The sequence below is a fragment of the Nipponia nippon genome, unplaced genomic scaffold, assembly GCF_047370975.1.
Source record: "Nipponia nippon isolate SJK-2023a ecotype South Korea unplaced genomic scaffold, ASM4737097v1 scaffold_2, whole genome shotgun sequence".
NCBI lineage: Eukaryota > Metazoa > Chordata > Aves > Pelecaniformes > Threskiornithidae > Nipponia > Nipponia nippon.
In genome coordinates, this window is record NW_028262336.1 from 75,162,501 (window position 1) to 76,155,000 (window position 992,500).

Below are 992,500 nucleotides of genomic sequence, written 5' to 3' on the forward strand. Positions count from 1 at the left end.
CGATCGATGGCAATTTTCTAATTTCTCCTTCCCCGCTCTTGCTCCTTTCCCTTTTTGGATGTGCTGCCTGCTGACTTCAAGAATTTGAGCCGCAGCTTCCCCGGGTTGTCAGTCATGCCTCCCGCTCGCAAAGAAGCGCCGGGGCCGGGGCCGGGAGGGCTGGCTGCTCCGCTCCCCGCAGCTCCTTCATCCCTCTAGGATACCCGTTTCCATTCCCGATACTGGGAAATTTAGGAGAAGTGAAGGTACTAATTGTAAACACCTCGTTGCTTTTTTGAATGCATTTATTATCATATTAGCAAGGGAGTATGAAACATACGGTATATTACTCATCCTATGCCTCCAGGCAGAGAATTCTCCTATTGAAATCAACCAGTATAACCAGATTTCTTATGGGAAATTACAGAGGACATCTTAAAACTCTTCTCACGGAAATATATTGCTGGAATGTCAATTCCAATCCAGCATTTCCCTTTTCTCCACCACCCCCCCAAAAAAAAAAAAAAAGTAATTAGCCATTTAAAGCTGAAGCCTTGAGCTGCTGAAGGCCGCCAGCCGGCCCCCCCCCAGCCTCCCAGCAGCCCCGGGAAGGGCACCGGGGGGCAGAGGCGCAGGGCAGCCCCTCTCCAGCGCCCTCCTCCCGCCGGGCAACGGCCGGGCCCTGGATGCGGCCGCGGCCGCCCGCCGGCGGCGGGGGAGCCCCGTCGGGCAGCGAGGCCGGGCCGAGGCCGGCGGGGCCGGGGGCGGCCTCCCCGCCGACAGCGGGGGTTCCCACCTGCTCGCAGGAGCCTTGGGCGCCCGCGACAACGAGATAACAGGGGCAAAACGGGGCAAAATGGCAGCAGCCTGCTAAACACCGTCAAACAGCTCGGGGAGGGTAAAACAACACCCGCACCCGCGCACCCCTGTCGATGGTATCCGCGCGGAGCAGCAGGGGGAAGAGGGGGGAAAAAAGCCTATTAACGCAGGAAAAGGATCCCTGGAAGAGAAGAATATGTGCTGGGATTGTTCAACTTTTAATAAGTTTTAGGACTAATTCCAAAACCAGCAATGATTCCTGATCAAATTATTCCCCTGGAAATGCTTCTACACGTTCTTTTTATTAAGATTTCTTCGGCTGCCAGAAATGAAATATGAGACGTACCAGATAGAAAGTAAAGGAAGGCCAGAGCAAATTCTTATAAGCCTTCTTTTTTTCTTTTTTCTTTTTTTTTTTTTTTTTTTTTTTTTGGAGGGGAAGGAGGCGGGAGCGGAGGATGGAGCCAGGGAAATGACAAGTTATCTAACCCAGCTCTCATTCAGGTTCCTCACAATATTCATCCTCCTGGCCTTAACAGCGAGACGGCTTTCTAGCACATCCCAGGCTTCGACTCGAGGAATTCGACTCGCCCTCTTTTGCTCAGGGGCTGAAGCCGGGCTGGGTGCACTTGTTGGGAGCTGTTTTCTCATCGGCGGAGTCAGAGAGCAAATTAGTCACCGCTCCTTTGTTTAGATGCTGTTGTGTTTAGATTTCTCCCGTGCGGCGCCGGAGCAGGGCTCCCCTGGGCTCCACGGGACGAGCCACCTTCACTTCCCTAGTTGTAGGGTGGTTTTGACACGCGTGGGCAGTAATTGCTGATCCCGAGTGCGGGAGAGCTTTTCGGCAGAGGCTGCTCATTTATTTCGGACTGAAGAAGAGCTTACCTCCCCGGGAAAAAAGGGTGTCTATTAACTGTTTATTAATGCGTCTTAATAACCCAAATTATCTCTGTAGCATAGAGCTCGGGAGTAAGAACCATTAAATCTGTTCATGTTTTAAGAGGGATCAGCCTGAACAGAAATCAATTAGCACCGCAGACAAAACCAAGCCCTTCTTAAGACAAGTGACACCGCATTTTCAACATACTTCGGGAGTTAATCGGTAGCGCCGGTCCTGTTGCTCCCCGTGTCCAGACCTTTCAGCGTGGCGCGGCGCAGGCACCCCCGGGCTGGCTCGCGTTCGGCACCGTCCCCGTCGCCGGGAAGGGGGTACCGCTCCTCGGCCCCCCGTTTCACACCTGCTGGCGAAACCCCACGCCACAGGTTGGGGCGGGCGGCGGAGTTGGGCAGGGGTACCCACCCCTCCGCATCCCACCCGTGCCCCGGCTGGGCGTCCGGGGGGGGGGGGGGGAGGCGGGCCCACCGCGGCTGCCGGCTACCCGCCCCGCCGGGGCTGGGCAGGGGTTCGGGGACCGGCCGGTCGCTCCTCGCCGCCCTTCCCGGCACCGTTTGCTCGGGAGCAGGTGAAACAGCCCCGCGGCACGGCAGGGCCGGGCGCATCCCTTCCCCGGGCAGCCCGGCGGGGCGGCTGCGGGCCGCTCTCCCGCCCGGACGGGGCCGGCAGCCGGCCCCCCCCCCCGCCTTCTCCGGCTGTGGCAGAGCGGCTGCCCGGGCCGCGGCAGCTGGAGGGCGTCCCCCGGCCCTGCTGCTCGCCCTCGCACCACCCTCCCGGCCTCCCGCAGCGGCCGCAGGTCGCCCCGCCGGCCGTGCATCCCCCCCGACGGGCCCCGATGCTGTGCCAGCGCCCCGGCGCGTTCCCCTGTCCCCTCCGTGTTCCCCCCGTCTCTCCCCGGCGCCTCCGTGCCAGCCCCGGCCCCGCCAAGGGGACCCCGGGGACAGACCGTGCGGACCCGGGAACTGAAGAGGGCGTCGGGGGAAGCCGAGGACAGAGCTCCGTGGGTCTTTGCCTCGCTGTGGGGGCCGTTGGGTGTCTCGGGGGTGCACTCAGCACCGCGGGGTCCCGCCGTCCCGGCGCCGCGCCGTGCCGGGGTGCTGAGCTCCCCCCGCCCCGCCCCGGGGGTGCCGCGCTGGACCCAACGAACCCCCTCTCCTTCGGGGACTGCAGCCAGGATGGGTTTGATTTATTTTCTTAGGAAAAAAAAAACAAAAAACAACCTGGAAGGCAGGACACACACCTGTGGGCTCGCTCCCCCTCGGGACCTGTTGACGATTTTCATAGCTAAAGTCAACGTAGCAGCCTAAAACCGGGGGAGCGGGTCGGGTCAGGAAAACCCCGCTATGGCAGCCTGGCCGCGGCTCCTCGGACCTGCTGGGGCTCCCCGCAGGCCTGCCACCCCCCCACCCCCCCCCAGCCTCTCGGCTGCCTACAGGCACCCGAGACCCCAGATCAGGCAACCCCGAGGCTTACCCCATAGCCCGTGTGCTCCCTGCCTTTGCTCCTGCCTGGCAGAGTACCTCCCGCCCAGGAGCCGGGTCTCTTTTAGGGTGCCTCTTTTAGGGAAGGATTTCCACCTCCCGCTCCCGGTCTGAGCGACCTGGCCATGGGGCAGCCGAGGTGAGGGCTCTGCTCTCGCCGGGGCACTCTGCGGGCTGGAGGGTGAGATCCCGAGAGACTGGGGATGGAAGAGCCTGGAGGGGTTGGAGGGGTGTCCTGGGATTCCGCTCCGTGGGTGCTTTACTTAAATATCTCGTATTAGATACTTACGGGGTAAAAGGCAGCCGTTGTTCAGCATGCAGAGCTCCGGTCGAAGTCTCAGATCTGGGTGACACAAGCGATTTGAGGCTCCGATGCTCAGCTTCAAAAAGATGCCTAGCTACGCCCTAGGGACAGCTACAGGAGAGGGAGGTGAGACACCTCGTTTCCTTGGGAGCCTCCTTTGCAAATCCCGGTGTGGGCATCCCGCGCGGTCTGGGCGAGCGCACGGCCACCCCCGTGGGACCCCATCGCCAGCTTCGGCCCCTGACTTTCCTGTACGGCTGAGCCAATTTCTTGAACGTGTGTTCTCGGGTGTCGCTGGGCAGTGACATTTCATTAAAACCTGCTGTAATTGCCCAGGTCCGGCTGGTGGTTGGGCTACGGTCATTTTTTGACCAGCCTTTCTTGACCTTGTTACTGTCATTACTGAGGAATAAAGGTATGTTTGAAATTTGTTTTTATGGCCTGAGTATTCTGCATACAGGATAAATAATACTTGCTCTTGCATCTCATCAGCTAAATTTAACAATTAGCCAGCCAGCATTCAAACAGTCCAGGAACCAGTATGGCTGGCCAATATTTACCAAAACATTTTGTATAAACAACGTCCATTCACACATATCTGCCCAAATCAAATGATGTTGTCACATCCAGATTATTTTATTAAAAATCAGCAATATTAATATTGATATTTTACCGTATTTTGAATATAATCTCAGCAATTTAAATAGAAAAAGTCCCAAAAGTAAAAGTAATCAGAAAGCAACTGCATCAGGTTTATATTGGTCACAGATAAAAGACACTGGGGAAAATCCAGACCACACTAAAGAGAATGACATCTCTACCAAGGATTTTACTAGGACCAGGCTTTTACCCAACTTTTTTTTTTTTCCTTGATGCTTTGCAATAAATTAATTAGTTTCTGGGCTCCAAACTCTTCAGAGAGTCATAAATCCTGATGAAAACATGCTCCCTCTTGAAGTTGCACCTGGATCACTTACAGGAACATTTTTTTAAATTCATGTAAAAGTTCCTTTCTGCTTAATAAAGTGAAAAGTTGAAGAGGATAGCGGATTACATGAAAATTTAGCCTTTCATTTACATCTCATAAGTATTCTTGAGAAAGCTCTTTTTCTGACATGAGCTAATGACAAACCTAGCTCCTGGATGACGGACTAGGACACATTATTTAAAGATTACTAATCAAAACAATTGCTGAAGATATATTTACAGGGTTTTTTTCTGATTTATTTGCTCTGAAATCCTCAATAGCGATTTTTATTACATCAAATAAGATGCACTCAAGGCAAGCTGCCTCTAAACGAGCAGAACATTTTACCTCTAGTTTGTAGCGAAGAAAAAGATCTCTCACTTTTGAAGGATTCGGGTATAAGATTGTGAGGTTTTGGGGAAAGGGTACTCTTTATGAGGCACTGGTTTTGTAGGTATTGCTTCCACACGACTGGTTAAGTTTTTGTCAATCTCCACAACCCACGCTTACAAGAAAACACTAATTCTCTCTTGTGCTACCTTTCTATAAATTGAAAGGAGGGGAGTTAAGTCACCTACTAAAGTATCTATTTATAATCAGCTGTGGAGAAGTAATGATAACCTCAGAGCAAGTCCGCCTTAGCCAGGTATTATAATGCTTCTGACAAATACGCCTGTCACCTGGGAGCACACCACAAAGCTCCGACAGAGCTGAACATCTAGCAGCAAACTAATACTAGCTGCAGCTGAAAGATGAGCCAATATCCCACCTCGCTAAACACCTCCCGTTGATGGCAGAAGATATTCCAACCAGCCTCCTCCCTTGGACATGCCACCCGTGCTTGCTCGCTCAAGGTTTTCCACCCAGCTCTTGCGAGTTCTGGCCCATGGTTTGTTCTCATCCTCTGCGAACTCTCAGCTGCCTCTGGCACCTGCAGCCACGCTCTTCAGCGTGCATTTCTTTTGGGCTTTTTTTTGAGGCCGTGTTTTCCAGATCTATTTCTTCTAGCTCAGGGTTGTGACAACTCCCTCATGCTGCTCACACTGTCTTTTGGCTAAGTCCCAAAGAGTTTCCTCTTTCACCCTCTCTTTCCCTTACCTCTCCCCTCCCTGGTGACTGTAGAGAAGAAGATGGCTTCGTCTATCGCCTTCGCTGTGCCAGCACAGAATACCCCTCTTCGCTCAGGTTCTGTCTTTATAGTGGTTTTCAAAATGTCCTATCTTTGTGTTTTTTAACACACCAGCATTAATTCCACACAGCTCAGAGTGAGCTCCTAGTTTCTCAGGCTTCAAGTATTTTCTTCCACTCTCCTCCCTTGCTTAATATTCCTATCAACATCTCTAAGCCTTGACGTTCCCTTACAGTCCTTCAAACCGAACCCCGGTCAAGTCTTACATAATTTAGATTAATGTAAATTCCTTTGACAAATATCGTTTGTCCATCTTCCCCCTACCCTTTTATAACAGTGCATGGGTCTCCTTCACCCACGTGACCACCTCCTGCTGCGCTTTCCTCCTCTGCGCTCCTTTTTTCCACACAGCTTCCAACAGGTTCAACACAACGGTTGTGCTAGCATCGACAACTGTGTGTCTTACCCCGTCTTATTCCTTAACTACAGTGTTCCTGTATGTGCTTCTGCCTTTCTTGTGCTTTTGATACCATCTTCATGGTCCATTGATTCAGCTTCCCTCTCAAGCATCTCCAGCTTTGCCCAGTTCTGTGTGTAAGGAGCTCCCTATGAGGTTAGTTGTATAGTGTACTCCTCCTAATCTCTCCTTAAAGTTGACTTCTCCAATTGCACCAGCAAAACACTCAACAAAATCAAGGCAGTTGGCGGGCTGGATGGCTGCTTATTCTGACATGAGTGATGATTTGACCCTTTCCTCATCCTCCTTGCATGTTGGATTATCTCTTGTCTTGTATCACACGCCAGGCTTGTTCACTCTCCAGTCCCAGGAATGTCTCTCAGGCTGCATGCACAGCAGAGCTGGCTGAACAGCACAGTTTTCATTTGTCAAGAGTTGAAATAAACATACACTCACACACGCACACAGTTTATTTTATATATATTTCTATATACCTTTCATTTCAGTAAAAAATGTTTTTCCACAGCCTGGACATTTTTAGAGAAATAAATTCCTGTTAGAACTCCAAAATATAATGTTTCCAAATAAAATACATACTTTGCATCTTGCAGTTGATGAGGTAACCACTGTTCTTTCATGGATCTTCTTCAAGGCACTGTCAGCAGGCATCTGTGGAAGCTCCCAGAACATGTGGCTGTAAGACCTTTCCAGCACCCAAACTGGCCCAGGACTGTGGGCCCCAAGGCATCACCCTAGAGCTTGGGCTCTGAATCCCAGCCCTGCAGCAGGCAATGGGGAAGCTCATGAAGACCATTTATAGGGAGCCTGGGTTGAGGTCAGTGTTTTCAGGGCTGAATTCCAGGGAAGGTCCACCAGAGATATCTTCCAGGATTTCACGCTGGGGACCAGTCTTCTCCAGGACACCACATAAGCTCTGTGGGGCAAACACTCATCTTCTGTATGAAGATACAGGATGAAACATGCTTGTAGCATGTTTGGACAAGTGGACCACAAATGAGGTTCTGAGATGCAGTGTTGGCCACAGACCATGAAAGGCCCATTCCCATTTCCAAGGGTAACAGGTAACAGCTGCTTCCCACCTTAAGCTAAGATTATTTGGAGTGGTTTCAAGGAATTCTGACCATGGACCTAAGTGCCAGCTCAAGTCCAAGGTTATTTTGCATCCGACTGTTTGGATATAAAGGCTGGGATCAAGCACGGCCTTTAGGCAAACTCAGGAAAGCAGTGAGACAGAAAGCTGAGGATGCGCGAGATTCTTCTGATGGACCAATACACAAGAGAAATAGATCCAGCTCTGACCTGAATGGGAGGCCACGTAGTCACACAGCTGTGATCCTGTCACATAGTTTGGGAATATGATGTACAGTGTTGACGGATGCTGGAGGGGAAGGGGAGATAAAGCTCCCTTCGGCCCTTTAAGAAATCCCCACTCACATAAGCAAATATTCCATCACTTTGACATTGTCATTTTACTTGCTCTCCCTGGTTTATCACAACTTACACCTTGGTGGTTCTGCAGGATATATCCACTTTCTACCTGTAGATTTTTAACAAATCCAGACGAAGGCTCTCTCAACAGTAAAGGTCACAGCAGTGAGCTCTCATCCTCACGCTGCTACTCAAAGGAGCAACATTCCCATGGAAGACAGGGACCTTCGAGGAGACACACACGCACCACATATGAAAATGGGTCTTACATATGTTAATAGTTACATATGTAAATGATTTTCATTAATATGTTGGTGCAAATAGCAATATCCAACTAGGATATTAATCTCATGGATATTTCTAGGGTATGTTTGAATATAATACAAAACAAAATACAAGAGTGCAACCATTACTTAAATATCGTATCTGAAGATTGAGTGAATTGTGTTGCTTCTACTTTGTATTCTTTACTCCTATCCACTTATTTGTCATTGCTTCTATCCCCCTTATTTGCACTGCTATTATTTCTAGCAATCACAGTCATCACCGACATGAAGGAGCGGGAAAGGGGTAAGCAGGTGAAATGCAGAGTGCTCCTCTCGGGACCTCATAGAGGTGACGGTGCCCATGTGCTGTAGCTCCCCGAGCAGTTCCAGGCTAAGCAAGCCTACATTTGCATGGAGCTGTGGATTATGGCTGGGTACAGGCCTAATTTTTGGAATTACGTTCAAGATCTGTCTGAAACTTTTCCTTGGGTTGGGACGCTCATCATTTCCATGTCTGATTCATAGGAGTCTGTTGGAGTCTTTGCCTCTGGAATCACTAGACTGGGTTTTCCTCCTATACCCCGCCGCCCATTTCCATAACAAAAGGCTGCGAGACCATCTTCCCTCAGCCAGATTCGCCTGAATTTGGCCGAAGAGATAAGGAGTTTTCAGGAAAGCACCACCAGAGAGCCCTACAGAAGCACACTGCCTGGTAGTGCAACCGTTTCTCCCTTAGGAAACCAGCCTGAAAATCATCGTGTGTGTCCACGGGCTGAAAAATCTGCCAGGGACGGACGAAGAAACACTCAGCAGCGATCTGGTTGAGCCTGAACATTTTTTGTAATGGATTGTTTTAAAGCTGGATCATTTTGACAGAACTGGGCTGGGGATGAGCCGTTCACCAGTTACAGCAGGAAAACGCGTGGGGCTGTTGCCCCAGTGGGACGGCTGGCAGCGTCTGGGCAGGATGGGGGCCAGGCCCCGCAGCCCGCGCTACCAGGCTGTGCCTGCTCGCACCCCGGACCCGGGTGGCCACATGGTTTTGCAGAAACGCCACCGGGGCCGTGCTGGCTTCCTTGGGCAGCCGGTTCTGCGTGGAAGAGCGTGGGCAGGGGCAGCCCCGCGGCTCGGGGACTCGGCCCCAGGGGTGGGGGGCTCGGTCCCACTGCTCAGGGCTCAGTCCCGTGGCTCAGGGGTTCGCGGGGAGGCTGCCGGGGCCGAGCGCCAGCCGGGGCCGGGAGCCCGGCGGGGCAGGGGCCCGGCCAGGAGCCGCCCCGACGGCCGCTGCCCGCCTGCCGCGGGTGCCGCCCGGCTCTGCCCCCGGCCCTGCGTGTCCGTGGCAGGCAGGGAGGCGAGGGCAGGGGCTCTCAGAGAGAGACCCGGGCAGCCTGGCTCTGGGGTTATGCTTCAGCCTTGCGACGGCCCCGCGGTGGGGCAAAATACCGAAAGGTGCATTTCGGGGCGGCTGGCGGCGCGGTTTGAAAAGACGTCCGGCGTGGGCGGACACGTGTGTCTGGGACCAGGTTGCCCTCTCTTTCCCCCCCCCCGAAGAAGCAGGGCAGACCCGGCAAAGGGCTCGCCGACGGAGCCCCCCCCGCTCCCCCTCCCGGCCGTGGGCCGAGGAGGGGCCGGGGCTGCGGCCGCCACCGGCCCTGCCAGGGAGCCACCTCCACGGGCGGAGGGGTTCGCAGCGTAATGAAGAGCCTTATCGTCCCTGGTATCTTTACAACTGCTTAGATGGCTTTTTAATTGTGGCTTAATGCGTTTAATTATGACAACTCTTGCCCATTTTCGAGTATGATGTATTAATATTACAGATCATTAACATTGCTAAATGACTGTAATGACACAGAGTCCTCAGTGTCCCAGTTAGACGGAAAAAAGAGCCGCTCTTCTCATTTGGCTCTTTTGTTATTTGCCTTATAGGAAATTCATGCACGATTCTTGAGTCTTTAAAGCATGTAGGAGAGGCGGCTGCTGCTGCTGCTGCACCCTCCTTATTAAATTATTGATAGAGAAAATCCCCCATGTAAAACTTCCCGAGCCCGAGACGGCACAGGAGCTAATATTGTTTTTCTAATATCCACTTCATCAATGTAAAAGTTAGAAAGCCTCGGCTCTCGAGCGGGTCCCCCCCTCCCCTCGTTCATAATTAGAGCAGACCGTATTTAACATCTGCAAAATAGTCATGCTTATAAGGAATGAGAAATGCGAGATGTTCCATTCTGTTTGCAATGGTTAGACCGTTTTAATCTCTTAACTTCAATATATGTCCTCTAGCAGGCTATACTTCTTGGATTTCATTTTTAGATCCTTAAGGCTGCATATATCTGTCAAACAAGACATAATGAATTTAAAGTGCTAATGCCTAGAAGACCAGAAAAAACATTGAAATATATCCTCGGTTGATTAAATTACCACCTCTAGCTACTTTACCTCCTTATGTCCAAACAGATTTCCCTCTTTACTTACCAAGTACCGGATCTGGGAGATGTGGAAGATGTAATTTCATGGTTAAAAAAAAAAAGAAAAAAAGAAAAACAAACACAAACCCCAAGCCGTGCACGGGTCTTTAGACAAGTACATTTTTTCCGGCCCCCCCCCCCCCCCCCCTTTAAACATCTTTTCAGATATGTGCGTGTACGATGGGACCTGCCACCGGCTGGAGGTGTTTTTCAATGACACCCAACCTCCAGGGTAACCCCCGGGTGGGAGCCGGTGGCTTTGCTGCGCTCTTCTCGGCACCCAACCACCGGGGAAACCGGGGACGGGGGGGGGGGACGGGGACACGGGACGAGCTGAAGGGGCGTCCGACGGCGGCGGGAGCCGGGGAAGGGGGGCTGGGGGGGGTGTGGGTGTGTGCCGGCCCCGGGGGTGCCCCGCGTCTGGCGGGGACCGGGCAGCCCCGGGGAGAGCGGGGAAGGGAGGGAAGGCGAGCGGATTTGTCGCGCTTTGAAATGAAACGTTATAATCCCTCCAACAATCCTGTTGACTGTGAGCTCTAGCTCCGGGAGTACGACACGGCGCGAAAAAAAAAAAAAAAAAAAAAAAAAAAGAAAAAGATACATTGTTGGATAAACAGCTCCTTATAGGTAAAAACTGAATGGGCCAAATAGATGAATAAGGCGACACAATGGGAGGGGGGTGGTGGTGGTGAAAGGAAACGAGTCGGTGGCGGTGGAAGAAAAAGGTAAAAGTGAGCAGAGGAGAGAAAAGGAGAGAAAAGAAAAAAATGTAAATGAGTGAGACAAAAAAGCAAAGAGAAAAAGAAAAGAGAACAAGAGGGGGAAAGAAGTAATATTTTCCTTGATAAAAATGCACAAAAGGGAAGATGAACTTTGTTCTTTTTCTCTTTCTACTCTCCTCTCTCTTTCTGCTTTTCGCCTCGCAGCACGCCAGCCTAAGCTGAGAGCTGTAATGTCATTAAATTGCAAATGCTTTTTCATTTCCGACACACACTGTTTACTTATCTGGCAAAAACATATGTTGGAAGGAATCCGTTAAATTCTGCCCATTGCCTTGGGTAAAAGTGCAATGGAAACGGACCCACTGAGCTTCTTCTTTCTTCTTCTTTTAGCACTTCCCTTATCTACAAGACTGCTTCGCAGAAAACTGGCTAGTTCAATGAAAAATGAAGATACAGCAGGAGATTAGAGAAGAACACTGAGCAAAAAATTCCTGGAGAGAGGGTCACTCCATTGCAAATGATTTCACTCCTCTAGATCTGCATAAATTACTATTTTTAAGGCATCTCCAAAGTCTGTATATTTTTCTCACTCTGTCAAACATTTAATTTCACGCCCCGTGTTCTGAATATGCTAAAATGCATATCTCTGATGCACCTTTAAGCCAGAAAAACGAATGCAAAATTGAAGATAAAATGATGTGATTTGCACTACAAGCCTATTACTTGAGGTATTTACATATAGTTTACCTCTGCAGTTCTGAGAATGATTTATTAAAAAAAAAAAATCTGGATTAAGCTCATATAAATATGTATAAATCTTTGTTTAGAAAATAGATTTTGCAGCTGTTGTGTCAAAAAGTTCTTTAAGATTCTGTGAAGAATTTTCCTTTTAGCCTGCTTTAAAAGAGAGGGGGAAAGGACGGTGTTTGACATCCTGCTTCGGCAGGAAGGAAAACACACACACACGCGCGCGTTTACACGTCCAGGATTTTTCTAAAGGCTTGGTTGTGGCGTGGTTTTTGTTTTGTTGTTTTTTTTTTTTGTTTTTTTTTTTTTTTATTTCACACTTTTCTTCCTAAACTTCTCCGGCTCCCTTTCCTCTCCCTCGCCTCCTCCGCCGGGACTCGGTGTCGGCCGCGCTCTGGGTTTTCCCGAGCGTGTGAACCAGCGGGTCAGGTGCATTAAAACCGCCGTAGGCTGGGTGGGGAGCGGGGAAGGAAATCCCACCAAAACCCCGAAGCAAAGGCAAAGGAGCCCCCAGCGGCTGCTCGCCCAGCCCGGCTCCGCCCGCGTCCCGCCGCCGGCGGGGCTCAGCCCGCTCCGGCCCGGCGAGCGGAGCCGCGGCAGCGCGGGGCGTCGCCCCTCGGCCGGGGGCTCGTCCCCCGCGGCCGGAGGAGCCGCGCCGCGGCGCCGGCCTCTTCGGAGCCTCTGCTTTTCGGCCGGCTAAGCGATGCGGGGGAACGTGCCCACCTCCCCGCCCGCCGCTATCGGCAGGTGGGCGGGAAGGGCGGGAGGGAGCGCCGCGGCAGCGGGACGCGGGCTCTGCCGAGGGGCTGGGCTCACCTCCCCGCCTGCCCTGCCCTGCCCTGCCGCTCCGGGAGCGACCGCTTCGGCAGGCGGGGAGCGGGCAGAGAGGCTGCGGCTGAGGCGGTTTGGGAGCGCGGCCCCCGGCCTGGCGGCCGTTGGGGCCGGGACGCCGCGCAGCCGTTTTCCCGGGGCGGCCCAAGGGCCCCCCCTGGCGGCGCCGTCCCGCCGCGCCCCGGGCGGCCTCCCCGCCGAGGGGGAAGCGGAGCAGCCTCGGCCCCCGAGGTGTCTCGGCGAGGTGCCCCCCTCCTCCTCCTCCTCCTCCTCCTCCTCCTCCTCCTCCTCCTCCTCCTCTTCTCCCTCCCTGAGCCGCCTTCCCCACCGGGGAGACTTCCACCCGCTGGAAGGGGCGCGCTGCCACCGCGGCAAGGGCCGGGCCTGCGGCGCCCAGCGCCAAGCGGGGGCACGGCCCCCCCTCTCTCCTCACGGAGAAGAAACCTGCGGCTGTCACCCCGAAGGCTGAGGAGAGGCGTGGGTCCTCACGAGCCCTACTGCGTGGAATTAACCTGAATAAACTTCTAAACCGCCTCTCAAGGCACTGCTGGCGTTTCCTTTCTCCAGCACACGTACCAGCCACGGCTGGGGGGTGAGGTGTGCCAGCAGCGAGGGCGCCTGCCTGGGATAACCACATACTCGATAGGGAAGAAGAGACTTTTCAGATAACTTCAAGGTTAATTTAAGACTTAGCCGCAAAATCTGGGCTTTGAATAATACATGAATCGCAACGATTCCACTGGGATATGGTGCCCGGCAAGTGATTTCCCCCCGCCCCGGTCCTATCATCCTATTTTCATCTCCAGAACAGAAGCCCCAGGTTTGCTCCTTCCTCCAGCAAAGAAACGTGTTGTCGCACGACGTGACAAAGTCGGTTACAACGGTGCGATCCGCACACACACACCGCGGCACCCTTTTGGTCTCTGGTAACAGACCTCAGCGATAAGAAATCGAAACTCACAGTCTACACACTACAAACTCAGCGGTAGGAAACTCGCCTTTTTTTTTTTTTTTTTTTCTTTGAAGGCGGTCAGCTCTTCTGGTAAGCGCGCGGCAGCTACCCCCTTGCAGAAATACGCCGATGGCAGCTGTCAGCTCCTCTCTCGTCCTGGATAGAGGCTTCGTGCTTTGCCCGTTTGTCAGTCCCGGGGTGACTCGGGCCATCGACAGAGCGTCAGCACAGCTTGCTGCCTTGGAGGGATGGAGACCAGCGTTTGAGCTGGTCCCTTGTCCCCACAAAGGCAGGAAGGAAGGAAAGATCAAACGTATTCAATTCTTCTTGAGGAGAAGCAGCAATGATCCTCATGCGCCAATGACATCAGCGACAACGGCATGGCAGTGGAGACTCCTGAAGGCCATCCCTTCCCATTTAAACAGGAGAAAAGTGAAGGCATGAGGGAAATTAAGACGGTCTTTAGAAGAGCTTTATTTGGGACAGCAAAGGTTCATCTCACTGACTTCTCAGAAACAGGTCTGCCAACTATCAGGTATGTAGTAACGAAAACCAGTTACTTGTAAGAGGCAGCAGGATGAAACCAAGATGTACAGAGGGCAACCAAGAATCATGTTAACTCTTAAAATAGTGGGATAGAAGTAGGGTCTCCCTGCTGTGACAGCAGAACGCTTGCCCCTCCGCAACAAGCGTTGTGTGAGGGACATCTAGGCGGTGACCCCTCTTCGCAGGAGCAGTTTGCTGAAGCTCCACAGGCTCGATAGTCAGGTGAAATACTGTAATCCATCACCTCCATTCCACCCCACTGTTTCAAAAGGCATTTATTCATTTCTAACAACTCACTGGCGTATTCCGCTCTTCATGCGTCAGGACTTTGGGTCCGTACCATCATTACTACACCAAAATTAGTCTTCTGGGAGTCTTAATCCCCACTAAAACCAACTGAAAGAGCTACAGTTTGTCAGGGCAGGGATGGCAGTAAGTAAGGTTTCTGTCATTCGAAGTTGCTGTTCTTTCGATCGAATTCACCACTGCACAAGCTGGCTTTGCGCTGGAGGAAGAGACGCGGATCGTGGCGCGTTGCACTGCAGGGACAGCTGCGCACATGCATGTGGAGAAGCTTTCAAGAACCAAAGTGGCTCTATAGAAAAGCACGGGCGAGTGACCAGATCACGGTACCGAATGTACGTTTGCAAAACTGTTGCATTTGTCAGAGACCTGAAAGCCACAAAGACAGCCCCAGGCACTCCAAGGGAAACTTCATCAGTGACGGAGGGACAGATGCTCCTTCTCCTCCTACTGCTTCGCTAATGAAAATGTATCGATGGAAATAACAGATGACCCCGATGATTCTCAGTTTAAGGCATAGTCCTATCGCATCCCTCGCCACGTGGAGGATCAATGCTAACTTACTCGAGGGAGTTTGTCACCACTTGCTTGCTCTTCCAGGAGTCCGCAGAGTCTTCCTCCCCTTGGCATGAAGGCTAGAGATGAGCAGCTACCAGGGAAGCACTGGAGGCATGACTGCGTGGGAATCAAGGATAACGAGGAAGGCACAGAGAAGATCAAACATCCATAGCTCTAGATGATGAAATATTTTACAAGTATCTGCTCACCTTTATATCTTGCACAATATAGATTCCATATAAATTGTATCCCTTCCCCAAATTCCTCCTAACTTCTTGGCCTGGCACCAGCTCCAAGCAATTTTAGTTCCTTTCTGTGAAAAAGGAGCAATGCAGCCCCATCACTGTGAACTTCCCGTGATTTACGCACCAACCTCGTTACCCTGCATTGCTTCGATACAGCATTATCTGAATGTGTACATCAAAGTCCCTGACCTGGCTGGGTCCCGTGTAGCTAGTGTAGCCTATCGCAGGAATACGTGTTTGAGCTCTGGGTAGCGTTGCCATACGCAGCGTAGGGAACCTTCCATATGGTTTCTGAAAAGTGGTTACAGCACACGTGCACCAGGCACTTTTCAAAGTAAAACAGATCTGTTCATTTTTATTTTCAAAATACCAAAGCAGTAAAATCATGTAATTGAGTAATCACTTGCCAAATTTCCTTTTTTAATCTAATCTATTTTGAGTTACATCAGAGCCAAAATGCAAATTAAACTGGTAAGGTTCCAAGATTTTTTTTTTTCCCTTTTAGAAAACACAATTTAAGGTACTCGTAAGTAAGGAAATTTTAAAAACCATTTGTTTTGTATGCTGTAAACTTTGGAAAACAAGTTTCAGCCTGAAGTAAATTTTCATAGGTAATAGGTTAAATAGAAGTCTTATGTAAATTTTGATCTCTTCTTAACAACTCCAATGTTCAGTTTATAAAATTTGATTTGAAAATAATGCCCTTGTTTTAAAAGAGGCTGAAAGGGTCAGAAACTAGGCAAAAAAAGCGTCCGCTCTAACAAGGCACACGTACAGCCTCTCAGTTCTAACTACTGCATCAAAAAAGAAGAGATTCCTGAGACTGCTCGTTTGCAGTCTCCGTGAATCAGTTTTTTGGGGGGGTTGTTGCTGCAGCAGCATTAAAAGCCAAACTCACTCGCCAGCCCGGGCAAACTCGTCAGCACCTGACCAGGAGGCGAGACAGATCCTCGCCATCCTACCGCAGCCTCACCAGCTCACACGTCTCAGCAGATTAACAAGCCGATAGATAAAAGCGGCCTTCCAGGGCACCCGCTGCTGGAAACCTTTGCTCTTTGGGTTGCAGTTGTTCAGACCGAAGTCTCTCCCTACCCACAGGCAGACCTTGTGGAAGGCCGTGTGACCTCCTGCGCTGCCTTCCACCACCGCCCTGCCATCTGCTGAAAAAACTGGCACCCACTCAGGCCATGGCTGTTTTCATGGCGTTTTGTCTTTTCTCCCCTCAAAACTCCTTCCGCAAACTGGGGGCTGCTCGTGACGCCTCCCGGCCCCTTTTGTGAGGCCGCAAAGGCACAACTGACCCTGTTCATTTTAAAATACTTTAAAGCAGCCAAACAGTTTTTTCTTCTGTTGGGAAAAAAAAGAAAACCTGACACTACTGTTTGAAAGAGGGCTGTTAAGGGAAGGGACAGGCCAATCCTTAGCATGCAGAACGCAGCAGAAGACACACAGGAGAGAGAGAGGAGTTACAAGGCTGATAGTTTGCACAAGACTGACCGACTCTGCAGCTGCCCTTCTGAAGGGGACCTTGCCCTCTTCAATGTGCCTTTCCTACCCCGTCCTCCGCAGTGCCACTGGTACTCATCAAATCCTGACGACCTGGTTTGGTGAGCTAAAACCACTGAGAACTAATTTGTTTTTTCTTCTGCTGCTGCTAAAGGCTGAGTTTTCTACCCGTTTAACTCCTCAACTCCATCTCACGTAAACTGCTAGGTGACAGCCAGTGCCAGTTCAAGGGAGGCAAGAGCAGCGTGCAGCCAGGGAAACATGGACACTCTTTTTTTGGCAGCTAACAGTTAGCCCAAATTAGCTGCGATGTCAAACCACACCCTCAGGTCTCTGATGGCTAGGGAGACTAAAGACATGGTAGAGAGGGCAAAGGAGAGACAGGAAAAGCGTGAAATCAAAACAGACCGAGGATAAAGAGAATACGCATACTAGATGCAAAGCAGGGGCTGGACTGTGAGTGTTGATCGTGGGAACAGATGGAGAGATAGAGAGAGAAGTGACACCCATTACACTCAAAATCGTATGTGTGAGAGAGGGGGAGAGAGGAGGGGAGAGGCACGGCGCGGTGGGAGAGATGGAATTCGCAAGACAGGGAAAAGATTTGCAGAAAATAATGGTTTAAGAAAAACCGGAATCAGAACTTACTGTTCACTGGAAAAATCACAGTCTGGCTGTACCAGTGTGGTTAGAAAAGAGCCGTCCTTTGAAAAACAGCTTAATACTTTCTCTTTTAATGTTTTACATTTGCAAGGATCACCTGCCCTTTGTACGTTGCATAGTCGCACAAAGAGAGGTAAGAGGTACAGCGTAACATCAGCTTTGGCCAGCCCAATAAACGTTTATTGTATCAGCTAGAGGCATAACATTGCACAGAATAAACCAGAGCCAAATCAAATAAAATATTCTTCCCGTTCTGTGGAGGATCAAGATGCAAACAAAAAGACTTTGATACTTCCATGGCCCTCCTTTGGCACAGGAACCAGCAAGGAATATTCACTAGATCTGACTATAAATGTGGGAGGTCTTAGTATAGTAGTATGTATTAGAAACTTGATATTTTTCCAATCAAGCCTTTCCACTCTTATTTACATATATTGAATTGTAAATATCCATTTTCCTACCTGAAGCACTTTAAATAAATGTACAATAAACACATTCTACACAGAAGGGGAGCAAATAGCTTCGGGGACTTGTGTGCCAGCCTCCCTGCCGCTGGTCAGGAGCAACGCAAGGACGATCCCTCCTCACAGCTTGTGGGGGGTCTTGTAGACCGAGTTGGTGATCTCACCCTCGTTTCTCCTGAACCAGGATCCTCCCCCCCAGCCAATAAGTCATAATTGATGCAAACTGCCATCTGTGCCAGTGCAAAAGGCGACGGCTGGCAAAGAGATGCTTTCTCATACACAGAAGTGGATTTCTTCAGAGCACAAGCAACTCCCGTTTGCAGTCGTGTCAATGTACACTTACCTTTCCAAGCACCAAAACGCGCAGCCAACAGAATCAGTATACCCCGTAACCGCAACTTTAATTAAAAGAGAACCGCCTAATGCACAGAAACTCTCAAGTGAGATGTCGCCATTTGACCGCAACTGAACAGCGCTGTTTGCCATGGTCGGCAGCGGCCGCGCTGCCTGCGGGGTGAACAGGCTCCAGCCCCTCGCAGCGGTGAGGGGGCCGGCAGCCGCCGCGGCTCTCCCCCAGAGCTCCCCGGGTACAGGGCAGCTTTCGGCAGGCACAAACCCACGCCACTTACACACCGCGGCCACGGGCGTACCAAAGGAGTGCTTTTGCCCACTGCTGTCACCTAATACCTAGCTGACGTAGGGGGCATCGTGAGTTCCTCAGATGCATGCAAGAGCCTCAGTTCGTGGCAGACAACTTTTTTTTTTTTTTTTGTGATGGAAAGCACGTTTTAGAAAAAGCGAAAGAAAAAGTTTTCCAGTCAGGGTGCACTGATCGAAGACAACTGAAAGAAGGCTGGGAGCTATTCTTTCAAGACGAGGTTATGAAACCAAACTGATAAAAGTGGGCAACTGTGTGAGTAAGCATGAAAAAAGCAAGGTCTTATCAGCTGGTCTCACAGAAGATGCAAGTTAGGATGAAGAGATAGGCTTTCACATACCAAACCACGCTTCGGGCATGATCCAGAGGCAGTAAGCTTCAAGCTAGAGTACAGGTAAGTATGCAGCTTTGTGAATTAGTCACACCTGAAGACTCCCCCCAAAGATATCCTGTACCGAATTAACTGACATCTTGAATATTATTGCAGTCATACTGACCTACTGCTACAGTATGCGTTAATGATTTCACAACATAAAATTGGTGAGCGTTGGTTATGAGAGAATGCTAGTAGACCTGGGCAGAAATGCATGTCCTTTGTACTGCTTACCATGAGAAAGTGACACTTAATTGCTCCAGTTACATCAATAGCAAAATTAAAATTTTATTTTCAAATCGTTGGATTCGATGCCAAACTAAGAGAGGATAATGTTACCTGTTGACTTATGGGGCACTCTGGAAAAGATTAAGAGACAACATCTTATGCTTCATATTTACACTCAGATTACCTATGAATTCATTTTATGAATTGTTGTAGGGTGTATTTACAAGGTGAAATTAAGATACCATTTACCTTAATACCAACAGATTGAAGTCGGAGGAACTACAGGAAGAAAATACTTCTGGAGAATAAAACAAACAAGAGCGCCTCTTCTGAAAGTCACATACTTTTTTCTGCATAGATTAAAACTTTTACCATGACTGATCATAAACTGTAAAGCAGTTCTTGTGTCTATCAGAAAATTCTGTTTTATGCGTGAGTTTCATGTCTTATACATGCGGACAGATAGAACTCTTCTACTGCATTATTGGAGACTTATCAAAAACAGGATGCTTTTTTCTTGAGAAGATGAAAAGTACAGAGATAAGCAGTGAAATAAAGACTGAAGTTTTAACCAATAATATTTTTGTGTGGTTATCAGAGGAATGTAATAATTAATCTTTTAATCATTCTGAAGATTGTGTGAAATCATAATATCTCATCTTTTCCAGCCTCAACCTGCCATTCTTGATCTGAATTACAAACAATAAGAAAGGAGATGATTTAATGAGCAACTTTGTCATGTTGCCATTTTGCCTTAGTCAAAGGCAAATGTCTAGTTTTGCCTCTAAACTAAAATGGAATAGACTTATGTTTCAACTATGCTTGCAACTGAGGCAAACGTGAATGGAAAAGTTAGTGCTATTTTAAAGCTAGAACCCTGGTGTCTTCGCATTTTCATAGAGACATAATTAAATACACACTGTTAAGAAGAAACAAACATTCGTTTACTAGAAAATAAAATCCATGTTGCGGAGAAACACACATGTATGAAAAGAAGTCTAAAATTTGACAAATAATAAACTAAATCCAAAAAGAAAGATTTCAGTCACAATGGCAATAGGTATGGTCTTATTATGAAGGAAAAAAAGCGTCAGCATGATTTAATCATACTCAATAAATAGGCACTTCAATAAAGTATATATTTACACTGGCTTTCTGAATGCTAGGGCATCACAAAGTAGTATGGCTTTATTACAATGGATGGAAGATGGCAACTACTTAGAACCCAGTGCCAACATGGATTATAACAAATCCAGTGAGTATTTTGTTTTTCAATTATTCATAGAAAATTTAATCCTGATTAAGTATCCTTGGGCAGGAATTCATGGGTAGTTGATGACTGAAACCAACATTTATTTGAAATGCTTCTGTTAATTTAATCTGTGTATATGGCTTAATTATGATTGAATCCTCAATGTAACAGAAATGAATTATATCAGGATTAAAATTCTAGTACCACATCACCCATTCCATTTTCTTTGCCTTTTTTTTTTTTTCCCCTTTAAAAGATGCGAGCCTGCTGTTTTAATTACCTTTATATTGCTATGTCTTCTAAGCCTCAAATACTGTTCAGACCTTCATTACTGGATGAAAATTTTAGTTACATTTATTTAAAAAAAAAAAAAAAAAGGGGCAGATATGAACCCTGTTTTCATTCCCATTAAAATTTTAACCAGTATGAACATTAGTTGCAAAAAAGGCTTTTCTTTTACACCAATAATAAAGGAAAGTTTCTCGCAGTCAGTTGTGAACATGTTACATGTGTCTTCTAGAGGACTCTCCCTCTTTGGTTTCACCCTTCTTTTATACTTACACATACAATGCATTTTCTCTAAAGCATGAAAATAAGAGAATTTGTACTCATCGTTACACATCACGCCAATTTCACAACTGGCCTGTTTCAGACTTGTTTGAGCTTGTGGATGTTTTAAGAACTGCATTTTATAAGATCTTCAAACCTAGTATTGATATAAAGTAAGGACATTTTTTGTGGCTGTGAATGGGAGAGAAAAGATTCATTGTACTTTTCTGTGACACAGCTCAGCACCACATGCCACACATAAACAATATATAATTATTCAAATTATGGATTTTTCCACTCCACAATACCTTTAACAGATTAATCTAGGGACTTTGTCAGACCAAAGGTCTGTGAAGTGCCCCGATATTATCACTCACTTTTCCAGTGAAACCAATGTATCACACACCTGTAACAAAAATACTTGTGTATTTAGGTCATTATTGCACATTTATTAAATAATGTATTCTTCCTAAACATCTCAGAAGTGATGTCGATTTTTATGTCCAGAGGATACTGTTAGTGGCAATGTCACTGATGACAGTGAAGATACTTCCCAATATAGGCTATGAGATAGAAAAAGTCTGTAGAGGATAACCATGGAGATGCACTGACAGAGGATAACCCCTATGGTAATAATCTAGAGACAAAAAAGAGAGAAAAGGAAAAAGTAAGTGAAAAAACCCTAACACCAAACAACCCAAAATAAATTTCTATCAGCATACTGTGTCAGTGCTTGAGGTTTAACTTTAAACCTTTTAATACTGCTGCAGTTACAAAAGATTTGAACACGAATCTCAAGTCCAGGATTCAGACTCTCACACCTGGGTGTTTTTAAATCAGTAGATAGCCCTGGGCAAGTCACATAACCCTTCTGGCGGTCTCTGTTCCGGGGAATTTCAGACTAGCAATTCACCACCCATGCAGTTTCACAAGCAGAGGTGATGTTTAGATATTCTATTCTTACAACAAACAGAGCAGGGGAAAAAAAAGCCTGAAAACACTGCACTAGCAGAGTCATAGAGCTGTGAGGATAGTGATTTATCAGTCTCACTTAGCCAGACTGCTTCTCAGTGCAAGGCTTCATCTGTAAAAGATGTGTAAGGCAGTATTTATCAAATGCAAAAAGGTAACTACTGTTTTTGAGAAAGCAAAAGTCTAAGTTTATGAACAAGAAAATCTTAAAATAGATGTTTTTTCTTAAACAAATATGGTATATATTGATCATGCATTGCTTTACTATATTGAAGTGCATTCAAAGAAGGAAACACGGCTAAATTAACATAATGTAGGAACTGCAGCTGCACACAATGGTTAAACTTGCCCAAATGTAAGAGCAGAGCAAAGGTAATCTCCCTTCAGTAAGCTAAAAGTTTCAAAATATTGCAAAAATTTCCTTTACTAATCCTACCTCTAGAGATCGTCCCCCTGCCCTGATGATGTTTTCATCAAGCAACAATGAAAAGTCTCTTCATTAGTTGCTCTAGGGGGGTCTTTTTTTCCTCCCTAGATTTATTTTTTCTCTCTCTCTTTTTTTTTTTTTTTTTTAAAATCAAACGTGGTATTTCATTTACTATATGTTTTTAGTGGAACCTTTTTCTTTCCCTTGCTTATCCTCTACACCAATAAAAGCTCAGTTTCCAAAAATGCACAGATGGTTATAGCCATAAAGAAAAGATGCAAACTCTACCCTGGAATGAGGTAGTCAATCACCTGAGAATAGTGCACTTTATCTGAACATGGCAGGCTCCACACACTAGTTTTCTAGTTCCCTATATGTTTAAGCAACCAAGAAACCCAGTGAGTCCACCTTTGTTTTTAACTGTTTAGAGCTTACAAACCAAACTACATATTTGGACAGATTTCTTAATCTAAAGAATACAGTTCAGCTACAGGTTCCCTGACCTATTTAGCCACATAAAGCTTTTAAAGGATGAAGACTAAAAAGCAAACAACAACAAAAAAAATCCACTGATTTATCTTTCTACTAGCTTTGTTAAAAGAATCCCCAAGGTGTTTTTAATTAAAAAACAAACAAGCAAACAATAAAAAACACCCCCTCCACATTTTCCTTTGACTTAACAATCCCTCCCCGCCCCCCCCGCCCTTAACCTAGGAATGATTACCCTTAGATGATTCAAGCCCTGTATGCCTTTGTAAAATATGACTCACATTAGCATCAATGAGAGCTGTGTGACTAAGACTTTTCAAGTTGCTTTGGGGTCATAAGATTAACAGCCTAAGAGCATGAGTTTGCTAACAAACACTGAACATGAAGAACAACTACTATTCAAATTCCATCTCTTTTATCTTGCCTGTACATACCTTTTCTCTTTGATATTCTCTGAATATTACAGAAATGGTTGCAAGACATGGGTGGCACAAAAACCAGAGAATGCAGGCCTGAAAGAGAAGATGAGTATAAGTTATAAAATGACTACGTGCCAGTTTAGAAGAAAGAGATGACAGTTAGAGGAACTGCATTTACATTTCTGTCTATTTTATGAACCCATTGTTTAATTTTCAATCAACAGAATGAAAACCACACAATGAAAGGTGGGATTTCTGTTTAAAAAAGCTCTATACTCCTTGTCAAATTAAAATGACTACTCAGAGTATGATGACAGGGTGCAATTTAATCAAATCAGACACTTAAACATTAGCTTTCTTAAGGAGGAAAAGAGTTTAGTGCTTCAGTCAACTGCATGCCACAATTATATTTACAGCAGAAGGGATTAGTTTCCCTGATGTAACCCATACTTTGGCAAAGGTGATATAGAACTCCCTTTTCAGCGTGCTTCTCTCTGCTGTGATGATCTGGTGAAGACCAGCAGCCAGTGACAAAGCTAGGCAAACTCTGAGGCCAATAAGCAGTCCGCTTGCTAAGCCATGGTGTGAATGGTAGCTGTGGTGATTCGTATCTTCAAACTGCTCCCAGATTAATAAAAAGCTCTGGAAAGGAACAACAACAGCAGAGTACATTTAGAATAAACAAGGTTACGCTAAACCTCAATTAATCTTCCCATCACAGATTAAATTATCTGCACAACTGGTCATGCTCCGCTCTGCTTGTTGGAGACCGCCATGTTACACAAAAATCCCCTAGCCTGAACTGCTTTTTGGCACCACCTATTACTCCAAGTGCAACTGGCAGGAACAGAGCCTCACTTCTTGCATTCCATAACTTTTAGAAAGTTTGACAAGTTAAAGTTTCCTCTAATTTGGATAGAAGGAATGTGGCACCTTAGCATAAGATCCAAAATAATCATCTAGTTTAAACAGTCGGCCTACTCAGCAGGAAGCCCACTGAAGTGATTCCACAGAGCTACAGGGAGGTGTCTCCTTCCACCTGAGACCCACAACCTGTAAAGCTTGTTTCAAAGGCAGGCGACTACGCCTTTTCTTTCAAAATCCTAACAGGATTCACTTTTCTTTTCAAAGATGGGGAAGTAAGAGGGTGGTGCTGCTGCCCCTTTTACACAATAGCCTAAAGGCTCAAGCATTCACCCAGGTTGAACCTGGATCTCCCACAATTCCCTTCTTTGCCTAAAGGATATCCAGCTCACATCTCCCACCTCCTTGGAGAGGGCCCCAACTGCCAGGCTATAGGCTGTTCTTGGGTGGGCCACTCTCCACCCCCTCCATTGAAGCCGTGCCATTGTGGAGAAAAGAATTCAACATCAGCTAGGTCAGAAACAGCGAGCGAGCCCGACTCTGCAAGCAACTGGCTCGGAAACCTCCTAGGGTCTAGGAAAGGGAGTGTCACAGGTTCCAAATGCCGTTCCAACATCTGGACGAACGCTCTAGCCGACAGACAACTACACGAAAGATCGTAATCCTCCTTAACTCTCAGCACTACATCCACTTGCTGCAGAATCCAATTTTGTAGGAGCACTGTGAGAAAGAATATTGATAGATTCTCTAAGGAAAAACAGACTACGAAGTGCCTAGTTTCTGAATCTTAGTTGGGTAGAAGGCAGGCGCCTACTTGTTGCATAAAAATTGGGTCTTGCTGAAGAATACTTTTTTAAGACTTTGGGAATGTTAAAGTTATAAATTAGAATACCCATAAAGTTTAGACTCTCCCAGCATCATGTAGCAGCTGAATGGCATTTTAAGACTTGCATATGCACTGGAATCCAGTCCACCTACTGCACACATCTAACTTGCACTTAGGTTTCAGGTGTCTAATGAAGCAGGCTTTCTGAAGAAAGGTAGGCAAATTTGATTTATATGAGTGAGGTAGCTCTGAAGGCCTTCAGAAGCAGACATTGTATGCCTCAATTTAGAAATCTAAATTAGTCAGATTCCTTTCTGAACACATTCAAAGGTTCTCTCACTACATTAACTACATAAAGACTAAAAGGTTACTGAAATTAACTTTTTTTTTTTTTAAATGTGTAATCCACCTGTACCTTCCAAAGGTAGGTGTCCTTGAGTCTCATCAGTCAAGACAGGATCATTTTCACTTAGAATATCCTTAGAGAGTACTCTCTCGCTTTTCCCCTCCCCTACCTAGGCCATGACACAGCAAGTATGGCTGCTGTCATTGCAGTCACTCCTCAACTAGCTGGACGGAAAATGGAAGGATGGGAGAGGGACAGACGTGAAGCATGCACGCCTTGAACACCACTGATTACTAGTAAACAATCTGACGAACATGCTTCAAATGTTCCCACCATAACACTCCATTTCTGGGTAACTCCAAGCAACGTCTTCAAATGATCAAATTACTTGACTGAGAATTCTGTCAAGGAGTAAGACTGAAATAAGACAGTGTTTGGTCAAGTTGTATCTACAGCACTAGTTTTGTCATGGAATTAACGAATTTCTATCACAGAAGTTATTTCAGTCCAGGTAGAACATGCCCAGGCAACAAGCAAGGGTTCTACCAGTTACAAAATCACTGCAGTCTGGTACAGAGCGTTTTCCTTTTTGACATTTACGCTTGGGAATAACCAAAGTATTAAACTTCCCTGAACTAGACATACACTGTCTAAGAAAATTTTAAAAACCCTCCACCTATGTATAGAATCTTCCCAACAAATGCATGCATCTGGGGGGGGGGGGGGGGGAAGAAATATAGGCTGATGGGAGATGGAACTGTGATACTGCTTTAAGAAGAAACTTTAGGCAGATTCCAGGGATCGCATAACCTTAAACAGAACTCATGAGGGTTTGAATTCTCCTTAAGCTACACCAATAGCAACAGCAATGAAGGAAGTCACTTTCATGAGATGACGACAAAGAGCTGGAGTAAAGGAATCATGAGAACAAAGCTCAAATCCTCATGAGAAAATAGCGTCTGACGGCATGGTATGCTCTGGACTAGCCCTTTAAAGACTGTAAACCGTGTAAACAACACAGGAATCAGTTGATCAAAGACTGTGTAGTGACAGCAATGTAAGATCACAGAAGTCCAGCTTCCTTCAGCTTCATTAGATTATTCCAAAATAAGCAGAAGGCAGAGGCATTAGAGGCAGAGATGGAACTGTCAGTGCAGCTCACTGGAAAGTTGGACAAGGTAAATATGTGTCATTGCACTTACTATAAGCTGGGACTGTTCCCACCGGAGAAGAGCAGGATCCTATAAAAGAGCAATCTGTGCTATCGAGTGTTTCTAGGTTATACTGGATTAGGCAATCTGTTCTCAATGAAGGAAGAGCTTTCATGGACAATCATGATCTTGAAGTCAAAATCTCTTTGGCTGGCTATGTGTGAGAAATTAAGGTAAATAAGCCCTGAAGTCCCTTACCTTGACCACAGAAAGGCATACATCAGCTCACTTAGCTGCAATATCAGGAACAAGCTGAAAAAGCACCAACACCAACCTGCTGAAGTGGATACCAGAGACTTTTTTTGTTGGCAGTGAGCAGAACTATGTTTGAGCTCTGAGAAGAAATCAGGGGGGAAATCCTAATTTTTATCCAGAAGAACAACTCTGTTTTGGCTGTAGACAAAAGAATTGTATGAGCTAGGTAGCTGAAGAGCTGACTCGCACTAGCTGTGTCCAACATTAAAGTCAGAACTGCTTCTTCATAAAGTAAAGGAGAATGACCATCTCCTTGTTTACATAATACACTGTTCAAAATGCCGGACTTCACCTGCACATAATTTTGACCTATCCTGGTTCACAGTGGACACCAACCACTGTCCAGTACTGGTCTTCCTCTTCAAGTGCTAGAAGAATGTTTGCCACGAACATCATCCTGATGTTCCAGATATACAAGCTGAACCTCCACATCCATACAATGAAGAAGCAGACGCTATTCTTTTTTGTCATGAAGAAACAATTATGGTAGAACCCCTCCTCCCCTTCGCTATGCCAACACTGACTTTATGGCAAACCAAGGTAACATACTAATCTCCAGTAAAGGCAGGTTCTCATGGGACAGATCATCTGAGAGGCAAGGGGAAGGGGGAAGCAAAAGGGAAATTAAAAGCAGCAGCAAGGCAAAGTGGATTAACTAGCTGCTTCTAACCACATCTAGCATTTGGTTATCTGATGTCATGCAATGCCAGTACAGTAAAAAATGGTTTAGATCCAAGGTCAGAGGCAGAGCTCATTCTGAGCACACCTTTGGGGTGTACCCAAGAACCCCTGTGAAGCGTGACATCTAATGCAGTTAAGATTCTACATCATTTTGGTCAGGTTCAAAGTGATCACCTGTCTTTCTAGAATCATTGCCTCCACTCCAATCAGTCCTGAAAGCTGAAACTGCTCAGGTCTATGGGATGAGAAAGGCCTGCCATCAATAAAGTTTTGAACAAAGTTTGTGTCTCAGCAGCAGAGACTGGAATCTTTAATGAATACAGAGAGGCCTGGGAATCTTTTGTTCTGAGGCTGAAATAAAGAACAAGTTAAGGCAAAGGGAGATGCTGAATGACAGACTTGTCCCTCCTTTGAGATGCTACCTCTTTGCAGCCACAAAGACCACAAGAGATTTGCTGACTAGGAGGCTGTGTCCACCCTACACTGATGGTAACCTGTAAACACAGCCTGGAAAATTGCTGGTGTTTCTGAAAGAACAAAAAGAAAGAATCCATAGCATCAGTACAAAGAGGAGAAAAAACCCTGAAAATTTGCTGAGTAATTTGAACTAGTAGCAGGCAAACAGGGTCAGATAGTGTGCCAGTCAAAAGTGCAGTTAAGTTGAAGAATAACATGTTTTCCCAGGCTATCCACTTTCTTGACTTCCCTGAAGATAAGATGAGGCTAGGTAGTGTAGAATGTCCATAAAACTAACATGGTTCCATCTCTATCTGCTGCATTAGGGTAATGCATGTGGTTTCCAGCACCCTCCACAGCAAGTCCTCAGAACATCTCTGATTATCCATGTAAGTCTGTCCAGCCTCTGGCATGGGAGGAAGCTGGCTCTCCCATAAGAATCTCTGGGAAAGAGCAGGACAGAAAGGACGTTATTCTAGGTTTTTACTCATTAAAAGTGATCACCGATTGCCCTGTTACAGCAGGTCCAACACCCATGTCAATCTAGACAGGCCAGTGAACAACAGACTAATCCAGAGAATGAAGTCTTGAGCTCACCACCTTTAATAGAGGCAATGTGGTCTGGATCCTGCTCCCCAAGGCTTAACAGCCACATTCTGTATGAATGAGAAGAAATCTGGCAGAAGGTATATTTTGTAAGTACTGAACCATGAAATGGAGAACATCCTCTCCAGAAAGGGCAAGGATACTCCTGGTGTCCGGGAACTTTTGCTAGAGACAGCAGACACTGAGACAGGGGTGCTGACGCAATTTTGTGCCAATGCTCCAGTGGTGTGCGAAGAGCCAACACAAGTGTAATGGACCAGTACTGGGGGAAGCAGCATATATGCGTGGTACCTGCCCCAATTTTTACCACAAGTAACAACCAAAAAAAGATCAAGCTGATGATACTGAGCGTCCTTTCTATGCATAGTAAAAAGGAAACAACAAGAAAAACTTTCCACTCTCAAGTGACAGAGTACTAACACAGCTATATGTATGTACAAGTGGAGAGAGGCATGAATAAAATTAAATACTTTAGAAGTCGTCTTTACTACCGGCATGTAAAATTTCTGGTGCTACATGGGTGTCAAAGTAAGGTGGAATGAACCTATCTTTAAATTTCAACTGTCCCATTGACCTTAATAGCCTTTGGTTTATATTCTTAATTAGCAAGAAATGTCACCCCCCAGCTACTCTTAATGTTTTCGCAGTCCACTTATTTAGTTTGGAAGCAGCGCTAATTACAGATACTACTCAAATGGCACAAAATCTTCCATATAATCTCTTCCTCATTACTGTCTCCAGTTTCTCCCTGCTCTTCTCTTTCGCAATGGCTTTCAGATTCTCTTGGCTTTATGCTGTGATTTAAAAAATTTGTTTACAAAAGGCACCACCAGGGTTGGATGATCTCCATTACAATTTACTTTTAAGTTACTGGTTTACTTGACTTTGTAATTTATACTAATGGAAAAATATTTGAATGAAATTATGTGTCAGACCATTTGTGTATTTGCAAGACCAATCCTGCACATGAACCTTTCAAGAACTCCCTTATATTGACTGAAAAGACCATTAGACATCCTGTTTGAGTGGTTCTAAGAGGACACTGAGGATTTAAATTTTTTTTTTTTGTGACAGAGAGAATTTCTCACAGCAGCTTTTCTCATCTTTCCTCTCATGCTGCTTGTTGTTAACCCCCCACAACATAGTCACAACCCCGCAGTTGTACTGACTACAACTATTTATAGGACCACATTATAAATTAGATCAGCAAAATGACTGTGCTGAAATCTCTCTTTTTTTCCCCCCCCTCTCCGATCTAAATTATTCCACTGATCTGGTTTACAGTATAATGCTACAAACAATTGGCACAACCAGGAGTTTGGAAATCTGTGGGAACTTCTTAAGTGGTTTTACTGCTGAACAAAAACATACTGTGGAGCTGCACCTTAAATTGTTAAAGTAAAGAGAAGGTGTTGTTACCTATTAGACATACTGGGTGCACATAATGCTGTGGGTTTATTTTTCCAGTCTTGATACTCCCTCCCTCATAAAATATTGAAATTAGTTGGTTCACAGATCTGTCATACTTAACAGCAGCTGTATATTTCAGTATAAGAACGAATATAAAATACAAACCTGTGTCACAACAACTACCACAGCAATGCCAGTAGATGTTGGAGTGGAATCCCACTGAAGAGGTCTGCCATGAGATTTCTTCATTCTGCCTATCGTCCAACCCATACACAGACTCAACAATAAATACAGCATTTGTATCTGTGAGACTATGTCACACACTATTGAAAACAAAAGAAAAACAGAGTGACACAAAAAATAAAGTTTTTTCCAAAGCAAAGAGAAATGTTCTATATACCCACAAATGAAGGATGAACATTTATGCCTCATAATTTTGATGATAGTTTGACTAGCTGATGTTGCTTTGCCACAAAATGTGGATATTTCGAGTATTTTCCAGTGATCAAACAGATCACTATCAGCTTTGCTCTAGTTATGCTGCAATTCTGCAACAACATGGGCACAGCGCCACATCTTTCCAAATCCCACTCTTGTGTCAAAGAAGTCTGGGCTTCTGGGCAGAGTCCATCTGCATAAACAGACTTATAAACGCTAAAGAACTAAAATCATATGTATGTTAATCACACTGCAAATATGAAACATGATGAAATGAACTCCTCCTTCCTTTGCTCTGAAAGACTTTTGTTCAAAAATCAGATAGTTGCATTGTACTTTAATTGCACTTTGTCTGAAGGATGCAGTAGCTTGCAACAGAACGCACAAATATTTAGGACAAATTCCACTCTCACATACTTAAAGGGGAAAATATAATGAATAACCCTAACACAAACTTCATTTGGAGCAACAACTTGCCTGTGTTTCATTTCATTAAATGCAAACTACCTTTGCCTCATTTTGCTATGTCCATTTTTTGCTCTGTTTGGGAACAATTAACACATGCTCCATAAAGGTACATTCTTAATCACTGTCTCAAACCTGTGTTTGAAGCTGTATCTGAAAAAAGAAAACTTGAAGCTAGAACATATTAAAGCCTTTACTTGTTACCCTTGCTAAAGTACTACTGACAGTAGAAAGAACTGAAGATTTCTTTCTGGGTGATTGTTAGATTTAGACCTGATAAGTTTTTGACTGAAACTTATCGAACAATTTTTAAGTTGGTGTTTGGACTTGAGAGTAAACCGGCTCATTGTACTGGCATAGCAGAGATGTACAAGAAAAATTGATCCTTATATTAGGTAAATTGCAAATTTGGTTCAGAAACTAGAGATTGGGCACTACACATAACAATGCTTTCTTTTTCACTTGATTAATATTTTAGTCCAATTAAATTTGTTCCTTATTTGTAATTTTCACTTACACTATTGGATACAAGAAAAATATTTGTCACAAAAGCAAACAGTAATCAAAAGCAAAACAGATCCTTCTGTTTTTATACAACTGGACTGTATTATAAAAGAGAAATGTACTTCCATATTTACTAAAAATATTGGAACAGAAAACGTTGCCAGTGTACAGAGATTAATATGCACACAGGGAAGCGTGTCAAATGAAGATGAGCTACAATATTTCCCTGACACTCAGCAATACAAGCAAAATATGGATATAAAACAGACTTCAACACGTTTTTCCTGGGATATATTTGGTATTCTCAGAGTTTGTATGCTTAAATGCTTCTTAATGTGTTCATACACCTTTGCTGTTTAAGAAGTGTCAAGAGCTTTTAGTAAATACAAACTTGCTCATTGTTTAATAAAATGAGCAGGCACTGATTTTGGGCAAAATGATCTCGGAATTATTTTACATTGCTAGCTATGGATAGTACTCGCTAGAAAAAATTGTTACATTGTTATGTGAGCTCAAGGCGTGCCAAACCAGTGTCACAAATCCAAGCTAGAGAAATGACTGAGCAAATCTGGACGTTCTCGGGAGCATTTTATTTTCTGTCACTCCTTAAGATAACTTGCCCTATAAGTTATAGCCAGACATCATCTCTCAGTCACATCCTGGATATTGATATTGCGCTTGCTTCAGTGTGGCAACAGTTCAAGTAGGTTCCCAGACAAAATGGTTTAAGACAAAAGTTCAGTACCGTCTTTAATCTTTGACATCTCATACACCTTGCCAGAAAGTAAGAAGGTTGAGAGAAATTTGTAAAGTTACAATAATCCCACAATATCCAGGGTCAGTGTAAAGTCACATGCTACTGAGCTGATACCGCATTTGTCTGATTTCATCACAATTAAGCTTTTTTGTCTGTTCAACGGGCATAGTAATATTCTTCGACTTTTCACATTTCGATCTTATCAAAAGTTAAAAGATCACTATTTGTGATGCTTTTGAGTGCCAGCATTATTTGTGTGATTTATATGATTAACTTCATCGATAAATTAGACTGAGGGTGAGGTCTTCATACATGGTAAAGACTAAATGAAGTTAGGAAAAGAATAATTGCTTGGGATAGTGTCTGAACAGGTTTCTAGAAAGAAATTCTGGCCCTGCTGAAGTCAACAGAAATTTTACCATTTACTTTTAACTCAGATTTCTGTTCTGATATAGGAAAAATGGTAGCATCTTCCATCTTCAAACTATACTACTTGCTATCAGCCATTCTTCAGAAGTGTAACTGACACTGAAACCTTCCACATTTCTATTACTTCTGCTCTTTTATTGTTTTGGAAACCACGAATCTTAAAAAGAGTAGGAAAGGAAAACTCTTTAATTTAAGGAATTCAGCTATTGATTAAAAAAAATTATTTTATTCTTAACCTTTAAGCAAATAAAAGTGGGCTCTTCACTATGATACATACACAGAAAATCTAACATGCATCTCAAGTTCTGGCTGTGTAGTTAACACTGGGTTTCTCACTGTGGAGGAGTTATGACTACCTCCATATTCTCTATTTAATTTAATTTCAGGAGATGAGAGGGAAAGTTTAATAATACAGTTGCTGGAGAGGCTGCAAGGAGCTGCTAACTCAAATGGTTAAAACAAGAAAGAGGCAATTACTGTGGTGCCAAGTGCCATCAAGAGGCTGTTAATTCCAACTGCAAGCTTCTCCATGAACTCCAGGAAGGGAAATATTTTTCTATATAGGCTGTTACTCTCCAAGGCTATCTTGTACCACCACAGTACTACTTTCTTGGGATGCTTCAGGCCAATCAAAAGGCAATGTATTTGCTCAGAAACAACCCTCCAATGCTTCAAATGTGAACTACAGGAAAAAACCCAACGATGTTTAACCCTGAAGAATCCAGCAGCAGTAAATTAGAGCATTTTGGGAAGGGATGTTATAGGAATTCAGTTTCAATGAGAACTCAGAATATCTACGCAGAGTGGAGAAAAATGCTTTGTTAACATCAATTCTTTACACAGGCATTTTCTGCATCACTCTAATCATATAACTTGTGCTATAAAATGCTTACTTTTAAATTATAATCAATGTTAAATTTGCTAGTGAAATGACACACTCCATAAAATATGATTAAGTTTCCTCAAAAGCTTCACTACTCTAGACCACGCAAACTCCGCAAAACCCTTCAACGTACTGAAACGTTTACTCACATGATAAGCATATTTTAAGTGGTTGTAGGATGGAATCTTCAGACAAGAAAATATTTTTAAAAATCCTAAACTATATCACACTTGTATAACTTTAAATACAGTTATTGTAAACATCCAGAATAAAGCCTGTTTTTCAGAAGAGCAACTTTTAGTATTTTATATTAAAGATCCAGTGGTATGGTCCAAGATCGTAATACAACAGGATTTGGTAATGTACTATACAGATTAATGTGTAGGAATATGTAAGAAACAGTAGACAAGCATACTCACATTCTGCCAGACTTCCCATAAAAGGTGCTCCCACTCCATCTCTAGAGTAACTGATAGAAGAATAAAAGATGGTATCTTTAAGTGAGAATCTTAAACGTGTGTTCTCTCTTAAAAGTACATTTAGGCAATGACACAGTTCTAAAAAGTCAGTCCTATGTTTTGTCACAATCACCACTGGAAAGATCATGTACTGATCTTTACAACACAATGTTCTTCAAGTCTTAAGACTGAAAGCAAAAATAAGGAAAGATACCTTGAGAAATGCAGGTAGTTGGCAAAAGCTGAACCAGCCTGCAACAGCAATGCAACTGTCAACACCTTTAATACAGTATGCATAGGTCCACGCTTCTTAATTGTTTGCCATAGGGACTGTGCATATATGCAAGCAGTTACGAAGTATGCTAGGACAAGCAGGAAAAAGAATTCATGTAATCCTGTGAAAAAAGAAATACAGCTTAGTTTTTATAAAGAAATGTTGCTACTAGCAGTAAATAACTAAAACAAAATGTTTTTTATATAATCACTGGGAAACACTTAGTAACTGTCACACAAAAGTGGCAGTACAGATAAAATGTGTAAATCAGACCCTATTTTATCCAAGAAAGTCAGTGAAATTTTTCAGAGAGCTGATTATTGTTTGACCTGACAAAGTATTTTTTATTCAACAATACCTTTTCTGGGTGTAGGAGAAATTCTGTTCAAATAAAAATAGCTTTGTAGCAATTACTACAATAGTATAAAGTGGCATACAGTTTATTGATAAACAGAAAATAATTGTAGCCCATTTGATCAGTCAGAAACATATTTATTAAAGGACTCATTTTTAGCTTTTTTTTTTTTGCTTCAATTTTTAAAAGCCCAATTGAGATGAGAGAAACCCAGAACAGACTTCTGTTGAATCTATTTAACCACTGGGTGTCACTCTTACTCCACATAAAGTAGGTAGTCCAAGAAGCACAGCTGACCAAGAAAGAAAACTTTTACATAAAGCAAAATGGAAAGAAAAATAGCACAGAGAACAATAAGTTCATAGAGTGGATTTTTTCGCACCAATCTGAAAAAATGCCCTAAGTTTTTGATATTATTAACAGAACAGAAGTCCTCTAATTTTCAATCTGGCAGTAGTCTGGTAAAATGCTTCCCTGAAGACCTGGATCCTGGAAGTCTTTTCTATTGTCCGGGAGCTTTGGAACCCACCATATGAGCTCCCAAAGGGTCAAAGCCAGTGAGCTATAAGCAAAAAAATGGGTAAACAGAAGTTTCTCACAAAAAAAATTATGTTTTTCTTCTCCAGCCCACAGAATCAGATTCTGAACAATGTTTTTCCTCCAGCAGCAAAACAATTCTGCTAAAAACTTCCAGCAGCTCCACCCAGAGATTAGAAAGAGAGCAATTATACACATTTCAATATCTAAGTCAAAGAACATTAGAACTGGATGAGTTCTGAATAGTTGCTAGTACTGGAACTTCTATGGCTAAAATTAATCAGTTTGGACATACATACAGTGAAACGGGAGAAAAAGAGCATAAGGTAATAAAGACTCATAAAACAAAAATGTCAGGGCCACTCTGCTTCTCTTGTATACCTATACAAAAGTATGATTTATGACTGAAAAATATGCGTTTTAGATCAAATCTCTTATTCTTTCTTTCACTCTTTCTTCTTCAAAAGACGCACACTGAAGTTGGCAAGGATTCTGCAGATAAATTATTTCTTACCATGATGAGGGTACACATGGAAAATTCTTTAGGAAAATCAACTAGCTTTTAATAAACACTAAACCATTTAGGATAGAAAGCTCCTTCCAGCCAAAGATGGTTTGTGGATGATTCGCTCGAGACCAAACGGATTTAAGAGAAAGTTGCACTGAAACACAACTATAAAAAAAACCCAGAAGGGTAATTTTCAACCTGTCTTTTTTAAGTTTCCTGACTTTTAAGTAACCTAGAGTTGACAGAGAAAATAAAACATATGTACCTGAATTTGAAATACCTAACTTCAAAGATGTTCAAAATGCTTTCTACCTGGTCAGCTGCCCTTAGAAATCCTACATTCTGCTGGTACCATGTCTTCCGTAAAAAACCCTACCATATAAAATGATAAAAGATTACTTGCTAGGGATCAGAAGCCAGGCCTCCTCCTCTCTCACAGCAAACATCTTAATCACAAGGTTACAGCCTCAAGTTCTTTCCTATACTTTCCTTACAGTCCATTTAATTTTGAGATCTCCTGTGTCAGGCCACAATTTCAGTAACTAAAGTGAAGGGTGACCTAACTACAGTCATCTGGAACTATGTAGTTTTTAGTTGCCTGTGTGAAAGAACCAAGAAATGAAGCTAGATCTCTTCTTTCATGCCCTAATATTCTATGCTGCACATCTCTATGGAAAAAGGACAAAAATTATTCCCCAAAGACACGTTTTAAGAGAGTGAGAGAGAGAAGAAATGCTTGTCAGTTCTTTGAAAGTAGACACAGGCATGCAACTTCAGGATTCATGGCAGTGTTGCAGGTTTTAATTCTGAATAAACAGAGGTGTTCCTCTGCAACCGTGGAAGACACGGCATGTAGAGCTCATCCTGTTTCCTACTTGTTAAATCTAAATACGTGCATCCAACACATTTATCAGCATGTAAGCTGTTCAGAGTTCTGCTTGCAAGTGCTCAAAGTCTTCCTACAAAATTAACATAGAGCTGAGATGCCTCTCTAGGAGGTCTGTACACAACTTTTAAGGGCCACATCATATCTTATAGCTGCTCTGCCCCTTGATTTAGCAAAAGAATGCTACTACTGCTTTTTGAGAGTAAGTAAATTAACCTAGAATTCACTTCTGGATAGAGAATTCACCAAATAAAAACTGTCAGCTAAGTTTGTAGCACAATTAAGAAGTTAGAGACAGGTAGGTCAACTTATAAGCCTTGAAAAACAGATTAAGAGTGCTGCTTTCTTATCGATTCTGCTAAATGTTTCAGTGAATATTCTCTTCCTTTCAAAAAGGGAGCTGCCTTTGTTCCCTCTATATCCTCTTGAGACCAAGAATGACAGCAGGGCACACGATTCTAAGCATAGCAATTAGGCTTATTCTGGGTATGTAGGTTAAATGTGTATATGAAGGCAGACTAAGCCTATTGGGCTCTTCCCTTACAACAGACTTAGGTTAGTGACATGTCAATGAGGCCTCCCAGAGCAGTGAAGCTAAGCACTGAAGCAAAGCATACATTACGTTGGTCCAATTGTAGGACTTTTCTTTGTAGGACAATTGTAGAAGTTTTTCTTTGCAGGTTTAAAGACTTAAAATTGCATTTCTAAAATAAAATAAAATCAGGACTGACAAATATCTCATCTAATCTGTGGCCGATGACTAAGATACTTAGAAAGACCTAAACATTGAACTGAAATTGCATTGGCGAAGTGTTATATCATGCATGTACTCGTGTTGCACAGAATCAAATTTTACACAGCTAAGGAGTTTCATGAATTAAATAAGCAAATTAAATCAAAACCAGGGATTAAATTCACATTCAAGCTGGAGCTTACAGTTTCAACAGGGGAAAAATACCTATTACCAAAGATGTCAACGCTATCTTTCCTTGTGCATTATACTTCCAGTTAGGCAAGTTTTGGAAAGTCAGTCTAGAGAAAGGGAAGGATTTTTCTGTAATGCCAGAAAATTAAAGTTTATTCTCTGTGAGAAAATAGAATCTGAAATACAAGAGACTCTGATATCCGTTCCCCAGTGTCACACTTTTCCAAGCACAGTAAGTACTGATTTGTTTGGGTGATCACATCCTTAACTTACAAATCTAATTTTAAGAAAAAAAATCTTACCAGATTCCCCTGCGCTAAAGTGATCTAATGGATTCCCTTCTGCATCTGGGTTTAGTAAGACCATTTCAAACTGAATATCCTCGGATTCAGAATAATTCTCCTCGCAGGTAAACTTGTCTACATAAAACACATACCATGTTTCCGGATAAGGAATCTGGGACACTGTCAGATTTTGCTCTGTGTGGTTCACAGTCACTTTGGAAGAAAAAAAACAAACAAACAGCAGTGAATACTCAATTAGTTTGGTTTTAGAAAACTCATCTCTGACTGAAGATAAAATTTAAATCCACAACATCACATACAGGTTATAAGCTACATACAGTACGAAACAGTCTTTGTTTTGAAAGCCAACCGTAACACCAGAGGCCGGACTTCTCTTCCCGCCTTTTGTTTCAAATAGGTGCAAGCAAGGGTTGGTGAGGATATGTACCGCATTGCATCTCTCAGCTTTGGGTTCGCTGGGAGGGTTTCCTTCTGCCAGAAGCCAGTAACTGCAAAATGTGTCTCCCATGCTTAGCACACTTCCACCCTCTAGTACCATATTGATGGGACTCGCTGTTTTCTATCAGCCAACAGATACTTCTGCAGTATGAAAAATACCTTTGTGAAATTTATTCTACTCTATTTTCAAAAACATTTAGAGCACTGGACAGGAAGACCCACATGCAAGATTGATAAACAATAGTGTGCATGCTTTCAAGGTGCAACTTAGCATATTTTATAGCATCTTTCCCAAACCATAATAGACTGAATTTCAATTGACAGCTAAGGGCAGAGACCATTGTCTAATAAAATTGAGTTTTTCAAATCAGTTTGCATTTAAAAACAACTACGTAAGAGACTGAAGTTTCATCTGCTCTCATTGATCTTACCACTATTTTTTCCAAGAGCAACTATTAACGAATGCACAATCTCTCCAAAATAAACACTTGCTGAAAATTAAATCTGTGGCTCTATACGTTTGGGTGAAACTATAAGAATAGTAAATACTGTTACACTGATTACTGAGCTTGAGTGCTAATCAGCTCAACCATAAATGAAAGTCACCTCTGTAGAAGAAATAACAATATAATGACTGGACTGTAGATTAATACACCTTAATGGTTTAAGATGACAATGGCTAAGGATGAAGAAAGAGAAAAATTTCATTAAAATTCTACAGAACAAACTGTTTGGTTTTTATGCAAAGGCCTTTCTATATGAAAAGGGTGCAAACATACATACAAAACAACCCCTGGCAAACTCATTATCCCTAAATATTTCGTAGACAAAATTTAGAACTAATTTCTAACTTGAAGCCTACCTGTGAAAAACATTTATATAATTTAAATAAACTTGTTTCAATTTCAAGAAGTTATTTTCTGTTTTTAGAAGGCATGAACTGATCAACATTCAGATCCAGGAAGAAACATATGATGTGTCTCTTTGCAGCAATTGTCATGAAGTACAAATTGCAGACAACACATGAAAAAAGTGTTCTAACACAGGCAATCTGTCTTGTGTAGCTAATGGTAAGCATGCATTCCACTCTGGAGCTACATATCAATCAAATATATAAAGTGAAACAGCTCCCTTAAAAAAAAACCGGTATTTTTAAAAAACACAGTTTTAGGATTTCATACGGTGCTCAATCCAAAGGCAAACTGCAGCTGAGAGGGGTAGCTTTACTTTCCATCTGTACTTCAGCTGAGTTCTGACACAGTGTTATTTGCATCGAGCCTAAGGATCACACAGAGCGTGTTTAATCAGTTTTCCATCAAATCTGCAAGCTAACTCACAGGAAATGAAGTAAGATAAAATAAAAATATAACTGATTTTTCCCAAGATCAGCAAACAGATCCAACTCACCCTGTGGTCACATGATTCCTAAACACAGTAGAAAACAGCGACTGCATTGCTGGGGCAGACAGGAGTGGTGGACCAACTGCTAGTCATTTCAGCAGCACCTCGTGTTCAGCTCAGATCAAGTGTAAGGGAACTACATCCTTAGAAGTGACATCTGTATAAGATCTCATTATGACAATGTTCCAGGAGATCAATTTGTTACTCTAGGGATTCTGGCCGCACAGAGGAAATGTATTTAAAAAAGAAGCTGTATTCACTTAAGATATATTTCAATTAAGTTTCTAATATTAATTTAATTTCTTAAAGGAAAATTTATGCTTTAAGCAGGTTTTATAATATTATGATCAATAAATGGTGCAAAAATGATTATTTGAATATGTTTGTCTTCCAGTTACATAACCGAATGCTTCAATGTTTTACTGTTCTTTTAAATTTAGATGGATACTCAAGTTAAGCGTTATCCTGATTAGCTCATCTTTGATACTATACTAAAAAAATTTCTAACACATTTTGTACAAAGTGTGACAGGTTTGCGCTGCTATGAAAATATCCTTTTATTTTTGTTTTCTTGTCTTTGAAAAATGCCATTTCCACAGAATTGAAGAACGCGAGCCTCCTGACAAATGAGAAATGTTCCTCCATAAACAAAATACAACAACATAACCTGTATATTCTGTACCAGTATAATTATCAGCTCAAATATTAAAAACTTTTGAATGAGAGGTTCAGCAATGAATACCAAATTACAAAATTAAAGGGTGAAAACATTAAATGATAATGCAGGCAAGTTACAAAGTAAGGCCACATAACCCGGATTAATTTTCACAGATGACCTTACAGACAGGGGCAAAACAAAACAAAACAAACAGCTAATGATTATGAGGTTGGGGGGGCGGGGGGAGAAGAACAGAGAAAAAAGGTTTTCAGGTATAAAATTACCCTTTTACTGTGTACTTGGGCTACATACTCCCACCTTACAAGCATTCACTTCAGAAGTTTAGAGGTAACTGCAGCAGGCTCCATCAGTTTGCCTCTAATTTTTTTCATCCCACTGCAATAAAAGTCACAATTCAAACCGTACATGCGACTGTCCGAAACATTTAGATTCTCAGGTTCTTCAGTTTCATATTACAATGGTATTCTTTGTAAATTCTTTCAAATACTCAACATAATCTTTTCTATGGAAAAGTTTGAGATTAAAACAAACAAACAAAACTTACTCCAAGCGGAGTTAAAGAAAAGAAAATCTCTGTATTGAATGAGTAAATGAAAACTTCAGCCAAACACGTACCCTTTCTGAGTTGTGTACAAGTGAGAGCACGAGACTAGAACTGGTCATAAAGTTTGGCTGTTTACATTGAAGTCATTATTTGTCAAGGATTATTCATCTTCTGGCAGTATACTAAATCATAACTTGCAAACAAAGTCTTCTGAAATGATGCAAACCAAGCAATTTTATTTCCTTGTAATAATTTTTAATTACAGAAGGCCAAAGTCCTGCTTTTACCTAAGTTGACGCAAAGTCCAAATTCACTGAAATAAATACTCTAAACACACAGATAACAGGGTTCTAAATACAGAGATAACTTAATTTGTAAGGGGGGAAAAAAGTAGCAACTCACTTGTCAGCTGAGCTTTAGAGAACTTCTCTGTACAGCTGTGATCTTGGATACTGTTCTGCAGCTTCTGCCATTCCTGTGCTTGAAACAGGTGAAGTCTAGCTGCTTTTGTCACAGCTACTGCTACGTTCTTGATTCTGACACACAGAACAGCATGGTCACCTTGATATTTAAAAAATAAAATCAACTACTCTGCCTTCATGTCAGTTACAAACAAAAAGCTAGCATGGCATAGATTTTTCAGAAGTGGCAGCAGTATATCTTCACTTTATTTCTTAAACTTTTACCACTACTTCCCATAAAAGTCTTTATACTCTTTCAGAAACAATTTCTATACATCTCATTAATACAATACTGCATGCACGATTCTCTGTGATGGTACTTAAACTTTCACCATAACCCAAATTTCATTAACCTTCTCTACTACAAACAGCCTTCCATCTCTTACCTCTTTTTTTTTTTAACAGACTTCCAGATAACCTTTTTTTATTTCCTCCCACCCCAAATTTTATTTTCTGAAGTTCAAGACAGTGTCTCAATCAGTCTCAATAACTGGTTCAAAGTCTAGTATTTTATGACCTTTGTAGCATGATTATGAGCATCATATGGTAGCTCTTGAGTCTAATACCAGAAGAACTTATGTAAATGAACCTTCATGTTATGGACTGACTAGAGCTAAAATACTTATTTATAGATGACAGATGTCAAACTGATACAAAGAAAATCAAACTTCAAAAGTGTTCTCTAATGTGTCAGTCTACCTACAGGCTGCATCTTGACATAGAGAAACATTTTAGCCATTTTAGAACTAGCTCATTTGACACAATTTATCTTGTCTGGTGATTCTACAATCCTCAAACTTATTTTGATAAGTTCTTTCATTATATAGTGCCATAGACTTCTTTAACATAACAGTATCCTAAATTAAAAGGTAGGATTTAATGGAGAAGAAAAATCAATCAGTACTGCAAGAACACCAACACATTCAAATTTAAGGAAGCTTTGTATGGTTTTTAAACTGTCACAGCAATCTTCTTTCTCACCTAACCTAGGCACCAGCTGGATGCGAGTCAACAGGCTACTACCAGCTTCACATAAGGCTCTGCCAGGAAGGTTTGCCTGTTCAGAGCCAGCTGTGAGATAGTGGTCCTGCAATAAAACTTCAAAAAAGGTGATCTCCTAGGATCTGTAAAATGTTATATGTACTACAGTTTACCTAAGTTGCTGATAAAAGATTTTGAAAAATTAACAGAAGGTTCTAAAAAAAGCCCATGTGGCTTCACTAAGACTCAAAATACGTATAGTTGTGGGTATTCATGCAGAAAGAGGAATATTTCTAAGGAAATATGCAACATCAACTTGTAGAATAAATTATATCTGAACACCTAAACCACTCATCTTGAACCTTAACAGTCTTTTCTCAGATTTAAGCAGTGCACTTTTTTTTCTTTAAATCTATTTAGAGCACTTCTACAATTATCTTCTAGGACAGTGATAATTAGCTGCTTTCAAGTCACTCCACAAGCTAACCCCACCCTATCTATCATCTCTCATTCAGCGCTGGAAGGTCACATTCCAACTCTTCTTGGCTTATGTCACACTTTCCTGTGTCCCAGTAGATTTTTTTTTTTCTTGCAAACATTTTTGTTTTCCTCTCACACTACTCCCCCAGTCTGGGAGGAAGCCTGGGTAAATATGTGAAGTATTATCTTCATGGTCGTCTTCCAAAGCATTCTGCAGAACTCCTCTGCCATTAAGCTAACTGAGAAAGAAAATAGTCTAAGCTACAGAAAGGCTGAGCATATAGGAAAAGCATGCTGACCAGCACAGCCTCGTTATATATGGTGCTCACCATGCTTGCATATATCCCTTTTTGCAAAGTAAAACTTCTCTAGCAAGGAGAATCATTTCCAACCTGTATTTCTGCAGCGGCCATTCTAACAGGATTCTAGCCCGTTGCCAGGCCTCTTAACTAAGAATCAGGAATTGCTACTAACCAGGAATTAACAACACAGGAAAGAAAAGCCACTGGGAACAATCAGGTGAGAACGTACATTCTGACGCACGGCGACACTAGAAAGCCCCAGTGATGTGGAAGGGACGCGCAACGTTAAGCGCTGCCCTCGTCCGCTGGAGCTCCAGGAGAGCTGCACGTGGAGGTCACAACGCCTGCGCTCTGCCGGCCGCCCCCGCCACGTCAGGCTGCGGGGCGCCGGGGGCGGCACGGCGCCGACCGCCCGCAGCAGCGCCTTCCCACTCTCGGAGAAACGGCGACGCCGCCGAGGCAGGACGAGGGGCTGCTACCGGCTCCTCTTCCCACTGCCCTGGTGCAGCGCCGCCTGGGGCCGGCGGGGTCCCGCTTCTGGCCGAGCTTCCTTCCCGCCGCCCCACCCGGCGCTGCCGCGGGCTCCTCAGCGCCCGCAGCGCGGAGCGGACCCGCTGCCCGTCCCGGCGGGCTGCCGGGCCGGCCCCGCCGCCGCTCCCCGCACCCCGCCGCCCTAACGGCTCCCCCGCCGCGCCCCGACGGCTCCTCGCCCCCCTCCCCGTGTCAGGACGGCGGACAGGGGCGGGCCGCGGAGCCGCTCGCTCCCCCCCTCCTTCCCCTCCCTCGGACACCCACCGTGGAACTGGAACCCCGCCACGGGCCGCCAGGGCTCCAGCCGGGCGGCGGCGCTGGCGAAGCCGCCCCGCAGCGTCTTGCCCCCGGCGCCCCACCAACCGGCGGCGCACAGCAGCCAGAGCAGCCGCCACCTCATCCTCGGGCCCCGCCGGCGGCGCCCGCCGCTGCCGCCCCCCCCTCCGCCACCCCCCGCCGCAGCTCGCGCCGCCGCGTCACGTGACCCCCCCACCCCTCCGGGTTACAAGCGGGCGCGGGACAGGCGGGAACCAATCAGAGCCGCGCGCGAGGGAGCGCGCCCACCCCCCGGGGGCGGGGCCGAACCAGGCGGCCCCTCCCCTGCCAGCGTGCGCCGCGCCTCCCCCGCTACAACGTGTCCATTGCTGGCTTCGGCCGTAAGTTGAGACCCAGCGTCGTAAAAGGCGACTGTTGAAGGCGGAGGCAAAGCTTTGGCCTCTTCGCACGGCATGCCCGCCCCGCTGCCGCTCGCTTCAGAGCGAGCTCCGTTGTTCGGTACGCGGGGAGGGAGGAAGGCGTTTTTTCACGCAGTCGCCGCGGCCCTGCCCGTGAAACTCCCGGGGAGAACTACGGATTCCGTCCCGCCTTGCGCATGCGCGGGCGTGAGGTCGCGGCCCGGGGCGGGGGGTGAGGGCTGCCGCCGTAAAGCGCGGACGATGTCGGGGCGGCTGGGCCCCGCGGAGCTGCCGGGCTTCGAGAAGCGGCTGCTGGTGACGGGCGGCGCGGGCTTCATGTGGGTGGCGGGAGCGCGGCCTCGCCTCTGGGCCGGGCCGGGTGGGGGCCGCCGGACTCCTTGCTGGGGGCGCGGGGGGGACGCGGCGGGAGGGGTCCGGCGGTGCCGCCTCGCTCCCCCGCCTGCCTTGGGCCTGCTCTGGGCCGGTTCAGTGACGCCGCCGCCTCGGGCGGCGGCGGGCGCAGGAGCGGGTTCGCCTCGGAGACTCCCCGTGGCGAGCTGGGCCGCCGCCCGGCTGTCCTCCGCCCGCGGTGAGGGAGGAGGGGCTCGGTGAAGGGACCCGTCAACGCTGCCGGCGAGAGCGGGTGCTCAGCCTCAGCCGGGCTGGGGCAGGGGGGCGGCTGTGCTCCGAGCCGGCTGCTCTTCCTCCCCTCCCCGGTGCTGTGCGCTCTGCTCGAGGTCCAACTTAAGCTTGAGCCCGTCAGCGTGCTCAGAGCCTGAAGCTGTGAGAGAACGAGGTTTCTGTGTACAACCCCCAGCCTGGGGGGAGGCTGGAGATGTGAATAAGCCCTGCCAAACCTGGGCTCTCGGGGTGAGCTTCTTGTACACAAGACTGTACCAAAGAGAAATGCCCCCTGGCAGTCAGGCTGTCATTTCTTCTTACACCTAGCGACAGTGTCGGAGAGTTGAGTGTTGCGAGTCGGTATTGTGAGTTAGGAGAGTTGGCTCTTTTGTTCTCCCTAATACCTAATGTATAAACTTAAAAGTATAAAAGCATTTTAGAATGGTAATTGAATGTAGTATAGAGCACAAATCTTACGGGGAGCGGCTGGGGGAGCCGGGGTTGTTTAATCTGGAGAAGAGGAGGCTGAGGGGAGACCTTCTGGCTCTCTACAGCTACCTGAAAGGAGGTTGTAGCGAGGTGGGGGTCGGTCTCTTCTCCCAGGTAACAAGCGATAGGACGAGAGGAAACGGCCTCAAGCTGCTCCAGGGGAAGTTTAGGTTGGATATTAGGAAAAACTTCTTCACCGAGAGGGTAGTCAGGTGTGGAACAGGCTGCCCAGGGAAGTGGTTGAGTCTCTATCCCTGGAGGTATTTAAAAGACGGGTAGACGTGGCACTTATGGACATGATTTAGCGGTGGACTTGGCAGTGCTACATTAATGGTTGGACTCGATGATCTTAAGGGTCTTTTCCAATCTAAATGATTCTATGATTCTATATAACAGTTGTGGTTTTTTTTTTTTTAGGTGGTTGTGAATAGTGCTGCTTCTTTTGTTTTAGCATCAACTTTTAATCTGATTTTTAGTTTCTTAACAGTATGCAGTTATGGGCATTATCAATAGAATAATGTTGACACATCTTAAAATATATCTGTGAATTCATCTTTTTCCTGTCTTGAGTACAGCCCCCTTTTCCCCCAAAGCCTTTTGATATTGGTAAACTTGTTTGTAACTTGTCATCTCTTTGTTACCTTTAAGCTAACTATATAATTGTAAAATATGTTTTTCTTCTATCCTACAGTGCTTCACATGTAGTCGTCTCTCTTGTGAAAAACTATCCAAACTATCTGATTATTAATCTGGATAAGGTAAGTAGCTTGTTTTCTTTCTTGATACGGAAAACTGTTTTAAATGATTTTTAATGCAATCTATAGCATAGTGAAATTTATATGGATTATTGTTATTTATTAAATTTTTGCTTGACTATCGATTTGTTCCTATGCAAAAAAAAAAAATTCAGTTGCTGTTCATGCTTGCAGTCCTGTGCCCACCACAAATAATTATTTGCAAAAAAAAAAAAAATGAAGCTTTTGAAGTTCTAAACTTCTGTTTAAGAATTTTTGCAGTTAGGGTGTCTTTCAGAGTTTTGTGTTTTAAATGCTTCATCATGTCTGCTTGCAAAATAGCTTTTCTTTTGAAAGTAGTTTCTACTTTGTTCTCAAACTTTCTAGTAATTAGGTTGGATCTGAGTTAGCTTATTTAGTTTCATGATGCCCACTTAATGATATTGTGTGGGTATTTCTCTTTAGCTTGACTACTGTGCAAGCTTGAAGAATCTTGAAACTGTCTCTGAGAAGGAAAACTACAAGTTTATCCAGGTGAGAAAGCCTTCCCTTCTAGGGAATTTGACTTTTTACTGATTTTTATGCCTTTGTATTAACATAACATGGCCTCCAGAACTCCACAAACTAGAAGCCACTGCTTTAATTTATGGTAAAGTTGAAATTACTTCTGATTCATTGTCAAGAATGAGTCAGTGTATGTAATCTGCCAATGTATGTGACAATCACATGGACATAACAACATTTACTTCATCTGTTTACCTTATTAATAGACTTCATATTTCACCCACAGAAGTCTGTGACAATATGCAGTATGTTCTGTCTCTTACATGAAGTAGTCTTTTGAAAGTTGATATATTTTATTGTACAATAAAGGTACAGAATTGGTAAAAGCCTGATTATGGAGATGAGTGGTTTTAGGGATGATTGTTTCACTTTTGATAGGTGGTATGGACAAGATGGACTCAGATTTGGCTCCTCCATGCTTCTCTGATGCCATCTTAGATTTTGCACCTTCAAACACTGCCACTTGTCATATTCCATGGTGCGCAACACGCTCTTTCTTGTTCTGTTAGCACTAGGCATCAGGCTACCTTCTTGCTATTGCAGCTGTTGATGCTGTGTAGTTCATAGTTGTTTTGGAACAGGGTCTCATGGGAGCATTCAAGGTATGCCTTTTCTTTTTAAAATTTTGCCAGTTAAATTAGTTTACTGTGTCCACAGTTTTATCTTCAGACAGGAGATGGATTTAGATTTATCGTTCAGATAAACTTTCTGCTGGGTTTGTACGCTGAGGTTCTTCCCCTCTATGAAAGTCAGTACTGATGCTGGTCTCTGTCTAGCTGGGCTGCCCGAAGTTGCAGGACATCAGAGAAATGCATATAGTTTAGTTTTCTGAAATAGCAACTTTGTCGGAGGTTGTAGATGTAAGTTAAACATATTTCTTAGATTCAGGCAAGGTTGGGAATTGAACTTGTCCTCACCTGTTTGGTGACCCCCATGGCTGTTTACGTTTTTGTGAACCTGCCTCTCTATTTCAGTAAGTGATTGTCCCCGAGCTGTTGGGATAAAAGTTGCATGAGCGGAAAAGGAATGTCTGCTACGCAAACGTACGCAGTTTAACCATGCCCACACTGGATTTTTTTGTTATTTTTCCTAATGTTTTTGACAGTTTCCTGTATGTGGTATGAAATCTATGAATGCTGTAGAAAAGCCTCATTACCTGGATATATATTAACATTTAATTGCTGGGGATAGCACGGAGTTGTAGAAGGCATTCTGTAAACAGCCAGATCCCTATGTGAAGCAGGAGGGATAGTAAGAAGGAATGATGTAGCTATACTGCTTCTAAACTAGAGTAGGAATATATTCTCACAAAACTTAGAACAGTGTAATTCATTCCAACTTTTCAGTTTGGTGGTTTGGGTTTTTTTGGGTTTTTTTTTTTTTTTTTTTGAAGGAAGGTTGATCAGAGCTCATATGCAGCTGGTATGCAGCCAAGCAGTTCACACTGACAGGAAAAAATGCACTGGTAAAAATATTCTCTAATGGACAAACCCTACAATTAGAACTGTAACACTATTACTGACCTTAGGAGAGAACAGGAAGGGTAAATGGTGTAGTGGTGCTGTAGAAAAGAAGCCTGTTTTGGAAGGCAGAGAAGTAAAAGTTTAGAAAATTTGCATAAGGGGCTGTATGAAAGATAGTTTTATCACAATTTTGTCTGCTTAGCACAGACGTATAGAGTTTGAATTTCAGTTTAAAAAAATCAATAATTGTAACCATTTAGTTCAAAATAATGTATGAGCCTGAAGTATTTACTGGAGTGTTTCAGTTCTGTTCAGGGATGAGAAACAGGAAAATCAGTTCATCTTCCTCCCATTTCTGACATACAGTATGTCTTTGAGGCTGTTGTTCAGAATTGTTGCTTGAGAACTTATTAAAACATAGGTGCGTTTGAACTATTTTTAGTTAATTGCCTTGTTATTGAAAATACAAAAGTCTTCCTCCCCAAGACACCCCTTCCTCTCAGATACTATCTTCTTTAAGTTGAGCCAACAGGTAAATATCGAAAGCTTTTTCTCAGCTTGCATTTACCTTTAAAAGCTGCTGTTGCTTCTGTGTCAAACTAAAGAATGGCTTGTGTATCGATGCGTGACTCTTTTCTAAATATATCAGTTGAAAGAAAAAATTACCAGAACAAACAACAGAAACAAAAATCCTTGCAAGACGTCCAACCATCTATTTTGGTAGAAGTGGAAATCCACTTCACCTTTCATAATGCCGCTAGGTGTCACTGTCCGTTAGCCAGACTCCAGAAACTCTCTTATTTGCTGTGGGAACTTGCCATTTCAACCTCAGCATGCAAGCTACACGCTGTGCTTCTGTTGTGTGTATTTTGGGGGCGATGCTGTTTCTAATGTTAAATAGTTATATAAATCCTGAAATAGGTTTCGTTGAGGCTGTTGCTCAAAATGTGTGAAATTTATGTCTGGTCTTATTTTAGACATGGAAAATTGATAAACTGATAAACTGATAAAATTCAGTCGGTAGTGCTATTTGTATCCTGTGCTTCCTTTGTAATGGGTTGTTGTGTGATCCTTGGTACAAATGAAAGCTTAGCATTTGCTATCAAAACTAGTTTGTTAATGATTTTTTTTTTCCTGTTTAGGGAGATATTTGTGAACCTGATTTTATAAAACAGCTCTTTGAAACTGAGAAAATAGATATAGTCCTTCATTTTGCAGCCCAAACACATGTAGGTGAGCATTGTTGCATATTTTGGTGTTATTTTCCATGAGTATACCTGTTTGAAATATATACTGATATTTTTTGTCTTTTCCCTTCATATAAAACACGGATACAGTTTGACTCTACAAACTACGTGATTCAGTGTCTGGTGGCCTTTTTAACTTAAAGGGGTTCACAGCCTTAATTTAAAAAGTGCTTCATCTGACTGTTGTCTGTTTTCATTGTGCATAAATGGTAATGCCATTTTGTTTGTTTGTTTTTGCATTACATTTTTAAATTCCAGTTAGACGCGCATGTAACTGACAGTGTACTAGTGGAGTCATTAAGACAGTGGAAAAAGAGTTTGTACATAGTCTTAAGTTTTTACTTGATTGGCTCCAACCTTGCAGGAAAAAACACAGTGGAAGCTGAAGGATTAGGCATAGCTCCCTTCAGAATCCTGCCTGGATCCTAAAAAGAGAGAATGAATTACACTTACAAGTGCCTATTTCGGATTACCACTCTTCAATAACACTGTTAGTGAGAACTATCCGTACCATACTCCTTTCATCACGAGAAGAAATTCTTGAAGAATTCTCCAGGAAAATACTCAAAATTGTCAGATTTGATAGGCACAAAGTCATTAGGTCCGTGGGACAATTCTAAGAATTAAAACAGGTCCTAGTTAATTAACAGTAATAGGTATGTATTACTGCGTCTTACAGCTGTCTTTGACACTTTTCTTACTGAGCTTGGCCTTTCCAAGTGGAGGGGGGGAAGTAGTTATGCTGCACTTCAAGTTAGATAATGCTATTTCAAATGGAACTGGCCATAACCAACAAGCCTTTGCTCCTGATTCCAGCCTCTTGTTGAGAGCAAGGGTTTTGTCTTCAAGTAAGTGTAGAAAGTGTCTTCATTTAATAATGACCTTGCTATCTGACAATCAAAGAACTTAGGGATAAAGTCCCAGTCTATATTGCAGCCTCTAATATTATGGTTCAATAGGAAGCCGTGTCTTGCCTAAATTTAATCACAGTTGCCTGATTTTTTTTTTTTATGTAGATCTTTCATTTTGGCGTGCCCTGGAATTCACCTATGTGAATGTTTATGGCACTAATGTGCTGGTTGCTGCTGCACATGAAGCCAATGTGGAGAAGTTTGTCTATGTTAGTACTGATGAAGTATATGGAGGTAGCACTGATGAGGTGAGTTTGAAAGTTCATGAGGGTTTTTCTAGCTTTATTTGCTTTTAATAGTGAAACCGAAATGAGTATAACTTTTCTTGGCCTCTGTAAATGTATGACTTTCGAGCTATTTCTGACAGTACTGGAACTTGTTTACAAGCACTGGTTGTTTCTAGAAAGCTACGTATCAAAATTGTCCTGAATATTTTTTGTAGCGTGTTTTATATTGAATGTGTATTACCTAAAGCAGTGAGACTGGAGTCATTAATGACATGTGAATACTACTCAGGCATAGTATCAAAGGAATATATTATACAAATTTTGCCTTGGAGCATTCATGAGACTTCAGTAATGTGCACAGTATGTTGTTCTTTTTTTTTTCTTTTTTTAATTTTATTTTTTCCTACTCTGCCTTGACTATGAACTTGACAAGGAGGGAACTGTTTTACACTCTAGCTAAAATACTAACAGAACTGTAGGCACTGACAATTCAAACAGGAAGCAGTTCCTGTATTACTGGAAGAAATATGCAGATGTTTCTTGTCATTCTATGGAAATCTTTTTGATTCTTGCCAATTTATGCCTGACCTTAATTCAGGAAATGTAATTTAGCTCAGCAAAAAGACAAATTCTGCATGCTCGTCTTTCTAAAGGCATAATGACCAAGGAGTCTTGTGCCATAATCCATGAAAATACTAATGTATTTCAGAAAAGTCACGTGCACTTTCTTATTGTTCTTATCTGTTCCTTCAACACAACTCCAATCTGCAGACTTTTATGATACCCAAGGATGTTGTTTTACTGCATGTAGACCAGTGGTTTGGCTGAGAACCACTTCAAGTGAACTTCTTCTGCCTCTGGGCCTTCAAAAGAGCACTTTCTTTTAATCTGTTTTTTGTTCTCTTTGTGAATCATAGTAGAAGTTCTTGAAGAGAGGGTTTTTTTGTGGGGGAGAAAGGTCAGGAATGAAATTGGGGCCAATTAATTTCAGAGGCAAAGGTGATTATTATGAATTGCACTTCAGGCAGTGTAGAATCCCTCCTTTCTTTGGTTCATTATTGGTGTGGTTTGGGGTTTTTTTTGTTTGTTTTTTGTTTTTCAAGCAAGAAGATAGAAGTGGCAGGGTAGCCGTGAAGCTACCTATTCTGGAACAGGTCAGAACTGTTGAAGCCTCGCTTTGGAGGACTTTGGGTTGAAATTCTACTTTTCTTGTAGAAATCAAGTTTATAGAAAAGGGAGAATGGACTCCTTTTATTTAGGGCTGAAAGGTCAATTTGCTAGCTGTGGTGCAATGGTACTGTGAAGCAATATGAGCCTGAAAAGGATTGAACCTCCCTGTGGCAACAGTGATTATTTTAAAAGATAAAAATCTAAGGACCTGATAGTGTGAGGTACTCTGCTAGAAGTATAAAAATATTACTGCTGGTATTCTGGCCGCCTCCTGTCTTTGATAAATAGACTGTTTTTTGTTATTGGCCTTCTGGTGTAAGTGACTTTCTCAGACTGGTGTACTTGGATATTTAGGGATTTTTAATTCTGTTGCAACTGCAGCTTTTGTAACTTTAAGACTTATCTGGGCAAAAGAAATTGAGTAGTGCAAATTTTTCTTTCCATTTTAGGAATTTGATGAATCCTCACCAAAACGTCCAACAAATCCCTATGCCTCCTCTAAAGCAGCTGCAGAGTGTTTTGTTCAGTCTTACTGGGAAAGGTACCAAGTAAGTTGATGCACAAGCTTCAAAAACCTTGAAGCCAATACTTAAGTGTCTGTATTATGTATGTAAGAGAAAAATCAGTACTAGTCCACACAGTGCAACCTCTTTCCTGGTTGCTAGTCTTGTAGTTTGGGTGTGTCAGAGGATGTCCACCACTTATTGGTGGAAATACACTGCAAGACAGTGGGAAGAGGTCAAATGTGTTTATTTTTTTTTGAAAAACTGAACTGTAATGTCTAAAAATGTTCTTTGATAAAATGGTCAAAGAGAGCATTAGCAATTCTAAAAAAAACAGTGTTAAGCTTGAAGGAAATCTGTTTATACAGAAGTATAATACGCAAAATTCAAATTGTATTAAGGCTAGGCTTATAGTGAAAGCAAAAAAAAAAAGAAAGAAACTGCCCCCCATTACTCAGATTTGTTTAAGCAAAAATATTTAAAATTTTGAATAGTCTTTTGTTTGTGACGTCCTTCTGCAATGTTGCGTTGGACATAAAGTTGACTTGAATAAGATGTTAATGACTGTGGAACATTTTCTTGGAATAAGAAGTAGTAAGCCAATATTCAGTCAATGAGATAAATGTATGTAATGTCCTGTGGTGGTTCCATAGCAAGACAGAGATTACAAACGTGTCGCTTGTGGTGCTTCTAACAGACTGAGAAGGCTGGAGGCCCTTGCCTATTTGACAGAAGTATGAGTAGCTTAATTCATTAATGTTTGTAAGGGCTTGCAGATTTTTGAATAAGCACTGTGGGTGTGTCAGTTTATAATTTATAATATTATATATTATATTATATAATAATATAAGTAATATAATAATAAAATTATAAAAATTATAATTTATAAATATCAATTTATAACTGATCAGCAAGAAGCCTACAGATATTTACTGCTGTATATTTTCTTATGTAATCACATGCATGTTTAATGCTCTTAAGTTCCCAGTTGTTATCACACGGAGCAGTAATGTTTATGGACCACACCAGTATCCAGAAAAAGTAAGTTAAACCTGTGCTTTACTCTGAGCTTCAGTATACCATAATTTAGGGTTGCAGTGATGCAACATCATCTTTTTTCATAAGACTGGACTGACTTTTGAAAAAAGCAGTGTCTTGCAAATGTATTTGTCCACACTTACCTGTGATTATATATTTTGATCTCACACTAACGCGTCTTACCATCAACACAATGAACACAGGTTTTTTGGTTGTCAGTAAAGCATCAATTAGAGATTTCTAGTTATTTACATGATTTTTACTACAATGACTTTCTTTTGTAATTTTTTTAGTTTTCAAAGGATATTTAGCTGCCCTGTGTCTGGCAGGGTTCCCCTACAAATTACGTTAACTCACATGTCATGTGCTGTAATTAGGAGTGTTTAATAACTAAGGTAATCATTTCAAAAAGTAAACTGTGAGAAAGCAGTACATCTGGGATAGAAAGATATGTTCCAACCTGTACAGAAAATAGGTAAGATGAAGCTGTAGCAATCAGATATGTGGTGAGAAGTAGCCCAAAGCGACTTGTTCTTTGCCTGTGTCCATACGTACCTCGCGGGGTAACTATTTAAAATGGTTATTATTGAGAGGGAGTTGCCTTTGTAGGCAATACCAAGGTCTGCTATGCTAGTGAATGGAAACACACTGATGGAATCATAGTGATAATCATATAAACTCTTTGGAGTTAGGGGCTTGTGTGCGAAATATAGCTATACTTCGCAGTTCCAGTGAGATATTTTTTAATTTGAATTGCTTTTTGTGTTGGGTTTTTTTTGCAAATAAATTTATTTTCCCTGCATTATTGCAGGTGGATAAGCAATGTTTTTTTAAAGTATGTATTCACTGACCTGTGGCTTGGGAAATGTCTGGCTACAGGTTGCATCATTTTGGGAGTATATTCAGGGGAAGGTATCACTATTTACTTGCTTGCAGCTTATATATATTCTTCCTCAAGTATCCACTTTTAGTTACTGCTAAAAACACAATACTAGGCTAGGTGGATCTTTAGTTTTACCTAGTATGTCTGGTCAGATGTTTAGAGTAGTAAGTTAACAAAATTAAAAAACTGGAATAGCTTTCTAATGGCTTCAGTTTAAAAACTTTAAAAACTTCAATAGTGGGACCAACTGTTCTGAAGTTTCTGGGACATGATGAATGGATCTAAGCTTGTAGCTGAACATAACATTGTAAATCTTTGTGCTGCAAGCTAGTGGCTATCACTTAATCCGTGTTTACTTATCTTGAAATTCTCTATTGTTTTTTCTCCAAATTTAACTATTTTAAATGTAAAATGTAATGTGTAAAAGATACTCTGCTTACATCAGAATAAAATAATCATTGCAGTTTCTAGGCTTGATGCATTCTTTGATTAGACTTAAGAAAACTTAAAAGTATTTAAAGGGTCTGATTAAAATACTTAATGATACTTACTGGTGAAGCCTTGTGTTCTTTGGAGAATAATAGCTTCTAAAATAGCAGAGTAATGTTTATTTTTTTGTTCAATTCCTTAGGTTATTCCAAAGTTTATATCTTTGTTGCAACAGAACAGAAAATGGTATGTAATTTGCTTTTTTGTGTGTGGTATTTGTGCTGTAAAACTGTAATTACAGTTATAAATATGTGGTACAGTTTGTAAAATGATAATTTCATAACTGAGTTATGAATTGCTTATTTTAATAATATGATTTCCTTAAAAAACTAAAGGATTGTTTGCATGTCAGCTACTTAAGGTACCTCCAGGTCACTGCCAACAGCAAAACTGCTTAAAACACAGTCTAATAAATTGAATGCTTCTATTTAAGGATTAACAAAAATTTCTTACCTTTTCCTGATTTTAAGCTGCATTCATGGTTCTGGACTTCAAAGAAGGAATTTCCTTTATGCAACTGATGTAGTAGAAGCATTCCTTACGGTCCTGAAGGAGGGGAAGCCAGGAGAAATTTATAATATTGGAACTAACTTTGAGATGTCCATTGCCCAGCTTGCTAAGGAGTTAATCCGTTTAGTGAGTAAACGGTTATGATGCTTTTCTTTTTCTTTGCACATATGAACAATTCTACTATAAACCTTTTGTAGCTCTGAGACAGCTTAGGCTTGTGGTGGGTCTTAGAAAGTTGTAGGAGAACAATGTGCTACGCTTTCTGTGGCAGCTGTAGTATGTAAGTTTGCAGTACAGGCTATCTTGCGTTGCAGTGCTGCATCAGTTATCCCGACTGGGGCATAACTGGCATAATGATTAAATGTCATTTGGTAGGTTTTTTTCATGCTGGCTGCTTCAGTTTTGGTCTGAGAATGTGGCACTCTTAAAATCGAATAATTTGATAATGAATGGTTAGGCAGTGCTTGGATGAAGGAGAAGTATTGGAATTATTCTAGATAGTTTTGATAACTTCAGTAGTTTGAAAACTCGGTTTAGACAAAAGACCATTTCTGTTTTTTTTTTTTTTGTTTGTTTTGTGTTTGTTTTTTTTTTTTTTTAAACAAACTTAAATCTTGTTAAAAAATGTTTTTAAATGTATGTTAACACAGTGCAAGATGTGGGGGTGTGGTTTTTGTTTCTCTTCTTGACAGATAAAGAAGACCAGTTCAGAATCTGAAATGGAGCACTGGATGGATTATGTCAAAGACAGGTAAGAAAATAGCGCAACACATGCAGGATAGCTTTATCCTGAAGGTTTCGGGTCTCTTGCCAAATAGTTTTTTGTGAAAGTGTTTCTGCTCTGCAGGAGGGAAAACTTTTGAGGGAGGGAGAGCTGTTTTGCTTTATTAATTTTTTTTTTTTTTTTTTCGCTAATGGACTTGACATCTATGATCTGTACAGAACACCTCGTAGAAAAACAGGATTTCCACTTATTATTTGGATCTTTAGGTCAGAGTACATGTCTTGAAGGGGAACGTGTAATGCTAATCTGTCTGTCTTCAAACTTTCTTCAGACTTCTCACTACTGAAGTCTGCTCTGGGAAAAGGACAGGTTTTACACAATAGCTACATCTTTTCTTAAGGGTAGTTTAGGTAGTTTATTCAGTACTTTCTATTCAACATCACTTGAGTGAGATGAATCCCATCGTCTCTCATTTAGCTTTAGTATTTTGATGTTAATGTGACTAGTTCAGACTTAGATGTGCTTTATAGGTAAGACCCACTCTCCACAGGCGGAAATATATGCGCCTATGGAGTGTAGTTAATTTCAGATTCCTATCTTAAGCTGAAACGGCTGTCTCAAAAGTAGATGTAAAGCTCTGAGGTGCCAAAGTTAGGGCGGCGGCAAAAATGGATAGCTTTTATAAATATGCTTTTGCTGTGTGTTTCCATCCTTAATTTCAGGCTTGGTTTGGCTCTGTTCTTTTATCTCCCTTTCTTTACTGCAGCAACAATGAGTCTCTGCTTACTTCAGATATCACTCTCTTTCTCCAGAGTGATTAGAAATGACATATCTGCTGATAGCAGTTAAGTATTATTATGGCCTTTAGAATTCTCACTTTCTGTTCACATTTGGATTGTTATCATGGCAACGGAAGGGTCTTTAAATGTACTCATTTTTGTTTTTAAAAGGAAGTGTTCTTCAGAATCCTATCTGAGCGTATCGCAGGACTCTTGAACAAATTGCCTTTGGCTCATGTGATGTGAGTGTTCAGTAGGTCTCAGTGTAATTCAGATGGAGATGTTTCTTCATGTGTATTGGGCCCTGTCCGCTAATGTTTAAACATAAATGGGCTTGGGAAAACTAACCACGTAGGAATACATCGTTTCAAAGAATGTTGAGGCTGTATAAAAGTATCTTAAGATATGTAACTAATTATTTAATTCTATAATGAGCAACTTAAAGGTCATGGGGGTTACTTGCCGTGCAAAAATCAGTTCTGCTGCTGCTTGAGATTAGCATGTTTTAATAATGGTGGTAAGTAACTGGTTTGTGTCTGCACGTGTAGCTTACCTATTCGGTATGCTAGTGCCAGGAATGCAGGAATGCTAGACGAGACCACTTAACTGCCAGATTGTGGAAGTGAGAATTTGTGCCAGGCTTAAATGTAGGGAATCTTTGTGTGTGTTGAATCTTACAGCCTGGGATTCTACATATTCAGTATTACTAAGTTTGTGTAGCTAATGAAGCACTGTAATGACAATGTTTTGGAAGTCTGTGTATTTCAGATCTGAAGTATGTGGAAAATTTGTGAGCTTTCAGGATGAAAAATGTGAATGCTGATATTGGCTTGCATAGTGACTGTCTAAAGAGTTGCAAATGCACTGATTTGCACAATTGCATTGGCAGTGATGCGAGTTTTGCATTCATTTTTGTGCCAATAAGATATTAATTCATATTTATTCTAGTCAATTCCAAGTAGTTGACTGTACAAACTGAATTGTATTGTTGCAGCTGCACTCAACTGCCGTGTATTTTTTGAAGGCAATATCGTCTGTTCATGTTCATTGGAATTTTCAAAATTGAAGCATACCTAATGTTGGTTTGAAGACAATGTGAGGTACTGCATCTCTAACTAATGAAAAAGTCTAATCACATTGTTTTCCATGTGTATTTTATACTTCATCAGACCTACCAATGACCTGAGATACCCGATGAATTCAGAAAAAATGCATAACTTAGGATGGAGACCTAAAGTGCCTTGGAAAGAAGGAATAAAGAAAACAAGTAGGACTGATGCCTTTCACACTTATTGATTTAGAAATGATGGGAGGAGGGAAAGGGAAAGAGGGGAAAATGGGTGTAGAGGTTATTTACTGAGAAGTTAAAGAGAATGAATTTAACACTCAAATTTTACATAAAATTGTCTGCTTTTTAAGTAGTGAATTTACCTGATTTTAAAAAAAAAAGTTTAATCACAAAGTAGCATCAAGTACTAGAATGAATTACTTTTTAATGGTAGGATAAGTTTTGCGTAAAGAATTTATAAAATCTAACCTAGATTTTTTTAATAATAAAGGTTAAAATTTTGCACAATGAATTCTTAGCACGTTGTTAGTCTTATGATATGTGTGGAATATTTGAATTTGCTCATTATCTCTGGTCAACTTGACTCATCAACATTCTCTTCATACTAGTTGAATGGTACAAAGAAAACTTCCACAACTGGAAAAACTCAGAGAAAGCTTTGGAGCCCTTTCCTGTGACAGAGCCATTTGCACAGCTCAGTGGTCCATAGGGTGACGGTGAACCTGAAGGAGTTTATTCTACCTCATACAGTCTTTACTTTGAAGCCTGCAATCAAGTGGCCGTGCTGAACTCTTAATGTATTCAAGATAGATGAACCATGATGAATACAGAACTACAGTACGGCACAACTTTGCAAGGGTTTCAGCACTTTACAAATTGAACCTGTTACTTTCAGCTTTTGGTGCAATAGTATGTTCTCACTAGGTATTGATATTAAAGAACTGTACAGGATGAAGAATATTTATAATGCCATAAATTAGTGTAACTGATGTCAAATCTGCCTTATTAATTTAGAATAATTAATTGCGATTACAGCTTTTGGGACTTTCAGTGAAATTTGTTTTCGTTCTGGAATTGTTCATCTGTATTAGTCTGTTTTTACAGTGTATTATATTATTTTTGTCACTTTAAAGAGTTGTACTTTATTTTTAATCAAGGGGAAAACGGCTATATCTTCCAGAGAGCATAAATCAGTTGATAAAAGCTAGATACAGCACCCACGTGGTTCGGTCCTTTTCTCTGTTGGTGCAGGATTACCTTCTGTAGATGATTGAGTAAACTGCTATCTACTCTATAACTTTAAATGCCCTTTTTTAAGGGGGGGGGGGGGAGGTGTCAAGAAGTAGCAGGTGTTCTCACTGAGATTTCCAGAAGCATTTTCTTAAACTTTGCTCTGTTTTAGATGTCATCTTCTTACTGTATTACTGTCTTTTACATGTTAATTTCCTTTTCCTAACTAATTGTAACAAACTTGAAATACTGTAACACAGTTAACATTCCAGTGATGTTATTTCCTGTGATATGAAGGCTATTTATGGAGAAAAAGTTTGAAGACTTCTTTTCCTGTGAATTATGGGTAGGCAGACCTTATTCAATGCAGTGTTTCACATTTTTTTTTTTTTTATTTTGTGACAAACATTTTAAATATGAAACAATATTTGAGTTTTAATGTAAAATTTGGGAGGAAACTTAAATTCTAGAACTATGTCAATGAATCTTTTTCAAAGTTGATTTAGTAATAAAAGTTATGGTGTGACTGGTTTCTTTTAATTAAGTAAACACATTGAAAAAGTAGAATTTTTTTTTTTTAAGTATTTGTTAATTTTTTCGGGATACAGGAAGAACTATCTTCACTTTTTTGGCTTTGAGGTGGCAGACACAGAAGGAAAAATTCTCCTTGGTCTTATCACTTTAGCTTCTGTGCTTGGCACAGTCCCAGACCCTTCTGTTGCCCCTGGGTAGAGCTGCAGAAGCACAGGGCGTATGGCGTACTCGGGAATCGGGAGTTAAGTCTCAAAACACAAGCGTGTGCAGAAGCCTTTTCCTCATCGCCCTGGCTGCAGGAAGAATGGAGCTTGTGGCCTTTCAGTACTTAAAGGGGGCTTACAAGAAAGATGAGGACAGACTTCTTAGCAGGGCCTGTTGCGATAGGACAAGGGGTGATGGTTTTAAAGTAAAAGAGGGTAGATTCAGACTGGACATAAGGAAGAAATTTTTTACAATGAGGGTGGTGAAACACTGGAAGATGTTGCCCAGAGAGGTGGTGGATGCCCCATCCTTGGAAACCTTTGAGGCCAGGCTGGATGGGGCTCTGAGCAACCTGATCTGGTTGTAGATGTCCCTGCCCATTGCGGGGGGGGGGTGGACTAGATGGCCTCTAAAGGTCCCTTCCATCCCAAAGCAGTCTGTGATGCTATTTGCCTTAGCTTTGCCCCTGCTAGGGTTCCGGTAGTAACAGCACATGAAACTGGATCGTACTGACCCAGGTAGCCTACAGGTAGTGCTGCCTTTGGACCCGCAGTGCTCCCAGCTTCATCACGCCTCTTCTGTGTTGCACGCTGCTGTTGGTGATAAAGTGCCGCTCTTGGCTGGTAAGAGTCATCTTGAAAGAAGGCTAAACAGTAGGCGTCTGGGCTTACCTTAGCACCAGGTACGCGTTCGGCAGTCTGGGAATGTGCTACTGGAGGTGAGTTTTCTGTGACAAAGTGGGGTAATAATACTATACTGGAATTGTGTTGCACTTGTACCTTTTGGGTTTCTGATACTTGGTTTAGTAGTCAAAACCTCCCTTTGGGAAGGACAGGTGTATGTAGGTACTAGTCTATTAGAATACTTGGCTTAGCAGATACTGAAGGTTAAGCTTCGACCAATAAATCGCTTAAATTTCATTGTCAAACATTCTGGTAACACTCAAATATTTTCTTTTATGTTTCCTTGAGATACAGCTTCCTTACAATATGTAGAGAGTTACTTGTCCATCTTACTGTTTTGCATTTTACAAAAGTCAGTACCAGGAACAGCTGAGGTCCTGCAAAGATCTGTTCTAGCTGTATTTGTGCTTACTGTGGCTGCTGCTCTGAGGGAGCTGCGTGAAAGTATGTATCTTTCCCATCTGCTTATGCTGGAATACTGGTTGTGTGATCTGTCTTTAATTTTAGGAATAGAGATCTAGATAACTGAATTATTACTTTAAACCTTACAGATAGGTACACTGTCTTTGGAACATGAAAAATCAACTGACTTGTGATAGTGTTATCAGATCAGAAATACAGAGAAGAAAGCAGTAGTGTGTGGTTGTTTATTGAATAGATCTTTTGAAAGTTGTTTTCAATGTTTAGATACTGAAGGTACAAGTGTTGACATTTATGTGACTGTCCAAAGAAGTGATATTACTGGGAGTGGGTTTTTCAAAAGGGTCTATTAATTTTTATTGGAAACTGTTCTAGTTTTTTTAAATGTTTTTGAAGATTTAATCCTTCCAAGTGTTTGAGATTTTTGGCTCGGGGTTCCTACTTATATTTTTATATGTATTTATATATTTATTTATATATAGTATATATATTATTTATATTTATTTATGTATCTTATATATAAATATATAAAAATATAAAATTATATATTTTATATAAAATATGTTTATATATTTATATAGTTTATATAATATATACTTGCATGTTTATATATTTAATTTTTATATTTATTTTCTAAAAATATAAAAAATATGAATATATATAATAAGTATATGAAAATATAAATATATACACACAATTAAAAATATAAATATATATATATGTATAAAAAAAATAAATCTAGGAGGCTTTTGCTGTGAGCTACTTTGCTGTAGATCAGGTTGCCTTAGCAGGTGAGTGCTCTGGTAGGAGCATTCCTTTCACAGGGAGAAGTCTTTTTACTGTCAAAGAAAACAGCTTATTTTGCCATTAACCTTCTGGCTTCTGTAGGAAGAAAAGGACAAAGGATCAACTAGTGAACTGTTAACGTGGAGAAGTGTAATGCTTTTGGTTTTTATTTCTCACTGTTTAATTGGAAGATACGAAGAAGCATTTCTGCAGAAGGCAAAGGTAGTGGTGTGAAATACTGAGACGCAGCAATCTTTCAGTCCGCTTTTCATAAGGTTTGTGTCACAGAATAAATTGAGGCTACACCAATAAGAAAATAAATGGAGTAAATGTGTATGTCACTTAAATTCCTAAAGCTTTCTAAAGGAGAAGGGCTGGCGTTCGGCGAAGGGTTCCTATCCAGCTTCCATCATGGATGACAGGCTCACACTTGGCAAATTATTTGGGGATAGCTGTCAGTTCTGCGCCTCTTTTTGGGGTTACTGTTGTGGGTTGGATCAGATCTTGAGGAAGCGGCTCCTGAAATCCCTTGTGCGTTGGGGAAAACCACCATTGCTGTCCTGTTGTCTTGGTGTACGAAGCCCACCGCTCAGCACATCCCTTGCAAGCAGCAAGTGAAAGAAGTTGGAAGATGGTGAAGTGGGCGCCTGAGGCAGGGCTGTCCACAGTCCACCTGCCCTGCGAGTCGTGGCCGGCAGGGTCTCTGTGTGTGTATCAGTCCTAGTTTGTGCAGTGGAGATAATCCTTGCTTTCTCCAGGGCTTTCTCAGGTCTGGCCTTGGCACCAGCTTGCTTACATTTGCATGCTGCTTGGCATTAAGGGGTGCCAGCTGTGGCTGAGGCTGGTTTGCATGGTCATAATATGATGGGCTAGAAAATATCTTCTAATATCTTTATCGATGATCTGGATGAGGGGATCGAGTGCACCCTCAGTAAGTTTGCAGATGACACCAAGTTGGGTGGAAGTGTCAATCTGCTGGAGGGTAGGAAGGCTCTACAGAGGGACCTGGACAGGCTGGATCGATGGACCGGGGCCAACTGCATGAGGTTCAACAAGGCCAAGTGCTGGGTCCTGCACTTGGGTCACAACAACCCCATGCAACGCTACAGGCTGGGGGAGGAGTGGCTGGAGAGCTGCCTGGCAGAAAAGGACCTGGGTGTGCTGGTCGACAGCCGCCTGAACATGAGCCAGCAGTGTGCTCAGGTGGCCAAGAGGGCCAATGGCATCCTGGCTTGTATCAGGAATAGTGTGGCCAGCAGGACCAGGGAGGTGATAGTGCCCCTGTACTCGGCACTGGTGAGGCCGCACCTCGAGTCCTGTGTTCAGTGTTGGGCCCCTCACTACAAGAAGGACATCGAGGTGCTGGAGCGTGTCCAGAGGAGGGCAACGAAGTTGGTGAAGGGTCTGGAGCACAAGTCTTGTGAGGAGCAGCTGAGGGAGCTGGGGTTGTTTAGTCTGGAGAAGAGGAGGCTGAGGGGAGACCTTATTGCTCTCTACAGCTACCTGAAAGGAGGTTGTAGCCAGGTGGGGGTCGGTCTCTTCTCCCCAGTAACAAGTGATAGGACGAGAGCAAATGGCCTGAAGCTGCGCCAGGGGAAGTTTAGGTTGGATGTTAGGAAAATTTTGTTTCCATTGCCATTTCCCTTTTACCTGGCAAAACAAAGGTTTCTAAAAAGAATAAAAATTAGAATAACCTGTTGGTTCAAAGTAGCTCTGATTTTTGTGGCAATGTTTGAAAACTCTGAAGTCAATAGTGTTCTGACTTCTGTGCGTGTCATCACACATTTGGAGTTTATCGGCACCAAAGATCACAAGATTATGTTAGCTGTGTCAGTAAGAGACATGCTCATTAAGGGATTACATTCGTCATTTCTCAGCAAAACATTCATTGCCAGTGGCAATGGAAAATCATGAGAATATGAGATTTTGTATCAGTATGTTGTTAGCACACCTCTTTAGTACAATGATGTGGTTTGGTGGTTTTTTTAACCTCTCCCTAACTGAAATTCTTGTTAAAGAGTTTTTGTTTACGGTCACTAAGTAACTGCTGGCCTAGTCCTCAGCATTTTGACTTCTGAAAAAATCTTTGACTTCTGAAAATGTCAGCTCCTGAAGAACAGTGGTTGCTCATAAAAGGCTTTTCAAAAGTGTGACAACTCGAGGAGAAATATACTCTGAAAGTAAAAGGAAATACGGGGGCATATGTCACCAAATATTCACAGGGCTGGTTTGGGGAGAGGTTGCTTCTTCCACACTGGGGAAAAAAGGAGGGATTTGTTAAACTCCCGTGTCACTGTGGAAGAGAGAGAGGTTTGTTTGGCTTTTTTTTGACTAACAGGAGGGAGAAGCAGCGGGCAATCGTGCAAAGCACCATTTCTCCCCACGCAGCACGCAGGGAGCACGAGCAGGGGATGCTCTCACAGGCAGCTTTTTCTAGAGCCAGGGAATGTGCAAATAAACGCAAACTTGAGCCACGAGCGTCCAGCAGCAGTGCCACGCGTGCTAACGTGTGCGCTCGGGTGCGTCCTCTACTTTCCACCTGTAGCCACAGGAGCGTGATAGCAGTCGCCTGTTGAAATAAATACCTAACAGACAGTGTGAGAATAAACTACTTTTTCTTACAACTGCTTGGTCAGGCTTTGTGATTTATGCAGAGACATATTGTTCCCCTGTGGAACGTGCGTCTCTGAGCAAGACCGTGGAAAAATGAGGATGGAGGTGCCCTTTCTATTCATGTCTACTCATGGTACATCAGCTCTGTGCAGAATTTGCCACAGTTCAAAATAAAGTCCCTGAAAAGTGAAGCAAAAATACGGCCAATTTAATGCTCTTGAATCCCACAGAATATTCTAGTTCCTGTTACCCACCAAATAACCCAGGGAGCCACAGCTGAAACGCCTTTATCCTGATACTACATGCACGTAGGTGGTGTATTGTGCATGCACATATCCGTATAGTTTTGTGTTATTGCTGTATTTGTCTTTGCCTTAAGGGATAATTTTATTTGCAAAGACCCGTCATCAATTCTTTTGTGATATTCACGGTATCCGGCAATGTAGGACGAGCAAGAACATGTTTTAATTAAGTAATCAGACAGAAATATCGGCCAGGTGGAAGAACGGGTGAGTGGCGTCGCTCGAAAACCTGCACCACAGCAGCCGAAATAGCTCAGTTGGGAGAGCGTTAGACTGAAGATCTAAAGGTCCCTGGTTCGATCCCGGGTTTCGGCAGAAAGCTTTTTCGCCCCTTTTCCGGGAGGTGGCGGGCGGCCCTGCCTCGTCCTGCCCGCCCCGGCCCCGGCCCTGCCTGTTGCTGGTGCGGGGCGCAAGGCTGCCGGCCGCGGAGCTGCTTGGTGGAGCTGGGAGCCACCGTGTCGCTCCTGGGACAGCGTTTAATCACCGTGCACGTCGCGTCCTACGTGTCGTTCGCGGCCGGTAGCAGCGCTCTCCATTGCCTGCCCCACCGGGTTCCCTCGGCCGGGACTTTCTGCTGCTGGGCCTGGAATTCCCTCTTGCCTTCCTCAGCTTACTCTTTTTTTTTAAAAAAAAAAAGCAGCGGGGACATTCCCAATGGTGAGATTCGGGGAAACGATGCTGTTTTACCTCCGTTAAGTGTGCGCGTTGACGCTTGCCAGGCGATGGCATGCACGCACGGGTACCGCTCTGCAGAGCCTCGTGTGTACAAAACCGATCTATAGTAGCCCACCGAAGCGGCAACCTTTGACGAGCCCATGTTTCATAAGTGTGGCCTGTGCATGAAAAACCCATGCAGAGGCGATTTGCGAAGGAGGTGGGGGGGGGGGGGTGAGCCGTCGAGCCCCCTCGTCCTCTCTACCCGTGCTTCATGCTGCAGAGGAGAGGAGGACACGCTGCAAAGCGAGCCTCGAAATCCCAGAACTGACGCCCAGCTGATGCCTACCCAACGCTACGCGTGCCTGCGTCCTCCCCGGCAGCTGGAAACGCAGCGTCTGGCAGGGTTTGCCGCCCAGTTTCCCTTTTTAGCTCTTCTAAGTTTAAGCTTTTTTATTTATGATGGAAGAACTGAAAGCAAAAAGCTTCATTCCCAGTCCTTTCTCTGCCCTTCACCCGCCTCCCGCTATGGAGGGAGGGATGGGCACCGAAAGAGAAAGCGAAACTGCGTGGAGAGGAGCACAGAGGACGGGGAGAGAGGCAGAAGAATTAGAGATTGCTTCTAGCCAAAGTCTGGACTGGAGGCCAAAATTCCTGCTGTTCCTCTGCTGTCAACGCATAGCTGAAACTGCTTCTGCTCACAGAAAGGCTAAGGAATAGCTTCAAGGCCAGAAACTCTCGTAATTAATGTCATCTACTCTTTACCACTCATGTATTTCCCCCTGATTCTTTCTTTGCTTTTAAGTTGGGAAAAATCCCTTGGATTGTTCCGAAGCATGCTTTTAAGGAGGGCATCTGTTTTTGGTTTGAAGACATGAAGAGGCGGAAAATTCATTAGTTCTCTTGGTAATTTGTTGCAACTGTTCCAAGTATATTCCTTACTTTAATTTGGATCTGTCCTCTGTTAAATTCTAGCTATTATTTCTGTTAAACCTTTTTTTCTGCTAGATCAAAGACCTTCTCAGTACCTGGCATTTGGTCATCATGAAGCAGTCACGTCAACACCCAGCTTTGTTTTGATAAACCAAAGAAATCAAACTCTTTGAGTCTCTCGTTTTAAGACACTTTCTCCTACTTTCAGGTAATTTTTTGTAACCTTCTTAGTATACTGACACTAGAAAAACACACAGAAAAAGGTCTTTCAGTATTGGTGTCACCAGTGCAAAACACAGCAGTAAATCAGCTCCTTACCTCTCTTCAGCAATCTTTCATCTATTCATGAAAAGGTATCACTGGTCCTTTTTTAATTACAGCGTCACATCAAGCATTGCTGTTGAATTACTTGTCCAATACAAGGAACGCTCACTGCTGATGAATATCCTATTAGTACAAACAGGAGAAGTGTTACTTAGACCCCTACCAGTAAGACAGGTAAGGGAGAGTATAACTGCTTATATTACTATTTTAGGATTTTTTAAGCTTTCGAAAGAACATTAAGATTGCACACTCTAGTACTCAGGGCTAGAAGGAAATGTTAAAAAGAAGATTACTTGTGACTTCTCATCTCTACTTTTGTGCATGTGATATCAGAAATAAATACTTTTTTCCAACAAAACTTTTAATTGTTCATCAAAGACTTTAACGGCGCTTTGGGAATGAGTTAGGAAGGTATTAATTTCCTGCAGATGTGTCATCAAAGAGTCAAAAGAAAGACAGACTGTTTACTTTTAGGCCATTACCATGCTGCTGAATAACAGAGAGTCATGGAGAAAGCTTGGATGTTGGACCTCTGACAGTCTGCTCGCCTTGTGCATTAGTGCCCCGACAGCCAACTCTTTCCAGGGTTCGCTCTGGAGGGACCAGCCCCAGGCCGAGCAGCCACCAGCCAGCCAGGGCCTCTCCGCTGGGGGGCCAGGATGTGGCCCCAAGGGTGCTTTTAGGCAGCGACCTGGCCGTACCCTCTCAGTGCTGCGCCGGAGGTTGGGGCCCCTCTGCCACTGAGTTCCCCAAGGGCCAGGAAAGGTGTGGGTCACTCTCACCCTCTCAAAGCGTTTGATTTTCAGTAGGAGTACCTGGGCACACGGGTGAATGACAGTTCTGTGCTGTGGTAGTGTCTGAAATTTCTATTTTTAAGCTAAGGATACTATTACCTGTAATAGGAATTCCCTTCTCAGAGGTTTTGTGATGTTAAACAGAAATTTTGTGGAGCACTGAAATACTAAGGGTGATAGCCATGGGGACACTGAGAAGAAAAATCTCATTTTTGTTCGGTATGGGATTTGGATAGCACACACTGAATAAGGCCTCGGGTCTTATGTGGAAGAAGAGGATAAAATTAAGAGATAACCTTAATTCTGGTATTTTTTTTCTGTCTGATTGATTTTGCAGGCTTGATGCAGGTTTCTAATGTGATTTGGCAGGTTCTGGGAAAATAACCCCGAGTGTTGTTGCTTTATTGCTTCTGTGTCACACAATATTCAGGCATTTTTCATTCAGCTTTATCTTCTTTACACCATCTTTTTGTTAGCATTGCTGCTTTCTAGGTTTCTTCTTGCCAGCAAGCATCTCCATTTCTATTTATTTTTCTATATTAGCTTGTTCCCTCAAGATGAACCCCCTGCTAGGATGCAGATCCAGGCTACTTCCATGTCTGTCTAACTAAGCCTTTACGTTTTAGTCACAAGGCTCCTTCTCTGCAACTGGGAAACTTCTCTGCCACTACAGATGCGGTTACATATGTTTTTTTAAATGACCGTCACATACTAAGGTTGATACCTCACAGGGATGCAGAGGAAAGATCACATTTTACAATGTTGTTTCAGCCTTACTCAAATATTCAAAATCTGGCAGATTTGGTTCACGTGCTTTTTCCATGACCATCCTTGGCTACTGTTTGAAGTGAATGAAAACTGGAGCAGAAGGAGCAGCTCAGCGAGAGGTGTACCACACGTCCTAGCTCTGCTGCAAGCTGCAGCAACTTGCAACCACAGAACATGACAAATAATGAAGGAGCTTAAAGCTTTACTCTGAAATACCTCTATTTGGTATTTCTGACAGTGCTGGGAATAACTTGCTGTGCCTGGCATTTTCCACAGGCTTTCTGAGGGTTTTAACAAGTTCAGGTGCTCCTCGGATGAGATGCTCCTCCTCCTCCTTCATGTCCCCTGAAGTCCCCTCCTTGTCCCTGCAGGCAGTTTCTGCACCCCATGGTTGTTACCATCTTGCCTGCCTCTCAGTGGCGCATAAATGTTGCTCAATCTTACACGTAGTAAAATTTGCTTCTCTTTGGATTGAAAATTTGGTTTGTTGAGAGAAAGGATTTGTTTCTGTCTCTTGACTAAAAGATTTCCGACTTTGTCTCCTGCATATCCAGTAAACCTCATTTAGATATGCAATATGATCAATACAAGGGATTTAGAAAACTTAAAGTCAGAATTCACATTAGTTTTTATGATTTATGTATATTTTTAATAAGTTAGTTATTGTCTGTCTGGTTTCTGGTCCTGTAGAAGAACTAGAATTGTGTTTTTCAACTTTCTGGGAAAGAAATGCATTTAAAAAAGAAAAAACCAAAATTTTCAGCTGATAATGCATTTCTAGAATCTAGCACTCTACATTCAAGTCTTTTTTTTTTTTTTTCCCTGTGAGTGAACAAGTTAGGAGAGCTTTATCCTCTTTGAGTTCAGCACAGGAGCTCCTGTAAGGAGGCTTTTTCTGATCCAGTCTCTTGGGAGTTTGGGGGTTTTTATTGTTTGTTTGTTTTTGTTTTTGTTTTTGTTTTCCCCAGCAATATATCCCAGGGTTCCTGCTTTGTGCTTTTGTAGGGATATAGAACTCATATTCCATAGTAATGTAGAAATATAGAATTTACGGTATAGTTAACAAGACAGATTTGTGGCAGTTAAGTGAAATCTTAACCTTCAGTCCTGCTATGGTTATCAATGCTATCTTTATTCCTCAGTGAACCTCAGAGGAACCTCGGGGGAAACATTATATTTTTGTTTGGATGTATGTACATCTACGTGCTTAAAGCAAGGGAGCATTCATTACTTTGCCCAACAATGTTCTTGGGATTTAGCCCACATGACATGAGGGATGAATATCTTTTGTTCCATTTTATGTTTTCCACTGGGATAAGTCATAGCTTTAGTATTTTGAATAAAAATTGTGAGAGAAGAGTATCTTCTGGAACTGGGTCTTGAAGGACTAATGTAAGGTCAAGGCTTTAGAGATTTCTGATACTATTTCAAATACTGTGTTCGTACCATCTTTCAGATTTTTTTTTCTCTTAATGTGGTACAGAGCCAAATCTGGATTTCCTTCTTTGTATTTCTTTCCCTGTGATTGGGACAATTTGTTGCATTGCTGAATCGTTGAGACAAGAACCTCTGTCCTACCCTTCCATGCTGCACACGAGGTCTTTGGCTCACGCCTTCCTGACCGGGTGCTGAATGATGAGCCACAAAGGCAGCCTGCATGCTGGCTGGGCTGCAGGCTCCTTACAGGTTTTGCACATCTGTAAAGCTCCACATGTGCCAAAACTAGGATATTAAAACAGCGTACATCTCACTTCACTTTTTTGTCAACTAGCATAAATCTACTCTCTGTAAATCAGGTCCTCTCCTACCACAGCCATTTGGAATGAGGTTCATCTCACTTGACTTTAGACATTTAAAAGTTCAGTGTCTGTCTAAGTTTGAACTAGTCACCCTCACCTCCTTTTAAGATCAAGGCAGAGAAATTAGGACAGAGAGAGGTCATCTGACCTTGCCAAGATGCCTGTCTGAGAATGGGATGAGTAGTCCCGTGGAGGTGCTTCTTTCTCTTCATAGACTATTGGGGAACCACAGGATAACTGTGATTTAGCTCTCTTACCTTCCAGATGCTGGGTTCCTTAAAGGAATCATACTTTATATTCTATGACTGCCTTGAGAGTTAGCCCAGGTTAGAAGCTGATGAAATAACTCTGGAGATGAAGTCATCTTTGGACAGCCTTTGGACAGGTGGCCACCACAGCATTGGTGCCGAAGCAGACACAGAGAGGCTCTCGAGTGGTAGATCTCTGACATTATTTACACATCCTTTTCCAGCTGAAGATGCTGAGGTAAGTGGTGTTACTTACTCAGGATGGTTTCAACTGCCAGTCAGCATTGTATTTATCTAAACTATAAGTAGCTTAAGCTTTCAGCTGTGTTCCTACATATGATGGACACTAGAAAAAGTATGCTTGTTTAGATATAAAGTGACACAGCACTGAGTCTTATTAGCTGAATGATGGTGCTGCTTCATGATCTCTGAAGAAGTTTCTCAGACATGTTAAATCAGGGAACAGGACAGAAAAAAGATCTTAAAGGGAATGGAAGTGCTCATTCAGTATCTCAGACAGAAATGAATAAAATTACACTAAGGCAATACCTGACTTAAAAGTGTAAAAATGTGTCAGCAATTTCTAAATAATGTTTATTTAAGGCTGTGGAAAGGTCTTGCAGAGGCGACACAGGTGTCCGCCATACTAAAGCAGCGTATGATTTTAGGACCTTTCTAAGCAAGTTGTATACAGTACATGCTTCAGCTAGCACATGTCCTTGGAGAGATGAGAAGCCAAGTGCCATCAAATTTGGAGGTTTGGAAGTGGATGTCTTTAAGTAATGAGGATTTTCCATTGCAGTCAGCTGCAGACTTGTGGGAGGTAAGTTCAGCTGGATCGCAAGGCCCAGTGAAGAATCAGTGAGGAATCCAGGTGGGATTCATCTGTCTAAATGTAGACCTCGTGTATTGAGTACCACTGAACCCTAGGCTCCCCTTACAATAAATAAATGGGAAGGTTAGGCCTTTGTGTGATGTGATTTATCCCCTCCTAACATGGGTACAGAAAACAGGCTAAGTGAATTGCACCCTAAAATCATCTATTTCTCACCGTTAAGAAAGTATCCTGTAAAGGAAGCCTTGAGTGACCAGTAAAGTGTAGATATCTGTAATCAATAGGTGTCTAACATCAGATGAGATAAATTTAATCCTCTGTCATGAGGAAGCCTGCTTGGAAAGTGATGGAAAGATTGATGAGTGGAATTTGCGACACGAGGAAACCTTGAGTAATCCGGTGTGCAGATTGATGGGATACGAGCACAGCAGCCTTGTGGCTGTTGAGGAAAGGAAACTCACCTAAGACCATGAAACTGTCTTTAACTCAGGTTGAATTCCTGTCTGCAGTCTTGTTGTGTGTTTTCTGTGAGACCTGACTGGACTACTCTTCCCAGAGTTGCTCTTCTGTTCTAACAATGTGAATATGTTGTAGCACATAAATTGGTTTTCAGGAAAAGAAGTCCCCAAATTAGAAAGGAACTGGACAAATAATGTAGATATGAGAAGGCAGGAGCTGATGAGACTGTTCATCTGAAGAGGGATTTTGTGCAAGGACAGGATCATGAGATCTCCAGAGCTGCTCTGCATGCCCAGACTCTGGCCTCATTCTCCCAGCTACAGGACAGTGAGAAAACGGGTAAGCTCGTGAAAGGGCAGTGGTCTGCATTGGAGGAAGGAAGAGAGAGGACATGAATGAATAAAAGCCTGCGTAAGATGGAAAAAGCAGAATGGGATGGGAGGAGAAAGAAGGGAGAAAAGATTTAAGGGTATCTGCTCTTAAGGAGAGTTAGGGAGAACAGAGATGAGCAGGTAAGTAGCAAAGTAAAAGGAAGAAAAATTCCAGCATAGAGATAGGAATCAAAAGACCTAAGTAAAAGCATGCCAAAGTTTGAAAAATTATCATCACGCTTACTAGAAATAGAAAGATAATTTTGCAAGCATAAAGAAACCTACACGAGTAGTGGATGAACAAATGAGGGAACAGAGTGGCAACTACTTTTTTCTTCTTAGGTCACCCTTATTGCAATTTATTGAAAATTTTGAAATATTAGAGAAACTTTTTCTGAGATGCACTGCTTTGAGATGTAAGTAAGAGAACAAAGATTGTTTCTGCAAGTATTGAGTTGTTTTTTTTTCCAGATTTAATAACTTACAAGATTTTGTATAGATCTGGTTGCACTTGGGTAACTTAGAGAGTCAAATAAAAAACAAGATCAACAGATGTAGGGAAGCCTTTCTTCCCATGGATTTCTGTTTGGTGGCTGTTTTTATTATTTAAGAGGAGCTTTTTTTTCAGGTGCAAGCTTTTTCTTTTGTCAAGTCACTTAAAATGCCTCATTGTGGAGCCAAATGGCTTACTTGTGTAGTCTCTGATGTCTAGTAATGCATAATCTCACACTGAAGTCTTTACTTCTACTGGGGCACTTAACAGCTCTCTCTTCTAGTTGCCATCTAGCATATTCTAGGTTTCCTGAGTCTCCTAGGAAATTTATGTCTTTGAGCTCTCTCTCTTCCAGGTGAGTTACTCTTTACGCTCAATTGACGATAACAATTAAGATTTGTTCTAGTCTATTTGTTCATCTATTTGCCATGATGGGAACTTAAAGACATGTAGCTCCTAGATAGAAGCATACATGGTAGATGCATAATGAAGGTATCTTAGTCTTGAATTGAGTTTCACGTTGTGTAATGAATAGGTTTGCTTCACATGTTTTCCAATGTGAGACTTTCATAAATGTTCAAGTAATACATTCCTTGTGGCAGTGTTGGAAATACATGCCTCAGATCATGCTTCTTCCTCTATGAAATCTGGAGCACATAAATTCACAACAATTAAAATCATCAGCCAAAATATTTATCTGTCACTTAAAATAGGAACAAGAAGGTGGATTTGATGTAAGCTTTGGGTAAAGATTAGCATGGTTTCATTTCCATTCAAAACATTATGGCCAGTTTCATGTCATGTGTAAGATAAAGGTATGTTACATGATCTTTGGAGCAATGAAAAATGTACTAAGGTATTATAATGTGAGTTTCTTGCTAAGTCCTTTTTGTCCAGCCTTGAAATTTTGCTTGACAGAAGCAGGATCTGTTCTTTCTCAGGTGAAGTTTATGGCAATGTAAATACCCCTAAGCTAATGTAAAGGTGGTTTGGCAGAACAAGGAATCAGAGGTGTAATATTTTCTTCAAAGGAAAGAAAAAGAAAAATATTCACAATGGCCAAAATTTCCAGAAGAGCTCATGACTTCTGGGTGCTCAGCTTGAGATACCATGGATTCACTTGACTGGGTGAGTTTTGGGGTTGGTTTTGGTTTGTTTTTTTTTTTTTAATTTGAAAATTCTTTTGTCTGTGAAACAAATGCTTGGGTGTTGCTCATCCCGTCTCTTTTCTTTCCACTTTGACCCTGATCTTTTACTTGTCTTCAGTTTTCCTTGTAGAATTATCTATCTTCTTGTTATCTCCAGAGTTATCATCTGTTGTTACGAATTATCATGTGGTTTGTTCTTTCTGTTGCTATATTGATTTTCACATAAATTTTTATGTAGAATGTTGTATTTTGGCCAAAATTCTTTCCAAAATTCCAAAGGTTAAATACTTTTCTGGCTTGATGCTGATCTGTGCTTGAGTACAGTAGAAGGAACCTGAGAAACAATACGGTCATTGAGAAAAAAAAATGTGAACCCATTGCCTACTTACTGCTCAGGAATTCTGTGTTACTCGGGTGAGTTGTGTTTAGTGATTTCTTTGCTTGTACCTTTGAGTATTTTTCTTTATTCCCTCTCTGGCCATAAAAATATGTATTAATCCCCAAAATGCGTTGGACTCTGTATGGGTATATTTGTTTACCGTCCTTTGACGACAGGCTGAAAAGTTTGCTGTTAGGGGTGAACCTGGGCATGAATCCAGACTACAAGGTAGCTGAAATACTGTTTTCCTGTACTTTCAGTGTAAAGCCTAAATATTTAAACTAATAGATTTAACACAGTTTCAGGTGTGGTAGCCTGACCTGGTAGCTCAGAAGTGTGGACAAGGCAGCGCGGTTACAGTTTGGATTAAGGGGGCTTTGGCCACTGCTCATGTACTCAGAGTCGCTGCCTGAAAAGTCCTTCGATAGCTGCATGCAAGCACTTCTGGGCAGTAGTGCCAACACACAGCACTACTAATTTTTCACGAGGTAGTAAAACCCCGTAGTAAATAAAAAGTCATTCAGCATGCTATTTTGTAAACCAGTATAATGCTCGTATTGTGCGGCCCTAACAACGGCTCCTTTATTTAAGCGCAAGAGCTGTGGGGAAGCTGCGGGAACTGCTGAACAGCGAGGCACTAAGGAACGGACAGTGCTTGCCATTTTCTCAATGACTAATTGAAAGACAACTGTCTTGTTGTAATTTTACTCGGTGTCTTCCGCACGGCGTGCAGCTGCTGATGCCGGCAAGCCTGCAACAGGCGCTGACACGGTGATGCCAGGATGTGGGATCTGTCCGTCCTTTTTCTGTCTGTCCAGGTGCTCTCCCCCTTGCCAGGGAGGGCACTCCTAAAATGCTGATGCATTACTGAGGACCAGAGTCTAGTGGTACATCTATACTAGTATTGCATGCCGTAGCATGCTCCCAGTGTTGTAAAATTGTGTAGTTGTGATGGAGGGAGGTACTTATAAGAAAAGCTACGTATATGCCACTCCTACTCACAGTTTTCTTTCCCACGCTAACTAAGTAATATCCATATTATTATCTATCCGCTATTCCTATTCTCCACACTCTAACTTCTCTGAAAATGGCACATTTCTCCTTCCTCATGTATGGTATTAGAAGCACTTTTCCTTGCCTTGCCTGCCTCAGTATCTTGCCGTGCTTACTCTTTCTGTCTCATATAGGCTCTCAAACGGCAGTAGCTACCTTCCTATGGGTGTCTGAACTGAGCCGGCTTTGATTATAATGGTTGCATAGATATTTAACATAACATATTTAACGTATAGACACCTTGGTTCAGGGGTTTAGTCAGCTAGCTGAATCCTGTCCATATTTTTTGATGGTTTTTTTTTTGGTGATGCTGATAAATGTGTGTTTGCTTTAATTGCTCTCAGATGCTATGTTAGTAAGTTTGGTTCAAGACATTGTCTAACCTGGATGCAAAGACTGATCTTTCCCACACCAGAGAGGTGTGTTCAGGTGCTGAGTGCTATAGGGAGGTGTGTTGTTCAGAGTGTTTTTGTGTTAGTACCTCCATTTATAACTCCTGAGCTTCTTCAACATGTTTTTCCAGCAACTAGTCTCACTTTCTGTCTTTTTCACATATTGCACTGGGAGCAGCAGGCAAAAGGCAGTTCCAGGTAAATTGAATCCTAAGGGAGACGAGTTGAAATCCATTTCAGACTACGCAGTATTGCTAATTGGCTTTGTACTTCCAAAAATGAAGTAGGATCATATTTTAGTTTGTCTGGCAAGTAATAAATTTTTTATATAAAGATTGGAGAACCTGAAAGTGCTGATGACAGTGTCTGCAGTGTGGATGAACTCCTTAGCTGCATGATGGCAAGAAGTTTGCTGCATAGATAATAGACTTCTTGTGCCAGAATGGTGTGGTTGAACACCCATGGAAATATTGAATAGTACAAACACAACTACAGCCGCTTTCATTATGCATACTTACCAAAATGGCTAAACAATAGAGGTATGGAGGAGAGAGGTAGAGAAAGCTTTCAGTGAAGCAGAGGGAGTTGACAATTTTTATTGAGTATGGTAGAGCTGAACTAATAGCTATTGCTTCAGACTCCTCTCGTGACTTATCACTACTTTATTTTGATTTATTCATTTTATTCCTCTAGCAGATAGGAGTTGCATTGTGGGCAAGAACTGCTGCATTCTAGCAGCTTTTTAAAGTAATTTTTGTCGATGTCCTGAACAAAACCACTTGTCTGCCTGTCTGGTGAGTGTATTGATCTTACAGACTGTCTCCTGCCAGGTGGGCAATAAATGCTCAGCTGTGACAGTTCTGAAAGTCTGGCAGCCAGACCAGCCCCAAAACAACCTCTGGTGTAATGATGGGGAAAGGATTAGGGAGCAAACAAGGACCACTCACCCTTTAAAAGCAAATAATTTATTTTGCATGCAAAAAGGCTATTAAGAAGGGAACCCTTCTCCACTTGCCACTCAGATATTTAGAGTACAAGCACTGGAGCACTGCGGTCAGCAGGTGGAGTCCCCATCACAAGCTGTTACTACCAGGTTTATTAATTTTCGTTAATGATGCACCTATGTCCTCTGTGCTTCCAGTTCATTTTCGACTTCTGTTGCTTTAGTGGAAAGTATTATCGTGCAGTGAATGACCTGAAAAGAGAAGGGGTTTCTTCTTCTATTTACCATCTGTTTTCAGGGTTTTGATTAAAAGAATAAACCTGTTTCTTCAGCCACCTCAGCTAAAACGAGTCCATCAATTTCTCAAAGCTCATGAAAGGCCTGGAGAAATAAATCCGAGGCATTCAGTCTCTGACAAGCTGCCAGAGCCTGCAGAACTTGCTCTCACACTAGCGTCTTTTCTGCCCTTGATGTCATGTGCAAAACACGAGGATTTGCGCTGTGCTAATCACTCTAATGAGGGCTTCTCCCAGCCTCTATATAAACCCTGCTCAAAGCCGTGGCTGCTGGGCAGGCACCGCAGAGCCAAAGCACCCGTCTTTTGAACCTCATTCAAGGCAATTAGAGACTGGGATTAAACAAACACCCGACACCAGAATCCTCAGCAGTGAGAGGGATTATCCTGGTTGTCCGGGCATGGAGCCACAGCAAGGCTGGGTTGTCCCACGATGGAGATCTCCCTGCTCTGCTCACTCAGGTCCAGCAGAGAGGCAGAGGCTGCACCCAGCTGTAATGGGCGCCCTGAGGTGGCTTTTCTGGGCTGGGCTCTGCTACCTGAGCTGCTGCCGTCTGCCCGGGGTGCAGGCGCAGTTCCCCCGCGCCTGCATGACGGTGGATGCTCTTCGCTTGAAGCGCTGCTGCCCGGCCTTGGGGACGGAGCCAGGCAATGTCTGTGGGTCTCTGCAGGGCAGGGGACAGTGTCAGGGGGTGCAGGTGGACACTCAGCCATGGAGTGGCCCCTACACCCTTCGAAATGTGGATGACCGGGAACGGTGGCCCCTCAAGTTCTTCAACCAGAGCTGTTGGTGCACAGGTGAGAGGGGTGCTGGGGTGAGGGGATGGGGATGGATGGGTCTGCTAACCTTGCTCTGAAGGCCAGGAACATCCCTGGTGGCACAAGGCATCAAGAAGGCTTCAAATATTATCAGTTTCCCAAAAATACTGTGATGTTCATGATACTGTCAGCACTTTTTCAGAGCAATGGAGTCGAAAAAGTGTTTTCTCTCACGCAGACTTTTGGGTTTTCCCAAGTGGATCAGGGAGGAGATGTGCTTGAAGGCTAACCTGGCCAAAGGGATCAGGTTTTAATGAGACCAGTTCACTAGTACCAGCAGGAGGGAGGGAGGGAATAGGAAGGTGAGGTCAGGGCAGGATAAGGCGACAGACCCATTTTCAGCAGCAGCCCTGGTTGAAGGAAGGTTAAAACAAGCAGGAACCGCAGTCTCAGCCCAGGCTGCTTTAAAGGGCTGGCAGGAGATGGTACCCAGCATCGGGAAAAAGGCATCTCAAGCACTAAGACACCTGCTAGTCAGGTTTCAAATGCAGCCTGGGGTTTCTTGTTGGAAACATAAAGTTATTTGAATTTTCTAAAATGAGAAGAATAGCCTGCTTTCGTTCGTCCTGATTCTTAGTACTAGCTGAACTGTTTTGTCTCAAATATACCTTAGCTCTCACTATCAAAAAAGCCCAGATCAATCTGAGAAGGAAGCACTGCAGAAAATCTCAGCCCACGAGGTTAAGTTTTGCAACGCTGTTATCAACTGAAAGCAGAGAGGTAGTGGCAGATGACTTAAATGGATACATGGCATTACTGAAGCTCCTCAAAATAATAACAGACTTCAGAGTATAAATAGGTTTTTAATCTCTTCTTTTGACTTGATTTCAAATGCTTGTGTGGAAGTACTTTTCCAGCCGCTTAGAAAAAAATTGGATGTAGGTTTTTTTCATTTTAAATGTTCTTATATACCCCCAAATCTAAAATCAGGTATCACATATAGGCACAGACCCCGAGTCAGAAGAGCACTGAAGCACGTGGGCATACACCAATATTTACGCAGTCTACGTAATTAGAGCATCAAAACCTGGGAGTAACTTGAAGAGCAGTGTAGGCAGACATGGTCTGCATAGGCAGACATTAATTTCCGTGTCCAGGTAGAGGTAAACACCAGTATTTGATATTTGCAGGGCTGGATCCCAAGTTACGTGACCAGAACGTAGCGTTCTTTCATTCAGCCTTACTTCTGCTGAGCTGTCCGCTCTCCTTGGCTGTTTAAATCTGCTTTCTCTCACTGCATTTTTATTTCACTTGTATTCCTCTTTCTCCTTGCGGTCTTTATTGTCTAAATATACCAGTGATAAAACATTAAGGTGGCAGGCATCCTTAAGGATGATTTTCAGAAAGGTTTCCTGGGCTCTGCTCTGCTGTGGTCAGCTTGATGCTGGATGCAAAGGCATTTCTAGGAGAGCACTAAGAAGTTCACAGCTGCGTGGGATTTGAATTAGACCTGATGCTTTTCCAATGCTGGTGATTGTGTGTCTGTGTCTATTAGTATTTTGTTGTACTTTGTTGTATTTTTTTTACTGTCTTTTATACACTGGTTAACTGCACACCGAAATTTTAAGCGGTGTGAAGTGTGGTCCTTGTTAGGCACCTAGGGCTATGGTACCATAAATTAAATATGCTCATTCAAAGGGACATGGAACAGGGCACATCTCTACTATTAAGGTGTCTTATTTTCCGAATGAATGTTATGTGCAAACTGCCTATTTGAAAAGGTTCCTGGCTTGTGCAAACTCCAACCCATGCCAAGGATCTTTCTAGCCTTTTAACAATACAAAAACGGTTGTGTTCCAGTGCCATTTTGGCACTGTTTAATTTATAGTTTAGGCATGGTGTGAACGATAAGCTATGGGAATTCCAACTGCCATGTAGCTGATTATATTTGGTTAGACAGTGCCATTTAAATGTGTCGTCTAGCTGATGGCTATATGGTAGGAAACCTGGAGGAGCTGTGAGGAACAGGGGCCAGGATTTTCCAAAGCGGGGATTCTGGAGTTCTCGCAATAAATTAATCCATTTGAACTTTCTGCTAAAAACTGAATAGCTAAGGATAAAAGGAACTCTGAAAATTTGGCTGCTTGTTGTAGCTGTTCACTGAGGACAAATGTCTTAAAATCATATCCATCCAGGTCTGGGTGCTGAATATTTCTGGAAAAAAAAAGAAGAAAATTCCAAACATGAACAAATATTGATGGGTGGTTATTGTGGAGTCAGATTATTTTTATATTTTTTTCTCAAATTGATGTAAATTTTCTAAGGAAAATAAAAAAAAACCCCACATTTCTTTTCTATTTCTAGGCTTTAGCAGATAATATACATTAGTCTTTCTTTAACTGGGGACAAATAGAATAAGATCAGTACAACAGAAAGGTCCAGCTTTACTTCCCACTTTTTGTACAAAGAGCCATGGTCAAAAAGACATTTGTAAGTCTGTTGTCAGGATGCTGCTTGCTGCATGTTTCACTCAGTGTTTTGGTGGCAGCAAAAATAGACTCTCTAGAAAACAGATGTGGTTATGGCATGAATGCAGCTGGGAGGTAGCAAAGAGTTTTTAGTTCCTGTCTAATTTCAGTTATGAATTCATTGTATGTGTTCTACAATTGGTTTGGTTGCACCTAATATTAATTCAATTTATATAAATTCATAAACTGAAACGACCTGATGGCAGTTCCTGACAGCGTGCAGTACTATGTGAAGGGGAATACGGTAATTTGTTTTTCAATAAGGTGTATGTGTTGAAGTAGACAAATGTTGGATGCACTAGTCTAAGCCTGAAAATTGACACTTGTAGCTAATTGCACAACAAAGCAGAATTTCAGTGGGATAGTTAATTTAGTTTAGAAGAATACTGGTTTAGAAGACTTATGAACTAAATGCTATTTTGAGTTCTGAAGGGTAAAGTTGTACTAATGGGATGCAGATCTGGTATAGCATTTTAAAAACTCAATACAGAAGATTATTGTGAAAAAACCACTGCAGTCAGTCATGTGGTTGCTAGTACAGATTGTGACGGTGATTAAACAATGATGTAGTTTGAGTTCACTGAGGAGTTAAACATAATTAACATTCATTTTTTTTCCTGCCACTTTCTCAGGTTGACATGTGGACATGTGCTGAACATTACTGTGTGGTTTTTTTTTTTTTATGGAAGTTTTTTGAGAAAAGAAGTGTTTAAATCTTTTCACATTCCTGTGCAATATATAATCACGCCAGGGACAGAAGGTTTAAATTCTATTGCTTATCTGTAAGCAAATTGCCAGTTAAGCCATGTAGCTGATACGATGGCCCTCCTATTAGGTAAAAATGAGCTTTTGAAGTAGTTATAAAATACACTTCATTTACTTATTGTAGGGCAACGTGCCTGTAGGATAATACTAAATTATAACCGTACCTTGATGACGCTGTTAGAGTCTGTGCTAGCTAAAGATCTTCCACATCCTACAGCCTAACTGTATGTCCAAATGAAGAGCTAGGAGAGACAGAAGAGCTAACCATTTGTCTCACACGGTAGCAATCCTGATCCTACCCTTGGGATACGGCAGTATGCTGGTGTTTCAAATCTAATGTAACTCCTGCTTTAATGCAATGGCTAAGGAAGTCTGAAAAGGAGTCCTTTATCCCCATCTGATAAATGATGTGTATTAAGGTGGTCACTGTGGAAGGAAGAGGCATGAAAGCTGCTCAGCTTTCAACTTGGTACAATAAAACAAAGCAGAAGATGGTGAGTGCTGGATGGGTTCATTTTTACTGAAGAAAAGACACTGAGTTGATGGAGTTATTAATCTATCTGTGTTACGCTCAGTGTCTGAAGGCCAACCACATGCTATGACTGCTCAGAGGTAGAAAAATCCCTGTCTGTGATCTCAGGCAATCACTGGGGTTGAGAAGCAGCTACAGTGGCATGTAATAACTGGTGTTAGCATACACCAGTGATGTATATTAACACATACCAAGTATCATGTCATAAGAAGTGTCTTTTTCTCAGTGTCATGCCCATGGACTGACCCACTGGGAGAAGTAGCATGGCCATAGTGCCTACAGAAACAGTCAAATTCACCCAACTTGACTGGGAAAGAGCACCATTAATGATGGTGAGATTAGGCATGGAAGAAGACAGCCCCTGAGGCATGTGATCCCATCTCCAGACAAAAGGGTTAGTGGGGAAGACGCTCCAGATGTTTTTTTTTTTTGCCCAGCGACAGTACAATGGTCATTCCCGAAAGCAGTGGAGCAAGCAGGGAGCATGTGGACCCCATCTGTGACATGATCTCCTGTCTGTGTGCCAGAATGACCTCCCAGACTATATTCTCTAGGAACCACAAGAGGTGAGAATAACCTCAGTTGTCCCTGGCATAGCCTCAGAGAAGTAGTACGCTGAGTTGCTACGTGTTAGTCACTGAAGGCAAAAAAATGCTAAGGCATGAATTCTTGTATGTTCCTACGGTCCCTGTGTTCAAGAGGATCTTGAAAGGGTCTCACTGTCTTACTGAAAATGTCTAGTGTGTGCTATATCCTGGATAATATGAGAGTACTTTTCCTGCTCTCCTAGAGCTGTACCATTGAAGTCCACCATCACCAGCATAGCAGACATTGAAGTTAAGTTGTAAGAGACTGGGACATACATTTCACAGTGCTATCATGTGGGAAGTCCACCAGGCAGTAAATGAACTTTCTGAAAACAGCAATGCATCATTTCCAGACCAGTGGCCTGGTAGAGTGCTTTAGAAACAAATGCTGAAAAAGTGGTTTGGGTGGGACATAGAAAACCTGGGTCTGTCTACTGCGGTCATTCCTGTTTGCAATGTGGGAAATCCCACAGACCTCCATCAACTTCTCACCATTTCAGTTACCGTGTCATGGCAGTCCTGTGATGCATGGAGTCTAGTGAAAGAAAATGACAAACAGCAACTTTTGATTTCATGAAGTGTTGTTATTGTGTGCATTTCTGACAAGAGAACATTGCCAAATAGACCTGAGGATGATACAAAAATGTTTAACACCATCAGCAGAAATACTGCAGTGTGAAATACCACTTTGCCTGGAAATCAGCTCCTCCTGCTTGCCAGTCTCTTCTTCACTGCAGTCCTCCTTACTCAGTAAAAACTCATGCCCCATTGAAAAGTGTCTGGTGAAGTGGTGGAAAGAATGGACCTCTTGGATTACTTCATAGATTAGGCAGTTAAGGGAGAAAATCCTGCAGAGCATCAATCGGATGTAATTAGCACCCGCCCAAGGGAAACAGGTGAGGAGTCATTGGCCCACCTAGCTTCAGATGCCAGGTGGAGAAAAGCTTTTTTCCCGTGAAGATGACTCATCATTTCAGGCTTTTGCAAATATCTTTTAATAGCCTGAGGAGGTGCATAGAGTATACCTAAAATATGGGTATTGTCTGATAAAGTGATCTCGAGCATCATGAGCTGCGTAGATTCAAAGGGCCTCACTGAGAGAGGAATAGGCACGATCAGAGCCTCAGCAAGTGACTGGTGGAGTCTTGTTCTGGTACCAAGACCAGGCAGGACAAACCTGGTCCTGCTCTAACTTTGGTTCTGTTAGTGCTGTATTTCAATGTGATGCTTATCAAATGCTGTGAGTAGATGGGTCATTTGAATTCCTGGAAGCGTGACCGCCAATCTCAAAAAAAAGTTGTTGACAGATCTTTTCATGGTTAATTCCTGCTTTGCCCTCCTTCTCTTAAAAAGGATTAAATTGTACCTTTGGGCATGATGGGACAAGAGCTGCTTTCCAGAAGTTCATGGTCCATGCACCGAACTTTGTGCAATATACATGGTCTAATTAGGCAGTGTTGCAAGATATTCCTGATATTTGTCATCTGGTCAGTACAGGCTGGAGTATGTGATGGGCCCTAATAGCTAGGCTGAATTGTCAAGAATGAGCAAGTATACAGATAGTTGAGTGCACCAAATTCACAGCAGCAATTGTGCTCTTCTGATGGGACTCTCAGGATATCATGATAAAATGAACTTTCCATCTTGCTTCCCCTTTTTTCTTAATCTCTGACCTCATCATAATAACGTATCCATGTAATCTTCTTTCTTTCATAAAACTATAAACTACTTGCTTTTTCTGGCAAAGTCTTCATCCCCCTAAACCAATGCAGACCCCTGGCTTTGGATGCCTTCTGTCCTGGCTGGAACATGGCAGCTGAGCCCAGTTGCTCCTACCTGCATCAGGATGAAATGTAAGCCATTACATACACCTGGAAACTGTCCTCATGGTATGCCATCGGGCTGTGCATGATCCAAAACCTGGTTGACGTCTTCACCCTTGTGGTCCCTAACCTTAGCATTGGTCCTAAGCTTCATGATAGCATGTAAACCTATAGACCTCAGTGCCTCCAAAGTAACCTTAAGCTCTCTAAATCTACAGTTAAAAGTCCTCATGTCCTCTTGGTAGGTCTCACGGGAGTCTGTTGCAAATGTTTAGAGCTCAGCAGCCCTTATCCTAGAGCTAGCCATAAGTTACACAGCCTTCTTGGAAACAGCCCTTGTAACCTTGGGGGTCTTTGAAATTGGTAATAAGCTCTGTAGCCCCTGACAATCTGAAATCTTACTTTAGTGTTAACTAACTGTTGTTCTGCTCATAAACTCAACCCTAGAGCCTAGGGAGGTCTGCCCATCCAGGAACACTTCATAAGCCACTTCGCTATCTCCATGTTAGCCCGAAGCCTGTCCTGTGTCTAGCAGCGCCAGTATGTGTGGGGAGCAGTGAGATTTTGTGGCATTTTGGAAGACGAGTGACATGGTTGTTGTGGAGTGACAGGGTTGGAGGGAGAGTGGAGTTAGGGAGTCTCAATGCAGATTTTGGAGAACTGAGGGGAGATCCCAGAGGAGCCCTGGTTGCCCCTCTGCTCCCTCCTTCCCCTGGCAGCAGTGCCCACTGTCCTACACCGCTGCTACGCCAGCAGGCTGCCTGCGTGCGGGCAGGAGGCCGATGTTCGCTGCAGGAACCATCCTTCCCCATCTGCCCTGGCAAAAGCAAAGCAGGCTGCAGCGGGGCCTTTCTGCTGCTACTGGCAGTCTGCCACGGTGGGTGAGAGGCCATGCCTAAAGCAAGCTCTGCTTTCCTGGCCTCTTCCACCACATTAGAGGGACTGAGCTAATAGCCTAGAGCAGACCTGATTACTTGCCTTAGGAATGATGCCAGCAGGGAATGACAGTATTGTAGTGTTTCTCAGGCTCTTATTGCAGCACCATTTAATAATACTTAAAGCTTGACCTGCAGCACCCCTGGTGCTTGTCCTGGATAGTGTTGGGTCCCAGATACACTCTTAACAGACATTGGTTTTTCCTAAGTTTTGTCCTTAAGAGAACTGTTTTGTTTGGGGATTTATTTTTTGTGCTTAAGGATCCACGTGAGCTGACCCTTTTTTGGGTTTGATCCTGGAAGTCCGAGAGTACTTGAGAGCCAGTCGAGCAAAGCACTTCATGATATGCTTGACCTGAAGTGCTGAGCCCTCTGTTCTGTGAGACTCCTCACGTGCCTGAGGGCTTCGCAGAGCTCCGAGCACCTTGGGGCGTCAAGCCCCTTACCCAGCACTTCACCTCCCCAGCCAGCTGAGTGCCAAGGCCCTGCTGTGGCTCTGGGAAGCGAGCCATCCTTCTGGTTAGGCAATTGGCAAAGCTGTCAGTCTGCTCAGCTGCTGTCCCTTCCAGGAACTGGCATCTCTGGGGAAAAAAAAAACGCTAATTCTTCTGCATTTCACTGTTAGTTTTCTCTGATTCATAATGTCATGACTGCTCTTTCCCTCTTGATTCAGGAAACTTTGCTGGCTATAACTGTGGTGACTGCAAGTTTGGCTGGACTGGCCCTGACTGCAACGTGAGGAAGCCACCAGTTGTCAGGAAGGATGTCCACTCCCTGACGGCAGAGGAGAGGGAGCAGTTCTTCGACGCTCTAGACCGTGCAAAGACAACCATTCACCCAGACTACGTAATTGCAACTCAGCACTGGATAAGTCTGCTTGGCCCCACCGGAGAGGAACCGCAAATTGCCAACTGTAGTATTTATAACTACTTTGTATGGCTTCATTACTACTCAGTCAGAGACACGCTATTAGGTTTGTGCTTTTCTTATCCAAGGGGCTGTGCAGGTAAAGGAGAGGGTGAAAAGTATCATTGCTGAACAAAGGTAAGTATGCTTAACACAGCTGTGTTACTTTAGCGAGCAGTAAGTCCCAGTAGGAGCAGATCTGTGGAGCGCAACAGTTGGTGCTGAGGAGCTGGTGGCCACCCACAGTCGAGGGAGGTCTGCTTCAGACCTGCTGCAGTCTGGTCCCTGCGACTGAACGTCCTGTGGGGGCTGGAGCAGACCAGCCGCGCTCCTGGTGCATCTTCCATCAGACAGGGAGGCAGTTCACAGGCTCCACTGCTGGGTGAACCAAAGTGTGGTCAGGCAGTGATTCGCTTCAAAAAGATGTTCCTAGTCAACAGGACAAGGTAGGTGCAGCAGCAGTGGGAAAGGGGCTCTGCAGTTGTGAAGGCAGAGACTATGCAGAGATGTTGGGGACTGAAGTGCTACTAAGGATGGGATTTGCCTGACTAACCACAGCCAGCTTTTAAAACCAAACCAAGTTAGAGATTTGGGTATCTAACCCCATGCTTTCACCCAGATCAGGATTCCTAGTCCTCATTGCTCTTCTAGACGGAAGTACCTGTGCCAGTCCCACTTTGTAGAGCCCCGCTCTCGCAAGAGGAGGCAGCAGTATGGCTTTTCTGCCTGTCAGTCCTACGTGCAAGCTGAACAGCCCATATCTACCTCCTTGCTAGAGGGTATCTGCTGCCCTGCAGTGTGGTTTTCTTCAGTCTCCCCTTCTGACCTTCTGTTTTGCAGGGCTTCTGACTTCTGTTTTGCAGGGCTGAAGGAAGCAGTCTCTGGCCTAGCGAGAGCAAAGGTCCATCAGGGGACAGGACGGTCATGTGGAAAGGGAAAGAGGCAACTTCCAGTGCTGCTGCAGTGATAAATGAATTCCTATGTGGGTTGAAGCTTGCTGCAGTGATAAACAAATCCATATGTGGTTTGAAGCCCCTAGCCTTTGAGTGTCTTAGTTCTCATGTGTAATAACAAGAGCACAATACAAGAAATAACAAGCACAATTTGAAGAAAATTGGCAAAGGACATGTTGAATTACTGTTGCCAGGTTATGGAAAATGCTGAGGTCCTCTTGATAGGTACATGGTGTAAGTGCTGCCACTGAGCAAAAGAACGAGATAATACGGTGCCTATTAGCAAGGAGCTAAGATTTTTGACAATAAGACTGCTTCTTAAAACCAAAATCCACTAAAGTCATAAGAAATCTTCACAATATTCAACTTTTGGGGGAATGTGAAGTTTTGAGAAGCACTGAAGCAAACATCCACAGAGGAGTTTGTTTCACTTGTCCCGTGTAAGTGCTGTAGCTTCTGAAGTGTGCACTCTTTGCGAAGGTGCAGAGCTGCAGGTTTCTGTTTAACTCCACTCCAGGCAATAGAAGAAGGTGCTCTCTTTCTCTTGAGCCTCATTTGTTGCCTAAGTGCTTATTTGATCTTCCCTTTGTAGGACCTGGCCACCCCTTCACAGGTATCGATTTCTCCCATCAAGGACCTGCCTTCGTTACTTGGCATAGGTACCATTTGCTGTTGCTGGAGAGAGACCTGCAGGTTAGCTGAACAGCCTTTCCCTTTCCTCATGCAGCTTCTCTCTTTTGCTACGTGACTTTGTCGAGCCAGCCAAGGGTAAGCTATTTCCTAGGATAGATTCGTACCCAAACTCCCAGGAACTCATTGATCCTTTTCTGTTTAAAGCGAAATTAGCGCTTTCAAGATATTGAGGACTGAACGATTTCCCGCTGTGAACAATGATGTGAAGGTTATAATGAAGATTTTTTTCTTCATCTCCACAACAGGGGACAGAAGATGTGAATTCACAGTATTTATTAATAAAGTCAAAGCAACGCCTACACATAAAACATAGTAACAGATCTTGTCTGCTGATGCTGAAGATACGCTCCTGATGAAAGCAACTCTAAATATTACCCCCTTCAAATGTGCCATGCTGTCGTGGTTTAACCCCAGCCAGCAACTAAGCACCACACAGCCGCTCGCTCACTCCCCCCCGGTGGGATGGGGGAGAGAATCGGAAGAATAAAAGTGAGAAAACTCATGGGTTGAGATAAAGACAGTTTAATGGGTAAAGCAAAAGCCGCGCGCACAAGCAAAGCAAAGCAAGGAATTCATTCACTACTTCCCATGGGCAGGCAGGTGTTCAGCCATCCTCAGGAAAGCAGGGCTCCATCACGCGTAACGGTTACTTGGGAAGACAAACGCCATCACGCCCAGTGTCCCCCCCTTCCTCCCTCTTCCCCCAGCTTATATACTGAGCATGATGTCATATGGTATGGAATAGCCCTTTGGCCAGTCTGGGTCAGCTGTCCTAGCTATTGTCCCTCCCAGCTTCTTATGCACCTGGCAGAGCACAAGAAGCTGAAAAGTCCTTGACTAGTGTAAACTCTGTTCAGCAAGAACCAAAACATCAGTGTGTTATCAACATTATTCTCATCCTACATCCAAAACACAGCGCTCTACCAGCTACTAAGAAAAAAACTAACTCTATCCCAGCTGAAACCAGGACACATGCTATACATATAATACATGCATATATTTAGCAATACATCTTTTAAAGAAGTATAAGTTAACGTGCCCGACAGTCAGTTGCCGAAGCATTGGCTCATTTCCATTTGCATTACGTCTACATTGGCAATGTTACTGTATTTCAGCCTTGCAGATCTCTAATGAAAATGGTTGGTATGAAAATAACTGCAGGATCTTGCTTGCATGAAATTGTATCTAACAAGCAAGCACAAGCAAATGCACTGTATTCCTCTATTAACAGAAGTTCAGATTCTTCCCCAGGGCTAGCCTCTCTGGAGCGAAAGCAAACCACATGCACAATTTTACCCATTACCCACTTACACCACAGAACGCCTCATAGTTCCTTAAGGCTCACTTCACCTCTGCTCCTGCTCTCCTGCCTGATCTCTGAGTTGGTAGAAAGCCTAACATGGCCAAGAGCGGCATAACTAGTGACAATGTCTTTTCTAGGACTAACTTAATGCCCCAATCTTTTGAAAGGAGTTGGAGCAGCACTGTGAAGTGCGTGTAGTTGAAAGGCAGAATGAAAAGCAGAGTATCTAGTGAAATATCCAATGAATACCCAGTGAAACAACTTGCAAGAGTCCCTTTCTTTCTCTTTCCTTTGAAGGTGATTCCCCGCTAACGCGTTTCTGTCCATTGCAGCGCCTGATAGGCAACGACTCCTTCGCGCTGCCCTACTGGAACTTCGCCACGGGTAGAAACGAGTGCGACATCTGCACGGACCAGCTCTTCGGAGCATCGCGGCTGGACGACCCGGGGCTGATCAGCCTGAGCTCCAGGTTCTCCCAGTGGCAAATAGTTTGTAACAGGTACGAGAATATCTTGGGCAAGCTTATATACCGACCAAACCTTGCTTTCATTCAGTATTGACAGCGCAGGCTGCTCTCTCAGTGATTGAGCGGCAGGAAAAGAGCCAAGGCATCTTTTTTAAAACTAGGAATCAAGGTTGGTTTGTGTGTAGATTGTGCTGTGTAAACTTCCCCCCTGGTATTATGGAAGTATATTTTTAAAGATGATTCTTTTGGTACAGAATTTTAGTCGATTCAGCCAATTTGAGGCTGCCAAAAGCCTGAAGAGTTTGCACATTGGCAAGTATCTTTTTAAAGAAGAAATGCCTGTGCGTCGGTTCTCTGTAACAAACACCCAGCTGATTTTGGCAGCAGAAACAGAAAACTGTTTTGGCATATAGAGGAAGCTAGAGATAGGCTGAAAAATCCGTTCCCTTGTATTGGGTGAAATCATAACCCGATATATTTAGTGCAGTTTGGGTATTGACTTGAAAGTGGCTGAGATTTCACACGGAAGACAACACAGAGACAGCCCCATGCTCGCTGCCAGCTGTCTGTAGGCACGTACTGATTCAGGTGCAGGCAGGGCTTTGGTGTGCAGGACTGGGGCGCTACGACATAAGATGCTGCTGGTTACAACACTCGTAAAACCTTCTTCTGTCAGCTCCGGGGCAGCGTGCAGTCAGTCAGACAGAGGTACCGAGAGCTCAGGGCTTTTCAAAAGAGTCTCTTTCTCTGGGTACCTAAAGAACTACTTGAAATTCTAGCTTTAGGCACCAGTTGGCTTTAAATATTGCCCCTACTTTTTCTCTAAGATAAATAGGGTTTTGTTTTTTCTTGAAAACTGCAGTGACTAAACTTTTGCCTTGCCAATGTCAAACAGAGAAGGGCTTTTGTTTACTTGAGGAGTTTCTGAAAATGCTGTTTCATTTTATACTGAATAGCATGGAATTTTTTCACAAGTGTTACACTGTTTTTCTCCTCCTCCTTCCCAGGACTTGCTCCCCATTAGCTAGCGGGCACTCCCTGCAACAGCAAGATGTCCTCCAGGCCCTGAAAAAGAGGATGCAATGCATTGCAGTTGCTTTTCTTCTGAAGGGGATGAGGGAAGCAAAGTGAAATCCTGTTTACTGTCATTCCTTGCATTTTCTTCGCCCAGCCTGCAGTGGGACTTTCCTGGTTTTTTCCTCTTTGTTAAGAGTTAAAAAACTAGTCCTTAATCAGGACTGACAGTTTTTCAATTCAAAATTCAAATGACTCTTTTAGATTGTCTAAAAGAAGAAGGAGAAGCCCTCAGCAAGGGAGTAGGTGTGAAAGGAGTTGTGTTTGCCTTTTCTAAAGCACCCACTCTCTGTGGAGGATGAGCCCGGCGAGTCTTGGTCCAAACAACTGATGGTCCACAGAGGCCGCAGAGCCACGGAAAGTCATGGCATGGTGGCAGTCCTGCAATAAATTCAGCTCCCAGGCCACGGGAGTTGAACCGAGATGCCCCAGGGTGTGTCAGTCCCTAACCCGTGCTGTATCACACATACAGCCGAGGGTCTCTTTTATACCACGGGAGAAAAAGCCAACAAGCCAGGTGTCATCACCTTCTTCTGACTTGTGCCTCTTTCTGTTTCACGCTCAGCTTGGATGACTACAACCGCCTGGTCACGCTGTGCAATGGGAGTGATGAAGGGCCCCTGTGGCGGAGGCCGCCCCGGGGCTCCAGCGAGCGGCTGCCCACCGCGGAGGACGTCAGGAGGTGCCTTTCCCTGCAGGAGTTCGACAGCCCCCCCTTTTTCCGCAATTCCAATTTCAGTTTCAGGTTTGTCCTTCAGCTCCTCCAGAGCCGGCTGGGTCATGGGTTTTCTTTATGTGCGTGTTTGTGAGCAAAATATGGTTACTTGATGCTGCTCTTACCCATCCACAGGAATGCGCTGGAGGGCTTCGATAAACCAGGTGGAGTCCTTAACTCACCGATGCTGAGCCTTCATAATTTGGCTCACTCTTTCCTGAATGGGACCAGCGCTCTCCCTCACTCAGCTGCCAACGATCCCATCTTCGTGGTATGTCTTTTTCCCCCAGCCTGAGTGGCAGTGGCTGTGGCTCAAAGGCAGCTGTCTCACCAGAGATTTGCAGAACAGAAGTAAAGTGAATTCCCTAAAGATAAGTCCTTTAAATAGAAAGGGAGAAATCTTTTCTCTTTTCTTGAACACTGCCACACCTGCATAATGGTCAAATCAAGAGGGAAGAAATCTCAGGGTGATTTGTGAAATATAAAATAAGTTTTTAGGGAGAAGAGCTACTATTCCAAGTCATGTTGCCCTGATCCTCTGATTAGGTAGTATCTAAATTTAATGGCTTATACCAGACAATTTTACAGCAGCAAGAAAAACTGAAAGTGAGGTTAGTTATTTTAGAGCAGTAGACTGAGTAGTTTGTTTCTTTGTTTAAAACATCACAGGCTAAAAGGAAGCACATCCAATTTCAGGATCTCTTTGGGAATAGAAATAATGTGATTTCACTGGTGCATGGGTAGAGTGCTGCACTGCAAGGAGCAGCACAAACAGCAATGTGCAAATGAAACAGTTGACTTTGCTTACCCATCTTTCTCTCCTTATAAATTCATGCCAATTTCTTTTCTTCCCTGTTAGATTAAACCACGATGATTATATAGAGAAATTCTAATACAATTAATTTCTTTCTTACCATTATTTTAAGATTGCAATCTTTTGTTGGAGAAATTAGCCTAAATACTTAGGTAGTGGTTCTCCAGCTTATTTCCTGAGTAATTCTTGAATTCCTACATTAATTCCTTTCTTACACAATGAAATCTTCATTTCAGCATTTTGTAATTTTGTATGCACGATTATTTTCTGTAAGATATTTTCTAAATTTTTTCCGGAGTGATAATTAAAAAACATGAGTACATCAGAAATTAACTTGAACTGCCCCAGACATTTGTAATAGTTGTCTGAACTCAACTTGGAAAGAACTTTCTTGTATTAGTGCTTTATATACCTATAAACTCACGGGGCAAGACCTGATCGAATTCATGGGTACCTGCAGCTGTGGAGCTGGTGGCATACTCTAAAATGAGCATGAAGGAATAAAATTTCCCATGATTTTCCCTACCTGTTCAGAGACAAGAGAGATTAAAATACGTTTGAGAGGTACATTCACCTGGAAGAGCTCAGTGGGCCCTCACCCAAGGTGATGGACCTGCCCATTCAATGCCAGTTGATATTAAACTGTCTGGAGAAAGAGCTTATTATGAGCAAAGAGCAACAAGGACGTATACAGCAAAATGTCCCACGCAGGAGATCAATTTACTCCATTCTCATAAGCTTTCCTGGTTTCCCATTCTGGAAATCCCACCTAAATTAGACTACCCTCTTCTCTCTCTTTCAAAAGCTACTGCCACCGTCGGCGAGAGTGTTTTAAATGCTGTTGAGTTCTAAAAGAGCTTAATAAATATGCGTGCCCATGCCTGGATTTGCAGGTTCTTCACACCTTTACTGATGCCATCTTTGACGAGTGGATGAAGCGGTTCAGCCCCCCTGACGATGCTTGGCCTGAGGAGCTGGCCCCCATCGGTCACAACAGGCTGTATAACATGGTCCCTTTTTTCCCTCCTGTGACCAACAACGAGCTTTTCCAAACTGCGGAGCAGCTTGGCTACACCTATGCCATTGACCTGCCAGGTACGTCTCAGAGGTGTGGGGGCTGTTCCAGGCCGAGACATGAGACAGTTCACGTTTTCAACGACAGAGGCATTTGGAAAATAAGGCACTTTTCACAAAACACTTGGGTCTACTCACCTGCTCGCTAGCAATCACATATTGTAGCACAGGTAGTTACAACTCACCGAGTAAGCCATGGTAACTACAAGTGCGCACATACGTGGTTTGCTCTGCTGCAAAATGGAGCAACTTGAAGTGCTCTGGCGTTGCCGACGGTGCTCCTTCGGGGCCGAGGAGTCTCTGATTTTGGCTTCTGCTCCCAGCACTGTTTATGCCTCTTACAGGATTCTTTAACCTGTCAGAGGTCAGGCGCTCTGCCAGGGAGCTCGTCTGGCTAACACCGATCATTAGAAAATACTTGATATGCACAGTGCCCTGAATAACACTGTGCTGTGAATCTCATTAGAGATGAACTCCATTAATCTTTGGATACCCTGGGGAGATGTACCTGGGTGTTTTGTGTTATAAAACCCCAATTTTAAAGATTTTCCATGTCCGTGGGTGTGATGTACCCTAGGGTTTGTCTATTCGTTTGAAATTACCATTGACACAAATCAGATAAAGACAAAAAACCAAGAAAGCAAAGTATTTATGCACAAATATTTGTAAAAGGCACAAGAGTAAGAAATGCATGAAACCCATGCTTCAGATGCTTTACCAAAGATTAAATCCGAGCAGTTTCTTTCTCCACCTCGGTATTCCTTTGAGAGGCAGTAGGAGCTTATCTAACCTATGTGGCCAGAAATTTCTTCTAAATGCTTACCACATATCTGTGGTTTTAATCTGTGGAGACTGTTTAAATGTCTATAGACTGCAAAAGATTGAATCCCTTGTCCTCAGGCTGCATTCATGCAGGAGAGCCCTGACTTGTGGAGGCATGCTAGCTGCTTCTGCAGTGCTTTTCTCAGGGGTGTCCCCAGCATTTCCCCTGAAAATTTAAACTTTTGCTCCTATGGAGTTTAAGTTTTCCTCCCTCTGGACCACTGTGCCCTCTCCTGCTTTGGAAATGCTGCTGCCCATTGGGCATGGGGTACCTGGGGAGGAAAAAAGTTAGCTTGTGATTCTGCTGCTTCTCAACTCCCACCTAAATAAATGGTTTGCTCACTGTGAAGCAGCGTGTCTATCCCTGTCTGCACGGTCAGCGTTCAGACAATGGAGTTTTTACATCCAAACCCTTCTCTTTTAGATAAACACATAGCTTGCTAATTCCAGTTCATGTAACCACATTAGAAATCAACCTATGTAATACATTTCTGGCTCTTACTTGAGAGATGGTAAAGTGGTAAACAATTCATTTCGGGACCTTACTGAACTTGGGCACGATTGCCCTCAGCTCTTGTTGACAGAGACTGCGGATTTGGGGCACGCAACTTTTAGTCACTTTTATAGTCAGTGTGACATCTCCTTGAGCCATCTGGGTTTAAGCCCGTAAGTCTAAGTACCTTCTAAATATCTTAAGCCCTTTTGAGAGTTTTTTTCTGAATATTTAGGCAAATGTAGTTAGTGCCATCTTGGTATATGTAGCATTTTTCAGAACAGGACAGCAGACAATTTTTGCTTCTGAAAGCATAAATGAAAACACAAAATAAAGTTATTCAGCCAAGTGGAGCAGGGTTATTATAAGGATGGGCAACATCATCTTAGAAGACAGAAGTGTCTCCCCAGGAGTGGTTCAAAATCAGAGGATGCGATCTGTTGACCAAAATAGCTTGGAAAGAGCTATGCTGAAATGTCATTATAGAAAGAATTGCTTAAATCATTCATAATTTTGGCCAAATTAGATAAGAGAATGAGCTTTTTGTCTTGTCACTGTTGATCTTTCCCATTCTCAACATTTTAATTTGTATGAAAGGTTGAAGTTTAAATTCAGCTGTAGAATTCTCCGGCAGGAAACATCTCTGGCTCTGGTACGTGTGTTGGTTACACGGTGCTTTACCTGCTTCCCCTGTGGCCAGCAGGTCTCTGAGCCACACAAGTAATCATAATTACCAGGCCCTGTGATATGAGAAATGAAATTATGGGCTGTCCTCACTTCAGATGTTTCGTATTTCCAGATTCACTTGAAGAAACCCAAGCGTGGGCTGTCATGGTCGGATCCACAATTGGAGGGGCACTTATAGCTCTGGCTGTGCTCGTTCTGCTGCTTGTACTTTTCCAGCGCCGAAGGCAGAGAAGAGGTTTTGAACCACTGATGAATGTGAGCTTCAGCCCCAAAAAGTACATGGAAGAGGCCTAGTACCCTCGCTTTGTTTCTTTGCTGATTCTTGTAGGAAGTGACCTTGATTGCCTTATTGAGATCTTAGCTGAGAGCTTATCACACACTCCTTTGGCAGCTGACTACATTGTTCTCGTTCAGGTTTTCCCGTTATCTTGTGAACTGTAATATATGGAGTCTCTGGGTATGTATGTGCAAGGCCCAGGGCAGGCCAGACTTTTCTCATTACCAAACGTTATCTGGAGTGTGTGACACTTGTAAGTCATCCTCTATAGATTCAGATCAAGACAGCTAGAATCCGAACAGAAGAAAACCAACTTGAATAACCACAATAATTTTTCACCTCAATGTGTTTTTGATTTCATTTAGCAGCTCAGAGGTGTGCTGAAAGTTACTAACTCTACATATATATTTGACTAACATATTATTTTACAGCTGTCAATAAATATTCTGAATAACATAGTCTTTTTTTAAGGTTCAAAATGTTTCATGCTGTTTGACAGAATACTGTAGGAACCCCCTGGTTACAGTTTATTTCAGAAGCGTGATCAGTTCCATATGTTATTTCCAATCAAGCTGATGTTAGCAGTAGGTAAACCTCCAAACTCAAATTCTCCTAAAATTTAAGAGCAGGAGTTCCCTGACAGCTAGGTATACACTTGTGTTTTACCTCTGTGTTAGGGACCTGTGACAGAAGTTGAAAATGGTGCTCATCCTTCTCTATTTTGGCTCTGCGGCACCGTTTCACGAATCTACACTTAAATTTCCAAAGTCTGGGACCCAGGACTCAAGGTAACAAGACTGAGATAGCTCGCATTATGCAGCTCTGCAGGTGGGGGATCAAGTCCCTAGACCCAGTCTTAAACATTCCTTCATACATTCCATATATATTTCTTTATTTGGACCATGCGGGTGACTCTCCTGTCTTGAGACAGGGTTTTTACACAGCAAATGAAGTCCTGAACAGATTGTGTCAGCTTTGGTGCTTAATGTATTACATTAATGGAGCCTTCAGATTTTGCCTTTTGTAAGGTCCTGAGTCTTAGAAAACCTCTGCTTTTGTAACCTTGAATAAAAAATTCCAGTTAGTAACAATTTCTGATATTTCTTCTAGGCCTGCTCAATACTAGCCATGTGGACTAGAACGAAGATCTCAGGAGGTCTTCATATATACTTAGCTTTGAATATGTGTAACTCACAAAACTTACTTCTAAAACGCAGACTTTTTGGGGCAAAGAAAAATTATGATTTGCGCACCGCATGCTCAGATAGCCCTAGCTGCATCAGGTGGACAATGGTCTGCTGCTGTTTCTGCTGTTTTGTGGTGCCTTTGGGGGGGTCCCAGTGCACTTGTTCCTGGCTCGTGCCCAGGATGTCAATGGTTGGAGCACTTTTTGTACAGCCGCTCAGCCCAGTACCCGAGCTGCCAATTCAGATTTCTTTTTGGGGGTTTTTACCCAAGCCTGATGGTGTAGGGACCAGTGTTACTTGGTGCTGAGGACATCAGCTGAGGTCTCCAGAGACCTGGCTTGGGCATGTGTCAGATCAGTTGGACCCTGATCAGTCTCAGTTTGCGGCCAGGTCTGAGTTCTCCACATGTCCTTCTCAAGGAGGAGCTGTCAGCCACTTTCCAGCACTCCACGACCAGTTCCTGGTCCAGTACCGAGATGCCGTTGGATGGAGATTGACACCTTTTTGTACTTCATGTGATGTGAATGCCGAAGTTTAGGAGACAGGCTAGGCTGCTCCTTCCAAGGGTGAATGAGATTTTTCCTTGGGGTCCCAGGGCATAGTGTGTGCCTAACCAGCTTCACCACCTTGGAGGTTTGGATACTGCTGTCCCAAGTGTTTGCTTTGCAAGCTGCCCTGGTTACGGGCAAGTGGCAGTGGCAGTGGGGTAGAGGAAGGAGAGAGCCAGGGGAGAAATGTAAAAAGTGTAGCATAGCAGCTAACTTGTTAGAACTGCTTCTGCCTAAGAGCGGGTGGGTAAAAGAAGGGAGAGTTGCTCAGTTCTCCTTTGTAAATTGAGTAGAAAGGTGTTTTCCTTTCCAGAAGAAAAGCAATGAGGGCATTAGATTGATACTATGCACATAAAAAAATGCTAGGGTCAAAGATCCATGCGTTACTCTTTCCACTCGCTGAGCCTTAGTTTAATAATTAGGGCTTTAATACTGTGACTGGTCTGAACAGTTGCTTGTAAGAATCTGGCTAAAGCAAGCTGTATAGAGAACACAACCTGCCCTCTCGCGGCGTACTGGGAAATTACCTGGTGACACCAGAAAGCTTTTTCTCCCTTTGTAAAAAATAGTCTTGGTCTAGCAACCATGGAAAGCTGTCTCCTTGGTGACAGGAAGAAGTACAGCTAAACTTTATATGAAATACTTAAAAAGGAAGAAAGTTGAGCACAGACACATCACAAAACGGTTGGAGGAAATCCTGTAGCAAGTCTGATTGTAAAGGTTGGTTTTACAGGTTTTAATGTTCCACTCATCCCAAACTACAGATGCAGGTGTTAGTAAATACCTGCAATCTATTGTTGCATAAATTGTACTGAAGCTATTACTGCCAGGGTGAGCTGAAAAGGGACTCTTCTGTCCCATAACCAGAGGGAAAGAGTCCCACGGACTCCTAAGCTGAGGGAAACAATGCCGAAAACACACCATCCCCAGTCTCCGCAGAGCCCAGGACACCCTGGGATTTTGGTCATACAAATCAGTGCAAAATGTGACCTCAGCTCCTGGAGTCAGTGTGGGCTGGGGGCATGGAGCGGTGCCCGCTGGGGTGCCCTGTCTCCACTGCTGGCAGCGCTGGGCTCAGCACGGGCGCCCAAACGGGGACAGGGAAGGCAGTGCCCGCCTGGGACAGGGGTCACTGGTGCCCATGGACCACCTCTGCCCATCACTTTTTCCTCTCACATTCACTACTGAGCAGTCACCCAGCCCAGGGAGGAAGGATGAGGGACCAGCACATCCATCTCTGGTCGCTTTTTACTCAAGGCACTTTGTTGGCAGATGGGGGGTGCACTCCTGAATGACTTCAAGCTGAGATGGGTGTAATCATCACCATCCTCCCTGCCCCCTTTAAAATAATTCCTGCTGAACTGGTGCTTTCTTATGACAAAAGGCTCTGAATTACACAGGAGCATGTAACATGCAGCTGCAAATGAGCTGTTTAAGCTCAGGAGAGGGAGAAGTACTCTAAAACATCCCTTTCTCAGCCTTTTTATTAGCTAGACCTATGCAGCTTCCAGCTCTGTGTGTAGGGCTTTTGTGTGGATTATCTTTCTGAGGAGTTTAATTCTCTCTAGTCACTAGTTAATTGCTCTCGCAGTTGGCTGTACTGGATCCGTGGGCAGCTAATGACTCTTTCTGAGTCATCCAGCGGGTCAGGTGCCTAATTTTTTGACTATGTAGTAAGCTGGTGGCAGCCACATCATCTCTGTCAGTCGTGACCTGTGTCTTTGTGCAAATGATTATCATGAAAATTCTCTGAAGGAATTAGCGAGAACCTGTTTTCTGAATTAAATTAAATCTCATTGCTGGCTGTTTAGCTGGATGCTTGAAAAGGAATCTGTTCCAATTCTGCCCCTGATTTAGGAAAGAAGCAACATGTAAAGCAACCACATCTCATGGCTATTATTGTAAAACTGGAAGTTGCAATGCCATTACTGACGTTTTGCTTCTATTAACTGCTTTCTTTACACTGCTTTTGGGAGAGACATTGTGTGCCTGTGCTTGTGATGGGAAGAAAAGAGAAAGAAGAGAAGCATATCCAAAGATTATCAGCTAAATTTAGTAGTGAAGATGCATACTTACAGAACCAGGCATGTAGGCTGACGGCAGCCAGTAAGGAAACTTCGTTTCTTAAAGTACCACCTTTGGCCCTTTCTGGAGTGTAAGCAGCCAGTTCAGTGCCCTGCGCACAGCTGCCTGGAGAAAGTCAGGTTACGAACAAGGCTGCATCTATGATCCTGCTCTACTTCAGTGCTCCTGCAGCTAAGACACAGCAGACAGTCATCATCCAGAGCTCTTTGCTAAAATGAGGCTTTTCCTCCTGGGTGGCCAGGAGAAGCGGCACCAGTGCTGGCCATCTTTTTACACACCGGCTCTCTCTTCTTGTGAGGGGGCATGTATCTCCTCATCTAAAGGCTGAAAAACCATGGGTATCAGGAGTTATCTCTGCACTGGGTTTCAGATTAAGCAAATGTATACGCCATTGCATTGTACAGATCCAAAATCATGCTCTGATACGAGCAGGGGGCCCTCCAAGGAAGATACTTGAGAAGAAATATGACCCTCAACCTATCACTTAAGGGGGCTCCAGGAATGCACCTAATTGCAGTGTCTACAGGTCTGGTTCACTTTGCCTGTCCTGATCTTCACCGATCCTGTCTGTGCTCATGGTGATGTTACCATCTCTTACCATCCCTTCAAAGGGTCCTGAGGCCACCCTTGTACCAAGACAGATGGGATTTGCAGATAGCAACTAAGCTAGTAAATGTGTGAGAAACCTGAATGTACCAAGCTATTCAGCAGAGAGGGAATAAGCGGTCAGGTCTCTTCCACAGCAGATGATCCCTCCCTGTTTGTCTCCCCTCCCTTCACCGCCTTGCTGCCTCTGGCCTGTTGACAAACCCATGAACCCTGGAACAACTTTAGCAGGCGGGATGGAAGGAAAGCATGGGCTGACTCCAAGCATTGCCCTTGGCAGCACTTCCAAGTGCCTGAATAAAGGAGGCAGTCACTTGATCTCCAGCTCAGATGAAGTCTTTTCAGCCCTTATCTCTGCAGTCAGGCTTTCTCATGGACTAGGTTACAAAGCTCCTTTTTCAGCACTGTGGTTCTGCCTGTGGTGGGTCTCCTGTGGTTCCTGACTTTCTTTGGTCATGTAGCTGAGAGCTCAGCTGTCAGTTTTGGATGTGGTGAATTGCATTAGGTGGATTGATGCCTGGGAGACAGCTGCTTAAAATTTCAGTGGTGTGGCCACAAAGTCCTCTGTTGCAGCTTCCTTCACTTGGTGATTTCATTGCTGCATCCCGGGCTGCTTCCAGGCCTGTTTCCCTGCCATCCCTCTCTGAGGGTTTGGTCCATCCTGTCTCTTAGCACATTTTCCCATTTCTGCCTTAGAAGAAGGTGTCCTGAGGTTTCACTGTTTTTGGTTTGTTTTTTTTTTTTTTTTTTTGTGGTGCCTTTTGCTTGAAAACATCTTTCAGCGGCTTCATTTTTATGTGGAGGTGTTATTGCTCAAATATCTGTAACAGTTTCACAGTTGCCTCCTCTGCTCGAGTTAACTGGAAAGCTACTAAACTCGTTAAATGCTCAGACGCTGTTATTGTTGGGAATAAGGCTAATGACTGGCTTATTTTGGGCTGGTTGCCACCAATTTCAGATAGAGCCTGAAGTGCTTAATAAGTCGCCTTCGTTGGGTTTCTTTTTCATTTTAACTGGAGACTTTCAAACTCCAGCCTGGCTTTTATGAACAAATTCTTCTGCTTTCTTCCACCCTGCCGTGCCCCACCATCCCGTGGTCAGCAGCTGCTCAGGGTGGGGAGACCTTGCCAAAGAGCTGCTGTTTTCTGTGTTGCTCCAGTTGGCTGTGCACGGTGAGGGCATGGTGAGGAGAGCTGGCGTGCTCAGCCCTTGCAGATGCACATCAAATTTACTTACGGTCCTTAGGACCTACATCAGCAACTGGCTTCGTGGTTAGCAGGTGCACTCTTGCTTGGCATGCTACACTCTCACCGGTCCCCTTGGCCTAGCTGTCCGGCAGAGATGTGAACAAATGGCTTCATTTAGAGAAGCTCTAAGACTGTTCAGATTCGTGTCACCTGCCAAGGCGGCTGCATCTCCTCCCCATGCCCGGAGACGGGAGCTCCGATGAGATGTAGAAAGCCTGCTCCTTCTGCAGATGTGTACACCCACTCGGTGTGCCAAACCCTATGGATTTAGAATTCAGCTCGGGGCTTTGAAAAATACCGCTTGTGAAGGCAAAGCACAATCCTTCCTGAGAAAAGAAAAAGCTGGATTTTTAACAGGAGTAAAGATCATCCTTTCATTCAGGCCAAGTACACTCATTCCTACCTCCTTTTCTTTTCCCTTCAACTCTTTGCACGTGTAAGCTTAGGATAACACTAAGATTTTGCAAAAACAATGGAGGCATGTTTTTAATGTAGAATCTGTTGTTTTTAAATACAACCTTCCAGCTAAAAAAATCTGATCAGGAACATGACATATGGAGAGAGAGATGACAGAGCTCAGTGCTCATTTACACTATGTCTATCTGCTGGTAAGAAAAAAGTATGCCCTGGTGGCTGTGCTAGGACAGCTGAACAGAAAGATAAAAGGTGTTTTTCTACTTAAAACTGAAAAGGGAGGAAAAAAAGTGGTACTTTTCCTTTCAGTCTGGCTGTATCTAAATTTTTTAGCTTGGTCTGGGGATTGCCTAGTCATATTTTTCTGAGGTATACTTAATTGTGTTATTCAGGCAGATGAACTTGTCTCAGCTCATCACAACAGCCTGTCTCGTGCTCATTTTTGCCTTAGTTGCTGTCAGTCATTCAATCTCAGTACAGTTGCTATCCGGAAAACACATCTCTAGTAGCACTGTACAAAATTGATCCCTCTGCTTTTCTCTAATATTCCACGATTTATTTCATTTGGAAGCAAAGTAAGGGCAGGTTTTACAGAGCAAGGTGAATGGGGATGGAAATGTATTGAACAGCAAAATGACTACTTGGAATATTGCCTTTGCCTGACAAGTTCCAGTAAAATCATTTTGCAGCCAGGGAATGTCAGACTTTTTTCCTTCCACATTTCATGGAGTGTGTAGTGGAGCAGCTTTCTCTAGAATAGAAATCCCTTAGTTTTCCGTTGTGGCTGCGGCACGGTTAAGGAACTTTGAAATTGTTTTAGGGAAGGGTCCCCCAAACATTTCAACATTTCAGGGCGCTGTAACTGCCCATACAGCAAGAACCACTGAATTGGGAAAGAAAGTTTTCCAAGCTTCGCAACAGCTGGGAAAAGAAAAAAAACAAACCTATCCGAATTTCTCCTGTGTTTCCATTGCAGTGCAGGACTGTCCCGGCTCCATGTTTTCTGCTGGGAGGTGCCCAGAGATTTCACCTCTGCTGGTTCCTCTGGAGACTTCTCCAGTCTCCCTCCTCTCTTCCACATTGCTTGTCTTGTCCTTTTGGCTCTTTCTGCCTTGCGTTGCAAAAATATCTATTTCACCCTCCTCTAACTTATCTATTAATACTTATAACAGTGGGAGAAGGTAGAATGAGGCTTAAACCTAGCTGTATTTTTAGAAAGCATTATAAAATGTCTAGCACAAATGGTTCTCCCAGGTATTAACCATTTGTACTGTATGTATTCTCAGTTAAGTATAGTCAGGGTTACAGTTAAAAGATGGCAATTTTTAACATCTAATGAAGAGTTTATGAGGAGTTTCTGTATTTACATATTTTTATTGATTGATTTGTATTAATTAATGTCCGTACCAAAACTGAATAAATACATAACTGGAGAAAACCATTAACCAGAAAAAAAAAAGCAAGAAAGAGACACTTCATCCCAAAAAACAAAATTGGAGTCCATACTTGACCTCTTTGTCTGTTTCACTTTAAGGACATTTTTACTGATACTCAGCTCAAAATTTTCCTCTTAATATTATTCTGTGCCTCCTGGACTTCTCCTGTTTTTCTCTCTCCTCCCTCCCATACTCACCATCTCATTGAATAATTTATTTGCAGTCATTACAAGCATCAAAGCTGGCTTGTTGCAGTAGGCTAGTCCCCCCTCCCAGCCCCTCATATTTTTAATGCTCTCTCACTGCCCTGTCCCCAGAGCCCCCGGCTGGGTGGGCTGCCCAGCCCCGCGCTCCCTCCCGTGGGTCGGGCTTCGTCGGGCGAAGCTGATCTCCGACGTGAGCACCATCCATCAGGTGCAGCTGCACAAAACCAGGCTGTTGTCTCTCTGCTTATAAGACAATATCATTCCTCGTGCAGATCCCAATTCCAGGGGAGGTTTTTCTTGCATTTGCATCATATTGCAAATACTTGACACCTGCCCGTTTTTTGTATTAGCTTGGCATCTGTATTTGCTGGCTCTCTGCTATGTCTGAGCTTAGCAATACATCAGAAAACATTTTCTTAGGCCACAGTTTTTCCTGGATTGGCGACACCAGTCGATTTGATTTATTGTTTGCCCTCTATACTACCCAAACATTCAAGTCAATGGATATGCATTTAACAGATGCAAATATGATATTACTTTCAATAGTGTATTAAAACGAGAGTGTGCTAATAAATTCAGCAAAGCCCCAGAATTCAGTATACCAATATCATTTCAGTGCTAAGGCTGGTTTCTAAATATCATCTCTAACAGGTAAAAGAACAGACCAGAACCTTTACTTGCCATTCAAACAAAAGCATCTGTTGTTTTCAAAGTTAGCTAGTTATATTTTTCACCTTTTATTACTTTCTCACATTTCATTCTCCTTGAATTTTATTTGCATTCTGATGAGACAAAAAATCGTAATAGACTTGCAATGTTTCATACAGTCACGAAACAAATATCAGAAATCTGAGAAAATGGTCATCGTTGCATTTCTAGACTAAAGGGACTCAGTGCTGTTTGAATAGGCAGCTAGATTTTGGACAATTCACTGAATGAAATGTCTAGCAAATTCACATTTTCATTCTGTTCCAGCAGGATTTAAAGCAAGGCACCTTTAATTAATAGAACCTCCTGGCAGGTGCTTGAGAAAAGAATAATAATTAAAAGGAGTTATTAATTATCAGATTTTCCATGATTCACAGAAGACTCTATGCACCGTTGCAGGTAATGTCTCTTCAGGCAAGTAGAATTTTAAATTGATGCTTCCATGAAGCTCTTCTATGATAAGCAATTGTGTTTGCCTCCTTGCAGAGCATGAAACACGCACATCAAGGTTTGCCTTGCTTTAAGAAAGTAAAGAATACTGCAAAATTATTAGAACCTGGAAATTATTCTTCAGAGGCTGGAAACTGCAAAATATTATTTTTTTGTTTGAAAACTCATTTTTTTTGGTCTAGAATGGGGAACACAGCAGTGCACTTAATCAAGTGAGCGCATTCCCAACCCTGCTCAAATAATTTGTTCACAAATACTGTTTTAAAATGAGCTGGCCTCTCTCAATTCAGCGACAGACACTACCAGAAGGTAGCAGGCTTCATCTATCTTAGACACTAAGTGTGGGTGCACAGAGGGAGGTAATATAGTGCCCATGGAGATGCTCAGCGGTGCCATGCGTTGGCTGCAGCCCCTGCCCCAGAAAGGCATGGATTTCTTACTGCTCTGCATATTTGCCAGCTACACACGGATATGTTGGATGCAATACAAGCCATGACTCAACGAGCCCCACAAAAGTGTCCAGTGCCATTTGAGGCATCCTAGAAAATCCGAGGTGTAATGAGTGGGACTAGAAGATGGAGGCACAGGATACACAACGGATCCAGTGGGCAGCTGAACCGAACCCTGCTGTACCCAGAATGGCAATGGTGCCTCTATTCAGACAACAAAAAACCTCCTCAGGGTGAGATTCAGTTTGCCCAAATCTAGGTTTGTACCAGGTTAGGGTGGGATTCAGCTCACCCAAATCTGGGAAATTGATTCTCTTGCCTAAACTTAGTCCTTCAGTTTCATTTGAGGTTCTCGAGACCATCCCAACCTGGAGGTCCAGCTGCCAATCTGGAAGGGTGGAGGGCCTCTGCAGGTCCTGTGTCATGTCTGCTGGCTCTGGGCAGATGTCTTGGCTAGCCTAAGCTGTTCCAAGTGACACTAGACAGCAATATGTAGGCAGCTGAACGAACCCCTTAAACTTAAGACCAAATCAAGAAGAATTTTTCGGAGGCTGTATTGACAGTTTAAAAACCTAGTATGAAACCTTAGACTCCACTGCAGGAATTAGAATAAGTCAAAATAAAATGGAGAAAATCTCTAATTTGCCGAATCCCACATTTCTTAAAGACCAAGATTGATTTACATTTTAAGACTCCTGTATCATGGGCAGTCTTACGTAAAAAAAAAAGGTGTTCAACAATTGCAATAAAATGCTACCATTAAATTAGCTCTCAATCTGATTGACTTAGAACTAATGAGTAAGTCAAAATAAAAATTGAGTATAATTTTTTAAACTATCTTAGGTGTAGTCACAGAAAACTCTCACCTTTTGCAAGAGAATAAATAAATAACTCCTGCCTGAAATTTCATCCTTAGGTGTCATGACTTTTTACACTTCCACAATGTTCTTCATTTCTCTGACAGATTTTAGGGGAACATGGCTGGCACATAAATATAGCTGGAAAAAGAGTGCTGTAGAATGAACTCTTCATAAATTATTTTAAAGATTCATTTTACCTCATGATTCTCCAGTAGCTGACAATCATGGGATTAACATTGCTGGCCTGCAGAGAGCACTTTTCCTTATGCAGCCAAGAAACCACAAGACACGAGGCAGGTACTTACTTCAGGTATTTATTGTAGTCCATCAGAGAATATCAAATCCCTGTTTTCAAACCATCAATATACATTGCCTTCAAGGTGTGAGTGAAGGGTGATGAGAGTGAGAAGAACTGATGAACATGACGTAGATTTGTTTAACACATTTTGGATAAAAATGAATTGGACAATTTTAAGTCAGAGCAGTTATAGTTTTATTCTTTATATGGTAAAGCAATCTAACAAACCCAATACCATAAAAATAACTAGAATGAATAAGGCATGTCAAAGTCTTCACTGAGGTGTCAAGTATATATATACATACAGTACTGAATATTAAGCAACAGTGTAAAAGATCGCCCCACACTTTATTACCGTTGTAATTATGAACTAATAAAGCAAGTGTCATCAGTGTTGTCTGAGAGAGAGACACCGAGGATATAAGCGCAAATTTAAATGGTTAGTATCACACTTGTTAGATATGCTTCTTCTGGTACTGGAGCCGATGGCAAACTCTCACTAGCTTCAGTGGAAGGAGGACCAGAGAGGCTGGCGAAGGCGTTTCTGATCCTCCATTGCATAGTCCTCACACAGCATAAATGACATCGTCCAGATTGCTGTAACACTTTTAAACTTTGGATTGAAAGAAGTTACACCGGGGAGTACTTATCCGTACACCTTGGGAATAGTTACCTCACCAAAAATGACTGCTTCTGATCACCTGTCTTTAATACCTGGATTAACGGGCCGTGCGCAAACCACCTATTATGGCACTGTGCATGTCTGCAATGGTTTCTAAGCTGAAGATGGTCACAAATCCTTCACACGGCTTATTATACCATGATGCCAGACCAAGGATCCTCTGTACCGTGAACGGAGAGAAGCAGGAGCAACATATAATATATGCACCTACAGCAGGTGGAGAGAATATGTTTCCCTCTTCCTGTCTGTTGACAGCACAGACAGTTGCGATCTCATGGCATTGGGTGGCAGAGAGTTTGACTCCCTCATTGCTTTCTTGATGGTTCATGCCACAGTAGTTGCTGCAACTGGACACCTACAGCAGATGGTCTGCATATGACTTTGTGTGTTGCATCAGTAAAAGACTTTCCTGACAAGCAATCTGATCTTTTTTTAGCCGAGCTATTGCACTCTCTGCATGGAGAGTTAGTTAATTGTGGATTCTATATTCTAATGCTTTACCAGTCCAATTATGGCAAGATTAATATAAAGGTCAATATCTCTTCTTGTTTAACTGAGAAAAGTATCTTCATTTCTCATTATAAAGACAACTGGAAAAACTGTGTTTTCTAACATTTTTAACACAGTGTTTTTGTGGAGATTCACTGATAAAGAGTTTGCTGTGATTTTGAAAAGAATGCTCTTCAGATCTAATAATCAGAATTAAACTTCCATGTAATGATCAGAATTTTATGTAACGGTGTCTTAACAAAAGCAAAACTTTGGCTAGTAATCAGTGACAATCAATTAGACTTTCCAACAAGCCATTGCAAATTTAAAATATGCACATGAATAAACAGTAGAATAACATTATGAGAGAAATAACTTGCCTTACACTGTCGTCAATGAAAATACGTATTCATTAATATATGTATACTATGAAGCAGGGAAACTAACAAGGTACAATCTGTCTGAAAGCATTATGTGGATAACGTTTGCAGGCAAAAGGCAGGGCAAATAAAACTAGTCTTTAAGAATGCTAGTTATTGTCTCAGTCTGTTACTGAATATTACAATCCTATCCTAAGTCTCAAATGTGTCATAAGCACTAAAAAAGATTTTTCAGTAGGCAGCAAAAGAAAGTATTGATTTAGAAAATAAAATGTACGGCCTTTTTCAAACGCCTTTGTCTAGTAACATAATATTGCACCAGGCAAAATTGCCTTGGCTGAGCAGCAAGGTCTTCTAATACCTATATTTCAGGAAAATGCATTACAAAAAATGAATTTAATAGGAGGTCATTCATTATCTGGTAGTAATTTTAAGGTACAGGAAAGAAGCAGGCGCAGCACTACAAATATATATATATATATATATGTATGTAAATGACTGTTAATACAACCCTTCCAACAAAATATCCCTGCAGTCAAACTTTCCCTACTAATGGACAGGAACACAGCAGTTCATGGTTTAACTGTTCTGTGACTTCCAAATATCATCTTTAACATCCTTGACATGACAAATTGTGAAAGAAACAAGCTTAAGAAACACAGAATTCATTATACGTCTTGAGGGAAGAAATGGTATTTACATTACTGATCACTGCTTTGTGAAAACCACATTAACTGTTGTGCGCTGGACTTAGTAAAGACTCAAGGGGAAATGGAAAAGCAATGGGCTGAACAGTACCGCCTGAGATTGTCTTGAAAATGTCAAACACTTCCCTTCTTTTTATCCACAGGGAAATTTGAATGCATTTCTACTAATCAAAACTTTCTGGAGGAAAGTGTGTGGAAGGGAAGGATGTGATGAAAAAGACCCTGTGGCTGTGGGCGTAATCCATCGGCTATTGTTGTGTCATGTCATTCTTGGGTGATGGACAGTGGCACTATGATCATAAATCTGTAATCCAGTTAAGGGGGGTCAGATGATACCGTTAGAAGTAAGAGCCACTTTTCGTGGATTATGAATTTAATTTTTAAAAACAACACCAAATAGGATGACAGTTTTGATCATCAGTATTTTACCCGATGCATTTTTGAAGAACATATTTTCATAAACATAGAAAAGTTATCATTTAACAATTATTGTAGCCTGAAAGGAAGGAGGTAGGGGTTCTGAAAAGCTCAGCGAGCTTTTACAAGTTTTTTTGTGTTCAAATAAAAAACAAGAAATAATGAAATTCGTAACAGTAAAGCCACAAAATACTACGAACAAGATGCCATCTAGATTACTGTTTTTATCTGGATAGTTGTCTTTTTTTTACATTTTCATTACTAGTACCTTAGATGTTGCCAAATAATATCTGCAGACTCACCCTTTTCCACAGTTATTTCAGAAAATTGCAACAACATTTTTAGAGACACAAGCTACAATCATCTCTAAAGCAGAAGTCCCTGCCTGGGACTCTCCTTGTTAGGTCTGTGTCGAGTATTGTGGTAAATTGAGTCCTTCCAATACATTTTTATAGCATATGCACTTGAAATTTACTTGCTTGTGGCTGTATTTATAGATATATATATGTGTGTATATGTGTAAATAAATGTGTACACAGGGAGAGAGCTGCATGCTCACATGTACTATGAGAGTGTGCCATTCTCAGAAATGTGAAAAGGAAAACAAAGTGGAAGAGCAGGAGACCTAGAAAATCGGACACTGAATGGATGCCTTACAGCTAGGGCTTTTGGTTTCTGCCACATTTCAAGCACCAACCCCCAAAAAATACGTTGGGGAAAGAAGAAGGATTTCCTCATTATGGAGTCCCAAGAGATGGCAGGGGATACAGAGGAAGCTGCACTTAATTATTTTCAGCTTTTAAACAGGTTTTTTCTGTCATAACAATCAGCTATTTTGCAAGAGGTGTGTTAGCAGTTTGTCAGCATTAGCCTGTGTATATTAACCTTGCTTTTTCCACCAACCTCTTAGAAAATGTATATTTTCCTTTCATTGATGCAGTAAGGACTGAGACCGACAAACGACTAAGCGCATTAATGATTAAACCCGAAGGGTATCTTTATCGCAGCTCTCACTCTTGAGGCACTGTATTAATCTGCTTTCTGCTCTTTGGTGATGTACACCTTACTCCTCGCTAACTCTCTGAGCTGGTTTGAGCCCTGCGCACTGTTTTCACCAGCCTTGGAAAGGCATCTGGGATTTCAGGAGAGATCTGTTGAGCTCCATCCCTTGTGCATACGTGCATTGAAGGCAGTTGTGTTGCATGGTCGTAGCTAGGGTAGCTGACAGGTTCAAATGTCTTATAAGGAAGAATATAAACATAACAGCATTGGGCAGCATTCAGAACAACAAATGCACGTTGGTTGTACCTCTAGTTACATGAGGGTTGGTTTGGCCCAGAAAAGAAGTTGTTACACTATGACTTCCCCAAATGGGTTCCCTCTCCAGGCTCCTCGCTCCAGCACTGGCATGAAGAAGAGGTACCGTTGTGCCAACAAGAAGGACAAGAGAGAGTCTGGGCGAAGCCTGGATCCCCCCAGTCTCGCCAGTGGCATCTACCTCCAGGCACTTAAGTGAGGTGCCTAAATGACATGCCTTGTCTTCCCAGGCTGCCTGTGCAGGGAAGAGAGGTAAGGTCCTTCCCAGATAGGGAGGTGCCTGTCTCTTTTGACTGACTGAAGAGACCTAGAAAGACAACCCTGCTGAGCAACGTGCTCCCTGAAGTGCCTAGTGCTAGGTGGGATGACCCAAGGCCCTAAGACACAGCTGGTTTTCATGAAGACAGATGGGGTGAGAGGACAAGGGGCCAGTGGGAAAGGATTTCAAGCCTGAGAGAACGTAGGCATTGGCCATCAGGAAGGTCTCGGTGCTCTTGGCACTGTCACCTCTTCTTGCTTCCAAGCTCTAAGTCTACATGTGGACTGAAAGTGCATTTACAGCTAATAAAGCAGAGCTTTCATAGTCTGTCTACTGTAGTTAGTAATCATAAGGCTGTATATGATTGTAGTGGAAAGAAAAGTCTAGTGTTGCATCCGAAGTTATTATTAATAAAAGGCTATATACAGAAACAAAGTCAATTGCATTAGCCCTACAGAAAGTGATTTAAGGCATTTTACACAAAAAATACTGGGCTCTGTGAAACCTGTTTCACAAACGTATCAAAACAATTGTATATATTTTTCTATTTCTGTCCATGGTACATTACTTCTCTGAAGTTACAAAGTTTCCTTCAAAGTTCAAACTCTGCCTTACTATGCTGCTATATATATATATACACTGCCATATGCTGCTAAATACTGTATATTTGTAAGTAGCGTTTGGAGATAGGAGAACTTGGGATTTTTCTTTAACTTTCATTTTGTTTGGAACGCTCCCAGAATTGAAGCTGTATAATTTAGTTTCAGGTATGATCTATAAGCAGATCTGTAGGGCTTTTTTTTTGTGCCAGATTAGGCTGAAATGTTAAAACCGGATCTGTAGAAAAGCAGGCTTAATGTTTAATGAGATTTTTTCAACCCAACCTTATTTCTGTCTAAAACCAGTTTTATTCTAAACTTGACTTGCATTCAAATACCACCCCTATCAATTCACATTTAACTATGTTAAGTACTAATCTAGAAATACAGCATCAAAACCGGAGCTAACAATTTGCATGCTTTCAAGCGATGTTCATACATCTGGAGTCGTAAAAGTTTAACAAGCAAGTATAAATGTCAATTGATACCCAAATCAAGACATCTGACCTACTTAAACAACACTCTTTCTTTGAATTTGCTGAATGTAACAAAATTGCTAGTGGAAATTAAACGATATTGCTCACCAACAAAACAAAGTAACCTGGGAGGAATTGGTATATAAATGTCCATCATTTTATATAGTTTGACATCTCTGAACATCTGAATGCAAATTCTTCATTTGTAAATTTGTGCTCAGATTAGGCAAAAGTTGAAAAGAAGCTTCAGAATATTTTGGAGATGCAAGCGCTCCCTTCTCCCCCCTCAAGTACATGCACATATTCACAAATTATTTACAAAATATTACTGCAGCCTGAAACTCAACTAATAGCACAAAGCTGAAATCTGAACCCCTCTGACTTCTCTTCGGGCAGATTTTTAAGAGTGATCATCCCTCTGTAGCTCTTACAAGCAGACTACGATTGACCGACTACTTAAAATTAGTCTGTGTTATCTAAAGACTGAAACAGTTAATCTGTGGTTATATTACATGCATATAATGTAATATACACATAGCTAATGTGAAAGTAAATCAAATGAAGCCCAGAAAGTTAAAATAAAATAAAAGGAAAAAAATCCAACCCCAAACCTCAAAACAATCTATTACAGAACTGATATGAATTGTTTCCTGATGTTGTTACCTGTTCAGTTAATCTTGCTATAGACTATCCACAAATTCTTTGCTGTTGGCCTTGCTGGCTCATCAGCACAGCAGATGATAACAAAACACAAACTGTATGCTATGGTTACAAGGAAGAAACAGAATTTTGTCGCAACTGAATGAATGAGCCAAAATGCAGTCTGTAAGCTCTAATAATAGACTAGATTAAAAAGAAGAGTCATCAGGATTTATGTCAGATGATCAAGAACGTACACCTGGCAGAACACATTTAGAATAGAGAATACAAGCTAAAGGTGGAGTCTGATAAAGCCTGAAAAAGCCCAAAAGTAAGTGGACCAAATCTCTTTGTTCCTGCATCCTCTGTCCAAAAAGAGAAGCATTAAGTGCCACCAAAGGCACAGAGATCTGGGGAAGACAGAAAATCCAGTGAACTAAAAATGACTGAAAAGACAGTTCAGCCTGGAGAAGAAAATGGTCATAGGGACACTGGTGACTCAAAACCAGATGGGACATGTGGTACACAGGAGGAGGAGAGCCAGACAGGAAGCTTTAGTTAGAAATGTTTATCATCAGGAAACATGGATTTGACAAAAAGGATTTTTTTTTTTTTTTGGAATGCACTAGCTTTGATGAAACATTCATTTGGAAAGATTTTCCAGGCCCAGGATGATACTTTGATGTGAGGAATGAGGAGAGGAGGGAGGAGAAAGAGCACAGCCCCCCTGTAACCTGGTGTTTGGGGTATTTAGTGGAACATGGGAGACCTCTACAAAACCTTGGCTGAATGACTGGAGTTTGGGCTTTCTCCAAAGCCCCTGTGAGTGACCTTTTCAGGCTTGAGAAGAAAACTCACTAGATGTGTAGTGGAATCGAGCCATTTCTGTGAGACATGTGAAGGACTTTCGTGCCTAAATAATGTATATTTTTAGGAAAAAGGACTACTGACACACAGAGGTCTGTTTTAGGTAGTAAGCTCTTCCTCACACACTGAAAGATACAGAATTAGCCAGCGTACCTGGAAACTAAGAAGAGACAGAGAAACCTTGCAGCAGACTACAGAAACACCACTGACCTGTGAAGCAGTATTTGGGTCTTTGCCATGAACACAAACGTATGGTTATAATCAGATTACACAGAAAATTCACAGACAGTAGGTCGTAAGGAAGAGCTGGACAGCAGTGAGGAGCACCAGCTGTCCCTTGTGTGATTTTATTGTTAATCCCCCACGGTCATACCTATCTGCTGGGTCCCACTGTGAAGTCGCTGCTCCCCTCGCTCATTCCTCAGTGGTCTCTCTAACCACCTCGGAAGAAGATACTCCACCATCGGCAGGGACAACTTGCATGCCCAGGGGGCTCCTTGCTTCAGGTGATCTGCGTGGGGGCTCGGCAGAGCCCTGGAGAGGTATAAAGCAGCTCCAGGAGCTGAGAGCACCAGAACTGTCTAAATGGCTAGCCTCTCAGTTTGAAGAAGGTAAATTTCTTTTCAACTTCCCCAATGCTTGGAGCTGAAAGCCATATACTTCGTATTTTTTTCAAGGAAGAAAATCGTACTGATTTCTGTTTTAGAGGAAGTAGGTCTGTCTTCCCTGGAAATTTGGCTTTAAAAGGTCTTCAGAGGTACTGACAGAAGGTACCCCACTATATCTAAAGAAAACAGTTGCCATTCTGTACCTCTTTTTTGCTAGTGATGAATGGATACTCCCCTTCCCTAATCCTTCTCAAGAAAAAAGACGACTTCTTTTGGTAATGCAGCTGTTCTTAGTTTGATAAACAGACTACACCACTGGATGCTGCCTAGTGCTTAAAGTATTGAGCCTCATGGATTTCCTGGTGCCATAATAAAGGAGGAAAGGCAACAAGAAATTTTTTTTCCAGTGCACCATGAGACAAAAGCCTTTCATGCATGTTACACTGTTAAGTATCAGTGCTACATGATCAAAACTAAAGGTGAAATGAGAGCTGATTGAAATACTGACCCATCTTCTTGAAATGGTTTGATTTAACTGTGTAGACTTTAATCTACAGACAAACCTTTGTGACTTTCTTCAACTTCTGGACAGTCCAGAGACCTTGATTATGGGGAAGCCGGGCAGAAAGACTGCGACTGCTTTGGAGTAAAGTTTGGAAACTTACAGGTGAGGATGCTAATGTCACCTCTTTTATGGACAACGTTGCTGTTTTATTGAGAGTCAGGAAGAAATCAAGTATGAACAGATTCCAGAAGAAAGGACTGACTTTTTTCTCCCTGATTATAGTAAAAATCCTTGTTAATGACAAAGCTTTCATTTGCTTTGTCACGGGGATGGGATTTCACACAGGTGCAATGCACAAGTTTGTTTTACGAACACGTGATGCACGATCAGAATTGTAAACTGTGTAGTCAGTTTAGTAGAAAAAGCAGTGAGTACTGTAAGTGAATGCTTCATGTTACACTGGCAAATTACTCTCAAGTGATTGTATTGGTCAGCAGATCTGAATAGGATAAACTGTTGGAAAATGTTCTGACTGAATTAATCTGAGACTATATCTCTCTTGCCTGGTGCTAGAAGTTTGTTTTAAAAATCAGTTTCAAAGTTCTTGGTTCTCCGTTAGGTCTCCTATGCTTTTTAACACATGAAAAAATGGTTAATATCATATTGTTTATCTTTCATGTCCCCTATTACCATGGTACTCTGGTCTTGATCATTGTTTTATCAAAAAAGGGTCATAATTACACATGTTGATATGATCCTCACAGTCCATGTGAGTAGCTGTAACAGAAGCATTGCCCTTTTCAGTGCATCACCTGCCCTAATTTTCTTGCAAGTATGCATTGCTGTGTCTATTGTGTTTTGACAACATATTCTCAGCCCCACAGCTATGTCTTAGCCTTTGACTGTTGAATTTCCCTTTGAAATTAGGGTTTTTGCAGTTCTATGTGATATTCCACTGCTGTTAACTCTATTCATTCTCACCCAGCAGGTTTGAAAATTTATGGGTTAATACAGTCAATACAGTACATATAACTTTGTAGTCTTTGAAATGTGGATTTCTCCTTAATATCAGAAGTTTGTTTGGGCATTTGTTTCCATAATGAAATCTGCAGAAACATGATTTTCTGAGCAGAATCATTGAAAAATTTTCTGTATTCAGTTTTAATGGATTATCTTTGGAAGTAAATTAAAAACAAAAACCACAACTTGCATCGGTGCTGTAATTTATTTTTCATGTTGAAGTAATAAAAAAGTCTCAGTGAAGAAGTATAGTTACATTTGATAATGCTTCAGGGTTGGTTAGTACACTGAAGGCAACTGCTGCCTGCTGAGACACTGCACGCACAGTCCACCTCCCAAGAACAGCTCTAGCTCACAGCCATTTTGCATGGAAGCTGCTCAAACTGGTTCACACAGCTGTGGGAATTGTCCTTCCTAAAAATCCCGCAGAACTGGGATAATTTGTATGAGTGAGACTCCGATTTTGGGAGCTTTCCATGGACACAGCTCTGTGATGCCTCTTAGGGAATGGGGATAGATCGGCCTTTACCAGAACCCTGAGGCACAGGTTCCTCTGCTTTTCCTCTTTAGCAGGAAATCTTTACCCTCTCTTTCTGATTCTTTCTGATTGTCTTTTTTGAAATGCCTAAGTTTAGCCAGAGTTCAGGTAGTCTGCACTGCAGTTTACAGTAGTGTATACCAAGTCATCAGTAGAAAAATTTGCAGTACAGTGAACGCTAAAAATTTGGGCACAATGTAAAATCAATGTAATTAATATTAAAATGGAAAACCTCACAGGGGTCTACAGCACTGGTTGTGTTATTCATTGCACCTAATTTTTTAAGAGCCTCCACTGTAAAAGGACATAAAATGACAAGAACTTCTGGACTGCAGAGCATAAAGGGTTTACACAATCATAGGATTTTTTCTTAGGACTTAGGTCCTCTTTCTTGACAGGTAATTGTCTTCTTTATCATTTCTTACTTCACTGTCTGCTAACAGAAGAGAAATATTTAAATTGTGGCACACCAAAAATTACCTTAGAAGAATTGCTAATGGATGTAAAGGATGTGCAAATAGATGCATTGGAAATTATGTAGATTCTCGCATTTAAGAACACGAATGCTCTTTCTTTTCTTTCCTTCATTCCCAGTTTCACTTGCTCTGTAGATTTAATAGCTCTCTTAATCTCAGAAAAATGCCATGTATGAAGAGGGTGTTCAACCTTTAGGGACTATTAAAGAAATGTATGCCTAATATCTCACGCAAAGTCATCTCCACCTCCTGACAAGATATCACCATGCATAGTAGGAAAATAAGAGGAGAAATAAGATGGAAGACATAAATTTCTGGCAGAACTCGCAGAAGACAATTGCATTTTGGCAGCGATTAGTCTGGTTTGTTGTTTCACCGGCAGTTTGTAAGATCCAGTCCAAGCAGAGCAGGGCCCCTCCTGCAAGCTCCCCGAGTGAGAACAGCCTTCAGCAAACCCCCTTGTTCTTAGGGATCCCTCTTACTCCTTGCCCATGAGTCCATGGAGGTCTACAAATAGCTGAGAGCACCCTGGACACCCAGTTTGGCTGCACCAGCTGAAAACAGTCATCAGATCACCTAAATGGGGGCCGAGGCTAACACAAAGCCAGCCCCTAAGAGTCCATCACCTCCTTAGCCAGCAGTGTGGAGCAGGTACAACAGAGGACCTGCCTCAGAGGACTTCGTTACCTGTCAATAAGCTTCCAGACCCAGAATAATAAGATGGAAGTAGTATCAGTTACCACTGAATAAACACACAATGGGAAAAATCAAAATGACACTCAACTTCTCCTGAAACAAGGTTGCTGAGGAGGAGAAGCATAGAAAGGGTATGTGGATGGGTAGAAAGAGACGGACCCAGGGAGAGTTTTAAAGGGGTCTCCTTGTAGAAAGCTGCATATGTAAGTTCAGGAAAAAAAAATCAAAGAAAATATCCTCCACTTGGTACCTGCTGTACCAGGGCCAACAAAAAAGCCTGTGAAAATTGGCTTAAACTCTGCTGTTTAACTTCCTGAAGGCATTAAATGCTGAATCACGAGATCCGCTCTAGAGTGAACCATCGGAGCAGCAGGAAGCACTGCTATGGCCAGTGTAAGACATGTGTGATCTGAACACCTAGCCAACGCCTCCTGCACACTAGGCTGGGCCAAGAAGAATAGATCATTATACTCTGAAGTAAACAAACAAATGGGAAAAAAAGAACGGAATACAAGTGGCTCAAAACCTATGCTTTTTGTTATTAGACATACTATATAGATAGTTTGTAAATACTTTTTGGTAAAAGTGCCTAAGTATACTTTATCCTAATGTGCTGTGTGTTTTCTACTTTGATTTCATGCCTAAATCGATAGCTAATTATAATTTGACAAGAAAAAGAGATTGCAATGGATATGATCTACCTGCTCTGCTGTTAAATTGTAATGTGGTTGGCTGGCTTTACAGTGTTTCCATAATTTGTCTACACCATTTCCAGAGTCACCATAAGAATCAGGAAATAAATTTCTGGTGAATCATTTCAACACCACGCAGAATTGTCACAGAAGCCCTTTGTCTGTGGCTGATGGAAGAGGGAAGGTTTTGATGTTTAATTGTTGACACTCATTTGTCCAGGATTTAAACAGCTTCCACCTCCAGTCTTACGACCAGATGCAAATTAGGGAAACTCTCTCCAGGAACATGGTCATTTAGGCAATGATTATTAAAGCAATGTATCCTTGAAGAATATGAGAGTACAGTTGCCATCACAAATAACATCCGTGTCCTTCTCTAGGCCTATCACACAAACTCACATGCTCCCCACGAATACACACATGTGAGAGAGGTTTTCTCCCCCACCCTGCTAACCTGTTAAGAAATGGACAACTGGATATGTAAAAAATTCTCTTCTTTGATTTTCGTGCTCACCAGTCATTAAAGGGTTACTTTTCAGAGCAGCACAAAACAAGAAGAGCTGGTTGACCAAACATTTTTTTTCTTACAAAGAAGTGTCAACCCTGAGCTTGTAATTAAGAAGTTAAAATCTGTGATTTATATATATTTATATATATAAAAATAGATGATCATACTAAGACTAAAAAAGTGAAAGAAATCTCCATGTCAGTACTATATATTTGCTTGTTCTGAAATTTTGCAGAAGAAATCCTTGTGATACTGAAATTAACTGATATGAAAGATGTAGTTAGATGTGGAACACACTACTCATCTGGTCGCTGCTAGTCCATTAGAGAATTGCCGTCTTGGTAGGATAATGAACATTGTAGCAGAAAGTCCTAATCGATGTCAGAACAGTGACAAAAGGAAAGAGATTATATCACAAGAGATTATTTTCTGTCCGAAGCCTTGAGGAGAGATTTGTCAGGAGCGTTGTTTAGCATTACCACGACGGCTGATGGCGAGCTAAGTGGAAATCTGTGCCAATTGTATAACATGGATAAATACTAAAACAAGCTAGGTGAAATCGTGCTACTACTCATTTTTTTTACTGGGCGTTAAGATTTAAATCCTAAACAACTGTAACATGATATTCTGAAGCTAGTGGAGTTACTATCATACTAAAAGATAAACTTATTTTTCAGCTTCTCTACCTTCATACCAATCTGATGTGGCTGGCAGATGGAGTGCAAGACATTCACCGTTGAGACATACTTTTGTGTTGGAAAAAAAAATCCAGACTTCCTCCCTACAGCAATGATCATTCTGATGACCTGAATCATCCTACAGAAGTTCCTAAAGGAAACCTGGCTGTCAGTGAAGAACGGTTGCATTTTTTTTGTTTCTTTCTTGTCTTTTTTTGTTTCGTTGATATTCTGTTGAAATGCAGCAGCCTTGAGTCAGGCCTGATTCAGAAAGAAAACGGTTTTCTTGGTTTCTTCCCCCCTCTTTTTTCTCGGTAGGGAAAAACACACACTGTAGGATCCTTTTTTACTTTTGCAGCATAAAAGGAAATGAAGCTCAGAAAGTCTCCTGTAATAAAGGTTTGAGAAAGAATTCTCTCAAGAGTGGATATTGTCTTCAGAGATATCTGAAAAAAGCAGGAAGCAGTTCAGTCTGGCACCTGGTACTCTTTGGGAAAACAAAAAAGGGAAGCAGGTTGCAGTACTGCTCTCTTCTCATAGAAAACTGCAAGTGTTTGTGGCATGGTCCATTGTCCAAGAGTATAAGAAAAGAAGAAAGTTGGTTGTTTCTGTAGCTAAAACACAGTTTCTCCGACCAGATCCAGGATTATCTCCACTGTCTCTGCAGTATGAGACTGATGAAGACGACGAGCAACGTCTGCAGTGCCTGGCCAGGCTGCGTGGCTGAAGCCTCCACCTCCCTCCTGTCGGAGTCGACCGGTGGTGCTTCGGTGGTGATGAAATCGAACTCAGTGGGACAGATGTCGTCCGTACAGCCGCTTCCGCTGCCCGAGCCGCTTGTTTCGTCACCTGGCACAAAGGAGTGAGGGAAACAACATGAGGGCCACGGGTTACAGCGTTCATCCCTTTTTTCTGCTCCCGTTCCACCCGGCACCCTGGTGGGGATGAACACCTTGGGAATGGGAAAGTGTTGGAACTGCTAACTTTCATTCAGTAAAGCACCCAAATGAAAGCCATTGTGATTTAATTAGGTGCTTAAATGCCCTTCTGACAAAGGAGCAGACTGCTGGCATTATGGAAAGCCCTCAGGGTCTTGATGTATTTGACATGAAGATAAGCAAGAGAAGTGAAAGAAACAAATATATAACTGGAATTTCATGGGACAGAAAAAGACTTTTTTTTATGTTGCCAGCAGCACAGACCACAAAGACCAAAGCAAGCTATTCTAAGGGAAGAGATTTATAAATGTGTTTCAAAAATATACTTATTTAATGGCAGTTAATGGTTTCTTACTTGTATCCTGGAAGTTGACATCATTTCCATTATACGCATTCTTCAGTTTGTTAGTCATGACACGTAAGGCCATGATTTGTTGTCGAATGAAGGTGTCTGGCCTTGTGATGTCCACATCGACTTCTGGATTGTTGATCTGGTTGGTCAAGCCATCATTCATAATCTCAGGCAAGTATCTATATAGTAGGATGAATGATTAGTTTAAAATGCAATAAGTTTCAGAAATAAAAGACTGTATAGTAAATGCTGTGCTAAGCAATTTGACACTGATAAGGATTACAGTTCTTAAACAGCTTCAGTGAAACTATTTTAAAAATATGGTTTTTAATTTTACAGACTCTAAAGGCTCTTTTTAGTAGCTCAGCTGCATGGAGGTCAGAAAGGATTTAAGCTCTCCAGCCTCCTAACTCTCCACATACTCCCCAGCAAGTTCACTGGCTCTGTGAACTATGGAAGAGGTTCACCAGCCAGCAGTAAGTCACTGCATGTTCAGATCCTCTACTGATATGAATGGTTGCACACTAAATTAAGCATCTAACAAACAGTGCATTCTTCTGTTTTTATTTCTTTCTGCTTAAAAATTATGAACTCCTTTGTTATATATAGCATATTTGTTGTTCTTAGATAGTTCAGAAGCCTATCCTGGGGCATTATGGCTCTCTTTGTTTAAAGGAAGCACTTAATTAATTTTCTTCTCCAGTTCTTCCTTGCATCCCTTTTTTGACCACCGTGAGCAGCATCTCCAGCCTATCTGACATCCAGGCCCATAAACGGCGTTGTGAGTTTACCAGATTCCAGTGTTCTCTTTGAAACAGGTTATACTTGCATCTGCTATGTGCTTTGTGCATAATGTATTTAAGGTATGGCATTTCCTATCCATCCACACATCTGAATTTTAATTCAAGCTCTTAGCTTATCATTTCCTGATTACTGCAGCATTCCCTTCTCTGACCTTGGCAAATGCAGTCTTAGGCTGCTCACAGGCAGCAAATATGCTTTTGCAGGTATCTCTCCCCTACAAAAATCAGCCCATGCCTCCAATCATCCTACGGTAAAAGTCTTCATCATCTTTCGTTAAATATGCACACTTTGTCCCCTTCTGCTCTTTATCCTCGGGAAACTCTCCTTACTGACATCTGCAAAGCTATCTTTTTTCCTACTTTGAATCTCTGTTAAAAATTATCTGTGCATGTTACAGCTGGTAGGCTGATAAAGGGCTGACATTATTTCTCTGTGCTGGCATGGTATCCTGAGCAAATAGTCTGTGCCCGCTTCCTTGTTCTCTCTTGTCTGTATTTACCAGCTATCTTTGTCTCCTATATAGACTGCAAGGGATTTGGGGCAGATCTACCCTTTGTTCATGTTCTTTATCAGGATAGGATCTATTCTGTAATTAGTTTGCGTACCAGGCTATCCTACTGATGTTTGTGGGACTCCTCGTGTGGGTATGTGCTCAGCCAGTAATGATAACACAGTCTAGCTTACTAATGGCAAACTTTCATGATGCCTGGTACTGAATACAGTTTAAGTGTATTTTACTTCAGTCTCACTTGTGCCAGCCCAATTCTCTATTAATAATCAAATTTGGTGCTGGTGCCAGTGTTATGTTCATATTGGTCTGGAAAATAAATATATCCCTTAAAAATAAATGTGAAAGTAAGGGAGAAGAAAGGACTTTCTCTGCTGAAGTCATGGTTAAGGTTTTGTATTGCTTCTGGACAAGTTTTGTATTGCTTCTGGAGGTTCACAAAATGATGACTGCTTTGCTGCATCAGGGAAGGGTTTAGTCTCATCATAATAGGTACTCGCTTTGCAAGATGAGACTCATTTGTCATCAGTGGCCTTTGAAAGCTTACATGAGAATAATCTTGGGGGAGTGTGAACATATAGGAACAAAACACGACTGCTAAAAATACCCAGCCTCTAACTGCGTGTCCTGTTGTTTCACTAGTACCATAATGAGAAATAACAATGCTGCAGGAATCCCATCCAGACTCCTGTGGTACAGGCTTAACTACAGTGAGAATACAGAGCCACCTCCCTTAGTACAGAGGACTGGCAGACCGCAGTGTTATGAATCACCAAAGATAGAAATTGGAAATAATTCCGCAGAGCTGCCTGGAGGCAGCAGGATGGAGACCTTGGCAGGCAGGGAAGCTCTGGGCTGCAAAGGAACAGGACCTCCATCTGTCACACGTCTCTACAAATGAAATGGCTGCTGCAGATACATTACTCAGCCTATAAGTAAGTCAGCGATTTCAAGGTGCAGTTGATTAAAAAAAGTAAGAACGTCAGAATTGCCCTACCAGCTCAGAGAGGGTGTCCATCTTGCCTGGTATCTAGTCCGTGACAATGGCCATAGCTGTTAGCAGCCAGAAGTGATTTGAAATTGCTGAGCATTCATGTGGATTGTTTGCCTTGTTTATGAAGGGTTAGCTGCTCTTTATTGCAAGCCATCCATGAGAAGCTATGGCTAGCTCTGAACAGCAGTTCATGGGCTTTCTTTGACTGATTTATGTTTGATTTCATCTTGTCTTATTGTCAATAATAAAAGAAGAATGTACTGACTTCTTAGTAAGCTTTTCATATGCAGAGAATATGAGTTAGTCTGGAGATTTAAAGCAGTTAGAGAGTGCTCTGGTGTGTGCTTTTTCTTGAGGTTCATATTCTGCACTGTGATCAGTGTGGATTTGGTGTCCTCCTGAAGACCATCTAAGTTTAAATGGGCCAGCCTATTCAGTCGCAGGAAGTGATTCAATCAATCTGTCACCTTCTCCCCCCCCCCCCCCCCCCCATATCTGCCTGAGGATCTGGTGATCCCCAAAGCATTCCTGGCATGGAGGGGTTAACCTCTCAGGAGAACGGTCCAGTGCACCTCACCTAGATGTGTAAGGGAGCCATACTGGATGTGGGTGACAAAAAATCCATTACCTTATGATTGCCTAAAGGTTAGGTGGCTACTTAAATTCCCAGGCGAATGAGCCTCTGGGCATTTAGGGCATAAGAGCAAAAGAATTAGAGAGGCTGAGGATTCATCTTTCAGTTTATAAAGATACTAAAACTTGTATGTCTAAATGCAAGTGTCTGTATATGAGCAGAGTCCCACTCTCACCAGATCTAGGCAACGCAAGATCTAGTCAAAACTAGCCAGGAGTTTATTCGTCAGTGGAGAGGGGACAGCTGCTGGAGTCCCCCGTGCCTTTGGCCAGATGACTAGTTCATTAGATTTCATCTGCTGGGATTTAGTTGCACAAACACAGACATCTGGTGCCATTTGAATGCTCTTGGTTATTCCTCCTCTTCTCATTACTAGCCTTGAAAGGTGTGGCTTTCCCATAGGTCCTGCATTATATCTACAGGCTTGAGGGGGGAAGAGCTTGTACATCTGGGGCATCTAAAATTATATTAGGTGTCTTTCTTTAGGCAGCTGAACTGAGTCTTGAGTGACACTTTGGCCACCGGCAGATATGCTGCTTGGTGTCCTGCCGCCACTCCAGGAGGGTCTGAATATCCCAGAGGTCCAGTGTCTTATTTGCCAGCTCCATGGAAGTGTCTTGACTATTCAGACCATCTCATGTATCACTAGATAAGTGTGTTTAGGCAGTTGCAAACTGCCTCATTGACTACACTGACAGGATATTGGGGCTCTCTTCAGGCACCTTAACATTGGTGATTTTTAAAATACTCTAGCAGTTCTTGCCCAGGCTCTGGCCCAGAAGAGAGGTAGTGTCCTGTGTCATACTCATCTCAGTCATGCCGGTGAGTCTCCAATGACACTACTCTCACTTGGGCAACACAAATGACTCCTTATTGTCTCACCCACAGGCATCTATATTTAAATGCATGAATTTACATGTCTGAATATGAAGCTGGATTCTGCCCTCATTACTGACCTAGTTCACCTGTTTCCTCAGGAGAAAAAACAAAAGGCAGAAAAGCCTATATTGAATGTAAATACCTTTGAATTGTTTTCCTTTCTTGAAAGGACTGGTACAGATATGGGAACATGCAGCCCAAGGTGTTTTGTGAGTGACAGCTTCTGAGAGGCAGCCCGGCACATGTTCTGACAAAAGCATTTTGATATGCATAGGGTAGGGTTAAGTCACACTGAATAGGAAGCCATGTCTTGGGACCACTTTTTGACAGAAAATTTGTTGCTGGCTGGGCAAAGTTGTTGAACACAGCTGCTTTTGCTGCAGTTCTGTAAGTGGAGACACCCCTGTGAATTTTAAGCTTTGCTGCTGCCGCTTCTGCTCTCATTAATGATCTCTTTGTACGCCTGGCCATTACAAGAACTGTATGCCCATTATAAATGAAAAGAAGTGCCAGCCTGAATCAGTGTCTGTTCTTTGCATCCTCCTAGCCAAAAAAAAAAATCAGCTTTCTTAGCCCTCTGAGTATAGAGAAGCTGAACAATACTGTTTGTTTTCTGCTGTTTGCTCCTTGCTCAGCTATGTCAGAATTTTAGCATAATTTACATTGTTCTCTAAAATATTAATGCTTTCAGTTCCTTTTAGCCTTTCCCCAGCTCTTGCTTGTCTCAGCAGACACAACAAAGATGTTGTTTGGCACATCATAGCCAAGCAGCACAACGCCTATTTAAAACCACTTTTTTTTTTTTTTTTTTTTTTTTTTTTTTATATCTAGTTAATGTTCCAGGGTGTCTGCTTCTTTTTCAAGTCTAAAAACGACGGCTGAATCTTTCCGGTCATTTATATAAAGGCTGTAGCTATGAAAAAAGAACAAAAAAGGAAGAATCTTCTGGTTTTTAAAAGATGTCTGCCTTAAGGGGCAGCATTCTCCATATTTTGCTGCCGCAGCAGCTGCTTACAGTACAACTGGAGCATCCCACCTAGGCAGTACTGGAGTTTTTCCAAGTGCACAGAATTGTAGGCAATAGAGTACAAAATACAGCACAGGCCTACTCAGGCCGGGCTGGGTGTAGGCAGTCACATCTGGTCCAGAAAGATAAGTGCGGTGGAAAATTGGCTTGTTTGGCTAACTAGATCACCTCATCTGATTCTGTTTGCTCAGGAGGTAATCCCCATAGGATATTTTCAGCTTGTTTTTTTTTTGCTCCATCTTGGAGAAAAGCTCGAGGAGACAGAAGGAGAGGGAGGAAATGGCTCATCTGCCAGTTTTTTGGAAGGAAAAAGCTGAAAAAATAAACTAGAGCCATCAATTAAGAACAGGCAGTTTTTGCACTTACCGAGAAGTGGTTTATTCACACTTTCACTGGTGGTGCTAAATGATTATCTTTGCCTACCTCCAGGTAAAGGACATTCAACTCATTCTTACTGCAAACCTTGCTGGTCAGCAATGAGCAACTTTCCCAGGGCATGCACTGATCTGGTGAGTCTTTCTTCCCACCTGAATTTCACCAGGAATTAAAGGCTCTCTGCTGGGGAAGCAGGAGAAGAAGAAAATTTCAGGCCGGCTGAGACTGTCCTGTGTTCGTTTTGGTGAAATACCTTGTAGTTTTGACCTAGATGTTGAAAATTGCAGTGTTAATTTTTCCTTTTATTCCTTATCTTTCTCTTTTTTTTTTTTTGTTTATAATTATTGTCTATCATCTCATATGTAATTCTATTTCTTCTTTGCTGTACTTGGAGGAGTGATAGGTTCCTCATGGAAAGGAATGCAGGTCTCATCCCTTCCATAGATTACAGCCTTCCAGAGCTAAGACATATTAGTAGGTCTATAGTCCCGGTGGGCATGAGGACCAGGATGATAGTGCGTGAGCACAATGTCTCACATGGGTTGGTTGAAACGAGTCGGCTGAGTTGGCTGGAGCAATTCAAGCTCCTTCTGAACACCAGAGTGGCTGCAGGTTTGGTTACTGTTCTCACTTCAGTAAAAGTCACTTATTCAAGGGCTAATACCTTGGATTTGGTTTAACTCCTAAAACCTGAATGCCATCATTCCTGGGAAAATTTCTTAATTTCTGGAGAACAGTGAGGAGGTTATCAGCTGTTGTTAAGAATTTATCTGCATATAGGGAAGGAGCTAAACTTTTGAAGTTTGGTCTTAATGATGTTTTTTAGATCCTAAATATCTTTAAAAAATCTGTCTCTGTGCAGCTGGCAGAAGACATTAATTCTTTAAACATAAAACTATGTTCTTTTGTGAATACTGATATGATGGGGAAGTCCTGTTGGGCATCTCTCTAAAAGGCACTTTGTCTGAAGTAGCTATTATTATTATTTTTAATATGGATTTTTCAAAAAAAGGGGATTCGTCCACCTAATAAATGTTTTCCCATTTCCACAGCACTTGGTTTCTACCTGATGTGACCTGATTAAAACAATTCTTCGTACAGGATCAGCAACGAGCCAAGTGCACCCTTCCAGAACGCCAAATGGATGACTCTGTTATCCCATGATTATGCGTGAATTGGCGACCTTCATTTAGTGACCTGGTGTCCCTGTAAATTAATCATGGTAGCAAAGCGATATCTGGGGAGTGTAATAACCACAGCGACCTTGGTGTAATTCCTCTCTCAGGAGAAAGCCTAGCTTTCATTTTCTGTGATCTCAGATTTGTAACTTTTTTTCCCTGTAAAAGCCGCATCAAAAGGTGATGTGTAAAATGAAACATGAGGCGTAATGTCTATCTGGCAGTTCAAAGCTTCTAAGTCTTTATACCACCACAGGATCTGATCAAAACCCAGCAATAATCTCCTTTCTCAACAGTAGCCAACACCATGATGTCTTCTTATTTGTAGTATTAATGTCTAGGAAAACAGGAGGTGGCTAAATTTCCTTTTTTTTCTATCATGAGCTGTAATATTCTCTGGAAGTCAAAGTGCAACTCTTCATACAGCACAGGGGTGCTTATGACAGGAGACACAGTGAACGCAAGTAGATACATGCATATTGGTCAGATTTTGCCACCCTTGTTCTTGCAAACTAGTGTTTATATCAGACACTGATCAGTATGATCAAGGAAACATTTATGGTTTTTCTTTGGGCTGCAGTAAATGTCCTTGTTCACCAGTCAAGAGGTGATTTTGCATCTGAAGGTAGTTATTGTCAATAATATTTTCAATATTATTTCATATACAGGGTTCACCAGTCAAGAGGTGATTTTGCCTCTGAAGGTAGTTATTGTCAATAATATTTTCAATATTATTTCATATACAGGCCATGGCATTCTATGGTATCTCTCTGATTTATTACTATTCTCTCCACTTGAAGCATTTATTGAATTCTGTTATTAAGACTATGACTATACATTTCCTTTGTGAATGGATATGAAATAGAAACTGGGCAGAGGAGCAGTGGTTGGGCCTGCTGAGACTGTTTTTTCAGGTGATGCTTTGAAGCTGTGATTCCACATCCAGTGAAATGTCTGTGTTAATTTAATCAAGGAGATTATCAGCAGAGGATAGCTTTTCTCAATGGCTCCAGAACATTAATCTCAGAAGGCATAATGAAAATAACCAAGCTTCTCATAAGATAAATACTGCAAAAGGAGAGTGAAAAACTACATGCATAAAATGCACCTCCGTAACTCCAACACATGTGGAAGCTGTGCCAGACCCTTCAGTGCAGGAGCAGAAAACAGCTGAAAAGTATCAGCTAGACATCGTACAAACACTAGCGTTGGTCATGGAAACCAGGAGGGATATTAGCAGGTTTGTTTGACTGCTCTTTTGTAGAATGAGTAGCACATATCTCTCTATGTATTATTAATGCATTTATCCTGATGTGATGCATGGTATCCAGCTGGGAGGCCTGGAAACTCTGTTTAATTGTTGCAGCACATCAGCCTGGGGTCATATCTTACAAAGCCCACCAACAAGAAAAGATATTATAAAGGAAGATAAAACCACGTTTTTATTTCTCTCTTCACACTGTTCCTTTGTGATGAGTCTTGTAATAGCCAGACGTTCCTCCTAGCAGCCTTTCTTGGAGTCCCCAGGGGCTTTCTCTGGATCTGGGACTTAGGAACTGAGCAGTGACCTGTGCTTTTGGAGAGATTTGTTCCTGTGTGTCCCAAAGTGGGTTCAGTGAGCTAGCAGCATCCCCAACAGCCCTCTGCTCTCATCTGTAAAATGAATTTTGTAGTAAGGCTAGGAGAAAGGGCGTGTGTTCAGTGCAAAACTTCCCCCTGTAAACTCTGTGTGCCTTATAAAAATGGTTAGATGATGGGGTGGGTGTAATCTATCTATGTATCTGTCCATCCATCCGTTGATCCATCCATGCAAAATGACATATAACAGGTTTGTGAGTTTTTTCCCATGTTGTTTTATTTTCACTGAGTTTTTACATTTTATGTGCTTGTCTCACTTTTTTTGTTGTTTTTTTTGGTATGTTTGGGGTGCTTTTTTTTTTTTTTTATTGGCTCATTTTTTGATTCTGGATGGAAAATAAAGATTCCAGTCCCTGAATGCCAGAAAGTATCACTGCTCCCCAGATTCAGCGCTCACCACTCAAACCGCTCCATTCCTCCGGTCTCCCCAAAAGCACAGGCTACTGCTGCAGACCTGAAACCTGACTGCCCCTGGTGTGGCCCTTGAGCCAATTCCTCTCTCTCTCTCTCAGCAGGGATAACCAGATCCTCTCCTCTGTCAGCTGATGAATCCACACTGGGACCTTTGGAGACACCTGCTCATCTGCCAGCTCCAGCCCTACCACAGCCAGAGCCAAGCAAACTTCAAAATTAAAACTCACAGAAAACTCATCACAAACAAGGGCAGATGACGACAGTATCTCTGATGAAGTAACATAAGGTCAAGGCTTCTACACAAGATAAGTAGGAGTGTTACATTTATTCTCTGCTGGCTGTTTTTCAGTGTTTTTTGTTTTTTTTTTTTTCCCAGCAAATAGCCCTAAGCTTTGCCAGCCAATAGCAAATAGAGCTGAAATTCCAATTTCTGTTTCATCCCAGTAGGATATCCTGGGAGTGCAATTGCTTCACAAGCTGTCAGTCCCAACACAGGGATGCTAAATGGAGCTAAAGAGCTCTTTGAAATCTCGATATAAGTTATCCTTCTGGAGCTGAACCAATGAACGCTTTTCGTGTTCACATGCTGACACGCTGTGCACATTTACCCTGACTCACACACTGGCTTTAATGGCACCTTGACAATAAGTAATCTTGGCTACAAGCTGCATGCGGACAATTATGTGTTCTCCCCATTTCTGTTTCACTCTTATAAACAGTGTTGTGAAAAGCTTGTTGTCCGTTTCGTGATTGCTTCAGGCTGGATGGGGATTTGGACCAAGTGTGGTGGAGAGGGGTCCACCTCACCTCGCCTTGGTGTGGCCGTTCCAGCAGTCCTCCTCGATTGACGGACCGGCCGTCACTCGCTCATCCTTGCAGATTGTGTAGGGTAATGTTGACCAGAACTTTTTAGAGAGCTTTAGCTTTTCTTTAATGTCTGTTACCTGATTAAGAGACAACGAGAGGGAAAACAGGTTAAAAACATCAGCCACGCTAACTATAGTGTTAAATAATAGGTTGTTTAATTCCATAATGGTGATGGTGGTGAAGGTTAAAAGGGCTGAAGGTGCTAAAACTTAAATTCCTGTATTTATGAGCAAGGCACTCAGCATTTGGGTTCGAAGAGTACAAATAATCAAAGTCACCTTTTTCCACAGGCAAGACATTAATAAAAAGCGTGTTACATCTTGCTCTTTCTAGTCTCCATTTGTCTCAGGTTTTCTAAACATACATCTTTCTAAGAATTAATATGCCTCACAGTCTGCTGAATGTAAATTCAGTTAAACAGTGTACATCAGATAAAATGCCTCACCCACCAACTTGGTCATGCCTTAGATAAATATTATGTTTAGACCTACATGCACAGGTTTTAAAAAATTATGCAGTGCTGAGCTGATGTTGAACTGATTTAAGATACATAGGCTGAATACATTGCAGTACATTTGGATCTCAGTAACAGCGAGAAGTTTGTGTACATACAGAGACTATATCCATCTTTGCTGTTAGGTGTAGATAAGTATCTGTAGTTGGATACAGACTTCATTTTCATGAAATGTTGGGGCAGTAACGAAACAGTTTCTTTACGTTATAAACTCCTTGAACAATAATTTAATTTGGCATGGTTCAGACAGCGAGCAGGAACAAACTGAATTTCCAGCACCAACTTAATAAATAAATGGCTAAAATGTTATCAGTTCTTGTTTTGCTTTTGGTTTACTAGAGTGGAAAAATCTACAAGAATAGATAGAAAACACAACAAAGGACAGAGTACAAAGGATGGTGCCACTGTTGTTCTTATGGAAACAGATGCATTTCACATTAAGTTGTAATAGGATTTAAGGGAGCTTGTTGAATAGCTTTCAAAGGAGAATGCCGAGCTTTATTCTTTAAAAAAACAAGAAATAAAAGCTCTCCATTCCTCCATTCAGTTTTGAGATTGGCCTTTAGATTGTTGAGGTACAATATTGTATTTGGCTATTTATCTCTTTTATCTTTTGTTCTGAAGACATGATAGCTCTCTGAGCAAATGGCCCACGCTGCTTTCCCGTGCTTGAACTCTGAGGAATGTCACTTTATAAGCCAGGAGATAGAAACAGCCAGGGATGTTATTTCAGAAGCACCGTCTGCATTTTCATCCATAAGAAATAAGTAGGACAGTATTTGGCTGCATGAGCTGTTGACAGTGTTTCTTGCCATGATAGACACCTTATAAATCTCCACACTCCTTGCCAAGCCCTAGTTGCTTTGTTTTCATATGAGATACTAGCAGCATTTGCAAGCCTTTAAAGTCTCACTAGGGGAGCCCTGTCAAGCCAAAAATTAAATTCCAGCGAATAGACCGTGGGCAAGCCTTCAGCAGAAGTGGGGATGGTCTCAGGAAGCCTGCCGTTTCTGATGCCTTTGGTCCATGGGACCATGGGCAGGCAGCAGCCTCACCTGTTCCACTTCTGCCCACGCTGACAGTAAAATCCCCAGGGTCTGTACTGGTACAGCTAACCAGCGCAAGCAACTCAGTTCAACTGCCCAGTGTTCACGGAGAGGTGTGTAAACTCTTGTTAAGACCACCGTGCAGTAAATCAGATAGACAGAGAAATCCTATAGAAAATGTAGGGGGGAGGGTCTATAGGGAGGAGTGTCCATTCATATAAGCTTGAGGAACATGAGAGTCAAAGGAACAGATTTTCTCATTTATTGCTTGTGCCTGGATAACTATTTACACAAGCAATCTGATTGATATCGGTGATGAGTAATTAGTTTTCAGAGCAGTAACTTCATTGCTATCTGGAAGTTATTTTAAGCTATTCAAAACTCAGATGTTGAGAGTTATATTCAGATTTCTACCATAATAAAATTACAGCTGGTGTTCAAGGACTGCAGACTTCTGTTTTGAACCACAAGTGAGTCGACACCCCTTGTAAGGGCTGTAATTTAGAGTACAAACCTTGTGTTTTCATAAAAGTCAGCAAAAGAATGGAGAGAGGTTCTCACAGCTCACATGATGCACAGGCTCTCCAGATACTCCCTGAAAATCGAAATGAGGACTCCCATTCCCTAGTCACTTCTGAAGATATTAAATGATGTTTACATACTCCATATGTGTACTGCATTAGACAACAAATCATTAAATTTCCTAACAATAAAGATTTTTTTTGCATTTTAGAAGTGCACCTGGTAAAATAAGATGGTCTTACTTTACCCAGGATTGTTGGTAAATGACAGCTAATTAAATCTCAGACATCCCCCTGAGGTGTCATCCCCATTTTAGAACCTGGAGGGGAGGGAGACATTTACATGACTCACAAAATGCAGCAATAGCAAAAATGAATACAGCTTAGGGACAGGTTACCATTTGCAGCCCTCTCTAGACGCCTCCTATTCAGGTGCATTTTAACGCTTTTTATCCCTTTCAGATATTTCCCTTCACAGCTATCCTCCCCTCCCCATTGCATTTTTTCACCATCCAGCTTTAAACAACTTGCGGACTCAGCTTTCAAAGTCTTGCTCTTTCCTGCTGTGGGACTGGACCTCTGTTAACCCTCTCAGCTTTTCGCAGTGGAGTTTACACATCTACCTAAACAGGTCCTTGAACCTCAGCCTGAAACTGGTTTTCGGGAAGCGCAGTGTGGTTTCTGATGGCCTTGAAAGAGGAATTACGAACACCGATCGATTCACCTCCTCTTTCAGGGAATAGCCTGATGGCCATGTTCACTTCTGCATGATGAACGTTTGGGCAGGCAATGACTTTGGAGTACTTTTAATGTAACTTTAAATGCAGAATAGAATCAGGTGATGTAATGCCTGCCATGACAGGTAAAACTTTTGCCTGTGGGCTTCAGTAGCTTCAGTTCTGGGATCTCCTCAAGCATGACCACAGAAAGTCTCTTATTAGTCCCCATGGTTATGCATGTTCCTCCGTACATAGTTTTGATCACCGCCAGCAGTTAAAAAATATGTAGCAGATGTGCAGTCCCTTGAAATCAAGATAAAAGCCACTAAGGACTCAGTTAACATTGCTTGCTTGTGATTTACGAAGTCAGACTACTGTATCCCCCTAGTGACCTGTGGCCTTGTAAATGATTCCTTGGTATTTCCAGTCCTTGAATTAAAGATTAACTTTCAAGCTCAGTTAGGCTTCTGTGGAAACACTGAAACACGATATGTATGCAATGTTGATATTTTACATATTTCCTTTCCACTTTCTCTAGCAGAGATTTATTCGGATTAAGACAGATAGATGTCTTTGGCTGTAGTTAGCCTGACTTTCCCTAGCTATCGTTGTGATGTAGCCCTGATATTATAGTGAACTACTACTTTTCAGTTACTTTGAAGGTACTAAATTTCTTTTGAATTGCAATACTTTCTCTCTCATAACAAAAAGGATACAGCAAGAGCCATGCAAAGAGTTACATTTTTCATTTACTGGGGGATATGTAGAAATGGATATTATAATAGCCTGGCCTTCATCTATAATTGCTAACAGAAGAAAGGCGTTACTGTGTAGGTGAGGAAAGTTAAATATTTGCATCATTTCCAGAGAGAAAGTTGTATCCAGAGTTATGGAAATGGTATAGTTACGTGCCCTACATTGAGAAATACAGTTCATTTCTTATTTCTGCCACTGACTTTTTCTATGACTGAGGCAGTCACGTACGTCATGCAGTTCCTCAGCAGAACTTGGAACAGTGCCCAGGAGCTCCGTTCCAGTCCTACCAGCATGGGCTCAGTTATAAGCAGGTAAATAAAGCTGACCAACGTTTCTGTCTTCTTTGCTCACCTTGCACTCCTAAGTAATGAGGTGAGCTAAAAAGCAAGCCCATTATTTTAGCAGGAATCAGACCTTAGCATTCCTTGTTTTAATTCAGGACATCTGGATAAATTGGAAGACTCACCAGGAGAATACAAAAAAGCACTGAAAATACCATGCAGAACTAAAAGTGAGATGACTACGTTTTACAAGGCATGAAAGATCCAAAAAAGACACTTGCTTGTGAAGTGGGTAGCCAGTTGCCCATGGAATCCACTTTGGTTTAATTTCCAATGGAAACGCACTTCTTTGGCAGTGTGATAATGTGCACCCAGCAGCAATGGGGGCCAAAAAGCAAATTTTAAAGGTGGGGGCCTTAAAATAATTTTTAAAAAGTAAATTCGCTTTTTATCTCCTCCTCCCCTGCCAAATCCATCTCATAGTCCTTCCAGATTTATCATCCCCACCAATATAATTCCTACTCTTGCAGATAGAGAAATATCAGAAGATGCTAAAACAGTGTTCAAAGATGGTGGAACGTGGCCAAAACTGCCCCAGGTTCAATGCGATAAATGAAATAAAAAAATATGGAGTCTTGCTTCTGTTAAGAAGAAATCGTTCTGATTAACCTTCTTTTCTTCTTCCTGATGTTTTTGCATTGCTTTTCTTTGTTTTGTTTTGTTTATTCTGCAATTTGGGAAGATTTTCCTTTTGAAATGCAAGCAGAATATTCAGCTTGCCTTTCTGCTGACACCTTCTCCCTGGGGATGCTCAGAAACACCCCATTGCAAAGTCCCATCGAGAGTTAAGCCTTTATGCCCTGGAAAAATGTACAAATGCTTCTGGCTGCTCACTGGATGTTGCTTCTCTGGTGTACGAGGGTGCTGCTCTGGATGACGTGCCGTGGGTTGGCACGTGGCAGCGTAGCCACTTGTTACAAGCGGACGCTTGTGATGAGGCACTGATATTTCAGGGACTTCAGGCCAGGTATGTAAAGTGTATCCTACCAGTGTGCCGCTCTAACAGAACAGCTACAGGCAGCGAATAGAAAGAGGCCTGGGGTCTTGTCTTAGAGAAAAGACATGAAAGTAGCCATCACAAGCCACCTTCCTATCTGTGTAGTTTCTTTAGTCACATGCTCCTTTGCCCTTTAATTCACAAGCAACATTTAACTAATGCCACTTCTTCATGCTACATTATTTCCAGGTGAAAAAACAGACAGTTTTCTACTGCCTGCTGCTTGCTTTCCCCTAGACGCGTCTAACATACCCAGCCACGCACCCGGCGTGGTGCACCCATCTATTAAAAATGAGGTAGGGCTTGTATCATGACGAGCAGCTTGATAACAGATTTATGGATACGGTGCTTGACCACCTGAGCCGCGTGTAGGATCGTGAAGAGCATGCCCTTTGTCACGGGCATGGCCAGGTAGGAAGAACAAACAGATCACCACGATCTGATTTGTGTTATGCCATACCAGCAGAAAACTGCACCGTACATCGATCAGCATTTATGTCCATTAGGGATTTAATCTGAAAGCATTCTAAGACTAATGGCCAACAATTTGTTTCAAAGGACTAGGTCGGCAAGCACACATTATATACTGTTTCTAACTGGCTGTTATGTTTATGCCTCTACTACATGTGGGTGTCACAGCCAGGGCAGGAATCGTATGTCAGAAGCAGGTTAGTATAGGACAGCTGGCTATTTTAATTGACACAGTTTTCCTTGTTAACTCGGATCACTCAGTTTTAGGGGCTGCCCCTCGAGAAAGACGTGTCTCCTGTATGTCCTTTGTTATATCTGCCATCTTCATATCGATGCCTCAGAGGCACTAGGCACTTCTGCGTAAGCAAATGAACTGAGCTTCCTTTATCTCACCCAGGTGTCTGAATTTAGCTAAAGAGGATCTCTCCCTGAGAGGTTTTTTTAAGGCACCTTCATTTCTCCACTGATTAGATGCTTAGGTGCATATTTTTGTTTAGAACAGCTCACTAGGTGCTCAGCATTTCAATGCCCATTAGGCACCTCAGCAAGGGTGACCTGCTTTGATTCGGAACGACCAAAGCCAAAATTTATTTGCTCTATACGGAGATTATTTTTTTCGTACGTTATACATTTCCACACTTGCCCACAACACAAACGCTGAGCAGCTGCTGAGCCACCACGCGCTCGACCACGGACGATTTTTCAGCTGTCGGCAAAAGCGAAGGGCGTGCGGGGCGGATTCGTCGGGGCTGGAGCATCGCGCCCCAGTCCCCGCGCCGGCTGCCGGGGAGCACCCGGGATCGGGGGGTTCCTGGAGGTGGCAGCCTTGCTCAGCCGCCGCGCCGCCGCCAGCCCCCCACCCCACGCACACCCGCCGCCGCGCTTCCCAGAGAACAAGACCGCAGGTCGTTCCGCTGAAGATAAAACTGGCAGCCCTGTTATTTTAAACTCGAAAGTGACAGGCTGTTATTTTAATGAGGTCTGCCAGTGCCAAGGTTAACCAAAGCTTTATTTCCCCTACAAAACGTTAAGGCTGTGGTTCTAAAAAGGGGGCTGTGAAATTTTACGGTTATTGATACTTTCTCAGCGCAGGCAAGTTCTGAGAATTTCACCCGAGCCTTTTGCGCAAGAAATACTTTTTGTTTTGCCGCCTCTTTTTTTTTTTTTTTTTTTTTAAATTTGACTTTGTGACTTTAAATGGTCCGGAGCTCTGCTGATAACTGCCTGCTCATGATTCATGTTTCTGCACAGAAAAGCAGATGACAGCTCTTCTAATCAAGAACTAACGCCGAATCCCAGTTATAAAGCACAAATGGGCGCTTGGGTAATTTGTGCAATAAAACAAATGAGCTAGGCGACTTTCTAAAGCAAGACTTTTCTCACCAGAGTAGTTTAAAGTGAAATGAAAGGATTTTTTGCTCTCATTGTCTCTAAGGGCTATCCACGTCTTTGACAAGAAAAAAGTTAAAGCCTTTAATAACAGTAAAGAATGACTATTAACCCTACTGAATTCTTCGACTAACAGATATATAACTTTAGAGAGTTAGGGTGGATTCAGCTCCCATACTAATACTCGTACACTTATGTATCTACATTCACAGTGCAGTCCACAGCAACCTGTCTGACTGACTTAAGTTTCTAGTGCCATTTGAGATGCCTGCAGCGACCTGGGCAAGTCTCCTATAGGTTGTGAGTTATACATGACCGCCCGGTGTACTGTCTCGGATGACCTAGTTGCATCTTGTTTCATTCAGCTTTGATCTAAAACACACATTTTAAAGCAATGCAGGTTGCCTAGTGCATGTTTTTTAAGGAAAATAATTTACAAGTCTGCATGAATGCTGACACGTGCTTGCAGAAGTCGCCTTGCCATCTGTGCCCTAGCAATGCTTGCGCCACAACATTGCATTTTAGTCGGCTCCAGGGGCAGGTGCCATTGCCCGTGTAAGGGGCTGGACTGTCACTGCTTGGAGCCGACGGCCCCGTGCTCGAAAGTAATACGAGCAAAGCGAGCACGTTTCTTATGGGACTGACATAGAATCACAGAATCGTCAAGGTTGGAAAAGACCCTTAAGATCATCGAGTCCAACTGTTAACCTATCACTGCCAAGTCCATCTATACCATGTCCTCGAGCACCACATCTATCCGTTCTTTAAATACCTCCAGGGATGGAGACTCAACCACTTCCCTGGGCAGCCTGTTCCAACGCTTGACCACCCTTTCGGTGAAGAAGGTTTTCCTAATATCCAACCTAAACTTCCCCTGGCGCAGCTTGAGGCCGTTTCCTCTCATCCTATCGCTTGTTACTAGGGAGAAGAGACTGACCCCCACCTTGCTACAACTTCCTCTCAGGTAGCTGAAGAGAGCAATAAGGTCTCCCCTCAGCCTCCTCTTCTCCAGACTAAACCCCAGCTCCCTCAGCTGCTCCTCATAAGACTTGTGCTCCAGACCCTTCACCAACTTCATTGCCCTATTTTTGTGTCTTAACCTTCACCTGGAGATCCTACCTCCAGCAGTCTCCACAGATCTGCAGAGAGCCTAGTACTGCCTCACATCATCAGGTGGAGACTTTTTTTTATAAAAACACTGACATTGTTGCTTACAGGCAGTAGAGCCTGACACCAAACTCATCCCACATTCAACATTCATTTTAGCTGGGGAGAGAGGAAGGGGAGGAGTCCTTCAAATGGTGCAGCAACCTGGGCTAAACTTCTACTCCTTTTCATGAATGTGCCCGTTTACCCTGGCCCTTGCTCTTGGCTTGATTTGCACAACCAGTCCGCCTCCTTAACTAGGTATGTCAGACCAAATTCACTGCACTTGGCTGCCCAGTAAATAAAAACATTTATTTTGGAGAATGGAAGCTACTGGAAATGTCAGCATCCTGACATGGAAATCTGTAGGAACTTGAAGCAGCTTTTGCTCTTTCCTGTAATACCTGGAAGCAGTGCTAAAATCTGATCTATAAATCTGATTCAAGCAAATCCAAAGCACTTGGAGAAATCAGCTTTTTATTGCAGAGAAGTATAAAAGTAGCACCAGAAATATGCTGGAATCTTAAAGATAAAATGCCAGAGGCTTTTCTGTGGCAAGGCTTAGCTGTTAAGCACTGATTCTTTGTGAACAGTCCTTCATCTCTGCAAGCAAAAATGTTACTGGCTAATGTAAACAACTACTGATAGAGTATTTCAAGCTTATACAGACTTCCATTTATCCTGGAAATGTTCATCTGGTATCACTAGTGAAGTGGCTGTTTATTCTCTTAGAACTCAAGGGTTTACGCAGAACTGCATGTGTTATAACAGACAAGTAGTTCAAGCCTCCCAACAGCTGTGAGGAGCATGATTTCTAAGGGCAGCAAGAGCTGGCATACGTCCTTTCGTAACAGAGCAAGAAGGATAATTGTACTTCATACTTGAAGTAGCCTTACATTTAACTTCATTCCTTCTAGTGGTTACTTCTTGACATAGCTCCATTGCCTTCCAAGCTGAAGCAGCTCTCAGTGGACACTCAATGCCTTGAAATAACTCAAGATTTAGCAATAAGATGACGGCTACCCTGGCAGCAACTTCTGGGCTTCTGACCTTCCCCTCCCTCACCCACGAGTGGCACATCCAGCTGTTTGCCCAGAGTAGATAGAGCCACGGAGAAAAGGCTGTGCTAAGGTGGCTGAAAATACAGAAAGCAAAGAAATATGTAAAGCCAGAGTATGCAAGTGAGAGTTTTGATGAAGGATCCACCTTGAGGTTTTGAAATTACCATACACTGTCATAAAATATTTGAAATGTCTTCCATACAATAGCAAAACTGGTACAGTTTTCCCTATGGACTTCAGGGATATTTTGGCATTGTCCATTTTTCAGCACCCAGCTACCTGTTTTTTTGAGGGAGTTTAGATGTAAAAGCACCTGCTCTTCCATGACCACTGCAAAGTGATTAATTAATTAGTTAATCAGACTATAGCACCTTTCTCGGCCCATTAAACCCTAATTTTAAGATTACTGGAAATATGTTCCCTCCTTTTCCATGTGCGCTCCTCTGAGCGAAAGGTATACAAATCCCCTTCCCACTACAGGACTCCCCGCACCTTGCTGAGTAACTTTCCGCAGCCTCCAAGCACATTTTGTGCAGCCAGGGGTGTCAACCCCTGCCGTCCTGAGCCCGGGGGGGATCCCTGAGGAGCCCCTCGGGGGAGCGGGCAGGACCCCAGCCTTTCCACCCCTCTCCGGCTGCAGGTTTTGTTTTGGTTTTTTTTTTTGAGAGCTGGCAAAATGCGCTTTTCCACGTCATAACCTGTGACGATGTTTTACCAGAACACCCCAAACTTGCAGCCACAGCATGCGCACTCCTGCTTCCTCCAATATTGTGTTTTCATTTCATCCAGAATTAATGCTTGGTACATTTCCCTAGGTTTCCCTTCCCTAGTGCTTCTGGTTGCCAGTCATTCACCTTAACTGAAAACAGAGCTTGATTTCAATGGCCTGGATATGTGCATTCTGGATTATTTTAATCCAAATATACAAATCTGCATTATTACAAATGGTGAATATATACAGTTGGGAAAGAATTAAAAGTCAGCGTAGAAGCTTTGTGGCACTGCATGTACTGATTGTGGTGATGTGGAGTTCCGTATTTATTTTTTGCCAAATTCTCTTTCCAGACTCTCTGAGGAAGATGCACAATTTCATTCTCAGAGTTGCCTCAGAGATGAGATATAATTGGTGTTATATCACATGCAAATATAATGTGTTAAAACATCGAAGTCCAAAACGAAAATCGTGAAAGATTTAGAATGAAACCAATAATATTGTCAGAGAAAGAAAGGTTTATCAAAGGACATTTCTGGCAAGGCAAGTAGGTTCAGCAGGAAAAGTGCTTATCAGGAAAACAATCAGAGTCCAAGAGAGCTTTGTACTGTAAATCTACTTGGTCAATATACTGATGACTTTCATGGCCTTCCTGCTGAGGAGAAGGTGGGTTATCCTCCGCTGATGTGGAGTTGCACTCTCTTGTCCTTTCATGATAGGGTTAAGTACTCCAATTACTGGATCCTAACAGAACAACTGCAGACAGCTTCCTCAGGGCTGCCAGCGACTCAGGCAGACGTAGGCAGCAGACAGAGCGGTTTGGGTATGGGTCCAGCTACCACTAGTGCTTAAGGATCACTCTAAAAGAGGGAGAAAATTTAAGTCCAGTTTGAAGTACAGCAAAGTAATGAGGTGTTCTCATGAGATTTTATCCTAAAGCAGCAAACATCTAATGAGACTAATTGATTTCCTGTTATCTGCCATGGCTGGGTGGAAAGTCATGAATTTAGATATTCTTGAAAGACTGGTGTTCAATCTAGTCCTGAATCAGGAAATGGACCCCTTCTAGTTTTTAGTTCACTTTGAAGCTAGAAGTGCTAGCACACGCGTATACCTGGACTCTCGAGTCTGAGACTCGTGACTCGGTGAGCAGTATGATTTCAAGATGCACTGCTCGCCTCTGCCATAAATTCAATACACTCTGCAAGACCATTTGTGGAATCTAATCTGGGCAATTTAAAGAGCAAACACCGATGGAGAAATTTTGTATGGGTAAGAATGGACACAGTAGCAAGCCCTTGAGGCATACCAAGTGAATCTGAATGAGCAGGTGTCTGTCCCGAAAAGTTTTCATTCCAAATAGAAAAAGGGAAAGGAGAAAGGAATACCCCTATTTTTATATATATATATATATATACATACATATGCAAACTAATTATATGCAGAGAAAGTTACTTGAAATCAGACAGGGAGTCACTGGATAAGCAAAGCATTACTCCTACATCTCTAGCACCTCCTTTATAATGAAAAGTCTGTTTTCCCTCCTTGGGTATTGCTTTAGGTAATAAGCCTCCCTACTCCTCCAAGGACATGTCTAGCTAACAGTCATGACAATATAGCACAGTTCAAGCTATATTTAAATCAAGCAGGTAAACACAGCATGCAGCTAGACTTGGTGTTACTGCTCGAGTATTTATTGTGGCTCTTGGGCAAGCTTTGTAGGTTGCCATCCATCTCCCTGCCACCACAAGCACGCTGCTGGCATCTGGGCACTCTGTGTCACCACATTGCTGAGGGGGACACACCACTTTCTGGATGCTGCCAAGTGAAGAGGCTGAGTCAGGCAGCTGCGTATGTAAAGTTGATTTTGTCTCTTAAGAACGAAGGGCAAGCACCAACCCAGGGCTGGATGGGAAGACAAGCAAGACAGAGCTGGGAAGAACTAGAGGAGGTGAAACTGTGGCTGCTGCTCCTGATGGTCTGGGAAAGGGGAGGCAGCTCTGGCTGCTGCCCCGCATGTGCTGGGCAGTGACAGCAGCAATGTCAAGCTTGCCTTCTGTGACAGGCACAAGCAGCAACAGGCACCAGCCATCTCGCTGTGCCTTTAGTGCTAATGCAAGAGGCCCCTGCATCACAGAGGCTATAGGGGGAGGGCAGGCTGCATGGCTCTGCGGTGACAAGGATGCTGTCACTGGGATATGTGGGGCCCGAATGGGATGTGGGAGGAAGGTGCTCTGCAGCTTCTGCTGTGGGCTGTGAGGGCAGGGTGGGTGGTGAAAACAAAGCTACAGCACCTGAAGCAATCAAGCTGCAATGGATAGCTAGGGAGTCATTTCACAAAGAACAGCAAAATATTCTTGTCTTATTCTTCCCTCAAATCCCGCACAATCCCCTGCCCGCCCTTCACAGCTGTCTGTGAGCACAAACAGGTATAAGTGAGCATTGCCTGCCGCAGAGCTGCCTATGGCTGGCAGGCAGCATCCTGCTGGCTGCCCCTCTTGATGGAAGCGAGTAGCTGGACAGAAGATCGATGTTTGCTCCTTGCGCACAGGCAGCTTAAAAGCAGCCTAGCCTCTGTGCCAGCACCCTCAGGATGGAGGCAGCTGCACACTGGTTATTTATTTGTCTCTTTTTCAAAGTGCCTTCCCCACCTTAGCCTGCTGCTGCATTTCAGCAAGGATTCATGCAAGGCCACGCCAGGCATTTGGTGGTCAAAAGCTGTGTTATGGTCGAGTCTATCGTGAAAATAATGACATTATAAAAGTAACAAGCACTGCAGTTTATTTGCTTCCAAAATCTAGAAGCTTTAGAATTCATGTTTTGGGGGATTTAGTAATAGCCACAAAGGCTGGAAAATTGGATTTGTTTTACCATAATAGTGAAGACCACAGATTTTAAGAAAAGCAGTTTCACAAGAAATGGGGTGAAAAATGTAGAAAATTAGCAGTTTTGTCTATAAAAACTAAACCCAAACTTCTTTACAGGGTAGAAGAACCTCAAAATGGAAAAAATACAGCCTCACAAAGCACAGTGTCACAAATGAGATAAAGATAATAATAGAAACATTAACATTTTCTGTCTGTTTTAGCTATAAAAATGGTGATATTTTCCAGTCAGGAGCTCTTCACCAGCCAGAAGAGATTACCCTCGCTGAGTCAAAGCTACCGCTGATACTGAATGCATAAAATATAGGCCATTGCCTGAAGTATATTTTCAGGAGTGTCCCATAAGGATCCTGAGCTTCACAAACTCTTTCATTTCTTATCCTCTTAATTGGAGTATTTAAAGAATGTCATTTGAAAAGCCTGAGATTTGGTGACATGGAGTAGAAAAGGACCAGGCAGGTACTGGCACAGGGTGGAAGGGTCCTAGCTACTCCCCCATAGGAGTTGATATGAGTATGTGAGGAAAGAGAAAAAACTGCCATCTCAGAACTACCTGTGAGTGGAAAGGCGCAATGCTGACAGGAAAGAAATATGATTTTTGGCAAGGTAGTGGGAAAATGCCCCTTCTAAAATCTTTTCCTCCAAAGGTCTCAGAGCAGTTTGAGAAGTTAAACTATAAGGAAAAATTATGAGGACTCACCTAAAGTGTAAGCTCAGTTAATTGTTTTACCCATCAAATTGTTCAGCAGCAGTGATTATGCTATAATTTATAAATCATTTTTTAGTTAGTGCAAATTTACTTCAGTACTTCCCTGAAAATTCCCTGACAGCAATTTATGCAGGCCAAAGTCATATTCTGTCAAATGTGTCTCAGGCTATCATACTTCATCTGTCCATCAAAGCCAACAGTAGTAGACACAGGGAGTTTTTTTGGGGAAAAAAAAGGTAAAAAAAAAAACCAAAACAAGTAGAGGAACAGAAGTCTTTTATAATGAGTAAGATAACACTTGGGATAAAAAAAAAAGACGAGAATGGTTTTCAGACAGACTGTTCTGCTGCTATCCACTGCTCCTAAATCTTTGCATACAAGAACAGCAGGTTCCTAGAGGCGACCTGTTATTTGTGGAGGAAAGGGAGTAAATGTATGGTTGCTCTCAAATGTACAAATGCTCAGAGAGGGGTGGCTTGAAAAAAATTAAAAGCCCTGTGAAAAGAAACAGCACCATTTTTTCTTTATTCAATTCCTATGTACAATGGAAGAAAGAACCTGAAGCAAATATGGTGTTCAAGGGAAAAAAAAAAGGAAAATTATACTTATTAGCATGCCTTTTATTCTGCACTGTTAACATCTTGCTGTTGTGTAAAAAGATTGCCACAAGGAAGAACAAGAAGCAAGAGAAGTATAGAATCCTAATTGAGATTTCCATCCTAAGCAAAACACCGTGATGATTGCTCATTCATTTGGCATTCCTCCTCTCCCTTAGTCAGCACTCTGACTGGCAATATCACCCTGTGATATTTCTGAGTAACAGCCTGACCTACTGGTTATTTTCCAGCAGAACTAACAGTTGTTGACTACTCTACCCTAAATATCAAGCAAGTAGTTACATTCTCTCTATTTCACACTTTCAGCCACAAATGGGCACATACGAGGAGGAGGAATGGTCATGCAGCATTGGTGATACGAATCCAGCAGCTATGGGGAGGGGTGATGAGGTTCAACTTTTTTTGTCACAGCAGTAATAACTTGCCATGAAATACAATGAAAAATTAATTCCTTCTCATTTCACTGGGTTATTTTCTTTTTTTTTTTTTTTTTTTTTTTCTATTTTATCCCTCTTCCCTTTCCTTCTTCCTTTGTGCAGAACAGAACCTCCCTCTTCAGCTGTCTCAGAGTTGGCTCTGTCTGTCCTGCACGGTTGAGGTACGCTGAGGTTGTGGTCCAGCTTGCCAACCATCTCGCAGGGTTATGGTAGCTCCAGGTTTGGTCTGTAAACACTTGCAGGAGAGGCGGCCCCATGGGGTGAGACCTGACAGCCCCCCACGCTCTGTGAGTCTGGAGGATGAGAGATGGGCAACAGGAACACCTTCCACCACCCCTTCAGCTGGTGGAGGCTGCCTCCCACTGTACCCAGCTGCTGGCGTGTGCTCCCCCTGGCCCCAGGAGATGTTAAAGGGGCTGGCTCGATACCTGACTGACAGTGAACAAGGGAGCAGTGCTCACGCAGTCACACAGAGATGGGAGGCGGTTTAAAAGACTTTTCCTTGGCACCTCCAACCGATGAGCCTGCCAGCGTGAGCACAGCTATGGGGCAGGAGATTTGTTGGGTCAAATCACTGAGTACATATCGGGCTAAGCCAAGTGTGCAGTGTAGACGTGGGCTTTTGTTGGGCTATTCTTTTAGCAAATCCCTTTCTCGGGACCAGCAGGTCATTCTATATATGTACATAGACATATACCCCCCTACACGTTGCTGCTGCATGCCATGGTGTGTCCTGCAACCCCCGGTCACCTAAGTCAGGCACTACTGGAGACCTATGATTCCCATCCAGTCTTTATACCCAGATTTCCTTTCTCAGAAACCAGGAATTACACAGGTTTTGGGTAATGTGTACTTGAGTCTTGACAGTCTGGACTTTGGACTCAAGCCAGAGGAGTTACCCTAGCCTGAACATCCAGAGCAGCTGGAAGCTGTCATCTAGCCTTTGCCAGTGAGGACTAAGTAAAGCAACTCACTTTTAGATATATCAAGTCAGCATGCAAGAAGTTAAAGCATATTAAAAAAACTTTCAAGAAACTTTCCCTAGAAACTAATGTTGCCTGTAGTCATAAAGCAGATGTACTTCTTTGGAGCAGCTATAAATCCTATGAGTACCCTAATAAATACACTACACACTCATTGGAACAATGTGCCCCATGGATTTAAACTGCATCTTATCACTTTTTCCTGAAAATAATTATCACACCTATTAGAGGCTATATTTGGGATTTTTAGACTTATACATACATCTGCTTTCCTCTCTCTAGACAGATATTCTGCCATGCAGGATATGTGCATTGGCAGCCTGGTTTTCTCCCCAAAGAACAGAAATAACCCTGTGACTATACACTGGGGCACTGGTTACAGTTTAAATCAAGGTGCCCTTGAATATGGATTGAAGATACAGGCACTGAAAATCCTACTTTCAAACTGTTCCAGGAGCAGCACAAACCTTTGTGCACAAAATACATGTTTTTAAGTTTCTCTTCTCATATCAGTCCAATGGAAGATCACTCTATATTCATAAAAAATCAGTGGAACAAGAATTTCAGAGCCATGTAATCTTCATGATATTTCTGTTAGCTAGTTTTCCAGAACACCATGGTTGTCACAGTTGCTACTCTGGAATACCTTCATTGCAAAACAAAGCCAAATAAAAACTCTATAATTTAATTTTTTTAAAGACCTGACAAGTTAGATTCAGTAAGGCTGCCTAGTCTGGATTCAGATTCAAGAGACAGTTTGTAGATGATTTCATTTTTCCTTCAAAATCAGGCAACAGGCAGATATCAGTGCTAGGATCTTATTTTTCTCTGAAATTCAAAAGGAATTCAGTAGGTAGAAAGTACTCAAAAAACCCCAGAAAAATAAATGGAACAACCCCCCCTAAGAATAGCATAGATTTATGAAAAATCAACAGAGTATTCTCATCAGAAAGAGCAAGAAAATGTTATAATAATGGGGAGGGGGCAAGCAATGCACAGGGACAAGCCCAACAGGCAAACTGAAAATAAAATTCAATTGTAGAAAGAAGGACAAGCCTGATAACTCTAGGAATAGAACTAAAATTTCTTTTTGACAAATGTACAATGGATACATGTATTCCTATACAATGAATAACAAAATTATTTTGTTCAGACTAAGTTTGCAGCATGCTGAAATGACTCCTTCTCACATTAATTTGTCTCCAAACACCAACAGCTGGTCTTGCTTGAAGACAGTGAGCGGTAGCCTGCGTTACAGCTCTGACCAACCTTATTTTCATCACAAACAGAATATTGCCAATACAGTAGCAGGAGCAGATAGCTCTGGTTGTCATCCTTAGGGACAGCACGCTAACCTACTTTCTCTCAGCAGACAGGTGATTTCGAAGTGTTTACCTCAGCAAAGAAAAAATACTACTGAAAAAAATAATAATCCATACTTGGGGACTAAAGCATCCTAGAAAATCCAGGAGATATTTCCTCATAACATGTGCAAAATACTCACAATGCAGACAGAAGTCCTGCAGACATTTGTGGATGTGATGCTCCACATGCAAAAATAATGATACTGTGAAAGCCACAAATACTCAGGATTGCTGACGGGAGCTTGCAGTACGGTAGTCACAAAATGATCCGTGTGTCCACTTGTAAAAAGAAAAACTTGTTTATGAACAGCAAAGCTATATGAAAGCATGGCTCCTCTACCAGCAGTAATATTCATGAAGTGTATTTTGAGCTGATATGGAAATACATCATATATAAATTACCTATGATTTTGAATGTTTAAAATTTTAAAAATAACAGCAAATATAAGGAGTATTCCCTGCTCCTCCCACCCCGAGAAGTCAAATGAAAAGTGCGAATGTCTTTCTAATGAACCATTGTTTTGTTTATCTAGAATCCAAATAACACCACACACAGGCTGAGAGTCAGCATAACCCACTTTGTTGCAAGAAACTTAAATCAGAACTGATATTAAATCAATGTCCTGATCATTTTCTTCCCCAGAGCCCTCTCACTCCCCGCAACAGGAAAGCTACTGAAACTTAAAGTAGTAGTGCATCGCAGTACTGATTTGGATTAGCTTTATTGTAGCCAGGAGCAGATCTTAACTAGTATTAAGTGCTTAATTCTCATTGACTCTCGTTTTTGGGGGCATGCACATTATCCACAGACCATCTACTCTCTGCGGGATGTAGGCTACATCAAAGAATATACTGATCTCGCACGTCTTAGGCAGGAATGCTACAGAACGTGGTGCTTTGCATGGTGTGCTAAGGGAGCTGGCATGCAAAGTTCCAGGATGATCGAGCAGAATTGTTCATCCAAGTCCTTTTGTCCAAGCTGGACACAGTCATTCTTGCACAAAATAATATCAAATTTTCAAACACACTCTACTTTATATTTCTCCTTCATTTGAAAAGTTATACATGTTAGTATTGTAAAGGAATGCATTTTTAAACCTACCATCAATAGTACTAACCACTAGACACTGAAGGTAGATCTACATTGCTAAATAAAAGTGGGAGAAGGCACAAGCATGGGACCTCGAATGGTTCATGGTGCTAAATAGTTAACTTGTTCCCTGGCGCTGCGTTGGACCGCTCCAAGTGCTTTCTCCATCACAGTGTCCTGGCATGGCTTGGGAAGAATTCATTTCAGGGACTGCTCCCAGCAGGCAACGCACATGAGACTGTGTATTTGTGATACCCTCTGCCCTGTGCAGCTCTCTGATGCCATCCTGGCAGGCTTTGCCTTCTCTTGCACAACCACATACCTGCATGCCGTGTTCAAGGGTGTATGACACATATGCTCAGTTTCATACTACCACACTGATGGACTGCAACACAGCTTTCACATTATTTCAGATTGTTTGAACTGGAAACACACCCACACACACAAAGTATTTTCTAAGACTACAGCAACACAGTGTGAGACCCACAGGAGATCCAAGACCAAGTGGTGTGGTCTCTGGACCAGTTTGCTTCTGTGGAAACTAGTCCTCAGCAAGGTGAACCAGGCACAGCTTACATTGTATAGCCTCAAGATGCCAGTATCATATCCTAGCTCTCTTCCTATTTACTGATATCAATGTACTCTTACAGGCCAGGTTGCTATTTCCACTACCTGTGGAAACTCCTTTGCCTAACTTGATGAACATGGCCTAGTTGCCCAAATGTAGGCTGCCACTGACGTTGGAGATGCCCTGGAGAACCCTTACCTGGCTTTTAGCTGTCATTTCCGAAGGGTGTGTGCCTGCTATCATGCTGAAGCACTGCTGTGACACATATCTTGTGTCACATGTGCTAGCCCCATGCAGATGCCTCACATAATCTACATCATTTCAAATGGCAGTAGGTACCATATCTCGGCAAATACATTGAGCTCTGACAGCTAAAAAATTAGGTGCATACTAAATGCTAGAACATCCCCTTGTAGTTCAAAGAAGAATTGAACCTACATATCTCATGCTTATCTGACATCATTGATGAACATCATCTAGGAAGCGCTTCTTTTCCAGTAACTCAGAAGAGATGGTCTACAGGCTGGATAGAGACTACAGACAGGCACACTTAGGTAAGCTGTATCCCCGGGCAGCCATGGAGTTCACAGAGAGTTGGAAATTGTAAATGGTATAAAAATCATGCTTACTTAAGGCAAAATTGGATGAAAATTTAATGGCTGGTATATTTTAAATTTTATATTTTAAATTGAAATGGCTAGTGGTAGGGAAAGAGAGTATCTGTGAACTGAATGCATTTATTATTTTTGTTTGTGCTTTGGGCGTTCACATTTAGACCGGAACTAGTTCTAACCTGTGACTTTATCTTCTGAACACCTACAGAATCTGCCTTGTGACTCTCACCCAAGATCTCACAAAACGAACAGAAATTTTCCCATTGACTTCACTGGACTTGATATTAGGCTCTAGATTTTCTTTTCTATATAGAGTTTGATTTGTGAACATTATGCCCAGGTTTGTTTTAAGAGAGTATCCGAGTTAGTCTGTTATGTATGTCCACACTTATGCTATTTGGAGGAATGAGCAGATGCTTCCTGCAAAATCACTGGAACAGTCTGGGTGCTGAGACCTGCTGAAAAACAAGGCCGCTTGCTGAAAAAGCTCAGTATGGTGTTATTAGCCTAATTGCGGGCTCTAGTAAAGGAACATGGTGTCTTGTATTAATACTTATTCTGTACCTCCTGTTTAGCTGGGAGAAGACTTCGTTAGTTTGCTCACCGTGATTCCAAACTCAGCTAACATCACTCCAGAACAGACAGTCCAATCTAGCTGAAAAGATTTCAAGTATATAGACAAAAAAAGATGCTTGCTATATCTCTAACCTGAATGTAGTTTCATTGTCTTCATTGAAACTACTGTTCCAAACAACAGGAGAATCGGCAAAGTTACTGCGTCATTAGAGAAAGCCATGAAAGAGACCACACATCTGGTGTCACTGCTATAAAACAGCAGGCTGTCCTTATTACAGAAAGCCATTTATAGTTCAAAGCTCCTCATGGAGGGTTAAATGCTCTAAATACTTATGAGTGATCCCATAATGGCAGAATCAATAATAGTCTAAATGACCTCATCTTAGTGTTCCTCAAAACTGAAAGCATTCCAAAATGACAGGTACCATAAAATCACAATTTGTCAAAAATGGATGATATAATTTTTATGCTACACTTCTGTATCTTTTCTACCTATCATTAGTTTTAATAGAACAGACAGCACTGATGATGCATTCACAATTTAGTAACGTATTTCAGCTTCCCTCCAAGCCCAAACAAATAAGAAACTTTGTAGGCAAGATTTAATATCCTTTAATTACAACACTGAAACAATTGGTGTTCCACTGATAAAAAGTAAAAGACTTCTGTGTTGACAGTCAAAGGAGGACTTGCCATGTGAGACCGAAAGGTTCTTTACCCAGAGATGTGGAAGGAAAAAACAGAAGGAAACCTTCAGTGGAGAAGAGGAAGAATAGCTGCCCAAATACCCCGAGGTGAGTCTCACTAGGAAAGAGGTACTGGTTCAAAGAGAGGAACAATCTCTGTTTCAGGGTTCATGTTGCCTCTGAAACTCTTCAGTGAAACTCAGCATTCAGATTTGTTTCTCTTGATGTACTGTATTTTTCCATACTGCATCTAAAATGGGTGATAGTAAAGTAAGTGTAATCTACTCCTAAGGATTACCTATGTGCTCAAGTCATCAGTTCTTACATTAAGTACAAACAAAGCTGTTGGCACAGAGACCAACAACCAATGTAGAGTGGTAAATTGAAATGAGGGGAAGTCACCTCAGCGACACACTAACAGGTACCGGGAGGGTTGTGAGTTTTCTAATCACTGCACTTCACAGCCAGGCACTTCACAGCCAGGCTCAGTCGTGCTCCCACACTTTGCCCTAAGACATTTCAATGTCTTTCCTGCACGCTACCGAATTCAGCTGGGAGGCTGGAGTCTCTTCAGCCAGGGAAAGAAATTAATCCCAGACTTTCCATGTGCTGGTGAATGCTGTGATAATGAGCTCTGTCACACTTGATCTCCATTTTGGAAGACAACCTCTGCTCAGTGGTTCAAGGTGAATAGCTATGCCAAACATACATAGATATATGATCCAGGCTATATGTGGGGGTGCTTCCTGGTACTGATGAGTAAATTACCGGACATGTCAAGAAAGTCAAGATCTAAAATGTTAGCCTGCCCTAAGCAATGACTGGCTATCTCTAGGCTAGCGGCTCCCAAACCTTTTTGGCCATCAAAATCACTGCTAACTTTTAAACTTTCCCCTGGGTAACTTTGCTTCCTTAGAAACACTTTACTGAAAACACTGTAAATATCACTGTTTTATATGTTTCCAAGACCAAGCCTGCAGACTGTTGGTTTAAGTTCTGAAATTCGTTTTGCATCTCACAACACGGCACAAAACTGTCCCCGGATATGCAAGTAGTGCTAAGTGCCTGACTCAAAGATTTGGATTCAGCTCTGGCCTCTCTCAATGCATCCATTCTTTTTGCATCCAGCCCTAAAAGACCTGATCCAAGATTCAGTGACAGCAGTGGGAAGATTGCTATTGACACTGGGCCATGTCCTAATGAAGAGGTACACACACATAGCCCAAAACTGTCATTCAAATTTGTATCACTGGTGTTTCCATTGAACTGTACTGATGAGCTAAATTACAAAAAGGATAAACATTTACTTTTCATAACAGAAGACTTCAATACCTCATTGTTTGAGAGGAAAAGGAAGAACATAAATTGGGAGAGAGAGGACATAACCTCAGTAAAGGAGGAGTTTCAGCCAAGAGTCAAATAAGAGAGGTGATTTGTTTTTAAGACTTGCTATTTGTATTTGCCCTCTTTTTAGTTAAAAGGAAAGGCATTACTGTGAAGACTTTGTTGTTGTTGTTGTAAAGGAAGACTCAGATAACAAGATATGCTGGGGATTGGCTTAATTTTAAACAAAACCAGCCTCAAATTGTGTTCTCTAACTTTTCGTAAAACCAGGCATCAAACTACACTGGATGATGAGACAGCACTTTTTGATAACAGCAAAGGAAGAAAACCTATGCCAATCACAATCTCGCTGGCAACTATCATAACACCCAAACATTGAGAAGATGCAATACATACATTTAAATACCTGAGTCTAAGTCTTTTTATTGTATCAGCAAAATCTGTATGGGGCCCACAGATTAAAAATCAGTGTAATCATCCATATGCAGACACATCTTTTTCATATAAAGACTATTCTTTGAAAGTCTTAAAAACAGTATTTAACTGTTCAGACATGTACCCTCCCCGCCCTCAAACCCAACACTGTTAGAGACAGATGAAGATGTGATGGTGACAAAGACAGCTAACAGTTTTCTGAATATTTTGTGCCTGATGTTTGTCTCTTTTTGTGAAGAAGCAAGAGACTGAGAAAATAGCTCCTCTGCCACCTTTCATGTCAGTATGAAAAGTGATATCATTGAAGTGAGAGCTAATGGTCAGAATCCTTTAAAAAGCTCTGTCAGGCGTGCTAGAGCTACCTGACTGATTTTTATTTTGGCTTTTTGACTCATTTGTCCATAATGGTTTGCTTTTGCATCCAGGAGGAATGCGATGCTCAATTAGGACTCAATCATGCGGTGTGCTAAGAGGAAAGTTACTTACCTGTTCCGTAATTGGAGGTCTTTGACATGCGTTATCTCTGTATGCATTTTCCTCTGCATGTGGGGGTGTGCATGAACTTACTCACTGGAGACTCTTTCCCAGCAGCGCCTGCTTGGCAGGGGAGAGCAACAGCAGTAGTCATGTACAAACAGCAGTAAGTGAAGTGGGTTTCATGTTCCTCTTGTTTTAAGGAAGAAACAATTGGAATGAGAGCTGGTTCCCCTGCACGTACATTCGGAAGCAGAGAAGGCACATTTTGGGGCCCCACAGGACCCACTGAGGGGTCAGGCTCTTTGTGGGCAAGACAGTTTTGAGTTCCACGCTGCAGGAACTAGTTGTTCTGTCCTATTTGATTTTCCTCAGAGCTCTCAGTAGTGCGGAAACCACTGGGGATGCAGACATTAATTGACCTGACAGTGCATTAGAAAGGCATTCTGGCTCTGATGTCCCTCGAGCAAAATTTGACACATCTTGCTTGTGCTGCCAACTGAGGGGTTCATGGCTAGACACCCCCATTTCTGAAAAACGAACAGAATAATGGAACTTCAGAGCTCCCATTCACGATCCGTGGAGAAAATGCTTGTGAAGATTTCAAGCTGGTATTCTCCATGGGCAGCATGTACACCACTGATAGAGTGCTCTTACAGTGCATACGCCGTTATCAAAGCATTGGCTTTGGTGTAAAATCAAGGAGACTGTTTTTTGCTTTTGCATATGAATATGCTATTTCTTGCTGTCCAGTGTCAAGGTAAGGGCTGATTTTGATGGACGAGGAGGGAAAGCTGCTTGCACCAGGTACTGAAAAGCTGCTGTGGGACAGTGACTCTCAGGGAATTTGTGCTCTCTTTCACGTGTCCAACCAAATGGGTTCTCTATCCTAGTAGTAATCCATTCATTGACTGCTGTTTTCACTGGCATGGGAAGGAAAAAGGGAGCTCCTATACAAACCTCTAACTACTTCTAACTACAAGAGAGTTAAGGGGTTAGAGCACATGGCGTACAAGGAGAGGAGAGCTGCGTTGTTCAGACTAAAGAAGAGAAAGCAAGGAGGGGATCTTATTGCTGCCTTCAGCTGCCTAATGGGAAGTTACAAAGAAGATGCAGCCAGACTCTTGAAGGTCCACAGCCTAAGAATGAGAGACAGTGGACACAAGCAGCAATATGGGAAAACCCGATCAGATGTTAGGCAATGTTTTTGCACAATGAAGGCGGCTAAATATCAGAACCGGCTGTTGAGACATTTTGTGGTATCTCCATCTTTGGAGATATTCAAAACTTGACTGAGGCAAGGCCCTGAGCAACCTGATGTAACCTGAAGATAGACCTGTCTCTGAAGTTGTCCCTGCTTTGAACCAAATGGGGATATGAAGGGGAGGGTGGACCAGATGACCTTCAGAAGTCCCTTCTAGTCTAAATTATTCTATGAGTATGCAGTTCTGCTTTCCATCCACTGAGTTATTTAGATCTTTTAAGGAACACAGACTGGCATCTCTGGGCTGTGTCTGCATGATGTAAATATCCTCAGGCACGCCTGCAAACAATAAAGGTCAATTCTCATGTTGTGTGTGATGTTGTATGACCCAGAACAAACAGAAAAGAGGCTGGTGACATTTAAGGATTTGATCAAAGTCTTTGCAGAGGTTAGTATATGCGTAGCATCCAAGGATTAAGCTTTGCTCCAATGACTTTTAGAGTTTTACACACTTTTCATTTACCATGAGGGAAAGTTTGAAAGAGTCCGTTTATTGATTACTAGTGCTCCTTATATGGACCCTTTTAAATGCTAAAACAATTCCAAGTCTTGTGAAATACAGGTGGGCCACAAGCACCAGCAGACGCAAGTGCAGATGTCTACACAAATAATACCAAAGCATTTATATCTATCTGAAAAAGTGCACCTTTGAGGTCAAGAGCTCCAAACCAAACTCCCTGACCTAGCAGAAGAATTACTCAGTGGCCAATCTAAATCTCAAACAGTGAATCAAAGTACTTAGTGTCTGAAATGTAAAATGGCCTCCACTCCTCTTTCTTCCTGAGGAGAAGGAAGTTGGACAGGATGGGTAATTGGGACAGATGAGAAGGATATAGTTCAGTAACACCCTTTTAGAGAAAAGACCATGCTCTCCATGTGAGAAACCTAAAAAGGGCATAGGAAAATTAAAGGAATAGCTATTACTTGATATTGCTTGCTGAAATTTGATGCAAGAATACATACTATGGAGTGAAAATGCAGGGAATGAAAGTTGTATCTCAGAATTTTTTTGACAAATTTTTCTGACAAAATTCTGGAAGGATTCTGATAAAAAGGAGGTCCAGTACACAAGTTTGCAATGCCAGAAGAGCTGGATAACCATTAAAGACCATCTATCTCTTGCATTTCCTGACTTTTTCACGTAAATGCATGAGAGTCAAAGGGAAATCACGGAGTGAAGAGTTTTCTGTCACCAGCATGTCATACGCTACCTGACTTAATTTTTCTCATAGACATAGAATCCTCCTAAAAATGAAGCATAGTTTTTAACATGTAGCAAGAACTGTCTGACTTCTCTCTGAAAAGATTTGCTGTTGGCAAAGGCGTATCCTCATTGTCACCTACACTTCTGATGATGTCTGAATACGGTAGCCAGGAAGAATCTATCACTGTTATGTAGTCTACGTAGGCGACAAATTAGTGTTGAAGACATTCAAAGCTATTTGGCATGAAGATCTCACCAACAGCTTTCTGTCTGATTGTGATGATTTTGTTCACTGATCTCCTAAGGCTGTTATCACTGAACTCTGCTAATTTGTCATACTTAATGAATTTACATTTGGCCATGGGCAACTGGTAATTTGAAATAGAAACTTGAAAATGCACTAACAAGTCATATTTGTTTCCAAAGCAGTCCAATTACTTGATTTCTTTCTAGAAGATTATCATGTTTGAGTGGTACTTATACTTCCTATATCTATGTAGCCACTGTGATGATAAAAAATATGGTATAGAAGGAGTGTGTAGAGGCTTTATGTCCATGGAGTTATACCATGTCTTAGTTTTCTTTGATGTGGGAATAATACTACTACAATAATCATTTTCTTGTCTTTTGCCCCCCTAGAAATTAAATCTGAAAAGAAAAAAAATAAGCTAACTTATTCTGTATTTTTCAACTAGATCCATGAATGAAATTAATTTCATGTGTGTGGGTAATGCCTTCTGGAGAATTATACCACCCAGGTGCTTTGTAAACACAAAAAGTTGACAATTTTTCTACTCTCTGTGTAAGCTATTTTTTGGAAGCCTTGGAGGAGCGAAGAGGCTGGGTGGCAGCACTTCTTTCAGGGCTGGGAGAGAGCTCTCTGAGAACTGTTAGTGGGTCTGTAGGCTTCTGACTAGACTAGACAGGGTGTGTTAATGCTTTAGTGGCAGCTGAGGTATTCATGGGCAGAAACAGAGCTGCAGCCCATGTGTTTAGAAAAATATTGGCGGCCAAACCAAGCCAAATGCACCTTAATGTCTGCCACATCCTGCATTAATCGGTAGGATGAGAGAGTCATTGTTAGAAGGGTTCAGAGTTTGTAGCTGTTTTTTTTTTTTTTTTTAAGAAGGGCAAAGGAAATTTCTCTCTTGTTGCAAAGCTTGTATGAAAATCCTGTTGCTAATGATCCCGTTCTAAGAGAACTGAAGCCCTGTGGGGGAGTTGCTGGATAGAGGTAGCTCAGCAGGGCGGTGGTTGTGGCCAGCAGATTGTACAGCAAACACAGCTGGTGGCAGCAGCTACAAAAAATAAATCCAGCCCAAATCTGCAATATTTATTCTTCTGTGATGTATCTGAGATTGCCTGGATGTGTAAGAGAGTGTCAGGACAAGGTGGGGTGTAAAGAACTGGAAAAATGTCTGGTAGAAGTCTGTGTGTTGACGCAGAGGCCTCGGTACCATGGGTCCTGAGGAGAAGCTCAGGCAAGAGCCTCCAAAAACTCTCCACTCTCTCTGCATGGGGGCGGTCAGACTGCAGCTGGATAGGAGTCCTCCTGCCTCTTCTGAAATGTGCTGCCAACCGGAGCAGAAAGCAGTAGCTTTGCCCTAGTTACCTGTGCATGTTACCAACGTGATGGATCTTCATATGTTGCCTGGTCTTTTTCACAATATAGTCATTAAGCATTGTGTTTCATTCTGATGATAAATCCTCGAAAATAAGAGCCCAGAGTCTTTCTCAGGTTTACAAGGATAAAGATTTGTAAGCCATTCCCTTTCTCCTAAAGCAGTAATAGTGCAACTTTTTTGTCAGCTGGTGACAAATTTATTTTTAAAAAGCACTGGGGCTCATTACTGCTGGGACCAGCCCAAATACCTGTCAGCAGCAAACGTGGCATAAGTGTCAGTGGTTGCCATCACTACGCTTAACTGTTCAAATGCAGAGCTTACTGAATGCTGTCCTACTACTTGCAGAGGAAATTCTTAATTACGGTCCTTTAGCCCTCATTTTCTTTTCAGAGGGTAGAGTTATGACGACCTTCTCTTCTTGGATGGCCGCTATATAAGCCCTGAGTCTTCATTCATATTTAGGTGAAAGGATTTTCATCTAGTACTGTGCAACAAATCAAAAACCTGCAGCAACCTGCGGATATTTTATAGTCAATCTAGCAAGACTCTGCAGTTTTCATACTGAGTAGTAATATATGACCTAGACAAGACCCAGACAAGGGCTTGTGAGAAAGACCGTGCAGCTTTAAAATGATTGCTTTGAACGTAGGAGAGAAATATGGGCAATCACTGGCATCCTCTGACCCAGGGTAGTCTTCCGAGAGATAAGTATGCAGCAGGAGACAAGGAACATCTGGGAGTTGGCAGGTTTTGCAGCTAGGTCATACCACTCGAAGCTGAGATTTAAGCTGATCTATATATAAATAAAACTTTTGAACGTTGCCCTGAGTGGAGATGAGGGGGATGACTTGTTCTCCCTCCTGGGGCAAGGAATTTTAAGAGTTGCCAGAAGAGAAGTGTCTGGAGACAGTGTCTACCTTTCAGGCTTCAGACTACCTAAATAGGTTCAAAAGTAAAGCTTAAGAATCAAAAGAAGGCTTTGGATGGTTCCAAGGTGTTACAGCATGCTGTAACTGGGAGAAATTCACCTCATTGCCCAGACTGTTTGAGACCTTACACAGAGGAAAGCTGACTTTGCGTGGGGTTTGTGTGATAGGAGGCTACTGATGGCCAAAATAAGCTGTGAGACACAGTACAACTGCTCTGCAGAGCTGCATGTCCTGCACTTACATCCCTTCTGCTGCTAATGGGTGAATGGAAAATGGGTCCTGGGCCTGGAGTTGGGGTGTGAGAGAGAATAACCTTCAGCAAGATACTAATCGATCTTCTATTGTTTAGTACTGCCATTCAGAAATAATTCAAGGTCTGGTGAAAAAGAGGCATAGTCACTCTAGCAGGAACTTTTACAAGCATCTGGATGAGAATCGGTGTGGCTGCCTTGCTGTTTCCAGTGTAACATTACAAACTGTGATAGTTGCCTGGTCCCAGAAGGTGAGTGAGAGAGCTGGACTGAGGTGCTGTGATTGCAGTACACAAACCAGCAAAGAAAGTCAGGTGTGTCTCAAAGGCTACTCTCAAATCCTGTCTGTGGAAGGTGGAGTCACCTAAACCTAGCCAACTAGAAATACAGGCACAGTGGGTATGTCCCCACTCTGCAAGGCAGTGCTCAAACCATTGTTAGCATATTTTTATATACTGAGGTGTGTGGTCGCTGTGGCAAGGTGGCACTTGTACCTGGAGCAGAAACAGCAAGCCCTGATGTATATTTCTGCCCTCACAAGGTAGCTTGGCTCCAAAAGTAAGGTAGGCTTGGATATACTCCACTGCTTAAATTTTCTGTTACCTGTTAATGGACTTTCACCACCTACTCAGCACACATATTTTAAATCATACTTCTGAGCTTCTTTGGCTTCCTATGCCAGTCCATTTGCCTCCATTTTTTGGACTCAACACTGGGATCCAGCTGCTTGTAAGTTTGGTGTTGTGCAACATAACTTGCAGTACCTGAGTCCTTAAGTGGAACAAGCCCTTGGTGACCACAGAGCAGATGACTTTTTCAGATGGCATCTGATTTCCCTGCACTTAATTGGTATTCCTATATGCCCACTACACTGCAGGTGGTTTGTATAAAATTAGGCCATAAACAAAGCATGAACAACATCTCTTTAACAGTGACATCATAAAGTTCTGTGGTTATTGCCTCTCAGTGGTTTCAAAATCAAATTTGCTTTCTATATAAATAAAATGGTGTGAGATTTTTACCTAATTAGCAGCCCTCCCTTGAAATATGCAAGTCAAGCACTTTATTTCTAGCTTGGGGATTATTTCCAGCTCTGAACGAATTGCATTACAGGCACAATAAAGAAACAACTGAGCTAGCTCAAAATGGAACTGGGGGAGTCAGTAGACGGCATGGGGAGGCCTGCACACAGGATGCTGATGAAACTCTCCATATCTGTCCCGTCGGTTCCCGCTGGTGCAATGAGCCAACTAACTGAGTACCCCCGTGAGCGAGGCAGCCGAAGACGATTAGCTGTCTGCTGATGTGTCACGGATCACCTGAGACAACTTGGGTGAACTGGGAAGAGCAGGTGTGAATGCTATCAAATATTATATCAGCATCAAAACTGAAAGAGTGCAACTGCGCCCTGGGAGGTGGCAGGTGGCCACGTCAGTGTGTTATAAGATCTTAAGAGTCTCCTGCACGCCTAGCTTGCAATTATAGCCCCAAATAATATTTCCATCTATTCCTGAAAAGGCAAACATAACCACTTCACACCAATAAAACCCTGCCACATACCTTTGTCGACTCAGGACTGGATTACTGTAATGCACTCTATCTGGAGTGACCTACTGAATTCACTGGGAAAATGGAGTAAGCACGGAATATAGCCACTGCTTCACTGCTTACTAAGCTGTATGCTGTGCCAAGAACACATGACACATTGCTTTAGGATCTGCTGTACTAATATATAGCAGTGAACCTTTTATCAAGATCTATTTCAAGTAAAACTTCCTACTGGAAAGAATATTCCCAGTTAACTCTATCTCCTGAATTAACAGCCCTGGATTTGTTGATGTTGCAGACAGACAGAACACAGTCTTAATCTCTTGCAAAAGGACTTTCACCCATTGCCCCTGAATTTTACACAACCACCGAGTCACTTCTTGATCTTTTCTGATAACCTAAGAGAAGAAGTTTTAAGTCTTTTGTTGTAAGGCATTTTTCTAGCTTTTACGTATGTTTCATACTATTCTGACTTTTCACCATCCTTGTTGAAGTCTCCATTTAAAAAATACATGCCTCTTTCTAGAAATGATCTCAAGAGTTTGGCCCTGGTGCCAAGTGGCAGAAACTCCCTGCATCTGTTCTACACAGCACTTGGCCCAGGGTTTCCCACAGCCCATGTGTTACATGCCCTGAGGTGTGCCAGGTATCTGGGCAAAGTATTCTGAGGGTGATATTGGGATAGCAGATGCTAAGATAGTGTTGGAGGAATATGCTGGATTGAGGAGATCAAAAACAGGTTGACTTGTGCCCCAGCTGCTGGCTTTTGGGAATGGTTCCTGATATCCTTCAAACTGTGTCAATGTCTTGAAGGGTATTTATTGGTGTGTGCCAAACATTTTTTAGGTCTGGCAGGCAGTCATTGTTTCCAGATACATGACCTTGTATCTGGCTCTACCAAAACATGTTTTATCTAAATGGACTAAAATCAGAAGTGACTTAGATCACTCTCTTGGGCTGTCCTATTCTATAAAATATTTATTATGTTACCAATCTGTGCTACCTGCAAAACTCATACTGAATTATACCAATAAAAACACTGAATGCTGTAGGACTTATCACTGGTATGCACAGAGTCCCACAGGAAGATATGGTTACGTAGAGGACCGCAGTTGTGTGGAAACAACATTTGGATGGTGACTCTCTCTATTTGCTGAGATGAGTCAGCCAGCTGGTAATGCCAGATACTTCTGGAAATTAAAGGACAGGAAGTGCCTACATATCTTCAAAAATCTGTCTCCATTCTTTATGTTTTTAATATAGGTTTTCTCCATGTTTTATAGAGGAAGATGTTAAAGCAGAATGTTGAGTATTGTCACTTCAGATAACAGGGATGTGTTACTAAGCTATATTACTAAGCTGACTGATTACCTCTGTGAAAAACAATAGCAAGCAGAGATGTTCTGTGTTGTCACATGCGAACTGTTGCCTTCACAGCACCATTCCTGTGGGCTTTTTTTGTAGTGACCTGCACAAGATTTTTGCATTTTCTACAAGGTTGTCCTTGAACCATAAGTTCTGTATAGGGATTCTGACCGTGGAAGTAACTTCATTGCTTAAATGGCATCACACTGTTGCTGTACTTCTTTTTTAAAATGACTTCTAGTGGTGCAGTAATTTCTAGTGTATGCTTTAATGTCAAATCAGCCTCTGGCAATAACTATTTTGGGTTGCTTCATTTCATATGCTTAATATTGTAATTTTAGTTTCTTGTCCATGTCAATGCTCTTTCGATCACATATTCAGAAATAATTTCATTTTATTTTTGATTTTAGCAGTCAAAACTCTTAGACAACTAAGTGCCTTAGCTTGGGAGAAAATTCTGTAAGATTTTCACAAGCTCCCAGTACATTTACTTTTCTCACTCTATCTGATGACCTATTACATGCTCTGCAGTACTTTGATATAACTGGGCTAAATGTATTTTTTCAAAATCACTGGTATCTGTCCCTCTGCAATTTTATCTTTCTAGTGACCCCTACACTATTCACACTAGAGAGATCATTGCTGCTTTCTCCCCATTTCACTGCATCTGTGGACTAAGATCCCTTGACACTGCCTTCATCTTCAGATGGTTGTTTTGTTGGGTTTTTTTTGCTTGCTTGCTTGTTTTTTTTTTTTTTTTTTTTTTTTTTTTTAAGAAGAAGAAACATGAGACAGATAAAGCATCTCTGAAGCGTGAGGTATCCAACAGCACACTTCTCCACACCTACATTCTGTGGCCAAGCCTATTAGTTTTTTCTTCAATAAGTTAAGAGCACCAGTTAACACTTCTGGACCCACTGGAAATTGTCCATACAGCTAAACTGTGAGATCAGTCCCAGGAACAGTTTTGGCATGGGCCAGCTCCCCAGATCAATTTTCTGGTATGGCTCAGGAATTATTATAGGCCTGGCACCATGCCCAAAAACAGTTTTCACGAGGCCACCAAGCTTGGGAAGCTAAGAGATTTAGCACCACAGTTGCTCCAAGTTCTCAGCTCATTACATTTCTACAGGGCTTTTCCTGAGTCAGCAACTCTGTGATCCTATCTCAGACTATGGAAAGGGCCAGCCTGTTGGTGATGCCCACAACATGGCAAATGGAGGCAGCTGGCTGCAGCATCAGAGAGAAGTCCCAGCTGTCATTAAGACAGCAACATAGCCACAGCCATACCACCTCTAAAGGCACTGTTTAGAGGACTAAGGCATTTATAGAACCGATACATGTTATTGTATGCTACTGCTATTCACTACAAGCAGCATTCATCTCACCTAAGTCTAGTCACTTGAAAAGTAAAAATTTAGGCTAGCCTAGTTGTCTGGACTCCCACTGTAGTAATTTCTAGAGGCCAGTTCAACCTGTCTTGAGAAAGCATATGGACTGGATGGCCGTGGGATTGCCTTTGCTGACTTTACAGGGAGCCTAGATGCCCAGCTTGGGCTCATCTTTATGTTTTAGGCTGCTGAAGTTATATGAGTTCATTTGTAATTTACACATCAAACTGGACACATCAAAACCAGGCCCTGGACAATACAGATTTGAGTGCAGAACTGCCTGCTAACAGACGACATCAACAGCATCAAATACGTCCCTCTATGACAGACAAAAGCTATAAACGAGAGAGAATTGACACAGAAAGCCCTGTGCCATTTGGAGAGGAATGAACGGGGAAGAGAACGGACAAGGGGTGCAGCTACATCACGGCAGTCAGGAATCCTCGAGCTAACCCTAGCCAAGCTCATTACAAACCTGGGGGCTGGATAGCAGTAGCATTTCAATTGAACCAATTAGTCCTGTGGAGAGGCAGGTCAAGAGGTACAGAACGGTGCTAAAATACCTTCATTGCCTCTAGGACCCACACAATGAACTGTGCAAACTCTTGAGGCAGACAACTCTTCTGCTTGTTGTTCTTTGCTCCCTGGCAGTTATAAGCCTCTTGATTATCTGGTGGCCACAGGCACACCACAGTTGCCGGAGGGCAGCTCCCCCAGCCACTATTTGGGAACACACACCTTGAAGGATGATGCCTGCCTTGCTTTCAGAAATCAGGGTCATCGTGGCGTGTTGAGACAAAAGTGCCTGACGCAATTTTTATGAGTGACTATGAATCCTGGGATTCGAGCCCACAAGTGCTGGGTGGTGTGGCTGAATACTGACAATGAGATGATACACAGCTTTGGCCTTAAGTCTAGGCCTCTTCATGATGCAAAGAGTTTATCACTGTCAAAAGAAAGAGAGAAAACAGGCTCTGTCCATTTTAAACAGTTAATTTTAGACGTTGTTCTCTGTTGAATGGAGGTACAGACATGGGATGTTCAAAGTTTTCTTTCCTGGGTGCACAAAACATCTCTGTTTAGACTATGAAGTTTTCAGTCTGCAGGTCCGGAAAACTCAGCTATATGTATATGTGATATACCTACATGATACAAATATACAAATAAAAGTATACTTTTATCATATGAAAACATTCAGATAAAGACATCCCAGATGCTCCAAATGCCTTTGGTTTAATATAACATATTGCATAAAAATAATGCTCCAGCATAGCTGTGGTGCGTCACAAATGAAGAGCTTGTATTAATTTTGTAATTAGTAAATGTAACAGTGATCTCCCAGACAACATATTTCAGTTTTTATTAATATAGGTAGACATTAACTTAACTTTGCAGTGGGGGCACATTAATTATGCTTTTTCTTTGGAAAAAAGTCCAAAAGATAACAGACTTTCTGACCTGCAATGAATGCTATTTATCCACACTAGTTCACTTTTTGCTCAGTTCAAGTATAATTTAATGGGAAAATTCCTCAATTTCTAGATAATGGTTTCGAACGAAAATGCATTTGAGCCAGTTTGAATGTAAATGTTTTGTGTGTGAAAAAATGTACATGTATGGTAAAATGAAGTACTCACAGCTTTCCTATCTGTAGATGAATGAGTACAGATGGATTTAATCTTAGTACTAGTCCTTTCACCTTGACACATCACTTACACCATCTGTATAACAACAACCAGGAAATCTAGGTAAAGTCCTGCTAACAAGGAAACACTAGCATTACTTCTCTTACATTCCATGACAAGTGGCATAGAAAAGACATGCTTTCATTTAAAATATGATTTGCACTGGTTTCCTTTTGCACAAATCAGCTGAGCTCCGTAAGTGAGAAACAACTTGGACTTTATTTTAATCAGATTCAGGATCCTTGAATAAAATACTGCCTTGTAACAGTGTAAGAAATCAATCTAATTCTGTGTCAACCAGCTGCTCATACACAGAGAGCTCCTGTGCAAACACACCCCAGTGAAGTCAAAGGCTACTCACAGCGTGAAATCCAGAAGTGCCATGGGCTGGCAGTTGAGCACCCTCGGGCTTCAAAGAAACAATAATAAGAAAATGTTGAATTTCTCGAGGTGCGTGGTGAGTAACAGCACACAGTACTTCTTTTCTTGGGGGAATATGACAGGATTCAGAGTTGCCTTGCCCCAGCAGAGAGATAATTGCTGTAATTCATTAGAGAGGCTCATTTCCATTTTTCATTACTGGAGCAAAACTTTATAAACTGTGTTGAAGGGAATGGGAGCTTTTATTTCCTGAGGCTGCATATATAATCATTTTAATTCAAACAACCAGTTGAACCAGCCTATACTGGTCATTACATTTCCTGCCTTCTTCCTGTCATTTTGTAGTTTAATTTCTTCATCAACTTGCTCCTAGTTTTACATGCTCTTTCAATTTTTCTGTCTTGAGGCATACAGCAAGTAAACTCATTGGCGGGTGATCAGTTAGTGCAGTTTCTGCAGGCTCCTTTTAGAATAGCCTAGCCAACATCTAACATTGATCCTACATCATTTATGTTTCAGCTGTGCAAAGAGAATACTTTCACACTGGGAATGACTTTAAACTATGTCCTGTTTTAAGATAAGCCTATTTATTTTCCCCATGCCCTTGCCACATTTGCTGATCAAAGGCACTTATATCTAAACAAGTTTTGTTTCTTACAGATGCTTTGCCTGTCTTATTTTATTCTACAGTAAACTGCTCATGAAGCTGAATTTATAACTCAGCTACCGTATGCACAGCTACAGCCTGTGATGGAAAAAGCAAAGGGTTAGAACTCCACTGCAGGTTCAAGAGGAAGGCAAAGCTGTGTCAAAAGAGATGATACAAAAAGAAAAAACATATGAAGGAGCCCACAGGTTATATTATTAAAATCCAGGAGTACTTTACCATTGTGACTATAACTTCTTTAAGATTTGGCTTACAATATGCAAGCAGACAAGCCGAAAGCTGTTCTTCAAACAGCAGAAATACAGAAGAACTGGAAAGGTGAAAAGCACCACAGCAATCAGTAGACTGCTCTCAGCCTGAGCAATCCTTCTGCAAGTTTGTCTCTAACCGGGAGTGACATTCTCCAGGACCCTTGCCTGGACTATGCAGACCTACAGATGTGTTCCAGCTTCTGCAGTGTTATGTATCAAAGCGAGGAGATACCCAGCTATGATGTTTTTTTTTTTTTTTTAAAGCTCCACTTCAGAATGCAGTTCAAAGCCACCCCAGAACTGGAGTACTTCACTTTTCTGAACCTTTGAAATCTGTAAAACAGCTGCAATTCTGCTTCAACCTGAGATAGCAGACTAGGTCAGAAGCTTACTGTACTTCATTTATTTGTTTATTTCTGTTTCTAGTCCTGACCAAAACCAGATAAAGAAGAAACATACAGGAATTATCTGCCTTGTTCATATCTCCTGCCTGCTTTTCAAAGGAAATATGATTTGACAGCCAAGGGCTGGGCTGGTCAGAATCAGAATTAATTTCTGACTCAAGTTCTTGGTGCAAAAGCTGTATGTTTGTACAGTTCTGAGATTAATAGATCCTTCATCTTGTCAGGAGCCCTAAAGAGGACTGTATCCGTAAAAACAAATAAGAAAAAAGTCCCATGATTCTTTCAATGCATGAAACGTTTGAAGGCAATCAGGGGTGGGAGAAAAGGTAGAGTCACTTTTTATTTTATCTGAGCTGGCTTACCCATCCTCCTTTTATGTTGACATGCTTCTTGGGTTCAATTATTTTAAGAAGATAAAACTTGTCTCACATTATCCTGCAGATGGCTTCCAGCCCTTTAAGAAATGTACTATGCGAGCCAAATCTCTGAGATGTTTACACTTCCTTTCAAGGTGGTTTTAGCAATTTTATCTCATTTTATTTTCCTATGTAGGAAAACCTGGCAAAATGTCAAAAGAAAAATGTGCAGATGAGCGCTCTTCATGGAAACTAGATGGATGCTTAGTACGTTCCCAAGCCAGGCTAACCTTGGGCTTCCTGATTAGCTTGTTGAAATTAAAATTAATTTGATGCCTGTGGATCCTTTCAGGATTAGTACTTCTTCTGATAAAGAGCAAAGTTAGCTCAAGCTGTCTTGTATGATGCGCCCCAAAGGCTAAAAGCTGATGACTCTGTTGGCAAAAAGCACCTCTTGGCTTTCCTTCTGTATTCGTAAGTGGGCTACCCAAGGCTCATGATTTTGGCTCCCCTCCCCTGAATTTGCAGTGCAGAGTAGCAGCTTACTCTCATGGTGGCAGCCAGCATGGCATGCTCTGCACCCAAAGCCATAGGACATCTTCACCAGGCTGCAACACCATGCTGTTGTCCTGTATCATATAGGCCAGTAGGCCTGGGGCACTAGCCACCTTCTTGCACTGGCCGTACCATCATGGCCGTTCACACCCAAAGCCTCAGGTAAACTAAAAACTGTACATACAGGAAAAAGTAAAAACTTTACTGCTTGCCCTCTTTGGCTGCCAGGGATAGAAGGAGACAAGAACACACTTTGTGTTCCCAAGGCAAAGACCACAAGAGCTTTGACCATCCCTGAACCTGCATGTAAGCATACAGCCAATTCCCAGAAATGAAATTCCTGGCCACTTGAATCTCCCTGCCTGGGTGTTCACAACATGGGGAAACATGTTCAGGCTGCTCTGTACTGTTCCCCTCCTCCCTGTGCTCCAGGGCACCCTTGGTGGAAAATCCAGCACCTTTCTCTGCATCGCTTTCTTGGTGGCTGTCATACTCCATAAAACAAGTTTTTTTTGCCAGTCTAGCATGGATCCCTGCATTGGCCCATGAAAATTATGTTGCCTTTCTGCTTCACAAATCACCACCCAGCCATAGACAGGTACTGTAAAAGAAAGTGAATGTAGGTTCCTGGAGGTTATAAATGATGGCATATGAAAGAGAATTAGGACAATTTGATTTTCCTATGCTGGGCTGACCCTGAGTAGAGAAGGAAAAACTGCTTTGTCTAAGCAAATATGATATGATAGTCACATAAGGAGTGGAGCAAACTGTATGGAATATCAGAATCTTATTTAAATAAACATACTTTCTAAACCAGAAAAACATTTAAATATTAGCAATAAAAATTTAAAACACTTTCCTTACTCTGCCTCATCTCCCCGTTTTCCTCTGTAATTCCTTTATACCAACATATTACGCCTATGATTTCTGTCTGACAGACCCTTTCCCTATTTACCTCTAGCTGAACTTCAATCTGACTTTTAACAGTGGCCTAAAGATCCATAGTTGGAATTCTCTGCTCTGTCTGGTTTCTGATAACAGGCAAAGCTTGATTAACTTATCCTGATAAGTTACTATGGCAACTTCCACCAGTGCAGCGAGACTGAAGCATTCACAGGTATGTTCTTATCAGTGCACATTTCCCCTGACTATGCAATTTAATCCATTAAGATTAAATTGTGCAATTGTGAATTGTGCAAATGAATGCTGAGCCTTGGACTCCTTGCTGGAAATTTGTCATTAGCCTGGATTATAGCATGAGTATTGCTTTCTTTGTTAGAAAACACTTCAGCAAGCCAACAGCTAGCGGAATAAGGTCTCAAAACCAGATACATTGCATTCAGAAGTGCAATAAATCCTAGAGAGAACCTTAGTGTTGTCAATCCTGTTATTTATCACTATTAATAGTGAAAAACATTCTTGGCTGGTTTAGGGCATGGCTACCCAAAAAAGTGCAAAGCAAATTTGGATTTTCTAAGCGTCAGACACTCTAGTGCTTCAAATGGGGAAAAAATATGCAGGTGTGGGTCTAAACTCAGCTGTGTGGTCAACATGTAGCAGTTGAGCCCTTTCTGAAAGCTCGATAAATTCACTTGCATTTGCTGGAGAGCTTCCAGAGTGCATGTGGGCAGCTGTCAGGGTGGAAAGTTCAGCAACTTGCTCATGTCCTTAGCATCCACTGAGTACCAGCGGAGTACGGATCATATCTCAGAGTGAGAGGGCAGCCTTGGTCATTTGGTCCAGGAGGCCAGAGTTAAATCTTTAGGTGCTTGTAAGACACAGAAATATCTTGGTCACATCTTCTTGCTTACAATGATGCCCTTTTATTCTCTGTTTTCTCTCTGATAAAGCAAATGGCTGGGAGAGGCAAGAGAGTGTTTTAGCATGGGCATGAATGGCCTTGAAGTGATTATGGTGCCTTTGCCACGGGGAGACATTAAGGAACAAACGACATTGAAGAATATGTCCCTATATATCATTAACTATTTTCTAGATTTCTGAAAGAGTGTTTGCCAGCTGTGTTATTTCACATTTTAGCACAGAAATAAATCAGCATTACAACCTGTGGGAAATAGAATTTTTTAAAAGTGCTTCCACAACTAGCTTGAGAATTCCAGGGGTTTTGTCCCAGGGCATTACCAAGTCAATTTGCAGCTGGTCACATTCCTGAGTGAGCTGCTGCACATTTCACAGGCGGTATTTTTTCTCCAATCAATCCCTCTCCTATCTGTCTATATCCAGCTGATTTAATGATAAAAGAGTTTTTAAGGGACTCAGTTTTGCCACACTGATTTTTATCAAGCAAGGGGTGACTTGATGAAAAGTGTGATGAAGCTGGGCCTCTCTCTGCAGGCAGAGAGGTGATGAGTTCCCCATTTTCCATCTAACAACAAAGGTGGACTCTACCTGGTCTGGGATTAAGGAGCTGGGTGGGATTGAGACAGGAGTTGTCCTCTTTTTCTTTCCCAACAATGTGGGCATTATAACCTGGGAGAGATGGGCTGCAGATAAAAACAGCCATGGTTTTCCAGTCCTATCACTACTTGCGAAAGTGGTCTGTACCTCACGAAGAGGAGGGTATTCACAGCCTCGGGGGGTCCTGTACCCTGGACAGCATTGCTTCTCTACTACTCTACACTTGAAGGTGTAATCTGAACTGAATTGCCTGAGCATAAGTGACGAGGGGAAGACTATGTCAACTTTCTCCTTGTTCCTTCGTGGGGCAAACTGAGGTTACCATTTCAGACTTGTTAACTTGGAAGTTATGAAGATCATGCTTTACAGAAACAGCTGGTTAATTTTTCTGGATTGCTCCGTTCCCATAGTGCAAATGGATGGTTAGAAAATTGTACAGAGGCAATAAGCATGGGAACCCTGCATCTTCGACTTCAGAAGAAAAGAACACCTGAAAGGAAGATCTCATTAAGGTGTTCAAGACAGGAACATATTTTTAATACGTGTCCAATGCCTAACACAGGGTGACCCCTTGTTGCCAAAACAAATGAAGCAGAAATACCGTCAAGGTGTATGATAGTAATTTCACACTCTATCTGGGTTTGTAGACCGTGAGCTCTGTAAGACAGAGTCTGAGAATGAAATTCATCTCACAGGACATCAGTGTCCACGTCCGAGCTACAAACTCTTCTTCTGCAGTCAATGGTGAGAAACAGGAACTGAAGGGTGTAAGTGTGTCTTCATCCAATAGAGATTTTTAAAGTAGCTTAGATGAACCGTGCCCTGAAAGTGCCTGTTTCTCTCAGCTGACAGTAAAGGATACATTATTTGGCTAGCTCTTGGGTTAGATACCTCCATTTGGTCAACTGGATTTCATATGAATGAATGAATTAACTGTTGAAAGGATTTTTATGTGCATATTATTTCTAAGATTATAAATGTTCTCTGATTTTTAAGCCCATTAACATTCGTTGTGAGATCATGGAAAAGGAAGTTTCTTTCAGGTTCATTTATTATGCAGTGAATTTTCTTCTATAAGTGATTGCTGCTTTTTTCAGCAGAAGAAATGCATTTCTCAAATTCCTGTTATTTCTGCACATATATCACACTTCTAATATATGAGCACTGTAGGTACATTACATTAAAAAAGGCAATGCACTTCAAACAATTAGCTTTTTACTTTAATCGCTGTAGCAGTTACTTAAATAATACAGTTATGTATAGAAAATTTTTATGGGCTTGAACGCTTAAGGAGAAAAACAACTTTCATTCCTGTCTGTTTTCATTTGAGTTCCTATATAGTATTTGTGCTGTCCAAATATATAACAGGAAAGCAAAATTCCCAGCACTTTAAAGAAAAGGCAACTATCCTAGGGACTGTTAAGAGCTGGTTGTCTATCAGCAATGTGGTTTACTCCCATACAAATGAATAGGAATGTCAGTTGTCCATCAGGTTCGGGCAGTGAGTGAGCCTTGCCTGAATTTAAAAGCTGAAAGACATGGGGAGACCTGGAGTGGGATTCAGTTGCCTGCACACAGGTATTCACTGCCTTTGGAGGCCTTGCCTCTCTTCCATATGCCAGTACAGGTCTCCAGTAGGTCCTGCACCATACCCGAGACCCTCATGTGAAGGCCCTAGATGCCTCTCTCTGGACAGCCTATGACCTCTTAGTCAGTGGAGTCTAGGGAGTTATTCAGGTGGCCAGCTGCCTCATTTTGGTCTAGCTTAGGATCTTATGAGTAGCTCCTAGAACTCTCATTCAATATAGAAATAAATGAATCTAACGCCATTTTGGAGTCCTCTGGAGCCTCCAGAAGACTGATGAACTTCCGTAGGGCCCTTATCACATCTGTTAGCTACTTGCAGATGCCTAGATAGTTCAGGACATCTCACTTAGCATGAGGCACTTGTGTTTCAGCAAGTGAATTCTGCCTGTTATTGACCACCTTGACTAGCTCTCCATTGCTACCATGGGAGATTAATAAACCCAGCTCCACAGAGCACCTGTATTATAGACATTGAATAAGACACAGTGAATTCCATTTCTTATGTACCAGAAATGACATGTACATGACATACATTCAGTGCAGAAGCAGCAAAACCCAAGAAAACTAACAGAGACATGTACACGATGGTCATTTATGATTGCTGTCACCAGATTGCAAAGACACCAGAATATGGTGAACTTGTGAGCATCTACTCAGTCCCCAGTGAGTACACCTAAGACCTAAATTTCAATAGCCTCAGTCACGTTCACTGCGGTAGGGCTATTTGTGGAGATGTCAGGTATTGACTGCTCAGTAGGGGTTAATCTAATTCAGCTCTAGCCCTCTGTCAGCTAAATATCTTGTCAAGCCTAAAGTTCTTCATAAGTGATAGAGAAACATTGCACTTCCAGGGAGATATTCATGTAGTCTCTGGCAGATGTCTACATTAGACTGGGAATTACACTCTGAAAATGCATGTTTTCTTAACCAACTCTGCAGGGAGTCCATACTACTAAGTCCTAATCCTGTAGCTGGAGTTCTCTATTACTGTGTACCTCAGAACATGCCAGTGTCCAGAGTGGGATCTGCTGAAGCATCTTGTAGGCATTCTCCTATCTTCCACAGTGACTTAGTGTCCAGAGTGGTAATATGGGAGCTATGCATTTTGCCCTTATGTGGAGTTGTGATGCTGCTAGGGCCTACACCCAGACCTAGGAACCAAAAAGTGCTGCTGGGTCTGCTAACAGATGCACAACCTTAGACTTGTCCTTAGTTAATTATGGCTAAAATTAGATACGATGAATCCTTTAATCCTTATTAAATGTCTTGGCTTTCCCACCAATGACTATCTGTAACTAGCCACTCAAGCTTTGCTGTTTACAGGCAGCTGCATTATAGAAGCGTTCTCTATTACTATTCCAACAACCTAGACTGATACATTAATATGATTGGGGGATGGGAGATAAAAGCAAGAGGAAAATATAGGAAATCTTTCCTAATGTAAAATATTTGTTTTTTGCCAAAGAAAGTTCACAAAAGGGTCACTATTTGTATGGAGGTAAACCTTTTTAGTCCTTGTATTTTACCTCCCCTCTAACCATTAGTAATACACGTAAAAGTCCATAAAGTGTTGATTTCTGTCTATTCCAACCAAAGAAAAACGTATGAGATGGTTGGCTTGGGAAATCAGTTTTCAGTCTGCTATAACATACTATTTGTTATAAGTGGAGTCCGGCATTGCACGCTCCTGTTATGAGTTCACAATATACCTGTGTGCTGCAGTCTAGCAAAATACAAATAGCTGCAAAAGGCTGGAGGAAACTAATTGCCAGCAAAGTATAACACATATTTTTCTTTGGATAGTGAGAATTACTATTTGCAATTAATTCAGAAATTACCAAAGCAGAAATTACCAGTTTCTCTGTTGGTATCCACATTTGTGCACAACTAACTGTTTCTGAAAAGACATTTTATGGTCTACAGTCAGTTGCACAGAAGGACCCTCTCATTCTCTAGTGGTAAATGTGTGGTGATATATTACAAAATCCGTGTTTTATGGAAACTTAGAACTTGTTGGTTACAGTCATATTAACAATGCAAGAGTTCATCACAGTGTAACACCTTCCAGGCAGGTAGTCAGTCATCGTTGTTACTGTCATGTTATTTGGAAGCATCTAAATGAGCATGGTTTATGCATTGCAAGTGGGGACAGAAGCCCTGCTACCAACTTTTAAACCACGGTTTTTCTTTTAATATCATGTCAAAATGCTAAAGTGCAGAGGATGTTTATATAGTCACTATCTTTCTTTAGCATTAACAAGAACATTAAGAATTCACTTTTCATTCTGCACAGATTCATGCACAGGCACGCGAAATGAAATGTAATCTATCTTTCAGCAGAAAGAGCAATGTTGATGTATTTCCTGCATAGAATTCATCTTCCAGAGGCTGATAATACAAACTTTCTGTATATTGGACACCCCCCCACACCCCCCACACCCCCCAGTCTTTATTGAGCAGAGGCTAAAACATCAAATGAGAGGAAGCGGATTTTAATCCAGATTTACAAGGAGGAATTGCCACTGAATAAAACTTGTGCAGCCTCTGAAAGAACTATTTTTGTTGGAGACTAGCCATCCTTTTAGGTACCTGATGATACCACAATGTTGAGTATGATTAGGAGTATGATTAGAACTATCTATCAATATATTTTGTAGACTAAAATCTCCTTTGTGTGCCTTTGATTCATAGACCCTTACTACAAAGCCCAGCAATACGGTTATATTTAGACAGCTACAAATTGAAGGTCTGAGCTAATCATCCAGGTTCTCTTCATACTCAGCAGGGAGAAATGGGTAATTCAGAGGGTAATTCAGATTCTTGTCATGTCCAAATGAGTATCTTAAGCAAGGTCTGGATGTGCCTAATTCTCTCCATCAGTTAATAAAGGAATGAGGTGATAGGTCAGACTTTGATAGCAACATTAGAAACACAAAAAGCTAGGGCAAATAAATCCCACTTCATCTAGTCTGGTTTGATATGGCACAGATGTGCAAACTTTAGCCTACACATCCTGCTTTTCTTTACCCGAATAGCCAAGCTCAGGAATCACAAAATTTCTCAATGTACAACAACCGAAGAACCATGACTATGCCATTTCTTCATCTTACTGTATGCAGATGAGTCTAGTAATCAGTAGTGGATTCTGCCTACGTGTTTTGTATTCCCCACCTCTGTAACAGGGATACATAATACCATTCATATCCTGGAAATGAGATGACGACCCTCAGTGGGTTTTCACACTCACCAGGTAAAGGAAGTTCTACCAGTACTAACAAGTATATTTTTAGAAGATGTTCAAGCAGGCACTGTGTTCAATGAGACAGGCAAGACATCACTATTCAGGCAAGGCAGACACTGCATCGTAATCAAGACACTGCAATTTTTTGGACAGCTAATTAAGGTAGAGAGCTGTCTTTCCTGTTACTGTTGGAAGAAGGTCTTTCCTTGCTCATACTAAGCAGGATCTGAACAGCAGGCAGACCCATTCCCCCTGAAGACAGAGGCAACCACTGTAATAAAGATCTTTCTTAGTAACCGCCTCACGTGCATTAGGAACGCAATGCATCAGATCCCGCAGCATGCAGAACCATTCAGCTGGGGTATGGAATAATATCGCTGTTTTTAAAAATAGGACTCTGGCAGGTCTCCCAGGAGGGTTCTGACAGCCACCATCATTCATCTGCCTTTGCCACCTGAAACTGGTATTAACCATGAGGGAAAAAGTGATCGCACAGACTTAAAACTTAGATATTGCTGTGACACGGAAACTGAGAATAAACAAAACCTGACACTAAGCAAACACTTATTTTTGGAGAACCAAGCAAATCCTAAATCTGACACCAAATGACCACGACGAATGTCGTAAAACATATTTATTCATTGTGTGTCTTGTACTCAGACAGCTAAGAAGAAACAGGACTCTCTTTAAACACACAAACCCTAGAACTGGAGGAGCTGTACACCTTATGTTTTACAGGAGTTATCTGCTGATTAACATCACACAGGGTGAAATGGCATGTCCGACAGCACAGCATCTAAGGGTTGCAGAGGGAGCAGCCTGTGGGAAGTCAGTGGGCTTCTGAAACACCTGCATGAGCCTGTCATCTTCACTCTTAAGACTGTGGCCAATACCTCCTGAGCTATGAAGTCTTTTACAGGCTCCTTGCTTGCATCTTTCCCTATGGCCCCTGTACGCAGAAGGCGTTTGAAAAATTGATCTCAGTATTTTAAACCCTCTAAGATTTATACCTACTGGATTTTATTCTGGGGCCTCTTGAGAAATAAGATGTTGAAAATAAACATCCTATCTCAGGAGAACTGTGCTATCACTGCATATATTTAACATTTCTAGACTCTGGACTAAATGGATTCTAACAGAACTGAAACATAAACTCCACTTTCAGGAGTGCCCCAGAGGATTCCCTGGGCAATTCAGATCAATGTCTTCATAGTATACTGTCCTGTTAATTTTAGTCTTTTATAGCTAAAATGCAAAGCAGATTCTTTTTTTTTTTTTGAATCATGTTTTCTACTTCATGTAGTTTTGGAGCACTGGGAAGGAATTGTTCACAACAGATTTGTTAGGGTACTATTGCATTTTTTTATTGTAATAAAAATCATTACACAATGTAACAAAAAAAAATTAAAAATATGACTGAATGGACACTTAAAATACATCCCACTTTATTCCTAAAAAAAATGTTTCAGCGTCTTTTGCTCATGGAAATCAAGACTTTATTTACTTTTATTTTAAGGAAAGCAGGAGGAAAGACAAAAGAACATTTTCCTACAAAGTGTGACAGAATATATACCCCTCCCCAGGGTAAAGAGCATGAAAGGTTTGCTTTTTCAGACTGGGTGCATGCTCATCCACTTATCTATGCAGCCTCTATACTGTACTTGAATGTAAATCACTCGCAAAATGCCACGGCCAATTTCTCAGTTGCCTATCTCCATAGTATGCATGTGCATTATGTATTATATGGTTAATAGTGCATCAGCTCCCTTGTGGAAAATCAAAAAAGCTTCCATGTCCTCCTGAAGAAAAATGTGGAATTATTTTATACACGTCCAGCCAGGTCAGGCTGCAGTATGTTCTCGGGAGGAATTCCAGCTGAATTAAGGCAGCACGGTGCTGTACAGTGGTGCGGTGGATACAGAGATACTTGAGGCAGCTCAAACGCAGGAGGTAGTATGGCTATATCAGCACGGTGCTCTCTGTAGACTAATTAGTCCTGCTAAGAAGCAGGATGTAATAGTCCAAGCTAAATGGTTTGAGGTACTTCACAAGTGAGATGATGCATATCTGTGTGGTGCTGTGTTCCTGCCTTTCCCTTGGGCTGTGCCAAACCCTGCCGAGGAGGCCTTCTGTCTGAAACCAGGGACCTCTAACATTCACAAAAACTCACGAAGCTGGAAAGCTTAAGGGAATCTACTTTATCAAGCTCCCACAGAGAAGCTCAGTGGTTTGCCCAAGGTTGGACAGCAAGACAGGGGCAATTCTAGGGAGACAGCCCAGGAAGGCCTGGGAGCTTGTTTCCATTGCTCCAGTGCTATCTCAAGGCACAGGACTCGGAGCTGAATGCCACCATAGTGTCTGCATTGCTGCACGTGCATATATGGGGTCTGAGACCATGGGAACGCTTACGCCAGCTTTTAGCTCACTGAGGGAATACATACGCTTCTTTCTGTGGGTGAGGCATCATCCTTGAAGTGAGAGAAGAATACTGGAAGGAACCAGCAGCTCTGGGCACTGGGCAGAATTACATCAGCCAGAATGTAAAATTACAGAAAGAACTGCTAGCATTTTAGCCTACAAGACACACACAAGGTAAAGATGGTGAAGATGAAACTTAAAGAAGTGTTTTGCCCAGCACTGTACAAAGACAAATGGGAATGAAGGTGAAGAATAAGAATACCAAAGCTTACACCATGTTGCATTGTCCTCCAGATAGTCCTCTGGGAAGCAAGAGGGAAACAGATTCAGGGAACAGAAAAACAAAACAAAACAAAACAAAATAAACCACAGGTTATACCAAACAGGCAACCACAGAGAAGATAACGAGTCTTTATAAGCAGTCTATTTTAAATGAGAAAATGCTCTACAGAAGCAGCTGAGCTCAGTGGTTAAAATTATTTAGTTTCTGACAGTATTTATCTTACTGAACTTCAGGTGTAATTGCTAGATGCATAGCTTAAGGTTGTTACTTTTTGGCACTTTGTAGTAGAGGGATAGGGAATGATTTCTCTGAGCTGTTTAAATGTGTACTTTAGGATGAGATGAATCATGCTTTAGAAATATTTGATCTCAATTCATGTGCCTAAACCTATGTTTAGACAACTGAACAAAGACTTTTACTTCTCTCTGTCAACAGGAAAAACTACAGTCATCTAGATTTAAAATCTAGATAGCTGGTTACAGGTGTCTACACTATGGATCTCTATATTGAATCAGTAAAGTCCTCATTTGTGCTTCTGTTACAGTTAGTAGAGAAATAGGATGGAATCCAGTTACCTAAATATGGGCATAGACAGTGAATTTAGTAGCTCTGAGGTATTCCATCTTATTTCCAGCCAAGTCTACTGTAACTTTGCTTTCACATTTGGACATCTTGAAGACCATAGGCATCTCAAATAGCATTAGGTGACTATGTTTATGTAGCTGAATTCCACCCGGAGGGACCTGCAGAGAAAAGCTGGGGCTCAGTTCTGTTCTCCCACTTGGATGCTACATAGTAGGCATCCTCTAGAGTGTCCTACCCAGCCTTCAACTGCGAGCCCAGGAGGGCATGGCCATCCCAAAGGATTGTCCTATCTGCCAGCTCAATTAGGTGTCTTAGATACTCCAAGGCATCTCAGTGTTGCATACCTACATGTGGATATCTCAGTTGAGCCTTTCATTTCCCAATCTGTGAGAGGTGTCTGTGGCAGATGGGGTGAATCACTCTCCGAAGATGTGTGTCTCTCTCCATTGACTTCAGAAAGAGCCTGACTTTTAGGCCCTGTGCTGTAAAGACGTGATTGAATTGCCTGAGCATAGGTATCTTGAATTGCCTGAGATGCTGCAGCGTATACTACCCGGCTCCCCACCGCTGCTCCAGAATTATATTGGTCTCCTCTAGTCCTGTGCCATATCTGCCAGTCCCATGTTTTAGATACTCTGGGGTGTCTCAGATGGTGCTTTATGTCTATGCTTAGACAACTCTCTCAAGCTCTATGTAACTTCCTAAGTACATCTGATGCATTTTAAACCAGCTATACCACTGCTTTTGGGGGACAGTCAAATTTTTTTTCACATTTCTCACAATTTACTTTGATCTATTTCTTGTTTATTAAGCCTTAGTGGTTATAGCTATGACAATAACACAGGGCAACTGCTCTCCCCCTTGTAATGGAATAGCTGGATTCATCACACAAGTTCAGACAAGGATGAAGGAGCACTTTCTCAGAAGGGTTCAGTACCTGGTGATTTCAGTGTAGGCTTCTTACGAGGGTTACTTTGTGCAACATACCTGATAAAATACGCTCACCTCAATTAAGCTTTTAAATACGAGCAGTTTATGAGGGATATGAGCAGGAGTAAAAAAAATTGGTTCAGATATGCTACATGTCTGTATAAGATTGAGATGCAGAGGAAATATTTTCTAAACTTGGTCTCTTCTGAGGACATGCTGTCAAAGACAGATGAAAGCAGAATTGCTTGTCACTTCTTTTGAGGTTTACATAGCTGCATGTTTGGACTTTGCGATGACAATTTAAAGTTAAGTGGTCTGACAGTGTTTTATGAATACAAACTCCAGAACAGACTTCTAAAAGCACTATGTAAGACTGAACAGTCAGCTGACTCACAAGGAAAGATTTGTTTCTTATATCTATAATAATCAAAAGGGGCTTTAACTGTTTGACACTACTATCAAAATACTAATATTGCTGTACGTTTGTATTAAGCAAGCAATAGAAAATGATCAGAGTGCAGACTGGAAAACTGCTGTGAGTGGGATTCTCCTTACGTCCTTTTGTGTTGCAAGGGTTAGGAGGGTCTAACTGAAGCTGGTCCTGCAGGCTCTGTCTATAGTTAATGAAGAGAGATACGTGATTCAGGGAATGATTCGGCACATTAAACGCTAAGGATCTAATGTAGGCAGGTTGAATGGTGTTCCTGCGAGGCAGGAGTGCAGCATTTATATCCTTCTGGATAAAATTACCCAAGTTGGTGTGAGATGCAGGCAGTGACCTTTCTCAAGCGCTGCTAAGGGATTACAGCTCTGAAACAACGCCTTCTGCTTTATTCCACATAAACAGCCTTTCCTGGCTCCAGCTGAGGTTGGTGGCCATCTCTAACCTGAGGGACTACTGGTCTCAATCCAAAAGGAGATAACACATGCATCACTGCCATTTGGAGATGGATTTGATACCAACACGCATCGTTAACAGGCCATGAATAGTTATTATTTTAAATATCACCAGCAAGAAAAACAAATAGGTATTTGGCCTGAACACTTTTTAAAGTAACAGTAGCAATGCTAAGCTCTTTTTTTTTTCTGAAATAATGTGCGAACAAATCTAGCTACATCATATGGAGACAAGCTCCCTTTTGAAGGTCTACAAGTTATTATGAGTTATAAAGGATTATCTGCATTGGAAATTTACATTAGTTACAGCCTTTAAAGGCCGGCAGCACATGACACACCTCTGCTTTATTCAGGATGCTGCTCAGTATTTCGTAAGCTTGTAGTTTAAAAAAGATATTAATGTGTTTAGAAGTATTCTCCTTATGTGAACATGGAAGATCTCTTAAACCTGTCTTTTTATTGCACAAATGCTTGAACTGTCCTTACAAAATAAGAGTAATCCAAGCTGAACTGTGCTACCAGCCTTCCCTTTTACGCGCTTCCTTCCACTTCCTCTGTTTGCAGCCTTTAGCTTTGTCCGGAGCATGACTGAAACCTCCAGGCTTTGGTGATCTTTCACTTTACCTTGGCCAATTCTAGATCAAGATCCAGGCCTCTGCACTGAGCAATACACAAGGACTGGTTCTTTGAATCTAAAGTGAAAGGGTAAAATTAAGAACCCGTCAAATATGAATTGAATATTACCAGCCAGATTTTTAGGCTGAGATGCTACACTGGGTTATGAATCTGCTGTGGCAGAAAGACCTAAGTCTACAATGGAGGTAAACTTCTTTTCTGCTTCTCCTTTTAGGATAACCAGGCTCCACTATTTCCAGAAGAGCAGAGACCTAACAAACATTTCTCTTTGCTGCAGGGTAACGCCATGTCCTGACTAGAAATGCCATGGTATTTTTTTAGCTGAATTGCAATGACGATTGACAGAATACAGTACACAGATAGAATACAGCATAGATAGAGGTGGTTGGAAAGACTTGGCACTGTGGAAGACTGCTGTGATCGTCCAAGGAATTTGCTGAATGATGGCGTCAAGGAGATACCCAGGTCCTTATCTGAATTAGTATATTTGGGTTCCTGCTCAGCGGATTTAAGCTGCATATTGGAGAAGCCCCTAGACATTTTAGGCTCGTGATCAGAACCATAGCAAGACATTTTGGTGCCCTAGTGGAGCCAGCACCTGCCTGGTACCCAGCGGGAGTCCAGCTCACCGAAACCTCATACCCCCAACTAACGGTGGCTGTTTCCAGCTGAGCACTCCTCTCCCCTCACTCTGGCTACAGCCCTGAGCACGAGTCTCTTCGGCAAGACAGACGAATGCTGTGCAAGTGTCCAGCAATAAGCTCAGCAAGTGGAGGGTATGAGATACAGTCTGTTTTGATTCAGATGCTTTACAACTCTTTAATTTTGCTCATTGGCTTTACCTCGAGATGATTGCTGAGACAGTATAAACAGCTATAATAATTAGCTCACTATAAATCTACAGATGTATGAATAGTAGGAACATCGAAGTCTGAAATGTGAATCCAATGACTGGTAGTAAAGAAAATAATCCTATGTTAAAGCCTTGTTTTCAAAAGGATTGAATAAATAAAGCAAGATTAATGATCACTGAAGTTTTAGCTGATAAAAGTCAATTTTTGAGATGGATGGAAATAAAGCAGTGGTAATTTTATAATTAAGTAAAGAAGTGGAACAAATCAATGTGCCTTTGCAAGTGTATATGCTAAAGAACTAGCTGCTAAAAATTGCTTTAATACATAAAAACATTTTTAATAAAATAAAAAAATATAAAACATTGCTGTCCATCACTTTTCAAAGAGAATTTATACTGCAAAGTACCTGTCATGACTCTGTTTTTTGGCCTGCAGGAAAGAGCTTATTCTCTTCCAACATTTCTAATACATAAAAACTGAGTCTTATTGTTCTCCTACAATGCAGTTCTGTACCATTTCCAATGGAGAAAAAAAGATTTACTGAATGCTGGAACAGCTGGCATAGAAACTATATAGAGTGATTATGAAATTACTAAAAGAAAATGTCAGGAGATTATCACTCTTCTACATTACCAAGCCATCTCTACTAATTTGAAAATGGAATATATTTTGACTTACCAGCCTATCCAAACTTGTGCCAGCAGCAGTTGTAGGTCGCTCCTCTGGGTTATATGGTCTAAACCGGGTATTGAAATTTTCAGGGACAGAACGGGAAGATCTCAGGGCAGGTGCTGGTTTAGGCTGGCCACATCCTTGGAAAACCTGAAAAAGACATGCACGTTATATGACAATCATAGAAGAAGGGAAGCTAGTATTTTACAGCTGCTTTATTCTCTCTTTCATATATTTGAAACCAGCTTTGACCGAAATTTTGATAATAGTGAATTGAGCACTTGCCCTGCATTAAAACTCAGATTAATAATTAAGCATTATTAATTACTCAATGAAGGTATACAAACATACCAGGACCTTAAAAATCTTAATTTAGGAAGGTGATTATTCTAAGAAGTTAACATCTGAAAGCATTTCAAGTGCTATCTTTCCAGGAAGAGAATTGCTATCTTTCCAGGAAGAGAAACGAGCTAAAGGAAGTCCTTTGTGACAGGACTTAGTTGGTAATAGTTTTAGTTTTTGTTATTATGTGGTATTTACCCAGAATCACAGCTCATTCATAATCCCTACACACAGCTCTTCCAACCTGGTAATTTTGTTTGTAGTGTCAGAGAAAAGGTCAATGGTGAAATAGTCTTATAACTGGATTACTTTCTTATTCCCTAGCAAGCCTCTCCCTGAAAGAGGGGTGAGGCATATTGAGTGGGCAAGAGTGAGAATTATTTTCTGCTAGTGTGTTTTCTAGGTATAAAAAATAAAGTTCAGGGTTATGAAATTTTTCATATACTTCCATTTGGAAAACAGTTGCAGTAGCATATATCTTGTGGATACTAAAGGACACGGAGGACACTTTCGAGTATTGGATATCAAGTATATATCCCAGAGGAACTCTCACAGAAGTTGCTCAGCTGAAAGGAGGTAGAATATTCACAGAGTTAAATTTTTCAAGCGCTCTGATGAAGTAGGATCCTACTGTTTGCATTCATACCAACTTTTTCAGTTTTGGAATCATCTTGCTTTTTTGTGACCACTGTATTTTGGCTGTTTCAACATTTTGCCTCCATTCAGAAGCAAAAAAAAAATGTTGGAATTCCTTGTAAGATATATTTTACAAAACCCTGGTGCCAGACACAAACTATCTGTCTGAATGAGCTTTGCGGAGGTAAAAACTCTTATGCAGGTGCTGTGTTTTGTTTGTAAGACCAGATTATTCCTGTTTGTGTGGCAGATAAGATAACAGCTATGTTGTGAGCTAGCGATCAAAAAGACTCATGTTTCACTTTTAGACTTTTACATTTTCCACCTTGAGTGGTTCTCTCTGAAGTAGCCATGGATGTTGTGACTTTTTCTGCTTTCAGGGTACATTACAATTGGCTTTTAGTTAGGTTTCCTGATGTTAATTCAGAGGCCCCAAATGATTCAAAATTTGCTGAAACAAACTGATTCATACTAAATTTATGTCCAATCATCAGGTCTGTTTTGGCTCAAAGTCAGCAAGTCAGCTGTTGTATGGCCATTGGGATTTTTGATTTATGAGTGGAATACTGCTTGGTCTGGTTTGAGAATATCTGTAAGATTTTTTTAATAGTTTCTAGCCTCCCTAGTTATGAAGACTATTGGACAATAAATTCATTTAATCAAACAGGAAAAATGATTTTAGCTTGTAAAGTTCTGAATTTTTCAGCAGGAAAGAATCTTATTTTTCCTCTGTGAAGAAAATTTGACTGAAAGATTAATGTTCAGGATTTATACATGATTGTGTATGATACTGTACATTTTAAAGGGCCAAATACGTATGTTGGGGGCATCAGTTATACTTACAAAATTTTACTTATATTTCTTCTGACTGAAGATAAATTATGTGCAGAAAACTTAACCGTTTATTTAGATATCTATGAAATCCCATTTAGTCCATTAGGCAATCAGGTACTTGCTCACAAAGACGAGTGACGATTATCCAAAACATGCAACTTGACACTCAGGGGAAAGGAAAGTGAGGGTACTGAGTGTTCTCCTTAAATTTCATAGTGTGTGACTGTTAGGCTGCTTGTATGACCATGTGGAGTAACTGCGAGTCTACATAATTTATATTTCGTTTTCCTTATGACATACTGAAAAAAACCCAACATAGACTTCGTGGCATTTAGCTTCATACAAATAGTTGTAGCAAGTAGTTTTATATGAACAAATTTACATACAGCCAGACAATAACAGAGATGGAAATTAGATTATAATTTTTATATGACAGAAGAAGAAATAATTTACTTTTTAAATGACCCGGCAGAAATGCAGTAAGGATCCAATATTCAGTAACTAAACTTTGAGTGCAAGAGGGACATTTTCTAATTTGCATCCAGGTATTAACTGACAGAACAGAAAATGTAAAGCTGATTGATACCTGAAATTAACAAATGCTTCCTAAGAAGCAGCACATGAAATACTTTCTTCACAATGCTACTCAGAGATACTGAACAATTTCTGGAAAAATATTCAGGTGTTTCATTACGCATGCTGTGAATTGGCAGCATAAATCCACTCTCTTCAAAAAATTGCATTTTATATATAATAGGTGCAGTCTGTTTCATCTGAATTTAGAGAAGGGATTCCATTTGAAATTAAGAAACCCGTATTTAGGTGTGTACATGTAGGTGCCTATATTTAAGCTAAACATCTAAACTCCCATTTTAGACAGTGGAGATCAAAAGCTCCCTTCAGTTGCTCTCACATCAGCATGTATAATGGTTTGTGATGGCCTGGGATCTCCGAGGTATCTGTTAAGACTGTCTTAACACAAGACCATTCTCCACTGAACTGCAGCTAAAGCTCAAACGGGATATCTTAGGGTGTCAAAAAGAGCACCAGACCTCTGTGGTTAGGGATATGAACCAAACCATGACATCACGTCAACAGAGCCAGTGAAGAATTATATCTATTGAGCTGACTAAATGGAGGTATTTACTTCAGGTCTAGGAAGTAGATACTGTAAAAAAAGAGTCCTTTTCCCAGGAGAACTCGAGGTTTTGAATCTCAGCAGATAGAGTTTGCTCTCGATGAAGCCTTGAGTCATACTATTATTTAGACATGTGCTAGTGTTCAGTGTTTCCTATTGAGTGTCTCTATATGACTCTGCTCCATTGACTCTTTCATCTTCAGATAGAATAGCATTGATTTTTTCCTGAAATGCCATTATATTTTTCCTGCACAGGGCTATGGAAAGAACACAGATAAATGAAGAGGTTTTGTTCATTTGAAACTCTGGGGCTATTTTAAGAAGAACATTGGATGTAGTTTTATGAAGATTTCCTCCTTATAAATAATGTATAGGTAGTCTGCTATGTCATGGAGCTCATTCATCCTTTTAGCTGAAGTAATTGCTGAAAAGGAACTTATATCTATAGGTTAAAATGGCACATCCGTCAGCTCAGATAAAAGTAGATTTAAGACTTACTAAGGGGAGACTCAGTTATGGGATAGCCTTTACGAAAGTGGAAAAATCTTGGCATGGCAGCCAAATGACACTTACAGCAACCAAACATGTCTGTATAGAACCAAACTTTAAAATGCAGAAAATAGTCCAGCATGTTGTGTTTTTAGTAGCAATGAAGACAAAATTATCCTGATGCAACCAGATTAGAATTTTCTTCATTTTGAAGAAACATGGATGTTAATACACCTTTTCTGCTGGTTTTTGAGTTTTCCTCCACTTCTTGTGAAGGAGCAATCTCTGCAGATGTCAACTACTAAATGTTCATATTGTTAAAATGGAACAGATGTAGGATTTACTCTTTGACTTGAAGCAGGAATCAAAAGTAATGGTACTGAAAGCCTTATGGGAAGATTGTGAAGGCCCTCAAAACACTTTTGTTTTGGCCAGGATTGAAATGAGCATTTGTATGTTACGACTCTCTGAATATAACTCCCTGAATTTCCTCAGAGAGAATGAGAATAAGAATAAGGTAAATGTATGCTATAACTAAGTCTTGGATATGAACTGAGCTATGGGAAACAATATAAAGAATATGAAACTTTTACCTGAGAAATAATCAAGCTGTTGCTGAGCACTGAGTTTGGCACTATAATGTTCAAATACCAGAGAGGCATCACTGGCGAATGACAAAGACATTTTAATAATGAAGATAATGTGTCCCAGACATTATCAGGAGAAACCCAAGCTAAATCTATTGCAACCTGGCGTCTACCAGAGGCAGCCTTCAGGGAACACCACTGAAGTCTGGGTAGACCCATACTACAAAGCATACTTTTTAAAAGTGCTGATGTCTTGGGAGGCATCTCAGACAGCCCAGCCTGATTATTTTTGCACTCTGTGTGGTTTAGTTTGCAAAAGGCACTCTGTCAGAATGGCTGCAGGTGTTAGATGATGAAGCTATGGAAGCTGGTTTTGATGATTTTCAGCCCTTGCATTTTTTTGGAGAAGGGAAACTCGGCTCTGATTCAGAGCGCGTAGATTCCTCTAGCAGAAAGGCCTTGGGGTTTGACTTTCTAGATCATTGCTCCTTTTTGAAAAGCATCTCCAGATATTGCAGCTGTCAGAAATGTGACTTTCCCTGAGGCAAAATAAGGACCTCATGTGGCTGTTGTTCAGGGACATGACAACCACACAAGGTGAGCAGTGTATGAAGCCTCGAGATTTGTGGTCAGACTTTCTAGACAGCCAATGCTGAATATAGACCGCAGAGAAATAGCAAGAAAACAGAGACAGATTCCAGCCTCAGGATGAAGTGGAGGCTCTTAACATAATACTAGTGCCTGGTTAATGTGAACTGTGCTAAAAGAATCAACCGCAATCAGCACACGAACAAGAAAAGTTAATGACCTAGGAACAGAGATGCTCCATTTTATGCAGTGACAGGGATATGGCTGAGTCTGTATGTCCTTGGTCAGAAGTATAAAGACAGAAGAGGTACATGTGGCACCTCTATAATTCTCTGTCTTGATATTGATGTGCACCCATCAAGAGTGGAAGACAGAGGGTTTGTGTCTTCTAAGGAAATGAAAGACAAGGTGTGAACTCAAGCAATAAGCCCTGACTGTGTGCACTGATTAATTGTTAACTCATTGGCTTTTTCTTGGACTGCTCCAACTTGCTCTTGGCAGAATGCAACAGCTCCAGAGAAGGTAGCTCTCAGCAGTACAGAAATGAATCAGGCTGTGACACTTTGGCCTCAAGCTCAGGCACTGGTCTTTGTCCCCCTTTTATTTATTAGTATAAGTGTAATGATGAAGACTATTTCTCAGAAGAATAGTGCTGAACAGGAGATGCATATTTATAGGAAAAATATATTGGACAAAACCTTCAGTACTACATCAGGTGAAGAATGGAGGGACAAACCATAAACACGGAGACTTAGGAAGTTCACAATGTATTTTTCTGCTGATGTCTAAAATCGAAGACTTCATCATTCACATAAGAGCATGCATTCTTATTTTTATATGCTTATTATGTTGGAAAGTGTACATTGTTGCTCACTTAATTTTGCCTCCATGTGCACAGTAATGTACAGCCAACATGTTACATCAAACATACTTCTATTTTTCTCAAATAAATTTCAATATATGATTGCAGCTGGTATAATACAAAATATGATTTTGCGATACAAAGACAAATTGATCATGCAAATTAATGCAAATGACTTTTGTAATAGGGCAATTTTATATAAATATTTGAAACAGGAGAGGGATGGATTTTGGATTAAAGGAACTTTGGGTCTTCTGCCCGCAAAGAGGATGAGATTCGTGAGAGGTCCTTGAGGAAGAAACTGTTCATTTTCATTTGTTCCACTCCTTTTAAGAGAGAAACAGCATTATACAAAATGGCCCCAAGTTCTACTGAACACAGCATAGAGCCTCCTCCCAGATATCAACCAGATTTTTAGGTAGAAAAAGCTGCACGTTAGTGGTGAAGAATAATTTCCATGTGTGTGTGTGTTGCAGGCAGAACATTATTAGTGCATCATCATTTTTGCATTGTAAAAATGCTCTGACTGACTTGTGAAAATAGCTGTGATTCCTAGTGACCACATTTTCAGTGGGTACAGCCAAATGCAAGACACAAGAAAAGAGAAGAGAAGAGTTTGAAGAAAGAGAAAATAGCGTGATTTCGGCACCCTGCGTGAAGCTTTCTGAGCGGCGTCTCAGAATAACTGACAAGCGTGGCTTTTCTCCTACATTAGGTCTGCAATTGCATTCCGTGCACCCCATTACATCCGGCAAGGTATCTGTCATTTTCACTGAAGCTCTAAGTGGTCAGTATGTATAAGCGGGAAAAATTAGACGACAGATGACTGATTCGAAGTCCGCTCATATATCATCTCTACAGATCTGACATGACAGAGGAGAACACAGCACTAAACCCAAAGTCTTTGCTTTCTTGTATTTTTCTCTAAGAATAAAGCATTTCCATGTGTTAGGACCTGAAAAAAGATGGATATAACCTAGGAAAACCAGGAAATGACATTTCAGGGGAATAATGGCCTACACAGAAATATACAAAGGCCCCTCAAGGATAGACAGCTCTGTTATCTATGAAAATATAATAAAATAAATTTCACTGATATGATATGATTTGGTTTCTGTTTCTCAAGATTTTAAAAAATATTGGCTAAGGTTTCTCTTAGAAGAAAAACTTTACATTGCAAATGGAATTGCTGTGATTTATTAATCTTTACAGCAAATAAAATATTTCTGAGGGACAGCAGAAACAGTCTGCTCTGCTACAAGCGAGTAGTGAGATGAGCTTGTGCCAAGGTGATGTCATTGGACTCTGGCAGGGGATGCAGCTTTCCGACTAATGGAAAAACTGTGAGAACCGAGCAAGTAAAAAGGAAAATGAAATACACCTGAGCCTTGGGTGAGTTTTCAGTGAAAATATTTTTTGCTTCTTTTTTTGAGGTAAGGGCTGAATTTGCTGAAGCTAGCCTTTAATTCCCAAAATATTTGAGAGAATTTGGCTGTTAAACATCTTGATCACTGCTGCCAGAACAAAGTCTCATTGCGCAGGATGTAGACTGCTTTTAAAATCTGAGTAACTTCATGTAGATTGAAAGTAAAAAGCATCTTGAAGGAAATCCTTAGCAACCTGCAGCACTGGCGCCATAAAAAGCATCTAATTTTGGGTTGGCAGGAAGAATATTAACCTCAGCCTCCTGCCTTTTGTCCCCACATTTTTCCCAGCTATGGCAGCTTCCTTCCAAGCAATGGAAATTCACTGGCTTGGACAGCAGTCTAGCCAGCACCTAACTGACCACTGGGAGATCAATGGGATGTAGAAACTCCTAATACAGAGAACGTGGCAAACTGTTGACTTTAGATTTTGAGCCGCAGTGCACTGACGAATATTATGGAAAAGGCGTTAATTGTGGGCTATTGGCTCAACAGCACCTGCTACTGAATTTGAAGGATCTTATTAACATGAGGTTCAGAGGTGGTGGCGATCTGCGTATACACACACACTAAAAATGGAAAGGAGGAAGCTGGTATCATTAACTCTGTTTATCTTTGTGTCATAATCCAGACAAAACTCTATCAAACTAAGGTCTGGTAATCAGAGGCTGTCCAATGTAATGATATTTCCCTTGAGTGGCTATTAAAGGAGGTTAAAATGGAACATTTTGTGTATTCACCTCAGACACATTGTACTTCAGTCTGACCTAGACAGATCAAAATGTGTTTGGAAGTTAATATGGAGAATCACAGATGAGACACTAGCAGAAGCTACCAAATGTACTCTGCAGGATATTGCTTACAGAGTTACCACTAATTTTCAGCACTCTGTTTTCCTTAAATCTCTTACGAATATTAATTCGGAGCTTACTAAATGGTAACTTTCTCCTTGCCACTCCCTCTTGAAAACTTCAAGACTGTTTAACTGGATGAAAGATTCATTCAAAGGCAGTCTGGTGAACTGTTGAATGAGCAAAAGCAGTTTCTAGTGGTCTGGACAATCTTTCTTAAAGTCTGAACAGAAAAATGGTGGAGATGTTTTTCCCCCTGCTTGTGACATTCAGCAACGGAGAAGGCGTGACTCACACAGTACCTTTGCCGACACCTGCATGCTGTTTTCTTGCATGTTCATGATGGCTTCAGAAATCTTGACATCAATAGGATCCATGACTGATTCAATGTTGAATGGTCCCTCTAATCTCTCCGCTACCAGAAGCATAGCATCTGTTAAAACACAAAGCAGCCATTCCCTTAAAGAAGGGATACCTTCGGGTGCCTCAGGCAGACCAGCGTCGCCAGCCGGAGGCACGGATACCGAGCGCTCCCGAGCAGGAGCCTGTGGGGACGTGTGGCAGCGGGACTGTGAAGCCTGCAGGGCAGCTTCCCAGCTGTCAAAATTATCTTCCTCTACCACGGCCACCACAGAAAGAGGAATAAAGACTGTAAAAGTTAGATCAATAACAGTTGCCATAGAATCATTGAGCTTGGGGTAAAATTATTTTACACAGCATCGCACCACTCGAAGCAGCTAGTGCTCTGGAGTGTACTTATGTAGTCTCCTTCTCGAGAAAAAGCAGGATGATAGAAATGAATCCCTGGGGTATGTTCTTAGAGTTTGTGTGAGATGATGAAAACTTTGATGTATCAGGGTGTTATAACTAAAGCAGCTGTTCTTTCTGACCTTAATGATCTCATTTTCTTGCAATATGAACAGCAGATGAATATTGGATTTCTGCCATAGCGTACAGGTATAAACCATGTTTGCCTTGCTACATTTTCAAAACATGGTTGAAAGTTTTATGCAGAAAAATATATTCTTTGTATGTTTTGGATTTTAAAAACAATTGTTTGCTTAATTTACATTAAAGCCCCTCTCCAAAATAATTATATCTATTTGAGTTCATTAACAAGTAAAACCCAAGCAACTGAACAGAAATTAAGAACAGTAAAAAAGGTTTTGCCATACGTCACATATGTTTGTCTATGCACAGACAAAGATTCATCACGATTTCTGTGGCAACAGCCATGCAATAAACTGGATTTATACTATACCTTTGAACATCATATTCGATCCTTGTCTCATGTTAGCATTTAAAATTTTCAGCATCTAATTAGCTTTAAACAGATGCCACTTGCAATTTTAACACGATAAACAAAAATCTTCACATGCTGTCTTCTTTATCACTCAGTCTTAGGCTCCAAAAGGTACTGACCAGACTTCCTTCCAAAACAGACCCCACGCGTGCTTTGCTGTCCTAAGCACCCGTCCCACGGCAGCTCTGTGGAGAAGGCACGGAGGACCCCGTGGCCCCGATGGCAATGTTAGCTCTGCACTTGGCTGGGGAGTCCCGGGCTTCTTTCCAGCCTGCGTAGCCACCTTCTCCCTCCCCACAGAAGCATGTGTGCGTGGATGCATGGGAGGAAGAGGCTGGTGTCGTAACCTAGCAGCTGAGACACAGACTCCCATGCGCAGCCAGACCTGAGGGCTACAATACGTTGTTTATATGCAGTCAATGCATGCCTATAAATCCCACTGAAACTGAAATTACTTGGCATGTAGTACCTAAGCACTTTTGCAAATTTGGGTCCAATATTTCACAGTACTTTTAGGCTAGAGAGAGTGTAATGCCAGTTATTTGGAGTGGGGTGTATAACACTTGTTGCTAACTGTGAGAAATGGTGAGAGGATAGGAATTGTTTCAAACAGAGGTGTTATTTTGGCTGTACATTATTTTAAAATTCTTTAATTTAAACCCTTTCCAGTGGGAAACTCAGTAAAAACAGCACGTAGCTCTGATAGAAGAAACAAAACAGTTTTCATACACGCAAAGATACATACACACACATATACACATGCACATGCATATGCTTAAAGATGCCTGCAATAAGTTACCAATTTTTCCACATGCAAAGGGAATTTGTAAGTGTGGACTAGTATAAAGGATTTTCTTCCTCACACGTTCAGAATGACACTTTATGAGCAATGTGATCAGTCTAAATCCTAGCTGCCACAACCAGGACTAGGCACTGTCAGGCCACAGGTCTTGGTGGCTGGATTATGGTGGTTTAGTTCAGGATTAGGATTAAGACTAGGGTTAATGCATAAACAGTCACAAGGTGTTTTTTATTTTTTTTGTAGGAGTAGCTGACAGCTTAAGTTAAGGACAGGTGCTTCTTTGTAGGAGCACACTTTAGTTTGGGAACTAGCAGGTTGGACAAGTCTAGTGCCAAGCTCAAGTACATGTTTTGGATAAGGGACTGTGTTGAAGCAGAGTACAGTAAATAGCTAATTGCTGGAGACCATGAGAACGGGTGGTGGCTTGCGTCTACTTGCTGTTTCTTCTGATGGCATGCTGCACTAGTTCTAAATTAAATCCTGAAGTCAAATCTCAGCTACGTGGCAGAAAAGTGCATCATCCTTAACTGAACGAGAACCAAAGCTTTAATTGTAAGAACAGCCTTTCCTCAAGCAAAGTGCCTTCAACTTCAAAATTAATAGTTCTAGGATATGCAAACTGAAGATCTGTTCCTGGCTTAGCTAGTTTGTATCTTTAGAAAAAACATCCTTTAGTTCATCAGCTTCTATTTTCTGAACTTTAACCCTATCCATTGACTTAGTCTTTCCTCAGTCTTTGTACTGGAAGTGGGCAGACACTGCAAAATGTGGGTAATTCCTGGCTGCCAAAGGTCTCTGTGAGCTTTTTCCTACGTTGAGATTCCTTGTTTGATATAGTATGGTATAGGTCTGATGGTGGGTTCAAGACCTTGGGTTCAAGTTAAGGTTAGAGTCAAGTTTATGTTTCGATCACATGGGCTATAGCTTTATGCTAAAAAAAGGGAAAGAAAAGAAAAAAAAAAAGAATAGAGAGCAAATTCAAGCAGTAGATCTCAGGCTGTCCACATTCTTTAATTGCTATCTCCTTCTCTGGCTTGGAATGACCCTGGACCATTCCAGGCAGCTATTCACAACACAAATCTGCGGAGAAGCTAGCCTGAAGCAGTGAGGCTGTGAGCCAACAGTATTACTTGACATTGGAGCCCTGTCATCTTTTATTTAGTTAGCACTATAGGGATATGGCTAGGGACCAAAGGTTTAAGGGAAAAGTTTAATTTGAAATATCCACACCTTTACTGATGACAGGTACATCTTTATATCAGCAGTCTGCATGTTTGTTTTGGAGCTAGAATGTGGGACAGGACTAGTGTTAAACTAGGGGCCTATACAGGGACATATTTGAAGAGGCAGAGTCTGAGAAATGGATTAAATGTTGGGATGAGAGAGGCTTGAAGAGCTAAGGTAAAACAGGTTCCTCCTGCAACATTATTTCTGAGGCTGAAAGAAGTTGTGTTTCCAGTTAAGGCTCATTTTAGGGCTCAGCTCAGACTAGAAGTCTTGGGCAATTGCACAGTTCAGATGAGCTCTCGCAGAAATGGAAAACTAATGTTGTTTGAGGACTCTTTTTATCTTCTTCAGTTTCAGCAGGTGTGTGGGGCCATGGCTGATTTAGCACTGACTAGACCGCTGGGTTACTCCTGTCTCCTCCTTCTGGTAAGAGTACAAGCTCAGTCAAGCAAAAAAGGATGAGCAAGTGACGCTTCTATGAACTCCAAAATTATTTTCTTAGCCTCTGTCTGACTGAGCTCTTCCTTTTACCCTTTCTCTAACCATCACGTTGTCCCTAATATTGTCAGACCTATCCAGATGATATCTGACAGCCCTAGCCTGAGGGAAGCCTTGAAGAGCAAGGCAGTCATACAATTGCGAGCGTCAGACCCCTTGGGAACATGATCACTACTGTAGATAACTACCTTCTATCTACTGTTTTTTGGAGTTAGTTCTCAGATTAAAATTCAGACTGAATTTCCTATCCTTAACATTGATCTCTAGAAAAAAAAAAACCCAACACAGTGTGTTGTCTTAAGGTGAATTCCTCCCTTGGAAAATATTTCCTCAGCTCATTAGGTTGCATCCTCTTGTTTGCCAACCCTAACCCTCACTGCAGTGCTAAACCTTATTATTCACTTGCACAATTCTATATGAACACATACAATATATACACACCAGGTATCCTATGCAATTGAATGAAATAAAAGCTGTTTGGTTGGATATAGGGAAAATCAGATGAAATTTAGTGATTTGAGATTTATGACAGGACAGTCAAAATGATGTAATGGTCCCTCGCAGACTGTAGCTCTTCAAATCTATAATCATGTAACGACAAATACAACACTGTTGTCCCAAGTCTCTTTCTTCTCCTAAAAAAATGTTATGAATATTATTACAGGAGAAGCTGGCAGGCTTTCAAAATGAAGTTAAGAAAATCTATATGCCTCAGTCTTGAAATCTTAGTTCTCAAGAACAGAGCCTTGAACTCAAAGAAAGCTTAATTCAGTTCAGTGGGACTCTGTGCGGGTTTAATAATTTCTCAATCAGCTCAAATAGTAGATATTGGGAGCTTAATTATTGTTTGTGCTATAAAAATCTGAAAACTGATTGATTCATTGACTACCTGTTTTTTATGTTGTTAAAACACCTGGACTGTATTGTTCAATTACATATGTATGTTCTTTATTTTTACCTCTTCCGCATTTTTCAAAATCTGCTTTGCTTAGGCTAAGTACATATCTTCCCTCTCCATGTACCACAGCACTTGGCAGAAAGCTGGCATCTAGCTGCCAGGTGAGTGGATCAGGAACTCAGTTTAGGTAAGTCATTCTTGCGTTGCGGGTTTGTCAGCGACTCGGAAACAATAAACATGACTAATTGCTCGCTTGAGGACATGGGCTTGCAAAACAGCCCTGAGAAAGTGCAGAGCATATGGCACACTAGATTCACCGTCAGTGCCACTGCTCTCGGCCTCTCCTGCTAGATGCACGTTGCTCAAAACAGGAGTGGGGACCTTCCTGATGCAGTGAAAAAACCAAGTCTACTGGAGTCCCAGGGTGTAGTCCCAGGGGCCCCAAAATGTCTCTGCTGGCTGAGCACAGCAGCTCTGTTTAACTACTTTATATTCTCTTGTTCACACCAAGAAATACCATAGATATCCGACAGTGGCTCTTAGAAGGACATTGTTTCATTTTAAGCAACATATATGAAAGAGATCCTACAGAAATGTTTGGTTTACTTCACGGATTTTTTTTTTTTTTTTACATTTTATAGGTGCCATTTTAATGAGATACAGGACAAAGCTGATCACCATGCTATATGATTTATTGTATAACAAATATTCAGAAGGCCATTTGTGAATTTCAAGACACAATGATATTTTGCAAACCCTGATCATCTCCAGGCAAAATAATGGATAGACTAATGACATCAACAGACAAGAATCCGCCTCTGTTTCCTAGGAACTGCATCAAGCCACTGTCTTTTTGACTTCTCTTGATACCGAAAGTGATCTCTGCCTGTTCATGTTGCATTTCCTTCAGGGCAGGTTTCCAGAAAGCTTCCTAGTAAATCCCAGATTGAAACAAAAGGAGCAGGGACAAGGACAGCGATTTATGAGACATCTGACAAGTAAAAAAACCCCCAAACTAGACTGAAATATGAATGTAAGGAAGATCTGACAGGGAAGACTCGGAGAGCTGATAGGAAAGACTCAGGGAGCTGATAAGGGAATGCATTTTTTGAGTCTGTGTTAGTTTGGCTGTAACATCAGTTTTTCCTTTCACGCACACTTTGTTGTTCTTGTACTTTCAAATTATCAGTGAGATTTCAAAAGTAGCTGAGCTTTCCCTAGGGAATTCAGAAAAGCATCTGTGGATGAAGTCTCTAAAAACGTCGTTTCTTCAGGGAGACAAAGAACGGTAAAATACTAAATTGCACGTCTTTCACAAAATCTTAAGGTATATTCTGTTTTGGGAAAAAAGGGAGGAAGATCTTAAATTTCCTATCACGAGGTTTCTGTTTTTTCTAGTCCCATATATGTGGTCTAACACTTACTTGTGAAGAACTGTTAAGTGCTTGTTCACATAGTTGCTTGTGAAAGAATGCAAGGATAAATTTTTATTTGGGAAGCTTCAAAGGATAAGTCTATGGACAAGTCCATGGATTGCAGAAGAGGAGAGATGAAACAGTTGTAAACAGACTGAGCAACTTATTGTAGTTGACTATGACCTTGAGAGTGGCAACGACTGTTTTGGCAAAGGATATAACTGCTAATATGCTGGGCTGCAAAGCGGTGCTCATTTGGTAGCTTCCCAACCTTCTGACCAAGGGTGAGGGGAGGCGGGAGTTTGGGTTGTATTTACTACGTCATGTAGGCAAAACTCAGTGAGTTTTCCATCATGACACTAAATAGAAATGGCGGTCATAAGATCTTTAGAGTGTTAGATGGTAAATTAATGAAACAAAATAAAAAATAAAAATTGAAAAGTGAAATATGGGTACATATTGACTTTCTAGAAATATAATAACAGTGGAAATACATCCCTGTAATACTTTGCCAAAACTTTTACTGCTAGATTATGATTTACTAAAAAAATTCAAGAGGAGGAAAGTAAAACTCCACCTCATGTTTAATGAGGTGCTAAGAACTCCTTTCTCAGGAAATCACAGCAAGGCATGGCAGTGATGCCAAAACTGCTGTTTTTCTTAGGGTCCACAGTCGCCTTTTCACATTATTATTCATATGAGAACACTGTACGGTTCTGTTCTGATGAGGCTTAACTGACAGATTTCCTCTCTGATATCATTAAGCTCCACATCTATATTGGCATAATAATATTATAATTCTCTACATCCTGCTCTTTTTTTGTGGGGGGAAGGTACTTTTCTTAAAACTCATGTTTGCACCTGTGTAAAGGGGAATCTCAATATTCCTTATCTGAACATTCAGTTATCAATATCCAGTTAAGCTTATCGTTAAGGTATGCAGGCAAATGACTAGTCCTTGCCTGAGGTTTAGGTAAGTGAGCAAAACACGAGAAACTGCTGGACATGGCATGAGACTTTCCTGGAGGTAACAAGTAACAGAGCAGGCAGCTGAACAAAACTCACAGCGCCATAAGAACGTCAGGATTTCACAGACAGTTAGCAAAACAGGGAGCAATGGGGAAAAACTACCTGGGGTGGGTTGTTTACATGGGAGAAAACAAGGGCAAAGAAAAAGATGGATTAAGGTGAGCTAGGGAACAAGCATGGGAAAATGGTGAGGACATTTTGAAAGAGGCCATCCATGTGGAAGTACTGCTTGTCAGCAAATTTGCTGGCTGCCTGATCACTGCAGTCTGCTCTATATTCTTGTTGAACTCTATTCCTAACCATTTTCTGGTTGACAATAACAGTGTGGGTATGCAGCACATTCTCTGTGTGTGAGTGCATAATGTCCTGCTAGCAAACTTCAAGCCGGACTACCTGGCAAGTAGGGGGAGACCAGCAGCTGGAAAGACCCAAGGTCTAAGCTGGACACTTGGGGAAGGGTCTAGGTCTGGGTGCAGACTCTGGATGGTCCTGAGGTCCAGGGAGCTGGTTCAAGATGCGTGTGCGCGTGTGAATAAAGGCATCTGCATGCATTCCCCTAGCAAACTGCCAGATTGTCCAGAATCCCATCCTGATCTCTGTGGCGGAGCTGTTTTCTGAGAAAACATCAGCAATGTGCACGGCAAAAGTCGGACCCTATACAAACTTCAGGTCAGTCTGAAATGCTTTCTAAAGCTTAACTATACTTCACGGCAGTCTGACAGGGATCCGTTCACCCTCTCTGCCCTTCTGAGCCAATCGTTTCTGTAGCTCTTCCTACAGCATGGAGTTCTTCAAAGGAGTAGTGAAGAAGAATGCAGTCCTGAAGGTGCCTACCTTTACACAGTACAACCAAGATGCCGGAGATTCATTTCAGGTTTTTTGCCTGCTGTGAGGAGGCTCAAAATTTCACCTGCTAGAAAAACACCCTAACCACCTCTGCTATTCTTACGTGCCTGACGGCTCTCCTTTCAAAGCTGTTTCTATGGAATACTTAGCTGTTCACCTGCACAGAAAGATTGTCTCTGTCTTAGCGTTTAAGGCACACAGTCATGAAGGGGTGAATCCAGTTTTCTGGCTTATGCTTGTAGGGCTGATGCCCAAAGGCTGATGTAATGAAAAGTACATCATAAGTTCTTGCGGGAGGGACTGGAATCCGCTGGAATCCAGAATTGTCCCTGCCAGGTTAACTACCAATTAAGTAAAAAGGCAAACTTTAAAAATGTGTGTAAATAATCAGATGTAGTTATTTATTACCTATGTTTAGTTTAAGTTATAAGAATTCGCAGATTTAAGAATTATAATGTGTTTTTTGATATTTCTGATCAGCTATGTAGCCATGTTGAGTGATGACAATATCACTTACTCTTCTCTCAAAAAAGGAAAAAAAGAATTGTCAGCAGTATGAATCAGCTAAAGTTTTCCATACCCAATTCTGGAATAATGGAGAATATTTTATCACTCCTGCTGGGTTTGTCTCTATCCGTCGCTTTTATGTAGAGCAGCTCAAGAAATCAGTTTAATATCATGTACAATGTATGTATGAAAAAGTTATTGACATGCAGGTGTCATCTTATTGCAGCTGATAGCAACAAAATGAATTTTCTAGGGTGAAATGCAGGTTCACTAGAGTTTTTTGAGCATTTCACATAGTGTACATTTTTCTTCCATATATTGAAAAAGATGACCATATTAAAATGATTTTGCTGCTTTGTCTTTCTATAACTTTGAGCAATTCTAAATAATTTAGTGCGCTGTTATTAGATTATATCTTATTTTTGTTCACGTATGCAAAAAGAAAGTAGCAAAGACTAAGCAAAATGGTAATCCTTGTCTACTATTATTTTTCTGCTGCCCTATGGGAGCTGAATGCAAGGTGTTCTTCTGAACTGGACTTTTAGCAAATGTTATTGCCAAATGTTGTTGAGGATTCGGTCTGAATGTTTGGCATGCATCAATTAATAAAATGCAATACATTTATAAAATCTTTGTCTTGTTGCTTTTTCCATATGCCAAGAGATGTTTAAAGAGTCTCATCATCAGTCACAGAAAACATTCTTAGTAAATAAAACAACCCTCATTGATGCATGCATGTATGCCACCTGCTATAGTCCGTTCTTTAAATTTTTATTAACACAGACTAGCGTGCATAATTCTTTCAAGGTACGAGGGGTTTGGAACACTGAAAAAAGTCCATCTTTCTGACTCTTCGTTGATGAGATATGCTCAGATGGTTGAAGACAGCAAATCATAGCCTGAAATTTCGTATTTAATGTATCCTTTCCTCAGTAAAAAGCTCCTGAGCATACAGCTTGCATTATCTTGGTACAGTCACAGACGTTAGAACCTCAGACATTTTTTCAGTCATTCCACTGCCCATGCAGAGTTACCACCCACGGTACACATTCCCTAGTGATCTGTCAAGCCAAATTTTAAAATAGCTTAGTTATGTTCTTCCCACTTTTTCAAAGAAAGCTATTTCATTGTCTACTGTACATCACTATTGGAATATTCATCCAGTTATGTGGTGTATTTTTTCTGCTGCTTAATTTCACTCAACTGTTTCTAACAGGCTACCTCATATCATCTTAATCAACCTATTCTTTTCTTGGTTTTTACATCCCTCAGGTATTTGCAGAGATCTATTATACCCTCCTTTAGTTTGTGCTAGGTCACACTTCCCATGCTAATTTTTTTTACTCTGTTTTCATAAGTGATTTCCTCAGATCTTTTGCTGTTTTCTTTATTTACTTTAAAAGAGCTCTCTGGTATTGTGCTGTCTAGAACTAATTAAACTTTTAAAGTTGGCTCTCATTAGTACTGTTTTGGTCCATATGTCTGACTCGGAAAACTGTCTCGATTCCCTTGATGCATCTGATTTCCTTATCCTCTTCATCACAACTGATTTATAATTCATATTTCCCATGTCAATCCTTACATATCTTTTCAAGTGTCTCCTCATATTCAGGATTTGCAGTTATTATATTTTCTGCACTGTTTTTTATTTCATTCCCTACTTATATTTCTAAATTTTGTGCAGTAGAACTTTTTCCAACCTTGACAGAATTTATGATACACTTTTGAAAACATAACTAATGAGCTGTCCATTATCTCTTCTTGAGAAGTGATACATATTTTACTTTCATAAGCAGTTTGTTTCAAGAAACTGTTTGGTTATTTCAAGAATAACTTCACCCTTTAGCAGCATCTAATCTACACATAATCTTTCTATTAATAAGTGTGGTGGCATCTATGACTTTAATGTCTTCTTCTGTAAAAACCCAGTTTAAACCTAACAGACTTGCCATTCTTATTGACAGTTTACTGAGAATTACTTACGGAAGGACATTGGTCCTCGTCCTATTTTTTCTTTTCCTTGAATATTTTTTTTCTGTTCCATAGTCTCTCTGCTGCTGTATGTAGTGCATCTTCAGTGCTGCATTAAGATTATCAATGAATTTTTAGCCACTCTTTGGGCTAGAAGGGTCCAGTGGATGGCCACCTAGATGATGAGAGGGTTGGAGAACTTGACAAGTAAAGAAAGGCTGAATTACCTGGGTTTGTTCAGCTTACAAAAAGCATGCTCAGGGGAGATCTCATCAGTCTTCAGTGCCTACAGGGTAGCTACAGAGAAGATGGGGAAACTGTCTTCACATGGATGTGGAGTGGCAGGACAAGACACAATGAGCACAGGTTTTTGTTTGGCGGTAAGAAAAAAAAATCACCACGTGAACAGTTAAACCCCGGAATAGGTCAGCCAGGGATGTGGTGGAATCTGTCTCGCTGAAAATATTCAGACTTGGCTTGGCAGAGTCCTGAAAAACCCAGTTTAAGGCCCTGCCTTCAACTGAAGGTTAGACACTAGAGGCTCTCCACAGGTCCCTTCCTAACCCAGACTTCTCCTGTGGTTCTGTGCCTGGGCTTTGATTCATTTCACCTATCTAGAAGATAGGCTTACAATCTGAGTTAGTTGTTGAAAGCTTAGGTTGGGATAACTTTTTCTCCAAAGACATTTTTAACAGACTCCACAGGACTCTATGCTTAAGACTTTGCTGTTGTAACCTTTTCATAAATGATCTGGGAATGGGGGTAATCAGTGAGGTGAAAAAGCACACTGGTGTTACTGTTCAGGAGAGTAAAGATGAAGACTATCCAGAAAATCTGAGAAGGACCTCATGATGCTGAATGATTGAGCAGTAAAATGGAATCGAGTGATAAGAAAAAAGAAACAAATTCTAACATTTTTTTAGGCAATGAAGTGCTCTGAGATGACTATTGTGACTCAAAACCAAGCTTTTCAGTTCATACTACCACAACACCAGTTTAGCAAGTGTCAAAAAACCCCACACTGAATATTGGGAATAACTAGGGAAGGAATGGAGCACCAAAGAAAAAATGTTTATGAAAAAATCTATAGTGAAATAACGTCTTGGATACTGCATTGCAGAAGAAGTTATAAATGTAAGCTTTCAAATATGACACAAGTCATACTCTAACATTCTACAACCTTGACTTAGAAGAATTACTGGAGGATGTAATAGAGGCCAGCCAAACTGTGGGTGACATGGGGACCTGTTAAGGTTCATTGTCTATTCCACTACAGGAAGGGGGATGTAGAACATGACACAGGAGGATCACATTTTATTAATTTCTTAATGTTACAGTAATGGTACCTTGCTAACCCCAAGACCATGTGGCAAATTCCTCTAGTGTTGCCATGATTATCAGAGAACATCTGGATGCTCCTCAGTTCCTTTGGTAAATTCAGTCTTTTTTTTCTTCTGAATCAAAGAAACTTTTTGCCCCTGTTTTATGTGGGAAACTACAATTGCTATAAAGATCTGAAATACGTATTTCCCAGGTACCAATGCCAGATTTTTGAACAGACACCCTATGAGTATCATCTTTCCTCCTACTTTGTCACTAAGCTGACTTTATGCCTTTCCCTGCTTCCTTGCGATAAATAAACAACCAACTTATGGCCAGCTTAGCTGGCATGAATCCATCCCAATGGTAAGGCTCTTAGGGAGGTGTCACACACAGTTGCACAGACAAAATTGATTTTTGCCTTTCATCTTATTGATTAATATGGAAATGTACTGCGGATATCTCATTGCATTTAAAAGCCTGACACTATGCAGAGAATTTTGAGATACCTAACAGCATTTTCTCCCAGTAAGCCCCAACGCAGCAAATAATAAAAACGGTGGTTTTTTTCCCCCAGATAAATGTTTGAATCCCAAATGATTGCATACATCAAGGTTGCCACAAATCAATACAGCTGGTATGACTAATCTATTTATTGTTTTGATATTCTTTTTGAAAGGAAAGAGCAATTTCTGTATGTTTGCCTAGCTATACTAACTATATTATGGGGATGAAACAGAATTAATCAATAGCATAGGGGCAACGCTGTAAAATCCTACACTTGAGCTCCTTAATTCTTCTAAATTATCTGTGTCCTGATCTTTTAAACGATTGGGAGATCAAGAGTAAAAATGTTCGTCTAGTCTAGAGAAGGTCAAAGTAATATAAAAAGCTAATGTTCATCACACAAGGCCACTTGCCTGATATATTGTAATCATCATAAATATTAATAACAACACACAGACAGTGCTGGCCAGAAAATAAAAGATCTGTTCCCACTAAAACTTTCACAGCAGGAAAAATTGTTTTAATTGAGGGTGAAAAATTTAAAAACGGAACATTTTTCACAGAAAGACTGGTGGCTGGCTGCACATTGGCGAGGCTTCCAGGCCAGTGGCCAGGGAACCATTGTATTAATTCTCCCTCAAAAATTTTTCATTTTCCAAAATGAGTGTTTTCCAACAGGAAAAAAAATCATCCAATCAGCTCCAGTTTCATCCAAGACAGATTTATGAATATGAATTAACTGTATTTCCCCATAAGACTGCTGAATGTCATAAAAACAGACTAGGGAATCTAGGGAGGTATGGGGATGTTTTGGGATCAATTCTCCGTAACTTTGAGTTTTAACCTGTTCCTACAATTCTAAGCACTTAGTGGAACAGTCCTCCCTGATTCCCTATACACTAAATGAGGAGATGTAGTCAGCTCCGGAGACCTCTGGAGGGAGATCACATCCACCCAGTTTACTTAAGGATTAAGTTTGTTGTGAATTTATTCACACTGGATCCCCTCGTTAGTTGCCACCCCAAGAGCATCAGGTTTACACCTCCGCATTCAAGCCGCCGCACAGCTCTGTCCCACCCTCCTTACCCACCTGAGCTCCTCCTTTGCCAATGACCTGTTCTTGAGGCCAGTTTTCATGCAAATCCTAAACTTTATGCACATCCACTTAATCCAGCTCCTCTGCTTACTAGAATAACAAACATTGGTGAAATTCTGCTATCATTAACCTGGCTGTAGCTCTGGGATACTAACACTGATTTCACTGCAGCTCTTGCAGTTCCATAGAGGCATAAGCAAGAACAGGGTGCAGATCCACTAGCACAGAAAGGAAGAAGAAACGTTAGGCTCTATCCTATGCTGTTGTACCCATGGTTTATTGCTATCAAAAATAACACTGATTTCAGATTTTCTGAATGCAAAAGTGTAAAAACAAAGATATAATCTTTAAACATTATACCTTTTAATGAAGACATTATTACTAATACTTGTATCTGCCAAACAAATAGGAGGTGATCCAAGTACTACTAAAGTCACAAAACATCTTTTCAACAATTTGAGTTGGAGGAGGTTGTTCATTCCTATTCTCAGGTTTTGCAGAAAAGATCCAATTTTGTTTCCCCTTTGCTGAGTGCATGGCAGCAAATGAACAACTATTATTTCCAGTGCTGTACTGATATCTGTGGACAGTGCTATACAGCAATAAACATGTTTTGGCATGATAGGACTAGGTGGTAATCAAGCTGATATTTTTGTTCCTATTAAACAAAATAAGCCATGCCAGTTTTGGCTCCACTCAAAACACAGGGAAGAAAAATCAATGTTTGTCAAATGGAATAGGACAGCATCTATGGGGGAAATTGTTTTTCACATTTTCAAAAGAGAGCAAAAGTGAGGAGGCAGAAAAAGAACAGCAAACACTACTCTAAAAATTGATACAGCAATGTCTACTTTCTGAAAACACTGCTTACAGTTGTCATATATTTTTTCAAGGAAAAAAATAGGAAAAGTAACATCATCTGACACTGATGTGCTGCACTGGATACTGGATCCTGTCTCCTAGGAGGGGAAACCTTTTCACAGGCACTTAACATTGCAGACATTCAGTAACTAAAAAAGGCCTCCAAAGACATGTCAACTGGGTTCCACTTCAGTAAAAGGAAAATTTAAGACACATTTTTTGTCCTCACTGTTTCCCACAAGATCCACACAGAAAGATAACAGTTAATAATATAAATAATGATGATTAACTTGGTAACATTATGTTCCTCTCCCAACCAGGAAAGAATACCAAAAGGCTTTGATAATACTTCTATCAGCCTATCAACATCCTTTCTCCTAAAGCAGATAGATACCATCTATATATTTTCTTTTAGAAAAGCATGCTAGACAACCTGCTCTTTCAAAGGTGAGTTACACAAATGGAACTGGAACAAGTCTGTCCTTTTGGTGATGTTCACTCAAACCACAGAATAGAAATATTTATTTTGATTATTTCAAATATTTCTCTCTCTCTCTGTGGCAACATAACAGCCATTAAATTCAACTCACCCCTTGCACTGACTGTATTGCTTAACTTTGTACATTTGTTTATTTTTCTGCAAATATTTGTGTTCTTGGTGTTAGTTTACACAAATATCTGTAGAGGAGTTTTTATTCACAAACAAATTATTGTGTCTGTGTTTCAGATGAGTTTGTTCAGCCTTGACACACATACCAGCCCACAATTTATTGACAGAAGTACGACACAGAAAAGTTTCACTAAAACATCAGTCACTTAGATGTAAAAAGACAATATGTGAAAAGACAGTTCTTATTTTTCTCTTTCCTTTGATAAGAAGGAATCTCACTAATTTAAAATGAAAGAGGGTCTGGCAAGGAAAGAATACGAAATATATCCATACCTCTATTCCGCCCCTTACTACAAAGCTTTCCCTTCCTTCTTTCCTGTGGGAAGGCTAGAATATCTAATCAAGGACTGGAAATTCATTTGCTGTGAACTGAGTGGCCAGTTACAAAAAAATGCACGCCAGATTGGCTATAATTCATGCTTGTGGTTTCCTTTAGTACAAATGGTTCAGTAGAACTGAAAATCCACTTGTGTTTATAAAATCTGTTCTTTGAAATGTAGTGAATAATGATTGCAGTCATTGCATCGCTTGCTTCTGGACAGCTGCCTGAAGGAACAATGAGGTACACAACAGCATTCATGTGTCTCCTCAGGCACTTTCTCCTGTCCTTCTGCTATCCTGGATGCATGATACAGTCTGGAAATCTACATGGAGTAGTGAAAAAGAGGACTTGGATGTTATACATGGAGGGGATAACTTCCAAGAGACAGTCTGGAAATGAGAAAGCAGTGGCAGAAGACTGGCCAGCTGTGCCTGCTCAGCTCAGGGTGCAGTCACACAACGTGTTTAAGCCAACTGAAAAAGTGACTTCTCCCTCATGCCTCCGAGGACAAAATTTCATCCTGCTCTGTGCCAGCACTGGTGCTCAGGGAGTGCAGAGACAGCTGCAGGGTGGGATGGAGCTGGTTGGAAACAGAATCCCTTTTTCAAGTGGATTCATTTTCAGCAGGGTGTGACCTACTGCAGAGCAGCCAAAAAGATGATGGGAATGGGACAGAGGTTGCCTTTCAAAAGGCAGCTTGCATCAGGATTGTTTTTACAGGTACTCAAACTGTTGCTGCCATCCGCTTCAGTATCTCAAGTGGTGCCCACCATCCCAGGTGTTTGCATGAAGAGGTGACCGCAGGGCTAGGTGATGGGTGCACCCAGAGGCACGCTGTGTGGGTTGGAAGGTTGTGACCATGGAGAGGAGGTACCCTACCTCCTCTGTAGCAGCAAGAGCAGCTCCAGAATGGGATATGCACACTGCAGGGAAAAATATTTCCAGAAGGATGGAGTGGGAACAGCATATCGGAGAGGCTGCTTTGCTGAAGTTGAAATAGGGGACTGCCACGGTGGTGGAAACTGTAGCCAAAGCCAAAACTATTACAGTGTTGTGAATCAGCAGCAAAAGATGGGCCACAGCAACGAGCTGGCAGAATGGCACCAGGGCACTGTGAAAACAGTGCCAAGAGCAAAGTTCTGCCCAATTTCTGCTTCTGAGCTGAACCTCTTTCCTGCATCTGCTGTGGTTCTTAGGCTTTTGTTATTCTACAGTAACCACTGTGTGCTTGGAGAGTGCTTAGGAAGTTTTGAATGCCTCCACAGAATAAATTAAAAGGAAAACATCAACAGTAAAATGACATCTTGATATGCCAAGACAAGATATGCTTTTCAGTGAATGCCTGATATAAAAATTAATTGTTCCTAAAACAAAAAAAAGTGCCCATAAATCAATCTTGTTTTAAACAGTAACCGGTTTTCAGTCCTTTGTATTTTGTGGAGAAGCAGGAAGGTGTAACAGTAAATGCTGATCAGGAAGGGTGTAATGAGTTACGTACCGGCTTGTGTTCATTCCAGCTCCCCAGCAGACTTTGTGTGCTGAGGAAATGGTGAGCAGGTTGTGATAGCAAATTGATGGGTTCTTCTGGCTGATTAGAAAAAAAAATCTGCAATACAGGCGAAGAATGGGGGAATCTCAATCCTTTCCACACTGAAGAACAAAAAAACTATTCAGGGGGACAGAGGCCACTAAAGACATTTGTTCTGAACTTTTGTTTGTTCATTGAAAGATGGATTTTTATTTTTATTGTCATTTATGATAAATCTAAGGGTTTCTGAAGTGTGGTTGCTTTGTAGAACTTCATGTTGTTTGAAAGAATCTCATCTCTCAGATAAATACTGTCATTATGCAGTTATTTATCCCTTTACCATCACGGCATCCTCTTTGATTAGCAGTTTTACAGATCTGCTTACAAAGGAGATTGCACTGTGGTGTGCACGTTCTTGACAATCAGATAAAATACCCTTGTTCACATTCGGCTTAGTTGTTTCACACTTGGCTAGTCAGTGTATACCAATCACTTGCTCACATTCTCCATGAACTCTTAGATGAGTCATCAATAAAAAACCACGGGTCTTTGCATGCTTTGTATTTCTTTCCTTTCTCTCAGAAGTGGACAGTGTTGTATATGGATATCTCCAATTCCATCTTATCCAAAACACCGCTTGATGGCACAGGAAATAAGACGATGACAGCCCAATCTGAAATGTACAGCACCTTGTCTGTTCCTACCGGTTTCCTGCAGCAAGCAGCAGATTGTGCAAGTGTAGTTTAGAAGAAAGAAAAAAAGTCTCTGATGGCACTTGCTTTTTTCCTCTTGGGTCACGCATTGAAAAATCCCTAGATATTACTGGCAAGGTTACAATGCATTTAATTTTGTTAGAAAATTGACTGTAATTTCCTTCACATCCCATTTTCCCCCAAATACCATGCACAAATTGGATGCAGTCACCAGAAAGACATTTTATTTACCAAGTATTTAATGAATTTGAAGCAAGAGAATAAATACACACTTCTTTTATTCCAGATAGTGGAGAAGTATAAAAGACCACATATCCAAGACTACTGAATTTCTAGGTTAATGTATTTGTTTTCATACCAAATTGTCAGAAGACACAGGTGTCTTCCACCCCTTAAGCTTTCTATAAAGGGCCTCTCTACAGTGCACTCCAAGTCATGTGGATGACAAATCTTTCTCTATTGCAGATAAACCAGGAGAAAAGTACCTCCAAGAGAGGGAGGGCCACTCAAAGTGCCTCACATCAGCTTCATCTCCCAGAAAAGAGTAATTCCACTGTTAATATTGCCAGCAGAGGAGCCAGGACTCTGATGGAAAATGGAGCAGACTGCATACATCAGACTAGGAATGAGAACATGGAGTAGGGCTATGTTATGGGCATAAATGTCTTGCAGCTGTTAAGTAAGGCGTCTCTCTAGCCAGAGCTGATGAAAACTGCAGCACAGAGCTGCAGAGCAGAGGACTTCACCCAAGTAACAATCCATCTGTCTTCTTGTAACCGTTTTAAAAAACTTAACACCTTTATTTGAATGCTTTTCTTATTTTGTGTTTCCTGCTGTTCCCAACGCACTATTAAGGGCATGTCATGAGATCCTTCCGCCAGCTGTCATTATTTGTTTAAAAGATGAAAGAATTTTAATTGCAAAGTCTGCTCTGATTCATCTATTGCTTCATGTTAAAATGTGCAGCGAAGGGTGATAAAATAACTCCTTCTTTGTATCGACTTTGGTGAGACCTATTTTTATAGTTTAGATTATTGAGCATTTGGCTATTTATTCTAACTATTTCTACAGAGAAGATAGGAGTTTTAGCCATTTGGATGTAGATGCACCTGTATTTTGTAGGGCTGTGCTTTATGTGTGCATGACCGTACACATACATGTGTGCGCACCCACACATCCATCCACCAGCATGCATACAAATTTCATAACTGAAAGTGCAAGTAAATAAACATTTTAGAGACACAGATGCATATCTGGCTGCAAACACCAGTATCTGTTTGCTAGTTGGTAGTACCAAGTTATGGCAAATAAACTCAAAAGCTACAGTACATTTATGCATTTTAGCAGAAACTTCTAGCCCTGTAAAAATAAAGGCCCAAAAAGCCTCTTGGTGACTTTTTGATGTTGTTCATAGTTTGGCTTGGATCTATTTAACAAAGGAAATCTAATGGAATTTATTCTTCCATTTTTTTGCTAAATTTATAATAGAGACTGGATGGCTTCAGGAATGAAGGACAGGACAAGACAGTTTTATCCACATGAAGTGTTACTGGCATATTCTGTGCATTTGCAGGGCCTGATTATTTATACTGCTTAAAACTGACCAGCACATGAGTCCAGCAAAGAAACTGGACAAAGAGCTGGGCAAAAGACAGCGTTTCCATCTCTGGAAAATTCAAGCATTTTGCAATCCATTTTTTGCTTGTGCATTATTATGATTTACCACTACTACCCACAGAAACGGGAAAACACTACAGAGAATAACAGATAAATTATTTAATGGTTTCAGCGTCATAATTTGTAAAATGGAGCAATTACCTGCTCTAGTTCCTGGGGACTCCACACGTTACAAGATGGGGCAGTGGGAAATCTCTCCAGCTGGGTGGCAGAACATCCCTTGCCTCATGATGGAGAAGCCGTAATATCTTGTCAACCACCTGTTTAGAGCTGGGAGATCCTGAGGTGACGGGTCCTGAGTACGAAGCAGGAGCTGCAGAAGTGCAGGGATCTCCATGCGGGTAGTCTGCATGGCAGGGCTGAGCCAAATAAGCCATACGAGATTTACGTGTAGGCTGGCAAATGTACATGTGTATATGTCTGCATATACGTACGTGTGTATGAACATAGTCTGCAGCCATAAAGCAGAGCCCCACAGAATGAAATACATGTGCATCTACATCCAAACAGGTAAAACTTCAAAATGGAGACGACATTATGTGAAACATCTGATTAAATAGTTTTGTTTTGACAAACTAGTGTTTTCCATAGAAGCCCTTTTTGTCCGCACTTCTGTGACTCAGTCTAGCGGAGAGCTGATCAACACTTTGCTTCCCAATCCATAGCTCTCGAAAGACCATGTCCAAATGTGCATAAAAATTAACCCACCCGTGTAGTCCTTATGGATGTTAATCAGTGAGCACACCAGCAGGGAAACAAGAAGTCCTCACCTAACTTATCCTGCTCACAGAGGCTTTCAGGATGCAGAGTTCTGCATTTTTTCCCCTTCAGTGGGTTTTCAGTGAAAAAAATACTGTAATGTAAGTGGTGAGTTGAGCAATGATAGCCCTTGCAGCTGAGGTCTGGTGAGTACCAGTGTGTGCAGAACCTTGGATGGACGGGCACGCATTTGTCTTCAACCAAGGCTGTAGAGGGAATGCAGGGGTTGTTTTATGTGATAGCAAATATCAGTACCCTAGCTATACAATATGACCTTGATTCAAAACTAGTTACAGATCTGGTATATCAGAATAATTCCAGAAATGACTCCACAATTTTTTTAGAAAACTGGGGGACAAAATGTAATGCATCAGTTCTGCCTATGGCAAGCAATTCAGGGCCCTGAGAGGGCCCATACAGAATAGCTTCAAGCACTGATGGATTGCTTGTACATTATCCCTACTGATTACTGAACACTGCATCTGGATAAGTACTTTCATTCTGATTGAAGATACAAGGTGCAGACTTTGATCAAAATGAATTAAATGACCACTCTGCAACACTTTTCCAACTAGGCACATTAACTGCAGGCAGAAGACAATGTGAGCAGGAGCTGAAATTGCGACCCATTTACAGTGGGAAGGAAGTCAAAAGGAAATCAGTGTCACCAACACAAATGTCAGACTGATCCATTGGCAATGTGAAGTTTCTTCTAGTTGCTCTTTAGTCACTAATATTAAATAAATATGGATTTTCTTCCAGTGCTATGATGGTGTAGGCACAGAGCAAGTAGACTTTCTTTAGTAATGAGGTGAGAATTAGTATCTCGGGCCAGTACAAGCTGCTGCTGGATGTTTCTCTGTGATGCACCACCCTAAGAGCCCAGCTCCAGAGGGGCATCCAAAAAGCCAGGAGCTCTGACTAATGCCACCCATTGACCTGAAAAGCAAGTGGCTTCCTGCTGCCAGTGGGCAATGTGCATAACGTCGGGCATTTCTTCATGCCCTCCTCTCCCTTGCTAGCCTTCCCACATGCGTCAGGGCTGAAAGCATTGCCTGGCTGCCACGGCTCTCCCAGAGGGCTGGGCGCAGTGAGACCCCAACCCTTCCCTGGCGGGTGCATGGGAACCGCTTGGCATTTCTCACACTCAGCTCGTGACCCTCCTGGGCCCCAGCAGCTCAAGCACAGCTCTGCACATCTCCGGAGCAGCCCTTACCCGTGCGAGTCTGTGACTCGGAGCTCGGCAGCACTGCGGCTTCGCAGCGGGCCGGGGGCGATCGCCCACCCACTGCGTGGAGAGACTTGGGGGAGCCTCCGCAAGTCCCATACCGATAGCTGACATGCCGTGCCTCCTCGCAAGTCCCTGCCGAGTCCAAACCCGTCACACCTCTTCCTCCTCCTCCCCGTCTCATCTCTGGCTTTCTGTTCTGATTAATCCTGCTTAAACTTAGGCACCAAACTGAAGTACCCAGGTTTGAAGCTGGACTAAATCAGCACGTGCATTAGAAACTCACTGACACCAATGACTGCACAGAGCTATTTTGTTTTTATTTTAGTGGTCATCATTTAGCACTCATGCTTGACTGTACAGCTAAACCAAGTGCTATGCCTGTTTGAGCTCAGTTAGCTAGAGAGAGGTACAGCAATAGTGCTGTGAGAGCGGGCTGCTCAGCAAGGCAGTGGCAAGCAGAAATTCAGCTGCCTTCTTGATTTCTCCTGTTAAATCACATCTTTACTTATAGCCTAATTCGGTCTGCAAATTGTCAAGCGAGACCCCAGTTTGAAAATAGTATGCGCCCTCCTTCTTTCATCAGGTTAGTTCCCTCTGCAAAAAAACTACAGATTTTTTTTTCAGAAGAAACAGCTGCTTCTGTCATAGAGCTGCAGCCTCTGGGTTTCTGATAATTTCAGATACAACTCTCTTTCCTTCCTTTTTCTCTCCTTCTATGATCTGTTAATTAAACAAAGGCTAGGTAGAGAATAAAGAGAAAAAGTGTTGCAAACTAATTTGTCACATACCACCTTGCTTTTCTGCTGTCGATTCAGCTGCCTCCTGAAACTCGTTGAAAGAGAGAAAGCTTCTGGCTTTTTCTGCTGTTGTCCCCAGCAAGAGGACAAACATTATATATGATTATCTTTAAAAGAGTAAAATTGGCCTTTCTTGGACATGGTATTAGAATGATTGTTTCTTAAGAAGGATATAAGGAGTAGAGGCTTTGACTAGAAGAAATGGAGGGAATGTAAGGACAATATAATACAAGGATTTTTCCTTTCAAAATGGGTGTACTGCAAAGCGTAGGAGATGATGATTTCTAAGAAAATACATAAAACCACTCAGTAGCTCTTTGAAGAGTCTTTGTTAAGTTTACTCTATACTGAAATATAGAGGAGAGAGATAGTCAGGGCTGTAAAGGCTTTATCCAAGGTACCCAAGAAGAAAGCTCTAGAATGTGCATCCGTACAACAGCAAGCTTTGTTACTCATTTACAGTTGCTGTAAAATGGGCATGGAAATTGTTCCATTGCTGACTGAAGGTAATTTTGTTTGATCAGACACTACGTGCAATTTTGATACCCCTTTCCTTAGACAATGAAATAAAGGCATCTGAAAAATTATGCAAAAAGACAGAAGATTATATTCTAGGGAAAAAAAAAGATTAAGGAGAAGACCAATCTCTTCAGCTCTTTTTAAGATTTGAAGTTTCAACCACAACAAGTTTAGTTTTGAATACATAAATGAAATGCCATCCTAAGTTAGGCATCCAGCTTGCATAGGAAGTTTAGCTGTCGAGTGAAACAGTTCAACTACAGTGGGTGCATTTATATCACCATTTTATTTCAGATCAAGATTACTCTTCTAAGTACATTCCTTGCCTGTCCTCCCTTAGTCTGCTGTGGTTCACCTTGCAGCGTGGGCTCAGGGCACCCAAACTGGATCCCTTTGAATGGAAGCTGCATGGGAAGACATACTTCAGGATGATGCCCACTGCGTTCCCAGCATCACTGGGCATCGGTGCTCAGGACCAGGGGAGAGCTCTGAAATGCGTACGCTGCGGATGTCGAGTCCTCAGCACCAACTGGTTGCTTTGTAGATCTTCCCCTATGGGTCCACGCTTCTGGTTAATGTACACATAATTCCTTTAGTCAAGGGGGAGAGATGGCAGTGGAGGCCTCCAGAAGGAGATCCCTGTCTGCCTAAGCAGAGGCACCATAACCAGTCTGGCAAGATTTCTCCTTCACTGTCTGGATAAGGAATATAATTGTTTACGCCAGGAGCTAAATCAATACCTCAAGTTTGGGTGCAAGTTGTAATGAAGTAGAGTTCAGCCTCCTTACTGACTGAGTGCTGGCAGTCCTGCTTTTGAACTCTCTTTAATCAATTAATTATTTTGAGCAGACATGTAGATTGATCATTTTCTTAAAAATATTAATATGTTGATTTGCTCTCTAACTTTTCTTTACGTGTACAACAGATCAATATTACTACCGAGATTCTTCTCCTTTCTAAAGGAAAAAGTCATGAACTAGAACTTGCTTTAGCATGTATCGAAGGTTGTAAAATAAAACCCTTTTCAACGGGTTTCAGATCTGACTTTTGATTTATACGTATGTTTTATCCAAAAAGTTTTAAATATGTTGCATTTTTAAAGTTGTTCTCAGATACTCCCCTTTCTATTTCTGTAGTGTCCTACTTCTCTCTCTCTAGGTCTCTCTCTTTTATATGTACATATAAATATTTTATAGAAAGCAGATGGTCTGGTAAAGTTGCTATCCACTAAAAAGGCAGAAGATGAAACAGAATGGATCATATTATTCCCTAACTTATGCTCGTAAAATAATTCTATTAACATCAAAGTGGGCATTCAAAGCTGTAGGACTTACCACTACGTATTGAAGTGAGTTACCCACACACGGCCCAGAACATAATTATTGTTCTAGGATGATAACTGTACTTAACCAGGGAAGCCTTGCAAGAAGAAAACAGCGTGCAGCCAAATGGTGTTTATACATGATTAAAGAGAATAAATATCCATCAAAAGGGACATTATCTTTCTCTTCCTCAGCCTGTTCATCAAGAGATGGTGACCTTTCATTCTGCACATTGAAAAGTCTTTGAAGTTGATGAATCTTAGGAGTGCAGATCTGTGTTGCTCCTACTTCTATCAGAGAATGATGGGGGCTTGCAAGCCAACTTTTAAGCTCCTGGCATTTCAATAAAAAATGGTCTAAGGTAATAAATGATCAAACACCCGTTTCTTTTCTTTATAAACAGTAAGTGTATCTTTTTGTTGGTTCTAATCGGAGGAGCTACCCCGAGGGTGATTCAGTCCCTCTGTTCCCTGTGCAATACCAACTGGGTCCCCTGAAGACCTGCAGAAGTTTGACAATGCACTGTCAGAGAGGCGTCTCTGAAAGCAGGGCACATAACAAGAAATCATCACTGTACTAAATTAAGTCAGTATTTATTCCATGGTCAACTCAAATGTTACTTGAATTTGAATTTTCCATCAGTTGACTCCGCACAAGTCTGTCAGAAACATGACCTGATTCAGGGAAAGTATGACCATTGTTCTTTTAAACAAAAAAGCTTCTCGCCATATCCTTATTTCAGCACAAACGGAAACAGTCTTTTCAAATGGAGCATTTAGAGTATTTTAATATAACATTAGAAGCTGAACAAACTCTTTTAATTCTTTTAAACTTTTGGGTGAAACAAGTTTTTTTAACTCTTGTAGGCTTTTTATACTGAAATTGGTTTTCTTTTAATGGGGAGAAATGTATGGGACTGTAAATCCTCCTAAAATCAGGGAACTAATGTTATATTTTCTGAGCTATCTATTGAGCTGGCAGAGTGTACATTGCCAATACTCTTTGTTTGTTTGTTCAATATATATCAAGATCCAGTTCAAATTTTGGAAGTATATATGGTAGCTATTTCACATTTTGATTCAGACATGTTGTTCACAACTTACAACAGTACTGACCATACACATATTAAACAGCTGAGACCACAGTTTAATCTTGCTGCAAGTCATCTTTTACAGTCTTAGCCAGAAGCATTTTTCTAACTTAAGATTCTAACCTTTAAAATAGGTGGTTATACGTTATTATGTTCATATGCTATTTCATAATTAAAACAAAGTCTTTCTGATAAAAAAATAACCTGCAGGCGCTTTAAATTTGCTTTTTAAATGCAAAAAAAATTGTAGCATTTGCAGCATTTTGAATCTATGATTCATTTTGTGCTGATTATTTGAATGCATTGCACTAGTGTTCCTCAGACTTTTACAAGCTAGGAGTCCATAAAACTTTTAAAGACAGGGCAATTTCTCTGCAAAATATGGATTTTTGTGTCATTAAAAAATGCTTTACAAGCCCTCTCAGGCCACCACTGCTGGAAAAAAAGTCCTGTTGTTAATCTTAGTGTCAATGCCAACGTGTATAGAGACTCACAACATTGACTTCTGGGAGGGAGATTGTAAATGCAGATATATATTGGATGATGTGATGGGAATTGGTGACGTGTGTGAATGTACAACACTGGGGCCGCAAACTTACTTTAGTTGGAATGCAAGAAAACAAATAGGGAGAAATTCTGCTGCTTCCTGTTATAATTTAAATTGAGGTCTAAACTAAACATTGTCTTAACAAAGAGGTTTTTGAGGGATAAATGGAGTAGTCAGTCCTCTATGAAAAAGAGGCTAATTTGAAAAAAGCTGGTCTATCCAACCAAAGGAATCTGCCTGCACTAGAGATATTTTTCTGTCTTTAAAATGATGCTGTTTGAAGCTCTTCTGCATATGCTTATTTGAACTGCTTGGCTGTCTACTTCCTCTCTGTGTACTCACTCATAAGCAAAAATAGTAATTTGTATAAGCACGCAATCATGTTTTTCTACTGAAATATTTGCATTCAAATGGTTTTGACTTACTTGGAAAAAACACTTTTAAAAGTTCTTTTTAATGAAAAAGAGCTAGCAAGGGCTTCTTATTAGAACCAGCACTTTATGAAAAGGACAGGCCAACTTTACTTGAAGAAGTCATGGTGAATTAATAATAAAAAATAGTGTTGCTTTGTTTGGCATAGAGGATTTCTTATAAACTGTCAAAATGACAAGTAGCATAATGGGAGAAGACCAAGAACACAGGAGAACAGGCAAGTTTTGAACTAATATCAGAAACAAGCTACAAAGGAGGTGAAGCAAAGGGCTGTTCTGCATGGCTAGAAAGGAGGAGAAAGTTCATGTAATAATTTTGGGAAGATTGTATGAAAAGAGATTACTAATATTGGGTATGGAGCAAGCGAGCAGTTAAGATAGCTTGCGTGGGATTTGCTAAGGTCTGGAAACAAGGAAAACAATTCTGAAGAGGGATTTGGTGGGAGTTACTTTTGACTGTGAGAAGCAGTAAAGCAAGAACAGAAGACCAAAGGTTTCGGGGGTGAGTGCTCTAACCTGCTGTACATTTAGATTGCAAAACAGCAGCTGCAACTGCAGACGCACTCCCAGAATGAAATCTGCCTCTGCTGAAACAAATAGCTAAAATATCTGTTGATTTCAAGAAAGCCAGTGTTTCAATTCTGGATAATATATGTGTGTAATAAGACTAATAGATTGTTACCCATATATCACAATTAACCACACAGGACTATTTTTATTTATTTTGTGATCCTGGGTTGGATGCCAGACAATCTAAGATAACTTGTAAAATACGAAAAAAAAAAAAAGAAAGAAGAGTAAACCAACATGTTCTTTATCCTGTAGTCCTTGCTTGTTTTATGAGCTTAAAAACTACTAGTTAAAATAATGAAATCATATATTATTTTATCTTGCAGTTTAATTATCACAAGCCATTTAAAAATCCTTTCACTACAAATGTTAAGTAACCTAACAGTATGCATTTTATAAGAGCAAGATAAGCAAAACCCAAAGATAAATATGACACTGAATACAGCTTTTTAATTACCTTAAGTCTTTTAAGCTGTCCTTTGTTTCTTTTAATAGAAAGTTCATAATAAAAACAAACCAAAGAGTAACATTAAAAAATGTATTGCATCGAATACATCTAAAATGTATCGCTACTATTGTTTCATTCCACAGTATTTTTTCTATGATTTAAAAAACACCCAACAAACATTTTAGGGGAAAGGATGAACACTCTATAGACTCATATATATTAAAATAATCCTTTCATATATTGCTTTCCAGACATAGTCTTAAAAGCTTTTTTGAAAATACTATTTTTTAATGGCAAAACTGAAATAGAGAATTTCTACTTTACTACTATTTAAAATTGTTTTTTGAAAATCTTTTTTCCCTGTCTCTTATCAAGTAAAATATACACATTTTGAAAGTCTCAGTCTACCCACTCAATTCATGTTGAAGCTACCTGCCTAAATGATTAGCTACTTCATATTTGACTGAAAGATAACTGTTATATTCTGAGGAGACTGACGCTAATTATAGGAGAAGACAAGACAACAAATTTTATTTTAATAGTATCTAGGTAATTGAAAGTTAACTGTCCAATAAATGTCATACTAAACTTTTATGTAAGGAAAAGGTATATTTTCTTTGAGGAAATAACTCACATTCTAATGTCAGTGTGCTTGGCTACCTCAGATACCTCCTCTTCCAATTTTTCCTTGCAGATGTCATGTTAAATGGCAGATGAAATATGAGCATCTTAAAAAATGTTCTCAGATTCTTTACTCATTGTTACGCAGCTTGCTTTCCTACAGGAACACTTCAGATAATCTGGACTCGCAAACTCCTCATCAAGTTTTCCTTCTATATAAATGCTTTAACTGTATTATGAAGCCAGTCTTTTTGACCTTGGCAAAGCTTTAAAAACAATACATTGACTTCAGTTGGGGAATGGAGAAAAACATTAATGTTTCCTCCATTGCCTGTAAATAAGATGTGCTTTCCTAGAGCACTTCTTTTTTTTTTTTGGTACAGAAGTAATGTTAACAGTATTAGAAAGAAAACCCAAGTGCTTTATAGTAAAAATGATGAACTAAAATAACAAAGAACAAGATCTGGAGAAGGCACCAACATACGAATTTCATAATGTGGGATTTATAACTCGTTATTTAGTGTTTTCCCTTACTTCTCAGCCCAGATCCTGCCTAAAGTGTTTAAATTTATACTGATAGTCATAGTGTCGTCTTTACATGTGTATAAAGACATTGCCAAATAAGAAAAAAAAAAAATCCTGTTTAACATACATAGGAATATGGAAAAATAAAGTCTTTCATTCCTGGTGCCTATAAAAATGAAGGTCATGTAGTTTTGCTTAGAGGGAGATCTGGGGCACTCTCACAGGTCTGATGTGGGCAGACCCAAGCTCCCTCTGCCAGAGCTAGAAAAGGAAGACAGGATACACCAGCTCCATGCACTGCCACATTAACACAGGCAGGCAGTTGCTGGATGGGTGAGCGCTCCGGTTAGTCTGCACCCATGAGGGTGGGCATGCCTACAGGTGGCCTCTTGTTGCATAGGTTCTGCTCAGCCAAAGCATTTCACAATTTGTTGTGTAGTGCTCCTTCACTGATGTGTGTGCTTGCGTGTCCCGGCTCCTTTCCAGAGACATACCTACCATTTTAAAAATACCTCTAATTCTTATGATTCAAAAGTAAGCCTGGCCTGAAACCAAAATGTTTCTCAGGTTCTGTATCTTGCTTCTGTGATTTTGGGGCTGCACCCATGGCTGTACACCAGGACATACCTCAGGCTTGTATTTGGCCCTCCTCTATTCCTTGGTTTACACGGAAAGGAAATCAAAGATGTGGTCAAATGAGAGCCATGGTGCATTCCCACGGGTCCCCAATCCGGATGACAGAGGATCTGAGACATCTGCTTGCACTGGTATGGTATGGATTTGTTCAAGGGTTAAGCCACAACGTGAAGCTCCTGTGCCCAGTGTGTCTACTTGCCACTGAAACTACCAAGAATGTCTTTAGAGAGAACAAGGTAGAACAGCTATTCTACAAAAGGTATTTCAGCCAAATACCTAGAAAGTAGGACCTGGGAGTCTAATTTATTTCAATCATTGCTAGCAGAAGTATTATGTTGTAATATTAACATGGCTGTCCATTTCATGGCACAAAGACCAGCAAGAAGGAAGAAACAGAAGTATATGAAGTTCTGTATTGCTGACTTCCATTGGTAATTCTCTAGTATATCAACATGGGATGCTGACGAAGTTGACTGTGTTTCACCTCATTTTTGTCACTTTGAGAAGCTCTCAGTTTTCAGACTCGTTTGAGAACCACAGCTAAAATAGAGAGTTTAAAAGCTGTCCTCAGTGCACTGCAGTCTTGACCTGCAGCAGACTTCACCCTTTCCATCAAGGTTGTGTAGTAGTTTTATGATCCACACTAACATTCGCTAGTGCACAGGTTGACACTGCTAAGTCATGTCTGCATGGGACAATCGAAATTTGAACCCAAGTTTCTAGAGGTGAAGAGTTAAAGCACATGCCACAGCTCCATTTGTGACTTCCCTTACCCTCTCCTTCTGCCATAATTTTGAAAAACCAGATAACACTAAGTGAAACCATTAATGCTGAATTCCAGCCAGACTAAATCAATCCGTAATTAATATTTTATAGGTTTACTTCACAGTTTGGTAATGCCATATTGTTCTTCACAATAATAGGCTGTGGGGGCCTATTCTTCTGTACACGTACGGGAGGATTTACATCTTTCCTTCCCACTATTATTAATGGAAGCAGCCACATCTATTCAAATAATATAGAAATAGAAAACAGGATGGGATATAATGGAAGAGAGTTACTAAGTTTCATGCAAGTGAAAGCTGATACAGAAGTATTGTTTATCACTATATACAACACATATACAATTGCTACCCTCATTTATGTAGCATTAAATAAGTAAGTAGGTGGTTTAAGTTTTGTGGATGCTTAAGATAGTTTTAAGAGCTGTAAATGTTTGTATCAGGTCAGAACAAGGTTTACATAATTCACTGATCTCCGACAGTGGCTAGTAGCAGATGCGTAGGAAAGCATGGAAGAGAAGGTCAGGCACATAGTGAAATGCCCCTGAAGTGCCATACTGCCAGAGGAACATCTTTGTATTTGAAAGCCCTTACCTGATTTTTCTTTAATGTGTTCACTTAACCCCTTTTCTAAGCCCCCATAAACCTCTCTGGCAACCACACCACCATCTGGCACTAAGATCTGAGACTTAACCGTGCCATGTGTGGAAAAGCACTTACTTCTGCTGATTTGCAATCTGCTATCTGTTGATTTAATCAGATATTTCTCACCTCTGGTACTATGAGAGACAGGAAATAAATTCTCTGTGCACATTCCTCTTACTTACCGGGGTTTTATAGGTCACTGCAATGTCTCCCTGGAGGTGTCTCTATTCTAAGCTGAAGAGTACTGGTCCACAGAGTCATTCCTAGCATGGAAGAATTTCTGTTTCTTTGTTCATCCTCTTTGCTCTGTTCTGTATCACATTTAGTTTTACTCAAGCTTTTTCAAGATGGAGAAGCCAAAGCTTTACAGAGTATTTAACATCATTAATATTACAGTTTAGATGTAGAGCTGAGTGATAACATATGGGCTTCTGAACAAGTATCTGCTTTAGCATAGAGTGTGTAGAGACATAGTGTAATTTTTTTGTATTTTGGTAGCATCATAGGCCCTACGGCCAATTTATGTGAGTAGCTGCAGTTTGCATCTAAAGCTTTTTGCTGTCTGTGTGCCGAATTATAGGTTTCGTAAAACACATCACACCTTAAGTGTGGTTCCATATTTTATACTGTTGATGTTTTATTTAACTACATATTATCCAAAAGATTTTCTCTGGTGTGAAAGAACTCTTAACACTGGCTATTTATACTCTGAAAAGGTGTTCTGTTATCCAGGTTCATAAGAAGGAGATGACAGACTTGTTCAGGAAATGTATGGCCATTACTCAGATATTTTCAGAAGATCTCTCATGTGACACTGGAAAACAGAAATCTCTTTTTTGGGTCATCCTTGAATGGAAGGGGTATAAGTGTGATAAAAACACATATATTTGATTCTGTCTGATGTTTAAATCTAGAGACAGTTAGCCTGAATGCTCTAAAGGATCAGAGACAGCAAGAATACAGACAATTTGAATAAATAACTTCTCGTGGCATATGACAGCCCTGTTTTCTCCAATGGGATGCTGAGGCATTGTTTTGCAAGTGATATGCTACTTCGTGTTTCACCTTAAGCTTTCTTCTGTCCAGAGAGATTGTCTCATCTCACCTGCAACACTTCAACTTGAGACGGCACTAGAGAAGAACAAAACACAAAATTATCTGGATCTAATAAAAATAGTGTATGCAGGTTCACCTCTTCCACATAAATTTAAATGATCTTCCACTCTATGGAGTGAAATTCACCAAGTTTCAACGCCATGTATGCCCATCAACACCTTGTATGCCCTCTGTCTCCTTGAGACTAGTATAGCTGTGAGAACAGCTAGGCTGTTTAGACGGAAAGAGCCTTGATTTAAGCACCAGGGAGCGGTATCAGTGCTCAGGACACATCCCTGGTTCTTTCAGCTGATCTGAGAGCACTGGAGAGTGCAGGAACAATTAAAGCACTGAAGAGGGTCAGCTTGCTTGCGCGGGAAGAAGGAACTGGGGGGATGCGTGCCACAGCCGAGGTGACTGATGTCCCAGGCTTTGAACTGACTGATCGAAGAAGCAGGTAGCAACTATTTTTATTAACATTTCTATAACTGGTGTTAAGCTAACAATAGCAATGGTGAATAGGTTTGATACTCATACCTGTTTAAAAAAAAAAAAAAGTGAAGGTCTGGATTAGAGGTTCTACTGCAAAATTGTCATGTAATAAAAAAAGTGGCATTGAATTTTTAAAGTACAATTCTTTCAATATGCATATGCATCTTACTATCCTATTTATTATTCATATAAAATTAACCTTAAAATAGCATTAAATGATGCTCAGTGGTATCAGACACAATTATGATTAACTGAGACTGATTTACCGCCCAAGTTCCTCAGATTTAAATGCTTCACATTACCATATTTATTTACTTAAAATGGAGCATTTAGCTACTTGTTCTTAACATACAGCTAGAGGAAAGTCAGACTATAAACTCATGTTCCTCTAGTTTATTTTCCAGTATAATTTAACTCTTATAATAGCTGTTTCTCACTCTCTTTTTAAGAACTAGTCATTGCTTTTATATATGATGTTCCACCCTCCAAGTAGAGGCCACCATGAAGTGCAATATTCAGATGCCAGTCTCAGCTGGACTGTGTTCATGAGTACTAGAATCCTAGGGCTTGATTCCAGCTTATCTCCAAATTATCAAGCTACTCTCCTGAAACTGAGATTCCTGCCTCCATGACAGGATGACTTGTCATTCTGATGATATTTACTAGGATAATTTTACCAATACATTTCTTTGCATGGATGCTCTTATTTCTTGAGTAATATCTGAATTTCTCCCGCTTGGTGAGTTATGCTCTTCCTACAATGGCAGTATAATTATGCTTCTACATTTCACCATAGAAGCAAATGTTAAGCTTCATTACCAGTCTGCAATAAGTAAGTGATATTGTTTTTTCATGAATTTCTAAGAGGCAGTGAGATGTATCTGTATTTATTTAAGAAAAAAGCAAGAACAATAAAACTTTTCAGACTTGGCTCTTTCGTGTAATATAGCCCTCTTTTACCATTCCAGTGACTATGCAGGTTGAACAAGTGGCTTTGAAGAGCTGTCCCAGACTACTGTAGTAGAAGATAACATTGTTATCCCTGTCCCTCCAAAGACCCTACATTAAATAAAAAGTCCTCATCAAGTCAGTCACAGATAAATTTTTCTCTGTCCTATGCCTGCAGAAATCACACAGAATTCGTGAAAAGTCTAGAAGTCTTAAATAGCTCTGGATTGCACTTGGGCTAGAAGTGCAACTAAGACGGTCCAAGGGTGATCTGAGCACAGGTTCAACCTGTGTTCTGGCTCCTCGAAAAAGAAGGAATGGTAAATATGACTGACTGCATGTTATGTTTTGCAAATTTTCAGGACTTTGCATACATGAAAATAATACTTAAGACCAAAATGCTCTCAAAGTAATTTCAGCAGATCCCTACTGGGATGCCTGAAATCTTTCATTCGAATTCAGCATTCAACATCTGTGTGTGATGAACAGACAGTCTAACTAATGAGACTGAAGGATACCTTATAACATCACTGTCAGTGAAGCTCTGCAGATTGATTGAAGACTGGCGCACTCACACCTGGTAAGATGCACGGACTCATGCTGGGATGCAATTGGCACATACATTCTCATTCGTTACTGTCTCTTTAGTCCCCTTATTTTTTTTAAATCAAGTATTAGGAGACTTTCTCAAAGATGAAAATTTTCTCTATGTTTATTTCCCTACAGATGAAAATAAGCCCCCAAAAGTAACCTGTGTTTAAATTCAGGAGAAATACGGCATTTCTAAACCACAAAGAAGCTCTCTGTGGTATTCTGTATCATGGAAACAGTGTCAGTACATAAGCAAAAGAAGAGAAAGCATTCATATTATTCAAGAAGCATCTACCTTCTCCTCCAACTAAGCCTGGACAAATTTGAAGAGACATAAAAGCACCGCACGTTTAGCACTACTTCGGTATTGTTTGTTTATCCCTTTTGCCATTTGAAGGGATCCCATTATAAAAGTTCACTCTAGAGCACCCTAGCAAAAACCTTTCTTACTCTGATTTTTCCTGATATATATATGCATATATAGAATCATAGAATCGTTTAGGTTGGAAAAGACCTTTAAGATCATCAAGTCCAACCATTAACCTAGCACTGCTCAGTCCACCACTAAACCATGTCCCTAAGCACCACATCTACACGTCTACATCTGCCTCCGGGGATGGTGACTCAACCACTTCCCTGGGCAGCCTGTTCCAATGCTCGACAACCCTTTCAGTGAAGAATTTTTTTCCTAATATCCAGTCTAAACCCCCCCTTGTGCAACTTGAGGCCATTTCCTCTTGTCCTATCACTTGTTACCAGGCCTGTTAATCTGGTTGTCCTGTACATGCTGTGTGATGGCATTCAAGATGATCTGCCCCATAATCTTCCCTGGCACTGGTTATGTTACGGTTATAGCTTGTTATGGTTAACAAGTTATAAAGAATGGATGCTAAATAGGCAGAAGAAGATATTTCTATTAGCAAAGTAATAATCCCCAATGAAATACAGCAAGGCACATTTTTTTCCTATAAGCAGTTTAGCAAATTTCCTTGCTTATTCACCTTTGTTCACACAGTGCATGTAGCAACTACTTGACTGAAGCTAAATCAAAACGACACAAGATCAAAACATTTCGGACTTTTCTTTAGCAGCTTGGTAGAACATGAGGAAATCACCTTTTCTGAGCAGCACTTGACACGCACCCTCCATGGAACCACACGCACCCTCCGTGGAACCACACGCACCCTCCGTTAATGTAAAGCAGTACAGAATGAATGTAACAGTTGTGCTGTCTCTCTTTCCACTTTCCAAAAGTTATGCCTTATCACCTAAATGATATCATTGCCCAAGTGTTTCAAGAAGTTTTAATTAAATGTATCACTTCCAATAAATTCCTTGAGCAAACAGACTACCATAGGGGCACATAAAGAATGTGAACATTAATTGCATTTGAGATTAGCCTCGTTGAATTGAATTCTCACACAGATACCCTTTGTATTTAAGCCATAAATATCAGGCATTTATACATCCAGCTATTGGCAGGTTTACTGTAAAGTAATATTCCCACTAGACCACAAGCCTACACAGGAAAAAGTTCCCACTAGCAGAAGTACCCGCTTACAAATGACCAGTGAGACAAACAGAACCTCTCTTTTGATACCCTTTATAAATGAGGAATTTCTGTTCAATATCATTCCATTAACAACCTCTGCATTAGAGAATTGTAGATGAAAAAACCCTATACTTATATAAACCATCAAAATTTCTGGGAAAAAAAAAAGAAAAAACAAAGCAAGGACACCTAATGAAAAATCCAATTTGCTGATAAATTAATTAAATTCCCTACTGACCCAACCCGGACTGAACATGCCCCATGTGGGAGACACTGAAAGATGAATTTGCTAATTAATGTTAATGCAGAGATTGGAACAATTAGAAGAACAGACTCACAGCAGAACATCCCTCTTTTACTCAGTGAGAACAAGCATGGTAACTAAATCTTTACATTTTCAAGAGCTATTGTGAATTAAACAATTCCATTACACACAACACAAGTATTAATATTGCAGTTCCCTTGTGAAGGGAAATGTAAACCAAGTGAGGAATACCTGTTCTTTCTGGGTTTACATTGAATCATGCTTGGGGAGGAGTGGCTGGAGAGCTGCCTGGCAGAAAAGGACCTGGGGGTGTTGGTTGACAGCTGGCTGAACATGAGCCAGCAGTGTGCCCAGGCAGCCAAGAGGGCCAACGGCATCCTGGCTTCTATCAGGAATAGTGTGGCCAGCAGGACCAGGGAGGTGATAGTGCCCCTGTACTCGGCACTGGTGAGGCCGCACCTCGAGTACTGTGTTCAGTGTTGGGCCCGTCACTACAAGAAGGACATCGAGGTGCTGGAGCATGTCCAGAGGAGGGCAACGAAGTTGGTGAAGGGTCTGGAGCACAAGCCTTATGAGGAGAGGCTGAAGGAACTGGGGCTTAGCCTGGAGAAGAGGAGGCTGAGGGGAGACCTTCTTGCTCCGTACAACTACCTGAAAGGAGGTTGTAGCCAGGTGGGGGTCAGTCCTTCTCCCTAGTAACAAGCGATAGGACAAGAGGAAACAGCCTCAAGCTGCGCCAGGGGAAGTTTAGGTTGGATATTAGGAAAAACTTCTTCACCGAAAGGGTAGTCAGGCACTGGAACAGGCTGCCCAGGGAAGTGGTTGAGTCCCCATCCCCTGAGGTATTTAAAAGACGGGTAGACATGGTGCTCGAGGACATGGTTTAGTGGTAGACTTGGCAGTGATAGGTTAACAGTTGGACTCAATGATCTTAAGGGTCTTTTCCAACCTTAACGATTCTATGATTCTATGTCCCAATATCTTGAGTACCATGTGAAAATTGTAAGGGATTAGTACTACTGTGGCACTTCAAATAGTCTAAAAGCTTACTGTGCCTGAACATCTTTTCTAGGCATATTCTAATAGAGACTTTTAACTATTTGTAATTGATTATTAAAATTGTATTTCAGTGAATACAGTTGTAAAACAGAAAAGTGGATAAACTCACCTGTATGGTATTATAGACTAATGAGAGATGGGAAAGCTCCAGATGGCTTAAATTAAAAGTGGCTGAATTCCCTTTACCAATGTTTACTTTCACCACTGATAAAGTTAATTTTACAATGAGTAGATGAAGACTGCATACATGGTGGTGACTTGCCTGACTCCTTCTTAGTTTTAAAAATTAATTCTGGATGAAGTAAGCTTCTCAGCCTACACAAGGGAATCTCATAATATCAGTTATAATTTTGTTGAGTTTATTGGTTTCTACAGGAAAGCAAAAATAGTGCAAAAGACATTTGCCAGTTCCTGATGTTTTTACCATTTCTATAAATTACTTCTTTAAGATTGTTTATGATATATTTCCATTTTGCCACCATGCTATCTCTTAATTACTGATCAATATGACTCTAAATATAGATTTACTGAAATGGTAGACTATAAGGAGCCATAATGGACTACTGGGTAACTAATGTCTGTTTTAACAAGTCCATAACCATGTATTTGCTATAGGAGATACTTTACTATGGCTCCAAAGGAGCTATTACAAGCTATTGACTCCGAGCACATTCCTACCCATCTAATTATGTATTAATGTTACTGCTGTTACTGTCACAACAGAGAGAAAATTGAAGTGAGACAAAAAGTTAAGAAGTAAATGCAAATTTATTTAGCATTGAAAATTCTAAATGAAATGTTTCTTTTCTGCTGTTTACATGTTTCTTGCTAAAAACATAGAATTAGTGAGCAGTTGAAAGGAGGAGGGATGACTATTAAAACTTTCTAACACTCAGTGGATTTAGTTTCCAGTAAGTTAGACAGTTATTTTGTTTCACTCTCTATTCCTGAACAGAGGCATCCCACAAATTTCTCTTTTAATATTGAGCTGAGTGAAAGGAACAAATTTGGTTTCTTTTTGCACCTGTACTATTGCTTTCCACATGGTTTTCAACCGAAATCCTTACTGAGAAGGAAGACTCATTCCTTTTGATTTATCTGGGTTCAATTTTCAGTTACATAAGGAAATGTGAAACGAGGAAAATCTCATTTATTTCTTCAATTTACAATGAAGAATTTGTACAACTTCAGTCCTGGCATCATGGAAAAAGCAGAGAAACAGAAGAGGGACATAATGATATCTTCTAAAAGAGAAGCAAAGCTGAAATGAAGGAACAACTGTCTGCAGATGAACCAAGTATCTAAGTACCTCCCCAAAAGACAGCAAGACCTTGAGCTACACTCCCAGCTTCCCTGCATCCAGGGGTTTGACTGTATTCACATTTACAGAAATAACAACAACTATCTAAGGCTGATAATGGAAAAGACAGTGGATGTATCTGATGGTGCAATCAAAGACAAGCCAGGGACAGTATCATTTTGGAAGACAGCCAGTTTCTAAGCCTTTTATCTGCCACATTAAGAATCTCTAAGGACTCTCGCAACTACATGCATGATGACAAGGCAATCCATACCTGGACATCTTACTTTTCCAACAGATAGCAGACATTACCAATAAAGTGGGTCAAAAGCAGAGTTCGTTCTTAAATTCCTGCTGAAAAGCTTAATCAGAAGCCTGGAATGCAGAGTGCAGAATATTTTACCTTTAAATAAAAAAAATAAGTGTCTCTAACTCTTCTTCTTCAGTAGTGTGTTCAGTCTTCAGCACCTCTAAATAAAGACCTTTTCCTAAAACATGCAACAGTCCTTATGCCCCAGGGGAGAGAATGAGAAATAGAATTTTTCAGCAAAAGTGCTCCTGGACATGATTTGCTACAGCCTCTGACCAAAGACTTCCTCAACTGAAAATTAATCACCCTGGCAGTTACAGAAAACTAAGCAATAGAGGCGTAGGAATATCCACAAAATACATATTTTCCCAAGCCACATGATTCTAAAGCTGAGCTAACCAATTAATCTGGGCAACTTCTGTTGTCATTTAACAGAAACAGATGCTTTGAAAGCACAATTCATTGGACTTATTTTAGCCATCTCTACCAGAATGAGGTGATCTACATTGTAATGTAAATATTAAAAATAAGCCTAAGATGCCCAGCTTAGATATGCAGTAATCCATATTTAGTTTGATTAATTCACTTCCTTAAAACAAAGTTTAAGGAGTGCAAAAGACCACAAGTTACATACCTGAAGGAACTACACAAATGAACAGGTAAGCTCAAGAGCTTTTCAAGTCTTCTGCAGCATCTCACCATAAATTGCACTAAAAGTTACAACCCACAGATCATATTTAAAAAAAAAACATAAAACCAAAACACACCCAAGCACAGTATGTCTAAGAATCATCCTGAATAGCTTGACTTTCCCTCACATTTGAGAGTTTTAGTGAACCAACTAAAGCACAAGCTACATATGTTGGATTAAGACTATCACCTGTTAGTCCTAATGATAATTAGATTTGAAGGGATGTCTGGAGGTCATTAGGGCTAACTTTGAGGGTAGATTCAACTTCAAAGGTAGCTTAGGTTGCTTAGGGCCAAGCCCAGTTGAGTTCTGAATATCTGTCTCCAAGAATGGAGAATCCACAGCCTCTCTGGGCCACCTATTCCAGTGTCTGACCATCCTCTTTATGAAATTTTTTTCCTAAAATGTAAAAAATCCCTTGCATCTGCAAACGTTACAAAATGTGGTGAAAAGGCAATAACACTGCTGTTAGTAACAATATTCGGCAGTCCCTGATTTAATAGGCAGCATTCAACATGAGAAAGAAGCAGAGGAAGCATGTATGTATGCTACCTAGAGACAAACCCAACAACCTGTTAATTATTTCCTTGGCATAGTTCAGTAAATTACTTAGTTTGATTCAACATGATACTATATTTAGTTTTTGCAGTTGTACTCTTTAAAGAAAAACAAGACCAAAAAAAAAAGGTATTTCTTCTTTAAAGAAATCTGAGGACAAGAGAAGCTACAGTCTTTTTTTGATCATTTTGCTAAAATAATCTACTGAGCAATGGGTGTTATGGGTGCTCAATTATGTCTGATTGACGACCAGTAGATAGAGATAGCTAACAGCTCAGGTTATAGACAGATATGCTCTGTGTTCCTGATGTCCCCAGCTCAGTTTTAAACCACCGTGACTACTATAGCTATATTTGATCTTTACTTCACAGAAGACTGCACTGCAAGTGAAAGAACAGTAAAGAATGAGGAATTGTGGCTTAGCTGCGTATCTGAACAGCCTCAAAGAAATTACAGACATTAAGCATAAAATCACTGACTGAATTAATTAACTAATGAAATGTCATTTCTCACTTCCCTCCTTCTGCATTGTAATACTGTGTGCCCTTGAACTTCTGCATGTACTGACTCACAAGTCTTACTGTTGGAAAAAAATGAATGAGACACGAGAGCATGTACTTTCTATTATATATATTATGGACAATTCCAAATTATGCCAAATAGTCAGAATAGGGTTGGAGAAATGCTGCAAAAGCAACATTGATATATATAATTCAGGAGCAGGTAACATTTTTGCAGTATCATCAAAACTATAGCCAAGCTAGTGGGTATAGATATAGTCATATCTTTATTCTGTATGGTAGAATGGTTCATTGCAGCTCTTGCTTTCCACTATATATTCCGAAGTGAAAATTAGGGCAGTTACGCATGGATTTACTAGGGCAGGTAATATCGCCAGCAAACAAATCAAACCAAAAGGATTTGGCCTTCATTAAGACAACTGAACCTTGTAACTGCCCCTTTCAGAAGAGTAAAATAAAGACATCAAATAGCTGTAGATGTCCGTCTGCATCATTTCCCCTCTCTTTTTAGCTCATAAGAAGCAGTTTGAACAATTACAGCTTTATGGAGGTTAGATGCTGTAGGCAGAGCAGAACAGTCCTATGCTAGAGCCGGCAGTTATCAGTGGCTGTCGAGGAGTCGGCAGCGCCGGGACTGGGGAGGAATGCTGCCTTGCTTGCTGGCAAGTGCATGGTGCAGTGCTGGGGAGCATGGGAATCAGGTTTGGAGTACAGGGAGGAAACAGAGGTGGAAGCAGAGGGCAAAAAAAACCCAACGTCTGTTTCCTGGTCTGGCAAAGGTGAGGAAAAATGAAGAAAGTGTGTGGATGTGGGGTCCTGGGTTTAGATGGTGAGAAGGACAAGGGCCATGGAGCTGTGGGCAAACTGTCAAGATGGTGGGGAGGCAGCTAATTATGCTGTGTTTATAAACGATGGGACCCCTCTAAACTTTCCTCTCATCTCCACATTATTTTAGACCATATTTAAGAATATATATTTTTTTCTATCCTGTGAGGATAGGATGTGAGATCAGGCCTCCGTCATGCTGTGAGCTGGAGTAATCAACTGATCCTGGGATGAAATCCCTGTAGAAGGGCTGAGAGATATATTCCTGAACAATGGTCCTGAAGTACAGGCAAATGCAAATACAAAAAAAATGAGAGTTGAAAATTAAACTGAAACAGAAGCTAATTTATAGAGCATGAGAGGATGGTTTAGAACTAAGGAAGAAAATACATTCCCTGTGTGTGTCCTGTCTCCCGTCCCCCGTCCCACATCCCATTTCTACTGCCTTCTATTATAGTTTCTGTTGAAGTTAAGCCAGTATCAAGAATTCACAGAAGATTAAATTAAATCGCTTGCTTTAGAAAATAAATTACAAAGGATGACCTATTAAAAGCAGCGTCTTTAGAAATGGATAGTAAATGGCAAAATTAATATCTAGCCTGAACTGAGGATAATTCAGGTTTCTGTTTGAAGCAGTAGGAATTCAAGAGCCCAAAGGAATTTGGAAAAAATAACAGCAACTGAATTCAATAAGGGTTTAGGAAAACTATTCAAGAAGTAGGTAGTTGTTCTTACAAATCAAATATTAAGGCTGCAACTACAGCTTTCTTTTTCAAATCCTTTCTCCTAATGCAAACCAAAGAGCTCTTTAAAACACTTGCATTACTTCATATGCCTCCTTTCAAGCACTGACATTTTTTCTGATCAAGTAAAACTCCGCACTGGTAAGAATCATGTTGTAAAGTGTCATAATTTAGTAAAGCAACTCGGCAGAACTGAATTTATAGTAATTCAGGGTTGCACCGTGTTCTGTTCTTCCAGATCACCAGGATATCAGTAACAGTATCGCCAGTGAGTGAAAAAGTGCTAAGAGTTGTACATAAATGATATATTTCCCAGCCCTCATGACACCTTTGCTAAAGGAACTGCTAGGTTAAAAAATGGTCCTTTCCTCATTGTCATATTCAAACCAAAAAATAATTGTCCGATGAGTCAAAATGGCTTTTTCCTATTCTCTCTTCATTTAATTTGGTATGTTTTCACAGAAATGTTCCCAAATGTTCGGGAAAGAGAGGAAAATGAGGAAAATGAGTGCCCCATAAATAATCCACAGCAGGAGGTTTAATGCATTCAGAGATATCAAGACAGGTATCTCTAGTTCTGTAGCTATTTCTATGGGTATTTCTAAAATACCTACTTTTTCTTCATAAATATGCTTGTATTATCTGCTGCCAATGAATGAGTCTGACCACTGACTTCACTGGGAATAGAAATACTGGAACAAAAATCAGTAATTTATTTTTAGGTGACCTCTTATGGATTGGATTTACTTTAACATAAGCAATCTGTGTCCTGCACATACTTCTAAAATAAACTTTAGAGGCTGATTTTCAAAGTTATACCGTATGTATTGGCAAAGCTCTACGTAGATTTTTTTTTCCCTTTTATTGGTACCTTCATAGGACACCACCTTACTGGCATAAGAATACACCCAGCTCCTCTCCCCACTGATAGCAGTGGCTTGTTGTTAGAATGGATACTGTCCAGGAACTTAATGCAGTTGAATGCTTGTTGCAACTTTATCACTTCTTCTCAGGACAGACATTTTTAAGCAGCATGGCAAAATGAGAAAAGGAATATATTTGTTTTCTTTAGTTTTCTCCAGAATTTCTTTAGGGCACAAAGGTGTTGCCATTTGGATGCTTTAAAGCATAAATAACATATTTGCTCCTTTTTATGCTGAATAAACAGACCAAGCCCTTATGAAATGTCAGATATATTCTTAGCAACTGAGCTATGTCTCATAAAGGATCAGCAAACATAAGCATTTTTTCTTATTTATAATTAGCAGCTTTGCCTTTCCCGTCAATCCTTTTCCACATCTTAACATCCCAGAAGTTCTCTTCTGTTCCCTTTGAGGTCTGTTGCCTGACACATATAAGATAATGTTTTTATTTCAGTGCCATATCCCCATGGAAACAGGAATTACACTGCCATTTATTGAGTGTTTTTGAGAACAGTTGCCCAGCCACCACCTCTTAAAAATCAGTTGGCTTGTTATGCCACACCAAGTAGGACTTGCCAGTGGGTACTATAAAAAGTATGTTATGTTCCCTGTTCTAAGATGAAAGACATTGTAAAGCACTTAAATACACTGTTGAGAATGAATAGTAAGACCACGGAAGACTGAATGGTTATTTTCATATACATGCAAAAATGACATAACTGAGTGATTGTGTAAAGCAGCTCTGCTGAGCACAGAAGGCTGTTCAATAATAAATTCAAGAATTATTTTCAGAACTTCTGTTGTTAAATGAGTGGCAGCATTTGGCCAGATTATTTTTGGTTTGACAGTTGTGATAAGGAATCCACTTTGTTCCAGTCCCTGTAGTAAGTTTCTTCCACTTATCCCAACCAAAGAAGACACAGAGAAAATGACCGGATATAATTCATACCACAGCCTATGAGAACAGAGGCTTGTTTAATTTCCAAAACCATCCTGCTTCATGTATTATTCCTGCAATGTAATGTAATGACTTTCTTAATGTTTCACTTGGATTCACTGCAGCAAAATGTCCTTTACCCTCCCTCCCTCCCCCCAGTTTCCTGCTTAGAAATTGCAGATTAATGAGAATTTGCATGGATGAAATGAATTCTACCCCGTCAACTCTCAATTATTTGTGGGTGGCTTACAAGTTGTGGGTTAGTTGAACTGCAGATGCAGAGACATTGAGCTGGCTCCTTGCAGAGCCAGGTCTGGTCTGGCAGGGCTTGTGGGCTAACATACATAGTGCTGTGGGGAGGTGATTCTATAGTTTCCAGGGTCCAGTTGGCCCAGAAGCAGTTCAGACACTTTACAGAGCCTAAACTAATACCACTTGGTCTCCCTGCACCATGCAGAGTCAACCAAATGGCTCTGCATGGAGCTAGTCCAAGTCTGGCACGGCTGGCTTGGAGAGGAGGTAAAGAGTTTGACTGGCACAGTGTGATAGCTCATAGAGCTTTCTTTCTCCACGTCTCTGTGCTGTTTTCCAGCAGCCGCTCCTGGTCCAAGGGATTACTGCTAAGAGGCGGAGTGGAACTAATGTACAGAGCCAAGCATGGGTCTGGTGCCATGCCCAAGCTGAGACGCACGGCTAGAGCGAGACTCTGGGACAGAGACAACTGAATGGCTCTGCTAAAGTCAGCTGGGGTCTACCTGCCTTGTTGGCTCTGCCAGCCACGCTGGTCATCAGCTCTCTTTGTCTCATGACTGTTTGATTCGTTCGGATATCTCAGGTATCCCTGTCCTCCTTGCCTGTGGCCAGCTGATGATAAATTCCTTTCTGAAACAAGGCTGGGTTTTAGGGATACTGACCGACTAATGTTTGGGAAAGAAATTATTTTTCTCAGTGAAAAACCTAATTTCTGGTTAAAATATGTATACTTGCTCAATGGAAGTATTCTTCTGGTATGAGAATAACAAAAACATTTGCTTTTTCTTAAAACTGCTTTTAATCGTGTTACAAATTTCTATTCCATCTGATGTAGAATAGAATAGAATTAGAATAGAATTGGAATGGAATGGAATGGAATGGAATGGAATGGAATGGAATAGAATGGAATGGAATGGAATAGGCTAGTTCAGTTGGAAGGACGTACAACGATCATCTAGTCCAACTGTCTAATCACTTCAGGGCTGACCAAAAGTTAAAGCATGTTATTAAGGGCATTGTCCAAATGGTTCTTAAACACTGACAGGCATGTCACATAGGAATGTTTTAGCCCCTCTTCTGGTATCAACTGTGGAAATTTCCTAAAGAAAAAACATTTTGAAAAGAAATTGTTGTGGAGAGACAGGACACACTGATTTTCCTCCTAAATGAATCAGAGTGGGTGCTTGCTTGCAGGCACTGCTCAGACCTATGCCTGTCCCTCTGGAGCTGGGCACTGCAGCAGCCATCCCCACGGGAGATGCTCACCTAAAGGATTAAGGAGGCTGGTACCTTCAGCTAGCACTCCTGACTGTGTAGCAGGTGCCTGCCTGGAAGAACCTAGGGGTCTGATTTTCCCCAAACTCCTGGAGTCCTGACTTAATATGTGGGAGACAGGAGGTACTGAGAATGCCAGATCCTTGCTAAGCGTCCAGGTGTCAGGATGCTGAAACAGCATCTGTATGTAACTGGGCATTGGGACCAGCCAGCACAGTACGGGCTGTATCAAGGCTTTCCTTTGTGGTTGCATGCAAATTGGGAAAAGTTTCTGGAGCTTATCAGCCAAATTGTGCCAGGGAATTGAATGGGAGAATGCTTGTCAGCACATATCAAAGGGATCCAGACTTACTGCTATAGACAGTGACATTTCTTGCCTGGGAGTATTTGCCTAGCATAAAGGTAGCCTGAGAAGGGTTACACAGAATATCTGGCTTCTAGGGGAGCCAGTCATTACTGGTCTGGAGTCTCTACAAAGGGAGCCTCCTGATCCCCAGCTCCATAGCGGGCAGTCTGCATTCCTCCATCCCAAATATGCCATATGGCAAGGCTGCTCAAGAGCCATTAAAACATCTTTAAATTACAGTGTTCTTTTTCGACAATGAGCTTAAAATGGTTTTGAAGAGGAGCATATGACAGGAGGTCCTTACTTTATACTGTTTCTGGAGATGAAAGGGTTGTACCAGCACAGACCCAGAGAAAGTAGAATATAACCTGGTGCTCTCTGACTACCAATGAGCATTACTGCCCATTTAGGAGTACAGGAACCAAAGACAAACTAAATTGTTTACTCCACATACCTGAAAAGAATCTTAAAGATTACATCTCATTGCATGAAACCCTTTCATCAAACTCCACATCAACAGCCATGAGTATGTTAACTCTGAATTTGATTCAGCGTTTAATTGGGCCAGGGATCCGGCTTAGCTCCTGAGTGGACTTCTTGAGCTTTTGTGGTGGAAAACTTGTTCTTGTGCCTCATTTTTCTAATATTGTTTGTTTTCTGATATTCTTCTGGGTACTGAAATGTTGAGAGAGCATTAACGAACATCAGTTTATTCAAAACTAGGTTTCCAAAGGTTCAATCAGTAAATGATGTGTCCTACATAAGTTGTTGAGAAAGCTACATGACACACTTGAAGGGAAGAGTTTACATGAAACAAAGCCTACCCTGAATTTAAATGTTTTTTACTGTAATAGAAGTTGGAGTATCTATCACACTCATACACAGCGGAACATGAATCTTTGGGAATCTTATCCTATAATGATGATTTTTAGGCATTTCTGTGTCCAACACTGATCTCCCTACAGATTTCCTGACAGATCTGAGATCTAAAATGTGCTGTATGACATTATTTCTCTTTGTACCACATATATGTGACCTTAGAAAATATCTCTCTTTAAGAGGATATTGTATTTCTCAATTTTTTTTTGAGAAAAGTTTCTATTGCATTCATTTATGATACGTATAGCAGGCTTTTTCAATTGTTGGGGGTATATCCTAAATTTTCTTTGGATTAAAACCTATACCACTTGAAACTCATGCATCCTAGTGCAAAGGAAAAGCTTCTAGCAGCATTATCCATTCCTGATGATTTCAGGTTTCTGGAATTATCTATTTTAGAGCAAAGGAGATTCAGGGAAAACCCAAAATTAAGAAATGCCTTTGTGACTGATTTTTCAGCCTTGTTCTTCCAGCTGTCAACAAAGGAAAGAGTGATCCCCTCTTAACATGTAATCCTCATGCTGATTGTGAAGAAGTAGCAAAATCAAAGGGAACATCTGCTCAAAGTACTCTCAATGAAGAGAAGGATGGATTGATTCTTTTGTCTGAAGCTTCAGCCAGTCTTTGTGCTCTGCAAAGGGGAGCACCAACATCTCTGGAAGAGTGCCAGCATGCAAATTCCAGTTTCGCTCTTTCTTTCCAGCACAGATCTTCCAAAGCTGTGAAGATATGTAGCACCTCAGAGCAGAGAGAAGTATTAATCCAGGGAAAGCTACTAGGAGAATCTAATTCAGAGAGATTTTATGTAGCTTTTTTTTAACAAATATTTCTTGTGAGTGCTTATCAGGCGGAAGAGAATCAGAGGGCAAAGACTGCTGTATTCTGTTTCAATCAATGACGATCTTATTGTCCTGTTTTTGAATATGGGAAGAATACGTTTTCTCTTGGCATTACAATCGTCTTTTCTAAGGAAGAAGCAGTAAGCTTTTTCTGAGGTATATTAATGAAGTCCTTCCACGAAGCCAGACTTCATAGGAAATTCCCACCTCACTAATTCAACTCACAAAAACAAGGGGATGAAGAGCTACAGAGCCTTTCTTAACTTTGCAAAGTATTTTTTAAAATTTTGCTTTCTAAAAATATAGAAAACATGAAAAATATGGACCCCCGCCCCGGTCTGTGGAGTTAGTTCAGTTTAGCCGTCAGGTTTTGCTCACAAAACAGCCCTAACTGCTTCTCTTCCTCCAAATGTCCTCTTAAAAGCAGTGTGATACCCCGTTAGAACAGCTTATAAATGATATGCTTCAGCACTTCCTTTTGAAAAGATGGGGAGGAGTCACTGAGGAGTGAGGACGCTGTCAGAGAGCTTAAGGAGTAGCTTAGAAGCGTCTCCCTCTGCAGTGAGGAGTAGGTATTCGCACCTTCCACAGAAGAGACTCTAAATTGCTTTCGCCTGTTGCAACTACTGTAAATAGATTGAGTGCACAGAACGAAGTTGTCTAGAACCACTGGAGACAAATTACACACTTCAAAAGATAAAAGAAGCTGTTTTCCATCCCTGCTTTCAGCTGGGAATCAATGAGGAGATGTGACTGGGCGGACTATCTCAAGGACCATCTTGCTCCATGCTATTTATGCATCAGCTGCCTGGAAGTGGACTTTGCTCCCACACTGGCTGAGAAGAAATCTCCTTTGCTCTTTTGCCTTTAGATGAATCTGACCTGCAGTCCTTGCAGATATGCCTAAACACATTTTAAATTATTGGCAAACTGCAGCAGCAGGGAGCCCAGCGCATGCTAACTGGCAGAGTATTTTACTTTTCTTGATGGGTGGCTTTTCCCATGCCATTCTGAGCCTTGCTACCTCAGCTAAGCAACTACCAGCGTCTGAGAAAACAATATAAAGTAGCTTAGTTAATTCCAAATTACCTGGGGACATTGTGCTTCAGATTTACTGTTTATCATTCTTGAAGAGAAGACTAAAAGCAATTTTTGGATGTTAATACATTTATTTTTAAAAAACTTCTCCAAACATCAAACAACTGGAAGAGATATGGGTCATTGAGATTTGGTATTTCAAGACTCTTATGATATAATACTTTTCATAAAATTATCAGGCTGCACCTTAAAAGCAATTAATTTTGTCCTCACTACTTGAATGAAAACAATTCCAGAACCTCAGTGCTCTAATTTTGCAAAGCCTTTCTTTAACTCCCAGAAAGAAAAAAAAAAATTCTTGTGCCATCATCCTTTAACTTAATTTAAATTTCACTTTTCTTTCCTTATGCTTGTTTCTCACATAATGTACTAGGTCTGGCTGGGATGGAGTTAATTTTCTTCACAGCAGCCCGTATGGTGCTGTGTTTTGGATGTGAGACTAAAACAGTGTTGATAACACACCAATGTTTTAGATATTGCTGAAGAGTGTCTGCACAGCATTGAGGCTTTCTCACATTGCCCCCGCAGCGAGTTGGCTAGGGGTGGGCGAGAGGCTGGTAGGGGACACAGCCGGGACAGCTGACCCCAACTGACCAAAGGGATATTCCATACCATATGACATCGTGCTCAGTAATAAAAGCTCAAGGAAAGGAGGAAGAAGGGATTGATGTTCATGGTTATGGTGTTTGTCTTCACAAGTAACCCTTAAACATGCTGAGGCTCTGCTTTCCTGGAAATGGCTAACCATCTGCCTGCAGATGGGAAGTAGTGAATGAATACCTTATTTTGCTTTCCTTCACTCACAGCTTTGATTCACCTATTAAACATTTTTTATCTCCACCCACAGGGTTTCAGCTTTTGCTCTTCCAATTCTCTCCCCCATCCTGCTGGGAGAGAGTGAGTGAGCAACTGGGTGGGTACTTAGCTGCTGGCCAGGGTCAACCCACCACCAATACAGACAACAATGTTTTCTTAGTCTCTTTCATTCTTCATTTTTGTAGCTCTTCTCAGAGCTGCAGCCTACTCACAACCATTCCCTACCAGTTCCATTTTGGACTCAGATTTCTGACTACAAACTGCCTTTTATTGGTTTGATTATTTTTCTTTCCCCTAATGAAAATATTTCTACTGGTGTAGCCCAGGATGTAGTTTTCTTTTTCATTGCGCTAATGGATCACTCTGAGGTACACTGAGTTTCTGATTGTTTCATCCTGTGACTGTGAATAATACTCACTAACCATTTCTTCTCTGACCAGCACAGCTCAAATAAAAGGAAAATGTTGCTTGTCTACGTCATCAGAAGTGTGTTCACAATACTAAAAAAGTCAAATAATAATTTACTATTATTACATATCATAATAGCATACATTATTCAAGGAAAACATTTGCACTTTCTCACATCTTTTTAAAGACCTGTACAGTAAGGTCAGGATTCATATCTACAAAGCATCACTGGTACTTTGGGGAGAGTAAAGTATGAGCTCTTAAACTGTGTGCTTCAGATTTTCAACTATGTCAAATCTTGTGAAAAATGTTAAGGTTAGAGTGGATAATACAAATCTTACAATAAAGGGAAAAGTGTCATGTGGCTGTTATGGATAACAAGATGAAAGACAGTTGCTCAGTCAGCGGGTCTGAACACTTGCCCTGCCCAGAAGAAATTGGCTGGGGTACGTCATCTCACAAAAATTTACAGTTGAGATACCTCTGACAAAACACAGATTTATTTTGTCATCTTTTTCCCCCTTAGTCTATAGAGGGAAACAAGCACTGCTAAGGCAGAGGTCATCTCACCTTAATGTTAGGTGCTCTTAATGTTAGATATGAATACTTGTTTTGGATTCTTTTGTCATCTGGGAAGGGTTTCCTAAATGCCCTCCATTTCCACCTCACTTTTTTCTGATTTTCATTAGATAATTTTATAAGATGAATACAGTTTCTATTCAGCTCTGAAATCTGATTTTTTCGACACATTAACATGAAATGGCAAAAAAAGTGCAAGGACCAAGAGGATGAGGTTCAAAATGGGAACAAACTGAATTCCCTCTCCTTTTTCCTCCAGCTAGAGATTTCTGAATGCTTGCTTCCTGGCACACAAAGTTTTCTTGCCCTGTATTTTAGCTTCTTAATTATTTTTTATCAAGGATGAACAGAATTTCTGTCAAGCCAAGATATTTTCTGACTTGGTTAAAAAAAAAAAAAGGGCCGCATACTTGGGAAAATTACAGAAAGACAGTTTATGGGCTGCAGCAAGTAAGAACTACTGGTGTAAAATGATTATCAATTACTCATTTTCAACCAGCTATCTCACTGGATCCATTCTACCTACTATATTGTAGTGCATTTATCAACTTAATTCAGGCAGTTAGTAATTCGATTTTCTCATTTCGTTATTATGTATAGAGAGCAATTGTTTTTGTAATTATGGTAATAAACTATATTTGGACCTGATTTACCCTCCCACAACTTTAGGCACCTCAGTTAAGTGTGTAAGTTGTGATCCTTTTCAGCCTTCCCGGTACAGACGCTCCCTTTATATTTGGTGGAAGGAGAAAAGTGGGTCTTAGGAAAATTAAGATCTTAAGTGGCCTCACTGAAAAACTTGCATCAGGAAGGCTGGGTTTTGGCCATGCTCATTACCACACAGAGAGGTGACTGATTCACTGTTTTGAACTCCAGTAGGGTTTTGGAAAATCTGGCACTGTTTTCCTTTAAGACACTTGCTTGAAATGTAGTTTAAATTTTTCTAAAGTTTTTCTCAATCTGCTAACTTGAAACTTTGGAAGACTGAGCTTTCATAACTTCTGATATTTGTCAGATTTACGTATACAGCAGGTACACAGTGTATCTCTGAGGACTTGTGCTATTTGTAATTTTCTATTGCTATTTTTCTAAGGAGGTGTTGGATCCAAAATCAGGACAGAAATCAATGATAACAAGAGGTCAATCTCCTAATAATGTACACACTACCTATAAAAGCACCCATAAATTGGCTGTTAAAATGGCTGAATTTACAAGAGGCATTTCGAACTAATTTTAGGATTTTCATATAGTCCCTTGCAGTATGCTAATGAAGTATTGTAAAAAGTAAACATCAGAGCTGCAGTCCTCTTGCACAACAGTTTCTGCTCTGAGTCCAAAATATCTTTGAACAGTTTTTGTTATTTCTTTCAGCATCTTACACTTAATATCCCACTCCCTGCAATTATTTTGGTCTTTATCTTCTTCTGATTATTTCCACATCCAAGAATGTTTTATTTTCTGCCTTGAGAAATGTGTATTTCTTTTTCATGGAAAACATATTCTTGCTGTTTGTTAAATGTACTATTAGCTTCATCTCTGACCTTTTGTTTTTCAGCTGTATTCCTTTTACACAGTCCCTTGGATATCGGTACAGTGTATATTTTCAGGTTTGTGCTTCTTTGTTCATCAACATTAGCCTTCTTTATTTCTGGTGTATTTTTAGCTAGATTACTTGCATAACCCTTGGGCATACATTAATTTATCTTCGAATGTTTTCCATTTCCCTCTGTGTCCTTTATCTCTATTGATTTATCCTACTTGATTTCATCCTGTGCTTTTACATTCTTCTAAAACTCACTCTTTGAAATTTAACATCCTTTTTTTTTCCTTTTGTGGTTTTACCTGTGTCCTAATTACCACCCTAATTAGGTTATGAACACAATTGCAAAGAGCCCTACTCACATCTGCAATCCCATTATATTTACCACACACAGACCTAGCCAAAGATTGATTTTTTTCTCTAAATTCTTCCTTTTTCCCTACTGGATATATAGTATAATGCTGTGCCTTAACCACAGAACTAATACATTTCTTGATTTATTTCTTTTATTTTATGATCCTAAATTTACTAATTCAGAGCTTTAACAATTTGCTTTAGATTACTCATGTCTTCTCATGTAGTTTTGTGTTTACAACTCCTATATGTTGCTATATGTTTTTTCAACTGGAGGCTATCAATTTGTTTATGTGTTTTTTTCTTTTGCTCTAGTCTCATTTCAAAACATGATAAATAACATCTACTGTTACATTTTCAAATATAAAGTACATTTATGCTTTTCTTAAGAAAAAGGTTACAACACTATCTTCCTTTTCAGATTTCTGGGTTATTTTAAAATTTGTCTTAAATTGGTATTCAAAATATGCTCTTTGTTCCAAATGACATTTGCATGAAATTTTTCTCCTCTCCTCCTCCTTTGACTTTCTAATTTATCTCAGGGTTTTATATCAATCCTTTGTAGACTTTCATAGCATTCATCTGATCAATCTTGAGTTAATTGTATCACATGTCTTTTTTATTTGTATGTGCCTGACAGCCTTTGCCATGGTGATGATGTCATCGTAACTGCCACACACAGGACAAAATTAAAATTGTTCAGGAATGTACTAGGCTATTGTACAGCTTTAGGGTAATGAATATTCAAGTTGCAGACACTTGTATACTAGAAGTAGGTAGATCGAAATACTTGATGCTTCTATGAGAACTTATGCATGGCTACAGCAAAAAAAACCCACCACATTGTTTTGTCTTTATATTTGTTTCTGTCTCATTTAAGCAACCTTCCCTTGCTTACAGTAAATGGTTTCCACAAGCATTCTCCCCTTCTTGCTGTTCAGCTCCTTTCTACTGTTATTTCTGGCTAATGGAAGGAGCTGAAGAGCAAGAAGGAGAGTATGCTCCAACTGAGTTGTCATTTCTTCCACCTACAGTATCTTTGAGGACCAGAAACCATTTAAAGGGACTCAAGATTTTATGATTTCATGTCTCCATCATATTTACAACTGTGTGTTCAGAAAATTATTGTTTCTTAAAAAATTATCCTATTGCATTTTTCTTCAAATTGCTTTCTAGCCATCAAGACCCACAGATCCTGAGATAAAAGCTCAAATTGCCTTTATCCCATGGACACCAGCTTTAACCTTACAGGTAATGGTGTAGTAACTTCCAAACTGTTCACCTGACACTTCATTGCAACTTTACTTTTTGACAACATTGTACTGAACTTCAGAAAATACTGGGAATGGTTTGAAATCTTGTAGCCTCTTCATTTCAAAACCCAATCCAATCCTGCAGTGTAAAATATTAATGTTTTTTTCTTTTCAATGACAGCCTTGTTGCTTTTATTTCTCTTCTGTAGCTGCTGGAATAGCACTGTGTGTGTGTGACTATGGCTACTTCTGCAGTGACATCCTACAGGAAGGTAGGGCAGCATTGGGAGCTGGAGAGGGAAGAAAGCAATACGATGCATGTGTGATCTCCTCCTTGAAATCCTGCTCCCAAAATTGGGATATTTCATCTGCCCAGACCACAGCATGTGTCAGCTGACACACCATGTGTCAGCTCCCCCCATGCATGTTCCCAGTGCCTCAGTGCAGCTGTTTCTGCACCATGTTCTAAAACATTTAAATCTCTTATGATTGCATGTTAGAGTAAAAAACATCCACCTCGCATACATTTTTTGCACAACTTCATGATCCACATAATGTTTCTTCTGGTATTCACTTGTGGTTGTTTCTAGAAGGCTTTAATTCTTTACCTCTTCAGGTTTCTCTCCCCACCACCAAATTGACAGGTGGTTGAAAGTTTCTGTGTGTGGCTTGGCATCTATTAAGCTCTTCTTTCCTCAGCGTCTTCCTTCTTTTTCTCTTACTCTGTCCTCTCTTACTAACTCTAAACCCAGGTGCTCTTGATCTTATTCTTGCTGTCCTCGTCTTTTCCAGATATTCTTGCCATGAAATACTTGTTCTAAACACTAGGCAACGTGGTAACTCAGTTCATAAGCTCAAAAAACTATACTGCTGTCAGATACTTCGTTTAATGTTGTAGATAGCATATGTACCCGCATTTCTCCTTAACTGTCTTGCCTCAGAAATCAGCATATCCTGCCCTAGTTGCAAACTTTATCTTTTACTAAGTCTGAAGACATAGAGTCTTTCACATTTTACAACCCACCAGGTCGAAGTAAAAGAGGATGAACACACTATGAAGCAATCAAGGGCCTGTGAAGAGGGCCCTCATCACACCTAGTCAGACCCCTGGTGTAATCCAATTAAATTGAACAGTTCACAGGAAAACCCAGAGGATTAAACACACTTACCCACGCAAACCCACTTCCTACCACTTCAGGGGTATAGCTCTGAAAAGATGCATCTCATTAAGTCATGTTAGACTTTCTAAAATGGCAATTAAGGCTAAAAGGTTAGAGAAAGATAATAAAACATGATAGGGATTCGGCAAACTCCATCTCCCTACACCTCCCTCTTCCCCCCAGCCAGTGCCAGCTGTTTTCTAATTAACCCAATGGTAGCAAGGTGTCCACAAGAGGATATCTGCTGATTAGCCAAAGAACTCTAATTTGTTCAGTGCTATTAGGACTGTGCCTCCAAAGCTCCCTGTTTTGCAGAAGTCTTCAGACATTGTCAAAGTTATGTCTATGCAATATGCAACTACAGTGGCTGTATACAAGCAAAGCCACACAAATTCAGGTAAAGCGATCAACTCACACTAAACATTGATAGTTACACAACTGAGGTGAAGACGATGCAGTGAAATTACCAATATCCTCATTTCCACCTTTTCCTCAGTTTGTATCCTCTCTTCTCACCTCCAAACAGTCTTTTTAATTCCTTTTCAAACACCGGAGTGTCAGTTGGACTCTGTCCTTAGGGGGCAGCATGCTGCTGCAGCCCCAGGATGCCTGGGCACAACTAGGAGCACCTCAGCAGGCTGCTATCACCCACCCGCTCCCCATCCTGACCAGGATGTGTTACCGGGAAATCACTTGTAGATAAAAATTTTTGAAGATGCAAGCACTCATCTGTCTTTCCATCAATTTTGGTAGGCTGTGGTTTAGACCCAGATTCATTTAGGGGAGTAGTCAATGGAGGAAACAGAAGTCATCAGTGCAGAGGAACAGGTACTCTGGAAGACGATTTAGGCAAGCCAAGGTCTGGACTGCCCACTGAAAGTACCTATGGTATGCCTTAAGTGGTTAGGCTCTCCACATAAGGCTCTAAGTTCAGCTGGGAAAAATCAGTTTCAGAATATAGGCATTCAAGCTGATGCCTTTTAATTATTACGCCTTTAAAGACTTAGGTAGAGTAAATCACAATAATCCTTTATGTGAAAGGGAGAGAAACTGATTTGCCTAGCCTTGGTATGTTAAGACACATATTGCTAAGTCTATCAATAAGATTAATTCTGCTTCTCTTAATACTCTTTTTATTTCTGTATGTTTCAGGTCCTAAAAGGTAATTTGCTTATGCTTTAGTAAAGGAGAACACAATCTACAAAAATTTCTTCTTATTATAATATCTAAGAATATGTTAAAACTTCTGTCGAGTTGACATAGACAATTTGTCTACAGTTTAAACAGCTGACTCGAAAGAGCGTTTCTGCACCCTGTCGGTATTTTTATCTTCTAAGATACCTTCTGAAAACCAACCCCACTTTTGCATACCATTCAGCTACAGAATCACAGGCAATCATTTTACAAATAATAATAGAGCTACTTTTCTATTATAAGTTCCATTTTTTTGTGAGCATCCCATTGTAACATCCCCTGAAATTTCATATGCCACTTCTCAAGCAACATTTTTTTCTTCCTCAGAAGAGGTATGACAAATCCTGACCTGATGTTTTTTCAAAACGTGTAATATCAAAGTTGGTGCATATAAGTCATCTAGGGATGACAGTGATAGAGAAGTCATTTTATGATATGCTGAAACTTAGTCCTGCTATGAAACTTTAATTTACTTGACAGTGTTTAGGTGGCTGGATAGTATAGTACCTTCTATCATTTCAGTATACCTACAGGCAGCTCTGGAGTTTAAATGTTTATGTTGCTGTACACCAGATGCTTTAAGTTGAGATTTTGTAACACTAAAATCAAACACCAAAACAGTAGAGCAATCATTATACTGGCTTAAGTGTAAAATTAACTAGGATGTAAGAGAGAGTTGTGGTGTTTTTTTTTTTTCTTGTTCCTTTGTGTGTTTTTGTTTTTCTTTTTTTTTTTTTTTCCATTCTTAATGATATTCATTATCTACTATGCTAGGATAATTTGTTATTTTCTATTTACACACCAGCCAGAACTGAAAACACATGGTTTGTTCTATTTTCAGTGTGAAAATCAAGCTCCCATTACTGCTAATGATAGCTACAAATTAAACATAGATGGAAGTACATATCCCTATGTTTGTTTTTGTTTTTCGTTTGTTTTTTTTTTTTAATTCCTCATGCAGTATATTAATCTCCAGATTTAAAATGCAGGTGCTCCAAGACAAAAGTTCAGTTATGATCTCTGTCCAAGAAAGGAAAAGACAGCACATCATAAATTAGATTATAAAGGTAGAGATAATTTATTTGAAGAGCTGCAACTTTTTAAAAATAAAAGACTTGATGGCAAAGGTAAGTCCAGATGTTTCTTGCAAAACTGTACTTTGTTGGTAATGAATAGGTTTTTTGCACTATTAACAGTCCATATAATTCAACTTCCTCCTGTGCAAAAAAATTATCCCGTGCAGACATAATTTCATTTCTCTACTATAAAGACTTGTTTTAAGATTTTTCAGAGCAGTTACTTTTTTAAAAAGAGCAATTGCTTGTGTACATTTATTTAAGGATCACAATCGATCTGGAAAGTTGTAAAATTTTGCTTTTCCCACTTCTAAGTAGAAAACATTTGTAGTCTTCACAATTGACATTTAATAATCACAGTGTTATGATGTATTTTGCCCAATTTTATAGATACTTTAAATGAAAACTTTATTAATAAATTAAAAACATTTAAACCAAGAATGTAAAATAAGATGATAAAAGGATAATAAAGTAAGAGGGAAAGAAGTAGAGAAGCAGTTCAGTAATTGACAGTTCTATTTAAATTTAAGCAGTTTTTAAGTAAGTTGAAACATATAAAGCAAGCTAGTTTGAGAAATATTTCAGGCAAAATAATGGTGTGGGTGCTACAGACCTAGTATGTAAAAAGCTAAAAGATGGAACTGTAATTGTTCAGTCAGTGCAAGTTTATGGAAATCAAATTTAAATACTTTCTTTATGAGTCATAAGATCAATGGAGACGGTAAAAGTGTTGAATTAAACTTACGGAAGGCATTTGACTTGATGTTACATGGCACTTTAATTAACAAATTAAAATTATTTTAAAGCTCTGCAAGGGATATTTTACACTGATTAAAGATGGCTAACTGATAGGTCTCAAAATGTCATTGTAAATGAAATCATTCTTGTTCATCAAATCCTTTCAGAGAATTCCCTCAGGGACTGATTCTTGGCACTCGGATACATCATGTATTTATCCAGGATCTCCAAAAAGTGGTAAAATTATTACTGTTATTGTGCGAGGAAGACCCAGGGACAGGGTGAGCGATAAAAAGGGAAGATGCTAACTCCCAGATGCAGCAATTTTGGACTTGTCACACAAGCGAGTACCAGCCACAGGGCAGGATGTGCTCTGGCACTTCCCACAGCCTTAGCTCCCCAAGGCCAACGGACCTGCTCTGTCACCCAGAGAGCCTTTTCTTTCACTCAGAGCCAAGCAGCAGAAAGAGAAAATGATTTTTCCTCCTGACCTGCACAACTAGGGTGTAAACCTACAGCTAGTAACAGTAAAAATGTACTAAACCCCCTTGTTTCAATGAAACATATTTGTGTTCCACAACTCTCACTTAGAAAATCCTATACCTGCTCAGGACTTGACGTATCAGTGACCCTGGACCCAAAGCCAAAAAAGTTGGCATCTGCAAGACATATCCACTCTCTAGCTCGTGGGACAGGTATATGAAAAGAATACCGAGGCGTATAGAAGTCATTTGCCTCCACATTTGTTACTGGCATGTATGGTATTGACATACTTAGTCTTTTTTTTTTGTCTGCAATTTAGTAAGAAGGATAAAATGGAAATGTCCTAGAAAGCCACGAGAAAATTTCAATTAGAGTAAAAGCCTCAAGCTCTGTTTATTGAAAAGCAATTTGTTTTAGTTCAAAGATAGTACTTTGAGCTTTTATTTGGGTTCTGAATCACAACCGGCTCTGTACCCATCTGTGGTACATCCTCCAGGGTCCCAGTTCTACCATAATCTTGTCAGACCATAACACAGCTCAAGCCACCTGCTTGTCTTCCTTGTTTGTTAGAAACATGAGGACCGTCCATTTTGCCTGCAAATTTTGCTTGTGACAAAAACATTGTTGTCACCATTCTGCAGAAGGGAAACAGGCTCTGAGAGGTTTGATTCTTGGAAAGATACTGGTATACTCCTCTATGTCTCTTTGGAGGCTGGCATATTTTTTTTTTTTTCCTTTCAGGACTTCTGTCCCCTCCAGAAGAGTAATTAAAATTAACACCTTGTTAGTGCAGTGCTGCCCTGAAGAAGAAAGGATGTATAGCTTTTCTTTATGGGAGCAGCCTGGTCAGTTCTGAATGTAGACATCTTCTAAAGAGTGCAATGGACACACATAAGGGTTTATGACAGAACATTACCTCTCTGTTTCTTGATTTTCTGATATTTGCAATTATGTAATTAACACAGAAATAAGGACTATGACTCTAAATCAGCAAAGCTCAACTTTTGTGAATATCAGCACTTAAGACTAGCATGCTAAGCATGTGGTAGTTTGTTTTCTCAGCTGTATGCATAGCTTCCCAAAATTTAATCTTCTGCCTAAAAAAAAGTCCCAACAACTTTAAAGAGAAAGCATTGCAAAATGCCATTTTTTTCAGATATTGTATTTGCCAGTTTTCCTTTATTCTCAACACAACCAGTGATGTGCTACATCTCATAATACTTTTGCTATTATTTTAAACTAAATCAATAAGTTATTTAAAGACCAAAAGGAGGCCTGATGGAAACTGCAGTTGGAAGTATCGTTGACTGCTCAAAGCCAAAGAGATATCAATTAATGTGTCTGTCATTCTTTTATTTCTGAATTGCTACTGTCGTTATTTCCTTTTCAGTGTTTAGGAACTTGTCAGGGAACATGCTCACCAATAAAAAACCCATTTTGTCAGGAGTGCTGTAAGAAAGACAGCTGTGACTGAAACCGTTGCAGAGAACCACTATTAGAAACATGACTGTTCGTGTAAACACTTTGGTTCAACTTTACAATACAATAAATAGATGTGTTAAACCGTCCTTCATTGCCCATGGGGGCAAAGAAAGATTTTGACCTCTGAAGAGCCAAACTGCGTGGCCCGACCCTGCTGTGCGCCTCCTCCTTCACTCAAGGATATCCAGAAGAAAATCACTCACCCGAAGGAGGCGAGGACACTCCATCCCGGGAGGCTTCCTCAGGCGGCGTCCCAACCCCAGGGGAGAGGTTTCAAACACAGACCCAACGCTCTAAGAAGACGACTCCAAGGGGGCCTCCGGCGGCGCCCATTTATGCCCGGGGTCGGATCTACGCCGTGGCCATCACCGGCCACGATCCAGAAGCTTCTCCGAGCGCAGGCGCCTCACTGGCTGCGGGCACTGCCTGGCGGCCGGGAGGCCCCACCCCGCCGGCTCCCCCTGCCGAGGGTGTGCGGGCCTGGGGGCACGGCGGAGCATGAGAGGCGCGAAAATGCGGCGCGAAAAGCCGGTGATCGCCATGTTACGAGCCCCGATCTTCAGGGTGGGGGGGAGTGTGCCTGTCAGAGTCGGGGAGCACGCACGCACCGTCAGCTAACGCGCGGGGTACATCTGCCTTATGAGAGAGGCGCGTTTTCAATTTCCGTCAAACCCAGACCACAAACCCCGTGCTACTAGCGAACTGATGACATTTGCACATGTGTCAGTCCAGAAGCGTGTATGAAATGAGTATAACTGAGAGAAAGGTATTAACTAATTAACGTATGGGCCACATCTCTTTCTCCTCTTATTACCAGAGCCTCATGAAGGATTTCAGGTCAACTATGAAAACAGCTGGCTTCTTTTCCTTTCATCACTTAGAGACTGATCTTTTTCGGCGGAAAACAGCTCTCGGGTGATGTTTCAGTAGTTCTGAGGACTAGCACAGCGCTGCTGCAGCAACAGCTTCGCAATTGCCAAGGATGAGAGCGCAGTCAGGTTAAAGCTGGCTGAGTACGCCTGAAAATTATGCCTGCAGCAAAGCTGTATTATTTGCAAGAAGTTCATAATTTTATTCTCAGGATTAAAGAAAAAAAAAACCAACAAGAAAACAGCTAACAATTTTCTCTTAGGAAAGACATACACATGCTTTGCTAGAGTGACCGACGTGAAGTGCGAAATTCATCAAGCAAAATTCAGCAGTCACGTATATATGAAACATTACCTCTGGTCTTAGCTTAGTATTTACTTAGAAGCCTGCTTAGCATGTTTAACTTTGGCAGTTTACTTTTAATTTATGACTGTGTTACAGCAGCCTTCCAAACATTGCTTACAATATATTGATACATTTGTGTCAGATATAACCAGATTATAAATAGCTTTCAAAAATATTTAAAATCTGCCCTTTGGATGCCAGACCCTTTTGGTCTAAGAAATTTAATGTTTCATGTCTTTGAGGAGCTTAGAGTATGTACTGCATTAACATGAATTATGACTGAGGTCACCATGTACCTTATTCTTCCTTATAAAAAATGCTCACGCAACAGATGGCTATAAAGGCTCTGCAAAGCTTATTAGCTCCTTTTAAATTTGTTTTCTTAGATGGAAAATGAATTTGTAAAAATCTGGTCTACAAAACAATATCAGAATTGACTTCTTCCAAAAGACAAAATGAAAATCTATAGTATATTAAGGTATTTTGTAATTTAGACACTTTGATCTTGTAAGTGCTTGACCAAGTGAAAAAGTTTGCTGCTGACTTATATTATTAGAATCATTGAGTACTGCAGATGTTTTTTATATGAATAGAATTACTCGTATGCTCAAGTATTCTCAGGGTTAGGTCCATCTTTTGTGAAATGAAGGCCAAGCAGAGATTGCTATGTGAAGACATATTTCAGCTACAAATTTAATTTTTTTTTTTAATTGCTGTTTTTCTTTATAGAAATGAAGTCCCTAAACTCTCAGAAATACCATTAAGGATCAGCGCTTTAAAGCCTGTTTAGAAGGTAAATGAACAGAGGTTCTTTTTACTCTAAAATCAGAGATTTTATGCATTTGAGATGCATTTGAGATGCATTTGAGATGCATTACCCGAGAGATTCGTTTCTATCTTTAGCAGCTGGATATATTTTAAAGTTAGATTAATCTGTTTTTAAGTGTAAATTCACATAGTTCAGGATCAGGATGCCAAAGACAATTACAAAGTGCTGCTTTAATAGATGATCCATAGAAATCCTAGTATCAACAGGCAGGTGTCACATTTGCATGCATTTCTCATACCCTGCTTGGATCTCAAATGGATAGCTGCCAAGTAGAAGAAATTTGCTTTCTTTTTCATCTAAGATCTTATTCTTGTTGGTACATAATATATTTTAATCAGGAAAGCATGAATATGTAAAAGCCCTGAACAACATAAAATATGTATTTGTATAATCACTCATAGCCAGGTCATATAACTGCAATAAATTATACTGTTTGGTGTAATAGTGAGAATAAAATGATGATCATAATAAACAGAGAGGCTATCATTATTACTGTTCTCACTGTTCTGGCACCACAACCGTATTATTCTCATTTTAGCCATATTTTTGTCAAGGCAGATGTTGTAAAAATCATAAACCTGATGATGGATCTTGCGTTCTAGAATGAGCTCCAGAGGAAAACAAGACCCATGTATGGGTTACTAAAAACAGCAGATGACCACTCTGCTTTCCCCTTTGAATGCCAGACCATTGCTAACAAACTGACTTGTAGGTCTCAAGTGCCTTAGTGTTAAAAGCGTTGTTGTAGCGACTGGAGTGGTACCTCCCAATGCCATGGAAGGACTGAGGACACTCCATATTCATAGATGTCTGCATCAGCCCTGAAACCTTATATTCTTCCTTCTTTTGGATCTTTGATTAGGGTACTTCAAAATTTTTTCAGGCTGCGCTAAAGACAACTTTGGTTTTACTCTTACTTTTATTACTTCCTACTCTTATTATTTAAAAAAAAAAAAACAAACACCAAACTGCTAACCAAAAGGAGTGGTAGCATGAAGATTAGTAGTTAACAGCTACAAGAAACATCAAAAAGCCTAGGTGTATCCCACACTGACATTATCTACCTGAAACTGGTCGTGCAGTGAGAGAAAGACAGAGACTTCCAAGAGCAGAATGATGACTCCTAGACTTCCCAAAAGGCTCATTCGTACAGCTGTTCTTGCTGGGTTTGCTTCAATGAGAACCAAGGCAATTATGGTCTTGACTCAGGAGCCTCTAATTAAGTAAGACACATCTGGCCTTCAGTGTATTTGGCAAAAAACCACACTGAGGCTCTAACACTTCCGCCATCTAATTTGGTGAAAACATTTTATATGGTAATTTTAAAGACTGATGAAATCACTGCAATTTTTAAGATACTGTGTTTCTGAAAGCTTCATAATTTTAGCCCCAGTGGTTCTAATCCAGCTATGGATTAGCATAAATTTAGTAAAATATAATCTTACAAGAATGTTCCAGTTTGCAGATTGCCTAATTCCCTAACCATGGGGAGAGGCAAGTGTCTCCAGAGATACTGGTCCAAAGTTTGGTCCAACCAAGCATACAGTGAAGAACTTGAATACAGCCAATTGTGAGAAACAAATGTCAAAGCTAGAAGTGTGGATCAACCTCTGAAAATTTTCAGTGAACAGTACATATTTGACTATCTGCATAAATTATTCCTGATATTGTAGTTGTAGATACTGGTTCAATGTGAGACCGGAGCGCTGCTTTGCTAAGTGATTTATGAGCGTATCATGATAAAACCCCTTTGTCATAAGAACCTAAAAATCTAAATAAAATCTATCTGTGCGGTATTTACAATGCAAGCATCCAAACTTCATACCCCGAGAACACCTGCACATCCTACTGAACTAGTTTTAGATGGGAGGAGCTGTGCGTAAGTATCTATGAAAAATCATTTCAGAAATTTGTTATGCAGATAATAGTGTGCCCCAAAGGTAATGTCAAGGTACTTACCAAGCACACAAAGCCTCATACCCTTCTACTTGCTACATGACTGTAATATAGATCTTGTATTCGTTGAGGCAGGGATTGTATCTTTATCCTCTCAATCTGCCTATCAAATTGCATCAGTAGATGTTACACAGTCTGACTGCAAATATGGTTGCTTTAACACCTCACAAGCAGGGAAAGCAAAAAGGGAGAAAATGTAATAATAATTTACAACATTTATCCTAAGTCTTATCTTGCGAACTGATAGCGTCATGAGAGCACTTCTGACTGCTGTTGGTGTCTATCCTCAGGCATAATTCCATCGCTAATTATTTTTCTTATTATCCATATTTGCAATTAAAATCTTTGTAATTAGAACACCATGTTTTTATAAAATAATTTGCATTTAGTTAATTTCTCATTATTTTATTTATTCTCTCTCCTTTCAGTCCCTCCCATGAATCACAGTGAGATGGTCTCAAAATGTGTTTACAGAAAAGATTAACTGGTCCTTCACTTGAAACCAGTTAAGAACCATTGGCCTACAAACCATCCAGAAAATCTTGGGTATGCCTCTATGTGAATATAACATTAGTGAAAACATACCAAACTCACTCTTCAACAGCGTGACCCCACCGTTGCTTTTCTTGTTGTCAGGATATGACAAAAATTAGCTTTCACAAATGAAAAAACACCTATTGCAGTTAGAGTTAAGGATAACTGCAGATAAACAGGAAGAAATTAAGATCTTGCCAAGAATTCAATAGGAATTGCATGGAAAAAAAAATATTCTACAGCTAGGAATACTGACATACCATTTGTAGTAAGCTGCAAAAAGACAAGGGAACAGCTTGTGAAGATCATCTTAAGCTGTAAATTTGGATCTGGATCCAACTTTCTGAAAGAACAGGGACATTTGTCCTTAAAGGTTTAGATCAAATAAAGGAGGAATGTATACAGAACTCATTTCTGAAAGTCATTCAGCTGGTGCTGAATTGCCGTGACATGTGCTGGCTGTTACTATGGTGGCATGACCGCCAGTAGCTATCTCTGGAAACCTTCCTGTTGTGCTCCAGAGTCCACAAGGACACTGACGATTTTCTTGCATCCTGTTGATGCCATCTGTTGAGTGCAGAGGTCCACTGCATTGTAGCTTCCCGTGCCATCTGCTTTGCACTCCTCACCTGCTTCGTGTGACGCGTTGGGTGGCCGGATGGCAGGCTAGCACACTGAACTGCACTCCATGAGCATTTCTGTGCTTCCTCATTCAACACGCTTTTCCATCTCAGTAATACGAATTGCCTCAGATGGCTGCAGTCAGCGGGTGAATCCCAGCAGTGACCACCAAAAAATTTAGAGTAATTGTTTTAAGACAAGTTATCACTCCTGGGATTTACTATATATGCCATTGGTGTTAACTATTGAAATTGGTGTATTTGAGAGAGGAGACCATGTTCTGACTTAGGCACTGTGCATGTCATGCAGGGTTGGGGCGTGACCTTACTTTGGTTTTGATATGCCAGACTCGCACTGGCTTCACAGGAAATAATTCTTTGGCAAAATGACAGAATACATGCAGATTTTATCTTCTGTGCCTAGTCGGCATCTAAACTCCACTCAGATTTTGCTAAAATTTGTTATACCTCCTAGCTCATGTTGTGTATTTATTCCACTTGAATTCATAAAACCCCACCAAGGTTCAGTGTCCTTATTCTTCATGCATTTCAGGTGGATGTCAATGCTTGCAGCTCTTCCCAGATTGTATACACTTTGGGTACACAGCTGAACTTTTTTTCCAGTACCCTACTACTGCAAAGTAGTTGCTCTTCACAGTTTTTTTACTCAAACAGTTCTCTCGTTTGATGATAGAAATTTATCATCTTCTGCATATACTGTCAGCTTTATTACATTTAGCAATAATGTACCATCTGATGACTTTCAGCAACAACCTACCAGATTTCTGACTGTGCAACGCACTGGGTTTCTGGTCATCCAGGAATGTAAAACAAGTAGTCACTACCTGCACCCAAAGTAACTCCATGTTCTGTGTGCAGCAAGTAAAACGCAACCTGGGCCCTTTGAATTCAGCGTAGATGCGACATAAGCCCACATGGAGACTAGCCTCATTTGGGACTTACAGGCAAAAGCAGATCTGTGCATGTACAGTATAGACCAGATTGGCAGCACATGTACAGATGGTTTTATGGACATTTGGATTCCTACCGTTTCTTCATTAGAATATTGGCAGGTATAAACTCTTCTTATTACAGGAAAATACAGAACATCCTGTCACATAGACCTCCCCTGGCTCCAACTGCAAATGATATTGAGGAAGACTTTTTAGGGCAATCTGATATTGCAATACTAAAAAAAGTATCCTGGTTATAACAACTGCCTGTTTCGTGCTGTGCGTATTAACTGTTTACTCTTTCTGCTAAGGTAAACTTTAATTTTCTAAAAGTTGTGTCTAGTATAAAAGCGTCATTTAAGCTCTCTCTACAGAGAATGAAGAAGCAGAGGAGAGGCACTTGCAGAGGATGATTCATCTCACCAGTCTTACATACCCGTCTATCTCCATTTACTATGAAGGCATCCCAGGTGACCACCTTAGGCTACATATCCAGGTTTTAGATGGCTGAAGATGTTAAAAGGGATGAATCCTTCTCTAGGTAATGCCAGCCTTTGTTCAGGTCTGAGGCAAAGGATGGAAAACGAGAATCTGCCATTCAAACAGTGGGCGAGATAAAGGGCAGAGCTCCTCCTTTTGGGGTATTTATTGTCCCCGTTCCTGGTCTGGAGCAGAAGTCAGACGCTTGGGTGACTATGCAGTTGCTATCAAAAGATGCTATGCACCATCTCAAAGCTAAGGTTCTCTTTCATAAATACTATGCAGCTACAATGCCTGTGCCTGTGTGCTTTTTCACAGAATTAATGAGTCCTTTCTTCTGAGGTTTCTAGGAAATATACTGTGACTCACTTGTGAAGTTAATCAACTTTGCCTGTGACACCTAAAAACTACCAGCTTGTATTAATTTTGTTCTGCAGACGGAACTACATTAGACATTTTCCTCGCTCGTTTGTTTGATTGAAAGAATCCTGCTATGAAATGTAAACTAATACTTGCTTGCCATTGTGAAATAGCTTTCATTTCAGATTTTGCAGTCATTCTCAGCTGTAATAGCAAGTATACCTTTTTATCATCTGGAAGTTAAGTAGACTTTTGCATTTATTTCTGAAATGTCTACAAAAGGCCTATGCCATACTTTCTTGAAGAAAAACCTCATGGGAAAGTTTAAACATTCTATGTGAAGTAAACAAACAGAAGAGATGTGGGTAGGTTTTATTTTTCTCCCTCTAAGACGTTTCAATGGCAGTAGAAATGCCTTCATTTTGATCAAGCTTTTACTTGTCATTCAAGGGCTTTTTGATTGAACAGGTCAAAAACCTGTTGAGAAAAAATGAATTTCAGGCTTTTTATAGAATCCCCCAGCTTCAAATGAAAAGGCTTTCCTTAGTACATAAAACCCCCCAAACAACCAGCCCTCTAAACTATTGGAAAAACTATGCAATTTCCACAGCTAACCCAAGAAGACAGATGGCTGACAATCCTTCAGGAGTCATATACCAGATTATATTAGAGGTTTGTTAGGTGGGGGCTAAGAGATGCTGCCTTTCAAAGGATCCATTCTCTTGGCTTTAACTTATTGTTCTGTTTTTGCTGGATTGGGGAACTTGAAGAGACTCACTGCTTTTCTCTCCCAGGGTTTTGCTTAGGAGGCTGTAGCTCCAAACTCCACCATCCAGAGCCTGCCTGTGCGACCCCCGTGGTGCAAGGTACAAAACAGTGATCTCCACAGTAGGCAGTGGCGGTATGAAATGGGAGGAAATGTCAATCTTTCTGTCTAGAGTTGCTCTTTTTAAATCCAGTTCATTGGGATGCATTGCTCACTCAGATGCGAATAGATGAGCACATTTAAAGCCAGATGCCAGACATCTGTGCCTGTGCAATCCACCTGTCTCTGCTGCAGAAACAAGGATAACGGGAAAAACTACCAGACCTCAAAGCTTTTGCGTTGGAAATGCAACCTCTGATGAAAAGTACTAATTGAGTTGACTGTTTCTCTGGCTCCAACAGATCTACTGGTACACTAAAAAAATCTTACATACTTTAGTCATGAGACAGTAAGGTTGCAAGAGCTTGCAAGGAAGAGAAGCACTCACCGTTGTTCTCTATGTGCTTTCAAGTTCTGCTTTAGGTGAGGACCTAAAAGGTTTAGAGAGCAAAGATCCAGTGCTGGTCCCCCGCTATTGTAAAATGGAAAAGGGCATCATCAGATTTGTAAATCTATTTGCAAATAATTACCAAGAGGGAGACAACCGGCTGAATATGAAATCTTGTAAATCGTACTCTATCAGCTTTCACAGACCTAGTCGTTTCTACACTTACTCAGCAGGAAGGGAATTATGCAGGCGTTAGTGCAGGCTGTCTGCAGCTCAGACAGCAGCACGAGGGAGTCAGGCAGAAAAGATGCTAGTTCTTGCCAGAAACTAGATTATCCTTATTTCACATAAGTAACTCATCTTTTTGTCTTTTTTCTTTCCTCTCCTGGTCAAGGAGTGCAAGTCAGGGGTGTGGTTTGGACCAAATGAATAATGAGAGCTGGGCAGGGAGAGAGGTGAAGGCAGAAGCACTTTCTGTGATAATCCCCTCAGGAAACAAAATAATACTGAAGGGGTGGTAAATAGCTTACAGGAGTGGAGTTATCCTGTGATGGGATACAAATCGAGTGATTTCTCACAGCAGAGAGATGGTGAGGGGGAACTTCACTCTGGGGCAAATACCCTACCATTACACTCCGGGAGCGGTGCAGTGATGTGCTGTGCCTCTCCCTGCAGCTGAACAAATGTCTCTTACTGCCAGACCTGAGTGAGAAAATGCTCACAAATCAGGAAGCACAGAGGTGAACGAGCTGAGACATGACATAGTTTCCAGGTCCAATTCGTCTCAATAAGAAGAGAGAGAGAAAGGAAGGTAAGGAAAGAAAGAAATGCTGCCTGGACGTCTCCTGAGGGAGATGGCAGCAGCTCCCTCTGTTGTGGAGGGAGAGGAGTCAGAGGAAGAGTAGAAACAGGAAAGCTGGTACAAGCTGGAAATTTGTACCGTTTTGTGAGACTCAGAGTGAGACAAAAACAATCAAAACAATTATGCTGCCAGACCCATGGCCATTGGGAGGGTGCACCTCTTCGCCACTGCCTGTAATGAAATAGCAAATGAAATCAGCAGTGTCTATGTGCGTTGCTGTTAATGGGTGAGACTCAAAAACTAAGTCCGCTTACAATTATGGGCTTCCCAGAGTTGTCACTAATCTGTAGTATTTTCGCCCCACTCAGCCCCAAGACACAAGCACTCCTTGCTTTTCTATTTGTCAAGTACCTAAAAAAACACAGCACAGGCAAGCCAAAGCAATCATTTAGTTTATTATATGGCAAAGGTACACTAGTCACTTGGGCCCTCTCTAAGCACCAACCTTGGCAGTATTTATCACATTTTTGAGAAATAAAAGATTGGATGCAAGCTATCAAAAAACTCAGCACCGTAGCTCTTTGGGGAAAACAGATGCATGAAGCCTTAATTTTCTTATGTGCCCAGCTAAACAACCACAGATACCAGAGAAGGCACCGCAGGTAAACATTTTCCTTGGTCAGGGATGACAGTCTTACCGTTCACACTGAACTTAGCAGCCGTTCCTGCCTTTTTGCATCCTTTCACCCGCCGTGGTTCATTAAATGTGTACTCCTCCAAGCACACACTCTTTTCCTCCAGGCAGCACTCTCAGCTGTCCTTAGTCCTCAGTGGAAAAACGTGAGGTGTAAGCCCAGGCTCCAGGATGAGGGCAGTTGACTACTGATCAAAATCAAAACCACAAACTGCCCCTGCATTGCTTTAGCATATACGTATATATCTACCCATCTATTACATGTATGGTAATTATATAAAAATGCACACCTTCTTATTTTTCTTCATTAATGCATAACGTTCTTATTTTATACCACATATTTCATTTTAAAAAAGGGAATTCATAGTGTATTTGAGAGACAGAAATGTGTCTGATATATTACACATGTATGAGGGAGCCCTATAAAGCCCTAATCAATCTGGTGTAACTCAGCAAGGATATTTTATGATTTCTGCTTTTCAAATTTCGTATGTATTAGCATTACTTCTATTTGAATCAATCTTCACAAAGCTGAGATAACAGCATCTCAAGTGAAAATGAACCAAACCGCAATCAGCCAATCAAGTATGTCGTCACTCTTGTCCCAAACAGATAATATTAACCTGGGTGAATAGTTTTGTAAGTAATTTCAGTTTTCACCCAGGAAAATAAGTTTACTTAAGGACCCTTTTGTTATATTTACAAGTATCTCAGTCTGTTCATTGCTATGAGGAAGATGATCAACTCTCCGTGAGCACAGTTCTTAAGTGGAGGTGTTTGAAGCTTTTACAGCTTGGACCTGGATGCACCTCACACAAAGCTAGGTACCTAATTAAGAGCAAAATTGACTTGGGCTGCCTGGAAACCAAAGGGAGAGAGAAGCAGCTCAGACCTTGAGGTAGTAATATGGATGTACTTCTACCCTGACAGAGTGCTGTCAGAACCACCAGCATATATGCTTACCATAAATCTGACCTCTAGATGGGTATTTTTTAATGTAACACACGTTAAGAGTAAGTAGATTTTCTCTTGAGCCACTCAAGTATATTTAGAAACAAATTGTGAGTCCATCATAAAATAACATTGAATTAGTATGTTCATTTCATGGACAGTTAACCTTTATGTCTCTTTAATAATTGATTGCTTTAATACTTTGTTAATATTATTAGTTTCATTAGTTTATGATCTTTTTTCTTACCTTTGGCCTTTTATTACATTAGGTCTATAAACTTTCATAGAATTGATTAGTTACAAGAAAGAAGCTGTTATGCTCTAGTACCGTTCTGCCTTTCGTGGAAGGCAAACACTTCTAATTTTGTTACATATCTCTCTTCACAAGGATAATTGAAATACAGTGATTACTAATTAAATTAGTCTAGCTATGCTAGCTCTGCCAAAATATTATGATTTATAGTTTTTGGTCAAAAAACCTGAGTAAAACAAAGCTATTTTTATAGTTATGTTATTCATTTGTAATGCTGTATCTTAATCTTTCCAGTAATGTGTCATGACCTCCGAGTATCTCAAATTATGTTACTTAATCATGAAGAAACAAAGACAACTTGATGCCATATAACATATAATATTCTAGACAAGAAAAGAGCGAGGGTCAGGTCAAGCGTTTCATACTATATGTTGCATCAGAACTAAAAAGTGAATGAAACCCTGAAATGTCTCTGTAGGAAGCATTAGCTAGTCCATTTAGTTTCCCAAATAAAGTGTGAATTTGTAAGTATTTTGCGATGTGAATGAATTAAAAATTTCACGTGAAAAGAGAGACACACTGAGATCAGCAATCAGATCTATGTTTCAATGGTTTCTTTGCTTGTTTGTTTCTGAAATTTTTCCTATCATCCCAGGGGCCTGACTGGCTTAGTTAAAATTTGTTAACTGCCTTGACTGATTTAACACTGCTACTGCCTAACATTGTTCCCAAATTGCAAATGAGCTTGATCCAACACCCACTAAATTGAATGGAAATGTTTCCAGTGGCTCTGACTGGTACTGGAGCAGTTCCACTGTTTGTATCATTTATTAGGGCATTTTGTTTGGCATGATTTGAGAAGTCCTTTGGTAAGACTCACACCTTTTTATCTGCATTAGGCTTGTTTTCCAAAATTCTGTCATTACTAGAAAGCTTTATTAAAGACCCATAGAAACTTCGCATTACTTGAAGCCTAATAATACAACAGGCTTTAAAAGATATTTGCACTGCCGATCTAAATCTAGAACAATCTGGTAATAAATCAAATTTCAGAGCACGCTCTTTCTTATTGACCTCTTCAGCTTCAGTGGACAACGTTCAAATCATCTTACATTTACAGAGTTATCACTCAACTTGCTGCGACAACTGGGTTCAGCTTGGAATTGTGACTCATCTGCACATTACTAGTCTATTGCTTTATTGGTCATCACAGACTGGTTATCACAGGTATATTAACTAAATCTTATTTCTTTCATATAAAGCAATGTTTTGATGCTGCTTTTTGTACCCTAAATAACCTAGTAAACAAGATGTTTCTTGTGATGGATTTTCCTGGCAAAAAATGTATTATGTAAATATACCCAGTCCAAGGTAATTTGTGCTAATGGCCAGTAACCATATTTGAAATATGACTGGTTTAATTGCCAAAATTAAGCCAATTTCTTCCATATGTCAGTAAAGGTAGCTGCTCCAAGATAGTCAGATTCTGTGTGTATATAATTTAGAGCCTGGTCCATAAAATTTAATTTAGAGTAATTTCTATACCATTACAAGGGAAAAAGCCTTAAATGTAAATGTTAAGATGTTTGGACAGTGGCCAATATAGTGCACAGTAGCTGTCAATATATGTGCCATGGTTGTGGAAAACACTTTCAAGTTCATGCTTGTAGAATAACATGTTTCAATCAGGGAGCTTAAGCAGCAAGTCAGCTCAGCTGAGCTAAACTGCTTTATATGAAGCTTTACTTTTCGATTCAGATTCAAGGAGTCATTAAACATTTCCAGATGTTATTCATGTGAAGCCTCCTTTTCTGAAATTTAAAGTTTTATCTCGTGGAGATTACTGATGCAATTTAGCATGAACTGATTCTAAAGTGAATGTGGAGAACTGGTGAGCAAAACTAAACTGATTTCATCTGCCCTAGGTTTCCTTTTGTGACACTTCACTGACTTCAGTAGGCTCACTTCTTCCTCATAAAAATGGGATCAAAATCAGGCCCAGAAATACAGTATATATTTAATTTGCTAATATTCAGGGAATTGGTTCACAAACTATTAAACTCATTTACTTAATAAGAAAAGTATAAAATATCCAGTCTTAGATGTCTGGATTTCCTTTTTTCTAATCTCTGTAAGCATATAGAATAACGATGTGTTTTTTTAAATAAATTTCATAAATGTCCCAGTTCATCTATGCTACACCTTCTAGCATGAATACCTACACTTAGATCATAGTGTTTGCTAAAAGACCAAGTACGAAAATAAAAACAATGGAATTATTTTTCGAAGAAACAGTATAAAGCTTTTGCTGTTAATTGAGAAAACTCTATATTTACTTTTGTCTGGTTAAAAACGGTTCACTCTTAGGAGCAATTAGGAGATGCTAAACCTAAACTTACTACAGTGACTCGGGAACGAGGCAATTGCTGTCATTGGGAATTGATTGGCAAGGACAGACAAAATGAGAAGATGCTGGAGGAAGCTGGTCTTCTCCGCATTAGAAATACATCCGTTATGGTTGGGGGGTTGGGGAAGGGTGACTGTTTTGTGGATGAAAAATTCCCTTTCAAAACCACATACTGCTTTGTTTGAAGATGCAATTTTCAGTCACTATTTTAATTAGCTGTTGATCCCTAGGGGAAAGGGCTTATAGGTGTCTGCACAGTTGGGCCACTTAACACAGATAGTGAATGGGATTGGAAACCTAGCCAAAAAGTGTTAGGACTGCACAGTTACATAAGCAGGCTTGTAGGTAATCAAACATCCCTGTAATTTTTGGGCCAGATAACCAGATCCAAACGCATTAAGTCTATCTAGGTGCTGCCATGAACACAAAGAGACTGCAAACAGAGCCCTAACACATGAGTGAAGTCTGTAACAGTACAGTTATGTTCATGTTGTTAGCTTTTCCTTAAAAAAAAAAAAGAAAAAAAACCCGAATAAAAATAGATTTAACTCATGACTATTTCTAAACTTTTGTCATCATTGCTTACAACTTAAATTACCTCAGCATTTTTACATACACACACTACATTCCCTGTCTACAAGTGTACCTCAGTACGCTTTGTAACCTCATCTTTAGATCAGGACGTATGGCTCATGTTTACACTGATGGTACCTTTTCCTGGAAGATCATACACACACATCGAAGATCACACATACACATGGAAGATCACAATACAGGCTCTTACTTAATGAGATGGATGCAGTTCCCATTTTGAACTGGTGTTTTTTACGACAATGTCTGTTTCTCATGTGACAGATATCTCAGAAAATAGGTCAGTTAGTTTTAGTTACTAAGTGAAAGTTAGCTCAGCTAAATCTTTCTTACCTTTTACAGACCAAAATGCTGGATTATATGTACTAGCTGCAGCACCTGTTGCTTTGTATCATATAAAATACCGATAGACTGACCTCCCATCACGTTGCAAAGCATTGCTGGTGTCCTAGGCACTTGTAACTGGGGAAGAACCAAAACAGGGTTAGATTTACTTGCTGGTTTGGGGTTCTACTCAATGATAGTTCTGCTTTTCGGTATTTTAGGGTGTCATGATATGGTGAGATGTAAAGATGTACTTAAAAAGTACAGACAGCTGTCCTTTTCGGAGAATGTGTGATGGATTTCCTAATGTGCCTAAATGTGATGAGCCTAATGAGTCTTAAAGACTTCTAGTAGAATTTATAAATCTAAAATAGTGGGCTTTTTGGAAAATATAGAGGTACATGCATAAAACCAAAATAAAAAATATCTGGGTTGACTTTGTATCAAAAGCCTTCTAAATAAGACACTCAATTTAATGATGAAATCAGAAAGGTCAAAGGATATCCTGTAATGACATTTTCAGTCTTCCCTGGTAATTTGAGACATATTGTACAAATCTCCTCTGCTGTGCTCTGCATATACACATATGTTCTGTAACATCTGGAATAAAGCAGCTTTTGCTAGGAACGTATCAGCCAGGGGATTTCTGAGAGATCATAGTTTTGTTTCTGACTAAGTGAATAATTTCTGCTTTCCAGAGGTGAAACCCAAGAATGATATTTAGTGGTCACTAATCATTAAGTCAAATGGTCCATTATTGGAATATCTGAGATAACTATCAAAGCTGGTAGAAAAAAGTCCTGCTATTGGAACTACTATTTGTACCTATTTATGTATGGATATTATTTTATGATTCTGTGTTCTTGTGATTCTATCTGCAGAAGGTGGTCAGAAGCTCTGAGCTGATACTGACATTTGACTGATTTAAGACATCTTTCTACCTTGAGTAACAGGACCTTCCATATGAAAAACTCTTTGAGAGTGTTTGATAAAGCACACTTAAATAAGCATCAGGGTGTTAAGGCAGAAGAGAAACTCTAAGAAGTCTCACATTATTCTGTACATGGAAGTATTTATTATCCTAAGGGACACTACTTGTCATATGAATGTTTTCTTGATCACAACAGGTTTTCCTGATAATAAAGAATAGATTTTTCCATTATATCACTCTATAACAAGCACTGAAGAGCAGCTAAACTGTGGTAACTTAAATTGAGATCCCTGTTGTCCTGGCTGTTTTATTGCTCGTGATAGGCAGTTACCTGACAGAGGTGTGTTCAGCTGGAAAGGCATTTCTTGGGCCACTGAATCCTTTCCTGTTGTCCTATGCCCCCCCCTCCCCCCCGCCCTGATTAAGACAACACTGTAATACATCAACTGCATTTACCTTCCAAACCACAACCTCGCAACCCTTCCAAACACCCTATTATAAATCTATAAATCTATACAGTAGGAGAAAGCAGAAGCCACAAGCTATAATGAACCATAGGGGAACTCAAGGTCATCACCCACATCTGAGAGACCTTCAGTATGAGAGACTGTTAGTTGACAGAAGTGGATTTGGGAGAATGCATCCCCTAGAGAAGGCAAGAAAGGAGATGAGCTCTTATTGTCTGATATAATCTTCTTTCCTCAGTCTGTTAACCTTAAAACTGGAAATAAGGTAAGGTGTTTTCAGAACAGGCTAGCTGTGAAAGGACACAGGGCAGTGGACTGTGAGCAGACACCTGAGCTCCACCAGCTGGAAGCCAGTCAGAAAATTTATTGCTTGATGGATTGCAAATTAATTAAATAGTAATGTTGTGATCCAATTAAACCTTGTCCCTTGCATTCCATCTAGGTACCCATGTGCCTGGGGCAGCAAATTCAAGAAAACCAGAAGAGCTGATTGTCTTAGTAGAAACAAAAAAAAGTATAAATAGAAAATATGTCAGCACTACATTTCAGCTGCAAAAGGAGCAGAAAAGGAGTATGAAGCAAGTTTTACATAATGACTTCTCAAAGGAGCATCAGTAGCAGCCATAAAAGCAGCTGCCGCAGCAGGCTCTTTACCTGGTGTGACTGTCCAAACACTTTAGCCAGCTTTGGAAAGCAGAGGGACAGCTCCAGTGTGCAGCATTCCTTGTATCCATTTTTATGCTAATGCATTCACATTTTCCTTCAGAAATTTTTATTTTATTTTATTTTATTTTATTTTATTTTATTTTATTTTATTTTATTTTATTTTATTTTATTTTATTTTATTATCAGTGCCAGCTTAAAGTTTTAAGAACTTTCCTTTGCTTGAAAAAAAGATGCTTGTGTCAGCTTGGGCAAGGGGGGGTGTGCAGCTTTCCGGAATATCCATTTCAAGCTAGCCTTCAGCTGCTTTCTGGTGCTTTATCTTTACACCATCTACTCTGGAACATAAACACACCAAAAAAAAGCCTCTCAGAGGAGATGTCCTTCTGACTCTGTAATGAAATGCCACTAAAACAGCCTGCAATCAGCACTGGGGAAAAAAGGGATCATTACTGCAGAAAAACAGAGTCATGTTTCAAAGACTGACAGCATGCCTAAATCAGGATGCCACAAAGCAAAGGCCAAGTCCCACTGAAGCTAACAGCAAACCTTCTCTTAATTTCAGTGGGGGAGGAATGTGGAGGTATATCTGAGCTTTCGTGTTCTCTGGGGAAGAAGAGTGCAGAGGGGTAGAAAAGGTGACCAACAAATAAAGTCTACTATTTAGATCCTGGAAAACAATAGCGGCAACTTTACAGAGCATATTAAGGTAGGGCTTCTGGGAGCTCCTTCCTATTTTACCACTTCTTTTGGGGAACAAGTCACTTTCAACCTGATTTTGAAAGTATTAGCCTTATTTTGCCAGCCAGCTGAGGACCCTGGTTCATGCAGTAGTTACACACACCAGCAGAACTACGCCTGTGCAAATATCTGCCTTAACAGAGATCTTAATCCACTGAAGCGGCAGGAATTTAACGTGACTTAAGATCAGGACCCTGTTTGCACAACAGTTAAACAGTTATACCTACTCTGATTCACAAAGGATTGAGAATGAAGCTTATTTTTTTTCAGCACTCTGAATCATAGAATCATAGCATCACAGCATGCTTTGGGATGGAAGGGACCTTTAGAGGCCATCTAGTCCATCCCCCCTGCAATTGGCAGGGACATCTACAACCAGATCAGGTTGCTCAGAGCCCCATCCAGCCTGGCCTCAAAGGTTTCCAAGGATGGGGCATCCGCCACCTCTCTGGGCAACCTCTTCCAGTGTTTCACCACCCTCATTGTAAAAAATTTCTTCCCTATATCTAGTCTGAATCTACCCTCTTTTACTTTAAAACCATCACCCCTTGCCTTATCGCTACTGGCCCTGCTAAGAAGTCCGTCCCCATCTTTCTTATAAGCCCCCTTTAAGTACTGAAAGGCTGCAATAAGGTCTCCCCGCAGCCTTCTCTTCTCCAGGCTGAACAACCCCAGCTCTTTCAGCCTTTCCTCATAGCAGAGGTGCTCCATCCCTCTGATCGTTTTTGTGCCCCTCCTCTGGACCCTCTCCAACAGGTCCATGTCCTTCTTGTACTGAGGACCCCAGAGCTGGACGCAGTACTCCAGGTGGGGTCTCACCAGAGCGGAGCAGAGGGGCAGAATCACCTCCCTCGACCTGCTGGCCACGCTGCTTTTGATGCAGCCCAGGATACGGTTGGCTTTCTGGGATGTGAGAGCACATTGCTGGCTCATGTCCAGCTTTTCATCTTTCAGTACCCCCAAGTACAAATCACTCTGTGATTTTATTTATATAAAATAGTATTTGTTCATCAGAAAACTAACATAGTTCTCTGTACTTGGGATTTATCATAGGGGCTGGAAGGCACAAGCACTCTCATGAAATTCATTTCATTAAAGTCATCCAGACTTTTAGGTGCCAGCAGAATCTCTTATGTGTGACAGCCTCCGAAATGAAGAATAAAGTAAGGGGGAAAGTCAAAGAAAAAAAAAAACAACCAATGCAAATGTTAGAATTGAAGTACAATAAAAAAGCTTTGCAAATCCAGAGCATCAAGATTCCGTAGTTTGTGTAGTTCCAACAAAACCAGCAAAAAACCATTGCTCACAGGAAGGAATTAGATAGTTGAGATAAAGAAGGGACATAACAGTTATAGTCAAAGATACATTGAGTATTGTATCCTAAGGGCCTAAAGATTTATAGTCTCCTAAATATCCTACTACACATTCTGATTTTGATGGGGCACTATTAAAACACTATTGCAGGTGAAGACTTCCATCAATAGATGTGTTAATCTGGCCGTTGGGATATCTGAGGAATTCCTGTGGAGAGAACCACAAAAATGCTCAAACTCACAGAGAACAATTATGAAGTGTTAAACTGGGTGTTAAAGATTTCTGAAGTTGTCTGATATCACATAATAAAGCTGAAAGAGAGAATTGAAATAACACTTTGGCAGAATACTGTCTTTCCTGATCATAGACTCTGGGGGAAAGTTTCCAGCTGGATGCTGAACTGAATTTCAATGATGGCAAAAAGCGGAGAAGACAGACTGCTCCATGGGTGGACAGTGATGTCTTTTTATCTTATTCATGAGTAATGACAAAATAATTCACTCTTAGTTTATACAAAGTTATTTAACTTATAGAAGAAAGAACCCCTGGCTGTCTGCACAAGAATTAAAGTCTTTTCCTCTGAACATTAAGGTGTGCCCATAAATACATATCTAATCTGCATGTATCTATGCTCAATGTCCATACACACATGATATAGCATATAATATAGGCATAGTCTGTTCAATTATCATGAGCTTATCAACAGGTGCACAGTTCCTAAGGGGGAATTCAGGAGCACATTGTAAACTGATCTCAAACAAGTGAGCATAAAAGTTTCTTGCCACTTCAATTCATCACATATTCTTTATCAGATGGTTACTTTACAGAAAAAAAACCTGAATATTTTAGAGATACTTCATGTTTTATCAGAAGTACCTTTTCTCTCTTTTCATTCAGAAGCTAGAGTGCCATTTTCAGTCTAGCAGCATATGAATCAAAGGCAGAAAAGAATACATTATTTAAAAATCCAGCTCTTATCAATACAAACAGAAGTGGTAATTTTCTGAACATACAGCAAATCTAGAACCTAATGGTTTTATAATTTCCAAATATTGCATATTCCTATTTTTCAGTGACCAGAATCCTTCTTGAATGGTTACAAACTGAGCAGATAAGAACAAGGCAGCATGGAACCCAGGCTGGTAACCACGACAGGTATCTTAAAATACTTAATTTCACTGAAACAACTTTAGCATTGAAGATATCTTTCCTTACATTGTTAGTCGGTACCACTGAGGCACACTCTTGGATGCCTTAGGTGGAATTTATATATACGTACATGTCTACAACGTAGCTGTGTTATGTGAAGTAGTGACTGTAACTAAACTCCTGTTGCCTTCAACAGAGATCTCAGGTGGGATTCAGCTCTTCTTCTTTCTAGACCCGTAAGCGTCGAGTATCAGGTGTGAGCTACACAACTCGAATTTCTTTCATGATTGATAACAGAAAGAAATAAATGCTTCCTAAAAGGGATTCACCTGACCTATCTCAGACCTCTAGCTCAAGAAGAATTTAACAACCCTCTGAAGCTATCTGTTTATCTCCATTGACAGGAAAGATAAATGACTGCTTTGAACATAATTATCTGCCTTCGAGACCAATAGGTTATAAAGGATGATTCCTTTCTGTTATAACAATCAGTTGGTACTAAAGACCTCTAGCAGTGCCTGCAGGGCTTCCTTCCATTCTTTGGGACTGGTTCCCAAAACACGCACAAATACAAACTGCTGTGAAGTAGCTAATTAACAATACAGGCATCTGACAACACTACATCTCAATGATCCAAAATTTTGTACTGGATCCCCAGAGAAAGAGCATTGCCCTTACTGACACTCGCAATCATCTTTTTCAAATCTCTTAAAGTAATTTTGCACCTCCTTTTTGAATACGAAGTGGCTGGGTTTGTACAGCATAGTTTATTTTTCTGAGTTGCGTTCTCTCACAGAGAGGCTTCTTGAACTTCATGGCTTAGGTGGTGTGTTGCAGTGAGCACGACAAACGCTGATGGAGCCCAGTCAAAGAGACCCTTTGGCATGCAACTGCCTGCCTGCCCATAAGCGTTATGAGATGGATGGCTTGCAGACTGGGCTGGGGAGTCTCACCCTCTGTTGATGGAAATTCTCCATACAGCCACAGCCTTGATAAATCTACATAGACAGATTATTTTTCTCTCCGGTGATAGCTGTCTTTCTGTGGAGTATGAGCGCTTGCAAGTAATGTCATTCATGTGGAAACGTTCCTTGACCTCCTACTTTTATGCAGAGTTACCAGAGAAAAGAGGAGACTCATACCAGACTATGCAATGGCCCAGGTGGTTAGGGGAACACACTTTTAGAAACTGCAGATTACCAGTGCCTTATATTTCTCTGTTGATTTCAGACAAGAAAATAAAGTCCCATACTGTACATGAGTAAACATGTTACCATAAATTCCCTTTTTTTAAATAACGTCAATGATAATCCTAGAACAGGATTCACTACTTGGAATTTGGCATTGCACTGAAGCGCAAATACAGTTTATTAAACTTGTCAGCAATAGCTATTTTTGGCTTCTCTGTAGTGAATGTTTTAATGTAAAGTTAAATTACTACTCACAGCCATAGAAATAAACTCTTTATTATTTGAATTTTTAAAGCCTTACTATAAATTGCTAGAGGTGAATTGTACACTAACACTATAAAATAAAATGGAAAACCTCTAAAGTGCTGCAATCCAGAAAATATATGCACTGTTATCACAGATCATAAATGCAACTACAGATAATTTTAAACATATGGTAAGCTTCTCCTTAAGTACTTATATTTTAGGGAGCATAACTGTGTTCTAAATCTTATTGTAGTCACAGAATAATTTTGCTTTGAACATTTGTGTAGGTAAACCTAGTGCTGCTCATAATGATATTTATTGAAGCTGGATTGGTTTACAATTTGCAACTCATTAATTCAGTATATAATTTCAAATAAACAAGGAGTTTCTTGTGTAGCTATTTAACTCAACAGCAATACATTACTGTAAAATATTAGCTATCAACAGTTATTTCATGAGTAGCAGAACTAATGAGGTCCAGTGTGTCTCTCAGTTACTTTCTGGCATTTCTCTATACACCAGTGCATCTTGCTGCTGTGTTCCATGTCCTTAGTCTCTCTCTCTCTTCTTTTCCCACCACTACCTGTCTGCTGAATTTAGTTGAAATTGGTCAATGGATTTTCCATCCAAGTACCTCTGAGGGCTGACCCTAATCTGATAATACCACAGTAAGGACCCTCAAGTGAATAAGGCATCACTAAGTTAAGCCAATGTTTGTGCTTTTTTAAAGTTTTAATTATATAAGCAAAAAAATAATGTAGAAAGTCAGAATCAAATCATAGAATGACAGAACCATAGAACAGCCCAGGTTGAAAGGGACCTTGAAAGATCATCTGGTCCAACCTTTCGTAGGAAAGGGAGCCTAGATGAGATTATCTAGCACCATCCCCAAATGCGTCTTGAAAACCGCCAGTGATGGGGACTGTACCACATTCCTGGTGAGGTTGTTCCAATGACTGATTGTTCACAGTGTAAAAAAATTCTTTCTTATATCAAGATAAAGCCTCTCCCATTGCAACTTGTACCCACTGCCCCATGTCGTCTCCATGTGGCTCCTTGTGAAGAGAGAGCCTCCATCCTCTTTGAGGTGAAGACTTTGGTTTAGGGTTTTTTTTTAACATTTAAGTTATTATTAATTATTATTAATTTATTGCATAGCTTTTAATTTATTTGCAACTTGAAGAAAGCTCCCCTTGGATCAGAGTTCTGACTGACATTTATCCAAATGAGTGAGTGAGCTACAGACGCTATATCCTGATTTTCAGTTGTTTCTTTGAGATCTGAGTAAAATGTGCATGGTCACTGAAATACCAGAGCCCTTTAATTCCTTATATGATAAAACTATCTGTTTTTTCCATGCCTGTTACCTCTTGTCTTACACAGGTGTTGATGTATAGGTTGACTATTAGTTCCTCATTTTAATGTCTTTTATTCTGAAGACCGATTTTCTTAGACCACCTCATTATTTTCAAGATCTGCCCAAATATTCCTTAATTTATCCTTTTTCTGAAGTCAGCAGGCCTGTTCTATTTATGCTCAGTGACACAGGACTATGAGCGGGTCCTGTCAGTTTTGAACCTGTTCAAGTATCGCGTTCCTGACCATTCAGTCCTTACACAAACATAATTTGATTTACAAACTGAATAAGAGAAATCAAAACCACAGCTGAATGGAAACAGAAGGAAAAATTTGGGGACTATGAGTATTAAGAAGAAAGAAAAGAGAATTAAATTCTAATGAAAAACTTAAAATGTTTTTTATTATTAATAATAATATTATCATGGCAGTCATTTGAACCCCAGTGGGCTTTGACATTGCACTGTGCAAAGAAAACAGAAAAAAATGACAACCCAGGCTTCTTGGCTACTACTCTCTACAGAGATTTGATAAAGAAAACATTGGTGAAGGCAGGAAGGCATAAATCATACAGTCCGCCGGCAGAATGGAGTATTTTGAAAGGAAAAATGATGTTATTAATTTATTTTAAAAACATTCTTGTGTGAGGAGTGGACACAAGTGGACTTCAGATGCAGAGAGGGTGTGAACCGATAAAAAAAGAAGTTAGAGTCCAATGAGAAGAGTCTGAGGCAGAGTTGAAGAGAAATTGAGGTAAACACATAGTGCAGGAGGCTAGTTAAAAAACACCTCTCAGCAGAAAATATCCAAGGACACATTCATATATTCTGAGTGCCATTTTTCTATGATGTCTAGTATGTGAAATAGGTCCCACTTTCTTTCACTGGTGGTGGGTGCAGCAACACAGCTCTGAGACCAGGCTTCCCTGGTGGTGGTTTGCAGTGTAGCCAGGCCAGACGTACAAGATGCAAACAAGAAAGTATTCCCAGATGCCTTAATATGCTTCCCTGGGTTCAGTGCTCAATCCATTGATAGTCTCATCTTTGCCCCATTAAGTCTTGACTGGAGAGGCAACCAGTTGCCTAACCACTGGAGAGTCAACCTGCATGGTTGAACTAATTAGAGATGTCAAGATTGGTGGCAGCCTGGGCTGCAGTGACCATGCCCTGGTGGAATTCACAATCTCAAGGGATATGGGCCAGGTGAAAAGTAGAGTCAGGACCCTGAATTTCAGGAGAGCGAACTTTCAGTGGTTTAAGGAATTAGTGGATGGGCGCCCCTCAGGAATAAAGGAGCTAAACAGAGCTGTCAGCTTTTTAAGGACATTTTTCTTATAGTGCAAGAGCTCTCAATTCCCACATGTAGGAAATCAGAAAAGGAAGGCACGAGACCAGCGTGGCTGAGTAAGGACCTCCTGGTCCTTAAGGAGTGTAAGAAGGAAATGCACAGGCAGTGGAACCAGGGGCATGTCTCCTGGGCTAGCAGGAGAGTGTGTGTGGCTAGCAGGTCAAGCAAGGTGAATCTCCCCCTCTACTCTGCTCTTGTGAGACTCCACGTGGAGTACTGCATCCAGTTCTGGGGCCCCTAGTATGAGAAAGACATGGACGTGTTAGAGCAGTCCAGAGGAGGGCCGTGGAAATGATCAGAGTTCTGGAACACCTCTCCTATGAAGAAAGGCTGAGACAATTGGGGTTGTTCAGCCTGGAGAAGAGAAGGCTCTGGGGAGACCTTTCAATATATAAAGGAGGCTTATGAGAAAGATGGAGACTTTTTACCAATGCCTGTAGTGATGGGACAAGGTGCAATGGTTTTAAACTGAAAGAAGGTAGGTTTAGATTGGACACAAGAAAGAAATTTTTTACAATGAGGGTAGTGAGACACTGGAACAGGTTGCCCAGAGAAGTTGTGGATGCCCCATCATTGGAAGCATTCAAAGTCAGGTTGGGTGGGGCTTTGAGCAACCTGGTCTAGTGAAAGATGTCCCTGCCCATGGCAAGGGGGTTGGACTAGGTGATCTTTGAAGGTCCCTTCCAACCCAAAACATTCTATGGTTCTGTGATTCCATTATTATTCAGCCAGGACGAATTGGTACAAGGTACGTGAGCTGGAGACTGCAAATGTGATGTGGGGGTCACAACACTGTATTTTTTCCTGCAGTATTGTCAGTCACCCACTGTCTTCACACCATCATGCTCTTTAGTCCTCTTCTTCTACTGTTGAGACGCCTCCCAGTTGTCTTGCCAGCTTTTGTAATAACGATCGCTGCAATGGATGAACTAAACTGACATTGCCACATTTCGCAAAAGTACTATGAATCTATGAAATAGCAGTGGCTTTTGATCCGTATTAATCTGAACTGAATATTGTTTGTTGACTAATTAGTCTACAGCAAATCTTCAGTCATTTAAAATGACAAACTATTTTTTTTTTTACTGTTTTACTTTGTCAGAAAATGTGGCTCCACCAAAAAGATTCCTGGGAAGAATCAGTTTGAGCAAATTCATCCAAGTGATTTCTTAGGTCAAGGGCAAGTTCTTTTTTTTTTTTTCCTCCAATGCCAGAGGAAAAGACAGCTAATGTCCTGATCGTTACAGCACTCTGACAGGCTCTGGCAGGTCCAGGTTTATATCCCTGACCTACCTGGTTATTTTAGGTTCTGCTCCTCTTCCCTCCTCTCTCTGTCACAGCTTCTTCTATTCCTTATTACATCATCCATGGTGTAAAAAAACCCTGAAATTTATTTCAGTGTAAACTGGGAAGCCTTTTAGAACATTTTAGAGTATTTTTTAGAACATTTTAGACTATTTAGTTGCATACAAGAAACATTGTCCACCTAATTCTAATACTGAAAATAGAGGAACGAATCATAAAAAGTCTGAATAATCATGACTTTGTGTCATGATTATTAATCTCTTTAGTTGTACTGACATATCTGGCATTAAACAAAAGTATAAATACAGATTCAATGAGTTTCCATTCTAGGTTAGACAGGTGACTATGAACCATGATGTTAAACTGCAGTGCTTAATGCCATGGCGTGAAGCAATGAAAAGTCAATACAGCTTTTAGATGTATTGTTTTCCAAGCAAATAAAATAGACGTGCTGTTGCTTTGTGTCTTTCTTTTATTTCGAATTTCTTTTCATAAACTACGTCTCATGGATATCAGAGGAAAGGCTAACAGTAGAAACCAACCCAGAAAGTTTTATATGAAGAAAGAACAATAGCTCACATGCCAAGAAAGCTGTGGCGCATGGAAAATAAAAGCATAAAATTGCACAATTAACATGAGGAATAAGTTGTAGATCCTCATTAACAAAGACTTTGGAATGTTCTTGAGTGAAGGTCATTATTTACTGTCAAAGATTCAATCCAATTTCAGCAAAATCACATGGTGCTAACAAAACCTGAGGTCACAGCTGCCTGACAAGAGAATCATTATTATCTTGGTACTTTAATTAAAAGAAAGAATGATAAGGTTGCTAATTCTTAAGTCAGTAATCTGAATTTTCTTTTGGAATCTGACTTAGCCGCTACAATGGAAATCTCGTTTGAAAAGGGGTAATATGCAATATAGAAAATGTAAAGCATGAATCATATTTGAGTAACTGGATATATATAAATTAGTTATTTCATAAACATTTTACAAGCAGAGATAAATTTAAAAGCCAGTATAATTTGAATTAATAAATTAAACGCAGGACAAAACTTAAAGTACATGTTTGAAGTTCAGAGAAGGCTGGGATTAAGTTAAAACAAAAACATCGCGCTTTTGTAATTTTCTGTCTCACAAGTCACTTTTTGGATGAATTTTCACATTGTGATGAATTTTTTTCCTAAATATGTTACTTCAGTTTACATAATTTCCAGGTAAAAACTACAACACAGAACAGAAGTGCCAGCTGTGGCAATTTTGGATGCATGAGTCTGATTTAAGAAAGCTACCCCAAATTTTAATTAAGATATCCCTCCAGACTTGGAGGAGAAGGAATGGAGTATAGATCACAACAGGGGTCAGTCTCCAGGTTTTTGAATTTTAAAGTGGCTTTCTGAAACTCAGAGACTAGCTGGGATTTGCAAACGTAATTCAAGACAGTTGGTCCCAAATTCATTGCAACTAAATTTATGGAGTGTGTTGTAGTCAGTCTGTAGGAACCTAATAAATTTAGGAATACGGTTGCCTTCCATAGTCAGTCTAGAAACACAGCTACCTCTAGAAGTGACTCACATTTTAAAAAGACTCCTGGCTTCTAATTCAGGAGCCTCAACAGATGTTGAATTCTGCAAAAATAAATCTGGATCTTTGAGTTTTTGTCCCATTTCTGCTGGATAGCTTTGGAGACACAGATTTGCTAGGCACAACAGGGGTTTGCAGTGCATTTGTTAATCAAAAGTGCAAAACCGCAAGGTAAGGTAGAACGGTTGAAGATTGATTATCCTCATTTTTTTGCTTCCTAAGGAAGCCTCTGATTAATTGCTATATTTGTTATTCAGCATAATTTGTCCAAATTCAAATGCCAGATCACTGCAACGGTCTACTTATGGTGAGTAAAAATGCAATATATGGAACATCCTTTCTGAGTACAGAGATGGTTAAGCTTCTCCAACTGAATACACAAACTGACAGAAAAAGACCCTTTCAAAACCAAAAGGCAATTGAGCACAGTATATTGGGGCTGGGGGAAGGCAGCTTTTTAAAAGAAAATTGAGAACAGTGATTAATTTCCTAAGTGATTTCACTATTATTTATACTATTTATACAAATACTATACTATTTGTACTAGATTATAGTACTCTCTTAAAAGTATACTTTCCCGGCTGCTGGGGCTTACAGGGGAGAAACCATTGCTTGTTAACTTTGGGTTATTTCTGAGCAGAACTGTTTTTGCTTTGATTAGTCAACATTAATCATAAAAAAAGAAGTTTTCTGTATTCAGTACTGATATTCAGAATCCACAGACCAAACTGAAATATGATTAATCATAAGAAAATAAAACTTATTTGACATACTGTATAAAAAGAATGTATCTTTTTACTTTCCTTTTACAAAGATACATTCTTTTACACAAAAGTAACCTGTGTAAAAGATACTTGTTTTGTTTTATGGCACCTTGAGACCTACTGTCAAATAGCATTCTGTATTTAGACCTACCTAATCAGATGCATAAAGAAATGAGATTACCAGAAGCCAGACTATTTTAACACCTCCACTCCAAACCTAACAAACAAAGCCCCAAACAAAACAAAAAAATGGCCTAAAAACACTGTTGTGAACTTAAAGTCTAGTATTCCACTGACATTTTCTATGATGTCATTGTTATTTATTTCATATTCTTTGACAAAATAGTCAATGCCTCATTTTTTATTGTGGCTGTCTGTGAGTAATGAATCTAACCAATGGCTATGGGAGTACCTGGGCTACAGTCTTGGCTCAGCTGAAGTCAATGGGAAAAATTCCTTTGATTCAGTAGTGCTAGGATTTTACTCATGATTTGTAGGCAAAATGATGTTCAGATTGTTTCATGACACTACCAAATACCTATAAATGCTGCTTTTTTATGTGCTGTTATATGTGATTCTGCCCTGGGGTACAAAGAGCAGCGGGAGCAGCATTTCCTTTGCAGTGAGAAGCAAGGGAATAAATCATGAAGAAGGTAGAAGCAGGAGAGGTGAATGAAGAAGGCTCATATTGTTGGCAAATGAATGAGAGGACCCAACAGCAAAGGTCAAAAAGTGGCCTGGAAAGCCAGGATGAGGTCGCAAAGTAGGTGGATTAAATGCTTCTCCTTTCTCAGTTTGCTCATTATATAAAGAATTTGGCACAAGCCAATTACTTTATAAATAATAAGTGGTTCTCAGAAATAACACTGGATCCTTTGTCTTAATAAATATATCTTTGTAAACAGTGGCATGAACAGGAAAAGAGGGTCATACTCCTACCCTCATACATACCTGGAACAGCACTGAACTATTCATTACTAAAGTAATTTCCCTGTGACATACAAAATCTTGTCAGTGATTTTGTTTCAGAAGATGAGATTACCGTGGTTATGTCAAATCAGAAATATTTCAATAAAATAAAGATTATCGAGAAGTTTTCTGTACATCATTCTGAAAGGACTGCTTTTCATGGGTCTCAGGAGGCCCTGTTCTGCAAACCTTTACCTCAGCGCAATGCCTTTGACACACATACAGCTCTGCTGGTAGCGTGCATGAGCGAAGGTTTCAGCGTCCCATCACTGAGATTTCTATCAGGGAACAGGTAAATCTATAAGGAATATTCGAAAAATCTCTCAAGCGTTTCCAACGCATATAGTTGAGACACAGGAAAGATTTATTTAACAGGCTTGAAAATCTGAAAGCTTTTTTCGTTAGAAAAAGTAGTGATAGCAATTTAAAAATTAAACAACTTTCATACCCTAGAATGTTTCTGAACTATTGCTGAATTTAGGATTTTCCTGGATCCTGCTGTGCCATTTATCTCTCTAAGAAGCAATTTCTTAAAGATTTCACCATTACCTGCTTGCTGTAACAAAAATGCATTTGCTTCTTACAACTTGAAAAATGTATGTATGTGCAGAACATCTACACATGTAGTGTTTTTCTTCTGGGGCAGAGATTTGGAGTAGAAGGAAGGAAACAGAGTATACCATTTCACTGCTCTCTTCCTAGCATGAAATATTTACGGATTGGCTCTGTGAAGAGCAACAGACTCTCTCTGGGAAACAGCAGATCAGCGCTTTCTCGGACCCCATCTGCAGGTCTTGCTCCTTAGTTCAAACCGCTCGACTTGCAGCACCTGGGATATGTGCCCGTATATCCACCACCTCTCTGTCCTTGCTGCTACCTGCTTGTTCTGTCCCCTGACTGAAGCCTGCCGGTAACACAGGAGAGCGGGGAGGCTGGCCGCCTTCCTGCAGAGGACCTGGGTTTGAAGCGGAGCATGCTCCCCGGTGCACCGAATCACAGAGGATGGCTCAGGCAGGCGGGCGCCTCTGGAGACCCCCTCATCCAGCCCCCTGCTCAGAGCAGGGTCAGCTGCAGCAGGCTGACCAGCACCTTGCCCAGTTGGGTTTTGAATGTATCTCCAAGGATGGAGACAGCCTCTCTGGGCAACCTGTACCACTGTTTGACCATTCTCAGAGTAAATTAGTTTTTTCTTATTCTTAAACGACCTTCCTGTAATTGTTTGTATTTGTTTGTGTCTGTTTCCTCTCATTGTCTCACTGAGCACCAGTGAGAAGAGCCTGGCTCCGTCTTCTTTACTCCCCCCACATCAGGTATTTATGTACATTGATGAATTCTCCCTTGAGCCTTCCCTTCTCCAGGCTGAACAGTCCCAGTTCTCTCAGCCTCTCCTCGTAAGAGATGCTCCAGTCCTTTAACCACCTTAGCTGCCCTTTGATGGACTCGTTCCAGTATGTCCATGTCTCTCCTGTCCTCTCCACTGCAGTCCCAGTGCGTGGGAGCACTGAGCGGGGCTGACCCAGATGTGAGCCAGCACAGACCCACCAGGAGCTGCCTTACTCACAGCCCCTCAGGGAGAGGTGTTTGCCCGATCCCTTCTCCTGGCTGGTTTCCCCAGAGCAGCAGCTGGGGCAAGGATCCCCAGCTGATGAGCACAGGCAATCAGTCTGACTGTCCCGCAGTGCCTGCAGTTCTCTCTCATGAAATTTTTTTTAAGCACAAATGGCAGCTCTTTTATATTGCTCCAAACAGCAAAGGATCTGAACTTTTAAAGCTGCCAAATTCTAAGCAGAATCCAAACTACCTATCTTCAGACACTGCTCACTAAGGTCTTTTTTTTGTTTGTTTGACTTGGATCACTGGCACATACTCTTCATTTCAAGTCAAAGACAGTAAACTCTTCTTCAGTGCACTGAAGGCTCATCCTGACCTAAGAAACTCAAATCATGATGATTAATGGTTTACACATATTTAGATTGAATTTTATTAAGCATTTCTTAACACGATACATCTTTGGCTACTCTGCGATACATTCACGCTCTCAGAAGATATGGTAATTTGCCCTTCTGCTCAGGCATCCTTGCTGCAGATGTTGTGAGACTGACAAGTGCTTCTGAGTATATTCCCTCAAGACCCTGTAAGTTTAAACTGAATCTCAAAGATAATTTTCAGTCTCCTACTTCATATATGCTGAGTTCAAGTTCACCGTACATAATTATATTTAGCGCCCTGTCACGAAAGGGAATCAATCTAGCCATACTCTCTTAACTCCACCAGTTTATGCTCAGCACCCAAAATATGTTTTGTGGAATTTTATAGATGCAATGTCTACAAATGGCAGCGGGGAACACTGGAAACGGCCAGTGACCCACAATCTCCTGGAGAACTGAAGTGCAGAGAGCACTTGCATCCTTTTATCTCGGAGAAATACTTTCAGATTTCTTTGCTTTGATGATTTGGGATTCTGCCAATGTACAGTGTATGAGATCTAGTCAACTGTATAAAATTATTGTGAAAAGTCTGTGTTTTTTTATTTCAATCTATGGATGGGGAGTTTTGTCATTTTCTGAAAAGCTCTGTACTGCTCACCAGATTAGGCACAATGAACAGTCATTAACCTTAATGACTACCCTGTCTACACAGGAGGCGGGCTCAGGAGGCCAGTTAAAGGTGGAAAAGCATTTTTTTTCCTCCTTCTTCTCTGTAAAAGGGAGCAAGAGGTAAAAATGCAAACTTTCCATTTGGCACAGCAAGACAGTGACAAAGCAGGAAACTAAAAAAGATCCACAGAAGGAATAAACAGTGGCATAAGGAGGCTTCTGGCAGAAGAGGAGCATGTGTGGCTCATTGTCTACCAGCCACGGCCATGGCAAGCTTCAGGCCTGGGAAGGCTCTGGGAGAGATGCTCTGAGACAGCACGGGGGACACAGACCTGACCCCAGCCAGCAAAACACAAGCGCGGTTTCTTACTTCGTCCAGGCCCTTTTATCACTGACCCTGTCACGTGAATAACAAACAGGTCTGAATGTCCACTGATCTATGTGTGTGCGGCTATATAAAGCGCGTGTGAAAGACTGTGAAGTGATGCACGTTGGATTTCAACCTGTTTTGCCCATGTGTCAAGTGTCAGCCCCAGAAGGAAGGCAGAAAATCGGGCTCTGCATGCTCCTAAATGCAGTCATAAGGGCGGTTCCTGTCCCTTTTCAGTTCAGCCTCCTATTCAAACAAGTCAGCTTCAACCTTGAGTGAAAAGCAGAATATCCCACTCAATTAAGAAATCACTGCCCCAGACAACATGCACTCTGCAAGGCCAGAAACAAAAGGCCGCACCAGACTTTGACAGAACAAACATATTTGAAGAACCCCTTAGTGCTGCTTGCTGCTTCACATAGTTTCCTGCTGTTTTCATACAGATTTTATTACAATGAACATAATTTCATACGGCAGACACTAGAATAATTTCCAATGATTATCTTTTCTTGCTATTTCAACCCTTTTATTTTATAAGGGAACATTATGCATTTATACTTGATGCTATTTTAATTAATATTTCTTCTATTTAATCTCCAGCTCTGGTGAAATTATTCATATTAAAACAGTTATTAATTAAAAACACATGTGAAACTGAAGAAAATGTGAAGCTTTACCCTAAATTTTTTTTCAAACCTAGAATCAGCAAGTTTTTTGTAAATATTAAGCCCTCAGGATTAAGGTAGAGAATATGTGGATAAAGAAAAAAGAAAAGTAGAGCAAGCTAAGAGAGTGTGATTTAATGTGATATGACAGGAAACAAAACAAAATAAAAACACCAGCACAAATGGGGGCTCCAAAACCAAATGTTAGTTCCATACTACCATCAAAGCCAAACTGCAGACGCAAATAGTTTTCATACTGCCATTACTTTACATCTAGCAAAACATGCAGTACAAAACAACAGTCTTGCACTTAGGCCTAAATCCAAAAATGATGCTGAGATGCCTATATCCAATTGAAATTAATGGTCCGTTTAAATCAAAGGGAGGAGGAATCTCAGATCTGATGCAATGTTGGGGCTTGAAGCACTATCCATAAAGAGAGGAATCTCTCTCAAGCAATTCAGACATCTAGCTAATGGCATGCTGGCTGATGAGTAATACATTTCCATGTGTCTTTTTCTATATACTCTGTAAAGGTAGTGGTACCTTGGGAGCCAGACATCTGAAAATCAGATATAATGATACTCGCTGCATTTAAGTTATTTGTGCAGATTAAATTGCACATGCTCAAGAGAAAAGCACCGAGAATCCTAACTTATTGGTGCCTGTGTTCTTTGTTGGGACTCATTGTTATCTTCCCAAAACACTGTGAATATGGTCCTCTGTTACAAAACTTCTGTGAATGAGAAGAACCATTACCAAAGAACTGCAGGAATATGGCAATCTTGATGATGAAAATTAATAAATTAATTAGAAGGGAAATTATCTCGAATGTGCTACTTTGCCGACTGAATACCAAGTTTGTACCAACCCTTCTAGGCACAGACATAAGGAACTCTGGGAAAAAAAAAAAAAAAAAAAAAAGGAAAAAAATATGAAGCATAATAGACTGTTAAAATTGGAGCATTGCTTCCATAGGCATGAGATTGCTTTTTCTTTAAAAAGTATTTCAATTATCCTGACAATAAAAGAAAGAAAGCTACATTAGTATCATATTATTTCCATAACAGCTATCTTCAGTCACTTCTGATCTGACAAATTTCTACATATATTGCACCTAATAAGCTTGTTTTGTTTTTTCCACCCCCCTTGATGAAGTGTAAATCACACCACAGTTGTTTCACTGGAGGCTTGCTATATGCACCATCCTACAGAGCCTGTTGCTAAGACAAAGCATGTGGTGAGGCTCCACCGTGGCAACAACTACCAGCCCATGATACGTTAAAATCCTCAACTCCTCAATGTTAAAGATCATTGCATCCTACATAGGGATTCTATAATCTGAATAAACAGAAATCCCCTGCTCTTTCTGGTAGTGGTGTAATATCAGCAATCAGCTGCTGAGCCCCAGACTGCATCCCAGAAGATGAGAAGAACAGCTGCTTTGGCTTATTAATGGCCACTGGCTTCATAGCATTATGTTTTTAATTTGGGCAGCATGTTGTTCTTAATTCCCCTCCAAGAGACAGAGGAATCTATGGAGATCATCAAGAAAGTTTAGCCATCTTCGCGAGTGCTCCTGAGGAGGTTTTTTTTAACCTCATCAAACCCTACCAGGAGTTTTCTTCAAGGAGTCTTCCCAAAGCCAGAGGCTGCGCTCACAGAAAGCTGGTTTTATTCAGATTCAGTCAGTTGGCATTGTACATGTCACATTGTAAGGAGTACTGGGTATATCTCCCAAAACAGATGATTCCCGAAAGAATAACAGTGTCTATATGGAGGCATTATGTCAAAAGACTCTATTATAAATGAGGTAAAACTGATGTCGCGTAACAATCAATACACACAGTTAAAGAGATCTGCGCAGGCTTATAATTGTTACAAATTCAATTATTTCAGCAAATGCAAATACAAGAGATATAAATATGCTAAACAGTTCAAATTCTTTGATGAAAGCTAAAACTAATTTGTGTGCTATAATATGCAGTCTTGTTGAATGCAATCTTATGAACTGTAGCAATCTTGACCAGAGTTTAAAGGTATCCAGTCACTGAAATGTTCATTAAGCATTATCTCAAGAGGCAGTTCTGTTTGCTAGAATGATCTTTTTTAATTAGTGAATTACAGAACCACATAAAAAACCTTCAGCTGTCATCGCCTTCTGCTTACACAACATCTTTCTACTGCCTAAGAACAAAATTGCTCTGTAATTGTATCCTTGCAAATAAGTAAAAAAATGTACTCCAGGAAAGCTTTAGCAGTTCCTAAGATGGGTCAAAATAAAGATGAAGAATCAAACACCGTATGGGTTAGTATGACCAAGTTTTCTTTTGTAGCTTTCAGAATCTTTTAATAGTAGCTATTTTGTTAAGAAAAATGACTTGATTGTTGATATCATATGATCCGTGTGAAATTGAGGTGGCCTGCACCAAACAAAAGTATCGCCCGCATACAGCTATGATTAAAAATCATGCAAAAAACCATGACCCATGAAAGATGAAGAAACAGCCACTCTGGCCAGAAACTGTGCAATTCCACCTGATCAAGCACTGAAGACCTGTCCTAATACTCTCAGAACAAGAGTAACGTATTCCAGCTACATTTTTATCATGTCTTGTTTGTGGTTAACTCTTCTTTTGACTTGATTAATCATAGCTCAGTGTCAGAATGATTGTCTCTTGTACTCTTGTTGTCAGATGAGGGAGATAAGCTGGGGATATTTTACTGATAATTATCCATTCATCCAATTACTTCTGCCCATTTAGAAAATGGTACAAAACTGACAAAAAGATAGTAGCTTCTAGAAGAATATTATTCCCATCTGTTGGTCAGGGAAGAGACTGATCTAAACCTGTGTGTATTTGAAACTTCTGGCTATAACAAGAGATTGTTGGTAGGCATGATGTGTAAAGATCATGAAAGGGTGCACGAGGTTTATAGGATGAGGTTAGGAGTACCAGTTAAATATGTGTAAATAGTCATTCTGTCAGTCAGTGAGTGTGCAGTAAACAAGGGAGCACAAAACTTCCAATATAGCCTTTAGTATAAACAAGTCGGCACTTCTGAAATACTGTTAGCCTGCAGAGAAGTAATAGGTGTTTAGCTCAATAGGTTATCTGAATGCAAAAATCCAGCCTGTAATCTTGCCTGTACTACTGACTGTATGAGGCTTGAGCAGGGCTGTGAACACATCAATACCCAGATGCCCACTGCATCAGAAAAACCAATACATGAACCAACCAAGCAATGCCACAACTCAGATAGATAACAGCGATTTTTTCCATCATTATCAATATACACGTGCCTTAACTGAGAAGCAAGTGATGGAAAAGTGGTCACACCAAATTGTCTTCTGCATTACTTCAGAATAAATGCACAGTGACTCCAGAAAAAAAAAACAACCAAACCCACACCATAAAACAGTAGAGCTGGTGAAATCAAATGAGCAGCTGATAAAAAAGTACACGATCCATAAAACATTCTGAGAAAAAGGTTGAGGGAAGAGGGAAGCAGAGCCCTAGCAGTGTAAAGGAGGAAGGTGAAGAAGCTGAGGACCACACACACTTTTAACGTCTCAGTTTTTGCTTCCTGGGGCTGAGTGACAATTTGCAGTGAGAAGTAAGCCTGAGTATGCCCCCCAAGGACACCAGTGCAGAGGTAATGCCACCCTGAGCAAGTGGCACTTTTCTTTGCAACTTTGAACATTCCTCTGCCGAAGACACTTTTCAAAGGAATTGTGTTTTTTTTCTCCTCTTAGAAATTCTGTGACTCCTTGCAGAAGCAGTCACCACTAAGATTAGGAAGAAAGGGCCTCAGTTCACTTCAGCTGGTCAATACCTAGATCAGAAACACATGCACACAGGCAGCTCTTCCTTCTGATCATCATCTTTGCTTTCATATTTTAATGAGTAATGAGTACATGAAATTTTGAGGATGAAATGGAAATGATATTCTAATGAAAACCATGTCACAGGTCAATACCTTCATGGACATGGGAAAAAAATCATGAATTGCTTGACTACTAATGTTTGGTTTGAACTAAATGAGGGTATTTTTGAGGTCAGTTAAAATGCTGCTGCATCTTCCCCTTACACATTCTTGAATTAGTAACCACATAGCCTTATCACAAGTATTTTAAGAGCAGGTTTTTTGGCAGTCTCAGATACTGTAACGTTATGCAGCGTTATGTAAAGGAAACCAGTCTTCCATACAAGGCATAATTTCCAACTCTTTTTGGTCTTCTCGTCTGTCACCAGCTGCTGAAGACAATTTAGTGCCAATACGCAGCTTTACGCTGCAAGTTCTCATCCACTAGTGCCTATTCCCTTAATGTTCAGGTCTTCAGAAATGACAGAGGAAGAATGGAAAAATCAGTACCTTTTCTGAATTAAAGGTTAAATGTGAAGATATTTAGGATAATCATGGCCTCAACAAAGTTACTGTGTGTTTACTGTCATAACAGAATTTGTAATATTTTCCTCAGTTGTCCCAAGCACATTCATGGGATTGCAAAGGATTTTTTTAAAACTGCTTGAATGTTGGGAAGACTGTAATGACTTCAACAAATGATAAATCAGAGGAAGGGATTGTACTAGTGAACTGGATTTGAAAAAACATTCTCTTCCTCTCCTCCTGTATGGTAGCTGCCATGGTATTTCTGGAGTAGCTATGCGCAGCTCTTAATTTGCTAAGAGCTTAATAAGTCTTTTGTTAAGAACACCACAGACAGCAATGATAAGCTGAACCATTTGCTCACCTATGCTGCTTAACTGGTAGTTCCCTTTCCTGTCTATGATCTGGATTACTCCAACAAGCTGTTCCTAAACCACTGCTGGAGCACTGCTGAAAGGACATTTCATTCTGCTATCCCTTCTGAAAGTCAATAATTTTTGAGATAAAACTGCACCAGAGTTGGGTTTCCTCTATGCAGTGCTCCTCCAGCGAGCTTTATGCCCTCAAACATCCCCACATGCCAGCCGATATGCCACTGGTCATGCAAAGCAATCATTTTTCATGCTATAGAAATATCACCATGTTTCTATAGAGTCCTCAAATCATATCAGACACTTTGAATTGAGACACACACACACAATTTGTATCCTAAGGTCAGAGGAGCATCAAATGGAGTCCAAAGCCTAAGAGCATGTCCTGCAGAGAAGGCCTGTCTTCTGTGAACACAGCTACTCTTCAGCAGGGGACATCCAAGCCAATCCATGCCACTTGGCCTTCTTTTATTTGGCACTGATGCTAGGGCCTGAGATAACTCTGCCCCTATTTTCATAGTTAGAGGTTGCTTAATGAGAAGCAGCACAGCCCCAGTCAAAACCACAAGGAAAAGCTGATCAACTCAACTTCGCCTGTTTTCATATTTAAAGGTACTTTCTCAGGAGAACTTTGCAAGTACTTTCCTTTGAAGCAGCAGACCTATCACCTAGAGCCAGGAGAGGTCTCGTATCAGTGGTTTACTCATGGACCTTTCCTCTTCTGGGGTTTTCTTGATGTGGAGGTCAGATACAGCTTTAGTCAATTCAGAGGGAAAAAAATAAAAGGAAGGGGCTTGCTCCTATTCTTGCTTTTTCCATAGTTCTCATGATTGGATCTTTTCAGTGAAACAGACAATTTGAGCAAGATGACTGTTACCTGATGAATCAAGAAGCATGATAGCTAGTAAAGGATGTTTAAACACAGATACCCGCACAGAAATACAGTCATAGTCCCTGTTTTTCTTTTCAGACCCTTTTCTGCAAATACCTTTACAGTATCTTTCTAGCACAGATTTAGTTGCCATTTCCTCAAATAACCTAAATTTTACTAGATACATTATGTCTGGGAAAAAAATAGACTCCTGGGATAAAACTGGAATTTTCTTGAATGCAACAGAAGGTCCTTCTAAGAGAATCAAGAAGATTTAAACTGCAGGCACAGAAGCAATAGCCTTGGTCACTACTAATTTAGCAGTATATCCCATCCAATAAATTCTATTTAAACTCAACCCAGACTTAATAAAAAAGGTAAATAGTAGTTTAGTACAGATATTTTAATGGAGCTCTACAGTGATTAAACTTTAAAGGAGTGATTATTTTTGTTTTTATAGTCATAGGAATTGCATTTCTTATTTTATTACAGTAAGTCCAAAAATTAGGAAACAGAGACATTACTTCCAACAGCTAGTGTCCTATGTCTGGAAAGAATCAGCATGCCATTAAGGTAATTACCCTTCTCATTTGGGATCCTGATAAGCTCTTAAATAGTCTGTCATTAAGATATATACAGCACACATCTCTTTAATAAGATCTCTTGATTTGATGAAACCCTTATTAATACCATCGAAGGTCCCAGAAGAACACCTCCATTTTTGTGAGTGTTCTGTTCAAGATTACTCTGGTGTCATTGACACTGCTTTTAGTATAATTAGGCTTGAATGTGGAGCCCTCTTCTTGAATTTTCAAGACAGTTTAGCAATAGTGTGTATGTACCAACGTCATGCATCTCCCTTTACCGAAGCAGCTGCTAGCATTAAAATAATGTATTAATTTTTTGACTTTATTTTTAAGAACAAATTAGTACAGATTCTGATTCATCTATGATTATCCAATGAGAAGAAACAATATCCACTGTTTTTACAGTAAAAGCATGCCACACTTTAAAAATCTCTGCTCTGAAATAACTTATTTCCAACAGGCATATCCTTTTGTTCCTCCTGTTCTGTTATAAAAGGATTGCACTGCACTAGTATTTTGTATTGAGAAGAATAAAATGCACTAATACTCATTCATCAGGCTGGAGTTTGGACTAAGAACAGGAAGATACCTCCTTTTTTGTCCGTCGGGAGAAACAGAATCCGTCCATTGATTACGCACAGTATCCCAGATACAGCCCTATTTACCTCAAGTTGAAAATGATTGCTTGACTCAGAGGGGGAATTACTTACAGATGTTAAAAAGCGAAGGACCCCTCTGACCCACTGCCGCAGCTGTGATGCATGATGGAAGTGGCAAGCTGTCCGAAAGCTGTCAGACGGGCCTGACAGAGGCCATGAACGTTGGTCTTTCCTGAAAATCCGGCTGCTGATGCAGGTACTGGATGCATGCCTTGGTAGCTAAGCAGGCACCCAAATTTGCCTGGCCCTCCCATCCACATGAACTCATCACCTTTAGAATTGCTGTCATTTCAATCCACGTGTCCAGCACTCAGCAAGGCCTAAAGAGACTGTTAAGAATAGCATGCAGAGCACTGTTGCAAACCTGGCCTCTTATTTGTGTACTTTAACAAGATCAGGACTGTTCTAAATAGCTCTTTATATTCACCTTGTGAATCAGACTGTCGTGTTATATAAACCTTAAAATACCATTGAAAACAGGGGGAATATGTGAGAATTTATAATATCTCCAGGTTATTTGATGACAAAATCTCTCGGGGAAAATACCAGGAAAAAGTGTTCATTTTAGGACAGTTTGCATGGCCTAAGAATTTTTTATAGTGACTGTGATTAAAAAATGAATTAAAAGTTACAATGTATTCAAAGCAATTTTAGACACCATTATCCAGACAATATTTGTGGAGTTCTGCATGGAAAGGTCTTATTTTCTTATTGCCTGTCATTCAGAGGTACTTTTGCATGCACTGAAAATTTTCCTTATCCTTTCCTTCCATTTTTTTTTACCTACAAAAAAGTTTGCCACCAAGAAGAAAAATGTGGACTTGTGTCCAATATTTTGTCAATATACTTAAGATGAGACACTTTTCCAGTTCTCCTTGAGATGTGCCTGGCATTTGTTCTGTTCATTCTGCATAACTTCCGAAGGGTTAAGACTCATGCAAAAATGGGTAGATAATTCGGAATGTGAAGGAGAAAGACAATCTGCCAATCTGACACAAGCAAAACCTGGAAGAACTGTGTAACTAGGTCCCAGTCAACACAGCTGTCCATCACTTCTGTAGCCAAGCAAACACATTTCACGGGCTGGGTGGCAATATCCCCATTCCCATTGAGAGATCTTCTAGCATCCATTGCAAATGGATTTGATGGAGATTTGCTTTAATTGCAAAGCAGGACCAGCGGCAATCACCACAGTACTATTGAAACCATTATGAAGGATGGATTTAGATGATTTCACTAACTCTAAAGTAAGCAAATTATGCTAGATATTCTGATTTCTAAAAGAGTTCCCAGAGGATGAGTGCTTAGATTGTTTTCTCAGCTCTCTGGGTCCCTTTCAAATGAAGAAAAATCTGTTCAAATGCTTTATCTGGCAAATGATTAGGGTACCTTATTGTATACGTACTGGTGCAACTTTTCTACTATTCAGTGCTATTTGTCCTCTTGAATTCTGTACTATTTCTAAGAATATTGCCACAATTTAAAAGAAAAATGAAAAAGAGGCACAACTAGTAAAAGAAACAATCTTTGTGATGGAACTTTGTCTCCAGTAATCAGTCCGTAAAATCTTATACTAAATCAGGACTACTCAGTTGTTTAAAAAAAACTCCCGTGCTTTCATGTTGCTGGGCTTAGTCTGAGCATTCACTCTTTTCCTATTGTACTTCTGGGTTCTAGTTTTACTTCCACCAGTCATACCAAAACAGCATCAAAGACATTAAAAAGTTACATTTTTAAATGAGAGCTCCAGTATACCTTTTTTCCCTCAATTAACACAAACCATATGAAAGTGTAAATAGTGCATGTGATATAGAAAAAGCCACCTCCAAATATTATGCTGTCTCATTTCTTTAAAATATGGTACTTTTTTCCAAATTTGTAAAGATATGTCTTTTACCTCTGTGATTAATGCATGGACATGAAATGGTATACGATCAATGCATATATATATATAATTTATATTGTGGTGTACAGAATTCATCTTTGCTGAGGCTGTAGATTGGACTGCAGGTACACTGTCCTGACTGCTTAAGCAAATTAGTAAATTAGTCTGGTACCAATTTGTCTTAGAACAGGACAGCTTTTAAAAGGGAAAAAAGAAATGCAGGAGCAAAAGTACCCAAGCACCATCAGGAAACAGTAATAAATATATTTCTCTCTTATTTATTTAAATAGCTAATTGTACTGGGTCTGGCTGGGATGCAGCTGACTTTCTTGGTAGCAGCCTGTACGATGCCGCATTTTGGATGTGAGACTAAAACAGCGGTGATAACACACCAGTGTTTTTGCTGTTGCTGAACAGTGCCTGCACAGTGTCGAGGCTTTCTCCATTGCTCAGTCTGCCCCTCAGCGAGTCGGCTGGGGGTGGGCAAGACGTTACGAGGGGACACAGCCAGGACAGCTGACCTGGACTGCCCAAAGGGATATTCCATACCGTGTGACATTGTGCTCGGCAATAAAAGCAGGGGGTTTCCCAGGTGGCCATTGCTTGGAGACTGGCTGGCACCAGGCTGCCTATGGGAGGGGGTGAGTGATTGCCATTGCAACAGTTGTGGGTTTTTTCCCTTTTTCCTTCACTGTCTTTAACTTGACCCCAAAATTTTCTTGCTTTTGCTCTTCTGATTCTCTCCCCCGTCCCGCTGCACGGGGAGTGAATGAGCTGCTGTGTGGGTGTTTAGCTGCTGGCCGGGGTCAACCCACATCACGAATTAATATTAAACTAGGGGTCCAATAAGTGAAAATCATGTTTTTTAATAGAATCACAAAATTTCTTAAGGGATAGCTCTTTTTTCAAACACATTTGACCCATAAAATTTAGGACTCTAAAAGTAAAATAAATACAGTTAAAACTCCTGCATCTTGAGAACAGTAAAGGAAATTAAAAGTTCAGGTTCAGTTTGACAAACCATTCACAATTTGCAATACTGGATCTGTGAACCCACTTCTTTTAAATTAAAATGGGCATTTCAATATTAAATAAAAGCTCTACTGGGGAGAGTTCATGGAGTGCTGCCAGTATACCTTTGAAAAGGATTAATTTACAGGCAAAAGGATAAATATGTATTAGAACTAGGGAAAGGGAGTCAGGGATGGAAAGAGAAGTGTTGGCAAAGCTATGCTGTGTTGCAATTATAGTAACCTAACGACTCTACTCCCTTTAGTCCAACTCTCTGTGCTAGAGTTAGTTTATTCCTACTGGAAAAATAAGTATTACAGTTTCTAGTGTTATATGGTGGTGTCATGCTATTAGGAACTTTATAAACATTACAGTACTTTATTTCATTTTGTATTGTACTTTTAAACAAACTTCTCCATGTTGGTCGGAGGCCCCTAGCAAGTATTAGTTGACATTCATGAAGCACCAAGTGTTAGCAGAGCTTTGATTTTGGCTTCAACAGTTTGTCAATATACTCTTTTGATATTGCCAGTACTCCTGCTTTCTCCAGCAATACAAAAACATTTACGACTACTTCAAAATAATGCGCACAGTCATGGCTACAATTTGGTTTGAGGAAAGTACTGGTTGGCATACTGGCCACTTTTCTAAGTTAAGAAACACCGTTCGTTTTTAGAAAACCTAGAAGCATTAGGCCTCCCTCCACCAAGAGTAAAACTTTGTTTTCCAGTTTGAAGTGAAGTTGATTAATGCACATTAACAAAAACACATTTTAACCTGTGAAGCCATTATACAGATGTTTGCAACTGAAAGAAGTATTCTTTGGACCCACCTTGATTAAGATACAGAGTCTATATCCCAATGATTGTCTTTAAGCAATTAAATGTTAGAAACCTATTCCAAGTTTGTCACCTAAAGCCTGTGATTGTTTTACAGCCAGAGAAAGGATAGGAGGAATTTTCCACCAAAAAGCTTCTGTTTCTTCAGTTTTTCCATACTGAGACAGTCCAAGAACTTAGCTTGGACAACGCTCTTAATTTCTGCGACTGTGAAAGGAAATATAAGCTATGTTTGCCAGTGACTGTAGGAGAGTGGTTCCATAACTCAGCAGTCCCTTCCAGAAATGCATTCAAAATTATTTTTTTTTGTTTTACAGATATGAAAGGGGCAAGTGGAGATCGTCGTAGAACATCTGCAAGCAAAGTGAAAATGGGGGGGGGGGGGGGGGGGGGGAAGAGAGAGAGAGAGAAAATGACCATTCTGGAAAGGATAGTAAATAGAGAACTGGTAGTGATACAAAGGAGCTATGCAACACCAGCAATACTGGAAAGTAGGGTTTACAGCTTTCCAAAGGAACGAAGACAAATGAGCTGGCGATGCTCCGTTCCAAGAAAAGACCAGCCTGATCTAACAAACCATTTGCTTAGTTTTAAACATAAGGGCCAGCTTTGTGGCCTTGCTAGAAGGATACTTACGTTTACTGCTCAGGTCTATGCTGGAGCTAGGGAAGTGGTAGCATGTGAAGGATCCAGCCTCACTCAAGCTGCATCAAAGACCAGCACAGCCCCAAGTAACAAAATCCTTCTGCCTCTCTTTCTGAGCCCTTCCACCCACATTTGTGTCTATCACTTCTCAGTGCTTCCCCTTTATGATTAGCACTCCTTCTTCCCACTTTACTCTCTGTCATTTATTAGTAGCACCAGAGAAAACAGCCTGGTGTGAATTTTGCTTATACCATCATTTACTTTTACTTTTCCTTGCTTATTCTAGAGCTAGTATCAAGCATCTGCAGGATATAAGATATATTTGTAGCTTTCACACAAATGGCTGAAAAGGATAAATTAAAGTATACCATCAACTCAAGTTGTGATGTAGCGACCCGCACTACCACACCTGAAAAAAAAGGTTCTCCTCCCTGCAGAGTATTCACATTTATGTGCACTGATTCTAAAATCTCTCTGCAGCTCTCCAAAGGCATGGTTCTGTGTGTTTATCTTCTGCTTAGGTAGAGCTACGTTATAAAGTATTAAAGCTGCAAAGGCAAGAACTTGAAAATCAGGAAATTTCATAATTTAAGTTACACATAAAACTTTAAATCTACTGCTGTCCCCTGTGCACATGTGGTATGACCACTTTTAATGCCATGCCCACATATTATTTTTCCCAAAGAAGGCCTGTTTCACTTAATGTGCACGATGGATAATGCTCAAGATATTCCCTCAGGAAGTGGTTTAATATTTTTGTGAAATTATAATCAGTCTTTTACAAGCTTTTCAGTACATCACTCAAGAACCTGGAAGTCTGTGACCCATCATTTCATCTCCAATATTACATTATGTATGTCACAGCTGGAGAAACAGAGGCAAAGTCTTTTGAGGACGACATATGGGCTCAGCAGTAAATGAAGGGTTATAATTTAGGATCACCTGAGTGCCAGGCATGTGTTCAGACATGATACATTTCTTTCAAATGCGATGAACATAAGGATGTTCAAACCAGGTCAGACTATAAGCCAGCGTCCTGTCTCTGACCTTGGGGAACCAACAGGGAAGTCTAAGGATAGGACAAGCCTGTAGTGATATAAATACATTGTATTTGTAAGTATTGCAATATTTTCTGGATAATCTTTCATCCTCAAGTGACACCTGACTCTGGGACTTTCTGATCTGTAAGTGGTTGGGTTTTTTTACTTAACCATCAATTTACTTCTACGAATTGATCCTGGTGTTTTTTGATAACATGCAATATCTTAGGCTGTAGTCAGGTGAGCTGAATTTGTGCATGCTCTTTATTTCTGTTGTAAACCCCTGTTTCTGTTGTTTTGTAAATCAAATTAAGTACCTGGGAGCTGAGGACACAATGTGGCAGCCTGTAAAAATGCTAGTTTATATGATTTCAGGGCAGGATGATGGGGAAATTGTCACCTGCAGATAAATGAAGATTTTCAGTGAGTTTCCAGACCTGACTGGAAAGAAAGACCTTGGTAAACCTGAGGTCAAGATCTATATTAACCACAAAACCATGTGTGCGGAATCTTTTTTAAGTGATAAACTTGATCCAATGTTATGGCACCTTGCACAGGGAACATCCAACTAAAGTTACTGGGATAGAAACAAACACCTAAAAAGGGACCAACATAGAACCTATACTTAAGACTGCTTTCTGTCATTTGGTGCCTCATTATTTGGGACCACGAGATCAGTTTGGGTCTGGATGTTAGATATCAACATTCATTTAGCACCAAGGCATGATTTTCATTGGGGATTATTAGCTGGGACGTAACTTTACTGAATGCAAATTACTGCCATCACATGAATGCATAGAAACATACAATCATTTAAGTTGGAAAGAGCCTTAAGATCATCGACTCTAACCGTAAACCTAATACTGCCAAGTCCACCGCTAAACCATGTCCCTAAGTGCCGTGTCTACATGTCTTTTAAATAGCTCCAGGGATGGGGACTCAACCACTTCCCTGGGCAGCCTGTTCCAGTGCTTGATAACCCAACCCAAATGATAATACTTTTCAGTATTCAGCTGGCTAAATCCTCTCCGAACAGCTCTGACGCATCAAAATCTGTTAGTGCAACTATTGCAACACTAATACATTTAAGCACACCTGCTCAAAGACCTTCTTTCCTCTAAATTACTTACTGAGTTTTGTACTGAACCTTTCCCAACTGCTAAAGCAAATGAAGCCAGGCTGCTACAGACTGTCACTGGTCATATTTGCTCTCAGAATCTCCTTCTTTTCTGGAGCACCATCCACCCTCTGAACAGCAAGAAATGCTCCTTTGGAAAAAATATGTGATGAAAAAAGGGGGAAATTCAGATTGTACGAGTAACTTACCCTCTGACAACTGCCACCTGATATTTCTCATTTTGCAACTTGCAAAATGTCTTTTATGTTTTTTATATCTAGTTGCTTCTTTTTCAAATAAGAAGAACAAAGGTGAATGCAAACTCTCATATGTTCAACCACAATGGCATCCCATTGACTACCAGTTAAAAAGCATTTGGACTGTAAACCATGGACCTGTCACTATTTTATTTTCAGTATTGCAGACAATGACCTCCTCATCTTGTTTACCCGTTTCCTTTTGTGGGAAACTGAAACATGCAACAGAATGTTTTTATTTTCATGCAATACTTCTTTTGTACTGCTGAAAAAATAAGCAATGTAATAACGGATGATGTGCCAAGCACTTATAATGCTTCCTGCCATGGGTTTTCAAACAAATGTGTTAATCCATGCTAATCTGGTTCAGTGCCTTGAAAACTATTATGTGTTTTTTACAGCCCACTTGCCATCCCTACTAGCATTACAAATGTTCTCCATTGCATACATGCTTTTATTTTATTGCACCTGTAGGTAAATTTAAAGCAAATAAAAAGATATAATTATGTTTGATTAAGGTAGCTCGGTGGTATATTTGTGTCATCCAGTTCAGTGTCTATAATTTTTTTTTTCAGTTTCACTGAAGTGTGTACAAGGGATAAATGGATCTCAGAAGGTGCTGTGTGTTCTACTCTGGAGATCTACTTTGTTCAATTTAACAGAAAGGATTGCAGTATTGTAGAAAAACAGGAGAGATGTGGACACCTCCAGTGGGTGATTCCCCAAGACTTGAATTACCCCTCAGAGATGCTCATCTGTCTCCATTGATTATACAGAACATTTAGGAAGACTACAAGCTAAAATAGACTCATCAACTTTGTACCTATATTGGGTGTAGGTGTCAAGGTGGTGGGGGTGGCAGGGGAGGCCTCTGTGGGAAGTGGCCAGGGGCTGCCCCGTGCCAGACACAGCCATCTCCAACCAACCCACCGCCGGGCACAGCTGGACCCCTCAGCCATGGTGGTGGCAACTTGGGGAAAGCGTATTTAAGAAAGGGTAAAAATGCCAGACAGGCAGAGGAGAAGGGAAAAACCAGAGTGAGAAACAGCCCTGCAGACACCAAGGCCAGAGAAGGAGGATAGGGAGGAGGTGCTCCAGGAGCTGGAGAAGAGAGACCTCTGCAGCCCATGGGGGACCCACACTGGAGCAGACTTTTTCCTGAAGGACTGCAGCCCATGGAGAGCCCGCACCAGAGCAGGGGAAACACGTGAGAGGGAAGTAGGGGCAGAGAGAAATAATTTGGCACTGATTGTACCGCCTCCCCACTCCCCCTGTGCTGCTCGGGGGGAACAGAAGAGTTTGGAGTCTGGAGTGAAGCTGAACGTGGGAAAGGGGAAAAGAAAGGTGTTGCTTTAATGTTTGTTTCTCACTACTCAAACTATTTTAATTGTCAATAAGTTAAGTTTTCCACAAGTCGAGTCTGTTTTGCCCATGATGCTAATTGGTACACAATCTCCCTGTCTTTATCTTGACCCATGAGCTTTCTCATCCTATTTTCTCCCCTGTCCTGGTGAGGAGGGGGAGGGAGCAAGCGGCTGTGTGGGGGTCTGGCTGCTGGCCAAGGTTAACCCACCACAGTACCTAAACTTAAAAGGAATGACATCAAGTTGGAAAACATGATTCTGACTATTAGTACATAAACATTAGTTATAGCATATTAGCAGAAGAAGCCAAAAATGAGTTTGTGGCATGGTTGGGCACATTCTATTTAGAATACATGCTGACCTTGAAATTTTACAGTCTAAATAACGAAGACTGAACCAGTAGGACAGCAAAGATCACTAACATAACCACAAACTTAAATCAAGAAGGCTGGAAAACCAAAACAAGACCCTAGCTGTAGCCTAGGTCACTGTCACTCTCCAGGTTTCCAAATTAGCTGTCTCTGTTTTCCCTTTAGTAATGATATATACTCTTCTACCAATATTTGTACAAGGTAAAAGGCATAGTGTCTTGGAACAGTGGTGTGTTAACGGATGCATAATTAATCTAGTCATGTTTCCTTTCCCTAACTTTTCTTGATAACCTTGATGAAACATATTGTCACTGTGACATTCCTCTGTCTGTCTCATTAAGTATGTACTGAGTAACGAGTGACAGCACTGTGCTACCCAAGATCTGCTTTATGGTATAAACACATGAGCATTGAAACAAGCCATTTTGAGTGCTCCAGAAACAGTTATTTCCTTCAGGTGTTTACTTTTAATTAAAGATGCATCCACTTATAAGGACATTCATCATCATGATCATCATGCTACTGGCAAGGTAATCCCTCACTGTGAGAACTGTACCCTCAGTAATCAGTTCCTCTTGGGAAAATTTGAGGAGAGATTACTGGAAATAGATAGGAAATTAATTCCTCATCACATGTAAATTTTAATGAATTAAAAAATTTCATCACTCCATGTTGGGATCATCCTGAAACTTCATGTCACTTTTCACTAACAAAGAAAATGAACAAACCCACCATGTTATTAAGTTCCTCTTACAAATGATGGACTTCAGTCCCCTACATCTGATGTGAGTGCCCTCATCAGAATAGATACTGGTACAGTTTCATGGAAGCTTGCATCTTCCCACAAAAGATTTCAGTTGTGTGATGAACTAACATACCTTGATTACAAAAAAAAAAAAAAAAAAAAAAAGATGTTCAAGCTGTATGAATTTTCCACCCAATTCCCAACTGCGTATAGTGATAAATGAGGCTGTGGAGTGCTATGATGGACAAGATGGGGCTGCATGTCTTCTGCCTCAGCATGGATTCACTTTCTGGGGAAGGAGAGTCTTCTTTCTGCCGTCCCTTCTGTGGCAAGGATGGAGAATCAAAATCCTTGCTCCTCAGTATTTCCACAAGCCTAGCTTTAGGTCAGCACTTCTAAAGCCTGATCTTCCTGGGATCAGTTTTGCTATGAGAATGGAAACAGGACTGCTAACATTTGAAATCTTTTATTTCAAAATAAGTAATCTGTCTGCAATGGCATAAGGCTTCGTAAGAGAAGCAAGTGCAGATAAATGTTTCTTAAGATAGTCTACCTATATCTTCCATTCCATGCAAGGGCCAGAATGATCTTAGCTATTTGTTCTCAGCCAGTTTTCCAGCTGGCTTTATAATGTTAAACTAAACTTTACAGATTTTATGTTGGTAAAGTTTGTCGCTATTGTTAAGTTACATTGACATTTGTCTTATTAAGCGGTACGCACAGCCTGTGCTTTATGATATACTTAAGTGTATGTATCAACATACGGTTAGAATCAGTAATCGTGTAGAGTGCTATAAAGGTTTTATTGCCAGTATGCCTCTTGTGAATTATGCAGGTCATCCCAAACAAGTGGCAAACCAACTTTTACAGCAACATGCGCTATTATATTTCAGTCATGCCACACAGAGTATATCACAGTGAGAGCATTAAAGAAAAAAATTCAGTAAGCTTTTAAAATAAAATGTTGTTATTGAAACTGCTTTTATGTGACCCTCCACCTACAAAGTGAGTTGCCTTGGTTGCCCGTAAATCCCGAAGATTTAGGGAACTCTTTGCCTTGGTTACACTATGCACATATCTAGTGCACATATTTAGTGAAACTATAATGCTGTCTACTTCTTTTTATGTTCACCACCTTATCTTTGTTACACAGTTTAGCTTTTAAGATGTGTAATTATTTATCCATATTCTTAATGAGAGGAAATTCTACTTTGATTCCTCACAAATGAAAATTACTTTTTCTGCCACACTGTTATTTGTAGTTAGACTTTATATCTCACTTGCTGTTGTGAGCTAAAATATATGTGAAAGGAGGTGCAAGGCCATCTACATAGGATATTAACATTTATACAGAACAGGAACCAATTCTACCCATATCACACTATGCTTCCAGTCCTATGGTATTAATAAACCCTGCCTGCACACTGTAGTTATATCAAAACCTATTGAAATGCCAGGGATCACTTATTCAAACAGGGCTTTTATGGTTAATCAGGAAATTTAACATTGATTATACTGCATCTGCTTTTAAATAAAGTAAACAAAATTTGCCCACTTAAGTGTCATGATCAATCCCTTTGGGACAGTAAGGGGAATTAACATATTTAATTACCCTGCGATGGATTCTTTTTTCACTTGGTTAATATTTAAGACATGTTGTATTACTGCAAAAGGTGACTACCTGCTTTATGAACTGCGCAAGAATCCTGGTGTTCCTGTGAGGAGGGGGACCACTTTTATTTCTCACTGCTATAGGATGATGAAAATTTTCTTCTACCTCTACCTATTGGATACCTAGATTATGCACTTCAAGTGGGAGCATGTCCAAAAATACATCGTCACTAGTAGGCAATACGGTGCAAGGTTGATTAAGGAACAGGTACCCTCTTAGGAACCCAGTTCCAAGCTTCCAATTTTATCCTCCCTCCCCAAATCCAATCCCCATTTGGATTTTTGGTAAAGCTGCAACTGTTGCAGCAGTCCGTCTCTGTCTGCACCTATGGAGGTGTACAGAAAAAAACCCAAGACCAGGTTCAAGGCCAAATTCACCTCTTCCCTGTATGTGGGAAGTGCTGTGGGAGTGTCTTCAGGGCTGCCTTTGGGATAACTGGGATAGTTCTTGCGAAAGAGTTCACATATCCCCTGAAAAACACACTCAATAAGTATGTGGGTGATCCCAGAGCACTCAGCAGCATCTGCTTATTTGCTTTTGCAGTGATCTTACGTGACCAACGCTGGACAGAGAAGATCGTCCCCAGTCCTTCCTAGAAAGGCAGATGTATCACCTTAGGAAGAAGCTGAGAATCTGTAACACAGTCTGCACATCAGGAATGAGGTTTCATCCAGCCCAGGAGTCAGCAGATCAGCCACATCATAGCTGCGGAGGTAGCTCACGACACCACAGCCCTTGGATACGCGGGTGTGCCAACTCAGCCTGTGGCCCTGCTCCCTCTGGATCTCACTGCAGACCCTGCTCCTCCAGAGGGATTTCTGTGTTGAGCCCTTGGTCACAGCTTCTGGTCCTATTGCTCAATGTTTTTCCCCCATGCTGATTCAAAATGAGGGATACTGTCTTTTCCCTTTTATGAACTTTTCTGTTATGTGAATACCTCATCTGTATAGACTTTCTTAAACAAGGAAAAGGGATTGGAGTTTTTTGTTGGTGATTATTTCTGGATTATTAATTACCTTTAATTACTACATAACACAAAGATTAAAATGCGTTCTAAAACTTGACACTTCAACCTTATTAGCTTACAACAATGGTACGGTAGTTTCTAACAATACTATTTATCAAAGGTAAACTGCTTATTAAGACCTTCTAATTATTAAGGTAGTGTAATCAATCTTCAGTAAAATTCCATTAGAGAGATATAAGCCCTTGAGAAAACTGCTCGTGACTCTTACGAACTTGACCAATTCAGTAATGTATAAGAAATCTCTTTTCTCCCACCATGAGTTACCTATATTCAAATTTGCTGCCTTGACTCATTAAAAAGAAAGGCTTTTGGTTGGTTGTTGATATGCCACTGGAGTGTTTTAATCATCTTGTAAATGCTGATGTTCTTATTATTCATCTTTTGTAACAATTTTATTCCACAAGCAGATAATTCGGTGACAGGGAAGATAATTCATAAATCCATTAGAGGGCACAGTCTTTTCCCCAGCGTGTTTACTGTCTAAATAGTTTAGAAATCCTATTCTCCCTCTAATTTGCCTCTTTACTGCATCACCTGGGTGTAATCCCCCTCGTGCTACTTATTCTGCTCCTGTTTTCAGTACACAGATGGACTTTGTATTTCTTAGGTCATCCACACATTCTGTATAAGCCTTGATCTCACCCGCATTTTGCAATTTTCATATGTCTTACCCTATATGTTCATTTTGGCTATGTCTACATTGTTGGACTGGAAATGCTTTCCATTTCCAGCTGTGTGACTTAGTTGCTAATACTGCAATGGGATGCAACCTGGGCTTGCAACGTTGTTCCCTCGCCTCCCTCAGAGCCGTGCGCTCTGACCTGCCTCCGAGGCTGCTCAGGGGCCCCCGCTGCGGGACGTGCCTGTGTTCACCCTCCCCACAGCATAGACATAGACTTGATCACTTAGCTCACCTCCTCTCTTCTTTTCCCATGTGCCAGACAAGGGCATTGCTCGTCTTAAGATGCAGAAAGAAAGCAGAGATTATCACTATCACCAACCAGGGATCCCATCTTTGGATGTGTTTCAAGCTCAAGGCAAGGCTCTTCATGAACTTGCTCTGCTTTGCCTAGTTGACTCTCTCAGGGCCCAAGACAACAGAGATACACAAAGGTAAAAAGACACCCTGCTAGGCTTCTTAGTTGATGTATTATTGCTTGTCTGTGTCACAGAGAGACAAGCAAAGCTCATTTGATAGTCTTTCCCATATGAAAAGAAAGTAGCAGACCTTTTGGTCATAAAAAATTCTGTCTCGGAGAAAGAGTGGAATTAACCTGTCCTGCCTACAACAGAGGGAAATAAGCAGAATTAATTCCAAACAAAGGAGTGAGTTCCTTTGTCTCAGATGAACTGTGACCTTCAGAACCACAGATACTCTTTTAAAGATTTGTTCAGCACGGTGACAGGTTATTCAACGCTATGCTAAAATGCTTGCTTTCAATTTCTGTTGTTTTTCTCCCATTATCCAAACCAGGCTGTATTTCTCTCACTTTACACCAGCATTCAGAGTGTCCCCTGTATACCTGCTAGCATTTACCACAGCATTCTGCATTTCTCCATCTCATCAACTTCATACCTTTCTAAACTTCATCAGAATTTTTTCCCTTTCATATACGCCTCCTAATATCCCCCCTCAATTTATTCCATATAATGTACCCTACAAATGAATGTTTACTCACCCCAAACTAACTCTGCAACAGCTTCCTGCAATTTTGGTACATACTTTTCTGCATTGTTAAGAGAATAAATTTTTTGGATAAAGTTGAATTTAAAATGATACAAAGCCATATTACTCGCTTTTCACATTTTTTGCAACAAATTAAACATGAAAATTATCTTTATTTTAATGGTTCTTTTAATAAGGTTTTATAGAATGAGTTTCCTGATCAAATAAGAAATAGAAAATTGTAATAACATATTTTCTAATTCTCCACTGCAAGAACTTCTGTCTTATTTTTCAGTTGACTTAAAATACATCAGGATTTTATGCGAGAACATAGTTTTCAAAAGCAACACATAGCAATCCTTTTCATTTGCTTCCATCACAGAAAGCTATTAATAAAAAACACGGCCAACATTAGAAGGGGCTGCTCATAAAAAGATTGTTTTTAAGTTTCCTTAAGTGTAATTCAAGCTCTATTTTATTATGTATACCTTTGGCCTGTTGAGCCCTAGACATATGGAAAAAGTTCAGTGCTTTTTTTCATAATAATTGGGGACGGTATTCTTAAAAGAATAATAACATTTTTGGATATGAAAGGAGATTTGTTTATGCTTTTCAGTTTTTATGAAGGCATAAGATCACTTCTACTATAGAGTTGGGCTTATCTTCCTGGTGTATATTTTCATTTGAGTTATATTTTTTTTAATTAGAAGTCTATTTTTGTAGGAGAGTAGTTTTAATTTGAATGAAGTTACTTTAAAGCAAATAATCTAAAGAAGACAAATTACATCAAAGACAATACAAGAATTTCCATCCTGGAATAATCATAAATGCTTTGAGCCATCCTGTGTATTTTAAAACCTCATTTATACCTTTCACAGTGTAGAATTTAATTCTAGTTAAAGCTAGATAGTTAAAGTCAGCGACATTATATTGCAGATTTCATTAAGTAGGATCTTGCAGAATTGTATACAAATGTCTGCTAGATTTCTGCAGAGCCCTGGCACTTCCACACCTACTCAGTTCTTCAGGACTACTTCAGAAAGATGCAATTAAGAAATCAGATGTATTGAACGAGAATTGTTAGCAAGGTACAAATAGGTATCCTTTTTACTTTTTTCCCTTTTGCTCAGCTTCACTGATTTTAAAAACATGCGTTATAAACAGGAGTGAAAAATTCTGGACATGCTACAAAATAAAAGACCAAGGGTTATGGTATTTCATCTCTTTGCAAACTCTTTCTTCGTTTTATGAGCCCCCCCGGTACCTCTGTTCTTTCCCACTGACAAAGTGATGTATTCTTCCCATAGCGTACAGACTTCTTCAGCTTTGTCATTCATGTACGTAAGGTTTTCTTATAAGCCATTTTCTGGCAAGTTAATACACCAAAGCTTTAAAGGTGGAATAGAAGAGCTTTTTAAAATGTTTCAGGGTACCATTCTTCATACAGTCAAGAGTAACTGCAGTCCATTTAAGTCAAATGCTTCATATAAAAAGAAACATTTACAGCAGCAGGGTTGTTTTTAAAGCAGTTTATTTTCTATAATGGTCTTGGCCCAGCCCTTTAGTTTTCAATAGCATTTAACTCATAGACAGAAATCTTAATTTTCTCCCTGCAAAGCATAAGTGACAGTTTCTTATGTAGTAGTCCTCGAAGCTTGAATGACTGTAAATAGTTATTCAGGCCTTGTTGTTTGCTTCTGACTTGCTTGTAATGGCTTTGTATTGTGATAATGCAATTAAATGCTGTGACTTACTACAAAGCAATGGAACACACAATTGCCATGTGGTTTAGTTTGACTGCGGAATATGGCCAGTGCTCGTAATGGATGCTATTAATCAGAGACAAATGTGAATGTAAAATTGCAATGTGCAGGTAATAGGCAACTGATAATCAGACAACCCATTTTCAGGCATCAGATCAAAGAAAGATTATTATTATTATCCAATCAACTACGTTTGGTTTTGAGCTGCTCTGGCTTGACAGGTAAGCAAGATCTAAATGCTGCCATTCTCACAGCAAGTAAACCATTTCAGCTTTGTTTAAACATGAGATACTGAAGTGTCCCTCAGGCCCCAGGGGTGCATCCAGACCATGTCCCATCTCCACCTAGGGTGAAGTTGAGGTGTAAAGCTCTCCTTCCTAATTTCTGATTCTCATGGCAAGGATGGAGGCACAGAGATGTACAGTGCACTCTGGTCAGGAGGGCAGGATGCTGGGGTGTGCTGCAGAGCACAGCTATCCACATCGTGGCCCTAGCTCTAAAGATAGCCACTGCAAAAATGCGCCTGATTTGATAAAAATATTAGCTAGAATATTGTTTACATCCTTCTATTTTGTACTCTTTAAAATCTGTGTACCCCATGTGGTGAAGGTGCAACCCTTTTCAGAAATTTCATATGGGATACATGGACTTGCTTTCCTTAACACCATTTTGTGGAGTGTTCAGAAATAGCTGACAAACCCCAGGTGTTCTCTTGACCAAGCATTGAAAACTTAAGCTTGAATATTCCTGGGCTAGAACATAACTGTTTACATGTAGATTTGGCTTCTGAGGCATCTAAATATAGTATAAGGCTGCATCTATGTTTTGGGAGAACTATTCGGATCAAATTTCTCTCTAGATAACTATTCTTTATTGCATGCTTTGGCATTAACCTATTAATTTCCTTTTAAATAAACAATTGTTTTACCTGTTTCAAAATGTAAAAGTTTGGGTTTTGTTCTTTTTCCCCAAAGACCTGTAAATTCAGCTGTATTTATTTGTTTCTTTAGTAAGCCCTGGGTATATACCAGATGGGAAATGACAGATCTGCATGCCTCTGTGTAATTCTGACATCTCTAAGTCTTTTTATAAAAACACAAACTTATATTTATAAGGGCCTCCAAAATCAAAATACATGCACTTTAGGCAAACTGTTTACAGTTTGCTTATCCACATAACAACCATTTCACAGATCCCAAAATATTTATTTTCAATATTGAACTTCTTTTTATGGTTGATCCACTCTCTTTCAAAGCTGTTCAGTTTATACAACCAGTAAATTACTTTTCCATAATTGCTGTAATTACAGTCCTCCTCATGTGCTTACTCTTATCTCAGAACTGTGCTACTGTTGAACATTCTGGTAACAGAAAACCTCATGTTTATTTAGGAGATAACACAGAACACTGTTAACTAAAATATCTATTTGGGAAGCTCTCTGTAGTTAACATAATGTGATATTACTGTGATTTAAAAGGCTGTAACAACATACCAGCCATATAAAAACCTTTAAAAGACAATGTATAGCTGAATGAAACCGTGAAATGTTAAAAATTTTCCTATTAAAAATCAGGCTGAAAACATGGCTTTATTGTGTAAAGGGGAAAGGAGCTAATAGTAAGAGAAAAAAATATATGACACCAGTGTAGTCTAGGTCGCTCCTACAGAACATGGGAAATCCCCATTTCCTGCTTAACCATCTCTGAAGCGACAGGTATTGTAACGACTCAGGATTGCACGTTGGGCACTTTGACAAGAAATCGTATTTTACACTTCTTGAGTAAGTTTCATCAAAAGTGATGTTTCCTCATGTGCACAAACTCTTTTCATTGTATTCTAGTTCCTGCTAATATCTATACAAAAAGCAACCCAGTTATTTAAAGCACAGCTATGATTCTGTAACATTTCATTACCTGCAATACTCATAATCCGGAAGATGGAGAGGACTTCTTCCTAAATTATAACTTTTTTTGTGAATTTAATCATAGTTCTCATCTTCAGCTCCTTTAGAAATGCCTCCCCTCAGTTTTACTGTCAGTGCTGATTACCCAAACCTGCTATTGCAGTTCCAATTTCCTCACTGAAACACCTCAAAAACACAAGGAAAGAGCAGGATTGTCAACACAGTTCCGAGATGGGCTGAAACAGTCTTTCTCAGAGCTTTCTGCACTGGGCTGGCCTGTATTCACAACTGCTTTGCTATTTTCTCATGGATACAATGAAAAACAAATATATTAAAAATGGCATTAATTTCAGAATCCAGATTAAAGCTAACCTCTCATAATACTCTGACACATTTACTGCAAGGTACCACCCAGACTTTGTCTGTGCTTCATATTTCACCACACCTTCTGTCTAATACCATCTTCTTCTCTGTCGTTTTACTTTTTGTTACCATTAGTCATGTGAGAGCCTTCTTAAATACAGCTTTTGCCATCTCTGTCAGCTTTCCTACATATGCCTGCTTAGCAGCCCACTATTCAAAATCACATCAGAAAACATCTTTTTTATCCTTCTCTACTACTTTATTTGCTCTTTCCCTCATGTATTTCTTCATTATTTCCAGTTCATAAATGTATTTAAGTCCCTAAATCATTTTGGTCCATTGCATATAGGAGGATGCAGTATACATCACGATTGCATCCATAAGTATGATACTGTGAGATGTCTTTTATAAGATCAGTTAAAAATTAAAATAAAGCAAAAATCACAATTTCTTCATACTAGAGCATGAAACAGAACAAATGGCACAAATGCAAAAGTAGAAAATTATACATAATTCGTTTTTTCCTTTGCAAAAGGGAGCTTGTGAACCAGGAGTTATCTAACGATCATTAAAACTAGAGAAATAAACTGACATTTATGGCAAGCATATGAAGTAATTGACAGTTTATTTTCTTTAAGGAGATGCACGTTTTTTCAGCATTGTACTGCATATAACTCTAGTGAAGAACTGAAAGCAGACCCTTAAAATGGAGCTACAGGTAAGAGCTTTTACCAATCTAGTAGCATTAAAAGGATAAAGGGAGATCCCACTCTTTCACCCCACATCTTATCCGTGCTCCTTATTATGAGCACCCACAGCTTATTTTGCAATGGCTTTAGCCTGCATTGGATGATGATCCAATTGGACAATAAGCCAAGATAACTTAGTAATCGACCAGAAAACTAAACTAGTTAAAAAAAAAAAAAAAAAAGGAAAAGATTGAATGGAGGGATTATTTCATGCTTGGGCAATGGTCTTGTTCACAAAAATCTCCTATCAGCATCCAAGTGAGTGCAAAGGAATCAGTGCAAATATGCAGCCATAAAAGGTCACAGGGATGGAGAAGAAATAAGTGACAAGACACCTTTTCAGCAATGGTGACCTCAGCCATCTCATGTAAGTTATGATTTACATTTCTACTTGAGATGGCCACCTCTTGAGTTGATGCTGCTCACTAATCTCGCTGAGAATTTCAAGCAGTTTTTCTCCTCGTGGTTCATTTTCTACCAGGTTAGTAGGCTGGGGAAAGCTTAGAAAGACGATTGGGAGAAGGGAAGCAGAAGGAGCGCATGGCTGGAAACAGGTTCTCTGCTTTCGGTAGCTTCCAGCTCTTAGACTGGCTCAGGGAGTGCTTCACCTTAGGCACTTTACTGCTAAAACCACCTAAAGATCTACTGATGAAGATGAAATTAGCTTCCCACCTCTTGTCCTGAATTATTTCCTCTTGCCATAAGGTGACATTGTAGCATATGAGTTAATTCAGGTAGCTGAGGCAGCAGAAAGCTTATCCCAGTTATGTGACTGGGTTAGCTTCCTGCTGGTTCTGGTCCCGGTCAGCTCTCTGCAGGCTGAGTGCTTCACTGCTGCTGGAAAAGACACCGCAGAAACACATGGCGAGGACAGAAATGTGACTGACCTGTTCACGGCAGTTGCCCATAGCTTCATCTCTCTGTAACATCAAACTATCTCTTAAATCACAACCTGTCTGGTATTTCCATTGACACCGCTGGCCTAGGGGGCTCTTTTTCTCTCCCTGCCCTGCTCTTCTCCCACTGGCTCGTTCCCACCATGCTGCCCGTCCCCGGCCTGTGTCAGCAGTGCTGTTTGCCTGTGTGCAGGATCACAAGATCAGGGGACCACTGATGATACAGCTGGCTGCCGTGTGGGGACTGCCTTAACCAACTTAAGCAGGGCAGGTGCCAAATGTGAAATCATGGCCAGACAGAGATTCCCAAATGTAGCTCAGATGGTGCCTTCATAGGACTAGAAATGTTTTCTGTCACACCTTCCCACTCTGTGCCAGACCATATGCTTAGGAAAAAACATGGCACTGGCCCCAGTCCCCCCTCACATATGAGACAGTAGTAACAGCAGCGGCAGATCCTTGCTCTTTCACACAGGAGGACCCACAGGAGGAGGCTTTCAGGCTCTCCTTGTCTCCTCTGAGGAAGAGGAGGGAGATCAGTTGTTAGTTTTCCGGTATTGTATTAACTCCTGAATGTCAAAAGGTGACTGGGCTATCACTACACCTTATCCTAGTGAATCCCTGAGGAGGGTCTGGCTAGGCCCTTTGCTATTGTGAGGAGAAAGGATCAAAAGGTTTTAAACTAAAAACCTAGATGGTTTTTTTGGTTATAAACTAGGATAACTAACACAAAGAAATCAGAACACAGAACATCTTAGGGTGTTGTTTCATTGTTTGTTGAGGTTTCCTAGCTCACCGCACATCCCCTCCCTTGCCACGCTGCCAGAACTCACTGGGTCACAGGGAGAGCCAAATCAGAGAACAAACTCAGCTAAACACACGCACTGAAATAAAAAAAAAAAGGAAAAAAAAAAAGAAAGAAAAAGCAGTTTTCATAGAGATCAGCTCTCTGGCCCCGAGTGCTGGGACTGGAACACAGGAAAGCGCAAGGATGTGCATCTGGCACCACTCTCTTCTGGAGCAGCATGGCCTTAGATCAACTTAGGTCAGCTAATAAGGAAGCCACACCCTCAGGCAACATTCAGAACGCCGCATAAAAAGCATGTAAAATGCACGTCTGATGCCTGGGTGCAATCCGCATTGGTCAGCAGCTGCTCAGAGCCCATGAGATCTGTACTGTTTGCTTCCTATGCTCTTATGGATCATTGCTACATATATTATGTACACAGTGAGGCTCTGCAGAGAAACAAATAATTTCAGCTGTCTTAGGTTAGAGCTTCCTAAAGGCACAATTCTCCACATTTATGTGAAATTTCAGAGAGTCATGATAACTTATCTGAATGTACACTGAAATCTAAAAATTATGGCCTTAAAAACTGGGAATTGAATAAGCCTTTTCAGATTGAAAGTCAGTGATGTAGAGACAGAGTCTGAATCATTCTGGGAATTTTGAGATGCCTTAGTAGCAGTTTATGAGTACATAAGCCCTAAACTGTGATAATTAATCTCTTTTCAGGTTTATACCTGCAGGAATTGTACGTATTGGAAATCAAACAGATTAAGATTGTTATTCAACATCTCTTCTTGCCTGTGCACTTCTTTCCTTCAAAAAAGGCAATTAACCCATTCCTTCAGTCTCAGTAGCAAGAGGGAAGATGGTATGCTACTTGGGAATATCCACTCTAGCTTCACAGGTACCAATAGGCATAGCTGGGCCATCACCAAGCTCAATACAGGTTACAAGACTCGGCTGGGAGCTCAGGGAAATAGAGACAGCAAGCCTAGGCTCAATTCTGTGCTGCTATGTTAAATTGCAATTAGCATGTAAACCAGATATTAGTACCTAAACTAAATAAAGCTTAGGTTACACCTTAACTGCAGTAAAAACATGTGGCACAGCATCTCATCGATATCTGTGTTTTACTGCTCATTTACTAATAACGCTTTTTTGGTGTGACCTGCATACCCTTTGGTGTAACCTTTCCAACCCATACAACCTCCCCTACTCCAGCAAGCTGTTGTGGGAATAGACATGCGTTGATAAAAAAAGGTGCTGCTCTCACTAGGCAGACAATCTTCCATTTAATGATGATACTTAAGCTGAATTGTTCAAATAGTGGGAAGGGATGTGCAGGTCATCACGGGGTTCCTAGGTGCCCCAAATGACAGCAATCACCCCACAATTTACTGCAATAATTAGAAAATGGTTTGTGTTAATCCAGGTGCTCCGTCTGGGTTACTGATCATCCACATGACTCCATGAATGCCGCGAAAATTTTCTAGTTGACACATTAGGAAAACAGGAAGAAACATGTTGTTCCACTGGCCTATGGTCAAGCAAAGAAAAAACTGTGATTCCCAAAGGCCTGTTTTTTTCTCTCTCTGTGTTTCTTTAACTCACTGAAAGGTGACATGTACATTTGCAGAGCGTTGAATCATTGTTTCTTTCAAATAGCAGTATTGTAAGAAGATGTTTTGGTTGGGATGGTGCCCATTCATATTAGCACTTCTCTAAAGTCTATGAAGGCATTTGCTCCATTTCCCCCAAATAAACAAAATACAGCTGCTATTCTTCAAGCAGCAGCTTGTTGCCTCTGCTTAAATACAGCTTTTTAATGCAATAACATTCTAATATTCTTAAATTTTATTTATTAAAAAGTCTTGTAACATACTCCTGGGAACTCACTTAGCTCCCATATCCTTTCATTCACTAAATAAGAACAATAAATAAAATGCACGCATGTATATAACATGGAATAACACAAATCTACACCTTTTCTCTTAACTTTCACATACATTACCTAACTTCTCCAATTTTACCTCTAATGAGGTCACCTACGATAGTTTGGATTTGGTGAGCTTGTTTTAGATGCTTCAGCAAAATATCCACTAATCAAATAGAAATTAAACAAAAGGAATTTTCTATCTTATCTGTATCTGTTTAAATTGAAGGAATCTGATAGATAACCAAAGCTCTTTACAGGTGAATAGCTGTGGAACTCAGGCTGAAATGAAGCAAATTCAATAGCTATGCAGTGTCCATTGAAAATAATGGTATTTCATAACTAATTCATTTACCTTGAATTCTAACTCTTCTCCAAGGAGTTCTATGGCAATATAATAGCTATTTATTCTATTAATTTCAATAGAATTTCAGTAAAAAGTAATGAAAAGCAGAGAGTACACATCCAGTAACTACTAATTTAATAGCATTTTAACTTTTTATTTTAAAGAGTGTATTTTTACAAGTATTGAAAAGCAATTTGGTCTACAGGAAAAGCTAATTACTTTTTTCATGTTTGCATTAGGGACCTTCAATGCTTGGAATAATACTTTTATGCCTGAAGGTCTTGCAGTCTACCCTGAGCTCCACTCTGAACTGGAGGGAAAATTTTCAGAAAATCTACCCTCCTCCCCTCAAAAAATCCTCTCCTGAAACACAGTAAATCAGAGATCTGAGTGCCTTTCATCTCTTTTACAACAGCTTAGAACATATGTGTAGGATATATTGAGAGGCAGATTTTCCAAGAAAAACATCTGCAAATAAACTGAGCTGGAATACTAAAACATCACATGAGATAAATGAAGACTGATTTTAGGCAGAACTATTTACTTTGTATGGTATTCCCAGATCTCTCAAACTTCTTGAAGGTTTATGGACAAGCATTCAAAAATTTGAACAGAAAAGACTTCTGATAACACTTAGATTTTGTGACCAAGTTAAAAATGAAAAGAGAGACTGTATTTCTTCATAAATGCTTATTATTTTCATCCATAGCAAATGCAGTGTTCTTCAGTTTAAACATTTGTTTCAGAAGTTCACAGAGGTGAAAGCTACAACAAAATAGAATGCTTTTAGAAAAATAAGTGAAGAATTGTGGCGAGTAAAAACACATTTCCTACAGCGCTGATTAAGCTATAGTACAAGACTCTTGCGTGCAACATGCTTTGCCTATTTATACGGAACACTAAAAACCTAAGCGGTGAGCACAACTGGGAAAAACCCCGCAAACAACAACAATGAAACTACGTATACTGGCATCAGCTGAAGAAGACTGCATTCTTGTCACTTACAGAGTACTATAAAGTCACAGGACTTTACACAATTTGGACCTATATCACCATCTGGGACAAATGAGATGAGCGCGAAACGAGGAGAAAATGAAAATTATAATTCAGTGTCATGTACTTTGGAAAAAGCTATTTGTAATCTGTTGTTTTCCTCTGAGACCATTTAATCTTCAAAAAGTGCAAGTTATGTTTACTTGATGGTTTCTTTCCCTGTGAAGAGTAGCCGTCTAGATGTCGTGCCTTGTAGCCTGTTCTGCTTGGACAATAGCAACAAGGCAGACTGGAACAGAAGTATCTTCATATAAACTCTATTTGGGCTTACGCTTGGGTTTAATATTGCCAGATATCAAACCAATGTGAATCCAACTTGAAACATTATACAAGACCACCCTTACCCTACCCATCGGACTTGATGCAGCAGCTCTGCTTTTGACTTCATGGCCTATATAACTAGATATTCAAACCATCAAACTCCTTTTTGTAAGGGGAGAGAAATCTCCCCAAATTTTAGAACCAAGAGACTTTTCTCTTCCTGAACTGAATGGGGGCTGGGGAGCTTGAAGGTGCTTTCACAGAAAGAAAAAGAAGTACTTGCTTTCCTCATCTGTCAGTAACAAATAACTTGACAAAATGAATTCATTTTGGAATTATTTGTTTAGAGATACATTCAATATCAGTGGAATTGGATCTTCATGTATTGTTCACTGCCATATTTCCATTAGTAAAGGACTTACATCAGTAAAGTTCTGCCACACTGTCCCTCCTGATTTCAACCTGAGTAATTTATTATACTTTCATAGAGAACTTAAACTTATATTAAACTTTTACAGAAAAGTTTGTTCACAACTGAAATGTCAGAGGCTTCTTAAAAAGGTGCTAATGTATCATTACCATAGTTTTGTTTACTTGTAATTTTTTAAATATTAATTTATATATACACTCTTCAAAACATGCACCAGTCAGACAACTAGGTTCTATATGTATTCTTCTGGCAGCTGCATTTGAACAAGCCAAATATAATATGCACTTATACCAGTAAAAGATTGAAAGATACTGTAAGAATATCTTAATCGTATATGGAGAAGACAGTCAAACTAAATATTATGAAAGGACTCAAAACTGTCTAATAATTTAGAAGTGATTTATCTGAGTGCAGTCAACGTGCTAAAATGAGAGTGTCAGTCATTAATATCTGGAATAGACGATTTCCATATTATTAAAATATGTTTTTAGCCATTAGTGTAGCTTGGAGCAGCCATCTCTCATGCCTCCCACAGAAAGGTTTTCCTGACAGAAAATCTCCCAGGATAAAGTAGAAAGGAAACACAAGTGTTTCATTTTCTAATTGGTATGAAAAGCTAACCAAAGAGTAAATGCACTACAAAGAGGAGAACCTGATTTAGAGTATGTTTCCAGCACTGCAGATATCAGCAAAGTTTCAACTAACAAAATATTCATGGATTCATTTTTAGTTTTTCATAAGAAATACATAAACCCCTTCTTTTGAGTGTATAAATCAAACACAAATCACAAACTGTAGCTATGTGTGCCAGAACTGTCACTCATGTTCCTATAGTAGAGACAGTCTATATCCTGTTTATCAGCTTCCTTTAACCAAGGTATTAAAATAAGGATGCTGAAGTATAACTAAATGCCAGTGGGCATGATCCTACATGTTTTATTAGAAGAGTGAAATCTACTGGAAGACCTTCTGTATCATTTAATCTGTGAAATTCAAATTAGCAACTTGTGAGTGCTGCATGTTTCAGGATAACTTCTTGCTGTTTTGGCACTATCCATTTACTACGCTACATCACAGAATCACAGAATCAGAGACTATCTCAAGTGGGAAGGGACCCATAAGGATCATTGAGCCCAACTCGCTGCTCCTCGCAGGACTACCTAAAACTAAACCCTATGACTAGGAGTGTCATCCAGGTGCTCCTTGAACTCTGACAGGCTTGGTGCCGTGACCACTTCCCTGGGGAGCCTGTTCCAGAGACTGACCACCCTTTCCAGTGAAGAACCTTTTCCTAATCTCCAATCTGAATTTCCATCTCCTCGTGTCCTATTGCTGGTCACCAGAGAGAGGAGATCAGCACCTCCCGCTCCACTGCCCACCTTGAGGAAGTTGTAGCCTGCCATGAGGTCACCCCTCAGCTTTCTCTTCTCCAAGCTGAACAAACCAAGTGACCCCAGCTGCTCCTCGTAAGTCTTGTCCTCGAGACGTTTCACCATCTTGGTTGCCCTCCTCTGGACACACTCTAATAGCTTGATGCCCTTTTTGTATTGAGGTGATCATTCGGTTTAGTGATGGTTTCCATCTCATCCTACTGTTGAGCTAAGTGCAAGCTGCTGTTGTAACCTGCACGCTGAAAGCGAAGACTGACCTTCATCTCATTTCACATCACAGGGAGATGCAAAGCTTGGTTGAAAAATTGGATTCTCTTTTGAGGTCAGCAACAAATATCCAGTGGAACCAAAGCTGCATTCTTTATTTTTCAAGTTGCTATTTTTCCCTACATAGTTATCTACATTTTAAGAGTTAACAAGGCAAGACAGATAGAAAGGCTCTTTACTTCTGCTGCAAATTGAAGTCTGATATTATGAAGGTGAGTTCCTACTGACATGGAAAGTTCAGTATATGCTTCTGGTGGCTAAATGAAAAATACATGTCATGGGAGTTTAAACTCCCATAGGTTAACTTGCTATATAAATGACATTAAGGGATGTTGAATATTATATTACAGGGCAGGTGACACTGAGTAACAGAGAGAAATAACAAATATAAGAGCTGAGTTTTTCTTATCACCTTCATGTTACCTTCTAAACACACTGGAATCTCACAAATGCATCTGAACACTTTTAGATTTCACTGCTACAAAAATGCTCAATGAATTTTGGCCGTACCAGCTCTGTCATAGCACTCTGGTCCAAACTAGTTCTCTTGACTATAGAAATGGTAAGACTTTCTGTGAATAAGGCAGAGAGAAAGGAGGAAAAATCTATGTTTTTCCCAATAATCCTGCATTTGAAAAAAAATTCTTTACAAGAAGAAATGGAGGGTTGACATATTGCAGGAAGGGAATCCATAGGACCCTTACCAGAAAGAAATAATTATTTCCTGAATCCTTTGTTTTACTAAAATTCTGATCTCTCTAATGGTTTTAAGTTTTTTCTCCACTAAATCTGGCACTGATATGGGGTACTGTGTAGGGATCTTTATCATAGTCTCTTTGCCAAGTCATGAGAAATTTATAGTTCAGTCAACTGCTCTTCACCCTTTTCTAGCGCTTATCCTTAAAAAGTCTTTCTGAAACAAGAATGTTGACTGAGTGTAATCTGTGCCCTTGTATACCTATGTGGCTTTGTTAGAAAAAAAAAGAACATTTTGTTTACATTAAGGAACATATGTACTTAATATAATTACTATATACTAAATCCATACTAAATTATATATTTGAGTAGGTTTTGCCATATTGCTAATAAGGTTTGGAGCTTTTGGCAATATGGGGTCATTTATGCATGGCGCAAAAAAGACCTGCGTAAGCAGTTAAAAAGTAAAGAAAATTTACCGATTTAGACTGAGATTGTCTACACATTTGAATTTTTTTACTGAGTTTTGGGTTGAGTTTTTATTCTTCAAGAAATATCAAATTGAAACTTGCTCTGAAATTCAAGAACTAGAAAAGCGTAAGGAAATGATACTAAGAAACCCCCAAATGTCTCATTAACGGAATCTGGCAGATTATTTACAACCCAAAATCTCTTTTTTTTTCTGTGCATTGTTCATGTACAACATTAGGATTTATTTGTAAGGAGAAATTAAGGCTGGTTGCCAACACTACTTTGTTTCTGTATTTCAAAAAGAAACGTGCAGTTTCCTTTTAAGGTCATAGGACATAATTGTAAAAAGATAATATAATACCTAAGACATTATCATAAACAGATTACCCTTCAACAGGCAATGGCTCAAAATTATAATACAAAGCAAATCAATGTCAATTTTGCTTTGACATCATTGCAGTAAGGGATTTGCACCTATCATCTTTTATTGATATTGTATAATAACCTCAGCAAAGTACTTTCAGATATAACCCAAGTGTTTTGATAGTAGTAAGGTAGGGAGGTTTCTTGCTGTAGAACAAATTTGCTCTGAAGTACACGCATCTCTCCATTACATTTACCTGAATAACAGAGAACATAATTTAACATTTGTTTCTGATATGAAGTTTAGAGAATCTGAAATAGTTGGTAAATCAATCTGTCAGAAAGAACAGATCATTTAAAATATTCATTGTTTCAAGTTCTATTTTCAGTGTATGGAAACTGATACTTATTTATGTAGTTTTCTCAAATAGATGCAGGTTCCAAGACAAAATATTTTAAAAATATAAAATGGTGTCATAGTGCAACAAAATACTTTTCTCAGATATATGGTCTTAAATATAGCTGAAAACAAGCAGAAATAAAATGCAGAAAAATGGACACAGGACAAAAGTTGAAATATAACCTTCACTATTCCTCTGGGCAAAATTCAAATTATTGCATCATTATGTTTTCCTTTAACAATAGGAGTGTCTGCAAAACACTGAAGTTTATCAATACTGACCAAGCCAAATGATGATGTAACTGAAGATATGTTTATAGAGATAACATAATTTTCCTGCTTCCTAGTGTAATACAGCATTACCTCAATTAAATACAGCCAAAGTAGCAAGTTCAAACCAATTAAATTGATATTTAACCCCTCCTGCTCACAAAATTTGGAAGAAATCTCTTTACATTGTTCAAAATAATGCACTTCAGAGGTTAACCAAACTTTTCTTAAGCGGACTTTTTTTCTGCTTGGGAGCAATGAAAAAAGTCATACCTTTTTCAATTGGATTTGTACTCCTTGAAAAAACAACTGCATCAAAGTAGCTCTTTCAGGTAACTGAACTGTAAGAGCATGGCCAAGTTCTAGAGTTTGGGTGTGTGCTCCGTTCCCACCCTTATTTCATATGTCAGCAAGACCGGGTGCCCCAAACCCCCCAAGCCACAAAGGAAACCAGACCAGGTAAGAGTCACAGTATTTTCCAGCTGGTCCCTGGCCTGTGAAACAGGGAGATGAGCATAGTGAAGTGCCGGAGGAATGCCCCTACAGGTAAACAGAGATTCAGCCCTACATAAGCACAATTAATTGAGAGATCAATTCCTCCTCTGAAGAGAAAACTCTTTTGAGGTGTTAATATACATGGTAATCTAGGACAGAAAGAGCAGTACTGTTTACTGCACTCCTGGAAGCAAGAAGTCCCTTGAGAGAACATAGCTACAGACTTGGAAGTACAAAATAATAATGCTTCATGCAGTATTCGAGCAATAAATAATTAATATATTCTCCTGTTTCTAGAGATGTCTTATGTAACATCCCTGTGTTCATTCATAGCAATTTGAAGGGCAGTGGCAAACCAGCTTCCCCCGCACTTCCCCTGAATGTAAACACAGAAAAATTTGCTATTCTATGCAACTTCCAAACTGCTCTCATGTGTACTAGCCAGTCATTTCTCTTTGATGTAAAATGATGTGAAGGAGTTGGAGATGAGGAATGGAAATGGAACTAAAAAGTCATCATTTGCGTCCAATGGTTTTAAACTTTTAAACTTTTTTGACAATGCTGATCAGCCTTGTTATTTTAAAAGATGCCTGTATCATCTAAATGCTTCAGTCAACTTAGGGCTCTGTTGTGCCTGGTGAAAATGCTGTGTGTGGCTCTCATACCACTTCAAGTTTTGAGAAGCTTTTTCCTGCAAATGCAGAAATCATACAGTTCAAGAGTATTGTGTATGGATGGCAAAGGCAGAAATCTAGAATTGCTGAATTCGATCCTGTATTTTTAACTGTCACATGACATGATGATGGGTGATGTGGTTCACATGCACTAATACTTTTCTATCCTTAACAGAAACAGCATAGTTAATCACCACACTTCATTTCCACAAGTCATGTCAAAGCTTAGGAGCTGAAGAAGTTTGCTGCTATCATTCAGCTTAGTGTCTGCATCTTCAGAAATCCACAGCCCTTCTTCAGGAGCTGCAGTTTTCAAGAGTCACCCTGAGTGAAGCCATTAGCATCCTCCCAGGATGCATCCTCCTAGTAAGGAGCTGCCAACGGTGTCGGCAAACAGCAAGATCAGGCCAGATGAGTCCCAGCCCTCTTGAGCCAGTAACTGGAGCAGAAGATCCCCATAGTCCCAGAGAGGGGAACCTCCTTCTTCAGTGACACATCCTAAAGCAAATACATGGAGCAATGGATGCTGTGAGCTGCTTGCAAGGAGCTGTACTGCCCCAGGGGGAGGCACAAAGATTTAGCAGGGTAAGTAGAGTTCAAGCAGCAGTCAAGTGCTGGTGCTATTTGCATGCTGCTGGCAGTCCCACAACTTCAGAGAGCTTCTCTCATGCTGAATTCATTACCGTCTGAGGAATTACATGCCCAAGTTGTGTATCCTTTACACTTCTGAGGGAAGAGAAACAGTAGGGAAAGATCAAATACAATTCCCCTCTTCTACAGATCATTTACCTCACTGAAAGGTGATGTTCCCTTTATTTCAGGGGTGCTCCTATATACTCTGACTAAGCCATCAGGTCTTGGTATTGTATTGAAATTGTAGGCAGTGATTCTACTATTTCTGGAAAACAAGGGGATCATGGAGGCTACTGCTTATTAGAGGATTTAAAAATTATAATACTGTAATCTTTTAATTAGGTATCATGAAGTTGAGTTGTTTTATGATGTTAAGTCTGTTTTTTTAACAGCACCGCAAATTCCTTCGGGTAGGCTACCTATGCATTGTGGAGACTCGTGAGCCTGAAGCACACTAATGTTTTTTTTCATAAACAGCATTAGATTCACATCTGCAAATCTGGTTGTTCTCAACTTTTGAGCAACTGAATTTGCAGTTGTATCACACAACGGAGTACTCATTTTCCCTTGTTTTTGGGAAACAAAAGCTAATGCAGGAAAAAATAATTCTAAACTACAGATTCCATTTTTTCATATATAATCAGGATGGGGCTCCGCAACCCTTAGAGCCACCCACCAAACCCTGCCACTTCAACTAAGGGAATAGACATTGGTGTATAATAATAGCTACTATAGTCTGTGCAGACAAGAGACTTAAAGAAAATATTACTTCTCCAAACTCTGAAGGCACTAAAGTTTCTCTAAGAAATAGGTAGAAAAGATGAAAAGCATTAGGTTAAGATAATTTTCCCTATTCTCATTCTGATGGGTGGCGAAGACGGTTTCTCTAGAGGTGTCATGATGCATTTCATTCAGGAAGAAAGCAAGAAAGGATGATGTTATCCTGAACAATTAAATGTTTGCTAAGTTGACACTAACTGAAAATAAGGCTTTATATACAGGTTTTGATTTTTAGACTGCCTTAACTATGAATGCTGTCAGTTTTCATATGAGAACAAGATGCACATTATGAAATTTTAGTGTTTGCATTCAAGTACCCATTCTACGCTCGTCAAACCAAAACTCATTACTTTCTACCAGAAACTCTGAATTTCGAGTAATGGCACCCCAAGACTGCAGGAACCTTCTGCAGTGCCTCTCCATGGAGGGAATAATACCACTTATTTTTTCTCCCAGAGTCCTTACGAGAGGCTTATATGTAATAAATATCACAGCATACTTTCATATAGTGATTAAGGATGAGGGTGGCAGAGGGTAGACATTCAAGTGCCAGGTAACCAAGGTTGCTAAAATCCCTGTTTTTAGCTCTTACTTACCATGATCAAGCAAGAGCAAGACTTCTGCCTACTGAGAGTTACAACAGATTGCCAGCCTTTGGTCTGTAGTGTGTAAGGGTAAATAGTAGTGACAGATGCTGTACATTTCAGGGAAGGACGGGGCAAAAAACCCAATCTGTTTACAATGTTATCTCAATCCACTTCAGAGGTTCCCTATTTTCATGAGCCTAATATGTAGTTGCCTACACAGCTATGGCTGTGTTTATTTACAGTAGCTGTACACACAGGAACAAGAAAATTGTAAAGGATTACTATTACAATTACAGACTGATTTTTCCATGAACCAAAGTGAGTCTTGAAGAGCACAGTTATTCTTGTAATAAGCCATTAAAAAAAGAAATCTAGGTGGTCTCTTGAAGCATTAAAAGGAAAATGTTTATCCTTGTGCTTGCACACGGAACAGAGAAAACACAGAGTCCTGAGGGCTTTTGTAAGCAGTAAATAAAACTGATGGCATATTTTCATCACTCTAAAGCTTTCATTAGGAGTAAGTAAAGGTTTTGATGGGGAGTTCTACTTAAAATGATTGAGTTGCTATAAGTGAGACTGCATGGTATGCTCTACCTCAAGAGGGCTCCTAAGGTGTCTGAGTCATACTGATGGAAAGAAAAAAGAGGGATTCTTAAAGCACAGTAATGAGAGTTTATTAGTAGTGCAGAGCTGCTGTAATGACAGTAAGTGAAATAACTTCAAGACTGGAAGGAGAAGCTTTTGCTGAAACCTTGCAGATATGATTTTCTCCTGTGGCTGAAGTCTAGCAGGGCTGTGGCACTAAGAGGTGGTTCTGGCTCTCTGAGCCTGGATGCCAGCTTTGCTGGCCTTGAATAGTACAGTGTGAACACACCACATGCTGATCTGCCTTGCTACACTACAAAGCTTGTAAGAGATTGAATACATTGCTAGCAAAGCCACTTGCTCTCCAGCTTGAGCAGAAGGATGGCTGCGGACATGAACTAGTGCAGGAGCCCCTTGGCTCCTTTTCACAGACAGGGATGTGATCCTGAGCCATCAGAATCACAGTCATTTGCACACCTCTGTTACTGCACAACTTCTGAAGTGTTTTCTGCAACCTCCCACCTAGTAAAACATGGGAGTAAGGTCAAGGTGTGTGTGATTTACTGTTGAATAATTGCTAGAAAAAAAAATTACTTGTAATTTCTGCTGCTATAAATAGCCATGCAGTGGCAAACCTCCATGGACTGCAGCAAAGCAATTCATGGAATACACTACTACACAGGCACTAGACTAGTGTACGCTTTGTCACTAAATACAGCAAGAAAGCATTTATGATTTACTTTAGATGTCCACAAAAAAAGTACAGTCATTGCTGTGATTAAAGCAACTACCTGGATTTTTATTCTTCTGTTGTTCTGAATTATTTAAGTAAGGACTATCATATTTGGCTCACAATCTTGCTTGACAGTCAGATTTAGTATCATCTACATTTTTGTCTCAGGACAGAAGAAAGTTAACCCCACTGCTAATTGTGAAAGAAAGCCTGCAAAAAACAGATGGGTTATGGTCACTTTGCCATCCTGAATCTGTGGATAAGGCAGCGGTCAGAACGAGATGCACTTGCTTTCATGGAAATCATCTTTTTGCGGGTGTTGATTCTGAAGCTGAATGAGGGCACCAAGGGGAAGTGTGGTGCCCACTAAGGGGAGCTCATTCATCAGCTGATGCTCCTGCTTGAGAAGAAGAGCAGTTAAAGGGAAATAAATGATCAATTGTAGAGAAAGCTAACATTAGGGAAAGCCAAAGAATCTCAAGACAGACACAGGGACTGAAATACAGTGTAGCTCTAGAAAGAATAGTAATGGTATTGATAAAATTGAATGTAATTCCCTAAGATAGATGGGGTTTGAATCTTTGTAAGTGGGAATAGCTTTCTCTGTCTCTTCTGTGTTTCCGTGACAGAATGAACAGTGGGATCCTTGATCCTTATCGCTGTTAATTGGTATAGCTCCATTGAGAGAAGCATAATTTTGACTATATCTGTTGGGCCATGAGACAGAGAAAAATCCCCTTTTCCCCATTCCACAGAATCAGTCAGCTCCTCCCTTGAGGCAATCTCCTTCCTCAGCAGTACAGTTCCTCTACTCATTCTTTTTATCTTGCATCCGCTAACTTTGCTTGAGACTGGTGCAAAGGAGATTATGAGGGGTAACTAAGAGACAAAACATCAGAGGCAAGCTTTGTCAAAATAGATGTTTTCAAAATCAGTGTGGCTGGTTTACTTTTAAATACTTCTTAAATATTTTACACAGATACCTGGAAGAAACATTTATTCATTATAGTTTTGTAATTATCATATAATTATTAAAGACTGTCTTCCTTTCTCAGGCAAAATTCTGAGTTTCAGAGGAATCCTGCTGGAATGAGATGTGGTACATTTGGCTTTTATCGTGCAATAATGAAGGCAACAAAATACAAAAAGCCTATAATGAAATGTTACACAAAAAGGACACAGACCTTAAGGTGACACAAACAGGAAAAACATAATAAACCATGTGTCATGCTGCTGCAGCTGTTTCACCTCTTACCAATTTTCACAGTCTATAAAATCTTGGAAAGCACCAGATGTTTAGGGGAAGCTGTCCCACTCTCCCTAGCTTTGAAAGGAGATGCAAGATTTATTAGTGCTATATAAATGTGATTTCAGTCCTGACTTTTATATTTATAAACTAGGTGGAACATGTAACACATCCTGTTGTCAGAGAGCCCATTTGCTTTCCTCTGCTCCTCCTCCCTTGTAGATCTTGGGTGTTGCTGGACAATTACAGTAACTACAGAACAATACCAGAACATGCAGTCCAAACTACAGTATTTGCGTAGCTACCGACAAACACATCTGAGTTTTCTCCTAGTACCAACTTTTGCCAAAACAACCTTGCAATACACAGATTATGAGCTAAGCAAAACTACCTTGTGTATGAATATGCACTAACATTTGGGATTCCTGCCTATGCAGAGACTGTTAGTGCACAAAATTATCTGTTGGTTTTTTTTTTTCCTACTGCATGGTTCCCAGTATCAGAACAGGGATAAAAACTGCTCATGCATAATTTCCAATCTTTCATAGCTCAGCGGTGCTGTAAAGTGCTGCCATTCATTTTAATTCAGTGAGTAGAAGTTTTGTTGTGTTTAGTACTAAGGGAATTGCATGTGTTATTAGAAAGCCTCTGACAGCTGTCAGAGACAGACACAACGTGCTGCATTTCAATATTTCATAAAGGAAGGACTAAGGACCCTCATCTTCAGCAAAGCTATCAGAGGCCTCAGAAATGGGATAAAACAGAATATCTTTTCCAAACACAGGAAAATCTGTCTCTCCTTCTGTATTGCCGTCCCCATCAAGTTGTAGAGGGGAAGTTGTATAGGTAGAAGGCAGAGGAAACAGGTCTTGATGTATTTGTACTTTACACCGCCTTGTCATCGCTGACCTGAAGGGATAATTGCATAGCAGCCTGCTTTCCTTTAAGGAAGTACACAGTGTATTACATAGTATTTAATAAATTAGCACTATGTTTTAACATAATGTACAAGCTTTCATGCAGTGTTTTTTTTCTGGGAGCAGGAACAATCAAAATCTGAAAGACATTGATGAAGACAAGGGCTTTGCATCAAAGACTCTGACAGTCTGAATCTGTAAGCATTTCCACACTTTCCAACACACACCTCACCCTGCCCAGCACTCTTACTGAATTTAAAGCACCAGAAAAGGAAATCTTCTCTTAAGACCTGAAATCTTACCTTCCAGCTTTTGATTTGAACAGGTGCTTGCCTTAATAAAACCTCTGTTGTTTATTTTAGTTAAAATGTTTTTTTTTTTTTTTTTCTAAAAGCCTACCTGACTTTCTTTGATCGGAATTAGTGACAATTCAGCTCTTGGTTACTCTTTAATGACAAAAGGAAAGTAGCTTATGCAATGTCTTTAGCAGGTCGGCATTGTTTTCCCATCAGCTCCTACTTAGCTTTCTGATGATGAACTGACTCTTCTTTTTACACCAGTAATCCCACAGGTATCCTTCCATACAGCGCTGCTTCCGTTGTCAGCTCCTTTAACCAGTACAAGGGACTGAGAAGGCATGTTTATTTGCATCATTTGTTTATTATTGCTGTTTGCATTTTTGGCTTATGCTATTTTTATAGCACACTCAATGCTGTTTTTCACTTTTCATACTCTGATTCATTTTTCATCCTGTTTTCTTCTCCCTATCCATCTTGCACCACCTCTATGCTGAGTAAAGTGAAAATCCATGAATGAGTCAGAGTCAAATTTTCAAAGTCACATTGGTCAGTGGAGTTTGAAATTAAGCAAAATGAGATTGCTCATATTTTGACTTTCCAAAGGTAGAAAATAACATTTCCTTTCTCTGGTTGCAATAAAGAGACCTTTATCCCATGTTTTGCAGCTGCTTTTATTTCCCTGAAATCCAGTCTAGGCTATGATGCTCGTTAGTGACTGGTGTAACTAGCTGTTTCTGTTCTTTCTATATTATCATTCACCTTGTCTAATTCCTCATCCTATTCTGCATATCATCAAAAGCAACTCGAAGCTCTTATTTCTTGTTAAATCTTACTCTTCTGGAAGGTTTTTTTTGCTACAGGATATCTGAATGGCTGCTTAAAGGAGATTTCTTTCTTGTTTTTTCTTAGTCTACTTGAGTGAAGAATTATGTGAATAAAAGTGTAATAGCATTTTTCCTTAAATACATATTCTATACTCCGTTCTAACATTTTGATTGCATGTTTGGTACTTTCTATTCAGCACACCGAAAGGGAGACATTAACGTATTTTAATCAAGAACAAGGAATTAATAATTTCTCCTGTATGTAATTTTTTAAGTTCTCTTTGCCTATATACTACCAGAATTAAGAGCAGCAGCTGTTGTGATTTATGTTGACTGGATGTTATACAATGTTGTTATCTTCTCAGCTTGCAAAAGCTTAGTTTTCAGTTGTAATAAATACTATTTCTGCCATGTTAAGCTTGTTAGCAAATCCTCAACCAAAGCTTTCTCAACATTTCACATATCATGTAATAATTCAGCTCAGAAGCCATAGCACCACACCATTCCTTTTGAAATATGAAATGTTACTGGCTCGGGGAAGGGGGAAGAGTCATTTCTTACTGCAAGCCAGGAAGGTAAATTAGAAAGTGAGGTGCATCTGCAGTTGCTTCATTGAGAATATTGACCAACAGTGTCTTCTAACCTCACAAAACTCTGCAGATGTTTGCTATTACCAGCATTTCCTTCCACTAATATTTAAACTCTTCTTACCTATGAACAGATTCCACTCAGTATCCAAATCAGCCTGATTTGCTAGGCAGCCCTTCATTACATTGAGGCAATAGTTGTTGCAAGGTTTCACAGTGGGAAGTCCTCTGCAGTAAGGGCAGTACAACATCTTCATTAACGCCCGGATGCACCCTGGGGTGGGACTGACCTGCAGAGTTTAAGGGGGGGAAAGAAAAAGAAAGAGGAGGAAATCAATCTCCTGTTCTGTGAATTTCGGGATCGCTGAGATTATGCCTCTCAAGCAATAAGTGCAGAAGGGGCAATTTGTGAAAAGAGCTCAACCCTTAATAACACCCTCCTATGAGACTAATCGATTCCTGCCAATTGTCTTCATTTAGCACAGCCAGCAGCGATTTTCAGGAATGCAGAAATCAACACTCCCCTACTGATGGCAGTGCTTGCCTCCCCAGCCCTCCCACACAAAGTCTACTGGAAAGTGAAGGAAAAACATCCAGGGAATCAGCTGGACAGTAACTGACTGATCCTAACACGGAGGATTCTGAGGAGACCCCACGCTCTTCCTACTCAGGCTAGAACTGTCAGTCACTCCGTCACTGGATCAGGTTTTCCTCTTTATTAAAGCACAGTAAATCCAGGATAATCCTGATGATTTCTATAAAATTATTCAGAACTGCACCATGACAAAGGGATATCATTCTGTTTTCAGACAAAAATACCCTTCTGTCTTCTCAGACAATTTCACAAATAGCTCAGACAGGTGGTGGGTTTTTTTTTATGCTTTCAACATCTCAAGTGGCAAAAAGCATTATAGACAACAGTCTAATGCATTTCAATTTACATATCAGCATGGCACAACATGGCTGCACATGGTAACTTAACACAGCCACCAGAGTCAATGGAAAGACACCCAATGAGTGTAGGATTTCCAGTGGAAGTCATTAACACTGGGCATGGCTGACAGAAGGAAGTAGTGCGTCGATATAAATTTTTAGTGATATGCGTTACAGTTTGCACTAGAAGGGTATGGGTTTCCTGGACAGGGAGCAAGGAGGTTAGGGAAAGGTTTTTGCATAAAGCTTCTCCAGTATTTCTAACAATCCTTCACCTCATCTCTTTTAGTCATCAAAATGCTGGGCATCTATTCAGCAATGTGCCTTCCATGTTGAATGGAGAGAAATAGGTCCTTTTTGGGTTGTTTCTTTATCCCACCTCTTGAAGGGTAGGATAAATCATCTTCTGGAGGACATCCACTGAATCCTCCATATCTAAATTTAAACTGCATAAATTGGTCACAGTTGACAATCATGTGAAGTTCCTTGGGTAAATATTATTTCCCTCACCCTCTCGTTTCCATATTTAATTGTTTCATCTCAGACTTTTAAAATCATATGTACTACTACAATGTACATTTTCAGGCCAGAAGTTCTGTGCATGTGAGGAACTACTTGCAATAGCATCTCGCCATGGTGCAGTGAAGCATAAGTTTCTCATGCTGGAGTGACAATCTAGAGGAATCACAAAGGGCTACAGGTTCCTCAGTGATTTCAAAATTCCCGAACAGGAGAGTGCAAAGCAATGGCACTCCTTTCACTCGTTCTGTTGGTTTATGAATAAATGCAACACTTCTAATATGAATTTGAAGGGATTAAACTGCTTTTCTATATTCATGGTAACTTGTGCTGAAAGCATGAACCTGACTTTGCACTATAACAGTATGTGCTAAACTGACTGATGTGGTTTGTATTATCAGGATTGTACTAAAATCGCACTTCTTTTCTTTTTCTCTGGAATTTCTTTTTCCCTTTTTGATGTTAAATCACTGATTTTTAGAGAACCACGCAGAACACATTCCTTACACTGGACATTGAAAATGGCTCTGTTAAGAGTTATAGCAGATGCCTCTGGTATGCTCAGAAGTGATTTTTGCCTTGTTCTCCTAGGGAAATGCACTTTACTAGCACAACACCGATGGTTTGTGTGAAGGTATATTTATCCATCCTTTTCCAATAGCTTTTGAACTGTCAGGCAATTTCAATCAAATTTGACTGAGGACTCAGGTCAGGTCTCAGTACCTTAAGATCCTACAAGTTTTTTGAAAATAGACAGCTGGGAGAAGGAAAGGAGAGAGGCTCCATTACTGCCTTTATTGAGGAAAAGGCTGAAGCATGAGGTCAGTTCCTCACAGATATCAAAGAATCCACGTGGAGGCATGACGCTATGAATGACCCACGGGTTAAAAAAGCACCAGGGAGAACTTTCACCTTATTAAACAGCAGAAAATTCAAATACAAAGAAAGCTGGACTTCGTTATTTCCACTGCTCAGAACTACTTTTTAGAGTCACTTATCCAACTGTTTTATCTTTATACCTCCAAACCTAGAGCAGGCCCATTTTTACAAGAGTAGTAGCACTAAAAGCAGGATGTAAGCAGAATACGTATATTTACGGTCAACAGTGGAATCTTCAAAATTACTTTGAAATTGCTGCTTAAAGCCAGAGATATTTCTATCTGTGGGCACTGAGAGTTTTATCAGGAAAATTCCTTTCATGCTTAAAATTATGCTTCTTCCCAGGCCCAGAAGTCTTGTCAATGCAAAGTTGTCAGCACCTGTTTGACCCCTGAGTTCAGCTGGAATCCACGTTCTCCCACCTGCACCTTCCCAAGCCCAGTTTGGTACTTGTGCTGGCAGCACATATACCTATAGGATCTTGACCTTGCACAAAAACTTCCTGGCAATTTCATTATTGAAAAGCATAGCTAGAGGAGAGAAGACAGTTCCTGTCTTTATATTATATTTATATAAATCAAATATCATAAATATTTATGTGAGCTTTATTTTATCACAAGCATAGTCTGAGAGGTAACTAGATAACGTGTCTTTCTCTGCCAGAGGTCCAGATCATATCCCGGATCTCCTACGACAGGACCCTAAAGGCCAGTTAAAGCATCTATTTACACTGGCTCAGTGAATCTTGAGTTCTTGTTGCATTACAGAACAGCTTTAACCAGAGTGCTCCCAGACACAGTCCACTGTGAAGCAGTCAGGATAAATTCTCACCACTCAAAATGAATGAGCAGGACCCAGGTGTCTCATACCTTGTCTGAATGTTTTAATATCCCCCATACAAAATGGTGGCATCATCAACAGCATTTTACAAGAAAGCAAGGTGCCCTGCTTTTGTTTAGAGAGAAGTAACACAGTTTTTAAGATAAGAGGCCAAGCTGTGACTCCAAGCAGAAAGCAGATGGAGAAAGTTTCTATGGAAGCCTCTGACATATCTGTATCAGCCTCTGACAAAGACCAACACAAGCAGCTCATTGATGATCAAGCTGGATGTTGCAGACCTCTGTTTCAGAAGATGCTATGCTGGTGAAATAAAATACAAGCACAGATCAATTGCTGTCTCTGAGGCCCAGTGGCAGGGACTGGCTTACACTCACATTGCTTATTGCTAACACCCCCTGCTCCAAGCTGGCCACATCCCATACTACTACATATATTTGGCACCGCATCTCCTCTGGGTCCCACCTGGTGCCTGACTGACTAAAATACATAATAATTATTTCATGTGGTTATTTTTCAGCTCAAAGCGTTTGGAATAATAGAAGGCAGTACTGCAGGCAATGGGAGTATAAGGAAGCTAAATATAATGTTGCATGTTTTGAAGTGAGACAGAAGGTTACGTTTGATAGTGCTCAGATGACACTTGCGTTAGCATTGGAAAGAAGGGAAGGGACCAAAACAAGAGAGGTATCTTCATGCAGCTTTCTGGAGGCAGGCACTGCGTGGAGAGAGCCAGATGGAGAGGTCCAGAACACATCCAGGAGGAGGGCTAACAATTAAGCTGGGACCTGAGCACACGATGAGTCCCATTCTGAAGCTTGCTCCGTATTCCCCCGTCACTTGGCAGTACTGACGTACCTTTACGTGACCAACCCTTCCCACTTGTGGCACAGGGAAAGATTAAAGTAACTCAGCTACTTTGGAAGTCTGAAGGCTAAAAGTTAAGTGCCGTGTTACACCAGTTAAGTGCCTTGGTGAATCTAGCCTTCAGTGAGCAGCCAAGTTTCAGTTCTCAGCTTCAGTTGTTTTTTATTTTCAGAGAATACAGTTGGGTCTTTTTCCTCCCTCAACAACAGCTGAAGTATCTTTCATGCAAAAAATAATCAAACTTTGCTCTAACTTTCTGAAATCTTGGTAAAAAAACAAACATAAAAAATATTCAGCTTTGAGTGTATTTCAGAAAGTTATGAACACATGAAATCTGGAGATTATCACAGCAAGTTGATTTTCAACCACCTATAACTGGCTTGCTACTTCTTGCTGCTGGCAAATTCTATGAAATTTATTTTCAAAGCCCGTTTCTCATTCCCATCTTAAAAAAAATATTCAGAGTCTCTCACACCTAATAATACTTTTCTGCAGACCAGTCAAAAGGCAGATATTCATTTCATTCAGAAGTATTCAAAGCCTGCATTTGCTGAGGAGAGCTGTTCCTCAGCTCAGAAGTTTCAAGTTTTTTTCTGTAACTAATATTTGTGGACGGATATAGCTTGGTTTTTTTTCTTTTTTTTTGTCTTTTAAAATACATTGCGAGTGGATCCGTGCTAATCGCAGCAGAGAAATTTGCATAGACTTCAAAGTTTAGAAATAACTAGTCCTTATGTAAATCATATATTATAAATCAATCAGATCACACTGAATGACATAACTGGAAAAACTGCTATAGCGGAGTCATTAATTATATCATGCTGTCTCCCTGACTGACTAGGACATCTTCGTTTTAGAATAAGCATATGTGGAATGCAGCACATCAGAAAAGTGCCTTTCTGAGCTTTGATTGAGCCTAGTAGCTGCAGGCCATGCTACATTACTGCATTTTGTAACATTTTCTGACAGCTTCAGCTTTATCTAAATGTATGTTTTTGCCTACGTGCAAAAAAACTAAAAAGCAAGATTCTTAAGGGCTTCATTACTGAACACTTGTTTCCCCCCTTCAGAAATTCTAGGAGGAATATTATTTCATCTAGAAGACAGATTTTGCAATGGTGAACTTGCAAATATAAATAATTGAGGAGAGAACTTCTTTGGGTAAAAGCCATGAAATTGTACTCTCTTGTAACACTGCATTTGCAAAGACTGCTTTGTTATGTATTTGACCTGTTTTTCTAATCAAAAGCCGTGGCTTTGTCAGGTACACAAACGTAAATCTTTTTTCTGATACAAAAAAATCAGACAAACTGATGAAACAACTGGTCACCTTTAGAAGGATCAAACGCACTGACATGCAGTTTCTCTACTTGTATTTATAGGAGATTTCTTAAAAAAGTAGCTGGTATATGTTGCCTGGTAATACAGTAGGGATGTTCTTCCAAAGTAAAATTGAATGCACCTAAACTCACAGCATAAAGCCATATTTAGGTCCAGATCCTGTAATTTCTTGGCATATAATAAAATCTGACAAATATGAGCAAAATGAAGCGAAACTGAGTGCCATCCCAGAGACCCCAAAAGGGGACACAACTCCTTCCTACATTTCCTATGCACCCAAAGGAACTGATCCCATCTGGAATCACCCAGAGTCACTCCTTAGCATGAAGACCTTGGGGGGAAACTGCTGGGAAGAACCAGTTGATTTCTAGCCATCTGGCCCAGGAAGCAGATACCCTTAAAATGCCTCTACACTAGAACAACTCAGTCTGGGAAGGAGAAGAGGATTGCATTTTATTTCTCACAAGCTTTCCGAATGCATTAACAAGCAGGCTGCTGGATAAAAAGGGGAAACTTCTACTTCCTTCCCATTTGCTGTTCAAGATGAGGTATCAAATGATTTGCTTTATACAAGAGGGTAAGGTATATTCCTGCAATCCCATGTAAATGGTCCATAATTGGAGAGAGCTTTGAAATGAATCCCTGTCTTTAGCACTTGTGTGTTGGTTAAATCATCCAGCTCCCCACTCAGCAAGCTGATGTTGTGTGTCCTGCACAGGTATGATGCCCTGTCTGAGAAACTGGGGCACTGACATCCTTAAGTTACTTTTTGGATCTCTGTGTAGTCCATCTACACCTTAATGATAGATGAGCTAAGTTTCCCAAGCATAATTTTGTTCATGGCCTAATTATCTCAAGAGTTTCAAATAGGACTAGGGCATCAATAATAAAATGCTTATGTATGCGGCCAGGTCAGAGTCTGAACCTGAATATATTGGCATGTCTCGACCAACTCCCAAGAGAAATGCAAACTCCACTAAGAGTAGCAGTCCCCCACATTCTTCCACCAAAAAGTTATGGACAACTCCATAGTCCAATTCTAGTGCTTCCTGTCCAAAAAACTCCACAGTATAATTCTAGTATTTCTATCCAAAAATATATTTAAAATCAAATGGGACATAAAGATTTGAAGTTCATGCTTGTCATTTCAGAAGAGAAGGAAGAAGAAAAACCTTTAATTAAGAATTGCTGTTTATTGCATTAAACTTGCTACAGCTGAGGAAATTTTTCCTAAGCAAAACCCCATAGTTTCTGATCTCATGAAATGTGTATAAACCCATTGTAACAGTGATGTAACTGGGATCAGACTGAGATGTGTCATGAAGTACACTTTATAGGGTACACAGGATTGCCACAAACTTTTGGATCACCCATCCTAAGAGCTACAGGGCCTTTTTTCTTTCCTTCCATCTTTAACTGACTTCAGTCCAAAGACTAAACTTCAGTCCAATCATTCACTACTTTTCATCATATATCTTTGACACTATCTTCTCAACATGCTACTCCTTACTGATTTTTGCTGTTGTTTGTTTTTAATATTGGGGAAAGTGGGTAAAGCTTAGGTGGCAATGATGTTTTTGTTCCTTGTGCTCTTTCTTTTCTTCACACAAGATTTGCTCACTGTTGGATCCAAGTGATTAATTTTTCTCCTTGTCCATATTTTGGCTATTTTCATGAGCACTGTGTTACTGCTGATTTCATTTAATAATCTAGATATCAAGCAAGCTCTTTTCAGCAGATTTCAGCTGAAAATATGCCTGCGTGTATCTAATTAGAACTGCATAGAAATATACATAAGATATTTGAATGCTTTATTGAGGTACTTCTCATCGTTTCAATCTGGCTCTTAGATGCTAAGATCTCAGTTCACTGCTTTTGTAGCACAATCTGATATAAAAATGGAAATACTGCATCAGCCATACTCAACTGGGAATTTATGTTGTAGAAGGTCAGTTTGAGAATATTTCCTTATATCAACCACAAGTCTAGTCTAATGCTAACTTCCTAAAGATAAAAATAGCTGTCCTTTTAACAATTCATAGCATCCCAGATGACTGAAAAGTAGAAAACCTGGTTTGAGTACTACAGCTTTGTACTAGTGTCTTTGACTTTGTGCTTGAATTATACCAAAATAAAAGTAAAACACTACAGCCAGTTAAACAGCTGCAAGATTCCCACAATTTGGGGATAGTGTATCTTGAGAATATGATGAGACAAAACATGGTAAATTTAATTTTAATATTTTCATATCCAATAAAATATTTTTCTAGAAAAATATATCATTTATAGTTCAATATGTTCATTAAACTATTAGAAACAATTTTAGGGCAATATAATTGCACCCTAGAAAAGTTTTATAATGTAAAAAAGAAATTACACATTTACTATCTGATACAAACTGTGTAGCATTAAGCACTTACCCCACTGCAACTCAGAGGAACCACCTTATATTTTTCTAAAAGAAGAGGAACATTTAGCCATTGTTCTTGTCCAACTGGGATGTCCTTTTCCATTATATATGATTTTGAAATTGTAAGAAATATGGCAACTGGATTTCTTTCCAACACCTATTAAAATTTGAGGCAGTTTCCATACTTATTTGGTCATCCCAGTATGTCTATAGTTGTGTTCCGGTATGTGTATAGTTCTGGAAGGTGGACAAATATTGCTCCTCCCTTTTACAGATGAAAAAGTTAAATATCACAAGCAATTTTAAAAGGTATTTAGATGGATAAAACACTAAAAATTATGCAGCAGAATTTTTCAACACTGCTTATAAGTATCGCTCTCATCTGTGATTTGCCTAAGTTATCATAACATGGAATTTTGAAACTGGCTATAGGAAAATAAGGACTGCAAGTATCTAAGTGTTTACATCAGGAGGTTGTACATCAAATAATAAATCATTGTTGGAGAGATGAATTGTGGAGTTTTACAATTTCCCCACAGAAGTCAAGGGCAAAAAAACCAGAAGGACAAAATATTCAGACGTTTACTTGGGTGAGACTGAACCTCTATTTACAGAGGAAAAGAATAGCTTCTCCTATTTTTAGGAAACTAGGAAAATTACTTATCAGATTATCTGAATACATAAAATCCAAATTTAGAAAACCACTTGAAAAGCTGCAGTCACAAGGATATTTTGTGTAAAGCTATTTTTTAATCTCTTGAATCACTTCTGAGTGATGCTTTAAAACAATTTTTTTTACAATTTAAGTTTTTACAAAATAAAATGTTTGAATGCTCAGATGTAGATATTAAAATGTTCTTCTTAAATCCCATTTTACCTGTCAGAAGGATAATGAATTTCAAACAAACTGGGTGGAAAAAAGCTGTTTGATTATAAATATGATTAAAACGAGAATCTCTCAGACTGAAAATAGTGCAAGCTGAGAAAATCCTCCGGGATATGGGGGTTTACATCCCATGAGATATTATTGAGCCAAAAAATCTGCCCTGCCAATTTTCTGGAAAAATATTTCTCTTTCTCATCTGTCATTAGAGTAAGCCCACATTAAATAGAATTCGAGGTATGGATTCCATCTGTTATTTTCCCAGCATTTCAAGGGCAAAGCTAAGGTGAAAAATATCTGAAATAATTTCTTCCTTCCAGTCCCCAGGAGATGAGAAGTTTTCTGTTACACGGAAATAAGGAAGGAACCTCACAGCTGTTAGGCTGTTCAAATCCAACCATCTCTTCTGGAACATAAACTTTAAGACACTTTCTTAATAAAAAGTAGTGCCTTTGCTTTCTTCCTAGAGAAAAACAAACAAACAAACAAATGCTGCATCTCACTTAGAAGGGAGTGTGCTCATTTCTTCCAGCCCCATGTAGAAATGTCTATGGCCTCTACCAGATAAGAGGGCTTTGGTTTAAGAGGAAAGCATATGCTAAATTTTCCAGGGCTGAACATAGAATAGGACATGACTGTAAGCACCAGGGTCAGAAAACCCCCTGAAACTGACTACTTCAAATAATTTGGGGAGCAAAAAGAAATTCCACAAAGTCCAGCATTTTAGATGAGGTCCTTAATATGATTTGCTCAACTAGACACAGATATCAAAATCTGACCTACGCTCCCTTACAGAACAGATTCACTTCAACCTAAAAACAGGCATCTAAAATAGGTGCTTATTACTCTCTCTGGTGGTGCTATAATGACTAATTCATGTGCAAATATCTTCATGCCTATGTTTAAAGTTAAGCAAGAAGAATCCACTGTTTTTTTGAACTAGAAAAGCAGGAGGATGTTACTGAGCAATGATGTGCTGTTGCCTTGTATAACAGTCAGAAGAAGAGCCAAGCTGAAAGAGGCATTAAGTAAGAACGATGAGGAAAAAATGCTGGGCTAGGCTCTGCATAATCAGGCAGAAGTGGCTTTGTGCTCACTGGGAGGCAAAAAAAAATGTTGCAGAGAAGTAGGTTGAGTATTGCCCAGGTACTAATCCCAAACAGAAGGGGAGGTCCTTGATAATCTGGAACTCAAACCCCCAGATAAGCAGGAGGAAAAACTCTGAGAAAGGGCTGAGATAGAGAAAGAGAAGAACTGCCACAGCAGGAGATAATATCAAATCGAGCAGTTAGACATGTTGTGCAGCAGTATCTAGATAAGAAAATGATGTGAAGAATGGTCAAAGTCAGTCCTACTTACAACACTCAAGAAGCTTGAAACGCAGACTACATATCTGAGAGCTGTCTTGCTGGCTGCTTATCTGTGATTCACAGTGCAAAACAGAAAAGCACCTGAGAAGAAAATCAGTTCTCTCAGAGAGGAGCAAAACTGTTCTGATCGCTCGTAAGTACTCACAAGTACTCACAAGGAAGTCTTGTTTGATGTTCACTGACCTGTGAATTCTTTTTACTGACTTAAAAAGGGCATGAAGCTCAGAGCGGTGCAGACGATTGCGGGATGTTGTAGTTGTGTGGTGTCAGCAAGAACACACTAGTCCTGATGAGAAAGAAAGAAATGCATACATAATATTGGCAGTCTTGGTCAATGATAAGTTATGCAATAATTTGAGGTGACAAGTGACAACAGATTGACCCAGCATGTTCCAGCTCCTTCCTCCTCTAAGAAACATGGATGGAGTCATGATGCAAAAGACACTTTAAAGTTTATAGTAAGGTGATCACTATCTGAATTTGTTGCCAATGGCAATGTCCTAGACACAGCAAGTAAGGATATGCATATTCCTTACATGTGCCTTCCTGCATGACCGATGCATTGTCTGGGCTGCATATTGGCAGTACCTAAAGGGTAGGGACCGGGTGGACTAGTACTAAAAGGAGGGTATTCTACTAGAGAGACAAATAAAATTGTAGGGATAGTGAAGCAGGCAACTCCAAGGTTGATAGCTTTGTTTAGTTGATAAGCTTCATCGTATCCCTACACTGAACATTTTTGAAGTGAGTTCAAAGGATAAAATCTCCAAAGTAGCCCCAGGCTATTTGAAAAAAAAGCAAAGGAATCTCCACAGAAACAAAACATGATTTTTCAAGTTGCCCCGTATTATTGGTCCTTCTCCATGAAATTCAAAAGGCCAAATAACAAACAGTGCTGCGTTTTGAAAAGAAACATTAAATCTGGTTGTTAGCAATAAGCTGGTCACATGTTTTCAGAGACAAGATGGGTACAAAAATAAAGTTATCACTTCAGCAAGGAATGCAAAGCCTGCTTTAAAGACTGACTATTTGCTGAAGACCCTCCAGCCCAGCAGAAGGCAAGATGTTGGTTATCTGGGACACAACAGAATATAATGCTTTGCTTATGCTGCTGTTTCATTGCATGATGTGAATGAAGCACAAGATGGAGCACAATAGACAGGACAGTAGAACAAAGTCTGTGTGGATCATATGCAAGTACAGAGATCGAAAGGCAACATCTTAAACTATTTTCCTCGCTTCTAAAGTGAAGAAGGGTGTCAGATCTTTAAGGTATCCCAGCAAGAATCTAGTCAGATACATTGCTGGGTTCTAATAATCAGCCACAAGCTCCTCAATACAGTACACAATGTCTTGGTAATATATTCAGGGTAGCACGGAAGCAGAGGCATGCTTTATAAATAGCTCACCATCTATTTATAGGATCCATAAATGGCCACTGCATTATGTGGGCCCAAATCATGTGAGATCACCTTGTAGCTCCATGTTAACATTTCCTCTTTTATGGTCTTTCAAATGCTCTTGTTAGATTTTCACAAAGCTACTTGTAAATATAAATACCATATATAAAATATTTAACAGATGCTCAAGTGCACCTTGGGATGATGACTATGGTCTGGAATGACCTGTTTATGGGATGTGTGCCCACATTTCTGCTGAGTATTGCAACTGCAGCTTTTGGAACTGCATAGTAGAAAGTAAATTTGCATCTTCATCCCATCATTTAAGCATTACTTTATTTTCTTCTATTTTCTTTTAAATCCCTTCCTGCTAACTCCTTCCCTATAGACACAAAATGAACAACAGAGGGGTCCTCACTAGTGTCTGCATGTCCTACTTCCAAGTCACTATAAGAGAGAAATAGGAAGGTGATTAAATTGAGAATAGTTAGGGGAATTAATGTCTCTACAGTAAGAACAGGGATTCTTCTCAGTGTTTGATCTCCGAGTTGTGCGCTAAAGAAAAACATGGTCCAACGCACTAGCACTGGATGAGTATATGATATGAAGTCAAGTATATAATTTCCCTGAGAATGTTTTATTGGATCATATTAAAACAAACTAATACTCTGTAAAAGACCCAGCTTTCTTCCTCCTTCACACTCATGTCCACATAAACATACAGAAATGAAAATCGTGTACATATATAGTAAAACTCGATGCATTGTCTTGTTCCCTGATAGTTAACAGAAGGGTGAACTGCAGCAGCAAAATGCCTCCATTATACCTAGTATTATAAAATTATAGCTTAAGTACTATAATTTTTTGAAAATATTCTAATGGAAAGTAAGGACATTGTAGCATTGGTTTGAAATAAGCAAGTACCCAATGAAAGAAAATTTGTTGAGTTTAAACTGGTTATTTGTTCACACTTGCAGGAAGCAGATCAAAACCTACACTATAAAAATATATCTGACAATCAGATTTGCTTTTTCCTTTTATGTAGAGATAGACTAAATGTGAAATTTACTACTAAATCGTCATTTAATCTACTGTGAATTTTAGGTGGATGTACAAAACAGAAGTAGAGTCTACAAGCATATGAAAACGTTCCTTTTAATATTTCTTTCCTCATAAATTCTCAGCAGGTAAGCTGTTGTTTCAATTTTTTTTCTTTATCCAAAACTGAGCAAGAAAATGCATTCTGTGTCGGACTGACTAGGACCTGAAAGGCAGCAGACCTATAAATGTGAAAATTAAAAGAAGATATTAAACTGGGAAAAAATATAGCCGATGATTATTTTCTTTTGCTCAGACATTTTGTCACAGTAATTTAAAACCCAACAATTTCAATTATCACTACAAAATACTGTAACTTTCTTGATTTACAGTTCTCTCTTTCTCAAGTGCAGAAATCACTCATTTATGTGTTATGGTTTAGATCTGTCAACAGCCCTTGAAAGCACTGATCCTATATCATCCTCAGCGGGATGGAAGTGCTCTGCAGTACGCACTGAAGCCCCTGTCCCAGGTGCACACTTCCCAGCCAATGTCTAAGATCAAGTGCATCACCTTTTCTTATCACTTTAATATCTGACATATCCTCGTCTTGAAGATTTTATATTAAATGGATTTGGAGGGCACCCAATGCATCAACCTGAAACTGCAGTGCTTCCAGGTACTGTGGCCGCATCATGGCTGTGTGTCAGGATGCGATATCCGTGCACAAAACCACCCTGTGTGCTTTGGTCTTCTTTTTAGGTGGAATCTGGATCTGTGGTGCTTCCACAGATCTTCTGGTGATGCAGTCAATGGCCACACCACCACCCACCCTGCTGAGCCTATGTACTCCACGGGGCTGACGCAGCCACTGCAGCTATGCTCTTCACAGAGGACTCCTGAAATCTCGGGTCAGAGTCACAGTGTATATAGGGAAGGCTTGTAACTGTGACTGCCCTTGGCCCTGCTGGTGTCACTCTTCCCAACAGACTTTCACAGACTTGCCAAAATAAGTTAGAACAGACTTAATTGTGCTGTGGACTGAACTGGTCCTGAATACACCTGCAGCTGCACCAGGGCAAGGATATTTGTATTTCTTCCCCAGCAGGCCAAGTTAACAAAGTGAAAGATGATCTACAGCTTGTTAAATAAGATGTCAGTCCTTGCTAGATGGCAAAATCCCCATTCATGTTGAACCTGAAAGGACCACACAGACTGGACTGAATGACAATTTGACCCATGTCTCTAAGTGGCAAATGACTGAATTTACTGCCAGCTAAGTCAGAAAATCCAGTGAAAGTAAAATACAGCACTGTATAATGGCTACCTGGCAGTAAATTTGTATTTAAGCTATTTCACTGCCATTTGTCTTTATCTGATTAAGCCACCTGATTTATAAAACATGCTGGAATACAATTTATATACAGCAATATAATCCACGTAGTGGTCTGGTTTCCAGAACCACAAGGATAAACATACTCAAACCATAAAGGCACTCTCAATGCCAGATATCCATTTATAATGCCTGCTGAAAGATGGCTCATTATTACCATCTCCGATATGGATGAACTGTCAGCTATGCTACCACAACCTCTTTCCAAACCTTTTAAAAGTAAGGAAAGTCTCAGTCATGTCCAAAACACAAAGGTATTTCTCAAGTTTGGAAAGATTTCCTCATCAGTGCAGTAATATCATTCATCTTCAATGAAGAAGACAACAGGGATATCACTGTGAAGTTAGCACTACTGTAAACTTTTGACAGAGAGGCCAAGTTTTCCAGTGGATATGAGAAATACCACAAACTGCGTATCTAAAGGTGGATATTGGAACAGATTCTGAACCTGACAACTTTGGTCCGGGTACCACAAACCATTGTAAAAAAGTACAATTTCACTGTGCCTGTCTATTCAGCAAAGAGTACATTGTTTCCAACAGTATCTCTAGAAATAAACGTCTTAAGTAGAATACTACTTCTTAAAGATCTATGTCTTATAAGGCTGCTGAAACATTTCTAATGAAAAATTAGAGGGTAGAAGATACCTGGTTTTCTTTCTTAAAGAGCAGCAGAGTGAATGGAATAGATGCTCCACCGACAGCTACTAAGGTTCAAGTTTTTATTTACAGTGGCAAGTGCAGTGAGGTTCAAAGCTGTGCAAGGTGTCCTGGACATCCCATCCACTGCCTGGATTTAAAGGATTGCTTCCAGAGCAAGAGAAAGAGTAAATTTGCTTATGCTTACTTGATTTTCCGAATCCCCACATAAGATGCTTTAAACCTAACAGCCAATTAAAGCCAACAGCAACTGGATTCTGCAGCATGAGTTATCTCTGGCCCAAGAAGCAAACTGGGATCACCTGCTGATTCCCCATGTCAGTAAAATGCCATTTGATGGATGGACTGAAAATTAATTATTGAAGTCAATTTCAGCTGGGTACATCCAGTTTGCTCCTCTCTTGTCAAAAGACAGTTTTCCAATTCACAGAGAAAAATCGTGGTATAGATGTACTCCTTTTTTGCTGTCATTGCTGATTTTACATCTAATTCTGCCACCACCACTCTGCACCTCAATCCACAGTCCCACAAACCTGAACAATGAACAGCCCATAGACAAAAAATCAGGTAAAATAAGCCGAGATTTGTCAAAAGTTTTGTTTGATGGACACTGTTCTATCATCTCAATGGACCTTAAATAAGTGAAATTAAAAGAAACAGGCTAAAGGAAAAGAGATGTAAATTTCAACAGTTTTTAGAGCTTATATAACAATACTTCTAATGTGAAGTTTTCCATGCTAGCAAACCTTCCAGAATAAAGAGCATAGGTAAGGAATGGTTGCTATCAGTTGAAAGGCTAAACTTTCTCTCTGACTTAGTCTAGCAAGTGTAAAATTGGCCTATAGTTGCAACTAGTCATAGAATCATAGAATCATTTAGGTTGGAAAAGACTCTTGAGATCATCGAGACCAACTGTTAACCTAACACTGCCAAGTCTACCACTACACCATGGCCCTAAGCACCATGTCTACATGTCTTTTAGATACCTCTGGGGGAGGGGACTCAACCACTTCCCTGGGCAGCCTGTTCCAGTGCTTGACAACCCTTTCGGTGAAGAATTTTTTCCTAATATCCAATCTAAACCTCACCTGGAGCAACTTGAGGCCGTTTCCTCTTGTCCTATTGCTTAGAATCATAGAATCATACAATTGTCAAGGTTGGAAAAGACCCTTAAGATCATCGAGTCCAACCGTTAACCTATCACTGCCAAGTCCATCTATACCATGTCTTCTTCTTGTTACTAGGGAGAAGAGACCGACCCCCACCTCGCTACAACCTCCTTTCAGGTAACTGTAGAGAGCGATAAGGTCTCCCCTTCGTCCTTAGGAAAACTTTCCCTCATTGCATCCATTTGGTTTTTGCAGCAACCCTCCTTGTCTTGCTGAGTGTCTCCCATCTCTCTGCTCCCCCAGTGCCGGAAGCCTTTTGCCCTGAGCATGCTCAGATGCTTTTGTGCAACCAGAGCAGCCAGAATGGAGGAACACAACACACAAGACCCAGGAAAAATTCAAAGCGGAAGACACTGTGTCATCTGCCACAGAACTTCACACGTGCTCATCATGGGGGCTGGTCCTTAGGTCACAAAAATAACCTGAAAATGTTCAGCACTTGAAGCACCTTTCATAAGTGGGATGGTCTGAACAGTGGTTATGTTGGGCCATGCCCCAGAATGCTTCGTTCACTGTGGATATGGTCCTGTGGTTCACAGCAGGTGAATGGACTGTTCCTACCATCAGTTTTGAGCTAGATGGATGTGGGGTTAATCTCACTTAACTGTATAAGTCTACAATTTAGGCATCAACACCTAATGTAGTTATTTGGAACTCTTTTAGAGATAATGGAGAGAACAAACCCAGGGTTCAGTCAGTCTGAGATTTAAGTACATATATGTGTCTCAGATTTTAGTTAGAACAATTAGGAAATTATTATAAAACATACAAATGAAAAAGCCTGGAGTTGTTTCAATGTCGACACCAAACACTATGTATATATTTGCCTTCACTTTTCCTGTATTATTCTTTGCTGCCTTGGTCAGTGGGTTGTTGACTATCCTCCAACCTCAGAAACACATTTCACCCAGACTTTGTTCTTTTTCTCCTTGTGTAGGAGAACATCTGGGCTTTCAAGAAGAATAGAAAATGGAGCTGTGAGGGTGGCTGATTTTTCTCTTAATATAGAAAGGTCAGTTTTTGGTAACAAGATTAACATACGTCAGGTGGCTCAGACCTGCCCTCCACTATGTGCCAAAACACCAGAGTTGATCCTGCTGTTCTTCTGTCCATTGGCTACAACTGCATGTATAAAACACCAAGGCACCTTTGGCAAATAACACTGGAATGACAAAGCACAAAATAATGCTGCAGAAACATTTCCATGTACCAAGTGACTCCTGGAAGTGGGTTCCTACTACAATCAGCCCTTTACAGCCCATATTCCCATTTCCCCTTCTACCCACCATGCTTCTGACTGGCGGCGTGAACACACTTACAAAATGTTGAGATCAGTGACGTTGCTGCTGCTAGGGACTGGACAAAAAGAACTGCTGGGGACTATTATGATGAGGAAAAGTTAAAGAAATAAAAAAATTATGACTTGACAAAGAGAAACATATAGAGCCAAGACTGAAATGTTGAAGCATAGAAAGGAGCCTCTCTCTCTTTCTCTCAAACCCTACAATTGTCAAGGGCACTGAAAGACAACCCGAACCAGAAATCATTTCACTATAGCTGGATTTCTTCATTCAGAGGAAAAGCATTAACAAACCCCTTTGTATATTATCTCTGCAATTTAGATGTATATATTTTCTCTGCAGTAGTTGAAAACGAATGTGAAAATTTTACCATTATTACTTATGAACATAGGTGCATGAGAGAAAAGAAATTTCTTTAATCTTCTGTTTTTTAACATAATGATCTTGCTATATTATCATTTAATGGCTAATCACATGATACTGAACTAGCAAGCAAACCCCTTATGCACTGCATTTTATTTTTTTATTTTTTGAATGTCTGATTAGTAAGTGGCAACTAGAGATGGTTATTACAGAAAGCTATGTTACGTATTCATCTAATACGCTGACTTTTTATGCCTCTCTCTCTCTTAGGAAAAGTTTTAAAATGAGAATAACATTTGCAGGAGAAAAGTCCGCACCATGGACTAAGTAACACTTGGCTATCTCACTAAGAGCACAGTACGTTGTCTTGCAGAAGCCTGTGTTTGTTTCATGCATTACATTTATTATCTTTCATGTTCTGTGAATTATATGGTTTTCTTTTATTTAAAAATAATGTAAAAATACAGTATACAAGTCAAAAAAGAGGCCGTGGAGATGAAGCTTTCATAAATATGGTGGGATACAATAAGGATCAGATTAAACTCTGCAGATTGGTTTTACTTATTACTCCAATCCAAAACAAAAAAGTTAGTTAATTTTACTCCCTTTATTTGATGGAATTAATTGGAATCTAAATATCTCATCAACTGTTTACGAAACTTGAGTTCCACTGAGTTGTGATTTTTCCCTCAATACAATTATTATTTATTTAAGATTCTTGTCCTGAGCAAGACTGTGTTTGCACTGTACTATGTATTATACAAGCACAGAATTAGATGCTTCTGTATTCTAAAACAACAAACATAATCCTGCATTTAAAATGTGAATTCCACCCATTTTTACTTATTATTTTTCAGACAATAACATTATAATGACAACCAGTTACGTTTTCTTAACTGTTGAGTCTTCAAATCTGTGTAATTTGACAAAATGGGGGGCTTGGTCCACAAGACAAATTAAACCGGAATTAATTATAACTTTTTATTAGTCACAAATTTGCCAAAGAGATCCGATTCAGAATCAAGAGAATCAAGGATAAAATAGAGAAACAATGTAATTTTGGTTGTTCAGTGAATGTTGGTGTCATTTTATAAATGCCTGAGCTTTCCTAATAGATTTCTATGGCAAAGCCCTTGCTGTTGTATCTTAAGTCCCAATAAAGTACTTATTAACATCTTGTAGGTACCAGTTAAGCTACTTCCTTTAGTATGAACAGTAACTTTAGAGTTTACTTCTAGAGATAGTGAAAACATAGTTTTCAAACCACACAAGAAGAGCAGGAAAACCATCCAAACATTGCTTCGTTTAAATGAAATTTAGAGAAATTTTGATCTGAAAATCTTCAGAGGTTTCAAGACGTGTCTCCTGTACTCAGAATTATTTGAGATTACAGGGTATTCTGAATGGAAGAATGAAAACATTTGCTTGCTTGCTTTTTGTGGGAAAATGACACCATGTGAAGTATAATAAATGAAAATGTTGTTGAGTGCTTATTCCCATTCCCTACTCACTTATGAACACAAAAGAAAAGTGAAGATGGAGCTGCAGACATCAAAATCGAGTGCAGTCTATTCTGGGAACCATTTATAGTGTAAGTAAAAGTGTAATTAAATAATGACTTCATTTCAGCAGGATCCCATGATAAGAATCAATAGTCAGGCCACTGATCTTGCATTAATTTGCCCTTACATCGTCACTAAATCTTGTCGCAGTCACACTTTTGTGACACCCTGAATTAACCTTGACTATAACCTTGGCTTTAAAATAGAAGCTTTTTTATTTCTTCCCCTCTCCAAAGGCTTCAATGGTTGCTTTCTGGGATTAATCATATTCAGCAGGATTCACATATACAAGACATGATCTCCAATTCTAAAAGGTGTAACAGGTGTAACAATCCTTGCCCAAAAATGTCTTCCACAACGCAATGAAAACTGTTACATGTTTAACTTACCTGAGCCTTTGCTGACAAACAATTTCCTTTTACTTTAAGCCTTGCATATTCCTTAGAAGTAAATACTGCATTTTAATCTTAGTCATAAATGCAAAAATGTGTTAGAAAAAAACAACATACAAAGATACAAAGAAAACAAACCCAACATGACTAAAATGTTGCAATATTATTTGTAAGTTTTTGGGCCTACTGGTTGATGTGTCTCTTTTTTTTTTTCATGTGCAAAGAGCCTTCTGATCTTCTGCAAGTCTGCAGTCAGCACCTGCAATACATTTCCATTTTGCCTGGATTGCATTTGCTGGCTGAGACTTTGTGCTCCTGCAAATACAAAAGGCTTCCTGTTCCTTACATATCTTTACAGGTTTACTAAAAAACGAATTGCTTCAGAAAATTTTGTGGATGCTATTTTACAGCTTTAAAACCGTATGAATGTAAACATAAAGCAGCTCCCTGTCCAGACTGATAGACTGGGATTTATGGAGAGACAGCATTTTCACTTCAAGGTTTGTTAAGAAATGAGAAGCTGCAATGAATCTTCACTGTTCTGGAAATACAAAACGTGCTCGTTCTATCCTGTCTAAAGATTTCATATTATGTAATTTCTTCTCTGGTGATACTTCATTAAGTTGCACAGAATACTCATTATCCGCCCTCTCTGAAAAATTCAATACAATAACTGGATCTTTTTATTAAAAGAATCAGTTTCAGATTCTTTGCTTTCCTGGAGGCTTAGAAGCACCCTGTCCTTCGGAGCTCAGTGTGCCCTGAGGTGTGCCGCCTTCTCGGTCTGAGGTCCATGGAGGGCCCCGTCCTCATATTACAGCCAACCTTGATCCTGGTGCCAGATCTGGCCAGGTTACTTTCAGCAAGATACTGGATTATTTTCTGCCTTTGACTTGGAAATGGGATAGCCATCTCTTTACCTAAAAGGTGCCTCAGTTTTCAGAGTCAGCATCGGTCCCCGAAGCTCAGTGTTCAGACTGTAAAGGTGGCACCAACAGAGCAGAGAGAACGGGAGATGGAAGAGCTTGGTATCTTTTGCTGTTTTACGTTCCTGTATCTATGTGTTGTGAAACATGGAAGTGCAAAACATGTTGATGTAATTTTTCACATCATAATATGCATAGCAAGGAACTCAGTTATGAGGAGTGAAAGGAAGTTTAGTACCTTGTATGTTTAGGCTTTCTTCATGAGGTTTTTTTTCATAGCAGTTTTATCTTGTAATATATTGTGCTACAGTTTCAGGCAGTTTGGAAGTATAAATACTAGTATGAATGAACGAAGGAACAGCACTTATTAAGAGACTCAAGAACTTGGTGATACTCAGGTACTGGCAGCCATGACCACTCCAGGGTGCACTGCTGTATTGACACCCAACACCCACAGCATCACACACAAGCCAATGTCACTGTAACTGTAAAACTCCAGTCTGTTTTATTTTCTGGAGTTTCCCAATAATCAGTATTCATTCCATTTGCTAAATTTAAACTTGCAAAACTAAGCAAATAGGAACTCAGCTGGTGAGGCTCTACTGAATACTCCAAATGACACTGAGTCCTACGGGCAAAAGAACAAATTTTTGAAAGGCTATGTTTCACCCAGGATAATTTACATTTTTAATATAATCTTCTAATTAGTAGTATTATATTCCTTATTAACCATTTGTTTTGCTTTCCTGTATTCAAGGACACTCAGACACAAGGGGAGGCAACAGCTCAACAAGCAACTGGAACAAAATACACAACATTCTTCTTCTAAATGTGTTTTTAGAAAAGTCACTGCCATACAGATCTGCACTTGTTTCTGTCTTAATCTTCATGCGTATGAATTAATGTCTGGTTTTGTATGACCGAAGAAAAGATTTATCCTTGTTACTTAACTGGACAATGCTTCTATAAAATTGAGTTTTAGGGTTTTAGTAAAAGCATGATAGTGTGTAGTAAAGCTTAATCTATTCTACAGTATTATTTAACATCCATATAAAAAACTGAGAGAGCTGTTGGGAGAGTTTGAGCTGACAGGTCAGCACTACATGTGCTTTGTCCATTTTCTTATTGCCAAACATCCAAACATAAAAGGACCATTTTCCAGCACTCTCAGTACTTAGATGACATTAGCTTCTTGTATTAGCCCAGAGAGGGCAACTAAATGAAGCAAACCCAAGTAACATTGACATAATGTTGATATGCTAGTGCCTGCCATTTCATCTTCACAGCAGTCAGGCTATCGAGTAGCACCAAGGAGAATCAAGTAAGAACAAAATAGATGTATTGCTACTAATGAGTGACCACAAGAGTGTTCCAAAAGGTGCATTGTACCCCATTTTCTTTTCGGTTTTGACATTATTATATGGTAGAGAACATACAGACAGGGGATCTACTTGTACACAGGATGAGCTAAGAGTTAAAGAAAAAAACATTCCATATTCCATACTGGCAAACTAACTACATTTTTTTCCTGGAAGCTAATGAGACAAAGCTAATATCTGCTTGTCCTTCATCCCATAATACACTTATTACAAAATCACTATTCAAATTACAGTCACATCTTATTAGACAACAGATGGTCTTATCTAAATTGGTTGGTTAATTCAGGTTCACGATTTCTTATTAATAAAGTCACAACAATGAATCAAGCCTTCCTAGAACTCTTCATGAAGCCAGCCATGTTTTGCAGCTAATGACTGCTATTCAGCAAGAAGCAACAAACTTACGGAAAGGCCATTTGTATAAAATGCGTTACTGCAGTTCCTTATGAATCTTCATTATTGTCTCCTGTAAGTGCATGTCTTCTACCGCTGATAGGTGCCAGAGTCTGTTTTCCCATTGTGATGTATACACTAACTCCGTGAAAAGTAAATGAAGATAATCATAATAGAAAAATCTATGAAACTGACATGACATTCGACTTTAATTTTATAGAGAAGATTTATTCTCCCAAATGAGATTTCATGACAAACAAGCTTTTCGAGACATATAATAATTCTTCAGCTATAAACTTTCAGCTAGTAAATATTTTTAAAAAGATGAACAGCAGAAACCTGACTACAAGAACTTCCTGATTATCATATATGGACATATAAATTCTATCTTTGCTACATGCTTTTATTTTTTATCTAAGCATTTATGTGGAATTGAGCACAATTTTGCCTCACAAACTCTAAATTAAAATTCACATTGTTATCTGCATTATCCTAATTCTGCAGATACGAAACTGAGCTGCGCACTGAAGACAATACAGTGTAAGTCTGTCCTTTTTCAGGAAAAGTTAAGGGAGGGCTTAATTTCCAGCGACTGAAAAGCTCTCCTTCCTGCATGCCTTTTTGCGCATGGCCTGAAGATCAAGTTCACTGAAATAAACGTACCGCCCTCTTCACAGGGCTTACCTACCTCTGGGTTCCCTTACGAGAGCTAGAGCTCTCCTGCAAGCTAACATGCAGTTACGATGCCTGAAAGCTATTTAATGAGAGGTTTCCCTCTGAAGAAAATGCAGTGGCTGTATAAGCAGGCTAACCCATGACAACAACAGATTTTAAAAAGCTGCAAGCCCATAACAGAAAACCTAGGGCAAACTCTGCCAGACATTGAAATGCCCCAAATGCACAGCTGGCTCACTTTGTACACAGCTGCCAGTGCCTGATTTGCTCTAGGTTTACAACGTGAATTTGATGGCCATGCTTAAACAAGATGAGCAATAAGGCTGGACTTTTCACTCCTGAAGTGAAAAATGAGGCTAGTTCTTAATATAAGTCAATACTTCATTTGCGCTTAGGGAGATCACTGAGACTGAACCAGTTGTGCTCAGAGCAATCTGCCCTGATTGAGGTCTCCCTGTGGCAGAGTCCTCAGACAGTCTCCTTTGGTGGCAAAGTACCGCTGTTCTGAGTGACCCCTTTTTCTAGGATTGGCACGAGCTATTGCCGAAAGCTTGAGGTTGAGCACAGACAGAAGTTAATGCCAAGAGTGGTGATGCAACAGAAACCTTTGTTGGGTCTGAGAGCTAAGAGATGTGACTGAAATCACATCTTCAACATCCAGTAATATTTCTTGATTCAGAGATAATTAACCTGGGAGCAGTTGCAAAAAGAATTGAGAAATCCTAAGAGAAGAATTAGAAAAACACCTAGTAGTTGACCCACCCAGCCCTTTTATGGGTTAGAAGTATTAGATTCCCAAGTGACAATACCTTCCAAGCCATGAAACTAACAGCTATGCTATACACACCAATGCTCACATCTCGTAAGCATCCCATGTAGAACAGAAACAGCTGTAACAAAAAGAGGACACAGGTTTTGAAAGATAACCACACCCCTGCTGGTAGTATTTGCACGCTACAGGTGTAACATGAAGTCCTTATACTCACAGAAGACGAAAACCACCAGAAGCAACAAACAGCTTCAAGGAATGAAATCCTGACCTGTGTGAATTTGGGGCCAGACTGCCACCTCCATTTGGAAATTCACCTAAGCTGTTATAAAAGAGCTCTGAATGTAAGTAATTAAAGCATAAGTCCCTCCTGAGTCAAAGGGGAATAGATCCTCAGTACTGGACAAAGCAGTCCTGTTGTTTCTTAAAGTCATGAAGATGCCTTTTCTCATACACATTTTAACCACCCACCCTCCCCCCCCCCTTTTTTTTTGTGCTGATTGCTGTTTCTCATTGATATCATGATTTATTTGTATTAGATTTCAGAAGCAAAGATGTCATGTGCAGGAAAGGAAAAGGAATTTTGAACCCATATGGTACAATTTTTCATTTACATTAGACAATGCGTTATGACATCTCATAAAGAAGATAAAAAGGCACATCTCTTTGTTGAAGTGAAATACACTTACATTTCAAAGAAGAGAAAAAGGATTTGCGAATTTTGAGCTTTGTCTGGAGAGTGCTACAGTATATCTTTAGTTCATCTCATTTAACAGGTCCAATTTCTTTGAATTCTCTGGCACGATAACAGTTTCCCTCTAGTGTTATTTAATTTAAATTTGATTTTCTTTACACTTGATGCCAAGTTTTGTGCTTTTTTGATTATCATTTGTAAATGATGATCACAAGGTATGTGTTAAGAGAAACATATGATAAATTACAAGCTATCCATAAAATTATAACTCCTAATTTATGTGAAAAATTCAGCTAGGTATGTGGGCCAAGGTTTCAAAAAAAAAAAAAATCCAACTAAGAATGTGTAACAAAGTTGAGTCTTTGGGTAATTTCAAAATGACCAGGCATCTAACAAATCCTATTAACTTGCATGGAACAGGCTGTCTGCTCAGCCCTCCTGAAAACTAGGTGATTAAACTTAGGAATCTAAATACCAGGTTAAGACCTTATCATTGGGCTCCTATAATAAAACAAACAAACTAGAGAAAAAAAAATTCCAGTAAGTAATTTTTATCCATTGAAAAAGAAATTTAATGCTTTATAGAATTTCAAAATAGGACTATCACAACAAAAAGAACGACACACAGAAAATCCTCTAGACAACTGAGAAAACATTCAATAGAAGTATCACATAAAGACAGAGAAAGAGGAAGACCACTTCAGTCTAAATATTTATCTGCTGCTTTATCCTGTAAGTGTGCAATGTCCGGTGCAGTAGGGAAATGCAGCCTTAACAGAGTCAACTGCCTTGAAAGCTTTTATGCTTTTAGAGCGCAATGAACTGTAATATAATAGAGGCTACTATAATGCACAGAGGCAAAGTGTTTTTGAGAGTGATATAACCATTTGTGATGCCACAAATTTCATAACAATTCCCTGAAAAAGGAGACAAATAAAGCAGTAGAAGAAGTGATTGTGCACATAGGAGGTAAGTGATGAATGGCAATAGTATGGGAATGCAACAAGAAGTAAAAAAAATAGCTTGCAGAGAAGTGAAACTGTTATATAGTTGTAGGGGTGAGTAGTATGGCTGCAGTGTGTGCAGACTTACAGTCAGCTGTTTTTGCCTAGAACCTCTTTCATCTACCCTTGTTCAAATTAAAGACCCCCCCTCTTGCCCATCCCAGTCCCTGAAGCCAAGAGGCTGTCCTGTGAAAATCCCTCTTCAAGTCCAGTAGCAGAACTGAAACTTCCGAATACTCTTTTGGCAACTCCTTCCGTGTTGTTTTCACACATGTTGTACATACATAAGGAGGTTTTGGGGTGGGGGATGGGGAAGTTAGGGGTCATTATGTTTTAAGGTAGCAGGAGGCCCATTATGCACCAAGAAATGGGAAAGGGAACAATTAAACATATAGAACTTGCCTTGAACTACAAGCATTTTTAGAGTTATTTTCAAACAGCTCAAACAACTGTATAAAAATGTTTTCCTGAGCACAAAAGAAATTAAACCCAAATGACGAAATTATTGCAAACAGCAGTCTTCATATTTTGAATCCATTCTCTGGTGCCACAATGTCTCCTACCAAGCATCTCTTATCTGTGTTTGCCTTGCCTCTTCACTTTTGTTACGTGATTGTTCCTACCCTTTGTAGGATTTCCTCATTCCTGCCAATGTCTCATGCAAATAAAACAATCAACCTTCTTAACTTCAAAGAATTCAATTTTTTAACAGGTAATTCTCTTATATTAATGTAGTTTTCATAAACTGAAATTTCATTTCATAATTCAGTACTGGAAGGATCTATGATAACTCACTCAACACACACTCTGATGTTATTAATAGTTTGAGAACAAAATCAGGATGATTGATCCATGACGACAATATTTTCCTCTCAAAATTTTGGCAGTTTTGTGTCTTTACAAGGCTATTGGCTGAAAGGCAATTAACCTTTAAATACATGTTTGTCACTTTATATATGCCATGCGGTAATCGAAAGAATATTGAAACATAAAATGAAAAGCCTCCACCACTAGTTCTTATTCTTTTCTTCTACCTTGAAGTTCTACGATATTATTGCCCTTCCTCTAAAAGTGGAGATTTTAGAATAAAAGATGAAGTAATTCAATGAAATAGGGATTACTAAATAATTAAAAATAAGGTAGCAATGTGAAAATAATGTGGAATGAACTCCCTCTTTAGCTTTTTTAAGAGTTACAAAAGACTGGTACTTCTTAGTCAATAAAAAAATAGGAGTATCAGCTTGACAAAATTCCCCAAATATTGACCATTGAAAAGACTAATCAAGAGATCAACTTCTTTTTTCCTCATTCTTCTATGATTTACAAGGAATAAACAAAATCTTCCTGCAAGCAGCCCTGACATCTTGGGCTTGGGTAAGAAAATGAAGACTATTTAATTTTCAGTCTCCAATCTGAAGGCAGACTGATAATGGCTGTATTATGGCCTCAGTCCTGCAAAGTATTCTCTCCATGCAGGGATCACTGCAGGATCCTGGCTTCTATTCATACAGTCTGATGGCTGTTTGGTGTCCAGCGTGAGACAAGGAGACAAGTTACCGAGCTCTGTCCACGTTTTGCATGAAGCGGTGTTCTTGCTGTCAAACTAAACTGAAAACCTATATTGTGGATGCTGAATCAGTCTGTGACCCGTGCCAGTCTCCAGAAAAAAGGATAAAAACTTTCACTTCTGCCTTCATTCTTGGGCTAAAGAGAGCATGTAATTCTCTGTGATATTAATATGGCACTATTCGTAAGTACATAGTCCTCTAAATACTTATAAAAGCTTTGTTACAATTACATTGGTTGCTCTTGGCCATAAATGGAAACAAGCACAAGGTATATTCCATTCCCAAGAAAGAGTTATGTTGCACTGCAAAGAAAATATAACTGACACTAAATAATTCTGAAGGGTTTTGCCTTTCTGTCCAGAAGACAGACTGATGAGCTCTCTTTCACATTGGGAATGTAAGTCTGAATTGCACTGCATGAAATTACACTTGCCTAAGCTTATCGGAGAAACCACCTGAAAATGACTTACAACTCAATTTGTTGGGAAAAAAATAGCAAAGAATTCTGGGATGGTGAAATTAATCTTTCCTGCTTTGAAGTTTCTGGATAGTTTTTTACAATAACCGTAAAATAAAATAAAAGAAACTACAGAATAAGCTTCTCTGTAAAGTAGAAATTTATTGATAGATGGATGTTTTCTACTATTTCCAAATTATAACTTACTGAATATATATTTAGGATATTTTATTGAAAATATATTTGTGTGTGAAAACTACTAAAGCTAAAGACAAAAAAACTTTGGCCATATAGTGCATATTCCCTCCACCTCTCTCTTGCAGGAAGAAGTTATTTCCACATCATGTTTGGAAGGCTAATACAAAGCTAGGTATGAAGTTTTAGTTAATGTGCGAAGCAAAGTTTCCTTTTCTGAATCATATTTTTCTACTTAGTTTTTATATCCTTTTGACAATTATGAAATATCTCCTCTTTCTGCTTGAAATTTACCTCTTCACATTAGACACTTCTCACACAGCTAGTAAACTCACGCTCATTTAGCTTGTTCTTTTTTTTTTAGTAAATATTACTTTATATCTTTCTATTGTTCATTAAATAACCCTAATTTCAATATTTTTGCCTGGGACTTTGATTTCTTTGTTTCCTTTGGGCGTGTGATTGTTCATTTTCCTTATGAACCCTTAGAAAAGGACTTTTTGCCCATGTTTTCAACCTCTTTCTATTCCCTCTAATTACTTCTCAGCCTTTCTCCCAGGCTATGACGGCTACAGATTTCACTAACACAGTGTTAACTCTGCCTCTGAGATAATTTAGAAAAATATTTTTGTAATAGAACTGACTTTGTTATTATAGCAGTTTCTTCTGGTCCATCCCTTTTTCACCTCCAATATATGAACTGATCATAAATAACATGTCTATGAGCTACTAAATAAAATCTTTTCATCTTCAATAATGTATTGGGCTTGGATGTTTATAGTGTCATTCGGTAACCACAGCCCACGTTCAAAACAGAACCAGTCCTCTGTGCTTCCGTCTACCTGTTTACAATGTAAGATACTGATCTGAAGCATTAATGATCATATATGGATTTGCTGCTCCTTTTTCCTGTGCTTGTTCAGGAGAACACTACATCACACCAGTGGTTTTCAGGTCCCTTAAACTTTTAACCACTGATTACTTATATTTCCTCCCAACAAAATTTCTTGCTAGCATCCATTTTAGGAGCTCAGAGATGAGGAATGATCCGCGTAGGCAAACTCCTCCTCGCTACAGTGAAAGAGGTGAAGCAAATTTGACTCTTTTGCCAAGCAGACTTGGGCATGTTCATAAAGCAGGCATTTTGGGACAGTGTTTCTTTGCTGTCATAGTAAGGGCAGTTGTGTGCATTTTGTCTGTAGACAAATGCACCTTGCTGAGTTTTACTCACTTGCTATGCAGGAAAAAGAGACAAAGTGAGTCCCCAAAAGGCTTTGGATGTCTCCAAGATAAAGGCTGTTGGGCTATGGTCCAGTGTATCCTATCATTTTTATGATTAGTGCCCTTAACTTAGGAGGAAGGAGCAGGGTGAATTAAAATTGTTAGTTTCAGGTGATTAATTCCTTTGTCCACTTTCACCAAGTCTAGTGAAGACGATGAAAATGTGAAACGCCACATCCACCATGGTGTCTGTGCCAAGGCTGAGGTGCCAGCTCTGGTTTGTCAGGAAAGGTCTGGCTGGTGTTCACAAGTGCCTGGCTGAGCCACAGTCAGCAGCACGTACAGAGGGAAACAGCCCTGTGATGTCTTGATGGCATGTCATGTAAAATAACTAGATAATAATAATCTCCATCTCTGTCACATAAAAGGAATGAGTGATTTCATGGCAATCTTTGTCTCCTCCTTATTCAACCATATTGTCGCCACTAGCATCCTGGCTTGTATCAGAAACAGTGTGGCCAGCAGGACCAGGGAGGTGATAGTGCCCCTGTACTTGGCACTGGTGAGGCCACACCTCGAGTCCTGTGTTGAGTTTTGGGCCCCTCACTACAAGAAGGACATCGAGGTGCTGGAGCGTGTCCAGAGGAGGGCAACGAAGCTGGTGAAGGATTTAGGGAACAAGTCCTATGAGGAACGGCTGAGGGAACTGGGGCTTAGTCTGGAGAAGAGGAGGCTGAGGGGAGACCTTATCGCTCTCTACAACTACCTGAAAGAGGGTTGTAGTGAGGTGGGGGTCGGTCTCTTCTCCCAAGTAACAAGCGACAGGATGAGAGGAAATGGCCTCAAGTTGCACCAGGGGAGGTTTAGATTGGATATTAGGAAAAATGTCTTCACCAAAACGTTTTTCAAGCATTGGAGCAGGCTGCCAAGGGAAGTGGTTGAGTCCCCATTCCCGGAGGTATTTAAAAGACGTGTAGACATGGTGCTTAGGGCCCTGGTTTAGTGGTGGGCTTGGCAGTGTTAGGTTTACAGTTGGACTCAATGACCTTAAAGGTCTTCTCCAACCTAAATGATTCTATGATTCTATGATTGTAGCGGAATAGGACACTTGCTATATAATTAAGGTAACTTATTTTATCCATCAAAGTCTGTGTCATGTTTACTCAAACTGACACATCTTGAAGAGTTTAAATACAAAAGAGAGGAAAAAATAATGAGCTGGTGCCCCCTGCACAATCAAATATATACATTTGGATTAAAAAATGTTTCTTCTCTACAGTGCAAAGATACAAATGACAAAGTCAAATCGAATTGCAGAAAGAAAAGGCTTCTTTACAAAAAGCGCTAACTAAAATAAGCTTAAATAGCAAATCCTTAAGACTGAGGGGAAAAAAAAGAAAGCTTTATTGTTATCAAGTTATAGCATGTGTTGCACCATCTTGGGCTTTCTTTTTTTGACACCAAAGCCAATACCTTTTGTCTGTGCACACAATGCTTTTGCAGGCATCATCACTGCCCCATATGAATGCTTCCCTGATACAAACATGACCTTGTGCTCCAGAGCTGCCATCTCCTGAAAGCAAAGCATTCACTGCTTCCTTAAGGATCATCATGAACTGTGCAAATCAAATCAGATGAAAAAAAATGTGTATATTTCATTGCTGTAAACGAGCATGTGCTGGGCCACCTGAAAATGTGAGTTGCTATGCTTGTGTCACAAGGCCAAGGGGACCTACACATTATTCTTTGACAAAGCAAATGCGACTGGGAAAAATAATAGCAAAGCAGCTATGCATGGCAACATCACCTGCTTTTTGTCCTAATCTTAGTAGAACTGCCAATTAAAACAATGCAAAATAATGTTTAGATGTTAATCCTAATTAGTGGCAGAACAACTGAAAAGTAACCTCTTGTAATAAAGGTCGGTGCTATCAATGTTTTGTTCTCTTCCTCCAAGTGTCAGAAGCTTCTTGACAGTACTGCAGCGTGGGGAATATTATGCACTGTTTTTAAGAAAATGATTTCTCATCCCGTTTTTGCTATTTTAACCAGAAAAGCAGTGAACTTCACTACTATACTACTTCTGGAAGGCTGAACTGTGTTCACTTAGTAACAGGAGCCTTGATCCTGTAAAATATCAACTTTGGTCATGCTTTATGACCTTCAGAACGACTTTTTAAAAATTTCCTTCCTTACACAAATCAGGTCTGCCCTTCCAAAACACAAGCAGACTATCAGAAATTTGAAGCAATATTAAACTTCAGCCACTTAAGGGCAAGTTTCTATAAATATGAGCACCTTGAAATGGGAAAAAAAAAATAGTTTCTAATTTATTTACTTCTACATAGAACACGTATTTCTATGGTTATTTTGACTTTGAAAAATTTAACTCCTCTTTCAGACCATTCCAAATCAGAATGTAATCAGATCAAATTTCTATCAATCAAACGAAATGAATTAGCTGCTTACACAACTTTGACTGCAAGTCTGCCATGGAAAGGAGTAAAAGGAATGAATTTCTATAATCAATGAAGTTTAAATGACAATGAAGAAAAAGCTGAATAGGCTTCAATCAGGAGCAGTAATCCTAAGAGGGCCACCTGACAATTACATTTAATATGCTAATGCTATTACAGTACATGAAATTTTCTATTCTGCCCATAAAGGTCTTGTTAACAGTAATTAAATGTTAAGACATTCAGCCCTGTAAAGAAAAGAAATATAGTGAAATTATTATCACTAGAATCAGTGGAAGACTTTTTTTAATTAGTATTTGAATAGCAAAAGGTTGAATTCTCACTACCCAGGGACAACAAGGCTGATCTGGTCTCTGTTAAATTACATGCAATCATACCTTTTTCATGAGAATTGCAAACATTTGTGTAGACCACTGGTTTTGCTACTCAACAGATGACAGGAGTTGATACTAATCCTCACCCCTTCCCTACCCTCAGCGTGTTTTACACCCAAGAGCAGTGACCTGTGCTGCTGGCTTTGGAGATCTGTGCTTCAGCCCCCAGTGCTGACCATCAGGCAGTCTCCTGAGTGGGAGATCACCTGGGATTAGGTGCTGAGGTCTCAAGTGCTGAGAAAACACTGCTTGGGCAGCCAAAAAGATGACCCACTGGAGAGTGTGCGCTGCTGCTGTGGGTTGGTCTGCACGGGGTGCGGGGCATGAGTGTTCTCAGTGTTATGGCCCTGGCTCTTCTCTTCAGACTCTAACAGTTTATGGTTTTCAGTCCTGAATGTCCCTGGCATTTTGTCAAAATGACAGGCATCACGTTCATGCAAACAGTTCTCCAGTTCCATACAGAGTATTTTGATAACCTCTTAAAAATATTTTCTTTTTTTGCAATAGTGAAGTAGACTCTTTATCAAGAGCAAATGCTGGAATTACACAGCATGGCTTCCAATAAAGAATAATTGGGTTCAGTCTATAAAACTAATTAAGATTGCCACAGCCTCTTTAGGATCCTAATGCTGCTTTTAATACTTGCTCATAGGATTTCACAAAACATCCATTTGCAATGAAATTTATTTGCATACATAAATGTGTATCAGCTAATTTAAACACATAAAGAAAAATGAGGTCCACTTATTACTTAAACTAGGTAGAAACTTAAGAGCAAATTCATTCAGATTTATATTTAATGAGGTCCTAAATCAAAACTGATGTGATGAGAATATAACTAGGAATAATCACCCACATAGCATGTCAGCGATCATTGTTCCTTAACATCTTCCCCCAGTTCCACAGTATCTACCATTGTACAGAAATACTTGCCAAATATTTGAAGCAAAACTCCAAGACGTTAAGAAGATGAAGTGCTAAATATTGTAAATCTTTAAGTTTGCAGCATATCAGCTCAAAAGCTCATAATTTCAAATTCTGGTGATAGCAGACAATTCCATCAAGCAATGGATATCTGTACACAGTTTCAAATGTAAAAAGCAGAAGGATATACCATGGGAAAACTGCTAAACATTAACTATACTTTAATTCTTTATGTATATATTTTACTATTCTAATGCTCGGGCATAGTGACATGGAGTTTCTTTCTATTCTGTGTGGAGGGACAATAGGAAGTTTTGGTCCACTGTTAGAAATGGGTCTGTTGCTTGCTTCCTCAAGCATCTCCAGCTTCCAGCATGGTGACAGAGTGGTTGCACTTGGGAGCAGAGAAAAATGAACATACGCTAGTAAAGTGTTTGTGAATCAGTGGGTAAACTTCACGTAACTCACTCTTTCTGAGCAAACCTGGAACCAGTGTGGGTGACTGACATCAAAATACAACTTCTTCATCTCACTTCCAATCAGTAGTAATAATAATAATCAAGTTCTCATGGAACAGAAATGCCACTGAATGCCAGTGACCTACTTATCCTAAAACTATCTTATATATCCTATAACTTTATTTACAAAAAGAGCTGAAATAGCATATGTGCAATGATGGGAGAAACACCCTTCCTCCTCTTCCTTCCTATCCCATCTTATCTTTTCACATTTAAACCTGGACGAAAAACCATGGTTGCTGTAACTACTGGACGGCTTGCAACCAGAAAAGAAAATGAGATACAATGCTTGACAAGTTTTTACAACATATGTTCCTTCCAGACAACACTCCGTTAATAATTTCTATATTTAGTTTGCCCAGCTGTTTGCCAAGAAGACTCTGATGTCCTCCATCCGCAGTTATGCCAGGTATCAGACGATGAGTTAGCCACCTCATGTAGATAAGCCGGAACCTGGCTAAATCTTGAATGAGAGTAGGTGCACGATGTCCTAAGCTAATGTTTTCAAAGTTAGTTTGCAGAGCAGCTGAACATGCTAAGTCTCCTATAATGCATTTCAATCAATAATTTTTTATTTCAAGTTGGTAGAGATTTGATATGAAAGGATTAAGATGCATTAAAATAGCACTTTCAGGTCACTTGACTAGGAATTACAGAGCATATTGTGAAAGCTGTCTCATTTTAGAGCTGGAGTTAAAATACGACCATTTATAAAAAAAAATAATAATGATTAATAATAAAAAGCCCACAGAGGCTGATGTATCTCATAACATTAAATATCTGCTTTTCCACCCTTACAAAGTATTTTGCAATACTAGTCCCACCTATGGAAAACTGAAAGGATTTTAATCATTTAAAAGGATTTCTACCACTGTAGAACTTGCTTCTGAAAAAAAAAACCCACAAAAATGGGAAATGGGATTTTGTACAAATTCTGGACGGGGCTTTCAAAGAGTTACTTTAAGAATCTGAAAGCCGAATCCATGGAAACAAAAGATTAATTCACCAGGACTGAAAAAGAAAATCTTGCCTTGTACTCTACATCCTCCCATCTTCCTCGGGCAATGAGGAGCGCTCACGCTTCTACCCATGGAAAACCCACTCAAAACAATCATTTTCTAAGAGCAAGGAGCCTGAAAAAGGAAGGAGTACAAATTACAGTGCCGATTTCTGGAAACCTTAAGGTCTCCATACACGGCGTAACAAACTTTGCCCTGTGCAAAGTTAGCAGACGGTAAAGCTTGTGCCATTTGACATGCCCCGTCTCTCCCTCATTGCTGTCATAACGCTACTGAGGAGACGGACGGTGGGAAAACCAGCAAGTGAGTGCTTATGTCTCAGCCTCCAAGTCTGGGAGGAAATGTACAAATGTACATTTTATACAAACCACAATAATTTAGAGGCTGTTAAACCTATTTTAAAAGAAATTATTTCCTCTGGCTCAAGTCACATACTTGCCAACACAGAGATCTAGCGTTCCTGCTGCTTCTGGAGCCAGTATTTTGACTAAGTTCCAGTTCCAATACTAACATAACTTTCTTTTAAGTGAAGATGAATGGAGCTAGGAGACAAGGGGAACGGCAATTTCCTTTTTTAAGCGAATCCAGGCTACCATACATCTTGGAACAATACGGACTTCGTTCTGCCTTGCCCCTCTGATCTTCCACTCTGTCTGAGCAATTGCTTTAGACCAAACTGATTCACACCACAGGAAATACCTGCTATATATAACTGATAGGCTTAGTGGCAGCAAAAAATAATTGTGGGTTTTTTTTCGTTTCATCAATTGTCTCACAATCTCCAACCAAATGAATGAGACAGTAATTCATCTCCCCTTCTCATTTTTAATATTATGTTTAAATAACAAACTTCTGACTCATAAAAAATTGACCTGTGGTTAAAACACATCAGCTACCCAGAAATGCTATGGCAGTCTCCACAAATAATGGTACTTCTGACCCCACTATGTAAAATACAAATTCAAGTCATGTTTCCGTTTTTTTTCCCCTTCCCCCCCCACCCCAACCCAGGGGAATAGGAAATGCAGAGGAAGACTTCAGTCAGAAAGATCAACATTTTGATGTCCTTAGAAAATCCAATTGATGTTTGAAAATGAATTTAAAAAGCCCTGAAGCTACTGTAGTCAATAACTTAAAATTTGTACAGAAGTACTTCAAACATCTGAGAGATTTCTTAAACAGGTTTTGTTAAAAATAAATGAGTAGTTTAAAATAAACACTAAGAAATGTGAAAAATCCTCAGACTCGGAAATTAGACTAATGTCAATAGTGTGTGCTCAAAGATCTACCTTCCACATTTGTAGCAAAATGTAATTTCTTATAGACTAGCTACATAGCACAATGTTCCTGAAAATTTTCATTGTTTGAAGAGCTAACATGACTTCTATTCATTTAAATCACTCACTCAAGACCAAGCTTCACCTGGGCTAAATTGCATTTAGGTCTTTGTGTCCAGTTTTTCTCGAAGGCTGGGCCTAAAGACAGCAGATAATGAACAAGCACAAGGTCTCATCTACACCTGAGATACTTTATATCAGGGATAACGAATTTAGGTGAGCAATTCCTGTTGCTAACAATAAAATACATGGCTGAAGTTTTCATATTTTAAAATTTCACTTCATATGGGTAAGAAATTATTGATCTTCCATATAACAGTCATCAAGCTAAGGTTGCGTGGAGAAGTCATTTACAACACTGGAAAGTCTTTGCCTTACGATTATATCTGGTTTTGTTTTTAAATGATGACCTAAGATTTATATCACCTTTTCCCCTTAGTTTTCATGTACACGGGTTTGTTTAGTTACTGACACATAGAAGTGCTCTCAATTTATTGTACTGTACAATGATTTGAGAAAAATCGAGAAGTAGTTTTTCTTTGATGCAGTCTTTGACCATTAATATCACAAACATTTGCCATTATTTGACATCTTTATCACTGATTCCAGGAGCACTTCCAGTTTCTAAAGCAACCCAGGCATGGGGGTAGGAGGTGATCTGGATGCCTGGGAGATGAGGTCTCCTGAGCACGTTACTCTGGCACATCCCAGGGAGGGCTCTGACAGAGCATCACAGCCTGTACTGCAACCTGAGCCTGGTCAGGGTGAGGGCTGGCACAAGTGTCAATGTGCCCAACTGTTAACACGGTTGCTGTGTGGCAAAAATAACTAAGGCTTGTATTGCCTGGAGCTTTACCAGACAATACCTATTCCCCAAAGGCACCTTTGAAAAGGCCAGCCTGCTTTGGGGTGGAAAAGGGTTTAGCCCTTATGGCATGAGCTATCCCATGCCACCATCCTCTACTGGCTAGAGAATAGTCCCTGAACCTGTTTCCTGGTATATGTGTAGTCTATCCTACATCTGTTGACCATCTCAGAAGACTTGCCAGTAAAGTAATATGAAAAGCAAGTGATCTAACCATTTAGTGAAAAAAAAAAAAAATCAAACCGTCATATATGGTCTGATAGGAAAATGACATTGGTTTTACAGGCTAATCTTTACAACAGCCAGTTAAATGACCTCTTGGTCAGGTTACCCAACCCTTGACATTGTAAACATATTTCTGTCTTTTAAAAATCCTCAAAGTGTTCTTTAGCAGACTTCTATCATTTGTGGATAATATCTGAAATTTGGAAGAGATTTGAAAAATGTCTGTGACTATCCTTGGGAAAATCTGTTTAGATTTGACTGAGCTACAAACAAGGCAATATTATAATTTGTACTATTCTCAGCAGAGCTTGCTGAAGTACTAGGGATAGAAATTGTGACCGTGCTGTCTGAATGAAACATGTTCAGTCCCACTGAGACTTCTATTACCACATACAGAGGATACCTACGACACATAAACTTTATTACAGGAAGAGCCTGGGTATCTTAGCTGAAATTGTCTGCTGCACTGTAATAAAGACTAACATGTACCATCATTTCATTGCATACTGAAACCCTAAGAAAATGCAACAGCTGTATTTGAAAATTACCTCAAAATTCAGTCACAAATGACATTCTGTTACTTTGGGAAAAATAGAGGGATACATGGCAATCCTTACAGACATCAGAGTTTATCTTTCTTTTCAAGGAAAAGGGAGAACTTAACTCTAGTATGTAGGTAATAAAATGCTCTTATATTAACATAACTAATGGATAAATAATTTGCTGACTTGCTGATGTGTATTGGTGCTAGTGCAATAGTATATGTTTTAGATCATAGCTTTTTCCTTCTAAACTAACAAACAATACCCCTTACACATGTCATTACTGGAGAGTGATGAAGCCATTATACACATATTTTTCAGGACTTTGAAAAGCCCCAGATTTTTTTGGTATTCAAGTGAGTTTGAGACAAAAGTACAATCAATCAATTTTGACAGTATCAATTCTGAGCCAGATTCTGTTACCCTGGATTCAGGTGGAATGGTGCCTTTTTTAGCAAGTGGTTTTCATGGTGTTAGTTGCCAAATAAGAAACTATTCTGACTAAATAGGATATCAGAAGTCACCTTCCATAAATGAAAACAAAAAATACGATGACTACTAGACACATTTCATACATGCTGAAATACAAAATGAAGGTTTTTTAACATAAGTGCTCTTGTGTAAAGACAAATTCATTTTTTTTTAAAGGAGCCTTTTGGTCATTTTATTGCTTTTTGTCTTCTAAGCACTTCAATAAACATGTATGAAATGACTTTTCAAAAACCTACAACAGGAAAAAAGGGAAAAACCCCCCCACAACTAACTTCCCTCTTAAGTAAGGGTACACTCAAAATATACTTTATACAAATTCGTGTTTTAAAAAAAAATAACCTTTGCTTTTGCTTGGGAAGTCCCTGAATTTTTTCTTTCATTCCTTACAGAAGAATTGCTATCAATGCTGTTATTACCAAAAATAACATCTCTGTATGCTGGCATCAGAGTGTGAACCAATTAGTACTATGAGATGCTGTGGAAGTTAAAAACCAAATGTGGCAATAACCATCTGGGTAGACAAAATATTCTTTCTACCTGCGGGTCCTTGAACATGGCAATAAACATATGGCAGAGAGAGCTGGGCTTGTTCAGTGCATTTCTAATAAAAATCTAGGTGACACAAATACGCCGTGATAGGTGTCATAGAAACTAGGGTAATGACCTTTCACATCTGGATGCCTCATTTCTAATTAGGAATGAATAAGACGTAACAAGGTCAGGTGACACTGTCTAACAGAGCATATTACTTGTATATGGATGAGGCATTTTGATGAAAAACATCCAAAGCGTTTTTACCAGTTATCTTTTACCTAACTCAGTGTGACACCAGACTGTGTCCCCTTAAAAGAGCTTCCAGATGGAAAGGTCAGAATTTTTATCTTGGAGTATGCAGTTTATTCGTTTTCCAGTTCTTTCTTATCTTTATATTAATGTCAAATGAAACCCAAATTTGTTCCCTCCACTTCCTCCACACCCCTTTTGAAATGTCATTTTCAAGACATGCCACTTGCACAAGCTGCTTACACCACTCCAACAGCATGCGCACGTTTCACCAGCCATAACAACAGATGGCCAGATCCTGGCTCCCTTACTCTGAGTCTAATCATGCAGTCAGTCCCACTTAAATCATATTTTCTCATCATCAGCTAGCCTGCTTCCTCAGTTTATAACCTCCGCAAAATATTACGAGGAAAAAAGGGCATTTCTAGACCTTTGCAAATCACCTGAATGGTGTGACCCCAATAGGAGAAGCAAATTCTGTGGCACTGCACATTTAATCAGGGGGTTTTGCTCTACCTGCTGGGACAAGCTCAAGCACGGGAAGGGAAATAGACGCTTCTTTGCAAAGCTTGGCACTCAGGAGTCCAGCCCTGGCCGTAGGGCGTGGGGCTGGGGCCTCCTGTAGCAGCTTCTGGTAGCCAGCGACCATCCCCTGCAGTGACCCTCGTGCAGTGAGAAGGGGAAGAGGGATGTCTGTGACAGCTCCTGACTCCAGGCGCCGGCGGGCGACTGCCAGTGGTGTCTGGTTTTGCACGTCAGGTACCGTTTCCAGGATTTCAGGGACATATCACATTCAGCTTGGTGTTTGTCCTCGAGTGGGAATGTAGGTGCTACCAGGGGAGTGCTGCATGAGCTGTTTCCTCTGATTTGGTGTCACCTGAAGGTGTCCTGATTTTATGGATCTGTTGCACTGGGAGGTTCGCGAGCCACTTTTAGTCACTTTTTTTTTAATTGACATTTCACAGCAAAAAAGAAGCGAAAAAAAGAAAAAAAAGCAAAAAAAAAAAGCAGAGACAAAGAGATGGAAATAGTGCTCTGAATAACCCATCAGTTTGTCTTACAGGTCACTCAAACAAGGTCATTATTGATTGAAAATGATCATTCTTGCTCTTTCCAAGCACATGTAGAATAAAACAAATCATGATATTGGTGTGCTAAACTCTACCTTATTTCCCAGTTAGACTAACTTTTCACACACTTTTAAGTCACTGCTTCCTTCTTTGTATTTTAAGATAAAGGAATAAGAAAATTTTTATTACATTTAAAGATCAAACACAAGCCAGCTTAATACAGAGCTGAAAAGTAAATAGATGTTTTGGTGGTGAAAGAAGTAACAGAAGAGGAGAGAGGTGATGTAACAGATGATGAATTTCACTGCATGTTCAGGATAGCATGCAGACCATTGCAAAGGTTCATGATGTTTAGTGAAGTCAATCTGGGGAGACAGATCAGAAATTGTTCATTTGATCTTTATTGGATCTAAAACTCATAACTGCTTATAGCCAAGCTAGGCTTTCTCACGGGGAGCAGAATTTAGTAACCGGCTTTAAAGCAATTTAATTTTAGTCCTTCCAGGATAGACCTTTATGAATAGTGCACTGCAAAGGACTGCATCTTCTACTATGACTTGGCAATCCACTGAACTTGCAATTCTACTTTTGTTAACATATGCTGATTGCTTAGGTATATGCTCAAAGTAAATAGTAAAGATAGGATGGAGGCTCTTGAGCTGGAAGATAATTAAACTCTGGAACTGGTAGCAGTGTAGTACTATTGTCTAAGCTAAACAGCCTTCTGAAAGAAATTGTACACTTATGATGTGGTCAAGGATATCCCTGCAGCTCATTTACACATTTACAATATAAGCAGCGTAGAATTGGGATACATCTATTTTTAGATCCTCAGTTTTCTGAGTGGGTTTATGCACAGAAATATTGAGTCACTTAAATGCAGCTATTCCTAAATCAGCCCTGTTTTTTTTTAGGGCTTCTAATATGAAGTTAAGGCTTTGGAAAAAATACATACTGATGCATTCTTCTTTCCTTTACACTCCTTACTGTCCTGCTGCAGCCTACCTATCTCTACTTCATTCCTTCCATCTTTTCACTGAGTAACAGCTGAAATTTGGTTTAAAGTTTTACAGGACCAGAGGTTATGATTCATTCTGAGGATAGTAAGGTGCCTAGCATATCACAAGTACTGTAAAAATAATAGTAACTGCAATAACTAGCATTCTGTCTTGAAATTCTGCTTTATTTCAAGCTCTCAGCCAGTGAAAAACTGCATTTTCTATATTTGCTTTTAAGATATCTCAATCTGTATTTCTTTTAAATTTTCTGATTTGAGATGGAAGGTTACTAATCACACAGTGCTGCATGGTTTTCCTGCAAATGAGTCTGCGTGTCTCAAAAGATTTGCCTGCACTGATTACATAAATACAGATTAGTAAAGAACTAGAAAAAGGCAGGTAAATTCACTGCCCCCGGCTTTGGCAAATATATCCCTTTGGTATGTCTATTAATGTAAATGTTATCTTTACAGAGCAACCTTGTGTTTTAGGTATATGGCAGAAGACGGACCTACTCAAGGTCAGACTTGAGCCCTGGTCTGTGGTGGGGCCCAAAGGTCAATGAGGAGTCAGTCAAAGTTCCCCCCTCAATGTCACCAATGCTCTGACCTATTTTGCTTTGTTCTGAGCAATCATAGTCACTTCAAGGATTAGCCAACAAGGGAAGACTTCTAATTTCACACGGTCAGGACTCTAAGGAGGAGAGGTCATGATCCAGCCACTTTCCTCCTCCCTCCTCCCAGCTCTATCATGTAGGGAAAGAGCATCCTCAGATGGTCTCAGAGCATCATCTCTATGATGAAGATTTCTCTTCTGACATAAGTGAAGTTCAAGAGACCACGCATGATGTTTGCCTTAGCTCTCTAGTAAATATTATCTTCTGCCATCTTGCATCACCTTGCAATTAAATGATCATGATCATGAGTAAGATACAAGATGGAGTTTAAAAAGGTAATTCAAAAAGGTCTAGATGATAGAAATATAGACAGCAACGTTGTTTTCTGATGAAGAGAAAAAGGCAAAGGCAAAGTGATACATGAAGCCTGCAGATCTTTAAAGAATGCTGTTAAAAATAAAATGCCTTTTTTTTTTTCCCTAGAGGAAGAAGAACACAGACTTTCCTCTGTGCTTCATGAGACCAGAACAGCAGGTTCTGTGAATCAAGCGATTCACACAAGTCTTTCTCTCTTTTTAATAATGGTTAAAGCTTTCAAAATGCCACAATCCACTGCATTTGGCCACTGCATCAGCTACGCTGGAGCACAATGAAATGTATGCTATGGATTTCGACCCTGCAAATGTATCAGTTCTTATACTAACTATTCTGAGACAAAATACACCTATCAGATAAAATGTTAGACTATTTGTTTTTATAAGAATTCTTTCATATAAAGTACCATAAAACTACACATAGTGCAAATCACTGTTGCACTATGTAACTGGGAGACCATCTGCAAATCACTGGATTTTGGAAATTATTTGTGAAAAGGTCATTTGAAAACACAGAAGGAAAATAAATCCTTGTACTGCATTGCACAAAAATACTTAGTTCCTCAGATGCCTCATAACAGAAGAAACCCCCCACTATTTCTAATTACCCATAAGCAGATAATCTGCACTTAACAGGAAAACCTCTGCTCTTCTGCAGAAGAAGAAGGGTCTGAGGATCTAAAGAGTGATAATCTGCACCAGGAGAGGAAGGGGAGAGGGAATCCAGCTCTAACCCATACCAAATTCAGAAGTAGTAAAAGGGACTCTTTATCCTGCTGGGAGGAAACACCTTTCATTCTACATATCTTTATTTTCCTCTAAAGAATAGAAAACCCATTGCTCCCAAGACAAAGTTTTTTTTATAACTCTGTAAGAATCTATAGACTATGCACGTGTAATTCTTTTAGTTTGGCATTTTTCAGGCATTTTGCAGAATTAATGCAGCAGTATTCTCAGCTGACTGGCATGAACAAATTGTTTCTTTGCGAAGGCTGAGGTTCTGGTCCTTGAGCTCTGGTGAAGGTGCATCCTCACTGCAATTGCTATTAGTTGCTGTTAATGGCTTGCCTGTGATCTCTCTGTCTACACGGACAAAAGGGGTGATGAGCAAGAAAAAGAAAAAAGGCGAAAATGTTCAAAAGTGTCCAATGAGAAAATCTACAAAGCCATTCAGGAGCTTAAGTGTTCTGGCTCAAAGTAATTTAGAAATCTAAAGGCCATTGAATTTTGATAGATTAAGCTTCAACTCACCGGAACACTTTTGGAAATTTTATTCAAGGCCCAGACTATGTTCAAGCATCTTCACCAGCCCCAGGCTATTTCTAGATTCTCCACAAAGCTGCTGCTGAAAGACAGCACAAACAGCACAAGACTCCAGCGTTGGGCTTGCTCTTCTTTTCAGCTTTCGGAAGCGCTTGGAGACAGAGGTAATAATGCTGCACATAGTGCTATCTGTGACTGTGGTAAAAGTCTAATCTGACTTGAATTTGGGATCTAATTTTAACCCAAACTTGTTCTTCTTCTCATTTTTTTTCTAATAAAAGAATATTTCATTTATAAATATTTTAATCAGTTATCTGACATGTTTCAAACTGTATTTTCAAATGAATACTAAAAAAGGAGGGAAGGGGGCTGGCTGAATATGCAGAGTTAAAATCCTTATTTTGGATCAGGACAATTATTTCTGAAGACTATTTTTTCCTAATTTAATCCTTATAGTCCTTTCTTTCCCCCCTCAATTTTGTTAGTATGCTACCCCTAGCAGACTGTCATCACACGACAGAGTCATGATCACATTGACTTCAGTTGGTCAGAAGATATTACATGGAAAATGGTACACTGTAATGACATTTAGAGGTGCCAGACCACTGTAAGTTGTATTTTTGATGTTATCCAGTGTGCTATAGAAAGGCAAGTATCTGTTTTAATTCTTCATTAGTATTTTATATGCAAACCAGTTATTTCATAAAGTAATAGTCAGCTGTGAGAACTAGCTCTTTATTTCTTTAGAGAAAGCATGCTGCATATTAAACACTGTCACACTCCTTTTCACTCTTGATATGTATTGTCAGTTTGTCCACCTGCCTACCTTTTTTTCACATTCTCCTATCATCTGAGTGCAGAACATTGACATTAACATTCACATGACACTCTCCATAGCATACTTTTTGCCTCATTCAGATTTGTCAATGTTACTTTCTGTTCTCTCTAAAATTTTGCATTCGGTTTTCACTGCTGCAAAATGGTGAATCAGTCAAAGTACCCTGAAACTCAGGCTACCACTATGATTGTGGGATAGGAATGACTATTTAGCCCTTAACCTTTCTACAGAGTGTGACAACAAATGTACCAATTAGTGTCACTTCTGATCTTGGTGTTTATGCACTGAGACCTGGACTGACAGCAAAATAATTTATAGCCTACCAGGATGAATTCATATAAATACTTATTAAGTTTACTAAATTGCAAAATACTGTTGTAAATGCAGCAATCTCTTTCAAAAAGTAAATTGCATTGGGCAAAGAATCCAGACAACACAACAGGCTTCAGGCTGATGTTTGGATTATTTTACCTACAAATAATAAATTTCACACTGATACCTTAGAACAACACGTGCACAACAAAAAAGAAATTAAGAAAAGTTCTGTTCTCTTTCCAATATAAGGATCAAGCTTCATACTTCAAAATGTCTTATTGATTAATTAACTGTACTTTCTGAGGGGAGTTTTGATTACATCGTTTTAGTCACTTAGACATGCTATCTGTTGTGAACTTGCACATTCACACAGTGCGTTTATGACCCTTGCACAACACCACACAGAATAACTGAGCCTGTAAAATACTGAAGAGCTCCCTGAGAGGCAGAAAGACAGAGCCCGAAAGCCTAAGGTTCAAATCCCTTTTCTGCATGACCACCACTTTATGAAGGAAGGGGTTTTTTTTGCCTGTGAATGACGACTGTTTCATCTCCCAGGTAAAACAGAACAGTCACAAAGCTGAGAAGTAGACTGTATAAGCAGTGAATGTATTGCAAATCTCTTATTTGGGCAGTGGGCAGTGAGATTTTGGTGTTTCTCCATTCAGAATCAGACACAGCAGGGATCTTTATACTTATTCCTCAAACAGACCGTCCACCCTTTTGGTTTCCATCTCTTTCCTTACGTCATTTCAACAAAATCTTTGCCAAAATCGGTTCTATTCAGCAAAGAGAGGAAAAAGTTTCATAAAAAACTTCTCATCGTGGATGCATCAGAATATCTTTACAGAGGAATGCTTGGCGGAGTGAGCAAAATAACCTCTCTCACAAAGCATATTTACCATATTTCATTCAGACTTTTTTCCCAATGATCTCTGTTTGGCATTTTTCAAGTGTGGGAATCCAGTGCTGCAGGTTTTGGGTATTTTTGGTCTTGCTGTTCCCAGTTTTACTTTGGCAAATAGCACAAAACAGGAAAATTCTCTACTAAAGCTTAGATTCCTTCATATCTTGACCTCAGATTTAAAATTCCTATGCTTATTATTTCCTTTTTTTTTCTTGCCAGTTGGGAATCAGGGAACACTACCTTTGGTAACATTTATTTGTAAAAAATACCAGAGAGAATAGCATACAGCACAAAAAGCAAGCATGGGGAAGGACAAAAAATTGATAATGTGTCATCTAAAATGATCAAGTTGTCATGGATGACACTGATATAAATTCCCTTGTTATTGCAGATGAACCGGTAGAATAGCAGGGGACTGAATGTGAGCCAGATTTGATTTGTCAACTTGTTGCTATTATTTTGACAACATTTCAGCAAAATTGTCACATCTGTCTAAATTCTGTTAGAAAATTAGATGTAGCAAAGAACACCAAACAGCCTTATTTTCTCCTACTGAGTGTGCTGGGATTTTCCTTCGGTGAGTCATCAGCCGGCAGCAACAATGAAGAGTCACAACAATCACAAAGATACCATCTGTTTAAGGAAGATGATCCAACAGCAAACATGTATCTTTCTAAACATAAAATTCATCAGCACAAAAAACTACACACACACACAAAGTGTGTGGGTTTGCATACATTCCTGTAATTCCTGACATGTTATCAAAACACCCAGATAGTGGCAATTGCAAAATTTCCTATATGGATTTCTATCATCAGCTAGAGCCACAGATGATATTGAACTTCATATCATGGGAGCTCACGACATTTGGAAATGTGGAATATGTTTTTCATCACATGGTGCCTCTCACACCTGGTGCTTGCAGAAATTAGGCTTTAATGATTAGAGTGCCTCCATTTCTTTCAAAGTATTTTTAAGAAATACAGGCAAAATGCATAGCTCTGCATTGCCAAGAACACCTCCAGCAAAATAACAGACTACAGGATGACTACTGCAATAGGACTCATTTAGATGACTTTTTTTTCCCTCTTCTAACACTATGCATGTGGAAGTCCTTGTTCCATTTTAAAGAAAACCGTTTAAAAACCCTAGTTCTCCTCGCCAATCCTGGCAGCAATGGTAAATGTCCACAAATGTAAAATTTTCGTGAGTATAGTTCTTGTGTGATAGAAAAATATCTCTGATGCATTTTCTAAAGTAAACATGACAATGAATAAATTGGAAAAAAAAAAGTCAACAATATTTTCCAAAAATGCAAAATAAAGCTCAAGGAACCATTTGCATTGCAATTCATGAAAATACTCACAATGAAAAGATTGTTATTAAGAGGCAAACAGGGAGAACTGATTGCCAATATAGCTCCCTCACTCTTGTTTAAAACTTAATTGTTACAATAAACGATCTAGTGTTCAGACAGAGGCTTAAGCTTATTTTTATTTCATTTATGCCATCCAGACCTTTTAAAACAAAGCATAATGAAAAATAATGGTCATTAGGTGACAGAAATGTTGCTTTGCTTCTTATGCGTACTCAGTCTGCTACCCATTATAGATTACCACAGTGGAGCTCATGAAGTAATTCCAGAAGCATGCAGGCAGCTACCTCTCTGCTTGACTGATGGTTAGATTGTGTGTCCGTTCTTTTGCCTTCCTTAGAAGGTAAAATGTAGTGTAAGTGACTTCTTAGGTAATGCACCTGTAGAGCCAAAAGGAGTTCATCCAACAGCAAAACTCCGAAGAGGAGTGGTCTAATGATGATACAATAATCAGTATTTTATTTAACCCCTGTGCTTATATTTAAACAAAAGGCTTAAATATGAGCAAGACCAGGGATAACAAAGTTTTGCTTAAACATTTACTGTGTTTGCCCGATTATGTTCTCATACAGCAGGAAACAAATGCTACTGTTTTCTGCTTAAATTGCCTAAAACATCTTTCTGCTTTTGTACCTGTCTTTCTTCTAGAATTGAAGTGATCTGTGGCATAGGAGTGGAAAAATTTTACTTGCCTTCACTTGAATGTAAAGTGAAATATAAACATACATGCCCACGTGAGATTATAGCAGAGAGTTCAATTTTATTGAAAAAATCAACAAAACTCAACTTGTTGCACAGGAACCTTCCTACTGTATGTCATTCTCCACCCTTAATATTGTAACTTGGTGTCCTGGTTTCAGCTGGGATAGAGTTAGTTTTTTTCTTAGTAGCTGGTAGAGCGCTGTGTTTTGGATTTAGGATGAGAATAATGTTGATAACACACTGATGTTTCGGTTCTTGCTGAGCAGAGTTTACACTAGTCAAGGACTTTTCAGTTTCTTGTGCTCTGCCAGATGCATAAGAAGCTGGGAGGGAGCATAGCTGGGACAGCTGACCCAGACTGGCCAAAGGGCTATTCCATACCATATGACGTCATGCTCAGTATATAAGCTGGGGGAAGAAGAAGGAGTGATGGCGTTTGTCTTCCCAAGTAACCGTTACGCGTGATGGAGCCCTGCTTTCCTGAGGATGGCTGAACACCTGCCTGCCCATGGGAAGTAGTGAATGAATTCCTTGCTTTGCTTTGCTTGCGCGCGCGGCTTTTGCTTTACCCGTTAACCTGTCTTTATCTCAACCCACGAGTTTTCTCACTTTTACTCTTCCGATTCTCTCCCCCATCCCACCGGGGGGGAGTGAGCGAGCGGCTGTGTGGTGCTTAGTTGCTGGCTGGGGTTAAACCACGACACTTGGCCAACTTCTCTTTAAGCCACTTCTGATGAAATATTTTAATTTTATCCTGGGTGCACACCCTACCTGATATGATAACATTATGCTATGATATGAATTACTAATATAATATACTACAATATAATGCCACAAACTAGGCACTTTACATCTAGTATAACGATTTTCACTAATACAGAGATCGACTACTAATGACTGATACTAATGCAATCTAAATTTTGAGAACATACCTGATGATTTTGTGATGACCAATTTAATTTTGTATATCCCCACATTAATAAATAAAAAAGATAAAACAATCACTTTGAATCTGACTCTATGAATACATGCAATAGGAACAAATGGCAAAATTTAAGCCTGTTTCTAAACGGTATCAGTCTCACTTGTTCTTGCTGAATTCTCTGCAAAGGTTCCTACAAACAATACTGATGACCATGATGATGGTAGGGTCATAAAAGAAAAAGATCTTCACTGATGAGAAATGTAGTTGGAATAGTTAACTTATAATCAGTCAGGTATAGTGCATAGTAGGGCAGGTTTCTGTCTCTTGCTCTCTGCCACACACACGCACACACACACACACACACATTCTCATAAACATGCACTTAGCCATTGTGCCGTTCCAAAATTCAGCCTCAAAGACTGTAGGTATAATAAAGAAATAGTCACAGGTACTGTGAAATATATTACAATTCCTCTGACTTCAACGATAGGCAACAACTTTAACAATTCACCTGACATAAACAGACTGACATCAAAGCCAAAACCAATGAATGGGTAGTATTTAAGTAAGCGCACTGCACATGAAACAGATTTAGAAAAAACATATTTTAAAATGGAGTTCAAATCCTGTTTTCAAACATATTTCATCATGCGAGTTAGATGTGGCATAACTGATGACAAAACTTAGCTTTCTGCATTCAGTCAGCAGAACTATTGCATTATGTGTGTCTCTTCATTGGGAGTGAAGATGAGTGTGGAATGAAAACAAAGTGACAGATCAAAATGAAAGAGAAGTGATATCACATAGATAAACTTGTCTTGGACATGTCAGTACTTGCTATTTTATTTCTCTGATATGAAGGATGGATGAAGTAAAACCAATTTTGGTTGTCAAGGGCTGCCGAGAAACAACATGAACAACAAAAAGATGTCAAGAATAGGTCTATCAATAACACTAACTTATTTTACACGTACACAGTAAAAACCCATCCAGCTTCCAACTTCACATAAATAAAATACCATTCCATTTCTAGTGGTTACTGTAGTTACAGAAGACATCTACTGCTTCACCCACCTTCTCAAACTACAAAAGTCACTTATCTGAATGTCTTAACTTTCAGATACTACATATGTACAGTCTTGACATTTTAAATAACTTGTACTAAAACACTTTTTCAACTAGGACTCTATTGGCACATTTTTTGAAGATCCTGCACAAAGCTCCTGTTGAAGGCAAAAGAAACTTTGGCTGCTCAGCATCTTTGAAAGTCTGTTCATATATTTTTATCTCTTCAGTATCCATTTAAACACAGGCCCCGCAAAAAGTACGAAGACTGTCCAGACAAGAATGTAAATAATCTGAACAAACCTGTACAGAGTTTGGGAATTTATAGAAAATACATTTAAAGTTAACACACAATAAGAAATATAGCTATAAATACCGAACACATCCCTGAACTGAGCTATTAAGAATGAGAGAAGTTATGATAGAAGAAAAATTAAAGAGCATGTAACAGAAAAAATGGCAAGGTAGGGAAAGAAAGAAAACCCTTACTATGTGGAAAATCTGCTGAAACACTTAAGTTTTCCATAGAAATTCTAGTGTCATAAAATACTGTCCTTTTATCTTCACAGTAAATCTTATTTCGGAAGAAGATATAAGCAAGTTGTTATTGTATAGGCCAAGATGATTTTAATTCCAGTTTCATCAATAATTGACTAACTAATACTGAGTTGATTCTTGTATTAAATCTACATTGAATAGGTCCTTATTACCAGTAAAAGACCCTACAAGTTACAACACAGAACACAATCAAAAACTGAAATAACAAGCAGTGTGGAATTAAGCATGTGATTTAAATTGAATCACAATAAAAAGAATTGAAATGCTAGAGATAGTCACATGCGATCTGACCTTCTCCCTCCATATATTACGTGATCAGACTGAATTTCCCAGCAAAAGTAGTATCAACAGCTCCATTCAGTGCTTGCTAAAGTGATTCTGCTAAGGGTTGAATGCTTGCCCACAATGATTTGATCCAGTAGAGTTGATAGGAGCGATAGATGGCCTGGCATTTTCCTTCTATGACATGCTGCAGAAAACTAAGCAACTCTTTCAAGGGCTTAGCTTTCTCTGGTTTGATAAGATGTTTTCTTCAGAAAATAAAACTATTTCAGATTAGCAATTTATTTGGCTCTATGATATAGGACTTAAAAGTGTTTGAAAACTTAGCCTGCCTTTTATTGTTGCATTAGTGTATGTCATTAGCCTAATGATAAAAATCTAGCCTAGGAAGTAGGTCACCGTGGCTGACAGCTCTCCTATCTCAGAGGCATCACCCTATTTTTGAAAACAGCTTAAAAAGGAATACCACTTACAAAACATCTTTAGATACTGAAGTGCTTACCTTCTACTGAATTTCAGTGGGACTGAGACCTAACCAAGATGTTTGGGGATTTTTGGAGATCTTATTCAAAATCCAGAGGGAGGCAAAGGAAACAGCACAATTGCATTAGACTCAAGGAAAAAAAAGAAAAAGAAAAAGAAGACGCAAATGTTACAAGGAAGGATATCAGAGATAAGTTTCTTTTGTATGAAGAGCAGGATTTGAAGGTGCCATAGAAAGGTCCTCTGTGATTCAAATATCTGAACAACTAAAATTGTGTCTTTCAGCAAATGCACAGAGCGAATGTACAGTGCATAGGGCTCTTGTGAACGGCAAATGAAACATAGGGAATGTCCCAGGTGAAGGAAAGAGAAGGAGAGGGTGGATCCACAGTGAAACTATTTGTGAGGAGGAAAAAAGACCAGCTTTTAAATTAAGCAGGACAGGGGTCCTGCTCTGTTTTGATATTGATGCTGCATTACTTACATATTCTGTGTAATAGGATTCCCTTTCACATCAATTTTACAAGAGCGTAACTCTACTGGCTTCCAAACTTCTAAGCACAGCCCGAAGAGCAGCTCTAAATGTGACCTGGATCTGAATGTTATTGCAGCTCCTTCAATTTTAATTCCAGTTTAGGCATTGTGCCACATTACCTCTCCTTACATAGTTCCAAATCACTTATTTGAAAATGCTGTTTCCAACTTCATTTCTACATCTGGTGCTTATTTCTTATTTATAAAATATTCCCTTTGTAACCTCCCAGAGCTCTTTGAGCATGAGAGAGTTGTTTTTCTTTTTTGTTTTCTTTAAAAAATATTCTCTTCTGTAGTATATCTACTAAAAGAACATGCTGATCATACTGAGTTTGCAGAACACTGAGTTATATAGTGAAAAATATAGCAACAAATAACAGAAAGATAGGAAATAATCAAAATACCCTGGCAAGCTGAGCAACCTACTAATATAAATATATTTCTTCTAAATATATAATCCTATGGTTTTATATTTTCATCATTTTTTCCTTAGTTTTCATGTCCATTTATTGAGAATACAACACTATGAGAAACATCCTGAAGAACATAATTTAGCAGTATAGCCTACAAATTTTGGAAACCTAGATTCTAGGGAGTGTTGATTTTCAATCTAAGTGAACTCAACCGAGCAATGTTGTCACTTCAAAGCAAATAAATTAAGTTCCACCATTTTACTTCGTACGGTTTCCTTGGAAGGAAATCAAGGTTTATTCTCATGTACGTGGAACTTTTTAGAACAGATGTATTAGTATACAGCTGGTTGGGAATTTTTCCAGTAAACCAGCTTTACCATTGGGAAATGCTGAATTATCAAAATTGAGATCTCTTGCTTTAACTGGTTATATTGAGTCTGGCTGGGATGGAGTTAACTTTTTTCATCATAGCCCGTATGGTGCTGTGTTTGTATTCGAGACTAAAACAGTGTTGATAACACACCAGTTTCAGCTACTGCTGAACAGTGCCTGCACAGCATTGAGACTTTCTGTTTCTCGTGCCGCCTCCCCAGCGAGTAGGCTGGGGGTGGGCAAGAGACTAGGAGGGGACACAGCCACGACCTCAGAGATATTCGAAGACTGGATGGGCATCAGTCTGCTTTTGGGTGTGGGGAGTGATTGCCTTTTCATCCTTTGTGTTTTTTTCTTTTTCCTTCACTTATTAAATTGTCTTTGTCTTGACCCAAAAGTTTTCTTGCTTTTGCTCCTTGAACTGTGTCCCCCATCCTGGTGGGGGGCGAGCGGATGAGCGACTTGGGTGGGTGGTTAGTTGCTGGCCAGGGCAAACCCACCACACTGATAAACCAGTTATAGTAAGAACATTTTGAAGTAAAAAAATTGGGTTTATATCAAAATAAGAGCAAGAGAAGGGAGCAAGGGATTTGTCCGTTTTCAATTCATTCTGACAATCTCTCTCTTGTTGATTTTTTTTCTAGTTAACATGTACAGTTAAACACTCAATAGTGCAGAGAAAGCAGAAGATATAGATTAATTCTAACTCTCAGCAGCTACAGCCTTGTCCTGGGCTACTAGTGGAAGCAAAGGTTCAAGTGCCTTTTCAAGGGAAGGGTTCATTACTCATCCAAGGTGGAACAGTTCCAACAGGAGAGGCTGCAAATTCCTTTCCTCTCCTCTCAGAGTAGTAAATAAACATTTGGTTATGAATTTTTGTTTGGGATGACGAAGATTTAGGCTAAAGTACACATAACAGGAATCAAACAGTCTTTCTCATTCATTTGCGTTAACTGGTCACTAATCTAATGAGAGGAAAATACTGGAGAAACAGGTTTTTAAATCCTGAAACTTTGACTTGACAAAAAGCTATTTGCTCTCCAGCTGGTATCCTTCAGCAAAATATCTCCCAGTTCCTTCATAGGGATATTGAAGTTTCTTGGGATTCTTCAGAATGAAAGGTATTATAAAACAAAATAATTACATAATTATATGAACATAAGATATTCTTACTCAATTCCTATTCAGTTGAACTTTAAAAAGTGAAAAATACAGAAATGTGGGTGTCCTTGGACCTGGATGGTCCTTGCATTGAAAATCTAATTTTCTTTGAAAGTCTCTCTTTTCCCTCAATCTGCCACTATTCAAAGTTAATTTAAGACATACCCATGTGAAATGCAATGGAACAAGTACTATCTCTAATGGTGTCTTCAGGAGTTACGAAATGCTGCATAGCTCTCAGCAGTCTCCAGCAAATCTATTTCACTGTGTTCCATGGTAAGATTTACCATGTTTCATTTTGGCTAAATAGGTAGCTGAAAAGCTGAAACACGCATACACATAAGAGCTCAAAACTCTTTTTCCTCTTGGAATCAAAATTTTGGATGCTAATAATTCAGGTAAGTATGGGGAGTTTGCTCGACATACTAAGTAGTATGTAGTATTTTTAGTCTGAAGTAAACACTTCAGACTAAAAATAAACCAACAAACGCGAGAAAATTTTTATTGGATCTCACTGAATCCAAACATTCATTTTGGGAGTTAAAATTCCACTAAGGAGACAAACTTACACAGACGGGCATAAAAGAGTTTTTCTTTTTTTGTTGTTGCTAAAGCTAGGTAAGGCTTCTTAGGAAGGATGAATATTTACAAAGCCAGTTTAAGGCAATTTGTATAAATTAGATGCAAAATGAATTTATGTCTTTGGAGATTCATATATACACTATCACCACTGTATATTTAGACTATATTCATGCTTTGGTGATACAGATGTCCAACCCTGAATATCACTGTCTTTAACCGTAGAGAAGGTCTGAGCTGATATTTAATGAAAATGCAATCTTAGGCAGCAGTTTCGAAGTGATCTAAATAATATTTTGATCTAGATAGACAGCTGACAGTCAGCCTTTGGATAGAGATTAAATAGCCAGGGTTTTCTGGGTTTAACGGTTGTTTAAAGCATGCTTAGGGTACCTAGGTTCTCCCTTGCTTTTTCACACTATTTTATCCTTCGTTGCAAGAAAAACATTCGGATTCAAAATTTTTTCTGATTATCTGAGCTCCAGATTGTTCTACTTTGTTTTTTCTCTTGTCAGACATTTTGTCTTGTCAGAAGGGAAAAGAAATACCACAAATCATATCGGATATTAGTATTGAAATGATTATCAATAAATTGAAATATTTTATCTTAATAGGGTATATGTTGTACAATGCAAGTAAAATGCTTTTGGGAAGAACATTGAATTACGTTTAAAGGGCTTGAGAACAATGCTTGTAATAATGGGGAATTCTCATTGCCAAGCAGTCTAATGTAGTGCTATAATTTCTTCATTAAATGATGCTATTTGCATACAAATATCAACTAGTTTGAAATAAAACTACAGACACCACTTAAGAAATAACTTTGATATACTTAAAGGTTACATGTTATTGTGCAAGAAAATTTATGACACTTTCCTTACTACTATTTTTCTCATCACTTGTGGTGACCCTCAATCTTTGCATAGCTAGTTACACAGGAAAGCTAAACGCCGCTCTTTTAAGTTAAAAACAAAATACTTTAAATTGACTAGCTGTATTTTTGAGTGTACTTCACGTTATCCCAACCCTTTATATAAACAGTATCCTACTGGAGAGTTTCTAAATGGAGACCTTAGCTGGAAAAGGATGTCCAAGGGTGCGGTGGGAAGGTAACTGAGTAAAGCAACAGCTTTTGGAGCTACTGACGAGTGAATAACGTGTACCACTGCACTACCTTCAAGATAGAGGGCATGTTTTTTTCATACAGCTGGACAGAAATGCAAAACAGCATTTGCTGTCTCATTTTCGTCCTTTCCCTCTTCATTCTGGGCCTGAGGAAACCAGTAAGCTGCAGCTCCTTGGCTGACTGGGAAGAAGTCTGCTGGGCCTTCATTCAGCGTCTGCGAGGGAGAAAGGGAAGGGAAAAGGCTTCTTTTTTCCACATCACTCCATTTGTGGATAAGGGAAAAGCAGAGCTAGGTCACATTTAGTACTCTCTTCATCATGCAGTACAGAAGAGATGCTTGCCGGCATCTCTTTAAAGGGCTCTGTTGAATACAGCTGTGAGTTCATGGATGTGAATGATGAAGCGCCATCAGGAGGCTTTTGCCACCATCAGTGCTCATCTGTACGTAGTAAAACTGTATGCGCAGATAATACCCTGGAATTGCTATTCCAGACAGCAATGTTAATACAAATCTGGAATGTTTCTGAAGGCTAATAAAAACATAAAATGAAATAATGCAGCAGACTGCTGGCGACGTCTCTGTCCTGTGCAATTTACCACAGGAAATAAATCACTGAGATGGGAAACATATGCAATGGCAAAACATGGGACCTGTCACAACAGTTCAGTGTCAATCTGTATCTGTCTAGTTAATGCAGACTTATATTCACCTTTCCTCACTGCAAACTCTCTTTCTGACCAAGAATTTTTATTGACTTTTCAGAACCCGTACATAGCTTTATGTTTTGAATAACAAAATTGGTAGACATCTTGTTTATCTAGTAACATGAGAATGTCTTATGCTTTCCCAAATGTGTAAAATATCTGAATGCTTCAGGCTATACACTTACCTTTAAAATTATACACATGGCTTTTTTAGGATACTGTGTTGTCTGGAGCATGGAGATACTACCGAGTCAATGCTGGTGAATCATTCAAGTGAAAATTTGCTTCAGACTTCTATTGACTGTGAACACTCTTAGGCAGTACTTTCTCCCTGATGGCTTTTTCATGATTTCCCTGCTGAATTTTGTTTTTAATACACTGGGATAAGTAAATAAGCCATTTCATTTTTATTTTCCCTTCCGTGAAATGCTTCCCAAGTAACTTGATAAATGTTCAAAACCAATATTTGAGCAGCCACATAATGTAATTAAAATTTCATAAAATAGCTATAATCATCCTAGCTTGGTAATAAGCAACCTTATTTATCACACAAATTATTTCTTTGCATTTTCAACAAGCACTTTATTTAGCTAACTAAATAATCCTTTTTCTGCAGGAGGCTTGTATTTTAAAACAGACAATTGAAGTCACAGCCAGAATGCCTTGCCATACAGAACCAATACTTAATCACAGCAGGTTTCAGCTATGTGCGCATTGAAGTTAGCCTGATTTATCCAGGAAAGTGTGCTTGACTGAGTTCCACTTTAAACCTGTCTGCCCAAACTGCTTTTCTTTACCTTGAAGTGATACTAAGTGCACAATGAGCCAGTTTAAAGGCAGAATGTTAGGTGAATAGGATTTTTTTTCTTGAGTAATGTGCAGCACTGTATTGGTATTTTTAATGCCATATGGGCCTTTGCTGTCAATAACAATAACTGTGAAATCTGCTAGTTGCTGGAGAACCTTAAAGCTGAAGACAAAGACATTTGATTTTTTTCTACCGCTTTTTACATAATCTCTATCCCCATACTGTCCCTACAGTCCAATTCTATTTGAGACTGAACAACTTAAAGTGCAGTCCTACTTTAAACATGCTTTTGCAAAAAGCGGTAGCATAAAGTCCCATATTTGTTATATCCCAATGATTTCCAGATCAAATTTTCTTAGCTTGCTGACTGAAAGGTCAGTTTTATCTATGCATCTGTTCTACAAACCTTCATGGAGTCTGGAAACTAAACTATGCTGTTTCTTCCATGCACAATATCATCCAAAAACCTTTCCGCTGGGCAAATGCTTCCTTCGGGTACAACTGGGAAAGACAAAGCATTGCTTTCAAATCCTGCCCTCATTTACCTCCCTCCATGTAGCCTAGGGCCCACAGTGGGGCTGGAAAGGTGCATCTTAGTACTCATTTGAAGCTGTAACAGAGAGGGCTCTACATATTTAACTGTTCATAGTTATGCTGATCATATAAACAGCAGAAAACTATCCCACTTTCTATTGCCGAACACAGTCAGTTCTGTAGGGATAATGGGATTGGAAAGGAAAGAGGAAAAAAAATAGTTCATTTTCCAGAAGTATAAGCAGAAAAAGCTGTTTACTGAATGAAATGGTCACTGTATACTATCAGTTTTTAGGGAAGAAGCAGAATTAAAGATTGTTCCAAGGTTCAGTACTACCACCAGGAAGCTTTTCCTCTGTGAAAATACCAGTCCCAGCAGCTGATGATTTGTGACATTGTGTTGTAATCCAGGAGGAACTTGGAATATGACCAAAGGGCGTTACTAATATTCTGCATGACTAATTATTGAACCTTCCTCTGGGTTCAAACATCCCAGTGTTTGCACAGATGATGCTTTTGTTCATCCATCATTTAAAATGTCTTGTAGCCAGAAAGCTAACAACATTCATAAAAGTCCATTCATAAAGCCCTCCGGTGGGAGGGGAGGCGGGGTGACAGTTTGCATTTTTCTGGTCTTTTAACTTCTTTGCTGCTGACCATGATTCCAAATACCATGTAGCCACGGCCACTGGGAAGGTAATTTGTCATATTTTTTAGATAGAAAAACGGAAATATATTACATTAAAGCAACAGTCAACAGACAAACCTGGTTCTGCTGAACAAACCTTTTAGTTCTGTGCTCCTGACAAGTTGGAACTTGTTGGATCACACTGCTGCTTTCACCAGGTTTTTACGAATGGAAACTGGAAAGGTAGGAAATGGAGGAAGGAGTGAAGCATGTCCAAAATATACCTTGATATGGTGCCAGGATGCAGACCAGGTGTGCAGAGTTGGAAGCCGCTGGGTTCTGTACTCTAGATTTATTTTCATTGATTACCATAGTATGAAAGAAAATATTAGGTTTGGAGGGACCTCTGGAAGTCATCTGAAGTAATGCCCTGCTCTAAGCAGATAGGTGAGGCTGATCAGGACTCTGTCCATCACAAGGTGCAAGTTCTACAGCAGCTCGACTCCACGACTAAACTCCATTGATCTTAGTGGTCCCTTCTCACTCTGACCTCTGTGAGTTGCCTACATCTTCTTCCAGTATTAAACAAGAATTCCCGGTATTTTCTAGGTCTTATGCAAAGCTCAGGAAAAAGGAGATTAGATTTAAGGATTGGCCTTAAACCTCATAAAAGCATTCATGACTCCAACAGTTATAATAGTCACTGTAGTTTGAAGTATATCACTACTAGAAAATCCAGATAGCAAGAAAACTGTCCAAAATGTCAGTATTTATTTTCATAGACTTTGCTTTGAAGAGAATCTTGGACATCAAGCTCAAAGCTTCAAAAAGCATATTCCTCTTCAGAAAAGGAGGAGGCACTAAATATCCTATCTTCTTTCATAGAGCCTCTCTTCTACACTGGATTTCCTTTCCTTTGCCAGGAGTATTCTGATTAGAATTTCTCTGCAGAAAATCAATGCTCATTTAATAAGAATGAAGCCGACTTTGAATTTGAAATGGAAATTGAACCTGTCAACCATTCTGACTTGCAAACATTTGATTTCTCAAATATGAATCTGTTAAATGGACCCCATAAAGCCTGTTTCTTCCCCCACTTTAAAGAATGAATGTGCACAAAAACATAGAGGGAAATTACTGAAGAACTCACACACTTGCAAAGTAGATGAGAATTATCCATGAGCAAGCTCTGGGAAAGCCTAATGCTGTGTTCAATAATAGCTAATTATTGAGAGACATCCCTGCTGATGTTCTTTTCTGCTTCATATTTGAATGACAAAAATTTGTATGCGGTGTGCGTAGCGTGTGTTAAGCACAGGTACACATGCATGCGTAAGTGCACAGGTGTCTGCACCTGTCAGATGGGGAGTCTTTATGACTTCTGTGTTGAAATTCTATTTCTGAAAAAAGAATACCCTGCTAAAAATAAAATACCACTCAATGAAAGACAGATATTAGACACAGAAGTTGTTGGTATCTGTGTAGCTATCTCAAAATGTTTGCTACTTTTGAAAATGCAGGTGCTGACTACAAGGGCTGAATGCATGATTTCCACTGGCTCCAGAAAAATGGATTTTAGGATTTAACTCTATCATCTGAAGATTAAACACTCTCAGTGGTGCACAGTCCTTGCAGCTGCATACAACGTCACTGGCGAAAGGTTACTTACAAGTCAAGGAGAAAAGCCCCCAGCTCTTGTTTATTAAATTAATTGTGAAGGATATTGGGAAGCAAAAATTACAGGGGAGTGGAGTGCTTCATTGAAAGAACAGAAGCAACACAGCCCCTCTCTGTATTGACTATATGATTACAAAAAGTGTTGCATTAAGCTTTTTCTTTCATAATTTTTTTTTCCTTGGGAGTGCAAGTATGATATGATCTCTTGACATATGATGAATTAGTCTTCAGCATAGTACAAAAGAGTTTCTTCATATGACAAAAGCATAAGTGGAGCAAGGTGATAAGCCTAAAGAGAAGTATCTATTAGGAGCATAAAGAGAAGTATCTGTTAGGAGCAAACATTTTTAGCCCCTAGATCTCCAGGACAGCTGGTTTTCCCACTGCAGAGGGTCAGGGGAAGCACTGATGAGGCTGAGGTTATGGTTCCATGCACATTAATACCAAATCTGAGCATTGCTGAATCACTAGCGCAGTACAAATTAGGTCTGGACCAGGCATGAACCAGCCAACCAACCAACCAACCAACCAACCAACCACATTTTTGCCTAATTAGTCTGAAATATCCCCAATTGCCCCCTGTGCCTTAGAGACCACCAAAGTCAGTTCCAACTGATCGATGTTGGAGAAATCCGTTGCATCCTGATGTCCACCGAATCCAACAGCCTCTAAATGTTGGAAATCACACTGCTCATTAGCAGTTTCCTTAATGTGGGAACACATCCAGAACGGTAAACTCTGGGGAACTCTCCACCCAGAGAGGCAAAGCATAGTCATGCTGCAGGCCACTGCAGATCACCATAAACCTCTTCCTGATGACAGTCTTTAGCTGATCTGGCAGAGTACAGGATGCCCTGCCCTGGTTTTATACAACTCTTTCCTGATCAGAGATCTACAAGCAGCTCCTGATCCACAGCCCATTATGACAAATTGACGACAGTTATGTCACCCTGATTTTAGCATTTGGCCTGTCTGATGTTGCCCTCATGGAACTATGGTCTAGGCCTCTCTTAGTTTAAAAGTAATAAAGAACATGAGTAGTTTTCTCTACTTGGAGCCCGAGTATTTTTCCTATTTCACTGTTAATAACAGCAGTTACTGAGGGAGGATGTTGACAAATGGACCAGTAGAATCATATAATCATAGAATCATTTAGATTGGAAAAAACCTTTAAGTTCCTCAAGTCCAACCATAAACATTACACTGTCAAGTCCACCACTAAACCATGTCCTCAAGCACCACGTCTACCCGTCTTTTAAATACCTCCAGGGATGGAGACTCAACCACTTCCCTGGGCAGCCTGTTCCAGTGCCTAACTACCCTTTCGGTGAAGAAGTTTTTCCTAATATTCAACTTAAACTTCCCCTGGCGCAGCTTGAGGCTGTTTCCTCTCATCCCGTCACTTGTTACTTGGCAGAAGAGACCGACCCCTCCCCGTCGTCCCCCGCCGCCCCCCGCTACAACCTCCTTTCAGGTAGCTGTAGAGAGCAATAAGGTCTCCCCTCAGACTCCTCTTCTCCAGACTAAACAACCCCAGTTCCCTCAGCCGCTCCTCATAAGACTTGTGCTCTAGACCCTTCACCAACTTCGTTGCCCTTCTTTGGACACACTCAGGTACCTTGATGTCTTTGTTGTAGTGAGGGGCCCAAAACTGAACACAGTATTTGAGGTACAGCCTCACCAGTGCTGAGTACAAGGGAACAATCACTTTCCTAGGTCTGCTGGCGACACTGTTTCTGATACAGGCCAGGATGCTATTGGCTTTCTTGGCCAGCTGGGCACACTGCTGGCTCATATTCAGCTGGTTGTTGACCAACACCCCCAGGTCCTTTTCCGCCAGGCAGCTCTCCAGCCACTCCTCCCCCAGCCTGTAGCGTTGCATGGGGTTGTTGTGACCCAAGTGCAGGACCCGGCACTCAGCCTTGTTGAACCTCATACAGTTGGCCTCAGCCCATTGATCCAGCCTCTCCAGATCCCTCTGCAGGTCCTTCCTACCCTCCAGCAGATCAACACTCCTGGCCAACTCGGTGTTGTCTGCAAACTTACTGAGGGTGCACTCAATCCCCTCATCCAGATCATTGATAAAGATATGAAACAGAACTGGCCCCAATACTGAGCCCTGGGGAACACCACTTGTGACTAGCTGCCAATTGGATTTAACTCCATTCACCATAACTCTTTGGGCCCAGCCATCCAGCCATTTTTTTAGCCAGCAAAGAGTACACCCATCCAAGCCATGAGCAGCCAGTTTCTCCAGCAGAATGCTGTGGGAAATGGTGTCAAAGGCTTTACTCAAATCCCCAAAGGATGCATTCAAAAAGTGGAAGAAGGGACAGATGACCTGGGAGGCATATGGAGGCATATGTCTCTGAGCAGGCAGGGATGAGGTTAGGAAAGACAAAGCCCATTTGGAGTTGAACATGGCAAGGAATGTGAAGGGCAACAGAAAGGATCTCTACAGCAGCTAAAGGAAATCTGAGTGACCAGTGCTGAATGGGAATGAGACCTGGAGACAGAAGCCCTGGAAAAGGCTGAGGTAGTCAAGGCCTTCTTTGCCTTGGTTTTTACTGGTAAGAGCAGCCTTCAGGAATCCCAGGCCTTTGAGACCAGTGGGAAAGTCTGGAGCAAGGAAGAGAACCTCAGTAGAGGAGGATCAGGTTAGAGTACATTTAAACAAACTTGTCATACACAAGTCCATGGCACCTGATTGGTTGCACCCATGGGTGCTGGAGGAGCTGGCTGATGTCTTTGCAAGGCTACTCTTGATTACTTTTGAAAGATCGGATTAGAGGTACAGACTAGGTAGGTGGACAGTGAGGTGGATTAAAACTGGCTGAACTGCTGGGCTCAAAGGGTTGCAACTGGTGGCACAAAGTTGAGGTGCAGGTAAGTTGATAGTGGTGTACGCCACGAGTTGATACTGGGGCCAGTACAGCTAACCTTTTCATTAATGTCCTCAATGATGGGACAGAGTGCACCCTCTGCAAGTCTGCAGGTGGTACAAAACTGGAAGGAGTGGCTGATACATCAGTTGTTTGTGTTACTGTTCAGAAGGACCTCAACAGGCTGGAGAAAGGGGCTGACAGGAACCTCATGAAGTTCAACAAAGGGAAATGGAATGGGATGGAATGGAATAGACTAGATTAGACTAGACTAGATTAGACTAGTTCAGCTGGAAGGGACAATCATCTAGTCCAACTGCCTGACCACCTCAGGGCTGACCAAAAGTTAAAGCATGTTATTACAGGCATTGTCCAAATGCCTCTTAAACACTGACAGGCTTGGGGCATTGACGACCTCTCTAGGAAGCCCATTCCAGTGTTTGACCACACTCTTGGTAAATGTAAAGTCCTGCCTGTGAGAAGGAATAACCTCATGCACCAGGACACACTGGGCACTGACAGGTGGAAAGCAGCTTTGCAAAGAAAGCCCTGGGGGTGCTGTTGGACACTAAGTTGGACATGAGACAGTAATGTGCCCCTATGGCAAAGACGGCCAACAGACTTCTGGGCTTCATTAGGAAGATGGCTGCCAGCAGGATGAGGGAGGTGACCCTTCCCCTCTACTTCTACCCTTCCCTTCTACACCTAATTTGACGAAAAGGAAAAAAATGAGTCAAGAGGGAAGTAAATTTTGACAACTACACTTTTCCTTTCAATTTTGACTGCAATACAGGTTTATTCCTTGCCTTTCTCTTAACTGTTTCTTCTATCTGACTGAAATATTAGGCATTTCCATTATTCCTATCACATTTGTTAAATAAGTGTAATTCAAACTATAATATTCAATGAATTATCTCCTTCACCTTCCTCACATCTGTATAAACATTCATCAGGTCTTCAAACACCACTCCCAGACTGTCCATTTTGGTTCTGATAAAACTGCTTTCTTCTATGCTAAACATACAGGTGCCAGTACCTAAGAAGTAAGCAAATAAAAAACCTGGCAGATGACCACATGGTTGTCTTTTGCAAATGACAAAACCATGAACCTTGCTATGTCACTAGTGATACAATCATCGGTCTTTTGATAATTCAAATACAGAAATCTATGTGTTCACTTGTGCCCAAGTAACAAACACATACCCTGGTCTAAGCAATCTGACAGTGTCTGACCTGCAGATGGGAAAACCTGTGTATGAACCAATAAATCTGGCTATTAAAAAGCAAAAAAGCTGAAGCGAAGCTGGGATTTTATCATTTCATTGAATCAGATCATTAAAGTTGAGTTATAGCCCATAACAAACCGAAAGGATGAAATTATGAAATGCTGGTTCTTTGCCAAAAAATTAAAGCACTATAGGTTTATTTTTATCTCAGAAAGTCAATGTTCTTTCACTTAGCAGCTTTCCCAGGTGCAATGAAAATTTAAATGGAAAGCTCTAGGCAGTATTATTAAATGATTTCCTCACTCTTTGATAGAAAAACATGCAGAACACAGATATCTTAATACGGAATATGTATAGATAATGGACCCACATAACCTCAGTGGGATAGAAATGCGCTGAAATGAGGAGAAACAAATAGTTGCCTGTTACAAGAAACTTAGTTTCTTTCTGCCATTCTCATTTTTGAAAGAAAACAGAGAAAACTGTGTATGTAATTCTCGCTTATAGTTAGTTTCTGTTTCTTGAAAATAGACTAAAATCTGTCACTTGCACTTCATGCTTTCAGTGGAACTTCTCTATTGAGACTTTCATCTTTAAATCCTGTAAAGTATCACAGTATCTTCAAAGATATAGGAGAAAGTACACATGATCAGACATGGAAAGGAACATTTTTTCCTCCTGATGAATCCTACAGTCTCCTGTTAGGCATAGTTTTGGTGCACTGGAGCATGGGACACACCGTAGAGGGGAGAGCAGGTAGGAAACTGTGGAAACTTGACCTTGCAGTAGTTGTTTTTAGTATCCCCCAAGCTTTACTTTGTAAGAAAAGAAATTTCTTGCACATGGACTTGTGACTGCAGTGTTATCTAGCAAGAAGATGGCTCAGAAGAAGTACTTCCAGGAATATTCTTCTTTAGACATGGCAAGTAACAGTGAACTTGGGGCCAAAAGCCCTCTTCACTCTAAAGGGAAGCAGTAAACCATGGCACTTAGCAGTGTAAGGATCATATCACACAGATCATATTCAACCTGTGCTCAAGTTCAGGAAGGCAGCTGTACCCCAACCTCAATCATTAGGTCCTAAGTCCCAAGTTCATGCACCCAAGCTGGAAAGCTGGAAAGCTTAGGGGTTTTCCAGATTAACAAGAGAACATAAATAATGAACTGTGAACTACTTATACAGTTCATGGGAATGGGTTACACTAGCAATATCTGTTTTGTTGGGTTTTTTTTTACTAACAATAGCTTATAACGTGTTATAAATTAGTGACTCAGAAAATTTGAAGAGAGGAGAGGAGAGGAGAGGAGAGGAGAGGAGAGGAGAGGAGAGGAGAGGAGAGGAGAGGAGAGGAGAGGAGAGGAGAGGAGAGGAGAGGAGAGGAGAGGAGAGGAGAGGAGAGGAGAGGAGAGGAGAGGAGAGGAGAGGAGAGGAGAGGAGTATCTTTCTCCATCTATACAAGTATTTTTTTGTTTGCAGTTCATCTGTGGATTATAGTTTAGTACTGTGCATGGCCTGATAAGATAAGCAGCGGACAGACATTGGCCGAAGGTACATTTTTTAAAATGCTTAGGTGTATGTCAAAGATTCAAAGCAACTGCACAAAGCACATGTACCTTACTCCTTAATGCATCAGGCAACACAATTTAGAGGTAAAACACTACCACTGAGAGGAATGAAAAAATATTTTAGCAAGTCTCACATGCTTGTACTAAGCAGCAATTCTATTCCCTTGTTCAAAACTGAGGGTTTCATTTTCATATATAAGCTTTTTCTTCAGTCTTTTAAATTCTGAAATAATAAACCCTCTGTTAGAGAAACAAAGATAAATCTGTCAAAACAAGGGCAGAAAAGGCAAAGGAGATTTTTCTCTTCTTTAATTGACAAGTCTCTAACACAGTCATTTTCTGCTTCATGTATCTGTGCCTGAAATGTAACAAAACACCTCAAAGGGTTTTCAGTGACCTGTAAGAATGGGATTGTAGAGTTTAATAGTCACAGCATTTCAGGATCGTGTAATATTCTGTCACCCAGCAGGGCAATGTCAGAAAGGGACAGTTGTCCTTATTCTCATGGAATGTATAGCGACTATAATTCTTCCTTAAAATGGTTTCACTTCTTATGATTGCTTGATCCCTGGGCCAGATAGCCGGTAGAAACATTACATTAGCCTCCTTTTATTTATACCCTTGTACAAAATTCAAAAAACTACTTTTTCATTAGGAGGTAAGTCTGTGACTAATTTTCAATAGGTTCAGAATTTCTATGCACACAATTTAGTAAATAATACCAATACTCCAAATACAATATGGAAGGGTTTTAGAAAATTGTAAATTTTGGTGTTCCCTTCTGCATCTTAGCATAGGGTTGTTTGTGGGGTTTTGTTTGTTTGTTTGTTTGTTTAGAAACTCATTTTAAATTAACTGAAAAAATGAAACATTTTGGATTAAAAATTTTTCCTTATAAAGAAGAAAAATTCTAACTATAAAAGGGATTCAGAAGAAGAATTGGTTTGAATTAAGACTGGATGTTCTTTTGGTTTGGTTACTTTATTTTTTCCTCTATAACATTTGTTCTCTAAAATATGAACAATCTAAGCTTAAAACTACCCAACCTAGTCCTCAAAGTAGAGGAATGTCCTTGAATATTCAGTGTTGTTAGCAGTGGTTAGTTGTTATGGTAAGAATTGTAGAACTCAAGTATGGACAGTTCAATTTAAAACACCTCTCTCATTGGGAAAGAAAAAGACAGAGCACATACGTACTTTAGAATTATTTTTTCACTGCTTTCGCTGGTTTGTGGTTTAACATTTCCATGCGTCTTTAAAAACCCCAGGCATAAGCCTCAGGCAGACTAAACACACAAAACATACCAGAGTCGATGTTTTGTGATTTCCTGCCTGCTTTCAGGGTATTGGAATTAATTAAATCTGAAGCTTCTCTAAAGCAAACATCCTACCCCAAATGTAAGATCTCTATTTTTATACTTGCTTGGAATATTCCTCCCAACACATATGGTCATTACTATTTGCAATGGGCTAACGTATCAGTGAGGGGACAGGTCATATTCCTGTTGTTTCACAGGCCCGCAGCAGTAGAAAAATACAGAGTGTATGTGATGCCTCTTAATTGTTTATGCACCAACAGGGCAAAACTGCTGTCCCTGCAGTTCTCAACACTTCATCTGCTCTTCCCTTTTCCACCTTATGCCATGACACGCTTACTGAATATGTTCCCTGCCCCGCAAAGCTGATCATCTGTGCTACAGGAGCAGAAGGGCAGCCACCTGAGCTCTCTGGTTTGTGAAATAAAAGAGGGCTAAGGATTGATCTTCCACAAGGCCAGTGGCTCCAGCCATCCTCCCAACTCCCTGACAAGGACTTCTCTCAGGAGGAGCATCTTTCGTGGATCAGCCTGCAGCTGGGGAGACTGAGGGCATGGAGGCAGGGAGGCAACAGGCACGCTGGAACAGGGGGTCTGCAAGAACATAGCCTTTATCACACATGCTGTTCCCTTGTATTTTGTTGCTAGCTCATTATGAACGTTTAGATGGATGAGTAACTGCAATTGCTATAAAGTGCTTGTAACGATATGTTAGAAAATGGTAATCTAGAATCAGACGTTGGACATACACTACCAATGAGGACCTTTAATTTTTAGCGCGTGAATTTTAACTCAATAATTTTTCCCTAGATAATGCAGCTGCACATGTTTTTTTAAAGAATCCTCAGATATCAGAGAGGGGTAAGTGCAAAGAAATCTTCAGATGGGTAAGCAAAATGATTGTAGCGGAGAATTTAGCTGTTGTTACCAAACAGTGCAGTAAGGAGATGACAAGAGTTATTTCATTGGCATCTCTTTTTCTAATATATTGAATTGGATATTGCAATATTCTGACTGTGAGATAAGACTTTATGTAAACAAGCCCATAGCATAAATATAGTATATAAGAAGAGACTTATTGAAACAAATGCTTAAAATAGTTTATTTTTAATAAAAGATTTTATTTAGAGGATGACGAAATCAGTTACTTTTTTCCTGGACTTGGAGAATTGCCTGCCTTCATAGCCCGTTAGATTTTTCAGTTTGCATCTGCTAGAATTATTGTTCAGAGGCAGTTTGTAAAATAAATGAATTAGCTTGTTTTGCCTTCTTTCAAGGCCAAGTGAATTCTGTTGTTTGACAACTTGACTCCAATGCAAAGTGGCTTTTCATGGGTATTAAAAATGCCTGTGAAAAAAAAGCAGTGGGAAAGAAGGGATTCTAATCAAAAGCTAATACAGCAAGGAGATGTCATCTGTAGGAATCTACCTTTTTCATACTAGAAAAAAAAGACAACTGGAAGTTGAATTATGCTTTTAAATCAGATGCAGAGAAAAACAGTTTGTCCATTCCAAGAAACGATCAAATTATGATCTGGGTATCTAAGTCCCACAGGCTTTTGTGCCAAAACTTCAAGTCAGTTTGACAGCTTCCTGCCCAAATTTTGAGGGGTGAAAAAAACCTCTCTAATTTGATGGAGTAGCTCATCGCTGTAAAGCATCTTCAATTATGCAATCCTTCCCTGTTCTTTACAAAATGGAAGATTTTTGGATGTGTATCTTCACCTTCTACAAATGATTTGAAATTAGCCAGTACTGTTACCCTGAAGAAATAAAACATGCAATTGGTAAGATCATATTGTTATGAAAATCCCTTTATAAGCACAATATAAGAGTGATTGTATAGCTTGCGCTGATTTTCACATCTGAGCAATTCAAATCTTGAGAAACATATTTCTCATCTATATGGACTATTGGTTTTATGCTTTCTTTTCTAAAGTTTTGATTTAATAAGCATGGTTGCTGAATTCTGTTATTGGAGAAGGGTAATTCAGAAATAACTCTTTTCTTGACTGAAGGAGTTCTTGCTGCACTATATATTAATGCACACAGAAATCTCCTACAAGCTTAAAGATACTAATAAAATAACACAATACCGCTGAGGTGTATAGAATAAAATCATGAATCCACTGTCAACCAGCCTGAGTGGATACTGCCCCTTCAGGATCTATGAGGGATGTGATAGATTTGTGACGTTCATCAAAATACCATGTTCAAAGGAACATATGATCACTTCTAACCTTCTATGCTCATTTTCAAGATTATGAATCTATATACACTCATTTTTGCATTATTTTATTTTTCCTGGCAGTAAAATTTTTCAACAGATTTTTTTCATTGATAAAAATGAAACTACAACATTGCAATATCATTTAAATATTCCTTGGCCATCAAAAGTACATCATTGTAAGTTGTTATGTAAAATAAATACAAATTAGTTTCTCCTACTTCCTGCAACAAGTCCCACCTTGCTAACATGTATCAATTTATATTACATCATATCCTGCAGTCTTCCCTTATTTTTCTTTATTTTAATTACTATTACTACCATGAACGCTAGTCATAAGTCAAGATCCTGTTGTAAAAAAAGACTGTGAGAAAAAAACAGGACAAAAGAAAGATGTGGACTGAGCATAACAGGAGAATCGAGAGAAGCTGTTGTTCACAAGGAGTGAATGAAAAATTGATAAGCATAATAGGCAATAGAAATATGTAGTACATGAATAGCATAGATGATGCCAATTTTGCTGTTACTTTGTGGCCATCATTTCAGCAGATTTGAAAGAGGTTTACTCCAGGATACTCCTAATAAGAATCAGGGGCAGACCAATGATGGAGGCTGGCTGTGAGCCAGTTGCATGTTTGAAGTGACCTGATGAGAGGAGGGAATAAGCTGTGAAGGTAACAGAAAGCTTATGTTTAATTTAATAAAAAATGGGATCCAATGGAGGACTGCAAAGGGAAATGTAAAAAAAAAACCCAACAGGTTGGAAGAACTATCTTTACAGCATTCTGGACACATTAGCAAGATTGCTGAACAAAAGCTAGATTGCATTGGTCAAGGCCAGAAAAGGATGACACGTGATGCTGGGAGCCTGGCTAAAAGCATGTCAATGCAGCAAAAAGGTGTATATTTGATATAATGTACAATTATTCTACAATACTTGGGTGTAACCTGGAGGAAATTCCAAATGGAGACTAATATCTGCAGTTCATACAAAACCTTCTGATAGGAAAGATGGTGCTGTTGTTCAAAATGCTACAGAGAAAGGTAACAGAGAAAGATTTTGCAGGTAAATTTAAGAACAGGTGACCTGGAGGTATCAGAGAAACAAGGTTTTAGCTTGAGTGGAAGGAAACAGGATTGGTATTGATAGTAAATTACATACCTTCCCAGTAGAAAAAATAGTAAATTAGATTGCTGTTAGATGAGATTACCCCGAGATGTGGCATAGTGGAAGGAGGGAATGGACCAGGACAGACCCTAAAAGGGCCTTCAGCTAAAACTAGTATATTGGAAGGGAAATAAAGCAGCAGAGAATCAGAAAAGAACAGAGGCCTGGGAGCAGAGATTGAAAAGATTTCAAGAAGAAGATAGTGGTGCTGAAAGTGAGGGAAAGAGAGAAGAAGGTAAAAATAAAGTCCTTATAGTGTAATTCAGCTCTGAAAAATCATTCTCATGAGGGCTATTTCATTAGAGTTGGATTAGAGGTTACAGGAAAGAATTGGCAAATAGCTCAGCATGGCAATTGCAAAGCATGTACTCTGTGATCTTACTCCACTGGCAGCATAAAGTGAGGTTCAGCTGCTCAAAAATTAGACATCTAAGTATCAGCGAGTTACCTCAGGCTCTCTTTCTAGCTAATTTATCTGATCCATCTTAAGAGATGATGAATCAAACTCTGGAAGGAGCTTCAATTGACTTGAAGGGTGACATAGACACAGAGCAATTATATGCACAAATTAAAGCAGAAATCCTATCACAAAGATCTGTGTAAATCTGGTCAGGTCATTGTTGTCTCCTCTTTTATGTTCTTCCATGAGTTGGCACTGACTACACTGTCTATGGGAAGAGGACTGGGGACTCAATTTTTTTTCAGTATGAGAAATACTTTTTTTTTCACCATCTTAAGCACAGGTCTTAATAGCTACATTATTTGTTTCTATACCCTTGGTCCACCTCTCCACAAAACTTCCCTAATATTTTTTACCTGCCTCTCCTCTTCATGTAAAGATATTACACCTAAGACTACAGGGCAGAACAATGAAGTGTCTGTTGTACACAAGAAAAAAGTTTAAATCCTGAAAAATAATAATAATAAAAAAGAATTCATAACAACATTTCTGTTAAGCTAATATTATCTTATATTTAAAAAACTATCTGATCACCTTGCTACAAAGTTCACCTAAGTCTACTTTGGGTGCACTGATCCGATCTGTTTTGTACACCCAAAGTACCCTTGCTGTGCACAGCACACTGAACAGTAGCTGTTGCAGTGCCTGCAAATTTCATATGCACTTAAGAGTCTGTTTCATACGTTATTTTTTCATGATAAACCATTTTTTACAGGACTGCAATGATTTTACTAGCATAGCAATGATTTTACTAGCACACCACAAGTCTGACACCTGTTTACCACCATATCAGTATTGGTCCAGTGTGCAAAGCATCAGCTTCTGTTCTCAACTGAAACTGTCATATCTGTTCTGCTTTTATGTCTGCTCGATACACAATATGAACCTGTACAAAAAGAAAAAAAAGGCACGACCGTTGCCCCTGTTGCAAACGAAGGGCTAAGCTCTGGTGTTCCTATTCCTGGTTCTGCTGAAGGGTTGGTCCACATGTATGAGAAGACACTCAAACATTTGCAGCTTTTAAAAAGTAGGGGTTTTTTTAAGTAGTATGTTTCTATTCTAACAATTTTGTTTATTATGGTATAATACATTCCTATTATTTTGTTCATAGCACCAGATCTTCATCCAACCAAACCTTTGTCTTTGCTTGGTTTAGTCAATCTAGAATTTTCAAAATTAAATTAAACAAAAAAATTGTTTACTTATGGATATGACAGTTTCCATACATGCTTGAAACTATTTGACTCCAATGAACAAGAAACCATTGCCCTTGTATTTTTCCAAAAATTGCCAAGTTTAGTCAGAAAGTGAATCATGTCAGTCTATAAAAACATAAGAGCAGTGGTAGGTTACACTGACGCCACTACTCATTGATATCAGTTTACGTTATCAAGTATTTGAAAAAAACTTGCTTCTAAGGAAGTTTTCAGACCACCAGTACTTTGAAGTGTGAAGGCTATCAAAATGTAGCTGAGATGTAGCTGCAAACCTCTGACTGAACAATGCAGTCTTTAAAGTCAAGAGTTTCTTTCTTGTTACAACTGTATCTTTCGGTAAAGATCTAGAGAATCTCAATTTTTGGATTTTAAACTCCATATATGGTTCTTTTTCCTAGTGTTCTCCTAAGGTCATTTTTGAGATTTCTTCCATATTCCTTATTTGTCTGATACAAAAAATAATTTGCAGCACTATTTCAGGACTTCTGGGAAAAAAAAAACACCACACTTTTAAATCATGACATTTGATTTTTCACTGTTTCTAGCTTCTCAGAGTTCAGATATCTAATTCTACTACTGGACATTTTAAGCTCAGTTTAATTTATTTTTTTTTCTTGCAGCAATATAACCTAAGTTTGAGATTTTGTCTTCTGCGTTTAGAAATATACTTTCTATGTGCTCCAGTCCTTGTTATGTTTTATTAACAGTAAACTAACTGATGGACATTTATTATCCTTTAATGCTTCTTAAAGACAAAGCAAAATTTGTGGAAGTATTTGGGTACACTAAAAACACAAAGCCATTTGAAACTTATTTCTAAAATTAAACAGGTAAAAAGTATATAGGTAAAAATTAAATGGGTAAACGCTAAGTTTGATCCTTTTCTCATATTCAATGTACTCTTCACTAGTGGCAGTGGGTAGTATTTTATCCATTAATAGAATAAGAACAACAGAAGCTTCACCCAAACAAATGCTCTATGTATTTGTTTAACTATGCTTTTTTTTTTTTTTTTGCTTGTGTGACAATTTTGGGTATAAATGTGGTACAAAGGATACAGCAGGACTATGAGGGTGTAGTTGGAGGAACCATTGCTATGAACTGCAGTGGACTGGGCATCTACACATTGGCAAGCTATCATTTTTCTCATGTAAGAGGGACAGAATAAAAACATATTTCACATGGGTTTATGTTGTATTTGTAAGAGTGGTATGCTTCATTGTGAATGAAGAACTATCAAATTTTCTGCAGCTGATATATAAATGAAAATGGGGATACTTTCTAAAATATTGTAATGGCCTAGGTTTTACTGACAGGGAAAGGAAACCAAGCGTGTGAACCAAATGACAGTGGAAAGGAAATATTTCCCGTCTATGCCTTAGATATCTACAACCTCTTGTTGAACTTATCTCCGGCTAATCTCAGCCTCACTGTACCGTATGTACAATGTGTATGTACCCACAAACCTTTCTGGCTGAAGCGCATTCAAGAACAGCTTCATGTAGCAGGTTTCTTTTTGAGACTGAGAGCACATCATATGTAAAGATCAAACTTGTAACAGAAAACTTAACTGTAGGGTTACTACCAGTGCTTCCAGAAAACTAGAGAAACTGAGTAGGTAAGCAATAAAAAAGGCGTTGATCATACTCGATGTCTATCTATTTACATAGGCATCTAAAGTGACTGCTGGCTTGCAAGATTAAGTAGTAAGAACATACTACATTATTTTAAAAGAGTCTTAAGATGGTAATATTTTGTCCATATATGCTTGGGCATTGCTAATGTGAAACAGTAAGAGACACCAGCTAGGAGTTACCTCACCACTACTTTCTAAAACAATGTAAGCTTTAACCAAAAGACTAGGCTGAAGACAGGTTTCTTTCACAGTAAGCTCAGTGGTGTCAAACTCACATGTCTGGAGAAGAAGCCACCACATAAAGATGACATCAGCTGTGTTTTCCCACCGAAACATGAAACACACTGGGGAATACAGGTGGTTATCCACCCAGGCAGCAGGGTGGAAGAAAGACAACGTTGACTCAAATGTTGAGTCAGCTTCTCTCATGCATTTCTACAATCCACCCACACGTTCAGGAAGACAAATAACTCTCAGGGAAAGATTCCTAGGGATTTTTTTTTTTTTCATGGTAAGAAATGTGCAATTTGAACCCTGAAGTCCTAGTGGCTCACATATATGAGCACAGCACCACAGAAAATTGACAGCCTAAGAGCTCATTCGCAACTATCCTGAGGGACAATCAACTCTACAGCAAAAATATCATCAAAGCATAAGGGCCTTTTTTTAGGAAATACCAGGCCATCCATTCTTGTGAGTTATAAATTAAAAAGTAACAACAAGAATGAAGCAGTTGATTTCTACTGATAACATTTGCGAAGATCAGAAATATTGAAACTTGCCTTGGCCTCTTTGTTGTTTTCCACTGTTGCTGCATGGCACATTTGCCACGACATGTTCTTTCTTCTCAGGTTTTATCCTGGGATGAACCTCTCCCTTCTGACTTTCTTTCTTCCCTCACATCATCTGGAGAATAGGCCACTTCTTTCCTGGTTTTACACATTCAAGATTGTACAGCAATTTGGCTTGCTGACTTTATTTATGCAGCATTTTTCCGTTAAAATGTTGCCCTCAATTACATAAAAGATACCCATATTTCACCTGTCAGGTGCCAGCCTCTCAGCAGATGCCATCTTGCCCTGTCACTAATGATAATTATACCAGAGGTCATTGTCAGAGGCTTACTGTCATTTCACTGACACGATAGAAAATGCTCATAAAAGCTCTTCATTTATGCATTACGAATTTCCTCCTAATCTCACCAGTAATTCCACTGCGCATTTGTAAAAGGAAAGCATCAATAAATTTGTTGACTACAAAGCTAATTTCTCATCATCAGCAGGGATTTCAGCCTGTGTACGCTCTAGTGACAATGCATTTTTGCAGAATGTGATATTTCATCCCTGCGATTCAGCAGGTGTCCTCATTTTCGTTCTAATCATACAGTATCAGTATCTATTCAATTTTTATCCTGAATCATATCTATTCATGCTCTTGTCCTTATCTGACCTTGATAAACTGATTGCATTTGTGAAGCTTACAATTTGCTCTTTAGACTCTTTTTCAGATGAGTTATTGGTTGAGCAGTTGGATATACTTGGTTAATCTTCCTGTGCCTTTGGGCAAGAAATCATCTCTGCTGAAAGCTGCTGTGATGAAACTTAGAAAATGTTCTGCTTTACTGGGGGAGGGAGAAAAGGCGGGGGGGGGGGATATCTTTCAATGTCCTACTATTCATTTTTATTTTGTGGCATTGTTATATCTTCCAAAGAATTTAGAGTGTATTGTTCCCTTCTGAATAGAAGCTTACAGGAGTACATATGGTTGGTTCTTTACAAGATTTTTCTGTCCCCAAGGGAATGAGACCGCAACTTGCTGCTCATAATATTTATTCAAGTTACAGCTGAACAAAGTTCTCTGAGTTGCAACACTAGATGATAAAAAAAATTCGACTATGCTAACAACTAACTTCCACACTTGACATAATAAATTATTGTTTCTTATCTCTGTTTAAATTTGGATTTCTCTCGTTAAATCTACAGAAATTTTGGCACTAGATTTTCACTGAACATCACTATAAACATTTTTTATAATTCCGAGAAGAAGAAGAAGAAGAAGAGGGTTGAAGACGCTAAATCTTGCGGCAGCTTCCCACCAAAATGGTAATAGATGCCAACAATAAATTGGCACAGGACAAAATCCAAACATCCTGGGAAACCATATTCTGACCAGACTCTACCTCCACTCAGACACTGGAGTGGTTTGATCTCTTCTACATTTTGGCAATGCTTGTTTAGCTTGCCAGTAAAAAGTATTGTCAGATGGTAAGTGAATCAAACTCTTGTATGCGCTTTGTCACTCAAGAGCTAAGACTCATGGATGAGGTGTTGAATGTCTCTGTAAAAACCCTCAACTGGAGTTTATGAATTATGGACATCTTTGGACATCACCTGGGACACGGACAGCTCTCACTGTGGTGCTACAAAGGTAGGTCCGTAAATTCCAAGTTGACCAGACAAAGTGAGTTGGTAACTGTGCATTCACTGGGCATCTGGGAGAAAGAATACAAATAATTTGTATTCACATCTTAGAGCACTGCGGGAAAAAAGCCTGCATCAACACCAACTAAAACAACAAGGAAAAAGAACCACTTTTTAACAAACAGGTCTTTCAGCAGTCTCCATCTTCAGAATTAATGTGAATTTGTAAGAGCAGAGGAGGTCCTGCTAATCTGCAATCCCTTCTTCAGCAGAAGGAAGTATCTTCACAGGTGCTTTCTGTTGTTAGTTTGGAAAAAAAAAAAAAAGTCTTAGATATGAAGATCTGTGACACAGGGGGTATTACTTGCTAGCAGAGAGACAGAGCTGACTAATGAATCAAGGAAGGCAGGACTTCCTTCAAAATAACCTCTTCCAAATATTGAAAGAAAAGAGCTAAAAAGAGAAAGAAGTAGACAACTAGCAGACAGAGGGCAGTGTCATACCTCTGCCATGCTGCAAGGCTTGGTTTGCTACGCTGGGTAAAAAATGGGGTAAGAAGGAGGTATTTGAGATAAATGAGTGATTCCTGCCATCTACAAGTAAAAATACTGAGGGAAGAAACCCCATCTCTGCCAGTATCACCAGTGTCTTATTATAACTAATAATTTTGTGTAAATATTACATAATCATAATTTTAATTACATATACACACGTGCATTATAATTAATACTGCTTTAGGAAAAAAAAGCCCTACGCTGCAACTGAAAAATGCAAGTATTCCAACTGCAAGTTGATCTTTAGCAGGTAACAGCCTGATGCCTCCTCTGCAGGGAAGCTGTGGTTATTACCATTATTTCAGAAGCACAGCACTGCTATTTACAAGCAACTACAGAGCCTGGCCTCCACTGTGTTAGGCATTGCATTATTAGTGCTTGATTTGCACCGGCAATTACCCTAAAGAAGGCTGGCAAGGCTGGGCTCACAGGACTGCCAGCAAATGAAAGAAGATGCAGAAGGTAAACAGAGCAGTAACTGAAGAGGAAGGAAGGGCCAGGTTTCAAGAGGAACGGATCATTGCACAGGTTAGCTGTGTGAAAGCCAACAAGTTACATTAGTTTGTTTCTCAAGAATACCTGATTTGTGGCACATCAAATGATTATACGCATTAATATTTATTATGCTTTTCCCTGGATTGTTACGAAAAAACACAAATATCCCTTTGCCTTTTTTTTAATAGAATATAGATGCTTTTTCCTCTGAAATTCCAAACATGTCATCACATTGGGCCATAGCTGATTCTCCTGAAAATATTTTCAAGAAAGTTTTTGATTAATTAGTTTAATTGGTTGATGATTCATCTAATTAATTTAGAAGAATGTATTAACACCTGCAAATATTTTAAGTCAATAAACTTGAAGACTGCTTTAAGATGACTGCTTACCTGCTCATACACAAGTGGTAGCAATTCTTTTCATTGGGCACAACTATGACCTTGCTAACACATGTATTTGATAAACTGCCGATTGCTGGGGAAAACCAGCAGGGCAACAGTAAGACAAATTATCAATTTTGATATTTGGGAAAATACAGTGAACATTTTCCAACCTGACATTTAAAGACAAAACTAAAAAAAAACCCACCCCACACCTTTTGTTTCTAAGCTTTCCTGTAAAATACTAGAAAAATACCCAAAGTGCCTTGCCTATCCATACAGCCAGCTTTGCCTTCATCAGTTTTGCTCTGCTGCTCCACAACTTTACAGCCAGGCACAGTAAAGAAACATGAAGGAAAAGCATGGAGATCTCAGTTAGCATGAAAGCAAGATGAAAAATGAAGCGTTAGAGCAGCCAAAATAGATAACAAGAAGGTCTGTTGAACGCCTGGCTTTCTGCTTGCCAAAAGAAGTGGAAGCCTTAATTATGATTCATGGAGTCATTAATTCTTTTTAGGCATGAAAGTTAATGGAATAATGATTTTTAATCGCTGTGGGATGATTCCTGATGCGCCTAAACAAAAATAGTACTGATGATGTATAATGCATAAAGAATATTTCAAGAAAGGGAGTCTCACTGAAATGAAAGGATACTTAAGGACTAAGTGTTCACCGAGTGCCTTTTACGGTTTCAGTTCAGGGCACAGGCACTCAAGAGCCCACACTCCCAGAGCCACAACCAAAGTGCAGCTGAAAGTGAAGGGCCACTTTTGCTTCTGCCTGCTTTACATGAAAATAGCAACAATTTGCACCGATTCTTTTGACGCTCTTTCTCCTCCCTAGCTGCCTGAAACGCGGCGATCGTTGCAGGGGTTTCTGTGGTGGAGATGAAACCCATGTCATTAGGGGCAGCATCTGCTTGGCTGCAGACTGACTCTGGATTGAAGCGCACCAGCGGCAACTTACTGATGAAGTTCGGCTGGACTGATTCATTTCAGCAGTCATCTTGTGTTCGTTCTGTTCTCATTCAATTAAAGTCATTGTAGCTAATTAAAAAAACATGTTGGTTTTATTTGGATGTAAGACATAACATTTTCCAAAATGAGATATGATTAAAACATATGAGACAGCTATGAAGATTTGTACAGAACAGTTCCACAGCCTGCTTGTATTTCCTTGCATTTTAAAATATAAATCTAAGCTGAGTCCTCTTCTAGCTTATTTTTTATTCTTGTCTATGTATGTGGCTTGTGGATCTCGTGATATATATCATTTTTTACTGTTTTCTCCTGTAGTTTTAATTCCATTCTCCCCTACCTCTGTCCTCTGCCTCCAACCCCTTTTTGGTTTGCTTTGTGGATCGAAACAGGCTGCTTGACACAGTAATATTTGACTGCTGTTTCTAGAGTTGATTAAGTATTTATCTATTTATTTCCCTTGACGACCATTGCTCCTCGTTTCTGATGTCTCCAGTGTGGATGCCTGTATCTGGACTAGTCAATGGGAAGTCCAAGGCACCTCTGTGACTTCATATGTTTGTCTGCTTGAACCACCTACTTCAGGATGAGACGGGTGGCGTAGGGGAAGAGGAGGAAGGATTTGCAAAGGCTTCATTGCAGACCCCCCTGTGCTCAGTGCTGATGCAGAATCAGTGCAAGGCTGCACAGGGGCAAGCGTAACACACTGGGATCAGCTCACACCAAGGCTCAGCCAGCGCAAGCAGATTTGGAGTCTCAGAGATAGTCTTCAGCAAAGCGTTTGAGACCAGTACTATCGATACTACAGAAAAAACAACTCCTTCGTTACTTCAGGTGCAGTTTTAAAACAGGCAGTAGTCAGAGACACAAAAAAATAATGCCAGCTCTTAAGCTCAGTTCCCTTTCACATGAAGATCAGAGTTGCCATCGGCACTCTCTGCCTCTTGTGTATCAGGTTATGAGGATTCCTTAAAATTGCCATTACGCTCTAGAGAAATCCCACTAACAGTGTCTGCCTTGTATTGCACTAGGTCTTCTGTTACTGATGTGCAAAGGTTCTCAGCATGGTCAGTGACACCCGATTTTGCTGGCAAGCTACAGACCCTCACCTTTTCTGTAAACTAAGTACTTAAGTTCAAAGGAGATAATGCATAAAAAGTATGATTTAATCACAATGTACTGTTTGTTTATTTACAGTGGCCTGAAGATAACCACCAAGCAGCAACTGGCAAACTACTTAATTTCCAGAGCACCTCTAAATAAAGCCTAATTTGTCTTACTGTTGCCCTGCTGGTTTTCCACATCCCCTCTACTAATATAATGATAATTTTGAAATCCAGCTACTTTAAGTACCATCTCATGTAGAACAAACTGTGCCAAAAATATAGCTGACAGCTATAAAATATTGCCCAGAGAACTGAAGATACAGCTGTTATGTCACTAAGGGCATTATTACTCAACTGAGATAACTTTTTCAATTTTTATTTTATTTTGAATATTGCCAAGGATGGAGATTCCACAGCCTCCCAAGGCAACCTGTTCTAATGCCTGACCTCCCTCATGGGAAAAAAAAAATCCTAACGTCTAATTAAAATTTCCAATGTTGCGACTGGGGTTTGTTGCCTCTCATTCTACTGTGCACCTTTAAGAAGAGTTTGACTCCCTCCTGCAACCTTAGGTATTTGTAGACAGCAATAGGATCCCTGCAAAGCCCTCTCATCTCAAGACTGAGCAAACACTGTTCTCTCAGCCTCTCCTTCTACATCATGTCAACAAACATAGCTGGGTGAAACAGGCAAATAAAAAAGTGAATATTTATTTATCTTTATGCGCTCATGGATTAAAAAGTGATCGGATGAAAAACTGCTCTTCATTGTATGCCCAATACAGAGACTATATGATCATGAGCATTTTCAGAATCAAATTTGTCTCCTAAGTGAAATACATTTCAATTTTTAATGGTGAAAAAGAAGAAAAACTTCAAAAATACCTGGAAATTCTTTGCTGTCTACTAATCTTGTAGACCCAGTACTGCCTGTAGATCTAGTCACTTTACTCCTACTCATAGGTTTTGCTTTATTTGAGGAGAAATTGCAATAGTTAAAAAAAAGAAATATCTAAATTTTTTTTACTTGGCACTCTGAAATGTTTGTGGGTAGTTTAAAGGCACTGTAACTATTTTATTTTTATCTCCTTGGTCTAGCCACTGATCCTATCCTGAAAGGGAGGAAATGAAGGGGTTTTCCTTTTTTTATTTTTGCAGCCAGAGCAACCTGTCAGGCAGTACATGACCTTTACTGGACACATATAAGTCAGCACTGACGTGATCAAGGGGTTCAACAGATGGATGAATGACCAGTTAAAAGCTTCCAGTATGACCACCACCATATACAGGCTAGGACTAATACTGGAAAGAATTCTGGCATCCCCCCATGTGCTTCTTCAAGAAGGAAAGAAAGCGTTTGTGCTTCTCTTGGTTTTGTGTTACAATTGGCTGGGGGGCAAAATGACCTGGCTTTTATACCTCAGGCAAAAGCAGCATGCCCTCAGCAGATGTATGTCAACAAGAGAAGGGAAATAACTGATCATCCAAACTAAACCGCAGTGCAAAGATTTCCTTTTGGAACGAACAATAAGAAAGAAAAAATACAGATATTACAGAAAACACTATTAAGACAGAAGCATAAATGTCTGATGGACTAGGGAGCACACAGAGGGAGGTGAACACAGGAAAAAAGTGAACCCAGAAAAGAAAAGAAATTTTGTTCATGAAATTTAAATGGAAAATTCTAAACTAAAAATTGAAAATCCTATTAGGTATTGCATACTTGATTTTGTTATCCATGAGTTAAAGTTTGCAAATGAAAGCTTGCAAATAACAGCAGCCTTTGAGGAAGGCTCCTCAATCTCCACTCCTACAGCATTATTATTATTATTATTATTATTATTATTATTATTATTATTATTATTATTATTATTATTATTAAATCTTTGTATTGTTTTGCTATTTATGCATGCCACTTAATCACTATCATACAAGCTTGTGCAAACATTCATAAGAATAAATTGTTTCATAAACAGATTCTTACAAAAGTAATGTTATAGTTTACTGACAGCAGTTATAGAAGGCTTCCTGCTGGATTTCTTTGAAATCTGCTTCTCACTTCCATAAATTGGGTTTGTCAACCCTCCACTTCTACTGAAAGCTGTATCAGTTCTTAACACGTGATTGGAGAGTGAAGTGACTTTTTAGTATGGAGACTCCTACTGGTTTTGAATTACAAGATTTTTTTTTTAATGAGAGGGTGTTAAGGATAATTTTTAAATTTTATTGTTTTTCCAAAGCAGACTAGTATCCTCTACATTTTTTCACTGTACTCCGGTGTAATTAGACCTTCCAGGTCATTAAGAGAAAGCTTGTCTGTTCACAGGGCTCTGGGAAGGAAATGATCCATGTCTTTAAAACTGTCCTCTTTCTCTCCCCGCTCATACTGCTGCTCACTGAATGTCTGAGACGCAATGACAGCAAGGAAAAGATCGATCCTATTAACACCAAGAGAGGCAAACAGAATAGAAAGGCTTTCCCAAACCTTTTATCAGAGCTATGATATAGAGAATACAATGGGCAATCAACTCCAGCCCTTGTGGAACTGCATATATAAGCACTAACAAAGTAGTGTCTGCCTAAGTTAAAAAAATATACCCTTTCAATATTTTATATATATAGAAAATGATATATAGATGAGACACTGAAACAGAGAAAACAAGTGGTGTTTCCCTAATTGATGCTATGCCTTCCCCTCAGACACACTCTCCTTTCCACGGGCTAATTGTCTCAGAGTGGGGCACAGCTACGTCTCTGCTGCTCCTGGCTCTGGAGGTGACTTGGGTAAGGCAGCTTCGTTGTGCCATGCAGACTTAACACCTGCTTTTACTCTTTCTTGCCTTACCCAAAGAGCCAATCCAGACAATTTACAGGGTAGTCACAATCCTAGAGTGCATTTACAATACATGAGAAAAGATATTTTGACTTTGACATATGGAAAATATAATCACAATTCACTTATCTGGGAATGTGATGGACTATCCAGGCAGATACAAGAGAATGGTTAAATTATTTAAGGCATATATTAGGTGACACTACCACGTCTGAGATGGAAAAACAAGACAGCAACTAAAGTGATTCTGGATTCCCTGTTCTCTCATATTTCCCTTGCTTGGTTTAATAAAAAGGGCATAGCCCCAGAATTTGGCAGCTCTGTGGACTGCAGAGACTCTCTGCTGACTGATCTCTTTGTTCAAGGCAAGAGAATGGAGAAAAGCAGCCGATGATGATATTTGATTCTTATTCATGTTCTGTATGCCTCAGTATCTCTCACCTTTTGACCCGACTGATCCATGTCTGTTAAGAAAATCCTACAGTCAGTAATGAGGACAGCCAATTCCTTTTTCTGAAAGGTCAAGCTCAGAAACAAATCCAACTCGTAGTTTTCTAAAGTGCTAAAAGAAAACATTCCCTTCACTCTACTCTGACCCCAGGGCACGTCTGATCTGGAGAGAATAACTGTAAGTTAGGACCGGTTTAAGAGACTTCCATCATTCATGATCCAAGGGGTCTACAAATAGCCCCAAACAGGAATCCTCTTGTTTGAGCATTTCAAATTATTGAGAGAATCACTGATTCGGGAATATCACCAGGTATGAATTTAAATGCTGCAGTTTAAAGCTGAACATACATCTGCATGCTTTCTTTTTTGAGGGATGTTTCTTCCTTTATGGGTAGGATAGTGTCATAGATATCTTCTGGAAATAGAAAATATGCTTTGCCTGCAATGGATATGTATTTTCATGCCCTAGGGTAGAGAGATCCAGGAAGGAAATCTGTGAATTAGCCTGCCCTGAGGTCTATGGTACATCCTTTTGGAGTAGGGGTAGAGAGAAAGAATCTTTGCAATAAGCAGTATTAATGCAGGGGGCAAAATCTGCAGAGGCTGTATCCTCACTTCTCCCCGGTACAGCTAGTGCCTATCATCTCATCCAGGGCAGGTTTTAGCCTCAAGTTAGGCTACAGGTATCCTACAATATAACATTTCCAGCATTCTGGAAGATTTTGGGTCAGCTTTGTCTGTTTGCAGTCATGGTCTGACTTTATTACTAAGCTGGGAGCAAAAGGCAAAATATTCTGAGAAAAAATATTTTTCAGAATCTGGAGATAAGAGGCGTCAGAAGGAGAAATTTGATTTCCTTCAAACATCTCAGTGCAGCTGAGATAGGCAAGCACAGAATACAGGATTACTGGTTTGTTTTGCAATAAGAACCACACGATTTGATGATATCCATTAGAACAATTTCAGATTCATTTCCCCTTAAGAAATTAATATAACCTTTGAACTTTTAGTCTGTATACAGACACCCTTGCACATAGCACTGTGTGAAACTGTTCACATATTGGCAAATGAGCATGCAATTTTCGGCAAGGCAGCAATATGTCAGGTTAAATCTAAATCTTGGCATCTGAGGAAACAGTCTTTGGTCTATGTCTGCAAGTATAATCTTCTAGTGCATCACCAAGTCAAAATTACTCAATTTTATTGGCTTTCCAGCTCTATATTGATCTTTTAAATAAGGATAGATGAAAGTAGAGTAAATCCTTATTTGTACTGGTAATTCTTAATATAAGAGCAAAACTGATGTTGACTGAGACTAGAGACCAGTTGGAAAGTTTGTTTAAAAGCATCCTTGTGGGACTCAGAGCAAATTTTCACTGGCCCTAGGGCATCATACATATACTGTACACATACAAACTATTGATTATATTCCCAGATATGTGCTTTCTGAGCATCAGAGCTGAAAAACACCGAATCACAAAAAGTTGAATTTCAGCAGTTAACTCGCTGTATGCTTTCTGAATTCTTTTAGGAGGAAGGAGGTTGCACACTTGCACCCACTTCTCTGAACAGACTGCAATACTGAGTACTAAAAAATACTGGGTTTATACCAACAGTTTAGTTTTTCTGTGGTCCCTTTCCTCATTGAGGAAACAGAACTCCTTTAGACTGAAATATAAAGTAAATGGATGAAACTTGAGTAATTAATGACTTGAAACAGGAGTAGTCAGTGTTTTTATAAACCACCTGGCACTAATTTTAAATGAAAGGAATGCTAATACTTGGGGAAAAAAAAAAAAAAAAAAGAGTTTCTAAGGTACTCTAAGTGTTTCAAACCAATGATTTGAACATCTGGCTAGGAAAGCTTGTGTTTGAGCATGGGAGGATTAGGTTAAACAAACCTGTCTCTGGGGTGCAGAGGACTTGAACAGAGTCAGCATATTGCACACCTGAGCCACAATAAGTCTTAGGAAAGAAATTCCTGGAGAAGTTCATATGCTAATATGTAGGCGTAAAGCTGAAAATAAAATATAAAACGTATGAAATGCACATTAGAGAGGAATACGCATCTATTATTATCAGTACGTAGCTGCCTGTTTCCTGAGTGCAACAACAGGCTTCTTGCTCCTGCCACTCAGCCTTCAGAAGCCTCCTCCAGACAGAAATGAATGGCCCACAAGCAGCCAGGGGAACTGGTGACACTGAGGGGATCCAGCTGATCATGTTCAGCCTACTGAAAACAACTGAGAGCAAACCCCATGTGACAGCAAACTACTCGAGAAACTGTAAAGCAGTAAGGAGAAAACAACTCCCAGAAAGAAAACCTCACATTGATGAATACCTTAGTATTCATCTACTTCCATGGTTTTTACTTACACTCCTTTCCATCTATTTCTCAACCTCCTCATTTTTTTTCTTCTTTTTTTTTTTTTTTTTTTCCTTTACAGGAAAGTGAGTTGCCTACAAAAGTATACAAAACTTATTCTTGAAGTAAGATTTGGCTCCCTAGCCCTCTCTCTTTTTTTCCAAATGTGTGAACATCCATGTCTACAAATAAGTGGGGTGCTCACAAAAAGTTTATGCCTTTTGGATATAGTGATTATAGGTTTTGAAGGGATTATTCTGTCCTGTATGCAGAGGCAAATGTTTCTGTTCACTATTATGAGCTCTCCCTTATCGTCTTCTGTGTTCCACACAAAACTGAGCTAACAGATACTGAACAACAACAACAAAAAAATCCAAGCAGAAGAGCAATTGCTCTGAAATACTTCCATTAAAAATACGAAAACCAAAAGCCAAATCAACAGCAACAAGAAAACTTCTTTCCCTTCCCAAATCCATTTACAATTACTCACTGTAGTGGTACCCTGAGAATCCAAAGAGAAAAAGATGTGGCCCAACCAAGCGTTGCATTGGATTTTTCTGTAGGGCAAAAAAAAATCATAACTGCTGCCTCATGCATTGAAAAGAACTCAAATCAATCCCGTGGAATAAGGCCTTAAGGTTACAGATGTAAATTGCTTGCAATAAACCTAATACATCTCTCCCAGCCTTTTTATTGTAGATATTGCTGATTGATTTGCTGTATTAAAGTGCAGCAGAGATTGTTGTGATATGAATTGATATTAACTGGTGAATAACATGTATATAAATGCGTCATTACCCGTTTAAATCAATGTTAACTCTTCCCCCTTAGATCTGGAGATCTCCAAACATATTTTTTAAAATGAGAAAGGGATAACCAATGTACAAAATGAATATCCTAATTTATTTAATGTCATTTTAATGGTTTCAGCTTACTTTTTTCCTTAAACAAACATCAAGTTCAGTTGAAGATGGTAAGTCTTGGCTATTGTTGTAAGTACATCTTTTGTGCTCAAAGTTACTAACAAAATGTTAATCAGGCTTATCTCCTGCCCAGTGCTATTAGCTATCACTTCGAAGCAGAGCTCCTAAGATTTAAAGACAGGTTTTGAACAGTCAAGACCTCCCTGTGGCATTAGAAATTAAACTCACTTTTTCTTCTCCCTTTTCTCAGATTGCTTATTCCATCAGGAGTAATTTACTCTAATTAGAGGCTGTGTGTTCTGAAACTGTAACCGTTTCTCCAGGACAAGTTAAAAGATACTGTGTCACTAGTTGCTATGCCCCTATCAACTTCATAAGCAAACTTCAAACCTGCATAAATTAAACCTAGAAACACAGCACTTGTCAGACTGGATCAGACAACTGGTCTATCACAGTGCCCTGCCTGCCACTGGCAATGATCAAACACTTCATGCACTTGAGCGAGACAAAATATGCCTAGTGCACCCAAGGCAATATTCTTCGTAGGGGAGAGAAAATTCCTTCCTGACCTCTGTAGGTGGTAGATTATCTCCCCAAAGTTTAAGATTTTATTATAACTCTGTTTTCCCTTCTTTAACTAGAGAGGTAATGGATATCAAGTCAGGATTACTTATATGTAAAACCAGACACGTGCTCTTTATTCAACTTGATTGTTCTTTCCTGATGTGGAAACAAGTGTCACGAAGTGGCTCATGCATAAATGCTTGATTTCACAGAAATCAAAACCGCTCGTATCAATGAGTGCAGGACCTCGAGACAGTCTGGGGCAAACTGTCACTGTGTCTCCTTCTGTAGCCTCCAGTGTGTTCTAGTCTTCCCAGCCAAGTTTACCGAAGTGTTTCTTGTTCTTTCAGTAGTGTAACACCCCCACCTCCCACTCAATAATATAAATAAGACTGATTTTTTCCCCCTCATTCTCCATAGCTCTGATGGCTTTTATTATGTGAGGGGTTTTTGTTTGGTTGGTTTTGCTTTTGTTCTGTTTTGCTTTGCTTTTTAGATATATAATAGTTCCTCATTAGACTAGGACACTTCTGGGTGATGCTATTTATTTTATATACATCTTTGTGAGACAGCTGTTTCAGTCACAGCCACATTTGCCTTAAAGTCATAGGATCAAAGATACAAGACATAATGAAGCAAGAGAGTAACATTATTTGGTTCACAATGTCATCATTATGACTTTATCACTTTTTGGCTTTTTGAATTTTCTTATTTGAGAAGATCCTCTGTGGGTTATTTTTTAGCTAGACTGTCACAAACAGCACAAATTATGTCAAACAGAAAACTCCCACAAGAAAACTTTTTCTTTAGAAGAGCCATTCTCTCCATCCTCCTCTCACAACTTCTCATCTTTCAGATTAAAAAAAAAAAAAAAATCAGTTATTTCAGTTATTTTCACCCATGAGCATTATACTCAGCTTGGTTGAATTTCATAGGCTTCATGCTGCTCAGGGACAGAGGGGTCTACATCTGTATAGCATTTTTTTTTTAATTGCCCGGTCATGTTTGTTAATTAAGTAAAACAACTTACAGCACCGTTATTAATAAACATCTGACTCATTGCCTACTTTCTCATCCAGATCATTAGCCTGTATGTTACTCGGTACTGACCACAGCTACATCATTGATTTTTCTCCAAGATGAAGATTCAAAATTGCCTTATTCTCCTCTCTTTCAGTTAAATAGTCTTTGTCTTAAAAAACAATTTATTCTCTTTTTCTTTTTGTTTTCTTTTTCCCCTCTGCCTACAGTGCTTTACAACAGGCTTTATGGTCTTATTTAAAAAAAAAAAATTAAAAGGAATTACAATTTTGAGCTCATCTTTATTTTTTCTTTAAAGTAGAAGACTGAGGAAAACCATGACTCCTTTAACCAATTTAAAAGCTATTTTTTGGTACAAAAACTTAGCATAGTATTACACTATATCTCTAAAATTTCAGTTAGTATCCAATGATCAAAAGAGAAGCAATGTCTGTTATTCTTCCTTATTTCCTGAGCTGCTTAAATGTTGAGTTTGATTTCAGAGTTTGTGTTCCTGGTCTCTTTTCTGGTGAAGCTGCTTAACCCAGAACTGTGGAAAAGAACTCTGCTTTTAAAATAAGAGTTGTCACTTCCCTATTTTTTCTCAAATAACACATATAAAGGTAGGAGGTTTAAACATTTGGTTAAGAAAATGAGAAACAGCTTTTAAAGATGAAAGCATCTCAATAATAGTTGTAATCATTCCATAAAAGAGAGGTGTAATTATGGCTGGTCCAGAAAAGAGGGTGGCAGTGGAAAGGCCATCAAGGTGTATTTATGAAGAAGAAAACAGTATTTTGGAAAGAAAGAGCACTACACTGAAACAGTTGCAATGCTCCATAAAATCACTGGAATTGAGCAACACATTAAGAATGTCATGTATCTCTTTTTCCTATGATAAAAAATACATCTAACTTACTTCACAGGGTAATGGCATCTTTTATGATACATCCTTGGTGCACACTGTTCTGTCACCTTCAAAAGTGCACAAATTCACTTCCAAAAGTTTGTGCAGTGTCCAGGGCCTTGAAAAACTGATAACACATTTGCTGCAGCTGTTGTCATTCTGAGAGGGGTGAACAAATGATTTGTAGCATTACTGGATGAGGCAAGAACCATCTGAACTTATTATGGAGGAGTTATATTATGCATTAAAAAGCTTGAAACAGATGTTAGGGGATTTCTCGGCATATACAGAATGCAAAGCATTAAAACCTTTAGTCTTTGTCTTACATGAACAACTTTTCTCGTACACATTGGAATACGTCACCTGAAGGTACACCTGAATATGTACTTACAATGATCATTTGAGCAACTTGTAGGATAAAAATTTATGAAAAGAATCCCCGCATTGGTATGACATTCAGAACATAAGTTTTTCCTAAACTGCACTTTTGGGGATCTAGATTTCAAGAAAGTAACCCCAAACCAGACACACTATGTAAAATATAATGAAAGATTAAATGGACAAAGAAAAGCATAGTCATGGTCACGATTGCTGTCTAAATGACATACATGAAGTACAAACTAGAGCTTTCCAACTTAAAAAGCAGAACCTGCACAAATTTTAACCAAAGCAAATCCCCATCCATTTTCAACTACTGATAGTAAACATTTGCTTTCTAGACATCAGCTCAGAGGTTACTTTGCAAAAAAAAAAGACAGAGATGTTAGTTAATTAGATAATATGCATCATCCATCTGCCTTAAAAGAATACAAAGTCCCTCTAAAGAACCTGTGTAGCGGTCTGCAAAAATTAACAAGCAACATACATATACAATAAATACACACAGATTGTAATTAAAGTGTAATAAAAAAAATCTGGCAACAATTTTAAGAAACAAAGGAAATACAGCATTATTGGTATCGTCCTATCACTATTTAATGTATCTTACTTCATTGTCAAAAGTACAGTTTTTCCCTTTGTTTTCCAAATAAATCCTATTTTTACTATTTCCCATTGACAGTAAAACATTTTACATGAAAAGACAGTTAACTGCAAGCAGCGTGCTTCACTTAATTTAAGCCCTCTAAGAGACACATGATCCCAGAGGGCAACTCTTTCCACCTCTGTTAGACACCTACACTAGGATTAACCAACTTGCTTTTGGAGGTGCCATCTCACTCTAATCACCGAGGCAGCAAGCATAGGTAACTAGTGTACCCTACTAAATGTCTACTTTCTAGATAATTGCAGTTAAGTGAGGTGAAGCCTGCCCTTTGTGATAGAAGCTGGGTATTTCAAATAAAAATAAACAGAGTGTTGGTGATAGATATATTTCTGAGCATGTAAAGTTTGCCAACCCAGACATTTTCCCTAATGCCAAACATTTTCTTATGTTTGAAAATGAAAAAAAAATGTTGGAACACTCCATCTATATAGTATGTTTCAGCAGCTCTTTTTGAAAGTCAAAGTTAGGCAAGATGCAGGGGGCCACAACTTGAAAGCACTGTCTGTCCTTGGTAACCCCAGGACCGCATTACAAAGTCCTTCCCTCGCCTAGAAAGAAGAACAATTCCACACACTCTGCAATGTAACATGCTCTTTAATATGGAATGAACTTAATAGTGGTGTGAATCACAAAACACAGCAAAAAAGATAAAACTCACAAACCCACTTTTGCAAAGCTTTAGAACACCCAAAGTTTTTAAAAGATAATTCCCAGTGAGGGAAACATTCAGCATGTTCGAATGTAATTCAGCTTGCTTTGTATCTTTGGTTATTAGGTTGACGGGAAGCTGATGTATGTTAGCATCTAAGCTGTTTGGTATTTTACGCTGTAGCACTGAACCAGGAAGGACATTAATTCACATGGTGAATGTTTGGAGCCAGACTATAATAACTCATAAATATTATATATTCCATTATTTGCTTGTTAAAAAGGGGATTACCATATGAAAACCCAAATATTGGCTGCACATAGGAAAAAGGAATCAGAGTACGCAAAAGAAACCAGTTTGTAAATCTGGGAGACTGAAGAAGGAAGAACACATAAAGGTGACATTTCATGATTTGCTGAAGACAATTCACACCCAGGCAGAAAGCAATAGCCCTGCCGTGGTGGCTGATTCCCATCATTTCCTTTGTGCTGGCATCATAGCTGATGTGACTACGTGACCACAGAGCTACTCTGCCTGAAAAGCAATCTTGCAGAAAAGCTCAGAAAAGCTGAGTTTTCAAGCGGGTCGGCTCCCCGCTCTGGCCGGCAGTGCAGCCTCGCAAGCGCGAAGAGGTGTGCAGCAGGATCTGAGCGGGGGACTGCTGGCTTCGAGCATCCAGCCTCCAGGGAGCGGGAGAAGGGCTGCCCGAGAAGGGCGCGTGCTGAGGACTGCTTCTCACCACGGAAGCGTGCCAGTGTTTGCTGGGAGAGGGTGTACTTATGAAGGAAGGCAATGCATGCATACAGGAGTCCTTCCTGTAGCTTCATTACTGATTTAGGCACTACTTGCCTCTAACAACTTTTATACCTGCCTGGATGTTTAATACTTGCAGTTGCAAGTACTACTTGATGATTACTTGCATAATCATCCCTCTTTCTTTCCTTTCTTTCAAAATTCATATCCTCCAGTAGATAAATTAAATTAGTGAGATTCTGTAAAAGTTGAATAAATCGATAGGCAAGTTACCTTCCTACTTGAGTGGAGCATCTCTCTAAATGTTATACAATCACTTAACTATTAATTCAGGAGCGAACTCAGCCTTATGCCTTCAGTCTCAAATAATATACTTCAAAGTAACTATAGGCAAGGTGTGTATGTGAGTGTGTGCGCGTATCTGTGCGTGCATAGCTCTCTTTGTATATTTATAGAATAGGTCATGTTGTACTGTTTGTTGATTATTCTCAAATCTAAGAAAGAGACAGTAGAACATGAGCTATTTTAAAATAGAATACATCAGTCTCATCATTCATTTGGTCCAAATTCCACCAGTGACATCTAAGGCATTTTTTTGTGTGCTTTTTAACCATATTTCTTTTCCTTACCATTTCAAGCATCACTGAGCTCTGTGGTTGTCCTTTCCTGAGCTGTGTGTGTGTGTGTGTGTGTGTGTGTATACATATATATATTTATAAAAAATTATCCTTTCCTATGACAATTCCCTGCTTAGCTGCCTGTATCACCTTCAAAACTTTATTTTAGAACTTACCTAATTAGCCTTTGATCCACTAATTGGCTATTATCTGCAGATCTCTCTGTCCTTTCTTGCATGTAAGATTTTGTTCCTTTCATTATGGGAACATAGAGGTTGTCATACTGGGACGAAACAATGGGTCGCTTACTCTCATATCCTCTCTCTTACTGGGGCCAAAGACAAGACATCTCAAGCAGGCGTTCAGCACACTGAGCCTGCTCCTGTCATTTTCTCTTGTGTAAAGCTTCCACTGAACTAAAAGGCACATAATATTTTCCCTTTGGCTGCAGGTGTGCACTGAACAGATGTCTTCACTGAACTGTCCAGAGTGACATTTAAATCTTTTTCTTTCCCTGAGAGATTACAGCTAATTCAGAACTTAATCACACTTACAAATAGTGTAGATGTCATTTCCAAACAGCTTTTATGTACTGATTTAAGTACTGTGCCCCTTAATGCTGCTAATTAAAGGCTGGTTATCCAGGGATACAATCTTCTTGGGAAAGACGCAAATCTAAGTTCTAAACTTTTTCCCAGCCAAGATGTCTTTTTCGGTTTCAATGCAAAATGTATTTGCACTTTTTAGGCTTAAAAGAAAGCAAGTATAATTATTTTATCATAACAGTCTGATTCACTTATGCTTTATTTTGAAAAAAAAAATCTATCTTATCTTTTCAAAGATAGACCTTAAGACATGAAGAATCATCCTCTTTCTGAAACATTTCAAAAGCTTGATTCCCAGTATTGCCAACCTTATCCATTTAAACTTTGTGAACTACGCTCCAGAGACTCGCAACTCTCATGAAAAAAAAGCAAGACCTTTAACAAGACTTCAGCAGACTGCTGAAACAGTGAGTGGATGGCCTTACTTGTTATTCAACTTCAGATGCCTTAAAAGTTCAAGTTTTCACTCTTTTTTTTTTTTGGGGGGGGGGGGGTAAAGAGAGCCTAAGAAAAGCACCTGAAGATAAAACTAAAGAATGAGAATTAAGCAGAGCTCTTTCTTTCAGTAATAAAATGAAGGGAAAGGGAAGAGGAAAGAAGAAAGAGGAGTGAACCTGGAGAACTGTGTCCTGTTCAGGCCCCCACACTTCAAGACGTGTACAGACTGGAGAGGGTCCAAAGGAGGGCCACGAACATGATCAAAGGGCTGGAGAATCTGTCCATGAGGAAAGACTGAAGGAGTTAGGTCTTTTCTCCCTGGAGAAGAGAAGGCTCAGGGGGGACCTCATCACAGTATTCCAGTACTTAAAGGGCAGCTACAGAGGACAGAGGCTCTCTTGTCACTAGGAGCACATGGAGAAGACAAGGAGCAACAAGTACAAGCTGCACTGGGAGAGGTTTCATCTCAGCATAAAAAAGAAAATTTTTACAGTGAGAACAATCATTCACTGGAACAACCTCCCCAGAGATGTGGTGGAGTCCCCATTGCTGGAGGTTTTCAAGATGTGGTTGGACAGGGTGCTAGATAATCTCATCTAGGCTCCCTTTCCCACAGAAGTCTGGACCAGGTGATCTGTTGGGGTCTGTACTGTTCTGTGATTGATTCTATGATTCCATGATTCTAGGAAAGAGAAAAGAGGAAAGGGGAAAGGGGAAAGAGGAAAGGGAGAGGGAAAGGGAAAAAAGAAAGAGTAAAAAAGAAAAAAGAAAAAAGAAAAAAAGGGAGAAAAATAGAGCAACACTATTTTCCGACACCACAATGTGGAGCACTGCAACAGGCACTGCTCAGAAAAACAAAGTTCTCCGCAGTGCTTCCTCCATGTGAGGGGTGAAATGACTGCTAGCAGAGCTTGTGCTTAGCTTGAACTCTAAATAAAACAAAATCTGATCACATTCTTGTTGCCAGGGCTGAATAATTTCAGAGACCTTGCCGTAGTTTCTGTAGGTCATTATACTAATTTAAATTCACAATGCTTTCATGTCTGCTTTGAATGTAAAGTACCTCACACTCATCTGCGCTGCATTTCCTTTTCTATGTTTTTCATAGCTAGTTTCAGTTGTTTCCCTCTCAAGCGCCTCAGAATTCATTCTCTCCTTGACTACCATTTTGTTCTCAAAAGAATGCTGAGCTACCCCAATTTAAGATTATAAATAAAGAAGCTGTGGAGATAAATTTAGTGACCAAAGTAACTAAATGGGTATCTTTTGGCTTGGACTGAATTTGTTTCCATTTATGACAAGGGAAAAGTTGAACTTAATGCAAAATAAATTACTTTTTAAATAAGGAAAATTAGATTGCTGTTACAGCTGAGTCACTGTCATTGTGTGTGTGTCTGCGTGCGTGCGTGTGTTTGTGTGTGTACTTTTTATCTCTAGCAAATACAAAGCTATATGACTTGGTTTGACTAAAGGTTAATTCAGCTCAGTTGAACTACCAAGTGGGCAAGAAGTATCTCAAACTGATGAAACTTTAGCCAAAATATAAAGCTTTTTGTATGTGCTCTTCTTCCTTCCTCACAAAGATGTTCAAGTGTAGCTCCCGTAGCTCCCATGCTCTCACTATGCCATGTGCTGCTGGGTAAAGTCATGCACACCTGTGGGAGGACACGAGACAGTGAGGGCTTCTGATGATGGTATTATGGGCTGGTCATCCTGGGACCCAAATAACCCCTGCCCAGCCCTCAGCCCCTGTGTCACGGTATGACGACATGAGAATCACTGTTCTCTCTGGGTTGGAAATGCTTCTGGAGCTCTCTTTTCCCTAATTGCCTCATGCAGGTTGTGCCCATGGTCTTCAACTATGTCTGAACCAGAAGACAGGCTTCAACTTCTTCAGCATGTGGCTTCCAGAGAAGGAAGACTGGCACTCCTACCTAAGTCCTCTTCAAAATTAATAAGAAGACTAGTAGGACTGGAAAGACTTTAACCTTAAACTACCCTGAACACAGAACACAGTGCCATACTGGCAATAACAGAAACTTAGGCTCCAGAAACATCCAGAATGAAAGTATGTTGGAAATGGGGTAGAAAACTAGGCACGAGAACAATTGGGTTTGGTTATCAAAGCTTCTAAGAAACCACCCTTTCATGAGCAGAATCCTGAAAAACAAGGGAAGAAATACCCTCAGGAGCCACATCTTTTCTTCAGAAAAGAGATGACAAATGTGAAGAAAATGGAACAAAAAAAAATGGAGAGAAGCATCTCTGAGCTATTTGAACAGCCAAGAAAGAGAACTGGCACAGAGAAAGTCCATTGAAAAAAGCATCAAAGCCAAATGAAGACTAGAAATGACCATTGCAGAAGTGAAGACTTGAAATAGCTTTCAAAAAAACTTTATCTTTTGTTTTCCTTTTACTTTGCTTTCTTTTACTTTCACTCTTCCATCTTTTTATAAATTTCTTCTCACTCTTCTTTTTTACTTTATTTTTGCTCCAAATTCCCTTCTCACACCTTTGCATTTCATAACGGCATGTGTTAATTTCAGATGTATATCCCTTCGTTACACTACTCACTGGTTCCCACGCTCCATTCCCAGTGAACAGTGAGATATTTCTCTACCAAGCCTCAAGAGAAAACTAAAATGCAAAACGACATAACATTATGTTACTTGCAGACTCTTATGCCACTGAATATGGACAGGCTAAGCCTACAAATTATTTACTTAGAACACCCTTTAAAAAAAATGCTCATCTACTTCTGTCCTCTTTGAAATGGGCTTTTCCATTTATAATAATTTCTCAGAGTACACATAGCAGTCATAAATATCCAGCAAGTAAATGAGCTTTGAAAATAGCCCCAGACACAATTTCCCGTAAGCATTATTTGGATTGGCAAGCCTCTCCCTGCGAATTGTTTTTGAATACTCCACTGCTGTGGACTAACAGTATCTTCCATCGGTTTTAACTAGACAAATAAAAGATGCCTACTTTTCCTATCACCAAAACCACAACTCTGTCATCAAGATCTCCTCACTTTGTGAAATTCTGTGAAGAAGCAGATACATGTTTTCCATTTACTTTGTTCTTTTAAATATTGCAATTGAACAAATTCCTTTAAAGGTTTTCATAACCATTTTTTCAATTCCTGAATGAAAGCTATAATTTTATACCTCTTTTCTCAAGTGATCTCCATAGTAACATATACTACAATAACTCTCATTGTGAATAGTTTTATTTACAATTTACCAAGCTGCAGTCCTTAGAGGAGTTTTTTTTGTTAAAATATACAGGTTAACACAAATGGAACATTTTTGCTCAACTGAACTTCAGTACTTTTTAACCCTCTCATATGGAAACAAGATTAACCTTTTATTTTTCAGTTTTGTACTGTGTGTTTTTCTGTAAGCACCATGTTTCTAATTTCTGCTTACATGTGCAAAGTTTTAGCAGAGTAGTTTCAAAACCTACCATAACTTTTGAGGGAATGCAAAGGTTTTAAGATGGCTGCCAGCTGTTTCATACCAAATACCTAACCGTATTTGGATGTTCCATTTTCAAAAGCCACAAAATAACACTGGAATGCTCTATGTAGACATGTATGTTCCTAAAACTCCTCACAGTTTCTGATACTAGAATATAGGAAAACAATTTTGCTTACAAAAATCTGAACTCATTCAATTCCAGTAAATATTTTTGTAAACTTCAGAAGACTACACTCCTTCCTACAGTTTTATTGTAGTCTTTCAGGTAAGCATTCCTGCAATTGAAAGAATAATAATTTCTTGATTTACTTCTATGGCCTGAAAAAATTGCAACTTTTACTCTACTTAAAGGAAGGAGGAAGAAAGTGTGTGCGAGTCCTGCAACTGCTGCACACCAAGGTGGAAGGGTAAATTGCCAGAAACATGATAAAACACAAAGCCCTATCTTGTGGGTCAGCTGTGAAGCTAAATCATTTCATTTTAAAAGAGGTAACTCAGAGTTATGACATCCTTTGAAAGGGATGTTGGAGAAAGTCATTATGAAACCAGACATGTTCATTAAACTCTCCTTGTATTTCTAACACTTGGTTCCTAATTTAAGAAATATAAAAACCTCACCAAAACCAAAGATGTCTGTAACAGATGACGAAATGCGCTCTAATTGTATTCCATTCACATGAACGAACGCTGAGCTGTTTTTAAGGCCATTTTTCCTCTGAATGAAAGCTTGAGAATCAATCAAAGGAATGAATACATAGCAGTGCTATGATGTTTAAGATGCACCCATTCCTCTTCCGTATGGGAAAACACTTCCTATAGAGTTTTGAGGGGCTGTCCCCTCCTATCTGCTATTTGGGGTCTTCTGGCCTGCCTTGCATAATGTCCCAGTGCCAGTATTGCTCAAAGCTGGTATTCAGTGAACGTGAAAGGCAATGTGTCTGCAGAAACCCAGGAGATTATTGCATTTTTCATATGTTAGTTACTGAAAACAGAAGCTCTTTTCCTTACTCACCCGCACCTGTCCCTATTGTTCTGAAGTTATCTACAAAGAAGGTGAAAAGCACTTCACTGAAGCCTTTAATGGTGGAGCTTATTTGTATGCAGAACACACAGTACTGAATAAGGTGCAGAAAACATTACTCAATACAAAAATATGCTATGGGAATTATGGTGTCATCTTCAGAATCTGACAAATTGCCCAGTGTGCGAAATGTTTAGACACTGGTGGCTTACTTAGGATGCACATGAGTGGCAATAAAATCACAGGGTCTCCAAGACAAAGTTTGAATTTTGATTTGATTGCAGAGAAATTCTGGCAGGACCCTTTTCAAGCTGCAGTTGGTTTCTTTAGCTAGAATTTGGCATGTAAACAAAGAGATTTTGCCATGTATTTCATTCCATATTTTTGGATTTCTGTGCCATCTCCCTGATGATAACTTTTCTTTTTTTCTTCACTCACAAACTGCTCATTTCTGCAGCGGCACCTGGGATGGATGGCAAACTAACAACACAAATGCAAGTGCTAGAAGGAAAACAAACCCACAAAGCCTGTTGCAGTGTAAGGGTGCACAGTGTTCCTTGTATCTTGGCATCTTTAAAGAGAACTCACCCCCTCAACTGTCATTTTTACTCCAAGATGATTCATCTTCTTTCTTCTTTGGAGTAAAGACTACAAAATAAGCCAATCAGTTGCTGTGGTTGTATGTGGTGAACTTTCTTCCTATTATAGCTGTAAAGTACAGTGAATTTGAAGCTGATCAGTGTGAAGGGTGTTGAATTTCCATGCACGCCCCTCACATCAATGCTCACACATACAGAGGATGCTCCCTTCTTCTACAGTGTCCCTTAAATATCTCAGAGACATCTTTTGATGAACATGTATGGGAGGCAAGGCGCCCACAAAACTTTCTTTCCTATATCCTGCCCAAGAGCTCCTCAGACATTCTCTATTTTGACTCAAAGTAATAAATTACTCAGCATTGTATTAAACCTGTCAACTTACAGAGCTGCTTTAATCCCACTAATGGGAATAGGAGTATCCACAAAATATTCTCTGGACTGAGCCTGGAGTTGGACACCATCGAAAAACCAAAAACCTCTGTCCCTAGTGGTGCTAAAAGATGAGTTTCTCTGTTTTTAAAGAAAAATGAAATCTTAAGAGAAACCTGGTCTCAGTTTTATGAGCGTAAACTGAGAGATATTCTGCCTAAGGATCCATATTCTTTCTCTTCGTGTTTATGGCAGCTGAAGGGAACCAAGAATCTGGTTCTCTTGCTATCTAACACCCTTCTTCTTTTATAAATAGTTTTCCTCACATTTCATGGATTTAGTCACCTACTTCACATAAGGAGATAGTAGTGGGTTTTCATAGGGCAGAGGAGGGCTTGGCTTTTAGTGTATTAGCACCAAAATCATCCTTTTGTATCTTTTGAATGAAAACTGCAAATTTAATTTGGGGTGTGGTAGTTTTGATCTTCTTTCCTTTCTTAGAAAATATCTTAGGCAAAACAAAATGTTTGCATAGGCATCTAGAAATGTTCTTCACTCCCCAGAAATGTACACAAAAAAGTTAATGTTTTGTTTTTTTTTGAATAATGTTAAGTATGGAGAATGTATCTCAGTCCAATCTATATGCCAAACGCAGCAATCCACTCCAGTCTCAATGCAGAAAACAATGAATCTTTGCATTATCTTACTGAAGTCAGTAAGACAATGTTGGCTCTTACTATTAGACGCCTATTAACATTTTATTGGATCAGGGCCATTAAGACTTTCTTCAATATGCAAGCTTATGCCACCCAACACAAAAACCTGGCGGTGTCATTGCAAGCACCGCAACATCCACTGAGCAGCAAGTGCCTTTGGTTCATTTAAACTGAAGCACGTTCCCAAAATACCCACTCAGAATAACAGAGATGCAAAACCCCAAAATGTTATCAAACAAAAAATCAGATAGGAAAATAACAGATGACACCACTTCTGCACAGTCACCCACAAAAGAAGCTCTGCCAGTCTGAGATATGTAAGGAAGTCTTCTTTTCAGTCCGACACTGAGGTGTCCAAATGATGGTCAGAAATGTTCTGCTAGATTCCAAGGAGAGAAGTATTTTGGAGTGTGAGAGAAAAGCCTGTCACGGGCATCTCCGGGTTTCTCATGAACAGATAAACATAGGTTTTATCTTATGGTTTTATCACATTTTCCTGTGCCTTTGAGATTCTGTAATGTTAGCGTGGTTTCATAAGGGACCCCGTGGGATGTCCCATTCTTTCCATTTCACTGCGGGATCACAGTGCTGGGAAGAGAGAATGTAATTACTGGGATTGTATACCTTTATTCCTGTTGAGTGACTTAGAGTCTTTGCCTTAATGTGATTTTGAATTAATATCTTTTGGGGAGTGCACACAGGAAAGACAGTCTCTTTCTGGATTAAAAGAATAGGTATTAAAGATGAAATGAAAAAGACTTGAATCAGGATGTAGATGGGGAATATACTAACAATCATGCTGTCCTTTGCAGATTTTTCTTTTAGAAAGGTTGTAAACAGGACAACATGAAAAATACTGGATCTGCTGAAGGAGAGTGATAAATAATGTGGCTTATGCCTTCACAATGTTAGCGCTCTCGTGGTATTTGTAAGCAAGGCTTGTTTGGGGGCATACATAAAAATGATGGTCTCAGTTCAATGAATCAGTTTCTTTTCTTCACACACACAAAAAAATTACAGGTGCAAATTGCTGCAGATTCGAAGTCGAATGACCAGCAGGTTATGGGTCATGAGGCTGAAAAACTCAACTCACTTTAGACATCATGCTTTCCAAGTGTAAAAAAACAAGACAAAACCATGACTACATATATGTGTTAGCAAACGTGTTGTGACACTGATTTCACAGAACCTGTTTTGTGGATAAGCAAATGACTTCAGCTTCTACTGCTGTCAGTCTAACACCCTTTCAAAAGCATCAGTACATTTCACTCAAGGAATGTTAGCAGAGAGCTGACTCAATCTGTAACCCTAAATGAGGCCATTCAGTTCTAGTGACTGAGAAAAAAATGTTCTTGAATAACTACACAACTGATTTTGACAAACAAACATAATCCAGATTTCAGCCCTACCTAATGTGAGTGCTGCCCTCCAGACCCGATGCAGGTAGGTACTAACCAGAATTTCTAACGCTCCAGTTCAGTGCACTATCTGTCAGCACGGCAAAACACGAGTTCTTCACAGAGGCTGACAGAGGGTGAAAGAAGTGTGTTTTTCAATCCGCATCCTTCCGGATTTCCTAAATTATAGCAACGTTGGACATGTTTTAGTTGTTTTCAGGAACGCACGATTCCTACCTGGCTTGCCTGAGTTCCTTTACAGACCATCAAGCACATGTTTGCTGGCACCTATTCCAGGCGGCATTGTCACACAGGGGCCCTGTTATTTCATGTACAGCATCCAACTCTGTCACAAGGTACACGGTAACACATGCACTGCACTTTGCTTCCAAAAGAGTGTAAGACTACTCACAGTTATAAAGCTTCTTCCCAAGGGATTATATTTCAGCCAGAATATCACATCCTAAATGTTGTGTTATTTAAAACTATAACGCTCCACGGTTGACAAACATACAGGTATTAACCTTAATAAGGACTGATCACATGGTTAATTATCAGTTGCAACTGTGCTATGTCATGTATTACAATAACAGCAATGCCAGCCATTTTATGTTGTGATTCTCTTCCCAAACTGTTAATGCTGTAAGTTAATGATTTGATAAAGTTCAGATTGCTGATATAATCAGATCACAGCTGCTCTGGTAATGAGTGCTATAGAGATGTCTATAAGTAGGTTATCTAATTAAGTATTAACATATCCATTGCCATATCCATCATTATGCTCTAATGCTGTCCTTCCCAAATACCCATTTTGGGAATCCTTATTAGTATAATTTGCTCTGGGGCTCACCTGCAAAATGAAATACATTGACACTTACCTAGCAGGAATCCCAGTGGAGCATTTGCAGGTTCTGCTGCTACCACCACACGGGGAAAAGCTGGCAGGAGGGTAACTCCACAGCAGGGGCTTCACTGCAGGTGCTCCCACTGCTGCCTTGCCAGCCAGGAGCCTTCAGCAATCGTGAGTCAGTTCGTCCAAAATGAGGCTAATTTTTATTCAACAGCTTTTTAAATGTCCATTTGGGTAATACACTGATGGCTTTGGGGCCTTTTTCTTCAGGTTTTGGAATCTCTGGGGCTTAGGTGGGCCACAATTTGTGGTTTGAGGTTGTTTCTCCTCCCTCCCCCCTATTAACTCTGAAGGTTAAAAATATATGCTTCTTAGGTGAAAGCTAATATTCTGACACACAGCTCAACAACCGCGGGATTTTTAGAAAACACACCAAGGTCAGGAAAGGGCACACACAGGAGTAAAATATAGTTCAGAGTACTATAGAAACCAGAACATGAACAAATAATGGTGGGACAAGCTGAGGCAGAAAGAAAGTGGATACGGGAATGGCATGGTACTCTGCTCTGAGGTTTTCTGAAGACCAAGGAACATGACAGCCTCAGCCAGACCATCTCATGGGGAAAGAGTTTTCAAGTGGGAAGAATTTTTGGTTTTATAGTGACTTCATAAAGAAATATCTTGGAGGTTTGGATCTTCACTGAATAAAAAATGTCATACCATGTCAAAAATGTCAAAAAGTGTCTAGGACAAGAGCTACCATGGGCGTTTCAACGTATCATGAAGCTTTAGAAGACTGAAGGAGTGTTATACCCCAACTGAAATACAAAGATTTGTTATTAAAGCCGTAAGAGAGCACAGTCCATCCATAACCAATGGCACAGGATCTACACGAAAACCCAAGTTTCTATAAAAAGGCTAACTGGACAGTATCATTACTGGAGACATTTAGGCAGTACGTGACACATGAACCCTGAGTTCTGCCATACGCAAGTGGTACAAAACAGAGAAGACATTAAATTCCCCTTTTTCAACAGTAAACCTCACTGGATTAGAGAAAGCACTACTATTTTTTTCACTTCATTCATTTTCCTTTTCTATAGCTTTCCTGCCTTCATCAGCTTTACCAGGTTCATCACCACCAAGGATCTGAAGAACAGTACACAAAGGCTCACAAGAAGAATCCGCCAACAAAGTACACCAGGGAGCATTATGCCACAGAACAAGACAACAAATGTCATTGATAGGTATGAGCGACATGTAAGCAGAGACTACAAGATCTAGGAAGGAAGATGTTTAATATCTTGGAAATGCAGAGTAAGGAAGGTCAGAAAATACAGAGGTGGTCTCTGAGCCTAAACATGGGACAGAGCCATGGCTTCCTTCCAAATGAGGAAGAAGATAAATAGGTGAGAATACAACAGATGATTAATTTTATTTTAGGGAAAGCTGGTCTGCAAGGAATTTTTTAAAACAGAGATTTGTCCTTTGCAGTGTTTCTGAAAATTTGGTGGTAGAGCATAATAAGATTTGATATGAAAAGACATTCCTTGGCTAATTCATATTCTCTCCCTTCTGATCTACCACCCAAATGGCCTGGTTTATCTGCTGTTTTGTTGCATGTTAAATAATGAATATAGTAAGTATTTAGCAATACAAAATAGCACTGAAACCTTGGAGACTGGTGAATTATACATTAAGAAATGTAATTTCATTAGTAGTATGTTTCTTTTTCATCATATAACATGCTCAATAGCTGGATGAAGAACAGAAGAGTGCATGACTCTTACTTTCTTACTAATAAATTCAGTGGAATTAAGGGAAAAGCTAGAGTAAAATAAATTATGTTTCTGCAATTACGACGACTCTTCTTGCATCAGAAGAATCTCTTAACAATGAGTGTGCTTAGCGATAGCCATCCCCAGAAAGCAACTCAAAGCCATCAAGGTAAGCAAAATGGGACCTCTGTAGATCATCTGTAAGAAATCATTGGGACAACTACACTGGGAGAATTTGAAAAGGATTCTGTATTTATGCGACCAGCAATAACATCTAAAGCCGTTATACCTATGTCAAAAAGTTACAAAAATGAATTCAGAAACATGAATGCAGTCATGGATTGCATAGATGGTCTGAGGAAGAAATTCTTTTGTCAGAAGGAAGTTCCACAATTGGATAGGTGTATTATGCAACATTTTCTTTGGAAGCATTAGATGTAAACCACAGAGTGAAGCAGAACAGCAGTTTAGAAGCTTCATTCGTCTGTATATGCAAGAAGTCAGTTCTTAGTCACACTCCACATATATCCTCCTGGAACACTTTCATGTCTCAAAAAGCATAATAGATGTCATTAAGCACTCCCAGAAAAGTATTTTTTCATCATCCCATGTATTATTAACTTCATCTACCTCAAGGTTTGGTTTAGCATCTGCCATTGTAGCATCTTAGAGCTATTCTGGCCCAATGTGCCGAGTGTGCAACATCTTAGCCTGCTGACAAAGTACAGAACACCTTCCAGCTGAAAAAAAGAAGTCATATTTAATGCTGCATCTTAGAAGGATGAAAAAGAAAATCTGGATCTAAGAGTTTTATTGCACTGGGTTCCTTTAAGTATTTTATAAAGAGGAGACACTTTTTAAGAATTCTCTTTTGCAGAATTTTCGCTCAAATTCATATTACAAAGAGTCATATATTTCACTTTAAGATCCTGTATGCTTCACACATTGCATATGATCTGGTTTTATTGTTGCTTTTGGGTTTCTTTCCATTCTCCAAGGAAATCTTGGCTGGAGAAGACATTATATACAAAAATGTGTGACTCCAGCAGAAAAAAAGATCTTTTTCCACCATGGTCAGGCAGCTTCTAACAGAGTTCTCTTAAGAGTTAAGACAGAGTTAGGGTGACTGATGTACTGCAGATGCTGTGATGTTAGGAACTGAATCGGCGTGTAAGGGAGCTACGAAAGTGGGATTCAGCTTTGGGTTTCAGACACTCGGCTTAAGATATCTTACAGCCTAAGTGTCTGTAAACAAGGTCAATGTCCAAGCTCCCATGACAGCCAGAGGAGGACCTAGTCAATACAGCTGATGGAGGCTGCAGGGAGATTCAGCTCACACTAAAATAGATACTGACACCTGCCCAGCTGGTTTCCCCATTCCTTTGACTGCACTGACTAGAAGGGGACAGCTTGCTTGCATGCTCTGTACCTCCAGTGTAGACACCTGATGTTAGGAAGAGCTAAATTCCTTTGACTTAAGCTTTGACTTATGTGACGATCTGGCTGCATTTGATGTGCTCTTTGTTATCTCAGCCGTACCTGGCATCGCAACACCTTTTCCTCTGAGTTTTTCACTTAGTGAGAAAATGGTCCATTTGAGGAAGCTTTAATGCTTTATTTTCCACTTATGCTAGCCAGTATGTTCATTGTACTTCTGTACTGGACATTTACATGATGTACATCTGTACCTGTGTATTTATATCAGCACCAGACTGTCTTCCGGTACTAATCTTCTAACATAAACTATGCTATCTTAATCAGACATCAAAGTTTTTCAAGGCTTAAAGATGCAAAGAATGAAAACTATTATGCAAATAATGTTTACTGAGGGAAAAACTAGGGCCAGATACTCTACCATCCAATAACTATCACTGCATACAATATACAGATGTTTCCATCTGCTTTGTTACTTCTAGCTGAATTTCTGTTATTGAGGCTATTACAAGTCCAGCATGGATATGATTTCTAATAACAAGACACAGGTGTTCCCTTTAATTCCCTCTTTCACTGTTTGCTTGACAACACATTTTACTTCAGCTGTTGGGTGTTATTGCTTTAGGCAGCCTAATGCTATAAAGTGAACATAATGTACAAATTATATTTCGGACCCACTGAAGCAAACAGCCTTTCAAGATGAGCTATTTAAATAACAAATTAATAAAATATGTATTTCCTGTTTTCTCTTTTTTATTATGTAAGTTGATCCTGGAACACTAAGTTCTTACTTTGCCTGACAGTACTTTGACTGCTATGCAACTAATGAAACACTGCACTTTTTTATTATTATTTTGAAGCCAAACTGAAACCAAGAAGCAATTCAAGCCCCTTCCTAACTATCCTGAACTCTGGAGACTTGTCAATTATTTAAATAATGGAGATAAAATAGAGACATTAACTAAAGCCAAGAGGGCAAACAGTCTCTGAGATCTGAACTACGTCTCAAGAAACCAAAGGAAATAAACCACATAGAAAGTGGCAAACAGACTGCTTTGCTCTTTTTCTCTGAACAGATTAACAGAAGCATTTCTGTTCACAACAAAGTAATTCATAGCCCATTCCCATTACAGCCACTGCTCTCTTCCACGCAGCTCATTCACTCCACGGTCATTCCTCCCACAGTCTTACTGAACAAATTGCTTGCAACTAATTGGTTGACAAACTGCAATTGCTCCATTTACAAGTAACGGCATAATATTCTATCATTTGGGGAAAACTTTGCCTAAACTGAGCCAAAAATTCAATATGAGAGATAAAATTAGGGGAAAAATAAAATAAATTATTTCTTCTGTTTCCTTGACCTGCCAGTTTTAAATATGGCTAGAAAGTGTTGGCAGTCTTCTTTTAAAAGGCTATTAAAAATAAGAAAAAAGATGAAAACTAACAAGAGATGTTGCTGAAAAACTGAGTGTGGGAAGCTGATGGTAAAACTGCCATTCCTGAGAGTATAATAAAGGTTCTGTTGTGGAGGTACAGAGCAGAGCCAAATATCACACTGTTTCAAGAAAAAATAAACTTCAGTCCATTTCCTTCTCAGAATCACTTGCCTCCTTTCCTCTACATTTTTTAATCATTACCATGCTCAAACCAGATCTCAAACACAGCTGTATGGAGACAGCTCCGCTTATAAAAGGCAATCCATCCTTGGAGCACCAAAGCCTCAGTTTCTTTCTAGTGTAAACCAAAGGTCATGTCTAGCAAATGCAAGCATTTCCTGAGGCTTATTTTTAGTTCATCATGATGGATAAAATGTAAATATGCCCTTCTGTCACATAAAAAGCATCAGAAGATATCACAATCATAGAACAGGGCTCATTTTCAGCTGTAAAAATGGAAGAAATGTAAGCTGCATTGTTAAATCCGTAATGATAGCACTATTTCCTTCTGTGATATCTCCACATATTTGAAAAATAATGCAATATTTCTTCAAATTTCAAAGATATTATTCAAGGGACTACTGCATATATGAAGGTAATAATAAATTCTCAGGTATCCATAATATCTGGCATGAGGTCTGAAATATCCATTAAATACCTTACATGAAACCGCTTCCTGGCAAAGAAGTGAATATTCCTATTAACTAGCACTGACTGTACAATAAGCACCATTAAAGGGAGATTATCAAATTAAAATTGAATCAGTTTCATGAGATGAGTTAAAAGCAGTTTCAAGGACTACATCTGCCCATTAATCACCCTGGCAGTGGGCCTGATCTGGTGGAGAACTTTACATGTTATTTTTTAAAGCATAAAAATAATATAGTTTTCCTCAGCTTTTTTCACACTTACATTTAGAGCCATGTTTAAAAATATTCCTGGACTGGGGACAGGTAGTAAAGAGAAAAAGGCAGAAAAATTTTCCCTTTGAGAATGAGCCTTCTCTTTGTTTTCAACAAGATCTCTGTAACTAAAGGTGACACTGAGTAGCTGGGGAAACCCATTGTACGTGAAACGCTGTCAAACATGCTAAATAAAGAGAACAACAGGTGAAATATTTCAACCTCTATTACCTTACAGTTATCGTAACTTTATATACGCCTTGAAACAGCAAAAGTACTTTCAGATGCAAGTGAGATTTCAAGCTGATGATGTCCTCTTATAAAAACAATATTTAAACCTATCAACATATCAAACAGTCATGTCAGTAACACAGTACTTCCACTTACTTAACGTAACACTGTTAAACTTTCGGTAACCATACAAACAATCTTAATGGACGCACGTGTGCGTGTTTGCATGTAATACACGCCTACATGCACACACATGCACATGTGTATAAGGAAACGCCTGCAGTAAAGCCCATGAGGATTAGTTATATGGTTCCCAACAGCTACCGTGCCTGAATCCCTTCTCAAATGCTGCAGCTGTGTCCTGGCTTCTGCAGGTGACCACAACATGAGCCTGCACATCGGTGCAGCCGCAGTTATACACCTCATCCCCTCCCCAGGAAACCGTGCGCGGAGCCACCCCTTATTCTTCAGAAAAAAACTCCCCTGAGACTCTGTTTCCCCAAGCTTGTGTTTTTAGCTGGAGCTCCTTCCTTTATTTCTGCCAGTCGCTGACTCCTGTGTGTAATCTTTGATACCCTACTGTGGATTTTCTTTATTTATGTTATTCCATGAAGTGTGAAGAATTCATTGTTTTCCAGGAGATGATATTCCTACCCAGCTGTGTTTTTATTTTCATTAAAACTGAGGGAGAGTCTCCAGCTGCAGGGGAAGCTGAAAAGTAAATCAAGAAATAATATTCCAGCAGAAATGTATCTTGGAGGTACCATTCCACCTATGTGGTGGCCACAGCAGTGTAACTTCAGATACTGTGTCAACTTTTACTCATTACATCCTAATACTCTCTGCCAGAAATAGTTTTCAGGCTTATTTCATGGGTCCAGTGCTGCTTTTGCTTTATCCCAGATCTTTTGCTTGTAAAGTTTCATGGATTTGTACTGTTGTGCGGAAGCTTCTCAAGAGATTTAAAACACTTCTATGTATTTATTTGCCACATCATGTTTCCTGGCCTTACGTGATTCAATGCAACCACAGCTAAACACAGCAGGTCAAAATCTCAGCTGGTGTCAATCATATCAGGTCTTTTAAAATCAATGGAGCTGGGCTGATTTGTCTCTGCACCCAGATTTTTACTGATATAGTGTGCTGGTTTTGGCTGGGGTAGAGTTAATTTTCTTCATAGCAGCTAGTATGGGGCTAGGTTTTGGATTTGTGCTGAAAACAGTGTTGATCACACAGGGCTGTTTTCATTATTGCTGAGCAGTGCTTACACAGAGTCAAGGCCTTTTCTGCTTCTCACCTCACCCCACCAGCGAGGAGGCTGGGGGCGCACAAGAAGTCGGGAGGGGACACAGCCGGGACAGCTGACCCCAGCTCATCAAAGGGCTATTCCGTACCGTATGACGTCATGCTCAGCATATAAAGCTGGGGGAAGAAGAAGGAAGGGGGGGACACGTTCAGAGTGATGGCGTTTGTCTTCCCCAGTAACTGTTAGGTGTGATGGAGCCCTGCTTTCCTGGAGATGGCTGAGCACCTGCCTGCCCATGGGAAGTAGTGAATGAATTCCTTGTTTTGCTTCGCTTGTGTATGCAACTTTCGCTTTACCGGTCTTTATCTCAACCCACGAGTTTTCTCCCTTTTACTCTTCTGATTCTCTCCCTCACCCCACCGGGTGGGGGGAGTGAGCAAGCGGCTCTGTGGTGCTTAGTTGCTGGCTGGGGTTAAACCATGACATACAGGAAAATGGTGCTTTTATAAATATGCAAAATATGTAAATGAGTAAGCTTGCTTTGCTTAATTTTGATGCCACATGAACACTGTTTCCAAAGACAGCTGGGGCTAGTGTTCCAGATGTCATAACACAGGATCCAATCAACACATTATTTCAGCTAAAATTTGCAAAATATTCTTTAGAAGTTGGTGAGTGAGACCCTCCCCCAGACAGCAGACATTCAGTGAGTAGAAATATGAGTAACAATACACATACGTTAAAAGAAAATATCTCTAGAGTTGTTTGATGTCCACTGTGGACATTAACAATGTGAACTCAACAATTTTTTTGCCTCGGTCTTCACCGGCAAGTGCTCTAGCCACACTGCCCAATTCATAGAATCCAAAGGCAAAGACTGGGACAATGCAGTACTGCCCACCAGCGGAGAAGATCAGGTTTGAGACCATCTAAGGAACCTGAATGTGCACAAGTCCCTTGGACCTGATGAGATGCATCTGAGGATCCTGAAGGAACGGGCAGATGAAGTTGCTAAGCCACTAGCCGTCATATTTGAAAAGTCATAGCAGACTGGTGAAGTCCCTAGTGACTGAAAAAGGGGAAACATAACCCCCATTTTTAAAAAGGAAAAAAAGAAAAACTTGGGGAAATACAGGCCAGTCAGTCTCACTTCTGTGCCTGACAATATCATGGAGAAGAGACTCCTGGAAACTATGCTAAGGCACATGGAAAACAGAGAGGTGATTGGTCACAGCCAACATGGCTTCACTAAGGGCAAATCGTGTCTGACAAATTTGGTGGCCTTCTATGACAGTGTTACAGCATTGGTGGATAAGGGAAGAGTGACTGACATCATCTACCTGGACTTGTGCAAAGCATTTGACACTGTCCCACATGACATCCTTGTCTCTAAAATGGAGAGACATGGATTTCGTGGGTGGACCACTTGGTGGATAAGGAATTGGCTGGATGGTTGTACCCAAAGAGTTGTGGTCAATGGCTGAATGTCCAGGTGGAGACCAGTAACAGGTGGTGTCCCTCAGGGGTCTGTACTGGGACCAGTATTATGTAACATCTCTGTTGGGGACAAGGACAGTAGGATTGAGTGTACCCTCAGCAAGCTTGTGGATGACACCAAGCTGAGTGCTGTGGTTCATACTCTAGAGGGAAGGGATGCCATCCAGAAGCACCTTGACAGGCTGGAGAGGTGGGCCTCTGTGAACCTCATGAAGTTCAACAAGGCCAAGTGTAAAGTCCAGCACATGGGTCGGGGCAATCCCAAGCATGGATACAGGCTGGGCAATCAGTGGATTGAGGGTAGCCCTGCGGAGAAGGACTTGAGGGTATTGGTGGATTAAAAACTGAATATGAGCCAGCAATGAGTACTTGCAGCCCAGAAAGCCAACCGTATCCTGGGCTCCGTCAAAAGAAGCATGGCCAGCAGGTCGAGGGAGGTGATTCTCCCCCTCTACTCTGCTCTGGAGAGACTCCTCTTGGAGTACTGCATCCAGCTCTGGGGCTCCCAGCATAGGAAAGACATGGACCTGCTTGAGCAGGTCCAGAAAAGGGCCACGAAGACGATCAGGGGGCTGGAGCACCTCTCATGAGGACAGGCTGAGAGAGTTGGGATTGTTTAGCCTGGAGAAGAGAAGGCTCCAGGGAGACCTTATTGCGGCCTTCCAGTACTTAAACTGGGCCTACAGGAAAGATGGGGAGGGACTGTTATGAGGGAGTGTAGTGATAGTCAAGGGGTAATGGTTTTAAACTGAAAGAGGGTAGATTTAAATTAGATATTAGGAAGAAATTCTTTACTGTGAGTGTGGTGAGGCACTGGAACAGGTTGCCCAGAGAAGTCGTGGATGCCCCTTCCCTGGAAGTGTTCAAGGCCAGGGTGGATGAGGCTTTGAGCAACCTGATCTAGTGGAAGGTGTCCCTGCCCATGGCAGGGGGGTTGGACTAGACAATCTTTAAGGTCCTTTCCTACCTAAACCATTCTATGATTCTATAATTCTATGACATCAAGGCTACATCTGCACTTTGGGAGCTCCCACACTAAAATTGCCATGTCTGACCATGAACCCAGGGAGGGAAGATGTGGCTGTGCACTGCTCTTCCTCTCCCTTTCTGCTCCCCTCCCTCCCTCCCTCTCTACAGAAAGAGAAAGAGGCAGAGAATGCCTCAGCGAGATTTCACGGCATGCTCTAACTGGTGACCAATCCTGATGACCACTCACTGTATCCCAGGTACCATGGTGGGCCAGTTTATCTGCCCATTGAGTATAGATCTAGCCTTATAAAATAACCACTGAGCTCAAGATCCAAAGACCTGCTCTGCCATTCCCAGGGTCAGAACCCTAATATGTGAAAGTTAGCTTTCTACAGGAGGAAGAATGGTATAGTCACAAATGCATAAAAACAAATAGGAAACTTTAATGACATTCTGCAAGAGCCACTCTTTGGTTCCACCATTTGCTTAGGTGGAAAAGGCATTAAATTTGTACTTGTATTCCTAAATAAGTATGTCCCGCTTTTCAAAAATGCCGAGTCCTGCCAGCTTATATGACCAGCAGAGGTGACAACTTTTCAATTCCTCTGAAAACCAAGTCACATTTACTTTACCTTATAAGACTGCTTTTATTTTCCTCCTAACTTTAGACACCGAAGTTGGAAAAGCTGTTATTTGTAGTTTAGTCATATGATTTTTATAGGTATTTTCTTACTTTCCTAACCTTACTGTATATCTGTTTTTGAAGGTGTAATTCACCAATACAGAATATGAAATAAAAATTGTTTAATTTAGAAAAATGAATAAGGGAAAATTCTTATTTTAATGGACTGTGATAATTTTACATAAACATCTAATTAGAAGATTAAAGTATGAATTCAAGGATTTTTAAATACATATACACACACATGCTTAACATACCTTGTAATCTGTAGGTAATAAGAAATCAACCGGTTATTTTTGTGAAGATATCTTCAGTGCCATCTGATATCAATATTTCAGTAGTTATGTTAATAAAATATGCAAAGCAGGCTTTCAAACCTAAATATCCACTCCAAATAGAAGAGGACAAACTATTTTTTATTTCCTTACCCTTTACTGAACAAAAAACCATGTTTGTTTTAATATTTAAGTGACTTAGAAAATTTGAAGAGTGGCTAATAGTCATAATTCTTAGGAAGTTAGGTTTTGATCTGTTTGGAAATGTTAGGAAATGACTGTTTTGGCTTCTAGTTTTATATCATAGAATCGTAGAATGGTTTGGGTTGGAAGGGACCTTTAATGGTCCTCTAGTCCAACACCCCTGCAATTGGCAGGGACATCTACAACCAGATCAGGTTGCTCAGAGCCCCATCCAGCCTGGCCTTGAATGCTTCCACGGATGGGGCACCTACCACCTCTCTGGGCAAACTGTTCCAGTGTTTCACCACCCTCATTGTAAAAAATTTCTTCCTTACATTTAGTCTGAATCTACCCTCTTTTAGTTTAAAACCATTACTCCCTGTCCTATCGCAACAGGCCCTGCTAAAAAGTCTGTCTCCAGCCCTCTGATCATTTTTCTGAGTAGTTCCTTTCAGGATTTCATTGTGTAGGTGTTATTACTTACAACAAGTTTTGTTTTAACAGAGTCATGATGACCATGATGTATTTCCCATTCTGCAGATAACATTTCACATTCTGCCATCACTGTTCAGGCAATCTGCTTTGCAAGTAGCACTAATAATTTAACTAAGAGTGGTAGAATTTTGCTATAATAATTTACTGTTCATCAAAAAGACAGACTAAAAAAAAAAAAAAAAAAGACAAGCAGACTCATTTTGCCCCTGATTTTCTTTCCGAGAAGTGGGATTTTGACCTGCGTGAGGGTAGTGGGCAAAGACATTATCTAACAATCAGTCCCATTGACCTTGAAGCGGAGGAAAGAAAGCACGTTATAACTCGAAGTGCAACCCACTCACTAGCCTAATAGAGAAAGAGGCTATATACACAACAGCTCCCCAGGACACATGATTTCCTCCCACTACTTTAATCGAGATAAAGTGGGACAAACAGTGTTAACTGCCACCTACAGCAGAAATAGATGTTTCGTAGGAGGAAGGAATAACAGGATGGCAGTACTACCTTACTTGCCTTTTCTCCCAGTGAAGAAAGGCAGAAAATGATAAAGTGAGACCAAAAGTGTTTCACACTGATACTGTAAAAATAGTTTTATCTTGAAGTTAAGAAAAATTATCTTCACTATTCTTCTGACTGAAATGTAGTAGCTTCAGTTTTGTAAACCTTAAAAAAAGCACTAGAAAGAAATGTGTAAATAACACACTGGTTTTCAACACAGGACAACTGTGAAGAATAGCCCCTCTCAAAACACTTGTACAAAATGATCAGTGAGGTCAGTAGGACTAATTTTCTGGAAAGAGAATCTACTGCCAATTAACCAGATGAAATTCAAAGAAGCAAAGTCCACAGTATATCTATGGATAATAGCAATTGCTTCTGATTTCTTTACCGACACTTTGCCAATATATACAGCATGAGGAGAATGCATCTGGAGCACAGAAAAGTGATACTGATGTGAACTCTGAAGTGATTTCTGGTGTTTGAAACTAAGAGGAGAATCCAGCACTTGAGATTAAGGTAATTCTTGAGAAGTCCACAAGAAAGGAATTAAAAGAGTCTAACTTCTCAAAGTGAAAGTATATGTAGACAATAGGAAAAAAATAATATTCATAGCTTGCAAAGTGAATGTGGAAACATTGATTTAAGGATGATGCCAATGGTATAGACAGTGGAAGAACAGAAATCAGAGCATCTGTTACTGACTTTAGCATGTCCTACTTGTCACACAGGCCACACCAATATTTATTGGGATAAATGCAACAATGATCAATTGCCGGATGGAAAGAAACAAACAGGATAAAGGGCATAAAATCTTAATTAAAGAGGGATAGTATCATAGCAGAAAGGAACCAGAGGGGTGGGCAAGGAAGCACTGCAAGAATATAAAATAATCCCAGTGTCAAAGGACATTATGTTGGAAAAATAATTCTTGTAAGGCAGCTATTCACAGTGTGAAAGCTACTTTCCAAAATACTCTTCAGTTGCCAACAGAGGTTTTGCAGTCAAGGTCGAGAGAGAAGAATACAGAGGGAGAGAAAATAATAGATGAACAAAATTGGTAAAAAAAGCAGAGCTGGAGATAAGGCTGGAGGTGTAGTTGATGAGATGTGTAAGGGAAAAGGAATACTTAAAGGATTCAATGTCTGATAAAACTCACATAAGAGGAAGAAAAAATGTGAAGGATGTGGGGGTAGCAAGAGAAAAAAATAATTTTGGAAGGGAGAAAAGTCCTGGTTGAGAACTAAAGGCTATCTGACTGTTGCAGTGTTATAATATGAATAAATATTCATATACATGTATATAGTTTTGTAATATTTGCCACAGTATAATCTATCTACAGTGGGCCACAGCTTTGGTTTAAATCCTAATTTGTTAAGCATGGATGCTGTCTGATTGCTAAGCTCTTAAGCATCTTGAAATCTCTGGAGCAATCAAGGCAAGCCTGCCATCCATGTCAAGCTCTGACACACACGGTGGGTGGAAAGTCTCAGCTCTCATCTCTCCTTTCCCAGCAGAGAAGAGGATGTGGCTACAGGAGCGCTTTCCATCCTTTCTGTTCATGGAGACAGTTGCTAATTGCTCCTTCTCTAACCTGAGACCATTGCTGAAACACAAAGGCCTTCCAGGCACAAAGCAGAGGAAGAGGACGAGTGTCGTCAGGCTCCTGCCCCAGCTGGGAACTAATTTTACAGCATCCAGGCTGACACCCAAGCCCCATTGTGCAAAGGCCTGTTCCCACACCGCTCCTGACAATAAACCAGAATCAAGAATAAGAGCTAAACCCAAATGCTTAAATGAAGCCATCTGGAACCAGAAAACTTTGCAGGTCTGAGTTGAAAAGTGACAGTTACTAATGGTTGCCACAACCTGGAGAATCTGCCACCATCTGCCTCCCTGCTGACTTTGGATGTGTTTCCACCTGGTAGGGCCACAGCCCACAGCTGAACCTTTGCTCAAAAGCAGGATGTAAACAGAGCCACATATTAGGATAATGAAACAGAATTAGCGCTCCTGTCCAGAGACAGCTTGGGAGGGAAGGGTCCCAAGCATATATAAGCAGTTCAGCCTGCACCTTGGTTAAGGAATAGTGCAATCACATCTTGCAGTATTAAAGGTTATCTGATACCGTTTCCTTTTCCTGAGGTGGACAAGATGACAGCAAATGTAATTCTGCCTTTTAAGGTGCTAGTGTTGAACATGAGCCTCCATAGCTTGCAAATAGCACAGGCCCTGTGAACAGTACAGGTCAAAATTGTAAGCTTTATCACAAAGAGCTGGTTGCTGGGAGGGAGTTACATCAAATCAGCCAGCGCCTCTTCCCTTAGCAATGTACCTTGCATTAGCACGTATTTCAGTAGCATTATTTTTCTAACTTACAAATGGAGAAGAAAACAAATAAATATATAACAATTATGAATGTTTTCGAAATTACATTATCGAATTCCTTAACCATAGTTACCTATTTGCCTTTTTTTCTTATTTTGTTTCTCTTTGGATTACTTAACAAAGGCCCTGTAAAGAACAGCTGAATTTTTACTTTGCTAATATTTAATGACATTTCAAACACTTGGCTTTTAAATGCATTGAAGAGTAACTGTTATGAAGCCAACTGCATATTTTTCAACAATTTCAACCTTTTATTCCCTTTTATAATGAGCAGAGGACTGAAAATTCTGTTTTCTGTTGCACCCAGAGCATTTACAAAAGCTTTACAGAAGCCTGCACACAAGTGATTATTGAGTATTTCCAAATATATGATAATTCAGTGTCTACAGTCTCCCACAGAGCCTTGTCTCTGCCTTGCTCTTGCTTTCAACATGAAAAAAATCCTGCTGCTTCTCAGCAAACAATCGACATACAATCATTGTTTATTATGATATACCTTTTATGCTAAAAAGGATAAGCAAGGACTGAAAGTTTTACATACTTCCCACTCAGATGCAAATCCAACAAGATGTTCAACGTGATACAAGACCACACATGACTGTATGGATTACATTGCTGTGATATTCAGATCTATTTGCAAATGCCATTCACATAAGTAATTTTAATATGCTATGCAAGGTTTTTCATAACGAATGCCTCGTTCAAATCTCCTATATCATTATTGGTGCTGAAATAAATGACCTGATTTTTTGAAGTACCGAGGATGATGTCATTTATTTAAATGCTCATAAGGACTTTTGGGCATACATTTAGGTTGATGTTTGTTTAAACCTTAGTGTCATAAATGATATTCAAATTATTTATGTAATCTGACATTCATAAATAACAAATTGTTCCTCTGATTCAAATATCTGTGTTTGCCCAGTCACCAATGCTACATGCATATTTAAAATATCTTTTAAACTAATCTGCACTGCATGGAGACATTTTTCTAGCTTATTTCACTCCCTAATTTTACCTTTTTAAGTCCAACATGCAGTTTGTATACTTAACATTGCAAGAACTGACTTCACTGAACAAGAAATATGTGAACCTCACTGGATAACACAGGGTTTTTTCAAGTAGCAAGGTGATTTTTTCCCAAGAATGTTATTAACTAGTCCCCTTGAAGGGTGGGAGGATTTGAATAAAGACATTTCCCATTTGACTAAACTGTTGAAAAGGTTTAGCTGAACTGAAAGAGAAGTTGTTCGACCTTTTCATTCAAGCAAAGGTCATATCAAAGTCAAAAAGGGTTTCTTTTTCTGATGCTTTCTTTGTGAATACAGAGGCATACCTCGCATGCCTCACATTCTGGATGGTACACTTTCCCAAATCCTATTTCCAAACTTGCCTATGTTTTGAAACTCCCGACAGCATACTCTGTTGCACTGATGTACGTTATACTCTGCAGTACAGCCCTGCAGCTCTGGTTTGGTAAACAGGAAGGCCCAACATCTTATCGCCAGGCTTACCCCAGAGACAAGGTCCTAGAGATCATGCCCTCCACGATCTAAAGATCTATTTTACATTATGAAATTAAAAGCAGTGGGAAGGGATTTTCTCTTTTATGGGCCCTGGACGCAGCTGATAAAATCCACTTAGCCCGGATGGGAAACAATCTCCCTGAATTAGAAATGAGATGAGGCATAGGTTTTGCTTTGCAGAGACTTGGTTTGTCCTGGTATAGTTATGTGGGCAAAGCAAGGTGGAGGTTTGTCCCTTTGCATGCACAGTTTGTGAAAGGAAAATCTGCATTTGTACAGCACCCAGCACATGGGGTCTGTAGTCTAGGACTGAGGGCTTATATATATTATAGAAATTATTATTATTATCAGCATTAATAATAACATCAGGCAGCCCACATAGGTCACATACCTTCTACTAAATTACAGACAGTTAAATCATTCTGTGAGGGTCTTTCAATTCCCCTGAGCATAGGATCAAAATACTATAAAAATGACTTCAAGACAAGCCTCCCTCGCTGAACCTATTCTCTGCTGTCTTATCTGGGTGCTCAAAGTGCAGCCATAATATTTAGTAAATGAGTGTGATCAGGCTACATTTTCACATAAGCTTATTAAAGTAGTTCTGTTCAGTTCTTTCCCTTTTTATTGATAGCATTTTAAACCCAGAAAGGGCCATTACAGTCATCTGGTTTAAAGACTAGCAAAACACAGCCAATAAGGCTTCTTGGAATGAATTCCTACTTCAAGTCAAATAACTAGGTTAAAAACACAGCAGAGCTTTTGGAAGAAGCTATTTTGAAAAATATCCAATTTAATATTCAAAATTTCAAGTGCTAGGGAGGCCATCATAACCTTTGAATAGCTGTTTCTATGGATAATTACCCTGGCAATTAAAAATGTGTGTACTGAATAGAGCCTGAATTTGCCTAGTTTCAGCTTCCAGTCAGAGAATCTTCATGTATCTTAGTCAATTAAAAGCAAGCCTCTTCGATCATCGAACTGCCGTTCCACACATATTTGTGTAAAAGCCATGATTAAATCACCTTTTACACTGTTTTTTTTCTTAAAGAAAAAGACTTAATTCCTTCAGGCTCTTCCTACGGGGTATGTTTTAATTACTTCTAAATATTATTATAACATTCCTCTGAGTCTTCATCACTGTTTCAGTATCTTTCTTGGACTGTTGACACATGGACACCAGGAGCACATTTTCAATGCAAAACAGGCTGTGGCCAAACCTTTTTCACACTGAACTAAATACAACCCAGTTACACCCACTTGAATCTGAGCAATTTTATCCTTTTCATTGTATGATCAACTCATGTTTATTTGTCAATACTCAATCCTTTTTCATCCAGTGCAGCTTTTCTGAGTCAGAAATTATAGAATCATAGAATCATTTAGGTTGGAAAAGACCCTTAAGATCATCGAGTCCAACTGCAAACCTAACACTGCCAAGTCTACCACTAAACCATGGCCCTAAATGCCATGTGTACACATCTTTTAAATAGCTCCAGGGACGAAGACTCAACCACTTCCCTGGGCAGCCTGTTCCAGTGACTGGTAACCATTCCAGTGAAGAATTTTTTCCTATTACCCAATCTAAACCTACCCTGGCACAACTTGAGGCTGTTTCCTCCCATCGACCCCCACCTGGCTACAACCTCCTTTCAGGTAGTTGTAGAGAGCAATAAGGTCTCTCTTCAGCCTCCTCTTCTCCAGACTAAACAACCCCAGCTCCCTCAGCTGCTTCTCATAAGACTTGTGCTCTAGACCCTTCACCAACCTCGTTGCCCTTCTCTGGACACGCTCCAGCACCTCCATGTCCTTCTTGTAGTGAGGGGCCCAAAACTGAATGCAGTATTCGAGGTGCGGCCTCACCAGTGCCGAGTACAGGGGGATGATCACTTTCCTGGTTCTGCTGGCCACAGTTTCGGATGCAAGCCAGGATGCCATTGGCCCTCTTGGCCACCTGAGCACACTGCTGGCTCATGTTCAGGTGGCTGTCGATCAACACCCCCAGGTCCTTTTCCGCCAGGCAGCTCTCCAGCCACTCCTCCCCAAGCCTGTAGCGTTGCATGGGGTTGTTGTGACCCAAGTGCAGCACCCAGCACTGAGCCTTAAAATACTTATTTCTGCACTTTTCATACATTTCAAAGGGGTTCCCTATGCTCCTTCTTTCTTTCTCTCTGTATTTTACAGACAACCATTTGAAAAGCCATGTTTCTAGAACTGTACCTGTGGTGTCATAAACTGTCTGTTGTACAGATATCTGACTCTGTTCTTCTAAGGCCACTAGCCCTATTTTTACAGATAGGACAATTCATAATTAATCAATAATAATTCAATTTTTTTAGCTGGGGTTAATGTAGGAGAAATAAAAGAAAGAAGAACAAGCCAGAAAGGAAAAATCAGTAGAAACAAGCCTTATTCTAAGATCCTTACCCTCTAATCACCAAGCTGCTAGTTCTAAAAACACCCCAACCTAGCGCACATGCTACCAAACTGCTCTGGAAAAAAAAAATGCTCCGAGAATATTATGTATAAACATGCAAATGCTTTCAAAATAAGGAGAAAGAGAACTTCACAAAACTATCAGGTCAGCTCGCAAAGCCTAGTGAAATTAATATAGATCAGAAGTCTAGGCATGCCTGGACTCTATATAGCCTGGAGTTTCCTCAAGTAAGATTTACATATTCTCCAAAAAAATCACCTCTGTCTCAAGCTAATAATTTAGAGCAACTTCTGAGGTGTCTGATTTCTACTAAACATTAAACCAAGATTTTGAAAAGTAATTAGGGGATCCAGATGCCCAGACAATCAACATTTCATGTTCATTGAATGAAAATTTTTAGAAACTGCTGTGTAGTGTCAGAATTCAGGGAATCCTACTTCTATAGTGTCTCAGACTGAACTGCCCAACTTTCTAGCTGCTTTTAAAACTCTTAGCCTTAATGGCATCTATGTAATATGCAAAAATGAATCTTAATTTAGTGATTGCAATGAAAGAGTAACAACTTGCATTAGAGAGATTCAGGCTTCTCTCAGAAATCAGAATAATTTCATTTTGGCAAAACATCAGTTCGCATAATTCAGTCATCTTTTTTCAATCAGTTTATTGTAAATATCACTGGAACACCTCTCCTATGAGGACAGGCTGAGAGAGCTGGGGTTGTTCAGCCTGGAGAAGAGAAGGCTCCGGGGAGACCTTATAGCAGCCTTCCAGTATCTGAAGGGGGCCTACAAGAAAGCTGGAGAGGGACTTTTTACAAGGGCACATAGTGACAGGACAAGGGGTAATGCCTTTAAACTGAAAGAGGGTAGATTTAGATTAACTATAAGGAAGAAATTCTTCACTGTGAGGGTGGTGAGGCACTGGAACAGGTTGCCCAGAGAAGCTGTGGATGCCCCATCCCTGGAAGTGTTCAAGGCCAGGCTGGATGGGGCTTTGAGCAACCTGGTATAGTGGAAGGTGTCTCTGCCCATGGCAGGGGCACTGGAACCAGATGATCTTTAAGGTCCCTTCCAACCCAAACCATTCTATGATTCTATGATCATATTAGTCCTAATTCTAGAGCATATTAGTCTCAAAAAGAACCACTGTTTGTATTTAAAATAGGAAAGATTTAGCCTTAGCAATATTTTTTCTTTTTCTTTTAAAAAAACTTAAATTAAATAAATTTTATCTTTAATCCCTACTAATGCTACCATAAGAATGAGCATGACAGTACTCTTTGGGCAGTAATTTTTTAATATTAATACTGATCAGGATGTCATCTTGTAGTGGTGCGCTATAAGCCAGGAATCACTGGTTGTGGAAAAAACCCCATATTCTTTCTACATGTTTTCTGCTGAATAGTAGCTAAAGACTCCAAAACCACTGTGTGAAAACATTAACAAAAGTTATTAACTTTAAAAAGAGAAAAAGACATTTCTGCAAATTCAATACTCATATTACATTTTATTTGTGGAGCTCATGGCCCTGATTTAGAAAAGTATTTAAGTGATGTTCTTAGTTTTGAATTAATACCTCAAATTTAAAGCTGAGTGTTTTTTTAGGTCTTTTGTCAAGTCAGAACTAGTGTACAAGGTCAACATATGGAGATATGCTACAAACAGTAGCAGAACTGCAAATACAAGAACCATGGAGTGCTCATTGGATAGAGCAATAAAAGGTGTTTTTGAATTTCATATTCAGAGAAAAAAGTTATGAAGAGATTTTTCTGTTTCATTTAAGCTATAAGAAGGTCTCAGACATCCACCTGAGATTCATAACACCGTTTTGCACTGATTGTCATGCCTCTCTGTGTGTAATATATTGGTTCCTCCTATGAATCATAACATCATCAAGATCTCTTGTATACAAGTCCAATTCGCCAGGGAAAAAAAACCCTTATAAAAAGAAATTTACATAGCCACTGCATACAAATAGGATTAGTGTACAGTTAACAAGAACTGCATTCAAGAGGAGTCAACAGCATTTGCAAGATGTTTAACAGCCAGCATATGAAGTAATTCTGCGATGCAGCTGCATCTGGATCATTTTAGAGTTTCTTTGTTCCTAACAGGATGCTCTCTCATATTACTATTTTATGCGCAGTTAGTCAGACTTAGAGGTTTTGTAAACTCATGGTAACAGCATTCCCATCTATGCAGTGCATGAAAAAATGTATGGAAAATCTCATGTCTCTCTTTCAAAGATAAAATAATTGACATCTATAAACCTTTCTGTGCAAGGATAGTGTGGAAAACGCCATACAGCCAAACTCTAATTTGCTTTAAAATGTTGCCAGAATTTTTCACAGGCATGACATCTCTTGGAGGAGCGGCTCAGTGTCCCAGACAGACATGGATTTATCACGGTGGGAGCAGAGAGAGCTTAACCTTCCCATTAATATGTGGAATAGGTACCCACACACAGTATCACTCCCACATCGTTTTGGGTGCACGGCCCCCTCCCTGCGATTATCACCATCTCCACTCCCTGAAATAAAGGCCTGGAAAACTCGGCAAGCAGTGAATGCTGATTCTCATAGTGAGTTCACCTTGTCGGCTTAGTAATATGGGCTGCCTTTATAAAACAAAAGGGCATAAACTCAGACACCTCCACCTACTGATGTTCCAGTTATTTTCGAAAAATGCCAGTTCTACATTTTTTTAAAGGCTGAATTCTCATAACCTTACAATGGGCTGTGAGCAAAGTGCTGACAGCATATTCTTTCCCTTTTGTAAATTTGTCACTTGTTGGAATGCCCAAAGATCTCACACTGTTTGCACTGTGTTTGTGAGAAACCTGCAGCTGGAGAGACTGCGCTCCAGAGACCCTCAGAGCATCTGGGCGAGAGCAGTGTTTCGAATACGTCCTTCCACGTGGGGTTCTTGTGTACTTGCCCACCCTGCTGCGAGTTTTCTCAGCCCAGTTGGCAGCCAGCTTATTATGTATCACTATTCTGCTGGCAATTACAACACAGAGCCCAGCCGAAACTTGACATGCTGATCATGATAACACACCTTCCCGTGAAAGGAGGGAGAGGTGCTGAAAACCAGCGCATAACATTCGCCATTTTTTCCAGGATGCAAGCTTACTCATCCCTCTTAGAAAGAAGAAATTTAGTTTGTGCATGAATGTGGAAGGCACTGTTCACCCTACATAGTGACAGAGGCATGCAAATGTGAGTTAATCTGTGCCACTTTTAACCTTGAAGCCAGGGTTTAGTCCCCTGTCCCTTAGACTTATCCATGTAGCTGGGGCTGACTGGCTAAAAGCACCTGGGAAAAATGCTAGAGAGGCAATTCACATGTTTCAAAAATATTGGAACGAATCTGGGGGGGTGGTTCATTAGTCTGCTTAACAAGGCTAAGGCTGAACCAAATTTTTCATAATATAACTAAATGTGTGAGGCCAGTAATTTAAAACCAACCATGACTTTCATATTTTCTAACAAATACCATGTCACAGGGAAAAGAGACTTTGTCAGCTGCTCAGGGATAAATAGTGGTAGTATTTAGAAAAGGTCAAATAAAATTGCCCTAAAAACTGTGTGATAAATCAAAATTAATTTCCAGTCTGAGAATACAGTATGCAAAAATGTCATCATGTTATTAACATTCTAGCCAGCTACATGCATCCAGTATCATATTTGTCGGGTAAGAAAAATCAAAAAGACCAGTATTTTTCACTCTTCTTAGCACTACAAACTGCACAGAATTATGGGAGAATGAATTCAATTTTGTTTGTGCTTCTAGGTCTCCACAACTGTTCGGTGCAGCATCCTGCTTCTCATTACAAATATCCCATCCAGCTGGAGACAAAACAGAACTAGGTAGGCACCCTGACTCAGTGAATCTTCATAAAAGCCAAATTGATCCTATTTTAACATTTAGGTTTACTAATTCAAAGTTCCTTCTATTTTTTTTTTTTTAAGAAATCTGTTAAAATGGACTGAATATGAAAATAAATCTGTGAAGAAAAATGAATTCAAAATGGCTCCAGAGATATTTTTCTGATCAAAGTCACATTTTAAAATGGTAGCTGTTTGCCTGACGTATGCTTTTTATTGCATTATTTTATCGCATTATCTGATTTCCTGATTAAGAAGCTATGGTCTGCACCCATGACTATGGGCAAGACTCAGATCATTCATTCCTTTCCTACCTTTTTTTCCGAAAAGACAGTGGTACGAAACATTCATTTACTAACTCTGGTAACAGTCTAATTCCCTACTGACCACAGACTGCTTCTCAGAAGCATGGGTAAGAGAAGACATCAAAGCCAAACATTTAACATATTTTCTGATTTTTCAATTCAAAATATTCCTGAAAACTGCATATCTCCTTCTATTCATGAAAAAGCACAGATATTTGTGCTGTAAATATTGTATGAAGAATTATTCTTCAATCTAGACCTATTTATGTGAAACACAGCAGGCTGTGTGCAATAGAGACTTCTGTATTTAGCAATAAAGAGAATAAAGACTTCATGCTTCTAGCCAACCCCAATGACTTGGAATCAGTTCTTGAATGTTAACAGCTGATATTCATTTGTGATCATTTTGCTGCCGAGGTTCCTGATTGTCTATGGATGGCAATATGCCCCTTGCAAGGTAATATGCCAGTTTTCCAGGACACAGCTGCCAGTCAACTGCGGGTTGAGGTGGGGAGAGTATGTTGCGCTGCCAAGGCTATCCCAGCTGCATGAAGAACGCTGTTTTTTGAGAGAGTGGCACACCAGTGCTAAAGGCCCAAGCCAAAATGAGATAGGCGAACAATAGAAGAGAGGATGACGTGGTGGTTTCAGGCACTTGACTCTGCCAGAGAGAGGCTGAACTGCTGTAGGTACCCTGGGCAGCCCATGAAGAATACAGGTGTCCAGCATACGCAGCAAAGGGTACAATCTTCAAGTGGTCATACAACATACATTTATGGGAGAGAACGGTCTCAAGCACTGATAAGCTAGAGTAAGAGGCCAGGATTCACATATTACATTTGCCTTGAGAAAACTGTGTTAGTCCAAGCACGTGCTGTGACTGATTATGGAAAACTAGGTATCAACAAAGCAACTTCAACAGGTACATTATTCACACCTTAGTCATGTTTCCAGTTCCTGTTGGTCACAACTTTTCCTGCCAACCAAAGTTATGTATCCTTTTATGTACTTACATAACTTTTTATATAACTCTTTAAAGTTATGTTTTAAAAACCTTTCCAGCAGTATAAATTCTTAAGTTGTACAGACACGAACTGTATTCCCAGGATATTTAACACTCATGCTAATGTTATGCTTTTAATGTAAGTGCTACAAAGACCCCTGTGTTAATTGCAGAATGTTAACCACAAACACATCAAAAGTCAGAAGTAAAAAGATGGAAATAAAAATCTAAGCACTTTCAATGTGATCAACAAGTGGGGTGCTGCAATAGTACTCCATAAACCCAGGTCTTGAGCTTCACCCATTTCATGACTTTCCTGCAGCTGTTGATCCAACACTGGCACATGCAATTTACATCTATACTGGTGACGGGAAGTAACTAAGCTCCTAGCCAATAAGCCATCTCAATTTGGTCAACAAGTCCTTTCTTAAAAAAAAAAAGAAAAAAAAAAAAAAGGCAGCTTAATTAATTAATTAATGTTTGAGTTACCTGGGATGTGGGGGAGCAACAAGGAGAATGTGAGATACAGATCATGATAAAAAGAGAAAATATATTACTTAACAAGTTTCACGGCTAGAACCACATAGGCATTCTATGTCATAACTCTAATTAGTGTATCTGATGAAATATCATTGCAAGTTGTACAGGTTAGGAGATTCAGGATGTTTTTCTAATGCTGATCAATTTCTGTTTCTGTTGATGTCTTCATTATTCAATAGCATTTGCACACCAGAATTTAAGAAATTTTGTTTTCCATTGACCTATTTACAGACTGTGTATATTAATCGGATAATTGTATGCCTGACTAGTTAGCCATCTATTTAGATCCTTTATTGAAAAACAAAATTCTTCAGCTGCTGACCAACTAACAGCAGGATCCTCACATAAATACTGAGATTAATCAATTTACAATTTACAAAACTGAGGATTTCAAAGCATTTTCAGAAATACTCCTTCCAATAAAGTAAAATTGGTCTACTTTTTCTCAAATGTATTCAACAATCTATTTTTTATTATTCAGTCAACTCTGCTAACACATCAGAACACTGAACTGCATTAAAATTGTGTATTTGTTGCCTTTACACCAGCTGATTTCTACAGAAAATCATTATCTTGGTCTGTTCTCCTTTCAGAAATAATTTCCACAATGAATAACTAATAAATACGGAATAAAATGTCATTAACAATTGTATTTAAGTTATTTAATTAAGAGGGAGTAGCTAAATGTAAGAATCCATGATAAAATCCTAACAATCTCTAACTTAATAGTTACAAAATACTATATTGCATATTAATATTGACAGGCTGGATTTTTTCCCACCTAATGTTGTGCATGTAACCAAAGAATCTACAGGAAGAAAATATTACTTCTAAGAATTATTTTCTCCTCTACAGTTGGTAAAGAAAGACAGAAACATCCTGAGGTCAATTCGTGTGATCGGTGACGGGAACTGCTTTCTGGAGATGCTTATCTCTTTTCATTGTTTATTGAAGAAGCCTATGGCAAATACACTCCAAACCTATGTAACTTGGTTAACCTAAAGTTAGGATCATCTGAAATTCTGTTGAAGAAAGTAACACTCTTTTGCTTAATGAACCAGACTAGCTGAGCTAACCCAAGGGGCCTCCATGTTTGGGGAAATGTGTTTCTGAATAAATCACTATAAAAATAAATAAGTCAGTAAAGGTCAGCTTTTATCTACAGTTCTTAACTTCTTAGTTCGGTAAGGCTTCTGAGATATTTTTTCGTCTGCTGAGAAATATACACTAAGACTTGTGTAAAGAATATAAAACTTGTATAAGAGAAACAGGAATGCAGTTTTTTCCTGTTATGGAAACAAAGAAGTAAGAAATCTTTCAATTTGTGTAATTAATCCCTAACTCAGAAAGTAAGTTTTGACACAATGTAGTTTTAGTCTCTTGAGTACATGGTTGAAACCCTATTACTAGACATATATAATATCAGACTGCAAAAATTTTTTTTGAGTACTTTTAAGCCCACCACATCGTGAAGCAGAGTGACTGATAAGAGTGCAGAGAAGAGACTACATGATCAAACAGCTCTTTCCCCCTCGCAGTATGGCCAGGCTAGTGTAGGCTGTTATTTCTAACTACAGCTCCCCTTTGAACGTCATGAAAAGGGGACTGGAGTTATACAGCCTACCATCTCCACAGCTTCCTGAGGCAAAAGAGATTTCTCTCACAGTAAATCAGTTTATACTTTTCTGACTACACCAGAATATAATTTATGGAACAATCTGAAGTCAATTCTCTCATTAGCTAAACCACATGCTTTGAGATGAGACCCATTGAAATGCTCAGGCACATCCCAAAACTGGTTGTTTGTATTTACTGAGGCAGTAACTCCTTTGCCAGGCTCATTTCATGCTCTGTAATATAAAGGAAAACCCAGCAATCTATCAGCTCTTAAAAAAAAGAAAAAACAAAAAAACAACTAACAAAAATTACGGTCCCAGGGTAAAAAACAACCACTCCCCTTCTCCAAATTAATAATACTCAGGCAAATATACCTGGCTCAATACTACTTGGGAACTACAATATACCAAGGCAGAACTGTATTGATATTCAAGTAACACATTTATCTGCACTTTTTTTTTAGTGGGGATATTTGCTTTAAATAATCTGACACTCAGAAAAAAACCTCTTTTACAAATAGCTCAGCTTTATTCTCCTGAAATTACACCTGTTTTCAGATCCTACCAGCAGCAAACCCTACCATTTGAATATTGATAGGAGCAGTTCTTGGATGCTTTACACCTGATACCTGCCAGTGTCTATTTCTGACCCACTTCACTCACAGTAAAGGAACAGGGAAGTGAGATTTTCACTTTTATCCCACCTTATTGCTCTCTGAACACCATTTCATTTGAGGCAACTGCTCAAAAATCCTCACCTTTTCCTTGTGCCAAAAGATCAGGAAATACCTTTGACAGCAATCAGAACAAAATTAGTTGCACAGGGATATAGATTCCTATCTTGGGAAAAGAGTAAGTCAATAATATTAATGCTGACAAAAATTTCAACAGGCAGACTGAAACTTATATAATCAGGCATTTCTTGTTTCAGAAGGTACTAACCAAAAGCTGTACGCTTCTTACCTATTAAATTTGTAGTTATGTTGTAATGTCACTAATTTAAAGGTTCTTTTCCCTAATGATTGCTAAGAAAATAAAATTGCAATTCTGTTATAAGTATGCACAGCAGCTGAACTCTATAAACCATAGACTTCCTCTCCTTTTTTGTCGTGTCACCTATTCTTTAATTTACAAGGTCTCCTTATTCTAATAAGGAATAATCTACATACACCTGGAGCAACAGATTAAAGAGGACATTTTGCATTTTGATTCAACAGTCGTCCCACTTTTTATGGTCTGACTTCAGGAAAATGAATTCCGAAGCACCATATTTTACATATAAAGGAAATTACGGTTGATTATGTCTTATTTTGATCTTTATCCATCATCTGCAAAATTAGCTTTTGATCACTGAGATATTGTATACTTGGATGAATACAAGTTATGCAAGAAGAAACTATAATTGAGAGTTTAATCAGATTTTTTTTTTGTAAGAAATAACTACTATAGATCTATATGGGAGGCAAAAAGTAACCTTCTGGGCTCTTAAGGAGTGCATCATCGCTATTCTTGACTTCTCTAATGAAATCCTAACCATGATAAATAAATATCAACTTAAAGAATCATTTAAAAATGTGAACTTGAAGTTCATCTTAAAAAAAATTAAATAGTACAAGCAAATGGCACAGGTGTGTTTTCTGCAGTTGGGCCAAAAGGAAAGAAAAGAACATAAGAATTTTATTACAAATGTTGGCAAGAACACCTTAGGTAATTCCTATCCTTGGGTGTAGGAGAAGTTTCATTAAGTTCGTGGGATGTCCACGTTATCAGGCAGTTTTACCTTGGACTAGTTGTAGTCTGGCCCTGCATTGAACGGCCACTAGTGGTTCTCTCTGTCCCCCCTCCTTCACTGGAGAGAGACTGTCAGCTCTAGAACAAGATTCAACCTGCACAAGATGTGAATTCCCCCTAGAGGTACCTGTTTTTCTCCAGGGATTGTAGAAACAGCATCAGGTCACTCTATTTTTATCTTAGCTACCTCAGGTAAGTGCCTATCCATCCCAGGCAATGTAAATTTCTTGTTTTTAAATATCATCCTTGATCTTAGCTACCAAGAACACCTTTACTCTACTTTTTCCACATCAAGCATTCTGCTTCTTAGCAACTTCTCAACTCACTTAATATTCTCTGCACTATAAGCCCTTAACTTTTCTTGCTAATAAACACATTTCTAAGCGTTTTTATCTGCCAAAACTTCCATTCTTCGTCTCACGCCTGTCCATTTGCCACTTTCACGTTAAAACATAGCATTATATTTGAGTATCTTAGAGCATTTAGGAAACATTTCACTTCTGAAGCTTTTTGGATCATGCTGAAAATACATGTAGGTAAAAGCATAATAGTGAAAAATGGCTCCATTAGAATGCATTTGTTTATTCTTACCGTTTTTAAAGGATGTCAACTTGACAGCATAGCTTGAGCTCTTACTCACTGATAAAAATGAGCAAGAAAATGTGACTCTCAGCGTTGCTTCAGCTTTGACCCAAAAAGACAAAACTAAAGCTACAAAAGTTAAAGCTACTACCTGAAGTAGTTTTCTGTACTTGCTGACTGCATGTTTTCCTCTGTATTAAGATTGCCTTCAAAGATACTGGACCAAAGAGTGCTTTCTGTGATCTGTGTACATAAATATCAACACTTCACACAGTGCAATAAATATCCATCAGATGGTAACAACATGTAGTCATGACGAGCTTAAATAGCAAAATTTGTATACCATTACCTGCAGTTAGATTGTGTGCCCCCATATGCATATACACACTTTAGTCCTATCTTTCTGTTTGCATGCTGAAATATATTTGAGCATAAACACAGATGAGTGGACCTCAACAACTACTTATGCAAAGGAAGACAGTCCAATTCACCTCTCATATAACACTATGAGTTCTGCCACTACTTTAGTGGCCAACATAGCACTCCAGGAATCTGGATGTGTGTGTGTGTGTACGCATGTGTGCATGCATCAGTGTGAAGACAGGACAAGAGAAAAAAGTGTTCAAATGGATCATCGCTTGATTAAGCACTAAGCTCATTCACTTTATGGAGATCTAATCTTTCCTTGATAGATACTTACTCCTCCTACTAAGGAGCAATACACGGTCACCAGGAAAAGAATTTTGATCATGAAAAAAGAAAATAATTCAATACATTCAGTTAACACATTTCTTCCTTCCACCAAGTGACAGTCTGTTCTATGTCATATCTTAGCCAGCAGTAAGAATACCTTAGTGCTTTACACACCCCACTGCGTAGGTCCTACCTCACTACATCAGCACTATTAATGCAATATATCTGTCAAGGCTTATTAAAATTCTTCTTGATGTGTATCTTGGCTCATAAACCTTCACACTGTATTGATATTGCCTAAGGGAATGTCCTTGTAGCACTGAATCTCTGCAGATGGGATGATAAAAGAGAAATGTTCAAAACTTTAAGAAGTTCAGTCTCTAGCAGAGCTTTCTCTTCCAACACCTGTTTTGAATAGCATTTTGTGTTGTCACTCTATAGCTATTGTTCAAAAATGGCTTACAGAACATTTTAACTCATAGAGAAAAAACTTTCTTATGAATAAATAATTGATGGATAAAAAGCAGATGATGGATCTCAATCCATTTTCATAGACATAACCTTTTCGGTGCTTTGTACACATGTTGTGCCTGTACCAATCCTTAGGTAGCAAACAAACCCTGGCAGCGAGTTCACTCGCTAGAGTGAGCAAGAATTTACCAAGTCAGTTGGAGAAATGAATTTTGTTCATGTTCTTCTTCATGTACATAATCTCTTCTGCTTTTCTCTTTGTAATTAATTGCCACAGGGCACAGGAATTGCCCTTAGGGACTGCGAACACTGTGCTCCCCAGTTTGGAACATGTCTTTGGTGGCAGGTGATGCTATATGCTTCAGAAACATATTAAACTTCTACAGCGTGTTTAAACTAAATCACATGGGTGAAATTTCACTGATGATGATTTTATGTAAATTTAACTACATATACTGGTAGTCTCTAAACATTTTACCTATGTTAACTCGTAGTGCTGTTCTTATGCCTTTAAATGGTCATTTCTTGACTGAAAACCTGTTATTCCACCCAAATTTCCTCAGCAATAAGTTTCCATCACTAAGTTCTGCAGACTCCCTATAAAGGCTTTTGCCTTAATAAACTTTGTTTTCTACCTGATTTTATACAGATCTGAACAATCAGGCCCTAATCAAGTTCAGATTGAAGTCAATGGCTAAGGTACTTTTTACTGATTCAAGAGGGAAAGTAGGAGGAGGGAGAGGGAGGCACAGACTGAATCTTAAATAGAGAATCGACCTTTACATTTAAAAACATGCACTGTACTGATATACGTACATTCACAGGGCTTCAGTACTAGGCTAAGTCTGGAAGACATTTCTCTCAGAAGCAGTTTTGGGGAATCAGACTGAAAATAAGATATGGCCGTAGGATGTTTTCTTTGGGGTCAGGGGAAAAATGAGATGGTCAAGCCATTTTGGATTTAACATTTACCTCTCCTGCTCTCCCCCTCCCCCCTCCCTTTTTATTTTTAATAAACTTTATTGTCTGAATTATTTTTTCACATTTTTGACCCTTTTTTAATATTCCTGTAACTATATATAGAAGACTGTAAAATAAAACGGAAGAAAAAGTAAATGTATAGCAGTAGAGGTTGGCAGCCAGCTTCCTGTTAGCTCTGGAGACTCCAGAGCATAGATTAATCTGCGAACGTTCTTCACCCAAATTTTAACTCTGATTTAAATGAAAACCTGAATTGCATTCATTTCCAGTTGGTACATTCTGTCTTACTTTTAAATGCTGAATGCTACATACAATGAATTATGTCACAATAAAAAAGTTATATCAAATTGAGAGATTTATTTAACCTCATACTTATGGCCAGGAAACATGCTGAGGGCTCCCAAAAACACTTCACTTGAGGATCAGTGTGGAAGTTTCTGACACCAGTTTGTCCTGTGGTTTGGTTTCCGTATGTTTTTCTTGAAAAGCAGATGTGCACTGTTCTCTACAAACAGATGTGTGATGATGAAAGATACACAGGTGCTTATCTTTCCTACAAGACTACACCTTACGCATGATGGATAGGTCGCCAGGATGGATAGGTTGCCAGGAGCTTTCTGAACATCTTTTGGTTCTGTCTTCCTATACTCTATGCAGTAGCAGGTTACTCCCTTGAAGTTTACCTTAAGATCTCCAGGACTAAATGACACAGTGTGTCTTGAGCTGTCTCTATGCTGGATTTCAAACTAACTGTTAAAACAGCCACCACTTATCCAAAGAAAATGTCAGTGTAAATTCAAAACTAATACTCAAGATTGGAAGAAAACTGATTGTTTTTTGTTCAGGCTATCTCTTGCACAGTATTGTACAAAATTAAATTGTTGTTTCAAATAAACAATGACTTGACCGGCACTCTAATATTAATATAATCAGGTAATGCCAACAACAACAAAATAATAGATTTAGCCTGAAGAAATTAGACACACAAATGCCTCCAACAGTTCCCTCTTCCACTGGGAAACAGGCAAGTATAAAAGGCATTGTGGCCAGATCTGAAAAGAACATAGTGATCTGATAGGGAAAATCACAAACATGGCAAGAGGCTACTAGTTTTGGGTACAGAATTCACAAGGAGGAGTTTGTAATCCAATACGGGTTTGGCTTCCAGCACAGTGAAAGGGGAGAGTTAGGCACTGATGGCCATATCTATATGGGTGAGAATTAGGTCAGACTTGCTCCAACCTAATGCCCTGTTCCGTCAACACTGACGACCATAGAGCTAAAAGAAGATGGTGCTTGAGCTGAGAAGATTTTCCTTATATGTTTCCACGGCTCCTAGGCCTGAGCTGGTTTGAGTTCATACTGCTTAGATGCCACAGACCAAAGCTGGTCAATTATTGCATTCCCCAGACAGAGAAGACCAAGTGCTTAGATCCACATGCATTGGTTTGGGCCACATCTGAAAAACAGGGATCTTACAGCCACCACAGTGTGCTGTAACCTCCCAGTGAGCGGCGGTACTGTTGAGCCAGCAAACTGCTGAAGAGAAGAATGCAGTTTGTAATTTCTCTCTTTCTTGTACTTAAGCACTGAAGGCTACTTTTGTGAAATTCAGATCCATATCTTTGGCGGCTCAGGCTTCCCTCTACCAACTGGATCCATAAAACCTCCATTTGAAATAGAACGATTAGATCCGTGTCTTCTGTTGTGGAGAGAACCGCTGATGCTTTGGCATAACAACTCGGCATGCAGAGCACTTACTCAGGAAATGCGAATTAAGCGTAGTAGCCCTGCTTAGCTTTGTCAGCTTGCCAGATATTGCCTCATACACACTCGCTTTTGGATCCATGGATAATGCCAACATATGGACGTGAATGAAAGAATCATGGGATGAAAAGTACAAAAGGTAAGTGTAGGTGCAGTTCTGTTGCTTGGTGATACTGAAAACCACGTAAGCAGGGGTGAAGCGGGGAGTCTGTACAAGCTTCCTGAATAAATCCAGTAATTTCTCCAGTGGTGCGTTCATGCAAAATTGATAAACCTTCTGAAACCAAAGCCCAGAAGTCAAACTTGCACAGTACCAGGACAGACCTGAACATCAAAACACCTCTGGCAGTTTTAAAAGCCAAACCATTTTCAAGACCTGGGAAGTTGTTCGCAGGCTAAAACTGCGCTGAGGTGTTGGGGAAAGGCAAAGTCTTGTACGCCAGCTGCCAAAGGATGGCAAACTGTTATGAAGGACAAGCGGGCATTTCTTATATTAAAATCCTCTCTCTATACACTTGGTTTCTGCTCTTGGCCATGCAATGGTGATAGATGTGTATAGCTGAGTTCAAGTAAATCCTCCTAACCTTATTCAAAGCTCTACTTTTCCACTGTTCTGTCTGGTATATTTAGTTTTTACTCAAGAAATGAATTCTTCCTAAGGCCTTTAAAAAACAAAAAAGAAGGAGGAAAGGAGAAGAAGAAAGCAATGATAGCCTTAGACATGGGGACTGAACAAAAGCGACACTTTCTCTTCAGAAAAGATTATGGAAAAAACTTGGCAAGCTTGTGGCATAAAAAACTCCCAGAAGAAGCAGACACTGGAGGATGGGGATAAGTTTAAAATTTTACAGATGACCAAAACTTATGTTCCTGACAACAAAATGCTTCATTTTGTATTCCTATGTTCATACCATCTTTCTTTTGTTTGAGATATATTTTGAGATGCAAGACTTAAGCAGACAATGAAGCCAACTGTCACTGACCTCTGAATAACTGAGAATTGAACTTAGATCCACATAGTTGATTTCAGACCTCATTAGTTTAAAGTCTCAAAGAAATTTGACATTTTCAATGTGTTGCTGATGACTTTGTTGACTGTAACTCTTAAGCAGATACGCATTTAAATTCCAGTTAGTATTCCTGACAACTTTTAGGTAAATCAGATATTTCCTTGACTAATGTTTTTGGTAGAAACCTGAAGGCTGAAGAACCTATTAGTTTTTGTGCTTCTGGCTCACATGAGAAATAAAACGAATTGCTTTTTTCAAATGCTGATTGGAAAACAGTGCTTCCATAGGCTGCCTTCGAAACAGGATGAAGACAATCTAAAAAGGGTTATTCTAAAAAGTCATCATGTTGCAAGATGATACAGATCCCCTTGCATTGCTTAACCTTCGGACTTTTTAATCTCCTTCCTATTTCCATTTGATTCTTCTGAATTTTCTTTTACTCTCCTGTGCTAAAACAGCAAAAATGTAAAACCTGCTGTAAGATTAATTACAGAGGTCTAAATCTAGCAGGGTCAGCAAGCTCCTAGGTGAGCTTTGCTTCTTCACCATTATTTTTACCATGACTTGGCTGTGTATCATGACATGCATTAGGATACCTCCCTTGTTCTAGGAATTCCTCTGAAAAAGTTCTACATTTTCTCTTTACATAGCTTCTGCAGGTGCCGTATCAACATCTTTTATAGGTGGGAAATAAAGCTGGTATGAAAACTTTGAAGGATTGGGTGTAACATGTGCTTTTCGGCAGTACTAAAGAAAACCTTGATTTGAATAATTATTTTTCTAATGTGTCATGACAGTGTTTAATGACATTGTTAAACTACTCAGTTTGGTTCTTAATATATAGGTAGAAGTTTCATGTAAAGCTAAACTAAAGGGTATTTTCTGTGCCATAGGCATTTAAAAAAGGCACAAACTGAGCAAAAACAGTGTAATCAGAAGATCTTTGTTCATGAATGATACAAAGAATCCTGGAAGACAGGACTGGCGCAAATTTTGAGATGTGAAGTAGTCCATAGTAGGAATAAACCAGGTTGGTAGACCTACTTAAGGGATGCTGAGCAAGGCTGAATGTCTTGCTGAGCAGTATGATTCCGTTAAACTCAAGTTATTAAAGTCAATACAAAGCTAGCTGAATGAAATTTAAGGACCTAAGAAATGGAGAGGCCAGGCTGAATTATATCTGACAATCCTAATAGATAGGACATGGAACACAGCTTTTGCAGACCTCCTACCTCTGTTTTCATTTTGTCGGAGCTGCTGTTTCATTTTAGGCCTTTTCTCCTGAGCTGCTCTTCTGGGATATCTGATGTTCCAGTGCACGCAAAGTGGAAATAGATTAGCCCACCTGCAGTAAGTCTGGGACATCTGGAAGGCATCTGGTTTATTTTCCCATGAAATGCCTGCAAATTAACTAGATTGGTTTATGTCCCTTTTCTTTCCAAGAAAGGAGGAAAGATTTCCTGCATAGCTGGAGAACCTCAATTCAAAGGACACTTCCCACAAAGTGCTCCAGTGTAGATGCCGTTCACTCTTGCTTCTATGCCACAGACATCTCCGAGCCCTGAAACCCCCTGGCTGGATAATCCCTGGACTCCCTGCCTGAGGAACACCGAGGGAGAGGAAGAAAGAATGTGGCCCATTCATGGCATGGTATGATCCAGTTCTGGAAAGATATATTAATTCGATTAAAACTCGAAGAACGAATGACTGAAAAAACCTTAAAACAATAGACACAGAAGCAATCATAAAAGCTATGCTTGCTCAGCTGGGCTGTTCCTAAACAAATAATTTGAACTAACGATTAAAGTTTAGTGAAAACCATCATCCTTTTCAGATCTCCTTTCCCTCTGTGACTTTAACAAGCCAAATCTCTTCAGCCAATGAAGTTAAAATATACAGGACACGTAGCTCTTTATCTGTCACACCCCGCAAATCACATTTTCCAGCATTAAAGTACTATTCGTTTTGGCTTTTAATTACCTGACTTATCAGCATGTCATATTCCACCCCCCCTCCCGCAATAATTGCATTCTGAATCAGTGTGACATTCAATACTGACCTTTATTTATGGCTCTCACAAACTGTTGAATGTTTATTTATAAACCATGAAAAGCAGAGTTTGTAAGAATATTGATTCAATGTATTAGAAAAGCAGTGGCCTGGCATTCTGTAAGTAGAAGTAATCATGGGCAATTACTAGAGACTGCTTTTCAGTACTAATCTTGGGTTTAACCTTATAATTGTATTACTGAATATGTTTCACTTTGTCCATATATCACCAGGTTCCTAATAAGAAGTCTGATATTAACATAATTTAATAATATTCAGGGAAAGAATGGTTTTAATTGGTTTAAAAAAAGGGAGACATATAGCCTATGCCACGCAGTGAGAAAAGTATTGTAACAGCCTTTTTCATTTTGCAATAAATGATAATTAATATTTAAATGCATTACTGAAATAAGTTCTTAGTGGCTGGGTCACAAATCCTTGACGTTTATGCCACTAACAAAATCACTAATTGCTCCTAATGATGCCCCTGAGCTAAACTTCACTTTACTCCTGGTATAAAAACTATGGTTGCCGGTAGCATGAATTTCCAAATGTGAAAGGGAAAGTCAAACTAAGAACAATTCTTCTTGTCCTTATCCCAGTATATAATGGGAAGAAAGTGGTCAAATTCAGAAAAAAAAACAAACCACAAAACAGCCAAACTTAGAGAAAAGCAAAACTAGCAAACAATAACTAAACCCCCAGATCTATGCAAACAGGAGTACTCTGCGCTCACTTGCTGCTCCTAGTGAGCCAGATGCACTGCAAGAGCCAATGAAGATGCAACTGTCTGCTTGGGATTAAATTAGAGCTCTGAGCAGCAGTGGGGTAATGGCAGCTGGCTAACGACTGTGCTTTTGGATAGGACTGACCAGTCATACTTCATTATTTGTCTTTTTCTGCTAAACTCATATGTTCTTAGTGTGAATTTACCCACGTTAAAACATGACATCGGCACAAGTCAGGCTTGAGAAGTCATGCTCATGAAACATAAAAATCGTGCGCTTTTTTCCTCCTGATTTCTACAGCTTTTCATGAAAAGTATATCAAAAGAAAATGCTTTGAGGAAAAATTTTTTTTGGGTGGAATGCTATTCTGACGGGATAACACCTTGTTAGGGGAACAGTACTGCCTGTAAAACTAGTATGTTTTTTTGGGCAAATTTGTATCCAGTTAGGATTTTACCTATCTTTTGAAATACCCTTAGTTTCAGTCTTAATCTTTTCTTGGGAATGAGTTCTATGTTCTATATGCTGTGTTGGTCCAGAACTCTTCCTTATTTAATGAAAAATATTCTCCAGTGCAACAAGCTTTATAATTGTTGTAATTCAGTTATGAATATATTTGGGAAAAGTATTTCAGGAATCATAAGCTCCTGGAAAGTCATGAAGACCCTCCCTTTTTTAAATGTTAATTGCTTTATCCTCCCCATTTTTTTTCTGCTTACATTTTCCACCACTCGGTGGCAGTTCAAAGAGAGTATTACGATCACTGGGAATGTTCTGTTTAAAGTCAGAGACAATAACTTAGCGTTATTTGCTTGTAAAATATCCAGAGCTCAGACATAGTAAAAGATGAATATGAAAAATATGCATATGTCTTTTCTATCATAGTATTGGAAATCACAGCTGGCAGCAACTTCAGAAATATTTTCAGTAGTTTCTTCAGTTTAACATTAAATACGAAATCACAGCTGGTCAGGTTTGGGGGCTTTTTTGGGCTTTTTCTCCAGGAAAAAGTTGAGAAAAACAAAATACATTTTAAAACATTGACATTTGAATATGCTATATTTTTATGGGGCAAAAGAATAGCATATTTTTTTCCACCAAGTGGTAACAAAGGAGAAAAGCCTATTCTACAGGTTTTTAGGGTCTGACAAATTAGAAGAAAAACAGGTGGTAGAAAATTTTACCAATTATTTCTGAGCCTGTAGCTCAGAAAGTCCATAACCATCTACTAGCTGTAGCTTAAGAAAGTATACTAGGTGAGAAGCTCTGCTCCTGTACTGTCAGAGTTCAAGGAGCATCTGGACGATGTTCTTAGCCATAGGGTTTAGTTTTAGGTAGCCCTGCAAGGAGCAGGGAGTTGGACTCAATGATCCTTACGGGTCCCTTCCATCTTGAGATAGTCTAGGATTCTATGATTCTTTTTTATTAATGCATAAATATTTTTCATTTTTCTCACTTTAAGAAATATGCATACGCAGCTTTACAAAGCATGTATAGAATTTAGTGAGCTGTAGTCTACTCAAGCCAGTGGAAATTCATTGAGCGGAGATTTAACAAGCCCTTAGCAAACATGAACTGGCAAATTTTAATGCATTAGTATGAGAAATAAAAAGGTTTTAAAATCTCTGAAAATTAAAAAGTGCAATTGGACTTTGAGATTATGAAAACGCTGTTCAGCTAAAATTGCACAACTTCAGACAGATGGAACCAGCTATGTCTGCTTACGATTGAAATATAATGTTAGAAAAAATTACAAAAAAAGACATGTCCTAACCGCCCTCCCTCCTCGTTTATCTAAATGGGACTTATCTAAATTATAATCTCACTGACATAAGCAAATAGCAAAATACTATTGTAAGAGGAAAATGTTTGCGATATGTGTTGCCTATTTTGAGTGTGCTTGACTGCGTACTTCATTGGAAAAAGAGGGGAGTATAGCTCTCTTGCAAGGAATACGCTAACTACATTAACGTTACACCCTCTCTGAAGAGAAATCTTCAGAAAGGATGTATCCCTGACATTAGATAGGGAACAAATCCTTCCGAGTATGTGACCCACCAACTCCTTTACAGAAACGGGCCAAAAAAGGCTGAGAAAGTAAATTAAAAGCCCAAAGGAGATGTTGTTACCAACTTTCTCATTAATAAATCTCTTTCTCATGGTATTTAAGGTGTAGGCTCAACTTTTTTTCTATGCGAGTGGCCTTTCACAGTGGCAGTTCAGTGAGATAATGGGTCCACAAATAGAAAGCAAAAAATCGTTTTAGCCTGTGATGTTGCAGCTAGGAGACCACCGCCCTGTTCCCAGCCAGTGCAGACAATGGACAAAGATTTCTGTAAAAGAACTGCAACAGTTCTTCTTTTCATTTTCTCTTTTGTTCATTTCTCTTGACTTACCCAGATGCGGCATTTTTATCACAGAATCTCTCAGTATTAGAGTACAATGAAAATGAAAACCATGCTGAGTCTGGATGACTTCCAAAACAGCAACCAAAAAGATACACCTGCCTCTTTTTTGGTTGCAAAGTTATGTGCTAATTCTAAGGAATGGTTGCAGACTTTTAAAATGATGTTTAAAGAAAAGGATTTGTCATTTTCTACAGCAGATAGACCAGCATAAAAATCTACCGTTATGATATGATCACAAAAGCTTGGATCTCAGAGTAATCACAGCCTTTTCTCAGGATATTTATTAATCTTGAGCATTTGGTGTCACTTGGCATTCTTCGCATCTGCCTCACCAGGCTGCATATGACACAAAGTCCCTAAAACCAGCAATCATTTACCCTTTGCTGGGGGTATGAATATAGCTACAGATTTTAATACCAAAGACAGGCTTACAATCAAAGCATATTCTACATTTAAGTAAAAATGTTCATTTCATTAATCTTTTAGTAGAATAATACGATAATTCGAGTTGGAAGGGCGCTCAGGAGATCTCCAGTTCAACCTGCTTCTCAAAGCAGGATCAGCTCTGAACTCAGACTAGCATGACCTGGTCATCTCAAAGGGCTTTGTACAATCAGGACCTCCATGGATGGAGTCTGCACAGGCTCTCTGGGCAACTGATTCACTGCTTGAGCACCCTCATGGTGAAGTTTCTCCTTATATCCAGTCTGAACTGGCCCTTGTTTCAACTCATGCACATCATATGCCACCATGCCCCCCTGCAGAGCTTTGCTGCATCTCCTTGATGACCTCCCTACAGGCACCAGGGGCTGCTGCTCGGTGCCCCTGAAGTCACCTCTTCTCCAGGCTGAACAAGCCCCACTCCCACAGCCTCTCCTCACAGGCCTCCAGCCCTGACCATGCTGGTGGCCTCCACTGAACTCGCCTCCGTTTGTCAACATCTTTCTTCAATGGGCAGGGCCCAAAACTGAGGGCAGTATTCTAGATGTAGTCTAATAGAGTATCACTATTTATGTATATATAAAGCAAAGAACCTGTACTCTATCTTGCACTGACCACCAAGCACTTTTAAAGATTTTAAAGTGTTGCTTTCATGTTAAAAGTGAAAAACAGAAGAATTATTGAGCTATTGTTATCATCTTCACGTGACACTACAAAAAGGTTCACTTTTTGGTTACAGACCCAGTAGTTCTCATTATCGGATCACAGGATCATTTGCGATCATGTGATAAGCTCTATTCTTGAAAGGTCTTATGTGTCCAAAACCCAGCAGTCGAGATGAAAACATTTCTTGGGTATGTGAGAGGGGAGACACCTGCACATTCTGTACAGTCATGTACATACGCAGGGAAAGTGACATCTCAGCAGACAATTCATACCTTAATCTGTTTGGGATTCACAAATTACACATTTCTATTAAACGAATTACGTAGCTTACTCCCTACAGTCTGACCCAGTCAATGCAGCAAGACCTAACGCCTACTGACAACAGTGACGTCGGAGCTCAGCACTTAAAACCTGACCCACGGGGACATCACCATTCTTCAGAGGAAATCTGGGCCTGCAGATGTATGCATCCTGCACCCTCAGAGGCTAAACAGCCATATCTGTCCCCAACTAGACTAGGTGGGCTGGGATTTCATGCCGATGCCCTGCCACTGTTCAGAAAGGACTGCAAGAATTGACAGTGCCAGAAAAAAAGGGAAGGCAACCCTGTAGCCCAGGAGGGCACTTGGGAGGAAGAGACCTTGGTTCTAGCTGGGCAACCATGTATTTTATTCACCAACTTTTAAGTGCAAAATGACCCTTTCCTCCCACGCAGTCTCCCAGGCATAAAATCAGGCTCTCACTTGTTGACTACCTCTCCAGCTTCATGGCTTCTGAATTTGTAATTGCAAAATATCACATCATACAGGATAAGACAAGTTTAGAAGCCTCATCTTGTTGAGCCCTTGAACTGCAGTCTACTGTACAATATATCAGCTCTACCTCCCCTTCTGGCTGTGATTTAAATGAAGCAAGACAGCCAGTCCTCTCGATGAAGGGGAATGGCTTAGGCTTGTAAACGCAGGAAAGTATTGCAAGGGGCAAGCGTCAAAAACATGCATGCACTTATTGTCCAGAAGTGAGTATCTGGGCATTTCATAGCGGATCTCACTACAGCAATTCAGAATTCAGAATACAGTTAAGGTCCAAATACAGTACAGACTAGGACTGTGAAATAGCCAGATCACAGAACAAGTATCTAGTTGGAACAGCAATTCAGAAAAATATACCTGAGTTTGAAACACTGTGTAAGAGAAAGTCATTCAGGCACATTTCTGGTACCCAGATAGGTTATTTTTATGTGTGTTTTTTTCTTACATAGCTTTAATTATGTGAAGCCCTCAAGGATTATAATCGTCCTAAATATTTGCATAGATAAATAATTAAAACTAAAATAAATGTGAGTCAAACCATCCTTTGGGAAAGCTCAAGCTCCAGAGGTGTCACTATTCGTCTATTTTCTCATCAAAAACATGACTAGACATTTCTAATGAAATCCATCACCCAGTTCCATGATGAATGAATGCTGTGAGGGCTTTACTGCCCTAATGAACAGCAGCATAAATTTGCTTGAAACATTTAAATTCTGATCATAATCATAATCTTTTATATACATAGCCGGTTTTGAACTACTAATGACAATCATTACCATGCTAGAACATTGATGTATATTGGTATTTCATTGTGTCCTAAGCATAGAGAAATGCTTTCCAGTCAGTATTGCCTTAATATCTCCAGAAGGAATTAAAAACAACTGTTGCCCCTATTTATAAGCTTAGGATGGGTATATCAGTAGAGAGAAAAAACAACCAACCAAACAACCCTCCCTGTGTTAAAAAAAACCCCGCACAATCAGATTTCGATTGTCTAGTAAATTTGAAACGAATTCAAGCTTAAAACCACCTGATTTTAATTACCTTGGATACTCTGTTTGCAACCTCTCTGCCTACTGTCAGCCCCTGAACAAAGGTCCGCGCAGCAATGAAGGCTCTAATCACTTGAACCTTCAGCTTCCTGGGTACATCTCCAAACGGCTTCAGCTGGTCTGTGTACTTGCTTACGCACTCCAAGTAGTCCTCAGTGAAATGGTACTGGGGGTTTATGAGCTGGAACATCCGTTCCAGCAGCCGAGCCCAGAAATCGTTCAGCATTTCCTCCAAGTTCACGTTGCCTCCTGTGTAATACCGCTTCAGCTCTGTGAAGAGGTCCTGGAACACCTCCGAGTTCTGCATGTACAGCATGCCGTATGTCCGGACAAACATGTCATTTAAGGACCTTTCCGCATTCTCCAGAAGTTCTCGGAAAAATTCTGCAGGGAAAACAAGCACGTGTTAACTGGATATATTAGTAAGGCACCAAGGGTTTTCTGATTGCATTCCTGTGTTACCATTAGTAAAGTCTGTCCTAATATGTTGTTACAGCAGTGCTTTACTAGTGAAATTCATCTATTTGGATAGGAAATAGCTTTATTCAGAGGTAAAGAAAACCAGACTATAACTTGAATTCCCCCACAAGGTAGGAAGATGTAGAACCTATAACACTGAACATGAAAAATCCATTTAAAAGAACTTCAGTGAGGGTAGTTCCACTTCTTCTTCATGTACTATTTGAACATAGAAATCTGAAAATGTAACAATTTTAGAATAGCTAGATGATGGTAAGTTCCACTTTGCTGAAGTTCTTATAATGTAGAACACCACCACTGAAATAAATCTGAAAACTTATTTGCAAATATTCTTGAAGAGACCTTGAAAGAGACTTGAGTGGAAACGAGCAGAATCCCTCTTAAAAGTACTACATGTCTAGGTAATACTAAGAAAATGTTAGTATTTTCAGTAATTTGCTACTCTACTGAAGAACAGTACTAGAAGCCTCCACCAGTCATGTCATAGACAGGCTACTAATTCCAGTTTGTGCTAGTTGTTGGTTTTGAACAGCAGACCTTACAGTTTTTGGAAAGGATTTCAGACTTTACTGCTTCTGTGTCTTTTATCTACTCAGGCCCAAACCATAACATATTTCTAAATTTTGGCTTGTGGAATTTATTCTTACTGGAAACTGAGCCCATGGGATACACTGGAAATGCGTAATCATCTCTTCTGTTAAGATCCTTTAACTGCCATGTGATGTTTAGGTTTTCCCAAGAATTTCACTAGGCATGTACAATAGTTCTTTAAACACATCTGACAAAAGCAGGCATAGATTCTCCTTGTTTTTGGAAGATCCCATCTTCCCACAGGGTCTGCTTGTCAACCTCCTTAAACCTCTGTTGGAAAAGAGTTTAATGGCTGCTCTGGCCTGTAAATGGGGCACTGCAGACTGTAAGGCAGAGATGGCAATGCCTTTGGCAAAACGTGTATATTTGCTGCAATTAAATGATTTGCACCGATGCAGGAGTCATCATGCAGCCAGCTCCAGGATACCAGATTCTAAATATGTGGTCACTGCACATAGGCACATCTGCGTGTGCTAACTGCAGGGATGTGCTGACTTCCTACAGTCTTGGCTAATGCTATAATGTGAATACTCTTTTAACATAGAGCCCTGCTGTGGCTACAGTGACTCATAAAAATGCAGAACCACTGCAATGCTGAAGACAAGATGGCAATTAAGACTATGCAAGAAAAAATCTACACCGAATTTAAATTTGAGGATTTGCAACTGTGATCAGCTGAAAGCAGAATCCACTGAACGCTGTGGACTAGTCTACAAGGACTCAGTAAGAAAAGAGCCTCTTCTTTTTGGCAGAAATTGTGCAGAGCTGCAGTCTTTGATCTCTCAGATAACTGCAAAGGGGTTATCATGAAAATGTATATACAGCACACCGAGAACATACTCACTACATCAAAGCACTTATTAAAGAGCAAATATATTCTAATAAGCGTATCAATGTCTAAACTGTCATTAAAATCACAGCTCTTCATATGGAATAAATTCCATCTGGAAAAGAATATGCTTTTGCCAAGTAGTTTATGTGGGGAAAAGCAAAAAAAAAAAAAACAAACCACAAAACCCACAACCAAAAAGAAATAGAATAACTTGGGGTCCACAACATACAGTCTTCTCTGTTGTTTTTCCAAATTGTCCACTAATTCTGACAAAGCTGTTTTAGAGAAAAGCAAAACAAAGCTGTTTTTCACCCCTAACCCTGACCTGGTGGTATCCTTGATGTCTGAATCACCCTGATTACTATTTTATACATTCAGCATTTCTTCTGCTAAGAAATAATGTATACTGGCTGTACTGCTGAATACATCTGGCTCTCTAGTCACACAATCTGGAAGGCAAAAAGACGGCAGAGAACTTGGGCCTTAACTTAAAATTTGTTTTAAAGTTGAAGCTAGGCTTTCAGACCAGTGCAACTGAACGACAACTGGGAAGTCAATCACGAAAGCAGTGAATCCAGGCCCCTCGACTTCTGTCCCATAAGGCCCTGTATGCTGGGGGGCTGCTGTAAGCAATTCATATGCTGGCTCCTCCCAATCCATAGCTATACTGGGAATCCGGCTCCTTATCTTAAAAGACCATGCCATTGCACAAGTCAGTCACAGCAAAGCATAACTGAATTTGCTGACAGCTCCTCTTGTCGGGGATTGTTAGCCTATTACTTCTTTGTGCAGGGGGATTATGTAGCCATCTCACAATCTGCTGGAAGTCAACCAAACTTTTCAGGGAGGGGCAGACATTTATGCTGTGCTTGTACAGCATCTAGCACAATGTCGTACATGCTGGTCGCTATCTTTATTTATACTGCAGTACAAACATTATCAGTAACTCCACAAACTTAAATTTCATGCTAGTCCAAATGTGACACCATACATATGCATTCTTCAGGAAAGCTGATGTTCTCTAAATAGTAGTATATTTATTTAATTTTTACTCTTCTCATAGGTCTCTAGTCTTTAAGAGCTATTGCTCAGAATAAGTTATTATGCCATTAAAAAGTTAGACCGTTAGTCTTCTGTACGCTTTGATACAAAAGGTAGTTAGTTTAAGAGAGTTATCTGCATCAGTAACCCTACGCAGGATCAGGATAATAAAGCAGCAACAACTACACAATTGGATACCTTTGGAGTTCCAGAGAGTGAGAGATCTCCCCTGTTGTACTAATTAGAAAAATTCTCAGTCAACTCCCGTCCAGCAAAATGGATGCTGCTGTGAAGGAACACTTGCTTTTTTAGTCCACAAATCTTCCATACATCAAGAAGGCAGTCTGCTTTGCGATGCTTATGTACAGAAACTGTGTCCTGGCATAACTGGGCAATTGTCCAGTCACATCAAGAGAAACTTGCTTCCGCAAAGGCTGAATTTTTCCATGGTCTTCCAAGTAATTTAAAGATTTTATGTTCATTGCAAAGATGATATTTCATCAACTTGCAGGTAGCTTTTGAAAAATAATGTAATATTTCAGCTCAAAGTAAAAGAAAGAAGATGAGACAGACATTAGTCATGTTGCTTAATGTGCTTCTGGAAGACACTCAAGTACTAGGGTGGGAGAGGAGAATCTATATAAGACAGAGCTGTGCCGTGTTTTAAAATATATATCTTGTAAAATTTTTTGCTGCCAAAATAGACTGTCATGAGCAGTGTTAATACTGGAAATAATTTTTCCTAATTTTAGGTGGTGATTAATTTATATGACAGAATATGTCCCGGGTACGTCTTGTGTTGTAAGCATGTTTTTATACAGCTTTCATTTATTAGCCAGATGGTCCCAGGAAGCCCGTTCAGTTCTGTATACGAGGTAGTTGAAAAGGATAAGGTCTAAGGCACAGTGAGCTACTGAAAAGCGGGAGAGAAGATTGCTATTTCAAACCATTACATGCTCTACATAGGCTTAAATGGTGGGGTTCCAGTCAATGGATAACACTTAAGCTAGTTTTTATTTTAAACATTATTTGTAAATTTAGGATGCAAGATTGATAATAGCGGTGTCTGCAAATGAAGTGTGAAATTAAACATTTTGTCTATGATAAGACAACTCAGTTACAAAGTGAAAGGACACAATGCATTGCTAGAGTCTCTTACTGAATGGTAGGTACTACTCTCAGCTTAAAACTAGGGTCTTTTTAGCTCTCACACTACCTTGTCAACTGAAAGCTGACTTTCTCACTCTATTTTAACACAAGTACTCTAGTGTCATAATGCATTCAACCTGGGAGCTACCCTAATTCCAGGGTGAGGACTAGTTGTCACCGTAAGTCAGTGGATCAGGATTGGGGGTAATATTGCAGCACAACATGATGTAATAACTGCCTTCAATGAAATATAATCACAACCATCCAGAGGCAATTATTAGATAAACAAAGTTGTATTATGTTGGAGCTGATGTTCTATCATCATTCCCAGCCTGATAAATTCCTTTGTATTTTCTTTTCCATCTGTAATTTAAGCAAAACCAACATCTGACTGTAGGACAAGACGCAAAGCTAGAAACAGTTTGTTGTCCAGTTCCCCAAACCAAAAAGATACGCATGAGCTTTAAGACCAAAAAGACCAAAAGGAAATTTCGTTTAATTACCATATATTCTGCTCAGCTTTCGTTTTTAGGAGAACTTGAGATCTGAATGCTATACTATGGTGCATCTGATACACCTGACATGCAGTCTCACTGCTATCTGAGAAAAAACAGCACAGATGCAGAGAGCTCTTCAGAGGTACTGGACAGGGATGTATGGCTAATTTTACATCAGCCTTTATGGAAAATATTGCTCAGGGCGGCATACTGATTTCATCCGTCATTGACTAACACCACCCAAAACATACAGGCAGTTGCCCATTATAGCCTTGTCCTCCTGCTTGTGGGCATTGATTTTCAAAGAGCTCTGAGGATTTAGACATACGAATTCTAGTCATCTACCATTTACTGTGAAGATGTGCATGCATCTACACCCTACATGGACTTTAGGTATCTAACTTCATTTCACATCTTTGAATTTCCCAGTCCTGATGAGGCTGACGGTAAGAAGGATATTAGAATTCATGTAGGCTGACTACCTTTTTCGACAGGAAGGTACTTTGGGGGTTGTTTAGGTACAGGTACTTACATTCATGACATACATCAAGGGCAGCCTTTTTCTTTTTTTCACTGCCCTATTTCTGTCCTTTTTTCTTGGTTCATGAAGTCATTAATGAAAAAAATGTTTTGGAGAACTCTTCATCTTTTTGCACGATTCTTGCAAAGGCTTTTTTTTTTCTTTTTCTTTTTTAAAAGATATTCCACAATGGTAAGTGAAAGTTGTGATTTATCTCAAGGAAACTCAAGTGAAATTAACCTCTCTGGTTTCTACGCTTTTTCATTTTCCAACTGTTTTTTTAGGTTTCCAGAGACTTTCTTCTCACAATAACTAACTTTACAAAACAAAAAGAACTCAATTTAACTTCCTGATTGAGAAAAAATTGCTGTAAGGAGAATATTTACAACAGATTTTTTTTTCCTTGTTTTTGACATTACATTTGTATTTATATTCAAGAGTGAACAAATCGTATGCATAAGGCTACCAGTGCATTGGTATTACTTTTTAGTGAGCCTGAATAACTAATTTTAAAATTCCCTTATAGCTTTGACCTTTAGAAACACTCAACAGTCACAACAGGGAAATGAATTTCAGCTCCCATTAGGAGCAACAGAAGCTGCAGTGCGACGAGGTCTGTTGAAAATTGCTCTCCTTTTTTAACTCACTTTGAATATATAGACATTGCATTTGAAGCGACAAAATACAAGTCAGACAATTAAATGTGTCCTATAATTACAAATTTTGGAATAGGTGATTTACACCCTCTACTTATGTCTTGGGTAAAATCACCTATGGGTAAAATGATTTAGCTGTTAATGGATATCAATACCTTTCTAGAATGTCCTATACCTGTAAATATCATGACATTATGAACTCTTTCGGATGCCACCACGTTTTTTAGAAGCCAGTGCAGTCTCAAAGGTTGTGAGTAAAGATGAAGGTCTCTCTCCCCTCTTTAATCTCTCAGTTTCTCAGGCTACTGCAAGACTTGATAACAGAAGATAATTCACTGTAATCTTCTTCCTTGCCTCCTGTCCAGAGTCCATGACTTCTTCCTCCTTATGGGTCAGGCTGTTGCAAGGAAGGAAGGAGACCCAGGGGAAGGGGAGACCACCGAGGCTCCATCCTTAACCATTCCCCACTGTGGAGCATGGAGACAATGCAAATAGCAGTGTCCTGCGCTAAAACGAGGGACATGAGGATGGGGAGGAAACATAAACACACCTATTATGGGCTGGGTTGGACAGGCTAGATCAGGTGCAGGCAAATGGGAAAAAACCTAGGCTGATATTTATACATCAAATCCCATTATCACAACGGGAACCTAACCTGACAAAGAATTTAAGGCATTATTTAATGCTGATGTACAAAGAAGCTATTGTACAAATGAACATTAATATAGAGTTAAAGGATCTGTCATCTACTCAAAGGTGATTACATGCATCGATAAAGGTCTATAAGGCTAGTCTGCAACACTGAAATCAATGAGAACATTATCAACAACTTCAGGGGATGCTGGGGCAACCTTTAACTGCTAAACTTACTGTTTCTTCACTGCAAAAGGTCATTTACTAACACTTAAGTATGTCTAAAAGGGAGACTTGATCCTGCCATTGATTCTACACAGACAGTCCTGCAACTAGGTGAAATACATCACTTTCACATGAGAACTATTAAATTAGATATTAACGCACACTTTTTGAAAGCTTCACTGCTCTCTAGAATCTCAATTCATGTTCTGTTGCATCTAGTACTTTATACTGATGATGTATCCTTGATTATAAATATGAAACCTGAAATTCCCAAGATCCCCTCAAAGAATTCATTGAACTTAGAGCAATAAACAAGAAAGAAAATGCTAGGAATAAAAACAAAGCAATGAGATAGCTTTACACATAATTTATATATACACTAATAACTGTCCCTGAAGGTTCTCCTTTCATTATCAAGTGTAAAATGCCCAAGTGAAGTAGTCATAAAACGTAAGCAAAATGTTACATGGCATCAGAAGGTGACATTCTAGAATATTTATGAATGGACATTTAAATGCTTACAGCAGTAGTACTGTCATGAATATCCATGACCAAAGAGAGACATGTAGCATTTCATGGATATCTGTGAATTTCAGAATGATGAATTTTGCATCATAATAATAATTTTGTTCATAAATAAATAAATAATAATAAATAATTTTGTTCATAAAAATGCATAACACCTCATTAAAAATTCATGAGTCACCACAGTTTCTTCTGAAAAACATTTAAAGCTTTCATGAAAATGTTATTAACAATATATAAACTATGGGACTTAGTGCAACAATTGTTTTAAAATATAGAGACTGTTCTGTTTTTCCCTATGCACCACTAGAGGTTATTAAATATCCAGTTCAACAGTTAAGGAGATTTACCATCTAACATTTTGTATGAAAATTCTTTGCCATGTCTATAATCTACAACAATCTTTTAAACATATTAAAAGTTTATTGTCTTTTAATACAGGGAAGTATAAGATGGACCAGAAGACATAGGGGAAAATTACCAACAAATTGCCTTGCTACAAGCCAGATAAAACTAATTTAAACCAGAGTAATTTAGACATTCTGTCTGAAGAAAAAAAAAAAAAAGTAGGCATTTTTTTGACAAGCAGGTCCCAAAACAGAGGTGGTATTTGCTATCATTAGATGCAGTCCTGCCGTGTTCAGAGGTCAGGTGTTGTGCTGGGGAGGAATGCAGCACTGAAGTCACTGCACGCCTTCATGCCTCTTCTCAGAGTAGACAGCTTGAATTGACTAAGGGCAGGAGTCATTCGTTTGGAAGGAGGCTCTGGCTGGCCATGGGAAAACACTGAAATCTTCACGGACTCTTATTTACAATGTGGTGATTAACCACAACCTGACAGCAGCAACACTTAGGAATTGGGCTTCGGAGGCAGAGACCTCAACCTGGATTTAGGCACGTATGGGATTGAGGAGGGCTGCTGCTTCTCTTTTAGAATAGTGTCCTTTTTTGTTTCTTCTTCCCATTCTAAACAAAATAGACTATTGTGAAGAGCTGTCATTGAGGAGTTTGAAAACCAGTTCTTGGGCCCTATTCAGCTTCAAGAAGGGGGTGTTTTCTGAAGCATCTGCTGGATCCCATCCATTTGGTGAAGTATCCAGTAGGAAGCGCAGTTCCTGAATCCCAGTGTGGAAAGACGGGTATCAAACAGCTCAGACTGGATGCATCACAATATGTTCAAAATCAGAACTGCAGCTACTTTCATGTCACACTTGCAAGTGCAGAGAGCTAAGAAATATTTGCACAGTTGTATTTATATTATGCAACGGCTGTAAACTCATTGCAGTTTTCCTTTCCATCTCATTTCACCTTTCTCTCTCTTTGAAACAAGCTCATTTCAGTATTTATAAAAAAATCAGTATATTGCATCAAAAAAACCCTCTAAGATGTGAGACCTGAGACAGATGATACTGCAATAACTGAAAAGACTTCTATTTGAGCTAACCGGCAGAAGCCTGCTGTAAGACCAATTTGAAGTTTGCCTTCCTATTGAAATTATTATATACATAAAATCAATTTTGCATATAAGTCTGCAGTTTAAGAGGTAATGAAGTCATGTTGATGGTTTTTCCAGACACCTCTGAATGCAGCTAATAACTTCTGTTATGGTTTAACAGCACTAACAAAAAAGATAAAACTACCTCCAAGATAATTTACTTATTTTTGAGCTTATCCAATTTTCCTACATCCACACTCAAAGGAACCCCATGCACCATTAAGGCTAAGCAGTATTAAATCCAGGCTGTTTTCCCAGTTGTTTCGTGACTATTTGGACCCTGGGTGCAGTACTGTTTGTTACTGTCATAATACAGAGGCATGACTGAATTTCTTCTTTGTCAATTGAGCTATACGGTCAAACTTCACTGAAGCGGCAAACTTTCTTTTTCTTTTGTGACATCAAACTAAGTTAACTTAAATGTCAGGAAGTCAACTTAAATGTTCTCAGTTTGTTAGAGGGATGAATTTTTTTTTCTAAGGTAATAGTAGGAAAGTTAAGGAGCAACAATGGTCCTAGAGCTCAGATTTGGGCAATCAGTGACTTAAAACAAAGCAATGCATAAAATCATAGATTAAGGATAAGGTTAAGGATTAAGGTTAAGGATAATACAGTTGGCTTCAAAGAAGCTACAAATGTACGAAAAGATCTATTACTTTTGAAGAAAATAGTCTTTCAGATCCTGGATCTGCATTCATGTGCTGGTAGAAAGACCTTGGGTCCCCTATGGGGCTTTGTGAAGTCAATAAACTTTCCTACCCAGATGTTTCAGAGATCAGGGATTAAAAAACAAAGTTTGTATTTGAATAGCTTTAAAGTCAACACAAATCTTCACCTGCAGACACCAGTTCACTGAATCAAGATGCTGCATGATTGATTTTTATCTGACCTACCTTCTCAACAGAAACCTTTTTTTCTCTTAAGAGTGTGTCTACTGGGAAAGTTTTCCAGTCAGAAGGAAACTTAGACATAAGGTACGGTACAATGAAATAAAAAACTATCTTTGCAAGACTGGTATATATTTAGGGTTACAGTAGATTTCAAACAGTATAATCTACTTTTTCTTTGATTGAACTACATGGAAGTGGCCTTAAAACTCCTAGGACAAGTTTATTTGGGGAATTGTTCCTATTTATTAGCTGCTGTGTTGCATATTATGTTTCCATCTAAATGGATATGCCATGGAGTGATACCAAAGTTTTGTGCTTCTGTGCTGGTCTGCTGATTAGCTGCTGAATCTATTGAACATATTGACAAGAGTATTTCAATGAACCCACAAGCTGTTGACTCTCTAAGCAAACAAATAGTAGCTTTGAATCCTTCCTGTGATGAAGTGGTGGGCTCAGTAGGAGATAGGGAGGTAGAACCTACCTCCAGATCCCCGACTGAGGAACCTCAGCGTGAAACCTTGCTCCAGCTCTGCCTTTATGTTCTCCATGGGGAGAGAAAGGCGGCTTTAGATCAAAAGTCTGGCTTGGGCTCTAAAATGGGGGCTTCCCTTCACATCCCGCAGAAGCCTGTCTCTTCGTATCAACCCTACTAGTATTTTATTTAATACACATATATCTATTATTGCTTGATAAGGCAATTTTAGGGCTTCCACTACTGCATTATCTGAAAGACTAAAGTTTTTAGCAGTCTGGTGAGATAGGGAAGTAAAACAAATACTTATTGTAAGAGATTATTGTAAACTTTTTATCCAATAACTTCCTTATTTATGTTTTCCAAATGTATACATACTTAGTCATTTGGGAGAAACATGCAGCCATATAACACAATAAGGGGCAGATATCTCAGTACAGCTAGAAAAAATAGGGATTTCTTTGAGAAGGACACAAGAAAGAATACACCTTCTGGTTTTAAATAGAGACAACATACTTCCTTGAATGAGGACCAAAATAATTAAATAATTGTGAGAAGACTTTCAAACTCACACTAGAACAGTGATAACTTCTGAAAAATGGAAACATTAGGTATGTTACATATTAGGTGACACTAATTACACTGCTCCTTTTCCATAATAAGAAACTTCATAAGTACATTATGATTTTATGTAGCCTAGATGGCCTTATAGTTTAAGTGCTTCCACATTTATAAACCATGTAATTAGAAATGTGTTTCCAATAGGTGACTTTTATATTAGTGTTCAGCATTAAATTATATTGCTCATTCAACCCGTTATCTAGAAAATATTCTCCACTTTCACCAAAGAAGCATTATTTTATTAGTCACACGCTCCTCTCTTGCAAAGACCACATGTTCACTCAGACTTGCCCATAATATGTGTATGTAAAATACATTTCAATTGAAATTTTTATGTTTAACATCACAATAATTGCAATAGGTGCCATACAGCCTACCTAATATGTACTTAGTCATTAAGCACTTTCATTAGTGTTACACACCTGGGTATAGTTTATAGCGTTAGTCCCTTAATAGAGTAAAAATTAGTTAAGAAGCTGAAAATGTAACTGTAGAGGGTCCTGAAAAATCTTTTTTGTTGATTACACAGAAACAGCAGCTTTTGCCTCTGGAATCAAGAGTTGTACAGAAATATGTCATAACACCATAAATACCCTGGATTTTGTTGTTGTTGTTACTACCTGTTTTGCTTTAAATTTGGCCTCTTCTGAACATGTTTACTTACTCTGAGGAACCATCAAAGTTTGTACATTCTGTCACAGGCTCTGATTTAATCTGATTTAGCTGAAAGTCATGATTTGTTACACTCTGAGCATCAGTATAATCTATTACAAATTGAAATTTATTTTGGCATTGTTTTATTTATTTTTTTTTTAATTTTGTGACTACACTGTGGTTACTACTTAAGAACTAAACGGGTTCCTACTTTGCATATAACCATTTCTACTGCTTTAACATACCTCTGCCTCTGGAAAATCTCAGACCTAGCCTCTATTTCTTTTTCCTTTGTGATGTTATGAAGTTTGACAGCAAATAAAAAATTCAGTCTCATCTTATTTTGCTGCTGGCTGATACATTGGCATCAGATCCGAAGGGCTTCTTGTTATCCTTCAAAGCCAAATGTGAGATCGTAAATACATGGTCTGCTCTGGATGGATAGAAAAGCCAGAGGCACAAATCCAGACCCACCAGGAGGAACTAAAGCATTAGAAAAATATACACATTTTAATCCTTTGGATTACTCCTATATTCTTGAAGCAACGCATAGGGCTGGAGCTGACATTGCCACAGAACGATGAAGAACTTAATCGTATTTCTGTTTTTAAAATGAGAAGTAAGGTCACCACTGTTATTAACTTACTCATATGTATAATTCAGAGCATAATATAAAATTTAGAAAGTTCAGGCAAACAAGGACATGGAAAAATGACGCCCGTTCACTAAAGCTTTTTTCCAAAATGTCAGGTAAGTTTTAAAAAGACATAACACTTGAGAAATGATTTTTACCTGAGGTAGAGAGGGACAACTTCTGAATTAATTAAAACAGAGCATTATTTTTTAACATCACAAAATCTGCACTCTTCACTTCTGTCTATGCATATCAGCTGGACATTAACCTGGTCATGAGTCCTGGATTTTTTTCTTTTATTATCTTCTCATTTATTCCTTCAATCTTATGTTTTTCTTGATAAGATATACCGAGGAAGTGATTAGCATTTCAGCCTAGTAGGCAGCAGCCATTTGGGTCTGCTGATCTGTGACACGAAATAAAAGGATGGGAATAAAGTAACATTGCTTTGCTTGGATTATTGTTAAAAGGTTTAAATCTTCGCTGACATTCTGCTCCTTTGATTTCTGCTATCCTGACCTGGAATATATGTGGTCTATATTGCGAACCTGCTTCCCTGAGCGGCTGTTTACCCAATCTTTCTTTGAACTGCTGATAGTAATGAATCTCCTTCCTCCAGCCCCAACTGCTGTATTCAGTTATCATCAAGCACAGGCATCAACTAGAGCTCTAATCTTGCTCTGATGGATGGAATACTAACCTTTCACAAGATTAGAGACACAAGGTGCTCTAGAGATAATAAAATTCAAATAGGTTTATTTCAAAGGGCAACTCAATCTCGATTTTGTTCATGGGTCACTTGACAGATCATTTGCCAATGTAGTTTTTGTGTCCTTCTGCGTCTGGCTTCTGTGCAGTGCTCCAACTATTTCAAATTAAGTGGGCCCCAACAGGCAGAGTTCGGCAAGGGTCTGGCTTCAGTGAAAATAGCAAGGTACTCACTCAGCATGGAGCTGGCAACTTTGCTAGAAGTGCATCTTAGGTGGGTGGTGCTTGGATGGCGGAAAAGTTTTTCTTATCATTTTCAGGAAGGCACAGAAATGACAATAATGATAAGCATCTTGAACACTTTGAATTTTAAACTCCTGTTTGATCATGGAGCAAAAATCTTGCTAGCATCATGACAGCCAGCTGTGCAATATATGCAGTAGCTGTAAGTTAAGCGATTTGTAGGTCATAAGCGACCATTTTTAACGTGCTTGTCAAGCACAACTATGCAAAAGCGTTTACAAATCAAATATTTAAGTCAGGTATCTACAGGCATGAAGATAAGGCTCTTACAGGTGCTGAAAGAAGATTCCTCTAGATGACAGTTTCAGTGTTCAGTGTTACATGCGTCAATTAGGATCCTATGCGGATAAAATAGGTAAAATCTACTGCAACCTCTAAGGTTGTAGCTTGTAGCTATTAAAAAACACCAACTGACCTAGCTCTGTGATTTAATAAAGCAAAATTAAATGATTATAACTAGTCTGCTTACAGAAAAAATATTATTGAAGCCAGTGAGTATGCCTGGCCTTCATTTAGGAGAAGGTTAAAAATAATGAAAAGGCCAGTATAAACCAGACAGCTAAAGCTGCAGGTGTATCAACTGCAGGTAAACTACAGCACTTCCCTGAGTTAGCCAGGAGGCTGGGGGCTGGCTCGTGCGCACGGATGCTAGCAGCTGACTCCTCTCCAGCAGAGAGAGAGGGAGAGGGGACAAAAAGCAAATGAAGCGCTGCAGAAGCGCACATAAAGGGAGCCAGGAAAGCTCAGAGAAAGTCAAAAGGATGCTGAATGCTCAGATCCAGGACAGCACTGAAGAAGAGTATGCTCTAGAAATTAGAAAAAGAAAAATTGCTCAAAAATATTAAACCCTGTCTTTCTTCAACAGAACTTGCTTCTTGCATATTTATAGGGGTGAGAGTTTAGAATAACAAACCCTTTGCGGGTAAGATTGCATTCTTTTAGCTTCCCAAAACAAGAATGACTACATCATATTTAAAATATGATGAGTTCGCATGATAACTAAGTAGGACAGATTTGATGGAATATGCATCTGAAGTGTGTACTGGACTAAGTCTGAAATCTGGAAACTCGAAAATAAAGATATTTTTACTGTTTTTAAAGCCTTAGAAGCACATGAAAAATGCATTCTCATTTTGAATGTTTTAGCTGTGACAGCTCACAAACTAGTCTATTCCTAGAATTGCAATCATATCTCTGGAGTCCATTTACATTGTTTAAATTCCATAATTGAGTGAGTTCTTAATATTTCAAAAACTGTTTCTGTTTTCATAAAGTTTTAATATACACAGTTCACTTGTCATTATTGTCCTTTACAGTAAGAAGCTCTTGAAACTAATTTTATGGTATAAGTTTTTAAAAATGCCAAGAAATAACTCACTACACATGTATCTTGCCATCGATTCAAGAGCTTGTGCACTTAGGTTTTTCTTTTCTGTGATTTCAGTACAAAATGGGACACTAATTTTCTGTAAATATATGTGAAAGTAATCTTGAGGCATACAAGGTGGGAGGGTGCCCACACCTGAGGATTTAATTCTTTTTGTTAGACGATGTGAATTTTTCAGATAATCATCTGTCTTTGCCACTTCACTGCCAACTCTATCAACCTAGGTGTAATTTTCTACCCATGATAGATGCAAAATGGGTTATGAAATTGCCATAGGATCATACAGGCTAGAGAATAGAGAATTAAGGTCTGTGTTACCTAAATTGTTCACACAAAAGGGGATTACATCAAATCAAGACCTTTCAGGAATATTAAAGCTCCCAATCAGGTGCCATGGAGAAGGGCATGACAACTAACAACCCGGGCTGCAAGGCAGATGCTGTAACTCTCCAAGAGTCAAAGACTGGGATGGAGGAAAGAGAGATGGGGAAGCAGTCACTGTGATCAGTCTGTCAGACTAATCACCGACTCACCTCGAACGTTTAACTACACAAATTTTAGTGGTACGTTTCATCCCAATAGTATGTCTGCGTAGACTTTTCTACAGGGTTGGAAATCTTCAGTCAGTATATACGGGTGAAATAAAAAAGCTGAAGACACATCAAGCAAGACAGGGAATTACGACCATGGAAATAATTTAAAATTATCTCCAGAACAGAGTGTGTATTAAAACTTGGAAGATTTTAGCTTCTAGAAAAGCAGTACTTCAGATAAACCAGGTGCTGCTTCTTCCAAATTATTCAAGTAAAAAAATAGCATTTTACTGCAAATCAAAATACGCCACATAAATGTACCAATACTAGTCTGGTAGGCTTTCAGAAAATATACTTGCAAATAAAAGAATTACGGAGGAGCTCATCCTCTGGTTTAAATCCAGGACTAGGTACGTGGAAGCATGAAATCTAGCATCAGACCTAGCTCCAAATATAACTGCTGAGCTGAGCGCTCAATAATCTTTTTTATAAAGCCTGCTCTGCAAGCGCACACAAAGAAAAGTCAAAGGACTTAATTTGATTTAAATGCAGCTGCCCTAATCACACACAGAAACAACCACAATAGTCAGCCTAAGCTCTTTTCCAAAGAACAGTACTTGGCCTAAACCACGTAACATTACGCTCTTCATCATTAACTTTGAATTTTCTTGCTTTCGTGGGATTAAGTTAGACCCTTAACATTATGTTAATGTAGCTTTTTGTGGTTTAATTACAAGGTTTCCTCTAGAGTGTAACATAATAACAATTAATCAGCTAGTTTTTAACTTCCACAAAAGGAACTGTCATCTGTGATAATCTGCACTGCTAAGCCACCACAATGTCAGCAGAACTAAAAACAAACAATTATACCACAAAAGCTACATGCAAATAGCTCAGACTCAGCCCTGAAATTCTCCTTTGTTCACTCCGTTTTACATAAACAACACACAACTAAAAGTATTTAAATGAATACCATGCAGTAGGTATATCCTAGCAACACACACACAGACTGGCTGACACAAGTTGTGGATGGAAAATCATCTAAAAAGGCAGAATTCGAAGCTGATGCTATTTCAGGATTTACTGCCTTCTTCCATGATATCTAGATGTTAATCCTCTGGTTTTATTTTTAGGTCAGGCTTATTTGCAGAGCCATGCTGATTATACTTGGCAGAAAAAGTCATTAATGGCCGCAGATAGTAACTGATGTAATAGACTAAAATAATGCATTTTAAATATGTGAATGCGAAATTCAATAAATGCTTGAACAAAAAATATGAAGACAAGATGTTGGAAATTAAAAGCAAAGGAAGAAACAAAAAGTCACTGAGGGCATTTAGCATTTAAAAATATGAAAGTCTCGATCCTATCAGCAGTGAAACATTCCCAGGTTACAGTTCTCTCTTTGCTGTGGGCTGGGTACAAAGATGGATTATATTTCCAAGTAGCTGGACTGCAATGGGAAATGAGAAGTAAAATTCTGCTACTGCTATTACTTTTCTTCTTCCAGAGAGCAGTTTTCTCTAGGGTGCTGTTCAACTCTCAGAAGTCGCCACATAAAAAATGGCAGTTTGAGTCAACAGATTTGTTCAAGTGACAAAATATGTTCTCAGCACTCTTTAGTCCTGTTAGCCCTCAAGCAATAACATCAGAGAGGGGGGCAGGGAGGGTCGTAGTAACTTTCATTAGGCATGAACAGTCTCTCTCTCTCAAAAAAAAAAGATGGTTGATTGTAAGACATAGCTGGAGAACTTGGAAATAATTGGGGATTTCCAGAAACTGCTTCCCAATCTTAGGTATATCTACTGCTATCAATGGCTGTTACAGTACATGTGCAAGCAGTTTTAGAGCGTTTAATTCTTTGAGAGCAGTTATGGTATTTATCATTCATTATGTTGTATTTTCTTAATGATGTATATCTAAGTACTAGACAGGGTTTTTTTTTTTTTAATGTTTGGAACATTAGTAGGTACCTGTAATGGATGGACCGTAACACCTGTTGCAATACCTTTTTATATTTGTAGCTACAGCAAGCTTCAAAATTGCAATCTAGTTAACCAGTCTAGTTAACCTTTCCCTAACATTAACTCTGGTATTACGGATATAAACTCTAGCTACAGCCTTTCTGTGATTGTGGACTGTTCATACCAGCTTTTCAAAGGTATCCCATCCACTCTCTGCTGCACAAGTCACAAAGAAAGATAAATCTCACATTCCAACAACAGCTATCACTTCATTCATCAGTAACAAACACCTGTAGCAGTGGGATCCACATAGACTTTAATTCTTTTTCTGCACCTCTAAATTGCTTGTCATCATAAAGAAATGACAGCAGTTCAATAAGAGAAGAGTAATGCGGCAAGAAGACTGGAGCCCATTTTCAATGTTTAATTGCCATTAAAAAAGCTAACAAGTGATTAAAAAGATAAATCAAAAGTTTGCAGAAAGACTAAAGTGCCCAGTCAGCTTTATGGTTTCATTTGAGCTACAAAGACGTTATTATACATCCATTTACAAAACAATGAGCTCTTACTGTTTATGAAAGTTTAATCTCTTGGTTTATTGCTTTAATATATCTACCATTGGTAAGGTTTACTTTAAAATGAAATCTCTGACTATATGATGTGGATGTTATTTTTTACATTCAGTCTGCAAACGGAATGAATAACATCATAATTGTACCCATCTATGAAACAATTAAAGTAGGGGTAATTGCTTCTTCTCTCATATCTGCATATAAAGTAACAGAATTAATATTTTATCATTTGGCAATGCTTCTTGTTAGCACAATATTCTGACATCAATTTTTTGTTTGGCCACAGGCATTTGAGCAAATGCTGGAAAAAGTTCTGCTGAACCAAAATGCACATTAGCAGTAAACCTGTGCTTAAGAAACACATCACCTTAGGCTCACACGTCTGATAAAACTTTGGCTGCTCAAATAACATCAACAACAACAATAAGCAAACACAGATGTCTTAAACCACTAAATTCATAATTTAAGAAAATAAACAAACAAATGAACAAACATGGAACTGATGACAAATTGCTCTCCCTCAAATGATATATCTAGCCTAGATTGAACTAGAAAATGACAACAATTCATTACTATAGCAAGTAATTGTAGCAGTTGTTATTAAAGAGGATTTTAAGCAAAGGTTTAAAAAGCTCGGAAAATAAACTGTGTGAGTGCTTTCACTATTGTAAACTGTCATATCATTGTCTGAAAAAACCCAAAAAGCACCCAGAAAACTATTTCCTTTTCTTTCCTACCTTGTCCAAGAAGGCATTGACCTTGGCAGCTGCACTGATTTTTATTTTATTTTTTATCCACTATTTCAGGAAACTGCTAATGATAGGCTTTTAAATTCCTGAGGTGAGTCTTAATGATGTGATGTGGGAGGCTGTCTCTCATGCACCTTGAGGATTAGCTTGGGGAGGACAGGGAGGCTCTGAAGGACCAGAGAAGGGAAAAAGGAAGCTGCTGGTCCTCTAAAGTGCCAGAAACGTTTCCTACCTTTCAAAGTTATCAGGTCTTTTACTCATTTGCTGTCTCATTCTGCTTCTCATTTGCATATGAAGCCCTGTGGCCTGAGTTTGGTTATCTTTAACACGCATGCTACGAGGTCAGCAACACAATCTAAAACCTCAGTGGTCTCTTCACTTTGCCATGTGGACACAAAGCAACCATTCTAGACCTCTGCCAGGATTTATTCTCCATATACCTAGCAAGACAGAGTTTCAGTTCCCCATGCTTCTTCACCAGGAATGACAGAATGATTATATGGGTTTTTCAGACTGAGGGCTACAACCAAGGTAGTAACTCACATACGCATGTAGTATAACAACGCAAGCATGGTTGATCAGATATGGGTTGGGGATGTAGCCGTTGATATCGAAGCCTGGCCCTCTTGTTGTCTAATTAGACTTTGCATTGAAGACGTAGGTCTACAAAAGTGTGAGGAGAATGAACTGTCCCAAAAGGTGAACTTACTGTACCTATGGTTAAAAAAGACTGTCAAATATCAAAAGAGATTAAAAAAAGGACCAAAACCCAACACTTGGATACATTCACCCACAACCTCGAGTTTTCTTAGCAGTTTTACTAGTTTTTCACATTTGGCCATTAATGAAATATATATAATAATACACACTTTGGATAACCTTTAAAAAAAGTTGGACTGTGTTAGCAACTCGTGGTGGGCCACAGAACTAATGTAATTCGCTTCCCTGTTCCTATTTATTATAAACTTGCTCTAGCAAGCTCTAAAGGCAGTGCCTGTTTGTGAGTGTCTGAATGGTGAGAACAAACACATACTTCAGTAGACAATTCTCATAAAATATGCTTAACTGCTTGTATTGCTAGCATGATCACTTTCAAATGTGATATAAAAATCAGATTCTCTTAATTTTGAGTAGAGCACACAGTTTTCTTTTCCATGAAAGCTTGCTAAAAATGTCCACAATGCAAGATGTGCATAGACAGAAGGAAAAAGAAAAGCATAAAGAAAATAAAATGTAAATGTTTATACCAAATTGTAGCAAGAAGATAATTCACGCAGTCCTTTTGGAGCTGGAGGTGGGAACCTTGACAGAAAGGTTACACCCATCGCTGTTCAAAACAGTGAAGATCACCATGAAGTAAGAAGCATCACACTTACTTTTTAAAATAAGCATGTGACTGACCCTTTCCACACACAAAAAAATAAACCCCCCAAAAACCCATGCCACAAACAAACCAACCAACCAGCAAAAAACAGGAGCTGAGGAAGAGGTCCAAATCCACCTGAACTGCGCAGAGTGAGTCACAGAGATCAAAGCACTTGATACTTTCTCATTTCCCTTTCAGCATGACTTCTGACATTTCACTTACACCATTAAAGAAGCCAGTGGTATAATACTATGTGGCACTAAAACTCTGGGGAAAACAGATAATAAGCTACTGATCACCCTGATGTTATTATATACCTTCCATGTTATGCTGTCTCTCATGTATGCATCTTTATGCATGTGCTAGAGATGTAACTTTTAAAGTCACTGTTACATATTTTTATGCACACTAATGTAGTTAGCCACAGCAATCTGTAGTAAGTGTGCATAAAATACAGAACTGTGCATCAACCAGCATATTTCCAGATCTTTCTCATAAAACCTCAGAAAGTAATAAATCTATGACTGTTAAAAATAGACGTGATTACTGATTCACTGCCATCTTTTAAGACTACCATTACTTAGATCCACACTTGTAAACTTTAAGTGCAAATCTATTCATGCCACAATAAAAATAATGGTAAAAATCTTGACTTAAACTCACCCCCATGGAACAACATGCATTGTACGCCTCTTCTAACTGTATAGCCTAAAAAATTAAAAAATGCATTCCTTTCCAGAAAATTGCCTGGTTGCAAGAAGATGTTTATTTCTACAAATACACAGTCAGAATTTCTGACTGATCCATTATTTCATAATAGCCATTTTACTTCATTCATCACCATCGATGGTACTTTAAATATTTATAGTCAGTGACTGAATGTTACATTTTTATTGAGTTCTTAACCTCTTATGGGTCTCTTTTCCTTTTTTGTTCTAAATGTTTATTTCCCTAATACAGCGCTTCTAAATTGTCTCTGGAGAAATAACTAATGAGTGCGATACAGAGGAGCACTTCCCTAAGCTGCTCTCTATTATAGTTACAAAGCATCCAGGTTACAATGACCAGCTTGTAAACATTAAAAAAACAACCCCGATAAAGCTAGTAGGGTTAAAAGCAGTAAAACCTTATTTTTTACCGATAAAACTAGTAAAAAACCCACAAACTTTCCTTTTTTTTTTTTCTTTCATAGCAGAATTTACCCATGGTCAGACACGTTCAGCTCGTGTAAACTGTGCTGCACGGGAGAGAAGTCTGCATGGGTGTGCAAGTGTGCACCCCTTCACTGACAAGGTACGAAGGCGGGTGATGCTTGTGCTAATTCTGTACAGCTCATTAAAGATGTGGCTGCTCTCTGACTGATCTAGAAATGCTGTTTTCACTACTTTGTCAGAATTCATGACACAGAAGCACAGGTAATACAGTATTCACTTTCACAAGTCTATGTCTACACTGCAAGGTGAACAGCGAGTTTGGCAACAGACTTAGATATGCAGCAGACTCCACCCTGTTTGATTTGTGACTTAAACATTTAGAAGTCTGGATTCATGTCACCTAACTTTGGATGCTGTCAGTGCTAATAACTGTATCCAAATTGGTCACAGTAGGGTCCCTTTTTAGTCAGGGAATAGGATTAGTGCTTCTTAGAATACAGTTGGTTTGACCTAATGGGGAGTGCACATTAAGGACATAGAAACTGCACCCTGAAGTGCTTCTTTCTCTTCATTGACTATAAAAATACCAAGAGAGACTAATACAGATGGAGATGTCTACCATGTATACCGTCACGTGAATCACACTCAGAGTGTTTGCTCTCCCTATTTGAAAAGCTAAGCTTGTGATTATCTGCCAGTTAGATTGTTCAGCCCTTTTAATCACTCGATCTATCCAGATTGCTCAGATAAAACTTGGGCTCATGTTAAGGGGCCAAGCATTCCCAAATTTGCCCCTCCAAGAGGGTTTGGGAGCTTCATGCCATTTATATGAATTAGAACAGAAAAGAAATACTCAGCTACTAAAACAGTATTTTTCTCCATGTGTTGTCATTTCTTATTATCTATATCAGTCTCATAGTACTTATATGATATTTAGTCTGCATATTGCATGAAATTTTTCTTCTACCTCCTAAATAAGCATAATATTATCATGCGTGATGCTAGCCTGAAGGAAAGTAATTAATACTTTGCATTTATTTACTGTTTTTCATCCAGAGGTCTTAACGCACTTTATAATCTGTTTTCAACTATGCGAGCTTCTGAGGCATTTCTATAAAGGAAAAAAAAAACCCAACCAAAACAAACCAAAATGGCGGTTTGGCAGTTTTGGCAGTTCTATATGTTGTTTTTATGCTGTTACCATTGGAGTTTGATTCTGGCAATCATATTTCTGGTAAATATTTCTAAAGATGAGAATTGCATTCCTGATAAATATGTCTAAAGATGACAGGACACATTGCAAACCCTGGGAGATGAGAAAGGCAAGTAGGCATGTGCTAATTGGTTTGACTGACCAGCAAGTCATCTTCTATGACATGAGCCATTCCCTCCAGGGAAGAGAAACATTACTTCTAACTTCAGGGTAAGTATTAGATTTGGGGTTTTCCACAGAACAGACCTTGTCATCCTATAGCTGGAGAAGCATAGTGGGTGACAGTAATTTCAGAAAGAAACTGTCAAGCAAGTGTTCTGCTGGGGCTGGGTTAAAAGAAGGTGGAACTCAGTGTATTGGAGTTACGTTTGTGTGAACCACTCTTGTAATTGCTGATTTGATGGCTGATAAAGAGTCCCAGTGGGCAGCAACAAGCTGGTGAATCATAGCTGTCTCCTGATGTTCATTTGATTATAACCATAGCTTATGAATGTCATAATTCCATTTAGGAGTTATTTGCTAGTTAGGGAATCTGGTTTTCTATTAAAATAAGGACAGGCAGAAAGGACCATTGGAAGGAACGTGCAATGAATGGATCTCATTTATTTATGGTTGTCTTCTCAGCACTTTGAAAAGAAATATAATAGCAAATTAAACATATCAACAAGGGATTCATTGGTCATTTTAATGTGACCATTAGGATAATCAAAAGAACAGAGAACCCGTCATACCACAGGACGCTAAAAGAGCTTGTCATGCTTAACCTAACATTATGAAGGTTGGGCTGGGGCCAGATATGATTACTCTTTAGTACATATGAGTGTTAAACACCAGGGAGAAAAAAGAGCTTTTTAAGATGATGGATAAAATAGGCATAAGAACAAAAGGACATTAATACAGCTTGTCTAGGAATTAGATGATTTCTATTACAATAGAGAGTTTCTGCAACAAATTTCCAATAAAAGTAACTGGGCAATAAAGCCGAGGAAGGCTTTTAAGAAGAGAAGTTCTTGCTGTAGACATGGGTTTTGAGTTACATTGAAAATTGATGAATATTATCTATATAAAACAATCCATTACAAACGACTAAAAAAAAAAAAATTACCCTCAGTCATTAATATAGTGATGATTTGAAAATACTGGCAACAGTAAAAGCTTACACACACAGAAGAAAGACAATTTTGCAGTCTAGTTACCTTTCCTTGAGTTAGCAGAAGACAGTGATCACTTAGCAGACAAAAACAGATAGATTTTTTTTTACTCATTAAATTGTAATTGATAACACTAAAATATTTTTTCTATTTCTGTAAATACTTATAACAATTTAAAAAATGAATGATTTGTCTATGACAACAAGAAATAGATACAGAAAAAAATGGAGCCAGTTTTCTAACTTGTCACTTATGATGTTAACACAGATTTTATTTACACTGAATTGTCCTTATTTTACAAAACATATTTCAGATACTTAGCTTACAGATAAAATAATTTACAAGAAAAAACCCCACATTTTTGTAGGTATAAGTGAGGCAAAACATATTTTAGAAAATTCACCATTTCATAAAATATTCGGTATCAGTACCAATTAATTTTTCAATAACGCAGCATCACCATCTTTTTCTAACCTCTTTTGCAGGTGAATCCCCTCTTTTTCTGCCCTACAGTATTTACTTAAGCCACCTTCTGCCATAACACTGGGCATGTTGATAGCATGCTCAAGTGATCTCATCCGTATCTGGTAGGTAACCTACGGGTCTCACTTACTTTTCCATCCATCCAAAACCATCATTACTTGTAAGAGTTAATACTTGTGGTAAGTTAGCAGATTGCACAAGGAGGAAGTTTGTGTCTGTCTGGGGACATTACTCTCTACATTTCAGGGGTGAATCTACATTAGACGTTTTAGTTTGGATCAGGCATGCACTTTTGGTGCACTTAACCGTGCTTTCTTTCACATGGCAGGATGGTCTTGGACTGTGAAATGAGATTCCTTTGAAATGAAACCAAACCAGAAGATGTTCTCTGCGAGCATAGCTGATGTTCTCCAACTGGTAATGGGACCTCCTCCAAGAAAACAGCCTTTTACATTTTTTAGGTATGTAACTAAATTTGTATATTTCAAGTACATTTTTGCTGGAAGATGTTAAGTTACCACAGCATGCAAGGAAAAAAAGATACAAAGAAGTAGCAGTAGGAAAAATCATCATTTAGCTTCAGGAACTGTGAAAAACAAGTGTAATTAGGATTTTAAAACAGTGCGACACCCTATGAGAAATCAACAGCAATTGTGATGCAACATCTGGTTCTTCCAAAGACATACATCGCAAAACAAAAGCTACTAAGAATCAAAAAATGTAGACAGAATAGCAATGAACAAGAAGGAAAAGAGACATGGATTAGTTCCTGAATTTTACATTTTTTTGAGGTTTGGGTTTTTTTCTTCTGTAGCACAAAGTCAAGGCTTAGCACAAGAAATGTCTAACGCTATACAAATTTTCTGTCTTTTTAAACAATTTTTAAGCTTTGTGATGCATGTTACAGATATCTGTTTATCATTACTAAGTATCTCTGATGTACTATCATGAGAAGCCAAAAAGCCCGGATCTCTGACTGTGTGGTTAAAACCAGAAGCACTTAGGCAGCCCATGTAAGCAATGGTGGTTTAAAATTTAAGGAAATGCTGATGACTACTGATTTTGTCTGAGATATAAGCTGTAACTATGGAAAGGCCTTTTATGCTGGAATTCCGTACGTTATTTCAATTACCATTGGGTCACTGTCTTCGGAGAAGATAGTAACTTGCTACATTACAAGAGTGAGTGAAATCACAGTAACTGGATAGGAAAAGGATGTTTCTGTACACTTCGAAGGCATATATTGACCATGAAAAGTCACAACTCATTCCTTCAATGGATGTAGGTATGGGAATCCCATTATATGCAGCATTTCATCTTGCTGCCCCTCAGTACTGAATGACTACTGGTACTACAGCATGTGCAGTAGGGAATAAATACCTCTGTCTCATTTTAAGCAACATCAGAGAAAAACAATGTTAGATGTTGATGTAGTAGCCTCAAATGTAGGTGCTGAAGGCTGAAATCCTAGTTCTTACTCTGATTTTCTTTGCAGCTGTGACTATTTAAAGATATGAGCACACAATCTCCTGCAAGCAGAGTCAAGTGACGTCTGTCTGCATTTTGGTTTGGCAGATGCTGTAGAAGCAAAGTACATTAACTTTTCCTAAAGATCCCACCAAGGAGGCTATTTGTAGGTCCAGGAGAGTGAGGTGTCTGCTTGCAAAAGAGCTATACATAATGCTTTAGTTTCTCATCAGAAAAATGGGGCTAATCAGACTGCATGCCTCAGAGAGCATTTGAAAGCCTTAACAACACACCCAACCAATCTATGAAGTACTTACATATTATAGTGACAGAAGCCATAAAGTATACTTCAGGAAGCTAAATGTTAAGCACTATACAAACATTTAATTTAGCCAAGCTTTAACATTTTTTAATATAGCTTGGGGAAGGAGCAACAAACAAATTTGGACCTTGGAGTAAAACACAGCACAAGATTTATAGCGCTTGTAGTGCTTATCTGTTTCTTCTGATGCAAAATCTAACAGAATTGGATTAAACATTATCACTTGCTGTTTAATTTTGGTTTTACAAAGTGTTGGTTGCTTGACCTGATTTTAAAGGATTTAAAACTCAAACCTCTTATCCTTAATTGTGATTCTAAACTTCATAGCTTTGAAGGAGGGAGAGGAAATAAGATCTGCTGCACAGTCATTGAGATTAGCAGTCTCAGTAAGTATTCATTCCTGTCATGTTCAGAAAGACCTACACGGCTACACACTGGGAAACATTACGTGCTATTTGTGCAATTGAAAACTGAGAATTAAACAGGTAATTAGGAACTTAAGCTGTCCTGCTTGGAATGAGATGTGTACAACAATAATAACAGATGGATCTCAAGGTTCGGGTTAGATAAATGAGGGAGAATAAAATAGAATACTTAGCCCAATATTTTCTGAAATGCTACTTGAAATTACTGTGGGGAAATAACAACCCTGTCTTAGTAGGAATCTTATTTTTTCATTTTACTCCTACTCAGAAATCAGAAGCTGAAAGCAGTTATTTACGACTTTTGTTCTTAATAAAGGGGGTTAACTGGTACTCAGAGACGGGGGAATTGTTTGCATTAGCAAAAGAAAGACATAATGACTAGTGCTTCTTGCAAGAGTCCTGTTTGTTTATCAAAAATGCGGGAGCTTCTGCAAGCACCACAGGGCTCAAAAAGCACAGAAAATGGCTTTGCTTACAGAGCTAGGTGTCTTTATCTGGTCGCCATCTCCACTTGAAAGCCTCTTTCTCAGCTTTTTCTTTGGACTGTGTTAAACATGCTTCTCTGCAACTCTTAGTACTATCTTTCCTGAGTGAATCTGATTTAAAATAGGTCATTTTTCCAAGTTAGTATCACTGTCCGGTAAGGATTTTTCCAATCCCTCTGAAAAGCACTGTGTTGCAAGCAGCTCATGGTTGGTATAAAATGGGCATTCCCATTTCCAGTTCAAAGTTTGAATTGGTAACTAATCCCAGGCACATTCCCTGTGAAACACAAGTTGAACAGTAACTCCTAGCTCTTAAATATGCAGAATATTAATCCCACTTCTGATTTAGAAATATAAATACTGGATAAGGCCCTGTCCCAGGTTCTCACTAATAAATTCTTATAATGTCATTGTGAAGTTGAAAGAAACCATGAAGTTTTAAGGGGTGAGCTAGGGAGTCAAACTGCAGACCCATCTACAAGGATCATCTGAACTGGGTTATCATCAACCCTTAGCAAGAATCGCATTGCTTCCAGTGAAGGATCAGATTAGTCTTGGAAATGGTAAGTGCTTCTCTGGTACTTGCTGGCCAGAAATTGATCTGAAGAACTGAAACCCGGGCTAGCAGCAGCAAAGAACAGTGTGTCCTTTCTTTGGATGGGGCGGTGGTGGCAGAAGGCAGCAGGAGCTGGCTTCTCGCATGGGTATTACCTGGAAAAAACTACCCCCATTCCCATTTCAGTATCTGGCTTTGGCTGCTCGTTGAAGTTCTCCAGTTACTAGGCAGAGGCATCAAGCCTTTCCATGAAGGCTTCATACGAAGGATAAGAAAAAGAAAGGAGGGAGAGACGGAGACAGCGGGAGAGAAGACAGGAGAGAACTGGAAGGACAATACGCCGTGTAGGAAAAGAGGCTGATGAAAACAAGCAAGAATTACAGGAAATTCAAAACCTAGAAACAAAGGCCAGCAGAATATTAAAAATATTTCTTTTAAAATATGCATTAACTCCCTAACTGGCATTGGACACTTCAGGACTGTCTCACTGCTTTCACACGATGAGGAAATGGCCCGGGCAAAGCAGCTTTGGTGGTGCATTTCACTCGAGATGACAGCTAACAGCTAATCTTCTCCAAGCCTGATGCAGCGAGGCTGCTCAGCCGCTCCTCACTTGCTGGAGCTGGGTTTTGCTTTCCTCCCTTGCGGGAGAGAAATCCTTGAGGAAAGCCGTAATTCACTCTCAGTGATCATCAAGCAGCAATATTAGGCGCTTAACACTTCAACGAGAACTGAACTTCTGGCCAGGCCAGAAAGCAATGCAGCATTCGTTAAATCCTTAATCACTGCCATTTTGAAACAAGATGATTGCTCTGAGGAGAAACAGAGGAGAGAAGAAAAGGCTTTTCCTAGTGGTTAAGCCCGAGAAACGTTAGGTGTGCAGTGAGAGATCTTTTTTTTTAAATTATTTTTTTAGTTACATAAAATTTCTTAGCTCTTTTGAACACAGTAAATCTACAGTATGGTACAGAAAGAGGTAACATGATTGGGTACATGTTCTTAAAGTGAGACTAGGGAAAGATTATGTCCTCCAGTAAGGAAAAAAAGGGGTTGCTCATCTGTTGGATATTGCTTCTTTATTTCTCAAGGAATAGAGGACTGGTGCCAGGATATCGGTTTTTCTGTACCACACTCTCTGCCCCATCTGCTGTATTTCACAAGACATTATTTTACAGGACACAATCAACATCCCTAAATACAGAAATGCTGTAGAAAGCACCAACAAAAAAATGAGTTTGAGAGCTTTGTTTTTGAGCTGGCACCATATCCAGAACACATGTATTAAACATTATCATGTATTATAAAAAGAAAGAATGATCCCAAAACTTCACAGAAAACAAAATGCTATTCACTGCAAATTTCATCAGTATTAAAATATCTTCCTCCCAGTTCCTGAAAACTCACATGCAAGAAAGCCTCTGAACTTTTACTTTTGCCAAAGTTCTGAAACTTGAGGCCCACTGTTTTAACAACTAATTTCCATGTCTTTTATGGAAACACATCTTTCCAAATGTCTTTGGTTTTTTATAATTTCGCGTTTTATAATTTAATTTTGAGCTTATTCAGCAGTCAACAAAATACAATTTGCATTATGCCTTTTCCCTCAAATTCCTGAAAGCTAACCTTGTCCTTTAAAAAAATCAATTTATATGTAAATTATCCCATATCTTTCTATAGCCTTAAATATTTCTCCATTCAAAACTTTTCAGCACAGATCCTCAGTGTACCTGAACCCACACAGCATGCATTGGTTTTGATAATTCCAGTTTTCTTCCTTTCACCAGTTGCAAGACTTACTTACTCAGTGAGGGAAACCAGCAAAATTACCAAGGCAAAAAAAAAATCTCAGCATTTTTTCTTTAATGTAAATATGGCTGAAATGCATGTACATAAAGGAGTGAAATGGTCACTAAGTCCTCTCAGCTATTGATAGTAGAATCCTATGAAATAGGCAGCACAAAAGGATCTCCAGTTGCACATCAGATCCCACATCAAACACTGAATGACAGTCAAACTTGATAGCATACCATCTAACCAAGTTACCCCGAAGTGAGCTCCCATGTATTCAGACATGCTCTCTTCTTTTACTATGAGTAAAAGTGTTGATTTCTTTGATTGCAACTGTTCAGACTCCAGTTTCTAAGGATTTGAAAACTAGAATGCCGCGCTATGGTAAATCACTAAAAGTCCACTTCAAGATAAGATATAAGGTTAGAATGATATGTTTTCTTAAAAATATAAACTGCAATAAGAGTACAACATTTACAAATATAAAATACAAAAATACAAAATAACAAAGTACATTATGAGGAATGTAATAATATAGATTTTCTTTAGTTCTGCCACACTTCAAGTAGCTCTTGACACTGACTAATTTTCATTCCACGTGTTTTGTTATCTCCTCTTTTGCAGAACTCTTGAATGCCATACAATATAGCATAGAGACGCCTAGTTTTAAATACCTAAATGCAGGTACCTATAGTCTGGGATCGCAGACTGTCACAAGAACATACTGCAACTGTCTCAAATTGCTCTAGCCTAGGGAAGGTCCTTTCTAGCTCATGTAAAGACTGTGTTACAGCTCAAGCAGCAGACGACAGTCAGAGGTGTGAGGCCCATTAAGACCCTGAAGTGGCCCCTAGGATTTTTGTATTATTAATGTAATCAATTAAGCCAAATTAATCCCTTCCATCAGTTATACCTTAGTTATCTGAAACACCTCTGTAAACCTGTGCTGCATGTCAAACAAAATACAAAGCTATCATTATCACATGAAAAAACCCCAAACAAATCAGTGACGATGCATATTATAAAATGTGTTTATGAATTGTGTTCCTTTCCTTAGTTTTCCTAAAAGCAGGCCCAACCTGTGTTTCCCTTGGTCGTGATGATTACAGAGCCATAGACAGCAGTACCGTTAAACGATAAAGGGGTTTTGTAGGGAATAAGGTATTATTTTTCAAGTGCTCTGTGGTCCTCCTTTACTAAAGACACTATAGTAGTTATTAAAAAAAAAATAAATTGTATTCTATGGATTTCTTGCTTGAGGATTTCCTACTTGGAAACTGACCTTATTTCCATTGTTCTTAAGACGATCTCCATTTTGATACAGGCCTCCAATATGCATCAACCCCAGGTCTCCTCTCTTCTTTTAGACACATTTACAGAAGGTCTGGACCAGTAGTGATAATACTGCACAAATAACAAACCCTCAGGGGTGGTGGAGTAGCAAGTTATCTGAAATTTGTATAAGTCGGGTGGTCAGGACTTGAGACAAACCCCGCTCTGCACAGACCTGGCCACACATTCCCTGTCTCAGGAGTGCCCTGGGTGACAAGAGCCTCGGAAGAGGAGGACTCTGTCTTGGTTTCTGGTGGAGGGAAGGGAGATCAGTGGAAAAACACCTAGGATGTGGTTATTTTGTATGCTTCCTTCACAGAGTTAGAAAAACATGTTTGTAAAAAGGGAGATGAGATATATATTGTTGCTCTTGTCTTGTGGAAAGAGGACTACTACGAAGGAGGAAAATTTGCAATTACCAGCACATGGTCTTCGTCAGCTGGCAGTGAGTGGTCAACCTACACTAAGATAGCAGTTTTCAGCCCTGGAATGCAAAGTTTAGAGAGAAATAGGAGAGAGACAGAAGTTGCTAAAGATGTTTCTGTAACCTGAGAAACTGCCTGATTTTCTACACTACATATGCTTTTAAAAGAGCTGTCGTAACACAAGTGTTAGCCCAGCTGCCAGGGTTTGCTGGTGCAGATAGAAGAGCAAGAGAAGCAGAGTAAGGCACAGCCAGCGCACCAAGGAAAGGAGTACAGGGCAGCATAAGGCACCAACAGGGACAATTCCTGGAGGGATGAGCAGTGCAAGGCATGGCAAGTGGGAGCCACCAATGAAGACATGGGAAGGGCTAGCAAAACCAGACCACGCCAAAAGGTCTATTCAGTTTAAAATGTGCTTTGCTAATCAGCAAAACTGAAAAATCTTAAACTGTGAGTGAAGGTTGCAATGAGAAAGGGAATGCAACCAGCTAGCTCAGAGGGAAGAACTGAAAAACTGTCACAGTTCTGCTTTAAGAGCTAATTCTTGTTACCCTTCCTATTGATCTCATTAGCATTTCCTTCTTTAACGAAAATATTGTTTGTTAAGCCAGTTCATTGATATTTCTGAGCGGGCAAAAGTATTTCACTTGTCACCAAGAAAAGTTTATGGCTGCAAGCTGATGTTTTAAGGAGATACTCATCAATCTGAATGCTTCCCTCACTGCTGTGAATCAAATCTCAGCAGAGAGGAGTTCGTAGATGCAAGATGCTTTGTACAGACAAGAACTGATATGAGCTGCAAGAGCAACATCCATTTCTATTATATGAATATTAATATTAATGTTATGTGATACCACATTGTAAGTACATTAATTTAATGGGTTCAGTCTCAGATGTCATTGTGTTTGTCTGCCCTAGAGTATTCAAATAACTTAAATATTCCTTCTTGATACATGCTTGACAACATTAGAAAACATTTATAGTGTCAAAAGGTAAAGACGTAGAACAATATTTCTTCTTTTCAAGGTTCAAACCAACTGTTCTAAAGGAGGGCATGAACAGAAAGTGCTTGGCAGTGGCCTTTTTCAGTCGGCGTCTTCATTTCATATTCATCTCCTTAAAAATACATTTAAGAGTGTGGGAAGCACAGTGAAATGAACTTTGAAGAGGTAACCTACTTAAAAAAAAAAGGAAGTTGTTCTACCTGGAAGCATTTCCTTGTACTGTCTTCCCTATCAGTGGTTCTTCACTGTCAACACACAAAAAAGTTTTTAGCACCAAAGCTAGTTTGATCTACATCCAAAAGTAACACTGAGTGATCTCTACCTTGAAATATCTAAGCAATCAGTAGAATGTCTCGAAGTCAACAGAGATTTTCATATTCTGATCAGTAAAGTGGACAAGAGAGGAAGAAATGAATTTTAGTAACATGTTTTCACATCTTAATAAATACATAAAACCACAACAGACTGAGATATCCAGGAACAGTATACAAATTAAAGACTACTTCTTGTATGTTTACCATAGCAAAGCATTTTGAAAGATAGGAAAGGGTGCCAAGTACTACTTTTGGTTACAGTGCGGTCAGGCTCCTCTCAATACAAAGCAAGTTTATTTCTAGTGTTTTATTTGAAAAGGTTGACAGCTATTCAAGTTCAAGTGTAATTAGCTTTAAAATATACTTATCAAGTAGGAGCAACTACCCTTTCTCAAAAAAAAAGCCTTCAAAAAAATCCCAAATGTAGCCAAACTGATCATAATGGGCACTTCTGTTCTTTAGGCCTATGGAATATAGACTGAACTGAAAAGAGGGTTTCCAGACCCAGGAGCTGGGTCCTGGGAAGGTTTGTAGAGAGATCCAAAATCCAGCTACCTACAGTGGGAGAAGTGACACCTTTGGAAAATGATATGCAAAACGCTTTATAAGCAAGGGTCCGAGTCACCTTACTCATTATCAGGTTGATCAATGGTAAATCCAATGGGCAGTATTCATCTGTCACTTGAGACATCTGAGCCAAGTCCAGCAGATAGAGCACAAGAATTCTGGAGACCAAGTGGGATATCTCACAGCACTACAAATTACATGAGGAGCCTATAGTTAGACAAATGTTTCCCTCTGTAGAAAATGTTGAAGACCAAAGGGAAGCTGAAATAGTCTTTTCTTGGGCTTAGGCTTGCTATACATAGGTTCTCCCTCTGACTCTTTGCAGCCACACAGCTTCAAAAGGAGAAAGGTCAGGCCCTGGTGTTGAAACATGAACGTCCTCGTGACCTGAGTAATCCAGAGCTGTACCTATGTCTACCAAAGCAGATACAGAAGCTAGGTCCTTCTGGGAGAGTGGAAGCTACAGCTACAAACATCTACAGCAGAACAGCACTGCTATGCTGACTATTGCTGCTTCTACCTCTCAGAAAGGAAGCAGAAATCACCCTTGCATTTTATGGGGAAGCCCATCCTACAGGTTGTGTTATGGATGCTCAAGGAATAACCATTAGCTGCAGCTTCTGGGGATCTGGACAGAAGAGGACCTATGTTTTGTGATTCTGACTTGGTCCAGGACACTGTGATTCTGACTTGGTCTGGGACGCTTGGTCTCGGAGTGGTGTGAAAGTGGAAAATTTTAAGGTCAGCAAGTAAGGTGCATGCAATGAGAGCTCCGTTTCTCCAAGTAAAGGGCAGGAAAATCAGGCAAAACTTCAGAATTACAATTTCGCATGCACATGCTTAAATACTGTACAAATCCTACTTAGGTCTTTTATTGGAACTTCCTAAAAAAAAAAAAAAAAGTAAGTATAGCAGCTTAAAATAACAACATCAATACTTTGCATCTGGGGGCTGTGACAACTCATATCTTTTATAAGTAGGCATAGGATCATGGTCTAATGCACTTTCACCTATGGAGTGGTCTCCGCAAGAGAAAATGATTTTGGCTGGCTCACCTTACTTTATGTGACACCATCAGTTAAAAAAATGACTAGTGGAAAAACATACTATGGAAGTGTTCAAAAGGCATAGCTGTTTTATCACACTTACGGAGCTCCTTATGCCTTTGAGGCCCTCTTGACTTGTGGTATGGTCAGTAGAAATTTGAGCACAGGGATTAGGTACAGTTTTGTATTTCAAAAGCCTGCTGCCAAACTCCAGCATCTTCTCTTTGTTCTCTTTTGGAATGGCTTTAATAGATATATTTTGTCTGCTCACCTGTATTCCTGAAACATCACTTTCAGCATAGGAGTTGAGACAATTTTAAATGAAAAATTAAAATCTAGTGACTTTTACATTTAACAATATAATCTGTAGGATTTCTTTCCTCTATTAACAGAGCCGTCCAGATGTTTGCACTCTCCCACATCACCATACCTATCCAAAGATGGAAATTAATACTTTGGTTTACATAAACACTTCTGTAATAGAAGAATAATTTTTATATGATCTGTTGTTATTTACAAATCTGGAAGTCCCTTTCAGTACTTCCTAAAAATGCACCACAGCAGGAAGCTGATTCGCTGAATTGAAAATATTTCACCTGAACTTAGTCCAAATGGCTCAGAGGCATATCAGAGAAGATACACATTTCAGAAGGTAACCAGGATGAAAGCAATACTGTGTTTCTGCACAATATGTAGTTTTGAAGTGCTACCCATGAACACCAAGTACAGGTACGCTTCTCTTCTGAATAAGCTGTTTCCCAGCTAACAGTTAATTGCTAGCTGCAGACTAATTCCTAGCTGTGACACATACCCAAAAATGCAGGTGTTAAATCCCTGATTTCTCAAATGTAAAAATAGTTTTCTACCTTGAAAAGTTTTATGATTTTTGTGCTTTACACTACACATAAGTACAATATATACACACATACACACGTATGTAGAAAGTAACATATTTACAGATTTATGGCTCTATAACTTTTCAGAGAGGGACAGAAAAGAACTATTTAAGCTTAAGTTCCATATTGGTGCAAAACCAGGTGAGTATCAACTGGGCATAAATTGATCTGGAAACAGAAACGCAGTTAGAAAATGCAACCAAGGAGTGAGGATCTGTAAGAGTCTTCCATCAGAACTGGGAGTGGTAAAGGGAAGGGGACATCCTGCTAGCGGCTGCTGAAATTGCTGTTTGCTGGAGATTGCGTTTCAGGCCCCGGGCCTCAAGCTTTTGTCCATCTTAGGATGTGGACATGAGAAGACAGGATGAAATCTTTTAGTAAATGTTTGTATAGCTGCAAGAAGCATTTTTCACTTTAATTCAGTGGAAAATTTTACTCACAGAGTGGAAAATATTATGAAGTATTAACTAAAACTTGCAGTTCTTTGCTATCTGCATCAGTGTAGGCTCAGTCCGACTAAAGAAAAAAAGCAATACTAAAATAATTTCCATTGTGGCCTAGTCCTGTCTTCTAGAGAAAAGAAGGGTCTTTTTTTATTTTCCCTTACCATGGGAATACTCACACACCATTCCTCACTAACTGATGCTGAATTCCTAATAGAGCTACTGTTCTTTTTAATTATTTGGCATTTAGAGCTCTCACTTAATTTAGTTCCAAATAAAATAACACTGGCTTGTCTTCACCTCAATATTACACTTTGCATCTGATATGTGATAGTTACTCTGTGGCAGTGAAGCCCTAAGTTGTGTTTACAATTTCTGCTAGAAAGAATCTGATTACCAAACTAGCCCTAAATGTCCTCTCCCACCAAATCAGAGTGTAAATGCATGGAAAATGTGCTATAAGTCTCAAGAATCTTTAGTCTTTTCAGAACAGGAAAGAGTTTTCTCATGGAGATAAGGCATTTAATGCTCAATTTTAGTTTTACTTTTTCCTTCTCTCACCTTCCTCAGAAATTCCTGAAGTCTAGTTTCCTACAATGAAAAGTGAAGACTGAAAAATAATGAAAACATGTAATCTTGTAAAAACTCGCATCTTAAGTCAGTGATGCAAATGGAAGGCTATTTTCCCAAAAGTTAAACAGACATAGGAAAAGAGCTGGCTCTGAGCAGCTAGATCCAAATTGGTCATTTGTAGTATGAAGACCAAACACAAAGCTTCCTATCAGTTTTAATGGGATGGAATCCCTTTAAAATCCCACTATTCGCATTATTCCCCCCCTTCCCTAAAAAACCCCAAAACACAAAAAGACTACTGTTATCTTGGAAGGAATGTAACTGCATCTCTTGAAAAATTAAGCATTCATACAAAATTTTTCTTTCTGCCTTGATATCATTTTTTTCCTTTGTTTCAATGTTTTCTACATCCTGACCAAAACCTTTATGTGCAGAACCCTTGTGTCAATGACAAACAGAATATGCAAGCATATTAACTGGAGGGATCCTGACTTTCCAGTAAGAAGGCTGCATTTTTAATTCCTTCCTCATTCGTCATCCAAGGAATTTAAAAAGCAAGTAATTACTGATTTTCTGGACAATTTTGATTTGAACAGGATATTTTTGCCATCTTAGCTACTAGGTTGAACAGTAAAAGTTCCCTGAAAATAATGTAATTCTGCAGTATTTGAAGAGCTGCTTTAACTTTCCCTTCCAAGTCAAAAGTCACCTCCAAAAGATGTCTCTGAAAGGAGATTCTGAAAGCTTCCTCTCAATTATTTCAAACTGAAATCTGAGAAGTGGAAAACAAAAGACTTTGTGGGTAGCCTCAATGTGAAAGATTTACTGTGTATGCAGGTCAGAAAATCAATGTAGCCCACAATTTACTGCTCTGAGCTTTTACGCATTTAACTGTTTTGTGTTGAGATTGGATATTCATTAGGGATGTTTCATTGCATATAAAGATTCCTGAAAACCAATGAAAAACAAATCTATTCTTTCAGCAACTCCTATTTTTACCAGTTGTTTATGTAGAAATATATTAATTTACAGATTAAATATAGTCAGATATTATCAATGTTCTAATGACACATTTAATTTTTCTTTAAAGTTTCATCTTAGTCTCATCCTGAAGGGCAGAGAAACATTTATGACTTACAGTTTCAGGACGAGACTTTAAATTTGTTCCTTATCCTGTAAACCATAATAATGTCATAACCAAAAATCTGCCAACACTTATTTCCCATTTGAGTCCTACAAAGTCCTACCATTCCACCAGCGTATACAGTCTTAAAAAAAGGAATAATTCAGACACTAACATCATCAGATTTTCTGTCCAAGTCTCTGCTGGCCTCGGCATTGCTGGATTCCTAAGTTGGGCGCAAACAAACGAAAGGCTTCCACTGATCTACCACACGAAGCCACGTGCTTTTGTGAATATATGCAGTTGCCCTCCTTTCTCTCACCCCACTCTAAAGACTACCCAAGAAGCTTTTAACACTATGTATTGCCCAGGGAAAAAGCACTGTGGTTTTGACTCATTCAGCATCAGCATTCCTACACGACGCTCTGCTGATACCTGCTGTATCTATATCTCCTCTGTTAGTCTGTCTGCTAGCGCGGCTCTTACACATATCCTTGCGTCAACCAGGGTGTCAGCCTGGTTCTCTCACCAAGCCCAGTGCTGTGCTATTACAACTTTTCTCTATTTGTTAAATAAAGTCAGGAACAAAACACAGACCCATGGCTTTCTTGTACAGAACTACAATTTACTGTGTTGGGGATATTCAGTCACAGGCATACAAAACCCAAAGATTTAAGTTCTTTCCGTTAATCTCTTTATTTTTTTCTGGGCCTGTGCTTCCATTAAAAATGCTACAGATCAGCAAAGCTTCCAGTGTGTCTAGCTGTGAAGGTGGTCAGTGCAGTGTAACTCGCTGGACAGCTGTTCTGCAGAGATCGCAGCTCCATGGAACAACTAACAGTCTCAGGTGTATATCTTCTCAATTTAGCTTCATAATAACATAGGTAGAAAAGAAGGGGAGACAACACCACCAACAACAAACTGTGCAAAACTGCTGAGCTTGTCTTTTTCCTCAGCTGTATAATGCTTCTGTGAAGGATTGAGATAAGGTTAAAAACTTACTTCAATTATAAATGTGTGAAAGAGAAGGATTTTAATCCTCCTTTCTGTGAAAATGCAACCCCAACTCCAGAGTCGTGGCCTAACTCCTATAACCCTTTGGTTTTATATACTTCAACTTTTCTAAATAAATAATTCCCTTTCAGCAAAACAAATTCCTGAAAAAAAGTCCCTTAAGTTGGAACAGAAGAAAGTGGGAAGAAGATACGAATATGAAGAAAATATTGGAAAAATAAAACCCCCAAACTTTTATGGGATCTTTTGCTAAGAACAAACTAAAAAAATGCTAAAGAAGAGACAAAATGCAGTATATATATATATATAAAAGTATATATATATATAAAATGAAGCTGATCTTCAGTGAGTGACTCTTTATTGTGACTAGTGTCTGATCATGTTTCTGTGTTGCCTGAGCACCTCTGTTGCTGCTGTTGATTTAGAAAGCAATTAAGAATACATTTGCATGATTAGGTGACTTGGCTGTCTATCCTGAACTCATTCACAATATGCTGATTAATATGCCAAATTGAATCATAGAATCATAGAATCATAGAATCGTTAAGGTTGGAAAAGACCCTTAAGATCATCGAGTCCAACTGTTAACCTATCACTGCCAAGTCCACCACTAAACCATGTCCTTGCGCACCACGTCTACCTGTCTGCCCACCCACTCTGTTACAGTCAAATACCGCTTTCTTGATGGGAGATGCTTTCTGAAGTATTTCTTGATTATAGCTGGTGTGTGCTCTATTCCAACCCGCTTCAGTGCAAAGGTGCACAGCTTATTTTAAATGGTTGTCAGTTGGAATCTTCTAAATGTTGGAAATGGCTAGGATCAGCTTCCTAAATCTTCAGTTATCACTCAAAATTACCGGTTTGACCTAGCACCAAATGGGACCGAAGCACTCACGAGTCACTTACTGGAGATGGGTTTTATCTCATCCACCTATAGATCTCTGTAGACACCTACAACAGATTTATTTTTCTAGAGCTCCTTTGTTAGTGGTAGTGAGAAGTGGGAACTTATAGAGAGCAATTAAAGTGGTCTGTATCAGACCTTCACCTAAGAAATGAGGGAAAGGGCACTCTAGAAGTGCCTATTCTTTTTCTGTAAAGGGAGCCTGAATGACCACTTCAGATACTGCCAACACAATACAGATGTCTACATAGATGAGAGGCCTCCTTCCATGGATTTTTGCTGAGAGAGCTTTTGAAACTTCTTCCCACTATTTCCTGAGTGAATGAGTATTTACAGTACCTTTCACAGCAGAGTCAAGCAGGTTAATTTGAACAACTGATTTCGGAAGCTGCTCTCACATCACTAGCAGTTCGCTACCAGCTCTCCCCAGCTGACACCGGGGAGTGGAAATTTTCAAAGTTACTGAGTCTCTGGAATTGATTTCTCATCCACTACCTTTACTCTTCATGCACTTGTCTTCAGCCTTAGTATGCACCTGAATGTTATACCAGAGCACGCAAGAAATCTTAGTGCACCTCAGTATCATCCATAACTGTCTGGATACACAACTCCTAAGCCTTTTTTTTTTGCAAGAAAATGTCTAGAACGAAATAAAGATGTTAGTGTCTATTCTCCTGTATCACTACATTCTCTTTTATTACTACAGCATCACTTCTGCCTGTTAAATTAGACCTGAATAAAGGGTCAACCTCACTGTAAAATAGATATGACATAGGGGAATATGATTATTCTCCTAACTTAAATTTTTGAGTCATTTCTGTTTAAATTTCTGGTTCTGGCTCTGCATTTATGTCTAGATGTCTACTAAATAGGGACAGACAGAACGCATTTTAAAATCATATGCAAGCAGCAAGTCCATTCCACCAATGTAACAGTATATTGGCAACTTGGGAATCGAAGGGAGCCTAGGGTAATGATCATTTAGCATTGTTTTTCTTTTAGAAATGCATCTCTTGATCCAACAAGGAAAAACAGACAAAATGTGATGAATCTCTAGGTTGTTTTTATTTGGCTTATTTATTTTTTTATGCAGCCTTCAAGTTGATTTATAGCATTACATTAAAATAACTTGGTGGTGGCAGTCTTTGTTGCAAAACAAATGGATCAAATTAACCATCCTGTGTACTACAATTCTGGACAACAAAGTGCCAAACAGTACATCGGCAGGTTCAGCACTTTTAAAATGCTCTGTATATACCTTAATGCTTACTCCAGCCGTTGATTGATTAGACTACAGTTATCATGTAAAAGGATCAGCCCCATTACAAGGAAAAAGAAGAAAAAAACCAGCTATCAAGTACTTGGACCTCTATTAATATCGCCTGAGAAACACTCAGTATGAATGAGAGCCTGAAATGAGGGACAAAGGTGAACTTTTTCAATGATAGTAATTAATTCTTGCTTTGCATAGGGTAATTGAGGGCAATCATAGAATATTGCATGTCATTTCATTACCGAGCCATCAGATGGACTTCCACTTGCATACCCTGGTAAATGTGTTAACCCATGAGTATCTTGGCTGCCGGACCCATGTTGAAGATAAAAGCCTCCTTAACCTTCCCGTCATTCCCATCTTCCTTTTAAATATGGTCATTCTCCTTTCGCTAACTCTTTTCTGTAGACTAAACAAACAAACAAACAGACAAACAAAATGCAGAATCCCATGTTTTCTTTTGCTTTAGGATGAAAAAGTGCAGGAATGACTAAAATAAAAACATTCTGGAATGGCACTAAATATGATCTAACATTACAATGAAATTCCCTACCCGGGAGTTTCATGCTGTTGTGGTCATTGCTGTCATAACCCTTAGCTTCCTTTCCTACGCCTGTGCAAATCACTTACTGTCCTGGTTTCAGCTGGGATAGAGGTAATTTTTTTTTTTTCCTAGTAGCTGGCATAGTGCTGTGTTTTGGATTTAGGAATAGAATAATGTTGATAACACACTGATGTTTTAGTTGTTGCTAAGTAGTGTTTATACTAGTCAAACACTTTTCAGCTTCCCATGCTCTGCCTGGTGCACAAGAAGCTGGGAGGGGGCACAGCCAGGACAGCTAGCCTAAACTGGCCAAAGGACTATTCCATACCATACGACGTCATGCTCAGTATATAAACTGTGGGGAGTTGGCTGGGGGGGGGAACTGCTGCTCAGGAACTGGCTGGCCATCAGTCAGCAGGTGGCGAGCAATTACATTGTGCATCACTTGTTTTGTATATTCTTTTATCATTATTATTATTATTATTATTTTCCCTTCCTTTTCTGTCCTATTAAACTGTCTTTATCGCAGCCCTTTATCTCAGATCACCTGAGATGTGCAAGTTTGTCAAAGCTGAGGGTAAATTCTCACCTAGGAAAGAATTAAAACTGCTGTACTCGTGAGAGACCCATAATCACAAAAATAGACTGTAAACTCTGTCACCACCCTCCTACCACCAGCTGCTGACGGAGGGACCTTTCTGCTTCTGCAGCGACATACAGCAGCCGTTGTACTAGGCAGCAGTCCTTCTCACCAAGGCTGAGTGGTTGATGCCTTCAGTTTGGTCAAGAGCAGGCAAAAGAAAATTTAATCAAAAACAGTCATGAGATATGGCCATCGTCAGATGGGTATTTTTGCATTTACTGCATCTTTGCTGAAAACGTATCACTTTTCCTGCTGAAAATGTCAGCTCTATGGATCACATTAAACGCATCTGTATTCTGGATGGGTTTGGATGGCTGCTTTGCGTACTGCTGATTTCATCTTGTATATACAGCTGCATATTTACCTGCTGTTTGTGTGATATTGTGTATTGTGCTATATGGAATATAGCTAATTTGACACATATTTGCAAAACAGCAGGATACAGGTACTAATACACTCAGCTTGGTATCCAATGACAAAAAAACTCAAACAAACAAACAAACAAACAAACAGTCAAACCAACCCCAAACTAGTTTATTCCTGTATTCTTTTCGTGTCCCACAGGGCAGTTTGCCAATCAAAAAAAAACCCAAAAATGAGCTATTTTTTTTTTTTAATATTATCAGCAGCATATTTGTTTGATCTTCAGTTAAACTGGTGCTCGTTTTTTTCCATATAAAGTTACAGTGGTTTTTGTTTTGTTATGATTTGGCTTCATGTAAATAATTTCATTATTCAAGTGAAACTGAATAATTAAATAAATATATTTTAGCAAATTTCCCAAGGGGCAAATCTTTTTGCAAAGTTATTAACATATCTTACAGTCTGATGATTTCAGTAGTAAGAAAGGGAAGTGAATTAGTTTCATTTTCACCACAAATCTTGTCTATTTGCTTAAAAAATCTTCACAGTTTTGAAGATGTCAGGGAATATTAACCCATTAGTAAAAGAGACATTTATCACAATTAACAGAGAGGAACATTTTCTTGCTATAACTGACTCACTATTTTTTGCCATGTATTAAAGGCTGTTATCCTTAGGCCTCATTAAACCTTCCAAACTGTTTGTCTGGTATCTGAAATGGTGTTTTACTGGGCAAAAATCCTGGATTCTCCACTAAAACTTTTATTATCCTTCATTTCCATCGGATGAACTTCCATGTTCTCCAACTGTACACCCTGATATACTACCAATAGACCTTTCTTCAGCCATAATAATGCTACTGATTTCAATGGAAACTGCATTTTTTAAAAAAAGAAAACTGAATTTAACACTATATGTTTTCCCAGGCAAAGAAAACATTACTATTTCTAAAATATGACCATAATGTGCATTTATTTTGTCAAATGGCATTATGCACTTCCTTAGCTATGCTGACCAAAAAGGGCTTTTGTTTGAACGGATAACAAAGCAAAACATGCCTTGATCTCTCAGCCCCTGAGACTGCAAGGCCTTGTAAATCCAGAATACATGCAGCAACAAGGGACTAGCACATTATGTTGCTGGGACAGAGGCTTGTTTATTTACTTATTTTAAATTGAATTTAAATCCATCAACAATGAAAGGCAGAGGAAACAAAATAAGACTGTTCCCAAGCAGGGGGAAGACTATTTGATTCAACTGAACTTTATACCACTGTTTTTTTTCTGATGGGGGCGTTGTCTACAGGAAGACTGCAAACAACTTCCAAAGCATCATCATATCTGGTATGCCCCTCCTTTGTAAATTACACAAGAAATCGATACTTAAAATAAGGCTGTCGAAACTGCCTAGTACTAACATATGAGTGACTCTAAATTAATCACAGATTATCGATCATCCTATCACTAGAACAGCATCGGTGAGGAATAACCAACTAGTTCAGCTTGTTGTCAGTTCTGAGAAATGAAAAACTGCAACACACACCTACCAAATGGACCTTGAATATAAATCCTTTCTGAGGACCTGCACATTATTCTCAACCTGACAAGCCCACCTTGGCTGAAGGATTTATATAGTGTCTGCTTTCAATGGAGGCAACGGACCATAATTACCTGGATTGAGTGTTGCTCTAAAATAGCACAACGGGAAGATGATGTTTATGAATCACAATTAACGTGAACCATTCCACACAGGTGGATCATGGAGCTGCTGTTCATCAGTGCCCCAAAACAAAGTAACAAAATGATCCACAGAGTGTTGCAGGCCCCCTCCCCAGTCTGAAAGAAATAAGAATAAATTGATGCAATTTTAGTTGAAAGCCATCTCTAAAATACAGCATTAATTCAATGGCGGCGTTAATCATATGCTACTGTTGATAGTTATTTTAAAACTTGTTTAGGAGAAAAGGGACAGTGCCTATTACAAAATATTTATTTCCCTGATATCAATGCAGCTTCTCAGATACATGCATGGATATGTATATGTGCATGCATATATTTATGCACACAGGTATGTATGTATAAGTACCATTTAGTAATTCAGAAACTGCAACTCAGTCGTCATTAACTGGAATTAAGAATCTCTCCAAGGGTCCTGTAGAGTTCTTTGAGATCATATGGGAGAAACATATCAGATATCTTTTTCTAGTTTCCTTGTACAGGAAGCAGTGACAAAAATAGCCCAGGAAAAAATATTTTACGTCCCTCAGCAATGGCCAGCGGAAAGATAGTACTGGCAGCAACTCAATCCCTCATTTGCCAGAGGCTTGGTGTCTCTCTCAGATAATAAATAATAAGTAATAATATTACTGCAAAGATTGCACATACTTGGTCATCTGTGGGAGTCAAAAGAGCTACTATCTGTCCCTGACTCCACACAAATGAACGCAACAAAAGTTCTACCTCCTCCTTTTTGTTCTCCATAAGTAATAATTTCATATGTAGAGGCAAGGGGTGTCACGGGAAAGAGATGATTTTCAGGAAACTTCAGGAAAAAAGATGATTAGAAATTGTAGGACCAGGCACAGCTGAACTTTAGTAAACAGATGCACAAATAGTCTAATAAACTGATTGTGTAACTTCTGTCGGTTAACTTATCCTAAAAATATCAGTGTTCAAAAAGAAAAGAAAAAGAAACAAGTTCTTGCTCATGAGGCTTGTGTCCACAATGCTTAGAGCTAGTTAGAGAGGGCCAAAACAGATCAAAAGACTGACCTAAAAAATAGATGGTGTGGATGAACAGGGGTTGAATACTCAACCTGATTTCCTGGGTCTCTTTTATTTAGCGACATTGTTATCTTGGATCATGAGGGCTACGTCTAACAGCATTTATCAACAGTATGCAGTAGTGTGAAAGAGAAATATTAAATAATATTTCCCATTTATATAAAGTTGATATTTCCCAAACAACAAAAAACCCCAAACTGTATTTTAGTCCAAATTTGATCACAAAATTAGCATTAGTATCAGTCATGGACAAAAAAATATGTAAGAGAAACTTAAATTATTTTTAAAGAAATGAGCTCCATTCATTCTTTTTATTAAACAGCATTGCTTTGCCTTTGCATGGAGAAAAAAATAAGCAATCCAATGTAATATGAATTTAAAAAAAAGTTAATTTCACTTGAAAAATGTTTTCTTTTTCACTTGATTTTTTCTGAAGTCGAGGGAGGACCCATTTTTGTAACAAAAAGAATATGAAACTATTTTAACCTCTTTAGCACTTAACACTGTTAACTACACAGAAAGTCTTCAGTGTGGTGTTTTAAAAGGCCAAAACTCTCAAAAATAAGAATCATAGCTCCCAAAACTACCTGCAATGCTCTAGGACTTCCTCCTGCCACTACCTGTCCATACCAGCGCAGCTTGAAGAACCCTAAAGTACTCACTTTGAAGGTAGCAATAGTAGCTTTAGGTTTCAGTATTAATAGTTGTTCCTCATCATCCCCATATTGAGTTGCACTAAGAAGTCACCATTTGGGTTAGCCTGAGCCGTCTTCCACAGTGACTAAATTAATACAGCTGTTTTGTACCGAAACAGAGTGGGAGGACTCCCACAAGCTGTTACTGGGCCTCAGCTGTGGGGGCTGTAATGATTACCTAGAGAAGCGGCAATAAACAGCTGTGAAAAGTAAATTCAAACTGTTCTGGCTAGATCTTGTTTGTCTCTGCACTAACTTGATCAGCATCATCCTAAGCATAGATGAGTTCTTAGGATTTCATTCATCCAAAGACTGAGGAGGCTGGCCTGACCTTTCTTAGCTTATAAAGCAAAATGAGATCACAGTCCGTTGTTTTAGGGGAAAAATAGCAAAAGATTAGTTTTATGATAGAGATTTAATAGTTTTGACATGGCCACAGGGCGTATCTTGTTTCTAACTTTCATCTTCCAGCATGTTCTTTTCTTTACCTTAATAGTGTGCAGCTATAAAACTCAAATTTTTGCTGTTTTTAAATAAAGGAAGATGTGAAGTTGCTGGAAGTCCACGGAGAAGACTTTGGAAAGAAATGCAAATTCTTTAATTCATACTCTAGAGAAATTCCAAACTCTAAAGTTTCAAAACCTTATTTGTTAAATGCACAGAGAAACAATAAACCTCAGAAGGGATGAAGGAGCAAGATGTGAAACTTTAACAAGATCTCCAAGGAAGCTTAGACAAAAAGGTAAAAAAATGATGTTGCTAAAACTTATAAAAAATAGCTGAGGTAAAGTTTCACTTTCCTGAGCTTCATCTGAACCCTGGATAACCTGGCCAAACTCTTCAGTTCTCAACAAAACATCTTTTCTTAGTTGAAGGACAGTCTTAAAATGTCTAACACTTTTTAGAAGCTCTATTAATCAGAACTTAGAAAAGCAGAACAGAAGAAGATGCTATAAATTGAAATAACTGAATTCTGTACACTACTGTATTTTCTTTTATCATTATGACTTTAGTTGATTTTTTTACAATTATCTGTTGTTGTCTGCTATCTTATCTATTACTTTATGAAGACTGTAAGGCTTTCACATAGAAAATACATGAAGCCACTATGCAACTACCCCTATATGTGATCCATTCTTGCAAGCTGAAAGAGTTAATCCAGAAGGTTTAACCATTTGATCATTCCACTAAAAATAACTTTTTAATTATTTAAAATGAAAAAAATTAAATGTGTGTCTAAGGCCTGAGAAGCAAACCTTTCCTCCTTTCCCCCCACCCCCCCCCCCCCAACCCAACACAACCCTGGTAATTTGTTAGCAGTGGTACAGCTAGCAAGATCATGAAATTTGAATGAGGGAAACAAAGGACAAAAATACATATTCCTTGTAACAGTATTTTACATGCACTTAAGCTGTTGGAGCTACTTGCCTGGAAATATAAAGATTAATACATTCAGAACCAAATTTATGAAAAAGTAAAAATCACGTTGTACTATTTCTGTATGAGGAACTAAATATTTTGTGACTGGAGCTTGGCAAACCATATTTTTGTGCTTTGCTGGCAAATCATGGGAAAAAAATGAAAAATCAATTTGGACTGAATTATTTTATTAATTTTTAATCAAGCTAAAAAGAAGATATTTAATGTTGAAAGCAAGATCTCTTTTGGAAAAAAACCCCAAACAACTCTTCAGTTAATAAAAATAAAAGAAATTTTAAATATAAAATAACCTGGAACAAAAAACTGAAAGCAATTAAAAATGAAAATTCACAGTTTAGGACCAGCCCCGGCTTCAAAGTCAAACTTAATGGTGTATTATCCACAAAGAAGAGAACTAAATCAATTCCTTTTCTGCCACGTATGCTTAAGCAGAATATTTTTTTTTTTTTGGTAATGATGCATGTCCTGAAATTCTGTGCAGGGAAAATCCTATTTACCCAGACAGGAGGGTTGGTTTAGAAAACATTTAACTAAATTTATATCCAAATTCCCATAGTCACAAGGAGGACTTCTGGATGCATTCAAATTCTAGAAGAGAGGAAGGTAGTTAACTCTTCCCTGACTTGACCTCCTGAATTTTTCCTCATGCATTCAAATCTGTATGGAAGTCTCGCTGGGCTTATGAAGAGTTAAACAGAATTTTAACATAAGACGCTCAGTATAGTGTGTCCTGATCCACTCAGGCTCTCATTTCCAAAATCCTCCTAAGACTTTCAGACAGTGAGAAAGATCTGTCGCTCCCTGTGAGTACAGTTAAAGGGGTAGGTAGCCTCATCCTTGGGATACAGCAATAGCTAAAGGTTAAAAAAAACCCCATCTTTTCTTCCTAGTCACCTCCGCCTGCTTACAGCATGTGAGGAGCTGTAACAGGGGCCCAAAACAGTAATTCCCACACCCACAAATGGCTTTCCTCCACCTAAGACCGAAACACGAGGAGTACGAGAAACACTTGAGAGACTTTTCCTCCTGCATTTGCTTTTTGTGAAGAATTGGCTGAATCAATATTGCTTACTGCGCTGTCAAAACGTGTATCCTCATGCACATTAGGCATTCTCAGAATACTGCATTTCTTGATTTATATACCATTTACACGACTTGAAATGATGAAATTTAAATGCAGAGAGAAGCAACAGCAAGAAAATACATTACTGGGGCTGTCACAAGGTTTTGTATATTTTTCTTTAAAAATTGTCTTACAGGGAACCTATTTTTAGGTAACCATCTTAACAATTTTAAGGCAGGAAAATCATGTTTCTCCTTTCAGTATTAGACATCTGCCTTCTAAACAGAGCAAATAATATTTTTCTGCATATGGTAGATCTTAATCAATCCAATGTTTTAGATTGTTATTTAGAAAACACTTTGATCGGCTACTCTGTAAGGAAAGCAAAGGAATGCACTATTTTCTTTCCCTGCGTGGTCTTACATTCATGACTGTAGAGGACCTCTATCCTTTCTCATCCTGCCTCTCCCCGTGCCAATTTTTTGGTGACTCAGAACCATTCTAGCTGATCTCTCTAAGCTCCAACTACCCAGTCAATATCCTGAGTGGGTGAAAGACTAATTATTCCCACTGAGATCAACTATGTCAGGATAGCAAAGGCCAATTACAGACAAAAGCTATCATGGAGCGGTCACTTCCAGCCTCCTGCCAACACCAATCCCAAATGCAACGGAAAACAGCTTCCTACTGAATTGAAAAGGCACTAGTTTAAGTACATCTTCTGTAGCCAGGACGCTGGTGTCACTTTTATTCATTTTCCACAGCTAAAGCACAGGCTTTGCTGAGCTGCGTGACTCATCTTGCAAGCAGCAGCAGGCACGTACGGTGCCCAAAGCAGTGGTAATGCTAGGTGGGAGGGCAACAGAAGGCACATCAAACGTGCTTCTGGTATGTGAGGCGAACAGAGGTTGCCGAGTAATTGTGACTTCAAAAAACTCTTCTGCACGCGGGTTGTTGACAGCTGTTATTATGACATCTAATCTATAGTCATTATTTGGGGAAGCAGCTCAGCCAGGATCCTGCAGTCATTCTGCTGAACACACTTCGGGGATTACCTCAAGTTCCCAGAAATTCAAGTTCTCTTCTATTTGGTTGCATGTGAGCAGAGTAAAAATCTTCATCAGTGAGTGGCAGCAAAACCGCCCCAAAATGTTGAGAAAGGAAGAGAAATAAAGTTGGGGGCATAACATGCACCAGCAATCCTCGGTTCAGGAGTGATTGCTGATGGCTAGCAGGGTAGTGCCTAGGGATCCTTACTAAATGGACTAATTTTGAACAGTGTCGAATTGAGTTGAGTTTAATTCTTTGCTATCTCAGGTGTCATACAGTATTATCTCCACACGAGTTAACTTTTCTGCTTCGGTCCTACTGCCATCACTGCTTTGATGACTGGAGGACATGCGATGTCAACGTGCTCTGAATTACAGCAAAGCTTCCTGTTGGCTCTGGCTGGTTCATGTCCTTTTTTTTTTTCCCCATTCACAGATGCTCCATTTGATGAAGTACTGGATTTGGATCTTATTTATTATGCCTGGCCCTTTTTGAAGAGCTTCTACCTTGGATAAAATTATTAAGGATAAATTCAGTAGACAGGGGAGTTACTTGGGACATTGCTGACACTGATTCATCAATTAATATATAATTAGTCACATGAAGTGGAACAACTCCAGCAGGAAAACCTGAAAAAGACTAATCCAGAATAACGAATAACCTGTTCATCATGGCACTCTCTTCTCATGCTGCAGACCACAACCCTACACATTAAGTCCAGTTTCTCTCTCGCTACTGGTTTTGACCAGGAACTCCATTAGGGAGCTGAGAATTCTTTGCCAGCAAAAGCCTTCTTATACTGGCACAAACCAATAATGAGCTTCTGTTTCAATTAATTGGATTTTCCAGCTAAAATAAAACAAACAAAACATTGTCAGGAAGCTCTTGGCCACTTCTAATATGCACAAAACAATTCTTGGACCAATTCCATCTCTAACATTAAGATCAGTTACAAGTTAATGTATTACAGTTTGCTGAATTGATTTGAGCATTAATTCACAAACTTCAGTGGCAGGTTTGACAGGTACATTGCTCAGTCATGCTGTAACATTACCCCAATAACTCTGTCACTGCAAGTATGTATCTAGCCAGTAATTGTCACAGGTCTTGATGGGATTGGGAATAACCTATTTTTTCTATTCTGAGTCCTGAGAAGAGACAGAAAATAATTTAAAATTCCTTTTCAAAACTGATGGGTTCTTTTTCACGACATCAAGACTTGGAATGAAAAAACTACTCGATTAAGGATTCTTCAGCAGTGCGACTCAGGCCATTCACTGAATATCAATTAGCTGAAGAAGACTCAGCTTCAGTACAGATTAACCTTAAGATACCATTGCTAGAATGAAGTTTCAAGAGGCAAATACTGTGTGTTAGTGGTTGGTCTCCTCAAAAAAAAAAAAACACCCACAAGATCTTGCACACCTACAGGCTGTCTCTTTTGTGACTAATGTGGCGTTTGTTCAACATGAAATCTGTGACCTTACAGCCTTGACTTTCTCAAACAGTGCCCAAGTGAGATTTTTAATATGTCCAATAGAATGTATGTCTAATAGAATGTAAGATGACTACAGTGTAAATGAACATTAGTCAATTCTTTATGCTTATCATAATGTGTGATAATTTACAGAAGATCTGAATCCCATATGAAGATTTACACTCAAGCTCTATAGGAGAGCCTGTAAACAAGGAATCCAGTGATTCACAGATATTTACAAAAATCAGGATGATGAGACAAGGTAAATAAGTAAAAAGCAAACAGTCTTTCAGCAACTGGAATGCTATATCGTAAGAATCAGGTATATGTGGTTTAGGGAACAAACATCTGATTAGAACTAATTACCAGAAATAGCGCCTCTATTTTACAATGTTAGCATGGTGAATTTCTATCAGCTGTGTAATGGAAACCCAAGCCTCATGTCACTTCAGAGAATAATTAGACAAGCTCCCTATTGATAGTCACAGCAGTGACTCGGACACAAGGTAGAAAACAGAATTACCATTATTTCTCCACAAGAACAAACACCAAGCCTGATGCTATGGGTCCCCTCATGTATGCCATGACTTTTTGAGCACTACAATTTTATTCACTGCATGTGGTTCTAGAAAGTCACATAGTATGGTAAAATTCAATTTCAAGGAATGTAAATATTTTAAACTTATGTAAATAACACTCTATTTTATGTGAAATAGACAAAATGGCAAAAGGCCCGTAAATAAAGTCGGTATTTCAGGGGTATATCTTGGTAGGAACTGGGGAAAACAAATTGGCAACAAAATGACAAATATTTGGATATGTAATTCAATCCAAACAATGGTTTGATCCAGCAAGCACTTCAGCCAATACAGAATTTGTGTGTGTGGATAGCTGAGCTGAATTCAATTAAATGTTTTTGGGCATTAGAGATTACATACATTAGATAAAGTCCGAAGGATGGATGTCACCATTTGCAATATAATACTTCTATTTTAAGGTAGCTTTTAAAATCCATCACCGTTTGTAATGCTTAATACTTTATTCAATTAATGAAACAATATGGATAGATTCTATTGAGAGTCAGTTTCCATTAATACACATTTGTTTGCCTTGGTTTATGCCAGTGACAAAATGTGTGTAATTTCTAAAGTCCCAAAACATTTAATTGAATTTTAAAGAAGGTAATACGGTCTAGACACTAAAGTGAAGCAGAATAACATAGTTCTGATGATTTTAACTCCCAGCTGAGAATAATTTTATATTCACAAATACATGAGTATTTATAAACTACTGACACATAATACATGAACTATACAATACTACTAAAAATGTATGATTTGAAAGATTTTCCTTTTTAAAAAAGAAGTGGTTGTACAGAGACAATATTCTTATATTGTACTTTGTTTACATTACTTCCACCTGGGACCATGTTGTGGTATTCATGATATGAAGTCAACACCAAGATACTATCCTTCACAAAAAAAAAAAAAAAAAGGCAGCAAAGAGCCATAATGTTATAATGTTAGCTATGAGTAGCTATGCATTTATTACAACTAACTATGCATTTATACTGAAATGTGTGGAAAGATACCGCTCTACACCAATCATGCACAATACAATTGTTTCAAAGAAATAACAGAAATATTAAGAATGTTGAGGTTTGTTTTCCATCTATTTATAACACCAAACAAGCATCCAGGATAAATCTTTGACACCTTTGCAAAGTGTTTAGAATTGACAATGAAAAGTAAATTATGCATTATGGTTGTTATGATTCTGTCAAAATTGTGAGACATTTGTAAGTGTAAAAATACAGCCCTTAATATGACAGAAGACGTAAGCTGAGGCTAGTATGCTAAGTTAAAGCTATGAAAAACATATGCTGAATATTTTTTTTTTGCTTTATTACAATTCTGAGTGTTAATCATTCACAGCAGGAGGTGGTTTAGAGGTCTGATGGTTTGTTCTGATCAAAACTGTCACAGAAAAAGATGATCTCTTCTCCAAGCAAAAAGAGCAAATTAATTACACATTCCATTCACTAGTGGATGCAGAATTGACAGCTTTTGCAGCGGCTCTTCCGGAAACAGGAATAAGCTGTTACTGATTTTTACTTTTTTTCCCCCAAATCTGCTTTTGTCAGTTTACTGGGGTAATAAAACTTGTAGTGAGCCAGGGATTCAAGTATTTCATTCATTTCTCAGCAAACAGAAAATTTGGAACTACTATTTACTTTAATGCTAAACCTTTTTCTCTATGACCTGACTTCTGCCTCTTTAATTTTCAACCTTGGGGATTCTCAAACTTTTTTTTTAAATAGAGATCATTTTTCCTCTCAAAATCCCATCAATTCATTTTTTTGTAACACTTAGGAATCCCTATTTATCATTGTTAGCAGAAAGATTTCTTGGACTTCGCCATGAAGAAATCTCTGCTTATTAGATCTCCCCTCTTTGTTCACAGATCTTATACGTCTTCAGAAGAAAGAAGGAGTCAGATACCTTAATGACAAGGCACTTCAAGTTGTTGAGATTTAAGGCAGCAATGCACAGGAAAATAGAAGGACAGCATGCTTCAGTGGAGTGAAACTTGGATGATACAGTTTTGCATGCTTCCTTTATCATTATTGATTTTAAAAAGGGAATTTTATACAGCTTGCAGTTGGAGACATAATACCAAGGAGAGCAGGAAGATCAAGTATATTCTTAAGCAAGTCTCAGGCTTGCCTAGAGAGGAATTTGATCAACTGGGGTTTGAAACAGAACAGGCCCAGGGTCTGTCTGGGGAAGAGGTAAAAGCCACATTTAATCCCAGCAGACTCTTAGTCTTAAGAGGTTCTTAAACAGGTCATGAAACATCCTGTCCAGAAATAATTGATTTTTTTTCTTTTCTTTTTTTTAATATTAAAGGTACTAACGTAATGACTAGAAACATAATATATACCCAAGACCCACTTCATAAAACGTTTACAAGTAATAGAAACAAGAATTCAAAATGCCATAATAATTAAAAAAAACAAATTAAGCATGTTGATGCTCAATTTCAGTCTCTCTCATTGTCTATTAGTTGGAGGGGAATAGCAATTAACCTGCTTTTTCTACACTACAATTACAATTCTCCATCTGATAGTTTGTTTATAAGTGTTCTAGGGTTCTATTAGCTTTTTTCTTCTCTGGAAATAGTACTCTATCCCTTCTGTACATTTTAGCAAGTCCTCTGTTTGGACTTGGTTGCAAATAACCACTCCAGGGTCCAGTGAGGTATATCCTATAAAGTAACTAAAGACTTTTTCATCAGTCTGCCTCTGTCTCCAGTCAACATGGGGTCTGTTTGCAGCAGGAGAATTATAATGGCAGTAATTTTTCCTGGCCTTTTCACCTGTCAAGGCAACAAGATCTCCTGCAGGACTTGATGGCTAGGTGCCTTGGAGTACAATCAGGATATTCTTCTAGGTGTCTTCTCCCCTTTCTCTCAGCTTTACCAAACATTCTCCTGTTGGTGTACTTCTCCATCTTGAACTCAGTACCTAGGGTCTGCCATTATGCTGGGTTTGTGTCAACTTTACATTAACATAATTAATGCTAAACTTGAGCTTATTTTTTGTTCAGTAGTTATATCTTGGATTTGGTTTGATTCTTTCCCAGAGTCTTTCAGAGAGACTGCAGAGGAAATGGTGTCTAATCTAACTTTATTCCAATGAAGCTGTAGACAAATTCACAGGGGAGAACTAATGGACACCATTTTTTTGTAAAATTGTTATTTTAGTTGTCCAAGAAACACAAAAATCCGACTCATCTACTTGCATAAAGTGATTTATGAAGTCAGTCAGCAATTACAATATAAAACCAGAACATTTCAAAGCTAAATTTTCTACATCATCACCTAATAACTATAGAACATATGTACTATGGATGAGAAGTTACTTACTTTCAATTGAAACAAAATATGGGACCCAACTAGTGAACAAAATCAAAAGGAGGAGGGAGTGTCCCAGTCATCAGGACTCATAGTCTGGCAGTAACAGAATGAGAATTACCCACAGACTGTGCCACCTCCTGGAGTATATTCTCGTCTCTTTCCTCTCCCCAACCTAACACCACTCTTCCTCATCCTGACCCTCAGAAATTACCTAACCAGACCAAAACCAGAAAGGCATATAGAGGATACCATCACTTTCCCTGGCCTCAGTCAGATATCAAGCTTTATTTGAAATGTGACGCTTATGTTCCTAACATCACTGGCTTTCATGTATCCTTTTCATCTTCACCTCCTATTTCTTCTCTTTGAACCTTTCCAGTTGCAGAGCCACACCAGCAACCCCTAGCATGTTTTACATCAACATGAAAAACACCGCAGTGGAAAACAGATGTAAAATTAAGTGCAAGTAAGACAGGGAGAGAGAGGTGACCAGAACTGCATTTGTACAACTGCGTCCACCAACTCAGTGACTTATTGATGTGATGAACTCAGCCCCAGAGCAGGGCTCTACTTCATAGACTTGGAGGATAGAAACACTCAACATATTAGGTTTTGGTTCTTGCTAATGGCTGAAAAACCTCGTTTTCAGCTACCACAGCTACACAATGAGTGGTCACACTTTGTTAGCAGGGAATGTCAAAACAGATGTGTTTAGCAGATTATGAATTCTAATCCATTTCATTGCAAGTCTGCTAGCCTTGGCTGCTCAAAATGTTCTATTTTTGTTCGACTGCAATAAGCTTATCACTAGAAAGGCAGCTAATGATAATATCTCAAACAGCCTGACACTGCCACAAGTTTGCTGAGTGTCAGACTAGCTGATGAGATTGTGTGTAATACCTGTCTTTTGTTCAAAAGCAATGATGCGCAATTCAGCCCTCGTCACGGATGCTGTATTTCCTGCTCTGGCTATCTGCTCCTCTCACTTCTGCATGTGGTTTTGATTTATTTTGTCTTCAGGGAAACAAGACAGAACTGGAGTAGTGAAAGTTGAAGTTCTCAGCCAACCTTTTTCAATAATCACTATCAGCATTACTATCTAAAAACTGTGGAGCAGAAAGGATTTTTTTTTTTCCCTAGAAACTCTTGAGGTCATTAGAATTGCAAGACTCACTTATTGAATACCGTGCATTTTTAGCCACCTGAGATTTTTTCTTTCCTTTTTTTGCATGTTTAATAAAAGGGAAAAGGTGGCAGCTTATCGCACAGACTCAGGTCTTGGTATTTCAATCTGAAGTGCGCGTAGCTGTTCAGTTGTGTGGGCACAGCTGTGTAAAAGAAGTTTGATGTAGCCCGTTCCCGCTATCAGAAAGTATACGACATCTTCTCTTGTACTGGGGACTTCTGCTCTCTGTGTAATGACAAGCGTGCTGCTTCTAATGCTGTTCAGTGTCCTGCAATGTATTAGCATGATGAGGGCTGTAAATGCCTTAGGAAAATCCCAACTGCCTGCACTGGGCTTAGGTTTTTTATGTTAAGACCCTGCAGCCTTACCTAGACTAGTTTCTGCCTGGAGTCCACAGCTGAGTTACGCTGCTGCATTTGTGGTAGCTCAGGCAGTGCACCCAAAGGGAAAGCAAACCTCGTCGAGCAAATGCAGATTTACAAGAAGTGTTTTGAAAGATTTGCACAGTGTGACCTAGATATTTCATTATATAAATCAACAAGTGTGCTCAACTTCCTCCATCAAGTATGGATGTGGACAGAGAAAGTCACAGCTTAATTTGGAAAAAATATTTCATAAGACTGGTTTCAGAGCCAAACCAGACCAAACAAACTAATAAAACTAGAACACAGAGATATCTGGAGAATATTTGAAGGCTGGAATGCTTTGTGTACCATGTACCAAGAGAGACAGATCTTTCATAGCAATTAAGAAATCAACCATTTTAGCCTGACATACGCTATTGTGTTCTGCTATCGTGGCATTCATCAGATGAGAACTCCAAGAGTAGAAATGTAGGACGTAGGATCCAGCCTGATCTGATTATAAGAAAAGCAGCAATGAATTTATAATTACATAAAATCCTGTCATACCTACTAGCATTAAAGGCAATCCATGCCTAGCTTTTGCGGCTCCTGCTTCTACATGTGGTTTTGAAATTGTCTATTTAATTTCAAAACAGAAAATGAAAGATATTTTGCTTGGTGGATTTGGGGATTCTAAAAACGTTTTAGGAGGGAAATTAAGGTGAGGGAACCGCTAGTTGCAAGTGAGAATGGACTGCTGTTGGGCAGTGGGTAGGAAACAGTGTTTGAAGGTGTTAGCATGCAAGAATGTTAACGGTGTATTAGCCGATGCACAGCAACTGTTCTCCAAACCTATGGCAAAAGGCAGGTAATTCAGTACCCTGCTTCTGATATCACTGAGAGTAAAGGGCATTCAACCTTGAAGAGCCAACTCATGTATTAGCAGTGAGACGTTGGTCCTGATTGCTTCTTAGTTGTTTTATAAGCTTTGATATGAATATTCCAAATAATTGTAATGCTGATTTCTCTGCCTTTGTTTGATGTTCCTCCAGACTGTGGCTGTGTGAGCTGAAGGCTAAAAATTGCCAGATAAGCAGTAAGGTCTAAAGAATGGAATTTTTCCGTCTCATTTTTCTTCAAGGTTTGCCTTGCTGCTGGGGCACGTACAGTGCACATTTTAATAGCTTCTTCCTGCAAACACTTATGCACATGATTAACCTTTTATGTGAGAATAATCTGCAGTGTCTTACTGGCAATAAGTATCAGGTCCTATGGATATCATGATGTTCTAAAAAGATATGCAGGCCACTTTAACAGCTAATGGTCACAAATTTCCTCTTATGGAGGAAATGACAAGGAAAATGTGAAGAAATGTCATTACTTTCTTTTGTCGTTTTGCCCTGCGCTTCATCAAACCATAAAAATATTCTGTAGTTGTACTGGATTGGCACAAATTTCAGCTAAAAATTCAAAGGCCTACCAAGGTATAACTGATAGGTTTTTTTCCAAATATATCTCATAAATGGTATGGCAATTCATTGTTTAAATAAACTGCTTGCAAATTTTAATGATTAAAGATGTGGTTTAATTTACCGTACACTACAATGGTGCAGTTGGTCTGTGATTATTTGCAGATTTTCATATATATGGAAGACTGTATTTTACCTTAATAAATACATTTCTCAGATGAATATAGCCATAGGGTCAGACTTTCTTCTACCTTAATGAATGTGGGTTGGAGAACATGAGAATGTCATGTTCTCCCTACTTTCGTATTTCTACCTTACCCATTTCTGGCTGACATTCAACCCAGTTCCTAAATTCAGCATATCAATCTACATGCTTAAATGCACTGTTCTTTGTTTTCTGCTGAGAGTCAAGAAATATGATCAGACGACTCTTATCTCAAAGGATCTGCACTGTATTCTGTCTCCGATGCACAACATCCCCCTGGAGTACTGGATTGTTTATCTACTTGCACTCAGGCTTATCTTACTCATCTCGTAATGTAGCACATTAAAACAAGGCTGTTGCCCCATTTGTTTGCTTACTGCTTTACCACTGGCAGTCCCCTTGTCATATGTTGTGCAATTGTTGCACTGTGCTTAAGAAGCATACACCTTCTGTAATTATCATGATTAATTATGTTAATTCTTGCAGTGCTTAAAGACCTACAGGGTAGGAGCCCCGACTGTTCTAGGCACTGTACAAAGGGTGACAGTTGAAATATTAGTAGCTGAAAAAAAAATTAATTTAAGGGGTAGGTCCTTGTCGTAACTAGACTTCTTTCGGTAGGAGCCCTGTATTTTAACTGTAAGACTCAAATTGCATTATCTTACGTACTCTAAAAAATATCATTTTAGAGGTATACTACAGATCTTTCAAGTGTATTAAAATTTTTGTAACTTTAAAATGTAAAAATGTATATAAATACATATATCTTTGAGTGCAGTGTGTTGTTCTGTCCCTTACTTGTTGGCACCCAGACGGATTTTTAACTTTCCAAGGCAGAAACATTACTGCATGCCTATATAGCCCCTCACATACTTTGAAGGCATTACACAAATATACAAATGTTAATGCGGAAATGTAAATTACTGGAGACTTTGAGGACCAAGTTATACTAAGCACCGATGTCTTCTTGGTAGTGGCTAATATGTGTCCCCTTATAAAAAACAGGCAAGATGTATTTCTGTTGTTTAATAGCAGTCCCAGAAAAACTGTTTTCTAAAGTCTTATTTTGCGGGAATTTTCTCCTTCAAAATTATGATCTAGGATATGAGTGTCTTCCTACAGGCTTTACTGAATAAAGAATAATATAAGCATGAGCTTTAATTCTTTCCTGATTAAGCACTTTTATGAAAACAATAAGCCTCGAAAACACCCCTTCGCCTTTTTCATCATCAGTAATACCATACAAGCTCCAGGAAGATAATTAAGACAGGTTTTTATAGAAGGTCGTATTTTCTTACAATCACCTAACTCTCTATGACAATAATGGGACTGGTGTACCTGGCATTTCATTAAGGTGGCTATATTGGATTAGAGCACTTCTGAAAAGTGAATGAGTGACCCATTCTCCATGTTAGCACATCATATTTAAACTCCAAAGTGCAATTAGGAAAAGACAAAGCTGCTAAGCAGTGCAGAACTGTGTTAGTTATCTAGGAGCTTGGTGAGATGCGTGATGGTCTATGGGCTACAGGAAGGGTGCAGCCCATACCAGAAAGCTGAAAGCTGTAGTGAACCGTTCGCGGTTACCATTTAATGTGGTCTCATATACTTCCTTTCTCAGTAAGCCCAAGCTTTTTGATCTATGGGACTCAATATAAAATAAGTGAAAGAAAGCAACTAGCAGACGTAGTTTATGTGCAAACGGGGTTTAGCGTTGAACGACAAGTTTAGAACTTTCTCTGGTGGTGGGAAGTATTTTGTTTCTGTATTGTGGCCATTGATAGTACATGCTAACTGATGGGTTTAGAAGTGTGTGCAGCTACTTCTATAACACAAGGCCTGAGTTGCATCAGTCGGAGGTTAGGACTGGCAACACCAGTCATGGGGCAAGTGAGCCGTGACAGCGCTAACACGTGAGGATTACTCTGCTCTGAGTAGAGAAATAAAGCAACTAGCTTACCAAAGCAACAGCATTTTCCTACACAGGAGTTGTATATTCAAAACTATGGCAGGGTAGGTGTGCTCTAGAGCCAGAGGGTCCACTTGGCAGCACCACCAAGGGCTTCCCTTGCCCAGGGAATGCACGGTTCCTCTCAGCAGCACAGATGTCTGTTCTCAATAAATTGAGAAACTGTTTCCTGGAGTCAAAATTCAGCTGTGGTTGTGATATATAACTACAAATATCAGAATTGTTAGATCCAAGCCCTAGCTCAATCCCTTCTTAACGCTGCACAAAACTGTAATTCATTACAACCCTACACAAGAGACAACAGAGAAATTTTTACAAATCTCCTTCTACCTGAGGTACAGACATGTTTCCCTTATCAGGCACAGTGTCGCGTGGTTCAAATGTCAGAAAGCATATGCTTAATTGTTTGCAGCCCTCGGTTACACCTACGCCATCTACAGAAAATATATTAACATCAAGGGGTAAAAATTCTTTGCTGACATCCAGGTGTCAATTGTGGCTGTTTTTAACTCATGCTAAAATGACTGTGATTTCATCCACATCGGGCACTTCCAGAAGTGTGAACCTCACAGAAATCTAACCCTGACTCACGACTGTGCTCGCAGTTGCAGAACTCTCCTGCTGTCCTTACTCCTTCTCCTTCTCCCTTTGGAGGCACCAGCAAAGCACACCGGCAAATTTTTTAGTGGAGAACTACCATTTGGGCATGGCTTCTGCCATACTGGCTCCTTTTTGCTGTGAAGCTACACTTTCCCGAACAGAGGTGGAGGTATTTGTGTGGAAGGAGGGATCGTATGGCACTTGCCCATTCTGCACACTGTAGGTTATGACTAGTTATACTTTAAGATATTATTGGGGAAAAAAAAATCAGACGGCAAATGACAGATTGCTGGCTTGTTAATATTCCCATTGTGTAGTCTCCTGTCTGACAATGATTCCCTTACACTTGTTTTAACAAGCTGTATAAAAATCTCCCCTATGCAAATTGCCACAGCAGTAGACAGCAGTAAATTGTGACTTAACTGACCCATATGCAATCCAACTCCTCAAAAGCCCTTCTGCATACAAGAGCACTCATCTGCTCTGTTCTGTAGAGGCTATCACTTCCATCTTTCTCCCAGTGGATTGCAGCACTCATGAGAGGTGAATCAAAGCAGAGGTCAGAGATTTGACTCCTTATGCAAGCTAATTCTCTTAATCCATTCCTGGCAGTGTCATTTTCTAAGGCCCATTTATACCATCCAGGGATAAAGTGCAGTAATGTCATGGAAGGGCATTAATTCTATCAAATTTTCTAGAACTCTTGGCAGATACCAGCTAAGCAAATGAGATTTTTTTTTTTTCCCAAAAGCTCATCTTTTCTATTTTTTTTTTGTATTTTTATGTTGCTCTGCCCAAAACGAACTGTAAGCAAAAATAACCTGTTATTAGTGTTAAACATTTAATTTCAAACTTCAACTTATTTTGAGGTTTGCACTTTTTTTTTTCTTTAATTTAAAAAGACCACTTAGAACTTTTGAAATAGACCTTTCAAAATTTTACATTTAAAGAATTTGTATACAGGGACATTTGTATGTATGTTTGTTCATACCTTGATTGACTCTAAGTAAAGACTGAATCTCTGATCTCCACATGGCATAAGAACACCTTATCTTTGGGGCTTTTGGCTACTCCCCTTCTCACTCAGACCTTTGTTCCTTGACTGACCCCACCCTGTTACTGAGACAGAGTCTTGATTTCAAAGCAACAGCATCCTTTCTCAAAGCCTATTCTTATGACAACAGGCATTTTGTGTTGGAGGAGAGTATTGCAGCAACTCTTTGAGCTCAGATAGCCAGTTACATGTGCCATGGATATAAGTACAACTACTTTTTAATTCTTACATCCTTGACAACTTCCAGGCAAACACTAGAGTTCTCTAATACAGGGATATTTGCTGCAAAGCAAGCATACTGTATAGGGAGGAAAAAACTCACAAAAAATTTTCCCTCTAACTAATATTTATTTTTATGTAAAAATGTAAACCTTTTAATTTGAGAAATGGTGAAATTAAGGAGATGTAGACAGTTTTGTTTGGTTTTGCTGCTTTTCTGTGGCCTCATGACAAATTACTACTACATGTTTGCACAAAATATAATGACGCTCATTCAGCAGACAAATAACATTGAGTGGTGCTTCATAAAAAGACATAAAAAATGCATTTATTAGAAAGCTCTTTTCAAATTCTTTTACCCTACCTTCTAGCATATACATCTGTACACTGAGGCATACCTTGTTATCCATCTACTAAAATTATGACAACTGGTTTGATTGCCTCAACATTGGGGAGCTAATGACTAAATTAGACTGTTGGCAATAACAGAGTCATCTTTTTAAATCATGTCAATTAGCATTCGAGTTTCTTCCCTCAGGTGTCCCAGGGGTCCCTTTTGGTTGCCTTTTTTGCTTGAGATAAACAAAATCATTGTTTTTACCTATATCTGATACTTACTTCTTTTCCCCCCCCACCACCCTGTTGTTGTTATTGTTGTCTTAATGAGCTGGATTTGTTGATAGCACTGTCAGCTGCAAACAGTCTTGGAAGAGAGACTCTTAGCCCAGTGGTATACTGGAGTACCAAGTTCCTAAGCCTGTTAAGTACTGCTACCCTTCCTCCTGACCTCAATTTAAAACACCATACTGCTGTGCTATTTAATAAAGTATTCTGGAGTGTGTTAAAACCCTGTGCTGTGCTTTCTTCTTTGATATTAAAAGTTGACAGTAAAAATTATTAATAGTAAAGTTCCTGAGACATAAATCTGATGTATAGTCTGGCTTGGTCACTGCCCATCTATCCACACATTGCAAGCAGTTCTTTATGTGAGTGTTTTTTTGCAATGGGAGGCAGAGATTGTTTTCTAAACAATTGGTGCTTCACCCAGTGTGGCAAATCAAAGCATCTCAGAAACAACGTATTAGTGTATACTAGAAATAACGCATCAGTATGCATGTTTCTTAACAAAGGTAAGGGAGCATTAGAAGAGAGATTGGCGATTCCGTTAACTGTGGGTTATTAAAAACTGAAACCAATGTTAGTGAAGCCAATGTTACGGAAACTGGGCAACACCACTAAATATTAATAGATACAGACATTGAAAATATGTGATGTATGGATTTCAGATGGGGATAGGAAAGGACATCATGTCATCCTTATTCCCCCACCCACCTGAGATCAGAATGTATGTGTGACTTGCTGACATCAATTATGCCAGCTAATATGGGAAGTTTTACCAGTATAATGCAGTCCATCCATGTTGACAAATTGTTTCCTGTTTTTCATGTATTCCAAAAAACACTAAGCACAAAGGATCCCTTTGAATTCACAGTATCGTAATGAGAACTTGGAAAGGACAGGATCTGATCCAATGTTCTATATACCAAAATTTACCAGACATATGGTAATCTTATATGACCTTTGAAACATATTCAAGGGGAAAAAGTAGGAATGGAAACATTAAGTAGTATAGTGTGGTCACTATATGTTAAGCTTCTGCCTTTCTAATTCAAGTGGGATATCCAACAATGAAGAAAGAACCCACTGAAGATCAATCCTGAGAAGGAAAAGTTTCCCATCCTATAGAAAAGAAAAACCACCTTCCCTCCTCAGGTTCTTTTTCTCCATTGTTCTGAAACCTACGTCCTTCAGAAGTTTCTAGATGGACAGATCCATGTGGTTAGGGAAATCTTATGAAAAGCCGGAGGCCAAGCTACAAGTTGGTACTTTAAGAAATAATTCGTAATTAACACAGGTATTTCCAAAAGAGGAATGAGAGAGTCTTTTATAAGAAAGTCCTTAAAGTTGGGGGTATGACCAGGATATAGGGAAATATAAATACAAGCTCCCAATATCCAGGAAATAAGAGATTTGAATTTAGGTCACCCACAGTCTTAGTAAATGTTGGACTTTGGTTATTTCTTATTTTCTCTTTCTCCAGGAATTTCTTCTTGCAAAGACACATATACAATTCTCCTGCTAAACCTTCCCTATCAGCAATATTTGATATAGCAAGAAGTCCAACAGTATTGTATATGAAGCATCAGCTTAGCCCATATGTAGTCTGACCTCAAGTTAAATCCCAATAGAGAACAGAAAAGCACCCACCAAGCCCAACAGCTTGCAAAGAATAGCTTGCTTGTTGCATGCTGGTTTTCTACAGGAACTCAGTTGTGTCTTGTTAAATCCAAACCATACCAGTTAGAAAGACTGAAAGAACTCAAAATGAAGAATTTTTTGACCTAACTGCATGATACTAATATTCTCCACCTCACTTTCACTAAGTTTTTTTAAGATAAAAAATGACAAAGGAAAGTGCTAAAAGCTGCTCTACCGATTTTAAGCCTGGTTATTTTAAGCCTCTGTAGCCAACTGAAATTTATTGATCTGTACTGAGAGTGCTGGCTGCTACAGAAAGAAAGCAAGACAGATTCATGCACCACCACAGAATCCCTAAGTGTGGCTTGCAAAGCCTTCGCATCAGATCCATGAAGGGACTTTTTAAGTCACGGCTATCCTGACAAAATCCTCTAATCCCAAAGACTGAGGTGGTGACCAAAATACCTTGCAAGAGGAGAGTATGAGGGCTGGAGCTTTCTGCCGCCTATTGTTCCCTCTTGGTCTGCTCTCTGAAGACCTAGCAAACAACTGGGACTCAGGAGGCTCCTCAGGCTGCATATTTCAAACCCAGAGGGCTCCCCTTTATCACTCAGAGGAAGAAAAACCCACTATATGATTTGTTTCAAGGGTGCCACTTCTGAAGGAATTAGGAATAAGGGACAACCAGGCTGACCCAACTCACTATGCACGCTCCCCATGCACAGGGGAAGGCAAAAGAGGTAAATTGGCGAAAGCAGAACACAGGGGCCAGAGCTGTACCTGGGAGCTGGGGAAGAGTAGCAGTGGCAGGAGAAAAGTTTTTTTTGGCTGGTGCAGCTGTGTGTCAGGAGAAACGTGAAAGAAAATCTGCGCTGCAGATTAATTTTTTCATTAATTGTATTCACCTCCCGTTATCTTGCTCTTCCTTGAGGAAAAAAAAAATAAAAAAATTGGTAAGTCCCACTGTGTAGCAAACCTCTTCAAGGTCATGTTTATGGACCATTTCTTTAAAATTAGCCTTCTTTGCTGATTCTGGTTCTGGTCCACTGATGTTATTAATGCTGGAAGTCAGTGCCCCAGCACAGGTTTCTTAATAGTTGCTGCCATGGTTTTAAGTTAATTGGACCTGACCCTGAAAGTCTGCTAAGTGTTAAACATCTATGTGCTCTTTGCAGGACTATTATCCATATTGTCCAGATGTACTCAGAGAATTGCTAATGAACAGGATAGGATACCTGAGCTGGGCAGTCACCATACTGCCTGAGTGCTGTGTCCCTTCTGTCACAGAGCATGCACTGACTGGGGGAGCTACAGCACCCACATTTCTCCCTTCAGGAAAAAGAAGCTTCCAGTTGGCCATAACTGTCTGGCCATGATCTCACTGTGCGTGTCCACTGCATATACAATCTTGCCTATACTATAATAATCAAATATACATAATATATGTGAAAAATAGACTACAAACATTTTTCCATATGCAGAGTTGTCCCACAACAACTCCAATTAAGTAGCCAGACAACAGACAGGTCAGATTTCAGATTGCTGCTGCGGTCCATTCACAAGATGACAAATATTAAGGTGTATGCTTTCCACAAAAGTATTAAGTTGTATGCCTTCAACATGAGTGGAAAACAGAAAGTGAATGCAAGTTATAAATATTTCATGTAAGTAAAATCAAAGGAGGCAATTGCTTTGCATTCTGTTATTCTCTTTTACCTTTTCCAAATATATTGTCTTTGCTGGAAACAAAATCAGATCATGATCTTTGGTTTTACTTGGACAATTGAGAAGAGACGGTGAAGTTCCAATATATCAAACTGATTTTTCTCCTAATGCCTTCTTAGATGCTGTGCTTTACAGTCATTCACTGAAGAAGAGATCCCGACACTACCTATAGGCAGTAACCACTATATGGGTTTGACCTCTGGATCAAGTTTTACAAGTAACATGCTACAGTAGTGGGCAATAAATGCCTGTCCTAGTACAACATTTTTGTTTCCTTAATTTTTCCTTCATTCTTACTTTTTGGACTAAGTTACTTTTCTGGTACTCTCTTTGTACTGACTTCTGTAGCAATCTCCACTGGCAGATTTTTCTTGCTGGATTGACGGGCTGCAGTTTTTGCACTGTGAACTGTGCATTCAAATGGGGGCATTAGGTCTTTTTCTTTGTCTTCCTGTCTGTGAAAAGACCTTGCAAAAGAGCCTGGATCTAGTTATTCACCCTCAGACAGTCGATTTTTAAGACAGCTTGCCTACACAGGCAGGAGGTGAAATAATCTTTCAAATACAAAGGGCAGTATTCTCATATGCCAAAGCTCCACAGAGCGACACAATAGTTTATTCTCAGTTTCCACAGTGCAAGTCAGGCCGAGGGGCAGAGAGCACAACCCTGATTTCAGGTGTTCCCTAGATTTCCCTAACTGTGGATTACCTCTGCCTTAAGCTTGAAGAGTCTAGAAAATAATCAAGAATTAACACAAAAAAGTTCCAGGAATTAAAGGAAAAAAAAGTGTTAGGCATGCTTTGTAATATTTTAATGTGTGCATTCACCCAGAGAGACCATCATGAACTTCATTAAATAAACAAGCTTATGGACACTGTGTGCCAATTAATGCATTTATCTGCAGAAAGGATATGGTATTTAGGCTGCGGTCCCTAGGCTTCTAGGGTTTGGATGGTGCAAGCTAACGATAAATTTATACTCAATGTAAGCTCATTTACACTCATTGTATAAATGTTATGCGTAACTTCTTGTAACTTCACAGACAAAACATATTTTACAATTATTATGGAAGCAACACATGAATCATAATTTGATTTCAGGTTTTTAATATCTTTTAAATCAACTTGAAAATGTGCACTACAGGTACCCAGAATAGTTTCTGAGCCATTTACATTTTGCATCCTCTAGTTCCAGCTTCCATGACTATTATCTGTTTCTATTAGGAAGTATTTTAGTTATAATTAAGCCATTTGCTTATTTAATGCGGAAGAGGTTCTACAAGATGCCATCATTCCTTTAATACTAAGAAGTTCTAGTCTTATGGTATTATATTACAATAAATAGAATGCACTCTCCATTAATCTTATTTTGAATATTCAGTTCCTACACACAACAATATGCTTGTAATTATCATTGGCATGCAGTTTCTAGCAGTAAACAGCAAAAAACATTGATACACAGGAAAATTCAGGAGGTCTCTAGTCCAATCTCCTGCTCAAAGCAGGGTCAGCCATGAGGTCAGATGAGGTTCTGGGCTCTGGGCTTTATTCAGTCTGGTTTTGAAAATCTGCACAGATGGAGATGCTACCTAGATTTATTTCATTTTGTTTAAGTTCAGTTCTGGCCCTATAAACTATTATGCCTCAAAATATTATGCCTGTTGGAGAAAATCACCAGTCCTCTGTGCACCTGAATTTCTTCCATCTATAATGCAGAATGAAGTTACCTAATTAACTTGTGGGGGTGTTGGGACTCCTACTTCATTAGCATCTTCAAGGCATTTTGTCACCTTCAGGAGGAAAGCACTGATACTGGCAACAGCAGCAGCACCATCTCAATATACAATGAGGTCACACTGTAAGGGAGGATTAATGGCCTAGTTTTACTTTTGCAAATGATAGTAAATATACCTTAATGAGAGTTGGCAGACAGTCACTGCACTGCAGGTAAGAACGGCCCCAGAAGCTGATTTAGAACACAAAATGTTCAAGAACAGAAATAATTTTAGAAGTTAGAAGAAAAAGTTGAAACTTGAGACCTTGACCCCACTTCCACAACCTAGTGCAAGCAAAATACGGAGTGTCATCTGCATAGCCTCTGTGCCAGTGAGTAATTTCTATCACTCGCAACACAGATCTACCCACGTTCAGTCAAAATTACAGGGTTTTGAAAAATTACATTTCTCGTACATTCAGCAGACGCTTAGATTTTGACTCCTAAATTCTCAGAAGATTTTATCTATAATGGCATGGCGCAATGCAGAGTTCCTCAGGACTTTTTCTCCAGCTGAAGTTCAGGGTTCCTGTGGGTAGGTCAGGTCGAAAAGTCGAGGTCTCCCCTCTCTAATGTTCTCAAACATGCAGTAACATGCTGGTTAAGGTTTGTCTCTTTACGTATTACAATAATCATTAAATGGGCGAGCACACTGTTTTTCACAGAAACCATGCACCAAAAAGGATAAGCTATGAGAATGAAAGGGTCCCATGGAGAGATGCCATGCTACGTTATGATCCTCATTGCAGGTATCCTTTATTCTTTTCTGTGAAGGTTCACAGACTGAAAGGCAATCTTTGTACCTGCACACAGTGCTACCAAGTCAGGCTTCTTGAGACTTCATTTCGTGGCCCCATGTGCCTTACATTTCTGGCAATATAAAGACCCAGCTTCAAGAAGAATTTACCGCAGACCTGGGAAATATGAAATTAAATGCCCATAGCATAAGCAGGTAAGAGAACTCAGGTCTGCTACTTTTTGGCACACATCCTAAATGCTAGGTTGTTGGGCTTGATGATCTTTAGGGTCTTTTCCAACCTAAATGACTCTATGATTCTATGATGAAAGAGAGTGGATATCTCCTCTGATATAACAGCTTTTTGAAAGAAAAGAGTGAGGCAGTCATTTTGAAAGGCAAAGATTATGTCAAATTAAATGATTTCAAGGAGGTGATCTTTGGGAGATGTCTGTAGTCAGCTTGCATTTACTTCAAACAAAATGTGATCCTATGTTTTGCTTTAATGCCACCTTTGTTAACATTTAATAATTATTATCTAACAATGATTTCATAAAAAACTGAAGACCAACAAAAATTGTGTTTCACAAAACTGAGGAAAGTTAACTTAGGTTCTCAGTCTGCCTGCACTCGAACAACAAAACATGAATTTCAAAGAAATAGCTAAATCAAACATTATACTTAAAAGGACAAAATTTTACCTTTCTGTTCATTTCAGTCTTATGTTGAGGTTTTCTTTTAATTAATGAAGACATTATTTCTGGATAGGCAGTAAAATTATTCACAAGGACTCAGAAAAAGATATAAAAACCCTTGAGATTCTGCTACAGTGATTGCCATTAATATTTTTGTTTTACCACAATATTCAAACCTTGTGGGTCCTGTGGAATTTGCAATATATGCACAATATACGAACTTGGTGCCTCCACTGATAACCAACTATTTTGATTCTCTCCTCTCCTTTACTGAAATCATAGAGCAGAGATGCAATGACCCTGCTTTCAATGCCCTCTCTCAAAGCTACTCATGAGGGATCATTTTTCCATAGGAAAGTGAACCTGAATGTCAGCTGTGGTTTTCTCTCCCTTTTTTAATCCCAAATACAGTATAAGAGGGAAACACACAATAAAGGGCATGTAACGAAGACAAATAGGCTCAAGCCTTTCTATTGCCCCCTTCTAGGCACCAAGTGGAGCAAGCAGTGGGAGCAACTCTAAGAAGTAAGAAGAGGCTGTGAGGAGTAGGAGAAGGGAGCTGAGGAGAGCCAAAAGTATCCTTACAGATGAAGGTGTTGCTACAGAAAACACTTCCTACCAAATCCTATCTCCATGTTTCTCTGCTTCAGCCAAAACTTAATGGACCCAATTTCTTTTATGGACTTGAAACCGTGTATCCAAATCAATGCATTCTAAAACAGAAGTGACTGAGAAACATATAGGAACATTTCAAAGATGGAAAAAAAAAAGAATTAACAAATCAGGACATTCAAGTCAGTCTCCCTACAGAAATTAGAAAAATAAGAGGAGTCTAATAGAAACATTCAGTTCTGAAAAGTTTTGTTGAAATATTGTTTCAATTTTCACCTGTTTACTCTTCTTGAAAATTTCTAGTCTAAATCACTTTAGAATTTGAAAATGAAGAGTTGTTTTATATTAAAAACCCCAAGGCTTCCCAGTTAAAATATGCCGCCCTTGTGAAATAAACATGCAAATATTCTGAAGTTGTACTTGAGATAGAGTGATTGTCATTAAACTGCTGAGAAGTTAACATTATGTATAATTAAATGCAATTGTTTCCATCATACAGCTGACCGCTATTCCCCCCGCTGCAAAGAGGAAATGACTTCACGGAATCAATTGGCGACTGCTGACATCTTAATGGAGACGACGATAATGTAATTCTGTCTCTACACAGCACAACCGTTCCCTGAAGTATATTTTCTATTGATATTTTGTAAAAATACCTTCTACCCAGTATATTTCAGGATCTGGGAAGCGTGCTTTTGCACCCTGACAGCTTCATGATGAAGTTGTACGGTGTCTTAGATAGTATTTCTTAATGTTTAGGAGGACATACACGCAAACAGAGAAATGAAACCTAAACTTTTAATAAACATCTCTTGCTAGTATGCCACTATGCCCAACAGTAGTACCTGCTGTTTTCATTTCTCGTAGATTCATTTATTACATATCCTTCATTAGATCCATACTTCTTATGTAATCTACTTAGAAATGAATACATATTTGGCGAAAGGATATAAATATGAAGATAACCAATAAAAAGCCTGACTCTGGAGAGAACTGCATTACCTATGCAACAATACTAAGTAACAACACTAGTTGAACAGGCAGTCCCATTTAGTGAGAGAGATATATATGTATTTGTAAGTAATTATTTACAGAATTGGGAACCAAAAGATTATGAAAGCATTGTGGTCAACCAAAGCATGTTTGGTTGGTTTAAAGAGGATACAGAGAGCAAAAATTGTTAATTATACTGACAGAACATGTGGACTGGGGAACCAGGTAGGAATGGAGAAAAGTGCTTCAACACTGTAATTTAAAAAGAAGCAAAGACAGAAGCACCTGAGGATGTCTCCTGAGGATATATCAAATCAATCAGCTGCTTGGATTCACTTGAAAAAAGTTGCCTCTGTCCATGACTAGTACTTTCATTATCTAGGAATAACACAGCGAAAAGGTCAGGGAGCAAGTTTCCAAGTGATTCAGGATAAATTCCGCATCGTCGTATTCTAGTTCTGTCACAGAAAACTTGCAACAGATTTCAGTTGCTGCTTTGCTAAAAATAATAATAAAAAGATCCCTGGTATTTTATTCAAAGATGAAAACTAATGTACTGTGAAAAAGGACTTCAGTACAATATTATATTAAAGGACTTTTGCCTTTTCAATCTTAATTTTACAGACCGTTTAATATTTTGTTAAATGACAACTGACCCTGGGAAAAAAACCCAACATGTCCTAAACTAAATTAAGATGAAATGTAACATAGCATAAAACCCTGTTCCTGTTCTCTGAAGTTACCATGGAAATAATACATAAAGTACAAATTACTCCCATGGGAAATTGCTAAAGAACATCTTTTGAGCACTTCTAAAAGCATTTAAAGAGACTGAGAATACAAACTTCTTTTCTAAAATGAGCCATAAGTGAAACAAAGAGTGATGAGGTGATAAGTACTTAATTGATTGAATGGGTTATCTATCTATCAAGAATTCCTGCAAGCCATCACAACGATTGCTGCGTAGAAGAGAATGGTACGGTATCAAATTTAGAAGATGGAGGTAATCACTTCTTCACCCTCTGAACTTCTCCCTAGCAGCTCTGATTCAGCAAAACACTTAAGGCATTTTTAACATTAAGATCCAAACCCTTTCAAAGGAAAGCTTCTAATTTGGAATATATTTTGCCTCCAGCCTATATGTAATCCCATAGAGTCAAATGATGCTCACGTTCTTAATTTCATCCCTGGCTTAAGTGCCTTCTAGAACTGGGGCTATGGTAGAGAATAAAAAGAAGCTGATCTGGGTATTAGAATCAGGTTTCGTGCCAGGCAGATGAGAGCATTTCAATGAGAAGGGGTATATGTATGTATATTTTACTTAAGCAGCAATATCTATCCAGGTGGTGATGAAAGACATCATGTGAACTATTACCAGACAGCACTTGGCCATCTGTGCATAGCTACGGTTTTCTTTAGTTAATTCTATGCTCGTTACATATAGTGATAGATGACAAGAATTAAGTTTTCTGAAATTCTGTTATTTATGGATAAAATTAAAGAACAATAAAAGATAAATAGGGTAGCTGTGGCCTAAATGACAACCATATGGATAATAACATTTAGCACATGATAAAAGAAATTTTCAGTGGGGTGAAATGTAGTCTGATGTCTATTAACAAGGTATATTTTTGTCACTGCCTGATTTCCAAAACAAGACAAGGAAGCTTAAATGAAATTCACTCACAGTGTAGGCTGATCTCCAACTGCTAAGCTCTGTGGGGCATATGTGGGGCTAAATTATCTTCTAATTACTTTTGTTCTATTCTACCTTTTTTTTGCCGTAACTTGCTACCCAGGATTTGTAAGTAACCTAATGAGGTTTTGTAAATGATATAGCGAACATATTTCTTGGCTTGAGGGCATGACATGTGTTTTTGATTTGCTTCTGACCTGATTTCTGAACTGTTTACCTGAAATGGGACCAACTATTCAGGAACCATGAAGTTTTGCTACGTTAACTGCTACCGATCTAATTATAAATTAGCTTTAACTGTTTTCTTACTGAAGAATTTCTAGCAGCTGGAAAGTACTGTGTTTTCATAATTTTTTTAAAATATATACCATCTTAGAAAAAAAATATTTGTATTAGGATTCAAGTTTCTTCCATTCACTGTAATGTATATAAAAGCTCAGACCTGGGCCAAGAATTCATCCTAGTTGTGGGGATTGTACATTCTCAAAACCCTAGTCTACAAGGCATCCTGTAGACAGTTGTTTTGTTCTTTCATTTCTCAGGGTTAAATTGCCACTAAAAATATATTAAATGGTATTTCCATACTACTTTTGCATATAATCACTAGCTTTGATTTTCATATGGTTCATATGGGGGGATGGACTAGATGACCTTTAAAGGCCCCTTCCATCCCAAAGGATTCTGTGATTCTATGATGATATGCAATCATCAATACAATAAAATGACTAAGGGTGCATGGGCACATTCTTTGTAGTACAAGCTAGTCTGCATGAAAAGGTTTTAATATCACTATTTATTGAATTTTATCAATTGAATTATTGAATTTCAATACAATACTGATAAGCCAAGTATAAAAATACTTTAGAGACCCAGAGATTCTTTAAGATCTTTCAGTAGAAGTCAGACCTAGTAACAATGTTACACAATGTTTTGCTGGACTTGGCATTTTTTATGGTTGGACTCGATGATCCTAAAGGTCTTTTCCAACCTAAATGATTCCATGATTCCATGATTCATCTTATTTCACATCCTACTTATGGTTCACCAGGTTTTGTTTTCCTTCAGTGCCATTCCCTTCCATCATTGCCAGCTACCGTGCCTGCAAAGGCTATAATTTTAAATGTAAAATGTAAGAACAAGCCCTATCGCTTGAGCTATCTACTGAGTTTTGGATCAAAGACCATCATTTTTGGTTTTGGTCTGAAGTAGGTCTCTGATTGGTCCCGAATCAGAAAATCTTTATGAATGCAGAACTTGTATCAGTTGTTTTTCTGCAGCACTCACATGTTTCTTATGACATCAGGAGCTTTAAAACTGGTAAAAGGAATGGAAGAAGGCAGGGGAAGGGAAAGTATGCTCTCATGCCTAAGTGGTTAATTCTATGGCTAGCAGATATCATCTTCATCTAATTCTAATCCTAATCATTAATGACTTTTCATTTTATTATGAAATATGTACAGGCTACTCTCATGAAAATATACAATTTTTAAATTTTTATTTTTATTACTTATTATTTATTATTATTTGCTGTTTATTACATTTGCAAATGTATTGAGTAGTATGAACACAGCTTAGCATACAAAGGCTAATTAAGAAATATGATTAAAGGTACATTCAAGGAAGTTGCCTAGTCAGAGGGGAATGATGCACTTGCATTTTCCGTTTTAAACACCAATGCCAAAAGAACCCAGAGTTGGGGAAAACTTTGAATTATACCCATTTAAGAGGTCTGATCTAGTAATGTTAAATTCTGATTGAATTATAGAATAAAGATGAACTAGAAGAAATTTCTTAAAAGGCATGAGTAAGACAGTAGAGGAGTCTTATCCTGAACAATTTCAGTAAGAAAATGCAGTTTCAGAAAACTCTGTAGGTGCCAATTTTCTCAAAGTTATCAGGAATATGAAAGCAGCAAAGGAAGATCTTCAGTGAGTTCAGTGAGTACACACAGAGATTCATGTTATTTTATTTTCGTCTTTACAATTGCATTCCAAACTTAGCAGTTAAATACTTAGATATTTGTTTTATAGTCAAGTTTGTTTTCACTTTTGTAGACTTGTTCAATGAGCACACAAGGCCATCTGAATACGGAAGGCAATCTGTTTTCACAGATTCCAAACAAAGCCATGTTGCAGCCACACCTCTTGGGTTTCTGAAACTCAAAATGAGCTTGGGAATCCTTGGAATCAAGTCTTGCTTCCCACTAGACTCCAAGAATTGGTTTGAGGTCTTGCCATAGCAAATCCTTTCATGACGGACACTTTTTAGGAAGGGGCAGTCAGAGGGTGACACGGGGTGAACCCTTTTGTCACAGCACCACTTGTGTCTTGGCTAAGTTAAGGAAAAATATTTAATGCCCATTCCTTTTCTAGGCAATACAGGAAAAGTTTGTTGTAGCTACATTTTGATTCCAAGGCAGTTAGGAAGATAAGCAATATGGAGACCTACTGTCAATACATTCCAGCAAAAACTGGAATTTCATTTGTTATTGCTTGGAAGAAATTCTGCTTTCCAGTTGTGAGGATACAACATTTGTTCTATTTCTAGTCGGTCTGTGTTTGCCATATGGTGTAAATAGGATTAAGGAAACTGGAAAGATCACCTTGCTATTTTGATGTTATGATTAATGTTATTGGACCCATGGGGAAAAACACTTATATGAATAATATTAAGTAGTTTAAAGCTGATTATCTGTCTGATTACAAAAGGGACTAAAACACTGCAGAGTAATTTAACTGCAAAGATAACTGTAAATAAAAATTTTTGTTATCAGAAAAGTAAACAGGTGTGTTTTCTTGGAGCAGAGCTGTCTTAGCAAACACATGTGCTGATTTTTATCCTGATACTTCCAGTCACATAAAGACCATCTGTTCATTCTTTTACATTCCAATTAGTGCTACTGACGGATTTATTTCATTAATCTCTCCTACAAGTGTTTCTTCTAAGCTTTGCCTGCATGAGTGTTCTCCTTTGATAGAATAAACCTGGAGGAAATATGGCTGCCACCCTGAAGTAGCTAACTGCTCTTCCCGTTCAGGTGTCCTTTTCAGCATCCCAAGGTATAGAATATTAAGATATTGTTCTGAAACCTGTGTACTCCTTCTGCAAATATTTTGTAGCTGTTCCTAAGCATTCTTAAAAGGTGCATCAATAAAATGGATGGTTTGTTCCAGTGCACAGCTAAGCACCATAAATAAATAATTTATGACATTTAGGAGTCATATACCTTCAACTGTACTTTTAGTTTAAAGCCTTTCTCTACACCCCACGCTCCATTTATTATGGGACTGAATTAAATTAACAAAGGCTCCCAGGAAAAGATCGTGCTATCAGGGAAAGAATGGTATGCACACTGTGAGTAATAAGCCAAGGAAAGATGTAGGGAAAAAAATTAGCTCCAGAATCATTACCTTTCTTTCAAAGCACATGCCTACAACTTGTCAGCTTGATCCACAGTTTAGGAAAACTCTTAGACTACTCCTGGGTAAGAAGATTTCGTAAATGAATTAAGAATGTCCTCTTCATTGATGAGAAGAATCTACTCCATTCTTGGTAGATGATGACCTGACATCATCTCATTGTTCTGAAATTCTCTCTCCACTGTACTACAGGAACACAAACTATCTAGACAGGAAGCCTCTGTCACTAAAGCAAATCCTTCAAGAATAAAAAAGTGTCAGGTCATATCTCCAGCACAGTCATTTACTCAAGAAGAATAAAAGAGATCTCTCATATCTTTCTCATTTCATCTATGAAATAAAATTTAAAGCCTCAGTTCCTGACTTCAGAATATCAAATGGTCTGAGCAATTGTAAGTAAATCACTTCAAACTCTTAGACAAAGTCTACAGTCAAACTTTGATTCCTCTAGAACTATCAGAGACAAGTATAAGGATAATCTGGGCAGCTAAGAAGGCTGTCTCAAGGATTAGTCAGGATCCGAAGTGAAATGCCAGAGCATCTGAGGATTATCACATACTCCCTAAAGAAAATAACTGATAGTTATCAATGATAATTAGACAAATTAGGAGTTTGCAAACACAACCAGGACACAAGCTGTGATCAGAACCAACATGTATGCAGTTGGTTTAGTTTTCATCCTCTTTTACCTTAGTACATCAGGGTTATATGCATATATTTTTTTAATAAAAAAAAAAAATCAAATCCCATTCATTAAATAAAATATCAGATGATAGTGATGAAAGGAAATTATTCAGATTTTAGCAAAAAAGCTATTTTTGTTCCTCCCTTCCCCAATTTCTTCAATGTTATGCTTAATGGAAACTCCAATTATTGAAGATTCCTATATCTTCTAGTGGTCATTAACTGGAAATCTATATATATTGGTACAGAATAGTATATACTAATTTTCTTGTGAAAAATCCTAATTAAACCAGTGGACTTCATTATGAAAGCATCCAAGATTTTCCAGCCAGGTGCAGGACGTTTGCATTCTCTACATTTTTGTATGATGATGGCATTTTACAAAAGAATTCTGACTTTCTTTAAAATTTAACGGAAGGATTCATAGTTTCTTTTCCCCTTATACATAAATTATATAATATGGCTCATTCTATCTAATGCATTTTCTGTCTAATGTGTTTTCTGCCTATTCACAGTGACTCTGATGTTAAAAAAAGAAGCTGTATTCACACAGACAATCTCCGTTCTTACACATATATGCATAAATATGCATCCTTACACCCAAAGCTTTGTCCTTTTTTGACTCTTGCAAAAAGAAAGAACAAAAGCTCTGCTCTAAGATGATGACTGTTTGTAAATAAAGAGAAAAGATGTATTTACTATTCTCACTCCACTGGGAGGAGAAAGAAAATTACCTTGATGGATTTATGAAGAAACTTCTGATAAGCAAAGTATGAATCTGTACTGGGATTATTCTCACTTTACTTACTTTGTGCTGATTACTTGCATTTAACGTCATTTACAGAGAAGCTGCCTCAATATATCTTTAATTTACTTAGTTACATTCATAAAGTATTCAAGTGCTTTGGAAACAAATACGTGCTATAAATTTCACACTGACAATCAGAATAGTCAAACTCTACTACTAGCAAACATTTTCTTATTTCCACAACTGCAGTGTCACACCTTCACAGAATGAACGAGATGGTGAGATTATCTATAGAACTAACCTAAATATGTTGAACTGTATGAAATATCCATCCTTATACAATACCCATACACACAGGTAAAAAGACAGAACATCAGGATATTGAAGTTATCTGACCAATTTTTTTTTTTTTGGTAGTTTTGTCTTTTTGTGTAGAATTACAGCCTTAAATAACTCTGATTTATAGTATTTATGGTATTCATGTATTGCTGTGAGAGTTCCAAAGTCATGGTATTTTGCATAGCATGTGGTGGATGCTCGCTCCCCTAAGAGTGATGCTAGCATCACTTACAGATTTGGAAGCAGGGCTGCTACAGTTCATTCACTTGCATCCTCGATCTGATGTTACAATCATCAGAACAAATGAATTAATGTCTCTGCTTAAAAGCCTGATTGTTTAGGTCAAAATACACTTTGCAACAGTAAATACCTAAGGCTGATCATGAATTGAAATAAACCAGCATAACCTCATGTCTATGCTTCTGTCTATTGACTTCAGTATTGTCACTTTGATTTTCATCAAGTGAGAATCAGTTTCACCATGTTTCCCAGGTCTGAGCACTGAGATTTTAAGACAGTTTCTGGGGACACAAATCTTAAACAGCATTTTGAACCTTAAAATGAACTTTCTCTTGATTTCTGGACATTGGGGTTTCTCATTCTGCACAAAAAGTGCACAGTTTGCAAATGAAAATGCAGCATATTACCTGGTTATGTATGTTCCCACATGATCTGAGAACCAAACCTGGTATTTTTCATCCCATCCATCTTTCCAGTAGGAGGGAATCTTCAGTTACATGACACCTAACTTACAGCTAAGCAACACTTGTTTTCAACACATGTCCTGGGCGAAATCTGTGCAACTGCTCTGCTGCCTTCTGGCAACACGTGCGTGGCAGGAGGACAGTTCACCTTGATGACCAGAGCCTGGGGTTATTCTGCAGCTCTGACAATTACAAAACCACCTATTTTTTTTTTATGCAAAAAGACCAATTTGCCAGGGAAAACAGTAAGATATGATGATTGCTGAACACCCTCATGTTGTTTTTGCAAACTGTTTTTCAACCTGTGTCCAGTCTTTACACAATTGAAGATTTGGTTGTTCTTCAGTGATTTATACTGTCGTTTCTCTAGGCCAGAAGAATGACTTGCTTCATTAGACATTAAAAATTTGCCATACCATTCCCTTTAGGCAAGGATATTTACTTCTCAAAAGAATGCTATTTAAGTATTGAAGTTACGAAACTTTGTTAGAGTGTTGCTATATTTTCTATAATAAGGTACACCATAACATTATGTTAAAAGCTTTTCAATATTTGTCTTTTACCTGCTGCAATAGCTTTGCTCTGGGTTTATATAACACCACTGACATAGCAGAAGTAGTAGGAAACCTTTTACTTTTTACAACAGATTCAGTATTTAAATCTTTTCAATTTTAAATCAGTGCATTATTTAAACTACATTAACTGTTAATTCATTTCATACCTTGAACTTATGCCAGTATTTAACTGTATCACATCTTCAGTACTAGAGGAAAAATGACTTTTTTCTTTGGTCGGAAATGTAGTCCTTGCAAAGAATCACTTCTAATGAACCTGTACGTTTTTCAGTATTTATTTAGGCTAAGAAAAAAATACAAGATATTTTAAATATCTTGTAAATATCAGTAAAATGCCGTCAGTTTTAAAAAAATTGCTTAAAGGATAATTTGCTACATAAACCATTTTAAAAAAAAATTCTCAGAAGATGCTATTACTTTCCAGTGCTAGATCCAATCATTAATCATCCTTATGTGGGCCATTCCAACCCAGTGTCCCTTCAGACTGCAGAACCGTTCAAACTATGTTTGTTAAAATTAAGGTGGACATTAGCATATCTCTCAGGAGCACTGTTTAACCTTAATAACTAAGCTGTTTATTGAACCTGAGATCACACTGTAGGGGTTTATCTGTCCATTTGTTCCAATAAGATAAGATTCAACACCTGTGGCAGTGCAATTTGAAATTTGTTTTCTGAATTTCCCTTTCTCAAGCAAGGGCAAACTCTCTTCTGCTGCACAAACATGGAAACACAACAGTCACCAGCGGACTCTCCGTATATAATGTACTTTCTGAAGGAACACTCCCAAAGCAGCACAATTCTCCCAATAGGGGAGATGCAGACAGCCATTGCAAAAGACGAAGTGTAAAAGCCCCTAGAAATCCCACCTCCCACCAAAACAAAAAATCACGCAACAGAGTGTACAGCGACAGAACTTGAGCGCCTGGGGTGGGAGTGATCTCACCTAAACCTAACAAATAGCCGCTCCTACAGCAGAATTTGTCTAATCCAAATTAGACTTTTACAGTAGATTGAGACTAATTCCACTTAAGGAGTGCCTGTTTATCTCCACTGAGTGTAAAGAGACAATACCTGCACTGCTGAATAAAACAAGATCACAGAGAGTCCTCTGGCCTTCAGGTCAAGTGGCATATAGGTTGGCACACTGTGTGGCTCTAGCTACCAGTTTTCTTTGGATCTCCTTGTTATTTTGCTGATCCTTATACATTACTGCTATTTGTAGCGTGTGATTTTTTTTTCATTTCAAACTGTCTGATATAGCACTGTGGTGCAGCCCACTAGAGTGACATTTTTATAGCATGAAACTGAAGATTTTTTTTTTGCGAGTGTTAGAAGGCAGCACAAGGGCAGCATGAGGCATTACTGGCATTGCCGTGGGGCTCAGGAACTGTGTAGGGTACGGAGAGCCAGGCCTGGTGCAGTCCTTTTCATATCCCCTATTGGGAATGGCCCCTCAGATGTCCTCCACAAACAACTCTTGGGCACAGTCTTGCAAAGAAAGAACTAGGTGGCATGGGCCAAAACCATGCCAGGAATGTGTGGTAAGGATGAGCACCTCTCCAGTTCTCAAGCCCAACCTATGGCCATGCTTTATTATGCAGTACAGATGTAGCCAATGACTAGGTCAAAAGTAGACACCTGGCTAAATCTGATGGCTCAATGAAAAAGAGAAGCAGAAAGAAGTTAGAACTTCTCTAAGAAAGAAGTAGATATGGGATGCATGAAGACAAAGAGTGAAATAAAAAGGCAGAGATATTTAGGAAAACATATACAAAGCCAATAAATCAACTCACAACATTAATCAGACTCTCCAAATGAATTTCTCTCTTCTACGAGAGTCTCACATGTGGAATATGTAATGAAGATGGATGCAACCAAGCCATTTACTTGAAAATGACACAGGATCCGCCTGTGCACCATCATTAGCATTTGTAATGTTTTGGAATGCAAACAATGGTTTGGATCAGACCTTATTATTTCTTATACATACTGTGGCTCTCCTATCCTCAGTCTTTATTGCTTGAAGTAGCTAGTTAAGTAAGTGTCTGATATCAATGTTTTTCCTGCTCTTCATCCTGAAAAATTTGGAAACAGATATGAAATTATAGACTGCTGTCCCTCTTTGGTTAAATGGAAATCCTAGTAGATGGGAGACCTTTCCATAAAAATATTCGATCTGGTTTTGGTTTGTTTCTTTTTTTTCTGGTTTACACAGTAATAAGAATCTTGCAGGTAGAATACAACTGACTGCATATTTTCAAATATAAAGAATCAAGACCCTAAATATATTAAAAGTCAAAAATATATGAAGAAATATTAAATTACAGATTATTTTGTTGTGAAGCACTGGAACAGGCTCCCCAGGGAGGCAGTCACAGTGCCAAGCCTGGCAATATTCAAGAAGCATTTGGACAACGCCCTCAGACATACGGTGTGAATTTTGGGGTTGTCCTGTGCAGGGACAGGAGCTGGACTCCATGATCTTTGTGGGCCCCTTGCAACTCAGGACATTCTATGATTCTATGATGATTTTTATTTTCAGCTTTAAGCACTGCTGACCCGCTTTCTTAGCAGTCCCCTTCTCTATTACTATCAGTCATAGACCTGTGCACAGCAGGCTTACAGACCTCTTTGCATATAAATCCCAATAAAAATCAGAAAGTGTGAATTCTCAAGTCAAGAGCAGTTTAAAAACTTGTTTTCTAACAGGAAATACCGATGCTTCTGTGGTCTCCATGCAGTTAATTTCTTCAAAAGATCCTGACACATGGAGAGGATATGAGAGCTGTGCACAAACTGCCACAGTGAAATACGCAAATGGACACCCAGCAGAATTCATGGGCTTGCATATGTATGCATGTGTATACCCATCTCTCTACCTATCTGTCTGTCTGCCCATCATCTATCCAGCCCCAGAGTCTTTAAAGAAATTATCTGCTCACCTCTCTCCAATCATACCTTAATTTTTTTTTTTTTTTTATTACTTTTATAGTGCTGATACCATGCTGGGTACATCAATTTTTAGAAGAATTTGTAGCAGCACTTCAGAGACATTAAATACTCTCTATTAAATGTTAACAATCACCTTTTACTATGTCCTCACAGCTGAAGTCTTGATTGCTAGTTTCAAAACAATGCACAGTTAAATGCAACTCAACGTTGAAATGACAAAGTAGAAATGGATCTAGAAGCCTCCCAAATGCCACTTCGTATTGACTCAGCAGCAAAGGAGGAGCCCATCTGATGTGCACAATCAAAGGCAGTGGACATAATGTCGGCTACATAAAATGTCACATTCTGAGCATGCCAGCTTCATAAGCAAACCTTTCACCTTTCAACAATTTGTTTATTTAGTAACCTTCAAAGCTGGTCTAAGAAAAAAATCTCTTTGATTTAGCTGAGGATTATTTGTTCCATCATCTCTATCAAAAATTTTTCATGGCTGTCAGGACAGCTACTCATTTGGGAGTATCTTTGGGAGTACTCATTTGGGAGCACTCATTTGGGAGCAATATTTGCAGGTATAAAAATTTATGAAAGTCAAATGAGCTTCCAGAATTCATAAGGTAGTAACTCCTTTTTTGTAGGATTACCTAATTGAACATGAAGCATTTGGCAAGCGTCAGGACTGGAAAGGGAAATGGAACAAGTTTCATGAAGGAAAAGAGAAATGCTCCTTAAATCATGATATGGCTTCTGATGGCATAACATGGTTTGGAACTGAGTTTAGTGCTACCCTGTTGAAAGTAACATCTGAGAGCTTTACACCTTTTGGGAAGTTGGTTCATTTTCATGCATGGTTTCAGTCCTTAAAAAGGGCAGCAAAATAAATTTAATGAATGTATGTGTATAATGCCATACACAAGGGTGTCTGTATGGACAGAAGTTCCTGGTTTAGACACATGACGGCTCACATACCATTTGGGAAAGAACTTCATGGTATATTTGAGTGTAAAGCAGAGGTGTATGTCTTTCCCCGAAACAAAGAATTTACTGACATGCTTCCACTTAATTTACTTCTAATTGAACTTCAGAGTCAGCTTTACTTTAAGCACCTTCGCAAATGCTTTCCTCAGTAGAAAATATTTTTCTTAATCAGGATATTTATAAATACTGTGCTTCCAGCTCATATATAAAATGGTCATCTGCTAATACAAATTTTTAACTTCTTAGAATGTGTCCTTTCCACAAAGTTATTCCAGGTAGTTAATAAACATATTCTGCAAGTTAAGCTGTGTGTAAAAGATGAGTTTATGACTTCCCATCTATTCCATTAATCCCCAATTACTCAAAGTTTTCCCAGTCTCAGTGAGAGAAACATTTATATCTCTGGGAAATAATGATTTCTGTCCTTTCAAGTACACTCACCATATTCAGGAGGTTACAAAACTTCATTAAAGAACCTATGCTTAAGAATGAATAATTTTCCTGGATTACATTCTCATTACAGAATGTTCCGAAACTCTTTTACCTTAAGCCTAGCAGCAAACTGCTGCATGCTTTTGCATACATTTTCACAGACAAAAATACCTCACTCTCAGCTATTAGAATATTAACAGCATAGGATTAACATTTTTGAATATAAATTTTAATAACAAGAAACCTTTTTTCCTAAACTTGCCCTATTTTAATAAAATCGTTCACAAAAACAGTAATATCTACAGCATAAAGAAAAATAATTGTGTAATGAATCTAAAAAGAATTTTGTGTTGTACTGTACATAGAGCAGATGGATCCACTAAATTAATATTTATCTAACAAGTAAAATCTTGAAAAGTAGGTGTTTGGTTTTTTTAATTGTTGATGAGATACAATCCTGGCAGCGTCATTCACAAACAAGTCTGTGTCACGTTTTAAGCGTGGAAAATATAGTAGGAATGAAAATATTTTAATGTTGAAAAGACTGTTAGATGCTGAACCACTCAGAATATTTAAAGGAAACACAATAAATAAAATGGATTTCCTAGGCAGAGATGATTTTTCTTTTTTTAAAAATAAATGTAGTCCATTTTTGAAGACAAACACAATAGACAACAATAATGAAAGCTCATCGTCCCACATTCGGTGAACCACCCTGATTATACTTAGCTTTTCTGATGTCTAAAGAGGAGGTAAACACCGAAGAATTTTTACTGGGATTATGTGAGAAATTATTCTGCTAATTAACATTTACCTGTGAATGTTCCACATCTAATGACAAAAAAAAAAGTTATTTTGAGTTACACCTCTCCCAAGTTTGGTTCAGACAAGCCCATGACACCAAAGCAATCTTATGACAGTGTAACTATCAATTCTCGATTATATTTTTGCAACACAGAAATATTACATTTTTTGTCCTTAAAATTTTCTCCCTCTCTCCATAAACACTTTTACTCCTTATGTGGACCTGGCCTTTGACAGCTCTAACTTTTTGGTGTTTGAAGTGATCTTTCTATCAGTTTCTTCTGACTTTTTCTCCACTTTGTGCCTTACAGTGAAGAGCAAATCGAAGGCTTGGAGAGCATGCATTGGGTAAATTTGCAGAATATAAAGCAATGAGACATGAAGTTTTCTGTTATTTCTGCAAAATGAATGTAATACATGTAAATACATGTAAATCTTCAGATATCACATCAATTTTCATTCCTCCTATCTATAAAGGCTTATTTTAAACAAATCCAGCCCTCATAAAATTAAACACATCTTCCATTGAAATTAATAGAATGCAAATGTCCTTCAGACTTTTCTGAAAAAAACCACCTTACTCTGTATCCAATTTTACAGTTCCTAAACCACAATGAAACAATGCAAAATTAACATTCCTAAATAAAACTTCAGTCTAGCTGGAGAGACATCACAATAACAGAACACTGTAATCCTTAAAAAAAAAAATACTATTTCTCTATGTAAAAGGTATTTCTTTTGTATATCCCTTCATATTAGTAGAGTATTAATAAAAAATTCCCAGCACGGTGATGGGCACCATGTACATGTACGCAGAAAGTACATATATATACATTGTATATAGTAAACACCATCATTCCGGTGGTAGACTATTGTGACACATTACACTACCGTTCATACCTGGATTCTGCTCCCAGAACTGTATTTTTAGGGGCAACGAAGAAGGCACACAAGGGGTTCCTTTCTGGTAAAAATTTCCCTTTGTCTACAGTTGGTCTATAGCCTTGCAGCGCATGCTTGCACACCAAACTGATTTATTCAAGTGTTTTCCCTGCTGGTGGAAATCCAGGCTGAGGCCCCACGATACCCAGCTGCAGGGTGGATGCAGGGTGCCCCGGCAGCTGCCTCTGTACTTGTGCATGGTATGTGCCAGGGAGCAGCAAAGGGTGCAAATGCCACTACAAGCAAAGACGTGGGTGTACGGTCCTGGGGCTACAACGGCAAACTGAATCCCAGGCCTTCCCTCCAGGGTCCAAGGTGCTTAACAGAAAAGCAAATCTGTGCTTCCAAATAAATAAACCATGAAGAGGATATTTCTTTGTGAGTACATTCTCATAGTCCATCCTGATTCACGAGGAAGACAACATAAAGAACGAGCGCATCATGGCAACAGTTTTCATGTTTATGTGTAAAGGAAAAGGGAACAAATAACTTAAAACACAACCTGATGAAGATATTTATAGCTATAAACATTCTTCTGTGCATAGACAGAATAAACCTACTTTACTCTAACTCCTTATTTAAACTTTTAAAAATAAGGTCTTTTGTCCTTTACCAATCACACAGAGACTGGCACCATCTTCCTAAAACAGAAATAATAAAGCAATTCAACTCAGGCACGACCGAAGTAGGAGTAAAAAGCAAAGCTGGGGACTCAGCTATCATTCTTTCTTTATTATTATTATTATTATTGTTAAAGTCCCTGTGGAAACATGAAAAGAAACCAATGAGTATAAACTGATATACAGATTTATGCAAACTCCTTTTATATGATTTTAGATATTTATACATCTACTTGTGCTCTTGCACATACTTTAAGATTTTCTTTTAAGTGATAAAAAAAGCCAGGGATTATTCAAAGAACGAACAACCATCATTTGGTACATTTTTTGTTGAGAGTTATTAAAATAAGGATGGAAAATATCGCCACATTCCACATTTACTGATGGTGTGCCCAAGCCTTTCTTCCTCTGTGGACATGGGAAGAAAGAAACAGAAGAAGGGGAAAATAATATGGTAAATGCACAGACATAAAAACCATAATTGTGAAGCAGGAAATTTTATCAATTTCCCACTCATATAAAAATATTTTTAGTTCATGTGCAATTTCAGTGAATACATACTAGGAAGGTTATTCACTGTCAAAGCATTCTTCTAATTTAAAATGATGGATTTATTTAATAAATGTAACTTCTCTTTCACTTTGCATTTATCTGCAAATAAAGTTAACCTTTTTAAGCTGACATATGCATATGTATCATGTTCTTGGACATTTATGGAAAAAAAAAAATCTCTGCCTACTAGATTCTCTGTGGCATGCAACAAAAGTCTGCTGGTCATGAACATCACAAGAGATTGCTACAGTTCCCAGGCTGGCTAGCAAAAGAGAGAGAGAAAAGAATTTAGGTAAACCACTTCTGGTGTGATGATTTCTGTAAGCATTTGCACACATTTTTTTCAGTTTTAAATTCAACTTCCTTGTGAGAACTTGAAAGAAAACATCCCTATATAGCTTATAGGTTGATATAATCTTTACTTTTTCTTGTACCAAATGTTACCGTTTTGTTGCTTGCAACTTCCAGGTATAGGACAGATCATTGTACCTTGTCCACAGTGTCCAACCAGCTTTCTGTATTCTACCCGTCTTTATCGCTTCTCACCTTCCCTTTGCAGAGTTTTAATCCTTTCATTTGCATGTTTCAAGTGAGAAGCCTTTTTTTTTTTTTTTTTTTTTTTAAATTGTAGCTTTATCAGCTGTTGCCCATTCCATTATTCTCTCTGATTTCTTCACAGAAGTTATTAAGTCTTTTTGGTCTCCTCTTTCTCCTGAATCTACGCAATTAAGTTTGAGCCAGTTAAACACCTCACCTATTCTTTAAATAGATTTCCTAACATTTCTCAACAGTAAACTTACCTGAAACCATGATCCCATATTCTTAATCTCTCTGCTTTTTTTGAGGTTGTACCCATTTCTTTTTTTCTTGAATAACCTGAATAATTTTGTATCACCTTCAAAAGTGGAAATTTTTCTTCTAAATTACTAGTCAGACATCACTGAGCTTTCTGCTGAATTTTGTCCTTGACACCCTACTGCTAACAGCCACTTGTGAAGGACTTCATTGGAGTCTCTTTCAAAGTGAAAATGGATTATGCCATCAAGTTTCTTTTCATCCACCACTTTAATCTATTAAAGGTCTTTAAATAAGAACTGAGAGAATGTTTGGTTTTGTTTCTCTCCAGACACTACTGATAGCACTCTGTAGTACAATGTTTATCTTTTCCTTAATTTCACTCTCCATTAGCATTTCAACTATTTGACTGGTGCTTAATTAAGATTCACTAATCTGTTCCCAGAAAAAAAAATACAAGGTCCATATATAAAATTTTATGAAAGAAATCTTTTTTTTTTTTACATAGAAAAGACCTACATACATATAAAATAGGAAAAAGAATATACTGCGTTATGGTTAGTCAGCTCAGGAAGATGTTTATTTTGTGAGCTCATGCTTTGTCTAGTGAAATTTAAAGAATGGCAATAGATAAGTCAGTTCAGTCAGGGCACTAAGCTAGTCATAAGTACCTATGCAGTAACATAAGGATATAAAGCAAAAGAGTAACACCTCAAAATAATATTGCCTCAGCAATCAGAGCTAGGTAGCTACTGTCCTAGGCATGTTTTAAGGAAAGTCTATGCAGCCTTCCCCTTATTGTTTTCCTCCTAATTTCCAAAATTTTTTTCTATTCAATGGTTTTTAATTGTTAGTACTGAATTCTAAAACAGTTTTGTGTTATTCAGAAATGATATATAGTGCTGTTGCTTAGCACTGTTTTTGAAGAGCTATACGAATAGTCTGCTAAGATTCACTGGAGCTCTAATGTTAGCTTTACATAGTTAAAAAGAAGTGTATATTTTTACATGAATTTTGAAGCTTTTGCCAAACCCCCACCATTCTGCATCTAATGATGAGTCCAGTGTTCTCATTCCCAGAGATACTATTTTCTCTTTAAATGTCTGGGGGCTGGTTCTGGTCCAGCTTATACAGATAAAATGAGTATGTCATCATAAATTAAGTTAATGAATCTGGTGTAACTTCCTCTGTTACCTTTGATAAGCAAATGAGCACTATTAAAAGCAAAATCACAGTGAAAGGGAAAATACCTAAAGTTCTCTAAGAAGGTAATTCACATTTACATTATTATGACTTTTATAGATGTCTGTAAAACTCAGTCCTACTGAAAGAAAAAGAGCCATTCACTCCATCATGCCTGCAACCAGGCCACATTTTTAGATTTTAAAAATCTAACTTTGCCTTTCTGTCTACATGCATATACATACATATAGATGTATGTACATATTTGGGTCATGTGGTCTTTGTGATACACTCCAGGGAGTGACCCTTCCCTTAACTAAATGAGTCCTGAATGATTCAAGCCCATCCTGCTCTTTCTAAATTAGTCTGGATGCATCTTCAGGCTACATATAATTTGGATGTAATAGGTATTTCACAAGCCTTTTCAACATACTCAGCACACCATAAATAACATTTCTTTCGCCATGTGACACCAGCTCTTACCAAGGGCTTAAGAGAAGTAATTTTAATCTTAGGGTATGAAACATTGTAGCAGTATTTTTACAATTCTTTAAAAATTAATATTTCTATATGAAATGGACAAGCTAAATGGCTTCCTTGGTGCCTGTGGAGTTTTTGATTCGACGGCAGGAAGCTGCAAGCATGTGCTGTGCGCTGAAAGGCATGGCAGCCTTCCCGCCTGTCGGAGCAATCCTTGGACCGGTCTGCACAGAGCCCCTCCTGAGTCTTATCTGCAGGCAGACACAGTTGGTCCACTCCAAAAGGGATTCCAGGAGTGATTCTGCAGGCATGAAGTGTGAACAATCAGAAGAACAGACTTCTGGACTGAAAAACTGAATGATTCCGACTGACAGTGTAGATGCATCCTTTGTGAGAGCAGCATAAATCCATAGCACTGGCATAACAGACTCCTTTCATCACACATCACTGCTGTCCGAGCTTGAAGGAAGGCTATAATGTGTGACTCCAATCAGAATTAAAATGGTGTAAAGCTCTCCTCAAGACTTCATTAGGATATTCATTATAAATATGTATTTAGCTATCATTGTCTTGTTGTTTGCAACAATTAGAAGATCTTCTATGGAATCTATAGTAATAGACAAAATATCTGAAAATTAACTAGCCCTCTTTTAAAAATATGGTGTTACAAATATAGTTGCAACAATATTTGACATTTATCCATCTTATCAATGAGGGTTAATATTTAATTTCTAAAAAAGTTTTATTCTTTCAGTTATGGTTATTCAAGGTACATCAATGTCCACAGCAATCAGTATTTTACATCTTTCTAAATGCGTCCCTCTCAGAAGCAGGATAATGATGAACTGGAACTGTGGAGTAACCATGAAAAGGAAAGAAGAATTCAGGCATCTGCTGCAGAAATACACACTAACAACTGAGCAGCTGAGCAGTGCATATTAAGTAAAAGACAGGCAACTAAAATCAAGTATTTCCAACATTTTTGAAATGTTGAAGTGTTTTCACTGCCTGTGTGTAAACTATTGATACTGCACAGCAAAATGTGTCTAAGAACCAAAACATAAGCTTAATTAAATTGTCCTGACAGCTTTTTTAGCTTAGAAGCAGATACAGATTAGAAAGAGGTATTTACATCTCCCATTTTCTCTTGGTCTCCAACAGCTTTACAGACATCTCAGAGCACGCACAAATTTTTGCACATCAAAGTAAAGGTAGCATTTAAAAATTACCAGGGGAAAAAAAAAAAAAGTTTATTCAGGCAAAGAACCGAAAATGTGTTCTTCTAAAATTATCGACTCAAAAAATCAATGCAATTAACTGGACTTAAGTGAATATAATAGTATCCAAGAGCAGTCATAAGAAAATAGAGCACACAAAAATAGTCTGTAGTCACTGAAACATACAAAGATTATCAATGTAGGGGAAAGTTAAATGCTCTAAAATCTCAAAAGTAGGGTTATCATGAAACTCTCGGACTACAAGAATATAGTTACTTAACAAAAACTTTGAAAACCAAGAAAGAAATATTGTACAGCTTTGATACAACTGAGACATAGCTTGCTTTGTTTCTACACTCATCTCATGGATCAGAAATGACAGACTTTTGAAGACTTAAGAAGAAATGCTAAATGAACAAAGAGAAATGAAATCCTGCCAAAGAAGGCGGCCTCAAATACTTATTTTCCGTTCAGTTAAAACCTGAAGAATATCCTTTCTAAAACCACATCTCTGGAATGAAACAACAAAACTATCATTCAGAACAATTTAAAAAAGATTTAAAAGAATTTTTAAATGTCTTCCTGTGATTAAAGTTTAAATTAACTTTCCAATGAGTTGGCAATAGAAACTCTGGGACCTTTTCATGTTGATTTGGCAAATATAAAACATTTAAGTAGTAAATGTCACTATTTCGTACAGCAACTGGATCTCTAATGTTGTTCCAATGTGGAGAAGCTGGAATGGTTCCTTTTTGTTTCAAAAGAGCACAAACATGGATCCTTACCCAAGGATCTTGAACACTATCTAAATCTTTATGTTAGTATCTTCAGTGGCTCTATTCATTTTACTTCAGGGGATAGTATAATATATATGCAATAATAATTTACAACAACAACTCAGATAGGTGGGTGGGGTTACAGAAAAGCTAACAGATTCCGGAAGATGCTTAACTTCATTTGGGGGAATCAAGAAGATTATGTGTCTGGCTGCCCCAGAACTGGGCTGCTCAGTACAGATACAGAAGGCAATGCTGTCATATTGACAGAGCACTGGGATGGCCTGGGAGCACTGTCATCTTCACATAGGTACCATATCTTGAAGAAATTATCTTCTGTATCTTTATTGTTTCTTACCTGACTGAAAGAAAGTCTGTGTAATAGGGAGTATTCTCCCCCAGGCAGTACCACTAGATAGCTCTTCCACCTGCCATCAAAGCATGGATTATAGAGCCTGTTCGAGTAGGTACAATACACTCATAATTGCCTCCCTCAGAAGACAGGCAAGCAGCAGGAGGTAAACTCTACTGTAGTGCCCTCTGTGGGCGTGTAAAACACATTATTTTTGAGTTAAAGATCAGATTCTGCAAAACTAAATGTCTTTAGTGATTTCAGCCTCAGAGAATGCAACAGAGCCAAGAAATATTGCTTCTACCAGAATGTGTTGTCCGGTCTGTGTAATGGAAACCATTTTCTGTTCCTCTTTGAATATTAGCTGTGATCTCACTTGCATGTATTCATGAGTCATATTGCTTTAATCAGTTCCAAAGTTCACAGTCAGTATAAAGACACAAGAGATATTTTGTAAATGTAATGTCTCCCAGTGGACGTGAAGATAACACGGATGAGTTACTACTCAGGAAGCCCTGTAGGTTCCATCATGTAGAAGCTCACTCCTGTTCAAGCAAGAGTGCAAAGCCACCTAGAAATCCTATGGTAATATCTGTTTATTATTTTTATTTTGCTATCAGCCTGGAAACTCAGTGATTCATCTTTCATGGTCCTCAAGTTCCCTGAAACAAAGACTGAGTGGCTTTCATTCCTAAGGTATGCCAAAACCAGGATATGGAGAAAGTCTGGATGGTTACAGGGAAAGGTCACTGACTGGTGCCAGATGGTTGCACCAATGGTGGTCATGTCAATAAATCTGTTCCTCTTTCTAGCTTGGACCCTATTCTGACTTCAGAGCACCCAAGGTACTTCCAAAGCATAATCTTCAAAGCAAAAGCAGATATTGAAAACCAGTCTGCCACTGCCCTTTCCTTTTTTTTCTATCTTTTTCCTCCCAGATTTCCCGTATCTGCTCCTACTGCATGTCATCATGACAGTTTCTGGCATGTCAAAGCTTCTTGGCTCCTAAACATAATCACCTTAAGCTGAGCGTGGTCTTACCTGAGCTATAGCAGTTTGTGAATGTCATAGATATGAAAAATTCAGAGTGGTAAAAAAGTGGTATTATTTTTAGAAATATGTTCCAGTTGGTTTTCTGACATAGAGTCGCTGAAAAATGTAATTTGAGAATTGATGGTCAACTTTTTGTTCCAAACTTGTAACACAGCAAAACAGCTAGTTGTGCCTGTCTCTCTCTTACATTTTACATGTACACATATGACCCTGTAGTTGTAGTAAGTTATATAGTTAACAGGACTATTTCAAGAGAGAAATACTATATTGCATTGATTTGTCTGACACATGGCACATTTAGTTTCCAGACACTCCATTTTCATTTTGATATATGATATTAAAATAATGTAGGGCTGATACAAGAATCTGAAATTCTCACTCCCTGTACCTAATGGGCATCAGGAAAAATCGTGGTGTCTTCCTGAATCTGCTTCAGCAGCTGTCTACTCAGCAGGAGGAACAAGCTTCCACATTCCAGTAACTGCTAATTACCACTGATGCACCACCACCTCAGTTCAAGGAAATGCGGGAATGGCTGTGGTCGGTACCCAAATGGGTGTTCTCTCTGCCTTTGGGTGAGCATTGCGTGCCCACTCAGTCTCAGCTGGGGACATATCTTTTGCTGAAATTCAGGAACTTTACCTAGTATGGACAACAAGGTTTGCCTTTAGATTTCTACTTGATATTTTATGACTGTGTCATCTGATCCCCTCATGGCTTTATAGTTCTTTTTAATATAAATGTATTTTTTCACTCCTCTAAACCCTATATCAGGGTTTCACGCTTAATACTTTACATTTAATATATTTACTAGCAGCCACATTCTTTGGTAGAAAGCTGCCTTTTGCAATCTGGAGTGACACACCATCAGTATGTAAAAGTCCATCCTGCACTGTCTTTCTTTTCTAACAGATCCAACATGAAGCAGTCAAAAGTTATTTAGCAATTGACATTGACATAACTTTGCCACAAGCAACTGAAGCAATTACAAGACCTGGGTTGGGTGCAGCTGAAACACCTTGATAAGAAAGCAATGAAAAATGACACATCACACAAACAGAATGGTTTCATCAGCGCAACACTAAATCAACATGTATGTTTCTGGCACTCCCCATTCTTTCGATAATAGAATAATCAAACAGAGAGGAGGACTGATATCCCCAATTTTTCCTGACAGACTGGAAATGAACTAAAATAAAGCACGCCTATGCACTGTCATTTGATTGTATTTTAACCAAGACAGTTCCAATTTAGTGCTCCATAAACTACTTCATATTTTAGTCTGGCTTGCCTGTGGTTGGTATAAGAAGATAATCCGTTTGTTGGATTTCTCCTTTATTCCCTAAAAAATCAGTATTTGCTATGACCATTGAAATCAGGCAGGATATCACAACAACAACAGGAGAACAAATAAAATTTGGAAAATAGGGTACCTGATGTTCTGTGCCTTGTGCAGGCAGTATCCCTGAACAGTGGTAAGAGTTAATGAGAGGAACACAATACTCTGCCCACTGAGGCAGAAAAGGCATCTCTATACCACACAATTAGCTGTTTCCCCCTTCTTATTAAAAGAATGAGATCTATCCACAAGAAAGTATTTATTTCTGGGACATTTCAGCTTACAGAATAATTTGGTATTTGTTAATTTATTTCTCTTTCCAAGGTTAACCACAAGTATCATTAGATGAGTAAGCTGATTTTATATTCCTCAGAAAAAATATAGCAGTTCTAATATTTCACTGTAATTTTCCCTTCCTTTTCACTTACAATATCAGCAATGGCCCTTTGATAACATATCCAGATGAAATGTCTTCTTACCCCTCAAATGCTACCACATATGACAATTACAGGGGGTTTTGTGAAGCAGTAAGGTATTTTATTCCAACACAAAAGGCAAGCCTTACTTCTTTCAATATTTCTCTCTCTTGCCAGGCAAAAAGATCTTCCTATTTATGAATTTCTATTACTGTATCATTATGCAGTGATATATCAGCTAAAATAAATAATGAAAATCCTATATTAGAGAAGGAGATTTCCAAAGCTGTGAGTGGCAGAAGCAATGCATGGCACTTGTGCAGTCATCCTTTCAAGCTGCAAGGATAGAGCCTGATAAATGGAGGAAAATCTAAATAAGTCTATAGAATCCATATACTGAAGATAAGCATTTAAGGAGAGAGTGCAAGAAAGGGGCAAAGTACAGTAAGTGGTTTTAGTAAGAAAAGTGAAAATTTTCCATTTGATTCAATGCCTTAATGATGCTACTACACAAATCTTCATGAAAGAATCCAAAAAATACAACAAAATATCCTGACACTACGAATTTCTTTATAACAATATTTTAACATTTTTTTTTTCTTTTGAAATCAAGTATGCAAGTCTTCTTGGTGTAAAAGTGCATAGTAAACACTGCACATATTTTGATAGCTATCTCTAACAAGGTATTTTCCTGCTTACTGAATTATGCTGCTATATAAAATGAGAAAACCTCCGTCCTTCTTATAAGGAAAGTAATACTTCAAATTCAAGAATGTAAGGCTTAGAAAGTGCCATAAATAAAGGTGAATAAAACTTTTAAAAGGCTAATATCTGCCTTTAGCAAAACCAAATGTTAGTCTCACAGCTACTCAACCTACTGCAAACACTGTAATAGGAAGCTTTAGCATCCGTGTCAGTTCTATCTACAATAAAAGCAGCCAGCAACCATATAAGTCCTAGTACTCAGTTTATTTATATGTAACCGCTTTATATTTACCTCTGTATACATAAGTAACTATTGATTTCTGCTGAAGATTCACTGAACTGACATGCCCATTTCTTGGGCACTAAGCAATATAAATATTATATCTTGAGATTGGACAAGAGTAAGAGACAATCTCTGTCACTGTTTATTACATTATCAGTTAAAACAGAAGGGTTTTTTTCTTTTTAAAAATGCTCTTGCCTCGCTGCACCAATCTGGTGTATAGGATTTATGAAAAAGAGTGTTAAAAGGAGGGGTTGAGAGAATACTTAACATCAGAGATTAAAATAATTTCAGCTTTCATTTATTCCAGAGGCTTCTTTTATCATCATTATTATCATCATTCCCTTTTATGCAATGATTATGATAACATGTCATAGTTTTAGTTCAACCCCCTGAGATTTACATTCACCAGAAAGACAGTTTGTCTATATTGTCAGTGTTAATGATTTCACCAGTATGTTGAGCAATGTTTAGAACTCCCATTTATGCTTTATCTACCAAAAAATTCTCATGACAGACAGTGATATAAGATATCAAGGTATTAAATTCAAGAGTACAAAATCACTACTGGACTGTATAGTGAATAGTAATGTAGTTTTCCTTCACAGAAAAGGATCCCAGGAAATGATGATAACTCTACTGAGCACAACAAAAGAAAAGTAGCTCACAGCAAGATGTAGGTAGATAATTCTAAGCTTGAAAAGGGCACAGAACAGGAGAAAGAATAAGGCCACTATCCTATGACGGAGGAGCAGAAGAAACTCTCTAATATCAATAATAGCTTCAAGGGATAGCCCATGCCCTATTCTGGCTAATTTATAACCCCGACTGCTATGGGTCTGATCACTTTGCTCTTGGCATAATTTTTGCAGCAGCCCAACTCAGTTTTGGAGAGGAAAGTGATAATACATCTGAAAATGAGTCTGGACCTGACTCTACTGATTTGAGTGGCCTTTAGGCACCTGAATTCCACCTTGGGCATGCTATTTCCAACATATGGGGACGTGTAAGCAAACCACTTAAAACTGAACTAGTAATTTAAACTCTCCTCATAGTCTCTGAAGACAAAGAGATCAATCTAAAAGGAAATTAATTTATAACGGTCCAAAAAGTGGAAGGCTTTTAGAGATGCCTACCTTAAAATTTATAGTCATTAGCTGAAGTTCAGACTTCAAACTTCTAGGCATCTGTTAGAACTGGGGACTGCTATTGTTAGGTCTAAGCAATACCCTTAAACGCTCCCCATACAGTGGCTGCCTAGCCCTCGACCCCCCTTACGCAGCACATTTTTTACAGGACAGTTTATATTTATATATACTTATATATTTATATATACTGTACCACAATATTTAGGACCAGAAACAGGTGCTTGGCATTGAGACCGTAGATCAGAGGTTTTCTTCCAAAACCTCATTCCCCCATGAATCTGGAACAATACCTTCAAGTCAGATAATTCTGCATACTGGAAAAATGATCAGTACATTCATAAACACTATTAGGTAATTTGGGAAGAGTCTTACTTCGTCTCTTCTGATAAAAATGTGCTGCTTCATAAAGATGATTCCCTGAATCAGGTACCTGAACACTAGAAAGGTATGTGAGAGATAAAAAATGGAAAAAAATAATAGGAAATGGCCTCATGCTAAGTTGCTTTAGTGTAGCCAGAAATCTCTCTTTGCTAACAGAGAAGCCATCCTTTGGTCCAGACACGTCGTAGATAAACAGAAAAATTACACAGTCCATTACCACACATTCATATAACAACTCCTCTAATTTTCTAATCTATTATTACTTTTTAATATTATTATTAATATTATCATTGTAGGCACTCAGATTCACCTGAGCTGACCCACTGGAATTGTTTGAAAGCAATACCACATCCACACAATGTGGTACTGCCATTTTGCTTTGAAACTTCTTAATACGATTTGACGTAAACCTATCATATATTTTAAGAAAATGTTAGAAGTATTTATTATTTTCATGAACACTTTGGCAAACATACAGTAGGAATGTTATCATTAGAGAGTTAATTAGGTATTTCAATGCCTACACTGATTATTCATTATCATGGTACTTCCAGGGAAACTCAGATCCTTATAATATGTGCTAAGAGAGAACTTATTTTGGTCATTTAGCATGAGATTTCTGACCTTAGATATCTGCAATGTAGTTTATATCTGTGCTAGTCACTGTAGGATCCTCATATAGTCAATAGGGAGAAACAAGCACTGTAACCCTACAGTCAGATTTAGAAGTCTATTTTAGGATGTACTGAATCACACTCTAGAAGTTCTGTTGTTCTCCACTGATTATAAGTATGATGAACTCAGATGAAGACATCTATATGTTAGAGATCCCTGTTCAGTTACATGAATTCACCCACAAACTGTGCACATACACATTTACACATCTGGATATTATTCTAGAGAACAGCATAAATCAGCCAAAAACATTTCATGTCTTATTTAATGAACAGAGGGAGACCTTGTTACTTTTCTTAAAGCAATATTTCATCATGCATTGATATTCTAATCTATGACAAACATATTTGTGAGCACCCAAGTCATACAGTCTTCTTTAGCATATCTGTATTTTTCAATGGAGCATGGCATAGAGGCACGCAAAACATCCCTAAAGGAGACAGATTATATAAAGTTGGTGCAGCACCAGGTCAAAAAAACACCTGAGGTCTCAAAAGCAGTCTAAATTCATTAGCATGGTCCTAATTAACTTTGCTGCCTAGAAGGAGTTTTGATGAGTTCGGATTCAGTTTTATACCAACACGACTATATTGCTTCCCGTTGTGGAATGAGTTAAGTCACAGCTACTTTGCAGTTCCCTGCTCCGTACTTAATTGTATGGTAGAAAAAAGCTTAATGACAAGCATAGCAAAACAGCCCGCTGCACTGAAACCTAGCAACAGACGAATATTTCAGATGATGTAGTCCGTGTTCATCAAACCTTTCTCTGGTCTTAAACTAAAAACTTGCACATTGTAGTCCTATACTTTTATTTCTCCAATATTTATCTCATCTTGGAAATGATTGAGAGTATATGTTTTCAACTGGAAGTTCTTCAGCTAGAAAATTCATATTGCTGCGAGTCAAGATCTGTCTGAAGAAAGTTAACCAAAAGGGGGAAAAAGCGATTCCTCTGTTATTATGAAGCCATCAATTAATATAATTCTAGTACAGCTCTAGAAAGCTTAGCTGTGGATGGATGGAGGATACAGGGTCAGACAGGATGGTGCCACAGAAGGGGGAAAGGGCATGGCTTGAGTAAGGGGAAAGGGAGTAGCTACTCTGCTTTGCTCTTCACTTCATTATAAAGGTATGTATGCACTCTGCATTGATACAGATACAACATACACAAGCCAGCCGTTACTAAGCTAAGCCTGACCTATCTGTTATTCATGCAGATAACCACACTTTCTCACTAGGACACCTACTCATGCTCATGTCTATCACAACTCAAAAGCATGAGAGGAAAGAAACAATGAGATTTCCCTCAGTAAATGGAAAGCTAAACTTTGTAAACAGTAATGAAATGAAAGATGTTTTTATAATCAGACCTTTTAAAAGGAATAGCTTTGGTTCAAACTGCTGAAACACTTATATAGTATTCTTTGTCTTTTTAGAGAATATTTTCATGACTTACAGTAGGTCTGTATCTAACTTGCATCTGTTCTATTGTATTTTGACAAAACCACTGAAGTTTTCTCTATTACACAATTCCAAATTTAATTTGAACTGAGCAATATGTATAAGCAGATTTACAGAGAGGTCTGTGCTCTTAAAGCCTACTGTAAAGTCTACACATCGGAGCAATTAGGAAGACTATTTTCTCAGAATAAATAACATAAAATCATTTTGACAAGTAAAAATGAATTGAAATTCATAAACTCATGCTTTTATATTTTATTAAAAAGATTTTTCATCCAAATGTCCTTACATTAAAAAAACCCAAAGCCTACGGCAGTGGGTATTTAGCCTGGAAATATAGAAGGATTGTATAATTAAGGCCTGCATGAACTTCATTATAAGACTGTTTAAAGGCTTCAATTAATTCTAGTATATTTTCTGGTCTCTTTGGAAAACTTTATTAAATTTATTCAGATATTTCAGGAGTAAGTCTATTTTCCTATACTTTAATTTATTGGATAAACAGTGACTTGACAGTCCCTATACCCACAGTGACTTTATAAATCATCTCAAGAGCAAAAGAAGCCCAGAAGACTTCCAGGAGACTCTATTTTGGAAAAACAGATTGAGTGCTAAAATTGCATGTTTTATCAAATAAAGTAATATCCTTACTTGCAGAAAGGCCAGGGAAAACCTCCCCTCTGTTCTTACCTCTGACAACTCTTAGATCACACAAAGGGAAACTCTTAGCTCAGAAAAGTGATTTGCCCCCTTCTCTCTCTTTGTGATCATTCTGTTTGTATTCTCAGTAGATAAATGTCTTATGATCGGTGGTCCAACTTTAAATTCCCTTTATCTTCTTTTTCCTACTGGAATTTCACAACAGAGCATCATGATTGAAATATTTATTTATCTGTATTAGGGTTACAAATGAAAGCCACCCGAACGAAAGCAGGTATAAAGTGAAAGTGATTTGCATAAGCATCTTTTTTTTAATCAAACAAATTTAATAGTGATTAAAAAAAAATCCATTGTACAAAAATTTCACTTGATGTGAACTCAGTTCTTTCAAGAATCATAACATTTTCTGGAACACGAGGTGGAAAACAAATGGTTAGGTCAGTGGCATGTTGTCTACTGTTATGAAAATGTTTGAGGCAGAGAAAAAAGCAAAAGGGATAGGCTACACCTCCTCAAATGTTATCTCTCCAGAATGTAGGCCCATGTGTAGGTTTGTCATGTATGTTACCCATCTCTTGCCATTGATTTTAGAAGTATTTCCAGGGACTGTTTCTCCAATATTCAAGTAGATGAATCACTCTCTTGATTATAAAGGCAGCACACAGGCATCCAATGCCTAATAAGCCCTGCCGTACCCAGAATAGTCACATGGGACTAGTAGATATGATGCAAGATGTATAAAAACACCACGGAGAGGTATCTGGTGTGAGAGTAGGTATCAGAGGACAGATTACGTGGCATTGGATCTTGCGGTTTGGTAACTGAATTGATCTTGGATTTTCATTAACTATGACACAATTTAGACACTTAATTCAAATGTTTACATTTACCTTTAGACACCTCCATCCAGTCCAGGGTAGCGACTCATTGGAAGACTGCAGGAACTGTTATTCAGGTTTTTGAAAGCAGCCTGCATTGCCATAGAGGTGTACGCATAGCTGCCTTCCACTAGAGCACCAGAGCTCTATCAGTATGTTTTGCCTCTAAAAAGTAGTTTACTTGCTTGCGTTATGTATCAGTATCACACGATACAACTCACGGAACATATAACAAGGCTGACTGGACTTTTCCTCTTTATCAAGACAGATTTTGAATGATCCTTGAATAAGGGAAAAAAAAAAAAAAATCCCAAAATGTGGTTGTATACAGCATGCTCTTACATGCGTTTTTGAGGTAAGGTGAAGTCTGATGGAAAACATGTATGTTGGATTACTTTTTATATTGTATTTCAATAAAACTCAAGGCTTTAATTTGCAGGCATGGAATTTAATTTCCAAGGCATGGAAATTCTGCTGGGTTTATGAACAATCTGGTATTGTGATATCAAACTTCTAATATGTGGCTTAATTCAGAATTGGTATGCAGCATTTTTGTTAAACAATATTTTTCATATATGTTTAAATTTAGTCTCGTGAAAGCAGGGTGGGCTATGATTCCATGTGAATAACAAATTATGGTATTCAAGAATAACAATGAAGTAGATATTCACAAAATAGGATTTGATCTGTATTAGCAAAGCACATAATGACAACATTTACAGCTCCTATAATTTTTCAATCTACAGTGTAACTGGATATAACAGGAGAGGTCAAATATGTAGTCATTTACTGTCCTTAACAAGAATGATATAGTAGCTGCAAGGTCTCATCAACCTAAATGCCCATGACATTTCCATTTGAGTCCTGGCAGTATAAAGGCAAATGCTGATTAAATTAAAAGCCTACTGTTATTTAGAGCACATACTTTTAATCTGAATAAAGAGGTCATACAGAACTGTCGCAAAACATACTTAGTGATATATTAATCATATGTACATCATCAGCTCCTTATCATAGTCAACATCTGTCTCTTGTATTTCCCTCTTTGTAATCCGAAAATCACCACACCTGTTTCTCCCTCCAGAAAAGGAAGACACCTCCTCCAGCGAAGCTGTGCTTCACAAAAAGCTGTGGCATGCTCCTTGTACATCATGTGTACTGTTTCAAACAGGTTCAGAAAACACACAGCTCTGTAGGGATGGTTTTACGTAACCAGATTAGGAAACCTTATACCGTACCTTTTAATAAAAATGAATCCTCCAGTGCCTATTTTAAGTACTTATTTCCTGTTTTAAACACACCATTAAGTCACAGATTATTGAAAATATCAGAAAATAAAATCTGATTTTCACTTTTTTAAGAAATTCAAAACTTGATTTAATCCTGATTTTGGTAAGGCAGCTACTTTTCCTGTAGCTGTAAAATATTTTATGTTCAAACTTATCTCTGTAATTTAATTATAAACCCTTCTGTATAATGTTTCATGTTGATACTCTGTGATGTTCATGAGTTGTAGCAGAGTCCTCATAGACCCTCATTCCTGGACTGATGGAAAAGTCTGTCATTAGAATAGATCTCGTCATTCCTTGACATTCTGTAGTATTTTTCACAGTTGGAGAAAAAGTCTGAGCTGCTGAATGAGACGGTCTCACATTTCAGCTGGTTTAATTAGCAAAGGCATCCAAAGAATGAAATTATATCCAACAGGGAATGTCTTATTTCAGTCAAAAATATTCAAGGGGTTGAAATATCCAAATCAGAAATATTTTTCTTAATACTATTAAAAGTTCTTTCCATTTTAGAATCTTTTCACAAACAAATCTTTAAACTTAGACTGTGTGCTCACTTCCTACATTGGCTGAAAGCAAAACAGCAATAAATATTTGAAGACTTTAATCATTTCCAGATCCCTTAAAGTACCAATTAGCATATTAATGCAATGGTTCATTGGTCTTATCCAAGAAGTTAAACTTCTAAATGACTAAATAAAAAGATTTTATTACATGACTATGTGAAGACTGGTATTACTTGCAAAGGAACAGGGAGAGGAGAGGGAAAAATACAAACCCCACATTTGACAAATTGTTCAGTCAAATAATTTCAAAGGTCTCTTGTCTTTCTGTAATTAGTCTAGCAATTAAAACTTGATCTATGTACTGAAAATTATATTTGACTTCATAATTATGTTTTAATCTGCTAGTATCCTATTCAGAAAGATCATGTAATTAATTTCTACATATACTCATTATTATGTGTGTCTAAAAACTTTCAGTATATTTTCACTGAGTTCTCTCAGGAAAAAAAAAACAACAAGCAAACAACCGTACTTGTTCAGATTTGGTGGAAGAGAGGTTTTACTGGTACATGAGCTCAGTGCTGGAAAATAAAATGGGTGGAAATAAGAGAGAACTGTTGGAAGTTTCTTGATTTACTGGCCAACACAAATTCGCTACGGTACCCATAAAGAAATATAGAGTGTTCCCTAAACCCTTAAGTTGCAGAAATCCTCATGAAACTGAAGACTTTTTAGACGAAGACTGAAACTCGGCTGTCTTTGGTCATACAAAGTGCTCTACATGTCACCATTACCCCATAGGCAGGAAGACTGCTGGCCAGTTTTCTGAGTGCACAGCTGTGATTTCCCCGAAAAAGCCTACCTTGGCCAGATCTAGCAGCTTTTGGTGTCATTCAGGGCTACAAAGCTGTGCATAAGAGAGGCTCTAAACCCTGCAGATTAATCAACTGCACCATAACTTTTGTGTCTCAGGTTACAAAGGAGAGATCAGGAACAGTGATACTACCTGCAAGAAAACTTCCTAGGGCACGTGCTGTTCCAAGCACAGTACATTCACTGCTATGATGAGTACATGTCCATGTTTAAAGCTTAAGATTTCATCTCCTGCAGCAAAGGAAGAGATGTAGTAGAGGAGGGAATTTTTCTTTACATGCATGTAGGCTAGTGCTGCTACTGAAGTTGTAGAAGGTCCTTTTGCAGACAGACCTACATAAAGAGATTTCTTCCAGATGTAAACACTTGATTCTGCCCTGACCCTTTATTATAATATTTTTCTCGTTGATGATTGAGAAACTTTTGTGAGGCAAAGCAGGGTGCTCATACAGGTCCCCATTCTCAACAAAGGAGAACATAAACTTGTAACTGCAGGAAATGGCGAAGATTTCACTTTGCCTTTTAATAATCAGATTTCTTTTCTCTTTCTCTTAAACAAGATTAGCAGGTCTGCTTCACTGGTTCATTTTTTCATTGAGTGGTCTCCTTATTTTCATTCCAAGTTATTATGGCTTAGATCTAAGTACAGCTTTGGAAAACGAAGAGCTAATATTTCCAAATTGTTCAATAACAACAGAATGGATACTGTCTGCTCTATGGATTGTTTTAATGCATATGAGTACTGAAAACAAACACTATTTACCAGGACCTGTAACTGCAAACTTAGAGATGGGGAAGGCTTAATAGGTTACCAAATCAAGCTAGTTTTCTAATCAGATGAAGTCTCCTCTAGGTTTTAAGAGGTCTGTATCATTGTTCTTAAGACATCACAGCCACAAAATGTGCACATAAGATGTAAATGCACACAAGCACATGTATGTATAGTAAGCACACAAGGTGAAATACATATACATACCATGGAGCCTCACAAACTGAAGCTGCAGTTGGCGTGGAATCAAGCCATTGTGGTAGGAACAAGCAAACTTCATGTGTTGAAAGGTGTCCAAGTACTTGAGGTAGGGATATGCACTGTGGAGTGATGTGACTGGCAAAGAGACTAGCTGGGAGGAAGGGGAGGTTCTGGGTAGGCCTGGGAAGACGAGCCAGCTGCGGCTGCTGATGTGGACATCAATGGCCCTCTGAGGCTGGGTTTAAAGGCATAAATAAAGGGTGAAGCAAATCATATCATCAGACACCAGACTGTCTTGTGAAAGTTTAAATATAATCTCCTCATGGAATATATTAGATTACTACATGTTTCCTGAAACTTACAATGCTTGTTGAAATTATACATCAAGCAAATTGCATACTGATGGAAGTAATATGACAAGAGTCTGGGGAATATTAGCATACATGAACAAACCATCTCACTAATTTGAGCGAACAAGGTCTTTTAGTTCAGTGCTTTCTGTCTGACTGTACATTGCATATATGCACACGCCTATACAAACAGACAGCAGAAAAGTGTGGGCACACTCTTTTCTGTGGGAGAAACAGCGCATGAACTGGAAACATAAGCATCTTTTATTTTTTATAGTGGAAAAAGGGAATCTATTTGCCATCAATATTTAGTGTTACTCAGAACTGAGTAAAAAGTGAAGAGGCTGAAACCAAAGGTAAACATTTTCCAGTGACAGAATTTTGAAGAGACTGGATGATGTAGCAAAGCTCTGTGCCATTTTGGGGGGAAACAAGAAAAAGTGTCTTGACATTGCCAGGACATATATACTTCCTGTAAAGAAAGTGTAGGGTGTGTTATTACATTTTCACAAAAGAAAATAAGACCGACAGAAGGGGAGTTGGAGAAAAAAGGTGTTAATGATTTTGAATATGCCCTTATTAGCAGAGCAGAATTTGCTAGACATTGGTGGGAAGATGAGGTTTTGAGCATCACTAAAGGATACCGCTACCTCTTGTTACTCTGTCATGGAAAGTAAGACTTCAGTGTACTTCTTGCACTTAACATCTAAATCTGCTGATACTGATTACAGCGTGATCACAGTTGGCCTCATGCATTACAGAGTATAAGACTACCAGAGTACAAGATCTTGTTAACTGCTGAAGATCAGCTGTGATCTGGATATGTGCATATCTGTGCATGTCATTAATGGGCAGAATAAGCCAGAAGGGCTTCAGAAACAGAGTACTTAGCCCAGGACTCCAGTCAACCATCTCTAGCTTCTTTCTCCTCTTTCTCATTTTTTCATTCTTTTCTACAAGGCAAAAATTTTACAAAATAAGGAGGTGAGAACTAAAATGCCATATGCCTTTTGATATAACTTTAGAGCAACTTAGCTTTGCCCTTCTCCAGCCTGTTAAAAATCAGTCCTTGTTTTTGACTTCCATATTTTGTTTGATTGGGTTTTGTTTGTATTGTTGGGTGGGTTTTTTTCTCTTATTTGGAATGAAAAAGATAAGTGTAGCTCCTTTTTTAAAACTGGATTATCACCATATAATCAGAGATACTGATTTCACTGTAAAGTTCTTATGTTTCCTCCATAGGTATGGAGGAAATCAAAGGATACCGTCATCTTTCTGCTGATGATTTAAAAACTGCTGCTAATGGATAGTGCAGGGAAATTACATTTTCTCTCCCTCTTCCTCTTTGCCTAAGTACTATTAACAGGTGCTGGATTTCTTCAGTAGGGAGAAAAAAAGGCCACTATAATGAATGCATTAATTTTTTATCTTCTGATTTGTTTTCTTCTTGTAAAGCTATGCTTTTGGCAATGATAAAAACATTCCTAGCAGTAGAACACAGTTAGGGAGCATTGGTATTCATTGGTAAATACAAAGTTGAGTATCACAAGAATTTAGATGTGTTTGCTATACAAAAACATAGATCTACATCACATATTTTCTTTGTATTTAGATACATCAGTGATGCTTTTTAAAGACATCACGTGGAAGTAAATCGTATGAACATGAAATACATTAGTCCAGCATAGGACTTCTCAGAGAATACAGTCCTTTATCTCCTTGCCTGTTGGAGAGAAACGCCCATTTCACTGAGAGAATTACACTGATCTGAAATCAACACAACAAAGGACGATTATATTTAAGGTCTTACGGTCCTAAAATCTCACCTATTAGTTCTTCTAAACTCTGATCTGCCTGTTGGCAAAATGCAAACTAAACCTTAATTTCACATTAGTCTTTAGTCCCTTTATATCACTGCACAACTACAGCCTCTTGGTATCGAAAGGGAACTCACAAATCAAATAGAGAATAGGACAGTTAATTGCTGCTTTTCACAGCTGAGAAAAATGTACTTGGGTAAACGTTACAGGAAATTTGCTCTATCAGTTACTCTCTGTGATTTTTACTATATCTCCATTGATTCCAGCATAAAGTTGGTATTTCAGAAAGTCATGACACACAGTATAGCAGACTGCTTAAAAATTATTCAGATGTTAAATTTCTGATTTACTGTAATGCAAATGCTAGTTTTTAAAGTTGACAGGTGAGTGAATCTGTAAATGTTCACACGTCAACAAACAACTCTTTCTAACTCTACTAATGACCTATAGTACTATATAGCTGGTTGAAAACAGTACACCGTTGCACCCACTGTTCCTTCCTGATTGACCAGAAAGTATTTCAGAAGCCCTGTAAAAGCTACTAGTCCACAGATATTCAGTAGAAAACCTTGTATATTCTGAAACCAGCTAGCAAATACTTCCAAGGGAGCCAATCGCACCCATGGGAAAAGAATCGGGGTTACACCACCACTGACCTCATTCATCACTGCCTGACAGTGGCCTAGATAAAGTTTGCTGGTTTTCCTGTAAATGCTACATTGTGAAGTGTAAATGCACCGGGTGCAGTGACTCAATTTCAGACTAATACATTCTTTCAAACCACCACGTACACTATATGGCTTTCATGAACTGCATGCAGTCCGTATGAACATAAAAAATCACATGAAGAAAGCTACGGTTTACATATATGATGGTAATTACTCTGTTTTGGATCCATAGCATATAATTATATGCTTTCATTACACATTTTACCTGTATCATGTCCTAGATCTGTACCCTTGTAACTGTTTAACCCATGTGCTCTTGGATGTTCTTTCTCAGGTGCTAGAACTATTTAATTACTTGGATATCACCAACAACTGAACTATAAGGACTGAATAATTACATATCTACAAATGGAAGTGAGACCAAAGTGTGCATCTTTGCCCGGTTCCCTAGAACAACTACAATCCCAACTGACAGACACAGAGTTTTCTCCCTCTTTTCTCTTACCTTCTTATCACCCCAGAAACTGCTAATAAGTTATTCCATGGTTCCTTATGTAAGTGAAACAGAGTCCTGCCCACACTGATGCATTTTAATGGCAATTATATTCATATTCTTACACTAATGCCCATCATGATGGTATCTGAGTATTCTCCAAAGATTCAAAGTGACGTATGACAAGAAGTATAACTTCCACTTTGCTGACTGAATATCTTTGCTGCTGAAGTATTTTTAACTTGCTTTCTCTTCTCCTTGTGCCTTTTTTACTTCTATTTTTTACGTATTTATATTTAGAGTGTTTTAAAGGAATAAAAATAGAAGAGAGCAGTATCCATTTTACAAGGCTATCTTTGTACATAAATGTTCTCCATGCACAATTAAAACACTTAAAGCATAGAAAAAATGTGACTGCAAAGGATGTGAAGGCAGCTTGCCGAGCAGAATGTATTCAGTCAGAGGTGAGATCATGCATGTGTTATAATTTTAGCATGTTTAACCACTAATTAGTGTTAAAGGTAGACAACTGGATAAAAACATTTTTCTCCGGAAGGAGAAATGTGAAGATACAGCTTTGTGTATGAAATGAGTTGAGACTTCCTCCTTCCATCCTTTCGTGTTTCCTTATAGACTATCTTGAAATACAGTATCATGTCCAGCACAAATTATGTACATCTCCTCCCAGGCTATCTCCTACATTTCAGACAGTAGTCCCAGTGTGAAAGATAAAGTAAAATACTAGCCACATTTTCTTCAGGATTTTGCCATAGAGGAAAATGAAGATGGAAACTGTAGCCTGACTGTACAGTTTCTCCTCCTCTGGAAAATACAGAAAGTGTGATCCTAATCATTGCATTTCTATGCAGCCTTGACCACATCCCTTCCACCACATAGTGCAAACATTTCTGACAGCTGAATCATCACCGTGGCAGGGCTGCTGTTCCTGAAAAACCCTATCCTGTAAATCAGCATAAACCGAGCATACACGAGCCATATTCTGAAAATGGTAAGAGAAAAGAACACTTCTCTGAGGGAGAATGGCTTTTTCTGATAATCTCCAGCATATGTTTTACTGTATTCTAGTTTGAACTGAGCATCCCCTGAAACTTCAGTATGATGCCACTGGGTTTGTTCACCTTTGCTGCATTACAGGATTACAGAACAGTGTTGTGGTTTTGTTTCCAAACTGTTTGATTCTAGGGTATGTTCTTTTTATGGGTTTTTTTTGTTGTTGGTCTTCAGTTGTTTTCAAGTTAATTTATATGCAGTTTCATTTTAATATGCTATAATAATAAGGAACAAAAAACATAAAAACCTTTTCCGTTTTTAATTTCATTTTGCAAAATATTTTTTCCAATAAACACACCTAGAAATGCATCCCTTTTGCCTACCTAGTCATGATTCATGTGACATTTTTCATATGAAACTACTATTTTTATTATGGTTACTCTTAGCCTTGTTAATCAGCCTGATTTCACAGTTTGTCATCTTCTATTTCTGAACTGATAACACAGGACACCACCTAGCTCTTTGTAGATTCATCTTGTGTATAGCAGGTTGGAACTTACATTTTTGTGTTCTTCAAACAGTCAGGAAGTCACATATCTATTAAACACATTATGCAATAGTAAAATATTTTCCTTGCTCTCGTCTTTTTCTTTTGCAAGATGTAAAACCTCAAAATGCTTAAACAATAGTAGAAGGCTGCTTCTTCAATATATGGCATGATACTGAACCGTTATGTCCAAACTAAATATGTAGCTCTATGAAAGAAAAGAAAAACTGAGAAAAAATACCCTAAAATAATCTCAGTGAAACTCAAATATGAACATTATCATAAATGGTAGGAGATAAATCTTCTCTATAATTAAATTACCCTTAAAAACCGCACTGTAAAATAATCTAATAATATCTTAACTAAAGATCTCATATATGGGCATGTTTATATCGATATGAATCACTCCTTTTAAGACTTCATTTCTAGGTGAGATTCAGGTTTCAAAGGAAACACGTTGTTGCACATTTATTAACAACACAGGTTTGGATTAATCTTCGCTAATTATACTTGCCCTACAACTGGCGGTAGTCACCCAAAACCGATCAGGTAGGCTCCATTTTCAGTCAACAGAGAAAGACTGATACCTCCAGAGTGCTTCCATTATAAAACATATTCATTGCTATTTTTGCACTAGATTACACCTGATTAGAAGACAAGTCAGTAAAAGTACAAATTGTAATGTATATGGATAAAAATTATGATCAGAAAACATTATAAAACTATGGTATGAATCATATAAAATGACTATAGGCCAAGACATAATTCTGTTGGAATAGATGAAAGATAAGGATAAGCTGGGTGGCAGGAAAACCATGGTTCCCTGTAACGGCACCTCACCTGCTGTATATTTTACACTATTGGCAGCATTAGAGAATCTGCTTTGGAGAACAGAAAGACTTCAACAGTATTTAGTGTTTATTTTTAAGACAGCGGGACTGGAAGAATTCCCTGACATCTCAGATCAAAATCTTTTCTTGATCTTTCCCCACTGACTTACTTGATTATATGTCTATGACAATCTGATGCTGAAATGTTCCTCATATAAAAGATAATCTGCAAAAATTAATGAAATGCTGTTGTGTTAAATGTTCCTTCTTACTGCTTTCTCTCACTGCTCTTAGCAAAGTTCATGTCAATCGTTGTGTCTCACATGTTTTGTTGCTCCTGTGTTATAACTATTCCATAGTTAAATAGAAGACTTCATTCTTTAAGACTATCACTTAAGGTCTCAGGAGCACCAGGTTCACCAAAATGTGTAAATGGGGGAAATATACTCACACAGTAATTGAATTCACTGTGAATTTCACTTCTGATGTAGCTACAACCACATCCTGATATCCAGTCTTTTGTTTCAATAATCTTTGCTAAATTCAGTTGGAGAATAGATATGAAGACATAGGATTCAGAAAAAAAAATAAAGGTAATGATTCCTTACTTCTATTAGAGCTCAAAATGTGATCTGCACATATTTTATGTTAACAGTGGAGGAAATATGCTTGTTAAAAACTGCCTTCTATTCAGAAAGTCAAGATACAGAATACACAACTTGAAAGCCTTTGTTCACTTCTCAATTGCTTTTTACCAGCTCAGGTTTGTGAGTGATACACAAGTTGTGTCAGCTAGCAACTTTGCCTCATAAAAAGTAAAATATGCCAAGAGAAATAACATTTACATGGAACCTTCTTGCTTGCAGACAGACCCTCTTCTCACTACAACAGCCATGATTTTCAATCTTTTCAATAATTTCCAACTTATGCTAATAACTAGATCCTTCAAAAGCACTGACGGTAGCAATGGAAATGTATGTCCACTACCAAATGTTTATTATACTGCTGTTAGATTATTTGAAATGTCAGCTTGTAAGTATTGTGCAACAACTTCAAAGACAATAAAAGTGTGGATTAAAAAGCAAAAAACCCATTCTAAGTCCCAAACCTTCTCAGCTAAGCCGGAGAGAGACATATACTAAAAAATTTTCTCTGCTTCCATCTAGAGATACTCATAAAAATATCACGTGCTAAACCATTGGAGGTCATCTTCAAATGCCAGAAACAGCAATATTATAACCTGACATCCTCTATGCTTCTCTTGGTGTATATATTACAATATAATTCATCCTTATTATTTCAGTGCGATGGATCTTGCTCTTCTTATTTGAATGTTATAAAAAGGAAAACAATAATTAATTGCATTTGCACAAGTTGTAGCTACTGACAGTGGTATTGCAAAAAAGTTTTTTAGAACTGGAGTATAACACCATTTTAGCAACAGGTTTCCTCTGAGTTACATAAACACTTGACTTTCATAGCCAGTAATTTTTATAATCTTCAAGCTGTCAGTAACATTTTTTCTTGTTTTGCTGTATATGAACCCTACAGTTTATTTACACTTTCTGGCTCAGTGAAGGACTGTGACTAGCACTGCAGAGAGAAAGAATGCAGCATCATTTATTTTTTGGTTACTGAGAAAAAATCCTCCACTTCTTCATATTCTGTATTAACCTCCTTTTCAAAACCAAGGTCATAAGATTATTATCAGAACAGTAAATACGGTAGCTGTAAACGCCGTCTTCAAAACCGCCTTCTCTGTCATGATGGTCAAAGAAGACTTTGTGATCTTTAAAATCAGTGTAGTTGCACTAATTCATAAATGCTTCTTTACTTTTGGAAAATGCCCTGGGTGTTAAGAACAATATAATGTATGAGGTTCTGCTTACTAGTGTTCTGTTTACTCAAAGGGAGATTGTCTCTTTAAAACTAGAAAGCATATTCAGAATAAATTCAGCCTAATCAAGTTATCTTTGCACCTTCAAAAGTCAATATCACACCTTCAGCTCACTGGGAAGAAATATTTCACTTTGCTATCAGCTCATCATCAACTGACAATTCATGGAAGGGAAGCAATTCCTGGGGGTTGTTTCACTGCTTTTAATCTCTGGATATTGTGGCAGCCTTATCTGTGAATTTTCCTACATTGCCTAGTTCCTTAAAACCTTTAACATGATTTTAGCATAGATTTTGATTGATATTTTAATTTCCTTTATTAAATTACAGTATATAAAAGGAAAGGAATCTTTTAAGCTCCCAACTGACAATGAAATAGCACTTACATTGTCATAGGGAGCTAACTTCCTATTAATACAATTGTATTTGACATTTCCATTAAAAAATCTTCCACTAGTGTTACATTACTATGTCTGTGACAGCTCACTGTGGGTTCTATGGTTACATACCGATTTTAGATTATCGCTTTACTGCATTTTTTTCAATGTACCTAAGACGTCCACTTTAGAAAAACTTTTTTTTTTCCGAAAAGGGTAGTAAGAAGATATTTACTGAGTTCAATTAAACTTTTGCATAATAAGTGTATGTGATGCTCTTAATTTAAGAAAAATTAAAGAACCTCTTGCTTAAGGGAGAATTGAAATTAAGCTCTGGAAGTAGTACGAAACACTGCTAATTTATGTCAGTTAAATGTAGGCTTTTGGACAATGTAAAGGAACACCTCTCAAGAGACACTATGAAGCACAGGAAGCCAGACGTAAGTGAAAAAGGAATATGCAAGGAAAGGCACTAGACTGACTAGACAAAAGCCCAGAACCAGCTGAGTTTAGTTTAAATTCTGAAGACTATGACTTCTGTCATGTTCCCATCATAAGACACTTTTAAGGATACACAGCAGCACAGAAAACCCAGACTTCAGGCTTTCAAAATCATTAGACCTTTAAACATACGTGTATAACAATATAAATGTGACTTTAGTAGCAACATATGATTTCAAGTACTACCTTATAATGCAATTCAGACAACAATTTAAAGAGTGTTAACAGTAACATCACAAGGTCAGGTAGGTATCTCAATAGCAAAAATTAGTTTTCATAGAGTATCATTTACACACAAATTATTTATTCAGGTACATGATATATTCTGTCTGGGAGCTTGACCTCTGCATTGCCATCTGCCGATTGTAAATTTTGTGAAAAACATTGCGCCAACCTCAGATTTTTGCTTGTTCAGAAGATTATCCTTTCTACATTATTTAACTACCTGTCATTTGACCTTGTCTTGAAAATCATTGTATGCTTCTCATGTCACTGCATTCACTGGTGACAGCTGGTGTTTATCACCAGAAGCTGTGGGGGGAAAACTACTCAGTGTACAGCCTAGACCACTTACAAAAGCAGATCGAATAAAAAAATAAATAGAAATGAGGAGTCGCTAAATACCAGCAGCTAGCACTTCAACAAATACGGGGAATGCACAATGGTTATATCAGGTTTCATTGTACAGCTGCTGTCGGCATTCCTACTGCTCAAGGAAACAGCTGAAGTGATACCCGTGGTTTCTAATATCAGAAAGTGCTGGCTTCAAAATATGTCAAAATGCAGCACGTTAGTCTGCAGTACTGCTATTTTCTAGGCCAAAACCTAAACAAGGTAGTGACTGATCACTATTTGCCCCGCTTTTATAATCATCCATTACTGGCAACTGTCAGAGACAAATTCTGGCCGGACCTCTACGCTCAGCCGCTACGGCTGCCACTCTGTTTTGATAAAACACCTGTCAGATGCAGAAAGCGGCATCAGGACGCTGATGAGGGGGCCATCATATTTCAGGTGTGAAATACAGTCTCAGTCCTGGCCAAGCTTGGTTAGTAAAACTACACTACATGTTTTCATTTAAAGGCATCAATTCTTTTATCATAGACAAATACAAGAATTTACCCTTTGGTAACTGAAAATACACTTGCTTGCAGCTCGATGTGTCAATTCAGCTGAGGAGCTCCTGACAATCCTTTTGTACTGATGACATGTGCCGCTGGAATAGCCACATTTCAGTAAAGGTACAATAGGTGGTTATATTTAGTTTTCATATTTATATGTTTATTTTATTTTGAAAGCTCGTTAGTGTAGAAACTAATAGTAGAAACAGAAGGGCGACACATACGAAGGACTGTTAACATGTTTTTCCTAAGTTTTGCTTCCTACACTTGGGAGGTCCCTCTCCTTTATTTGCACTAATTGATGTTCATTAGCTCCTTTAAAACCCATTTTCCTCTTTTTACCTTTCTATCATCTGAAAGCTGTGAATGGCATATGCATAGGGCCAAAAAGGGTCCTATTGATGGAAATAAAAATCCACCAAGAGACTTAATGTAAAAACAATACCCCTGGCTCATGAAGTACCTGATTATGGATCATAGGATTACTGGAAAGCAACGTGAGGTATTGCAAAAGCTCAATCTAGAAGAGTTTAAGACTACTTGTATTCTTCTCTGAACATCCAATTGACCACTGCTAGATAGATCTTTGTCTTGATGCGCTAAAGCTTTTGACGCATTAAAGAGAACACGAAATTATATTCTCTCTAACAAGCTTTAGTTACGCTTTCTTGACTCATCTTATTTGTTTATATTACACCTTTATGATTCAGACTTGCAAACTGTTTATGACAGTGAAGTCTGCCTTGCTTATGAAGAGATGTGCACCGCGTCTATAGAACAACAGAAGGCTAATTCTGTATCCAACCATAAAATTAATCAGGCTTTATGAAAATTTCTTGGATTATCACACAAATAGTTAAGCTGGGATGGACACACATTACTTTGAACATGCACAGCTGCAAAACTGCAAAAGGGTTTGCATTGCACGGCTTTCACACATCACTATTAACTTGAAAGGGCTCAGCCACTGAAACAGGTAATGCTATGTACAGTAATACTCATGCGGCACTCACTCCTAGTTGGTGAGTAAAACTCGAACACAGAAGGGATAGAGAAATGACTGATGACTATGCTTGCACATTAAAGGCTAGTGGGTTCACTCACATGTGACTCTTAATAGATTTTTCAATCTTGTGGATTGTGGGCTTGTGGAAAGTGAACAAGTGGCACAGAACGTAATTCCTGTTGTAGGAAACAAGTAAGAGCTTTAATTGTTCTTTTAAAGTGTGGTCATCCAAATAGGATGAACTTTAGGAAGGTCCTGTGTATTTGGTTCTGTCCTTGAATATGCTAAAAGTATTCCATAAAAGAGAAAATAGCTATTCATTAACAAGACTTTTAAAAGATCGTTGACAAAAATGTCCCACTGTTTTTTCTTTTGCTCACAGCAAAGAAGTTTCGGAAACCTGCGTCACTAGCAAAAAATTTGCATTTCATACAATGCTTCAGACATATTTTCAAAACAGGAAATCACACTTGTATGTTTCCTTGAAAGGAATTTAAGTCTTCTCAAATAACATTTTGATTAATTACATGTAAATTAATTCTAAGAAGTCTATAAAGGGATTTCTTCAGTTGTCAAGATGATTTTTAATTAACATAAAATGGGAGTCTCTTTCCTGGTTTCCATCAGTACTTACGATGCTACTGGAGGAGCGATAGCTCATCTTCATAAGGCTTAATGCTTTAAGTATTTATGTCCCTTAGTCATATATACAAATTAGCAAAAGAAATACTACAGCACTTGTCTGTTTTTACATAAGAACTAGTACTATTAATTCACAGCATCTAACTTCAGCTTAGATGGATTTTGAGGAACATAATTCTAAAACTTCTAATTATTTTTCCTAGACAAACCGTGGTTAGACACAGTAGCAAAACCACCTGAAAAGTGTAAGTTTGACTAGACAGCTACAGCTTTCTGACAAAACCTTCAGATATCCCAGCTCATCTTCCTATGGAATTTTCAAGACAAAATGATTTAATTCAACTTAACAAACACATCTAACATCTGATAATTTTGGTTATGGTATTTTGTTACAAGTATGAATCCAATATTTTTTTGTAATGAACACAAGTAATAAAGGCAGATCTAGAAACTGATCTAATTAGATGACAATATTACATACTGCTATGCTCTGACAATCAGCAAAAATCAGTCTTTTTATGAATTTAGTCTATAATTTAAAAGCTTAGGCATGTGGGATGAAATTAGAGAATACAAGAGAATGTTCGGCTTCTCCAGTGGACCAATATTTCATTCATTTTATTTCATGCGGTTTAGATTCCAGTGTCAGCTTCAATTTCAGAGAGCTCTTTTTTCAGAAGCTTCTTCACAGAGGTTTAGATTTAAAGGCCAGAAGGAACTCTTACAGTCATCTGGTCTTTTCATAACACAGGCTATAAAAAAGTCATGCAATAATTCAGGAATTAAGCCCTTCATTTCTTTTAGGGTTATCATATGTGTCTGAGAGAAATGCGGTGGATTGAATTTAAAGTCACGGAGCAACTACCATATCACTGAATATATTTTCCCAATGAGTACACATGAAAGTATAGTGCCTTCATCTAGACTGATCTTGTGTCTAGTTTCAGTTTCCATGTACAGGTTATTTTTACTTCTGCTTTATTATAGAGCTGTTTATTGCCAGAAAGGATTGATTCATTTGGAGCCTTAGAATGAGCCACCCTTTGCTTTCTACTTGTTAAACTAGAGAACTACTTCAAATTCATAATATGAGAGATAAATCTAAATTTAACCATTCTTTTAATCCTCTAGTAATTCATCTCCATCAACAGCTTTTAAAGCATCATCACCAGAACTGAATGTAGTATTTCAGTAATAGTATCACTGATGCTGCATACTAAGTAATTCTTCTTCCCTGGTCCCATTTATTGTCCTGGTTACTGGAAATCACTCCCAGTAGTTACAGTCTATTTGTTATTTGCAGCCCTGCACTGGTAACTCATGTTCAACCCTGACCTCAAGATCCTTTTCAGTGTCACTGCACTTGAGGATACATCTAGCAGGTACAACATTCAGTGTTAATTTCAAGAAATATTTTTTTATATTTAACTGTATTACAGCAGATACTCTTCAAATGAAACTGCAGTTTTAAGTGATCAAAGATAACTGACCATTCCATGGTTATTTTTTTCTCCTTTTTTGTATTTTCTCTCTTTTTTTTTTCTGTTTCCTTTTCCTTCAGGTTAGTAAAAAGTATTGAATAATGTAGAGCCACACGTCTTGTTTTATAATACACCACTATTGTAACCTCTCAGTCATCCAACTTCTAATCAACAATTCATTAATACAAAAAACTGTTGTTGCTTTTTAAAATAAACTGCCTTTTTAGGAGTGCTGTAGTCCTTCTACTTGTCCACTTCTTGGCAGTAATTTGACAGGACTCTCCGTCCGTGCTTTTCCTTTGTCAAAGCAATCTTCACCCTGAAAACCCTCCTGCTACTGCAATACCTTCTCCTCCCATGGAGGAAGCCACAAGCCACAGCGACCTCAGTCCCCCATAAACGTGGGAATGGCACTTCAACAGCAGAAAGTGCTTGAAGCATTCTTCATCCTCACCAGTTTCACATATGAAAGGCCTCAGAGCGAGACAAGTTTAGAAGCACATCTCCCGCCCCCAAATTCAGGGAAAGAAGATAGTTTTCCTACCTGGTGGACCGAGAGGTACTTCAGAGACCAGATACAGATGACAATCAGATTCAAAATGAATGTAAATAGTGAAGTATATTAGTCTGCAATTAATCTGGTTAATATACCACTAATTTCTTCTTATGGGAACTATGCCCCATAGACTGTCTGACTTTGCTTTTTTAAAGAACTGGGACACATTTCAGGCTTTTTATAACTATCTTCATTTATTATTTTTGTTCAATTTTTCTATTGGTCATTTTCAATGGCACGAAGATGTATTTTGTTACATTCGATCACTTTGTCTAATTAAGGAGAAATTTTGTTTCTTTAAAAAATATGTTGACACCTTTTATAGTTGTACCATGCCACATCACTGTTTGTACAGCAGCGTCTGTAGAGGGGGATCTATGCAGCCATGAAAATCTGACTGCAGGATTATGGTCTAATTCCACTATTTATTTCTTATTTTTTGTATTTTCTTGATTTTTTGGTAAACCTCCGATCTCCACATTTTTGGAGACCCTTCCACAAAGGAAAAATAAAGAAGCAATCCTTCTGCCTGTAAGCATAACATTTTAGACATGTGGCCTGCTCTAGGAAATGTCAGGTATCAAACAATGATAAGGTGACAGTCTAACTGAAGATTTTGGTACCTATATATTAGCTTCCATTATGTCTTACTTCCAAAGGAGAATTTTAGGAGCTTTAATTCCTGTTACTAGAGTATTACGAGCCAAGGAGATCCAAACCAACCAGCATGCTGAAGGTTAACCTGAGCCAGCCTGTGGGAAACACCGTGCAGCGGGCATCCCTGCAATCTTTCTCGTCCTTTCCTGTATGGGACTCATATATCATGCTCTGGGCTTTAGGCAAAACTGTTTGTTCATTTGCTACCACCAGTTTACAAATATATCTTTGGCAAATATTTCAGAGAACATATTTTTCTTTTAAATGAGTCAGAAAAGCTTATTCCTTTTTTTATTTTCTCCTGTGACTGTTTTATGTAAAGTACAAAAGTTAATCCTTGCATCAGGCACCAGTAAAGGTCCCTTCTTATAGATGCATTCCTTAATTACTGGGTCACAGGTTCATGTTTCCTTTTAGACTCTTTCTTTAGCTCAACAACACTTGAAGAATTTTTTTAAACAATGGAAGTACTTTATGAGAAGGAGTGGAAAGTTTCTACACCCAGCCTACATCCCAGTCAGCTTTTGTTCCCTCCTGAGTACTGCACAGCCGCTGACACCCTCATTCCTGGCTAAGCTTCACCATGTTATATAGAAAGTGCTGCCACGCGTTATACATCACCAATCACCTATCTGCATCTGAAACATTTTCTGAGAATTTCTAAGGGATGAAGGAGTATAGTCTCTGGAAAACTTTTTGTTTCTCCATCACACATAGAGATGAACAGCATTTATGGAGCAGATCTGGGTAGATATGGAGGAGATCTGTGCCTATAAAGTTCTACCTCTACACAGGCTGTAAGAAACCTAAGGAGGTTCAACAGTTACAGGCTAGGGAGGCACTTGAAAGAAGGCTTTCTGGTCACTGACACCGAGTTTCCTTCAACTTGCTGTATTTGACCAGTCGCTCTCCCATGTGTCTACGACACCAACAACATCAGAACCTCTCAGGAAGGTAGATCTCAGAAAGATACTCAATAAATCATCCAATAACTCATCTTCCTTTGCAACTATGCCAAAGGAGCATAATTATGCATATTTTTGGGGTGACTGGAGATAAACATATGTTTCCATTGATGTATTTATGTATTAAGAAATAGAGAAAGCTGAACATAAAGAAAAAAGATTTTCTTGAACTTTGTTTCAAATATTAGAATATCTGTGTGTTACAGTCCATAAGAGCAGTAGTTCATTTCAGCACCTAATTTCAAATACAACATTTTATGATGCAGTTGGGAAAGCTGAGTACAGGGTTCTGTACATAAAAGGAGAGAAAATAAAATCTTCAATAAATGGACTGCTAATGCCTATTCTTTTTTAAATAGAAAAAAACTTTAGAGACAGGGAGGATGCAGATACTGACCAACATACATTCCTCAAAATTATATTCAGAATCTTTACCTTTGAGTTAAGATGGCACTTAACCGTAAAATACAATTCACAGAAGTACATCTAATAAGTAATGTAGTTTTTCTGAAAGGAATGGTAAGAGCTTCCAAATATTGTATAGGATTTGGGAAAAGAAATGAGATGCCAAGCACAGAAAATTGTGGGATTTTTTTCTTTGAAAATTCTTTTTTTCTTCCCCTCCCCTCCCCTCCCCTCCCCTCCCCTCCCCTCCCCTCCCCTCCCCTCCCCTCCCCTCCCCTCCCCTCCCCTCCCCTCCCCTCCCCTTCCCTTCCCTTCCCTTCCCTTCCCTTCCCTTCCCTTCCCTTCCCTTCCCTTCCCTTCCCTTCCCTTCCCTTCCCTTCCCTTCCCTTCCCTTCCCTTCCCTTCCCTTCCCTTCCCTTCCCTTCCCTTCCCTTCCCCTGTTGTCTCTATAAGAAAACAGGTATTTCATGGCCTTCACAAGGCCAAAACCTCACAGGGCTAAAAAAGCTTTGAAAAATCAAACTACATATGATACCTAGGAAAATACAACAGTTTAACAGACAATGATGTCTTCTGAGGTTTGGAAGTCAGAATTATGACTTCCAAAAATCAGTTTTAAGATGAAATCATAGCAAAATTAAATAGAGAAAAACAAATATTTAAAAAAAAATTAAAAGCCCACTGGGCAGTCCATATATAATCATATACATAATTTAAAGCAAAAAAATGGTAATCCAGTTCAGTCAAACCTCTGGAAATAAAAAATGGTCTTGTGCTACTCCAGATCTCCCAATTAAGTTGTGAAAGCTGTATGTTCCACATTATTAAACCAACTAAAGAAAACTGTATTATATATCACCCCCATTTTTATTCTGAGTTGTCATGAACAGAGTCTATCTTACTGAGTGCAGTGGTGCATTATCTTTAATCCATTTTTAAACATAAAGACTTTTAAGGTCATTGTTAATTAGAGAAAGGTCCAAACTCTTCCTAACTTAAGGCTTTGGACGCATCACTGTGGTTAAGCAAATTTACCTGTTTGGATTAATATAAACATTTGAGAATTAGACTAGCTTATCCCACTGGGTTTCCATCATTTAGCTAATACTTATTTCTGGGCAGGAAACAAGATAAACTTCTTTTATCCACATAATAAGCAGTATTGCCAATAAAAACGTAATACTGAATGAAACTAAGAGGGGGAATCTGTTAATCTGTTAATTTCTCACAGAATTACACAACTACTGAAGGGAGTAAAACAAATGTCAAAGAAGGAATGTCAACAGTAGCATTAAAAGGACAGAATCAAGGACGAAGAAAATGTCAAGGGAATGTTGTACCTAACATACTCTGTTTTAAATTGCTTCACATTTAGAAATTAGGCAATTCAACAATATCCTTAAATTATTTGCAAGAAACCTGACTGTAGGGCATTTTGCTCTTCATAAGCTACACACTAGGTATACATTCAGCACAATTTAGAGAGTACTGTTCTGATTTAGCTTACTGAATAATACCTATAGCATTACAGACAAGCAACTGTCACCTAGACATTGCCTTTCCACCCTGTGAAGTCACAGAATTCTGTGGAGTCTGGCCTTCCTAAGAGGAATTCCATTTGGTTTGTTGATAACACGTTTTATATTTCCTCAGTCCTCAGTGTCACGATTGTCTTTGTAAACTGCAAACCCATTTAGATCGGTCAGTGCTACTCAGCCACGGAGAAGAGGTTTTACCTTGATTTTGCTCTCAGTACTACAGTGAAAACAGACATATATCTTCACAAGTATTTTCCTGTGCAACCTCATTTTCAATGCTCAGTGGCAAGATTTACTTCATAATATAAATAAAAATTCAAGTATAATAGGAAAGTACTGGTTCAGCTCTGGTTCCAGAGCCTTTCTTGCAAATATTCACCCAGCCTAGCACATATGTCTTAATGCATTTCCCATTAGTCCTTGTCATTGCTACTTGCTGAAAAACAAGAATGATCAACTAAAAGATGTGGGCTTATGCAATGGAGGAAATATAGCAAGACTAACCATATACCTCTAGCTGTTGTGCCCAAAATGGAAGATCCAATGACCGTCTCAACCTCGCTCCTCAGAGGTCTTGAACCAATATACATTTAACAGCAAGAACTTAAAATACAAGAAATACAAGGAAATGTCATCTAGAAGTCTGTGGTGCAAAATTCTGAAGCAGAAGGAAAATTAATATAATATTCTTACCCCAGATATTTCTCATGGATGATAGATCTATATATTCTTCTCCTCTGAACGACTGTACACTTTTGCTTTGACATTTATACACTTTTGAAAATACAGTTCTACAGTTCCTCTTGGTTTAATGAGGCATATATGGAAACTGAATTTTATCTGACTACACTAAAACTTGCATTAATTTGCAGAGACAAATGTCAGGTAGATTTTCCTCTCCAAGCCATTCCATGAATCAAACAATTTGGATCAACTTCAATAGAGGACTGACAAGTGGATTTTCTTCCATGGTATTATGTATAAATTAAAAGCAAATGATTTGTGTTGCAGAAATAAACAAAGAATATTGAAAAAATATAGTGTAGATTTTTTTCTGAAACTTCAGAAAGATTCTTTAAATATTCACTGCTATGGATACTAAACCATGTAACTGAATATCTTTCTTCAACGGAAAGAATATGTTTCTTCTTCTCTATGGTCTACTTTTTACCACAGTGGTCATACTACTGACCAAGTTGATTGCTACAGTCTGTAACTTGAATTAGTGAGAAGGAAGTGACTACGGTAGCCGTGAAAATCTTTACATTAATGTTGTATAATTACTGGCAAAGAATAAGAATCTGTAGAGAAGAGTAACTTCTAAAATGCCCCTTACTGCTCCACAGTGTTTTAAGATGCACTGCTGGTTTCTTCACATACCAGTAAAAGCCAAGACAATAGGTAAAATGATTATGCTTCAGTAATTAGATTTTTATAGTTTTTTCAAGTATATGTTCAGCTTCTCAGTAGCATTATTTGTCATACAGCATTAAAATGCTACTTTTTTCTTAACTGCATGTACAATAAAATAAAATGCACAGTTCTCATTTAAATAAAAACTACCTTGCCAAGAGACATGCTAAGAATGAAACGCCTTTAAAATAAAGTGCTCTCTTAAAACACTTTTAATGAACACTTAGAGACCAAGAAGCCATAAACCACAGTTCCCACAGTCAACCTGCATTTGTTTTTATGATGCATTGTTCAGCAAAAGTAGAAATCTGCAAGAACTTTCAAGTCTATTATGTTTATCCCCACTCTGCTATATGGTATGCTTTCATAAATTATTATTATTTTACCAAAAGAATCAAAATTATTCTTTGAAGAGGAATCTTTCTGAATCAGATAATATCAGCTTTTCATCAATCAAAAATTTTATTTTGATGTGTCTGACTTGTTCAGTCACGTTTCTTAGTTGTAAAATAATGACAAATCAAACATACATTTTTTCTATTTTATTAGTATTATTTCATGTGAACAACAGTTGACTCAGTTCAGTTAGCAAAAGTACATGGACAGAAGTCTGTTTTGTGTTGAAGGGTGTTAAAGCAAAGTAAGAGTTTTAGCTTTACTAGGAACAAGAATGAATGCTAAAACTTCAGGACATTTTTATCTTAAAACCCAAGAAATTTACTAAAATTATTCTAAACTGGCTCAGATAGTCAAAGTCTAGCTTCAGCTGCACTGGCTTATCATGTGTTTCATATCCAAAGGCAGAACTAAGATTTTGAGTTCTCACGTCCTATAGGAGTATGGAGTGTTTTACAAGTGACATCTTTCCCTTGGTTACTTGCAACATTTAAAACTAAAAAAAAAAATAATAATAAAAAAAAATCATACCCCCTCCTTCCAACAACAAACAAACCCTATTGCCTTACCTCTAGGATTTCAAAGTAATGTCACCAGCAGCACCACTGGGACAACAGCAGGTTCTACATTATGAATGTGTTGTGGAATGTGCACTGAAGCAATGCTTGCCTTGCCAAAATTAATATAGAGGCATATGGCTGCCCAGCCCCGTGGTGTTGCCAGAATACACATAGGAGGAGGCACTGAATTAGTCCTCGACATTGCCAAAAGTCCAGATGAGCCAACATACACTAACACATTTACACCTGGATTCAGAGACCATAGCAGTAAATGTCAGGGGTTTGGAAACCTTCCTGAAACCTCATCAGACTTACCCAACTTTACAGTTCTGAAATGAAATGAAAACATGAAAGGTTCATAAAGGTACTGAAGAGCTGTGTTTAATCACATCTGTAACCTTCTTTTTTTAATTCTCCACCACACACAAGTTCCCTGAACAGTTACTTTCAAATTTGGAGCAGCAATCCCTTCCTTTTTAAAATTCCATCTCTTATTGAGTAACTATGGCCCCCAGCTTAATCCAGTAGAAGATAATGGACCGCTAAAATGAGCGCAGCATGGGCGGTCAGGAACAGGCATGCAGATTTAATGCATGTCTGCAAATCACATTCCAGTACAGCATTCAGGAACATCTTGCTACCACCTACTCCTCGTGCTAGATACACAGAGGCAATCATCAGGCTGCCTCAGGTTCTTTTTGGAAATATTGGGTGGCTGTTACCAGCAATTGCCAAAAGAATAGTTTTTCAACACAGTATTGCTGGCTTATCATAATTAGGATGCTTTACACGTCATATAAACGCCCTAAAAAATCAAGATCATACCGATTGCTAATTTGGGGTCTGGAAGGAATTTCTTCCCCTCTTTAGGCAAAGAATTGGGAATTTTTTTTTTTTTTAACCTTTCTTCCAAAGACAAGATTTGCCACACTCAAATCTTGCACATCTCATCTAAACAATCTTCTGCCTTTGCTGCACTTCTGAGTGCACGCTATTTTATTCCTCTGGCATGCTGCCCAGTCTCCTGAAGGTTCCAGTGGTTTTATCTAACTAATGTCTTGCATAGGAATTATATTGTCACATATAGCTTTATAGATTAATATCTGCATTGCATTTGAGATCTTGAGATCTGCTCAAGGTAGGTGTTGCCAAGACAAAGACCTAAAGGCCAGATGGGATATTTTATTGTGTTGTCTGGGCTTAAGCTCTGCAATGCTTTAGTAGATAAACTGTGCTGTAACTAGTAATAGTTACCACCTCTCTTTTTACTCAAATTTACATGCCTGCTGTTGGCTACTTTCCCTCTTTATAATATCCCTTGAATCAAGAGTGTATCACTGCAGAAGATGTAACTCAAATATGACAAAGATTTGAAAATTACTTTAGGCAACTCGATATATTTAATAATTCTCTGAATTAAATTGTCTCTGTTTGCTTGTATTGCGACTTACATTTCAACATATAGGGGATATAGTTCAGCACACAGAGCAAAAAGATAAATGCATTAACAAATTCTCTGCTTACATATAGTAAACCAAACACAAACTGGATTTAAAGGGAGTGGGAAGAGACTTAATGGAGTACAACTTTCTCCTCCCATAAGACAACCCAAACAAAATGCTTATGAATCTATATTTATCTCCTGCGTTAAGAGGAGAGAGAGAGAGATGGTTCTATAATTAAAAAGGAAAAAAAGATTTCCCAGAATGATTGGATAGTACTAAATATTATGTAAAATAAAATGTGCAGTGTTCCAGGACTTATAAATAGTAACATAAACATTCTCATATGTCCCATAATCAGGAGTCAAAGATCAGGGCTTCACAGTGAGAATTTAGTCTACCAGGTGATTGAGCAGGATTAACAGAATGAAGTATCTGATTTTGGCTGACAAGAGGTGTGAAATACATGGGGACAACACAACCTGTAGGATCACCAGTAGTTTTAAAATTACTTAAGAATTTATAATAATACTTTGAGTACTTATAAACTATTTCTTTAAAAGGGGAAGTATGAAAGAATGAAAAATAAAGGATGGTTTCTGAACAATGCATCACCTTTCAACTGTTTCTTTTAAAAGCGTCACATCAAGGTAAAGGCACGATGTTTTTTTCTATATGGTATAATGGACCATATATTGGCAGTGAGCCAGTCTTTATGTTGATATTCTGCTGCATCTGAGAACTGATGACATTTGGAACAATGATAAAGCTATGATAAAAAAGTATGGTGCTTCAGAGATCTAAATTGCATTCTAATTCAATGTATCTTCATCGGCTGTCCAAGATGAACGGACTTTAATTGTGATGGTGATAAAAGAATACTGCCATATATGATGACTGGGCAGCTGCATGCCATTACAGCCTCAGGAATACTTTTACGCCCTGTCCCAGATACACACTATTCTTGTTACCAAAACAGGATGACCTTGCCACGATGACATGGAATTCAGAACATAGCTTTCACCCTGTCTTAATTTTGTCTCCCCGCACTTTCTTATATGCTTTAATCTACCACCATATTGCTAAGCCTAAGGTAACAGAATGGGCATGAAAATGTTGACACTGTTATTATCTCTTTATCTCAGAATTTGTGATTACACAATGATATTAAATTACAATTTTTTTTCTTCTGCACCACCCCTACTTCCTGTGTCTACCAGGATGGAGCCTGGCAACTTTACATCCCTATTTTTCATAATGATTAAATATTCATACAAAACATGCCAAATCTATATGGTATATTCCCAGAATACACATAAGTTATCAGATGAGATAAATTTATCCTTCATCTTATCTCCTCTTATTTTCCTCAGCCCACAGATTTGCATAGTATCATGTGATCATATTAGGAAAGTTTTAATAGCAAGCTTCTCATATTATATTATCAACCTTCACGTGTTACAATATAGCGTGTGATTTAACTGACAGATCCTCTATTTTGAAGTAAAATGAATGAATATATACATTCAAGCTGCATACAAAGTAGCTACTATGCAACATAATTTATAATAGTAATAACCTGACAGTTTAAATCATATCTGTTAATTTCCTTGTTGGGGGGGTTTATGACACCTCAGAGGTCCAATATTTATAGTTAGTCTTCTGCTCCGTTAGTGATATGCTAATTCATTAGAGATTTTTTTAATTAAATGTGAAGACTGAATTTTTATTTATTTAGAAAGAGGCCTTGAATTACCATTAAGTGCATTCTCACTTTTAAGAAAGCTCCAATCTTTAAGCCTATACTGTTGACCAATTGAAAAACTGGGACTGACTGAGGTCCTCACTGCTCCATGGCTTTCCAAAACGGCTGCTGACTCTCTAGAGTACTGTAACTTTTGCATTGCAGGATTTCATAAAAGGAATGATTGCATCTGGTGGCTACCCTAACAGCTGCTGAGTTGCAAAAGTAATCTAAAAAACGCTGTGTTGTTGTGGTGGGTTGACCCTGGCTGGATGCTAGGTGCCCACCAAAGCTGCTCCATCACTCCTCCTCCTCCTCAGCTGAACAGGGGAGAGAAAATACAACAAAAGGCTCATGGGTCAAGATAAGGACAGGGAGAGATCATTCACCAATTACTGTCACGGGCAAAACAGCCTCGACTTGGGGAAATGAGTTTAATATATTATCAATCCAATCAGTGTAGGATAATGACAAATAAAAAACAAATCTTAAAAAAACCACCTTCCCCCCACCCCTCCCTTCTTCCCAGGCTTAACTTCACTCCCGATTTCTCTACCTCCCCCCCCCGCCCCCGAGTGGCACAGGGGGACAGGGAATGGGGGTTACGGTCAGTTCATCACACGCTGTCTCTGCCACTCCTTCCTCCTCAGGGGAAGGACTCCTCACACTCTTCCCCTGCTCCAGCGTGGGGTCCCTCCCACGGGAGACAGTCCTCCACAAACTTCTCCATCGTGAGTCCTTCCCACAGGCTGCAGTTCTTCACAAACTGCTCCAGCGTGGGTCCTTTCCACGGGGTGCAGTCCTTCAGGAACAGACTGCTCCAGCATGGATCCCTCATGGGGTCACAAGCCCTGCCAGCAAACCTGCTCCAGCCTGGGTTCCTCTCTTCATTGGCCAGAAGGATGGACGGGGCCAGCATGGATGGACAGGGAATACCTGAGTAAGTTCAAAAGCAAAAACAAAGTACAGAGAAGGTGGAAGTGGGAATAGGCTACCCAGGATAAATACAATGGCACTGCCCAAGCATGACAGGATGCTGTTAGGAAAGGCAGAGCTCAGCTGGAGTTGAAACAAGCTAGGGAGGTGAAGGGCAACAAGAAGAGTTTCTGTATGTATATTGGCAGCTAAGGGAAGTGGAGGTCCACAGCTCCATGAAGCAGGAAAACTAGTGACAAAAGACATGGAAAAGGTCAAGGTACTCAATGACTTATTTTTCTCAGTTTCCATTGGCCAGGTTTGCTCTCAGGTGTCAAAGTCTGTGGAGTGAAGCAGTACTCATAGGGCAGAAAGTACCATACCTAGCTTCTGAAAGAGCAATGACAATCAGAGAAACTACAGGCTGGTCAGAATCATTCAGTATTTGGGAAGGTTATGGATCAAATCCTGCTGGAAGCCATTTCCAAGTATATGAAGGACAAGAAGAGGTCTGGGAACAGCCAGCTCGGGATCACCAAGGGTAAGTTGTGTCTGACCAACCTTACTGTGTTCCATGATGAGAGGACTGGCTATGGTTGGGAGCTCAGCTATTAATGTAAAATTATTTATTGTAACTTCCTGGCATAAATGTAAAATGAGAATAGAGGCAACTGCCTGAATACTCTGCAGAAGCGTGAGAAAGAGAAGTTGTGATAGAGAAAAAAAGATATGTGGGTATATAGAAATAGAGGACCGGATTAGTCGGCATTATATGGGCAGAAGTGCCTCTCATCAGTAAGGTACATTTCCTTAAAGAAATTGTAATTGAACTTCAAAGGTCCTTAATATTTTTGTAATTTGGATTCCTTATGTCGCATTATCCATAGCAGCTGGTACGTAGATGATGCATAGTCTACTACTGCTACTTGTTACTCCACTGCCTGAAGCTGAAGCAGTTTGTGGCACTGATTGGAAAAATGCTGATGATCCTAATTCATTACCAACAGTTATAGCTGATCAGATGGCAGATTGTTTTCTAAGAAGTTAGAAATATGCAGAATTCTATTAATCTGGAGTATGCACACCCCTTTGTGAGCAGAATGTCATGGTTACGTATTTAAGCACTCAGAAGTTTGTCAGAAAAATTGCCTATGCATATGCAACTTTATAGCCTCTTTGACACATCCGTCATAATATTTTAGTTACATGGCTCATTATATTTCTTCCCCAAGGCTTCTAGTTGCATTTATTGTTATTCAATGTTGTTATTGTATTTCTTCTTCTTTTCCTTATTCAGTGTTTGACCCCATACTTTATTTAGCACACATTATTCAAACCTTGTATTGAAAGTAAAATTATTTTCTTCATCACTGTTTCCATGGTGTTTTTGCTATAGTGAATGAATGCTTCATAAATACAAATTCCTAATATTCAATTTATTACAGCCATTTCTCAGTTTGAAAATTAATCACAGTTACACTAAGTTGCCCACTAGTTTTGGGTATGCAGTTTTGATCACTTGAGGCCTGACTTCTTCATACACTAATTTATAACATTGTCCTCATTCAGAGCAGTCTTAATTGATTATATTTACCATTGGAAACAGAACAGTTCTACAGGTCCGACCCCACATTTTTCATGGTGTATCCAGAAAGTAAGAAACATAGTTACAAGAGTATTTCATGCACTAGATGAAAGGTGTATTTTTGAAATTCAGGTGCAGGTTCCAGGAATTTCCTTTTCCTTCCCTCCAGACTCTGCCATGCTTTACAGGCTTGTCTCTCTCTTTCCCCTAGGAAATAACTAGTCTATCACCTCTCATTTTCTCCTCTTGTGGCTCTCTGCTCTGCAGGCTACCTCTTCCTACCAGAGATGGTCTAACTGACAGATATCTGAGCAATTGTTCTCAACAGGGGTATTCAACTTTAAAATCTGCTGCTTCAATTTAAGAATGGAAAAAGGGCATGGGTTCCTGAAAACTTGTCTCATTTTTCCACTTATAGAGATACTACTTTTAACATGGCTGCATTAATGATGGTATCATCCTGTTTCACAGCCATCATTTCCATCTCTGGTGTTACACATCTTCAAACCAGAAACTAATCAGGCATCCTACAGACATAATTTTCTTTCAATGCAGCCTGAAAGCATGTGACATCGGGTTAAGGCTTCTGTTAAAAATCTCTGTGATCATAAAAGCAAAGACTGTATTATCATTCATGCGTGCAGACCTTAATTTTAGCATTCCCTAATGTCATTTGCTCCCCCCACTCCCACCCCTGCCTTCCCCCACATACTTGTGATTCTGCTGTATATGTAGCTGTTTGGACTTCTTAGATTTCTGAAGGTACACAGGCCTGGTAGATTCAAACTTCCGTATTTCTCATTTAGTCATATACAGGTTCTTATTTCTTCTCCGTAACCATGCATCTACTTTTCCCACCGGTGCCCCAGCCACTGCTGGTGGGAAGGACAAGCTGCTGCCCAGGCTGAGAGCCTTCTACTCCCAGCTCCCAGGTGCCACGGGAAATCCCTTCTCCCACTGCGGCACAGGTTGCTAACATCACTGCTGATCAACTGATGTAATTCTTACTTTATGTCAGAAAAAATAGACCAGAGCTTCAGTGAAAGGGAAGAGGAAAAAACAACAACTAACATTAAGATATGGCAAAGGTTGAAGAGGAGGGGATTTTCTTCATTAAATGTTTCCCTCTTGTGTCCTGCAATACTCACATAAATATCATCTGCAGTGCTCAAGTTTGGCAGAAATCTGATCTGAACCCCGTGATTCCAAGTGTGTTTAGTTGCTGATATTTATCAAGTGGGATAGCATCCAGGGGTGAAAGGGCTGTAAACACCACTGTATTACTGTGTATACACGTGATAATGATGGTTGCTGAGGCTGGGAGAGATTAAGCTGCTCTGTGAAAGGTGAGCAAGCCAGGGGAGGAGGAGGCTAAACAAGAGCACATAAATCCCAGTTGTGCAAAGCAAGAGTGTATTGTTTGGGACCTGCATTGATGTCTGCAAGCAGCTTGTGTCCCTTAGGCGCTCTGCTGGTGAACCTCTGGTTTGAGGAGTCAGAAGCTGACTGAAATTAGTTTGATAGGAAAAAAAGCTTGTTGCCATACTTGCAGATCAGTATGAAAACATGACGAACAATGAGGGAAAAAAAAAGGATAATCTTCAGGCATAGGAAGCCTGCCACCTGTCAAGCTGAGAAATACTTCTATATGTATTACAGCTGTTGCATATTTTAAGTTATCCCGTATTTTGAGACAATGATCCTAGATGACCAGTCAATCTTTTGAATTTCCCTCATCTCAGAAACCAAGCAAATTCAGTGATGTACTGAAGCTGAACATATTTTAAGAACGAACCCCAAACATGGCATGTGATTTCCTCTGCTGAATGCTAACTATTACATCATAAATTAAATCCTAGATGTTCTCAATACTAAAATCACAGACATCAAAGGCTTTCTTCACAGTAGACACCGTGTGCCTGACAGGCTAAAAACTCATTAAAAATCTCCAGCATACCAATGTTCCTTAAAAGTGGGCTTGAAAGACAGGACAGTGTGTGTTTGCTGAATTTGGATCATAGGGTAACTCTGCAGTCAGAGCTACAGCTGCTAAAGACTAAATCCGGCTGATAATGAGGACATTTCAAATAACAGTCTGATGCACACACACCTCGATGGAGAACTAGTGACGTGATAAAAGGTGGTCAGAGAGCTACAGCATACTGTACTACTATTGTGGAAGCATTTGTAAGGGGAAAAAAGCGCCACTTTTAAGTCTATAAGAAATTTTATAGAAAGCTAGTAAAAGAGATTTTTTGAACAGGTGTAATGTAATGAGACAGACTGGAATCAGACAGGATTTAAGCTGCTGCATTTGGTATTAACTGAGTCAATATGGCAATATCTCGAAGGTGGGAAAATGAAACTTAAGATACAGCAAGCACCAGATTCTCAAAACCAGATTGGAAACCATGGCATTCAGAGGACTTTTTCACACCTAATACACGGAAATGGTGTTTTGAGAGGATATTGAAAGTTATTGCCTAGGAGGGAACAAAGTTACTGCATGTGAAATGAACAAAAAGCTGTTTGAAGCAGAGCAATGATTTGCAACAATTATTTCATGTCTGGAACCAGGCCACAGGTAGGCAGGACAATCAACTAGAATGAAACAGGGTATTAGTAGCTGGAATACAGTAATTCTCTGTATTCATCATTTACAATCAGAAAACCTGGCTTACTTGCATAGGAGACAGATTTTGTCATAGCTCAGCATCAGAGATAGCAAAATAGAAGGCTGAGAGTTCACCCGTCCACTTTCTTGCAGAGGCACCTGCTCCAATACAGGTTTTGGAATTCAGATCGGTACGTGACGACAAGAGCTTCTGAGACAGATGAGCTAAAGCCAACCTTAGTATCTCTCAGCTTCATGTCAGCTGTAGCTGAAGCTGATGGATTCAGCCACTGAGTGAAATGTGGTATATAGAAATTCAGACTAAATGGTCTAACAGTGCCTTCCACCTTAAATGAAGGGACAGATAAGTTAACCCTAGTTTAGGCATCTCCAGATTGGGCATTTAAGTCTCAACTAGTCATTCTAGGCTCCCTTTACAATCCACAAAGGGAAATTAATGTCATGCTAAGAAAGGCATCCAAGAAGAGTAAGATGAATTACTCTCTGGAATGCTTATCTCTGCTGACTTTAAAAGAAGCCTAGGGAACTGGCTGAGATTTACACATCTATGCTTTGGATGTGTCAAGGCTGGGCAGATTAATCTCTCTTTTCAAGTTGGTTTTGTTTGGTTTTTTTTCCTGAGTTTGTGTTTGATAACATAAGGAAGTGTTTCCACGTTTGCTACTGAGTCCTATATATCCTTAGAGAAACTAAAAATAAGTGAAAAGCCCATTCATGTTTCCTGTTCTTTCTAAATACACTGTTTTGCTATATCTTTCTTTCCATCATTACAACATATATAAACTGTAAATACATAATTCCTGTAGCTGAGAGAGGAGAGTACTATTGTCACACATAAATATGCCAAATGGATAAACTACAACAATGAAAAGTTAAGAGCTCAATATAAGAAATGCAAAAAAGAAGAGGGTTTGAGAGAGAAACCTTCAGCTGTCTTTTGATGAGCCAGGAACTCTTCATGGGAAGGCAGAATCATTTCTGGTTTACATGGTGCCAGCAACACCCGAATCGGAAGCTTCTTATTGAGGGAAATCTCCAGATACCTCCATACATTTTGAAATTATTCATTTTTCTTCTTCCATTTTTCTTAATTATTTGCTGATTATTTTTAATAGATACTTGATATTGTCATATCAAGTCATACAGAGATGGATTTAACTGGGATGTCTTTCACCCAGAAGAACACCAAACAGCCTGCAAATGCATACATATTACATATTACATTACAAGTAATATGCCTCTGCCTACATTAGAAATTAAATAATTTCAAGGAAGAAAGATTTGTGACAAGATTTGCATCTTGTTTGGTCCAGTTTTTTGCAAATCTAATAATAAAAGAGACTCACAAAGGAAAAGATTGCCCCAGCAACGGCTTGATTACACTGAACCTCTCTGCTCACTGCTGTCACCTGTCTGTCAGTCAACAGGCTCCATTGCTCAATGGATGAGTTTGACATGGGTTTCAGTGTGGCGTGTCATGTTCTGTATTCTTGCACACTTCTGGCACAAGTCACATTGTTGAAAGGACTAGCTACAAGTATGTTTTCCTTTTCAATACAGATATGGCACATTTTTAAGCTCTATTTCTGTGACCATCAAAATAAAAACTGTTTTTCTTTTTACAAGAGATGATCATCACTGGACATTGATACACTTAGTGCTGATATAATTACGTAAAGATTATGTTACAGTAAGAGTAGTAATAATATAAGTATAGCATAACTGTACATGAATGTGTAACAGGGGACTACAGAATTACTGGATAAATAACCAAAACCAAGATTCAAACAAAAGATCTCAGCATTCTTCCAGAAGTGCTACAGAGTGCTATGGGTAATGAATACAAAGAAGGGACCTGTTCAGATAAAGAATGGGCACATACCACTTTTTAAGCCTAGCCACACTGTAGACAATTTTTCCATGGTAACCAACTAATGTAACATTAATAGTTCTAACAGATGGAGGATTATTAACTTGTCAAAAATAAGGACCCTAAAATAAAGTGAGGCTCATAATCAAAACCGATAACAAGAAAAATATTTTTAAGTAAGTAAATCAAGTTGGCAAAAGGTAAAGTAAGAGAGCAGACAGAAAAGGTGATACTTTGAGAGAAGTGCCCCTTCAGCCACCATCCTGTCTCTGAGCTCTCCCCAGAAACCAATTGTGTAAGTAACATAGATTGTGTTTGTCTGGACTGCTTTTCCATTATCTGTTAGATTATAATCATTATTTTAAATCTCAGACAGTCCTTGATATAATGTTATGTTGCGCAAACAGAATCTAGCCTGGAGACCAAAAATCTGCATCTGTTCCTTAAATAAAAACTTAACCTGAACTGATTTTTTCTGCATCTACCTACCTGATTAGGGCTGCATCTCCCTTATTTACTGATCGCTAAAAAGAGACAAACTAACCTCTTACTGTGAGTTTCTTTAAAAAAAAATAAATTGAAGTTCCAGCCTGTAACCAGATCAACTTGCGTAACTCCTTAACTCATACACACAGATCATTTATCATTAATGGGCTATGTGGAAATTATGACGGAAAAACAAATTTATAAATGGAACAAAATTACTCAAGTGTAGAAGAAATACCGATCTTTTTATACAACTTCAGATCACTTGTTTGTTTGTTTGTCCAAAGAATTGTCAGTACATGCAAAAAAATCAGATTATTACTGTATATGTTCTGAAACGTTACATAAGAAGACACATTTTGGACTCATTTTTACTACAAAATGGGAAATAAAACATACAAATCACCAACAACACACATCATAAGCTTCTCCATTGTAGAAGTCTTTTTATTCTCTGTATGAATAAGATAACCTGAGTAATATTTAACAACATTTCAGTTTAAATACCTTTAAGACTCAGAATTGTTTTCAGTATTGCCACATTCCATATCCTAAGTTAACTTTTTTACTGCACAAATAAAACACTGCATTTGTGTGATTACTACATGGCACTTGCAGGAGCTAAAGGTCAGCAGTTTAAAGTTTGTGGGTTTATTTCACAGAGACTTAATATATTAGTATGTGTAGGTGACTGTCAGACTTTATGCCACTTTATCACATCCAAGCAAGAGGAGAGAAAGAGAGGTTCTGAAATGTAAATTTGAGAACTCGTTGGAAATTACCACTACTGATTTGATTTTTCAAAATATGTGTCTTGTCGCAAACGTAAAACCTTCAAGAAAATTTGAAAACGCTAAAGAGAATGCTGTATGCTTTTGACATTTGAGTTCTCCACAGTCTAGTCTAAAGATACCACCCTATGCCTTATTGTTGTCTGTTTAAATCTTTCATAAAAGACTAACTTGCAGTGTCAAGGCCACTGGCTAACATCCATTTTAACACTGATGAAATTACCTGGAGTGATGCAGAGTCTCCCAAGGCACACTCTGTCACAAGTAATGAAATATGAAGGGACTAAAAAAAATTTTCTGGCTCTTCATAACAGAGCAGAGGAAGAAAAAGGTAAAAAGAAAAAAGAAGAGAAAAAAAAGGCAGAAAACACTTTGAAAAGTATGAGCAAAGACATATTTGCCTCCAAAGTAATCTTCAAATTCCACAGAAGCAAGACAGATTTGCCAGCAGTCATGGTCTGAACAGTATGCAAACAGCGTTTTGGCATTACGGTCATAGCATAATATTCTAGAAGGGCAGAGCAATAGATGATAAATGATTCTTGCTGAGTTAAAGAAGGAAAAGAATAACATCCAAGACAACTCTTCCTTGCCAATACCTGAGTAAGTCCATCTGGCTTTCCCAAGTCTCCTCTACCAAAGCAGTCTTCCCTTACAATAAAGCTGAGCATGCCAACAGCCATTACACTTGCAAAAATGATAGATAACTGATTGTTGTAATTTCGTTACACAGGGGCCCATAATTGCATACAAGCCAGATGGAAATTGCACTGAAGTCAATGGGCTTCCAGTAACTCCAGAGGACTTTGGATCAAGCTGTATGAACTAGCATCCTCAGGAGTCCTGAAGCCACAGTGTCAGGAGTGCCTCAGTTATTAAGGAACTGAAGGGACTTTCCCAGCCAGGAAAGTTGCGCGAGTATAAAACTAGATAGAGATATAAACTGTTAAAATGATACCGGCGTAATCTCAATGCTATGGACAACTCTATTCCAGTATAGGAATCAATTTTTCATACAGTTCATGAGGCAAGAATGCAACGTTAAACCCACCCTTGTACTAGCATATATAGGGAGGAAGGGAAGGTGTGATACCTGTCCAATTAACTCAGCTTTCCTGGGACAAGAATGACTAAATCGGTGCTGTTGACCTTCAGTTCAACGGCTGAAAATTTTACCCAGCCATCACAGATATATGTAAGAATGCAGTGAGCAAACTAAAAAATGCAAGGTACTTTTTTATGCAGTCCTGCATTTTCCCTAGCCATTTATCTATCTCATTTAAGAATTATTATCATTATAATTTCAAAGGCCTATATCAGGCCTTTATCATCACTTTAATTGTTTACAGAGATCCAGTGCCTGAAGTATCCCGGTTGCTAGTTACCGAGCGCTCATCTCACTGTGCCCTCCTAGACATGAAGCTTCTCATTCATTTTTGAACATTGCATTGGGTCTCTTCATTTCCAACACCTTTACTGTAGTAGATTTTTCATATTGAAATACTAATTTTCGTCATTTTAGAGTTCAAATGTGTGGTGGGGTTTTTTATTGTGGTTTTTTTTTGTGGTGGTTTTTTTTTGTTTGTTTGTTTGGGGTTTTTTTTGTTTTCTTTTTTTGTTTGTTTTCTTTTGGTACTAATATGCTCATTTGTTCCCTTAAATCCTTTAAAACAATTGCGGCCAATGAGAAACATGACAGCAAGTGCAAAGCAGAGCAAGTCTTCAGCTGCTGATACTCACAGTGTAATTCAGACACATACTAAATACAGTGTGAGACTACTGAAAAATCAGTTTCACTCTTTTTACTTATAATCCTTATAGGAAACAGATTTTATGCTATCACTTCAAAAAGCAGAACTAATCAACAGTATTCAGAGGAACGAATGTAACAGGCTTAAAAGCAAACTTTTGTCTATAGTTCTCGTTGGAAATATTATTTCCAGCACAAAAAATATGAATCCTGATGAAAAAATACAGTTAAATACAATAGTAGTCACAAGCCACGTATTTATGTCTAACAGTTACAGATTTTGGATTCTACGAATGCATCACTGTGACTTTAAAAAAATGTAACCATCTGATTAGCACCCTCCCATCCTAATATTTGTTTCTGTGTACCACTTGAACAAAATCTAGGTAGAAGTCTATTGGACTATATGAACGTAGGCATTTCATTACTGACGCTTCAAAGAGCTCTGCTTATTCCAGTTGTTAATCAAAATACCCAATGACTGACAGTAATATCCGCAAAGTATGATTTAGCCCAGAGCTGCCAGTATCATTATCAGAGATATATCAGTAGACCAGAATATATTTTTTCTATTTATTTAAAAACGTCTGGTATTTCACACAAAGGGTATTTCATTTTTTAGTGTAAGTGATGTTGATTTCTACCAAAGGATAAAATATAAGCAAATTTAGAACATGAAAGAATTTCACACTGCATTTTTATATATTAATTTCTAAAGGATCTTTGGTAAATTAATGATGACCAAGCTGTTATGTTTCGAAGAGGACTGGTAATTTTAGACGCCTTCATTTTAAGGTGCTTCAAGTTAAGTATGTGTCACGAGGTCTTTCTCCAGCATTAGTAGGATGTTTGAAAGTTTCTTAAATTCAATGCCCGGCTGAATGCCTGTAAGCCTCTCTCAGAGTATTATGCATGTATAGCACCAGCAACCACCCAGACAAATCAAAGAAAAAGTGGCATACAGTTAGGTTCTCAAACACAAAAGCATTTGATTTGAGGAGAACACTATCTTAATAACTGAAAGATGACCTCCTCTCAATACTCTTCTGGCAAAAGACTGTATGTTAGAAGAGACTTGAATTATACATGAATTCTACGTATCCTTATTACACTACTGACCCCTGCCACAAAAAAGACCTTCCAACCTTGCTTAACTGAGCATTTTTAGTGTTACATATCATTCTATTCTGAAATCTATTAAAAAAAAAAAATTAACCTGTTGTAATCTACACAGAAAAGAAGATCATATATCAGAAGAAAATTTCCTGACACTCTGCTTTTTCCTAGCCTAGAAAGTATCTTCTAACTTCACCTAACACTATTAGAGGGAGAATTCCCCAAAATTAACAAACACCTGTGACATGAGATCAGCAAGTGTTAAGACTTTTCAATTTATCTCCTAAGCTACCATGGTTAATTAGCTGGACAACTGAGTCATCAAAAGCTACATGTCCTATAGCCAGCCATCCCAGGTTGTAATACATTTCAGTCACCACACAGAGTGTCCTTGTAGAAGCCACACAGTTGAAACCAAATGAACGCCGAATCTCAAAACAAAGAGCCAACTGGCAGAAGACAGAACCATCCTGTCGTCGGAGGAAACCGTTTTTCACAGAACAGTCTTTCTATCACTGCTCTCTCTGTCCCGAGCCTCAAGTGAGACCTATAAAATACCTTCAACAGATAAGCCTGGAAACTAAAACGCATTATTATACCGGGCAGTAAAAGTTATGGACTGAATAAAGACATTGCACATTCCATTTTTCGCTGTGACACCCTGCCAGCTACCCCTGAAAATTTCATAGGCATTCACCACCCACTTCTGTCAGCTCCATGCAGAATAATGATCTTCCCACCTCTGCTTTATTAACATCCCCTTCCTTCTCCAGCTGCCAACCACCCTTTTCTCTCAAATTGCTTTACTGATTAGCAGAATGAAACTAAACACAACTGTTTCTAACCGGTAGCTAATTTTTCACTTCTCTCTTTCTGGTCCACATCTAAACGATGTGCTTTAGTGCCCTGTTTCTCTTCAGCTCAGTCAATCAACATAACAAAAGACACTAATTTTAAATTTTTTTTCTGATTTGTAAATTGTGATGATATATGGACACAGAGTCCCACATAATCTTCCTGATTTAATAACATAAGGTGTAACTCTGCAGTTAGCTCTGTTCAGAGTAAAGAGTAAATGGGAGTTGAAGATATGACATGAAGCACCATGGAGGAAGCACAGAACCATCTAATTTTCAGTATTCTGATGTATCAAAAATAATCTCCTTTGCAAAACATATAGGAATTATGTCTAACTATGTTTATATTGATTAGCCTGGACTCAGGTGCAAATACAGAAATATACTTGGAAAAAAAGCTTCCATTTTCCTTTTTTTGATTGAGGGCCTCAATTTGAAAAAACATACTAAAATCACTGGGAGTTGTGGATACCTAGCTACTCCGAAAATCAAGTCCTTCTTTATTTATTACAGTTGGTAGTCATCTTTAGAACCATTTAACTATGTTTTGGAAGTGACATATCAGATGAGAAGAAATAAAATGCCTGAATCCCCATTAGCAAAAAAAATGAAAAAAAGATGTAGCACCAGCTGTCTCCAGACAAAGTCAGGTACAAAGTAATAACTTTCTCTCTGCAGCACCTGTATTCAATTTCTAAGGTACATCTGTCATTTTATTTTAACAAACTCTAACAAGATCAGTTCACAGCCATCTGTGTCTACCTTGCAAGCAATTCAGGCTGCGTCGCTTTAAAAAATACCATTCAAAGCAAAGCAAAACAAAACAAAGCAAAGCGAACCAATTGCAAAAGATTAGAGATGACATTTTGAAGTTCATTACAGCTTACAATAGATATGCCCATGTATTTATAATTGTAAGACCCGTGCATTCAAGTGTATCGTAGAATCATAGAATAGTTTGGGTTGGAAGGGACCTTTAAAGGTCATCTAGTCTGACCCCCCTGCCATGGACAGAGACACCTTCCACTCGACCGGGTTGCTCAGAGCCCCATCCAACCTGACTTTGAATGCTTCCATGGATGGGACATCTACCACCTCTCTGGGAAACCTCTTCCAGTGTTTCACTACCCTCATTGTAAAAAATTTCTTCCTTATATCTAGTCTAAACCTACCCTCTTTTAGTTTAAAAACATTAGCCCTTGTCCTATTGCTACAGGCCCTGCTAAAGAGTTTGTCCCCATCTCTCTTACAAGTCCCTTTTAAGTGCTGAAAGGCTGCAGTAAGGTCTCCCCAGAACCTTCTCTTATTGAGGCTGAACAACCGCAACTCTCTCAGCCTGTCCTCATAGAAGTGTTCCAGCCCTCTGATCGTTTTTGTGGTCATCCTCTGGACCCTCTCCAACAGGTCTGTGTCTTTCCTGTGCTGAGGACCTCAGAGCTGGACTCAGGACTCCAGGCGGGGTCTCAGCAGAGCAGAGGAGAGGGGCAGAATCACCTCTCTCGACCTGCTGGCCACACATCTTTTGATGCAGCCCAGGATACCGTTGGCCTCCTGGGCTGCGAGTGCACATTGCTGGCTTATGTCCAGCTTTTCATTCACCAGTACCCCCAAGTCCTTCTTTGCAGGGCTGCCCTCAATCCCTTCATCCCCCAGCCTGTATTGATACTGGGGGTTGCCCCGACCCAGGTGCAGGACCTTGCACTTGTCCTTGTTGAACCTCATGAGGTTTACAAGGGCCCACTTCTTGAGCTTGTCCAGGTCCCTCTGGATGGCATCCCATCCCTCGGGTGTGTCAACCACACCACTCAGCTTGATGTCATCTGCAAATTTGCTGAGGGTGCACTTGATCCCACTGTCTATGTCATTGATGTAGATATTAAAAAGTACCGATCCCAATACGGATTCCTGAGGGACACCACTTGTCACCGATCTGCATCTGGACACTGAGCCGTTGACCACTACCCTCTGGATGCGACCACCCAACCAATTCCTCATCCACCCCACAGCCTACCCATCAAATCCATCTCTCTGCAATTTAGAGAGAAGGATGTTGTGGGGGACTGTGTCAAAGGCCTTACAGAAGTCCAGACAGATGACATCCATAGCTCTTCCCTTGTCCATTGATGTAGTCACTCCATCATAGAAGGCCACTAGGTTGGTCAGGCAGGACTTGCCCTTGGTGAAGCCATGCTGGCTGTCTCTAATCACCTCCCTGTCCTCCATGTGCCTTAGCATAGCTTCTAGGAGGATCTGTTCTATGATCTTCCCAGGCACAGAGGTGAGGCTGACAGGTCAGTAGTTCCCAGGGTGCTCCTTTTTACCCTTTTAAAAAATGGGTGCAATGTTTTCCTCTTTCCAGTCACCAGGGGCTTCACCCAACTGCCATGACTTTTCAAATATGATGGAGAGTGGCTTGGCAACTACATCAGCCAGTTCCCTCAGGACTCTGGGATGCATCTCATCGGGACCCATAGACTTAGGTATGTTCAGGTTCCTCAGGTGGACGTGAACCTGATCTTCTCTTACAGTGGGAGGGACTTTGCTCCCCTAGTCCCTGTCTTGCAGTCCATCCACTCGAGAGGTGTGGGATGAGAGGTTGCCAGTGAAGACTGAGGCAAAGAAGTTGTTGAGTACCTCAGCCTTGTCCTCGTCCATTGTTATCAGTTTGCCAGTCTTGCGTAGGTGAGTTATGAAAGGACACAGAGCTTGCAGAGGACCACCAGTCTCTCTTCAGTAGCAGCTCTATTGTGTTACCACAGAGCTAAACCTACTGGAAGGCATTACAAGTTTTTGACATCTCATGGCACTCACATACTCTTTTCTTTAGTCATCCCGTACTATGAAAGCAGTTGAGAAGGTTAAGTATAATCACAGCTTATACTTCCTGAGAATCCATGCAAAGGAAAGCTAGCGGAGAGAGGAATCAGTCTTTCCATAGCAATGCAGCAGAAGTCTCCGAACAATGAGACTACAGCCATAGGTACCTGCGTTATATGTTGCTGCTAAGCAGTATAGGTAAAGAAAAGGCAGAAAATGTACATACCGCAAAGTTGCCTAGGCATGGTTTTCTAAAGTCCTACTTAAGAATACACAGTCTCAAAGAACGTGTATCAAAGCATAATTATTTAACTAAAAATAAACATATAAGGATAAGCCTCTGAGTCTCACTGGATATAGCCTCCCAGCCTTGTATAAATAAAATTCTACTTTGATCCAAGTCCTTCACACATGGTATCAAATCACATCGCCCAGAACAGCAGCAGTTTGGAAATACAATAACGTGTGGCATTAGAAGCAGAATTTCTGACGCAGAAATTAGGACCGAGGGAGAGACAGCACATTAATTCAGTATTAAATGAAGCCAATTCAGGGGAATGAAAACAAAACAAAATGAAAAACCCATAAAATTATCAGATCAGAGCCAAACACTGTGGATTTATTTTAGTCCCCCTGTAGTCAAATAAATTATGTCTTTTTCCTCATTTGTAGAACAAAAACTTTGCTATTAGTAAAGAATATGATTTGTGGTCTAATTATAAAAATGGTACTTCTGTCTAAAGACAAAAGTACAGTTTGTAAACCAGGCAATTTTCTGCTTCAGTTTATGGTTGATTATGGATGTCGGTCAGTCAGAGCCTCAAGTCACCTACAGATAAGCAGCTATGTATAACTGCATCCTATCTATATCATGGAGGAAGCCGCAGTTAGGAACCAAGCTTCTGCACCACGGCGTGCTGAGCGCCAAAAACCTAAGGAGAGAGCGTAAAGATAAAAAGTCCAAATCATTCCTACAGAGTCAGTCTGTAAGAACACAGCAGACTCAAAGAAACAAAACCTACAAGGACAACGGATTATGGAAAACACTCAGCAAATCGATCAAAGCCAAGAAGTATGGCAAAGACAAGAGACTGTCGAGAACCTAAGGCACTTAGTGCCAGGTTAATTGCAGTGAAACAGGCAGCAATTTGAAATGATGAGTAATGGACAGGTTATAAAAGCATTCCAGTAGCTCTACACTAGAATGTAATGAAACAGTAGACTCTTTCAAGCACCAGCGAGGACTAGAGACAGGACAGGACTGTCTGGCTTACTGGGGCTAAGAGGTTGTGCTCAAGAAGCTCCCAAAGCAAAAAAGGAAAACAGCATCTGAGGTTAGAATTGACGATGCCAGAGACATGGCAGCTTGGCAGTTCTTCATGGCAGCAAGTATTTGCAAAGTAAAAGATCTAGACCTCTGAATCATAACAGGCCAATGTCCTTATACTCTAATCTACTTCTATGCATATCGTCATCTGATGTTTTTTCTCCTTTCACAAAGGCTCTATTTATACTTCTATTTTTAAACCCCAAAATACCTCTTTGCCAGTTTGTTTGCCCTCTCGAACTAGCAAAAAAGAGCTATTCTTGGTTAGTTGACACCATATCACTGATAATGCTACTACAAAGGCCACACTATATCACAGGAAACACATGAAAAAACAGCATGTGAACTAAAAAGTATGCATGGTGTCAATGTTTAGAACAAACGCAAATTCTTTTATTTTCTCTATAAAACTTGCTAGTATCAATGCTCTTAGTTTTCGATACCTACTTAGAAAGTCACAGTTCATTTCTCATATGTTCCCAGAGGAGATTCAAGTCTTTGCTTAAGGAATTTGATGGAGAACGCTACAGCAAATACAGTCGAGAATGAAGCTGGCAGCATTTGACACCTCAGTTGGCAGGAAAACAATTACCTGTCCTTCCACTCCTCACCTGGAGGTGAGAAGTATCCTCTTTAAGTATTCTAGATTGTCACTCAACTTTTAAAATAGCAACATTTCTGTGATGAATAGCAGTTTCTTTCCTTTTGGGTCCTCAGAGTTTTGATTTGATTGTTTCCCAGATCACATAAAATCTTGGGTTTATAGTAAACAACTATGTGTATTGAGCATATATTACACAGTATGCCTATTTTCATTGTGAAAATCTTAGTAAATCTTACTTGGGGGATACCTGACTTATCTAATTTGTCGGAAGGATAACACTTTAAAAAATTGTAATTATTATTTTTAATGTACAGGTATGCAAGACTGATTTTATTTTTTCCCCTCCTGTTTCCAAATTCTCTGAGGTCTTAACAAACTTACTTACACTTACAAAGTACTTGCCATTATACTTCAATTCAGGGTCACTTTCAGATTCTGAAGCTCTTGAAGTACTGTCATTTCATTGATATATGTATTAAGGATTTCCCACAGTTGCCTAACCTAAAGTGTCTAGGGCCCTTTGACATGCCCTCTTTTATCTGACATATTGGCATGACCCTGGTCAATGCGATGCAAGATCTGTGAGAGATTCATGCCCTTCTGGGCTTGCAGCTAGACAGGAAGAATACCACAGGCGTCTCAAATGGCACAGACAACTACATTAGGGCAAAAAAACCCCAGACATGAAGGATGAGATTCAACTCTCAGGTAAAGATACCTACATTTATTTACATGCCCCGGCTCCCACTATCATCAGCAGGGCTGCAAATTTTAATTCATTTGCCTGAACATAAGTACCTAGCACCATTTGAAATTCTCTAGGGTATCCTGCCTGCCCTTCAGCTGCTACTCCAGAAGTGACATAAGTGCTGTCTCATATCTGCCAGGCCTGGAAAAATGTGCCAGAAAGCCCGCAGTGGCTCCGGTAGCACTAAGCACCTACGTGCAGGAACCAGAGGGTGTCCTTGGCCAATTCCCTCAGGGCCTTGAGAGCTAATCCCTGATCTTGACTCAATTACCTAAGCAGTGTCTACTTCATTCTGAGATGCCAGGCATGGACATTGAATTGAGGCCAGTGAATAGGTTGTTAGACTCTGTTACCTGTATTTACTAGACCTGCACTGACTATGATAGGAATTTAGACACCTGGCTCACTTGTAAGCACCTGTATAGTATACAACTAAATTTAAGCATTCTAGTTTGAAACTGAGTCCCAGCCAAAGAATACCGTTCCCTAAATATAAGTCTCTAGTGACCTTGTATGTACAGTGTCATGCACCTTGAATGACATTAAGCACCTATGTTTAAGCAACTGTATCCTTCTCCAAGAGTGTAATATAACTTTGGTGTCAATTCAGGTGCCCAAACAAAGATGTCTAGTGTTATTTGGGATGTTCTAGGATACTCAAGACATAAAGTATTATGCCATGGGATATATCAAGGCCTATGCTTTTCTGAAGTGACCACTGGAGGTCAAAAACAATACCTCATGGCATTTCAAATGGCACTGGATGACTACAGGTACTTTAATTAAGCCTTCTACAATTTCTTTTTCAGCGTGATCATAGACTTTTTAGTTCAGAAACCCCCCCCAAAATCATGCATGGCTAAATGATGAGAAGCCAAGGGTTTCAAACCAAAGACAGAAAGTCCATAGAGAAGACCAGCAAAGCAATTTATATTTTCTCTATCTTGAACTTTCAAATGAAACTATTTTAAGAATATAAGCTCAGTTTATTAAAATACAAGAAACAGAGCCTCAAAAATTCCCATTTATTATAAATTAATTGATCTACAATCATTGGGTATCCATTCTGAATGAAATGTTAGGACCTCAATGTAAACATCTATTGAGATTACATCTACAGTTGGATGAGCTCTCTCCAACTATTGCCCTGCCCATTTCCTACCTTGTATCCCCTCACGCAGACGCATTTTGTTCAGACACTCTGAAATTGCTTCTTTGAGAAAACACAGGTTAATTCATTTTCTTGCATGCTCTAGCTGAGCTGCAGTGATACCCCTAGTAGGCAAGGAACCAGTCCAAAGTTCTGTGAAACAATTTGTAAGTACTACTTTTGAACTGCTTTAAAGAACTAAAGCAAGGCAGCACTAATAATAGTGAAGAATTTTGCTAATAATAGAAGTTAATCTATTAAAAAAACAAACAAACAACAACAACAAAACACCAGCTAGAACTAAACTGTAGTAAAGTTTTTGCTACACTCACTTCATATTATCATAACCTTTTGCTGACAGAATAGTTTCTCCCTTGGCTATGCATGTTACTGGCTCCCAACGTTATAACGTTCTAAGAAGTTAAAGGGTCTGCGTAATGGGCGCTTCTTGATTTCTTATCCCATTTCACCCCATTTTGAAGACAAATCACCCAACCAAGAGTGTCAAATGTAGCAGAAGCACTAGCTCCCTCCATTCCCAGAGGCTTCAAGAACTCTCTCAATTTCATGCTTCCTTGCACAACTTTATTTACACTAAAACCATTCTGCTATGTGCTTCAGAGCAAATACTTGGTCTTGATCTCCCAGCAAATCTTGGCTATATTATCTGAACACTCTGTGAAGCCTTGAGTCTTTACTATAGACTGTGGCTGACATATCAGGTGAAATACAAGTGAACTGCATAATGGAAGTTAATGTCCCATCAAAATGGGGTCAACAGGATACTATCAAACATGTGTATATCATCTACTCATAGTGTGCGAGCCTTTCTTCAAAATAGCATTTAGATTTGAAGTGGATGCTGTAACACAGATATTTGGTATAGATTGGAGGGGTGCTGCTAATTATCTTTTTGAAATTCAAGTTGGTGTCTCAGAGAGATTCTTTCAACAACTGTTCAGATTAATAATAATTTAATTTTAAAATCTATAATACTTGTGGTTTCTCAGCAACATTTCCATGAATAAACACGGCTACAAATATAACCCCAAATACTACTGAGGTTGCATTTGACATGCTTAATTACATGGGCTTTTTAAAAATTACTTTTATACTGTTTGATTGTCTCTGTAAATTATCAACTCAAACTCTAGAATTTAGCATAGTCTCCATAAAAGATCTTCATGCATGCATGTGAAGAAATAGATTTTCTTCTTGACAGATACTCTCTTTAACACTCAAAGCTTTAAAAAGTTCAATAAACACTGCTGAATACCTATCTTTTATGCAGAATATAAAGCCTCCCTTCAAAGCTCTTATTTAAATATGTTAACTACTTAGACACTTTTCTAATGCAAATTGGCACGAATTGAAAGACACACTGAAAAGCATTTTTGCTGCATGCCATTCAAAGTTAAATGTACCTGTTTTGTACTTCTATAGTACATCTATTTCTTACTTCCCTGGAACTTTTCTCATAAGAATTTAAATTATAAAATGAAAGAGAATATTTGTATTTCGCAGTGTGATGGAAGGGACCTGGTTCAGTTCCTGACTTTGCTTGTTCTGACCCAGTAGCAGCTATTTCATTCAAATTAAACAGAGAAAAAACTCAGCTATATAGAAAACAACAGTACAAAATGACAGTTGTATTACAAAATAGTGCTAAGCAATTTTCATTGCTATCCATACAACTGCATTTTCCTAAGCTGCTTGTCGAAATTGAAAATGCTGATGAAACTCAAACTCAGTCTTCTAAGTACTGAAAGATCATTAGATGATTACACACTCCCATCTATGTAGAGTTATACTTGGAATTTCAGATCTCTTACAGCAACTTTTTTTCTTACTTTCACAATCACAGAACATTTTTGTAAACAAGTGGCAAAAAATTTTACTTGTGGATATAATAGTATCTTGCACTGAAAGTTATCTCATAAAATACCTTCCGGTTCCTTGTTGGGATGTGGAAATTTTATTCTATATCAGGTGTCTACAGTTGGCAAAGACTTCTTACAAAGCCTTTTAAAAACTCTTCAGAAATTTTACTGCGTTTTCTCAAATGACATAAGAGGCTGCTTCAGCAATGTCAGACAGAAGTTTTTTGTGTAGATTTATTGCTGTATTAGAAAATAAATCACAGATTTATTTTACATTATTTACAGTAATATTCTCACAGCAACTTCACAAAGTATTTAAATTGAACCTACTTTTATACTTACTGTTCTGTGATTACAAGAGTGATTTATTTGTGTGAGGGAGCAGTTCCCCTTTACACAGCTAGTTTTTGCTTCATTACCATTTTGGTATATGACTTACGAACTTTACTCTCCCCAAATTAAGAAACAATAGCGGAGATAGTACTAGTTAAAATCAACAGATGCTCTGCAGATTGTCATAAAACCCTCGTTGACAGTAAATACTGACTTACCTATGATACTCAGTTATTCTTCAATTGTTAGACAGTTGCACACATCACCAACATTAAAGCACCGTGAACTTCACTGAATCTCATGGGTTTCATTTACTGAATCTCATGGGATCAGAGAATGAATCTCATGGGATCAGAGAATGGCTGAGGTTGGAAGGGACCTCTAGAGGTCAACTGGTCCAACCCCGCTGCTCAAGCAGGGCCACCTAGAGCAGGTTGCCCACAACCATGTCCAGACAACTTCTGAATCTCTCCAAGGACGGAGACTCCACAACCTCTCTGGGCAACTTGTGCCAGTGCTCAGTCACTCTCACAGTCAAAAAGTGTTTCCCGATGTTCAAAGGGAACCTCTCGTGTTTCAGTTTGCGCCCATTGCCTATTGTCCTGTCCCTGAGAAGAGCCTGGCTTTGTCCTCTTCGCACCCTCCCTCCAAGTATTTGTACACATCAACAAGATTCACCTCCCCAGCCTTCTCTGCTCCAAGCCAAACAGTCCCAGCTCTCTCAGCTTCTCCCTGTATGTCCAATGCTCCAGTCCTTTAATCATCTTAGTGACTCTTCACTGGACTTGCTCCAGTATGCCCATGTCTTACACCTCCCGGTGCTTTTCTGCAAAGCTGCTTTCCAGCCAGTCAGCCCCCAGCCTGTACTGGTGCCTGGGGTTGCTTCTCCCCAGGCACAAGACTTTGAACTTCCATTTGTTGAACTGCATCAGGTTCCTGTTTTCCTTTATTCTTCTTCAAACAAATTACATTGGGATAACACTCTGGAGAAATACAACTGAAAGGTCAAAACTATCAGAAAGCTTAAACTTCTTGGAGTTTAAAGTACTATGGCCCTTTGAAAGAGTTTAAGGGATTTTACTTTGTAAACTTGGTATGTTTGTGGAATTTCTTTCTTCGATATTAAATCCATGCCTTCCTCCTACTATTATCCAAAAGCGATACTGTTTAAATGTGAGCCTAAATAGTGAAAAACTTGAGTTAAGTAATGGAAAAAGAATCAAAATCCAATATCTGAAATAGTGCAAATCTTTGCCTTTTTCATTTTGTCTTAATCCATTTTTTTTAATAAAAAAACTTTTCTCTACAAGCCAGTGTGCTATTTTTAAAAGTGACTCCATACATTTTCTTTTTGTTTTCCTCACCTCAAAATTTTCCATTTTCTTTTTTACTTTCTGTATGAATCCATGTGGTCATCATGTTCTTGTGCCATATAGTGCAACATGACAGAAAGAAACAATGACATATTCATCATGTAACAGACTTGCGTCCAATCACATGAAGGAGTGAGAAGCCATACTACAAATCTTCAGTTTTTATGTAAGATAAGTTGTGGACAAAATTGTCATATTCCTTCAAATCTTCCTTAAAACAATCTAACTCCGTGCTCTCACTTCACCACCTTGATCTAGTAAAGACCAACTCTGAAAACAGACCACTCTCTCTCTGAAAGCATTTTTCCCAATATCTGCTCTTAGCTCTCTCTTGAGCATCTGCTAATTTCACATTTGTTAGTAGAATTTTTTCTTATTTTTTCCCTCTGTCTGTATTGACACCAAAAATATAAACTATAAGGTAAATTCTTCTTCAGAGGAGTCAAAACTGGACAACAGTCTGTTAACTTGTTTACCTAGAAGCCAGGGATTAGATTACAGTTACAAATTAAGTTTCTTCATTTAGCCAAGTGATTGTGCTGTGTATTCCATTGGATACGGCATTGCTGTTCTGGCCTGGACCTTGGTTTGGTTTATCTCTAACAGCAGTGGTCTAACAACCAGGTTGCTATAACAACTTGTTCTAGCTTTAGCTCTGTGAAATTCTGTAGTGGCACACAAATAGTTATAGTAATTTTGATTAAGATATATATATATGTATATATAACTTTTGTCTTTTTTATATACATATATATGTAATTAAAGGATAATAACAGTAAGCAGTAATTCTGTATAGAATGAACATTATCCATGGCTTTAAAACAAAAATGGCACGGAATGAAGTACCTCTGGCTCTAGAATAAAAATGTCGTGTAGAGCAGTGCAAGCACAGGATGGTAGCATACACTGTGGAAGTGCTGACATAGGATGGTAAAGGAGGCCCCAACACTACAAATAAATCACCAATGGTCAATTCCTGGTCACTACAGGGATATAGTCTTGGGAGCTAGGTAAAGCTGGGTTTTGTTCAAGGGCAACAAAAAGCAAAGATCAAGCGTACCTACGTAGAAACTAATATACAGCTTTGCTTTGGGAACTAATGAAGGAAGAACAAGCAAGCAGACTCGACAAATTTAGCAAAGTTTGCAAGCAAATCCTCCCACGCAAACCCAGGAGCAGGGAGGAAGAATTGTCCAGCATCAGCAGTGGCCTTCTGCTAGCACAGAGCTGGGATGCTGAGACCTCACCACAACGCCTGCTCCACCACCTCCTTCTTGAGGAATATGAGTGTTGATGGCCAGAAGACCCAGAGTAGCAGAGGAAATGTGAACATAACCCCAGGGAAAAGAGGCAGTTACGCACGTGCACACACTGGGAGTGTGAGTGCAACATTTTAATTGTATTACTATTGGGACATTTTTCTATCACTGTGTTCTTTTCTGTAATTAGACCTGGGCTAGCAATAATTATTTGGTTAGACTGGTAAGATTTGTACTAGACTCACAATATGTTGTTGGTTCTGTATAAAAGGTGTGTTCCTTTTTTGACCATTACAAAATTTTGCATGCAACACTGCATGCATTTAAAGGTAAAAACAGCCCTGAGCTGCCATTCTGCAAAAGGCTGTGAATTCGCTTTTAAAGAATAATGTTGTTCACTTAGGCTTTGGGGTACACAGGGTGTCCTTCCACATAAACCCCCAGTAAGATGTTGCCCTACCAAAACAAACTAAAACCAAATTCTTAACTATGATTTTTGTTGGACGAGGTGATTACCTTTAATTATTTCTGTAACTACAAATTATTCCTAGTGCTATATTGCAAAGATGAATTTATATTACGTTATTTCAATATTCATATTAATTTTCATATAAATAGCTAGATTTCCTTATATTTGGCACTACCATTTTTGCTATTAAAATTGTACTTCACTGTTTTATGTCTATCATTCCAGCCAGGGTTTCTGATGGCTCATTTATCTGCAAATGAGAAATCATATCAAATAAACCATATATGACTGGAAAAATTGACTATACAATTACTGTTTTTCTTGTTTTAAGTCTCTTTCTACTATGATTTTCTGGACCAACTTGTTCTGGTGCTCATCTGTCTTCTATTTCAACTTTTGGAAACATTTTACATGTAATGACAACACTAATTTTAACTTTTTTTATTTCACAGTGAAACTCTGAATTTCCTTCACGATGTCTTATTGCCCAAATATCTGGAAAATTGACTTTGGGATTCAATATCTGAGATATCTGAAACACTGACCCATCAAGTCAGCAAACTAGTTCAGCATGTGCTTATTTGATATCCCTGTCTAAAAGTGGCAAAATATAAACATTGGATTCAGCTTTCTGTTGTGAAAAATACAGGGTTCACCTAAATGAAACATTTTGTGAATTTCAGGCAATTTAACTGAGTTGACTGGGGGGGGGGGGGGGATCAAATGAAGTGAGTTTTTTTTTTTGAGATTATTTTGTGCTTTGTCATTTCTCTAAAATACTACTTGGTACATACTAAAATACCCGAATTCTCCACAAAATGTTTAATTTTAATTGAAATTTTCATTCTAAAGCTATCAATTCTCAGATTCATTAAAAATTTGCAGAAAACATATTGTGTATTTTAGCTCATACATCCTCCCCTCATCTATTCTGACCTGTCTAATCAACTTTCAAATAAAAAGAAAACTATAAACCTGATTAACATAGGACATGACCAGAATTACATCTTTTGCCTTTAAGGAATGCGTGCAAGCAATACTTTAACTTTAATCACCTTTCTATATCCCATTGATACCAGTGAGATAAAAGTGCATGCTTAAGAAACAAACACAGTTGCATCCTGTCCTAGATCTTTTCGTCCCTGGACAAACCAAAACATCTTTAAGCATCCTCATTTCCCAACTCTGAAAGTTATCTGGATGTCTATATAAAATATTCTACATCTATTGATTTAAAAAAAAAAAAAAGAAAGAAAGATCATAATATCATCACCATCATTATGACAATAATACAAATAATTTCCACCACAGTAAAATAAGAAATTTCTATTCATCTTCATTCCAGTCTTCATGGAGTGGAAGAATGTCCTCTCCCATTTCTCCCCTGCTGAAAGGAAAAAAAAGCCATCACAGAGTTAAAGAAGTAGGCCAGAAAAATATTTTAATAAATTGCTTCCATCATATTCTGAAACAGACTTCTTAATTTTCTGTAAGAAAGTTATTTAATGTACTTATTTATCATAATTTCATACCCATTGGGTTACTTGTGGGAAAACTTTTAATTTGGCAATATTTTAATATGCTTACATGCAGGTACTACACCTGCAAGCTTATAAAAAATGAACAGATAATATATCAGTTCTTGCTATTCCTAGCATGAATGTAATCTTATATGCTGGCATTTGGTGCAATCTTCGCAGCCCTTTCTTTCAAAAGACAAAGCAGAGTCCTCCCCTGTCTGGAAAAAATGCCTGTAGAGATATTTCATGGATAGTTAGAGGAATGTAGATTATGTGAAACACAAGTTACATGTTGAAAATAGTGTTTCTAACATATTCTTCCAGATGTCTGTGCATTTGTGCGCCACAGAAATATTTCCATTTTCTTCCCTGTCACTGTTTCTCACTGTGACATGTCTTGGTTTTAAAACATACATGGTGTTCTTCAGAAAAATAAAAAGAAAAAAAAAAATTAATAATTCTTGCAACTATTTTCATTAAGCACAATTGCACAATTAATTTATTGGTGTCTTGTAGAATTAGGATTTCTAGACAAAATTTGTCAGAATTTCAATTTTAGGCTGGATAAAATTCTCGTGACTTCACTAAGACTGCACTTACTTATCAAGGAACTATATTGACCTGTGGAGGACTTAGTTGCCCAAACTCAGCATTATTTCAGGCAGTGTGGTATCGTTCCTGGCCTCCAGCTACCTCCCCAGAAGAATGCAAGTCTTCTGGAGACACTGTGCTCAGTTCTGTAACCCTCAGTCCAGGCAATCTGCTCTCTGTAAGCCAAGACTGGTTTGGTTCAGCCTGATGGAGAAAATTGTTACGAAGGTTTAAGAAAGTCCATTAGCTACATCATGCAATATAAGGAAAGAAAAAAAAACAGAGACAGCTGAGCAATTGCTTAGCAATTGGTTTGCGGATCAAGGATTCAAGAAGAAGAACACAGACATAGGAAAGTATAAAACCCAAAGTAAAAAAGCAGAAACGGAATCCCAGCAATGTTGAGCATCAGCCTGTTCCTCACCTGACGGTTGAGTGGTTGCCCAGCTGAGATGTTTTGGGTATCTCATTGCGGGATCATATTAATGCTTAGCCTAGTAGCTCATTAGTCCCAGTTATCTATTGTGTGTATTAGCCAGCAAATAATTGCTTTGCACTTGTAAATTGTGTATATCATTCTTTGCCGAATCTCTCTGTGCACAACAGCATTTGCCCACAGAAGAAGAAATGATGTCTGGACATAGTGTCTAGAGCACCTTGAGATGCTTCCAAATATTATACCTGGCTTCCAGCTGCCATGCCAGAATGCTGTGGATCTATAGTGTATCTGGGGTTTATCTGCCAGTCCCATGATGATATGGCAGATAATCTAGGGAATTTCAAATGGCCCAAATGGACAACTGATTCTGCCCATCCTAGCTGCAGTTTATCTGCATAACATGGAGGGAAAACCATTTGTTTAATGCTCTTACTCTGAAATTCCCTTTGGAAGATCCTGCTTTCCTTGCCGACTATGTTGAATTTTAGGGAACATCAAGTCCTGCATTAAGTTCCCAGATTAGATCACCAAATGCATCTCTTGGTGCCCACCTTAAGCATTAGCTTCAGATAGGAAAAATCTAAATGTACGTGCTTCCACAGCAAGTGTCTCATATAGCATCTAATTCAAAACATCTCAATACATATGAGACATCTTCTGGGAATGGGAAAGCCTCCTATTATATTGACTGAAGAGCTGGGAAGCTGATGGGTCTCAATTTAATTGCTGAAAACCAGCTGCAAAAAACTAATCCCATTGAGATAACCAAGGATGTATACTCAGTTTATCCTACCAGACAGCTGAAGAAATGCCAGAATCCACTGATGATTTTGGCTAGACTGCAAGCACTCAGTTCAACTTCTTTATCACAGGCATCTAGTGTCATTTGAAATACATTACTGTAATCTCCCTGGCCTCAAACCGTCACACCAGAAGAATGTGGGTCTCCAAAATGTCCTGTGTCATATCTTTCCATTGCAATTAATGGGCAAATTCCTGTCGATTGTAACAAGCCTGGATCAGAGTTCTCATGAAAAAGACCAACATAAAACAAAGCAGACTCATCAATGTCTCTAAAAAGTCTTGTGTCATACCTGCTGCTCTGGTAGATACATTTTGGGCATTCTGGATTTTCTGCAATGAAATTAGACACTGATGCTTACATAAGTGATCTGTGCCTCCTTTGACTTTAATGGAAGTTCAGATAGCTAAAGCATTACTGGTTGTGTTGTTGCATAAGATGTTTTTTAACAACTAACGTACTTTCCTCAAACTACATGATAAAAGGTGTTTTCTAGGCAGGGGGGACACACACCCAAAAAGCCCCACCAAAACCCAACCTACCATATATCTTTGCTGGCCCAGTTGAATAGCAAACTAACATTGCACATTCCTAGATATATTGCCTTTGGCATGCTTTCCTGAATAATGTTGGCACCACTTCTTTGCGAGTTAGTCTAAAAAAAGTCTAGCCTACATGTTGACTCATGGAAAAGAAAACTTCTGAGAGTAGGGAGGAGTTTAGTACATTCCATCTTTAAGCTTACAATCACAACATCAGCAACTGGAAAAAGGAGATTCCCTCTCACTCTGAATAGGACCAAGACTTGTAAGGCTTGGTTATAAAACTGGACAATTTTGTCTTACATTAATTGTTCTGCTGTCTCCCCTGCTTCCCATAGCCTTGTACACACTTCTACTGTATTTCTGCAGTAAAAACTACCTACATAAAATTACTCTTGATGACATCATGTGGAGCTAGTTAGTCAGAACATTTAAGGAGGATAAAGCACTTTAGCCTTAAGGACTCTTAAAATGAGAATCATTTATTCTCTGTTGTCTTCTGTGAAATGGATTCTTGCTGTTACTAATGTAAAAACCTGCTGCTAAATGTTTTGACTGTACATATTAGCCAGCTGGTGGTTCAGTTCTTACTATTGAGTTGCCCAGAACTGAAATAATTAATTTAGCTAAGAAAAGTATATTGTGTTGTACCTTTTGGATTTGTGACTGTAATCGGTAATCACCAGGGAGTTTATTTGGATTTGCAATAATACTGGAGTTGGTAATTTATAACAGGAGAACAGGAGCTCACTAAATAGAGCTGATGAAGCTTGGAGTTTTTCAAGAATAAGTTGCAGAACTTTTTATAGTACGGATGCTGTTAGCAGCTTACAATTGGCTAAAATATTAATCTGTGTTATCCTAATAACCTGAAAGCAAAACCTGTGGATTTGAAAGGTCCCTTTCTAAGCACAGGTATCCTTAACATTGTCTTTCCATACCTGTATAGCCAGAAATAAATCAAAGCTCACTGCAGTCTGTGGAAAGGCTCCTGTTCACTGTGAAAAGACTGGATTCGAGTTCTCAACAAAAAGACTACTTAAACCCAAAGACATTCATTAATGTAAATTTATATGATTTTTCACTGCATATTTGTTATCTCTGTTAACTTCTGCTCACTCCTTGCGTTACAATAGGCTTCTAAGAAATGTAATATGTCAAGACTACCTGATACTTGAAAACTGTGGTCAGGCAAATACTGCTATTCAAATATATTCATTTGTTATTTGATCCAAACAGTGGTTTAGATTTTTAATAGGAAGAAAAGGAAAGGTGGGGTGGGGGTGGCAGGGAGGAGAGAACCATATGATATACTGCAGTTCTCCAAAAGATTGCTAGTAAGAAGATGAATATTTGTCATACAATATTCATCATGTCAGGCATTGTGATTGTCTAACTTTATTTTTTTGGTTTTGTAAAACTTCCCTCATGGTCCAATGAGACATTTATTTATCTTTCTTGCATAAGGACTCCCTAGAGAATGGACCTTCTTAGATATCTAAAGGAGCCAGATGCTGATCCTCCTACCCTGGAAGAATACGGAAGAACCAGAGGATACTCTCACAAAGCCATCTATTGAAGGCTCTGTTTCCTAAATAAAATGTGCCTCTACTTGCAGGAATGGGTGGTTGACCTGGTGATGTACTGACTTTACAATAAAAGGATTTGCATTAGTCAGGTTTGGTGTACGATAGAGTCCAGTACTGCAGACAGATGAAGAGTTAAAGAGAGTGGACCATCATATGTCTGCAAAATAGAGGAAGTGAGAAAGCTGTAATGGCACCAACACCGAATGCTCTGAAAGGCATCTGGTTTTTGTTATTGTTATTTTACAACAGTGATGAATTTTATAGTTGTGTATTGCTACAATTTATGTTTTAATAACATTTTTTATTTTTTTAAATTCAATGCTAGTCTGTTAATGTACAATCATTCACGGATGTTTAATTACTGTTTAGAGATGTAAAATATTGCATTTTAGCAACTTGGTTCTCAGTAGTGACCAAAAAGTGTGGGTTTTAAAATGCTAAAGCCAGGAAAAAGGTATTGGCAATACTTAGCAGTCTTAGCCCAGGTGCGTCATGAGCTTAATAAAGTTACTTAACACTACCCCAATTTAAAAATGGCAAATAGAAACTGCCAGGTATGACTGTGAACATCACACTGAATGTGTATCATAACTAAGAATAGAATCATAAAATCATTTAGAATGGAAAAGATCCTTGAGATCATTGAGACCAGCCGTAACCTTAACACTGCCAAGCACATCACTAAACCATGTCCCTAAGTGCCACGTCTACAGATCTTTTAAATACCTTCAGGGATGGGGACTCAACCACTTCCCTGGGCAGCCTGTTCCAATGCTTGATAACCATTTTGGCGAAAAAAATTTCCCTAATATCTATCTAAACCTCCCCTGCCACAACCCGAGGCTGTTTCCTCTCATCCCGTCACTTGCTACTTGGGAAAAGAGACCGACCCCCACCTTGCTACAACCTCCTTTCAGGTAGTTGTAGAGAGCAATGAGGTCTCCCTTGAGCCTCCTTTTCTCCAGACTAAACAACCCCAGCTCCCTCAGCTGCTCCTCATAAGGCTTGTGCTCTAGACCCTTCACCAGCTTCGTTCCTTTTCTTAGGATGCAAGAAGAGTCCTGAAAACAGCACCTTACTTTAATTTTAATATACCAGAAACTATTATTGAAGCAGCTTTTTTATGGCAAAAGGAAATAAGAAAGAGAGTGGGGCACTACCATTTTATTGCTCTTGGGTGAATCGTCTTCCGGATTCAACAAGCCAGAGCAGTTCTTTCTTTAAATAAAAACGTAAGAAAAAAACCACAAAACAAACCAACAAACAAAAAAGGTTTGTCTAGTTCAATGCATTGTCTCCAACAGCAAGTGTACAATAGCAGATGTTTAGAACAGGGAAAGTATGTAGCAATACTTGATTGGAGGGAAACAGGGATTAAGTCAAGCAGAGTCCTTGCACCGTATAGCCACACCAATAGTAATTTCCTTGATAAACATCTTATGTAAGAAGGACACTGAAAGCTCTTGCTTTTTTTTCTCAAACACAAACTAGAAGCAATCTAAAGAGTTACAAACTTATGTCCTACCTGTCACAAATTGCTTTTCATAAATAAAAATGTCTTGAGTAGCATTGCTTTTAGACTTGTTCAAAATTTTTATATTAAAAGATATATATAGAGAAGCCGAAGTATAGTATGTTTAAGTGTTTATTCATTTTACCCAATAACAGCACTTTGATGCTGAATGAACTCAGAGATACCCTTGCATTCAGTTTTCAAAATTTACATTTAAATAAAATATTCTGCTTAACACTTCATTCAGTATTAAGAAGTGTATATAATAATATTATCCTTGCACAAGAAAATGAAATTTTCCTGTGATGGTGTTGAAGAATTTCCATTTATATGCAGATTCTGACTTTTACCTCAGTGAAAATGCATTCTTTGAAATAAGAGCAGGAAAATAAACATTGCTTCAAAAAAAAATTCTCAGGAAGGAAAAACGTTAGCTCTAATCAAGCATGAATTAGCTTCCTACTGATGAGCAACCCCACCTTCCCAAGAGGATTTCTTTTATTGCCTTTTTTTTTCTACTGACAGGCAAAAAAGTCTCAAAACATCCAAACTGTCGTCTTCTCGTTACTCTCCCTCTGCCTTATCACTATTGCTTATTGTTCTAAGCCATATATCCTCCTAACCTCTAAGGCTGGTGACTTTGAGATCATACTTTACTCTCTCTATATTTAAAAGTGGTATCTCATTTTCCCCTCTCCATCCTCCACAATATAGCAGGAGGCAAAATGTTCCTTGCTGCTCCAGCTCTTGACCATAGCCTAGACAACTCCAGCTTTAATTCACTGTAACATCCTCATCACGGGACTCGTGGTATTCACATAATTATTTCGCAGACATCAGCTGAAACTATTACACCTTTTGTGCTCACCAATTCAAAATAGAAATGTCAATCAGCTTCTACAGTGTTGTGTCTGCCATGCGCTTGTAAAGCGACCTGACATACCTGACTGCTCCACGGACAGCTCACAAACTCTTTCTACTGTGTTTTGAGCTGCTGTGTCTTTTCTTTTGTCATTTGATCATGGAAACGCTGCCTCTTCCGTTTCTTTTAAAGAAAACCATCGTTCCTAGGTTTCCAGTCTGTGCCTCCTTGCCTTAGCCTTATTCTGCATGTGAAAAAGCTGATGGCTCACCTCAGTTATCCAGGTAGAGGAGTCTGGTACCATCTGAGGTGTTCTAGGGTACGCAAGATGTCCTCACAGAGCTAACGAGTCTGGCATACGACCTCTGGGTCAACCATGCCCTTTTGAAGGAGCAGCTGAAGGCTAGGCAGGATGACTGGGGGCACTTCATAGGGCATTAGGTGTATTTAGGAGGAAATGTTGCTCATACGCAGACACTCAGCATGTGAATCCATTGCTGAAATATAAGGGTATGGTATTATTTTGAACACTGGGACATGGGTCCTTCTGGCATCCAGCTGCCCCTCCAGGTCTCCCACACATAGGGTATCATATTTGCCAAACCTCTGCATGTGTTTTGGGAACCCTGGAACATCTCAAATGGAAAACGTCTATTTTTAGGTGAGCGAATCCCCCCTTGTAATTTGGTGCGTGCAATCTGGAGGTAAAATACAACCCTGAGAGTCTAAAAGAACAAAAGCTAACCACAGGCACATTTTTCTCAACAAAACAGTTTAAACATGTTTGATTAACTTTGATAATCATTTAGAATAACAGAAAACAACAGATAACAAGACAATGTAATTACAATGTATTGTTTCTAAATCCACATTTTCATTAAAAAACCCAAGAATTTTGGTTTAAGGCCAAATAACTTAAATTTCCAATGTATTCGTAAAAATTTTTAGAAATAAGGATTTTGAGGCTCAAATGAGTTCAAATAGCATACTCTTGTTTTCAATTTTATTATGACAAAAACCTGTTATGTTAATTTTAGAGAAGAGAGGTAATCAATAAACTCCTCTAACCCCGTAATCACAAAGGAATAAATGGTGAATATAATCATAGGTAAACATAGTATCTCTGCCCTTAAGCAAATTTTGCTTCCTTATAAATTTAATTCATGCTTTATCGGCATATGATTCTTCTTGAGGGAGAACAATCACATGTGATGCCATAATGAGCCACGTAAAGCAGCCCAAGACTGATCATAGCAAGATGTTACTGGGATATGTTCACAACAAAGTCTAATCTCTCTAATAGAAGTTTGGCATGCAAGTACATATTTTGGAAAAAAACAGACTCTTCTTTACCCATCGTGAACATGCTGGAAAGGCATTTTGGCTTAAGGCAGAAACAGTGCAGTGATTTGTTTTTAATTACATTTTCATATATTGAAAAGAGAAAAGCCAGAACTGAGAGACCAGGATCAAGAAAGTTTTCATTCTGCTTTTCAAGCAGAAAGAAGCAAAAGTACCATTTTCAAAAATATGCTAAAACCCCCACTTGTGCACGCTGCAAAGGAACACCTGACTGTGGTTAAGCAATAACTTCTCATAAAACTACCTACAACGGTTTGTAATAGTCAGAAAAGGAAAGGAAAATGGGCTTCAAACTGGGGTGTTAGTCATATAAAGCACCCCAGCTATTTAAGAAGCGGTGAGGAAACAGCATCTCGGTTAACTGAAGTTATAACATGTTTGTTATAAATACTGACTTATCGCTTTGCCTATTAGAAAATACTCACTTATCACTTTGTCTATTATAGTGTGAACTTCGAAATATTCAGTGTCTGTTCTGGAGCACAAAGCTTGTGCAGCATTGTCCTGCCATTTCCACAGTGCAGATCACCCTTACAATGAAGGAGGAAGCCCTCCTAGACAGAATGGGCTGGAGAAACCACAACAGTAACATGTAAACTCTGCAACACTTGCCACCACCACTGCTTGAGGCCACCACATTTGACTGAAAGCAGAAAAGTTAAAATACCATTGAATAGGCTTATTCTGTGGAGTTTCCAGAATCAGTTGTACATGAAAAAAAAACACAAATCAGAAATTATTAATCTAGGCAACACTACCGTGCAGAAAAGAGATGGATAAGGATTCATGTATGCATGCTGCAGATAGGAACTCGGGGAAGAGCGATTTTTCTCTGCAGTGAAAATTAAAGACAATACGAATGTAGACACTTCCTGAGTATCCAAAAACAAAATATGTGGCTACCCCAAATATACGACTGCATCTTTGCTCCTGAGAAAGACACAGATCAAATATCTCCAGTATGGCTCATCCAGCATTACACTAAAGCAGCATTACAGCACTACATTCTTTCTGCTGTCACACTCAAACTTCTTGATCAAGTAACCAAATGCAAAATAGGGAGGCTTGTGGCAGGATGAGTAACATCAGACCCTTTAGTCCTAACAGCTCAGTAGAGATAAACAGGAATGGGACACCGAGAATGGTGTCATCTCGGAGGTAAAGTTATTACCTTTTACTAAAAAAGATGAGAAATTTTCCATTATGGGAGATTGTCTTGTATTTTCTGTGACTTGCAATTGTCTCTGACTGTGCTGCTCACATGAAATTCATAATAGGTAGAAAAAACCTGCTTTTATCAGGCTGTTTTATAAAATGCAGTGTGAAGAGAGCTAGAAGTTGCTCCTTCACATTTAACTTTGTTTACGCTGTCACTGAAAGTGACTTTAATTTCAGTGATCTAAAACATAGAATAACTTGCAGCCCAAGAATTGCTCCGAGTTTACCTTTCGAATTCTACACTTTTCAATACAAGTGAAAGATAAATGTGCCCATATTTGTGCAATATTACTTAATAATATACATAAGTTCATGCTCACATATGCATGCAAATTGCTTGGGCTGTATTTTGTGCTACAAGAATGATTTTCAAAGGATGAAAACATGCCTGTAATAAGAAACGAGAAAAAGGGTGATTGCTGAATTAATAAACAAATTTTAGGTCAACGTTTCCTCTTTTAAATCACGGTTTTAATGAAATCGGGAAGAGTAGGAAACCTGATACCTGAGGATCTTACATCTCTAAAGCAGATGGCTTCATTATCGCTTGTGATTGGAAAAGCTCATCTTGTAAGAGTCATCAGAGATTTCATGAATATCTGGAAATAAAAAATTTGGAGGTTTGCTGCTATGTCTGTAAAATTAGCCTAATATTTATTTTCTGGTGCATTGAAATCTAAAGTGAGCCAAGTTTAAATATGAGGAGACTGAAAATAGTGCTACAGCATTGGCTACTTTATTGTAAATCAACATATTATAATTGTATTTCCCATATATTTGGATTCCCCAATGTCCTCAGTCACATATAAGGAGAATGTAAGTGTCTGAAGTCTTGATGCATTTATTACTATAGTCCAGCTGTGATAAAGAGCCATTAAAATCTCATTGGCTGTATATTGCTATACTTAAAACACAGCAGAAGCATTTTGTACCAGCCAGTAACATTATAATATTTCTCAGACTGGGGAACATTGATGGTGTTCAACATAACAGAGGTCAATAAGTTAACTGGAATGTAAAAGATAGAAAGGAAACAACCAGAAAAAAAGTATTTGATCTACTCCGTTTCTGTTGGGTAAAGTCTGCATCTGCAAATCCAACAGTGAGGTACCCAGTACTGTGATCCTTCGATCATTTTTGTCAGTGTGAAAAGCGATTTCAGTGCCTGAAACTTCCTGATGCATGCACACACAAGATGCTGCACAAAAAGGAGGGGAGTAATGTCTCCATGCACTGTGTCTGTAAACAAAAAGCTTAAAAATATGGGGAAACAGAAAATCCAACACAGAAATTTAGGTAGAGAAATCTGAACATGGAAGGAATTACAAGTCCTTAAAGCATGAAGAAGGAATAGCTCCTTTTATCATGGGATAGTGGCAGTATCGTTCTTTCTGGCTGTGATCACTCTGATTTATTGTGATATCATCTTACCTAACTTTAGATACCTGTGACATACATCTGAGAGGCTTAACCTTCATTTCTCCTATTATCAATAGAGAAAAGGAGGCACATATAAGATGTATTCATCTAACCTATTCTAGAATAGGAAATATGTTGTGCCCTGAGAGTTCCTATTTCTTTTCACTGACTATCAAGGTAGTCGAGACAATTTGCTCAGATGAAGTCATCCACGCAGTGGCTGACATCCCCATTCAAAAAAAGGGCGGGGGACGACGACGACAGAGAGGTACCCAAGATGCAAAGCACAAAGAACTAAGCTAAATGGAAAAGGCCTAGTATCAGGAGCGTGACTAACCTTTAATATTTAAGTCCTATGTAAAGAAGAAGGAGAATCATCAGGAACTGGGAACAACAGCAAACAACATAAATATCTCAATTAATAGAAAGTGAGAGGCCAGTGTCTGAAATGCTAGTGGAAAAAGTACGGACGGATTGACATTGGGACATAATTCAGAACCGAACAAGGTGATGAATAGATTTAACTGTCAAAGGAAGAGAGGAGAACACTCTGAATAACTACATTACCAAGCCTGAGGAAAGCAAGGAAAGAAAGGTATAAGTGTGCACAGAGCACTGAAGCTAGAACACAACAGGAAGGGAAACTTCCCCAGCTTTCTACACAAGGCGAACTCTTCTGGGCCCATATAGCTCTGCTACATATTTGGTTAAGAATACCCCGCTTCCTTTTTAATGTATACACCATTTGCTTGTTGCTCCTATTTAAGATTTTTAAGTCTTTAAAATATTTGAAGTTTTTGTTGTTCTGGCTACTCCAGATATTACCACCAGACAAACCACAGAATCTCAGAAATGCTGGTTGGAAGGGATGTCTGGAGGTCATTTAACCCAAACTCCCACTCAGAGCATGGCCAGCTGGGACCTTGTCTAGCCCGACCAGGAAAACCTCCATGGATGGAGATCCCACAGCCTCTCTGGGCAACCTGCACCAGGGCTGTGCCGCCTCATAAAGAATTTTTTTTTTTACCTGAAGCTTTCAAGCTGCAATTTGTGGCCATTGTCCTCTGTTATATCATCTGCCACTTCTGAAGAGGGTTTGGTTCTATTATGTTTGGCACTAGATATCCTTTAAGGAATTATAAGCAGCTGTTCCAGCTCCCCTTTTCCTCCTCTTTGTCAGACTAAACAAACCAAATCCTCTCTGATTTTCTTTGTATGACATGTACTATAGGTCCCTGACCGTTTTGTAACCCTCTACTGGACCCTCTCCTGATTCTCCACACTTCTTTTGAAGTGGGAGTCTAAAATGCGTGGAGTATTCTAGATGTGGTCTCAACAGCACCAAATAGAAGGGGGTTATAATTTCTCTCCACTGGCTCTGCTTCTCCTGATACATCCCAGTACACGTGTTTTTTGCAATAAGGCAAAAAGCAAGCTGTTTGTATTCAGCCTGGCATCCACATTGACCCCTAGGTCCCTTCACTAGGGCTCATTCTCAGGCAACTGCTTTCCAGCCTGCATGTGGCTTGTCATTCCTAGGTGCAGAGCTTTTGCCTTCTCCTCATTAAACCTCATGAAGTTCCTGTTGACTCAGTCCTCAAGTTAATCCAGGTTTGCCTTGATAAACCAAAGTTCACATTCCTCTCATCAGCCATTTCCCCTAACTTTGTGCCATGTAAGCAGTTTGTTCTGTGTCACCATCTAGGTCACAGATGATGATGTGGAACACTATGGGCCCCAGCACTTGTCCCCTAGCGTGCTGGGTACCCTCTCTTCAGCAGCTGCCTGCTGGGCATCTAGCCACTGATCACTGCCCTTTGAGCCTGACAGCCCAGACAATTTTCTACCCACATAGCAGTCAGATTTGGCAGCTGGGGTCTCCTCAGCTACCAAATGAGAACACTGTGGGAGACGGTGTCAAAAGCCTTACCAAAGTCAAGGTATATTACCTCCACGGCTCTTCTCTCATCCGCAGAGCCAGTCATTTTGTCGGAGAGGCAATCAGGTTGTTCAAGCATGATTTGCCCTTGAATGCCTGCCGTGAACGCTTGCAGTGCCTGAATGCAGCTGGCCTCACAGTCTTTTAATTTTAACACCTGCAAACTGACAATCTCAGTCCTGCAAAGCTGTTGAACCCCAAACTGATGTTGAAATGACACAGCCAGCACCTGCTGCACTTCAGGACATCATAGATTTGGATTCATTTTTTCAGAGCGCTGTTTCTAGGGATGGCAATAGACTCTGTAAGATCATACTTGCAAATTAACAAGCAATAATAGAAATATTAAATTCCTAAATACCTCTGCATCTCATTCTTTGGGGCTGTCTTTTATTTCCCAAATCAAGCCTTAAAATTAAATCAAATTAACTTGAAACTACTAAGTAATAAACAGAGGAAGTGTTTTCAGAGTCTTTTGGATGTTCTAAACATTAGTTATGAGATATCTGATTAAAAGCACTCCTTGCTGCAATCTTCTGTGAATAAATGATAACATCTATTCATGTTCACAAAGGTATACAGCTACACACAATACACGTACATCTTAGACAGGTTTCCAGGTCATATAAAGGTATATTCACAGTAATGACTGTCAGTATTTTTGTCAATACCATCATCTCTATTAAGATATTCCACAAGCAGCATTTTCAAATACCAGGTTTCATTCTTTCCGTTCAAAATAATGTGTTTTGAAATCATGGCAGGGCTACCATGTAAGACGTGCATTTCTGTCCTTCAGAGGCAAAGACAAACAGATCAGTTACTGAACAGTAAAGGTCAAAACATAAATCAATCATTTCACTAATGAGCTACCTTCAAGCAATAGCTGTATAAGGAATAGAAGAACATTTAGCTTGGTATTCTCTGCACAGATATTTCAAGAGAAAAGGCTCAAGATGACATCCTGGTGCCCATCAGTCCTCTGAGAACAGAGCTTTAAGATGCTGGATAGCTCAGAGCTAAGTGCTGTAACAGGCAGGTGCTAGGCCAGCCAGCAAATGCATTACATGTATTGTACGCTGTCAGTTGAAGGAATGGGCATTTAAGTGTATTTGTAGTATTTGCAGACAAATTTAATGTCATCTGCATCTGTTGAAGACATAGAATGCATCTCTTTTTCCAGCTTTCTGGTTGTTTATGTTTTTTATTCATGTCCATAGGACTAGGCTAGGTACACCTGTGCTTTCGCCTCCGGACTCACTTCTGGTCCCGAGGAGATGCAACGGTTAGCTTCTCCTTTTCTATTGTTTTTACCTGTACATATGTTTGTTTGCTTGTTTGTCTGCTTGTTTGTTTTATACAGGTATGCTGACATTCTGGGTATGCAGTCACAACTATTTATATCACATCGAGTAAACAGTGATTGTAATAGTTAATTCTCTCAGAGAGTATCCTTATCATTCAAACCCCATTATTTAGCAACAGCTGCCACTTTCCAGTACCTGTGATATCAGAACACATTCCTGGAGGACAAATAACATGGCGTAGCCAGAGAGGAGGAAGAAAGACTAAAAGCCAGAAGCTGCCACAAAATGAATTTGCACTTTACTACGTGTATGTGTTGTTAAGCAATACCCTTCTTTCTCTCCTGAAAGTTATCAGCAAAGCTGGCTCTTGGAAATCATGCACGTGCCAGAAGAAATCAGCATAAAATCTCTCTCCAGCCTAAAAGGCAGCCTTGTCTTGCCTTTATGAAGGAGACACAGTCTTAAGAGGAGGAATAGGTAGGTACCACTAGGCTGAACTGTTTGCTGTTCACTGTTGTTAGGTATGACACGAGGATAACATTGGTTTTCCAGTTCCGTATAGAAATACGGTAAATATAAAGTATTTGGCAACTGAAACAAAATTTCTAATAGAGAAACTGTGTTTGAAGTCCTTACCTGCAGAACCTATACTCAGGAGCCTCTGCTTAACAGCTACGAAGTGCTACAAAATATTCTGAAGTTTAATATTCATTATTTATAGTTAGCTCACTACAGAATGGTGCCTTGGTGCCTTGGACAGAATTTACTGGCTAAAATCAAAACCCAGCCAGGCCTAGTGAAATAACAGATTTATTTGCTAATTTTGGAGAGAATTTGAGGAAATCAAGGATTAGTAGTTATTTACTGTTTTAGAGATATACTAGGCATCTTAATAACCAGTGAGATATAGAAAATGGAGTGGTCAATGCAGTAATGGTACTCATGGAAACAATTTTAGTGCCAGCCAACCTTAAGTTTTATGAACACTGAATCTAAGAAGGCCACAAGTCTACTGCAACTTGGTAACAGATCTGAAGAAAAAGGCTTGCTTTGTTTGATAAATAACTGGGGTTCAATGATCCACTTTAGCTGTGGGAAGCTGGGATGAAGTTGTACAGCAGAAATGTCATACAACGAGAGCACTGTTGTTTTGAAAGATCAATGATGAGAGGAGGTTATGGCAGAATTTCAGCAGTCTAATTAGTTATGTTAGTAGTGTATCCCAAAGAGCTTGTGTCAGATAAAGAATGGGTGTTCTTTTCAAATGAATCATCTATTAATCACCTGGAAGAAGGAGTAAACAGCACATTAATTAAATTTGTAGATGATTCCAAAATGGGAGGTGCTGCAACAACTTATATAGAGGTAAGACAAAAAGCCTGTAGTGATTAAAAATAAAAACTGGCAGTCAGTAGTGAAGTAGGTTCTATCTAGAAAAATACAAGTGAATGCATTTAAGACAAATAAGAAAAAATTCAACAGGAATACCTGGGGAAAAATGACCTGAGGGTAATAAATGTAATGTGAATGTGTAACACAGCATTGCAGCAAGGAAGAAAATCAGTTTCATTTCATAAGGCAAAGGACATTGTATAGCAGAAACCCCTCCTATGGCAACATGGTGTGCTCACTGAATATTGTGTATATGTCTGGACACTTCTGCATCAAACACCTGATCTGAAAGGAATTTACAAAAAATAATACAAAGTGACTATGAGAGAAAATTAAACTCATGAGAGAAAATAAAAAGAATTCTTGCTTCAGGAAAAAGCTTGGATCAATGGAAAACAAGGAAAACTGTGACTTTCTCTAAAAACTTTATGGCATTATCAGGAAAGGTGAGGTTATATCTAAGGGTCCGAGACAACGCAAATGAAAAGCAGGCTTTGTTCCCTTTGCAATTTTGTCGCTACCAAATTGTGTGACCTCAGGAAAGTCAGATTGCCTTTATATGCCACAGTTTCTTCATCATCTTTCTAGGTATATGAATATTATCAGAATATTTTCTTAGTTCACAAAGAAGTTGCAAGACTTTAATTAAGCAATCTTGATTTAAATTATTAAAAAAATTAAGAGAAAATATAAATAGTACAATGAAAATACATGGGGTGAAAAATAACACTTTCAGAATACTTTCATAATACTGAGATACTTTCACATACAGAAGAACTGTCAAGATCTGGATAGGTTAAACTGCTTGAAAAAATGAGTTAGCATCCTTGTGCTTCAAAGGTTTAGGGATATGTGATTTACATTCTCATTTAACACCTATGATTTCCATCTCTGTCATTCTGGGACAACGATCCTTTGCATATTCATCCCTCTGTGAATAATATGTGTGAAGTATTTCTATGTGGCTAGAGAGAATTATGTATTTGTTTAAAATATGACAATGCAGGACAACTGCAAAATCTGAATACAAATTTTCTTTTCAGCAAAGTGTCTTGAGTCTAGTTTCAGAAATGTTTGAAGCAGATTTAAAAACAAGCCCTGTCATTTGGAGAATGAATATACAATTCATAATTGTCTTTTTTGGTAGTGGATGGGGTAGGAGATAGTATTTTTCAGACCATGTTAATTTATCTACTGAATTCTAATTGCTTTTTCAGCCTTTCTTCATATCTTACGTTAGAAGAGATGTCAACATTAACGGGAAACCCTGACAATCCATAAGTATGCTCTATGTTCAACAGTTAAAATATGACAGATAGATTGACACCAGCATCAGAAAAATTTTTATTTATTAATTATCTGTGCAGCTAATCTCGGAATTAGGCTTTCACAAGGAATGTGGCCTTAGAAGTGCTCTACTTTCTAGGCATTTCTAAACTGTTCCCCAAATTCCTTCCCAAATGGTACTGAATTCTTTGGAAACAAAACTAGATTATTTTCTTACCCCTAGTCATACAAACTGGGATCATTACTGTAAACTTTGAGCTGCCCTGGTTTACTCAGTAATTAAGCTGGCAAACACAGAGAAATGAGACTTATTTGGAAGATAACTTCCCTCCAAGAAGGAACAGCACAGCCATGTATAGATGGTAGAGATTCAGGGATAGAAAAGTTGTCATCCACCTTTATTATTTAATGAACAAATAATGTTATTGTCTTACTAGAAAATGTGGGCTGTTTCTGTTGTAGAGCACAGTACATCTAGGTAAAACCTAGATCTATTTCCTGAAGAGACTTCAGGTCAATGCCCCAGCACTATATAAATGTGATACTCCATTAACTGACACATGTTTTGCAAACAGAAGCTGAGAAGAAACCTTTTAGCTGTTGCAGAACTTGCTGCACTTGTTCATAGATGGTCTATTAGTGAATTTGATAGCGTGCTGTTTTGCTGGGTAGTCTAATAAAGTCTTTTAAATAGACTAAGTGGTAAGGCGTTGGTGGGAGCAGGGTCTGGCCCTTTCCTAGGATTGTGAAATCGGCATTGGTATATGATGTTTTTATGTCACAGCTGAACATTAGCAGACAGCCAAGCACTAAGTTATCGAGTTCCTCCTTCTCAAAATTTCCACCTCCTAATTTTGTTACCCTCTTGGCAGTATTTTGTTCTTATGCCCAAGAGTTACTTGCCATGCTACATGGCCAGACCACTGAATTTTCACCTCTCTTTCTCTTTCTATCCCTTCCTCCCCTTTCTTTTCTCTGAAGAAACCACAGCATATTTTTGCTGATTTAACAAGCTAAACCAGTTTAGTTTGTTTAAAGTTGGCTGATGGTATGCATGACCATCACAGTAAGGTGACTTTGTGGTTGATCCTAAACTTTGACATCTAAAATTCTTGAACAGTGTGAGTTTAACTGTAACCAGCCTAAACATGTTCATCATATTAATGAAGGAAATTTCAAGTGAGAACAATATGTAAGGTCTGAGTAGCAAAAGGAGATTTTAAAAAAGACAGAAGGAAAGAACCCACACCTAGGAACGCTGAGGTCCTGTATACCAGTTGTGTGCAAGGAAAACAAAGGTCACTCATTCAAACAAGAGTAACTTCAGGCAATATCTTTTAAATCTTTGCAAGCAGAAGTAATTTAAATTTTTCCTTTTTCATTGGCAATTTATTATTTTAAATTATTTTTAATATTTTGATCTAAAAATGTACTTTTTACAAAGATGCCTTGTTTTGCCCTTTTATCTGTGCACCCTATAGCCATCAGAAAATTATCTTGCTACTACTATGTCTAGTAATGGTACAAACTTTTATAATGCAAGATTGATATTCATATCCTTACGTAAAAAAAAAAAAAGGAAGAAATAAATTTCCTGTAAGCCACAAGCAAAAATAGTGAGCAAGCAATAAACAAGAAATAACACATGGCCACGGTATTAACTTTTTAATTTCACATGGGCACGAACAGCTCCGCACTAACTCACAAGCAATATTATCACCTGAGTCTCAGTTTGAGACCTGCCAACAGAATGCCCAGGGATACCTCCTTTTGCACATCTATAACGCCGCATTAGGGATGCACAAATCATCCCCATAAATGGTCACTGGGTCTGTGCTTTTTCCCCCTAATCCTGTATTTGTTTTTATTCCAGAGATTACATAAAAAGCCTCTCACATCACTGCTAGTCCTAGCTTAAATATGGATTGTAGCTTTCCTGGGTATGCTTAAAGTAGTAAAAATAAATAAATACAATTTAGGTTATCGATAAGGGCATTGCCAGTCTGCATAGTAACACATTTTCTATTTAGGGAATTTGTAAAAAGCAGCATTAGAGAAGCAAATTAAAGAGATGAAGACATTCAGAAATTTTAGTCAAACCAGGAAACTGTTACTGTTTTTATGCTGTGCTAAGATTGTTTCCTTTCAAGCTGTGCATTTGAAGGCCTAATTACAGATACTCCTTGCATTCTGAAGTCTCTTTTGAGTTGAAGAGGAAAAGCAGGGGCCAGGAGGAGTGCAGATTTACATACTACGTAATACTCAACAACAACAAAAACTTCTTGCTGCTAAACGATCCTCAGGCAACAGCCGTCTTCTCCTCCTCATACCTTTACACGATTTACCAGATCCTGTAGCCTTTGACAAATAAATCCACTGACTACAATGGCAATAAAGCCCTGCGGATTGCCCAGTGAGAGACCTTGGCTGAGGTGGCCTTCCTTGGGCCACCAGGTTTCAACACCTATCCACCCTTTCATGGGACTAAGGCCACCATAGAAGTATAGTAAGTTCTCATCTGTCCTTCTCTCACCTCTAATCTTCCCTTCCTCTTCTGCATTGCTCTTCTTTCATGCGTCTCTTTAGAAACAGATGATCAAAACCATTTCCTCCTAGGCACACTGCTACAACAGTGATAAAGTTTCAGCAAGCAACCTACTGATGCGTACGTAGAAAACTAGTTCACGCTAGAAAAACACATCTCTCAGCAATGTAACTACATAAATCGCGAGCATAGCCCAGGTGAAAGTGAGGATAAGGAGTTTTATTTCAAAGTGCTTTTTAAAAAATGGTGGGCACAACATTGCTCTGGCTAGCTGCATTTTCTTTTATGCATCAGCTGAAAATGCAATTGATCCCCATGCACAGGCCTGGCATTAAGCCTGCGTATATTTGGGTCCAGCACAGAGTTATCCTTGGGCTAAGAACTGAACAAGGATTTTTCTAGTTTTAGGTACCGTCATGGATTTCCGTGCATATGAAAGAAAGCAGTTCAAAAAACCAGTCACATTAAGGAAGGGAATGTAGGAATTTAAGATGCCAGAAAATCCAAATAAATCCCTATGCTTTTAGGCTTCCCTGTGAACAGTTAAGCATGATATTATCCTGGCAAGAATTGTATTGTCCCTCTGGCTCTGTTGTTAGAACTGGTCAATTATATACTTTGAACTACCACTAATATTTTTTTTTTCCTTTTCAAGACCTAGGTAAAATCAGAGAAAAATCGAATTCGGGTATACTCAGACTCCTCAGAGCACCTTCCTTCCACAAGGAGCATTATTAAAGGGCCATTTGAAATCTTTTTGTTGTTTTTCTTTCACTTTCCAAAGCCTCTCCTATGTTCATGATATTTTGTTTTGGCATAAAAAGAAGTACTTATACAAGGGTATGCAGACTTAATAAGGCAGGTCCTGATCCAATGATCACATCTATACAGAGATTGCATGACACTAAAACTGCTAAAAAAACTAAAGATATGCCCATAGTTATTCAAGGAATGTGATACTGTGACTGTAAAATGTGAGGGGAAGAAAAGTCTGTTGTAGGATAATTTCCAGTATAAGAGCTATATAAATTCTTAATTTAAATTATCACTTGATATTTAACATCTCAATTTTATTCAACAGAGAAGCTGTCATGTAGGGATCCCTATCCTGCAAGGCATTTTATTTTATCCTTGTCTTTAATTATGTCACCATACAACTTGCTTGAGAAGCTAGTCTCTGGAAGTGGACTGCTGAAAAATACAGAACACGCTAAAATAACTTCAGCTTGGACACAAGCTTCCACAGAATACTAATTTATTTGTTTCAGTCCACTTATTGGCATTTGGAGATCTATCTATGCCCAGTGTAAAGAGCGTGACATAGACATGGATTGATTGATATTTAAATAGTACAACTGTGTATCTGCTAAATAATATCTTTCAGTGAATCTAATGAACAGAATGAAATTGGATCTTTACAATGTCTTAATAATTGGTATTGATAAAATGATGGCTATGCCAAAACATTAGAAGAGTGGTTAAGGAGGAATGTGTTGGAGGACTCTGTTTATTAATGACATTTCGAGAACAAATCCCAGGAAGCATCCTAGAGACAGGGATGTGTGATACTGGGTATACCTCAATAGCGTATTTGGAAAACTGTTACTAGCATCACTCAACTCTCGATTTCTTCTCCCCTGTCTCCAAATTGTTCTCATGCTGCTGTGATTTTTCAGACATGGCACTTCAAGCTCCACACTGGCACAGACAAATGCCACGTGTGGTACAGGGTGCACTATACAACTGAGGAGTAGTTAAGAAGGTTGGCTGATTTAACAGCATCTTGCCTCTGTCTGAAATGTTGCCGTTCCCATTGATTGCATTGCTGGAAAAAGACTCTAAAACGTAAACTCAAAGAACGATCGGATTCAGGGTTAATGTGGCAAAACTGGACGAAGTAGGATGTGGTAATCTAATGAACCTCACTAAACATGGAATTTTCACTGGTTCGAGTTTCCAGCTAATAAAAGCAAACAAAAAAAATCTCCTCTCCTATTGATGCACAATTAGATGAGAATGATCAAGCCTGTATACCTTTACTTACACTTAAAATCCAACATGTGAATAAATAAATCATAACTTTTAGGAGCTGAATACCAGCATGCTTACAAGTACAGTGGCCTTTTGAAAGATCAGATCATATATGTTTTGGTATCAAAATAGGAAGCTGTAATCTCAAAGGCAGACTACCTACAGGAGTAAGATGGCTTCTGGGCGTCACACTAAAACCAAGACTAATTTCACAGCGGTAGCTCTCCTCTAGCTGTAGCTCTCTTCACTAGGCAGCAGATCCCAGCTAGCTGGGTTTGGGTAGAGTCCAAAAACAATCCTGAGGTGTCTGAGACTCTGGAATCCACTCCTCATACCCTAGAAGCATCTTCAGTTCATGGCCAGTATAGAAACTTCATTAGGCACCAGAGAAGGTGCGACAGGTTCCCCCTGCAAGTTATTTAATGAGCGCTTAAATTAATATGTTATTTACTTGTAGGAGTGCCAGGAAAGTTATGGAGATATATACAACAGTAGACACCGAAAAAACACTACACTTTCCTGGGAGTGTTTGAGATTTGCCTGTAAAGCTGATCAAAGTGTTAACATCAGAAACTTGTAAAAATTAAAAATGCAGTGCTGACGCTTTTCACAAATTCATAGAATTTCACTGTGCCATAAAATATACTCTTCCAAAAAATTTCATAATAATTTGTTTTCTCATTTTTAAATGCAAATGTTGGATTTTTCAGTTGAAAATAACCTTTAGCATTCATTTGAAATCCTTCAAAATACTTGAACTTACTGAAATTCAAAACTAAATCTGTATAGAACTTTGTTGACATGAAATACATATTTCAACTTCAAATCTTGCTTCTTGCTTTATGTGGGTGATTGAAACAAAGTGTTTTCTTCAAGCAATTGCTTACAGCTGTTGAAAATTAAACAACCCAAACAGTCATTATTTGCTTAGTCTTAATAGTTAATTGCTTTTAGTAAATAGCAAATTTCATAATTTGTATTCCTTCACATGCAAGCTGCTTGTATCTTTCCCCTCTAGAGATTTTACATGCTCCAAAAACTAGTTCGCATCAAGCAGAGATCACCTCGTCTTCCAGTGGTTACTCCATGGTGCTACTAAACTTTGATTCAACTTTTATACAAGTATGTATAAATTGATGCCTTCCTTAAGCCGCAGATCCCTGTGAAAATGCTTCAATGTGAGAAGAAGGAAAAAAGCAGATAACAACAGAATTTATTTCCTCAGCGCAGTTTTAGTATCTGTGCAGTCAAGTTGCTCTTATCGGAGTGAAAATTAAATCACATACATTGTACCCACTCACTGAAGTCAGTACTCAAAAACTACCTCCTGTTGCCTTTTTTTGGCCACAATCTTGCTGAGATTTCAATGACTGAAAATGCCCTACGTTACTGAAATGAGCTGTTTTCACTTCCTTCCTGCTTCACATACGTCTAATGTTTTCATTACAAGCAAGGACAGCCTTTCAGCTGTGTGTTGATGAATCTTCTAACTCAGAAATAGCAAATGGCTTCTAGATGCTCCCATGACACCACAAAAAAGTATCAATTCGCAGTAAATAATTTCACCTAAGAATGTTAAATTAATAACCTGCCATCCATTAAACAAGATATATTTCAGGCCTTAAGGTTTCTTGTTCATTTTATTAAAATTCTTGGTACAGCTTCAAAGCACACTTCAAGTAGCAATGGTGCCCACCACTGTCTCTCCACTAATATGAAGACTATGTTCCACAAAAGCGGCATCAAGTTACCCATCTAAGATTACTCCTGTAAGATACATACTGTCCTTGACGTGATTATAGTCATAATAGATAGCTCATGGCACAGTGTTTTTGATCCTACCTCTCTTTCTCTCCCCCTGCCTTTCCCAGCTAGTCTCCTGCTCTATGCATTGCCCTTACAATATCACTGCTGTTAATGATAGGTAACTGACCTGCATATTGCTGAAACAGTCGGCCGACATTTCAGTGATATATCATTCTGAATGCATAAAACATATAGGTTACAACTAGAAGAAAATGAAAGAGTTTATTTCTGATAAAGCTTGTAACTGAATCTATACGTACCCCAGAGTAAAGTGAGCATGTGATGCATATACAATAAATACATGAAGCAAAACCATTTCAGTGTAACTCGGAAAAGAGCGGAAAGTTGAAAATAAAGATCCCAATTTATGTAAATATCCCAAGAAGTGAAAGAGTGGGAACTGTATTAGTAATATTCAGAAAAAGAATCCATAAAAAAATTAATGGAGAATCAGTGAAATTTAGTGTTCCGATATAGTTAAGAAAATATAAGATTAAGAACATTTCAATTACCTACGTGCCTCTATCTATCGAGCCATGCGTTTTTTTAAGTCCCAAGATTTCAGAAACGACACCTGAATGTTCATGCACAGTACCAACAAGCAGACAATACTGCAGTAGGGATAATCCAGTAGAGTTTATATCTCGGTGATCTGCTGTTATTTTGCCTGTAGCAGTCTGCAGCAGCAACGGCTCTTGTTAGGGTGGCGTCCCATCAAACAACAGTTGCGCTGCAAGCGTGGTGTTGCGCTAACCAGCTTGCCCGCACAGCCTCTGTCAGCCCTCACCAGCACCCAGTGGGGCTGCCCACACAAAGACCGACTGCTGCTCCTTTCCACCAGCACCTACACAGACCAGCAGCCAGATCGCACCACGGGAGTGTAGGCAGTATACGTTTATTTTTATCTCTTGGCTATGAGTATAGAATGAGAGCTAACGTACAGCAAGTAGGGAAGACTTCAGAAGCAGTACCGCTGTGCCACATCTTTCCAATCTTCTTCCTGAAGATCTGGTAGCTCTGATTTATATATGCAATTTTCATAGTTACCACCAAGTATAGTCCACAAGTGGACCTTAATATGTCTGGTTTTAAACTATCTCTAAAAGTATTCTTATGGCACACAGCCATAAAATTCCCTTCTCTCCGTAAAGGATCTATCTTACTGCTAAAAGTGACATTCCTATGACACTCCTCCCAGAAAAAGAGCCATTTCCATATTTTTCTCGTAAACCACAGAGCAGAAGTAAAAGGAAAAAAGGAAACTTTAATTTAAAATAAACTCTAAAAAGTCTTTTAGATAAGCAGAGATACAGGGACAGAGAGTCACTGAATCATTTTTCAGATATTCCAGGATCCTTTTCATGACATACTATTTTAAGTTTGCTTTTAATTCCCCTGTTGTTTGGACACACAGGAAAAAGAATTAAGAAAAGAAGGGCAGCAAAAAGACAACAATGCCTGTGTGTTACAGTCAAGAGAGCCATCTAAAAAATAGTATTTCTGCATTTAATGAGGATTGAGGACAACAAATGAGAAATGATAAGGCTACAGTTCCTATTATCCCAGGTGCTGACACTATGTATGAATACCCTTCTTTTGTAGCTTGGTTTTTATATACAGTCCCTAGTTTTGATTCTTGCAGCATGGTTTTGTCCTTGCTGTGTGTCAGGCGAGCACCTACCATCAGAGTAAGCATGAGGTACGGGTAACAGAGCCACTGACGGTTGATTGTCAGAAGACTGATGCCTTTCATCAGTGTTATTGACTTGAGGCTGAGTCCTTTATTAATCCTATTCTTGTCCATACGCATATGAAGTATCTTTAATCACAGGATTTTTAGTATTTATAAATCAGTAATTTTACTCATGGGTTAGCATTTTTAAGGCTTGGCTACTAAGTTCAGAAAACAATTTCCATCATAAAATATTAAAAACATACAATATTCAGAGCTTCAGCGAAGATTAAATGTCATTTGAATTCAACACAACAGCGTTGATTTCAACCAGCATAAGATAATAAGTGACTTCCATAACGCTTACTTGCCTCAACATTTTTGATGTCTTTTTCCCCACAAAATATTACAGAAAAAAACAGAGGATGACTTTTGTAAAAGAGGCAGATAAAGCACAAAGAGAACCTCAAGAGTGTTTCAGATGTTTCAGTCCTATATTATGTTCCTCAGGGTGGAATTTATCTGAACAAACGTGTAAGTCCGCAGTATAGGCATCTATGTCTGAACTAAATGCCCTCTCTCATCAATATAGAGAAATAAGGACTTCAGGGAGAGATTTTTTCTGACCTATTTGAGGTGTAAACTTTAGGCCAGCATGACTTGCACCTATCATTCCTTATTTACTACTGAGGGAACCTACAGGAGTACCCTACACCGTGGACATCTAATATTCAGCAAGGCAAATTCTGCTTTCTGTTTCACAGGAAAACACTGGATCCCTGCCCTCTCAAAGCCTGTTGGGATTTGGCTATACCTGGACAACGTGCTTTCTAACAGGATTCATTTCAGAGTGGGTCATGTCTGCCTGTTCCAGCACAGGGTAGCAGCTTGTCCTTGCCTTTGCAGCTTCATAAACCTGCTGCAGCTGGTTAGAAGATTACATGCTCCACTGACCAGCTGCACTTAGCAAATGAAGGTGCCGAAGAGCAGAGAGAACAAGCCATCCAAATGCACAAAGTGCATTTCCAGCTGCAGGGAGTGTGCAGAAGACACCAGTTCCCATAGATCTGCCTTTCAGTATGGGACTTGACCGGGTTACAGGAATTTGCACCCCTGGCTGGAAACTGTTCTTACTACTGGGCCAATCCTTCCTTTCCAAGTTTTGTAGGCTTGCCACCTTTCCTCTTTTGGTTAATTAGAAAAAAAATTATTTTGATCTAATGTAATTCACAAATTCTAACATAATACATGAAACTGATAAACAGTAATCTCAGCACAAATCTTACAGGATTAGACCCTAAAATCGGTTGTAGGCAATAGAGATTCCTCTTAGGCTATTATCAACTCTGACAGGATTTGGATCGGGGTAGAATATTTTATTTTAAAATTAGTGTCGCCTGTCAAATATAAGGTAAGGGATCTTTTATCAAGGATCTCTGTAAAGTTTAGAAACTTGCGCCAGATGTCCAACGAAGGCTTGCAAGCAGTTACATACCACAAGCCAGCAGATGTTACCTTTTTTTAAGGCTTCTAACTGCTCTAAGGCCTGTATTTTGGCAAATGCAGAAGTTACGTAGTGTGTTAAAACAGTCGATGAATTATATGGAAACTGTGGCCCTGCTAGCACTCTTACAGCCGAACAGTTGTGGAGTTTTAAAAATCCACCTGTCCTGCAATGGATTTTGCATTTGATGGGAAACACATTGCAAAGTGACATTGAAAACACCACCACCTTGCCCAGAACTAAGAACCAAAATATCTGGTATCCCAGCTTTCGTATGGTGGAACCCATGTTCTGTCGCAGATGTGGCAGCACTAGAATAATATGAGTAGTTGCATAAAGTACACAGATCATGCTATATCTATTTGACATTCCCACACTCCTTAGAAGCCTCCTGCCTCCCAAACAGGTCCGTGGAAAAGGCAGACCTTTCTGATTCCCCGCTTCCAAAAAACAGAAACAACACAAAAACCTTCTCGTGAAAACCGTGCCTTTTTACATTTGAAGTAAGCAAAGCATGAAACAAAAAGTCCTTCTGAAAGCCCATCCTTCAGCTGCTGACCATGACAGCACCAGCGTGTGAGTGGGCTCCTGTGCGCTCCCCCTCCCCTGCAGAAGCCCAGGGGGGTCGGTGCGGCTCCAGGTATGGGCTGGGGCTCAAGCTGGGCTGGCAGGCTGGGCAGCGAGGGTGGGAGGAAGGCAGAGCAGAGAGCAGAAGACTTGCATTGGCCACACAACTGAACCTCAGTGTATTCCCATTTCCAGCATCTCCCTTATTTTACTTTCCATGCTTTTTTTGTCAAGTTTAATGAGATAGTTACACCTGGCTACAAGAGTTCATCTCATTGAAGAGTTGTTACTTTGTTGGAAAGCAGCCTCACAAAACAACATTTTTGTCAGCTCTAATATCAAGGTAAGATTCATAAACACTATTTTTCTCCATGTTCTTTCATAAATTGTGCAAGAAAAGAAAAGGGAATACAGTGCTTCTGGGATGTTAGCTGTTCTTGCAGGTGGTGTTTTGGAGGATATCTTTGAAACTTTCTTTCCTGCCCTGTAATTTACACGGCTGCTGCTGGTAATGACTGTAAGAAATATAAGCAGCACTAATGGGTATGGATCACTGTTCTCCTAGACTGTAAAAAAAAGGAGCGTGGGGAATGATGACCCTGTAAGACAGATCAATGCAGCTGCAGATTGGTTCTTATGCTATTCACGTTATTTTTCTTAAATGGCATCATGCCTCACACATTCTGCTGAAGGCTATCCATATCCATTCAAGTTCACGACAGCTATTCTTAGACATTGTTTCATTTTTAACACCATTACCAAGACTACTACTGTACTTTTTTTAATGAGAATGAGGAGACGGTGTCTCTTTTATCACATTCAGATCTATTTAGCTTAAATTAAAATTATTTGCTATGATTTTCCTATAGTTACTCAAAGGATGAGTGAGGAAATGTCACTGAGCAGCTACTTGTCTCCTCATTAACATTCACAACAAAACCTTACGGTAGGGCTGGTTTCGGCTGCTGATGGAGCAATACTTAAAAGAAATTGGCTTGTCTGTGAGACAGCTGCTCAGCAATGCCACCATGCAAGGGAATTGGTGATAATAAGATGATACTATTACAGCTACACTGGGAGCATAATATATTTTAAGCTTCTTTGAGGTATGCAGTGGGGGTCCAAAAATTGGAGCACAATTGCTTGTCTATTGCTAGGAACAAGAAACAGCTCATCATTACATGTCTGATTTGGATTAGTCCTACCCAAAACCTTGAGGAAAAAGAAAAATCCGTATCTGCTGGAACTCTTCACTTCCTGTGTGCTTCCTCTCTGCTGGAAGGCTTTTTTGTTCCTTTTCCTAGTTTTGGGAAGGGTTTGTGAGTCCCATTGCTAAAAGAGATACTGCATTCTTTGCTAGAACATTGAGCACCTACTGTTTCAAAGGTATTTTTCTCATGTGAAGGCTTGCTTTCTTAGGCAAGATTCTCAGGAAAAGATTCCCTGGATCCTCATGCACCCATTAGTGAAATTGCAGATACTCATTTTTTTTTAAATCACCATCCAGTATGGCAATGCAATGGCAAATATACAGATGTGGGCAATACAGATGTAAACATCTGCACATAAGGCTCAGCCAAGAGACAACTGGCAGCTGGTATTATGTTGCGTAGTGACTCCTGCTAATTCATACCGATTGTCTAGAATATGGAAACCAAATGAAAAATACTATTGTCAGACCTTTGGTTCTGAGACATCTTCGAACCTCACATACTAGGAGGAATAAAACACTTAATAAAAAACGAATCTAGAAGAATGGAGCAGTTAAAACTTGCAACACAGTGACAGCCACTTAGAAATGTGGAGGACAGACGAATAAGAAATGAGTAAGGTTGTACAGGGCTTTAGGATGCAAGAACTGATTGCCAGGTAAAAGACAGACATAATTTCTTCTGATCATAGCTGTTCCAAAACAGTTAGTAGTTGCTAAAGTTCTCTGTTACAATTTTCGTATTTAGCTTCTTGTGCTTATAGTTTTTACAGAAATTAGTTCTTGTAGATTTGGAACGTAATGCACTTCAGCTAAAATGAAATATAAAACTGACATAGAAATTGTGTAGGAACATTGCCAACAGGCTGAGGGAGGTGAACCTTCGACTCAGCTCAGCACTGGTAAGGCCTCATTTGGAGTGCAAGGTCCAGGTCTGGGCTCCCCAGTACAAGAGAGAAGTGGACATACCTGTGCAAGTCCAGCACAGGGAAGTAAGATGATGAAGGGACTGGACCATCTCTCACATAAGCAGAGCCTCAGAGAGCTGAGACTGTTCAGCCTGGAGAAGAGAAGGCTCTGGGGGATCTCATCAATGTGTGTAAATGTCTGGTGGGGGGACTAAAGAAGACGGAGCCAGGCTCTTCACAACAGAGCCCAGTGACAGGACAAGAAGCAATGGGCACAAATTAAAAAATAGAAAATTCCATCTAAACACAAGCAAACTTTTTTTACTGTGAGGATGGTCAAACACTGGTACAAGTTGGCCAAAGAGGCTGTGGAGTCTCCATCCATGGAGATATTCAAAATCTGGCTGTGCATGATCCTGAGCAACCTGCGGTAGCTGACCCACCTTTAAGCAGGGGGTGTTGACTAGGCCATCGCCAGAGGTGCCTTCACATCTCAGCCACGCTCTGATTCTGCGATTCGGCATAAGAACGTGTGTCTGACCAGAGGTTAGAGAGACAATGTTTAAATTACAGCAGATTGAGTTTCCTTGTATATTAGATCATGAACAGGAATTTGAGGCAAAATCCTGAGAAGGAAAACAGACCTCAAATTACCTCTCAAAATGGAAATCAGAAAATCATTCCATCTATGCTTAAATGTACGGATGTGGGACAGAAAGCAAATAAGATAAGAAAGGCAAGGCATATGAAGGTCAGATCATAATTCAACAAAGAGTTCACATACCCCTAGAAAGTCTTATGCTGCAAAGATTAGCATTACCCTAAGACATGCCTGGTACAGCAGAAAAAAAATTGCAAAAATCTACAAGACCTTCCACATCCCTTTCAAGAGTTTGTAAAATGATATAAATGTCTGCATGAACGAAGAGGCTGGCAGCAACACTAGTTCAAATTAACTCCTCATGGGAGCAATGCTAATATACTCTCTGCCTCACCATTACTTAAATGTTCATATATTCTGTTATTGCTTAGATATGCTGCTCTTGATAAACACAGGTCCTGTACACAACTTCCATAAAATCATCACAGTTGGCTTGTTTTGTTATTTTTCGTGTCCTAGCATCAAATGGCAGAATCATGAATCAGAACTCCCTTGTGCAATCAAAGTATCAAATTAAAACAAAAAGAAGATGATTCTTGAAGAGTTAAAACATTGACTTCATCTAATAATCCAATATTTGCTTTACACCAAAAAGCGACATCCTATTTTAAACTGAAACAAATCTAGCTGGTTTTATACTGAAAGGCAGCCTATTAGGTGAACATATTTTTCTATTAATGTATTTGCCCTTCTAGAAAGACTAAGCAGTTTTTCCATATAAGTGAACAACTTTTGAATAGTTTTAGAATAGCATTAAAATACTGAAAGTATACGCAAAGTACAATTGGTCTTTGCTGAGACTTCACATTGCAAATGCCCTTTAAAACATCAATGATAAGCCAGAAGAAACCACTTTGTCTTTTAATCCAACTTCCTGCAGAGCGGATCCATAAGAATCCCAGAACGCAATATTTACAACAGGTCAGTAACTTCCAGCTATATACCTTACTGTCAGTATTAAGATCCAGAATTTCAGGTTACTGAAAAAGCCATAATGTGCTTAAGTTCATTGCAATATGAAAAGGCCTCAAGTTGCCAAATATTTAGTAAGGTACTATCTGAGCTCTGTGGTAAATGAGCCCAGCGTTTTCAGTAAATGGCACTGCTTACTGAACACCAGCGATCATCTCGGTTTCCTTCTAGAAAAAGAGAAAAGCCCTGTATGTGCCGTAGATTGTTTGAAACGTCTGTTCTGCTTGCATACTCATCTTGGAATACTGCACACAACTTCTGGGGGTTTTTTTTAGGTCCTTTGAAGCCAAGTAAAATTTTGAAAATCCACTATACAAAAAGTTCCAATTTCACATTAAAAAGGGAAGCAATCACAATGCAGAGCGCTGCACAGTCATCCACACCGCAGTCCTTCCAAGGACTAAGGACACTTTCTAAATTATATTAGCATCTGATCTGCTGCTGGGGACTTTTCTCCAGCTCATCCTCGTATTATCCATTCCCCATTCCATCCTTTTATAATTCATCTTCCCTTCCATGTCATATTGAGAGAATCAATATTAGGAAAAAAAAAAATCTTTAATTGGATAAAGAGAATGATACAGAATTAGCCTAAGGAGTTAAGACACTTCTTCACTTTTTTCTGAATGCGACCTCAGAGTTTCAAAGGAAGCTTCAAGTTTCAAGGATAACCTTTCTACCATTCTTCTACATGTCTGCATATGCCCTGTTACCTGGGGTTAGCCAGCTTTACTGCACCTGTTTGCAGGTTTTCTACCTACAGGCAAAGATGCAGCTCTGCAATCCTCTCTGCAGTGCCAATTTACACCTCTTAGTGCCAGATCTTTTCCAACTAACACATATTCAGGAATGCTCAGGGGGACACGTTCAACACAAATACCGATTTCATATTTAGATAAAGCCATGACTGAATATTCTGAAGCTCTTTTTACTCTTTGCTCATCTGCAGTTTATGAGAAAAGCTCAATACAGTGTGACTTGTAAGTACGGACACAACCATAAAAACTGCTTAATGTTCACTATTAAAGACACGCATTTAGCAAATTCTGACACTGAACTCTTGATCTTACAAAGATCTTACAAAGGCTGAGGACCAGAAGAGATTGGAGTACTGATTAGAAACAAATAAAAACCCCAAACTGTCCTTGTCAATTCTTTCTAGGTATAAAAGATGTGTTCAATACTGTTCAAGTGGACTGCATGACAATCCCTCTCAAATGCAACTGAGGCCTTAGTGTTTGGAAGCCAGAAGCCCTCTAAGAGACTCTGTACATCACAAGGAAATCATGCAGGAAAAAACTACAGCCTTAAGGCTACAAAAAGGCAGGCTACAAAAAAACCTGCCTTGCAGTAACAAAAATCATGGGAGATCCACAGTTCATCTTGCAAAAGTGAACATAACTGCAAACCTAAATTTTGCATTTGAAACTAGCAGACAAAAATTATAAACCTCTCTATGCATATCTAATCTCTTTTTTCAACATTAGCCAAGCCTGTAGGCGCTTAGCAGTCCGATTCTTGATGTCATTGTAATTAAAGGCAATACTCACAAGGCTGATAAGCATACCAGCTGTAAGTTAACCCTTATCTTAGCCAAACTGACAACTGCAAATGTGATATCTAATTGTAAAGAAAAGAACATTGGAATTTATTATGGATAATTGACTTTTAAATCCCATAACCTTGAAAATAAGTAAATTATATCCAGCCTACCGTCAAACTTCTTGTGCCGAGATACAAAAGTGGTGCGTACAAAGTGACTTGTCTCCTCCACCAAGTTTTCAAACTCCAGTTTGCTCTGTTGGCTTAACTTGTCTTCCATTTCTGAGGTGCAACATGTATATTCCTGAGGGCAGATTCTCAAATGTTCCCCTGGAATCACAAGAAAAAAGGAATTAGAAATATTTGAATACAGATAGAAATGTGTCAGAACCAAATATACATGATGTCTCTTCAGTTAAAGGAAAGTGGACTACCCAAAGAACTCTTTTAAGGCTTATCTACTTGACGGGGAACACTTTGAATCTGTATCAACAGCTTTTCCATAGTTGGGCATTCCTCACACAGGAGGGGAGACACATTTTGCAGAGTCATTTTGATACTTCAAAATGTAGAACTGTCTCATGCCAAAGTGATTCCTCATGCTGAAGAAGCCTTCCTCATAAACAGACATATACTTAAAAATTCAAAGACAATTGCTTGCTTTCTGCTTGTATTCAAAATGCCTGGACTGAGATGATACCTAGTGAGATGACCTGTTACAAGCCACTGGAGCTGTCAAAACCTGAAAAACAGAAATTATGTATTTCTGTAGATAGGTCCCACTTGCCCAAATGCACCAAGGCATTCTCCCCTTGTACCCTTCCTTCGCTTCTGCTTGACTAAGTGTATCTTAATGACTGTGTTTGGGTGCCACATGTTTTCTTGCGCAGCATTTCTTGTCAGACTGAGCAAGTGCTCTGCTGAATAGGAGAAAGCAATGAAGAGTTTAATTAATGCTTATGTTATACAGAAAATGCTATGTAAAAGGTAATGAAAGCCTCTTATTTAATTCAATAGATTTATCTCTTGAAGCACTGTGCCAGTTCTTCTGACAATATTGCTTTCTTCGGTACAATTTGTAAGTGGAAACCAATTCTTTAGCTCATGAAATTAAAATGGTCTGTTATTACATGAAATGTGAATTTCCAATTGACACTGTACTATGGGTGTCAGAAATATTTAGCTCGGTTTGTACAAAGGCAGGAAATTCTACCATTCCCTCTTGAGAAATAAAAAGAATGATCTGCCTCTATGATTAAAGTTACTTGTAAGGCAATGAAAACATTTAGCTTTCTGTACGCCGAATCCTGATTAAAAATCCCTCTGCAAATCTCTTAAAGGTACAAATAAAATGATATACAAAGCCCAAGGGTTAAATAAATACTGGGGACCTGATTCTCATTTATATTAAGGCTCCTTTCTACCACTGCTGAGCCATAAAGAAGATTTAAATGCAACTTATACCTACTTTAAGGCTACTTTTCACCATTCTTATATTATGTAGTGAGGAGAATCAGGCCCTAAGGTTTATGCTTCCCAGGGGTATAATACATTTAGCTGCTGCATCATTTTGAAAACAGCATCAAAAAGAGGTTTGCACATGCTTAGGATAAACATTGTCTTGAGTCTGCCCTCACCTTATTCCAATTTTTATTTCAGTTTTTGAATGAAGTCTTTTAATTTGAAATTTAGTCATACCTCAATCCTGAACCATCGCCCTGTCTTAATTTGTTTTTTCTGCAAGAGTTCATAATATATGAACTGTAATGCCATGAGATTTCTTTTAGCAGTCTCAAGACTTTTTAAAAGCTCACAGCTATACATCTTCAGGAAGGATCATTTCATTATTACCAGTTACTGTTCGGCAGTACTACCTACAAGTCCCAGTCATGTCCAAAAGCACCATGATATAAAACATCGTATAAACCTGGAAAAAGAGATACCTCATGACCATCAAAATATTTTAAGGATTGTTTCCCATGTCTACTACACCATCCCAACACAATAAATCCTCTCCATTCTCCAAATCACGCATCTCAGCCATAAACTACACATACAGGGACTGGTGAGCCAGCTGCTGTCAAACATAAATGATAGTGGCAAAATAATGGTTGCCTTACCCTCTGCATCACTGTCACATTAAACTGAGACTATTCACCAGGTAACATGTGACTGCGGAGGTACCATAATAAGACACCATAAGAATTATTTTAGTAACAGTAATGTTCTGAGTTTTTATTAGATGTCAGAAAGACAAGGAAAGCTGAAATACTGTGTCATTAGAAGCAGTGCTGTGTACTTGATTAAATAAAAAAATATACCCTATCCATAACGTCTGTAAACCCCTTCCTCGATAAACCCAGGGGTTTTTGGTCATTGGAAAGCACTGGGTAGACCTACTATCCCAGTTCCAGCCACAGTGGTAGTTTATGCTTTCTGTAATGATAATGTCCTCTAGTGCTGTTGCAGTCAAAAATTTTTATAAAATTCAGTTTTATTACCTCTGTTCATTTCAAGTTTTTTTTCTCTTCTGTCTGGCTCTGTTTTTCAGAATTGCCAGATTATCAGCTGAACTAGTGCTAACCAGCAAAGCACTGTGCTCAGTGAGTAACAGCCACGGGTCTAGATTTTTAAGACATTATGTTATGCTATGTATTTTAACAAATTAAAGCATATTGAACTCAGTATAGCAGTCATTTTTTATGCATTTTTCCCATGCTTATTTATTTATGGTCTTACTTTCTCTTTACTACAAAAATGACTTTCCACCTTGGCTGCTACAGACTCATTCGAATTCCTGCTGCACTTATTTCTTATACGCATATTTTCATTAAGTTTCTTCTTTTTAATTCACTGGATCGTCATTGATTCATGAGGCTCTTGACTGCTGAAATATGAAACTCGCACTCACAACTTGTACACCACCTCATTGCTTTCCTCTCCTGACGGTGTATCTTCCTAAATCATCTATACTAACCACCCACCTTCATCAGAAAAACTTTGCTAAACTATAATCAGCTTTTTTAAAACAACATTTCTAGTTCTTCTCTCCTCCTCTGCCATATACTGAATGCATCTTGGTAGAAAAAAATAATAATGTAAATATTGTGTTACTCTTCATATTCTGCTTCAAGGTTTTTTTCCTCCTCCTGTTTTCTGCACTGGAGGGTCAGGTCAGATTATAGGTAAAGCAAAAGCATTTTCCATTGCTCAGTGCCAATGGAGTGTTTGTAGCCCTAAGAGGTTCACGTATACTTTGCAAAGATGAAGTCTTTAGAAATTGTGGCTCATAAGCCCTAGCATGTTTGTACTGACCACGCAGTCTCCAAAGGCTCACAACTTGGACAAAACCTTGGGCCCTTTCCTGGGAATGGTGAATGGAAACTCTCTCACAAACAGTCATTTCTGTATGCTTCATCTTAATTTCCTTTTTTAAAGCAGCAATTACCATTTTGTGTTTGTTCTTATTAAACCTCCAACTCCTGTTAGAGTTGCCAGGTCATTAGTTCACTCCTTGGACAAAAAAAGCGGAGACTTCTTTTATTTAATTAAGGGGTGTGTACTTTATTTTGGATTTTTTTTGCTTTTTTTTTTTTTTTTGTGCAAATTTGTGATATAACAGACTGCTTGGATTGGAAATAACTCTGCAGGCTATATTTGATTGTGCTGCTTCTATTTCCCTGAACAGGATCATTTACGATTTGCATTTTGTAATATATTGTTCTATTACTCCAAAAGGAGTTTAATCACTGATTTGTGTATTTGCACACCTTAAGTATTTTGCAGGCTGAAAACGCGCTCACAGCTAATGTACCAATTCTTGCCCTGGGAAACTCCATATGGTCTACGTTCTTATGCTAATTTTAGCACAGATTTCTACGGCACAAGTGGCATTGGATATAACGGCCTAGTTTTTCCTTGTTGCAAATGGTGTCTCCCCAGGCAAGTTTGACAGAATGTAGTTACGCTGCACCAGCATTTTGCCAGACTAAACAAGTGTTAACTCAGCAGTTCCCAGCAACCTACCACAACTCTTGTAACCACTGTTTCCAGGTGAAGATGCTGACCTACATATCTCTCCTCATGTGGCTTATGTTATATAAATCAAGTCAACTGCCTACTAGAAATTCAGCTACCAGTATTCAGTTTCAGTTTTATTAGAGCTGTAATCTCACACCTGCCTTCACATGATCCAAATCGGCAAGTTTTGCAGTTGAATTTGGCAATCCTGCTAGCATGTTGCTTTGAAGTGTGACAAAACAATTTATAAAGCACTTGTTTTATATTCAGATATATTGCAGTTTGGTGTCCCCGTAACATACTACAAACCTCACAAGAGTCTTTAAAAAATTGCAACTTACAACTCTCAAGCTGAATAAAGGCTTCCACTGTGTATCAAAATGCCAGAACTGATCTGAGTGTGGTAACTACTTGCAGAAGATATACAATCTGAAGGAGCAGTAGACCCTATGGAATATAACATTACCCTTAACAATTTCACTGCCAGATCTCCTGAACACCTGATGGTTACATTATTAGAACTGGAAGCATGATCACACAAAATATGTTACATCAGCCAGAATTTGTTGTGGCTCATGTTGCAAGTTTAACAATTTCAGAAACAATTCTTTCTGAGGCAGTCAATATTTTATAGTTTCATCCTAATAATAAGTTAAAAAAAAAGTGGTATTGTTCTGTTGACAGAATGGTAGGACTAACTGTATGCCTGGTGAGAGTAGAAACACACAGTCACCACACTACTTCATAAATCCAGCAATGAATAAATGTTAATAAATAAAAGGGGTAAAATCAAGGAGGGCTTTCAAACTTGGTCACCCTGTATGCATCAACAGAGCCTAAAGGAAGAGAAGATAGCTCTGCATCCTTCATCCTGCAGATTAGACTAATGTGACTGGGCTTTGCCATTAACCATGTTCTTTAAAATCAGAAATACCTGCCTCAGACCTGCTCATATTCAGCCATTTTTGGAGAAGGCAATGTAATTTATTAACAGGATGAAGTTTAACAAAGACAAGTGCAAAGTCCTGCACCTGGGACAGAATAATCAAAGAGGCCAGCACAGGCTAGGATCTGCATGGCTGGGGAGCAGCCTTGCAGAACAGGACCTGGGCTCCTGGTGGACAGCAAGCTGAACATGAGTCAGGACTGCACCGCAGCAGCAGCAAAGGCAAATCAGATCCTGGGCTGCATCCGCAGGGGCATTACTCCAGAGGTAGGGACGTGATCATCCTGCTTTACTCAGTGCTTGTCAGGCTGCACCTGGAGTACTGTGTCCTGTTCTGGTCCCCATAATTCAAGGAAGATGTGGACATCTTCCACAAGGAGAGGGTCCAAAGGAGGACCATGAAGATGATCAAAGGGTTGGAGAAACTGCCCATGAGGAAAGACTGAAGGAGTTAGGTCTTTTCCTCCTGAAGGAGAGAAGGCTCGGGGGGACCTCATCACAGTATTCCAGTACTTAAAGGGCAGCTACAGAGGACAGAGGCTCTCTCGTCACAAGGAGCACATGGAGAAGACAAGGGGCAACAGGTACACGTTGCACCAGGAGAGGTTTCATGCCGACATAAGAAAGAAATTTTTTACAGTGAGAACAATCAATTGCTGGAACAACCTCCCTGGGGATGTGGTGGAGTCCCCATTGCTGGAGGTTTTCAAGGTGTGATTAGACAGGGTGCTAGTTAATACCATCTAGGCTCCCTTTCCCACAGTGCCTTGCACAAGGCAATCTGTCAGGGTCCCTTCCAACCTCGGCTGTTCTGTGGTTCTGCAATTAGGCACTTCAGAGCCTCCTGCCTCTCAGAATTATAAAGGACTGGAATAGATGGAGTTTTGTTTCTAAATTAACATTTTCCACCTCATTTTTCTGTATTTTTAAAAATCATTTTAAAATATTATTTTAAATTATTTTCCAAATATGATGAATAGAGTTAAAACAAAAACCTCATTCAGATTTATCCCTTGCCCACTGTTTCACGATTTGGATCTTTTTCTGTATTTGTGATGATGTTTCTGAACACCTGCTTTTTGAAGTTTCCAATTTAAGTGCTCTACTGGTGAAATCAGGAGCGTGGAAGAACTCTTCATGATCACATTATTAATTTCCTATTATAGAAAACTATTGTCCTCCAATACACTTATACCCCTCTGTCACTCATATGCAAAGAGAAAACAGTGCTGTAGAAGAATTTGACTCACAATCATCTTTAACTTAAGAAAAAACAAAACAAACAGCAGTATCATGTTTTCTGTATTGACTTATTTAGCAGTTAAAACTAAATTAGAAACATGAGTTTCATCACTTCAGCCAATATTCAAATAATGAAAATTAAAATATCATTTTGGTGGACAAAACCTGTTCCCTAACCAAAGCGTCCTAAGGCTCCTTCTGACTTTGTAATTATCTTCTCTGTGGGGTATAACAGCCCTGCAAGCAGCCTCTGTAAAATTGCACCTGACATTCAAGTCGCAGAATTTAACTTTCCTACTCAAACTAAAAGCAAACAGATTACATTTTAAATTAATTCCATTGTAATGGCCTGACAAGTGATGACAGAAGCAGTATTTGCACAGAAAACAACAGCTGAAGGAAGGGAGGGAAAGCTGTCTGTAACATACATTATCATGTCGTCAGACACAGCTCTCCTAATTTTAATCAACAGAATATTGAACTTGAAAAACTTGTATGTCCAGTGGACTCCAATAAACCTGTGCAACTACCCCATGAAAGAAAATGACTCATTTGTTTGCGTTGGACCCAAATCATCTTTGCTCAGATTCCTTTTGTTCCTTGAGTGCTTTGAGGTCAATTAAAAAATGAATGCCTTCCAAACAGACTGATAATTAGTTAACAGTCTCTTCATTACGGGTCCCACAGGGAACATTCATTTACAAGAAGCCCTGACCCTGTTGTCCTTGGGAAGCCCTCAGTAATAAGTTACAGAAGCGGAGGCCAAGGCAAACCTGTTCAGACTAGGACTATACAGATGCTAAAGAAAGAGCTGAAGTCCCCAGAGTCTTCCTAACTAAACTACTAGAAGCAGTACCACTACTCTAACACTGAGGTTCATTTTATTTTCCAAGCATACACAGTCAGACAATTGGTTTTTGATAGCGCAGTTTGTGAGAAGAATCTTTAGTTACCTCTTGGGGTGTGTATTACTGGCGTTGTGCTCAGTGCCTTGTGGAAAGCAAACGGCAAGGCTGTGATTCAGCACTGTATACTTTCATCATCTCGCTGGCTACATGGCTGCAATTTTCTGATTTCAGAGCATTTTTCCACCTGGGAACAGCAGCCAACTTCCCCTCCCCCCAACTGATTTTTGCTGTTTATTATGTCCCCTACTATAATAGCAGAAATATCTTATATAGCATTATCGTGAGAAGTAGAATACAAGCAGCACATTGCTTTACCATGACCATAAAACACAGTGCAAGCAGGTTTCGTATTTCAGCTGCTCTCGGAACAATTTCATTATTAAGATAACAGGATGAGATTGTACACATTCATGCATTTATAAAGATTTTAATCAACATTCGTCACATAAAACTGAAATCCAAAGATACGATTGCAGCACATGATATGTCAGAGACAGATTTACACCACTTAGTTCATGTACCCACAGAAATACAATCACAGTAGGACAGAGTGGAGTTAGTTACCTGAGGCTAACTGGGTATGCTGTACTGCCAAAACAAGTCCTTAAGATAGTTACACCATTACTAATATACATGCAGCAAAAGTTAAAGCTGCGTGAGCTACAGTAGTGCCATTTAATTGCACTGTCAAGCATATTTTAAAGCCGTGCAGATCCCTTGCTGATCACTGTATTGTCATGTATTAAATCCATGTTTCTAAAATACTAAACTTAGCAACAACTGTTTAGAAGTCCTTAATCGCAGTGCTCCTCTGTTATTCATATGGCTGCTGTCAGTCCAAGGACACCTTTTCATGCCACCATTACACAGCTGCACCTACCCTCCCGCCTTCTGATTGATAATGACACACTTTCCTGCAATGCCCCTCATAGAAACAGTTCACAAAGACAACCACCATATAGGTCGTGTTGGTCTTAAGTCAGAGGCTGTAATGGGTATGCCAGTGGTAAGATTTTGGTGCTTCTGCCATAAGCTCTTTATTGAGATACTCTTCACCCTAATCTTTTTCCTAGTCGCTTAAGGAAAAGAGGGTACAAAAAGGGAGGCTACACTTCAGAGTCCTGTTATCGTACTGGCTCAAGGTCTACCCAAGAAATTTCAGGGCCAGATTTCTGTTTGGAACCAACCACAATCAAGAACAAACTGCCCCTACCAGCTCCTAAGTATTAACCTTACTGTGACACAAGTAAGGCAAAAGGCAAAGCACTTTCTCCAAGTTTGTGTGGCTTTGACTTTATAGGAGACAAAAAAACCCTTCCCTTTTTTTCCCTGAGAAGCATGCTAAGAATATGGCCCTAAGTAAAATGGACAGAGAAATCACTCAATGCAAAAGAGTCCAAAACATGGAAAAAATACTGTCCAGTTACCCCCATGCAGGAGTTCCATGGTCTGTGAACCAAGTTTGGTGCAAGTTTCTGCATCCCTGGCTCGGTTTTACAGATCCAATTGCTGTTGCAGTGTGAGAAAGTCCATATAGAAGCCAAGCAAGGCACTGGAAGCTAAACCACGGACAGGATTGTGGGAGTTGAAGGATTCAAGAGGAAAACTACTGACATGGGAAGGTATAAAACCCCATGGGAAAAAAGTGATGAACTGGAGGTTGGCAACCCAGCAACAAGGAAGATCAGCCCATTCCCACCCTGACTGATGACCACCAGAATTATCAGATGTTTTACCATTGATGGCAATCATACTGTTGCTTACCCTCATAGCTCATTAGTCCTAGTTATCTATCATGTGCAGTAACCAGAAAATGATTGCTTTGTACTCTTGTACATGTTCTGCAGTTGTACATATTCTGCAATGACTTGGAGAGAGCTGAATCCCAGGGATTAGGGGAAAAACTTCCCCAGCTGCTCCTCCTGATGGGCCAAGTGGGAGAAGACACCACAGCAAGGGGGTGCCTTTTTTCTGGAAGTTGCTCGTTGCCAGTGGCGCCTCCTTCAGGTGAGGGGGCCTCAGAACTACAGAAATAAGCATTTAGTTCTTTCCTAAAGGTGCACAAGGGAATGTTCTGTGACTTCCCACAGTAAATCTTACGCAATTTAGGAACTCGGACCTTTTTCTGCCCACTCCTACCAAAATTCACACTGCTGAAACGATTCTCCTTCAGTGATAAGGGACACAAGCTGACACAGGAGGAAGACGTATGGGTATAGATTTCCAACGAGATTGTGCCAATGGAAAGTTCTCTTATGCAAGACTTTTTCTATTGACTTTCTTTGACTATTTTTAGACTGTTTTGATTCACTTATGTGACAAATACAGCTTCACTGAACTGAAAAAAACTCATGCATTAAAGTATGAATAAAAATATTCTGAATTACAAGGCTTCTAACTATCAATATAAATCTAAAGGTTCTCTGTGGATATTGTCAACTATAACATGAGACTAGACATTCTATTATTAACACCATAGATAGGCAAACTTTTGATGAAATAAGCAGGAAATTCTGAAACATTTTCAATAAATGATATTTCCTCAGGAATCTCAGGATTCAGCAATGCAGACTGACATTCTTGAAATCCTTTGTTCATTGCTGCTATCAGATTCCCAGTTTCAATAACCAGCCGTCAGGTCTCTAAAAGCCTGGGCTGGGGTGTCCAGGTGCTCCCATCTTTCAGGCAAGCTGGACTCACAGGCATCCCTCTGAAGAGGGAGGCAGCTGGTGTGCGTGCCTAGAAGCCTGGAGGTGTTTGGACTGAAGGCGGTTCAGAAAACAGTGCTGTCACTCTTCAGCAGAAGTTGGGAAGTCTTGAAGGCTTCCTGAGCCTAGACTATGTGATTTCTTTCCTGTTACAGACCCAAGGCTTTCTCAGAGCTTGTCAGTTTTGAAAACCTTTGAAGTTTCCATGTTTTATATGACAGGAGATAGCTTCTGGTTCAGGTCAAGTTGTCAGGTTTCTGTACCCTTCCCTGTGCATCCAGAGACTATAGCTATACCCCTAGATAAAAATGGGCCAGCAATTGATCCATGTGGTTTCTTAGGGCAAATTCCCTCTGTACGCAATGAATCTGCGAGCAAAGTAGTTGAACCAGTCAAAAAGAGCCAGGGGAGGACCTCACAATTTTGGGTCCAGTGCCTGAACTCATTCCTTAGCCCTTTTTTCAAAGATCCTGACAGGCAGGATTATTGATCTGCTCGAGGGTAGAAAGGGTCTACAGAGGGACCTGGACAGGCTGGATCAATAGGCCGAGGCCAACTGTATGAGGTTCAACAAGGCCAAGTGCCAGGTCCTGCACTTGGGTCACAACAACCCCATGCAACGCTACAGGCTGGGGGAGGAGTGGCTGGAGAGCTATCTGGCTGAAAAGGACCTGGGGGTGTTGGTTGACAGCTGGCTGAACATGAGCCAGCAGTGTGCTCAGGTGGCCAAGAGGGCCAATGGCATCCTGGCTTGTGTCAGGAATAGCGTGGCCAGCAGGACCAGGGAGGTGATAGTGCCCCTGTACTCGGCACTGGTGAGGCCGCACCTCGAGTACTGTGTTCAGTTTTGGGCCCCTCACTACAAGAAGGACATCGAGGTGCTGGAGTGTGTCCAGAGGAGGGCAAAGAAGCTGGTGAAGGGTCTAGAGCACAAGTCTGATGAGGAGCGGCTGAGGGAGCTGGGGTTGTTTAGCCTGGAGAAGAGGAGGCTGAGGTGAGACCTTATTGCTCTCTACAACTACCTGTAGCAGGTGGGGGTTGTTCTCTTTTCCCAGGTAACAAGTGACAGGAGAAGAGGAAATGGCCTCAAGTTGTGCCAGGGGAGGTTTAAATGGGATATTAGGAAAAATTTCTTCACTGGAAGGGTTATCAAGCACTGGAACAGGCTGCCCAGGGAAGCAGTTGAGTCTCCATCCCTGAAGGTATTTAAAAGATAGGTAGACGCGGCACTTAGGGACATAGTTCAGTGGTGGACTTGGCAGTGTTAGGTTAACAGTTGCACTTGATGATCTTGAAGGTCTTTTCCAATCTAAATGGTTCTAGGATTCTAACAATTAATTAGAGTAGGGTACTTCAGAGGTCAAAGGATTCTGGTTTCAGAGAGCCTAGCAGAGTAGGCATGACATTGTCCTTGACTTTAAGAGGTCTCCTGGCTTGAAGGAGGATACAGCGCAGGTGTGCCCTGCACTGCTGATGCTGCACGCTTGGGAACACAGGCAGCCCTGCAGTCTAACAGAAAAACCTGCTTACAATATCATGATATTTCTTTAAGTCAATATTTTCTAACAGAACACTGTTTGCTCTGAAAACTTTTAGCTCACTCTAATTAACAGAAATTATGCTTCCATAATATCAGCCAGCCACAGTAATCACTGCCAAAAGGAAGATGAAAGCTTTTTAGAGAAGAGGATAGTAGCTTAGCCACAACAATTGCAGATTTCCACTATTCCCAATAGTGCCTGAGATCTGAATCTATTGTTAGTCCTACACAGTGGGTTTTTTTGTTTGTGTGGGTTTTTTCCTTTTTTTTTTTTTTTTTTATTGGATTTAGACACAAAAAAGACTGAACAAGTTTTTTCTCTCTTTTTATTACTGTACTTTTGTCAATGCCCTCTATGGCCTGTGATACTTGGCAAGGGTCAGGGTCTTCAAAATCAATAACTGAATGTAACGGAGTTTCTTGCCCTTCAAGTGTTTTAATGTTAAAGGTTTGACCTTTATGATTAAAGATCAGTTTGAAAGGAAAACCCTATGTATGTCTTAAGTCTTCTCTTTATGTAACCGTATTTTTGAATGGACGTTTTTGACCGCAAAAATAAAAGGCTTCTGTGCACTTTTATAGACTTAATCAGAGCATTCAAACATAGAAGGATACAGTAATAAGCTAGACAGGTTCTATCAGTCCTTTAGAGAATTACTGTTACCATCTCAATATGCCTTTTTGGTACACTTGTCCAGTACAATCACAGCTTTTGACTGGCTGCTTACAGCAGTCACCTCTGATTAACTTGTGGTTACCTTGCAGCCCAGACTTTTGGAAAAAAAAAAACCTGAAACAACAACCAACCTTTTTTTTTTACTTATTTATTGAAAGAACATCATATCCTGAGTCTGATAAGCACTGTATTTTCCTTGAAGAAGCTTGATAATTCTTCTTCATTATGGCTAAACAGGCTATTTCCTATAAGAAGACAAGGCACTCTTTAGTCCGATTTACTCTGTGCACTTCAGGTGATAAAATATGGACAGGTATCATCCAAAGAGAGTACTTGTCTCATGGGGGAAACTCTCTGCAGATCTATAGCAGATGGAGCCGGGAAGAACGTAGGCAGACTATCATAGTTGTTTGTGCTTATTCTCTTTAGTATAATGAAGACTCTAAGGCATCTGTCTAAATTCAGAGCCCCTTGAATACATTTCTCTCTTGGTTCCTTCTCTCAGAAACTACTTAGAATAAGGCATTCCCTGGCCTCTGCTGCCTGGATGGAACCACAGTAAGATGCATCACAGTAATGACAAGTAAAAATGTAAAGAAATCTCTGGGCATGTCTGTACAAACTTCAAATTACTTTCCCCACCTTACCCCAAAAACTGTAGAAAAACAGCAACTGTAAAACTCAGAAAAAAATTGCAAGTCTGCATTGCAGATGCATCTATAATGTCTCCAGGTCTTGTTACTATCTCTGAAGGTCTAAATCTAAGGATTGATTTCTCATTCCCTGTGGAAGTGTCTATCACCTTCCCTGGGTGCCTCAGGTTAGACAGTGTGAATTTTCCTTGCTTTCCTGCCCTCCCTCCCCTCTCCTACTGCAAGACTGTCCTTAGAGGGAGCCCTGGCGCCCTCACCACCAAGGGGGGCGCTGTGCACTGTGCTGCTGTCCCTGTCCCAAAGCAGACGTGCTTTCTGAGCTAAAGCAAGGATCATTTACACCCATAACAGGGAACGACTAAGGTTACCTACAGAAATATCTGCAAACAGCAAGAATAAATCTGGAAAATAAGAGCTAGGTCAACATACACATAATTACAATATGAATCATGTGTATTTAGGAAAGAGTAATATTTTGGGTTTTTTTTTTCCTAGATGAATTATATAGTTCAACTCTGGGCCCAACAGCAGCAGTAGTAAATATGTTACAGTACTTTCTGGTGCTGTGTTGGACTAATGCACGCCTCAAGTCTTTTGCCTGGAATACATTTCTTTTGTTACCTTGGCAAAAAACTTGAAAAGAGGAAAAAATAGTACGAGGCAATACCCCTGAAGTTTTGCTTTAAATACGAGTTACTAGTAATTGCTAAATTCTAGTAATGATATTTTCAGTCAACATTATTGACTTTTACTGGCATTAAAATTATTTTTAATAGAAAATATCCTAATAAAACTCACATTATGCTTTTCCTTACCACTATCTTCATTGACTATTAAAAGGAGGTCATATATATTTTATTTTCCTTGTATATCACAAATACAGTTATAAAAGATGACTGTCAAGTTTCAGTTAAGGAATACATCTAGTAAACTATATGTGTGAACAACTTTAAATTGTCTTTTCCAGTCTTTCCAGAGTATCTGTCTCCTTGGCAAGTAAAGGTCATGTCTGTAATTACTGGGGGGGGGGGGGAGGGGGAGGTAAAAAAAAGAAAAAACACCTGAATTATCTGGTACTGTGTAAAGCATCTAAAGGAAGGTCTCCACTGACTGTCACAGGACCGGCCCTTCTATTCCTATGTGACTTTAGGTTACTGCAGAACTGTGTCACATTTCTTGAATGTCAGCCTGTGTAGTCTGTCCTTCCTGGTTTGGTTTATGGGCAATAAGGAGATACCAGGAGATGGAACTTTGCTCTTGGGTGGTGATTTGAACAATCCGTCTGGAAACAGTATGTACAAATGATGAACATTTGCACAAAACTACACATGTAATTAAATGCACGGCATGAAAAAAATATACTTTCTCCTTGTGAAACTGTTGAAAGCCATTCTCAGAAAAATTGGTGTGAAGTTTGACTGCTTCTGTGACAAAAACTATCAAGATTGGTCTTCTTATAGTGGGTTTACGAGATAAAGCAACAAATTGTGTTCTGTAAAAGCTAAGACTCAGTCATCAATAAAACAAGTCAGAATGGTTTATGAAAAAGACATATACAAAATATACACACCCACCAGTAAATAACCTCTTCACTGAGTCGGCGCTTTTCTAAATTACAGATTAGGGATTCATGAGCCTAATAAATAAAATATACTACTGGTTAATAGCTTTCACAGCATTTTATGGCTTTGAAAGAGATTTATAGGTTTATAATGAGGAACATTATAGTGCAGGTGCTATTAGCTTCACTAAAAGCTATGTGTAAAAAAGGAAAAAAAGCAAATCCTGCACATCTTCCATTAAATAGAAAATAAAAAAGCATTTTGTTAAAGTTTTTCCTTGTGTACATTTTTCTAAAGAAAAAAGTCTGTCTTTTGAGGTGACTTCTAAGCAGTGTAATTAATTTGGTGGAGTTCACAAATTACTTAAGGAGTACTGCGTTTAATGAATGTTCTCTGAAACTTTATGGCTATTTTCTACATCCATTCAGCACAAGAGTTTTGAGCACTTGTTGCAGATGTTTCCAACCGTTTTCTGCCAAACGCAAATTCACTTCCTGAGTGATTGAATTATCAATTCCAATTTTAGCTGATACTGCTGTTAAAAGATTAATGTCCTAAAGGGAGAACCAGATTACTGCTTGTGTTCTTGTTCTTTTAACATCACTTAAGGAATACTCTCAATCTCCTTCCACTTGGACAGCATGCTTTTTAAAAACAGCATAGCATGGCTCAGTAGGTTTAGCCTTCTCACAATATGGTTACAAACAAAGTATCTAAAGCTAAAATTGTGTCTTAATGGAGTTATCATCCAAAATTAATACTGCATAGTCTCATGACAAAGTTCTAAAACTTTACACAAAAACTATTAAAAACAAGCCATAAAACAGCCATCCAGGCTACTCCTTGTTGTCATTTCATAATTCACTATAATCTGACAACTCGTAAAGTAATTACCTCAGGTTAACCTTACTTCCTAAAATATGAAAAGCTACCCACAACGTTCAAAGTAAACTTCTGAAATTATGATGATGATAATTCTGCAATAATTTCTGTGCCTGAAAGTTCCACTAAGCTCTATGAAATGACTTACACACCTGAAGTTACTCATCCATAAATACTGCCAGAAATAAAATTCAGCTGCACAAGCTGCTGGAGTACATAGCTTTTATTGATTTCTGGGTTTAAAATTTATAATTGAATTATTATTGATCATTTATTGATTATTGAATTATTGATTTTCATTTTTTATAGCACTCTAAAATATAGGAAGCTCCGGGGATGACCATGAGCTCCATGCAAGAATTCAAGACTCTGTTCTCCTTAGGTTTGGCCAAATACGATCTAAAATGAATCAAACCTGCAGGCTTCTAGGTAAAGCTTTATTTGGGCTACAATTAACTAGCATGATTCACATATCACATTACCAAAGTCCTTGCTTCATCGTTTCCTTATTATGACCTATAAATGTGTCACACTTAAATGACTACTTATACATAATCTGGTGACAAATTCAGTTGAGACAATCTTAATGTACTGATATCTAAAATATCTAAGAAAACATCAGATTAAGCACCTGCAGTGTCCTCTTCTTTCAAGTGATACTTAAGATAAGCTTCTGGTGCAAGAAACTGGAAATACCATGCAATGAAGAGTTTAAGTTCCTATAATAATTTGAAACTATTATTACTATTAACATAAAATTCTGTTAAACAGTTTAAAAAATTGGTAATCATATAATAATAAGACTTTGGCACGTGTGCTAGTGCTAGAATCTTGTTAGGTCCCACAATAATAATTCTAAGTTGATCTGCAGTTTACTATAGCTATGAAGCTGAAATAAGTAATGCAAAAAGAGATTCAAAGCTTTAGCCAAATTGTCTCCTTCAGGAATGAACTCTAGAGTAAAGATATGAACTGAGCTTCCTGCATTTTTAAAGGCAGATACTGCACACTTCACGTCAAGCTGCAGAACCTGTGAGTACAGACACAGCAAGCAGTGATTTAATGCTAATTTGATGCATCATTCAGAGTCAAGACACCATCTAAGACTCGTTTGACAAGACACATTCAAAGTACAAAATGATCAAACCGAAATTGTGTCAGTTATTTTATGAGCAAATCAGATTTCTGAATGTTGCAGAATTTCCTTTACAAGGGGCTGTATCATCAGAACAGATTAATTAGATGAAAGGTGGAACTAAGACAGTAAGCAACGTCCAGACTGGTGAAAGTGTGATTGATCAAAGAAATACCATGGAATCACATTGTGTCTGAGTAACTACATCTTACTTTATTAAATGCTCCCATAGCATTGCATGATCATTTCTGCACTTTAATTCTACTGCTCAGAACTGAACAAAGTTCACCTATTTCTTTCACAGAGTCAAGCTAATATCATCTTTAGTTTTGATCTGCATAAGGTCCCCTTTTCCAAGTTTGAATGAACCCACAAACCTCAAAAAGAAAATTCAGTCAAACTTGTGATATATTCCTTACTTACCCGCTTACTCAATGCACAAGTTTGCACAACTATGAGGCTCAACTATGACCCAGGATCAGACCAAAACCCTTAGACAGTCTCAGTTTGATTTTAGATAGTGTAATTAAATTGTCAAACAAAGGCCTAATGCTTATGAAATATGAGAAGGGGTACAGAAAGAAAGGGAAACAAAAAGAGAGAGACGGACAAAGAATATTAAAAATTGAGGGTATAAATAATGTAACATTTGTCCAGAAAGAACCATGTCATTGCTATTGTAATTTTCATAAGCTTTCAACTAAAGTAGAATATAAAAGCAAATCACAATAATTCTTTAGACGGAACAAAACCTCACATTATTTCAGATACTTTGAACTGAATAAATGCACCAATAATGCTACAGCATTACTCCATTATGGGACCAGAGGAGAACCAAGGTTGAGGAATATGAAGTGTGGGATCAGGTGGGCAGCTCTTGCTCCAGAAGAAGTACAGTAATCATAGAATCGTCAAGGTTGGAAAAGACCCTTAAGATCATCGAGCCCAACCGTCAACCTATCACTGCCAAGTCCATCTATACCATGTCTTCAAGGACCGTATCTATCTGTTCTTTAAATACCTCCAGGGATGGAGACTCAACCACTTCCCTGGGCAGCCTGTTCCAATGCTTGACCAACCTCTCGGTGAAGAAGTTTTTCCTAATGTCTAACCTAAACTTCCCCTGGCGCAGCTTGAGGCCGTTTCCTCTCATCCTATCACTCGTTACTTGGGAGAAGAGACCGACCCCCACCTCGCTACAACCTCCTTTCAGGTAGTTGTAGAGAGCAATAAGGTCTCCCCTCAGCCTCCTCTTCTCCAGACTAAACAACCCCAGTTCCCTCAGCCTCTCCTCATCAGACTTGTGTTCTAGACCCTTCACCAACTTTGTTGCCCTTCTCTGGACACGCTCCAGCACCTTGATGTCCTTCTTGTAGTGAGGGGCCCAAAACTGAACCACTAATGTGGGTATGAGCTTGACTACGCCACATGCTTTGGGGCTACAAATCAGCCCCTTGTCTTAGCAGTTTTCTGGTTAAGCCAGGCTTGCCAGTAGAAAACATGTCCAGGTCTTCCACATCTTCTTAATTCGGACATGGTTCTTAAGAAAGCAAGATCCAATGTCAGACTGAGTGGTTAAGATCTAGAGGAAGCTTTACAGTTGCTGATCTCCAGGAAGCAGCGGTCATCCTTCCTGAGGGTCCGCTCTGCAACGCACACGCTGCACTTGGTAGTTCTGTTCTGCTTTCAAGATTTTGACCCATGCTGTATAGCTTTGCTGTGAATGCAATACCTTGATATTTTTTCACAGAACCCTTGTTTCTACAGTAACTTTGAGGAGGTTATGTTGATTAGCATATTTGTTCAAGCCAAAACCCATCCAAAAGAGGATAACCACAAGGAGCTCGTGTAACTGTGTATGGGTGACAAATCAAGCATATGGAGTGCGAAAAAGAAGAGTGAAATCATTGAAGAAGAGCTAGCAGATAACTCTTCAAACGAAGTTTAGCCTTTTTTTGAAACACTGAAAAGTAAAAAATGTTGTGCTATTTTTCTAGATGTAATCTGTAGCATTCCAGACTTCTGGAATTCGTTTAAACAATTTCATTCAGATCTTTTCACTTTACTGACTGATGTTTCTGCCTTAAAGTTGCACTTGTAACTACACTGCTATTTGTCAGTGTACCACAATAACAAACACATTCAACTTTAGATATACAATACATATAAGTTCTTCATATATATAGCCTTCCTTATTCATATGGTCCTACATATATATGTCTTCAGTCTTCAGAACTGACTATTCAGTCTCACTGAAATCTACTACATGGCCTAGGTTCAAGGACAATCAGTCTTTTAAAATTATAAATTATATAAGGGCAGCAGGCTGAAACTTTAAAAATAAGAATTAAAGCTCAGTTTTAGACAGAGACTTGGTAAAAAACACCAACACACCAGGCAACTCAGCTGTTTAACTAAAGCTAAGGCAACTGGGGTTTCGCAAAAGCTGTGGGTAAAAACGCTGCAGTGCATCTCACAGTATTTTAAAATAATATGCTTAAATACTACTGCAAGGTAAAACTGTTCTTCCATGATCATAATCTTATGCCTCTAAGAAATTAAAATGAAGACATGAGTTTTCATTGTCAAACCATGGTAAGGACAGCGTCTTATCAAGATGCAAAGACCTACATGCTCGGTGTATTATGTTGTTGTAGATGCCTTCAGGGGACAAATTTACCTAGGATGCTTCACGCCCAAAAATAAATAAGATGCTTTTCAGTTTCATCATGGATTGATGAGAGAAAATAAAAAGCTATTTTTATTCTCAGTACACTGATTCTTTCACTGAGTAATATTTAATGCAAACAGAAAGAAAAGAGTTTTCTAGTCTGTATCTTCAGTTCAATTCTGTAGAACAGACTGCAGATAGGATGATTGACATGACTCACCAGACTGAAAATCTTTTCTCTTACCAGTTTTCAAGATCTATAACTCTATGAAACCTCTTCTAGTCAAATGTTTTTCATATGCATTTTGCTGCTTATGACACTTTAGAAAAGCTGCCTTTCTGACTCTTAGTGCTCTGTTTTCCTTTTTCTTTCAGAAAACAGCCAGCAGTTCGTATATTCATTTGGGATCAGCCTTTAATTCAGTCTAAGTAATACATTTCAATAATAGGAAGATCTGACCATTTTCAATTCTTTTTCAACTTTTTTACATCTGACTAAAATGAGCTATTAAAGTGATAGTCTATTGGGTTCACCTGTTACATCTCTTATAAATATTCAGAAACTTGTTTTGATGTTGAAAATTACTTTATGGTTTTAGTGTTATCTCACTGTCCTTGAAAAAAAAACAAACCAGCACATAGTACTTGGGAAGAAGTTTTCACATATTATCTACATAAAGTATTGTACTTACTACACAGTAGAAGATCTGTATGATTTCAATCTATTGGGCAAATAATCCTCAGAAGTGCACAGACAAAAGATTAGTTATTTTGCTGCAATCAGAGTCTTAAACTATAAATTTACATCTGTGAGGACCTATATCTCTGCAGAGCAAAGTGCAAAGATTCATATCAAAGCATTTATATCAAGGACAGAAATGCAAGAAAGTACAGGCTAATACTGGTCCAAACTTAATTTCCAAAAAAATTTAGAAAGCGTAAGGTATTTCCAGTTCACACTGTATAAAATGTGTATTTAAATGATTTTTTGTAAAATAAAAAAAAATTACATAATTTTTCAATATAACTTCCTTCAGGTACTTAAATGCATTACCATAAAGTTTATTTACTGCATATTTACTGCAAATTCCTTTATTGGCAGGAGGAGTTACATAAACAAGCAGGAAGGAAGGAAAAAGAAGTCCCTAAATGTACTCAAATTTAAATTTAAAAGTGCAAAACATGCTATCAACAAGGAACCTAATGGGGGACTATTCATTCTACTCCATTTAAAATATATTTAAAAAAAAAAATTATTCCCAGCTTGAATATACACCACTTTAGAGGGCTATGAATTAATCTCACTATGATTTGGGAGCCTATGCGATCTGGGACATGCTCAAGTACAATTTTCCGCTATGAACACTCTCAACATACACTCAAACAGATGCAACTTCTACTAGTTACAAGACAAGCAAGAACATCTCCCGAAGCACAACTGCAGGAATACTTCTGGGACCCCCCTACAGTTTAGGAAGTTCCCAAAGCATCCTTGATGTTCCCAAACCCTCCTGGTTTGGGAATCCTGCTAGATCACCAGCTACTGTCTAACTACAAAATTCTGTCTCAGTGACTATGGAGAAAAGATACATTTGTTTTGCCATTTTGACAACCAGTTTTGTAACAAATCTTACAGTTAGGCAACATTTTCCTTTTCATTTGTTTCTCCCTGTAAATTAAATATATTAAACTTGATCTAAAGCTTAGCAGAAAAATAGAGACTTGCAGTTAAAGAGTTTCACAGAAATAAGAAAATTTGCTTTCTGAGATGCTGCTCTTTTTCAGAAATGAGGTGATCGTTCATCTATTTCTATTGGCATTGTAAGAATACAGCATTACAAATGTCAAAATTTAATGTGAGTAAATTTACACTACCAATGAGAAGAACTGGCAGCTGGGAGAAACCTACATATGCTCTTCTTTCAGTTCATAAGTGTTCACGTGCAAACCTGGATATTCTCAGAAGAACAGAAAGTTCTATCAGTGGTAAACTGCTGACATTTCCTAGGCACAGTGGTGCATAGCTGGCTCATCATCTAAGAGTATAGAAAGAAACAGTGAAGGCCAAATATCTATTTATTCAGTAGATGATAAAAAGGAAAAGAAACAACACCATAAGGCAAATACATTTGTGGCAATAAATAGCACTGTACTGACATGTTTGTATTTTGGTCCTGAAGGATGTACTCACTGTTTTGACAATATAGGATAAATTGTATAAATGAAAATGCTGAAAGGAAATTAAGACACATGGGAAAAATGCAAAAAAATCATTACTCCGAAAGAAATAATTTTAAGCAGATGCCAGTTACTGTGCATTAATCCAATGGAAATGTAAACAAATCCTCTTGAGCCTTGTGTGAAACTATATTTAGATATTCATAAAAAATGAGAGAATAATATTTTGCCTTCACTCAATACTACCTAAATATATAAATAAACCAGTATTTCCTTATATAAAAGACTTCCTTATGCTAAATCAGTACAGAGCAGTCCGTACTCAGTACTTGATTGAAAATTAAATGTTCTTACCTACAAATTTGTCCTCTCCTAACTTAAGTCAATGGAATTCTGGTGTAATAGATTAGAACTTTGATTTGACTGTTGATGATGGAGCGGCATAGCCACACTTTCTGCAGAATGCTGGAGGAACTCATTTTTTTGATAGAATGTTTTGAAAATGTATGACTAATTGTACAACTGACTTCTGAATATTTAGAAGATCTGTCATCAAAAAGCCTGTGAAATATCAAGGTTACTGCAACAATATTTTAAAATTAAAACCTATAAACACATTCTGAAACTATTTTTATATAGCTACCAGTTAACTTCTAAAACTTCCTTCTCCTCTGCCTGCAAAAAACTAAAATACCATCCATGTTAGCCAAAGGTTCGTGTAACAGAGTGTTGTTCCTGTTTATTGATTACTAGTTACAAAAAAATCATGAAATGCAATATATGATAAAGGAGTTTAAAAAAAAGATTGTGAGATTTAAGAGCAGGAAAAAAAAAAAGTACTCCCAAATGTGTCTGTGTCGAATAAAAGATAAAACTAATTCTTCATTGAGTGAGGGGAAAAAAGTACTTTGGAGAACATAACAAACTGGGATTTTACACCTTTTACTACATATGTCGTCAAGTGGCACTGGTTAGTACCTTGGGGAATAAAATATTTCTCTTATCCCAGAAACAGTCTCTGGGAAGCTGTATATTTAATACTGTCCTCACAATATGATATTTCCTCTCTATGAAGCATGCATCTACACTGTTTTAAAAAGTTGATCAAGGAAAAAAGTGTCTTTTTATGCAGCATAAATATAGAAAGCACATTTTTACATCTATCAGGTTTGTGCTTTGATTCTTCAGGTAACAGAGAATGTTCTACATGCTTAGGAATTGAACCCTGTATTTCACATTTGCCCAATTTTGTATTGTAAATAGAAGTCACCAGTAAACAGTGCCATTAGTTTCATATGGGGGCATTAGAACAAAAACCAAAAATTGCAAAATACTTTTTTATTTTCCTGACCCAGTTCTAAGTACATGTAGAAGAAGGACAAATTAAAAATTCCCCTCTCAGAACTACATCCGAACAATGTTTTCCTCCATGGTCTATGAGAAGGGTGCAGAATACATACGTATGATTATCATATTAAGCCTCATCTATACTTTAACAGATTCTTCAGATTATTTTCTATTTCATTGTGACCAATTAAATATATTTTTCTGAGAACAATGAGATGTATATAGAGTTCTGCTCAGAACATCAAAATTGCCATACTGGCGATTAGTGCATCGAAGCGTTCAGTTTTTATCAAGAGACATACATTAAAAACCTCCCCAACCCCAAGATTAAGCTAAGCCTGCAAGTAGCAGGTATGTGCAGCTTTCCCTTTTTTGTTTTCATTATATTGAAGGATAAAAGCTATCAATCCAGAGAAATTAGTATTTTTTTAATTGCACAGGGCACAGTAATAATTAAAAACAAAGAAAATAAACATAGCCTTTTATGAATGGCAGGGAAGCAGCCAGCAGCAGTTAAAACAGAGAAGCTGTAGCATTGTCAAAAATATCACTATCTGTGATGTCCTTAAAACTGGATTGCAGAATCAGTGGCCATCTTTAAAAGACATCGTTCCTTATTTAGGAGTTGGACCTGTGAACAGCTAATACTTCTCCAATATGCTTTGTTTGTGCTTTCAGCATTTCTCCAGGAACAGGACAACTGAAGCTTAGTTGCAAACCTTTCACTCTGATCTCTGCTCTTCAGAAATCCATGAAGTTCCAAGTGTTTGGGTTTGCTGTTGTTAATGTTTTTAAAAAAACACATCACTTGTGGGCTGGAAAGGTCAAGGAGGAGCCACAAGAAATGTGTAGGCAGGCTCAAATGCATTTTTACATGGATTGCTCACTACCTCCGATGTATATATTCTCCACTGACACAACTTCAGCGGACTTCAACTTGATTTATTGTTCTGATTTATAGCCAGGAAATTCTCATCTAGTTTTCAACCTGAGCTCCACACATACTGTGGCCTGGCCTACAAACAAAGCTTGCACAGTGTTTTAAAAATTTAGTTAAAAAACATACTTTTCTGTGTAATTTATTCCCCATTGCAAAAGACCAGTCTTTATTTACGGAATATCATTATCTGCCACACTGATATTTACAAGCAGAGGAGGAACCTTAAGTTTTGGAGGAGTCTGGCAGAGGTTGAGCTAATGGTGTTCAAACTTTATGTCATCTTTCAACTATACAGTAAATCCAATTCTGAGTGCCTCATATGGATTTCAGGGATTTAAGAGATTGTGAGCTAATTGTTTTGCCTGTGGTTATAATTTTTCCACAAGAGTTTTCCTACGTGCATCTTGCTGCTTTGAGGATGCTGAACTGAAAACAATATGTTGGCCCAGTCATTGAACTCTTCCAAGCAAGAAGAAGTGCTCTTCTGAACAATGGGAATTCTGCTTTCATCAATACCCAAACCAGTTTGTATACTACAAGGACTATTTCCTTTGCATCCAGTCTTTTATTATCATCTTCAACTTCAGCTGATGACAATATCATAGATGTGATCTAAATTCTTCATGGTTTTCCTCTTTGATCACAGATGTATGTGTATGTTTAGGGGGGTGCGGGTGTATACATACGGACGTGTGTGAGCACCTCTGTCTGCATGTATGTGTGTAGACACGTGTATGTGTATATTCTCTAATTAAACTAAGAGTTCATACATAAGTTTCTGGGTATTCTATCATTATGGGTTTTAAGCAGCCTGAAATGAGTAAGTTTTCTGGTAGAAGGAGGCAGAAAACTGAAGCAAAACTGGTCCATTAAACACTGCTTCCAGAGGATACTCAGTTCACCAGACCATCAATTTCTCCTTTCCACCATCAGAATTTTGTAGGTCTAATTAGGGCAATAATAAGCACACTGAAAAATACTTGCTTATTATATGTTTCTTACATGCTACTAAAAGAATAAAATACAATTCCATGAAGGATTCAAGCACATTACCAATTATTTTTCTGTACTGATACTGTCAAAAGTCAATTTAAATTACATCATTTTGACTATCAAAAATACTGAGAAATAGTATTGAAGACTCAAAAGTATCCAAGAGACAAACAGAATGAAACAAAATATGTTTATATTTAAAAGGACTTGATTACTCATTACTGAAAATATCTCTCTACCCAGAAGAAAACTCTACTGGTAGTATTTTAGTCTTCATCTTAAAATGCAAAATTTAAACAATATCCATTCTTTAACTTATCAGGTGTAACTGTCAGTGGGCTTTGTGAGACTAAGTGAAACCCAAGTTTCATAGTACTGAAATGGGGCTTACCTTTCAAAAGATTGATTAAAGCTTTTGGGTTGTTTCTTCAGTAAGTTTCAATTACTTTGAATTTAAAAAGGAGTTCAGCTAAAATGGAACAAAAGAGGTGTTTGCTAATTAAAAAAATAGGTCCTTCATTTTCAACTTTTTTACAGAAGAAATGATTTCCCAAGGTACTGGAATCTTTCACTATTGCCATTTTGTGTTTTTTCCAAATAATGTATTTTTCAAGCAGTGGAAAACCATTAGTGCAGATGATTTGGTTTGTTTTATAGTTCTTGACTGACAGCTCCAGCAGATTACTCAGAACACTTTGTTAAGGCTTTTTTTAATTTCACTTAAAGGATTTGCTTTCATTTTTTCTCTCCTTCCTAGTTCTTTGAACTTCCATTGTGAGACTACTGAAAGAAATAGTTTTTTCCTCAAGAATAAAACATGTTATGCAAAACGTTGAAGGTCAAACTATCCACTCTCCCCTTCTCATTAGCAGTACGTTAACCAGAAAACTGCACGGTAAGTTCCCGACCAGTCTTGATTCCATTTAAATGGGAAAAAAAGTTGCTGGAAGTTTGCCATTAGTATTTTGTCTGTAGAGTCTCTAAAGAACATCAGCTATATCGAAGATCATACTCTAATGTGGGAACACTGGATTTTTTTATTTGGTAGCCAAATGAGAAAAAGAATAATTTTCCTTACTTTCTTCATTTTATCGTTCTGACTTTTTTTTCAGAGCATAAATGATTCCCAGGTTAGATCAAATCTGTCATGCAGTTTTCACTGACCTACATACCTACTTCTACTGAAGTAAATGTTTGACAACAACAATCATAATTATAATAATCATTTAGGTGTTGGACAGATTGTTATCCAGCCTAAGTTTCAGCAGGCTCCCTTTGGCACTTGTGAATCTCTCATTTGTCATTCTCTGCCACAGAAAACAAGAGCTTTAGATGTCCTGTCACATTAACATTGTGATCATTTTTAGGTATCTCACTCATATCAGCATGCATTAAAAAAATGAGAATTTTTTCATTTCCAGTGATCTCATCACTAAATCTTCTACAGATATCTGCAAATGCTAAGGTTCCTAACTGTCATGGTTTAACCCCAGCCAGCAGCTAAGCACCACAGAGCCGCTCGCTCACTCCCACCAGCCCCGGTGGGATGGGGGAGAGAATCAGAAGAGTAAAAGTGATAAAACTTATGGGTTGAGATAAAAACAGTTTAATAATTGAAATAAAATCATGTAAAATTATCATCATCATTATTATTATTAATAATAATATTAATATTAATAATAATAATAATAATAATAATAATAATAATAATAATAATAGAATATACAAAACAAGTGATGCATGATGCAATTGCTCACCACCTACCAACTGATGCCCAGCCTTACTCCCCCCCAGCCAACTCGCCCCAGTTTCTATACTGAGCATGATGTCGTATGGTATGGAATAGCCCTTTGGCCAGTCTGGGTCAGCCCCCCTGGCTGTGCCCCTTCCCAGCTTCTTGCGCACCTGGCAGAGCAGGGGAGGCTGATAAGTCCTTGATTTAGTGTAAATGTTACTTAGTAACAACTAAAACACCAGTGTGTTATCAACATTTTTCTCATCCTAAATCCAAAACGCAGCACTCTACCAGCTACTAGGAAGAAAACTAACTGTATCCCAGCTGAAACCAGGACAGTAACATAGGTCCCATATGAGAAGTCTGTTGGTATATGGAGAAGCAGGAATATGGTGATTGCGTTTATTTTCCTTAATGAGGGGATTTATCTGTTTGCACAATATGTCAAGCAAGTTAACTCCCTCTGAAATAGTCAAAGAATGAGACTATTCCCCGAGGTTTGTACTGAAATGCTCTTTTAAAATGATACCTGAAGGCTACTCTTCTGAAAATTACCATCAATTAAAAAAACAGAAAAAATAAAACAAAGATTTTCATCACACGTAAATTATAGTGAGAATTAAAAATACTACTAATTACAGCTATTTTTTGGCCACTTGGATTACAGTTTGAGAAATCCTTTTAGTTATTGCTTAGATCTTAGATTTTTGGGACACCAATTATCATCAAACTTTCAACTTCCCGCTGCTCCCACATTTAGAACAAAGCTACAACCCTGCCTGTTTCAAATCTTACATGTATTACAAAATGGAGATTTCAATCCAAATCATAATTTCCTTTCCAAACTTTAATTAAAAAGTTTGCCTGAATCACCACAATGGAGATGTAATAGGGCAGTGCAGCAAAGTATTAGGAGTAAGAAACATTCATCAACACTAATCACTTGCTGTAAATTTTTGTCAACTGTGAGCATGGTGTGAAATATAGTAGTCGGTAGGAACAGAACAAGAAGATGTGACTGCAGGGATTTGAGGCTTGTCTGCCGATCAAGTCAGCAAGCCCATCTGCTAGCGGGCTGGTGTGGAACTGCTCTTTGAAGCTGCTGAGAAGTATCACTGGTTACAACTACTCTGAGAATTACCTTGCATTGCTACACCTCCAAAGCACAGGTGAACGACCAGATATGTATCGCTCCGCTTTGTCCTGCAGCTCGGTGGAGCTTGTTTTCTAAATAAAATGCTATATAACAGTAAACGATTTCATGATTTTGAGTGCCGGCAATGCCTCAAGTTTTGCTGCAAATCTGACCCTCCTGAAAGAGGTTTTTTAAATAATTATATAGAGCCAAAAGTTTAAAAAGAAAAAAAAATCTGAAGCTATGTCAAGGGTCTTTCTGCTTACAGAATTGGTAGGAAATCAAAATGAGACTCATCTATACAGTTTCACATCCAGATTTTGTAGGCATTTTGTATTTCTAAGGCAATGAAAACTATAATTTAGACTAATTATTCTCAACATTTTGATATTATTAAAATACTGAACTTCAAAAGAAATTTTGCTTATGCATACACCATGTGGTGGTTTTAATGAGGATGACTATGCAATTGTACAACACAATAACTTCGTAATTACTTTGTCATTAAAAGGTTTACTCCTCTGATTACTTGGACTTAACACCTAATTAGATGTAATGTAAGTGATGATATAAAATACCAGAAACTGAAAAAAAGAAAATAGATTGATGTTGAAAAGTGGATAAAATAAAAAAAAAATAAAATACTTATTTGAAACTACACTGCTCTTTGAAAAAGAACAGTTTCAGTGGTTACTCTAAGATTTACCTAGGATGTATGCTGAAGCATGTATATAATGCGTTTTTTTGTACAGTGAGATAATTCCTTCATCATAGCATGAAATCTTCTTCTTTGGATCAGATGAAGTCAGGCTATCCCCTCGTTGACCCCCTTCTCTTTTCCCATACCTTAGCTCTCAGAATACTTCAGCTATCCACCTAAGATGATAGCCTTGCTATTACAAGTAGATTTTTCCCGTTACAAGAGGAGGGATCAAAGGCAGCCGTTGCACATGGGCCCCCTTGAGACATGGATTTCAAAGGCAGACAAAGACCTAGTCTCCACCTCACTCTGTTATGTGGACATTAATGCACTGCAACAGCAAATACCGCTCTTCTACGCGACACTTTTGGACAGTGAACATGTGTCCATTATGGAAGGGGTCAGTCCCTAATGGTGGGTTATTCAATATCCTAAAGTGGTGACAGTTGTGGATGTCTCTGTGGCAGCAGGCTAGTGCCTCTGTAGCTCTCCTACAAGACATCTATCTACTCCTTCTGCTCCCTCAAATCTAAATTTTCTCCCTCCCTCCCATGTACATTTTTTTTCAGATGTTTCATAGCCACTTTTCTGAAAACAAATGAGGTCTACCTCCTGAGCTCTGGGGTACCACTGTCTTCCTGAATAGCCACCTCTTTGGGCCTAACCTGACATCCTGCTTTTCTGTTTTGGGGAGATTTGCCAGTCTCAGATAATGATAGTCATTCACTTAATTCTGCCAGAGAACTACTAAATCTTTATAACAAATACAGGTGATTCTGCCCACAGTATAATAGTACGTGACTTGTTTTATTGGTATTGGTTGTTTTTTACTGATTTTGAGAGTATGAGAAAAAGCAATGCACACCAAAATATGACGTGGCTTGGATGGTATGCACCACCTATACCAGGGCCTGCTGGTAAACTTTTGCATATACAACTGTTGTGAAGATTAAGAGGTTGATTTAGAATTACACATAGTACAGAATCACTCAAGGTAATGATAAATTGCTATTCAAGCGGCAGTGTAGTCCCTGGTGACAGGAGGACTATCCACACTGGGAGCATGAAATCTTTGGATCAAGAATGCACAAGCTTGGAAAACACTAGGAGGAAATAACTTGGGGATATTTTGTTCCTTTTCAACTCACTTTTTGCACAAATAAGGAAGCAGCGATCTGGTAGGAGATTTGCTTCAAGTGACAAGACAAGAGAGGTTTTCCTGTTGTGCTAGCATAGGCAGATGGCTGTACTTGATGCATTTCATTGGGAACATATTCCGTGCATTGCAGAGGCATGCAAAGAGATGACAAAAGTGACAGAAGAGCAGCTGGGCTTTAGGACTGGCATCACGGATGAAACTGGGGTGGCATGGCTTGAGATTTATGTGAAAGCCAAACTGGCAGGAGAATGTGAACAACAGAGGCATATAATAAAAAAGGCATGTGCTTTAACAAAGCAGGCTTAAGTGGCAATTTCATGTTATGGACTTTTAATCAGATTTTTTTTGAAACAAATAAAGAAATATTTCAAAACAACAACAAAAAAAAAAGATGGGAAACAGTTGTTCAAGACAATAGATAACTTCTTGTAACATCTTGTTACAATACAATCTGATGCTTGGATTTTGTATTGTTATGCCTACAGATGTAACATATCTTTTTCTATGAATTTGATTTCCTTTCAACATGGATTGCTGAACTTATTCACATAGCGGATTAAAATGGGAAGAAACCCCCAAAATCAAAATAAGTTTTTTTAATTATTATAGCTGAACATTCCCAATTACAGGGCAATTAAGACTGTCATATCTTCCAAAGAAACCCAATATTTTAGCATGAGTGTGTTTACCACAATTTTAAGTTACCTTTTTATGAAAGGAATTCCGTTTATATGTCATCAAAAAGCAATGTGCTTATACCATCTGCAAACCCTCCTTAGAAGAGAACAGTTTGAGCAGAACTAACTATTGTGCAAACCAGAAACAAATAACAAAGGAGTCAATTAACTGAGGTAAATTAAAATGGGATAGCAGACATTTGTTGGATATTTGAAAGCATCTCCTCCATACAAAAAGTATTTACATGTCTTTTACTTGACTTACAAAGGTATTCAGAATCATTTGATTTATATTTCTGTTCCAGAACTACATAAACAGATAAAACCTACACAAAAGGAGATTTATTTAAACATCTTTTAGAAGTGTCTCTGAAAAAGCACATTATCTTTCTGTAGTGTTTTAAAATTCGCATTAAAAGACCTTTCATAACCTGACTGACATTGTATTTTAGTATCCCGAAAAAACATTAGGGGCAAATAAGTACTTAGTTCAATTTGGGTGTGTATATTTTCAATTTGTGTCCACCATAGCGCAGTCAGTCACGGGAACATTAGAGCAAATAGCAAATTACAGACAACAGGAGAATTGCAAGCCAATACATTTGACTCAGTCATGTTTAATCTCACTGATATGCAACATTAAGAAGAATTCCACATTATGTCTGTAAACACAGACTGAAAACTTGACGTGATGGTACTGTCAGTTCAGCTAATATTAGTGCTGGAAAAAATATCAGGACATAAGAGAGAATCTAAAAATATCAGATCCATGTCTGTTTCTCTGTTCTCTCCCCCTCACCCCAGCTGGAATATGAAATTAGACAAATTCATCTGAAAGGAAGATCACATTTTTAAGCATGGACACAATGGACAAAGTTTGGGAGTCCCTCTAAAAGGTGTGTTTTTACTGAAACAGAAATGACAGGCTCGGCATGGGAAGTGCCAGTGGAGTCTGTGTCCAGTGCTGCAGAAGAAGCGCAAAACCGTGACTCCGCAGCAAGGCGCTCCCAGCGTTAGTGCACCGCTCCGTTTGGAGGGCAGACACGATCACAGCAGGACAGCCAGTACAGCTTGATTTCTATTTAGGACTATTCTCAGTCCTGCAATAGTTCAGCTGTAATTAAAAAATGCTCTGACTGCAATTTGGTGTAGATTACCAGTGACTAAGACGGTAAAATTCACAGAGCTATACGTATACGTCTATGCCACAATATATGCACGCATCCCTGTCAGCAGAGTTGCTCCGAAAGTGCTAGAGAACTAACAGCAATAAGCACTTTGTTAAAGAGAAAGGAAAGCCATCCAAATTATACACTATATTTTTCTTAAAGCTACACAGAACCTGAGTTTTAACAGCATTAACACTCAATGTATGTCATACTGCTCTAATTGACTTGACTTGCAGTTGCGACTGCTGGGCACCTCTGCAACTGAAATGCTGACATTTCCTAACATTTGAGCATGTGGCTTTCCAGCCTTTCCAGACCCTGTTTACGGGGGTCTATTGCTCTTTTAAAAGTCACCTTTTTTTGCTGTATATAAACAAAGGAAAGTGAATGTCACAAATGCTTTGTGAAACCATAATGAGCTCTGCACTAAATGTTAGACCCACTGGATGTTCAAGCTAATTATCAGTTAGTTTTTCAGGCTATGTATACATTAGCAAGTAATTTGAAGCAACAGAAGAGGATCAGCAGATCAAAACAGATGGTGCTGGGGCCCCTGCAATGATATATCTGGTACGGGAATGTTACCTCAGATGAGATTTTATCTAGTCCTTTGGACTGCGTGTTCCCACCAGGCATGTGGGAACTGACGGATCCAAAGGATTGGTCATTGGTAAGGACCCTTAACTAACTCTCCAAGAAGGGTCAGAATATATTTGGCTTGCACCTGGAGTGGACCTTTTTTGGAGGGGGTACACTTTTGAGTATTTTATTGGTTTCCTCTGAGAATGCAAACATCCCTGTGACTGAGGTCTCTGATGTGCAGCAAGTGGTGATGACCCGGGGGCTCTGCCCAGAACTTCAGCTCTGCCTCAAAGCAAACATTGAACGTAGACACAACCTAATGGAAGCAGTAGTGCAAGCAGGATGCTATTTTGCCAGCCTATTTGGCAGATATTTGCAGACGAATACTGACTTTTCTTCCAAATTCTGAAGGAAATGTGTGCCTTTAGACCTCCTTGCTCTGTCTTTCCCATTTCCCTTATCTTCAGTTTACTCGAATTTCCCCTTGCCAGTTTTTTTATTCTTTTAGTCCTGCAAATTGCCAGTTTCCTGACTGCCTCCTTCCACTTCTCCGCTTTGTCCCTGTATTTGAATGAGCCTTCTCCTCCACAGTGACCGTGTGCCAACCTGAGGAACAAAAACATGATGAGCCTTCAGTTCCAGGGACTGACCCTGGGGTCCCACGAGTGGGGCAGAGCAAGCTCCTTGTTTAGCCCTGCTGTAGCACAGTCAGAGAGCTCTCTCAGCAGTGAAGGACTGGAATTTTGCAGTTCAGTTCCCAAGGAGATAATAAACTTAGGAAGGCAACATGGATGATAAAAAGTATGGAATACTTTCATAGAAGGAGGAAATAGATAAACTAGGGTTCTTCAGCTAGGAAAAGAGATTACTGAGGAAATGTGAAGGAGATCTGTAAAATGATGAATAGCAGAGAGCAGAGTAGGGAACTCTTACTAGCAATGTGAATCCACATCAGTGTTTTGTTTCGATCTGGAGAACACTTGAAGCAAACAATATCCACTTTGGTTCACGCTATAGAGCAGCTTCAGTGCACATGAAATAGATTCCTTTAAAAGGAAAATAAACTGAAAGATGCACTCCAGATACTCACCTAAAATGATCCAGACACTAACAGGTGCTCATGGAACCAGACTACAGTTACCTTGAAGTAAAACCCCTTCAAATGCATATTGTTGGCTATCAGGTCATCAGCATGAACCGTTTCATTCTACATATTCACTTCCATCACACTATATTACTTGCTAAGGTAGGCATATCCTATGTTGCAAAAACCAGAAGGCATCAAATCAAGTAGTGACTTTAAAAAGTAGATATTCAGTATTTGACTCATTGCCACATATTGCATTTGGGTGGTGGAATTCTAAATGCGTTCAGGACTTATTGGACAAGTAAGATGTCTACAGAACATATTGACACAGATGCAATTTCCTGCTCAGAAAGTACCCAGGCAGACGATTATCAGAAAATCAAACCAGTAGACAGGTCATTCCTTGCTTGTCACATTATCGTACCTTTTTTGTCAAGCACAACACCAAGTCATTTTCTATTTCAAGCTGAGTACCCTGAATTCAGTTTCAACAGATCTTGGAGATTCAGAGTTCCCCAGCTGCTTGGTTTGCTTAATAGCTGTATCTTGCAGGATGGCTTTCTGGTGGTGCCTAGCAAACATCCAGTAGTATCCTCACGGCAGAGCAAAACACCATCCACCAAATACCGAGCTAAGCAAGTTTCTGAGTACTGTTGCATGCCTCTACACACAGCTGAATAGTGCCTTGAACACGGGCTGGACATTTTGGAGTTGCTACCGTTTGATCAAGAATCATGGGACGTTTTGTCTTCTGAAAAAAGGAACATCTTTCCCTAGGTATTTCTGCCTCACGGTGGTCTTATACGTATTTAATCCTTGGGCGTGCTACTTTAGCATTTTGGTTTGGATTAGAAGTGAGATGTTTGAAGTGAATCTTGCAGTGCCTGCACCTGCAGTGCTTTGGTTCGTGTCACATCTCAGACAGCAGGCACAAACTGCATTGCTTTCCAATTAAACTGCAGCAAGTGAAAAGATGCACTCCAGGACTTTACCTGAGGTATTCCAGCAGCTAACAGAAATACAGTCCACAGATTCATTACAGCTAGAATGAAATAAAAACCCTGAAATACATATAATATAGACATCACGTCCTCAGCAGCAGCTATTTCACCCTACATATCTACTCTTACTGGACTGCACTATTTGCTAACATAGCCATTTCGTAACCCTTATTTTGTAACTACTGATGAGCTGTTTTGTTTCAGTTTAATAAATGAAAAAAAGAGAAACTAAGAGAAGGCTCAAAATGAAAGTGGTGATAGGAAAGTTAATGATAAATGTTCTCTCGGCGGTGCTAGAAGTCACAAATTTAAAAGGCACCGTTGACTGTCAGGGCCAGCAATTGCAAATTAAAGACACCCTGCAAGATCTCAAGGGAGCAATTAAAGTACATGTGAACAAGCTGGCTGCAACGACCAAGAATTTCTTATGCTTGAGATAAAGTTTAGAGTAGAACTTAAAAAAGAAAATATTTTATTTCATCTGTACAAATTCAATTTAATTCAACTTAATATGTGTTAAGGTTTGACCTAATAATTTCATGTTGTTGTACCAGGAAGTGAGAAATCAAGATCTACTACGGACTCGGGATTTTACACTTTTCAGATCAAAATGAGTGCCCATTATTACTTGTCTGTAAGTGTTCCACAGCCAATGCTCCTAATAAAGGCGTGGCAATATTAATTGACTGACAATGCAGTCAATAGGCTGAAATTAGTTGCACATTTTAACTTCTTTACTCAACTGCACACAGATTTCATGAAAGAAATCTGTTAAAACTTGAGTTTTTCCATGCCACCATTAGAGACGTTTTTATGGCGCTGCTACAAGTTTGATGAAGGGAGATTGGTCACTATTGCTTCATGAGTATTAGAAATTTTGCATTGCCTGTATGCATTGGTAGGAACGCTGAGGTTCATTCCTCTTAAATAAATCTACAAAACTTGTGATTTATACTGGAGCTTGTAGAGATATTTTAAGACAATTTGGGCTTAAGGGCGCAGATTTATAGTGATTAGGTGCTGCAACACAAACTCTTTGTTGCAGGTAGATTCTAGAAATAGAGCCTGCTGCTTGCGGTGTGGCCAGCAACCGGGGAGGGAGTCTAGCATGGCTTAAGAGTCGCTATGAATTCGGGAAGTTTGTCTTCAATGCCGTGTCCAGAATATGAATTTGCACAGATTAAACACATGGTTCATAACAGCCCTCCTTCTTCCACACTTTTTAGATTCTGTCTCTTCTCCCTGCCTTCACGTTTTGCTTTTTCTTTGTATCCTTGGATCCCTGGGACTCATTCTTTGAGCATATCTGCAAAACATCTCCTGCAGCTGGAGCGGTACTGACATAGAAGCGGGAGACAGTAACAGCAGTACAGAGGAGCAAAGACACTGACAACTGAAAGGAACAAAGAAACGGGAACAAGTTAACCTGACTGCAATGTAAATTCCTCCGTGTTGGGAACAGACTCCTTTCACTGTTCAGTGGAGTGCCGAATATAGTTCTCTCTCAAATAACAAAGGTAATATTGCTTTACAGCTAGAGGATGCAGTATATTTAAAGCTGTATTCCACCTATGACACAAGATACATTAATTACAGTTGATCAGCCAGTTCGGCTAAGTGTTGAAGATTGTTACTGCCAGCTTTAATTCTCTGACATTTGCTAAGCACATCTGCTCAAACACAACCTCAGACTTTATCTCCTCTTGACTTACCATTTAGCCAAAGTAATGCACAGAACATCAACATGATTTACTTTTTAAGCACAAATAAGTCATATGCACTTAGGAGTCTGGATCTCGGGCTTCAAAATTAGGGTGTGCACCTACTACAGAAACTATCAGCAATGCTTTCAAGTATCTGATAGTTACATTTAATTTAGTAGCTTTGTCTCCTTCTCTTACTGTTTCAGCTTGGTTGCTGCTTTTCACGCATCAGAATCCTTAGTGGTCACAGAGATAGTTGTCTCTGGGTTAAAATGTCTGCAAGCTGTCAAAGGGTTTTAGAGTAAACCTCTGTGACTGAATGTTCAGTGGTGCTCTCAGCATACAAGAGACAGGCTTGCCAATATTATTTATATATGATGATAAATGGGCAACATTACACCCTTTACCCTAAAGTAAGCAGTGCTTTTGGGATGCTGTTTAAGAAATCTTTTTCTCTATTGAAGTTTTCTATTAAAGTGATCTAGTTTTACTTTGTTTCACTTTTTTTTTCAGATTAATTTTAGGCTTATCATACATGAATGAAAACCATACGCTTTCTCCAAAAAAAAAAGTCATTAACCTGAAAAAAAGGATTAAGAGAAAAATACTTTTGGATGTTTTAATCTGCAACAAGAGAAGCAGGAATAAGGCATGCCAGCAGCAACTGTAGCTCAGGGATTTTTTTCTGCCGCTTCAGAATATATATTAGAAGCACTTTTGTTCACTGTATTATACATATTGTCTATTTTATTTCTTTTTCTCTTATGAAAGATATTTACATATAAATATGGGAAAAAAAGAATTTTTATGATCGCTGAAAAAATAGTTATACATCTTGGAGAACTTTGGAAAAAACAATTCCGTTTAGAAACAATTTTGCTTTAATACTGTATTCATTACCAAGGTTATTAATGTTAAAGTAGAATCTTTATTTCTAAGAATTTGTTTGTTTCTCCAGCTGCTTCTCTACCTGAACTCTTAATCAGATTTGGTAATACTTCAATTATTTCCACAGCAACCAGTTTTGGCATCACAAATAGAGGATTATGACTTTAGTATACAAAAGAGCAGCAAGAATATTAACTCTTAGAAACAGCCTGGGGGAAGGGTGTTCTTAGTTAATTTCCCTAGTACTAAAGAATACAGGTAAAGAATCAAATATATACGAGCACGGAACTGTTTCTGAAGAAAAGGGAAAGCAAGCACTTTTCATGAGAAGCAGCATTATTTCCAACGAGTAATAATTCTGTTGTTCTGCAAACTAGCGTGGGATTTAAGTTGTAAATGAGACACTTAATTTACAGGGTATAGCTGTCTATATATATATAATGGTGGAGGGGAATCAGTTGCCTCAACATAGGTGCCAAGCTCCATCTGACACATTCTGGCATACCTGGGATATCTGCATGAGTTATCAGATAAGACAGAAGACATATGGGAGACGTGTGACCTTCTGAATTCGCAGCTGAAGGTCAAGCAGGATGCTGTGGTACCAGACACCTGAACTGAACCGACATATGAAGACCGTGTTGTGCCAGTCCTGTGTTACAAGAATGTTCTGGATATTGTAGCATGTATCAGAAAGACCTGAGCATTTATGTTTAGGCAGTGTATTGAGCCCTTACAGTGAGGTGTCTGAATCACAGTCTGAATCCGACCTTTAATGACAATGTGGAGACATGAGTTTTATTTCTGTGATGGAATTTCAGTAAAAAAAGAAGAGAAAAACAAAACAAAACAAAACAACACTTCATATAAGGGACCATATGGAAGCTTCTGCCTGTCTTTAGAAAATTCTGTGATGGCTACCTGGAGAGAGATTAGTTCTGTCTGAGCATGAAAAGTATCTGTCAGCAGAGGTTCAAATTTGGTTTAAGAAGATACAATAACATTGAAGACCAGTCTGCACTGATTTCCTAAGCACAAGCGTATCTCACTAGTACTGGAGCAATCAGAGGGCAGTTATTGCATTTACCAGCTAGGTATCAGGCAGCTAACATTTCTAAGAGAGGGGAAAGAAATCAGGTGAGAACAGAGAAAGAACTGAGGAGGGAATATCTGGCTTAATTAGCTGTTGTCAAATCAACTGAATCTCAGGAAATTTGTCTTAGAGTACATGAAACACTGACTACAACAATGTCAGAAGCATTCATGGCTATCTTTCAAAATTTGGAGAGGACGATGACATTTCAGAAGATTTAAAAAGGTCAAACACAACCTTTATCTCTAGAAAGTGGGAAAAGGAAGAGACAACGCATTATAAACTACTCAGCTTATGTTCAGTTCCTGAAACAATACTGGAAGAAATTAAGTATTTTAGCAACTTGAAAGATAACGCGAAGATGAATATCAGCCATCGTGTATTTGTCAAGAACAAATCCAATTCAATTTCCTTCTAAGAATAAGGGCTTACGAAAAACAGAGTAGCAGAAGATATACTAACTTAAAAAATACTTTTGACAATGCCTCACAAGACATTTTTACAATCAAGCAATGTTACAGACAAAACTATTCTGACATGTGCAATACGGGTTTAAGAACTGCACTCGGGGAGTAGTTATGAATTGTAAGACTGGAAGGATATATGACAATCAACAGATGTAGATCCAGTAATACATCAATAGTCTTCATACTTCACTGACTACCTGGGTGACAGAACAGAGAATATATTTATTGAATTCACAGACAACAAAATAAAAAAATTGGTTTAGAAAACAGGACCAACAAATTGACAAAGTGGTCTGAAAGAAACAGGATGGGATTCATTATGGGGAAAAAAATCCCACAATGTTCTTCAGTGAGGCAGAATCATCAGCTGCAAAAATACTGGATGGGAAACAACTGGCAAGGTGGCAGCTGAAAAGGGAAGTCTAAGGCATATACTGAATTCTCAGCTGATAGTAAGCTGTCAATGCCCGGTGACTGGAAAAAGGCTATCATACTGAGATGTATAAAGAGGAGTATTTTTTGCAAGCCACATGGAATAATTCTTTGGGATTGGCAAAGCCTTCTCTGCCTACTGAGTCTAGTTTTGGGCCTTGCATTTCAAAGAAAAATTGGACAATTAGAGAGATCCTACAGGGGAGCAACCAGATGTCTAATAATCACAACCTACAGAAACAGCCGGGTCTACTGTTCATAGAAAAAAAATGCCTGAAGCTGGAATATAAGGATGGTCTCTAATATTAAGAAGGACTTGTAAAGAGAAAGGAAATAAGCTACTTTCCATGCCCTCAGTATATAAGAAAAAAATGGTATTAAGTTTCCAGCAAGGAAAATTTAGTTAAGAAATATGAAATAAGAAACATTCTCTAAGAGTAAAGCTAATTGAATACAGGAATACAGAAATAGATTGTCAGTGGAAACTGGGAAATAGTCATCCTCAGTAAAAGGTTAGATCTGCAATGTTGTAGGTATAGGATTCTGTCTTGGCTCAAAATGGCGAACGTGAACCTTTGAAGTTCCTTCTAGGACTTATTTTTTTTCCGATTCTTTTGATCTTTGTCTCTTCAGCCCAACAGCTGCAAAGTAAGGACCTGCATTTTTATAATGTTAGTTCCTTATGTTGAATTTTGAAAGGATTTTTTTTTTCTACTCCAAATTTTATCTGGTAGTTTAGTTTATTATTATTTTCTCTCTTGCTTATAGCATCAGTTTGGTACAGTCATCAGGCTGTAAGTATGGCCTTAGAAGAATGTTTAGTGCATCACCTGTGGCTTGCAGTGGGATGACAGGCCTCAGAAACAAAGCTACTGATATTTTCTGACGCATCTTATGGGACAGGGAAAGAGATGAGCAGAATTCAAGGGAATTGATCTCATTCACTGAAAATGGGATGGACGCACAAGAATACAAACATTGCAGTCCCACTGACGGTTTGAGAAATTTATATTATAATGCCATGGTCATATGGCAGGAATCCTACCATTCTTTCACCTCACATACTTATATTCTAAAACTTTGCTGCATACTTAAAATCCTTCCCTGCACTGGTTTTAAATCCAACCCCAAAATGCACTGGCATTTTTTTTAAAATTCCTTCCATAATGCTGCTTTCCAGGCACTTCCTCCTTCGGGAACATACAGGTGGCTAAACTTCTTTATACTGTATATCTCAGATCTCTTTTGAAAGCCTATTTAAAAATATTTTCACCTCTATTATTATATCACAGTTTTACAAATTGAGCTGCTATTAATTATAGTACTATTACAGTTATCAGATATAGTGTTACCTTTCTTGGTACTCTGGTACCATTTTACTTTAGTGTTTTCACATTTCCCAGTTTAATGTTATAATACACATGCTTTGTCAAGTATTTATTTGTTGCTTTCCATTTACTCTCTCCTTTAGAAGAAAAGATGGAAAAAACAGGGGACTAGCTGTACTTTACTCAAATGTCTGTGTATTTGTGAAGCTTTGAGTAGAATGACTCGGCCGATAAATATCCAGAAAGTTTGAACGTTACTGGGCATTTAATTCAGCAGCTATTTATGAAATTGTAAAGGAAGTTTTCCTTGGGGTAAGTAGGAACTCCACCCAATGCTTCTACAAATAGTCTAGGAAGGGAAGCATAATAGTTACACACAAAATACTGCCAAAGCAGTTCTCTGCTCCATTTCAGTATCATCAGCTGTTTAATGATCTGAGAGTGAAGATAATGGCATTAAATATTGGTATCTGAACTGCTCCACTAGATATTAGTTTTCTGTATGCTATTTTGTTCTTTATCATTCACCTTCCCATACATACATTTTATTATTATTGGCTACTAGGGTCTAGGACTAAATAAAATGTAGCCAAGGAAAACAGTCCTTGGGTTGGCAACCAAGGCCAAAATGAATGTCAGAGATCAGAATCAGCTGGGGAATTGCTAGCTTTCTGAATACTCAGTCTGAAAGCATTTGAGGGGAGAAGAAAAGGTATGGATCATTAATGAGGTTGTTATGACATTCTGCAAATTTGAGGATAGAGAATCTATGTTAAATGACTGTTTCCAGCCTCCCTTCTTCAAAACCATCACTGAGGACTAAAGAATAAGAGATGCAATAGTAAGTGTTAAGCTGATGCGTTCCAGTTTTCAGGTGATTAATTCAAATGCACCATCTGAAATTAGCTTCTTAGGATTCCTGTACCATGCAGAGACACTTATACACCTCAGAGCATAAAGGTAACTGCATAAAGTACACACAAATATACAGTATATGAAGTATATTAACACAATTTCAGTGACTAAACCACAATTGTTGCTTTTAGTGGCCAAAGCAAAGAGCTGTCCTGTTGTGTGTTTCTTTTTTAAGGATGTACTTAAATATACTCACAGTCTCTGGATATACTTCCTTTTAAAAAAAAAAAAAAAAAAAGCTTTTCTTCCTAGGGTCTAAAGCACATAGTTTCTTATGATCATCCTTTGGGAATGCAATAAGGTACAGCAAGAATACCCCTCCCAAATAAATCAGGAATAATATGCAAAACAAAGACTTTGTATTCCCACTTGACTTACGAAAGAACTAGGATTTATTTCATTTACACTAAATTCTCAAATGGGACATAAGCATTCAGTTGCCATTTTCAGATGCCTAAATCAAAAATTAAGCTCCTCAAAACCCACACAGCACTGTTGCCTAACAGTGGCAGTACATGACTTCCTCAGGTACCTAAACTACTATGAGTGTGTTTCCAGCACCAAAGTCTCCCTTTTGGAGCACACTCAGACTGCATGCATACTGACCGAAGTAAGTGGGCAGGTTTCTGGCACATATCTAACTACTGTTGGGCTCACAAACTGAGTATTCTTCCACTCATCTCCCTTAAATGACCGACGTGAGTAGGTGCTTTACGAAATGTCGGGGTTTACGTGGTGCAGAGACAATTTGGAAGAGCAAGAGCTGTGGTGCCTGGCATGCTTCTCTGCCAGTATTTCACTGGACAGAGACCTTGCTTCAGACAAAAGAGAACCAAGTTCAGTTCTCTGCCTCTGCCTGAGGGAACCTGATCCAAATTCTTCTGGTACTCACATTATCCATTCTAGACTGGCTGGATACACCTCACCTATACTTAGCTGTATAAATGTCATTAGTTGTCAATGTCAGTACCTACAACAGCAATCTATTCTTGATGACCATTTTAGGATGGAGTCATTTAATTTATGGCTATTTCTATTTTTTCCCATCACCTAACTCTTCCTATTAACTAAATTCCTGCTTCACACTAAAATCTTTAATAGTTCTTCAGCACCTCAAGTTTCATGAGATGAATCCCAGACAGGGTATTTAATGCCAAAGGTTGGTTCTCTCCCTGATTTCTCCTCTTGAAACTATTCAGTTTTCTGTGGAATAGCTTAACATATATAAGTCATGCAAGGGGTGTTAAATATCTTATGTAAGATGGATACCAATGGCATGATTCTATGCTTTAGAAGATCAGCATGCAAGCATTTGTGCTGCAACTGTGCATTTGTAATACACAGGCAATCCTATGGGGAAAAGCCTACTGACTTGAAAATATTTAGATAATTTTAGAGGATTAGAACTTTTCTTTAAGTAAGTGTTTATGGGCAGAACTTTTGCATTTTCTCTCATGCCAGAAGTGTTGTTTTATTTCTTCTACAGGTGTGTACAAAAAACTGCTGTGAAATCCATTTCTGCCTCTTACATGTAACCGTATTTTTGCACACTATTGCTGTGCCTACTGAAAATCCTTTAAAATAATTTAAAAGCAAAAGAAACATTGGCAATTAAGACACAGTACTCATTTTGATACTGCTTTTAAATAAAATGGGGGAAAAGTGTTGTTAAACTCCATTCTTTTTCACTATTGTTCTAGCAGCATAACATGCACAGCTCATCTTAAGTTGTGGTAAGAAAGTTCAAGATTTAACTATGTTTGTACACTCTCTCATAATCAATTACTTCATTACTGCTTTACTTAGGAAGGGAATGAATGATGAACCTGTAGAAGAGCTGATCTCAGCAGAAAGGTTATAGCATACTTATGATATAAATCAGGAGAACTAAGAACATTTAGCCCTTAAGACCTTACTTATCAGGATTAGCAGCTTTTTTGATACTTTTCCCAAAATGAAGCACAGTTCATGTCTTGTTAGTCTTTATAAGCCATGAGACAAATAAAAGAAAATATGAGGATAACATGCTTCAAAATTATTTCAGTCCTTCAGAATATTTCTCTAGAAAATACCCAGTATCCTTTCACTGAGGGCAGAGTGACAGATTCTGTAATAATTCCCTACTGTCACATTAGATCTTCATAGAAGAGTCAGTGCCTGACTTGGAAATTTCCAGGTATTTGCTCAGTCTTTTTGTTTGGTTACTTGCGGAAAAAACCGAAGAGTGCAATGCCTCTACCATTCCTAAGAGAGAGCCATAAGTTTCCCCATTATGTCCCAGAGGTATTTGACACAGCTGTGTGTTAGCTTCCCCTTGTGCTTGTGCACATTTACATACAAGAGTGAGATCAAAGGAACAGTGTTTAGACTTGAGTAAGATGGGTATTAAGTTGTAGAAAGATTAAAATCAATGATATAATTTACTATGAAAATTACTATCATAAAAGAACAAAATGAACCCACAAGAACTTATTCAAAAAAGAAAGTCTGCTTGCATATATTTTTTCTATATCTATGAATGTCAATTTAAATGAACAGAGGACAAGTTCTAAAATCAAAACTCAGTGATTATTATATTTAAGACTATCACTAGTAATTCACAGTATTGTGCATCTTTCAACTCTGAAGACCAACTGATGACAGATATGCCTATTTATTTCTATTTATTTGTGACATCTATGGCTACAAGATCACTTTCCGTGACAAGGAAAACTGCACCTTCATGCTGAAAAAAAAATTATAGATACTGTGAAATCTTCAGTGCTGGCTGTTGTTTTTGGTTTTTTTTTTTTCTCTCTTCAAAATGAGAAATTCCATCATAGTTGGGTAACGCATTAGGTCATAACGGAGAGGGTCCAGAGGAGGGGCACAAAAATGATCAGAGGGATGGAACACCCCTCTTATGAGGAAAGGCTGAAAAAGCTGGGGTTGTTCAGCCTGAGGAAAGAAGGCTCTGGGGAGACCTTATTGCAGCCTTTCAGTACTTAAAGGGGCTTACAAGAAAGATGAGGACAGACTTTTTAGCAGGGCCAGTAGCGATAGGACAAGGGGTGATGGTTTTAAACTAAAAGAGGGTAGATTCAGACTAGATATAAGGAAGAAATTTTTTACAATGAGGGTGGTGAAACACTGGAAGAGGTTGCCCAGAGAGGTGGCGGATGCCCCATCCTTGGAAACCTTTGAGGCCAGGCTGGATGGGGCTCTGAGCAACCTGATCTGGTTGTAGATGTCCCTGCCAATTGCAGGGGGGATGGACTAGATGGCCTCTAAAGGTCCCTTCCATCCCAAAGCATTCTGTGATGCTATGGTAAGATACAATGCAGTTTTGGGTTTTACAGAGGTAGCAGGGTGCTGTGGGGGATATGCAGCATTCGTATTTTTCAGAGTCTCTCTCTGACAAGAGAACTATTGGTAGTAGATTGAAGGACTGTTATGACTCTGCTACAGAAGAAAATTGTATGTTGTTAAGATAAATGAGTACAAACTGAATGTCTAAAAAATCACATCTTAAAAATGCATAGTTTTTCAATGGTGGGAGAAATCTTTTGGATCAAACCAGCAAGATCATATACTTCTAAAATCTCATTAAACTCTGTTTTTGAAGAGAAATGAGCAACAGATTAGGGGGGCTTATTAGTTGATAGAAAGGTATGAAAGTTAACATGTTTGGCTAGTTGTTAACCTTTATAATATCAGGATGCATTTAGACTTGAGACCATTACATTTCTTCTTCTGTATGCTGCTAATAGACATAGGAATAATCGTAAAGACATACAAGACATATTCTATTTGAAAAGACTAAAATGTGAGAACCAAAATTAGTCTTGGTGCCCAAGTTAATTAACGCCTAACATTATTTAGGAGTCAAATTAAAAGTAAAGTCAAATATTTCTTAAGGTGAAATAGATATTGTAATATTCTATGTACCTTAATTATCACTCTTTCTAATATCAGCAGTTTTCAGGTCTTACCTTTGCTGTTTACATACCATAACAGCACTTACTGCTACTATAGTAAGATTTTCATCAGCATCAGCACAGATTTCTGTTCCAACAACTCTTCATATGTGTTTGAACTTGAGAATGTGGTTACTTTTGAGAAAAAAAGATCCCTAATATATGCCTAAAGAGTTACGTTTGCCGCTTATTATGAAAGCACATATAATCTTGGATTAAAGTTGAAAACAACTTGAGGAAGAAAAGGATGAAGGGGCAGTAATCTGCATTTACGCTTCAACCATTTGAATCAACTGTCTTTCATAATAAATTTCAAGTAAACAAACTGCACAATAAAATGAAGCAGTTAGAAACTGAAAAACCAGGTTTTGTGAACTCTGCAAGGACTATTCAAGGATGGACACATCCTTAAGGTAATCTATCTTGCAGTTACATCTTGCAAAGCCCATGTAGACCTAACTGAATATCAAACTCAGTATTTTTATAAAAACATTTCTGTGTAACTAGTTAGGTTGCTTACATGCATTCAATTTTGGATCGGACAGTAAGTGAACATCTAAACTTCAAGCTTCTGTTTCACTAGTAATCTGATAAATACACTGCTGATTTCTAGTTTCATCCACAAGGACTTGAAAGTCTTATTCCTGCTCAATTTAAAATCCTGGATTTAGCTGCTTTAGGGTGGCTTGCCATGATTACCTATCCTACTGACTACCAGCCCGTCTTTCTCTTTCTGAAATGTAGTTTTCTTTTGGCTCTCTGCCCAAATACTGTTAAGAAGCATTAGTTCCCAAGGCAGGCCTCATCCTTTTCCAGTTAAATAGAGTAAGAAGTGCTGATTCCACTATTTTACTGATATCCTCACTATATTAGTCTTTATTTTATGGCTTGTCTCTGAATGCTCCCAGACCTAAGAACTTGCTGTTCATAAAGTGACGTGATTGCTCCTTTCACACCATTATAAAAGAACCCAACAACCTTGTTACTTTTACTTCCACTTCACTGATCCAAACACTGTTTGAATGTAAATGTTATAAGCTAGTATTTTGTCTGAAAGGAAAGCAAGATAATACTCTTAGCCACGAGGAAATGTTTTTATATTTTTTCTGGCTTTCTTTATAAGTGAAAATGAATAAAGACATCTGGGAAGGGTAGTGAAGGCAATTGTCTCATACATTTTCCATTTATTATCATCTTTTAATGATTCTTGATTAATAATTCCAGAAAATGAAAGTGTTAATATTTGAATGCTAGGTGAGTTTTTCAAAATCATGCCGTGTTTTAGCTGCCGAATTTAATGGTAAAACTCACACTGATTTAATGAAGGACAAAATGCTATTGCTGGTATACCTGTACCGGCACCATGGCGTTTGCTACTATAGCCATGTTATATATGGGATGACAAATAATGTCATTAGTTCGGTTAAGTGTGGATCAAGATCTTGTTAAGTTGCAGGTGTTGAGCCTGAGAGAGATATCCCAGGCGTCCCTGCAGACCACAGATTTGCAATGCAATGCCTCTCTTCTTCCCTGTGACTCTACGTGCCCTGTGAGGGCAGTTGTACGTGTAATCTCTTTGTGCTGGGTACGGTCACAGTTTGTACCCTGCAGCTGTGTAGCTACAACCACAACACACTACCGTGCTACATTTGGAGGCATCGATGGGAAAAGCTAGAGCTAGACTCTCCTTCATACTCTCTCCTTCCCCTACATCTGTTCTGGGGTCTGGCAAATAGGTGTAGCCATCACGCAGATTCAAAGAAGGTAGGACAGTTCTCAGCCTTTCAAGGCAAGTGAAAACAAGCCAAGCTATCTTCAACAGACCTGACATGTCTGTTGACTGGGAGCAGACTTGTCTCCTTTTGTTGATGCTATCTGGGACAAGCTGCCCCACTGACTTCTTCCTGTCCAATGCCATTTTTTTGTAGCAAGACATTTTGTAATTCTCTATCTAGGTTTTTGTGACATTCTCACTTGTCTAGCAGGAAACATCAGTGTCTTGCACAAGGTTTCATAGGACTAGACATTAGCAAATGTAAAACCTATGAGAAAGAGAAAACAAGACTTATAAAAATGTACATTCCTTGAGGATGAATGTTACAAAATTACATGTTTTAGAGTAATTTTTGAAAGACATAATATTTTAAAAGAATGCTGATAAGGGAAAAAAATGATATAACGGTATGCACTGAGCATAGGTGCCAGGCTGGCTTTATATCTAGAAAATAAATTATTTAGAAAATATGAAGAACTACAGATATATTTTTTTCAGACTTCCCCAAACATTAGATATGATAACACTTAAAAAATTGTTAGTTTATATAAAAATATTTAACATTTATTACTACAATAACTGAGGTGGAGACAAAACTAGTTAAAGGGAAGAAAGCAACATATTTCACTGGAAGGAAGTTATTCATGGAGTTCCTTAAGAATCTTTTCATTAGCAATTTTGGCACAAAGAGCAGGAGTACACTAATGAAGTTTATTCAAGACACAAGGCAGGAGGATAAGAATACCATATAGGATATGTGGATCTTCAGGAATAACAGAATTAGAAAAAAGGTCACACAGTTAGGAAATAATGTTACTAAGTGGAGAGGGAATGGTAAAAGACATGACAGAACTGGGTTTACTTGTTGAAGAAAGGACTACTGAATAACACCAGCATAATGAAGGCTACAACATGCATATGTATGTGTCACACTGTGTATTTGCAGAACTGAAGGTAAGTATTACTGCAACTCTGTAAGGAAGAATATTAAACCTTACCTACAATACTCTATGCAAAATCCATCATTCACCAAAAAAGATGAATGCAAACTGGAATACGTCTGAAGCAGTGCTACGGGGATGAAAGAAGAATTTTTAGAAGAGAACTTTTACCTTGGTTTATATTTCACTTTGTTTAACCTGAAAATACGAAAGCCTTGTGAAGCTTATGGAGCAAGTCCCAATGGATCTGTTTCCAAGCACGTTAAGGACAAGAGGTGACTGTGAACAGCCATCACAGATTTACCAAGGGCAAACAGCACTTGACCAACCTGATTGCTTTCTATGAGGAGTTAAAAGTGGATGGTGGAAGTGGTGCTGGGGAAGCATTGGAAGACATTTATTTGATTTTAGTAGAGCTTTTGACAAAGTCTCCTATAGCATCCTTGTAACGAAACTGGGGAAAGATGGACTGGATGTGTGAATTACAAGGTGGATGAAAAACTGGCTGTGCAAATTAGAATCAAGGCTAATAGTTCAAAGTCTAACTGGCAACTGATTTGGGGTACTAATTCTCAAGAGTTGATCCTGAGGCTAATGAATCAACTGAATGAATCAATGAATCTGTCAGTGATGTGAATGATAGTTCAGAACGGCCCTCCAGTAAGTTAACAAATGACACGTGGGGAACATCTGATATGCTTGAGGTCAGAGCTACTATTCAGAAAGACTTTGAGAGGTGAAGAAATGGGCCATCATAAACCTCATGAAACTTAGCAAAGACAAATACCAAGTCCTGCATCTGGAATGGAACAACAACATGCAACTGCAGCAGCTCTGAAGATGGCTTCAGGGTCCTGGTAGACAACATGACAACATATGACAATGTCTGTTCTATACTGGGTATCCTAAAAGTGGACGCAATATTCCAGGTGTGGTCTCATGGTTGCTGAGTAGAGGGAATAATCCCTTCCCCATACCTGCTGGCATGCAACCCATACCCTCCACAGCATATCAGAAGAGCGTGTTCCGGTAGGCTGCAACACAGTCTTCACATTATTCCAGGCACACTTTGTAAAAAAACAAACACACACACGCACAAAATAAGAATTATGTGCTAGGCCCGTAGGAGCACCACACGGGGCTTAGAAGAGACTCAGCATTATGTAGCCAGATTTAGCCAATCTGCTCTGGAAGGGCTAATGCAACAATGGACAGGAGCCAGTCCATAAGCTACTTAACCTCCAGACCCTAAGGGCCCCAGACCTCTTTCATTCAGCATCACAGATATAATGATTAGAGTAAATAGCAGATACCTAGAGAAGAACTATAAGAACAGGGGTATAGTACAGTGATACTTTCCTTAGACATGTTTCCAACTGCCAGCAGTCTGTGGTTTAAGGATAATTTGATCCCCTGTATATAACTGCATTTAACAGTTTCACTACAGTTTTAACAGACTTTGTGCTGATAACTTACACAATTGCTCTTTGAATGCTTTTATACATCTGGCCACAGCAACATCCTGTGAGTTCCAGACTTGTTCCACAATTGCGGGTCATGTGCGAAGACTGCTTAGTTTCTCTTAAACTTACTGCCTGACAACTTAATTGAATGCCAATAAGTTTTCCTTGTACAATAAAACATGGTGACCAATCATGACCTGGCCATTTTCTTTGTATGTTACGGAGAACTCCAGCATCTCCTTTGACCTCAATCAATCTTCAATGCTGAAGACTCTTAGTCTATTTAATAATCCTTCCTATGGTTGTATGGAAGTCTGTATTTCTGATGATGATCTTCTGATTGCCTTTGCACATTTTCAAGCTCTTCTAATCTTTTTTATTAGAGGTGAGCAGAATTGAATGCCATGTTCAAGATGAGGGCAAAACATTTATTTGAACATTAGTTTAATGATGCTTCTTTTTCACTGGCCATTCTTAAAAATTTCCAAATTTTTATTTGTCTTTTTATAGTTGTTGAGAAGCGAGATTTAATGACTCTAAGAACTCTTTCCTGAAAAGTAGTATCTAATCTATAGATAATCACTGTGCACCCACATACTTATTATTACATACAGCTATAACTATAATATAGATTAGTTAGGTTTATTTTAGTTTCATCGCCCTTAATAATTTGATAGGATCAACAACTCAATCACTTCAGTTTTATCTGCCCTCTGCTACTTTTTTTTTTTTTGTCTTTAGGTCATTCATAAAGAGGTTAAAGAGCACAAGTTTCATCTCACGCTTGAGCGGAACCTTTCTCTGTTGGAGAAACCGACCATTTATTCCTAGCTTTAGTCTCCTATCCTTTAATCAGTTACTACTCCCCTAGAAGACCTGAGGAGGACTGAGTAAAGTTTCTTCTTGAAAATCAAGTATATTTAACACCTTTACAAATACCTTTCCTGTGATCTTCTGTAAACAAAAGATGAATAATTCTCTTCTCTGCCATAATTATATATACATTTACAACTTCTTTTCCAGTAGAGAAGTGAAACTAACAGGTCTATATTCCCCTCAGTCTTTTAAGGTCACCTTTAAACAGTCATTTTGCAGTTGTCATCTCCCATTACTCTGAAACTGAGGAAATTTAAGCAATGGGGTATACAATTACTATTAGTTTTTAACAGTACTTTTTGCTGGCATGTAAACTTGAGACAGTTCCTTCCAACTCCATCCCCAGAAAGGAAGCAGTAAAATTAAATAAAATGAAGAATCAATCATTTAGCCCTGTGCTGGTCTTCTGCCTGTGCTCTATTTTACCTGCATTCTGCTTTTTTTTTTTTTTTTTTTTTTTTTTGTAAGTCACTACTCAATTGTAGTTCAAATTCTCACACTTTCGGTTCTTTCGGTTGTATTTCCCTCTGGAGTGTTTTTCAAAACTGTGTAGAAGAATACTCCAAAGCTGAACCTACACAGAAAGTAGTAAAACCATAATATATCAAATTCTAAACATAAAGCTTATTCACTTTTTACTTCTTGTTTCCTTGCTCTTTTCATCTATTGGGCCTCTATCTGAAGCTGCTACGACCTGCTTATCATTCAGTAGAGCTACATGAACTTACTGCCCATCAAAGAGTTTGACCATACCCATAGATGAGACATGAGCTTTGCGTTCTTGCAGTTCTATACTATTAGCAAAATTGTTTTCCCATTCTTAGCCTGGAAGTCTGATTTATTTGCAAAGGGAATTTCTTGAGTCAGCTGCATCTCATCTTACTGATGATGGCCACGCCATCTCTCCTTGATCCCAGCAGAGTACTCTGTTCCACTACATCAACTCCCAGGCACACAGGAGGATAAAGCTGAATATCTGTTTTCCTACAATAGTCATTCTTTCTAAACAACTGCTTATAGTCATAGCTCAGGTTTCCTAATATCCTGCTGTCCCCTGAATACAGCTTCCATATCTCAAGGTGATATTGCTGCATTACCTACACTGCAACTGTTTTCTTGTGATGTTGATATTATCATTGTCTTCAGCTCTTTTTGTGGAAATATTGTCTCTGAAATACTTTCACTTATTTAAACAAGCTTCAAACAAAAGTGAAAAATACTCTAGTTACAGAGAAAAAAACAATTTCAAAGCATAAATATTCTTTCTGATAACCCCTTTTCAGTGCTGAAATCCTGAGTACCGTTAGTAGATGTAGCATTTAAATCAAATCTCCACTTCAACGCACAGTGCCATTTGAATGGACTCCCTTTAAAGAAATAAGACTTACAAACCTACAAGCAAAGTTAATCAGCTCTCTGTAGAGACATGTAGAAATTATCATTTTCAAATGGATAAACATAGGAATTATTAACATTGACATAACTCCAAAATCAGGTTTCGGGTTACAGAGAACAAAATTAAATTATGGGATATTAATAACATTCTCCCTCACACACATAAATATTCAATTCTGTCCCCATCCCTTTACACCTTGGAAAGGGATGCACTGCAGCTCTACTTTATCCAAGTAACTTATTTTCTGGATTAAAAGTGTACCTGAATCTATTGCCACAAAACTGTATTTGTTGGAGAAAGATTTTTCAAACAGCTCTCAGTCTAAAGGGATGGAATTCCTTGCGAAGCATCTTTTGAATACTAAGATTGGTTGGCTTGAGCTCAACAAGTTTGTTTTATTTTTGCCTCCAATTATAAGTCCTGATCCATAATTATATCCCTAAAATTGCACTATGCCTACAGCCCTTTAATTTCAACACATCTCATATGGGAGTACAGTTATAGTATACATAATTTGTATTTAGGATTCGGCTGTGGATATGTGGTTTTCAGATCAAGATTCTGATAGAAATATATATGCAAATTAACATATAAATTTATAGTTCTTTCTTCATTCCACATAGCTGCAGTGTTGTAGCAGATAGTGAGTAAATTAATTTCCTACACTATTCAAAACTGAAAGAGCTGCAAAAGGACCACGAATTAAGCTAAAATTTATTCAGTTTTTGGCTTTTTTTGTCCCCCAAGTAACAAGTATTTCTCTAGAATATAATCACAGGTATCTTTTTAAAGTCAAAGTTACAGTAAAATGTCCCTTGTCATTTACAGAGACTGAAAAAACAGCTTGTTGACAGTCACAGGGATTTTGCATCAAGTGCCTTCTACCAGGCAGTCGAGGAACTCGATACCAAACTTCTGACTCACTCTACCATGACATGATCAGTGGCCTTTCCTGTAAATATAATTTAACTTCAGAGACAAAGAAGGTAGGATTTATTTACTCCAACTATGTATCTCTCTACATTGTAGGTGTCTACATTTGGGCTAGCCACATTTACACCTAAACTACGGTACTTTCAAAGTTAGAGGAGATGATAATAAATGACATCGGGGGGGGGGGGGGGCGGGATTAATCTGTAGAGAAGTCTATACTGTGTAAAATGAGTATGATCATGACATTACTGAAAGAAATGTTGCCAGTCTCCCAAGTCACATGTGATCACATCTCTTGTTTCTCCTCTACCAGATGTACATGTGCATTCACCACTGTCATTTCTCTGTAGTTAATGGTGATAATTTAGTTGCCTTCTAGAAATTCTTGACTGTCTCTTCTACCTACAAATACATCCTACCTGACAACTTAGACAAAATGACTAATTTAAATGGCTTAGAAATTAGATGAGATGAATCGTAGTGCTTGCTTCTAGCTAAACTGAGAAAAAAATGTCTTTTTGAACATACGCTGGTGTGTATTTGAATCATTCCCAACAGCTCCAGGCACAAATTCAATACTGGGACAAACAGTAAGGACCTCTGCTGATTTCACTGATATTTGAGCCAAGGATTTTCACTGTGCAAAAATGACATGATAATTTTGGATTCAACTGCTGTGTGGAAGTTGTTCTCATGTTTATCACAGCTTTAACATTACTCTGAATTTTCACCAGTCTTTCCTGTAGTGACTTAGACTGGGAAGACTCTAGTATGAGGAGTGCAAGGCCCTATTTCTAAGAACAGGATAGCAAGATTGAGGTCTTATACTGTTGTTTCCATTAAACTTCCTAATGCTGACTCAATTAGTTCAGAATATCAAATTCAAATATTAATGCACTTGTGAATTAAGTTTGGCCTGAACAGTATAATGTAAAAAGAGACCATTACTCTCCATGATGTCACTATACATGGGCAATCATTTTTAATGAATAATTTATTTGATGAATTTTGTCCTTTTCTCTGGTTATGAAGTCTTCATACTCTTCTCAAAGGTAACAGTCAAGAGCAACAGAAAATTCGTAACACATTTTTCTTTGCACTCTGAAAAAAATTGTGACTTATTTCATATTTTAATATTTCTGGTTTGAACAAATTTTTACTAGAATTTTACATTGTATTTTATGAGTGAAGGGAATATTTGTAAAAAAATTAAAACTGCAGTGTTTCCTTTTCTGCAAATACTATGTAACATTTGTACACAATTCACAATTTACATGAAGCTTCCTTCCAGTTCAGTTGCAGCAGTAGCCCAATATGAAAAACATCTGGTTAGAGAAAATGTTTTTGGTTTTGTTATAAAAAACAGAATAAATATTACAAATACGATTGTAATATATTCCCAGTTATTAACAGTATGAAATAAAGCTGATAATGGCAAGCAATCATCTCATTCCTACGTTATAACATAAAATGAGCTGTTTCCTTCCATTCCTTCCAAAGAATGTGGAGAGTTTTGTTTGCAGAACTAATCCAAAAAAATAGTACAAAGTCACGGAATTTCATAATCAGGCTTCTGAAAACTATTTCATCATGGAAGGGAAACAATAAATGGTACTTAACAATGAATACTCTTCAGTGGCAATTTCTGTAACAACTCTTACTTTACCCTATGCCACTGTCTTACAGAGAAGTGCACAGAGGACTAAAGTTCAAATAGAATATTCACAGGAGTCCCCCAAGTTGGTTTCTCATCTTTTGCAATCTTTGAGAACTAGACTGCATACCAAAAAATGCCAGGGCAATCAGTATCAATATTCAGCAAGCACAGATTCTCAATAGGAACTTACTGACACATTTCTGGACATTTAAATAAAACCACAAAGTGTTAATAAAAAAAGGAGAGTCAATCAGAAAATGCCATGATCACAATGCACAGGACTCTCTATCAACTGTATAGATCTACAGAAAAAAAGAAAAGCAAATATGAATGACTGCTAACAAAAAGCTTTATGCAGCATCATAAAATGGTAAATATTTTGACAATGTTTTAATAGAGAGCTTTATTTTGTGAATTAACATATTCAGAATTTCTCACTTTGCACAAAACAAAAAATCCCACAAACTGAAAATATTTAATATATCTGTCTGAATTCCAACAGAAAAAAAATATTCTCTAATTTCTCTGCCTTCAATTATAGCTATTGAAAAAGTATTCCTCTCATCTCTCTGTAAATTACTATTTACTGGTGCTATTAGATTGTAATCAATGGGATCGATACCACCAACACTTCAATACACATGACTCCAGAGTGCAAACTGTCATGGTTTAACCCCAACCAGCAACTAAGCACCACACAGCCACTTGCTCACTCCCCCACGGTGGGATGGGGGAGAGAATCGGAAGGGTAAAACGGAGAAAACTCGTGGGTTGAAATAAAGACAGTTTAACAGGCAAAGGAAAAGCCGCGCACGCAAGCAAAGCAAAGCAAGGAATTCATTCACTACTTCCCATGGGCAGGCAGGTGTTCAGCCATCTCCAGGAAAGCAGGGCTCCATCACGTGTCACGGTTACTTGGGAAGACAAACGCCATCACTCCGAACGACCCCCCCTTCCTTCTTCTTCCCCCAGCTTTATACGCTGAGCATGACGTCATACAGTATGGAATAGCCCTCTGGTCAGCTGGGGTCAGCTGTCCCGGCTGTGTCCCCTCCCGACTTCTTGTGCACCCTCAGCCTCCTCGCTGGTGGGGTGGGGTGAGAAGCAGAAAAGGCCTTGACTCTGTGTAAGCACTGCTCAGCAGTAACGAAAACACCCCTGTGTTATCAGCACTGTTTCCAGCACAAATCCAGAACCTAGCCCCATACTAGCTGCTATGAAGAAAATTACCTCTATCCCAGCCAAAACCAGCACAAAACTCACATTCACATACAGACACAAATTTTCTGTTTTGTGTGTTTCGTGAGCATAGTATGTAATATTGTATAAGGTGTTGACTAATCAGTTGTTGAGTTGCTGCTTCCACATTACAAATTGAATTACATCTACTTAAATTTAAAATTAATTCCATGACTTTTACTTACATACAAACTTTTGGGATATATATGGTGTTGGTAGTTATTAACCTTTCTGTCGTTATATGCATCTGTTCCTGTACTTGGAAAACATTTTATGGAATAGGCTCCTACGCCAGTAAGTTTCCACCAACATTAGTCTAAACGAGTAACTCCCTCCATGACACCTATTTCTCAAGAGCAGGGAGGTCACATTTCAAAGACAAGGAATGGTTACTTCTTGCTACATGAGCAATCTGGCAGGCAGTCAATGCTCAGTTTTGCTATCTGCACTAATTTTTAGGGATTCTTTCCTTTCACGCCCCTGAAATCTGTGATATATAAGGAACAGGATCACATTTCTTTTCAGTCTGTTTGAATGGTCAGTAGAATTTACCAACAAAATGTTTGTTTACTCAGTCATATTAAATATATACAGGCACATACGCATATACACACTAATACACATATGTAAATACACACCCACATGTATGTACACTAACGTTATTTTGCATAATTTTTTTTCCCCTAAAAATTTTAGTTGGTCTAAAATTAAGGCATGTTTGGCTGGGAAAGCCAAAGCCCACCTGAAGCTGAATATGGCCATGGCAGGAAAGGCAACAAGAAGGACTTCTAAAGGTATATTGACAACAAATGGAAAACTAGGGAAACTGTGGGCCCACTGCTGAATGGGAATGGTGACCTAGTGACAGAGGAAACGGAAAAGTCTGAGGTGCTCAACATCTTCCTCGCCTTGCTCTTTACTGGCAAGACTGGCCTTCAGCAATCCCTGTCCTGAAAACTGTGAGACAGCCTGGAACAAGGAACACTTAACCTCAGTGGAGGAGGATCAGGTTAGGGAACACGTAAACTAAATGGACATACACAATCTAGACCTGGATGGGATGCACCCATGGGTGCTGGCTGCCATCGCTGCAACACCACTCTCAAATATCTTTGAAAGTTCATGGCAAGCCAAGGAGGTTTCTGAGGCCTGGAAGAAAGCAAATGTCACTTCTATCTTCAAGAAGAGGAAGAAGGATGACCCTGGGAACTACAGGCCAGTCAGCCGCACTTCAATCCCTGGGAAGGTGATAAAGCAAATAATCCTGAAAGCCATTTCTAAATATATAAAGGACAAGAAGGTGATTGGGTGTAGTCAGCATGGATTTATGGAGGGGAAATCGTGCTTGACCAAGCCAATAGCTTTCTACAGTGAAAAGACTAGCTTGGTGGATGAAGGAAATACAGTGGACATCTTTTATCTTGACTTCAGTAAGGACACAACCTGGATGATGTGACACAGTGCACCCTCAGCAAATTTGCAGATTATACAGAACAAAGAGGAGTGGCTGATACACCTGAGGGTTGTTCTGACATCCAGAGCGACCTCAACAGGATGGAAAAATGGACTAAAAGGACTTCCACGAAGTTCAGCAAAGGGAAATGGGAAGTCCTGCATCTGGGGAGGAATAATCCCATGCACCAGTACAGACTGGGAGCTCACTGGCCAGAAAGCAGCTCTGCAGACAAGAAGCTGGTGGACAAGAAGTTGAATATGAACCATCAACGTGCCATTGCAGCAAAAAAAAACCCAAACCAACAGCTTCCTGGGCTACATTAGGAGGAGTGTTGCCAGCACATTGAGGGAGGTGAATCTTTCCCTCTCCTCAGCACTGGTGAGGCCACACCTCGAGTGCTGTGTCCAGCTCTGGGCTACCCAGTACAAGAGAGACATGGACATACCAGAGAGAGTCCAGCAAAAGGCCACAAAGATGATTAAGGGACTGGAGCATCTCTCATATGAGTAGAGGGAAAGAGAGACGGGACTGTTCAATGGGAGGAAAAGGCTCAGGGTGATCTTCTCAGTGTGTACCTGATGGGAGTGAAGAAGACTGAGACAGACACTTTTCAGTGGTGTCCAGTGAAAGGACAAGAGGCAATGGGAACAAACCGATACACAGGAAATTCTATTTAAACACAAGAAAAAGCTTTTTTACTGTAAGGGTAATTGTACACTGGCAGAGGTTGCCCAGAGAAGTTGTGGAGACTCCAGCCTTGGAGTTATTCAAAACCCAGCTGGACTCCATCCTTGGCAACTTGTTGTAGTTGACCCTGTTTTGAGCAGAGGGGTTGGACTAGATGGTCTTCAGAGACTCCTTCCAACCTCAACCATCCTGGAATTCTGCAATCTATTGAAGTAATCAATAATTTACTTCAGGGAATTGCTGCTGCCACCAGCAGTATAGTTTCCCTGCCTTGACTTCTTTGCCATATTAAGTACATTACCAAGAGAAGAAATTTACATCCTGAAAAACAGTCCCTAGCACATACATACATACATATGAACATGTATTTTTTTCTGTATGTTAACATGAGTAATCATCTGAATAAAACCTAACAATACTCCTTGTACAAAACTTTTTAAAAGTTAGTGTTCTTCCTGACTTAGCAGTAGCAGGGCTTTAAAACATGGATAAATAAATCAAGGTAGTTCACAACAGAAATCATTCACAATTACATTTTGAAAGGGGTTTTAACTATTTTCTGTATCTCTGAATTGTTGCAATTTTCTCAAAGCTCTCACAATAATAATTTTCTATTTTATTATAACTCAAGGCTATTTTTTCCCCTTGTTAATCAAATATCCCCTGATCTAAAGCAGCAATCCTAACTGGCATTTTTAAACTTAATTGTATTATTTTAATGGGCTTGGATATATAGATGCTTCAGTAATTTAGTGTAATTCTCTCAGGCTTGGTTAGGAATAAAGAAAAGAAAAGGAAACAAAGCTTACTTTTAAATTTTGTTAGGCTGCCTCGAGAAGAAACAATAAAGAGCGATCAAATTTATGTATAGTCTTGTTACAACTGAATACGTTAATTACTTTTTATCAAAACAGTTTGATGTTACTAGGAAACAGAGCGACAAAGGCCACAGGTGGTAATGAAAGAAGGATGCCTTATCCGAAGTGACTAATAATGCTTGAGTTGCCAAAGTAACCAGATTGTCTCCTAAAAATGTATGCTTTGACATTCACTTATCAACGCTGCTGAAATGCAACTCTTATCATGTCCGCATAGCAAATTTCATTTCCATATAAGTGATGAATATGCAGATTCTTCCATTATTTGAATGTCTCATTTATTTCTTTTTCATGCATACAGGAAAAGAAATGTTTCTTGTGGGTAGATTTCACTCCCTGAAATGGATAGGCAGTGGCTTCACTTACTCGTTTTGGTTACAGTTTTGCTTTTGGACGTTGGGTGGTTACGCAGTAGTGTCGCTTTGGATTAAGGGGTAATAACTTCTCTTTCCTTTACCAAATTCTTTTTGTTACGTTGTCATACATCACATTGCCTCTTTTAGCCATGTGCTGCTACTTATATATGATGAAATATGTTGAACGTACCATTTCCTAGAGAATCAAAGAATTTTGTTTCAGATTCGCTTTGTATCTGTATTGCCATAAAATCTCAGAAAATTGGTTGGCTCTGAGTCACAAGAGTCTTATACCTTTAGCTGCCATTTTCATCTCTGCAGTAAAGACAAATGTACATATTTCTTAGCTTTCTTCTACACTGTTATAGAAAACTTCTGATTACTTCTATATGTTATCTTGACTGCTACATGACTACATACAGGGCTGCAAAAAGAGAAAATGCCTTCTTATGGGTCCTTTGAAGCAAGACCAGGCTACAAGAAATGCCCTGCCAGCAGTACAACACTGTTGATTTTTTATTTATTTCTTGACTTTGTATCACATACACATCTGGTCAGCAAATGCCAGACCAGGCGGTGCACTTCTTGTGCAGGCATTCATAGAGTAGGACAGAGACCGTGGCACTGTATGGCAAATATACAGGTGCAGCGGTAAAGAAGCGTAAGACAGGAATCAAAAGAGAAGGGCAGGAATCTCATGTTCCGCACGTGAGATTTGACAGGTCTGAATTACCTAAAGCCAACTATTTAGACTTGCTGAAGTTTTGTTCTTGGCACACATGTAAATGATTACCAATTGAAAGACAGTAGAAAATCAAATCCTACTTCTTTTGTTGTTACGAAACAAAAGTATGGCTTTCCTACCTTCAGAAATTGGCCATGGAAAATGTCTGTATAATTTTCACCGACACAGGCATACACTACCATCTTGGGAATCAGTGACTTCAGATACTTCAAAGCAGGAAATCAAAATGTTTCTCAGCTGTTGAATACTGCAGGCTGCTCTCAGTACAAGGTATGTGACAAATATAAACAGATCTCATTGGGAATTCAACGAATGAGTTACAAAATTTATCAAGAACAACATCTGAAATTCTAGGTGACACTTTTCTGTTAAGTAAATATTTTTCTATGTGCAGTACTGATTGTCTAATGGGATAGGATTTATCTCCTCTAATTTCAGACATGTAAAAATTAAACGTCTAAATTTGAGTGTTAGGATATGTAAAATGATGGAGAAAAACAGGCTTCACTAAAAAGAAATTTGTTTGACCCATATAGATACCTATTTCATGATGAGATGAATTGCTCTCTGGAAATACCTCTTCCTTGACTGTAAGGGGAAGCTGGGAGTTCAGGCTTGGACACTGAAGTTTCAATTACTTAAATTATGGTCTACAGCTTATCCATGGCGACTGCAAGATACAAAAGACTGTTCAAACAACTGATACTTGATGTGAATGTGAAAGCACAAAGTTGAAACAGTCTATAGCGCATGACTATCACAGAAAGTAAACATTAATCCTGAGAAACGTAACTGAGAAATCTTTCTGAAAAAGAAAAAAGTATTAAAATGTTTGAGAAAAATTGAAATTATAAATGGCTAAAGCACTTTGTAAGCCTGTTCTACAAAAACCTCATATGAGTAGCATCCAAATCTTAAAAGCAGTATCAAAATGTTATAAAAATATCTTTCCCCCTAAGAAATTAGCCAGTTTTTGAAGTCTTTAGTCCGAGTATGATCTGCAAGCCACACTGCTTCATTACCACACTGATATAGTCCTATTGAATGCAGTGTCAATGGGCCTATTTAGAGAACTCAGTATCTCAGTGTGGCCAAATCTAGCTTTCCTCAGCCATTGTTTTTTCCATTGAATTCGAAAAGGTCAGTCTAAGGCTGAAATTAAACTTGCAGGTCAGCCCCTATCTTCTTCATGAGAAATCATGAGCAGACTGAAGGTTGAAACAGAAACTAGGCCTAGATAGGATTTTAGATCTCCAGGTGCTGATGTATTAGCATGTACTGTAAACATTCAGTCAAGTGTTAGTGAAGATCTCTGGCTTTCCACTCATCATCCCCCCATGTATCACTATTACTAATTTTTGGACCAAATCAAATGAAGACAGAGTGAATAATTTACAAGCAAGTACTGAAAATTACAGTTTATTCTTCTGGAGTTCTCCCCCCAAGCCCCCCCAAATGCTACACGCTATAAAAATTAAGAGATTTATTTACTTTTTTTACTATAGTTCAGATCCAACTAGACCTTTTTTCTTAAAAGGTTAATACAGTCTAATAAGCTTTAATTTTCTTCTTGAATAGTTCATTCTAATGTTTTCCAGTTAAGCTACTGTTCAGGAATGCACCAGAATCCAGAATATTTTTGATTCCCATAAAGTCGTAAGTGTTGTCGAATCTGATAATCCTGGCTGTGACTCACAATAGGCTCCAGAGTGGACCACTTAAATCAGCAAAACTGATTAGGTTGGAGGCATTAGTCTACTGAAATAATTCGGAAAAGCTATTCTGCCTGACACTGAGGTAACTCTGCTACCCAAAAATTGCCTCAAGGGATGTAATCCCTTTCATGGGCAGCCAAAAATTTCACTGACAGTGCTTGCAAATAATGGATTACTGGAAAGTTTACATTTATTATGAATAGTAGACTTTAAAATCAGCGGGTTATATATAAAATTACCACATCAACACTTCTGACTCAGAACAAAAATGCAAGCAAGATGTGAATATAAACCTGCATCCATAAAATGGTCTGGGGATAATATGTCTACCTTCTTCGAGCTATCACACACAATGTCCAACATTAATATTTATATCATTAAGTATATCTCTTAATTGAAGTACTTATTGAAAAAGAGTTTTATAATACTAGAAGAGATGAAAGACAACAGCATTGGGATTGTGCAAGGAATATATGCAGATTATTAGTGACTATTATGAAATTTTTTTACTCAGTTCCTTTTATTGTTGTTGCTGTGAATAACACAGTAAGTGATGAATATTAATATTTTAAAGGGAATAAGCAGCAAAGCATATTCTGGCTGAATAGTACTAATCTCTCACTGCAAGGCCTTGTGTCTAACCAGACGAGATGTGTGCTGTGCATATGAACCTTACTCACAACCTTTCCTTTTCTGTCTTACAGTGTTATTGTTATTAAATAATAATAGTTCCCTTAAGTACCCAATGGAACAAGGGTGGCCATGTTGTTAAACACACAGTGAGAAGCACACATTGCAGTCCTGTCCAAAGAATTAGCTTACATAAGGCAAGTGCGGCCAAGGGGAAAGGAAGGAAGAGGCAAAGTGATTTGCTGAAAGTCAGTGGCAAGTCAAGGGCAAAAACTGAATCCATGTCCTTCCAATCTGATGCTCCCTGCTCTCAAGTCATTTAGCTCCATGCTATCATGTGGCCTTATTTGAAGTCTCTCACTTTCCTACAATAGTGATCATTTATTATTTAATGTTGAGTTAAAATGTTATTGTACTTGCTCTTAAGCCATATCATTGCATGTTATCACTAAGACAATCTAAACCAAACAAAAAATAGACTTTCACATATAGTCTTAAGCACACAGTAACACATGCATTATTCCCATCTGCATCACATCCCTAATTATTTGGTCTGAAAGTTCCCCAGTGCCTTGGGAATTTGCTTAAAAGAAATACTTGCATAGATAAAAAGTGCGTTAGTCTGTCCATTTGAATACAAATTCAAAGTCACACCTCAAAAGCCCCCACAGTTACACTGCTTAGTTCTTACCAACACATAACTTCTACCATGAAAAAATCATAGCAAAGTTTAAATACCACTGATTTATAAAGTCAAAGAGCGGTCTATCAATCCCAAGCCCATCCTGAAGTGAGATCGTGATTTACTGTCTTCTGCAGGATGAAGAATGGTATCTGGGCTGGACAAGAACCGCTCTTTGTGCTGAGGAAACCTGTCTCAGAACTGAATGCACAGCTCTCATCTGTCTCCCACGTCTCAATGTCTCTGCCATCGTTGAAAGACTTTTGCCTAAGCTGCTCTTGAATTCTCATTCCAGTGCTTCAATGGCCTTAGTGTTAGAATGTTTATGATGTTGAATACCTACCTCTTTTTTTTTTCATACATCTGGAGAACTTATTATTATTTTTTTTTTAAATAGTTACCTTTTTCACATTTCAAGACTTTTTCTTAACTGAAAAAAATCAGTTTCCTCCACCTTTTCTCAGAGATTATATTGTCTCATAATTCTTATTACTCTGGTTGGACTATCTGCAATTGCTCTTTCTCAGTTGTGCCCAAACCTGGACAAAATGCCCCTGCCATCACAGCACAGATAGATATCTTTAGATATCTTTCCAAAAATGCTCCTGCCTATCCATCCTTCAGGGTGTTTTGGCAATATCATGACATTTTTGACTTCTGCTCAGTTTGTAATAATGCCTTGTGGCCATAGAAACCTTTTTCTTTAAAATGTTACAAAATCAACAATTCCCTAGCCTGTACTTAAACTGCTATTTCTCCCAGATTAATTTTTTTTTTCATTTAAATTCACCCTATTTTCTTCCCAATGGTTTCTCCAACATATCAGAATCTTTTCCTTTAATGCTGCAGGTTCAACCATGAACAGGTTAGTGTCATTGGAAAATTGAACAAGCATTGTTCCTATTGTCTCATCCAAATCAATAGCATGAATATTAAATAACACTAGACATAGAACAGACCCCACAGAACACCTCCAACACATTCATCTAAACCAACACTGAAGCAGTGGTAACTACTCTTTGAGAATGACTTTCCAATAAAGGTTATGTATAGCCTGCTAACAGAGTTGATAACCAGTAAATATACAAAAATAGGATAAAAGCTCAGAATGGATCTCATGTGACTCAGAATGTATTGCAAATTTATAATTGCATGCAGCTTGACAGCACTGTTGCATATATGTTAAGAGAACATGAAGAGAGAAAGAATCTTTCTTATTCAAAACACTAGTCACTCTTAGGGTGTGAAAAATTATTTTCCAAGACTCTCTTATTAGCAACATCATGCATTATACAACAGCACTGCTTGTTCAGACTGTTTTTCTGATAAGAAACACTGCATTTTAAAAAGCAACCTCTATTTTAATATTTAATACCTCAGCATATCTAGACCTCCAAAAGTAGCAAGCTATTTAAGCAAGTAGTGCACTTCGTATAATGTTAAAAGCATTTCTGGCATTTTATGTTATCTGCTTTTTAATGACCATATTTTCCTAACATTAAAAATGAATTAATATCTCTTTCCTTAAGTAGTCTGCTGAATGCTGAAAGAGTAAATCTGACAGGGTTACTCATACCTTGCATATACTGTAGAGACCTGCACATCAGTTTGTTTTTCATACTTTTGAAAGGAAATGGGTTTGCTTCAAAACTCAGTGTCTCCAAATCTCATTAGAGTTATGCCTGGGCACCAATGAGAAAAATATACACTTGCTACCTTCAAATTTCTTTAAACTAGATTGTCAAATGCTAAGTCACCACTGGTCTTACTCGCATTTAAATCCAGCGATGAGGAAGTCATGTCAATTCTTCAAAATTGCATATGGTCTAAAATTTGCAGAAAAGAAACCCTCAGAGCTGTGTAGTGAAGTCTTAGGAAGACTTTCAACAACACTAAAACAAAGACAAACCCTTTATTTTATCCTCATCTCTAATTTAAGTTACTTCATTGTCCATGTTTCCATAATAGCAGGAAATACGTACTTATGTACGCATGCTTAAACAAGTAATTTTTTTCTGAGGCTTTTGTCTATCCCTAGTAAGGACTGCAAATGTTTTATTAATTATAAAACAGAAGCAAAAATGACCATTCATAGCATTCCTAATGTAAAATAGGAATTGTGGGATTACAATCAAATATCATGCACCGTATTTCTGTGGTTTTCCATTTTTGGTGCATTTTATTCTCCTCATATTCACTTCAGGTTACATATTGCATTTGAAAAGCAGCCCTTCATTCCAATCTGTGAATGGCCTTAAATTTTAACAGCCTTTTTCTCTTTACACCCTCTGATAAGAAGAGACAGCAAGACATACGTCTCAAAGGTCCAATTTTGCAACATTTCATTACACAAAAGGAAGTCAAAACTTCTCCAACCATCTGTAACAATTAGAAAGGTTAAGTCAGAGAACTTGTTCTAAGACATAGTTCTTAAAGACAAAAGATGTAATAAAATAATGAGAGAAAAATACAGATTATTCCATCAGAACCAAACCAATAGTAAGAAAGAAATTCCCTGACACTTTTTGCATACTGGGAAGATCATGCTGTTTTCCCACAATTTTTGACTGGCTTCTTTTCTTAGAGATAAGGGTAGAGCTTTGACATCAAAGATGTTAGAAAGATCCATATGACCTAATCCCATTATAAACCATACACATTCATTCATCCACCATGTAGACACCATAACTGTAGAACTACAATGAACTGCAGCTGATTTTAGGAAACCACATACCAGCATTTTTTTCATTAACTTTATACTTCAAAATTTGGCAGTGTTTAATGGGAAACAAACGCTTCACTGAGAGCACTATATTAAGCTATTCCCTAAACTAAAACTAAAACAGACTAGATACACTGGCCGCAAAAAGCATGCAAAATAATTTCAGAACCCAGCCTCAAAGACTTTAATCAATACTGAAGAATTCAAACACAGATCTGCTTGCCTCTTCCTCCTCTGAGACCACATAAATACATGTCTTCCCTCCAGAAAAAGAAGTAAGATAAAATCTTCCCTGACCTTGGTATGCAACACGCTAATAGCTACACAGCAGTTAAGGCCTAAATCAAAAGCCTGATTGTCCTAATATTCTGTAATCCATATAATTCAGGTTTCTCCGACATGCTTATTACCCTAGATCCAGAGATTCTTACTCTGTTATTCTGCTCCCTTCCTACAATATATGCACAAAAGTAAAATTACTGTCTATTTTTGTACAGCTACAAAAAAAATTCCACTTTCCTCTCTATCTACAGAGTTACAGCTCACTGTGTAAACCCAAAAACGTAAGGGACAAACTGGGTATTATGATGCATGAATGGCAAGATCAGTTATAGCACCTGTTCTTGGGAGTGCTAAGTGAATGTTCCTTGCAGGCTTACTGCAGGCTCTTTGTTGTCCTCCATTACGCTGAATAGAGGCTTGATATTAGTGGTTATTATATATTGATTTCCTTTTAGAAGCAATGGTTCCTACAACATGGTATGTTGTTCTCATGCATGCTGACATTTGTAATGTAATAACTTTTTAAAAGTACAGTAGCCTACTTGTCCTACTCACTGGAATTCCTCTCTGAAAGCAATGGCAAGTATTTCACAGAATTTCACTAATTTCATCAAAATCATCTGCATCAACTTCTAAGAAAAGCAACTGTTCTTTGCAGTTTTCCAGACTGCCAAACAGTGCTTCATTATCTTGACCTAGTAGTCTACAGAAAGTTTCCTGTAAGGGAAAGCAACTATTTTCCATACTAGTAGCACCACTATAATTAGCCCCCTACTGAGCTGTCCTTAGCCCAGGGCTCAGGCAAGAAATTGTATCTGGAAAACAGCATTTGATTAGGATAAACTTATAAATTCATTACACAGGTCTCCTAGCTATCATTTAATGTGGATAATTCAAACTCCTTTTCACAAGTTACTTAATGAGACAATAAGTGTCCATGGGACAGGATACTGGAAGCTCCTACTAATATATTTGTGCCATTATATGTCATATACATGCCTTGGCTCTGCGTTCAAAAACAGGTGTTTGAAGAAAGACTAGGAATTAAAGGCCAGTGGAGAGTGTGAGTTTCTATATAACTGTATCAACAAAGTGAATTTAAGTCATGGAGCGGTACCTCAGTGATTCACATAAAAGTCAAATGAAAATGACTAAGATTTGCTTCCAAGTATAATGTTTCTTTCCTTAAAAAATAAAAAGGGAGACTTTCTGCCTGTGACAGATTCGCTACCAACTCCCTCAAGAAGATTTAAATTAGCATTAATAGGGAGCAAATCTCAAGTGATTCAGAAAACTGTTAGGGCTTAGTTCTGCATCTCAGAAACTGTGAATAATACCGTGAAGCATCTCCTGTTGGAGCAATTTTTGAGGCACCATACACGGGCCTGCGTTGATTCATCTCTCACAAAAGGCCAAGACTGCTTCACTATCGTCTTGGATAGCTCATCCTGGTTATTCAAGATGTAGGTGTGGAGAGAAAAGGATTTTTTTTCCTCCTTATCAAGGCTGGTTCCCCTTCCACTCTACAGCAGGCATCTCTGGGTTTTTTGCACTCCTTCCTTATTTCCATCCCATAGTCCTGACTTGGAGTTGGGCACTAGGAAGACAGCCCTCTCCAGGGGTGCAGAGGTGATGACTGCCTTGCTGATCAGGTATTTGCCACAGCTGTGCCTCTCCAACAGGAAGGGATTCCCTGCCAGCACAACCAGGAGTACCAGGGCAGTCCATGAGCACCTATACTGCCTGGCTTCTCCTCGCCGGTGATGTTCCCACCGCCTCTGTGCTCCTCTAGGAACAGCATTTACAGGTCTGAACCCTTGGACAGACTGGAAGGGGGTGTTTTTCACCGCAGTGGGTGCTGCTCACACCTGGAAGTTTGGTTTCAAGTTGCTGCACTGCAGCGGCCCCTGTGCGAGAGAGGAGAACTTCTCAGGGAGGTTTGGCAGCTCTGTTTCAAACATTTGTGTTGTTCCTGCCACTCAGAGATAATAGTGCAAGCAGATGGGAGGCCCTGTATTGGTGGGTTTATGTAAATTCATGCAAACAAACCTTAAAAATACAGCCTGAGGGTTAGGAAGGTCTTGCTGCCAGGAAAACGAAGCTCCTGCCAGGAGCAATGAAGCTCTGTAGAAAGCTTGCGGCGTTTGAAGAAAGAATAAATCAGGTAAAAACATTATCAGGAAAAGAACCCCAAAGTAGCAGAGTTATGGCTCATTTTCCTTCTTGCAGTGGCAGGTATAGAAAAAATATGAGAGCTGAACAGGCAGGTCTGCCAGTCCCACTGCCAAAGGACAGCTCTGGACAGGTCTCGTTTGCTACCACTTGTGTAGGCAGAACCTTCCAGCAGATTTGATGAAGTAGTTTCTGTTTTGTCTCAAATGGTAAACAGATGCTGGAACGAGTGGTTTTATTTTTATGTAATCCTGGCTGAGCTTTCATCCAGCCTGGAAATGGAGAGCCAGTGGAACACTAAAGTGGCGGCCGTCTCCTCTCCTCCTCTTGCTTGTGATGGCTCTGCTCTAACACCAGCTAGGAGACAGTGAGAAGTTTTACATATGTAGATGATTCATTTCCCACTTACGTGATATATCATTGTTATTCAGGAAACCACCAAGGACACTGAATCTGAAAGTAACTATAATTCTACTGTGCAAGCGCCATAACTTTATATTGTGAAGCTACCTTTAAAAATATGATTGGAGTATTATGTTTCTGTGTTATTTTCTTACTGGAACACAATAAATTCTTGTCAAGCCTGCTAAAATTGGAGGATTTTATTCAGCTAAAGCTTAAATCAGTCTGACTTATGCAAAATTTAAGAGGGATAAGAAAGGTGCCCTTTGCCATATCTCACTGGTACCTCATATACCTCGAGATCAATGTGCCTTTCAATATTCACCGTGATGGGCTTTATTCTAAATTCCCACAGGTGCATCAGTCAGTGGGAGCAAGAGCAGGCACAGTATCATTCCACGTAGCTTCAGCTTGGAAAATGAAGTTAGAGAAGATTTGTCCATTACCATTTTACGATGCACAGTTGGGGCTGTTTTTGGTTCTAAGCATTTCTATGCTCAGGCAATTGTCCTCCCTTTGCCATTAGCCTTTACTTTACTTGATCAGGCAGCCTGTCATGTAGTACCTTCCTGTTGCTCGGAGGTTTTGATGGGCTTCTATGGGTGGAAAGGTCTCATCATGCCTTCAAAATGTGAAATCCACATCTGCTAACTATGGGGGGAGGGAGGTCCAAGCAAAATGGATAGCTGTAATTGCATAGAGAAGCTTTATGCCTCCAAATCACGACTGAATGACCCTGTGATGCGGAGCGTGCACAGTTTGCACCTGAAATCTGAATTAACTGTGTAAGGAACAATCTGTCATTGATATATATGATGAAATGGTGTCATGTAAAACACTGGATTGCAAGTGAAAAATAAGGTTCACTTTTACCATGAGTATTTCTTTCATTTTGTCTGGAAACCCTGCTTACCGCCTTTCTTTAAAAAAAAAAAAAGGGGGGGGGGGGGGAGAGAGAAAAAATCTGAGGCTCATTATTCTCTCTCTGCTTTCTGTATGCTTTACAATTTCTGAAGGATTTTTCCAAGGATGATGAGGGACAAGATCCTTGTTAAAGAACACTTTGAATCTCATCCAACAAAGATGACAATAAATCTTCAAACCATTTCTGACCATATGTCACAACTCCTGAAGGCAAATGAAGGCTTTTACAGCTTTTAAATAATCTTTGGCAATGACAGCTGTTAAGACACTTCTCCTCCTCCCCACTCTTTCCTTTCTCACAGATGGGAGGGAAAGGTTGTGCTTTCATTCACCCTGCTTCCAGCGTCACACATCATGACCTGGGTTACTGTAAAGTAAACACTGAAAACAACATGAAAGGTCTATTTAATGTGTGCAAATTAAGAAACCTGCTATCCACACAGCTCACACAGTTTTCAACATAAAGAAACTGCCTTGCGTTCCTAAGTATACGACTGTTCAAGGGCAAACAGTATTTACTTTGGGGTTTCTAGTGCTAAATCAGCTCCAGAAACACAGAAATAAATAATTCTGTTAACCTCTGTACAGAAAGCTTGCAAGGGCTGAATTCTATAAATCACTATATTTACCACACTTAATAGTATGATTTTTGCATCTGTTTTCTCCTGTTGAAAGGCTCAGATCAGTACATCAGAGTGTAAAACAGGATCTGAATTTTAAGAAAACAGTAGTGCTTGTGACTTCAATGGAGCATTTGCCTCCCTACAGAGAATCTTGTGAGTTATTCAGATCAGTCTAACAACCTGGGAGAGGGCTGCACTGAAAGAGAATGCATTTATCCATAGGCACATTTTTTTGTATCATAGGTTTCGAGATAAAAGAAAAAAGTATGCACTACATTTTAAAATATCTGTTGTGGAAAATGATATATACAAGCACCCCTGACAAGACTGGCCAGTCTTCAGTTACTGGAAATGGGTGATTTCTAGAAGCTGAAGACTTCATCAGTAGTGAAATGCTATGTTTACTGGATTTTATTTACCTCGAAACTACATATGGAATCCAAATACAAAGCATAACCTATGTTCAACCACATAACTTAGTTTTTATATTTCTTGCAGAATTCTTAGTCTACACACACTTCTCCTCACTATGCCTAATAATATACGTGACAGCCAGGAATAAGGAATCCAATTATAATGTTCTAAATATTTTTTATTACATTTATCTGTTTAAAAAATCATCTTTAAAAAACCCCAGCATTTGTTATATTTTGAAAATCTTGACACTCAGGCTTATTTTTATCATAATCTAAAAACTATCTAGAATTTACTGGGATGAATGGGTGTGCACGTCGATGGGTTTCAATACCCCCTATATATTTAGGAGCCAAAGTTCCACAGGCATGAAATAGTGGAGCTTCAGCTCCTCAGCTGTACAAAGCCTGATATTTAAAATGCTCTTTGGTACACACATACCTTTAAAAGTCTAGTTTTACTTTCACAAGTTTGATGCTGAGTTGGTTGAGAGCATGGGCAGTGTGAGATTGTAGCTATCTACTCCCATCTGGGCATTTCCCTTGGTGGGGAAAAACAGTGTGTCTAGGAATAAGGCATCTGTTGACTGGCTGATTATGCCAAGCTAACAAAAAACAAAAGCAGAAGAGGATCTGGAATCTATTTGGGGATTTATGAAGGACTGGGATGAACAACTTGGAATCTCCTCAATGACATAGCAATGATCTTACACATCACATTTGAGGCAGTCAGGGTTTTTCTTAATTTTTTTTCAAGAAACAGAAGCAAAGAAGCAGCTGAAGAATGCAGTGGCAGTTCTCACCTTAGGGCCTACCCTTTAAATGGAAGATCTGGGTTCAATCTTCTCCTCAGCCAGGGTAATATACCTAATTATACCTAAATCTTTTACCTTCCAAGAACATGCCCTCATCCCTTCTGTAATTTAGAGTGAAGATTTCTGTTCCTGTTGTAAAGCACTGTCTATGGTGAGTAAACCAATAGGAATATGTAGCTTTCTGAGGTCTATCTCAGTACTACTAAGTTGAAATAATGGTTTAGGCCTAAAAAATATTATAAATATATCCACTTACAAATCTATAAATCTATTTCATACATCTATGCAGATATCATCCTGCAAATTATACTTGCAACTAACCTGTCTGGCAAAACAGGTGTCTTCACTTTCAGGACACAGTGGAACACATGACATATGTCAAGTATTCGCTGAATGAATAAGCAGAAACTGGTATGCGTGTGCCTATGTGCTCTCTATGATGAAAGAAAGAAATGACATGCATACATGCTTTCAAATCCAGCCACGTTTCTCTGAGCTGTATTTTATACTTCCCATTAATTATATAGGAGAAATGGGAAGATCTGGAACTGAAGCAGTCTTTAAGGAGAGAGGCAAATAAATAATTGACTACTGCATTGCTTCAGATAGCTTCCACATTCTTTTGCTATAAGATATCTCTTTCAAGCTTCAGGGAATTAATAAATTAGACCACTGATCCATCTATTACACCTGCTTTGGAGGACCACAAAAAAGGGAAAAATAAAATCAGGGTGGATACATTTCATCTTGTAATTTTTTCCCCTTTACTATTGCTTAACATCTTTCCAACTGAAAAAAAACAGTTAAAAGTCCGTTTAAAAACTTGGATTTAAAAGTTGATGTATTTATTTATTTATTTAGTGGATTACATGAAAATACAAAAAGTCTACTTCCAAACATTCACAGAAAACATCTTATATCCATAGGTAATTTTTCTTGAATGTATGTATGTGTTTTAAATAATACTCGGTTTTGATCTAAGATACGCTACATTTGATGAGTTATGATAAATCACAGAAGTTATAGGAGGAAACAATATGAAAAGTGATATTCTTGAATTTGCTCTGTAAGAAATGACAGTTCAATTTATATCTAGTCAAAATTCATGAACTGTGTTATTTCTAAACTGAGCTTGCACGCAGGGTGTGACCTGAGAACATGGATACCCCTCTGGCTGTGCAGTCCCTGTTTGCCATTAAAAGCAGAGCCTGACAAGGAGGTGCTAATGCCTCAACTTCTACCCAGGCCTTCAAAGGTTCAAGCCCCGTCTCACAGTCTGGAAAATTAAAGTTAAATTTCCTTCTTTTCTAAGGGGAGGCAGGTTAAGGAACAGCAGATGGGACTGTCTTGTAATTTTGGCATTAATTTATTTCTGATGAACACCCTGATTTAGTAAAAGAGAGTCTCTAGATGAGAAAGTACAATCCCAAGACTGTCCCTCCCCTCCTCTTCACAATCTTCACAGCCAACAGTTGTCTTCTTAAGTATTTTCTTCAAACTTACACGCTGAAAATTCATGCCCATGCCTCAAACATACTTTTTAATATATATTCCTGTAAAAATGTTTGGGCTGCTCTTGCACCGCCCCATTTTGTTTCTCCCTAGCCGAGAAAACACAGTGTACCCAAGAAAACACTGTGAAGAAGCTGCTATTACCTCTTCCCTCCCTCTTGGTAAAAAGCGCCAAGAATCCCCCTTAAATGCCACAGTGCAATATGGAAGAAGATTTAAACATTATCATTAAGCTTTCAAACTGTCTAGTTCCAGATTTAGCTGGTTCCTTTCTGCTGATGTCATTTAATTATAAATGCTGAAGCTTTTAGCAGCACAGAATCAGATATGTTTGGTTATGAATGATTAAGTGTGCATAAAGTTTTTACCAGCATATTAATCATCAGGTATAGAAAGAAGCATGACACTGGTTAAAAATTCACTGCTTCACTGCCCATGGGAAGTGTAAAGTTTTAGCAGACCGTCAGAGATTGCTCACCTTTGTGACAGGCCAAGCGCTGAGTAAGATTCGTTGAATTTTCATTCCCCTAAACAGTACTTTCGTTTGTTTAATGAGACTAATTGTCCTTTGACAGTATCAATGGCAACAGCAGAACAGCAGCAGTGGCAAAATCAGATGAGGAGTTTTAATTATGCTTTATTGGATGCCTGCTCCTGGAACCTAAACGAGACACTGAAGAACAAACTAGTTCAGGGGAACACAGGTATCTCTATACATCCTTGTATTTACCTACCCAGCTCTGCCCAAATTGCCCACTTCTACTCTCATGTGATCCAGCAGAAATGATTTTATACAGCAGAGCAGCAGCACACAGAGACTCTGGACAAAGCGTGGCCCTTCTGTGGTAAGTTTTTAAAATACACTTAGTAAAGGGCTGTCTTTCTATTTCAAGTATGTACAACTGTAAGCACCTTTGGGACATGGGATGGTCACGTGAACTTTCTATTACTTTCACACTGAAGAGCCTTCCTAAATGTCACTCATCTCCGAGTGGGAAAGTCCCTTTCCTGGTTTCTGTGGGGCTAACTTTCAGACTGGGCCAAGCTACTTCTATTCATCAAGCCTGAAAATGACTTGCTGCAAAGCTAGGCAGGTGTACAAGTGTCTCCAGCACTCCAGGTTGTGTATTCAAGCCGCCTTTTTCCCCTCAGTGGGTGAGGAGTGTTTTGATGTACCTCAACATTTCCTTTAACTCAGGGCAGAATAAAAAGCCCTTAACAGCAAATGTGAAATAGAAAACATTTGCAAATGTTTATAGTAATCTATGCTTAAACTAGACGTGTGAACATCAAACCTACAAGATTTCTCTGTATATCCAGCTCCCAGAGACACCCTCAAGAATCCTGCTGTCCTGCATTCTTCTTGCACATTCTTAATGAGCATCTGTTCCTACTGAAACATACTGGGGTTTATAGACTATTTCTCTAGGTGCTCTCTGGGAGTTATACACACATTCAATTCTTCCCAATTACCAAATGTATTTACTTCTTTGACTTATTGGGGGGATGATTTAGACAGCCCTCCCAACCCAGGCTGTCCTGATGCTGCTGTAGAGATGCAAGCACTGCTGCAGCAGAACAGTGTTGCTTCCTGCACTCGAGTGGCCAACTACGATCTCTTTTATTTATGAATAATTCCTTTTCCAGCTTGTGTAACAATTTCAGAGACTCCACTTACATTAATAAAAACATACACATTTTTATGCTAACTTGGAGATTATCAAACATACTTGATACTAATATGAAAATGAGATAAATGCATTCAGCTCATTACATGACCTCAGAGATAAATACTGAACACTTGCATTAACCTTGCTGAGATCACAGCTATTTTGGAGTGACTATCTCCTAAACTTATCTTTGGTAGGTACCGTACTAACTTGTAAACTGGAAAAAACAGTAGTGCCAGCATCTAATTAAGTAAGAAACACTGGAATTACCCCAATCTATCAGCAGGAATTTAAAAGAAATTCTGAACTGTAGAAATCCAGACTAGAGTTTTGCAAGGTGCAAGCCTCAAATGCAGGGGGAAGCATATCTTAGCACTCTGAAAACTCTGAAAAATGTATGTATAAGAAGCCATGTAGATTTTGTTTCTTGGCACCTGCGTTTCTCACTTGGATACTGCAGATACAGAAACTACATCTCGCGGGATTGCTATTTCTTTTTCATGTGGGAAGAGTAAACGGGGGAGTACAAAAATGACCAGCCATGGCTATGACCTGCACCAGCTCTTTTTTTGATAGGCTTATTAATCTTCAATGGACTTGTGATGGTATTGGAGGGATTGTTATTACTTTGCTTATTTGGATGAAGACACTTTTTTCTTCTGCAAGAAAATATGCTAAAGTATGACTATTAAGCAATTTCTGCTACAAATAACTTTCACGTTCTACCCAAGTAATCATCTGATGAATAATATAACCTAAGAAAGTTTACAATAACACAAAATAAATATAGTATGTGTAATGATGTTGCAAATTAAGGTACCCAGCAGAAACCATTTATTTTTTTCTAACATTAGCATAAAAATAAAACCCAACTGAGATTTCTTTTAGCTTCTCCCTGCAGGGCCAGCTATACCTCCTTTAAAGTGAACTTTCAGGATAATAAAGCAATGGCACGATGAATATTCTAAAAGGTCAATACTAATTAACTGCATTAATGTATTTTACATAGAAACAGCTGTTTGAGGACACATTCATTTTTTTTCACAAGGGTACCACCAAAAGTTCCTTCATCAAGTTTTCTGTGAGAAACAACTTGAAGGAAGGCAGTTAGAGTACAGAGCTTTACAAACACTACAGTGCATTTGGTATGCGTGTGTGTATGCGTGTGCATGTGTATATATACACATACACATAAATACCTTACGATAAGTCTGCTCAGATCATTAGTTTAACAATGTCAACATTTGCAAAGAAAACAAGTCATATCCCCATACATGCAACACCAGCATTGAAGGAAATCAAACATCTGCCCAGATGCTGTGATGTTAGCTCCTGTGCTGGCTGAACTCCAACGTGCAAACTTCATCTAAACACTTTGTATGGGTTCAACTACAAAGAAGCTGTTACTACAAATGATCCATCATGTTGTCAACTTCTCTCTTAAAAAGATGGGGCTTTCCACCTCAAAATGGTCTAGCTGTCTGTGAACGACAAAGAAAATCAGTTCCTGGGCTTATATCTGTGCTTGCATTGTGGGTTATCTTTGCATTAGCAAGCAGTGCACCGCAACAGGGGATTCCACAGAACAAAGCACTTTCTGCTGAGTTTTTTGGAGTTTTTACTACAGGGTCATTCCAGTTCATTCTGGCAGTGCACATGAGATTTGCAGAAACACATCTGGTTAAGTTTCATCCAAAAAGCCTTCATTTTCTACGCTCCAGCACTGTTTCCATGAAGTAATGAAAACACTGAAAAGTGGGATGGTCAGAACATCTCCTTCAAAAGAATACTCTTCATCCTAAATAAAATGCTAACATAGATATGCCTGTTGTCAAGACATTACATGCAGTCATTCTTCAACGTGACCTGTCTCAAGGACCTTAAAAGATGCGAGAAAAGTCAGTACTGCTCAAAAAGGAAGGAAGAAATCGTTTGAAATAGCTTCAAAGGTGCTAAGTCTGGGCCTCACCTTCTTTTGTAGCTGATCAGATGAGTTAATGATTTTTGCTTTGCCTCATCTCAGCCACCAAAGATTCTCAGACAAATTTCCCCCAGTCGTTCTTTTGGCCTCCCAAGTGACAAGAGACTGGTTAATAGCACCCAAAATCTATTCATACATTAAAACTTAACGAAGATATCATTTAATTCCTGAAAAAGTGTTTCTAATTTACCTTATTCCTCTTATGCAAAGGTTAGTAACTTTGAGTGAGTAACTTTGACTATTATTTGTACATACAACCTTGAAAAACACAGCAGTTTGAAAGCTGCAAGGCCAGAAAAGGGCCACAAAAATGATGATGGGACTGGAGTCTCCATCCTCGGAGACATTCAAAACCCAACAGGACACGGACATGAGCAACCTGACTCTGGTCTGAAAAGTGAGGTTGGACTAAACAATTTCCAGAGGCACCTTCCAACCTCAAATATTCTGTAATTTCCTAAAGAACCTACTGTGATTCATGTGAACTTTGGCCATTTCTCTCTTCCTCCATTCCTATTATCTTGCAAATGGGTGTGAATTTTCCTTCTTCAGCAGAATAAAGCATGTTCTGGTTCAGGAAATCATTTTGATTGGTAATTCTTATTTGTAGCAATGTAACTCAGGCTTCACAGTCTCAGCTGCAGGGCAGTCACTGCCATGGGTTTATCAAGAGTTTTATAGTATTTAATGTTTTCCTTAGACCCACTGACACCTGCAGTCAGACGATTCCATAATCACTGCAGCTTTCCTTGAAAAAAAGGTCAGTCAACCCAACTGTAAACAAAACTTGATAATGTGAATTTTAAATGCCTATAAAGGAAAATTTTCTCTTAATGGTCCAACTTTTAAAAAATCTTACTAGTTGCCTGGTATTCTGATTCTGGAGGCAGAAGCCAAGTGTCCACTTTCACCAACACTGCAGCTGTAAACTCTTCTAGTGAGACCTTCAAAGACTTCAAAATATGTTTTCCTGCACATGAGGAGCACCTAACTTCCATCTGGAAATCAACTTATTTACAGTAGCCTTTAGCCTTTTAGCATGAGTTCCCTCTCCTTAGTTGGAAAATCTTTTCCTCACTTTGCTGTCCTAAGGACAACTGCAGTTGTTACAACTCTAGAAATACGGTAATTCAAGGGTTTGAACAAGCTTAGCACGTTGGGCATCGGGAGGCTGCTTTTACTTCCTTAGCATTTGCAAGTAACTAGCCAGTTTAAGGGGTGTTTTTGGAGAAGGAAAACAACATGCAAACAGTCAGTATTAATTCTTGCTATACCATGAGGATATATACTAAGGAAGAATGGATTTCCCTTCTGCAGCCCAATGCCTATTTCAGATTACTGGAGAAGGGTCATCTAAAGAACTGCTTACAAAATGGAAGGAATCAACTATTATTTCAAGCAAAGTAACAAATATTTTTCCTAAAAATATTGCTTTTTCTCCCTAGATGTGAATTTTCTGTACTTCTTCAGTTCATTTCTGGCAATAAATGCAAACAAAACCAAAAAGTAACATTGCTATAGTTTCTTCAGAGACTAAATGAGCTTTCTCTTTAGATGATCACAATGGGGAGTTTCATATTTTTCAGACATCTAGTTGGCAAAATAACAATCAACTTATTTAGCTCATATATAATATTTACCACTGTATTTTAGGCTGACTAGTCAATAAAGCCTCCATTCCATAAAAACTGAAGGAACCATTAAAATGATATAAAGAGGATAGACATGACATAAAGAAGGGCCTAAAAATCATTTTTTTTTTCTTTGAATGGGGTACATGCCTCTGCATTCTTTATACAGACAGAACATGAATCACTTTCTGGAAAGTTTCTCTTTATTGGATGAAAGTATAAATAATGCCAGTGCCAAACCTTAAGGCAAAAGGAAAATAAGAGTCACATTCTTCTTCAGAAATAGTACCTTTGTCCTAATGATAGCTATTGAATGTTACAGCTAAATGTCAAAGAACAGAGAAAGAAGAAGAGAAAGAAGATTTAGCATTAAAATCTACAGACAAAAATGACATTTTCATCATTCATTTGAGCAAAGTTCCTTTACCATTTTCTTAAATTCTGGCTTTGCTAGAAGAAAGTATTTTTATTTGTGTATCATTATAGTGGTCAATATAGTGGAAAAAGGAGAATACAGTAGAAAATGGAGCAAAAATCAACTGTTCAGTGTCATGGAAAGTAACTGTTCCAGAGTTGTTCTTTTCCGTTCTCAGTACAGAATAATGTAAGAAAAGCAGGGAAGACAGAATAAATGCCAACCCAAAATATTGCTGAGCAATTTCGTTCAAGAGATGGGTCGGGGGCTGCTGGCTAAAAAAACTTACACTTGACTTCATAGTGTAAATAGCCAAGCCTAGCTCATTTTTGTGAGCTGATAGTGTCCAGAATAATTTTCCTCATGTACATATTGACCAACTTCTCTCATTTGACATCTCTTCATCTGTATGTAATTGTATGGGATTTACAGTGATTTTTTTCCCAACTAAAATTATAACTCTAAGAACCTTTTGATATCTGTAACCGTCATGTGATGACACTTGTATGTACAGTATTTATGTGTAGTTCTTCTTAGATCTCTTTCTACCCATCCTTCAGCACAGAAAACCAGTTTCGTCATTTACTGCCATGGCTGAGTAAAAAAACCATATAAAGCCTCAACTTCCACAGGAGGCCCCAGACGTTAGGAAGTGGAGTCTCTACCACTGAATGGTTTCCTGACGTAACTGAGACCTGCAGAGTGAGCGTACCAGATTTCTGCTTCTGGATGAGAAGTTTAGGCCTTGAGGAAAAAGGGAAAAACACATTTGATGGTGCTCTGATTGCTTCAAGTTTCACAGACCACAAACTACCACTCCCGCAATCAGTCTTTGCTCAAAAGCAGCTCAGAAGAGTAGTAATGGGAACACTGCTAAAGCTGATGGGGAGTTCTGTAAGGACTATTTCGAGGCTGTGCTATTTATCAATCTCTCAAATTCAGAAGTGTTAAATTCAACTACAATTTTATAAATAAAACTAGAAAATAAGTTTCCTGATAGCAGAGTGTTCAACCTCATAGACTTCTCTCATATTATGAAGCCAACAAAGACTATAAAAGTCTTAAAAAGCTGCAATTCTGTTGTTCATGTTTTTAGGTATATTTCTACAGGAAATCAAATCGAGATTTTAAAATGAACCATTAAAGTACAATATCAACCATAAAAATAACTTTTTTATAGAATTAAATTAACATTGTTTAAGGCTGAGTTGGTTCTTACTCATATTTCGTCAGAAGACATTTTCTTAAAACTATCTGTTAAACAATCTTTCTTGATGGTTTTCAGAATGTCTGCTATAGTAAGTCCAATGTCAGTATTTCTGATAGGTCACAGATTTTCTAGGAATATTATTACACAATGATTACTTTGCTTTGGTTCCTATTCTATCTGAATGACATTAAAACCACTTGCTTTTAAGTGCTGAATGCAACAGATACGCTAATCATGATTTTTGGCCTGAATGTAAACCCCGAAATCTTGAAAATGTGCTGAATACATTCAGATAGAAGACTGAAAAGTAAACAAAAAAAACTCCTCTAAGATAAAAAGAACTCCATACTTCAAGTTACCTAGGGTGATAAAGCCAAGGAAAGGTAATGTTTGGATGTTTTTTCTCTTTGGTGCATTCAACAGGGTTTGAGTTTTGCTACCAACAATAAGTAACATTTTATTATATCTAGTAGTGCTCTATGAATTGCTTCAGAATCTGCCTTTATGTCCTGATAGAAAGGAAGGCTCAGTGATTTGATGTAAATCCTAGGTACGCTGAAGTCACCGACAATTTAGTCTTGGCCAAGACTTTATCCTTAATCTCTAACAATTACATTTATTTTGGAAAAGAAAAGGTACAATGTCACTTAAGTGACAATTTTGATAAATGAAGAAAGAAAAATATTTAGTGAATGAAGAGTTACCAGAGTTTACAGGCCATATAATCTCTAATTTTGACCAAGGACACAGCAAATCTGTAAATTTAGAAGTCTATGTTAGCACACCCAGCAAATGGAAAAACAGAAAATATTGTACCATCCTTAAGCATGCTACAGGCATTTCACCACTTGTTATCTCACCATGAATTTTTATAAAGAAGAACTGTATTTCTGAGGTACAGTGAATGAGATTTGCTGCTTATTATTACTAGGTCATATTTATGTGCCCTCCAGTCACAGCATGTTTACCTATTCCCTATATTTGTAAGTCATCCGAACTGAAATCAAGAATGAGGCTGCATTTGTCCAGTTGCAATGTTCTACTCCTCTGGCAAAATGAGGATGTCTTAGGAGACAGTAGTCATTTATGACACTGCTTGCATCTTTCATTTCTAGGAGCTATCTAATCATGCCTTCAGAGTAGAGTCTCATGAGTGACAGGTTTGAGAACTTCTCCAGGCTCAGGTGAGTAGAGAAATAGCCTCAATAAAATGTTAGCAAAAGACATTAAAAATACCTCTCCCACTGAAAGTGTGAAATCTAAATGTCTTCTCAGTTCATTTGGAATATTCAGCATAGTCTGAAAGGCCTGACATATATCACGAAAGATATTTCTACTGCTGACATCCAGGAGACTGCCAAGTCTGTGTATCCAACAGCTCCCTTTGCCCTTACACTTTCCTTTGGCAGCAAAGCATCATTATGACTACATGTGGTCTACCCTTGTTAGTAACTATGCTTCTTATACTCTTCTAGGATGGAAGAGTATTGTAATTGTTGTCTACCAGCATCCATAGCATTTTCTGAAGCTTTAAGAAATAAAGTCAAAAAAATAGCATGTGGTGATCTTTTCAAATCTTGTGAGTTACATTTGACAACACTTCAGGCATCTTAGAACTGTTCTTCAATGAAAAACATCAGGGGGAAAAAATAAAAACAAATTTATGGACACTCACATTTTTGTGTACCAGACTGCATGCAATTTTCATAGCTTGCAGCCTCATCCTGTCATTCTGAACAATTTTATTTCACTATTAATATTATACAGAACCATTCTATGAAATTTTTCCTTACATTACATTCCTCTAATAGTGATAGCTCAGTGTTAGTGTATTTAGTATAAAATCAGTCTATATTATGTATAAACAAAAGTTCTGAGACTTCATTGTTAAGTAAAGACTTCATATATATGAATAGACTGAAGGTTAGAAGGATTGCTGGAGCTGTTGTTTATATTTTACTCACTGAAATAAGAAGAAATACAATCTTTTTTGTCAATAGAAACTCTTTTTTTCTTCTCTATAACCATGTCCATGAATACAACAATATGAATGACGTTGAGCATACCATTTTGATGCATACTGTGTAATTTTACACTGCTTAAAGAATTGTGCTGTTTCATCTGTTTTTCTTGATTGATAGCTACTCTGTAATTAGGGTGTGTTCCAAAATGACCTCTAATGGACCATAAATTCCTGAGTTTCTGTAATATCTGTAAACAGTTATATTAATTATTATCCAGTTCTGCATTTTATAGCCTTTGCATGTGCTGTCAAGTTTTCTGTATGTAGATTCACAAATGGTTTAAATTTGGATACACTGAACGTAGGCTTTTTCTGATTCCTTTCTCTTTTTTGGTCTGGTTCTCTTTCATAAACTGTCATGAAGGGAAAAAGAGGGGAGGACATTTGGAGAAAGTTAAAGACATGAGAATATTCTTGTTTGAGAGAAAACTCTAAAATGTTGCTCTTTTTAGCTGCTGTTCCTGGGACATGTTTCCAACTACTGTTGTGAAGACAAACTAACTTCATGGTAGAAAGGGTATGAACAAATATTGGCGTCCATAAAGCACCCAGTCATGAATCTGGAGGTTTCAGTTATCCCAGATTTGGTTGATAGGAAAGGCTGAGCATGCATATCTGGTTGACACGTGCACAGTATTTTTGTAGACATTACTGAAGGCTGGCATTTACATACGCAAACCCCTAACAAATTAGTGGAGGAAACTGGTGTACAGAAGGCTAAGTGAGGAACAGCTCATAGTACACAGAACTTTTCTCATAAGAGAGTTAATGTTTTCTGTCACATTTTAACCTATAATGGATATGAATTTGCACACAGTTCCAGATGGCTGAAAATGGAATTGAATGGAGCGGTAAAGAAATATAACCGTACGGTTTGCAGTCCAAGATGTAGCTCACATTTCTATTCAAATCTAGCCATGATGACACAAGATTATGCACAGCGCATTATGAAGTGTCGACCTGCTTCTTAGTCAAGTTTTGCAACCTGTGCTAAGCTCTTCATTGCCAAGGACAAGATTAAGATGACCCAACAGCTTTAGAATAGTTCATGATGCATTGTCTTCTTTAATGTTAACCTAAAACCCTGCTTCTAATAGAAAATCTAACATTAGAAATACACAGGAATAGAAAATGAATTTTTAATCTAAAGATGAGACACACAGAATTACCATCTAGCAAGACAGATTTTTTTTAAATAAATTTTTATTACAGTCTAGAATAAAACAAAATAAGGAAAAAGAAAAGGGCAGACCGTTTTGGAGAGCTGAGGCTGAGAATCTCTCTGTTTATACAACTTTCAAGGAAAGATAATGAAATAAATATCCTCTGGCTGATTTAAAAAAAAAATTAGTATAAAAACAATTTGTCTAATACCGTGCAGAGCACACAGCTGCTGTGGACCCATATGTTTTATTACTCTTCTGTAGTGATTTTAACATGCCACTAGCCTAGAGGTGCTGGACTACCTAAGTGAGCAGTAGACATCTCCTTCCATAAATGAGATGAGAAAAAACTAAAGCAGCAATAAACAGTTCATTTGATTAACACTGTGGCCAGAAGGCGTTAGGGAGAAACACACACATGATGAAGTTCTGAAGCAGCTTTCTATATTTAAGAGTTCTTATAATATTTATGACGTTTATTATAAGGAAGAAAAAATATTCTTAGAAAATGTATTAATTCACATTCACATAATAATTTACATAATTTAAATATTACTTCTATCTCTTTTCCTTACCAATATATTTTTGAACTTTTTTCTGTATGACCTTAGCTGGTACAGTTTTTGGTACTCAGGAGAAATGATTCACTATGTGAAGGTGCCCGATTTCCCTAAATAGACAAAAAAAAAAAGACAGCAACTGGATATTCTGGATCAGTTTTCAGTGCCTTTTAGGGTTCCTTGATATTTCTGCTAATGACTGGAGAAATCAAAATTTCTCCAAAATCATGATGTTGAGGCTAAACATCTCTGTCTCTCAGATGCTGCAGTTTAGTAGAAAAACAGAAACCATATAACTGTTCATGTTTAAAATTGAAGCGCATCGGGATGAAATGATCTAAACCAGTTAGAATCACTATAAGCCTAAAGTAGGCAGCCTGAACAAACCAAACTGTGTCCAGTAACAAGAAACCCCAGTCCTTTTCAAAGCAGTTGTGTCTACTCAATATTTCTGTAGATTAGCTACCTTACAATTTTCTTACTGGTTTTCCCGAGCATGATGTAACTGTATTCTCTTTCTGTACCTGCTTAAGTTCTTACACCATGCATATCACTGTGGGAAAAGTCATGTCACATAAAAAACAATACAAACAGTACAGAAAAAAACAATATAAAACTGTATCTCTGACTGAGGCAGAAAGCCTGACCATAAATCTGCTTCTGGTAAAGACTAATGCAATGTGTGTCAAATTAATGCCATCTCGGGTACAATTCAGCTCCAGCTTATAAACCCTAGTGCTTGACTCATCTACCTAAATATAGGTGTGTAGTGCCATTTGAGAGACCCTGGAATACCTGAACCAGCCACAGATACGACAGAGGTGCAACATGAGCACCAAGGCTTTCTGGACTGGCAGCTGAAGGCCAGCTGTGATGCCCCAGGAAATCAAAATGGCATTAGACTACTGTCTGCTTAGTTGAGTGACTGATCCAACATACTCAGAGGAGACTGGAGACCTATTCGGCTAAGCCCAAAGTAGACAACTCTACACAGGCAGCTATGATCTGTCTCTGAATCCCATTTCTAATACAGGAAAATAACATGCTTGAAGAGAAAACTAGAATTCTTTGTGGGCATTGTATTTTTTCTGCTTTGATATGAACACACAGTACTGCTCAGTGGTACATATTTTAGCAATACAGCAGGCAGAAACAGTATTTTGGCACAGCTTATGTAGGTAATCCTATATATCTGCTAAAGTTTAGATACATACATGACACACATCATGGATACATCAATACCAAGGCCAATAATAATAGTAGTCAATTTATGATGGTAGTTTGAACTGGATATTGGTTTCAACTAATGATATTAGTATGACTTGGAAAGACAACTATGTTAAGGCTGACACAGGCCTGTGACTTAATATTCTCATACCTGAGACTCATGAAAATATTGTTAATTATTGTCATAAAAAGTTATGTGAACAAAATATTTGATGTTACGTTACAGCACGTACATGTAATTTCATTTGACATACAAATCATTGAGGCACACAAAACATCGAAGGAAGATATTTTCAAAGAACATATTACATCAGCAGTTCTGTAACAATACTACAAGGCAAGAGGTCTTATTCATAAAGTAATATTAATAGCTGAGGTGGCATTTTTGCGTCCAGGCATTTTAATGCAATTGTGCTGGCAGAGCTGCTGTGATTTCTGTGAAACTGGACTGTATAGGTTAGAACATTTCCTAATGTCTCTAGGTGTCATATGCTTATATTTTACCTGATCGGTCAACTGTGATCACAAAACATGTCACCTTCCATTTAATGAGTCTTACTTCTTAATTTAGGTAAGCATGTGTTTGTGTGTGTATACACACACACACACATATATGTACATATGTATATATTTCTTACATATTTTGAAAGTGGGAAAAATTATGTATGAAGAGTGAATTCTGATATCACATTGCTCTTTTTTTTCCTGATGAACAACGTGCACTTTCAGAAGGTGATGTACCAATATATCATAACGTGAAAGGAAACCTAGGCTTTTCAACGCATTTTTATTCTTTTTAAGGATTTGCTTGCTGTATATCTAGTTACACTATCACTTTATAACTTACAAAAGGAATCTGATAATCAGTATTACGTATTTAGTGATATCAAATACGTTGCACATTTCTTTATCATGTAGCTGGATTCCAGCTGGTAATACAGCTACAGTCAGGATTTGTCATGAACCTGGTCAAAACCTATCAGGAGTCTTTGCTTTTTGCTCAGCTTTTTGCTAAACTGCCAAATTTAGGAAATGCTGATAATAGTCCACAGTAACAGATAATATATTCTACTTTCATCCTCCAAAATAAAATACAATTCTGATTATGTTAGCAGTACAGATGTAAAGGTGTTGAACATCTGGATTTGGGCACTGAGCATTAGGCTAGTGCAAAAAGGAAATGGCGGCTCAGAATCTGGGTCTCTGTTAGAGTTACTGAAAGTCTGTAACCGGATGACCCAAAACCTTGTATGAGGTCACCAGCTGAATCATTTGTCTTACCTGGGACATTGTACCTAGGCAAAAGTGGTAAAATGCATTATTACTTCTTAAAGATCTATGCTAGAGGGAAAAATACCCCAAGTTTTCTATGACCAACCCAACAGAAGATGTATGAAAACTACAAAACAAAGTTAATGAACAGTTAAGCCCCAATAATATGAAGTTAAAAATCATCTGAGTTCTTTTGAACTCTCTTGGTTTTACATAATGGTAACTATTTTGTGATCTACTTGGGTATTCACAGGCATTGTTTTCATTAACTAAGTAAACAATACTGAGTTTATAGAACAGTCAGACTTTTAACTGTTATCATTAATACAAATTAATACAAGAAGTCAGATACTTACAGCACTATTTTTGTCACTAAGTCACTCCTTCTGTCACTAAGTCATTCCTTCCATTAGGGAAATTTTTGCCCTTTTATTGTACATTTTATGACTGAAATAAGTTAAAAAAGAATACAAAACAATTTGCAGAATATGAACTTTGAGACCTTTTTTAATACCTCCTTGTGTTAGAATTATCAAAACTTCTTAAATATATCATATGGTAAGCACAACAGCATATTACAAAATTATTATGATTTAATGTCCATCTTTCTAGAAATATTCTTCAAGATCATGTTTGTCTTTTTCAGCTTATGATCATCAGCAGAGACTGTTTGAAAAGCTTTTATCATAACCCCTTTTCCAGTCCATTATGTACGGCAGTGTGGGTTTTCTTCCAAAAACAAATCACTATTACTCAAGTAGATGACCCCTAATTACATTATCTTGCAATTTATGTATTAAACAGACTATGTCATTTTCTATAATTATAGCGAATTTGTTTTTAGTTGATGAGGTGTGTTCATCTGGTTTTGTTATAATTCCATTTTCAGATTAATGGTTTGGTGTCATACAAATCTCTGATGCTTTCCTAATTAAAACCTTTTCAGGTAAAATACACTTCATTACACTTACAGCAAACATGCTAATCCATCAGGATTACCTGACAGTCCAGTGTTCCTGGATAACCGACAATTTGTTTAGAGTATTTTTAAAATATTAATAGGGAGCATTACAACTGAGGTTAACCAAGAATGTTTAAAAATACAATATGCAGTAATCTAATCGGTACAATATGGGCCGAAACAAGTTTTAGGGGTTAGTCCTACAGTTGTTTTGATGAAAAAAAATTGTTTGCAGCTGGGCAGTTGACGCACACGAATCACTGACAAAAAAGTACGTCACATGAGCCGGCTGAACTGACAACAAACAGGTATATTTTAAGCACAGCTACTACTAATACTCTTTTTCAGAGAAAGGAGTACTATTGCTGCTGGTAAAACATGGCACTACTTTCCAGTTATTTACATTAGTGAACCAAGTTTCTCTCTCTGAATAGTGTGCAGCCTAGGGACACAGAAAAGAGTCTGGCACTGTCCTGGTTTCAGCTGGGATAGAGTTAATTTTCTTCCTAGAAGCTGGCATAGTGCTGTGTTTTGGATTTAGTATGAGAATAATGTTGATAACACACTGATGTTTTAGTTGTTGCTAAGTAGTGCTTACACTAGTCAAGGACTTTTCAGCTTCCCATGCTCTGCCAGGTGCACAAGAAGCTGGGAGGGGGCACAGCCAGGGGGGCTGACCCAGACTGGCCAGAGGGCTATTCCATACCACATGGCGTCATGCTCAGTATATAACTGGGCAGAGTTGGCCAGGGGGCAGCGATCACTGCTCAGGGACAGGCTGGGCATCAGTTGATGGGTGGTGAGCAATTACACTGTGCATCACTTGCTTTGTGTATTATTATTATTATTACTATTTTACTTTATTTTATTTCAATTATTAAACTGTTCTTGTCTCAACCCATAAGTTTTATCACTTTTACTCTTCCGATTCTCTCCCCCATCCCACTGGGGAGGGTAATGAGCAAGCAGCTGTGGGGTGCTTAGTTGCTGGCTGGGGTTGAACCACGACAGGCAGCTACCTGGCTCCAGGGAGGTCAAAGCATTTCTAATCTGCATGACTGACATCCTTCAGGGAAAAAAAAAATTCCCAGGGATTACTGGAGAACCAAATACTCGCCCACATATGGCACCCTGCTGCAGTTAATAACAGAAATCAGCAAGTGAAAGAATGGAAATTTGGGGCCTGGTTTCATGTCCTGGAGACTGTTCCATAACGCCAACTCCCTCTGACCTCCCTGCAGGACCAGAGGCATCGCCAGGGCTCTGGGGGTCCTGCGAGTACAACATGGGCATCAACGTATGGAGAGAGTCTGGTATGCTGGCAGCCGTATCATGTGTTTGTAAACTCAACCAGCAAACATGACTTAAATATATAAATACCAGAGAAGCAGTCTAACTTTTCTTCTGAGGCAGAGAAAAAGCTGGCAACCAAATCATAAAAAGCTCTTCACTGAGCAAAGCTTAGGAGGCAAGCAGCACTGAATGCAAGCTAAAAGCACATCATCCAACACATCACGTATTCAGGAATGTAACTTTGAAGGTACCTCTGACTTTTTCCTTTAAAATTTATCTAACATTTACTAATATTTAAGAATTAATGGGATATTTTAATGTCATTAATAGTTTGAGCTTGAGAGGCAATTCATGTTTTCTTGTCACTGGTAATCTGCTTGGGTTATTACTGACCTCTCTACTGGCACCAACTGGTACAGTCTGCCACGAAAGCACATCACATAATCTTAACAACTGCTTGGAATAGGCAGAGATGTCCACCAAACAGTTGCAAACTCATTTATTCCAGAAAAGAAAGAAAGGAGCACGATATGCAAGCAGCAGGCTATTTTTCCTCCCATTAAAATATATATTGCTCTCAGAGCCTGAATAATAATTTATCACTTTCTTTGTATTTTGGATTTGTTAATAACAAGTTTAAAAGAGAATAATGGAGATAAGTATCTTTAATTTTCTACTTCATTTTGCCTTCAGAATACTGAGGCAACCTGCACCTTTCTTCTATTTACTACTAATTCCTGCCACGTGGTAAACTGAATACAAAACCTGAGCAAGGGAACCATTTAAACAATTAGAAAGACCACAGGAACTCAGAAAGCAGAAATTTTAAAATGGCGCAGATGCACAATCTTTGAACAGCAAAACTGCATCCAGATTCACTAGCCTCACCCTCAGCCTCACCAAAACCCAATCAACTGCACTTCCACATTAGAAACAAACTTCCATCTGAAATCAGTGTCTAATCCAACAGTGCACTGAAACCACTGCCAGCAATATGTACTTGCACTGACTAATTCATTCCTTGTATTCTGCAACTGAAATTTGTCCATCTGGTATTTCTTATCTTCTGCATATTTTGGGGACCTTCTTTTTCCATCTGTGTTTTTACAGCACCAATTAAAATTGGAAAGTGATGCTCAGTTCATGCTATTAAACACTATGAAAATACAGATAACAAATTTAGTATATTAAATAGTCCTAGAGAACAAGGTCAAGCTTCCCCATAGGTTTTCAGTACAGGAAAAGGTTTCTTGGACTTCTGTGAACAAGAATTTCCAGAAAACAACTGTTTATCTTTTTATTTTTTTCCCTTCCTCGCAAATGTTCATGTGTTCTTGAATCAAAAAGTGAAGCTCCAAATTGTAAGGATGCACAAGATTTGTTTGTTTTCATGCGTTCTGCAAAGTTCAAACTGCTGAACTAGCACATCCATTAGTCCCTGCTGGAACTAATCCCTTCTCATTGTATGATCACCTTGAAAAGTTACTGATTTTTCAGAGAAAAGTAAATATTGTTAGTTATCATGAGTGACATTTTGTAAAAAAGGTTATTGATCTTCAATGTAAAGATGCAAACCCTGTTAGCCAGCATGTAAAGACTGCTGTTTTAGATAAGCTAGACATTTTAAATAGCATACTTCAAAAATGGCAAAATTCATATAGATTTTATAAAATGTTCTCCTAGATTACAAAATTGTCTTAAATATATCTCTGTCAACCTAACACGATTTCTAATAGCCTGATACTGTATTCTGCAATGCCGTCCATTTTCTAGCATTGGGCCACAGTATCTCCCAGCAAAATACAATTTGGAAGAACATTTGAACAAACACTTGCCAAACGAGCAAAGAAACCTCACTACCTACCTTAAAACACTAAATGAGTAGCAATTTCACCTAACATATCTAAACCACCAGGATTTGAGGACAGAGATAACTGCTCCAAAGCAAAGGTGGAAGGGAAAAGGTGAAGCTTACACTTTAATGTATTGGCACTGTGAGATCTTTTGCATCCCAACGGAGACCTTCCTCCTTCGGAGCCTTCGTACGGCAGGGTGGGAACACCCTGCTGGGGGGGAGACACCGACAGAGGTTTTAACATGATGTGAGAAGAAGTGTACATTTCGCATACAGTAACTTCTGTGTATTTTTCAGGCAGGCACTTTCCAAACTTCTCTGCATTGCAGTGCTGGAAGGAAGATGCAGAACCAGAGTCTGAATATGAGGGGTTTTATTTGACCTTAGTAAAGCTGGTAATTTATGATATCAGCCTCTGGTATATGAAACGATTACCTAGCCTTTCCTCCTCTGATGTCAGAGAAAAACTATCTGGATGGATTTAAAATTATATTACTCAAAGTGAAGTAAAATGGAAACATGAAAACAACCTTAGATAAATTTCTTCAATGGCCAGCTAAATTTGACAGCATAGGAAACAGTGTACAGCCAGTTTTGGTTCTCTGTCCCACTGTATCAGAGCCTCTTTCTTGCACACTCTATCTTCTAATTTTCAAATGCACATTTTTGATATTTACAGAAAAACAATATTAAAAATAAAAAAATACAGCTTCTCCTAGAAAAGAGTTGAGGACTGGAACTAGATTAAAAGGACTGGCAAAGTTGCTTGCTAAGAGCCTTCTTGACCTACACTTGTAACTGTGTTCTCAGAAGCCAGTTTTTCTTTTTTATTAAAAATATTTTCTCCTAAACAAATATGTGCTATTATATTTAAATTACACAATAATCTGTTGCCCTTTATACGTCTATGTTTTGCTTTTAAATACACAAATAAATGGCTACTTTGAAAGCACTGTAATTTATCATTTTGGTAAGGCTTCAATATAATCATATTAACTTATCTGAACATCTACATTACCTAAAGTGAGCTGTAACTATATCCTCTTAATATTAAAAGCAAAGCAGCAGCTCATTTTGTGAGGCAGCAAATTAAAGTTGGTTCCAGTCCTTCTCATTTCATATTTTTCAGAGCATATACTCCCCGACAGTCTACTCAATGTTTACTGTTATGCTCCGGAAACTGCGCATATACCTTCGCTTTACTTTTCCCCAGATCCGTGGTTAATTCTATCTATTCATCTTGTTGTCTCTTGCCATCATCTTCTACCTTCTGGTTTCTAGTGAAGCAACTTTCTCAGAAATCTCCATTGCATGAAATGTGCTCTTAGAATTATAGCCTGAAAGTTTTTTTCTCTTTTTCCTCCATTTTTTTCACAGCTCCCATGACTACCATGTTTGAATAGGCCTTCCAAAAGTAAGACCATATATTTTCATTGTGGACACATGAAATGTCAATTGTTATCACAGTTTGTTGAAAATGTTTGTACTGTGACCATATGGATTACTTTACACTTACGTCGTGATTTCTTTAACTCTCAGGAGTACTTCAAAGTACTTCACGTAGGAAGACTGTTATGATTATTTTACGGGTGCTGTAGTGGCCAACTGCAGCTATAAAAACATACCTAGATGCGTAACTAGTACAGAAAACTTTGAACAAAATTATTTCACCAAACTTCCTGAAGTGAGCTCTGTCACATTAAAAAAAAAAAAAAAGTGTATACGTCCCCTGATGAAAAAAAAACCAAAATAATTATGTCTTCAATAAGACACTTGATTTTGAGGTGTGCTGCCCACTCTTAATATTACCACAGTGTTATGGAAAATTATAATTACTCAGGATATTTGAGAATTCATGGATACAAGGTACTTTGCCTTGTTTTTTTTTTAATCTTAACTTCCTTTTTGAATGGCTTCAAGAATACCTTCAAAAATTCCTTCCAAAGGTATATTGTTGCAAACTTGCCTTTACTGTAAACTTATTTCATTTTTACATTTTAATCAGTATTGATCATTATGTAAAACTACAAGTACTATTTACATCTACAACTACTACCACAATGAATGCATATAAAGTGTAAGTTTGTTAGCAAATATTTTGAATTAAAGGATGTCCTGTACTTCTCACATTGTAATTGAAACACTTGATTTAAAACAAAAGACACATAAAGACATCTTTTCTTGAAATTCAACAGCAAGAATAAGATTGCTACTCGTTCCATGTTCTGTAAAATTTCTGTCCCTTTAACTCTCCTCTCCGTAACACTTGCTTTCTATCTCAGTGAAAGCAGATTTTCACTGTTGCCCTAAAGGCTTATGGGAGTTGTGCCTGACCTATTGTTGCTTTCACAGCTTCTGCTCCTTGCTTAACTCCCCACAGAGACGTGTTTTCACTAATTTAAACACCTCTCCATTCCCAGTGAAAATTGAGAAACAGAGTCTCAGGATTCTGCAGCCTGTTTAGTACAGCCATCAGGCTTGCCCTTGTTCTTAAGTAATAATTGTGGTATCCTCCTCTTGATGATGTAGAGAAGTAATTTCCTCTTAAAGCCAGCAAAAAATGAACACAGGTAACACAGGGCACTTCTACACCGAGAACCAAAAGACACAGGAGGAAACCCTGGCTCTGTTGAGCACAATAACAACATAAACCACTCTAGCCCTATAAGCTGTTTCCAGCAATGGCTGAAATCAAAGTATATGAGCAAGGTAAGCATCTAGAGACACACTTCTTAACACTCAGTTGGTCCTTGCATTTCTGCAGCATGCAGATTTCCCAATTCAGGCATGACAGCTTTGCCTTTAGGAACTCTTGATGGCATTTATTTCATTAACTTTTGGGACTGCCTCTTGCACTCCTGTAAAGTTTTGGTATCCACAATGGCCTGTGACAAACAGTTACAATGGACTGCACAAAGAGCCACATCTTTCTTTCTTTTTTTATATTGATCTTGGGGTTTTATTTGATTATTTATTCTTTTGTGAATCTTTAAGTTCCACTGAGGCCCCTATTAACAGTGAAGTCAATGGGATCTCCCTTCCCCCAGTCCTGGAGGAAGGATGATCGGGATCCTCCCAAGAACTGGACGTAAGCTCCACAGCAGCCAAGGGATGGTAACATTTCAAGAAGAGCATGTTCAGCTCTGCCAGAAACTTCTGATACGGGAAAGGAGCAACAGAAGCCGAGGGCTTAACTTCATTAGCCAGCTGACACAAAAATTACAGGCCTGTTTCGTCTTCCTGAAGAATTTACATGAGATTAACACGGGTGAATACCCTGTCTGCAGCTAGACAGGCTGGCAGGTGCACGCTGCCCTGTGCCACAAAATCCCGTCCCACGTTCTCACCGGCTCACTGTGTCCCACGGGGGAGCACGAGCACCCCGCAAGACACCGACCCCCCATTTACTGGGTCACATCCTCGCTCCCTTGCTGCCCACACAGCACAAACCTCTGAAGAAAATCAGGGTACGTTTGGAGACAGTGAGTACTTAGCTCTTGCACAGCTGGGGTGCAAGGATGTTGCGTATCAAGGAACAAAGACTTTGGGGTTACTGATGAAGCACACTGTCTTTTTTTTTTTCCCTTCCTTTCTTCTTATTTTTTTAAGATGAACCCACTAAAGATGACATACGCTGTGGTACCCAACTTGCAGGCATTTAGCAATGCAAAATCATTTACGCAAAACAGTTTAGGTGTAATCAGTGTTTAAAGGTCCCAGATTACCCAAAATTACCCACAGGACTTTCAAATTATATTGAAGAAGTTTTTCAGAGGAAACTGAGCATATTACTGCAATGTAAGAAAATGTTCAAAACACTGATTACATATTCTAATGCCTTTTATTTTTATTGGGCTTAAAAAATGTAAATTTATTTTTATTATCCTTGTTTGGTAAATCCCAATTCCATTTTACAGACAAACAGACTGGGTCATGGAAAGATTCAGTAATGGAAATAAAATCTGATCTCAAAAGTTCTTATGTTAATTCTCATAGTTATCAGACTGCTAAAAAACTCAAAAGAGAAAAAGTACTGACAAGTGAAAAATGACAAATAGGTCTTCATTCTAGTTAAGGGGAGATAACTTGTATGTCAAGGACTTTAACTCCCACTGAGCTCCCTTTGAGAAAAGCTCTTAACAGTGGGTGTTTGGATCATTTTTAATTAAAATGTGAATTTTCTTTGTAGCCCTGGTCTAACTTCATGATTGGTTTTGCACCTTACAATTACTTACATTCAACACACAGGCAAGATTCTTCTACAAAATGAGATGCGTGCCCATTTATTTTAAAAAGGTTTCCTAAAGAATAGACTAGAATATTACATTGAGTTGTTTATGATGTCCATTCTTAGTGAAGTCAGGAGGATGTTATTTCATGTAGCTGAAAGACTGTCTACGCACAATGTCTGATTGTTTTACTAACTGAATTTTCAAAAATTCCCTCAGTTGTTCAAATGTTGGTTTACTGTCATATTGAGTATTTATCCTAAAAGGGAGAGAATGATATTATAGCGGTGTGTAGGCACAAGAATAATAAATTATCTGACAGCAAATCAATGCGTGATCCGTCTCATACTATTAAAAACAATATCTGATTGCTTGAAAACTCTTACAACTCTCTCATTTTAGAATATTCACATGTTACAACCACAAACATCCATACCCAATGCATCAAGATGACTGTTAAGAAAAAAATGTAAGAGAAAACTCAGAAGCCTGCCTGTGATGTACTTGCCCAAATTTAAAATTAATGCCATTACATAAACTGGTGAAGTCATTCTTGCCTTTCATCAGCATCAGAGCAGAACTGGACCCCTCGACTGGCCCGGTGTGCTCAGGAACACCAACAGTGCCACAGCACAGCAGCATTTCTCATCAGTGCAAAGCAGCTCATCACCCATCACCTATCAGCTCTTCTCAGAAGTAACAGTGACATTGAGCCTCATAAAAAATATCCAAACAGGCATCACGCCTGAAGAGAGATACAGCTGAGAAGAGAGGGAAGCAGGCAGCTCCTCTTTATTCCACAGGCTATTGACTGGGATCAGCATGTCAAGCTCACGTCTCCTGTTTCTGCTGCAAACCAGCAGACATTCATGATAACAGTATATTGCTCAAGTGAATCTGACCTGTACATTGTCAAGTGACAGCATCCTAGCATCACTGGGTCTAGCAACTCAATATAATGACAAAACCAGGGATGCATGTTGGCAATGTTCTAAAATAATTTTATGTGGAGCTTCCCTCCTATGCATAAAATTAAACTTCTATTAATCTTTCAGGAATTTGAATAATTTCAGATGTCATTGCTGACTATAAATTTATCAAAGCCCTTAAAAACAATTCAGACTAGCTTCTGGTTTTGCATGGTCCTGAAATACAAAAACCTAAGTTTGCACTACCAAACATATTTCCATTTTGTTGTTTCAGGTTTATTGGTCATAAATGTCAGGTACATGCACTCTATCTCAATCAGACTCCCCAAAATTATTTTTATATAATTGGTTTATAATAAATCACTAGCCTGAGTTTGACAATAACATCTTGTACTAATGGTCTATGGTTAAATCTGAATCTATTTTAGGGATTAGCATAATCTGTAATGACATGTCATGCATTTAATGTTAAAAATATGCTTTGAACTTTTTCTGGATCCCCCAAAGTACTTATCAGTTCGCAAAAACAAGCCCTCAAAGAAAAATCTTCTTTTTAGATTCACCTCTTCTGTAGTGCAGGGAAATTTTCCAGGTAAGAGAGACAGAAAGAGAGAGAAGGAGATAGAGATTCAGGTGCTACAGCCCTCCACAACACATCACCTGTGAAAATATGATTTAGTATTATCAGTGATCTCACTGTCATAAACCCTTTAAGGATCCACTGGGTAAAATAACTTCATTCCTCAATTCACTTTTGGATTCTTGTCATGTGGTAATTAGCAGCCTAAATGTATTATCTACCTCTTATAGTGAGCCAACTAACTCCCTCCAAGACTAAAACCCAGATGCCATCCTTGGTACACTTCACTTAGACGGAGTGCTTCCTACTGGAACTATAGACGCAGCTCCCTTGCGCTCTACACTGCACTTTGACATTATGCCATCAGACCTTGAACCACTGCCCTTCTCAGGCCACATGCCAAGATAGGCAAGGCAACACCAACCATCCTGCTAAGAAAACATCACTTCGCTGGGCTGCAATTCAGCCCTCACTTTATTTCAGGGACTTTGAAAAACACCCATGTGACAGTCATCGCGCCTAAGGACACAGGTCCCAGTGCACAGTTCCTCCTTCTGCAACAGCAACACAGTCCTCCTGGTCACGCTCAGGGCGCACACAAAGGCTCTCTGCATCCCTCGGCTAGAGAACAGAGATCTCTTCCTGAGGCAGACACCTACAGAAATGTAGAGATGGCTATTGGGGAACTCACAGAAAACACAAACAGGCTAAAAAGGGCTTTTCCTTTTACCTATCATGTTGAACTCCTGTGCACTCTCATTTTACAGATATTTTTGGACAAGGAACCCCAATAATTTCTAGGTTTGATTGACACACAATCACTAAAAAAAAAATGCATTGACATCCTTGCTTTTGATATTTTTCTTCACATTAAGCCTTCTGAAATTGCATCGTGCAGATGCAACTTTTTGCATTAAAAGATGAAATTCCTTTGCCTTAATTATTTTTCAAACCAATGACCTTCTTGTAATTTTAAACATCTTCGAATACAATGTGTAAATACACACGAAGACGGTCTTGTGAGATTTAGCAGCTGGGGAGCAGACCCAAATACTTTTTGAAAAGGTCATGCTGCTTCTTCTGGCAAATGTACAGCTGATTATTAGTCTTTTGCACCAGGTACATAACTTACATAATACAAACTATACCCCAGTGTATTTACGTGGCTTCCTCTTACAATCATCCTGGGATTCATTTCTGTCCAACCACCTGAAAAGAAAATAGGAGCTACTTCCAGCTATTATAAAAATTACCATGTAAAACATGTTCTTTTTTTCTTTGTTTTTACCTTCTTGTTTGTGTCAGGGTCAATAGTGTGAAGCACAAAAGACTTTTGCTTTAGTATATGAAAATCTTTTCTTCGGTGATCATTTGTACTTCTTGCACAAGCAACTCCATAATCTGTATTCACTTTGAAGAGTTTATCTTCAATGCATACTCACATTCCTCTCTCATTTAGCATTTTCTTGGTTTTCACAAATTATAAACCACAGAGATCAAGTGACTCCAAAGGAGACACTCTGTTCTTTCACCATGCAGGGTGTACCAATTGTGCTTTGGATCGTGATGACATTACAGACAGAGTCTTTAGATCTGGCTTTGCTTCATGATGCCTATGCATTGACCCACACGCCTCCAGCTTCATTTAGAAGTATTCTTCAAGTAGAAAAAAAAAAAAAAAAATGAAAATACTATTTCAATATTATTTCAGTGAATTAATTACTATGCATCACTTTGAGAACTCTTGCTTTTAATACTTTGTATTGAAAGATATCAGCATTGACTGACTCTTAATAAGAACATATGAAATAGCGATATAACAACACTATTTCTTCTGCCACTTTTTCAGTATACAAATATGCAAGCACTTGTCCAACTGTATGTACCTGATGATACAACATGATCAACCCATCAGCCTTGCTCTCTTTTCTTCCCATTCATGTATGTCTGATTTTTCAGAGCTAACAACATCATATGCACCATTACTAATTTTTTAATCAGTCTGCAATTATTTCTTTTTGTTTGGACTCTTGTATCTTTCTTTTAGGGACCAGTCTGATCTGTACTAGTTAAAAGAAAAGCGTTTTCAGGAAAACTGTTAAAAACAAACACTATTTGTTCAATGTCTGCGGTTCACTTAAATAACAAAGTATGTTCTCATTATAAATTGTGATATAAACATGCAGACTTCTAACCTCAAAATGACAGACAGACATTATCCTGTTTTTTCTTCATAAAGCATTTCCATTGATAAATTATATGACTGAGTTTAAGCCATACAGGCATTTTCTTTTTTTGAAATATCTGCCACCATGAAAGCATTGATTATCCTTTTGAGGTCAGTTGAGAGGGTGGGAATACAAAAAAAGCAGTTCTTCCAAAGAATAAAAGGTGAAATTTTCCATATTGAGATTTCAAGATCTAATTAAATCTAAGTTTACGAGCAACAAAAGAGACTCAGAAATTCTATTAAATCCATAATACCAGAGGAAAAAAAAAAACAAACCTAAGAATGCTCTAACAGTAATGTAATTGCAGGACTGACGAAAACTGTTCTATTAGCCTGCCTGTGAAAATCAATCATAGGCACCATGCATGCACTAAGCTGAATGAACTTCATTTAGTATTCACTTTAATGATAGTTCTACAGCAGGTCTTCAGGCTATGAGCTCCCTAATATATAACTACCTCTTTCACCAATAACGCTTGCTTTATGAATAGCACAATAGGTATACCTTCACTAATTGACCGAGGCACAGGCACTTTTTCATTGTTTTCTTACCTCTCCAGCACATTAAATAACATGAACTAGCTATCAGAACAATTGCGGGTATATTTGTGCGTGAAGGTTGTTTCATCCCCAACCACGCCACACATTTTAATCGCATATAAAATATCATTGTGAAACAAAGACTTTTTTTTTTCATGCTCATTCCTTCATTAGCCTTTTTTTCCTTGGAGGACAAGTATTTCTGTCCTTACTATGACTTCAACTGGTGCTCACCTGTGGAAGACCTGCAGAATGTAACCTACACATTATTTTTAAAGAGGCTTTCAGTCAACTGCCCAGAGAAGCTGTTAAAATTGGCAGATGGTAACAAAACCAGTATTTGAGCATAGTGTTTTGGTGCTCCCACAATCAATGCCGTGGTCAGGAACCTATTGACCATCCTGAATTGCCCACTCCTGAATTAATCCACTTCTGCCAGCTGCATTCTTCAATGGGACTGCTCTACACCCATCATATAGTTAACACTCCAGTGGATATACTCCATATAAATACCAGAGCCAGGCGCCAGTTGCACCTCTGTGATACATCTGAAAAAGAGCAGCAGAAGAGCAACACGCTGTTTGCAAGCACTAGCAACTAAATAATATTTGTCCTTTTCTCCCTCACCACAGTAAGCTTCACCTCCTTCTCTATGTCCACTGGCAAGGAAGACTAGTGCTGTGGTGATCACAAAATTACACAGCCAGACACTGCCAAGCTGAATTCTCTTGAATATTGCAGGAAGAAAATAAATTTTGGTTTCTCTCCTATTCGCTACCACTGATTTTCCCCCAAGGTTGTGAATGTGTCTGTGAGATTTTTACTGTCCTTTAAACTCGGATGGAAATTAGCCAATGGGCTCCAAACAGACACAAGTGGGAAGACTGTGTGATCGCATAAACCTCCTTTCAGAGCTCTCTAAAATCAGGTTATCTTAAAACAAAGCCACCATGATTTTACTAGAAAGAAGCAATGAGTGCATCGCCAAGTTAGCTTTTTTGAAGATGGTTATCTGAGGCTTCTAACATACACAAAAAATACTGTTGGTACTAATATTCCAAGAATATTGCGAAAGAATCTCTGTCTAGATTTTTTTTTTGCAGTTTTTTGTTATTTGTAGTGAAACAAAGGGACAAATTAGCTAACTGAAGTGTAATTACATCTGACAGTTATCCTGAATAGCTAAATGGTACACTGTGGGTATTACTGAAAGACATGGTTCAGAAAAAACTTTAAGAATAAATGTAAGTTAGCCTTTGAGTGGCCTAAAAGAGAAAGAAATATTAACCATAAACTGAATGTTTCCCATTACTTTTATTTGCCTTAGTCTTCACACACTACCGAAGTCCAGAATATGACAGCAGAGGAGATGATTTAATTTTGTCCCTTATATGACAGTTGGATAAAAGATCTCTAGAAACAACATTTACAAGCAAAAATATGGTTTGCTTATCCAAATAGTTCTCATAGTAGAACACAATTTACAAGTTTCTTTAACCCTGCAGTAATATTTTGTATGTGTTACTCTTGGAGTCGATTTGCTGTCTTGCCTTTGCCAACATGGTGTGCCGACAGACCACACAGTCAAGCAGTGTGCATTTATTAATGGTAAGATAAACGATAGTTTTTATTTACAAGTGTCAAGTGTAATTGGTAAATATGATGAATAAGAGTTTATATTTATAAGTATGGAAAGTAAACAGTGCAGTATCTCCAGCAGAAAAGAACAGAAAATGTTGAGCAGTCAACATGGGCAGTGAGTTAACTTTACACATCTAACCATCCATGTCTTAAAGACTAAATGTCTGGTAACAGATCTTCTGATGTACATGACTTTGCCTGAAGACACTGATAAAATAGGTTTTAAAAAGACAAAATACTTTTTTTTTCTTCTTCTTCTCAGAGTTCTGAAAAAAACTGCATGAAACTTGTCACAGGCAGAAATTTCCCTCAGGAGCTAGACTTAATGTCTCATTAGACATTTCCTTGATTTCTTTTGTGTTTTCAGATTTTTAATACTTGATTATTTTCAAAGGTCTTGGGTGGAATGAATCTAATTGCAATTAAGTCCTCTCTAGATGCCTTGAGATCTGCTAACTGAACATTCTGGGTAAGAGCTCAATGTTATTAAGTATTGTGATTCTAAAACTAGAAAAAAAAAACAAACAACCAAGCGTTGTTGAATTCTCATTGCAGCATGGGGATAGCTGTGTCCTCAGTTTCACAGTTAAAATTCTTTCCCACATATTTCATTTCCAATCAACATCTGCTGTAATTGATTTCTCTGAAAAGCTTTGTGTAAAGAGTTTTTAATGAAATAAACTAGCTACTCAGTGGCTCAAAATATTTTGATATGGAAATTCAAGGTAGGTGTCTTTAGAAAATGAGAGGGTGGTTTTTTTTTTTAATGATTTTATCTGTTCACCAGTTTTGGCCCAAATTCATGAATCCTTTCATTGAGCTCAAAATTGCATATTGCAAAAAAATTATTTAATCATCAGAAAAAGTTTGGCTTAGCTACAGATGTTATAACTATTTGCCTTTACTGAAATAATTTTCTATTTCAATATATTTTTATGGTATAACAAAACCCAGAAGCACATGAGAACAGGTTTATACTAACAACTAACTATTTCAAATTAAAAAAAAAGATATATCCTTATCACTAATGTAATGAGAAAGCTTACTTGTTAGAATAAAACAAAAAATATGCTCCCAATAAGTGTCTGATAAATAAGAATTGTCAACATTTACTAGAATGGGCATGTTACTTTCTGTATTTTTTTAAGAGCATTCAAACAGGAATGTCTTCCGTGAATGTATCTGTCTTACACCATTGCATGAAATTTCCTAGAGTAGTAAATAAAGCAAAATTATACAAGGATCATATTGCACTCTTAACCTTAAGCTTTTGCCACACAGTAGTAAAGCTGTGTGATTCTGGACAGGCAGTTTGGAACCACTATGAAAATACAAATTCTTAATATATTTCCTTTAAAAATTGTCAATAAAAAGGAATATTCAGCTCTAAATTATTTGAAAGCTGAGAATGTAAATAGTCTATTTAATTAAGTAACTATTTTAAATTTTTCTCTCGAGTTATGAGAATGTTTTCATTAAGGTCCATAATCTCAAATATTACCACCAGTGGTTTAGAGCCTATATTTTTCTTGACATTCCCCTATACAAATAATCAACATCTAATCACAGATTTCCATAACACTGTTTTAAATTTTTTTAATGGTGATGGCAATTATTTATTTCATAGTCCATCATTCCCTAGCGATGAGAAGGAATCTCTGAAGACAGTAGCCATGGCATTAAAATGACCCCAGCTCATGTTCTCAGCCTTCTGAGATCTTTGCATGGCGATCCCTACACAGCCTTTCTGTGGATGTCTTGGCTGAATCGCTGACATCAGAAATGATCAGGAGCATGAAATATCTCTACTCTGTAAACACTTAAGTATGCTCTCTTTGTTTCTGCTGACTTTTTACTGCCTTCTTGCACAATGCGCTACTCCATGTAACAGTTTTTACAGTTGCAGCGTTCTTGCTGCTTTTATTAGCTCAATTATTTGTAATGATATGAAGTAAATTTTTTTACAGAAATATTTTTGAAAATATCAGTCTTCTATTCACCAAGTTATTGCTCAGCTAAAAAGAAACGAACAGAAGGATGCTGTTCATCAAGTGATGATTTATTATCCAACTCCATTTGACTGCTCATATTGGCTGTTTTTTCACAATAGGAACACAGTTCAATTCAGTTTATTGTGTTTTTTTTCCAAGCAGCTTTTCAGCTGTATGACTGCAATCTTCCTCTAGACACTTAAAAGAAACTGAGTTAGCAAGCTGCTTATCTGAGATAACTTTCTGTAGCAGTGGGAGGAAGCCATACTGGCTGACCAGCAGGTCCTGCTTGCGTTTTCTGTGGTGCCTCCACGGACTTTCCAACAGTGACAGGAAGGATTATAACTTTTAATTCTGATCTCAGCGGAAAAGCACAAACCCTTCGTTTCAGTTTCCCAGCAGAGGGGATACAAGTGATGTAGAATCCGTGCATAATCTCAGAGTAACTAATTTCACTTATGCATAAACATGAGTACTAAAATAAGACAGGCTGAAAGACAGTCTCCTCTAGGAATCTGGACTCAACACTAATATCCAAATCTCAGGAGCATCTCCACCCTAGAGATATTTTGTAATCAGAAACCAGTGCAAAAGCAACATTTAACTTCTTTTCATAGGTTCCCACGATAATTCATTTTGGAAGGGACTTCGGAGGTCTCCAGTCCAATCTCCTGCCCAAAGCAGTGTCAGCCACAAGGTGAGCACTCCCAGGCCTCAAGGGTCTTTCTTTTTCCTCAGTATTAATCAAGTGTTCAATTTACTTTCTTGCACAGCTGTGTCTGGTGCCATCCAAGATGTCTCAGGGAACAGACCCCTCATGGCCTCCAGCTGCTAATCCCAGAAGAGCTGGATCTCCTAAATGTCACCAGTGACTTTCCAAAATGTCCAAGTGATATCTGCAGGACTACAAAGTGTTGCATATGAAGTCCAACAGCTCCGGGTGGGCAACCAGACCAACTCCAAACAGCTCCAAGGATGAGCTGGGACCACTTGGTGTGCAAAGCATGTGTGGGAAGGGTGTGCACAGAGCACCACAACCCTGTATGGGGATCAAGAGCTCAGCCAGCACAGACACTGGAAGCAACGCCTGCCTCCCTCCTTTGAAAGGGTAATAAACAGCCTAATGAATAAATAAATAAATAAAATATTCTTTGAGACAAGGTGTTTGTTTTTTTTTTGCCAGAAGACCACTGATTTCTAATTGGCCAGAGTAATTCAGTTTCTTCTGAGAAACACATAGTATACCATACTAATGAATACCTGGATGCCTAAATATTAGAAAAGGATATTTCCTTATTCCTTATGTATATCATTTTAACCACTATATCTATTACTTATTACATCCAATGCATGGTAGCTTCAATATTGCAAGCCGATACTTCCTTTACTGATTATAACTGCCTTCCTCACACAAAGGAGCAAATATGCTTACTTAGATTCAACTCAATAAGGCATTTATTAACAATGAACTACTGCCTCAGCTCAGCAAACTTGCCTTTATCCGCTTTCAGGATATAACTACCACATTTATGATACATATGCAGTGTTTCCAGATAAGTATTACCTGTACCTTTTAGTACGGTGATGCTAGCAGTTTCTGAAACACTGGAAGTAGGTTCATTACGTAAACTGCAGTACAGATAGCAATAAAAGAAAAATCTGTACATGTGTCTTCAATCTAACTTGCCACTCAACCAAGCAATGTGCAAGCCCTGTCTCTATGCGCTACCACAGACTCCATAAACAGAGGTGTTTGGTTTTTTTCTCTGAATATGCATATTTTTGGATGAATATCATTTTATAATTCTCAGACATCTCTTCAGTGTGTAAATGAGTCTGCATGCATATTTGGAAAGAGCTGTGAAGAGCCAAGGAGAGACCAGAGGAATTTTATAAACCACTGGATGCCTCAAACAAATAAATGTCAGCAGGAAAAGCAGCGGGAGGGCAGAAGCAGGCTGTGATAGCAGCTGAATAGTCCCTTTGTCTCAACACTGTCTCCACAGATTTTTGTCCACAACTTACGTAAACGGTTTGTCTGCAGCACGGCCAAATTCTGAGGCAGAAGGATGAGTCCTTTCGACACAAGAGTTACACTGATTTTTCTTAGCACAGAAGTGATGGGGGAAAAGGCTGGCTACCTGACACTATCACTAGGGAGAACCTGGGAAGGACTAGTAAAATAGCTGGTTCTCAAATTCTGCGTGGGAATATTTTCCTTTTCTAAATAGTCAGCTAATAAAATTAAAATTAGATGTTTTACCCCAAAGTATAAGAAAATCCCAAATACCTGAGAAATTTGAAAAATCTCAAGAATTTTCTTAAAACTTCTGAGAAATGTTTGCAAAATGTTCGTGTTTCTTGGTTAGAAAAATAACTGCTAGAGGAAATATGAACATGTCCCTATATGTCATAATTATTTAATAACTTAATTTCCTATTTTTACATTTTAAAAGTAGAAATATTTTAGAAGTAGAAGACAAGATTTTAGTTTACCAAAACACAAGAGAATGAGCAGTTTACTATTTATACCTCCCAATTTTCAAAATTTCCTGATAATCTCAATTTTTTTTTTTGAATGTGGATTTTCTAATGATCTTTGGTTAAGTTCAGGCAGTAATTAGTAGCACTATGTAGAAAAGGAACACAGTCAGTTAAATTTTCCTCTAAGAATATTTTATTTATGCAATTTGTAATCTATTACTGTTTGTTTGTTTGTTTGTTTGTTTTTTACAATATCATTATTCAATTGGTAGAAAGTCACCTCTAATGTTTGCTTTTTGAAACCTTCATACTCAGTGAGCCAAAAAATAATGCATGTTGCACTGCATTTTTCCCAAAACGATAACAATAAAAAACAATTAGAAAAATTCACGAGTATTTGTGCATGTCTAGAAGGTAGAAGTATTTCATTTCTCACAGTATAACCATGTTAATGTTTTCAATTTAATTTAATTTAAAGTAAATTACAGTTCAGCTCTCTAATGTCATTGTTTTACTTAATGGCCTTAATTCAGGCCTGATGTTCAGATTAGTATCTTTGATTTTTCTGTTTATATCAGCAACTGCTTCAGTTTACACACAAAGGACTCCAGAGCTTGGGGAAATAAAGTCCATGATTCGTTAGACTTATCACGTTAGATTATTATAAATAGGGAAATGATGTCATTAGCATCAAAGCAAATGAACACATTTAAATAGATAGCAGATGCAAAAGATAAGACTGCAGTCCAAAAAATAATTTGCTTTGGAATATCTTTTTAAAGAAGAAATAACCTTAGAAGGTTTCTAGTTTCTTTGTTTTCCATCACACTTCATGAACTTGTGTATTCAGAGTTGAAGCATCTTTAAGTTCTTCCGTTGACTGTAACATCAAAATAAGAAAACTAACCTGAACATGTTCTGGGAAATGCTTTTCTGTTTCTTTATTGCCTAGTAGACAACTTTTTTCTCTATGCATCAACACCCACACACTTCTGTTCACTGCCTTCATTCTTAATAGCTGCTTTACACCAAAACTTCAGGACTTAGCTTGATGAACACAACTAAAAAGTCCCGGAGGTCATTATTGATTACTAGAAGAAAATTGCAAATGTATATGCCCTCAGTGGCTCTAAAATGCCACATTAAACAATCCTCACCATCCACAGAAGACCTTTTTCAAGATACTGCTTTAGCAAAGGACCACCCCCTATTTTCAGAAAAATACAGCAGACCAGCTTGTAGCCCACTGCTGCCTAGTAGTTGAAAAATGGCTGGTACATGACTAAAGAAAATAAAGTGTTTCACAAATCATTAGCTTAGTATTGTCATTAACATCATAACTAAAAATACTGACAATGCCTGGTGAAAAGCACTGGCAGAAGTCAGGAGCTAGCAGTCATTCTGAAGATGAGCCTTTAACATCCTGGATACTGCTACTAATCCTCTGATCCTCTTTTAAGCAGCAGTGCAGAGTCAGTGGCTTTTTTCTCCTTGGAGTTCTAACCAACAGTCAGGCCATTTCTCACCAATCTTTGGAGGTTATGGGACTACCATGTTCCTGTAACTATTACTAATTCCAATCCCCTAGATAATATTCCAGCAAACTGAAAAGATTCAAGGGTATATATACAAATGAACTGGCACCATCAACTTGAACAGTCGATCAGGACAAATCATTCAAGGACTAGTACATTCCTTTGAAAATTATATTCATTTGGTTTCAACAGAAGGTCTCAGTTATGTTGGTTTATTGCAATGGGATTGCAAAATCATTTAGTGAATGGCATTATCTAGACACCTGTAGCAAAATCCATACTGTGCAAGTCAAGAAATCATTTTCTTGACTGGTAAGTACAGCCTAGAAAGCCAAAAATGAACCTGGCTTTTGAAATGTCCATCAGAAGTGTCTGGATAGTTTACAATGGAATTCAAAGTCACATCTTTTTGTGAAAATGAGGGGTTAGCTTTATACTGAATATGATACATTAGGAGCTGTCTGAGCGGGTGATGCAGTACCACTTACAGGAAACAATGGCTAAGGCTACAAGGCTGAAATGCACAGTTTGAATATACAGAAATAAAAAACGCAGAAAGATATTTATCATTAATAGGATTGTTTGTTTTCTTTTGCCTTGGCTGCTTTTATAGGTTGCTGTATGGCAAAACGTTCCACAAACCACTTATTTGAACATGGACTTCCCTCTTAATGGTAAAAAAAAACTCGAAAGGAAGCTAGATGCAAGTGTCTATAGAGTACATTTAAAGCAGAAAAGTCTTCAGACCTCTCCAAAGTACAAAAGAAGATATAAAGGTACAACTAGGGCTCATCTCCTTTGTAAGGTGAGCCAAGAGTGAAGGGAGTAGTGATTTCTCCCTGTGGTGTTTTCTCAAGAGCAAAGAAATAGGACATAAACAGGAAAAGATTACAGACACAGGAGGTGGTGTTACCCCCAGAGGTAAAGGGCAACAGAAGAAAAACATTAAACACAAATGAGACCCTTCTATTTCTACAATTCAGGTAGAACTCGCTGAAGCATACACAAAACAACGACGGGTTTAATATGTCTGCTACTTGTTAGACTAATAAAGCTGACTTTGAAAAATCATGTATGCATATATTTTGCAAATGGTATTGCACTATTGATGTAGTAGGAGCAGAAGGACAGTAACCTTCATTAAAGTTAGGTTACGTGGTCATCTGCACAGCTCTTGGCTGCAATGCAATGTGTACTTTCTGCAAAAAAGACTTCTGAGAGAGCACGACCTTTCTGAAGAATAGACTAGTATCCTGCAGAGCCAGGATCTGTGGTCAAGAATCAATATAGCCTTCTGGAGGTGTCTTGTTTGGTTTAATGGAGAGTGAGCAAAACAGCACGATGTGCAGTATAAATCCATAACACTATTCAAGTGTCATCCGAGGTGCCTTCAAGGTTAACAATCGTTGCTATCAAATAAGCTGTCAGAATGGCAGGAAGCTTTCGTTCACTGAGAGGTCTAAGGTCTAATGCGGTAATTAAACCCAGAATACAAAATAAACTGTTCTCATGCAGTGTACCAGTGTGCTGGAGAATCCTAATGAATAGTTAGCACTGCTGCTGCTAATGGTAACGAAAACCTTTACTTCTGCTCAGGCAGCTTTGCCTTCTTGTAAGCATCTGATGCATTAAGTGCTTTCTCATGTTCCTAGGACCATTCCTTTGCAGTTTTTAAAGAAAAATTCACTAAAAGCAAAATAAAGAATAAATTTTTACCACTTGTCACAGCCTGTATCTGGATGAAGCACATTCACTTTTCACCCAGCTTACAGTGCTTTAGGGGCTGTAACACCAATATGGAGAGAAACAGCTGTTACAGAACAGATCCTCTCAATCGTGTTGTAATCTCTTTTGAGTCTGAGTTTAGAAATGTTGGGACACTGACTCTACAGGGCTACGCAACCCTGAAGACACCTCAAGGGCCTTCTCTACCCTGAAAATCATGTTGTTGCTTATGCAAAGGCTATGGAACAGCTCAAAAGGTACTACTGTTCTTCCGCTACTAAAATTTTACTGGGAAAAAAACCATCAAAAAAGCATCTGCTGTATAGGTGGCTGCATGGCTGAATGGTAAGATTACAAATGGGACTGCTTGGAGCATTCCCAAACTTAAAGCTGCTGGTGATAAAGAGGAGTATCTTCTGTAAAGGCAGGTCCTCTGCTTGAGGGAAGCCAAACTCTGCTGGCTGCCCAACAGACTTTATAAAATCAAGGGCTGGCAGGAGTCACCTCCGCCCAAACTCCAAACATCACACTGAAGGGCCAGCAACAGAAGGATATGGGATATTTTGAAATGTCTAACCTTTTAAGGACAAGTCGTGGTGAGCAGGCCCTTGCTAAGCCTTGTTTTACTGCCTATCATCTTCAAATGGATAAATCAGACTGGATTTTCAGAGTGCCAAAAGCCTGACTGCAACCCCTAGGACTACCAAGATGCATCAGACATTATTTTTCAGATCTGAGGCAGTGCTATTCAATGATAGTTATAAAGAGCCTGCAAAAGGATTTCTGAACCTGAGATTCGGCCTCATAGACCTAAAAATGCAGACCATATCCAGATACAATTAGCTTAAAAGCTTCTGTGATTGAATAATTGAGTAGATCCATACTGCAAACTAAAAGAGGGCAAGGAGAAAGCTCAAGCATGGGATCTCTCATCACCCACTTAATTGCTTAATTGTTAGTTCATTCCTGGCTCCAGTCACATACAGTGGACTTGATACAGCAACTGGAATTAGTCACAAGACTGGTGGATATGAGGCCACAGTCTAAGAAATACCCTGGAAATGCAGCACTCCAAGAGAAAAAGAAGAACTTCCACATTTCTGGTCTTTGACCTAATAAATTGTATTTGCCTTCGGTCCTAAACCAACCACAGCATTATTTATTATTTAGTTCAAGGATTTATTAAAAAACAACAGGAAAAAAACTTATATTATGCTGGACTAGACATTATATTTCCTTGAAGAAAGCAAAGTCTCAAAGTTTTGAGAATGTTAAGCTTTTAGAGTAAATGATTTAATAGCCTCTTAACTGTGGAATATACAGAGCAATAATTCTGACAAAAGGTGACTCATCTTTCTGGGACAGCTATCAAATTGCTTGTGCAGATTAAATACGTGCTCCAAACTGTATGCATGCAGGTACTAAAATCACACAGTACTGCTGAAAATGTCCAAAATCATCCCTTGTGTAACTCTATTGAAGCCAGGGGAATTACGCCTGGGAGACATTTGTCACATTTATAGGCAGATTTCAATCTCTGTGACAGAAGAACAAAGGCCCCTGGCAGCAAGCACTCTGCCAAAAGTGCTCCTAGAGAGAGCGAGTGCAAGGCATAGGCACATGAGCCCCATTACTGACTAGTTCAAGCCCAAAAAGAGACTGAACCAGAGCTAGTAGAAAAGGTTCAACCTACTGCCTCTTCCCTATGTGCGTAAGTGAGATCCCTGTGTAATCCCAGGCAGGTTTTAAGGCTGTTCTCCTGGTGGGCCTCAGAATCATTAGTGCAACGTACAATATTTCCATCAACTTGATGAATGCAAACGCCATGTCTCAGATCAGATCAGCAATGTACTGGGGTAAGGTAGAGAAAGAAATAACTGCTCAAGACATTAAACTGTCCAATATTTTTCATACAGTTCCCCTCCTCCATCCATCCCAGCTAGGACATATTAAATAGAAAATGAAACCTAAAAAACAGAGACATGAGTACAATAAAGCACACATGAATTTGTTCCATAACATATGTGCAATAGACATGTAATTTCCATCTAAAGACTTTTGATGATGCCTGGTTTCAAGTGATCATTAGGAAGTTAATAATAACAAAATGTGTACACATTCAGTGTTTCTTCCATTGTAAGAGAAGGTACTGTTCCAATGAGAGGAAATTATTTCCCAATCAAAGATACCTTAAAAAACAGATGGAAGTGTGACGACAGTAACTACTACACTTGCTTTTGCCTTACTCTGCTCTTTCCTTAGTAAGGAGATTGCTGCTGAGCACTGACACAGCTTACCCCTCTTACTATCTCCACCTTAAAATTACTGCACAGACTGAAATTCTTAATAAGCCCTGGAGTGGAAAGGACAAAGTAAAAGCGTACACACATACAGTTTCATCAAGAGCAACGGAGGTAACAGATGCACATCTCACATTACTGTATTTAATAAGACAAATAATAAAAGGAAACGAATGGCAAAGTATTTTTTTTAAATATACCTAAGAAAATATGGTAAATGCAATTCAAAAGAAGAAATACTAACTAAAGAAAGATGGTTAACAAGCACAGTGGCTGATTTTCTTTCTTTCTGTCAGTCTTAAACACAGAGAGAGGAGTTGCCATGTCTCCTGAAGACATTTTTCAGGAACTGATCCTTAGAAATTTAAATCTCCAGGGAGAATCCTAAGTGCAGCAAACCACTGAGTGCAAATCAGATACTCAGACAGCTCTGTAAAAAGGTTATTCAGCATAGATTCAGTTATGCCATGAAGCCACAAATCATGGAAGGTATATAACAGCAATATCACTGTAAAGGAAAACTGCCCATAGTTCCCGAGACAGGACATTGGGCCAAATTAGAGCAGTCCTTGCACTTACAGTTGCAAAAACACCAAACCAAACAAAACCACATTTCTTGAGTTGTGCCAATACCATGTGTTAATCCTTTTTCCACAGCAGTCAGTATATAGAGTACTGTAGACTACACAGTCAATAATAGAGTGTCTGCATCTTTTTAGAAAAGGATGCCAACAAAACATGGCCTAGCATGCAAAAGAAGATTAAAAATCACAATCTTGTGAGAGGATCACTTAAATAAATAAATAAATAAATGAAAATCCTGTGGTATGTTAACTCAAGATAGTCTATAAATGACTGCTCTTCTGAGAGACAGACAGTTAACGTCAATATGCTAAGTAGATCTATTCATTAGTGTACTGGAAAAGAAAGTTGTCTAAATAGTTGAAGCCTGCAGGTGATCATTTCAGTTAATGAAGTATGGAAGATTGTAAATAACTTCACATAGATTTGCACAAGTTTGGAGACTGAATGAGAAACACCACTTTCCGGTAAAGTAAATGATCATTTGTATCAGGAAGAAAATGCCCAAGACTTGAAATAGGACATTTATCTAGACTTTACTTTAAGCTTATCAGTAAACAATATGTCTAAGTTTAAAAGAAAAGGGTGTTTTGTAGAATTAAGAAGTAGTGGTAGACAATATGATTATTTGTTATACAAAACTCTTCAGTGGAACTTCAGATTTCAACAATTTTTCAGAAATTCAACAAAGAACAATCTGAAAGATCCAAATTTCATATTGATTTGTCTTCCAATTTTTAACCAATTAACAAGCCTTTCACCAACATTGTTTGCAATAGGATTTTTTTGCAAGGAAATTTGCATGCTCACTGAGGCCCTTTTCTCTGTAGCTTGTTTTGGTTCTTATTTATCTAAACAGTGTAAGATAAGGCAAATGGGGTTGGAATCAAACGCTTACATCTTCCACACTTTATTAGGAAAATCACATTTTTTCTGAAGTCCTTTTAAGAAGGTTTTGTCAAACATTCATACTGGGTTAACTTGAAGCATTGGATGTCCCACAAGGACACATGCCAGTCATATGGAAGCTATCAACTCTGCATCAACCAAAAAGCAGATTTTTGCCACTACTTCTAGTCTTCTGGATCCCACACTCTTCAGAAACTACACGTATTTGGAAAAGCAACAGGTAACTAAGTAGAAAGTCAGTACAAGAAAAGAAAGTTTCAGGTAGAAAGAAATAATCTGGGCTGAGTGGCCCACTTATTAGGACATCAAGCTGTCACATGCAAAACATTCAGCTAAAATCTGGGAAGTTTACAAACACAGAGATTACCAGCAGGCATAAACATTTTCTTCTTACTAAATTTACATAACGTAAAACTGTGGGAGGCTTTTTTTGGAAATAAACACCAATATTGCAAATGTAAGTTCCAAACATCCAATGTATACAATGCTACTGAATCCCCTACTGTTCCCATACTTTAAAAAAACCCAATGGATAAGAACATCATATATATAGATACACGAGTTTAAGTATTTAATTACAATGATTATGTTTTATTATCTCAGCAAATGAAAAAAACCCACACTGTTAAAGCAGCTATTGATATATTATGAGTTATTTTACTAATATTCAGAGGGATCTAGCTAAGTCAGAAGGCTCATATTTCTGTTATCTTTGAAAATTCAAACAAAGGTGATGCAGCACAGTGAGTCTTAGCATTAGATTCTCTGGGGCACACATTTTAATAGATTCCTATTCTAAAACCACATTTATTCTTCCTCTGCATAAGATTTAATGTTTACATTTAAGCATGGAGATCTGTCTGTTAGAAATGCCTATCTCCCTCAGCTATTATTAAGGAATCTTGGGGCAAATAACCTGCTAGTTTAGGAACATCAAGAATATTCCTAAAGCTAATTGTGATGAAAATTGCTACTAAGACAATAAATAGAGGAGAAAAGTAAGTAAACCCAGTCACGTATTTTCAAGGCCTATTTCTAGGTATTCTAGAACTCCAATACCACTTATGACCTAGGGAGCCTCCCACATTGTTTTATCTTGGTGGGTGATCCTGCATTTACAACAAGGGATCCAAGAACTTGGAACCTGTTGCCTGGAAGTCCCATCATGACATGTTTACAAACACACAGCAGTACAGGAAAGTGTAAATTGTATCAGAAAGTGGGATCTAGAAACTAGCAAAAACAATTGAGCATTCAACAACAGTGGAAAGAAATTAGGGAGCTAGAATAGTCTTCCGCCAAACCAAGGTTTAGACAAAATTACTCTAACACTCAGCTCTTACATTGACTGCTACAGCAACCAGTGCTTCAGATTGAACAGGAACATATCCATCTCTTTCATTTTTACTGTCAAGTAATCAAAGCTGTTTTCTTTCCTAACTAAATGGGTGCATATGGGTTGCACGCCAGAACAGACCAAATTGTGCCCTCAGTCTAGCCTCCACAGAAGGAAACAATCCCAGACATTGCTCCCATCATACGTTGCCATAAATATATGGTGGGTTGGCCCTGGCTGGATGCTAGGTGCCCACCAAAGCCGCTCTACCACTCCCCCTCCTCAACTGGACAAGGGAGAGGAAATAAAACAAAAGGCTCGTGGATCAAGATAAGGACAGGGAGAGACCATTCACCAATTACCATCACAGGCAAAGCACACTCAACTTGGGGAAATTAGTTTAATTTATTATCAATCAAAATCAGAATAGGATAGTGAGAAATACAAACTAAATCTTAAAAACACCCTCCCCCCACCCCTCCCTTCTTCCCAGGCTTAACTTCACTCCCGATTTCTCTACCTCCTCCCCCTCAGCAGCAGAGGGGGACAGGGAATGGGGGTTGCAGTCAGTTCATCACACGCTGTCTCTGTCACTCCTTCCTCCTCACTCTCTTCCCCTGCTCCAGCATGGGGTCCCTCCATGAACTTCTCCAATGTGAGTCCTTCCCACTGGCTGCAGTTCTTCACAAACTGCTCCAGCATGGGTCCTTTTCGCGGGGTGCAGTCCTTCAGGAACAGACTGCTCCAGCGTGGGTCCCCCGCGGGGTCACAAGTCCTGCCAGCAAACCCGCTCCAGTGTCAGCTCCTCTCTCTATGGGTTCACAGGTCCTGCCAGGAGCCTGCTCCAGCACAGGCTTCCCATAGGATCACAGCCTCCTTCAGGCATCCCCCTGCTCCAGCGTGGGGTCTTCCATGGGCTGCAGGTAGATATCTGCTCCATTGTGGACCTCCATGGGCTGCAGGGGGACAGCCTGCCTCACCATGGTCTTCACCACGGGCTGCAGGGGAATCTCTGCTCCGGCACTTGGAGCACCTCCTCCCCCTCCTTCTTCACTGACCTTGGTGTGTGCAGGGTTGTTTCTCTCACATATTCTCACGCCTCTCTTTGGCTGCAATTGCACAGTTTTGGTTTTTTTTTTTTTACCCTTCTTAAATATGTTATCCCAGAGGCGCTACCACTGTCACTGATGGGCTCGGCCGTGGCCAGCGGTGGGTCCGTCTTGGAGCTGGCTGGCATTGGCTCTGTGGGACACCGGGGAACTTTCTAGCAGCTTCGCACAGAAGCCACTCCTGTAGACCCCCACAATCAAAACCTTGCCATGCAAACCCAATACATACTATCACCTGCCCTTCAAACTATACATTCCTGGAGCGTGCTAGCACTACTCATAGCATGACTAAAACCTGTTATTCTCATGCCCATCCATTGAACGCAGGGAGAGTATGGTCATAGCTTTCCAGTGGTCTTTCACAGGAATTGCAGAAAATAATCACTTCCGTTAAGGTTACACATGGGTGGGTGGCGACTAGTAGAAGCACCCTTGCTGCTAAAGTGGCTTACGCCAGAGAGAGCTCAGCTGGGACACTAGCTGAGGCAGGGTCAGTAGGGATGGCAGGTCTGGAAGAGCAACATTGCTTCACTCTCCAACTAAACAAGTTTTAGCTGAAAAATCTGAGAGACATGTTAAATATGGAGATCTACATTACCATTTTTGCAAAGTCACTGCCAAGGTCAAAATCATACTTTCAATATGCTTGACTGTGCTCTGTCCTTTCTGTCATTACTATGCAGTCCTTTTTTACCCTGGTGAATTACCACTCTTTCTCTCTATGATCTGGGATAGTTCAAGGAGGGCTGGAACCTCACTATCTCCCTAACGTATCGCTGTATGGATAAAACATTAAGAAAGAAAACAGTGGGATTCAGGAACGGGGGAGGCTATCCCACTGATTTGATAGACTCAAAAGGTTAATCTTCAGCTACATCTTGTTCATTAGTCTAAATATACATTTAAAACATCAATGTGCTTAAAAGTACTTTGTCAGTACCCATTAAGGATGTGCATTGCATATTTCAGACATGTCTTGATAGTAATAGGCACTGAAAAGCAGGCACTGTTCATCTTTTTAATGAGTGGTTTTCCCTCTGAGTGCACTACGAAGCTATGATGCACCATAAAGTGACACTGGTATGCCCTGTGGACATGCAAGAGCAACCCATTCTGTGAAAATCAGGCAATTAAAAGGCGTAATGTGTGAGATGACTTCAAAGTAGCTATTTTTTCAGGTCTTGATTGCAAGTCCTACTTCTTCACACTGATAGAAGGGAGGTGAAGAGGTCTAAGATGACCTTTCTGATACTGGCCACCTAGACTGGAATGTGGACAGCTGAAAAAAAGGAGCCACTCTAAGGTTATTATTTCACCTCTGGTGATACGCTTTTTCACATCATTCTGCTAAGGTAGCTACGGTGTGCAAGTAAATATCCTGCAGCAGATAGATTAGTTGCATCTGCCAGTTAAGGGCAAAACTACATCTATACTGCTAATCGTCCCTGGGCCCCAAGCCATGCAATGAATAACCTCCCTCTCAGTTGGGCTGGCAGTAGAGTGGCCCACAGTCCAGTCCATGCAATGTCTTTGTGGCCGTTAGACATAATTGATTTTTTTAAAACTGCTTCAGTTCAAATACCTGAAACAGGAAGGCTGTCGTGCAATCTGTCAGCGCAGAGTTGTGTGTACACAGCATGCTGCTAAGGGAACGAAGGCTATGGCATCAGAACATATGGTGTGTTTGAAAGTACACAGCCCGTTGGGATAGTGTAGAGGACTGCATAGGTCAGAAGAAACCAAACCTGGTGTGGTCCTGGCTGAGGAATGATTTGTCCTCAGAATGAAGCATCTCCTGAACTGCAGCTGGGTTCACCTTGGAGGGAAGAAACACTTTGGTTTGCTTCACCAGAGAGCCTGGGAATTAAGTAACATATCCACCACTTCATAAAGAAGCAGCTGATTTATTTGACATTGCCAACACATCCAAAGCATCCTTTTCCACCAAAGCTGCATGAAGCAGTTGTGTAAGTATACATCTGGTGTGCCAGCAGTTCTGTAAAATGTGAAGGCAGGAGTAGAGGGTTGCACAGCTAATTACAGGGCCAGTGCTGGGGCAATGGTGCCACGGCAGCTAAGATTCTGGTTGCTGGTAATGATGGGAATGAGCTTCACCTGGCAGGTCTAACACTACTTACACTGTTACTGTGGAAGTGCCGTCTCCTGTTGCTCACCACGCCAGACAGGAGCCAGTGGATGTAAAGCACTGCTCCCCTTGGGGTAGCAGCCTAACTAGGAAGTATGAGCATGAATACCAGTAGTGAATGTCTACTACTGTTTATTTAAAAACCAAGACCATGAAGGTAACTCTGTGCCTCTAACAGGGATATAGCATACTCCCAGCTCTTGCACAATGGCCAATAACACATGAGCAACGGGATTCCACTTTCAACATGGGGAATGAGAGGGTTGCCAGGCTTTGAGCATGGCCTACGTTCTATATCATGGTAGATAAATATTGGAATGAAAAATAACCATCATTAATTTCAAATACTTTGAACTGGAAACAGCTTTCGCCTCTCCCCACCACCCACGTGCACACATGCTTATACACACATGAGTAAGAGTAACGTATCAGGACCGCGTGGGCACTACGTGGGGCTCTGAGGACCCCCCACAGCCAAGCACTGTGTCACACGAGACAATCACTCCCCTTCAGTGGAGGCTAGCCGCGACCAGTGTGGGCCAGACCACCCTGCATCACTCTACTGAGGAGTCGGGGAACGCTTTGGGAACCCATGCATTTAGTCTTGTAGATGTAGCTTACAAATGACAGCAGCTGAATAAATGAGTATGTGAAAGGTGAGCCCAGACTCATGACAACTTGGGAGTGTCAGATACTGCTTGTTCATATGTTTAGACATTTCTCTTTTCTTCTCCCATTACTGATTTAATCATTTACCAGTAGGTGAGCGCATTGCTCACGGAGGAATTGCTGTTCACCAGAACTAAACACAGAGGGTAACAGCTACATAGCTACGTTTTTGCAGCTGTTTGCTACAGAGAGTGTAGAATAGAAAAAAAACAAACAAAAAAACCAAAAAACCCACAACCAACAACCTTTCCACCAATAACTGATGGTTAGAAAATGACTGCAGCTTGTCCTTCAGAAGACCATGTAATTTCAATTTTCAAATATTTAGCATCTTCAACTTTGTTCCAACCTTTTTTCTACCTTACGCTGTACCTACTATTGCTATTTCATAAACTGCCCTTTAAGCTACCAATAACATCACAAGAAACCTCTGCTAGTGCCTCTAGAAATTGTTTAAAGCCCTGCAGATGAAAGAAGGTAGGAAAAGCAGAAGAAAAGCAGAATGGAAATGTATGCCTTAAAAGCCAATAGTTGAAAGAAATGCTTTAAATAATGTCTACGTATTTATAAAAGGAAGAAATCCATGCCTCATGGAAATACCCAATTGAAAAGTTCATATTCGTTACTTTTTCTTAATAAAGCAACTAAGAGGAAAAAATAATTAGTGCCAGAATCTTTGTAATTGATTGGATGCAGCTGATCCATTAATAAAGTATTTGGGACTGTGTTCTTCTGTCTGGACTAGAAGATTTGGTATATCAACATTATAAAGAGTTCATGCTATAATTATGGAGCATTACTGGACAGGAAATAGATCTATGAACAGGAATTATTTTGTGTATCTGTAAACATTTTTTTCAGATGAATGACAGTGCAGACTTGGTTTAACTACAGTTTTTAGAGAATTTAGATACATTCAGTAGTATTTCAAGAACACTGCACTTTTCAGGAAAACAAAACAGTGTTTAAATTCAGAGAGTAAGCCTGACAGAGAATGAGCAGACATCCATTTAAAAATCTCTATTTTGATAAAGTATTAAGAACAATGGGTAAATTAGTCAGTATAAATCCACACAGACACACTGCAACTGTCAATTTACATTTACTTGAACAAATGGTATCAATGCCACAATGAGATCCCACAAATTTCGAATACTGAGTAGTAACCAAAGCAACATTAACTGGGGAAGAGAAATACCCAGGACTCAAACTTAGCCCTAGATGACCAGGAACTTTGAACGCACTGGCTGACTCTGTATATCTGAAAACCTTTTTCAGATAATTTCATATTCATTTATGTTTTTTAATTTTCCTTCTCTGAGACATTTGCAAGAGGAACCCTGGTAAGGAAATTGCATACCTATGAAGTGGCTCAAACCCCAAGGATTTATTTCACTTAGAATAGAATACATTCCTCAAATACTCCTGTAACACAGCACATCCACAGGGTATGTGAATTACATAAAGTACTGGTGACATGCTCTGGAAATTTTATCTTTACTTACAGATATCTTTCACATCTAATATACAGCATCTGTTAAAAAGGATCTCCCTCTCTCCCATCCTTACCCTCAAAACACGGTTGGAGCAACATTTCTGGTTCCACTTCTTGAGTAGCACCAGTTCTTCCAGGATAAATGTCCCTTACATTTGCAACTGGATGATCTTATTGCTGTCAGTCTCTTCTTGAAATGAACATATCTTCTTATGCCTTTTAAGTTCATATAATGTATTATTTAAAGCAAAGACCGTATTTTTCTGTTGTGTTCAAGATGTCTATTACACTTCAGGGAACGCAAGAGTAACAACTGCTTTCATAGCAAGTCAGATGCTTACACTGTTGAACTAGGATCGAACAACTTAACTGACTTGATTTCCTTTTACAAACTTTGATGAGATTTGCTCTGGAGTTAACACACTGTAAGAAGTCTATTTTACCACAACTACCTGTGTTTTACAGCAGTGAAGAAAAAAATGTCACCAGACCTTTAGCTTCTGAAGAGGTGTAGATTTTACTGTTTTCTGCAAATTTCCAGTAAAACACACTGTGGGCTGCTAGCATAGTCACTATACAAAATAAGATTGGTTCTCCTGGGTCACACTTCTATAAATTTTATTCCTGACAAGAGCAGCAAAGGCAACAAAGAACAGTCTAGGGAGACATACTAGGAAACAATAAACATAGTATTAAAAAGCTTGCAAAAGGAGAATTATCCACTTTGAAGCAGCACGGCCTCTGCCGTACTGCTTCCACCTTCCATTCAAAGGCAAATAAATTCTCCATGACAGCTCCTAATGGCCTCCACAGCTGTTCACTGAACTTGCCCTCAAATTACAGGGTAATAAAGGGATAACAACCCTTGACTGACTAAATGAGGAGGTGGGTCCTCCCAGTAAAAGCATGTCTTCCATTACTTGCCCTTTTCTTTTGCTCATCCAGCAAAGTAATATCACACAACTACAACTAAATCACTGACAATTAACAGACTAAGATATCTTTATTCCACTTAAATCATTCCCTGGAGCATCACTGTTGTAATGCTCCAGAGCTGGGTTATAGTCTGTTTGTTTAAAAGTTATCAATGTAGTAATAACAACAACCCTTACTTCAAGTAAGTGTACCAAGGCACTTGGTATTACTCTATAACATCATGCTGCCAGGTTTCTTCTTCCAGATTATTAAAATTTTTGCACAACACATAATTGTATTTCTATTGAATGCCACTTTTCCTATTCATCTGTTACTAATTTGTTAAATTTTGGTCTCCCTCATAGGAGGCCACCTACATATATCCCGAAACTTTGAGAAGTACATCTGTGAATACGTCTGTCCTGACCTGCTTTCAGCTTGACATCCCCACAAAAAAGAATATAAGCTCAATTTAGCTGACACAAACAGACAAGAATTTGCCTGGATAACCACACTGCTACAGGTGAATTTCTGCCAAAAATAACTATTAAATGCAGATAAAAGTATGTCTTATTCTGTCCTATTTTCACACATGCAAGCTTCTTTAAAGGAACTTTCGTGTAACAAAGTTAGGGGCTGGATCCTCCTAAATTCTGAGGTCAAAGATTATGTGACTGGTTTTTAAGGGTACTTATGTCCACTGTGCTTCAACATCACTTCAAAAAGGCTCTCACTGCACTGAGCACCAGACAAAAAACCCAAGTTATTCAAGACAATCACACAGCCTTTAATCTCACTGGACATAACAATATTCTTACCTCAGCTGACTTAAACCAGTTGTCCAAAAGTGGTGCAACTCTTATATAAAATGGTTATTATACAGCCTTATGTTGTTATTGCCTTACAGTGCATAGGAGCTGTCTTACTGTACATCAAAGACAAGCCAGGCTTAAGCTAAACTCAGTGGTAGATGAGGCAGAATAAATACAGGTTTAAAATCGTTAGATTCCTCATATGAAGAAAGGAAACTCCTTCTGGACACTCCTCCTTAACACAGGAAAATAATGGAGATGCCCACCTCCCTCTCTCCACACATCGACTAGCTGGGATTTTTAATTTTATAAAGTTAACTGCTTGACAGGAATTTTAGAAAAGGAAAGACTGCACAGCATGATTTCTAAAATGGAAAACAACCTGAGAAATCAAAGTAATACCCAAATTATTTCACTAAGCAGCGCTGATGTTGATTTGGTTTTCACGTCGATGAAGTCAACATAGAACCACAGAATCGCTAAGGTTGGAAAGGACCTCTGAGATCATCGGGTCCAACCTGTTAACTTAACTGCCTGGTCCACCTCTAAACCATGTCCCTAAGCACCACATCCACGTTTTTTTTTACTACTTCCAGGGCCTGTGATCGCACCACTTTCCTGGGCAGTCTGTTCCAATGTGTTCATGTTGATTTCATTTACCCATGCAGATCACTGATTTTACCACATCCTCTGTACATAAATGGGAGTGAGATAAATTAAAAATTAGGCATATACATTCTAGCTAATAACTTTTGTGGGTTCTTTCTAATTAGTTAGTATGTGAATAAAGATATTTTCTACGCTTTCTACAATTGATATTCTATTACCAATTCTCCCTTCTGAAAGTAAAAACTAGAACTGGTCATAGTTTGGGAGGGGAAGATTTTCACATATTCATGCTTCCTTCCACCTAGACACCTCAACTTAAGGAATATACAAAGTTACTTCATTAAACTGGCACACGAACCATAATCTATTTATTCTACCTTCATCAACTATTTGATGTATGTTTTAAAAATAATTCTATGAGAGCAAGCCCATTCAATTTCCTTTTTCACTTCATTTTTTTTGGAGTTTATCGTCCTCCTCTTTGAAAATGCCAGTGAATTCTTTTTGCGCAAGAGTAACAGGGCTTGTTTTGCCAACATGATGAGGAAATTCAAATTTCACGTGGAGTAATTTTTTTCATTGATAGATGTTGATTAGCTTCGTCACAAACTGGAATATGGATATATCTTTTCTCAGTGAGTTGTAAAACACAGTCTCTGACACGTTTTATAGCCAGGATAGTATGAGGGGACATTGCTTTCTAATTTACAGTTCTTTTCTGCTGAATTTGTAACTGTTTATCATATATGAATGCTTTTAAAACTCCCTGCAATTAAAATACCATTTCCATCCTATTTCTTATCACATGAACAAAGATGAAAATATTGTCCTACATTTCCCACACACTTCTGTTACAAAATGGTGGTAAGGAGTATAGACTGGATTGTATGTCCTGGCTGATCTTGTTCTACTAACTGTAGAACAGTGTTGTAAAATGTACAGATGTTGGTTATTAAGATGTTGCGACAAGCTCCAGGTACAAAGCAAAATTTAAAAAAAACCAACACAACACAAAATACGAGTCATTAGATGGCATTTTTGAGTCAGTTCTGAGCAAAATGCCCCGAGTGATGTTCTGTGTTTCTGGAGGCAGAGTCTTTCATGTCAGATATGGAACTGTGGTCCTGACTGCTTGTAATTAGAAGGTCCCGTAACACTTTTTTTCAGGAATTTAAGGAAATAAGGTCCAGCATCCTGGCAAGATTCCAGTGCTGGTGATTATATTTTTTTCCCTTTAGAGTTCATCTCCTTTTTAACAGTTGTAAGGAGAAAAACCAAAACCCCACTGTTCTCATGTTGCTGATGGGAAGGGATGTAGTCCTCCTAATCGAAGAGAGACTGTGTGAAGTGCCTGCAATTGCACTTTGGGGCAGTGCAGGCCAAATGTGATGTATTGTTTTTAATCAAAAAAGAAAACGTCTTTTTTTTTTCTCTATAACATATTATATTACTCATTTTCTTTAAAAAACAGCATGTATTTATCATAGCAACCCAAAGCAGCAGAAATAAATAAGATTTTGCAGATTCCTCACGAAAATAATTCACCCATTCCAGGTCTGGTGGTTCCCCCAGGAGAGATTCTATTTTATTATATTGGTTAGAATATTTGCCAGCTCTTAGAAAAAGTATATTCCTTGGGTTCAGACTATGCGGTCTTCACTGATCCTAATGTAGTGAGAATGCTATGGATAGTCACCTTAAGAGAGCTGGCAAAACTAAATTTCAGTAGCAGCTGGAAATCTTCTGCCATCTTCCTTTGTTCAGCTCTTTTTGGGCTACTCTATCTAGTGGCCATTTTTCTGCATTACTTGTATCATGTCAATACTTCTGCTGAAGCACCTTGTGCTTTCCACCAACCTGGATTTCTGATACAATTCTCCAGAAACTAGGAAGACTAAAGAAGTGAATGCAATTACAATGCACCACTTTGAGCAGCTGACATTTGATGGTTTTGGGTAAAAATTTGGGCATTTTTCCTGGAGGAATATAATGAAAAAGGAGAAAGGAACTGGAAGGCAGAGCTATACTACAGCTTGGGATTCAGGGTCAAGGGATCTATTCTGCAGCAAATCTTAATGCTGCTCAAGAAATGATCCACATTGTCCACACTAATGAAGGATCCTGATCAGTTTTCACCCTGAATAACTCCGGTACCTCCTAGCATGGCAGACCCCAGAATTACAGAGAGATTGTGTGTCCCTCCTTTATGTAAGTGTTAGTACTGAAATACCCCAAAGTCTCTTTGCATCCTCTGTGTGTGGAAGTGTAGGGGTAGCAGGGAGAGGCCTACCTTGCTACAAGGGATATTGCTACTACAATCAGCAGAAAACCACTGCAAAGTACTAAACTCCACAGACAGAAAATCTTACTTTGTCATCTCTAGTTAGCTGAAGTTACTCTGTCCTGAATTATTTTTAATGGGTACAACTCCCACCTTTTGGTTTTTGTTTATGTCTCAGTATTATTTGAAGGTTATAATGATAGCAAAGTCAGCTAGGTAGCTTCCAGCACTCGAGAAGATAACAAATACATTTTTAAAAGCAGAACAATCTGAAGCTTGTTATTCTAAAGGCAAATTGTTAACCTTTTCACTATGTAATGGTCCATGGACCTGAAGAAAAGAATAGGATGTGGATCACAGTTCCTTTTAGTTTCTCCCTTTATTCTTTAGAGGTTCAATTCACCTCAGATTAAATGGCAGTTCTTGCTTTGCCATTGAAGTTTTCCAAAAATAGAGCCTAGGGTTTAAATATCATTTACATCACAGTCAAAAGAATAATCACATAAAAAGAATTTATGAATAATTAATTACAACTGATATTACATTAGCACAATACTATTTTTAATTTATGGGGACCACAATGGCATCTTTACCGACCTGGCAAGGGGCAAGTAGCAATTAAATTAGCACACTGATTAACTGATGAGTCATTGTATAGGCATACAGAGATTGATTGATTGATGAATCTTTTCACTGTGATCACACCACAGCATACCTGAACAAGGAAAATCTTGTGTTACAAACAGTGACCTCAACCAGAAAAAGATGATAAAAACACCACAAATACAGAGAAGTATTGTTAATGCTTTTTTCACTGAAAGGGAATTATTTTGCTCTCAAGAAAAGAAGGGATGAAATCTAAACCCTGTTGCAGCTGCCATAATCTGCTGAACGCTTGCAATTCAACCGGGAAAAAAGAGCTCTGCTGAAGTGCTCCAGTAATGATACTCCTGCCTGAAGAGTAACTGAAACTTTCAAAACACTCAAAATGTGCCCATTTTTACATTCCTGATAGTGAAAGAAAACACAGTGTTTTTCTTTTGAAAAAATGCATTCTAGTTTTGTGCCTTTTTTCCTGTTTCCCTACCCAGATCTCTACTAATTCATACAGCTCCATGGAAACAGAACAACTGACTAAAAACACAGTGAAAGACAGGAGCAGTTACAGAAGAGGGTCTGAAAAAGTTGGGTTTGGTTTTGTGTTTCTTTCAGGTAGTAACATGTGAAACTGATACTTAAAATGTATTTAAAAGCAGCAAAGATAAAAGCATGGATCTCCATTTTTCTATGGTAAATTAGGTTTGTATTTTCAAAGAAAAATATTGCAGATGAAGGCGGTTGGAATTTTCAGACAAAGTTATTTCTCATTCTCAGAAATTTACCAGGGAAAAGTGGCATTGCTTTTAGCAAAGATGGAATTACTGGCCATCATCTGTGAAAGGGAGCACGTATACACAGGCACCCACCTTCCTACGTCCGGTAAGCAGGTGGTCACAAAGCTCGTAAGTGATGTTTGACAGGCAGGTTCACACTGTTGTTCTGCCTGATTCAGATGTATAACTTCCTCTTTATACTCTTGATTTCATTCCAAAAGATACTGAGTTTACTCCAGGACAGTACTGGGAAAAGCTCGGAAATACCAGAGGTGTCTTAGAGTGAAAAAATTGTTTCCTTTCTTGCTCTACTTTCAAGGCCTAAATATTGTCTACAGATAGAGAAAAATTTGTATGACTTACAATTTCTATTCCCAAATTATTCAGATAGGGGTATTATGAAACAGAAATTCATGCTATGACTTTATCAAACTCTCTATAAATTTATACTCTAAATTGTCTATTGAAGGTAGAACATATTTTTATTGTACAGTTCAGATTTTAGCAACTGCCTTTCTTTTGTTCCAATACTCAAACTGATTAAGACAATTTCTTAATACCAAAATCCGTAGAATACAATGAAAAGTGCTCTAGCAGAAAAAAGTTCAGTTCTGAAGGAAGGGATGGAGATGTGTTTCTTTAGTCATCAGATCAAAATAATAAGATTAATTAATACAGACAACTTCTAGGTCCTTTGTTCTAGTCTGTAATTGGAAACCTTCAAACATACATGTCTTTTAAAATCAGATATCCCTTCAAATTCATGCAAACCATTCTGCTCCAATACCTACATCTATACCTGGGGATCAAGGGACAGTCATACAATCAAAGTGAAGTGTTAGCAGAGAGCTAGTCGGGACATTTCCACTATTGTCAACAAGGAGGAAGGCAGTGTTTTACAGACAGCAATTAGATCTTCACTGGGCCATTGGCTGGAGATGTGGATCTAGTTCCACTTTTTATGTGGACACCTGAGGGCCACGACATTTCCCATCTGGAAGTTTCTGTGCAGAGTTTATTCACAATCACAGAATCAGAGATTGGTGGAGGTTGGAGGGGACCTCTGCAGGTCATCTTACCCAACCCCACCTCTGTTTCTCAGATGTCCTCTTCATCTTCCTTCTCCTTCTATTTCAACAAGTGATTCACCACAAAACATTGGTGTTGCATATGAAATAACCTTTTTCTTCATGGATGTTAATTAGCCAGAGTAAATGACAAAGTAAAAGTAGCAGGTGGGTTTGCCTGACAGCCTTGAATGCAGGGCTTTTCTGTACCCTGCCCTACCACCCCTCTCCTCCTTCAAAACAGACATTGCCCAAGACAAAGCAGAAGTTTATGCCAAACCCTTGCTACCAAATGCATGAAGCACTTCCACTTACCTTGTCAACTAGCAAGTATTAATAGGTTATGCTTTGGCTAAATCACTTGGAAGTGGGAGGCTGTTGCCAACACTCTGTTCCCCAGATGGCCAGGCAGCCTCTGAGCATCTCCAGGGAAGGAGATTGTCAAAGCAGGAGTTTCAGGACAGACAAACCCAAGCCATGCCCCTGCCCAAAGGCCCACACCAGGCAGACGTGGGCATGGTGTTTCGACAGTTCTGCTGGGTTGCACAAAGGCCTGCCTATTTCCAAGGCAGGGTGATTAAACAAAATGCAGAAAGAAGCAGAGGCAGCAGGCAATAAAGCAGTCGGGTGGAAGAACTGAATCTGCGAATAAAAGCATATCTCCTTACCATACTGTGCTTCAGGAACAGTACTTTGACACAACCCTATTTATTTCACAAAGGAAGTACAAAGAGGGATTCAACCTTATTGTCATTTTCTTTTCTAACACAAAGGATCCTCGGGACTCTAATTACTAGCTAGCTTCTCACATCAAGAAAGGGAAATGCTGGTAAGAGACACAGAATTTATTTTTAAGAAGATAAAATTATGAGCAGGTTTTTCTGATGAGCCACAAAAGAGCAGATACAAGCATGTTTAAAAAAACTCCGAAACAGACACAGTAATTTTAAATAAGACTAAAAGACAAGAGGTGCAAAAGGGGATCAAAGCAGCATCTGGTGGTTTCTGAGAAAACGAGAAGCTGACTTTAAATACAGAGGTAAACCTTTGTTGGATTAGCAGTTATCAAAGCCTTCAGTAGAAAAGCATCAGAGGAACTGATGAAGTGACCAGCCACCTGCCTGTCATAATTTAAAAAGTTTTCCGTGAAATAACCAATGCTAGTGAAACTTTTGTTCTGAATTCACTAATGGAAGTGACCTGACTTGAACTTAAAAGCTCAGAAATCATGTTTCACAAATACAGTGTCAGTCAGTCATCTGGATACAAAATTGAGCTTGCCATAATACTTTAACTGATTTTAATATATATATATTTTTATATATAGATGTCATATATATATGACATCTATTCATAATATACTGACACTCAAAGGAAGAGACATGAGGCTGTTCCAACTTTTTTCTTTTTGGCAGAGTAAGAGCTTTTTTTGAATTACAGTCAGAATGAATGGTTGTAGGGAACAGGAATGGGGTTCTAACAGTCACTCCAAATTGGCTAGACATGTTAGACCTCTGGGGCACAAGGCTTTCTCCAAAAACTTGCCAATACTATGCAGATCCGGCACAATCCTTGTAATAACATGCTTCAGTCTAAGTAGTTAATTTGAGTTGGCCAAAGCCCAAGCAAGAGAATGAAGCTGCTGTCAGGCAAGAGAAATTAATGCAAAGGCTGTACCGATGAATTCAGTGTGGTATACCCACTACCAGCCTATGTGCATTTAAAGAATTAAACAAAGAATTACAGGATGACTCGCTACTTTTACCCTGGTTATTACACCTAGACATAGCCAATGTATGCTAGCTATACTAGAAGCAACATATTTAAAAATTGTGTGAGGCTATTTACCCATCTTCAAACTGAATGGAAATAAACGTAATTTGGTTCAAAGTAGTAATTCACATTGACTTTACGCTCACAAAATGAACACTGAGGTGGTACAAAATGGCCACATCCAGTGGATCCTTGCAGAAATGAAGAACTGTATATGATTCTAATCTTACTAGTGCATATTTGGGTTTGCCATGATTACATCAATTTCTGCACAGACTGAGTGAGAATCTCTGTTATCAGCAGAGACGATTCATTCCTGAAGAGAACTCTTGCAGGTGCTTCTGTTTTAGCATTCCTGCTTTTGAGACCTTCCTAGAGCTGAATAAATGTTCTAGAGATGACAGCACAAGAATGAAAAAGAATGTGAGAAGGCAATGCTTCTTTACAATAAAAATCTGGATTTGAGGGTGGGTTTTTTCTTTTTTTTTAGAGGAGAAAACCCAACACAAAGTGATAGTAATGTCTAAGTTACTAAACTGCTTTCAGTGTTATCTATGTTGGAAGAAGCTTGGGGCCAGGCTGAGCTTTATTCCCTTTCAAGAACTCTCAAGTCAGAAATCTCAGAAGGAACTTAACAGATGGTGAGAAATTTTTCAGTGTTGCAGTAATACAACAGGCTTGAGTTCAAGTAGGGTAATGCTAAAGTCAACCCTTCAATAGTTCCCCCACTGGACACTCGTAACTACTGCCCTAAGTAGAAGAATAAATAATTCGTTGAAAGGAACACTTGCGCTCCAAAGACAGGTCTACTTAATCACAGAACAGAAAATTCTTCCAAAACAAATGCAAGTTTGCTGCAATGTAGGTATGAAACAAACGAACAAATAAACAAAAGCAAAACAAAAAAGCCACAACTCTAACAGACTTGTTCCTAAATGACTGAAAAAATGCTTGGAAAACACAGTCACTCCGAAATCTACCATGAGTAACACAATCAAATATTTCCAACTGTGACAGCAGAGTATAGTAGGGATATCTACATGAACTGCTTAATCCACTCTCAGAATCCCTGAAGTGTCTTAAAATTTGGCTTGGATTGCTGTAAAAGGTCTCTATCTGACTTTGATATGGAGATCAGTTTTCTGGCTTTCCAGAAATATCGAGCCAACACTCAAGATCATTCCTGGCATAAAGACTCATTTTCTCAAAGGCCTTTTCATTTTAAATGCTATGGATATATTTTCTCTCTCCTACTTTTACAGTAGCATCAAGGCTCATCAGCAAGTTCTTGTGGAAATGCAAAAGTGGATTGTTAACAACATAATATTGTCTGTCTTCTCTAAGGGCAATAAATTGCATGCAATAAATTTAAGATTTGGATGCAGATTTGTGGGGCTTCATCATGTATCAAGAGAAAGCTTAAAATAAAGCAAATCTGAACATACAGAACTGTTATCTAGGAGTAGGCGAGAGGAAGCTCTGTTTATGGGTACGGGTACCGCCTGAATGCAGTGAAAAAAGTGTATGTGAAGAGTTACGAACTCATATTAGGATTTAAAAATTGCTGGTGACTTAGTCCTTCCAAAAGCCATACCCAAGCTTTAGAATATATGTATTTCTGTTGCATGAAATGCTAACAGAAAGTAGATTATGAAGACACAGACTGTAATCATTAGAAGGTTTTGCTGTATTTAAGGGTAAGGTTATGGAACACTAATTCACACAACAAGCTTTCAGACACCGTCATCTAGCTGGTCATCCCTATGCTACCTTAGAATCAATAGAAAGAAATGGACTCCCTCAGAGGGCTATTAATTTTATTCTGTCTGAGAAATGTGAGATGACTAACTGCTCCAGACAGAAGCGATGAAAGAAGGATGATCTAGATCTTTCCACAACATGGCTCACAATAAAATAAGTGTGAACAGAATTGCCACATGGTGCACCATGACTGAGAAAGATAGACATTTTACAGAGACTGTCGAAGGTCTTCTGAGCTTCCAAAGCATGTCTTGTCCTGGAGTTTCAGATCCCAGTTTAGAGCCTGATTCTCAGGGGCGCAAGGCACTCACTGGGCATTCAGATTCAAAGCAGGATTTTGCAAAAGTAATGAGTTAGACTTCACATCTAAGAACAAAACGACAGATCCTCAGTCTATTGATGATCCTTGGCAGAGGTCAGGTCTTTCTTCATATGCACATACCAGATTAAGGTGTTTAATCAAACCCATCTATTGTTTAATTAAAGCAATCCACCCAGCAAGCTCTTAACAGATAGTCAGACATCTATTGGTGTAGCTAAGGTCAAAGAATTTCAGGGAAATCCTCCAGGCTGAAAAAGTATTAAATTTAACAGCAGGATGTATTTCTCTTTTGTATATAAAGGACATTAAAGAAGAGTCTACTTCTCACTTAGATCCTTACTGGTGTTTAACCACAATGTCAGTCTCCACTGTGAAGCTATTACATCTCAATGAGAAGCTTTGGAAGAAATTGATATTTCAGTGAAGTTGTACATCAGTGTATGTGGTTCATTACAAAGTGAAATGTGCTCTTTTGCATTTAAATGGGCAAGGAGATGAAAACATTAAATTCTGGTTCATTACAAATAAACATAAGACTGTCCATTCATTATACTGTCTTCCCCTGACTCAGCTGGTGAGCAACCAAATCACTAATCAGAGTTGGGTATATGTGAAAATCTGGTATCTTGATACCATTTGATTGGTTTGTGCCTTTACTACACTTACAGAAAGATGTTGATTTGCATCCTGCAGAGTAACTAATATTCTGTAGCTAACTGTGTGCACTGCCATGACAGAACATCTAAAGGAGGACATTACTGCACACGTCTCAGAGGGAATAGGAAGATACTTCGTTTACAGCCACCCATCTGTCTAGTCATGGCAGAATTACATACAACCACAATGCACAAATTGGTGTGTCCTTCAGGAACAGCTCTCCCAGCACAACAGCCCGGCTCTCTGCACAACTCAATTCACATGCCAGTTTGTTGTGTTACAAGACTCTGTACATTGTATGCTTGGTGACAGGCACAAAAATTTGAAATTGAGAATTAGAGGGGAGAAGACAAATGCAAAGCTTAATATCAACATGAGGAGCAACAATTACATTTTAATTTTTTTCCCTGCACAGTATTTATGTTACTGATGTCTCCCCACAGGACATTGTCCTGTAAGTGAAAAATACTGCAATTCTCAGCTTCAAGAAGTCTTGCCAAAATGTAGCTCAAAGATGGACGTTCTAATGGAGCACAGAAAACAAGTCTCTTTGCAGATTTACATGACTCAGAGATTCTTAACAGCAATTAACTGTTGAGAATATTGATAACTTATAATTCATCATAAACATGAAAGTCAAGGGAAGTCATTATCGCACAGACTTCTCAGTGGCACACTTGATAAACACATCTTTTTCTGGAGAGTCAGAGAAAGCACTCTTCTTATGTGCAAGCAAGGGACTCCACAGGGCATCCTTCCACCACACTGCAGATCACTGAGGTCCTGAAGTAATGCTGACCAAGGTCCTGTGTCTGCATGAGGCAGCTCAGCATGATGCACATGTCCTAACAGAAACGCAACATTACACCTAAGACAGAACATTTCTCAGCAGGAAGACAGTTGGATACGGCATCATACAAATGCAGCTGCATTGCTTTTAAATTACTTAATTCTAAGTTATATTCCATGATTCCAGAGTCTGAGATGTTGCCAGCTTCAGCGTTTCTGCAGTGGCTACCTTTATGCAGTACAGTTGCACACTGCTGTCAATTTAAGATTAGATTAGCTTTGGAAAAATGTCTTTATTGCACTTTCAGATAATCTGTATTCTGAACAACTGCCCTTCCACCAATTAAAAAAAAAAAAGTTTGTTCTGTACTATATGCTGACATATTAGCTTTGGTGTATTTGCAAGTATAGATGTGTTTGTGGGAGCCATTTTCATGTTTATGTTTCTGGCAATAAGTGTCTGATCAATTCCTGTCACCCTATATGGATTTCTGCTTCATACAGTTTTAATCTACTCTGTCTCTTCTTCTGGCTGTTCAATCCAGACCAGACTTTCTACCATTTCTTTATGAAAAACAACTGCAATTTCATTCAAATATTATTACTCACATGATGTTAGTCAGTGAAAACAGCTTAACCAAAATATGCATAGGTAGAAAATAAAGCCCCCACTTCTGCTCACATTTCTGGTATTTCCATGACTGTTAAGAAGTTACTGTAGAGAATTATCAGTTATATGTTAAATTTTGTATCTGTAATGTGAGTCTTGTCAATGATCTTTGCTTAGAGAAAAGTTCCATTCAGTAAGGAAAACCGTGTCTTGGTTAAAACTAGAAGTAAGGCACTAATGCAGGCTTTGGTCTCCCCTTCCCAATGGACAAAAGAGGGGAACAGTCACAGAAAAGACGGAGTTGTCCAAATAAAACCCTTTTTCCTTCTGTTGCATGAACACTGAAAGCCTACCGTGTGTGGCCACCATCACCAGGGAGGTGGGGAATAGGAGATTTCCAGATGTCCTGGGTAAGGGAGACTCAGGAATTTGTGTCAGGGGAAGCTGCCATCAGGAGGCACGCTGGAGTTTTGCCAACATCCCAATATGGGAGCAAAGACGACCTCTGAAATAGGTGGGGAGGGTGGAAAACAAAGGGGTGTAAATTGTGGGGATGGATGCATACGTGGTGCTGCTAGCCTTCGTGAAGGAACAAGCACCGCCAGTGCAGGAGTGAGAGGCTGGAAATGAGGAGATACTGCACTGCTGCAGGAGAAAACCTAGTGAGTTAGAAGGATGGCACACGAGGGCCCTGATGATACAGAGTAGGTGTGGAGGAAGGGACCAAATGCAAGGCATTCTGGCTGCAGGCAGTGAGCTTGAACCTCTTTGTTACAAATTACAAGCCAAGTTATGACATGTGGGACACTCCAGAAACATTCTGTATAAAATTTGTGTAACTGGGCCACCAAGATTTAATACCTCTATACCACAAGTCATTAGAAGACTTAAAATCAATCACAGAAAAAGCCCTACATACCAGTGAATATATTTTGCACTAATTCAAAAGATTTTGGCAATTAAAGTAAAGGTTTGTACAGGTTTAAAAAAAATGTTAGAGAATATGTCCCCAGCAATAGTGAAACATATGTGAGAGGTCCTTGTTTCACGTACAGAATGTTTTACTTTTAGATCATGCTACTTCAGCAACAAAACCAATTAGTGACACAGCAGCAAGACTGGAATAATCTATTAAAAAAATAGGAGGAGACTGGTCAGACAAAACACAAAGCAAAACAAAAAAGACAAATCTATACAGGCCTTTGGACCAGAAACTGAGAGACATAGTTAATTGCTTATATCTATATCACAGACATACTCTTAATCTACGCAAACATGTGGTAGTTCATATCAATTTATATTCCTATTCATTTGCAGTCTTTGTGTTCTTTCTCTTACATACAAGCTACAGCATTTCCCAGGCATATCTGTCAACTAGGAAGGGGTCAACTTCCCAGGTTATGTTAAACTTAAATTTTGCTCAGATTAAAAAAAAAAGTTACTGTGTCAACTAAAATTGTTGACAGCAAAGCACACACTTAACCATCACTCATGTCTGAGAATAATTCAGCTGTGGCATGTTACTAGCTGTTTCTGAAGCTCAGCATAGTAATCAGGAGCTAACATTCCCAGAGGGGTAAAAGGTTTGCAAAATATTTTTTGAGATACCAAATATTCCATCTGTGGCATCTTGTCACCAATCTAAAAGAACTGTCACTTTAAGTAGCATCCTTAAGGAAATGGGAATTCGGAGGTTTTAATAAAATCCCAGATAAAACGGGGTTCAAATTTCAGCAGGGAGACAATCATCTAGAAGAATGTATTTCAAAGTGCACCACCTCCGCAAGAACTTTAAAGGAGCCACATTGACATTTTGTACATTACTGAAAGACTGGCAGGCAAGGACAAAATAATGTGCAACACTTCAATAAAACTGATTTTTTTTTTTTTATTTGCAGGAATGGTAGAGGTGGGAAAGAAACATCCAGTGGCATTGCTGAAGTATAATAATAACAATATAAGTGTCAACCTATCTGGGCTAGTAAAAGTCACAGGAAAAAAAAAAAAAAAAAAAAGGAGCTCTCTGAAACAGTGCTGACCCTATACTTCAATTTTAAAATCATGACATTAGAAACTGAATGATACATTTTTAAATTATTTATTCTGATGGGACAACATTTCATTTTAGATGTCAAGCTGTTGGTCCAGGTAGATGATTCAAAATGAAGCCTCATTTGATGGTTGAAATATTCTCACTAACACAAGACGACACGCAAGAGTAGGTCTAACTGTTGTAGGGCTCTTTGGGGGTATTTTAAATTTATGAAAGCAAACCAGACAGACTGGTGATTGACCTGAGAACTGTGTCACTGTCAGCTCTCACTAGTGAGAGAGATATACTATGAGGTTTTCTGAGTGATGTTGTGTGGGTATTTTAATCCAAATTCTATTTTAAAGACAAACCAGGAGGCATGCTTTTAATGACATAATAACAGTAAAAGACTTCACTGCTGTTTCTCACACCAGTTTTCTATACCCACTAGGCCCACTCCTAGTACTGATAGGTGGCAAAACTCACATAGTTTAGCAAAAAGAACAGCAGGCCATTACCTAGTTAATGCCCTGAACTTGAAAACAGACCTCCAATAATGCCAGTGCCAATATTATCAGGTATTCAGAATTTTTCCTTATGTCACAGGGTCCTAAAGCAAGAATTTGGTGCAATATTGAGACTTTTTACAGCCACTAAGGATAGAAATACTGTCACATTAGTAAGTGGAAGAAGGCAAAATATTTTGGGTTTTTTTGGGTGGAGGGGCACTTTGGTTGCAACTATTACGTAACAGTTTGCAGGAGGTAATAGAGTTTGGGGGCAGGCAGGAAAGACTATGATTGTTGTCTTTCCCTGTCCGTTCCAGCTGAGACACCTCCCCTGTTTTTCTTCTGTGGCACAGGCTATGGAAGGTAAACTCCAAGTATGAAGCTCAAGTTTGTCCACAGTTGCAACTGTGATGTAGCTGGATATCATGGCTGTGCCCGTGTGCACACCCAGTAATGAATTTACTTGAACTGGCCCAGGATTTCCCTGGTCTGTCTTCTGCACAGATGAGCTAATGGACTGGCTGGAGACAAGGGACTGACTTGAAGCTAAGTGACTGACTGAACTTCGAGCCACCTTCTGTCACCATTAATTATTTTACTGAGGAGCTACAGTTACAGGAGCTGTCCAGGTGAGAATTACAGAGTTGTAGAGATTCCCCCAGGCAGCTCCTGCCACGCCTTGTTCAATTTGTGACCTTAAATGTCTTGATTAATGTCCTGAGTGTCCCAGTCAGCTCCTACTGGGGAACTGACCAAATGGTACCTAGGTAAGCCACTTGAAAAATAGCCTGTAGAAACTTGCTGCAGATGCAGAAACACTTCTGTAGGACAGTCTTTTGCACATACTTTTAAGACGGTTAGGAGATGTTTTTCTATGTCATTTAAGATAGACCCTGAAAATGGACGATGCACGCACTGGAGTGGTCAAGTAGCACCACAAGACAGTAGAAGAGTGGTTTGGGGAGTCTTGGCCAATCTAACAATACCATTGCAAAGGCCCTTGAAATGCAGACTCCTATCCAGACAGCAACCAACCGTCTGGGTGATTTCATTCCCAACACAAGTATTACCATATGCCGAGGTCCAAAGTGGTTTTTCTTAAACAAATAGTCTGTCCATAATTGTCCATGCAACAATTACTTAGTATCAAAGAAGCATCATTCAGAGAAGGTGTGGATCTGGCTAAACTCTCCAGCTGGGAGAGGGTGTTAATGCTGTTTCTTCTACTGCACACCCGAGAAGGATGTGTTGCGGTAAGGAATCACAGCAAGATGAGAACTGCAGAATGACTAACTATTTCTCACCTTCCCATAGTTTGGGCTTCCACACAATCCATAAAACTGTAAGATTATATATAGAAAGAGTCGGCAACAGTGTATTTGAAATCCAGCTCAAAATTGCTAACTGAGAGCTAACTAGTATTTGTTTTACAAGATTCAGCACAAAGCTAGGCGTCAGGAAATGGTAAATCCTGTGTGACATCTGCCAAGAAATGTATTCTCCCTAATTCTGCTTTACTCCATCTTGTAAAACAACCCCAAACCTTAAACACCAATGAAGTCCATTTTTTCACTCCTCCTATTCTCATCGTTAATTTCCCTTTACATTTTCACACAAACGCAGCAAAAAATTTCCAAAAATCAAGTCTGAACAATCGAATTAATAAAGCCCCTGTCAGTAACATCAAGTTAGGAAGTGTCACTGTTAACAGCATACCATCTCAGCGCCACAGAGCTACGCTAAGACCAACCAAAACTAAGGACAAACTCAAAAAAAAACTTTATTGCACAGAACAACCAAAACCGCACAACAGAAACCAATGAGAAACAGGGGTAAACCGAAATCAATCAATACTCCAATAACATTTAACAAGTAACAGGTTCAAGGTGTCAGTCAGGCAGGGCATTGTTACTACACGCCAGTACACACAACGATGACCTACAGTGCGCACACACACTCACAAGGGGGAAAACTCTCTCCCTCCCGTGGGTACCCAGAGGGTGCAATCGCTTACCCCAGGCTGGGGGGTGAGGGCCCACTCAAGGATATCCAGAAGAAAATCACTCACCCGAAGGAGGCGAGGACACTCCATCCCGGGAGGCTTCCTCAGGCGGCGTCCCAACCCCAGGGGAGAGGTTTCAAACACAGACCCAACGCTCTAAGAAGACGACTCCAAGGGGGTCTCCGGCGGCGCCCATTTATGCCCGGGGTCGGATCTGCGCCGTGCCCATCACCAGCCACGATCCAGAAGCTTCTCCGAGCGCAGGCGCCTCACTGGCTGCGGGCGCTGCCAGGCGGCCGGGAGGCTCCGCCCCGCCTGCTCCCCCTGCCGAGGGTGTGCGGGCCTGGGGGCACGGCGGAGCACGAGAGGCGCAAAAATGAGGCACGAAAAGCCGGTGATCGCCATGTTACGAGCCCCGATCTTCAGGGTGGGGAGGAGCGTGCCTGTCACGGTCAGTTAATAAACTTCAATGTATGTAAGGTGATCTTGCCCTATTTGGAAAGGTGCGTGTCGAAGAGCACGGTTAAGGGACTCTTGATTTTTTTTTTTTAATTACCAGAAAGATTACATTTAAATCATTTAGATGCACTGTTTCTTACTATCAAACCTATATTTCTGGGAAGAATTACAAAGGATAGACTCAAAGATGTATATGCTTCCTAAATGAGCAACAAAGTATTGAGTAAACTTCAAATGAGCAAAATCGGCTAAGGCCCAGGAGAACCCTAGAGAGTCCACAGACACCTTTTTCTATTCAGCTGCTTAAAATATGCAGTTTGACTTTTTGGATTATTAAACTGCACTTAACATATTAGGCTTCTTTAGAAGTTTTCTGCATCTGGAACTATAAAACAGTCAAGGATGCTCCAGCCTGGATGAGAGGCAAACAGAGGACAGATATATAAGAGAGGTCTATTAAATTCTCAGCAGTCTGGAGAAGGTGCATATAGACCATTCATTCTCTTTTCTGATACACGGAGCAAGGGAATGAGTTACGATTAAACCAAACAACAACAACAAACAACCCAAAAAAAGGAAGGAAGAAAGGAAGGGAGACATAACTTGTCTCACATAACATGAAAATAAGGTAAGGAACTCTTTGTAAACTTTTTACAAAGGTTCCAAAACTGACTGGACAAATTAATGGGAAAAAAGCCCATCTGGGAATCATGAAATACAAACCTACCATTATGGTGCAGGAAATCCTGGGAAAATTTCTGTGCAATGCTGCTTTCAGCTTACATTGTTCCCTAGGCTGTCAATACTCTATTATTAATCTGGTTTAGTCAAGATATGAACTGGCTGAACATTTGGTCTAATCTGATATGTCCCTACATATATTCTTATGTCACTGTCCCGTGCTTTGAAATCACCAAGTATTGTAAAACAATACCCATGTTCTGGTTTTTGCTATTCCTTAACCCTTATCTTTGCTTAATACTTACAGAAACCAAAATAAAAACATGAAAAAAATCTATTCGAGAACTCACACGTGAAAATCTCAAAGAATCAATGGGTACATCCCATAACTAAAAAGATCCCCTGTATTGCCAAAAAAAACCCCAGTCAATCTCAAGTGTTAGATGTCATCTTTAGAAATGCAGTATCTTCAATAGCTATTGTAGCATCCCTTTCCTGAGAAATACTTCACTGAAAATTACAGGAAGATATAACAGAGATTATTTTGAAGTGCTTTTCTGCAGCTCAAGTAAGCACTGTTACATTTCCACGTGCTGCTGGCTGCTCCAGGAACAGCATAGAAGACACATATCAATCAGTAAAATTGAAGATTTGATATCAGGAAAACCTGTATTTTGTATTTCTAGCAGTGGACTCACCAATCTACCACTTTCTCCTTCCTACATAGGATACGCTCACCTTCTTATCAAGGAAACATTGATATTACATGTTCCCTTAAGCCTTTTTTTTTCCTTTCCCCTTGTATTTCCATTTGGATTATTTTCTCATTTCCACTTCTTGATTCTTCTCTGCTATATTAAAACCAGCCTTTTAATGAACCATCAGCTTACCCTGGCAATTCTGCAATACTGCACTGAGTACAGCACTTGTGTTTGTACTTCACAAACATCCTGACATTTTTATAGGATTCTTAAAAGAATAAACTTTGAAGAATGTTGCATTCAAAGTAGCAACATCTAAGAAGGAGGAGAAAAGACTTACGTATACTCATTAGGTTGCTTCTTCCAGATTTATTAAAAAAAAAACAAAACAAAAAAAACAATAGTAATGTTGTCAAGTTAATGGATTAACAACAAACACATGCACTAGATGAATGATAATCATTTTAAACCACTGGCAATTATTTCTATTTATTTATGGAAGTAGTGTGGATAGGGAGCAGTGACCTGCGGAGAGGCACATTAAACACTGCAAATTTGCAAAAATCCGCAGAGGAAGAGTGTTTGTGGGGAGCCAGACTGTGAAAGAACATTTCAGTTAAGGCATTATGCTATGCATTTACTCCCATTTGTTAACATGCACCAACCGTAACAGTGCAATCACACTTCATTGTTGCCTTTACGTATTTACTAGTGTGCTGAAGGCAAAGTATTTACAAAGCATTTCCATACACACTGCATAAAGAAGTGTGAAAAACTGTATCCCGGTATTTCCACTCCAATTCGCCACATCAAATGAGAGACTGCGGTACAGCCTGGAGACGCTGAGCCTGTGCACAATTTCTCATTGGTGAACTTTGGTCTATGTAATCAAGAGCTACACAATTCATTCCTGCACCTGTAACCATCCCTGTGGCCCCTCCAAGAAGTCAATTCCATGTACTGGTCTCAACACAATTACTTTATTGACATTTCTCAGCTGAAAGACTTTTGCAAATACCATCCAATTTTCCAGCTCTTTCTAAAAGATCAAAAGATGCACCTTGCATAGTAGACAGGAATTTACACTGATGAGTGCCTATTGTCTTGAATACAAATGCTGCTCATGGTGTTTGCCCAAAGCTAAATGTGTATGTCTCTATAATAACTAACTGCAGTTAGACCAGGAAAGCATACTTGTATTGCAGATAAAATATGTTTGTGCTGGAGAACACCTTTTGCTTGAACAACTCCAAGGCTAAGATCTTCAAGGCCTCCTAATTAGGGAGGATGGCACTGAGCTTGAAACCCGTCATTCCAAATAAAACAGCTGGAAAGGGCACGTTATTTCTGCTTGGAAATGATAACGACTATGTTTGTTAGGTTATTGCTGCAGGTAATAGGTCCTGCAGGTTGAGAGCCACTTCTGGCAGAGATCCATAGGTAGTGCAGCTCGCAGAAGGAAACCTGGGTTCATTCATGCAGTGGGAGGCAACGCAGTGGACTTCACAACCAGAGGACAACTTGCCCAAGGCACTAACAAAAGTTTTCTAAGACTTTCTTTCAACTACAGAAATAAGTTCCTATTTAGCTAAACCTCCCAGATAGTGTCGCTTTCTCAAATCACCATATTACATACCTATAGTATTTTAGTTGTCCACATTAGACAGATTGTTGCTCTTTCTGCTAAAAGTCACATATTGAGGTTAGCAATAAAGCTCACTTTATCACATTACTCACTTCAACAATATGTTTAGAAGATGTGAAATCAATTTATAGCATTTTTTTTAAAACACTGCTAGGGAATAAGGCATTTTCAAGTATCTCTCAGAATCTCACGGATTTTTGATGATCAAAAGGATGACATTAATTTTAAAACTAGTCAAAAAAGAAAAGTTGTAGGACTTCAACTACCATATGCTCACTAAATCATGAATTATATACAGAAAAAAAAGTCATAAAAGTTACTTTGAAAAAGTAAAAAAAAAATCATATTGTGATCTCTGTGCTGCATAACACATATGGTTAAGGGGATTAATTTTATTCCATTGGACACTTATACCAAGAACAAAAGGGTGAAAAAGGATTTTAACAGGATATGACTAGCACACAAGATACTTAATTCTTTCAAGTGATGATGCAAAGCATATCCTTCATGAATAACTTACTGAAAATACCATCTGCTTCACAGTGTATGCACAACAGTATTAAATGTACTCTCATGTAGACATGTATCTTTGTAGTGTTTGTAAGATTGTATTGTACACCCGATTAGAAAGCAGCATTACTAGAAATAAAATTTAAGTGCATGTCTAACAACATCCCTAAAGTAATCTCAGTAGCTCCAAAAACAGGAAAATAAATTGTAGGTACTGTAATGTTTTGGGGCCATGTTAAAGGCCTGCTTATCCTAATCTCTGATGCAAATGTTTTTACACCAATACTCTGCATTTTGAAATGGCTCCTTGTACTGAACTAAACTTCAGAAAATCTGAATATATGCAGGTATTGTGAAACTGGACATTTATTTTGGTACAGCTAGAGTGGAATAAAATAAGTTATTTTTTCTATTCTTGTTATTAAACCATACGATCCAATGCAGAACTATTTTACTTTTCATTCTAAGTTCTGATTAATTCAATTTGAAGATATCAATACAGAAAAAAAGAAATTATATCTAGAAATCATACAAGAGGGTATGCATAAAATGCTTTTTAAATGGATATTCTTGCATGGCATTGTGAAAAAATATGTTAACATATTTACCAACTCCTGAATATGTAGAAATGTAACAATCACTCAGTTTTGCTAATGGAAATTAGAACTCAAGTAAGTTACCTCACAAGACAATTTCAATGCCTGGTTTCCTGCCCCATATCTATACTTTTTAATTTTTTCAGATCATTTGTTTTAGCAGCACTCAATAGTTTTTACGATTGCAAGTCAGATGATTTTGGCTTGTCTAGATCCGTATTTAAAGATTTTCATTGCTTTAAATGCTTCACCCTTCTTACGGCCACTTATTTATGCCACACCTTATAAATTCAAACAGAAACGATAAGATGGCAGACAATTTTCTCAAAGTATATCTTCTTGTTTAGGATGGAGATATAGAAATGCAAGTAATTTCTAAGACTTCAACACTTCTCTGACTCTTTAGTAATGTGATTTTACACTTTTCAGCAAATCTGCAGAAGGAACTGAACTCACTGCTTAGTAGATACTTTTGTACTTCAAAAGCTAAAATTCATTAATGAATTGAAAGAAACAGAGCACTGCTTATGATATCCATGATTATGGTGGCATGAACTCTAGAAAGTTTAGACTAAGTACTTTTAGTTAAGAGAGAATTTGAGGTGAGTTTTCCAAGAATTCCAGAAAATGGAGGAGAACTCCTGGCATCTTAAAACTTCTCATTATAGTAGTCTGAACATATGGTACAGAAGGAGATTCCACCTAGTCCTACGTCTTATCCTTTGGTTTATAATCAATACAGTCTTCATCCAGTCTGTCTGATTGCTCTGGTTCCTAGAGTCTGCAGAAAGAGCTCCTAAACTAACAGCAAATATGGGTGGATGAGGGTGCCTTCTTACTGCACACCTAACTGCGCTTTCCTACCTGCCCTGGCTCCTGCATACAGACTAAATGTGGCACAACAAGTCAATGGAATTAGCTCCAATGTTTAATATTCCTCACGATATGGTATACAAAATGTTGTTGATTTCATTTTTAGAAGATGAATTATTGGGGAAAGAAGCCTTAAGTCAGGACTTTTTTGTGTATATATTTTTGTCATTTTATAGATATAATATTTGATATATATGTGTGTGTGTATGTGTGTTTATGTTTATTTATATACATATATGAAATGCCATATATATAGTCGCATTTGTATAAAATATACATACGCATATACATACATTTTAAAATGTTATTGAGAAACAGTAAGAGGGAAGAAAATTACTCGGTCACCAACAGTGTCCTCTGTCTCTCATAGGATATGAAGGGACAAGACAAGAGGGAGGGAGGGAGGGAGGGAGGGAGGGAGGGAGGAAGGAAGGAAGGAAGGAAGGAAGGAAGGAAGGAAGGAAGGAAGGAAGGAAGGAAGGAAGGAAGGAAATGCTCTTACTTAGGAATAAAGAAAGACCTAGTCACTAGAGCATCCACTCTGAGCAGCTCAAGGACAATGTTTAGCACCTGAAACAGATAAAATACCTCTTAAAAACTCAAGCCAGGAATCTGGGGCAGAAAGCAGAGTGTTATTTAACCTGTTACTTGCCAGGACATCCCTCAGGGGTCCGTACTGGGGCCAGTGCTGTTCAATATCTTCATCAATGACATAGACAGCGGGATCGAGTGCACCCTCAGCAAGTTTGCAGATGACACCAAGCTGAGCAGTGCAGCTGACACACCTGAGGGATGGGATGCCATCCAGGGGGACCTGGACAGGCTGGAGACGTGGGCCTGTGTGAACCTCATGAGGTTCAACAAGGACAGGTGCAGGGTCCTGCACCTGGGTCAGGGCAATCCTGGGTATCAATACAGGCTGGGGGATGAAGGGATTGAGGGCAGCCCTGTCGAGAATGACTTGGGGGTACTGATAGACGAAAAGCTGGACATGAGCCAGCAATATGCTCTCGCAGCCCAGAAAGCCAACCATATCCTGGGCTGCATCAAAAGCAGCGTGGCGAGCAAGTCGAGGGAGGTGATTCTGCCCCTCTACTCTGCTCTGGTGAGACCCCACCTGGAGTCCTGAGTCCAGCTCTGGGGTCCTCAGCACAGGAAGGACGTGGACCTGTTGGAGAGGGTCCAGAGGAGGGGCACAAAAATGATCAGAGGGATGGAGCACCTCTGCTATGAGGAAAGGCTGAAAGAGCTGGGGTTGTTCAGCCTGGAGAAGAGAAGGCTCCAGGGAGACCTTATTGCAGCCTTTCAGTACTTAAAGGGGGCTTATAAGAAAGATGGGGACAGACTTTTTAGCAGGGCCTGTTGCGATAGGACAAGGGGTGATGGTTTTAAAGTAAAAGAGGGTAGATTCAGACTAGGCATAAGGAAGAAATTTTTTACAATGAGGGTGGTGAAACACTGGAACAGGTTGCCCAGAGAGGTGGTAGATGCCCCACCCTTGGAAACCTTTGAGGCCAGGCTGGATGGGGCTCTGAGCAACCTGATCTAGTTGTAGATGTCCCCACCAGTTCCAGGGGGGGATGGACTAGATGACCTTTAAGGGTCCCTTCCATCCCAAAGCATTCTATGATTCTATGAAATAAGTGAGGAAGGACTTTATTGTTATGTATAAAGTCAGTAAAGCCATTTGGGTGTAGCTTGTTTGGTTTGGTTGGTTTTTTTAAGCCTTGAATAGTTCCTCCAAATACATTTTCAAATAAACACATTTTTCCCTAAAGGCGGTGGGGGGAGAAAAAAAAGAAAAAAAAAGAAGGCAATATAATAATTTCTGGTGACTGAAAAATGTGATAGACAACAAGACTTCACCATTACAGGCTTACCAACTTTTAAAGCCATCTCTCAGTGCCCCATACATTACTCTGAGGTATGCAGTACATGATAGGGTGCATGTCTGCTCTACTAGTATGCTCATGTAATACATAAAGCAAAGTTAAAGTTTAGAAATTATTGCTAATAACTATTAGCTGAGACTCAGGTTCTGAAATTATCAAATAATTGATCATTTGACTGTCCATGCTGTGAAAGGATTAGGATGGCTGCTGTCACGGCTTTCACCTGTGCCAGCTGGCATTCTTCTGACCACTTCCCCGGGAGCATGCGTGACTGCGGAGCTGGGCTGTGATGCCCTGGATGTGGTCTTCCTCTACTGATGGCCTTACTGCCACAGAATGACCCTCAACATACATATACTAGAGCAGAGAGAGCCTGAGAATTCAGCATCCTTCAAAACCATAGCATTCTTTTAGGGAGTTAAAAACTAGGATTCAGGCTTCCATGGTGAATGCTTGTAAATGGGACGTGTTGAAACCGCTGAAGTGGTGACCATCTTGGCTGTACGTTCCTCTCTGCTAGAAGTTACACAAGGAAAACCAGAAAGGGAAACCTTCCTACACCTCTGCTGTTCACAGCTCCGTGCATTTTCTAAACTGAAAACAATGCCACTTTACATTAGTAAAGCCAAGTGTTAGGTATGGCAGCAAAGGAGAAAATAAACATCTTTTTTAGTCATCTTGCAAAATGTCTGCAAACATGAGCCAGGGGCCTTAGTATCCTCCTGTAGTTTACCACTTCAGCTTCCAGATGTTGTAAAATATTGTAAAAGGGGCATGAGCAAACATTAAATCACAATTACAGTTTCAGATCGTTTTCATCAAACTGGTGAAAGGCCAAACAAGGCTCCCTGCCTTGAAGAAATGACTTCGAGGTGTGGTAAGACTCTTCACTGGCTTTGGCAGGTTCTCTGATGCCTGTAAGGAGTTTCCTAATGATTTCAGGATTTCATCAAATTGTGGGTTAGTAGTTTTATAGATTCTGTACATATTACAGTAAAATAATTGTTTAAGATAACTCAACGAGAAAAAATATCATAAATGAAGGCTATATCTGCCATGGTGTTCATAACAAAGCTATTTATAAATCAAACATATTCTGTAAATAAAATGCAATCAAATAGTATCAACTTGCATAAACTAATCTAAAGTATTGTCTTGCAGCTAACATAAAAATTCCCTGGAACAGGCTGAATATAGTGAAACTACAAAATGATTCAATATCACCAAAGAATGAACTTAAGATATATGGAAATAAATGGGCCCAAATTCCGTTTTTCTTGTAAGTAAAAACATTTACTAGAGGCACTTCAAATAACTTATGCACATGTTAGAAATTATCCTTCCTTTGTTTGTGACAGCTTCACGAATTATTTTGCAATGACTGTTACATTAGATTGCAGCACTGATTTTTACTTCAGCCATTGGTAATGTATTTTTCCAGCTACATAGACTATTTTGCATTCTAGTGAGTGCAAAATTTGGGAGTCACATTTTTCATGTTCACTTAAAGAAGGTCATGTTAGTCATACAGTAATCTTTAGTCCCTAAGGCAGGTGCATCCCCCACTACATTTGCTTTCTCCTTACTTCTACCGTTAAGAATTATTTGTATCAGAAATAAAGATTTTTAAACTGAAGTTACAGAAAGAGCATTTTGGTTTTTTGATGAAAGAATGAATCCCAGAGCATTTTTAGATTTTCTGCCTTAATAATACCTGTCTTTCATTCTGATTCTGTGTTCCACATTACAGCTGCCATTTTGGTCTTTGGCATGTTGAGAGGTATATTTTTCAAACAGATATACTGTTCAACATGGTGTTTCTCTGCATCAGCTAACTTGGACCAAATAGTATATATGGGGATATAACTCAGCTAAAGTCAGCCCTCTTTTCCATGACCAAATTAGTATTTCAGGGAGTTCAAACCAAACCAAACCAAACCAAACCAAACCAAACCAAACCAATCTTCTTCTGACTGCATTAGCCATATTACTTCTTTGAAGTAGTGTGAGCAAAGTCAAAATTGCAAGCGTATGGCTTCAAAACCATTTCATAATCAATGTGACTAAGTTTATCAATACCAAAATGAACTTCACTCAAGTACAGGCGTATCTGCTATCAATGACATGGATTAGTGCTGTTTCTGTCACATCTTGCTCAAAAGGGATTGAGCAGTTTTATGGACTTACCTTTTTTTAATTTAGCCCGGTGCAACCTTCCCTGACAAAATGTGGAAGATCCTAAGCAATCCTTAAGATACTAAGTTGGACTGTCAGTAAATCCTGACTTTGGGGGCAATGGACACATATTTTTTATGGCAAAGCAAAGATGACACGGCAGACTTCCAAAAACAGGCATTACTCTTCACCCCTCCTAGTCTTTACCATATAATACTTTCAATGAACTACACTGAATTTCCCTGTCAAAAAAAATATCAACTGCACCAAAGTAAAATAGAAGGTAGAATTTGCTGTTACATGATATTCAAGCGTCATGTGCTCAGAAGGCACATTAGATGCATTGTATAGTAGAATATTATATAGTAGAATACCAATTCTGGAAAGCCAGTTGGCTGAAGAAAAAATAATGGGTTTGATTTTCAGAAAGACACTCAGAAAGTCACTCATGAGAAATGCCACAGCTTAAGTTCTAACAAATTTTTCAAAAATAAAACTAACTAAATAAAAAACGTAAAAAAGTTACAATGACACACTCAAATTCCCTTTAAAAAAAAAGATTCATAACATTTCAAGACAGAAGCAATATTATGTGCCTTATGTCATGCAACTATTTAGGGGTTTTATTCTAAGACCTGAGATTTGAGAAATAGGTTTGAAAGTCTGACACTAAAATATTGATTCTCAGACCAAATCCTTGAAATCTGAGAGGTACTTAGCTGTGTAACCACACAGTTATTAAAGTTCAAAGCTATAAAGCTATAAAAAAAAAGAACGTGTGGTGACAGAATCTTTTCCAAAAAGAACTATCCCTTACTTTATCACCTTTCACAAAACAAAGGCACAAAATCCTAAGCTTTTATCACCCTTTGAAATCTTGTCATCCCTCCTGCCTATTTTGATCATGGCAAATCATAGTAAGCAAAAAAGAACAGTACTTTATACAAGGAAATCATGCAAAGAGAAATGGACTGAGTCAAGTATCTGTAAGAGAAAGTTCTGTGTTTGCAACAAGAGGTTAGGTAGGATCACAACCGAGGTAGATGTTGGCTTCAATCTGTAGCTATCTTTTCCATACAGAAATGAGTGGAAGGGAGCTGGGGTTGTTTAGCCTGGAGAAGAGGAGGCTGAGGGGAGACCTTATTGCTCTCTACAACTACCTGAAAGGAGGTTGTAGCGAGGTGGGGGTCAGTCTCTTCTCCCCAGTAACAAGCGATAGGACGACAGGAAACGGCCTCAAGCTGCGCCAGGGGAGGTTTAGGTTAGACATTAGGAAAAACTTCTTCACCGAAAGGGTAGTCAGGCACTGGAACAGGCTGCCCAGGGAAGTGGTTGAGTGTCCATCCCTGGAGGTATTTAAAGGAAGGGTAGATGTGGTGCTTGAGGACATGGTTTAGTGGAGGACGTGTCAGTGATAGGTTAACGGTTGGACTCGATGATCTTAAGGGTCTTTTCCAACCTTAACGCTTCTATGATTCTATGATTATGTCAGGCTATGCCCCATCATCAAATTTATTGTAATGTGAAATGCAATGTTGCCTCAATCATGGAAGAAAAATTAAATTAAGAACGATTAAAAAAAAAAAGACACAAGACCTATACATTGCTGGAGGATGGGCAAGTAGTCAGGGACATCATTGTATACTCCCTTGATCTCATACTCTTCTTTTAACATCTGATAGTGGTGGCTTTCAGATGTACAGTATTATAGTACATGTCTCTTCGGATTGATCCAGTGCTATCACTCTTATGTTCTTATTGCAGATAAGGTGACATATATACATATTTTTCTTTTTTTTTTTTTTAAATCTTAGTGTATTCAATAGTGCTCTGGACCCTGGAGCTGCAGTATTAATATAAGGAAAACTAAGACTTGCAAAAGCTATTTTCTAGTAGTGTTAGAGTGGAAGTGAGACAAAAGATATGGTAATTTCTTTAGGCAAAGCATGTCTGTCCAAACCCTCAGTCATTTCTGTTTTATAAAAAAAGCAACCGAAACAAGTCATAATCAACCACCTCCATTCCCAGCATCTTAATTATTCTTTTACAGTTATCGCTGAGTTCGTATTTTTCTCTAATTATACTTTGTGTCTGGAGTTCCTCTGCTTCAGCCTGACTTCTGTCCTTGTATTCCATGGACACAACTTTCCCGGAAAGATTTCCTATGCTTTTTCTTAGCCAAAAGCAGAATCGAGACTTATTTTTCATCCTCCTATTTTTCAAACACTTCTGACACAAGATTTTTCTTGAAATACAGTCATCCTTCAGCTTCTGAGATTACTCCTTTCTGCTTTTATTCCTACTTCTATAGTTTTGCTTTAACATAGCAGTCTGATATGTTTCAAGAAGTTCTTAACTATTGGCTTAAGATAATAATAGCTCAAAGAGAACTCTTAATTTTACTGCTCAGCCTGAGAGCTCTTTACTGTTTCTTTTCTATATGTCTGTGAATAATTCCACCCTCCCACTCAGATACAAAACCTAAGACTTATCTCGAGTGGTAGCTCTACTTCCTTATATTCAGGATATATCTCCACCTTGCAGACTCTTTCAGCAAACGTTTTGACACAGCCTTTCATACCCAAATACACAGCCTGTGCCTTCCCCAGATTCTGAACCTGTGTCTTCATTGGTGCACCATTCTTTTCTCCATCCTTTATAAATGCCGTTTCACCTGCTTATTCACTTCTCTATAACACTCTTCTCTGTAATAAGCAAAGACATATTAAAATAATTGTATGCACTTTACACTAGGGAAGGAAGAGTTTGAACAGTCCTTTTTCACATATCTCTAAAGTTCCTATTACTAAAGTCCATATATCAATTTGACAGAAGAGCAAGATGCAGCAAAAATGGTTCTGAAACAGATTTTTTTTTTTTTTTAGCTTTAGTAATCAATCCATAAAACCCTAAAATACTGTGGAGGGGAAGGATCCCTGAGAAAACTCTCTGCAAAGATGTACAACATAAAATCTATCACTCCTGTTCCAGGCAATCAGATTGTTTATAGTCTTACTTGAAGTACAACTTCATTCCTCTACTTAGAGCATAAAGTGAAAAGTACAGATTGAAAGCACTGCTGGAATGTGATTGACTGGCTTCCTAAAATATGCAATTTCAGTACTTGGGCACCCGGTGGCATTCATGAGAATTCAAACTAACTTTAAGAATTTAGTGAACTTTTTCCCCCTCAGATCACCAGAAATGTTATTCTTTCCTTGCTCTTTTCATGTATAAATTTGAAGCAATCATGTTTCCAACTAGTTCTGGGATAGCTCAATCATTTTCCAGCTTCCCAGGTTATACAGACATAGCAAAGGACAAAGAGTATCTTTCCAAACTTGTAGTCAGTCATGATCTTTGACTGCTGTCCGCATAGGTAATTGTCCTCAGCAAATCCAAATTAAATTCACATCTGCTACTTAGGAACGGGTACCTGAGAGCATTCCTTGAAAAAACTGTAGTTTCATTTATAACCTAACTTTTCAAATAGGATAGATATCCTTTCAAAAAATCTATACACATGTCTAGCTCCTGTGCTTCTGTAAGACTTTTCCATTCTCTAGATGACTGGGGAAGCCTTATCTTTCTTCAGTCACCTTGCTGACGAACCATCTCTTTTTCAATGTTATTGGAGCTTCAATCTTAGGCATTCTTTGGTCACCTGAGTCCTTAGAAATACAATTATGTTACTATGGCATCTGGAAAATGATGCTGCATAGTTGGTTGGGAGAGTATTTTTACAGAACTGCGTTACCACACCTATTTTACCAACTGAGCCATGTTAAATTGAAGCATTAGGTTGATCCAAAAACTCAGTGTAACTAATTATTGTCACTCAACTCTTAACCTTTTTATTAATTAAAATAATCCTTTTTTAATATTTTTATGAGATAGCATTTCTGTATCTGCTATTTCACATCTTTGAAGCATCTACCTTCCTTATATCAAGGCACATTTTTATACTGTGTCTTGCATATAGAACAATAATGAAAAAAAATGAGATCTACCTCAGCATGCTTATTAAAAGTCTGGAGAAAATAATAATAATTAAAAACAAACAAACAAAACCACCCCACCCCACCCCCCCCCCACTATGGAAATAATACTGGATCTAACACTCTTACACCATTTACAGAAGAATTAATTCCAGCAACATAGTTAAGATGTAACTTTTAAAAAGCTTTTTATCACAAGATTCCAATGTACAGATCCATCACATAGAGAAACAATGAAAATCAGTTTAAAGTAGACTTTGGATTCAAAAACTTTCTCTCTGATATATTTAAATAGCATAATAGAAGATTCTGGACTTATTACCAGACATAAGTATCAGTTACCATCTGCTCGTTACAAACATTCAGAATCATATATAAGGTCATTAATTAGAGTCTCTTGACCAACAAATTTTTTTTAAAGGATAGGAACCAGATAGAAAATTTGAGAAAAATTTCATCCGTAGTAAATTCACGGGGCATCTTCTCAAAAACTCTACTTAAAAGTAGTCTTCATTTTCAGAGTCTGAGGTCATACAAAATCCCAGTTTGCCTTAGTAGAACTTTTACCCTACTGAAAATAATATTAATCTGAGGGTAATTCTGTCAACAGAAACAGTAAAGTCATTAATTTTATGCCTTACTAATTACAGATGGCAGAATTTACCCAGCTGCAGGACCGACTGGTGGAGGGCACTGGGTGGGAAATACAGGGCTGCACAGTGCACTATATGGATGCTCCCATTTTACCCAGCTGGCAGAGAAAAAGGCAAAAAGGAAAGAAGGGACAGTAGAAATGAAAGATGCTGTAATCTCTTTCACTTTCCAGCTGAATCTTACTGTATTTAGTGCTGTCATTCATCATTACTCTACCTCATCTGTCTTGTTGAGGCCTTTTTTCATGCTCTTACTGCTTAAGTGAAACTATGGCTTTATTTCACATCTAAACATTTGTGACACCTTTAGGCTGAATTATGGTTATTCACATTAGCAGTATGGAAAGTGCAATATGCTGTGCTGACCCATACCTCAGTGTTATGAAACTTACAGCTTTCTCATAGGTTTTAGATTCATTACAAGCTTATGGGATTCAGAAGCGGTATATTTAGAAAAAATATGATGGAGATTGACAAGGATATAAATTTGTTGTCTTCTCAAAGTGGTTAGTGTGTCTAGGAACAGTCATGACTCAGTAATGACTACACACATTATTCCCTATACATGTTTGCATCAAATGTATTCTTAGTATATAGACTGATACAAGACGTAAGTGGATGTTTGTTGGATTGACATGCTTCTCAGCAGGTCACTAGATATGAGGGCAGTGTGACACCCCACCTCATTCGCTCAGAGGTGACCATCAAATGCAGGAATTGATACCTGACCCATCAAAGTTACATTTGCTCCCTTAAGGAAATGTCTGTTTCTGGTGGAGGGACAGTAAAACAAAGTCCTAACAAAAGCAGAAGTTAATAAGGCAGAAAGAACTGAAGGAGAACAAGTAAATCTATCCAAAGTCCTACTGACATTCAAGAAAGGAGATTAGTTATAAAGCTAACACTCTCGCCAAGAAGCACTTCTTTCCCAAAATGAACCTGAATGCCATGTAGAAAATATATCCTCTATGTAATGCGCACAGACATAGAGACACCTTTCAGTTTTAACCTTGATGTGAGAAAATAAAGCATTTTTTCTTTCATTTATTAATTAGGTTTTAGAAACATTTACAACATGCAAAATAGACAGCATGGTAACAAACTCCTCCCCCCCCCCCCCCCCCCCCTTTTTATTTTCAACAGATTTGAGCTAGGGGTGATTGCCAGGATTTTTCATCCAGGAATGCTTAGCAGATTTATAAGTGGGTATTGCGACATGCTAAGAAGTGCTTTATTTCCTCGGCACAATTTCCAGAATATCCAAAGTGCAACAAACCGTTCTCTACTTAGAAACTTCCTGGATCAGCTTCAGAGCTTGCAATGATAGGGTTGGGGGATGAAGACGTGTCTTCAGTGACTATAAAACACAGCTTTGCACTGGGGAATCCAAAGCATTCCCAAGGAGCTGGGTTTAGGTCTCTTTCTTGACAGATGGATAAGGATCTGCTCACTGCATTTCTATGATCATGGGTTTAATGAACATATCTTGTAGTTCTGACTGGTTAATTCTCCTGACACCATCTACATTTAAGAAACATAGTGAATCATGCAAGGTGTTCAAGGCACCAACTTGTAGTACAGATGTAGCACATCTGTCAGAACAAATGTGACGTACCTAGAAAATACCAGAAAATGAACAATTCTGGGAGACTGCATGAGTAAAAGAAGAGTGGATGACAGGCAGAAGAGGCATGGAGAATATTTTGTTATATTATGCAGTATGTGAATCTGCTCATAAGAAAGAATGTGCTGTAAGAAGTCTGCAGAAATTGAAGTTTTCTAGCAGTAGCAGTAAAAGCAAGCCAATAATTTACCAATGACTGTCAATAACACTTAATCATCGTTTATATACTACTACTGCAATATTTCATCAACACAAAACACTATAACTGCTTCAGATGTCTGACCTTGAAGATACCAGATGTGAATTTCTGGTTTTAGACAGTAAATTCAGAAGCCCAGTAGTCACACAGTTCCACCAAGGTTTTCCAGCATGATAGCTGCTCAAAATCGTATTCATATTAATAAATTATACTTCTATCACAGCTAAACTGCAGACTATACAAAGGGCAAAAATCTGCTTGAGAACTGAAAGCTACAGATTTTGAGATAGCAATGAAATGCAATCCTTACATGAAAATGAACAGAAAAGCAGCAGAGGTTTTGCGGCTTGTTAGTGCAACTCCATTTCTAGATGCAATGCAACAAGACAGCATGCTCCTTAGCAGCATTAAATTCAAACTGTCAGTGCAAGGCTGGCCCTTAAACTTCTCCCCACAACCTGTTCAAAAGCCTGGACATTTACCTAAGAGTAAAAGGGGTTCTGTTTTCATTCAATATTTCCGGATGAAGAGAGAGGATCAGAATTTTTGTTTGTCCAGACAAGGTTTGCATTCAGTAGCACAAATCAGAGGGCAATTAAAAAAGAGACTATTTATAAAGCTTCAAAAAGTGTCAAGTATTTGAAAACACAAGCCCTTATTGGAAAAAGCTACTGCATCTTTTTGGTGTGTCATCACAACCTATACAGTTTATAGGCCCTAATTCAACTCCCCACAGTAAAAGCTTGGGTTCAAAGCTTGAAAATTAATGTCAGCATTTTTGAGAGATTCAGCTCTCAAACAGGCAGATTCTGTGAAACTGGAAGTCAAACCAGGAAACTGAATTCCAGACACAATCCTGAGATATTAATTAGGACACATTTTTATAAACAGACTCCAAAATAAATCCTCTTCCTTCCTAGCAGACCTCAGCATTACCTTGGTTAACATTAAATTGTGCATAGATTTTCTTGTAATTGCACCGTTAAATTATTTCTCCAAAAGAGACTGAACGACTGAAGCAGGAAAATAAATGTATATTGTAGATTTTAGTTATCTGCTTCCAAACCATAGAATTGTTTGCATATTCCTCTCTTCAGCCAACTACACTGCTTATAGTTAAATGCATAAAACAGCATAAACCACAGACTAACCACAAAGTACTTGAAACTGCAATGAGCTTTTGTTTGTTTGTTGTTTTTTTTTTTTTTTTAATAATGACGTTTCACCTGCATGCAGCCAAAAGCAATCTAACAAGGATTTAATAAAGAGATTCAGTCCAGTTCTCAGAAGACAGAGATCCTATGTTTGTCCCTGTTCCCCACACTTTTGAGATTGTTACTTGATCTGCATTTGGACTTCCTAGCATTACTCTTTCGCTAGGGCCACCCTCAGATTTCCAGCAAATCCTTTCCTTTTGCAGACAGGAAGCTGTTTGATTTTATTTCCGCAGCTATTCAGAAAGATCATGTGAGATCTACTTGAACAAAAGGAATCTGATGATAATTTTATGAACACAATGCAAACTTTTAAGAAAGAATCCTTGCTGTTCTGGAAAGGCTTTAATGTATTCGTGCAGGAAGACAAGGTGAGAAATGTTCCAGAGACTTTACGCAAACTTCACAAAAAACCAAGAAAAGCCCCCATGTGCAAATATCTTCACTGATATTAACACCCATTTGCTGTTCCTTTACAGCAGATGCAATCTTCAATGAAAATGCTTCTGTTTAGCACTGAGAATCTTCTCCAAACATAAAAATCTGCTTGAAGTAAGTGTAAATGTTTGTAAGTCCAATTCAGAACTTATAACAAACTAGACTCCAAAACTTCCAAGTATGGATTAACATATTTTGGAACAGAAGTACAATTACGCGATTACGAAGAAAAAGATTTCTGCTTCCAAACTGGTTTATGGTACATTGTATATAAATGTTTTCTGCATTTTTTTAAACAGTCATGAGGACCAGATGACAAAAATGTTGGTCTCCTCCCCAGTGCTATGCAAACTTCTTACAGTATACTAACCTTTTACATTCTATCTGCCTGATGTACACATAGGCACTATTTTTGAACATTTGGTTTGGGCCATTTTTCATCTACACATTCAAAATGCGGTATCTCAGGTAAAAGGTTATAAATAAACTAACAAAAATGTATTTTACTTCCAAAAAAACAAATCGGTTTGGCATTTTAGAAAGTGTCTTTCAAACACTGCTTAGGAAGAAGAACTAGAGATTAAATTATGTGTGCCCAAATTTTTCTCACAAGCTGCACGAAGTATAGCTAGTTAACACTTCTGGTATCTCTATGATATCAGAAGCATAGCTACTGGAAATCACTGGGTTTTGCATAAAATTCTCAGCACTAACACAACTGTGCTAAATCCCATAGCTCAGGGAAACAGGAAACCCTTGGCCCATAACATAACGAACATTTTATGAAGAAGAACATAGTTATTATGCAGTAACAGCACTCAATTTAACTTGGTCCCCTGATCTAGAGGGCTGTACATTCAACCATCACCGGCATTTCACAGACATGGAAAGGAGAAATGGAGATCACAATCTTGAAAAACCTCTATCTTATTTTGCTGTGTGTAATTATAATGCATGAAATTTCAGACTTATCTCAAGCATTATTTCAGGAACTTAGCAACTGGGAAGTGTTTTAAATGATAGTGGGAGTTTCCTGTATCTTTCCCTTTTGATTGCTCCCTCCTCTCATTTTCCCCATGTCTCAACTAGTACAGTGCTTGTATTGAGGCTTGCTGTAGCGTGAGCCTGATTTTGATGCACAATCCTCCTTCCCCGGGATATAGAGGAGCACTGTTTCTCAGGGGACTGTATAGCACTGCTCTGTTCTCCTTTTGACTCCGTGTGATTTTTCAAGTATGAAAGGAAGACAGTTCCCCCCTTTGTGAGATTCTATATCTCTTTATGGTTTAGATTTTTTTCTTGCTCTGAAGCCTTATTTCTAGGTTCTGCGTATCCTGAGAAAAGTAGCAAGAAATATGGATTTGAACCCACAGCTGGCATAAGAAAGGTATTTAATTAGTTCTTTTTTCTCCTTTTTAATCACTACAGTATTCCAGCCATTCCTTAGAGCGTACAGAAAAACAATTATCTTTAAAGAATTACTTTTCCCCACACATTAACCACATGTCGCAGAAAGGCGACAATTTAGTTTATGTTAGAAAGGGGAATGAAAAAGTAACTCTCAATGAAATATCCTTAATTTATTTCAAGGAGGTTTTTTGTCACTTCTGGACTGCATGAAAATAGAAGATTCTATCTAAAGAGCCTATTAACTGTTTGTTCCAGCTTAAATCAAGAGACATAATTAATTTGATAATTGTTTCCTGAAAACCAGTTGAAATTAGAGGGTCCAGACTAATAATTGTGTCTTCCTTCCCCTTCACATCCAACTCCACTTTACAGTCTAGGAAATCTGGTGAATTACAGGCTCCCAGGGGGGTGCAGAGAATAAAATTAGTACATTTCCCATATAAGATAAAAACTATGACTTCCTTTTATCAGGCTCACTGAAAAGTAAAATCCTAACCGTAAGGCTTAGAAGCAAAAACACTACTAGTTCTATGACACTCAAAAAATAATACATATCATCCACCAGGTCTACCTGAAGTGCACTCAGCAAAGTAGGCAGCTGGTTAAGTACGACGTAACAGTATAGCTTTGTGCCATGAGGGATGAAGAGGGTTACCTTGTGGTAAATTATGGAATTCAGGTTGCAATAAAGTAAAGCAGGAAGGAAGCTGCCTACAGCAGCGTACACCAGCCTGTCTCCTTCTGCAGCGTGTCCTCTTGCCTCTTCCGGTCTCTAACTGCCCGTGAAAGCTTTACAAAAACGGAGGGCAGGTGGTCACAGCCAACTTGACCATTTGTGCAATTTGAAAGTCATTGCAGCACAAATAATGCATCTTTATTACACTCCCAACTGCTGAAATCATAAAATTGATGTATGTTCCCAAAAAGCCTTCAAGTTTTATTCTTCTCCTGTTAACAAATTTGGACAGTTTTAGGTTTCATCTTTTCCTTCCCAGAATACAGAGCAATGGAATGATCCTTTTCTTGAATTTCTTCACGTGACCGTTCACCTTACACAAAACCTCTATAAACCGTGTGTACCTTCATTTGTCCTGTTTTTTTGCATGCTGTTATTAGTATGCGTCATATGCAGCTGCAAGTACATATATAACTGTAAATGCCTGTAGAGTATCAGTATGTCTGGCCTTCACGAGACGTTTCTCATTCCATCACATTTGATATATGTGGGTTGTTGCCGTAACAGCAATGACTTGTATATTGCATAGGAGTGACAACTACTGAGCAGGAGGCTGGGCTACACAACACAGCCCTTAACGTTCGTATCTGCTCCACATTTTAACGCAGCTGAAACCATGATGAAATTAACTGCAAGCATAAGGGCTCTGACCACAGGTACGCTGGTATCCAGCTATTGTTATTTAGAGACTTTCTGTACCCTGAACTAATGGACTGATTGGTTTGTTAAATAAAATAATCAACATATGTTTTGACAGAATTCAAGCTAATGTTAACACACTAAATGCACCAAAAAAATAATCTTTGCAGGGAAAGTGTCTTGACAATATTTGTCAGTTTAAACACTTTCTGGCAATAGCTCAGCTTGTTAACAGGCAATGAAAGACTGCTCTATTAAGCTCAGGGTGATGCTAAAATGGTTTCATACAAGACGATAGCAATTTTCCTTACCACCAAGTGAGGCTGCCTGTTGAGAAAGGCCATGGCACGCTGCAGGTCTTTGCTATTCATAAGTATTGATTGTAATGAGGAAGACATTTTATTGCTATCCAGCGTTATACTGAGTTACACGAACAGCTATCTTTTTATTAAGAGCTAGGAGTCATCTAAAAATGACTTAGACTACTGCTTAGTTTAATAGTGTTTCCTCTTAATTTTAACTGAAGCGATGTTCCATACAAATAATAAAATAGATTACCTAATCCTTTGTCTTTAACTTAAAATCAGCCTTTGAAAAGGAGAAGGTTTAATAAATGCTACCTTTTAGAATTTACCCGACTATCACTTCCATCAATAAAGTGTTTTTCCTGATCACAACTAGATTAATTTTTGGTGCTAAGTGAAATTCTGAACTCTTGGCAGTCACCCAAATATGCAGGAACCTGGCCTCAGTAAATACTGCAAGAAAACTTTAATGAGGCATAAAAGAATAAAAAAGAACAACAGAAAAGAGTGTCCACCAACAGAGAGGGAAATGTAAACCTGGTTAGTGTCCAGAGGAGAAGAGAAAATTACAGCCTCGGCTCTTTGAACTCATTCTGCATTCTGCGGACTCCAGACATCATGCTGCACAGTAGTATTTTTATTTGGGTATCAATGTTGCCAGTCTAACATAAATCTCTGTTGGAGGGATGTTTTAAACTCTGTAGTTTAAATATCCTGCTAGCCAAAACCTGGTAAATGCAGGACATGGGAACAAGTTTTATTCTATATTTCATATGGCAGTTATATTTTAGTGCCTAGATAATCCTCCCTGCTAGAGATGGGAGATCTCTGATGAAAGCAAACCTCTGAAAGAAGTTCCTGGTGGAATTCCTTCGTAATCAGCCTGTTGAAAGACCTCAAATGCTACCTGTCCTAGTTGATGGCACGGCTGCAGCTTTACCCTCTCCCATACCTAGAAGATCTGAAAGAAATCTCTGTTTTAACATTGCATTGTCCCTGTAATTTCCTACTTCCAAATATTTCAAAGTAGGCATGCAATGAGTTCTGGTCTATGTTGTTTGTCCTTGGCAGACACATTTCCGAGAACTTGTCAGGAGTGCTTTCATCCTTTACATCCAGCATCCTCCTTCTATCACAGCTCAGATTTCTGGCTCATAGGAAGGACTCCACCAAGCCCACGATGAAAGGAAACCCTTTTCCAGAGAAAGCTACAACATCCACAGAGAACTATGCTAAAAGACAAGCCATTCTTGGTCACTAAATCATGATGCCTGTTTATTTGCATGTTTAATAAAAAGTGACCTGTTTGAATAAATACCGTTGTAAGATTTCAAAGGACTGTGTTGGATTGTATGAGTGCTGCTGCAGTTTCACTTCAGTCAAATTCCATTTGATTTAAGAGAATCAGATCCGCATAAGACTGTTGTAAGGAGAATGTGAAAGGGGGCCCAGCAATCTACATAGACTAACGAAGTTTCATAGTCAGTCTCAGTCTTTATTTGGCTGGATGTATGTGCTGGATTCTCCATTCATACGGGAGCAAGGTGACACTGCACTCAGGACTACTTGCATCGTTTTCATTAAGTCATCAATGTGTATAAATATGTATAGTCTTGAGATCAGTAAATAAGATTTCTCCCCACCTATATATCCTTGTATTCTTTCTTCCTTGTTCCTTGAATGTTACCTATCACTATATAGGAAAACTTTGGGAAAAGAAGTGGAGAATGTCAGAGAAGACTAGGTTTCAATACAAGGCCACAGAGTCCAGTGCCCCAAATGTGGCTAGTGTCCAACATTTATGAAATGTGAAATACCTAAGTTGGAAACTTAATGACCTGAAGTTCCCTCTAGAGCCAATGAAGAAGGATATACACACTCTTCCTCAGAGCGGTTCAGGTCTTAACACTACTCTAATGGTAGGGGGCTTGTAGCCAACTACCATTCTAGCTCCAGTGCCTCAAGCAGGTGCCTAAAGTACAGTTAAGGATGAGTCTGGCCTGTGTTGCCAACAATTAAGAGTTCATGTTTCTTTATGCATACAGGTTTCGTAAAAAATTAGATTTTTAAATATTAATTCATATACACAAAGGAAAACCAATATTTTTCCATGGTTAAAGAACAAGACTAGAAGTCACAATTCCTGAAAGATAGATCTCGATTTACCATTCATTACGGGTCTTCCTTTTTTCCCTCGCTGCAAAAATAACTTAGTTCCAGCCTTTATCAATGAGGATCTATGTAAATTTAACCATGCGGCCTCTTAGACAGGATCATGTGTTTTCATTTCCAATACCAAGTGTCTATTCCTCTGGGAGAGCAGCAGCTGTCCTCACCCAGCCCCTGCTCCATTGCTGCCTGGAGCAGAGCTGGGGTAAAGGGCAGTTTCTCTGAAAGTCCCATTTTCTTAGTGGTGAAAAGACTCTTTTGGTGAAAAGACTTTTCAAATATCCCTAGTGATACAAAAGAAGTTCCTCCAGGTTAGCATATACCATAGCCCATAGAACTAAACGCCTCAGTGGTATCTTCTAGTAAGTAATACCTTCAGCATTATTAGCACTCAAGAATTCCTATACACAGCAGCTTTTCTTTCTGCGGTGTAATTTCTATTGTATAACACGTGCTTGCACAATTGCTTTAATTTGAATCTATGGAAATACATGCTGCATAGCAGAGGGCAGATCAACCTCTGGTTTTTAATAAATGATCACACTGACAATTAAAATTCCTGGTGACAGGCAAATTACTGTTAAAATCCATGATTGATTTCTAGCAGAAAGATCTGGAGCAGCAGGGAGTAGAGCAGCTAGCAGAAAACCTTAATAAAAATCAAGGTAATAAACCTTTTGCAAATATCAATTTTAATTATTTTTTAAATTACCTTTTCCTCTTCCATCTCTTTCATATGGCCCAATCATGTGAAAAGTTAATCATATTTTATAATAAAAACATTTACTGTTCTTTTTTTATCATCTTTAGTGGAGTTTTTCAACAATATGAGCCATTACACTAAAATGGGAATTTCTTCAGCCATCAGAGCACACAGCTGTTTTATAGTTAAACTGTTTCACATCAGTGGAGTTTTTTTACACAAGTACTGCGGCTTCTAGAGCACGATTTTGCTACAAGGTTTTTATTTCTGAAATCCTGTATTTAATTTTTAATAATATCTGTACAATGATTGGCCAATCTCTTTTCTCTGATAGGCTTCTTTACTTAGAATTTTTGAACTATCTGCAAACAACAGAAGTAAATCAGCTTCGAAGTCCTTACAGTTAAAGCAGAGAAGTTTCTGAAACATGCATAAAGAAGTTGTGGAAATGCCGTGCACAGCAAAAAGACAGCCAAAAATGAAGGCTTCCTTCAAATTCTTGGATGACCAATGACACAGAACATTTATTTTCATCTCATACTCTTCCTCTCCCACATGTTGAAAGGGATATTGTCAAGAAAAAGCATTCAAGGTACTTTTGTGTGAGCTAAGGGATGCAGAGCACTGCATCTTCATTTTTAGAGGTGAAAGATGTAGCAAATTTTTAGAAGTGATTTGTTTAATGGAAGAAAATGTGCCACAAGGGCTACTAAAAAGTGGCACACAACAGGGAAACATAAAAACCACTGGATGCTTACCATTTTAAGTTTCACTCATCCCTCTTTGTTTCCAAAAGTGCTTTTTACTTACACTGTAATGATCTTTAAATGGGTGGTAATGAAGAATAATGAACTCTGTGGTGACTGGAATTGGCCAGCTCTAACTTGTGACTTGCCATGAACAGAGTGCGTATTAAACAGTATATCACAGTCAGGTATTTAATTCCAGCTCCTTTTATTTATTTATTTGCCTAGAGTATGTCCTGATCCTCTTCAAGTTTTTACTGCCGTGGGTATGACCATGGTAGTTTAACTCCAGAGGAGACAGATAAAGGAGTAACTCCAAACAATTGCTTTATGATTGCTCTGACCTTTGCAGGGACTTAGAGAAATCATTCAGTAGTCTGATATTCTATACTGTTTCTTTTCCACAACAAATACATTTTTTTCAGATGGGACGTGAAGCCAATTGACAAACGGTGTATCTTTAATACATATCAAATACATGAAGTGTGCATGCCACCACACAGATGCAGTTTCTTGTGAAGACAGGCCACTTAATTTACCAAAATATCCAGATAGTGACTAATGCATTTTAAATTCTTACTCTTGGTTCAGCTGGTTTGACTTTCAGAGCCACAAATCTTCTTAGCAGCAGCTGAGGATCATGGGTTATAGCCCCTTTCCTGACATATGACCAAGGCTGCAGCATACGTGCAGTACTGGAGTTGTTAGCACTGATGCTTATACTGAGCGTGTGCTACCCACAGCATACACGGGCTGCTGAGGGACTCGTATGTAAGAGGGCATTCACTGGGGTGCCACAGCCAGCACAATTCAGCTGGACCACAGCATCGTCCCTCCCCATCTCAGACAGCTCCCAGGAACTGGACATGACTGGTTTGATGGACCAAATGAAATACCTTCGCAGACCTCAAAAACTGATGAACTTGGGCTCACAATCCTGTACAACACACTCAAAGAGTGCAGAAAAAAACAACTTGAGATTGCATGAGGGAGAAAACTTGCCGTTTACAGGATGAGTTTATCAGAACTGATGTTTGTTCTAGTAAAAGCTGTTGTACATATGAGCTCAATTTGATGCTGCATTGTTTAGTGGCAGACAGAGATAATACAAAACATAATGCAATTTACCGCTTCATTTCTTCATAAAGTCTACCCAGAAACATTTACTGCTCCATGTTACAGTAGAGAAGGAGTTTAGCAAAATGAGTAAAGTAGGGAGTCTACAAAACTATAAATGATGCTCTCTGCTTTCCTAAATAATATTTCACACTCTAATGGAATAACATAAGAAATTTACTTTTTAATACCATATCTGACCTGAATTATTTGTCTAAAATTTCTAAACTTGAGTTAATCACCCTGGACTAGATTTTTATTTATTGTTTTGTCTATTGACAAAATGGACAGCTCAGTCTGCTCTGCCTGTGGATTTTGACAACTGAGAAAAACTTGAGCAAATGGGATTTTCAGCTTCTGATTTTAATTGCAACATTGCAAGTGCTGAATTTTGCTCAAGCTTCTTCTCAGTTGTCAGTCACAAAGGATATGATTAACACCAAGAGATTTTAAAATAAAACAATGACAGTGCTTTATGGTTTTAGTCTACTGTCTGCCTTTTTCACTTACAAAAGCAAGATTCTGTTGCTTCAGCCTAAAAACATGGAATACCATACATATTTTTGCTCACACACAAACTGTAGACCTCCTTTCAGACAATGGAGACAGATAACACCTAACCTTCCTGGCTTCTGGGTAGCATGGTTGATAACCTCTTCTCTTTGGTTCTCTAGCATCCTCCATCCTTAATCACTTGCCGGGCATGAATTTTAGGGATTAGGGTTTTTTTTCCCAACATTTGTTTTTTTCAACATTAGTTCTTGAAAGCTCATTTCTCTTTCAATACCTCTGTTAGAAAGGGTAGCTATTGTAACTGTTTCAGTTAATATGCATTTTGGGACACCAGCTAGTGCCCCTGTAGAGTACTGCACTGTGGCACACGGTAGATGCAAGTCAGACTAAGGTTAGCAACCTTTGTTCTGTATTCTGCTGCATAGTGTATATCTACCTTTAGCTATTCTTATAAAAATGGATCGAATTCAGACAAAAGTGTTCATTTCCCAATTCAGTAGAGATTGTAAAAGACAGAAGATGAATGACAACCTCAGAGTCAAAGGTGTCACTTCACAGGAAGACCTCAAACTTGACTGAAGATTTTCCAAAACAGAAACTGAAAACATATTTTCAGGAAGAACTAAATTTGGGCAGTCCAAAAGATGATAGTTTCAGAAAGTTGTGAGAAAGAGATAATAAAAACAAGGAGGTAGATAGAAAATCAATCTGCAAGCATAAAGATAACCACTTGCAGCTACTACGACCATTGTTGTATTTGATTTCTGATTATTTGAATCTACTGCCCGTTGACAAGTGCTCAGTATGAAAGAAGTTGGTCCTGAACCAAAACCACAATTTTAACAGTTCAAAAATCTGTATTGAAGTTATGCAGCTTAGTTTCAAGATAAAGTTATTAAAAACAAAGCAACATTCAAAAGCCAATGGTTGATAATTTACCCAAAATGTAGGCAACTGAGCTGTAAATGCTTCATTCTTACTGGTTAAACTTTTAGTCTTTTTATGCATAGGTACTAACTGATTTAAATAGGTCTACACTACTTAATTCAGCAACTTCAATGAAGTCACAAAGTCACAAAAGATGCTACACGCAGTTTTCAGTTTGTGCAATAAGGATGTAGGACCATCCCCAGACCTAAATCATATGCTCATACAAAACATACTTCTGTAGCTGTGCATCAAGATGACTTGATCTTACTATCAAGTCATCTTCAGTGTGTGATGCTCCCGAGTTCAAAATTCATGTAGGAACATTTTAAAATAATGGTCAATTAACACTGAAATCCTTTAAATATTTCATCCAAATTAATCCCAAATAAGTATCTTGTGATTAATGTTATTAAAACAAATTCCAAAGGAATTGGTAAGAATTAAGTTGTTATTGTAGAGCATTACTATTATTTTTATGTATTATTTGTGCATTTTTTGCCTGCTTTCTATGCTGTATCCTTGAAACCTCATCTCAGATTGACCTGAAAGTCACATTACTTTGTATGCAAGGTGATGTAGTGAAATAAATAATCTGCAATATAAAGTATGCAATACAACATATATAATTACTGCTGACTGAAGAGTTGCTGTCTTAAGAACAGGATCTTACCTAGGTGAAGTAGCTGAGGTCCAGTGCTTTAAGTATTTTCTGGTGACAGTGACCCAGCTTGACCTAAATGAGGTGTGATACCTAGATGTCTAAAATTACGTGAGGTAAATCCAGGTCCCAGAGTCTAACCTGAAAGTCACTAATCTGGCAAAATTCTTCTTGACATCAAGATGAAGATGGCTATACTATGAAAAAATAAATGCAAAAAAACTATCTGTGTAGAAATGGAAAAATTGAGGCAAAGTTAATAAAAATGTAAATAATAAAAAGTCTACAATAACCACACCTATAAAAATATCATTTTAACAACATTAATACTGATTCCTTTCCAATGGGTTTGTAACTTATACAGAAGATCATTACAGTCTTTTACTAATGGTGAAAATCCATGCCCTAAAATTCAAGTTTGCATCCACCAGAGAGAGTTTCAAAAGCATCTACGAGGATTTGATAAAAATACTGAGCCCTTAACATTTTTGAGGAATATATTCTAGAAAACTCTTGGCTGAAAACATTATAAAACCTGCATGATTTTTTTTGGATTAGTTACCAAAAATTTTATTACGACACTGTATAGTCTGAACTCATGACCACGGACTATAAACCAGACACAATTGTTCCAGAGTAGCATGTGAAAAATTATAATTATTACCTAGAAATCAATAAGTTATGAAGGCAGAATGAAAATGTACTGGATTCTAAGTTTTTGAAAGAGGCAAAATATGTTTTCCTAAAATTCAAAAGTGTAAGCTCTATCTTTCTTACTAGCACCAACTTTATAAAGAGGTCAAAGATACTGGAAGATCTATATGAAATTTGCACATATTTACCTTCATAATAAACTCTGTAGTGTAAAAGTGTCTCATTTACCTTATTTGAAACTTTTTAAAAAAAATGAGACCAAGAATTATTGTTACAATCAGGGAAATAACACCAATGACTGTGAAGGAAAAACCCAGGTCATCTAAGGTTCAATTCTAAACATTTTTCTCCTTGTATTTGTATAACGATTTTTTTTCACTTAAGGTAAGAACTTGCCTTTGTCATCACAGAATTGTGTTGTTGGGTGGTTTTTTTGACTTATCAATTTTTGAGCTCTCATCCTGCTTGCTGATTTAGCTCGTCCTCCCCTCCCATCCATTTTGGTGGAAATTTAATTAGACTAGTCTTTATTCCATTGTCCATGTCATTACTAAAAATGTGCAATAGTACAAGAACGAGGACAGATTCTTACAGAATAAACGTCAGCTTGACAGGGAACAATGCACTCTGTATACTTTCCCAACTAATTACACGCTCACATAATAGTAGTGTAATTTATTTTTTGTTTTAATGCTTTCTTATGAAAATATCATGTGAGATAATGTCAGAAGCTTTATTTGCCAAGACAGATGACATCTCCTGGTTCATCTTCTTCTCAAGAACTGTTACCCTGTCACAAGAGGATATTAAACTAGTATTACAGAATTTCTCCTTGATAAATTCATTTTGGCTATTACTCATCTCCCTGTTATTCTGCAGGTGAGGATATTAAACTAGTATTACAGAATTTCTCCTTGATAAATTCATTTTGGCTATTACTCATCTCCCTGTTATTCTGCAGGTGCTTACAGTTAATTTGATTTGATTATTTGTTCAAGTTTGGGTTTTTTTTTAATGAAATTTAAATTATGCTGATGGGTCTATAATTCCCTAGCTCTTCCTTCCTCTCCTTTATAAAGGCAGGCACTGAGTCAGCTCTTTTTGAGTTTTCTGAAACTTCCTCCATTCTCTACAACAGAGAACTGCTAATGGATCTTGAGAATGCTTCATCTAGTTACTTAAATACTATACAGTAAATTTCATTAAACCTGGCTCATTTAAAAATATCTAATTTCTCTATGCGCTTTTTCAGAAGCTCTTTTATCTTTCCAGTCTGACATCTTAGCCCTTTCTTAGGATTAGTAGTTGTGTTAACTGAGCACAGTAGGTCCAGTTAAGGAAAACTGAAAAAGCTATTTTTGCAGGTTTAATACCATTTTTCAATTTCTTTCCTTCCCTGTTTGATAGCATATCAACTTTTTTTTTCCTTGCTTTTATTATTAATGTGTTTATAAAATGACTTTTAGTTCCCTTTTATGTCCTTTTTTATGCCATGCATAATTCTGTGTCTTGGCCTTTCCAGTTTTGTCACCCTTCATATTCGTGCTACTTCATTTACGCTAATTTGGTAATTTGATCTAGTTTGCACTTTCTGGGGGATTTTTTTTCCTGGGCCTTAGGCCACTGAAGTCAAGGCTTACTTAAGGGAGCTGCTTCCTAGGCTTCACAAGTATTGAGATGGTTTGTGCTTCTCCCTTAAATATAATTTCTAGGGGGAACTGCCAGTGCTTATAAATGTTTTTTCCTTAGATTTATTTGCAATGAGATCTGACTCATCAGCCCTACTAGTTTGTTCTCTTATAGTGTATTGGTTTTATTACGGTCTGCACTTTCTGTTCCTTGATGTAATAAATCATTTCATGTCCTCACTAACGAGGTTAAAGAAAGTGAGAGTAAACCCCCTTTGTATTTTCAACTACATTTTTTCTAGGGCCTTCCTGCTAGCTGCCTTCGCAGAACCACAGAGCAACTGAGCTTGGGAGGGACCTCTGCAGGCAATCAGTCCAAGCTTCTCCTCACAGCAAGGCTAATTGCAAAGCTGCGTCAGATTGCTCAGGGCTTCAAGTCAGCAGACTTTTGAACATCTCCAAGGAAAAGGCTGAAGTTGATTCTACCACCTCTCTGGGCGGCTTTTTCTTATGATAAACCACTTTTGGTCTAAATTGTTGTTTTTCCTTACACTCAGTTGAAATAGTTTCTATTGCAGTTTGTGACAGTTGCTTATTGTCCTTCCATTATGCACTTCTGAAAGAGTCTAACTTCATTTTCTCTATAACGTCCTACAGGTAGTGGCAAACTGCAGTTAGATTGCCCTCAGCATTTTTTTTATCCAAGCTGAACAACCCATTTCTCTCTGCTTCTCCTTTTACATCATTCTCCAGCCTACCAGCAGTCTCAATGGCCCTCCGCTGGACACTGCCCAGTTTGCCAGTAATTGGCCCCCGTCTCAGCCCTGAGAAACACCCCTCAGACAGCAGACAGGAGGACTTGGTACTGCTAATTGCAGCCCTTGCATCCTGATGGTTCAGGTGATTTTCCTCCCACCCTGAAGTCTACCCCTCCAGTCCCTGCTGCCCTGATTTGGCTAATGGGATACTGCGTAGACAGCCTTGCTAAAGTTAAGGTAAATGACATCCGTTGCTCTCTTCTTCTACACAGAGACAGCCATTTCATCATACAAGGCAATCAGGCTGATCCAGTATGATTTTTGCTTGGCAAATCCATGCCGGCTGCTCCCAATCATCTTCTTGTCTTCATGTATCTGTAAATAGGTTCCACAATGGCTTGCTCCATATTTTCTCCAGGGACTGAGGTGAAACTGATTGGTGTATATCTCCCCGGATACTCTTTCCTATTTTTTTTTTTTAATGGATGTAACATTTGCCTTTCTCTCACGGGCATGTCCTCCAGTTGTTATAGCCTTTCAAAAATACAGTGACCTCACAGTAACATCAGCCAGCTGCCCACCATGGATTTGTGCCTGTCCAGCTCGCCTGAACAGTCCTTACCTTCATCCCGATCTATAGTGGACAGTACCTGTCTCCAATAACTTTGCTCCTACACCTGATAGACCTGAGATAAGCCTTGCCAGCACAGATGCAGCACAAGGAAGGCACTGAATACCCCAGTCTCTTCCCTGCCCCAGATGACCATGTTGCCCAACTCGTTTTGCTGCAAGCACTTCCACATCTTGCCATGTTGCTCTCCTAGCAGATGGCTGGAGTTTGCCATTAGCTGAAAATTTACGCTTTGGATAATTCAAATAGTTGTTCAGGAAACATCCTCATCCCGACAGACAGGGAGGTCACACTCATCAACTTCTAATTTTCAATGTACAGGTAACTGTATTAGAATTGCAAACCTAATGAAATTTTTGCTACTATTATTTGCAACTCACTGTACAAAACTTAGTTTCAGACTAATCGAGTTTGTTTCTATTATGAGATGATCATTCTTTCTTTATTCTTCTCATTTTCCCTCTCTGTTTCAAACACTTCTACAAAGTTCCTAGTTGTCTGTTTGAATTTTTTGCTTAACTCATTCTATATAACCTCATTTGCTTTAGGGGTAAACCAGCATATATTCTTGTGCATAATGACTGAACATTATACATTTCTGAGTCAGTCTTAAAAGGGAAACTGGGATACTGCAAACCATCTACTGGTAACGCTGCACTTTAAAAAGCTTTTAAAATTTCCTCCAGGCAACTGCATTACCTGCCAGAGGCTAGTATGTTAAAGATTCATCACCAAAATGCTCCTGTTATGGCAAAGAGAAACTTAATTTTCTAATTTTCATCTGAAACCTAAATGAATAGTGAAACACTAGAAAGAAGACTTTACTATTGAAATATCTTTGTTAAAACATAATCTCTATGGCATAATCTCACATGAAGGATGTATAGCTGAGGTACCCGTATCTGAAATGCATAATTACCTTTGCTATAAAAAGATGTTTTATTTTCTTTGTAAAACTGAATATTCACTTTGGCACCAGAACGAGACTAAAGGGTCTATAAGGCCCTGATATAGTGGGGTTTTTTAGGAAGCATCATGTGAACTTACTTTTTTCCTCATGCATATACAGCTTTAGATATTTTGCAAGGATTTTGCCAACCACTGGAAATAAATGAATAAAGAACACAAGTCAAAGTAAATGACGGGGGGCAAGGGTGGACCCAGCAACTTGAAGGCAGCCTGTGAGGCTGCTTAACTCTCCGTCGGGACAATGTGCATCCCAATGGCTCTCTACCCCGCTGCTGACAGCAACTGTCTGACTGTGTAGTCCAGTATCTCCACAGACAAAATGATTGTTGGATGCCCTTGGGTACAGCAGCATTAATCATTTTCATCAGTCATAAATCACACTTTTCCACTGCAGCTCAGAGAGTTCAAATCAGGACTGGAGCCTGCCAAGGCAGCTAGAAGTTGTCCTTTGAACTACATCTTGTCTCCCTCTCTTTTTCATGGAGGCTTCCCCGGCATTGTGGAGACGTCCTCTGAATTTGCTAATTTACAGTCTAGATGTGTTGGTTTGTGTCTGTTGTACAGGGGTTTTAAAATGTCTGTAAACATTTATTTTTCAGCAGAAACAATAAAGATACTGCAAACAAAATTCAGCCATTGCTTAAAAAGTACCAAGGAGCAAACATGCTTTTTCTCTCAGATGTTCCTCTGATTTTTTTTTCTTAGTTTCCACGGAGGTTTAACTCTTGAATGCAAAAGAAAATGATTTGGCAAGGTAAAAATTTCTTTATGCAGATGGCAAATCCTAGTGTTTGACAAAGATTTCTCAGGTTTAATAATAGGAGTTCATTTAAATATTTGAAAGAATCCATATCCAACTTCTAAGTCTCAGCAGTATCTACCCAATCTATAGCTAGTTCATTTAAATCCAAACATAATTTAGAAACACTGCCAAGTGAGAAGGAAATCATTTAACCAGAAGTTAACCAATGATTTCCATTGAAAAAAATGAAGGAGAAAAAAGCCAAGCCATAGTAAGCAAAGTACTTTTTATCTTTTTTGAACTTTGTTTTTTCAAGCTTTATTCTGCTGCATAAGGCCAATGCAATAATAAAGACTAATTTCCTGTGGCAATCATCTTCAAAGGGAACTAAAATGAAAGCATATATTCTGGAACCATACTGATAAAAAAGGTTCAAACAATCCCCATTATTTCAAATAATGTTGAAAAATGATACCCAAGAAGGTTTTTCAACTTATTTCTAGCTATCCATTTTGGATTAACATAAAATATGCTACTTCCAACTGTTACTATCCTTGTGTAATATATTTGTATCAATATGATTACTATCTTCAGTGAAAGGTTTAATATCAACATATATGTCATTACTGGGAATGTTTCAATTTATATTAAAAAATGAAACTGTAAGATCAGCAACAACTGCCTCAACTAAATCAAATGATTCTTCCCACAAGCCAAATATAAATGTTCTCATTTACTGAAGGTACACATCTCTTTCTAGCAAAAACTGAGCCACTCAGCTTCATTTCTAAAATTATCCTTATCAACTTTGCTGACTGCCTTTACACAGGCCTTATATGTAGTTTGAAAGGATCTCTTCTGAAAGCACTTGATCCTTTGTAAAGGTAAAGAAAAATTAAAATCGGAAAACCAGAAATTTATATATCATCAATGATTCCAGTCTTTTACTTACATATGACATCTCTGTACATATTGACATTGCAGGCTAACGACATTCCAGTTAGGTTACTGTTATGTTTTGGACATGATGATTTCCCTTTACAGCTGAGGAGATAAAAATAAAAAGTGTATTTCCAATTGCTAGACCAAATTGTTTTTATTTTCAATTAATGTGACTCTAACAAATTAATGGAATAATGTATTTGGAAAATCTTTATTGAGGGATTTTAATAAAAAGCGTAAGAAAAGAAACCTGGAGCAGAGGATTCTTTCTCTGTCCAATTCTGAGGGAAATAAAAAAACATGCCACATCTCCCAAAATCAATAAGGAAGACTACAGCTAGGCCTGAAGAAATCCAGTAAGAAGAGCCTACAGGAAAATTTTACAAATTTATGTATATTTTGACACTGTGAGAAATCAAAAGTCTGGTCATACCGAAGATTTGTTTTTGAAATAGGGTCAGAGGCAAAAGGAAGAATAAGGCAATAGTCTACAGGAACATCTGAAAAGCCATGGGGAATAAGAGAGAGAGGTATCCCGGCACATGTAAGTCTCCTGACACAAGGCTTATAGATATGACATAGACCTTTTGGGAGCACCCCACTCTGCTGGACCATGAGACCTAGGAGCTGGAAGCCAGGCAGAAAACACATGACGTCTCAAATAGATCTAACATCTACATGGGACATGCGAGTTGAGCCCCAGATGGTGCAACACATGTTGAAAAACAACACACAAAATGCTGCTGTTTCTTTAATGATCTGTGGGACAGTGGGCAACCGTAACTCTACAGAAGTTTGTCCTGGACGCAGCTTCATCCAGCGTCTGCAGAGTGGTACAAAGAGACTTTGCTTACAGCGCTCACAGGGAATGGTGTGATTCTGGGGAAGTTTCTAAATAATGGTGTAGACAACCAGAACACCACGTGAACCTGGAGAGCCAAAGAAATCTACTGATGTAGTCCTAAGTGTGATACTTAAAAAGGGGTGTCAAATATTATGCTAAAATGACAACAGCCTGGAAACTCAGCAGTACAATAGAAAGGGTCGGAGGGTTTATAATGAAACACTAAATGTATGTGAGTCATCACTACTGTACATGACAGTGCTGCAGGAAAAAAGCAGTATAGCTTTGGATTTGTTAACAAACAAATATTTTATACAAGACACTGGAAGTATTTACTTTCTTCTACTTAGCACTAGTGGACCTTTTCCAGAGAACTGTCAGTGTTTTGGGGCAAGTTAGTCTAGACAAATTGGAGATCCCAAATGAAAAGAAGATACTAAGAGACCAAAACGTGTAATTTTAATGAAGGAAAGCTGAAAGGAGCCCATGAGATGCAGCTGCGAGGAAGTGGCAGCGGGAAGGGGCAAGGGGAGAGGCATTTGACTAGAGTAGGCAGAAGTTGGCATAGAAAACACTGCACTCAGTTGTTCCTTGTGGCCATGGCAGATAAGAAGAGATTACCTTAATTTGCAGCAAAGAAGATTTATGTCTGATCTCAGGAAAAGCTTTCTCACTTTAAGAACAGAATATACACCAGCATCTGTCACATATGGATGTACTTGATCCTGCTTTCAGTATAGGTGATGAATTAGATGATCTCTTCAAGTCAATTTGAGCTTTACACTTCCATGATTTAATGATCTCAGCTGTCTGAGAAAATTACGAGTTGTGATATGAATATTTGCTTATAAAAAATAGCTTTTACTGCAAATTAGCCACAACACCAAATTCTAGGATACCAATTAATAGATAATAATAATGCAACGTTCCTGAATTAGGAATGCAAAGCTTACTATTCTTTATCCCATTTCTAATCCTGTGAACCATTCAGCCTTATGTCTGGCTGGATGTATCAAAGCAGGATTTCTGTTGACAAACATTGTCAGCACTGTCATCACAAATGCTCAACTCATAATTTTAAAAAAAGAACACCACTACAAAGTTTATTATGCAAGGCTAGTAAACGATGGTTACCCCATCGTTGGAGCTGCACATAATTTCTGATGTGCTTTATCTCATCTGTTCATTATTGGGATATGTTTTTTTTTTCCGTGTAGAATTTCTGCGAAGTAGCTTAAACATTACGACGGTATCAAATAAAACCCATGCATTTTCCTATTCCAAATGCATTCCTCTAAGAAAAAGAAGATGGGGAATTTACAGCAATGCAGTTTCTTGAATTTAGTGGGAGCAGTGGCTGAGGTTAGTGGCTTGAGGACTCCTGATGGAGGAAAGGATTTTAGGAGTTACTGGAGTAAATTAGGAGCACTCTGTTTTTGACAAACCAGAGAGGAGTAACTCCAGAAAAAGGCATAAAATCTTTTGAAGTCCAAGACTTAAACAGTATAGGCTAACTCAATATTACGGTAACTGAATGGGTTTTCACAAGTGCCACTGAGCCACCCTCTTCCTCCCAAGAGTGTTTCTGCGTTTCCCAGGTGTTGCTGCTGGCCTCCGTGCAGCACCTGCTGGGCACCGGTGCCAGCGCTACCACTGCCCCGGCTCTCCCAGGGAGCAGACAGTCATTGGTACGGGTGAGACTCTTCTGCCGGTGGATGAGCACATTTCCTCTGCAATAAGCTAAGTTTAATTCTGAAATTAATTCCCATATGGAAAGGAAAGTACGTAATAGCCATTTTACTGCCCACTGCCAGCAGCTAATTGCACAAATATACATGCAAAGCATATATATGCACCAGTAAAATCTGTTAAGAGATGTATGGTTTATTGCTATTTCACAAAACATTTGGAGAATTAGAGTAATAAGTATAAAACAAATGATGTATTTTCATCTTATCAGGCAAAATTAAGGTCTGTCTTCTAACATATTTGTCATCTTCTTTCAGGAGGAAAGCCTATTCATTTCAGTAAAACAGCCCAAGAATTAAGGCACCATTCATCCGAAGCAGCTGAAGTATTCAGCTGTTAATAAAACCAACAAGCTTTTATCAATGAGATCAGATGCCCCTTTCCTTCCTTAAACCAATTTATTGTCAGGACATATATGAACAAGATCCATGCTAGAAACCTTCAAACAAACCAAGTAAGAAAATGCACAGCTACCTTCAAATGATTATTAGGAAGCACATCTGACTGAAACCCACACTAACTCTATAAAAAATGTTCAGTCTTTTATTGGTGTTGGGGGAGGGGGTGAGAATGATCCCTAAGCAGGTACATTTTTCATGCACTAGCCCAGACTGCATAAAGAAAGTATTATTTGTATTTTCTTCATTAGTGGCATAACCGAGAAAGAAAATTAAAAGTAAATATATAATTAATATTCTATAAAATTCTCCTTTATCAGAGAGCACCAGCCCTTTCATTTCAGTTCCCACACAGTTTTGTGGCTGAATATTTTTATTTGTACTAAGGATTTAGGGAATTTTCTGTTTAGCAGGCATAAGTGTTCCACAATGATTTCCAGGTAAACAATACTGATAAAACCTCGTATTTTTCATAATCTAAAATAATTGTTCAATTTGCAACTTCATCAATGCAGTAAATGCACCTTTCTTATAACTTCCACTTCCTCGATCTTTATCTTATTCATAGTTTAGTCACCACAAAAAAATGTTTTTAAGTTTTTGGTTATTATTCTGTAATCCATTTTACAGAAATATTTGGATTGTATAATGATACACTATACTCTCAAATGTGAGTAAATTTGTTCTTATGCAATATATAAAAGCACAGAAAAATGAATATGCAAGAAAGAGGACCTGAATATTCTCTGAAAGCTACTTTCAGATGATATTGTTTTGCATTTTATGTATTCTACACAAATATTCCCCAAAACAATGTACAGAGCATAATAAAGTTATTACAGCCAACAGAATGTCACATTAATCATATGAAGCCACACTATTAGAGACCATTTTTTACCCTATAGACTTTCTCTTGCTGTATCATAATCCTACCGTTCTACTGTAAACATAAGCTTAATAATCAGTTTTCTCTTGTACAGCTTTCTGATTGGGACTATTATGTTATTGCCTATTTCAAAGTTCCTATGTCGTAAAGGAATAGTCAGCTACAATTTGGTTTTATAGCTACTTAAAATATATGTATATTGTAATGGATTTCAAATCTGTTGTTTTTTCTCTGGTCTTTCAGCTGAGCATAAAACTTATCTGGGATGCATTACAACTGTTTCCTGGGTTAACAGGATCCTAGGTATAGGTCTGTGAAAGAGGTGCAGTGTCATGTCACCTTGGACAAACCACTTAATCTTTCTGTACTTCCGCTCATTGTATTTAAAATTAGACAATAACAATTCTATCCACTAGTGCTGTTTAATGGAAGTTAAAACATGTGCAGTTACATTTTGCAACTAATTATTTTGTTACAATTTATGTAATTGCCAGTTTACAGTACATAATTGTTAACGAAAGTAATTGTGGCTTGGAAGATGATACATCCACCAGCAGTAAAGGCAAAATGCAAAATAAATAAATAAATAAATGCTTGAGGATACCACAAAGGAGGAGATCTCCAAGGGTTTTAGACATACGTGAGCTAAAGGTACCACTATCAAGAAAACACAATGGCCAGCACAAGCCAACTGCCACAGTAGTTACACAAGGTGCAGAGCCAGAAGTAGCATGGTTTTATTACCACAGTTTCATTGATTGTTGCAACTGCAACAACCTGCCTGGTGAGACCGACAATGAAGAACTAACACTTACCAGCTGGGGCACAAAAGTGACCCAATGAAGGCTTTAGATTCAAGCTAATATGGTCACGTGCTGCTACACAATCTTTTATGATGCTACCAACTCGTGTTGGGTCAGGCTGGGTACCACAAGCTTCAAAGGGCCATGTTTCCATATTCTGGTGTTGAAAATCACCATTCTGTGACTCCGTGGCTCTGTGAAAAGACCCTTGATGCTGCCTTAGAAAGCAGTCTCGGTCTTTTCAACAAGCAGTAGGAAAATATCAGTCGGTAGCAGTGTTTTTGATAAGGATCAGTATTGCAAGTCTGCAGAAACCAAGTGGAGCAATCTGGGATTCTACTAAGAATGTTGGACCACATTGTCTTTTGAGGTCCCTTCCAGCCTGGGCTGTTGTATGATTATGTGATTTTTAAAAGACAAAATCAAACATGAACCATCAATGTCAGTTTTGAAGTAGATACCTATGCTCCTTCCCAAAACAGAAGCTAGTCAGCTGCCAGGCGGCCAAGGAAGGTCCAAAGGAAGTAGAGAAGGAAGACTCCGCATTCATCTATTACTCCCTTTTTCCAAAAACAGATGCATATCACAGCGTAACAAGAAAACGAATGCCTCTGACAGCACTACAACCATTTGCTTGGCTTGCAAATAGCTCCTGAAAGATGAATAGCTCAGTATCATCTGGACAGCAAAGCAGGCCCTGCCACAGAATTAATGCTACTGCTTTCTATTCTTCATCACACAGAAAAGCTTCTTGCAGTTGAACAAACTAGAATTAAAATATGCAGCCAGTTCGGAAGAGTCAAGGGGCAGCAAGCCAAACCCAAGGTGCTGAGGTATAGGAGAACCCTTCTGATAACGTCCATGCCCTTCGGTTCATACCCTGTTCATCCTGGACAGCCAGGAAGGCCTAGGAGAAGCTATGCATTTTTTTTCCTGCAAGTAGGGGTTCTGATTATTCTTGATAGAATAGAAATATTCTATAAATAGCATATGATTATTGACAGATATGAGGATTTACCATAACTTCATGCTTACCCAGAAGACATTTTGAAAATTGCTGTTCCAAGATATTGTTGACTTGGAACACAAAATTATATTGAACAATTTGTTGAAGAAATTGCAAATTGTTGGACATATCTGTTAAACGAAACTTACTTTAAAAATGTGACCTCTTTGGTATCTATTACCTACACATGAATGGCCTTACCAATCAGAGTAATAGCTTTCTAAAACATGTTTTTCAGTTCATAGACCCTGTTTGAAGAGTATTACTACTACCTTCTGTAAGTATCAAATAGTATTGTGGAATTCAATGTGTCGTACTTGATTCAAACATTCTAATTTAAAATTATGCCATATCAAAAACACTTTCTCTCAAAAAAGTATTGAAAAAGAAAAGCAATTTTAAAAAAAATCACAATCTGCTGACATATTGTTTCATATTCCAAGTTAAATATATCATTTTCTTGGCATATAATTGACACATGGCCTTAAGTTTTCAGAAGCTGCAAGTCATATAAACTTTGCTGATTTGTTTACATTCATACTGCATTTAACTCAATATATAAATGTTTGAAAATGAGGAGCTTGTAATGTTTTACATATCCTGAAAAACAGCTTGGATCTTGGTTTAGTTCCCAAAATATACTCAGTCACTTAATAACTAGTGCTTCTGTGTCACTAAAACATTTCCATTTCATTTAATAATATCTTCCTTCTGCATTCCAATCATATTTAAAATATTTTACCAAGTAGGCTTACATTGGAATTAAAATATTACAACTTTACATTATTTTGTCATTAAATGCAGAATCTGCTCAACTCAATCAATCCTCACATAAACAAGCTGAAAACTGATTTTCAGAAGCACTCATCTTTAAATAGAATTTTTAGTTAGAAGAAAAATATCTCCTTAAATGGTACCAAAAAATGTAGGTTATGTATGTATATTTGCCTCTCTTTATGCAAAATATCAGTTAGCATTAATGAAGTGTTGTGTTTTCATCAGTGTAAAATGACAGATGTTCTGAATGGGAATTTATCTGTCTCAATGTTTATACTATAGATATCTACCTCTAAGGAATTCATCCTAGGCACTTTTTCTAGTCACTGGAGAGAGGTAGGCATCTCATCCTAACACTGACCAGGTTAACAGTGTTTGACAAGTGTTTATTTCGTTCCATTAAATGGCATTTACAGTTATTGCCCTGTTCATCTATGATGTGGACATCGGAAGTCAGGTAAGAAGAGCTCTCTTTGTGTCCCTGCTACTTTATCACTATTACTCCTTAGCGAACACAAGGTGAACTCTGGCAAAGGCAGTGTACTTCTGAAGAGCCCTGCATGAACTAATACACTGGGAATATTTTGCAAAGATAGAATTTAAAATGTAACCCACTTACCAAGCTATAACAAGAAAAATCAAGGCTTTGACTTACTGTTAGTCCCCAGTGGATTTTTATCCCTGCTAAAAATTTTTGTACTATCTGAGGATTTTAGATCTTTTGTTGCAAGCTTTACAATGTAGAACAGAAAGAGGGTAACAAGGGTATTCACCAAACAACAGTTAATAGACCTAGTGTTTTTCAGGGGCAAAAGGAAAAAAAAAACCAATAAATGAAGAAGTGCATCACCAATTCACAAAAATCAAATCCAACAAAACAGTTCTTCTTTGTTGACAAGGAGGTATAGGAATTATCCTCATGGGACGCAATTCAGGTGGATCAGCAAGCAGATTAAGCAATAGTTTCACTGATCCTCTTCTTCCTATAGGGTTTGTAAACAGGGAAAAGTGCAAGCTGCATTCTTATTGTCCTGCGACCCTCTTTGCATCAAAAGACCTCCCAGTATTGCGCCCTTGGGAAGTCCAGGGATTCTCTGCAGTGCTGTTTTTTTAAAAGCAAAAAGACTAAGTCATAACAATAATTAATTTCAAAATACTGTCTTTGAGAGCTTCCTGTGAAACATACAGTACACTGGAGGAAGTGTAATGAAGAAATGGGATGAAATGGTAGTTAACAAGTACAAGTCTTTCTCATCGGTGCTTATAAAACATAATTAAACCCATCTTATCTTACAAAACATCATCATTGATAATGCTTCCCATTTCAATTCTGGCAGAAGTTGCCTGACTATAGGCTTTTAGTATATTACAATGGCCACATCACTAGATTTTATTACCCTACTTAAAACCCCTGTAACAAAAGATGAAGACAATCCTTACAAGAAGATTCAACATTAGTGTTAAGAGCAAAATTCTGTTCAAGAAGTGAGGAAGGAGTATAAACAGATAACCTTGTAAAGCTACTGATGGGAAAATCCTGTTTGTGTGAAAAGTAAATGACTGAAGTTCCCTGTATTATCTCTGAGAGTACGGAGAAAATGCCAGCAATCACCTGAGACAATAGGCTATATCCTCAGCTGGTATAAATTACTAACTTACTGATGCTGAAATACTCCAGTGAAAGATGTAACTGAAAATAGGTATTTTAAGGCACAACCAGCAAAAATGCAATAGCTGTACTTACGTGGGTTTTTTTCCTCTAGATTCAAATTGAAGTTTTTTATCCCTCTTCCCACATCTACATAAACATACTGTTGTTCTCAGCAAGATAACTTAACGCAGTAAAGATGATTAAACATGCAAACTATTCTAGTACTCAGTGTTACCTACATATTCAAGTATCTGAAATTTCAGATTTTAAACAGTAGATTAAAAAAATCTGGATTTGTCTTACGTTTTTTAATTTCTTTCTCATAAGTTATTTTCTACGTAAATGCAAAGTACTTCCACAGCCAAACTGCATAAATACAGTATAATATTTTTAAAGAAACAGACCTAAATGACACACCATAAATAAAGAAAATCTAGTTGTTTGGAAAAAACCACACACATTTCCTTCTAGTTCACTATGATTATTTCAGTTTTCCTCAACTTGGGTGTTTTTCTAGGCATTCATGCCAGTGCAATATCAGAAACCATCCCAGTAGTTCCTAGATAAGAACAAGTGTTTACTGTTAAAAAATCAGTACAGAAAACATTTGTATATAATCCAAAGTTGTTGGAGACATCAAGCAGTGAAGAAATAGGTCAACTATAAAGAAAATTTAGATTCCTTGGTAATGTGGAATATCTAGAGCAATGTGAATTTCACGGGCTTAAATTCAAGGTTGCATCTCAAAACAGATAATGCAGATTATACTCACACAACAGAAGAATTTCAATGGAATTCAGTGAAGTTAAGAAGGACTTAAAAGTAAGCATAAATGACCAACTAAACATGTCCTTCAAGCGTGATGCTGAAGCTAAGACAGCAGATACTACTTTTGGATGTATTAAGACCTATTTACGATGTTACCGAAATGTTACATTAATTTTGGTGTTCACATTTTGGAAAGTAGCTTGAAATTTGTTTGGGGTTTTTTTGTTTTTTGTTTTTTTAATTCAAAAGATTGAAGTTCAAGATTTTAAGTTCCCAAGTTTAAAGCTCTTTCAAAAGATATCATTTTCAACTGCTGCATGGGTAACGATACTGATAGAGCAACATCGTACTCTTCTCTCAATGTGAACCTGACTTCTGACTCACACCAACGCTGTGAGGCAGGGCTCAAGAGTACTTGCATCAGCGATATTCCTTGTTATGTTCTTGAGAATCTGATATGGTTATTATAGCTTTAATAAAGAAGGAGATTTTCAAAAATACTCTGATTCTAACACTCATCAATGAATAAAGATCTGAAATCACCTTTGCTTTCTGGGAATTCTGGCTAAGGAGAACCACAAATATTAAGAAAGAGATGAGGGACTTTGTTTCATCCATTAATTAACTCCTTTACAAATACTATTTTTCCATAATTTCTTTTTTATTTCAGTATCTGCTTCAGTGTCTCATGTGAGGATCCTTTGTTGCTCTGTGATTAGAGGAAAGAACCCCAAATTTCCCTTTCTCTTCCTAATTGCTTGTGAACATACTCCTAGGGACAAGGAGTACTGCCAACACAACACAGGAGGAGAGTAAAAATAAAGAGGAGAGTAAGTCTGCACATGTGGGATGTACATGTCATGATGATCTCCTTTTCCCTTCCATTCTTACAAATAGTATCTGATCTCATTCAGTCTAATTTCCCTGTCTCTTTTGTTTAGCTCATCAAACCCTAGTTACTCACACCACTTCTTCACCTCAAAAGAGGAAGGTCAAACTCTAAGTAGAGATTAAAAAATAAGAAAAAGTAGGAAAAGGGTTAATTCTGGCCAGCAGAATGATCTTCAAACAACTACAGGCAGTAGAAGGGAAGAATGGATATTTCCTTCATTGGCACAAAAAGGAAATTACTGTTTCTGACTGTGTCGGCTGTAGGTGGCAAGGTTTTGGGTGGTGGGGCTGCTGGGGTGGCCTCTGTGGCAAGAGGCCAGGGTGGGCATCTGGCTGCTCGCCAAGGTTAATTCACCAGCTCATGCATAGTCAGGGGTCACCTGCTAGTGTCACAATCTGAACTAAAATATCCCCAAATCAATAAAAAATCAAAGAAAGAAGATTTAAGAATGTTAACCGCAACTCTGCGCTCTTTAATAATGGGGTCAGAACATTGCCACTAGAGATGTTACAGAACAGTATAGAAGCATTTTGGGAGAAGAACGCATTATGTGAAAGCAAGTCAAGTGCATTAGGCAAAAGCTAAAAGGAATCCACTTAAGTATGGTTTCCATTCTGTCTCTGAATCTACTACTTATCAAACAGCCTGCCCTTGCAAACTTCCTCACTTCTCCCTTGTACAAGAAGAATGTTTTTCCTAAAGTGCCGTTATTTACATGTTGTTATTGCCTTGATCTGTATCATCCATACCACTATTTTGTTATCCATCATAATGACTAAATGCCACCCTGTTTTTCTCAGTCATGCAGAATCTTAATACTGAAAGTGAGATATGCTTGATTCTTCATTGAGATACATTTAGGTGTCTAAATATGAACAAGTTCCCACTGTTGTAAACAGAGAGTTCAGTATAGAATCGATTACTTCAATACAGGCATCTAAAGTCACTTGAGAAGCTGCGAGGTACCCCTGACACACGCAAGGAGATGATACAACACAGATACAATATAGGCTCTATGGAAGACCTGTAAGCTTTGTTAGTATTTATTAGTTTGCCATCAGCGGGATGCACTAGGCCAGCTCAAATGGCACTCAGGAAACAGATTCTGCCCTCAATGTTCTTGAAAACACTGTTCCAATCTCCATCTGGGCCTGGGTCACATTCACTGGCCCTAAGTGCATGCCTCAGGTATGCCAGGACACCTCAAATAGCATTACACACCTAAGCTAAGGTAAGTGAGTCCTATCTCACCCTTACTCACAAAGTTTACTTGCAGACACCTATATTTAGGTGACAAGAAATGGTGCTGAATCCCAGCCTCAGGCTTCTACTATGGTCTTAATACATCATTCACAAAGACACCAACAACCTGCTTCAACCAATCCCCCACTATTCAGTACATTTGCACTTAATACTGTGAATGGAAGATGGAGCACCGAGGCATATGCTGTAACTCAAATACTTGGCATACAACACAAGTAATTCCATTGCTACTTAGCTGTTCTATTGTGCAATTATTACTGTTCCCAGTAACTACTGCCTGATTCAGGAGGGCAATGTTAGAATATTTTGTGGCATACCTGCAAGTGTTTTGCATAATTTGAAGTCAGCATTACTTCAATTCATCACTTTCTGATGCTATAAAATGCATTACTATATTGTATGAGAACTTAAAGTAATTGAACTCAAGAGTTGAAAGTGCCTTTGGCAACCCTAACTCTGGTGTAGACTTTTGGACAGCTAATGTACACTTGCTAAGAATCGCAAATCAACATTACCACCAGATTGTAAAAGTGCAACTTTGCCAAAAGGTAGAGGCATGCACAGACCAGGACAAACTCTCTTGCTGCTTTTATGCTTTCTTTTTCCCATCACTGCCTGTGCATAGTCCTAAATAATATCTCAGCTTGCCAGCTCAAAACCCAAAACTTGCTCATGCAAGGAGAAACAGGACCTCAAAAACTATTAATTACCATAATGTCTTAAGACTCTCACAGAGTGGTTTTCCAAATCAGCCTGTCATCTGGAATCACCTACACTTTTATATAAATTCTAGTCATTCTCTTGCTGGTCATCTGTTGGTTTGGTTTTTAGTCAACAGTTTTTTGGTCAACAGTACAGCTGTCTGTGGCAAAACATTTTAAACCTTGATAATGTGTGACCAGCAGGTTGAAGGAGGTGATTCTGCCCCTCTACTCTGCTCTGGTGAGACCCCACCTGGAGTACTGCGTTCAGCTCTGGGGCCCCCAACATAAGAAGGACATGGACTTGTTGGAGTGAGTCCAGAGGAGGGCCATGAAGATGATCAGTGTGCTGGAGCACCTCTCCTATGAAGACAGGCTGAGAGAGTTGGGGTTGTTCAGCCTGGAGAAGAGAAGGCTCTGGGGAGACCTTATAGCAGACTTCCAGTACCTGAAGGGGACCTACAAGAAAGCTGGAGAGGGACTTTTTACAAGGGCATGTAGTAGTATGCAGATAGGACAAGGGGTAATAGATTTAAACTGAAAGAGGGTACATTTAGATTAGATGTAAGGAAGAAATTATTCACCGTGAGGGTGGTGAGGCACTGGAACAGGCTGCCCAGAGAAGTTGTGGATGCCCCATCACTGGAAGTGTTCAAGACCAGATTGGATGGGGCTTTGAGCAACCTGGTCTAGGTGTCTGCCCATGGCAGCTGGGTTGGAAACAGATGATCTTTAAGGTCCCTTTCAACCCAAACCATTCTATGATTCTATGATAATTATGCAGAGAGCAAAATGGTACACAAAAGAGAAACTATGCAACAAGCAAGGAGGAAAATGAGGTTTCAGGAAAGACACTGTGGCAAGTGGAATTGCAGACAGAAGGGATGAACTGGAATGAATATGGAAGAAAGAAAAGGCACGGCAGGAAAACACTCACCCAAGGGAGACCCATGGAGAAGAAAGAAACAACTGTGAGGGAATTATAGGATGGCAGAAATTACCAAGTTGGGCAGAAAGGGTGTATTTCACCAGTGAAACAGAATAGATGCAGCTATCCTACGAGCAAAACTCATAGCATCTGAGTAACGGAAAAACTGGCAGCGCTGAGAATGGCAGCTGAAAACTGGCTGAGAACCAGTAAACCCAACACATCTGAGACTCCTGAAGGCTGATGACAACAGCACGTGAAAACATTATTGGAAGTACTGGGTGTATGAGTAACAAATCAGTACAAGAAAACTTGACAGAAACTTTACAAATGGAAAGAAATTTGTTGATCATATCATTGTCTATGAATTATGTTTGCAACTCTACTTGTAATAGAAACATTCGGAGAGATGTAACCTACAGTACCAAAGGGAGCAGGCATGAGAGATGAAAAGATGAATCCTTCCTACAGAAGATGTAGGTCCTTTTTATTATAGGCATATGTATTTATTATTTCTCTCCTTGATACTTTTCAAGGTGTACCACACTGCTACGAATTTATTGATTTCTAGCTGGCACAGGCACATTGTAATGGAAGTAATGACCCCAATACATATTTGGAGAATTAGTCGCACTTCGTAAGTCAGCTCCTTCATGTTACTACTGTCAGATATATTCTTCAGGGATCGGTATATTTAAGTTCAATATTACTGTTGATGTTTAATTAATTAACTAAGAATGATATCAATCTAATATGCTGAGTTTTATTACTTTTTAAAACTTTAACAGGTTATTAGAACCGTAAGATATCTTATTTAGTTGTGTTATAACTGTTCATAGATTTAGACCCTGAAGTATAGAATTCAGGTTGATAATGTTAATTTTCCATAATTTACATTATCTTAATGTATCTCCACAGAAAAAATTGAACTTTTAAAATATTTCTATGGGTGATATATGTATTTTGTCTGAAAATGTAAAATTTTTTAATTATTCCATCTAAATAAAACTTATTTTAATCCATTTCTTAATTAATAACATTGCTTCTTTAGGCGAAGAAAAAGTACTATAACCTTAATAGTTTTACCTTCTTTTTTTTTTTTTTTTTAATAAAGTTGAAGGCATGAAGACCACCATGTCAAAAAAAGACATTTCACCACAAACATTCTGAAAGTCAAAAAGAACTCGGGATGTCAGGACTCAAGCTCCAGCCTGCAAAGCACTTCAGCATCTGCCTAATTTTAACCACTTGCTTCAGCTCCACCTTCTCCAAAGACAGACATGCTTATATGTATTGTTGCAAAGAACTGGAACAAAGCACACAGTTAAAAGTTAATATGTTAATCATAGATTATAAAGCCATAAAGATCTCTGTGATCCTCTAATCTGACCTGCTGCATAATAAAGGACAGAGGATTACTCTGACTTTGTTCTGGTTTGAGCTATGTGCTTTCAAATGCTTTTTCAGGGCTTGGGAATCCTTCTCTTCCTGAAGTGGAAATTGTTGAGAAGATATTTAAGAAGATAGGCTGTGTTTCCTCCTAAGTACACAGCAGCCACTTGCACAAAAAGCCTTAAAAATGAAAATAGTATCAGTCGGAACAATCTAATGATGGCTCATTGTGTCTCACTTTCATATTTGTACTGTAGTACCCTTCCGTATGTGATGCTATATATATCAAGATTTAGATGCTTATCAAAATGTATAGCTTTTCCAAACACTCACATTTAATTTTTCAGATAGAAACAGAGGATTATTGATGACCTTGACTTATTCTGGTAGTACTGGTTTTAAAATAATGTTATTCAAAGGATATATAGCGTTTTCCTGCTTAAAAAAAGAAACTCACTCTTTGTCAAGAGAGCCAAACTATGCTGATGTACAGTGCAAGGGTACTAGGATATTGTCAGTCCTGATAAGCCCACCGCATTTGTATTATGGATAGCCATCGTGCATGAAATTGGAAGTCTTCTCCAAAAAACTGCTAATCTTCATCCTGGTCCTGTGGGGAAAATGGCCCAGCGTAGGTGGGATAAGAAGCTCCAGTCCTCTCACCCTACCAGCAGTAATTTTTGCTTTGATAATACACAAAGACTGAATTATACCAAACACACTTACAAATTAAGCACGCGTACCATTTATTCTCTCTGGAAAGCAATAGGGGGGCAGAAATCAATTATTAGAAATTGCTTTGACTTCAGTTAAAAACCGTATGCATACTGAGCTAGATATTCTGCTAATCATAACCGTCTAGAAATTTGTAACTTACCCTACGTTGAGAGTTACTCAGCTGACCAAAGGTTATTAACTTAGCTGCCTGCACAGGAGCCTTGCGCTATCTGAGGTTTTACAGCACATCCAAACCACCCCAATGGCGCTGGCAGACAGGACACCTGTAACCTTCCGAAGCAGCATCTGTAAACCAGCTGGGCATCTCAAATGGGGCCATTACAGCCAACTGAATCTCATAAAATGTGTTAACTTTAATGTGGGCTGAATAGTGTTCCTGGCCACATGACTGGTTTGCCTAAAACTATGTAGTCTATATGGGCAGCCTGGACCCCTAGTTCACACTTAGGAGTATATACTTGTGCTGCGGTGGTTATTCTGAATCTGAATCCAATCTTTATTGAATTTTCAATCATGTGCTGGGAGGCAGAGTAGGAAACTGAACTGCTCCTGGCAAACAAAAATGCACATATGCACAAGTATGTGCAGAATCTGGTTCTTAGGGAACCATTTGTATAAGGGTACTACAGAGGCTTGGTACATACACTAAAATATTGGGTATTTGTAGACGATAGTAGTCCTCAAAACAATCTGAGAGCTCTCTACTTATACTCACTACACGTATATTCCAGATGCTAGCTGGTGCTTTCCAGGCCCACTGTCAGATCTTGCAGAAAAGAACAGGCAGTATAGAAAAACTCAGTGTCTTCAAACACTTTGTGAGCCCTCTAGTGGGCTTCAGTATCTTCTATATGTGGAAGCCATCCCAACCTTATCAGACCAGCCATCGAGACAGCATCTTGGCCCTGCATCTTGGTGCACCATTTTGCTAAGCGTGACAGCTTGAAATCCAGCACACGAAGTCCAATGTCCATTCAACAAGTGTGTTTCTTTGCAGTTGGGAAAATGGAAAAGCTGCAACAACTTTAAGCAATTCAAGAAAATCAGTGTTTAATTTATTTTTACATGACCAATCCAAACAAGGGTTCTTTTAGAGGTTGAATTCCTTCCATAGAGTTCACAATGATTGAAATTATGAAAGGGAAGTTTTTAATTTCCCTCCACTTACTTGAAGTAACAGTTGTGTTCTCAGCCTTACATCAAACCAACAGAGATGTTGGCAGATCACTGCCTACTGCCTAAGAGCATTAACCATAACCAATAACTACTCTTATTGTAGTACACAATGAAAGTAATTGAACTTGCAGTTATAGGCGCTTTTTTGTTGTTCTTGTTAGGGGTTTTTGTGAGGTTTTTTTTTTTTTTTTGGAAACTGTAAGACACAAATCATGAAGCAGTGAAAGCTAGTGGGAGAAAAAAAAGGAAAAAAATACCAGAAGTGTGTTTATTTACCTTGGTACCACGCCAGGTAATATAATCCTCCCTCTCCCCCAATGTCATTTACTCTTAATCATGTTATAAAATCTGTTTTGTGTTGTTCAGGTGAAATTGAGTCTGAAGTAAAAATAAGTAGAAGAGTCAGCATGGGATGCACCAGTGCAATGGGTTGATACTTTCACAATAATTGCTTCTTAAAGAATGAAGTCTAAATTCCTGGAAAATCAGTACAATCTTTGAGAAAAAGTTTGTTTTCACATAATTGAATAGCAAGTATCACAAAGCTATAAATGTAGGGCATCAGTCTTGACACTGGATTTCCTGCATTTTACTTGTTCACCTGTTGCAGATAATATTCTTTAAAGCAATAACACCTATATAATATCAGGTTTGAAATCTTTGGAAAAACTGAAGAAACCATCTTATTTTTTCAGGGTTGTAATGTACGCTTTAAAAAATAGTATTTGTACACATTTACCAAAGAGGATACATGGATTGGGAATCATTCCAGCCTTTTGCTTAAACTGCACACATTAAAAAAATACTGTTTAATTACATGTTTAAAGTACCTAGTCAGTTTGAGTAAATGCAGTAAATCAAATGTAAAAGAAAAAAGAAGTTTAATTTTACAGTAATATATAAATTTTCTGTAAGTAGTATTTTTAATGCAAAAAAACCCAAATTTACCCCAGCATATAATTAGAGTACATTTTTAGCAAGTATACTATGCCTATATAAAAACACTCACAGTAATTTGTTTAAAATAAATTGATGATGGTGTGCCACAAAATAACTGATTTAAAATTTTAAATCTTATTTTGACTACTTCCCTTTATAATATCAAAAATGAATAACTGTAAAAATACACATATGGAGAAAGGTGCCTTTAAGAAAACACCCATCTTTGGTGCCAACAGATCTTTAACCCTTTCCTTAACAGATCAAAATGTCTACTTTTTTCCACTATGCCTTATATACCCTATATGTCTTTCGTCCTCAAAGGATAAAAATGAAAAAAGAAAGCATTCCAGCATTTGAGGGCCAAAACACACAAGTAACATTTTAAATCAGTCAGGAAACCTGCTCTGGAGCCAATGGTCTAACAGAGGAAGTTCAGCCTTTCTCTTTTTCATTGTTCAGGTGACTGAATATCTTTACACTATCTGAATTCTTATGAGTATCCAAATTAAAACTATCTTGATTAACAGTCTTGTCTGCCAACCTTAAACTTCCACTCGTATCCATTATTTTTATTCTGTTGCATAGATACGGCAAATTTGCAAAGTGCAAATGTAAAATATACTTCAAACATCATGAAATATCATCAGTGGTTTAAGCTTATACAGTGTCATCAGAAGTCTTACATTACTTAGCATTTTCCTTAGATAACCATTTAAACATAATTATTCAAGACTCAACTTTCATTTGAAAAAAGAACCACTCATAAGGAAAAAAACCCCAGAAACGTTAAGAAGCATGTACAAAAAAGACCCACTACAAACATTAAAGTTGTTTTTAGTACGATTTCATAATTATGGGATTCTGATTTATAATTTTTTACTATATCGTTAGATCCCATAATCTACGATCTAAGAAAACACAAAAATGTAAAGAAGTATAAATCAGAAAAAAGAAACCATGAAAGGATTAATGTTGCAATGAAGGATTTTAGAAATTTTGTAATAGATTTGAAGAAGATAATTTAGAGTGCAAATGATGCTGTAAAGTGTAAAGTAAGAGATTTTTTTTGTCCTGATAGATACTGTTCTGAAGGCACAAAAACATGAGGAAAGAATAATACTTTTGCATAAAGATAAGTACAGCTAACAATGCAGATGCAAACTGGATATATAAGAACATCATTATCCTTCAGGCTGGCCAAGATTAATCCCAGCTCAGATATGACATAAGACCTAATATAAGGTATAACACAAGATTGAAAAATGCTGAATTTATGGTGTCAGGTCTGCCATGATTTGCTTCAAAAAGCAGGAGTTTCTCTGCCATGGACTGGAGAAGAAGGGATCTCAGTAACCTTCCCCATGACACCCCTATGCAGGTAGAAGAAGAAGGGCGAAAGAGCTGCTTCTTCAGCTGCACTGGAAGCCATTGCCTTTTTGCCTATGGGACCAAAGAAACCACCTATACTTGTACCTCGCTAAAATCTGAAACCATGGCTGGCCAGTACACTGCCATATGAAGACAGAAGAGAACACTCCTTGGACCCTTATCTCCACCATCCTGTATGTGCATTTTACATTTCAAATCATGCTAATTATATTACCAGAAGAAACTGCAAAAATTGAAACAAAATGTTATTTCCAAATACTTGTTTTCATGAAGACAGTTAAGCTATTTATATTCTACACCTGCATTCCTCTCTGTTGTTGTTGATGCAAAGCTTGGCATGATGACAGCACTGTATATGTATCGGTTTATCTCTGCCCAGAGTAGTGAAAGACATATCTGCACTTTTACATTGCTTAATTTACATCACTTAGTTACTTTGCTCTGGAAGAGCTCCTAGTGAAGTCCATAGGCCTGCCTGAAAGTGATACAAGATGCCTTGTGAGACTTCTCTTTATTCATTACTAGTGTAGCAAAAACTTCCCTAATATTAACCCATCATAAGATCTGCCTGAAGTGTCTCTGCAGGTACAGAAGAAATAGGGAATGTACAGCAAAGATGGAGATGGCAAAGATAAGCAAAGGTATGGATCAGCTTCTGTTTGAGAGGAGATCAGTTAAATAAAGACTCTTAACTGGAAAAGAAAAATGTAAAATCAATACCATTACAGAGATGGTGAATAGGAAACAATGTGCCTGAAGAACTATGCACTACAGTACAAGGAGTAGAGGGATACCAAATGAAATTATTAGGTCATTCACCCACAACAGGAAAAAGAAGATACTTTTCACAGTATCTGGGCAATGTTGAAATTTATTACAAGAGGAGGTTATAGATGCCAAAAGTGTACGTTCAAAAACAATTAGATGCATTTAGATTGAGAAAACCCAACAGTAGCTATTTAGAAAAAAGATAAAAGCTCCTGTTTAGAAAGTCTTCAAGCCACAGATTGCAGGCAGTAGAGTGTACAGGAGTGGAAGCATCACTGTGTGCTGGTGCAGACCTTAAACCCTTTTCTAAGCATTCCCTGCTGGGCTTTGTTTGACACAAGACACTGGGGCAGGTGGACACTGGGTCTGATCCACTACCCAAGGGTTATCACCCTTTTTAGAAGCATGGAATACAAGCAGCTAGATGAGGCTGTAAGATTGTACGAGCAGGCGTACTGGGCCAGAACAAAGATCCTTCAAGGTATCCTGTGTCTGATACTGTATAATGAATATAACCACACTACAAATCTACTAAATGCAAAACAATCCCACAGTAAGACTTCTACAACATCTGCTCCCAGTTCCCAGAAATGTGTGATTTCAGGACTTTGTAAACTAGATTTGCATCTTAGGGTTTGACACTCTTTGTGGGAATCTTCTTCCATGAATTCAGTCACTCTTTGATCCTCTGTGTATTTTTGGCCTCCAGAACTTCCTATGGAAATGAAATCCATGAATTCATCACGCACTGCATGAAAAATATTTCTTTTTCCTCATTTTGAACCTGCTACCTGATAATTTGATTTAATGATCCATGATACTTATGAGAAAAAGTGAATAATCATTTTTCTACTCAACCCCAGCATGATTTTATATGCTTTTACCTTATCCACCTTTAGTCACTTCTTTTTTCTTACTGAAGCCTTAGTTGAGTTAGATCTCCTTGCCCAGACACCGCTCCATACCTACAATCAAGCCTCTCATCCCTCTCCAATGTTTTATAGAACCACCAAGCTTGAAAATGCTTTTTCACCGTTTAGAGACAGTCCCTATATACAAATAGGTAAGACTGGTTTTCCCCAGCATGCCTGTCTTTGGATTTATCATTACTGAATTTCACTGCTGTTTTATCACCTACTTACTCAGTATCTTAAAACTTGAGTTCAATTCTGAATATACCACTCTGAAGAGTTCAGTTTCACTGCAAAACTTTGGCACCTCGCTATACTGGGATAAATAGCTGTGAAATTCCACCATTGCAAATATTGAGCATTTTTATTCTTTGATTTCATTATTATTGTTTCCTTCCTATCCTTAGACATAAAACTATGGAAAGATCTTCCTTCTTATTCCACGGAAGCTTAATTTCTTATTAAAGACTTGGTAAGGTATTTTGCTGAAAGATTTTGTAAATCCAGGCAGACTATATTAACTAGATGCACCTTGGTCCATATGCTCCTTTACTTCTTTCAGAAGACTTTTAGCTGACAGTGACATAGCTTCCTTCCACAAAAGTCATGCCGAATGATCTCCACTATTTTGTATTTCTCCATGTGTCCCTCAGTTCTGTATCACACTTTCCAGTAATTTGCCTGCTCATCCACTGGTAGCAAAGCACAAACAAGTACTATGTGCATTTACTCCAATGTCAGCGTCCAGAACTTTCCTTCACAGGTTTGTTTCTGTATTTTTCTGTATGAGTACAGTATTCATCTTCATCTTTGTTAGTTTTTAAACTGTCTCAAACAGGTGTCCTGGGAATACTGTCTCCTGGGCAGACACTCTAGGTGATCCAAAACACCCAACACTTTGGCCATTTAAGCAAACAAATTAATGTTTCTGTTTGCATGGTTATAATTACATTTTTCTTTCTAAAAAAGAAGTCCAAACAGAACTTGAATATTCTTCTTTCTAAAAAGACATGCAACATATCTTTATGGAGGTTCTACCTTCACCCAAGGGCTAAATGGATTAAGAAAAAAAGCAGTCGAATCAAATTCTTTTACTGTGTGTAACATGAGTGATGACTGAGTAGCTGCTTATTCAAAGTATGAGTGCTCTCACATTTCCGTGAAACAGCAATATTGAATAAGAAATGTTAAGGACATAGTCTAAAATTAAAATAATAACAATAAAAAAGATCACTAGTACATAAAACATGCCGGTTCTTTTTTCATAGAATCACAGAATGCTTTGGGATGGCAGGGACCTTTAAAGGTCATCTAGTCCATCCCCCCTGCAATGGGCAGGGATATCTTCAACTAGATCAGGTTGCTAAGAGCCCCATCCAGCCTGTCCTTGAATGTTTCCAAGGATGGGGAAAGGATTTTCTAAGAATAAAGAATCCAAGGATTTTCTAAGAATAAAAGGAAATATGACTTTGAAAAGAAATTAAAAAAAAAAAAAAACAAACCCAGGTAGAGGCACAGCTTTTTAACTGCACATGGCAAAGGTCAGTTACAACAAAAAATTCTAAACTTGCATAAAAGTTAAATAAATCATTTCTGATGCAGAAACTGGAGAGCAGTTTATGATCACATCCTATGAATACCAACTATCCATGTACTAACACAATTCTCCCCACCACAGTACTATGAAAGACAAGCTGATGACCCACAACCAGGAACAGAGCATTTGTACCCAGTGTACACAGCTGTACTTACAATCAGGACAACAGGAGTGCTCCCATTAGCTATAATCCAGGTGACCCTATAGCAATAGCAGTGAGGAAATGGTAACCATGAGATCAGCACTGGCAGGAAAGCCCAGCAGGTAGAGATCCCACTGGCCTCACACAGCACATCCTGAAACTCATGCCATCGCATTTTACCTATGCTAGTAAGTCTAAGGTTTGCATGACTCTTTTCACTCTTTATTTGAGTGAACAGCAAAAGACGTCACGTAAAAAAAGTCTGGCAGTAGGAGCTGGCACCTGCAAACTGCTGGCAAGTCAGAAGAAATTAATTTACTCAGGTATCAAACTTAAAAGCTAAAATTGACACCAGCTACTCCAAGAGGATTTAAGCAAGCACCTGGCTCACCAAAAAATTTACCATGTTTTATGGACATCAGGATGTTTCCAGCACTTCAGCCTTCTTCTATCCCAGTTTCTACTGATCTTGTTCACCTAATAGGTGCTTCTTGACAGAAGTCACTAGTGCCCTATAATAAGCATTGTCCACCCAGTTAGAAAGGTTGAGTGCCCCTGGTTTAAGCTCCTGTATTTTACTTCATAAGTGCAGATGGCTATGGTTACAGAGTCATCATCAGTTCCCACAGGTCGTTTGACAGGCAATAATCATGACGCTTTGGTATCTCGATCTCCTGCCATCATCTGAGCATAAAGATTCAAGAAACATAGCCACGGTTTCCTTAAACTGTCTGCTTGTCTTCAAGTATTTGCAAACCTGTGGAAATTTAGAATAGTATTTAGTGTTTAGGATAGTATAGATAAGAGACCGTTTTCATCTGTGAATGACAGCATTTCCCAGATTAAAGGGAAATACCAGCACATAATTATCTCTTGCTACTACAAGATAAATAGGACTTTTTTTTGGTTGCTATGCAAGAACTAAAATGACCCTTATAAGTGGTAAAACTGATAACAAATATAATGACAAGAAAAACACCTAAAAATTAGAATTCTACTGATTTCTAAAGTTACCTTATCGTGAGCTTCTCTAAGGCTAACTGATATTTCAGATGTAGTAATTTGTGTGTGTACAACTTTTAGATAACCTGTGCAACATATCACCCAAAAGAATGATATTCTATATTCAAATCTTACAGTACTTACAGTTTTTATCTGTAACAATACATCCCACAACACAAAAGTAGGCACTGACTTCAACTTTGCCCTCTGTAATTCCTGTTGGTGTGTATCGTAAAGTCTGTGAGGTCTTCACACCTTAAATATTACAAAGAATGTTTACGGTTGGGGATTATTAAACAGGAAATTCTTGCTACATCTAATGAATGTTTCAAATATTAAGATAAAAACTCTTACTTCCCCCCAAATTCTAAAATATTCCAGCTTTTAATAGCAATACTTTATAATGCCATCATCAGGTACAAAGAAAGGTGTTTTATGTATGAAAACTGCAGGATCATTTCACGTTATAACTGGTTATCAATGTAGTATCAGCATTTAACTATCAAATGCTGATTTTATTTGGGAAGGTAGTTAATCATCTGGCAATGTTTAAGCAAGCTGCCAGGCTCATAAAGACAAGAATGAGCTCTCCAAGAGTAAAAAAAAAATTGTCAGTAACTTACTCGATAGTTACCAATGTTAAAACTTTATTTTAAACACTGTAACAATTATTTAAGTTTAAAAGATATTTTAAACTGTATTTGAGGTTGGTAATACTATATAAAGCATCAGGAAAAAATAAGCTTTTACTTCATCAATGTTTCTGCAACATGAGGTATCACTAAGACTGAAAAATTTGAAAAATGTGAAAACCACTGGAGAGTTCTAGATGTAGATTCTTCTTAATAAATTCAGTTATTCAGAATGCACATACCAAGAAGGGTTCTAACTGTGCTTTCCACTTTACTAATACAACTTCTTTCTGATATTTCTTCACAGCTCTCATAGCACGAAGTCTGCTATCTCAGTTTTGCTGAAATCACTACTCGATCCTCCCATGTAGCTCTTTGCAGGCTGTCATTTTAGGTTAAATCCACAACTTTATCCCAAGACTAATCTTGGAGGGAAACTGTATAGACAGAAGAATTCATTTTATTAGAGCAGTAGTGTGCTGCTTTAAAATCTGACAGTAATCATGTTTTCAGTGGACTGACACTTAATTCCACCATGGCTGGTGTCACATGGCCTTGTGAAAAGGAGATGCAAGAATAAAGGCAACGATCCTCTGGCTCTTGCATAGGTTTTTCCTTGGCAGTGTACTTTGCACAAGCCTATCTATTGCCTTCTTGCACAAGGGAACTCTTGTTACCAGAAGCAAGAAAAAGTCTCTCTCTACAAGTGATCACAGCCTATCACATTCAATTTACCCAGTTCAGACATCTAAAAGATATCTAGTCTAAGCTAGTCATTGAGGATTTCTCTGCGGTTAGTGGAGATTATCTTTAGCTCATGATTCATATTGAACTAAAATTGATATCTTAGGTGGGATGAATCACACACACTAGCTGCCTGTCTTTTTCTCTCCAGTTCAACAACTATTTTAGACTGCATGCTCACCTTTTAGGTGACTCAGATTAGATACTATGAAATCCAGCCCAGAAGATTATGAGGTGCCAACAAGATGATGAAGCCAAAAAAAAAAACCCCAAAAATGGAAGTACAGTACTATCCTAGGAGTATATAGAGCAGAAATCCAGAAAAGAAAAAAAGCCTGTGCTATTTCGTAATGCACCCTGTCTGGAATACTTTTGCCTGATACCTACACGAGATGAAGTGAAAATGGAACAGTGCATGGGTGAATGGGGTAAGCAAGAAGGATAAAAACCATAAGTGGGCAAAACGTGCTCATTCTTTTTAAAATACAATTGAGTATATTTACAAAAGGGACTGCAAGATGTTCTGACTGTGGTAGATACTGGACATGATAATTCAGGAGGCATAATCTAGTAATACAGTGTTTTTAGCAAATGATTGAAATTCTCTTTGCTCCCCATATGCATTGCCTATATTCCTCTAAATTACAACAAACTATTAATAACAAAAATTGTGTGAAGGACTATATTTTCGTTTAAAAGTGTTTTTGCATGAGAAACATGGTGTCTTATCACTAAAGAATTACTGGTTTATTATACTTTTTCATATGGTGGAGATGTCTCTATGTAAAAATTAATTGCATTGTACAGTACTAGTTTTTCGATGAGGCTGTTGAACTTTATGCTGGGTTTTTGGACTTCCCTTGAAAAACACAGGAATCTGAAGACAAACTGGTAGAGATTAATGGTAGCTGAAAATACACTGGTTTCTAAAGAACTCAGGGGATTATGAATAACTAAATTAAAATTCCACAAGAAAACATCTGAGGAAAGGACATAAAAAGAATTTCCATGTGTATTAAACAGCATCTACTCTATTTTATGCTGAATACATTAAAAATTATATCCCAAATTCATGCTGGAGGGTCTGCGACTATCAAACACAAACTGTGCAATATTAGAGCCACCTGTCTGTCCACCTGTCTGTCTGTCTCTCTCATTCCCTCTCTCTCTCCAGCAATTCTTAGAAAACAGGAAAGATTCTTCTAGTATCAATTTATACGCATATCCACATGTTAAAAGCGAGTTCAAAGGAGCTGGAAGGTGGACTATTCATTAACAGTAACCTTGTAACAGTCTTGTTAACACCTTGTATATAGTGTTCTTAAGAGGAATTTGGCACGCAGTAATTTTACAAATGTCTTTAAAATGTAAGATAGAAAAGATTTTTTTCTTGGTCTACTACTCTGACACTATTACAAGTGTATAAACAGAATATCAAATAACAGCAGCCTGCATAAAGGAAGAACGTTTTTTGTTTCACTTCTCCCTGTTAAATCTTAGTAAAGCTATAAAAAAATCTGTCACAGAAAGCAACTACCTACCATGATAAACCTTTGTAAAATTCAAAAACTCTAAACCTACAATAATCCTAATCTGAACAGCTAATCATGATGTGAAGCTGTTATAATCAGCATTATGATAATGGCACTGTCATTAATCTTCTGCGCTATTTCTCGTTATTTGTAGAGACACTGCTAAAAGCAAAACCTTGAAGCTATTTACAGGAGATGGGAAGTTTCAGCACTTGTATTGCTCAAAATTTTCTATGACATTGCCTACTTTCTGGAATTTCCAATTTTGCCAGTACTTTTTCAACCAAAAAAATCTTTCACCTGTTATCCGGTTGAGGTTTGTTGTTTAAGCGTGCAAAAATTGTTCAGATATTCCATTCCAGACTAAAATTAGACAGGGAAAGGCAGGAAAAGATTTGCTTTGCCAAAGCTTTACGAATTTCTTCTCCAGTCTCATCAGACTTGTGTCACTTCACACTCTGGAGCAGCAAACTGAAATGTGTAAACAAAGCTGCTTTTTGTAGTTCTTAGGAAAAAAGTACTGACTCTGAACAAAAAACAAACTCTTCTGGAAGACTTCTCTCCTGATATACCCTGTGGAAATGAATTTGGCAGCTACATGCTCCAAGAAATCCCTCAGTGCCTGAATGTACCCTGGTTCAAGGCTACCGTGGTTAAGCAGGGCATTAGTAGGGTCTGTAGTGATAGGATAAGGGGTAATGGTTTTAAACTAAAAAAGAGTAGATTCAGACTAGATACAGGGAAGAAATTTGGTACGATGAGGGTGGTGAAACACTGGAACAGGTTGCCCAGAGAGGTGGTAGATGCCCCATCCCTGGAAGTATACACGTCAGGTTGGATGGGGCTCTGAGCAACCGGATATAGTTGAAGATGTCCCTGCTCATTGCAGAGAGGTTGGACTAGATGACCTCTAAAGGTTCCTTCCAACCCAAACCATTCTATGATTGTATGATGCTATGATCCCCTGGGGTATGCCTTCTCGCCGCTCAGCCTCTCAGAAATGTGAGTGATGCCCAATGCTGTAAGAAAACCCTAGTATCCATCGTTGGGTCCAGCTTTCAGCTTGGAATGAAACATACTGGGGTGGAAAGCCTACAGAAAAGCTGACATGGACCTGGTAAACTGGAGAGAGGTGTAGGAGGGAAGAAAGGTGTGCAGGACCAACACAGATAGCTAAGAAAAAGGTGGAAAAAGGAGTGGGAAGACTGGGTAAGAGAAGTGGAAGATGAGGAGGAACACTAAACATATTGGGCAGGGACAGACAGCCTTGCATCAGGTAGGTAAGGAGAAGAAAGTGGGTAGCTGATGCATGGGAGCCTCCTGAGTAGCTTTGCTCCTTCAGCACCATCCATCTTCATCCATACCCATCCTGGGTCTCTTCTCAGGCCTGGAGGGAATGTGGCTCAAAATGGTCTTAATTTTCCCTGTCTTTTTCCAGGCATGGAGAGCCAAGGATAGAGATGAAAATGAACTTAAAATATTAACAAGTTTTCGAAAAGAAAAAAGAAAAGGGCAATGGGAAAAGAGAGCCACCAACAAAACTGCAAGGCTTTTTCTGGTCTCGTAGCCTGCTTCCTTTTCCTTTGTCCTGTATCCAGCATCTCCTGAGGAGAGGGGGTGACTGCTGCTTGGCCTCTGTGGCAGGTCAGGCTGGTAAATTTGACTCAGAGAAGAAAACACTGGAAGAGGCTGAAATAAATAGAATGATCCTGTAATAATGCTCCCTAAGGACAGAAATCTTCCAGTGCCTTGTTACTTGTGGTCCCACAAAAATCAGTGAGAGGCAAGTATAACACAAACAGCAGTGACAGCCTGGCTCTACACTGGAGGACAGTCTTTCAGGAGAGAATCTTCATTCTTTGATGATATAAATCCAGTCAGTGTGGCGTTGACTTAATGGGAATTTTTTAAAATGTAAAATACAGGTTTCAGGATGGGAATGTAATGCAATTGTTTTGAATCACAGTGCTGAAACGGTTAACATATTCTGCATTACAGTGTATCACATGAAGAAACTGGGTGAGAGAAACAGTTGTCCTTCATTTATCAACATGAATTAATTCAAATGTTTTTTAATTTGATCTCCACACTACAACTGGCATTTGAGAGGAAAACAACATATGTTAAAAGTACCTACCTGAAAAACATTTTAAAGAAAAGTATAAAGAGGAGTTACTGAGAAAGAAAAGTGTCAGGTCAACCTGATGGAAAAAACATTGGATAAGGAGATTGCAATCTTCCTAGAAGACAGAGAGAAACATTAAGAGGAAGAAACTATAATAAAGAATAAAATACTATGTTTAAAAACATATGAAATAATTTTAATTATAGATAAATACAGGTGGATGTGACATTAACAGTGTTATAACTTGAAGAAATCTCAAGCCTGGGGGTTTTGGGTCAGTTTTTATTTAATCATTCTTATTATAACTATTAAGACTGGAAGTTCAATACTTACTTTTAAGATAAACTACTGTCAACTAAATAAAATTAATTTCTGGTCTTGTTCATGGGATTTGGAAGATGTGAATGAAACCATCAGCATGTTGGGACTAGTAGACCAAACTTCCTGGGTAGCCATTATATTGCATGAATAAATGCGGAATGAAAAAAAAAAAAGAATTTGTATCTTTGTCTTTAAAAAATATTTTCTGGTTTTTTCCTACACAATAAAGCTGAATTGCAACTCTTTTAGCTGTAATTAATTTCATAGACTGTTTTCCACCCCATAGATTCAGTGGTTTCAAGCAAGGTACCATGAGAAGGGTTGTTTTAAGATAAGCTCTTAAGACAGTAACACACATCTGTGGTTCTACTGCAAATTACTACAGTTGAAAGTGTACATATTACAGTATCGATACCTGGTATGCCAGCCCATTAGAAACTGCAAACCACAGGAATGCAGTCCTGCAAAAGACAAATGATATACCTGAAAAGTCACATATGTATGGATTTGGTATGTGAACACACTTGTCTCCTAATGGATACAAACAAGTAAGTGCCTATGATTTTACAGTAAACTTTGAAAAATAATTAAAAATGGCATAAGAACACTGATAAATAAACAAATAAACAAATAAGGACATGCACATGAGATCGTTGCACAGAGCTAGTTTCCATGGCTTTTTTCCCCCAGTACTTGAATCCTCCTGCTCTCAGTTGTCCTTCTAGAGAGTATTTCCTACCTCTTCAACTGCATCTTAAATTAGACTCCAACTAATCAGCATTGCTCTCCTGATGCACATCTCCACAGGTCTTCACAGTGAACCCCTGACCGTACACAGTGTAACCTGCGGACAGCAACAAACTCCATAAACATGTGTTTCAGTATACGTACCTTCCTCCAGTGACGATGGCAAATAACTTCTGGCTGAAAGCCAGCCTCAAGTTACTGTACTGCAGCTCCTTAATCAACCATAAATTTCCTTTATGTTATTAGAATGATTAACAAATTCAAAACATATTACCATGATCTTGCTATTTCTGTAGCCTTTAGAAACTATGTACTTCTTTCAGATGTTTTGCTTTTAGTATTTTTCCTACTGCACAGTATGTGTCTATAAGACATGAAAAAAGCTTTCATATCACACAGCTCATTAGAGGCTTAAATGAACCAGTTTTAGATGTATGATTTTGACCTCATTACTGTCCTCAATCAATGAAATAAAAATGGCGGTTGTCATAACATCATATCTTGGATACATTACTCTGGGAATCTGCAATCAGAGTCTGCTCCTGAGATGGTAAAACTGCTATTGAATATATTTGCTAGTACTAAGCCTGATTAAATAATAATAGAGAAAAAAGGATTTTTAGAACTCAATAGGCCAATCAAAGTATCTCTGAGCAAACTGGAGGGAAAGATATATCCTACCTGCATCTTGTCATAACCTTGGTCCAGTTGCAAAATGCTGTAGAAAAAAAAAATCCCCACCTGGCACAGTTCCTATGCCACTGCCTAAACACGTCTTAACATGCTTATATGTCACGTGCTGCAAACGTCGCAACAAAAATCAGCATGTGTGTGAAGTGCTGCTCTGAAGGTGAAAGACATGCTTTAAGATCAATAACAATTTTTTTAAACACTCTTTGTCTTCAGAATGAGAATATCTCTTTTCTTCATTTTTCTCCACTTTTATGCCAGTCATACACTTATCATGGGATGAACCACACTCTGGAGATGCCCCTTTCTCTCCATTGGCTACAGAGGGAGCTGAAGTAATTAAATTAAAGTTGGATGTTTAATCCTTAAACAAAGAGCATTCTGCACGTCTAGTACAAATGAGATGGATTATCTATGGCTGCATTCAATAGAGTTTTCAGTTACATGTAGTAGGTCATTTCCAGAGCTTTACACTTCCGAAGATACCACTATATAAGCAATCATTATTTGGATTTCTAAAAATATACAGATGTTTTCTATTGACTAAGCCTTTAGTTTGCACATATCTGTGAAGGTAGTAAGCTGGTATATGTATACCATGCCTGTTACATGTACTGGCCATACAACGTATGTTATTTTTGACAGACTTGAGTGACCAGTACTTACCCCAAAGGCTCTATAATTGATGAATAGTCCAGAGATGATGTATTTTCCCTTGTCATATGTGTTAAATATTTTAGCATACAGAACAAATTAGCAAACACTTAGTCAAGTTTCTGACAATTCTGCCAAGCTAAAATTCTTCAAATTTTGCACTGTTCAAGTTATGCTATTCTTATTTATTGATTCAGTTGTACTAGGTGAATAGACTCTGAATGCTTTTTAATCCAGTATCATTTTTATAATTGAAATAGTGGTACTTTTTTTTGCTGACAAATTAATATTTTCTGAGCTGTGTGAAGTCATGTTATTAAACGATTCAATAGCGGTTTGTATGTAATATTCCTTTCAGGTGAAACTATTCTTAAATATTCCTGTTTTCTGAATCATGTATCTCTACAGGATGCTGGGTTTTGATAGTTCTTTTACGATTTAGCCAAATACTCTTTCTTTCCCTTTGTCACAGGTCAGTTAAATTCTACAAGCAAGGCTTCTTCTTGCTGCAGTATACAACTGGAAGATTGTACCTCCAATTTCTTTCACAATGTACCAATTAGTTTCATAATGTTCGCTGCACACCTGTAGAGAAATGAAGCTTTGAACAGAGAGGCAGAGTGCAGGCAGAAGAGAAGACTCATCTGGATCTTCAAAGGCAGGTAGGGAAGAAACAACATTTTTACCTTTCTGTAGTGCTCTTCTCCCTTCCTTCATCTACTTTTTCTCCTTACAGATGCATGGAACAAGATGTCAACCTTCATCCATAGGAGACAGCATGGGAAGGTTTGGGCAGAGAAGGCTCTCCGTAGTTGAATGACTTCTATCTACACCTGCTCAGGTGAAAAGCTTCTTTCTACCAGAACGTGAGTATTTTGCATTGCCACATGTGTCTTCCTTAAAAGTAATTGCTTCAGAGCATCCTCAACTATGTTATATGTCTATAGTGTACAAACTGGGAGGGGATTCTTTTTTGGCAGAAGATAAAGCTGACTTTTATCAGGCTGTTTTTAGCCTGGTTTCCTATGGAAACAAGGCTGCGCAACAATATAATACAGTCTGTGTGCCCTCTCCTTGTAATTTTTGAACTAAAAGTAGCCCAATTTCGACCAAATGTGACTGAGAAGATAGAAATCTCGAAGATAGTTACACTCTTATAAATTTTGAAAGCTGCAGCTGCTGGAAAGAAGAGAGACCAGGATCCTAACATTAACATGCAGGGTGCTAACAATCTTATCAGACCATTTCTGCTGTCAAGTGTGGCAGCCTGCATACCATTACCAGAATATATGCATATTCAGAGATAAAAGAAGACCTCTATAATTCAATTATTAACCAGGAGACATAAATCCATAAGAAACTGGTCCTCTTCAGTTCTGGTTCTTTTAGCACTTCTCTCTTTTAACTAGACAGCCAAGATACCGGGCTGATAAGGGAAAAAATAAAGCAAAAAGGAGGAACAATTCAAACAAAAACCAAAATCATGCAAAATCCATATTGTAGCAAAAGAGAAGAGTAAATAGGTGGAATAAGGAGTTTATCAGCTACTATGGTACAAGGATGGACAGCTTTTAAGGTTATGTACTAAGGTACATTTAAATCCCTTTCTGATTCTACCAGGTTCAGAAGTCCTACACACAAACACACATACACAAGATTGTGAGCTTCACTTTTTAGCTGCAACCAACTAAACATATTGAATGACCCAACTTTTTCATGCAGATACATGACGTAAAGCTGAAAATCATTTTCTTTTAATTTCCTATATGCCACAGCCAAGCAGCAACATAACGGTTAAAGAAGCGGGTTTCCTCCACCAAGCCCATTTTTACAGCTCTTTGGTGATTAGTTTGAGACGGTCTTCCATAATGATCGAAGCCATAATTTCTCCTTGCCTGGTTCAAAAATACTTCAAAAAATACCACCAAATACTCACTGATTCATTGTTGAAATGCATGCATTGACTAGGGGAAGTGGTATGACAAGTTATTTGTTACTCAAAGAAGTAGCATAATTCTTCATTTTATGTCCAATATTCTGCCAGTATTTACTATAAGTAAGACTGTTCTGTTCCAAGATTTCTCAAGACAGAAGATACAAATTCCAAGCTGTCACCCAAACAATTTCAAAATCTAGAAAGCATTTCTCAGCTAGCAGTTCCTGAAATATAACTGATGTTTGATCCCTACCTGTTAATTCTCAAGAAAAAAAAAGAAAAAAAAAAGTAAAAAGATGAGCTTTGCTTTCACTCATTTTTGCGGCAACAACTCTCTTTGTGTTTTTTTTTGTCCATAGTGTCAGATATCTTTTCCCTTGCATCCCCTCTGCTCATGCTGGAAATCAGGTGTGTGCTGCCAGTAGGACTTGTTACTTCAAGGAGCTGCTGCTGTCCAATTAGACTTGGTGCCAGATCACAGACAGCCAGACACTAAGGTAGCTATGGTCCTTCCTAGTTCAGCAGTAAATGTAACACCATTAGCAGCATAGCCTGGGTATTAACTCACTCATTTGTAGGCACACTGTAAGGTTAATCCATGTTGGTCCAAATGGAAAAAAACTAAAAGGAAAGAAGGAAATCAGGCACTTAAAAGTAGGCTCAGTAAGAACAGAGACGCCTGTATTCAAGAATGTAATCTGAAGACCTGAACTCAGATGAAAGTTTACTCAAGGAATCTACTTTTACTGTTTGGAAAGTTCCTAGCTGCCTAAAATTTTCCTTTAGCACATACACAGATTTTCTCCTGGTTTGGCAATAATGAGAAGCCAGCATTTAGCTAAATCCAAACATAAAAATCAGGTTGATGATCTCCTGCCTACCTTCCATGAAGAACTGAATTCATTAGATGTTCTTATGACACACTGGACCAGGATCAAGCACCTCCAAAAGTACAGCGTTAACCAACACTTTTAAACTCTAACACAAAGTGCTAGCTTTCCCTGTTTTTCAATAGCTGAATGTAGATTAACCTATTTTCAATTTGTAGTCTGCAGATGTTAGAGAGGAACAGACTATCTCGGTGTAATCCATAAAAAATAACTAAGAAGAGCACACCTATCATCAATAGACTTAAGTTTGCTATGGATACACATCTCAGCCAGAATAGTATTTAAAAAAAAAAATAAAATTTCAAACTCTTGATTCAGCAGGTCAAAGATACACTCAGGATGTTTTCAAGAGATGACAGTTCAGCTCCTTTCTTCACCTACTGCAGCTCAAGCCCCTGTCTCCCACTACCCTGCAGGTTATGCAAGGCATCAGGCTATGTGACTTGAGTAAGCAATCAGGTATCGGCGGCACAGCTCCTTACACTGTACAGTATTATCACAGAAGTAGATACTCAATCCAGGCTGATGGAGGATCAAATTAACCTGAGAGAATAGTGCTGAAACTAGCCTGGAAGTAGCCAGCAATTAGCAAAGCAGACCCATATATAGCTTACGTGCTATCCCTCTCTAGATCTCAGCAGAGATACGCAAGGCGAAAATCTTTCCCAAGAAGAAGAAACCCCTTCTTTCAAAACTGTACTTGGGATCACTCTTTTCCTTCAGGCAGCACCAGTAAAAAATCATCTGATGTTTCCTGTTCCCCTACATACACTTGTCTAATGGATTCAGTGCTTCTTTGAGGTGGGAGAGCTGAAGCTTTATCCCCGACATACAACTTCCCTGGAAAGTGTCTTCACACGTGGGTTGTACATTATTCTGGCTGGGAAAGAGCCCCCTCCAGCCTTTTCCTTAGTCAAGAGGAGAAAGAAAAAGCAAAGACCATGATTCTGTAGTTTCGAGGGCAGAGCAGCCAGGTGAGAGAGAAGTATGCTCCATTTCCTTCTGTGATAACTGTTTATGAAATTTATTCAGCAATTGGTTAACATAAGGAACTAGACTGCTCCGGAGGCAGGTTTGAAACCCTCAACTCCCTGTTTGCTCCACAGCAGTTACGCTGTCTTGCACCCGGCTCCCACCCTTGCAGCCTATACTATTCTCATGCACGAGATAAAGAGCTGTGATGCCTAACATAATTTCCAGTCTTGGCATTTAAAGATTAGTCAGTGGCTATGCTCAGCATTCAGTAGCTAAATCTTATTTTTATTAGCGTTTTTTTTTAATTCTTCTCATGACTGCAAAGGCAACTTTATTTCCAATCTCCTTAAAAAGGCCATCCAAAGAAACAGATGACATAACAACATTATAGAAGAGACAAAATTAGCAATCATGAAAAGTGCAGAAGGCTTGGAATGAAATATATGCTTGCAGGGGTGGTAAGGATATAAAAGCAGTGACATTGACAATGGCATCTGAAAGAGGAATCTGCAGACAGGGTTTTTACAGACATTGAGGTCTGTAAGATACCATACTTAACTCACTGCACACTCGATTTGACCTTACTTAGAACAGAAGGATAGGTGAGCGATGGGTGCTGATGGGCAGTCCACAGCCAGTACACTTTCCCCGTGATTAAGCAACAGGTTTACTAAGCTCTGGGGAACCTCCTCTGCATTTTGTGCACCCCATTTGAGCACTGGAGCCCATGTGTCTAATCCTAAGAGTTAGACTGTCTTCAGATCTAGAAAGAACGAGCAATATACATCAACTAGCAGAAACAGTAGGAACGATATTAACTATAAAGCTCGTATTTTTATGAAATATTTAAATACTTATTAACATAGTATTTTAAACCCAATATATAATGCAGGAGATAAAAGACTTCAGGTTGTGTGAGAAGGAATTAAAAGATAAGCAAAAAGCATAGTCTAGCAATGAAATGAATGAGCTGATCCTCACCAAAGCGATGCCACCTCTGTGAAATCTATGCAACAGTTACCGATTCCTCCTTTCACTGTGCAATACATTTATTATCTGTATCTTGATAAAACCTAGTGTCATTGATCAGGGCGCAAGGCTTCATCAGGCTAGGAGAAACAGCAACACATTCATGTAGCTTTTATGATGCATATAGAAAATGAGAGACAACACTTGGATCCAGCAGTCAGGAAAACAGAATTTAAGCTCTGACTCAGAGTTACTGCACTCTCATAAGTATGTCTCTCTTGATAGTATTTTCATCAATTGCTCTTGAACTTGGGCAATACATCTGCTGTATTTCCCAAGCTATTATATACAATGCATTTCAATCTGTTATAATTTATAAATGGACCTCACATTGTCCTCCCAGTTATTATTAAATCCAACCACAAGTGACCATTCCGCTATGTACTCCACTGTCTCTATAGCAATGACCACATTTCAAGTTTGGAAATGGATACTGAGAAGTTTAAAACAGAACAAAAAAAAAAAAAAAAAGGAAAAAAAGTATCTCATAAATACAGCCCAGGGCTGCCCAGGAGATGAGGCTGAGGAAGCAGGAAAAACAGTTTGCAATATTTTGACGAGGCGCAGTGAGCTTTGTGTGATGACACTAATAATAAATCCCAATTTAGAAAAGATCACAATTTCAACTTTTGCTCGGGGCTCTTTGGAATGTCTGCGTGCCCTTGAATGTCTAATTTAGCAGTGGTTTTATCCTATATCGGTTCCTATCTAGTACCATTTAATTAAAGGAATTACAGTGGAAAAACATCCTCATGAAGGAATAACATGTTTTATTGTTAGACAGAAGCAGAAAACTGAACTAAATAAAATGGAGTTGATTCCACGTGAATTCAACTGCTAGTTTTTAATTTTATGACAGTCCTTGGATGCTATGGCAACTCCCATTTCTGCACTGCCTGCAGAATGCAGAAATGCCCCTATGCCAGAATAAGGAAATAGCAGTAGTGGTCACAGGGGCTTTTCTTGGGGACAGGACAGCCCAATTCACATTCTCATGTAGTGCCTGGAGAGCTCACGTGTTTAGGGCAGATTTTCAAAACAGCACAGAATTATTTTTGGTTGTTCCCAGGAGTTGTATGGAGGTCCTCAATAAGAGCTTTTGAAAACTCCATCCTAAAAGTACAGCTTCTAGGTCACCAGTGATGGTACATCAACCATTTCTTTTTAAGCCTCTCAGCAGCTGAAAACCTTTTTAGGAAACCACTTTATATAGATCCATTGCTTTCTTTGGGAACTGCACATGTATATGAAGGAACAGAGTTTGTTCCCATTTAGAAGAGGGAGTGCAGTCTACTCACAGCAAGCAATAGCAGAAAATACGACTGAAATTACATATATTCTCTAGTGGTTTTGAAAAGGATCTAAACATACCTCTAGGGTATGTTTTATCCCCTGTCTTCTTGTAAAAACTACCATTAGATCATCACTCCCATTTTGTGAGAAATCTATGTTCCTAGATGGTTTTTGTTGGTGGAGAAGGAAGTTTGCTTTGTTTTGTCTTGTTTTAATATTGCTTGTCTGGTGACATTGCCATTTAGAAACCCACTGGCTGAAATAAAAACCTTTACAGCAGTCATGCAATTCTTCTGAATCTAGTGTCATCAGCTGAACCGTACCAGTTACGCAGGGGATGCAAGGTGGGTTTCCTAAATGGCTTATTATGACATGAAGTAAATTGGTAGGCTCAATGATCAGAGACTCCCTCATGTATTCTTGTGATTGTGGACTTGCTATTTCTGAAGAGTTGCCAGACAAAAATGGATGAATTTTTACCTCATTTACTGAATCTCTCCCAAGCAACACACAGGAACAAAACAGTGGCTGAAGGTGAGCATTCCCAATTGCTAAAAAGATTTATCGATATTAGGAAATAAGATATGGAAAACAGCAGTTACAACACCTGCATCACTGATAGTTTATCAAGATTAAAAATTGTTTCTGCATTTATGTACACTACACAAATCTTCACAACTTTTGTGCTTCAGACTTTTTGATGCTACATTACTCTGTTTTACTCTTCCAGTCTGAGATTTTGCACTTGCTTTAACATTATGTTTTCTAAGATACAATAAAAGCTAAAGCTATATATTCTGAGTGCCTTAAAAAAAAAATCACATATTATGCCCAAAGCTTGAAACACCTGTTGAGTTATTATATTTCTAATACAAAAGAAAGGTACAAAATTCACTTTTCTGTAAATGAGAGGCATATTATAAAGTCCGTTGATCCCAGACAAATCCTTATAAGTCTTCTTAGGAATGGTTCTCATACAAATTAAGCATGCACGTCTCCATCAGGCACTGCTCTGTTCACCACTTTGAAGTAAGCAGCCACTGAAGCATTACTCCGAGAACCTTGGGGAGGAAGTAAAGTAATCCCTTCACCTCCTCCTCAGTGCCAGGGGTAGTCATCACCAGGAGTGCTCAGCAATGAGGAAAAAAGAAGGAGCCTTTCTTAACAACAAGTAAACAGACCAGAGCATTCTAGCTTGGGGATGGCAGAGGAGGAAAGCGCTACCTTTTACTTAGAGGCATTTTCTTTGGCGTAAGCAAACTAAAAAGGGTCTGCAGATAAGCTTCAATTAATAGAAGAAGAGTCTGTCTTGACAGAAAAGCAAGAGACATGAAACCTTTCAGAGAGGCTGGAGCAGCCAAGGAAGGTGTCTATTATTAAGCATAGTCTTAATTCTGTTGTTGTATTGTTCTGTATTTAGGTCCCATTAATGCAAATGTATATTTTAAAGACATGCTATTTAGTTCTTAAACAGGGAACACTGCCTGGATGACATGACAGACAAGAAGGCATTCCTGATGAAAATACACAGCAAATCTTTAAACGCAGGTACTGAAACACTTAGAAGTGCCCAGCCCCCCAATAGACTATTTCTAGGGCATCCAGGGAATAACAAATATATTCCTTCGGAATGGGATATTTTAAGAATCAGCACAACAAACAACAAGAAAGGAAGAAGCATTTTCGAATGGTTTCCTGGCAATAGTGAGGAAAAGCTCTCCAGCACATTGCATAGCAGTATAGAGTATGCTTGAAAACTAAGCTAGTGGAGGACAGAAAGATTAAAACAAAACAAACTAATAAAATTCTGAGACATGCACAGCTCCCCCCCGCCCCCCACCCCCCCCCCAAGAACTTTAAATCCAGCCTTTTAAGTAAGCAACATAATAAATGGTCTAACTAGATTTAACTTTTCTGACCTCAGTCCCATTACCGGACCTCAAACATGTTACTTGATCTCACACTTTCCTGTAGTCACCAGCTGTAGCATCCATGCTGCTCCACTGAGAGCACAACACATCAGCTAAATTCACTCTGCCTGCACAGTCCCTATCACATGTAAACATTATGTTGCTCACAAAAACACTACAGCTTAAAACCGTTTTTCTCAAAGAATTTATATACTTGAAAACTGGTAATTTCATTACTGAGGAAGACCCAGTCTTCACAGTTAACTTGCTTTCAGTAATGGTCAGTGCAGTGGTGCACATACGTCCCTCAAAGAAGTTTGGGAAACAGCCAGCTTTCATCCTACAGCAAACCATCTGCAGGTTTTGGGAATCGGAAAGGAGCCGTGACTGCCTGCTAAAGGAGCTGCAAGGGTCCTGCATCAGATAAACAGGCAGACTAGTCCCCTATGTAAGAAAGTTTAGTTAGGGAAAAGAGGGTCCAGGAAAGAATGAGGAATTTCTTGGACATTTTCCCTACCTTAAAAAAAAGGGTTCGTAGCCATTTATTTTCTCAGCCTGGTGAGGTGGACCTTCCTAATGTGTTTGATCTGTGGCCAGAGGCATCCCCAGTGCAAACGTTATCCTTCGATGAAGTATATATCTATAGGATATGTACATACTTGGATATATAGGTGTATATGGCTGGGAGCATCTTACCATAGAGTTATGTGGTCCTGCTGGCTACGACTAGGGTCAGGATATTTTGGTTCAGGACAACTGTCCATACAAGGGCCACCTTGTGGTCCCAACACTCTACAAGTTGGGGGTGAGTGTGTAGTTTCCACTCACTAGGGATATCTGGTCCCACCCCAAGATTCCTTTTACCCTAACAATATGGGGGAAATGAGGGCAACTCTTCCACGGTGCCTGGAGAGTGATTTTAGACTGATTTTAGACTACAAACAAGGCACAATGAGCTGTTGTCAGAAGCTGATGTTAAAGAAGTTGCTGAGGACTAAGCTGAGAGAAGTCTTGTTGGAAATGGGTTGGTTGGATGCTGCTCAAGGTTGTATTTACTGGTGGGCAGAAAAGAAATCTGATAAAGAAGAGACTGCAAGGGAAGAGTTAATACTGATACCCAGAGAAAACAAACCCAGAGACTGATTTCCTCCCCAGGGAGGGAGTGCTCAGCTGACTGTCACAGGGGAGAGGGGGAGCATTATCACAATGTTAAGCAAGGAGGATATTTCTCAGTGCTGACACCTTGGGAAAGGACACAAGGGCCACTGAATCACCTAGTAGTGTTCTCTAAATATTTGGGATTTAACATTTATATTGAAAAAAATAAAAATAGAGGGCTATGGAATGAGCTCAAGCACAGATTCTACAACAGTCCACAGTGCTTAATTAGCATCTTGCTCCAAGAGTATTTTAAACTGCCTTAACCAGCCTCCTTCAAGATAAATCTTTCCAGGTTAGCCTAAGACCCATCCCTGACTGTTGTACTAGGATACAGGCAAGGCACAGCTATCGCTTTTCAGTAATCTCTGGTAAGCATGGTAGTTTTTCAACTGGTTTGTGCTGAAATACTCCTCAGGAAGGCTCATCTAGAGCCCAGATCACCATGTTAGTTGTTCTAGTATCTACAGTGATAAGTCCCATTTTTACTATTTTCTTACAACACATATAGGTATTTAAAAACCCCTGGTAGGTGATGACCAGGTGAAGAGATTACATCTGTCCCATCTGTCAGAATTACTTTGGGAAACACTCTTTAAAAATACTGGGTTTTATGGCACATAATGATAGTGTCCTTGATTCAAATAATATTGTGGTTAAAAGACTATGAGGTAGAGGATTGAATTTTGCATCTTTTATGTCCTCATCTTGTGGGACTCATAACTTTTTATTGTCAATTCAAATGTGGTCACAAAAAAAACACTGAAAGCAGGCTTCCATTAATGTTGGCTAACAAACCCCACAGCTTAACATATTGCATTATGGTGTGAGGATAGAAGGTGAAAGTCCAGGGAAAAAAATACCATATATGCAAACCATATCATAAAAACTGCAACAACCCAAACATACCATAACTGGATATTGTAATAAAATGCCTCAGCTGAGTTGTGGGTCTGCGGTTAGGGGAAATGGGAACAGACAAAGCAGATCTAAGTATGTTTGAAAGTTTCATACATATTCTAGTGCTAAAATTTCAGCCACATAAAGAAAAATTAAGAATATTCTAGGGCTATTTAATAGGCCTCATATAAACCTTAAGTTTTTTTCAATAAACAGGTTAAATAGAAATCCCCATCCTTGTGACCTTAAGTCACAGTAAACTGTTGAAATCTCCCTTTCTTACAAAGATCACAAGTCTGTTAAGACTGGCACAGATTAGTCCCTGCAACAAGAGCACAAAATCAAACAAGTGATACCCCATCTCAGCCCCTGAAGTTTCAATCCATATCAGCAAACTTTCACAACCAAGTTAATTCAATGTTACATTCCTAAGTAACAGACTGTTTCAAATAAACAAACTGAGGAAAATGGAAAAAATTATTTCTAGTACTGTAGAGCGTAAGAATTCACCATAATGACATAAATCTCCATATTTCTACACAGCATTTCTAGAATATTCTGATCTGAGGACTTTTATCACTGAAGAAAGGAAACCTCCAGGTAAGCACGGTTACACTTTTCTACCTTCCATCACACTAATGTCCATAAATCAACTACTGTGCAATTTTTCACAGTCATGAGATTGGAAAGATCTAACTTGCTTGGAAAGCAAGATCATACTCCAAATATGGAAATTCAAAACAAACCTTTTATATTATATATAATCTCTATTTTCCTCTACTTTGTATGACCACTAGCGGAAATGGTAAAGGTATGCCATGCATTCACTCCCATAGATCTCAAAATAGAAGTCGTGACTTCTCTGCCTCAGATTAATAGTACTGTTATAAAAGCTCTGATGCTTACCTGAAAGGAAGAATGTTATTTGGATTTATTTTGGAAATGAATGCTATGTGAGTTATAACAAGTACTCATCTGAATTAATAATGGGATCCCATATCTTATCAGTAAGTGCTTCCAGCTTGAAAAAAGATGTTTGCTTGAAGACTGTGGTTATACTTCTTGTGCTGGTTTTGGCTGGGATAGAGGTAATTTTCTTCATAGCAGCTAGTATGGGGCTAGGTTTTGGATTTGTGCTGAAAACAGTGTTGATATTACAGAGATGTTTTTGTTACTGCTGAGCAGTGCTTACCCAGAGTCAAGGCCTTTTCTGCTTCTCACCCCACCCCACCAGTGAGTAGGCTGGGGGTGCACAAGAAGTTGGGAGGGGACACAGCCAGGACAGCTGACCCCAACTGACCAAAGCGATATTCCATACCATATGACATCATGCTTAGCATATAAAGCTGGGGGAATAAGAAGGAAGGGGGGGTCGTTCGGAGTGATGGCATTTGTCTTCCCAAGTAACTGTTACATGTGGTGGACCCCTGCTTTCCTGGAGATGGGAAGCAGTGAATGAATTCCTTGGTTTGCTTTGCTTGCACACACAGCTTTTGCTTTACCTGTTAAACTGTCTTTATCTCAACCCATGAGTTTTCTCCCTCTTACTCATCTGATTCTCTCCCCCATCTCACCGGGGGGGAAGTGAGCAAGCAGCTGTGTGGGCTGGCTGGGCTTAAACCACAATACTTCTCTAGTCAAACAGACCTCCTTACAGTTGTATCTCTGGAAAGCTCTCTCTATCTCTCTGATCTTCATGGGTCTGTAAGAATAATGTTCCAAGGTCTTAACTTTTCTGGTCTGAAATAAGAGAAGTAACCCTAAGAAAAGACTTAACGTTGGCACTTCTAGGAAAGAGGCTTTTCTTTGAATATGCTGATAACACAGTATAGCAACTTCACTTACTGGTTTTGTAACCACAACAAGTCCTTCTTACTGGTCTTCTAAAAACTGTGTTTCTGTTTATTTATTGTGGCAATCAGTGCACGGTTCTGGGTTTTCTGTAAAGAGTTGCGTTGCTTATGCCTTTCTAGGACTCCCAATTACAATGAGTTCAGTTTCCTCTTTGAACTAAGATGACTCTGAATGAAGAGTTTCTCTTTGCAGCATGAGACCTCTGGTAATGCGCCGTTAGTCCACAAAACAGTGGTTTCATAATTCTTCAGGCATCTCTGGTTCTCTCTTTCCTATAACTTGCATTGCACTCCAAACTAGTCTAGACCACAGGAAAGCACATAACACACCCGGTTTTGTCAGTTGAATGAAGCTCTGTGCCATAGAAAGGCTGCAGTTGGAACAGAGAGGGGTTTTTAATCTCCCTCAGGATTTAAGAAACACCAAAAGAGGAATCCCAACATCTGTATCAGATGTATCAACAGAAGTTTGTCTAACGAATTAATTAGAAAATTGTTGAATGCATTATAACAAGAAAAGTCATGTCTTACAAATTATTAGTTCTCTGAAAGAATAAACAAAGTGTGTATAAGATGCAACTGATTTACAAAGAGTAGTTGGATTTCCAAAAGCTGTCTTTCTGATAATGTCCTGCAAAGGGCCTTAGACCTGACTATCATGGAAGGAGAGGGAAGAGTCTTTTCTGGCTTAATAACTGGTTAGCAGATAGGAAGCATGTTAGAAATAAATGGTCAGTATTCACAGCAGAGAAGGAAGAGTTCCCAACAACCTCTCTCAGGTTCTCGTGCCACTGAACTTCCTTTTTTAGCATTTGAGAAAAGAGGATGATGAGTAAAGAGAAAGTCTGATGATAAAAAATGAACCAGAACAGGAAGAATTAAAGCTGCCTTTGAAGAGCTGTACAAGGATCTCACAATATTGAGTCACTTCGCAAAAAAATGACAGATGAAATTCAAAGCAGCTATTTGCAAAGTACTGCATATGCAAGGCAAGAAGGGACAGCCCTAACTGCCCTAACTGCAGATAAACAATCATGGACTCCTATAACTTTCATTAGTATTAATAGTCAATTTAAACCCTTTGATTATTGTTATTCATGCCCAATAGCAGTTAAAAACAAAATGCAATTTTAGGAATTATTAAGTAACAGGAAACAAGACCAAAATAGAAAATTATTTACTATATAACCTTACGATGCACAACATCTGCACAATTTCAACACGATGGTATACTTAGCAAAGGTATAGAGAAGGCAGACCACAATGAATCAACTTAAGGAAAAGCTTCTGTACTTAATCTCTGAAAAGATTAAATAGAATAAGAAACTTTAATTTGGAAAAACAAATAGATTCAGATTTTATTTTAGGAATACTGTCTGCTGTATGCACATCTTGGAGTAGACCATCTAGTTCTGTCTGATTTAGTCCTGCCTTTTCAGGATGATGATGCAGACTCTGCCTATATTCAGTTATATGTGATTGTAGGGATTGAGGATGGAAGTTAAATAGGAGAAAAACATATTAGGGTGGTTTTTTTATTTTGTTTTGCTTTGTTTGTTTGTTTGGGTTTTTGCATCTAGTATGCTCCTTGAAATCTACTGGGGCGCCAGCTACTACAATTATGTCAGGAGACCCGAGAGGGAGAAGAGAGAAGATGAAATTTTTTCAGCACAAAGGGAAGGCACAAATGGAATTAGATGTGGGCAGCGCACACATTTTAGAATTAGAATTTAAAATTAAGCCTTGAAATTAAGCCTTCAACACGAAAGATCTGCTTCTGGGAAATCCATCTGAGCTGTCAGTTGCTGTGGAGACAGGTAAAATTATGGAGAAGGAGGAGCATTTGTTGCCAATGACTGACATCTCTTACCGACACCATACTGCTGGCTGGTACAAGGTCATGGAGCTGCAGATAGAACTGCTACAGACTTCAGCGTAATGGAAAATGTTGCTGAGACCTATGAAAACAAAGTCTTCACAAGGCTGAAATAACAATAGGAAAAAAACTTCTCAAGGCAGATACATGGAACAGGAAAAGTGGTAATCTGATAACACAGGTGGTGCTTGTACCAAGTGAAACGCATTGAATGAGGGGTACCACAATATGGTGTGTCTCCTAAACCTTGCCACTTGCACATCCGTGTAATTCAATCATAGCTGTAACCTCACTAACCAGAGAGGAGGAGGAGATAAGACAGGCTTCTCTCTCTTGTGGACTTTTCAGGGAGATCCTGAACTTCGCAGTACAATATCCAAAGTAACTCTCAAAAGGAAACAGAAACAATAACAAACTACTCAATAGTAAATTAAGAGTCTAGTCTACTAAAAGTAAATCATTCTAAGAGAAAAGTTTGAAATAAATTAATGTTTTAGCTTTCAACTTTGAAGAACTGTTCTCATTTATGTGGAGTGTTTAAAATAAGTCTGTGTCCCATATGAACCTGGCACTTCAATATGCTTACAGAAGTACTTCAGCAGCTGCCACTTGATCTGAACAAACTGTGTTTCTCCCCTCTCTGGAAGAGCTCGGGCATAAACTAAACATTCGTTCTTCAACTGTGCCTTCCCCAGCCTTTCTGCTGACAAGTCCGCTCTACTTGCAAAATCTGTTTTCTCATTAGCTGTCTCTTGGTCCCCTAGTGACAAACAGTCTTGGAGCAGAACAGGCTTCACAAAGAAGAGGAACTATGAGTCCAACCCCAAACTGCCCTCTTCATGCATGTATGGACCTCAGTCCCACTCAGATGCTCAAAAGAATCCAATTGTACACCATCTGTTTATTTTTTTCCCCCTAAATGTCCTTGCAAGGTTCCTCCTAACCTTCCTAAAGCAAGAGTACCATACTGTATTCAGTGGTGCTGTTTTGAGTATCATTTCAAGCAAATCTCCCAGTTTTATCAACCGGTCAAAGTCATAAAATACTTAAATGTGCAGCTCATCTCACATTTTTCAATGAATGTCATCATATTCCTTGCCCACTTCAACAAAATTCTCGCTACGCTACTACTATATGAATATCGGGGATATTTATCACAACACAAAGGGTCTATAAAGGACTTTTATTTTAATCAACCAAGATGTGATTTGGGCAGAACAAAGACCACAGGGAGACAGATGTGGAGTGAATTTTATACTGAAAGATTACATGGCAATAAGAAAGTCTAAATTCAGGCACCTTCACTGTAACTTTTATATGCATCCAAGGAATCCTGTTTGAAGATCATTATGAAAGTTAGGAAACGAAACTGTACTTTCTGTCCCGTGTGCATATGCATCACAATAGCGAATGGTATAGGACTAAATTGGTTTTAGAATAAGCGAGATATTGGCTATTATTCAGTCTGTAGGACAAAAGTCTTTTTTTGCCAAACTTGCAAAGCGTTTCATGAATGGAGATGGGAGTTGCAGCTAGAGAAAGGATGATCTCATGAGTATGATGGCGAGAGCATTTCCATGGAGAACTGCATTGTACCTTTCTTCTTGCTATAGTTTCCTGCATCTCAGCCAAACTTTCACAAATGATTCTCCATTTACATTAATCACTTTATGGTGTCCAAAACCAGACACAATGGAGATATGCAGAAGGTCTCCTTGGAGACTGCAGCTGAAACCGGTGTTAGTGATGCTCTGAAAATATAAAGTGCTAAGTACTCTTACAACACAAGCTGAGCATCTGAAACTTTAAAAATATGTTTCTTTCTCACCTGTAAAAGGAAAATAACATCTCCGAAACTATTGTGAAAATAAAGGGGTTGAATTAAGTTTCCAGATATGGTAGTTAGAAGAGGCTATGAGAATATTTATAGTCTTGTCTTCAGAACAAAATTTGAATAAAATCTAGTGTAAGACAAAGAAAATAATTAATTGTATAAGCACCATTGATCGTGTCTGAGGATTTGTGCATGATTATACTGCTAGAACTATCTTTACTCATACGTACAAAGGAGCTAAGATGAAGCACCTGCAAAAATCTTAATTCTCTAAATTTTTAATGCTTCATGTTACAATTCTAGATTTCTAATAAGATGCTAATATATTGTCCTTTTTTTGTTTGGGTCCTGCATATGACCTAATGTAGTATTTTTAAGTGTTTTAAGTAGAAATATATGCTACAAATACTTATGAGACTCAGTAAGTTACTGAAAAGTACATCACTAAAGCCTGTACCATTACATACTTGATTTATTATGGCCTTGACATGAGAAATATGTACTGGTAAACTATTCTTTGAATGAATTGAGAGATCTGTGTTTTCTGGGAGAGAGGAACAATATCTAAACTGACAGTGAAACAAGATTTACCAAATAGGTTTCGAGAGAACAAGCTAGGAAACAGGAGTTAACGCTAGTAACAATTTAGATGTTTTACTTAATAGTCCTAGTACAAGATCAAACTATTTGTTTCGCACTAGCCAAGTGATAACGAACAGCTGAACGCAAGTGTGAAGAAGGGTGTGCCTCAAAAAAAAATGGGGGGGGGAGTTTCACCTATTTTCTGTTTGTTCATGTTTTTTTGTAATATTATCGTTTCTCTCTAAAACAACAAACAGTCAAGAGCTGGATTAGCACAGATGGGGTGAGATCCCCATTGCGTTCTCCCCTGGGGAGAACAACTCGCTGAAGGGGACTGAAGTAAGAAGTAATACACAGCTGCTGCCTGCACTGCATTGCTCTATTTTATGATATGAACACTATGAACTGTATTTATATCACCTACTTTTAGACAGCTAATGTGAACGTTTCAGTGCCTCAAATTTAGGCACCCCACTGCAGCAGAGTGATTCAGCCTGCCTGTGCTGAGGACCTACACTCACCCTGTAGCTAAAAGAGAGAAAGCTTTGAAGAAATCTGTGCTTGTATCTACATCAGCAAGCAGTGCAGTGCAATAGGAGCAAATCCTTAGGGTAAAACACTGGTGGTGAGAACCTGAGATCCACACTATACATATTAAAGGATTTGGACCTATTCTGATCTGGGCCTGTGGACTTGGATATCTGGTAACAGTCGGAGCGCATCTTCTGGTTATCCAAAAAAAGGCCATCCTGTGTTCTTCAAGACTGCTCTGTGATATGAATTCAAACACAGCAAGGAGAGACACTGGGGAGCTTTACTTCAAAAGCACATTCTAATGCATACCAAAATGCTAAGGCAGGTACATTCTCTTAATGCTTCCAGGGAATGATGCAAAACATCTTAATTAGAAGTCTTCCCTTATCCACTGACTACAAATAACAACAACAGAAAGAAAGATATGGTTTGTATTTTCTTTTCATGTACTATAAAAACAAAAAAGAAACCATACAGGCCATAGAAATCTATATACTTCCAAGAGAAACTGCAGGGGTATCCATACGCCAAAACACCAGGCACAGGAGTGCACATAAACGTGATGAAGCAGATGCCTAAATCCAGTTAAAGTTCCAATTTAGGAGGCCTGCATATGCCTAGGTCCTGCATAAGTGGACTATAGGATTTGCATTCAATAAAACACTTACTTGTAACACAGCCTCTACTCCAGCCTTCATTTCCAGATGGAACAACATCTTTCACTTTGCTTGCTTTTCTGTTTCCTAATATCATACATCATTTCATATGCTGAGACACTCTGATCTCACATGCATAGTAAAAAAATGTTGTTTCACAAATGTCAGCAAATGAACAGCTTTGCTTTAACCACCTATACAGAGCTATATATACATACATATATATATATATGCACCTCTCAAATACATTACAGAATTCCATCTTTAATAAATCAATTCCAGGATTTTGCAAGTATTTGGAAACCGACTGGCATCTTAACACATTAAGAAGGTATTAAAAAAGAATCCCCTAATCTGTCCTTAAATGGAGAGTATCTTTGAACATGGCTCTTTATTCTTTTTCAGGTAGTCATAGCAGGAACATATATTGAGAACCAAAACCTTTAAAATTGCCTTTTCTTTGTGGGATCATGAACAATTTATATTTAACAATTTCAGTCTTTGAAAAATGTACTTGATTGAGTGAGAGTGATTAATTATGAGAATCAAAGCAACTGCTTGGAAGATTTATTGAAAGAACTAATCACAACTATGAAGTTCAGAGACTAGGAATACTGTCAGAAATACTCCAACAAGCACTTGTGCCTGGTGAGATTTTGAAAGCAAAGACAATTCTACAGAATTCATGTGCAGAACAGGCAAAATCAAATTAAAGCCTCACATCTGAAGGGATGGTACCACACGCCACTTCCTTCACCTCCACTTCCCTCCATGTGCTGCTGTACATTGTTACGGAGCACCTCTTCTCCTTCCCCATCATCCTTATTCCCCATTTGCTTTCCTTTTGATTGCCAATGGTCTTCCAAGTATATTTCTCTTTGGATCCACCTCTTTTACTTGTCCCTAGCATCATACAAATTCAACCATCATCTCAGTCCAATTCACAGACTTCTCTCTCCTATTTTTTTTCCAGCTCTGGTTCTGTTCAGAGTAAAGCTTTTTCTACCAATGAATTGTAGGGTAAGAAATAGTTTTAAACAATAGTGATCACAGTACCTGGTTCACTATGTGTATATGTACCATTTGTGCCCAGAATCTGAATCAGTAATAACTACCAACTTTCTGCAAGGCATGAGTAAGTGGATTTTTCATTTTTAAATAAACTGTTTCCTTGCTCTACAGATATACAGCTTGATGCCAAAAAGCTGAACTCCAGGCTGTTCTGCCTACCTGAATGAGTAAAATACCTGTACCTTGACCATCTATTTTTTATATCATGATTATAAATGCAAATTAGTCACGGGTAAACAAGGTGGTGGGGAATACCACCACAATTTAATGTTAACCCCAGAATATAATGTAAGAATAATTTTGCTGATGCAATACTTTTCACAGCACATGGGCTCAGATTATAATCACAACATGCTACCATATTAAATTATTTTGGTTTTTTTTTTACACAATTAAAAAAACTGTTTTGGTGTTTCTCTCTTAAAATTTGGATTTATTCGCTGTTACTAAAAACATAGTTAACATAAAAAATGTCAACAAATAAAGTTCACACCTGCTGGCCATGTGCAGGCCAGGAGGGGAGACTAAAGTAGCAGTAAGCAAATCAATTAGCCCTGTAGTGCCACACACCGTGTGCTTGCACAGTCCTGAAGTAGACTGAGGTTGCATCTGCCTTTGGTGCTCCACATTTTAAGGCAGCAATGGCTTATTTCATGCATTATACTGAAACTGTCTCCTTTGGGTCAAAACCTCCACTTTTTCCTTTTGGTAATAAAAAGGGAGCAATTATACTTCCTTTTTTTTTTTTAAATGCAGCTTTATTCAAAGCTCATCTGTCTGTTTAAAAATATAAAAAGCCAAAGCTTTGGCAATTTCATATTACTTTTACGTTTGGATTTGATTACGCTGATTATTTTTCAGTGTTATCCAACAGAATGAAAAAGCTACTGGCAATGCTAGATGTCTCTGCTCCAAACTTGGTGGTGTAATTATGAAATAATGGCATTAAAAATTGCCATGCTAATGAAAAAATTAATTTTCTACTCCCCAAATACAGTATCATACTTTTTATTTTAAAAGTCAACATCACAGTAAACAGTAGATGACCAGTGTTTTGCTTGGAGCTAGCTTATTTTCAAGGCAATTTTGTAAGGCTTCAGTCTAGCAGACTGTCATTTTTTACTCCTGTATTCTGAAGTGGATTTTGACTTTTCTGACTATAGCAGGATGACAAAGACAGTGCCTTTTCAACACATCCCGCCACTTCTGTCTTGCTACTGCTTTTTTCTTTTGTCCTTCGTCTATATGCTTCCCAAAGCGCTGATGATTGAGATGTAATAATACATCTGTACTGCTGTTTGCTATTAATACTTCTCCCTCCTTCAAAAACGAAGGAAAAAAATGTAACAAACCTCTAATTCCTAACATCTTCATTTGATGTCCTATCCAAATTCAGACCAATCCTAACACCCCCTTCTACTCCACACAGCATTATTCTCCAAATAGTAGTAAAGTACTGCATAAGGCGAGAGGTGCTATTAGTCAATCTAAGTAAAGATATTCTGCACAGGAATGGTTAAGGGCATTTTTAAGGTTAAATTCCTGACATTCTGTGAAGTTCAGAAACACACTTACATATGTATGCATGCCAGGTTGGCCAGCCTGGGGCTCCTGAGCTGCGGGTCAGGTGGAACATCCCTACCTGAGCCACCCCACATCATTTGCAAGTGGGCTGCACGGCTTTTCAGATCCCTTTTGACAAAGGATGGGAACTTACTGGTTTTAACTGTCATGGTCTAAGAACAAAATACAGGGACTAAGTATAGAGGGGTCATAAAATCAGAGTTTGTAAACAAGATTCTGGTGCTGAAAAAATTTAAGCAAAACTGTTATAGTGACACACACACTAAAGTGACAAAAGATTACTTCAGTTACTGCTTGTTTTGTTCCTGCAGATAATGCTGAACTTGGCCTGTGTTCCTCTACTTTCACATAGCTCTGCAGAAGCAAACTTGTGGGCCTCATGCTTTTGCTCCTCAACACTTTGTTCCTTCACAAAGACTGAAGGGACTCCTCTTCTCTCCATATTCCCAAAGATAAAAAGTTTCTTGTCTATTGGTTTAACTATTGAGTAAATAACTAAAATCTCCCCAAACAAGCAGCCCAGAAAAGAAAATTCTGGGCAAAGAAAGAAGTCCCAGCCCTACTAAAATCCAACAGACTTTTGACATAGACTTTGGTAAAACTAGCAGCTTATCCACTAGTCAGGCAAAGCTGCAAAAACGGATCATATTCTCAGATGGAGAGATGATTCCTGAAATACAGATTATTAGTTCTATGTCTTTTATTGCTTTTCTCATTTTGTTGTTACAAAGCTCCTCTGAAAATTGCTGTGTAAGTCCTGAATGAATATAATGTCCTGACTGAATGAGAATATAATGGTGTTAATCACAAAGGAAAGCTGTTCTCATTTATTTTAACTGTTCCCTGAAATAATCTTGCTAAAATGTTTTTGGTCTTGTTAATGTTTCATTTTAAGTAGTTACTTCAGTTCATATTTATATACTGCTTAAACTGATGGTTGTGTTGTTTTTCACATGAGAAGACATTTGAAGATGTAGGAGAACTCACTAGTGAAGGTCAGCAGTGTACAATCAATAGATTCATCATGTCAGGTATATAGCATTCATCAGAACTTAATTTCCTTAAACTTTATGATATTTGGAACACCTCTTGCATTTTGATGAGCAGCCCCTGGATTTCTTGAAAAGCCGCCCAATTAAAAAATAATGAACCTATTTTTTTTCTGAAACTGACTCATTATCCTGGTGGTTTCCAACAGCAACTTAGAGCTCAGTTTTATATCAAATTATTTTGTGCCTGTTGGCCAGCGATACCTTTGCAACCTTCTAAGATGCTTCTGAAGTCAAGCAATTTCCCCGGGAGAAAATTTTAAAGCAGCTGTTATTCCCACTGCTGAGTTTGTATCTAGGCTCAGAAAGCAAATAAAACTTCTAGTGGAAACAGACAGAACCCACGGGATGTTCAAGACCTCTCTCTTCTACCTTAACCTTAGTGGAACATGTTATAAGGAGAATAACTTCATATTCAGCAGAGAACACTAAGATTGCTGCTGCTGACTCGCCATGGAATAGGTTTTGTTTGTTTGTTTGTTTTTATAGCATTATTCTTAAAAAAACCCATATTTATAGGATGCAAAACGTCAAACCCTTTGGCAGGGGTCTATGAGGAACCGCTCTGCCCCACTGCCCACTCCCACTAACAGGAAGATAAAGACATCTTCCAAGAACACTTTCTGTTTCGTGCACATGTTTGAAGAAGAATCAACCCATTTTTGGAACTACAGCCTACCCAAAACTTACCTTTAACATTATTCATGTGCATTTTCAATAGTTACACCGACTGCTTTTTGACAAAAGACTCACTGTTACAGAAAACAGAAAATATTTCTGCGTAGGATCTCACGCCAACTCGGCATCAGTTTTTGAGGATCCTGCACAGTGGGAGCAGGTTAATATGTACCTTCTGAGGCCGTGCGCTTGCTTGGAGCAAACCTGATATATCAAAAGGGACTGGGTCGCCTGGGAATCCACGAGCCAAAGGGCCAGCAGCCACCTACACCAGGAATCTCGTTAATCCAAACTGGCCCCTACAGAACCTCACAGTTCAAGGTGTAGATGCTTCTTTTCCCTGTGGTTTGTTCCTTTAGAGTACTTGAAGATAAAAGGCCTCCTACCACTACTGACAAATCATAATGAGGTGACAGGAACACGTAATTCATTGTACTTTGTCTAATTTAGGATATAATGGCCCAAGCAATGAGTTTCCCATCAAATCCCTTGGAAGATTATGCCCTAAACCAAGTGTTTGTCAAACATCTTTTAGATCAATGCTGACTGCTTGCAATCTACTATTTGATTACTAATAATTTAAATAACATTATCAGCACAGGAAGAAAATTGCAATTGCTTAAATATTCCTCAGGAGGGAAAAAATAAGGGGAAAAAACCTTTGTATGCTGACCAATTCTCAAGTTGATTAAGTTTTTTGTTAAGAAAAGCTTCAAGATCAAATAGCAATGCCAGCCTACTTCAAAGCTACCTTATGTTTAAATAGATTTACTACAGACAGGGCTCTCCTTGGCAAAGAAAAATAATTTTGACAATCTTTCCTATTACAATACTTTTGCTTTGTGTACAAGTTATTTCTTGGGCAGAAAGAAAGTGAAGAAACTATTTAGCCGAGTGCAGCCTGCCCTCACCTCACAGAGGGGTTGCAGATCCAGGATACTAGTTCCAGTCTGTTTTCCAGTAGCTACCTTACACAAAAGTTATTTATGCATTTGTTGGACTGGAGCGGAGAGAATGTTTCAGCTCTTTCAAAACCGCATCTTCTCATGTGCTAACAAACAGGTGCAAATACAAACACCCTCTCTGGCTTAGTGGCCGTGTTATTATTTATGCACAGGGGAATCATGTCAAAAGGAAAGATCGCATGCATCCCTCCAAAAAGGGCCTTGAAGATGTTCTCCCAAAAGGTGAGGAGTGAGGACTCAACTCTCTCACTCATCCGCATCACTCACACGACTTTTCTCTTAGGTTAGATTCACTGGCTGATTACTCAGTTGTTGTGACTAACTCTCCTCCTGAATTGTATCCCGCAGCCTTAGGCACCTATATGAAAACTTTATCCTGCAAGGCAGGAAGCTGCCTGAAAATAAGGGGCTGTACCAGTAAATACAGCGATGGCCTAACTCTTTGTGGAAGCAATAAATATTCCAGCAAACACAAGTAATGTTAAAAAATGAATTATTTGTTATTTTTCCTTCTTTTAAAATGCGGAGGTATATATGTGCCTCTGTAGCATAAACATGAAATATTCTGGGCAGAACAGAAAAGAACGATTTAGAAAGAAAAGGAAGATGAGTCCCCCCCTCATAAGCAACTGAGAAAATATTCAGAATACATTCTTTAGCTTGCCTTTGCAAATTAACTCCTCACTGTTGAAAGGCATGCATGCAGCTCTCTTGTAAAATAAGACCAACCAAGATGTTTTTTCAACAAAAATTTGTTTGAATATTGAGTTCCTGCTATATCTAACACAACTTAGTAAGTACCTTTGCTCCAAAGGGGTCCAAATGATTAGCACTTGCAGATTACAGCAGGATGAAATAAAAATGAGACAAATATTTGTGGAATAAATATTAGTAATGTTTACAAATTTGCCTTTCATCTGAGAGTGTCAAAAATACAAATATCTATTAATCAGAAAATGCAGCTGGTAGCTGTTACTATCATCTTCCCAAGATGCTTACTGTTGAAAATTGTAAATAACTCATATTTGCCGATTTAAACTAGTTAAGATTGTACCTCTGTATCTCTATATTGAATTAAAACAAAGGTATAGAAACTCTAAGTACCGTTTTGAGAAGTTTTATTCTGCTACGTCAGTCCTTTCCGCATGACTCATCTGAACAGTCATTGCATCCAACAGTTTGATCAGCTCCCAACATCAGGCAAGCTACAGAATGGAACAAAAAGATTAGCACTTATGTATCAGCCATTAAAATGATGATGATGATCCTAATTTGACAACTCTATTAGTCTTTCTAGAAAGGTTGTCTGTGCTGTACAATAACTGTAATAATGATGTTGAAAGGACTATAAAAAATAACCTAAAAGTATATAAATCAATAGCAAAGTTACATGTGTGTTTCTTTAGCCCAACTGGAGTTTATGGGCATGAATTGGAGTTGTTCAGCATTACAGACTAAAATCTGGAGGAATCTGCTCTTAACTATATAATTTTCTTCATCTGGAGTTGGATTTTTGCTGCTGTTTCAGCTAAAAAGGACAGGGAAATTCTGCAGAGTTTCTTCTTCTGTCAAAAGCAGATTTAGCTTGAGAAGTCCATTAGGCTTGAAGGTTATAGCAATGACCATCCTGTCACCAGAAAAAATGGAAATTACTCTAGAATATTCAAAGAAGCAAAAACTAACAATGAAAGGAAAACTATGCAAATATGAAAAGGAAAATTGGACCTCACTTATAATCCAAAAGTTATCCTCAGTGTTATAATATACCTTGGAAAAAAAGCTGTCTGGCATATGATACAATTTCAGCAGACGTCTTGAATGCAAGAGGCTGTTTGGGTACACGGGTATATGAATGTATGAATATGTATGAACGTATGAATATGTATGAATATGAATGTATACATATGTCCACACACTGTGGACATAATACTTCTGTGCATTCTTCTCAGTTGAAGAGGAGGCATTAGTCTGTTGGGCAAATTGTGAGAGAAGAACAATTTAAACCCATTCATCAGATATGGAAAAGCTCCACCTGAGCAATGATCTGTATTTATGTGTTTCACTATTTGCCAGCAACCAAATTTTGTTATAAAAAGTGCAAAGTGTTTGTGGTTTGGCCAGTTTCTGTACTGAGCATAGATTGTTCCCTAGACAGTGATTTACAGTGTCCAGCTGGAGTTGCTTTAAAAAGCAAACTCAGACTCTAAATTACTAATTAACAAGGTACAAAGATGCTTCCACAAAGGATCCATCAATTATCATAGCAATCTCAGCGGGATATGAAGCTGGCGTCCTTTATAAGGACAATTAAAAACATTAAGCAGCATATTTATTTGTACTACATTTGTTGTTTACATAATAGAAAAAGGTTTAAACACTATGTACATAACTATGACATCATGATTCTGTAAGTCTCATGAAGAAATACTGGCATAAATATAAAATGGAAGCTCTTTGCAGATAGGACTGTCCCTTCTTTGTAATTCTTCAGTGCTTCACACAATTAAACTGTGATTTTGAATTGTGATCATTTACTGCTTTACTCACTTTTGTAAAAAAACCTGCAATTAAATCTTGATGAAATTCTGCCACCAGCTGCATTCAATGGAGATAGATAGGCAAAAATCAGGTTTGGGGGTCTTTAACTCAAAAAACTAGTAACAGAAGTGTGCACATGCCCCACAACCAATCTGATTACAGTCAATTTATACATGGCTTTTAGTATGCTGTCTCAGTAATTAAAGAAGAAAGAGGCTTTGGAGTTCTCATTCAAAGAATGGTAAGGGACTTCTGAAGATCAGCTTTAAGAACAAAATAATCACTGTTTCAGCGTTCAATTTCAGGAAGCTGTTTCTGGGAGTCCTTTCACTTCATCAGCCATGCTACATTGCAAAGACAGGTGTTTGTGTTTAACCAATGCATTTCAGTTGTGTTCCAGGTATTCAATTAACAGTGCTCATTGCCAGCCCATAGCCAGCACCATGGACCATCATGGAACAGCAGCGGTCAAGGCATGTTGCTCCTGGCTTTTCACCAATTCACTAAATAAACCTCCCCTGCACCATTCTTTTAAACACCTTCATTTTTAAATTAGATTTTGATTCTCTGTTCAGAAACACCTAAATCTCTGTTGAGCCAACAAAACCTATTTTGCAATTTTGATTAGCATGATCTGTCTTCCCTGCTTTTTTTTACAGCTGGACTGCTAGCAGAGGATAGACTACTTCACAAAATAAAAAAAGATTATTTTATTAAGGAAGCTTTTACTGTGGGCCAGCTTTGGCATCTTCTTTAACATTTTTGAAACTGCTTTAAATACATGCATGTAATGCAAAATTTAGACCAGATAAGAATACTGTAAATTGCAAGACTCTAACTGGTTAAAGAGAATATAGTCTGAGTCTGAAACTGTTCAAGAGGTATTGTCCATATTTCTCTACAACACAGATAATGCTGACAGACAAAATGATATATAGCTATTTTCATCCAAGGAATCTAAATTGCTCATACACAGTATTATCTTATATGCTAAAGTTGTAAAGCCAAAAGCTAATATCAGAGAAATAAATATTTATATTATGTGCTTATACTGTGAATCAATTTTGTGTAACTAAATAAGATGCAGTCACTGTTTGTACTTACAGCTACTTTCTCTGTGAAATATTATGTTGGTTTAAGAGAAAAGATGGAAAACACTTCAGGTTTAGCCGCTGGACACTGGGTGCTCATCATCCCTCGCCTTTGATTTGTCACTGCATTGTTTAAGCTTCTTAGGGACTTGCATTCTTATGACATGCAAAGAAGCGTCCTGCCACTGCTTTTAACAATTTATATTTCAGCACTACTATAAGCGCAATTTTATTTTAGATGTCAAAGCTGCATATAGCTGGGAATGGGTATCCTCAGGTGTAGAAAAGATTTAAAACATGAAAACAGCAATAAATAGTATATAAACCTGTGGTCTAATATTCCTATCCACTTGCCTCATAAACCCCAAATTTCGATGTGCGTAAAATCAGCAGACACCCACTAAACTGACCACATTAACTATCACACATGAACATGATAACAAGCAGAGAGTTTCCCTAAGGTAGTGAAGCACTCTCAGTACGATCCTTCATCCCAGGCAGATGTTCAGCTCTTTCAGTTTTGGACAACAGATGACTTTGCTAGTATGGCTTGTCAAATTTTGGTGATGCAGTTAGATGGTCAAGTGCAAAAGTGGGGATAATACCAAAAATGCTCAGCTGCTGGTAGTTTCTTCTCAATTATACCATAGGAGTACTGTACTACCGCCGCATTGCATTTTGCTGCTACGTGAGAAAAGACACACTGTCTTCCTCTTGCAGTTTCATGATAATTGTAAGACATCTACCTGAAAGCCACCAACAAATGGTGAGCCTCACTTTCTCATCATGACTTCAGGCACGTCTTCCCACATACCCTCCTGAGTAACTTCAAGATCTTTTTTGGTGGGTTAGCTATCAGATCAGCTTGCTGGTCCACGTCAGCGTGTCAGACAGCTAGACCTGATGCAGGGGAAGCAGTCAAAGGCAGGAACAGGGAACACACAACTTTGCCGGCAGCCAACTCCCATGCAATGGGGTGAGATGTAAATGAAAACATACTTCAGCAGGCTGGACCCAAGCCTTTTACAACTTTTTTTAGGTTTAAACGAAGTATAAGCCAGAAACTCACAGTCTCCTCTCTCAGGTTATGGAGCACAGTTATATAAAGTTATGATGAGAGACAGATCCACACAAAAGTTGCCTTGTCCTCTCTGCAATGAGATAATTACATCTTAGATACTGAGCTTGACTTATTGAGAACTGCCCACTTAGCAAAGCAACAAGCTCTGAAGGAACCGTTCAACAATAGAAATGCCAATACGTCGTGATTAGAACTTTTTCCATTTTGGAGCGTGATCAGTCAGGTCGCCACAATCTGTTTGAGATCTGATGTTTAACCACTTAGATGGTGAGAAAAAGGAGAAATCTACGGACTGTACGGGCCAAGACCAAGTGGAGCATTAAAAAAAAGAAATGGACCAGCTCTGCTCCCTCCCTCCTTCTTTGCATTCTATTCATCCAAACCTTTGATCAGCATAAAAGCACTTTTCCAGTCCTCTCCCTTCTTCTGCATAGGGCTTTAACTTCAAGAAAGGTCTTAATACCTAGCACAATGAATGCAAAGTGACTCAAGCAATGAGAGAAAGAAGTACTCACATCCATGTTTCATTCATCTTGCAGTAAGTCCCTTCTCCAACAATTCATCCTACCCTATATTCTCTCCCCAGTTATCTGAGTCAGCTTTTTGCTAGCCTCACTACCTTTATCTAGAGCTACATATTTGGACTCCAAAGCCACAGATTGCTACATTCACAAAAGACTATCCAAAACGAAAACATAGATCAATATGGCATCTCCTGGGCAGGAGAAATGGTTGTTCAGAGTAAACTGTTGCAACTATAAATACCAACACTTTATCCAAAATGTTACCCCTATTACTTGATTGATATCACCAGAAAAATGAAATTTAGACAACATCAGCTCAAAGAGAAACATTTCCTGAAGACAGGAAACTGAATCCTGAACCTACAGGAATTGTACACAGGACCTGACAGGAGCCTCCCTGGCCATGACCATCAATCAGCACCGTTGGACTTTAGGTGGGATAACTGCATAGAGATCCTTTCCCTAATGTTATGCTTCACTCTTAAAAAATAATTCCACTTAAGAAAGCCATTTTAGTTTCCTGTATTAATTACTGCTTATGGGCTCTCAAAGGAAAACTCCGAGGTCATAAGGGATACCGTAACTCAAAAGCCAACCAGACACATTACGTGAGAACTGTAGTAAGGCATTCACACACTATATTTTGCCAGATCTTCTACATACCTCCATAGTTCTCACAACCATGGTGGTATCCACGTGCATCCTCACGCTATACCATACTACTGTCTGATACCCAGATGTGCAACAGCTTCATCCCATGTGTTGACTTCCCTCCAAGCCAAAGTCAGACAAAAGCCAGACGGGTGTCCCCATAGTCTCTACTATGTTAGAAACTCAGCACATAAGTCAGAGAGACGTAGCCAAAAATATCACAGAAATATGTGGCTACCATCACAGACATGGCAAGAGCTACAGTTATGGAGACTGACAAAGAACGTGGCAACAGAGAGGTCTAAATTTCGACTTAGAGGGCAGGTTATATTACCTACTGCTTAGTCAAGCATCAGGCTTGCACTAACTGGACTCCCCAAACAGTAGGATTAGCGTGGCTGACTTAGCCTTTGATCTTTCTGACATATATGAACCAAGCCCTGTGTAGTTTTTTATTGTACATATGTTTGAATTCATGTGTGTTTGCACATGTGTTTTTCAGATGGGGCCCATAAAACAAAGTTTCAACCTGGTTTGCAAATACCTATCCTGATAGTGTGCAGCTTCTCTAGCTCTTTCAAGTGCTTAAATGTGGCTTTGAGGCCACTCCAGGTAAAAGCTGTGATTTTACCCCTGCGCGCACACACACACACGAACACACACACACACAGATATGACTGTGTTATTCTGTAAGCGTACCTAATTTAATGTAACAGCCCTCTGAGGCACCTGTTAAAAGCAGTCGAGACTTCCACTTATTTCGGGAGATTTGTCCTGCTATTTTAAACCCAACAGGTCAGTGAGCAGGTCCGAGGCTCCATTGTTAGTCAAGCGTCTGTAGAAATGTTTCTTTCAAGAGGGAAAAAAAAAAAAAACATCTCGGGATGCTTGGTACCCTTTACATCTGCTGCTCAGCTGGAGACACGGTTAAAAGGCCATTAGAACCGCAAGTTGACAGACCTCGCAGGCTAGGCGAGCCAGAGAGCAATTTGCTGTTTGCATTAGGAGTATCGGCCCTCGCTGCTTCTTTTTGATGGACCGAAAGTGACTCCTATCCCTAGCCCTGAAAATCAAGGCCAGGACAGGTGGACGGTGGGTCTCCATCCCTGGGCTGGTGCTGTGCTGTAGAGCCTCCTCCTGGGCACCCGGGTTTCTACAGCGGGCTGGCGGGATGAGAACCCTCCCGCCGCTGTTAATAACCCCTAGCTTTGCTCACCGGAGACTCGCTCCGCAGGGCGTAGCGGTAGGGCCCGAATTGCCGTCGCCCTGGCAGTCAGCGGGAGTGCAGGCGCCTTTTTTGCGGCACCTGCCTTCAAATGCTGTGTGTCTTCTGTGTTCTGCGATGGCTCAACGGAGCAAAGTACCATTGTTTCCCTTTGCTGGAAGGAAAAGGTCACGTTAGCCTACGTGGAAAAGGTGACGTTAGCTCGTCGGAGAGAGCCGGTGGTCTTTGTGACAGCCTCCTGTAATGAGAGCTAAAAAATTTCTTATTAGGGAAGCTTATTTTTTGGCTGTGTGCAGGAGCTCTGGAGCAATAAGTAGCGGAGAAAGCAAACCTTAGTTTCAGTAGGTTTTAGGCTGTTTTTACATACAGAGGAATAAAGTACTAAGAATTTTACCAGCGTATGTTTTCCTGCCATCTGCAACACATTTTAAATTCCTTTTGCATCTTGTAATGTATTCTCTCTGTTTAGCATAATAACTATTCTGCCTTTAAACACCAACCTTTATATGCTGTTCTTAGGAATTTGTGGAGAAGTGTTAATTCTTTTACACATATTTAAGCTGCTAAAATAATTACGCCCAGTAGTATGAACAGTCAAAACCACAGAACGAAGGTTCCCGTCCCAGGGAGATAGCACCTATTAACCAGGTACAGAGGGGAGCATACAGTCATAGTTCATTGAAAACGTAATTTCATTTTGCTAGTAATGGGAGTGCTGATACTTTGATACCATAATGGAGTTTTAAGCACCAAGCTTGTTATTTCAACTAGAAACTTTAATGTAATTATGCATTTTTACTTTACTAAGCAGAAAGGAAGATTAGTATGCACAGTTTTCTTACATGTATCGTGGGGAATAAGACAGAGATCTCCGAGTGATACTGCAAGATGCTCAAGTCATTCAAAAGAAATGGCAGGTGGTAATTTTAAAGACAAATTACCCAGAAAAGCTTTTATTGTTGATCACTTGTTATAAGATTTGCCATTTGCAAGTAATTGTACATTCAGCTGAAACTGACCTTTTATGAGAGCCAAGTGGTAATATAAATGAAATGAATATATTCTTTACTGCAGTAATATAAAAAGAATGGCCTGAGCTTTTAACATAGTGCTTGACCTCTCTGGTATCTGAACCCCACCTAATCTCTGGAGTATTTCACAATAGCATATGATGAAGTAAGTACTAATACTGCATTAGAACAGTTTAACACATTAGCACTTAGAAGCGTAGAAAATACTATAGCTTTAGGTATGCTGTTTGATTATAAATCAGACTGATGACAGAAAGAAAAAAGATTATTAGAGTACAATACACTGAAGTTCCTCATTACACTAATTATTAAAGCATCACCTTTTCTATTTTGAAGTCCCTCTTTCCAAGATACTCTACCATAAAGTACCATGGGGAAACTCCAGATGCTGAGATTTAAAATTCTCAGTCAAAAATGAATTATTTATAAGCATTAAAAACACGCTATTTCTCTTCAAAGGCCCTGATCTTACAAACAGCACCTTTAGGTTTCGATGTGCATACGTAAGCTGTATTCCCTTTAATGGCATCAGTCACAGACAAACCAATAAATACATACAAAAGTGATAGCAAAGCCAGGTCTTAGAAAAGCTGTACTTCCTCCTACCTAAATGCACACACCAGTTCATTAGCATGCACCATGCACTCACAACAGCAAAATAAGGGAGGCTGTAACGGAGGGTGACCAGAGGGGCTCTTGATGCTGCAGTTACTGACATGGCAAACAGAGATGAGGAGCAGTCATACATGGTGTGGAGGATACTACAACAGCGCCAAAACAAGGAAAGCGCACATGAAATTCTGCATCCATCTTCACCGTCGTCACTGAGATCAGGAGTGAATTAATCTCTAATGGCCCAATTCAGATTTCACAAATTTGAATCATGGAATCGTTTAGGTTGGAAAAGACCTTTAAGATCATCAACTCCAGTTTGCATTGATTATATTATTGATTTCAGTAAGGCTATTCCTATTTCACACTCCTGAGACAACCGCACAAGGTGCCTGTGAATCTGCACTTGCCTCCTGGTCTGCAGGCACTTTATTCACACCACTCTCAGTGACAGCAGTAGAGAAACAGTAAAAGATGGCATTAATTAACAAGTGCTTTGATACAGACTCAGTCAGGAGGATTTTCCACTGTTCTCCTGTCAATCTTACTTTTTTGATTTACTTAAAGGAAAGCAAAACATTCAGAAAGTATCTTGGGAACATCTGACATGGACTAATAGCTCAATCGCATGAGTGACTACTGAGTTTATTTTTATTATTATTATTATTATTATTATTATTATTATTATTATTATTATTATTATTATTATTATTATTATTACCACTTTAGAGCTACAAGCAACTGTGTTATGTTTGCTAGCTTTCTTCAGTCAAAACCTCTGTATTATGCCAGTATGAAGCCCATTCATCAAAGCACAATTTCAAGTGACTCCTGACCTTCAAAATGAAGGGTTTGCTTCTGCTTTCATTTCAGCTACTTTCACTACGGTGTCTCTGTGTTGCCAGAATCTCACCTCGTTCATCATCTGCACAGGAGAACAAAGCTCACTAACTTCTCACGCAGTATTTAGAATTCAACATCTTTACAGTTGGACGCTTTACCAGAACACTTGTAGTTTTTCTCTAAATACACTATTATTCAGTATCTACTTAAAAAAAAAAAAAAAATGCCAAACCCAAACAAAACCACAACCCACAAAAAAACCCACACCCATCACCTTTCAACATCTCTAGATCAACTGGAAGTGGAAAGGCACAAATCAGACACATTCATTACTTTTGAAAAGTCAGACATTCACTTTAATTCAGAAAACTTTGAGGCAAGAACACACTCCACCTTGAACTTCGATGTTTCATTTTCATGGCTTTCCCTAAGATGCTGTAAGTTATTGAAATCATGGCTGGAGTTAAACAAGTAATGCTAACGGATATGTGCTGTGACTTTTCTCTTTTGTATTGAATTTCCAGTGACAGATTTTCCTACAGGAAAACATTTCCTGCAAAGTCCTTAGGAGCTCCACTCAGTGCTCATGAACGCAGGGCCATGGCAGTGTGAGTCTGACCATTCAACTCTTCTTCACATGCAGGATACTCCACAGAAGCCTTACGAGAGGGCAGATTTTACAAGGATAGCCCAGCGTACACCACAAGCTACTGCTACCCCCTCTGCATGTGACTGATGCATAGAATCAAGCCCACAGCAGCGTATTATGTACACTTCAAATTTTCTTCCTCCCCCCATTCCCAGACAAAGTTCCTTTATTGAGGACTTACTTTGACGATCTATGTTGGAAGCCAACTATATGTACTGTACGCCGATGTAGGTCACAGCACCAGAATTTGGTGATCAGACGTCAGGCGCAGCAGGCTGATTACACGTAAGTACTATACTATTACATCGAACAGTTCAGCATTGTTGTAAAAGCATAGCAGACGACCATAATCACATTATTACCAACTTCAACACATTTCACATGCAACAAAATACCGTAGGAAAGCCTTGCTTTACAGTGTAAAACCAGACCGCTTTTTAAATCCGCAACTTCTGCCTTCTCCATTCAAAAGTCAGAGCCAGTATAAATAATTTTGCAAAAGTTCTCTAACGAGCTGGCTTTGCAGTTCCATTCAACAGAGGGTTACCTCTGTGTCCGTACCCTCTCTCATTTAAACAGATTCTTCAGCTCTTTGCATCAGTACATACACACTACCTCTTGAGTTTATCAAGTTTCAACAGTCCTAGCTAGAAAGTGGCTTTTAAACAAATGACAAATGAAAACATACAACTACTGTTAAATCAAAACACATAAACCATACTGTGTATTACTATTTTCCATCGTATTATCAAGCCATTGATACAAAATCTTTTGAAAACACCATGTTTGTTCAATGTTTGACTGTAATTAAAGTTCTTTGAACTCTTTAAAACATGAGGCATTTGACAGACTATACTTCTTTCCTAACAGTAACAAATTGCTTCCTTAACCAAGTCAGTATGCTGGAAAAAGGCAGAATGAAAAAAAAATTATTCTGAAACCTGTACGTTGATTGCTTTAATTAAACTTCCAACATTGCACCGGGTTGCAAAGACGTAACTTTCACATTAACAAGAGCACGTGCTGCATGAACACTTATTACACAACCTCTCAGCACCGTACCAGCAGAGTACACGCCAACACATACCTTAAAGCAATCCTAGTCTTCCAACAACTGAGTAGCTTGAACAGCTACACACAGAGCTACTCAAAAGTTCATACACCAGCTAGTAACAAGGCAGATAAACCACAGAGAAAACAAATAACTTGTAACAGGAAGCTCAGAAAAAATAACCCATCTCTGCATAAATCATGTACTTCTTAGCCATAAAAGTAGATATTACTTATGAAGCTTAGCAGGAAACTGAAGAGTAACTTTGGATTTAACTGCTATTAAATATTTAGCTACCATGAGTCTTTCTGTACTGATACATATTAGCAGAAACTTGCAAATGTTGGGATTCCTTAAAAAATGCATGGCAACTTTGTACTGTACATTCAAAAAAATAAATAAGACAATAAAACTTCTCTGTGAGCTGAAAGCAACAAGTGTTTACTGAAAGTTACTAGAAGCCTGAAATTCACTGGAAATTATTTTTTTTTTTTTTAAATGGGACACGGCATATCCTACCACCCTGTCTCAAAGTTGATGGAGTAACAGTATGCGAAGGGCAAGTATGACTGCATATTGAAAGGGTCTGTGGCTCACAGGAGAGATTTCATTATGTGGTACAACTGATGAGCAACCTAAAGAGAAATTTAAAAAAAAAGGCACCGAAGGACCAGAGTATCGGTGAGCCCGAGTGACAAAGGTGCCTGTGGAATAGTTACACACACAGGCCCTTTACTCTCCTGCCTTGTCCTAAAGCATGCCAGCGGGTCAGACCTATGCCTCCAAAGGAACCAACGCGGCTATGCAGAGATCTGCTCCGTTCCGCACCGGCAATGTGAACAGCCTTCCCCGTATTTTTCTGAACTGCATCCTCACTGTCCTGAGATTTTCCACATTTATCATTCCTCATGTAAAGTGCTAAATACTGCACAGTGAATAACTGTGGCTCTATTTCACCTCAAGGAAGATAAATCTACTGCTTCCAACTTTAAAAAGGAAGCAAGCAAACCGAGGGGCATCTAGTTCACTCTACAAACAGCAGAACCTAAAAGCAAAGTGCCAGTGGCAAAGCAGAAATCTTTCCCGAGAGCTCAAGCAGTCCAATTTAAGCAGCCCAAGCTCATGCCTTCCCATATCATTTCTCTCTTTTTGTTGTGCTGTCTGATTGCTAAAGGATTATCTGCCCCGGACATATTTTTATTCAGTCAGTCCCAAAGACACAGTATAGATAAGGTTGTAGGGAAAAGCAGAAAAACAAAATTACAACAAAAAAACAACCCCAACACCTTCGTAGGCAGATGGAGATATAACCTGTTGTAGGCATGTTTCAGCAGAAGGAAGAGCTAAGTAACAGGCTGCCTGGTGTCTCCGGCGGCGGAGCGGGGTGTGTGTGGGGGGGTGCCTCTCTCCGCCAGCCGATGCCTCTGCTCGATGGGGGCTGCGGCGGAGGCGCCCGGCTGCGCCTCCGAGGGGCGAGCTGCCCGGCCCGCCGGTGCGCCCCTGGGCTGGCCCCCGAGGGGCGCGCCGCTCCCCGGGCTCCGGGGGGGCAGCACTGCCCTCCCCACCCTCCTCCTCCTCCGCCTCCCTCAAGCCCTGTCCCCGCTGGCAGCGGGCAAAGTTGTTCCCCCGCACACGGCGGCAGCGGGGGCAGCAGCCACTGCGGAACCGCTTGCTGCCTCTCGCAGCCTGGCTGCAACTCTCAAGAAGTTTCTGCCGGCGAACAGATCCGAGGCTGAGGCTCGCCCGCGCCCCCCCTTTTTTCCCCCTTTTTTATTTTTAAATCCCCCTCCTTAGTTTTTATGTTTATTTAATAATTTATTTACACGCACATGCCCCGTCGGGAAGCCCCTGGCAGCCACCCGGGCGGGCAGAGCCGCTCCGCGCCGCGCAGAGAACGCGGCGATCCGCCGTCCCGCTTCCGCGGGGAGTGCGCGCAGCCGGGCGGCGGCGGCGCCCCCCACCCACCCCCGCTCCGCGGCCCCCCGCCCCGCTCCGCCCGGCCCCTTACCTGCGATCTCCTGGTAGGGCACGCTGGCCAGGCTGAAGCCCTTGGCGCTGTACGCCTGCCGCACCTCGCCGCAGCTCCGCGCCTTGCCCTCGGCCCCTGCGACCGCGGGCAGCAGCAGCAGCAGCAACGGCAGCAGCAGCCCCGCCGGGGCGCAGCGCCGCGCAGCCCTCTGCGCCGCCGGCATGGCGCGGCGCGCAAGTCCCGCGCGGCGCGCAAGTCCCGCGCCGCCGCCGCTGCCGCCCCGCCGCGCCGCCGCCGCCGCCGCTCCCCTCGGCTGCGGGGGCGGCGGCCCGGGAGCCCCCCGGCCGCCGAGGCAAACTTTTGCGAGGTGGGGGGGAGATGGGTGCGCACACGCACACATGCGCGCACGGCGGGGGCAGGAGAGCGGCAGCCTCGTCCCCCCGGCTCCTTCTCCAAATGCAAAGCGCTGTCGCCCCCCCCCAAAAAAAAAAAAAAAAAAAAAAAGGAAAAAAAGAGGGGGATAAAAATCTGGCTGGCGGTTGTGAAGATTGAAACCGCGGGCGCGTTGCTGGGAGCGGAGTCCCGGGCCAGCGGCAGCGCGATCCGCCGCGGAGCGGTGCCTGCCGCCTTTGCGAGGCTGGAGGTGGTGGGAAAAGCAGCCGGCGTGGGGATGGACTGGACAGCGGCTCTGTGCGTGCCTGTGTGTCTGTGCGTGTGTCTGTCTGTGTGTGTGCATGCGTGTGGTGCACTGGATGCGTGTGCCTCTATTTACGGGAGCCGGGGAAACCTCTGCTCCGCGCAGCGCTGGAGCAGCCTCCTGAGCCAGGCAGGGAGAAATCCTGGAGACAGACACAGCGAGGGAGAGCCACACACACAACACGCACACCCACACACATCCACACACACTCACAGGCTCCCCCACACACACGCACACACGCGAACACACACACACACACACACAGAGAAACGTGCTACACATTGCATCGCCGAAATATAGGAGCAGAAAGCAAATCCTGGCGTGGATCGCTGTTTGCTGGCGGAAGGAAGGAAAAGCACCCACAGCTCCGAAAACTTCCTCCTCACCACGAATCCAGCCGCTCCTCGCCCCAAAATTACAAATTGCCTGCTCGTCAAAAAAGATACTCTTCGGCGGTATTGCTCTCTGTAATGCCAGGTTTGGAGTGGGCCCCGTAAATACTTTTTTTTCTCCATTTTTTATTATTTGTTGCACACATAAATACCCGAGCTGAAGAGCTAGAACGAGGATGAGTCCATCATCCAAAGGAGAGAGACGGAAGGATATTTCTGTGCATCAGACAGAGAAGAATGAGGAGGAAACAAGAAAGGCAGTCCTTGACCCAGGTGATTCGTGCCACCCTAGGAGAGGAGAGCAGGGGACAAAACCATAAATTCTCTCCTGCAAATGCGCATCTGCAAAGAACTGAATGGGGCAAGTGAAGAAAATTCCTGCAAGGTGAATTCAGTCTCCACTTAGGGACAGAGAAAAATATTCTGTTCTTAAGTAGTTGATAGTAAAATCCAAAGTTACAGTTTTAAAGGATTTATTGCAGTGCTTTTTATGAGTACTGTAGAGAAGTGTGATATTCTGTCAAAAGTATACAGACAGAGATGTCAGGCCCAGGATGAAGTGAAGAAGGCCAACAGAAGACATAAAAGCCCATCAACTTGGAGACTCACTTACCAGTGAGGAGCCGTAGAGCGATATCATGACACTATCATAATTCAAGATGCATTCAGATTAGACTGAAATTATTAGGTGCCGATACTGATGCAGTGTCACATTAACTGCAGTGTTAGCCTTGGGCCTGGGCCAGTGTACGCAGCCTGGTCCCACCTGATGTTGTGTGTTCCCCTAGCCTCCCTTACCATTTTCCCTCTCCCGCATTGTCATTCGTTCTTCTTCCCTCCCCTGTTCCCCACCAACTGAGTGATGATGCTCTGACACCGCCTGTGTACACAGCAGGGAAACAGCAGTTCTGCGTGCAGCCCTTGTCCTCCCTCTTCCTACCAAAGTCCCTTCATGTCCAGGGCCAGGGGAGCCAGGAAGGGATGGGTAAGCGGTGGATTTTGTTAGAGTCTGCAATCCAGGCAGAAAGGTGGGGTTAGCACCTGTCCCTATAACCTCCCCCTAAGGTGAGATGTCTCTGGGGGACAGGTGCCCAACCCCAGTGAGATCAAGTTGGAAGGCAAAGGTTTGGGAGGTTAGCGAAAGAGAGAGATTTCCTTCCTTTCTCCCTGTCCCCAAGCCATTTAAAGCTCCATGGACTTGCTGGCTTGAAAGGTTTAATTATATATCACAATCCTTGCTAGCAGTAGTTTTGGGGGAGCGGGGGGTTGGTAGATAGGTATTGTAACAGTGTCAAGTGCTATCACTGCATGTGTTACCAGCCCACTACAAATAATAAGCTGTTAGTACGTGTTAGTGACCCCATATTAATGAAAAGTTAGGCAAGGTCCATATATTTAATATGTGGAAAAGTTCTGACAGATCCATATGTAAGATCTCACTGTATGTAAGATACATACGGTTCACCCCAAGATAGGATCAGGAGGGTGTTACAAATGTTACACATACCTCATTTCTTCTGGATTCCTCCAACTTTCCTCTACGCTGTGGTCAAAGCAGAGAATTAGCTTACCACATATCAAGCACGACAGACTCCCCCGCAATCCAATCTTCTTCAACATTTCTTCAACCCACAGGAAAGTTATTTGACACAAATTCAAAGATGCAAATGAGAAAATCAGCAAACTGGTTTGAAGTGCACAAATCATCGTAAAATAGCAAAAAGGATTCTATGATTAACTCAGGAGTGTATCTACATAATTGTTTTTTAAGAAAATTGCTAATTTGCTAAGAAAAATGGGGCTTATTCACCCCTGCATTTTTTGCAAATACCTGTTGAATTCATTCCTTTGGTAATATGATAGCACTTTTACATAAGGTGATGACAGCACGATATAACCTTTATATAACATGGGAAACATGCTACGGAAAAATCAGGCTTATTTCCACCCTCGAATCCTGCCTCAGGCGTAGAAGGCCTAGACAGCTGGTTGCATCCTAGTCCTGCATGTTGAAGGAACACCTTACTCTCCCAAGAGCTCACATTTAAACACAGATATTTCTACGGCTTCACCAAACCTACTCGTCATATGGGAGAATCATTGTGTGTTCTCAGCACATACGTAATTAATTTTGTAGAAAGTGGAAGAGCTCCAAAGGAAGCCCAGGTTGGGACGCTCTCTGAGCCAGTGGCTTTAGCAGTCCCGTAGAAATGTAACACCTTCTGCCAGGCACATCAGGCATGAGCTAAAAGCTCTCCTATTTCAGGACCTATACTATTAGGCTATTTGAGGTGGTCACACCGTACCCATCCTTTTTCAGCTGTTCTACCTCGTAAAAACTCACAACTAGTGAAACTATCTCTTTAATTTGTTCTTTCAGAGGGAGGCACAAGTGACCACTGGTTGCTGAATTAGAAACAATTTAACGTATATAAGACGGTGAGTAAAGTCCTCCATCCTCCTCCTTGACATGGTGATTAGTGTCTTCCAGAGATGGACTTGATTCTGAGTTGCTGCATATCAGTGAGTGCTCAAACTTCTAAGTTGTTGGGTAAAAGGCTGCCTTTTCCTACATTAATTTTGGGAAGAAACACATTCAATTCATTTGCATAAGCACCAAAATGAAACATTTTATTTTAGTTAAATTGAACATTTTAATCACCAGGGAATGTTTGTGCTTCTTTTGCATTTCTGTGGAAAGAAATAATAGCCCTTAAAAAAAATTATTTTTAATATTTTTGCTTGCTTGGCAGTCGGACTAAAAATCAATCATTTACCCTCTTGGAGAGCCCCCTCCACCAAATACATTCAATGTAGTAACATAGATGATTGCTTAGAATTAAGATTTTGCAATGCATCTACTGGCCAAGTTTACCACAAGCGGGCTTTTCTTTTTCAAGTTATTCCAAATAGAAGGTGTTCATTCGTATCAAGTTCTACTGATTGATTTTTTTGCAAATTTTTTCCTAATGTTGTGCCAAAAATGTGGAAGACAAATGATTTTTAACCTTTGTTTCCAAATACTTCTATAAAAAATGGATTAAAAGGAATCATTCACACCCCATCATAATAAAAACGTCAATGCAAAGTGAAGCAGGAGCCAGCATTAATTCCTCCAACCACTGGAACACTTTGCCCCACATGGCTGAGGCAATTTTATGGTGTGCATTAAAGGAGCTATGGAATCTCTAAACAATAAGGACAAAAATAAATATTGAATTGCTGCTTCATTTGCCAAGCAGCCGTCATCTTGAGCTCTGAACCGTTCAAGGACACGGTGGAAAAACACAAGATTATGGATTTTAAACATGATAACATGTAGTACATTGGAATGAGACTGAGATTGTACAAGGAAGTTTTGCTCATTTTTTTCATATATTTGAGTTATTTCACTTTAGAAACAGGATAAATGGTGGTACGTTGAAAGATACACTGATTTATTATCAGGTGTTATCAAAAAACTCCCATTGATGTCACGGGTATTAAGGGGACTGCATAGACAAAAGCATCTTTCACCTGACTTGACAATAAAGCTTTGGCAAATGTCAAAACGCTCTATAACTCAACTTCACAAATAAAAGAAGCTGACTTCTAGATTCGCCGTTAAATCTAGGTGCTCTGCACATAAGCAATAATCAGTGAGATTCTCGAATGTCCAATAGAATTACTGTTGGTGAAGTGACTCTGATGTTTCAGTTGATTTCTGCAGGAGGAGGGCTGCTTCTGTGCAATTAGCCCGTGTCACCACTACCAGGCCCTGAAGCACCGCAGCAGCTGTAGCCCTGTCTGTGGGGGCTGGCAGGATCCTGACTTCATCTTAGGGGGAGATCCATCCCCACACAGGTTTCCAACACATTGTTTTAGAGTACAGGACACATCCTTGATATTGAGGACCAAGTCACCCACACTCCAGGCTGTACGCTTCAACAGGGAAGTCTGAACGTGCTTCTTTTTCTGTAAAGCTGTGTGGATAAATATGAAGAAATTACATGAAGAAAATGTTCTTGTTCCAGGTCTACAGTGTCTCCTCCAGGTGGACGTGGTTCTTTAAAAGCCCAGAAATTGTTAATTGTAGGGTGATGAGGTAACACTCTGAATGGAATTGAGCTATGAATTTGTCCCAATAAAACTTTCCAAAGACCAGTTCAATGAAGGCATACATTACAGCATCAAAAGTCCCTTTTAACTGGTTTTTCATACTGTGTCCAGAGCCTTCCTCGACACAGCACAAACTGCTCTTCCTTATCACTCTGTGCTAGAAGGGGAAGCTTTTTTTTTTCTTTGCACTGTATGGTATTTGCTCCAAAATTAATGCAAAGCCCAGTTCTTTCCAAAAAGTAAGCTCTAGAGGCACAGGTGTGAAGAACTCATCTTGCTCTTGAAGTTGCACTCAAAAATAGAATTGTCAACACAGCTGCTAGATAAGTCCTCTTAGAAAAGGTTTTCAGACTCATGGCCAAGAAAACAGACCTGCTAAATATACAGAATAATGAAATACAACTAGCTTTCTTTCCTCTGAAAATTTTCAGAGACAGAAGGTAAAAAAATGATCTAAGATTCCATATGCTCAGTTACGCATAATATAGGAGGCTTAGGCTCCCATAAAAAAGGTTTATAAGTGGTAATCAGTGATATCATATTAATTATAAGCAGTAGTAGTTGCTCTTGAAATCTGCAGGCTATGCTATTTTGGGCAAATAGCAGCATTTTATTTTAGCTGTTCATTTTATGAAACCTTTTGTGAACAAATGCGAGAAGTTTATGCATAGCAACTGAATGGGTAAGTCAAAATGCCTGGGATTGCAGCAACAGTACACGAAGGCTGGACAGAACCATTGCTCCTTTTAGGCGAGGATTACAGCAAACAATCCAGGGCTGTTTTTAATTTTTTTTTTAAATTTTTAAAACATTATCTTTTTCTATCTATTTATTTAAGGTAGTGTCATTTAATCTGCCCATTTTTAGTAAGAACAACGGACCACAGTGGCATTCTCTCTTAAATAAAATGCCTACAGTTTGTATTTCCTTAGAAAAGACCAGTTCAAAAAAAGGGGGAAAAATGACTTTTCATTACAATAAACAGTGAAACCATCAGACTGAAGTGCACATATATAGATGAATCCTGTTCTTATGCCCAATTTCACTGAAGTCCAAAACAATTTTAAAGCTTGAATAAATGTTGGCAAAATTCCAAAATCCAACTATTTATATATTTGTGTAGATCTTACACTGACCAAGGAGTAGCATTTTAAATATTATCTGCTGCTTCTTTTGTGCTGTTATGATGCTTTCCTTCTAAGTGACTGGTCCCCAGCTCAGGCAGAATTTTGACATTATGCTGGATCCTTTTCATAAAAACAAATATACACAAAATCAGGTTCATTTTCAAACATATACTTTTATGAATCTGCTCCTAATCCATGCAACATCTGTTCTGATTCTCAACTGTACAAGAAGATTGCCTTAAAGATTCCTAAAAATGGCTAAGCATCTTTTTTGTCGTTGTTTTCCTGCACCATCTTACTATCATTAGAAAGTGACAATTAAAACAAAAAAGCACTCGATATACGAAGTCAAAGAAAAATGTTAATTTCCAAACAGCATTTAGAGTGTAGATTAATATTTTTGAGAAATATTACTTATTTTTAAACATGCATATGTCAGATACCAAAATACAGGGTATATTGTAGCAATATTACCGAGTTGAAAATATTCGCTACGCAATAGATTATCACTAGAAAGACTGGCTTTATTTAGATCATAGGCCTGAGTAATGCAAAAGCCAACAGGTGTCCATTGATGACAATTTTCATTCATATCTTATCAATTTGCAGTATCATATTTTTTTTTCTGTTCAAGTGAAAGTTGAGGCAACGTTATGCAATAGACTGAACATGGACATTCTTTTTGGTAGAAAAGTACAGTCTAATATGTGCATTAAAGCTGTGAATGTAAGGTTTATAGTTTTTAAATTACAATTTCCAAGCAGTGTGTTTAAAAATATATGATGTGTTTTCTGACAAAGATCAAAGGGCTTAATATATTTTGTAAATTACAGCTATAATGATTCCATTTGCAAAAGATGTAATTTACTGGTCTATTTTCATAATGAATGGGAGCCTAACGAATCGCACAAGCTTATACATTCAGCAAAAATACGGGACATCTTAGACTTGACTTGGAATGTGCATTATGATAATAGTTGAGATTTTATTGGAGAGTAAATTTTCTTTTCATTTCTTGGCAGGCTCACCTTGTCAGCTTTCCTAGGCATTTTAGTTTTCTAAAACAAAGTATCTTTTAGGAATTCCAGTGAATGAAGTGCAGGAGGAGTTTGCAAAGGTGCGTTCATTCCTGCGTGCATGCAGGTGCGTTGGAAGGCTGTGAGAAAAGAAAGACCAGGTTCTTCAGTAAAGATAGGCTAGAAACCTCTTGTGAGGATTAAAGGAAAATACACCTCAGGCACAGTTGTATAATTTCATTTTTCTTGGCACTTTTAATAGAATGATGTCGTCGCCTTCTTGTCATGGGGTGGGCATGGCATGCCTAATAATCAAAATAGAATATTGTATAGGATGTAAAAGAATAGATAATTTGGTCTCTTTCCCATGGATGTTTAATACAGATTTACATGGGTTCATGGAGAGACTAGACAAGCTAATGGAAAAGAAATTAGCTGAGAATTGCTAAATACACAGAGTCAACTTCTGTCTCAGGAATAACTTGAGCAACCAATTGCTCAAGATGACAGATTATTTCTATAAATTTGTCCTTTTCTGTACTTTCCATCAGCACATGCTTTGGGCCACTGTCGGAGAAGGAACAGCCTGCTAGGTTTACCCTTTCATCAAAGCCAGTATGGCCATTCGTATGTTATATTCTTGAGTTCGTTTTGATCTTATGTACCTAGAACAGAAGATAACCCAAATATAAAGTAAATGTTTATCTCTCTTTGGGTCTGGAAAAACATACCAGTTTCTAAAGTGCATTCAATGAATTCAGAACTCCAGCAGGATGCAGTGCAGACCCCCCTTTAAGTGTGCATGCCTTGTAAATCCCTCATAAACCTCCGATTTACTAACCACACCCTGAAAGTGTTACAGAGATGATCAAAAACTTACTTTTTTCCACTTCCCACAGTCAGTTCACAGGAATTATCATATTCTACAAGATCACTGGCTGGACAAATACAGTATCTTCCTTCTAAAAGTATGTTCTGCTTCACAGGAAAGCACAGTCTCTTCCTCCCTCCCTCCCTCCCTCCCTCCCTCCCTCCCTCCCAGTAAGTCCCCCTGTCTTGCTACTGAGTGGTATTCCATGGGAGGGAAATTTTTTTCAGTCCCAGCAGTAGTTTCTAGTTTGATTCAACACAGCTCATGTCCATTTGACCTTTAAATGGCAAAACTGCTAAGATTTTATTAATATCAATGTAAAAGTCTTAGGTTTTTTTTATCCTCAGGACACTAAATTCCACACATTTAATTGAATAAAAGGAGCACTCCTCCTAGGGAGAGGAAAGTTCACAGAACCTTTCTTCTGTATTTACACACCTACTGTTCAGATAAATACCTGTCTGCTACAGCTTTATGCTCATGTTCAGCAAGCTACAAATCCAAGCTTAGGGGGAAAAAAAGGTTGGTTTTTTTTTTCATTAGAAGCTTACCGCACTTCCTTCAGGACAGTTTTTGCAGATATTACGAAAGAAAGGACTGTATTCTTTTAACAATACTCATGTTCAGGGAGTTGTGTTGATTTACAATTTTGATACAGAAAAATCAGATATGGGTATTGATCTGTCCTTATTCAATTCTTTGTTGTTTAATTTAGTGGCAGCTAGCTTTTCCTGTACTGCTTCAGTACTACTCTGTAGTTCCCAGCATTACCTTTAACTCTTCTGTGAAAGTTAGGTATCATATTCAGCCTCCCTCCAATCTTCAGACAGTAGCTGGCTTTAATTATAAAATGTGTATTTGCTAAGTAGCTCAGATGCTTTATTTTCATTTCCAGGCTCACAGGTTTTAGGAGAATGCCTCTTTCTCTTGAGATTATTTTCATTACCCCCACATGAACCCTTCATCAAGATGCTTCAGAGTATCTTCCTTTGATACTTTTTACCTCTGTCAGCAAAATTATCATTAGTATAATCATATCGCCATCTTTCTTTTTTTTTTCCAAAGCTCAGAGTCTTAATGTTAGGATTTCAAAAAAGTGCTAGGAGTGGGAAGGACAGGAGTTTATTTGCAGAAAGCAAGAAAAAAATAATCGGGGCACTTTCTTTTCCCACTGCAAGTACTTCTTTGCAGTTTTCTCTGCAGGAGCTACAAAATTGTGACCCTTAAAAATAAATCAGTAGAAAGACAGTGGGAACCCAGCAGATAACAGTGTGCATATTTGTATAGGATCCAGCAGTCTACCTGCTCCTTATGTGGGCTTGTTCCACAGTGATACCTAAGGAGCTATGACCCCATGGGCATGTAACACAGCATGGCAGGTGGCCAGCTGCCCCCAGGCAGCCTTTGAAAGACCATTTGCCTAACCTGACAAGCTGCAGATAATTCACTAAAACTTTTCTCTTATCTGATAAAGTCTTAGGGTAGTGTCTTTGTGCAGACAGCAGGCTTGGGCCCTGCCTTCCCTAGAAGAGAGAAGGTGCTGAGGTAAGAGAGCGCCTAGAAATCAGTGGCTGGGGAGTCACTTTCAGCCTCAAATTTTTGAAGATAAGTTTCTCTGCAGAGTCAGAATACCAAGTCAGATATCAATTCCTTTAGAATAAACAGAAGAAATGTAAAAGACATTTTTCTGTGTTATCTGTGATTCCAGTGGGAGTTTTGTATTCCAAGATCACTGAATATGCAGAAGGTCATTTATAAGCCTATTCGTGCTGTTCTTTGTGATTACTAGAAAAAACCTTGGAATTCTTACACATTAGTGTCATTATTTTCAGTAGTGGTGGGACCAGATGACTTTCTGAGCTCCCTTCTAACACAAAGTATTCTATGACTCTGTGACCTCAATGTGATATGCTGATTTTTGGGTGCAAAATAAAGTTATACCAAGAGAAAACAAAAAGAAACTGAAGTTCTGAAAAGAACGTGGCGCCAAGCTCCATCTTTGTGGTTCCATAGGACAGATCTCAGCTATAGGAGTCATGAGCATGACCCTATTGACAGCAACGACTCCTTTCTTGCTGCTTGTCAAAATGGAACAACAAAGCTAGCTTGGGAGGACTGGAACTTGGATGTACTACTTTAAGGCTGAGCAGAGCAGCAAACCTGCGATGTCTATGCCTAGGATGCAGTCTTCTGTGTTCGTTCCTCCCTGGACATTTTAATTGGCTCCTATTGTCTTTCAGTGCATGTGGAGTGGCTGGACTCAGCTCAGCTCAAGAATAAGCATTAGCTCATACCCTTTCTGTGTTTCTTTAATTAGCACGTTCTTCTGTCTAGCTAAAATGGCTTCCTGCTGCTTGTTTTCAAGCTAAAACATGTATAAATCCTATCACAATAAATATTTACAAAATACATATCTGACAAAACTCACAATTCCTAGAGTGCCTTTGGAGACCTTCTTAGAAACCACAGGTATCTTAATGTCAATTTATGTGAGCCTTGTTATCTTGGTAAATACGCTATGCAGATCCTCTTGTAAATCTGATTTCCCCTTTTTTCAGGGAAGAGCTACAAAACAGTCTCTTGACGCTTTTCCTATATCATGTACTTATTTTTAAATGCAAAGCTCAAAAAAATAAGCAAAGCTCTTCCAAAAACCATGAGTTTAAAAAAAAAGTATTAAATTACTCTGATCTCAGTAGAACTATTGCAATTGATTTCTTCTCACATACCATCCCTGCTTGTAGCTTACTACACATATGCAGCTTGCATATGTTTAAATGGGTATACTAAATGTTGTATATTCAGTCTAGCCATGTGCAGTAGACTGCATTTAGGCATGCATAGTCTATCCATGTGCAGAGTCCTTTTGTCTGGATTTCAGGTTAGATTTACTGGAGTCTCATTACTCTAGCTGCTGGAAAATTCCAGATCAATAGCCAGAAAAATCAACTCAGGTCACTAATAACACACAAAAACATATTGCCAAACAATAGATAGTAACAACTAGAACAACTGACAGATACAGAATGGACTAAAGCACCTTAGATATCTAACCAGACCATAGCATAAAATGTGTGAAGAAAAAGAGTGAAGGAACACCCAAAAAGATTCCTTGCTATTGCTAGAATTTGCACATTCCTCTTACTAGTAAGTCTGTGCACACTTTCAGATTATTTAAGATTAGTGTTGCAAACCAGTCCAAGAGGCAGCCCTTGTTTCTGGTAGGGAAGAAGAGTCATGCCCCGAGTACCCAGTGCTACAGCCCAAGAGCTTCAAGGAGCCCCTAAAGTTCTGTTTGTCTGCCTTCTAGTGATTCCTCTCTGTGCATCTACCCAAAGACTTAATCTGCGTGCAAGCTAAAAACTTCATACAATCTTGTCAGAGAAGTTTTGGGCAGAGCTTTGCTGCATCATATCAGTAATCTGCAAGTCTGAACATGAGCCGAATACTAGACCACACACATCTTGCAAAAATGTGAGGATTAAGCAGGAGACTCAATAATTTAAGTCTTAACGCAGGGGACGTGTAAGGCACAGGCAAATATTTAGCTGAAGAGCACATTTCCATACCCCATATGCAATTTGTGCATCACATGATCTTCTCATTTTTGTCAGTTTGTAATAAAGTTACACTGGCATTTTGAAACACAGTGTGATTAGTGGAGTGAAAGAGAGCAGGATGAATACCGTGCAGCGTACATTTTCTGCTGTGGTGGGTGAGAAAGATTCCACTCACTAACTCCATTGTCATCTTGAATTCAGCCCTGAAATACCTTTACAAAGCTTCTAGAAATATGTTTATGTGCTCTCATAAAAGTGGCAGATCATCTGAATTTGAAAACCACAACTTACTTCACATTTTTCAAAGTATATGTGGAAGTAAGCATTGATAACATGAGAAAGAGATCTGCTTTGCACTTGCAGAGATAGTGTAAGGTTTTTGAACATAAAAATAAGATATTGTTTTAAAGATAATTAATGACAAGATATTGAATACTGCAAATAGTCATATAATAGGCATATATACTGCAAATAGGCATCTTTATAGAAACTATGCTTATCCCCAAGAAGTTTATACTCAAGTTGCTATCTTAAATTTATCAGTGATAAATTGTTTTTGGGAAAGAATGACAGTTTATCATGAATTTATGGGATACTAGACATATTTATCATACTTTTATCCTATTTGATCAAAAAATCAAGAAAAAATTGGATCTGTTCCCTGACTGTCAAGAGCAATGGTGCCATTCCTTGCTTTGAAAGGAGATTTGAATTATAAACTTATTTCTTTAAAATGATGCTTTAGGTTTAGAGTTTTCAAAGATATATTCTATATATGATGCATATATACTTTGGGTTATGACCTGAGTTTAGGCATTTGTTACATAGAGAGATTTATTACTAAATTTATGGCTAATAAAGAAGTCAAACTTAAGACAAATACCCTTTTTCTTTCCATGAAGATCCTTGACAGTTGTATGCAACTTCTACAAAAAGAAACAAAAGAGTTCTAACTCAAAATCTCATTTATCACCTTTAATACTTGGGGGTTTAGTTTGATTTTGTTGTTGTTGTTTGGGTATTGGGTTTTTTTTCCTCCAAGCTTTACAAAAAATGAGGGGAGAAAAGAGAAAATTTAGGCTTGAGAACTTTACTTAACATAAGGGAACTGGATTGTGGCTTTATAAAAAGGTTATATACTGTAACATTCAGAATAACAATAATTTTATCTATTTATTGGAAAGCAAAACAAAGATGTGATCCTTTTGTTAAAGGAAAATTTTTGATCACTTTCTAGAAATGCTTTAAGTTATGTGATTACCTGAAAGGTTAAGTTATAATAAAATTATAATGAAGAAATTAGTGTGCATAAATGATTTGTCTACCAAATAATCACATAGTAAGGGACATAAGAAATACTTAAAGAAAAAAATAGATCAAGTAAATAAAAGTAAGGTTTAAGAAACATACCTGAGAGGAACTTATTCAGTGGTTTTTTTCCTTGGCAATGTTTATTAATAATTGACCACTCACTTCTGCCAGGTTGTGTTACAGGTAAAGAAAATAACAGCCTAAAGCTGATGGGAAATAATCACCAGATTTTATCAATAGACTTTTAGTCCCCATCTATATTTCTTCATTGTATCTGCAACTTCATTGATTACATTTCTCTGTTTATTGCAGAGTCTGTGATTAAAGATACAGCTAGCAAAGGTGACCAGTGTTAATCAGACCCTACCTCTCCTGACAGTGATCACTGCAAAAATATTCTCAGTGTAAAATAGCCATCAGACCTGTACCAGGGACATATTTATGGAGGTATTAGTTTATCAGTAGGCTAGCTCTGAACCTAGCAAGTCTTGGCCAAAGCATTAGCACCTCAGAGTTTTACAGGATAGTTACTTTCCAAAGGAAATAGAATATTTAAGCCCAGCAGGGGAGGATGATGTTTACAAAGTCTCTAAATAGAAAGAGGGTGACCTCAGCTTAAATCATTGTTAACAAAACATTAGTGACCTATTCAGTGACCCCGTATATTTCCCCTTTACTTTATCTGTTTAGCCACTAAATACATCTTAATTCTCAAAAGGGTAAATCCAGAACATTAGTGATTGTAGTTGGTGAGTGAAGCCAGACGTTTTCAGCAAAAAGATCCCACAAAATATAAAATTGAAAACCATTTCAACCTATGAAGCCCCCAGTATCAGTTATCCCATATGCTATTTTGGGAAGGAAAAGGCTGCATGTAATATATGTGGAACTAATATTCCTCCTGGGGGCCACCCCTCATCATATTAGTGTTTGCTCCTTTCTGATTTTCCTGTATACAATAGTCCGTGAATGCCACAAACCGTAAGGTGCAGAGCACACCTATGCAAATTTCATCCACATCAACTTAAAGAAAACAAAGCTAGATGGTCTTTTTAGGAAGAAAAAACCCTTATAAAACTAACTGGTTTGAATTCACCCAAGACACTATTTCTCACTAAGCAGTATGCTGATGGAGTGAAATGTTGACAGAGTAATAACAATATTCATTTTAATATTACAATTGAAAATATATAGAATGAATACTGACAGCAAGTGATCAAAACCTTGGATAACAGGAGGAAAATAGTAAAAAGAATATTTATTCCACAACAACAATACTATACAGGATGAATAAATCCTTTTTTTTACTAGAGCTTTATAGAAAACAAGGAAAGAAATAATCTTTGAAAAAAATGCTTAAAGTAGATGTTCTTTTGATTCAACTTTTAGCATCCTTGCAATAGAAATGTTCTTCTAACACATTCATTGCTAGAATTTGTTTTTATCATCTAAATCTCTCTGTGAACTCTGAGCAAAAACATTCTGTGAGTGGTGCAATAATGCCATTTGACTCTCAGCGTAATTCTCCAGATGCTGGAAAAGGACGGAGTTTTACTGACAAATATTTACCTATTTAAAGAAGCCAACAAAAGTACATACTATTTAATCATCTCAATTTTATTACTTATCTGAGATGGTTTAATGTACTGAATCCCCACTTACAAAGCATTTAGAATTCCAGTGCAGGAACAAGTCTCAAAGATTACATCCCGTCTCTGTGATACAGGAGATACAGTATGTAAGTTTTACAGCGGCATCACTCTTCCTGCTTTCACCACTATTCAACGGTCTTCTAAGTCGTCCCTGAAAAAAAGCAGAGGACAGGAAAAGAAGATTCTAAAAGCATAAATTAACATTCCTATTTTCAGGAAAATCATTCCTTATCCTTCATTTAAACAAAAAACACACTTGCTATGCTATGCCCACTCTCCTGTACCTACTTACTTTTATTGGATTGAAAAAAACCTCAAACCCTAAGACATTATGTATAAAGGAAATGGAAATCTACTCAAAGTATGTTAACACAAGTTTTAAGGACCCTTTTCATAAAATGCGTAGACTTCAGTAGAACTGCAAGACTGCAGTTTTTAAACATCGGTAACAACTTTTATGTTTTCTAACCATGCAGGGTAATTTATTACAAGGCTTGATCCAGTCATTTACAAACTTATCTTATGCAGTGAAGCTCTTACTGGGAATAAATTACTCTGGCTGGAACACCATCTGCAATTCTGGTATTCACCCATCAGGATACCTATGGAATCATTAAAGGATTGGGGGGACATGAAAAAAAATCTCTCATAATAGGAGACTTAAGAAGCTCCATTTCTTCGGTTTACCTAAGAGAAAGTTAAGATAATGTTGGATTACAGTCTACCTATAGTCCTATGGGAAAAGATTTCAGATCAATTGCTCAAAGAGACAAAGACATTACAAGGTGCAGTGTTAGGGAACTGAAGTTGGACAAACCTAAAACAGAGGGCATAGATTTTTCTTTTACCATAAGATGATTTAATCCTTGGAAGCTTACACTGAGAGGCGGTCAATTCCTTATCACTTGAAAATCTTTAAATCAGTTGTATATGTTTAAAAATATGATGGAAGTTATAGACTGTATATGGAGATTATTAGGTGGGATCTTATGCAGTTATGAGGTTAAGCTGGAGTTGGGGTGTTGATATTTAAATGTGTATCCTAGTTTTAAGCATTCATTTGCATATAACTGAGCTGGTGCAGAAACTGTCAGTGAACCTAGTAGTCCTCTTTAGATGCAGAAAACTTAATCCGTCATACACATATGGAAATGGCCTCAAGTTGCACCAGGGGAGGTTTAAATTGGATATTAGCAAAAATTTCTTCACTGAAAGGGTTGTCACACATTGGAACAGGCTGCCTAGGGAAGTGGTTGAGTCCCCATCCCTGGAGGTATTTAAAAGACATGTAGATGTGGTGCTTGAGGACATGGTTTAGTGGTGGACTTGGCAGTGTTAGTTTAACAGTTGGACTCGATGATCTTAAAGGTCTTTTCCAACTTAAATGATTCTATGATTCTGTGATTTATCAGGTTGAATGTGAACCCATTCTTCCTCCCTGATGCATCTACCACCTGGCAGTGAGGTCTTGTGGGAGCATCAGTGACTGGAAGCATGCTGCCATCAGCAGAAGTCTCTCAACATTTTTTTTTACCTGTTCAATCCAGCATGATGAAAAAAAAAAAACAAACAAGCAAACAAAAAACCCAATGTCCTTTCTCATCATACTTCTGCCTGGCAGACAGAGCATGGTTTATTCTGGGAGATGCCCCACTATTTAGTGTCTTTCAGAAGAGGCCTTTTTTGTCATATTGCATACAATTTAGAGAACTTGAACAAACTCTGCTAGATATGACTTTCTAGACATTGAAATCTTTCTAAGTGTCTCTTTTTCATCCTTCCTGAGGATGTAATTGTATAGCTTACTCTACCTCAAGGTGAAGATTAACAGAGGGAATTTTCATTACTTCCACCATATTTGCTCTCATGCTCTTTCCTCTCTGTGGGTCACCAGCACAACTTGCTCTGGCCACTGATGTCCTCCAGTTTCCTAATATCACAAACCAAATGTAAAATGACCCAAACTTTGACTGTGCTTTGGGAAGAGAAGTGGTGGCAACCCAACAATACAGGAGCAAGGAAAAGGGCTGTTAAGATATCAGAGGGTGGGGCTGCATCCAGCTCTTCTATGCAGGAAACGCTGGACAAAAATATGGGGGCATGCATACATCCCACTGCAGTGTATGCATCGTATTTTATGTAGGCTGGATTTCCACACATAGGTGGCAAGTGCTCTGGGTCCTTTTCTGTCACCAAATGTCAAGCAGAAGGAAAACATGATAGACAGTAGCCATTATAATGGGAGAGGGGATAATTCCTCTTCCCACCCAAAGCTCTGTAGCACATGTTACCCTCTCCTGCCCTGTGTGGTCTGGTGAACGGAGCCTGCTCTTGACACAGATGCCCTACCTCCCTAAACTGTTCCCCAAAGGGCAGCGTCTGTCCCTGATGTAACCTCAGTGGCTGCAGCTTGCACTATCACACTGTATTAATGTGTCACATATTAATGTACTAACCTCTACAGAGTTAAAGATAATAGGTTAAAAGAGCAAGTACTTATCCTTTACAAAACAGATTTTATCAGATTAATCAGTTCATGGAACACAGTTTTACAACTGTAGCTGTAGCTACTCTGTAGCTGAACAGAATTGTGATAATCAGTGTATTAAAAATTTATAGGAAAGATTTTTTTAGAGTGACCAATAATCCTAAATCAGGAAACTTTTTGCATGCCTGCTTCTCATTACCCTAAACAGTACCGCTTCCCTTTTGTCTGCAGAGAAGAGAGAGATTCAACCCACCTGGTCAGCCTCAGATTCTCTGCTTTTTTGAGATCACAGTTTTTTCAGGCTTTATTCCATACTCTTTGAGACTGGGATTTCTTTATCCTGTTTCTTACCACCTGGGGTTCAAATATGTGTACATATGTATATGTTTTTGTGTACAACAAAAACAACAGACTATTCAGTCACCTGATCCAGTCTGACACGATAAGATTTCCACTCAGCCCTTGCTATGTTTCAGTCAGTAATAAAAAGATAAAAGAAAACAACTCACTGGGCAGTACGTAATGTAAAAATACATCAGTAGCATATGACAACGTACAGAGGCAAACCCTTGAGAGAAACACCAGTAACTCATTCTTGACATAACAGAACAATATTTCAAATCAATTTACTTTATATCCATGCAACTTGTTATCCTTGACTGTATTGTGAGGTTGTAAAGACTGTCACTTGTTGACATAAAATACATTGTTGATTCGGATAAACAGACTAGGGGGATTTAAAAGATATAACCAGAATACTTTGAAATACATCCTTTTACTAATAGTCTGGAGTTGATTTAGCAAATGGGGAGATAGAATATTAATCAACCAACACTAAAAAATATGAGCTGACCTTAATAAAAATAAGTAGGTGAAGTTATAAATTAGTGTAATTAACAGAAATTTGGTATTAGCTGATTCAGATAAATTACCATGCTGACCATTCAAGCTTATTTCACTAATGGAGAGGGAATATAAAAAAAGGATGCAGTACAGCACAATAGTTTAGTATAATTTCGTAATTTTCTCCAAACCCCTTTAGCAAATTGCTGTCTTCAAATGAAATTCCATTTTCCATTCACACGACAGCATTCAAACAGCACAGAAACTTTGAAGTTATTGGTGACCTACTTGCATAGTGCAAATTCCGTAAAAATACACAGGATCCGTAGTGAGTAAAACCAAGGACTTGATTTTTCATTGGGACAGGCAGGAAATCTGTGAACACAGAGCTATGTTTTTCATGGTTAAAATTGCAAACATACGTTATTAAATAATTATTAAATCATATCATTACACCGAGTAAAACCTCTCAAACTTTGTAAATCAAACACCCCAGTGATTTTGCTCTAAAGCTCAAGGTTCATTCTGGCTGCCAAACTTGCAGCCACCTCAGCATATATCAAGTTGTAAGAAATAACTTGTCAACAGCAGTTGACAACACGGTTTCTGCCTAATTTCCAAGCAAATGTATGTGTACAAGTCACACACTGCATGCATGAAATTATCATACTGAAATCAGTAAATGAGGCACTAATGGGTGCCTCGTTTTTAAGACTAGAAGATATTCATAAAATGATCAGTATTGCTTTTGTCTTTCTTTCTTAAAAGTAAACTTAACAGATATGTTTGAAAAGATTACATATGCCTGATATCTCATGTTCTAAGCAACCTTCAAGTTTTATATAATTCGTTTGAATCTGAAATTTTCAGACCTTTTGTCACTTTTTTTTCTACTTATAAATAAATTAAATGGAAATTAAGGCAGTATAAAATGTAAAATTAACATTGTCATTATTGCTTTATTAGTTTTGACCATGCTCTTCATTCAAGGGCCACAAGCATTTTTGCTGGCTTTCAGATGACATAGTTCCTGTTTCATGCCTAGGAATTTCAGTATCTCAAAGCCTTCTAGTTGTTCTTGCAGCTGCTGCTCAGGGCCAGTCATGACTGTACTGTCCACATTCAAAAGCAGAGCGTTATTTGCTAGCATAATGCATGTGCATTCTTGAGAGCACTTGCAGCCCAACTGACATGGATAATGAGAAGTTCCCAGGAATGTCTAACAACATCAGAATTGTCAGGGAGAGTTTTAGAGAAGAGACTGAAAGTCTGACCTTCCTTGCTTACTGTACTTCTCTTGTACTGTCCTGGAGCAACCTTAAGGCTCAAAACAAGACAAAACTCTAAAAGCATTAGAATTTAGCATTAAAAAAACCCCAAAACTCCATGACTACAACATTCGTAGTTCCTCCAAGGAGTCATTGAGCTGTGGTCTTTGGGGTTTGTTTGTTTGTTTTTTCAAATAATACCATTTAAAAATTGTGATAAGTGTAGGATTCTTTCTTTTGGGTCTTTCATTTTAGCATATATTGTAGTCAAGGACCAAAAATTAAAACTTATAATCAATTAAAGCATGACTAAAAATATGTTTAAAAAGAACAGGAGAAAATGAATCTTATTGAAGCTGAATCTTATTCTGCCCTGTTGCTGTTTGACAATATATTATTCATCTTCATATTTCATGAAAGTTTTTGCTCCAAATACTGTGGCTTTTTCGTGTAGTGCTGGCTGAAACTTCACAGAGGCATTTAAAACAAGAAACAGAAATGGCAGACCAATAAGCATGCTGAGATAATATTTCAGAGATAAGTCTTTGTACAACACATAAACCTTAAAATATATCTGCTGCATGAAAATGCATTGTTTATAAATAAAGCCAGTCTTAAAAAAACTCAAAATCCTTGCTGCATTTTTATTTTGATAAAATAATCTATATTTATTCTAAATCAACGTAATTTTAGCTGTTTTCATTCAACAGTAAACTAAATGAAAAATCATTAGTAATTTTTACTGAGAAGACAAGAGAATAGTTTCTTGATAAACATGGAGCTACTACACAATGCAGTATGGAAAAATTATTAACTAGAAAACTAGTTTGTTTGCAACGTAATTGCCAAAACCTGATCATTCTTCCATCACCTCCTACCTGTTTGTGCATTAGTCCATCAGAAATAATGCAGCATGCCTATTTATTCAGGGACCTGTTCCCACTGAAAACTAATTTCCCCACCTTTCTTCTGAAAAAATGCCAGCAAAAGGGAGGGGTCTGAGCACTCTTTGGGGCAGGAGGGAAGGGAACAGGTAAAAGAGTGCAGCATCTCTGAAATGCCATGGTACAGCACACTGTATTGGAGCAAGTCCACACAAAGTTCAGGAAAACAGCAGGAATTATAAGCTGCAGCCTGAAGCAAGCCATGCAAGGAAACACATTTGATATATTTAAAGGCAAAGGAAAAGCCAAAGATTGAAGAGATTCACGATTAATTTCCCAGAAAGCCACATGAACTACTTTGGGCAAAAATGACCACTGTCTAAAGAAATAAGTTCACCTTTATGGAATGATAAGATAGCCATGTACTTTGATATTTTAAGCTTTTTGCTTGTTTTCACATCCTTAGGAAACCTTGTTCCTGCTGGCATTAGGACAGTTGCCTCATCAGTCTGCTCCAGCATCCTTGCAGAATCCCAAGTGCCAGACCCGGACCATCATGGTAACCATGGGGATGTACAGTACAAGGGATGGTACACAAGATCTGATCCAAAAGTGTGGGAATTGGAGATTTTGTCTTGGTAGGCAAAAGGAGGAAACCTGACACCAAGGGAAGTGTAGGTGGTGCCATGACAAATAGTACAGTATGCAGCTAGCCCTGTGCAACTGTTCCACCTCTACATCGTGATAAAACATGGAGATTGCTTCATATCTATGACACACAGCAATAGCAAAAAAATCAGGAAAATTTTACTTATTCAGCCATAGTAATTGTATTATACCAGGAAAGCAACGAGAGATACCATAAACCCACAAGACAATGTGACCTGTGTACCACATGGAAAAAAGTTATACCACAGATGACAGAGGAATTAAGTTATATGAATTTATGTCCACACTCATAACTCAAATAACTACTCACAGCCAATCTTTGGAAATTCTGTCCTTGCCACCCTCCCTTCAGTTTGGATGCCAACAGGAGAGTACAGCAAAGTATGCTGTTATTCTCTTTTGTCTTATTTTATTGACACATCACACTCTCAAAAAAAAAAAAAAACCTTTTCTGTTTTAATGTTTAATAGTTGTAAATTATTTATGTATGCCTTTTTTTCATGTGTGTCGCCTAAGGATAAAACTCAGGGTTATTATTGCTGGAACTGGGAGAAGCAATCCTTTGGGTATGATCTTTGTTTTCACTCTTTCTGAAACCCTTTAGTTCACTGACTACAATGATGCTGAGTGCGAAGAATGTATCTGTCAATCATCTAGGGGTTTAGATCTACCGAACCCTGCTAGCCACTCAACTAAGCAAATGCTTTTTCACTCACACAAATTTTAAAATAGCTTTGAATCTCCTTTTTGGAGAAGAAAAAAATGCATATAGAGATATCCAGAAGCACAGAAGTAAAAAAAAAAAAAAAAAAAAGGAATTCAGTGTTCAAAGGCAAACACAGCAGTGGGGTTAACCTGTTCCACAAATTCCTCATTTATGAGCATGCATGTGAGAATATAAGACCGAAGAGAAGGCTATTTATAGTTCTGAGAGTGCTCAGGATTCCAAGATTTCATTTTCAGCTGAATGGGTGCATAGTATCAGTTAATATCCAGGAAATATAATCACAGAATAATCCATTTTGAGGGAACTAAGCCCTATCTCCAAAAACTTCAAACAATAATATTTATAGGAACACAGTTCTATACAGTGCAGTGTGAATCTTTAAAAAAAAAAAGCCATTTTACTATGGTAAAAAAAAAAGGAAAAAAATAATAGAAAGTGAGCTCAGGTAACTACCTTTATCCTCTTGTAAATTAGATTAATTAGTATTTTTGTAATCTTTTGGGAAAAGCTGATAATAGTAGCTGCATTGTTTATGCAAATAGTATCCAAACATGCAAAATGGACATAACCAGATTATAAATTAAACTTCAGGTAAATAATTAGCCTGAGTCTATGTCTAGAAAGCAGAAAACCTCATTAAAAGCATTGACTCTACATTAAAAAAAAGGAGAAAACTTTCTGTTTTTCTTTTATAATGTGCGGGAATAGTATACACAGAAAATTAATCTTAACATCACCTTAAATCTTCATTTTCCTCCCATTTGGAATTGATTTTGAATCAATGCAAGTTCTTTGACAGAACCTGTCTTCTGAATGGATGAGCACAATTTACTGTTTAAATAAAATAAATCTGATCTTTACAGCAGCTAGAACTCATCAGAATTCTGAGTTCAGTATGTAGCAATATCCTCCTTCCTGAAGAAAAATACGAAAAAATAGCTATATTGAATTTATTCCCTGGCTTAACAGAACAAACATTATCAGGGGATATTCACAGAAGTTTGTCAGGCTTGTTTACTCATGCATTGACTTTAGTTGGAAGTGCAGAAAAACTAGGAGATAATATTTTACTCAAATATGAATTTTTATGCATATGTGTTAAATTTTGTAAAGAGTAATGATTATGGTTGCTGAATCTTGAACTTCTTAAAAGCAGATTTCCCTTCAGAAAGTACAAAATCAGTATTTTGAAAGTGTCGTTCATTTGAAGATTTGGATCAAAAACTCAACATCAAGACATGTCATCGAAACTTGAAATGACCATAATATTGGCTTTCAAAATCAAACTTACTGTCCTACTCCCCTATATCTATTATTTTAGCTTTATAAAATTCCTCATTTATTAAAAAAAAAAAAAGAAATATACAGGAGCAAATACATCACATCATGATTTAAAAGAGCTGGAAAAAAATCAGCATGAAAAAGGATGTGTAGTACAGTGAGCCATCAACATGCCATGCAAACTTGTATCAGCAGTGTGCCACAACTACTTGCAAAATTCTGTTCAAGTTCCAGTATTAGTTCTGCGTTTTTGGAAAAAGTGTTGATCGCAACTCTGAGAACTTCCAAAAGCCTTAAACAAGAAAAGTGCAAGACACAGCTTGATCCCCTTCGTCTCAGATGTATAGTCTCATAGATGTGCCCTGGGAATTTTGTTTTAATTTTTGTAGGAGCAAATAGAATTTTTCATTTAGAAGGAAGGACAAACCAGTGTACCAACAATGAAGTTGTTCTGTCCGATGTCTGACAGCTTTATGTTTCCAAATACAGACCTAGTTTAAGTGGATACCACTTTCTTGTCCAAAAAAGTTATTTCAAAAAGTGTGCATAAAAAAGTAGTCTGCTGTAATAATTCTGTGAGCTTCTGAGGTCAGCAGGTTTAAAATAGAGTGGAATAGTTGTGTATTCCAGCAAAAGAAAAAAAAAAAATAAAAGCAAGTTTGTGCCTATGATAAGCTACCCCTTATTTCAGTTTTCCATTTTCCTCAACTCTGGAAAACAAATTGGTTCCGAGCTTCTGGGTTTTTTTCTACTCACAGTTCTGCATTGATTTTACCCCTAACTAATACATAAGCAATTTTAGCTTGAGAGTGACTTATTTTTGGTTTGTCGAGCTAACAAGAATTGAAATCATGTTTTTCTTTCATTTTTGTGCAGTCTGCATATGCACATTCTTTTTTTAGAATGAGAGTGTTTTATTTAGACATCCATGAAATGTTGATATTTCAGATATTTTTTTTTCATCTTGAACTGGGAAAAAATCCCAGACTACCTGCCCCCAAATCAAATCAGGGGGTGGCAGAGATCTTTCCCTATCTAAACATGTTTCTTAGAATGATTATGGGATTTAAGCATTTGGAACAGAGGATCAATATGAATGTCATTATATTTACATATGTCTTTGGAAAATGTGGCTGCTTTGAAGGAGATGATAGGCAAAAAGGCAGTAAAGAAGAGAGATCTAAATATGTTTCTTTAAGTGATTATGGGATATAAGTGTTAGGAACAGAGGTTCAATGCTGCTAACCATTTCACTGCTATCTACCAATAAAATGACAAAATAGGAATAAAAAAGACAATGTGGAAAGTAACGATACTTCAGCAATTAAAGTTCTCAGATATAACAATATGCAAGTGTTTCTCAGCATAAGTACAAGTTTTATTTTCTGATTTACAGCTGGATGACTTGGGACAAGTCTATTTGACTACTTTTCCATAACTCAGGTACTATGTGGTTGTATTGTCCAACACATATACCATATAAAAGTATAAACAGCGAAAGGATATTAAGCAGCAAAGATCAGCTTCCACTCTGGAAAGACAGCTAAGCCAAATATACTGTAGTTTATAAGAAGATCGTGTTTATCCATAATAAGCAAAACCGGCAAGGATCAATAGCTACATTGTACTCAGACTTACATGCAAGGAAAGAAATAGCAGATCCAGAGTCCACTGGCTGCTTTCTGAAGTTCACAGTATCAAAGTCTCCAAGCACTAGTCCAACTGTATCTAATGTTACTAACTTCAGTTATGTTCCAGGAAAACAAACAATGTACAAATGTCTACTAATAACTCTCTCATGACACAGCTTCTGGTCTTTTCAGGCAACATTTCTGATCTGCATCTCCCTCTCTTACTGCCCAGCCTAGTATCCTTTATCATTTTTGATAGTGGGCTTGTTAGCTAGACTTGAGCTACCTGCCATGCCTGCCTGCCTGATTTGGTAATGAGGCTCAGTTGCCTTCTGTGAATGTATACCAGTTGCGGAGAGACTGATAAAATCTAACAATGCATGCGAGGTGTCAAAAAGCTTCTCTCAAGTCCCTGGTGTCCGTCACAAATCTACACAACTGTATCTGATGACTTCATCTGGGCTGAAAAAGGAGAGATTTCCTTCATGTTGAAGATGTCCAGATTGACTTGGCAAACCTGCAAGACCTTTCACATCACTCACCAGCAGGATAGAACCAGCCCCCCATTCTTCAGGAGAACATTGACACATAGAAATATAGGACATCTAAACACTGTGGGTAGCTTTTAGCATTTTGGAGACTCTTCCAAGTAGGTTTGTGAGGAGCAATTCACAAGAAAGTGATGTACAGGATCTCTCAGCCCATGTGCAGTGTGGGTGGCTTGTACTCAAAGTTGCGGGTTTTGTGGTTACATACAGCACTGTATATATTCTCAGGGTATAAGGGCTTGCATTCTGGGTTGTGGGTTTTTTTGGTTTTGTTTTTTTTTTTTTGTAATCAGTGTTTTGTAAAAGTCCTAACCAGGCTCCTTGTTGGCAGACTTTGTCCCTATGTTGGGAGGGTGAGGCAGATGCCCTCCCTGAGCATGTTACAGTTTTGGTCTTTTTGTCCAGATCGGGGGACTCACCTGAATGCAGTGCAACTCCTTCTTCCCATAAAAAACACAGGCTGTGGAGAAGGGAGATGGCATGGATATCTGAGCTGAGCTCAGGGTGTAGCTGGGATGGACTAGGAGGAAGTTCCGAATCTCAGACTAGGACAGATATGCATGCAGTGACTCACTGATTTTAATGTGTATTGGTTACAAAGACAGGCTAAAGGGAAGTTCCCTTTCATTCAGAAAGACTATTAGTCAGTCGTACTCTTGGGTATCGTGTTACCACTGAATATTCCTTGAACTCATCATTCCCAGGGATGGAGGCCAAACCCCATGAAGGCCTGTTCTCTCCTCTCTGCCAGAGAGGAACTCAGAAGGGGAATTCTAATACAGCTGAGAGGAGAAAGTCCACTCCACCAAAAAAAAGAATAAAAAATTCAAAGTTTAAAGCAGTGGCAGGCCTAATGGTAGCCAATAGCTACCCATGCCTGAAATCGCACTTCTTTTACAATTACCAGTTTCTTAGGAAACCAAAATTAAGACAAAAAACCAAAACCACCTTCACCACTTAGGATCCAGGTTCTGGAAACCACATATACCACTGTGCACTGAAAGACTCAAGTAAGCTGATGAAGGATCAGGAGAACATGGCAGTGACACACTTTCCACTTTGCAGGGCTTGTTTACAAAATTAGTAGAGCATTCAACCACAAAATAAAAAGCCTGAATTCTATTCCCTGCTCAGCTAGAATGAAATCAGAGCCTCATCTCCCAGTGGACACACTGATTTGCTTGTTTTCTGGCCCCTGGAACTTTATATTCTTCAACACATGCTGCCACAGCCTCATTGCATATAGAAACTAGTTTCTATCTCGATGCTCTAATAGTAGCCTTAGGATGTGGACTTATGGCTCCTTAGTCTGAGGAGGGACAGGAATCTAGATCACCTACATCTGTGTGATAAGATAGTGGGCATATTCATCCTCAGTATTTTAAAAAGAAAATAATTTGCCTTTAGTAAGGCCCATGTACTAGATGTGTTTAAAGCACACCTACTTTATCAGGCTTGCAGGGATCTGAAGTGCTGCTGCTGCAAAGCAAACTTGATGGTGAAACCACCTGGTGGAGACAAAGAAGTGCCCAGCTGTAAATGCTTGTAGAGATGGCCAACTGTTAGTTTTGCACCTGGATGTTTAAAATTTGCCTTATACTGACTTAAGAAGCATAAGCCTTTCTTGAAGCTGGTCCAGATTTGTCTTTTTATTCAACCGTTTCTAGTCTAACACCTCAGATTTTTGTCAAAGACAAACACATATTTAACAAACAGGTCAATGCTTTGTTTGACCATCACAAGATCATTTTACACTACTCCAGTTTTGCCAGTGGAGCAGTAAAAAGGCAGATTTTCTGGACTATGTAAATTCTGATTTAAAAGCTTAATGGAATTGTGTATAAAATCCAATGAGAATTGTTTCAAATATGCAGAAATAAACAGAGTTAACATGCTTTAGAAAATTCTACTGTTTCTTTGGGAATAATCTGCATAGAAAGAAGAAATTAAAATCTGAAAAAAGCATTCATCATGGAATTACTAGCCAATTAAGTCAAACGAGAGGCAGTGGTGAGAAGAGCTGGGTAGTCATTGGTAGTCAGTTACTGATAGTCATTTATTTTTCTCATTTTTATGACAACTAAGACATCTAATGAAAAGGAAAAGTTTCTCAGTCTTTGAGTATTCAGGTTCTGATGGAAGGATGTTTTTATTTAAAAAGTAACTGCAGAAGCATCTATCAATAGTATAAGAAGTCATACACATGAAGTTGAAGAAGAGTTGAAGACATAATGAGGGGAATTTCTAATGAATATTACAAATTTTATTACAAATGTAGCTCCAGCTTTGATGAAAGTTGAGACCACAGTCCAAATTAAGAACTTGTACCTTCTAGCATTTTTTTCCTTCTGAAATAATTAGTTAACTGGCATCAGGCAGAGTGTCTTTGGTGATCTAGTACATATGCTACCACTAACAAGCTAGTTGTCTTCTGAACCCTTAGCCACCTGGAAAAATGAACCTTCACGAGGAAGTTGCGTGAGTACATGAAATTCATAAATACTTTAAGTTTCTTGCATAAAAAACTCTAAAAGCAAAAATAATTTCATTTTTTTTTAATGGCAGTCACCTTTCTACCTTTCCTTTGCCCAAAAAAGACAGAAGTAAAGAACCTTTCCATAGATCTAATTTTACCAGGCTTCCTCAAGGCTTTCCAGTTCTTCCTAGCTGAAGATTTCAGTGGTCTCACTGTCAGGTCCAGAGTCTCTAGTAAGTAAAAGAGAGACAAGTTATTATTATACTATTATAATAAGTTATTAGAATAATTAAAGAGGACTTTAAAGCCGAGTGACGCAGAGTGTCTTGCCTCTAGACTGCTTGGTTCTATCTGTCTCTACAGCAGCTTTGCCTTGGAAACAGCTAGCTGGAGCAGTCCATAAGAGACGCAAAGCAGTAATTTAAAATGTAAGCACTGTGGATGGTCAGGGGTTTAGGTCTTGAGCTCTGTCTTGACAGTGTTTGTTAGGAGTGCCTAGAGTTCCGACTACTGTGACATTCAGCATGGATACCAAACTTCAAAGTGCTGACCTTGTAGCAAAATTCAGACTCTGGAGTATGGTAGGGCCTAAACCCAATAAAAGGCCCAGTGTTAGATAATTTGACACCTGACTGTCAAGTATCTGGCATCTTCAGTAGAATTTACAGCTTTCTGCATAAGCAGCGCTTCACAGGAGTGTAAAATCAGGACTATGACAGGTCATGGTAATACTTACAGATTTTGTTCAGCTACTCGGAAATTCAAAATTCTGGTTTGTCCTACTGGGCCTTTAATGAAGAAGTCTGACTGATTCGTCTGCATCACATTAGCCATGTGTTGCATCCGTAGGCAGTATGAGAGATGTAGAAATAGACAGAGCGTGGCTGTGGCCATTACGAGGTGTCCGTACATCTAAGTAAGACTGTTGATGCACTGTCCTCAGGGATCTTTGCAGCACAAACTCCTCTCTCTCCCCCACAGCATGTTTTGAAGCTTGCTCAAAGGCTAAATACAAGACAAATTTAGGCTTGAGTACAGGAGGCTAAAAAGTGGAGTCGTCGTAGTGACAGAATATGAGAAGAGTTAAACCATGGTTTCTTGGCAGGTTAAGGCCACACAAATCATGTCTGATGCTATCTTCCTACCCCTTTTCTTGAGTTCTTGCGCTCTGTGGCAAGACAATAAATTGATTCAGGGAGATGATTTGGCTTGAAACTTACATTTTTGCCAGGTTAGCTTTTGACTGGCCATTCACAAATTCGGATGGCAAGAATCCCAAGGATGCACTTCTTTTCTAACAAAAGAGTATAACAGTTCTCTGTAAGGTGCACACAGTCTCTGGACTGAAAGATCTCTTTATTGCATCAAACTTTTTTGAAAGCTAATTTTAAGGCAACAGACCTAGAAAAATGAAAAGACCAGTTTTGACATCTGAAGGTAAATTGTTAAAATACCAATATATGGAACGCTATGCAGCTAATTAACTTTTACAGCCAATATATAGCCAATTAACTTTTTCACATTTACCATATGTTTATCTTCCTGCAGGGAGTATTTCCAGGAGGAAATCATAATGGGAGATAGTTCTGCCTTTTATATGGGAATAAGATTTGTTGATGATAGCTACAAATTCTTGCATAGCTCATGGTAGCCTCAAAAGACGGTGCTGTTGAAATCTGAGAAGTGAAATGTAGGAATTCAGCAATTAATTTCATGGTTTCACAATGCTTGTTTCCATAACTGTTTAACTATAAATGGTCCTTTGTCTTTTTCCTGACAACAACCCAAAGCAGTCAGTATCAGCACTACTCAAAAAAGAACAGGACATCAATTCAGACAAGGCACTAGCTGAATAAATTATTGTCACACAGTGGGACAGTGTGTTTCCAAGCTCCCTGACTGCTCCTCTTGATAATAACCACATGCTACTATTGATAATACAGTAAATGTACAATCCCAGGTCAAGTCTCAGCCTGTGTTGTTGTGGTGAAGGCCTTTGCTCAAGCTTTTATGTGAGGGCTTGTCCCCGAAAATCTTGGTAAACATTTGCTCTTGTAAATAAATTGTGGTAAATTTTTCGGTTCTAGATGATAGCGGTAATACCGGCTGGTGCTCCTACAGCCTTCCTCTCTTCACTGTCACCAGAGAGAAACACTGCAGCCATCTTGCAAACATCTGAAACCTATTACATGCAGACAAACTTGGCTGGAATTTCAAAATGCTGTCTTGAAATTATAAAACTAAAATACATAAATGAATGCGTTGACCAACTCCAAAATTTGCAATTGGTTTTGAGCCGATGGTAGTGAAGCTCCCCAGTTCATTTTGCAGTCCTGGTCTCTCTCCAAAAGAACTGTTAGAGCACACTGAAGTCTCTTTTTTGCACCTGTGGTTGCAAAAGATGGTCCTCCAATGGCAATTGTAGGGACCAGGGACTATGAATGTGCCTAACTTTTGCCCAGACAAGCAATTGGAAGATGCTGGACTCCTGGGTCTCACAGTGGGACTGTAGCCTACATGACTGGGTCACTGGTGTCACTGTGCTTAAGTGAGGGACAAGCACTGTTGCCATGTGTCAGCTGAAAGAGCGCTTGCTGCTCTAACAGTAATAGTGGAAGGAGAGATAGTTGCTTGGGTGTTCAGGCAGTTAAGTTCTCAGATCAGAGGAAATGGAATGAAAGGTACTAATGAGGAGGAATTAACTATTGGTATGGTGAATTGGTTGTTGTTTATCACTGTCCAGAGTTGAATAGTCAGCCCATAATTAAATGAGACTTGCCAGAAAAGGTGCAGCAGTGTTTGCACACTGTGCTGATTTTATTATATTTTTTCAATTTATTCCAATACAGTTGCTTATACATTTATTTGATTAACAACGACATTTATCCTGGAGTAGCAGTGGCAGAATATTTATTGGGAGAGCTGAGGAGAAGAATATGAAGGATTATCTTAGTTGTGTCTGGCTTAATCTTTGATCCTAGAATTGAACTTATTTAAAATATTATTTAAAGTATCTGACATGGTTTTAACATGAGTATATAAATAACCATTAAAAGATTAATTTTACAATTATCAGTATTTTAAAAATGTGAAAGGAAATATTCTCATTTCAACACTATGATCTGACAATGAAAGTAGAACATCTAACATGAATAAGATAGGAAAAAAATATTTTTTTGTTTAATACTAAATATTTCCTCCAAATAGCTGTGGGAAATCCACTTCTTGTAGGTCAAACTACCACACCTCCTCCCTTTTCTTTTTGAAACATGAAAACTCTGCCAATATGACTAATGTCAAACACTTTCTTTTTGTCGTATGAAAATATTGGTTTCATTTTCAAGTTATTGAGCCCTTTCTGGTTTTAATGGAGATAAATATCCAAAAGAATATATTAAAATGTTTAATTTAAAAATATCAAAGAGAAATGATTTTTCATTTTGAAGACAGAACAATTCATTCCCAAAATATATCTTTTAATATTAGTATTTAAACTCTTCACTAAATTTGCAAATTATTTTTATTACTCCAAAATGTCATTTCTTACTGAATTAAGTATTTTTTGAAAAAATGTCATCTAGCACTGACAATGGTCATACATCAACACAGTAATCCATTAGGTCAGCAAAGTTCTTTTTAATTCATTTATACCTCTGTTATTGATAATTTATATGAATTAATCTTGATATTTCATTTTGGAAAAATAAATTCTCAATCCTAAGTGTTTAAATCTGAATGCCTTCAAACACTTGATGATAGAAGAGAATATAACTTTATCACCTAAGAGGTATTCCAAGCACACGGTTGGATAAGATTAAAATTCAAAATTATCTTGATAGATTGGATAAATAATCTGGAAAAAGATCCTCAATACAAACAGGATGCAATCCTCCAAATACAAATGCAAAGTTCTGCACTACTTCACAAAGATAAGAATGATAGGCTTGGTAGTATTGTGCAAAAAAGGATCAGGCTCAAAGCTAAACAACAGTGACTAATGTCATGCAATTGCAAAAAATATAACTATAATTATTATCAGGACATATAAATAGGAACACTGACTAAAAGGCACAGGATATACCCCTTTCTGCTTTTTCTAGTAGAGTTCCTTCTTATACGATCTTGGCTGAAATACTTTCACCTGCAATGTAGGGTAGATAAACACCAGGTGGAGAGTGTCCAGAAGGTTGCAGTTGTAATCTTCCTGTAATTAAATGCTCCTTTAATGCAATGAAAATGCATTTAGCCTGGAGAAGAGGAGGCTGAGGGGAGACCTTATTGTTCTCTACAACTACCTGAAAGGAGGTTGTAGCAAGGCGGAGGTTGGTCTCTTCTCCCTAGTAACGAGTGATAGGATGAGAGGAAACGGCCTCAAGCTGCACCAAGGGAGGTTTAGATTAGACATTAGGAAAAACTTCTTCACCGAAAGGGTAGTCAGGCACTGGAACAGGCTGCCCAGGGAAGTGGCTGAGTCTCCATCCCTGGAGGTATTTAAAGAACAGATAGATACGGTGCTTGAAGACATGGTATAGATGGACTTGGCAGTGATAGGTTGACGGTTGGACTCAATGATCTTAAGGGTCTTTTCCAACCTTAATGATTCTGTGATTCTATGATTCTATGAAAACATTGTAAGATACAGTTGTGAATGCCAGATGTGAAGAAAAACATTTTCAGTGTTTGCTGTAGGCAGACTATGTGAAGTTTAATTTCAGAAAGGGAAAATATATTTTATATATTAAGAAAATGTGCCAATTTAAACATTGAGGAGACTAAAGAATCTCCATTCTGGAAATTTTGAAGGACGTGTTGGTCAGGAATTACAGGTAGAGTTTATAGAAGCTACCATTTATTTTAAGGAAAATCAAAACCAAAACTCGAAATATTTCTGGTTATTTGCAACCAAATTTATTGCCACACTTTTCCATGAATATCTTTTCAAAGGTAGCACATTAATTGTGTTAACAAAAAGCAGGCATTTAAAACTGCCTTGAAACAGACTGAGAATAATTTTTGACATTTAAGTATGTGCTTACCCTTTTGTTCCCTAACATTTACAGTAAACTTATGTTTTTTTCCTCAAGTTTTGTACCTACAGTGACATAAAAGAAAATGCATTTGTTAATTATACATTTGTTATATGTATTTATTAATTAATCTTCAAAATAAAATGGTAAAGAAACTGAATGTCTGCAATAAGGATGTTTGCAAATTAGAATTGGAGCCATCAGAGAACAACTGTCTATATGACAGTCAAAAGCATTCTTTTTTTTCAGTTTTCAAAGTTGATTTTAATGTCTGTGTTAGAATAAAACCTATTCAACTGTCAAAAGTGCTTGTAAGAGAACTGAATTAGTCTTTTGTCCTCAATTTTCTGAAATGAACTGAATGAGCACTCAGCAGTCATGGATGTTAAGGCCCAGACAGCAACTACAATGCTTGAGTTCCAAGTTCAGAAGTTGATTGCTGTTCACTTGTCAAATAACTTGGTACAAATCTTTCTTTATATCTTTGTACACTTTTTCCATGAAGGGATTAAACTCTCCTGCAGTTCTCTGCCGTGGCAACTTGTTTGGCTCAAAGGTTCTTAGTGTCTGTTGTCTCAAATACCAGTGTAGGACTTTGCACTAATAAAGAAAAATAAAAACCCCCTGTTTTTCTACTTGTTTTATGCAAAAAAATATTTCACAAAAGATAGGAATATAGCTGGCAGATGACCAGTCATTTTATTTTGACTGATATAATGTCTAGTCTTTCAGCACAAAGTCATCTGCTCCATAGAATGTGCAACAAGTGAAGATTAATTTTAATTATATATTTAGCAAGTGTCCACATATATCGTGTCCAAGTGTCTTTAATGGACACTTAGTTTCCTGAAATAATTCTTCCAGTTCACTTTTAGATGGTGTCCAGCCCTGGGCATTCAGTTCTGTCAACAGCTTTGGTTCTGGAAGCCTTATTCCAACTAATGATGAAACATCTCAATTGCTGGTAGCCTTTCTCACTATGTCGCTTTAGTAACAATTACAGAAAACTGATCACTGAATAAATGTTTGTTGTTAATAATAATCAAACACACTGGGAAAGTGCATCTTTGTGTTCTGTTGTGTGGAAGATATGCACAAGACAGGTACAACTTTATTTAGGAAAACAAATGGCTAACTTGACTTTGGAATGAAATCAAATAGAATCCCCGAAGGTCATAGCACATGCTGAACCACAGGGTAATCCTGCTGCTAGATTTCTTTCTTGATATATAACCTGATATATAAATTACGCATCTGTCATGGCTTGCATTTTTCTCGTCAGCACTTGGCTTGACAAAACTAAGATTTTAGGTGGTGGTGTACATCCTGTTTTCTTCAATCCCCCAACATTATAAGCTTTGAAGATTCTGAGTACTGCCACTCTTCTTTACATTTGTTTCTCAAATTCTTCCATCAACATGTCACACTCTTCATATGACTTCTGCTTACAACACTCCTCGAAAACTAATACCTTGATTTTATATTACTCTCTGTTGACTCATTTGTCGCAACGATGTTACAGATTAGTTGGGACAGTGGAGAGGAGTCATTGAAAAAGGATAGAGGTACATAATTTTTGCACCCAGATTTTGCTGATTATTTTTTGTTTTACTGGGGAAATTTATTGTTTAAAACCCATGCATATTATATTTACCCATTTAAATTAAAAACTAATGAGCCTAGAGGTAGTATATTGAATCCTGTTTTCATCTTGATTTCCTCTCTTTTAAATTTCAACATGTAATTCTTATTTATTAGCTTGATCACTATTTCTATTGTATGACTTTATAGCAGTTCACTAGTTAAAGACTTTATAAATCAGATTTTTTTTATATTTAATTTATTTTGGTGTTTTTTCAGTGTGGTTATTTATAGGTGTGTTACTATTAAAATTGTGGTGCAATTAGTACAAATAATTTTACACTAAAGGTTGTGCAGCATTCAATTTTTTTTCATGTAAAAAGAGCACGTCAATGTTGTTTGTTTTTACAATAAGTAGTGCACCACAGGAGCTAAAATCTTTGGATTTGACCTTTTCTCAGCTTTGTTGTCTTGTAAACTCCCCTCCCCCCAATTTTACTTTATTTTTATTATTCATTTTTGAATTGGTTGTATTTCAACAATAATTAACTGCTGGTTTGGAAGCTAGACAATGTTGAGAAATAAAACAGAAATCTCTTTAAAAGTTTAGTTTGGGTCACCCAAATGTGTTAATGGGTAGGTATTCAAGAAAGCAGAATATGCAGTTGAGTATACATATATAAGCCTTTTGAAGACAAACAGCTTGTAGCTGAGCTAAGAATGGGCAGTCAGATAAGGGACTCGAAGAAGCATGCAATATGATCAAGCTGAGCACAGGGAGAATGATCTTTGCAAGAGCATTTTGAATGGATATTTTTGGCTGATATTGCAATTTTCAAAGCAAAAAAAATAATCAAAGTGAGAGGTGAAAAAAATGAAATCAAGTTGTTTACTTGTTTTCTTTTGAGAGTGAATAGGAAACGCTTTAACTTAGAAATGTTATGCATAAGAAATCTGTAAGTCATAAAGGTAGTCATATATTTATTAGCTATAACTGACATTGTATCCACTTCTCTTGCAAAACTTGTGTCACTTGTTTCTGATAGGACAATTGCGTTGCTTTCTTCTGCTGCCTTTTTGTACATTTAGACTTTGTGATTTTTACCTGTCTTGAAATATTAACTTTTGATCTTTTTATTGACCAGGTGACCTTCAAGGCTCATGGAACTGGCAGAGGCAGTTGGGCTGAAGTGAGAGCTGAAGATGAAATACAGGCAGGGACTGACCTTGGAGGCAGGACTGAAGCCTTAATGGGCCGGTGCCAGGGTGCATTATGCTGGCTGCATGACAGTTGCTGGGGAATCATACAGAATGCACATTCTCAAAATTTTCCTCAAGGTGCACCAGGGAAGTCATTTAAAAGCAACCTGGGAAGAGATATGGCTTAGAGTAGAAAACCTGGTCCAAGGTGTGGATTAATGTGAGGTGGAATGCATTGCTTCAAGGCTGACTGGACTGTCCCAGGGATCAAATGCCCGTCAGGGCTGTAGTTAGGCAGCTGAAGCTACATCTACAATGCTCAAGAGAGAGATTAAAGATAAGTAAAGTCTGATTTATGGTTTCAGTTAGGGACATGGTTATTTATAATACAACATTCTTGTTTGATGTTCCTGTCTACATTTAATTTTATTTCTGATAGTGATATCTCTTGTTGCTGTTACTCTTCCAAGCCCTGCTCATTTTTCCTTTCCTAGTCATATAGAATATATTTTTGTGAGGTCCTGCTTACACATAAATATTTTCATTTGGTCAGTGTCCATTTTACTTAAAGGAATAGCTACAGAAATGTTCTACAGAGGTAACACTAAAGCACTGGTATCTTTAAAAAATAGTTCTTGATATCATAAGAGGAAGTAGTTAAAATAATACATATTTAAAATGTAGTTAACTTAGTGCTAATTGATATCTTTTAATAGTTTAGCTATGATGGGAAAATTCCAGACTTCTTTGGGTAGTTGATAGATGCCAGTTTAAGATTATTGCATAGAGAATTCCCTTTTCAAATAGGATATGACGACAGATTGTATTTCAATTGAGGGATGGTAAGAGGAGGATGCTATATATCAAAAACTATTTCAGATGTAATAGTAGTGGTAGAAAAAAAGAGACTGCATTTATGGGGCAAGAAAGGGAAGCTATAGAAATCATTCTAAAAGGTAACTGGGTGACTTGTCTAACTGAATGATGAAAACAATGGACTAGAAGTACTGGGAGTATATACGTTATAGAATGCTTACGAAAGGGAGTTGTTCTTACTCAGTTGCATATTACCCTCAGCAGCATGAAATTAATCAGTTCAGTAAGGCTGAATAATTCCAAAGGCAGCATTTGCCTCTTTCACAGTTTAGATGTCTGAAAGTTAGGTGTCTAAGTCAGAAGTAGTCATCCTAAATTCTTTTTGGTGATGATGGAAAGAAACAGGCACCTTCAGATTAATCTGGCCTGTCTTAGGTATCTATGTTAGGGTGGGCTAAATTGTTCTTTAGAGCTCTCTTTCTGCCATCAATAAAAATTGATGACAGACTTAAATAAGATTTTGGATGTCTATAGTCAGGTGAGAACAATACCCCTCCCTCCACATCTCCCACCCATATTCATAAAATAAAGACCTGTATGCACACCCATCTCATTCTTCAAAGTGGGATATTTTCCCTCACCAAGTACATTTCTGCTTTCAACCCTTCCAAAGCTGGTTGCACCACAAAGCACAGAGGAGCAGAACTGTGAATAAAGATCTTTAATGCAACTCGAAGAGACAGTTTCTCGTTCTTCCATGAACCAGATAAAAGGAGAAGAACTTGAAAAAACAGGTAAGTCATCTGTGAAAATGGGATAAGCTGAGCAGGAAATAACTATCATTTTGAGGCAATAAAAAAAAAAAGAAATAAAGAAATATTTATAAAATATTTAATACAAATTAAACTATAAGTATTGGGTTCATTTGGAAAAGGTTTTTTTCCCCCGCCTCTCCTAAGGTTAAGAATATTTTTTTACATAATTATTTTGTTTAACTTTTTATTATTATTATTGTTTTCACTCATTTTTGACAAAAGGCTATGGAGGGATCAGAAGGAAAGGGTTCTCAATAGATCAGTCAGCCAGACAATGATTAACAGCTGATGTGTCCTTGAAGACAGCTTCATAAGGTGAAGGAGTTTTAACAGTGTTAGAGAATGCTGCTCTCACCAAGCTATCCCTTGGTTTGGTAAAATATGTATAGTATATGCATCTGGATTTTTTTCACTTTCTTTTGAATGTTTCACTTTGTAGTAAGGCTTGGTTATGTTCTTCAGATACAAAGAAAATCATGTGATCCCATGAAGTCTTCTTTCCATCAGTGTAGGTTAAAATGAGGTGCACATTTTCAAATCCAGATAGGCTTTCGTACCAGTCTGGCTGTGATGTTTCAGTGTTGTGCATTAGTCTGAAAGTTAGGTATCAGCCAGAGAGTTTAAATACATGAAAAAGTTCCCACAGGGTAAGAAGTTAATGAAAGAAGGATAAGCTAGCTCAAATTACTTTACCACAAGCTAAGAGCATGTATACAGGCAGCTGCCACAAATCAGCTGAGGTGTGTGAAGCTGTTACACCACAATGACCTGCTCATTTGTATAAGCCCTTGACTGTGCTTTGAAATCTACTGTGTTTTGATATAGTAAGCACCTTAGGTTGTAAACGCATAGTTAATAGACTATTTCTCTGCTTACTTTTTACTGTTCAATTTCCTCTGGCTGAACTGCATTAAACTACTGCATTTAAAAAAAAAAACCTCACTCATGGTGGAGTTATGTTGATTTCACTTAAAGTTCTTAAGTGATTTATATTATTGCTTGTTTTTGGTATAGATTACTAATGTGTGTATAGAATGATACATAGTAGTGATATCACATTAGTTATTAATAATGAGTCAGGTTAGAAGAAGTTAATTTAATACTTTTTAGACAGTACACAACCCACATTTTCAATTTATTCTTTCTATAGCGCACAGCCTAGTAATGTTCCATGTACAAGTTGTACATAGCAGGTCACTAGCGGTAGAGTGAATTAGTCCTTAACTCCAAGCTTGCTGCGTGAACAAAGTTTAGATCTTCAGGATATGCCTTTCTCACACTGCTCTGACCCTGTTTACTCATTGACTGGTAGAGTCACTTGTGCCTTTTGTGCTGCCTGGCTGCTAGACTTTGTGTGAACACGTTTTGTGCCTATCAGTTTTACCTTACCAGAGACTAAAGAGTAGCTTAGACTCCTACACTTGCACCACTGAACTGCAACATAGCTCAAGCAAGCCCATTTTCCTAAAGCGCAGCGTGATGGCATGTTCCATTTGTTTGAAATGTTCCAGATATGGGTAGTGTTATGAAAGGGAAGACTGGACTGTCCTGTAAGATATGGTCCTACAGTCTACACATACAGTCTACACATACAGTCTGCACTGCCTTCACTTCTGTTTCCATTAGGAGTGTCTGAAATAATGTACGGCTGTGATGCAGCTCACCAATGGTGTCTTAGTGTGAAACTAAGGGTGTTAGTCGCATGCCTTGGGGAAAGGGTATATTTGAGACTGCAAGATGTCCTTGGATTGCACTGGAGGGTGTGGAGAGTGGAAGAAATCAATCCTGGTATAGTCTTATCCTTATGCTTTTGGGAATTGACTATATCCCTCATCCAGCTCAGGTTTAATCTTGGAAAAAGCTATCTGGGACAGTTGACTAGTGAGCTAGTGGGGCAGTTACAATTATGTGGTGTGATAATCAGGGGCCAGTGCTTGAGTTTGCTCCCTAGCCTTTTTTGCTTTGCAATATAGACAATATGCAGTGCTTCTTTAGGACTCGGGAGAATATAGGCAGCCTGAATCATGCTATTAACCTACTACCCATTTGTAAAAAGGTCTGCAACTCTTTTAGGCCAACATAGTGATTACTTGCTAGCTTTAGCATACACTTTCACACTACCACAGGGATTATGTTCATTCATCCCTATGAGGGCATGAGACACGATAAACAGGGAATGCTCAGTGGATTTGGTGCAGCAAACTGCTACTGTCATGAACAAAAAAATAACCTACCCCGAGCAACAGTTGCCACAGTTTCTCTACCATTTGGAAGAACTCTCCAAATGTTTAGGTAAATATCCTTCAAGGAGCTCAGGATCCTACTCTCTTGCCAGAGTTGGTCATTAAACCACAAAGCCTCCCTCTCCCTCTCCCTCTCCCTCTCCCTCTCCCTCTCCCTCTCCCTCTCCCTCTCCCTCTCCCTCTCCCTCTCCCTCTCCCTCTCCCTCTCCCTCTCCCTCTCCCTCCTTCTTCTCTCTTTCTCTCTCTTTCTCTTTGCCTCTGTGAGGTTTCTGGAATGCATTATTAACAACTCAGTTACTTTGTTGAACCCTGAGAAATTTTCTCCAAACTGCTGCACCTGCAAAGAAGCTGGAGGAAGCTGTTCTGTCTAGCTTCAACCAGAATAAGCTATCATTAAAATTTGACTGGCATTGTCCTTGTCTAGTAAATACAACACTGACAGCCTATGGTGTATGACACTGTGCACTCCCTTCTTCCCCTGTAAAACAGATGGTTTTTAAACACCAAATGAACACATAGGCTTTCAATGGCAGATTCCCTTCACAGCACTGTGTATGTTGCCCTCATTACTCTCTCTGATACCACTTCATTGAGATATATATATGTAATATATTTAAATTGCAGCAAAATTTATCTCAAAATTTTAGTTATGAGCCATAGGTTATACCAATAAATTCAGCGGACTCTGGGAACTCTCAGGAGAGACTGAGGTCAGCTGTAGTGCACAGCATTAGGAAGGATGAATCACTCCCATCCTCCCATTTATCAAGGCTGATATCCATGATAGACTGAAGGACAACCAGCAGTCGTAGAAGGATACTTAGCCCCTGAATTAAAAGAGCATTTTGAATATTTGCTATCACTGCCTAAGCCTACCCAAAACTGTCTTTCCCCTGCTCTGTCTTTTATCAAATACTGATGAAGCACCGGCTCAGGTCTGTAGCACCAGTTCAGGTTTGTTTTCATGTAATATCAGCATTACAAACATGCTCTCTGTTTAGACATTTGAGACTTTTTCAATTAATCTCAGAATTACATGTCTGAATTATGTCTGTAAATCTTAGACTTCATAAGTGAGGAAGACTAGAGCTGAAATACTATAATGAAATAAATTTTGGTTGGTCCTATCCAGTGCAAACAGACCAAGTGATGAGATTCTCAAATGCAATTGCACTTGATCTTGACACGGGATAGGTTTTTAGATTCTGCTGCTCATTGAATGCAGCCTGAAATCTCTGTAAGCATTCAACTGCTGGGCAAGGGAATACCTCGTACCATTAAAACTGTGGAGTCATGCTATGTATGAACCTTAAAAAAATCCACTGAGCAGGAAATATATTTCGGATTTGAATTCCTAAATCTTGGTGAAATACAGGCTGTGTTGAATATTGTACAGTTGCAGGTGAATAAGGCAACAGATAAATCATTAACAGATTCTTTGTTTCTTTTGACTTCCGCTTCCCCGATGCAGATTAAGGGAAGTTTCTTCTGGGGAAACAGGTCAAAAGTCTTCAGATGAAAAAAATACTATAGGCAAACATGGCATAATTATTATGTTACCAGTCACACAGTAACCCTCCCTCAAAAGAGAATACATTGCAGTATTCATTTACAAGATCTTTTAACAGTCTTGTATGATAAATGTCATTTTGATTTGGTCTGGTATCCTGTTTTGTTTTGAGATGATACTTCTTTGCAGTTTAATTTTATTAACGTAGCAAGTTAGAGAATGATGTTCTGGATCCACATTGTGAATTATTCATCACATTTCAACTATTATGTTGCCATCAAATGCTTTCTGATCTGCATTACATAAAGTCATGCTGAATCTCTAATGTCTGGACTGCCTGTGTAATGAAGAACCTCTCAGACAGTGTTCAATCAAAATACACTTGAGAGAAAGCAGACACGGTATTTTGATAAGCATTATGAGTACCCCATAGTTTTGTTTTGTTTCGTTTTTTGTTTCCTAAGCAGGAAGAATCCTCAGAGATCACCACATCTCTTTCTTAGAAGTGCCTGGTCAAGCACAAAAGTTTTGACTTTAAAGTTGTTTTAATTATATCATTTAGCAAGTTTCTAGGGCTCCTGCTACTGGTAAAGCTGTTAAAATAATGTCTTACAGATCTCTGATTTCTGAGACAAAGACCATACTCTCGCTATTCTATGTAAGAAATGTGATACCGTGTTCAAAAATCAAAAAACATCTCTGTAACATGGCCTTAGCTCACAGTCAAAAAGAGGAACTCTCTTCCACTTTCTGTGTTCTCTTAGAAAATAAAAACATAAAACCCCAGAGCTCATATGAATAAAAGCATGACTTTTAAAAAGTTGAAAATACACAGAGATAAATAAGAAAGTAAAGTAAAGTGTGTAAGAAGTCTATGTCAGAAGAAGGGAATGTTTGTTATTTTTATGCATTAACTGAATTTATTGTTTGATCTTTTAGCAAACATAATGTCTCATAATTTTATTTTTTATTTTAACGTCTGAATGACCTGATCTCTGTTTTAGTATTTCAGTTTCATGGGCACAAATAATGGAAGGCAAAATTTGGATCATTCAGATACATCTGATTCTTTTGTTTTGCTTCTTTGTCCTTGGAGATCTGCAAAAGAAATTGCACTCAGAAGTAACGCTGTGCCTTTAGCTGTTTCCATGGCCAGTTTTATATCCTTAAATATTCAGAAACAAGACTCTCCTCATGATATGCTGTAATTCCCAGTCATTCTTAATAGGCTTTAAGCCGTGATTCAGCGTTAAGTCGCTAGGTGGCATGTGGCAATGGAGGAGAAGGAAATTAATATTAGGAAGTTCTGGTGAGCGCAGCTGGCACTGGGTGCCTTGGAATAAACACGTTAGAGTTAATTTATTGCCATCTGCCTCTATTTTATTCACTTGTTGGACAACAGACCATAGTTGTCTATTGCTCAACATGCTTTTACTCATAAATGATACTAAAATGTGTTCAAATATTTCCTTTTGGTAACTTTATGAAAAATCATCCTGTGTGCCTGATTGTTGCAGAAATTAAGTCTTTTCTGCCTCTCCCATCCTCTGCCTACCAAAAGCAGACACAGCCTGCTTCTTGGTAACAACATAACTAAAGTATATAGAAATGAAGGGATAAATTAGGCAGATGTTGGAGGCAGGAAGAGAGGGAGAAGAAGATGCCAGTATTCTAGTGCATATGTGGTCATGTTGTTCTGTGACTCTGGTATGATTCAAATAAGATATTGTTATTCCAAGCATTAAACTTACAAAAGAAAAGTTTCTGTCCCAGCTGTACATGAGATTGAAAGGAAATGGGTCCACCAGTTAACACAGCTCTGTATCATGGAAATCTGTGTAAAGGTGGTAGTTCTGCGGGTAGAAGCACAGGTAGGATACATCTCCCTATAGAAATAAGTTATAGGAACAGAAGCCAGGTACAAAAAAACGTGTCTCTTCCACCTCTCACCCTTTAAAAGTTTTTACCTATGTTCTAGGATAACATTGATTATACAAAGATCAGAGACAAAAAGGTGGTTTTTTTGTAACTTTGCCTTAGTTCATTTAAAAGTGTCAGAGGCTGTGGCGATCTACACCAAAATATGTGGCAAAGTTGTGGACTAAAATTTTTGGACATGTATGCCATCTCTTGTTTTCAGAAAAACAGCCTTCTTATTTCTAAATTTTATGCAGTATTGGTCTCCAGGTAACCTATGGCAGTTGGTTGTTTAGCATTTTTGGCATCCTGCCCTGTGAGCTGTATTTCCTTCTCCCCCTACCCCTGAACACTCTCTCTGTGCAAAGGTTTACAGGCATGAGAATCTCAGATGGTGTCTGGGTGGCACCACAGAGATACCTCTCCTGATTTTCGTTTCTTCACTTACTGCCACATCTAATTGCAGATGTAGAAGTTGCAAGCCTTTGAGGTACACAGAATATGAGAATTTGGGGAAATGAAATTTGGCAGTATTGAATGCAGAGTAATGATGAATTCCAAAAATACAACCAGAGAAAGTGCCTGTAATAGATGTATACAATGCTTTGTCTCACGCAAAATGCCAAAACAATGGCAAAAGTCTAATCTCTTTTCTGGCCTTTTGAAAATCTCAGGTCCTATGGAACAGTAGAAAAATCATGTGCCATCAGACTGTGCTGGCAGACTTCAGCACTGATATGATCCATTTCATGTTTCTGTACCTTGTGTCCCAGTCAGCAGTACTTCTAGCTACATGGCACTGAAAAGCACATATTCTGACTTTATTAATACAAAGGAAATGAACATCTGCACATTGAGGTGCATGTAAGTGCTCTGAACATGCAGCAAGAAAGGCCACAAGGGTGTTTTCATCAAGAAAGACTCTTACCCTGAGCTAAATCACTAAGGTAGATGCACCTCAACAGTGTAGTCACAAGAAGAACACATGGGAAGTACTGCATTTTTTCATCTACATTCACTTGCACACTCGATTCTGTCCCCATTTCTCTGGGACTTTTTTGGCCTCCATCCCCACCAAGCCTAGTTTAAAGTCCTTCTCACTAGGTCAGCACCCCTGCTGGTAAAGATAATGTTGCCTCCTGCCTTCACTGGGTGAATCTTGTCTCTTGTCTCTGCAGAAGTTCTCATCTCTTGAAGAGGGCTCAATGGTCAGAGGAGACAAAGACCTGCCAGTGACCCCCAGCTGAGCAGCTGGGAGTTGACTTTCTGGCGTATCCTCTGTGATCCAGTCCTTTCCTTTTGACTATTAGGATTAAGGATGATACTGTCTGGGCAGCTATACCTTTCACCTTAGCCCCTAGAGCCACCCTTTATCTGCTCAAGGTCTCCCTTGGTAGTATTATTAATGCCCACAAGGATTACGAGCAAAGAACATTTCAGGTTTTGTCCAGTTTCATGGTGCACCAATTCTTATCCATTGCGTGGTGTGTGTTTTTTAAATACAGATTAGGGATCATCAGAAAGTTTTCTTCTGGAGCCACCTGTACATCAGAGGTGGCAAAACATACCATCAATTTGGCATCATTAAAGAAATAGATCAGATGATACATGAAGTCAGAAAAGAGAAAGAAAAATGGAGCCTCTATTAGTCAGAAAGGAAGAAAATACTTGGAATTTAAGCAAACAACTGAAGTAACTGATTATTTCTCAGTACAGGCCCTATCATTAACATAGCAAAAAAAAAAAAATCCCTCTTATAATGAAGTAAACGTTCTTTCTTTCTGGATAATTTAAGTGCAGAGTCAGGAGGTCATTTAAGGTTAAGCAAGACATTCATAAAATATAGTCCTGCTCTGCCTATGTTCAGACATAAGTTACCCCTATGTCTGTGATTTTTACTTTTACTTTGACTGTTTGTGTGTAGTTATTTCTGCTCTTGCTTGATCTGATACATTTCTTTCTGAACCTGACCTTGATGAACTGCCCTGAGTTTTTATTATATATTATGTCCCAGTTTTTGGAGATGGCTAAAATTAAATTTCTCTTTAATAAGGTGATCTGTCTTAGCAGACATTGATTATCTACTTAAACTAGTATTTAATCACTCTTAATAGGACTGCAAAGTATCTTCATAATATAGTGAGGAATAAGAACTGTGAAGGGAGAAAAAAGAGGAAAAGAGAGATGTGTTTGATTGTCACTGAAAACATTGTATCTAGAATTAACAATGTATTTTAGGATCAAATAAGTGGATTAGGATGTCTACATTTGATTAGTTGTCCAGACTGTCTTCATAGACAATGAGTCTGATTCAAGATGCCTGTTTATCTCTATTAACTCTAAAAGAAGCATTGCAAATCAGTTCAATTGTACTTGTCTAAAGTTAAGTGAGATGTAACCTACCCATGAGGACAAAAAGTTTCACTACTGAGGAAAGCTTCCTTGTTGGTAGATACTCACCAACAGGAACAGCCTAAACAGAACTTGTTTCAAAATCACATAGAATGAGCAATATCTTTCTTAATTTTGCATGTCTAAGTCTGAGCTGGACACTTAGAATGAATTCACTTCACCTGGTTTTGACATTTGTATTAGGATGAGTTGAATCATGGCTTGGAGATCTGAACAAAGATATTAATGCCATTATTGTCTTCCCTTATAAGAATGCCATTGCTTGATCTGTGTGTGAATGGTTGCTTGCAAGTGGTTTATCATCATGTCAGCAGTAGTCCTGATTATTTGACTCCACTTGTATGAGAACTGGTACTGTACACTAATACCAAAACCAGTATTTCTGCCATTATCAAGGGTAGTTCAGTAGAGACTCAAATATGACTGAAGCACTTCTCATGTGTATTTCCAAGCATTTCCAGCATGCGACCACTTTAACTTATACTTAGTTCAATGTAATTTTGTTGCATTAGCTTAACTTTTACTCATATCCACTGAGATATGCTCAGGTTTTATTATCTTTATGATTTTTTTGTGCTCATAAATTCTTAAAAAGTGGCTTGTGGCTGCTGTGAAGAGAGAATATGATCCAGAAAGAGCTTTGATATATAGTCTTTTTAAAGTTTGTTAAAGATATACTATAAAACATTTAATATTTAGAAATAAAGCAATTGTCTGTAATGCAAACGTTAACATATGAATTTACAAATGGGGTGAACTGCTACTTTTAATCATAGAATCATAGAATCATAGAATCGTCAAGGTTGGAAAAGACACTTAAGATCATTGAGTCCAACTGTCAACCTATCACTGCCAAGTCCATCTATACCATGTCTTCAAGCACCGTATCTATCCGTTCTTTAAATACCTCCAGGGATGGAGACTCAACCACTTCCCTGGGCAGCCTGTTCCAATGCTTGACCAACCTCTCGGTGAAGAAGTTTTTCCTAATGTCTAATCTAAACCTCCCCTGGCGCAGCTTGAGGCCGTTTCCTCTCATTCTATCACTCGTTACTAGGGAGAAGAGACCAACCCCCACCTTGCTACAACCTCCTTTCAGGTAGTTGTAGAGAGCAATAAGGTCTCCCCTCAGCCTCCTCTTCGCCAGGCTAAGCCCCAGTTCCCTCAGCCGCTCCTCATCAGACTTGTGCTCTAGACCCTTCACCAACTTCATTGCCCTCCTCTGGACACACTCCAGCACCTTGATGTCCTTCTTGTAGTGAGGGGCCCAACACTGAACACAGTACTCGAGGTGTGGCCTCACCAGTGCTGAGTACAGGGGCACGATCATCTCCCTGGTCCTGCTGGCCACACTATTCTTGATACAGGCCAGGATGCCATTGGCCCCCTTGGCCACCCGGGCACACTGCTGGCTCATGTTCAACTGGCTGTCAACCAACACCCCCAGGTCCTTTTCTGCCAGGCAGCTCTCCAGCCACTCCTCCCCCAGCCTGTAGCGTTGCATGGGGTTGTTGTGACCCAAGTGCAGGACTCGGCACTTGGCCTTGTTGAATCTCATGCAGTTGGCCTCGGCCCATCGATCCAGCCTGTCCAGGTCCCTCTGTAGGGCCTTCCTACCCTCCAGCAGATCGACACTTCCAGCCAACTTGGTGTCATCTGCAAACTTAGTGAGGGTGCACTCGATCCCCTCATCCAGATCATCAATGAAGATATTGAACAGGACCGGCCCAGTACTGAGCCCTGGGGAACACCACTTGTGACTGGCCGCCAACTGGATTTGACTCCATTCACCACCACTCTCTGGGCTCGGCTGTCCAGCCAGTTTTTAACCCAGCGCAGAGTGCACTCATCCAAGCCATGAGCAGCCAGCTTCTTCAGAAGAATGCTGTGGGAGACAGTGGCAAAGGCCTTACTAAAGTCCAGGTAGACAACATCCACAGCCTTCCCCTCATCCACTAAGCGGGTCACCTTGTCCTAGAAGGAGACCAGGTTAGTGAAACAGGACCTCCCTTTCATAAACCCGTGCTGGCTGGGCCTGATCCCTCGGTTGTCCTGCACTTGCTGCATAATGGCACTCAAGATGACCTGCTCCATGACCTTCCCCGGCACCGAGGTCAGGCTGACAGGCCTGTAGTTCCCCCGATCCTCCTTCCGACCCTTCCTGTAGAGGGGCGTCACATTTGCTAGCTTCCAGTCATCTGGGACCTCCCCGGTTGACCAGGACTGCTTATAAATAATGGAGAGTGGCTTCAAGAGCTCCTCTGCCAGCTCCCTCAGTATCCTTGGGTGGATCCCATCTGGGCCTATGGACTTGTGCACATCCAGGTGGAGGAGCAGGTCAGTGACTGCTACCTCTTTGACAACTGGGACTTCACTCTGCGTCCTATCTCCATCTCCCATCTCAGGGGCCTGAAAAACCCGAGGATGAGTAATATGGTCATTGTCACAGCTCTTGTTTTGGCTTAGGGATATATCTGATAAAATAGCCAAGAATCAAATATCACATTATATTCCTCCTTTCTACATACATTATTTCTATCCTTTTTGTCTTATTTTTTCCCAGCTACACTCATATAAACTTATCCAGATTTCAATGTTTATCTTCTGTATCAGGGAAATGAGAATTTAGCCCACTGTTTTCCTTTTCATAAGCTAAAAATCACTTCATTTATTCAAATGTTGTTTAATTATTTAAAAAACTGAGTGGTCATTAGGTGTTTGAAGTAAATAAATAAATGAACTCATAAAACATCATTGTGCTAAATTTCAATGAATTGATCTTAGTTATCAGTCAATCATGAGCATTATTTCTTTAGGGGAGGACTATTTTTTAATGTGCAAGGCTTCCCAGTTTTATCCATGGTCACATACTTGGACTAACTGATCAACTCCAGTCGAACTGAGACATTAATAGGGAAAGTTCACAATACTGCCATAAGTATAAGCATTACTAATAACTGAAGTTTTCACTTGAGATTTGTTGTAGGAGTATGTTTACTGTTCGGCTAAATAACACCCACACCCACACACCATTTAAACAACAGTTTTAGAGCAGAACAATATCTGGTTTTCAATTCCAGCAACAACTTTCATTTTAAAATCATCGTTTTCTAGTTTGCTACAACGTTTTTCCTACTGGTGAAGGTGCAAACATCCTACCATAAGCAAATTAGGGATGTATTGAGGAACATAAAGAACTGCATAATATAAAAAATCCCACACCAATTAAATAATTATAATTACGTTTTAGCACCATTAGTTATATCCTTTACACATTTTAAGACTGAAGTGTGATTTACTTGATCTTTTGTTACATAATTAATTTCAAAAGTATATAAATAATAATTTTGTAGTGTATATATCTCCTGTACAATTAAGAATTTAAATAAGTATAAATGTGTTCTAAATAGCTGTGAATGCAACTTATATTGCAAGAGTTTATTCTCTTGGCACAAAATTACCTTGCTAATATTGCTGAGAAGAAAAGAGCAATACTTCAGGATGTCAGAATACAACCCTGTTCCCGGTCAGAAAGAGAAGCTCACTTCTCAGCAGCAGGGAGTCCCAACTGATGCAGGATCCTAAAACAGGATTCTCAAGTACTGTGGGCTTGACATTTTGCTTCTGTTTCCCACAGTGGGTGGCTAGAAGCCATAGCCTGATACGGTGGGACACCTGACTACAACCTGGCTGGTTTGAGTATCTGTTTGGCAAGAGAAACTTTCCAAATTTTGCTAGTAATGATACAGTTCCACAGGACATTTTGGTTGCTGAATCATGGATACAAAGATCTGGTGAATTTGTTTTACTTTAAAGCTTGCCTACAGTAGCACTGATGAACCAAATAGGGACAGTTCTATGCAAGTGACCTTGCTATTAGTGAAATGCCTATTATTTTCTGAAAGTCAGTCATCGGTGAGTATCTTGACAGGATATACCAACAGAGAAAAATATGTATAAAAAGTTTTGCATCTATCGCAAAGACACAGATGATTGAGGAGACTGGTTATGGACATCAAGCATTTACCCCTGTATTTTCATATGAATGCAGAATCAAGTGCCACTGGAGAAAAATTGCTTCCATCAGAAAGCAGCTTTCACCTCTTTGTGCAATGGAGTGCATGTTCAGTTAATTTCCGAATATCTGTATCACTGACTAGAAATGCATCTGATTCCAGCTGTCTCAGAAGTGTCATGGTTTTACCGCAGCCAGCAACTAAACACCATAGAGCTGCTTGTTCACTCCCCCGCAGTGGGATGGGGGAGAGAATCAGGAGAGTAAAAGGGAGAAACTCGTGGGCTGAGCTAAAAACAGTTTAATAGCTAAAGCAGGAGCCACGCACGCAAGCAAAGCAAAACAAGGAATTCATTCATTACTTCCCATCAGCAGGCAGGTGCTGAGCCATCTCTAGGAAAGCAGGGCTCCATCACACCTAACAGTTACAGGGGAAGACAAACGCCATCATTCCGAATGTCCCCCCCCCCTTCCTTCTTCTTCCCCCAGCTTTCTATGCTGAGCATGACGTGATATGGTAGGGAATATCGCTTTGGTCAGTTGGGGTCAGCTGTCCTAGCTGTGTCCTCTCCCAGCTTCTTGTGCGTCCCCAGCCTCCTCACTGGTGGGGTGAGAAGCAGAAAAGGCCTTGACTTTGTGTAAGCACTGCTCAGCAGTAATGAAAACATCCCTGTGTTATCAACACTGTTTTCAGCACAAATTCAAAACATAGCCCCATACTAGCTACTATGGAGAAAATTACCTTTATCCCAGCCAAAACCAGCACAGAAGAAAACAATCTCCAAAGCAGAGCTTTTTAAACTTTCCAAACATCTAAGAAAACAAAACCTACCTCCACACAGCTCCAAGTTCATAAAATCTTATTGAAAACAAATTTATCAGCTATCTTGAAAATATTGGCCATAAGCCTATGCAATTAATTTGTATTTGATTGGATCAATTGGAAATAAAAATTGTGTATTTCTTCAGTACAATACTGGTTATTTAGAAAAAATATGTTCACAGTCCTTCTTCTCTCTGCACAGCTGGAATAAAATTGCAGAAAGGCTTGACACTGTAGAGCAAGAAAATTCCTGTATTTCTAAATGAGTCTTGTGTTCCAATGAACTCTGTTCATTGCTCTTCTCACTCTGAAATATCCTGGGTTTTTCCTTTGCTTTCTATCTATGATATATTTTGCTAACTGTTCCCTTTACCCCCTGCCTTTGCAGCTCTGTCCCTAGAGCCAGCTATCACACAGGGCTGCCTGCATTAAGAAACCATTGAAGAACCATCCTGTGATGTGACGTCATCTAGAGGCATGATTCAATTAAGTGAAAGGTCTTCTTAAGGATTAATTTGTGCTTAGAGAGACTGATCTTCATTTCTTCTTTAATAGTCAATGGAGAGAGACAAAGGCTTCTCAGCTGCTAATTTAGTCTATAAAGTCTATAAAAAGAACCTAGTTCTTCCAGAGAATGATTCAAAGCAGGATCCTGCCTTTTTCTCAATCAATTATACAAGGGACTGGACTTCGTTAGCACTATTGAGATACTCCCTGAAGACTTGCCTTTTAACAAAAGCAAACACACAGTAAAATACATAAGAGCCTTGTCCAAAACTTTCCCCTGATTCTAGTCTTTATGTGTACCTCAAGCTTTTCTCTTTTCACCTCTTATTCTGTGAGGTATTACCTCCATGTAGACAGTAACAGTCACTTGTATCATCACTGTACATATTCATCCTTTCGATACAAAAAGGCACCTACTTTTCGTTGGAGAGTATAATTTAAAGTTGTGGAAATCAAAGGGAAATAAAATATTTAAGGGAAAAAAAGAATCAATGCATACTGGGAAATTTCAGACAGATGTCTTAGCCCTCACAACCCCTTCTTTCTCATATTGGCAAAAGGATTTTCATACAGTAGGATCAGCTAATCATGTAAACGAGCTTATATTACTAAACCATCTCAGTTTCATCTCCTTGTCCGTCTTCTTTACCTGCTTTCTTTTTTTGTCATATCTAAAAGTTAACTGAGGGAAGATTTTTATCTTTTTACTGGTTCCATACTTTACGGAAATGCAAATATACAACTTATATTGTCAAAGCAGGTGCACAGATCTTAGATGCCAGCTAAAGTGAAATGTAAATGCTAAAATACAGAGTGTTTAGATACAGTTTCTCATTAGAAATTACTGGGGAGTCAAAACCTACAGATGTCAATTTGCTAGCCCCTAAGTACCTTACCACTGTTCTTTATTTCTGGTCTTCCCAATAAACAGAGGAATACAATTTTGTTACAAAAGGTCAGAAGTTTATAACATGCTGCCTCTACAATCGATGAAAATACCTAACTCTTCTTAATCTGAAAATGAGTTGATTTTAAAAGGTCAAATTATATTAGACTATTTGTATTTTTCAGCGTGGCAGTAGCATCTGAATCACTTGGAGTAATAGAGGTCACAGTATACATACACAGTTAAAAATTAAAGCAGTGGAGAGCTATAAGTTTTAATTTCAATGAAGCACATTAGACTCTTCATAATAAGGCACAGATTTTCAGAAGTGATTAACATTTATTTTAGATGTCCGTAACGCTTTTTAGAAATCAAGCCCATTCATCATGATTCAATGTCAACGCAAACAGTCACTTCTGAAAACGGTGATTCTTTCACAGCTGTCGGTCTGTGCACCTCTCTTGTTACTACCAGTGTTATGAACAGCATGAAAAAACTGACAGTTTTTTATTATCCTATCATGTAAGTCTTGTTAAAATAGCAAGGTGATAAGTTAAAAGGTGCCCTAAGTGAACAGCTAATTGAACATCAACTGCTCTCTGTGCCAGCAAAGACTATGTAAATGGAGCTTAAAGGAAAAACAGATGATCTAAAGTTCCAGTGGAAAAGTTCATTAAATAATTTGTTATCAGAAAGAAAGAAGCACACTTATAACATACCAATATCACCTAGGTGGCATATCATACCAAATATAGTTTTTAAACAAGCACCTTGTGAATATTATTATGTTTAATTAAATTAATAGATTTTTTGCCTTAAGAAAAAATAATTTCCATCAAAATTGTCAGAACTGCATGATTGAATAATTTATTGTACATTGGAAATAGAACAAACTCCAAGACTTTGAATTAACCTTTTAAAAAACTGCTATCTAAAACCCTAAGGCTAATCACTAAATTAAAAAGTAAAGATTGAGGTATTCTGCTTCTGAAGAGGTAACCACCCAAAGGAAATTCTCTTTGAAGGCTCTAGTACAGTCCTGTCACAGTCACTGACTGTCAGTAGAAGCCTTAGAAAGGAAACAGGTTAGATAATTTAATGGAAAAAATAGTAACATTTATTTTATGAGTCATTCATGATAGGAAAAAATGGGTCAAGTTAAGAATACATGGAAAGTGAATGCTAAAAGGATATAATTTTAGGACTATGCTAAGGATTGAAGAAGATTTCAAATCTGAAGGTAAAGAGGAAATCTAGCAGGTTACATCTACTAATCTCGTCATTCCCATACATTTGCTCAGATAAAACAATTCATGTCTCTGTTCATGAAGACAGGAAAACCTTTCAGTTTCCCATATGAGTGTATTTGCAGGTCAAGAAAATAATTTCGGGATTTTTTTGGTTTTGGGTTTATTTGGGGTTTTTTTTAGTGCCTCTGCACAGTTTGAAATTTATTTTTAATAAGGGAGTTACAGGTTAAATTGAAAATTACCTTTTACAGATGGCATCATTTGACTCTCAATTTTCTTCGAAAGAAATCAAGATATATTGTTTTAAGCATCTTGAAAAATGTTAATGGACATGTAAAAAGAAAGCTGGCAAAATTTACAAATATCAAATTAATCAGAAAAGGTGCAATCCATCTGACTTAGTTTTAACCCCCTGAAAATGGTGCATTTACTTTAAGCTATATATGAAGGCTTACCTGCATAAGTGATACAAAGAGAGAGGTCATCCAGAATGATGTATCCCACCTATGGGATCTGAAAATCACTGAATACTTCATGAGTATTTTCACCTATGTTATGAATATAATTTGGACTGCTTTTGATAAATATGAAGGACAAAACAATTAGAGGTAAAAGATAAAATGAAAAAATAATATTTATATTATACTAAACAGTTCATCTCGGTGGCTTTGTAATGTAAGGTGGTTTAGACAATTCAAAAGAAGTGGGTAGTTTCATTTATTTTTAGGGCCTAAGCATCCACTGTATTTACAGACATTCTATTTTCTAAAATATATTTTCAGCCTTAAAAAGCATCAGGTGCCTCGTTGAGGCTGTTGGCTGAAACGTATCTTAGTGCAATAAATTTGCACTAATTTCTGTCTTCCAGCCAGATGTCTCCACCAGACTATGGAATCCTTACGTATTTTCTCTTATAGCTGACTTCAAAGCTTGAGGTAATTGCTTTATCACAGCAGGTTGGGAAATCTATGTTTGACACAGAGGTTGAGTCCTGAAAATAGTACAGGCTTATGTTTTATGCATCTTTTGAAGATAAATTAGCTTGTTTCAGGAATTTTGATCTTGAAAGATTTAGCTCTGGAAAATATGGATATTCCTTTATCACCCATTCCAACTGATGCTTCTGTTAAATATTTAATTTCCTCTTATCAGAAACTTTCTTTTAGGAATCCTACTTGCCATAGAAACCTCAGCACACAGAAGATGTGGATAGTGGACAATCTTTTGGGGACAAAACAGGAAAAAATAATGAAGGGGATTTTACTGGTTTGTTTTGGGAGTCTTCTCTTGTCCCTAGAGCCAGATCTGGACAAGATGACCAACTTGACAAGCATGCACACCACAGCCATTTTGATACTCTTTTTGTCTGTCACAACAGCAGTAAAACCCCAACTTAGACACTTGGGAGGTCCCACCCCAAAATGAGCCTTTGCAGCTGGATGCAGATGTGCCAGGTCTCTAGAACCCCTGTTTCTAATGTAAGCCTGCAAGCACACAAAGAAATGAATAAGGAAAAGGCTCTTGAGTAGTGTGTCAGTCCTCTACCGGAGAACAGGTTCACTGCTTACCCAGCCACCATTCTTCATTTACCCAGTTATCATTGCCAGATCTCCCAAAAATTGCTCTCTGCCTGGCAGGGATTAAAACTAAAAAATATCATTATCTTAAGGAAAACATTACAAAAAAAACCTTAGGGCAAGAAAATACAAATGCAGATCATCCTTAAAATACTTCCTGAAATGCCTCAGTGTCTCTTAGCTAGTTTAGGAAGCTGGCTGTCTCTCTTTTTCTTTCTAACATATTTAAGCTAAAGTCTTCAACTTGCTGTTATAAATATTTGCTTCCTAGTTTTCTATGATTGGGCTTTTGGATAATCCTACTTGGTTTCTTGGTTTTTTAGGCTAGGTCTTACAGCTTTTTTCACCAGCATTTCACGATTTATATTTTCTGGTGTACTCTGTATTTGTTTACAACCTTCTTAAAGGTTTTAGGCTGTTTTCTCACTCTTATCTTTCTGAAAACACATTTGTGAAACTGTATAGCTGATGTCTCAAGAAACAGTAATTTTTTAATCACCATAGAAGACTTCAATATTAATTTTGCTGTAAGTGTTTTATGAAGACCAATCATCAACAGATGGCAAATTGGGAACGGTATCATTACGGAAGTATTTAACTTCTTAAATACAGTGTTGGAGAACAAATGCGGCTAATAATGGTATTAGTACTGAATAGCCTCAGCTATTCAGATTTGTGACAGCTGGCAGATTTCTTTGCTAAGTCATTATGAATCAACAGGAAGTGGTGCTAAGTTTATACTGATCTGGATATCCTTGTAAGGATTTAATAGAAAATAACCTTAAATAATTCAATTTAAATTAATTATTTAAAAAAAGGAGTTCTGTAACAAATGTTCTTGGTTTGAAGTGGTCAGATTTCAATGAATTAAGGGAATTAGTGATGCTGTACAGAGGACCTAAGGGTGTTGATTCACAGAAATTCCAGGACTCCTTCACATTCAAAAGAATGACCAGTATCCTGGTGTCCTGATTTTGGCTGGGATAGAGTTAATTTCCTTCCTAGTAGCTGGCATAGTGCTGTGTTTTGGATATTCTATGAGAATAATGTTGATGATAACACACTGATGTTTTAGTTGCTGGTAAGTAGTGCTTACACTAGTCAAGGACTTTTCAGCTTCCCATGCTCTGCCAGGTGCACAAGAAGCTGGGAGGGGGCACAGCCAGGACAGCTGATCCAGACTGGCTAAAGGGCTATTCCATACCATATGATATCAGTCTCAGTATATAAACTGGGGGAGCTGGCCAGGAGGCAGCAATCACTGCTCGAGGATGCGCTGGGCATTGATCAGCAGGTGGTGAGCAATTGCACTGTGCCTCACTTGTTTTGTATATTCTTTTATCATTATTTTTTTTTTCTCTTCTTCTGCTGTCCTAGTATACTGTCTTTATCTCAGCCCATGGGTTTTACTTTTTTTTTTTCCGATTCTCTTCCCCATCCCACTGTGCGGGGCAGGGGGAAGGTGAGCGAGCGGCTGGGTGGTGCTTAGTTGCTGACTGGGGTTAAATCACAACACCTGTGAATAGTCTTGTGGAAAGGCATCATGGCCTTTCCTGACTGAAAAATCATCTGTAAGGTTATCAGGAGTAAACTGGGAGGGCGGAAGACAATACTAGTTAGGAAAAAAAAGTCATAAGTGCAAGTATAAATTTCCCAAAGTAACTCTGAGTTAGACTACTGCAAGTGAAATAAGGACAAAACCCAAAACCCATTTTAGCTTTATAAATATCTGTGAATCAAGAAAAAATACAGCTTGAAAGAGCTACCTCATACACCAGAAGCAGTCCAACTGCATTAGCACTGCACTCTGCCAAAGCCAATATACTGTCCTCCTCCATTTTCTCTCAGGAAGATGGTATAAAACATGTGGGGAACAGCATATGGAAATGTGAGCATGCCCATATGCAAAGGGAAAGTAAAACTCAAAGATGCAATGTCTGAAGTTAGAAACACTTGATCTTTTCTGTCACAGGACCCTGGAAATCCCAGATTTGGAAGCAGATATCTTACATGTATCTACAGAGTTAGGAGAGAAATACCTGAAAAAAACATTTTAAAAAATCTGAAAAAAAAACCCAAACCAACCACAAAGCAAAACCTTATTCAAGTGCAGGCCTATTCAACTGACTTAAGTAATATGGCAGGAAATAGAGAAGTATGAATACAGTCATCCAGGTGATGATTATTTGCAACAATGAGCATTATTGCATCTGCTGTACACGTTTTGATCTATGTTGCTACTTATTTTACCTTTTTATATATAAGCAGGATTTTTAGGGCAAAATGGAAAGACATTGAAATTATATAAAGCTTATACCTGAATTTAGACATGAAGATTTTGGAAAGATATATCTTCACTGTTAACTTGTAGAAATAGGACAGCTGCTACTTATTTTATTGTATCCAAACTGCAGTCAGAATAATTTTCAAAGATTTTTGTCTTGACCAGTATATTTAAGTAACATACTTCCTGGAAAAAGTCCAAACTCAGCATGCACTATACAGAGATTAATGATTTTAATTTGTATCTACTGTCATCGACTGATTTGTAAGGAAGTAAATCGAGTAATTCGTTAAAGTTTTCCAGGTAAAATAAGAGATTAAATTATCCCTAAACTTTTTATTATATCAAAGCAACCTCTCTGGTAATAAAAATAAATTTAAGAGATCAAAGAAAACTAGGAATATTGGTCATACAGATTACATTTTTGAAAGTCACAGTGTCAGAAACTTTCTGGTTCATATTTAAATCAGATTTACACTCATTAGGAGTCTTAACATTGGCTTGACTTGTATTAAGGAAAAAAGAGTTCAAGCATTAATCATATGAAATAAATATTGCAATCCTTTCTCAATTGTACTTCCACATTAATATTATATTGCTTTTAGGTAATTTCTAAAAAAAAAAGAAATAAAGTTTAAAATACAGTATAAAACAGTCCTTAAGAAAATGGAAAATTCTCCTGTAAAGAAAAGCAAAAGATAATATTTCATAAGTAACCCTGATATCCAGCTATTTTGGATCATTTAACACACACAAAAAACTCCCAAACAACAAAAGAACATAACCCCTCCCCCAAAAAACCCCATCAAGATTAAAAAAAAAAAAAAGAAAACAAAGCAGCTTAAACAGATGCAAGCTTTTGCTGGAATACCTTTTGCACTTCAGAAAAAGGTACATAGGCAGCCAGCTAGGAGACTTATATTTCTCATTTAAAAAAAAAACAAAACAAAACACCCCAGCCAGGAAATTCAATAATCTGGAACAGTGTGTGGAAATTTGGTATTGCCTGGAGAGGATTGCAGTGATAAAAAAGCATGGGAAGAATACATGACAATCGAAATACTTTTTTTAAAATCATGGCACATTGTTTTCATCCTTATAACATGCACAGATGAATATGTAAGGCTTTACTTTTTAAAATTACAGTTACTGACTTTTTTTTTGTTTTCTGCATGCATTTATACTCTTTCAGCAGTGAATCTCAATGACAGATCCTTTAGGACTTGCTATATGGCATCAGTTTCTGGTATTCAATAGGACATAAAATTACCTAATTGCAGGGCTGAGAAAATGGGAGAATGTTCATGCAGCCACAGGCCATAATGGCATTGCAGAAAATGGATGCAGCAGCGGATCGTAATGGGAAGTCCAGTCCCTGCTCAGTGTGGACTTGGTGTGGAACTCCGAGTGCCCTGTGTGGCTTGAACATTTGAACCCAACTCTCCCAAAGCAGTCCAGGATGCTGGATTACTGCTACTGGTAAAAATAAAATATGAGTGAGCAAAGTTGCTGTTGCTTTTGCCAGGCATTTTTAGGAGAAGGGAGAAGTTTCTAGATGTTGTGGGAGACATGCTGTTTTCCCTATTAGTTCTCCTAGTTCTTCATGATCAAGTAAAAGTTTAAGTATTTATTTGCTCATAAAAACACAATTAGGGAAACATGAGCCTATGTGTTGTATGTATGCCTTTATTGTAAAAAACAAAAAAAGAAGGGTGAACACTTTGTTCAGGATAACATGTTCATAATGGATAATAATAGTGTTTGCAAAGTTTAGTAATTATATCTACAGTGTTTGTCTGAGTTTTAAACCATTTTATGTTTTCTTTTTATACTGCTCCAGGGAGATAAAACTGATACATTGTATGCTCAAAGAAATGTAATGGAAGCTATTTAACTTCTCATTTCTGTGTGTATCTTTTCTTGCTTACCGAAGGACATTTTTAAGGCAGCTTTTGCTATAAAGCTGCCAGTTTTACACTCCTTTCCAAGACATTTGTATTGACTGGCAGAGCTGCTGCTACCTCATGTATGAGGTAAGGTTGTGCGAGCTCAATGCCAGTGCATAGGAGAGCCAACTACTTCAAAGAAAATTTTGGAAGGTTTCTCAGGTTTTCGTTCATAATGCTAACAATATGACATAGAGGAGATGGGGAAGCATTGTACAACTGTGGGTAAAGGATTTTTCCGAACTCACTATACTGACAGCCTTGGTTCAAGTGACAGTCCATGAAGCCATTGCTCAGATTCACCAGATTTATCAAAATCAATTATTTTGTTTTCATATGTCCTATCTTCTGTATCATTGTTATAAATCCCATGTGACTACTGAGAGATATAAGAACCATTCAAAAATTATCGTCTGTATTAGCAAATAAAACAGCTGAGATAATGCTATCAAATCAGATGACAAATTCAAACCAATTCATCTCTGTGTTGAAATTTTTACATTGGAAGTGTTTGTCTATCTACCTCAGACAAAATAGATAAAGTTCACCTTTGCTGTTAGGAACATAAAAATACTGCAATGTTTTTACAGTAAGCTCTCAAATGGCTGCTAAACTTTACCAATCTTCACATGGCAAACCTATTATTTTACAAACCCATTAATTTACAATTGTTTCCATGTGTTTATTTTAGTGTTGGTTAATAACTCTTTTTGCTGTAGTGAAGAGTGTTAATTACTCTCCTGAACCTTTCTGTAAGGCACATAATAAAGATTGTGGAATAGTTTAATTACAGACCATTGTTGCAGGTATAAATGATGTTCATTTCAGAAGTGCTAAGTAACCCATAAGTTTAATTCAGTGCAGTATCAGGACAACAAGATCAAATACTGAATTTATTGTGGCAAGGAATTTCTTATTGCTGGAGCTGAGAGCTGTACTTTTATGCCACCAAAGGCAAACCCCACCCCCCACCGCTTTTTTTTTTTTTGTTGTTGTTCTGGAGGCTTCTTTTTAATTGATGGAAAGATTTGATTATAATTCTTAAATCCATAATGCACCTCAACACCTTCCAACTAATATTCACAGGAAAAACTTTATTCTCAGTTGTCCCTGCGCAAATGCAGTTGCAGAGACCTAAATCGTTACTAAGTTTGATACATTATTTTTATCTCTAATTTTCAAAGGAACCTCAGTTCTGTGTCCTTTCAGATGTGTAATTTTTTTTCTGCAGGAATAATCTGTGCATGTTTTTCCATGAAGTGGCTAACATATACTCACACAAGACCCTACTACACATCACCCTGCATATTTGAACAAAATCTGCAGGAAAAATAAACAAGTGCATAAAAAATGCCCATAAAATTTCTTTTATGGTAATGCTTTTGAACATATGAGATTGCAAGAGATTTAAGCTTTTAAATATTGTTTTGAAAATACAGTTATTCAAATATTTTATATGCATGACAAAACTTCAACTAGGAACTGATTCAGATGCTTAAAGATAGTTGTCTGGAGCCATTTTTATAATCCTAGAGCATGCTGCCCACCCTGTTATTGTCACTCCAGAGAGGCACAGGTCTGCTATACATCCTCTACCTTCCCATCCTTCTGTCTGCCTACTCTGTGCAAACGTTTCACCTAGTCTCAAATAGTAATAGTTGTCAATGTTTAGACATAACAAAAGAGATTCAGCTTCCTGAAAAACATTAATTTAAAAAATGGTACTGCATGGCATTCTAAGAAACAATTGGGAAACTTTTGTAAAGGTTTTAGTAGCTGCTAAGCTATTTATTGTCTGAAATTATGCATACAAAAATCTGTTACTTGATCATCAGTATCACATTCTTAGATTATATGTAGAAATTCCACCTACTGGTGCTAAAACCTATGAAATATGTTTCCAGTGCTAGTGGAACAAGAACAATAGTCCACCAGGGTGAAAATAAATAAAAAACCACAGATAACTCTAGAAACTGAATATTAAGTTTGTTTAAGTAATTGTTATAAGAAACGATACCTGAGAGAGAGTATTGAAAGTGAACTATCTGAAATTTTATTGTTGCAATTCAAGATAATATCGACTGTCTCATATACAGAGACGGTAACAAGGATACCATCCAGAAAACTGTGATTAGAAGGAGCAAATCAAAATATTGTTGCAATACTGAGATTGTAAATGGCCAGAACAGATAGATAACTGAGTCTAATAAAGTTATAAAGTTTAAGAACTAGAAAAGACATTGATAGAATGGACATCTCAGAGCTGCAAACACATGAAAAAGAGGATACAATCTATGTATTCTTGAGAAATTACTGAAATCAATTTAAAAATGTGCCTAATCTCAGTCATAGGGAAGCTATTAGCTGAGTTTTGCCTTTCAAATCCTTGTTGCACAATCTGGAAACCACTTTTGCACTGACAGTCCTTGATTTTGAATACTCAACGTGGCACACGTTCCTTTGGGAATCAAAGAGCAATGTCTATCCACAGAACTGCCATTTCTGCTTTCTAGGAAGAAATTGCATTCAGCAATACCATAACCACTATAGCATAACATTGTCGTTGTAGCTAATAGAGGCATCAAGTATCTCAGATGAATTGATTTCAGTCCAAGCTCTTGGGGTGTTAAGGACATACTTACAAGAATTTATACCACAGTCTGTTAGAAACACCTCAGCTAGCTCTAAATGGTGCAATGTGGCTGCACAGTGCAGTACCATACCACAATTGCAGACTTATGCTCCATTAGACCTTGGAAGCAACATGAGCACACTAAGGTAACCCCTGGCAGGCACAGGCACAGGATGAGGGTGCTTCCAGTTTCAGAACTAGCTGGGACACAGCCTCTGCCTGGCATTGTACTATGCTGCACTGTCCAAATACAAATTACAAATTCTCACATGCGGGGAGCTCTTCAGGAGAACCCTCCTGTTCAGCTCTGTTTCAGGGCATGAGTAATATATAATATATGCCCTCTGTGCTCATGTGCTTGAAAGCTGTAGCAGCAGTGTCCACAGTCTTTGAACACCAGGAGCCCCTGATCTAAGGACAGCCCTTCCCTATTCTTTCTGTCCCCAGGTTCTGAAAAGACTAACTCAACCTTTCTCTTCTTTTTCTGTAACTTCAAAACTGGACCTGGAATGCAGGCCAGAGCAACCTAATGTTAGTCTTGGTGCACTTGAGATTTTATTGATGTTAGAATCATTGATAAACCTAATAAAAAGAAAGCACCTATATATCCTTGAAGAAGAACTGAGCTGTGCAAGTGCTGAGTCTTTGCTAATATAATTAGTTTTGATTAACATTCCATTAAAATAATTATATATTAACAATAAAAGCAGTATTATCTAAACTACTACACTAATTAATTATAGATGAGAACTAAAAAAAATACCATCATGCCTTTTAATCTAGGAATACAACATGAAAAAAAGGAAATTTACAGATTAAATAGTTGCTAGAGTAAAATAAAATTTTTACCCAAGACTTCTAGGTATTGTATGCAACACCATACATTTTTCCTGAAAGGCAATAATTTCTTGACAACAATATATTAATTTAACTGGATGAATACTATAGTTAAGTCTCATTATATGACACTATATAGTATATTCTATCAGCCAAAGGTGAGATTCATTTATCTAGCCAGACACAGGCATGAGGAACCTGTCAGTAGGTGATGATTCAGACCTCAGAGGTTCTGTATTTAGGCTCTCATCTACAGGCCAGGGAGAGACCAGGGAGCCTCCCTTGGAGGATGCTGGAACTCCTCCAGCTGAGGAAGGTGGAGCACAGGCTTGTCCCAGATTCAGTATTCCAAGTCAGAGATATCTACTAAGCACCATTCATGCTCTAGAGAATTAGGCCTGCCCCTAAGAGTAAGTGTCTGAAATAACTCTTGAAAAGATTGTAAGTTCCCACCTTTTGAATAACAGCTTTCCCTAGAAGAGTCTCAGTCTCTTCTTTCACCTCCTAAGGCAGTAACCTAAGTATTAGAGTATTACCCAAGTATTAGAGTATTTCGGAGAAAGAACTTTCCTTTTCCACTTTTGAAAACATGTGTTTCCCTCTTTAACCAGCAGTACAAGAGACATTGAGCCAGAGGGACGGACAGCAAGGGGAGAAGCCCTGGTTATATGGTCTGACTGTAGTATGCAAACAGAACTAGTAAAAATGACTTCTATACAACTGGGTACTGCCTGAAGTGAGGAGTGCTTAGTGAACAGGAATCAGAAGCCAGATCTGCATGTGAATGAACTTTTGACAGTAGGGACAGAAGACTCTTAAGAGAATAGCAATGAAGATAACAACTACTCAGGCAATAAATATGCAGTCCAGAAGAAAACATTCAAAGAAAAAAAAACATTCAAGCCAGAAAATCTCTGTTACTTCCTGCCTATGTGATAAATTCAAATTCATAAGTCCAGTTACCTAGTTGCAGTAATAAAGTGTATAGGAATTGCAGATAAAGCAGCCATGCCAAATTAAGTAGATACAAATAGTTAATAGGAGGCACCTGAAATATAAAGCAAAAACTGGAGAGAATTGAAATTTGCAATGAATGCTATTAATAAAGCAATGTCTTATGAGCTATAGTTGCAAACAATGAGGGCAAAACACTTGAACTTTTTTAGAATTATTTCAGGGATATTTTATAGGTTTAAAATTAACTGTAACAGTTAGATGAGAAGAAGCTGTCCTGAACTTAGGCCTTGCCTTTGTAAAGAAGTTGTACTATCTTGAATATACAGATACAAGACCATATATCTCTGTATAATGGTATAATGATAATGATAAAAAAACATTTCCCTGGCATGCACAAATTTTGTGGATCAGACCTTAGAGTATCTCTAATGGCCTCAGAATCTGTCACTGGAGGGAGTGGAATATCAGAGCTTTTCCAGTATAATTGCATTTTATGCTTCACTAAATAAGTCTAAACAATCAGCTAAAACCTAGCATCTCAAGGCATTGGTTAGATACGATATATATATATATATGTATATGTTTACATATACTATATATAATACAGTGGTATATACTATATCTAGGTATGTATGAACCTATATGTGTGGTATATAATGCACATTATTTGCCTATATTGTTATGTATCCATTAGAGTAACACATTTTTGGTAACTGAGAAGGGAAAGGTATGAAATATTATAATTTCTGACATTATTCATAATAAATTCAGTTCATATTACAGACCACTGTCACTGACATTGGACTAAGAGCAATGGCAATAGATCCAGTGGCATCCTATAGAAAGCAAAGGAAAATAACCTCCATTACATGGATATTTCCTAGAAACATCTTTCCAGTATATCACTGTACAGAAAGTGGCATCTTGATAATCACATCACAGATTAATCTCACTACAATCCCCAAACACTACTTAGTTCTCCCCAAACTCCTTGACATCATCTTTGAACGAGGGTGGCATGAATACTTAATTTCACAGCCCCACATCAAACTCATCGTGATGTTATCCTTCTGTGGCTCACAAATCCTGCTCCTGCCATCTCAGCTTTTCCTCCACACAGACACAAAGGAGAGAGAGTTCTTAGGGATTTTAATGTAGATTTCTTAGTCTTGCAGTCTTAGTCTAAATTACACTCAAAATTTTTATCAGTAGAGCTTTCATAGCTGAGGGTGTGAAAAAAGTCTCACCCCTTACTGACATTGTTATGTCAGAAAAATACCTCATGCAGAGACATTTATGCTGATAGAGAGTCTTTGTCAGACTTAATTTATGTCATTCAGAGGACTGGTGGGACTATGATGGCAGAAAAGTGCTTCCTGCTGCCATGCTCTGCATATATGCTGGGGGTTCTGCTGACAAAGCACTTGGTGTAACAAAACCAGTGATGAAGACATCAGCTCAGGTTTGTTGATGTCTGTTGTCTGCTTGCATCTGATGCACTGCCACTGCCACCCTGAGTTTTTACCCTGCTGAAAAAGGGTAAGTAAGAGAAGTAAGACATAGTCCTGGACTAGCTTGCCATCTTAAATCCCTTTATTTTTCAAAGATATCTTTGTTCTCTTAATCTGATATTTGTCCAGATCTTGACAATTTATGCATGATTGTCTCTATATAAAAAATCAGGAAAATGGAAAGGATGCAGGATACCTTTAGGTCTCTAAAACATGTTCATGGTATACATTATGGAAGGTGAAAGTTGTCTTTTTTATATAATTTGTTTACTCACTGAGAAAATAATGAATCTGATAGTCTGTATCTAAGCAGTGAACTGGCATTATAATACATCCTTAGCAGTATCTAAAACACATTCTACTTTGACTACTGCCAGGATTTTGGGTGAGCACGTTCAGCACCTTCATTTATTTGTGATAAAAACATGCTCTCAAATTTCTTGCAGACATCTTATTTACTTCCTGAACTTCTGGCTTATATCTCAATTCCTGTGATCATTTTTTTACTTAAATGACAATTATTCATGGGATTCAATACTTGGGCTTTTCAGACATACCAGGAAACTATGACTGCTGATTGTCCACTGAAGTTAAAACACATCATTATTTGCTTTTGACAATTCATTTGAAGGCAACTGTTTTAATAAACTGATTCACTTGAATACTTCATGCTTGACATGTAAGCATCTGCGCATCTGCACCTTTCCCAAAATGACACAATTGAAATGCCTATTAAGCTAAACAGACATTCCCTTTCTCCCCACACTTTCATGTGTGTTCTTCCCTGGTCATTTGTCCCCAGAAAATCCTTCATGATTCTTCTTTTTTGATGGGAAACTTTGATAAAATCAGAAGAATATACATATATGACGTATATAAGATTATATACATACATATGTACATATGTATATCTAGTTATTAACCTGATGAACTCCACAACTCCAAATCACTGTAAGTCTAGTCCTACATTTATTAAATTAATTTGATAATAGTAATTCTTCTGAATATTCAATTTACATTTGTGTTAAAAAGACTTTCATAGGGATTACTTAACTGACTGAAAAAAGTTCCTTTCTAACAAACTATTAACTGAACATTTGAACAAGTACCTAAATCATCTCAAAACAAAGTTAGACGATGAACTTTGAAGAAAAGCACAAAAAAGACCCCATGTAAGAAGAGCACATTTTGATTCTGAAGCTGTCAATATGTCCTGTTACTCCTCTTAAATTCATACATGCTAGCATATGCAGGCTTCATGAAGAGTTCCGTCTGGAGATCAGTCAGGAAGAAAACAAGCATCCATTGAACTGGCTTGCAACTAACTCCTCTCTGACTACAGCTGAGCAGGAGGGGCCAATGAAAGTTTGAGGAAGAAATGACCCAGGAGAATGAGCATTAACCAGTCCAAAAGTTAGGATTTATTTTATGTACAGCAGCAGTTTAGAGCCTATCCTAGCAGACCATAACTTACTTGAGTGATGAATAAAGTCAGTGAAGAACCTCGTAGGAAGGTGCCAATAATTCCAGGCAGTTCATGTAGTTTGTGGTCACTAAGTGAGTGAAGCTCACTGAGTGAAGCTCAGCACCCGAATCAAAAGTCTTCGCTTTAGGCATAGAGTAGTTTAATGCTAATATAAGCTCTACTCATCTCTTTGCAATATCTCATCTCTCAACAGTCTGAACATTTTCCATATCAACCCATTTCAGAGAACTGGTTACATTACTGTGTATGCACATGAATGCACATCCACATATGCATAAAAATTAGGAATACATTGTAAATGGGAATTTTGTGATATACTTGCTAATTCACTAGAGGCTGTCTTGAAACCATACATTCATCTTACTTGTGTCAGTGACAATTTATAATCACTAGAAAGCATCTAAAGCTGGTGGTGATGGTAGGGACTGTCTAGCAGAGACATTTTTTGGTTTTATGCTTTCCATCTTCTACTCTTAACTATCCAACTTACCTATATATCGTAGAAACTTTGTGAGGAAGGGTTAAAAATAGTACTTCTTAGGTGCAGATATTTAAGAGAAATGCAGTTTCACAAAGAGTTATCAGCACACTTATTTTTGAGGTTCTGGGCTGTGTTGCTTAGAAGAGATGAGAGGAGGATTCAGATCACATGCCAGTCCTAAAAACTGGCTGTTATTGCTAGATAGCAAAGGTAAACACCTGTGAGCCAGCTCAATGCGCAGATGCAAATCAAACTACATATGAATTTCTCTGTTATGATGGATCTCCAAGGGGATCCGTTAGAGCTCAATTAAGAAACAGCTTGATGTAAATTTTCTTCTTCCATTTACTTGTTTATGTTTTCCACACATGCTGCACAGGAGAAAAAGAGGTATCTGAATTTTAGAAGCAATCACAGTCTCTCTTTGACCATTTCATTTTTATAGAGCTTTCTGTTTATTTTTCTCTTGCACATTTTGCTCACAAGGATGCACTTTGCCTACTAGGTCTTTCTGGGAGTTTGTTAAAAAAAAAAAAAGCACAACCACCAACTCATTCCTAACCTCAGACCTTGTAAGTATTACACAATAAGCAAAAGTAAATGATATGGAGACTTCCTGGAATGCCTAACAACAAAGGAATAGCAATTAAATGCATGTTTTGGGTCTGAACAAGCAATATTTGAGAATAAAGAAAAGTATTCTCAAAGTGAAGTGTTATTCGGATATTTTAGAAGTGTGATCTCCTTTTCACTTATTTATCTTTTGTGACCTCTTAAGAAAGCAGCAGCTCAGTGCCTTCAAGGCAGGGTGGTGAAAACCGGCTGTAATTACTGGTGACAAGTGTTATTTGCTTTATTTTGTCCTGAAGTATTTGAACTCTAGCTTGCAATTAAAGGTACTGAATAGTAAGTAACTTCTATCTTGACTGTTGGTGTTAAACCCTAAGTCAATATACTTCAACAAAAGAGTTTAATAAGCCAACAAAAACCTTTCCTTCTGATTACCAAAGCCAAATTCACTCTGAAAAAAACCCAGGTCAGCAAGACTTTCATAAACTAGTAAACTGTCAACATCAGATATAGTTGTTTCCTCTAAATTTTATAAGTTCAGTTTTTCCTCACAGAGTTAATTTAATTTATATGCATATCAGTTGGGATATTATGCAGGGTAAACCCAAGAACATTAAGTTTCAAAGAGAGTTTACACATCTGAGGTTAAGGGAAATGATTGAGACACACTTTTGTACTGGATACAGAAGCAGCACAACCTTTTTCTTTTTAGCAATGAGGCTTTTGGTCTGACGCCGCTGATTTGTCGTAGTTAGACAGTGGGCAAGTATCCTAACTGGAAACTTTGAGTTTTATGCACAAACATGTAACATCAACACAAGAATGGCCCCTGTGGTTTGCAGAAAATTAATCTCATCAAACAAAGCAAAACAACCTTAAACTTAATCCGCTATAAACATGCAATTTAGATGGAGGGTGAACACATAGATGTACTGCAGAGTGAGTGCAGGAGACCAACAGAGAAGAGGCAGACCAGCAACAGCGATGTCTCCTGGGCATTCAATTAATCCTGCCTGCTTCATCATTTTCCAGTTCTTATTTAAGCTGCCATAAAAAGCTGAACTTTCCATTAGTGTTGTGGAAGACAGTAGTAATAGAAAGAGATTTATATCCTCAATTTAATATGCTGTATTACTTTCTATATTCTGTTCATTATTAGAGTGTAGGTAGGTCATCCAATCATTTATCACTCAAGCACCCATAACAATTTCAGAGAAACGTGTTCAAATAACAGTCTGTTCCTACAGAATGAAATTATTCTGTGTACTCTTAACTAGACAGTGATGGGGAGATACAATGCAAGCAGATCAATGTGGTTTAGTGCTGTTGTGCAAGACAGTAAACTATGTCCTTTGCATTAGAACAGCATAACTACTATAGGTATTTTAAAGAAATAAATATTTCTATTACATTCATCACATTTTGAAATTCCAAGGGCAGATTAAAACCTCAGCTTAGGCCTTACTTTCTGGGTCTGAAGGATTTTTGAACTGTCTACCTTTGATTAAAGGAGACAAAAGAAAGGTATGAAGAGAAGATCTCCCTTTACCATGCTCAGTTTCTAACCCACACAACAGTAAAGAAAGCACTAAAAACCTGTACCAAGGACAGCCAGTGCAGTGATGTCTACCAGGGTACTCACATCTTTGGAAGCAGTAGTCTTGTGTTCGTGTGGATTCGTCAGTGAAGTAACAAGCCTGACAGCTCTCAGTAGTCCTATCACAAGACGTTGCACTGAAGTCTGCCCTTCTTTCAACTATGCATAAGCCCTGAATTAAGTGGGGGATAGTTATTGACATAATTTTGCAGCTGGACAAATTAGTCTTATAACTCACTCTGCTTGTAATCATTCCTCCTGATTTGCATGTGAGGACTGTTGCATGCTATAGTGGTATGGTAGTTTGTCTTGTTTTGGTCTGATCCTTACTTTCTTTCCAGGATGGGCTGTTGTGATCTATCTTCAATTAAGCCACAAACTCCTTGAAAGGTAAAACAGGCTTTAGAAGCACAGTTTCATTGGATTATTTACTTGGAAGGGACCTCTGGGGGTCATCGTCTCTAAAACCCCACTCAAAGCAGGATCAAGTTTTCACAAATGATAGTATGACAACTGTCTTTTAAAGTAGCTCTTCCCAAATTATGTTACAGCAGCTTTCATAATGGAGTTCTGATCTTGATTTCTCCATATGTTAGGTTAGTTCATCTGTTGAGTGAGACAGGGAAGGAATAAGTCAATTCTCCAAACAACTTTGAAATGACTATAAAAGATGCTATTGAAACTACAGAGACAGAATTAAGATACCTTGAGTTCCAGCTATCAAGATATTATTCTATTTAATAGTCTGCATGGGAGAACTGGTATTAAAGCAAGCACTTCACCTGATATTTTATTTAGTATGGTTTATAGATCTTATGGCTTCCTCTCTTTTATAATTTTCTTCCACTTTTAATTCTCTGTTTATCAGACTGTCTATTTCTGTATGCTACAGACTAGAATAAAACAGCTGCAGAATTTTCATTTGGAGTTGCTCCCTTCGTTGTCCTTTCTCATGACACTCACACTAGCTTGGACTGAATTAGAACAAGTTGTAAAGTATAAATAAGAAAGGGAAAATACTGGTTGCAAGTGTGGCGACAGCAAGCCTAAGGCTGCCTAATGTATCTGCCAATCGACCTGCAAAGTATGAGTGGTTTCTAAGATACTTCTAAGACACTTATTAGATAACTCTCAATTTATCCTAGAATGAATTATTCTAGAATCAAGTGGAAAGCTGATTAACTAAACTCTGATTAACTTCTGTTCATCAGAGATCCATGAAGACTTCACTACTGTGTCTCCTTGCGATATACTGACTTTGCTTTTGTGAAGGTCCTAAAATCTACCGAGGCAGAATTTAGCTATTTAGAAGTAGTTGTTTCTTTGCGCTTGATATGACTCCTGAATGCAAAGCCTTCAACAGTTCCTTCTTCAGTGCAGTGCAGAAATTACTGGCCTTCAGCAAAGCTTTAGAAATTCAAAGTGCCAGAACTGAGCAGTTTTCTCCATGAAGAACCTACTGAACCTGTGTGAAGAACAGTAAAGGAACTTCAGCGAAAAGATATTTCTCTACAGTTTTAGCATAAAAATCCAGGGTCATTATGAAGATAGAAATTAATAAATACAGTCTAATGGGAGGGTTATTTATTGTCCAGGTAAAGTTTCTTAATGACTTGCATATGTGTGTGTACATATACACACTTTTATAGGCAGTTGTTCATCGAACTTCATTGGGAAAAAAAAGCGCAATTATGAGGACAAAATTGTTCTGATCTGCTTTAAATGTCATTACTGATCAGCAGTGGACTACAGACTATAGCTTAAGAAACCTGAAGAACAACCCCTCATAATCTCTGTGTCTCTACTCCTTTCCAAGAGGAATGGGCTAGAAGTTGCCTAAAGTAGCTTGGACTATTTGGCTCATTTTCTGGTGGTTCAGACCAAGTGAATAATTTTTAGGCTTACAGTGTGCTTGGAAAAATTTCACCTGATTATTACCTTCCTGATTCCCAGCACTTCTCCAAAAAAGACTGAAATGTTTGTAAGCTTTTTGAAGCTGTGAAATGAAGTCTTAAGACTATCAGCATAAGTTTCCTTCAGAGAAGAGAATGCCTGCAGGGGGTGCATACAATGCTAATTCAAAAACTATCAAGCAGAGTCTTGAAAAATACCAAACCCAAAAAATTGTACCCAAGCTGAGAAAATAGTATGATGAAGCTATATGGCAATTACAGAGAGAAAAGACAAATTATACCTTCTAAAATGGTCAGTGTTTTGTTTTTTTGTTTTTTTTTTTTTTTTAATTGGGCCATTGAATCAAGTGCTGTGCACTCGATAGCAGTAAAAAAACCATAAATCAGACACTGACTATAGCCATCTGCTACAGAACAGCTGCAGGTACTTACTATACTTAAGCTTTTGTGGTGCATATAAAGTGGTGACTGTCTAGCATAATGAATAAAAGAATTCAGATTTCTATCTACTTCTGATTACACAAGAAATTTAAAACGTGAATTGATGAATTTTATATTTTGATTATTTAAAATGAAAAAGGAAGCAAGTATCTTTGCTTTTAATCCAACAGAGACGAGATATTGTTAAGCACAAATGCCATGAGCTACAAATAGGGACTTCAAGACAAAGTAATTGAGAAGTATAATGCAAAGTAATTGAGAAGATCTCTATGTTTGATGCTTCTTGTAATCTTGGATCTGTAATCAACAGTATCTCAATTTAGACTGCATTAGAAGGAAGCTTTCTTCTGCAAAAGAGATACTTTTATTAACAGTTTTGATTATCTTTTATTTTTGATGCAACTATAATTTTTGTCCTTTAGATAATTTTGTGCAATGTCAGCTGATGCTCTGTTTTCAGTTCATAGGGTCTTCCTAGGCAATGACTGCACAAAAGTAACACAAACACCATGCACTGTAGGGAAATTAAATGTAATATCCTTAATTTTAAAACAGCTGTTGTGTGTGCTCTCCTTTATAGTGAAAGCAAGACAATTGCCAATGTGGACAAGTTGCAAAGTAGATTTAGATACCTACATTTAGGTGTCCACTTGTAAGCTAGTAAGCAAGATGCCACTGTATTTGTGGAAGATTTTAGGCTTAATTCAGTTGCCTACTCAAAGGTTTTTAATGCCTTTTGAGACGTCACACATTGGCAGATCTTACACAAGATCTATGAAAGTCCCATGTCCTTCTGGAAGAATATGGGCTGAATAGAATAACATATGGTATTTCAAATGGTGCCAGTCACCAATGTCTTATCAACTGCCTTGTAGCCAATACAGTCTACAGAATGATCCAACTGATGAAATGATACCAGCTCTCATTTGACTGTAATGGGAAGGTAGGCGCTTAGGTGAGTAATAACTGGAGTAAGATTTGAGCGCCTGTACATGGGCACCAAGTACCATTTTGGATAGTCATGGATATTTCAGATATCTACAGAGGGTTAGTTGGTATGAGATCTATGGATAGCCCATGTGCTTAAAGAAGTGTCTGTAGACCAAGAGGAATATCCCAAAGCAGCTTAAATGGCACTTGAGATCTATGTTTGGTCAACTGAATCGGACCCTAAGAGTCTGTGTTTTGCACTTACATAAGATCTTTCAATACCTGGATTTAGAACAAGAGTTAATACTCCACTACATTAAACAGAATACATTCTTAGTATGTTAGTATGAACTGATCTTATTTATCTTTGGTTCCCTTAGTGATTATAGGGAATTAATTTTAATAGGAAATAAAAAGGAAAAAGTACACTTCAATATGGCTAAGAATATTAAAATCTTCATTCATAACCAGGTAACTGCAATGCAATGTAATAGATACAATTTTATATGCAATGAATAAATCATTTTAAATTAAGCAAAATATTCCCATAGCTGATTTTAAAAAGTAATCTGCCTAAGAAGAAAACCCATCATTTGAGTCAAAACATTTTTTACCTTTTTTCACATATTGATTAAATGCTTATATATATATAATATAAATATTCACTATCACATTAGCTTGAGAAATCATTATGTTAACAACACCACCACCACAATGTGTGGATTGGTTGAGCCTACAGAAGTTGATGCCAATTTAGAGGAAGGCAGATGAGGGTTATGCTTGCCTTCTAGAGATCATATAGATGCACTGTAAGATTGATTTTCATGTCTCCTACATTGCTGCAATTCAGGAATCTCTTTATGTAAAGTCATTATAAGGGTTTGAGGCAAAGGAACGGGGCAGGTCGATTCTGGCATTCATAAACCATTTCACTTTGCTGAACAATACTTCACTACTCCACTAGAGTGAAAGCATTATGCTTGTACCCTACCAAAGTCCATCTCTTAAGGAGTTGACAGGCATCTTCAAAATAAGCTCGGCTACACTGCCTAGGTACTCACTTCTTTCTGAAGAAACAAATTGAAGGACACAAATATGATTTCCCTCTGAATTATCCTTCCAGGTAACTTAAAAGAGAAATTTAAAAAAAAATATTCTGTAGTTCATTGACTTGTGTCAAACACAGATGGTAAAGTTTTTAGCCACAGAATTACAGAATCACAGAATAGTTGAGGTTCGAAGGGGCCTCTGAAGGTCATCTGGTCCAACTCCTCTGCTCAGGCAGGGTCACCTAGAGCCAGTTGCCCAAGCCTTCATACCCAAAGTTACAAACAGAAAAGAAGCTTATAAATACTTCACCCTTATCACCTGCAAGTTGGAAAATTCTGTAGGACCTTTATTTTCTTTTTCTCATTATTTTTCCTCATATTTTGACATTGTGGCTTCAATAACGATCGTATTTTATAGAATTACCAAATGCAAGTTTTGCTGAAGAGCAACAAGAAAATCCTTTTTTTCTCCAAAATATCAGTTCAGCTCGTTGAGTCCTATTACACTTCTGTCAGCCTTTCTGCTGTTTTCCGAATCCTCTCTGGCACCACAAATAAATTTTCAATGATGATGGCTAAGTAACAAAAAAAGTTAAAATGCAATGAAACAAGAGCATATTAAAAAAAGCCCTAAAACATAAGGCCAAAACCCATGTGATATTCACTTTTGTTTTCAGTCTAATTTTTCATTCTTTTTTCAGTATTGTAATCAATTCATCTTTATAATGAGTTCCATGGGGATTTTAACACTGAATATTTCCCTCATCTCTTACCATTTCTTTCATACTAGTTAAAACAGTACAAAACCCCATCTCATAATATATTGAGTATAGAATGAAATAATTATTAGTTTCTAGTCATCTGTGAATTCACATGAATGTCAGTCTTTCTGTTAACCCTGTTTACTTCGATATAGAATCATAGAATTGTTAAGGTTGGAAAAGACCCTTAGGATCATAGAGTCCAACCGTTAACCTATCACTGCCAAGTCCACCACTAAACCATGTCCTCAAGCACCACATCTACACATCTTTTAAATACCTCCAGGGATGGAGACTCAACCCCTTCCCTGGGCAGCCTGTTCCAATGCCTGACCACCCTTTCAGTGAAGAAGTTTTTCCTAATATCCAACCTAAACTTCCCCTGGCGCAGCTTGAGGTCGTTTCCTCTTGTCCTATCACTTGTGACTAGGGAGAAGAGACTGACCCCCACCTCGCTACAACCTCCTTTCAGGTATAAAGGTACAGTTCAGTTTCCAATGAAGTCAGCAGGAAAAATCACAGATTTCATGGCCGCAGAAATACACTTCTAGACACAGGGTGAGGTATCATGTGATATGAATGTGTTTTACAACTTTTAAGCCCTTAGCACCTTCAGAGAGACCATTAATGTCTTAGGATCAAGCCACAGAGAACACTTTTTTAACTAACCAACTTCCACCAAACCTCAAGAGAAAACATTGTAAAATATGTGCATGTGTGTATGTGTGTGAAGATGGACAGTATACATTAATGGTGTAACAGAACATGGATCTTGGTCCCTTGCTTTATCAGACAGTTTCTAGCAGAAAAGAGATTAACTCCTAAAGATTTATAGCAGCTAGTGTTACTCGTGACACTTCATCTGAGTAGAAGGACTAATCAAAGAAGCTCTTGGAGCAGCCAAATCTAAGGCTGTTTCTCAACTCATGATCTCTGGATTATTGGTGATCTGTAGTATCTGAGCAACGGTTTCATGAAATGATACCTGTTCACAGACAGGCAAGGAAAAAATCAAAATGGGAAAATACAAAAATAACAACTAAGCATTCCATGCTTAGTTTAGTTTTTTTAATAGGATGTAGATGAAAACCATTCTGCCAACCTTGCACAAGATAACCTTTGGATTTTTAGAAGAGTAGATTGCTTTCTGATTAAAAAAGGCTGTGGTTGTGAGGCACTGGTCTAACAATTATAGTGTAGTGTTTCTGTAGTGCCATCTTTTAATCTCTTATTACCTTTCTGTTAACAGAATTGCATCCTGAAAGTTTTATATTGTGAATTCCTCAATGTATAGCTTTTATAGGAAAGATCTTGCATTTCTGCACCATTTTTACATATTTAGTTTATTAGAGGTTCAGATTTGTTTCATAACCTCTGCTCAGATGATAGCAACTCCTTGACAGTTTCATGACTCTCTCCCAGACTCCCTTTACCTATCCTAATTTGTCTACAGCAGTGTAAGGAGCATAGTGAATTATTCAAGAAAGTACAATCTAACATATAAGTAAGCTAAATAAATGCCAAATGTGCATAACTTTATTCATTACCTGAGAAACAACAGATGAAAATATGTTGTACACTGTGAAATGACTTCCTTTCCATTTTACCTGACACAAAGATAGAAAAAAAAGTCCAGCAGAATACATACCATGACTGAGTAGAAAAGGAAGTGAGCTAAACAATACCAAGAAAAATATATCTGGAATTTTTTATGTGACACATTACACCCTCTTCTTCATCCCTGTATGCCCTTGTGAATCAAGGTCCTGCAGAATATTGACTGAAATTACTTTATAAAAGTTATAATCATGAGTGCTGAGCTAAGGGGAAAATGAAATGAATTCCATGATGATAACAAAGATTATGACTATCGTAAATTATTATCTCGGTAGGACTGAGCCATGTAGGATCCAAGTTTAAAACTTAAAGAATCTATATTGTTATTTAACAACAGTCCCAGAATACTTCATTGCCTTCTTCAGAGCTAAAGGCCTAAAGCATTATTACCTGTCCTAGTGGCTAGAAAGCCCAGATGGGAATCAGTCCTTTATACTACTACGGGTGTTTTAAAATCAATAACACTTAAATGTAAAACACAAAAGAGGGAGCATAATCCAGGACTCCACAGCCTGATGGGGTGCTTTAAGCACTAGACTGTGAAGTCAAGATGCCTCTTATCTTGTAAATCTCTTCTGCTTAGTAGTTGAGTGCTGAGTTTTCAACAGGAAACTCTTCTGTATGCTTGTCTTTCCCTTCCCATATGACCTTCCAAATGGAGGGTGGGGTAGAGGAAAGAGGAAGTTATTTGGGGGTTTTGGGTTTGGCCCTATCACAAGAACACAAGAAATGGCCCCCTAAGTCAAACCAATGGTTCGTCTTGCCCAGTGTTTTTCTGCAAGAGCAGTAGGAATTGCCATTTAGGAAGACCGTACAAACCAACCCATTTTGTGCAACCAGTGGACTCCCTTATACTCCTCCAGGATCCCACTGTTGTATTAGATATGCTGGAGGACACATCCTGGCCTAAATGCTCCAAAGAGTAGCTACTGCTGATGAATGCCACTTTGTTCAGGAACTCTAGTAACACTCTGGCATTACTTACTAAAGACAGCATGAACGTTGTATTAGATATGATTTAGCAGATGCCTCAGTGACAGATCCTTCTTTCAAGAATGAAAAAATCCATAACAGCCATGTAGAATATTCAGGTAAAACAATGTTCGTGTCACTAGCTGTATGATGGACTCCCAATTCCTATATTCTGCATTATTTTCTCAGTTGCTATCTATTGCTGTCATTATCTATTACATATATTGTGAATAGTGCCTGTGGGTTCCAATGCATCTTAGATTATTGAAGCCAGCATAGACAAGTTAAGGAAGGCAAACACTGGAAGAAGTCTTTGTCTAACAAGTCATAACAAGAGGTTAAAAAGACAGAGTAATATAAGAGAGAGGGAAAGGAGAATAGTAAATTCAGACATGTTTGCATAAATTAAGCAACAGAAGTAATACGTTCCTTCCACAGCCATTTAAAGTGATTTGCAAGTACATCAAAAACAATTATAATATAATGAAGCCAGTTGAAATAGTGAGAGCTGTACATTTATTTTGTAACATGTTCTAAAGTGGGCAGATGCATTGTAGCATTGTCATGCAGTCATCTCGGGTTTTGTTTCATTTTCAGCATTAATTTCATTAACCGATGCCCTCCAGTATAGTTGTCCATGCATAATGAGATGTGAGGACAGGGTAGCTGCTCTAACAAAATGTGACACTTCTGCAGGCTGTTCAGCAGAGCTTGCTCTGTGAAGACACTTACTGCTATCCACTTTTAATAGTGTGTGTCACATTCCTGACAAATCAAGAATACATTGTGTTGGAAAGGAAGTGTCTTTGAGTCAGTTCTGGAAGCAAATACTTCGTATGACAGGGCAGCTCTATGGGCAATGTGACTTCTTCCATTTACCAAATCCCTTGTCTCAAAATGACCTTCAAGTCCTTCAACAAGTTATTTCAGTTACAGTACATTTTTAGGTGCATTTGTTTGTCATTACAGACATAACTGTGCATATTGTCAAGCATTTATCCTTTTATTGTTCACAGTCAAGATTTTTCATTATTTTCATTAAAATGTAAAACCTGTCACAAATGCTAGTAGGGTGGAAACTACGTTCTTCTGACTAGAAAAGGGTCTATATTTACAAGTAAGTTTATTTTTTTGAAAATACATGTCTCTTTTGTTGTTAGTTCAAAACTAGTGAAATCTCTGAATACATTACTACTGTAAAGTTTGCAGAGGGAGTTAGACCTACAAAGTTGTGCTGTGTCGTCATTTGTACAAAGCTGGTAAGAGCTGAGATATGGAACTGTGGGTTGGACCATGATGGAGATTAGAAACTGTGTTGTCAAGTTGCAAATATATGCAAAGTGAAAGTAAATGTATAATAAAATCTGGGATTTTCATTCAGAGAGCAATCACTAATTTGAATGAAACAAATCTGGAGGAAGCACTTAATTTTTTAGTGCATAATTCACTGGATCTCCTCAAACTGTTCAGGAAAAAAATGAATAAATGTTAAACAAATAGTATTTTTTTTCCAAGGAGTGAGAAGAAAAAAATTAACAAATTCTTCACATTTTGTCCATGGTTTTCATATTTTCTCTAGCTCTAAGGCACTATAATGCTGGTCTCTGCAACTACATTATTCTCCCAAGTGATTCAAATACTCAGGGGATACTGCTGTAACTCTTTCTAATTGCACTGGCTGTAAATGTTTTACTGAGGCAGTATATGTGTGTCCATGTCTGTATTTGAAAGACATGTATATCCAAAAAAAAAGAAAGAATATGTTTAGAATTAGGTTTAGATAAAACCTTAAAAAGATAAGCTACTAGAAACAAAGTAGCTTTAAAGATAAAATGAAAACAAGTTTCTACAGTTTATGTTGTATTTGTGTTATGTTCTACTTTGCTATGGCCGAAATATGAGTATTGGTCTCAGGCAATCTTGATTTGTAGCAAGCATGAATGTAAGAATAAAATAATTTTTTTTAAAAATGTTCCAATTTCAGTTTTAGATACTCATAAGGAAAATGTGGCTTATGAACCAAGGATCAGAACACTAACCACTAAACACAAAAATGCCAGTTACTTTGTTTTTTTACTTGATTTAGTACAAATATTTCTGCTGCTTTTTCTCCCTATCAAATCAAAGAAAGGTCTAATAGCTGGTTTCCTTGTGCATTCAAATTTTGTATTTAATACTATCAAATTACGGAGAGATACGAAATGCAAAAATAGAGCAACACTCTTTGGAAGAGTTCAGCTTCTTTTTTCTCTTTAATTCCTGTTTGCACTCTTACTTCATAAAGAACGATACTATGAGATGTTAAAGTTTCCATTTGCAAGTTCTGCCCATCAAAACCTGGAATCAATAAAATGAACTTATTAAAAACAAACAAACAGCTGAAACATTTTTGTAACTTGTATGGTCAGAGTAGAAGTAGGTAATCTTGCAAATTCCCTTGTTTATTTTGCATTAGACTTAAGGAGAGTGGAGTTTTTCACTTGGTTTCTGCCAAGAGGCAAACAAAACTCAAAAGAAGTGGTATAGTTGAATGTGAAGATATGTTTACATATGCCCACCAAATAATTTTGGCTTGCAGGGTCACAAAATGTAGTATTCAGTTGCCTAAATGCAGACATGCAGAGCTCTTTGAGCTCTTTGATGCATCTGCTGCCCCTCAGCTTCCATGATCCTTGGTCAGACATGCTAGCTCCATGCAACTATCTGAAAAAACATTAGAGCATCTATAATGGCATTAGCTGCCTATTTTTAAGCAACTAAATTTGTTCTTTCTGAGTTGGAAAGAAACAATGAATATATGAGAAATATATCTTAAGGAAAATGCAAGAAAGAAAAACATATGTAAAGTTTAATCAAAACATTCTGCTGCGGTAATTTTTAAAACATTACATCTCAGTTTTGGCTTTGATTTTTCACTTTATAAATGTATTTATATTTTAATATTAAAAGTCTTTTTCTTCTGAAGGGCAGAAAATAGATTTTAAAAAGCTATAAAAGCTTTGACAGTTATACATTTATTTTTACTCAAAAAATTCAGTGACACTCTCCTACTAAGAGATGGTTTCAATAAATCATGACTTTTTAAATGGAAAAATTCCACATGAAAATTTGCAATTGTTTCCACCTGTGATATTTCTTTCAGATGTCACAATATACAGTACTTCTATGAGATGCAAAGAAGGAACTTTTATCTCATTTAGTTGTCGTATGCTACATTAACCTGGACATCAGCTGCTTCTCATAAATCTGAGTGTAGTATGTGTGGAATATACACCGCTAACATGATATTTTTCCCATGGCATAATTATTATTACTTAATTTAATTATTTAATTATCCAAAGAAAATGGGTTTTGTCCTAAAACCAGGTGCTTGCTTCCTGGCTGCTGTACTTTTCTAACTTCTGTGGGCAGAGGAACTCCTGATGTGCTACTTTGCAAAGCAATATGTTATATTTGTCTTCTGTAGTTCTCTATAATAACTTGTTTGATCTTTCTTGACAGGAAGTAATTTTTTCAGGATGCCAGAAAGTGAGGCATTTAAACAAGTCTATGTATTCACAGTACGCATTACAATTGTCATTGTTCCTTTGAAAGTCTTGGTGTCTCAAGATTGTGGTTTAACGAAAGATTATCTTGCCTCCTATCCTTTCTCTTTCACTAGCTGAGGAAAAAAAAGTGAATAGTGGAGCCCAACCTTACTGTGGCTGTCACTTTCTCTGAAAAATATCTCGAAGCTCAGCCATGTGATTACTTACTACATGTACAAGAGAGTTTTAAGTTCCTGAAGAGCACGTCATAAGTTCTTGGTGTGGGTAGTGCTTCCCAGTTCCAAATCCTTTGACACTGTCAGAAGTCATATATATACCAACTGTATATTGAAATAACGATGGAGAAAGTGCATTGTTGCATGCTGTTCTTCAGATGGAAACCAAACATGCAGACAGAAAAGGAGACACAAGACTTCTAATGACTTGGTGTACAAGACCTAAAGAGCCTTTACAACCTGGATAAGGAAACACTGTTCAACATTAGAAATGCTTTCTCCTTTTGTTACAATAGTGGCATGATTTCTGACTATCTGTTGGATATTATGCATTTTTCCAGCCTTTACGATAGGGCAATATCATTGTTCCCATTTTTTAGACAGAGGACTGCGGCAAGGGGAGGTAAATTGCTCCTTCCAGACAGTTGTATCAGCTGTGACAGCCTCTGCCACCTTCATCATGTGCCCCAGGGAGCCATCCTCATTCCCTGAGCCGTTTGGTTCAGAGTACCTTGCTTCAACTCTTTTCCTCTTAGGTCTTTTTAAAAATGAGCTAGCCATTTATTCATGGGAATGACTCCTAGCTCGCAGCTAAAGCACTGGCCCTTGCCGACATTCCTGCTCCCAAGCCTCCCAAGCATATTGCTCGCACCCTGAGTGCCCCGTGCTTCCAACATGACCAAATAATCTTTCCATTTTTAGTAATTTGAATACTGCTCAGAGTGTATTAGGTTGTTATATCACCACAGCCACCAAGGCCTGGTGAGGAGCAGAGGAACAACGACAGGCCAAGGACCCCAGTAACTTCATGAGTGCAGGAAGACTCTGCTTGCCCCAGGGCTGCCCAAGAAGAACAATGAGATCAGTGTCTGGGTGTTCATCCCCCAAGATAAGTCAAGAAAAGAAGCTTACTCCCCAGGTGCCTTGTGGAGTGAATGAGGGTATTGCTGAAGAGGATTAATTATGGGAGGTAGGGGAAGGAACATTTTAGAACTGTCTAAAACTTATTGTGGAATATATTCAGGAGACTGTGAGAATGTGCAAGGCTTATTGTAGAACCTTTATTGGAAGGACTAAAGGCAGGGAAAGGGATGGAACAAGCTGGGGAAAACAGAGACAAATGTAGATAAAAGGTAAAAGTGTAAACAGGTCATCTTCACCCTGCACTTTATCACCGCAGTCTAGCCCATATTCTCATTAAATCATATTTTTGACTATGTTCTGTGTGGGTATGCTCTCTGTTCTGACTGCATATGTGTGAACACTAGCCAACTTCAAGATGGATTAGCCAACAAGTGTATAAGAGGTGAGTGAGACAAAAACCGTTGGGGCTCATAGGCTCAAGTGCCAGCAACTGGAAGACCAGGGAATCCAAGGGCTAGCCACTGGATAGACTGAGTGTCTAAGGCCAGCTGATGGACTGATCCATATTTTGTTTTGTATTTGTATGTATATGTAAGTATATATGTGTGTGTGTGTGTGTGTGCCTGTATGTGTGTGTAGTCCACTCCTGGACTTCAGCCTCAGTCGGCTGGAGAAGTGGCATAGAATGAGGCTTTCCATGCTATTCATATTTGTTTGAGTTTATGTGGGTGCTGGTGAAGGCACTATTTTCCACCCAAGTTAGCATGAGGTGACTGGCCGTGTGTGTGAATTTTGTGTGTGAGTGTGTGTGTTCATCCATGCATGCCTGTTGAGAAACAATGCTCAGCCTCAGTAGCAGTTGGACCTGGGGACAGAGAGCTGCAGCAGCCATGTCTATCGGCTGCCGAATTCAGCAAGCCTGAATAGTTGTGTTTGAACTACTCACTCTGTAGCAGCTACCCTGCTGCATTCCTGGAGGTGGCTGAGGAATCCCCTCACTTGCAGCAACTGCAGTTTCAGGTTCTTCAGTGAATAATACTCCTTTATGAGTTATCCAAGATAATGAGAACTCTATTTCACATCACTTTCTCCTTCAGTTTTTATAGTCTGATACTGAATGTGTCTGCTATCTGCAGAAGTACCCCATATGGGGATGTATGAACATACGAGACCTGCTGGAATCAATTAGATATTTTTGTTTAGGTGAATGAATCACATTTTTAATGTCAAATCCTATAGCTGAACTCAGCCTTCTTCTCTGACCCTGCTGTGTCTGTTGTGGTTGACGTGAAAGATGGAACACCAAAATCTCAACTTGTTGATAAACCTCGAAACGAAAAATTGGCTGAATCATTCTTTTCTGTCACTGGGATTTTTAAATTTGCTTTGGTTTTGTAATCTTTTTGTGTTCAAAAACCAATTAATTTTTCAAACTAAAAATTAAGTTTTATCAGAAAATTAATGTGTTGTAGAAAAAGTCAAAAGTAAAACTGATGATTTCAGAACTTTGATGCTTTTAAAAGGGAGAGACCTTTAAGAGCTGATTCTTTAAAAAATATTTTGAATAAATGGAGAACTTTTGTCCAAAGTTATTAGAAAATTCTGACAAAGAGCTGAATTTTTTTTCCTGTGAAGGACAAAAAAGTGAAGAATTAGAAGTGAAAATGCTTAAGACAAGACATAATGTTTATAGTAAGATTAAATACAGTTCCCATTTTCTTCTCCAGTGCTTTTTTGGTTGGGAGTTTGACATATAAACAATGTAGTTTGGTAATGGAAAGAGGTGAAATTCAAATCAACAGCCCTTGATTTAAGAAGAAAAATAATTTAGAAACACAGTAACTTCCTTATCATGGCATGATGTATTTGAATGTTTATTGGGGTTTATGCACAATACCTGTCAAAAACAAGTGTTTCAGGCTTTTAAATACACTGCTTTTTAGTGTGTAACAGTCAAATTTTAGAGGGTTCTTCAGTTTAGATCTTGAACTGGGGAATTATTCTTCAGTAGTTCACATTTCTGGTATGCTGTATAAAGCCTTTAAAGAAATTAAGAATCTGGTGAGACTTTTTTCTGTTGGCCTCCATATTTATAGTTATTTGAGGTTTTATTTATTTTTAATGAAACAGACAAGGCAGAAATGATTTATGGTGTACTATGTATCTATGCTCTATATTCTTCAAAATTTAAACTTCTTGGGCAATTAGAAAACTTTCAGAAAATTTTCAGTGAGTTTCTTCCACCGTGTGTTGTGTCAGGCAGCAAAAAATAGTCATCATTCTTTATTAATCACAATCCCTTTACAGTCTAATCCAGAACTGACACTGTGTCTCTCCTCTGCATTTTTAGTTCACTTGCTATCATGCTATCTATATATTGAATATTGCAATTAGTAGTTGCTTCCTAATGTCATTTCCAAAATGCAGCTGCAGACCACGTCAGTAAGGTGAAATTGCATATAAATTTTGGAACTGAAATTTCTGGATTCAATCTTATAAATGCTTGACACTGAGAAGAATGCATACTGTGGAAAGTCCACTTACTACTGATGCAACTGCTCACATTAGCAGTCAATAAGATCAACAAGAAATATGGTTTGGGATTTTTCAGTTTCCTCTTGCATCATAATTATGTTTCTTTTTTCTGTACTCTCAGTTTTCACCTGTACTCAGTGTCTTTTAAGAAAAAGAAAAGACTCAAAGGTCTGTTCCTCTTTGTTTTCTGCTTTCCTTCTTTTTCCTGCTCCTTATCTTCTTATCTTCATTATCCACATTTTCTTCTTCTGCAATCATAGTTCATAAATGAAATGAAATCAAGTAAAATTAAAAAAGAAACATAGCAATATCAGTTTGGTCTGTAGCCAAAAATAAGAATACTTTCTAGATGATCTTCTTTTCAGGAACCTCCAACTTTTGTTTTATTCTCTTTTGCAAATGAGCTTCTATAAATATAGCTTACTTCTGCTCAGTAAGAGTGCTGTAAACTTATTGACAGATTGTGACTTGGATAGTGTGCATTTTTTTCAAAAATGCATTTCAAGAAAAGAAACTTAGGAAAACTTAAAAAAAACAAGCTCGAGAACTGGAGTTGGTGAGTATTTTCAGTTATGTGTGTGATTCAAGATTTTGCTGAATCAAGCCTTTTGGAAGAATGACTGGACATAATACCCCATTACCACAGATGGATGAGTAAATGTGGGCTTATCTCTAAAGCTGATGAGAATGCTAACAGTTCTCACAAGAGTGTGCTGCTGAAGTGGAACTACCCCAAGAGGTGCCAGAGGAGGATGTGTCAGATGTAAAAAGGACTGTATACAGAGAAGAGCCTAAAGCCAGGAACATCCTGTAGAGAGCTATGAAATGCACAAAATCTTTAGATACTAATTTGCCTTCAAAGCCCAATTTGAGGTGTTCTGTCTATCATCTGAAGTAAATCAACTTTACTTTCCAACCTATCAAATGCGCAGAATGAAAAACCTACCAGTAGAGTTACTACGAGACATAACTTTTTTGATGTCTGAAATACACTGAGATGTACAATCAAGCTAAATATTCTTGGCACTCAGATGAATAAATGCTTTAAAAATAAAGTATATAGCTGAAAGACAGAGTATGTATGTAATGCCACTTTCTTAAAAATTAAGTCTATAAATGAGACTATCACTGAGTTATATATGATTTAAAAGCATTTGGTTTCCTTTAATACATCATGCAAATTCTATATAAAATATACTAAATTATTACATAAGTACATACATTTTATTGCAGCTCTTTAAAAAGTAAATATGTAGAATAGAGATTTCTCCTAGATTGCATCATTCTGGAGGTGAGGAGGTCCTTGAAATGAGTTGATGTACTGACACATCTACAGATGTCCAAATCGTTACTGATGCTTTTATTCCAAAAGTCCATTAGAAAAATAACTTGTATGACAAGACTCTCTTTCCTTAACAATACTTCTTTTTTTTTCATATTATTAGAGTTTTTTTTTTTTTAATTAGCTATGGTGTACAATGAAGAGAATTTAACTGTGTTGTGTTCTGTTCATGTGTTCCTATGTTACCACAGAGGGCTCATTCACACAACAAAGTGGAATTTTCTGAAACACTGGTTTTGCTTTTGTGGTAGCTCTGAAGATCAGAAAAAATGTGTCAGGAATTCCTGCTTTATTGAAACTTATAGACCATAGGCTCTAATCCTTAAATCAAGAATTTAATGATGTTCATTGCTAAGAATTATCTCAATTTTTAATTCTAGTTCAAATCCATTTTTAATCTTGAAAGATGAGGAAAGGGATTTTCTTTTGCACTTTTCCACAAAATGTTTCTGCATAAAAGGATTTCATCAAGACTAGTATACTGTAGGAGACTTTGTAACATCAGGCAGACAAAAGAGAGGCTTTCCTTTCATATCTACTATTCACTGCAGGAAAAAAAGAGAGGGAAATCAAACTTTTAAAATTATTTTTTAGCTTAGAAACAGTTTTTGCTAGGGCTTTGTTCTTGCAGAATCTGAAATGGCCTCTGAACTTTTAGGAGTTTTTAATGAGGGAGAACTTTATAACATTAGAGCAGTGATCAATACAGGGCATCGTGGGCTTCCAATGCCCATTCCCAGATAGCTCAAACATGACCTCTGTGGTTACTGGGTCTTGTAAACCAGAAATATAAGCTTGCAAATCAAGTTTCTATTTTCTCTTTTTTACTTCAGTATAAGCTGCTTCAGTGACTAAACTGCTTACTCAGCCAGAACTACTCGTTGTCCTTATTCTGCCTTTTATATTCAGTTTTCCTACCTGCCAGTCACAGGATCTTTAAGTAGAATTACAAACCCCAGATTTTCTGGAGATCTTATAGCCCTGATCTTTTAACTGGTATTGCTGCAGAGAGAAGACAGAATAAATCACACAAAACAATGTTTTGTTTTGTCAGAGCTACAGTATCACCAGATTTTTTAAGTGTGGTTGCCCACAGTGGAAGATGATCCAGTTAGGGACCGTTACAGCAAACCAGTGGACTGGAGGGGATGGACCTGAGGGTGCTGAGGAACCTGGCTGCCATCGCAAGGCAGCTGTCATCATCTTCAAGGGTAATCAGTAACTGGGAGAGGTCTGGAAAAAGGCAGACATCACTCACGCTCCTTTTTAAGATGGGCAAGAAGGCGGCCACCAGCCTCACCTCAATCCCTGGGAAGGTTGTGGGCTAAATTCTCTGGGAAACATTGCCCAGGCACATGAAGGACAAGAAGGTATCTGGAACAGCCCATATGGCTTTACCACAGGCAAACCATGCCTGCACAGGTGTTTGGCAGGGCCAGGACCAGTTACAACCCTGTACCTTCAACGACTCCCCTGTAATGAAGCTGAAAATGGCCGTGTGAGAGCCTTCTGAGGGGCGGGCAGTGAGCAGCCATGGTGACAGCCAACCACCAGGTGCTGCAGGGCCCTGAGCCAATCACAACTGGGCACCCTCAGTCCTGCCCACAGTGCTGAGGCACCAGCTTTTCTTTGTCTAATTGAAAATCAGGCAACGGCTCTTCAGCATCCTCGTTCAGTGGCCACAGCCTCTTCATGCAAACAGCTGTTCCTCTGAAACTGTTTGGGGAAAAAAGTCTCATGCAGGAGAACATATTTCCTTTCCCTAGAGCTAATTAAAGAAAATTAATCGAAGCACAGACTAAAAAGGTTGCTTTAAAAAATTTTGTATGTAAAACTGTTTAACTTATATAATAACATATATAATTCTATATATAATTATAATAATTCTATATATAATTATAATATTTATAATTATATTAACTGGATGATGATAGAATAAAAAATTATTGAACATAAATAAAACATTCTATATAAAGATATTAGTAACTTTTGTTGACCTCTGCAAATATATTTTGTAACTCTTTGAAACCCCTTATTTTTTAAATCGGATATTGATATCAGTTTTGCTTCCTAACAGAAGACTTCTGCAGTAAGTGTTAAATTTATTTCTTAGCTGGGGATCTGGATAGTTGTAAATGTCTTCTTCAGAAAAGGGAATTGCAAATTAGGGGGCAATTTAAAATACATCCTACTTTTAAAATTACCTTAAGTTACTGTGTTATGTTTTTTTTTATATATATATATAATTTCATTGCTACTTCAGCCATTTGTCAGAGTTATTTGGTATATTTTGTCTTATTTCCTCTGCTCTTCACCTGGTTGATCCTATACAGAAATATTAATAATATAAAAATATGTGACATCCTACTTAAAAACCATGGATTTCTCCTGCTATTGAATGCCTTAGGTTTTTAAAGCTTTGCTCTTTTAAACAATACATCAGTGTCTTAGGCAGCTCTTACATGAAATAGTAGGTCTCTTACTATAGCTGCAGTAACAATATCTTGTAAGAAGAGTAATCAGAGTTATGATTAAAAGTTCTGATCACTCATTTAAACAAACACTGTTTGTAATAATTGAAGAGCTGCCAGTAATTGAAGAGACAGAAACATACAACAAGAAGAAAGGTGACTATAACAATAATGTTTTAAAATATTGGATTGAATGATGAGTTTTCTTGGATGCTTACAGTACAGAAGCTGGGAAAATGCAGGAGGAACACATAGTGCATATATTCATTTTTTAATCATTTAATCAAATTACTTGTTCTGTATTGACCTTTCATCTCTTTATCAGCTAACTCCCAGTCATCTTCATATATGTTTCCTGGAAACAGCTGTAAGTAGGAAGATTTTATGGAAGAAAAGTTTTGAATTAGACTTGTAACTGAATTTATGCATAAAAATATTGTTGCTGAATGTATTTACTTGTACTTAAGTCACATTGTAAACAGAACAAGTTGCAATCAATAGGACTAATCTCAGCATGTATAGTTGTACATAATGGTAGAATGATAATGACAGAACAATTCAGGTTGGAACGTACCTCAGGAGGTCATCTAGTCCAACCTCCTGCTCTAAGCTGGGTCAACAGTAAATAATCATAAAACTGAGATTAGGATGGGTCTTACAATGGATGAAAGGTAGCAATATTATATGAATTACTTGGGTTCATCTGAAGGCAAAAAAAATTCCCTTTTTGACTCTCTCCTGTCAAAACTTAGTGAGGCTTGAATTCTTAAAAAGGCCTGTTCAAATGGTATCTACAAACAAATACCTATTTACATGAATTGGCCTAGAAGTAATTTGAATTAATTTAATTTGAAATTATGAACTTTCAATTGATACTATGTTAAATTACAGTGAGATTTATTTTGTAAGCTTTCAGTATTCAAGTAAGAAGCACTTATTTGCTTAGGGAGTCTCACACAGATCCTGAAAATGGGAAGATGCTATGTTTATATGATACTTAATGAAGCTACCTTCTTGTTCCTCCTGCAAAACTGATTTTAACCTGTGTTATTTGCAGTCTACAGTAAGTCCCATAATAGCCAGCTTATATATAGGATTTCAGTCCTATATGGTTACTTTACTGCAAGACTGAGCAAAATAAGAGCAAGCAGCTAGTGTAGTGAGATAGAATGCTCTGAAAAACATAGACATTTCTAGAAACAGAAATGGGAATAAAAAACAAACAGTTACTTCATTTGTTTAATCACTTTTTACAAATTTTCTCCTCAGTGCTAATCTCTCTTTACTTATGTTTTCCTTCAAAATTATAACATGGCAATTTCTGCAGAATAAAAAAGTGACCTAACATAAAGAAACAATTTTTTATTAAATAAAATTGACATAATCATATTAAAATCAATCCATAAAATACTAGTCATCTTAAATGATTTTCTTTATTTTTTACTTTTATATCTAAAAACGCATCTGTCAATAGAACAAAAAATATTGAAATTCCATGAAATCTCTGAAATACAGCCACAGCAAAAATGGCACAAAATGTTTATTCATAAATAAAGCAGTCTGATTAATTTAGATTTTTTTTTCCATCCTTTATCAGTAATTAGATATATAAATTACGATTTCAGTATGAATATTAATTATTTAAGCCACTTCATAGCAACAGTTATGATAGTTTTAATAGGTATAATATATAGTGCACAATATTTATTTAATTAAATATATATTCTCAACCATGACTCAGTAACCTAATATTTAGCTATATCAAGCATTCAGCTTCCTCATTGACTTCAATTAACTAAGGTCTTCAAAGATTAACTACTGGGCTTTAGTACTGTGCAACTAGCTTTAGATATTTCTCTGGTGGGAGTAGCTGCAATATAATGTCTTCCTTCTGTACTTAATGACCTGTCCTTTCTAAACCTGAGAGGAAGAAACAGGTGGCAAAAAGAATGAAAGGTTTGCTTCTCTCAAAGGGATTTCTGACTCATGTCTGAGAATTACTGTTTTGAAACTGCTGTGTATCCAAATGATTTCATTATTATCATGCTGTCTTTCATTTCTTGGTCTTGTGACATACCGTGTTTGTCTTTGAATTAGAGATTTTTCATTTTGACCTTAAGAGCAAGTAGAACATTTGAAGATGCATGCTTTTATTATATGAACTATACTTTTGAAACATTTTTTTGAAGAGAAGTTGAGTTGAGATGTCCTTTGATGTCCTTTAAGTGATTGAGTCTCCATCCCTGGAGGTATTTAAAGGACGGATAGATGTGGTGCTCGAGGACATGGTATAGATGGACTTGGCAGTGATAAGTTAATGGTTGGACTTGATGATCTAAAGGGTCTTTTCCAACCTTAATGATTCTATGATTCTATGATTCTATGATTCTATGATATCCAAGACCATCGAGCTCTTGTGCCAGGTCCCTAAACATCTATTACATTTAATTTTGCTTTTCATATTGTTTTTCTAAATTCATTTCCTAGAAACTGAACGCTCTTGAGCTCTCTTTGCCAAGTCTTGTCTAAAATCATACTGTTGTGGGTTTAGTGTTCTGGGCTCCACCTGTCTGTCCAGACCACTGAAGAAGTGCCAAAGGTAGTTAACATTTTCTGTTAGCATCAGATTTGTGATCCCTTCATGTACAGTCATGAAAAGAATCATCATCAACTAAAGAGGGAGCACCTTGATTATCTGCCCAAAATTAGATGGGATGTATCCCAGCCTAACCATCTGGAATGACTGGATAGATATTTCATTTGCACAAAATGATCAAGTTATCACTTGGCAGTGCTTCAGGTTTCTGTCCGGTGAAGAATATACTGTAGAAAAATAAAGATGTTGCCATTATAGACTATTCAAAGCTTGACCAAGTAGGATGATACAACTTTTTTCGTAGTCTGCAGACAATGTTTTCAGCATTGTTAACGTTTGTTTTAATATTTCATTTTGCTGATGAATCATTTGTGTTCCCTATTTCTGAGGAGTAAAACCTTATACCCAACCTTAACTAAAATTAAGATCTAAATCAAACTTTTGGATTTTCTACAGTTGTCTGAACTCTTTGAAGATCTTCTGTTATGATAGATTATACATTTAGTATTATCAATACAATGTTTAATTCATAGTCAATACTTAGAGATTTACGTTATAACCAGTGATCAAACTGGAGTATTGTCTGGGATGCAGAACTGCAATAAAAGTCTCATGGGGTGACTATTCATTGCCTGATACAGTGTTTAATACACTGAAAGGAAGCTAAGAGATTTTAACAAAAAGCTTTTTTTTTAAACTTTCATGCAGATAGCAATTACATAAGTAGAGTCAGTTAACGAAAAGCCATAAACAACCAGACTTGCAAGTTCAGAACAAATTTTAGGCATCACTTTAGAGACAGTAACACATTGATCGAAACAGATAGTAGACAAAAGCTTCAACAGAAACTGTACAATAGAAGTAAAATAAAGTATTATGAATATGAGGGTCTAAAGTCTAGCTATGTTTTAAAAAACAGCAATAAATATATTTTATAAAAACCAGGTGTGTCAAAGACAGAAACACAGCAGTCAGATTTGTTGCAACTACTTTAAGGTCTTTAACTGAAGTAACTATACTAGAAGTCTCTAACACTGCATGTGTTAAACACCTGAGTGACTTTTAATGCAGTTTACATTATTACTTAAGCTGCCATGCATTATGCTAATCAATTTCATTTATTTTATGTATTCAAAGAATGCATAAAATATTTAAAGAGAGAGCAAGTAGAAAGCCTGGAGATGAGTTTTAGTCATCTAGGTGTCTCCTGTTATTTTAGGGACTGTGAGGCACCCGACCTGGTCTCCAGCAACTCTTCCAGCAAGGCATAGATCTCTGGGAAGTCCAGGAACCTGGCTGACAGTCCTACTCACACAACTTGGATACATGTGGCGCCTCAGATGACATTAGGTGCTTATGTTTAAACAACTGAACCCAACCCAGAATGGCCACTAAAGTAGAAATACAACGTTCTGTGCAAACCAAATCCTTAGTCATCAAAATAAAAATTATATTTTGACATGAGTTTACCGAACTCTCTTTTTTTCTTCAAAAAATTCTTATGAATAGCTGGAGGGATTTTTATGGAACTTATGGCCTCATAAGAACTATAAAAATTTCCTCTCAGTTCCTAGCAAATCAGTTTGTTATATTTATAAACGTATTGACATACAATAAATTTAAGCATAGTCTCCTGAGCTTGATGCAATCTCTTTCCTTCCATTAATAATCTGCCATTTAAAATTGAAATCACAGTCCCACAGATGACTGTATTAACTGTACTGGTGAATTTTTTTTTGTTCGACTTATTTTCCTGTGAGCTTTCTTCCTTTGAATAATGTCTGGTTGCTCTCTTGCAAAATAACATATATCAATACCAATATCATATTTATCATCAGGTAAGGAAGGCAGGAGACCAGCATAGCTGAGTAAGGACCTCCTGGTCGAACTAAAGCATAAGAAGTAAATGCACAGGCAGTGGAACCAGGGACATGTATCCTGGGAAGAATACAGGGATGCTGCCCAGATGTGTAGGGATGGGATCAGGAAAGCTAAGGCACAGCTGGAGCTGAATTTGGCAAGGAATGTAAAGTATAATAATCAGGGCTTCTACAGGTACATTGCTCAGAAAAGAAAGATTAAAGAAGATATAGTCCCCCTGATAATTAAGACAGGAGAACTAGTGACAACCAACATGGAGAAGGCTGAGGTACTCAATAAATTTTGCCTCAGTTTTCACTGGTAATCACCCTTCCCACATTTCTCAAGTCCCTGAACCTCAAGGTAAGGACTAGGGGAATGAAGTCCCTCCCATTGTAGGAGAAGATCAGGTTCGAGACCACCTGAGGAATCTGAATGTAAACAGGTCCATGGGACACAACAAGATGGATCCCAGGGTCCTAAGGGAATTGGCTGATGTAGTTGCCAAGAAACTCTTTGTCATATTTCAAAAGTCATGGCAGTCCAGAGAAGTCTCCAGTGACTGGAGAAAAAGGAATATCACACCCATTTTTTTACAGGGTAAGAAGGAGGACCTGGGAACTACCAACCAGTCAGACTCACCACTGTGTGCAGTATAATCATGGAGCAGATCCTCCTAGAAGACATATGGAAACATGGAAGACAGGGAGGTAATTAGAGACAGCCAATGCTGTCTGACTAATCTGGTGGTCTTCTACAATAGAGTGACTGCATCTGTGGACAAAGGAAGAGCTACAGATGTCATCTACCTGGACTCTGTAAGGCCTTTGATACTGTCCCACACAACATTCTTGCTGCTAAATTGGAGAGATTATGGATGGACTGTTAGATGCATAAAGAACTGACTGGATGGCCGTGTCCAAAGAGTTACAGTCAATGGCTCAGTGTCCAAGGGGAAACCAGTAACAAGTAGTGTCCCTCAATGGTCCGTACTGGCACCAATACTATTTAATATCTTCATCAATGACATAGTGGGACTGAGTGCACCCTCAGCAAGTGTGCAGATGACACCAAGCTGGGTGGTGCAGCTGATACACTTGAGGGAAGGGATGCCATCCAGAGGGACTGGCTTGAGGACTGGGCCCATGTGAACCTCATGAAGTTCAACAAGGCCAAGTGCAAGGTCCTACAGCTGGGTCCATGCAATCCACAATATCAACAGAGACTGGGGGAATAATTGATTAAGAGTAACTCTGCAGAGAAGGACTTGGGGATAGTGGTGGACGAAAAATTGGATATGAGCCAGCAATGTGTGCTTGCAGCTCAGAAAGCCAATTGTATCCTGGGATGCGTAAAAAGAAGCATGGTCAGCAGGTGAGTCTCCCCCTCTACTCTGCTCTCATGAGGCCCCACCTGGACTACTGTGTTCAGCTCTGGTGTCCCCAGCACAAGAAAGACATAGACCTTTTAGAATGCATCCAGAGGAGGGCCACAAAACTGATCAGAGGGCTGGAACACCTCTCCTATGAGGAAAGGCTGAGAGAGTTGGGGTTGTTCAGCCTGGAGAAGAGAAGGCTCCAGGGAGACCTTATTGTGGCCTTTCAATATATAAAGAGGGCTTATAAGGAAGACAGAGAGAGACTTTTTACCAGGACCAGTAGTGACAGGACAAGGGGCAGTGGTTTTAAACTGAAAGAAGGTAGATTTAGATTGGATATTAGGAAGAAATTTTTTACAGTGAGGGTGGTGAGACACTGGAAGAAGTTGCCCAGAGAAGTTGTCAATGCCCCATTCCTGACAATGTACAAGGTCAGGTTGGATGGGGCTTTGACCAACCTGATCTAGTGAAAGATGTCCCTGCCCATGGCAAGGGGTTTGGATTAGATGGTCTTTAATGTCCCTTCCAACCCAAATCATTCTGTGATTGTATGATTCCATCCTATAATTTATGAAGTCTCATAACTCATTAAATATGCCAAGCATTCGCAACACAGAAATCTTACAAAATGGGAGTAGAGTCTTGATTTAAAGAAATGTGGTCATTAAAATAAATTCTGACTTGTAAAAAGGAGCCTTTTTTAGTTGTTCTCTGTTTTGCATTCTGAGTAGACGGGTACAAATAATTTATTTTGTAAGAGTTAAGATGTGATGTTATAAAGAAACCCCATTGCTTCAGTGTTTAGTTTAATACCTGGGCTAAATTTAGAATTAATGAACAAAGTAGCCTAAGCTATAGCCCTTCATTAAACTCTGGCTCCAAGGAGTCTGAGCTATTCTAGCTTACTTGCACTGGAAATAAAGGAAAATGCAAATTAAATTTACCCATATATGTATGTATGTAGGAAATAATACATTCTGCTCTATATACCTAGCAACTGGAGGATTAAAAGTATACAATATTAAGAGAAGTTACTAATTCATCACAATTTGTTCAAAATACTTCGTGAGGTGATTGTTCCAAGAGTTTTCTGTGACATTTGTTGATTGTATAATAATCTGTTAGAGGGAGTGGTGAGCTAAGTATCTTTCTCGTAAACAATCCAGGATGCAAATGAAAAGAGCAAATATTTTCTTTCTACTTGAATTAAGAAAAGAAAACTGCAGTTGCATACAATAGAATGGGCCAATGGTACATACCAGGTTCTGTTCATGGAGCTGACATAAGGAAAGGTATTTTGGAGCGAGATCAGCAGAGGGCTACCAAGACGGCTGAGGGGGCTGATTCACATGCCCTGTGAGGAAATGTTGAAAGAATGGAGCTTGTTTAGCTTGGAGAAGAGAGGCTAAGGGGGATTGTATTGCCACGTACAAGCACCTAGTGTAAGAAAGTAGAGAAGACAGAGTCAAACTTCTCAAAGGTGCAGAGTGGAAAGTGAGAGGTAACAGAGACAAATTGGAACACAGAATAAGGAAGTGAAATAAAATCCTTCTACTTAAGAAAAAAAATGCCATAAAGGTAGTAAAACACTGTAACAGGTTGCCCAGAGAGGCTGTGGAACCTGCATCTTCAGAGATATTTAAAAAGCAACTGGATATGGTCTTGAACAACCTGCTGAATGTGCTCTGAGCAGGATGTTGGACTAGATTACCTCTGGAAGTCTTTTCTGACCTATATAAGTCTGTGATTCAGTATAAGGAGAATCCTTCATAGACACGGGAGATTTTAATTTTATTTCCTTTCCTGTTGCACTGGGTAAGTAAGGAAAAGAATGCATTGTAGAAATATCAGGCCAAAATGAGGCATCAACTACTTCCAGTTTCTCAAAAGATAAATAATACAAATCAGATTCCCTGTAAATTGCTGGAGATCTTAAAAAAGGTTCAGAGAAACTCCAGATTAGCAGAAGAATGCTGAATTGTCAATTATTTCAGCATCAAATGGATTAATTCCAGTAGGCTAGATCCAGACAATTTAATTCTGACTGCACTGAGGTCAAATGTAGAAAGTTCAGCCCTAGGTAACAACACATACTGTCTCCTCTTCAGACATAGCCTGGTCTGCTTTAAAATTCTCTTGTTGCTGCAGGGCATTTTAAGAAGTGCTCAAGTCAACTGCAGTGTAGTTTTTCTTGGGTGATGACATTACTAGCAGTCTGTAGAGCAACAGAATCAACAGACTATCCCTTACATGCCATGCCCTTACATACAGCATAACTCTATACCTCAAAATGCAAAACTTTCAGTGTCAGGAAGAGAGCAAGATGCAGTCCTTTGATGAAGGAATATCACATCCCTCACTGATGCTTTAAGCACTGAATAATATGAAAGAATCTTTTTTTCCAACCATAAAGAAGTAAGCAAACCAATTTTACCAAAATGCATTATTTCAGCCTGTGATTTTAATAACCTCTAAGATTTCTGAGTTTTAACTTATTAGAGGTGTTTACCCAGGTCATTCCATTTGAGCAATCTAATTTAGGTGCTTAGACTCCCAAAACAATCAATTGTCAAAGCTATGTTTTCTGCCTATTGACTCTATGGGGAACCTGGGCAGCAGTTAGATTGTCAGAATCACCATGGCTCACCCTAAAATCTACTTTTCAAGTATGGGAATACCTAATATAGGAACATAAAATGGACTGCATTTAGTTTTCATCATTCTTTTCATCATAGCCCGTTCTTATAAGAAGAAAGAAAGTTTTTGAATGAGGAATATTTTTATCAATGACCTGCATTGAAATTTACAGCAGCCAGAGTGCTAAAGGTATAGCCCAAACTAATTAATAGGAAATGTTGACGAGAAGAACATGTCTTAAACTCTTCTCTTTTCAGGGCTGTGAATGCTCTCTGAACTATTATCATGATGTGGAGGACAAGTTCTTTGCTCAGGTAATCTTGTGTGAAACCTGAATTAAATAATTTTGACCTAGACATACTACATTGGCTACTGCCATAAAAGACAATAAAACATGTTTCTACAAATACATTAGCAACAAAAGGAGAGCTAAGGAGAACCTTCATCCTTTATTGGATGCGGGGAGAAAAACAGTGACAAAGAAGGAGGAAAAGGTTGAGGTACTTAATGCCTTCTTTGCATCACTCTTTAATAGTCAGAGCAGTTGTTCTCAGGGTACCCAGCCACCTGAGCTGGAAGACAGGGACAGGGAGCAGAATGAAGCCCCCATAATCCAAGGGGAAATGGTTACTGACGTGCTACAGCATATACACACGCACAAGTCTATGGGGCTGGATAGGATCCACCCAAGGGCACTGAGGGAGCTGCTTGCTCACCAAGCCACTTTCAATTATCTATCAGCAGTCCTGGCTAACAGGGGAGGGCTCAGTTGAGTGGAGGTTAGCAAATGTGATGCCCATCTACAAGAAGGGCCGGAAGGAGGATCCGGGGAACTACAGGCCTGTCAGCCTGACCTCGGTGCTGGGGAAGATTATGGAGCAGATCATCCTGAGTGCCATCATGTGGCACGTACAGGACAACCAGGGGATCGGGCCCAGCCAGCATGGGTTTATGAAAGGGAGGTCCTGCTTGACTAACCTGATCTCCTTCTATGACAAGGTGAGCTGCTTAATGGATGAGGGAAAGGCTGTGGATGTTGTCTACCTGGACTTTAGTAAAGCCTTTGACACTGTCTCCCACAGCATTCTGCTGGAGAAACTGGCTGCTCATGGATTGGATGGGTGTACTCTTTGCTGGTTAAAATCTGTCTGGGTGGCTGGGACCAAAGAGTGGTGGTGAATGGAGTTAAATTCAGTTGGCAGCCGGTCATGTGTGGTGCTCCCCAGGGTTCAGTATTGGGGCCGGTTCTGTTCAATATCTTTATCAATGATCTGGATGAGGGGATCGAGTGCACCCTCACTAAGTTTGCAGATGACACCAAGTTGGGTGGAAGTGTTGATCTGCTTGAGGGTAGGAAGGCCCTACAGAGGGACCTGAACAGGCTGGATCAACGGGCCGAGGCCAAATGTATGAGATTCAACAAGGCTGAGTGCTGGGTCCTGCACTTGGGTCACAACAACCCCATGCAACGCTACAGGCTTGGGGAAGAGTGGCTGGAGAGCTGCCTGGTGGAAAAGGACCTGGGGGTGTTGGTTGACAGACGGCTGAACATGAGCAGCAGTGTGTCCAGGCAGCCAAGAAAGCCAACAGCATCCTAGCCTATATCAGAAATAGAGTGGCCAGCAGGACTAGGGAAGTGATTGTCCCCCTGTACTCAGCACTGGTGAGGCTGCACCTTGAATACTGTGTTCAGTTTTGAGCTTCTCACTAAAGAAGGACATTGAGGTGCTGTAGCATGTCCAAAGAAGGGCAACGAAGCTGGTGAAGGGTCTAGAGAACAAGTCTTATGAGGAGCGGCTGAGGGAGCTGGAGTTGTTTAGTCTGGAGAAGAGGAAGCTGAGGGGAGACCTTATTGCTCTCTACAACTACCTGAAAGGAGGTTGTAGCATGGTGGGGGTCAGTCTGTTCTCTCTAGTAACAAGCTATAAGACTAGAGGAAACAGCCTCAAGTTGTGCCAGGGTAGGTTTAGGTTGGATATTAGGAAAAAACCTTCTTCACTGAAAGGGTAGTAAGGCACTGGAACAGGCTGCCCGCCTAAATGATTGAGTCCCCATCCCTGGAGGTATTTGAAAGATGGGTAGACATGGTGCTTGAGGACATGGTGTAGTGGTGGACTTGGCTGTGCTAAGTTCATGGTTGGACCTGATGATCTTAAATGTCTTTTCCAACCTAAATGATTCTATGATTCTATACCTTCCCGTCCTGGTTTTGGCTGGGATAGAGTTAATTTGCTTCCTAGTAGCTGGTATAGTGCTGTGTTTTGGATTCAGGACAAGAATAATGTTGATAACACACTGATGTTTTAGTTGTTGCTAAGTAGTGCTTACATTAGTCAAGGACGTTTTCAGCTTCCCATGCTCTGCCTGGTGCACTAGAAGCTGGGACGGGGCACAGCCAGGACAGCTGACCCAGACTGGCCAGAGGGCTATTCCATACCGCATGACATCATGCTTGGTATATAAGCTGGGGGGTGTTGTCCAGGAGGGGGGGGACTGCTGCTTGGGGACAGGCTGGGCATTTGTTGGTGGGTGGTGAGCAATTGTGTTGTGCATCACTTGCTTTGTATATTATTGTTATTATTACTATTCCTATTTTACTTTATTTTATTTCAATTATTAAACTGTTCTTATCTCAACCCTTGAGTTTTTTCACTTTTACCCTTCTGATTCTCTCCCCCACCCCACTGGGGAGGGGGGGGTGAGCGAGTGGCTGCGTGGTGCTGTTGCTGGCTGGGGTTAAACCATGACACTTTCATAGCTGATAGACCGATTTAAGCACTTTCAGAAGATAGTTCTCCCTACTTGTCCTAGGGCTTGGTTTCACAGCTAGCTTATGCTGAACTAGGACAGTGCTCCTACTGAGAGAAGGGATTCAGACTTCTTTTCTGCCTGTAGCCACATTTCCTTCTGTCTGCTAGCACTGGTTATTGTAATGCTTTGCAAGGCATGGGAACAGTATACCCATTGAATCCAACTGCTTTCAGAAAAAAGAAAAAACATTTTTGTAGTGATTTTTAGCATGCTCAGGTGCTTTTGAATCTATTCCCTAAAACATGTCTCTTAGAATATAACAACTTCAGTTCCATTAAAACTTTTCAACAGACAAATATAAATGAGATTTGTAATATGATTAATACTATGGCCTCAAGTATACTATGTTTATTTCTACATTTTTGAAGTTACTGTGCAATCTCAGATTACCTAGAAGCTTGTATCCAGGACAAACTTCTGCAGCAGGGTTACATAGGAATGGCAGTTTTTGCTCTTTTGTTTGTAAATTATTTCCTCATTGCTAGCAAATGATTTCTTTCTCTTTTTGTTCTGCGTTCCTGAGCAACATCTGGAGAAAACAGGTATCTGGATGACTTGTTATTTTTTTTCCCCCATATGCTTGCCATGCTTTCTTCTTCATAACACAAGTAAATGCAAACAAAAGGAAACAAAAATTTCTATACTGGGTCAGTTCCTCAGGTACTGTAAATCAACAAAATTGCCAAAAGAGTCCTTATCTCTTTTACTTTAGTCATATTGCCCTTTCAAATGGAACAATTTCTCATTACCTGTCCATCATTTCAGTATTTTGAATGACATTTATTTCTGGGACATAAAATTTAATATAAAAACGACATGCCTGAAGAACAGCAAAGTACACAGTACACAACAAAATTGTTTTGTTTTTCAGGAACTTTGACTAATTTACACAAATTAATAGTCTGGACTACTGTAATTGTATCTCGAAGTTCCTTCTAGAAGAAAAGTTTGAAACTTCTCTTTCAAGATCTTGAAACTGTACATATGAGTGTTTGATAAAGAAGTTTGGAAGAGACAGGGAGAGAAGGAGTTTTGATGTAAAATAGGAGGTGGGATGTCACTTATATTCTTTACCATTAACGTACTCAGTTTAGTTGCTATCTTGCTTGTTTCATTCTACAGTGTATTTCTGAGATACACATACCTTGTCAGGTTTTCCTTCTGTGCTGTAACTTTCATTGTCATTTATCTTTAGTGATGTATTTATCTTCCACATGACAACCTGTATTTTCACTAATATATGTATTCTATTATGTCTGTCATTACTAAAAGAAACATATATATATATATATCATAATTAGTCACCATCTCTACCTTGCTTATCAGGACAGGCAATGATTCATAACACAGGATTCAGAATCCTGTATTCATGCACACCCCCTGCAGTGTATAGATAACAACTCAGAAATTAAAGTCTTCAGGTTCATCTTCTTTCTGTCCCTTTCAAATTGTAACTGGCATACTTAACTTTCTATTTGGCTATAATATCTGCAGTTTTAATTATATTGCTAAAATGATATTCCATCCATGTTATGCAGTGTAGCATCTGCCACATTTTTGTTCAACCTTGTAATTCACCATACAGGTGTCTAATTCATGATTTTTCCTCTCTAATGAGGTCAGAGTGTCTTGTATAGTCTCAAATAGTACATGAAATCACTTCATTAGATGTACCTTTTTATGTGCAGAATTCAACTGAAGTAGAATTAGAAAGCAATTGATGTTCTCACTTAGAAAAGACATCTTGCCTTGCCTTGCCTTGCCTTTCCCTTCTCCTTCCCCTTCCCCTTTCCTTTTCCCGTTCTCTTTTCCTGCCTTGCCCCACCTCATCTCTTTTGCTTTAGTCATATTGCCCTTTCAGCTAGCACAGTTTCTCATTACCTGTCCATCATTTCAATATTTTGAATGACATTTATTTATGGGAGATGAAATTTAATAGAAAAACAATATTCCTGAAGAACAGCAAAGTACACAGCTTTTTGCCCCGCTGCCTCTTTTCTCCTGTCTGTCTCTGGCCTTAGCCCTATTTCTTTTTATTCTTTTGATATGCACGAGCATTCTTAAAGGTAAGGCAAGTTGTTCTACAAATTATCCGTTTCATCAGTTTCAGCCTCAGGTTTGAAATGTCTGCACAGAATGTGATGGGCAGATGAGATCAGAAATTGATTTGAATTTAATTTAAACTCCAAGACAAGGAGTGAAAGATATTTTGAATCAGGTTCATCTAACTGTTTTTTCTTTTCTATTCTATTAAACTTCTTCAAAGAAAGACTTCAGATTTGATCTTTATTGGAGGTTATTGTTTTTTCGATTATTTGTGTGTGAGCTTACTATGCTCAACATATTTTTCCAAAATATTTGGGTATAGATGACCTGTGACTTTTGCTCCTTTACAGTTCTGGAGGACTTTATTCTCTGTAATTAAGCCTGGACTTTTTCATTCAATCTCTAGGAAAAATAATAAAAATTGCATGGCGCATTTCAGCTCTCAACAGCATTTGGGGTGATCTGCACAGGGCAAATTGTACTTGAGGAGATTAAATGAGCATTTTCTTCCACTTGATATAATAATGAACCTTGCTCTTGGAATGACCCATTTAGTTGCAAGAAGTAGCTGAAAGGTTAAAGAGATTTTAAGAGAACAATTGCCAATCAGTGTGCATTGTACCTAAAACTAACTATATTATTTAAAATGATTCATTGATAAAGGCTCTATAAATGGTAATGTAACCTGAAATGTGGGACTGTGTTCTGGGTATTCTACAAGCCTCAAAATCACAAAAGCGGAAAGCTCAACAGCAAGAAAACCTGACTTGCAGGTTATTTCCCATGGCAAGTAACCTGCTACAGACCTGTGAAAGAATGGCTGCACATTTAATATCTTGCTACCTTCCTCAGCCGTTACAAATCTGTGATTCTGAAGTTCTGGGATTTCTGAGTACTGCTGTATTTACCAGGTGTTTTTGCTGTCATTTCATGACTCCCTTTTGGAGTTGTCATGTTTATTAGCTGACACTCATCATCCTGCACTGCGTGTTCTTGAAGCCAGAAAACATAAACAGCACTGAAAAACAATTTCCAATATTATTTTAGACACTCAGCTCTGCTACTTCCAGAGTTCATTCCTTCTAAACTGTTTCCCTAATCTACTCCTCCTGCAAAGACAAATTATCTGTCTGCTTCTTTTCAAATAACCTTCAGATTCCAGGGTGAGAAAACCAGTAAACTACTGAAGCAGAAAGACTATTAGACTGGAAAGATTTTGCAAGTAATGAGACATTGTTTAATTGCAGCTTTGCTATGGTAGATTTTAAACAGTAGACAACACCACTCTGTGTTGTGGTTCTGTCTACAAATCTTTAATGTTTGCATAGAAAAAATCTTGGCTGCATAAAAGACTATTTGAACTATATTACCTGTTAATAAAACAACTGTAAATGGAAAAGGGTCTTTCAAAGAGTACAAACTCTGGCACTCTTAGTAAGGAAACAGGAGTCTCTTGCATCATTTTTATAAAATACAAAATCTCAGCTTCAAACTCCTTGGTTGTATGCTTTTCTTAGTTGATTATGAGATGAGTTATCTATCCATTTTTGATGTGCTGATCATAAAACAGCATTCCTGGATTTGGATGACTTCCCAGAATTGCATTATACTGAGACAGTGTAGCTCAGTTTTCATATACTTATGTGGGCCAAAAAATGGGTTGATGTGCTGGAAAGCAAAAACTTATTAATCGAGGTATTAAGATTGCTGGGTATTATTTTTTTGTTATTTTTTCAACAAAAACCAAGAAATAAAAAAATCAGCTTCATTAATTTTGGCTGCAAAATTCATGTCAGGATTATCTAAATACTTCTACATATGTTAATGACATGAAAAAAACCCTTAGATTATCAGTTGTATAGCAGTGAAAAGGATGTTTATTCATAGCAGAAAATAAGACTATATGTTCAAATAACTATATGGTTATTTGAAAAATAAATTTCTGTTATGATGTTTCTTGTACCATTTCAGTAAGATTCTCTCAAACACCTTGTCAAGAGTTATTGACATAATCTTTTAAAATAGTTTGAAATAGATCGTCACTTCCGTCTTTTAAATTTTTTTCATTACCTTTTTTTTTTTCAAACACGACTTAAATTTTCTCTATGTTCACAACCTTTTTACATATCCTTTTCAAAGATCAGGCTTAATTAGAAGTGATTTACAGCTACTTACTTGTGTTCATCTTCCTCTTTCACCTGTCCTAGCAGCACAATGCAGCACCAAAACAGGCACTAACTCTTTCAAAACAGCTCTGTCGACTGCAGCAGAGCAATAAATCATATTCTTGTAAACGATTCCCCTAACCAAGTTTGAAGATGGACCAAGAAGTTAATAAGTTGTATATAGTCTGAAATACTTAGTTCCTGGTAGACTATAGCAACAGTCCCTAAGCACAGTGCAGACTGCAAAAATTGTATTCTGCTAATACAGCATTGTAATGGTCCCTACTGAAGAGTGAGGGCTTATCATTAACTGCTACACAGTGGTGTACCGGTGTTAGCCAACAGAGTTTGGCTAATTTTCTTCATAGTAGCTAGTATGGGGCTATGTTTTGGATTTGTGGTGAAAATAGTGTTGATAACACACCAGTGTTTTAGCTATTGCTGAGCAGTGCTTGCACAGCATCAAGGCCTTCTCTGTTTCCCACGCAGCCTCGCCAGCAAGTAGTCTGGGAGGGGACACAGCTGGGACAGCTGACCTCAACTGACCAAAGGGATGTCCCATATCATATGACGTCATGCTCAGCAATAAAATCTGGGAGAAGGAGAAGGAAGGGGGGATGTTCGTAGTTATGCCGTTTGTCTTCCCAAGTAACCATTATGCATGATAGAGCCCTGCTTTCCTTGAAATGGGTAAACACCTGCCTGCCGATAGGCAGAAGTGAATGAATTCTTTATTTTGCATTGCTTGTGTACACAGCTTTTGCTTTCCCTGTTAAACTGTCTTTATCTCAACCCACAAGATTTCTCACTTTTGCCCTTCCCCCACCCTGCTGTAGGTGAGTGGCTCTGTGGGGCTTAGCTGCCTACCAGGGTTAAACCACAACAAGTGGTGTTTGGAATACCATGATTATTTTTAAGGATAAAAAAAGACTCTCAAAATAATCTAAAATAAGCTAAGCACAAGCAGGAACTTCCTTCCATGATTCCTGCAGTGGTGAGAAATTACAATTTTTTCTATATAAATACTGTAAAATCCAAGGAATATGAGAACAAAAAGTAACAGCAGTGTTTTGGCAGCTGATGTTTGTTAAACAGCTGATAAATATTAAGTTAAAAAGGACAACTACTGTACTTCATTGAATAGGACAAATTTGGACTAGGACACATTTATTTTTCAGCTAATCATATTACAGCAAAATTAGAGATAGAGGTATGACATTATACAGTGAGTCCTCTTTGAAATGGGTTCTCTCTTGACAAAAAGCATCTGAATATTTTCCACTTTCATGCATTTGGGAGACCTTCACTAGAGAAATCTGTACTGCAGAAATACCACAGAAATCCTTGACTCAGTCTGTCTAAATTATCAGTTTATTAACTAGAGAACCTTTGGCCCACAGTTGCTGACTGCATTGTAACATAGATTAACTTTTGCTCTTTGTCATCCTATATCCATTCCTTGTTTATTGTCAGATTGAAGCTAATTAAATCTGGAGTTCTGAAGAGCTTCCTCTCTCATTCTGTCTTACGATAGACTCAAAGAGTCTACAAAGAAATTCTGAAAAACAGAAAGCTTTGAATTTTTTAACGTTGGTCCTTGTCTTTAGCTTTCTATGGCTGTCACTAGCCTTGTTGATGCATTCCTGGGCCTCATATCCTAGACATCCAGACCTATACTCATTTAACAAAAGTGATGGCTCCTGTGCTCCAAAGGTCCACTCTTCTGTAACTGGGAATACAGGAAAGGGCTATGACATACTGATAACTTGCCGTAATGTGTGGCTGGGATGTGGCTTGGGCTTTCACAAAGATGTAGGAACCACAGAAAAGCTGTCTTTTACAGCAGTGTAGACATGTCCTCTATTTGCTTGACATAGATGGAATTTGGTGATGAAATAAATGAAAAACTTGTAGTTCAAGGCCTTTATCACTATAACACGGGCAGAGGTATTTACAACACAAATAACAAGGGACATTTGCCAAATGTTCTCAACCTTGAATCAGAGAAGCAAACTTTCCAAAGTATTCCATCATTGTGTTTAGCTTTTAGCCTTTCTTTTGCGATTACCATCAATAGTGCAAATTGTGATTGTTACTTTATAACACATATTCTTTCTGTTTTTTATAGAACATCATTATAGATCAAGCAGATCACAGCTCTGCTAACTCACAACTTCTGCTTCTTTAGAGTTTTCCCCCTCAAATATCTGCTACAACCTTCTGCTATGTGTCAGTAGAAGAGGATTAGCTTGTATGTATTCCACTCAAGGATTCTTTATCTTCAGCACATTCTACATCACACTGACCAATTTGTTTTAAGCAAATTGCCTAAAGGATTTAACAAATGAAGGGAAACAAATAAATAGTTTTTAGAAACTTACGGCATCGAACAGGAGACTGATTCTTCATATATAGCCTTCTCAAAGTTCTGTGCAGCAAAGCTAGCATAAATAGAAAAAATGAAGGTGTACCTATCAAGCAATGAAATCCCAGGTGAACAGTGAGTCTGAAACTGTCCTTCATAGTATTTTTTTTTTAAATGGATAATTTATTTTAGAAATAGTAGAATGTTGGTCACAGGAAGTGATTGACAAGAAGTTATACCAGGTGAAGTTGCACCAGCATTTCTACAAAATAAATAAATGAATATGAATTTGTCCTTCATACTAGGAAAACTGTCTTCTCACATTTCTGTCCCCAAATGAAGTGTTTCACAGGTCATTTTGATATCATAGATATAATCAGTTTTCAAGGTGATTTACAGAGATCACAAGTATTTCTCAAATCCTCTTTGCTGTGCAATATGAATTATTGACTTGCCCAAGGCCCACCATGCTGGCTATTTCATTCAGAGTAAATAGATAATGATGTGCTTATGTGTATAGAGAGCAGACTGACAGAAATGGGAACAAAAGGATGAGGACAGTGAGAGAGTGGCGATAAATATCAAAACAGAAAACGAAATGACAGAAGAAGGACTGTCAGACATGGTAAGCAAAAAAAAAAAAAAAAGTGTGTTGCAAACCAAACATTAAATGGATTTAAAATAAAACAAACGTATGTTCCAATTCATGAAAAACAGAAGCAAAAATTTTTTTAAATTTTCAACTTTAAATAGTTTAGGTATGAATTCTGAAATATGGGGCATGTCTATCCTATTTTTTCTCCTGTTTCTGACATGCATTATTATTTTCCAGAAAGATTATAGAAACTCTTGTAGTCCATAGCAGAATTAATACATCTTGTCTCTGTGTCTTGTTCCTCCCCTATCTGCATAATTTTACATTTAAGAGTTTGGTTCAATTTTTCGTAATTCTTTGGAGTATCTCCGTGCTCTTAAATGTCACTTTGGAAGGGCAACAGTCTCCTGTATGTCTTTTGTCACAACTGTCTTTTGTCATTCTTCACTACAAGGGTGGTGAGGCACTGGAACTGGTTGCCCAGAGAAGCTGTGGATGCCCCTTCCCCGCAAGTGTTCAAGGCCAGGTTTAATGGGACTTTGAACAACATGATCTAGTGGAAGGTGTCCCGTACCATGTCAGGTGGGTTGGAACTAGGTGATCTTTAATATCCCTTCCAACACAAACCATTCTATGATTCTATGATTCTATGTTAGACCCATAAGAAGTTTCAGATACCCTTAGGGCAAAAAGTGATATGTTTCTTTTCAGGCAAATATATTTCCTATGAAGTCTTTGTTTTCTTTTTTAAGTTTGTGTTGTGTTTCTTTCCTGGGGTAAGTTTCTTTTAGAGTAGCTCCTCAGAACAGTGTCTTCCAGATGCTAAATTTCTCATACATGGAAGCTAGCGAATAAAGAGGATCTCCCCCAGGTTTGGATCCAGAGGGGTTACTGGGTACCAGGCAAAACCCAGGCTGTAGGTATGGAGCCTTATAAGACTTCTTCATTTTCTGCTGTGGTTCCATATAGTGACAGAATTAGGTGCCATTCACTTTGGTTAGTGTACCACCATTTTCAGCCATTCCCTCTGATATTAAACTGGGCTGTTATAATTACATCTCTTAATGAAATAGGTCTTGTATATTGATCCCTCCTCCCTTTCCTTGTCAATGATGCACACTAAACCTGGGGAATTTCACTGATTTGGCAACAGAAAACGTAACAAAACACTATAACCATCTTATTTCATATAGAACAAGTTTGAGTGTTCTAATTCTACATCTTATATCTGTTTTGGAGATTGTTTCCCTTCCAGTGATTGCCCAGCATTGCAGATGTTTAAAATGCACATTGCTATTTTCACTTTCAATTGCATGCCAAAAGACCTAGTATGTCTTTAATTGAACAATATGCAAAAAAATACAAAGCTCTATTTGGCAAATACTATGTCATCATAATTCAGTTCTTTAGACATTTCTCAGTGCTGCTCATTAAGTTTATTATCACAAATGAAGTTTGTACAATTCCTGTTTTGAATGCTGTGTTGACTCACACATAATAGAATAAGAAATGTCTAATGGTGATGTAATCCCACAGGAAGCATCTTTTTACTTTCGAAATAATGCAAATAATGTTCTGTGTTGCATTAAATTAGCATGAAGCTGATAAAGGGTAAAATCTATCAGCTGTATCGTTCTCAATTTTGCTGTTCACTGGTAGTGCTAGCAGTTGCAGCAGCAAGTTCAGAATGATAAACCTGATGAAAAAGTCCTTTAATAGAAGCTCTATATCTAACAATAGTCATATGCTAGAAGACCAAGAAAATGTAAATAATCCAAGAAGTCATTTATGTATTCATCTTGATTAAATGAAATGTTAAATGTGGAAAGATTGTCAATCTTCAAACAATATCTGTCATAAGCCATGTCTATCTTTGGTTGGCTTTTGTAGAACTAGTTATTTTGGGGTATTTTTGCATAGGTTGTAGAAACTTGCTTTTGTGTTGGTTTTTCATTTTTTGTTTGTTTGGTTTTTTTTGTTTTAAGATAAGTTGTAGGGGATGAGGTATATTAAGGACATCCTTAGATGAAACAAATTAATTACGTGTATGGATCACAACCAGCGGCTGATGTTGGGAGAAGGTAGCATCTATATTGCAACTAAATAAAATCAGTCACACAGTTATTCTTGACTGATCTTGACTAGTCATGAACTAATTGTTCAAGTAGACCTTTCATTTATAGATTTTATCTTTACTGTCTGCCTGGAATAAAGGTCTGTGCATTGTTCTTTCCAGTTTTCCCACATGTTTTGGGTAGGAATAAATGAGGTTGTCCTTTCCTGGACTAGTTAACTTTCTTTAAACATTGTACCAGCTACACCTTCTAGCATTTATAAGGTTGGTTCCTGGCCCCTTCCCATCCATTCCCTGTCAAACCCACATCATCTTCCTCACAGTGGAAACAGAACTCTTTTCTCAATATTCCAGACCAAGCAAGGGAGCATAAATAAGCCCTCCTTTCCTTAAATATCCATAAGAAAGTGTGTGTTTATTCCTACATGCTTTCATAAATGTAAGTTATGTTACTAATTTCACCTGTAAGTATAACCACCATCAGAAATCTCCCAGGCATTTTCAATTTAAGCCTTCCTATAAGGTCTAAATCCTTTCCTTCTTTTCGCTGTCCTCAGTGTTCACTATATCTCTCTGCTTCATTGAGTACACTTTCCTTAATCTTTGTGAAGAAATAACCTATTTAGGAAGTTTCCTTTTGAACCACCATGCTAGCAAATTGCCTGCAATATCAGGGGACTGGAATATCCCTGTTTTATTTCTTATCTAATGAGAGAATTGATAATATGATGGATGGATAAAAGAGACCTATCCTTTATTTTTAAAATGGGATTATCAAATAAATCCCTCTTGGATTTAGTTCCTGTAATGATTTTTCTTTTTCTTTTTTTTTAATTCTAGTAGTTTTATTTACCACTCAAAAATACATACTTTACATATTTTACATGTTTGCGGTAAAAGAATGCTGAAGTTACAAAACCAAGAACTCAAGAACATACAAATGGTTAGAATTAAAGCTACCTGTGGCTCATCATTTTGTCCTGTACATTGAAGTATATACTTTAACTGCTGGATCAGACAGGGAGTTTTCTATTATTCAGAAAATTTGCCACTCACAAAGATGCTTAAAGTGAAATATAGGAATTTAAAAGTGGAATTTAATGCCTAAATCCCAATCCAAAATCCCACTAAAAATCTCCAAATCCTTGTGTTCAGGTAGTAGATCTTGAAGCTATTTGGAGAAATGTGCTTACAGGCTTGAACATGCATGGCAGGCAGAGGTTTGGTCTTTGCTTCTGAGGTATAGCTGTGTTGTATTAAGTGACTGCTGTAAAATATGTAGCAACCTTGGGGGTAGGACCAAGATACTCAGTGAGAATCAATCAGTTGCTTTCTGGATCTGGATTTTATTCTGTACTCATAAATCTTGCACTCCTAACTCCACCATGGCTTGACTTCAGTAGTAGAGATGGCAGATGGTGTGGAATAAAACTGAAGTTTGGGAGAAAGAGTAATCATCTCCTCAAACTTCTTGAATGACTTCTCCAGTCTTATAAAGTTCAGTGCTATCCCTTAATCCTTCTTTGTTGGCCATATTTTCAGAGAAAATTAATGAGTTAGTCTAGGAAACGTATTTATACAAAGGTGTTTATGCACTGTGGATAAGCACCTACAAAGGTTTCACTGTGCTTGCCACTTCTTCTCAGCTGTCATAGTCATAATAATATTGTATAACTGCAACAGAAGCAAACCTTCTACAGAACTCTAATGACCATTTTATAACTTATCTTACTCTCACTGTTCTTCAGTGTGTGCCTTGTACCTCATTTACTACTTATTTAAACCTCGTTCTGAAAACAGGATAATTACTTTCCAGTAGAATTTATTTCTGTGATTGTTTCATTATTCGTCTGTCAGTTGGGATATTATAATCTCTGTCTCAAAATGCAGAACTGAAAAACACTGGCTGAGGGTCAGCATTGTGTATTTATGTGGAATACCCATGATGAACCCTAAAGAGGTGCAAGAAGAGGTGAGGTTGTTTTCCTGCTCCATTGTACTGTGTAGTAATATCAGTTACTGATGCAGAAAAGCAAGAGCTGCATAGTCTGATACAGTGGTTCAAATACTGTTCTTGCCATAGGTTGATGAAAGTCTGGGATCAAACCTCACATTGATCTATAGAGATGTTCTCTTTCTTCAGAAACTGGCTCTGGTCATGATCCGGTTTAGCTCATTGATTGCAAGCTGCTTAGTGCATGAATCGTGCTCTCTTTCACATACAGCTACGGACAGGTGCCACACAGGTGAAGTTTTCTCACTCGTATCATCACATTTTAACCTTGTTTTAAATAATATAAATGAAAATCAGACTTTGTTGTGAAGCATGAAAGAGCATTATAGATCTCAGAATACATATATTTTTCTTACCAGTGAATCTAAAGAATATATGAAGCAAAATTTTGTAAAAACGCATTTGTAAGTTCATCCGTCTCTCATTTCATCATTCCAGGAGCTCATAAATTTCCTCTTCACGTCAAAAAACAAATCACATGACATGTTAAGTCTCTTGACAGTTGTCTAATAAAATAATGGAATGAATTAGAGTTGTTTACAAATAGCGCAAATGGACTATTTCTCACCTAGTCAGTCTGACAATACAAAAATATTTCATCTGCTTCCAAAACTAAGTGAACAGTTTAGCAGAAAGTATATTTAATTTATCTGATAACAACACTATTTCAAATAAAATCACTGAAATGTGTCCTTCCTTCCATGTAACTTGCAAGAATTAGAAGTTGTCTTTCTTTTTTATTATTTAATTCTCTTCTGCTCATATAGCCTGACAATCATTGAGTTATTTATCATCCACTTACCAGTTCTCAGTTGCTGGCACCAGTCTACTTTTTGTAACAAAATGGAAAAGTGTATTAGGTTTGTTTAGATGAGATAGATGGCATGCACCTGACTGTGTACAGAATAATCAAGTGGTGACATTTGGTTGTAGCTTTGCTTGATCTAAATGAAGTGAATACTTTCCTTGATCAGACTGAATAATAATGATACAACATCACAGTGAATAAAATCAGTGTTCCCAGGACAGCACCATGTGATTTCATCCTCCAAACCAGACTAGCAAAATGCTCCACTGCTCTTATACCTGACAACTTTATTGTCACGTGTTCAATTTAGCAAAGCTCAAAAAGAATTCTGAAAGTTGTCTGTCTCAGAAAATGTTAACTAGATCTCTTTCCAGGAAAATTGTTCTACTATAATGTTCCAAAAGAACGTAAAACAAAATGGACAAGAAAAACACAGTGATTTGGATAAACAAGCATATTCACTAGAGATTGCTTATAGGCACACATGGTACAAGAAATTTTACTTTACACTTAATTTAAATGATTGCTGTTGTAAATGAGAAAGAAACTGTGTTATGGTACTGACCTAATGCTTAAACCTGATCTTAAATTGTTCTGAAGTTAAGTACAGTTTACTTTGGGGCTTACTTTAAGTTGCATTTCGACAAAATATCAAATAAAATTGCTTATTCTAGTAAGAAAGGTTTCAAGGAAGGAAGACTTGTCACATGCCAGTCCAAGCCTTGTTAAAATGTGTGTATGAAAACAAGCAAAACCATAATATAAAACAGATCTTTCCCAAAAATGCACTTAAAAGAATTTATAAATATGAAAAATTGATGGGTATATGCTAGGAATAGATATCAGGCGCAGCTCCTCTTCATTTTGTAGACAATTCTAGATGATGTAAGCAGAAATTGCTGTAGCTAAAATCATGATGATAAATTACTCATTTAAGTAATTATTTAGTTACTGAATATTTATTAACTTTTTCATTCTTTCCCTTTCCTGCTTTTTTCCTCCTTTCAGTCTTCTCCTAATGATCACCTCTCTTTTTCATGGTGTAATGTTACAAACAATAGCACTTACAGTAATACCATCAGTACCAACACTTAAAATAATAGCATCACTTCAGTGAGCAGCTGAAAAGACCCAGTGGTACTGGGCTGGTATATCAAGAAGATGCTTAACTTTTACAGAAACTGTTCTCTTCTAAAGTGACTGCTGTTAACTTGTCTGATATTAAATTTTATCATCACTCATTCTTACTAACCACGCAACACTTTTTCATATTCTAAGACCTTCACAAACCTCCTGCAAGTTCAGCCATTTCTTTAACAGGGTTTCATTCAAAATGTGGAGAGAATCTTTCCCTTTCCTTCTCTTCTATCAAGATGACCCATCCCTACTATATTGGCGACATGCCCAGTGTTTAAAAGCACATTGAGTGCAAATTTCATATGCAAAAGATAAAGTTGCTGTTCATGAAAACTCAATATAGGGTCCTAATTCAAAACCCATCGAAACACTGAAATCCCTGGGGGGGCGGGGGGGGGGGGGGGGAAGTACTGATTTCAGTGACCATGGAAAAAGCCAAGAAATGCAAAAAAAAGTGTTCATTACAGTCCTGCTGTATGCAACATTAAGGCATACTCATTACAATGAATGCAAGTAATGGACAATGGAAAGTGGGATTGAGGGAGCAATTTGACAAAGGTCATATAGCAGATGATTATCAGCTTGCTCTTGCAACACAGAAGGTTATTTAACAGAAAGCGCATGGAGGATTGTGTCAGGAAGAAGATTCTCTAATGTTAATAGAAAGAAACAAAATGAGAGAGAGCAGAGAAGGTGGAGCTATAGAGTGCTTTAAAGAGGGTGAATATGAAATTAAATTAGGGGAGTCAGTGACCAGATTTCAGAAAGATAGAAAACACGTTCCCAAAAAAAACAGAAGACAATTTTAGTGGCAGCATGTCAGACCTCAAAAGATAGATGCTGATGAAAAGATCACAATTGTTTAGACAGAAAATAGCTACAGCATTGAGAGCTTTAGCTGTGATGCATTTTCCTCCCTCAGGTTTTGAAGGAATTCTAAAAGCAAATTGTATCACATTCTATTAAGGACTGATATGAAGAATAATAAATGAAACAAGTCAAAGATAACACCAAATTCTTGAGTCTGGGAGTAAAATATTCAATTAAGGATTTAAAAATTCTCTATAAGGCCTGACATTTAAACTGCAGGTTTTGTTGAGTAGCTAATTTCCCCATGCAATATACATGAAGACCTCAGATCCCACACATTGTGCAGGTAACTGCCTGGTAGGAATGATGAGGGTAGAAATATATCAGAAATTCCAGTGTCCTGTAGGGCTGTAGGTGAACGTGTTTTTCTGTGTGCGCACTTTTATCTCTTCATGAATCACAGGTGATGGGTGCATTTTGGGCACCACCTGGCTAAACAGCCTGTGGTGATGGCAGACTTGTTCACTTATGGGACAGTGAAGTGGTTAGAATGATTGATCAGTGAAGGATCCCTACCTTTACAGACCAAGAAAGTTCAATTTCACATCTTTTAAGATCAAGAGAGTATCCTCATCACCCCACTTTTCAAGCTACAGCCACTTCTAAGATGGGGATACTGTGCATTTCTGGATCTGAAGTGGTGCTCCTGCAAGCAGTTGCTGCTAGAGCAAGTGGCACTGAGACTGAAAACAAATGCTGATTTTTTACCGGATAAATTTCCAGCAGGATTGACAGCTTGATCTACCTCACTGCATGGTTAGCTGAAATGCAGGAGGCAATGGGAATGTGCAGTTACAGACATGGGAGGAAGCTGGCACTCTCGACGTTGCACTGTCCCACATGGGCTTGAGGCACTCAGGAAGCCTTACTGCCAGTGGGGACAGGGAGAGACCAGATCACGTTTTATCATGTTGAACAAGTAGGGAAAGGAAAAGAGAAAAGAACAAATGAGGTAAATATTAAAACAGAAATAAAACAACAAAGCAAATGCTAAAAGTTGGTGTATTTTGAACAACATATTTAACAAAAATATTTTGTGTTATGCTTTATTGAAGAGTAATAGAACTACATGAGGGAGCACGTGTGGGATGGGTGGAATAACTGGTATGGCTGCAAGTAGAGGTAAGCACAAAAGATAGTGTCACACAGCTTGAAATCTTTGAGTAAGGAAGTCTTACAGAGAAAAAGGAACAAAAAAAAATTGTAGAGGTTTTTATGTTTGTGCATCAGAAATTGAGAAATATCTGAAGAAATATATACCTTGCTGCATTCTGATAAGTGAATAAAAAAGAAGCCAGAGAATAGAGATTTCCTTTTACAGTGTAACAGAGACACTCAGAACCAGAGTGTAGGGAAATTACGAATACGAAGATATGCAAGTATGTGGCAGTATTTGTACCAAACGCATGAAGTCTTACTACCTGAGACCCTTGTGTTTCATTATTATTTGAAAATCAATTTTATTTGATTTACTGTGCTTGATTTGTGTCTTCTATTAAAGAATAAAATCACATAGTGTTCATTTTGCATATTGCATTGATAGCATTTATTTTTTAAATGCCAAAGAAATAACTTTGTTACTTGTAGCAACAAAAGTCTTGAGCTGTAGTTTTTCCACATAAGATGGACATTATATGACTGCCTAGAGGCCATTTAGTTTTTACGAAACACATGCATGCACATCATTTGAATATATGACAAATTCAAAGTCATATATAAAAAAAAAGATTTTTCAGATGTTATATGAAAGGGCAGCTGTCCTGGAAGTCCTAAGTATGATATCTGTCTAATAATCCTTTTCTTTTTAATTTACCACTTGCTTTTAACTTCTGGCTTTATAATCAGAATACAAATTTTCCTTCTGAATGACACTTGAAAGAGAAAAAAAATTAAAACAAAAGAGAAAGAAAAGCAAACAAACACTACATGCCTTCATTGCTTGCCAATACCACATTTTGTTTTACATTTCATGTTTTCATGATCTCATAAAGACAGATATGTATCAGCAAAAAAATATAGTTCCTAACACTGAAAGTCAATGATGCAGATAATAGAGATATAGAATCTCTTTGCAGAATGTACACTGTCTTCACTGTCAGACGCAGATGTTTGCAAAACCAGGAAATTGTATTATAGAACAAACAAACAAACAAACAAACAGCTTGAAGGAAAGGTCTCCTTAGCTAGATTTATTAAGCAAGATCTTTAATATGCCATATGGCAGCTTGGCTCTTCCAAGAAGCATAGATCTGTGGATGAATGTACTGAAGTGTGCCGACCAGCACTAGTGGAAAAACTGATGCCACCCAGGAGAAAGAAGTGCTTTCAGCAGTATTTTTCACTACTGTCACTTGTGATGCATTCCTAGGTAGTCCATTTTGCCCCAGTATGCTTTCAGTCAAACCAGTGATCTGTATTTAGCCTGCTAGGAATCTCTAGACATCTTGGTTACAAGAAATGGAGGGCATTTGTAAGATCCATCATGTTATGTAAC

General features: G+C 38.9%; 4 protein-coding genes, 1 non-coding gene and 1 pseudogene across 12 annotated transcripts; 4 read left to right on the forward strand and 2 right to left on the reverse strand.

Annotated features, from left to right (window-relative positions):
• Positions 1-19,929: 19,929 nt before the first annotated feature.
• On the reverse strand, positions 19,930-43,744 carry GPR180 (G protein-coupled receptor 180). Of its 2 annotated transcripts, none has more exons than XM_087759143.1 (9): positions 43,576-43,744; positions 40,959-41,117; positions 37,492-37,608; positions 33,919-34,099; positions 33,666-33,715; positions 29,936-30,093; positions 23,566-23,757; positions 23,131-23,208; positions 19,930-21,445 (listed from the first exon to the last, which is right to left on the reverse strand). In XM_087759143.1, the coding sequence occupies exons 1-9, from the start codon at positions 43,709-43,711 to the stop codon at positions 21,287-21,289; spliced, it is 1,230 nt and encodes a 409-aa protein (XP_087615269.1). In that variant the 5' UTR covers positions 43,712-43,744; the 3' UTR covers positions 19,930-21,286. The 2 variants fall into 2 exon arrangements, with proteins under 2 accessions (XP_087615269.1, XP_087615268.1); XM_087759142.1 differs by having other exon boundaries at positions 37,492-37,686.
• A 217-nt stretch (positions 43,745-43,961) lies between these two features.
• On the forward strand, positions 43,962-59,203 carry TGDS (TDP-glucose 4,6-dehydratase). 6 transcript variants are annotated; one of them, XM_087758722.1, is made up of 13 exons: positions 43,962-44,085; positions 45,787-45,853; positions 46,295-46,363; positions 46,772-46,871; positions 48,999-49,089; positions 50,120-50,262; positions 51,861-51,959; positions 52,896-52,955; positions 54,467-54,510; positions 54,795-54,960; positions 55,527-55,585; positions 57,507-57,604; positions 58,015-59,203. In XM_087758722.1, the coding sequence occupies exons 4-13, from the start codon at positions 46,869-46,871 to the stop codon at positions 58,113-58,115; spliced, it is 864 nt and encodes a 287-aa protein (XP_087614848.1). In that variant the 5' UTR covers positions 43,962-44,085; positions 45,787-45,853; positions 46,295-46,363; positions 46,772-46,868; the 3' UTR covers positions 58,116-59,203. The 6 variants fall into 6 exon arrangements, 3 of the variants coding, with proteins under 3 accessions (XP_087614848.1, XP_087614846.1, XP_087614847.1); XR_015705015.1 differs by lacking the exons at positions 43,962-44,085; positions 46,772-46,871 and adding exons at positions 44,171-44,323; positions 56,509-56,579 and having other exon boundaries at positions 58,015-58,050; XR_015705014.1 differs by lacking the exons at positions 43,962-44,085; positions 46,772-46,871; positions 58,015-59,203 and adding exons at positions 44,171-44,323; positions 56,325-56,402; positions 56,509-56,579 and having other exon boundaries at positions 57,507-57,566.
• A 5,217-nt stretch (positions 59,204-64,420) lies between these two features.
• On the forward strand, positions 64,421-64,493 carry TRNAF-GAA (transfer RNA phenylalanine (anticodon GAA)). Its single transcript has one exon. It is a non-coding gene; the product is annotated as a tRNA-Phe (tRNA).
• Positions 64,494-76,467: 11,974 nt separating this feature from the next.
• Positions 76,468-94,651, forward strand: DCT (dopachrome tautomerase). Its single transcript, XM_087757424.1, has 8 exons — positions 76,468-76,864; positions 84,669-84,968; positions 86,447-86,547; positions 88,183-88,349; positions 89,956-90,135; positions 90,241-90,376; positions 91,813-92,014; positions 94,108-94,651. The coding sequence occupies exons 1-8, from the start codon at positions 76,468-76,470 to the stop codon at positions 94,287-94,289; spliced, it is 1,665 nt and encodes a 554-aa protein (XP_087613550.1). The 3' UTR covers positions 94,290-94,651.
• Positions 94,652-104,870: 10,219 nt separating this feature from the next.
• Positions 104,871-877,973, reverse strand: GPC6 (glypican 6). Of its 2 annotated transcripts, XM_087757954.1 has the most exons (10): positions 877,613-877,973; positions 642,708-642,866; positions 460,792-461,183; positions 320,450-320,615; positions 186,829-186,959; positions 178,782-178,925; positions 174,191-174,220; positions 127,867-128,003; positions 118,612-118,787; positions 104,871-118,167 (listed from the first exon to the last, which is right to left on the reverse strand). In XM_087757954.1, the coding sequence occupies exons 1-10, from the start codon at positions 877,971-877,973 to the stop codon at positions 117,965-117,967; spliced, it is 1,899 nt and encodes a 632-aa protein (XP_087614080.1). In that variant the 3' UTR covers positions 104,871-117,964. The 2 variants fall into 2 exon arrangements, with proteins under 2 accessions (XP_087614080.1, XP_087614081.1); XM_087757955.1 differs by lacking the exon at positions 174,191-174,220.
• Positions 333,338-333,497, forward strand: LOC148055847 (U2 spliceosomal RNA; annotated as a pseudogene).
• Positions 877,974-992,500: the final 114,527 nt, after the last annotated feature.

Excerpts from the sequence above, each read along its gene's own strand:
- DCT (XM_087757424.1), top strand. The coding sequence starts at position 76,468 with ATGGAGCCACAGCAAGGCTGGGTTGTCCCACGATGGAGATCTCCCTGC. Across the intron at positions 90,136-90,240 it reads AATTCCAATTTCAGTTTCAG|GAATGCGCTGGAGGGCTTCG; the intron begins GTTTGTCCTTCA and ends ACCCATCCACAG. Across the intron at positions 92,015-94,107 it reads CTATGCCATTGACCTGCCAG|ATTCACTTGAAGAAACCCAA; the intron begins GTACGTCTCAGA and ends TCGTATTTCCAG.
- GPR180 (XM_087759142.1), bottom strand. The coding sequence starts at position 43,711 with ATGAGGTGGCGGCTGCTCTGGCTGCTGTGCGCCGCCGGTTGGTGGGGC. Across the intron at positions 37,687-40,958 it reads CTCTAAAGCTCAGCTGACAA|TGACTGTGAACCACACAGAG; the intron begins GTGAGTTGCTAC and ends TTTCTTCCAAAG. Across the intron at positions 33,716-33,918 it reads AACTACCTGCATTTCTCAAG|TTACTCTAGAGATGGAGTGG; the intron begins GTATCTTTCCTT and ends TTCTTCTATCAG.
- GPC6 (XM_087757954.1), bottom strand. The coding sequence starts at position 877,973 with ATGTGTGCGTGTGCGCACCCATCTCCCCCCCACCTCGCAAAAGTTTGC. Across the intron at positions 118,788-127,866 it reads AACGGCCACACCAAGGCGAG|ATACTTGCCTGAGATTATGA; the intron begins GTGAGGTGGACC and ends CCTACTATATAG. Across the intron at positions 118,168-118,611 it reads TGTCAACTTCCAGGATACAA|GTGACGAAACAAGCGGCTCG; the intron begins GTAAGAAACCAT and ends CCTTTGTGCCAG.
- TGDS (XM_087758720.1), top strand. The coding sequence starts at position 44,247 with ATGTCGGGGCGGCTGGGCCCCGCGGAGCTGCCGGGCTTCGAGAAGCGG. Across the intron at positions 50,263-51,860 it reads ATGGAGGTAGCACTGATGAG|GAATTTGATGAATCCTCACC; the intron begins GTGAGTTTGAAA and ends TTTCCATTTTAG. Across the intron at positions 54,511-54,794 it reads TTGCAACAGAACAGAAAATG|CTGCATTCATGGTTCTGGAC; the intron begins GTATGTAATTTG and ends CCTGATTTTAAG.